Below are 1,153,433 nucleotides of genomic sequence, written 5' to 3' on the forward strand. Positions count from 1 at the left end.
TGTAAATTGTAAAGAGGGAGACCCACGTTAGGCAGTGCCAGACATTTAGTTGGCTAAACCTAGCATACTGACCCTGTAACTCTAGGGACAGTGGTTGGAAATACTCAAGGAGTATCATGTGTGGCTTTTACTTTCCACTTTTAGCAATAGATTTCATGAAAGGGATAAGCTTAGGGAAAAATTGCCTGTTTTCAGAGAACAAAGATATTAGAGTTGAGAGAACATGGGCCTTGCAGGCTTGGAGAAGCCAGCTGCCACTGGGAACCTAAGTAGTAAAAATATAAGATGAAAAAAGGTTTCAGCCACAATGTCACAGTAAGACTTTTCAACAGAACAAAGAGATTCTGCAACAAAGCAAAGATCAGCTTACGGGTATTACATTCCCCTCAAGTACTACTCCAGATGACCTCAAATTAACTCATTAAGTTGAAAGAGAAGATGTCTAAGTAAGGAATCAAAGAAAGAAAGCAAAGACAATTATGCCAAGGAAAAAGTGGGTGAAAAATACCACAGACTAGGTAGCTTGTAAATGATAAAAATGTATTTCTCATAGTTCAGAAGCCTGGAATTCCAAGATCAGGGTGCCAGCATTTTGTTGGGTGAAGGGCCTTCTTCTGAGTCGCAGAATTCTTGTATTGTAACATGGTGGAAGGGGCTAGGGAGCTCTGTGAGGTCTCTTTTTTCCCCAAATGAACTATTATATTTTATCTTTTTTCTTTTCCATTGTGGTTTATTACAGGATATTGAATATAGTTCCCTGTGCTCTGCAATAGTACCTTGTTTATCCATCATATATATAATAGTTTGCATCTGCTAATCCCAAACCCCCAATCCATCCCTCCCCTGTGTTGCCTTCCCCTTGGCAACCACAAGTCTGTTCTCTATGTCTGTGCGTCTGTTTCTGTTTCATAGTTAAGTTCATTTGTGTCTTATTTTAGATTCCACATATAAGTGATATCATATGGCATTTGTCTTTCTCTTTCTGACTTTGCTTAGTATGATAATCTTTAGGTCCATCCATGTAGCTGCAACTGACATTACTTCATTCTTTTTATGGCTGAGTAATATCCATTTTGTGTGTGTATATATATACATACACCGCATCCTCTTTATTGTGGTGTCTCTTTTATAATAGCACTAATCCTATTCATGAGGACTCCACGCTTATGACCTAAGCACCTCCCAAAGGTTCTACCTCCTAGTATCATAACATTGGGCATTAGGATTTCAACATATTAAGTTTAGGGAGACATAATCATTTAGACCACAGTATTCTGCCCTTGGACCCTCAAAATTCATGTACTTCTCACATGCAGAATACATTCATTCCATCCCAACAACCCCAAAAGTCTTAATTCATTCCACCACCAACTTAAAAGTCTTAGTCCAAAGTCTCATCTAATCACCTAAATCAAATATGGGTAGATGATTCATCCTGAGGCAAATTGTTCTCCAGCTGTGAATCTGTGAAATCCAACATGTTATGTGCTTCCAAAATACAATGCATAGGATAAACACTGCCATTCCGAAGGAGAGAAATACTAAAGAAGAAAAGGGTAACAGGTCCCAAACAAGTCCAAAACCTTAAAACCGACTGGGGTGGGGTATCCCACCTTCCAGACACACTGGGACAGGTATTTGTTAGAGCAGCACTCCCACTTCTCAGTACCAATTATCTATCTTAACCCATTCGGGCTGCTACAACAGAAGACCACAGAATGGGTAGCTGATAAACAACAGAAATGTATTTCTCATGGCTCTGGAGGCTGGAAGTCTGAGATCAGGGTGAGGGCCCTATTCCAGGTTGCAGACTTCTTATTGTATCTCCACATGGCAGAAGGTGCTAGGGAGTTCTCTGGGGTTTCTTTCACAAGAGCACTAATTTCATCATTAGGACTCTACCCTCATGACTTAAGCACTTTCCAAAGGCTCTACCTCCTATTACCATCACATTGGGCATTAAGATTTCAACATATGAATTTGGGGTAACACAAACATTCAGACCATAGCACACAAACCCAGATAAGACATCTTGGATTGTTTGAAATTCACTATAACTCTCAATCCCCCAAAATCATTTACATAGGAAACCAGCTGTGAATCCTGGGGTACTCTCAGGAAGCTGTGTTCCCCAATACTGACTTCTCATATGTCCATGGAAGATAATGGGCCAGGAAGAGCCTCCCGGAGATAGATTTGGAGTATAATCAAGGAACATGCACTAGTCCCAGGGAAGGGGACCTGTCAAATTCCTGCCCAGCAGAATATCAGAATTGATGGGGAACGGTGACTATTTTCCTTTTCCCCTTCATCTCCTTTCCAAGTGCAAGATTTTATTTCAGTGTTCCTATTCCTGTTCCACCATTCCATATCGGGCACTGGGGAGAGAGACAACATATCTTTTAGTTAATAAATCATTAGGCCTTAAAGAAGTACATCCAGATCTCACGGCCAGATAGAGAGAATAGCATATCTTCCAGGGATAGATCCTGGACTTTTGCTTGATACAGTGACTAGATGGGGCTTGGGGTTGTTTTACTTGGTGAAGAAGTGAATTTTGTGTCTGTTTGTGTGGGAGGAGAAATGAATAGATAATTGGTGATCCCAAGGGCAGACTGCGATAGAGAACAGCTGGTCATTCAAGTTGTTCACCAAACCTGACTCCTCTTCCTTCTGGTACAGAGGCATGCTCCTTTTCCTATCTTCTCTGGGAGCTTGGTGTCACCATAAACTAAATTATAAACACGGAAAATAGATAGAACTGACATATATCACTGTTCCAACCACTAGGCAAGTGGAGAAGACTGTGAGGGTGTGTGAAAGGGCTGACTCACAAGGGGGAAGGAACCTGGGTCCTAGATGACTGTGAAGGACAGCTTTCTTCTACCGCCACCCAGACTCCCTGCAGAATCTCCCCCAATACCTCCCCACACACACTCTGATTAGACTTTACAAGAGAACAAATTGAATTTTCATTGTGTTACAACTCTGAGATTTTAGGGTTAACAGATTGCAGCACTTAGTGTTACTTTAATTAATACACATTAGCATATACACATCCTTATAATCACATGCAAAGCAATATAAGAAATAGGAGCAAATATGGTGATTTAAGTGCTTTTGTCTGATATTTGATGTCTCTGATTGCAGAATAAAACTTAACGAAGTAGAGAAGTGAATTTATATACCTAATATTAACATCTACATTTATTGAGTGTTCTATATGCTAGTCACTCATTTATTCAACACTATTAAAATGAGGATTACTATTTGCACTGTGCTAGGCACTGTGGTGGAGATATGAACAACATAGACAAAAGCCTGCTTTTATGAGGTCTGTGTTTTATCTAGACATCATACAAGATGAAGTAGTTGTTATTACTCTGTATACTGCAAATGATTAAATGATAGCCACGAGGCTAAATAATTTACCCAGACGCACACAATTACAAAATGGTTAAACCCACATCTCTTTGACTCTGAAGCTCTTGGTAATTTTAGATATCTGAACATTTCGAATTAAATACTGCTCTTTACTTGTCTAAAATTTGCCTCACTTATTATTTGGATGTGATCACATGGTCCATTGTATAGTTCCAGTCTTTAACTTTACTCCACTGTAATATTTGGTACAAATATTTCTCATGTGAACTTGATCCATTTCAGTCACAAAGTATAATTCAGGCTACAGAAATCTTTTAAGAATTGAGAATATGTTTTGACTTACTAATCACCAATACAATTTTATATATTATGGATTATCCAGATAATTTCTTCATTTTCCCTTTCTGCTTAATGTATGATGAAAGTCCTGAACTGATTGCTAAGTTAAAGCACAACCAGGCATAAACATACGCATTGATAATCACTGGTAAATTCTTGCCTTTCACTGTTTACATATTACATACTTTGAAATTGATTCCTTGTATTACTATAAAATCTTTTGTGAATATTGTCTCATAGAGTAAGGAACTGGTTAAATAACATATGGCAAAAAATGCAAACTATAAATTAGAAAATAAAATCTTAATCGATTTCCCATTGTAATTCAAGTGTGAATACGAGCAAATTAAAGGAATTTTATAGACTTCGGCTCCATAACAGACTGTTGGCGAATGAAGTTTCCTCTTGCCTTTCAGCTCCTTTCAGAAAGCTGTTAGATTTTGTACCCTTATGTCAGATTTGACAAATGGTGCACTGAATGAAGCACTCAGACTACAAATGAGAAATTATTACTCCAGGAGCAACTTGATGAGTTTTCAGAACATCACACACTGCTTTCTGTCTGTCTCTCCAGAGAAAGTAATTAGTGAAAAGCTTGCTGGAATTATAATAATCTGTTATTGTAATTATTTTATAGATAAAGTCTTGGTGATTTTAGTTTCAGTTTGATTGCAGTTATTTTTCAATTAACAGATTGGAGTGATGAACCCTAGAGTTTCAGTACTACTCTTTATATTTCTTACCACAAATTGAAAATATTCCTGGTAAAATGGTCCTCTAAAAACAGAAAAGAAAATGCCACCTAAGGGGACATTTAAATAATCTTGGTTATTTTAAAATCTTTGTTTCCAGTTTAATGTTACATAAACAAAATTACATACACAAATAACGTGTGTGTATTCTAAAGGTCATCTTAATTAATGTGTATTTTATTAACCCACAGAAGGAATATCTGCTTTCTAAAAATATTATTTTGGAACAATATTCAACTTGGTAGATTTAAGTAAATTACTTATCATCCATTCTATTTTAGTTTCCTATTGCTATTGTAACAAATTACCACAAATTTAGTGGCTTAAACAACACAGATTTATAATTTTATAGTTCTGGAGGTCAGAAGTCTGAAATAGGTCACAGGGCTGTGTTTCTTCAGGGGAGAAACCATTTCCTTAGCTTTTCTAGTTTCTAGAGGCTGCCTGCACTTTTTGGCTTGTGGCCCTGAGGAACTCCGGCCTCTGCTTCAATTTTCATACTGCCTTCTCTCTTTTGTCATTTTACTGGGCCTGCCCAGATAATCCAGAATAATCTGCTCATTTCAAGATGCTTAACTTACTCGCATCTAAAAAGTCCCTTTTGCAAAGTAAGGTAACATTTCATGAGTTCCAAGAATCAGGATGTGAACATCTTTGGGGAATGTTATGCAACCTACCACACCTTTGTTTTCTGATATCTATTCAGCATCAGTTTTTCTAAATGCACTGATGTTTTAGGTGATACAAAGTTGAAAAGGACCTGGATTTTATATTAAGAAGTTTATGGAATAGAAAGGAGAGATAATTCAGACGTTATTAAGCATTATTACAGGTACAGGAGAAATGTTATGGAAGTTCAAAAGAATTGCCTTGCACTTGTCATCTCACAACCAGAGTGTTTACACCTTAGTCCTAGGAATCACATTCAGTTAAAAGAAATTAGAATTGTTATAGAAATTAAAAAAAAAAATCAAATGAGGCAAAAATGAAAGGAACTAAGAATATTTAATTCATAAAGGGAGCTATGGTAACTATATTTCAACGTTTGAGGAAATGTCATTTGGAAGTTGCAGGAAATTGTTCTCTTTAATTGCAAAGACAATTAGAATCAATACATGTAAACTACAGGAAGTCATGCTGTCTTAGTCCATTTAGGCTGCTATAACAAAATACCACAGACTGGGTAGTTTATAAACAACAGAAATTTATTTCTCACAGTGCTGGAGGGTCCGGGTACCAGCATGGTTGGGTGAGGGCCCTCTTCCAGATCACAGACTTTTTGTTGTATCCTCTCATGGTGGAAGGGAGCTCTGGGGGGTTTCTTTGATAAGAACAGTAATCCCATTCAAAAAGGCTCCACCTTCGTGACCTAAACACCTCTCCAAAACTTCACATCCTAATACCATCAAATTGGGCATTAGGATTTCAACATATGACTTTTGGGGGGACACAAACATTCAGATCTCAGCACATACTTTAACTCAAAATAAGAAATTACTTTCTAAAACCATCCAAAAGACAAATGGACTTCTTCAAGAAGAAGGAAATTATTTTGAAAAGAAACAGGATAACTATTTGGTCATATTATCATAAGGAAGCTTTGAACGTCAGAAATGTGTTTGAACTAGATGACCCTGGGTTGTTATTTTGTAAGATCTTCAGCTGTGTGATTAAAAAAAAATCTTAGAGGAAGTTGTGTGATTCATATGGAAGGACAAGTAGGATATAGAAATCTTTAACTTAGGAGAGGATACATCACATTGAATGAAAAGCATGAGCCAAAACAGAGCCAGGAAGGTGAGTCTGCTCTATAAATTCTCCTATCAGAGCACCTAGCTTGAGGTGAAGGTGTGTGCACTCTAGTGTTCAGGCATGTCCGAGGATGTCTGAAGAATTACTGGGCTAAGTCGGCTAAGCGTCTATTGTTTATTCACCTGAGAGACCAAGAAATCTCCTAGAGAGGGAATAAAAATATGGATTCTCTGAGGTAACTAAGACAATTAGAAAAACAGACATAAATTATTCGTCAGCTACTCCTCTTAGGTTTGTTTCACAATAATCTAGGTGGCTCTACTGTTCCTATGAGGAGGAGAAATTTCCTTTCCCCTTGTTCTACATTTCTGTGTGAGGAACATCAATTAATGACATATTTGGCCTTTCTTTACCTTTCTCCTCATCCTGCCTAAGGGTTCATCAGATATAGGTGAAGGGGGTAGGGTAGGGGAGTGGTGGAGAATGAATTCTATTAGTGAGGTAGATGAACAATTAAACAAGAAAGGAAGCCCAGTCTCTTCTTTCCATCCCCTTCTCTTTGTAATCTATCTCCTTTAAAAGTCATATTCAGTTCTGTCCTTCACACCAAATGTTTCACAGAGTCAGTCCCTACAAGAGGAGGCCCATGGTCTACTGGCACTGCTGTTGTCAGGCTGAGTAGTTCTTCTTAATTCTGGGGTTCAGTACTAAGAAGCTTCTTGTTTCCATGCGTCTAAAAGCCAGTTTCTTCAGTATCAGCTTTATCAGTAATAAAAATATATTTTGAGCTCCCATACGGCTTCTCAATTGCTTCCACATTTAAGATAGGAAGAAGAGCTATTTATTAGGCCCTTTCAAATACCAGTAGTGATGAGGTTAGAGAAATATTGATTTGTAACTGTTAAATTTAATGCTTTGGGCAACTTGTAAGGTGTTAATAACACTGCTTAGATTATCTTTCTCATTTTGTTCTTATCTGAATCAAAAGGATACAGTTCTTGCTGCCTCCCTCGATGTTTTGGAATTATTGAGACTTTTAAAGTATTTTTAGAGCTTACCATAAAAAATATACACAGAATATTTTACCAAACGTTAATCCAGTAAACAACCCAATGTCTTCAACGGTAGATAAATAGCAGTGGAAAGGAACAAACCACAGTTACATTCAAATAACCTGGATGACTCTCAAAAATGTAATGTTAATGAAGCAAGGCACTGAAAATAAATATAGTATGTTTCAATTTATAAAAAATATATATACAAAAAGACAAAACTAAACTATATTTTCTAGAGATGTATACAAAGATACTAAAACTACAAAAACAAGCAAGGAAATTATAACATTCAGAATAACAATTCCAGGGACAAATGAGGACATTGCAACTGAGGAAGGGCACATGGTGGGTGTCTAGGGTTCTGGCAGTGTTCTATTTCTTGACTTAGGTGGTGGTTACATGAAGGTATGTCTTCTTTCGATGCTCTCCTCACAATTCAGACCCATATATTCTTATTCTCTCCTTCACTTAACTTTTATCCTCCTTAAATTCTACCAGCTTACTATTCAGCTATACCTATTGGAAATTATAATTTTCTCCTTTCTTTTTTGAGGAAGATAAGTTCATATCCACAGCCTCTTCCCTTTTTGCCAACAAACCCCATGTCTTCTTTAGTGATAGAGTACACATTGAGGAGCAGAAACAGAAATGTCTTAACGATTTTAGTTTTATTTTTTTCCCCACCTTTCCCTCCCCCTTTTCCATCCTTTTCTTGCTATCTATCATCCTGTGTGCCTTTCTTTCAACTCTGGTTCATTTATTCCAGGAATTTCCTCCCAGAGTCCTGAGTACCATTTAAAACTAAATCTATATTTTTTTATAATGGAAATAGCTTTTCTTAGGGTTTATGCAGTTTAACTACAAGAAAAAGATAAAATGAATTTATAAGCACATAAGACTAAAATCATATTCTCTGTCACATAAGAAGTAAACAAACCAAAAATCTCAGTACCTAGAAGACAGCTAGGAAAAGCAAAGATGAAAATAAAATCCTACAACATTTTTTTTCTTTTTACACAGTTTTAAGAACATGTTAACATGGCATATGCATCTGATTATACTATTTTGTATTAACATCAATATTAAATGAGTACTTATGGCAAATAGACAAGTTATACTAGTTTTTATGACTCATCTTTTGGATTTGGACGCCAAGTGAGAAAGAAGCTGTAAGAGGTTTTTCTCAATGAGTCTTGATTAGGTGAGTAGGTGAGAAGTCCTAGAGAAGGTTGTAGATGTGAGTGAGTGTGTGTGCATGTGTTTGGAAGAGACTGAAAATGAAGGAAGACACAGCCTTCCTTCATTTGCTGACAGTGACCAAATCTCTATATCCAGTCTAGATTTCTCTTCTTAGGTTCATATCTTATGTACTCAATTACTTTCTTCATGTGACTATCTAAGACATTCAAAACCAGAAAATTCAAAATTAAACTTAGACCTGAAACCTGTTTCTCTTTTATGTTTCTCATCATTTCTCATATGTATGTACAACAATGTTCCCTCTGGTCTAAGTCTCTAATTTTAGTCATTCAATTCATTCCCCATCTTGCCACCAGAATGATCCTCCCTGCCTACCTTCCTTCCCTCCACCTTCTACCTTTCTTCATAGTGAACGTGGAATTTATTACACAGCAGGACTAGATTCCTGCATATCAGCAAGAATGCTATCTTCAAAGGGTCAGATGCAGTGTGGGGTCCTCCCCACATTACCTGTTTATGCAGTTTTGAGAGGCTCCACAGCATCCAGTCTGGGTTCCACGCTAAGGAAGAGACCTTCTCCACTGTCACTGATGGCAAGACCAGAGTGGCTCACCAACATCAAGGTCGAATGCACTTCAGCCGGTAGCACGTCTGACAGATCACATTTGTTTGGTTTCAGAAAATAACTTTGCAACTCATTTTGTTAACTGTAACCTGCAAGACTTAAGAGTCACCAAACAAACTAGTTCTGGGAATATAAACCGGTAGGTCAATGTCACCGTCAAGGAAATACCACACAGAATAGACTTGGGGAGTTCACCCTTGGAGGTACTGGAAAGAACAGGAACCTGAGCAATGAGCTGGTATGTCATTCCTTCACACAACAACCACCTGAGTGTTCTGGCTGACAGTAACAAACATGTCTCCAAATATGCATCCAAGAAAAACTCCACCGTCATATACCACCCAAGTGGTTACATCAGGTTTCACTCCCGATTAGATTTTTATCCCAGATCCTGATGAAATTGGGCAAATCCCCAACCTGGAGAGGGTCCACACATGTTTGTAGACCCTTCATCACAATGAAGTCACTGACATTGAGGTATCTGGATGTGGAGTCATAAGCATTTTTCTGTAAGAGCTTGGGAAGATGACTAGCTGAAATGTGCAGAGGAACATTTTTAATCAATATCACTCACTATCTCATAGCAATTAGAGAGAACAGTCATATCAGACAAAACCATCTCAACTGTCAACTCAGAATGTGAAATCTAGACACCCTGGTAATGCCTGAAAGTCTAATTAAATATTGGATTTTCCCTGGAAAAATTCAGCTGGCTCTGTGAAGAGAGAAAAGTTGGCTGCTTTTCCCAGGGATTGGGGAATATGAACCACATATCTAATTATTTAATTTTTCTAAATATTTGAGAAGTGATTTATTGCCTTACAAATAAATTTTATCTTTCTTAAAATGTCCAATAAATCCCTAAACATTCTCACTTATGCTTATCACTCCAGGATCATCTACCTCATCCTTCCTACCTCCACCACGCTCTAGCTATACTAACCTGTAATTTGTCCAACTCTCCATGATCTCTAGCCTCCAGAATTTTAAAAGTGCCTTCCATCTCCACCTCTTCATCTGGTCAGTTACTACTCGCCCTTAAAATTTCACGTCATGTCCTCTGAAGAGCTTTTCCTGACTCCTAAATTTAGATTAAATCAATCACTGCATTTGGTATTGTGACATTATGGACAATGTTGAAATTTACATGAACTCTAAAATCACAGAATGCAGGGATGGTTGAGAAATCCCCCAACTCTTTACATTCAGAGAAATGCCTATCTGCAAAGAATACACTCTGCCATATTCTGAGATAAGTCCTACCACCACCCTTCCTCAAGTATTTCCTTGTTTACCTGCCTCTGTTAAAACCTCACACCCTCTTCCTTTTCTTTGTTTCTCAGTCATGAACACTCTCCCTACTGCAACAGCCTCGATAAAGTCATCTTATCTGGTGCATCTTCAATATTAAGTACTTTCTCTATAATATATAGGACTTGATTTTTTACTCTACTAGACCAGTGTATGAAAAAAGAAACCGTCTCTGTCCTTTTCTCTGTCTTTTTCTCTGTAGTCTCTCTGGGACCTAGTGCAGTACACATCATCATCATCACTCTTATTTAGTATTCTATGAGCTTTACCTTTATTAACTTATTACATCTTCACAACCATACCCTGATCTAGATACCAACATAATTCCCACTTTATAAATGGGGAAAATGAGACCTGATGGAGGCAGACTGACTCCCACAAGGTCATACAAGTGATAAGTGAAGAGTACCTCTTCAACACTAAGGTAACTCCTTTTTCTGAGCTCTTAACTCCTCTTTCTGTGTTACAATATAGGGTCTTGAATCTTCTCAAGTCTCCACGTTAAAAATAAATTTACAAAGTAGCATCTAGTTAGCAAAACTAAAATAAAATTATCTTATATATAAAATAAGATAAAGCAGATAATTAATTATGGGCTATTTTAATTCTACCAAAATTGGTGTCCTTAAGAATTAGAATTCTTGGTGTGGAATAAAGGAGGTACAAATATGATGAAGAAGCTAGGTAAAAACCTGTAGCCTTGTATTTGAGTTGGAAATATTAGTATGAATTCACATGTATTTTATCTTTGTACATATATGTTATTCACACATATATTTTTACACATAACTTAAAGGTCTAGAAACATGACTGGCCCAATATTCCAAGCACCCAGATTGCAGTCTTAAAATATAACTTCCTATAAAAGAAACAAAGGCTTCTTGGGATAATGCTAATATCTGGCCTGGAGCAGGAATTTTATAATAGGGGGTAGGAATTTTACAAGATCTGACAAACAAGATCTCAAGGAAGTTACACAAGATCACTATGGTTATGTTAATAGGACTCCGAAGCCAACTTGAAGAGGCTCCTAATGGTCAAATATGGGACAATTTGCAGTTCAGTTGGTATATGAAGTACAATGGATTGATATCTATCAAATATAATTTTCAGTTCATATTGATATTTAAAACCCTCAAATAGGTTAACTTCTGTGGATGACAGAAAACCAATTTACTATTTTGAAAACTGTGTAAATAAAATGAAGGAATCAACCACATTTTAAATCTTTCCTTATAAAATTATTCCAGATAATAAGTGAAAATAATATGAAAGGATTAGAATATCAAAGTCTTACAAGCCCCAGTGAATTAATGGATCTGGGCAATGAACATTAAAGACTGGTAACATTACAAAAAGAGAGAAGTCAGACATTATGTGTACAATGATAGAAAAGCATAACAGTTTATATTGTTGCAAAAGGGAATGAATATGAGTCTAATGAAGCCTCCGAATCCTGTTGCCAACTTACTGGAAATACAGAGGACCAACAAACATGCAGAGCTACACCATGAGTATGACATCAGCAAAGCCTAGATTTTGAGAAACTCTATAGGTTAATGTCCTGGGCTCTTTAATAGGTAAAATTAAATGAAAGGGAAAGTTCGTGGGGGCCTACAAAAAGAGATTTAAAGGACATATCAAGTTAAATGGAAAACCATGGGAAAGACTAAACTATAGTGTCTAGAGATACATATTTTGGTGATAGACTATTAAAAAATTCAGAGAAGGGATTGCTGTCGAAGTTCAGAGGGAAAAAAGGAGCTGTGATTGGGACGGATCAAGGAGGGAGTTCTGGAGCAGCTGACAGCATTCTATTTTATGTTCTCAGTGATGCTTACAAGGATGTTTACCTTATGCTCCTTCACAAAGCCGTGTGGTTTCTAAGCATGTTTTTTCAATTTGGCTTTATTTTAAAATACACTTTTTAAAAGTATCAAAAATAAGGGCTCCTAATGGTCAAATCAGGGACAAAATAATGGTAGTGTTGAATTATAACCCCAAATATAAAATAAATATCTGTGAGCCAATGCTGACAAAAATCAATGATTGGGCAAATTAATAAATGAGGGAGACAGGATTATCCATCTTACACAATTCCAAATAATGTATGTAGATACTATCCCTAATAGAAAGGGGAGCTTAATTCCCCTTTCTTTGATTTTGAGCTGGACTCAATTCTAACCAAAACTTAAGGAAAGGGAAGAATGGTAACTTTATGTGGAGAAACCTGGCAGACACCACCTTAACCAAGTGACCAAGATTGACATCATCAGTAATTATGTTTTGTGTTATTTACCCTTTATATAATGCTTTGATGAGGTCACTTCATCTTTGTGGTATTCATCCCTCAAATCCATAATTTTGGTCTGGTCATTAAAAAAAAATTAGACAAACCCACATGGAGGGATATTCTACAAATCACCTGGCCAATAGTATTCAAAATGGCAAGTTCATAAAAGACAAAAGAAAAAAAAATGGTAGTGGAAACAGTAAAAATTGGAGTTGCCTAAGGAAACCTATGGCTAAATGCAATGTGGTCTCCTACGTTGGATCCTGGAATAAAGGACATTAGTAGGAAAACAGATAAAATCTAAATAAAGACAGAAGTTTAGTTAATAGTATTGTAACAATATTTATTCCTTAGATTTGATAAATATACAATGGTCATGTAAGATGTTAATGTAAGTGAAGCTGGGAAAAGGGTATACAGGACTCTACTATCTTTGTAACTTCTGTAAATTTAAAATTGTTCAAAATAAAATGTTAAATAATGTTTTGATACACCAAAAAAAAGAATGAAAATAGCTTTTGGTTCAAAATAAAAATTCATTAAAAAATATCTCTTTCCTTCACTTATGACATCTATTAATTTATTCAATCATTCAATGAATTTTTAAGATTTTATTATGTACATGTCAAACGTATTTCAATTCTTCCTTTTTAATTCCCCATATGAATTTTTTCACTCAGTTCTTTAAAATCTCCATTTTGTTATTTCTCTGTTACTGCTTCTTAATACTTCTTGTATCTATTTCAGCTCAGAAACTTTTCACCACACTCCTTCAGTAATGTTCTTACTTGTTTAGTCATTATTAACAACCTCTCCCCACACACTGATATTATCAAGTCTCAACACTGTTGCTATAATAAATGTTTTGATGAAGTCACTCTCATCCAAATGCACACACACACACACACACATGCGCACATGCACACACACATATATACACAACAAACACAACTGTTTTTAACTCAAGCTTTATAGGCTAAGTAAGGTATGGGCCCCTCACTGGGGCTTTAAAGACCACAGAATCTGGATCTGAAATACCTTTTAATCTTATGCACTATTTTTTAGATTTCCTGGCCTGCACCCAGGGCAGTCCATTCTTCCTATCTTCTGCATATAGCTTGTGTTTTTTCAGCAACATTTCACCAACTGCTTAATATTTTTACCTTAAAAATATAAAGTTGTCCACTCTTTTGATACAAAGTTGCATGACTTTAAAAATGTGAACAGTGGAGAAAAGTTTGTAATGCTTGTAAAAGCCTAGAGAAGGAAATAAAATCAAAGCAAGTTAAATACACATATGAATATATTATATTACTGCTTGAAGTTCTTGAGGTCCCCCAAATATTCATTATTTTGGTAATTTATTTCATGCTAAAATGCTTTGGGGTCAGCAGAGTGGTTTGCAAATAAGTAGTGAGATATATAGTACTTTATAAATGAAAATTATGGACTAACTACCCAATTTGTATATTTCCCACAGCAATTATGGTGGCTTACAGTATTTAATAACACAGCACAATATTACACATTTATTTACAACAAGATTTCTGTGTGGATATGCAAATTGATATTTTTAGAAGTCACATTTAAGAGCACTTAATATTTTTTAAATGTCATTTTATGATAGCAAATATATTGTTACTAAATTCAGTATAAATCATTATGAGATCAATTAGCTAAAAATATCTATAAAATGATGTCAAATTGCTCCTAAAAGTTAAACAAATTTTAGTCCCAATAAGCTATAACAGTGTTCTAAATAACATATGGGGGATTTTAGTATCCCAGAGATGCAGGTTTAATATTTTATTAATGAGTTTGCAGAACACAATTTTATATTCCTAATGTGTATATACTAAAATATAGCTATTTGTTAAACCAGTAATTTTTTTATAAGTGAAGGAATGCTGAACATACTTTAAAGTATGTTTTGTTTTGTTTTGTTTTGTTTTATGAAGTTTAGATAAACATTGTATATATCTTATATAAGGCATGGCCAAAAATGTAAAACTAAATTTTTCCATTGAAAAAAAAAATTTTTTTTTAAGGTACTCAAAAGAAAAGCCATAGTGACCAAAATGATCTTGTTAAAACAGGTCAGCTTGACGCTAGAATGAGTATAACCAAAGTTATCATCTAGCAATAGCAGAGGCGGACGATGAGATTAAAATTGGAAATATCAAATTTGGCCTCTTGTTTATGGTGAATAGTTTTAGAAATTACGTGGAGAATAATTCATCCAAACTCTAGAGAAATTTAGGCAACATCAATTTGATGCCTCAAACAACATCTGCCAATATTTTCACTTTTTCTATTACCACATGACCAGTTACTGAACGTGACAGATTCCTAAAACTGGATGCCTAAGATGAGGCATAGACAATTTCCTACTTCCTGGAATAGCTGTTAATAATATTATTTGTGTTCACACACATGCACACTGTGTGATACAGCTTACTAAGCATAATACTTTAGGAAGTAAATGAGAAAAAGGATACCTTGTAGTTCTTTATTTTCTAAAACCATGTATCACATATTCAATTTAAAACCTAGTAGAATATTCCTTACTTCATTTGATATAATCAGACCCTGTACCTGAAAGTCATAAATACTATTAATGCATTGTTAGTATCTGAGATATTACATAATGTAAATATTTAATTTATGTATATTCTTGAGTAATACAAGAGAATAACAAATAAGAATGAATATATTTCTAAGTGTAAGATCTCAAAATTATATGAGTGGTTTAAGTTAGTTCATATTAATAAGAGAAATAGAAACAAAGCATTTATAAAAATCAATTTATTTAGATATGAGATGATTGGTTATACAGTTAATTTTTCAGTGGCTTCTATGGCACAACAAATTAACTGATGTATATTCTTTTCAAATAAATGGTAAGGCACGCTGAAAAGGCTATAATCTTACTAAAAGAGACCCATTGAATATTAAATTCAAACTCTGTGCCAGTGTTCCTTGAAGATGAACATCAAACACTTAGAAACATAAATTACATATTATTTATGGTTATAAACAGCATCACTAGTGCCACTTTTCCATTTCCGTCTCTTAAATCATGCTACTTCTTAATTGATGATTCTGCTCTCATGATTTAGCATGCTCATCTATTTTATGATTTATTCTTTCATGGAGATGTAATAAGAAAACAATTCTAAAAGATATAGATAGAAGATGGATAGATAGATAGATAGACAGATATTTGATATTTTCTTTATCCATCTATCCTGTGGACACTTAGCTTGTTTCCATACCTTGGCTAATGTGAATAAAGCTGCAGTGAACATGGGGGTTCAGCTATCTCTTAGAGATACTGATTTCATTTCCTTCAACTACATACCCAGTAGTACGATTGTGGCTTCGAACGGTAGTTCTATTTTTAATTTTTTGAAGACACACCATACTGTTTTCTACACTGTTGGCGGGAGTATAAAATGCCAATTTGTCTTGAGTTAAATTGTTCATACTTATTGATTCTGGGCTTTCTGTTTCACTGGCTTGCTTCTGCATCAAATCCAGTATTGTTTTTCCTAATGTAGTTCTTCCAATGTGCTCTCATGCAGCATTCTATTCATTCTATCCTATTACCTACCCCCACTGCATTGTAACTTTGTATTTTCCTACTCCCTTATAGTCATTTTAGATTTTAAGCTCTATGGGGCTAGGAGCTATGCCTATAGTGTGTACTCTGCCAGTGCTTGAGGCAGATCAGTCATAAAAATGTACTCATCGAACATTGATATCTGAGAGGGAAAGACTCTTTAAGTCTTCCTTTCAAAATTTTATAAGGTATTTTGCACATTTTCCCTCAAATTTCTGAAAAATTTGTTAAGCACCCCTCCCAACTCATTGCAGTTTTGCCTGGGATGATATTAAATATATGGATTCATTTGAGAAGAATATATGACTTTTGATATTGATTCAATATTGAATTTATGATTTTCCATATATAAAAGTGGGATGCATTTTTATGAGATTTGTCTTAGGCTTCTCACTAAAATTTAGCATTTTTCTTTCTTGTGAAGCATATCATGTGGTACTTATTATTTTATAAATGAAATAGTTTTCTGTTAAATTTATCAACTAGTTATTGCTGGTATAATAAATTCTTATTAATTTGAACAGTTTTATACTTCATTTTCATGGGGTTTACAGGTACATAACTGTATCTTAAGTACATTTTAAGAATTTGGATCATTTTTCTGACACTGACTACTCTGATTTCTTTTATTGTGTCACTGATAGGCTAATATTTCCAGAACAATATTAAATACCATTAGTGAGCATTATTTTCTGTTGTCTTAATTTTTACAGAAATGACTCTAAAGTTTCAACATGAAGTTTAAAGTTGACCGTTTGCTTCAGATAACTTTTTTTGTTATGCTAAAACTGTTTTTATTGTATTCTTAGTTTACAAAGAGATTTTCCCAAATGCTGACAGTTTGAACCGAAGGACTCACTGCTTATTATAGGTATTTGAGGCAACTATGGAAGTTGACATAGTCCTTTCAATGAAAATGTCTCTTTCCTACAGTGAGGAAGGACAAAGTGGAAGGATAGTAGAAGGTCAGTGTTGTGTCTCTTGCTTCAAGGGAAGCAATCAGTGCACTGCCAGAACACTCATGCTCTGGTACATAAAGTTTACAAAGTGGAGTTTATTTTTTTCTCCATTAGAGGAAAACATATATTTGTTAAATCAATCAATCCATCACTTAATGAACACTTAGTGCCTAGGATGCTTCAAAGACTAGGCAAATGTTAGCTATATACAGATTAGTTATAAAACTAGAGTCACCTCAGAAGCCTGTAATAACCTGCTAATTTTCTTATTTGTAAAGAAATAATAATTAAATAACCCTTATTTTCTTAAAGGAACTCATTAAATGTGGCCCTTTAATGACTGTTGTTTGGGCTATAAAGTGTTTTTAAGATAAGTAAATTTCCTGTGGGATGTCCATATTATTACTTATTTATAAAAATTAGAAGACACATAGGATATATGTTCTCACATAGCAACATGTGGCTTTAGTTGTCACAGTCCCCACAACTCCCTATTGTCCTATTCCCATTCCATTTACCATTCATATCTTTAAAGGCATGTTATGTTGTGAGTTTTATAAGTCCTTATAAAAGTGGATTGTTTATTCAGAATTTTTGAGCCAGGGAGGATGCTACCAGTTATTTGGAGATGATTTTGCCTAGGTAGATAAATATCAATCTTTTTGTACAATGTTTTTAAAACTATAATTACTTTAAAATATACATTCTGAATCCCAGTCTTGTTCCTAATAAATAGCAAAAACAATTTTTAATATCCCTGGTAAATGACTGCACAGAGCCAGGTAGAAAATAATTTCTTTCAATTCTACAGAGTTTTGTAGTTAAAAACCATTTTCCTGTACATCTTTCTCTAACTGAACAGAGGACAATGTGTCTGGCTCATTTTTAAATATTTTATAATGCTTGGCATGATGCCTTACACGGAGTAGATATTCAATAAATATTTGTTACACAATATATAAAAGAAATGACCCATTCCATGGTTTGTAGTAGCAGAAAAAATATTTTGGGGTTAGATAGTTAGCTTCAATGATTTCCAAAAGCATGTATCAACATGTGTGTCACTTTCTCATCATTACCAGAAGAACAGAGTAACTTTTACAAATGGTTGAAAAAAAATTGAATGTACATATATGATTCGCTGAAAAATACATATAGTTTTCAATTATTGAACTGGGATTTTTCATTGTAAAAATACATTAAGGAAAAAAATACGATGCTAGAAATTGCTTGTAAAAGAGTTATGCAGGCACCTGATACTTAGGACCAATTGGCCAGTTAAGTGTTTTCAAATGTCAGCTTTCAATCTCTTGAAAAGCCAATTATATCCAAAATAAAGATACCAACTCCACGCTGATAGAACTAGATCATTTTATTGAGGGATTAAAAGCTGATTTGAGCAAATACTTCAAGAAAAAGCGAGGGAAGGAATATTTGAATAGAAGTCCCAGAATGAATCATTTTAGCCCTATCTTTAACTTTCCTGCTTAAGAATGGATTGCTATATAAATATCTTTGCTTCTTTAAGTTCTTTATTTTACTGTGAATATCCCAACTGCTTGAAAGCAAATTCCATGAAAAAACAGACCATGCAAGTGTTGTTCCTCCCTTTGGCACAGACTAATTTCTGCAAATTCAGTCAGTTACGCTAAGGTTCTCTTCCAATTGTTCTTAATCTTGGCTGTAAAGTAGAATCACCTGGGGAGATTAATTTAAAAATTACATATCTGGGTCCCATCCATGGAGATTCAGATTTGATTGATCTGAGGTGCATCCTGGGCATTTTCTTTTCCCAACTATTCCTCTTTAGCCCACAGCAGTTTGAGAACCACTTGTCTAACCGATGATTCATAATATCCCATTAACACCTCAGAATATCTTATCTTCTCTCACTTGCAGGTGAAAAAAAAAGATGTTTTCTTTGCTTCAGATTCCATGGAATAAAATATATAAAAACACAGTTTTACAGAAAGAATGGTCCAGGTAAAGGTTGTTTTAAACTTAATGCAATGTCTGATTCTGTCTATATTTTCTTGACTATTTTTTTCAACCTCTTTTTTTTTTAACTTTGGGTTTATTTATTTATTTATTTATTTATTTATTTATTTATTTATTTATTTATTTATGGCTGTGTTGGGTCTTCGTTTCTGTGCAAGGGCTTTCTCTAGTTGTGGCAAGTGGGGGCCACTCTTCATCGCGGTGCGCGGGCCTCTCATCATCGTGGCCTCTCTTGTTGCAGAGCACAGGCTCCAGACGCGCAGGCTCAGTAATTGTGGCTTTTTTCACGGGCCTAGTTGCTCCGCGGCATGTGGGATCCTCCAGACCAGGGCTCGAACCCGTGTCCCCTGCATTGGCAGGTAGATTCTCAACCACTGCGCCACCAGGGAAGCCCCTCAACCTCTTCTTGAGAGACAGAGGAAGAGAGAGATCTTTGCATCCCGCCATTTCCAAATACCCATGGTTATATATCCTGAATATATCTGTAGTCTCGGTTCTCATATATTATTTGAAGCTATAATTTTTTTCCCACTCAAAACAACCACATCAACAAAAGGCAAATGTTCTTTTCTTTCTTGCTCTAAGCATTACACTGCTGAACTTTCAACAGCTTGTGTCACAATTGCCACCATATCTAACCTTGAGTATGCTTTTTACAAGCTTCTATTGAATTGAAAAAGCACTTTAATCACTTTGAGACTATTTCTCACTGAGAAACAGGAGTCCCTGAATGATTACAGAGAATAAAAATTCTTCAATATATCAAAGACATTTCGTCCTCATAACTAGTATCTTTCATGAGAGCACTGATAGCATGATAGCACCCCCATGACCAATTTTCAGAATTTGAGTAAGATTGAACACAATGTGACCTATACCTCTGTGTCAAGATGGCAGAGCCCTCTTTTAATTTTGAAACTCACTTTTACCAGGCAGAATGGATTCTGATAATACTATTCAAACCAAAGTGAGACATCGTTCTCTAAGTGAGACCCCCAACCAGAAAGATAAGCATCATCAGAGAACTTGTTAGAAGCCCAAATTCTCAGGCCCCAACACACACTTACTGAACCAGAATCTCTGGGAGTGGGCCTAGAAATCTGTGTTTTAATAAGCACCCCCCCAGTGATTCTGATACATGTTAAAATTTTATAAGCACTATTCTAAAGGGAAGATGGCCCCCTTATACCTAGAATAAACTAACTTCAACCCATGTCAGAGTAAGGGAAGAGACAAGTAGATATTCTTTTATACTCTGATACCTTCAGGGAGTTGTGAAGTCTAAAAAGGAAACATTTACCCAACATAAAAAATAAATAAATAAATAAGACAGTGATTAAAGGGTGAAATCGGAGGTTGCTACAATTCAAGGGATGTTTAATGGTGTTACATAGAAAATAACATGGCATTCATGCTTCTGTACCATGGGAGGATTCTGTAGAGGTTGGACCCAATGTGGAATTTAATCTTTCTCTCAAAAGGAATTGAGATATAATGCAGCTATGTCTGAACACACAAGAAGCTGGCCAGGGGCACAAACATGTCTCAGAGAGACAGAGAACAGAATCCCCAAATGCTAGCCTACTACACAACATTTCCAGGAAATAAGTCACTGAGAGAAGCCATTTTCAGAGTGCCTGGGAAGAGAAAGCTACCTCCTGCATGAATTCTATGAAACTAAAAGCATAAACAAGTGAAGCTCAAGAGATGCAGTCAACAAAGGCCTTGTGTTTATACCCATTCCTCTGCCAAAAGAAAAAAAAAATCTCTAATGGCTCCTTTTTTGTGTCTGGTTATAGAAAAATCTTATTCTGAAATTTGAGTTTGATAAAAGGACTATTTCCTGCAAACAGGATGGCATGAGATAACATGATTAGTCATGTCTGTCCACTGAAAGGAAGGAACAGAAGACATTGTGCAACAGTGAGTGTAGATCTCCGTATGTGGCAAATTACACACGTGCAATTATTCAAAGGCTTATATGAAGAAGGCTGGTATGGATAGCAGCTGCTTCTACTAGCTGGAGAGATTCAGGGCGGTTTGAGAATACAAAGTTTCCAACCTCATTCATGCCTTCAGAGCATGTTCCCAATCAAACATGTATCATAAGGCCCTGCTCTTTACTTCTAGTTCCCCTACCTTAGCTTAAAATCCTGGGAGAGTTGAGCATTTAATTAGTGCTGCAACTCTGCAACTCTCACAGTCAAGACGTGCGTGCAGTCTTCAGTCATATATGCCCTACTGCAATAGGAGATGGGTACTTCTTTAAAGCTACTTTTCAGTTTTGTGATTTTCCATTTGTGTTCTGTGTTGGATATTTACAACTTTTAATATCTCTTTTTCCCTCTGTATGTTCTTAGGGCCATCAGAGAAAGATATAATATGTACAGTCATGTTTGTCACCATAGTAACTAACTGCCATAGCTACTTTATCTCTCAATACTTTTGCCTGTATCTGTATGCCATCTCATGCACCACCAGTGATAATCTGAGTAATAATGATCTCACAAACAGACCATTACCCATCTGAAAGGAAGCTATCAATGTGCTTCTTAAAGAACCCTCCAGGGCTTCCCTGGTGGCGCAGTGGTTGAGAATCTGCCTGCTAATGCAGGGGACACGGGTTCGAGCCCTGGTCTGGGAGGATCCCACATGCCATGGAGCAACTAGGCCCGTGAGCCACAATTACTGAGCCTGCGCGTCTGGAGCCTGTGCTCCGCAACGAGAGGCCGTGATAGTGAGAGGCCCGCGCACCGCTATGAAGAGTGGCCCCCGCTTGCCACAACTAGAGAAAGCCCTCGCACAGAAACGAAGACCCAACACAGCCATAAATAAATAAATTTTAAAAAAAAGAACCCTCCAAAATCTTCTTCTGTATCAGTCAGGGCCCTGGCAGAAATCCTGTGGACTTGATGCAGTATTAATACATTTCAAGAACTCACTCTCCTCCTACCATTCAGTCTTCTGCTGTGCCTCCCAACTGCCAAACCCAAGTGGAAATCCAGGTAGTAGAGAGCTGGTTGATGTGGTTCATCAATGCCTCTGAGACACAAAGTGGAGGATGAATCTGGAGAAGAAAGTGGAAGACGTCTAGTATACCTACTATCTAAGCACTAAACACAGTATTTGACTTCCAATTTTCTTTCTTGATAAGAAAATCTACCAATATTTCTTATAAAATGTTTAATATAGATGCTGACATCTGCTTTTTCTTATTCATCCAAGTGCAGAAAACAATATAGCAAGCCTGAGACTGCTATCCTTAGAAAGGCCTGCTTGTCAGTTTGGCCCTTGGCTGTAGTCTGGAAACTTGGCTGGGAAACAGTTTCTCACAGTGGTATAAAATTTTGCTTAATGATAAGAGTGATGATAAACCTCATTATACAGTTTAGGCATGATGAGAACTTGTATAATGAGGTTTATACTGAGCATCTGCTTTCCTTTGAAAGTGTGGAATTTCAGTGCTTATAGTCAATCATGTGACCAACCCGAAAAAAATTCCTGGACTGCTAGGCTCAAAAGAGCTTCCCTTAAAAAAAAAAGAGCTTCCCTTATAGACCATACTTCACATGTGTTGTTACAATTGACTACTGGAGGAATTAAGCTCATCCTGTGTGACTCCACTGGAAAAAGATTCTTATAAGCTTGTGCGTGGTTTCCTCTGGACTTCATCCCATGCACCTTTTCCCTTTGCTGATTTACCTTTGAATGCTTTCACTGTGATAAATCATAGCCATGAGTACCACTCTATGCCAAGTCCTATGAGTCCTCTGAGTGAATCACTGAACTTGGAGGTGGTCTTGCAGATTCCCAACATAATACCATACACTAGTGTTATAAAATCATAGAATTTTTACTCATTCATTCAAACTTTTTAAAAAATTATTTATTTATTTATTTATTTATGGCTGTGTTGGGTCTTCGTTTCTGTGCGAGGGCTTTCTCTAGTTGTGACAAGTGGGGGCCACTCTTCATCGCGGTGCGTGGGCCTCTCACTATCGCGGCCTCTCTTGTTGCGGAGCACAGGCTCCAGACACGCAGGCTCAGTAGTTGTGGCTCACGGGCCTAGTTGCTCCGCGGCATGTGGGATCTTCCCAGACCAGGGCTCGAACCCGTGTCCCCTGCATTGGCAGGCAGATTCTCAACCACTGCGCCACCAGGGAAGCCCACATTCAAACATTTTTGACTGCCCTCTGTAAGATAGCCATTTGGTGTGTTTAGAAAATAATCTTAAAAATTAAACAATTTTCAAAACCTATAGTTTAGCTATTATAATGAGGTTAAAAGTTATTTTCAAGTAGACATAAAACTTCCTTGTTTTATTTTGCCATTATCCTACATTGCTGTCCCAAATAATCAAACAATGTAAAACAGAAAATTCAAGTGTTTGAATAAGATGCCACTGTCAACCAATAGCATTACTTCTCAGAAAGACACAAAGCATGAGATTTGGAGCGTAGCATTTATCTTTTATAGAAATTTCTCCAAGTACTGAAACAAATATTAGGAAACAAGTGTATATCCTTTAGGATCAAAGTAATAATGGTGATCTTTTTGATGCTAAATCTAAACCTACTCAGGCTTATGATTAACAAACTTGAGAGATAACTTTATGTGTCACTGTACATAAGATCTTTGACCAGATGTATACTTATGTTTTAAAAGTTGAACTCAACTTTTTTTTCTTATTCATGATTTCCAAATGTTCTACTTAACCTTTTCTTCCTGCACCTTATTTTAAAATCTTTACGCATTCAACACTTTTAAATAACAACTTTAGGTTTTGAGGTCTATGCTTTGTTTTTATCTCAGCAACAGCTGTCTAACATAATAGAAATTTGAGAAATCCCAATGCTTTTTAATCAACATTTTCTTGCATATTTTAAAAGTCTATAATTAAGAGTTTTCTACCTCTTGTAACAACAATATGGGCAAAAGGTGTTTTTAAAGTAGGAGAATAAAAATACAAAAATGAACTAAATTAACTGAGATCTCTTAAAGCTAAAAGTAGCCTTACAATTATTTTTCTATACTATAAATCCGACCACTAAATAGTTTTATTTATAGAGCAGAGACAGATGTTTAAATACATTAAAAGCTATCTATTTTAACATGGTGTCACATTTGGGGATTGGATATATTTCTTTTGAACTGACCAAGAATGTCAGTGGTATATTGTGTTAGATCAGTTGTTGACCTTCAAGAAGATGTGAAGTTTATGAAGAAAAAAAGCCCATGTAGTCATAGTAAAATGTAGTGACTAATGGCCATTTTCTTTATAAATAGTGATTCTAGCGATGGAAAGAAAAAAACTGGTTTAAAAATATTTGAATCACAATAAAAACAAACAAACAAACACCCAAACTCAATAATGGAACCTATATGAGAGAAATGTACATGTAATTTTAGAGGTGGAAAATTGTTTCCTCTACCCTTCTGGGTTTTTCTGGGTGATCTAATAATTAAATTGGCATGAGACAGATCAACAGGAGAAAAACACATTTAATTAAGTACATATGGGGGTCCCATAGAATATGAAACTCCTAGGCAGTCAGGCAATTGAGGCTTATATGCCATTCAGAGCTAAGAAGGGGATAGGGATCTAGTACTGCAAAGGAGAGGAAGACCATTTACAGGAAGACAGAAAGAAAAAATGTTTGGTAAATAAATGATTGCCATGCCATGCAGAGACAATGGAAGACCAAGAGAAATTTGAAACAGGCCCTGCTGAGCTCCCCCACGCCTCCACCTCTGCTCCTGCCCAGTTTACCACATCTAGCCCACACTCTTTGCAGTTCTCTGGTGATAACTCTCTTCCTGGACCAGGTCCTCTGTCTAAATCTTTTAGGCAGTTAAGGGGGAGGTAAAGGCTCTACCTGAGTCTTTTAGGACTCCATCACCTTCAGCTCAGAATAGTCTGCATGCCAATGTGACACATTCTGAGGAGACTTACTCTGAATCCCATCAATATATACATATTTCCACCAACAAGATTACAGAGATAATCTTTCATCAGTTATTCCTTTTATCTTTAAAAATAATACATGTTTGGAAAACAAAAACAATATTTGTGGAAGAAATTACTTTTTCACTGTGGAGTAAGAACAGTGATATTTTAAAATGAAAACATTCGGGGGAAAAGAAAGAGATATTAAAGTTATGGCAGTTTGTTCATATACAGTCTACCATTTTTCAATGCTATCTTTTCTCCTGAAATTTCATTTAAAGCAAAATGGCAGAAACTTGCTTTTTAAAAAATTCTATTTATTTAGTGTCAGTTAAGAAAAAAAAAATCTCATATGAGAATAATAGAGAGTTTTCATGCAGAGGATATCAATAGATATTTCACTTTCCACATGGCGAACATAACCCAATGGATTAGGTCTAGCTGTGACCACAGGACTTTTCTAGCTGGAAGCAGATGGTTAGTTGTAACTAGAACATACATAAAATAGCTCCCCTCTCTAAAACCTCAGCAGTAATCTCATTTTATTTTCAGACTAGTTTTTATAAGTAATGTGTATCTAAAATATAGAGTAACACATATATTATAAAACTAACAGAAAAATTGCTTCCTTTTTATCTGGGAGAGAAGAGGTCATGTGTTACACTGTAGCTGTCTTTTGGTGAGAATATCACAACTTAATTTGATGATTTGGCTTATGTATTAAAATATCAAAACAAACCAACAAAAGCAACATAATTATTCCAACTCAAACATCTGAGGAAGTCTATTGGTAAAATTTATGCTTGAGGCATATTCTTTTGAAATCAGAATGAATATATTCATAAGAAAACAAATGCGAAACTAACCACCTTGGTATAGAAATGACTATCTGGTTGGCTGTTGGGTAAAAACGGAATGTATGTAACTAAAGTAGGCGAAAAATTTTTATTATAGTTTACCTAGTGAATCATTTTACTCTTAAAATAGATGCAATCAAATTTTAGATTTATCACAGCTTTTCTTGGATTACTTCTTTCGTAATATAGAATTCAATGAGTCACTTGCTTAGGTGGAGAGAGAATCAGTACTACAAATATATTTATTTTTTTCCTAGAAATTCCCAATAGAAATTATTCTATGATCCAATACATTTCTTAGTGAAGAAATATATTCTATTACTGAAATAGAAGTATGTACTCAATATTGCTTAGTCATTTTATCCCATAGTACTTAATTATATTGCAACCCGGTTTTAACAGTGTAAATCATTTTCTTTCCTCTTTATATAGCATAATTTTAAGTAATCATGCATTGCAATTCTTAGGTAGCTTTCCAATTGGGATTAAAAATATCAAGGTAAAGTTTGCCCTCTAAAACTGAAAACTATAAAAATCAACACATTAAGAAGTATACTCAAGATCTGCAGCATTATTATATTTTAAGAGACAAACTTGAAATTGATTCTTAATGAGAGTGTTTTGTCACTTCTATTGAATCTGGGGGTTTCTGAAAACACTGTAACCAATAGAACTGTTGACCACATAAATTAGGTAATTGTTATTTTCACAAAGCAAAGGACTACTAATCTTCATAAGAAAAATCTAGTTAGTTTGAGGTGTTATTATTTCTCCAGCAAGATTCGAGGTAGAAAACACCTTATCCAACTTACAAAGATTTTTATCCTTTTGGTAAATTTAACTGGAGAGTTTATCAGGCTTCTAATATGATAACCTATCATTAAAACCTTGGTTATAATTCTTCATGATACTCATGCTTGGCAAACAACTTTAGGTCATAATTTTATCTCCTTTATAAAGACCCGTAAGAGTGAAGGAGTAATCTGACAACGTTATTTAAAGTTTTGGTACATTTGACAGTTATACTCACCAGGGTAAACTAACATATTTTTAGAATGAAAACCAGTCTTTCAGGATTTAATTTAGCATGTCTGTTGTCACAAAGCCCAGTTACTTCAAGATGAATTAATAAAATCAATATGAATGTTTAAAGACTAGATATTAGATGTGTAAGGATCACATGAAAGTACTAAAACTTTGTTAGATCATGTCTGAAATACCAAAATGACTTTCTCTTTTATAACTTTTGATGCATTCATTCTTTCAGCAACTATAGAGCTATGTTCCACGCGGTAGTCTAGACACTAAAAACACAAAAGCAGACTAGCAGATATGAACACAACCACAGTTAGTAAAGTGTTTTATAATAGGTATTTGTTTTAATTGGGACATAGTTGACATATAACATTATGTAAGTTTACATTGTGTAAGTTTAAGGTGTATAATGTGTTGATTTGATACACTTATATATTGCAAAATGATTACCACCATAGCATTAGTTAACAGTTCTATCACATCACATAATTATTGTTTCTTTTTTGTGGTGAGAACAATTAAGATCTAGTCTCTTAGCAACTTTGTAGTTTATAATACAGTATTTTTTACTATAATCATTATGCTGTACATTAGATCTCCAGGACTTATTTATCTACTAGTTGCAATTTTGTACCCTTGAATTTGTTCCCAATTTTCCCACCCACCAACCCCTGGTAACCACCATTCTAGTCTCTGTTTCCAGAAGTTTGTTTTTTTAGACTCTACATATAAGTGATATCATACATGTCTTTTTTGTCTCACTTATCTCACTTAGCATAATGCCATCAAGGTCATTTCATGTTGTTGCAAATGGCAGGATTTCTTTCTTTCTCATGGCTGAATAATATTCATATTTATATATCTACCACATCTTTATCCATTCATCTGTTGACAGATACTTAGGTTGTTTCCATATCTTAGCTATTTTGAATAAACATGGGAGTGCAGATATCTCTTCGATATACTTTTTTCATTTCCTTTGTACATATACCCAGAAGTGGGATTGCTGGATTATATGGTAGTTCTACTTTTAATTTTTTGAGGAACCTCCATGCTGTTTTCCACAGTGGCTGTACCAATTTATATTTCACCGTTAATGAACAGAAGTTCCCTTTTCTACACATCCTTGCCAACACTGGTTATCTCTTGTCTTCTTGATGACAGCCATTTTAACAGGTATGAGGTGATATTATGGTTTTGATTTGCATTCTCTTGATAATTAATGACGTTGAGCATCTCTTCCAGTACCTTTTGGCCATTTCTATGTCTTCTTGGCAAAAATGTCTATTTCATTCCTCTGCCCATTTTTTAATTGGATTATTTGTTATTTTGGTATTGAGTTGTATGAATTCTTTTCTATTTTGGATATTAACCCCTTATCAGATATAAGGTTTGCAAATATTTTCTCCCAGTCCATAGGTTGTCTTTTCATTTTGTTGATGGTTTCTTTTGCTGTGCAGAAAAGCAAAGCTTTCATTTTATGTAGTCCCACTTGTTGATTTTTGCTTTTGTTGCTTGTGCTTTGTGTCACATCCAAAAAAATTATTGCCAAGACAAATCTTAAGGAGCTTCTTCCTACATTCACTTCTAAGTGTTTTATGATATCAGGCCTTATATTTAAGTTTTTAATTCATTTCTAGTTAATTTTTGTGAGTAGTGTAAGATAGGGATCCAATTTCATTTTGCTACCTGTGGTTATCCAGTTTTCCTAACACCATTTGTTGAAGAGGCTATCCTTTTCCCATTGCAAGTTCTCGACTCCCTTGTCAAAAAAGAATCATAAATAGTATTAACAAAAAACAGTGAAATTAAAAGAAAAAAAAGTGATTCATTCTTCCTGAGAGTGAGAAGGAGTTTAGTAGATAGGAATCAGAGAAAGCTTTTTAGAAAATGTTATATTTTATCTGAGTCTTTAAAGATGAAGAAGGAATTATTGTATAAAATGACACATGTTGCATAATGTTATAATTAAAATTTTGGCTAAAGCAAAAATAGGTGGCCAGAAAAGGCCATTAGGTGACTGTAGCTCCATCCGGGGTATGATAAGTCAAGATTAAATGAAAGTTATGGAAGTGAATTCCAGAAAAGCGGACTGTGAGTCTTACCCTTAACTTCCATGTCTCAAAGAAGAAGAGTGGGTGGTTTTTGTTTTTTTTTTGACATCTCTGAAATCAAGAATTATCTCAAAATCAGTAGCACATCATACTTTTTTTGCAGCCTGTCTTCATTAGCAGAATGTAAATGACTAGAGAATCTTACAGCTTCTCAGATTCAATGATATATGGTAATGCAGGACTTGTGAAGAGAATAGTTAGGCAGATCTGCCTGGTTGCAACCACCCTTCCCCATTCCCTCCACCCCCAGCTACTCAGAGGAGCATGTTAGTTTTCTTTTCACCTCTTTTGAGAGAGGGACTTTATTTATTTATTTATTTATTTGGCCACGTGGCATGCAGGATCTTAGTTCCCTGCTCCCCGACCAGGGATTGACCCCATACCCCCTGCAGTGGAAACGCTGTGTCTTAACCACTGGACCGCCAGGGAAGTCCCGAGAGAGGGACTTTAAAGACACCATTGAATAGCCTGCTATGCTTTCTTTGAGCTTAGCAGACTCATAGAACTAAGGTCTGATTCCAACTTAAAGGGAGATAGGCAGACTTTATAGCTGCTTTGAGAACAAACCAAGTGTAGTCTGCATCTCCAGAGTGTTTCCTATGAACACAAATTGTGCCATATGCTAGCACTGGGTCGTTTCAAGTCTCATCAAAGGGGCTGCTGGGGGTGGGCTGGGGGCATGGTGTACTCAGGGAATGACTAGTAATCTAGTGTGCCAGAGTAGAGGCCAAATGAAAGGTGGGAGGAGAAGTTAAATAGGCCGGTTGAACCTAAACTGCAAAAATCCTTAAATTTCACATTTAAGAATTGGGTATGGACTCTTCAGGCATTAGGGAACCAGCCTAGTGAGCAAGGAATAACATGATCTGATCTGTGAAAACAGAGATAGGAGAAATGTGAATTTGAAGGCAGGGAACAAAGTCATAATTATTTAAAAACCATTTCAATATTCAAAGCAAGACATGATGAGGATCTGGAATACAACTAATGGTATGAGAAGGATCTTAACAACCTATTGGAGGTAGAATCAGATAGGAGTTGGAGTTAGGTTCGTATATGTTTGGGGATTCTCATGGTGTAGTTAAATAAACATAAGTTCATAGGATAAGGAAGAACATGTAGTGTGAGGAAAGGATGTAGGATAGGCTTTGAGAATTGAGAATAGAAAGAATAGAATAGAATAGAATAGAGAATATTTATGGTGTTAGAGAAAAAAAGGAATCAAAAGCAACACAAGAGAGAGAAAAATTGGAGGAAATAGTAAGAAAACAGGAGAGAGAAGGGTTATATTAGTCCTTCTCTTTAGATCCATAATTTGTCTTATTGCCCCACCAGTTATTTGTAATTAAGATGACAATAATACTTATAATCACTATACCTTTTTGATAACTAGAATTGTACTCAATGAAAATACGCACACACACACATATATATGTACTGCAAATATATTATTCATCAATTCTATATAGACAGTCAATTGTATTGACTTTGTATTTAGCATGATATTTCTAGCAGCCTAGGATATGTTAGACTCAGTCTATATGTAGACTCAGTCTATTTATTTGGCAGTTTCATTCCTAAGGATCTGCACTGGAGGGCTTTTGCTGATTGTTTTCAATCCCTAAAAGTCAGAAGCAGATATCTTTTGTAAAACGAGACAGTACTTTCCCCCTGGTTTCAGCAATCATCTGTGATTGTCTCTCACTTTTCTCCCATTCCCCTTATTTTGAAAGTACACTCTATCCACCATCCACAAGAGTGAAAAAATAACTTGTTATTCCATTCCTCTGGAGACAGCACAGGGTATTGTCAAAGAATAATCAGAATCTTATCTTGAGATACACCACACATGTAGACATGCAAACGCATGCGTGTGTACGCGTACACACAGAAAAAAAATGTTTTCTACGGATATTGACTAATGTTATTTAACACCAATAATAGCAGTCATTTTCCCTGGCTAAATGAAAGAAAGAATAAGTCTAGAATCCTAGACGACCTTGTATGCTTTTGCAGGTTGTGTACTTCACAACTTTAGGGATGAACATTCACATCATAGCCCATGTGAACTGTATCTTCTAAAACTAGGCAGTGCACATCCTAGGGGGCCACATGGACTTGCTAATGTATCCAGGGAAGAAGAACCACAGAGACTGAAAGCAAACCTGGATAATCTTGTTTCAACTGGCTCCAACTGTGCTGAAAAGTTGCTTCATCTTCAGACTTCCCAATAATATATATCTTCACATTCCTATGTCTTATTAGCTTAAGCTAATTTGGGCTAGTGCTACAGCAATGGAAAGAGTTCCAAATCTTTGCTTCATCAGAAAAGAATTCATTCAGAAAATGTATTTACCAAATATTTATTGAATAATTATTATGTGTAAGACTGTGTTCTTGGTGCTGGTTATAGAGCAGTAAACAAATATTCAAAACCCTTGACCTCATAGAGGTCATTTTAGTGGATGTAGTTTTCCCAATGCATCAAAACAAAGAAATAGCAAAAAAGTTTCAGGGATAGCTTCCTAACTGGAGACTAGAAGCTGGGAATTCAAACATTATCTAGATTGATATTAAACAAATGGAGGAAACATGGTACTGAGTCAAACTATTTTAGATATCAAGAGATAATGTAAAATTATGAAAATAAAATTCTTTGGGAAAAGTTAGGAGATAATCTGTTTTAGACAAGGTTCTACCAGTATGTGCTTTCACTTAAGGTGGGGTTCTTCTTGTCAATCTTAAAATATCCATTTTAAATGGAATGGTTTTGCAAAACTCAGTGACATATTTTTTGAACTACAATGATATCAAGAATTCTTTCATTTTCCAATTCGAATTTATACACTTATTTTGCTACAATGCATATTCTTATCATCTTGGTGACACAGAAATATGTGTGTCTATCAGCCATAGGATATGGTTTTAAATAATATTTCAATGATATCTGAATACCCAAATGTTTAAATTTGAAATAAATAATAAATACTCTAATGAAAAAAGTGTTTTCTTGAGACATGCAGTCCATATGCTTAACACTTGCTGCAATTTTTAACATAGCTGTCACTTTGTCAGAAATATAAAATTGCTTAAGAATGCAGCTTATTGATTATGTATCTTATTGTATAGATGTTTCCACTGTCTCCTGAGAAGTGTAAGAAAATTTAACTAGTAATAAAAACATAGCAATGCATCACCAAGAAAATCTGTGAGTTTTCCCTTTAATTTTCATGTGCTAATGTGCTGTTAATTTACCATTTCATATCTTTTTTTGAACTCCAGATGATTTTATTAAGCAGTAAAAGTACTACTTTTTTCTTTCATTCTTTTTTTTTTTTTTTTGGTCAGGCACAAAATTTATCAAATATTTGTGAATTTCTAAGAGTCATGCCCATGTCTTTAGTATTTTGTTGTAAGAAAAATTTTAAATACATTATGATATTATTGTACATGCACTATAGATGAGAATATTTCTAAGTTTCATTCTGTAAGAAACATAGTCAGGTAAGTAGATTTTGTATTAATGAAAGATATCTACCTAGAATTATATAATCATTGAGCTGTAAATTTATACACAGTGCATTTGAGCCACTCTTTTTTACAGATGAAGCTACTGTCTTAACTTGAAACAAACTACTGATAATCTGAACTAAAGCTCAAGTCTCATTCAACTTTAGTAACCTTTATATGACTACAGGTGAGAAATAAATTCTTATCCTAGAAGGAACTGCTATGCATTTGTAGTAGCTATGGCGTTGAAGCTTAGCAGGATGAGGGAAGGAATTCTGGCAAGGGCATAATTCAAATGTGATTGATGACTGCAGAGTTGTTGCCAGTCTTATACTACATCATAATGCTTTTAGGCTAGAAATTTTATCTCTTACCATCGATATATATGAGATATTAACCTATGTTATTTATTCTATGGTCAAGGGTCACTAAGTAATGCTACAAACATTTGTCTTATCCTAGAGAAACTGATCAGTTAATCTTGAAGCCTCAACTGGCAGACTTCATTCATTCATTTATTCACTCATTCAGAAACATATCAGGAAACTGGATGCCAGGTATGCAGAAATGACTAAGACATGTCCTCATCTCAAGTAGCTTATTGTCTAGGAGAAAGGATAGATGTAAACAAATAACTGAAAAATAGTACATAGAGTATCATTAAGAAAATTAGGTTGGCACACCTCAAAAGGAGGAGTTCATGTACAAGGCTAACTGCCAAGGTGACATGCTTTCTTTTATCTTGTCCAGCAGAGGGGGCTGCCAGTAGCAGCAACATTTCTTCATCCATACTGGTGGGAATGACAGCATTGCTTTTCCTGAAGATAGTGCCTTTGGGAAAAGAAAGACCTTTTCTTCTCACAGAACAAGTGGGAGTCTCTGATCTACTGCTTACTCAGTACTGGGAAATGCACTGTCACCTCAGACAATAGATCTTCAATATATGAACTGGGGGGGGACACAAACTCAGACCACAGGATTCTGCCCCTGGTCCCCCAAATTCATGTCCTTCTCATGTCAGCAACTCAAAAATCTAGGTCAAGGGGGGCAGAGTCAAGATGGCAGACCAGGAGGACCTGGAGTTCGTGTCTCTGCATGACTAGGGCACCTACAAAGCACTGGTGGGGGACCACAGACACCTAAGGGGACGGAAGGAACCCCCAGCGACTGGGTAAGAAGTGGGGGGAATTGAAGGGGGAGGAAAAGTGGAGATGGGACAGGACCAGAGCCCTGGAAGAGAGGCTGGGGGAGGGGGAGGGTTCCCACGCCCATAGGGGGGAAGGGGGGAATCGTTGGGAGGGCGGAGGACCAGAAGGGAGTGTGGCCAGCATTTCCCCTGCCCATTTGGGCCCCAGGGAGCCTGCTGAAATCCCGGGCTTGATCCTCTGCCCCCCGAGGCCCCCTCCAGCTGCGTGCGTCCTGAGGTAGTGGGAAGGAGAGTAGGCGGAGCAAAAATAAAAGCCGGACGGTCAGGACCAGTGCCCCTGGGGGGCAGCTGGGGGAGAGGAGGAGTTCCCACACCCAGTGGGAGGCCTACCCACGGTTAGGGGCTCAGCAGTGACAGGGGAGATGCTCGGGAGAGCGGAGGAACAGAAGGGAGCATGGCCAGCACTTCTCCTCCCCACTTGGGCACCGGGGAGCCTGTTGAGCTGCCGGGCCTAATCCTCCACCACAGAGGCTCCCTCCGGCCATGCAGAGCCTAAGCCCCACCCACATACCCTCACCTGGGCCCTTATCTCCAAACTCCAGAACTCTACACTCAGAGGCTCCCCTCAGTCTGTGTTGCCTTTCCCCACCACAGGTCCTAAGCCTAGGCCCCCACCCCCATGCTTAAATGACAATGGGACCTAGGCCCTGCCACTGACCCTAAACCCCACCCCAGCCTAAGTTCCACCCCTGCCTAAGCTCCACCCCACACAGCCAAGGCCTTTTCCAGCCTTGTATTATTTTTTTCTTTTAGGTTGCAGTTCTGTTTTACCTAGTTGTTGTTAATTCATTTATGCTTTTATTTTTTTTAATAAATTTCTTATTATTTTAATTTTATTTTATTCTTTATACTTTGTTATTGTTCTGCTCCTTTTGACTTGTTCCCTTTTTTTTTAATTCTTTTTTCTGTTGTGGTTCTGTTTTACCGTGTTGTAGTTGTTTCAATTATATTTTTATTTTAACTAATATATTTTTTATCTTTCTACTTGTGTTTTATTTTTTATTCTTTGTTATTGTACTGCTCCTTTTTTTTTCTTTTCTTTTGCCACACCATGTGGCTTGCAGAATCTTTGTTCCCAGGCAGGGGGTCGGGCCTGAGCTCCTGTTGTGGGAGCGCCAAGCCCAAACCACTGGACTAACAGAGAACCTCAGACCCCAGGGAATATTAATCGGGGTGAGGCCTTCTGGAGGTCCTCATCTCAGCACCAAGACCCAGAACTACCAAACTGCCTGCAAACTCCAGTGCTGGACACCTCAGGCCAAACAACCAGTAAGACAGAAATACAGTCCCACCCATCAAAAAAAAATGAGACGACAAAAAAATATGTTACAGAAGAAGGAGCAAGGTAAAAACCTGCAAGACCAAATAAATGAAGAGGAAATAGGCAGCCTACCTTAAAAAGAATTCAGAGTAATGATAGTAAAGATGATCCAAAATCTCAGAAATAGAATGGAGGCACTGATAGAGAAAATACAAGAAATGTTTAACAAAGACCTAGAAGACCTAAAGAACAAACAAACAGTGATGAACCACAAATAACTGAAAAGAAAAATACACTAGAAGGAATCAATAGTAGAATAACTGAGGCAGAAGAGCGAATAAGTGAGCTGGAAGATAGAATGGTGGAAATAACTGCCGAGGAGCAGAATAAAGAAAAAAGAATGAAAAGAATTTAGGACAGTCTCAGAGACCTCTTGGACAACATTAAATGCACCAACATTCTAATTAAAGGGGTCCCAGAAAAAGAAGAGAAAGAGAAAAGTTCTGAGAAAATATTTGAAGAGATTATAGTCAAAAACTTCCCTAACATGGGAAAGGAAATAACCACCCAAGTCCAGGAATTGCAGAGAGTCCCATACAGGATAAACCCTGGGAGAAACACACCAAAATACATATTAATCAAACTAACAGAAATTAAATTCAAAGAAAAAGTATAAAAATCAGCAAGGGAAAAGCAACAAATAACATACAAGGGAATCCCCTTAAGGTTATCAGCTGATTTCTCAGCAGAAACTCTGCAAGCCAGAAGGGAGTGGCAGGAGATATTTAAACTGATGAAGGAGAAAAACCTACAACCAAGATTACTCTACCCAACAAGGATCTCATTCAGATTCAATGGAGAAATCAAAAGCTTCTCAGACAAGCAAAAGCTAAGAGAATTTAGCACCACCAAACCAGCTTTACAAAAAATGCTAAAGGAACTTCTGTAAGTGGGAAACACAAGAGAAGAAAAAGACCCACAAAATCAAACTCAAATCAATTAAGAAAATGGTAATAGGAATTTGCATATCAATAATCACCTTGAATGTAAATGGATTAAATGCTCCAACCAAAAGACACAGACTGGCTGAATGGATACCAAAAACAAGACCCATATATATGCTGCCTACAAGATACCCATTTCAGACCTAGGGACACATACAGACTGAAAGTGAGGGGATGGAAAATGATATTCCATGCAAATGGAAAACACAAGAAAGCTGGAGTAGCAATACTCATATCAGATAAAATAGACTTTAAAATAAAGACTGTTACAAGAGATAAGGAAGGACACTACATAATGATTAAGGGATCAAGCCAAGAAGAAATCATAACAATTATAAATATTCATGCACTCAACATAGGAGCACCTCAATACATAAGGCAAATGCTAACAGCCATAAAAGGAAAAATAGTCAGTAACACAATAATAGTGGGGGACTTTAACACCCCACTTACACCAATAGATCATCCAGACAGAAAATAAATAAGGAAACACAAGCTTTAAATGACACAGTAGACCAGATAGACTTAATTGATATTTATAGGACATTCCACCTGACAGTGGAAGAATACACTTTCTTCTTCAGTGCACATGGAACATTCTCCAGAATAGATCACATCTTGGGTCACAAATCAAGCCTTGGAAAATTTAAGGAAACTGAAATCATATCAAGCATCTTTTCCAAACACAATGCTATGAGATTAGAAATCAATTACAGGAAGAAAACTGTAAAAAACACAAATACATGGAGGCTAAATAGTACACTGCTAAGTAACCAAGAGATCATTGAAGATACCAAAGAAGAAATTTAAAAATACCTAGAAACAAAAGACAATGAAAACACGATGATCCAAAACCTATGGGACACAGCAAAAGCAGTCCTAAGAGGGAAGTTTATAGCAATTCAAGCTCACATCAAGAAACAAGAAAAATCTCAAACAATCTAACCTTACTCCTAAAGCAACTAGAAAAAGAAGAACAAACAAAACCCAAAGTTAGTAGAAGGAAAGAAATCGTAAAGATCAGAGCAGAAATAAATGAAATAGAAACAAAGAAAACAATAACAAAGATCAATAAAACTAAAAGTTGGTTCTTTGAGAAGATAAACAAAATTGATAAGCCTTTAGCCAGACTCATCAAGAAAAAAAGGGAGAGGACTCAAATTAATAAAATTAGAAATGAAAAAGGAGAGATTACAACTGACACCACAGAAATTCAAAGGATCATAAGAGACTACTACAAGCAACTATATGCCAATAAAATGGGCAACCTGGAAGAAATGGACAAATTCTTGGAAAGGTACAACTTTCCAAGACTGAAAAAGGAAGAATTAGAAAATATAAACAGACCAATCACAAGTAATGAAATTGAAACTGTGATTAAAAATCTTCCAGCAAACAAAAGTCCAGGACCAGATGGCCTCACAGGTGAATTCTATCAAACATTTAACAAAGAGTTAATACCTATCCTTCTCAAATTCTTCCAAAAAATTGCAGAGGGAGGAACACTCCCAAACTCGTTCTACAAGGCACCATCACCCTGATACCAAAACCAGACAAAGATATCACAAAAAAAATTACAGACCACTATCACTGATGAACATAGATGCAAAAGTCCTCAACAAAATACTAGCAAACAGAATCCAACAACACATTATAAAGATCGTACACCGTGATCAAGTGGGATTTATCCCAGGGATGCAAGGATTCTTCAATATATGCAAATCAATCAATGTGATACACCATATTAACAAATTAAAGAATAAAAACCATACGATCATCTCAATAGACGCAGAAAGAGCTTTTGACAAAATTCAACACCCATTTATGATAAAAACTCTCCAGAAAGTGGGCATAGAGGGAATCTACCTCAACAGAATAAAGGCCATATATGACAAACCCACAGCAAACATCATTCTCAATGGTAAGAAACTGAAAGCATTTCCTCTAAGATCAGGAACAAGACAAGGATGTCCACTCTTGCCACTGTTATTCAACATAGTTTTGGAAGTCCTAGCCACGGCAATCAGAGAAGAAAAAGAAATAAAAGGAATGCAAATTGGAAAAGAAGAAATAAAAGTGTCACTATTTGCAGATGACATGATACTATACATAGAAAATCCTGAAGGTGCCACCAGAAAACTACTACAACTAATCAATGAATTTGGTAAGGTTGCAGATACGAAATTAATGCACAGAAATCTCTTGCATTCCTATACACTAACAACACAAGACCAGGAAGAGAAATTAAGGAAACACTCCTATTTACCATTGCAACAAAAAGAATAAAATACCTAGTAATTAACCTACCTAAGGAGGCAAAAGATCTGTGCTCAGAAAACTATAAAACACTGATGAAAGAAATCAGAGATGACACAAACAGATGGAGAAATATACCATGCTCCTTGGAAGAATCAATATTGTGAAAATGACTATACTACCCAAAGCAATCTACAGGTTCAATGCAATACCTATCAAATTGCCAATGTCATTTTTCACAGAATTAGAACAAAAAATTATACAATTTGTCTGGAAACACAAAAGACTCCGGATGGCCAAAGCAATCTTGAGAAAGAAAAACAGAGCTGGAGGAATCAGGCTCCCCAACTTCAGACTACACTACAAAGCTACAGTAATCAAGACAGTATGATACTGGCACAAAAACAGAAATATAGATCAATGGAACAGGATAGAAAGGCCAGAGATAAACCCACGTACCTGTGGTCACCTAATCTATGACAAAGGAGGTAAGAATATACAATGGAGACAAGACAGCGTCTTCAATAAATGGTGCTGGGAAAACTGGACAGCTACATGTAAAATGAAATGAAATTAGAACACTACCGAACGCCGTACACAAAAATAAACTCAAAATGGATTAAAGACCTAAACCTAAGACTGGACTCTATAAAACTCTTGGAGGAAAACATATGAAAAACACTCTATTACATAAATCACAGCAAGATCTTTTATGACCCACCTCCTAGAGTATTGAAAATAAAAACAAAATAAGAGTATGGGACCTAATTAAACTTAAAAGTTTTGCACAACAAAGGAAACCATAAACAAGATATAAAAACAACCCACAGAATGGGAGAAAATATTTGCAAATGAAATAATGGACAAAGGATTAATCTCCAAAATATGCAAACAGCTCATGCAGCTCACTATCAAAAAAACAAACAACCCACAGTATGGGAGAAAATATTTGCAAATGAAATAATGGACAAAGGATTAATCTCCAAAATGTGCAAACAGCTCATGCAGCTCACTATCAAAAAAACAAACAACCCAATTAAAAAATGGGCAGAAGACCTAAATAGACATTTCTCCAAAGAAGATATACAGATTGCCAACAAACACATGAAAGGATGCTCAACATCACTAAAAAGGAGGCAAGAATATACAATGGAGAAAAGACAGCCTCTTCAATAAGTGGTGCTGGGAAAACTGGACAGCTACATGTAAAAGAATGAAATTAGAACACTCCCTAATGCCATACACAAAAATAAACTGAAAATGGATTAAGGACCTAAGTGTAGGACCAGACACTATAAAACTCTTAGAGGAAAACATAGGCAGAACACTCTATGACATAAATCACAGCAAGAGCCTTTTTGACCCACCTCCTAGAGAAATGGAAAAAAACCCAAAAATAAACAAATGGGACCTAATGAAACTTAAAAGCTTTTGCACAGCAAAGGAAACCATAAACAAGATGAAAAGACAACCCTCAGAATGGGAGAAAATATTTGCAAATGAAACAACTGACAAAGATTTAATCTCCAAAATTTACAAGCAGCTCATGCAGCTCAATATCAAAAAAACAAACAACCCAATCCAAAAGTGGGCAGGAGACCTAAATAGACATTTCAGCAAGGAAGACACACAGATGGCCAAGAGGCACATGAAAAGATGTTCAACAGCACTAATTATTAGAGAAATGCAGATCAAAACTACAATGAGGTATCACCTCACACTGATCAGAACAGCCATCATCAGAAACTCTACAAACAATAAATGCTGGAGAGGGTGCGGAGAAAAGGGAACCCTCTTGCACTGTTGGTGGGAATGTAAATTGATGCAGCCACTGTGGAGAACAGTATGGAGGTTCCTTAAAAAACTAAAAATAGAACTACCATATGACCCAGCAATCACACTACAGTGCATATACCCTGAGAAAACCAGAATTCAAAGAGACACATGTTGCCCAATGTTCATTGCAGCACTATTTAGAATAGCTAGGACATGGAAACAACCTAAATGTCCATCAACAGATGAATGGATAAAGAAGATATGGTACATATATATAATGGAATATTACTCAGTCATAGAAAGAAACAAAATTGAGTTATTTGTAGAGAGGTGGGTGGACTTAGATTCTGTCATACAGAGTGAAGTAAGTCAGAAAGAGAAAAATAAATATCGTGTATTAATGCATATATGTGGAATCTAGAAAAATGGTACAGATGAACCTATTTACAGGGGAGGAATAGAAAGGCAGATGTAGAGAACGGACATGTGGACAGAGAGGGGGAAAGGGAGAGTAGGATGAATTGGAAGATTAGGTTTGACATAAATATACTACCATGTGTAAAATAGATAGCTAGTGGGAACCTGCTGTATAGCGCAGGGAGCTCAGCTCCGTGCTCTGTGATAGCCTAGATGGGTGGGATGGGGTGGGAAGGGAAGTCCAAGAGGGCGGGGATATATGTATGCATATAGCTGATTCACTTCACTGTACGGCAGAAAGTAACACAACATTGTAAAGCAATTATACTTCAATTTAAAAGAAAATCTAGGTCGAATGTCTCATCTAAATATCATCTAAATCAGATACAGATGAGACTCTAGTTGTGAACCTATGAAATAAAACATGTCATGTGCTTCCAAAACATAATGGTGGGATAGGCATAGGATAGATATTTTCATTCCAAAAGGGATAAATAGAAAAGAAAAAAGGAGTAACAATTCCAAGGTATGTTCAACGCCTTATGGGGCAAACAGCACTAAACCCCAAGGCTTGAGAACAGTCTTTATTAGCTGTATGACCCATCTTCCAGACCCACTGGAGCTGCATTCACACCTTCTGGACACACTGAGGCAAGGGTTGGGCCCCCAAAGCTCTAGGTGCCCCGCCTGCATGGCTTTGCTGGGCACAGCCCATGCTTCGAGTTTTCCCAGCTAGAATTGCACTCTGTTGCATTCAGGTGGGACTACCTGTATGGGTTGCAGGAAAGGCCCCGCTCCCACGGTTCTGCTGGATATTGCCCTGGTGAGAACTCTATGGTGGCCGCTCCTGGAGTGGTCTTCTGCCCAGGTTGCATGCCCATGGCTCCAGGTTGCCCCATCCTTCAAAATCTAGGTAGAGGCAGTTAGGCTGCTGGTGCTTTGCTGGATGCCACAGAAGCTGCACCAGGGACCACTGGGATGGTCCAGGAGCCTGGCACTGGAATTCGGATTGGAGCCCACAGTGTGAGGTGGCCAGGCTCTGTAGGCCCTTGCACTCTCTGCCTGTGATGGGAAGGGCAGCTCTGAAGATCTCCAGAATGCCTTTGGGGTCATTTTTCCATTTTCTTGATGAATAGCTCCTAGCTTCTTGTTGAAATGGCTAATCCATACTAATATTCATATCAGATTTGGCCGCACTCTTCACGTTCTCTCCCAAACAAGCTTTTTCATTTCTTTCAATATGGGTAGTCGGAGAATTTTTCAAAATTTAAAGTTCTGCTTCCTTTTTAATTAATAATTCTGTCTTTATTTCTCTCTTCTCAAATCTTACTATAACATCAGGAGGAAGGAAGGAAGGAGGAAGTGGGCTGCCCCTTCAACACTTTGCTTAGATATTTCCTCAGCCAAATATCCAATTTCATTGTTCAGAAGTTTTACTTTCTACAAAATGCTTGAACGTGAACACAGTTCAGTCAAGCTCTTTGCCACTTTACAGCAAGAATCGCCTTTCCTCCCATTTCCAACAATATGTTTCCCATTTCTGTCTGAGACTTCATCAGAATGGCCTTTACCCTCCACATTTCTACCAACATTCTGTTCACAACAACTTAGGTATTCTCTAAGATTAAGGCTTTCACTACAGCTCTCCTCTTCTCCTTCTGAGCCCACAACAAAATGCTTTTAATGATCTGTTCACAGCAATGTAGGCTGTTTTCTAGCATGCACCGCCAAACTCTTCCAACCTCTACCTATTACCCAGTTCGCAAACTGCTTTCACATTTTTATTTGTTACTGCAGCACCAATTTTCTGTCTTAGTCGATTTGGGCCGCTATACCAAAATACCTCGGACTAGGTGGCTTAAAAACAGAAATTTATTTCTTACAGTCTGGAGGCTGGAACTTTAAGATCCAGGTGCCAGTGTGGTCAGATGACAACCCTCTTCCCAGCTGCATATTTGTTTGTATCCTCACTTGGTAGAAGGGAGGAGCTAGCTCTCTGGGGTCCCTTTTATAAGGGTACAATCCCATTCATTCTGTATGACCTAATGATCTCCCATTGGCCCTACTTCCTAATGCCATCATTAAGTGTTTAGCCTTAAGTTTTCCAAATAATTGTGAGGCACACAAACATTCAGAACAGAGCAGGCCTTGTCGTATCTTGCCGCTGAAGAAACTAATACAAGTTTCAAATCAGCCAAAATGGTCACAAATTGATAAAAACAGATGGTAACATAACCTGGAACATTCTAATATTTTTTAAAAAGTGATCTTACATAATTCAACCATTCTATATATTATTGTGCATCCACCATATACCACCAAAAGGAGGGAAAGAGTGAGTAAAAGCAGAAATGGTACCTGCCCTCACAGGTCACACAACCTGTTCTATAAATGAACCAAAGATGGTCACTGCGTTTTGGCCCTTAGTTTGTTTATTTCTTCAAAGCAGGCTGAGGCCCATTAGCTCAAAAGTCCACTGACTCCAAATGCATATTTTTACACAGTAAAGGAAAACTGTTTCTCTACACACAGAACACATCTGGCACCAAATGTGTGTGGGTTTTTTTCATACTAACAACCAATTCTCCAAGTATCCTGACACCAAATGGGTATCCTACAGTTTAATTCTGACAGTAATTATCCAGAGTTAACACCAACCCCACAGGTTAAGGGCTCAGTCGGACAAGCTTGCTCCCACTTCAGATGCAAGTTACAAGTCTCAGGTTGTCATCTGTATTTCTGACCAACCAGTTATGAATTGAGAGTTTCCATATTCCATTCCTCAGGCTCAATAATTTGTTATAACAGCTCACAGAACTCAGGGAAACACATCCCTTTTGTTTACTGGTTTATTGTAGAGAATATTATAAAGAATACAAATGAATAGCCAGATGAAGAGGTACATAAGGCAAGGTCCAGAAGGGTCTCAATTTCTGTAGCTTCTGTCCCCATGGAGTTAGGGTATGTGCCCTCCTCATATTGTATTTCTGCTGAACATGTGTGTTAGTTTTATAAATGCTTTAAAATTTAAAAGTGCCATATTTGCATGGTATGAGAAGTTATAGTTTAAAAAGTATCCATGGGGATTGTACACATTTTCTCTTATCACTACAAGTTAACGCCCTATCTGGCATCTACTAAATGATTCTTATTTAGCATAGATCAAATTGAATACAGAATAGAAATTATATTTTCATTCCTTTAGGAAATAAAACCACTTGCAGTTTAAAATGTCACTCTTTTCTAGGATATCAGCCAAAATCATCAAAAAACACTGTTAGTACTGTATTTATATCCTGTGGGATTTTATTACCATCTATCTAACCAATGTAGAAAAGACTAATGGATTTTCTGAGATTTATATACAGAGTCAACTACTTTAAGAGCTACAGTACAATTTTAACTATTTTTATGCTACAGTGTCTCTTTTGAATATGTGTCACGTCTCTTGGGGAAAAAAAGACTTCAAATGTAAGTATTCACATAAAATAAGATTATTGATTCATTCAGCAGCCAATCTGCTACCTCATAATTGCATTACATGAAAACCATTGTGTTAAATATTTTAACATGTTCATGCTGATCTAAAACTATCAAAATGCACCTTGAAAAAATGACCAATCTGGGATCAATGATAGGAATTGAAAATTTGTTATATTTGTAATACTTTTGGAAAGCCCTGATCATTTCAATTGCTACATGAGGATGAAGAGGTCCAACAATTATCTAAATAATTCTACACAATAAAAGTTTGCTCAGGAAAATACAGAAAATTTAGGTGGATTTAAATGTATATGATTTTCCCCTTTAAATTGAAGTTAGTTCCCCCTATTTTGTGTCCAAAGAAACAAAATCATGTCACATATATATCAGTTATTAATCTGTTAGAAACTCCTGCTTTCAGCATTCCTGCTCTTTGCAAGCCTGTATGGGCCTTTGCAATGAATGAGCTACTTTATCATTCTGATTCCCTACATTTTAAAAAACTGGTAATAATTATGTTTAAATATAACTACTATCTCAAATATTTTCCTTCATACAACAGAAACAATTCCAGACAGCACCATGTTATTTCAAGTCCCAATGAAAAATTTCCTTCAACTTTGCTATACACCTGGTTCCAAATCAGTTCTGAAACCAATAGATTAGACTCATGTACAGATATGAAAATATAGGGGACAGTGGTGATAACTTACTTACCATTGTGTTATTTCTAGATATTCTTTGGATGACATATTTTTACTAAACAAGTTGATGGGTGCTAATTGATAAAACCATTAAGAATTGGAGATCTGTCAATGTTATCCACTAATGCATTCAGAAATACACAAATAATAAATGAAACAATTTCTTTTTTTAAATAGATTTTTATTGGAGTATAATTGCTTCACAATACTGTGTTAGTTTCTCTTGTACAACAAAGTGAATCAGCCATATGCATATATATATCCTCATATTCCCTCCCTCTAGAGCCTCCCTCCCACCCTCCCTATCCCACCTCTCTAGGTCATCGCAAAGCACTGAGCTGATCTCCCTGTGCTATGCTGCTGCTTCCCACTAGCTATTTTACATTCAGTAGTGTATACATGTTGATGTTACTCTCACTTCGCCCCAGCTTCCCCCGTCCCCACTCCGTGTCCTCAAGTCCATTCTCTATGTCTATGTCTTTATTCCTGTGCTGCCACTAGGTTCATCAGTACCTTTTTTTTTTTTAGATTCCATATATATGTGCTAGCATATGGTATTTGTTTTTCTCTTTCTGACTTATTTCACTCTGACAGATTCTAGGTCCATCCACCTCACTACAAATAACTCAATTTCGTTTCTTTTTCTGGCTGAGTAATATTCCATTGTATATATGTGCCACATCTTCTTTATCCATTCATCTGTCGATGGACATTTAGGTTGGTTCCATGTCCTGGCTACTCTAAATAGTGCTGCAACGAACATTGGGGTACATGTGTCTTTTTGAATTATGGTTTTCTCAGGGTATATGCCGAGTAGTGGGATTGCTGGGTCATATGGTAGTTTTATTTTTAGTTTTTTAAGGAACCTCCATACTGTTCTCCATAGTTGTTGTATCAGTTTACATTCCCACCAACAGTGCAGGAGGGTTCCCTTTTCACCACACCCTTTCCAGCATTTATTGTTTCTAGATTTTTTGATAATGGCCATTCTGACTGGTGTGAGGTGATACCTCATTGTAGTTTTGGTTTGCATTGCTCTAATAATTAGTGATGTTGAGCATCTTTTCATGTGCCTCTTGGCCATCTGTATGTCTTCTTTGGTGAAATGTCTCTTTTTTAATTGAATTGTTTGTTTTTTTGATATTGAGCTCTATGAGCTGTTTGTATATTTTGGAGTGGCAGGCTATACTTAAAGTGATGAAAGAGAAAAACCTACAGCCAAGATTACTCTACCCAGCAAGGATCACATTCAGATTCGATGGAGAAATCAAAAGTTTTTCAGACAAGCAAAAGCTAAGAGAACTCAGCACCACCAAACCAGCTTTACAACAAATGCTAAAGAAACTTCTCTAGGTGGGAAACACAAGAGAAGAAAAAGACCCACAAAGACAAACCCAAAACAGTTAAGAAAATGGTAATAAGAACATACATATCGATAATCACCTTGAATGTAAATGGATTAAATTCCCCAACCAAAAGACACAGACTGGCCGAATGGATACAAAAACAAAACCCAGATATATGCTGTCCACAAGAGACCCACTTCAGACCTAGGGACACATACAGACTGAAAGTGAGGGGATGGAAAAAGATATTCCATGCAAATGGAAATCAAAAGAAAGCTGGAGTAGCGATACTCAGATCTGATAAAATAGACTTTAAAATAAAGACTGTTACAAGAGATAAGGAAGGACACTACATAATGATTAAGGGATCAAGCCAAGAAGAAAACATAACAATTATAAATATTTATGCACCCAGCATAGGAGGACCTCAGTAGATAAGGCAAATGCTAACAGCCATAAAAGGAAAAATAGTCAGTAACACAATAATAGTGGGGGACTTTAACACCCCACTTACACCAATAGACAGATCATCCAGACAGAAAATAAATAAGGAAAATCAAGCTTTAAATGAAACAGTAGACCAGATAGATTTAATTGATATTTATAAAACATAATTTCTTAAAACATTTTTTCCTAACATACAAAAATTAATGAAAGAAATATGCTAATATTTTATATATGTGTTACTTATCCAAACTGAATCTACATGTTCACTTCAAAACACTTGGGGGAAAAGAAAGGTCAAGTTATTTGAAGAGTCAGTATCAAGCAACATTAAAGCCTATTTATTGGTTTGACCAGTTTTTATACTCAGAGCCAGACTTCCAAATTCTTTAAGAGTTCAAACCAATGAGAAGGTCTTTGAATCACACTGCAGTAGCTTTTCAAAACAAAACACAGCTAAGTAAATATAGCACCTCATCTTTTTCTCAACTCCCTTAAAAAAAAAAAACTTATTCAAACTCCAAAAATATTTCAGGTTCTTTGTATCAAATTCAAACAAGGCTGAAATACATAAAAAGAAAAATGAAAAAAATGCCACTTAATTCTGCTTTCAAGTGAACCAGTATTACATTATTTGCTAGCGAATTTTTAGGACCTAATCTAAATATTCTGAATTAAGTCCATTGAGATATCTTACTGCAACCTCACAGCCCTAATTTGAGACACTTGGGGTAGAAATATTAATGGATATTAATCAATGAGATCTGAGTTCTCATAGTAACTTTAAGATAAAAAAGTTGTAAAAAATTGTACTTTGTCTTAAGATACTTATGGCCTTGAACCAGGTGATCTTTAAATTCTCCTTCAAATCTAAACTATTGATTCCATAGTAATTCCACAGTAATCCTTATTTCTATAGGCATTACACTGAATCTATAAATCACTTTGGATAACACGGATATTTTAAAATAATTTTTCCAATCTCTGAACACAGAATATCTTTGATTTTTGTGTGTCTTCTTCAATTTCTTCCATCAATATCGTATAGTTTTCAGTGTACAGATTTTCCACCTCCTTGGTTAAATTTATTCCTAAGTATTTTATTCTTTTTAATGATATTATAAATGGGATTTTTTTTAAATTTCTCTTTCTGATAGTTCATTGTTAGTATATAGAAATGCAACTACATTTTCTACATTGATTTAATATCTTACAACTTTTCTGAATTTGTTGATTAGTTCTAACATTTTTTTGGTGGAGTATTGAGCGTTTTCAATATATAAGATTAGGTCATCTGCAAATAGAGAAAATGTTCCTGCCTCCTTTCTGATATGTATGCTTTTTATTTCTCTTTCTTGCCTAATTTCTAGTACTATGTTGAATAAAAGTGGTGAGAGTGGGCATCTTTGTCTTGCTCCTGATCTTAGAGGAAAAGACTCAGCTTTTTGCTTTTAAGTATGATGTTAGCTGTGGGCTTGTCATATATTATCTTTATTATGTTGAGGTACATTCTCTCTATACCTAATTTTCCTAATGAAAGGATGTTGAATTTTGTCAAATGCTTTTTCTGTATTTGCTGAAATGATCATATTAATGATCATATAAAACATGATTTTTTTTTTAAACATCTTTATTGAAGTATAATTGCTTTACAATGGTGTGCTAGCTTCTGCTTTACAACAAAGTGAATCAGTTACACATATACATATGTTGCCATATCTCTTCCCTCTTGCATCTCCCTCCCTCCCACCCTCCCTATCCCACCCCTCTAGGTGGTCACAAAGCACCGAGCTGATCTCCCTGTGCTATGCGGCTGCTTCCCACTAGTTATCTATTTTACATTTGGTAGTGTATATATGTCCATGACACTCTCTCACCCTGTCACATCTCACCCCTCCCCCTCCCCATATCCTCAAGTCCATTCTCTAGTAGGTCTGTGTCTTTATTCCCATCTTGCCACTAGGTTCTTCATGACCTCTTTTTTTTTTTCCCTTAGATTCCATATATATGTGTTAGCATACTGTATTTGTTTTTCTCTTTCTGACTTACTTCACTCTGTATGACAGACTCTAACTCCATCCACCTCATTACAAACACCTCCATTTCATTTCTTTTTATGGCTGAGTAATATTCCATTGTATATATGTGCCACATCTTCTTTATCCATTCATCCGATGATGGACACCTACGTTGCTTCCATGTCCTGGCTATTGTAAACAGAGCTGCAATGAATATTTTGGTACATGACTCTTTCTGAATTATGGTTTTCTCAGGGTATATGCCCAGTAGTGGGATTGCTGGGTCATATGGTAGTTCTATTTTTAGTTTTTTAAGGAACCTCCATACTGTTCTCCATAGTGGCTGTATCAATTTACATTCCCACCAACAGTGCAAGAGTGTTCCCTTTTCTCCACACCCTCTCCAGCATTTATTGTTTCTAGATTTTTTGATGATGGCCATTCTGACCGGTGTGAGATGATACCTCATTGTAGTTTTGATTTGCATTTCTCTAATGATTAATGATGTTGAGCATTCTTTCATGTGTCTGTTGGCAATCTGTATCTCTTCTTTGGAGAAATGTCTATTTAGGTCTTCTGCCCATTTTTGGATTGGGTTGTTTGTTTTTTTGTTATTGAGCTGCATGAGCTGCTTGTAAATCTTGGAGATTAATCCTTTGTCCGTTGCTTCATTTGCAAATATTTTCTCCCATTCTGAGGGTTGTCTTTTGGTCTTGTTTATGGTTTCCTTTGCTGTGCAAAAGCTTTTAAGTTTCATTAGGTCCCATTTGTTTATTTGTGTTTTTATTTCCATTTCTCTAGGACCTGGGTCAAAAAGGATCTTGCTGTGACTTATGTCATACAGTGTTCTGCCTATGTTTTCCTCTAAGAGTTTGATAGTGTCTGGCCTTACACTTAGGTCTTTAATCCATTTTGAGTTTATTTTTGTGTATGGTGTTAGGGAGTGTTCTAATTTCATACTTTTACATGTACCTGTCCAATTTTCCCAGCACCACTTATTGAAGAGGCTGTCTTTTCTCCACTGTATATGCTTGCCTCCTTTATCAAAGATAAGGTGACCATATGTGCGTGGGCTTATCTCTGGGCTTTCTATCCTGTTCCATTGATCTATATTTCTGTTTTTGTGCCAGTACCAAACTGTCTTGATTACTGTAGCTTTGTAATATAGTCTGAAGTCAGGGAGCCTGATTCCTCCAGCTCCATTTTTCGTTCTCAAGATTGCTTTGGCTATTCGGGGTCTTTTGTGTTTCCATACAAATTGTAAAATTTTTTGTTCTAGTTCTGTGAAAAATGCCAGTGGTAGTTTGATAGGGATTGCATTGAATCTGTAGATTGCTTTGGGTAGCAGAGTCATTTTCACAATGTTGATTCTTCCAATCCAAGAACATGGTATATCTCTCCATCTATTTGTATCATCTTTAATTTCTTTCATCAGTGTCCTATAATTTTCTGCATACAGGTCTTTTGTCTCCTTAGGTAGGTTTATTCCTAGGTATTTTATTCTTTTTGTTGCAATGGTAAACGGGAGTGTTTTCTTAATTTCACTTTCAGATTTTTCATCATTAGTATACAAGAATGCAAGAGATTTCTGTGCATTAATTTTGTATCCTGCTACTTTACCAAATTCATTGATTAGCTCTAGTAGTTTTCTGGTAGCATCTTTTGGATTCTCTATGTATAGTATCATGTCATCTGCAAACAGTGACAGCTTTACTTCTTCTTTTCCGATTTGGATTCCTTTTATTTCTTTTTCGTCTCTGATTGCTGTGGCTAACACTTCCAAAACTATGTTGAATAATAGTGGTGAGAGTGGCCAACCTTGTCTTGTTCCTGATCTTAGTGGAAATGGTTTCAGTTTTTCACCATTGAGGACAATGTTGGCTGTGGGTTTGTCATATACGGCCTTTATTATGTTGAGGAAAGTTCCCTCTATGCCTACTTTCTGCAGGACTTTTATCATAAATGGGTGTTGAATTTTGTCGAAAGCTTTCTCTGCATCTATTGAGATGATCATATGGTTTTTCTCCTTCAATTTGTTAATATGATGTATCACGTTGATTGATTTGCGTATATTGAAGAATCCTTGCATTCCTGGAATAAACCCCACTTGATCATGGTGTATGATCCTTTTAATGTGCTGTTGGATTCTGTTTGCTAGTATTTTGTTGAGGATTTTTGCATCTATGTTCATCAGTGATATTGGCCTGTAGTTTTCTTTCTTTGTGACATCTTTGCCTGGTTTTGGTATCAGGGTGATGGTGGCCTCGTAGAATGAGTTGGGGAGTGTTCCTCCCTCTGCAATATTTTGGAAGAGTTTGAGAAGGATAGGTGTTAGCTCTTCTCTAAATGTTTGATAGAATTCGCCTGTGAAGCCATGTGGTCCTGGGCTTTTGTGTGTTGGAAGATTTTTAATCACAGTTTCAATTTCAGTGCTTGTGATTGGTCTGTTCATATTTTCTATTTCTTCCTGGTTCAGTCTCGGCAGGTTGTGCATTTCTAAGAATCTGTCCATTTCTTCCAGGTTGTCCATTTTATTAGCATAGAGTTGCTTGTAGTAATCTCTTATGATCGTTTGTATTTCTGCAGTGTCAGTGGTTACTTCTCCTTTTTCATTTCTAATTCTATTAATTTGAGTCTTCTCCTTTTTTCTCTTGATGAGTCTGGCTAATGGTTTATCAATTTTGTTTATCTTCTCAAAGAACCAGCTTTTAGTTTCATTGATTTTTGCTATTGTTTCCTTCATTTCTTTTTCATTTATTTCTGATCTGATCTTTATGATTTCTTTCCTTCTGCTAGCTTTGGGGTTTTTTTGTTCTTCTTTCTCTAATTGCTTTAGGTGCAAGGTTAGGTTGTTTATTCGAGATGTTTCCTGTTTCTTGATGTAGGCTTGTATTGCTATAAACTTCCCTCTTAGAACTGCTTTTGCTGCATCCCATAGGTTTTGGATCGTCGTGTCTCCATTGTCATTTGTTTCTAGGTATTTTTTTATTTCCCCTTTGATTTCTTCAGTGATTACTTCGTTATTAAGTAGTGTATTGTGTAGCCTCCATGTGTTTGTATTTTTTACAGATCTTTTCCTGTAATTGATATCTAGTCTCATAGCGTTGTGGTCGGAAAAGATACTTGATACGATTTCAATTTTTTAAAATTTACCAAGGCTTGATTTGTGACCCAAGATATGATCTATCCTGGAGAATGTTCCATGAGCACTTGAGAAAAATGTGTATTCTGTTGTTTTTGGGTGGAATGTCCTATAAATATCAATTAAGTCCATCTTGTTTAATGTATCATTTAAAGCTTGTGTTTCCTTATTTATTTGCATTTTGGATGATCTGTCCATTGGTGAAAGTGGGGTGTTAAAGTCCCCTACTATGATTGTGTTACTGTCGATTTCCCCTTTTATGGCTGTTAGTATTTGCCTTATGTATTGAGGTGCTCCTATGTTGGGTGCATAAATATTTACAATTGTTATACCTTCCTCTTGGATCGATCCCTTGATCATTATATAGTGTCCGTCTTTGTCTCTTGTAATTGTCTTTATTTTAAAGTCTATTTTGTCTGATATGAGAATTGCTACTCCAGCTTTCTTTTGATTTCCATTTGCATGGAATATCTTTTTCCATCCCCTCACTTTCAGTCTGTATGTGTCTCTAGGTCTGAAGTGGGTCTCTTGTAGACAGCATATATATGGGTCTTGTTTTTGTATCCATTCAGCCAGTCTGTGTCTTTTGGTGGGAGCATTTAATCCATTTACATTTAAGGTAATTATCGATATGTATGTTCCTATTCCCATTTTCTTAAATGTTTTGGGTTTGTTATTGTAGGTGTTTTCCTTCTCTTGTGTTTCTTGCCTAGAGAAGTTCCTTTAGCATTTGTTGTAAAGCTGGTTTGGTGGTGCTGAACTCTCTCAGCTTTTGCTTGTCTGTAAAGGTTTTAATTTCTCCATCAAATCTGAATGAGATCCTTGCTGGGTAGAGTAATCTTGGTTGTAGGTTTTTCTCCTTCATCACTTTAAGTATATCCTGCCACTCCCTTCTGGCTTGCAGCGTTTCTGCTGAAAGATCAGCTGTTAACCTTATGGGGATGCCCTTGTGTGTTATCTGTTGTTTTTCCCTTGCTGCTTTTAATATGTTTTCTTTATATTTAATTTTTGATAGTTTGATTAATATGTGTCTTGGTGTGTTTCTCCTTGGATTTATCCTGTATGGGACTCTCTGTGCTTCCAGGACTTGATTAACTATTTCCTTTCCCATATTAGGGAAGTTTTCAACTATAATCTCTTCAAATATTTTCTCAGTCCCTTTCTTTTTCTCTTCTTCTTCTGGGACCCCTATAATTCGAATGTTGGTGCGTTTAATGTTGTCCCAGAGGTCTCTGAGACTGTCCTCAGTTCTTTTCATTCTTTTTTCTTTATTCTGGTCTGCAATAGTTATTTCCACAATTTTATCTTCCAAGTCACTTATCCGTTCTTCTGCCTCAGTTATTCTGCTATTGATCCCATCTAGAGTATTTTTCATTTCATTTATTGTGCTTGTCATCGTTTCTTGGTTCCTCTTTAGTTCTTCTACGTCCTTGTTAAATGTTTCTTGCATTTTGTCTATTCTATTTCCAAGACTTTGGATCATCCTTACTATCATTATTCTGAATTCTTTTTCAGGTAGACTACCTATTTCCTCTTCATTTGTTAGGTCTGGTGTGTTTTGACCCTGCTCCTTCATCTGCTGTGTGTTTTTCTGTCTTCTCATTTTGCTTATCTTACTGTGTTTGGGGTCTCCTTTTCACAGGCTGCAGGTTCGTAGTGTCCGTTGTTTTTGGTATCTGTCCCCAGTGGCTAAGGTTGGTTCAGTGGGTTGTGTAGGTTTCCTGGTGGAGGGAACTAGTGCCTGTGTTCTGGTCGATGAGGCTGGATGTTGTCTTTCTGGTGGGTTCGTCCACGTCTGGTGGTGTGTTTTGGGGTGTCTGTGGCCTTATTATGATTTTAGGCAGCCTCTCTGTTAATGGATGGGGCTGTGTTCCTCTCTTGCTAGTTGTTTGGCATAGGGTGTCCAGCACTGTAGCTTGCTGGTCGTTGAGTGAAGCTGGGTCTTGATGTTGAGATGGAGATCTGTGAGAGATTTTCGCCGTTTGGTATTACGTGGAGCTGGGAGGTCTCTTGTGGACCAGTGTCCTGAAGTTGGCTCTCCCACCTCAGAGGCACAGCCCTGATGCCTGGCTGGAGCACCAAGAGCCTTTCATCCACACGGCTCAGAATAAAAGGGAGAAAAAATGGAAAGAAAGAAAAAAAGAGGATAAAATAAAATAAAATAAAGCAATTATAATAAAAAATAAGAAAAAAAATTATTAAGAGTAAATTTATTAAGAAAAAAAAATTTTTTTTAATTTTTAAAAATAGATTTATTAATTTTTTATACTAAAAATAAGAAAAAAATTATTTAGAAAAAATTTATTAAGAAAAAAAAATTTTTAATTTTTAAAATAAAAAATATGAAAAAACTTATTAAAAATTTTTTTAAAAATAGAAAATAAGGAAAAAATTATTAAGAAAACATTTATTAGGGAAAAAAAAAATTTTTAAGCCAAAAAAAAAAAACGGACGGACCTAACCCTAGGACTAACGGTGAGAGCAAAGCTATACAGACAAAATCTCACCCAGAAGCATACACATCTACACTCACAAAAAAAAGGAAAAGGGGAAAAGTTAATATATCCTGCTCCCAAAGTCCATCTCCTAAATTTGGGATGATTCGTTGTCTATTCAGGTATTCAACAGATGCAGGCTCATCAAGTTGTTTGTGGAGCTTTAATCCGCTGCTTCTGAGGCTGCTGGGAGAGATTTCCCTTTCTCTTCTTTGTTCGTACAGCTCCCGGGGTTCAGCTTTGGATTTGGACCCGCCTCTGCATGTAGGTCCCCTGAGGGCGTCTGTTCCCCGCCCAGACAGAACGGGGTTAAAGGAGCAGCTGATTCGGGGGCTCTGGCTCAGTCAGGCCGGGGGGAGGGAGCGGTACGGAGGAGGCGGGGCGAGCCTGCGGCGGCAGAAGCCGGCGTGACGTTGCAGCAGCCTGAGGCGCGCCGTGCGCTCTCCCGGGGAAGTTGTCCCCGGATTACGGGAGCCTGGCCGTGGCGGGCTGCACAGGCTCCTGGGAGGGGCGGTGTGGAGAATGACCTGTGCTCGCCCACAGGCTGTTTGGTGGCGGCAGCAGCAGCCCTAGCGTCTCATGCCCGTCTCTGGGGTCCGCGCTGATAGCCGCGGCTCGCGCCCGTCTCTGGAGCTCGTTTAGGCGGCGCTCTGAATCCCCTCTCCTTGCGCGCCGCGAAACAAAGAGGCAAGAAAAATTCTCTTGCCTCTTTGGCAGCTGCAGTCTTTTTCCCGGACTCCCTCCCGGCTAGCACCGAAGCCCGAGCCCCAGCTCCCAGGCCCCGCCCGCCCCGGCGGCTGAGCAGACAAGCCTCTCGGGCTGGTGAGTGCTGGTCGGCACCGCTCCTCTGTGCGGGAATCTCCGCTTTGCCCTCCGCACCACTGTGGCTGCGCTCTCCTCCGTGGCTCCGAAGCTTCCCCCCTCTGCTACCCGCAGCCTCTGCCCACGAAGGGGCTTCCTAGTGTGTGGAAACCTTTCCTCCTTCACAGCTCCCTCCCACTGGTGCAGGTCCCGTCCCTATTCTTTTGTCTCTGTTATTTCTTTTTTCTTTTGCCCTACCCAAGTACGTGGGGATTTTCTTGCCTTTTGGGAGGTCTGACGTCTTCTGCCAGCGTTCAGTGGGTGTTCTGTAGGAGCAGTTCCACGTGTAGATGTATTTCTCATGTATCTGTGGGGAGGAAGGTGATCTCCGCGTCTTACTCTTCCGCCATCTTGCCCCTCCCTCCAAACATGATTTTTATATTGATACTTTATTCTGTTAATGTTGTATATCACATTTATTGATTTGCATATGTTGAACCATTCTTGCATCTCAACAATAAATCCCACTTGATCATGATTGTTAGATCCTTTTAATGTATTGAATTCAGTTTGCAAATATTTTGTTGAAATTTGCATCTATTTTCATCAAGCACATTGGTCTATAATTTTCTTTTCTTACAGCTGATCATTACTTCATGAATAACACTTTGATTATAATTAGGAAGATAGAAAAGCATTGAGACATTATTCCTTCCCTCTAAGAATTTATAATATGTAGGTAAACCAAAATATGCTATTAGTAAAATATCATTAAAAATTATGTATTCTGATACAATATCACTTTCATAAATAGCACAGAGTATTAGCTCAATTAATTCAGAAAAAGCACTTGAAAAAATTTCACACCCATTCATGATAAAAACTCTTAGTAAACGAGGAGTACAAAGGAATTTCCCCAAACTGAAAAAGAACATCCACAATAAAACCCAGAGCTAACATGATACTTGTTGAAGACTGAATGCTGTATTCTCATCACTTCTATTCAACAATGTACTAGAGTTTCTAGCTGGTGCAATAAGGCAAAACAAATAAACAAAATTACCATGTCCACATTAGAAAAGAAGTAAAATTGTCTTTATTTTCAGATGACATGATTTGGTATGTTGATAATCCCAAGGAATCCCTCAAAATCAATAAGAAATTTAGCAAGATTTTTTGACACAAGATCAATATACAAATATCAATTGAATTTTTATGTATTAGCAACAAAAAATCTATCAATGAAATTAAGAAAGCAATTCATTTATGATAGTATCATAAAGAATAAACTACATAGAAATCAAATCAACAAAAAAATAATTTTAAGATTTATGATTCAAAGCTTCAATATTGTCAAAATAGAGGGGAGACCTTCAAGATGGCAGAGGAGTAAGACGTGGAGATCACCTTCCTCCCCACAAATACATCAGAAATATATCTACATATGGAACAACTCCTACAGAACACTTACTGAATGCTAGCAGAAGACCTCAGACTTCCCAAAAGCCAAGAAACTCCCTACATACCTGGGTAGGGCAAAAGAAAAAAGAAAAAATAGAGACAAAAGAAGAGGGACGGGACCTCTGGGAGGGAGCTGTGAAGGAGGAAATGTTTCCACATGCTAGAAAGCCCCTTCACTGGCGGAGATGGGGGGTGGGTGGGGGGAAGCTTCGGAGCCACGGAGGAGAACGCAGCAACAGGGGTGCAGAGGGCAAAGTAGAGCAATTCCCACACAGAGGATCGGTGCCAACAAGCGTTCAACAGACTGAGAGGCTTGTCTGCTCACCCGCTGGGGCAGGTGGGGGCTTGGAGCTAAGGCTCGGGCTTCGGAGGTCAGATCCCAGGGAAAGGACTGGGGTTGGCTGCATGAACACAGCCTGAAGGGGGCTGGTGCGCTGCAGCTAGCCGGGAGGGAGTCCGGGAAAAAGTCTGGAACTGCCTAAGAATCAAGAGACCATTGTTTCGGGGTGTGTGAGGAGAGGGGATTCCTTCCCTGTCTGCGCACAGAAGGCAGACCACCACCTGAACGAGCTCCAGAGAGGGGCGCAAGCCGCGGCTATCAGCACGGACACCAGAGATGGGCATGAAACGCTAAGGCTGCTGCTGCAGCCACCAAGAAGCCTGTGTGCAAGCACAGGTCACTATGCACACCTCCCCTCCCAGGAGCCTGTGCAGCCTGCCACTGCAAGGGTCCTGTGATCCAGGGACAACTTCCCAGGGAGAACACACGCCGCAACTCAGGCTGTTGCAACGTCATGCCGGCCTCTGCCACTGCAGGCTCGTCCTGCATTCCGTACCCCTCCCTCCTGGCCTGAGTGAGCCAGAGTCCCCGTATCAGCTGCTACTTTAACCCTGTCCTGTCTGAGCGAAGAACAGTCGCCCTCAGGTGACTTACACGCAGAGGCAGGGCCAAATCCAAAGCTGAACCCCAGGAGCTGTACGAACAAAGAAGAGAAAGGGAAATTTCTCCCAGCAGCCTCAGGAGCAGCGGATTAAACCTCCACAATCAACTTGATGTACCCTGCATCTCTGGAATACCTGAATAGACAACAAATCATCCCAACATTGAGGCAGTGGACTTTGGGAGCAAATGTAGACTTGGGGCTTGCTTTCTGCATCTAATTTGTTTCTGGTTTTATGTTTATCTTAGTTTAGTATTTAGAGTTTATTATCATTGGTAGATTTGTTTACTGATTTGGTTGCTCTCTTTTATTATTTTCTTTTTTATATATATATAGATATTTTCCTTTTTCTCTTTTTGTGAGTGTGCATGTGTATGCATCTTTGTGTGACTTTGTATAGCTTTGCTTTTACCGTTTGTCCTAGGGTTCTGTCTGTCCGTTATTATTATTTTTTTTAGCGTAGTTTTTAACATGTGTTATCATTGGTGGATATGTTTTATGGTTTGGTTGATCTCTTCTTTCTTTCTTTCCGTCTTCTTTTCTTTTTTTATTACTTTTTAATTTTTTTATTTTTAATCATTAAAAAAAATTTTATTTTAATAACTTTATTTTTTTCTTTTTCTTTCTTTTTTTCTCCCTTTTCTTCTGAGCCATGTGGCTGACATGGTCTTGGTGCTCCGGCTGGGTGTCAGGCCTGTGCCTCTGTGGTGGGAGAGCCAAGTTCAGGACATTGGTCTACAGAGACCTCCCGGCTCCTCACAATGTCAAACAGAAAAAGCTCTCTCAGAGAGCTAGATCTCAAGGCTAAGACACAGCTCCATTCAACAAACACCAAGTTACAGTGCTGGACACCCTAGGTCAAACAACTAGCAAGACAGGAAGACAGCCCCACCCATTAGCAGAGAGGCTGCCTAAAATCATAATAAGGTCACAGACACCCCAAAACACACTGGACGTGGTCCTGCCCACCAGAAAGATAAGATCCAGCCTCATCCACCAGAACAAAGGCACAAGTCCCCTCCACCAGGAAGCTGACACAACCCACTGCACCAATCTTAACCAATGGGGGCAGACACCAAAAACAATGGGAACTATGAACCTGCTGCCTGCAAAAAGGGGACCCCAAGCACAGTAAGTTAAGCAAAATGAGAAGACAGAGAAACACACAGCAGATGAAGGAGCAAGGTAAAAACCCACCAGACCAAACAAGTGAAGAGGAAATAGGCAGTCTACCTGAAAAAGAATTCAGAGTAATGATAGTAAAGGTGATCCAGAATCTTAGAAATAGAATGGAGAAAATACAAGAAATGTTTAACAAGGATCTAGAAGAACTAAAGAGCAAACAATGATGAACATCAAAATAAATGAAATTAAAAATTCTCTAGAAGGAATCAATAGCAGAATAACTGAGGCAGAAGAACGGATAAGTGACCTGGAAGATAAAATAGTGGAAATAACTACCACCAAGCAGAATAAAGAAAAAAGAATGAAAAGAATTGAGGACAGTCTCAGAGAGCTCTGAGACCACTTTAAACGCACCAACATTCGAATTATAAGGGTCCCAGAAGAAGAAGAGAAAAAGAAAGGGACTGAGAAAATATTTGAAAAGATTATAGTTGAAAACTTCCTTAACATGGGAAAGGAAATAGTCAATCAAGTACAGGAAGTGCAGAGAGTCCCATACAGGATAAATCCAGGGAGAAGCATGCCAAGACATATTAATCAAAGTATCAAAAATTAAATACAAAGAAAAAATATTAAAAGCAGCATGGGAAAAACAACAAATGACATACAAGGGAATCCCCATAAGGTTAACAGCTGAGAAGGGAAGCCAGAAGGGAGTGGCAGGACATATTTAAAGTGATGAAAGGGAAAAAACTACAACCAAGATTACTCTACCCAGCAAGGATCTCATTCAGATTCGATGGAGAAATTAAAACCTTTACAGACAAGCAAAAGCTAGGAGAATTCAGCACCACCAAGCCAGCTTTACAACAAATGCTAAAGGAACTTCTCTAGGCAGGAAACACAAGAGAAGGAAAAGACCTACAATAACAAACTAATTACGAAAATGGTAATAGGAAAATACATATCGATAATTGCCTTAAATGTAAATGGATTAAATGCTCCAACTAAAATACATAGATGGGCTGAATGGATACAGAAGGAAGACCTGTATATATGCTGTCTACACGAGACCCACTTCAGACCTAGCTACACATACAGACTGAAAGTGAGGGGAGATGGAAAAAGATATTCCATACAAATGGAAATCAAAAGAAAGCTGGAGTAGCAATTCTCATATCATACAAAATAGACTTTAAAATAAAGACTATTACAAGAGACAACGAAGGACACTACATAATGATCAAGGAATCAATCCAAGAAGAAGATATAACAATGGTAAATATTTATGCACCCAACATAGGAGCACCTCGATACATAAGGCAAATGCGAACAGCCATAAAAGGGGAAATCGACAGTAACACAATCATAGTAAGGGACGTTAACACCCCACTTTCACTAATGCACAGATCATCCAAAATGAAAATAAATAAGGAAACACAAGCTTTAAATGATACATTAAACAAGATGGACTTAATTGATATTTATAAGATACTCCATCCAAAAACAACAGAATACAGTTTCTTCTCAAGTGCTCATGGAACATTCTCCAGGATAGATCATATCTTGGGTCACAAATCAAGCCTTGCTAAATTTAAGAAAATTGAAGTCGTATCAAGTATCTTTTCCGACCACAATGCTATGAGATATCAATTACAAGAAAAAATCTGTAAAAAATACAAATACATGGATACTAAACAATACACTACTTAATAACCAAGAGATCACTGAAGAAATCAAAGAGGAAATCAAAAAACACCTTTAAACAAATGACAATGAAAACAGGACGACCCAAAACCTATGGGATGCAGCAAAAGCAGTTCTAAGAGGGAAGTTTATAGCAAAACAATCCTACCTCAAGAAACAAGAAACATCTCAAACTACCTAACCTGATACCTAAAGCAATTAGAGAACGAAGTATAAAAAAACCCTAGAGTTAGGAGAAGGAAAGAAATCATGAAGATCAGAAATAAATGAAAAAGAAATGAAGGAAACAACAGCAAAGATCAATAAAACTAAAAGCTGGTTCTTTGAGAAGATAAACAAAATTGATAAATCATTAGCCAGACTCATCAAGAAAAAAAGGGAGGGGATTCAAATCAATAGAATTAAAAATGAGAAAGGAGAAGTAACAACTGACATTGCAGAAACACAAAGGATCATGAGAGATTACTACAAGCAACTATATGCCAATAAAATGGACAACCTGGAAGAAATGGACAAATTCTTAGAAAAGCACAACTTTCCAACACTGAACCAGGAAGAAATAGAAAATATGAACAGACCAATCACAAGCACTGAAATTGAAACTGTGATTTAAAATCTTCCAACAAACAAAAGCCCAGGACCAGATGGCTTCACAGGGGAATTCTATCAAACATTTAGAGAAGAGCTAACACCTATCCTTCTCAAACTCTTCCAAAATACAGCAGAAGGAGGAACACTCCCAAACTCATTCTACAAGGCCATCATCACCCTGATACCAAAACCAGACAAAGATGTCACAAGGACCAAAAACTACAGGCCAATATCACTGATGAACATAGGGGCAAAAATCCTCAACAAAATACTAGCCAACAGAATCCAACAGCACATTAAAAGGATCATACACCATGATCAAGTGGGGTTTATCCCAGGGATGCAAGGATTCTTCAATATACGCAAATCAATCAATGTGATACACCGTATTAAATTGAAGGATAAAAACCATATGATCATCTCAATATAAGCAGAAAAAGCTTTTGACAAAATTCAACACCGATTTATGATATAAACCCTCCAGAAAGCAGGCATAGAGGGAACTTACCTGAATATAATAAAGGCCATATATGATAAACCCACAGCCAACACCGTTCTCAGCGGTGAAAAACTGAAATCATTTCCTCTAAGATCAGGAACAAGACAAGGGTGTCCTCTCTCACCACCACTATTCAACATAGTTTTGGAAGTTTCAGCCACAGCAATCAGAGAAGAAAAAGAAATAAAAGGAATCCAAATCAGAAAAGAAGAAGTAAAGCTGTCACTGTTTACAGATGACATGATACTATACATAGAGAATCCTAAAGACTGTTCCAGAGAACTACTAGAGCTAATCAATGAATTTGGTAAAGTAGCAGGATACAAAATTAATGCACAGAAATCTTGCATTCCTGTACACTAATGATGAAAATTCTGAAAGAGAAATTAAGGAAACACTTCCATTTACCATTGCATCAGAAAGAATAAAATACCTAGGAATAAATCTACTTAAGGAGACAAAAGACCTGTATGCAGAAAGCTATAAGACACTTATGGAAGAAATTAAAGATGATACAAACAGATGGAGAGATATACCAGGTTCTTGGATTGGAAGAATCATCATTGTGAAAATGACTATACTACACAAGGCAACCTACAGAGGAGCTGGAGGAATCAGGCTCCTGGACTTCAGACTGTACAACAAAGCTACAGTAATCAAGACAGTATGGTACTGGCACAAAAACAGAAATATAAATCAATGGAACAGGATAGAAAGCCCAGAGATAAACCCATGCACATATGGTCACCTTATCTTTGATAAAGGAGGCAAGAATATACAATGGAGAAAAGACAGCCTCTTCAATAAATGGTGCTGGGGAAACTGGACAGCTACATGTAAAACAATGAAATTAGAACACTCCCTAACACCATACACAAAAATAAACTCCAAATGGATTAATGACCTAAATGTAAGGCCAGACACTATAAAACTCTTAGAGGAAAACATAGGCAGAACACTCTATGACATAAATCACAGCAAGATCCTTTTTGATCCACTTCCTAGAGAAATGGAAATGAAAACAAAAATAAACAAATGGTACCTAATGAAACTTAAAAGATTTTGCACAACAAAGGAAACCATAAACAAGATGAAAAGATAACCCTCAGAATGGGAGAAAATATGTGCAAATGAAGCAACTGACAAAGGATTAATCTCTAAAATTTACAAGCAGCTCATGAAGCTCAATATCAAAAAAACAAACAACCCAACCCAAAAATGGGCAGAAGACCTAAATAGACATTTCTCCAAAGAAGATATACAGATTGCCAACAAACACATGAAATGATGCTCAACATCACTAATCATTAGAGAAATGCAAATCAAAACTACAATGAGGTATCATCTCACACCAGTCAGAATGGCCATCATCAAAAAATCTACAAACAATAAATGCTGGAGAGGGTGTGGAGAAAAGGGAACCCTCTTTCACTGTTGGTGGGAATGTAAACTGATACAGCCACTATAGAGAACAGTATGGAGGTTCCTTAAAAAAAACAAAAATAGAATTACCATATGACCCAGGAATCCCACTACTGGGCATATACCCTGAGAAAACCATAATTCAAAAAGAGTCATGTACCACAGTGCTCATTGCAGCTCTGTTTACAATAGCCAGGACATGGAAGCAACCTAAGTGTTCATCTTCAGATGAATGGATAAAGAAGATGTGGCACATATATACAATGGAATATTACTCAGCTGTAAAAAGAAACGAAATTGAGTTATTTGTAGTGAGGTGGATTGACCTATTGTCTGTCATTCAGAATGAAGTAAGTCAGAAACAGAAAATCAAATACCGTATGCTAAAACATATATATGGAATCTAAAAAAAAAAAAAGTTCTGAAAAACCTAGGGGCAGTACAGGAATAAAGATGCAGACATAGAGAATGGACTTGAGGACACAGGGAGGGGGAAGGGTAAGCTGGGAGGAGGTGAGAGTGTGGCATGGACATATATACACTACCAATGTAAAATAGATAGCTAGCGTGGAGCAGTCGCATAACACAAGGAGATAAGCTCGGTGCTTTGTGACCACCTAGAGGGGTGGGATAGGGAGGGTGGGAGGGAGATGCAAGAGGGAGGTGATATGGGGATATATGTATAGCTAGTTCACTTTGTTAGAAAGCGGAAACTAACACGCCAGTGTAAAGCAATTATACTCCAATAAAGATGTTAAAAAAAAAGAATTAAAAAATTATGTATATTGTCAAAATAGCAATTCTCCCCCAATTTATCTCTACATTCTTGAAATTCCTATACAAATTCCAGCAGAAATTAAAAATGGATAATAAGCCCTAAATGCAATAGCTAAAATATAAGATTTCCTGAAGGAAACATAGGAGGAAGTCTCCATGACTTTGGGTTAGGAAAACAGTTCTTAGATATGACAAAAAATCACAACCCATAAGAGAGAAAAAATTACAAATTGGATTTCACCAGTTTTTAAATTGTACTTGAAAATTTAAATTGCATTAAGAAAATACTTTGGAGAATTTTTTTGCAAATTATGTAAGGACAAACAATTAAAATGTAGGCAAATATCAGAAAAGATATTCCACCAAAGAAGACGTGTGAATGGCTAATAAGCCTGTATAAAGATACTTAACACTAAGGAAATACAAATTAAAATCTCAATAAGATACCACTATACATCCAGTAGAATGGTTATAATCAAAACGGCAGGAATACCAAGTGATGGCAAGAACATGTAGAAACTGGAACTCTCATACGTTGCTGAGGGATGTAAAATGTTACAGCCACTTTAAAATAATTGTCAGATTCTTATAAAGTTAAGCATAAATAGAGCATACAGTTCAGCAGTTCCACTCCTGGGAATGTACCTGAGACAAATGAAAACACATTTCCATACAAAGAGATGTATGTGGATTTCATAGACACATTATTCATAATAGCCAAATGTTCACAACTGGCAAATGGATAAAGAAAATGTGGTATGTCCATAAAATGGAACACTATTCAGCGATAAAAAGATGAAGTACTGATACATAATACTACATGAATTAACCTCAAAAACATGCTAAATGAAAGAAGCCAAATGCAAAAATAAGTACTTGTTTTCTTCCTTTTATATCATATATCCAGAGAAGGCAAACATAGAGAGAAAGCAAGTCAGTGGTTGCCTAGGGTTGAGAGTGGGAGTAGAATTACTGCAAATGGACATGAAGGATTTTTGAGGGCAGTGGAAATGTTCTTAAACTGGAATGTGGTATAGTTGCATAACTCTATAAATTTACTAAAATTTATTGAATCATACATTCACAGCAAGTGAATTTTACAGTACATAAATTGTCTTAATAAAGTTGTTTATAAATTAAAAGTAAAATAATATAGGGTGGCAAGAAGTGATTGGAGGTATAGATGAAACATATTTGTGATTGGCTGATAATTGTTAAATCTGCAAATGTATGGGATTTCATTTCTCTCTTTTTATGGTTACCTAAAATTTCATCGTGTGTTCTCGATTTAGTTCTATTTTAATTCATTTTCCTGAATCATAGTTCTTTCAATCTGGATTCTGACAAACATTCTTCTATTTTTTACTTCTATAATGTATCTCCATTTCCTTTGTTTCCCACTTCTGGGAACCCTATCATTGGGTAGCTGGCCTCCTAGATGGGGCTGTAATTGCCTTTTTGTTCTTTTCAATGTTTAATATATTTTTTTTTTTTGGAAGAAATTTTATTGACTTTCTCTTACCTTTCCGTGGTCTGTTTTCTGACTTTTATGCATTTAACTCTCAAAGGCTGATTCCTAGTCTCTGAATGTTTTCTTTTCTCATAGCAGGCATTATTTTATCTCCTTAAAAATACTGATGATAGTATTGAGATTTTTGTCTGCTTCTTTCATTGTTGTTTGTCTCTTCTCATTTTCTTTAAGCTGTCTTCTGTATTGGTGCTTTCTTTTAATATCTGTATGTTACTTGACTTTCATATTTAGAGTGAGATTCTGAAAAAGATTGAAATAGATGAGTGTATGTGTGAGGGTCTGTGTGTGAGAGAGAGAGAGAGAGAGGATGTCAACATTCAGTATATATTGCCTTTCATTTGCTACAATTATTTGCAGCAAAGTACCTCAACATCTCATGCTGCTGAGTCTCAGCCTCAATTTGTCCTGTAGACATGGGAGATTGGTGGTTTCCCTCTGCCCAGAGTTGCAGACAAACTGGAAGTTTAACTGTTTCTTATAATGTCTTAAACCATCATCCATTTTTAGGTCCATGCTCACACCCACTTACTTTCACTCTTTTTGCAACAATTTCTGAGTCAAAGTTTCTATAGGATGAGGCAGTTGGCTATTCATTGGCTTCTTCTCTGTAAGAGAAGCTGGCTATTCATTGGCCCTTCACTGTTCTTTGCTCTGCTGTGTCAATCGCTATGTCTTCCCACTGCTTTCCATTTTCCAAAAAATATGTTGAAATCTCTTGTTCTTGTCTACTATTCTGTTCTCTTTGTGGTTGTAGATTAATAACTTTAAAATAAATTATCCTTTTGCTGTTCCTGTAATGATTTTTAGAAGGAACAGAGATATGCCCGTGGATTTAAATCTATTAAGATAACTGTAACAGAAGACTGCTAGTGAGACCAATGACTAAAATTCAAGGAACGTACTCCACAGCTTGTAAGAAGAATTATAATATTAGCATTATCATAAAGACACTAATCTTTCAGTGTTAAATTTGAAAAATACTGCAGCATTTTATTAACTTTAAAAATAAGATACAAATATCTGGAAATGCAATAAAATGTCCAATGTGATGAACAAGCATCCTGTACACCAACAGCAATCTCTGTGATGGTTTTACATGTTCTGTGTGCGTCCTTATTTAAAAAAAATAGTGAACCAACATTTGAAAATAATAATATTACAAAGAAATACATTGTTTCTGCTCTCTTGAAATATCAAAAGATCTGGCAAATTCCTGTTAATGGTTAGCTGAGTCTGAGAATTACTTGCCCCTCTTATTTGCTCTTCCATCACAACACATGTGTTGATACCAGCAAGTTGAAATAGAGCAACCCCAGAGCCTAGGCCAGTGAGCATATAAGGAACAATGTCTTGGCTCATAGGAACATGGTGGAAAATAATGTCCTTGCCCTCATGCTTGGGTAATGAGAGGGGAAGGGCAAGAAACTTTTAACTGAATATTTAATGAAAATTGACTAAATTATAAACTTCAAATTGCTGAGCTTACTTAAAGTCCAAAATTCAGTTTTCTTTCAATTGGCAGAAATAGGGCCTCATGAACAAAGGGAGTTCAGTTATAGACAAATTAAGAAAGTTACACCTGCTCTCCTCAGATTTGTATTGTAAACTTTATACTCACTGTAATTATATACAATTATAATCATATTATACTCATATTTGCTTCATTTATAAAGATTTTTCAAAGTAGCATTGTTTGCTTGCTTTCCTTTTATTTATTTATTTCAGTCTTTATTTTTCAAATTAGTTTGTCCGTATGGGCTCAACTTCATATTCTGAAATCCTGATTGAAAAAAAGTCAGCTTGGACAATAAGATTTCAGTAAAAATGCTTTTCCCTCATATAACAGTGAATACATTTTAGGACAAAGAGTACTGTTTTAGTGGTTTTGTATCCTAGATCTACTAGGTTACAGATAGATTAGGCAAGTTACTTTAAGTGTTTTGATGCCTCTCTGTCCCCATACATAGATTTTATAGTGACTATTCCAACTTTTATAAATGTATAGTGATACACACAGGTTATAATTATGTAAAGTCACTTTAAAATGATAAGGTAACATATACGATATTATGATACAAATAATTATTGTTATTTTGAAATAATCCCCAAAAGTTTTCAACAAGACTAACTCCTTAAATTCATTCTTTCAAGATTTTGTCATTGAAGATAGTGAGGTTATTTGAAATTAGAATGCAAGATATACCTAGTGTTTATTTTCTTACTATTGAATTAGTCCATAGATATATAGATATAGACATAGATATTGCTATACATTGTTATATAAATTGGCTTACTCAATATTCCATTCTAGAATGGAGACCCTGTTAGCTGGAAAACTAAAAAATTACATTTCCTCCATGCCCTTTTACAGTTGTGGTCCTAGTCTGAAAATTAGGTGCATCTGTGAGAGATTTTGATATAGAACTGAGTCAGATGGGGAAAAAAAGTAGATTATAGGGCAAATTTCCAAGGGAGGTGGTGCTGTTCTGGAACCAGAGGCTATAGCAATGATTTCCTTTTCAGCAGTTAGCTTCCCATTCATCAGCTTTTGTAACTTCCTCAATTGTGGCAGAGGCAAAGTGGTTCTTACTGCTGGTAGTGATTCTTGGGGGCTTAGTCTAGAGACTTCTCCAGGTCTTTAAACGATGGTTTAAGCACCTATTTTTCCATACTACATACTTTTTGATAAAACTAGCTAGACTGGATTTGTTGATTTTGTTGATTTGTTGACTTGTTAAAAATTCAAAGGTCCTGTTGTATTTTGATATCTTTTTCCCATTGTTTCACTTTTCAGGATAGGCCCATGTTATCCCAAATTTCTCTCATAGGAAAATGACTTGAGGCTTTATATCAATGCACAATAGAGTGACATTTTTCATCTCACAAAAAGAAAGAAATGAAACATTGGATAGGTTATTTCAGGCCCTCCAAGGAAATTTGACTGTATTTGATGGCTATTCTCTTTTAAATACTATATATGTGTTTTAATTTTTTAAAGACTATATGTGTTTTTAAATACTATATGTGTTTTCCATAGAGCTTTACAACTATTTTTAGATATAGTGAATAAGAATATTAAAGATCATCCTTAAAGATCTAGGATTAATACTGAGTAGTATTCTCTGAATGTAACTGAGAATTCATGGTCATGATTGCAGGTAGATAAAAAATCTAAATAAAAATTATTTACTTTTAAAAATATAATAATTTTGTTGGCAAACAAGAAACAAGTTATGTAAAAACCATTTCCACTATTAATAAATAAAATCAAAGAGAAAAAGACTAAAGAATGCTCCCCAAAATGTTTGAGTGACACATAAAAATATGAAATTATTTTAAAAATCAGTTCCACGTGAAAAGTTTGGGTAACTGAATCTAATAAGCAAAAAAAAAAAGAGTTCTATACTCTGATTATTATATAATAATAAATATTATTTTATAAATATTACTGATTTTATAAATATTTATGTATTTATAAATATTTTATAAATATTACTGATGCTCTATTTTATAAATTGTTCTATTTTATAAATATTACTGATTTGGTTAGTAGATGGCCCCCATGACCACCACCTCCTGGCATTTACACCCTAGGATAATCCTCTCCTCTTAAATGTAGGTAGAACTCAGTCTGACAATTTGCAAGTTACTAAAGACTGCAAATAAACACATGAATAAGGAAACAGATTCTTCTCTAGTCAAGCATCAGATGATACTGCGGCCCAGGCTGACATCTTTGACTTCAATCTTGCCGACAAATCACCTTAACAGGGCCCAGAAATTGTGAACTAACAAATATGTGTTGTTTTAAACCATGACGTTTATGGTTATATTGTTACACATCAACAGATAACTAATCCAGTTATTTTGATATAATTATAATCATACTGTACCCATAGAACTGAACCCTTTTTTGTATTCTGTTAATAATTAGAGAATGAAACATGGCATACAAACCACATAAGTAATGAATAAAAATTGTTTTCATTCTATAACACTTAACAGTATATTGTTGTAAACAACTGCTTCTAACCAATCCAAAATTACATTCAAAAATAATTTGTTAGAAAGTTTATTATACAATAATAGTGGTTTCTAAGATGCAGTTTCCTACAGATAATCTCCCGAAGAGAAATTCCATTTGGCCAATAATGTTCAATAAGTATATATTAAATATGCATTTACTCCTGAATGACTTTCGTTGTTTGTTTGTTAACGGGATGTATGACACAGAGTCACAATTCTTGTGTGAGTTCATCAAATTTTAACCATATGGTGTTATTTGTTCATATGAAGCCATTAATTAATTCACATTAAAATTATTATAAAAAATATTAAACATATAACAAAGAAAAATAATAACAATAAATTCCATGAACAAATCACCTAGCTTCAGCAATTAACTCATGCCAGTCTGATTTATTGCATATCCTGATCTATTTCCTCAGACTTCATACAATTGCACCTGTAAATATTTTAATATGTATTTCTAAATTCTAAAAAAAATGACATAATTTTAATATCTTTCTCACAGCTACCAAGGTTAATAATTTCATCAAATATCCTGCTAGTGTTCAAATTTCCAAATATCTCACAAATGTCTTCTTATTTACAGTGTGTTCATTTGAATATTGATCAATATAAAGCACACAGAATCTTTCTTTAATCTATAATTTCCCCCATCTCTTTCTTTTTTTCTTGCAAATTGTTTGATAACGAAACCCAGTTTTTGTCCAGTGTCTTTTTCACAGTGTGTATTCTGTTGATTGCATCCCCTGTGGCATTATTCAATAGATTTCCCTGTCTCTATATTTTCTATAAATTGGTGTTTTGGCAAGATTACTTCACAGGCAGTGTTTGTGTTCTTCTATCAAGTAGCACATGATGTCATGTTGAATCAAATTTGTGTTTTTACTTGAATAAAGTGAAAAATGTAATTAATATTCAGTTATTTGAAAGCTTTCTAACTTTTGGGAATGGAGGATGAGTTATTTTCCACATCTTTAATTGTCTAAGAAACCTTTCAAAGGCTACCTTTTCAAAGGCATTGCCATTCCTTTAAGCACAGTAGCATGAGAAAAACAAACAGCATGTTGCATTTATGTAAACTAATTTCAATTTGTAGTTTCAAGCAAAATTACAGTCAGTAACTCTCTTTTCAAGTGTATTGAAATTATGTAGTATTTTATTTCAGAATACTCAGTGTATTATAAATGAGCCCATAGAATTTTACAGAGATGCACACGTGAGGATAATGTTTCATTCCAACTAGATTTTTAATGCCAATTTTCATTAGCAGAACTCCAAAGGAGTAAAAATTCATGCAAAAATTTGAATGCCTCTTCAAGTTTTATTTATAATTATCTTTAATAACTAAAACCACAAACACAGAAGAAAAAAATGCACTATTGTTACAGAGTTTCTAAAATGCTGGACAAATAGTGGAATGTTTTTAATAATATATATTTCCTTTAAAATTACCACTTGAGCTTGCTAAGTAGTTTAATGTATGTAATGGAGCATGATGCATTTGCTAGTAGTACTCACTATTGCTCAGTTTGAAAAGGGAAATTCATAACAGATTTCTTCTTAGAATGTTACCGTGAACACATTTTAAACGAAAAACAGATTTCCACTGAGATTTCCGTAACGGAGTTTCACAGAAAACAAAAGTTTTCACTGAAACAGGGAAAAAATACTTGTTCTATAAATTTTGTATCTTAAAATAGATGGAAAAGTTTTGGAGTTTTTATTATAATTACACCATTTTTATAGCATGTTATCCATAGTTATATATTTGTTTTATCCATCTGTAAATCTTAGAGAATTTAAAAGGTATTGTACTGCAGAGTTTGAAAGAAAAAAAAAAACTTGATAAGTGTTGTCACATCAGACAACGTTTATTAGACAGAGACACATCTGTCTCCCACCTAAACACCAAGAGATAACAAAGACCCAGACAGGTAGATTAACAAACCGAACTGCTACTTGGTAAACATACCCTATAATGTACTTCCTTCAAGTTTTTTTTTTTTTTTTTTAATTTAATTAATTAATTTATTTAGTTTTGGCTGCACTGGGTCTCTGCTGCTGCGTGCGGGCCCTCTAGCTGCGGCGAGCAGGGGGCCACTCCTCGCTGCGGTGCACAGGCTCCTCACTGCAGTGGCCTGCTCCGTTGTGGAGCACGGGCTCCAGGCGCCCGGGCCTCAGCAGTTGTGGCACGCAGGCTCAGTAGTTGTGGCTTACGGGCTCTAGAGCACAGGCTCAGTAGTTGTGGCGCACAGGCTTAGGTGCTCCGCGGCATGTGGGATCCTCCCGGACCAGGGCTCGAACCCGTCTTCCCTGCATTGGCAGGTGGATTCTTAACCACTGAGCCACCAGGGAAGTCCTTCCTTCAAGTTTTGCTGGAAAATTATTCTTAGTACTTCCTTCACCTTCGCAACTTAAAATTGCAACCCTACCACCGTTCCACCTCCCATCAGAATTCCTTATTCTTCTTATTCTTTTTTTTTTTTTTTCTGGAGAGCTTATCACCGTATAAGCTACTATATAATTTATTTACTTAACATCTTTAATCTCCATCTTCTCCCACTAAAGTGTCAGCTCCTGTGGACAGGGAATTTTTACTTTTTTTCTTTTCTTTTTTTTTTTTAATTAATTAATTAATTAATTTATTTTTGGCTGTGTTGGGTCTTCATTTCTGCGCGAGGGCTTTCTCTAGTTGTGGCAAGCGGGGGCCACTCTTCATCGCGGTGCGCGGGCCTCTCACTATCGCGGCCTCTCTTGTTGCGGAGCACAGGCTCCAGACGCGCAGGCTCAGTAGTTGTGGCTCACGGGCCTAGTTGCTCCGCGGCATGTGGGATCTTCCCAGACTAGGGCTCGAACCCGTGTCCCCTGCATTAGCAGGCAGATTCTCAACCACTGCGCCACCAGGGAAGCCCTTTTTTTCTTTTTAGTTGATTATGCCCAGCACTGAAAGCAATGTGACTGGTTCTTAGTAGCTTTCAATAAATATAAATGAGCGAATGAGTCTAATAAACAAAAGTTAGAACAATTTATGGTGACTTAATTTTTTACTGTCTCTTTCTCATTTCTCAGACTGGTATGGTGTAGGTGAAAGGTTTGGTGTATCTGATGCCAATGGAGGACAGAATTAGCTGTTATTAAAATGATTTGTCTGTTAATAACCAGTATAAACATAGTATCAGAATGGAGTCATTCCTACAAATTCTATAGACATTAAAAAGATAATACAAATATTTTAAATCAGAAATTTAATTTTAATTTAATTTAATTTTAATTTAATTTAAATTTAATTTAAATTTCATCAATAAAAAATATCTTTAAAAAGTTTGATGGGAATGTGTGAGCAAAGTGTTAAAATTATTGTTTCATGCTTGTAACTTACTGAGTAGTGATGATCATGTATATATACTTGCATTTAAAAATGGGCCCAGCATACACTTTCATTACAAAAGTAGACATTAATGTTCCAGTTAAAGTATGAAATTTAAGAAATGTTCATTAAGTAAAATTAAATTTCAAACATTTGATTGACAAAGATTAAAGGAACTTACAATATTCAGTATACATAAGGGGTTTTGGAAAATGGTACTCACAGTCTACTAACTAATGTATAATTGACATCGTTTTTAGGGGAAAACCCAAAAATATGTGTAAAATTTTTCAGTATGAATATCCTTCCATCCAACAAATCTACTTACAAAAATGTATCCTAAGGAAGCAATAGAACGTGAGTACAAAGATATATGTTCAAATATGTAGAGTCAGCGTGGTTCCAAACAGAGGGAATTATTTATTTAGAGGTAATTTAAAAAATAAATTATATTAAAGTGAAATACTTTAAAATTATCAAAAGTTATGCAGGATTATATCTATTTTATATTATTAGAGGAAAGCAGAGTACACATATCCACAGTATTTTTAGTAGGATAGGCACTGAGTCACCACTTTGCACAATCCCAGAAGCACCATTCATATACAATACAATGTGAATGTTGTCCTGGTGCACATCTACAATACAGGGTTGAGGGCAAGGGCTCTGGCTCTGGCTCTATCCCCTGTGTCCGTGGCTGAGTTGGGTAAACTTAGGCAAGTTATTTTTAACTCATGGGGCTGATGTGGAGATCAAATGAGCTAATTCAAGCAAAAGCACATCAAGCAAATGCTTGACACCCATATGCATGAGTAAATTATTTTTATTCTTCATTGTAAGCCCCATATAAATTGTGTTTTGTCTCTACTGTATACCTGAATATAACTGGTTCTTAATAATATTTTGGATGATTTCTAATTAAAAAATTTAATCCAAGTTATCAGTGTTCATATATATTTAGAGAAGAAATTCTGAGAGACATATGTCAAAATGTTAATAGTGGTTATCACTGTTACATATAATTTTATTTTTTCTCTATACCTGTATTTTATAAGGTGTTAAATTTGAGCATATATTATGTAAAATGTACAGTAAAACAATGAGATACCACTACACACCCTCCAGCACATACCTGCCCTTTAGCTCAGCAATTTTATTCATAGGTATTTACCCAAAAGAAATGGAAACAAACAGTTCTAAAAAACTTATAAAACAATATCCATAGCAGCCTTATTCACAACAGGCAAAAACTGGAAACATGCCAGTTCCCCATCAATAAGAGAATGAATAAACAAGTTATGGTACTTCATCCATATAAGAAAGTACTGCTACTCGGCAATGGAAAGGAATGAATTAATGGTACATGCAACAACCTCTGTATCTATCTATGTATCTATGTGTTTATGTATCTATCTGTCTACCTATCTATCATCTCTCTATTTATCTATCTATCTGCTGAGCCAGACAAGTACACATATGGTATGATATCCTTTACATCAAGATTTCTAGCAAAAGAAAAATAAATGGTGAAAAAAATAAAAACAATGGTTGTTTCATGGGACAGTAGGGTAAGGTTTTACTGGGAAGGGTTGGAGGGAATTTTCTGGTGTTATGATAAAGTTCTGTATCTTGATGGGCTTCTGGATTACACAGGTGTATAAATTTTTTAATGTATACATGCAGCAAATGTACACTTATGATTTGTGCTTTTCATGTGCATTTTTATGTAAATGTTACCTCAAAAGAAAAAAAACTGTAAGTGAATACTGAATACAAGTTGATATGCATGCTGAAGTATTTAGCAGAAAGTACACTGATGAATTAAGGAATGTATAGATACATGGTAGATTTTTGAAAAAGCAAATATAGCAAAATGTTAATAATAGAACCTAGGTAGGAATATGGATAGTCTCTCTTAAATAATATCAATCTTGTATATTTGAAAATATCACCATAATATAATGTTGTCTATAAATGTGCAATAAATCCATAAAAAGAGAAATGTGGATCTCTCATTCTAGACCCAAATTGAATGTGTCTAAGTGGTGACAGAATTAGAGACATAAATAGCCCCTTGCAATAGGAAGTGTCTTACAATGGTATTGAGGTGGTGGCAGAAAAAGGGACCATTGCAGAGGTGGTATGACGTCTAGAGCTACGGTTTTAAGTTTTTATTCTTTGACTGACATAAAATAACTTTAGTCAGTATAGCATATGAGGAACAGTTAAAGCAGTTAACTCTTACAAATTTAGTTTTATATAAAATTATAAATGTACTTTTCTTGTGCTTCAAATGAAATTCTATTTGTCTAAATTATTTGGTGATTGTTCACCTCAGTCATATAAATATGTTTTTATTATTTATTCACAAATAAGTGCTTAGAATTTGAGGGTTAATTCATTTCTAAATAAATACAAGCTTCTATCTTAATATAGAGTGACTGAATTTGTGGTCTTCAAGGGCATTGAAGTACTGGCTAGTCAGCTTTGGAGAAGACCGAAATGTTATTTCAAGGGCAATTGATATTTAATAGCAAATATGAATTTGGCCTTCATTAACATGACTTATTTTAGGTTATTAATTAGTGAACGGTTCTTTGGATAATAATGTAAACTGACATTGTCATCTTTACAACTGCAATGAGTAAATTAAATAATGTTTAGATTTCTATATTAATTAGAACAAAGGAATGCCAGTTTTTTCTTAAGTGAGGTTTTATTAGTATAAGCCTATCTTTTTAAAAATGAATTTCTTCACAGGTAATAGAGGTACTTGATCACAGACCTGGAATACACTTTTGAAGATGATTAGGCAAACAATATCTTATAATCATTTTTAACAGATTTGTTTTGCATTTGGAATTCAGTTGACACTTTTTGTTTTCATTACTCACAAAAAGAAATTTAGTAATTCTCAGCACCATGTGGTGTTTGGCAGAGGAAAGGAATAATATAGTAACTCACTCTTCCCTCAGAATTCCCCAATGTAGAGAAGGGCAAAACTCAAACACAGCGAGAACATTGTGTTACACAGTTAAAGTAGGTTTAGTTGTTATCTAATCCCAACCTCTTTCTCCCTTGCTTTCTTTGACTCTAAAGGTTGGATAACAGAACACTGGCCTCTTTGCAGTAAGTCCTGACCATGGGACTGTTCTGAATAAAAAGTAAAAGTGCTTTTACTTTTAGAAAGGTGCTTCTGGAGAAGCTACCCTTTTCTCATATAAAGGGATGTTTCAATGACCCATTGTTGTCTCAGAAATCAGACCCAAACATTTTGGATTAAAATAGGGATCTGCAAACTAGAACCCTAGGACCTGTTGTAAATAAAGTTTATTGGAACACAGCATATTGTTAACATTAAACTTTTAAATCAAACTGTTACCTCACTTTTAAATGTATTCAATGCAATCTTAATACAATAGCAATTTTATGTATCATCTATGTTTCAAAATCATGAAAAGGTACTTTTAATAATTGGAATTTTACATGATTTTCTTTTTGTACTTGAACTTGTATTTCAATTTCATTTCCCCATAGTACTTTACTTAAATATATTTTTATGCCTGAATGTCTTTAACTGTTTATTTTATTACATATCTCTGCCATAAATTTTGAAAAAAATGTACTTCTTATGACGGTATGGCTCTAGGAGTCACATATTTTTTTCTGGATTATTTTAGCATTGCAGTTACATAATGATCCAAACAACATAAGCATATTAAATTGTTTGAAAAATAATTATTAAACATAAAAAACTACAATGTTACTTGAAATGCATGTCTTAATAAAATGAATGAGACTTTTTTTTTCTCAAATAATTCATTATGTTGATATAATACTACTTGTTGCTAGTACCATTATTAGAAATTTCTCAAGACTTGTAACTGAGCAAAACAGATTACCAGGTGTAATTTCAGTGGAAATCCACAGATCATCTGATTCTATAGTAGTGGGCAGATTTGCAGAGCTTTCTATTAACTAGGCTATTTTATAACTAACTTGTAGTGTCAAAAGTAAAAATTATAGAAGACATTGCAATCCAAACAATTCCCATTCATAGCAATGAAAAAGACTTTTATCTGGTAAAGAATGTAAATCTTAAGTCAAATTCTCACATGAACTGTGTTACCAAGGTCCTCATTAATTAGTGAGTTAGAAAAATCCTTGATAGGTCTTCATTTTTTATTTGAGAGTCATGATTTTATGTTTTAAAAATTGTAATTGGGCAAATGAGAAAACATCATCAATTGTATTTATTTTTATAGATGTAAGAACTGAGAAAAACACATTAACATTAGAAAAAGATTTAACAGTTTCTCTGTTTTTAACTCTTTCAGAGTTATATGTCAAATATCACATATAATCTATTATATCAACCTATTATTATGCTCATAAAATTAATAAATTTCATTTATTATTAAATTATTAATAGTGGTTGATTTGCCAACAATATTGGTTACTCAATATTGCTAAAAGCAAAGATTGAGCAACTACCACCCTTGAAAAAAGATCTGTCACCCAATCATTTCGCCACCTCAGAGGTTTCTACACCTGGAGGGAATTTGCCACAGTAAGAATAAGAATAATGTGGGCTATTTCTTCTTTTGCCTTGCCCTTACTTTGTAGACATCTAAATCCAGAAAATGGTACTTATCTAATCTATTTGTAAACTAATTCCCTTTCTCTCATTAAGAAAATCTTCTTACAAATTTATCAGCATGTATCATTTTTTTTTTTTTTTTTTTGCAATCTTATGTTCAAGGTATAAAGCCCCTACAAGGACAATTCAAAGATCCACTATTTAACCTTTTTCTTTTGTCTATTTTGTATATTGACTTTTGCTATAGGAAATATACAGTTTCCTTTTACGCTTTAGAATTATTTTGAGACAAATAGCGTATTTTTAAACATTCATGATTAAACAAAATTCTGCAAATGTTATTGAAACTTGTCCCTAGAATGGCCATAGATAATGTATACATAAAGCATAGTTTTTGTTTTTAGCACTGATTCTGATTTCTAATTTACTCACTAAAAGAAGTATGAGGACAATTAAAGCAAGTACAACATGCAGGGTTTTAAATAGAAGCTCTTTTATAGGAACAAAGCTATCCATAACAGGATGTGGTCCTAGTGGTGTTTTGCAGTCAATCTTATAAAAAAAAATTGATTTTTAACTCGGACTATTTTGTAAGGAATGGTTTTTATAATATATAGCATTTTTACTTAATAATTCCATCTTTTATTCAGGATGAATTTAAAAGAGTGACTTTAACAGGTGTAGTGTTTTGGGGGACTGAAAGTTGCTAACACACAGGAGTAGTGAAGTTTCTTTTGTTACACCTGCTTCTATAAGGAAGTGACTTGTGGGGTGACCAAGAATGTCTTAGAATTGCTATAAATGTATATGCGGACCTTTGCAATAAAACTGCTTATAACTTGAAAAAAAAACCATCCATAAATGCATATATGATTGGAGCACAAAACTGACCCATTTGAAACTGTCCTCATTTCTGATGTCCTGGGCAGAAGAAAGATTGACAATATCTTCCATGTAGTTAGTGCTTAATAGATGTTTGCTAACTTGAATTGAATTTTATCTAGATGGTATCTCAGTATTATTTTCTCATAATAACTTTACTGAAGATAATTAGCCCTTTCTAATTCTAGTCTCAGTTCCTTAGTGTCTATAGACACGTCAGTTATTCCCTGACTGAGCATTCTGTTTTGTTTGTTTAGATATTTCTTTAAAGCACTTCTATTGTTCACTATGTATACCTCCTCACTTTGTCTTACATGCTTTCAATGTGTCATATTCTAGCTGATTTTCATCACTTTGCTAATGCCTTCCACATTCTGAAAATCGGCTGTTTCATAAATCAAATTTTATGCAGCTTCAGTTCTTGTATTTATTTGTTTCACTGATTATTCTAATTGCTTTACAGCAAAATTTAACATTTAAAAAAAATCATGATTGATACTTTCCTATATTTGCAAGTGAATAAACAAAAGTTCTTTTTTTAAAAAAATATTCATGCATATCCTGTGGGAGTTTTGCTCAAGGGCTGAGATTTTTCTGCATTTTTTCTTTAGTTTTTAAAAATATTGTAGGTATTTTCATCAGGGTCCATAAATTTATTTTTCTCACCTTGCTAATGTTAGCTTGCAATTACCTTGCTAATCACTGGAAATTATATGTAGTAAAACAGTGAGTACCAATGCTGAGTAATCTACATACATTATTTTATTACAATGTCAAAAGAACTCTATAATATTGGTATCATGATACCCACCTTTCAGTTGAAACTGAGGATTATATATTTTAAGTAAATTTCCCAGGCTGGTGTTTTAGCCAATGGAAGACCTTAATTTTAAATCCTGATTCTTTAACTCCATATTTTGTAATCTTCAACCATTCATTCATGCAATTTACATTATCATTCAATTAATAACTGATGGTATCCATTTTGTTCTGATACTAATGATGCCTTTCATCAGCTCACCTAAAGGAAGAGTTATCTCATCTAGAGAGCAGACCTGCAGGACAAGTGACATGGCTCTTCAAGTGCTTTCTTTCAGTGCACATTTGTAGAATTATATCTTAACAGGTGTCTTTATTTGAGAAAAAGGCCACAGTTTGTTTGTTCATCTATTTATTATTTTTGTTTTATGACACTTTCATGGGTATTTTAATGAGAAATAGAGAGAAGCAATCACAAGCAGGGGGACTCAGCTAACAACCTGTGGAAGCCCTGGCTCGTGTTCATTGATGCAAATATAATATTTGGACATCAAAGAAACCTTTGAAGCCAGCATTTTCTCACCCAGATATTAATTTAAGAAATATTTGCTTTTCCTGCCTGTTTCTTGGACTATTTCATTTCAGATAAATACATTCTATTACTCTAGATACATGTATACATGTCAAAACATAAAAGATAAATATACAATATTATTCTGATTTTTCAATGAGAAAGAATCATATACAAACACTTCACAAAGTAAAGAATTTAATAGAAACAATTGCATCAACATGAATAATGTAATTCAATTAAAAAGTAACATGTCACCTTTATAATCATCTTGAAATTTTTTTTAAAGAAACTGGATTTAATTTAAACTTGAAAATTTATTCACAGATATTACCATGTCTCTGAATAATAAGTGCTATGAGATTCAAAACCCTAAGCCTGTTAACGAAATATTATTCCTGTTCTCAAAAGCTCATTCTGTATTTCAAATAATAAGAAAAAAATAACTTCTTGTTCTCAGATCATTTTTAGCAAACTGTTTCTCATTCCTTTCTACTATGTGTATCAGACATTTTATTTTTCTACTTTTATCTGTCCTCAGAGATTTTTCACACACACACAAAAATCTCTACTTTGCTCCCAACAGGGAACGCTGGGCTTTCTAAGTCCTATCCTTCCAGCCATCAGCCAGGCTGCTTTCCCCACTATCTTTTTTTCTTCTTGCCTGATACCCACATTCTTAGCTACTTTCCATTTCTTTATACATGCAACTACCTATTTTCAACCCCTCGGGGTTTTTCCTTCATCCCAAAAAGTCTGATAAGAATACTCAGGTTCTGAGCTTCACCCTCTGCTATTCCAGACCAACTTCATCCTTTGTTGTTGTAGTACCCCTGCTAATGTTTCTTTTCATAAAGTGCCACCTCCTGTCTTTTGCCTATCCCATTTTTGTAGATTCAATTAAGCTCTATCTTTTGCATGAAATCTTGCCTGAAAATACAAATGCTGACTATCCTCTGGATTTCCAAGCTCCTTATAATTAATGCAAAAGGATAAGTCCTTACTTAATTACTTATCTTTCTATATTGTTTATGCTGAAATTTCAAAATTTCAGTTGTTCTAACTACAATCTTTGCTCCCACAGCAGTTTTCCATGATGACAGGAGAGTTGCATTATAAGAACTCATATTAGAAAGAGTTAAGAGGAAGGTATTTGACCACGCTACTGTTCTCCATCTTGGTTTGGCTCACTCTTCTGGTTTGATTTTGCTACAAAGTACGTACAGATAAATCACCCTATGACACTTGATAGGTCACCAATCAGCCAACATAGCATTCACCTGCAGCCAGCAATTCTGTCAACCATAAACTTGACTAAAAAGAGCAATCACTTTTTCTTGTGAAATATTTTGAGCTTTCCCTTAATAAACCTCACCTTGCTTTTATTTAGGGTTACAACCTTTATGAAGGATGTCCCCCCCTTACGTATATGAGTTGATAAAGTATAATTTTCAAAAAGATAAAAGCATGACTCTAAAAATTAATGCATTTCGAATATTTTGTTTCCTTAATTATTGAGGGAACCATATGAATTTAAATTAAAATTTGACATATATATGATACATATATACTTATATATATGTATTCTCTATTGGACATGATATGTCTGCATTATTATATACAATAAGCTTTTGCATTGCCATCACTTTCCTACAACCTAAGTTGTTTTACCCCCTAGAAATGAAATACACTAGTCAAAAATAATGAAAGAATATAACACTGTATGTCAATTATACTTCAATTTAAAAAAGTGAAAGTTTCACATTCTTATTGTCAGATAATCACCAGAAAGGTCTGCAACACCTAACTCTCCATTGTCAGAAGACCAGGCCATCGCCTTTGCCCGTTTTCTGACAGAGTAAGTTGAGTCTTCAGCCTTTTAATAGTTTCTGAGCTACTCTTTGATAGTTATTAAGCACATATCAAGTTCTAGCAGCAACAGGTACTGAAGTTGCAAAGATTTTTTAAAAAGAGAGAGAGAAGGAGGTAAAGTTCTGGTTCATACGCAGCTCACAGTCAGATATAGTAGAATGAGACACAAGGCAATATGACAAGTAAAAGATAAAGGTGTGAGTAAGTAAAAAAAAACTGTTCAACTTTTCACTGGAGGTGTTATTTTAAAACGTTGTTTTAAAAATAGATTCACTGAAGTTAAAAAAAAGAATGAGTCTATTTCAAGAAAAACATCAAGCATCATGTAACAAAAGTAGGGAAGGCAGTACTCAGACAACTGAAATTTCAGAAAAACTGCAAGGAGCAAAAACAAATATGAAATCCATGTTTCAATATACAGCAAGTGACTCTTGGATTCCCTCAGACTTATGATTGCCTTCCTCAAGTCTTCCTGCTTCTAGACTATAAATTCTGTGCCCATTTGAGGTCTCTGGCTTCTGCACCTGTTTTGTACCTTTTACTGTCTTTCACTAGAGCATGTTTATGGGTATCTTAAAGCCTTGGCACCATTTCTTCCTCTGTTCCTTGTGTGTTTCCTTCATCATCCCTTTTCCTTCTTTATTGTTTTTACAAAATTATTATTCTTTAATCTGTGTTTGCTGATCTGTGGGGGAAAAGGTTATGCTTATTCTAGGAATTTGCCCTAATATACGTAAAATTCTTACATAGGTTTTTTTGTTTGTTTATTTTTAGCTTCAAGAAGAGCAATCAAGCAATTTAAAATATTTTATCTTTTCAGGGCCCAGCATTTTCTCTAGCTTGCTTTCTTCACTTCTTTAAGTCAGAAACAAAAAAACAAAAACAAAAACACAAGAAAAGGAGAATAGCTTCAGGTTTTATGTCTTTTGCTCTGTGTAAAATTTATACAAGCCTCTAATATTATCTTTTTCTTCTGTAATATTAATTTACATTATCACAATCAATTGTAGTCATTTTTTCCAGTCTCTTACTCTGTTTTTATTTTCAATATATTTGTTATTAAAACAGAATATTTAATTTAGAAAACGATTATAGGAAAGAATGAAGTTTCTTTGCAAGTGCAAAGGCTTAACCTGAGCTATTTTGATGAAAAAATGTTAAGGAGATAGTTTATTGGTATGCATAAGAGCATTAAGGGAAATACATTGGAGAGCACGACTTCCGATTAAAATGCATTCAGGGATCTCTCTCCAACTCTTGTTTCTACATTCTCTGTATTCTGGCTTTATTTTCTCTAACTGTATTTCTCAAAATAACTAGCATTTTCTTTTCTAACTCTAGGATCATGTACTCACAACTTTGTGATCAGTGATAAAAGATCTCTTTTCTCCCAGACACCACTGAACAAAAATCATGGAAATAAGCTTCTTTCTCTGGCTTTAGTTACAAGTTTGTATTCTGGACTACTTTGTTTATTCAAATGATCTTATGAGTTTATTCCTTTATTCTATTAATGTGGTGAATAGAATTAATTGATTTCCAAACGTTAAACCAACATACATTCCTGGAATAAACCACATTAGGTTAGTTTTCCAGTTATCTATTGCATAGTCAACTGTCCTAAACTTAGGGTTGCTGTAATAGCAAAAATGATTTATTTATATTTGACAGTGCAGGTGGATGTTTTTTGCTCACAGCCTCTCATAAGGTTGCAGTCGAGCTGGAGTCCCCTCAGTCTTCCTCATCAACATGTAAGGTGGTTGATGCTAGGTGTAGGGTGTGACTTTACCAGAGGCTGCAAACTGGAATACCTACTGGAAATTTCTGCATGTGGTCTGACCTTCCCCACTCTAATGACTGGATTCCAAGGACACTAGTCCTGAGAGAGAACTGGACAGGAGCTGCTTTGCTCTTTATAATCTGGGAATCTAGAAAAATGGTACAGATGAACCTATTTGCAATGTAGAAATAGAGGCACAGAGGTAGAGAATAGAAGTATGGACACCAAGGGGGGACGGGGGGGTGGGGTGAATTGGGAGATTGGGATTGACATATACCCACTACTATGTATAAAACAGATAACTAATGAGAACCTGTTGTATAGCACAGGGAACTCTACTCAGTGCTCTGTGGTGACCTAAATGGGAAGGAAATCCAAAAAAGAGGGGATATATGTATACATACAGCTAATTCCCTTTGATGTACAGCAGAAGCTAACACAACATTGTAAAGCAACTATACCCCAAGTAAAAAAAAAAAAATCTGGCATGAAGCATCAACTATACTGCCTCCTATACATTAAAAGCAAGTAACTAAGTCAGTCCATATTCAAGGGAAAAGTAAGTAGCCTTGTTGTGAGACAGTGAAAATGTTTGTGGATATGTTTAAAAACCATCACAGTCATGATTATCCTTTTTATTGAATCTATAACTAGATGCAATTTGCTAATATTTTGTTTAGGATTTTTGTATCTGTGGTTGTGAAAGATACTGCTTAGTAATTTTATTTCTTGTAATTTCTTTGTGTGGGGTTGGACAGTGTTCCCTCTTCTTTTATTCTGTGCAAGAGTATGTGTGAGTTTGGTATTATTTCTTGATAATGTTTGGTAAGATTTAGCAATGAAGACTTCTGTGCTTAGGGTTTAGTTTCTGAGAAAGTTTTTAATCATAAAATCCTTTTTTTTAAAACAAAATGCTGTTCAGATTTTTCTACCTTTTGTCTGCTTTGTTATTTTTTTTTTCTTTCTAGATATGTTTACATCTCATATAACTTGTCAAATTTATTGACATAGACTTTCATTGACTTAGTTTTCTAATGTTTATAAAATGTGCAGACGTGTCCTCTCATTTCTGATTTGGTAAGAGTGTTTTCTTTCTTTTTTCCATGATCTGAATTTTTCAATTTTATTTAACTCTTCAAAAATTCAACTTTGTTTCAGTTCTCTAGTTCCTTTTTTCTATTCCTTTGATTTATTCACACATGTATATTATTCTATTCCTTCTACTTATTTTGGGTTTTTTTTTCTTCTTTTTCTAGAGTCTTAGGATTTGGTTTATTAGTTACAACTATTTTTTGAAAATATTGTTTTAGTAACCACAATATGTATCATTAATGTCTCATAACCCCCCTTGAATTAATATACCACTTCAAATATAATGTAAGAACTTTACAGTAATATACTTCCTTTTACCCCCTCTTATACTTTGTGCTATTATTGTAACATTTTTTCTCTGTGTTATAAACTAAATAAGATATTGTTAAGATTTTGCTTTAAACCATCATTTGTAAAAATTATCAAGCAAGAAAAATCCTATTGGCTCTACCTTCAAAATAGAATCTTGAGAGATGGATGTATGGATACCTGTGTGCTTAAGCACATATGATAAAATGTTACTGATAGAATATGGATAGTAAGTATACAGGTGGTTACTGTATAATTCTTTCAATTTTGTTCCACATTTGAAAATTTTTTTAAACAGTGTTTTTAAGAAAAGTCTTTTTTTTTTTAACTAATTTATTTATTTGTTTATTTTTGGCTGCATTGGGTCTTTGTTGCTGCACGTGGGCTTCCTCTACTTGTGGCGAGTGGGGGCTACTCTTTGTTGTGGTGTGTGGGCTTCTCACTGAGGTGGCTTCTCTTATTGCGGAGCACGGGCTCTAGGCACACAGGCTTCAGTCGTTGTGGCTCTTGGGCTCTAGAGCGCAGGCTCAGTAGTTGTGGCGCACGGGCTTAGCTGCTCCGCGGCATGTGGGATCTTCCCGGACCAGGGCTCGAACCCATGTTCCCTGCATTGGCAGGTGGATTCTTAACCACTGCGCCACCAGGGAAGCCCAAGAGAAGTCTTTTTAAGTAAACAAATATTGAGAGAATTTACCACAAGTAGATCTACACGATAAGAAAAGTTAAAGGAATTTTCTTGGGTGATGGATTTTGCATGGCCCTAGGACTATGAGAGTTTTCTGCCTCTCTTCCAGTGGCTTATATTTTGCTTCATGGGAGAGAAGGGTCTGGGAAACTGTGTGGAGTCCCTCTTCTGACTCTTGCTCTGCTCCTGGTCTTTCTTAAAAGCACCTGGTGATGACCAATGGAAGAGATCTTGACAGTCTATATGAAATCACAGAGTTTCAGGGGACTCATAGGTATCTAAACTGTCTTGCTATCTTCTATTTACTCTTTAAGAATGTTTTAAAATTTTAGCTGTTTTTTTTCTTAACTGCTTTTATGATATCCACTTTTTCTTCTAGTGCTTTGTCCAAAGTAAAACAGTTCCTGTGTTTCATCTCTTCCCAGGGAAACTTGTCACTCTTTGGAATTCAGAATACTTATTGCTGTGTGACCTCATATCTCTAATGAACTTAAAATAGATAACAGTTTTGTATATTGTTCAGCTCTTTTCTCATTGTTAGTGAAGTAATGACATTTTCTTGGGGTTTTCAACATCCTAAACAGAAATGGAATAATCAGCTTCACTACTGATAGATATTTTTTCTGGGTACAGAATTTTATGTTGACAGATCTTCTTGTTTTCTCTTTCAACATCTGACAGATATCTTTTCATATTTATCTGGATTTTATCATTGCTGGTGATAAAACAAAAATTTGACTTTTTGTCCATTTTTATTTATGATGTCTTCTTTGGCTGATTTAAAGATTTTTTTCCTTTATTTTGATTTTCAACATTTGACTATTAAGTATCTAGGTGTAATTTTGGGGAGGTTTATCATGTTTGAAGTTTTGAGATCCTTGGATTTATGAGTTAAAAGTTTTGTAAAAATTTATATCAGTATATTATTTCTTCAAATATTTTTTCCACCTCAATTTTTATCTTCTTTAATGTTCTTGCCTTCCATTAAAGATCTCTTAGACTCTTTAATATAATCTCTTGTTTTCCTTTCCTATATATATTGTCGACTGAAAAAATATTGCACAACCTAAAAGTTGAGAATTATATTTTATTCAGCAGACATTCTGAGGACTTCAAGCTTGGGAGACAACCTCTCAGATAGCTCTAAGGGACTGCTCTGAAGAAGTAAGGGAGGAGCCAGGATATGGAGGAGTTTTTGCAGCAAACATCAGGCAGAACATCAAAAGATTATTGTTAATTAAAGAAAACCAGACATCTCAAGTTAACGAACTTAGCTCTTCTATGTAAGGGAAGATACAAAAATCTGGGCTCATTAAAAACGTTCATTTGATATGTACTTCAGCTATCTGGGGCCAGTATCCTGTGTTTTCCCATCCTGAGTCTCCTCAGGGTGCACCGTTGGGGGATGGCTGCAGTGGCTGATGGCTTGATGGCAGGCCTCCTGCTTCCATCCTGAGTTCTGTCATGGCTCACCATTGGGGGCGGGGGGAGGAGCTGTAATGTGATGGTTTGGTGGCTGCAACATCCTTTGTTTACTGATATGACAGGCAGCAGTTTTCGTTCTCATTGTACATGAGCAAATAATGAATCATGAAAAAAATAAATAACATGAAACCTAAGTAAGTTTAGGATAATTTAACATGACTAAGTAAATTTCTACACACAGACTCTCTCTGTTTTAATTATGATATTTTTTACTTATCTTTTCTTCTGCAGTGCCTAATCTGTTTTTAAGCACATTCAATACATTTTTCATTTCATATATAGTATTTTTCATTGAATGATTTTCAGTTTCTTCTTTTTTATATTCTTTCATTTTCCATCTTTTTATTTATTATATCCATTGTTTCCTTTTTATCACTGACCTCATTTACAGTTGTGGTTTTGAATTCCTTGTCAACTAATTTCAAACTATATAATAACTCTGAATCTATTCTTTTGTTTCTTTTATTTCTGTTTTCTCTCTTTTTTTTTTTTTTTTTGAGGAGTGGTTGGGAGGTTCTCTTGGTTATGGGTCACATTTTCCTGTATCTTCACATTTTCTGTGATTTTTAAATTATATGCTAGACACTGTCAATCCTATGTTGCTTAGGGTCTGGAATTAATTTTTTTCCTTTAAAGGATGCTAACCTTCTTTCCAGAAGGCTGTTAATAAAATGATAATAAGAATGACTGTCTCAAGACTCTGTTTCAGGCTTTCTAGGGACATTCTAGCCATTTTCCAGTGTTATAGTAGCCTTATTTCCAAAGTATAGTTTTAATTTGTAGTTACTTCAAGCTGAATCTTCTTTCAAAAACCCTTTTGTTTTTCTTTCTTTAGCTCTGATTTACTGCTAAGAGAAAAAATATTCCTTCATGGTTTGTTAAGACATGGTGTCCTAGAGTCAGAAGGTTTGGTCTGTGATGAGTTCCATTTGTCCTACTGTGCATGAATGACAATTTGGATAGAAGGATAGTGAAGAACACTAATGTAGTGCTCACTTTTATCAGCACTTTCTCATGAGCAATACAGAGAGGACCACTTTACAAACCATTATTATTTTTGGAATAGCTCCCAGTATGGAAGAGAATAATTCCATCATTTCATCTTCTGAGAAATCATTGGTTTTTTGGTCATTTTCCTCAATTTTGTGTTAAAATTAAATTGTTTACTTTCACAGCATCAAAATTTATGACTTCAATTTATTCAAACGTGTGAAGTCAGCTAAATAAACCAGTGCTGACAGTTTTAATTCATTTCCACAGCAATCAATATGCTCCAAAAGGAAATAATTTATAAAAACAACTCAGAAAGCAATTCATAGGGATTAGTTAGTACTACATGACTGAAAGATATTTTGAGCTTGTCCTACACAAAGACAAAATCAAATTTGCTACTTGGAATTAATAAAAGAGAAACTAGAGGCTTGATCTTATAAATATAGGGCCAGATGCATGTTTTTCTTTCTTTCTTTTTTTTTAAGTGGGGCTGGGCCTTATATTTGATGTGTCTATAAAATATGAAAAAAATTATATTTTTCTTTTAGAATGTATGTTAGCAAATTACTGCTTGATTGAATGTTTTCACTAAAAATTAAAGCTTTGTTTGGTATACTTTACTAAAAATTCCAAATAAAATTATATACGTATATCTATATGAGAAGTAAAGACATATATCTTATTATGTGACAACAAATTATGTTAATAGGCAAACATATGTTAACCATTTTTTAAAAAATAATTTATTTATTTTATTTATTTTTGGCTGCATTGAGTCTTCATTGGTGCGCGTAGGTCTTCTCTAGTTATGGAGAGTGGGGGCTACTCTTCATTGCAGTGCGCATGCTTATTGTGGAGCATGGGCTCGAGGCTCATGGGCTTCAGTAGTTGTGGCATGCTGGCTCAGTAGTCGTGGCACATGGGCTTAGTTGCTCTGCGGCATGTAGGATCTTCCCGGACCAGGGCTTGAACCCGTGTCTCCTGCATTGGCAGGCGGATTCTTAACCACTGTCTTAACCACTGCGCCACCAGGGAAGCCCATGTTAACCATTTTTATTAGCAATAGGATTTATTTGGCTATTAAGACTGACCCATATATAATTGCCAAAACATTTACAAAATAAAATTTTGAAATTCAAGATATATTCTATGAAATAGTCTTCTGAGGATATCTACTTCTGGCCAACGATGACAGAATTTACCCTTTTTCTTCAAACGAGTGAAACATTGGCAGAATATAGGAAATAATGTTTCTCAAGACATTGGACATCAGGCAACCAAGGACATTGATTCTTGGGAGATGGGAGTCAAATAAGGTGAACACTAGGGTAACCCCAGCTTACTACCTGTAGAAATATTTCAAGCCAATGAGCAACTGGTGAGACCAAGGGAAACATCAACAGACTAAATGAGTTGATGAGATAGAGCTCGGTGTTCAGGAAGGTAAAGAAAGTAAAGCGCTTAGGGCAGAATAATAGAAAGAAAAGAGCTGTTCATGGGATGAGCTCTGGTCATTTGCAGACAGTATCCCTCCAGAATTCAGGTAAGTAATAATAACATTTACATGTGAGGGAACTTGAGGCAAGGGAAGGAACTCCTGAAAGAATTAGAGGAACAATCCCCAGTGCTCCCACAGGGTGAGTCTAAGTGCCTATTCCCACCAGCCATCATCAGCCCAGGGTGTTGAGTAAAGTGCTCAGAAGTATTTTGTCTCAGGAGTTGTGCAAATTGTCCCTGTAATTCTATTGCTCTGGTCCCATACAATACAGGTTAAAACTTAATCTGCAAGTTTCAAAATGTGTCCAAGTGTCTTAACTAAATCCAGGCAAAGAACAGAGGAAAATTCACAATACCTGGAGTTCAATAAGACATTACTAGGCATGAAAAGAAGCAAGAAAACACTACACATAATTAAGAAAAATATTGATCAAATGTACTGATTCTGAAATGGCGAATTAATAAAATGATGATCAATTGAATAGAAAAGGACATTAGCTTAATGTCTGTCACTGTATCCCATATATTCAAGAATATAGAGGAAGATTGAATATATTAAGTAGAAACATAGAGGAATCAAAAAGACAATTTAATTTCTAGAAATGAAACTACAATGTCTGAGATGAAATTACACTTGATAGGATCGATAGAAGATTAAATATTACAGAAAAAAATGAGTAATGAATTTAAAGATATAGCGATAGAAACTATCCAAAATAAAACATACAGAAAAAAAATGATAGGAAAACAAATGAACAGATTATCATTTAGCTAAGGGACACTTTCAAGCGCCAAATATGTATGTAATTGAAGTAATTGCAATTCCCAAAGGAGGAGTGGTTTTAAAATATGCCCACAAATTCTTTGCTATTCCTCCTATAAGAGATGTAGCCTAATCTCCATCCACTTGAATGTGGGATGGACTTAATGACTTGCTTCTAATGGATAGAATAAAAGGGCAACAATGGAGTGTCTCTGGAGATCAGGTCATAAAGGTCCTGTAGCTTCTGGTTCAGTCACTCTCTCAGGGAAGTTAACTGCTGCAAGAAGCCCATGTGGAGAGAAACTAAAGCCTTCTGCCAACAAGAATCAAGAAACTGAGGCCTCCTGTCATCAACCAGAGGAGTGAGTCATCCTTGAAGCAAATTCTTTAACCCAGCCAAGCTTTCAGGTGACAGCAGCCCTAGCCAGCAAATGACTATAATCACATGAAACATCCTGATTCAAAACAATTAGCTTCTTCTGAATCCCTGTCCCACAGAAACTATAATATAATATTTATTGTTTTAAGCTACTTGATTTTAGTAGTAATATGGTATGACTAATACATATTTTGGTACCTGAAAGTGAGGAGCTAGCATAAAATAATCCTATAAGGTAGGAGTGGCTTTAAAACCGGGCAGTGGGAAGAAACTAGAAAAATTTGAGAGGATTTGTAAAAGCTGGAAAAGCCTAGAAGAAGCTGTTTGTAGAAGTACCATTTGAGGAGGCCATGGGTGAAGGCTTAAAGGAAAGTGATAAAAATTCTATCGAGAATCAGAGGAAAGTGGATACTTGTAATTTAATGGGAAAGAACAATATGCAAATGGAAAATATACCTAATGACCTAGCTAAGGATATTTCCAGCTTAAGTGATGCATGCAGCCTGGGTGATATCGTGCTGCTTAGAGTAAAATGTGAGAAGAAAGGAGAGGGACTATTACATATGAATAATCAGGAGTTTTATATGGATGAAAATTCTCAGACTTTCCAAAAGACAATACATATGTATATATATATTTGTTTTTTTCTCATTTGATAAATATATTCCCACAGAATTTCAAGGTGACTTGTTTTCCATTTTTTACAGTGCTTATATTAAGGCTGGAACATAGTAAATCTTCAATAAACACTTATTGAATAAAAATTATGATTTGCATTAATATTAATACAGCTATATTTAATGTAATTACATATGATTGACAATAATACAATTATAATAAAATTATTAATTTTTTATACCATATTCTGTGGTGTTATGATCTGTTTTTTGATCATAACACTTCTGAACCAAATATGTGGGCTTCTTCCTCACCTACAGCCAACTCTCCAACTCCTAGTCACCAAACTGGGTGTTCTACAATTCAATTCAATTCTGGCACCAACTACAAGAAGTTATTGTCCGGACTCTACAAGTTTAAGGATTCAGTCCCACAAGACTGTCCATAGAATTGAGTTCCAAGGCATATACTCTCTTGTCTAACTTGGCTACAAGTTCCCACTCACAGTCCCCAACCCTGTTAGATTTGATAATTGGCTAGAATGGCTCCAGAACTCAGGGAAACACTTTTACTATCACTGGTTTATTATAAAGGGTACAAATGAAGAGGTACATAGAGTGATATCTGGAAGAGTCCCAAACACAGGAGCTTCTGTCCCCATGGAGTTGGGGTGCACTACCCTTCTGGTGCATGGAAGCTTCCACTACCGCTGTAGTGCTCTGAACCCCTTTGGTTAGAGACTTTTTTATGGGGATTGCATTATGTAGGCATGATTGATTAAATCAATGAACACTGGTGATTGCCTCAATCTCTAGCCTTTGTCCCCTCCCTGGTGGTTGGGGATGAGACTGAACTTCCAAGCTTTTAATCAAGGCTTGATCTTTCTGATAAACAGGGTCCATCCTGAAACTGTCTAGGAGTTCCCCAGCCAAGAGTCATCTTATTAGCACACCAAAAGCACTGTTGTCTTTTTCAAGAGATTCCAGAGGTTTTGCGCCAGGGACAAAGACCAAACATGTATTTTTTATTGTACCTCAGGCATGGATAAAAAAACGTGGTTAAAGTTGTTTATTATATATGATAATTACTAGGAAAGAAGTTTTTATTATATTATAGTGTCATAAATAAGAAAAAGTTTGAATAATGTGCTTGTCTTTACAGATTGAAGTTCTATCAATTTTTGGAGGCAACAAAAAAGGAAAAAAATCCAGTGTTTCCTAAAACAGAGCTGACTCAATTCCTCAAATGTGTGTTGACTATTTTATTCATACATATGGAACAGGTGAACTTCCAAAATTATTCTAAAGTGGTATTTTAAAATACATATGACTTTAGTTTGCTTAGTTTAACTTATTTTTGCTAGTTTGAGTCTTTCGGAAGAGTTTCTTTTTTTCCATCTTCCAGATAACTAATAATTAGATATTTACTATTAATAATAAAATTACTATTAGTGAAATAATTTACATTTGCATATTGTTGTAAAGTGATAAGTGGTATGGACTGTTGCATACTTCGTTGTGATATTTTAAAGTTGTGAATGCTAGATTGATAAAATATTCTTATGTGTCCTGTTTTCTCATTGGAAATCTGCAATGTTGAAATGCATCAGATAATTTAAGATTAGATAGTTCTGGCTTGGGAGATGTTAAAGGGACATGAGTTTTCATGAAAGTTGTCTCATTCTTCAGCCACTGGGGAAAAGATAACAAACAACAAAACAAAACAAAACTTAGGTTCTAACTAGGCATCTGTGAAATTCCATTCTTCTTGTCTGCTATTTCAGAAGATTGAGAAGAAAACAGACAAAAGAAAATGACTTTACAAATGCCTGGTAATGATAATATTTCTTTCCAAGCAAGGTGTTGAAATGTTAATAGCTGTTAAAAGAAAGGCATATACAATTAACCCTTGAACATGGGTTTGAACTCTGTGGGTCCACTTATAAGCAGATTTTTTTCAATAAATATACTAGAAAAATTTTTGGAGATTTGTGACAATTTGAAAAAACTCACAAACGGTGTAGCCTAGGTATATCAAAAAATTAAGGAAAGCCTAGGGATGTCATGAATGCATAAAATATATGTAGATCCTAGTCTATTTTATCATTTTCTACCATAAAATATACACAAATCTGTTATAAAATGTTAAAATTTATCAAAACTTATGCACACACTTACAGACACCATGGCACCATTCACAGTTGTGAGAAACGTAAACAAATATAGAGATGCTGTATTAAATCATAACTGCATAAAATTAACTGTAATACATACTGTACTTCTGTAATAATTTGTATCCACCTCTTGTTGCTATTGAGGTGAGCTCAAGTGATGCCTGTATCTGCTTAAAACATCATGTGATGATAATCATCTCTGTCTGAGCAGTTGGTCTAAATTGTATATTGCAGTAAAAATGATCTCTCGTAGTTCTTGTGTATTTTTCATTGTGTTTAGTGCACACAAACACACATGAATAACACCAGAGGACCCATACAAAGTGCCACTAGTGATGCTGGAAGTGCTCACAAGAAGCCAAGTCATGACATTACAAGAAGAAGTTGAATTGCTTGATGTGTACTGTAGATTGAGGTCTGCATAATATGATTTAAGAAAAAGCAAAGCTGTTATATAACAACTTAAAGCAAAAGGAAGGTGAAGGACCTAAAGCTAGAGAACTTAATGCCAGCAAATGATGGTTTGATAATTTTAGAAAGAGGTTTGGCTTAAAAAATGTCAAGATAACAGGAGAAGCAGCTTCTGCTGACTAAGAGGTAGCAGGTGAGTTCCCAGATGCCATTAAGAAAATCATTGAGGAGAAAGGATATCTGCCTGAACAGGTTTTTAATGCAGATGAAAGTGCCCTAATCTGGAAGAAAATGCCACAAGGGAAGAGAAGCAAGCACCAGGATTTAAGGCAGGATGGAATAGCTAGCTCCACTTTTTGTGCAAATGCAGTTGGGTTTGTGATCAGGACTGCACTTATGTAATATAAAGCTATTAACCCCTGAGACTTGAAAGGAAAAGATAGACACCAGCTGCCAGTCTTTTAGACAACAAATATGCTTTGTCTGGATTAGTTCCATCAATGCTTTGTCCCTGAAGTCTGGAAGTACCTTGCCAGTAAGGGACTGCCTTTTAAAGTTCTTTTGATATTGATGATGCCCCTGGCCACCCAGAACCCCATAAGTTCAATGCCAAAAGCGTTGAAGGGTCTACTTGCACCCAAACACAATGTCTCTAATTCAGCCTCTAGATCAGGGGGTCATGAAGGGCCTTTAAGGCCCATTACATGCAGTACTTTGTTGAAAGGGTTGTCAATGCTATCGAAGAGAACCCCATTAGAAAGAATATTATGAAAGTCTGGCACCATTGAAGAAACCATTGTTATAGAAAACTTCATGAAGCCATCAAGCCCAAAACAATAAATTCCTGCTGGAGAAAACTGTGTTCAGATGTTGTGCATGACTTGATAGGATTTACAACAAATCTAATCCAGGAAATCATGAAAGAGATTGTGAATATTGACAAAAAAAAAAAAAAAAAAAGGTGGGGGGATGAAAGGTTTGAAGATATAGATCTTGGAGAAATTCAAGAGCTAATAGACATCATATCAGAGGAATGAACAGAAGATGACTTGATGGAGATGAACACTTCCAAACCAGGGCCAGACGATGAGGAAGAAGACATAGACGAAGCAGTGCCAAAAACCAAATTGACATTCAACAGTCTAGCAGAATAGTTCCCATTATTCAGGAATGCTTTTGACTTCTTTTGCAACATGGACACTTCTATGATATGGGCACTGAAACTAAAGCAAAAGGTGGGAGGGTTTGTACTATATAGAAATGGTTTTACAAAAATGAAAAAGCAAAACATCAGACAGAAATTACAGTGTATTGCTATAAAGTTACACCAAGTGTGCCTGCCTTCTTGCCTTCCACCTCTTCTGCCTCTGCCACCCGTAAAACATCATGGCTATCCCCTCCTCTTCCTCGTCCTCCTCCTCCTCCTCAGCCTACTCAACGTGAAGATGACGAGGGTGAAGACTTTTATGATGATCCACTTCCACTTAATGCATAGTACATAATCATCATGATGTACAGTTAATAAACTTATCTGTTGTGTGTGTCTTTGTGTGAAAAATCTAATAACTATGGTAAGAACTGTATGGTATGAGACGTTTTTGTGTCATCATTATCATTATTACCTAAGCATTCATTGGGTAGAACATCGTATGCAAGACTTGTATAAGTGGATAGCCTGTCATTACATAAGCATAAGGTGAGTGATATTTAACATAAAATTAATGTGTTGGTTTTCTTACTGTTTTATAACACTGTTAGAAAACATTGAAGAATTACAATACCGTACAGTAGGCCTCTCTCAAAATTGGAGAACTGCGTATCAGTCTATCACAGATAAGTGTTTTTTTAAAAGTATAACAATGTTTCCAATACTATATTATGAATATGACTGTAATACTGTATACTATAAACATTTTATAACAGTTTCTTCATTAGTGTACAGGGTAGACCACCATAAAGAAATCATATTACTGTTTCTTTGTTATCAATGCATGAGTCACTATATTGTAAATAAATATGAATTCCTTTTTCACATTATATTTTCATTTTTGATGTCTAGTGTTAGTAATATGTATAACACCTGTGGTGTTTTGTATCATATAAGACAATATTGATGCAAGTACTGGCAGACAATTTATCTTATAAACAGACAATGTAAACTTATGGTATTGATACACTGCAGTACTGTAAATGCATTTTCTCTTCCTTGCGATTTTCTTAATAACATTTTCTTTTCTCCAGCTTACCTTAGTGTAAGAATACAGTACATAATAAATATAACATACAAAATATGTGTTAATTATTTATGTTATTGGTAAGGTGGTCAACAGTAGCTACATGTATTACAATTTGTAGTTACATTTTGGGGGAGTCAAAAGTTATACTTGGATTTTTGACTGCACAGGGGGTTGGCACCCCTAACCCTTATGTTGTTCAAGGGTCAATTGGGGAGCAGTTTACATTTCCAGTTTTCTATTGTTTAGTACCTTCTGTAGTCCTCTCTAAAGAACTTGGTTTGATAACATTATCAAATATAATTTGAGATGGTTCAGAGTAGAAGATAGATTCTACTAGGATATAGTACAGTTGTTAAACATAATTAAAGGGTGTCCCTATCATGTTCAGTGGTCTGGAGGAAACGTCACAGTCACAGCTGTGCAGATAAAGATAGACACACAGAGAACAGTCGAGCCACTGTCATGCACATCTGTGAAGGCCTGCTGCCCAGGTGCTTACCAAAGCCTTGGATCCAGAAAGAATTCTAGCCCCCAGCCACATAAAATTCCTCTTACATGGATGTGACATTCAGTGCCTCTCATACCCATGTGTGTCCTTAATGATACTCTTCACTACCAGAAATATCCTGTGTGGGTCTTTATTTCCTGTGATCAACTTTATTTAGCAAAAACATAAGGAAATTTCCTAGACTATGAAATGAAGTATTTATAAAATCTACTTCAAAAGAATTTTGGATCACACTTAATATATGATGAACTTATAAAACTGTAACTGAGGAATATTCATGCAAGAGACTTTATTAAATATATTCATTGATATTCATCAATTATAACCACATTTCAAAATAGATTTGCATAAAGATAGCTAGTTGCAAGAATCTGTATCAATAATTCTTAGGATAAACTTATTTTCAGTTAGAAAGGCAAACTCCGGGGAGATTATATGTGGTGTTCTCTTTGAAGCCTGAGTTGAAATACGAAATTAAAACAAACCAAGTTAATCCAAATGCTTTTAAATATTCAATACATATACTATATTTATACTCTTGCATTCTGTGTAGCCTTACATAAATTAACATTAGGTTTATAAGGTCAAATGTATTTTTTGCTTGTTAATTGAATGACCTTGAATGTTTACTTCTCTATTCATGAGTGGCTTCTTTTTCTTTTTCCGTTTCTTTTGAGGAGCTTCACATTCCACTGTTTATCAATATAGTTCTACCTTGGAATCTTTATTTTTCTAAAAAGCCTGACTTCGTTGACTGTAATTTGTCACATCAAACTTAATGAATTTAATATTCTAAAAATATGCCCCTTAAAATCTCTGACTTTTCAAGAAAATGCAATTCCCAAATTGCTTATGTTATGGTGTATTTTTGTCTTTTTTGTTTCTCAATGATCATTTTTAACTCCCCTAATTCTGCTCTTCTTAAATATACAGATGATCCAAATGGAAATAAAGTGACTGAGCGCTTATCTTTGTGGGGTGCATTAGACCTTTCTGGCCACTTGAGTCTATTTAGTAAATTGCTACTCCAGTGCATTAAGTGGAACTCCAATAGCTTAAAATCATTAATGCACTTAATAATTTGGCATTGGTAATTGCCAGTGATGGTGGTACATTTGCTTTCAGATTCCCATAGTAATAATTATGACAAAAGAATTTGTGCCCAAAGTATTACGTAGTTAGCTGTTAGAATTATATAGACCCTCTTAAATTTATGATAAACCCCTTTGTCATCCAATACTAAATAAAAGATATTTCACAAGATGTGACCAAAGATTTTGTTTCTTCTCAATATGCAATGTTTATTCCTCCCTGCAATAAGAAAAACTACATACATATACTCTAGTATTTCAGTGCTTTACTTTCATTTTATTCTCATATTTAACCAAATTACCATTTTAAAAACATCCTGTAGTCTCCTCCAGCAATGGCACAGTAAAGAATTTAACAATTTTGGTTGGCAAGGGGCTAATGAGTTATTATTCAATCTACAATGTCAAAGTAGGCATCAAATTTTTTAATAGAAAAACAATAGTTTTTTACCTACACTGAAGGCATAATTACCTAATTCTAATTTTCTATGTTGTACTAAATGAGTGCTCTATTATCATACGCAACCACTGGTGCCAAGTAATTAGTTTCAGTCAATAGACTGGCTTTATGGCTCATTTAAGGCCACCCATTATCTCTCAATACAGTGTGACTCACCTTTGTCAATGTAACAATCCAAGAAAAAGCATCTTTAAGATATGCATTTTCCCAAGCATAGGCAAATATTACAGGAGATCTAATTCACCCTCCAAGTTCGAATTCTAAAAGCTCAGCAAAACTCAGCATGTGTTTTTAAGTATCCTTATTTCCTGGTATTCACTTCTTAATTAGTCAGTAAGAGGTAAACTGGGCTTTATAATCCTAAGTGGAATTGATGTCAAGACTGAGTTTAATTGGTGGCTTAGAATTGCTTGGAAATTGCTGTTATCCTTAGAGATAAGGTGTGTATCTATCATATTGGTGTCATTAATTAAAGGTAGTCTTTACGGATCATGAGTCAGTTTTTTAAGCCTGATCATGAAATTACTTCATTTATGTTATGCTTTTGTAAATTTTTTGCCATGCTCTGTAAAGAGTTGCATCTCAGGTATAAACATAAAATTGTTTTATTTATAATTGTTACCCATTTTGTTCTGTAGCCACCATTTTTGCTGGGCATCAAGATTACTTTTCGAGCTCTTATCTGATTCTACAGGTTGTCATTCACCTTAGGTTATTAAAACTGTTCTGTTCAGTTATTGAAATTCTGTTCTACATGTTTTAAAACAGAGGTTCATGGTTGACTTAATGTTCTTCCCACCCCCACTGCAGGCTCAGTGAGGCCCCAGTAGCTTGCATTATGGGGGTGGGTGAACTTGGTCTGCTTCTTTCAACCTTCTATTTTCTCTGTCTTTACTCCCAGGAGATAGGATAAGGAAAAGAAAGAGGGAAAGGAGACTTTTTGACTTTGAATGTATATGACAATTTAGCTAATTCCTTGAATCATAATGTGGGCAGCCATACGTTGAAGGTAGTGAAGCGGTGGTCCTTTTCATCGTGGTCATGTCTCACCTATTTTGTGGTTTAGAGAATCAATCAGAAGACAGGCAAAGACCTCACTGAGAAGATCCTGACTCAGGATTTTGGGGCTTGTCATCAGGTTAACATTATTGCCACTTGGAGCTTTATTTGTGCTTTACTTCAATGCAATTTAATTCAACCACCAATGAATCGTTAAACCTTATGTGCCTGACTCTGTTTAAGCTTTAGGGGCAAATTTAAAAACGGAGTCCACAATCAAGAGGAGAGAAAGATGTCTAAAGCAATTCTTATAAAACAATTTAGGTGGATATTCATTATATTTGGGGATCACAAAGTTTCAACTTTGGGAAAGTTGAAACTAACTCAACTGAAGAGATGTATCATGGAAGAGGGAAACATAAATCAAGTCTTAAAGAGTGACTAAATTTTGAGTTACAAAATTAGATTTTGACCCCTGCAAGAATATCAGCCTTCCCCAGTGCCCACTCATCTCAGAGAATGTGTAGAATTCTAGGCCTTCATTTTCCCACCGTAGTAAGCTAAGCCACAGCATATCCAGAATTTGCCAAGATTCAAATCAATACAAAGCAATATTGAATCAGAACAAGACAAAACAATATAAACTACACTAGTGAATGATGAGAAACACGCCCAAGTGAAATGAAATAAAAAAGGGATTTTAGTGGGCAATAGTTAGTGAAGGACAGCTCCTTGGAAAACTGATATTTGAGACAAATATTGAAGTAAAATTATGCATGGACCGTTTTCTGCAGAAAGAAAAGAAGGTATCTTGGAAAGAGAAATGACATGAGCAAAATCACATAGGAGAGCAAAGGGTATAAAAATCAGTAATACAAAACAGGTGAGAAGAACAAGTTGGTAGAATCTGCTGACTGATTAGATTCTAGGAATACAATGAGGCAAAGAAAAGAGTTGAAATTTATCCAAAATTTTGAATGTTTTACTTGGAGATATAGATTGGAGAAAAGTTTAAATATAAAGGCAAGATATATATATTTAGAAGTCAAATAGTCAAAGTTATGACCCTTCTTTCTCACATCCTTGTAACTCAGAGAGGCAAGATTAAAAAAAAAGAAAGAAACTGATCAAACTAAATAAATAATATGGTCTAATTTATATTTGAAGATGTCAATAAAATCTTCAAATGATGGCTTTTAAATCACAGTTCACAATCCAGATTTTAATGGAATGCTATTTCTTCTGTATAATAAAAATCAGCCTCATGAGAGCAAGGGACTAAGAGAGCTGAAACTTTACACATTTAAGAGGACGCAGGTAGAAGCCTTTGTTACCTATCAAATAAATTTGTAAGAATCTAGAATAGCCTTACCTGACTGCTCCAGCTAGGCGTCTTTCAGATATCAACAGAGAAGAGTTATACATTAAGAAATACAAAAGTCTTCAGAAGTTCACCTACGTTCCTAGGATGGACCCTATACATTTAGACCACTGTTTTTCCAGAATTATTATATGTCATTTACTTTTGTGAACCAGAACTCAGTAAAGTCAAAATCAATAAAAATGATCAGGAAGATGAACTAAGAAGGAATCTGAGCTGATTGTCAGGTTGTAAGTCTGTGGAAGAGAATGATGGAAAAGTGGAAATAGAGTTATGTGTTGTTCTTCTATTTCTTTACTGCAGTCACACCCTTTGAAGGTAGGAAAGCCTGTCAGTAATGATGAGTCCTTGCTAATGGCTTCTTTTTGTATATGCCCTACCACAAACTAGCACCAAAAATGATATCAAAGAGAAGTAGCAAAAGAAAGTATATATTATACTAATGTCAAGCCAGTTCTAGGACTCAAGGTTCATTTCTAATTTATACAAATGAAAAAAATATATAAGACTAATTCAATATATATAGTGCTCTTTTTAATTTGTTAATTTTTTCTATCAAAATATTACATCCTTGAATCCATTCTCTTAAAGGTAATTGCACAATAATATAATAAAGGCACAGATATCTAAAACTGATGAAGTTTCAAATAATCATTTCAAAATTTAAAGATCGAAAGTGAAAAAAATTCCAAGTAAAATTACATTTTGAAATAGAGTTTTAATTTAGACAGAGATTCCTGATGATATACCCACACCTATGATTTATTTTTTCTACATCTGAAGAAACTCAGCTTTTCAGCCATCCAAGCTGTAATAGGTCACCTAGAATTTTGGAGAGATAGAAGATTTGAAGGTAAGAGACTTGATTTTGTGCTTTTGCTCAACTGATTTCTAGTTACATTATATTAGCTTCCTTAAGCTTTAGATCTTTGTCTATGACACTACTACCATCATAGTAGTTAACAAATACTAGGTGATAAGTATGTGAACACATTGTTCTGAGAAATGTACATGTTTTAATTCATTTAATTCTCATATTAGTCTGTGAGACACATACTATAATTATCCCCATTTTACATATGGGGAAATTGAGGCATATAGAAGAGTAAATAAATAGGATCAATATCTAGTAAATGGTGGAGCTAAGACTCATACCCAGGCTATTTGACCTTACTTAACATAACAAATTTATTTTAAATAGTGCATAGTAGTAATACTTAATTCATAGTGTTATCCTGCATATCAAATAAGGTAAAGTATGCAAAATATTCATTGCTTGCAAGATGTTCCTTTAATACATGTTCTTATTTATCAAAAATATTTGTTAAATTGCCCTCTGCACAAAAGATTGTCCTGAATGAAGTCTAATTTTAAACATGATTACTGTATTTAAAGGTTTACACATATTTGCATACAGATTGTAAAAAGTATCACATCCTTAAATGTATTTCTACCCATTTCTACCCATGTGCCACATTGTGATATGTGTCCTGCTGATTATAGGACAGTTTAAAGTCATTAGACACCCAGCTGTAACTTGGTATACAATATGTAGTTAAGGCAAATAATTGAGATATATTTGCAGGTAACCAATGCAGGTTTGTCACGATCCAGACATTCTAAATGTAAGCTAACAATATAAATATTAAATTCAATGTTTAAACTATTTTCATAAGTAAGCAGTAATTTGATTTTTAACTTTCAGATTTTCTTCTTTCTGAATGTATTTGACACATTGGAAGTTTTAGATGGCTTAGATGTAACTCTCAATTTTCTATGGCCAAAAAGTGAGAGCTTGTCTAAAAATGGCCATTTTCATCTATCCTATAAAAAAAAAATTGTGACATGGCAGAAGGAAGATATGTACAATAATCATGGGTGCACATATGATTTTCTATATCAAGATTTTATATTTGAAATATGAATTTTAATATCAAGATTTTATATTTTCTATTTAATAAAAATACTAGCTTTAATCATTTGAGAGCTTTTTAGTTTCTAATAAGTTCTAGATAATGTGTAGTTCTTGGTTTTCATTTTTTTCTGCCTCATCCCTCCATTATGGGAAAAAGAGAAAAGATGAATTTTCAGGTAATTTTTATTGTTTGGTAATTTGATAATGAATGCTTTTTTCTCTTTAGTGCTTTACCATGAATTGTTATCAATTTACTTCCTAAATTATTCTCCAACTTATTAAGGGGAAATGATATCACAACATCATACAATTCCAACACTTCTTTCTCCCATGCTGTTTTTTTTTTTTTTCCATAGCACTGTCACTGTTTAACACATAATGCAATTTAATTATTTTATTGTTGTTATGTTCCTTGCTGTTTGTGTTGGCAGTGGTGATGCTTGTATTTCTACTTCCACTAGAATATAAGCTCTATAAGAGTAGGTATTTTTGTTTGTTTACATTGTTGTGTTATTAGTACATGGACCAGTGTCAAGCTCATAGAAATCACTCATTCGTGTTGTTAAGTGAATGGATGGATAGATGGGTAGATGGACAGATGCATGCATGCATCCATCAACTTAAAGATGCCCCTCACATTAGTTGTAAATAGAAACATTTTATTACAAGTTAGTAATTGATTAAATAAAAGTTAAACAACTTTGACTATAATGTCACTATGAGAGCTGTCACTCACAAAGTTATTGAATCTCACAGCAGTTTTCACAGTTTGGGGACAGAATAGAGTTGAAGTAAAATATAGGCTGTCCTCTAAATCCCATGATTTTATTTCTAGGTTATGCTTCCTTTATAGTTACAGTTCAGTTCTGGAAGGTTTGATTGCAATAGCTAATCAGATAAGTATCACTTTACTTAAGAATAAGGAAAGTCGGGCTTGTAATAGCTTCTTCAGAAACAGGCATATTTAACCGAAGACTCTTTCAATATAGCTTCTTTCTCAATTGACTGCACAGCATCATAGATTTCATTAAGCTCCTGGTAAGTATATTACTTTTGAAAAAAATAAATTTAAGTTGCAGTTCAGAGCTAACCTCACAAAAAGATAGTTTGCTTATGTTACATCTTCAGAATTTTTAATACATTTGTTTTATAAGTTTTACTAATAAATATGCAAAATATCAGGGCTAAGAGAAGAGACGACTCTTTGAGCAAGTGACCTTCACAGAGCCTCTCAGCATCCTTTCTTTAGATTTGTGATCTGAAGATTCCTTCCTTCCACTTGTGATCACCCCATTTTGGCTACTACACTAGCTTCACATGATAAAGCATGCTGGGTTAATGAGCTAAGTCCTCTGAGACTTTCTAAGAATGGTCTGTGGAAATAGAGTGTTACCCTATTTTCAATATGATCCTTATAAGTTTTGTCATGCAAAACAAGAGTGGAATCAACATGCAGAAACACTAGGGTGGGGTATATTTAAAGTATATTTACTGAAGATTGAATAGAGTTTCTGCAAGGCATCCACATAAATCTTTTACTCAAGGTTTATTACTGTCTGTTTTCCACCCAGAAGATTGAGACTAGATTACCTTAAAAATAAAAAAGCAAAAGCCCATTTAAATTGATGATATTAACTTGAGAATAGGCAGTGTTTTCCATCTTATTCACAATGCATTCCTGGTTCTTAGCACCTTGCCTGGCTCATAATAGCATGTTACATAGATCTGTTAAAATAATGCATACTTGAAGGAATGAATCCAGAAGTGAAAAGGAAGCAGAAGAACAGTTATAAATTCAACGACATTGAGTTATAAAGCCTACACTCTAGTTAATATAGGCAATCCACCTGCCTTCCCTTCAACACTATAGACTGAACCAAATCACAATTATAAAGAAAAGGAATCCAAAGGTTAAAAAAAATTCTTAGACATTTGACAAACCAAATTGTACTATTAAAACTATTTTAAAAGACTGAAATGTTCCCCTTGTCAGCAAACAGTTTTTATAATAGAACTTTCCCTTCTAACCGAAGAGATTACATTTCATATAAAGCACTGGTCTTATCCTATCAAGTTTCAAAATCAATACTTTTCTAATCTAAAAGATAGAAAATAAATTCGTTTAAAGAAATAGTTGTAGCAATATTAGGAAATCTTTTATAAAGAAGCATGACATTCTTCTTAGTCATTATAAATATAAACATTATAAACAATCTCCCCTACCTCATAAAACTTACCTCTATCAATTTCAACACATAATTAACATTCTAGAAATACCTTTTGATATTTATAGCCGGATGGAAGTAGTCATAGTACTTCTCAACAAACTCTTCTTCGGAAGAGAAATTAGAAAAATAAATTTTCTTTCCAGCTAAATCATGCCATTGCTTTGGCAACATCAGTTCACTTGTATGCATTTAAACCTCTTAGTCACACCAGGTTCTCAGTGTGAGTGTGTCAGAAAAAAATCTTTTGTATATTTTTTAGTATCAGAACATTTCATGTTACCGCCATGGCATTTTCAATTCTTCTTTTGAGCTTGCATTCAATGCTAAGGATGAATGAAGATGACTATTGAAGTTTAAACACCATATCTTCCTTGTATAATTTCCAATGTGACTCTAGGTCCAAATTGCAAAGTGTCACAAAGAATCTGAATCTGGTTTATTCATGTGCAGGCAGCTGTGTACAAACAACACTAGAATAATTGAACTGGTTGCAGTTATATGAGCCTTATTTTATGCTGATACGCTACAGATAATTTCAAACTAAAATGAACATGATTATATTTTGATGAGAATGTAAATTTCTCCATTTGTCTCCTTTGAGGTACTATATGATCTAGGGATTAATGATTTATTATCAAGAGATAAGTATGGCCTCTGAGAGAGTCACTAAAACCCTTCTTCTAAAATCACAAAAAGATTGGGAGAGATAATTATGTGACTAGAATTTTCAGTCAGATGTTTTATATATGTATACATGCTGATATACACATATATACACAACCAATTGTGTGTGCATGTATACATAACTGCGAATAACTGATACATTCTAATTATTGGCATTCTCTTTATATTAAAGAGTTTTTCCAATATTCCTATCATCTTTCAGAATATCCAGCAGAATATATTCTACATATATTATAACCTTAAATAAAACAGAACTTAAACCATCACATTCCATTTATATATTAATTCACTTTACATCTGCAAACAAATAATACTGAGATTAGGAGACAATATGTTATGGTGACAAATGTCAAAAGACCCTGATTTTAGTTCTGGCTTTGTTATCAGTCATGCTACCTTAAGTAGATTAGTTATAAAATCCCTGTGCTATGGTTTCCTTGTCTATAGACTGAGCATGCTATTATTTGTTCTATCTCACAGAACGTTTGGGAACATCACATTAATGTTTTGTTAAAAAAATTGAAGACAATTAAATCCTATAAATATAAATAATATTAAATTCTGTAATAAAACAAATGATACAGCAGGAACAATAAATTCTTTATTATATACATTCTGATGTACAAATTTCAGTCATTTCTTGAATATTTTTTCTATATATATATATATATACACATTTTTGTTAGTTTGTTTTCCTACATATTTAGTTTAATTCAACAAATATATATTAATTGAGCACCTAGTATATGCCAATTCGTGAAACTGGCATTGCAGGGAACATAAAATGAATAAAAAAAAAATTCCTGCTCTTAAGGAGCTTACAGTCTCTATTAAGGAAATAAGACAAGGGCCCAAAAGTTATAATATAAAGCAAAATATCTATTCCATAAAAGAGATGCCAAAAGATGTTATGAATTTCAAGAAGGGTATCAGGTAAAAAAGTAGTATTTGACATGAATGTTCAAGAATGGGTAGGACTTTCCCGTCCCCGCCCCTCCCCACTCCCAACTCCCAAGACCATAAGCTAGAAGTCACTTCAGTCAAGTGGAATAGTAGGATAAAACTCAAAGAATTTAGAAAGGGTGAATATGTTCTAGGAAAGGTATGCTTTCCGGTAAAATTTCAGTGTATAGTGATCTGGCAAGATGTATCAGAAACATTTAAGAAAATTTGTGGGTATACACTTAGGCATTTGTACCTTAGTCAATACATAAACGGTAGACACTACGAATTCCTGAGAAGGGGACCAATGTGTTGAGACTCCACATCCTTGTAAAGCAGTGGGACTCTATTTAGGAAGACCAATTTGACATAGTTATGATGATGAATTTGGGAACAGGGGACATAAGGGCAATGACGTGAGTTAGGATGCTCTTACACTGTCTGGACAGTCATTTTTGGTGAAAAGCAGAATGGAATTTAAAAAGAGTTCAAGATGACAGAAATGAGGAAACACTGCTGATTAAATTTAGGATACAAGGGAAATGGAGGCAAAGGTGATTCTACAGGTTTTGAGCATAGTTAAACATAGTTCACTGGAAAATGGTAGCATTTGACCACCAATGGTGGTCAAATTAATGAGACAGAGAATTCAGAAGAAGAATTTGAGAATTCAGGAGAAGAATTTGTTTTTTAGGGATTAAAATGCTTTTAGGGATTACTGATTTGGACTATAGAGAGTAGAATTCAGCATAAATCTTGAATCTATATAAAAGATGCAGGCCTGGAGAGTGAGGTCAATTTGAGCATCATCCATTGAAGGGTTTTTCTGGTAGTGGATGGGATGGGACCAACAAAAACAAATTTAGACCATTGGAAAATATTTACAGTTAAAGATGGAAGAAGGAATATGTTGCATGCAGGCAGTAGATAGTATCCAAACCAATCAGGAAAAGCCAGCAAATACTATAACATATACCAATGTTGGTAATTTTAAAAAGTTGGTAATTTCAAAAAAGTGTGATGAACATTTATCAAAAATAATTTATCAAAAAGTAACTAAAGAGAATGAATTTGGGGGTAAGTCTTTGGACTTGGCTTCTGAAAGATCAAAGTGGGGGGGGGGGAAATATAGTCATTCATCATTGCTTTACAAAATATTTGATATCCTATTCTGAATTTTAAAAAGATGGTAAGCAAAATAAGCATGTTTCCTCTGGCTTCATAGAGCTCACAGTAAAGTAAGGGAATTCATAATAATCAATACACAAATATTCAATTAAACATTTGAGAAATGTTTTAAGACAAGATAGTGGGAATATATAATAGAAGAAACTAATTTGGTCTAAATGATGAAGAAAGGATTCCCAGAAGAACTCTTGTATAAGCTGAGATGAAGAACAAACTGGGCAAAGGGGAAAGAGGGCTTAGAGTATCTGAAACATAGGAAAAGCAGGCAAAAGGCCCTGAGTATGGAAGCAGCAGTGGTGAAACTGAAGAAAATCTGTGTCTGCAGCAACATGAGCAAGCATGAGAGTGGTAGGTTAATCATTCATTCCTTCATCTTAATTTGATGAGTGCCAGTGATAGATTGCATAATATGATAGGTACTGGGAAGCACCAGAACCCAGTTTAAGGTGAGGCGAGATTGGTGAAAAGAAGCCAGATCATGCAGGTTTTCTTATGCTACTTTAAGGAATTCAGTTTTTATTTGGCAAGAAATGAGAATGCATTAAAAGGTTTCAAGAAGGAGAGTGAACTTATATTTGTATTATATTTTAAGATGTATATATACCTAAGCTACAAGGTGAAGAATGAGTGAGGGTGCCAGTGTAAGATGCAGAAATCTACGATGAGAGGCTAATGCAGTATCCTAGCGAGAGTTCATAGTAACTTTGTCTAGGGCAGAGACATCAGAAATGGTGGCAAGAAGACAGATTCAAAATATATTTAGGAGGCAAAATCAAGACATGTTGATGGGTTGGATATAGGGACGAAGAATAAGGAGGCATCAAGGATGATTCCCAGGTTTCTGGCTCACATTATAATGACTGTTAGTGCTATACTAGGCATAAGGAATACTGGAGAAGTGGTGGCTATTAATACACCAAGGTAAAACAAGGTTTTGAAATTTTTATTCTATTGTGATAGTGAAAACCATCAATTTAGCCACACAATCATAGTCACATTTCTGACCAATTAAAAGTATTGGTTTGACTGAGACTATCAGCGTGCATCCATAGAGCTCATCTCTCTATGCACAGCTAATTAGGATGGGGTTTTTGAATATACAGGACTGGCCTCATTAGCACATGCCCCAAACAACAGAGCTAACCAGGCCAGAAAGATAAAAAGAAATGCACTCTTTGTGACGAAGATTACTTTCATGTGCAGTGTACTATTTTCCAGAACAGATAAATACAGTTGAGAGACTATAATTGAGATCAACAAATAATTAGTGTACAGGAGGGAAGCGATAAAAGTAGAAAAATAGTCTTGAGGAACATGTATATTATATTCTAAAACAGGAATTTTGCATATTTCTTCTGCCATGCAAACTCTTTTTTGTTATTCATAATTAATGCACATTATTGTTTTCATTGACTTACAAACAAGATTTTCACTTTTTTTCAATTAATATTTCCCAATTTAAACTTTGAATTAAGTATGCTGCATTAAGCAGAGCATATTTGGACTCTACAATGTTACCCAATTTCCTCTGCCAGTGTGCAGCAACATTCAGTGATATTTTGCCCTTGTAATTTTCCTGTTTTCACTATGCCAGCACACCCCTAAGACCTCACTAGGTGGACATGGTGTTTCTCCTCACTGTCTTATGCCTCCATGTAGAATGCCTAAAGCTATATTTTCTAGGCCACCTAAATCTAGAAAAGATCCACTTTTGAACAAGGAAAATAAACCCCAAAATCTTTCCCTACACTGAGCCATTTTCTTCCTTTCCTCTCCCTAGGATTTTTTGTTATGTTTTTTGAGACTACAAAATTAACATGTGTTTAATGTCCAAAAAATTAAGAATCTAGGAATGAAATAGAAAATCAAACTTTGCTAAACAAAACCTACCAGACAGGAAGAATGTTATGAGTTTGAGGCATATGTATTTTTATAAATATATCAGACTACATGTAATGTTATGTATGTTTTTAACCCAACAATATATAGTAAACATATTTATGTGTTATATGAAGTTCAAGCCCATTTTAAAAAAGAGATTCCTGCTTCTCTCTCCTATAAATAATTGTCTTAGTTTGGTTGTCTCAGAAGCAGTCTTCAAGACAAGGTTTCAGTGCAATATTTTTTCTGGAAGATGATTCAAGGAAATTCTAATAGGGATATGAGGAAGTGATAAAGGGAAGGAAAGGCAACCAATAAAAAATTTCTCTTAATCCAAGGACCACCGTGGATAATGAACTTGGTCCCATGGGGAACTCTGGGAGTCTGTAGAACGGGCATTTTGGAGTTATTCTCCCTCGGGGCTAGAAAGCTAGGGCATTATGCATTGGGTGAGGACTGCTGGTGCTGAGTGATGGAAGGGCTGGTTGTGGTGATGTTAATTCCTGGCACTTTTGAACTATAGTGCACGTGTAGGCATTGAAGAAATCTCTCACAAAATTGGCAGTCTTCAGGCTGTACTGCAGTGTGAAAGCTGGAGTCCATATGGGAGTGCACAACCATGCTTTATTTAATCATTCCCTTACTGATGGACATTTATATTGTTTCTAGTTTTCTCACTATTATAAGTGGCCACAATACCTAATACATGACTACTTGCATGGCTGTCTGATTTTCATTACACAGTTTCTATAAGTGAAATTAAGGAAGAATTTGAAAAAATAAAAGCAGTAATCTTTGGGTATGTTTTGAGATGAAGAGATGCAACTTTCTTCTCTTTATATGGTTGTATTATCATATCATATAACTTTAAATGTAACATGCAAAATTTTGATTTAATATCTAAAATACCTAAATTTGTTAACCTCATTTATTGCTCTGTTTAAACATCTTCCATCATTGCTATGAGACTATATTATATTTTTAAACTAAAATAAATGTACCTAACATTAAAACAGGACTTAAAATTTGTCCAGTTTTCCATCTTAGGATAAAGACACCATTGTTTTTAAAAGAACAACAGAGAGAAAATATTTAGTATCTAGGGCTAGGCAAAGAGTTCTTAGATGACACCACAAGCATAATCCAAAAAAGGGAAAAATAAATTAGACCTCATCAAAACTAAAAACTTTTGCTCTGCAAAATACCATGTGAAGAGGATGACAAGACAAGGTATGTTAGGAGGAACTACTTAAAAACCATATATCCCGCAAATGACTTACATGTAGAATATAAAAAGAGCTCTCAAAACTCAACAACTAAAAAAAAATGTAATTAGAAAAAAGGCAAAGGACATAGCTAAACATTTCACAGAAGAGGATATTCAGATGGCAAATGAAAAGGTGTCCAACTTCATTAGCTGTTAAGAAAATGCAAAACCTCAATGTGATATCATGACACCCCAATCAGAATACTGAAGTAAAAAAAGTGGTGACAACACCAAATTTGGTGAGAATGCATAGAAATCGGATTACATATACATTGCCAGTGGGAATGGAAAATGGTGCACCTACTCTGGAAAACAATTATAAAACTAAACATACAATTACCATACCAGCCAGCAGTTGCATTCCTGACATTTTTCTTGGGAATGGAAACTTATGTTCACAAAACAATGTGTACATGAATGTTCATAGCAGCTTTATTTGTAATAACCGAACACTGGAAACAACCCAGATGTCCTTCAATGGGTGAATGGTTACACAAACTGGTACATTCATACTATGCAATACTACTCTGCAATATAAAGGCACAAACTAATGATACATGCCACAACATGGATAATTCTCCAGGGAATTATGCTGAATGCAAAAAGCCAATCCTCCAAATTTATATAGTGTTTGATAGCATTTATATAACATTCTTGAAAGGACAAAATTGTAGAAATGAAGAACAGATTAGTTGTTGCCAGGATTATAGGATGGGTTGGAGGAGGGGAGGCAGAAGGGAAGTGGATGTGGTTATAAAAAGACAACACTACAGGGGTTCCTGTGGTGACTGAACTGTGTACCTTGTATGTGGTGGTGAATACATGAACCTACAGATGTGATAAAAATACACAGAACTAGGGACTTCCCTGGTGGTGCAGTGGTTAAGAATCCGCCTGCCAATGCAAGGGACACAGGTTCGAGCCCTGGTCCAGGAAGATCCTACATGTCACGGAGCAACTAAGCCTGTGTGCCACAACTACTGAGCCTGAGCTCTAGAGCCCATGAGCCACAACTACTGAGCCCGTGTGCCACAACTACTGCAGCCCGCGTGCCTAGAGCCTGTGCTCCGCAACAAAGAGAAACCACCGCAATGAGAAGCCCACACACCTCAACAAAGAGTAGCCCTCGCTCGCCGCAACTAGAGAAAGCCTGCGCACAGCAATGAAGACCCAATGCAGCCAAAAAATAAATAAATTAATTAATTAATTAATTTAAAAAAATACACAGAACTAAATACACACACACACACATACACATACATGATATTATCACTGGGGAAACAGTACCCCTCCATATGATCTCTTACAACTACAATGAATCTATAATTATCTCAAAATAAAAGTTTATTTTAAAAAAATGAGCATTTCTGTCTAGAACATCAACACATATGCAAATATCAATGGTAACTTTTGAAGAATGTCAAACTTGTGCTTATTTACTAACAATTGTCTACTTTTTCTAACAATTTTTTATATCCTAAAATAAGCATGATTATTCAAAAAACCATTTACATTATAAAGTAATGCCATAGGGCCTACTTCATTTGGAGGGCTAATATACTTCATGCCAGGTAAATAAGAACATTCAAATACTACAGAAAATTTTTCCTTGTCCATCTTCAAGATGTCCATCTTCAAGAAAACAAGGAAAAGGAAATAAGGATTAGCCATGAAAAGAAGTTTTAAAGAATTTATTTTGAAAGATCTTACTTTATTAAGCCAATATCTAACAAAACAAAACAAAACAAAACACTTTTCTCTTTACCAAATACTTGAGATGCGTTGCCTCATTTACTCGTCATGGCGTTGAGGCGAGTACTGTTATTACTGTCCCATTTTTGCAGATGAGCAAGATATTATGTGGTGCTTGCTATAGACCAGCAATGTTCTACACGTTTTACATATATTAGCTCATTAATTCTATAACCCCACTTTATAGATAAGGGAACTGAGGGAGATTACATAATGAAGAACCTGGCAGTCTGACTCCAGACCGCTCTATGGTATCTCCGAGAGCACTAAGTCTCAAGGCTTTAAAAACATCTGCTCAAGGTCACACAGCTACTAGTGGTAAAAATCAGGATTTGAACTTATATTCTTTCCACTACCCCAATCTTTATCAAATTGTGGCTCTTTTTATCACAAATGTCAGAATTATTTAAGTGGCTTGTTAAAAAACCCCTGTCTTCTCCCTCTAGCTCTACTGAATCAAAACGTCTGGTGCCAAGACTCTGGAATCTGTATTTTCAACAACCATTCTAGAAGCTTTTGATTCACATTAAAGACAGAGTCCAACTGCATTATAATACACAAAGCAGGTTTCTGTAAGTTTCAAATGAAATATCTAGTACATTAAAAATGATGTCATATTTCATTAATCTTAAGATTCAATTGTTTCACAATTTGACATCTCTGAAATAGGACTGCCTGTTATAACTTATGGTGTCTTACAATCACAGTAAAAATGTGGTTCTTCTTAGTGGTACACAAAATAATGTTGTTTTAGATTTCATATAGTATGGAGGCTCCCTGGATAATAAAAAACAAAAGACATTGCTTATTAAACACTGTTCTTTTCAGTCCTGGGTCACTGTGAACAGGTGCCCACCTACATGCTGTGAGAGGCAGGGTGATGGAAAGAGGACAGGACGACATCCATCATACCTCAATTCACACCCACCACGGGGAAGTCACCAATCATTTTGGGTTAGAACAGATGAAACAATGTGTGTGAAAACACTTGGAAAATGATAAATCATTATATTAATGACATGTATGTATGAATGTGTGCATATGCATGGGCTCGAAGTAAGATTATTAGAGAGACTGAAAATAATTTGAAAATGCTCATTTCCAAACTTGGCATATGTGGAAGGTAACAGATGTCATGATTCTCAACTTTCTCTTCTTCCTTCTCTAAGAATAGCATGCATATCAGTAAAAAGTGCTCATTAATTCTTACTATGTTCTAGGAAATTAAGTGTCTTATGTAGTTTATGTCACTTGAGCCTCCCTGCAATCCTATGAAATACTATATTATTACCGATGATATTATCCCTATTTTACAGGGGAGGAAACTGAGTTGTTATGGACATTGAATAAGTTAACTAAAATTGTATAATGAAAAAGTGGTGGAGAGAGAGTATGAACAGAGGCAGTCTGAAACAGGAACTCGCCTGCTGAAGTACATCTCAAAGGAAAATTTACAGAGAAGTAACCTACGTACTGTGAGTCCACATAACCAGGAAGGAGAAAGTGGACAGAGAAGCCATGTTGTAACCATAGTCACTGCAAAGGAAAGAAGAGAAAGCAGGAGCATGAGGTGAATATTTGTATATATATTTATTGTAGTTCCTTTTCAAACTTACTTGATCTAAACATTTTATTTTCATTTTTTAGATTATGTCCCTCTACAGAATGCATCTAGTTATGTAATTTTCCTTTTCTCTCCTTTCTACTAGTGTGAACAATCTAGTTTGATCAGTTTCATTTTTAAATGCATCATCCACATCTATTCACATTGTCCCCTCTCTGTGACTTCATTGTTTATGTTTCTGTCCTAGAAGCTCTCTCACTCTGTTCTTTGAGCCTTTGCCTGGGTCTGACAACCTGACATTCCTCTCATTCTATCTCTATTTTATATACTGGATATGTAATCTGGACCTGTCCTCAGGAAAACTGTGAAATGAATGTAGTCTTTGAAATCCTGTACCTCTCCTCTCTGCATGCATCTCCTTCCTGTTCCTTAGCCCCTTCCAGTAGGTCCAGGGTTTTCTCAGTCAATTTTGCTAGATATTTGAAGACTGTGAGCTGATAAAATGTTACCCCCAAATATTAGGGACTAATATGTTTTCCTGATGGGAATATTTATAGTTTGAAAGAAGACTAAATGGAGAAAGCAACACCAGGCATGAAGGAATGGACTGCTGAGTGAGGAATCTCACGCCTGGTGTGGGATGTTGATTCAGAATGGATACCCTTCCAGTACCCTCAGATACTCCTGCACTGCAAAGGCCTTTTGAGTACACATAAAATCCCACTTTTGTATATGATATTGTCAAAAACTAAATGAAAAAGAAAAGATGCATGTTTATTTCATTAAAAAAATTATAACAGTGTACTACTTATTTTTGTAAATTAATTAACTATTAATTATTGTCTATTTGCCACATACTAGCACTGTACCATCTTTTATTTTGGGTTCATTAGCCTGCTGAATTGTGTCAATTTTGGAAATTGAGACATATAATTCAAAGCCGAAACAAAATAAAATAATAAAATTATAGTCATCTCTGTTCAACACCGTTACCAATTTTGAAAATTAATTTCTTTCTCATTATTTTGTCCCATGTGTACGAATCTAGTTTTTGCACCTAAAATATTACCCAGAACTAAATAAATATCTTATTTTTATAATTGTGTTTTATAATTCAAATTATTATACAACCCTTTAAAATATTTGCATATTAAAATATACTTCGTATCATGTTTAGTGGATGACTGGATCCCAACACATATATATTGCAACAAACTACAAAGAGCTAAGACTTTGAATTTAGCTCACGTGATCTCCCTAATGTAAAATTAAGCATAATATTCTATAATTAATACATTTTGGTTAAAAGAAGAGATTCTATGTCATATTATTCTCATGTATAAGGATGGCATCTAACACAAAACATGCAGAATTAGTCTCCTTTTCCTTAGTTAACCATATAATGATTTCGTTTGCAGAAACATTAACAACGTTTGCCCTTTTATTAAGAAATACAATCATTTTCTGTTAAACTAAGAAGTGCCAGAAAATTGTGTTGAAATGCTTAGACTGACGTTTCATTTTCCTCGACTCCTCATTTTTCTCAGCACATAGGAGATGTCTTCTGTCCATGAAATGTCATTGATTTTATAACTGAAAGGTGATATTGCTGCTTATTTCCTACATTCATTGAATAAGTTCCATTCTAAATGTAGGTCTAAATCATGGATTAATTCAGTAATCATTAATTCAATAAACTCTATAGAACCTAGGTAAGTTGGAAGCTCTTAAATTTGTAAAAAGACATAGTCCTTGCCATGGAGGAGGTTACAACTTCAGCTGGGAAGCAGATATGCAGGCTACTAAAGAATAATTTAATGGAATATAAGTACTATAGGAATCAAATATGGACAAAGTCCTTAATTTGACTATTAAACAAAACAGCTTATGAAGAATAAACAGTACTTTAATATGCACTTAGGGAGCAGTTAGGGAGTTGATTTCTAAAGATGGTTAATAGGTCTGTTAATGTTAATTGTATCTGTATTTCCACAATTTCATGGATATATTTAGAGATATAGTAACAAAGATGAAGAAAAAACTAAGCTAAATAGGCAGTAGGGAAACAATAATAAGCAAGTTTTAGGATTCCATTTATACTTTGGTTCACTCAAATCGTTGTCAAGCAGTATTATTTATTTCCCTCGGAAGGCCCACATTTAGGCTACAGTGTCCCTGTGAAATATGTGATTAAAACTTTCATCCTGGAAAACAGCAGTACTGTTCATCTGCAGTCAGTTATTCACATACCATACAGAAGCCCACAGTTACTAAATTGAACCATCATTCTTAAATCACAGTTCATTCAGGAAGATTTTAGTGCCTACTTGTTTAACACAATCTTATAAATGATCCCTCACAAAGGATGTAAAAATCAACACATATCTTTAACGGGCTAATTGTGCTCCACTGCAGTGTTAAGTCTATAAAAGCTTCTTAATAGTGAGAGAAATGATGGTATTTTCATCTTAATTTGCAAATATAATTGCTATTCTAAATATTTTTTTGTTTCTAACTTCAGTGCTTATTGACAGCAGAAATTTCCCCAAAACACTAACAGAGTATTTAACATAATTTCATTTATTGAAAGAAAATCCAAGGGAAAATAACATACAGCTATCTGCAGAAGGAAAATATCAAAAGGAAAAGTAAGTTAAATCTAAACTTTGAGATCTAAAATGTAACTAATATTCGATATGAATTTAACACAATGTATATTTGATTAAACATATACATTTAAATATACTGATGTCTCAAGAAATAAAAATGATATCCTGGAAATCCAGGACAACAATTAAAAGCCATATGAAAACAAACTGAAACTAATATGCTAATCCCTATTTTATAAAATTTCCCATCATTTTATTGAAAAATAAGAATACATTTTAGCTCAACTTATGGAAAATTAGTACAATTGAAATTAAATTCAATCAGTTGTAAATATTCCTTTAAGAAAACTATTTCAGTTTCTACCCAGAGTTTAACCCCTGCCCTATTCAAATTTTGAATTCCAATTCCTTAATTCCAATATACTCAATGTAGGTTCATGGTAATGAAATCACCAATCATAATTTATTAAGCTTTATATTAATAATGTCAATAAAGTAGTCCATATACAAATATATGGAATATTTATCTCTCCCTAACTTTCACTTCTGTTTCCAAACAGACATAAACATATGATAGATGGATTCTGAACTGGCATATTTCACATTAAAATTTCAAGTTTTTAAGTCTTACTTTTTCTATGTAAGAACATATATATTTACTTATAAATATTATGGATACTCAGCAGAGAACTTTTTATACCGGATTTGAAAAAAAGTTCTGATCATTCTGTGGTAGCTTTTCTAAGTAGAAGTAGAAAATGCCAGAGACATTGCTTTTTAAAAATAAGCACTAAGAAAACTAAGTAAGCTAGTTAACCACAAAGGGAACGTTGTCGGAAAGGAAATAGCTTGGGATTGAACCCTATGATTTTATTGTTTTCACAGAAAATGCAATAACTCCTCATTGACATCAACTACCCAGTTGCAAGAAGAGTATACCTTCTGCTTTGTTGAGATGCAGACGAAGCAATTAGTAAGAAGTAGTCATCACTCAAGAGGAAAATGAATTTGGAATAAAATTTTTCCAGTTTAAATGTCTGTTGAGAGGCTCTTATCTTTGAAAGGCACATTTAAAAAAAAGTTTTTTGATAAAGAACATGCATTCAATAGAATCCTTTGAAGGCATTCTATCAAACTCAGGTTATGTAGTCTATCAGTATCTTTCAAATCACTAATCAAAACAAACAAAAATAGATCATGAAAAACACCACAGCCAGTTTCATACAGTCTTAAGTATAGAACTAAATTAACTGTTCTTCAAATTACACATTTTGACAGATAAGTTTATTATAAAGTCTTTAAAATAAAAATGCATGTTTGGTGAAAAGTTAGTATAGCTGTCATTCATATTTTGTCATATTTTAAAATATAAAAGTAAAGAATGGCATTATTTTTTACCATTTGTAACATGATGTAACTGACCAGCTGGTTTGTAATTCTCATTATCGTAATTATCACAATTCATTGCTATGCCAAAGTTGATGCTGTGATGTAGGTGAAATGAAGTACCATTAGTTTAGCCTATTACATGACATTGTGACGCACCAGGCATCTTTCAAATCTCTTAAAGAAAATTTAATGGCAGTCCAAACTTCTAACCTACTAAGTGCTATGAAGCACATAAAACCAGAAAACATTTTAATCCAGGGATACATGGCATATTGTAATTCATAATAGAACTAAAAAATAGGTAGCAGGAAAAAAAGAAAAAGAAAGAAAGCAGGGCTAGGTATGTATAAAATGCATGTAAGAGAAGACTCAGATTTTTAAAAAGCACAAAATAAAAGTTATGTTATTTTTAAATAATGTGTATTCAATGAGTATTTAATATAGTCCTACAAATACGAAGGGGCTATTATTACTACTGAAAAGTAATAACATTGGGCATGATTTGACACTTCTGGAAACATTGGTGAATTTCAGTACCTAAGATGCCATGTTTTTAGGATGCACTATTATTTTATATATCACTACACAGAAATGCTGCTAATTATAATTAAAATAGCCTGATTGCAGAGATGTTAAAATGTGGAGAAACAATCATCTCTGAACTGATGAAAAGAAGTAATGCTTCTAATTAATTGGGATCAGCTACTGGCAGTAGGAGATTACATGATATAATCTTTCTCCCAGGAAATTAAAAGCTCCATTGCCTAATGCCTTCCTACAAAAGAACAACAACAACAACAACAAAATATTGCCATCAATTACACTTAAAATGTGTCATCAAAAAGGAAAAGGGGGAATACATTGGAGATTTCAACTCATATACAAAAAAGTATTAGGAAAAGGAAGGCAGTTGGTAAAAACATGTAAGTGCTTTAAAGTTGTCATTATTATAACTAATATTAAAGAAGGGAATACTTAATTTACATTTCACATATGCTGACCTTTAAAAAATTTTTGCATTTTTATCCATTGCCTTTCAATTACAGCAACTAAACATTTGCTCTGGAGTGAAAAACATTGATTCTAAGTTTGTTCGTTTATATAAGTGATCCAGAACCCATTTAAGTTATATATTTTAACTTATTACCACATCAGTAAAGTTGATTGCTTTGCAGTTCTTCTGATTACCCCTTTGTTCTTGGCACTCATCTGCAATTTCTCAAACATTTAATCAAAATTACTTTTTGAAGTACCAGCCGGTTCTCATGAACTTCTGAAGCCTTGTGTATTCTTACTGTGTGAAAGGTTATGGAAAGACTTTAGTATTTTATGAATGTTTAGTAGGAGAACTGAATCTCTTGCTTACAGCAGTTTCTTTGTGCAGGGTTACTTAGGAGAAAAGACTTGATTATTTTCCTGGAAAGGACACATGTATATCCAAATATTCTGAATGTAGATTTTTTTTTTGTTTTTTGCAAAAGCCTCACTCAAAGATCAGGGAAAGAAGGCGGCAATGAGTTAAGCCTCTCTTTTGATCTAGAACATTTTCATTGATATTATCAGAAATGAGTATGCAGAAAATCAATTTCAAAATATGATCCGCTAATATGGGATAGTGGAGAGAATTGGTTAGTTGCCACATAAAATGGAAGTCAAGGTGAAGGGAGATTTAGTAAATATTAAGCTAAGTGCCTTGAATATTTTTACTTTAATCTCTTTGGTTTGATAAAATAGATGGGTGATTATAATTTTGAAATTCTTTCAATATGTCTGATTTGTTCAAATATGTTATAAAATTCATTTATTTATTCTGCTTAATTTAAAGAACATGGCTTAGCTCAATTCTACCATTACCTGGATATTCAGACTGGTTCCCTCTTTAACTATGAAAATACACATTAAATTCCAAGTTCATATTTGTTTCATATTTTACTTTCAAAAGTTTGACTTTTTTTTACAACTATTACAAATAAGGGAGAGTGCATCAGAGATTTCCTATCAAAATTTCTTCCTGCAGACATTAAAGTATATGAAGCACTGAAGATTTATCCCATGGAGACATAACCAATAAATTGTATAACTAGTCTCATTTTGGTGATAAGTGAACATCGTTCAACAAACACACATACTGCTTTTCATACCTTACCTGGAAAGAGGCTTTATTGAACATAGCTGTAAAATTATCTTTTAAGTTGGATTACTGAATTTGCACAAACATTTCTACATAATTTTTTTTTTTAAAAAATCAAGCTTTGTCATTTTTCCACTACATTTTGTTGTGCTTTTTATATTAATATTTGCAAATGTTATAATTTAATACTTATATCCCAATTACTTGCATAATCAGTTTTTTTTTTAATCCTGGGGTGTTGAAAGAACATAAAATAATAATAATATTCTTCTTTAGACAAAAGTCTTTTTAAATGAAGTTAAAAGCTGAGATAATTTAAGGAAAAAGATCTTCAAATTTTCATAACCAACAGGTTTAAGTGAAATTTACAATGCATTGGAAAACTGGCTGGTTAAAGGTATGATTTGTCCTCAGGTAGCTCAAAATCATTTTTACAGGTTTTTGTTTTTTTGTAAAAGTGTTTTTTAATCTTGGTAAAATAATAAAATAATATCTCACAATTTTCACAGAGTCTGACTAAAGGGCAGAGGCATATTACCCTCAGTGTCTAGAATAAAGCCAGATTTTTTCAGGCCCAGTTCCACTGTAGAGTTTGTATGTACTGCAATCACAAACATTTTCTTGTTCCCTCTAAAGCTAGGGCCAATTTCATTTCAAATGGAGGTTAGAGTAAAAAATCACTCCTGTTTCACCACCTTCTGCGCTAAGTATTATCTTAACAACCTTTTGCTCTGGTTGACCCATTTAATAACCTGGAAGAAAAAAGTGTTGCTCCCATGTCTGGTCTCAATGGAAGTTATTTTCTAATGGACAATAAGCCGAAAGGCCATGGCTGTCTAGGAGGTCAAACAACAAATATCTTGTCTGCATGGGCTTAGGCAGCAGCTTCGGTCCTTTCTTCTTCAGAAGCGGCTTTGTTGTCTTGCCTGTAATTTGCACATTTAGGCTCTGTAGTTTGTTTATAAAACAGTTTTACACAAACCACTCTTAGCAGTGCAAACTTCTGAGTTGAAAATTATTCAGGCTTGTTTCATTGAAGGCACTTGGTTTCCATGGCAATTTATAAAAGATGATGGTTTGGTTTCTTCGTTGGAACAGATGACTTAGTTTGGGTGTTCAAGTGGCCGCAAGCAAACTCCGATAAGCCTGTGTAATATGTAAGCCCAGGTTTACCATCCTGGATAGTAGTGCATGCAAAAAGAGACAGCATACAGTTATCTAGCTTAACCATGGGAGGAAAACAAATAATAATAATAAAGGTGGGATGGGGATAAGGTGGGGAGGAAGAAGAATGTTGTAAATAATTCTGAGTTCGGGTTATTTTCAAGGAATGGTAACAACCAAAGGTAAAAGGGCCTACATTTATTTAATTCTCTATGCAAAACCTTCTCAAAAGGAAAATAAACGCCAGCTCTTCACGTACCCTGTTTACAGTGAGGTTTTTGTTGGCAGGCCATTAGGTTTCCATGGTAACAAGCAAACTATTCATTTGAAACAAAACCAGCCATGACTTTGTGCTTTGACAAGGATTTCTATAGCTCTTTTTTTTTTTTTCCGAGTTCAACCAGATGACCAGATGACGCTGTAATCTTTTTAGCCACAAAAGCACCTGAAGGTCTCTTCTCTACTCAGGTCAAGATTTTCTTTTATTTGTAGTGCGGAATAAGTTATATTTCCATGATGTCTTTTTATCCCCAGTGCTTAAAAAATTTGTTTTTATTATTTTATTTTGAGTCAGTAGTCAGTGGAGGAATCTTTGGTAGTTTGTTTTTTCAATGTCCATTTACAAAGACTCTTTCTTCATGCCAGTGCCTGGTGAATCTTTTATAGCCTCTGCCAGGGTAAGGTCACCTTCGAGGACTTAAGATAGAGATGAGGACGATAACCGGAAAAAGCCATATATGTACTAAAATTCCAACAGCACCATCAACGGAATCTAAAGACAAGGGAAGTAAATGCCAAGAAATCATTAAAAAGGAGAGTAAGTATTCCATATAGCTACCAATACAACTTCGGTGAACAAATAAAACAATTTTAGTATATGGAAGATATTTTTGGAAAACACTTGTTTTTTGGTTTGTTTTATTTATCAGCTTCACTTCCAAGACAAGTGAAAAGGAAAATAACTTGAATATATGGTGAGGCATTTGATAAAATTAAAATATTTTCAGATTTTAAATTGATACGCTATGCTACGAAAACCTGTGCAGAAGATATTTATGTGAGTTTGCGGCTGAGCTCAACCTCAGAGTTCTGCTAGCCACATGAAGGCGTGCATACATAGACAATTCTCAAAAATCTAAAGGGTCAGCTTCATTTTTTTTTTTTTTTTTTTAAGCTTTCAGAAATGTTTAAGCTTAAAGACCACTGAAAGAAAAACTGCTCTTTATGAAAACCAGGTAGGGATTGTTATGGGTAGAGAAATTAACTACTGCAAACAGTGGATTATACATAGCAGGATCAGTCTATTATCTATAAATTGGGTAAATAATTTTCTCCTTAGTGTAATTTTTAAAAGTGCTATGAAGTCCATTCTAACTAAAAGAGCTCTTTCACCAATCTGCCTTGAGATTCCTACTGTAGCTGGTATTTCAAGTAAAATTCATGTACAGATGATACCTCTTAGAATGTATAGCTTACCTAGGAGGACTAACATAGGCAAACCCAATAATTCATTAACCTGCCTTAAGTTACAAAATGGCTCTCACCTAGGAGCGAGCTGGGTTTTGAAAATAAGAGACAAACAATCTCAGCTTTTGATAGTGTGGCCATAGTACTACATTTACTACCGGAGAGGGGTTGGAAGCCTGAGCAGTTTAGGAAGAGGCCTTTGGCCTCCAAGCTGGTTTGTACTTAGAATTTAACATTAATTTAATATTCCACAAACACTATTCATCAAAATGAACTTAATAAGTTATAGTTAAAGAGATACAAATGTAGCAGAGTATTTTCTCACACCAAAGAAAATGTTTTTGTTCAATTAGAATTGTTTCCTCTGATTTATAGAGGCTAAATAAAAATACCTCCAATAAGTATAGATATATCTTACTTGAAATAGTCACACTTTTTCCTGGATTTAGTAGTTTAAGAGAAGAAAACTGATTATGAAAATGTTCTATTGTATAACAATAAAGTGCCTATGGGTTTTCATAGTCATTTCACTGTGGCTACATTTCTGCTTTCTCCTTTTTGGGGAGTAAATTACGTTCTCTTGCTTTCCTCATTTGGAAAGTTTAATTCTATTTATACTAATTTTCAGTGATTTAATTATCAAAATGTAAGATTTCTGTATCAGATGGTAGCTATCTTCAGCTAATATAGTGTATGTTACTATCACTGATTCATGTTGTGAAATTCAAAAGCAATCCCTTTTCCTATGAGAAGAATGCTTGCTTTTCTGTGCATTTGACAAACCTACTTCATTTGGATATAGCTACTGGTTTTCTAAAGAAAAATTAGCCAGACACAGGGAGAAACTTTTACTAAAATTGTTACTTGAAATGCTAAGTGTAATGACAAGAAGGTGAAAACTATGAGCAAAATGGCTCATTGTTATGTACAATCTTAGTTTTTGTCTCCTAACAATGTTTAAAAATGGAGTCAATTCAGTTCGTATGAGCAATCACTGGGTAGCTGTACAAATTTGACTTTCAACATCCAGACTGATATAATTTCTCACTAAATATACTCAATTAACAAAGACTCTGATTTGCTCTAGACTTATACAAAGTGGATTTTCATGCTCTTTTTGTAAGTGTTAAATAATTGAGTTATTTGTATATATTTAGTTTGATTGATACCTCTTTAAATGACCACAAAATTAAAGATTCTAGGTGGGCCTATGAAAATCCTTCAACTAGAGGAATTTTTCATAAGTATAATTTTAGATTTCTCACCTTCACATGAATAATACAATAAGGATTTTAAGAAACAGCCCAACACATAATTCTGATGCTTTTTGCATTATTTATAATTTTTTATTTATAGCTCTTTTACTAAAAATGGATTTTTGGTGAAAAACATACAATTTGAAGATATCATTATACCATAATATTCAAACCAGAATAAAAAGTGAAACCAAATTACTAGACAAGATTGTGATGCAGGTATAAGGAGATTAATTATACCAGAAAAGAATTAGGCTGCTCCATTACTTAATATATATACTAAGGCTCTTCACAATACTGAATCTGTTAAAATGGTTGGCAAAAGTTAGACCTACAAAATACATTCATAAGCTCGGAGGAATAAAAAGAGCCATGGCTATATAAATGTGTGCTGAGTATATAGATTAGCCAAATATTTTAATAAAAGTGAAAAAAATCCTCTGAAATTAATAATATAAATTAAGAATATTTAAAAATTAATTAAAAACCAAAGTGTGCTTGCCTTACATAGACCTAAATCAAAATTACTTTCATTTTAGGTCAACTAACTGAGTTCAAATGCCTACCATTGGATTTAATACTTCGATTTTAAAACATAATTAAAATTTTAGGGTCTCATGCACAGGAAATTTTTAAATAAACTAAAAATAAATTAGTTTTAACAATTAGACCACATTAGTTTAATAGTCATTGCATTACTTTAACATCACACCAACTGATCCAAGAAGAGACACTTACTCTTAGTCGTTAAGTCTTGTTTTGCACATTCTCCTTCTGCAATTGATACATCATCAATGGCAATGTCACCTTCTATGCCAGGACCTCGAATACCTTCAAAAATGAGCTACAAATATGAATGAAACAACCTAAATGTAGGGCTTTGATTTGCAGATGAATTTTTATTGAGAAATTGAGGAGACAAACCTAAAATTGACAACAATCCTGGCATCATTTATTATTGATGGTCTTCAGAATTCTTACTTGCAAAAAACATAAACTTTCTCAACAAAACCAATAGGATCTTCCTTGTACAGCATAGTTTTCCATATTACAAGCTCTGTGTCAATTTTAAAACAAAACTAAACTTAATTGAATAACAAAATAAAAGCAGCAACTATTACAAATCGTATCACTTTTTGTTTTCAGAGGTAAAGAAAAGTTTTTCTCTGAAATATTTCTCTGAAATAGATTCCTTCCAATGTTTTCTAAACATATCCCATAACACTGGTTTTCTAGAAATATTTTATGGATGAATGAGTTCCGGGTTCACTTCGACAGTATTATGTTTAATGAAGCACACAGCAAGGGTTTGCCATCTCTGTAAAACTGTCTGATCTCTTGCAAATACAGTGAATAAATTCATCATATTCCCCATATGCTTTGTTTTTAAACCCTTGAAGATATTTATGGATTTACTTATGTTGAGTGTTTAGCGGCAGACCTTTGAATTTCCAGTATCTAGAACAGTTGTTGTCACTGAGGTAAGTAAGACATTAGTGTTGAAAGAATAGATGAATGAAATCAGTCTCCATTTATTACTAAATTCTAGATACAAGGTCAATATAACGACAATTAGCAAATTTTTATTTCATTTTTATAGAAATAAGAGTCTTCTAAAATTTTGTCTTATCTCACAATTACTCCTTGCTTCCAGTAAAACCTTTTAATTCTTTTGATAGTAAAAAATAACCTATGCATGTAGTGATTATATTCCCAGAAAAATTTCTACATACCAAAATGAAATACCTACTTTGTTCTTTCCGAAGAAAAATTAGCCTAATAACTATTTTCATCAAACTAATGTGTGCATTTTAATACAATTTCTAGCCTTATTTCATTGCAAAAAATTGGAGTAAAAGTCTGTTTTTATCAATGCCAAAACTTTTGTTTTTCAAAGTATCTTTTTTTTTTAAATTAATTAATTAATTTATTTATTCATGGCTGTGTTGGGTCTTCGTTTCTGTGCGAGGGCTTTCTCTAGTTGTGGCAAGTGGGGGCCACTCTTCATCGCAGTGCGCGGGCCTCTCACTATCGCGGCCTCTCTTGTTGTGGAGCACAGGCTCCAGACGCGCAGGCTCAGTAATTGTGGCTCACGGGCCCAGCTGCTCCGCGGCATGTGGGATCTTCCGGGACCAGGGCTCGAACCCGTGTCCCCTGCACTGGCAGGCGGATTCTTAACCACTGCGCCACCAGGGAAGCCTCTCAAAGTATCTTAATATGACTCCTTAAAGGCAAATTTGTGATGAATTTAAGAGAACTTACACTACTTTTGTGAAGGCTACCATTGTTCTCTGATATGCTATCATAATTTTATCAATCGAAATCTCTAAGTAGGAGAGTAGAGGCATTAGTTACCACCTTTTGTATTGAGTCCTTTCCCGCACTTAAATATGGTCTATAAGAATAAGAATAATTTGCACGATAGGAAAAAATTTGATAAGAGAAAAAGATTTGGGAAGTTTTAATTATTATATTATTATTATATTTAATTTGTGTAGAGAGGGTTTCCTGCTTACCTATGTTGAGATAAGTATGTTAATAAAGAGTGTCCAAAACCATTTCTTTGAAAGGCATCCAATTTGTCTTGTCACTGAAGCCAAAATAAAATGGCAGACCAGAGTTAAAATATTTAGAACTAAATTGGCAGTATATGAATTCTCCATCCTCAGATAGAATCAGGAATGAAGCATTAATTTGGCTGCCTGGAAATGATAACTTGCATTTGACTTAGGGTGGTGTTTTGGAAGGTATCTGGGTAGTGGCTACACAGCCCTCAGAGGACTATTTAAATTGCAAGAGAGAAGATTAAAAAAAAAAAAAGAATGGTATTAAAATTCAAGAGCACTGGGGCTTCCCTGTGGCACAGTGGTTGAGAATCTGCCTGCCAATGCAGGGGACACGGGTTCGAGCCCTGGTCTGGGAAGATCCCACATGCCACGGAGCAACTAGGCCCGTGAGCCACAACTACTGAGCCTGCGCGTCTGGAGCCTGTGCTCTGCAACAAGAGAGGCCATGATAGTGAGAGGCCCGCGCACCTCGATGAAGAGTGGCCCCCGCTTGCCACAACTAGAGAAAGCCCTCGCACAGAAACGAAGACCCAACACAGCCAAAAATAAATAAATAAATAATTTAATTTAAAAAAAAAAAGAAATCAGGCACAAAATACATTAAATTCTCACTTTAAAAGAAAAAAAAATTCAAGAGCACTGAATTTGGAAAAGGAGAAGTCATTTTAATGGCTGCAGAATAGTCCATGTTATGGATGCAACAAAATTTATTTAACCAGCATGTATTGTTATTGTTAGACATTAAAATTATTTTCAGTTATTCTGAACAAGGCTGAGATGAATAAGGCTGAATTTCATATGATTATTATACAAAATTATTATATGGTTCTTTAGGGTCATTATAAATTGCCCCTATCAGCAGTCTATCTGTGAGAAGGCATTGCCTTTTTCCTAACCATGGGTTTTTAAGTATTTGGGTTTTTTTTTTTCCTCTTTTTGATATGTGCTGCTTACCTGGTAGAGAATCAATGTTAAGAATAAATCAATAGTATTCCCACCCCCTTCTTAGTTTCAGTCATGTGATGCTGAGTCTTCTCTCCTGAAGATAACAACATGAATGGAATGTTATCTTGGAGAAAGTCAGAACTCAAAGATTCATGCTATAAGAGCCTGATTCCACAAAATCAAATATTTTCCACTTTGCCCCCAAGACTAATACTTTACTGAATGAAAGTGGAGGGCTGTCATCACAAATTTTTCTTTTATGCAGGTCTTTTAAAGGATTGAATGGAAGAAAATGTAGATTTCTGCCTCCCAGTCAAGTTTAATTCTGGAGGGAAGCAGGAATAAGAATGTATTAGTCAGAAAAATTTGGTATGGTGAAGAGGAAACCTCCTCAATCACCAAGAGTTTTAATTTTAAGAGGTGAAGTAGAACGAGAAAGGGAGTAAACACTGCTTGTAGAACAGAATACAGGGTTTGTAATGTGGCCGTGGCAAAGATAAGAGGATTGCATTCCAGTATGATTTGTGTGGGAAGTGAGACGTTGGTGAAAAGGCTAATACGGGTAGGTTAGAATGTTCTGCACCTGCTCACACTTGAAATCTAAACAGATGAAGCTGAAGTCATAATCCTTGCATTGGGAAGGATGCTGGAGGAACATGCTTGAGAGACATGGATTTTTCCATCTTAGGTATGTAGAGGCAAGTAGACAATAAAATTATCCACAGTTTTTCTTATTTAAAGTACACAATTATTTTCACTAAATAAGTTGCTGTTACCTGGAGATAAGTGTCAATATAAAATAATAACATTATTTTAAAAATTAAAATTAAAATGTCTAAATCTTCAAAATCATTCCTGAACTTTTCAAAGCTTCTTTCCCTGGAATGATCTTGCCATCGCTCAAAGCATTTCAAAACTTCTGTTACTGACTTTAAAGTACTAAACACTCCTACTTTTCCTATTAATTTTCTTTTTCTTTCCTTCTTTCTGCCTCGCTGTGCAGCTTGATCAAAAACCCAAGGCTGAACCTAGGCTTGTGCCTTGAAGCACAAAAGTCTTGAAGCAGCGAGGTTGTGAAGGATGCTGCCACCCTTCTTTTGTGGTCAGATTGAGAGGGAGTGCTGGGGAGACTTTGGTGGTAAACGTCAGAGAGTAGATTGACTGATGGAATTTAATATGTGTGCTGCCTGCCTACTGGCAATATGTTGACCGCAAATGTGTAGTTGGCTGAACAGCAGAAATACAAATCAACAAAAGTTGAATTGTCATATGTACAGAGGGTTGCCTCTATCTAGAACATTCTTTTATATGAATACTTCATCCCTCAGTGATCCTGATGAAGTGTTACAGTAATAAAAGCTGACTGATTTGTAAATCTATTATTTACATTTATCTGCACAACTATAGATAATGCAGTTTGTCACTGAATAAAGCAATTTGATTACTTTCCAAGCGTAGCAGTGTTTTAGTTATTGTGTGGAAATAAATCAGAGAATTAGTAGTAGTTATTACTGGGATGATAAAAATAACTTTTGACAATCAAACTCTTGGTACAGTTATGTAATTGGTACTTTTAATATATATTTGAAATCTTGTGATGATAGGGAATCCAATCCAATAGGCTAGAGAAATACCATAGTCTTCCTCAGGGTCCTATTTGAACATGAAGAAAGAAAAAGGTACTGTGTAGTTGTTGGCTTGTTTCCTTTTAATTTCCATAGCAGCTTTGTTATTGGGAAGATATAGATTGTTTTTTAACTCATTTGACTCTCACAAAGAAATATTTATTGCATTTTTCTGTTTATGCTCTGAACTCCAACTAGAATTATTATAACACGATTTTATAGATTCTAATAGATTTATAAATGGCTTCGAGATGAAGACCTAGAGGGATATTTTCTCCTTATATTGTTTTTGACTATGAGATAGATAACAGAAATAAAATGCATAGGTATTAAATTTAAATAATGTACCTTGGCCAAACTTTCAAGTGCTTTTAAAAATAAATCCTTGGTGACAAACATCTTTTTTCTCAAATACAAAGATGAGAAACTATAACAGTCCATTATAATATGATGTATCTCAACTTGGAAGATGTGATCTGTATGCAATGAAAAAAGTCTGAATTACATTCACTCAGAGAAGAAATGCTCTCTAGTTTAATAGGTTAAATATGTCATATTTTAATGAAGTACCATCATGATTCTGACTACTATTACATTACAAGGATAAGACTATGTTCTTTTCCTCTTCAATACTTCTGAAATGCATTTGGCTTAATTGCCTTGAAGACGGAATTAATGGCATCTAGATTCTCGGGGAGAAAATGTTGACATTTAGGTCTCCTAAAAAGAGGGTTCAAATTATGCAAAACCTGTTCTTCACACATAATCACACTGATCTTACTTAAAATGGTTTCCCTTAACTGAAACAAGTTTAAAATTGTAACGTTTTCACAGTGTGTGCCTGCAATTCAACAAACTTAATATGCAAGAAATACTGCATGATCAGAAAATAAATTCCTGGTGGGTAAATGCAAGTGGGAGTTTAAAAAATGTATGTGAATTTCTGTATTAGAATTACACTACACAAAATTATTTCAATTCATCGATTGACAGTTTCTTACATTTATTTATAATGCTTTAAAGCATGTAGATATAGATGTCAATATATAAGGAGATACAGATGATGCTGTAAAAGCTTATGTTCAAATATAATTTCTCAGAAAGGGAGGAAGAGCTACATGTAGCACTAATGAGTAAAAGTAAATGGGAAGTCAAAGACTACAACGCACTGCTGATGATGACTTCAACATTAATGGTGCCTCTGCAAATGTTTTCTTTCTGACGAGAGACATCGCTTCTGATCATTACTGCTAAGGCAAAGCCAAAGCCTTGGAATGCAGTTTGAAAACTGACAGTGTACATCACTTGGAAAAACTTTAGGATGTGAATAAATTTGAAAATAGCTATTAACGTTAATAATTTTACCTTTATTTTATTACTGGTTCAGCAAATAATTAAACTATCCTCTTTTTTTTCCCCCCTCTTACCAGCAAAGAGCAGAACTATCCTTAACCAGTACAGAAGAGATTTGAAGAGAGGTAACATAATAAACCAGGTGAGTAGCCTAAGCTTTTTCTCTGGAGAAACTATATAAATATTAACACTGAGTTTAACTTCACAAGACTCTGCCACTCCAGGCTGCTGGATAAATGTCAGCTGGTTGTCAAAGCTTCTAATCTGAAATAATAACATGAGATTTTGACTGTTGGCAAAAATAGAAAGAACTAGATCGCATTGTGAATTGCAATTAGAAAATATTTTCAATAGTTACTTCAGGAGCCATCATCATGTCTATAATTGCTCCGGAATTTGGCTTAGAATGTTAGATATGTATCTATATGAGCATGTAATGTCTACTAAGGAGGACGATATTTTTTGGATTATTATTATTCATAGAAATATATAAAGGCAGCATGATGTAATGAGAGCATTATAATCTCTTTTCCAATCCCTATTTAATGTTAAGGATTTGTGTGATTTAAGATAAATTGTCTCAAAACATACTTTCAAATCTTTAAATGAGGATATAAGAAGATCTCCAGAATTCTTTTCGCCTATACCTAAGAAAATGTAAAGACGGTATTATAATGTCTCTATACTTTTCCCTCACAAAACGTTTGGAATGTACTGTGAAAGAAGTAGAGCATTTAAAAGGATAGTTAAATATTTTCCTTGGTGTAGGATATAAAATAAAAGTGACATTCTAAGACTAACACTATATTAATTTTACTTTTTTGGAAAATTTTTCCCAGATCCTTCTGAATCCAGCTAAATATATTTTGCTCATAAGCACCGATCATGCTAAATTAATTCTAGAAAAAGAGCCCCAAAAGAAATTTCAGTAGGAGAAAACTTCTATTTGCCTGAAAAAGTACTACACAATAATTTGATTTTCAGCTAAGCAAACTAATTGGACACACTTAGACAAAGAACTTTGCAAGTGGTTGTTTTTTGAAAGGGTTTATGGATCAAACTAATTTGAAGGCATGCAACTCCAAACAAAACATAAAATGTATCAATGTAACAGTCTCAAAATCACTTATATTTCATTTAAAATTCCAAGAGGTAAGAGATAACCTTTCCACTTGAATTAAAGACATTCTAGGATGCCACAAATCTACATCTGAATAATGTTAAACCTTCTCACAACTTAATCTGTACAGTAATATATTCCATACTTTTCTTTGCCATGCTTTTCTGGTAGGCATCACACACCAAAGCAAGATTTTTGAAAAGCTTGATAGTTTATAAATGACTTTTGAGGAAAAAAATACTTTGCCTGAAAAAAGTTGAAAGCAACAAGAAACTTGAAAACAAAATTAAATTTAAAAAATTGGGTAGGATGGTGCAGTTGCATTTCCTTGAACAATCAAGATTTATGAAATGAAAGTCCTTAGCCAATGGACCTAGAAATATCTCAGAGAAATAAGAACCTAGAGATCCAATATAAAAATATGGTTTTATTTATCTTCATTTCCCATTGGTAATTTAAATAGTTTAGACAGTCATTGATTCAAAATCTTCATTTTTTGATTGGCTTCCAGCCAGGATAGAGTAACAGAAACCAGATTTATCTTCCCAACTGAAACAACCAAATAACCGGACAAAGTATATGAAAGAATGGTATTCAGGACACTAGACATCAGGTAATGAAGAACAGTGAACCCTGAGTGATAGAAATCAAACAAGGTCTGCCCTATGACTGCCCTATACCGAATTTATAGACTATGGTGAAAGCAGAACAAAGGTAGAGCCTGGTAGAAAATCTGGGTTGAGGAGATAGAGCTGAGAGTCCAAGGAATCCAAGGCAGCTAGAATATGCAGGGTAGAATACCAGCCAAGAAAGAATTGCAGAGAAAGAGACATCTGCAGAGGGTACCCCTCAAGTATTCAGCAAAGTCCTGATCAGGCCTTGAATGTGAGGAAACTGCCTAAGACCTGGAAAAGACCCAAGGGGACACATTTAATGTAACAGTGCCCAGCTAACACAGAACTTGGGAAACCTCATAATTCATGAGGCATTGGGTAGAGTACTCAGAAGACTTTTGCCTCAGTATTGAGAAATAATCAGCCTGATATCAAACACCATTCTAGTCTCATGTAACAAATCTTAAAAGCAGGAACAAAAATTATCAAACTGTTTCCAAGTAACTAAACTACATCCACAAATGAGCTCAAGAATAAAGAAACACAAAAATACCCAGCAACTATGAAGGTAAAATTTACAATGTCTGACACCCAGTCAGACTACCAGACATGTAAAGGAGCAGGAAAATAATGACTTGTAAAGATGAGAAAACATCAATCAATCAAAACCAACCAAGAACTGGCACAGATGATATCGTTAGCAGACAATGACATTAGACTGTTATTATAATTGGATTTAATAGGTTCAAAACATTAACTTAAGACATGAAATGTAGTTTTAAAAAAGACTCAAATTGAACTTACAGAGATGGAAAGTATAATGGCTGAGATGAAAAATACACTGAGTAGGACTGAAAGCACATTAGACATTGCAAAAGAAATGATTAGTTGTGGTAGCCCCCAAGCTGTAAGCTTAATCAGCTTTCTGCTTATCGGAGAACTGCTTGTCTCTTTCTTGGTATGCACTCCTGACTCTGTGGTTTTGAGCGTAAAAAAGGAAAATGGCTGGAGGCCAGTTTCGTTCCAGGAGTCTGCTCTGGCCAAAGAGCCCCTGGTTAATCCCAGGAGTTTGCTCTGGCTAAAGAGCCCCTGGTTGCTCCCCAGAAGAAGGACGTGCTGCCCTGAAGGGACGGTCTGTAACTCCAAAGAATGGCCCACTGGGCATGCTGACGCATAGTCAGGTGGCAACAGGATCATGTGGAAAACAAGGTTTACTGATTTATTGCCTTCTTTCTGTTCCTTAACTAACCTATATATGTGATCATGTTCTTTGAATAAACTTGCCTTGCAACCATCAGTTGTCTTGGCCCTTCTGATCCCATACTGGTGCTTTTCAGTTCCTTACCCCTCACCGCCAGGAACTCCCAGCTTTCTGCAGCCGGTCTGCGGCAATTAGTGAATGTGAAGACAGTAGGTTATTCTATTAATTGTGAATAGTGAAATAATTTTAGATAAGATGGTGGTTTTCCCAATTTCCTTACCACCTTATGCAAATTTCTTAAGAGTGGGCACTCTCTGTAACGACCAGTCTACTGGACTTGACCTGCTTTCCAATTTGAGAATCACAGTCTTTAAATTCTGTGAGCACCAAACTTTCCTCGATCTCCTTCCTTATAACTCTAAAAAATACTACTTAGGATCAAGCTCCTCTTCCACAGTTCATGTTAATGATTGGTTAGTGTTCTGTGTGGTTCCACTGTCTTTAATCACTGTTCACATACGTACACTTTTCCTTGGAAATATCAACCACTCCCAGGGTTTTAGGCAGCACATACAGCCTAATGACCTACAAAAATGTTTGTCCCCAAAGCTTCAGGAAAACATATGCAATAACCTTCTGCACATCTTTAAGAGGATATTCCATAGGCATTTTATATTAACATGTCCAAAATAGAAGTAACCATAATCATCCCTGAAGCTTGTCTCTTTTCCTCTTTTTGTTATTTAAGGTAATGGATAAAGTAACAGACATTACTCAAGACACCCCAGTTAGAAGCTTCTTGGTCATTCATGGCTACTTCCCAAATTCCCAACATAAAAATGTTCTGCTAGTTTTTATACCTAAGTATATCTTGAAACCATCCTCTTTTCTTTATACCACTTCCCTAGTTTTTCCTTTCAATATCCTTTATGTGGATTTTATGAGTGTCCTAACTGGTTTGCTGGCCCAATTTTATCTCCTTGAATCATCTTCCATACAACAAGCTAAGTGACGCACCATGTCATCCCCTGAGTAAAATCTTTCCATAACTCCCCAGTGCCTATGCTCTTGAGGTTCCTTAACCTCATCTCACATCAGTCTTTGATTTATTTTTGTGTACCAAATTCCAGATAAACGTCTCTCTCTTTCTCTGACAAATCCTGTGATGTATGACCTCCATGTGTTGGTTTACTCTGAACTCTGCTGCAATATTAATATTAGACCTTTTTCTACTTTGCAATCCCTCTCTTCAGGTTTCACTCCATATAACAGGCTTCTCTTGACTCTCCTCCATACTCTTCTTGTTGATTAGGTGTGCTCATAGAAACTTGTGCATATTTCTATTACTGCAATTATTACAGTATGTGATGTATGTGTTTAGATGTGTATTTCCACCAATCTGAGGTAAACAATCACTATGAAATCTTCATGTCTAGCAATGTGCCTGGCACACAGTAGTAGCTCAATAAGTATTTATTGTACTGTTGTCTGTGACAATAAATGATTGTCTTGAAGGTACTCAATAAATATTTACTAAATTGATATCTATGGCAATAAAGGATTATCCTGAAGGAAACATTAATATAACTAGTCCCTTAAATACTTACTTTATATGTATTTGACTTAATAATTTTGTGTTGGTAAGGCAGTGACATAGGAAGCAAAAATATGTCTAGAAGAACATCAGTTTTTTAGAAAGAAAGGTTCTTTGCTGCCTATAGAGGTATGTACATTTTAATATTAAGGTTACTTTTATCAGTAATGCTTTGGAGTTCTGTCTTCCCAGTTTAATTTGGTTTAATGATATGTTGCCGTAGATTCAACTTTTTTATTCTCTCTTCTTATTCTTTTTTATTCTCTATTCAACTTATTTTATTCTTTTTTTATTCAACTATTTTATTCTTCATAGAAACAAAATAATTACTAGGATCTATGAATTGAGTTGCTTTTATGTGTTTGTAGATAATCAGCTAGGACTTACTCCGTTATTCTTTACCAGAGTGAACAACTGAATGCATTTTTATCATCCTGGTTAGTTTTAGAAGTGTAATTTCTAAATCAGTCATTAGACTTTTATAGATTAAGTTACAAGAAGAGAGCATTCCACCAATTGAAAATTGGCATAATTGAAGCTCTCTGAATTTCTATACCCTTACTAAATGCCATGAAATGCAACTAAGAAATCCCCAGTAGAAAAACATACTCAGCCTGAGTATATAAAATACATATATAAAGTCACTAAAATCACTAAAACTACATTATTTTCTCCACTAAAATAGTTTATGAAAAATTTTTTCTAGCCATGATGACCATTGCTATAATCATTAAAATTTTTATTATATATTTTCAGCTAATTTTCTTAATCCTATCTAAGCCTTTCTTCTTTTCTATATAAAAACAAATAAAAGTAACTTGTTTAAAGTACTCTAACTTTGATAATCAAAGTAATAAATTACTAAAATGACATTACCTCAAAGAGACACATTTTGCTAAAGTATACAAAATTCCATCAAGTAAAAGTCAAACAGATTAATTGAGAATTGATTATCCAGCTTCCTTTATTATAAGAATCTATGTTGTTTGTCTTCAAGGAAAAAAATACACACATTATGATTTTATAGAAAGGAATTACGTTTTCTCCAGGCAAATCACTTGAATTCGGATAGACAATTATTCAAAAATATTACTTGACAGATGTTAATTAATAAAAGAAAAGGGGCTTCCCTGGTGGCGCAGTGGTTGAGAATCTGCCTGCTAATGCAGGGGACACGGGTTCGAGCCCTGGTCTGGGAAGATCCCACATGCCGCGGAGCAACTAGGCCCGTGAGCCACAACTACTGAGCCTGCGCGTCTGGAGCCTGTGCTCCGCAACAAGAGAGGCCGCGATAGTGAGAGGCCCGCGCATCGCGATGAAGAGTGGCCCCCGCTTGCCACAACTAGAGAAAGCCCTCGCACAGAAACGAAGACCCAACACAGCCAAAAGTAAAATATAAAAATAAATAAATAAATTTAAAGAAATTGCCAAACTATTAAAAAATATATATATTGAAAAGGATTCTAAAAATAAAAAAATAAAAAAAAATAAAAATAAAAGAAAAGGACATTTTCTCTTTATAAAACAACTTTTAGAACTAAAGGGAAACTTAATCATGTGATTTTTGTGATGCTCATGTCAGAATTTTTGCATACTCATTCTAATTTTGCTCAAGATCTGCCTTTAACATTATGCTCAAGTGCAAAAATATATCCGCAGACATGATTGTTCTTTTCTTACCTGAAATGAAGTAATTGGATATATATTAACATGTGCCTCATTCCATCGTTGTCCTTTATTCCCACTTGAAGACCACAGTGGATTCTCTATCGTTGTCTGCCCTTTCAAACGTAGATAAACATTTAAAACACCTAAAAATAACAATGAAATTTTATTTTGTATATTTGCTTTGGCTTCATGTTTGTTTCTTCTTTACTGAACACTTGTAAATTATTAAAAATGAAATTTCACAGAACACTCCAGTGTCTCCTCTTCTCTTCCCCTCTCATTTCCAATCTTGCTCTTAGGACACTTGGCATATGTGGCAGGTCTCCAGAAATGATCACATCTTAATCCCTAGAACCTGTGAATGTTATCTTATATGGCAAAAGAGACTTAACAGATGAGATTAAATTAAGAATTTTGAGATGGGAAGATTATTCCAAATAACTTGAGTGGGTCCTAAATATTATCACATATATCTTTCTTTCTAGGTGGAGGGAGAAGGAGATTTGATACAGGAGAGAAGGTCTTGTGAAAGACAGATAAGATGCAACACTGCTGGTTTTGAAAATGAAGTGAGGAGCCACAAGCTGAATACAGTTAGTCTCTAGAAGCTAGAAAAGACAAGTAGATTCTCCCCTAGAGCCTTCATAAGGGAGCAGCCCTGCTGACATCTTTGTTTTTGTTTTGTTTTTTAATTAATTTTTATTGGAGTATAGTTGCTTTATAACATTGTTAGTTTCTACTGTACAGCAAAATGAATCAGCTATACATATACATATATTCCCTTTTTTTTGGATTTCCTTCCCATTTAGGTCACCACAGTACACTAAGTAGAGTTCCCTGTGCTATACAGTATGTTCTCATTAGTTGTCTATTTTATACATAGTATCAATGGTGTATATATGTCAATGCCAATCTACCAATTCCTCCCACCCACCCCCATTTCCCCCTTGGTATCCATTCATCTGTTCTCTATTTCTGCTTTGCAAATAAGATCATCTATACCATATTTCTAGATTCCACATATATGAGTTAATATATATTTGTTTTTCTCTTTCTGACTTATTTCACTCTGTATGACACTCTCTAGGTCCATCCACGTCTCTACAAATGACACAATTTTGTTTCTTCTTATGGCTCAGTAATAGACCATTGTATATATGTACCATATCTTCTTTATCCATTCCTCTGTCAGTAGACATTTAGGTTGCTTCCATGTCCTGGCTATTGTAAATAGTGCTGCTATGAACACTGGGGTGCATGTGTCTTTTTGAATTATGGTTTTTTCTGGGTATATTCCCAGGAGTGGGATTGCTGGGTCATATGGTAGTTCTATTTTTAGATTCTTAAGGAACCTCTATACTGTTTTCCATAGTGGCTGTATCAATTTACATTCCCACCAACAGTACATGAGGGTTCCCTCAGAAGACTGAGGCAAAAGTCTTCTGAGTACCCAACCCTCATAATGGGAGAAAGCATTTGCAAACGAAGCAACTGACAAAGGGTTAATCTCCAAAATTTACAAACAGCTCATGCAGCTCAATATAAAAAAACAAACAGCCCAATCCAAAAATGGGCAGAAGATCTCCCATTCTGAGGGTTGTCTTTTCGTCTCATTTATGGTTTCCTTTGCTGTGCAAAAGCTTTTAAGTTTCATTAGGTCCCATTTGTTTATTTTTATTTCCATTTCTCTAGGAGGTGGGTCAAAAAGGCTCTTGCTGTTATTTATGTCATAGAGCATTCTGCCTATGTTTTCCTCTAAGAGTTTTATAGTGTCTGGCCTTACATTTAGGTCTTTAATCCATTTTGAGTTTATTTTTGTGTATGGTGTTAGGGAGTGTTCTAATTTCATTCTTTTACATGTAGCTGTCCAGTTTCCCCAGCACCACTTATTGAAGAGGCTGTCTTTTCTCCATTGTATATTCTTGCCTCCTTTATCGAAAATAAGGTGACCATACGTGCGTGGGTTTATCTCTGGGCTTTCTATCCTGTACCATTCATCTATATTTCTGTTTTTCTGCCAATGTCATACTATCTTGATTACTGTAGCTTTGTAGTATAGTCTGAAGTCAGGGAGCCTGATTCCTCAAGCTTTATTTTTCTTTCTCAAGACTGCTTTGGCTATTTGGGGTCTTTTGTGTTTCCATACAAATTGTAAAATTTTTTGTTCTAGTTCTGTGAAAAATGCCACTGGTAATTTGATAGGGATTGCATTGAATCTATAGACTGCTTTGGGTAGTAGAGTCATTTTCACAATATTGATTCTTCCAATCCAAGAACATGGTATATTTCTCCATCTGTTTGTGTCATCTTTAATTTCTTTCATCAGTATATTATAGTTTTCTGCATACAGGTCTTTTGTCTCCTCTAGGTAGGTTTATTCCTAGATATTTTATTCTTTTTGTTGCAATGGTAAGTGGGACTGTTTCCTTAATTTCTCTTTCTGATCTTTCATTGTTAGCATAGGAATGAAAGAGATTTTTGTGCATTAATTTCATATCCTGCAACCTTACCAAATTTACTGATTAGTTTTAGTAGTTTTCTGGTAGCATCTTTGGGATTCTCTCTGTATAGTATCATGTCATCTGCAAACAGTGACAGTTTCACTTCTTCTTTTCCAATTTGGATTCCTTTTATTTCTTTTTCTTCTCTGATTGCCATGCCTAAGACTTCCAAAACTATATTGAATAACAGTGACGAGAGGTGACACCCTTGTCTTCTTCCTCATCTTAGAGGAAATGCTTTCAGTTTTACACCATTGAGAATGTTTGCTGTGCATGTGTCATACATGGCTTTTATTATGTTGAGGTAGGTTCCCTCTTTGCCCACTTTTTGGAGAGTTTTTATCATAAATGGATGCTGAATTTTGTCAAAAGCTTTTTCTGCATCTATTGAGATGATCTTATGGTTTTTATTCTTCAATTTGTTAATATGGTGTATCACATTGATTGATTTGCATATATTGAAGAATCCTTGCAACCCTGGGATAAATTCCACTTGATCATGGGGTATGATCCTTTTAATGTGTTGTTGGATTCGGTTTGATAGTATTTTGTTGAGAATTTTTGTGTGTATGTTCATCAGTGATATTGGCCTGTAATTTTCTTTTTTTGTAATATCTTTGTCTGGTTTTGGCATCAGGGTGATGGTGGTCTTGTAGAACGAGTTTGTGAGTGTTCCTTCCTCTGTAATTTTTTGGAAGAGTTTGAGAAGGATAGGTGTCAGCTCTTCTCTAAATGTTTGATAGAATTCACTTGTGAAGCCATTTGGTCCTGGACTTTTGTTTGCTGGAAGATTTTTAATCACAGTTTCAATTTCATTACTTGTGATTGGTTTTTTAAAATTTTCTATTTCTTCCTGGTTCAGTCTTGGAAGTTTGTACTTTTCTAAGAATTTTTCCAGGTTGTCCATTTTATTGGCATATAATTGCTTGTAGTAGTCACTTATGATCCTTTGTATTTCTGTGGTGTCAGTTGTAACTTCTCCTTTTTCATTTCTAATTTTATTGATTTGTCCTCTCCCTTTTTTTCTTAATGAGTCTGGCTAAAGGTTTTTCAATTTTGTTTATCTGCTCAGAGAACCAGCTATTAGTTTTATTGATCTTTGCTATTGTTTTCTTTGTTTCTATTTCATTTATTTCTGCACTTTTTATGATTTCTTTCCTTCTACTAACTTTGTGTTTTTTTTGTTCTTCTTTCTCCAGTTGCGTTAGGTGTAATGTTAGGTTGTTTATTTGAGATTTTTCTTGTTTCTTGAGGTAGGATTTTATTGTTATAAACTTCCCTCTTAGAACTGCTTTTGCTGCATCCCATAGGTTTTGGGTCATCGTGTTTTCATTGTCATTTGTTTCTAGGTATTTTTTGATTTCCTCTTTGATTTCGTCAGTGATTTCTTGGTTATTTAGTTGTGTACTGTTTAGCCTCCATGTGTTTGTATTTTTTACAGTTTTTTTTTTTCCTGTAATTGCTTTCTAATCTCATAGTGTTGTGGTCGGAAAAGATGCCTGATATGATTTGTTTTCTTAAATTTAGCAAGGCTTGATTTGTGACCCAAGATGTGATCTATCCTGGAGAATGTTCTGTGAGCACTTGAGAAGAAAGTGTATTCTGCCGCTTTTGGGTGGAATGTCCTATAACTATCAATCAAGTTTATTTAGTCTATTGTGTCATTTAAAGCTTGTGTTTCCTTATTTATTTTCTGTCTGGTTGATCTGTCCATTTGTGTAAGTGGTGTGTTAAAGTCCCCCCTATTATTGTGTTACTGTCAATTTCCCCTTTTATGGCTGTTAGCATTTGCCTTATGTATTGAGGTGTTCCTATGTTGGGTGCATAAGTATTTATAATTGTTATATCTTCTTCTTGGACTGATCCCTTGACCATTATGTAGTGTCCTTCCTTGTCTCTTGTAATAGTCTTTATTTTAAAGTCTGTCTTATCTGATATGAGTATTGCTACTCTAGCTTTCTTTTGATTTCCATCTGCATGGAATATCATTTTCCATCCCTCACTTTCAGCTCTATGTGTCCTTAGGTCTGAAGTAGGTCTCTTGTAGACAGCATATATATGGGTCTTGTCTTTGTACCCATTCAGCCAGTCTGTGTCTTTTGGTTGGAGCATTTAATCCACTTACCTTTAAGGTAATTATCGATATGTACATTCCTATTACCATTTTCTTAATTGTTTTGGGGTTTTTTTGTAGGTTTTTTCCTTTTCTTGTGTTTCCTGCCTAGAGAAGTTCCTTTAGCATTTTTTGTAAAGCTGGTTTGGTGGTGCTGAATTCTTTTAACGTTTCCTTGTCTGTAAAGGTTTTAATTTCTCTGTCAAATCTCAATGAGATCCTTGCTGGGTAGAGTAATCTTTGTTGTACGTTTTTCCCTTTCATCACTTTAAATATGTCCTGCCATTCCCTCTGGCTTGTAAAGTTTCTGCTGAAAGATCAGCTGTTAACCTTATGGGGATTCCCTTGTATGTTATTTGTTGCTTTTCGCTTGCTTTTAATATTTTTTCTTCATATTTAATTTTTTGTAGTTTGATTAATATGTGTCTTGGTGTGTTTCTCCTTGGATTTTTCCTGTGTGGGACTCTCTGCGCCTCCTGGACTTGATTGACTATTTTCTTTCCAATGTTAGGGAAATTTTTGACTATAATCTCTTCAAATATTTCTCAGGCCCTTTCCCTTTCTCTTCTTCTTCTGGGATGCATATAATTTGAATGTTGGTGTGTTTAATGTTGTCCCAGATGTCTCTGAGACTGTCCTCATTTCTTTTCATTCTTTATTCTGCTCCTTGGCAGTTATTTCCACCATTCTGTCTACCAGCTCACTTGTCTGTTGTTCTGCCTCAGTTGTTCGATTCCATCTAGTTTATTTTTCATTTCAGTTATTGTGTTGTTCATCACTGATTGTTTCTTCTTTAGTTCTTCTAGGTCCTTGTTAAACACTTCTTATATCTTCTCGATCTGTTCCTCCATTCTATTTCCAAGATCTTGGATCATCTTTACTATCATTACTCTGAATTCTTTTTCAGGTAGATTGCCTATTTCCTCTTCATTTATTTGGTCTTGTGGGATTTTACCTCACTCCTTCATGTGCAACATATTTCTGTGTCATCTCATTTTGTCTAACCTACTGCATTTATGGTCTCCTTTTTGCAGGCTGCAGGGTCGAAGTTCCTCTTGTTTCTGTCATCTGCCCCTTGGTGAGTGAGGTTGGTCCAGGGGCTCATGTAGGTTTCCTGGTGGGAGGGACTGTGCTCTCGTGGATGGAGCTGAGTCTTTCCCCTCTGAAGGGCAGGGATGCATCAGGTGGTGTGTTTTGGGGTGTCTGTGAGCTTAGTAAGACTTTAGGCAGCCTGTCTGCTGATGAGTGGGTCTTTGTTTCTGTCTTGCTGGTTGTTTGGCATGAGGTGTCCAGCACTGGAGCCTGCAGGCAGTTGTGTGGGGCCAGGTCCTGGTGCTTATATGCATACCTCCAGGAGCACACACACTGATTAATATTCCCTGGGACCAGGAAGTCTCTGGAGGTCCAGCATCTTCGATTCAGTGCTCCCACTCCGGAGGCCTAGGCCTGACCTCTGGCCAGAGAAACAAGAGCCCTCAAGTTGCACAGTGCGGCCAGAGAAAAAAAGAAAGAAAACAAAAACTAAAACCGAACAAACAAAACCCAAGACAAATACCAAAAACCACAGCAAACAAACAGCAGCAACACACACACAGAAAAAAGAAAGAAAAATTAAAAAAAAATTCAAGACAACAAACAAAAGAATTCAAAAATGAGAACAGTCAATAATGACCAAACTAACAAAAGAAAATATGAAAAATAAAACAAAAACAGAAAGCAAACCAAAAAAGCGAGGAAAATATATATGCATAAAAACAATAAAAAAAAGATAAAGAAAAAAACAAAGAACAAGAAAAAACCCATGAAACAATAAAAAGGTAAAATAAAAATAGAAAAATAAAAAGATATATATTAAAAAATAAAAATAAATAAAAATAAAAATTTTAAATAAAAGATAAAAAATAATAAAAGCAACACCACCAAGAACCGAACAAAACGAAACAAACACAAAAGTAATAATAGTAATAAGAATATTTTCCTGGGGCCTCCTCTGTCAGTGTCCTTGCTCCTACAGTGAGCCAGAGCCAATCCCCACCTCCCCAGGAGGCCTTCTAATACCTCTAGGTAGGTCTGTGGACCCACTATGGGCACTGTGGGGCCACCTCAGACTCTGACCTGGCCTGACTCCCATGTGTACTTGCCCCCAAAGTCCACTGCTGCGAAGGCTAGACTGGTTTCAATTGTGGGAACACTCGTTGTCTATTCAGGTATTCCACAGATGCAGGATTTACCAAGCCGATCTCGGGGATTTAATGTGAGACTTGTGCAGCTGCACAGAAAAATCTCCATTCCTCTTCCTTAGTTGCACCACCCCTCGGACTCACCTTTGGTTTTGACACCTCTGCATGTGTGCCACCCTCAGGCATCTGTTCCTTGCCCAGGTGAGAGGGAGTGAAAGCAGCAGCTGCTTGGGGCACACTCACTCACTCCAGCTGGGGAGGCATATGGCGACCACAATTGGGGTGTATGCTAGCTGCCAGTCACAGTGGGGTCTGGCAGGCAGTTGCAACAGACTATGGCGTGCTCACTCTGGTGGGAGTCCCTCCCAGTGCCCACGGAGGCAGGAGCTGGTGGGTGGGGGTGCCTGTCCCCTGCCCCCCTCATGCCTGTCAATGATGGTGCCTTGTTTTCCAGGCAGATCACGCTTCCTCTAGGGGCATTCCCAGCCATGCATCCCCTCAATCCCGTCCCCTCTGCTCTATCCATGCAGCCAACAGCCCTCCTCTCCCCAGATCTGTTCTTCCAACTCCATACTTTAGCACTCAGCCACAGCCAGCATTGGTGGACTCTTGACCCAGGCAAGGGCACCCAGGGCTGATTCCCAAGGAGGCTTTGGGATGGGCAGCACTCAGGCCCCCGGAGCCCACACGGGCAGAGGAGACCCTGGCCTGAGGGGTGGGTGGGTCTGTTCAGATGGAAGCCCCTCCCAGTGCCCACAGAGGCTGAAGAAGCTGGCAGGTGGGGAAAGGGGTTATAATGGCAGCTTCACTCCCTTGCGCGCCACTCAACAATGACCCCTTGCTTCTATGATGTCCCGGGCTTTTTCCGCAGACTTTCCTGGTTGTGGAGCTCTTTACTCCTGTCCCTTCAGGCTGTCTTTTCACAGCCAACAGCTGTCCCTTCCCTGGGTTCACACTCCAAAACCCACTTTCCAGCACCCAGCCCCCTTCACAACAGGTGGCTCAAGACCCAGGCCGGAATGCGCAGAGCTGTGGTGTAGACCATGTGTGCAGTTCTTACTTTGTCCTGCCTTCCACAGACCATTCTCTGTGTTCTCCTTTGATCCCTCAAAGGTCCTTTTCTGTCCCAGATGATTTCCCCATTATGAGGGAGTTTTTCCTGAGTGTGGGGACCTCCCCTCACCTTCAGCTTCCCGCCAGAGTTGCTGGCCTCTTTTCCTTTTTCTTTCTTTCATCCTATCTGGTTGTGAGGGGATTTTTCTTGTCCTTTAGGTGTCCGAAGTCTTCAGCTGATGTTCAGCAGGTGCTCTATGAGAACTGTTCCATTTGTAGATGTATTCTTGATGTACTTGTGAGGAGTGACGAATTCCACATCCTCCTATTCCACCGTCTTGACTCCTTCTCTATTTTTCTTCAGTGTGAAGACAGCCATGTTGACAAGTCTCAGATGTCCATCCACAGCTATGCGCCACCCAAGCTCTACAAGGGCGACCTGAACCTGTGAGCCACGCCCTTCGACTCCCTGCAGATGTATATGTTTGAGGGGGACAGCTCAGTCACTGCGGGGTCATTGAGCTCCCTGCAGTCGGCCACGTCAGTCTCAGAGCAGAGCTTCGACTTCCTCCCTGCTAACATCTTGATTTTAGCCCCATTATACTCATTTTGAATTTCTGTCCTCTAGAACTTTAAGATAATAAATGTGGTTGTTTTTAGCCACAAAATGTGTGGTAATTTTTGTTAGAGTGGCAACAGAAAACTAATATAGCATGCAATCATTTACTGACTGTCTTGCTCAAAGCTCGACTTGAATTGTTTCATCATCAGTTAGCATCTCGTTTTCAGTCTACTTTTCATCCAAATCTCATTTTTTTTCTTAAAGAATTATTGGAAGATAAAATGAATAGCTTTATCTCATGATTCGATATATCTCAACAGTTTCATGTCCTGCACATAGTGCTAATAGTAATGATGATAATAATAATACAATATGTTGAACACTTACTCCAGATAAATGAATCCTCTCAACAATCTTTTGAAGTATTTAATATTATTATCCCCATGTTATAGATAAGAAAACTTAGAGTGATTCAGTAATTTGCCTTATGCCATACAGTTAGAAAATAGCAGAGGCAGAATTTGAACCCAGTGAGTTTTAAAATCTCATACCTTAATGCTAGGCAATCATTATTTTAATAAATACGTTTTAAAAAGTCAACTTTATTGAGGTATAATTTACATGCAATAAAATTCTCTCATTTTAAATGTACAAGTCAATAACATTTGATCAATATATATTATAGTGTAAGCATGAACTCAGTCAAGATATAGAACATTTCCATCTCACCAGAAAGCTCCCTTACTTTCCTTTGTAGTTAATCTTCACAACCCCTGTTCCTATGCCAGAGAATTACTGATCTGACTTCCTTCATTAACTGATGATTATTGCCTTTTCAAGAATATCATATTAATGCAATTATGCAGTAAGTACTTTTTTGTGTGTCTGGCTACTCAGCATCATTTCTGTTATATATATATATATATATATAAAACTCCTTTAAAGTCTTTATCTGCTAAGTTCAATGTTTAACTTTCTTTGGTTTAGTTTCTATGGACTAATTTTTACTTTTCATTGATTACGTATCACATTTCCTATTTCTCTGTCCACTAGTGATTTTTATTGAATAATGGGCATTGGAGATATTATATTTTAGAGACTTTAGATCTGTAATCTTTCTTAGAAAGCAGCTTTGTTTTAACAGACTATTCAGTTACTGATAAATTATATTGAACTTGTATAGGCTTAGTTTTACACTAACAGTGCAGATCTGCGAAAAACCCAAATTGTTGCCCTAGACTCTGACTTTGTGGGAACTAACCTCCAAATCTGTCTTTACTGCGACTCTTGTTGCAGCTTAGATTTAGGCTCTTTAAGGAAAGGTCTAGAGAAGATATTTCTTCAGGGCATAATTCTACCTACTAAGGAAGAACCTGCTTCGTTTTCTTTGTGTTGCCAGGAGCTTTTATGAGCTCTCTTCACTCTAAAATGGTTTAAACTTCAATATTTCCTACTCTTCTTCTCCCAGGACTCCTTGACTTCCCCATTTGTGTTCTGTTGTCAACTCCATAAAAACTGCTATACTGCCCTATTGTAAGTAAGCCTTGGGGTTTTCTAGTCTTGCACAAGTACAGCCTAGCCTTCAGGCAAAGACACATGGAAAACCCTCTACAGTCTTTTAAAGTCAACCCTGAATGCATCCCTTCTTTCTGTTACCCTGACTACAGATTCTGTTCCAGCTGCCCAGTACTCTGATCTCTGCCTCCTGAACTCAGTGGGACCTCCACATTCCACTTGAATTTCAGGGCTTTGTGCCAGTGTCAGGAGATTGTCCTCAGTCAGAGAATTGGACTCCTATGGAGATCACCTTATTAGTTTCTCTTTTTTCCATATTTTCATAGATTTCAGTCTTGCCCTGCCTCTTTTCTATTTTCTGAAAACAGTTACCTAATATAAAAGATATTTTAATAGTTGTTTATGGCAGCAGGACTTCTCTGGAACCAGTTACTATAGCATGGCTTCAAGATACCCTCACTTTGATAACTTTTACAGATAATCATGTTAATGGTTAAGATACACATACATATGTATCAGATATCTTGCATATTTTATGTTTTTGTTTATGTGAATATTGCACATAAATACTGAAAAGCAGAAAAGACAATATAAAAATCATCATTAAATTGATCAATCAGAGGTAGCTTCCTTAGTATTTTGCTGTATGTTGCTTCAGTTTTTTTTAAAAATGTATATCTACATATGTACAATTGTATGGTGTAAAGTAGTTTATCCTTCAGATTTTTAGAGCAATTTTGTCTAATTATACATAAGACCACGTATATTCATATTATACACAAATGTATAAATATGAATACCCAATTTTTAAACAAAAAAATCTGCATTCTTCACATCATAGCTGTCACTTTCTAGCTGGATGAACTTGACTTGATCTCCTAATCTCTCTGCCTCAATTTCCTCATCAGGTAAGTGATGATGATAATAGTAACTAGCATAAGTTTTTTTGGGAAAATTAAAATGAGTTAAAGTATGTAAACCATAAATTATGTCTCAAACATTATCTTCACTATATTTTACTATCTATCAAGATATTCAAATAATATTTCTCTATTTCTCTCTCAGTGCAATAGATTAGTACACTTCATGATGTTGAACTATGACTATACTACAGGAATAATTTTACTTGGTATAGGACTAGTATTTTCTTATTATGGTTGATTCAATTTGCTAGTATTATATTTAGAAATAATGCATATATATTGTATTTAGAAATAATGCATGTATATGTAACTTTATCCAGCTTTCTTGTTTTACCTTTCCACTTTGCAAGATCACTTTTTGCTTCAGAATCTATTATCGTCTATCTTTTCCCCCTTCAGTGTAAGAAATAAAATCAGTACCTCCTTGGTACTGATTTATTTTCCATAGTGTAGATTCTGTTCTTCTGTTTCTAATGTCATCTTTATCCAGCTGTATTATTTATGATGTTACATTCTTCTCTGATCTCATCAAACTCCCCTTTTAGTCTTTTATCCAGTTCCTTCTTTTCTTGGTCCACTGTTGTAACATTCTTATCTTTTTTTGTCTCATAAAGTTCATATTCCAATTTTATTGAAAATATAAAGCATATACTGTACAAATTTGCCTTCCCCTGAACTGTCAGTAATTCTTCTTAAACAATATGTGCTTCTTTTACTGTGTGCATGTTAGCCTCTTTTTATACTGTGGAATCTTTATTCGAGCCTGATTTTCTCTCTCTTTTTTATTTTCTTCCTCTTTATTCATCTTAAATAGTACTTAGTAATCTTGTGGCATTTTTCCCAAAACTACTAATGGGGCTTCTTTTATATGCACAGGATGGGTGTGGATTTTGTTAGCTCCTCCTCTAAGATCTAAAGCTGGAGGCCAGGTGAATGTGAGGTTTCACTACTAGATAAAGATTTAACAATCTGAGAATAGTGGAAAAGCATTTGTACCTTGAGCCTTTTAAGAGCTGAACTTTCTGGGGTTTTCCCTCTGTGCTCAGTGAGCCACTGTGGCAGGGAGTAACTTTCTGAATCCATCTTTCTATTTTCTATTTTGGACACTCAATGGGGCTCAGTTTTTCTTGCTTGCTGGTGTTGGTCTCTTGTGCTTCAGAAAGGCAATTTTGTGCCAGAAGGAAAAATCACCACAGCACATATTTCTGTGTGATGTCATTGCATTATACTTTAAAACATTAATCCACAATAGGGAGGGGTCCCAAGGAAATCAAGCCCAAATAAAAATAAATTGCATTAAACATTAAATAAAGTGATAATACTTTTTTGAACCTGTTGTCATTGGATGAACAAAGCATTATGCAGCATATACCTTTCAGAAATTATTTGAAGAAATAGCCTGTGTGGGAATTAAATAGGAAAGGACTGCTTGCCTATTCCATGGCCTACCTCTACTATAGCCTCTAGCTGTATCAGCGGTAACTGATTGAGTTGAGCTGTAATAATTTTTACTGATTTCTATTTAAACTGTATTGCTTTTTCAGAAAGGAAAGTATCAGTTATCTTTTTATTTTTATTTTATTTTTTGTATTTCTTAAATGTATCACCTTAGCTTCTTAACCTAGTAGAAGTCCTTCAATAGCTTGCATGTAAAAAAATGAAGCCTGCTCCCTGTAAGCTATCAATGCAGTTCAAGTTGTTCTATACATTAAAAAATTATCAATGGATACTTCAGTAAATGTGAGGTGCTAATGTAAATAGATGGCAGTGAATGAATTACCATTTTATATGGAAGTCTTATTTCTCTTGGGTAGCATGGCCTGTTATTTTGATTAAAGTGACAGGAATCAATCCTGTCATCAAATTAATACATGGAAATTTCTTTTAAATGTTAATAAAATGATTATACACTTTTTAGACTTATTCATTTTAATTAGGCTAACAAAGCAGTGTTTATTATATGTCTTTCAGAATTTACTTAAAGTAATAAATACATACCTTTGAAATAAAACACATATTAATATATATGACTTACCATTACTATATCAATAATGATAGATTATTATATCTATATTGAATGTATTTTATCTCAGAGAATATGCTTTGCTGTGATCATGTTTACTTTTTCTTAAATAACATTTTCTTTTTACAGATATAATTTCAAACTTGAATTATTACTATTTATATTTATTAAATGTGTACTATGTGAAAAATATTTTTCTTAGGTCTAAAGAGGCCAGGTCTAAATTATCCCAGATTTTGAGTTAGTTTTTGAATAGATTATATAGCTAGATTTTACTTAAAAAGGCAAGTATTACTTGTTTTATAATAAAAAGACACTAGAAATATAACTGATTGAAATAAGTTCTTTCAAATATATTATAATTTAAATGTCTTATTCTTATGTACATAATATTAATTATATTCCATTTTCCAAATCAATGAATACAAATTATTGATTCACTGGTCTATTTTAGAGCTGATGACAAAAATGTTATTAACAGACAAATGATTTTGGAACATTTTTTTATAGCATGTTTCCAGCTTTTAAGTTATAAAAGAGAATTAAGTACCAAAACTTACTTAAACTTATGTCCAGGTCATCTTGGTCAACAAAATTAGAACTTGCAAAACGGAATAAAGCTATTCAAGAGAAGTTAGATTCAGCAAAGGTGATTCAGCCCATTATTATAGTATTACAGTAAGAAAATTCCAAAATGAATATGATGGATTGTGTTAATACCTTTTAAAAGTAACTTTAAATCCTCAGAGGCAGTGTGTTTATGCTTTGGTAAGCACCAGATATCAATAGGTATGAATTTAATCATCCCCAAGGATTTTCAAATGTTATGTAGTGCCATGACACAAGTTTGAAGTTGGTAAGCAAAACTTAACTATCTTTTTCTTCTGGGTTTCCTAATTCTTATCTTTTGGTCACCAGTCTTTAAGAGTTAGGTGCCAGAGTTAGAGATAACTTTGTTCATCTCATGCTTAGGGATTACAGTCAGAAAGGCTAAATGAACTAAATGCTGTATTATCTCATGAGCAGTGACCTAAGTTTTGGGGTTATTCATGGTGTTATTCAATAACACAATTCTTATTTTAATATTATTTCATATAAATTGCAGTATAAAATATAATTTGCTTAAATATTATTTATAATTACTGTTACCAAATTCTCTTCTTTCATTAAGTCCTTAGCATAAACTTACTTTTAATTATTTTACTATAAATATGTGTTTTATATGTTTTAGATAAGTAATTTAAATATATGTCCTAAAATGTGTATACTTTTTTTAATAGATACTTGAAATTACCAAATTCATATAAATTAATCTGTAATTTGCTTTACTCCAAAGCCTGGGGAATCACTTGAATATAAATCACATTTTTATTCTAATCAGTAATACAGACTCATTAATTTGAGTTTCAAGATGTGCCAAAATCACCTAGCTCCAGGGAAGGGCTATGTCTATTGATAGGTAATTGGTAACATCATTTGTATTATACACACAGACAAAATGGGAAATTATAAAATCATTATTTTCTGCTTGAATAGAAACAGCTGCACGCATTCATTTTTATTATTTTCTAAAATATATAATTGCAATGATATCTTAAATAAAAAGTGTCTCTTCACTTTCTCCAGTCATTACCATGCCTTCTTGTATCCAGCTGAATCTGTACATTAGTGTCCAATAAATTTACTAAAACATAGCTTTCATCAGGCTTTCTATTTCTCTGATATATGCAGAGACCTTATATAGATCTTGTCATTATTTGGTTCTAAAGCCGAGCAGGACCCTGTGGGGCCCTCCCAGGTACAAATCCTTTCCAAGCCCGCCATTTCTTGCTTATAGGAACAAGGCTTCAGTTTCCTAGACCTTTCAGGACTACCAAAGGGCAAATTCAAACAGGTGCTAACCAGAAAAGTGAAGGAATGCAGAAACAAAGGAGGAACAGTCAAGAAACAATAGTGCAATGATGGGGCAGGGTCCTGGTTCCTCCTGAAGAAGTATATATAACAACATCTTTGAATTCTTCTGCACGAACTAAGGCCCCCACCTAGGTGGAGGATGGTAACATAAGGCTGAGCACAAGATTCCTGGAGCACTGCCCTGTTACCTCAGCACCAACCAATCAGAAGAAAGTCTCATACTCTGCATCCCTCACCCCAAATTTTGCCTATAAAAATGTTTCCCCAAAAACCATCAGGGAGTTTGGGCTTTGTAGCTTGACCTGTGTATTCTCCTTGCTTGGCTTTTGCAATAAACCTTTCCCTGATACAAACTCTGACACTTGGGTTTGTTTGGCCTCACTGTGCATAGGGCACACTAACTTGCATTCAGCAACACTTACCTCTTTTAGAGGATGGTTTACATTTCTTTTCTTCCTTAGAAACTTTAACTCTGCTGTTCTAGGTGTTCTCTCCTTGTTCACCCATGGCATGGGCCTGTCATGCATTTTTGGTGTATATTACTTTTTGGCTTTTATTCAGTAATTTATTACCCTAAATAAATGATAAACTATTTGATGGATAAGAACCTTTTATCCTAATTCTCTTTTATCCTTTATAGTTCCCTAAACACCACTAGGCACATAGCATGTGCAATTCATCCTACTGAACAGAAATGAGTGAATCTAAGACCTAAGGGTAAAAGTACTCATCATAATAAACTTACACTTCCAATGAAGTTAGTTTAAAAAGGTTGGTACACTGGATGAGAAACAAAAGCATTTAACTTATTTGCTTACCATTAATTCGATTGATGAAATAATACTGTTTATTAATTACACTGAAAACGAGATGTATATTTGAAACACGAGACTTTCTCAGTCACATTATTAATTTTGTTTAAACATCCTAGCTTCTATTATACATTGTCTGAGGGAATGTAGGGGATCAGAATTTGCACCCTAAAATATGTCTCTTTGGCATATTAATTGTTTTAAGCTTGTTATTTTCTGAGAAACAGCAGAAGTGGGAAAGACTCTGAAAACTAAGTAGGAGTTGCCCCTTTGTAAGAAACATGTACATTTATAAGGGAAATCTCCATTTGTAAGTGTGTCTCCCTCTTATACCTGGACACATGTATACATGAGGACAACCAGGTCTCTTGAAACTCTTATCAATAGAGAAGGCAATGACTTAAATCTGCATCACAATCACCCGGTTACTGCGCTTTTCCTGGTGACCTCCCATAGCTGACTATCCCCACCCTCAACATCCTCTTTTATCTTTAGCTGAGGAGGGTATTCAAGGTGAGGACTTTGGCCATTTTGATGAGTTACTCAGTTTTTCTGGGTCTCTCCCATGTATACACGTTACTAAACTTTGTTTGATTTTCTCCTGTTAATTTATCTCACGTCAATTTAATTCTTAGACCAGCCAGAACCCAGAAAAGTAGAGGAAAACTTCTTCCTCCTCAACAGGACCATCATCAATGAATAATTAAATAGGAAGAAAATAAACTTAGGGATAGTTGGTGGTTCATAACCAGAGACTTAAAAGGTAAATGTATTACATATTACATATGGTCTTATTAGAGAGTCTGTGACAAGGATCTGTAATAATATTTTGATTATAAGTGGTAATAAATCATGGTTAAACTCTATCTACCACCCCCTTAAAAAAAAATACATCTTAAATTAACAAAGCAGTTTACTGAATAAATGTCTTCTTTCTATTGCATTGTTTTCACACTGATGACATTGGCATTATCAGTATTAACTATAAACAAGACTTCACTGAAAGCATTATATAATTCTTAACAGAAAGAGTGGCTTAATGTCAATTATTAACAAACAGCCCACTGTCGGTAGCTGTTCTCTAACATTTAAATGTAGAATACTAAATAACCTTATCTATTCTCTCAGCCACCAGGGAATTGTCTTTTTCAAGGACCTTAATTCTGAGAAATTATCAAGATTTAAGTATCTCAAAATTACATATTTATTTTGCTGAGATTCTTCTACAGTCAATGTAATTAAGACTCTAAAATAATGGCACCTTAATATTTTTTTTCAGGCTCAAATCGACTCTCACGTGGTATTTAATGCCAAGGGGAAAAAATATATGAGTAGATTTTCTGTTTTACAAATATATCTGAGATATAAGCAAAAATGTTGATTTAAAAAAATACTAATCAGAAGAAATATGATCTTTGACTAAAATAAGAATAAAAATCAGACTCCTAAAATCATGCAAAAGATTGTCACCTTTGCTTTCTCTACACCTTGTATAAAAACATTTAAGTCCCCTTTTAAAAATCTTTGAATGTCAGCACTGAGGAAGCTTTAATCCAGCTCTTGCTAAAGGATAACCTGAGATATCTTATGAAGAGAAACTTAATTGAGGTTAATTTCAGATTCATTAAATTTTATTTCTACATTTTGTTAGATCATCATAAGGTAACATATCTGGATCATAATATTTCAGCTGAAAACCCAAATTTTATTCTTTAATGTATTATGGCCTTTCAGTATATACAATTTTTATTTGTACATGTTTTATGTTTTTTCTAAAAATACTACACGAAGATATTGCTAAGAGTATAGCAATATCTATATAGTATAGCAATATCTATATTGCTTATAGATACTGAGTACTTTTACAAAATACTAAGTACTTTCATAAAGATAAATTTCCCTTTAATTAATTAAGAAATATGTGACACTTTAGTTTTCCTCTACACTTTAGCTGCCAGATAACTTAAATTCAAATTCAAGTTAAGTCAGTGATTAACTTCTATTTTTTTTCCAACCTATCCTATAAGGTCTTGGTGAAACTACCTTCTGGTTTCAATCTAAACTCATACTTTCATTTCCCTCATGTTGTCATTCTTCTAGCACACTCAGAAGCTAAAGTATCTATTTTTGGATGATTTTTAAAAAATCTATTGAGCATTTGTTTTTTCCAGAGGATCAAATATAAATAAATCATGCTATTGCTCTCAAGGAGCTTACAGTCTAACAGGGGTCAGGGTGACAAACATTATCACAAAGATGTGCACCAGGTGTTATGAGAACAGAAGGAGCAGGGAGGATGGGGAGGAATTTTAGCAGATGTCTTTGAGTTGGATTTTGAAGGAAGAATATGAGTAACCTAGATGATTAAAGAGGAGAAAAAGTACTACTTCTACCATATGTTTAAAAAAATATTCATTTACTTAATAAATATTTATGGAGTGGTCAAATAAACATTTACATTTGCAGGGTACCATGTGATGGGAAGAATCATTTTTTCTGCTCTTCCCAAGCATACAGTTCAAGCAGGACAAAAAACAGAGTCTGTAAAGAAGCCCCAGATACAACACAGATTGATTTAGAGAACTTCAGGTATAACTGGAATAAACCATGGAGCTGCCCCAAGGAGATGCCAGAAAAGCATGTATCCTTGAGGCCCTAACATTACTAGTTTTAGAGAATGATCTTTATCCCCAGAAACTAGGAGCCAAAGAGACAGCAAGGAAGGCAGTTAGCAGACTAATTCAGTACAATACACAAGAAGGGATGGAGAGTCGAACTGAGCATTATATCCTAAAATACATTTCAAAACGCTGAGGACTGATGTCCTGATGTCCAACCTCTCCAACTCTCTCTATATCCCTGATCAGTATCGATTTCCTTTTACCACTTTCCTAAAATGGTTTACTCTTTGAAAATGAAACCTTTGCATTTATTTTAAAGAGAAAATAGAAACTGTTAGGAAGACGAATTTCACATCTGTTTGCTGTTCTTGCATCTAAGAATGAATCAGAAGCCACATTCTTAATTGTTTTCATCCCATCTCAGTAGAAGAGACATTAGTACCTCTTCAAGGCTAATCCCCCACCAGACCTCTAAATTCTCATCTCTTCAAGAAACTTGCTTCCCTCTGATTTGTGTATCTCTAAACTTACCCTTTCTTTTAACTCTTTTTTCTCTTGTTTAAGTCCTTCTACAATCCCACGTCTCTCTACTTTATCACTTCTTCCTCACCCTCAAGATTCATGAGAATAGATGTCATTAATGAACTCCTTTTCCTTGCTTCCCATTTGTTCCACAGTGAAATTAGCTTTCTAGAGGCACAACTGTATTTGAACCATTGTTATCAAGTTCAGTGAATGTATTCATAAGTGTCTTTTGTATTTTTATATTTAATTTCCTGGTATGTTATGATGCTTATATTTCACATTCTCATTTCTAGAAATAAATGAAGTACATATTTTACTCATTTTTAATAAGCTCTGTCATATCCAGTGACCTCATATGAGGTTCAATTTCTTTGTAAGAAAATTAGAAATTTAGCTGATTAATCAATCAAAATGCCTACTAGTGGTCATAGGATTGCTGAAATAGTCTTATATTATTGTCAATAGCCAGATCATGTACATTGTATTATATTATGTACATATAAATCAACAGTTAAAGGGTGACACATTAGAGCTCTCATTTATTTTTTCTTAAATCAATTTTGATGAAAACTTAACAAGAAATTGTACCACTGTGGCAGATAACCTCTAAGATGATACCCAATGATTTCAACCTCCTAGGATTAACACTCTTGTGTCATTTCCTCCCCCTGAATGTGAGTTGGAACGATCAATCAGTTATAATAAATAGAATAAGTTATGGGATATCACTCCAGTGATCAGGTTATTAAAAAGTCTTGGGCATGTATTTGCTCTCTCTTCATAGATCGCTTGCTCTGGAGGAGGCCTGCTGCCATGAGACAGTCCTATAGAGACATCACATGGCAAAAAACTGAGAAAAGCCTCTGGTCAACAGCCAGCAAGAAATCAATATCCTTAGTCCAACACCTGTGAGGGAGACCTGCCAAAAACCTAGTGAGTGGGCTTAGAAGGGTATCGTCCCCAAATGAGGTCTTCAAATTAGACTGCAGTCCTACCTGACAGCTTATCTGCAACCTCGTGAGAGACCTAGAGCTACAGACACTCAGATAAGCCATACCCATACTCCTGACCCACAGAAAATATGAGATCATAAATGATTGTGTTTTAAGGTACAAAATGTGGGAGAAATTTATCATGCAGCAATAGATAAGTAATATAACATATCTGACTTTATTTCAAAGAGGAACCTCTTTTCTAAATAATGAATAACTGATCACCCTTTTTTGTATTATTAAAAAAATTGTGACTCTTCTCAGTGATATATTGTCTGTTAGTCCCAGTTAAAAGAGCAATGATTATTTATGGTTGATCAAGAAGCAATAACTGCAAGTAGGCTATTAGAAATCCAGGACAAATCATTTTTGAATCTGGATTTCCAAAAGAAGGAATAAAACTAAGACTGCAATTTGTAAAAACCAGTGACTATAAATGCACCCCAGTTTAACAGATGAATGAGTGTCTTAGAATAATATTTGCAAAGAGGAAGGGTTTTAGATACAGGCAGCATCTCTCTAATGAGGTAGTTCACCTAGCCATCACTGATTAGTCATGTCTGGAACAGATATCTTTGCCTAGATTTTAGTAAGCAGCATGATTGTGTCCTGCTGAGAGGGGACCCAAGTGACAGACCTAATACCTGCAACCTTCAACCACCTGAGGAAGCAGAGAAATGGCAGAGGTATCAAAGTGGTAAATGTTTGAGAACATGGAAGAAATGGAGAACTGCCTTCTCTCTGAAATAAGCAGAACAAAACTAGCAGAACAAGCAGGCATTCACTGACAATAAAGAGCCTAAGAATAACAACTGTGAAGTTAAAAGTATATTGAAATTATCTTGGGATTCAGCCTAAATATGCAGAAAGTTTGAGAGGGAGCTCTAAGGTAGCCAGCCTCAAAAATAAGGTAAATACATAGTTTACTCATTAAAGTAATTCAAAATATTGATCTTGGAATTATTTATTTAAAAACCATTTTAAATATGCCTGTTCCAAGGTAAATCGGGAGAAAAAAATGTCCATGAAATATATTTGAAATAGAGAGTAAGTAAAATCATACCTCATCAACTAAAGGGAAGAATTAGAGTTGAGCTAATTCTATCTTTGTAATGAGAGTAATCTCACAATAAGTAAGATGGTTTGGTAATTGTGTGGAGATTTATTTCCTTCATAGTTTAGGCCGTAGTGAACCCATGACTATTCTCATAGTTTTCTAATTGCTTTTCCAGTCTATATTCTGTTTCTCAATAATTTTACCCACGCTTATAAGATTTATTTTTCCAAATCATAGATCTCACTATGCTTGTTGTCTGCACAAAATCCGTAATAACTCCGCCCTGACTACTAAATAGCTAAGTTTTCACAACATTGCAAAGGTCTCCCTGAAGAGTGGTGAAGCAGGCAAACTATGTGTCCAGCTTCCCAGATTAGTATTTTGGCTTCACTACTTATCAGTTATGATATGATGGGCATGGTAATTAAAATTCCCTATATTTTAGTTTCCTTATCTATAAAAAACAGGATAACAATTTTAATGAGTGCAAATGTTTACTGTGAACATTAAGAGAAATAATCCATCACGTGTTAGGAATAGTGTCCTGGTCCATTATGAGTACTTCATAAATATTAGCTATTACTTTATTATTGCTAATATTGCTGCTCTTTGAAATTCAAAGTAACCTAAGATTATGAGTGTCTACCATCTGATAGAAGATTTTATATATGTTATCTCATTTAACTTGAACTAAATAGGAATTATTATTCCTATTGTACAGATGAGGAGACCAAGATCCAGACATTTTAAGTGACTTCTGTAAATTCTTACAGTGACTGACTGCTACAACCAAATTCCCACCCAGGTTTCCTAACTTCATGTTGAGGGCATTTTTTACTGCATAAGAGTTTTCCTTTCTGGGCTTGTCACCTACTGCTCCACTGTGAAGAATACTGGTAATAATGTTGGCTATGAATCTGAACACCAGCATAACCAGTTACTTGTAATTCATACAAACTCACTGAGGTTCAGTTTTCTCAACTGTGAAAGATGGATAATGATGCTCATTTTTATAAATTTATTAAAAGGATTACTTCACTTAAATAAGTCTAGTAGCTGGTGTATATCATGTGCACAATTTTGTTACTTTATATGAAAATATTTACATTTTTAGTTTTGTTAAATTTATCTTAAGACAACGTTATCCTCACATCTTGCATTTTACTTCCTCATTACCAGTGCTTTAATCTTCCTTATGCTTATCTCTGTCTATTGAAAATGTACACTTCTTTCATAGAGAAACATTTCCCTTTGTCCCAAAGCATTGCCTTATCCTCCAAATAGACAGAGATCCACAATCCCTTGCCAACCTCTGTGGAGCTAGATATGCTTCACCATTCAGAATTTTGTCTTATTTTAGAAAGCTAAGAGTGTATGTCTTGTATATTATGTGACATCCCCAGGAAAGAACTGAAACAGAATCCCATAATTAAACACAGTAATATTTTTGCTGTAAATAGTATGTATGTTCACACTCATTTGGATAAAGACTATACATATGTTCATATCAGTTCAGGCCAGATATTCTAACACATGTAGATCAGGTTAGCATGTGTTGGCAGATAATTACATTTAAAACAATTTTGTGTTCAGTTGTTTTGATTTTAGAATTGCACATAAAGAATTGTAGATCTGTATGAATTCCTTCCATCCCCTGCCCTTACCAGGTTTGTTAGGTTCGTTCTCGAGGTTATGTGGTATTCTGTCTAGCATGATTGCGTGTTTACTCATCTTAGCCTTTGTTACTCTTAAGGTCTCTAAGGGCAGGAAGTGTGTCTTCATATTTGTATGTTTTTCAGGATCAAGGATGTTCTTAAATCCTACTAGGTGTGTTAGGCATACTTTATAAACCAGAAACTATCACCAATATTCCAAATGTGTAGATAGTGCTAAAAGCACTTGTCTTCCAAGTATGGCAATGCTTCTTTTCACGGTCATTAATATACATTGAGTCATTATTCAAGCAAATTTCTTTGGAAAGAAACACAGTAAATTATACCGGTATTAATTCCCAAGAAGATCTCATAAAGAACTTAACCTATTGATGGTCTGCCTGAATTAGGATTCTAGAGGAGGTAGGTAATGCACCCAAATTTCAAATTTTAATATAAATTTGGGAAATTAGCACATGATGGGGGAACATTCTTAGCATCTTATTTTGCAATTTGCCGGTAAGCCATTTAAAAGTCAATGATGATACTCTTTGACTAAAATTGATTTCATGCTATGTGCTTGTGAACCTTTTTCTTCTGAGTTACGATTTACTTTAGAATAAACATAGTAATTCTTTCCATCTCACCTATATGTTGTCCATACATGTGATAAAAGAAGCTGAAACAATATGCAGTGTTCGTGGGTCCATAAGGGTTTTTGGGAGCTATGCTGAAAACAGGGCTGAGAAGTCGAGCCTTTTCTCCTTCCAATCTGGGTCTAGATGTCTCAATGTACATATAAAAACCTTTAAAAAGACAAAATAAAATGTTTAAGCAAATTATTATTAGGCAACATGAAATTTAAAATCACTGAGAAGTTTTAGCGTTTTCATACAAAGTAAAGATTGATAGGAGAGTCTGCATCTCATTTATAAAATCTATATATACAAACATAATATAAAGAATAAATAATCTATATAAAGATAAAATTGTTTAAAATGTATAAAAACTTTGAGACAAAATTGGAATTTTAGACTTGAATTATCAAAAAAAAATTCCTAAACTCTCTATATATGTCAGTGAGTTCTGAGTGAAAATTAATGATTACAGACTTTGGAAATATCTGAATTATTTGTATGGTACATAAAAATTTCATGTTTTATTCCAAAATCTTCAAATCTATTGCTAAACATTACCTTGCATTTCGTATTAACAGCATTCCTAAAAAGTCCAAGGCTAGAGTATGATTGTTATGAACACAACATTTCATACCCTCATACCTTCTTTGGAGCCACTACGATCAGCGTTAGGTCCAGTGTTTGGAGTATATTTTGTATTTCTTGTTGCAGTACTTTGCTTTGTCCAGTCAAAATTGTCTGTATCATCTTGGGTAAACAAACAAATGTTACCATCTTCAAATCCACAGTGAAATTCTCCTGTTGACAAATTTTAATTAAAATAATTAAAATAAATTAAATGAATACAAATATTGCAATATTCTTATAAGAAAAATTTAAAACATTATACAGCAATAATAATGCAAGATTGCAACAATGGCACCATAGCCAAAATAATGCACAAGATGACTGAACTTAAAACTATTTCAATTTTAATGAAAATGAAAAATAATCTTGATATGTAAATCAGTCTCTTATTTAATAATTTAAACCCAAACGATTTTCCTCTGAAATATCCAGATAATTGAAATTAAAGAATAAAATGCATGCTTGAATTATGGCTGAAGAATTTCCCCAACTTTCATTGTTCAAGTATAGGTACAATCCAAACAAAACTGTCAATTAGAAAAAGATCTTTATTAATTTACCCAACAGCACTTTAAAGCTGTATATCTTGAGGTTACAATTTTTTACTCCACGTCTCGAGATGCTTTCACGTATACCCATTTGCACAAATGGAAGTTTACTTAGGGGAAGATAATGGCAAATTATTTTTAAAAGTAGTTATCTTTCATGCTTTATTTGAATGTGGATTTGCCAGGTGCTTGAAATTCACTAGAAATAAAGTAATGAAAAGAACTTTATGAAGACCCTGTGGAAGGACTGGGATTTCTTGGATGCCAGCCACATGCTGAGTTAAGGCCCAACAACAAGTTCACTGAGAGTTTTCCTTAAGTGTCCCTGAAATGAGGGTGGTAGTAATGTTTCTAGGTATCAAAAGGTTTTCTTACTGGGATGGACCCTGCTTGAAACAGGGGGGTAAATAATGGAGTTTATAATCTCCACTAGAAACAAAATTAAAATTATCCTTAACTGAAAAAAAATAAACATAGTTTATATTATTTCATTCAAACTTATAAGAACTCTATGAAAATACAGAAATGTTAACTCATGAGGCTCATGTAGGAGAAAGCTTTGGCTAATTCCAGCTAGTAAATAATGAAGTCAAAACTGAGTACAGATTCCCTGCAATTCATAAAGATATAAACACCTAAATAATAAAAACTCCCATTTTTTTCCCCCTGCAATGGGTTAGATTTATCAGATATTCCTGGGAGTGGAGCCCTTGAAGTTGGGATCATGCCCTTGAATTAATCTGTGTGTTTCTATACACTAACAATGAACTATCAGAAAGGGGAATTAAGAAAATGATCTCATTTTCAGTAGCATCAAAAAGAATAAAATACTTAGGAATAAACTTAACCAAAGAGATGAAAGACTTGTACACTGAAAACTATGAAACATTGATGAAAGAAATTAAAGAAGACACAAATAAATGGAAAGATGTCTCATGTTCTTGGATTGGAAGAATTAATACTGTTAAAATCTCTATACTACCCAAAATGGTCTATATATTCAATGCAATCCCCATGGCATTGCCAGTAGCGTTTTTTTTTTTAAATAGAAATAGAAAATATTCCTAAAATTCTTATCGAACCACAAAAGACCCCAAATTGCCAACACAATTAGGAGGAGGAAGAACAATGCTGGAAACATCACACTTACTGATTTTCAAATATATTGCAAAGCTACAGTAATCAAAAGAGTATAGTAGTTTTATACTATTGGTGGCAATGTAAATTGGTACAGCTATTATGGAAAACAGTATGAAGGTTCCTAAAAAAACCTAAATACAGAACTACCATATTATCCAGCAATACCTCTTAAGAATATATAACCAAAGGAAATGAAATGAGTACCTTAAAGAGATATGTGCACTCACATGTTCAATGCAGTATTATTTGCAATATATGAGAAATAGAAACAACCTAAGTGTCCATTAATGGACTGTATTTACTTTTTATTTATTTATTTATTTATTTATTTATTTATGGCTGTGTTGGGTCTTCGTTTCTGTGCGAGGGCTTTCTCCAGTTGCGGCAAGCGGGGGCCACTCTTCATCGCGGTGCGCGGGCCTCTCACTATCGCGGCCCCTCTTGTTGCGGAGCACAGGCTCCAGACGCGCAGGCTCAGTAATTGTGGCTCACGGGCCTAGTTGCTCCGCGGCATGTGGGATCTTCCCAGACCAGGGCTCGAACCCGTATCCCCTGCATTGGCAGGCAGACTCCCAACCACTGCGCCACCAGGGAAGCCCCTGTATTTGCTTTTAATCTTCTCATGACAACTGTTTTTAAACATTTCTACTGGAAGTGCAGTCAGAGAACTTACCTTCAAAAGAATTATAATCAATATAGTAACTAATTAGCAATAGTACCCTGGGTAGAAGCCAGGGAGAACCTGATTTATGCCATTAATTCATCTTGAAACTGTCATGTATTTGTTCTTTTAGCAAATGATCATTGAACACCTGCTAAATATGAGATGCTGTGATAGACACAAAGATAGTGAGATGTAGAGAGAAATTAGAAACAGATTTAGTCTTAAGTATCTTACAGTCTACTGGAGGATATGAGAAAATCAAAAATAGCTTCCACATAGATGAAGATAAATTGTTATGGAAAATCAAAACGAGGGAATAATTAATGGAGGAAGAAGTATTTGTGCAAAACATTATAAGAAAAATGAACCTCAAAGAGTCGATAATAATATCCACATTAAAGGGTCATTGTGATGACTAAATGAACTTTTATGCACTGAAGCAAGATGTGAACAATAAAGATCTATAAAAATATTCAGTATTAGTATTTGGATATGCAAGAGCAGAGTAAAAGAGGATCTTTGGTAAGAAATACAGCAAGAACAGAGGTTACAGAATTTGGTCTTTGTTATATAATCAGTTAAAGGCTATTGCAGAAAAGAGAATACAGTAAAATGAGAAAAAAGATTTGGACATTTTCTTCACTAAGTATAGGAAACTGAGAATGTTGAATGGATATGTGTAAGAGTATAAAGTTGGCTCTTCTCTCTTTTGTTAGACAAGAACAATATATTGCTAGACACAAAATAGAAGACAAAAATCAATTCTTAATTTTAAAATGAAATATTATCAAGAGGATGGTGCTCAGATTATCTTCTTCTTCATATAAGATTGGGATATAGAATAATGATCCATGAAAAATCTTGCTTAAACCATTCAAATACTAACTTTCTAAGTAAATATAATATTTCATGAGTAGAATGTAGAAATCGAAGAATGAAAATTAAAGAAACAAATAATAGCAATACAAATAATATGCAATGCCACAAAAGAAACAACAGTTTATTATTTGTAGTTTACACAAATAACATTTGTTATTTGTGTAAACTACAGTTACACAAATAACAAATGTTAAGCATGTTGGGGAAACGGCTCCATATTTAGCAAAAGTCAATTATCAATATTAAATTATTTGTCTTTACACCCATATCCTTTGAAATTTAAAATTTACAATTATGTCAGTTTTACTGTTTCTAAGCCATTCTATTTTAAACCAAATATGAACAGTTGCTAAATAATCTTTGTATGTTTATGCATTTTCTATTTTTCTTAATTGTCAAATACAGTGCCATTTTTAAAGTGAAAATATACTTACTCAAATGAGGATTAACAGGAGCTACAAGAAAAGCAAAAAATAATGTTAGCATGGCTTGAATGTCTTTTATAAATCAAAGTCTAATCAGTGTCTCATAGTGCCTAACCAAAACTTAATGATCTTGCCCACTGTGGCCATGGAGAATTATATCTGTAATCCATTTTGTTCTAGAGGATTGAATAGAATCTACTCTGGAGCTCAGCAGTAACAGCCTCAAAGTACCCAAAAGATCAATGCTAAATAGCTGTGGGATTTGTTCATTTTCCAAGGAATGGAGTTGCTGATCTTTTATATCTTAACCAGTGCTAAACAAAACCGAGAAATCAAAACTGAGGCTGACAACCTATAATCTAGATGTTTTAACAATGAATGCAATTATCCAACAGAGATTACACTTTAGTTTTTTTTTGCTGTTATCTACTTCTGGTGAAACTAAAGCAATCTTCATATCATGTCATTATGTGTGTCCCAAAACAAATAGCTACTTTGATGCTGCTTTAATTACATTCACACACACACACACACACACACAGTCTTCAAATGCTAAGCAATGCATTTGTATTTTCGTGTACCAGAATAAATATTTATCTCAAAAAACTAATTGTGTTTGCAATACAAGTGTCAAGTGACTTCTACCTGAAGAGGAATGAATACTTTAAATATTACTGAAACAGCAACAAAAATATGTCTAACCTAAGAGACAAAATGGTAGCTGTATATATCAATTAGGCATTTATCACTCTGAGAGAAAATTCCGTTCTGGATAAAAGAAAGCATTATTGCAGTCTCCCAAAATTACAATGGACAGTTAATCTAACGTCCAGAAGGTTGTCTACTTTGTTGTTAATTCCTAGTATTTGCCATTAACCACTTTTGTTAAACTTGGACATACTAGCAAAGTATGATAGTCAAAAATACACACACATGCATGAACTAAGTTCATATATAATTGTTAAATTTAGTACACTGAGATCAATTTTAACAAAGTGATTAGTTTCTCAATAAATTACTTTTTACTATCTCTACATTGAGAAGACAGACTATTCCCATTATTTTAGTTGTTCTAATTGTTCATTCCCCATTGTAAATTATGAAATGAATAACACAGAGAAGGGACTATACATTTATTAGTTCCACTGAAGGGGAGAAAAAATAATTCCCTTTCTTGCAAGGTATCGGTATATTTTAATTTGAAAATTAATTGTTAAAAATTAAAATTATTTCATAATTAGAATAATATGAAGTTACAATTTTTATATATTGTCTTTGAAAGAAGTAAGCATCTTTAAATTATAATTTAGTTCTAAGAAATGTCACAGCTACATGTAACCTCTGACCAGACTGAATTTTGAGACTTCTCCTACAATATTTTAGTCACCAAATTCACTATAAATATCACAATTAACCTTGTGAAAATTTGCCATTCTAAATTTGAAATATTGCAGTGAGTCTAGTTTTCTTTTTTCAAACTAGCATGTCAAATTTCTTATAGATGCCTATATACATTATATGCTTATATACATTAAAGTATACTTTACCCAAGTCCATAGTATATAGAAGTAATTTTTAATTAAAATGTTTAAGATTTTAAAAGCATGCCTAAGATATAAAGATAATTAAAGAAAGTTGGAACTAAACATAATATCTATTTTCCAGATTTACTTTTCATTTCATTTGTTACCTCAGAGTTTTCAATAAGAGCTACTGAGTTTATGAAGATTTTTTTCTATATCTCTGTAAGACAAGTTCTAATAATTTCTAAACTTAGCAAATAAGTAAAGATTTCTGTCATGGAGGAGTGAGCCCTAGTTTTAGTCAGAGTTAGTCATTTCATAGTTGTTTAACTCTACAGGACACAAACTTTCTGGGTCTTAATATCTTCATCTTTTAAAGGAATGGATAGTAATGCATGGTTTCCAATGCCCCTCCATATTACATAGTTTACAGTTTTACAACTTAGGGGCAGGGAGCATAAATACTAGTTAGGAGGAGATAATTCATATTTTATAAAAACATATGACACTAAAAATTTAGAAAAATATACTGGGATGTTATCTAGTTGTTTGCTCGACGGAATCATGAAGGTGATTACAGAATAACAATTGCTCTTCTGCAATAATATTTATATCACTAACAAGAAAATGTACATTTTTAAAAGAATCATATTCAAGAAAATATACACAGTGATTCTAATGCTTTTACATTCCTTGATCTTGTATGAATATTCCACTATACATTATATATTTCAATTTTTTAATGAAAATTGAATATATAATGCCCAATGTGTACTCTGACTGATGAGAGTGAAGAAAAGTGACTTCACAACTCTAATGAGTTTTTAATAATTTCACTTTATTGTTTTACTTCTGACAGTATTCACTGTTTCCCTCTTAAGTAGGAAAAAATACTTAATGCTAAACAGAATGGAGAACTTCAGCTGCAAATAACCTCATTCTATTATCTTTTTTTAACTCAAACCTTAACAATCAATAATAAAAAGAATAATATTCCACTGAAGTAATGAAACACATATGAAATATTTTGCCAGTGACTTATTCAACCTTGAAAAATACATTGATGATTTTAGAGCTAGTCTTTGAATATTATAAATTTAAACCAAAAAGATGTACATAAATCTCAACTGATAAAATATTAATCTGTCAGGTATATGTTAAAAATAATATCATATCTAATCACCATTATTTCTATTTGAACTATTAGAAAGTTTTTGACCAACTTTTTTTCACAGGTTTATACTATTTTCTACTTTTAAATAGGACATTTAAATAGTAAAGAAATATTAAATGCATATTGTTTATAAATGCAAACTATAACTAACATACACACATTAATATTAGTGATCTAAAAGAAAAAAATGACCAAAAGAAAATCAACTAAGATGTCATTCAATAGGTGAATGGATAAACAAACTGTGGTACATCTACACAATGGGATATTATTCAAGAATAGAAAGAAATGAGCTACCTAGCCACAAAAAGATATGGAAAAGCTTTAAATGTGTATTGCTAAGTACAATAAACCAGTTTGGAAAGGTTATATGTTGTATGATTCCAAATACACAGCGTTCTGGAAAAGGCAAAACTATAGATATAAGATCTGTGGTTGTCAGGGTTGGAGGAGGGATGGAAGGATAAATAGGTGGAGCACAGAGGAATTTTAGAGCAGTGAAAATATTCTGTATGATACTGTAATGGTGGATAAATAACATTACACAGTTGTCAAAATCCATATAACTGTACAACACAAATAATGACCCCCCCAGTGTAAACTACTGACTTTAATAATGTATCAATATTTGTTAATCAGTTGTAAGAAATGTGCCACATTAATGTAGGATGTTAATAATAGGGGAGACTGTGACAGGGGGAGAAGGCATATATGGGAACACCCTGCACTTCCTACTCAATTTTCTGTAAACTTAAAACTGCTCTAAAAAATGAAAAAAAACTTAAAATTCAATCACATTTCCTAATTTCTTAATGATATTAATTTTAAAATCATCAAGAATTTGAAAAAAAATGTATACATACTGCTTCATAACTATGGGATAGAAAATAAAAAGACACTGTGACATTATCACCTAGGTTCAATGTTAAGCATTTTTCTATATCTCTACTTATAACCAAATATTATGATGATTAAGTATTGTGGGATTTTTTTTTCACTTGGCTAATGACCCAGAAAGTCAATATGCTAAGTTTTATTTTGTGTCTAAATTTGGTAGATAGTTACAACCTTCTAGAGAGTTTAGCATGCAAATAAATACTTTTAAATGAAAAGCTACTTACCACTATATTTGATGACACGAATTGTTGAATCTCCTTCTCCAAATTTGGTGAGAGGAGTCAGTCGGACTTCATAAGCCTCTGGTTTAATTAGCTCAGTCAAGTTATATGTAATTAATTCTCCCTTTTGAATATTCCCATTTATTTTAATCTCCTGTTCCCACCATCGCTGCTGTCCAGCCTGAAATTAAAAGAATTATATAATAATGTTCCTGGTATTTTTAACTGTGTGTTGGTCACGTGGCTAAAAATACTACTGCTGGGGATTCTTTGGGGCCTAGGACAAAGTTATATTCCGTTAGAGATGTACCTTTGTTTCTGATATGCTCCTAGGGGCATCAATAGTATGGTTCACTTTTACTTTGAATATGAAGCCCTTTGGTGTCACAGATTAAAGTGGAGATGATCCCTTGCTTTGGGCAGGCCTTGGGTTTTCAATTCTGTCTGCCTCACCACTGCCAAACTATAAGAAAGTTCAAGTTTGTATGGGTTAGTTAATAGCTGAGGACAAAAGCAATTTGGGTGGGAAATCCCATTTATTACTTTGATTTTCCATTGTCCCTTAGATTTTTACTTAAGGGATGTGTGTGTGTGCGTGTGTGTGTGCCTGCACCATATATATACATACACACACACACACTATATATGTTAATGTGTATATATATACATATTCATATATTTATATATTTGTTGTTTTCTGAGGGTGGGTTAATCCTAATTATATAGCCTAGCCTGCTATATTTCTGGAAATGAAAATCTCAAGTATGTGCTATTAGCACAGCATTAGACAAATGACAAACAAAATAATGAAATGGAACAGAAAGCCCATATATAGATTTGTGGGGTTGTTCACATAGAAGACATGAAAATATATACTACTCAATTGGTTATATATATAAAAAAATACATAAATGTAATCCCTATTGCATATCTTATAACGAAAAGAAAAAAGAAAAGGCAGTCTCAGGAGGATCACATACTTAAATTTTTTTTTTTTTTCAAATACTTAAATTTAAAAGGCAAAAGTTAAATCATTTAGAAAAAACACAGAAGAATGTCATTATGACCTCAGGTAAGGTGTTACTTTCTTAAACAGAATAGAAAAGCACAATTAGTAAAGGAAAAGATTGATAAATTAGCCAATCTTAAATTTGAAATTAATATTAAATTTAAAATTTTAGCATAAAAATTTCTTCTCAACAGTGCTCCTCATTAAACAGGTGAAATAAAGGCAGAGGCTTGAAAAAAGATATTTAGAACAAATACAGTTAATCAGAATATACTAATAACTCCTATAACTAAATAAGAAAAAGAATTCAATAGCAAAATGAGCCTAATAGGAACAGGTATTTCATAAATGAGAAAGCCCAAATAACTAATTAGAGAAAAGTCTCAGCCTCACGGTGAATCAAGGAAGTGAAAATTAAAGCCACTATGTTATCTCCCAGATAAAAGCTTATAAAGATAACCACATTAAGGTTTGTTGCAAATATAAAACAATGAGAATCTTTATACCTGTCAAGAACCTGCAGCAGCAGAGGGTGGATGGGTAAGATTTTAGTCTACTTCCAAGCTAACAAGTTAGCCTGCAACAGTATCATGGGCACAAGCAGAAGAATCCAGACTACTGAGTCAGAGAAAAGGATTCATGACACAGCAGACAGTCCAAGCTTTACTTTCAAACTGGTTCCCTTTGCCTCCCAATTCCCACAGGGTGATGCAGAAGTGCCCAATTGGATTTTGCACATGCCTTCTGTTTGTATCACATCTGTAGGACCCTGAGCTTAAGAGACCTTAGTGTTTTATAACTGACAGTACCCAAGCCTGTCTAACCATTGCCCAAGAGGGAGACACTATATTTATTATACTAGATATTAAATGGGCTTTACCTCTGTTCCAGGGGAGGTCTCTATATTCTAAGGATGTTTGCTATGCAAATAACCTTGAAAAGATAGGCTGGAATAAAAAGACAGTGCCTCTGCACATATGTTATGCAAAAAAGCAAGAGACCTACAGAAAACTGTCTTCTAAAAATATAGTCTTTATGAGTATGTAAATTGGTGTAAGTATGGAGAGCATTTGGCAATAAAAACAATATTACAATGAGAACAGATAAACTCGTGTACACAGGAAACAGGAATATTCATGGCATAGAAAACACAGAGAATGATCTAAACATCCGTAAGAGATAGAATTATCAAATTGTATACTCTTCATAAAATATAATTTAAAATATAGCATGAAAAATGAACCTAAGCCATAATACATCACCATGGATGGATTTCACAAAATATTGAGCGAAAATTAATTTTAAAGCAGACATATTATAAAATTTAAGTTCAAAATATGCATTTTGATAAGGGATGCATAGATATGTATTAAAGTATAAAGAAATGCAGAAAACAGTAAATGCTATGTTTAACATACTGGTCATGTGGATTAGAAGAGCGTCAAGAGGAGAAGATGCAATTGTGAGGAGATAACAAAGGACTTAACTCTGGTGATTTTTAGTTTTTAGCTTGGTAGCAGGTATATAAAAATACTTATATTATTTTTGGCTATGCCTGAAATATTTCTCTTTGTTTTTCAAAGAGAGAATTGAAGAATAAGAAACAGGCAACCGTGAGTTTTCTTAAAACGCTTTCTCCCTTGAATGTTAAGATTGCGCTCTTGTATTGATTGCTTCCTCCATCTACATCTGTGGCAACTCACCTGCTTGCTGGGCTGCTTTTCCTTTTCCTGAGTTCTAAATGTTGATAGTCTCTGGAGTTTTATATTTGGTGTTTTTAATACACTGTGTTAGTGGTTCTCACTTTTAGGCAAGCATGAAAGTCACAGGACAATCTTGTTAAAAACCAAAATTCCAAGTCTTAACCACCAGTATTTCTGCTTCAATGAAGTCTACAGATATAATTTTTCAGTGAGCTTAGAAATACATTTTTTTTAAAAAAGCACCTCCTCCTTTACAGGGTAATTTGGAAGCAGGTGCCCCAGGGTCTGTATTTGTTGAGGCACAGCTCAGCCTTGCTAGTTCCACAGCATTAATACTAGTGGTTTCTTCTGCACCTCTACACTGATTACTCCTGCCACATCTATTAATCCTTACGACGTGCCACTCAGGCACCATGTTAACTGTATTATACCTACTATATTTAATCTACCACAACCCTTAGTAGGTAGGAACTAATACTAGCCCTATTATACAAACTGAGGAAACTGAGGAAGAAGCAAGTTACTGTAACTCTCCTAAGGTTGTCTAGAGAGTAGCAGCTGCAAAATTTGGTTACACCCAGAATGACTCTATCTGGCATCATTTCTTCCTTTGCTTCCCCAGAATTAATTGCTCCCTTAATTGTTTTAACCAGTGTCTTTATATATTTAGTTATAATACACTTAAAAGTACTTTTTTGGCACATAGATTATAAATCAGGAACAATTTCTTATTAATTTTTTTACCTATAGTGTCTGGTCATTAACTAGGTAAAGATGTGACAAGATTAAATTCCAGCACACAGTGTATATTTAACTGACCCAATGAGTGCAGCAGAAAATCTAACTTCATGATAACTGCATACAGTCACTGAATTTACAAACACTAGTAAAAATGGACCTAAAACCTAATTTGACAGAAAGTACTTTACTCATGCATAGCTGATACTAGACACTACAAAGTTTCTATCAGTTTTGGAGACTAAACATTCTATAAAATAATATAATCCAAATGTCAATTCTTTCAATGTCTTTAGATTTTTAAATTATTATATATGAACTAAAGGCAAACTACTGTTATTTCAGAAGATAAAAACCCACAGGAATATATACATAATAATTTGACATTATACTATTATCTAAAGACATACAAGTTTAATCAAGGTATACTTTTCTGGATGTTAAATATAAGTTTAATACCACTCAATATTTATAGTACATCCCAAGGAGAGACTGGTATTCTGTCGTTATAATGAGATGCTTTACTCAAGTAATTTTAGTTGGCATGTACATTGATGTTGTTACTTATTACAAACTCTGGAGTAGATAACGTCATATGTGTATTAAAAAAGCAATAACTTTGATTCTAAATATTTAACTTAAAGCTATAATGAAAGTATATACTTCAGTAGTTGAGGAATAAGCAATTAAGCACTTCCTATTGTATCTCAGTGAGCTGTGCAAAATGTAAAAATGGAAAACTAAATGCAATATTTGCACATACACAAAAGAAAATACAATATTAGTCCACTGTTTGGAGGTAATACCACAAAACCCTCAGAGAAAGTGGACCTAAAACATAACTACAGATGACAGTTCCAGAACATACCTGGTAAGCATGTTGATATGAAAACAATGTGTAAAGTATTTCTTATCATTTCTATTTGTAAAAAATTTTCATGTAACTTTTTCTGTTCCTAGGAGATATGTTGCTTTCATATAATTTAGAAGACTATTTTCACTGTTTGAAGAAGAAATGAGCCATAATTTTTCTGAATGCTAAGATCTGTAACTTGAAACACACAATATCTGGAAATCCTGACTTCTAGAGAGTGAGGCTCAGAACAGTTTTACAGCATGACATGGAGGAGTATTAGAAAGCTATATTCAATAGCAATTGGAGAAAGTATGGATTTTATAAGCACCAATGTGCTTCTCTTAAAAATCGGATATTCTTTATTCTTCTAAAACTGAATTCTACTTACCTCATTTCTGCTGATGAAATACTAATTCTTGCCAATCCAGGTTAAACTTAATACGTTTAAGATTTGAACTTGATAAATTTAACCCAATCACTTTGTGTACTGGGTACCACCTAGGGAAGTACGTAGGTGGGGCAGGGGCAGAGGAAGCCCATTCCCCAGCTTAAGTGCTCCTGGCTTGGTGGTGGAGGGGATAACTGTTGCTTGGTTTATCCTGTTTCCTACTGATATTCTCTTGGATTTAGTCAACTTCATCGGGTCTTTCTTGTCCTGTACTAGCATCTTTTGCATTGTTTTTGGAACTGCCTTGGCCGATGGTCAATATTTCTATTCAATCTGCATCTTTCTCAGGCAAATCACAGGTTCTTTTGGTCTAAAAGCTCCATCTCTGCCCTTTTTTAGAGGTTTGAAGAATCCTGTTTCTCCTGTAACACAGTGAAGTAAGACTTGCCAGGCCCCAGTCCCTGAAAATCAGACTCAGTCTATGCTATTGTGATACTCAAGGGCCCCCTCAGGCAGGACCCAGAGCTTCAAGGCAAGTTCTGTAGTCTTCCTGATCTACCGGTGGGGAAGTGGGCCATTTCTTTCCTACTCAAGTGGGTTGTAGGTACCTTTCTCAAGGAATTTCTAGGACTTACGCTACTGTTCTTCTTTCACTTTTACTAAAATATTCCTGATACCTGGGGACTCTGTGTATTTGCATTGGAATATCTCTATATTTTTATTCTGAAACTCAACACCTTTTCTCCCTTAACGACCTCCTGCCCACTTCTATGAACTCTTGTTTGATTTAAAGTCTAGGTTTTCAAGGCTATCGTTTGTCCTTAGGTTTTATAAAATCTGTTCAAAGCTCATTTGCTATCTTTTTAATTTTGTACCAGTGTGTGTTTGTGGGTTTGTATTCATGTTCTTGGACCGTAAACCTCAGCTTCCTTTGTTGTGATTTTAAATAATGAGAGAGTAGCTGATAAAAGAGAATTACAAGGATAAAAAAATGCATTTGTTAATATTTCAAATTCCCAACTGTCCTTTGTAATCAACATTTTAACTTACATAGTATATGAATGTCAATCTGCATTTAGCTTTGAATGTCTTGATTGTCATTCCCTATAGTTTTTCTAATTTATATTCCTTATCATAATAGTTACCTGATTAAAAAACAAAACAAAAGAATACAACAACCCTCAGGTAAAGACAGCATCGAGTGGGTCCACAGCTTCAGTGAATCTCTCAGTCTTTCATGCAGTTTTGAAGCTTTCCATCCTTGCCTACCTTGGTGGGCCACTGCTGTCTGGAGGGATGAAAAGTGGATATGCAGGCAGAGTCTCTGGTAAACATCACTGGTATATAAATGAAAGACCTTGCAAATACATTTCAAGAATTTAAAAAGTGAGAACTAAACATTAGGCACATAGAACAGTCTTCAGTGACAACCAAATGAAATATGCTTGCTCAGTGATCATAAAAATGGAAGAAATACAAGAAGTAGAAGAAAATTAGAGCCTAAAACTTCCTAAATATATTGTGTGCCGTGGCTTAAAGTTAAAAATGCAGTTCCAGAAAAATGAAGACAAATATTAGAACAGAACTTTGGATGAAAGGAGGTCCTTTAGTACCCTAAAAAAATGAATGTTTCTGCAGTAGCTAAACATTTAGTAAAGACTAGCATTTTACATAGTCTTAAGTGTTTAGTTCATATTTTTTAATGTGACTTAACTTTACATTCCCAATGGTACTGTTTATAATATATTAGAAGAGTTACATGAGAATATTTTAAATAGTTTTATAGTTTTATAGTTAATGTTTATTGAGTGACTATTGGGTTGGCCAAAAAGTGCCTTCAGTTTTTAGTAAAAATAAAAGACACATTTTTCATTTTCACCTAGAACTTTATTGAACTATGTATTCACCCTTTTGTTCCACTACCTTCCTCCATTTTTCAGGCAACTTCATAATTCCGTCTTCCTAAAACTTTTTATCTTTTTGAGCAAAGAACTGTTCCAGATGCCTTTTACAGTCTTCCAGGGAATTGAAATTTTTTCCATTAAGAGAATTTTGTAAAGACTGAAATATATGGAAATCCGAAGATGCAATGTCTGGTGAATACAGTGGATGAATCAGAACTTCCCAACCAAGCTGTAACAGTTTTTGCCTGGTCATCAAAGAAATGTGCGGTTTTGCGTTATCCTGATGGAAGATTATGTGTTTTCTGTTGACTAATTCTGGATACTTTTCGTCAAGTGCTGCTTTCAGTTGGCCTAATTGGGCCAACTGGTTGGAATTAATCATTTGGTTTTCCAGAAGGAGCTCATAATAGAGGACTCCCTTCCAATCCCACCATATACACAGTATAACTTTCTTGGAATGAACACTGGCCTTTGGTGTGGTTGGCGGTGGCTCATTTTGCTTGCCCCACTATCTCTTCCATTCCACATTATTGTACAGTATCCACTTTTCATCACCCGTCACAATTTGTTTTAAAAATGGAACGTTTTTGTTACATTTAAGTAGAGAATTGCAGGCGGAAATACAGTCAAGAAGGTTTTTTTCGCTTAATTTATGGGGGACCCAAACATCAAAGCAATTAATGTAACCAAGCTGGTGTGAAATGGAGCAGGACCCTATGGTCCTTCCCCACCAGGTCCTCTGCCTGCCTTTTTTTTTTTTTTAACATCTTTATTGGAGTATAATTGCTTTACAATGATGTGTTAGTTTCTGCTTTATAACAAAGTGAATCAGTTATACATATATCCCCATATCTCTTCCCTCTTGTGCCTCCCTCCCTCCCGCCCTCCCTATCCCACCCCTCTAGGTGGTCACAGAGCACCGAGCTGATCTCCCTGTGCTATGCGGCTGCTTCCCACAAGCTATCTATTTTACGTTTGGTAGTGTATATATGTCCATGCCACTCTCTCACTCTGTCCCAGCTTACCCTTCCCCCTCTCCCTGTCCTCAAGTCCATTCTCTAGTAGGTCTGTGTCTTTATTCCTGTCTTGCCCCTAGGTTCTTCATGACCATTTTTTTTTTTTTTATATTCCATATATATGTGTTAGCATATTTGTTTTTCTCTTTCTGACTTACTTCACTCTGTATGACAGACTCTAGGTCCATCCACCTCACTACAAATAACTCAATTTTGTTTCTTTTTATGGCTGAGTAATATTCCATTGTATATATGTGCCACATCTTCTTTATCCATTCATCTGTCGATGGACACTTCAGTTGCTTCCATGTCCTGGCTATTCTAAATAGAGCTGCAATGAACATTGTGGTACATGACTCTTTTTGAATTATGGTTTTCTCAGGGTATATGCCCAGTAGTGGGATTGCTGGGTTGTATGGTAGTTCTATTTTTAGTTTTTGAAGGAACCTCCATACTGTTCTCCATAGTGGCTGTATCAATTTACATTCCCACCGACAGTGCACGAGGGTTCCCTTTTTTCCACACCCTCTCCAGCATTTACTGTTTGTAGATTTTTTGATGATGGCCATTCTGATGCATGTGAGATGATATCTCATTGTAGTTTTCATTTGCATTTCTCTAATGATTAATGATGTTGAGCATTCTTTCATGTGTTTGTTGGCAATCTGTATATCTTCTTTGGAGAAATGTCTATTTAGGTCTTCTGCCCATTTTTGGATTGGGTTGTTTTTTTGATATTGAGCTGCATGAGCTGCTTGTAAATTTTGGAGATTAATCCTTTGTCAGTTGCTTCATTTGCAAATATTTTCTCCCATTCTGAGGGTTGTATTTTCGTCTCTGCCTGCCTTTTGTCTGTGGAAAAACTTTAGCCAAAGAATAAGTTTAATCAGAGAAGTGAGAATATGCAGACAGAAAGGAAAACAAAGGAGACCAAATAATAATAGTTTAGTCATTAAGCATAGTCAAGGACCTTTAGTTCCTCCTCAAGGACTATAGATAATATTATGAGCCCTATCCTGTGAGCTGTCCTACAGATACTGAAACCCCCACCAGGTGGAAGAAGTTAACTACATGATGACCAGACTGTAGCCATGACATAAGCTGCCACAATTCCAAGAATTGCCCTCAAGGAAATGGGAATAAACTGACCCTGGAACTGAAGACTAACTGTAGTTAAAACAATCAAGATGATGCTGGTCAGACCACGGATGACCAATTTCAAGATGACTGTCAGAGCTGACTGTGCTGTTTCTGCATGTAGCACCAACCCTCTGTCTATAAAAGCTCTTGCCCACTGACTGTCAGTGGGGAGAGTCAGCCTTTGGACAGGAATCCGCCCTCCCCACTGGTTGCCAGCATCCAAAATAAAACAAACTTTCCTTTCTACCACCCTGGCCTCTTTATCGGCTTTTGAACGGCGAGCAGCCGGAGCCCACTTTTGGTTATAGGTGCAAATGATTTTCAACGCTCGATTTGGATATTTTGAGTATGTCGGCTATCTCTTCTATGTAGGTATAACGTTGACTGTTCTCAATTATTGTTTTGATTTGATCGCTATCAACTTCAAGTGGTCTACCTGACCGTGGAGCATCGTCCAGAGAGAAATCTCCAGCACGAAACTTCGCAAACCATTTTTGACACGTTTGACCAGTCACGGCACCTTCTCCATACACTGCACAAATCTTTTTTGCGTTTCGGTTGTGTTTTTACCTTTCTTGAAATAATAAAGCATAATATGCTGAAAATGTTGCTTTTATCTTCCATCTTCAATATTAAAATGGTTACACAAAAATTCACCAATTTTTATAAGTCTTTTTTAAAATGCACTCTGATATGACAGCTGTCACAATACAGTCTAACAAAATTGTTTCGAATGAAGTTAAAGACAACTAAGAGCTACTAGAGCCATCTTTTAGAAAAAAACTGAAGGACCTTTTTGGCCAATTCAATATATACTAGGATGTTCTACGTATTTTAGTTATTATTTAATTTAAGCACAAACAATTCAATGTGGTAGCTAAATTAACTTTAGCTTGTATTATTATATTTCCACCTATTCTATTATAATGTGTACAATTATTGTTTCCAAAGATAAAAACATCTGATAAAAGTAAAATAATAAAAGTAAAGAGAAAAAGAGTAAATATGGTACCTCAGAAGACATACAGAACAAATTGAGCGTTCAAATGAATGTTGCTAATCTTCTTTTCCTGCCCCTTGCATGAACATTTTAGATCCTTTGTAACATACATGGCATTTGAAAGGTAGCTGCTAACACTTAGCTTACGGAATGCTCCAGGAAACATTTTTTTTTTTTAACTCTGTAGAACACGTTTATCTTGTTATATGAGATAAATTTTTTTTCCTGTTTTATGAAGTTACTTAATAATAACTTTAATGATGAATTGTAGGCATAATTGTAAACTATATTGAAAAATATAGTTTAAACTCACAATTTGGTAGAATTTAAAACATCTAGTATTTAACAGAGCATAAGGAAATCTTTTGATTTGATACTAAAGTGATCTTTTTCTCAGTTTATAAAGAATAGTTTATTTTTGTCTAAAGGTTAGAATATAAAATTCTAATAACTACAATTCATCACCCAAAGCACTCCCTGATTATGGACATTTTTGATAACGATTCATTTTATACTATGATTACAATAAAACATTTTAAGATTTAAAAATAAAACAAAATTTGAACATATGAAAAAGTTCCTATCTAAACTTAAACATGTGTTAATGTGTAGTAGAAGTGAATATGGGTGGTTCTAGCTCAGAAAAACTGTCATTTTGGTCATGGTCAGGCTAACATATCTCTACCTCTGGGGAAATGGTCCCATTATGAGAAACATGAATTCTAAAGATACAAATGACAACTCTGTTAAAAATGAAGTATAAGTTTCTTTTAAGGAATATAACACTCATTTTTAAATATAAAAATGTAGATATAGTACATTCATATTTCAATGCTATATTTAAATTTCTAGGAACAAATTTGACAACTACAGTGTTCTTTACATAGGAATTAAGAAATTAATCAAAAAGACTGAGCTTACTTAAAGATTCTCTTTAAGTATATATTCTCTTTGAGCATAAATAGTAGTAAATCAGGATCCCTTCAATCCATTGTGACTGCAGGGAACAGGCTGCATAAATGATGACTCCTGTATAGTATGCCTTTTAATTCAACCACCAGACACAAGAAAGGCTGATCCTTTAAAAGTATGTTTGGCTCATCTTCCACAGTTTATGGAACTGCAGTTTGGGATGACAGCTGGTAATACTCAACTAAATTATTTAAGTATTTTTGTCTACTAAGAGAAGTAAAAAATAATAGCTACCAACTTTTTGAGGACTCACTATTGCCAAGCTTTGTACTAAGGATTTTATATACTATTTTTCATTTAATTTTTATAAAACTCCAGTGAGGTTAGAATTATTATATTTATTTCCCCAGTCAAGGAAACTGAGACTTAAAGAACTGATAAACTGGGCTTCCCTGGTGGTGCAGTGGTTGAGAGTCTGCCTGCCAATGCAGGGGACACGGGTTCAAGCCCTGGTCTGGGAAGATCCCACATGCCACGGAGCGGCTGGGCCCGTGAGCCACAACTGCTGAGCCTGCACGTCTGGAGCCTGTGCTCCGCAACAAGAGAGGCCGCGATAATGAGAGGCCCGCGCACCGCGATGAAGAGTGGCCCCCACTTGCCGCAACTAGAGAGAGCCCTCGCACAGAAACAAAGATCCAAACACAGTAGCCATAAATTAATTAATTAATTAATAAAAATTAAAAAAAAAAAAGGCAGCACCTTATTGAGGAGATGAAGTTTAAAAAAAAAAAGAACTGATAAACTTTTCTAGGTCACATGGCTGATAAGAAGCAAGAGATGATATAGGAACCCAATATTGCCCAATTTCAAGGCTACCCTCTTAATCACTATTCTTTATTTCCTATTATTTATATTAAATGTGTTGCCTTCACAAGTTTTTCAAACCTATGTGCACTTTATTCACATCCCCTTAGAAAAGTGATAAAGAATTTTTACACTAGGGAAGGCCTAATTATGTTGAACTGAATTACAAAGCAATGGGTGATAGACTAAGCTAATGGATCTATGTTTTGGATGAGGGTTAGTCATACAAAAGGCTTTTGACTCTGTGAGTCCTGACAGTTTAAGAGAATTCAGGTTCTGCTTTTGAAGTTTACTCTGGGACTCCAGTGAATGTATGCTCTGGTTGTGCTAAGTTCTGTGCTCATAACTGTTACATAAATCATTAAATGACATGGTATTTTATATTGCCTCAGGAAAGAACTCACCTGTGTTACTGGTGTATCCCCTCAACCATGTATTTATTACTCTCATCTGTTAAAACAACAACATTGAAACCACTCAAGAGACCATGTAAAACAGTAAAAATAATCATTCTTTAGCAGGTAGTGATAAATCACTATAGAAGAAAAACTGGTTTCCTATCAAGTTTGGAAATAACAGTCTAATTATTTTCTTGCCATGCTTGGATCAGCAGGTGAAAGGACACCTCAGCCTAAAGATTAATTCATTACAGATTTCAACCCTAATAAATTGGAATTAAGCAGTTCAGGCTGCATCGTTTTTCATAAGTTAGTTTTTTCAGGATGTTAAATAGATCAATTTTTAGGGTTTTGATTTTGGCATTTCATCTTGGTATTTCTCTGATATAAAGGGGATCATAATCACATCTTTCCTTTTATGAACAACCCAGTGTACTGCTTTCCATCTCTAAGATATTTTACTACAGCTATGTTCTGGATTTATTACTAATAGCTTTGTATTTTCATCCTACAAATGCCACCTGACCCCTCCATGTCTCATCAATAACTTTCTCTAATCTTTTAATTGAACTCTTTACTACTAGTGAATTTTGATTCTTACCCATCTTATATATTGCCACCAAAGTAATTTAATCTTATTTTCCTGCTCCAATTACCTGAGTGTAATGCTTTTGTAGTATTATTTATAATAACAGCTATCATTACTGAACACTCACTAGGTACTTTGATGAATTATTCAATTAAACTTAGTTGAAATCTACAATATCACCATGAATATTTTCTAAGTTTCATTAGAATATGTTGATACCACTTAAATAGTTATCCATTTGGGCAATCAATTTGACGCTCATAGGGAGAAGCCTCAGGTTAATATATTTTCATAAACTTTATATAATAGAAACTAATCATATAACAATTTAAATGTATTGATATACTGATACTATCAATTATTGACAATGATAAAAGTCTTAATCATCCAACTGCTTTCAAATTATAGGCTTAGAAGAAAAAACAATGCTTACCCAAATGTGTAAATAGAGATTAGAATCTCCTACTGCATTTGGGGAAGAAAATCAACAATATTCTCTTTTCATAATAAACACTGCACAGCAACATTGACTGATACACTTATTCATTTATTAAAAAATCACCTAACTAGATTGGCATTAAAAAACTAAAAAAAGGAGAAACCATGCAGAGTAAGCTCTTTTTATATCTGCTAAACTGAAAATGGAAGGGTGAGAGAACAAGATGATGGGAATGTTATATAAAACATATTCAAACACGTTTCAAAGATAATTTCAAACTCTGTGTACATTTTTTTAGAGTTTTAGGAAACTTAGATTTAAAAGTTTCCTGAGATATAAAGCCTTTATCTTTTAGTGAGTTTACGGCCAATGAGATACAATAACTTTTCTTAGTAAATAAATAGAGCACTGTCACTAAAGCTACTGCTTCCTAACTCATTCCCAGTCCCCTTGCTCTTTAGCAAGAACACCCAATTTTTAGCTGTGCTACATTTCTGAGTCTCCCTTTAAACAAGATGTGGTCATGTGATTTAATTCTGGCCAATGAGAGGTGAGTAGAGTTGCTGCATGGTGATTCTGGGAAGGCTGGGGCAGACAGTCTAATCAGCCAGTAAGGGTTTTTATTTGTTTTTTGTTTTTTAAGGATTTTATTTTTTTAATGCTTTGCCTTTACTTTTGATCCTGGCCTGTGATTAATTTGTGATGGCTCAAGTTCTAGCAGCTATCTTAGATCCTCAGGTAACCTGGGCATGAAAGACATGCCTACCGACAGTGAAAAAGAAAGCTATAACCTTAGGTCTCTGACGATACTATGGAGCACACGTCAACACTGGATTGCTGATGTCTGAAGTGATTCTATGTGAAAGAGAAATAAACATCTATCTCATTTAAGCCCTTATTATTTTGCTCTTTTCAGTTATAAGAAACTATACACAATCTTAATTATTATAGATACTAATAATTTGTTTCTTTTCCTATATATCTTAAAAAAAAAAACAGACTGTTGAGTTTACTCAATGTAAAATTGTAGAATAAATTTTTCCAGACATTTTTAACAGATCGGATTATGGTTGCGTTAATGTTGTCTTCTATCAAAGACTCACTTTGCAAAATTGAAATATGAGATATCAAGGAAAAAATAATAGTATGCTTGTTTCATTTAGCTGTTGTATTAACAATGCTGTTTTACAAATAACCAGAAAATCTTAATGGCATAAAACAATAAGCATCTGTTTCTTGCTTGTGCATCTGCAGGTTGGTTCAGTTTTGGCTTATTTAAGCTATGCTTGATTCTACTTGTCACTAGTCATGGATCAAATTCAAGTCAATTCTATGTCTCTTATTCTTCTTGGACCACCAAACTACCGTTTGTCTCACTGATGAGGTCAGATGGTCCTTGAGGGTGAGCAGTAATCACGCAAGGTCTCTTAATGCCTAGGCTTACAACTAGCGTCTAACATTTCTGTACGTACTCCATAATGACAAAAGGAAATCACATGCCCAAGCTCAATATCTGTGGGTACAGGATACATTCTTTCCATGAAGATCAGAATTGGGGAGAAATAAATTTTAGATGAACAACAATCTAATATTCTATAATGTGGTATTAGAACTTTAAGTGTATCACACATTTCCAACAGCAAAGTTTTCTTATTAAAGGGAAAATTTTAAATATATAAGTTGTTGGAGCTTTAAGCTCCAAGATGTATCATATTGTCATATAATTGCATTTTCATACTCCTTTTTGTATATGACAATTAAAAGCAATATTTTTAGAAGCTAACATTTACCTTATCTAAAAAATGTCATTGACTATAGATGCTTAGCTAGTTATAGCTCTTTTCTATAACATGAAACTAATTCCAGTTTTAGGGAAGAGGTAATTACTGAAATCATTCTACAAATTTTCATTAGTAAATACTGAAACAGTTATATATCAACAGTCTTTTGTTTAAAGAAATGATATATGTGAGCCCCTTCCCCCAAAATGGCACAAAATAAATTGATAATTGAAGCAATCAATGTCTTATTATAGAATAACATATTTAAATGTTTTTCAGAAAACTCATAATGCGATATCTATATATATCCATATGTGAAACCCATATTTAGGTTATTACTCTTTATTAACATATTTACATGTATTATTAAGCATATAATCTAACATCACTCTAATGAAGTATGCCTATGCTTAAATATTATTTTAACTTGATATTATCCTCATACCTATATCCTGTATTCCTGTCATTTTCCAGAAAAATGTCTTAATCATCCAAGTATTCTTAGAATATTGCTTTTGAAAATGATCAGAGAAGCAAGCAATGTTATGCAAAGGTATATACTATGGTCATTTGCATTTTCAATAACAAAAGTCAATTATACCTTATCTTAATGGAAAATGTTGCACAGTAGCATTGGTTGATTAATTCATTCAAAACCATATACTGACAGCCTATTACTTAAACAAATTAAACAGAATCTTTGTTCTTCATAGAGCTTAAAAATCTAACCTAGTAACTGCCTCTGAGATACTGTGAGAATTAAAAGACTTAATACATGTAAAACACTCAAAACAATGTGTAACACAAAGCAAGCATTACATAAAAGTGTTAGCTAATACAACAATAATTACATCTGCTAGTCTTAAGACTAGTATTATTATTACTGATAGGCAATTGGTATGTAAGTAAAAAGAGTGCAGTTAGAGAGAGATTAACTTAATTATCACTCAAAAATATATAATCATAAGCTGGGAATTATAACATGATTAACATGGGGATCTGACCTAGTTTGGGGGGTTGTATTCATTTTTACCCATTTTCTTTAATTAGAAAATTTAGGGCTTCCTTGGTGGTTCAGTGGTTAAGAATCCGCCTGCCAATGCAGGGGACAAGGGTTCAAGCCCTGGTCCGGGAAGATCCCACATGCCACAGAGCGACTAAGCCTGTGCACCACAACTACTGAGCCTGCGAGCCACAACTATTGAGCCTGCATGCCACAACTACTGAAGCCCAAGTGCCTACAGCCCATGCTCTGCAACAAAGAGAAGTCACCACAATGAGAAGCCCGCGCACTGCAACTAAGAGTAGCCCCCGCTCGCCCCAACTAGAAAAAGCCCGTGCTCAGCAACGAAGGCCCAACGAAGTCAAAAAATAAATAAATTAATTTTTTAAAAAAGGAAAATTTATTGAAATAAATTACAGCTAGATTCTAATTTTAAAGTAAATAAATGAATCCATAAAATTATTAGAAGTAAACGTTTGCGATTTTGTTTAGATCTTTGAGTGTGCTAGGCTTTTCCAAGAAGACTTAAAATTCAGAAACCATAAGATGGAAAAATTCAATTGTATAAAAAATTTTTTAAGTATGCACAATAAAAATAACATAAATGAAAGGATAAGTGCATGAAAGAATATTTCCAAACTTTATGACAGAATCCTTAATATATACAGAAGAGCTTGTATAATCAAAAATAAAAATATTAGCAATTAAAAATAAAATGGATAACTATGGAAAACAATTTGAAGGAGGCAAGAGTACTCAGCATGAGGCTCTGGTAATTTCTCTGGCAAGAAATTGGATTTGGTGATGGTGGTAGAGATGGATAAAGGTGAAAAGATTTGAGGATATTCAAGAAAAAACATTGGCAGAAATTGGTGATGAACTGGAGAGGAGGAATGAACAGAAGTGTCAAGAATTATTTCCAGTTTATCTCTGGCTTGAACAATGGGATGGATGATAGGACTATTCAGTGTAATGGGGACACTGGAGGAAGACTGGGCTTGAAATAGAATAAGTTAGCAGTTAGACATGTTTACATTTGAGAGGCAATGAGGCGTCTAAGTACAGATTTATCAAGTGGGTAGGTCTAGGGAAGTAACACTAAAACTTTGAGGACATAATTCATGGACATGGTCTTTGGTACTTGACAAATAATGTAAGTTAATGGCAATCACATATTGTTCAGTGGCTCCTTTAAAGAAAAAGAAAATGAAAGTTTGAAAAGAAAGGTTAAAAGCAAATACTTCAGGAAGGAAATAATATATTAAGGTCAGTCAAGTAATTAAGACAAAGGGTGTCAATCACTTTAATTAGACAGATAGCATCAACAAAAATATTGGAAAACAATATAAATTTTAGCACAGATTAAGCAAAGGTAGTATTTAATAGTCAGTGCAGTTCTCAATAAAAAGGAAATAACAGGATTTTTGCTCCTCTCCAGACCTAACCCTGGAGACACCATGAAAGCAACAGGGAGATTAGTGAACCTGGGGAGGGGGGTAAATTGCAACCCTAATGGGAAAAGGCCATGTCACAAAGAGGAGACAGGTTGGCACACAATTTTTTTTCTCACCCACCCCACATCATCGTTATGAGTTGATCTTTGCTCAGGCTTTTCCTGCTGAGAAGCCAAAATTTAATCATACCAGATAAAAGGTTGGGAAGTGGATATAGTAGTTGTAGGCAAATTAATAACCTGAGTCTTTTCTTTCCTCCTCACTCTTCTTTCCTGGAGAAAAGTGGGGAGAAAAGAAATTTTTCCTGGAGGAAATGACTACAAGACACAGCATTTCCAGCACAGGAGAAAAAGAAGTTTCCCTGAGAGGCAAATGAGTGCCTGTACAACTAGAGAATTCTCATTAAACTCTATGGAATGTATGAATATCAGTTTCTTGCTTTTGATAATATACTCTGTGTGGGATTTTGGCTTGGAAATGGGCTGGACGAGGGGTTCATGGAACTTCCCTGTACAATTGTTTGTAACCTCTCATGAATCTATAATTATTTCAAAATAAAAGTTTTAAAAAAATTTTAAATGACTTCATAATGAAAAGTCTTTTAAAGCACTAAAAGATATACATAATGGTGAGGAAAAGACATACACACAAACACACTTTAACTTGTTATAGTAAAATTTAAGAATATATAAAAAAGAAAATATTGGAAGCTGGAAAATCAGATTGACAATATGCTTCTCAATAGCATCAGTGCATAAGAAAGACAATGGAGCAATATTTTCAAACTGTAAAGGAAAAGAAAATCAAACCTAGTACTAATGTCCAGCTAAATTATCGCACGTATCCTCACTCATTTATTCAGCAAATATTTACTGCACTACAGCTACGTGCCAAACGCAAGGAATAACACAATGAATTAAACAGACCCAAATATCTTATTCCATGCCTCTATGCCATTGTAGATGTTGTTTCACCAACCTGTGATTGTATCTAGTTTTCCCAACCAGTTTGGAAAGCCATGCTTACACCTTTTTTTTCCCTACTGTCCTAGGCTCATTGCTAGAGCTTAAAAATGGTGAGCCGAGCAGGTGGCCACGGCTGGAGCTTTCTCTGGACCATCTTGGCATGGCAACCTTAACTAAAGAACTATGGCTAACCCTGGGAGTAAACCTAAAAAGAGATAACTGTGGCTTGTGTTGGGAACTTAATTATTCACCACCACGGACAATGTTGCTTGGGCTTGTGGAGGAGTTTTCAGCAGTAACTTCATAAGGCAAATATACAGATGCTACTATGGTCTAAATCCAGAGTCACTGATGAACCTCCTTCTTTCCACTTCCCCTCTTCATGGGACACATAAGCACGACTTATTATTTGCTCTCACTTTTCCCTTCCTTGTTTTACAAGAAAGGGTTTTATGTAGACCATATACAAGTGTAGAAATAGTATAATGTCTTCAGTTAAATAAATGTTTCTATTTTTTAAATTAGTTCATATTTTCAACAGTGTAACCAAGATCTCGATTTTGAAAGAGTTTTAACATTTGAATTGTTCTTACTATTTTTTTTTTACTTCTCATTATCCATATAAATGATAATTAGTAGATTTTTTAATATACCATCATTAATATACCAAAAAAGATTTAATGAATGCCTTCTATATGTCAGGCACTTAACCAGACTAAGAGATATACAGTATTCCATTATCTACATACTAGGAATTCACAGTAAAAAAAATTAACAACAATAATGATAATAATCATAATAAAAGAAAAATACCCAGCTTTCTCAAAATTATCATTTCAGTTGTGGGAAACAACACTAAACAATAATAAAAATTAAATACATAATATGTCAGAGAGGAATAAGTGTGATGAGACAAATCAGGAAGGTTGGATAATGAACAAAGGATCTCACAAAAATTATGGTGAAAAGAAAAATTCCACATTATTTAAAATACAATTCCTTAGTCCCTAATCTGGATTTTGCAAAACTAGAGTATACTTATGACCCCATATGAACCTTCCCAGACTTGTGTGGATATGAAGCACTTTTTTATGGTTTTTCTTCTATTTCAAGTGGGACTTTATATTGTATTTGTCCTTTTATATCTTTATTTAAAAATGATAGCTATAATGTGGCTTGCATATTACTAAAATTTTATTATAAAAACACAAGGACACTACCTAACAAGATTCATTAAACAGATTTAGAAGAGAAAAGCCATATAATTGAGTTGAAATGTCTTAAAAGCAAAAGGGTCCAGGATGATTAAGGATGGAATACCTAAGTCTGGTTACTTGGTTTTTATTTCTATTTTCATAACTATTAGCTGTTTATATTTGGGCCCATCAAGAAATTTGAGGGCTGCAGTTTCCTCAGTAGTTATATAAGGTGGTCTTTAAAATCTATGGTAGCATTGAAATTGATGAATATTTGAACATTATGTAATATCTAATTCTGTAGATGAGATGCACTATTAACACTATATCATAATCCACTATTTTTCCTTTCTACTAATAAATGAGCTGGCTGAATATTTGCTATAAGTGCTTGAAGATTATTAGACTCTGTGACCAAAAAAACCAACCATCTCAACTATGGAAGCATTTTAATTTTAAAACAATTTTGAAGCTATGAAAAAGGTTAAAATGCAGAAACATACAGAGAATATATAAACAATTAACCATGTTGTATTTATTAATAAAATGAACTCAATATTTTATCATATTTTGCTTAGATGTCTTTTAAAAAGAGATAAAATTTTACAGATTAATGGAACCCCACAATCTACCTCTTTCCTGATACATTTCCTTTTCCCTCATCGCATGGAGGGACTATACATAGGATGTGCTTTTTTATCTTTTCCTAAATATGGTTTCATACTTTTTCAACATATATTTGAATACACAGAAGTTATGCTGCTTGAAAAAGAAAAAACTATCTTCTTCTAAAATGCCAACTTTTTTGCTATGTTATAAATAATTTTTATACAACTGAGTTTTTTTTTTTCTCTAAGCAATTGCACCTAAGTGGGCCTGGCATTGTGTTGATGTAGAATGTGTATAATACAAGAGTTACACCAAGAGTTTCTTCCCACTATTTGTCTATCTTTATTGCTTCATATATGGGCATAATATCCTCATGCTATCAACTAATAATGACTAAGAATCTGCTTTATGTTTAAGGTAGCATTTTAAAGTGGAGAAAACAAGCATTTTCTGAAGATTTACACTACTATGTATGGCAATACTTCATTTGCTGCGTTCTCTAAGGCACTGAGAATCCACAGATCTAGTTAAATACACAGATTCATCAGTGCTCCTCTTTTCAGTATAACCTAATTTCCCATTTTTAATAGATTTCATTAGAAAATAAAATTATGTTTTTTTTTACTGTCAAGAAATATATTCATTTAATTTTAGTGTTAGGGGAGAGTTAGCCTAGTGTAGCATTTATAGATAAAATTGATGGTTCGCTATGTGCTTTGACTTTTTACTATCTCAAAACAATAAATTTTATTTTGATGCTTCAAAAGTTTTATTTTCTAATCTTGACCAAAATGCCCAATTCTATAGTTGACTTGGGGGAACTTTATTATGTTTCCAGTCCAAGAAAGTATTTTCCTTCTTCACTTCCATTATAGAGCCACTGTGTCACATAGCCAATATAATTTACTTATTTTCCAAGGAGACCTAGTTGAACTTATTATTAGTCTAATATATGTGCCTGTCACGTTATGTGTACTATATGGCATAATTAAATGCTCTTCCCACTCTACCACTAAAAGTTCCTACTCTATCTTGGGTTGTGGTTTTGCTAATTAAGCATTATTTAATTATTTATTATGATAGTTCGGTTTACAAGGAACAGTTTTTTGAAGTTGAAATGATATTAAATACCTTTGTATATAGCAATTTTTTGACTACTGTTGTTTTGCATTCATCTAATTAGAACTGTCAAATCTAGAACACATTATAAAATAATTTTATATTAATTAAAAATAGTAAGATTTTAGACGATTTTGAGTCAATTAGAATCACTTTGTAAACAAAGGTGGTTTCAAAATACACATTTGTTAAAAAAAGAAAAATTTATAAAAAGTTTTATAAAAAGAAAAATTTATAAGAGATTTAAAATTTTCTTTGAAATATTTTGTTACATATCACAGCACTGCTATTATTAACACTGGCATTAATAATAAAATTGATAATTTTTAACATTATAATACATAAAATAATATATAGACATCCAGAACATGTCAGTGAGGCAGACTAAGTACTTTTCTCAGCCTGATACAATTCTCAGATGAGCTATCCAAAATAGAATTATTATTGAGTGTTCAAACATATTAAGAATAGTTGAGAAAATTCATACCTGAGTTATTTATTTTTATCAAATCTTTTTTGATGTCTCTAATATGCAAGTTAATATGTTTCAGTGTTCACATTAGCAAGTTTTCTTTTAAAGAATTAGGGGTCCGCAAATAATGAATAGCATATATCATTCTTAAAACATCCATAAACTCATAAGATGAAACTTGACTAAAAACTGCACTCAAGTGAGTTCTCCTTCAATACATCCAACTTCAGGGTCTCAACATCCTTGCTTTTTAGACAATTCACACTTGCGTTCTTGGAAGTCTATATCCTAGTCTCTTAAGTGGTACAACCAGGGTAGACTATGTAGGATCACTAGAAGTAAATGTGAATTTCTGCAGCTGCGAGAAGGCATGGAGAAGTCACAGCTCTATTAAAACAAAATTAATGGAACATGCGGGGACAACCCTATGCAAAACAGATAATCAGAAAAAAATTTCAATCTCCCAGAAGGCTCTTCTCTATGCCTAGATGATTATCTTTCATCTCATTTCATTCTCACAAGACCATTATCTATTAAGTTATTCTGAGATAAGTTGGTAACTAGATGAAAAGTCCAGGATTTCATCTTATCTGGAGTACTCACTTCACACAAGAAGACAAATAAAGATAGAAAAGATTTCAGATGTTCAAAGCAATTCCCAGTGGTGCAGTCTCAAGATCGGGAAAGCTATTTTTGAGCATGTGGGACTTCTTGAAATCTCTGTCAAAATACTAAGTAGTAACCTTTGCATGAACACATATAAAACCATGTCTCATTTTCTCACTTGGCAAAAGTACTCATTATCTTTCAAATTCCATTTTACACTTTTATTTATATTCTTTTGAGATTGCATGCAGACTACCTCATATGTAATTACTGATACCAGTTTGCGTCATTATGCATAGGCACACTAAACCACACACAAACTGGAAATAGAAGCAAATGTAAGGAAATCAAAGCAGAGGAGTGCACAATACTTCTGAAACATTAAAATGTATCAAGTTATTATCTGGTTATACAAAATGGTACTAAAATATAGTAAACTACAACTACTTTATTGCCAGTTGCTTTTTTTCTAATTTATTTTATCCAAGTATAGTTGATTTACAGTGTTGTGTTAATTCTGCTGTACAGCAAAGTGATTCAGTTATACATATATATACACAAATTATTTTTCATATTCTTTTCCATTATGGTTTATCACAGAATATTTTTTAAATTTTTATTTTTTTAAATTTTTAACATTTTATATTGGAGTATAGTTGATTAACAATGTTGTGTTAATTTCAGGTGTATAGCAAAGCGATTCAGTTATACATATACATATATCTATTCTTTCTCAAATTCTTTGTCCCTTAGGTTGTTAAAGAATATTGAGCAGAGTTCCCTGTGCTATACAGTAGGTCCTTGTTGGTTATCTATTTTAAATATAGCAGTGTGTACATGTCAGCCAGTTGCTTTTAACAGCAGTATGACTGATCAGTTAGTGACAGAAAAAAATGAAGCACTCATAAGCGTGATGTTTGATTTATTGCTAGAACTCATTGCCCTTTATAACTGTCTGACAATGGGTTAATTTATCCTCTATAATGGAGCTCCACATAGTGAAGGAATTTTTTTGGGGGGGCGGGGGGGGGGTCACTGTAATGTTCCCACAGTCTAGACTAGTATTTATTGAATTGATGTATAAGCATTATTGAGTCAGTTACTCAGTAGAAAGAGGGATCTTACTTTCTGGATCAGCAAAAAAGGCATTTTGCCAATCCTGACAAAATGTTGTGCCATTACTTACATTTACTGACAGAGAGCTAATAAAAAATCAAGTCAACACCAAAATTCATTACCAACTGTCTCTCATTGAGCAATCCCAATTAAAACAAAGTTTCATTCTTTGCTTGTCTTAATTTCTAGCAAATCAGCTGTGGACTCTGCATTTTCATCTCCCACATAATGTGTCCTATCAGTCCTCTCATACTAACACTATGAAAACATCTGCTAATCACATTTCTAATTAGCAAAATGCCTTATTCTCTTCTGCTGGCCTTTTTATTATTATAATAATCAGATTCACACTAAAATTTTTTATTTGGACTTCCAATATTTCTTTTTTTTTTTTTAACATCTTTATTGAAGTATAATTGCTTTACAATGGTGTGTTACTTTCTGCTTTATAACAAAGTGAATCAGATTTACATATACATTTATCCCCATATCTCCTCCCTCTTGTGTCTCCCTCCAACCCTCCCTATCCCACCTCTCTAGGTGGTCACAAAGCACAGAGCTGATCTCCTTGTGCTATGTGGCTGCTTCCCACTAGCTATCTATTTTACATTTGGTAGTATATATAAGTCCATGCCACTCTCTCACTTCGTCCCAGCTTACCCTTCCCCATCCCCGTGTCCTCAAGTCCATTCTCTGCGTCTGCGTCTTTATTCCTGTCCTGCCCCTAGGTTCTTCAGAACAATTTTTTTTTTTAGATTCCATATATATGTGTTAGCATACGGTATTTGTTTTTCTCTTTCTGACTTATTTCACTCTGTATCAGAGACTCTAGGTCCATCCACCTCACTAAATAACTCAATTTCATTTCTTTTTATGCTTGAGTAATATTCCATTGTATATATGTGCCACATCTTCTTTATCCATTCATCTGTCAATGGACACTTAGGTTGCTTCCATGTCCTGGTTATTCTAAATAGAGCTGCAATGAACATTGTGGTACATGACTCTTTTTGCATTATGGTTTTCTCAGGGTATATGCCCAGTAGTGGGATTGCTGGGTTGTATGGTAGTTCCATTTTTAGTTTTTAAGGAACCTCCATACTGTTCTCCATAGTGGCTGTATCAATTTACATTCCCACCAACAGTGCAAGAGGGTTCCCTTTTCTCCACACCCTCTCCAGCATTTATTGTTTGTAGATTTTTTGATGATGGCCATTCTGACTGGTGTGAGATGATACCTCATTGTAGTTTTGACTTGCATTTCTCTAATGATTCGTGATGTTGAACATTCTTTCATGTGTTTGTTGTCTATCTGTATATCTTCTTTGAAGAAATGTCTATTGAGGTCTTCTGCCCATTTTTGGATTGGGTTGTTTGCTTTTTTGATATTGAGCTGCATGAGCTGCTTGTAAATTTTGGAGATTAATCCTTTGTCAGTTGCTTCATTTGCAAATATTTTCTCCCATTCTGAGGGTTGTCTCTGGGTCTTGTTTATGGTTTCCTTTGCTGTGCAAAAGCTTTTAAGTTTCATTAGGTTCCATTTGTTTATTTTTGTTTTTATTTCCATTTCTCTAGGAGGTGGGTCAAAAAGGATCTTGCTGTGATTTATGTCATAGAGTGTTCTGCCTATGTTTTCATCTAAGAGTTTTATAGTGTTGGGCATTACATTTAGGTCTTTAATCCATTTTGAGTTTATTTTTGTGTATGGTGTTAGGGAGTGTTCTAATTTCATTCTTTTACATGTAGCTGTCCAGTTTCCCCAGCACCACTTATTGAAGAGGCTGTCTTTTCTCCATTGTATATTCTTGCCTCCTTTATCAAAGATAAGGTGACCATATGTGCATGGGTTTACCTCTGGGCTTTCTATCCTGTTCCATTGATCTACCTTTCTGTTTTTGTGTCAGTACCACACTGTCTGGATTACTGTAGCTTTGTAGTATAGTCTGAAGTCCGGGAGCCTGATTCCTCCAGCTCCGTTTTTCTTTCTCAAGAGTGCTTTGGCTATTCAGGGTCTTTTGTTTTTCCATATAAATTGTGAAATTTTTTGTTCTAGTTCTGTGAAAAATGCCATTGGTACTTTGATAGGGATTGCATTGAATCTGTAGATTGCTTTGGGTAGTACAGTCATTTTCACAATGTTGATCCTTCCAATCCAAGAACATGGTATATCGCTCCATCTGTCTGTATTATCTTTAATTTCTTTCATCAGTGTCATAGTTTTCTGCATACAGGTCTTTTGTCTCCTTAAGTAGGTTTATTCCTAGGTATTTTATTCTTTTTGTTGCAATGGTAAATGGGAGTGTTCCCTTAATTTCTCTTTCAGATTTTTCATCATTAGTGTATAGGAATGTAAGAGATTTCTGTGCATTAATTTTGTATCCTGCAACTTTACCAAATTCATTGATTAGCTCTAGTAGTTTTCTGGTAGAGTCTTCAGGATTCTCTATGTATAGTATCATATCATCTGCAAACAGTGACAGCTTTACTTCTTCTTTTCCGATTTGGATTCCTTTTATTTCTTTTTCTTCTCTGATTGCTGTGGCTAAAACTTCCAAAATATGTTGAATGATAGTGGTGAGAGTGGGCAACCTTGTCTTGTTCCTGATCTTAGTGGAAATGGTTTCAGTTTTTCACCATTGAGGACGATGTTGGCTGTGGGTGTGCCATATATGGCCTTTATTATGTTGAGGTAAGTTCCCTCTATGCATACTTTCTGGAGGATTTTTATCATAAATGGGCGTTGAATTCTGTCAAAAGCTTTTTCTGCATCTATTGAGATGATCATATGGTTTTTATCCTTCAATTTGTTAATATGGTGTATCACATTGATTGATTTGCATATATTGAAGAATTCTTGCATCCCTGGGATAAATTCCACTTGATCATGGTGTATGATCCTTTTAATGTGCTGTTGGATTCTGTTGGCTAGTATTTTGTTGAGGATTTTTGCATCTATGTTCATCAGTGATATTGGCCTGTAGTTTTCTTTCTTTGTGGCATCTTTGTGTGGTTTTGGTATCAGGGTGATGGTGGCCTCATAGAATGAGTTTGGGAGTGTTCCTCCCTCTGCTATATTTTGGAAGAGTTTCAGAAGGATAGGTGTTAGCTCTTCTCTAAATGTTTGACAGAATTCGCCTGTGAAGCCATCTGGTCCTGGGCTTTTGTTTTTTGGAAGATTTTTAATCACAGTTTCAATTTCAGTGCTTGTGATTGGTCTGTTTATATTTTCTATTTCTTCCTGGTTCAGTATTGGAAGGTTGTGCTTTTCTAAGAATTTGGCCATTTCTTCCAGGTTGTCCATTTTACTGGCGTATAGTTGCTTGTAGTAATCTCTCATGATCCTTTGTGTTTCTGCAATTTCACTTGTTACTTCTCCTTTTTCATTTCTAATTGTATTGATTTGAGTCTTCTCCTTTTCTTGATGAATCTAGCTAATGGTTTATCAATTTTGTTTATCTTCTCAAAGATAAATCTCAATCTTCTCAAATAAATCTTTGTTTTATTGATCTTTGCTACTGTTTCTTTCATTTCTTTTTGATTTATTTCTTATCTGATCTTTATGATTTCTTTCCTTCTGCTAACTTTGGGTTTTTTTTTTCTTTTTTCTCTAGTTGCTTTTGGTGTAAGGTTAGGTTGTTTATTTGAGATGTTTCTTGTTTCTTGAGGTAGGATTGTATTGCTATAAACTTCCCTCTTAGAACTGCTTTTGCTGCATCCCATAGGTTTTGGGTCGTCGTGTTTTCATTGTCATTTGTTTCTAGGTATTTTTTGATTTCCTCTTTGATTTCTTCAGTGATATCTTGGTCATTAAGTAGTGTATTGTTTAGCCTCCATGTGTTTGTATTTTTTATAGAATTTTTCCTGTAATTGATATCTAGTCTCATAGCATTGTGGTTGGAAAAGATACTTGATATGATTTCAATTTTCTTAAATTTACCAAAGCTTGATTTGTGACCCAAGATATGATCTATCCTGGAGAATGTTCCATGAGCACTTGAGAAGAAAGAGTATTCTGTTGTTTTTGGATGGAATGTCCTATAAAAATCAATTAAGTTCATCTTGTTTAATGTATCATTTAAAGCTTGTGTTTCTTTATTTATGTTCATTTTGGATGATCTGTCCATTGGTGAAAGTGGGGTGTTAAAATCCCCTACTATGATTGTGTTACTGTCGATTTTCCCTTTTATGGCTGTTAGCATTTGCCTTATGTATTGAGTCCACTATTTCTTGTAATAGAACTACTCTATTTTTCCAATAGACATTTGAAGATATAATGCCTGCAAAACTAAATGTAAAAAATATACAGTTTACATATGCATTTATTTTCCTCTGATATACATATGTGTTGCTTTTATCTCTAAGCTCAATAATTTTCTGGCTCATATTTCTTTTTTTTCCCTTAATTAATTAATTAATTTATTATTTATTTTTGGCTGAGTTGGGTCTTCATTGTGCGCGTGCTTTCTCTAGTTGCAGCAAGTGGGGGCTACTCCTCGTTTTTGTTTGCGGGCTTCTAACTGAGGTGGCTTCTCTTGTCGCAGAGCACGGGCTGTAAGTGTGCGGGCTTCAGTAATTGTGGCACACAGGCTCAGCACTTGTGGCTCACGGGCTCTAGAGCGCAGGCTCAGTAGTTGTGGCGCATGAGCTTAGTTGCTCTGTGGCATGTGGGATCTTCCCAGACCAGGGACTGAACCTGTGTCCCCTGCATTGGCAGGCGGATTCTTAACCACTGCACCACCAGGGAAGCCCCTGGCTCATATTTCTTGACTTCATTCATGTTTCTACTCAACATCAACTCCTAAGAAAGGGGTCCCTGACCACACTATTTCATATGGTATCAATTTCATTCTTTACTCCATGATCTTGCTTCATTTTATCCCAAAACATTTTTTTACCATCCAAAATCATAATAGCTGTTTATTTGTGGAAAGGATTTCTTCCTAAATCAAAAGGAAAGTTTCATAAGGTAAGGAGTTTTTCCTGAGTATATTGTTAGGGAAGTTTCTGTCTTCTCATTAGCTCAGAGTGGGAGGCACATCTCTGTCCTCAGCTGTGGTCCCAATTTAAAGGCAACAGGAAGAGTTTCAGACAACTTCCTTGATATAATGTCCTACAAACAACCCCTACACATATCATCATACCACTGTTAGCAATAAAACCAGATACTAATAAAGCCACACATATCACCTAACCATTTATTGGTGATAAAACCAAAATGATCCTTAACATTTCTATTCCTGGTGCTTATTATAAAATATAAGGTAAAAATTCAGAGTACATAAACCTCATCCAGAATTTCAGAAACTAAAGGTTACCAAAATATATTCCATTTGCCATGGATAGAGCTGTCTTGAAGGGGGGAATAGCTAAGATTCTAGTTCTTGATTTCTTGGTATCATGTGTGCTGCCTTGGGCAGCTCTTTCCTTCTCAATTTTATCTTTTGTCACCTGTCTCTTAGCATCTTGATACTCTAACCCTGGATCTTTTTTTTTTTTTTTTTTGGTGGCGGAGCTATTTAGGCTCATTTTATACCAATTAAATAACTGTGATTTTTGGAATACCAAATACAAACTAATTATTTAAATAAGTAAGGAAATACAGTTATGATTAAAGCATTAGGAGTCTCAACGCTTTTGAAAGTAGGACTTCTTGTCCCCACAGTAATGCCTCTTATAACCTCATTATGTTCCTCTTAGTTGTTAATTTGTTCCTACACAGGTGATCTGTCTTGCAAATTGTCAATGGGTTTTTACACACTGACCAGTCAAAATATGCTCTCAAAATACATAGATTTAAACTGTATTCCAACTCAGATTTATTCTCTTATTCCTGAACATAATTAAGGATTATGAATGTAGTCACTGAATTTTTGGGTCATTTACTTTATTTCATTTAGTTTTTAAGAATAACTAAAATGGCAACTGAATGCAGGAGAAGTTTATTATTTTTTTTATTTTAGCTAATGTACTTGATTATTCCAAATTATATTCCTTCTTTCTCCCAGACTGAACTATAAGTCCACTTCTTACGAACATGGTTTGATAACTGTCTCAAAATGATGAACATGTGGAAAAAGTAGATAAGCCTCTGTTACTTCTCAAGTTATCATGAGATTCTCTGAGTACAGAATGAATTTTAAAGACACCAGTTTTCCTTTATCTCTACTTTATGTGTTGCATAGCATTAATCATTTCTGATAATATTCTATTCATTTATTTTATTATTATTATATTATCTTATTTTATTTTTATTTTTTGGTCTGCTCTCTACCAGAATACAAGGTCCATGAGATCATGGCCTTTTTCTGTCCTGTTTACTTCATATTCCATGTACATATAACAGTATGTAACATTTAATTACAAAATAAGAATTAACGTTAAGGCTTTGATGAATTACTTAGAGGAGCATGTGTCAGATTTTAGTGTTCTTTTACATAGATCATATGTATGCAAGGGCATTTGTTTCATTCTTTATTTATTGACTCAGGCACTCAAAACACACAAGCCCCTTTGAGTTCTTTACACTTTCATTATTTGAAATAAATGGTACAACTTCATAAAAAAATCTTTACTTTTTTTTTAGTATTTTTATAAGTAAACTTAAGAAGTAGATCTTTCTTTCTGAGGTTATATTTTCAGTATAAAATCAAATGGTATTATTAATATATTCAATCAAATACTGCTGGCCAGAAAGGCAGATCTGGGTAGTAATTTGAGCTCTTCATAAATATTTGGTTCTTCTATTCCTTGCAGTACATAAGGATAACACATGTTTGCCCTGTTTAACCTCAGATCATGTCATAGGGCTTACTTTGGACAAGGAAATATGAACAGAAGTGACATGTGCTCCTTCCAGGAGGAGGATTTTAAAAGCTGGTGCATGTTTCAACATGGTCCCTTCCAAAACAATTGATATTGTAACGATTGTTTTGTATCAATATACAGTAGTACTTAACCTAGTAAACCAATATTTGTGGGACACTAGGACACCTAAGGAAAGGATAATACAAAAAATATAGAGGAGACAGTATAAAGGGAAAAAAAATTATATGTTAAGTGAAACTATTCTTATCAAAAATTCTTCTAGAGTTTGTTACATTTAGGACCTTTTATTGCAGCACCTTATAAAAACATATATGTTCAAATTAGATTCTTTAAGAAGCTGTTAATTAAATATAAGAAGACTTCCTATGAATTTTTTATTGTGTCATTTTGTTAAGACATGGATCTTTGAGAATAAATTTCAGCTTAGTGTCTTTAGAACATTAAAAAATGTTGCATAGATATATTGATACATTAAAGTTACTTTACATTATAACAGAAGCTTCCTTCACATTTTATGTTTTAAAATTTCATCATTTTACATTTCTTTGAAAATATTCCATTAAATATGTGCCTGATATTCATCTCAGTAACTTCATTTTTCTCTCAATATAAACAATAATATTCAAGAATATTTTATTAACATATAAAAATGAGAAAACCAATATTAACATGTTTTGACATAAGATCTTGTAAAGACAACAAGCACTTAAGCAGTGAACATTTTCTTCATCTCTGCCTTCTTGCTCCTTTTTTTCCCCAACCTACACTTAATCATCAAATCCTTCTGATTTTGCCACATAAATTTGTCTCCAATTACCAGTGTAGCAGCACTGATTCAGGTCATTATATTTCACTTGAAATAAAACAACAGCTTTTACTCTATGCTGTCCCTTATTTTGTACCATGATAGTGATTATTTGATTCCTCTGTTTTGGCTCTGTATGTGTCTTCCCACTTCTCTCAAGGTAAAGTCCAATTTCTTTGGACTAGTTCACATGGCCCTTCATGATCTCAGTCCCTTGTATCTCCACTTTGATCTCTTCCTTCTCTCCTGAACTGTGATTCAGGGAAGGTCCAGATATACTGCATTATTTTCAGTTCTCCAAATGTTATCAAGCTGGCTTTGTATCCAGGCACTTGTTAATTTCATCCAAGTCCCTTGATCTGGGTAACTTCTCTTCACCCCTCTGGTATCAGTTTGCTAATACTTCTTCCATCAGCATTCCTCACCTACCAAAGTCATCTTAGGTTCCCCTCCAATGTTTTCACATAATACCTTATATCCACGCTTATCATAATACTTATCAAACTATATTGTAGTTTGATATCTGCTTGGTTGCCTATCTCCTTGTTTGTTTAAAACTCTCTGAAGACAAGAACTATCCTCTCACCCTCCCATCCTCACTCCTTTGGCAACTCAAATGCTTGACATAGTCTTTCATCTTTAACCTGAACTTAGTACATATTTTGTTGATTACATGAAATAATTCTTCTTTCTTATTAATGACTTATTTATAAATTGACATGAAATATAGAATATAGATTTAAGTATTGTTTTAAAATAAAGCCTAATCCCATTTTGTCTAATCTCATTTATTTAAGGCAAAGCAAATCCCTATTCTTGTATTGGCATTTATAATTTATAAACTTATTTTATTTGTCTGGAGAGGGAGCAGCAAGAGGTGAGTAGACATTACAGCCCTTCATGATAGAGCCCTGTGCCGCCTATCCAATCTCATCTCCAAAAAAACCCCATCTCTCTTTATATTCTAATAATTCATAGAATTACATCTAGTTTTATAGCAGTAAAGTATAAAAGTTAAGAAGAGAGCTTTTAGAATTAGACAAAAAAGGTTAATAATCTAGTTCCCCAGTGACCTCTCTCTCTCTGTAGAGCATGGTTATACAGCTTAAATTCTGTAAGATTATTTCTGCATCTAAACAACAGTGATAATACCAATTTTACAGAATTTTTTGATATTTAATATTATACTTGAATATTTTCCTAATTTACATTTTTTTCTGAGACCAATTATTTTATTTTTTCATTCATCATTAAAAAATTTTAAAAAGATATTAATATCATACCATAATTGAACAGTTTATAAAATTTATAAAATTAAATTTTAAAGTTAAAAGTTTATAAAAATTTAAAATTTTAATTTTAATTTATAAAATTAAAAGTTGAGGAAAAGATATCCAGAAACAGAAAAGCCTTGTATAAAATATATACATGCATTGCTGGTGGAAAAGCAGATATATTCTCAAATATAGAAGAGATTAAAGGAATAAAAATATAATATTCAAATATGTTGACATAAGTTTATAAATATAGAAGTGTATAATTTAATTAAAATATGAATGGCAACTGAAGTTAATACAAAAAGAGATAGAAAATTTCAACAGAAAATTACTACAAGAGAAATTAGGGAAAAAGGTAGAGTCTATCAGAAGAAGGAGGAGGAGGAGGAGGGGGGAGAAGGAGGAAACAGAAGAAAAATATAAAGATAAAGGCACATGGCTCAGATGGTATTCAGCTGAATTACACTTGCCAGACTCTAAACCAGATGACTTGAGTTCAAATCCAGCTTAGTCTTTCATTTAATTCTATGATCTTGGATGAGTTACTTAACCCCATGGTTTCTTTAGCCTTAAGATAGAAATAACAATAGTATCTACCTCATCGTGTTGTTTTAAGAGTTAAACATGATGATATACGTAAAGCACCTAGAATAGTGTCAGACTGTATGGTATTGAGATATATATATATACACACACACACACATCAAGGACAGCTCAGCTATTAAAAATAGGTAATGCCTATGATATTCAAACTATTACCTTCAAACTTCTACTCAACTTCTTGCTTCCATCTTTTCAGAAATGGTTTCCTTAATTTGAAGTACGCTAAAGCAACTTAAGCGCTTTGTGATATTTTGCATTTCTTGTTTGAACTTTTTAAAACAGAATAGAAACTTGGAAAAGCCAGCAATCTATAATCAAGCTATCATAAAGCAGTAGTTATTGTATGTAACTTTATTAACATTTTATTGAAATCTGTCATGTTCAACATTTATTATTCAAAGGTAAATATTGTTCCAGCTATTTTAGTTAAAATATTTTAACTGCTGAAAAGTAGTCAGGTTTTTGGTATAGAAATAGTGTAAAAATAAGTATGACTCCATATTTTAAAACAACTTAAGAAACTTAAAGAATACAACTGAAAATGATAAAGCTAAACAAATAGTAATTTATATTTAGAAACGAAAAGAAGCACTAGGAAATAGTTATCAATTCAAGACAACTCTGACATTCATTCTTGAAATCTGAGGGAATGTTCACTGAGGAGTTGTGTTTTAAGGTAGTCATGCTCCTTTGTAAAGCATTGAATTAGCCATCAGAATTACCAAATGCAAGTTTTAGTTTACACATACCACAATTAAGTAACTTTAATATCTCATTAATAGGTTTCTTATAAAAAAAAAGCCCTTAGAAATATATACAAATGTAAGCCTAAGGAACTGTGTATATCTTGCCCAGAAGAACTAAAGAAAATATTTGCAGTTGGGTTAGTTCTCAGTCCATGGTATAAACCTTGAAACTCAACAGTGGACTGAGAACAATATTTTAATAATCACTGGTTTTGGAAATGCATCAATCCAGGCATAACTAGAGGATGCACCTCCAGTTGGAACTTAATGGTTACCTATTATAACATGTAAATTTCAAATCCATTCATTCCACAAATGGTATTGAGCACCATATGCCAAGCTCTGTTCTTAAATCAGTAATTATAATACTGTTTTTCACATTGAGATCATATAGGAATGTTAGAATAAGGAAAAGCCAAAAGATGAAAATGGAATCTGATCTTAGTCTCTTCATTATAGTCTGAAAATATAAAACAGTGGTTCTCAAAGTTTGGTCCCAAACCAACATCACACAGGAAGTTGTTAAAAATACAAATTCTTGGGCCACACACCAGACTCACTATACCAGACTCTGGGGGTCGGTCACAGCAACTGTTTTAACAAGCCCTATGGATGATTCTGATGCTCACTCAAATTTGAGAACCACTGATATAAGACAAAGAAAACTGTGTTAAGTTTATTAATAGATACAGAACATAAATAGATCATAAATCCATATACAAATTTGTACTCAAACAAGCAACTTGCATGGTGTTAAAGCCTAAAAAAAGAAAATGACTGTTAATCCCAACTCCATTTTTCATTTCAAGTTTTGATCAATTTTTTCCTGAAAAGTAGTTGAAAGAGTGACTATTTTCGGGCTTCCCTGGTGACGCAGTGGTTAAGAATCCACCTGCCAATGCAGGGGACACGGGTTCGAGCCCTGGTCTGGGAAGATCCCACATTCCATGGAGCAACTAAGCCCGTGCGCCACAACTACTGAGCCTACGCTCTAGAGCCCGCGAGCCACAGCTACTGAAGCCCACTCGCCTAAGGCCTGTGCTCTGCAACAAGAGAAGCCACTGCAATGAGAAGCCCGTGCACCGCAGCGAAGAATATACCCCGCTAGCCGCAACTAGAGAAAGCCCACGCACAGCAACGAAGACCCAACGCAGCCAAAAAAAAAAAAAACCAAAAAAACCCCAAAAGTGACTGTTTTCCATTGAACTCTACACTCCCAGTCATTTAAGACACTGAATATATATACTGGTCTATTGGATAGTTTCTTTGACTGGATAAAGTCTTGGAATCCATAATAACCATGTATTTATAGGTTTATAGGTTGTAAAAGATACAGTTTAGACATTTAAAAATTGTTCTTTCATCCAAGGAAATATATCAGTCAGTCTTCTCTTCTTTATAAAATATTGATTCAAGTGGACAGCCAGGATAAGCTTAGGTAAATTTAATTAAATTTGTAATCAGTTGACCTTGGAATAATATTAAACCTATATACAATCTTTTTTTTCTTCCTATTTCCCTCTTAAAAAAGCAACACTGATTTGTCAGTATCTGGTATTTTAAAAATTTAGGGCTTTTTAATCTTTAAAAATTTTGTTTACAGGTACAAATACCTCCACCACCAACACACACACACACACACACACACACACACTCACATATTCTTCCCTTAGTTTCCATGACATTGGCAGATTTTTCTACCTCTCAGTTCTTTCTTTTTCACTGGAACTTCTATCATTACTGTCTGCATACAGTACATTTATGTCTACATTTTTGCTAGCTTTGGTTCTCATGTCTAATCCTTCTGACCTATAAATTTACACATTCAAGGGGAAGTGTTCACTCAAATTCTAGTAACATGTTTCTAACTACGGTAACTTTTGTTTTATGTTCCTCTGTCAACTCAAATTTAACAAGACCAATTTGAAAACATGAGTATATTTGCAAACTTTGATTCAATATCTTATTTCTGGCAATAATTTAATACTTTTTCACTCCAAAAGTCTCTTTGAGGTTGCTCATTTTCCACTACATTCAGGGTCAAGAAAAAGGAAAATTCTAATTAATTTTCCTTAGCAGTATTACTACATACAATGAAATCTGTACAAAAGGCCACAGACTCAGAAAAACTCCTCAGAAAGTACTTGGAATTTTCCAAGACAAAATACCCTTATTTCACAAAGCCTTCTATATCAAAGGTCTGTAGGTCATCCAGGTCTTTCAGATTTACTGTGCTTATTCCTCCTAGTAGATACATTGCGATGTTAGTATTTATAGGAATAAAGGGCATATGTGCAGTGTCCTTCACTTGGAATATCGAGACAATGTCATTTTTTACCAACTGGCTTATGGCTTATTCCTTTTCTGGAGCCAAAAAGACCATTTACAAAATGGCTTCTCTACATTTCTCTATATCCCTTACTCTCTTCTTCATTTATATATCTGATAATTTCTTGAGCATTCACTAAAGAAATTGAAGTAAACAGAAGAGAACATAAGGTCACTATACTCTTAAAAACTGTTTCTCAAAATTAAATCAATATTCAAGTTCTGTCCATTTCAAAATTTTCTTAATTCATTTTTTCTTTCTCTCCCCCTTCACTACTCTAATTTAAATCTTACTCAAACTTACTTCAAACGTGCCTAACTGTGGCCTTGCCTCTATTGTAATATCATTCAATGTACTATGTATGATATGATCAGATTAATCTATCTACAGAAGATGTCGTTTTACTCATGATTTAAGACTATAAAATCAATTCAGATGATCTGTCAATTCTCCACAGATTTCCCTGGACATGGCATTAAATGCTCTTTGTCAAATGGTTCTGCCAAACACCTCTCTCAATAAAATCTGTCCAATGGGCTTAAGTAAATTATGTATATTATTCTAATGTACATAATTCTAATATTATTGTTATATTCTAGTATTATTATATTATCTAATAATATAATTATTACTCATAATAATAGAATATTCTATTCTATTCACTTCTATCTTATTCTACCATTTTCCTTCAGCATCTGTAGACTGTGCCATAGAAACTAATATTTCATACAAGATGCTAAAGCATAAAAAGCCATCTCTTCAAGTTTTTCTGCTTCTTCTATCAATGCATTAAATTAGGTATTAGCTGTATTAATAACCATAGTTACAATGCATATGGTCATTTATGTATACAATAAATTTATAAAATTTTAATTACTATGATCTATTAAAACATTAACCCTTTAATAAACAATAATAAGCAATAAATTATTTAATAAAATAAAAAATATGTTTTAAATGGAAGGAGAAATAAACTCTAGCTCAATCATTATAGTAGCACGTATGAAGACCAAAATAAAATTTATAATAAATTCATCCAGTAATCAATTTTACCAAAAAGTGTATTTGTGATTAGTGATTTCTTAGTCATTATTAACAATAACTATTTATGAAGATAAACCTATAGAAACTAACAAGTCTCTACTTTGCTGATCATGTCACTTAACCACTATGTCACAGTACTAACTGCTCCCATTCATGTTCCTATGGAATTTTGGACATGCTCCTATTATAGCACTTTTGTTAACAGGACATTGAGGACAATACTTTTTTAAAATCCTGGTATTCACTAGATGATTAATTTACTAAAAGTTTTGTTGACTGGGTAAGCATGTGGGTATGATAATTCTAAGCATTTTAATATATCAAGAGTTAAGAAGACAGGAACACGGTAAATTAAAATATTTTATTCAATAAAATATCCCACTTTCCAAAGATGACAGTCAAAAAGTCACATTCATTGTGCATGTCTTAGGCAGAGTATAAAAAGGAAACTGTATAAAAGTCTAAAATCCTTTATTTTCAGAACCTATAGTGTGTATGCTAAATGGAGTCAAATGATGTTTGTGTTGTTTGGTATATTCAGATAATTTAGAAATAGTTTTGCTTGTTTCTTAATTCCTTTGATACTAAAGAAAGCAGACATTCAAATAACCTTTTTCTCTTTCCTGTTAAGCAACAAATGAAGCAAACAATTGGGAGGCTAGTAGCTGTCTAAGGAGATTAAACAACTGCTTAGCTGAGCCTAAAAAGTACAACGTAAGGACATTAAGATTTTGAGAAAACTTTTCTTCCACACTAATTTTTTAACTTCACATGAAATATCTGTTCTCTTTTTAAGTTTTTTAAAGCAGTGATTCCAGAATTCCAGTACTTTTTTATAGATCGACTGCAGCAACTTTTAAGAAAAGTGTATACGCCAATACTCAAATTCTGAGACAATTTTCCTCATTATATTTAAATAAAGACCCTACAGTTTAACCAAAAGGATCAGCTAATTTTACCAGAATGGTGGGGGAATGCTGGGTTCAGTTTACCAACCCCATCCAGCCAGGGATTTAATAATATACTAGTGATTTTATAATCTTACTTAAGAATAAGTAATAAAGTTTCTAACAGTTTGTGGATTAAAAACAAAGTTGGGTGCTTTACAACTGAACTTGCCATGAGTCTTAAAGGATCAAATTTGCTTCTCAGACTTTATCGAATCAGAAATGGGTTGTATACTTTAGGCCATGTTTGATATTAAAAGGGGAAGTACTTTTCATTAGATAATCTAGATAATTTATGGATAGAAGAAATTAGATATGTAGGCTCAAAATAAAAATATAGGGTAAAATAACAATTTTAAAATCATAACATATGTAACATAAATTAATAATCCCTTGAAGAAAACTTAGTCTCATAGTCAAAGACATAAATACTAATTATTAGAGAAGAAAATCCATTTTTAAAATTTATGTTGCTTAGGTTACATTCCTAACATAGTTTATTTAAACATCATCCAAGTTATGTTGGTTACATTCAAAAGCTCATAGATTCAAGATTCTAAGCTTGGGACATGAAAAAGGCCATATGCATGTCATATAAAATCTTCATTACAATGATCATCAGATCAGAATTCAAGAGTGATTATTTTAAATGCTGGTGTCTGATTGTGTGTTAAAACAATGTTGATAACCAAATGTACATACCTGAGGAAGAAGGAATCTAAATTTTCTAAGTTAATATAGAAAAATAACCTTATTTTACTTAATGACTTTGTGTCCTATTATTAAACAGGGGATATTCTTAAAGAATTATATCAACTTCATTGTATCTAGAATGCTTCTGCCCTATCATCCTCAATTTTGGTATGCAAGGGGATCTTCAAAAGAAATGATGTCTATTGAGGCCACTTTGCATGTTAAGATTTTTCATGTAAGGGTTAAGTGTAGAGAATATGGGAGTGAGGAAAAGTGTAGTGTTTATACATGATCTTTCTGTTCCTACACCATATCTACGAACACTTCCTTTCCATTCATATTGGCAGAACAGCAGAAGGCCATTACTCTTTATTGAGACACCCACAAAAGATATATCAGAGTTTCTCTTCCATGGCAAGATGTAGTATCTGAGTAAAATTATCAATAAATAGAGTATTACAAAAAAAGCACTCCAGGAAAAAATAATACTTGTTTCTAAATATAAAAGAAAATTCTAGTAAAATAAATAATGTTAAGGCAAGTAAAGAGTTAGCTTCAGAAACTGTGTAAGAGAAAGGATTGTTTTCTGGACTATGGTTTATAACACTAGGAATATGTTTTCCTCTAGTGCATAGCATGAATCTCACAAACTTGGGAAGAATAGTGTTAGCAGCAGACTTATTGATCTGATCAGGAAGGCTTTAAAGTAAGACTCAAAGTGGAAGAGAAAAATGTGAATCAGTAAAATGGATATTATGGAGGACAGAAGGTTTGAAATAAAAATAAGACATAGTGAAAAAAATGTCTAGAAATTATTTTGTGAAAATCATGGCTTGGAATAATACTTAGGCCCAGGTTATACAGTGTACTAAATAAAACTGAAATAAAAATAGTAGATATGTTAAGCTCTTAAGATGCACTTAAAAGAACTGTTACACAACCCAGGCAGATGAGTGCAAGAATTGCCACAGATATTTGTGCAGAGAGTGCCCTGCACAAGGGAACCTGGCCTGTGGGATAAGTGGGGGACGTATTCCACTCCACACTTCGATTGCCTGACAGGTATCATTATCTTCAACTTCCCAGGTAGGAGCCTAGGTTTGGCATGTTCAGAAACCTGTTCAAGGTTATATAGCTAAAAATGATAAGGCTAGATTGGCTAGAATCGGAAGCCAGATGTGTCAGGAATTCATAATTTTCGCAAAACACAGTAAGGGGAAATTTATACACATATATGCATGCATATATAATGTATTCTAAAGTAGCAGAGTAGGGGGAAATTACCTAACTAGTTTGTTCACAAGGATGAACACAGACTGGGAAATGTGTGTCACTGCATATCAGGGAGTTATATACTAGTTTTATGATCAGGAAACATAAAGACAGGAATTTAGCGGAGATGCTCATATCAGGAAAGGAAAATCTAAGAAGAGAAACTGTCATTGGAAAATAGCATAGCAATCCTAGCAAAAAAAATTATAGAAGGTAGTGTATTAATAACTAGTACAAGATATGGATGAGAAGGAAGGGCTTTAATTAGGTGGATGCCTCTTAGGAGGAAGTCTAATTCTGCTAAAATCGCTCCAGTTGAGGGGGAGGACAGAGTTGGTAATCATTCTGTTAAATGTGACTTATGGAGAAGGTGACTTGCATACATAATGGAGACTTTGGGAACGAAGGTTTAGAAGACTGTTAGCGTAAAAGAAAGGAATGATGAGTAGGGTTGGGTAAATTAATTCGGCAGATTAAAACAGGCAGCCCTACAGCATACAGGAAGCAAAGGGCAGTTACCCAGACACTCCAAAAAAATATAGCTGAGGAAGAAAGTGAGAAACTAAAGATGAAATTCTGACTCTATTGTTGCAACAAAACCTATCACCAGAAAAAAGGAAAAGACACCTAAATAAAATGATTCAATTTTACAAATAGCAATTTGGTATTAGGTTCTTAGTTTTTTGAAAACATAGGTAATAAAAGATGAATGTGAATGAACAAATCATGTAGTAAGGACTTGGAAATGAATGTGAGGTGTCTAAAGTCAAGAATGTGCTAAGATGCTCCAAATATAAAAGATCTAAAAATATTAACTGTGTTGAGAAAAGAAAAAGAAAGGGATAAGCCCATAAACCGAGGGAGACTGCTGATCTTTCTTTTTTCTATCTTCTCTATCAAGAACAATTATCATTAAATTAGAATGAGTACAACAAACAATTTTGATATGGATTTGGGATTTACTCAGATTTACTTAGGGACCAAAGTAAATGAGAGCAATAAAGAAAGTTTCTGAATGATCCACTCCTGTCTACCATGTCTGTGACCTGTGAATACTTAGACAAGAAGGATAAGAATATTCAACTTACAATGTATCTTAATTTTAATGATGTATCTTACATAGTCTTTTATTATAACTTTGTTAACAAGATTAAAAAATCATTGGTCTTAGGATAGTAACACTGAGTGGATTGCTGATGGTCGACCAATCTTTCTCCAAGCAAATTCTGTCCTTTCTACTATCCAAACTCAAAATGCTATTGTGTGATTTAGCTAAGGAAGTGGAAAACACATTTTACAAATCTATAGATAATACAAAGATGTGAAAGAGAGCTAATAGCTTATGTGGTAATCAAATAAATCTTCAAAAACGTTTTGTTATGCTGAAATAGTCACTCCAGATAACCTACTATGTAACAGGAAATAATGTAAAGACCTACATTTAAATTTCAAAAATATCATTTATACCAATGAAGGATAACTGAGTTTAACAGTGGTTCATTTGAAAAAGTTATGATATTTTTACACAATCTATAATCTTCAGCTACCTTAGGAAAACATCATATTTCATTGTTTCTTCTCATTTTACCAAAACATTTCTATTCTACAGACACATTAAATTAGCTTTTAAAAATCCTATATATAGTTTGAACCTCTTAGAATAAAAATATGTAGAATTTCTAGCTTAGGAAACAAGACAAAGAATTATGCACTATAGGTAAGTGTGAGAACATCTTAAATAAGTTTCTTTCACAGAAATTATACCATGTAATTTCTATAGAACATGTAATGATGAAGGATTTCAGAAAGCTCACTTTAATATGTCTCCTGTCATAGTGAAAAATGCATAAATTAATTTCAAAGATTTGTAAATAATTTGGAACAGTTCTGGGTAAGGTAATATTACCTTTGATATAGAAAAATATCTTCTGGAATTCATGCAAATTGATTAAAACTTTATAGCAACACATCATAGTAATAAGGTCTTCACAGAGGATCACACACACACAAAAGAAGACAATTAAATTCCTCACCTGTCTAATACCCAACCGGTATGCAACGATCCGATCTACTGCATCAGGATTCATTTGAGTCCACTGTAGACTGTAGGAGTAAACACGGTGTCTGTTCTGCCACACAGGATTGTAGGTATCGTAATAGAATTCTGGAGCATAGGCCTTTCCTAAAAACAGAAAGAGTCCTTAAATTTAAATGACATGTTACAGTTAAACATACTTACTTATTCTTTACGCCCTTTTATTACTTTCTACTTCATGTTCCATAAGTAATTCTTGTATTTAAAAAGTCATGTGATTAAAATCTAATCAATTTCTGGAGAATTTGAGAAGAGATGCAAGAAGATTTCCTGGTTGGTTGTATAAGCAGTGTAAGAGGAAGAGAAGAATCAAGGATGACTGCAAGTTTTTTGGTCTAAGCAACCAGAAGAATGAAGTTTCCATCAACTGATATGTAAAGCTATGGGAGGATCAAATTTGGGGGGAGAAGATCAGGAAATTATTTTTGAACAATTTAAATGATCTAAATGGAGCCATTAAGTGGGATACACTTGACTAGAATTCAGGAGAGGCCAGGGTTGGCGATATAATCTTGCTAACCATAGGTGTATAGATAAGAGTTTAAATTTAAGCCGTGAGACTGATGAGATCACCAAGGGAGTGTGTGTGGATAGAGAGAAAGGCTAAGGTCCGACCACTGGGGCAATCCAAGGTTAAAAGATATGGGAGGAGATAACAAACCCCACAAAGGCCTGAGACAGAACAACCAGTGAACAGGAGGCAAATTTAAAATGTGGCATCCTAGAAATCAAAAGAAGTATATCAGTGAGATAGGGGTATGGGATTAAGAGACACAAACTACTATGTATAAAATAAGCAACAAGGATATACTGTACAGCACAGGGAAATATACCATCATTTTATAATAACTTTAAATGGAGTATAATCTATAAAAATAGTGAATCATTATGTTGTACACCTGAGGTTAATATAGTATTGTAAATCAACTATATTCCAGAAAAAAAATAAATAGATAAAAAAGAAGTATATCAGCAAGTAAATGATCAACTCTGTCAAAAAAAAAATCGGTGAAGATGACAATTTGTGTTTATATTATCCATGTCTTTGGTCACTAAATTGAAATTAACCAAACAAAAACTTAACAACACAAGAACTTTGGTCAATAACAAAAAAGGTTTTTATTTAGATTTTAAGGATATGTGAGGTATACATAGTATATGTAACATACATAAACCATCTCAGTTTTTGTCTTTTAATTGCCAAATAGAAAAATGCACAGACCATGGGAATTATATGTCCAACTTTTTTTTTTTAATTAATTAATTAATTAATTTTTGGCTGCATTGGGTCTTCATTGTTGCATGCGGGCTTTCTCTAGTTGCGGTGAGCAGGGGCTACTATTCATGGTGGTGTGTGGGCTTCTCATTGTGGTGGCTTCTGCTGTTGCCGATCATGGGCTCTAGGCGTGCAGGCTTCAGTAGTTGTGGTGCGTGGGCTCAGTAGTTGTGGCTCTCAGGCTCTAGAACACAAGCTCAGTAGTTGTGGCGCACGGGCTTAGTTGCTCCCAGGCATGTGGGATCTTCCTGGACCAGGGAATTGATCCTGTGCCCCCTGCACTGGCAGGCAGATTCTTAACCACTGCGCCACCAGGGAAGTCCCCCAACTTTTTGATATTCTGAAATATAGATTTTTTTCACACCATCTATTTTTTACCAATAATACATTTATTTATTACATCAATATTTAGTTAGAGCCTACTGAATGCCAAGTAGTGTTCTAGGCAATGAACGAGGAGGTATGGCCTCTGTTTTCCTGGAAATTGCTTACATTTTCTCCAACTTTTCAAATAGCTTTGCAATTTTTACTGGATTATGATTTAATAAGTTGTACATTATTCAACAGATTTTTTTTAAATTAGATTAAATATTAAATGTCCTCCTGGGGTTTTCCTCCTGGGTTCCTGTATGCAGGAATATATCTTACTTGTTTTTTTCTTTTTCTTCATCATTAGTCATCTATCATCTAGGGATTGCAGAAGAGTTGATTCATAAGAATTTATAACAGATAGTTAAAGTATGAATGTTGAACACTAAGAATGAAAGTGATGGTCTCTATTACCCTGGTGAGGTTCACCAGGAAAAAATGTCAGATGAACTGAATTTAATTTTTGACAAATTTACTAGTAAAATTAAATACATTGAATTAAATATCTGAATTTTAGTAACATTTGGAAAAGTCTCCTACATCAACACTGTGTGCATTAAAAAATGTTCTATGAATATTCATTCAGTTTTATTGAAAATGGATTATCAACTCTATACAAACAATCTTGCATAGAAGGAGGTCTCTGGAAAAGAGTCATCACATTCATTTTATTTCTTCTGTATCTTGTATGATATTTTTACTTATTACTAACTAAATGATAGCACAGATTCAGTTCACAACACTTAGCAAAATCTAGATGACAGGAACACAATATACTGAATGAAGGAATCAATATCCAAAACATCATTGACAACCTGTATTTGAGACCAAATTTCCCAAACTGTTATTGAGGAGGTACATTTAGTAGTAGCCTAGATAAAGAGCCAGGGGTTTTGATTAAAAATAAGCATCCAAAACCTATAAATGAAGTAATGAGCTTTTTAAGTGAGAAATGTCAACTTAGAGTGTTTTCATTAGACATTAGTGTCTAGATTGAATTGAGGAGATAAGAGTCTCAGTGGTTGGTTTTTCATTTTGCTTATTGTATTTTTTTTTTTTTGAGGGGCACAGGGAGAAGAGGGGCTTGCTTTTGTTTTTTAGCCAAGAGGAAAATACAAGGGGTATAAGATTTAGTTCTAAGTATCACTTTTTTCATAAAATGAATGATACATTCAAATAGAAATGAGAAGAGAATAAAGTCTATTTAGCATGGAAAAGGAAAAAAAAAATCTCTCAAAAACTGGCAAATGAAGTTTTCTGAGAGTTGAAACTCCATCACAGGCTAAATTTGAACAGATCTATGAAATAAGATGAATGCCAGTGAGTGGCTATTAAAGGATACATATTTTGACTTAGAAATGTTCTAGCAATCCTCTCTGAATACGGATGATTTTCCCTTCACTAGAGGTATTTAGTCAATACCTAACTGCCATTTAGCAGGGTCGAGATGGGTGCGTGACTGTCCACAAAATGGCCATTAAGGTAAGGCACAGTCTCAAATCTCTAGGGTGCTATGAAACATTTGCCTACTGTTTCTTGTATTATTTCAATTGTTTTAAGCACACTTATTTATAAATTCCATTTAATGTTTCTATTATCTATACTCTAATCCTGCTTTTTGTTGACTGCCAGAAGGGTAAACTAGCTGCATGTCATAAATGCAAATTGTCATAATACTAGAACTGATTGTTTATCTAAATAAATACTTTTCAGGTTATTGAAGCAGTTTGACACTGAAGTTAAAAAAAAAATTCTCATGACCTTGTGAATAACATGAATTTGTTTATCAAAATCTATTTTCAAGGTTGTGAAAAATTAAGCTACAATTTAACCCTCATTTGAATATTCTAAATAGATCCAATTTTACTATAAAATTTTATCTTCATCTTTATTTTTAATTACAGATTGTTACGAAGGCTTTTCAATGTATTTTTTGAAAATACTTAATTTTATTTGCATTGACATGTCTGCATTACATATGAGTGACACCATATGTAATATTTTTTCATGAAATATTAGATTGGAAAAAGAAATAGAGATGACCAGTTCCAGTGTCTCATATGACAGATAAATTTTGGGACAGAATAGATATGGTGATGATATATGGATGTTGATATAAAGTTTTATTTTAGTTGAATAATTGTACCACCTTAGAATTAAAGATGAAAAAAGCTTTTTTAGCTGGTGCATAAATAATATTGATTAGTAACAAATAATTACTGATAAGAAATGATTTTGTGTAGCTATAGTTAAATGTAAATATGCTTGCTACGTCTCAGAGCATACTTTGTACTAAACCTCTTTTGGATAAACTTGATAAAGGAAAAATGCTTTCTGACTTTGTTTGAGAAATCTATCTTAAAAGTAAAAAAAAAAAAAAAAACCCACAAATTTGTTCTCTGATTTCAGAGCTAATCATATTTAATATTTATACACTCGTTTTGTAAGAAGCACATAGTACACATAGTAATACTAAGGAAATGCCCTTATAATAATCTTAGGCTGTAACAACGAAACATGACATCTGCTGGTTCAACAGGGAAAGAATTCATAATTTTTCTTCTTTTTTATCCTTCAGGCATTTTTTTTGTCCTTCTAGCAAGCACGCCAAAAATTTTTTTCATTCTCTTTTATAGTCTACTTTTATTTTTATGCAACATTGTTTGAATTTAAATCATTTTAAACTAACTGACCTAGAACTACATTCATTATCTAAATTAGCAGATGATTTTTAGATATGTATGATTATCTACAGATTTTGGATTTTAAAATATTCTTAGATATAGAGAATAATTTAATTGTTCAAATTTAAAAATTTATATAAAAGTACATTTATTCCATTTTGCAAATAGCTTCTCAAAAGTGAGTAAATTGAGTTTTCAAAATATTATTTTATGCATAAACCTCAAAGTAAAAGATATATTAAGAATATATGACATGTCACTTTCCTAGTCTAAAAATGTTAGATTAAAGTATAACAAAAATCTTTCTTACATGCATTCCTAAGCTTGCAAGCAGAAAGGGAATTGTTTCTTAGAGGTCAAAAAACAAAGAACTGAAAATCAGACACTGAATAGGAGCTTAGGGAGAAAAGGAGTGTTGCTGGTGTTTGTATCCTTGGGAGCTGGAATTTTAAGCCCATAGGAGATGAGGTTAATGGGCCAATTAAGATGAGATGTTAGAAATGAGGTGCCACATAACAGCAAGATCAGTAAAAACAGCAATCTCAGTACTGTATAAATGAGTCAGTAAACTTTTCTCCATATTGCGTTTCGCTTGCCTACATTCTAGTGACTCAGCTTGCCAGTGACTGAAAGTTCCTAAAACTCTAGTTTTATCCTCACACATTTTGACTCCTTAAACTGAAATGCTTTCTTGGTGTAATTTCTACCTGCTTATCAATTCTTACCTTTTGGTACCCAAATCACAACTATCCTTCCTTTCTTTAATTACTCTTTCTTCAATGATAAATATTTATACTACCATACTTAACGTTTAATTAGGAAAACACATTGTAATACTACACCTATATATCTGTACTCCTGAAAATATTTTCTGTATGATCATTTTTATTTTTCTGATTAGAGGCCCTTTCCCAGATTTAGACATAATGTAACTGGGGCCAATAGAGTGGACTGAACAATATAAAGCAACTACCGCCTTGTTGTTTTAGAATAATATTGATGTTTCAATTTTCACACACATACATTTTTAAAAAAAAAAACAGAATTGTGGTATAATAGATAATATCTCTAAATAAAGCCAGTTTTAATTTAATTATAGCCATTAAATAAATTTAATGCTACTGACCAAGAACAACCTTCCCTAGGCATGCCTATGTTTTTAATATTAATCCATCAATATGATATTTAGGATGATTTTTGCAAAGAGAAAATAAAATGGGATAATTACTATAAAATTGATAGAGCATTTACATGTTTTTATTTATGATTGTAGTTTAAAATATTATTTTGAGAGCTTTGATAAGGATATGTTAACATAAATATTGATATACCAGGGAAGAAAAAGTTAAGAAACTCTGTAACTTGCTCCCTTTCTCCTCAAGGATGCCTAAGGTAATTGTGACTCTACCAGACCACCTTCTAAACCAGGCTTCAGCAAACTTTTTGTGTAAAGGGTCAGATAGTAAGTATTCTAAGGCTTTAAATTGTGATCATAAGATATCTGTCACAACTATTCAACTATGATATTATAGATACTACTAATTCATGTAGTTCAAGATGATATAATTTGAGAGGGTAATATAATACAAATTCAAAATTCTTCTACTTATCCAATGAGTTCACATGTTAATAATATTCCAAATTTTATGATTTTCAGAATTGGCCATGTCTCTCCAATTGTACGTACTCACAGCTGAAAATCTATATCTTTCATAAGTATTCAAACAACCCAAGGAATTAAAAAAAGTGCCCAAAATGAAAATACTTAGAAGTTCAATATTCTCACATGTAGTAGCTACATGTTGACAAAGACTTTAATAAATTTTAAGAGAATTTAGTTTATCTCTCATAGACATTTGATTAAAAGAACCAATTATAGTTTGCAGATGTATACAAACAATACTTAAAAAAAATTCTCTAGAGCAAATTGAAATAGATTTACTATATCATTAGTGTATTCACCCCCCAAAATGGTCAACTACTATATCATAGCCTTTTGGTATTCAATGTGTTATTCTCTGATATATCAACATCATTAAACAAAAAAAATTGTAAATAAAAATAATATTTAGAATAGAGATTTAATGAGGTATTTAAAACATCACAAATTTTAAAGCCTTTAAAAGAAAACGTTGACTAAAATAAAGCACTCATTTCTCATGCTTAAATTATTCTATATAAGACCCTGTATAAGGACAAATAAAAAATAGGATTCAGAATTATTCATAAAATCCTTATTATTACATCTTGCATCGTTTTGATACAGTGGTGGCTGTTAACATGCTGTACTAACTCCATGCACTGCCCAAATTATAATATTTGCCCCCTTTCTATGGTTATGTTAATTTATCTTTTATTTAATAGATTATAAACACTTTGATGGCAGATACATTTTTTATATACTGTCCCCTCAGCTGAGGATATGAAGAAAACCAATTGAACTCAAAAAATATCTCTACTGGGGCTTCCCTAGTGGCGCAGTGGTTGAGAAACTGCCTGCTAATGCAGGGGACACGGGTTCAAGCCCTGGTCTGGGAAGATCCCACATGCCGCGGAGCAACTAGGCCCGTGAGCCACAACTACTGAGCCTGCGCGTCTGGAGCCTGTGCTCCGCAACAAGAGAGGCCGCGATAGTGAGAGGCCCACGCACCGCGATGAAGAGTGGCCCCCACTTGCCACAACTAGAGAAAGCCCTCGCACAGAAACGAAGACCCAACACAGCCAAAAAAAATAAATAAATAAATAATAAATTTAAAAAATATACTGCATATGGTTGCCAGGTATCATTACTCGTAAAGGCCCATATATTTAAAAAAAAAAAAAAAAACTCTACTGAAAATTTTCATGTAAATGGTCATTTGCATCTGTATTTTTTGGGGTGGAGTGAGCAGTAATTCAAGTACTTATGCTTACAGAGTTGTCATCACAAGTACATTAACTAAAATTTTGTTGACTGGGAAAAGATTTTTAAACTTGTTACTATTAATGAAAATATCTCCCCAGAACAGAACACTCAAATATGTATAACCAATTTCAGTAGGACCTTGAAAGACTATTTCATCATTTTCCAGTTGTAATGTAGAAAGGAGTATTTTAGCCCAATTCCTTTCAATTTATTTTTAGGGTCTTTTTTAGGATAAATAAGATGATGTTGTCAGTTTTGTTGCAGTGAAAGCCTTTACACAAATTTCCTTTAAAGTTTTATTTAAATAAACAAAATTTGCTGGAATAATCAATAGATCAATAAAGTTTATTATTGGAATAACAAAAACTGACGTAGAGCAAAATGGAATAATGTGTTTGTATATTACTTAGAAGTTGACAAATCTCAGTTATTCTTTCTTGATCCACATAGGTGCAAAGTTGATTAGTTATTATTAACATAACCTTATAAAATGCATTCAGAGAAAATGCCATATATCAAGATTCTCATGAAACATCTTCATAAAATTCATACTATTTATTAAAATGTGTTAGCATGAAGTGTAAGAGTATTAAGTAATTAAAATTACATAGATACCAATGCTTTTTTCCTAATTAACAAAAAAACATTAAAAGAAGATACTTAAGACTTGTGTGCAAAACTAACTTAGTCTTTTCACAGTTTGCTTCAATAAGTTCACTTGAATATAATATCCTATCATATAATTCAATTTTCCTTTACAGATACTTCCTATATGATTAGATATTTAGAGTAAATATGTTTATAGAAATATCTACTCGGAAAATTATTTAACTATAATGAGTTCAAATTGTCTAAATTAAAATATCATTTTTACCTCATTTCTTGAAACATGGAATGAACACACGATCCAATTTTATACACTCTCCTAAAATCATCTTCATATACTAATAATTTAGCCTTTTCCATAATCTCTAGGAAGGCAGAGGCCATTAAAATAAGACCAAAGAATATGGTCTCCAGGTGTATTTGCTAGGAAGTAGAAACTGAAAATGATGATCAGGCGCAAAGACTGTATAACTTACCAAGAATCCTGCCCTTGGTTATTAGGATACAAATCACTCAGGTTGCAATAGGTAGGCAATCAGGTAGGATTTTCAGAAGTAATATGGCTTGGTAATTCTTGCAAGAAAAGGATTCATTTTAACAAATCACTAAATGCTCAAGCCATGTATATCCATCTCAGTTGGAAGCTAATGTGATATGTTTCCCACTGTAAAAATTCTCCCCCAATTTAAGATACTTCTCAGAAGGGTGCATGATTTTATTTGAGTAGGGATCTACCATATAAAGTCAAGATTCTTTATTTAATAGAATAAAGAATTAATGAATATAGTATAGTCAGCAAATAATGATAGATTCATTTGTTCCTGGTAAGGACTCTATTAGGTTTTTTGGCTCTCAAAAATAATAATTATTTTATGAAGCAGTTAGGTTAAAAAGATATCTCTGGAGATCCCAATGGATGAAAATATAAAATTTATTCTATTTAAATTATTTGACATAGTCTATATAAAATACCTATGATAGCACTGGGGAAATAATAAGTATTTAATAAACATTAATCTCACACTGTACCTTCTCCCATAAAGAAAAAAAAAAAAGAAAAAAATGTAAAATAAAATTCTCTAGGAAGAGTTCCATAGTTTGGTTCCATTGTTACTGTTTAAAAGCACAGGCACTTGAAGCAACTTAAAAACTAAACTAGACAAATTTAAAAGAGTTCTAATTTATTTTTTTAAAACTTCAATGAAGCACTATTTCAACACAATTGAGTCACCTCTGACCCCTTTTAGGCATCAGCCTAGAAAACAAAATATTTATGCAAAGTAGTTACTGGCTTACACACCAAATATATATGGTTGTCTTGGGTAATATAAAATAAATGCATGCACTTACCAGACAACATTTTAACTTAAATGAATAACCCTTTTACTCTAAAGCCCTGAATGTACTTTGCCAAAAATGATGTTAAATATGAATAATATGAGGGTTTTTTTTTCCAAAATAGGCTTAGATTAGGATCTGGTCCAAAAAATTTAAAAGATGATTTGGATTTGATGAAACAATTAGCTTTCACATTAGGCATGTAAATAGGAAACTGCTAAGGGTTTAGAGAAAGTTTAGAAATAAAAATTATAAATCCATTGATATTTTACTTGGAAATATCTAAGTAAGTGTTATGTGTATTGAAAACCACATGTTCTAAAGAAAAATAATCTGGAGAGCTCCTCTGGGAATAAAGATGGTTGACCTGAGAGAAAGAAGAAAAGGCAGCTCTTAAATTCTGTACTTCAATTATCCCCTTGTACAAAATAGAGTTGGCCCAAGGGCCTTTGCTCACTACTATTCTGTCAAGTATTTGAGACACCTACCAGAATTATATGTCTAGGACTGCTGTTAAAAGTTATTCTATTATAATTTACCACTACAACCATGGACTCATGAAGCAAGAAACATCTTGAGAGATGAAAACTGTATCTCTAATTTATATAGGAATTTACAGTTAAAAAGTACTTCCACAAATATTAACTTCTTTTAGTCTTCACAGAAGTTGGAAGGGCAAATATGCAGAGGGATATACTTGGCTTGAACTGCAAATCTGGAAAGTTAATATGAATATCATAATTAATGAAATAATGCAGACTACTGTCCTTGTCTGGTCTGCAGATCATCCCTCAAAAAGATCCGAATGAATATTTTGTGAGAAGGAAGAGAGGTTACACCATTCACCTAAATATGCAAAGGAAGCTGGCTTTCAGACTGAGAGGGTCTGATCATCCCTACCTTCCTCAATGTATTTTATTTCAGGAATGTTAGGATAAAATGAAATTATTAGAAATCTCTCTTTTCAGAAATATTGCAGCAAATACTCCCAAGGCAGAATACAAGACTATTTTGCTTCATTTTATATTTTAGAAAAACATTTCATTAATACATGGTACATGTCAACTGTCAGTGGGTGAGGCAAGCACACACCAAACTTTGTCATTGGTGAGGGAAGCCAAGGTCGGAGTAGCTATCTGGAGTACCACATTTGGCTATGTCACAATCATGGCTCTAGGTTGATTTTGTGATGCTCTTTTGCTATCCTTTCAAGAGTTATGCCATTTCTTTCATATATCACAACTATGCTTGTTAATGAGCCAACTCTATAATATGTATGTATGTGCTGGCATGGGAAGCACAGACAATTGAGGTTGCAGAAGAAATTCTATAGATCATTAAATTTCACAAAACAGAAGCAGATTCAGAAACAGAAAATGATTAAATATACATGGTGCCCAGTTCCTGGGCTAAGCACAAATCTCCTATTTTGTAGCAAGTGCACTGTTTTATAAAAATAGTGATTACATCCCTGTTCTCTGACCATTTCCCCTCGCCAGTCCTATACATCCCACGCCTAAGAAATGTTGCTAGAAAATCAAATCACTGAAGTAGCTAGCAATCATTTATTCATAAACTCAAATGCTAATTCTTATATGGCCCAGAAAGGAAACAGAAATGCTATATGCATTCCCCTCAAATATACATGGATACTTATGAGTCAAGATATGGAATAACCAAAATCTCTGCTTATTTACTAGGGCCCACATTTTTATAAGACTTCAAAACTTTTCCTTTCCTTTTTCTAGGAATCCTCAAAAGACGTCTCACATATCATTCAAAAGCCAGTCACTTTAGGCTCTCCTGCCCTTTCTTTCTTATTCCAGCTTCCATCAAAGGGACAGTCAGAGAAATTCTCCCTTGAGGTTGTGTACAGTGTGGGGAAATTTTGTGTAAATCTGAATCATGTAAGAGAAACAGTATGTGAAAAACATACCAGTGTTCAAATTTGAAATAGAATATGCCCAAACAAGGAAAAAATCCCACAGACAATGCAATATTAGAGATTCAATTTATTTTTGCTCAGTTTGGATTTTTCTTTTCATATAGCATGTATATGTCTGTAGATATACAACTTCTCATAAAATTCTCATGAAATGCTTTCCTCTGGGGTCTTCCTTTTTGTAAGCCTGCTTGCAGTGTTTTACCTGTACACAGAAAATATTCTAATTGTGACATTAGGAGAAAGCTTAATCTATGGAATAAAACAGTTCTTTTTGGCTTAAAGAAGAATTGATGCTTGATCTCTCCTAGACAAAAATAAGATTATTAAAGGCACTTAGGTGGTTAATTTTTGTTATTTGCCAGGCACCATGCTAACCACTTGCATACATTGTGTTTCTTAATATTCACAATCCCCTGCAGGATGAGAATATTCTTACCATTTTCCTTTTGTGAAAGATGAAAGTGAAGATTAGCGATCTTAAACAAATTGTCCTATAGTAAGCAACTGTGGAGTAACAAAGCTGCATTCTGAATCTGTATCCGAAGCCCTTTTTATTCTAACACCCAACGTCTTTGGATAGGGTTGCTCTCTACCATGCGTGACTGGCTAAAAGGGTGAGAAGGGCTGAAATCCAGGCTCTGTTTCTGTTGCAGCCACTTGTGCCCTGGTATGGGAGTTACAACTGCTTGAAGAAAGGGGCACCTTTTTCCTAATTCACACACAAAGACTGTACAGGCTGGTGGATTTCCTGATAAGATGCTACTCCCAGTAATCTAACAAGGATCCTTACTTCCCTACTCTGCCCATTGTGAGTATGGAAACTTAAACCACAATTTACCCTTGGGACTCAACCAGATGTGACATATTATATCATTATCTGAAAGTATTATCAAGTCAGGAATTTATAAAGATAAGGATTGACTAAATCTCTAGAATGAGAACTACATGTACTTGTTAAGCATTTAACTCAGAAATAATGAATATATAATAAGCTGCAAATAATTCAGCCTTTCCTAAAGCTTTACGTTCCCTAAAAACTGAAAAGTTCCAAAGTGTCTAAAAGCCTTGGGTTCCTTTAAAGGACCACTGGTTGGGGGGTGTGCACGGAGGGGGAACGGATGGCTGAACTGACCCAGCAGCGCTCAGGCCGAGAGGACTGACTGTTCAATGGTGCACTTACGAAGCACATTAACTTCCTGGCAAGCACCGCTGCCACACATGTGGGTGGTCCACTGCCGAGTATGAATGTGCGGAATATCATTGAGGCAGGGAGTAAGAGGTGTTCAAGTGAGTTGGAGAGGAGCCCAGAAGGTATGCTGTTTATCTTCTAGGAACATTTATTTTCTCCAAAACATATAACTTGAATTAACAAAGTGGATTTAGATGTGAATAAAGGAAACCAGTCATTGAAACTGAGTAACTGTGACTCTCTGAGAATAACCAAAAGATCTGTGAATACGACTCTTAGAGCAAGAAAAAGATTAAAGCACAAATAACTGTCTTATCGTATTGCTAAGAAGCACTGGTCTGGATCTGACTGCAAAGCAAGTATCTGCCTGCAGTTAGATCCTGAGGCTACTAGCAACTGTCATTTTGATCAGTGCTTTAGAAATAGACAAAGTTCATTAGAACGATGAAAGAAGGTGATTTCTTAAGTAACGCTTACATAAGTAATGTAAAATTATAAGACTTTGGTTATATCCTCTGGTCTGAAATTCAAAAAGAATTTATAAAAAGAAAACCTCTATCGACTTTCTCAACTTACTGCTATGTCACAAAATATCCCTTGAGAAAAGACAACGTATCAAGTTGTGGGCAATTATCTGTGGAATCTCTCACCTGACCATCTTAAGTCTGGTTTCTGGCATGTCTCTGGAACAAGTTTTGCACTGTTCTCATCCATTAATCATCCCTTCAGGGTGATGGACAAAGGCCAAGTGCTTAAACAGACACTTGGAGGTTTGGGATATGGCTTTGATTCCACTGAACTAAAAAGTCCTTTGATTCTTTCACAGATTGATTTTATTACCACCCAATATCTACTGAAAAAATCCAACTGTACTAAGTGCTAAACAGACTCTTAAGAATAGAAATACTAAACATGTAATATTCACATACATATGTGTGGATATCTACATTTGGGTTTCTTTGCTTTATTCTTTTCTGGTGTCAGAGAATATTATAAAAATTCTTTTCTCTCAGGAGAAACTGTGATTTCGAACCATTTCTTATCCTCTACAAACTGGATCTAATGCCTGCCCAAAATAATATAAGGAAGCTGTGAGCAATAGTTTTGGAATACTGTGTCCTACCCTGTTATGCTGATATCTCTGTCTTCCCTTTATTCTACCCAGCAGTGACGGTCTTGCTTACAAAATGGTAATTCTCCAAAACCTGATTCATATCTTTCTGATTTCACTTGTATACATGACCTTTGTTACCAATATATTGGGTCATTCAATATTCTTAATGTAACAGTCACTATCTCTTAAAGTAAGAGATACAGTTGGGCAAAGATGGTAGTGGTTATCTTGGGGAGAGGAACTACTGTGAAGATGACCAGTTTACTGTCTCCTCCTAAAGGAAAGTAATTTAGAGGTTAGGGGAGGAAAAAGGAACAAACGATTCTTGAGGAACAACCAAATGTTTAAAAAAATAACACAATATGGATTAGAAAAAGTATATACATGACAAAAGTAAATCAAACAATGCCATTCATACTATGAAACACCTCCTATTCCCAACCCTATCTTATTTGGGAAAGATCATCCACTTTTCAGTAATACTTGAGGTACAATTTACATACAACAAAATGCACACATTTTAAGTGCAGATTTCACTGAGTCTAGAAAAATATATATTACTATGTAATCGCCAATCAAGATATAGGAGATTTCCATCACTGTAGATAGTTACCTCCTATTCCTTTGTAATCAATCAACTCGACCCTCAGCCCCAGCCAAAGAATATAATTTCTATTACTAAAGATTAGTTTTGCATGTTCAGGAAATTCATATAAATGGAATCATAAAGTATGCACTTTCTGTGGCTAGTTATGTTTATTCAATATAATTGTTTTTGAAATCCATCCGTTCATGTATTGTATCAGTTCTCTCCACTTTTATGACTGAGTAAAATTCCACTGCATGAGTAGATTAAATCACAAGTTGTTTATCCAGCTACCTGTTGATGAATATTTGGGTTGTTTCTAGTCAGACACTATTACAAATTAAGCTGCTATTAAAGTTTGTGTATAAATCTCTGTATAGACATACATTTTCATTTCTGTTGAGTAATCATCTAGGAGTGGAATTGCTGGATCACTTGGTAAGTAAATATTTAAGTTTTTGAGAGACTTACAAGCCATTTTCAAAACAGAAATCCCATTCTACACTCCAAGCAAGAATGTGTGATAATTTCAGTGACTATATATCCTCACCTACATTTGCTATTGTCAGTCTTTTTAACTTTTGTCATTATAATGTGTGTGTAGTTCTAACTCATTGTGTTTTAAATTTCATTTCTCTGATAACAAATGATGGCTACCAGTTTTAATACAAATACTGGTCAATTGTATGCTATTTTGTGCAATGTATATTCAAGTCTCTTGCCAATTTTATTTGGACCGTTTGTCTTATTATTGAATTTTAAGAATTATATACTCTGGATACAAACACTTTGTCACAAACATGTATTTCAAATTTTTTTTCCAGCCTGTGGCTTGTTTTTTCCTTTTCCCCTTTTTTTTTGTTTCTTTAGACCAATAATTTTTAAAAAAAAATTTTTATTGGAGTGTAGTTGATTTACAATGTTGTATTAGTTTCAGGTGTACAGCAAAGTGAATCAGTTATACACATACATATATCCACTCTGTTTAAGATTCTTTTCCCACATAGGTCATTAAAGAGTATTGAGTAGAGTTCCCTGTGCTATACAGTAGTATATATATACAGTGGAATATTACTCAGCCATACAAAAGGACAAAATAATGCTATCTGCAGCAACATGGATGGACCTAGAGATTGTCATACTGAGTGAAGTCAGACAGAGAAAGACAAATGTCATATGATATTGCTTATATGTGGAAGCTTTTTCCTTTTTTAATGAGGTCTTTTGAAGAGCAGGAAGACTGCAGTTTTAATTATGCTTGTATTATTATTATTTGTATTTTTTTAAATGACTGGTGATTTTTTGGGTTTACTTTCTATTCCAAATTTGCCTAGATTTTCTCCTGAGTTTTCTCCTAGAATTTTACAATTTTAGTTTTTTATATTTACATCTACAATCAATTTTAATCTTGTGCGTAATGTGAGGTATTGTTTAAGGTTTATTTTTTTAATATGAATATCCAGTTGTTCTAGCACAATTTATTCAGAAGACTATCATTTCCTAATGGATTATGCTGATGACTTTGAAAAACTCATTTGACCATATGTGTATCATCTCTGTGACCTTAGTGGTCTATTCCTGGATCCTTTATCCTGTTTCAATGAACCATGTGTTTATATTTATACAAAAACCACACTATCTTGATTACTGTGACTTTACAGTAAGACTTGGAACAGGGTAGTGTGAGTCCTCCAACTTTGTTCTTTTTCCCCTTCCACATAAGTCTAGCTATTGTTAAGCCTTAGCTTTCCAAATAAAATCTAGAGTCAGCTCTTCAATTTCTATAGAAACAAAAACAAAAACAACCATGCTGGGTATTTTGTTGGGATTGCAGTGAATCTGTAGATCAATTCGGAGACAATAAGTATGAAAACAATATTGATTCTTCCAAAATACGAACTTGGTATATTTCTCCATTTATTTAGGTTCATTTCCCTCAGCAATTTTTTAATATTTTTCAGTGTATGTCTTGTGCATATTTTATTAAATTTATTTACACTTTGATGTCACTGGAAATGGTATTTTTTACCCTTCAGTTTCAAATTTTTGTAGCTATTATACAGAAATATGATTGATTTTACATACTAATTGCATACCCTATGTTCTTGCTAAATTATCTTAATTCAAGTAGATTTTCTCATAGATACTTTAGCATTGTCTTCAAAAACCACATAATCTGTGACTAGAAGTAACTTTGCTTCTTCCTTCCTGATTTTTATGCATGTTATTTACTTTCCTTGTGTTATTGTACTGGTAAGGACCTGCAGTACAATATTTGTGACTAATGGGAGTGCGTATTTTTGTTTTGCTCCCAATTTCAGAAGGAAAATGTTTGATCAGCGTTTTATCTATCTTGGTGAGTATTCCATGTGCACATGTAATGATGTGTAGTTTACAACTTTGGGCATGATAATCTACAAATATCAATTAATTTAGTTTGCTTGTAGTATGGTTCAGATCTTCTAAAACATTAGTGATTTTCTGGGTACATATTCTATAAATTATTCATAGATGGATGTTAAAACCTTTAGTGTAATTATGAGTAGATTATTCCTCCTGGCACTTCTTTATTTATTAATTTTGAAGCTCTATTATTAGGTGCACACATATTTATATCTGTAAAATCTTCCCTATAAATTCCTCTTTTACTATTATTAAATGTCCCTCTTTAACTCTTAAAATTTTCTGTCTTGAAGTCTATTTGTCTAGTAATAATATAGCCATGTCAGCTTTCTTATGTGCTCTTTGCATGTTATGTATTCCTCCATCCTGTCCTTTCAGCTTCTTTGTGTCTTTGTATTTAACATGTGTGTCTTGTAGATAGCAGTGTCTATCTTGTAGATAGCTTGCTTTTTTGTTGCTTTTTAAAAAATCCAGTCTAATGATTTCTGACAACTGAAGTGTTAAGTTCATTTACATTTCATGTCATTATTAATATAATTGGGTTAAAGTCTATCATCTTGCTCATTGTTTTCATTGTCCCTTCAGTGTTTTTGTTGTTGTTGTTCACCTGTTATCTTTTCCTCTGATATTTTGAGTAAATTCGAATGTATTTTAGTTTCTTCAATGCACCACTTTTTTTTTTGAATTTTATTTATTTAAACATCTTTATTGGAGTATAATTGCTTTACAGTGGTGTGTTAGTTTCTGCTTTATAACAAAGTGAATCAGCTATACATATACATATATCCCCATATCTCTTCCCTCTTGTCTCTTCCTCCCTCCCACCCTCCATATCCCACCCCTCTAGGTGGTCACAAAGCACCGAGCTGATCTCCCTGTGCTATGCGGCTGCTTCCCACTAGCTATCTATTTTACATTTGGTAGTATATATAAGTCCATGCCACTCTCTCACTTTGTCCCAGCTTACCCTTCCCCCTCCCCGTGTCCATAAGTCCATTCTCTAGTAGGTCTGTGTCATCATTCCCGTCCTGCCCCTAGGTTCTTCATAACCAGTTTTTTTTTTTTTTTTTTTTTAGATTCCATATATATGTGTTAGGATACGGTATTTGTTTTTCTCTTTCTGACTTACTTCACTCTGTATGACAGACTCTAGGTCCATCCACCTCACTACAAATACTCAATTTCGTTTCTTTTTATGGCTGAGTAATATTCCATTGTATATATGTGCCACATCTTCTTTATCCATTCATCTGTCAATGGACACTTAGGCTGCTTCCATGTCCTGGCGATTGTAAATAGTGCTGCCATCATCCAAAAATCCACAAACAATAAATGCTGGAGAGGGTGTGGAGAAGAGGGAATCCTCTTGCACTGTTGGTGGGAATGTAAATTGATACAGCCACTATGGAGAACAGTATGGAGGTTCCTTAAAAAACTAAAAATAGAACTACCATATGACCCAGCAATCCCACTACTGGGCATATACCCTGAGAAAACCATAATTCAAAAAGAGACATGTACCACAATGTTCATTGCAGCAATGTACCACTTTTTAAAAAACGTTTTAGAAGTTTCTGTATGGCAAAAACTATGCAACTTTAACTTACTGATTCTATTTAGAGTCAATATTGTATCACTTATTATATCACACTTCACATTTCATGTTTCTCTGAGGTCCCTATTTGCTTCTCAGTTCCTACTTCACAAATGTTATAAATTTAGAACAATACAACTAAAATTAATCCCATCATTTGTGCTATTGCTGTAACATTTTGGTTCGTGATATGTTATAAACCCTAACTTATAATGTTATTATTTTTGCTTCAAACCAAGGATAGACAGACTTTTCCTCAAAGGGCTAGATGTAAATATTGGGTTGGCCCAAAAGTTTGTTTGGGTTTTTCAGTAACATCTTATGGAAAAATCTGAATGAACTTTTGGGCCAACCCAATATTTTAGGTTTATGAGCCATATGGTTGCTGTTACAACTACTCACCTCTCCTGCTGTAGCATGAATGGAGCCATAGACAATAACGTAAGCAAGTGAAGAAAGCTATGCTGCAATTAACCTTTATCTATAAAAACTGTTGGCTGGTCCCCAAGCTGTAATTTGCTGACCATTGTTTGTACAGCTGTTTATTAGGGAAATTACACAAAATTTTATCTTTACCCACCTATTTACTGGATCTGATCATTTTCATTCCATTTTCCCCCATGTTTATTGAGGTATAATTGGTATACAAAAAAGTGCATATAATTAATATAATACAATTTGGTAAATTTAGACATATGTATACCTCCTGTTACTATCACCACAATCTAGGTAATAAATATATCCATCACCTCCAAAAGTTTCCTTGTGTTCATGTGTGGGTGTATAGGTGTGTATGATAAGAGCCCAGAAATAAACTCACTCATATATGGTCAACTGATCTTCTTCAAAGGTACCGAGAATACACAATGGAGAAAGGATAGTCTCTTTAAAAAATGATGTTGAAAAAACTAAATATCCACATTAAAGAGAATGAAATTGGACCCGTGTCTTTCACCATACACAAAATTTAACTCATAATGGGTTAAAGATTTGAATATAAGATCTGAGAACATAAAGCTCACAGAAGAAAACATAGGAGAAAAGATTCTTTATTTCTTTTTGTAGATCCTGGTTTCCACTGATAACTTTTCCCTTTAATATGAAGAATATCTTTTGGCATATTTTATGGTACAGTTTTACTGACTACTAATTCTCCAGCTTTCATTTTCCAGAAAAATATATTTGTTTGACCCTATTTTAAAGCACATTTTCACTGGAAATAAAATTACTAACTGACAGTATTTTAAAGATGTTTAAAGATTTAAAGATATGTCATTGTCTTCTAGCTCACATTGCTTCTAATGAGAAGGTAACTGTCATGCATATCATCACAATATCATTTTTATTCTGGCTGCTTTGAAAACTTTCTGTCTTTGGTTTTCTGCAATTGGATTATCATGTGCCTAGGTGTGATTTTATTTGTATTTTTTCTTGATTTGTGTTCCATGATACGATTGGATCTGTGGGTTTGAAAAACTTTTTTTTTTTTTTTGGTCCCATTCTCATTCTTTTCTAGAACGTCTGGAACTTCAATTGCAATTATTTTAGGCCATTTTTCATTATCCTCCAGGTCCTTAGGTCTCTTTTCTTTACTCTTCAATCTTTTTTCTATCTAGCAGATTGTCTCAGCTCTTTCAATTTGTCTTCAATTTCACTGACCCTTCTACCTTTTCCAATATGTTGTTCATTCCATCTAGATAATTTTTTCATTCCAATTATTATACCATTTTAGTTATAGTATTTGCATTTGGTTATTTTTTAAAGGATTTTTTCCATCTGCTGAAATTTCTTATGCATTTGCTCATAAATACTGCATTTATCTTTAAATCTTTGAACATATTTTCCTTTAATACTTTGAAATTATTATAATAGCTAGGCTTTGCTATATCCAACATCTGGGCCGTCTCAGGGTTAGTTTTTAAAAGACCACTGTTATTCTCTTTTTTTTTTTTTGTTTATTTTTTAAATTTATATTATTTATTTTTAGCTGCATTGGGTCTTTTTTGCTGTGCATGGGCTTTCTCTAGTTGCGGCGAGCAGGGGCTACTCTTTGTTGCGGTGCATGGGCTTCTCACTTCGGTGGCTTCTCTTGTTGCGGAACATGGGCTCTAGGCATATGGGCTTCAGTAGTTGTGGCACACGAGCTCAGTAGTTGTGGCTCGTGGGCTCTAGAGCGCAGGCTCAGTAGTTGTGGTGCATGGGCTTAGCTGCTCTGCGGCATGTGGGATCTTCCCAGACCAGGGCTCGAACCCATGTCCCCTGCATTGGCAGGAGGATTCTTAACCACTGCGCCACCAGGGAAGTCCCATGACCACTGTTATTCTTGACTAAGGGTAACATTTTCCTATTTTCCTTGCATGTCAGGTAATTTTTATTATTTATTGAGCATTGTTAGTAATTATCACTACATTATTACATTGTAATGTATAATACATATTATATAATATATTATAGATAACTGGACTATGCTCTCTTCCTCTAAAGAGTGTCGATGTTTATTCTAGTAGGTAATTCAGCTACCTGCTAACCACCTCAAACTTTTGTATTCTGCCTTTTTACATTTTATTAGGGTGAGGTGTATGGAGAACGTAGAGACTTGCTCTTACAAATTGGTGGAACTCTACTTCCAAATTCTACCTCCCCATGAATCTTATCGGGGCTTGGTGTTAGCCTTTGTTTGGGAGTATCTAGAATAAGCCTTTATTCTCAAGCAAGGCCCTGACTCCTAAGGCTTAATCATTCTGATATCTCAGCAGGATGTTTGGAATTTTAAGAAGGTATATCTTATTTTGCTAAGCTGAAAATTCTAGCTTTCTCCATCACTGCTTGAACTCTACTGTCACTTTTCTGCTCTGAACCTGATATAGAAGAGTGTGCTACACAAGCCTCAACAGTTTCACCTTATCTATGCATCCCAATCCTCAGGTAAGGACTAGGATGGAATCAACACAAACCCCTATAAGCCTTCCTCTAATCAGCCCTTTCTGCTCCAGTCTCTAAAATATTGTATAAATTAGATTCAATATTAAAGTAAATATTTTGGTAAAATTTTTGCTAAGTGATAGTATTAACTTCCTTAATTAATATTTACATTTTTATTTCTACTTTTTCAGATTCAGCATGGACTCATCTACATTTTATCTAGCTTAATTATCCAAAAATTCCTTTAGAACCACTAATAAAAGAGTTACTGAGGTGTGTCAAAAAGAGCTTGAATTTATAGTCAGAAGATACACATTTTACTTTTGGTTTCCTTAGCCTCTATTAGCTTACCTGTCATACAAGGGTGATATCGCTTCTTCTACACACATAGCAGAATTGTTTGAATGAAAAGAATACAAGTGGAATCACTTTGTACACCACAGAATACATCAAGAGTTGTTAGGACATATAATGCATTTTCTGCTCCATAGTTTTAACATAACTGTAATTCATAAGGCTGGCTGAAACACTGGGGTCCATTAGTCGATCTGTTATCATCATAAGTAAAATTCTAATAAATTTAACAGAATTTTGGCTCTGAAAAATATTTGACATTGAAGTTTTTTGCCTTTTAGAGTTATCACAGGGAATTTTATTAGATATTTTTCCATTAGTTCATTTGCTCTTACTTCTGATAGTTCTAATGATTTTTCTACAGTGTTATGCTGTTCATGTTTAGACATTCATAACAAACAAGTAACCAGCTGAATAGCACAAACATATGCATTGCCAGAGAATAAAATACATTTTCTATCTGGTTACTACATAACTCAATCTGACTTTAGAAAACAAGAATAAAACATTTTGATTTGGAGTCAAATTTGACTTGGTTGTTATTTCATCCTTTTCATTCTTTAGAACTAAGTAATGCTAGAGTAATCCAACAGCCTGTCTTAGGCATATCACAGTTCTCAGTCACCCTGAATTTCTTTACATTCACTGGGTGATAGCATGTGCTCCCTTTCATAAAAATGTCTCACTCTTGCTTTATTTGTTCTCTAGGATCTGTCTAATTTTGGTTATGTGTCTGATCTGCCGGTGCTGAATATGGAGAAAAGAGTAGTTCCAAAATGTCCATCTGAATATTGTAATATATCAAAAGAAAAGTAGAGGATGCACAATCTCAGTACAAATACGTCCAAATTAGAGGTGAAAGCAACCGTCACAGGCAAATTTTTGTTTGTAAAACCCTATTTCCCATGTTTATTGAAAGGGATTAAACTATGAGGAATTTCTTTAACTATTGCCATAGATAAAACAGTTTCATATGTAGGTTGTATTTAAAAGTACTCCTAGCAGCAGGTAATGTTGATACATGTGGCAGACTGAACCTAAGGTGACTCCAGTGATTTCTACCTCTGTTATTAATGTCTTTGTGTATAATTCTCTCCCATGGAGGGTGGGAAAAAACTGTGATGAGATGTTCCTTCAGTAATTAGGTTATGTTATATAAGATTCCATCTTAACAGACTAGAGCTAGAGATTCTTCCTCATGGCTTGATGAATTAAGCAGCCACGTTGGAAAAGCACATGTGACAAGGAATTACAGGTGATCTCTAGGACCTGCAGAAATATTCTAAGACATGAGAGTGGCCTTCAGCCCAAAACCAGCAAAATGCTAGGGCCCTCTATCATGCAACCATAAGGACATTAAATCTTTCACTAACCTTACATGATCCAGGATAAGCTCCTTCTCTCAAAATCCTTAACTTAATCATGTATTGCCACATAAAGTGATATTCACAGGGTTTGGGAATTAGGACATGGATTTACCTTCTTGGGGGACACTATTCAGCCCACTACGTATTTTCAACTTGAACTACTCTTTCACCCTCATTCTTTTCCCATTAAAAAATAATTTTCAGTAAGATTCCTTCCATTTAATCATTCACTCTTGGCCATCCCTCTATCTATTCCATCATCCCAGATTTACTGGTTTTCTTTTCTGGATCAAGCTGTGTGCTAGGATCTAACCTGGCATGTTATTCACTCGTATCTGTAATGTAATGAATGTGCCTAGATGTTTCGAAGTCTTTAAAAACAATTTTTCCAAATGTTAATTTGGAGCATTTGAACCTGTGATAAAGTGAAATCCATGCTCCAGTTGAGTGATCTGCTAAACAGTACAGAACTATTTATTAATATAGAAACACTTATGTCTATGTATTTATACATATATACTTGGAATTGCACATTTACAAGTGGACTTATTATAATAAATTAGTATGTCACATTTATTTATAGAACTTGTAAAAATTCTCCCATAGAAAAATATGATAAATGGTGTTCGAGTTCCTGCCATAGTTCACAAAGGCTTAAAACACAAAAAAACTAGGCTTAACGTCACTATAACAATATTAGTAAATAAAATAAATGAAAGTACACAGTATTTTGTAGTATTATAGCTAATATTCTCTAATATGGACAATGCACAACAAGCTAGGTTGGTCACTCTTCCCAAAATACCTTTGCTTACTATCTTCTTTTCCTTTCCAGGAAAATATTCTCACACCCCCTCTGACTTCTTGGTAAACACAACCCCACTCTCCTACCCCCAAACATCCACACACATTGCATACTCATGATATAAATGAAGAAAACACGTCCGAACTTTTGAGCTTTCCCGGGAGCTAGAATACATATAGACATGAGGGCTGCCATTGCCTTTCAGTTCAATTCTGTACGTTTTGATGTGCAGTCAGATCAAGTCCACTTTCAGGACATTTAGGAAAAGCAAGTGGAAGAGTTTAAATTCTTAAATTTGGTACAATAGTTATAACTATGAAAATTTAAATGTTTCTTAGTTAATTTGGGCCTCAAGGAAAAAGAATTGTCTTCAAAGAATTGTCTTCAAAGATCTGTTTTGTGGGTAAAGAACATATGCATAATAAATATATGAATCCTTGCATATATTATATTCTCTAGTTCTCTTCTGCATAGCTTCAAAGAGTTTTGAATTATGGGAAATTGATAAGGATTACTACTAATTCTGGTATGTTTTAGTAGAAAAGTAAATAGCTTTTCAAAGTTTCTTCCAGATGTCTGATTCTATGGAATCATTGATTTCTTTATATATTTCCTGAATTATACTGTATTTGGAATTCAATCATTTCTTTTTCTCTTCTTCAAAACTTTATTAGATTTTATGTGGAGATCTTGAAACAATGAGGTTGACCTGGAGATTGAAAAATGCACACTGGAAACAAATTAATGCACGGGGCTGTTTCCTCTCCCTCTATGGGGCAATCCACAACAGGTTTATTCCTTTCTTCAACTACTGAAATCTACTTACTGCACCCCATGGATCTGGAATGGGAGAATGGAGCTAGTGTTTATTCTGGTCTCAGCTTGTCTTCTAGCTCAAAAAATAGGATTTGGATCATATAATAGAGAACAAATGAAAATCTTGCAGAGGCAGCATGGTCTAAACCAGTCAAAGTTAGAAAACAGTGTAACCAGAGATAATCAGAATGTGTATAAAGCCAAAAAGATTGAAGAAAGGGGTTTAGTTAATTTTATCGAGTATTTTTATTTTGGAGGGTTAATGAAAGAAAGTAAAGTGCTCCATTTGTACCAATATGTGAAAAACAATTGCCTTTGAAGGATTCTTATTGTTTGGGATAATAACATATAAATAAGGAATGAAAGTATATCATGCCATTTAAATTACCCCATAGAGTAATAGATTACATTCTCTTACCCTTGTAAATATTCCTAGGAAGAAAAATTAGATCACCATGTAAGTAATTGTCCTAGGGATTTTTTATTTCGTTTTAATAGTTCACTTTAAGTATCAAAGTAGAAAAACCTTAAGTTCAACTGAATGTTAATAAAAGAGATTGCAAAACCAAGAGGTGGCAAGATCCAGCAGAGAGGATGTCTTCATATTCTTTGGTTAGTCAATTGTATTTTATCCACCTAATATCCCATTTCAGGAAGCAAAAATGTCTCAAGGCAATCCATATTAGAGAGTTCTCTTATGAGTAAGAACTTATTAATAAGAATTTATATTACCAATGAACAAGATTTAATTAATTCTGAAACATTTTAATCATGATTTTTATGATTGCTTTCCAGATAACATACAATGTCCAGTTTCTTCTTTTAGTAGCATAAACACTATAACCGTTTCAACTAATCTAGAACAAAATAATAATGAAAAGGAGTATATCCTTTTAATGTATGCCTAAACCCTAGCTCAAAAATTACACAGATTTACTTTAGATTACCAAAATAATTTAAATAAACATGTATGATTTAATACAGATTTAATATTTCCTTAAATACATTAAAAGATAATGATATCAAAAATGATAATTCTCTCTAATTCATTGTATACCAGATACAACTATATTGATTTCCCTTTGAATATCTGTGGTCCTATGGTAAGCCAGGGACAAAATGAAGATTCACCGTACTTTAAGAGGTAATAAATAAATAAACAAGAAAAAGAAAGAAAGCACTCTCTACTATTAAAACCAGAGCAGGTATTGGATTGCAAGGGATTTTAAACTTGCAAAAGAAAACATGTATTAATATTTGCAATTTGATCTAAATAAAGCTAGTTAAGATTTGTCACTTTATTACTGAAACACTCAACATAACCAACCTCGTCACCAACTCTATTTGAATTCACATAAACTTCTAATTTTATAGGCACATAAACTATCTTAACTACTATAGACTTGCCTTGAAAATAAATGAGTAGAAGCTCTAAATATGAACAGTCAAGCTGTTCATGGTATGCTCCATGGATCTGCAAAATGCTTTCATTCTTATATTGACATAAGCCTAAGCGACCATGATCTAAAAAAAAAAAAAAAAAAGCAAAATATTCAGCATCTTACCTGTAACAAGAAAGCTGCATCTCCCTGCTCCAGCTTCATTTATGATGCTACAATTATAAACCCCATAGTTTTCATTGGAAAGACTCTTCACCGGGTACTCTGTGTATTCTTGAGAGTCAAATTGACCCATCCGTAATAATTTGTTTCCCAAGCGCCACTCATAGGTCAGTACCCGTATTGGATAGGCTCTCAGGACCCTGCAGCTCATAGTGACACTGCGGTCTTGTCCTTGCCGGATTTCCAGAAATGCTGGTTCCACAGCAGGAGGATCTGTAGAAAAGAGATATTAAAACAGATAAAATATGTGGTTTGCAATAAGCCAGTGGCTACTCTTACTGTGAGAAGCTATTTTCAAGAATACATCTAGCAACAGGGAAGGAATATTAAGAGGTGGGTGGAGAACATATTTAGGCCTGGGAATTTCAGCTTGGGTAGGGAAATGTGATTCCTGAGTGTGGGCAATGAATAAGACTCATAGCTTTAAAAAAGCATTTGCAGGTGAAACTAAGCAGAGTTTATTTTTTCTTTCTAGTTGCTTCCCAGAAAAAAATGTCGTAAGTATGTTTGGTTTATACTGTTAGCAAGCAAATGATGTTCTGGGTATAAAAGCAGAGTATCCACACTAGCATGAAATTCTGAAGCAGATGAAGCCATTGGTTCAAGTCAGTGAATTCTAATTATCCCATATGAGGCTCAGTCCTTGGGCTTCTGGATACCAATTATTTAATAAAATGGGTAACACAAGTATATAAATTTATTTTCTAAATTATTCGGTCAGAAAGAATTTGACTGCAAGTCATAATATTCATGCGTAAACCTTAAGCAAACTTTGCAAATTACACCACAGGTGGATATGGATTTCAACCCACCACAATGGCTCATTTATTTGGCTTAATTGTGACGGTTTTTCCCATACAATCAAAACTTGCTACGTTAGGTACCTAACCTTTTTGTTTTTGATGGGAAGATTTCCAAAAGGTGTTACACATTTCTCTCATTAGGGTATGCAAAATACAGGCCTTTTCTTAATGATGACTCCCAATTGTCATAATAAATAACAATTATTTCCTGGGCTCTAATGACATGGTTCATTTGATCAAGGAAATTGTGTGGGACCACTCAGGATTTTTTGCACTCAGGATTGCTCTGGGCAACAATATCCCATCCTTGACTAGATGTCTATGGCACCCTCTTGAGTTGTACAGTATAAAAGCTGTACAACTCTACCTGGAAGCCCTTCCTTCAGGATGCTAAAAGGTTTTAGGACTACCACACCAAATGTGCCATCTGATATTCTTTACATGTCATTCCATCTACTTTTTATAATATTGCTCTCCTTTCTCATAGCCAACATATTGACTGACCCTTCTTGCTTCTTGCAACAAATGTGTTTAAGCTACCATAAGAATTTTAATTTTATTCATAAATTCAATTTTTGAGCCCTCCTTATATAAGTGCTAAGAATAGAAAAAGAAATGAACAAGAAAAAAATCCTATCTGCATGTAGTTTATGGTCTAACACAATAGGCAGACATTTAAATAGCTAATTTAAAAAACTGAAGTACAAAAAACAATTCTAGGGTAGAAAGTGAAGAAGTGAATAACACTATGAGGATTGACCAGGCAAGGAATGTGATACTTGAACTGTATCTCCCAGGATATATAGGAAATGGTCAGGTGGGTGAATAGTAAGAGAGGACATTCCCGGTAGAGGGGTAAGTAGGTGCAGAGGTAAGGAGGAGACAGGGAGAACAGGGTGTTCAGGGAAGTATAAGTGAATAGCATAACTGATGCATAAAAGGTGCACGAAGGCTTGGGAAGAAATAAAGATGAAAAGAAAAGCAGAGGCTCTATCAAGGATCCTTGAATGTCATGTTATGGAGTTTGAATTTTATCCTGTTGGTACTGAGGGTCTTTTAAAAATTTTTAAATAAAGGCTTTATATGATTAAACCAATCTTTTAGAAGGCATAGTGTGGCAGATAGGAGGAGCATGAACCTCAAAGAGAGGAAACTCAAAGAGAAGGCCTGAACTAAGGCAATGTCATGGGACCATAAATGATGCCTTAGACAAGAGGGGGATGAGTGATGAAGACAGGGAAGAAAGGAGGGGTAGTTTGGAGTTTGGTGGACATGTTGAATTTGTGTACCCAAGTGCTTCTTTATTTCCAAACATATGGTTATGTTTTATTTTCTCTTTGTTTTGATTTTGTGCTTAACTGAATCATATTCAGAGAAAACAGTTCATATATATTCAATCCTCTGAAATTTGTTAAAACTTGTTTTATCTCCCAGAATATGATCGATTTTTATCCTGTTTGTGCTTGCAAAGAAGTAGTCTGTAGTTTTGGGATGTGATGTGGATCTATTGGGTTAAGTCTGATAACTGTGTTGTCCATATCATTTATATAGTTGTTAGGGTTTTTTTTTTCACTGCATTTATTCTACTTGGATTAACTTAGAAGAAAGTGTTGTACTCTTCTAAAAGGGTAGTAGCTTTTAAAAATTTTCTTCTTGTAGTTCTGTCTCCTTTTTGCTTTACATATCTTGAGGCAATGCTATTCATTACATACAAATTTAAATCAGTTTTATGTTATTGATGATTTGAAACTTTTATCTTTGTGAAATATCTCCTTTACCTCTATTAATGTTTTATTATTTAAAACTCTATTTTGTCTCATATTAATATAGTTACCTTGGCTTTCATTTAGTTAATATTTACATGTTATGTCTTTTCCATCCTTTTATACTTTCAGTAACCTTATATTTTACTAGCACCTCTTTTAAACAGCACGTTGTTATATTCTATTTTTTCAAAAAAGTCAGACAATCTTTTTCTTTTACCCAGAGTACTTAGCACTTTATTCATTTCAGTTTAATATACTGATATATTTGGGTACAAGTGTTTCCTGTTGTTTTATTCTTTCTGTTTGTTTTGTGTTCTTTCTTTCTTTGTTTTCTTTGTATTAATGGATTATATCATTATTCTAACCTTTTTCCTGCTACTAGTTGGGAACTTAACTGCTCTGTTTCTATTATTTTATTGATTGTCTTAAAGCATGCAACATGCATACTTAAGTTATCCAAAAACATCAATTAATATCTTTACCATCCTTTTAGACAAAATAAGAATCTTAGAACACTTTGTTCCTTTTATTCCTGTTTTGACATATGTTACTGAGTCATGAACTTTAATTCCCTTGTTTTTTTAAAATTTATTGGACATTATCATACTTTATACTTGCACTATTTTTTAAATTACCCAGATATATGTTAGCTTATTTGCCCTTAATTCCTTCTTTCATCACAGACCTTCCAAATCTGTGATCACTTTCCTTTCGCCTGAAGTATATCACATTGAATTATCTTTAGTAGACTTTCTGATGTTGAATTTCAAAAAATATATATTTTACCTCATTATTTTTTTTTTTAACATCTTTATTGGAGTATAATTGCTTTACAATGGTGTGTTAGTTTCTGCTGTATAACAAAGTGAATCAGTTATATACATACACATACGTCCCCATATCTCTTCCCTCTTGTGTCTCCCTCCCTCCCACCCTCCCTATCCCACCCCTCTAGGTGGTCACAAAGCACCGAGCTGATCTCCCTGTGCTATGCGGCTGCTTTCCACGAGCTATCTATCTTACGTTTGGTAGTGTATATATGTCCATGCTACTCTCTCACTTTGTCCCAGCTTACCCTTCCCCCTCCCCGTATCCTCAAGTCTATTCTCTAGTAGGTCTGTGTCTTTATTGCCATCTTGCCCCTAGGTTCTTCATGACCTTTTTTTTTTTTTTTTTTTTTTTTTTAAGATTCCATATATATGGGTTAGCATACGGTATTTCTTTTTCCCTTTCTGACTGACTTCATCCTGTATGACAGACTCTCGGTCCACCCACCTCACTACAAATAACTCAATTTCTTTTTTTTTATGGCTGAGTAATATTCCATTGTATGTATGTGCCACATCTACTTTATCCATTCATCTGTTGATGGACACTTCGGTTGCTTCCATGTCCTGGCTATTGTAAGTAGAACTGCAATGAACATTGTGGTACATGACTCTTTTTGAATTATGGTTTTGTCAGGGTATATGCCCAGTAGTGGGACTGCTGGGCCGTATGGTAGTTCTGTTTTTAGTTTTTTAAGGAACCTCCATACTGTTCTCCATAGTGGCTGTATCAATTTACATTCCCACCAACAGTGCAAGAGGGTTCCCTTTTCTCCATACCCTCTCCAGCATTTATTGTTTGTAAATTTTTTGATGATGACCATTCTGACCGGTGTGAGATGATATCTCATTGTAGTTTTCATTTGCATTTCTCTAATGATTAATGATGTTGAGCATTCTTTCATGTGTTTGTTGGCAATCTGTATATCTTCTTTGGAGAAATGTCTATTGAGGTCTTCTGCCCATTTTTGGATTGGGTTGTTTGTTTTTTTGATGTTGAGCTGCATGAGCTGCTTGTAAATTTTGGAGATTAAATCTTTGTCAGTTGCTTCATTTGCAAATATTTTCTCCCATTCTGAGGGTTGTCTTTTCGTCTTGTTTATGGTTTCCTTTGCTGTGCAAAAGCTTTTAAGTTTCATTAGGTCCCATTTGTTTATTTTTGTTTTTATTTCCATTTCTCTAGGAGGTGGGTCAAAAAGGCTCTTGCTGTGATTTATGTCATAGAGTGTTCTGCCTACGTTTTCCTCTAAGAGTTTTATAGTGTCTGGCCTTACATTTAGGTCTTTAATCCATTTTGAGTTTATTTTTGTGTATGGTGTTAGGGAGTGTTCTAATTTCATTCTTTTACATGTAGCTGTGCAGTTTTCCCAGCACCACTTATTGAAGAGGCTGTATTTTCTCCACTGTATATTCTTGCCTCCTTTATCAAAGACAAGGTGACCATATGTGCATGGGTTTATCTCTGGGCTTTTAACCTCATTCTTAAAAGATATTTTCCTTGTACATAGGATTATAGGTTAGCAGTTATTTTCTTTCAGCACAACAGGATATAATTCCATTGTCTTCAGATGGCCATTATTGCTGTAGAAAAGTAAGCTCAAAGTCTCATACTTTGAAGTGAACATCTTTTTTTCCTCCAGCTACTTTCAAAATCTTTTTGCTTTGATGTTCTACAGCTTCAATATAATGTTTCTAGGTGTAGATTTCTTTTTACTTATAGTTTGGAATTTGCTGGGCTTCTTAAATCTCTTGATTTAAGTTTGGTGTCCGTCATTTAGGAAATTTTTGGAAAATTCACATCATTAGCTCTTCAAATAAACCTGTATTGTTCTCTTTCTATTCTCAATTGAGAATCCTTTTTATTCCGTTTTCCACGTCTTTTAACCTGTCTTCCAACTTTTCCATTTCTTGAGGTTTTTGCATGAATAAATTCTCTGAGCTAATTCAGTTCATTAATTCTTTCTTTAGCTCTGCTTAATCTGCATTGTGTTATTTACAATAATGTAGTTTTCATTTATAAATGCTCTGTGTAGTTCTTTGGTTTACCTTTTATACCACTGTTTTAATACTTTCCCATTACCTGCAAAGTGTCTTTAACCTGCAAAGGTTAAAGACACTTGTCTTTAAACAAAGTAATTGTTTTATACCATCTGATATTTCCAATTATAGTGTTGAGAGGGCTTTTCTGTTGGTTTTCTCTCAGGGTACCTTGTTCCTGTGTATTCTTGGTTAATTTTAACTCTGTGCTACTCATTGTCCTTTAAAAAATATTTATGAGGATACTTCATGTCTCAGATGATGGCTTCCTCCTCTAGAGATTTGTGTCCATAGGCAACTCTTGGCATCAATGTCTAGGATCACATTAATCCAAGTTCATTGCTTGAGGTTTCATTTTAATCATCTGGGTGACATGAATTTGAGTTAAAAATCCATATAAGAGCTGGTTTGTGATTATAACTTCAAGAATGGTTCCTACGTCACCTCCACCCTTCTCACGTCAAAGGCAAGGCTCTTTGCACTCCCTTGAGAGTAGGAATGTGTAGACTGGGTTCACTTCTGCTCTACTCTTACCCTGTGGGTACAGTCCTTTGAGTTCCAACTTCTACTGGTAGACACTTTCCCAGGGAACACCCTGGGTTTGGAGTTCTGCATCCCTTGCCCAGAGATGCCATCAAAAACTGAAGCTCAAATTTGCCCATGTCAGCAAATGCCCCCAAGGGCAAAAGTAGGCTCACTGTACTATTTTTGTATAAATTTGGCCTGGAATTTTTAAATAAACACTTTAATGCTTTCATAATATTTTAAGAATATTTTCCAGCATTTTCAGTTGTTTGCATTGAAAGGGTTTTGTGGAATATTTTATCTATTTTATGCCCAGAAATGCATGTCTCTGATTGCCAAGCAGAAATATGGATCTAAAGCTCAGAACGGAAGGCTGACTGCAGGCTACAGTTCTGTTGAGATATCTCAGAGAAAGTATAAACAAACCCACATAAAATGTCAAATTTGAATTTACTCTTGAATATAATCACTTACGGGGTTGGAGGAAAATAAAAGCTCCTAAAGGAAAATAAACATAAATTAGCAGAGAGATATGTGGATCCAGAAAGTTGTGTTACAAAAATTAAAGGAGTTGTATGCTTCAAAGAACAGGAAGTAATACAATGTGCCAAATGTTAGCAAGGCAGAAGTTAATACTTAAAATATCTACTGTTTTTGACAAGTTTAATATTATTAATGATTATAGTGAAAGCATTTTCTGTGAAGTATTTATAACCTGGGTTACAGATTTTTGGCATGTGAAAGGATGGTTAAATAGTAGAGATCAGTAATGAGAACTATTTGTTCAACAATATTGTCTGTGATTAGAAAAGATGGTTATTTCTATTGATTCTACCTTCAAAATATATTGGGAGTTTATATATTTCTCTCAGTCTCCACTATCACCACTATTACCTCTCACATGGACTACTACAAATGTCCTGTGATAGCCTTCTAGCAGGCCAACATGCTTCCTCTTTTGACCTTCTCTCAACCTTCTGAGACTGGCCAGATGTTCTTTTACCAGAGAATCGCTCTTTTATTCTCCTGTTTAGAACACTGTATTGACTCACCCCTGCTTGTTAACCAGGGCTACAAGGTCCTGAAAGTTCTGGCTCTGGTCGTATACCCAACTATTCTCATCTTGAACATTATGTTTCAGAAACATAGGTTTTCTTCCTGCTTCTGCATGATAAACCCTTCCCGGACAATGGACCTCTGTTTTTGTTTTGTCTTTCCTTTACTTTATCCACAGCTCTGTGATTCTCATCTTTTAGATTTTACCTTCAGAAAGCCCACCCTTGACTACCAGTAAGTGAAGTATCTCTCCTACTGTTAATAATATAACGTTAGTTACCATTGTATTTGTCTCCTGTGTAAGCTCCATTATAAAGAAACTTACAACTTCCTAGTCATTGCATCACCCTCTGTATCCATCAAGTACCTAGTATTATAGTTAGTGACAAATCATTATTGATTGAATAAATGAATGCTGAAATGAATGAATGAATGATGTAAAAGAGTAAAGATGTCCATAGTATCTTCAATATTATCCACATCAAGACCTGGATTCTATGTTCACTTTGTTAAATATGGATGGGCTCTGTGATTACTTTGACCAATAGCATATAGCACAAATGATGCTGTGCTGATTTCTGGGCCCAGGCCACAGAAGACAAGGAATTTCACTTCCTATCTTTTGAAATACTCACTGTGAGAGTCCTGACCCATGTAATAAGTCCAACTACTCTGCTAAAGAGATGAGGTGAAGGGGCCCTGCGATTACATAAAGGAGAGGGCAGAGTTAAGCCCAGGCTTCCACCCATCCCTACCAAGGTTTCAGGCATGTGAAGCTATCTTGGACCTTCCAGACCAGACCAGCCACCCACAAAGTACCACCAAGTGATCCAGATAATACCACAATCCATATGAAGCAAAAGAATAGCCTCCTCAAGTTATTGACTCACTAGAGATTAGATAACTAGATTTAGTAAGATGTGATATTTTTTGAGCTTCTAGGTAATACAGCAGTTTTTAACACAGTAACAGATAACTTACACAGATGCCTTTTAACCTTGAAAATCCAGCAGTTTGATATTTTGTGTGAAGACTCAGCAGAGTGAGGCATAAGGACAAGGGGACAGGGCAGTTGAAGAGACACAGTGTAAGCAACAGACCATGGGATCCAAACTGGCTCTGGAAAGGAATTAGCTCAGAAGGAAACTAATGGGGGAAGATAATCAATGGGTTGGATTACTAGGAAAACTGGAAAACTTGAAAAGCAAATACACTGAAAACAACGGAGTCAGGAAGCAAAAACCTTGTAGTCAATAAATAGAATTTTGTCGCAATTTAATATTTTAGTGATAGAGAAATTTAGAGTGATTACAAGATCAGAGATACGGCCATTGAAACAAAATGCTAAAGTGGAGTAGAGATGAATGATACTAGAGTCAAATGAAAATAAATTAAGAGAATATACAATTACTTTCAAATTATATTTGCATTTGTCTAGCAAAACAAAGTATTTGCAACTGCTTATCTCCCTTCTTATTAATTTCTTTTTAAATGGCAAAGAATATAAATGTAATTAATTATACCTAACAGGGATATATCTTAAAATACATATTTACTTTTTCTATGAATGATTTTCTATGAGAATTCTTTGACTGTATCTCACCTATTAGGTTATTTCAAGTAATGGATTTTTTAGACCCTCATTATATATGACTGTGTCATTCATCCAAACCTAGAAGATTTAGCCCTGTAAAGATATCTGACAGTGCTGGGTTAAAACTTTTCAAGCACAGTGTGTTTTCATACATTCAATAGAGTCTGAATTGGAAAGCATCCCTAAATGAAGGTAATCGTTACTGCAATTTAAAATACTGCCCAAACTACTTGGATTCCAAGGTGGTTCCTTAACCTCAAAAAAGTTAGCGAATGTAAAACTGAGAATATTCATTATAGTTAATCAGGTCTACCTATGGAAAACTTCTGTGATAATACGGTTTACTTTAAGCTCACTGGCTATTAATGAGCTCAGCATCTCATTCTTTGGAATATCCAGTGAGGATAACCTATGCAGTTATGATTAAATGGTGTAGTATGAAGTCTTTGAATATGATGAAAGAAAGCTTCAGGTGTCAAAAAAGTTAAAGTTCACTATTCTGACAGAACCAGTTTTTCATGGTGTAAGAGTTATTCAGTACGTTCTATTATGAAATAATCTTAAGAAACTAAATTAAATAAAATATCGTGAGAAAAAAGTCCACTTAGATATGAAATGCTTAAAAGTAGGACTGCTTAGGAGAAATAAATAGGTGCCAGAGTTTTGTTCAATTAAATAAAATGATTCTAAAAATACATCATTACATTATACTGAATGGATTCACTTACGTTAAAAATCTCTGGTTGAAAAGTTTGTCAAAATATCTCCCTACAAATATACTGAAGGATGATGGTAATAAAAATAATAATTATATTTGTTGATACTGAATATTTACTAAGTGCTAGGTATTGTGTTAAAATCTTCACACAGTTTATCTTTTTATAATAATAAGTCATTTTATGGAAGACACTGAGGCACAAAGCAGTTAAGGAAAGCCAAACAGCTAAAAAGTAGCAGAATAAGGATTCAAACAAGGTAATCTGATTCAGAATGTACCTCTTAACAACAACCTATGCTTCATTCTTTCCAATTACAAATATTACCAATGTTTCATGATTTCGCTCTCTTCCTCAGAGGATTTTGAAAATTTTGCCCTATTAAAGTTATCAATTGAAGTAGATGTTGGCCTATTCACACCAGCATTTAGAATTCACAAACTTTCATAAGTCAAACTGGGAAACATGTTTTGTGGAAAGCATAAAAGTATTGCAACAAAATTGCTATGTTAAAGAAAAATGTTGCTAACGATGGATTTCAAACCAGATTCAAATTGCAGTTTATATAGCAATGTACTTCATGTAAATGAATTTCTGTATTATCCATGTATTAATATACATGATGAGTGCCTGTAGATTAGCTATCTGGAGGCAAACATGTAATCTTTTAAAGTTATTAAGGATTTTGATAGGAATTAAGTAAAAAGTGCACAAAATTAATTAAGATTTTAGCATTTTCTGTTCTTGCACCTACTGGTTCCAAGTGTTACAAATGGAGAATGGTTCTAATGTTTAAATTCACATACAAATGTCTAACTTATCTGGAAAGAGTAATGAATGAAAACACCAGACTATAGGGAAATGTGATTAACGTTTGTTTCTCAATAAGGGGATCAGAGACAAGTTCATGAGTTCTTTTAACACTGTGTATGAATAAAAATTTGCCTCTATTTCTTAAAAACAATAGCCAGATTCTAATGAGAACCAGGACTGTGAGCAAATCAATGTCTTTGAATTAAAAAAAATACATTTGAATAAGTAAAAACCTTCCAAAGCTATCTTAAAGAATATTAATAAAACCCATTTTTAAGTCTTTAAGGGAGTGTGAGACTATAGATGAAAAATTAGTTACAGTTTAAAAGAGGAGAATGCTCACCTGCTTGGAGAACTTCAGGGTAAGAATGATCTTAATTACTGAACCCTTAGAGGGGACTGAAAAACATGCACACAATAGGGTCATTTCTTCTCAAGTCAAATGCCTGCCTAATATAACACCTGTCTGCTCTTTGCTGTTTTTTTGTTTAAGGAGATCTAGGAAAATTGTGCCCTTAAAAATAAAAAAGTCTAGTACTGAGATGAGAAAATCGAGGAGTTGGAGTGTTAAGTCAGCAAATTAAATCCTTCCTTTGTCCAATAAAAATAGTGAAATTATTACCTTTAGTGTATGACAACCTCTGTTCCTCTGTTTCTGTGTGTGTGTGTCTTTCTCTCAAATCTTTTCATGGTCTTATATCTATCTCAGTGGTAAGGAAACTGAACTTCAAAGAGATGAGTGAGAGTAACCTGTTTATGGCCATCGAGGGACACTAAACATATTTGAACCTAGGCTAATTTATCTTCAAGATGTTAGCCATTTAGATTTGACCATATGATATCTTGAAGCATTTTGTTACCATACAGATATAGGTTCAAAATATCCCTATTTTATTAGTATCAATCAAACACATAAATACTTAGAAAATTCTTAGATAATGTTGGGTACACGATGATATATTAAGAGATTAAACAAAAATGAATAAAAAGGCTCCTATTAACATATAATTTACAGTATCAGTGTAAAGATAACATCTTAACAGATGTGAGTATGCACAATTTAATACAAACAATATATGAATTCTTAGAAGGCAATAATTAATTGCTGTAGTATGATAGGAAATACATATATATATATATAAATTATATGTTATATATATATGATATGTGTTTTTCATTCCTGGAACAGATCTCCTAAAACTCTTGGAATTTCCTGAGTGACAGAAGCACCTTTTATTATTTATAACAAGCCCTTTTCAACCATACCTGAATTTATGCTAATAAGGTGAATCTTTGCTGGCCCCTAGATAGCTTCAGGATATGGGCTGGTCTCCAGAAAGACCAAACCATGGTTGGAAGACTGGAACTTTTAGTCCCACCCCCTGACTTTCAGGGAGGAGAGAGAGGCTGGAGGTTGAAAACTGAGTTCAAACGCCAATGCCAGTGATTTAATCAATTTTGCCTATGTAATGAAACCTCCATAAAAACACCTCAGTGATGGGGTTTGGGGAGCTTCCAGGTTGGTGAACACACTGAAGTGCTGGGAGGGTGGTGCACTTGAGGAAGGTATGAAATCTTGACACGACATCCCTCCTCCACCCCATACCTTGCCCTATGCATCTCTTTTATTTCACTGTTTCTGAGTTGTATCCTTTATAATAAACTGGTAAACTCAAGGAAAAGTGTTTTCCTAAGTTCTATGAGTCATTTTAGCAAATTACCAAACTTGGTAGGGGAGGAACTACCAAGTCATGGGAACCCCCAAATTTATATATAGTTGGTTTGTTAGAAGTATGGATGGCAACTGGGAATTGTGACTGGTGTCTGAAGTGGAGGTGGTCTCGTGGCACTGAGCCCTTTAACTTGTAGGATCTGCACTAACGCTAGGCAGTTAGTGTCAGAAGTGAATTGAATTTTGGACATCCAGATGATGTCAGAGAATCAGAGAACTGGTGTTGGAAGACACACCACTTATTTGGTGTCAGAAAGAACAATATAATTGCTAATCAAGTCTTAAAATAAGCCTAATTTATTCAATAGGGAAAGATACGAAAAAGGATGGACTTGGAAAAAGATACTGAGAAGTTTGTAGGGTCTGGCTAATGTATCTAGAAGAGACGGGGATTGAAATAGCTAACATTTTTAGGATTAATATACTCTGTATGGCTGTGCTAGCACATGTCACATACTTATTACCTCATTCAATTCTTACAACAACCTTGTAAAGTGTGTATCTCCATTTTACAGATAAAGAAACTAAATCTGAGAAGTTACATTCTCAAGCATCCCACACAGCCCAGGTGACAGACTTCAGACCTAAAACAACATAACTTCAAAGTCCATGTTCTTTCCAACACAACAGATTGAGGAAGTAGCGCCAAAAGCAAATTGTAAATTAGTCCCTAACATAATGTTAGTCTAACTTGGAAACTGGCAATATTGGGAAATGTAGTTTAAAAATAAAATAGTCTATAGCATTTGTAAATAATTGGCAGGAAAGCAACCCCAAAGATCTGGTGATACAATTTACAAAATTAGTATTCACTTCTCTCCACAAACATTTTGAGATTGTTAATAATTGTTACTTTATATCTCTAATGCTATTCTCAACAGAACAAAATTTTGGAGTTACAGTGTAGAATTATTGTTATGTGACTGAAAATATTGGTACATTTGTATTGTTCAAGTTAGGCACATGATGGATAATGTACAGAACCATTGCAATTTCTTCCTCATAACAAAAATGATAGTATTCTCAGTACTCTTAACCTGTTTATAGAAGCTTTGCTTTGTATGATTATTAGATACTATTTATTACTTAGTTATACTGTTCCTAGGTCTAAAAGAAAGTGAAGAATAAAACAACTCTAAATAATTCAAGGCGTTTATAATAAAACAATTGATTTAATTATTTGAATTTTTCTAGGCTATTAATATGAATAAAATTGTTTTAATTAGCACCTCTCCATTATAGGCAGTATCCACAGAGAGAATCTAAATGGAACTTAAAATGTTTTGCTTCTAACTCACTCAACTAGATTCTTGATATATGTATAAATAGGTCTAGAAACATCATTACTCACTGTGATGATAAAGGTATCCTAAACCAGTACAGAAATATATTTCCATTTTGAGTTTATTTTTGTGTATGGTATAAGGTCCCAGTTTCATTGTTTTGCATGTGGCTGTCCGGTTTTCCCAACACAATTATTGAAAAGACTATCCTTTCTCCATTGCGTATTCTTGGTGCCCTTATCAAAGATTAGTTGACCATACTAGCTTGGGTTTATTTCTGGACTCTCTATTCTGTTCCACTGGACTACTGAAACTGAGTCCCCTGCCTCTTGTTTGTAGAAAAACTTTAGCCTCCTAGGCCTTCCCCAAGTTCCAAAGAGCAAACTCAATCAGAGAAGTCATATTTTAAATCAGAAAAAATTGGTTTTTAAAAGAAAATACAGAAACAAAGGAAAGCAGTCAAGCAAGACAAAATAATAACAGTTTATCCATAAAACAAAGTCAAAGACCTTTAGTTCCTCCTCAGGGGCTATAGATAATATCCTGAGCTGTATCTTTGAGCTGTTTTGAAGATACTAAAACCTCCACCAGGTAAAAGAAGTTAACTGCATGCTGACCACCAGCAAGTAGACTGCAGACTGGTTGGAGCCAGATAACTGATAACTGAGATTCCTAAAATACCACCCTGTTACCTCACCATCAACCAATTATAGAATTGTACATGAGCTTATCAGGCACCCAGCAACCTTCTCCCTCACACATGTCTTTAAAAACCCTTCCCTAAAAGCTATTGGGGAGTTCGGATCTTTTGAGCCCTGGCTACCCACTCTCTTTGCTTGGTGCTCTGCAGTAAACACTGTACTTTCCTTCACCACAACCCAGTGTCAGTAGATTGGCTTTGACACATGTCCAGTGAGTAGTCCAGTTTGGTTTGGTAACACTAGGTGTCTGTTTTTATGTCAATACCATATCCTTTTGATTACTATAGCTTTGTAATATAGTTTGAAATCAGGAAGCATAATGACCCCAGCTTTGTTCTTCTTTCTCAAGATTGCTTTGGCTATTTGGAGTCTTTTTGGTTCCATAAAATTTTAGGATTGTGTTACCTATTTCTGTAAAAAAATGCCACTGAAATTTTGATCAGGATTTCATTAAATCTGTAGATTGTTTTGGGCAATACAGATATTTTAACAATATTTGTTCTTCAGATCCATGAGCAAGAAATATCTTTCTGTTTATTTGTGTCTTCTTTGATTTCTTTCATCAATGTCTCACAGTTTTCAGTATATAGATCTTTCAATTCCTTGGATAAATTTATTCCCAAGTATTTTATTCTTTTTAATGCTATTGTAAATTGGATTGTTTTCTTAATTTCTTTTTTTTCTGATAGTTCATCATTAGTGTATAGAAACACAACTATTTTTATATATTGATTTTGTGTCCCACAACTTTACTTGATAGAAGAAAAATCAACTCAAAATGGATTAAAGACTTAAACGTAAGATCTGAAACCATAAAACTCTTAGAAGAAAACTTAGGGGGTAAGCTCCTTGACACTGTTTTTGGCGATGCTATTTTTGGATTTGACACAAAAGCAAAGACACCAAAAGCAAAAATAAGTGGAATTACATCAAACTAAAAAAGCTTCTGCACAGCAAAAAAAAAAAAAAAAAAAAAAAAAAAACCAAACAAACAGAAAATACCACCAACAAACTGAAAAGGCAAACCGTGGAATGGGAGAAAATATTCGCAAACCACATATCTGATAAGAGGTTAATACTCAAAACATATGAGTTATATTATTCAGCCATGAGAAAAAAAGGAAATCCTGCCATTTTCAACAACATGGGTGGATCTTGAGGGCATTATGCTAAGGGAAATAAGTCAGAAAGAGAAAGACAAATATTGCATGGAATCACTTATAGATGGAGCATACCTATATCTATATCTGTATCTATAATTTAAAAGGTCAAACTCATAAAAACAGAGCAGAAAAGTGGTTGCCAGGGCCTGGGGGATAGAGGAAATAAGGAGAAGTTGGTAAAAGGGTACAAACTTTCAGCTATAAGACGAATAAGGTCTGAGGAGCTAATATATAACATCGTGGCTATAGTAGATGATGCTGTACTGTATAATTGAAATTTCCTAAGAAAGAACAACTTAAATGTTTTCACACACACACATACACACACACACAAAGAAGGAAAATATCTGAAGTGATGGATGTGTTAATTCTCGATGGGGAGAATCTTTTCACAATGTATACATATATCAAATCATCATGTTACACCTTAAATATCATAATTTTATTTGTCAATGATGCCCAAATAAAGCTGAAAAAATATATTTCCTGTCCTTTGTTCCTGTTCCCTCCTCATTGTCTTATTTACATTTTTCTTGTTGTTTAAATGGTTATAATGGTCAACTTTGTGCAAGGTGGTGCAATTAAGTTGTTATATGTTATATGCTTGGGAAAAAAGGTTGCTAATAGTTATACAATTTTTTTAAATGTATGAGCAATATGTCTTACTAACAAAAAAATGAGATATTCCAAAAAAAAAAAAAACAGTCTCTTGTAGTTATTTAGTTTACATACATGCACATGGGTATGTGTAAGAGATATTTTAGTGGAGTAGTATGATAAAATTGCAAAATATTAAACTTGTTACACTAGTGATCAAGAGTTATGATTATAATCACTGATTTGACTGGAACACCTTCTGTTTTGAGCATTCATCACAGCAAATCTCTGAAGCCTTCTCCTAAAGATTCGTAAATGATAAAAATTTATATCTGTTCATGAGTTTGCAGAGTTTCAGACTTGATCTTTTGTTTAAAAATCTAATGAGGGTGAAACAGTATAAATGAATACAATTCATACATAATTAAATCACCCATACGGTCAGTAGCATCATGATTTCACATTCAGTCATCTGTCTAAAGAATTCGCTAAATTTCACATTCAGGCATCTGTCTAAAGAATTCGCTAAATCTTTACTAAGTAATGACTTACAGAAACAAACTAAACAACAAAAAACAATGAGGAGGAGTTGCATCTTAAGCAGCTCATCTTGTCAAAACCTTATGTTTCTCTTCTAAATTTCCTCAATCTATAAAAACTTCTTTTTCTCTCTTCCATCAATATTGTACACATTAGCTTCTGCTACTCCAGTCTCTACATTCTTCTTATTGTGACCAAATGTCCCCAACATATAACATTTTCATTATGTATGGCGTCACTGGGAAGCAGCATTCTTCACCCTTTCCATTGCTTTGCTCAGGAGAATCAGTGCAACTGCTTCACTGTCCCCAACAATACCTCAAGTTTTAGTTAATAAAATTCTCTTGCTTGTGTGTTCTTTCTTGAACACACAAGAAAAAAATGTTGAGTCAGAAGAGAACACTATATTGGATTGTTTTCCTGATTTTTTAATTAAACATATAGCTCTTTTAGTCAAAAAGGCAAATACAAAAAAGAAAATTCTGCAGTAATATCACTCTTTAAAAGTGGGCACAAGCCTAACTAGACTACAATAGTGTATCCAAAGAAAGAGTCTTTGTGTTTTTTTCTAATATTAGGCAATGAAACATAGGACTGAGTATTTAAAATAGCTATTTCTACTTCAAAATTATTTACATATGTGCCTACATTTGAAATGGTAGATGATTACTTTGAAATAGTCTTACTTTTTTATTAAAAAATTGTAACTGTGTGTGGTGATGGATGTTAACTAGACTTATTATGGTGATCATCTCACAACATATACAAATATCTAATCATTATGCTGTACACCTGAAACTAATAAAATGTTATATGTCATTTATATATCAATTAAAAAAATATATAAAATAATGCCAAGGAACTCCTGGCAACATAGATTTCATGGAAAACTGACTTGTTAGGAACAAAGTCAAACAATATCTGAGATGGAGTCCTTAGTGAAGAAGCAGAAGAACCAGAAGAAACTAAATCTTCAAAACCTCAACCTTTTCTATCCTTTGTATTCATCAATGCAAGGAATATTTCAGAAACATAAGCAGTAAGGATCATTTCAATAAAACTAGCCTTTTACTTAACTCTAAGTCAACCAAGAAGTTCAATTAAGCAGAATAACCTTCTCAGAAAATGAAATTTCAATAGCCTCAATTTGTGCTCATGTTTGATTTTACAACACACAGTAAATGAAAAACAACATACTAGATTTTACAGTAAATTTTGAATTTGGTCTATAGACTATGATGTCGTGTAACTGTCCTTGAGTTTTGGAAATTGATACATGCTATAAAATTCCAGTTTAAAAATTAGTTCAATTTAAAATAAAACTGAAAATAAATAGAATTGACTCATTAATCTATCACCTTAGAATAGGTTTAGGACTTAACAAACTGTGGTAATCATCTAGTTCACCCTTTTATATAATGAAAGATGAATCTATAACACAGAAGAATCTGCATTTAGAAGATGCAGTAGCTTACCAATGATCATAGAACCAATTCTTGAAAATTTGGGACAAGAAATTTTACATTTTATATTAAGTTTTAAGTTTAGGAATTGATAACTTAATTGTTTCATGAAAAAGTTTTCCCAAGAAAATTTAGTGTCTGATGGAATTAAAGAGGAATTGAGAGGTCCATAAAAAAGTGGTTTTGACATAGAAAATTCAATTTTGAGTAAGTTAAAAAAGGATTGTTTAATATTGTGGTTCCAATATGCAAATAAGATATAGGAATAAGAAACATGAATTTATAGGTGTGACTCAGGGATTCCTCTAGCAAATGCAATTCCTATTGGATATGTTTAGAAAAAAAGATGAGACATTGGAAATAGGAATGTGAAGTAAGCAAAAGGCAAAGTAAGAGAACAAGTTTTATGAAAATGTATTTTGGCAAAGATAAAGGTAACAGGAAAATTAAGGTATTCAGTAGAGTAGACATCCTGCATTTTTAAGGAAGGAAAGGTATGTGGCACAGTAAAGAGAGACTAATATTTTCCTTGAGTATGGAAAAAAGAGAATAGGGTCGATTAAGAATACCAATGTACCACCACTGTGGAAATGAACAAAGATTACATCAAAGTTTTTTTTCACCTATGAATACAGAACAGTCACTTAATTGGCTCCTCTGGAACCAACGGTTGCATTTGGTGTGTCTTTATAATTTGAATCAGAGAGTAAGAAAAGCAGCTTAACATTTGGTTAGAGGGCCAGGCAGAAGTTTGCTTTATGTATATAATCTGCAATACATGTAAACAAATTTACAAATAATTCTTTGAAAATATAAGCAAGCTTGGTCCCCAAAAGTCTCTACAATGGCAGATGCTGGCAAATAACTTCACAGTTAGGAAGGAAATATACTTTTCTTACTCATCTGCTCTTTAAGATTATATGTGTCATTACTGAAGCTAATGTGCAGCTAGTTCGAGATTGATTGTAATTTTAATAAATTTAGGTCTTAGAATATGCACAAACTATTGCTTTATATCTTTCAAACTTCTTCATTCCCTTGGAATTTAGGATAGAAGACGAGAGAAATTCAATCCAAATTATGCTACTAAGGACAAGGGGACCAAATTCTCAATTCTGTGTTATATAAGTTATAATTAATAAGGTAGAATATTAGGATTAACATGACCACATGCCATGTTTATCATCAAGCTCAAAAAGAGTAAAAATTAACTCTAGAACTTTTATATTAGAAAAAAAATGTCAATTTTCAAATTCCATTCTCAGAAATCCTTTTTTATGGCTTACTTTTAGTAGTCAGCTTAGAGTCCAAGACCCTCACTTTTTTCTTGAAGGATAATGTAAAGTATCTTTGAAAACGTTAAATGAAAGTGGTTGAAATGAGAATGAGTTAAATTTTTAATACTTTCTTCCTTTCACATGGATAGACAAATATTAATAATAAAAAACAGACTGCTCATTTTCTATGTTCAAAGTAAAAAATCATAATTAGAAAATCCATTTATTTTATCTCAGCCCATATTTCTACATCCAAATATGAAATGGTTATTTGATAATAGCCCCAATTAGGTAAAACATGAAACCATGTAGATCTGCTAAAAATATATTTTAAATGTTGCATTTTATATATAGAAGCCTGTTATATATAGCCATTTTACATGTTTGCTCTAAGTCAAAGGAATATATTTAAGAAAATAGATTCCTACTTTGACAAATGAAATATTAATTCATTCATCTTTTACAAATCACATATCTAGATACTATGGATCATTGACACAATAGTAAACTTAGTAGGTGTAGAAATTTTCAGAAGTAAAGAGGGGAACTCAGCAGAAGTATTATCCTTGAAAATCTTGCTATGAAATTGTGAAGCCTAATCTTATGTCAATCATAGTGGATGATGTGTTGCTTTAGTCTTGGCAGCAAGGAGCTATAAAAAATGAACTCCATCACCAAAAATATTACAAAGTAGAAGTTGTATGGTTTTTTAGTTTTTGCTCCTGGCTTATGATTTCCTTCAAAGTATTTTTTTTTGTATTTAGTGGATGCTTTGTTATCTTATTTTCTTTAAAGGTTAAAGACTCTTCATGTACTATTTATTTATACATAAGATATTTTCAACAAAAACAACAAATAAAACAAAGCAAGAAAACAAAACCGAAATGATTATAATACCAGTGGCTGCAAAACTGTATCATCAAATATAGTGATCACATTGTTTTATTTTACTTGTTTGACTTATAACAAAAATAAACAGTCTGATGAAAAAGACTGTTAGGAACCACTCATATGGAGAAAATATTTCAATTAATATATTATGCTAATTTAGGTATCAAAAATGGCTTCTCCATTTATCATAATTTAACAAAAACATTTAGCATACATGCTAGTAGTCAAGAAGTACATTAAATACGTTTGTGTAGAAATGAGGAATATAGGTAGTGATTTAGACAGCCATGTGTTATGCTATTTACATTAATTATAGGGCCGTATAGTGGAGCTTTCAGGATATACTTCAAAATAGCCAACAACTATGAAAAAAAACCCCACCTATCATTTCACTATGTTTCACTTAGTGGTAATGACAGAAGAAGCAAAGCACTTTTTAATCTGGTGTAAATTCTTGTATATCATGTAACTATAAATCTGAAATTGCAGCTTCTGGGAGTCATTGTTGGTAACAGAGGAAGAAATGCTTTCATTGCCTCTGCCAAATCATACTTGCTACATTTGCAAACATTGGGAAAATATTACAGAAGCCCTATTAAAAAGTGCTATATCTTTCCTGAAGAGTGATTCAGAGATGCAAGATGACATTTGTATCTCCATTCACACATTTTAGGATGTATTTTGGAAACTGTACATTTATATTAAATACTGAGTTTGCAAAATAGGCCCTTTCATAGACTTTCTCTATATAGATGCATTGACTGAAACATAAACACAGTTGGGTTAGTATTCGACTTCATAAAAATGTCTATGTTTAAAATTTTGAAAAGTTCTGACCATCCCTGATTTTAAAGTATCTTTATTATTTTTCCTTGGAAAATAGTACACATTTAAGTCAGTAAAGAAATACACTGAGATGAGGAATCATGTGAAACACCACGCAAGACATTTTTTTCTACCTTTGAGAAACTCTGAGTCTGAACTAGTAGATGAGAAATAAAAAATATAAGTTACATATACTTCATAATACTACCAAATGCAAATCAGTTTGTCAAGCACTGTGAGAAATCAATTATATTACAATAAAAGTTGAAAAAAAACAGAGAAGAGAGTTTTGATTAATTCTCTTCTTCATCCAACAAAATGCGACCTCATAATACCTACTGGGTGCTCAATGAAATTAGGCTGAATATTAATTTATTATTAATGTAGAATTAATAAATCACTAATATTAGTATAAATATGACTATAAGTATAATAGTAACAATATAGATATATTATTCTAATAAGGATACACAAAAATATTTTGCATGGTTCTAATGAATATCTTAACTTGGATCCTTGACTTCTAAACTTCCAGACATAGCTACTAACATTTACATCCTGAGCCTTGTTTCTTTATTTATCTTACCAAAACAACAAACTATACTCACTACTTAATTTTCCTGGTATTTCAAAAGAGCACCTGACATGCATTTCTGATTCGTCAAACTGTAGTAGGGAAATTAATCAGGAATTGTAGTCTCTAGGGAAGTTAATGATCCTATTTCCATTTTTAATGTATAAGTATTTTCTATTTTTAACGAATTTTTATAAATAATTTTATATGGTATCCTCAAGATCCTTTGCTCACCTTTATCTAACTATAATCTTCCAAAAATAACTTTGGCCTGGGTTCTGGATTATCCTACAAGGAAAGGCCTCAATGAAGGTTTGTAGATGCAACATGAGATATACTTTCTACTAATTTTTCTCCCTTTTCCACATGTATTCTATTCTTTAAGAATGTTGAGTAAAAGTTTATTTATTATACAAATATGCAAAATATAATCAATAAAATCATAAAATTCCCTCATAGAAAATAAATGATTCCTGCTCACACATCTATAATCAGCAAACCAATGACATTATGTCCAAGTCAGGACAATGATTTCCAGTGGATACTTGTATCCAGTGATCTCCATCACATTTGTCAAGAATATTTACACAGTCCATCCATTCACCAGTTAAAATCTTATACAGCTGATTTACGACACTATGGTTTCTCCTTAACTATTGAACTGTATCTGCTCTGGCAACCATATCAAAATACTGCAATAGAGAAATGGTTGCAATTGCCAACATGCAAAAGAACTAGAAGTTATTTTCATGTTCTAATTTTCTGTTAACAAAAATACAACATGTATATACAACTGAAGTTTCTATTTTGCTCTTTCATCTCTAATACCCAAGTCACCAGGAAAACTTTAGCAACAAACTTAGTAACAGTCATTCTAAATTATAGTTAGTACTGAAATCTCTAAGTAGGCATTTGCTGAATTTCCCTCCCCAATTTTATTTTAAATAGGAATTGTTCTTCAATATTCAGTAGTGTATTTTCTTTCTTTTTTCATTTATTTTCTCCTTTGGGGCCTTCTGAAGATTATTACAAAGAAATAAGGGAAGAATAAAGTACAAAGAGCTATAGACAAGGAACCAGAAGTCCCTTCCTGTTACTGAAGCTGATGGTCTAGGTGACTGGGACCCAGCCACATACTTTTGATCAGATTCAATTTTCTAGTCTTTATTTTGTGAATTTTAAGTATAGACTCATCTTTGTCAATGAGTTCTCATGAAGACTGAATGAAACAGATGTGAAAGTGGTTAAAAAGAAGTAATAAAAAATAAAAGTATATACATACTCTACAGATGAGCACATATGGGAGATGCATACTCAGAAACATTTTATAGATAGAAACACTCAATAAAAAACTACAGAGATCACTGGTGGGAAGCATTAGAGCCAATATTTAGATATTTTCTGACCTTAGATATTGTTGACATAATAAATGTTCAACAAATGATGACCATTGTTACTGTGCAAAATTAGTATTTACCACATTCTCTTCCTTGTCTAGTAATTGTTATCATTCAATATTAACCCAAAAAGGCTATTATTAGTTTATCTTTAAATTGCAGGGAAACAGAGAAAGACAAATGTCATATGGTATCGCTTATATGTGGAATCTAAAAAATAGGGTACAAATGAACTTATCTACAAAACAGAAATAGGGTTACAGAAGTAGAAAATAAACTTATGGTTACCCATGGGTAAGCAGGAAGGGCTAAATTGGAAGATTGGGATTGACATATACACACTACTATATATAAAATAGATAACTAATAAGGACCTACTGTATAGCACAGGGAACTCTACTCAATGCTCTGTAACGGCCTATATGAGAAAAGAATCTAAAAAAGAGTGGATATATGTATATGTATAACAGATTCACTTTGCTGCGCATCTGAAAGTAACACAACATTGTAAATCAACTATACTCCAATAAAAATTTTTAAAAATTTAAAAAATAATAAATAAATTGCAGTGAGCATCTACCTCAGGTCCATGCATATAGTAGTAGTTCAATAAAAGTTTAATTTTTCCTGTTAATTCAGTTGTATTATTCAAATTTAGCTGTTTTAATAAAGAATAAATTTTTATTTGAAAACTGAAAAAAGAAGTAATAAAAAAGTAAGATAATACAATGGCAGGCAATAATTTATTTATTAACATTATTTTCTACTAATTTATTTGATTTGTTTGAGAAAGCCAGTACAGTTTTCTTGAAAACAAGTGTTTCCCCTAGAAAAAACGTTGACAAAAATTGAACTGACCCTAGAGGAGTATGCATTTATATGTAATTATACATGTAAGTATTTAGATGCCACAGGATGCTAAATTGATAAGTCAGTACCTTGCTTTATCCTATTAAAGTTCCTACTAATGTTTCACTTCTTTGTAATTCTGGTGATTTATAGTATGGTTAGGACAGACAATGTTTTAGAGAAAGGTCAGTTTTCTTGAAGGCACACTCATCCCTTCCCTGATGTACTGCTACTCAAAATAGCATGCTCTGGCAACAAGATACTATGCACTTATAAAGAAAATCAGACCACAGTGGGAAAATCCACTCTCAATGTCAAGCAGTGAAATATGGCATCTCTCCTACAACTAAGCAAACCTTTACTTGAATGTTTTACCCTGGAGCTAACAGAGTTGGCCAACAGTGGATCTGGGGTGGTATCATACATTGATCATGAAATAACAGAGTCAAGGGACACCTTCATAAATCCTGCATTATTTCAATAATCAGGTATTCAAGTGAAAAGGGAGACATTTGACAGAAGAATCACAGATCTCATCAATTTATCCTACAGCATCAACACTGATGTCCTCCACCTTATCAAATCACCATTAGCTATCTGCAACTGAGACATTTTTCCAGGAAAAAAAAAGAATTAAGCTTTCTCAGGTTTTACTGATTGCTCCATAAATGTGATTCACCAAAAGGTAACACTGAGTACTACCTTTGTCTACTTAAAAGCATCACTGTATTTTGTTAGCTTTGACAGCCGGAGGAACCCTTCCTGGAATATCAGGTTCCAAGTGAGTGTTAGAACACTGCAGTGCTCACAAACCACTGTTTTTACCTTATGGTGCTAGCACTTGGCACAGACACAAGATAACAGATGGCACAGAGATACCAACTGTTTTCCATTCAAGAACAGTGTCATATACAGAACTCAGTTATGCACAAATGGATACAGAAGCCCTTTGTACAGAAGTTTTATCAGCTACCTCCACATCTGTGCCTTTATTATTCTGTACCAACAAAACCTCTTCAGGGATTCTTTCTGAGGTAAGCTACTCCCTTTAATTATAAAACCCTGGGGTGCTTTGCTCAACACTAATGACCACATAAAATAGAAGAACAATATTGAAGGCTGACAACCTGAGCATCTGCCAACACTGATCCCACAATATCCCAACCACCTTCCCTGAAAATAGTGATGTGAGATTTTCTTTCTGATTCTCATCTACAGGCTGATTAAATTCAGGTTTAACTTTGTGGGATACTATTGAGGAAACAGGCTATTGAGGAAAAACCCAAAAGAGAAACTTCCTAAGAAAATTAAAGGTTTAACAGAAGTCATCTACCCAAAAGGCACAACTAGCTGTTTAGCATGCTTAGTTTTCTTACCAACACACTGGCACATTGTTTGTCCCTAAGCATTGGCAGTGAGCTATATTTGATTGCCTAGGACTGACTTAATTATTGAAGTCAGTAGAACTAACTTGTTCTACACTTCTTAGCATAGCCTGTCAAGAGTGTCTGATTTTCTATCAGAAATTACTTCGAAACCTTGGTTAAGAATGCATATTGATTTTCAGGACCATTCTGGGGGAAGAACTTTATGACTCTTAAATGCAACTTCTCACATTTACCCAAAGTGGCCTTGGTTTGATTTCAAGCTATTACAGTGATGCTTACAACTCTGTCCCAGTCTGTCTGTCATCTATCTACCTACCTATGTATCTACCTATGTATCTACCTACCTATCTACCTATCTATCTATCTAGTCTGTCATCTATCTTTTAGTAATTCATGATAGTAAAACACTAAGATAACTGACACAGAATCTGCATTTACCTCAACTTATTTTAAGAAATTTATTCACACAAACATTATCTGAACTATCATTCTCAAAATGACAGTTCTCTCAAGTAAATGATTAAAGTACTAATATGATCAAGGTGAATTCTGGATAAAAGGCTGGCCGAGCAAACAGGGCTGAATTTCTCATTGCTAATATGTTAGTCCATGTGATGAGTCATTCTCCTCATTAATACTGAGACAATGTCACAAAATATTTTTGTGATCTGCCCTGCTAAGAGAACTTGACATTAAAATGTCCAAGGAAAAAAATGTCATTATCCACCACTTATTCATAATATCCACAAGACCTATTCTTTCTCAGGAACCATGGAGCAGTTTAAGAGATTCTCTCTTCTATGCAGATGGGCATACGGCCTATGTTCTGAGTGTTCCAGCGCACAGAAGAAGCAACATGATACTCACCATATTGATAAATTCAGAAGAAACTTACCTTGATGAGTTGAAAACAGAAAATCACTTTAAGGAGCAACACTAGTGTATATAAAAATGTTTGTTTAATTAATCTCCTAAATATGCATAAGATTCACAAAAATATTAGAATACTGCTTTGATAATCAAGGCAAATGAATGCTAGTGACATTTACTAAGTTCCTACTACATGTTAGGCATTTTAACCTGGATTAAATGAAGTCAAAATATAGTATATACCATTAGGGCCTCAAAAAAGGACTTCTTTACTGATAAATTATTATGTCTTATAAGGTAAGGGAAATATGTATGGAAAAGGATGCTGATTTAGAATACTCTGGTGTGTGCGTGTGTGTAATAATTTACTGTAGAAGTATGCTACAGTTATTTAGGGTGGAGATTATAGTATGTGATGGTGATAGGAAATATAAAAGTGCTGAAATTAATATCATTAACATAATCATTTTATATATTAAAAAGTTAAAAATTAAAATTATTAAAAACATAATTATTTTATATATTATTAAAAAGTCATAGAGAGTAGAATCCATCATTGAAAAAGAAAAAAGTAGAGACCAGAGTAGAGAGAAACTGGAAAGTTTTAATTCTGATGTTATGTGGGAGCTGAGGGTAAGTCATGGAGATGGAGATGGATAAGAGAAGAAGCCTAAGATGAAGGTCTCCACTTTAAAAGTAGAAATCTGACTGAATCTGTTCAATAACCCATTTCATAACATTCCAATCAGCTCTCTGGAAAAGTCTATCCAAGAATACATTTCATAGCCCTTCAGAGAAAAGCAAAATATCATCAACACGACATTATAGCCAATAAGAAGATAATTATCAAGAGTTAAAAATACAAAAGTGAAGAGGTTATGATAACCACAAATAAAGACAAATTATATTTGTCCAAAATTAATTTTGAAAGGAAAAATAGAATATTCAAAGGTCTAAAATAGGAATTATAGCATAAATTGGCATCAAAGGGATATAAGCATTCAAAGGATGCAAGTTGAGTATCCCAATACTTCCAATCAATAAGCTCATTCATTTGAACACTCCCATTTTCCTTTGGCATCACTTACTCTAAACACTGGTTTTCTCTTTCCTCTCCCTTCCTCTGAACATAATCATGAAAACAGAAGGACAGGGAGGAATATGCAGCAGGACCATCTAAAGAGGTCGCTCTCAGTAAGAACTGGGGTCCTAAATGATACTAACTCTCTTCAAGAAAGAGTACGTTTCAGATTTTTAGGACATATTCTCACTACTATCATAGTGAAGATAGCTTTTTAAGATGGTACTAGTTAGCAATGCCATATAGGAGTGAGGGAGAAGGGTTGTCTTTTGTCCTCCTTCCGTAGGGTTGCTTATTGTGTCCTCAGATTCACGATGGGAGAATTGTGCTGAGTATTCCATAAATTATAAAGAATAGGAATAAAAAAGTAGGGTCAAATAAACAAATACACAGAATAATTGAGGATTTATATATACCTTATGAAGTGTGTAGGAAGGAGGAGTTGATGGAAAAAATCAAGTAAATTAGCATAATTCTGAGTCCACAACTCAGACAGCTTCTGCCACAAAGTCAAATCTGGACATAAACAACTTAATAGAAACTGAGACACCAGGGAAGCAAAGGTTAGATTCTGACACGTTGGCTGATAGAAAGGCTGCTGATGCTGTGTGTGGTGACAGCAATGTCTCAGCTCTCAAGAGACCCAGTGTAGCAGTTTGATACCAGGATAAGAATATTATGGGCAGGAAGAAGCTAAAGAGTGGCAGAAGCGCTCATAGAAAAGTCAATGCTAATAAAGAGAATGAACAGGTACAGGCTTCATATATGCTAGCAAGGATGCCATATGTAAGCTGGAAAGAGGGATGTATGGAGCAGAGCTTTAAGAAAGAAATCTCAGGAAGATCTGATTTACCTGTTGCTTCTCAGTAGAATTGAAATTCATGTTCTATGATTTTGCCAGTGGGAATGAGACGCATTGCAAAACAGATCCCTTTAGAAGAGTGATTTTCAACTGTTTCTCTACCATGACACCTGGATAATGTGTTGTCAGGCACAATATGATCCCACGTATTCTCAGATTAGGGGCAAGGATTGTTAAAACACTAAATGATACATGCAATTCCTGGAATGCTAGCATTACTTCCATCCTTCATTTTAAAGAAAGCATATCCAAGGCATAACCTGAGATTTGCTCTAATTTCTTTTAATTTATATTTAAAAAGCAAGTCACAAATTTTAGTTCCTTATACTAATAGGGAATTACTCATCACATGCACCTATAATTCTCTGCCCAGTTTACTTTTCTTTGTATCTGTGCCGTAAATTCTCCAAATTCCAATGTCATTACAAACTTCTGTGTTCTGTGTCTTCTGTGTTCTGTTTGCCCTAATTGCACTAGCAGCTCTTAGTGGTCTTCTACATCTGTACGGGTTAGAAATATTTACAGGAAATTGATGGGGAAATGGAACTTCCCTAAAATATTGGGACAGTGAAATAAAAGCACACATGTAAAGACAATAAAATAGACATGTCTGGAGAAAATTCTTACTGGAAAATGAACTAAAGGTAAATAAAAACACAAGGTGGCAAACTTATACTTTTTAATCTTGGCAGTTGACAGTACGTGAGTAATCTTTTTCAAAATCGCCTGAATTACATAATATTAGTACTATGAGGGGAGAGACTAAATATAACATCAGCTTAAATAGTCTATTGGCAAGAGCTACACAAAACACATCCAGTTAACTCCTGAGTGACTGTACCAATGGGAGAGCAAAAGACAGAGATAATATAAATAATGGATTGCTTTTTCTTTCAAGATAGGTTCCATTTAGATTGCATTTTATCAGAGATAGAACTACATACAAGCACCTATACATGCTTTATATGATTAGCTACGTAGGACCACACCAGTTGGCAGAGGAGAAAGGTGGCAGGAATCACAAAGAGTGACTCATCACACGGATTATGAATATTTCATAAAATCACAGAATTCTCAGCATTGGAAGAAACATTGAAAGTTAGAAGTTCAACAGCCCATTAGTGCCCGAATTCCTGATACTACTTTCTACCATGCAGTTTATTCATCTTATGAAACTAAAATTACAGCATCAAATTTAATATATATGACAAAATATTTGCCTTGTCATGTCTTATGCAGGGCAGACTATTATAAAGGATCAGTCTTTTATATAACATAGGGTAGTTAAGAGCTCTCAGGTTTGAACCCAGACTTTATCACTTGCTAGACATATGACCTTGAAATATGTGAACTAAATTTCTCTTATGCTTCAGTTTTCACATCTGTAAAATGAGAATGATAATAGTGCTTAACTCACAGGTTTGTTTTGAAGATGAAATGAGATAATATATACGAGGCATTTAATGTAGTTCCTTGCTCCCAGTTTGATAGCTCCTGTAAAGGCTCTGTAGCACACTAGTCCTGTGAGACTAGTTTATTAGAACATAAGCTCCATGAGAGTAGGGACTTGTTCAGGTTTGTTTACTATGGTGATTCACATAGTCATCAAACATCTCCTGAATAAATTAAAAGATACAAAGTTTTAAAGTAAAATTAGTTTGGAAAATGCTGCAGGTTCTATTCTTCTCTTGGGAATCCACGATATACTTCAACAAATAAAAGGTGTTGAGAAGTACTATAAACAGGTACAGGTAACAAAACCTGCTGACATTTGTTAAGCAGTTTCCAAAAATGTTAACTACTCCTTTTATTTTTGAGTTTCTGCTAATGTTTAGAGTTGTATGCAATGAACACTGGAAAATGGTGTCTTTGAAATATTTTATTTTACAAAAATAAGATCAAAGATTTAAAATAATTTCTAGTAAGGATACTAGGTATGGATATGTAATAAAATATAAATTTTATTTGTAAAATGTATCAAATTTTACATTGTTATATATAGTAATATGCTTAATAATTTAAGTGCTAGAAAAGGTATAAAAATCAAGCTTCTAGTTATTGACGTCTCTTCATATATGGAATCAATTATGCACATGCATAAGACAGAGCCAGGAAATACAGGAGCAAGCGGTTGTTGATCACTTCCGTAAAGGATTATGGGATAATGGCTGTAAGTGTCAGAGCACACAATTAATTAGGCTTTATGCTCAGTGATTTTTTTCTGGCTACCATCTGGCCCTTCAATATGGAATAAGTAGTGTTAATATATTTAACTTGTCTTATTGGGGTCATATAGCCAGATACTTTTTATTATAATGAATGTACTTCCTGTTCTGTCCTTTAATATTTCTATTTAAAGTTCTGTGGAAATGTCATACACTTAAAAGAAACTTCAGGATACAGAATAATAAGGAAGACATCTTCTTCTTTAGAAAGGTCATCTCCTGAGGATTATTTAAATCCTTCATGAAATGTAAAGAAAATCTTATGGGTTTCAGAAAGAAAAGAAACAGTATCCTCATCTCAGTACTTAGAACACAATTATTTTCTTAAGTATTGAGTTGTCCAGACTATTGATCACACAGAACACTTGTCAAACAGCAATACTAGCCATCACTCAATAATTTACCTTAATAGTTCCTAATGCCTCCTTTCTTTTTAAATTTATGTCCTAAGATTTGAAGCAGGAAAGTTTAGTCATCGATGTCTTTAATATTTAAATTATTTGGCAATTTTATATCCACTAAATGAAAATACAGTACTTTTCATGAAAAAACTAATGATGCATGTGAGGACATTTCCAAACATATAACTTCTATCAACAGTTAATCAGTTTTTCTCCTCTCAGGCTTGAATGTTTCTAAGAGAACATTTGTCCACTGAAACTAAAAGGCAGTTATATCCCCCTATGACTGCAAGAAGAAAGAAATAGTTAATGCAGCTCTGTTTCATAATAAATTCCTAAAATTAAAAGTAAACTTTCTAATATCTTTGTTCATTCAAAATCCTGGAACTTTGCTAGATCACGATCCATCATACCATAGAGTTTAGTATAAGACTCTCTTGGATCCCATTCAAAGGTTGAAATACAAAAAGAGCCTTGTTGTATGTTGGCTTTTTGTCATGGACTCAGAAAAACGCATAATTGTGTGATCTAAATAGGAGGAAAATAATTGCTTCCAACTCATATTCCATGATTTGGTGAGAAAAGCTAGTTTTAACTATAATCTTTTTGTCAAAGAGTAGAACTAACAGTTGCTATCAGCAGTTGAGGTATACACCTTGACAACAAAACTACTTCCAGTAACAATGATTAAGAAATTCTTGCACAGTTCAAATCCTTGGTGTGGCATAAGCAAAGAAAGGAAAGGTAAATAGCTTAATGGTAACTCTAACTTGAAATTTCATATTTGGAACTAATTGGAGTTAAAATATCTACTGTGAAGCTAAATCCGTACTTTTATTCAAAAGAAATAGATAAATGATAGACAAATTCTACAAAAATTAAGCAATTAGCTTAGAATTTTAAATAATATTTTAAAAATCTTACAGTTGTTTTCTTCCTATGAGGGGATAACTGCTTACAATTCCATGTTTATTATAATTAATTGCTACAGAACAATTTACTAAAAATTTATATACTACAGTAGCTTGTGACAAAAATTAATGCTCAAATTTATTACACACTAAAAATGTTACAGTGTATTTTCATTTGTACAGGTTTTCACTCTAGAAGAGAATATTCTGTCATATCATTCTTATCATTTATTGATACATTTTTCATAGTAGCTAGACAGGCACCTGAGTTTTCCAGCAATCATATACTTATTTGTACTTTGCTAAAAGCTTCTATGTAATAAGCATACCTATGTAAATTGTGTCACTTCTGACATGCCAGAGGAATTAAATTTTGAGCTCAGCTCTAAGAAATAAATTATGAGACAAAAATAGTTTCCAGAATTGTCCCGATGATTCCTGAGCCATGCATGAAGTTGATTAATGACACAGTAATATGCCTTGACTAACCTAATCACTTACATATTTAATACTGACAAGAGAAAATGAGTGATATGAAAACATTTTCAAGCAAATGTCCCAAAATTGTATACCTCTTTCCCCAATAACTGAATTACTATACCTTGAGCTTTACTTGTCTCTTTAGTTATTTAGTGTGGAAATACATATATAATATAAATATATGTATCTATCTATACACACACAATTTCTCATACACTAGGAAAGAGTCACCCCGATAAAAAAGATGTTAACAGGTTATTAGGAAAAAATAAAAAAAATTATTTTCCTGGCAATATGATGATGTGAAGCATTTTTTAATAAAATAGCACAGTTTATTAAGCATATTTTTCAAATTGTATCCCAGTTATCCATAAATTGATATAAATTATTCAAAAAACACCTAAAAACTATTTATTCCCTCTATCAACATTTTATTTCCAGAAGGTTCCTTCACTCCCTAGTTAGGTTCTCATCCTAAAATACCTCATACTGAATCATCAATTCCAAATCCTGTGCATTTAAATCACTGTTAATAAATAGCATTTATAATGAATTTCACAAAATTATCACTTTTTTTCCTATGTTGTTCTTTTATACCAGGGTCCATGTTGACTATCTTTATTTAACTCATTCAAGCTTTTTATCTTTCTGCTTTAAGAAGCTGTGTAGTAAAAGTAAAGAATTTAGCCTTGCCCAAAGAGTGGTCTGGCTTTCACTCTCAGTTTCTGGGAGATATCTATATCATAACTGACAGAGATGTCTTTGTTCAGGGCGGCAGCTGGCCACACCAGACAGTCTTGGGTTTGTCACACCAGAAAGGCCACGTAATTTAGGGTGGGAGCTTTGGATCATGCAGTATTAGGTGACCTGGAGACTGAATTCAACCATGTGGGCAATCAATCAATCAATCATGCTTGGTACATAAAATCTCTAAACACTGAAGCTTGGATAAATTTCCCTGGTTGGCAATACTCCGTGCATATTGTAACGTCAGTGCTGGGAGGGTAACACATACTGGCTTCTTGGGGAAGACAGAGGAAGCTTCACATTTGGAACCCTCTGTGTGTCTTCCTCTGTCTTCCTATTTAATCTGTCTCCTTTGCTTGTAATAAACTGTTACTTTGAATACATAGCTTTCAATGAATTCTATGAGTCCTTCTAGCAAACTATGGAATCTATGGGTGATTTAGGAGACCCCTTGAACTAATCCTTGCAGTCGGTGTCAGAAGTAAGGGCTGTCTGCAGAGAACTGTGTCCTCAAACTGCAGTTTGGTTAACTCCCAGGCAGAAGTGTTTAGATGACACATTAACTAAAAGGCACACACACACACACACACACACACACACACACACATCCCACTGGAAAACGCCACACAGAAACTCAGTCTCAACATAAAAATGAACATCATAACAAACTATAGATCAACAAATATATTTCAGTAACGTACTGTCAGTGCCATGTGTGTTTGCTCTCATGCCTCTTACACTATAAATAGATTTTAATAGTTAATTCAAGTGTTCATGCAAAACAATCTTAAATATAAGAGCAAAACACTTAAATATAAAGCCTCTATAATGGAAAGCATTAAGGCATCAATTTCATGTCCTGATGCAAAGGAAATAATATATAGCAAAGTAGAAAATGCAATTAAATGTAACTCCTTATAATCTTTTCATGTTTTTAAAACACAAAGGATAGTTTCTTTAATCAGTTCTCTGAAGACATCATTTTCAGACCTTGCCTCATTACAATATTATTCTTGTAGATGCATCCACATTTGTCAACACCAACATTAAAATGAAGTATTTGTAATTCTTAATTCCAAATTTAGCTCATATAGTGCAGACCAAAACAAGATTTCTGAAACCTGATCAGAGTAGAATGATATTTCTCTAATCAGAAAGAGAAGGTATACTATTAAATGGTTATGAATATCATTTTATGAAAAGTATGAGACAGCATTAAAACATGAATTAAAATTGGAATTTTAAAGTAAAGTAAAACAAAATAAATTCTATTTACTCTGTTTCCATTGATATTCTCTTGCATTATCATCTACTGCAGTGACTTTGATCAAATCAGTGTCCATTAGAACCACTGGTGAGTTTTTGGTTCCCAGATCCTAACCCAAGATATTCTGAATTGGCAGATTGGGTAGGATCCCGGGTTTCTATATTTCAACAAGCTCTATAAATGATTCTCTTGAATATCAAAATTTAAGGACTACTGATCAACTAAATAAAGTTTCTTGAAGACTGGACCTAGCACATTGCTTTGCACTAAATAAATGTTTATGGAATTTAATTGCATTCTAGGAGTTAAAATTTTCAGCATTGTACCATTTAATTAACTATGACTGCTTACATAGTTTTTGTGATTTTTGTCAGGTAATATATGTGTTTAAATTATTTCTATGACAATTGCTTTGTTTGACAGTATCTTTTGCTGAATTCATTATCAGAAAAAACTCTTGCTAGTTGTTCTGAATGTTTTAAAGTTTCTTTTGACAATATTTAAATTAGAGTTTTTTTCAGCAGAAACATCTTTAATATAATTGTATGAGTGTGAAAATTTATTTCTTCACATATTTTAAAATAATGCAAGGATAAGTATAAGGAAACTGTCATAACATGGTTTCAATGTAACAATAAGAGTTTATATTTATTTCATTAATATAAAACTATCCCTTATATTATTCATATGATAGGATAATAAGAATTTGAAATAAGAATTTGAGATTAGAACAAGTTAAAGAGCAATTTTCTTGAATTCTAACATGTTTCTTATAAAAGTAAAGTGTTTAACATGGTTGGAAAAAACTGGAAATGCCATTTCATCTTTTCACATTAAAAGACTGGTCTACAGCCAATATCTATTCACTTTTAAACCAGTGGTCAGTGTCTTAACCATATGCACCATTAGTTATAGGAGTAGGAAAATACAGGAGTTATATAGGAGTTATAGGAGTAGGAAAATAGCACAATATGTGAATAATTTTGTGAAGTATTTAAGTGGTATCCTGAGAGTGATAAGACAGTAGTATTCTTTTTACAGGTTTTAGGAAAAGCTTCTTATTCTCTAAGTTTTGACATTACTTTCAAAAATCACCAAATTTCTGCTTACAGAAAGTTATTTCATTATTGAATTATTGTTTTAAATCTCTGTGGGCTCAACATTATTCATATTCAAAATGCAAAGGGAATTTAAAATATTTGTTTTGCTCACAAGTATTACTTGTGGAATTCCATAATAATGGGAAGGAATTAGGGTGGAAAAGTTCTAGGCGTGACAAGTATCAATATCATAAAAAAATCAATCTTGCTGTGAATACTCCAAATTCAAAGGTCTATGAATGCAAATATTTTGTGTATATCTCTTCTTCGTTCAATCTTAAAACTGCAAGACCAAGCTCTTCTGCGTTTCTGAATCCAATAAGACCATAAGGTGGAAACTATTAACAGCAAGTCATAAAATGAGAAAACCTCATGGAAGATCAGACAGTCATTCAAAATTCCTTTAAAAATAGGTATTCTCTGCAAAATAAAAATAATTAAAATAATTTTGCAAAGTTCCCAGAAAAGAGTTTGAAATTTATCAATTGTGAATAATAAATGGGCACTAATTATATACTACCCATGACTACTAATTAAATATGTCTGTAATATCATTTATATGATTTTAACTAGTGGATTGATTTTTTATTACTTCAAGGTTTTTAAAATAGAGAAAGGGTTTAATGCCTTCATTCATAACCTTGATCTCCCTTGTCCTATTTTTCCCATGCAATTTTAAGTTTGTTCAACTATAAATTGTTCTACCATGGAAGATTACAGGAATCTAACCCTCCCGGTAGGAAACAGTCTACTGTTTATTAAATTATCTGTCAGTAAAATAATAAAGTCGAATAGAAATGCAGAATGGGTTGTAGTAGATGAAAAATACTATCTCAGGCATAAGCTAATTATCATTACTCTTTTCATTCCCCAACTCAAACTCTTGAATTTTTTGTCAAATTAAAAAAATGGCAACCTGAAATATGATTTAAGTATAAATTGCAGAATCAGAGGGACAAAATCCTATTATCTCAGCAAAAAAAAAAAATGTAGCTGCAATGCAGTCCAACTATTTTGCACTATAGTGCTAATAAAGGTAATAACCAATATCTTCAATATAAAAATTTTTTTGATATTTGAAATCATAAGCATTAGTGGAACACCACTACTTATCGGTAGTTACATAACAAGTGGTTTGATTTAAAAAAAAATCATTAAGGTCAAGTGTTTAAAAGTTTTTTCAAAATTACAGATTTGCCATTAATAGCACAAATAGGCATAAAATAACTTGATTCTAAAGCTGGTGCAACATCTCAAAAAGTATGTTTTTTCAGTATAACTGAAGTCTAAAAAATGTGGCTTTTTGCTATTACACTTTGTAATCTATTGATAGACGTATTTACAATGAGGTGAACTTGTACTCATAAGAATGACTGAATAACAATAAATCCAACATTAAATATTTAAAATATTGACTATGGAAGAAGGGATAAGGATGTGAAAGAAATAAGGGAAACCATATATTTCCTCTTCTGCCAGCTTGGAAACCACAAAAATGGCAATATCTCTCATTCTCTCTCTCCTTCTTCATCTCCTTCTACTTCTGAAATTTTGAATCACCATGACATATATTTAAATTCATGAAGGCATAGCCTAGCAGGGCACAAATACCTAACAAATTAGGACATGCTAGATCATCTACACTATCTACCTGCACACATTTCTAGGTAGTTGGGTTTCATAAGAATGATATATGCTCATCAGATATAATGAATAGGATTTAATTATGGTGACATTTAAAGCGAAACACCTGGGTGGAAACTCTAGCATTGCCCTTTGTTAGCAGCACAAATTTTACAAGTCATTTATTCTTTACAACTTTTAGTTTTACTGCTTAAAAATAACTACAATTATATGTATAAGAATAGAAAATACATTACAGCTGAAAACCTATACTAATATTAATGGCTGCTATTTATTTGATACTTACTGTATGTCAGGCATATTTAATTCTCACAACACCAAGTAGGACATTCTGATATCTATTTAATACACAAGGAAGCTGAAGGGTAGAAAGCTTGACTTCAAAGTACATAAGTGCTATTAAGGATAATAATACCTTCTTTGCCTAGGTTCCAGGCAGCTGTGAATATATAATAAAAAAATGTATGCAGCTTCCTTGCAAATTAAATTGCTAACTGTGAGGTGTTGGCTATTATAGCATAGCTCTCAAAAATATATGAGCTTTCCTATTTACAATAGCCAGGACATGGAAGCAACCTAGGTGTCCATCATCGGATGAATGGATAAAGAAGATGTGGCGCATATATACAATGGAATATTACTCAGCCATAAAAAGAAATGAAATGGAGGTATTTGTAATGAGGTGGATGGAGTTAGAGTCTGTCATACAGAGTGAAGTAAGTCAGGAAGAGAAAAACAAATACAGTATGCTAACACATATATACGGAATCTAAGAAAAAAAAAAAAAGTCATGAAGAACCTAGTGGCAAGATGGGAATAAAGACACAGACCTACTAGAGAATGGACTTGAGGATATGGGGAGGGGGAGGGGTGAGATGTGACAGGGTAAGAGAGTGGCATGGACATATATACACTACCAAATGTAAAATAGATAGCTAGTGGGAAGCAGCCGCATAGCACAGGGAGATCAGCTCGGTGCTTTGTGACCACCTAGAGGGGTGGGATAGGGAGGGTGGGAGGGAGGATGACGCAAGAGGGAAGAGATATGGGAACATATGTATATGTATAACGGATTCACTTTGTTATAAAGCAGAAACTAACACACCATTGTAAAGCAATTATACTCCAATAAAGATGTTAAAAAAAAAAAAAAAATTCAAAAAAAAAATATATGAGCTTTCAAAGTAAAAAGGAGTTGTTCTAATCCCTAAATTCATGAAGAAATGGAATAGAATGATTATAGAGTTTTAGAATCAGGAATAAAACAAGTCTTCGAGATCATCTAGGCCTCTGTGTTCCGTACGTTCAAAAATAAGATGCAAGAGGCTTCCCTGGTGGCGCAGTGGTTGAGAATCTGCCTGCCAATGCAGGGGACACAGGTTCGAGCCCTGGTCTCGGAAGATCCCACATGCCGCGGAGCAACTGGGCCCGTGAGCCACAATTACTGAGCCTGCGCGTCTGGAGCCTGTGCTCCGCAAGAAGAGAGGCCGCGGTAGTGAGAGGCCCACGCACCGCGATGAAGAGTGGCCCCCGCTTGCCACAGCTGGAGAAAGCCCTCGCATAGAAACGAAGACCCAACACAGCCATAAATAAATAAAAATTAAAAAAAAAAATTAGATGCAAGGTCATTACATGAATTGTTTGACATCATGCAGTTGGTAGCAGCAGATCAGGGAAGTGAACTGAATTTCTTAGATTCCTAATTTCATGGTTTTTTAACATCCCCAAGGATGCTGCACTTTGGATATCTGACTTTTCATGGATAATCTTCCTTCAAGTATACACAGAGGGAAGAAAATAACAACATTTAAATCCTAAACAATCCTTTTATTATTAAACTAAACATGGTTTGATTCTAAACTAAGCACACTACACTTTATTTCAATGTGACATCTAAAGAAAATAAGTTAGTTTCTCAAAGTAGTTTAAGTGAGAACAAAGTATCATCTTATCAGCCCAGCTGTTCATGGTGTGGACAGAACATTAAATACTCAGATTTCAAACACTAGCATAGGGGAGGAGACAGTGGCTATATACTCTAAATGTCAATCCCTCTATATCAGAATAAATTGCCTATTCTGAGCTGTCAAATCCAGAACAAGATGGAAAAAATTTCAAGCCAGTTATGCAACCACAATAAGAGTACAAAATCTCAATCGAACACTTAAAAATGAAAGTAATGTGATATGTAAACATGGACAAAAATCTCAGCTGAGTAAGAAAGCATAATCTTAGGAAGAGAAAAAAAATTTATACGTGCTCTATGAAATAAGATTGCTTACCAAGAAACTGAATTCTGAAAAATCAGTGTTTATAGATGAGAAGCTAAACAACAAAACAGGATGAAAAGAGAAACTGTACCTACAGACACAAAATGAGACCCAAAACAACCAATAAAGAAAGAAATAAAATCAGAAACAAGAGGGAACAAAATATATGTGGCTGAAAGTTGAGTTACTAACATAGTGGAAAGACAAATAACTAAGGTACATGTATATAGAAAAAGAAAGAGACTTTACAAATTAGAAAGGAAGTAATAAATAGGGAGGTCAAACACTATCCAATATAAAAATAAAGCATTCCTGAAGTAATAATCTGAACAAATGAAATTGAAGATTACCCAAACTAAAAGATTTTTTTTCTTAATGTAAAGAACCCACCATATTCCAAGAAAAAAAAAAGTTATGTAGAATGCTCAATCACCGGTACATGTCCCAGTTAGGTTATTGAACTTCAAGGATAAAGATGTAGTTCTTCAGCAAACCAGGAAGACTGCATACAGCTCCTGGGGGACGTGTTGGCGGCAACAGTGCTGGTAAATATATTCCAGACATTTTCACAGTAACAATCAATGGAGTAATATCTATATATGGAGAAATATATCCAGTCAAAATGTCATTAAACTATAAAAGCAAGAGTAAAAGATTCCCAAATATATATGTTTAAAATCAAGATATATAATACCTGTTATCTCTATATTGTGGGGTGGTGGCAATTGATGAGAAAATTCAGTCAGCTGAGGGATCAAAATGAAGACACTGGGAATAGAGAAGCTAAGGAAAAAGGATTGGTGATGGGCACAGAGTTGATGTGATACAAATATATAAAAATAATGATTATAAATCAGAATGTAAAATACATAGACTTTCATAATGTAAAAATAATAATGCTTATAAAAATAAGGAGGTTAATGAAAGGATATTGAAGAAAGATTAAGAAGGCTTAAATTCCTGAATATGTCTGAAGTTTTTATATATTGTTAAAAAATACAGGTCTCCAGCCTTTTAATTTTTCTTATCATTAATTGCACTAATTAATTTCTTTTTTTTAAACAGAGAAATCTTTTATGAGAAAAAAAATCTATTGTGGTCAAGAAAACTAACCAATTCAATAACTTTTATTTTTACATTAAAATTTTTAATTTAATCAAATTTCAATTTAATATATTTGATGTAGCATATTTAATAAGACCTTTTTTGAAATGAATATATGCATTATTTGAGTTAACATATCTTACCAATTTTATTGAGGTTTAACTGATAAAAAATAAGCTGCACATATTTAAAGTGTATAATTTGATATATATTAATATATATTTTGACAAACCTGTGAAACCATCACCAGAACCAAAATAGAGAACATGTCCATCACCCTATGTTTCTCCACACTGCTTGGTGATTCCTTCCTCCCAACCCTCCTCATCCCCAGGTGATCTCATCTCTGTCAATATATATTAGTTTGTATTTTCTAGAACCCAGTGTAAATGAAATCAAGCATCATGCATTCTTTTCTCTGTCTGGCTTCTTTCACTAAGGATAATTATTTTGACGTTCAACATGTTGTTAGCCTATAGTTCATTCCTTTTACGGAATACCATAGTGTTTCTCTATTCACCTATTTGTGGACATTTGGCTTGTTTCTAGTTCTGGGCTACAATAACCAAAGATGCTGCGAATGTGTATATTAGTCTTTGAATAGACTAAAGGCTTCATTTCTCGTTGGTAAACATCTAGGAGTGGAATGATGGGATCATAATGATATGTGAATTTTTAATGCTTAAAAAATCCACCAAACTGTTAGCCACAGATGTTGTACTCTTTTACATCCCCTACAGCATAGTATGTGAGTTCCATCTCCTATTCACATTTGCCAGCACTTGGTGTGGTCAGTCATTTTAATAGTAGCCACTGATAACAAGTGTGTAGTGGTATATCATTGCGGTTTTAATTTGTATTTCCCTGGTGAGTAATAATGTTGAGTAAACTTTCACGCGATTATTTGCCATCCATATATCTTCTCTGGTGAAGTGTCTACTCAAATCTTGCTCATATTTTATTAGGTTGTTTTCTCATTGTTGAGATGAGAATTCTTCACACACCCTGGATTTGCAAATATTTTCTTCCAGTCTGTGGCTTGTCTTTTCATTCTCTTAACAGTGTCTTTTAAAGAAGAGATGTTTTTTTGTTTTTTTAAATATAATGTCCAATTTATCTTTTATTAATGGATTGTGTTTTGGTTGCTGAATCTAATAAATCATAAAACTATAAAACTTGTACAAGAAAATCTTTGTAACCATAGATTAGGCAAAAATTTCTTAAATATAATACCCAAAACACAACTCATAAAAAAAGAAAGAATAAATAGACATTATCAAAATTAAAAAAAAAAATCTGCTGAAAGACATAAAAGAATGACAAGTCAAAGACTGAGACAAAACATTTGCAAGTCATATATTTGATAAAAGATGTGTATCCAGAATATGTAAAGAATTTTCAAAACCCAATAATAAGAAAATGACTTAATAAGAACTTCATAAGATTTGAATAAACACTTCACCAAAAAAGATATATGGATGGCAAGCAATCATATGAAATGATGCTAAACATTATTACTCATAAGGAAAACAAAAATGCAAATTCATGATAAATTTTGTGTTATTTTTTGTTTGTGGAGCAAAGGATGCATTGAAGTTCATTTCTTGGGTTATGGAAATCCATTTATTATGGTACATTTTATTGAAAAAATTATTCTTTCTCCACTAAATTGCCTTTACACATTTGCCAATAATGAGTTGTCCCATATACATGTGGATTTATCTATATTCTGTTCCACTAATCTATTAGTCTATTTTTACATGAATACCTGTCGTTACAATAAGCCTTGAGATCAGGTAGTGTTAAGTCATCCAACAGTGTTCTTCCTTTTCAAAGTTGTTCTGGCTACTGTAGTTCCTTTGTATTTCCATATAAACTTTAGAATCAGCTTGTTGATGTTTACCAAAAATAAATTTAGAATTTCAAATGAGCTTACTTGAATCTATAGATCCAATTGGTGACAACTGAAATCTTAGCAATGTTTAATCTCTTAATTCAGGAACACATTTCTCTTTCCATTTATTTAGATCTTTAATTTCTCTCAGCAATATTTGATAGTTTTGCTGTGTAGTTCCTTCTCTTCTTTTTTGAAATTTTCCTCTATATCATACAGTAGCATCACATTTTAAAATGCTATTGTAAATGGGATTCTTTTCTAATTTCATCTTCTGTGTATTTGCTGATCATACATAGAATTACAATTAATTTTGTATATTGACATTTTATCCTGCAACCTTGCTAAACTCACTTATTCTAGTATATTTAGTAGACTCCGTTAGATTCTTTACATAGACAATCACATCATCTGTGAATAAAGCCATTAGATTTCTTTCTTTCCAACCTAGGTGCCATTTACTTCTTTGCCTTGCCTTGCTGTATTAGCTAGAATCTCCAGTATGATGATGAACAGACCTGGTAAGAAAAGACATCCTTGTCTCTTTCTTAAGAAAGAAATCACACAGTTTTTTCCAATTAAGTATGACATTTTTCCCATTAAGTAGGACATTAACTCTGTTTTGTTTTACCAGGATTAGGAAGTTCCCTTCTATTGTTACTTTTTTTTTTTTCAGGAAAAATTGTTGGATTTCAACAAATACTTTTTCTGCATTTATTGAAAGAAGCATATGATTTTCCTTCTTTAATTTGTTAAGATGGTGAATATTATATTGATTGATTTTTGAGTGTTAAGCTAACTTTGCCTTCTCAGGAAAAGCCACACATCATCATAATGTAATATGATTTTTATATATTGCTGGATTCAATTACTAAAATTTTGTTTAGAATTTGTGTTCATGTTCACAAGGGATATCAGCCTGTAGTTTTTATTTTCTTGTACTATTATAGTCTGGATTTTTTGAGGTTTTTTTTTTTTTTTACTTTTTTTTTCTTTTTTTCCCTCAGTTTTTTATTTTTTTATTGGAGTATAATTGCTTTACAATGTTGTGTAAGTTTCTGTTGTACAATGAGGTGAAACAGCTATATGTATACCTATATCCCCTTCCTCTTGGACCTCCCTCCCACCGTCCCCCCATCCCACCCATCTAGGTTGTCACAGAGCACTGAGCTGAGCGCCCTGGGCTATATAGGTTTCTACTAGCTATCTATTTTACACATGGTAGTGTATTTATGTTAAATCTAATCTCCCAATTCGTCCCACCCTCCTATTCCCCCACTGTGTCCACATGTCGGTTCTCTATGTCTATATCTCTATTCCTGCCCTGCAAATAAGTTGATCTGTACCATTTTTCTAGATTCCACATATGTGCATTAATATATGATATGTTTTTCTCTTTCTGGCTTACTTCACTCTGTATGACAGACTCTAGGTCCATCCACATCTCTACAAATGACCCAATTTTGTTCCTTTTTATGGCTGAGTAATATTCCATTGTATATATGTACCACATCTTCTTTATCCATTCATCAGTTGTTCGACATTTAGGTTGTTTTCATGTCCTGGCTATTGTAAATAGTGTTGCAATGAACACTGGGGTACATGTGTCCTTTTGAATTATGGTTTTCTCAGGGTATATGACCAGTAGTGGGATTGCTGGGTCATATGGTAGTTCTATTTTTAGCTTTTTAAGGAACCTCCATACCATTCTCCACAGTGGCTGTATCAATTTACCTTCCCACCAACAGTGCAAGAGGGTTCCCTTTTCTCCACACCCTCTCCAGCAAACAAAATCCAACAACATATTAAAAGGATCATACACCATGATCAAATGGGATTTATCCCAGGAATGCAAGGATTCTTCAATATATGCAAATCAATCAATGTGATACACCATATTAACAAATTAAGGAATAAAAACCATACGATCATCTCAATAGATGCAGAAAAAGCTTTTGACAAAATTCAACACTAATTTATGATAAAAACTCTCCAGAAAATGGGCATAGAGGGAACCTATACCTCAACATAATAAAGGCCATATATGGCCTTTCTCAATGGTGAAAAACATCACCACAGCAAACATCATTCTCAATGGTGAAAAACTGAAAGCGTTTCCACTAAGATCAGGAATAAGACAAGGATGTCCACTCTCGCCACTCTTATTCAACATAGTTTTGGAAGTCCTAGCCATGGCAATGAAAGAAGAAAAAGAAATAAAAGGAATCCAAATTGAAAAAGAAGATGAAAAACTGTCACTGTTTGCAGATGACATGATACTCTACATAGAAGATCCTAAAGATGCTACCAGAAAACTACTAGAGCTCATCAATGAATTCAGTAAGGGTGCAGGATACAAATTAATACACAGAAATCTCTTGCATCCCTATACACTAACAACAAACAATCAGAAAGGGAAATTAAGGAAACAATCTCATTTACCACCACAATAAAAAGAATAAAATACCTAGGAATAAACCTACCTAAGGAGGCAAAAGACTTGTACTCAGAAAACTATAAAAAACTGATGAAAGAAATTAAAGATGACATAAACAGATGCAGAAATATACCATGTTCTTGGACTGGAAGAATCAATATTGTGAAAATGACTACACTACCCAAAGCAACCTACAGATTCAATGCAATCCCTATCAAACTACCAATGGCATTCTTCACAGAATTAGAACAAAAAATTTCACAATTTTTATGGAAACGCAAAAGACCCTGTATAGCCAAAGCAATCTTGAGAAAGAAAAACAGAACTGGAGGAATCAGGCTCCCTGACTTCAAACTATACTACAAAGCTATAGTAATCAAGACAGTATGGTACTGGCACAAAAACAGAAATATAGATCAATGGGACAGGATAGAAAGGCCAGAGATAAACCCACATACCTGTGGTCACCTAATCTATGACAAAGGAGGCAAGAACATACAATGGAGAAAAGACAGCCTCTTCAGTAAGCGGTGCTGGGAAAACCTGACAGCTACATGTAAAAGAATGAAATTAGAACACTACCTAACACCATACACAAAAATAAACTCAAAATGGATAAAGACCTAAATGTAAGACCAGACACTATAAAACTCTTAGAGGAAAATGGGAAAAACACTCTTTGACATAAACCATAGCAAGATCTTGTTTGACCCACTTCCTAAAGTAATGAAAAGAAAAAGAAAAAGAAAAACGGGACCTAATGAAACTTCAAAGCTTTTGTACAGCAAAGGAAACCATAAACAAGACGAAAAGACAACCCTCAGAATGGGAGAAAATATTTGCAAATGAAGCAATGGACAAAGGATTAATCTCAAAAATATATAAACAGCTCATGGAGCTCAATATAAAAAAAAAAAAAAAACAACCTAGTTAAAAAATGGGCAGAAGACCTAAATAGACATTTCACCAAAGAAGACATACAGATAGCTAAGAGGCACAAGAAAAGGTGCTCAACATCACTACTTATTAGAGAAATGCAAATCAAAACTACAATGAGGTATCACCTCACACCGGTCAGAATGGCCATCATCAAAAAATCTACAAACAATAAATATAGTCTGTTTTCTGTATCAGAGTAATACTGGTATTGTAAAATGACTTGGAAATAATTCCCTTATTTTAAGTTTTCTGAAAGAACTTGTGTATAACATGATCTAATTTTTTATTGAGGTTTAGTTGATTTACAATATTATATTAGTTTCAGGTGTACAAGTTAGTGATTCAAAATTTTTATAGATTATACTCCATTTAAATTTCTATAAAATATTGGCTATATTCCCTGTGCTCTATAATATATCCTTGTAGCTTATTTAATTTATACATAGTCGTTTGTACCTCTCAATCGTCTACCCCTATCATGCCCCTCCCCACTTCCCTCTCCCACTGATAACCACTAGTTTGTTCTCTATATCTGTGTCTGTTTTTGTTTTGTTATAGTCATTTGTTTGTTTTATTTCTTAGATTCCACATGTAACTGAAAAACATACAGCATTTGTCTTTCTCTGTCTGACTTATTTAACCAAGCATTATACCCTCCAGGTCTTTCCATGTTGTTGCAAATGGCAAAATTTTATCCTTTTTATGGCTGAGTAGTATTCCATTGTGTGTGTGTGTGTATGTGTGTGTATATATACAATATATGTATGTATATATATATATATACACACACATACACACACACACACATATATACACCGCATCTTCTTTATCCATTCATCAGTGGATAGATACAGGTTGCTTTCATATCTTGACAATTATAAATAATGCTGCTATGAACACTAGGGTGCATTTATCTTTTCAAATTAGTGTTTTTGTTTTCTTTGGATATATATCCACAAGGGGAATTGCTGGACTATATGGTATTATAGTTCTATTTTTAGTTTTTTGAGAAACCTTCATACTGTTTTCCACAGTGGTTGCACCAATTTAGATTCCCACCAACAGTATACAAAGGTTCCTTGTCTCCACATCCTCACCAGTATTTGTTTTCTGTGGTCTTTTTGATGATAGCCATTCTGACAGATGTGAGGTGATAGTTCATTGTGGTTTTGATCTGCATATCTCTGATGATTAGCAATGTTGAGCATCTTTTCATGTGCCTGTTGGCCATCTGTATGTCTTTTTTGGAAAAATGTCTATTCAGGTCTTCTGCCCATTTTTTAATTGGGTCGTTTAAGTTATATGAGGTGTTTATATATTTTGGATATTATCCTTTATGTGTCTTACAGAAATCTGTTGCATTTCTATACACTAACAACAAATTAACAGAAAGAGAAATTACGAAAATAATATTTACCATCACATCAAAAATAATAAAACACCTAGGAATAAATCTAACTAAGGAAATAAAAGACCTGTACTTGGAAAACTATTAGACAGTGATGAAAGAAATTGAAAATGACACAAACAGATGGAAAGATACATCATGTTTATGGATTGGAAGAATTAATATTGTTAAAATAATCACAGTACCCAAGGCATCCCACAGATTCAATGCAATCCCTATCAAAATATCAATGGCACTTTTCACAGAACTAGAACAAATATCTCTAAAATTAGTATGGAAACACAAAAGACCCTGAATTGTCAAAGCAATCTTGAGAAAAAAGAACAAAGCTGGAGGTATCATGCTCCCTGACTTAAGACTACACTACAAAGCTAAGTAATCAAAACAGTATGGTACTGGCACAAAAACAGACACATAGATCAATGGAACAGAATAGAGAGCCCAGAAATAAACCCACACCTTATGGTCAATTTATCTATGAAAAAGGAGGCAAGAATACTCAATGGGGAAAAGACAGTCTCTTCAGTAAGGGGTTCTGGGAAAACTGGAGAGCTACAGGTAAAAGAATGAAATTCTCTAAAACCATATACAAAAATAAACTCAATGTGGATTAAAAACCTAAATATAAGACCAAAAACCATACAACTTCTAGAAGAGAACATAGGCAGAACACTGTTTGACAAATCTAGCAACATTTTTTTGGACCTGTCTCCTAAGGCAAAGGAAACAAAAGCAAAAAATAAACAAGTGGGACTTAATTAAACTTATAAGTTTTTGCACAGCAAAGGAAACCACTGAAAAAACAAAAAGACAACCTACTGAAAGGGAGAAAATATTTGCAAATATGATCTAATTTTGATTTAAATATTTATGAACATATATTTATCTCTTTTCATCTCTCAATACATATATACATTAATATCAATCTAAAGATATTGATACTAATTGATGGGTGTTAGGAATTCAGGTGATTTGTTTCTATTTTTCATATGTTTATGCATTGATTGTGTGTTTTATAAACGCTATGAGGGACTTAAAAAGTCTATAAAATTATATTCTGTAATTAAATAAATGGATATTGTCAGCACTTTACACTGATTACTAGGGAACCATATTTTTCAACATGTTTTCTGAGAATCACCGAATTATTCTGAGTCCTTTAAAGTGGGCATCAGTAAGTATGATTGTTTCTGGGGATTAACAAACAGTAAATTCAAAATTTTCACTTATGTTTACCAAGTTGAAATGTAGATTAGTAACTGTTTTCAAAAAATATTATTTTATTAATAACCATTATATTCCTAAGGGTTGAGCATGCAATGCAAGGACTATTCTGGTCAGTAAACCTCAGGTTTGTTTCAGCTATCAGGATACAATTCATTTCAAGCCAAGTTATTTTCAAGATTTTTAATAAAATTACAATAACTAAACGTGAAATAATCTCCAATCCCCATTTCACAAAAAATAGAATGATGGTGTAAGAATGGTGTATTATAATTTGATATATAAAAGATAATGATATATGTGCTTAAAATATAGAATATCATTAAATACACAGAGTGACCATCACTTCAGTTTGAATATAAAATGTGAATTTGTGAGTACTCAATCAACAGTTTATCACATGAGAAAATTTAAATATTTTATAAAAAAACTTTTTCCTTCAGAAAAGGAAAATGAAATGTTTTTATTATTCCATTGTCAGGGAAGCTGATGATGTCTAATATTTTGCTCCTTCCCAGAAATGACTTGCTTGGGGTATTACCTAATGATGACCTGGGAATGGAAATTTTTATTTTGTTATTTTTTTAAGCTAGAAGACTGCCATCTAAAATTTGCCATTTTTTTTCTTTCTTTAAAAAGGGAGATTCAAACTCATCTTTAAGCAGAGTTCCTATGTCTGAAAATAATCACCTGAGTGGCTCCTTTCAGCTATGTAGATGTAAAGGAGGAAAGTATGCATTATTCTGGGAGAATAGCCTAACAGACTGTTATTTGGCCTGGAGCAGGCTGGAGACTTAGATAAGCTTTCTGGGGGGTAATTTAGGCAATGTTCTTTCTCAATGCAACCATTTTTATTCAAATTTATATAGATGCAAGAAATTTTCAGGAAGGAACATTTTCTATACAAAGTTCAGCATTTTGGATAACTGATACTTTATTAAAGAAAACAGGCTGAAAGACCAGTGAGGAGTTCCTATATGATTTGTATCATATGAAAGTAGAAATTCTGGTCTTGTGAGTGAAACTCAACTCCTGAGTCAAGACATTTATAAAGAGGATGGAGTAATGCACAGAGATGTCTGATGATGCAGAGCAACATATATTCATCAAGCAGAATTATACACATCTAACACAGATGCTTTAGGAAAAAAATCCAGTCAAAATTATTGCTGCCCTATAATTTTTCAGATCAATTCTCATTAATTAATCGAAGGTTGAGATTTTATGTTGTATTTCCTCTATGTTATGATGTAGTTGCTATAGGATTTGATGAGTCTGGTGAGTGAAGGTGAGAGAAACTAGTTTGGTAGTTGGAAAGAGCTTACCATATACTTACACGTAAACATAAAGGCTATTTTAGTCAACATTAAGATTACATGGTATCCTGTTAGTTGTGAGGGCACTGTGGACCACTTACTAGAGATATTTACAGTGAACAACACAGCTACTCTGAGAATTAAGGAACTTTACATAGACTGTTCAGAATGTTACCATCTTGACGGTAGAAAGTCTGTTTCTCCTCTATGATTAGAAAATGAAAGAAGACAAGTAGGGAAATGTAATACGGTTTAAAAGCACTGATATTTTTCAATGATCTCTAGATCTTTACTCTTGTTCCCCAATTATGCTGATTGGGTAGAACTTTTACTGATATAAATAAGTACTAGATTGTTTGGTCTATTGTGTAAATCATGCTCATTTTCATGCTGTGGGTTGCTTTCTCTGCTGGAATTAAGTTTAGGTGAAGCAAATTTTGAAAATATTCAATTATATTCATTTCCAATTATGATTTAGGGAAATAAAATAAGCACAGGGTGAATTTTACCATGATGAAAATTATTTTGGAAAGCATCCAATTTCCAAATGTGTTTTATTTGGGACCTTTATTTGTGTCTACAATTCAAATTTCAAGTTTATTTATTATAAAATGGCAAACGTGAAACAACTACTGTATAATCACACCTTTAAATATTCCATAATGTATATACGTACTGAAGTATCATTCTGTATGTACTTTATGAGGGCAGGCTGTAAGTTTTGGACATATGTGCATTAGAGGAACAAAAACAATTCAGAGGTCCTCTGGATAAAAATGAAGAAGGATTATGAAAAAAACAAAAACATAAAGTTTAAACAAAAATTTCAAAGCTAAAGGTAGATCAAAAGATTCCTAACAGACAGTGTTGGAGAAATTAGCTAATGTCTAATTGTTATTGTGCTTGTAGTTGGCTCATGCAAGCAGCTAAACAGTGATAACTCCCATCTGTATCTGGAATGTGGAAGTAAGTCTTTGAATACAAATATTCCCTGGGCCACCTTGCTAATCAGTCTCCAATTCCTACGACTGATCTGAGTGTACTAATTCTATCATATCCTTTGAACTCTACAGTTAAAAAGCATGGTGTATTTTATGTTTCTGCCTAGCACAGACTTAAATATTTAAATATTTTACAGAATTTGGTAGTAATGAAGTGAAAAATAACACTGGACTACAAATTCTGGCCCCAGATCTGCCACTAATAAGGTGTATGAGTTAGTTAAGTCACTTAACCTCTTAAGTTACAATGTCATTATCTATAAAATATCTTCTCTGGAAGTAAAGATGAAATAAAATGTTCTTAAAGGAGTTTTTAAAAATTAAAACATTGCATAATTATAATTGTAGATCATTCTATCAGATCTCACAGTCCCTTCAATAAAGTGTCTTTATTCTTCTTGTAATAATATTCCTGTTATTTAAAAATATCTAAGATCCTTATTAAGAATTCATTCAAATGTTTATTTCTCCCTGAGCACATCTTAGCTGTTTAATCATTAAATGTTATTCAGCAAATGAAGCTAATGTCTATTTCTTTCTATTTTTAACCTAATAACATGGAACTACGTGAAAATATTTCCATTACCCAACTCAAAATTAAACTTCCTAGCAAATATCACCAGGTTAACTTTGTTTAATCAGGCAATACAATTTAATGCAATATTTATTTCATAGAACAATAAAATAGTATAGTATGGCATTCAAACAGTCCTACAGATTAGTTTGCATTACCCTCATTAATCAAGTTGATGCATAACAATTTTTTTTACTTATGTATAAGAATATTCTTTTTCTGGAATAAGCATGGGGCAATAATGTACTATGGAAATGTTCAAATAAAATGATTAGATGTCCTAAGGAAGTTGGCTATTTTAATATACTGTGGTTTTTCTTAAGGTCACTATTATGAGGGAAAAAAATCATAAATACAGGTGACTTCAATTTGACCACTCTTTAAACGTGTGCCTTATGGATCAGATCACCTGACCCTTTTCTACCTCCTTTGATAATTATGGAATCTTGACATGTTAACTGGCCTCTCTGGCCCTCTGCTTCCCAATCTTTAAAACCTGATCAATATCCACTTTTCTTTAGCACGTAGCAAATGTTTTAAGTTCTGTCAGAAATACAACGTTAAAGAAAAAAAAATCAGACTTATAGTGACTAGGACTTCAGAATTATTTTGCTATGATCAATGTGATATAATGAGTGAGCACTATTTGTACGTTAAATTGTGATTCCATCTTTCCTGGTAAGATAGTGCATTTAATTTCCCCTGTTGGGCATACTTACTAAATCCTATTAAGTGTAGGTAAGAATTTTGAACTCAGTCTCTCAGGGAAACAGGACAGCAGTAGTAAGAGACAGTCAACTCTGCAGCCAGCCACAAGAGGGAGCATACCATGACTCCATCCCCTCACACCTCTCTAGCCATAGCTGTGCCTTTTTTTGTCTTCAATTTTCACTCTAGCAATACTGACTTCCTCTTGTCACCCATAAACAATGTGCTATTTCTAGCCCTCTGAGCCTTTGCTCATGCTGGTTTCTGTGCTCCGTACACTCTTCCCAACCAACTAAGTCCTGATCATCCTTCAAATCCTAGCTTAGACAACACCTTAAGAAAGATTTCTGATTCCCCCTTCTACTAGACAACACTGAATCTCCATTTATTGATGTTCTCCATTGACTATCAAGTCCCTGGAGAATCTTTCCCTTTATGACTAGCACAGAAATGATCCATGGCTATTCTGACTAGTCAGCCACACTGGAAATTCTTAAGGATAGGAATTAGACCTTAATAACCCTTGTATTCTCAGTACTTAGTCCAATTGCTGACATGCAGATGCTCAATATATGCTCTTTGAACTTATCTGAAAAAATAGTTTAGAGCTAATCAGAGAAGCTTTTGAGATCTTCTTAAAAAGAAATGTAAATTAGATATAAAAAAAATCGAAATTTCCAGGACATTAAAGCTGAATGTATACACTCTGAGGTTGAATATTGAGGCACCTACTTGTTTAAAATAAGGGTAGAAATCACCTTTCTGACATATCTCAATAAATAAATCAATTTTTTAAAAATCTGCATATTATGGAACTGATTACCTCAATTCATAACTATATCTTCAAAACCCTGTTTTGCCTCCTACAGTACTTGGAATATTAGGTGGGGATGAGCAGTCAATGATTCTAGTCATTTAATATAAAGACTGCATAGAAATGTCTTCACTTAATTCACTCAGTGTTTAGAATGTCCAACTTCCTTTTGTTAACCAACTAAATATTGTGTTAATTAAGCGTGGTGTTTTGAAATGAACATTACATATATCTGTGGTCTGCCTTAAGAATGTACATACCACTTCTAGGGGAGTGAAATTTACCACCACAAAATATCTCTTTTTGACATAAGGATTAATACAGCCTGATTATCTTTTTTAGAAAAAGAAGGTTCAGGAAGTTTTTCTTGTTACCTCTACCTTAACTGTTTAAAAGAATTTAGATAAAAGGCCTGTTCTGGGAATAGAGCTATCAGATGGAAGAGATGTACAGGACAATGTATGGTATGGTGAAAGGGCAGGGAGCTGCCATGCCCCTTTTCCAGGTGAGCCATTCTCCCAGCACCTCCACAGATTCACCAACATGAAAGTGCTCTGAACCCCATCCTTTTGGGGTTTTGTGGAAGCTTCATTATGTGGGTATGATTGATTAAATCATTGACCGTTGGTGACTAAACCTCCATCTCCAGCTTCTCTCCCCTCCCCAGAGGTCTGGGGTGGGACTGAAAGTTCTAATACTGTATAACAATTATAACAACTTACATTGTGAGCTCTGAAGAAGAGCAAGGAGTATAAACATGTATATAACTCTTATTTTTGTTAAGGAAAACAAGAAAAAATAAAACCAAACATAGATAATAACAATTACTAGTTTTAATGATGACAATTTAATCTGGTGAGTAATTACAATTAATTATTTATACAATCCAAAGTATATTATTAATAATACCTAAAATATTATTTTCTCAAATAATCATCATTCTATAACTTCCTTAAATCTGTTAGATTTTCAAGGTTTACATAGCACACTCGGCTAGATAATTTCTCTGTTATTCAAAATTTATTCTTTACTTTCACTTTGTATAGTGAACATAGATTTATCAGTTTACATGAAATTAGAAAATAAACATACTGGAGATGTCAGTATACGTATTTCAATGACTACCCTGAATATATTTTAAAATTTTCATTGGGAAAAGGAAAAGAGCCTGAAACTCTCATTACTACTCCATTAATTTGGAATCTGCAATGATGCACCTTGGAGCTGGGAAAACTGTCTTACCAAACAAATTCATAGTGAATATAGCTAAAATGAGTACTTTTTAAATGAAGCTTTATCATTATTTTTTTGTAAATAGGAATGTATGAATCTAAATTTCTGATATATTTGTTAATACATCTAGGATAAGTTCAAAATTAATAGAAAATTATTTAAATTTTACATAACTCACAGACAAATGTTTCTAAAACACTTGCTTAAAATATTTTCGTATCTCTCATTCTTGGTAGTTTTTATTATTTTCTTCCATATTCTATCCTTTTTTCTATTTTCTCTTTTTACAAAATGTTTCCATGTTGCAAAGTACCAGCATTTTATGTGTTACCACCTTTCTTATTTAGGAAAACGAGATATTATGTACCTATTTATGTCTCTATTTCTCCTGGTTTCCATTTGTGTTTATCTAGTCTGATTCACTTTTATCAAGGTACTTTATCCTTGAAATTGACTTTTCAAGCTTATCAAGGAAAACATTTTCCTGACTTCATGTTCCCTTGCTGCCCATAGAGACAGGTTTTATTTTAGACTGAGTTAGGAAAACCTAGTTCCATTAAAAGCCACCACCCAAAGGGTCAAAAAGAATTAATCTAGGCTCATATAAACAAAAGAAATAAAATTCAAATCTAGTTTTTATTTTTTTGCAAAGTTTTTGAGTGATAAATATAAAATACTCCATTAATCAATATTTTAAATGAAGTAGGAAAATATATAATAAGAAGTAAAATGCATTCTAATTCTATATTATGTCCAGCTGTGAAAGAGATACAAACACAAAAAGAGAGAACTGAAAAGACCAGAGAAAGAAACGTGACAGAGTCTCAGGATTTAACCAAACCCTAAATTGAGAGCTCTAGCATTTATATACATACATGCAATCTTCAACATTTAGGGGGAAAAACGTGTAAAAGGATTTCAATCTAAAATGGAATCAGAGGATATGAAATGGTGAATCTTGACAAAAGAAGGGACAAGAAAACCCTAACATGATTTCTTAAGAAAATAGTTTTAAAATTCCACATAAAGCTGAAAAATATAATTATTAAAATTTTTTTCTTTTGTTTTCATTTATTAGAGAGACAAGCCCTACTTTCATGTTCTGATATGTGGGAAATATATGTTCTCAAATTTTAAGGGAAAGATTCTACATAAATGGATTAACACTACCATCTTGTGTTCCTTTAAATTTCAATATTGTTCATAATGATTTTTACGACAAAATGCATGAAGTAGGACATATATGCTGTCAAGCTGTTAGAGAGGACCCCCAAGCAAAATGTGGACATTTGCTTTGGTGTTATCCCTTTTTTTGTCACTTTGTTGAATTTCATTTCAATTCTTGTGGTATTTATTACTCTCTGTTCTTTTCCCAGTGTATACTACCTGCTCTTTGATATGTGCTCTGCAGATACAGACTCACACTCACACACACATGCACACACATATGCAAACACACCAGTACACACAGAAACATACAGTCACACACCACACAGAGAAGGAAAGTAAAAAATGTACTGTTTTAAAGCCCCAAATGACTATACTCCGTGGAAATGTCTTTTTTTTTTTTCTGGGGTAATTGGCTCTCTTTTCTTTTTTAAAGAAATATCTTTACTAGTCTAAACAGAACAGTCTAAATAGGAGGGCACCACCATGAAAAAAACTAAATTTCTATACATTATAAGTAAGATATATGTGAATTGTGCCTTTTATTAGTGGCTCACAGGTAGGAAGTAAAGATGTCACCTAGGAGGGAATTAAGGAAACACCAACCAGAGAGTGACTGCTTACAGAGGGAAATGCTGATGATGATTATCTGGGAACTCTGATAATTCATTCTACTCTGTCCCCCGGTCCTGTAAAGCTTCAGTAATCTGTTCTGCCTCTCAACGTTAGATTAATACTGTTTGAGGGAAATTAGGAAGAGGGATTATGTCCAATAAATTATGTGAGGGGAAAATTATGATTTGCTAAGGGAGGGATGATGGTGAAGGGAATGCTGAGAACACAGGAGGAATTCAGAGTGAGAGATTCACAGAATTAAGAACCCCCAAAATTCTTAGAAATATTAGGGAGGCAGGCTAGGAAACATCCCATAATTAATTATAGGGCTCAAATCATTTTATAAAGTTTATGTTGAGAGAATAAAAATGAAGTGAGAGAATTGAAATAAAACTTTTATACATTCATATTTATATCTATCGATATTGGTGAATTCAAATGTAGAAATATATACTGAACATATATGGCTGTCAGGACAAAGCATAATTAGCTAAAACCACCCCCTCTTCTGTGCTCATATGGTACCTGTTGTATAACTTACGTTAAACGTTTTTGTCTGGTTCTACATTACATTATTATCTTACTTGGCATACAGACTACTTTTCTTTCTTATTTGAAAAATTCCCTTAGTCTAGCACAAAAATTGATAGGTTATCAGTAAATATTTATTGACTGAATTGGATTAAAGCTTCCCCATTTGAATACCGATTAAAGTGAAAACAAGGAAAAGAGAAACAGTTTCATTACCTTGGAAAAGAATGAAGCATTTAGTAATAAACATATATAAGCCAGGAGTCAAAACAATGCCAATGTTTGAGTTTATAATGTAGGAAGAATAGTCATTGTTTTGAGCAAAACAGAGGAAAACGGAAGTATACAAAAGTCATGGTGAGGCATAAAAGATACACTACAAGTAAATGTTCTTCTGTAATTTGGCTTTATTTTTTTATGTCAGTTCATTGTTATTGTTATCTTTTAATTTTTGTTTTAACAATGTATAAAGGGATTTGGAACAATGAATATTTTATATGGAGAAATAAAGTCAAATTATTTATTTTGCAAAAGAGATGAAACACTTCCAAAAACTAGCATCTTATCTACGCTGAATTTATGTAGCATTACTATTGCTAAAAGGGAGAGACTATACACTTCTATTCCTATTAGTTTTAGTATATTCAGGAGAATACAGAATCTTTATTTGAATTTTATAGACAGATTAACCCCAACTTTTCAGGCCCACATTCAACATTAAAGCTGAAAATTCAAGGCACTGATATTTTGATATCAAGTGTGAACAAACAGTATGCATATTCAGATAATCAAATCTATTTTTTTTTCATTTAGGAGAATCTATCTAACAATCACATGAATAAACACATCAGTGTTAAGTAATTCTGTAGATGAACTAATTAAAATATGAAATATTAAATTATTGGAGCCTATAGTTGGGGGTTATAAGATCAAATATGATTCTTAAGAAACACTGGTTTATTTAGTCATCAATGTGAAAACCCAAGAATTATGGCCAAGCTACAAATTGGGACCATGTGTATTCCATAACATGGGATGGCTTCGTGCTCATCTTCAGGAGTATGAAGAAAGGAAAAGATCAAGAATTTTTCATGTAGAATTCTAGAGAAAACCAGTCTGATTATTTAAGACAGAGAGTGGCAATATATGTTCCATCTTCAAACAAGGAGCAATAGGCTCAAATTATAATCACCTAAAAGTAAATATGTATGTATGTGTGTGTATATACATATGGGGAGGGGAGAGAAGATGACAAGGGGTGGGGGAAGAAAAGACAGACAAACAGACAGACTTTCTGAAGGTAAGACTCTTCCAAAGCTACCTAAGAAAATAATCATGTTTTCCCAAGACTATTGGAGGAAACTTGACACACCTCTTGTAGTGTTGTCACATGATTTATTACATGCTACTTTGGGTGTAGCCCAAGGTCAAAATGACTATTTCAATTAAAATATTTTTCAAATCCAGACAAATACAATGTGTATGCTGAAGAAATTTGTTTTTTCTTTTTTTTTAACCCAAATGAAGTCATATATTTAAAATACTGGAAGCAGAACTTCTTTTTAACAGATTGTTCTATTAAAAAAGACTTGGGAACTTATCAAAAAAAAAAAAAATACACTTGCTAAAGCCAACAGGTAATCTAATTTTAAAATTAGGCACTTGACATAAAATCACTTTTGAGAGAGAAGTACTAATTTTCAAGCTACCATATCTTTTCATTGCTTTATTTATCTTCTTTACAGATAAGCTGCAAAGGATATCTACATAGAAACAGACATACACACAAAAATAAAATGATTTAATTTGATTTACCAAGTATTCTGGTGTTATTTTTTTCAAGAAGGAACCAGACAGTAGATCCAAAGTCTGTAAACATAAGTAATTGTAAAATAACACATATTTGTATGCACGATGTTTGGACTAGTATATGCATCCAGTACTGTACCTAGTGATCATTGTTATTATAAAATGAAGTTAATCATAATTTATAAAAAAAGGGGAAAGGTTCAGGTAAAATTCACAAGGCAACATCTTTAATAAACTTTTAAAATTTTAATTTATCAGGCACTGAAATCTTGTAATTATATGTACCACGAATGCTTTTTCAGTAAGATTTCAAACACATTGTACTCTCTAGATGCAAGAGATGCAAAACAGCCAAGCACATATAATTATAGGTGCCTCTAGTCTCCAAGTTATCTTTTTTTAAAATTTTTTACTCTCGTCTTTCACTTAGAATAGACATCTGAATTATTTTAATCCTGGGTATTTATGTGATGAAATGTTTTAATCCATGTATCTTTTTAATTCAAGTATGTAGTTTCTAGAAGATTCCTGAAATGGCTACTAGAATATGTGTTTTCTGTGATATATGCATAAACTGTAATGGTTTGTTGGTAACAATTTGAAACTTCAAGAATACTAAGAGAACATCTTACTAAGTTCTTCATTTGCATAAAGAAACTGGTGGTAGAGACTGAGACAAGTCACACAATTAAAAATGTCACTGCTAGAATTAGAACCCAGTGCCAGATTTAGAATGTATCCTACAATTTATAGTCTCCTATTTCTCCCCTATTCCAGAGTGTACCCATATTCATAGTTATGGTAAAAACTATGTGTAGTGTTATATTTTCATTAACAAAACTGTAACTGAAAAACATGGCTAAAGTCAGGAGTATGTATTTCAAATATTCATTAACTAATGCATTTACTGATCTAGGCTCTTTTGGAAGAAGTAATTATGATGCATAAAGGGAAGAGCTTATACTCTAATGAGAAAGAGACAGAAAAAAAGGGAGAGAGAACAGAGACATGCATGTATAGATATAATAGATAGATACAGATAAAATCTATATCTATATCTATATTTATACCTATATCAATTAGTAGTTGGAAGGTTGACATTACTAAGAACAGAAAAAGGGTCAGATTTACAGGATAAAAAGATTACACATAGCTGGAGGTTTTGGAGGATACCATTAGAGAAAAGGCATTTGACTGTTGCTTTGAAGGTGGTAAAGAGTGAGCTCACAGAGGTGACTCTAAGGATATTTATGACAGAGGAAATGAAATTACAAAAAGCACCAAGTTCAAAAGTGCACAGGATAATGAACTGTTCACCTTGACTGGAATATGGTATATGATCTCAGAGAAGGGTGAAGGATCTTGTTTTCCAGTTTAGGAGTCTGAACATTGAATCACAGGTAATGAGTAGTCATACAGAGTCTTTGAACAGAGAGAGAACAATCAATGCTTGCATTCATGCTTTTGCATGAATTTGGCTTGGTTATCCAAGCCAAGCAAATCATGTCCCATTGGAGTTAATCCTTGATGAGAGGCAAAAGAGGGCAAGTTTGTTTGTTTGTTTCAGGTGTAGCTGGAAATAATAAGAACCACTAAATAAAGCAAACAGAGAATGGAGCTAATGGTTGAGAAGAAGGCAACATTTAAGCTCCTGAAACCCACTATACTTTCTTGCCCATAAAAGACAAGAATTTTCTGTCACTTTCATCTGACAGTGTTCCTACTCATAAAGAAACATTCATCCAACATCAATGTTCTGAGAGGAAAGGGGAGATCAGAGGTGGGGAAAAATAGTAGGAATTTCTTGCAGGAGATAAAAGGGCCTCCCTTTGAAAATGACAGTTCGACTAGAGAGGCAGGAATGAATTCAGAGAATATTTTGAGAAATAACAGCTAATATTTAGGAAGTACTATCTATGTGTCAAACACTGGGCTAAAGACATCTCAGGCATCATCTAATTTTATCCTCGGATAAATCTATGATACAATGAAAATAAATCTCCATTATGACAGATATAAAAAACAAATATTGAGAGAAATTATGGTTAAAGTAGCCAAGCTGGAATTTAAACCACATGTCTAATTTCAGAATCCAATATTCTAATTTTTAAATGCATATGGGGAAAAAGGGAAGATAGAATAGTGACTCTAATATTGGTAACAGAGAGGAGACAGATCCTTTAAGGTGGGACAGGGAATTCAAGAGGAGAAAAATAATTAAGGGGAATAATTATAAAGTTTAATTTCAGTCACATTAGATTTTAGAATTCATCAGGAAACTAAGTGGGAATTTCACAGAAGCTGGCTGAATGTCTCAGATATAAATGTGGGGAAGATCTGCACAACAGTGATGGCTTAAGTCATTATATTGCCAAGTGAGAGAGTGCAGAGTAAGAAAACAATAGGACCAAAGCCTGATTTGGAGAAAGGAAGGATAAACAGCAATAAAGACAAGACTGGAAGGTAAAAACAAAACTAGCACGTAGGGCATCATAAAAGACAAAGAAGAAGAATGCATTAACAGTAATGAGTGTTCACTCAATAAACATGCTGTCTTCATGGAGCCAACATTGAGTTAGATAGATATGCATCATATGTATTTATCTCTCTCTACATATTTGCATAATATGCATCTATATCTATTTATACGTGTGATTGATTGATACATTTGTACCTTAGGGTTTGAAGTCAGCACTTAAAGCAAAAACTTCATATACTCAGATTACTTATATTTTTAACAGAATAAAAAAGTGCTATATTTATCATCTTATATTGTACACAAAGCAGTTAGTTTATGTTTAAGAACATATATTTCAAACACTAGGATCACCAGGGAAAATACTGACACTGACAAGCAGAAAGAAACTAAGAACAACTGAAGAAATGTCAGATTACTTCTGCCATTTCATCCATACATTTCAATGCAAATAATTTAAATGCTAAGAAATTGTGTCTCATTTTTCTTAAATATTTTTCAACTTCCTGCTTAATTTTGAACATTTTCTTCCCCTTATTAATTTTGTATGTTTAAATCCCTCTTAACTTTAAGAAAGATACTCAAGCTACATAATTTTCTTCTCAAGAAAAACAGTAATTTTAATTCATTGAGAAACAATATTAAAGAACAAAGTCCATGTATTCACTAATTTTCAAGAACATTATTTGACTGTTTTCTCTTTGGAAATAGTTTGTAATTAAGAAGAAAGTAATTTCCACATTTAAAATAAGTCTAATAAGTGTGAAATCAATTTCTTTCAAATTCACAGTGCGTGGTCAGCGTAAGTTTCAAAGCTTCCTTTTGAAGAACTTTTGCTTTTGCCTACTAGAATCTTTAGGGCTTCAAGGAAATATGCGTTTGCCAGAAGAAAGGAATTCAAAAGATGATCAAAATGATCCATGAATAAAATACAGCTACTTCCTCCCAAACCCAGATACAAAGCCGAAAGACCAACAAAGAGAGAACATAAGCACAGCAGTACACAGAAAATGAGACAAAAAGTTAAGAGAAAAAAAGTAAGGTATATTAGAAACATACTTGCATAATATACATAACTGAAATTATTACAACCAGATGAAGAAAAATACTAGAGCAAAAGAATTACTAAGAAAGTTTAACATGGCAGATGAAGAGAGTAGATGAATTTGAAAAAATGAAAAAAAAAATTCCCTCCTGCATGAGAATCTGACCTTTTAAAGTTCTAGCTGTGCTCTCCATGAAAAGGGAAGAATGTCAGCTATGATTTTAGGCAACATTCCTGTATTAAATTGCTTCTGGATTGAGAGGAATGTTAATATTGGATAGAAAGACATTAACTTCAAGCTTAGTGTAGTTAGTGACTCTTGAAGCTTCAGGGACTCTGGAAGTTATACCTATAGGTTTGTTACAAGAGACATAGAGACGTTGGTTCCTGTGGGGCAGAGGGTTCTGCCAGAGTTCCAATCCCCAAATTACATAGATATTGTCTCCTTATATATGAGCCATCGTCTAGGCACAGGTTCCCAACTTGGGATAATTTTGCCCATCAGAAACTCTTAGCAACATCTGGAGATATTCTTTATTGTCATGACATGAGGGAGGGGCATGCTACTGGCATCTCAAGATTAGAGGCCAGGGACACCTCCAAAGATCCTAACATTAACAAGATAGCCTCCACACACAACAGAAAATTCCATTTTGGGCAGAATAATTCCCTGTTGGGAGTTCTATGCGTTTGAGACATTTAGCAGCACCTCTGGCCTCTACGCAGCAGACGCCAGTGGTATCCCTCCTTCCCCAATTATGACAATCAAAAATGTTTTCAGAATTTTCAAGCATCCCCAGAAGTAGGGATGGGAGGACATGCTGGCAAGCTGTGGTTCCTGTCTTATATCTGCAAAGTGAATTTGATTCCATATGTGTCTACAGTAACGCCACGAGTTTGAATGTAGTTGAACCAAGAAGACCCTCTGGTAGGTTATATAATAGAGGAGTTCACTACTAGGTTAAGAGTTATTAACATAATATAATATAGTATAATATAATATAACCCCAAATAATATAATATATGCAAAAATCTTTGGCTGGTATTAAATATTAAAATATGATATTGGATCAAACAATTGATAATAAATAAAGATAAAATTGCTAACAACAACATGTAAGCTAAAATTCTATATGAACAATGTCTGTAAATGGATTAAACTTTGGTAACTGTGTCTCTCTTGCTGGAGAGATAGGAAGTCATGTCTTCCTTTCACAATACTGGCCTTTGATTTCTCACTTCCTGATGATTTTATCATGCACTGACTGAAGTGCCTTTTTGCCATTCAATTTCTTACATTGTTACCTAACTTCTGAAGTGCTTGTGCTTTTTTTCCTAACCGGAGAGTCATGTCTTTTGCATACCTTATGTTTTCCTCTGCACTAAACATTTCATAGGGGAGTATATTTATAAAATAAATTGATCAAGTTACAAGCACATTCATGGGATATATTATTGTAAACCTCTATGTGTGATTTATTTTAATGGTTTATTATTATTACCTTTTTATTTTCATGGGAGAAAAGCACAGTGTTTAGACAATTTATAGACAATAAATTCTATATTTGGGAAGAATACATTTATTTTTGGATGAGAGATAAATCCTTTTTTAACTAAGAAAGATTAAAAAGGCACAGGTTTTTGTAGTTACACATATATATTTACAAACGTGTTTATGTTCACCTCTCTTAGAGAATATATTTCCATAAAGTGAGGAAGGGGGAAGGAGAGAAGACCCAGGGAAAGAGGCAACATAAACCTTCTTCATTCAAAATACATTTAATCTAATCACATATCTGAAGGCTTTCAAGGGAGAAAATGATCTTTTCAGTATCATGGAAATACTACAATCATCTTAAATTCATTTCTGCACAACAGGGGTGGGCAGAAGTACTTAGCTGACAACATCAATAAACAAAAACTTGTCTGAGTTAAGCTGTCAATACTTTTAATCATTCTGTTTAAGCTGGCTGGTCCCTATCTCACTTCTTTGCATAGATGCTGAAAATAAAACTATTAATGAAAGGTTTTTTTTCTAAATATTAAACTATGGTTGTATCTACATTAAGATAGAAGCAGAGATGGAACCAGGGGAAAAATTATGCATGTATTTTCTTTACAAGATGCATATACTTGACAAACCGATCCTCTTTCCAGGTAATCTGTGATCCATGGCTCAGTAAAGACATCGTGTCTGTGCTCTAAATTGAGAAGCTCTTTAGAATGGGAGAGTTTCTATTGTCTTTGACAATTTCCTTAGATTAAATACCTTGCTGTATTCTCTGAAAGAGTGAGAAACGGGGAGAAAGGGGATAGCCCAGGAAGGCAGGAGCAGTTCAGCTAAAGTATATTCATCATAAAGACTCTGCAAAATATCATATTCACTTGGGAAGTTCAAATTTCAAATATTCAAGAGGAACATAAAAATAAAATGTTTAAACAAATCTGTTTTCAATGCAACTCCATTATAATTTCTCATCAAATCCACTGGGAAATGAGGTGAAGTATATTTATATGACATATTGACTTGAAATAAAAATTTTAGAGTTTATTTTATACAGTTTAAATTATACTCCATCGTATACGGCTATTGTTTCTTCTTTTTAAAGAAAAGATCTTAACTACCCGGGGGTGGGGAAGGTAGGATGGAAGAAAATAGCACAAATATTAATGTTTTCAAAATATTAACACTGCCTCAAGGTTCAGTTGATTAATGTTTCTAATAACTGCTGCAAACATCAGAAGAACAAATATGACCACTTAATCCAAATAAAGGAACAGTGTGTAATAAATGCTGAGTTCTATTTAATAATCATTAATGTTAAAATATGAAAAATGAATGCTTAAAATATTAAGCATTTTCTTAGTAAACGTAAAAGCTTTCCCCAACCTACATTCAGTTGAGAAGATAAAATTTAAAATTTCTTATTAGCAGAGGTTTAGCTTTAAACTTTTCCCAAGTACAGAGACTTGGGAAATGGATCAGAATGGATCAGTTAATCAAGAATCTACCAATTTTACAGCTGCTGTGGTGTTAGAAATGTAAGAGTTGCTTAGGCTCACAAAGCGCTTAAGTTATAGTAGGAATGGATCAACAGTCTTTAGAAAAAAAAAAAATAAAGAAAATAGTAAACAGTAAAATGGGGTATAGGAGCAATAATTACAAATAAGAAAATGGATTCTTTACATTAAAATATACCAGAAATGATATATTAAAATGATAATCATAATTTCCATTTTGTGCTGCATGGTGAGCAATGTTCTAGTTGCTTTGCAAAATTATTTCAAATAAATGTTAATTGAAAATGGAAAACATTTTTCTTTTCTTGGAAATAGAAAACTAAAGCTCAGAGAAATTAAGATATTGGACAAGGGCCATATATATAGTATTAAATTAACACTCAAACTAATTCTATAAGCAATAGTAAAGAGAGTTTTGATGAAGGCAACAGTGAAATAATAACCAATGATTCTGAAAGAAGTTTATCATCTAATATATATGTTCAACATGAAGTTTTGCTTTGAAGTTCTAACTTGTGCAGACTAAATGCCAGTGTCCACAGGGCTATCAAGAAGGGCCCTCTTCTCAGTCACCAAGAGGCTTCCTAAAGAGGGAGGACTGAGGCAAGACTTAAATGGTGAAAAAGAATTGAAGAGTTGGTGGGAACAGGAGAAGGGAGGAATAGGAATCTACTACAGAGGCAACACCAAATTACCATGTCTATGAGGCTAAGAAGAGATGGGCTGAATTAATACAAAAAAAAAAAAAAGGAACACATCTGAATAAGTAGAGCATTCTAGGCTATGCTAGAAGGCATTTTATTGTTCTTTTAAGTTAAAATTCTTATCCATTCACTTATAAATTCCTTTGGATAGTCTTTAACATCTTCCTGTGTGAATATGGCAAACTGCTTCCTTGTTTCCTCTTTAATCAATATTTACCTCTTATATTATTAGCTTATATTAGTCTCTTATATTAGCTTTAGATCAATCTCTAGTCACAATATTTGCAGAGCAATCTTGCTTTTGAAAAAATCCAAAAAGTAGTTGTAGTTGCTCAACACAGTCATTCTGTATATCTCAACACTACAGAAAATTACTCAGTTATTCATCTAACAATAGTGAGCATATCTGTTACATTACATTCCAATCTATCTTTAATTTTCTTTTTGTTTATAAGGTCCACGGTGTTCTGCTTTGGTTGAATATTCATTTTGATTGAAAGTAATAATCATACACACTTCACTAAATTACTTGAGAAAAAGAGTAAGCGATAAAGCTCTGATCTATGGCTCCCTCCTCTTCACAAAATTCGGTCTTACTTTGGAAATAGGTGAGGAACATGGGGTCTTTCAATAGCTCTGATTATTTTCTTTCATAATTTTTCTTCATTTGGTAAATAGAAATTGTAAGTAAAGGGTGCATGAAATCTCATTTGAAGGCAGCTGAAAGATGGTTACTTAATACATTTTAACATTATTGTCAGTTTTTGGTTTTTAGTGCGTATTTTATATTTTATGACAGAAATATCTTATCTTTACTTGTAGGTACAATAAATGTGTCTATAGATAATAAAGCTTTTAATATAAAACTAACATCCAATACAGTATTTATCTTCTTCATCTGATTTTCAAGGAAATGTACTTCAAAATACACTCACTTCTCTAAAAGATTTTACTAGTGCTTTGAGATAAAATCATTTAAAGTATAGCTTTTATTAAAAATAAAATGTAACAGTTTATGAAATTAAAATCACAGTATGCAATATGTATACATCTATAACACAAATATAAGAAAGAGCAATAATTTCTTTTAGGAAGACAATAGGCATATCTTAGTTTCTTCATTTAATATTTGAATATATTCTTCCAAAGGCATTTTTATTTAATCAATATTCAAATGATCAGTATTCTACTGATGTTTAAAAATAGCTTTTACTACTGCTATTTTGTTTAGGAAATTGTTCGAGTTTTGTTCAATAAGCTCTATACATACTATAATTTTTAAATGATATTAATCAATTAACCTATCCAACATTTTTATTTTCAATGATTCTATCCTAATACTGCTTCACATAAATATAAGCAAGAAAGTTAAAAGAACTGTTATACATTTTCAAAAACATGTAAATGAAATTAAATTAAATAGTGGCTGAATATTCAAAGGTCTGTTAAAAACTCTACAATATACGTTGCAATTTCATCTAGCATTTTAAAAAAATTTAGATGAATTTTAAACCACTATTTTTCAAAATCTTATATTTGCAACTTCCTATTCTGGTCTATATCATTTGTAGTAATTGGCAATCATAGAAATTAAAAATATTATAAAATAAACCTTCAGCTTTCAAGGAATGAGCAATGTGCACAAAAATTTAATAATTTAAACCATTTCATTACGGTGATTAAGCTACTCTTAATAAGATATAAAATGCTGTAAAATACCTCTAGGCTTCTGTCACTTGTTAAATCTTTATCCACACATTTTAAGAAGAAAATTAATTGGAGATAGTAAATAATTGAAAAAGTTTTAATAAAAGAACTGCTCTATTATTTTAACACATGGGCTAAGAATAAATCTCATTTGAAGATTCAGAACATTAAATTAAATGTACTGTTCAACTTTTTTATGTAATATGAAAACATTTATACTATTTATATTTAGGTCCTTAAACCTACGCTCATCAAAGGCCTAATACAATTTCTTCTTTGGTCCTTTAATCCTTCTGATTGGTTATTGTTTAATTGGACACAACTAAAACTTAATGAGAAAAAAAAATGCCTTAGAGACACATTTGTTTTTGTTTCTTATTTATTATGACCATCTCTGTTTCATTCTTTTATATTTCAAAACTGATTAATTATATATAAATATATGTGTTTACGTATACATATTGTGTGTGCATATATATACATATTTTGTCCTAGAATAGACTGTCCTACAATTTGCCAGTGTAATAACCATTTTAAGAAAGGAGATCTTAATAAACTAAAGTGTAGCATTCAAGTGCTGAAAAGTGTCTTGTAAGGGTTAGAATAATTGACATCTTCTCCCTTCATACACTTGGATGTTTTCAGCTATCAAACTATTATGCGAGAGACCTTCAAGATGGCAGAAGAATAAGACGTGGAGATCACCTTCCTCCCCACAAATACATCAGAAATACATCTACATGTGGAACAACTCCTACAGAACACCTACTGAACACTGGCAGAAGACCTCAGACTTTCCAAAAGGCAAGAAACTCCCCACGAACCTGGGTAGGGCAAAAGAAAAAACAAAGACAAAAGAATAGGGAGGAGACCTGCACCACTGGGAGGGAGCTGTGAAGGAGGAAAAAATTCCACACACTAGAAAGCCCCTTCACTGGTGGAGAGAGAGGGTGGTGGGGGGGAAGCTTCAGAGCCACATAGGACAGTGCAGCAACAGGGGTGCAGAGGGCAAAGCAGAGAGATTCCTGCACAGAGGATCAGTGCCGACCAGCACTCACCAGCCTGAGAGGCTTGTCTGCTCACCCGCCGGGGTGGGTGGGGGCTGGGAGCTGAGGCTCAGGTTTCGGAGGTCAGATCCCAAGGAAAGGACTGGGGTTGGCTGCGTGAACACAGCCTGAAGGGGGCTAGTGCGCCACAGCTAGCCGGGAGGGAGTCCAGGAAAAGGTCTGGAACTGCCTAAGAGGCAAGAGACCATTGTTTCAGGGTGCGCGAGGAGAGGGGATTCAGAGCGCCACCTAAACCAGCTCCAGAGGTACGCACAAGCCGCGGCTATCAGCGCGGACCCCAGAGACAGGCATAAAATGCTAAGGCTGATGCTGGAGCCACCAAGAAGCCCGTGTGCAAGCACAGGTCACTATCCACACCTCCCCTCCCGGGAGCCTGTGCAGCCTGCCGCTGCCAGGGTCCCGTGATCCAGGGACAATTTCCCCGGGAGAACACACCGGGCCTCAGGCTGTTGCAACGTCATGCTGGCCTCTGCCGCCACAGGCTCACCCCACACTCCGTACCCCTCCCTCCCCCCTGCCTGAGTGAGCCAGAGCCCCCGAATCAGGTGCTCCTTTAACCCTGTCCTGTCTGGGTGGGGAACAGATGCCCTCAGGCGGCCTACACGCAGAGATGGGGCAAATCCAAAGCTGAACCCCAGGAGCTGTGCAAACAAAGAAGATAAGGGAAATCTCTCCCAGCAGCCTCAGGAGCAGCAGATTAAATCTCCACAATCAACTTGATGTACCCTGTACCTGTGGAATACCTGAATAGAAAACGAATCATCCCAAAATTGAGGCGCTGGACTCTGGGAGCAACGACATATGTATTTTTTTCCTTTTTCTCTTTTTGTGAGTGTTATGTGTATACTTCTGTGTGTGATTTTGTCTGTATAGCTTTGCTTTTACCATTTATCCTAGGGTTCTGTCTGTCCGTTATTTTTATTTTATTATTATTTTTTTTAAGTATAATTTTTAGCGCTTGTTATCATTGGTGGATTTGTTTTTCGGTTTGGTTCCTCTCTTCTTTCTTTCTTTCTTTCTCTTTCTCACTTTTCTTCTGAGCCATGTGGCTGACAGGGTATTGGTGCTCCGGCTGGGTGTCAGGCCTGTGCCTCTGAGGTGGGAGATTCAAGTTCAGGACATTGGTCCACCAGAGACCTCCCGGCTCCACGTAATATCGAACAGCAAAAGCTCTCAAAGAGATCTCCATCTCAACGCTAAGACCCAGCTGCACTCAACGACCAGCAACCTACAGTGCTGGACACTCTATGCCAAAAAACTAGCAAGACAGAAACACAACCCCACCCATTAGCAGAGAGGCTGCCTAAAATCATAAGGTCACAGAAAACCCAAAACACAACACCGGATGCGGTCCTTCTCACCAGAAAGAAAAGATCCAGCCTCATCCTCCAGAACACAGGCAACCTCCACCAGGAAGCCTACACAACCCACTGAACCAACCTTAGCGACTGGGGGCAGACACCAAAAAAAACGGGAGCTACGAACCTGCAGCCTGCGAAAAGGAGACCCCAAACACAGTAAGTTAAGCAAAATGAGAAGACCGAGAAACACACAGCAGATGAAGGAGCAAGGTAAAAACCCACCAGACCAAACAAATGAAGAGGAAATAGGCAGTCTACCTGAAAAAGAATTCAGACTAATGATAGTAGAGATGATCCAAAATCTTGGAAATAGAATGGAGAATATACAAGAAACGTTTAAGAAGGACCTAGAAGAACTAAAGAGCAAACAAACAATGATGAACAGCACAATAAAAGAAATTAAAAATTTTCTAGAAGGAATCAATAGCAGAATAACTGAAGCAAAAGAACGTATAAGTGAACTGGAAGATAAAATAGTGGAAATAACTACTGCAGAGCAGAATAAAAAGAATGAAAAGAATTGAGGACAGTCTCAGAGGCATCTGGGACAACATTAAACGCACCAACATTTGAATTATAGGGGCCCCAGAAGAAGAAGAGAAAAAGAAAGGGACTGAGAAAATATTCGAAGAGATTATAGTTGAAAACTTCCCTAATATGGGAGAGGAAATAGTTAATCAAGTCCAAGAAGTGCAGAGAGTCCCATACAGGATAAATCCAAGGAGAAACATGCCAAGACACATATTAATCAAACTATCAAAAATTAAACACAAAGAAAAAATATTAAAAGAAGCAAGGGAAAAACAACAAATAACATACACAGGAATCCCCATAAAGTTAACAGCTGATCTTTCAGCACAAACTCTGCAAGCTAGAAGGGAGTGGCAGGACATGTTTAAAGTGATGACAGGGAAAAACCTACAACCAAGATTACTCTACCCAGCAAGGATCTCATTCAGATTTGACGGAGAAATTAAAACCTTTACAGACAAGCAAAAGCTAAGAGAATTCAGCACCATAAAACCAGCTTTACAACAAATACTAAAGGAACTTCTCTAGGCAGGAAACACAAGAGAAGGAAAAGATCTACAATAACAAACCCAAAACAATTAAGAAAATGGTAATAGGAACATACATATCGATAATTACCTTAAATGTAAATGGATTAAATGCTCCAGCCAAAAGACACAGACTGGCTGAATGGATACAAAAACAAGACCTATATATATGCTGTCTACAAGAGACCCACTTCAGACCTAGGGACACATACAGACTGAAAGTGAGGGGAGGGAAAAAGATATTCCATGCAAATGCATATCAAAAGAGAGCTGGAGTAGCAAATCTCATATCAGACAAAATAGACTTTAAAATAAAGACTATTACAAAGACACAAAGAGGGAAACTACCTAATGATCAAGGGATCAATCCAAGAAGAAGATATGAGAACTGTAAATATTTATGCACCAACATAGGAGCACCTCAATACATAAGGCAAATGTTAACAGCCATAAAAGGGGAAATTGACAGTAACACAATCATAGTAGGGGATGTTAACACCCCACTTTCACCATGGACAGATCATCCAAAATGAAAATAAATAAGGAAATACAAGCTTTAAATGATACATTAAACAAGATGGACTTAATGGATATTTATAGGACATTCCATCCAAAAACAACAGAATACACTTTCTTCTCAAGTGCTCATGGAACATTCTCCAGGATAGATCATATCTCGGGTCACAAATGAAGCTTTGGTAAATTTAAGAAAATTGAAATCATATCAAGTGTCTTTTCTGACCACAATGCTATGAGACTAGATATCAATTACAGGAAAAATTCTATAAAAAATACAAACACATGGAGGATAAACAATACACTACTTAATGACCAAGATATCACTGAAGAAATCAAAGAGGAAATCAAAAAATACCTAGAAACAAATGACAATGAAAAAACAAAGACCCAAAACCTATGGGATGCAGCAAAAGCAGTTCTAAGACAGAAGTTTACAGCAATACAATCCTACTTCAAGAAACAAGAAACATCTCAAATAAACAACCTAACCTTACACCTAAAGCAATTAGAGAAAGAAGAACAAAAAAACCCCCAAAGTTAGCAGAAGGAAAGAAATCATGGAGATCAGATCAGAAATAAATGAAAAAGAAATGAAGGAAACAATAGCAAAGATCAATAAAACCAAAAGCTGGTTCTTTAATAAGATAAAGAAAATTGATAAACCATTAGCCGGACTCATCAAGAAAAAAAGGGAGAAGACTCAAATCAACAGAATTAGAAATGAAAAAAGAGAAGTAACAACTGACACTGCAGAAATACAAAGGATCATAAGAGATTACTACAAGCAACTATATGCCAAAAAAAAAACAGACAACCTGGAAGAAATGGACAAATTCTTAGAAAACCACAACCTTCCGAAACTGAAACAGGAAGAAACAGAAAATATAAACATACCAATCACAAGCACTGAAATTGAAACTGTGATTAAAAATCTTCCAACAAACAAAAGCCCAGGACCAGATGGCTTCACAGTTGAATTCTATCAAACATTTAGAGAAGAGCTAACACTATCCTTTTCAAACTCTTCCAAAATATAGCAGAGGGAGGAACACTCCCAAACTCATTCTAAGAGGCCACCATCACCCTGATACCAAAACCAGACAAAGATGTCACAAAGAAAGAAAACTACAGGTCAATATCACTGATGAACATAGATGCAAAAATCCTCAACAAAATACTAGCAAAGAGAATTCAACAGCACATTAAAAGGATCATACAACATGATCAAGTGGGGTTTATCCCACGGATGCAAGGATTATTCAATATACTCAAATTAATCAATGTGATACACCAAATTCTCAAACTGAAGGAAAGAAACCATATGATAATCTCAATAGATGCAGAAAAAGCTTTTGACAAAATTCAACACCCATTTATGATAAAAACCCTCCAGAAAGTATGCATAGAGGGAATTTACGTCAACATAATAAAGGCCATATATGACATGCCCCTGGCCAACATCGTTCTCAATGGTAAAAAACTGAAACCATTTCCAGCAAGATCAGGAACAAGACAAGGTTGCCCACTCTCATCACTATTATTCAACATAGTTTTGGAAGTTTTAGCCACAGCAATCAGAGAAGAAAAATAATAAAAGGAATCCAAATGGGAAAAGAAGAAGTAAAGCTGTCACTGTTTGCAGATGACATGATACTATACATAGAGAATCCTAAAGACTCTACCTGAAAACTACTAGAGCTAATCAATGAATTTAAAGAAAAGTAACAGGATACAAAATTAATGCACAGAAATCTCTTGCATTCCTAAACACTAATGATGAAAAATCTGAAAGAGAAATTAAGGAAACACTCCCATTTACCATTGCAACAAAAAGAATAAAATACCTAGAAATAAACCTATGGAAGGAGACAAAAGACCTGTATGCAGAAAACTATAAGACATTGATGAAAGAAATTAAAGATGATACAAATAGATGGAGAGATATACCATGTTCTTGGATTGGAAGAATCAACATTGTGAAAATGACTATACTACCCAAAGCAATCTACAGATTCAATGCAATCCCTATCAAACTACCAATGGCATTTTTCATAGAACTAGAGCAAAAATTTCACAATTTGTATGGAAACACAAAAGACCCTGAAGAGTCAAAGAAATCTTGAGAAAGAAAAACGGAGTTGGAGGAATCAGGCTCCTGGACTTCAGACTATACTACAAAGCTACAGTAATCAAGACAGTATGGTACTGGCACAAACACAGACATATAGATCAATGGAACAGGATAGAAAGCCCAGAGATAAACCCACACACCTATGGTCACCTTATTTTTGATAAAGGAGGTGAGAATATACAATGGAGAAAAAACAGCCTCTTCAATAAGTGGTGCTGGGAAAACTGGACAGCTACATGTAAAAGAATGAAATTAGAACACTCCCTAACACCATACACAAAAATAAACTCAAAATCAATTAAAGAGCTCAATATAAGGCCAGACACTATAAAACTCTTAGAGGAAAACATAGGCAGAACACTCTATGACATAAATCAGAGCAAGAGCCTTTTTGACCCACCTCCTAGAGAAATGGAAATAAAAACAAAAATAAACAAATGGGACCTAATGAAACTTCAAAGCTTTTTCACAGCAAAGGAAACCATAAACAAGACGAAAAGACAACCCTCAGGATGGGAGAAAATATTTGCAAATGAATCAATGGACAAAGGATTAATCTCCAAAGTATATAAACAGCTCATGCAGCTCAATATAAAAATAAAAAAAGTATCCAAAAATGGGCAGAAGACCTACATATACATTTCTCCAAAGAAGATACACAGATTGCCCACAAACACATGAAAGAATGCTCAACATCACTAATCATTAGAGAAATGCAAATCAAAATACAATGACGTGTCACCTCACACCAGTCAGAAGAGCCATCATCAAAAAATCTCCAAATAATCAATGCTGGAGAGTGTGTGGAGAAAAGGGAACCCTCTTTCATTGTTGGTGGGAATGTAAATTGATACAGCCACTATGGAGAACAGTATGGAGTTTCCTTAAAAAACTAAGAATAGAACTACCATGCAACCCAGCAATCCCACTACTGTGCATATACCCGGGGAAAATCATAATTCAAAGAGTCATGTAGCACAATGTTCATTGCAGCTCTATTTAGAATAGCCAAGACATGGAAGCAACCTAAGTGTCCATTGACAGATGAATGGGTAAAGAAGATATGGCAGATATATACAATGGAATATTACTCAGCCATAAAAAGAAACAAAATTGAGTTATATGTAGTGAGGTGGATGGCCCTAGAGTCTGTCATACAGAGTGAAGTAAGTCAGAAAGAGAAAAACAAATACTATATGTTAACACATATATGTGGAATCTAAAAAAAAAAAAAAAAAAGGTTCTGAAGAATCTAGGGGCAGGACGGGAATAGAGACGCAGACGTAAAGAATGGACTTGAGAAAAAAAAAAAAAAAAGAATGGACTTGAGGACATGGGGAGGGGGAAGGGTAAGCTGGGACGAAGTGAGAGGGTTGCATGGACTTTATTATATACTACCAAATATAAAATAGATAGCTAGCGGGAAGCAGCCGCATAGTATAGGGAGATCAGCTCAGTGCTTTGTGACCACCTAGAGGGGTGGGGTAGGGAGGGTGGGAGGGAGACGCAAGAGGGAGGAGATATGGGTGTATATGTATATGTATAGCTGACACTTTGTTACAAAGGAGAAACTAACAAACACACCATTTTAAAGCGATTATACTCCAGCAAAGATTAAAAAATAAAAAACAACTGTTATGCAACAAGTCCTCAGATAATCCTGAAACCTAAATAATAAGGACTAGTTATGCAAGAAGCAAGATGTGTGTGTGTGTGTATATATATATATTCTTATTACATTTGTTATCATAACATATTTACTCAACACATTTTCTGAATAGCTATAATGTAAAATATATTATGCTGGGAATACAAAATATACAAAGCATAGCTTGTTAGCTGCAACGATGTAACTAATTGCTGAGGATGACATAAACACATGCACATATATATGTATATTTGTGTGCATGTGTGTATGAAAATAACTTAGTATTTTATATTCTATATGAATTCTCACTTGTAGCATGGCTATCCCAGTTAAGCACAAATACCATATTATTTTCATACTTTTAAGAAGTCACCATAAAAGTTAAAATATTTATGATTTTAAAAATGTATCAGGATTCCTACATGGCTAGTTTTGCAGGAATAATGCTTAGGTAGGCTTGCAAGCTGGACCTGCTAGCAGGGATTATGTGCCTGGAAAATGAATGCTTGACTCAGAAATATTCTGGAGCTCTTACTAGTTTTCGTACCTGGCAAATGCTCAGACACATAACTAGATTCTTCAGAAGAGTTGGGAATCCATGAAGTGAAGCTTTTTGAAAGACATGATGGCATACTCATCTGAAACTGGCAAGACTGCTGGCATGCAGCCACCTTTCTGGGTAGGCCAGGGAAGTTGCCTCTGAGACGAAGTGCTGTTAGATTATACCCTCTGCTCTGCAAAGTCACCTTGGGATGCAGATCTTTTTCTCTACATTAAATGAACTCGGCTTTGCCTATGTCTATTGATGGCGTTCAGTCAATTACATCCTTGTGACACTAGAGACAACTGTGTCAGTATTTATCTTCATGTGCTATTATAGGATTGAATTTTAAGATCCTGTGCTGAACTTATTAATATTATCTATGAAATTTATTAGGAAGCAAAAGAAAAAAAAAAAGGAAATTTAGGTTGTCAATAGAATCCTGGAAGTTAGTATATTCTATGGAGATAAGAGATCCTGGTCCTTGAACCTTTAATTTAGAATTCCCTAGAGCCAGTGGGTTTCACAGCTTCCCCAGAGAGTGTGAGCAGGGTGAAAACGAATTGCCCTGTGGCTGTAGGAACACTGAAGCTTGGTGCATAACTCCGGAGGAAGCACACAATCCTGTGATTACCAATACGAATGAGGTTCTCCAAACTGTATCAATTTCCTCTGTGGTTACCTGAGCGTGTCTCTTATTTTTTGGAGAATTAAGGAGAGGTTTGGTTAAAAAAAAAAATTTTTTTTCTTTCTGAAACCTGTTTTCACGTGAACCTCCTACCCATGAGCTTATTATCATGAGTATAAAGGCCAGTGAGGAAAAAATGTAATATTAAACTGTGGAATGGAACTTGCCACCTAAAAGCTGCATTCTTTAGAGATAAAACTAGTAATCAATTGGAAATCAGCCAAGATATTTGACAAATATAAGTTTGCATATTTACAGGATACACAGCAGACTGAAATCTGAGTTTCTAAAGAACAGGGACAGGGAATGGTTCAGCAGCACCCAGAACATTGCTCCTCTCACCACTCACACCCCTCATACAAAAGCGCACGTGTTGTTACCTGCCCCAAACGTAATCCTTCCGTATCTCAGTTAACCTTCCAAATCTAAAGTCAGATAATCTAATCTGCCAGCATCCTTAAGTCTTATATAAAAATAGACATTTTGGACTAATTGCTATTTTCCAAGTTACAGAAGAACCACAGAAAGAAAACAACATCATTGTTTATTGAAGTGTATAGTTTCATCTACTTCATTCTTTTTCTTGAAGACTTTGCCACCATGTAGTTAACAAATAATACATCAACTAAAATGTACAGCAACACTCCTGGAGTTTGAACAGATTGTGTTTAGTTTGCTTCTTCTCTGTAACAATATCCACACTACCTGCTATCCAAAATACCAGGGCATCATCCTCTAATAACCTAACACCAGTGACATTGTTAAACTTCTTAATATCATGAATTTAGGTATTTTTAATACTAAAAGCAAATACAAAGCACAGTATGTCTGCATTTCTTTTGTTAGAACTCTAACAGTGATTTCATTGAAAATAGTTAAAAGTCTATCATATTCAGCTCTCACAGTTAAACAATTATCTGTGGAGAAAGTCAAGCAAAACTTTAGCTCCTAATATCTGCCTGAATTATCTATATATTACTAGATAATTATGTAATCTTTTCTTACAACTTCAGATTGCACACAGCATTGCAATGATTAGGTCTCCACAATTTAAGCAAAGGGATGCCTTGAAATAGGTGGATAATTTGGGCAAAGGACACGCAATTGCTGAAGCAGAAACATAAACTATGAAAACAAAAGAGTATTATAATCTGAATTAGCAATTACTTCCAATCTCCATTTTGCTTCATTGTACATGGCCAGTATTTAACCATTAGGCTTGTTGATTCTTTGGCATTAACCAATGACATAACACCATCATAATCATCACACACACACTAATACAATTCTTTTCCATTAGTGTGTATTAATTAGTTCAAGTAATAGGCAGACATAGGGAAATTATAGTTTAAATTGGGTAGCAATAATGTAGAAATATTGTTTACTAATCCAATTCCAAAAATCACCTCATTTTCTTCCCTTGTCCCCCCAATCTCGAAATACATAGAAAAAAAATGTACTTACACTGCACGATGAGCTGCACCAAGGCTTCTCTTGGTTTCACATTAAATCCATTGTACTGGCTGGTCTGACATCGGTACATTCCTGACATTTCCCTAGATACATTCACAATCCTCAGTGTTCCATCATAACTCTCCATTTGCATTGACCCATCAGGCATTGCAACTTCTTTATCCGCTCTAGACCAAAGGATGATGGGTTTAGGTTTTCCAGTTACTTGACACTGCAGTTCTATTGTGTCTCCTTCTCTGGTGACCAAAGGTGATTTTTCCTGTGGAACAGTCAGATTGGGTGGAACTTGAAATGGGAAAAAGAAAATTTTTCAAGGTTAGTATGTACTGGTAAAGCATATTCAAACACAGAAAATCATAAGGAAACAACTTCTGCTGGTTGAAGATGTGTGACAATTCAGATGACAAAAATTACAGAGACCTTGGGGATAAGTGGCACTTACCCTCACTTAAAATAATTCTAAATTGTTTTCGTAGAACTTTCTCAAATGAGGTCTTCAAACATTAGCAAAATAAATAAAGCATTACATTGGAACGCAAATGGTCAACATAAGAACAATCTACTCAATGACTTGTCATTATCAGCCATTAACTGGGTCTTTAAGATCTGCATTTCACAGAAGAGTGATCCTACTTGCTGAGGTAAGGTTTAGCTTTTCAGTCTTCTGCTTCCTATGCTGTTCTCTCTTATCCAAGGATGCTATAAGAAAGGGATAAGAGACATTATAGACTTAGCAGGCACAGTAAATGCAATAGGAAAGAGAAAAAGAACCTCTGATATAAAACCAGAAGTTCTAAATTTGGTTTAGAAACTGCTGCCAAACTCTTAAGGTTTAGGATTCGTTCTCTCCCTCGAGGAAATGAAATGGAACAACTGACTACAATGCCACACTCTGACCATCCAGTGTATTGTTCTTTTTGACTTTTAATATTTTTTGACATTTTAATTTCAAATGATTTCACTTTAAGATTTTGAGATCACTGTAAATAGTTTGTCATGATGCTGCCACTATTTCTGTAAAATTAATTTTAAGTGAGTTTTCAAAAATATATTTCAATAATCTAAGAATTTAATTTTCTCAAGTAAAGCTAATTTCTGATTTTACTGAAGATATTTATGAGAAAATTAGATTGATTTTACAGGAACTTACCTTACTGTGCTGGAATATATTTATGTTAGGGTTTGGTGAAAAATGAACTAATAAGAGGCAAGTACTACTCAATGGGTTTTCCTACAAACAATATCACCTGTTCCACTGGAAGACTTTTACTTCTCATACAAATGTGTATGAATTAAAAAGTATTTATGCAATAGGACATCTATCAAAAAAGCATGGGCTAAATTAGAATGGCAGAATAAGAATAACCAGAAATATATGAATAATTCTATCCTTGTGATAAATGTCATATGCTTCCCCTCTTTGGAGTTATTACTGAATATGGACAAAAAGGCAAAGGTTTTATTCTCCCTTCTAGCATTACTGTGCTCCAGTGCCCAGGAACAAAAACAAATATAATTAATTTTTAAAGTATTTTTCAACTAATATTGAAATGTTGTTCCTCTTTATTACACAGAGAAAAATTAAGTACAAAGTGATATGAGAATTAGTTATCTTGCTATTTAAATATCTTCATGTCTTTTTAATTCCTTCATTTACTTCTAATTAAAAAAAACAAAGTAAATAATGCTAGCATCTTAGAAATCAGAAAATATGAAACACTAACCACTACCTTCTTGAAGCAGATATATATATATTCTAGGAATTGGCATTAACAAAAAACATGTTTAAAAATGGCTGCATTTTTAAAACCTACATGATTAGATAATTTACTCTTGTAAATATAAACAACTAAATAATTTAGTTAAATAATTTGTTCTTTTTGAAGTGAACCACCAGGGAATGATGCAATTCTAAATAAGCATCATCTAGTAACAATAGGATTGAAAGAAGCTGCAGTATTTATTCACCCTCCATGAGAAAGGACACAGAATAACAGCAATAAGCTCAGCATTTAACATTAATTATGCTCCTATTGTGTGCCAGGCATAGTTAGGGATTTTACATTTTCATTAATTCTCATGACAATCCTAGGATCAAATATTTAATATTAAAATTTAACAAATGAGAACACTGAGAATGAGAGGATAAATACTTTGAACAGAACGCAAATTGAGGCCAATTTATAGCAGGTGGCCAATGTAGAGATATGAACCCTGAAGCAGGCTCCAGTAAAGTATGGTGTCTGGAATGAATAACCTGAGTTAGTACTGGACTCCTCTTGCTCATAATTAGTCTGTTCTTATGGACAAACTGGACCAGTTTTACCTGCCCATCTCTTGGTTACTGTCTCAGGGACAATAAAAAAGAGTCAAGGTAGAAATGCGAGGGAGTAAATAACACATATGTTGCAAATTACCTTATCTATCTGTCTTACATCTTATATGTCTATTTTAAATATCTGTATCTACCTGTATGAGAATAATTCCCGTATACAAGTCAAAACTTCTTATAAGATATACCACTCCAAATAAGTATCCAAATTATGATACATTTATGTGAAATAAATGAAAAGAAATTATACATTAAAAGATTATTTAATGGAATGTTATTATTTGAAATCGGAAGATTTCATATCTTCCAAAAACAAACCACATGACCTTGGCCAAGCTTAAGCACTCTGAGTATGAATTTCTTCATTTTTGAAACTAAGAATTTATACTTTACCAGCTCCAAGGTTATTAGTGTTCTGACTATAGGAACAAACAGTAAAAAGTTAAAGATAGAAGCAGGGTTAATAATAAGTATCTATTTTCTAACTTAACAAGATGAATATTCAAAGATCTTATTACATTAGGCCAGTCTAACAAAAATAGATCCTTGACTAGCTATATATTTTTAAGTTTATCATGCTAGATAGTTCAAAATCTCCCTTGTTAATGTATGTTATTCATTTGTTAGATAAACTTTTCTCCCTATGCAATCAAAATTATAGAAATGTAAACCTCAGTTTCAATCTAGGTAAGTTACAAGTTGATTTTTTAATAAATTTGCTCATTTTAAAATAAACACCAAAGCCTAATTAAAATAAAGTTTATTTTCCATCTTTTCCATGAGGCTTTTAAAATCTTGATTTCAGAGTTAACCCTTTCTTTGCAACTTTCTTGGACAAGAAGGTCTTAAAACTTGTCATAGTTTTTATATACTTCTCTCTCTCTCTCCACATTAAATTTTCCATTCTCTAGAATGCTCTAAATTATTATCATAATTTTTCTGTCAGGAGATTTTGTTTGTTCTCATGAATATCTCTCTGTTTTGCATGTTTATAATGTGAATTGTAACTTTACCCCAAGGTTCTTCCAGTCAATGATTGCAGCCTACTACTATTTTCCAAAAGTCTTGCAAATCCCCAAACCTAAGGACTATTTATTTCTTGACTTAGTTGTTAGTTAATTATCAGACCACTTGATCTGCTAATTAAAAACAATAGACTTTTCTTTGTTTCACCATCTTCTAACTCACCACTTCCAATCAGCAGCTTTGGTTTCTCTATCAAAAATATCTCTCATATCAGCCTATTTCTTTTCATGGCTATAGGTAGCTTTCTCAGTATAAGTCATCCTTACCTCTTCTTGTGACAGTGTCCTAAGTGGTCTTTCTGCTGCCAGTTTAATTCTTCCAGGCCTCCTGCTTCTGTGTCATAAACTTTATCATCATAAATAAAATTATTTTCCTGTAACTATGAAAAACTTCAATCCTCAATGAGTGTGCTCACCATAATACTGCTTTAATTAAAAAAAAAAATAACTGAAAACAGCCTGACAGATTAACTAAAAAAAATTGTGGTACAGTCACATAATAGATTATGATGCAGCCTTTTTAAATGATGATGTAATAGACCCACATTTATTGACAATGATATTTATATTGTTAAGCAAGAAAAACATGCTAGTGAATAGCATGAATAGCTACAACCACTCTTAAAAAGTGAGTAAAACATGTTACTGAGCAGTATGTACAGTATCACATTTTTATATAAAAAAAGACATATGCTAATGACTGATAACAGAGAGTTTCTTAAAGGGAGAATATACATGATTCATCTTTAAACTTGCAGCATCCCACACTCTATTTTACACATAATAGGAACTCAGTAAAAATGTTTATACCAAATGTACAAATTAAGACAGTGAGGCAGTTGAGCACTGATTTATGGAAGAGAACAAGATTTACATGGGGAAAAATGTAGAGGAAAAGAAAGCCCAGAAAGAACTATACCAAAATATTAACAGTGGTTCTCTCTGAGTGTGGGATTATTGGTAAACTTTTTTTTTTTGTATATTGTTCATTTTTCATTCTTGTACAATATGTGCTATGCATATTAGCATATTATAGTCTTCAAGAAGCCCAGAGAAAATTAAAATGTTAATGCAATCTATTATCCAAAGCTCATTTGATGAAAACTCCACTTTTTAATAACAACAAGTGTATCACTCCGGACATGGTATTTTAGAAACATAGTCTTAGAAATGCTCCTCTAGAATCACTCACTCCTACAACACTCATCACTTACAGTTTCACTGACTAGTGAACCTCAGTGCCCTTGCAGTTCTTTCCTGTATTTGGCAAGTCAGGCCCTTGTCTTCTAGCACCCCCTACCTGCCCCGTGTGTTGAGATTCAGTTCAAAGTTACCACTTATGTGATGATACTTTGCCTACCCCTAGGCTGAGTTTGTTGCTCACTCTTCTTGACCACATATTACGTTGTATACCCATTTAACCTGTGCTCGAAGCTTCACCCTGTATCTTCTTCCATGTCGATATCCCTGACCAGATAGCTCCTTGAAGGCACAGAGTGTCTAACTCTATCTCTAAAGCCTGATGCCCTGCTTTCCTGGATGGCACAGACCAGGAAGTCATGAAATAATTGAGGAAGGAAGAGGGGGAGAGAGGGCAAGAGGGTAAGAAGGGAAAAAGATTAAAATCTGTGAATATAAAAGAAATAAATGTAATAGATAAAAATCATGAACATTTAAAAAAAGTAATAACAATGAAATGTAATAATTCTATATAATTAGTAATCCATACAACTAGCAGAATCTCCTCTAAAATATATTGTTAGTATAGATTTCAGATGCAGTAGATCTTCAAATTTGTGAAGGTGTGTGAGAGATAAGAGAGTAAAAAAAGGATTCGTATAGTTTTCCTTTTCTTTCTTCTTTCATTTAAGATTTGGATAGATAAGTTGTAAATTTAAAAAACAAACGAACAGAAAACAAACAAAAGAGCCAATTTGAGGACATGGCATTTAATTTTGTCATGATGTTTTTATGCTCTTCTCTAATCAACTAGATTATTTTTTTCTTAAAATAGTCTCACAATGAAAACGTTAAATTAAGTAGAAAAATTTGAAATGTCTGCACCTTGTGAGATTTATTCATAATGCACTTGCTAGAAAAAAGTCCCTCCTAATAAAAACACAAAGATACATTCTTTGATGTATAGTCTATACACTGTCCTTGCTTTGATTTTTCTTACCTGAAATGCTACTGTAGGAGATGCTATAATCAGAGAAACTTAAAAAAACATGGTATGGCACCAAAACTTCTCATTCCAAACATAAAAAAAATAGACAAGTAATATGAACAAACTGGTTCTCTGTCAACTTTTCCACTGTATCACAGAGTGTAAAATAAAGTAAGTATAGAAAATATAAATGCTTCCATTTCTTCATTGGGAAAGAAGGTGAGGAAATTTAATCTTCAGTTTTTACTCAGAAAATGGCTGGCTTATTTTTCCTTACTCAGAAGAATACAGGGGAAGGTTAGTTCATCTCAACTACATGAGAAAATATCATGCTGTTTGAAACAAAGACATAAGAATATGCTTATTATGAACTTATTGGTTTAAATATGTAAATATGCATAGCGCACTTTAATAGTAGATGTTTAAACAAAAGATATACTTCTTTTAATACATTATAATTTTTTATAATAAACTAAGTAATAAGTAGAATTGTCTCCAGAAGGACAACCAGACTCATATTTTCAAGAATCTTAAAATAAGTATGGCACTAATTTAATCATATTTGAATTTAGGGGGAGAAGTATTTTATAGCACATATGTATGTTCTAGAGTAGAGTGTACAATCTATATTTAAAGCATAAGTAAATAAGACCAAAAATATTGTGTTTATGAAAGTGAACCCCAGAAATCAGAAATCAAGAATTCTCATGCTGACTAGGTATATATAAACACACGTAAAAAAGTTACGACTCAAGTAAATAGTGAATTTGTAGACTCAACTAATCCAAATGAACCAAATTTATTGTATTATTTAACTTTCAAAAACAACAGGTGAGGTAAAAAAAATTATGATAGACTTGACGTGAGTTTCATCCTTGGTGATCTACTGATTGAAACTCCAAGGTTAGCTATATCCTTATTGCAGACCACATAGTTTTAAAGGAAAGATACCTCTATCACACTTGAGTGCTTTCTCAGTGTCCGAGTCAGCAGTTCTCAATTTTTTTTTTCCAACACTTTACAGATTAGCTTTGTAAGCATGAGACTTGCATGTGGATAGTCAGATTTTGAGGTTTTGAAAAATCACAAAATAATTTTACATGGAAGTAAAGAACTGAATAGTTTGCAATTGCAACCACTATCAATGGCACATCAGTAATACCTTCTGATAATGGACTATGGGATAAGTAAGATAAGCCTTTGGTTAAGTGAAATTGTCAGCATCTTGTAACTCCACTCCATTCTCTTCCATTCAATTAAGTATCTTCAATGTAAGTGAGAAAAATATCAATACTGTAATCTGTATTTTAAAACCTCCATACACTAATAGTGGAACTATTCTAATTCTCATGCACCTCATAGCTGATTTGATGAGCACACACTAAGATTTGGAATAACTGCCTTAATACATGGAATTTTTAAGAATAAGTGATCATTGAGAAATATTCATATGATGATATAAGGTAAATTTGAGAATTCCCTTCAACTTAAAAATAATTCTAATCCAAATCTCCAAAATACTTTCTAAACTAATAAGCTTGACCCATTTTCTTAATAATTATATGTCAATTAAAATGTATAGTAAGATGTGCTTGAAAAATATTCAAGGTGACAAAACAAATCCAACAGGCTAAAGACTCCTCATTTACTAATGGATTTGCTCGTATTTGCTTTCTTTTAGAGACCATGACGGGTAACAATATTTGATGAAAGACAGAGACACTCTAGAGCTCATTTCTCATGAAAGGAATGAAGGTTGCCAATGGATACTTCCTGTTTTGTAAAAACACAGAGACAATATGGTGATTTATATGATATGCAGCACATAGAGTATTTTTGCAATTGTTGTCGTTTTAAAATATGCACAACTTCCCTGAGCCAAAGGTTAATATAATAATATATTGCATTGCTGCACTTCCTTCTGAATTATTTTCCCCCGTATAAATGAATCACTAAAATCTAATTGACAAATGCTTCTTCCTCCTCCTAAAAAAATCTTACCATTTCTGAATTAATCTTTCTTAAAGATCCTATTATTCTACCATTCAAATAGCTTTAGTAGCTCCCCATTTTCTAGAACATCTAAATCCCATTGTTTATTTTCCGTTTTACCTGCCAACCCTTATTAAGCCATAGTGCTTCTGTGAAAAGCTCGTTATTCAATTTTGATAGGTCTCTTGGTCTGCTTAACACTTGGCTCATTCCCTACTCCTTGCCTTCCTTCCTTACTGCTTGCTTTCCTTCCTTCACTCCAGGAATGACTTTCCCGTCATAATACCCATCCAATGATTTCCCATTCTGCTAAGACCCAACTGAAACTTCCTGTTCTCTTAAGTCTCCTGATCTCTGTATCTTTTATTCATCCTCCATGTCTCTGAATTATAGTGTATCCGATTTATTCTATCTATGTCATGACAAAATGTCTACTCTTTTACATATGTAGCCAAAACATTCTGAGGTCAGTACTAGGCTTTATCTATTTCCTCAGAAAATAGCTCCCACAACATGTGATATTTTAAAGTATTTTAGAGGTGCTTAATAAACTCATGATTGATTGATGGAGCACCAATCAAGGTTACTAAGCAACCAAAGTAAGAAAACTATTAATGAATAATCACCTCTTGATTATCAAAGGCTTAATTATAAAGTATATAAATTTCAAGATCATTTTCACACATCAACTCTTTCTATTTTTAGTTTAAAAAAACACAAAAACAATAGGTTTTCATAAAGTTAGCACGTATACTAGATTTTAATTTGGGCATAATAATGAAACAGGGAGGTAAAATATTGGAAGTATTTGGTAGTATTGAGTAATTTGTCCATGCTATGGCTTTCCTCTATCATCAATTAAAAAAAAAGGCTAGTTAGCTCTACAACAGACCATTTGGACCCATATTCTAAGACTTGTATTACTTACAGTCTTGTGGGTAAATCATATATGAAATAGGCACTTATTTTTCAACACGCCATCATACCATATGGTAAGCCTACTGTTTTTGTCCATAATATGAATAAGCATAAATACATCTCTTATCATACTCTGTAAATAAAAACTGCCTTTTCTGCACTGACATACACACTTTTTTTTATTGACTCACCTATAATAAATGAGGAGATGCTAATAAAACAGGATTGAAAATGTTTTACAAATCTAGCTATAGAGAAAGAAGAAAGCATGTATTAAAAACAAATGTGAGGTTAAAATAGCACGGTGTTTGCATTTTGAAATTCTTAGGGGAAATGTGCATGCACACACATACACACATACCCATACATACACACATGCACAATCCTTATTTTTTAAAGAGTTATAGAAAATCTTATTACAATGGTATTGTTAGTTATTTGAAACATATGGGGAGAGGCAGGATCCTGAAGCGTAGCAACTCTGGAGAGTTTAGTATTAGAAGATGGAGGACATGCAGTGCCATTCAATCAGGAAAACAGGTTTGACAGGCAACAGTTATGGCTGTTCCAATTTCCCTCTCCCAGCAGGTGTTGCTATGGCACAGGAATAGCCTCTGCGGGATTCAGTGGAACATAAAGTGTAAGATGAAAGAGCAAAAGAGAAAATCATTCTTTGAGTGGCATTCATATTTTCTCTGCTACACAAGCTACAAGGCCAGTTGCAAATAAATACAGGTTCTATTCTTGCTGCCTCATAAACAGATAAATGAAGGGGACCTTAAGCTGGGGTTGCTTATGCAGCATTTGCTTAAGTTTAGTTTTCAAGTATCTTGAATTGCTATGATCTTCACATAATTTGGTTTGCTAACTTGAGCTTATAGTAAAATATTTTCTAGAATCATTAATGTAAATCTATATCAACAAGACAATTTTTTACTGACATTTTTGGGAAAAGATGTGAAAGCATACCTTTTTTCTGAGTTTAACCTCCCTTTCCTGACTTATTGTATGTGTTTCTCGTGTACTGAAATACAGAAATGAACGACGGTCACTGACTAATTATGTAAAGTCTCGCATGTGAAAAACTTGTTTTCTTTGAGACAACTAAATAAAAAAACAGGACCAAGATAATTCTGCTTGCTAGTGACTCGAATTATGTTAACATTTTAGCAAGCTAGGAATCTGAACTAGACTGAGAAGACCTTGCTTTTTTCTGTAATAAGAAAGGAGATACTATAATAGTCAAAACCTCGAAGTGCTAAGATCTTTAATTACTAAGATATGACCAGGTCATTTGATGAAAAGATAATCAATCTATAATCATTTCTGGGAAATAGGGGACCAATTCCTCAACTTAACTCTCTACTGTTAATCAAGTTCCATTTCATGTTTGGTATATATTTTTTTCAATAATTCAGAGTAAAGGTGGAAAACTATAGTTAATTGGGTATAAACAATTGATTAAGAATTTAAAGTTGAAAAGTTGAATACCACATTCTATACATGCATTATACAGACTAAAGGTAACAAACAGGAAAGAGTCCTATAGCTTAAAAGTTAGCTCAGAGATTCCCAAATTCCTGGAATCCTGATATTCCATTACACATTTGTGTTCTTGCCTACTCACTCTTGAAAATGGTGCCATGATTTATCCAAATATATTTAAATGTGTGTATAAATGCACTATCCCCTAAATTAACATTATGGGAGTAACAAAAGCAGAACTGCATGTATGAAAACTTATGCCCTAGGCTGGAGCTATTACCGATTCATTTTAATACACATTTTTGAGCCCCTCAAATAGGTAAATATGCTTAAGACTGCGGGCAAGAGAGATAAATTAGACCTTTAACTACCTTTAAAACTTTCAGTATGCATTATGGAAGCTGATAAACAGGGAGAATTCTCAGTAACTGATAACTGCTCACAATCATTTTTAAATCAGAAGGTCTTTTTTAATTGACATGTATAGTCTGGAAGAGTTGTAAGTGTACAAGATTAGAAATTTGACTTGGACACAGGGCCTAACCACTTACTAGCTGTGCAATCTTGGATTGTCTTAATCTGTTTTCTCATCAGCAAATAAGGCTGAGGAAAAGGAGAATTTAATGAGAATTTAAAGATAAAATGGCATAATGCACATTACAGCATCCTCTGAAGTGTAAAGTATTTCAAGTTGTGTAATATACTTGTAAAGAGCAAGGTTCAGGTCTGGCAGCCTAGATTCAGATCTTAGCTCTACCACCTATTAGCTGCATGACCTCAGGAGAGTTATCTGGCCAGTATCTCTCAGTTTAAGTAAAGTGAATATAATAGTACCTACTTCAATTTTCTTTTTTTAGAATTAAGCAGTATAATACACATAAAATCTTGAACACAAGGTCTCTCATATAGTAAACACTCAGTATATGTTACTTATTATATTTTCTCCTCAATGTCTTTTATTATGGTGATATCAATGACTGTATTTTATTGTTCTGCATATATTTCTATATTGAGGGCAAATATTTTGTTTTATTCATACCTGTGATGTCTCAAGTACTGAACATGGGTACACATAGGGTCAACAAAATATTTTATAAATTTGATATATATATATATCATTACCATTGTCAGCTGTCTTGGAAATATGCGTTCATTTCAGATGAGGACACTATTTGAAGAAGATAACATTTTGGAAAGGACAGGAGTGAACCTTTTTAATCTGAGTAGTCAGAGGCATCCCCCAAAGCCATCCAAGGAAAGAAGGTGCAGATTTCTGCCATTAGCTATAATAATTTGAACTGTGTGTTTGGACTGTATTATAAAATGGCACATAATACAGATATCCTAGCGCCCATTCTATTCCTATGAAGTAATGAGGTTTGGACATTCCTCAATACATCTCTCTCTCTCTTATGAAGATGACAAAATGTCACTGCTGTACATTTTCACAAAGGTCAGGGTGTTGCCATGAAAACTGGGAACCAATAAGTAAAAAGGAACTGTCTGATCATGTTAATTATGTGATTGCTTTCCTGTGGGTGAAGGAATTCTAAATTAAAAGGATAAGCTATAAATTATATATCAGAAGTGCAATGAAAGCATAGCAAAAGAAAGATGCTTTAAAGAAATCCACAATTTATTTTATTTTCTAGAGGAGGGGTCCCCAATCCCTGAGTAGTCGTGGACCGGTACTGGTCCGTGGCCTGTTGGGGAACCGGGCCACACAGCAGGAGGTGAGCAGCGGGCGGGCGAGCGAGCGAAGCTTCATCGGCCGCTCCCCATCTCTCGCATTACCGCCTGAACCATCCGGCCCCCTCCTCCCCGCACCACGCCCAGTCTGTGGAGTAATTGTCTTCCACGAAAACTGTCCCTGGTGCCAAAAAGGTTGGGGACCACTATTCTAGAGCAACTGTTGCTCACAGTGATAAACTCTTCAATGCCTAATGGCTAGAAAAATCAATTTACTTCTATTATAAAAAGGCCATTTGTCTCCTTGTAGAATCCATCTGACATTGTTTGGCCTCTTATACATGATAACTCTGAACGATGCCTGTGGTTTACAAATTCCCTAATTAAATCACTGATTATGCACTACTGAATATGCCTTATCCTGTGGAAACAGACACTATCACCATTTTAATAAACATTTTGACATAAAACGAAGCTGGCTCTTTCATGCTTTGTTAAGAGCAAAGTGAAATAACCAGTGAACACAATGTTCCATCAACAGATCAGGACCACATGTTCTTTAGAGCAAATGAGGTTTAATTAACAGATCCATCAGCAGAGAACTGGTCAGTTAAAACATAGGAGAAGGGTTTTCTTATAACACATGGACACTTTATTAACAAATATTCTACAAATGCATGATTGTATTTTATGATCCATTCTGCCAGTCTGTAGAAGTATAGAATGCTACAGTAAAAATATGGGCCTAATTTTAAAACCACATAAAAACTCATATAACGTCATTGATTGGAATGATATATAACTCATTCTAAGCTAACAAGTGTGTGAATAGAGTTTAGTACCATTTTATTAATATAGTTTTAGATTCCATTTTATTCCTAAGCAAGGATATTTCCGTTTAAATGTCAACTAAATACATTTTGTTTACAAGTACTATTTAGATAGTCTTGGTGAAAGTGGACTACTTATGTTTCATTTATAGTGAACTGTAATTCATACTAAATGCATTTTAGAGTGCAGACATTTGAACTTGTCATTTTATTATTTCTACTTCATGTATTTAAATTACCAATATATTTCATACTGTGCATAGAAGCTTTTCTTAAAGTGCAATGATATGCTTTTAATTTCACATCTTTTTAAATCTCATCATTATTATGGTAGAACATCCCTAAAATTTGGGAAATTCTGATGTATTTACCTGATTTATTTATGTACTCAGAGGAATCTGGTGTCCTCAGTTCTTCCCTTCCCCTGCAAACTATTGTCTTGTCTCCTTATCTAAAGCTTTCAGTTCTGAGCCTAGGCTGTCTCTTAGGCTGACTTTCACCCAAGAGGACCACCCAGGCTCCAATTCTTTAGTCAGAAAGGTAAGAAGGCAGACATGCCATGATTTGGGTTTCCTGAAATGGATTCACTTAACAAAAATATTTACATTTCTCACAGCTTATCCCTGGAGTCTGAAATCTCATTACGTGTGCTTGCTCCGTTGAGAAGCTGTGTGTTTTGTGTAAAGAACCTGGGTTTTGCAGTCAGAATTGACCTATGTTCAACACTTTGAAATGCATCAGCATATGCTAATGCTTTGCTTCTTAAATTGGGTGTGGTTATATATGTGTGTAAACTATTTAAGCTTCATGCTTACAATTCATGCATTTTTCTGTTTTTGTTACGTTGCTATAAAAGTTAAAAAAAAATACTTCACCATAGACAATGTGATCTACACTTGCGTGCTGCAAGTTTTAATGTATAGACTAGGGTTACTTTAATATGTAATTCATGCCACTCAGGAGTACACATCCCTAGATGTGGTTAGGCAGCATTTTAAAGACACAAACCCTGGGTCCACTCTTCTCAGGAAGCTAGAACGAGACAAGTATCATCATGTTGAGTTGCCCTAGAGAATTTTTAACCTAGCATAACGCTGAAAGTGGTCTCCTTTGGTGAAATGAATATTGCTCAATCTATGCACCTAGGTTAGAATAGGGTAAGGCCATGCCCCATTTTAGTGAGAGGAATATGAGATGGGCAAATGGGACCTGACATCCTAACACTCTTTGAAGTGGTATTCTCAGAGTAGGGGAGAGTGTTGGGCCCCACTATCAACCCAACACATGGTCACATGAACCAACTAGAATATTACCTGAATTCCTTTTAGAATATTTTAATACCTGCCTAAAGTGATCTTTTGATGCAAGGCCCTTGTCAAAGGCCATAACTGAATATCAGAATCACCTGCGATAGTAAAGGGACATACCCATGTAACGTAAGATGCTGCAAGCTTATACTGAATTTGGAATCTGAGACTGTAAACTTGAATCAGGTTATGGTTATAGGAAGTGAACAAGTACCTAAGCTTTGGGATCCCATTTCCCTCTCTATAAATGGAAGGCACTAGGTAATCTATAAATGTCCTCAGTATTTAAAAATGATGCCAATAACTGAGACATTTAGAAATCTTTTTAAAATGTTTTACAAAATAGGTATATGGGGACCTGCTCCAATAATCTTTTATTTTTATTTAAAAATAGATATTCAGAATTCATAAATATCCTCAAATTGTGCCACCAAAATCTTAATTGTAATGATTTTCTCAATTTATTTAATCTCTTTGTTAAGCTCACTGATATCCCACAATGAAGGATGAAAAATTAAGACTGTAAAAACTAATGAGGTCCTTTTTATATATTAAAATGAATTCATTTGTAAGCAGATTTTCAGGGGAAAGTCCTTTGCACTAATGGTAGTTCTAACTTCTATTTTGGAGCTATTGTAAGAAATAGCTTTAAGACATTCCAAACTGTAAAATGAAACCTAGTCACTACAAACAAATTATATCACTATAATAATTGTTCTATCTAATGCCAGAAATCTAGGATTCTAGATCTTTTGCTATCACATAGACCAAAACGGCGATCAAACTGTTAGTCTATGGATCTAGTCTCTATGACTACTTCTATTTATTTCTCTGTTCTTCAATTGATAATGGTAGCTTGGTAGTGTCATCTAAAAATGACATACAAATTCCAAGTGTTATCATAATCATATCAGTAGTGAATCTAATACCACTCCCCACATCTCTATCTTCTCCTCTAGTCAAGAGATGCAGAGTGAGTCCTGGTATTGTAGCTTTAAATAATATACCCTGATTTACATCCATTCTCAACTATAAGTTTGATGGAGACATTTATTCTTCATCAGTTAATGAATATAATTTTCATAATTCTTTCTTTAACTTGTGTAAGTTATTGCTAGTTATTATAATATTAAGTGCAAATTATGGAACTAATTGTGTTCAGTCCTCTGGATTAGAAGAATCTCTATTCAGTCATTTAAAATTCAAATAGCTTCCATGTCCCCATTGCTTGCATTTATAAGTGGATGAAGGGTATAGGAAACATAAATTGGGCATTCTTTCCTATTTCTCATTGACCTGCTCTTATCTCAATGTAATCTGGGAATTTCAAAAAGTGTTTAATTCTGCCAAGTGAAGGAAATCCTCAACACATGACACAGTAATTAGACAACAGCTAATTAACCACTGTTAAACTATGGCTTGTAAGGTAGAATCTTGGTTCTGATATTTGGGGAAGAAAGTGCTGGATATTTTAAGATGATAATTGGAGGAAAATCATAAATCTGATATTATTTTCATAATTAGATAGATTCAGTTTTATGAGAAAATTCAATATAAAAACATGATTAATGTTTATTCAACTACTACAGAAAATAGAGAATTAATTTAATGCAGCCAATCTTTGCATTTATGCTCTCCCCAAAAATAAGCAGTATAAATACTGATATAATTTATGCTTCTCAAAACAACTTATAACTTCCTGACAAGGCCAACTAAAAATGTTTCAAATATCCTTCTCACTTTTGTAAATGATCCAATTGAAAAGAGAATTAGTGTAATTGTTACTGTCTGTAAATCTTTCTCTCATTCTCTCTCTCTTATTTTCTCTCTCCTTCCTACCCACCTTCCCTCCTTCAATTCCCAATCCTTTCACTTGAAGAAATATAAGAGCTCACTTCCACTATCAAATTCCATGCATCAATATTACCTGAAAGAGTAATTGAAACAAATATTACCTGAAAGAGTAATTGAAACAAAAGTACCTGAAACAAATATAATCTTCACATGCTGATGAAAAGGTACTGAAGGCTCTAAAGATGCTGTAAATACAGGAAGTTTTCCACTGGATATTCCCCTCTTTCATTTGGTTTCCACTGACCACTCTTTTTCCATTTTCTTCATGGTTTCTGCTTTTTCCACCACATCCTTGGACATTTTGTTTGTTTGTTTTTGCTTCATACTGTCTTCTTGGATAAGCTCACCCACTTCTAATTAAGGCAACTGCTTGTGAAGTCCATGTTCTACTTCTGACCTTTCTCTCGATTATTAAACCCTTTTTTTTTTTTGGACCATACAACAATCTTTTATTATGTATGGGTTTTTAAAATTATTTCTGCAATCTCTCCATACACAGGCAAAAAAATAAAAGTATTGTTTAGCATACTGGAACTTGCAAACTTGATCACTGAATAGAGAAGGGAAAATTATCCCTACAACACGCTTAACCAGGAGGCCAATTCATCTGCCGGCCTCCAAGAACATGGAGATGAACACGATAGACAGACTGTCCCCCATCTGAACCTTCATTCACCACCATTTGATAACCCTTCTTCAGGCCCAGATCAGCAGCACATTTCTTGCCAACAATCATTAAATGTCCAAGAAGACTTTCACCATTATCTTCTGCTGCAGAAATCTGGGATGTATGTTTCTTGGGTATCACCAGAAAATGTGTTGGTGCTTGAGGGGAAATGTCATGGAAAGCGAGACACTGGTCATCCTCATGAATGATTTTGGCTGGAATTTCCTTGTGAATGATCTTCCCAAAAATCGTGTCACCACCAGGCCAGGCAGCCTGAGCCTTAGCCCAAACCCTACTTTCTAATTGATCACCAGAAACTTGAGAATGTCTTACCAACTTTTCAAGTACACCTAATCCCAAACCAATCTGTCCTCTCAAACCTTTCCTTCAGTCCCTCATTCAGACCTAACATGCCTCAGAATGTGGCATTACCATATTCTGAACTGAAGTATAACATTTTGGAATCATAGAAGCGTAACACACTTTGGGAGGACAGGAAGAACTCATCTAAGCAAATGGCTTTCAACTGTATGTTTTGAATACTTTGTGCACATGTATGTGTTTGTGAACTTAAGTCAGAATCCCCTGTCCAAATTTAATCGTAGATAGAAGTTCTATATATAAAAGAGAGATATATTTTGTTCTATGTGAAATGGCAAGGGAAATAAAAAAGGGTAAAATTCTCATCTGGTTACTTCCCTTCCCCGCGCAGTTCAGTAGACCCTGAGAATAGTTTTTAAAAATCTCTAGTTGCCATTGGAACACCATTTAGAAATCAGTTACCCAGCTGATCCCTTTATTCTACAGATGGAAAGCTCTGGGGTCCAGCCAGACATAAGGTTGCAATGCTATTAAGTGGTAAAATTGGGCCTGGACCCAAGTCCAGGGCTCTGCACACACTAAGCTGCCTGATGTCAATCAGGCACTCTCCCAATTGACTTGAGAGCATTGGTCACTGACTTAACTGCCCCTTAACGAGGTTGTGAGTGTCCCTCAGCACCTCATCTGATTCCTATCAACCTCTTCAGCTGAATAAATTGTCTCCCCCCCAACCTGACCACCACACACACACTCTAATGGGCAGACTCTTTTTTTCTTATATTCATTTTTTTCCACTCTATTTCCTCGTACTCTTTGTTAAAAGTATCCTAAAGCCGTGGTGGAGAGAAAAGGAACTAAGATGTAAAGCGGTTACCTGACTTCTCAGATGTAGTTTATGAGCGAGTCTCATTCCTCTTCTACCAGCTAAGCCTTCTGTATCTTTCCCTCACCTGACACATCCATAAAGTAATACATATCTCCACTGCTTTAATTTACTTCCTAATAAAAATTTTCTGCCTCCTCTCTCACATCATCGCTAACTGACTCACTGAACACCTCCTCACAATGCAAAGGTAGTCTACAACGTTGGGAAAACAGAGGAAAAGTTTTCTTTGCCCAACTGACTGATTGTGAAGCTTCTGAAATGTCTTCTGAAACTCTCTTCTATTTCTCCACCGTCTTTCCTCTGTCTCTTTTTGGAACACTGCAGATTCATCCAATGATAGGCCCTCCTGACACCAATCTGATTATGCTGCTACCTTGACAAAATTCTGTGGTCGTTCTTGACTGTGTGAAGGAGATCTAATTAATTCATTTCCTCCTAAGATCTAGTGCCAAATAATCCCCATTCTTAATCCAGCTCAGATGCCGCCTGCTCTATGGAACTTTTGCTGAATAGATTCAATAATTTCATCCTGTAGGCTTCTATATCACTCTGATAGTTTATAAAGCAAATACTTGACTTTATCTGTTAATAGAAATTTTCAAGTGTATGGGATATAAAATCCATGAACTAGACCCTATACATTTTTATTTCTTCCTATAGTCCCTTTCCTATAGTGGTTGTTTAATAAATACTTTGGGGGGTTGAATGTGCACTAAATTTCATGAGTTAATCCCAGAATTGTGGATGACAGCTCTACCTAATTTCTCTTTACCATATTGGAACACTTGGCATTATTCCTACTTGAATCGTCAGTTAACCTTGCCTCTCAAATTTAAATTTTCAACCGCAATCTTCCTCCGCTAAGAACAGATTATTTAAGGCTGAGGGCTTGTGAAATAAAGGTCAGATACACCAAATGGAAGGAAAAAAATACCAGTGACGTAAGCTGTAAATACTGTGTTCATCTCTTGTGGTAGGTTTCCTATTTTTATTAAGAAAACCTCAGACGTTTTAGGAAGTCTCTGTAAACTGCTCACATTTGATTTAACATACCTTTATTTTGTGTAATTTTAGCAATTTCTCTCCTAGGTCATTTAGCATATTCTAATGGGGCATTTGGTAAGCCTTCTGGAGGTATCTTTACTCTGAAAATATTCAAGCATGGATTTTTGACTGTTTGAATGATTGATATCAATAGGGCACTAGACTTTAGCTCCAAACAGTCTTCATCAATGCTACCTGAGGCTAAACGATAAAAACAATAATAATACAAACAATAATAGCTGATGTAGACAACTGACATTTTCTCAAACTTAATTTAGTGTGAGTATAACCATTTTTAGAAAACTTTGCTACTTTTCTTTCATAATATATGTTTTTTGGCTTTTCATCTGTTTTTTTTTAAAATTTTTGAATGTTTTTTATTTATTTTTTTATACAGCAGGTTCTTATTAGGCATCAATTTATACACATCAGTGTATACATGTCAATCCTAATCGCCCAATTCATCACACCACCACCCCCACCCCCTCACAGCTTCCCTCCTTGGTGTCCATATGTTTGTTCTCTACATCTGTGTCTCAATTTCTGCCCTGCAAACCGATTCACCTGTACCATTTTTCTGGGTTCCACATATATGCGTTAATACACGATATTTGTTTTTCTCTTTCTGACTTACTTCACTCTGTATGACAGTCTCTAGATCCATCCACGCCTCAACAAATGACCCAATTTCGTTCCTTTTTATGGCTGAGTAATATTCCATTGTATATATGTACCACATCTTCTTTATCCATTCATCTGTCGATGGGCATTTAGGTTGCTTCCATGACCTGGCTATTGTAAAGACTGCTGCAATGAACATTAGGATGCATGTGTCTTTTTGAATTGTGGTTTTCTCTGGGTATATGCCCAGTAGTGGGATTGCTAGATCATATGGTAATTCTATTTTTATTTTTTAAGGAACCTCCATACTGTTCTCCATAGTGGCTGTATCAGTTTACATCCCCACCAACAGTGCAAGAGGGTTCCCTTTTCTCCACACCCTCTCCAGCATTTGTTGTTTGTAGATTTTCTGATGAAGCCCATTCTAACTGGTGTGAGGTGATACCTCATTGTAGTTTTGATTTGCATTTCTCTAATAATTAGTGATGTTGAGCAGCTTTTCATGTGTTTCTTGGCCATCTGTATGTCTTCTTTGGAGAAATGTCTATTTAGGTCTTCTGCCCATTTTTGGATTGGGTTGTTTGTTTTTTTGATATTGAGCTGCATGAGCTGCTTGTAAATTTTGGAGATTAAATCTTTGTCAGTTGCTTCAATTGCAAATATTTTCTCCCATCCTGAGGGTTGTCTTTTGGTCTTATTTATGGTTTCCTTTGCTGTGCAAAAGCTTTTAAGTTTCATTAGGTCCCATTTGTTTATTTTTGTTTTTATTTCCATTACTCTAGGAGGTGGATCAAAAAAGATCTTGTTGTGATTTATGTCAAAGAGTGTTCTTCCTATGTTTTCCTCTAAGAGTTTTATAGTGTCCAGTCTTACATTTAGGTATCTAATCCATTTTGAGTTTATTTTTGTGTATGGTGTTAGGAAGTGTTCTAATTTCATTCTTTTACATGTAGCTGTCCAGTTTTCCCAGCACCACTTGTTGAAGAGACTGTCTTTTCCCATTGTATATCCTTGCCTCCTTTGTCATAGATTAGTTGACCATAGGTGTATGGGTTTACCTCTGGGCTTTCTATCTTGTTCCATTGATCTATGTTTCTGTTTTTGTGCCAGTACTATATTGCCTTGATTACTGTAGCTTTGTAGTATAGTCTGAAGTCAGGGAGTCTGATTCCTCCAGCTCCGTTTTTTTCCCTCAAGACTGCTTTGGCTATTCGGGGTCTTTTGTGTCTCCATACAAATTTTAAGATTTTTTGTTCTAGTTCTGTAAAAAATGCCATTGGTAATTTGATAGGGATTGCATTGAATCTGTAGTTTGCTTTGGGTAGTATAGTCATTTTCACAATATTGATTTCCAATCCAAGAGCATGGTATATCTCTCCATCTATTTGTATCATCTTTAATTTCTTTCATCAGTGTCTTATAGTTTTCTGCATACAGGTCTTTTGTCTCCCTAGGAAGGTTTATTCCTAGGTATTTTATTCTTTTTCTTGCAGTGGTAAATGGGAGTGTTTCCTTAATTTCTCTTTCAGATTTTTCATCATTAGTGTATAGGAATGCAAGAGATTTCTGTGCATTAATTTTGTATCCTGCTACTTTACCAAATTCGTTGATTAGCTCTAGTACTTTTCTGGTAGCATCTTTAGGATTCTCTATGTATAGTATCATGTTATCTGCAAACAGTGACAGTTTTACTTCTTCTTTTCCTATCTGTATTCCTTTTATTTCTTTTTCTTCTCTGATTGCCATGGCTAGGACTTCCAAAAGTATGTTGAATAACAGCGGTGAGAGTGGACATCCTTGTCTTGTTCCTGATCTTAGAGGAAATGCTTTCCGTTTTTCACCATTGAGAATGTTTGCTGTGGGTTTCTCGTATATGGCCTTTATTATGTTGAGGTAGGTTCCCTCTATGCCCACTTTCTGGAGAGTTTTTTATCATATAATGGGTGTTGAATTTTGTCAAAAGCTTTTTCTGCATCTATTGAGATGATCATATGGTTTTTATTCTTCAATTTATTAATATGGTGTATCACATAGATTGATTTTCGTATATTGAAGAATCCTTGCATCCCTGGGATAAATCCCACTTGATCATGGTGTATGATCCTATTAATATGTTGTTGGATTCTGTTTGCTAGTATTTTGTTGAGGATTTTTGCATCTATATTCATCAGTGATATTGGTCTGTAATTTTCTTTTTTTTTGTAGTATCTTTGTCTGGTTTTGGTATCAGGGTGATGGTGGCCTCATAGAACGAGTTTGGGAGTGTTCCTTCCTCCGCAATTTTTTGGAAGAGTTTGAGAAGGATGGGTGTTAGCTCTTCTCTAAATGTTTGATAGAATTCACCTGTGAAGCCATCTGGTCCTGGACTTTTGTTTGTTGGAAGATTTTTAATCACAGTTTCAATTTCATTACTTGTGCTTGGTCTGTTCATATTTTCTATTTCTTCCTGGTTCAGTCTTGGAAGGTTATACCTATCTAAGAATTTGTCCATTTCTTCCAGGTTGTCCATTTTGTTGGCATAGAGTTGCTGGTAGTAGTCTCTTAGGATGCTTTGTATTTCTGCGGTGTCTGTTGTAACTTCTCCTTTTTCATTTCTAATTTTATTGATTTGAGTCCTCTCCCTCTTTTTCTTGATGAGTCTTGCTAATGGTTTATCAATTTTGTTTATCTTCTCAAAGAACCAGCTTTTAGTTTTATTGATCTTTGCTACTGTTTTGTTTCTATTTCATTTATTTCTGCTCTGATCTTTATGATTTCTTTCCTTCTGCTAATTTTGGGTTTTGTTTGTTCTTGTTTCTCTAGGTGTAAGGTTAGATTGTTTGTTTGAGATTGTTCTTGTTTCTTGAGGTAGGCTTGTACAGCTATAAACTTCCATCTTAGAACTGCTTTTGCTGCATCCCATAGGTTTTGGATTGTCATGTTTGCATTGTCATTTGTCTAGGTATTTTTTGATTTCCTCTTTGATTTCTTCAGTGATCTCTTGGTTATTTAGTAACGTAGTGTTTAGCCTCCATGTGTTTGTGTTTTTTATGTTTTTTCCCCTGTAATTCATTTCTAATCTCATAGCATTGTGGTCAGAAAAGATGCTTGATATGATTTCAATTTTCTTAAATTTACTGAGGCTTGATCTGTGAGCCAAGATGTGATCTATCCTGGAGAATGTTCCGTGTGCACTTGAGAAGGAAGTTTAATCTGCTGTTTTTGGATGGAATGTCCTATAAATATCAATTAAATCTATCTGGTCTATTGTGTCATTTAAAGCTTCTGTTTCCTTATTTATTTTCATTTTGGATGATCTGTCCATTGGTGTAAGTGAGGTGTTAAAGTCCCCCACTATTATTGTGTTACTGTCGATTTCCTCTTTTACAGCTGTTAGCAGTTGCCTTATGTATTGAGGTGCTCCTATGATGGGTGCATATATATTTATAATTGTTATACCTTCTTCTTGGATTGATCCCTTGATCATTATGTAGTGTCCTTCCTTGTCTCTTGTAACATTCTTTATTTTAAAGTCTATTTTATCTGATATGAGTATAGCTACTCCAGCTTTCTTTTGATTTCCATTTGCATGGAATGTCTTTTTCCATCCCCTCACTTTCAGTCTATATGTGTCCCTAGGTCTGAAGTGGGTCTCTTGTAGACAGCATATATATGGGTCTTGTTTTTGTATCCATTCAGCAAGCCCGTGTCTTTTGGTTGGAGCATTTAATCCATTCACGTTTAAGGTAATTATCGATATGTATGTTCCTATGACCATTTTCTTATTTGTTTTGGGCTTGTTTTTGTAGGTCCTTTTCTTCTCTTGTGTTTCCCACTTAGAGAAGTTCCTTTAGCATTTGTTGTAGAGCTGGTTTGGTGGTGCTGAATTCTCTTAGCTTTTGCCTGTCTGTAAAGCTTTTGATTTCTCCATCGAATCTGAATGAGATCCTTGCCGGGTAGAATCATCTTGGTTGTAGGTTCTTCCCTTTCATCACTTTAAGTATATCATGCCACTCCCTTCTGGCTTGTAGAGTTTCTGCTGAGAAATCAGCTGTTAACCTTATGGGAGTTCCCTTGTATGTTATTTGTCGTTTTTCCCTTGCTGCTTTCAATAATTTTTCTTTGCCTTTAATTTTTGCCAATTTGATTACTATGTGTCTCGGTGTGTTTCTCCTTGGGTTTATCCTGTATGGGACTCGCTGCCCTTCCTGGACTTGGGTGGCTATTTCCTTTCCCATGTTAGGGAAGTTTTCGACTATAATCTCTGCAAATATTTTCTCTGGTCCTTTCTCTCTCTCTTCTCCTTCTGGCACTCCTATAATGCGAATGTTGTTGCGTTTAATGTTGTCCCAGAGGTCTCGTAGGCTGTCTTCATTTCTTTTCATTCTTTTTTCTTTAGTCTGTTCTGCAGCAGTGAATTCCACCATTCTGTCTTCCAGGTCACTTATCCGTTCTTCTGCCTCAGTTATTCTGCTATTGATTTCTTCTAGTGTAGTTTTCATTTCAGTTATTGTATTGTTCATCTCTGTTTGTTTGTTCTTTAATTCTTCTAGGTCTTTGTTAAACATTTCTTGCATCTTCTTGATCTTTGCCTCCATTCTTTTTCCGAGGTCTTGGATCATCTTCACTATCATTCTTCTGAATTCTTTTTCTGGAAGGTTGCCTACCTGCACTTTATTTAGTTGTTTTTCTGGGGTTTTATCTTCCTTCATCTGGTACATAGCCCTCTGTCTTTTCATCTTGCCTATCTTTCTATGAATGTGGTTTTTGTTCCACAGGCTGCAGGATTGTAGTTCTTCTTGCTTCTGCTGTCTGCCCTCCTTCTTTCATTATTTTAAATATATAATCTGAATAAAAACTGTAAAAAAAAAAATGGTTCTGAAGAACCTAGGGGCAGGACATGAATAAAGACGCTGAAGTAGAGAATGGACTTGAGGACATGGGGGGTGGAAAGGGTAAGCTGGGATGAAGTGAGAGAGTGTCACGGACATATACACACTACCAAATGTAAAATAGATAGCTAGTGGGAAGTAGCGACATAGCACAGAGAGATCAGCTTGGTGCTTTGTGACCACCTAGAGGGGTGGGATAGGGAAGGTGGGAGGGAGACGTAAGAGGGAGGAGATATGGGGATATATGTATATGTATAGCTGATTCACTTTGTTATAAAGCAGAAACTAACACACCATTGTAAAGCAATTATACTCCAATAAAGATGTTAAAAAAAAAACTGTATTACTCATTCCAACAGTTTCCAGACAAGCTCCCTAACCACTCCCAAGACTTCCAGATTGTTGTGTTTACATGTGTCCTATGTAGATAACCTGCATCAGCCACAGAACAATGTAAGACTAACATAAGTGAGCAGAAGAAACAATTCCAAATTATTGAATAAATTTTTATAAAACACATTTAATATAAGGAGTAAAACCTATTTTCTAATAGGCAATATTAACCATAAAATATTCTTCTTGGTAAAGTCTATACACCTAAATATGAATTTTATAACTACGCCTGCCATGTAGGCTGACATTAATACCATCCTTTACTGAAAAAGCACAAATGAATGGAATTAGGTATTTCTACAAGTATGCTGTAAGCCCAATATTTCCTGAGGAATGTTCTGTGTACATGGTCAATAAAAACAATATTATGCAGTTCATTTTTTCTCTGGTAAGTTCATTAAACACAATAGCAATTTAAGGGTCTAAGAGCCACAGTACAGATATCAGCTAGCCACGTTTAGTTCCAGTTCCAATGCTATAGGTGAAGAGGCATTTTCAATGCCTATGAAAAGAAAGTGGGAAAGGCTGTAGAAGAGATAATTCAATGTTTTTTAGGGGGATAGTTTCCCTACTGACACGCTGATTAAAACACTATTCTTTCTGGCCCTTATCAGGGACAGTTATAATACCTCTTACAATAAACACAAGAGTCAACTGAGAGAGAGAAATTTTCAACACCTAAAGAGTAAATTCAATCTGTATGAAATTAGTCCTGCTTAAGGCCAGTGTGAAAAGCAGCCACCCATTCAGAAATGAGGAAACTGTCTCCATATCCAGGAAGAGTCTAAAGTTCGTAGTAAATCTCATTGTTTTAAAATTGTGGTTTTTTTTCATTGTTTCCTCAGCCATTCAAAATTTAAATATATGTATATAGAAACAGATAAAAAAATGGTGAAAGAGGTGAAAGAGTTCACAAACAGAATAGAGACAGTAGCAGAAAATCTTATATGCTAGGAATGAGACGAGCAATTGCAAAGTAATCTCAGGAATCCTTGCAGCATAATTCTAGAACTTGGGCACCCTAGCAGAGAACAATGTGTTTAACAAGGAGCCCAGTAAAATATTGTTGACGCTTAAACCACATGGGTTTGAACTGTATGGATTTTCAATAAACACGTACTATAGCACTACATGATCCTGGGTTGGTTGAATATGAGGATGTGGAACCTCAAATATAGAGGGCCTGACTATAATATACTCGGATTTTTCACAGCTCAGGTGTCAGTGCCCCTAACCCCCACGTTGTTCAAGGGTCAACTGTATACACATAAATGAGGAATAAGGAATAACTGAGATTTTTGCCTCAATCATTAGAAAATATATTGATGTTTGTACAGACAAATAAGTTATATGTGGATTTAACTTAATTTCCTAGTAAGTTCACAGAGTTCAGCTTTGTTATGATTTTTTTTCTTAATTAACAGGGTTTCAGAAGTCTAGATTAGAGGTTAGCACGCTATGGGCTATGGGCAAAATATGGTCCACCACTTGTTTTTGTAAATAAAGTTTCATTGGAACAAAGCGGTACCCATTCATTTTATTGTCTGTGGCAGCTTTCCTACTATATTAGCAGAGCAGAACAGCTGCAACAGAAACCATATAGCCTGAAAAACTAAAATACTTACTATCAGACTCTTTACAGAAAAAAATTGCTGACCTCTGTTCTCCATCATTAATTTGGATGTCATGGTTGAACCTCACAATTTTGGAGTCAAGAAAAAAAATGAATTTTTCTTTGTCCAGTAACTCAGGAACCAATTACATAACTTTTGACTACATGGAAGCTTCCTCTGATCAAATCATTGTCAGGTTTTACATGTGTTAGTCTTACTTATGACTTCCTCTTACGTAAAACAACCTGTCACCCACTATAGTCATTCTATAAAACTTCAGTTCTGATCAGCAAAATTTCATGAGTTTCTACTCCTCCTTAACTTGAAAAGGGCAAAGAAGCAAATCCAATTAAGAAGACAATCATTTGTCTTTTGCTCTCATGCTCATCAACTATTCTTATTAGTTGTGCACCATAGTCCTCTATTATCAAGAACTTTTATTTCACAGGTGTGAATACTTGTACAGACAATTAACTATCATAATTATAGTAACTAGCCAGGTAGTCAGCAGCAAAGATACAATTTCCAACTAATTTTCTCAATTTGTTACCTTCTTTGTGTACCTATGCTTACGTTGCTGCCTCCGGTTTAATCCTCTAAATCTTGCTCCATTTTCTGCTATATAAAATGTCCCTGTACTCAAACAGGGGAGTAAAAAAGAAGTCATCAAATTTGTACTGAGTCTTCTGCTATATGTGCCTACCAGATGTCTCACCACGGAATTCCACAGATCACCAGCTCACTGTTTATATTTTCTAGGCATGATGCAGATGCTTCAGAGTTTACTATAAACCTACGAGTTTCCAGGTCATGCAAAGGAATACATGCAAGCTGAAGAGCACCAAAGGACTTCATGCATAACAATACTGGAGGAAGCAAAGGGATATTTTTCAGCAACCCTCTGAAAATTAAAAATCTACTGTAACAATTATACTTATGTAAACGAATAAGAAACAAGAAACAATATATTAAGGGTTGATTTTAACTGTTGCCAAAATTTTAGGCTAAAATTTACATGCATTTTCCAGCAAGTATGTGAAGGATTTTCATTTTACAAGATTAACTGCAACAATTAATATTTCAGTATATTTAATTTTTAAATTGAGAACTTTACAATTACTACAATGCAAGTTACCTGCAGTCTAGCCACATAAAATATAGCTTCATTAAGGATAATAATAAAATTGAAGTAAACCAATAAAACTTGCTTGTATTAATATCAGTTAATATTAATTCTACAGTAAAAAGCAAGAATCACATAATATTTCTGGGACTTTCTTCATCCTGTATATTTTGCCAAATGTTTTCTCCCTTCACTGTCACTGTCATAATGCTCCTTCCAGCAAGATTTAACTTAAATATTGTTTTTCTGTGGAATTTTCCTGTGCCCACATTGACAAAAACATTCATGATTCCTACAGAAGTCTGATAAAACTTTAAGTACAGCATCCATTCCACTATATATCGTGCCTAATTTTTAAATCATCTGACAACTAAGTAATTTGACAACTTAGATTGTAAGCTCCCTAAGGGCAAGGCCCACTGTCTGTCACCATGAGACATACAGCCAGATACAGAGCAGTAACACAGTAAAAGAACCTGCAAGGGACATGATTTTAACTTGACAGAACAACAAATACTCACAATAAAACAGTTTGCATGTTTGCAGAACCAGGAGGAAAAAAAATATTTCTAATGTTGAATTAATGTGAAAAGAAGACATAATCTATTATCACATATATCATAGTTTTTATTATTCAGTCAGACGCATGAGGAAAACTCCAAAATGCATGTAGCCTCTCTCTTCAAAGTTTTTTTTTTTAAAAATCAAATCACTGCCTTTTAAAAATACGAATAATTCTGTAAACTAGGATTTACCTTCCTGAGATATTTTATATTTCAATTTTAAAGTCCTCAAAAACATATCTAGAGATGCAGTTCTGTCATTTAAAGAAACAGTTTTCAAACTATTAGGCAGAAGTGCCTTATGGTACCTCATTCTCATCTTAATAAGTTTCATATATGTCTCTTAAAACACAGTAACAACTAAGATTCAATGTAAGATTTTGTATGAAAAACAAAAGGTTCAGATTTTTTTTAAGTTTAAAATGTCATCCTAAAATTGCTTACATTTAACATAATCACAATGCTTAACACATAAGAAAACCACTGACCACTTGGTCAATTCTAAATTCCTTAAAATAGTAATAACTAGCAAAACCCAAAATCTAAAAGGGCCCCACATATTTACTTATGTCTTAACAGTAGTTTCCTTCTTTTTGACTTTGCTGAATTTGTGGGAATTTCCTCTGAATTCTATATGGTTCATAGAATTAATATAGTTTAAGATTTTCCTCCATGCTATAGCTTGTTCAAACTCTATCCCCAGTAATATCTCTATATTTCAGATTAAAGCACTGCTTTAAGTGTAGTCTTCTACTCTGTGGGGATAAAAATAATTTTTATTGATACCAACTGAATCACACAATCTCTGATGTACAGATCTTTATACTGCACTCTGGTATTCAACTCTACTGTAAGCAAAATGAAACATCAAATCCAGTTTCAGCATGAAAATAGAATATGTAATCACATTCGTGACTTATCCTTTGGGTTAAACACCACCTTCTGCAGACCTCTCTATCAAAATACAATCCCGTGCACAGGCCAGTCCCACAATCATGTCACCTGTGCAGCCATGCTTAGAAGGGTCCCACACTTTGTTTAATGCTCTGATATTGCCATCATGAAATCCTTATCAAGTTCTGAACAAGGGACACATTTTTAAAAATTTTCACTGGATGCCACAAATTATGGAGCCAGTCCTGCCCCTGAGAGTGATAACATATTAAATAATAGTATAAATTGGTCTATGAATGATTTTCTTAAAGTCTGCAGGGAATTACAAGATCAAGAAGAGAGACACCAAATGTCTACCTTGCAGAGGTAATAATAGGAGGAGGAAAGAAACCTAAAAGGAAAGCTACATGCACAAATTAGCTCATTTATTTGATTTAATTATAATTTATTGAGTATCTTCTGAGTGCCATGTATTGTTCCAGATGCTGATATTACAACAATGAACAATACAGAGAAAGTCCCAGCCTTCATGGAGCTTCCACTCTAGGGAGGAGACAGACCATAACCAGGTCTGTCTGTGGTGGGTAGGGAACAGAAAGGGGGAGTGTTTTGGATTTAATATATCTCCTTCATCTCGAGCACTGTCACCTTTGGTAACCAGACAAATAATAATGGTTAAAAAACGTTAATTATTACAACTAAGCTTTTATTAATAAGAGGAATTTCTTGAGGATTTTCTGCTTTTCTGATCATCATTTGGAATTTTCCTTTTAAGATTTTTGGAAATTTCATGAATCAATGCTGGTCATTTACAATACAGTTTCAAATAGGTACTAACTAGTGTATATAAAAATGAATGTTAGGACTCATTTTGTGAATAACTACATAATGCTCCTTTCTCCTCTCCATTCTCTGCTCCCTCTTTTGTCTAAGTTTAATGGTATATGAACTACACTCCCATCCGACAAGTCTGTTTAGATAGGAGCACTGATTCTCTACATATGAGTTTTTGTCATTGGTTTCAAAAAAGAAACAAGCAAACAAAACCAGGCAAACAACCAAACAAACAAAGCAATGGTTATAATTCAGTGTAGACCATCTGGAAAATTGTCTCTCATAAATAAGGAAAAATGATCATGGATTTTACAAAATTGTTCTTACTCTTATGGGAAATATCATATATGGGTGTCCCTAGCATGTTGATGCAGGCATTCAGTGGACATCTGTTGATTGAATAAACACATAAATGAATGATGACTGACTGAGCATATCAACAGCTTTCCTTAGATATCCTCAAATGAGTCCATCTAGGGATGGCACTAATTTTGAACACAAGTTAGATAAAAAATAGTTATTGTGGTTTTGTTTGTTACCTAGAAAAGGACATATTTCCAAACACAAGTACCTTTCATCACCCTAGAATGGAATATCTTTTAGAAATAATGCAGAATGGTGAAAAGTAAGCACATTTGGTCAGCCTGAGGTATGGACTATATCTCTTAAGGAGTAAAATCAATCCAGTGTGCATTGCAATTTGGAATCATGAAACGACACAAAATCTCAGGTCAATGTGTTAACATACAAGAGTCAAAATACTGTCTGACTGGAAAGGAGAAGCCAACCATTTAAATTCCCTCAAAACTCTGTGATGACCTAGATGGGTGGGATGGGGGCGGGAGGGAAGTCCAAGAGGGAGGGGATATATGTATACATAGAGCTGATTCACTTCATTGTACAGCAGAAACTAACACAACATTGTAAAGCAAATATACTCCAATTAAAAAAAAAAAACAAACAGAGTATGTCTGCTATCTACATTTGTGCTTTATGTTTTCAACACACATTGTTCGCCCTAGGATTATATAAAAGTCCTAAATTAAAATTCAATCTAGTAACAAGCTGGCAAAACAAATAAAGCAACGTTGGAGTTCTCCAGATGCATACTGATTGCAGTTCATAGAATCACAGGGCTTTAAAACATCCTAAGAATTAAGCTAATATGTCCTCCCATACCAAAATTACCCTGTAATTTTCCTTATCCATAGACATTCATTTAATTGAGAGAAAATTGATAACATATTTTTGGTTTTAACCTTAATAGAAGAAATTTCACTCCAGTCTATTTTTATATTTAGCCATTCTCATTGTGAAGAGATTCTATCATAAGGTTCTTGAAAGAGTCACATCTGATTACAATTTTAACATGTTTATCATTGGTTTTTGTTGGTGGAAAATACATTTCTTATATTCCTTATATTTGAATACTCAAATTATCTCTCGATATTTTCTTCTATGGACTAAATAGCTTCTGCTTGCTTCACACTTCGGAAAATTGTCCTAATTCTTTAGCCATTTGGTGTTTAACATTATTAATTAACATAATTTTAGGCTTTACAGAGAGTTCCTAGTTAATAATTTAAAAACTGGTACCATTTAACCCAGAAGCCTATACCTATCATAGACAACACTATTAACTTTATTTGCACTATTTCTGTAAAACCTCATGTAAATCTAAATCAAATCGAAGTCTAAATCAAAACCTAATGTAAATCTAAATCTAATCAAAATCAAAGTCTCTTAACATGATATTTATTGGGCATTCGGAATGTTAGGATTTTGGTTTCAGGAAGCTTTTTGAAAATTAGAATGTTCTTAGCTTGGCTGAAGACTATTTGTTTTACGTAAAAAAAGAAAATTATTCTCAATGTGAACATCTTTTGAATCATAAATATGCTTCTTACCTGTGCTGCTGGATATATTAACATCAATACTGATATCAGATATTCCTCCTCCCTTCAGAGATGCTACACATGTGTATGTCCCAAAATCTGTGAATTTTAAATCAATGATGTCCAAGTTTGTCGTTCCCGGGGAGACATCCGGATCAGTCTGCGTAATAACCATCCGTTCAGAACTTCTTAATGGACGACCATTTTTAAACCAACTAAATGTTAACTCCTCAGAAGGAACAGCTTCTACTTGGCAAGATATTTTCACCTCACGCCCAATCTGGATGTTGTCATCTTTGTGATAAGGATCTGGTGTGATCCAAAATCGTCCTTTTTTTAATGCTAAAACATAAAAATTTCATATGTTATTAGTGTTACTTTCATAATGTTAGGGATGCATTCACTCTAGGTAGTCATCTCTGGGCTGAAATAAAGTAAAACAAAATAAAGTAAAATGTACATATGTTTCTTCAGTTTCCAAGTAGTGTGCATATTAATAAACCTCATTTAGGTAATTTAGAAATAATCTAAAGACCTAAGTCACTTAGACACTCTAAAACTGATTTTTATAAATTGGATATTTTCCAGTAATATAAAAAATGCTTTAAATCTATATATGATACTTAAACATTGTTGCCATTGAATTTTGAACAAATGATGAAACATGCTTATATAAAGTCATTAGGTATTAGAGTTAAAAATAATCATACGGATCATTAAGCCCAATTCCTTACCCATGTCATACTTTAATTATGGCACAATTTCCCAAATAACTCAAATATTGAACAAATTTCATATTAAAGAAAATTCTTCTAAGGTTGTATCTACATGCTGACCAAAACTAGTTTGGGAAAAATTCAGTCAGTTCATATTCATGAGGTATTTTCAATAGTAGTGAAATAGCCTGAATTGAAAGAAACATTTTTTTCAAAAAATTTGCTATGATGGCTCTATTCCACCATTCATAGATGTCTCCAGTAGAAACTGTTTGCTGGCTATTTCATGCAGATGGCCAAAAGAACTTCTTGGCAGATGGCTTGGAAAACATGCTGTGTTTGTATCCTAACAGCAGTGCTTTCTGAGTCTAAGGTCAGTGCTGTTCTCACAACCTGTGTCAGTAATGATACCTACCAGAAACTGCTGGGGGAGCATCTATTGGCTTCTTAAGGGCTCCAGTTCTGAACTCTGAATGATACCGTGTACTCAATTTGGAATAGAGTTTGTTCCTTTTTATGGCAGTTATACCCATATACACATCTTTCTCTTTTCCAACATCCTACTCATGCCCCTCTCCTTTAACATCACCATCCCTATATGATGAACTGTAGCATATGCAGTGAAACATAATTATCAGAATAAAATATTGTTCATTCACTTTTACAATTAAACCTAAATATATGATGACACTGGCAAAAGTGACGTGAATTTAGAAGACCTGCAGATGTTGGAGGCCTTCTAACTGCATTCTGGGTAAACTTTCCTGGATTTAACTTGATTTTCCTCAGTCCAATAAAGGCCAGGAAATACCACGGAAATCTGTAAAACTATTTAAGAATGCACTAGAGATTAATACATTTTTAAATCTTAAAAAAATTATTTTAATTTTCTTTACTTTTCAGCCTCAAATATTTTCATCTGCTTTCTTGTTTGCATCTTAATAAGGAGAGAGAAATGAATATCAAAAGCAACGTTTATATCTTTCTTTTTATTCAAGAAATATTTATAGGGCTCCTGTTCAGGACTAGGCACTAGAAAAGGACCTTATAACATGAGATGAACAAAACAGACATAAACTTGACCCTCATGTATGGCATATTGTGTACTCATAACTTACAGTCCAGTTTATCTACCCAATGCATATGATACCTATGTCTAAAAAAAGATATGAAATGTCTTATAAGTTTGAAGAAGTCTGAATCTCAGAGGAGAATCCTCAAAATATTGTTTAGAAAATGCACAAAGCTTCAGTCTTAATGAAAATACCGAAAGACAAATATTTAAATCACATTCTTATATTGTTGTTTGTTATATCTTCCAAATGCAACTTATGAAACTTATTTATTCCCAACCATAACTTTATCAGTACATGACTTTAGGGTGAAAACAGGAGAAATTATGGCATTCTATTACGTAGAGTCATATATTTATATTTTAATAGGGTGCTGAAATATATGACTTTATATCTAGAAAAGGAAATGTGCTGAAAATGTCCATATCTGGCTATATATTTAGTATAATATACTGTGCACATATAATTCAAATGCAATTAAATTTCTGTAGCACAAAGCAAATTATAAGATCATAGAATGTCCTTTACTTTTTTTAACAGACCTAAAAAAACAGTATGTCAAGGAGCATTTACTTTTGTTAGCATTCATAACATTTAAATGAAAGTTTCCTTTCATTTGGTAAGAATTTTCCTTATCCTGTTTCTATAGAGAAATAATAAAGCTAAAAAAAAGTTAAACAGATGATTCATACTTTTCAAAGATAAACATTTTATATATATATGTGTAATAGTTTCATATGGGGGTACATTTAGGATAAATTCCACTCCTAAGTTATATGTTGGTTGTCATATACAAATATGACAAAAAACTCTGACGTTTCAGTGATTAAAATTTATTGACTAGGCAGCTATTGTTTTCTAGCTTTGTTCTCTGTACAGTGACATATTAAAGTGATACTGATGTTGAGAGAACTGCAAGTTCATCAGACAAATTAGATTTAAACTACTAAACAATTCAAAAGCCACTGACAAAAAAACAAGAGATCAATATCTATGTTACATATCATGGACTGTTTTATTCATGAGAAATAACTTTTAAAATCCAAAGTAAAAATATTTTAAATATTATAAATCTAATAATCAATTCAGAAATAAAATTAAATATGATATGTAACTATATTTTTGATAGAAAGCAATATAAGCAAGTGGGCTTTTAAGAACAAACTCATTGCCACAAATATTTGTTGATCTCAGTATCAGACAATTCTATGATTTGGCCAAAGTCAATCATATTAATCTTTCAAATGACATATTCTGAAAAGGAAGAGGGGGACAAGTCAGTCTGGCAAGTGAGCTAAAGGTAGGGAATATCAGAATAAGTAGCATGGATCAATTGACTGGAGAGCCATCTCTTTGAGTTTGTTTTATGTTACTCCATAACAAAATATCTGGTTTTGCATACTGAACAGAAATGTTCTAAGGAAAAAAAAAAGTGTGTGTGTATGTGTGTGTGTGTGTCTGTGTCTGTGTGTGTGTAGCCATCTGACAGTTAAATTTACTTAATTTTCTAATTTATTTTGGCTGCTCAGAAAACTAAGAGCATAGCTCTGTTAACTAGGCACAGGTGCATTAAGAACTTGAAACCCAATTCTAGTTTTTCATTTCTATGTGGTCCGATATGGGCAATCTAATTTTTATGGGTCAAGTGTATCATTTATAAAAATAGGAGGTGATAGTATTATGCTCCCTCTGAGACCCATTGTGAGAAATAGCTTATTAACAACAGTGTAGAGGTCTGAAAATATGAAGTGTTTAATATAGTTAATCAATGGGGAAGCAGGTTTCTTCGTTTATAATTAAACACTCTTTTCAGTGAACAATTTATAGTAGTTCATGCAATGTTAAAGTCATTTCCTGCTACCAGTTAAGATTTCAAATACTTAAAGTCAATCTGCAATTAGTACCAGAGTATAACAGAGGTCCAACAGGCATAACAAGACTCTATAGAACTAAAGAAATTCTATGGAAAAAGAGGAGAAATCCCTTTCCCCAAATGCAATTTCTTAGCCTGAATATAGAAAATCCCGTAACACCAGCCTGAGATAACATTAGATTTAGCTTAATGTATCATAAATTGTGATGGATGAACCTCAAAAGGTACTTGTTTAGTCTGGCAATGCATGTAAAGAACTGGCATCAAGCTGAGCCTCTGTTCTGGATAATCAGCTTAGAAACACTGCAATATAACCCATAGCCTCCTTTCATAATATTGTGAGAACAGAATGCAATTGGCTCACATTCACTTTTGAGAGGTTACTTGCCAGGACATTCTAACTGCACTCACTAAAGTCCCTCTACTTTGAGATTTACAAAGGTGTTCTGCGAATAGAATGAAACTAGTGTATAAATGTAAGGCCACTGCAAAGATCTGGGTAGGGCTTGCTGCGGACCTTTCCCTAGACAGAAAAGTGGATTTTTGCCTATGAATGACTAAAGTTCTAAGGCACACTTCAATTATTTAAAATTAGATTACTTCTTGAGTTTATCCTTGAGCTAAAGACCACTGGCTTTGGAGAAGTCTAGGCTCATGGCTTCCAGGAATACAATATGCAGATAAAGACAAACAGGAGGCTGTGAGATTGTATCTTTCCTATAGCTATAGATTTAAAATGATAAAATGCACTGATTGTTTGTCAGATGTTCCATGAATTATACAACACATAATAGTCCGTATTAAAATAAAATTTGTAGATGGAACAAAAATAACATTAAATTAAATGACATTTTTTAAATGTTTTAAATTTTAATGACAAAGCATCTCTTTGGAGAGAAGAAATATCAGGTGTCAGCTTCTGAAACTCTGCTAAGAATTTGTTTCAGAAGGATGATGAGACACAGACTGACCACTGACCTCCATTCCAAGTAGATAAATTAGTTAAAAATCTCCAAATACATCACTTCTTACAATCTCAGTAGGATTCTGGTCAACATGAAACACTGGCAAAATGTTGCTAAGAAGAATGAATCTAGAAATAATTAATAGTATAATCAGACAAATAAAAATTGATTTTCTATTCATGTATTCTCTGTTAAAGACAATAAAAATATCTGAGTGAAAAAAGTATTTGCTAGTCGTACTGGGTGCCAACTGAATAAAGAGCTGGAAATATATTACATCAGCAAAGCAACTTGAGGTAGTAAATGATAGTATATAGATATAATCTGTCCTATTATAATTAGATGCCTATCTTTCTCCTCAAGGGGACTGTGAACACCTGGGAAGTGGGCCCATGCCTTACTCTCTTTTTTGTCCTTAATCCTGAACCCGGTTCCTTGTTATAGTTGGTATTCAATGGTTTTCTTTAAAATCAATTAAACTTGACAAAGCATTAACTTGACAGATTCTAATTCTTTCCATTCAGTCTGATATGTCTATGTTAACTCTGTTTCTGTTTGGTAGTCTTAAGTTCTGAGATGCATGGGGGGAAACAGGATAGAGAAAAAAGAAAAAAAAATGATGTCTTCAAGGATTTAAGGGTTTTGTTTTGGGAGCAAAATATATTTGATGAACTAACAGTATTAACATAGGGATATATGTGAGGAAGGGAATTCTGTTCAGAAAAACTCAGGAGACATCATTCCATCATACCTACTGACTAGCTAGCTTTGTGTCCCAGTTATATAATGTGCCAGGGACATCAGCTATCAAACAAGATATCAGTTACTCATCCCTGCTTTGTAAAGGAGACTGAATTTCATGCAAAAGGGCTTGTTCGCATGCTTTAGAGCTCAGTTGATAATTATTTCTAAGGAAATATGGAAGAAGGAAGAAAACTGACATCTAAACATAGTTATATTATCTAAAATAGCATTTGCCAAAACCTGTTTCAGAAAAATGTTAATAGGAATCATGTTAAAAGAAAGCAGAATGAACACAGTTTGAGGATTGACTGTGTAAGTAAAAGTTCGCTTTTCTGCAGAACTTTTCAGAGCTTTGAACATGCTAATATGCACATTGCAACATTCCTAGAGGGGCCAATAATACTTAACAAAAAACCCTTTATTTGTGGAACATCTTTCAGGACTAGTATCTCACAGAATAAAGTAAGAGAATCTATTAGTTGATGAAAATCATTGAAATGACTTTAAAATTAGACTCCATTCTTGATGTTTTAGTCATTTCCATTATGAGCATCACAAAATGATAGGCAAGATACAACTCTCTTGTGAAAATAAAATTTATAATTAAAAAAACTAAAGGACAGGGGAAATGTCTAATGGCACAATGAATTTATAAAACATACTTCAGAGCCATCTAATAAAGCTATCGGCACTAACAGCAGTGTGGCTCCTTCCTTTCCCAAACAACCAGGATTTCTTAAAACTGAATTAACAGTTTGTTCCTATCTTGGAAATGCACATTTTGAAATATGCAAATAGCATGAAAAAGGAATTAAATGTATTAGCATCTGTATAATTTGCAATTATTGATATAAGCTAGAAAGACTTAATCTAGCTCAGTTGCTTGAGGAAATAATAATAATATTTATTTATTTATATTTTATGTTGTTATAAAAAAGTATTTAAAGTGTTATTATGAGAAGTATTAAAACTTCTAGAAGATGGATAGGAGGAGGAAGTTCTTTTTTTTTCTTATATACTGTTCAGCATTCTTATACTCACTTCCCTTTATCTAACAACACCAATCGCCAACCTATAGTCTGAATGAAAGTTCATTAATAATGCAAGAACCAAAAACTCATTACACCCATTTCCTAAAAGTAGTTTAAAATAGCACCCCTGATAATTTGAATGCAGAATTAAATGCTGAAAGGAAGCTGGGGTTCTGTTTAATTGTGAAGTATCAAGGCTCTATTTATTTTGTGAATTTACTCAAAGATAATTACTGTAGTTAATCATTCAAAATGTTCAAGCAAAGTATGGTTGAATTTTTGTCTTTTAATGTCCTTGCTCAATAGAATAACCGCAGGTAAGTATTTTGAGTAGAAATGAAAGGAAGAAAAAATCTTTTAGGGGGGCATAAATTTTGCTTTTTGATGTAAGCCCTTCCTTGAGAGGTGAAAAAGTAGACTAAATTCATATTATTACTATCATCATTATTATTTTGCCATTCTTATTTCAACCCTATCTTAAGAAAGGAGTAAATATATATTAGCTATAGATTATCAAAGTGTCCATATAATGTCATAAATAGAAACAAACATTTTCATAGTATGGCTACTATGTAAATGGTATTTGACATAGTATGTCTTAGCACTAGTTACTTGAATAGGAGAATATTAATCAGCACAATTTAAGCATCCTATGTCATTAAAAATCAGTAGGTATTTTGAGCTCACCTTTTCTATCAAATTAAATATATCCCTTCACTATGAGAAGAAGAAGGAGTCCAGGATGAGCTATATTTTTTATTAATTTTTAAAGACTTAGGACTAGAAACAGCTATAACATGAACTGCAGCTTAGAAAAGCCTGTGCTAAACATAGTTCTTCTGAAGTCTTTTTGAAAATAGTACATCCTTAATATTTATGGAATTGATCATGTAGTAGTGAAAACTGGATGAAAGATGAAAATAATGAGACTAACAAACTAAAATCGTTCTTTACTTTTTTTGCTTTCCTTATTTTCTGTCTCAAAAGCTGTGGACTTTCTCCTTTCCAAAATGATCCTGCCGATCTGCCAAACTCTCTCCCTGTACCCTGATGCCATGCATTCTTTTGGTTATCCACTTTCTTTTGAAGTTTCAATATATTCTCTTTCATATGCTATTAAATTTCAGAGTAGAAAGTTGTTTAGGTCACATCTAAACTTAGAAGACATTCCTTAACCCTAATAATCCTGCAAATTATTTGCAGCATTTTTCTTAAAAAAAATAGTGAAACACCAATTGCCTCCTTGTGTCATTATGCACTCATTCAATTTGACAGTTCACACCTTGGTTTTCACTGGTGCTATTCTGACACTGAAGTCTCAAAGGTTAGCAATAACCTCTTACTCAGTTAACACAAAGATATTTTCCAGTTCTTCTCCATGTTTATATCACTTGCATTTTGCACTTCATATCACTTTCCATTACTGATTCTTTCTTCCTTCTTGAAAATTCTTTCTACAGACTTCTATGACTAGGAAAATGTAATATTTAAGGAAATAAATTAGTTTGACTTTGCACATTTGCATCACAATTGTCATGACACACTTCCTAGTTCCCTACTTCATTTGAATTTCATCATTCAAACAGTAGTTGTAAAGTCAGTCTTTGTTGAGAAAGAAAGGATCTTTATAAATTATTTTGTCATAATCGCAGATCAGAGAGTTTTTACTTAATCTTCTACCTTCCAATTTGCTGCGCATGTTTGGGGACATGTGATCATTGTTTGTTTTGTTTCTTGACACACAAAAGATTGCAACATATTCAATTTAAATTAAAATAATGATTTAATCATTTGAATATATTATTTCATTTTTAATATTAAAGAGCAAGGAAAATAACCTAGGTATGTTGAACAACCAAATGAAAAATATCTGTACTCACTAGGAATTTATAAAAATTATCTTAACTATCTTATCATATTTTGAGAGGAGCTCAAGTGTCAATACCAATGACAAAAACCAACTCAACATTCCCGTCAGTGTGAGTAAACATTAGACAGGTTTCTTCCTGACTCTAGGCCCCTGGTCTCCCTTTTCTTAGAGCATTTAACTTTAGAAAATTTTCAATTGTAGATTCCTTCTCTGCCTCTTTGAGATGTAAATCTTCTACAAGCCAGAAATGGTTTTCTTAAGGACCCAGGAGCCATCCGTCTAAAATGTACTGGCATACCTCAGAGATACTGCGGGTTCAGTTTCATATCACCGCAATAAAGCAAATATTCAAATAAACTGACACAAATTTTTTAGTTTCTCAGTGCATATAAAAGTTATGTTTACACTATACTGTAGTCTATTAAGTGCGCAATTTAGTATTATGTCTAAAAAAAGCAATGTACATACCTTAATTAAAGAATACTTTATTGCTAAAAAATGCTAATCATCATCCGAGCCTTCGGCAAGTCCTAACATTCAGCAAGTCCATGCAATGGTAACATCACGGATAACCATAACAAATATAACAATAATGAAAAAGTTTGAAATATTATGAGAATTACAAAAATGTGATACAGAGACACAAAGTGAGCAAATGTTGTTGAAAAAATGGCCCAAATAGACTTGTTTAATGCGGCATTGCCGCAAACCTTCAATTTGTAAAAAAAAAACACAATATCTGCGAAGCAAAATAGAGTGAAGTGCAATAAAATGAGGTATGCCTGTAATCATCAGAAGAGATAGTACTTCTAATCCCAGTTTCTATAGGAGGGTAGGAACCTAAGTTTGAAAAGACCACTTAGCAAGCACAGACGGCTTAATCACATTCACCAACCTCCCCTAATGTCTTCCAGTACTTTTCCATTAGCTCATCCTAGTATTTAAAAATCCTCCGTCTTTTGTTTCAGCAGAGTTACATTTAATCTCTCTCCTCTAGTGCAAGCGTCGTGACTCCTTTTGCAACAGTCTTGAATACAGTCTTCTTTGCTGTTTTATCACGTGTCTGATGTAATTTTTCTTTTACATCATTATGGTCTTTTACATTATAGTCTTGTGCATTATTGAAATAGATGAAAACTGAATAACTCTAGGAAATTCACTGCTACAAAGTTTCAAATACTAAAGAAAATAACGCTTACGGTCACACCACACACACACTTTGTAGTATGTTGTTCAAAGATGAAATGTTGCATGAGTACAAGTGTATTTGAGAGTTAAGGAGGTTAATTTAATCTCTTTATAAAGCTATGTTTCCTCCAATGTGGTAAGCCCTATTTAATCTTTAATGCCCTGTGGGTCTGGAATTTCTGATAATAGGTCATAGGACAAGACTCTGGGTTTGTGGGTTAACCAAAAAATGACAGGACTGCTAAAATGAAGTGTGAAGAGACTGACTCTAAAACTAAATACCTTTAATATGTATATTATAAAGAGAAATGTGTAATATTTCCCTTTTAAAAAGTACACCCTACCTTGCTCTAGAAGTCTTTAAAGCAGATTTTAGAAATATATGTTATAGTTTTCCTTTTCTCTTTTTAATGGGAAAATTCTGGCAAATAAGCAGATGAGATAAGGTCAAAATGATGGTGGTATAGAAATGTTTTTATATCCTGTAAAACTGGTAGCTGGGCCATAAATTAGCTCTGATCTTTACAGGAATAAAAAAGAGGAAAATACTAGTTTCATGTTTCATAGTATCTGTGAGTTCAAAATATCCCAACTCCTAACAAACAAACAACAGACAAAAAATATTCTTGGTCCAGAGATCTGAGTAGAATTTATCTCCTGAACCTGCATAAATGAGACACACAACAAGCAGCATTTTAACCACATCCTTATGATGATCATAACAATGTAATTTACAGAACTAGTTGTCAATCTGTCCTTCAATCACAGGATTGTTAATTACATCAATTTATACTGGAACAAAGGAGTATGGTCCAGGTGCACAGGTGTTCAGGCTCAATTCAAAGATAAATCGAAAGATAGTGTTTCAGTGAGTATTAAGCAGTAGCGAATACAGGTTTATAGTCTATGAGAATGACCCAGGGAGGTTATCATTGGTGGTCATGGTGGGAGGGTGGTATTGCAGATGATATATATTGAGGGTTATATGGAAATATCTGCTTTAAGTGTTAACTGACATAGATGTAAGATTCACATACTCTTAGAAAGGAGAAAAGCCAAACTAGGATGCAAGTTCTGTAAAGAGATGGATAGTGGGATACCTATGGACAGAACAAGACAAAGGTCCACATGGTACTGAAATCCAATGAAAATACAACTTTAAGACATAAAAAATGCTGAGTACTTTAAGAAAAAAATGGTTTCACAATATATCTCCCAGATCAAATCAACTGTTTGCATTACTTAGAGAACTGTTGGATATAAGCCAGTTCAGTGTTAGGACACATTTACCAGAAACAATGACTTCTGTGTTGGAAGAATTGCTCTTAACTCATTCTTCAAGGAAATGATTAGATAATAAGGCTAGTAATATACTAAAGGTATGCCTACGATTTGAAACTAAAACTATGACATCTATAGTTTAGAGCATTAGTATTTGAAGTGTGGATCCTAGACCAATAGCAACAGCTGGTCTGTTGGGTGCCCCTCCACAGCAAAACTATACTTCTTGGGGTACGACCCAGCCATCCATATCTAAAGGGTTCACTGGGTGATTCCGATGTACTCTCAAGTTTGAGAACCACTGTCTTAGAAAACAATTATCCTTGGGAGTTCCCCGACAGTCCAGTGGTTAGGACTCGGCACTTTCACTGCCAGGGCCCTGGGTTCAATCTCTGGTCGGGGAACTAAGATCCTGCAAGACACGTGGTGCGCCCAAAGAAAACAACTGTCCATCCATCCTCCAGAAATGTAGAGCCAGAAGAGAAGGAGACAGGCCATCAGCTCATCCAGAGGATTACTGAGTTATTAAAGTGCATGCTAAAAGTGGCCACAGCATATCTTTTTTCTTTATAAGGCCCTCAAGAAATTGTTTACCCTGATTATAACACGTGAAATATTATTAAGGAACAGCTCCTGCAAGTATCAGTAACAACAGGGTCTAAATTGACCTCACAGCTTAACATGTAACTACGTCCTTTCCACATAGCCAAAGCCTGAGGAAAGGCTCACAAAAGCACTTATTATTTTTAGGTTTCTTCACAAAATGACAAAGATGTTAACAGTGGCCAATATAAAGTACCTTCCTCTTCTTTACCTAAGAAATTGTAACTCTTGAAGTATTAAGAATGTAACCAAATATCATGTAGGAATATCTTAAAAATGATTATGTTCATAATTTGTGACTGAGAGATTGATAGCCCGCCAACTTTCTTCTGAAAGTCAACTGCTTCTCTGAGAGTCAATGTAGGTAACAGTGAAGAGTAAGTATTCTGAGGTCAGACTGTCTAGGTTTCAACACAATTTCATCTTTTATTAGCTGTGTGACCTTGTGTAATTTACTCAGTCTCCCAAATCTGTAAAATGGAGATGATAATAAAATTAATCCATGAAGCTCTGAGTATGCTGATACTGCCACTGAGTAAGCAAATGGTAGATGTCAGCTGCTTTCTATTCAGTGTCACCTGAGCACTCACAACACATGTATTGCTCTGCTTGCTGCCAAAAAAGTGCAAAGATGAAGAGGCTAGTGGTGGAGAAAAGCACAGAAATAAATAATTTTATATACAGAGCAATAAAGACAAAGATCCATTGTACTAGGTATTACGGAAGGGAACACTTAAAAAAAAAGTTAGTTACCATGAAGGAGGCAGGGAAAGCCTGAGAATTGAAGATGCTGAGGGGTCATTTCAGAAAGATTTTTACTGTACCAATAATTGGGTCTAGTTCAGCTTTCTCCAACTCTAGCAAATCCCCTCATGATTCCACAAATTGTATTTCTCTGTGATTTCAACCATTCACATCCATTCTCCTCTGGTCTCTGAGGATACAAGTTTGGTCCTCCTTTCAGGGCTAATGTCTTAAACTGTACTCCTGATCTCAGCCCCAGCTCTGTATGGAATATCGCACACCTTCAATTTTCTCCTCTCTTTTTCTCTTAAATTCTCCCTCACCTGAGGCCCTTCCCTTGTATCTATAAACATGATCAGAATCTCCTCATTAATTACAACAAAACAAAGCGACAACAACTAAATAATGCAGAGAACCTGTCTTCAACTTCTTTATCTCATGGGAGTTACTTTTTATTCACTCTCTTTTGTTTTCTCACTGTCAAAACATTAAGATATAAACCACTCACCTTTAACCTCTTCCAATTAGATTTGATTCCCACCAGTAGCACAACTTTTAATGGTTGACTGTTTGTTTCTAGCTGTCAGATGGACTCTATTTTCACTTCCTTTGTCCTGAATCTGTGCTCCTCTTTTCTCTTCTCTGTCTACACTATCACTTCACAACTTGCTTTTCCATCCACAGTTTCTGTCTCAGCACAGATGTCACCTTAGTAAAAACCCTCTGCACCCACCTCACTGAGTTATACTTGCTTATTTCCAAACACCTGCTAGCTTTCTACGTGATGCAGCACTTCAGAGTCCATGGGCCTCAATTAAAACTTCTTTTATCACCACTTTAAGGAATATCTGTGTGACTCTCCTTTTTTTCACTATTTGCTTTCTGTAAATATAGTCTATTGAGAGAAATACATATTTGAGATCATACTATATGGACCAGGCACCTTTATTTGGAGGTCCACATGAAATTTGGGAACAAATCAATGAGAATTTTATGAAGCTGTTATTCTAAAGATTCTCTCAAAATTTATTCTCCTGAATCTACTCCTTTGACCTAGGTGATGGAGCAATACATTAGCCTCATATGTTTTGTTTCATTACATGATAACAAAATAAAGGATTAATTTGAATTTAGCTGATCTGGAAAACATTTCCTTACCTGAACATCCTGCACAATTCTACTTTCTTTTTTCTTTCCTTTTTAAAAAATAAACATTTTCTTACAGCAAATTTAAAACTCATCCAGTTGGAAACTCAGAGAAAACATTTCGGATTTACAAAAAGGTTTTTCTGTTGAAAATACATCGTCTTAGGGCCACAACTTTAAAACATTAAGCTTTTTAAAAGCATTTACTCTAAAATATATTACATACGTCCCTGCTTTTTTTAGGAAAGGAGTTGAAACATAGTTTTGAATTTTCTTGAAAATTTGAGAGCTATCATCACCAATTTACTTTACTTAACTCATAGTTAGACACTAAGTACTACTAATTATGACAGAATTACTTTTTTTCTTTACTAAAGGCTACAGACAGGTATGTATTTTTAGTCTGTGTCAGTTTCTTTTTGGTCTCTGTTATTTTCTTTATTGATGACTATCAACTCTTACTTCCACTATCAGCATAGAGTTAGTGCAACAACTTTTATTCCTCTCCTAATTTGTTACTTCATCTCTTACCAAAGATATACGTGAGGTTTATCGCATGCAGTTGTGCTCTTTCTTTCCATAGTTATATTTTCTGTTATTTGGGGGTTTTCTTTTGTTGTATCTCAATTCTTAGTTGTGTTCTTTTGAGTTGGTATGGTTGCTGTATATGTGTAATTATCACTTTGCACTCTCTACATAGTGGGACTTAACATAATTTAGAGGTTGCTGCTTACTTATTTATACCTTGCCATATTCTAAGAAGGATCTAAGGGACTTACAACATTTATTGCTAATCTACTGCATCTTGCAGTAAAAACAAGAAACAAGGAAGCAATGATTAAATCAAGTTAGGAAAATAAGACAGAGCCAGAGTGAAGTTGATATGAAAAATAAATACAATAAACCTCTATGTAGTTATTCAATCACGGCAAGACAGAGATTATATACTAAACATTATAGCAGCCAAAATAATGAGGAAAACATAGCCAATTATAAAACTGACAGTATCTTTAGAATAAAAACAAAACAGCTGTACAAGAGAAGTACAACCATTCCTATGCTCCTCAGAAAAAGAGTACAGGATAGAGTAATGAACAGTATCTTTGAACAGTTTCTTACGACAAATAGGGAACAACTTTGGAAGGCTATTTCTTTTTAAAAAATTGCTCAGTATAGGCTTAAAACATCAAACCAAGAGGAATTCAGCAAGGAGGATTCTAATATGTGTGGGTTGAGGCAATACTCTATGATATGTCAATTTAGGGACTGATTTTAGAGCACTGAGCCAGTGGGTTCTTAACTAAAAGTAAGCATCAGAATCACAATGTCTGAGTCACATACCCCAGTGATTCCAAGTAAGCTACTTTAGGGTAGAGTTTGGGGATCTGCATTTGTAGGCTACACCACGGATTCTGATTCATGCATCAAGATGAAAACTACTGACCTAAAGGAAGAGTTGAAAAACAGCCTACCTGAACTCCTCCATATATTTGATATTCTTAATCAAGATTCTGAAAGATACTGAGCAGCAATAAATTTGTGGTCATAATCCCTGACAAGTAACCACAGGGCAACCAATCTATACTGACAGTCAACTACAGAGCCAGATGCTTCAACAATCAGCTAAGCCAAGACAGCCTCCCATAAAAACTGTGGAGCTTAAAAATCACTGCTAAGTAGAAGCTTACCCTAAATTAGCTCAGAGACTTGAAGATATAAACTCCTTAGAATAACAACATATAAAATAAAACATCTGTATCAAATGTTTAAAATATAAATCCAACTTAGAAGTTAGTACAGCCCAACCTATATAACTGTTTGTTCCTTCTCAAATTTGAGGGGAAATTATTAAGAGAAAACTTTAGATGACTTCTCTCACATATTTTTCATGACGGAGATAATCTTTTAAAAGTAAATTTTTGAAAAAAATTATGTTGACTACTCAGCATGTCAAATATGTGCCATTTGCTTTCCTACTTCTTCGTAGGTCTATAGCCATTATCATACATTAATCCTTCCTATCATACATGAGTCCTTCCTATCCAGGCTGCATAACATATCAAAATCATTCAGGACATTGTACTATGGGCAGTCACTAATATTTGATCAGCATTTGGCACGCGTGAAGAGACCTTTCCGAACTTCAACACAGTTACTTAATCTTGACTTGACATAAATCTCCCTTAATGAAGGACTCTGTATAATTTGTACATTGTTCGGGTGATTTTTTAGCCATTGAAGGAGGGTACTAATTAGGATAATACATGATGGAAAAATTGTGTTGATAATGTGTCATTAATAGATTGAGAGATGCACAAACTACTAATTGCTCCAAAGAACTAAGCCACATTTAATTCTCGCCTTGATTATAATGTTTCTGTTTGCTAAATAGAGAAAAATTTAAGCAATAATGAAATTTCATTACCTCAACCTTTTAGAAAGCAGAGAAGCTCAGCATGAAATTATGTTTTTATTAAGTATACCTTCATTCTGAACATTACTTGAGGTAGAAACTGGCACAAAATAATATTGGAATGCAGGCAAATCAAATATGAAAAATATAGATAATTTATGGTAGCAGTATTTTAAATTTGATAATAAAGCTTAGTGATAAGGACAGCCAAATTATCTGTCCCTTAGTTTTTACTATAGAAAATATTTACTGAATTCAAATGTCAGTATTAATGCTGATAATAAGTAGTTTTAGGCAGTGTTGACAAAAAAATGCTACCAATGTACTACGTTATTTGGGTCAGTTGTGGTTTTTCTCCTAATTTCTATTTGCAATCCACCTGACTGAATAAAATAGAAGGAAGGAGCTATAGGTAGGTGAAGGTTAACACTCTGTATAATTAAATTAAACAGATACTTACTGCATATCAGTTACATAATTCAGGCATTGGAGGGACCTGTTCTCTGTCATCACATATGCAGAAGAAAATATGATTCTAAAACAAAGCTCAATGTGCTAGAAACTAAGAGTAGCAAAAATAATTTATATTGCACTTATGTTTAATTCAATGATTTCTGGTTGAAGAGATGTCTGTTCTATTTATATAGTCACCAGTTTATTTGGGACACAGGATCAGATTAATTTCCTTCCACAAAGGCTTTGAATGAGTTTTACTTCAATGAGAAAACATTTTTTGACTATCGGTTTAAAAATAATTTTTCTATAAATCTTGAGAGATATATGGCTTACTTTTATATTATTTACTTTCTCCCAGCCTTACTGAATATATATCCTTATTTCTCAAACCCCAGTTACTCCCATAATCTGCTGATATCTGGCTTCCGATCCACCTTTCTAGTGTCACAGTACTCCAGTGGCATCATTTTCAAGTTTCAGTCCTTGTCTACCTTAACTCTTTTGGGCATTTTGCACTTAGATGCTGTTGACCCTACCTTCATTTGTGAAATCTGCTTTTCTTTTTTTGCCTCTGGAACAGCGTACGTCTCTGCTTCTCATTTTACCTTGCAAACAACTCTTTCTCAATTTTTAAAAATTGTTGTATACCTTAAATGTATACATTTCCAAAGGTTCACATCTAGGTCATGTGTTTTGCCTTTAAGCTACAGATATTGAAACAGAAGAATAGAACAACTTACTGAAAAGACGTAAGTATCAAAACTATAAAAATGAAATATTTCTAAGTCAAGTAATATTTTAAATATTATTTAACAAAAACAATTTTACTTTTGTTAACAAAAGAATATATTACTCATACATTAATGCAATCTCTAAGCTTACATATCATTTGTGCATTTGGGCTTTTTCTATATGGTCAGGAAAATCAGGCAGGAAATTTGGATGCAAAGTGTTTTTGAAGAAAAGACACTAGAGTTTATTTGGCAAGGGAATATCATAGCAAGCTTATTTTTGGAAATGACGTGTTCCTTAAATAAAATGGTTGAATTACATAAATTGTTATATCATATTGACTAGTAACTATGAACAGTTCCTAAATTATCACTGGAAAAATACATATCCATTAACATATTATTTTCATTGCACAGTGCCTACAATTAAGACATTTCCAATTAGGGAAGAAAGAACTGTGAATTTATTGCTCAATTTAAATTTTTCATTATTTGCTGATTAAGCCATTTGCCAATTATTGTTTCTGTGCTGATGATCATTATATTGTGAAATTATGCTACTGTTAGCACCTTTACCATGTAAATACATCAAATTGAAAATCCTATCATATTCTATTACAGTTTTTGCTCTTCAAAAATGAAGAGGTAACAAAAGCTTCAATTAACCATAGGAACTTAAAAAGCATCACATCTACGGTGGAAAAATGAACAAACCTAAACTACTTGGTTATTTTCTATTTTACTTGCTCATGATGTTTGAGTTTTCTGTGTTCTATCATCATTGCTCTTCAAATACAAATTTAGTCTCTATTGCTACAAATACATTACTGTTGAAAGTATACTGAATCAGATTTCTATTTCTGACGTTACTAGGGTCACTTGCAGCCGACCGTCACTCCCATGGAGAAAAATTAGAAAAGCCAATAAAAATTATTAAAAGTCCTTTTTGAAAGCATCAAACATCAGTTCAGGCAACCTGAACTTGAGGGGTCAAAATCCCAGAGAAGGGAAAAACCAAAAGGTGAGCTAACATACTGCAGCCACTTTTCTTTCAAGTCATTTGCCTGTAGCAGGAGGCTGAAGATCCAAGCAAAAAGCTCCAGTGAATAGCCCAGGATACTCAGCTGGAAGCTGTGAAGAGCCACGCCCTAGGAGTGGGGCAAATAGGAGACATAGCATTACCAACCCAGCCTTGAATCTGCTCAATCTCTGACTGAACTGAGACAATAAAACTACACTCTCTCTGCCTAGAAAAAAATTGAAAAGAAAAGAAAGAAATATTCTGAAGAAACATAACATAATCCTGAGCCAATTTTTAATACAGAATAATATGCATTCAATAAGAAAATAAGGCTTGTCAAGAGACAGGACAAGGTAAAACAGAAGAATAACAACAAATCACAGGTGATCAAGACACTGGAGTTCTCAGATAAAAACACTAAAATAGTTATGATTGAAACATTCAACAAAATAAGATAAAACACTGGGGAAAGTGAAATGAAAAGATGGCAAGTTTCACCAAATAACTGGAATCCATAAATCAAACAAATTTTACAATGGAAAAATACAATAAATGAAATTGAGAACTCAGTAAAAGTGTTTTACTATAGATTAGAAGCAATAAAATACAGCATTGGTGAACTAGAATATGGGGCAATAAGAAATACTGAAGCACAGATGGAGGAGAAAAAGGAGGAAAAGATAGGAAAGAGCATAAAAGACACATGAAACAGTGAAAAGTCTAATATAAGTATAAATGGAATCAATGAAGAGGAAAAAGAAGTGGAACAAAGAAAACAGACTAAAATCCATAGATTTAAAAAGCTCAGAAAAACTCAAATAGGATAAACACAAAGAAAATCCCATCAAAGCACATATTAGGAAAACTATTAAAATATCTAAAATTAAAAAAAAAAAAAAGGCTGCTAGAAAGCAGCCATGGGGTGGGTCTGGGGAACTACATAAAGAGACATACTCAAAAACACTACAGATAAATCAAAATGGAAACTTTAAAAATTTAGTTGTATTTAGTAGGACAAAGAGGGAAAAGTACATCTACTCCATATTCCAGGACATAGAAGTTCCTCATGTTCAAATAATCCACAGGAAGACAGATGAAAGAAAACAGAAAAATAAAAAAACAGAGAACAAACAGAAAACAAAAGATAAGTGGCATACTTAATCTCTAACATTTCAATCACTGCAATCAGTGTAAATGGTATAAAAATACATCAACTAAAACATAGATTGGCAGAGTGAATTAAAAAAGAAACCATGACTCAACTATACATTGTCTACAAGAAACTCACTTCAGGGCTTCCCTGGTGGTGCAGTGGTTGAGAATCCGCCTGCCAATGCAGGGGACACGGGTTCGAGCCCTGGTCTGGGAAGATCCCACATGTCGCGGAACAACTGGGCCTGTGAGCCACAACTACTGAGCCTGCGCGTCTGGAGCCTGTGCTCCGCAACAAGAGAGGCCACGACAGTGAGAGGCCCGCGCACCGCGATGAAGAGTGGCCCCCGCTCGCTGCAACTAGAGAAAGCCCTCGCACAGAAACAAAGACCCAACACAGCCAAATAAATAAATAAATAAATAAATAAATAAATTTATATTAAAAAAAAAAAGAAACTCACTTCAAATATGATATAGGTAGATTAAAAGTAAAAAAAAAAAAACTTTATCATGTAAACTTCAATCAAAGGTAAGAAAGAGGAGCTATATTAATATCAGATAAAATAGACTTCACAGCAAAGAGACTGAAAACTGCCAGATTCAGAGAGGGACATTATATATTGACAATGGGTCAAGACACCAAAAAGACATTGCAGTTCTAAATGTGTATACACTAAAAACAAACAAAAAACAAGCAGCAAGATATGTGAAGCAAAAACTGACAGAACTGAAAGCACAAATGGACAAATTCACAATTATATTTAGAGACTTTTGACACCCCTCCCTTAAAATTGATAGAACTACTAGACAGCAAATCAGTAAAGATACTGAAGAACTCCGTCAACCAAAAGGATCTAACTGACATTTGTAGAACATTATACCAAATAGCAGAATGCACATTCTTCTCAAGTACCCATGGAACATACCAAGCTAGACATATCCTGCTTATAAAACAAACTTCAATATTTTTAAGAGAAATGAAGTCATCCAGAGTGAGTTCTCCATCCACAGTAGAATCAAACTAGAAACCAATAACAGAAGGATAACAGAAAAATTTCCAAACTCTTTTTGGAAACTGAAAAACATACTTCTAAATAATCCATGGGTCAAGGAGGAAGTCCCCGAGGAAATAAAAAAATCACACTGAACAGAATGAAAATAAAAATAGAACATATAAAAACTTGTGGGACACAGCTAAAGAAGTGCTGAGAGGAAAATTTATACCATTGAATGCATACAACAGAAACGATGAAAAGTCTCAAGTAAATTATCTAAGCCCCCACTACAAGAATTCAAAAAAAGAAGAGCAAAATAAATCCAACACAATGTCATAAAATAAAAATAAGAGTAATTCATTATATGAACTCTGATCATAATGGAATTAAGTTGGAATCAATAACAAAAATATAATTTAAAAATCTCATTTATTTTGCACTTGAGCAATATAATTCTAAGTAACCCTTGGGTCAAAGGAAAAATAGCACAGTGGAAATTAGAGAGTATTTCAAACCGAATGATAATAAAAATATTACATATCAAAACTTGTGAGAAAGTTAATATCATGTTTAGAAGGAGATTTATAAAAGCCTATATAGCAAAAATTCTAAAAGTTTAAAATCAATAATCCAATCAATGCTTTAAGATGTTGGAAAAATAATTGGCATTTTTTTTAATAACTGGCTTTTTAAATCTACAGATATAGCAGAAAGGAAATAAGGGTAAAAAGTATTATAATACAAAACATATGTACAACAGAGGAAAATTTTTAAAAACCACAAAGGTTCAGAGTTAATTCTTTACAATAACTAATAACATTGAATGACCTCCAGAAAAACTAACCAATAAAACCAAGTAAAGAAGACATAACTTACCAATATCACGGTTTCATTATAGATTACAAAAGTGGTATGTTGGAACTACTTCATACCTGCTCAAGATAACAAACTATATGCATATCTTCCAACTATACAACTTGAAATTGGCTATGGTCTGGTGATATACACTGTGGAATTGGCAAACACTATAAATCAAGTGGTTTTTTTTTTTTTTTTCCCCAGAAAACTGGTTTGCCAGCACATCATTGGACCAAAAAAATATTAAAAAGATAACTACAGTAATTATAACAATTTTATACCAATAAACTCAACAATTTAAACAACATATTCAGATTCCTAGAAAAACAAAACAAAAATTGAAGAAGAGATAGAAATTTTAATAGCTCTATATTTATTAAAGAAATTCACTCTATAACTGAAAATCTTTGTACAAAGCAATCTATAATCCCAGATGGTGGCTTCTCCTGAAAATTCTTTTCTAAACAATTAAATAAAAAGTAACACTGCTTTTACATAAACTTTAGAGAAAAAGAAGAAATGTTTACGGATTTGGTTTTTTTATTACCTTTTTTGGGTAGTGAAGTGTAATTTACATACAGCAAAACACTAATATCTTTTTAAAAAACAATTAATTAATTAATTAATTCAGTTTTGGTTGCATTGGGTCTTCGTTGCTGCGCACGGGCTTTTCTCTAGTTGTGGCAAGCGGGGGCTACTCTTTGTTGCGGTGTGTGGGCTTCTCATTGCGGTGGCTTCTCTTGTTGTGGAGCACGGGCTCTAGGCACATGGGCTTCAGTAGTTGTGGCATGCGGGCTCTAGAGTGCAGGCTCAGTAGTTGTGGCACATGGGCTTAGCTGCTCTGTGGCAAAAATACTAATATCTTAAATGTACCATTTGATCAGTTTGAACAGATCTAGACCATTGTGAAACCCACATCTCTATGATGCAGGAAATTTTTATCATCGCATAAAGTTCTTCCAAGTCCCATCTTAGTGAATGAGCCTTTCCCAAGAAGCAACCACTGATATAATTTCCATTAATAAAGAATATTTTTGTCTACGCTAGACTTCATATACATGAAATCATACAGTATGTACTTCTGTACATCTGATTTATTTCACTAAGTGTATAGTTATGATTCATTCTATTGTTTCAAGTATCATTACTGTACTTGTTCGATTTTATTGCTGAATAGTATTCAACCATATGAATATATCACAGATTATTTTCTATCTGTTTTAAAGGTGATGGGACTGCTTCCATGTTTTCGCTAATATGAAAAAGATGTTATACAGTATTATACAAGGATTTTTGTGTATATAATTTAAATTTCTCTTTGAAAAATACCTAGGAAAAGAATTCCTTGGTCATAAGGTAAATTATGTTTAACTTGTTAAAAACTGCTAGACAGTATTCAAGAAGGATTGACTCCTTTATGCTCCCACTGGCAGTTTATGAGTGCCAGGTGCCCCACATCCCCTACAACTTTTGGTGAAGTAAATCATTTTCATGAATCCATTCTAGTGGGGTCTTGTGGTACTTAATTGTGGTTTTAATTTGCATTTTCCTGATGAACAATAATGTTGAGCATTTTTCTGTGTGCTTATTAGCCATTCGTTTATCAGTGTCTATATAAATCTTTTCCCTATTTTAAAAAATTGGTTTGTTTATTGTTTTATTACTGAGTTGCAAGAGTTACTGATATAATCAGGATATAAGCTATTTATCATATATATATGTGATGAGGGTATTTTCTTCCCATCTCTGGCTTATTTTCTTAATAGTTTCTTTTGATGGACAAAAGTTTTTAATTTTTATAAAATTCAATTTATCCATATTTTATGGCAAGTTTTGTTTTTCATAGATTCATTAAGAATATGTCATCAGAGAATAATTAGAGTTTTACTTCTTCCTTTATAATCCACAGGGTTTTCTTTTTCCGGTCTTATTTCACTGGTGGAAACTGCAGGAGGTATAATGCTGAATAGATGTGGTGAGAAAGGACATCATTCTCTTATTGCCAGTCTTAGGAAGGAAAGCATTCAGTATTTTACTATTAAGTATTATCTTAGCTGTAGGTTTTTGTAGTCGTGTTTTATCAGATTGACTATTCCCTTCTATTTCTAAAAGTGATGTTAAATTTTAACTATTTTTTCTCTGTATTAATTGAAATATTAATATTAGTTTTCTTTTAATCTGGTAATGCAGTGATTACATTAATTGCTATTTGAGTGTTAAACCAACACATTTTTTGGATACAGTCCACTTGATAATTTTGTATTATCCTCTTTAAATATTAGTGGAATTGATTTGATAACATTTGTTAGGATTTTTGTGCCTAAGATTATGAAGGATATTGGTATTAAATTTTCATTTCTTGTAATATACTATCATCTTCTTTTACTACTAAGGTTATGGTGACTTTGTAATACGAATTGGAGTTTCTGCTTCTCTTTGATTTTATGAATTTTGCTTGTGTGTGTAGGATTGTCACTGTTTATTCCTATAGGTTTGACAGAGTTCACTAGCGAAGTCATCTGAACATGTTGTCTTTTTTGGAAATTTTGAAATGATGAATTCAATTTCTTTAATGAATATTAAGGTATTCATCTTTAAAGTTTTTTCTTATGTTAGTTTTGATGAATTGTGTTTTTCAATAAATGTGTCCATTTTACTCATTAAATATATTTGCATGAAGTTGCTCATAAAACCCCTTCACTGTCCTTTTAAGTTTGTAAATTCTGTAGTAATGATACTTCTTTCATTCCTGATGTTAGTATTTTGTATTTTAGCTATTGCTTTTTTTTAATCAGTCCTTTTAGGAATTCATCAACTTTGTTAATGTTATCAAAGAACGCATTTTTGGATTAAGTCTCTCTGTTGTTTTTGTATATTTCATTGACATATGCTCTCTTTCATTATTTTCTTTCTCCTGCTTAAGGTCTAATTTCTATATGTTCCACATGTCTTTGTTCCCCTACTCTTCTTTTCTTGCATTTTAAAGCATAATTCCATTATGTTATGGCATTTAGCACTCATTAACAGTTCTTAGCTAGTTATGAAAGAAGAGTATCATTAAAATGCCAGCAGTAAGCATTGTATTTAATGGTATAATACTTAAAACTTTCCCTTTGGGATTGGAAAAAGAGAAGGATACAAGATATTCTACATCTATTAAACATGTAATTTGGACATCTTTGGCAATAAAACAAATCAAGAAGCAGATATAAAATATGTAAAAAAAAGAAGTATATCTTTCATTATTTGAAGCCAACATGACTGTGTACACAGAAAATTCAAAAGACTCTAAGACAAATTATTATAATCAATAAGTGAACTTAAGCAAGGTTAAGTAATACAAGGTTGATATACAAAATCATGTGCATTGCCATACATCAGCACAAAATAAATAGGAAATAAAACTTTAAAAATGATACTGTTTACAATGCCAAGAAAAAGAACAACAAAATTCTCAACTACTCAGAATGAATCTAACAAAAGATGTTTAAGATCACTCCTTTGAAAAACACAAACTGTAGTGAAAGAAATTAAAGAAGACAAATAAATGGAGGGATAAAAAAATGTCAATAATTGGAAGATTTGCAGATTCAATTCAGTCCAAATAAAAATTTCAGGTTTTTTTTTTTTTTTTTTTAGGGGAAAGGGGTGAAGTAGAAATTGATAAACTGCTTATAAAATATATATAGAAACACATGGGGCCAAGACTAACCAAGGCAATCTTGAAAAAGAAAAGAGCCAGAATCCTTGCATTACCAGATTTAATACAATTTTATAGTAATTAAGAGATAGTAGTATTAGCATAGGGATAAACAAAGACAAATAGAAAAGAAATGGGTCGAGAAACAGACCCACATGTATTTGATCCTTTGATTTATGACAAAGGTGACAAGGCAGTATAATGAGAAATAATGGTCAATTCTATAGGTGTTAATGATTTAACCAGATATTCAAATTAAAAAAAAAATACCTTTAGTCTTACCTCAAGCCACATACAAAAGTCAATTCCAAATGAATTCCCATCAGATATTTAGGTAACACAATGAAACTTCAGCAGAAAACATAAGAGCATATTTTTTATTATCTAGGATTAGGAAAATTTTTCTTAAATAGAAAAAGAAATATTCTATTTCTTAAATAGAATTAAAAAAAATTTCTTAAATTCCTTAAAAAATTTTTGATATTTCAGACTGGATCAAAATGGAGGACTTTTATTCATTATAGTATAGCATTAAGATTGTGAGAAGGCAAGCCACAAAGTAGAAGAAAATATTTTTAATAAATATATTCAGTAAGTGACATATAAAATATATAAGGAACTCTATGCATAAAGAAGAAAGATACAACCCAAAAAGGGGGAAATAGGCCAAAGACTTGAAGAGGTGACTGACAAAACTAATCTAGGATGTTTAAAGTCAGAATAGAGGTCACATTTTAGTGAGGCTGTGAAAGAGGGGCAGAGAGAAGCTTCCTGAGAGCTCTAAATTCTCTGCTTCTCAATCTGGGTGCTGCTGACACAGATGTGTCCACTCTGTAAAAGTTCATTAAGGTATATACTTATAAGGTCTACAATTTCTGTTACACTTTAATAAGTTAAAATAAAGTCATATCTTACACTATATTTTTTAAGATAGTGCTTTAATATACCCAGATTATATAATCAGCAAGCAGGAGGGTACTGTATGACAATAATGTATTAAAACTAATAATAAATGCACAGGGTCACCAAGTCTAGACTTCCATTACTGTGAGAGGAAAAAATTACTGAACCAGAAACTTTGTATCCTAGTGAACATCATTTATTTCTCTGGGCTCTCACACCAAATAAACTTCTAAATTAATAGGCCAACTGCAATCAGTTACATGCCTCCCTTTTTAGGTTTTCCTACTTCTCTCAGAATAAATTAATAGTCAGTATGAAATGAAATGAAATGTGCCATGCTAGAAACAGTCCTTCAAAATAAGTTTCTATAAAGAAAGTCAGCATTTAACCCATAGTGCAAGAAGAAGCTATAATATGACATTTTATAAGCTCTTTAGACCACACACACACACACACACACAGGATAATTAGGAGAAAGTTTAGGAAGATTGATAACAGCAACATAAATATCTATTTTTTCATTCTCCATCATCCTGGTTTCATGTCTTGGACAACCTGACAGGGTATCTTCTAGAGCTACTGGAAACATGGAGATTGAATAGGAATCAAGAGGGCCATACATGAAAAAATTGTGCTCATTTGACTGTGTTCATTGACTCCATAGGCTCAGTGGATGACTTGGGGGAGGGAGCACATCTTAGAAGCCTAAAAAAGAGCTCTTACTATTGGAGTAAATATTACATTTCAAAATTAGGAAGCACGTTGAAAAACTTCAATAAACAAAGTGAGCTTTGCTATCAAAAGGAGTATGGAGGTTCACAGGAATGAGTCTAAGATATTGACTAGGTGAACAATTGAGATTCACAGAGAGAGATCATTACAACCCAGGAGACAAGAGCTCATAAATACGGACCACAGAAAAGAGGCATTGCTCTAAGTTTCTAAGAAGTACTTCCCAAGAAGGGCCAGATGACAGACTTTTCCCAAGATACAGAGAAAGATGCATGTCAGGTTAAGAACTACTGACATCTGAAACTCTAAGAAATATGTCAAGAATGATTATAATCTAACATCAATATTGTATCAAAATGTACTGTGTTTTTTGGAATTGTGTGTGTGTGCGTGTGCGCACGCATGAGTGTGTAGTTTTATGCATCTTTCAATTTGGCTATAAGGGAAGGCTTTACCTAGGCCAGAGTTTCTCAACAGCAGCGCTATTTACATTTTGGACCAGGTTATTTTTTGTGTGCAGGCTGTCCAGTGTATCGTAGGGTGTTTAGCAGCATCCTTGGCCTCTATCCTTTAGATGCCAGTGGCACACCAGCACCCCCAGTCATGACAATCAAAAATGTCTCAAAACACTGCCAAATGTCCTCTAAAAGGAAACACTGCCCCAATTGAGGACCACTGACCTACGCAGATAAATAAAATGCCACCTCTCTCTTCTACCTCTTTTGTTTGCAATGGGTTCCCATCATCTACTCAATGATAGCTGACACTTGAATGTGAATTTTATTATCCCTGTGCATGTTAACTAAATAAGGTTATGTGGGGCATAAATTATAGAAAGAACCATGGAAAGACCAATCCTAATGTTTGCAAGACTAAAAAAAAAACTTCTCTAATTAGAAAAAAGTAACTGATTTTTTTTAGTAAGTTTAAAAAGTATTTTCCTAATTTTTGGATTTTGGAAATTAATTAGTTAGTTTTGGAATGAATTTATGGACTTTCCATGGATAAATTTTCTCTTACCAGTCATTCATACTTGATTGATTTTAACAGGTACATTTTCATTAAGATGGATTTGAATGACTGGGTTGATGATTTCCATGCACACACAATTTTCAGATAAATATATTTGCTGAGACAATAAGGTTAAAAAAAAAGAAAAAGAGAAAAGATTCTTTGAATGCTAAAATTAAGAAATCATCTTACGGAGTCTAGATGAGGAATAATTTAAGAATTAGGTTGATGGTCTCTAGAAATTTCCTGAAGCATTTAGAAAAAGCACTGATGTTGGAAGAACACTGGACAGAATTCAAATGGAAACAGAAAACACAGTAAACAGAAAATTTGGCAGGTTGACTAATTCAATTAAAAATTTTATATAAAATCTTATGCAACTCAAGACTGCAAAATATTAACCTTTAAGCATTATTTCAAAATCACAAAATAAAATGTATAAATTACTTAGTTTCTGAAAATATTTACTATAAAATATGGAAGTTAAACACAGGCTTTTCTTTTAAAGGCTATCAATAGTTTCTAATATTTCAATAAATAAGAAAACTGAGAAAGTTCAAAAAGCTAGTTAATGCCACCATTCTGGACAGCACAGGAAAGAGACACTTCATTTCTAAATATATAAGGATTCTCATTTTTCAAAGACCATCTCAAATGCCACCTTCTTTGGAATTTTCCTCTATCTCCCTAATCAGAATTAATTGTTTCTTCATCTGAGTTTCCAACAGCACATTGTCTATGCTTCTATTGTGAAGTTATGATCTTTCTTACGATCTATGGAGGGAGTTGCCCCGATGATTTTCTCCCTGTAAGTGTAAGAACTCCATGGGCTCAGGGATTGTACTCATTCCTTTTCTGTCCCTTACAGCAACTGACACAGATCTAGTGTGGAATAGAAATTTTCTAAATACCTACTGAAAGTACCATTTACATTTATCTTCCTGGTTTAATATCCTAAGGTAAGTAAACAATAATTTTTTAAAAAAGAATTTTGTTTGAAAGTTGTGTTTTTTAGTAATCATATCTATACTGTATTTGTACTCATGTATTTGTATGAGTAAATTTGTAAGCAAAAATAGAGTGATTAAGTCCAGAAAGGGGCATAGGTCAAGGTACGTTTTGATGGTATAGAATCATAGATGGTTAGAGCAAAAATATCTTATAAATTATGCACTCCAATTTCTTAGTGTAGAGTAAAGTAAGCAAAGGCCTCTTTACATACTTGTGATCTGGTAGCTAATTTAAAGGAAGCCAGAACCATATCATAGATCTCTTTCCCTATACCTTACTGCCTACAGACTGTTTAACCCACACAAACTAAGTGTGGTGAGCCAGTAGGCTTGGGAAATAGGTGCCTGCCATAACAGGATAAAAAATCTGAATCAGGAGTTTTCAAATTAGTATCATTGTTTTGGCCCTGTTTTACAACTGTAGGGTATCTAAAAACCAAACCACCCCCCTGCCCCCCGCCAAAAAACCTATAAAATGCCTTCAAAGAAACTGATGAAAGAAATTTTAAAATAATGTTACTGAATAAGATTCTTCTTTTCTGGATGTTAACAGGTATTGACTTTTAAAGCACTACTACCAAATGGTACATCTCCTTTTGACTAGAGTAAATATGACAGAAATTCCAACTACCAAGCAGGACAACCTAAGTTTTAATAAAATAAAATGTATGACTAAGCTGTATGTATACAGTTATATAAAAGTAATTATAAGATTATACAATATCTAGATAAACTTTTTACTTGAAGTTGTATCTTAAAATTCCTCATATGTTATTTCACTGAACAAAGATGTTAGATTTATCTCATTTGTAAGAGAAAAGTGAGTTATCTATATTCAGATGAGAACTACCAAATTGGTAATTTTTAGATTTTGTACAGCCCTGATTAATTTTTAAAAAGATAATAATGAAACAATTTCAGAGCTAAAAAACATAATATACTAAAATTCTCTCTGGTGTTTTGGGGAGATGTAATTATACAGAATATTAAATTGGGAAAATAGAAATAGAGCACTTAATCTACATGTGTAATCAGGACACCTGCACACAGCAGACAGTTTTGCTCTTGGAGAATGTTAAAGGACTAGTTTTCTACAATTTCAGCTATTATCATTATAGTTTTTACTAATGAAAGGTCATGGAAGAAAACTATTGATGACTGGAAATTTAATTTGATTATATGCTTGGGAGGAACTGCAACAACCCTGTAGTTGGAAATTCACAAATAATTTACATTTAGAATGCACTGTAAGCTAAATATGATCAATTCTTCCTGGAAAATTGACAATTAACTCTGACTGACTTTCTGACCAATAGCTTGAAGGTATATACTTTTCAGCAAAAACAATGAACACACTTTATAGGTCTTGTTTTGTTCCTTGTTTATACTAGTTGTCTTATTTGTGCAGTTATTTTGTATCTTTGGCATTCGTAATTCAATTGATCTCTTTTAAAAAAATTTTTTTTTGATATGGACCATTGTTAAAGTCTTTATTGAATTTGTTACAACATTGCTTCTGTTTTATGTTTTGGTTCTTTTTTTTTTGGCTGAGAGGCACATGGGATCTTAGCTCCCCAACCAGGGATCGAACCTGCACCCCCTGCATTGGAAGCCGAAGTCCCAACCACTGGACTGCCAGGGAAGTCCCTGATCTCTTATGATTAACAGAAATTCTTTAAAATTTTTGTACAATAATCTGTAAGACTGCCAGTAAAAGTAACAGAGTCATGCTCAGTCCTTCAAATATAATATTATTTAGAATCATAAACTACAAATAGTATGTTGGTTAGAACTTGAAATTAAAGTATGCCCACCATTACTGGAGAAAAAAGTACTGATTAGCAAAAACACAGAATTTCCTCCAATCAAAAATGACTGTATACTTGGGAGGGAAATGGTGTAATTGGGAAGGACTGTATAGTGTTGGGGATTTTTTTTTAATAAACATAAAAATGTATTCAATTTACAACCCAGAAAGAATCCTTAGTAAGTTTTTGGCAAGGCAAGGGTAGAGGAAGTAGAAAAGGACATTAGTCAGTTCAATTTGGAGAGGAGGAGGAGGAATTATACATTTTTAAAAACTTGGCTAAATTTTGAAAGGCACTATGGTACCTTGATTAAGACAGTGGCCCTGGAACCATACTGTGTGGGTTTTGAATCCCAGCTTTGCTGCTTAAATAAGGCTTATATTTGGGGGAAGTTACTTAACTTGCTCCCTCTTCAGTTTTACTATTCTTTAAAATAGGAACAATAATATTTTTTACCTCATAAATATCTGGGAATGATTAAAAAGTTCATGTACATGGTGTGCCAGGTAGCCCAGTACATGGTAAGTGCTCAAATCGATAATAACTATTACTATTACCTAAACAGAACTGGCATACTCAAAGGTTCGAAATTTTTTTTCATAGAATTTTTGAATTACAAGATTTTTTTTAGTAATAAGCCTAAAGATCATTTTGAAATGTTAGCAGTGCTAATATTTGATATATTTCCATTAAATGAGTTCTGAACAAATATGTTTAATATAAAAATTCAGGTTTTTAAAGATCTCAGTCCTTTCACGTGGATATACTAGAGTTAGGCAAATCCACACTTTTCAGAACAGAGGGTTATGATATTCCTGGAGGTTACAGTATATATTTTTGTACAGTTAGGAAAGTGTATATTCATGGCTCACTGAATATATATTGACTTCTTCCATAAAGGTTAAATCTATTTCAATACTGACAAGTGTTTTTTCTCCATATTAGGAATCTGAGATCATAGCCAACAAAGATAAGCTGGAGAAATTCTAGAATTCAAAGAGGAAATATGTTTAGGACATCACTTTTGCAGAGGCTATGGGTTCAAGATAGGGGCTGATGAAATTAAGGAGGAAAGTGGAAAAAATAGGGGCATAAATGTGCATTGAGGCAGCATGGGAGGTATGATGTGAAGAATATGGCTTGTGGAGTACACTGCGCATTGTGGTGGCTTTAAAACACATCCGCAGATGATCTGACACTCATCCCTTCAAAAGGTGAAGATACTTGATCTCCTCTTGGAACCAGGCCAACCTCTGGCACTGCCTTGATGAATAGACAATAGCAGTAATGACACTGCATGACTTCAAAGGCTAGAACTCATGCAGCTCTTAGGACCCTGGTTCTGGGAGCCTATAACAAGTCTGGCTACCTTGAGGCTGCCATGCAGAGAAACCATATAAAGAGGCTATTGAGAATGAATGAGAGAATGAGAGGCAGATAGGCAGAGACAGAGAGAGACTGACCTAAGGAGCCCAGCTGTTTGAACTTTTTAGTCCAGGAACCAGAAATTTGATTGGAAAAGCTTTGAAGATGATTCAAGCCCTGCCATCTTCTGAGTGCAATTATATGAGACCCTGGATTTTTTAGCTGAGTCTCTCAACCCCCAGATTTGTGAGTAAAATAAATAAATGCTATCATGTTAAGCTACTGTTTTGGGGTGGCTTGTTACACAGCAATGAATGATTAGAACAATGTGGCCTTTCACATGAGCTAGTCACATCACACAAATGTTTAATATGATTTAACATGTATATAGAATTTCCTTATTTTGCTTGATATCATTTATTATACACAGGGTATCAAAGGGTGATAGATGTCCAAAAGAAATATCTAATGTAAGCCAGTAAACTTTTATAAAAAGTGATTCATTCACTCAACATATATTTATTGAGAATCTACTATACGCTGAGTAATTTTTTAGACTCCAGGGATGTCACTGAGAAACACAACAAACAGATAAATTCTTTGTCACTATATACAGTGTCATGAAAGAGACAGGCAATAAATTTTTAAAATGTATAAAATAACTCCAGGTAGTTATGTGATAAGAAGAAACAATAGATCATTCAAGGGATTAGGGGTTGATTATCTAAGATAGGGTAGTCAGGGAAGATATTTCCCAGAAGACGGTTTTTGAAAATTAACACCCCAGGCCGAAAGAACAGCAAATGCTTAAGTCCTGAGTTGTGAAAAAGAACAAGAAGAATAATGTGTCTAAAGCAGAGTGAGTAAAGAGGAAAGTGACATGAGATGACAATGAGGAATGTGAATTCCATTTTAGGCGAGATGGGAAGCCATGGGAGGAATCCGATCAGGGGAATGAGATGATTTCAATCACTCTGGCTCTTGTATGAATGTAACAGAGATGGCTAGCTGTTGACCAAAATCCAAGCCCTCGTATACCTGGCACACAGTGGTGTGATTATGTACCTAAGGTCTAGCCAACAGAATGTGATTGGAACTAACATGCTTCTGGCCCATAAAAGTCTCCCATGTGTGATCATTCAAGCTCCTTCCCACTTCCAGCTGACAGGGATGGAGGTAATACTCAGAACAACCTTAGCAGCCACAGTTTGAAGATGGCAGAAACATCATCTCCCTAGGTGCCTAATGACTGCATGGAATAGACTCTCTTACTCCTACACCCGCCCCCACCCCCCCCAACACCAATCATATACAACACCACTGCCAGCATAATCAACTAGGAAACACCCTAAACTTTTTCATGAAAAAAAGCTAAAGTAATTTTGTTTTGAGTAATTACATGTATGGGTCTATTTGTTAACTCAGTCAAGTCTACCTTATCTAATACAGTGCCTAAACAGCCCCTTCTAAAAGAAGGGCTGGACTGGAAAGAAGATTAATGAAAAGACTATTTTAATCAACTAGGGGAAATATACTGATAGTTTACACAAGGGTGGTAACAGTGAACTTGGTAAGATATGGTCAGATTCAGAGTATAGTTTGAAGATAGAACCAGAAGGACTTACTGATAATCACATTTAAGAATATCAGCTAGAAGTTTTGAAAATTCTTGTAATCCTTCAATACTCTTGTGAAACCAGATAATAGAATAGATTTTTCCTGATTCACTTTTGACTGAGAACAAAATCCACAGAATTCCACAATGAGTGTAAGACAAATCTCCTTCTTATGCAGAATTTTCAAAGAAACTCCATTCTTTGATTCTTGGACTATAGAAATTAAGCACATAAAAAGTGGCAGAGACCAAATTTGTTTGGAAGGATATCTTTGGATAAAACTGTGAGATGAAGCTTCTTCCAGGCCCAAGGCGGCAAGACAGCCTGTCTATTTCATCTCAGTCCTAGTGAGGGGCTTTTCATGGGACCAGCCAAAGCTCTAAAATATTTTCCCTGAAATGATGCCTGACATATCTGAGGAAACCAAAACCTGTGTGACAACAGGATAGAGGTGGCTACATTGGAATCTGTGTGCTCTCACATAATTTATTGGTAAGAGCTTCTGCTTACAGCTGTGAGTCACACACGGAAGGAGAGGTAGTATGGGCTTCTCGTCTTGGGCTCTGTTGAGTTGGCTACCTGGAGGAGAGAGAGAAGCTCTCAGCAGAAAGGCGGTAGAGGTAGGGCATGAGATGCTCAAGGAATGTGGCACATCAGTGGTCTTGGGAGAATCCGTGACTAGAGAGTTCTCCTTGGTGCACACAGATGTGCATCTCTTCTAGGTAGAGGAATCTCTCAAGAGTCCATTAATGCGCCAAGGAAGAAAAAAAAATGTTTTATATAGAGAAGACCTTCCTACCCCGCCCCAAGCCAGGAAGGTCAGAATCTGGCTATAAGGTCAGAATCTGGCTATCAGATCAGGGATGGGGTGGTGGAGAGGAGGGTAGAGAATAGACAGACAAACAGGAAGAAGCCAACCACACCAGCCCCTGTCCCCTTTCCCACTGCAAGTCTCCAGCCCAAAGTGGACCCAAGCTGGGCAGGGGAGAAAATTTTACATTAAATCAGGTTTGGAGTCTCATTACTATTTTGGAACATGTATCCAAAACACTGAACTAAATGCATGATTGTGACCTGAATGCACTGTAGGACTCTCTATTTCTAATAATGAACAAAAGAGTTATGGGGTCTGCCGACTTTTCTTCTGAAGCAGGGGAAGATTAAGCCACTGAATAAAGTTTTAAAAGACCACAGGACACTAAGATACAGTAATGTCTTGGTCATATTATGAACCATGTTTGCTCAAGACAGTGGCTCATTCAATTCATGACGGAAGAGAAATGTGGGCATTTCTAAATACAGTGACTCACAACAACAGAGAACTTTAGGTGGGAAAGTTTGGAAAGCACTGACCTCAGGCCACCCCACATGCACCTAGGAAATCAACATAATTTTCTTATCAAATGTATTAAGCAACTGCTTCTCTCCTGACTTGAGAGAAATGTGGCTCAATCACAGCAACTTCTTAAAGGATCATAAGAAAAGGCACTGCTGCTATATTTATGAATGCCTAACAAAATTTTAAAACATACGAGATTCTTCTTCAGTTTCGGAGCTTGTTATCTACATGGAGGATTATCTACATTATTTAAAGTGTTGTCTCTTTTTTTTTTTTTTAAGTCAAATGACACTTCAGAAATGTTTCTAGAGTTTTATTCCTGTCTGCATCCTACAATCTTATTTTGTTCATGGATATTCTCAAATGGCAGTGGGAATTCTATGCACAGGATATTGTCGTGATTGTTCAGAAAACCTGGTCTGTGGATCTTGATTTAATTACAGAAAGGAATGGGGGGAAAATGAACCTAGAGTTCTGTTTTTGCTGTATCCATGACACAGTTAATCTAAGACACTGCAGAGGTCTACAAATTCAGAAGACTTGAAAATAATTTCTTTGATATAATAAGAAGAAAACCATTTTTCTTTAACTGAATTTCTTGGCCTTTGTGGCAGAAATCAAATGCCTCATATTATTGTAGTAGTTTTTCTCCTCACAGTTTAACCTAGGACCCGTTAACCAAGGCTACTTCTATATTCAGTAAGATTACATACAAACTCAATTTTATGAATTATGTAAATGCCACTGCTGAGAGGTTCTACTGGTAATATAATATGACTATGCAAATGTACACTTCAGATAAATTTAAGGCATAAAAAAGAAATTACAAATTGGAGAAGTACATTTTTAAGGCTCTATTTATTTTAGGTCATTCATGTCAAAACTGAAAACTGTCTTTTGTAAGAACACAGATGAAAAATTCCAGATGAGATGGGGAGGAGCAAATCATTCTGGGAGCATCTATTGCTGTGAATTGAGTTAGTTCTTTATGGAGGGGACCTGAGCAACACCAACATTTTATGCTAGACATTTTGCCAGTTGTACCGGGATTCAATATAGTTTCAGATGATCCTACGATCAAACTAGATTTAGAAAACCATAGTCATCAAAGACTGGGATGAAAACTGATTTAGAAGTTGGGTTGGTTCTGATTGTGAAGTTTTACGAATAATTTGATCAATGATTTTTATTTTATTTTCCTTTTTATGTATGCTAATGGGTGATATATGGTTTAAAAGAAAACCTAAGTATAACAAATCTGAAAGACTTCTTTCAATAACATTTGATCTCATAGGAAAACACTGTGGTAGCTCAATTGGCATGATGTTTTATTTTATAATGATACATAAAATAATGGTATATCTTGCAATTACTAAATATTGTATGGCTTACAATTTTGTAGCAGATAGTGCAGTACCCACAGCATCTTTTTTTTTTTATAATTTTTATAAACAACAGCAATTTATTTATCACAATTCTAGAGGCTGGGAAGTGCAAGATCAAGGTGCCAGCAGGTTCAGTGTCTGGTGAAGGCCCACTTCCTGGTTCATAGACTTTTTTTTTGCTATAATCTCAAATGGTGAAAGGAGAAAGGGAGATTTCTTGGGCTTCTTTTTTTTTTTTTTTTTTAATCCGTGCGGCTTGTGGGATTTTAGTTCCCTGACCAGGGATTGAACCTGGGTTGGGCCTCTTTTATAAGGATACTAATTCCATTCATGAGGGCTCTACCCTCACAACCTAATCACCTCCCAAAGGTCCAACCTCCTAATACTATCACCTTGGGGATTAGGATATAAACATATGAACTTTGCGGTGGGGGACACGAACATTCAATCTATAGCAAGGTGCTATTGGAATGTAGTGGGTAGAGGCCAGGCATGCGTCTAAACATCCTACAACGCACAGAGCAGTTCCCACAAGAAAGAATTACCATCCTAAAATGTCAGTAGTGCCAAGGTTGAGAAACCCTGGTTCAGATTTATCTGATTGTTTACTTATGATTAGGTTCAGGTTTGACATTTTTTTGGTGAGAAACCTACATAGGTGATATTGTGGCTTTTTAATAAATCTCATCAGGAGGCTCTTCCTGTCAAATTGTCCCTTTTGGTGGTCCCTAAGTCTGATCATTTGGTTAGAGTGGAGACTGCTGAATCTCTCAACTGAAAAGCTACCTTTCCTGCTTTGTAGTTAGTAAAAACTACAAAGGGGTAGCTTGTAGTTTGGGGTGATACTTGGAGATCTTGTGAATATTCTATTGCCTCCAAATATTTTACCCAATAATTCAGCATCCATTGATAATCCTTGCTGGAACCAACTATTACACCGGGGATTGCAGAATGGTTGTTTTCTTTTATTCTACCATTCCTTCTATGATTTTTAGCTGGGATCCTTCTGTAAAGAAGAGCTTTTCATCTCTATTTTTCTTTTTCATTTTACTATTACTATGGACTAATGAAATTTTAATTTAACATATTATAAACCATTATCATCGTTAACGCATTTCAATACTCAAATTGCCACTAATTTGGCCAACGGGAGTCACTTTAAGCTGTCTCCTATGTCCTTTTGACATTTCCCTTGGTCTTTGAGCTTTCTTTAGTCTTCTTTTTTTTTTAAAAAGATGCTTTATTATTTTTATTTTTACTTTTCATAGTTATTGACCACATTCCCCACACTGTACATCTCATACCCATGACTCATTTACTTTGCAACTGGAAGTTTGTACTTCTTAGTCTCTCTCACTTATTTCTTTCCTCCCCCACCTTTTTTTTTAGCCTTCTTAGTCTTCTTTGCTTTCTGGCACAAAATACATCCCAGGCTCACCTTCTACTTTCCCAGCCCCTGCCCTGGAATCATCTATTTCTCCAAATGTTCCTTTTTTTTTTTTCAAGGGGACATAGTGTTTAGAACCAAGAACTGGGTGTCAGATATGTTCATTGCTACTAGAGTATCATTGCTTCTAAGCTCTTTCAGTTGACAGAGCAAAAATCATGAACTCTTGAAAAACATATACATTTGAAAAAATCCTAATACCACCAATTCAAATTCAACAAATACCACTAGATCTCTGTCCTTCTATATTTGTATCTTCCTTCTCCCCCAGTGAGAACCCTGGTTCTCAATAAAAGCAATATATATTTGTGCATTTGTTCTACCCTATAATATATATCCAAAATGGTTTGTGGATTACTCCCCAATAATGTTTTTATTAGCCCATGGTTTATCCCTTCCTTTTGTGAAAAAATGAATACAGATAGAAGCACTTCCAGAATGGCATAATAAAGGGCTCTGAAAATCTGGTCCTCCATAAAAGCAACAAACACACAGGCAAAAATGTCAAAATCAACTTTTTCAGAATTCTGGAAATTAACCAAAGCCTTGATAAAATTCAAGAAGGATTTATTCAAGAAAAACAGCTAAAACTAGGTAAGAACAGAAAGCTTTCTGGCATTTTAACTTACTCTATTCTCCTCCCCTTCTCCTTAGCTTTGCAGTAGACATGAAACTAGTAGCTATGAAATCCACAGTGTCTTGATTTACACTGTAACATCTTACAATATTTTGACTAGAGTATATTTTTGGCCAAGTAGCATATTTCTGATAGTTTGGGTGGTAACAGATAACTATGGTCACTAAAACCACCACAGTCTATGTTCACAAAATCACAAGCGTTTATCTCAATATACTCAATTATGTTTTGCTTCCATTATAACCCTTCATTAATGATAAATTTTCATTTGTCTGCTGGAAGAGTTCTCTTGGGCATATGGATGTCTATTTTAACTTTAGAGGCCTTGGTGACCATCCTCCATCCCCAGCCCAGGACCACACCAGGTAAAGTGAGACATGAAGATGCATATGCTTTCCTTGCACAGTGACTTCACCTTCCCTGAAATGGAAGGTTAGCATCTCTTCCACAGGCAGCACCAGCACACTAGCTAGAACATCACTGCTGTTGACTTAGTGAACCACCTTTTATATAAATTCCTCAAATAAACTTTACCTTTTACTAACTCTGACTTTTCCATGACCTTAGCTAATCTCAGTCTGTTAAAACTCTACCCAGCCTACAAGACCTGATGCAAATGTCATTAGATAGTCCCTAATAACTTCAGCCAGAAACTACTGTAATTTTTATGTTTATAGCTTTTACTCATGCTTGCCAAACACTGCATCATATGGCTATAAATTGATATATATATTTCTTCACTATCTGAGAGTAGAATCCTTGAGTACAAGATAATGTTTTATAGATCTCTATGTAATCCCACAATTTAAAGCTCTGCATGTAATAGGGATTCAATAAATGTTTATTAAACATTAAATTGGTGCATTTGTTAAATCCTTAAACTAATACACAATCTGTATTACAATGCATAATGCTCTATGCCACATTTGGATTTTAATCATTTTTTTTACTAAGAACATATTATAAAACTATTCCATAGTGTCACTAAAAATATGTTATGAAAACTATTCAATGCAAATATAGAAATTTATGCTGTAACATTCTCTGTGCAAACTTACCTCTCACAATGATGTTGGTAGACTTTTTTGCAGGGTTTCCCACTTTATTATTGGCGATGCAGCTGTAAGTACCAGCGTCTTCTGAGGTGATGGCAGGTATGGTTAAAGTTCCTCCATTCAAAACAGTCTTTTCAGGCAGAGTCCCAAAGGACCTGACCCAGGTGAGAGAAGGTACAGGCTCTCCTCCTGTCGTAACACATACTAATGTTATGGCCTCTCCAGGATTTACAACTATAGGGTCATCCACCAAGAGTTTGATTGATGGAGATGCTAAAAGACATAAACAAAAGAACATGCACCTATTTAGATCTACTACAACTAGAGTAACAGTATGCTTTATATTTCCTCAAACAATTAAAATGAAATATTGTTCTCTTGTGCCAAAATCTTACTGTATTAATCAAGTTTAAATCATGTAGAATGGTTACTCATTTTAATTACATGTTATAAACCCATGGAATTGTTTTAAGATCTTACACATGGAGAAGGGAATTAAAATTTATGTATTCTTGGATTATTGTTCCAAAATTAGAATGACAAGAGGGATTAAAGTTTTAAAACAAAAATCCCTTTCTCTTTTAATGTTGACAATCTCTTTTGTCCTTCCAGGTATAAATATTGCAGTTGTTTAGTCCTTGTATTTTCATGGTGAAGATTGTCATTTATTTAATTTGTGGATCATTCTGAGGTGAAATGATACATATTTTGCAACCTGAACACAACCAAGTAAGATAAAAGATCACTGGAGGTTTTTACTAAGCAGTGGGCCTGGTTTTTCATCTTGAAAGGAATAACAAAATCATGTAATTTAAAGCAGCCCCCATATTTCCTCTCTAACCTCTCTGTTCAGAAAGTTTAGGCAATGAGTTTTCATAATCACTGCTTTAAAACTTAGAAACAAAATAAACCACTGTTCAAACATAGTCACCAAACTATGACAGCCACCACTCCAATGTCTGGGTTATAATAATCTCCCCAGTGAAAATAAGTTGTTTGCAACTTTTCAGGTAAAAAAAATTGTAGATAAATATCCATTCAATAAAAAATGCTGTATTACAGACTTTTCATCAAACACTCAAAGTAGGAACTGCACAAAAACTCTGTTCACATACAGAACTTTTTTTTCTGCTTATACCACAGTGCCAGCCTATATAATGCATTCCTAAATAAAAACAGGGGGAATGCATTAGGCCAATGTTTGAGTTCACACATTCAGAAATATTTGATGCCAAAGTTAAAACTGAAATCTATCCATATTGGGAACACAAAGTGTTCAATTGTACTGTGTAATTTTTTTAGATATTAATTTCAGCTTAGAGTTGGACAGTGCTTTTCTCAGAATACAAGGTAAACTCCTTGTGTGATTCAATATTGTCTGCCTTGTTTGAATACAATGGAATACTACTCAAGCATAAAAAAGATGAAAACTTGCCTTTTGGGACATGGATGGACCTTGAGAGTATTATGCTAAGTGAGATAAGTCAGAAAGACAAATACCATATGATCTCACTCATACTTGGAATATAAAAAACAAACAAAAACCCAAAATATATGTACAAACCAAACGAAACAAAAACAAACATGTAGATACAGAGAACAGAGTAGTGGTTACCAGAGGGAAAGGAGCAGGGGGAGGGTGAAATGAGTAAAGCGGATTAACTGTATGGTGACTGATGAAAACTAAATTTTTGATGGTGACCATGATGTATGGTACAAAGAAGTTGAAATATAATGTTGTACACATGAAACTTATATAATATTATTAGTCAATGTTGCCTCAATAAAAAATAAATTTGAAAAGACGCCAGAGGAGAGCAAGAAGACCACTCCATATTATAATTATGGTTCTGTGGAATAGGTATGGAATGCCTGGAGGACCTTTTTAAACATCATTGTTGCATGCTGGCCCTTCTAACATCATCTTAAGGAGCACAGAAGTTTCCAAAGTATCTTAATTGCCCTTGTGAGATGTTGACTTGAAATTATAAATATCTATGATAAACCTGTTGGGGAATTCACAAAATGAAAATAAGAGGCAAAAGGCATTGCAATTTGGTAGAAAAGAAAGCATCTCAAAGAGTTATTTAATATTGTTAAACTGATAAAAAAGAAACTACTAATTAAATATTTTTAAAATAGATATACTTAATTATTGACATAGCATTATGAAAAAGTAAAAGAAATCCCTATAGCTTAGTTTGAGGTAAATAATATAATCTTACAAAGCTATTTAGTTAAAATACAATTGTAGACAGTCCAACAGTTATATTATATTAGTAAAACTCATTTGTTTTACATCATGTTTTAGTAAAATTAAAAGTCCCAAGGCCTAAGGGCCATTAATAGCGTATGTTTAGATTATGGAAACACACAATGGTGACATTAAGAAATATTTGCACCTGAAATTGACTTGTATAAGGATGAGTTGTTTTTCTATTAGATAGACAATATTTAAAGAAAAAGGTTCAAGAGAATTTCAAAGCTCATAAAATAATATATAAATAACAAGAGACCACTGTTTTACCTATAGTGCATTGCAGAAGTGTATTCACAATCCTATTGAAATTTCTCTTTTCCAAATCTAAATTGAAAACAGTGCACTGTCCAACTTAGTTTTATTAAAGATGGCATTATTTTCTCTGATAATCCCTGATGTTAAAAATATCCCACAAAGACCCCAAAATGGGCTAATGCTTTCAAGACTTTAAGAATGCTCATACATATTTTAGTAACAAAATTTTATAGCTTTAAATTCTAAAGAGATAAAGGTGAAATTGTTGTCATTTTGTTCTAGCGTGTTATGTTTGATTCTATAAATATCAGCTTTTTTAAACTATGAGGCTATGCTTAAGAACCATAGGGTCATTGGATTCATCAAGCTTAAGTGTAAATCATGCCATAGAGAAAAAAAATTAAAGTAGGAAAAACATAAAAAAATATTTTTGTGTATTATTAAAAATATTTTAAGAAGAGATTTCATCCTGGGCTAGTTAAGTCCCTTGCTATAAGCTTCCATAGCCCCCTTATTTTCCCTTTCATATCACATCTTATAACATTAGCCAGGCTTCCACTATGGCTCTTCAGACAGAAGCATCATGACTGCGTTCTCTGAAATATGGCCTGATAGTTGAAAGGTAAGAGCACAAATTCTGGAGAACAATACCTGGGTTCTTGACTCTGCTATTATTTAATAACTGTGTGCACTTGGGCTAGTTCTTCTACTCCTGAGTGCCTCAGTTTTCCACTGTTGAAATGGAGGAAAATAATTACCTGTCTTACAGAGGTGAGATGATTTAACACGTGTTAAGTGCTTACAATAGTACCTAGTACAAAACATGCACTGAAAAAGCATTTTATTTTGTCATTATTTTCATTACCACCCCCATAGCCTGGTCCTGTGCTTGTACAGTTACTGTGCTTAATAAATATTGGTAAGGCAAATCAATAAGTGGGCAAATGAATAAATGAATGACTAGTGTAAAAAATGTAGTCACTAAACTATATAATTTTTATATTTGACTCTGATGCATTTGACAGAGATATTTTAAAACCATTTTAACTTTTGGAGGTCCTATGCCATATCACAAAAAACAAATTTAAATATACCCATACATTTTGAGGACACATAATAAAACATCTATTAATTTTGTTTTATTGATATATTTTAATTTGTAAGTTGAAACTATTGTTTTTCAAGATTAATTTTCGTAGTGCCTTTAAAAGCTCATAGGCAGGGAGACCTTCAAGATGGCACAAGAGTAAGACGTGGAGATCACCTTCCTCCCCACAAATACATCAGAAATACATCTACATGTGGAACAACCCCTACAGAACACCTACTGAATGCTGGCAGAAGATCTCCAACCTCCCAAAAGGCAAGAAACTCCCCACGTATCTGGGTAGGGCAAAAGAAAAAAGAAAAAACAGAGACAAAAGAATAGGGACGGGACCTGCACCTCTGGGAGGGAGCTGTGAAGGAGGAAAAGTTTCCTCACACTAGGAAGCCCCTTCACTGGCAGAGATGGCGGGTGGCGGGGGTTAAGTTTCGGGGCCACAGAGGAGAGTGCAGCAACAGGGGTGCAGAGGGCAAAGCAGAGAGATGCTTGCACAGAGGATCAGTGCCGACCAGCACTCACCATCCTGAGAGGCTTGTCTGCTCACCCGCTGGGATGGGTTGGGGCTGGGAGCTGAGGCTCGGGTTTCGGAGGTCAGATCCCAGGGAAAGGACAGGGGTTGGCTGCATGAACACAGCCTGAGGGGCTTAGTGTATCACAGCTAGCCTGGAGGGAGTCCGGGAAAAGGTCTGGACCTGCCTAAGAGGCAAGGGACCATTGTTTCAGGGTGTGCGAGGAGAGGGGATTCAGAGCACAGCCTAAATGAGGTCCAGAGATGGGCGCCAGCCGCGGCTATCAGTGCAGACCCCAGAGACAGGCATGAAACGCTAAGGCTGCTGCTGCAGCCACCAAGAAGCCTGTGTGCAAGCACAGGTCACTATCCACACCTCCCCCTCCCTGGAGCCTGTGCAGCCCACCACTGCCAGGGTCCCGTGATCCAGGGACAACTTCCCCGGGAGAACACAGGGCGCGCCTCAGGTTGTTGCAACATCACGCCAGCCTCTGCCGCCGCAGGCTCGCCCTGCATCCGTACCCCTCCCTCCCGCCGGCCTGAGTGAGCCAGAGCCCCCTCATCAGCTGCTCCTTTAACCTCGTCCTGTCTGGGTGGGGAACAGATGCCCTCAGGAGACCTATGAGCAGAGGCGGGGCCAAATCCAAAGCTGAATCCCAGGAGCTGTGCGAACAAAGAAGACAAAGGGAAATCTCTCCCAGAAATCTCAGGAGCTTCGGATTAAATCTCTGCAATCAACTTCATGTACCCTGCATCTGTGGAACACATGAATAGACAACGAATCATCCCAAATTGAGGCGGTGACATTGGGAGCAACAATATATATATTTTTTTCCTTTTTCTCTTTTTGTGAGTGTGTATGTGTATGCTTCTGTGTGTGATTTTGTCTGTAGAGCTTTGCTTTTACCATTTGTCCTAGGGTTCTGACTGTCCTTTTTTTTTTTTTTAAGTATAGTTTTTAGCGCTTGTTGTCACTGGTGGATTTGTTTTTTGGTTTGGTTGCTCTCTTCTTTCTTTTTTTTATTTAAATTACTTTTTAACATTATTTTTAATAATTATTTTTTATTTTTATTTTAATAACTTTATTTTATTTATTTATTTTTTCTTTCTTTCTTTCTTTTTTTCTCCCTTTTATTCTGAGCCGTGTGGATGACAGGGTCTTGGTGCTCTGGCTGGGTGTCAGTCCTGTGCCTCTGAGGTGGGACAGCCGAATTCAGGACGTTGGTCCACCAGAGACCTCCCAGCTCCACATAATATCAAATGGGGAAAATCTCCCAGAGATCTCCATCTCAACGCCAAGATGCAGCTCCACTCAACGACCAGCAAGCTACAGTGCTGGACACCCGATGCCAAACAACTAGCAGGACTGGAACAAAACCCGACCCACTAGCAGAAAGGCTGCCTAAAATCATAATAAGGTCACAGACACCCCAAAACAAACCATCGGACGCAGACCTGCCCACCAGCAAGAAAAGATCCAGCCTCATCCACCAGAACACAGGCGCTAGTCCCCTCCATCAGGAAACCTACACAACGAACTGAACCAAGCTTAGCCACTGGGGGCAGACACCAAAAACAACGGGAACTACGAAACCGCAGCCTGTGAAAAGGAGACCTCAAACACAGTAAGTTAAGCAAAATGAGAAGACAGAGAAACACATAGCACATGAAGGAGCAAGGTAAAAACCCACCAGACCAAACAATACATAAGGCAAATGCTAACAGCCATAAAAGGGGAAATCGACAGGAACACAATCATAGTAGGGGACTTTAACACCCCACTTTCACCAATGGACAGATCATCCAAAATGAACATAAATAAAGAAACACAAGCTTTAAATGATACATTAAACAAGATGGACTTAATTGATATTTATAGGACATTCCATCCAAAAACAGAATACACTTTCTTCTCAAGTGCTCATGGAACATTCTCCAGGATAGATCATATCTTGGGCCACAGGTCAAGCCTTGGTAAATTTAAGAAAATTGAAATCATATCAAATATCTTTTCTGACCACAATGCTCTAAGACTAGATATCAATTACAGGAAAAAATCTATAAAAAATACAAACACAGGGGGACTAAACAATACACTAATTAATAACCAGGAGATAACTGAAGAACTCAAAGAGGAAATCAAAAAAATACCTAGAAACAAATGACAATGAAAACATGATAACCCAAAACCTATGGGATGCAGCAAAAGCAGTTCCAAGAGGGAAGTATATAGCAATACAATCTTACCTCAAGAAACAAGGAATATCTCAAATAAACAACCTAAACTTACACCTAAAGCAATTAGAGAAAGAAGAACAAAAACACCCCAAAGTTAGCAGAAGGAACGAAATCATAAAGATCAGATCAGAAATAAATGAGAAAGAAATGAAGGAAACAAGAGCAAATATCAATAAAACTAAAAGCTGGTTCTTTGAGAAGATAAACAAAATTGATAATCCATTAGCCAGACTCATCAAGAAAAAAAGGAGGAAGACTCAAATCAATAGAATTAGAAATGAAAAAGGAGAATTGACAACTGACATTGCAGAAATACAAAGGATCATGAGAGATTATTACAACCAACTATATGGCAGTAAAATGGACAACCTAGAAGAAATGGACAAATTCTTAGAAAAGCACAACCTTCTGAGACTGAACCAGGAAGAAACAGAAAATATAAACAGACCAATCACAAGCACTGAAATTGAGACTGTGATTAAAAATCTTCCAACAAACAAAAGCCCAGGACTAGATGGCTTCACAGGCGAACTCTATCAAACATTTAGAGAAGAGCTAACACCTATCCTTCTCAAACTCTTCCAAAAAAAAAATATAGCAGAGGGAGGAACACCTCCAAACTCATTCTACGAGACCACAATCACCCTGATACCAAAACCAGACAAAGATGTCACAAAGAAAGAAAACTACAGGCCAATATCACTGATGAAAATAGAGGCAAAAATCCTCAACAAAATAATAGCAAACAGAATCCAACAGCACATTAAAAGGATTATACACCATGATCAAGTGGGGTTTATCCCAGGAATGCAAGGATTCTTCAGTATATGCCAATTAATCAATGTGATACACCATATTAACAAATTGAAGGAGAAAAACCATATAATTATCTCAATAGATGCAGAAAAAGCTTTCGACAAAATTCAATACCCATTTACGATAAAATCCCTCCAGAAAGTAAGCATAGAGAGAACTTACCTCAACATAATAAAGGTCATATATGACAAACCCACAGCCAACATCGTCCTCAATGTGAAAAACTGAAACCATTTGCACTAAGATCAGGAACAAGACAAGGTTGCCCACTCTCATCACTATTATTCAACATTGTTTTGAAAGTTTTAGCCACAGCAATAAGAGAAGAAAGAGAAATAAAAGGAATCCAAATCAGAAAAGAAGTAAAGCTGTCACTCTTTGCAGATGACATGATACTATACATAGAGAATCCCAAAGATGCTACCAGAAAACTACTAGAGCTAATCAATGAATTTGGTAAAGTAGCAGGATACAAAATAAATGCACAGAAATCTCCTGCATTCCTATACACTAATGATGAAAAATCTGAAAGAGAAATGAAGGAAACACTCCCATTTACCATTACAACAAAAAGAATAAAATACCTAGGAATAAACCTACTTACAGAGACAAAAGAACTGTATGCAGAAAACTATAAGACACTGATGAAAGAAATTAAACTGATGAAAGAAATTAAAGATGATACAAACAGATGGAGAGATATACCATGTTCTTGGATCGGAAGAATCAACACGGTGAAAATGACTATGCTACTCGAAGCAATCTACAGATTCAATGTAATCCCTATCAAACTACGACTGACATTTTTCACAGAACTAGAACAAAAAATTTCACAATTTGTATGGAAACACAAAAGACCCCGTATAGCCAAAGCAATCTTGAGAAAGAAACACAGAGCTGGAGGATTCAGGCTCCCTGACTTCAGACTATACTACAAAACTATACTACAAAACTACAGTAATCAAGACAGTATGGTACTGGCACAAAAACAGAAATATAGATCACTGGAACAGGATAGAATGCCCAGAGATAAACCCACGCACATATGGTCACCTTATTTTTGATAAAGGAGACAAGAATATACAATGGAGAAAAGACAGCCTCTTCAATAAGTGGTGCTGGGAAAACTGCACAGCTACATGTAAAAGAATGAAATTAGAACACTCCCTAACACTATACACAAAAATAAACTCAAAATGGATTAAAGACCTAAATGTACAGCCAGACACTCTAAAACTCTTAGAGGAAGACATAGGCAGAACACTCTATGACATAAACCACAGCAAGATCCTTTTTGACCCACCTCCTAGAGAAATGGAAATAAAAACAAAAATAAACAAATGGGACCTAACAAAACTCAAAAGCTTCTGCACAGCAAAGGAAACCATAAACAAGACGAAAAGACAACCCTCAGAATGGGAGAAAATATGTGCAAATGAAGCAACTGACAAAGGATTAATCTCCAAAATTTACAAGCAGCTCATGCAGCTCAATATCAAAAAAACAAACAACCCCATCCAAAAATGGGCAGAAGACCTAAATAGACATTTCTCCAAAGAAGATACACAGATTGCCAACAAACACATGAAGGAATGCTAAACATCATTAATCATTAGAGAAATGCAAATCAAAACTACAATGAGGTATCACCTCACACCAGTCAGAATGGCCATCATCAAAATATCTCCAAACAATAAATGCTGGAGAGGGTGTGGGAAAAGGGAACCCTCTTGCACTGTTGGTGGGAATGTAAATTGATTAAAAAACTAACAATAGAACTACCATATGACCCAGCAATCCCACTGTTGTGCATATCCCCTGAGAAAACCATAGTTCAAAAAGAGTCATGTACCACAATGTTCATTGCAGCTCTATTTACAATAGCCAGGACATGGAAGCAACCTAAATGGCTAACAATAGATGAATGGATAAAGAAGATGTGGCACATGTATACAATGGTATATTACTCAGCCATAAAAAGAAAGGAAATGGAGTTATTTGTAGTGAGGTGGATGGACCTAGAGTTTGTCATATAGAGTGAAGTAAATCAGAAAGAGAAAAGCAAAAACTGTATGCTAACAAATATATATGGTATCTTAAAAAAAGAAAAAGGTCATGAGGAACCTAGGGGCAGTACAGGAATATAGACGCAGACCTACTAGAGAATGGACTTGAGGACACAGGGAGGGGGAAGGGTAAGCTGGGACAAAGTGAGAGAGTGGCATGGACATCTATACACTACCAAATGTAAAATCGATAGCTAGTGGCAAGCAGCCGCATAGCATAGGGAGATCAGCTCGGTGCTTTGTGACCACCTAGAGGGGTGGGATAGGGAGGGTGGGAGGGAGGGAGGGAGACGCAAGAGGGAAAAGATATGGGGATATATGTATACATATAGCTGACTCACTTTGTTATAAAGCAGAAACTAACACACCATTGTAAAGCAATTATACTCCAATAAAGGTGTTAAAAAAAAATAGATAAGTCAGACACAGAAAGACAAAAAAAAAAAAAAGCTCATAGGCAAAAGTGAAGTGCAAGTGAATGCTAGTTTTTTATAGTGCTCTTAAACTCTCCAACACCACCTCGAGTCCATGCATTATGTTTCTTTTTCTGCTCTTATATAGGTAATCAGGAAATTAAGAAAGATTAATCTCATTGCACTGAATCATGTATGTGGTTGAGTGTTCATTAAATATCTATTGCATGTTTTGGTTGAATTATCCCATCACTATGTAAGAATAAACATGTAAAGCCATCGAGATCATCAGCTTCCTTATAACCATGAGACAAGAGCATTGTTCTAAAACATACTGCAGAAATCTAGATATTCAGTCATTCTTCACAGCAACATATCAGAGACAGATTACTATTTGAAGCTCATTTTAAGTAATAAAGAAATGAAACAGAGAAGTTGAAAAGGGACAAGAGAAACACTGAGTGGACAGTATGTTAATTTTTATTTGGGATGTTCATCAAACCAAAGTAAAAAGTAGAAAAAGGTGAAATACATAAAATAAAAAAGGAAATCTATCAAGTTAAGTGAAGCATCTATAGTATATTTTAAAAATCATAGATTATTGTAAACATGTTTTATAGTTATTGCCAAAACATGGCTCAAATTACATAAAAATTATTCCAAGTCTGCGTTTAATATGACACACACACAGACATACACCACCAGCTATAAACATTCTCTATGTATACAGTGCTCATAAAAAAGTGCCCATCAGACTATCTGAATGAGAATCTTGCCAGCACTCAATGATGGAAGGCATGGGTCACCACAGCAGTTGCCTTGGAGACTTGGCTCCTTTAAGATCAGTATGTCAACATTCTAGCATGCTTGATGTTCCCTGTGGTGGAAATACGAGAGATAGATAGATAGATAGATAGATAGGTAGATAGATAGATAGATAGATAGATAGATAGATCTATAAATTATTCATACTGGGAGGGATGTGATGAAGTAGAATGACAGAAAAAGAAAGAGAAAGAAAGGGAAAAGAAGGGAAGGGAAACGAAAGAGAGGAGAGACCAAACAGTCTGTGGTTTTTATTTTCCAAAATCCTAAACCCTTCAATAACTGCAACACGGGAAGTATATTTTAGGAAATATCTCTGAGGAAGAGAATTCTTCCCATGTTCCCTTCAGTTCCTCCCCTCCTGGCCAACAAAAAGAAAAGTTTTCTTGGGCTAAGCAACAGTTACTTCAGTTGGTCTGAGACAGAGAGGATTGGCTTCTTGACTCCCACACCAAATCCTGAACACCTGCACATTCAAGAGCAGAGGGGATGCGTGTGTCCCTTCCTGCTTTGAGGTCACTAAGTATGACTGGCTACACAGACAGGCCATAGTGAGTCTCATGGGAAAGGCTCCACGCCTCAGGGGAACAGCCCCAGCCCCACACAATGGAATGGAAGAAGCAGAGAGACGGGCCAGAACTGAATGTGGCAAGACAGTAGGAATGAGGGAGATCTTAGACGATACGTGCCTGTCAAAAGATCCAGATCTCATGCCCCACACCTTAGTATAATATAGCAACCCATAGAATTTAAATAAAATCTGGTGGAAATGGGAACTCCACAATGACTGAGATACAATTTCTGAAATTATGGCAGAATAGGCGGTTGAAATAAAAATGAAGTTGAATTATAGAATAATAAAGATATATTTCTTTCAAACCTGAGTTTGTAGACTGGGATTCATGACCATTAATTTTAGAGTCAGTTCCTCGTGAGGTCTTCTGGATTGTAATACAAAGATTTAGTTTGGGGTTAATTAAGAATACATTCTGTAGGAAGAAAATACTACTGTATTGGTGGGTTTGTTTTGGCTACTACCTAACATAACAGCTAGCTGAAGATAAACATGGTTTAAAAAAATTGAAAACAATGCAGTGCTAATCATCTTTATATTTTTAGAGATTTGGCTCTCCATGGATCTGGGCCTTTTAATTTTTAAAAAGGAACTTAGTTTTTCCCCCCCGACGCTTCGATTAAATTAATATGAAATAGTTAACTACGGTAAAAGTTGCCGGTTGCCTTGAGTTAGAGATAATCTGAGACATATGATTCTTTGATTGGAAGGAACTTGAATACTGAGTCACAGAGAAAAATCACAAGGAAGAAAGAACATGAAAAAACAAACAACCCCCCCCAAAACCAATAAAACAACAACAAAAAACCCCCACCAGAATGAACTCCAATAAAAAATCCTCAGCTAGGATGGTATTAGTCTTATTTTGAATCCTCCCAAAAGCAGGTCCTAATATAAGAAAATAGTTCATCTGGGTGGAGATCGCAGGAAGAATACTGAAGGAGAAGAGAAGAGACAAATAAAGGGAGAAAACCCAGTAATGGAGCACTAATGAGCGGTTGTCACTGTGAGAAACTTGACTCCCTGCTGCTGGGGACCCTTTGGGAAACTAGATAGAACACATCTCAGAACTCTCCCTCTGAAAAGTGAGGAGGCTGGCTGGGGTATTTAGCTACCAACTCGTGTCCTTCATTAGTTAAGGATTATTCTATGGGTCTTAACTTACCAGCCTTCTGCATTGGCTGAACACATTGCTGAGTCCAGCGAAAGTTTTCAAACAGAAGGATATTGAATCGAATCTGTCAAAAGAAACTACAGTACCCTCCAGAACAGGCTAAGAGGAGAAAGCAGGGCACTCACAGTGTCTGCTAGGACACCCTTTCCATGTAAATTCAATCATCAGTAGTTGGCCACATGGAGATAATGTGAAAAGGCTAAAGAAAGAATAAGGAAGAAATCAGTGGTGAGTAGGGGCACCTTTACCCATCAGGATATAAGCACAAAATAAAATGAGTAAGAGCACAGCATGAATAAAAGGAAGAGGAAGTAAAAATACATACAATTAACTTTCTGCTTCTTTTCCATGGCCGTACATTTTTTAAACTAAAATATACACATGATAGACAAACCAAGTCCAGCTTCTATATGGAGAGACATGCTATGTTTACAGATTCAAAGAATAGAAAAAAGTTTCTCTTGCAAAAAGAAGTCATTTCACTAAGATACAAGAATCACTGTATTTTCATGCATTTCATTGGAATTCATTTTCAACAGACGTTTCATTGAAATACAGGTAGCAATGGACATTTCACATGCTAAAAATGAGAGAATATATTAGAAGTTGATTTGAAAATTCAAAATAATCCACGCATATAGTTGAAGTTATTATTCAAATATTATAATTATTGACAAATTGATTGATTCTCATGAAGCCCAGGAATGATATATTAGGAAATTCTATTTAAAACAATGTTTCAGGATATGGAAATATTTGAAATCGTATTCATAAATAGTTTCTAATGCCAAGAGAGAGCCTTTCCTATAGATACTGAAGCTAACAAGCATTTTTCATTTTTTTAATGTTCAAAGGACAGATAGTTCTGCAAATGATTGAGAAGGCAGAGTAAATATGTTCCTTCATGGAAAATTGCATAAAAGTTTCCTAGAAGAGACCTACTAGGAAATGGCATACTCATGGCATAATGCCATGAGTTCCAAAAAGGGCTTCCCTAGATGGGTTTTGTTTGATTGGCACAATATTATTTATTGTTTGTTGTTATCATTATTAGGAATAAATATCTTTAGGTATTGTTTGGTCTCCCTAGTATAACACATTTCAACATATTCATTTAATAAGTATTTATTGAGCACCTACTATGTATCAAGGCCTGTGATAGGTACTTGGGATATAACGGTGAACAAAACAGCCCAAGAATTCCTGCACTCAGAATCTTACATCTTAATAGGATGAGAACCAGCCTTCTCCCCATGACTCCCATTGTCTTGGGTGACTTCACATATTTACATCACCTCCCTGTTCTCTGAAGTCATGTGCATTTATGATCCCTGACCAGGATATTTATGCCATCACAGCATAATGAGTAAAGAAATCTGGGGACTTCCCTGGTGGTCCAGTAGCTAAGACTTCACGCTCCCAATGCAGGGGGCCCGGGTTTGATCCCCGGTCAGGGAACTAGATCCCACATGCCGTAACTAAAGATTCCACATGCTGCCACTAAAAGAAAAAAGAAAAAAAAAAAAGATCCCGCATGCCGCAACTAAGATCCGGTGCAGCCAAATAAATAATATTAAAAAAAAAAATTTGCCAAAAGATATTCTTCAATGAAATCAGACTTTACAAATTACAATGAGTGTTATTTACATTTGAATCTAGTCATTAAACAAGATAAACAGAAAAACTAGAACTGGAACTTGTGTTCCAAGGTGAGCAAAAGATAAAGTCAAAAGCTTATTTCAGTCAATAAGTTATGCCAATAGTTGGGGTACTAATACTTAATGGCCTAAAAAGTCTTCATAAATATTGTTAAAACATGACGAAGAAGAACTTTATCACCACTTACATCTCCCTCCCTTGGCCAACAATCCCTTAATGTTCCTTCCAACAGGTGAAATCTTGGCAGAGCAAGGTCTCATTCAAGTTTACCAGAAACTGAGCATTATCTACAGCTGCAGCAGAATCCCATCACTCATGGAGAGAAAATCCAAGCTAAGTACTTCCAACCAAGGAACTTGCTGTCTGTGGAATTTTCCTGTTCTTCATGGAAGATACCAGGTTTTTAGGAATAGTGCCAGTTTGCAAAGATGTCCTCCTCACAAAATCAAGAAGGCATGAACTTGCTATTCCTGCTGCCTGGGATTCTCTTCCAGTGCTTATTCACCCGGTAAACCACTTTACCACGGTCAAATGTCAATATCAGTTTTTTACCAAATTCTTAGTTTTTGTACAAGGCAATTGAATTCCTTCCTCTTTTGTATAAGCATAGCGGCTTATTATAGCTTCCCACACACACCCCTCCTCACATACCTTAGCCACCATTAGAACATTTACCTTCGCCTTTCACTGTGCGATATTTAAGAATTGAATTATCTGTGAAAAGGGTGATGTTTTTCATATTTGTACCAACAGCACTCAGAAAAGGATTTGGCAAAGAATTATGTGCTTAATAAAGTCTTATTGAATAAAAGAATGTTGAATTTAAAGACTAGAGAACGGAAACTCCACATAAGACCTATTTGTCATAAACTTAACCAAAAAAAAAAAAACCATGAAAAACTCAGGATTTCATGAACCATTCATTGAAAAATACTAGCTATGAAGACCTTTCTGTTCTCTCATTGTTCAACCCATCTAAACTTAACCATGCTTTATATCACTAACAAGGTGATAGCAAAGAGTTTCTCTTCCAAAATTTAGTGCACCACTCACATAAAATAATTACAGCATATTATTTACACTTCTTTGTACTTAATTCTTTGCTCAGTTATAGCACATACATTACTATCAATAAACCATTTGATTAAACCAAATTATGTCCCTGAAACCAAAACTAAAGGCATATGGCCTTTGTCATAAGAGGACCAGTATGTGGGTAATTCAATATAGAATTAAAAAGATCAGTCAAGATTTAAGGCTCTTCTGTAAGAGTGATATAGCAGTAGGAGGACAGATAAAGATATCACCTCCAAGACCATCTGGTGTTGATCTCCCAGCTATACTTCTTGAGGCCTCACTAGAGTAGCAAAGAAAACAAAACAATAATTCTGCTCTGGCCATCAGAGCTGCTGAAATGGAGGCAGCTGGTATTTCTACAACCAGTATTTGTAACATAGAGGGATGGTGCAAAAAGGTACTCTCTTATTAGTTACTCTCTTACTCTGTCTTATTGGTCTGATAAAAATTAGGTGCTTTTTTTTTTTTCTTTTTATTACCCATCCTGGTGACACTGTATTATAATGTTATATTTTGAAACTTTTTATGATTCTACAATTTCATTTTATAGTAATATTGCTAAGGTGGTTCACAGCTAATCTTAAAGAGTAATGTTGAACAGATTTAACTCTGCTGGGCCTCTGTTTGCCTCTCCAAGGGAATTCCATTAGTTTCCAAAGGACTGCCCAGGCCAAATGTCTACCTTGATTAGGAAAACACCTTGGCATATAGTCTCCTAATCTTGTGACATATCTATACTCAGGTTACTCAAATATCTAAATTGGTTCCAAGATATAGCAAAGATTAGAAATCAGATCAGGAGCTTAATTAGCCAGGTCATTGATAGCAACAAAATAAACTGACAGCAAACAAAGGAATAATCTATGTTTTATTTAAAGAAAAACTGTTAATTCAACATATATTTATTAAGTGCCAACTGTGTGTCAGACTCTGTTCTAGGCATTGGAGATAATAGAACAAAACAGACAAAAATCCTGCCCTCGAGGTGTTTGTAATTAGATGGAGACAACTATAGCCCTTAATATGTTCCAGGCACACTTCAAAAAGCTTTTCATATATTTCTCATGTAATTTTATGAGATAGCTACTATTATTACCAATCTGAGAGACAGTTTAGATAACTTTCCCAAGGTCACATACATAGTGAATGGTGGAGCTGAGATTCTAATCTAGGCAGTCTGACTTGAGATGGATTTAAAGCATTGTAGATAAACTCCAGAGTGAAATAAAGTTGATAATTTTCAAGCTCTAATTAAATTCCTGATGATATTTATGCCAGATAAAGAATTAATGCTGCTGCTCTAATAGAAAAAAGGGATAACATTAATATCATCTATTATAATAAAAGCCTAGGGAAGGCAAAAATAAACATGGTTTGCTAGTCAGGCTTCCAGAAATCTCTACCATTTAGAATAGAAGGCAAAAAGGACTTGTGAACCCCCTAAGGCATAATTTAAAAGCCTGAATTCTGAAGTGACTGTGGAAGAGGCTCTTAGGCCATTGCTCACAGTGTTTTCACTCCTCACTCATACAAAACTATAATGGGCTCAGTTATTTAAGTTCTCAGACTTCACAAGGTAAGGAGGAGAAATTTAAACAAGGAAAGGCTTCCCGAGACAGAACAGTGGAGAACAACAGTGGCAGTTGACAATATGCCACTAAGAAAAGAGTAAGAAAAACAAGTATATTATTACATGGAACAGTAAGCATGGTCATAAACTATTAACCAAGTCTTCATTTACAGACATTTCAACTGCCAACCCCAAAATATCAGATTACGCGGATACAATTTTAAAAAGCAAGAAAAGAAGTAATATATCCATATATTTAGGTATTAATCATGGGGTGGGGGGAAAAAGAGAGAGAGACTTTTGCTGGTGCTTCTAAAGTTTGCTATAAAATACTACTTTGCAAAGGACAAAAGTAGTCATATTTTGCTAAATACAATACTGGACCAAAGGTCAAATTAAAGAAATCAAAGCATACAAGTCATACATACATTCATACTTAACACATTTAAGCATTATAATGATTATTTACATTGGATTCTAGAAGTAGTTTCATAAAATTAAGAATATCATACCTTGATCGCTGAATTGGGTCACAACCCAGACAAGTGCAGTGTCGTGAGAACCTCAGCCCTTGCCAAGTATCTGTTACCAACCTCCTAGCTGGGATTTCTGCTCTAGCCTCCAACTGACATGTGCATCTGAAAATGCTGGAATGAGGAGTCTAATTCTAGGAGGTGAGGGGTGCCTCAACAAATTAAGGCCTGCCCTGGGAAACCTGAGAAATGTGTAGACTTTGTTTTATAAAGGGCTAAATATGTTTTCAGGAGGTGTTCTCCTTTCAAGTACAGATACATTAACTATTATTTACTTTTAGGCTTACATTGATATTCCTTCCCCATGGTTAATTAAATGAAAAAGAAAGAAAAAGAGAGGCAGAATCAGAGCATAATTTGTAAAAATAAATATGCCAAAGCAGAGGGATTTGATTCCAAGTTTTGTGTGTGGTTAGGAGCCAATATATTGGACTAAATTACAAAACAATAAAATTGTGGTTTGCACCGGAGAAAACGACAGTTTTAAACTATAGGCCTTGTAGTAGGTTTCAGTACAGTATCAGGTTGACATACTGTAAATACTAACTGCTGTTTAAGAATGTTATTACAGATCTAATTCTAACACAAGTCAATTCAAGCCTAACTATTAAACTAGCTACATTTCTTATCTTGGGATTTCAGACAGAGTACATTTAAATGTATTGTTGCCATATTCTAGGACAATGCTGCTATATGATAAGGGAGGTGTTTCTTTTTTGAGAAAGATATTACTGTAGTGTAACATACGTGAAGGAACTAAAAAGCTGCACAAAATGGAATGTTGCTTAAGGAAAGACTAAAAGTCAATAAAAGCTTTTTAATACTATTTTAATATGAAAGATAAAATACTGACTGAATCACCTCCAAATTCAATTCCTCTCTACACATGAGAAATTGCATGTACAAAAAATGTCCTGCCAATATTTTATTTCACAAAGCTACTGAAAATATAACTTTCCTACTCTAGTTCTGATGTTTTCCATATAGATTTTGTTAAACCCATATTTCCCATTCTACATGATTAATATGAACTGATGAAATATCTTTGCAGAGGAAACAAGTACCATTTGTTTGAAATGTCGAATTATTTTTTGTTTTTCTTCAAGTTTTTAATATTGGTATGTATTGAATTGCCTATTTAACTCTCCAGTGACTTAAGAATTAAACCCATATTACATATTCTTTGACTGTAGATCTGTATACATATAGTAATGCTTTTCTAAACCCGTATTCATATTTAACATTTTACTTAAACACACAAAACAATGTTTAGTATGAAAACCATTGCATATTCACTAAATTTTCAGGGTCTTTGAAATGTAGTATCATATTTTTGTATAGTCCATAGTGTTGTAACTCTATATGGACATCACATCTGATTGCTTTTTGCTTATGGTTCCAAAATGAGAAAGACATAAACATTACAATTTTTTCAGACTGAGCTAATTTTAAAGCTGAAAGAAAATGCAATGAGGCAGGACTTTAGTTATTAAGTATTCATGATCAAAACCAAGAGAATTAGAAAGATATGGTAAGAATAGAAGTTTTGCTTCTTTTCCCCTATTTTGTTCCTCCCAGGCAATTGTCTTAGTGGATTCAATCCCAGGAAATTTATAAGAACCCATATTATACGGCTTGTTTTTCTAATAGCTTTGTTCATTTATTTCCTGTTGTGTCTTTTTCTCTCTTCACTTTGAAAATATATATTTTAATTTGCACTCAATACGGGATAATTATTTTGAAGAAATTTCTTATCTATTGTTACCTGTTAAGTCAAACTGTATGAAATTGCCAATATTTTACCATTTTAGAACTATAAACTCTTTTCAGTAAAACAAACTGGTGTTGCCAGATGCTGCTAAAGAGGCAGAACACCACGTGGTAATGTTTTATACTTGACTGACTAAAAATTCTGCCTCTTGCTTGGTTGTGCACAGGGTTGCAGTGCCAAATCAAAGTGAAACTTAAAGAGTAGCTTCATATAATTGTCACATCTATTTATGCCAAAAATTTTATACCTGGTTTCTTGATAATTTCCATTTTTGTCAAAGCAGGGAAATAGGTACCATTAATAGAACAAAAGGACAAGGTTGCCATCAATAAATTTCTATTACACAGTATGTCTATCAGAAATCAATACTGTTGACTTTACAGCACATTCACTGGATGGTATGTGATTGAAGGATGCAGTCAATAAAATGCTCAAGTAGTACAATATAGCAACTAAAGCAGAGTGACTAAAAGGAGCTGACAGAAAGAAATGCTGTTCAAAACATAAACTAAACCATATTACTAAACAATTGGGCAAACCTATTTTCTATAGCAATAGAACAGTAGCAAGTAAATCAAGAAGAGTATGTTGTTATCAGAAAAAAAATGTCTCAGAACAGATGTTGCAGAAAATGAAAATTGAGGGAAAAGCCAAAATCTTTGTGATGCTTTGGAAATAACTGCCACAACAGCAAACCAAAAGTACATGCTGCATCTGGACTTATAGTCAAAAGGTTGATGTTAATGCATTTCTGATACTCTGCCTGTCCATTATGCTCCAGTCTACCTCTCACCTCTTTCCTTTCAGTCCCTGTAAGAATACATGAGATACCCTACTCCCACTGTATGGACTACTACAAGGACTTTCTTAATTTTTAAATTTAATTCAAAGCCATCATGAACCAATGTGGATCTTTTAAATTATGTCTAGTTGTGACTCAAATGACTCTATGAATCTATATTAACAGTGACCACAGGGCTAATCTTAGCCACAACACAGGATGTTAAATCCTATGAGTAGTGTGGCTAAGGTCAGAGGACTCCTTGAAAACACAAATACTTTAGCACGAAGTTTTAACAATAATACATGCATTTCATCATATTAGAATGTCAGAGATAAAAGCAGATATTTATGGCTCACCCTTCCCCCCCAAAAAAACTGTTTGCATTTTTCCTGTTCTTTAAACTAGAAAATGTATTCTGTAAGTGTTCTTTGATGAGATAATAATCAATTCCTATTTTCCTAAAAATTTTTTTAAACGCACATTTACCTGGTACTGACTAGTATACTTGATTTTAAGAAAGGGTAAGAACATAAATTATAACTATTTCTTCATTATGGAAGTAAGTATATTACAAAAAGGCTTTATAAAAATCTTGCAGACCTAATGTAAACATCTACTCATTACTAATGTACATACTAGTAATATGATAATTTATATTTAATGAGTACACAATATTTGATATTCACTTATTTCTATAGCCATTGAAACAAATTGGAATTTAGCTGTGATTTAATATTTCTGCTGAAAAGTACAGAGTAGTATATCGTATCACTGATAGTTTCAATAAATAAAAAAGGACAATCAAAGGGCTAAATGAGATTTTGGAAATCCTCATTAGTTTCTTCACAAAGGTAATTTTTTTTTAATCTAACAATCACAATACCATAAAACTAAGAGCCCAACATTTGCCAGGCAATTTAAATACAATCTCATTTAATCTTCACAGTATGTGCAATGAGGTAAGGTTCTATGGGGAAATTTGTACTCTTAAATGTCTTACAGCTGGAGGCAGGACAGTGGCCAGCGATGCATCTTCTCTTGAATGAGATGAAAACCTCCCTGACAGTGACTTTTTGTAAAAGAAATATTGAGAGCCCAAGATGTGCAAAGATTTCTTCAAATAGGTGCATCAGGTCCAGAGGTTATTCATTTGCTAAATCTTTTTCTTGAATAGATAGTAATGTAAGGCTTACGTATAAAAGGACAACAGCACAATGAGGTATTAATCTTGTCAAATTCTGCAAGCCTGAAACTTGCTTGCATGAATCCTGGGGCTCACGAGTAGCTGTGTACATAGAGGCTGCATCTACTTCTTTGCAGCCATCTCATTTAATCTAAGTTTTTGTTGTTGTTAATGTTAACTTGGTAAATAAAAATGAAATCTGAGAGTAAATATTCTCTTTCCATCAATTGGTGGCCCACCTAGAGCCCATTATCAACATGAATTAGCAAAAAAAGCAGGTTCAAAGAGTTGAAGGACTTAGTCACACCACCACTTGGGGAGAGTCAGGATCTACACCCTGGCTTTTCTTACAAATGCTTCTTTACGTAGAGCTGCTTAAGGCTGCACATGTACCAGCATTAACAACTGACATTAAGACTACTCTATATGAGGGTAGGCTGCATGGTGGATTAGATCATTAAGTGACCAATTATACTGGTTTGCCTGAGATTATAGGATGTGAGACTTTCACTGAGTCCAGGACACACTGGGATGGTTGGGAACCCTAAAGACCATCCCTTGATATAATCTATTCTAGGAGTTTGGGTAGATAAATTATGGGATTAGCTACATGCACTTATGGAAATTACTGTATCTTCATCATGAGATCCAGTAACGTATAAAATCAAATGTCAGTGAATGATCATAAAGATATTCTAAATCACAAGTTCTAAGTGGCAAGCTCAAAAAAACATATAAGAAGTCTAAAATGCATTTCTAGTAACTGAATTGTCTATAATAACACAATTCTCAGCAGTTTCACTGGAACAATAGAACCTTATCAAGTACTAAGCCATGGTCTACAAATTTGCAATCAGAAGCAGTTTAAAATTAAAAGTTAAGTGTTCTAAGGTGTATAAAAATTCTATTGCTTTATTTTAACATATTCTCACTCAGCTCACTGAAAGAAATATCACGATTTGAACTTCTTTATTCTTACGAATAACTTTTAAATTGTTTAATTATAATTATCGTCTAATAGCATTTGAAAAATAACTACATAAAGCTGGGAAAATCTGAACAATAAATTATTCTAGATGTTTGCTAAAACAGACTATTTGACATGCTCCAAAGTATTTGGTTAAGTTGTGAGATAGCATTTCAATAATTTACACCCTTTTTAATAAATATGATAGCATTGCCTTTCATTTGTTTAACAGTTTTTTTAATCTTCTTTGCTTAGCTATCTACTGTATCTGGCTTATGATGTCTTCTGGGCAAGTTAATAGTTTATGAGGGATATTTTATATGAGAGCTCATAGTCTAAGAATAAATTTGGATATTGTGAACCTGAAAAATTCATTGCTAGGACAATAAAATGCACAGGCGTAGAGAGATCCCAGAAACATGCATACTTCCTGTTACTATGGTAATAGAATTTTGAAAAATCTGGGCTAACTTATTTCTCTGAAAATAGTATCAGGAAGACCAAAGCTGAAGTCCCATAATAACCATTGCTTCTGTCCCCAGATTCACTGTGTATTCATCACCTATATTTTCACATTTATGAAGCTACATTAGTGAGGATAGGGCATATATACGTTCAATTACTGTAGGAAATGACAGAGCACTCAGATGAAGAATCTACTACATATCAACAAAATTGCAAATTTCTTTAATTTTCCTTATGTACCCTTATTAATTTCACAGAATAATACTTTATATTTATGTTACACATTTCTGCCAATCATAGTTTAGATAGACATATGCCAGAATACGTATTCATTTCTATATATTTTTCTGGAAAATATTAATATTTAATTTACTCACTGATGAAAATAATTTAAAAATGATGGAGAACTCATTTTAAGATTAGTCATCAATGGCTGAAGCTATACACCATATCCTAGCAAAAGTCTAAGGTTCTTGTCATCATCTCTCCATGATTACTGATGATACCGATTTTATTCTTTCTTTCCATTATCAAGGTTAACAACCCAACGATGACTACTATTTATTGTATTTGTTATGTGTTGGAATCTCTTCTAAAAGTTTTCCATTTAATAGCATTTACAGCCTATAAAACCAAATAATATGGATCTCTGTGTTATCCCTATTTTGGGGAGGGGAAAAGTAAGTTTAGAGAAGCTAAATTACGTCTCCAATTTGAGAAAAACAAAATTTGAACCTTAGGTGTTTTGCTTTTTTTAAAAATAAATTTATTTATTTATTTATTCATTTTTGGCTGTGTTGGGTCTTCTTTTCTGTGCAAGGGCTTTCTCTAGTTGCGGCAAGCGGGGGCCACTCTTAATCGCGGTGTGCGGGCCTCTCACTATCGCGGCCTCTGTTGTTGCGGAGCACAGGCTCCAGACGCGCAGGCTCAGTAGTTGTGGCTCACGGGCCCAGTTGCTCCGCGGCATGTGGGATCTTCCCAGACCAGGGCTCGAACCCGTGTCCCCTGCATTGGCAGGCAGATTCTCAACCACTGCGCCACCAGGGATGTCCCGAACCTTAGGTTTTTGAATGTTAAAATTCTTGCCAAGAGAGTTATAGGAAACATCTCATTCTCTAACGATATGGCCTATCGACAATATTCTAATACTATTTTTTGTATTCTGTTGGTATCTGTAGTTATAAATACTATTGTTTAGAAAATCTGCATTACCTATGATAAAAAAGATCTACTAAGGCATTCATATTCCCAATATTTTAGTACATGAAAAGATAAAACATTTTTTCTGTTTCTTTTCCCTTTTCTTCCTCCTGTTTTTCTTCTGTTTCACATACTAACTTCTCCATCATAAAAAAGAAAAAGAGAAAAAAAAATGTGCAGATAAAAAATCTACTAAGGCATTCATATTCCCAATAGTTTAGTACATGAAAAGATAAAACATTTTTTGTTTCTTTTCCCTTTCCTTCCTCCTGTTTCTTTCTTCTGTTTCACATACTAACTTCTCCATCATAAAAAAGAAAATCAGAAAAAAAAATGTGCAGATTCACTGACACATCATTTGTATCCATATTTTAATACTTTGTCCAGTCTTTTAAAATTTTATTATGAAACTACTACAAAAGTGATCTTTGTCCCTCACTAAAGTTTCATTTTACCTTCTTCTTTTACAATTTATTCCTTCCTATTTCCCCAAAGCTAAGAATACAGGACCACACATACTCTCAGTAGCGTTCCCTCTTTAGGTTGAGAATCTACTGAAGAGTAGATTCTTTTCTTTAAATGGCTGATTCATTTTCTTCCTTTGATGTAACATATATTATGAACTTATATCTGAAATTTTAAAAGAAAAGGAATCCTAAATGCAGAGGCCATTTTCAGTCATTTTAAAGTGTTATGAACTGAATTGTGGCCCCCCTCAAATTTGTATGTTGAAGCCCTAACCTTCAATGTGACGTATTTGAAGACAGGGCCTTTAGGGTGGTTAAGTAAATTTAAATGAGGTGATAAAGGTGGAACTTTAATCTGCTAGAGCTGGTGTCCTTGTTAGAGTCAGAAACATCAGAGCTCATTACTCTCTCCCTCCAAGAACCACAGAGGAAAGGTCACAATCAGAAGGTGACAACTACAGGCCAGGAAAGGGAGGCCTCACCAAAAATCAACCCTGACTGCACCTTAATCATGAACTTCTAGCTTCCAGACTGTGAGAAAATACATTTCTGTTGTTTAAGCCACTCAGTCTGTAGTATTCTGTTATGGCAGCCAAGCAGACTAATACAGGAAGTCATTGTATTTACACTAAGTATCTCTCACAAACATAGTCTTTCTGTAAAGCTGTGATTGTTGGTGAAAAAAATACACGTAGAGTCTAATAAATGGTGCTTCCGTTTGTCTAGATGCTGTGGAGCTTGCCTAAAGGAAAGAAGTTCAAATATCCACATGGCTAAGAAAGATGCATGAAGTTAGTACTCAGGTATGATGACAGCAAAGTTTCTCCTGCCATTTCCTTTTGCCCTTAAACGGGCTATCTATGACAATGGACATACTATTTTACAAGAGGAGGTGTTTATGTCCACACTATCCTTATTACAGACAATTATTTCTATGAAATTCCTATAACTGAAACATTATTTTATTTTTCATAACACTCAGATAATTTAAATACCTCTAAACATAGAAGAGAACTACCATGAATAGATCACAGCATACAAAAAGTTTTATATTGAGTCTCACAGCAATTGCTGAACATTTACATTAACAACTTCCCTACAGGTTATATAAAATAGTAAGAACAGATAATAGTTGTCTAACAAAGGGAACAGAGATGTTTCCGAACCTGTATCTCTTTCCGTGGTAAAATTTATTGAGACAGATTGGAGGGGAAAAAAAGAGAGAAAGAAAGAAAGAAAGAAAGGAGAACGGGAGGAAAAGAAGAAGGGAGTATAGGTTTCCGTATTTCTATAGCCAGTAATACTTTTCAGTGACTTGGTTCCTAGATGTAATGCACATTTATGGAAAGCATCCTAACTGGATAATTTTATAAATGCTAAATTTGAGCAGACTGAATCAAAGGACCTATATAATTAAGTAAAATTAGCCCCACCTGCCCCATTTCTTTATAGAATTCATCATAACCTCTCAAGCAGGTACAAAGTTCGTATTTCATCCTAATAAAAATAACATAATTCTTATTTGCCTTTGAAATCATGAGTCATCAACATATAACTGCTTGAAATATATTAAAATAAATTAATTTTTTTAAATCATAATTTGTAGGTGCCCTCATGTTAGAAATACACATAATCTGAGAAATTTCAAATAGTTTATAGTTACCATAATTATGATAATTTAAAATATACCTGTATTTTTAAATTTTCTAAATTTACAAATTTTAATAGGTTTATTTTAATAAACTATGAAAAATACAACTAAATTAAGAATTTACCAATTAAGAGCTAATATTCATTTTCTTCCAAATGGGAGTAGAAAAACAATCAAAACAACTTTTAGACCCTGCTACAAAATTATGCCAATTGGTCAGGGGGTGTGCATGACAAGAAATAAATAAACATAATATTTTATGTTTTATAAAATTCTGTGAATTGTTCTTGATAAGGTCTAAGATAATTAGATTAGTATGATAAATAATGACATTTATGTAACAGAAGATTTTTCATAGCATGGCAAGTAATCAACAGGGGCCAACAAATGATTGGACACTCCATGACAGATATACAGTTATAAGCTCTACTATGATGTCAATTAAGAGTAAGAAAGTTAAGAAAACACATTATTGGTAAATCTATAGATGACACTGACTTTTAAAATGACACCTAGACGCTGCTTTTTTAAGCAGTTCTAGGAAATTGATTTTTATTAACAAAAATTCCTATTCACAAAATGTCATGGGGTCATGGAAAACATGACTGATAACAAAGACATTTGTTTTCCAAAGCAATTATTTACACTTGTTTAAACGTATACATTGCCAGGTCATTCCCCAGAAAGTCTAATTCAGTAGGTATGGAATGGGCCCAGGAATCTGTACTCCATGATACAATTGTTCTGCTGCAAAAAACTTTTAGAAATCCTTATCCACAGCAGACATTGTTTCTGTCTTCATATGCTGTGTCATTTGGGCATTGTGCAAATCAGGTCAATAGACTAATTGAAATTTAAAAGTTTATTTGACTATAGAGATGTTAAAGTGATATTTTGTCTGTACCAAAAATACATTTTAGTCAATTATTTGATCTCCATTACAAAAATTATTTCCAAAGTTACACTTCCCTAAGTATATTAACAGAGGAGACTAATCATATTACAGTATTTATAATATTGTAGAATATTCTCCCCCTCAATAAGTTACACATTTTCCTTGACATTGTGCAAACCATGAGTTAAAAATATGGGAACTTTCTCTCTCTCATTTAGAGATTCACAAGAGGGAAAACTTAAAGAGCACCTGACTCTCATGTTGGTTATGGCAATGGTGACTTAGGATCTTCTTCTGATGTTAGAAAAGCAATGAACTTATGTGTTGTTAGTTTATAGACCTGTTTGCATGGAGATGATGAAAGCTTAATTTATTCCTGGTGTACTTTGAGAGCTACCTCAATGATTTCACCTATTTGAAATGCACAAACTCTCCCTATTTTGTGCACAGCCAGATGGGAAAAGTGCTGAAGCAAACCTGGTTTGAATATGTAAAGCACCAGGCACATGACATACCTGATTATAGTTACTGAAGAGTCAAACAAGGTACTAGCTTATATTTTTAAACCCAATTATTTACCATAACTCTGAAGCTCATTTTGTAATGACTGTCAATCTAAAATTTTGTGAGATAGTTTATAAAAGAGAATAATAGTTTATTTTGTTTGCTCAGTCTAGATATATAATATTTTTGCTTAAAAAATAATGTACCAGAAAGCTGAAAGTGATCTTTGCTCTTCATAGGACAAGAAGTCAAATCTCTGTTTTCTGAGCTGATAATTGTTAAAAATCATCTTAGAAATAGTCACCCAGCTGCTTTACAAGATGTTAGGAGTTGGAAAGTCTGTCACCTCTTGTGATAATCTTCTCCTTTCCACTTTAAGAAGTCCTTATTTACTCCTACTAAAACACTATGGCTGAGATTTAAGATCATTTTCTCAGCTCCACAAAAATTTTGAGTAGCTAGTCAGTCTCCTATTTTAAAATAACCCTTCAAACATTGGGATGAGTCTTGTCCCCTGCCCTTGGTTACTAGCTGTGGGGAATTAGAAAATAATAAAATCACACATTTGTTCAACATAAAAATATTAAATATAATTTCATTGTACCCTGGTCTTTAAAGACTTTTTGCTTGTGTTAATGCAGTTCATCCTCAAAATAACCCAATAAGGATACTTTTTATATTTTTTAAAATTTTAATTTTATATTGGAGTATAGTTGATTAACAATGTTGTGTTAGTTTCAGGTGTACAGCAGAGTGATTCAGTTATACATATACATGTATCTATTCTTTTTCAAGTTCTTTTCCCATTTAGGTTACTACAGAGTATTGAGCAGAGTTCCCTGTGCTATACAGTAGGTCCCAATGAAGATACTTTAATTGCTACAGGCCAGTTTGTTACGTGTCAGGTGATAGGAAAACACATGGCAAAAAAAGAAAAAATCCACCTGTTTACATCCCAGTAGTTATAAAGATAAACTAAAATAATAAACATGAAGTACTTTTAAAAGTAATAAAGTACTTCTCAAGTGAAAGGTTGTAACATAAGTAATAATATACCACTATTATGTTATTTTTCATTCCACTGGATGGAAGAAATTTTCACACACATTGAGGTATGGGGAAGTCAGTCTGGCTTATACATGATTTGGCTTGAACTAGAACAGCCTACCTTATGGCCTGTCAACATGCATTGTATGTCTGCTTTAACCATTAAAGAAAAGAATGAATTTAAAAATCAAAATGGAGTAACTGTGTTTCAGGCATCCAGGATGGAGCCAGGTGGCCATTGTGGATGTGGTTTCAGACACATTCCTGCATCATTGGGAACTTGAATTTTATGAACTGTATCAGACTCAAGCACACCATCAACTGTTCTCAAAATGACATCTGCAAGCAGCAGTCAGCTGCAACCTTATTGTCTCAAGGTCTTCCCTTATAACTGTGCAACCATTTCAGACCCCAACCAATACTTGCTTAACAAGCACCCTTACTTCTTGCCAGCTCCAATTCTAATTCCTGACAAACAACTTACGTAATTTTGCCTTTATAAGCATCCCCCATTTTGCAGCCTGGTGGAACACAATTCAGGTGCTTCCTGAATCTGTGTCTCCCGGGCTGTAGTCCTCATTTTGGCTCAAATAAAACTCTTTTATATTCCTATTATAGATTGTTTATGGATTATCTCCATTGACACACTGCAATGCCTTTACCCATCCCATAGGACCTACTTCCATTTAATTTTTAATTTTTCTCTCTGAATCATGTGTATTCTAAAAATACATTAAAGAAACTAAGAAAAACAAAATCAGTTATAATAATTCACAAAATAGTTCATGCCAAGAAGAATAATGTAATCACACCAAGTTCTTATATTAATATCCGATTTTTATTTCTCAATATCTTATTTGTTCTTTTAAGTGAAATGAAATTATTAACTTTTATAAGTCTTAGGGCCAGCAAGATTTTATAATTCTATTTTTTCCTGCAACACAGTTTTCATCAAGTCCTTCTCATCTTTCTTGATAAAGTTTCTTTTTGTCTGCCACATTCTTCTTTTAATTTCCTCTAATACTTTTATCCAGTGCTTAATAGAGGATTTCTCTAGTTGAAGGCAATTTACATCTTAGCCAATAGCCCTATGCTTATCATTGCTGACCCATAATAGGAACACAGTAAGTTTCTGATGAATAAATGCATGAATAAATGAATGAATAAATAAAAGAATGACCTTTCAAAATTTGAACAACTCAGTGGAACACGTGTTGATGAATCAACGTATGAGCACACAAGTTTTCATCTTTGCAGAAAGTCCTAGGTTTAATCTTTCCATCAAATGAGCTGGATGGGGTTGCTAAGTACTAGCTCATTGTCAGAGAAATAAAGAAAGTATGTTCCACATGCTTTATATACATCAACTCATTAATTCCTTCCTATAAGTTTATGAGTTTATGAGGAAACTGAGGCAAAGAAGAGTGAAGTGACTTGCTCAACAAGATCCAAGAGCTAATAAGTGACAGAACTGGGACCCAAACCAAGGAACACCAAAGCCCACACTTTTCAGGGTTTTTGTTAATGGGAAAAGTACCTTTAAAACTCTATATTTTAATATAATGATTTATGAGTTAAAATTCATATTAATTGCCAGTGAAAATTTCTCAAAACCTGTTCAAATTCTAATTTTTAAGTGTTTCTTTATATACAACCTTACAAAAGATAGCTCATTCACATGCTCTCTTTGCTCTTTCATTTAGACATTTCTTCTTAATATGTTTGCAATTATTCTGAGGTCTATATTACTAAACACAGGCTAACATAAGTTGCAGTCTTGCTAATGTTTTGACATTTTCTACAAAAATACTTTCCTAAAAACACCTACCTGAAATTACCAATTAGCTTTCTTGACATGAAACAGAGTAAGAAAAAGGTTCTTTTACTCAGTTTTGGAATCACAAAATACTTTTAGCAATTTAGAGCACAAATTTTCATATGAAAAATCTAATATTTCTCAGCAATTTCTTTGAACAGAATATAGGCTGGCTTGTGACATTTATGAATACATTATTTTAAGGAACTATAATTTTGCTTGCTGTATAAACAAACATATTACATGGGAGCATATTGTAATTAAATTTTATAGTGTCCACTTAAAAGTTTTTTATATACTACAGAATTTTCTGGAAAGAAAAGATGCCTTGTTCCTTACATATACTATAGAAATCATTTGGTGTATAAAAAAGTTAAAGAGACTTTTTAAACATTTGTTGTGGATAACAGACATAAAACATTCAGAGGTAGTTCCGTACCTGTTTTATTGGAAAGTCTAAATGACACCATCTTATCAGGAATATTACATACATTCCTCACTGAAGCAATGCAGCTATAATTAGCATAGTCCTGAGGTCGAAGATTCTTTAGTTTTAATATCTTTGTTTCACCCTGAAAATGTAGAAAAAGTCATTAGAAAAAGTCAATGGTAACCAAAATTAATAAATGGATGAATCATGGCATTGTATTTAAAATTATATTATCAAAATATGGCAGATTGTCATTTTTTAAGGAAAATGCCCTAAATTAAAACAAAAAACAAAAAAAAACTGTCGCATTTAAAAATCAAACTGTAATGTGCTTGGAGATAAAAACTGACTACAATGAAAATTCATAGCTTTTTTTTTTTTTTTTCAAACTAGCTTCCTAAGGGGGGAAATCTATTTCTGGTGGTAGTTATGCAAATTATTATGCAAAGATCAGAACAGTGTACTTAATAATGGAGTTTATTCAACAAACACTGTAACCTATGCAGGCTTCAACATGAAATGTTATGAAAGAAAAGGATTCTGAAGAGCCAATAAATGAAACACTGCTGGTAAAACAAAGTTAATGAGGTCAATCAAATGATAGATAATTAAATTAAATATACATAAATATTTTGTGTATATGGAGCAATGACAGATGATAAATCTTAAACTGCATTTAAAAAGTATTCATGAGTGTTTCTATATTATTATTATTCGTGTTACTTTATGTTCAGGAATTCAAGGTTTAAGTTTCCTGGGTAAATCTGCAAAATTGCAGATATAGACTCAAATCAGGCAAGCGGTCAAAAATGTCTTACACACTCTTGATGAGCCAAAAAAGACCATGCAAAAACACTGAAATTGTTCAAAAGATAAAAAGAACAAACAACAACAATAAGAAGAGGAAAAAACCTGCCCAATTCAAATAAGGTCTCCTGGGATTTCTTTACCATCTAAAGTTATTAATGCATCTCTCAAAATAGTTCCTTTCACAAGTAACTTAATTATGGAGATGGTAAAAAGTCTCCCAATGACATCATATTTGGTAGAGCTATTTTTAAAATGTTAATTTTTTCCAGATAACATCTGTACAGAACCATGTGTTTCTTTCATTTTACTTAAGTATCATCATTCAAGTCCTAAAAATTGCAATACTTTGATACACTATTCAGAAGAATCAGAATATTTAGTGATTTAATACATAAAGACACTGCCTGTTCAGTTGCAGAAAAAAAAGCTTGCCCACACATATGCAGGCACACAGAGTTTTCCGAATGTCAAATGAGTCTCTCCTTCAGTGTGCTTGGGTATTTGGCCATAATTCCTTTCATTCATTGTCAAAATTCAGTCTTAAAACAGTCACACCTTTAGCATTTTCCTCAGTGGGATAAATAATAATCTTCTAACTTTCAATTTTTCTTTAGGAAAGACATTGCCTTTTTTCTGTATAAACAGACACAAATACACCCCACAGGAATACACACAGTCAGAGTGTATGGTTCTAGAATTTATATTGGGTTGGCCAAAAAGTTCGTTCGAATTTTTCCATAACATCTTATGGAAAAATCCGAACGACCTTTTTCGCCAACCCAAAATTGTAAAACATGCTCTCAAAGTATTACAGAGTTCTCATTTATATTAACCATATACAATGCATATAAAAGTGTGCTTAGTTACAAAGCATAGTTGAAAGAATGTTATACTAGAACCTGTTGACTCAGATAATTTTTTGAATGAGATAATACATCTTACTCCTCCTACCTCTGTGACTGTTGTTGCTTAGATTTCTTCACTTTTCTTTCTCCTCTCAACACTTAATTAACTGTTGGTATTCTCTGGAATTCTATTTGTTCTACAGTTAATCACACTTTATAAAATTCCCTTAAATGATTTTATCCTTGCTGATGAATTTATACTACAAGTCTGATGAATTTATTCCTGGCCCCCCTCAAGTCTTTATCCCTATTCCAAAATTCTCCCTCAAGTTTTAGACATATATGCCAATTTTTTACCTCAATATGTCCATTTTGATGTCTCATAGGTACCTAAAACTCAACATATGCAAAAATGGACTTCAAGTCCAAATCTACTCTTTCTTCTTTAGTAACAGGAATCTTAGGCTTTCAATTATTACATCTTATTCATATATTCAGTATCTCTATCTCAGATTTTATTGACCTTTCAACATGTTCAATTCTGAACATTCTTTTATTTATTTTTAAACGTAATGCTCTAAACCCAACATTCAGCTGAGAAATTTCTGATTGTGCTTGGTATAGTTTAAGAATCCAAGCAAGCATTATCATCTAATCTAGAATCAGGACTTTTTTTTAAACATGGGAATCTGATCATGCCATTTCTCTGCTTAAATCACAGGAATAACATGGTATTGTCCTTACCATAAACATAACACTTGTTAACGTGACTGTCAACCCTATATGACCTGCATTCTCCTTGCCTCCCCAGTCTCCTCTCATTTTTGTAATGCCTTACACACATTCAGCTTCCTTTGGCCACAGACCCTTTGCATATGCCTGGTTCCTCATCTCTCTATGCCTAATCAATTTCATCTCATTCTTAAATCCCAACACTCCTCACTTCCACAGGTAAGTCTTTCCTTACTTTCTGGAAAAGGAGAAATCCATTTTTATGAGATCTGCTTATATCTTTTTATAACACAGTCTCATTTTTCCACTTATTTTGGTAATGGATTTATTTTCTACCATACTCCTCCCCTTGCCAGTAAGTACCTAGAGGGCAGAGATTATGTCTGTCTTGTTCTCAGCACTATGTTCTAAGCACCTAGCACAGGACTTAGCATAGAGAGACACTTTTTAAATGAATACTTTTGCAATTAAAAGTACTATGACTACTTATCGTTCACCACTCAGGGTTTTGCTTTATGCATATTTATTTATCCAGAATTTATTATCTGCTTGGCACCTGATATGAACTCAACAGATGTTAATATACATAGTCAACATTCTAAAAGGAATCATGCAGTGATAACAATTCTCAAATATATGCAGAGGATGAACAGTGCCATTTAGATGCATATTTAATGATAAAGTCTCCTTATTCACATAGAATTAATCATATTCTGCCAGTATTTCTTGTTTCTATTTCCACTGACAAATTATTTTTTAATCCATATTTTCTGGATACTATTTCAACACTTCGCTGAAACTGTATCTTCTAATGTCATTAATAAATGCTCTTTTGTTAAAATTCAATAAATCTTTATTTCTTTTTTATGCTTCTGTACTTCTCTGCTTACTTCTAACACTTTAGATTACCTTTGCTATTTTGACAGTTCCTTGTGTGTAGGTAAAAAATTAGAAATATAATAATTTAGACACCTTTTGGTTGTATTCTATTTCATTTTCTATCTACTATACAAATGTCAGTCTGCAATCTTCTACTATACTATATTCCTAGAGCAATCTGATGCATTATCATGGTTTCAATTAGCATTTATATATAGATACCTGACAAATTTCTAAGCAAAAAAAAAAAAAAAAAAATCACACTTAAAAACCATCACCAATAGTATTGTAATTAATGAAATCCTGCTTTTCAAAACTTTTCCTGTCCTTTTAGTTGCGATGTTTGCTAGCCATTACACTCTGGCACTTGAGTTTCTCCCCACCCCATCTGGATCTCTTAAGATAATCTATCCTGGTTTTCTAATTCTTTTTGACCATTATTTTTGTTGTTGTTTACATTTATCGACTTCTTCTTGCATTACAGAGCCCTTAGCCCCAAAAAAGCCACTACATACTTTGCCAACAAACAAGTTAGACTTGCCTCTTCTGTTTCTAGACTGAATTTTTTCTCTCTTGGATTCCCCTTGACCTCTCTATGCATGTCCTCTTCCACCACCTCTATCTATACCTCTGACCTCTAACCTAAGTTCTTCGATAACTGACTGATGAAGATTTTCATCAGTAAGACATAAAATGTCATATCAAACTCAATGAGTTCACCATTCCATTCCACTTACACTCACTGCATCACCTCATATAAATTTTCTCTTCTGATGTTGTGCTACTTTTTAATGATCACCTTATCATTCTCCTCTAATCCAGACTCAAGACTCATGTCATCATTCACACTTCACTGTTTCTCATTCCCCCACATTCAATGGCATCAAGTGCCTTAGATTATTCTTTAGTTTTTCTTTCACAAATGACCTTTGCTTTTCAATCTATAGGCATGATATTTGCTGTTGTCCCTCATCAGCCACTGATTTAATGAATACGGCCTGAGAGCTTATTTCGGCTAAGGTAATGTACTGCCTAGTATCGAGAACTGTCGCTCTCCTTTATTCTAATCTCTCTGCATGCTGCCACAATACTTGCCTTCATCATGTCATTTTCATGCTAGAAAACCCTAAATAGCTCTCCTACTCTGAAAGGTTATTTCAAAAACCTTTAGTGTGTCATTTGAAACTCTATGCAGTCTAAGCAAATTTACTTTTTTCTTATTCCTCACACAAATTAGTTTATTTATTATGTATTTATTATTTTTATTTAATATTTATCCCCATCAAATTAGTTTAATCCCTATTTTAAGGTGTCTTTTTATGATTTCAACTCTGCTGTTTTTTTAAGAAAACTATCCCTTGATATGAATCTTTTTCTGTTCCCGTCTAAACCGAAGTGCAGTTCAAAGAAATCTGTATCTACTCTGTAAACTCTTTTCTGACCTTCTCAGTTAGAAGTAAATTCTCTTCCTTTGGAACTTCTATTTCATTTTTATACCAAAATATCTATTTATAACTCACTATTGAGTATTTGGTTATGAAATTATCATTCAATGTGTTGACTTATGTTCTTTAACTGAATCATGAGGCCCCTAGGGGCACAGTTATCTTATATCTCTAATAACACCTAATAGGGAGCCTTTTATATCCATTGCTTAATAAATATTTGTTGGTTGACAGGATATGCTTAAAATTGGTCTTCCCACTCATAATATTCTGCAAGAAGTAATGTAGTTATAATATATAATCATAATGATTTTTAAAAATAAAAGGTACAAAAGTATAAAATCTATAAAAATTAGACTTCATTCTTCCCATTATGCATTCTGTCCTTTGTGTATGATGCTACATTTCTTGTATCATTCTTATTACTTTGTAATTTCTCTGCCCTTTCTATAATACTTGCCACATTAATAATCAATTGGAAACTGTCTGATTCTTTCTCTGTAATTTTTCTACAATTATTTTTACTTGCACTACTAGAATAAATACACCGTCAATTCTCTTGCTTCTCCCTATTCTTTGTAAAAAAATAAAAATTGTATCACAGAAGTCAATCCTTTCAAATTCTTTCAAATGTTATGCCACACTTCCTGTCTATCAAATTTTACGAGATCGTCAGTTTCTTGACTTAAATTAACTACAACCATAGAGGAGGAGCTCGAAAGTTCTGTTTCTTGATCCTCACGCTATGAAGCGAAATCTGATCTCTGTGAAAAAACGCATCATGCTATACACTTATGTTTCAGGTACTTTTCTATATATATGTAATAGTTCAATGAAAAAATGTTTAGACAAAATTAACTATAGCCTTACTCTAAGTACTTTCCAAATGCTGGGAACACAGTGAAAAATACATTAAACTTTACATGTTTGAAACAATAAATATCTGAACAAAGATAGAGAATGATTTTTACAAGTATTAAATGCTGTCAAGTAAATCAAACAAGGTATGTGATAGAGAGATGGAGATGTGGTGAGCTATTCTGGATAGGACATTCTGAGAGGTATCTCTAAGGCTTTTAAGCTGAAACTTGAATGACTAGAAGGATGTTTGAAAGATGAGTTATCACATATAGTATGATAAAGATAGTAGGAACCAAAACTGAGGAGACCTAACACAGTAGTAAGGTTGCCCTGTTGGAGGGTTAGATAGAAAATCAATGTGGCTGGAATATAGAGAAATGAAGACAATTGATTGACATTAAATTTCACAGCCTGGAAGAGGCCAGACTAGATGGGCTGTGAGAGTAGGTTTTAATTTATTCTAATACTATTTTGTGTTGAATGCCACTTGTCTACCTGATTATTATTTTTTTTCAAAACCTGCCCTCTCTTGTTGGAAAATATTTTAAACATGATTTCCACCCACCATAGCTGTATACCCATTAAACAACAAATGCCCATACAGTTATTTTGAATATTTCCATACAGCCGTTATTTCAAGGAAAAGTTTTCAAACTAAAAGCTCTTACCCTTCAGACAGTCTCTAAAAGTATTTTTCCTACATTCTATTTTCTGAGTTAATATGTTTTGTCTATACCAGTTGTATTTGTTCATATGTTTATGTATGTTTTTTGTCATTTACATTATATATTTATATTAATACTGCCTTTTCCATTGTATAAGATAAGGCCACTTTAAATTCCATTCCTGCCATTTGTGCAGTGCTTTGCATGCTATCAACTCAGTCAAGATTACTGACAAGAAAAGAATAGAGCCAACTCACTCTCCTGCACATAATGTTTTCAGTAAACCTTTTTGAGCCACATTGACTCTAATAGTAGTAATAACAATAAAAAAAAATCTTTATATTAGGGTAAGCTGAAAGACAGATTTAAGAAGCTGAGCTAGGGGCCGTCCACAGAAGAATTGAACAGTCAATTATTAGCAAGAGCATGTAAATGGAAAGTAAGCCCCAAGGGACTGATAAAACAATCAAGTACATTTGAACCAACAGCAATGAAGCTATGGCCATTAAAATACAGAGGTCATTTTTGTAGTAGATGCATTCCGGAAATATTTTATATACCTAAGTTCTTGTGATTAGGAATGCTGCTAGTGTTTATGTTATCCAAAAGTAAAGACTACAAATTGGGTAGTAATTGAGATTTTAAGGCTTAAATGGCCTTACTGTTGAGATGACTCCCACTCTTTAAAGACCAAAAAATATAGTCCAATAAATATAACGGTTTGTGCACAGCATATCCTAGTTAATTCTTATGCAGATCAGAGCAGCAAAGTGGACACATGAGAAGGACAGACAAAATGGAGGAATAACTTTTACTGTGAACTCTAGGTCCACAATTGGCCAAAGTTCAGCTCTCATTTGACTGGAGAATCGTTTTGGGTGAACTAAGATGATTTACATCTTGCAGTCAGGAAACAAGTTACCAAGGTGTCTGAGCTTACGAGACAGCCATCTAGGTTAATATGTAAGATTCCTCTATGTAGTATGTCAAAGAGGGAGAGGGGCTAATACAGACAAAATCTGTAAAAGGAATGTAGAAAATAACAGGCAGAGTTAAGGAAGAATTTGAACCCCACTCAATTAATTCACCACATTCAGGAAATGAGGAAAGCATTCAGGCTGACTCTCTTCCTCTCAATAAACTACTCCCAAAGCTCAGAATATTTTTAAAAACTATATCATAATGTATAACAAAATAGAGACTATATAAAACATGTGTGTGCATATACATATGCTATCAAATGGCATGTACGTATACATATGAGTATATTTATAATGATTTAGACTTTACTACTTATAACTGTTTTATTGCATAATATTAATTTATTTTGTTGAACATATAAATTTAATATTCTGTGATATTGGAAGTCTTTTTTCATGTGAATTTCCATGAGTTGTAAAAAGGAATTTTCAGTTGATTATTGTCTAATTGTATAATTAGTCTAATTAGCCTAATTATAACTAATTACATAATTGATGTAAATATGTTCAGTCTTGTAATTAGATGGTGTAATTACAATACACAAGATGATGTCATGAACATCTTTACAAAAGTTCTTGAGAAATAGCAAGAGTACATATAGTTTGTAAAATTTAAGTACACATTTCTTTAACATTCACAAAATTATTTGAAACTCCTGTATTTAAATTTTTAAAACTACTTTTTAAATAAAATAAATAAAGGGAAGGCATTCTATGCATTAGTCAGTGGCCCTTACCAATGGTGACACTGTCTAGTGAAATAATGCCCATAGCCTGAAGCAGTATTTCTATTTTACTTAGAAAAGGAATTGAAACTTTCTTTTAATATTTACTTTCAGATATCGGTAAAAAGAAAAAAAAAACAAACATTCCAATTTACACTCATTTTTTGTAGCTCTAATGACTAATTTATAATAAACTTCTAAATAAATAACAGTATATGCTAGCCGACATCTTCCGTATTAAATGAGTGGAAGTATGAAAAGGATAATTATTCCTCTTAGACGTATATGCTTTTTAATTCATATCGGCCTCAGGAACACATACCAATTTCCTTCTGGAAACATGATCTATAAAAAGGCATAATCAAGATTTTGTATTTCTACAGGATGGTGAAATAAATATTCACTTCAAATTGATATAGGTATTAACTTAGTATGAATGTGCATGTGGGGTAGATATATCTCACTATCTTTGAAATTCTGTTTTATTTAAAACAAGACATTGTTATTGAATAGCAAAACATAATATCTTTAAAAGAAATTTAATTTTCTAATATTAAAAATAAGCAGACTTATGATCTGTCATTTGAATCCTTCCATGATATAGTCCCAGCATACCTTCCCAGCTTTACAGTCCACTGTTCCCCACATATACCAATTATTATTCCAGCCATCCAGAGACATGGCCAGTCTCTGAAGATTTTGTCTTCCTTCTGTATATTACACATGCTATTGCTCTCCATCCTGAATGTTCTCTCCATAGCACTATTGTGTGCCTCTTTTTGACAATAATTTCTACTTTGTATCATAATCACTGTTTACTTTGACTTCTACCCATGTTTATCAAAGTTAGAGGAGGAGCCTTGCCTAGTAGCCTCTATATCTCTGATAGAGAGTTGCCCATATCTTGCACAAAACAGATCTCAGTCATTTTAACTGGATCTTAGTTACACTATGAAGCCACAGAGGTGATAGATCTATGAAAATAAATTATTATTGAAGTACTCCAATACAAACAAAGCTAAAATGGAAAGTTTTTTCTTCATAAAGTACACACGGCAGTTGATGGGAAACAATAGTCCAAGAAATCAATAACACCTAAGAATACATATACATACACACTAACCTGATAAGCAAAAGGAAAAGTGAACACCATTCCTATCTCATTATAAATGGCAAAGCCATTACAGGAAGGCAAAACAAAACAAAACAAAACAAAGACTATCTTGGGAAGCATTTCAAGGATACAAAAAAAAGTTAATTTTAAATCTAAAGCAAATATGATATGTAGACCAAATAATTAATGCCTTTATTTCAATAGCATAATTCTGAATAGTTACTTCCAAATGTTTGGGTTACCTTTTAATGTAGAGAAAAACAACTAGATATGATAACTTTGTAAATTGGAATCTACATAAAAATTGTGCTTTATCATTGTAAAAATAAAGACCACACGCTAAATACATTGTGTTGCTTTCTACTGCTGGACAACCACAATTCACTGTCCTTCCAAATTTCCAATGCAGCTAGAAGCTACTAATGAGAACGTAGTTTGTTATCAAGTAGATTCATGGGTAAAAATGTTCTTTACATCGTATTTGTCTGTATTATAAAAATGTGCCCTGGAGGCTGGAATCAGTCCTGGAATTCTCAATCTATTAATTCTAAATTTTTCATTCAACAGAACTTTTAGAGAAATCCTGCTTATTCTGTAATTCCCTATATTTGAAATTATACAAAAGTAATAATGTTATCATATGTGCCACCCCCTCCTGAAGAAACTGTGGACTCAAGCAGAGTTTCAAAATGGCAGCCCAGAGGGTCAAATATAGAACTCTGGCAGCAACAGGTGGTATATTGTTTTCTAAAAAGTGGGCATGCACAGCAAGCCTTACCAGTTCTTATTTTCATACTACATAACCCCCTCCAACAGATCACATATTTATGTTACCAGATAGTTTCAGTAGGCATCTGCATTTGTGTTTCCTGCATAAAAGTAAACCTCCTATGGCCCATTGAAAAAGAAACTGTTGGATTTTCAGGTGGATATATACATCTAGCTGCCTTGCCCCAAGAGGTAATTTGTTTATAAGAAACCCTTGAGAATTTCTTAAGTAAATGACTAGCTTCCTGTGCATTTATGATAAATACACATTTATATATGAAAATACTCAAAGCAGTATCTTAAAGGTTGATAAACCTAAATAAAACTGGTATTGGAAAATCTTACATATGCTGTCAAATTGTTCATAGAGCAATACTATGCATGACAAAGAGGTAAAGTCAAAACGAAGGAGATCAGGTTTTTCTTTGCTTGATTATAATACATTGCCAGTATCAATCATTCTCAGTTCTATAACTTTAATATCAGTCTTCTCAAATTGAGCTATAGATTCAACAAAACTTTACTCAAAACCTTATCAGACTCTCTGTAGAAGTCCACAAGATGATCCTAAAATTTATATGGAAATACAAAGAAATGAAAACATCTAAAACAATTTTGAAAAAGATGAACATGGTTAAGGGACTTATTCTTTCTGATTTCAAGACTCGTTATAAAGCTACAGTAATTAACACAGTGTGGTATTGGCATAAAGACAGACATATAAATCAATGAGACAGAATAAATAGTTCAGAAATAGACCCTAATACATAGGGCCAATTGATTTTCAATTTAAGTGCCAAAAGCTACCAAGATAATTTAAAACTCTTGGTTAAATAGATGAAAAAATGGAATAATTTATCATCTAATGGAATAATTTATCATCCAATGATAATAATTTATCATCTGATAAATCCAGAAGGCAAGAAAACAGAGAAGTAAAATAAAACAAATGGGTCATATGGTAAAAAATTGATATTAGTCATTGGATTAAATGTACTAAAAATTAAGATAGTCCCACTGGATTAAAACAACAACAAAAATCTATATTCTGGTTACAAGTGACATGTTGTAAATATAAAGTTGGAAAGTAAAAGAGATGAATATTTATCACTCTCCCCCACCCCCTAAAGAAACCCACTAACCAAAGGAAAGCTTGTATAGTTAAATTAATGACAGACAAAACAGATTTAAGGCAAGAAACAGTGCCAGTGGTATAGAAGGATATTTCTGAATGATAACTTACCAGGAAGATAATACACTCAGATAATCCACTAGGAAGATATCAAAATCTTAATTCTGTATGTGCTAATAATACACCTTCAAAATATATAAAGCAAAAATTGATAAAAATAAAGAAGAAAGAGACAAATCCACAGCCATTAACTAACTTCTCTTAATAGCTTTTAGGACAGCAGACACAAAAATCAGGAAATACATAGAATATCTGAACAACAAAATCAACTAATGTGACCTATCTGAAACTCAACAATTTTGGAATGCACATTTTGTGGGTGTACATGGATCATTCATGGAGGTACATCACAGGCAAGTACACCATGCAAGTCTCAATTTCTAAAGACTGAAATTGTTGAGAGTATGCTTTCTGCCCCAGTGAAATTAGACTAGAAATCAATTAAAAATTATAACAAGAAAATCATCAACAGTTTAGAAATTAAATACTTTAAAATTGATTTAATTATAATATCATTCTCATTCACATTTCACTAAGCTTTCTTTAGTGGGTAAAGAGGAATGGAGTTACAGAGTGATTCAGGAGTTACTAATAATTTTAACTATTCCTTAGTTACAAATCCAGACATCTCCATGGGAATACTGGCTCAATATATTTATTGAGAATCTTTCATGTGTCAGGCACCATTTGAGCTGTTGAAAAGACAAAGTCACTATAATTATTGAGTTTATGTCCAAATACACAAATAAGATAATTTGATAATTTCAGTGCTGTAGGGAAAAACAAAACAAAACAAAAAAAAACAAACAAACAACAACAACAAAAAACTGGGTATTAGAAAAGCTTAACTGTGGAAGGGAAAAGATGTTACCTCAGATAGCTCTGTCAGGGAAAGCCTTTCTCAGGTGATGAGTGCTTGGTGGTAAGTAGATCCCTGCCATATTATCTAATAAATAACATTCTACTTGGAGGAATCGAGAACATTCACACCCTAGACATGTCTAGGGCGAGTGTGACCAAAACAGTGAATAAGGTTCAGAAGGTAAGACAGAACAAGGCAGAGCAAGGTCAAACATGGCCTTGTAGATCATGATACGTATTTGGATTTATTGTAAACACTGGGAAGCCACTGGAGAGATTAAAGCAGGAAAAATATTTACATTTTAAAATGATCACTCAGATGACTGGAGGTTTCTGTAATAAAACATGACAGCCAGTTAGGAACCTATTGCTATATTCCATGGAGAGATAATAGAAGTCATGTGATATGGTTGGACTTGTGTATATCAGACCCATGTTCAGTATGTCAACACACGTGGTATGAAGAAAAACCACTGACAACATTTTGTCTGTGAGAAATCCAACATTCTCTGTGGTTATAAGAACTAAACTTTCCATGTGCTGCTCTTTGAGAGTTTTATCAATCCAGCCTACAAAATATGTTTAATGTTAACAAATTAAGTACATATATAACATAAAAGTATGAAGTATTGTTTCTACATAATTTTTAGGACAGATATAAATATATAACCATTAGGGAGTGTGGGATTGACATGTACACACTGCTATATTTAAACCGGACAACCAACAAGGACCTACTGTATGGGAACTCTGCTCAATCTTATGTAACAACCTAAATGGGAAAAGATTTTGAAAAAGAATAGATACATGTATACGTATAACTGAATCACTTTCTTGCACACCTGAAACTATCACAACATTGTTAATCAACTATACTCCAGTATAAAATAAAAACTTAAAAATAAATAAATATAGAAAACAAAAACAAAAAACCAAAAAAAAACCCCAATACATATAGCCATTTCAGAAGGAGAGATAAACAACATAATCAAGTAACCAAAGGCAGGAAAGACATTTTTAAATAGGAGCTATAACTACATGTTATTGGCGATTATCAGCTACAGCAGGTGAATCCAGAGCACAGAATTTCAAGAAAAGTTTGTTTCTTAAATACTTTTTAAGAGAATTAATTCAGAGGGTCCAAGCAGCAGAGTTCCGAGTATAGCAAAAGAAAAAGTGTGTGTTATGCAGCATAGTATAAGCTAATATTCATAACAAGGAAAGTATCAGTATTGAAATGTTCAAATTAAAAAGTTGTTTTTCTCACAAAAGAATGGGGGAATAAAAAGAAGGAAGAGAAAATAAAAGTTACCTTTAAAAGGTAGAATCAATAGCTACTAGTTTAGAGTTCTTGTAAGACAGATTTTTTAAGAGTTGCTAACACAGAAACAGCAACAAATTCAAAATGAATGAAAAATTTGATTGTGCTTATTTAATAACTTTAAAACAAGTTCTTAATTATTTTGAAAGTATAGAAGTTTTCCCCCTATTTGGACAAGGGCCATGTGTTCATTTCTAAGTGATAAGACCCTTCTGCAGGTAAGAAACTGCCTACAGTGATTATGTACCTAGTGAATATGTGTTTAGAATTACCTTGGTATGGTAAACATCATGTGAAACAGAAAATTATGTTTTCTAAATTTTAACAATGTCTATATTTTAAAAGAAATTGACAATAAAAGAATCAAATAAATGATAGGTGATCATTTATTTGGATTTCTAAACGTTAAAGACGTCCAAGCAACTAAATACTGTTGACAAATTTTTTAAGTTATTTTGCTCAATAAAAAAAAATTGATTCTAGTAAAAATTAAAGAATGAATTACCATATTTATTTAATGCTGTATTTAATGATAAAAAATGGGATGCTGGGAAATTTACAAACTCAGGATAATCTTATATTATTAGAGAGTTGAGATGTGAAACTTTTAATAATCTTTAACATTCTGAAGTAGAATATTTACAACATTTTAAATTTGGTTATATACTTCCCTAGTTAAGGATATATAATGTTCCAAACTTTAACAATGTAGTCAAATTCCTGTTTATCTTATTACCCATATAATTTTTTTTAAAAAATTCATGGTCACAGTTATTTTGAAAATTTTTCCAAGTACATTTTTTTATTTAAAACTTGTTCTTTGTTAGTTAGGTTTGTGCTCCTTTCTGGTCATCAAAAAATCTTTATAATAACAGCATTTAAATATTCCTACAACTTCAATGTCCTCCTCAAGAATTATTAATTCATTAACTATACTTCAATAAAATTTTAAAAAATACATTACAGAAGAATGTTCCATACTACATTCACTCTATATAAAATTAATTCAAATTTTCTTTTTATTAAATAAGTTTTTAATGACTCAGATATTTTAGCTTTTACATAATTACGGTTCTATACTTAAACTAAATCAAAACTGAAAATGAACAAAAAAAATTAGATTTTTTTCCCTAAAACCAAAACCAAATAAATTTCAAGTAGATTTCTTCATTCTTTTAAAATGTATTTACCATTGCAAATGGGGAAATCAAAATCTCTTCTTTAAGAAATATTTCCCACAAAAAAACAAAGCAGGCAGCAAGTGTATAATTACGTACTTTAGAGTGAAACCTAGGCAAACCTATAGACAAAGAAATATGTTAGGATACATTAAATTGTTTTCAAGAGTTAACATTATCAATTTAACTACCACATGAAAAATAAACAAATTGTTCTTCATTATTTGAGTCCTCTGATCTTTCAAGCACATGTTATTTTTTCAAAGGTCAGACTGGGAGAAATTATCTTTTCAAATTGATATAGTATTGCATGCTGCCTGAATTAGAAAGGTATCCAGCAGAGTGGGGTGGAAATACTATACCTCAATTCCTACCTGGGTAAAGAAGGGTTCATAAATCTCAACTCCTTTATCAGACCCTTGTAGTAACACCTCCTGGCCACGTCTCCAGCTGTACCGAACAGGTGGATTGGAATTGGCAACACACCGGAGGAACACTGTTCTCTCATAGTAAAATTGTTCTTTAGCTTCACCTATACTTTGGTGAACAGTTACTACTGGATCATCCAAATCTAGAAAACATAAAAACAGTGTTATGAGTTACATGGCTTTTAAAGTACTGTACATATAAAACCTAACCAAAGATGAATTTTCCTAATTGAATGTATTATTTTTAACTAGACTCTTTTTCATTGAGTTTATTGAACTCATTTGCAGAGAAATTTCCAGTGATAGAAGGTAAAGCCAAATAATAGTTACTTCTTAAGATCTCTATTTGCTGAAATAGTACAAATGACTACATATTTCCAACACATCGTCAACAGCCACATAAAACAGAGCTCCATGAGAGAGATCAGAAAACTTAAGAGGTTAGCCAAAACGAAGAACCATAGTCATAGAAAAAAATATCAAGTAGCTCAACTAGCTCTTAACTTTAACATACTTCCTTTTCCAGTTATTTATAACATGTATTTTAAAAATAACTTATGTTTATAAATTATTATAATCTTTGTAGTAAGAAAATATCTTGTACTGGGTTAAATTTTTCCTTCATCTCACACTTTATATCCCAGATCATATTTGCTAGTTAAAAATGTGCTAACAGAAGGTACTATTAAAAGGCATTAATATTTCTATTATTGAATATTGGAACTAAATTTTTGCCATTTTACATACATTCTAAAGAAGGGATATTTACTACAGGGTTTAACAAACATTTTCTGGAAAGAAACAATTCATGAATATCTTGGGCTTTGTGGTTCACACAGTCTGTCTCAACTACTCAACTCTACCATTGTAGTGTGAAAGCATCCAAAGACAATAGGTAAATGAATGAAAGATGAGGGTTGCTGAGTTCCAATTAAACTTTATTTACAAATGCAGGTGCCCCAGCCAGATTTGGCTCATGGGCCATAGTCTGCCATAGATTGTCAACCCCTATATACCATATCCCAAGTTCTTTTCCCAAGAGAAAAAGAAATTAAGGAGTGTATTTGCTTTAAAGCAACTGTATTGTGTATTTGAAACTTTCTAAGAGAGTAAATCTTAAAAGTTCTTATTACAAGAAAAACAAATTTGTAACTTTGTATGGTGACCGATGGCAACTAGAGTTATTATGGCGATCATTTTGCAATGTATACAAATATTGAATCATTATGTTGTATACCTAAAACTAATATAATGTTATATGTCAATTATACCTCAATAAAAAAATACAAATAAATATTTTATAAAGATGTGTTAAAATAATAAAAAGGCAACTAAATTAGTGAAGTAATAGCTTCCCTAAGGAATCAAAGTGAAGAACAGAATCCCAAATTTCCCCAGTTTTAAAAAAGCTTTTTTCCAATGTGAATTGTTTGACAGTCCTACTTAGATGTCTAGATTTGCAACATTCTGAGTTTTCTTTTTTTTTTCCAACATTAGAATCTTTTCACAGCTATCTCAATGGCCTCTAATTTTAGTAGTGACAATTTACAGAACAACTGCTGCTTTTTCGGTAAAGTTGTAGGAACTTTCAGCTTAAATTCATTCTATTAGCTGTGCAGGGATATATGTCTGGTTTTAGTAAGTTGGAGTACTTAGGGATACCAGCATTATTACCATGAAATGTTTAAAGGTCTTTAAAATCCATCAAATCAAATAGTCTCTTATTTGATGATTAGGCTTTTACATATAAATCAAATCCTACAGGAGATTGATTAGCTGAACTCCGTCTTAGTGGCTTGAAAAAAAGATACTGAGTCAGTTGTAAACAACTTATTTTCTCTTGTTCAAAACATAATTCCTTTTAGTCACAGTTTCCTTTTTAGAAATATGAGCTGTGTTATATTGTAAAAACAAAATTCTCAAGCCAGAAACTTTCAGAAGAAAACAGATTTGGATGGGAAACATTGTAACAATGGTGATACTCTTTGGGTTCCAAATAGTTATTAATATTGTATTTTTCAAACCCATTTATTGATGTATCCCTAGCTCTTTTCATGTTAGGTGGTGGTGTTGATAGGCGCAGTCAGGAATAGACCAAACCCAAACAATCCTTTAAACAAGCTCTTCCCTGACTTAGATGAGTTTCGGGTCACTGGCCTTCTGAGGATCTAATCCTGTGACAATGGCTTACTGAACATTGTATTGGCAGAATTATCTGTTAGACTCACCCATGTTTTGGAATTTCCATTTCATAACTCCCAAATGATTTTTTTTCACACTTAAAAACAAATATGCCATTGGTGGTTACCTTTCTGTACAGTATAAAATATTTCTGTCTGTTATTTTTATTACTATTTTAAAAGATTAAAAACACATTTAAAAGTGAAACAAACAAACAAACAAAAGCCAAACAAGCCAAAAACAGGATTTCTTTTAGACAAGTCAAATAATGGCATGGCTAAAAAATATATTTTAAGTGAGATTAGATGTTTGTGTTTGTGTGTACACATACATATATACATACATGATATATAGTTTAAGTGATATATAGAAATATATCATTTAAAAGATATGTTTAATATATACTCTATATATTACTGAATATATGTATTTGCCTTAGGTCAGGTTTCTCGGAAAAGAGACTCTAAGACAGAGAGATGTGCGCCGGAAGTGTACTGGAAAGTACCTTCAAGACTCGTGGGGGAGTGAAGGAAATAGATTTGTTAAGGAGGACAGCTGAACTACAGTGCAGTTGCAACTGAGGTCTCTAACTCTAGAGAAGTTTTGGAGCCCTGAGGTCCCCTCAGAGCTGTACTGCCTTAAGACAAGGAAGCGAAGCCTTTATAACCACAACCCTCTCTCCCACCAACCAGTCCTGGCAAGTGTGCTGCTCCCCACCAGGGGCCTTGACCTTGGGAGGGGCAGCTCTCTTTGGCTTATGGCAATTTCTAGAGAAGGAATTAGCTGATAGCCATCAGCTGCTAAAAGTTTCAGTGGCTGGAGGAATAAGTGCTTCAGCCCTGAGGAAGGGATCTGGGGGTGTATTACAGCATCCACCCAGATCCACCTGTGAGGTATGAAAATTCACTCTATCTCGGAAAAGCTATTCCAGGATTTTGGGTAGTCACCTTTCCTAGGACATCTTTCACAAGAAACTGTGGTGGGATGATAGTCATCATCTCCTTCTACTATTACCATTCTAGATTGCTCTCATCCTGGGCTAGTACATCTTTTGGTATAAGTAGCTTACCTAGTGAGGCTACCAGATCTTTGTCACTGAGGATTTTGAGCCCCTGGTAACTGTGCTCTTCTCAAGCTATTACTGATGCATTTGTCAGTTTACCACCAAAACTGGACAACAGAATAGCAAGAAATGACTCAGTGGATCAACTGGGTATGGAATATATTCTTGCTGCCTCACTGTTAACGACAATTCTACCTTCAAGCTGACTATATGGGCCAGTTACTCCTGCCAGGATGGTGACTCCTCTTTTCTGCTATTTTCTGACACAGGAAGCCTAAGGTAACAGAGTAGCAGCCATGTCTTGAAGATTAATGGGACTCTTGCTGTGTCACTTAATAAAAGCTTTTCCCTTTCTGAGAACTAGAACTTCTAAACTGGCAGAGAGACCAGAGTTGTGGGGAGGGAAACATAGATTCCCCAAGTGGATCACTGAACGTGATGGTAGTAAGTAGGGTCTCTACTTGATTCTTGAACCTATGTATTCTCCAAAAACAAAGAAAAAAAGAAGAAAGAAAGAAAAAGAAAAAGAAAGAAGGAAAGAAAAGAACAAAAGCATCATATAATAATGGTCATTGATTTAGGATGTATCCTGCATCACAGAAGATGGCACTCCGTCCTTACTGGATATTATCTCTCCAAGACTCAGCTGCCTCCTCCAAAGGCCATTCTATCACTCTAGTAAGTTAATTTTTTTAGGTGGCATAGAATATATGACTAGAGATTACCATGGCAATGCTCCCACTGCTATATCTTCACTGCTATAAAATGTGCTTCTGGTCCCATGAGTGATTAGGTAGGATCATGTATTAAGAATAAAACATTCTGAAAGCCTTTGGATGGGGCTGATGCTAGCTGAGGTCAGCAGAAAAGTCCATATTCAGAATACATGTCAAATTTAATCAAAACGATGCACTGTCACTTTCAGGGTAAAAAAAGTTCTAATATAATTAACTTGCTACCAAGGGACTGGCTGGTATTCTTGAAGGATAATGCTTTATAAAGAGTCAACTGTTGGTGTCTGTTGCTGCCAGGTTAGATATTCAGTAGTGGCAGTAGACAGACTAACCTTCATGAATGATAACCCATATTTCAAACTTATGCATAGCCTCTATCCCTACCATCATAGCTATTCTTTTCACGAGCCTGTTATCCCAGCTATGGGTAGCCAATGACAGAAGTTGGTTGATATCAACTGTCTGCATTACTCTGTCTATTTCATGTTTTGTGCTGCTTCTGTGGTAGATACTTATTGGTGCTCATTAACATGCAATACAAATATTATCACACTTCATGCCATGCCCACAGTTCCATCCAAATACTTGAACAGATCTCCCCTTTCTACACAAAGTGGTTGACCAGGTACACCACCCAAGTCAAAGTTCTGTCCACTGGGAAGATTTTCCCCTTATTCCTGTCAATCAAGGACATCACAGAGTGGGGTTCTAGTGAAGCAGCAGTCCAATTTTGGGCTTGCATACATGTACTGGGCTGACTCATTATGAAAGAAGCTTAGCCTTTTTTCTCCACCATTAGCTCAAAAGAGACCCTCTATGTGACCAGGTATGAACTCAGATAGAGACACTGGTAAAACACTGATAGATGCCATAGGGGTCTGGGCACTTGCTTGTACATTTTACTTAGGTGCTTTGGCCTTGGTCATGCCTCATCTTAGATGTACCACTTCCATCTTATGATGGACTACTGATAGGTCTGCCCTATTTTATAACAGAGTGTTGGTAGATATGACAAAACCCAATGCATGATTGGCACTTCAGGCCACGTGGTCTGAAAATTACCAGGTTCAACAATTGAACAAGGAGTCCTGACTTTTTATTATATGACCATATTCAGCCTCCTGATCATCCATCTGATTTCTTTTTTAAAAAATTAATTAATTTTTATTGTAGTTGCTTTACAATGTTGTGTTAGTTTCTGCTGTACAGCAAAGTGAATCAGCTGTACGTATACATATATCCCCTCTTTTTTTGGATTTCCTTCCCATTTAGGTCACCACAGAGCACTGAGTAGGGGCCCCTAAGCTATACAGTAGGTTCTCATTAGTTATCTATTTTATACATAGTATCAATAGTGTATATATGTCAGTCCCAATCTCCCAATTCATCCCACCCCACTCCCTTTCTCCCCTTGGTGTCCATACGTTTGTTCTCTATGTCTGTGTCTCTATTTCTGCTTTGCAAATAAGATCATCTATGCCATGATTTCTTTAATTGTGTATATGGGGCAATACACTTGTTGACTGTCCTCTTATTTTGCCTCAAGGGATGCTGTGTTCTATTAACCATCTCCATAGCTCTCTGTGAGTCTAGAGCACTGGATGCATTTGAACTAGCTGCTCATTAAGACAGCTGTGTCCATCTTTCTTGTGACAACTACGTACTGCCACCTAGCCTCTATTACTTTGAGATCCTACCATCCCATCGTTATCAGGAAGACCAATTCTGTAATAGCATCTCCTGCTATGAACATTTCCCTACAGAGAACAGTCACCTCTGAGAATCAACGATGTCTGTATCTCAGTCGTCAGCACATTCCTATTGCTTTAATAAAGGTGGTGTCTTCTAAGCCTTTACACAGAATATATTGAGTTGATGACTTTTGTGGCTCTAACCTGTAAATTTACTCTAGCATGCTTACATATCTGAGCCTTTTGATCCCTTTTTCTACCATCTGCACAGCAGTTGTGGCATGTATACTTCTTTTTATGGGGACCCCTGCTTTCCTCAAGCTTCTAAGAACCATCCTAACAGCAGCAACTATGTCCTGCTATCCTGGCCAGGGTCTGGATCGTACATCATGGGAGAATGCTCCCATATCAATAAACTCTTATTCTTTATCTCCATTTGATCTTATTCTCCATCTCCAATCTTATTCAATCTTATTGTCAATCCCACTTGGTCCAGCAGCCTCAGGATCCTACTCCCTACATACTCTCCTGACTCCTACCAGTAAATACTGGTTAGGGTCTGCAGCTCATTTGAAGCATAGCATAGGTTATTTCCTCCCTTAGAGAAAAAGCATTTCTACGGTCAAATCATGTCATCTATTGACCCTATATACTAATCTGGTGGCAAGTAATGGAGGTAAGGGTATATCCTAAGAGGGGTATGTACTACCACAAAAGGAAGAAGATTCTGCATCATATTTAAGCAAGATAGAAGTGAAGCCCCTAATTGGAAGAAATGGTCCACTTCTGTAGGCCCAGAAGGTTTAGGAATATCTAGGTTTTCAAGGTTTTTAAGATCATAAACCCAGATATACCCCACCTCCCCAAGTCAGGGTTCTACTTATTCCCAGCTGGGGTTCAGATCTTGGCTTGGCTGATACGCTGGGACTGAGGATTCAAGATTCTCTGGAACTCTGCTATACTTTTAAATAAATTCTAAGCCTTATTATCTGCTTTTATAACCTCTGGCTAAAGAAGATAAGACTTTCTTTATATTCTGCTACAGAGGCTTTCTATCCTCACACATCACCTTCAACTCATGATTAATCACACTCAGTCTTTTATTCTTTCTCTCCATTGTATAAATAGCACTCAGCAGAAACTGATTCCATTGTTCTTATAATTATTACTTTCCACTGAATTCCTCAAAAGCCTGAGATACTGAATTCACGGAGCGTTACCTTCCATTGGTACCTATCCCTGTTCATCATCTGTGAAGGTTTTAACAATTTTACCACTATAGCATTCAAGGGCTATCCATAGTCCACCTACCACCATCAATGGGGTCCTCATTGCCAGCCAGTTAGTGCACTGATGGGTGATCTAACATTCTATTTTAGACTCTACTTCCTCAAACCATCTAGAATGTTTCCTTGAAAATATGATTCTCTGATGAAGAGATGCATTCAGGAAATGTACTGGGGAGTGTTCTCAGGATCAATTCTTGTGATGGTGTGCAGACAAAAAAAAAAAAAAAAAAAAAAAAAGGAGGCAGCATTAGGTAGTGAGGGGAATTAAACTGGAATGCATCACTACAAAGTCTCCATATGATCCAGAAGGAGCTCTAGAGTGGAGATGGTCTTTCAGAGTCGTCCTACGAAAGACAATGATCAGTCACTGGATTAGGCCTGGTGAGGAGGAGGCTTGAACTTGGGTTAGGCGCCTCCTTCCAGCTGAAGGTAATTTCATGAGAGGGATTCACTTGAGAGTCAATATCTTCCAACACTCCCAGGATATAGACAGAACACTTGCTATGCTGTTCCATCTGAGGGCTTTGAAGTTCATTTCTAATTTTCTTCAGTCTTTACTTACAGTTCAGGGACCATAAGATAACTTCTTATATTTATTCAATCATCAATTTTCACACTAAGTGGCTTAGATACTATTACAAAACAACACTGGGATATTTTATGTTATTGCTGACATTCTATCTGCATTTATTTCTTCTTTTAAAATAAATTTCTTTCAGTTTTATAGGCTAAGTATGTAAAATTCAAACACCTAGAGATGATATTCACTGGCAAATGCAAAATGTTACTTGAAACAGAGACTGATTTTTTATAATTTAATGGAGGCCAAAACTCCTATTTATACGATAATGTAAATCATTGAATATATTATTTGATACCTGAATATCTGCTTTATATATTTTTAAATAACAAAACTAAAATGATTTTCTATAAAATATACCCCTATGTGGATAAGATCTATACCTTAGTCTTGCTGTATTCCTAGAACTGGACATAGGGGCAAAAGTAGTCAATAATGATCTAATAAATTAATATAAAGGAAGATTAATCTGTAACTAATATGTTCAATGTCAATTTTCAACAAGGTTATCTATACACACTATAATAATAAGGCTAAGGAAAATTCATTTTTTCCCCATAAATGCAATAGCTACCTACCCCTTTCTAACTGAAATAATTTTCTGTAAACTTTTTCTTTGGCTGATTATATATGCCATAAACTGACAAATTAAAGTCATTTATATATATAAAATGATGTAAGCTACCTTTCTTAACCCTAGAAACTTACATGAACTGAACTGGGTAACTGATTAGATATAGGGCTGAGGAAAAGGTGGGAGTTTAGGAAGGACCTGGCTTGGCAGTTGGGTAGACACTGCACTAACTGAAATAGGAAATGTAGAGTGAGACCTATACCTGGCCATGGGAGTGTGTGAAGGAAAATGTGAAAGGGAAAGGAGTTATTTTTGTTTGGACTGTGCTCAATGTCAAGCACCTGTTGCTCTCTTAATCACAATATTTATAAGCTGGAGCCAGAATGAGAAGTCTGGGCTACAGATGTGGATCAGGAGACATCAGTATTCTCTGAGGGAATGAAACCACTCAAGAGGTGTGTAGAATGAAAAGAGGAAAGGACCAAGGAGAGAGCCCTGGTCAACATCAAGTGGAGGCAAAAAAGAAGGGAAATACCTGAAAAAGACTGAGGGAAAAGTGATGAGAGAAGTGGAGACAAAACAAATTAGTGGGAAACAAAATAAATTTTAAAAGTAATTCCACGCCCTTGGAGGGGTTGGAGAGCAGAATAAATGGTGAAAAGAAATCAAGGTAAAAACAGAACTGGAAAAGGACTTTACATTTGGCAAGAAATATGTTACTGGTGAGCTTCGTCAGAGCTGTGCCAGTGGAGTCATGGAACCAGTAGTCATTTTTCTACACCTTAAGAGGTAAAAGATGAAAACACGGAATAATTAATGGATATAATCCTTTCAAGAAACTTGGTTCTGACAAGAAAGAGTTAGGGAAGTAGCTGGAGGACAACATGTGATCATAGGAGTCTTGCTTTGTTTTCACTGTTTTGTTTTCCTCTAAGAGATACATATTTAAATACATATTTAAATCCAAATAGGGAAGAGCAAGGAGTTTATAAGGAAAAAAATAAAATAATAGGGAGCTCTAGGAGAACGGTAGATGCTTGAACTAGTTAATTTTTTTTAACATCTTTATGGAAGTACAATTGCTTTACAATGGTGTTAGTTTCTGCTCTATAACAAAGTGTATCAGCTATATATATATATACATATATCCCCATATCTGCTCCCTCTTGCATCTGCCTCCCACCCTCCCCATCCCACCCCTCTAGGTGGTCACAAAGCACCGAGCTGATCTCCCTGTGCTATGCGGCTGCTTCCCACTAGCTATCTATTTTACATTTGGTAGTATATATGTCCATGCCACTCTCTCACTTTGTCCCAGCTTACCCTTCCCCCTCCCCGTGTCCTCAAGTCCTTTCTCTACATCTGCATCTTTATTCCTGTCCGGCCCCTAGGTTCTTCATAACTTTTTTTTTTTTTTTTTTAGATTCCATATATATGTGCTACCATACAGTATTTGTTTTTCTCTTTCTGACTTACTTCACTCTGTATGACAGACTCTAGGGTCCATCCACCTCACTACAAATAACTCAATTTTGTTTCTTTTTATGGCTGAGTAATATTCCATTGTATATATGTGCCACATCTTCTTTATCCATTCATCTGTCGATGGACAGCTAGGTTGCTTCCATGCCCTGGTTATTGTAGAGAGAGCTGCAATGTACACTGTGGTAAATGACTTTTTTTGAATTATGGTTTTCTCAGGGTATATGCCCAGTAGTGGGATTACTGGGTTGTATGGTAGTTCTATTTTTAGTTTTTTAAGGAAGCTCCATTCTGTTCTCTATAGTGGCTGTATCAATATACATTCCCACCAAACAGTGCAAGAAGGTTCACTTTTCTCCACACCCTCTCCAGCATTTACTGTTTGGAGATTTTTTGATGATGGCCATTCTGACTGGTGTGAGGTGATACCTCATTGTAGTTTTGATTTGCATTTCTCTAATGATTAGTGATGTTGAACATTCTTTCATGTGTTTGTTGGCTATCTGTATATCTTCTTTGGAAAAATGTCTATTTAGGTCTTCTGCCCATTTTTGGATTGGGTTGTTTGTTTTCTTGGTATTGAGCTTCATGAGCTGCTTGTAAGTTTTGGAGATTAATCCTTTGTCAGTTGCTTCATTTGCAAATATTTTCTCCCATTCTGAGGGTTGTCTTTTCATCTTGTTTATGGTTTCCTTTGCTGTGCAAAAGCTTTTAAGTTTCATTAGATCCCATTTGATTATTTTTGTTTTTATTTCCATTTCTCTACGAGGTGGGTCAAAAAGGATCTTACTGTGATTTATGTCACAGAGTGTTCTGCCTATGTTTTCCTCTAAGAGTTTTATAGTGTCTGGTCTTACATTTAGGTCTTTAATCCATTTTGAGTTTATTTTTGTGTATGGTGTCAGGGAGTGTTCTAATTTCATTCTTTTACATGTAGCTGTCCAGTTTTCCCAGCACCACTTATTGAAGAGGCTGTCTTTTCTCCATTGTATATTCTTGCCTCCTTTATCAAAAATAAGGTGACTGTATGTGTGTAGGTTTATCTCTGGGCTTTCTATCCTGTTCCATTGATCTATATTTCTGTTTTTGTGCCAGTACCATACTGTCTTGATTACTGTAGCTTTGTAGCATAGTCTGAAGTCAGGGAGCGTAATTCCTCCAGCTCTGCTTTTCTTTCTCAAGATTGCTTTGGCTATTCGAGGTCTTTTGAGTTTCCATACAAATTGTGAAATTTTTTGTTCTAGTTCTGTGAAAAATGCCATTAGTAGTTTGAGAGGGATTGCACTGAATCTGTAGATTGCTTTGGGTAGTAGAGTCATTTTCACAATGTTGATTCTTCCAATCCAAGAACATGGTATCTCTCTCCATCTGTTGGTATCATCTTTAATTTCTTTCATCAGTGCCTTATAGTTTTCTGCATACAGGTCTTTTGTCTCCTTAGGTAGGTTTATTCCTAGGTATTTTATTCTTTTTATTGCAATGGTAAATGGGAGTGTTTCATTAATTTCTCTTTCAGATTTTTCATCATTAGTGTATAAGAATGCAAGAGATTTCTGTGCATTAATTCATTGATTAGCTCTAGTAGTTTTCTGGTAGTGTCTTTAGGATTCTCTATATATAGTATCATGTCATCTGCAACCAGTGACAGCTTTACTTCTTCTTTTCCCATTTGGATTCCTTTTATTTCTTTTTCTTCTCTGATCGCTGTGGCTAAAACTTCCAAACTTTGTTGAATAATAGTGGTGAGAGTGGGCAACCTTGTCTTGTTCCTGATCTTAGTGGAAATGGTTTCAGTTTTTCACCATTGAGAACAATGTTGGCTGTGGGTTTGTCATATATGGCCTTTATTATGTTGAGGTAAGTTCTCTCTATGCCTACTTTCTGGAGGGTTTTTATCATAAAGCAGTGTTGGATTTTGTCGAAAGCTTTTTCTGCATCTATTGAGATGATCATATGGTTTTTAACCTTCAGTTTTTTAATATGGTGTATCACATAGATTGATTTTCGTATATTGAAGAATCCTTGCATTCCTGGGATAAACCCCACTTGACCATGGTGTATGATACTTTTAATGTGCTGTTGGATTCTGTTTGCTAGTATTTTGTTGAGGATTTTTGCATCTAAGTTCATCAGTGATATTGGCCTGTAGTTTTCTTTCTTAGTGACATCTTTGTCTGGTTTTGGTATCAGGGTGATTGTGGTCTTGTAGAATGAGTTTGGGAGTGTTCCTCCCTCTGCTATATTTTGGAAGAGTTTGAGAAGGATAGGTGTTAGCTCTTCTCTAAATGTTTGATAGAATTCACCTGTGAAGCCATCTGGTCCTGGGCTTTTCTTTGTTGGAAGATTTTTAATCACAGTCTCAATTTTAGTGCTTGTGATTGGTCTGTTTATATTTTCTATTTCTTCCCTGTTCAGTCTCGGAAGGCTGTGGTTTTCTAAGAATGTGTCAATTTCTTCCAGGTTGTCCATTTTATTGGCATATAGTTACTTGTAGTAATCTCTCATGATCCTTTGTATTTCTGCAGTGTCAGTTGTTACTTCTCCTTTTTCATTTCTAATTCTATTGATTTGAGCCTTCTCCCTTTTTTTCTTGATGAGTCTGGCTAATGGTTTATCAATTTTATCTTCTCAAAGAACCAGCTTTTAGTTTTATTGATCTTTGCTTCTGTTTCCTTCATTTCTTTTTCGTTTATTTCTGATCTGATCTTCATAATTTCTTTCCTTCTCCTAACTCTAGAGTTTTTTTATTCTTCGTTCTCTAATTGCTTTAGGTGTAAGGTTAGGTTGTTTGAGATGTTTCTTGTTTCTTGAGGTAGGGTTGTATTGCTATAAACTTCCCTCTCAGAACTGCTTTTGCTGCATCCCACAGGTTTTGGGTCATCCTGTTTTCATTGTCATTTGTTTCTAGGTATTTTTTTATTTCTCTTTGATTTCTTCAGTGATCTCTTGGTTATTAAGTAGTGTATTGTTTAGTCTCCATTTATTTGTATTTTTTACAGATTTTTTTCTTGTAATTGATATCTAGTCTCATAGTGTTGTGGTTGGAAAAGGTACTTGATATGATTTCAATTTTCTTAAATTTACCAGAGCTTGATTTGTGACCCAAGATATGATCTACCCTGGAGAATGTTCCATGAGCACTTGAGAAGAAAGTGTATTCTGTTGTTTTTGGATGGAATGCCCTATAAATATCAATTAAGTCCATCTTGTTTAATGTATCATTTAAAGCTTGTGTTTCCTTATTTATTTTCATTTTGGATGATCTGTGCATTAGTGAAAGTGGGGTGTTAAAGTCCCCTACTATTATTGTGTTACTGTAGATTTCCCCTTTTATGGCTGTTAGCATTTGCCTTATGTATTGAGGTGCTATGTTGGGTGCATAAATATTTACAATTGTTATATCTTCTTCTTGCATTAATCCCTTGATCATTATATAATGTCCTTCTTTGTCTCTTGTAATAGTCTTTATTTTAAAGTCTATTTTGTCTGATATGAGAATTGCTACTCCAGCTTTCTTTTGATTTCCATTTGCATGCAATATCTTTCTCCATCCCCTCACATTCAGTCTGTATGTGTCCCTAGGTCTGAAGTGGGTCTCTTGTAGACAGCATATATACGGGTCTTGTTTTTGTACCCATACAGTGAGTCTATGTCTTTGGTTGGAGCATTTAATCCGTTTACATTTAAAGTAGTTATTGATATGTATGTTCTTATTACCATTTTTTTAATTGTGTTGGGTTTGTTATTGTAGGTCTTTTTTTTTCTTGTGTTTCCTGCCTAGAGAAGTTCCTTTAGCATTTCTTGTAAAGCTGGTTTGGTGGTGCTGAATTCTCTTAGCTTTTGCTTGTCTGTAAAGGTTTTAATTTCTCCGTCGAATCTGAATGAGATCTTTGCTGGGTAGAGTAATCTTGGTTGTAGGTTTTTCCTTTTCATCACTTTAAATATGTCTTGCCACTCTGTTCTGCCTTGCAAAGTTTCAGCTGTTAACCTTATGAGAATTCCCTTGTATGTTATTTGTTGTTTTTCCCTTGCTGCTTTTAATATTTTTCTTTGTATTTAATTTTTTGATAGTTTGATTAATATGTGTCTTGGCGTGTTTCTCCTTGGATTTATCCTGTATGGGACTCTCTGCACTTCGTGAATTTGACTATTTCCTTTCCCATATTAGGGAAGTTTTCAACTATAACCCCTTCAAATATTTTCTCAGTCCCTTTCTTTTTCTCTTCTTCTTCTAGGAGCCCTATAATTCGAATGTTGGTGCGTTTAATGTTTTCCCAAGATCTCTGAGACTGTCCTCAATTCTTTTCATTCTTTTTTCTTTATTCTGCTCTGTGGTAGTTATTTCCACTATTTTATCTTCCAGGTCACTTATCTGTACTTCTGCCTCTGTTATTTTGCTATTGATTCCTTCGAGAGAATGTATAATTTCATTTATTTTGTTGTTTATCATTGTTTGTTTGCTCTTTAGTTCTTCTAGGTCCTTGTTAAACGTTTCTTGTATTTTCTCCATTCTATTTCCAAGATTTTGGATCCTCTTTACTATCATTACTGTGAATTCATTTTTCAGGTAGACTGCCTATTTCCTCTTCATTTGTTTGGTCTGGTGGGCTTTTACCTTGCTCCTTCATGTGCTGTGTGTTTCTCTGTCTTCTCATTTTGCTTAACTTACTGTGTTTGGGTCTTCTTTTGCAGGCTGCAGGTTCATAGTTCCCATTGTTTCTGGTGTCTCGCCCAGTGGCTAAGGTTGGTTCAGTGGGTTGTTTAGGCTTCCTGGTGGAGGGGACTAGTGCCTGTGTTCTGGTGGATGAGGCTGGACCTTCTCTTTCTGGTGGGCAGGACCACCTCCAGTGGTGTGTTTTGGGGTGTCTGTGACCTTATTATGATTTTAAGTAGGCTCTCTGCTAATTGGTGGGTTCGTGTTCCTGTCTTTCCAGTTGTTTGGCCTAGGGTGTCCAGCACTGTAGCTTGCTGGTCGTTGAGTGGAGCTGGGTCTTAGCATTGAGATGGAGATCTCTGGGAGAGCTTTCGCCGTTTGATATTACATGGAGCTGGGAGGTCTCTGTTGGACCAATGTTCTGAACTCAGCCCTCCCACCTCAGAGGCACAGGCCTGATACCTGGCTGGATTACCAAGACCCTTTTGGGAAGTCTGAGGTCTTCTGCCAGTGTTCAGTAGGTGTTCTGTAGGAGTTGTTCCACATGTAGATGTATTTCTGATGTATCTGTGGGGAGGAAGGCGATCTCCACATCTCACTCCTCTGCCATCTTGAAGCTCCTCCTGAACTAGCTATTTTAATAAATAATCATTTTAATGGTATAATTATGATATGAACTTTTACAACTCAACATTATTTAAGATTTCCTTTATCAGTAGTATTGCCCTATTTTAGGGGTTTTCTTCCAAGCTTCCAGTCTTTTAGGCTAGAAAAGTTGGAATTATTTTAATCCTTCCCTATCTTTTTATCTAGGCAAGATAGTTCACCTTAAAAAAAAAAATCTGGGGTTCCCTGGTGGCGCAGTGGTTGAGAATCTGCCTGCCAATGCAGGGGACACGGGTTTGAGCCCTGGTCTGGGAAGATCCCACATGCCGTGGAGCAACTAGGCCCGTGAGCCACAATTACTGAGCCTGCGCATCTGGAGCCTGTGCTCCGCAACAAGAGAGGCCACGATAATGAGAGGCCCGCGCACTGCCATGAAGAGTGGCCCCCACTTGCCACAACTAGAGAAAGCCCTCGCACAGAAACGAAGACCCAACACAGCCATAAAAATAAAATAAATAAATAAACCCAAAAGTTAAAAAAAAAAAAAAATCCAAAATTAGTTCTTATACATTAGATACCTGTTTGAGTAAAGGTTCACTAAGTCATGGAAGCAAGCATTTGTTTAGTCTACTCTGCACTTAAACTGGGATACTCTAGTGACATGAAGAGCTAACTCATCTCCCAGCATGCACCGGCACAATTAATCTCTGTGCTTACAGTTAATCAGTTATTAACTTCAGCTGAAGTCATGGGTGTATTTACAAGTTAACGAATCAATTAATCTCAAATATAACCACAGCAGAAGCATGTTTTCCACAGGGGTTTATTCCACCATTTGGTCCAATTTTTCTTTCTTTAATCTTTGAATTAAACCAAATGAATCTAAAAACCCAGATGGCAAAGACACACTAAATACTGTACTGGATGTAGTCTTTCCCTCTGGGAAGTTCCAGAAATCTTAAAAATCATATGCAAAAGAAATCCAAATGTGTTTTCTTAAGGAAAATAACCACTCAATATACTTGGAGGCACTAAATTAGTAAATTATACTACTTTTTCATTTTATGGGTAAAAATTTATGTTACTATTATACCTATGGGATGGATGTATATAATAATAGATAATGCTGAGTAACTAACTTGAATAAAATTAAGTTGCCTTGAAGTTATACAAGAGAAACTAATTAAATCATTGTTAGATATATCAACAACCAAGAAAAAGGTACCTTATTGTAAACAAAGTTTCTGTGTCAATGATGTGTAGTACTTTCTGCAGATACCAATACAAAAGCACTGTGTTTTTAGATAAATCAATGAGAAATTTTGTGCAAGTCTGAAAACAAGAAATGTTTTATATATTTTCCTGCATAGTGATTTGTAAACAATGACTAATTTTATTTGATAACCCATAAAAGAAAACAGACACAATGAGTACTTACAGCCAAATTCTTAACATGGGACATTTATTAAGAGTGAAGCTATCTGTAAGATTTAGACTCATTCTTATTTGAAATTTTGTTCTTACTCATGTATTTACACTGGGTAGAATACACCGTATCTTTGATAATTAAAAAAATGTAACCCCATGTTTTAAATGGGGCCAAATTAAACTTAAAAGCTTTTGAACAGCAAAGGAAATTATTGACAAGACAAAGAGATAACCTACTAAATGGGAGAAAATATGTGCAAATGCTATGTCCAATATGGGGTTAATATCCAAAATATATTAACAGCTCACATAACAATATCAAAAACCAAACCACCCCATTAAAAACTTGGTGGAAGACCTGAATAGACATTTTTCCAAAGAAGGCATACAGATGGCCAATAGGCACATGAAAAGTTGCTCGACATCGCTAATTATCAGGGGAAATGCAAATCAAAACCACTATGAGATATCACCTCACACCTGTCAGAATGGCTATCATCTAAAAGACAAACAAATGTTGATGAGGATGTGGAGACAAGGGAGTCCTTATACACTGTAGGTGAGAATGTAAATTGGTACAGCAATTGTGGAAAACAGTATGGAAGTTCCTCAAAAAACTAAAAATAGAGCTACCATGTTATCCAGCAATTCCACTCCTGGGTTTATATCCAAAGAAAAGGAAAGCATTAATTTGAAAAGATACATACGCCCCACTGTATAGCAGCATTATTTACAACAGCCAAGATATGGAAGCAACTTAAGTGTCCACCAACAGATGAATGTAATGAAGTACATTTATCTTTTTTGTATAGCTTTGGTTGGTAACGTGTGGTAAAGTATGCCTCATTTTCTCCTCGATTGCACATGAAGTCTTTACTCCATCAAGAAATGAATTTTGAATATCATGCAATTTAGAGGTCTAGTTTTATTTTCTTTCTGATGTAGGTACAGTATCAGCAGCACCATTTAATATTTTATTATCTCACAATGAATTGAATATCAGCTTTATCATATATTAAATTCCCATGTGTAATAGGATCTATGACTTTGTCTATTCCTGTGCAAAATCATATTAGCATGATACAGTAGTTTTTATCTTCTGAATTCTATTAAGACAACTTTATTCTGTCCCAGCCCCTCACTGCTATTCTATTTCACCTTTCTAGGTTATTCCTAGGCTTCTGTCTTCTAGTTAATGTCTATATTATTTTATTTCACTCAAACTTAAAAATTATATAAACACAAAACTCTGGGAATGATTTGGGATTTCATTAAACTCATTTATTAATTTGGAATATTTTATGTCTGTTAGCTGTACTCATTCAAAAACATGGTATGTCTTCTCAGTAATTCAGAACATATATTATATTCTTAGATATGAAGTAACACTTTCTTCATTTAGGTGCTATGTCATTTTTGAAAATTTTTTCTAAATACTTCATAATTTTTGAAATAATGAGTGAAATATTTTTATTGCCATTATTCATTACTAAAATAGGACTATTAATTTTTGTATACTTAACTCATATTCGATTACTTTCAGTCTTTCAAGTATCCAAGAACTTTTTGTTAGTCTTTTGTGTTTTTATATATAAATATGTATTTTATATTCATGTTATATATATTTTTAAAATATATTTATATATAAAATTGTTCTTATAATTTATAAGCAAAATTTAATTTTTTAAAAATTTACATCAATAATTTTTTTTTCCTTTCTTAGAACATTTGCTAGAAACCTAAGACAATATAAAAACTAATAATGCAAACAAGCATTCATATCTGGAGTCTAATGTTACCTGAAATTATTTTAGTTTTCTCTTTTTGTCATTTAGGATTTCTAAATTGAATATTCTTGATTTAAGTTCTTTTTTTTCTACTTCTAATTTATTTAGAGATTTGTTTTAAAATTAAGATGGCTGCAAAATTGTATTAAATGCTTTTTAAACACCTATTGGTGTTGTGTGTATACATTTTCATATAGTGAGAAATTTATTGTATTCCTTGAGTAGGGCTTTTTTGGTAATATTTATTGCACGTTTATTGGTTAATTAATTTGCTAAATTTTACTTAAATTTTTTGTATTTATTGCCATAAAAATTCATGTATAATTCCCCCTTGTGTTCATCATTCTTACATCGGCAGTGAATATCTAATTTAATTTCATGAACATAAGAAAATATCTCTACTTAATAAATATGGCTTTGTGTTCTAAGCATGCTTTTCAACAAGGTGTATTATCTATGCTAACAAAATCATTATTCCTAATATAAGCCTAATATCTACAGAAAACAAAATTACAATGTATAGCATTATGTAACTCTTTTATTTTTCTCCATTATTTAGTTACTTCAAGAGTTGAGTTTGAAAATACACATTTCAATAATGAATTAAAATTTTAATTATAATTTAGTGAACTGTGTAGTAAAAGCTTCATAAAAGTACCTTCTATATGACCATACACATTGCATAAATTAACAACAAAATAAAGAGGGCAGATAGCATTCTTGTTCCCAGAGATATATATTTATAAGCAATATCAATGAAGAAATGTCTCAATTTACCCATTGTAGATAAAGGGGGCAGTGTATCCAAGTCAAAATTGTGTACTTTTTGGTAAAAAAATTATTTTCAAGTAATAATGAACATTTATGAGATATTATGAACTATTCCCTTAAACATGTTTTTTTGTTCCTTAACAGCTATCTAGCAAAATAATAGGAAAACATGGAAAAGTACAGGGAAGGATGTTAAAAAAAAAACAACAACCCATAATCTAGATGAAAATTTAATTTGGGTATATGTCTCCCAGTCCCAAAACCAGACTGAATATCATTTTAAATATTATATTTCTTGCTTATATCATGTGTATTATGACATCATATATTTTTCATAAATATTCACTGTATCTCTCCTACTCTCATTTTCCCGGCAGTAGTCTACGTACTGAGTTTTCAATAGGAAAGAAAGAAAGAGAGAGAGAGAGAAAGAAAGAGAGAGAGAGAGGGAGGGAGGGAGGGAAAGAAAGAAAGAAAGGGAAAGAAAGGAAGGAAGGAAGGAATAGGGAGAGAGAGAGGGAGGGAGGGAGAGAGGGAGGGAGAAAAGAAGGAAGGAAGGAAGGGAGAGAAAGAGAGAGAGACAGAGAGAGAAAGGAGGAAGGGAGAGAGGGAGGAAAGGAAAGGAAGTCCAAAGCACTAAATAATTACTTAAATAAATAATTTGTAAAAATCACTGAATTATAAATTACGGTAAGGGCTAGGAGGAAGGTATAGGATGCTATGAGAACATGTAAAAGGGGAACACATAAGTCTGTAGCATCAGGGGAGGATTTGGTAAGAGCTGGTTGAGGAGAATTTCAGGCAAAGGGTGGATTAGTCAGAGCCCCTGGAATGGGCAGCTTTGTGAATTCCAGGAACTGAAACAAAAGTGGCATGGCTGAAGCAAAGGCAGAGAAATGGAAGGAAACCTGGGGTGAAGCTTGAGAGGTAGGCAGGGCTCAGTGGAACAAGGTCATATAGCATATTAGGCAGTGGGAAGCTTTTGAAGAGTTTTAAGAAGGGTGTTACATAAGCAAATTTGACTTATAAAAGTTGGGAGATGTATGATGTATTTTATACTATGTATAAAATAGGTAACTAATGAGAACCTACCGTATAGCACAGGGAACTCTACTCAGTGCTCTGTGGTGACCTAAATGGGAAGGAAATCCAAAAAAGCAGGGATATATGTATACGTATGGCTGATTCACTTTGCTGTACAGCAGAAACTAACACAACATTGTAAAGCAACTATACTCCAATAAAAATTAAAAAAAAAAAAAGTTGCTCGAGCTGCAGTGCCAAGAAGATACTGAAAAGCAAGCGACAACAATGAATATGAGGAGACCAGTTCATACGACTGTTACAAGTGTCCAAGGGACTAGAGTGGTGCTAGTAGAAATGGAGTAGTTGTTTTCAAACGGCTATATAATAACCCACAGTATTATTGTGAACACAATGAAATTGTAAAATAAGCCACAAATTTTGCAGAAGCAATTACACTGAGTTCATCATGCACAAAGAACATTTTGAAGTTGATTTCATAATATAAATCATCAAATCAAGAGACAGTTGTTTTAACAAATGGTCTAATACAGTTTGACTTTATTCTTTGTGGTGATCAATATGAAAAGAAAGGCTCTACAAATGACAAATATGTAAATCCTGACAGTCAAGAGGGCTGAGATGAGGCTAACTAGAAGAGTACACAATTTGAAGGAGTCAAAGAATGTCTTGGAAATTGGACTTCTTATATTACGGTTCTCATATTTGGGATCTGTAAAGATTTGGGGAAAAAATAGGTAAATGTCTGGCTCTCATCAAGTACGAGGACTAACATTTGAACTCCATCCCTATATTTTGAGTATTACCCACCTCCCACCAAAAAAGATGAAGATGATAAATACTTTCTTTCCCAGCCTCCTTTTGTAGCCAGAGTGTGGGCACATGACACAAGCTCATCCAACTGGATGCATCCACCATAAACTTTGAATAAGGAGCTATTGACAGAATGGAAGAATCCATTCCAGTGGCATGTGGTGGAGGTAGCAGCAATAATATTGAGTTTTCTGGTAAGCAGGGTGAACTGTGCTAGTGACAGCAGCCAGCGTTTGATACATGCCACAGCAGGCACTTTGGGAAATTCAATGTACTGTGCCTGCAGAAGTGGTAGCCCTGACCTCACTGGTTTGTGGAAGGATTGGGTGTGTGCTCCCCCATGTTGTTTAGCCTCATTTAATCCCTGATTGTTTTCTAAACTTCATTCTGAAGCCTGAAATCCGGTCTAAAAAATTTAAGTTCATTCATTCAGTTAGTTTAAATCTGCCAGAGTTGAAGTCTCCTGCTTGTATGCAATGGTTTACTGAATTAGCAGTAAGTACTAATAAATATTAGTATTAGTGGCAGAAGGAATAAATTAACTTTATTCCTTCTGCCACTTGTCATTGGATAGGCTATTTCTTTTCCTGATATTGGATAAAATTTGGGGCATATTTCACAGCTTTCCCAGTTCCCTGTAGTCAGTCACAGGCACAGTCCCCTTTTTGTAATTAAAATGTCCAGTTCAATAATTAAAAAAAAAAACTTGTAAACCTTTTAATTTAGACTTTCTCCATTGCCTCCAGCTGTATACTAATGTAAGCTTGATATCCTGAAAGTCTGAGGGGAACAAATGGAGAGTGAGGGGGCTTTACTTAGTGTCTTTTTCTCCCTTTGCCTATTTTTGTTCTTTGACTCTTCGTTCCTACTCTCACTAGCCGTAGGGGTTAGCCCCTTCAGGACTGTAGAGATGATGATTGAGGAAGGAGAGGTAGGAACTATGGAGCCCTGTCTTTTGTAGATGAAAAAGTCTGCAGATCTTAAGGTGGAACTCTTGAAATCCCTCTCACTTGGCTGGAGGAAGCATTACCATCTTAATCCACCTGAGAGTGTTCAATGAAGCACTCTCAACAAAGAATTCCTTGTCTTCTAGCCCCAGGCCCCAATCTAAATTGCTTATAAAACTGAAGTGGTGTGTCTCCAATGCCAGCATAGATGGTCTAGCAGCTCACTTTGCGAGAGGTATTTGGCAACTTCTAAATTGATCTCAGCCTTCCAGTCTCTGCCAAAACTTAAATACAAAGAGACTCAAGGCAAAGTATTCTGCTACTCTTGCAACTATGAGCCCTGACACATAGAGCTTTTTTGCCTTCTGATAAGCCTTTTTCCTAAACCTAATCCCTTATTTATTGATAGGCAAGATAAAGACACACTTTTGTCGTACTTCCTACTTTATTTCATACCTAAGAGTAGCACTGGTGGCTAATTATTAAGACAGTTCAATTTTTGTAGGTCAATATACACTTTCTGAAGTTTTGATTTCTTCAGTTTTATAAGTAGCCCTGTTTACTACTTTAATCTTTAATTCATCCTTAGAAACTTTTAAAAAAGATATAATAGCTAATACATATACACTATTTCATCAATCCAAAAATATATATTTCTATATAATTATTTTTTCTATCTTCTCAAAAGAAATGCAAGATGTATCTTCCTGCTTTTAACAACATTGGTTATCTCATCCATAATACATGCTTCAGCATCTTTCTGGTATTTGGCAAGGTATTTTTCGTAGCACATTGTGTAAGAATGGGTCTTTAGAATAGAATAAAGATACCTCAAAATGAGACACAACCTTAGGTCTAGACTACAAAGCCTGAAGGAACAAAACTGGAAACCGATGATTATTAAAATAAAAAATTAAAATTAAAAAAAGCAAAAATGTGAATCAGCTCAACGAAAACCTCACCTGAGATAAAGAGAGTGTTTTACATACGACTCCAGTGCTGGCCTGATGGTACAAAGAAAATAACTGACTTTGTACCCCCTACTGATTACCAAATGCTCCTCATTCTAATTTGAAAACTAATCAACAGGGACTCCACACAGGCAGACAAGACAATTTGTGTCAGCTAGAATATATCAGGCAGTCTAGTCCAGTATGCAGAGTATAGGATTCTGCTTTCAGCTGCCATCTCCTAATGGTCTGGATTTAGCTCTCTGAAAATTGGAGGAAATTAGCAATACTGCCAACATAGACTCTGACTAGTCACCACTGGCATGCTCCACTTGTGAGAATCCACCCACCCTTATTACTGAAGTTGATACCTATTTAAAAAGTAACTACATGAAACTAATTCTAATTAAAGTTGAATAGGAATCAATTTAGCTTTCTGGTTACAAGGAGAACTGGGTAATCTCCAAGATCTCTGCTCTAGTCTTTACTAATATTGCAATCTAAGGCAATTTACTTAACCTCTCTCTGCTCCAATGTCTTCTCTTTATATAGGCTCTGCCAAGGGAAGCACCTTGGAGCCAGCTGATGTGAAAAGCAAAAAGGACTTTCTGATTGAGTAGAGAGGGAAGAGAGCACTGGAGATTAACCAAGAGGAGAAAATCAGCATTGGTGAGCATTCTTCTCACAAGACAAAGCAGCAGAGGCCAAAGGAGCAGAAAGGAGGCAAGAGTAGCAGAACTCACTTACAATGCCTCACGCCATTCCCTTCTTTTATCTGTCAAAATATAAGAAAAGGAAGTCAGGGACTAGTGTTCTGCTGTTGAGAATGATAAAAGAATCTCAGATTTGTGACCACAAGGAATCAAATACTTGATTTTGGTCAGATTTATTCTTTCCGCAGAACTAGAGGCTGTCAATCAAAATGATCGATAAATTAGTAAATTGGGCTGGGATCTCTCCATACTAAATATTAATTGAAACTATACAAAAAAGTATTTTTAAAATAACATATTACATAGTTCAGAATATAATGCTACTAAACAGCATGAACTGAGTTCTACAAAAGGAGATAAGTTTAATAAATGTGTGTGAATTTTATAGTCTGATATTGAGCTATCAACCAAGTTCAATTTTAAGGAACTGCCTCAAACTCAAATTAATTCACCTTAAGTTATATTTATACATTAAATCTAAGAAGCTGGAATTTCACAGCAAAGTAATAAAATGCTAATAAAGCTAATGGAAGAAATTCTGCCTTCAAGACACTAATTCAATGAAAGTTACATGTACCTCAGCACAGTTCCCCTTTGACTGAGAACTGATTCACCTAAAGTATATAATTTGTTAAACCTTAGCTACATTTAGACCTGACTGATGTTTATGGATATAAGTTCTATGAGACTTAAACACTAGTCTTTTATTGTCTCATTAGTTATAAAACTAATTGGTCTAATTTTGGCTCATTCAAAGTCACATTAAAGGAAGATTAATTAATTCATGTTATGTGTTTATTTAGTCAGTCTTTCCTGGGCATTAAAATTCCCCTTCCAGGGAATTCCCTGGTGGTCCAGTGGTTAGGACTCAGTTCGCTCACTGCCAAGGGCCTGGGTTAAAAAAAAGAAAAAATTCCCCTTCCAAATGGGCAGAGTAGGGTGATAAGAAACAACTCAAAAGCTACTTTGCTTTATTTGCATATTTCAAAACAGGCATGCTGAGCATATTGAAATTCAGCTAATGAGTTCAACAATATGACCAAGAATAACATATGACAACTAGTTTCTTTTCAGAATATTTTCTTCCATTCTTTGCTCTTAAAATGCCGACAGATATTTATATAGCTACAATCAAAATGTATCTACAGTTTTTAAAATTTATTCTGCTGCCTTCAACTACCTATAAATACAAACAAAAAGATTCCTATTTATTGATAACCAACAATTTTTGCTAAGAATTTCCAAATAATAAGCTATTACTTAAATATATGAACAAAAAGTTTGTTACTAAGATATAAACCTATGGATCTAATTAGAAAAAACAGTAAACATAATTTTTAAAAATACTGACATTTTATATTTACTGATAAAACATAATGTCTTTCTACTTGACAGTTATGATAAAATGGCATTAATTATAATAGACAAGGTTTTCTATAGTTTATTAAAACCAAAAATTTCCATAGTTTTGCCCTTCAACTTTAAGTAGATTCTCTCTTGATTATACAACTTATGAATGATGATTTTTCAGAAAATATTAATCATTATAATGCAAATACATTAAATAAGTCATCCAGAAATTGAAAATTTAAATGTATTGTTACAGAAACTCCCTCCCCCCTTTTCCACATTCACACTGTTCCAGTCAGGCCAAAGCAGTACAGTGTATTATTAAATAAATATCAAATGGTAGATAAATAGAATAATAGTTCAATTATCCTGACAATTTATCTATATCAGCAACCACCAGAACCAATCCTAGCACTTACACATAAACACAAAGGGCTTCTGAAGGAACAAAAAGACGTCCACGCTCTTTACTAATAGGGCCCAGCACTTTTCTTTGGCCTCCAATCCAAGCTTTTAGATACAATAATAAATTGCTTCCTGGTTTAATTACTAAATTCTCAGTTAACCAAAAGTAAAAGAGAAGAAAAATGACAGCAACAGCAATAAGAAATGGTATTTGAAAAGACTGACAGTTTCCTTTACTTTAATAATACTATGGCCCAAAGCTTAATGAATGTTATGAATCCTTTTAATTTCATATACGAGGGAAAAAATGAAAATAATAAAATATATCAAATAACATATTATTTTCATTGAACTAACTGAGGAAATCCTTATGTTTAACTGGAAGAAAAATTAAGCATTTCTCTTATGTTCTTGGCCTGGGGCAAAGGTCAGATTACATGCAAAATGGTACTACTTTTCTAGAATTCTCCTCTATTGTTTCTTATTGACAAATGATACTAAGCAAAGTAGGTGATTTCTCACTGTTCAAAGCGAGATAATTTCATCAGTGACAATATCCATTTTAGACAGGTGCTGTAATCATTTCAGAATCTATGTCAAATTTTATATCAATTTATGATATATATGCATATATTTTTAAAACATTCTTTACTAATTTTCCATTTGTGAATTGTTTAAGGACAAAGGTTAATAGAAATGCTTAGCAGATTAACTATAACTACACATACTAAAATTTCATCATAACCAATTCTGCTCTATGGCTAATAGTGTAAAAAAAGATTCCGCTTTGAATGCATCCCAGAGATACATGACTTATAAAGCACACGTTGAGGGGAGTAGGTGTTGAAGACTCTGTAATCCAAAAACATAGTCCAGAATAGCTCCATTTTCCTTAAAAGAAACTTTTAAAAAGGCATTAAATACTATTAAAATTCATTACAAAACCACTATGGCATTTCAAAGTAACTGCCATATTGTCATTTTCTGCTTTAACAAAGAAAATGCACATGTGGCAAGTCTTTGAATTCCAGGCCTTCTTTAGAGCTATTATTTCCTTTCATAAGTAAAGAGAGTTCAAAAGCATCTCTGCTTGATCAAAAGCCACCAGGATGACTTCGACTTTTTTTCACTGTACATAGTGGATATTTAAACCTGGTACTATGCCAGTAAACCTTTGACTATTCTGTCTTTTATTTTTTTCTAACTTTGGTATCTTAGAGATACTTAAAATATCTTCTTCCTAGTCTATTCTTTAAGAAATTTTACAAAATGCATTGGTCAGTTAATTCATTTGCTCTATAAAAGTGTTTCATGTCTACCATTTGTGTACCAGGCATTGAGCTAGTACAGAAATATAAAAGTAACTAAGAAAATTTATACCTGGGAAGATCTCTCAACTCAGTGAGGCAGAAAATACAGAAAAATAAACATCCTCATGTGGAAGGTGCTATGGGAATGATTGGAGACAGCTATATTATAGATATGTGATTACACAACCTAGCCAAATTTATATAGGGATCCAGCCAGAAATAGCAAAACATTCTGCCAGCAGAGGGAATATAGAGAAGGACACTTGAGCTGAGGTTAAAAAAGTGAATAGAGGCTAACCTTTTCCTGGAAAAGGAATGAGCAAGCACTTGGAGGTATAAGAGAGAATGGTATACTCTGGAAACTGAAAGGAGTTCAAAGTTGTTAGAGCAGTACATATGAGTATTCTTTTAAGCAATGAAGGTCTTCAGAAACTTTTGGTAGATGATGAAAACAAGTCTATATATTAGAATGTTAACTTGCTTGATAAGCAATTTTAATTGAGAATCTACTGTGGCTTTTTGCTAGGTCATGGAGAAATAACTGTGATCATAGAACAGTGACTGTCCTCGTGAAGATGAATATTAAACAAATAATTATAAGTAAGCAATGATTACAAGTATACAATGTTATGTGGAGGAACCAAATCAACAAGACTCATAAAGTTTAAATGTCTAATTTTAAAAATCAATATTTTCATTTATGGTTTCATTTTATGGCTTATTGTCACTTAAAACTTTTACTGTTTTTCCTCTACTTACATATGTATTACATAGTTCTTTACTGTAGCTTAACAACATTTAAGGGCAAATAGCCTCATTTTTTAATAACATTTTCTTTGTTTTTTTAATCTGTTTATTATTCCAAACAAACTATTGGACCATCTCCATACTATTCAGACTCCTAAACCATGTTTATAATACAGATTCACATCAATTCAAGTCCATTTACATATCATTAAAGGCTTGGAGTTTTCTTTATAAAATCAGACATTTTTTATTATATATTCTAATAGACTATTGCTTATATATAGAATTTTTAATATAAAAAGCAAATAAAGCACAGCACTGTAGGTTCTATGGGAACACAAAGGGAGGGGAAGCATTTTAAATTTACAGTTATGAAAAATATTTAATTGTTAAACATCAATATTTTAAACTCATAAATTCTTCCCATCAAAATATTCTAGTAGCTACACACAAATTCAAGGTAATGAATTATTCTATTTTTATTCTATCTCAACCAGAAGAGCATCTTTTTTAATAATTTAATTTGGATATTTCCTAAATTTGACAATATCTTCTTACTGACTACCTTGGGAATAACAGACACACCTTAATCAGTTAAATTAATGTTTTACTATATTCTAATGAATTAGTCCTCTGTTTTTATCCATAATGTGACTGTATTACTCTATTCTTCATTCTTTTAATTTATTTATTTTGCTTTCTATTTAATCATAAATGTATTAAGATAATCTTGACTGGTGAGCTTAATAAGATAACTGTAGCTTACTGCTTATCATTTTAGATTCATAAGTAGCAGTCCATTTTAGTTGAGACAATTTAAATTTTCTGTTTTCAATGATTTTATTTTCTTTCCTATTTAATAAGTGAATATCACTTGCCTTTTCTTCCTTTTTCTCTTCCTTTTCTCTCTTATTTTCTATTTTTATACTTTGCTTTGCAAATCACATTACATCCATCATCATAAATCATTAAATAGTGTGGGTGAAATAAAATCAGAAAGACTAATTCCAGGCCCACTTTTTCTATTAATTAAGAGTGTGACATTGTAAAAGGCATTTAGCCTGTCTGAATTTTAATTTCATCATATTTATACTAAGAAGTTGAAAGTAACTGATTTTTCAGTTCCCTAATATAAACCTCTAATTGTCTACATTTATTTTTTGGTGAACCAATCAGCCACTTTTCATTCAACATTAATTCAAAACTTAATAATTCAACATCTTATTCTATGCCAGGAATTGTACCAAGTACATTTTGGAGCCAGGGTGGGGGGCACTCCCCATAATATTTTGATTCTTGTTTAACTGTGACATGAGGATAGTATTGCACATTATTTTATCTCTTCAAATAGAGCTCTCTTAAAGGATATTTTCTTATGATTAATTTTTTTTAATTGAGGCAGTTTTCATCACATAGCTTATCAGAATTTTTACTTCATTATGATACTGTAACTATTATGGACTAAATTTAGTTTGCCAGAAAATATGTATGTTGAAGCCCTAATCCCCCAATGTGACTATATTTGGAGACAGGACCTTTAAGGAGTTAACTAAGGTTAAATGAAGTCATAAGAGTGGGGCCCTAATCCAAATGAACTGGTGTCCTTATAAAAAGAGGAAGAGACATCATGAGTGCATGTGTAGAGGAAAGGCGGTGTTGAGGACAAAGTGAGAAGGCAACCATCTGCAAGCCAAGAAGAGAAGCCTCACCAGAAACCAACACCTTGGTTTAGAATTCCAGCCTCCAGAACTGTGAGATAACAAATTTCTGTTGTTGGAGAGCTGGGAGGAGGCGGCAGACAGCAGGGCACTCCGGACAACTGTAGTGAATGAAGTTTCTACTCTCATAAAGCTTACTTTCTAGTGCAGAAAGATGGACAATAAATAATATTCTATACACACACACAGTGAAGAAAAGTAAGACAAATTAATGAGCATAGAAAGTGACTGGCAGATTAGTTCGAGATGGCGGAGTAAAAGGATGTGCACTCACTCCCTCTTGCTAGAGCACCGGAATCACAACTAACTGCCGAACAATCATCAACAGGAAGACACTGGAACTCACCAAAAACTTTGTCCAAAGACAAAGGAGAAGCTGCAATGAGACGGTAGGAGGGGCGCAATCACAAAAAAATCAAATCCCATAACGGCTGGGGGGTGACTCACAAACTGGAGAACACTTATACCACAGAAGTCCACCCACTGGAGTGAAGGTTCTGGGCCCCACGTCAGGCTTTCCAACTTGGGGGTCCGGCAACGGGAGGAGGAATTCCTAGAGAATCAGACTTTGAAGGATAGCGGGATTTGATTGCAGGACATCGACAGGACTGGGGGAAATAGAGACTCCACTCTTGGAGGGCACACGCAAAGTAGTGTGCACATTGGGACCCAGGGGAAGGAGCAGTGACCCCATAGGAGACTGAATCAGACCTACCTGCTAGTGTTGGAAGGTCTCCTGCAGAGGTGGGGGGTGGTTATGGCTCACCGTGGGGACAAGGACACTGGCAGCAGAAGTTCTGGGAAGTACTCCTTGGCATGAGCCCTCGCAGAGTCCACCATTAGCCCCACCAAATGGCCGGGTAGGCTCCAGTGCTGGGTCACCTCAGGCCAAACCAACCAATAGGGAGGTAACCCAGCCCCACCCATCAGCAGACAAGCAGATTAAAGTTTAACTGAGCTCTGCCCACCAGAGCAACACCCAGCTCTAGCCACCACCAGTCCCTCCCATCAGGAAACTTGCACATGCCTCTTAGATAGCCTCATCCACCAGAAGGCAGACAGCAGAAGCAAGAAGAACTACAATTCTGCAGCCTGTGGAAGGAAAACCACATTCACAGAAAGATAGACAAGATGAAAAGGCAGAGGACTTTGTCCCAGAAGAAGGAAAAAGATAAAACCCCAGAAAAACAACTAAATGAAGTGGAGATAGGCAACCTTCCAGAAAAAGAATTCAGAATAATGATAGTGAAGATGATCCAGGACCTCAGAAAAAGAATGGAGGCAAAGATCGAGGACATGCAAAAAATGTTTAACAAACACCTAGAAGAATTAAAGAACAAACAAACAGAGATGAACAATACAATAACTGAAACGAAAAATACACTAGAAGGAATCAACAGCAGAATAACTGAGGCAGAAGAACAGGTATGTGACCAAGAAGAGAGAATGCTGGAATTCATTGCCGCAGAACAGAATAAAGAAAAAAGAATGAAAAGAAATGAAGACAGCCTAAGAGACCTCTGGGACAACATTAAACACAACAACATTCGCATTATAGGGGTCCCAGAAGAAGAAGAGAGAGACAAAGGACCCGAGAAAATATGTGAAGAGATTATAGTTGAAAATTTCCCTAACATGGGAAAGGAAATAGCCACCTAAGTCCATGAAGTACAGAGAGTCCCAGGCAGGATAAACCCAAGGATAAACACACTGAGACATACAGTAATAAAATAGACAAAAATGAAAGACAAAGAAAAATTATGGAAAGCAACAAGGGAAAAATGACAAATAACATACAAGGGAACTCCCAAAAGGTTAACAGCTGATTTCTCAACAGAAACTCTACAAGCCAGAAGGGAGTGGCACAATATATTTAAAGTGATGAAAGGGAAGAAACTACAACCAAGATTACTCTACCCAGCAAGGATCTCATTCAGATTCGACCGAGAAATCAAAAGCTTTACAGACAAGCAAAAGCTAAGAGAATTCAGCACCACCAAACCAGTTCTACAACAAATGTTAAAGGAACTTCTCTAAGTGGGAAACACAACAGAAGAAAAGGACCTACAAAAACAAACCCATAACAATTAAGCAAATGGTAATAGGAACATACATATTGATAATTACCTTAAATGTGAATGGATTAAATGCTCCAACCAAAAGACAGGCTCGCTGACGGGATACAAAAACAAGACCCAAATATATGCTGTCTACAAGAGACCCACTTCAGACCTAGGGACACACACAGACTGAAAATGAGGGGATGGAAATATATATTCCAGGCAAATGGAAATCAAAAGAAAGCTGGAGTAGCAATTCTCATATCAGATAAAATAGACCTTAAAATAAAGAATGCTACAAGAGACAAGGAAGGACACTACATAATGATCAAGGGATCAATCCAAGAAGAAGATATAACAATTATAAATATATATGCACCCAACATAGGAGCACCTAAATACATAAGGCAACTGCTAACATCTATTAAAGAGGAAACTGACAGTAATACAATAAGAGTGGGGGACTTTAACGCCTCACTTACACCAATGGACAGATCATCCAGACAGAAAATTAATAAGGAAACACAAGCTTTAAATGACACAATAGACGAGATAGATTTAATTGATAATTACAGGACATTCCAACCTAAAACAGCAGATTACACTTTCTTCTCAACTGCACATGGAACATTCTCCAGGATAGATCACATCTTGGATCACAAATCAAGCCTCGGTAAAGTTAAGAAAATTGAAACCATATCAAGCATCTTTTCTGACCACAATGCTATGAGATTAGAAATCAATTACAGGGAAAAAACGTAAAAAACACAAACACATGGAGGCTAATTAATACATTGCTAAATAACCAAGATATCACTGAAGAAATCAAAGAGGAAATCGAAAAATACCTAGAGAGAAATTACAATGAAAACACGATGATCCAAAACCTATGGGATGCAGCATAAGCAGTTCTAAGAGGGAAGTTTATAGCTATATAAGCCTACCTCAAGAAACAAGAAAAATCTCAAATAAACAATCTACCCTTACACCTAAAGGAACTAGAGAAAGAAGAAGAAGAAAACCCCAAGTTAGAAGAAGGAAAGAAATCATAAAGATCAGAGCAGATATAAATGAAATAGAAACAAAGAAAACAATAGCAAAGATCAATAAAACTAAAAGCTGGTTCTTTGAGAAGATAAACAAAACTGATAAACCTCTAGCCAGACTCATCAAGAAAAAGAAGGAGAGGACTCAAATCAATAAAATTAGAAATGAAAAAGGAGAACCTACAAGAGACACGGCAGAAATACAAAGCATCCTAAGAGACTGCTACAAGCAACTCTATGCCAATAAAATGGACAACCTGGAAGAAATGGACAAATTCTTAGAAAGGTATAACCTTCCAAGACTGAACCAGGAAGAAATAGAAAATATGAACAGACCAATCACAAGTAATGAAATTGAAACTGTGATTAAAAATCTTCTAACAAACAAAAGTCCAGGACCAGATGGCTTCACAGGTGAATTCTATCAAACATTTAGAGAAGAGCTAACACCCATCCTTCTCAAGCTCTTCCAAAAAATTGGAGAGGAAGGAACACTCCCAAAATTGGGGCCTCAAATTCTATGAGGCCACCATCACCCTGATACCAAAACCTACAAAAAAGAAAATTACACGCCAATATCACTGATGAATAGAGATGCAAAAAATCTTCAACAAGATACTAGCAAACAGAATCCAACAACACATTAAAAGGATCATACACCATGATCAAGTGGGATTTATCTCAGGTATGCAAGGATTCTTCAATATATGCAAATCAATCAATGTGATACACCATACTAACAAATTGAAGGATAAAAACCATATGATCATCTCAATAGATGCAGAAAAAGCTTTTGACAAAATTCAACACCCATTTATGATAAAAACTCTCCAGAAAGTGGGCACAGAGGGAACCTACCTCAACATAATAAAGGCCATATATGACAAACCCACAGCAAACATCGTTCTCAATGGTGAAAACTGAAATTATTTCCTCTAAGATCAGGAACAAGACAAGGGTGTCCACTCTCGCCACTCTTATTCAACATAGTTTTGGAAATCCTAGCCATGGCAATCAGAGAAGAAAAAGAAATAAAAGGAATCCAAATCAGAAAAGAAGAAGTAAAGCTGTCACTGTTTGCAGCTGACATGATTCTATACATAGAGAATCCTAAAGATGCCACCAGAAAACTACTAGAGCTAAGCAATGAATCCGGTAAAGCTGCAGGATACAAAATTAATGCACAGCAATCTCTTGCATTCCTATACACTAACAACGAAAGATCAGAAAGAGAAATTAAGGAAACAATCCCATTCACCACTGCAACAAAAAGAATAAAATACCTAGGAATAAAGCTACCTAAGGAGGTCAAAGACCTGTACTCAGAAAACTATAAGACACTGAGGAAAGAAATCAAAGATGACACAGATGGAGAGATATACCATGTTCTTGGATTGGAAGAATCAATATTGTGAAAATGACTATACTACCCAAAGCAATCTACAGATTCAATGCAATCCCTATGAAATTACCAGTGGCATTTTTCACAGAACTAGAACAAAAAATCTTAAAATTTGTATGGAGACACAAAAGACCCCAAATAGCGAAAGCAATGTTGAGAAAGAAAAACGGAGCTGGAGGAATCAGGCTTCCTGACTTCAGACTGTGTTACAAAGCCAGAGTAATCAAGAAAGTATGGTACTGGCACAAAAACAGAAATATAGATCAATGGAACAGGATAGAAAGCCTAGAGATAAACCCACGCACTTATGGTCACCTTATTTTTGATAAAGGAGGCAAGCATATACAATGGAGAAAAGACAGCCTCTTCAATAAGTGGTGCTGGGAAAACTGGACAGCTACATGTAAAAGAATGAAAATAGAACACTCCCTAACACCATACACAAAAATAATCAAAATGGATTAAAGACCCAAATGTAAGGCCAGACACTATAAATCTCTTAGAGGAAAACATAGGCAGAACACTCTATGACATAAATCACAGCAAGATTCTTTTTGACCTACCTCCTAGAGAAATGGAAATAAAAACAAAAGTAAACAAATGGGACCTAATGAAACTTAAAAGCTTTTGCACAGCAAAGGAAACCATAAACAAGATGAAAAGACAACCCTCAGAATGGGAGAAAATATTTGCAAATGAAGGAACTGACAAAGTATTAATCTCCAAAATATACAAGCAGCTCATGCAGCTCAATATCAAAAAACAAACAACCTAATCCAAAAATGGGCAGAAGATCTAAATAGACATTTCTCCAAAGAAAACATACAGATGGCCAAGAAGCACATGAAAACCTGCTCAACATCAGTAATTAGAGAAATGCAAATCAAAACTACAATGAGGTATCACCTCACACCAGTTAGAATGGGCATCATCAGAAAATCTACAAACAACAATGATGGAGAGGGTGTGGAGAAAAGTGAACCCTCTTGCACTGTTGGTGGGAATGGAAATTGATACAGCCACTATGGAGAAGAGTATGGAGTTTCCTTAAAAAAGTAAAAATAGAATTACCATATGACCCAGCAATCTCACTGCTGGGCATATACCCAAAGAAAACCATAATTCAAAAAGACACATGCACCCCAATGTTCATTGCAGCTCTATTTACAATAGCCAGGTCATGAAAGCAACCTAAATGCCCATTGACAGACGAATGGATAAAGAAGATGTGGTACATATATACAATGGAATATTACTCAGCCATAAAAAGGAACAAAATTGGGTCATTTGTAGAGACGTGGATGGATCTAGAGACTGTCATACAGAGTGAAGTAAGTTAGAAAGAGAAAAACAAATATCGTATATTAATGCATATATGTGGAACTTAGAAAAATGGTACAGATGAACTGGTTTGCATTGCAGAAATAGAGACACAGATGTAGGAACAAACGTATGGACACCAAGGGGGGAAACTGGCGGGGTGGGTGGTGTTGGTGGGATGAATTGGGAGACTGGGATTGACATATATACACTAATATGTATAAAATAGATAACTAATAAGAATCTGCTGTATAAAAAATAAATAAAATAAAATTCAAAAATTCAAAAAAAAAATTTCTGTTGTTTAAGCCACCCAGTCTGTGGTATTGTGCTATGGCCGCCCAAGTATGACTTAATTTTAATCTACATGTTGATAATTTCTAATTCTTTATCTTCAGCTGACATATCTCCTGAACTAAAATCCAGTTTAGCAAAACACTTGCTAGACATATACTTTTTATTGTTTTCTAAACATTTGTTATCTATACATGTGTAAAATTGGACTCATCATCTTCCCTTTCCATCCTTTTGTGTTTATCCTTCCAGGGAATAGAGTCATCATATACCTAATTTACCCTGGTCAAGATATCTTCATCAACCTTGATTCAACTGCTGAATTTAATAAATCTCTAAGCCAGTAAGGTCTATCCCCAAAGTACATCTTAAATTCTATCATGTCAGTCTCTACTGCATCTACCACAATTTAGGCACACACCATCTCTAGCTTACATTATGAGTATTTCTCCCTCCAGTTTCACTCCTCCTGCTCCTACATCCGTTCTTCACAGTATAGCGAAAGAGAGCTTTCTATATTCCAAACTAGACACCTACTTCAATAACTACCAAATGCCACAAAATAATGTTCATATGTTTTGGTGAGGATTATAAAGGGGGTCATAATTTGCCCTAGATGACCTCTTTCTGTTACCCTAACTCTTGCTACTCAATTTTTAGATGTGCTCAAGTTATGCTGAAATAACTACAGATTCTTAAATGGGCAACAATGATTACAGCAAAGATAATAATAATAATAATAATAATACAGCATATTTATCAGTCACTTACTTTGGGCTAATAACTATACAAAACACATATACACATAAACATATCAAACTTCCAAAACCTAATTTTGATATAAATAATATTATCATTGGAATTCACCAGAATTTTAGAAATTAAATGACCTCTACAAAATACCTCAGCATCAGAATTCAAATCCAAGTCTTCCGGAAACCAAAACGTATGAGGCTATGCTGACTCCCATGCATTCTTTTGCCTCTGTGCCTTATATGGTTCCCCCTACCTGGAAATCTCCATCCTCCCCTTTTATAAAAAAAAATTTTTTTACATCTTTATTGGAGTCTAATTGCTTTACAGTTTTGTGTTAATTTCTGCTGTACAACAATGCGAATCAGCTATATATATACATATATCCCCATACCCCCTCCCTCTTGTGCCTCCCTCCCACCCTCCCTATCCCACCCCTCTAGGTGGTCACAAAGCATTGAGCTGATCTCCCTGTACTATGCAGCAGCTTCCCACTAGCCATCCATTTTACATTTGGTAGTTTATATATGTCAATGCTACTCTCGCACTTTGTCCCAGCTTCTCTTTCCCCACCTGTGTCCTGAAGTCTGTTTTCTACGTCTGCGTCTTCATTCCCGCACTGCCACTAGGTTCATCAGTATCATTTTCTTAGGTTCCATATATATGCATTAGCATATGGTATTTGTTTTTCTCCTGCTGACTTACTTCACTCTGTATGACAGACCCTAGGTCCATCCACCTCATTACAAATAACTGAATTTTGTTCCTTTTTATGGCTGAGTAATATTCCATTGTATATATGTGTCACATCTTTATCCATTCATCTGTTGATGGACATTTAGGTTGCTTCCATGTCCTGGCTATTGTCAATAGTGCTTCAATGAACACTGTGGTACATGTATCTTTTTGAATTATGGTTTTCTCAGGGTATCCATCCCCTTTTTGCATCTCTAATTCTTATTTGATATTTAAGGTGTCAGATATCAATTCTATGAACACACCTACTATGATAATGACCCTTCCCCTCAAATAATGGCTTAAATCTCCCTATTTGATTTAGGGCAAAGACACTATATTTCTCATACATTCATTATATATCATATATAAATTAATTTTAAATGATATGCATATACATACATGTGTTTGTATATATGTGTGTGTATCTAAATAAATAGATGGTCTATGTATATACTTATTTTGAACGTGAAACAGAAACATTTATTCGTAGGTATTAAAATTGCTTACTGTTGAAGTTTTACCCACATTTAACATTGTTTATTTTGTTGATTTAAATTCTCTACTTCAATATTCCTTAATTAAAATGTATTAGCGGTCAATATTTCCTTGAAAGCTAGTCAAGCAGTCTTTATTCATGCATAATTGCTTTGCAGATAATAGTAGGGAAAAAACAATCAAACAGCTGCAAATTAGACCTCTATTGAGATATTTTAGAACATTTTTTGTCCATGTAGTTAATTAGAAATCAACCCATATAATGACAAATTTTACAAATTGATACTGGTATAAATTTGGATTATTTTATTAAATAGCCATGTGGTCCAGATGCAGCTCTCTATTCAGTCTCTCTCTCAATTTCTCTATCATTTCCTCTTTCCCTCCTTCCAAAGTTGCTGCAATATTTTCTAACAGATAAAACTAGCAAAATTTGCAGTTTCTAAGGAAGTTTAGCTAATTAATATCAATTTGAGCATTGTAGAATAAATGTCATTCTATCCTCCCCCTCCTTTGAAAATACCATTAATTAGATAATACTCGAGGTAAAAGACATGTTTTATGAAAACTAGAATATGGTATTTGTTGTTTAATTCTCAGTACTAACAACACTATATACGTAGTTTTAAAAACTACATCCTGTACAGTTTAAATTGTGAGCTGTAGCACAAAGAAGGCTGAGCTGCAGAGTTAAAAAGATACCTAAAACACATGCATTATGAAAGGAACAGAGATACCGATTAATGTTTAACTTAGAAGGTTGAAAATGCATACCAAAAGTTAAGTTTATCTATTAAAATATAAAAATAGAATGTGCAATTTTAAAATACATTAAAAGAGTAAGTAAAACTTGAACAGTCAAATAAAATGTATAAAGGAAATAAAATAAAGCAAAAAACCATATAAAATGAAACTAATGAATAACATGCTAGAAATATGCCAAATATGTTAATAATACTAATGTAAGTTGATAATAAAAGACAAGAATTTGCTTTTAAAAAATCTAATGATATGCTCTTTACAGAAGACATACCTAAACACAATGTTAACATAATGTTATAAAATATTTTAATAAAAAAGGGTGGATGAGAAAAGACAAATACTGACCAGAATAATATTATGGCAGCATTATTAATATGAATAAAATAAGGCAAAATCATTGATAGTGATAAAGTGTGTTATTATTTTATAATTCTGAATAATTTTTCAGAGAAACAATAAAGATTTATATGCTAGTGTTCTTAAACATTTTACATGTATTATCCTAATCCACAAAACACTCTCTCTCAGGTGTGAAGAAAGGGAACCCTCCTACACTGTTGGTGGGAATGTAAATTGGTATAGCCACTATGGAGAACAGTATGGAAGTTCCTTAAAAAACTAAAAATAGAGTTACCATATGATCCAGCAATCCCACTCTTGGGCATATAACCAGAAAAGATGAAAACTCTAATTTGAAAAGATACATGCATCCAAATGTGCATAGCAGTACTATTTATAATAGCCAAGATATGGAAGCAATCTAAGTAAGTGTACCTTAACAGATGAACAGATAAAGAAGATGTGAGATATATATATAATGGAATATTACTCAGCCATAAAAATGAATGAAATAATGCCATTTGCAGCAACATGGATGGACCTAGAGATTATCATACTAAGTGAAGTCAGAAAGAGAAAGACAAATATCATATGATATCACTTACATGTGGAATCTAAAAAAATGATACAAATGAATTTATTTACAAAACAGAAATAGACTCATAGAAAACAAACTTATGGTTACCAAAGGGGAAGGGGTGGGGAATAAATTGGGAAATTGGGATTAACAGATACATACTACTATATATAAAATAGATAAACAAGGAAACTACTGTAGCACAAGGAACTACCGTATAGCACAAGGAACTATATTCAATATCTTGTAATAATCTATAATGGAAAAGAATCTGAAAAAGAATATATATATATGTATATATGTGTGTGTGTGTGTGTATATATATATATATACATATATATATATATGACTGAATCACTTTGCTGTACACCTGAAACATTGGAAATCAACTCTAGTTCAATTTTAAAAATCTCTGTCTCTCTCTCTGTATATATATATATATTAAAAACCCACAGCTAACATCATATGCAATGGTCAAAAACTGAAGCTTTTCCTCTAAGATCAGGAACAAGACAAGGATGCATTCTCTCAAAACTTTTATTCAGCATAGTACTGGAAGTCCCAGGCAGAGCAATTAGGCAAGAAAAAGAAATAAAAGACATACAATTCAGAAAGAAAGAGTAAAACTGTCCCTCTTTACAGATTACATGATCATAATATATAGAAAACCCTAAAGACTTATTGAAAAAACTTTTAGAACCAATAACAGAATTCAATGAAGCTACAGGAAACAAAATCAACATACAGAAATCAGTTGCATTTCTATACACTAAAAACAAGCTATCTGAAAAGGAAATTAGGAAAACAATCTCATTCACGGTAGTACCAAGAAGAATAAAGTACTTAGAAATAAACTAAGTAGATGAAAGACTGTACACTGAAAACTACAAAATATTACTGGAAGAAATTTTAAAAGACAAAAAAATGGAAAAATATCCAATGTTCACAGATTGGAATAATTAATATTGTTAAATATCTATACAACCTCAAATGATATACACATTGAATACAACTCCTATCAAAATCCCAATGGCATTTTTTTACAGAAACAGAAAAATAATTCTAAAACTAATATGGAATCACAAAAGACTATGAATAGCCAAAACAATCTTTAGAAAGAAAAACAAAGCTGGCAGCATCACATTCTTGATTTCAAAAATATATTTCAAAGCTATAGTAATTAAAACAGTATTTTACTGCCATAAAGACAGACAAATAGATGGATGACACAAAATAGAGGGACCAGAAATCAATCCATGAATACACGGTCAATTGATCAACAAGAGTACCAAGAATACACAACAAGGAAGGGATAGTCTCTTAAACAAATGGTGCTGAGAAAACTGTATAGCCACATGCAAATAAATGAAATTGGATCCTTAACTTACACCATACAGAAAAATCAACTAAAAATGGATCAAAGGCTTCAATATAAAACCTGAAACTATAAAGATCCTGGAAGAAAACATGGGGAAAATGCTTCTGGATATTGGTCTTGGCAATTATTTCATTGATATGACTCAAAAGCACAGGCAACAAAAGGAAAAATAAACGAGTGCGACTATATCAAACTAAAAATCTGCACTAAAGGAAACAAAGAACAAAGTGAAAAAGCAACCTATGAAATGGGAGAAAATATTTGCAAACTATATATTAGATAAGGAGTGAATTTCCAAAATATGTAAGGAACTCATACAACTCAATAGCAAAGAAACTAAACTCTATTAAGAAATGAACTAACAAGTTGAATAGACTTTTGTCCAAAGAAGACATAAAAATGGCCAACAGTTGTAAGCAACCCATACAACTCAATATCAAAGAAACTAAACTCTATTAAGAAATGGACTAACAAGTTGAATAGACTTTTGTCCAAAGAATACATAAAAATGGCCAACAGGCATATGACAAGATGCTCAATATAACTAATAATCAGGGAAATGCAAATCACAATGAGATATCGCCTCACACCTGTTAGGATGGTTATTATCAAAACAACAAAGGAAAACAGTATTCCTGAGGATATAGAGAAATGGAAACCCTTGTAAACTATCGGTGGAAATACCAAATAGTGCAACCACTATGGGAAACAGTATGGAGATTCCTCAAAATATTAAATATAGAACTACCATATGATCCAGCAATCCAACTTGTGGATATTTATCTAAAAGAATTGAAATCAGTATATCAAAGAGATATTAGCCCTCCAAAGTCACTGAAGCCTTATTCACAGCAGCCAACATATGGATACAAATTTTTACAATACTGAGTAAAGTTGAAGATGCACTCTCAGACCAAGTAATTCCACTTCTTGATATATACATTGAAAAAATATTACAGATGTGCACACAGAGACATTTACACATATATTCAATTAGTTCCTAGCAGAAACTTAGAGAAAAGTTTTAGTATCACTATCCACTCAGAATATTGTACTATAGTTTAATAAGTGAGCTAAATCTTCATGTATTAACTTAGATAGCTCCAAAATAATTCATGTGGAATAAAAAAATTAAGTTGCAAAAGAATGCATATCATTTCACAATATTTCTGTAACTACTGAAACACAAAAAATACTACATATTATTTATGCATACAAAAACATATAACAAATGCTAACAGTCAAAACTTGGATATGAATGACAAATTTTTATTTCATATTCTATGCAGTACTGTGAGTCCAATGCAATACCTTTTGATGAAATTGTTTAGTAATTATAATTAGAAAGTTAATTCTAGTATTACTAGATATTATAGATATATAGATATAGATATCCAATATGGGTAGAGCATAGAGTATTACAGAAATATAATTATTTTCATTAAAAGTAATATATTAACCATTTTCAAATAATTGGAAAATCACACAATCTGTATATCTAACTATAATAAAAGCTAATATTTATATAATGCTTATAGATTAGTTTCTGTTCTACAAGCTTTATAAATACTAACTCACTTAATACTAACAGAAATCCTATAGGGTTATGAGGATTACAAGTAAGGGAACAGTCCTGGAACATTTAGGAAACTTCTCATGATTGCATAACTTATGAGTGACTGAGATGATTTTCAAATCCAGACATGGATTTGAATAGTATGGTCTAGCTCATGCTATTAACCAAATACTCTACTGAATCTCGACGTGCCTTAAACACAAGTTGACTTTTGATTGTTATTGAGACCAACAGTCACTCAATCCTTCTCAAATTACTTAGAATTTGTAAATCAACAGATGGAGCTCAATCTTCTCTAAAGAAATATATTTACTGGATCACTTTGATTTTCCTGGGATGATCATGTATTGTTGATTACATTATTACCACCTTCTTTTGTTAATTTGTTCTCTTGTTTAGCTCTGAGTTTATAATCATTTGTTTTATCTCATTCTGGATGTGGCTCTGTTTTTATGATGAGGCAAGGCCAATATTCCCACTTATTTCTGCTGCCAGTAATGAAGAGTTAGAAAGATCCTATTTACGCATGTTATTATTTTCAACGTAAATAGTTAGCCACAGCTGCTGCAATTTTCCCAACTGTTAGAGAGAAAAATGAGGTGAGGAGATGAGGGCACAAATACATCATCTATCAACTGTCTAAGCATTCAGAATAATATATGAAAAAAGACCAAGAAAGAATGATTTGTTTCCAGGGCAACCAACTTCAAACCGAATGGACTCATATAGATCCTATCAACATCTAACATATACAATGAGCGTAATCATAAGACAGGTTTGAAATTAGTCATTTAAAGTTTACACTTGCCTGGGATTTTCAGAAATATTCTGTTTGATTACCTCACATAACCAGTTGGTGACCTGAAGAACAACAGAGTATTAGATAACATAATGCCTTTAGTTATTTAATAAAAAAGTTCTTTATACACATTTTAAACAAGTAACTAAGAATAACATTAAATCACTTAAAAATCAGTTGAGTGAAAATATGTATTATTTAAGATATTCTATATTTGATTAAAGGCTTGTGAGATGAATTCATGTTAATATGCGATTCCAGTTTATTCATTTTCACTGTGTATAATATTTAGTTTTATGAATATACCACAGTTTTCACCCCCATTCTACTGTTAATGAATATGTAGTCTCCCTTTTTTTTCCTTGTTCTGTTATGATTAATGCTCTTTCCAGCAACCTTTAACATATATTCTTGGGAGCATATGAATAGATAAAATAAGGGGAGCATTTATATGAGGATTTTAAACAAGCAAAACAATAATATATTGTTAAATAATGCATATATATTATAAAATTATAAAAATGTATATTGAAAAGAACACTGAAGGCAGGCCAGCAATTATCCTTAAGAAAGCAGGGGTACATAGGGGATTTTAGATACATTGGCCTTGCTGTTACTAAAGTAGGATGTAGATATGTAGTTGTTTGTTCTATTATCTCTACATTTTTTATGTTCCCAAATACTCTGTCAAATTACATAAAGTTAATCCCTTTAGGTGAAAATATAAAGGTAAAATAGATTTCCCATTTGAGATTTTGTAAAAATGACTAAGTAAACTGTCATTTTTTTCACTAAAGCCATTGGTTACTAGTTACCATTTGTGGTAGGTAGCTCCTAAAATGCACCCCAAAGACCCCTCTTTCTGGTATGTATGACCTGTGTAAGCTTCTCCCTTTGAGTGTGGGTCACTTCTAATAAACAGAATATAGCAAAGGTAACAGGATTTTACCTCAAAGATTAAATTACAAGGACAGCGGTTTTCTTCTTGGGTGTCCACTCCTGCTCTTTTTCTTGCTTGGTCTATGGGAAACTGGTTATCATGTTGTGAGCTGCCATGTGGCAGGGGACTTTTATCTCTGGGGAATAGCTGGTGGGGACATGAAGCCTGCCAACAATCATATGATTTAAGCTTGAAAGTGAATCTTCCCCCAGTCAAACCTTGAGATGGCTACAGTCCTCCTGGCTGACAACCTGATTACAGCCTTGTGACAGATTCTGAGCCCAAAGACCTACCTAAGCCATGATGAAATTCCTGACACACATAAGCTGTGAGATAATGTTACTTTAAGCCACTAAGTTTGGAGTAATTTATTATGCAATAATAAATAAACACTCTATTCTTGGGAAAGGAAAATAAACTGGACCATGGGAATGTAAAAATATTTCTAGCAGTAAAGTTAAAAAGAATCAAAATGAAGTATTCTTGATATATTTTAAAAGATAATTAGAGGAGATTAATTTCTAGCATGACAGAGCAAGGAGAGCAACAAATCCTCTCCCAAAGAAGGCAACAAACATTCCACCACTCTGGAAATTGACTTAGGACATACAACCTACTGAGAAACATTTACTCACAAAATTACTGAACTTCAGGTAAGAATAGCACAAATCTGTGGTATCTATGCTTGTGGCTACTCCTCTACCCCAACCAGGCTCCGTCTTCATCGTAGTCTAAGCAAGCCTTAGAAATGAGAAGTTCTGCTGCTGCTGCCGCCAAAGATAGCTCACTTGATTGAGATGTTTTCACTTATAGGCAAGTGAACAGGAGAGCTGACAGCTCTGATATCCTGAGTTTGTAACCCTATCCTCCTGTGGCATGCATATTCTCTGTTTGTCTCTGTCTCTGTCTCTCTCTCTCACACACACACACACACACACATTCACAAATACACACTAAAGCTTAGCAATAATTGATTGTCAGTTGCTGCTACTGTCACTCCCCAAGGTGCAAGAGCAGTTTGAAGCCATCTTGTCGCTCCTTTGTGAAAAATGTTCTTGCCAGAGTGACTTGACAAGAAAGCATGGGAATTATTGCCTCAGAGTCATGGAATATAGTTGACTCAACTACCTCTTTTTAAGACTCACCAAAATCACTAGATATAGGTAAAAAACATTATTCCTGGCAACCACAGCTGCTGATATTGAGTCAGCTGTCATTTCTATTCTTCCTAGTATAACATGGAGATAGTCTGAACTCATCCACTTTTCCTCCTCCCAATCACCTCTTAAATAAAAATGTCATTATTGATTTGCAAGTTTAATGATGACTGAAGAAAACACCCCTGTGCCATTAGGCAAACAAGCATCATTTAATTTTAAGCCCAAACTTGTTTCCTAAATCATAAAAACAGCTACTGAATTTCAATTTATATTTAAACCCTGATTCTGAGAGGCACAGCTCAGATACACTGTTTTCAAAGAGGATGGATTTAAACCTTCAATCACCACGTCAGGTAGGAGATGGATTTAATAGGTTTGAAATTATATTTGGTGCTCCTTCTCATTGATATGGTGATAATTAACACCTAAAAAAGCACCTCAGCATAGCAATAAAAAAAAATAATGAGGTTGTGCTCTAACACCCTAGTAAAATGTCACTCCTTCGATTACTTCTCCAGAGTTTCACTTGTCTACCAAGCCCAATTCTTTCTCTCATTTATCTGTAGCTTTCACTGTATGGTAGTGGCAACATCTTACAGAAGTGCTCAGGCTTCTGGCTTTACTAAACAAACAGGCCATGATAAATTCAAATCAGTTTGACCTGCCATAACATCCAAAATGAGGCTAGAGTTGATCCGAGCAAACTGAAATGCACAGCATCTTCTTTCTGTTTCCATGTAGGGCCTGGAAATGGCTACTTTGCTGATCTAGGAGTTGGAACCTAATGACCCTTTGCAATGCTGCTGTGGTAAAATAGCATGAATGTGTAACAAGTCTCACTGACTGCAATATACACAGCTTCCCAGGACAGCAAGCAAGGTCAAAATCAATTATGTGGGTGGGAAGGCCTGCCTGTCCTCTGGGCTGAAATATTAGGCAGTCAAGACATGTTGTACTATATTAACACATCTGCTTTCAAGGCGGATGTCCTTTGGAATTTTTCTCATAATCTCTGGTGTAAATATATAAACATCAGCAAATTCAATAAAATGCTTCACAGATCAACTTGAATGTAAGGTCAAAGTTCTCAGACATGACACAATCCTTAAAATATTATCTTTGGCTATGAAAGAAAAATAAATGCATCTCTACAAGACTGCCATATCTGTATGACATCATGTAACATTTAGTCTCATAATGTTCAGAAGATCATGATGGCATATAAACCATGGAGTATTTTTCTTTCCTTTTCCCCCGTAAAGAAATGAACTTTATCAACAGAAATCTTTCCAGTGGTGGAAAAAAATGGCTCAGTATAGAACTATCTAAATCAATTTTCTCTTCACATCCACAGTAGGATACAGCTTATGACTTGCTGGAGTAATATAGCAGAAAATCCAATGTAGGAGAATTCTATGTACACTGGAGTTTTCAATCTTACTACAGTACCTTGTTTGAAACAATATAGTTAGGGGTGAGTTAATGTAGTTTTTTCCCCGGGTTTTTCAGGAGGCACTCATTCACGTAACTGTTTCAAAATCAGGTTGAGATTTGCCGTACAATCTGTGATATTCGATTTAGGGAAGGTGGATAATTTTTCAGCTGAAATGTTAAAAAATTATTTTCAAAAGTTTAAAAAATATTCTTAGTATGAATTTAGCTAGTGTCACATATATATTTATATATACACATGCATTTTATATTTCATATATATTATATATACATTATATATGTCTATGTATTTATATATATACACACACACATATCTATCTGTGTATGTGTGTATGTTTTTATTTCCCTAGGACTAGAAATCTATTTATATTAAGCCTTCAGAAATTAGAAAATAATATGAAAACCCTAGAAACCTGCCATAACGTTCTTCCTTTTATGAAAGGATTTAAAAGCATCATTTACAGACCTCCCCTTAAATAAACTAGTACCACTTATTTCAAGAATGAAATAAAACCATTGATTTGTGATCCCTAAAAACAATTACGAAAATGCTAGAAACTTTACCATCAATTCTTAATTATGGTATCCATTATTAGAAAAGGCTATCTTATGGCCATTTTACCTTTTCAAAAGCTTCAATTCTCACATCTATAGTTAACATCTTCATTTGATTAAGGTGTCAATTAACTGCTTCAATTTCATCCAAAACCATTTACTAGAAAAGGACTCTATGTCCATGAGAACACCAGGTTACCAAACTAAGAATAATACTGCTTTCCAAATTTTCCCACTAATGATTTGTTGGTAATTGTCTACTTGTTTTTACCTCTGCTGCTCAGAGGTTAAATGGTAAATCTAATGCACTGCAGTCAGAAAATACTTAATAATGTCACACACCCATTTTAGCTTTCCTTCTCAAAGCCAAAACACAGTAAAATGGACCCACCTGTGGAGAACACAGTGCTTGAGTAGGAGGCAGAGAAACCTAGATGTTAATCAAAGGTGCAGAGTGCCACAGTTTATGTAAATGAAAAAGCCATCTCAGATAATGAGTAACCGCCTGTATCTTACTGAGCATATTGGAGAAAGCAACCACCTTAGCTGTGCAATAAATGAGGTCTATTCATTTAAAATCTGAACTGTGCAAGAAGGCAGACATTGAGAACTTTTTGCAACTAGTGGTTAATAATAATGGGAGGCAGTGACTATTCCAGTGCAGAGTGTGAGACAGACTAAGAGAAATTTGTGCCTGTCTTTCTTTGAGTGCATCTTGGTGGCTCCTGCCCTGAAAATGGCATTGTAGTATCTTGTCACTTGTTATTTTTTTTAAAATCACTTTTTTATTCAGGTACAATTGACATGTAACATTATAATAGTTACAGGTATACAATATAATTATTCGTTACTTGTGTATACTGTGAAATGATCACCACAGTAAGTCTATTTACCATCTGTCACTATACAAAGTTACAATTTTTTTCTTGTGATTAGAACTTTTAAGATTTAATTTCTTAGCAACTTTTAAAAATGCAATACAATATTTTTAAATTAATTTTTATTGGAGTATAGTTGCTTTACAATGTTGTGTTAGGTTCTACTGTACAGCAAAATGAATCAGCTATACATATACATCTATCCCCTTTTTTGGATTTCCTTCCCATTTAGGTTACCACAGTGCATTAAGTAGAGTTCCCTGTGCTATACAGTATGTTCTGATTAGTCATCTATTTTATACATAGTATCAACAGTGTATATATGTCAATCTCAATCTCCCAATTACTCCCACCCCTCCCCTTTCCCCCTTGGTATCCATACATTTGTTCTCTACATCTGTGTCTCTATTTCTGCTTTGTGAATAAGATCATCTATACCATTTTTCTAGATTCCACGTATATGTGTTAATATGTGATATTTTTCTCTTTCTGACTTACTTCACTCTCTATGACACTCTCTAGGTCCATCCACATCTCTACAAATGACCCAATATTGTTCCTTTTTATGGCTAAGTAATATTCCATTGTATATATGTACCACATCTTCTTTATACATTCCTCTGTTGATGGACATTTAGGTTGCTTCCATGTCCTGCCTATTGTAAATAGTGCTGCTATGAACACTGGGGTGAATGTGTCTTTTTGAATTATGGTTTTCTCTGGGTATATGCCCAGGAGTGGGATTGCTGGGTCATATGGTAGTTCTATTTTTAGTTTTTTAAGGAACATCCATACTGTTTTCCATAGTGGCTGTATCAATTTACATTCCCACCAACAGTGTAGGAGGGTTCCCTTTTCTCCACACCCTCTCCAGCATTTATTGTTTGTAGATTTTTTGGTGATGGCCATTCTGACTGGTGTGAGGTGACACCTCATTGTACTTTTGATTGGAATTTCTCTAATAATTAGTGATGTTGAACCCACACTGACACATCATTATCTTCCCAAGTCCATATAACACGTTTTGTAATTATCAGTAAGTTTTTTGTCATCTTCATGAAATCTCAAGATAACCTTTTGAGGAATCAGCCTATCTAGATACAGTCTAGATAGATCCCCTGAAGAAGCAAAGTCAGCCTGCCCTTTCAGAATTCTGCCTTAACACTGTTCATTTCCACTTCGGTGTGCTACGTGTTGTAATAAGATGGTGTTGACTGAAAAAAATGCACAAACTAAAAGTTGAGAGTTATGCTTTATTTAGCAGACAAAACTGAGGATTTCAGCCCGGGACACAGCATCTCAGAAAACTCTGAGGGACTGCTCTAAAGAGACAAGGGGGGAGCCAGGATATATAGGAGTTTGCATTTCTCTAATAAATAGTGAGGTTGAGCATCTTTTCATGTGCCTCTTGGCCATCTGTACGTCTTCTTTGGTGAAATGTCTATTTAGGTCTTCTGCCCATTTTTGGTTTGGGTTGTTTGTTTTATGGATACTGAGCTGCATGAGCTGCTTGTATATATTGGAGATTAACCCCTTGTCAGTTGCTTTGTTTACAAATATTTTCTCCCATTCTGAGGGTGTCTTTTCGTCTTATCGTTTCCTTTGCTGTGCAAAAGCTTTCAAGTTTCATTAGGTCTCATTTGTTTATTTTTGTTTTTATTTTCATTACTCTAGGAGGTGGGTCAAAAAAGATCTTGCTGTGATTTATGTCAAAAAGTATTCTGCCTATGTTTTCCTCCAAGAGATTTATAGTGTCTGGCCTTACACTTAGGTCTTTAATCCATTTTGAGTTTATTTTGTGTACAGTGTTAGGGAGTGTTCTAATTTCATTCTTTTACATGTAGCTGTCCAGTTTTCCCAGCACCACTTATTGAAGAGGCTGCCTTTCTCCACTGTATATTTTTGCCTCGTTTGTCATAGATTAGGTGACCATAGGTGCGTTGGTTTATCTCTGGGCTTTCTATCCTGTTCCACTGATCTATATTTCTGTTTTTGTGCCAGTACCATACTGTCTTGATTACTGTAGATTTGTATTATAGTCTGAAGTCAAGGAGCCTGATTCCTCCAGCTCCGTTTTTCTTTCTCAAGATTGCTTCAGCTATTCAGGATCTTTTGTGTTTCCATACAAATTGTAAATTTTTTGTTCTAATTCTGTGAAAAACGCCACTGGTAATTTGATAGGGATTGCATTGAATCTGTAGATTGCTTTGGGTAGTACAGTCATTTTCACAATATTGATTCTTCCAAACCAAGAACACGGTATATATCTCCATCTGTTTGTGCCGTCTTTGATTTCTTTCATCAGTGTCTTATAGTTTTCTGAGTACAGGTCATTGACCTCCTTAGGTAGGTTTATTCCTAGGTATTCTTTTTGTTGCAAAGGTAAATGGGATTGTTTCCTTAATTTCTTTCTGATCTTTCATTGTTAATGTATAGGAATGCAAGAGATTACTGTGTATTAATTTTTGTATCCTGCAACTTTACTAAATTCATTGATTAGCTCTAGTAGTTTTCTGGTGGCATCTTTAGGATTTTCTATGTATAGAATCATGTCATCTGCAAACAGTGACAGTTTAACTTCTTCTTTTCCAATTTGTATTCCTTTTATGTCTTTTTCTTCTCTGATTGCTGTGGCTAGGACTTCCAAAACTACGTTAAATAATAGTGGCAAGAGTGGACACCCTTGTCTTGTTCCTGATCTTAGAGGAAATGTTTTCAGTTTTTCACCATTGAGAATGATGTTTGCTGTGGGTTTGTTGTATATAGACTTTATTATGTTGAGGTAGGTTCCCTCTATGCCCACTTTCTGGAGAGTTTTTATCATAAATGGGTGTTGAATTTTGTCAAAAGCTTTTTCTGCATCTATTGAGATGATCATATGGTTTTTATACTTCAGTTTGTTAATATGGCATATCACATTGATTGATTTGTGTATATTAAAGAATCCTTGCATCCCTGGGATAAATCTCACTTGATCATGGATGATCCTTTTAATGTGTTGTTGGATTCGGTTTGCTAGTATTTTGTTGAGGATTTTGGTGTCTATGTTCATCAGTGATACTGGTCTGTAATTTTCTTTTTTTGTGATATCTTTGTCTGGTTTTGGTATCAGGGTGATGGTGGCCTTGAAGAATGAGTTTGGGTGTATTCCTCCCTCTGCAATTTTTTGGAAGAGTTTGAGAAGGATGGATGTTAGCTCTTCTCTGAATGTTTGATAGAATTCGCCTGTGAAGCCATCTGGTCCTGGACTTCTGTTTGTTGGAAGATTTTTAATCACAGTTTCAATTTCAGTACTTGTGATTGTTCTGCTTATATGTTCTATTTCTTCCTGGTTCAGTCTCAGAAGGTTGTGCTTTTCTAAGAATTTGTCCATTTCTTTCAGGTTGTCCATTTTATTGGCATAGTGTTGCTTGTAGTAGTCTCTTATGATCTTTTGTATTTCTGTGGTGTCAGCTATAACTTCTTTTTCATTTCTAATTTTATTGATTTGAGTGCTCTCCCTTTTTTTCTTGATGAGTGTGACTAAAGGTTTATCAATTTTGTTTATCTTCTCAAAGAACCAGCTTTTAGTTTTATTGATCTTTGTTATTGTTTTCTTCATTTGTATTTCATTTATTTCTGCTCTGATTTTTATGATTTCTTTCCTTCTACTAACTTTGGGTTTTGTTTGTTCTTCTTTCTCTAGCTGCTTTAGGTGTAAGGTTAGGTTGTTTATTTGAGATTATTCCTGTTTCTTGAGGTAGGATTTTATTGCTATAAACTTCCCTCTTAGAACTGCTTTTGCTGCATCCCATAGGTTTTGGGCCATCATATTTTCATTGTCATTTGTTTCTAGGTACTTTTTGATTTCCTCTTTGATTTCTTCAGCGATCTCTTGGTTATTTAGTAGTGTACTGTTTAGCCTCCATGTATTTGTATTTTTTGCAGTTTTTTTTCCTGTAATTGAAATCTCATAGCGTTGTGGTCGGAAAAGATGTTTGGTATGATTTCAATTTTCTTAAATTTACTGAGGCTTGATTTGTAACCCAAGATGTGATCTACCCCAGATAACGTTCCATTAGCACTTGAGAAGAAAATGTATTCTGCTGCTTTTCAGTGGAATGTCCTATAAATATCAATTACGTCTATTTGGTGTCTTCTGTCATTTAAAGCGTGTGTTTCCTTATTGATCTTCTGTCTGGATGATCTGCCCATTGGTGTAAGTGGGGATGTTAAAACCCCCACTATTACTGTGTTCCTGTCAATTTCCCCTTTTATGGCTGTTAGTATTTGCCTTATGTATTGAGGTGCTCTTATTTTGGGTACATATATATTTACAACTGTTATATCTTCTTCTTGGATTAATCTCTTGATCATTATGTAGTGTCCTTCCTTGTCCCTTTATTTTAAATTCTATTTTGTCTGATATGACTATTGCTACTCCAGCTTTATTTTGATTCCCATTTGCATGGAATATATTTTTCCATCCCCACACTTGCAGTCTGTATGTGTCCCTAGATCTGAAGTGGGTCTCTTGTAGACAGCGTACATACAGGTCTTGTTTTTGTATCCATTCAGCTAGTCTGTGTCTTTTGGCTGGAGCATTTAATCCATTTACATCTAAGGTGATTATTGATATGTATGTTCCTATTACCACTTTCTTAATTGTTTTGCGTTTGTTCTTCTAAGTCTTTTTCTTCTCTTGTGTTTCCGGCCTAGAGAAGTTCTTTTAGCATTTGTTGTAAAGCTGGTTTGGTGGTGTTGAATTCTCTTAGCTTTTGCTTGTCTGTGAAACTTTTGATTTCTCCGTTGAATCTGAATGAGATTCTTGCTGGGTAGAGTAATCCTGGTTGTAGGGTTTTGCCCTTTCATCACTTTAAATATGTCCTGTCACTCCCATCTGGCCTGGAGAGTTTTGGCTGAAAAATCAGCTGATAACCTTATGGGGATTCCCTTGTAGGTTATTTGTTCATTTTCCCTTGCTGCTTTTAATCATTTTTCTTTGTAGTTAATTTTTGTTAGCTTGATTAATATGTGTCTCTGTATGTTTCTCCTTGGCTTTATCCTGTATGGGACTCTCTGTGCTTCCTGGACTTGATTGACTATTTCCTTTCCCATGTTAGGCAAGTTTTCGACTATAATCTCTTCAAATATTTTCTCAGGCCCTTTCTCTTTCTCTTCTTCTTCTAGGATCCCTATAATTCGAATGTTGGTGTGTTTAATATTGTCCCAGCGGTCTCTGTGACTGTCCTAATTTCTTTACATTCTTTTTTCTTTATTCTGGTCCTCGGCAGTTATTTCCACCATTCTGTCTTCCAGCTCACTTATGTTCTTCTGCCTCAGTTATTCTGCTATCGATTCTGTCTAGTGTATTTTTCATTTCAGTTATTGTGTTGTTCATCACTGATTGTTCATTCTTTAGTTCTTCTAGGTACTTGTTAAGCGTTTCTTGTATCCTCTCGATCTGTGCCTCCATTCTATTTCCGAGATCTTGGATCTTCCTTACTATCATTACTCTGAATTCTTTTTCAGGTAGATTGCCTATTTCCTCTTCATTTATTTGGTCTTGTGGGATTTTACCTCACTCCTTCATCTGCAACATATTTCTCTGGCCTCTCATTTTGTCTAACCCACTGTGTTTATTGGTCTCCTTTTCACAGGCAGCAGGGTCATAGTCCCTCTTGCTTCTGTTGTCTGCCTCCTGGTGAGGAAGGTTGGTCCAGAGTCTTATGTAGGTTTCCTGGTGGGAGGGACTGGTGCATGTGCGCTGGTGGGTGGAGCTGAGTCTTTTCCCTCTGAATGGCAGGGAAGCGTCAGGTGGTGTGTTTTGGGGTGTCTGTGAGCTTAGTATGACTTTAGGCAGCCTGTCTGCTGATGGGTGGGACTGTGTTCCTCTCTTTCTGGTTGTTTGGCGTGAGGTGTCCAGCACTGGAGCCTGCAGGCAGTTGTGGGGCCAGGCCCTGGTGTTGATATGCTATGCATACCTCCATGAGCACACACACCAATTAATATTCCCTGGGACTGGGAAGTCTCTGGAGGTCCAGCATCATGGACTTGGTGCACCCACCCCAGAAGCCCTGGCCCAACCTCTGGCCATGGAACCACGAGCCCACAAGCCACACAGTGTGGCCAGAGAAAAAAGAAAGAAAAGAAAAAAAAGAAAAGAAAAGAAAGAAAAAGAAAACAAACAAAACCCAAGACAAATAGCAAAAACAACAACAAACAGCAGCAACAACACAACACACATACACAGAAAAAAGAAGAGAGGAAAAAAAACAAGAGAACAAAGAATTCAAAAATGAGAACAGTCAATAAGGACTAAACTAACAAAAATCAAAAATGAAACATATAAATAGAAAGCAAATGAACAACAAAAAAAGTGAAGAAAACATAAAATATACATATAAAAACAATCAAAAAAAGAAAGAAAAAACAAAAACAAGAAAACCCCACAAAACAACGAAAAGTGAACATAGAAACATAAAAATATATATTAAAAAAATTTTTTTAATTAAAATTAAAAATAGAAGATAAAAAATAGTAAAAGCAACAACACCAACAACTGAACAAAATGAAAGAAACAAAAAAATAATGATGGTAATAAGAATATTTTCCTGGGGTCTCCTCTATCAGTGTCCTTGCTCCTGCAATGAGTAGAGCCAATCCCTGCCTCCCCAGGAAGGCTTCCAATACCTCTAAGTAGATCTCTGGACCTGCTGTGGGCACTGTGGGCCCAGCTCAGACTCTGACCTGTCCCAACTCCCCTGTGTACTTGCCCCCAAAGTCCACTGCTGTGAAGGGTAGACCAGTCTCAATTGTGGGAATACTCATTGTCTATTCAGGTATTCCACAGACGCAGGATTTACCAAGCCGATCTCGGGGATTTAATGCAAGGCTTGTGTAGCTGCATGGAAAGATTTCCATTCCTCTTCCCTATCTGCACCACCCCTGGGGCTCAGCATTGGCTTTGACCTCACCTCTTCGTGTGTACCACCCTCAGGCATCTGTCCCTTGACCAGGCGAGAGGGAGAGAAAGCAGTGGCTGCTTGGGGCACACTTACTCAGGCTGGGGAGGGGTATGGTGTCCACAAATGGGGGTGTGTGCAAGTTGCCTGCAGTGGTGGGGACCTGCAGGCAGTTGCAACAGACTGGCACGCTTGCTCTGGTGGGAGTCCCTCCAACTGCCCGCAGAGGAGGAACTGGCATGTGGGGGCGGTGGTGGCCCTGCCCCCCACGTGCCTCTCAACAATGGCACCTCGCTTTCCAGGGAGACCACACTTCCTCTAGGGGCATTCCCGGCCACGCATCCCCTCAATCCTGCCCCCTCTGCTGTATCCAGGCAGCCAACAGTGCTCCTCTCCCTGGATATGTTCTCCCATCCCCACACTTTAGCACTCAGCCCCAGCCAGCATCAGCGGACTGTCATCCCAGGCAGGGCCACCCAGGGTTGATTCCCAAGTAGGCTTTGGGATGGGCAGCGCTCAGACCTCTGGAGCCCACGAGGGCTGAGGAGACCCTGGCCCGAGGGGCAGGCGGGTCCACTCCAATGGGAGCCTCTCCCAGTGCCCGTGGAAGCTGAAGAAGCCAGTGGGTGGGAAAGGGGTTGTAATGGTGGCTCCGCCCCTTGCACACCACTCAACAATGATGCCTTGCTTCTATGGTGTCCCAGGCTTTTTCCGCAGACTTTCCCGGTTGTGGAGCTCCTTACTGCTGTCCCTTCAGGCTGTATTTTCACAGCCAACAGCTGTCCCCTCCCTGGGTCTGTGCTCCAAACCCCACTTTCCAGCACACAGCCCCCCTTTGCAACAGGTGACTCAGGACCTAGGCTGGAATGTGCAGAGCTGCGGTGTAAACCATGCGTGTCGTTCTTACTTTGTCTTGCCTTCCACAGACCATCTGCTGCATTCTCCTTTGATCCCAAGAAGGTCCTTTTCTGTCCCAGCCTGATTTCCCCACTGTGAGGGAGTTTTTCTGAGTGCAGGGACTTCCCTCACCTTCAGCTTTCCGCTGGGGTTGCTGGCCCCTTTTTTGCTTCCTGTGTTCTTTTTTTATTCTTTCTTTCATCCTACCCAGTTTTGAGGGGATTTTTCTTGTCCTTTTAGGTGTTCGAAGTCTTCTGCTAATGTTCAGCAGGGACTCTATGAGAATTGTTCCATTTGTAGATGTATTCTTGATGTACTCGTGAGGAGCGACAAATTCCACATCCTCCTAGTCTGCCATCTTGACTCCTCTCCCACAATACAATATTATTGACTGTAGTCACCATGTTGTACATTACATCCCCATGACTTTATTTTACAAGTGGAACTTTGTACCTCTTTACCCCCTTCAGCCTAAAATTACTTTAAACATACTATAAAAATAGAAGACAATAGTAAAAAGATGAACTTCTAAATAGTAGACTTCCATTAATTTAGTCTTAGAGTATATTTATCAAATGGTCATTCTAATTAGACTTAGATGCAATATTTTGCTCATTAACCACTAACATAAAGAGCAGAATATATTTTTTTAACTCGTATCATATTTGTATTTGCATTATACTATACTGTATCCTGGACAACAAAATTATATTTTGTTAATAGAGTTGAAATTTAATTGAAAGAATCTCCACACATAGCAACGTTTTTAAATATTTGATGTGAAATGCTAATTTAATAAAATAACAGCAGATTCAGAAGATCCAGGCTCAAGTTTATTCAGAAGAATGTAGATCAGTAATATTCCGTTTTTTTGCTGAATAACCAATAATTTTACAAAAAGTATTCAAAGTAGCTTTACTTTCTATGTATTATTGCATCATCAGTTTAATCATCAGTTGGTTCTTGATATGAAATTTCAGTTAATTTGCCCGTTTTGATGTATTTTTACCCTTTTATAGTATTCAGACACAGAAGTTCTTGTTCCTTTTAAAAATACTTATCTTGAGATCATTCCTTTGTCTAAGAGTGATTATTAAAGAGTTCTTGTTCAACTAGGTTAACTGGCCCCTTGGGCCCTCTCTAGGAAGCACAGTTTCAAAATAACACTTGGGTCTGATGAAGTAAAGCAATCAGCTCATAAGAAACCAGAAAACCACAACAAAACTATAGTATTGAACTGAAGATTCATATAAAGGGATAGCACACAGGTAAAGATGGTTTAAGTTACCCTAGTATTGCAATTAGGTAATTAGATGAATCAATCAATCTCTCTCCCTCTCCCCCCGCCCCTTTCAAAACAGCTTTGCAAAGGTTATTACCACTGTTCCTTTTCTAGCAACAGAAAACCTGACTTTAAAGACAATTTATTACCTTCCCATAGCCATTTACTATTAAAATAGAGACAGGACCAAATGCATTGCTCATGTTTCCTATTATATCATATCACTTTCTTATTTATTTTATGTGTTCTGGAATGACTGTGATATGAATGTGTTTGATATAAGACACAAACTCTCACATTTTCTCTCCTGTGCATTAAAGTACAATCCCTGTATTTTAGCGCAAACCTTAGTATAATGGTTAAATAAAGGTAGTACATATTATATTTAAAACGAGTGGGGTGAAAATTTTCATTCTTTCAACTTCAAATTGTATTCTTTCCATGTACACATTACTTATGTTTTGAGATTCGATGACTGTATTTAATTCTTCAAATTTCCATCAATGTTGGCAATAGTTTTTACATTTATTGAACCACCACAAAAAGCATCCTCTTTTCAACAAAATTGTGGCTTAACAGTCAAAGGATAATAATACTGCAATTTAACTAGGGAACAGAGGAAATATTCTTATGTCCCCTAGGAGCACTTTTAAATCCTTACATTAATTTAAAATTTCAGTCTCTGAAAACACCTATTATCAAAATGTGAAGACATTAAGGACCAGAATTTGTACTATATCTCACTGCGGGGTGTGTTTAAATGAACTGGTTTTATTGGGCCACGTGAAAATGATTAATACAGACATATATACAAAGTTTTCCAAAGTTCTTGGATAGAACCTTAAAATATTATTGTAACAATGATTCAAAGTTTGCTTCAGTCCGTAACTGACAGTTGGAAGTTAGGAAGACAGCTAAGGAACTTATAAGTAAATTGTATATTCTCTTCAATTTGTGGATATCTAAAATGCCAGAGACCTATAGCAAATAGCTATAGACAGTCATCCAGAAACTATGCCTAGTAAAGGAAAATAATGAATTAAAAACTGCATTTAAAATAAAGTTAAAATCTATACAAATAGAAAAATCAGGGAGGGTCGGGGAGGGAGGGATTGGGAGTTTGGGAGTAGCAGATGTAAACTGTTATACATAGAATGGTTAAACAACAAGGTTCTACTGTATAGCACAGGGAACTATATATATGCAGCTTCTCTTTTCCTATTCATATTGCATCATCTGCTAACCTATCCATTCCATCAACTTAAGGAACTCTTTTATACCTAGTTTACAACCTCTTCCTCCACCATGTTTCCTGCCATCAAACTCAGTGATTTCAATATCCACATCAGTGCTGCATGAGTCCTAACTCTAAACTCCTTATCTACCCTCTACCAAAAGGATGGTAACTTTCATTCCACCTTAGCCATGCTCTAACAAGATTATTACCTGGACTTTGAGATATACAAAAAGGCAGTCTATCCCTGCATTTGTAAACACAGATTGTTCCTTTCCTTACATGGGGCCCCTATTCTTTCCCTCTGTCTTGCCTGGTGTACCTACAGGCCAAACTAACTGAGCCTTTCATGATGTTTCACAAGCCACCCTCCTCAAAATAAATGGCATTTCCATGCCTCACAAATGCTCCAAATATGCATAATTTTCTTCAGACCTCTAACCCAGCCTCTGCCCACATTCTCATCAAATGACTTACCTTTTATTTTAGTAGACCAAAACTTCTTCACCTTCCCAGCCACTACCAGCCTACTTTACCTGTATCTTTTTCTATTTCCTTCTTGCCTGCCTTGTTATCAGAAAGCAAGAAAGTTAGATTTTCTTCAAGTTACCTATCTGAGTTTTTTATTCTATTCCCTCCAGAATCTCACTCCCATCAAATACCCCTGCTGTCTTATATCATTTATCTTTCTTTACACTCAATTTCATTATCTGTAAAATGAAAAGTGTGTATATTCAATGAATTAACACGTGATGAACTTGACAGAGTGTACCTTCATACTAAATGCTATGAAATGTTATCTTTGTTATTGAGTAATAATGATTTTATATGCTTAAGTCTCTTGTACCTATGCATAAACAAACAAAATCAATATGATACATCCCACTGCCTCTTCTTTTCATTCCTACAATTTTTCTTCTAGATATCCTTTAATGAGTTCTTACCATGTCAGTCACCATACTAAACCGTTACAGTTGTAAGAATTAAATGGCAAAATCCTTAAAATGGGCTCAGCACTTTGCCGAGCAAATAGTAGGCACTTGATTAATGTTAGTAAATGCAGTTGTAATAATTAGGTAATAACAGCTATATGGACTAGATATCATTATTGCCCCTTAATAAGGGGTTAAGCAATTTGTCCAAGGTCATAAAGCTAGTAATTGTGGAGATGGTCTCTTGTGATTAGCTTAACTCGCTGAACAATTCCTACCCTTGGAAGTGGTCCACTAATTTACTGAAGTGCCTCTTTAGAAGCATCAATTCATATTAAGTTTAAAATGGTGACAGTGATGACCACCCTTCTTGAAACTACTCTGTAGTCTTCTATACTGCTAGCATGCCACTTGTTAATAGCAACTAAGAGATGACCTTCCTGAGCTTTGACTTTGTGTCAGCTGTGGATCTAGGAAATTTAAATGTCCTAAATAATTTTCTCCTTACAATAACCATATATATCTGGTATAATAATGAGCAGAATTAGTTGCATGATGTTCAGAGAGTGAAAATGTATGGATTATATGGTTACACAAATTACAGAATTGACAATGGTAGATCCAGGATTGGAACCCAGCAGCTTTGTTCAATGTCTGTACTCATAAGAATGACACTCTACTGACCGTGGTGCCCAGATTAGTAGCACATAATTGATTCTCAGTGCATTGTTGAACAAATGCTTGCTACAAAATTATTATAACAATAATCAACTAAATACAATGTTAAGAGAAATCTTTGAAATACTGGAAAATAACTCTTTTCTTTCCAGTTCTGGTGCTTAAAACACTTGAAAAGAGTTATCAATTCTCATGTTTGACTTGAAGGTAAAGGTTTGCCTTTATGGTCTTAACATATACCTATACATATTAATAAAAAGGATAAGCAAGTAGAGGCAATCACAGATATTGCCTAGGCACTGTGCAGTTACAAAGATCTAGATACTCTTTATGTAACTCTAATGAGGTGGAGGAATTTTATAATCTACTATCTCACACTAATTCCCCCAAGGAGATCACTCTTTTGAAAATACAATTATAAGTGTTCAAGATGAAAGTGAAACTGGAAGGGCTGGAGGGACAGCCTATTAGGCTTCAGAGGAAGGCTATATTGCTTTTCATGAGGGAGGAGTTGGTGGCAGATGGGGGTAGATTATTGTACTGTTCCTGAAAGAAAGAGAAAGGCACCAGGAGAAAGGCACCAGGAAGACATAGAGCATCTGAACACACCAAGAGAACACAAGAAGATCAATAATTCCACCAGGTCCAGGTAAAGTTGTTTGTATTGCTGGGATGCAAATCTGCCTCCATCATAGCTTGCAAGTTTTAATAAAGTTTACTGTGTTCATGGAGGCTTGGTGGTTGTGGAGTTTTGTGTGAAATCAAATGGACCATGCTTCCTGACTGGGCAAAATAGGACTGCATGGTGACAGAGACAGAGAAGTGGAAGCCCAGGAGGCAGAAAGTTCTACAAACCAGGGCAATTTTCAAAAACCTTGAGGGAGAGCTTTGGATTTTGACAGAGTGTAAAAAGGGCATAACTTTGAGGCAGATACCTACTTTTGAAACTGGAGATTGACTAAGGATCTGTAATTTTTTTAAAGGTTCACAAGAGATCAAGATATATAACCAGAGATAATAAGCACAATGTGGTTTCAGGGCTTGTGAGAAAGAAAGAAGCATCTGCAGCAACACTTCCTGAGGACACACTCTGGTTGCAAGGAAGCAGATGAATACACGGGGGGCATTTTGGCAAGGTTAGAGGGATGGTGAGTTCTGAGAGGTGTCAACAGGAAAAATTAGAGTTGGCACAGTATAATATCTGGAAAAGAAAAGTATGAAGATATACTGAAAAAACCCCACAATTAGAAATGAACTCATACATAGTGAACATTTTGAAAAGGCTATACAATCTTTATGGAAAGGCTTACTAATTAATAACTTTTTATGCATATTGAACGGATTCATTCCACCTCATTATCTTCTATCAAGTGTAGTGAAAATGACCAATTATAGTGATTCATTCCTGTTTTAGCACAACACTGCATGTTTACCTTGCAAGAAGAGACTATATAAAAGACAGAACTGAATGGTTATGAACTTACTATGGTGAGTGAGAAAATTCAGTAGCAACAATCCATTAAAAATGACCTTATAAAATTATAAAATTATGCGGAGGATATGTGTTCTGTGTCTACATGTGCTTCAAATAAAATAAAACAAATTCAGCGGGAAAGGAAATCATGAAATACAAAAGAAAAACTAAATCTTCTAATGTATTAATTGACAAACCATATAATAATCTGTTACCTCATTTCAGGTAGATTTTCCATTCTCTTCCAAACTAGAGCACAGAGACTATATTTTCAGTTCTTTAAAAAAATACACTCTCTTATTCTTTTTTAAGATCCTATTAGTTGTAACACCTTCTCCACACTTAGTATTGTTTTATAAAGAGTAGAAACTCAAAAATGTGTGCTCACTAAATAAATTAGCTTATTGACAATAGTTTAAAACAGCTCAGGCTCACAGTGTTTTGCTGAGTTGGTGAAAAATAACATGCTAAAGAGGAAAACTTACCAGAGTTTCTTTATTACTGATATTATTTCATTCTAAGACAACTTCACCATGATACCAATCACATAGTTAAAAGATTTACTTTCTAATTCCTGCCACCAACATGCTGTGAAGACTCGAACAAGCTATTTAAATTGAGTTACCCAAGTCACAGGTGTAGGAAATGAGGCTTTTCTTGCTTTCTCTCTTCATCCTTCATACTTCTACCAGCAATTTTTTTTTCACATTACAAACTATACACATATCCTTGCTCAGCAATTCATATATGGCTCCTCACTCCCCACAAGATGATAAACGAACTATTTAAGTTTACATTCCAGGCCACTGCCTGAATATTCAGAAAATATTTGGCCTGTAACCTTTACCCAAATCATTCTCTCCCACCAATGTAATACAGTCAAGCTCTCCTAAGAATGTCATACATAATTTCATATCCACCCTTGGCCAGTCCCATTCACCTAATCAGAAATATTCTCCCTTCTCCATCTCAACTGATCTAAGTCTTATCTTTCTTTGTAACTTTCTTTCAAGCCTTTCTTTTAATCATGCCAATATTTAGTGACTATTTCTTTCCCTGACTTCTGTAATACATCTTTGTGTTTATGAGCTTACATCTATTCATACTTTCAAAAGAGGCTGTAACTTATTAGTGGGCAGATAGTATGCTTTATACATTTTAATATCCCCAAGTCTAATAGGGACCCAAAAAATGTTTACTGAAATATCATTATAATTATTCAGAACTGTTCTTAGGAAAAAAAAGTAAATTTTTGTTTATTGGAGCTTTAATCTCTTCCATGCCCCAGCACACACTCAAAATCTTCACTCTAGATGTTTTGTTTAATTTGAAGCATCTTTTCTATAAAAAAATTCAGAATGAAGGAATTTAAAATTTTGGTGGCGATAAAAGATATTTTAGTCCAATCTGTTCATTGAGAAAGAAAAAAAATCATGAAACCCAGGAAAGTTGTCTCTTTATTGAACTCATAATTTAGCAAGTCTCACAGCCAGCATAAGAAAACATGGAACCATGATTTCTCAATCTTAGCTCAGCATTTCAGCTACTACAGCAAGTATCTTAACTATCTCTTCTGGATCATATTCTCTCTGATGATATGAACTGCGTTGACTTTGTAAAACACCAACACAGAGTCATATAGAATCTGCCACACAGACATCATTTAAGAATTGTTTGTTGAATGAATACTGAATGGACCACTATATATAATACCATATGAAGTAGGATTTCACTCCCACAAAGCACACTATTCGAAGGCATTTTTTTCCAGATGTCACCCTCTCATTGAAAACGTTGTTTCATACTCACAGAGAAAATAAAGGAAAGAAACTGAGTTTTCCAACTACAGCATACTGTCTTCTCTCAGTGAATTGCCATTAAAATCACAAGCCATTTGCTATCTGTTCCCAATGGACATATGGACACATGCCATCATTTCTTTGCCTGGATCTTGACTCAGGAAATTTATCAGAACACAATTTTTAAGCAGTAGAAAACCATAAAGAGTTTAAATATTATTACTATTATTTGGCAATGTTATGACAGGAAATGGGGAATCACAGAATTTAAGTTATATAGGCTATTTCTAAGAATTTGGAGGTTATAAAAGAAGGGCCACACGTCTAAAGAAAGATAAACATTCAAATACACATTCTGAAAGAGATTAGGTCAAGTAGTTTGATTTTATTTCTAGGTGCACCTCAGAAATTAATCTATCCCTCCACAAACACCCGTTTCTTATACCCTACTGCAAGTTCAGCATTGAGCTGGTCATTTGGACAGGAGTATACTAAATAATGACATAAGGTGATCCTTGCTCTCTAGGAGTTTACAAGGCCTTTAGAAAAACAAAATTTATAGGCGTGAATCATTATATAATACCTGTCAACATACAAAATAACTATTGATACAGATTGACCTTGTGCCTTATGTACAATTAAACAAATTCTTCCACACAATTCTAAAGAACAAGAAGCTCTCAAAAAGGAAAGATTTTCCCTAACCCATTTGAAAACAAAATGTGACATGGCCTGAGCTCTTTTGATGACAAACATTGCCTTCAAATGATTTGAGGCTATTTATAAAGTTCATTTCTCCCACTTCATGTTTGATATAACTCAGGGTATAGAGAGGGCTAGAAAATATTAATATTTTTCATCATGGAGTCACTGGTGATGTTACAAAAAATACTGTATGTTCACCATAACCTTTCTAAAAATCTTAAAAACTGAATCTTAAAATGGCCTGGAGGATTCACAAAGCATATTGTACATGTAACATAAAGAGGCAGGTAATTACATGAAATATTTGAGGTATAAAGTTAAAAAAACCAAGTTATAATTTCCAGGAGAAGAGATGAAGAAAGAATTCAAGAAGTCAGCAAGGAAGCTTGAAGGGTAGGCAAAGTTGGGAAATTGGTCAAAACAGAAGAGATGAGGATGCAGAAGACACAACAGGAACACAGTGTGTAGACAGAAGTAAGCCCAGGCCCTTCAGCAGCAGGAGAGGGCCAAGGTCAGCTAGAATACGGAGAGCAAGAGAAAGAGGAGAGGCGAGGTGAGGAGGACATCGGTTTGGGAGGATGAAGGATTACATGTCAAAAGTAGGAAAAAAAAACAAGCACAAGGAATGTGGAGTTTTATTAGTAAAAAAGCACAGAATGAATGTAGAATTTTTAGTGACAAGTATTATGATGAGCCCTGAATTAAGAGAGATGGATCTGGCAATGATATGCAGATAAATTCAAGAGGAGCACTACTGTTGTAGGAGAGGTCTGCAGGAAGCAGGTGTGGGGTTCCGCTGAGGGACTGGAATAAAACTGCTGGAGGTGGGATTACAAAACGGCATCTGTTACCCTTTCTCTAATTTAGCTCATTCTGAACATTGGAAAAGATTTCTAAAAGCCTTTCTTTATGTGTTCACTCCACATTTTGAATATAACTCTTAGGGATGGACACCTGAAAATGGCTGAAATTGACTTTATTCACAGCCATCTGGATGTCTTGAATACATATATGCCTCATAGTCACCTCATAAAAAAACATGAATTTTTATATTCTAAGCCTAGTGTCAAACCCAAGTGACCATGAATTAAAAACAAAAACAAAACAAAACAAAACTGCTGCACTCTAGCAGAGTTTAAATGCTTTCATTTCATTTTCAATTTAAGAGCTTGAAAGTAGGCGTAATTTTCAGATACATTAATATATGGTGTTCAGCCATACCAGTGTGGGACAGATGCTAAAAACTGTTAATTTCTCCCTCTATCAAGAGAAGAGAGCTAAGTTTTTCAAAATATGAAGTATCAAAACAAGGTCACATGTCATATCCTTGGTCAGGCTGACAAGAACCATTTTCTTTAATTGTCAAAGGAAAAAAAATTTTTTTAAATCTTGCCTTAATTTAAATTTGGAGGTAGAAGTCATTTTAATTTTAAAGAGCTTCTTATCTTGTATAAATCTAATTGTTTTTTTACCCTCTATGAGTATCTTTCCACCTTGTCTTATAAAGCTAGCCAAGAATTAATATTCCAAATTATTTCATCTGACTCATGGTATAGACAGAGCTGCAGAGCAAGGCATACTAGGTTTTCTTGGGACTGTTATAAATTTGAGACTGTAATACATTCTGAATAAATTCAGAGAAAGTATTAGTCACATAATAGCCTCAAGTGTAATACTTTACTACTCAAACTTTTATTTTATCCTCTCAGTGAGACCCAGAATTTGCTAGATTTAAAAACATGTGAAATAAATCTAATTAAACATTCTCATACATATTTTTCAGATTCAAATCATTTTATTTGCTACTTTATTTGTACAAATTATATTGCTTCTAACTTTTTTAAATGAAATATGTATGCAATATAGATTTGATAGTAGTAGACTTTATCCTCAGGGAGAAAACTAGGCTCAGAGGGTCCATGAACTGGAAATCAGAACACTGAATACCAATCTTGAGTCTCTGGTTGACTCAGCAGGAACATCTACCTGTCATTTAACTTTAGGCTAAGGAATCTCACATAGCCAATGGTCTGTTTTCTAAAGGTCCTTTTACTTGGTTTAATCAATGAATTTACCATTTTAAAATGACAGATAAAACTTTTAAATAATTTTTTAGATATGAGAAAGAACCTTTACTGAATTTAGACACAAACATTTTGTTTCAACTTGTTGGTAAAAATAAACATAAAAATATCAACATAGCTGCCCATTAGAATAGTCACCAACTCTTGTGAAAAACATTGGTACTTTTCAGTAAGTAAAGTTTGTTCAAGAATTGATAGTTTTTACCTAACAACCTAGCAATTAAGTGCACGTTGATGTAATAATTATACCTATTTTCTTGAATTCTTTAATATACCTAGTGGAAAGACTTTCTAATTGATGTCATATTTCATATCACTTTTCCCTTAGTACTTTTAATACACATATACATTTTACTCACCAGCCTATTTTTCAAACAAGTTCCTTTCTATGTCTATTTTTCAAATCTCCAACTAATTATAAACTTCTTTAGGGCAAAGGCCTGGTGTTTTTGTTTTATCTCTCACCATATCTTCTAGTTAGAATGTTTTACATATAGTGGGTCCTCAAATAACATTGCAAAGTGACTGACTATAATTGGAAGTAGCCTTTGGGGACCTCCAGTCCAGAAGGCTCTGAATGCCTGGGATTTTCAGAACCAGGTTGAATGAGCACAAGGACCTAAAGGCAGTTGGAACAGGTGCAGAGCAACTGAGAGAAAGCTGTTGGTAGCTACTCTGGTTGTGTGCCTGTGGAATCAGGAAAGGATTCCAGTCGGTGCTCTGTGAATAGCTCTTAGGAGGGTGTGTTTGATCAGTAATGAATGAGAAACAATCAGCTTGAGAAAGATAGGGCTAAACTGGTTTCAAAGAAACTCTTCCATTATGTTCTCTGAATAAGAAGCAGTGAACAGGTATGAAATAGGCAATGTTTATGGGGAATTAAGAAGAGCTAAGTCTTCTATAGACCCAGGGATATGCTTCAGAATCTGTTCCACTAAATTTGACAACTGTAAATGAAACTCACCAATAGAAGAGAATAAAAGAGTATTCAAGATTTCCTCTTCTCTAGAGATGAAATAAAAAAATTATACCTTGAAATTGATGCTGGACAAAATCCTGAACTTATTATTAAAAAAGATACTGGGTAATTACATGAAAATTATATTGCAAATTACATGAGTCAAAATACGTGCTAATCAATATTTTAACACTCACTATGTACAAAGTAACTTTGGATAAAGGTTATGAAAATACAAATGAGTCAGATGTGTAGCTTGCTCCTGAAGCTAAAATCAAACTGTTAACATTCTAGAATAATTTATCATCATATTTCCCTTTACCAACATGTGTCTTTTTGAGTTCCCCCAGAAGCAATCTCCATGACAAAGACTCAAATGCAAAATGGGTATTTGAAAAGTGTTCCCAGAAACACCCATAAGGTATTGGGAAAGTGTGTGGGGGAAAAAAAAAAAAATATATATATATATATATGTATATAAAGGATGCATTATTAAACTGGTGACAATTGTGAAGAATTAGAATTTAATTTTCCCGAGGAACTCTGGGAAACAGTGAAACAGTCTCTCTGAGTCATCCCATCCAAGGACCATGGTAGCTGACGTATTTGTACACCAACTCCCACTAATAAATTTTTCAAAGATATGGGGGTGAGCATTAATTTCTCAAAACTTCTGCCTGCTGAGAATATGGGTAGAGTAGACTCTGGAAACCAAAAAAATCTCTAGGAAAAGAATTTTCAGGTACATGCATTTGGAAGTCACTCCAGTGTACCCAGAAATAAAGAATGAGAAGAAGGTATCAGAGGTCACCAATACATTTTCTACTGCAGTAGTTGATCAGGGAAATTCTGTATTTTGGGTACATCATGACTGAGAGAAATCTTTTTTTTTTTTTTTACATTCTCCACTTTTACACATGCAGGAACTCTTTTTAAATATTATCTCTGTGATTAATCATGGGGTTAGAATAAAAATGGTAATCAGATTTCAGTTTTGCTATAGGAACCATCCTTCACAGATGAATATTCTTTTCTTGTTAAAACAATCTATACTAATATTTAGCTTGAGAAACTAAATTTTGTTTGTCTAAAACATACTGCAGGTCAAAATGTAAAACTGGATTAACCCAATTTATTAAACTGGTCTGCTTAAGTAAATAGCAACTACTTCTTCATACTTCAGTTGTTGCAACTTTAGACAAATAAAAATTGGATCCTTTTCTGATGAATAGAATTTGAAACATTATAAAAACTAAGAATAAGTCATAGAATGAAGTTGACATATTGGCATTATATTCTTCCATTGAGACACAGTCCTACCCTTCTTGTTTCATGAAAGAATGGGAAAAATGACAAACTAGAAAATGGTTCAGCTGCAGAAGATATTAATGTAGAGTTCCAAGGGAGAGAAGTCTTAGACCAGGAGTATTTCCTACACTGTGGGCAGGGATTGTAAAATTGGAATCTGAGAAATTAGTAATTTTCCTACTTTATCCATTTAGTACACATAATCAATAAATGGATTTCTTTTCTTTCATGTGGTTGTTTTTGTTAAAGTGTATTTACTTCTGACCCTTAAAATGTGCTAAAAAGAACAAAATGACCAACATTTTTGAAGACTCTCTATAATTTCATAAATATACTGTAGAAATGGAGAATAGATGGAAGTAGTAATCAAGAAAATAGTGATTAGAATAAGTATAACAAATATCCCTAAAACCTCAGTGGCTTAAAAAACAACAAAAAAATCTTCCTTTCATGAAAATTGCAATGCAATTTCTCCTACTCTTATAGGTGTCCTGGGTAGGTTTCCTCTAAATGGTGACTCTGGGGAATTCACTGAAGGTCCAGTAGTTAGGAGTCCATGCTTCCACTACAGGGGGCATGGGTTCGATCCCTGGTCAGGGAACTAAGATCTCGCATGCTCCGTGGCATGGCCAATAAATAAATAAATAAATGGTGATTTTTGTTATTCACAATCTTTCCATTATGTGGCTCCAAAAACCAATGGGTCCTCAGACACTTTACAGGAGCCTCTGTATGGAGAGATAGATAAATCAAGACACTCTGTACAGAACTGTGTGAGATGTTTCAGACACTCAACCTGAGTATGGCACATGTCACTTCCTCTCACATTCCACTGGCCAAACTTGTCTCATGACCCCACTAGACAAACAGACTGGGGAATAGAGTTCATCTGTGTATTAAGGAAATTAACACCGGTTTGGTAAACATCTGGAAAGTGTCTATCCCAGGTCATAATTGATAGCCTAAAATTTGGAGGTGTGGTTTAGTACAGCATATTAAAGTGGGTTGATCTTGGTCTTGCCCCTAGGATATATTTTAGCAATGAATTTGATGAAATTTAGGAAACAAATAATATTTTAAACAAAATAGAAAAACATAAAATGAATAAATAGGAAATATAATTCTACAACAAAAATATTTTAAAATCTTAAAATACTTACGCACAGATAAAAATAAGACAAAATTAAACAGGAATAAATATAAGATTCTGCCTTCAGGTTACAATATAATCAACTGCACAAAAAATGTTAACAGAATGTAAACTTTCAAATGTCTGTGTGAAGAACATTCTTACCACAAGCCAATTCAAATCAACACAGTAAAAATATTCTTGCTTGAATTTTTAAAGAATCCAAAATAAATAATTTTATTAGCAAGAATACAATTTCTTGATTATAAGGATAATACTTCCAATTTAGACTGTGTGGATCACCTGATATCTATACTAAATTTTTTTGGGGAAATACTGACAAACTTAAGCATGGTAGGAGAGTCCACTAGAAGGTAAAATGTTTGGAAACTGTCTCATACAAACAACAATAAATTACATAGGAGTAATGAATCAGTAAAAAAAAGGTGCAGGGAGTCAGATTGCCTTTGTTCATATATACAAAATGGTCACTTTAAAGAAAGAGTAGACATATGTTTGCATACTTAAAGTCCTAGGAAAGGCAACATAATTTTTAAAAATCTACAAATGTTGCACAAAAAATTGAACAAGAAAAAGAATAGTAAAGGACTTGTAAGCTGAAAATATATTACAGAAGCTAAGTACACTTTATGTAAGACTCTGAGGAGAAGAAATTAGATGGGTTTAAAAGGAATGTAATATACATCTTTATCTGCCTATTCATGTCTAAGATTACAGGAATTTAAGCATTCTTAGCATGACGCTGACATGGTCTTTGACCCGGTAGGAGTCTCTATATACTCACTGTAGTTTTCACTAAAGGGTTTTTTTGTGTGTTACTAAGTTCTTTTATTAGTAATGCTAATGCTATTCGGGAATTAGATTGGTCATGTGTCCCGTGAGTAAATAACTCTGGTAAGCAAGCATTCTTCATCTGCAGATACACAAAATTGCAAAATTCTGTCTTGAAATTTATTAACAGGATAATTACCATGACAGCAACCCATTTTTAATAAGCATCGTAATTACCATATCAAGCATCATTAAGACCTTCCAACCCAAGGGAGGAGGGGTGGTGGTGAGAAAATTATGTTTCATGAGATTGACTTAAGGCAGTAGTCTTGCTACCAGAATTTCCATTAGTCGTTGTAGACATTTTTCCTAAACTTTGTTGTCCAGAAGTCATGTTGATGGGTCTAATAAAAATAAACTCAAACAACTCACTGCCAATATTTTTTAACTGTGACGTTTATAATTCTAACACAGGTAAATTATATCTGAAGAATAAATTGATAACATGTCATCCTAATCTCCCATTAATTTCTCAGGTGAAGATGTAATAAAAAATCTAACAGACAAGGACAAAAAATTTCACTGCTTGTTCTGAATATAATGAAATGCAACAATCTACCTAAGTGAAATTAAAGTGGGGAGTATGTTTCAGAAATAAGGCTTACAAAATGTTTAATGGATATTGGAAAAGATCTGTCTCATGTGTGAACAGTGTCTGCACAGATGAAAACTTATTAAGCTAACATCTCTGAATCTAATTTCTTTTTGAATTAAGAATAAGTTTTAATCAAACCCTAACCTTTAAAGTTGTATGACCTCTATTACCCTGTGAGCAATACAGTCATGGCTGAGAATAAGTGAAAGAATTATGGAAACACAGTCTCAAAAAATTGTTTAAATGCCCTGAAGAATCTCAAGGTAACAAATATATTTTAGTACGAGGACTTCAAAATTCTGTGAACCTACTTTTTTTTTTTTTACATATTGTAGAATATACTCTCTTCCTCCAAAGACAGATATTGGAGTTCCTTATGAGTGGCCATTGTTTCGTAGGTCAAATGAAGCAGTATTAGTATTAGGAGAATGCTGATTCTCATCAGTAATTCTGAAGTCCTAAAATTATAATTTCTTCATTTTATATTTCACATAAATAGCAGATAATCATTCATATGGTCTAAAAACATTAGCAGTAAAATCTCAACACAATATGACAGCCCACTTTTCAAATTAAGCTTTCATTCTTCCTCTAAACCCACCATTTGAGTCACTATTCCCCAAACACAGTTCACTTAATCTCTCTTCTGTGTCTTCAAACTACTCACTCATTATGGAATACATTTGGCTTTCCCTTCTGTTTATTTAAACCTACTGTGTAAGAAGTCTGAAGAGTCGGGTATTTTCCCTATTTACTAGCTAATAAGTTAGCCTGCCACAGCTCATGGAAGCTCACAGAGACATGAGACTCCTGGGTCAGAAGCAAAGGACTTTATCACCCAAGTCTCAGATGAGCCTCATGTCATCATAGGTTCTCCTCCTTCAATTTCCAAAGGAGCAATGTGGGAGCAGTCCAGGTGAATGTTGTACACAGTTTGTGACACAGCTAAGGAATCCAGAGTTTAAGAAACTTCTGATCTTAAAAGGTCCTACTAGCAAACCTACCTAATCTTTGTCCCTGAGGGAGACATTACCTTTATTATCCTGGTCAGGAAGCAAATCTTCCTTCTGCTCTGGAGGCAGATACTGACTCTAATATCTAAGGCTGTTTGCTACACAAACATCCTGGAAAAAGAGTTCAGGACAAAAAACTGCCAAAAGTTTTCAGATGCATGTCAAATCTCATCCTTCAAACTACAATGTCAATCCTACTTCTTTAATGATAAGAGGCCACAGTACCATCTCACTCTTCCATTTTCTGTGCCATTTGACACATCATTCATGTTGTGTGGCATCATTTATGTTGTTTACTTTCTTGCTTAACATTTGTGTCCCATTTAAATAAATTATATATTTCATGTTGTCTCTTTAAGTAGTTCAAACTCAATGAAGGTACAAATTATGTAATAAATTCCTTCTTAGCCTCATAAAATTTAATGCAACTATATTTTGAATAGCCTCTCAAATATTTGTGGCATGAAGAAGGGTAAAAATTTACTTTGTAAATGTTTCATCTAAAACACCAGTAAACAAATGGTAATGAAAGAGTTTTATTCTATCTGTTGGGGGGAAATTAGTTAGAATGTGGCAACAATGTTCCCTATGCTATTGTCTGTCCTTTTCTTGAAAGATACCTTTTCAGTCAACTTTATTATTTGGTGATTTGGTGTCAAATATCAAAGAACATCAATTCTTATGGAGAATTAAACAAAAGTGTAAATATAATCAGAATTGACAACAATCCACTGATAAAATCTGGAATGGGATTAGTTTTCACTTCTAGGAGCTTAATAACAAGGACCTCCAAGGCAAAATCTTCAAATCTATATTTTATGAATTAAAAATTATCAAATTATACAGGCACATAGTTTAGAAAGCCAATGATTATACAAAACACAACCTCAAGTATTTCTAATACCCAGAGGCAACCTTTCTAATGCATCTCTTAACCATTCTTGGTTTTGCCTTCATATTTCTAAATGTTTAACTGCTCTTTATAGATTTTTTTCCATTTTCACGTTGTCTTACTGATTTCTTCCTGTTGAAGAGAAGCCTTTAGTTCTCTTATACTAACTCTCCTCCTTCCCCATATTCCTTATATTTATATACTTATGGTTAAGTCAACTGCTATTGTTATCATTAACTATCCAAGTATATCTTCAGAGTTGCCTTGTAATATATTTCAATTACATTTCATTTCATACAACTTTTTCTTTGTGTTCTGTTATTAACACTCACATTTTGTTTCCTCAATCATGTATACACCCATCATTACCATATTATTAAGCTTTCCATGAGAAGTGTAAAATCCTTCTCTAAACCATCAGATAACCCACTAGTTGCATCTCTCTCCTGAAGACATCCTTCATGAAGCCTCTTCTCCCAGACTCAGTCTGTCTTGGTTGCTCTTGACTTCCAAGGCACAGCTATCATCATGGTATTTTGCTTCATTATCATCTTGGGATTCCGTTCTATATTCTCCTATATACAATCTCCTATTTTTTAAATCAGTTTTGGTGGAACATACATAAAAGTAGTGTCCTGAGAAAGGGAACATGACAGAACTAATTTGGAAATCTTATAGGTCTAAAAATGTCTTCCTTCTTCTTCAATACCTGAAAAAAATATGTCTGGTTGTGTAGAAAAATTCTAGTTTGAAAACAGTCTTCCTTTAGAATTTCAAAAGCTTTACTCAATTGTCTTCTAGCTTTCTGATTTCTATTATGCCATTTTGATTCCTAATTCTTTATATGTGATCATTTTGGAAAAAATGAAAATCTCACTGGAAACATTTAAGATCTTCATTTTTATCCTAGTGTTTGAATTGCATGTGGATGTGTTTTGGTGTGGATCTTGCTTACTCTATGTGCTAGACACCTAGTGGGTGTTTTTAAATTAGAAACGTATGTCTAAATATGACAGAAATTTTTATTAATTTTTTAGAAAATAATTTCTTCATCTCTATTTCTCTTTTCGGAATTCTATTCAAACGTTAGATTAGCTGGACCATTTCTCTAATCTTCTTATCTTCTCCTTCTTCTTCCATCCCTTTGATTGTTAAATTTTGTTTTATTCTCTTTAAGATTTTGTCAACTTTATCTCCATCCCTTTTACTGATTTTTATGTTAACGTTTTTAATATTCTAAGAGTTCACTGATGTTCTCTGAAAATTCCTTGTTTCTCTTTTCCTATTCTTGTTATGTGAATGCAACATTTCCCCTTTTTTCTGAGAATACTAATTAAAAATATCAATAATTGTGTTTTATTTTGTAGTTGGGCTCCCTGAAGTATCCTTGTTTCCTGAATTCTTTTTCCCATTTTTCTTGGTTTCTCTCTTTTATTTTTTAGAAGATTGTCTCAAATGTTTGGTTAACTGGTATACTCACATCTAGACTCAGTTATAAAAGAGCTTATTGGTAGCTCTGTTGATTAACAGTAGGCTTCACTGTGAGTGTATTACTGAGGTTGTTTCGACAAGGACCCTTTTGTCAGGATCTGTAGCCTTTTCTCCAGAGATCATCAATTTTCCTAGAAAGGAATTCTCCAATATTCCACCAGAAAGGAATTCTCAGAACCAAGTGTCAAAAGGGATTGTGTTGAGTATGTAAACTTTCACTTAATAACCCTGATTTAAGACTGTGTTGCCTTTGTTTTCAATGATTCCATGTTTCTTAGTTCAAAGTTTCTCTGGTTCAACATCTCACAAAAATCAATTTCTAGCCTTCTGCAGGGATTTGACCAGGAAGTTGGTGGGAGAAGGGAGGTAGTTGGGCACTGAATTGTGTGAAATGTGAAAGGAGATCTGAGTATTTAACTCTTCTTATATAGACCTTCAACCACTTCTTCTGTTTTTAGACTGAATTACACTCTAAGAGCTAAACGGTGTCTCCAATTCCTGAGTTATTTAAGAATTCTGTAACATTTCAGTATGCCTAGTTCTGTCCTCCTACATACTGACAGCTTTGAATCAAGTTTTCTTTAGTATGCTGAGCAGTGGCCATTCCCTGATCTGATTCTTTTCCTTCAAAATTGTTTTTCTGTCATCTCCTCTCCCATTCCCTCTATCACTGTTGATATGTGTTTTGTTGTTGTTATTGTTGTTCTTTTATTCCTTTATTATTGTTTCAGCATAGTTTTAGGGAGAAGATGTGAAGAATGAATATGTTTGAAAACAGCAGGTTTAAGTAGAACTAATCCTACATGTTTTTCTTAAACATATAGCTGTTAGTTTTCAGACCCTCAGAAGCTATTTCCCAGCAAAAGAAGAATTGTAATTGATGAGCTTTTGATTGGAAATATTTGTATAAATGACTAGGTCAGATTTTACAAAAAAATAAGTTATGTGGTTATGAAATCTGCTTGTTTAGAAATATACTTTTAAAGGAATTATACTTCATTTTGGAATGCTTTTAGAATTCTTAAGAAACAAAATGATAGGTCATGATAAACTGAGAAACATAGCTATATCTTCTCAAAATAGTAACACAGAGAAAACCAAAAAAAATACATTTGGTAGTTGCTTTATAAAACCTACATGGTCCAATTTTTCTGCTATAATAAATTTTAGAAAATTATGTGGGAAGAAATTGTTAATTTAAATTAATAAATCTTCCCAAATTGATCAAAATATTAATATAGTGTCACAAATATTTCAAAATATCTATCTAATAAAATCACCTCATTTTATATCAATCAGCATTGCAGCAGGTTCCTCTTCTGAAAATAAATTTCCTTATCAAAATAATGAGGAGTTAGCACTAAATTTTATTTTAGGTAGGTATTAGCTCTAAAGTCTAGAAACTTATGATCAGAACATGGGGTTTAATGAGAGATACATATTTTTACTATTATGAAATCTCTCCAGGATGGCTATAAACTTAATATTTTATGGAAGATTTTTAAAAGATTTTAAAAAACAAGGGATTCAAGGATAAATTCTCATTTCATTTATTAGAATTTTTGTTAAATCTAAGCCATAGTCTGCCTCAGCTTGTTGTTGCAAATATAATCCTTACCTGCAGATTATTTTGTATTTTGTATTCTATGCCTATACTCTGTTTCAAGTTCTACCAATGTTGATGAATTAGTTTAGAAAAAGAAAGAGAAATCTACAGTGTAGTTGATGATTCTAAAACCATGACTTCAAGCATAAAAAAAATAATAGTAATTAATCCTATTGTTTTAGCATTTCCAAAAATAGTTATGGCAACAGCACCTGAAATAAAGTTGCTCACTTGTTTATGGTTTATAAAAATGAATTTCTATTCAATCGACCAGTCCAACATCAAATCAAAATCCAAGTACCAGATGAATCTTAAGACTATAATTCAATTTTAGATGTCAAGGTTGCCAAGTTTAAACTCAGCACTGATATGCCAGTCATGTTCCTACTGACAATGATAGGACAGGTTTTAAAGTATAAATATTCATGTAGAGAAAACATACTTGAGCCTAAAAACTGTGTTACTTAAAAACTGTGATTTTCAATCAAGGTTATATTTGGACAACATGGATTCCCAAAAAGGCCTAATTGTCTCAGCTGTAAAGTATTCTTATCAGTCAAAACATGTTTGAAAATTTACTGTGTGAAGGAATTTATTTATTTAAACTTTCAAAATGGACATAACTACTTAAAACGCATGTCTAGATCCCCATAAGAAAGATCTTCTCTGGGACTTCCCTGGTGGTCCAGTGGTTAAGACTCCACGCTTCAGCTTCAGGGGGCGTGGGTTCTATCCCTGGTCAGGGAACTAAGATGCCACATGCTGCACAGCCGTGGCCAAAAAAAAAAAAAAATCTTCTCTGGAGCTGAAGGTAAGGTATTCCCAGGAAAATTTATATTATTGAGATGTCACATTTGTTTATAGAGTCCATAATTGAATACATGTTATTCTCTCAAATAATATAATTTTAGACAGTTTTCTAATAAATCCTTGTCACCAGAAACTTACTGAAAGTAGTACTTCACTATGGTATGCATCACCATGACATTTAACTTAAACAACATAGAACAAGATGTTTGTCAAGCTTAGGTTGTGTGGGAAAAATCCCAAAGGAGGCATAAAAAGAAGGGAATAGAGCTAGTGCCTTCAAGCATGGCTGCTTGGAAGGTAACACAGGCCTTAAAAGACTAACAGGGCTTGGGAAAACTGGAGGGAGTCGTGCTGTCAGTTCCACCCAAGTGTGCAATGTGAACTAAGATCCTGAGGCACAACTGAGTCTGGACAGCAAGGGATATGAACAAACAGAAAAGAGTGGGTATAATGCAGAATAGTACTGAAAAGGCTTTACAGTAAGAAGAGAAGCCTCTTTTTAAAAGTCTTTAAAAATGTCATTTCCCTCTTGTATTAGATTTTTAACACAGCAATACAATTTTATTGTTTTTATCAAACTCATTGGAGTGGCAATGCAAGTCACAATCTCTTATTCAAAGCCTTAGGGGAATGTTTTTCAGAATATTTCAGATTTTAGGAAGATAATAAAGTACATATACCATGTATTATATAACACAGCCAGCAGGCTCTGTGGCAACACTGTGTAATCAAATACATTATTTCCAGAGCAAAACATATGATTATTCAGACAAAGTAGGGTAAATAAAGACGAGAAAGTCTTTTCTATTTTTGTATTCAAGTCATTTCAGGTTAGATGTTGCCACCAAACTAGTTCACATCAGGTTTTGCTGAAAGAAGTTACCAATAAAATTAAACAAAACATACCCATTCAATCTGCAAAACGTTTTAGATTTTAGAATTGTGTCTAAGGTATTGAAGTTGTGTATTTTAAAACTTAATGACCAAAACTATAACAAAAGACACAGATGTGTACTTTAAAAAGTTATATTATAAAAGTGTTTAATTCATTTAAATTAAATTTAGTGTCATTTAAAATTATATGTGAAAAACAGTAAACATAGTACTTTTTTAAAATATATGTTACTATAAATATTTGATCAGGGGAGGGAGGTCCAGAGGCTATACTGTTGGGAAGCATAGGGGTAAGGCTAACCTGAAGGTCCATAAGGACAGGGAGAGAGCAGCACATGGGCTACAGATGCCCTAGTTATGCCAGGGGATGCCTAAGGGACTAGGAAATGCTAGAAAGGTTGGACATGGGCTTCTTCTCTCTCATCCTTTTCAGGAATGGTGCAAGCACCTGAATGTGGAAGGTGAATCACAAATGCAGCCTTGTTACCCACTTCTCAGTCACCTGAATAATTACATGAGATACAGCACAGGATCTGATAAATCACATATAATTCCCATCACTTTCCCAACTATGCAACACTTACCCTGAATTGAAAGAAAAGAAAAAAGGAAAGAATGAAAGATGGGTAGAAAAACAGGAACTCCTCACTTGTTACTTATGTCTGAATCACTAAAAAAAATCCTTTTATTCTAACACTGGAGAGTTAACCCAAAAAATGCAAGTTCTTGTAAAAAGACAATGGAATGATAGAAACCTATGCAAAAGACCAAACTGAATATAGGTCCTTAATTTGTCTTGGTGGGGAAGAAAGTAAGGAGACCAAGAGGACTTTAAATATATTCGCTAACAGCAAAAAGGAGAAAACTGAGACCAAGAACAAAAATAAATCAACAAACAATTTCCAGGTGGCACAGCATTGCCCTATGTACTGATTATTTTCAACAGAATTGGATCAAAAACAGACTCTACACTGAGATTTTAGTCTTTCACAAGTCAATTCAAATAGCTTTGCTCATGATGTGCATTTTAAAAAATAAGAATAACACGGGCTTCCCTGGTGGCGCAGTGGTTGAGAATGTGCCTGCTAATGCAGGGGACACAGGTTCGAGCCCTGGTCTGGGAAGATCCCACATGCTGCGGAGCAACTAGGCCCGTGAGCCACAACTACTGAGCCTGCGCGTCTGGAGCCTGTGCTCCGCAACAAGAGAGGCCACAATAGTGAGAGGCCCACGCACCGCGATGAAGAGTGGCCCCCGCTTGCCGCAACTAGAGAAAGCCCTAGCACAGAAACGAAGACCCAACATAGCAATCAATCAATCAATAAATAAATAAATCTTAAAAAAAAATGAAATAAAATAAGAATAACAGAAATTACACATAGGTAAAGTTAACAAAACCAATTACAGTATGTACAGCATGATTTTTTTATACAAATATAAATATGCATTTACATACTTATATATAAAGATAAGAAGTATATACATTCAACACTAACAGTCATTGGTGGGATTTTCAGTGATATTTATTGTCTTATTAATTTGGTTCTTAAATGTTCTGTAATGAATATGTATTATTTAATTATAAAAACTATGAACATTTCTAATGGAGGTTCTTTCTTCCGGAAATATGTTAAATGAGCTATTACAACCGTATACACTTGTCATTCTCAACTAAATAGAACTCTGTTTTTTGGAACAGACCCTAGTTTTTCTCAATAGATGTAACGATAAAAAAAAAATAGACCTTATGTTGTAGGACAGAAGAAACCTGTAGTAGACTTAAGTATAGATTTCTGGGAAATTTACTTACAGTACACATCCACTCTGATTGACTTTATCGCTGGGGACCCCAGGCCATTCTCTGCTTTACAGTAATACCGGCCTCCTTGGTGTCGCTGAATATTTGTAATCCTCAAAGTCTCGTTGAAGACACTTGAGTCTTGGAATCTGTCAGAGGCACTTCCTGCTGTTTTGGTCCACCTGATCTGAGCAAGCATCAACAAAGACTGTTACTTTAGGTTGGTTTTCTCACTGAAAAATTAAATAGCAAGTACTCATTTGAAGAGTTGGCTTTCAGAACTGCTACAGTGCCATTTTTGGCAAGTTATTGGAAATTAAGAAGAAAAGTTTATACACGTAATTCAACTATAAAAGTTTAAAATGCAATGTCATCATTGTATAGTGTGTATAATTCTAATTCAATTGCATAGAGTTCATCGATAGTTTAATCAGTGTGAAGGGCAATATAAATATAATACAAAGGAAGTTAAATATAAGTAGTGCACTGAAAATATGGATTAGTTTCTTTTGTTGAGCCTATAAAATTCTCACTCATATTTTCAAAACCCTGTAAGGCACTTTTTATTTATTTAGTACAGGTACTACAGGTAGGTTCTCACTTTCTTTCTGGACATGCTTCAGTATTTTATTCAAAATTTTCTATTTGATTTGGATAATTTAAGCATATTACCATAATAGCTTATTGAAATTATGTATAATTTTATACACCTGGTTGTTAAAAATGGTTTTTGTTTTTTTTTTTATGTTTTTGCTTTAATAAGCCCACAAATGACTTGTCTGTTTTGATAATTAGAATTCACTTTACATCAATAATTATTTTCAAAAAATGTGTAAACTTTTCCAAAGAGAACATTTCTATTAAACTGCCAAGCGCTTTGAATGTCTAAAACATTCCATTATAAACAATACCATTCTTTTAAACACAGCTGTGCACAACAGTCTTAGATTTTACTAGAAATAAAGACTGGCATTCAACTCAAATTTTGTGTATTTTAGCTTATAAAACCTGAACAAAAGTCACATGATAGTACTGTAAAGTGATATAAAACAGGATGTAAAAAAGATTCAGTTTATTTCTCTCCTTGTCCCTGCTGTATAATATATATATATATATTTTATTATTATGTTTAGGTTGAAAAACTGCTGATAGAAATCCTCTGGTCAAACACAAATGAAGAAACATAGAAAAATGCAACTAAGGAGTGGGTCATCAAAACTGAAATCTTTTAATACTGCTATTATTTATGCTATTTTCACACAATGTTAATTAAAATTTATGATCTAATAACGTTATCTTTAAAAAGTTCTCCAAATCATTACAATATCAGTATAAATATATTCGTGCTTGCCCTTAACTGTGAATGAAATGAAAATGTTACCTAGAGATTAATAAAAATTAGGTAATTCATAAAAATAAATATCAAATGTTTATCCAACACTTTGTGCAGAAAATATACACAAAAATAAATGGAATGGGCTTGCCTGGTGGCACAGTGGTTGAGAATCTGCCTGCCAATGCAGGGGACACGGGTTCAAGCCCTGGTTTGGGAAGATCCCACGTGCTGCGGAGCAACTAGGCCTGTGAGCCACAACTACTGAGCCTGCAAGTCTGGAGCCTGTGCTCCGCAACAAGAGAGGCCGCGATAGTGAGAGGCCCACGCACCGCGATGAAGAGTGGCCCCCACCTGCCACAACTAGAGAAAGCCCTCGCACAGAAATGAAGACCCAACACAGCCATAAATAAATAAATAAATAAATAAATGGAATGATTCCTGATTTCAAGCAGTTTATAAGCTGATTATTAATACGCTCATAAAAAGATGAAGGGTAACATGGGCACTGGTTTGATAAGTACTATTTCCATGGGGAAATCTAGGATTCTATTTTAATTTAAATTTCAAAATTTATAGGTAACCAAATAAAGAAAATTGAAATAAATAAGCAAATTACATAATTTTGTTCTTGTATAGAGATATGTTCTCTCTAAAATAATAGATATTTCTAAGATATAACCTAAGATATAATAAGTACCAATTATCAATTAAAATACCAAGTTTTCTTTGAGTATCACAGTATAGTACCAAAATTGATTTTTAAAAATAAATATTTCAGAACATAAAAAGTTCAGGATAAAAAGAGTTATGGAAATGGTCTAACAGTTTCAGGTATTAAAAATATAATATTAATACAATAATTTAGTTATAGAATACCATTACAGTATTGGGAATTGTACAGGAATTGGAGGTGGGGGAAAGAACAAGAGAGTGTGTGTGTGTGAAAGAGAAAAGAAAGCGTGAGAGAAGAAATTATGATATAGACTAGCAGTTATCAAACTTTTTGGTCTTAGAACACCTTTACACTATTAAAAATTATTAAGGACCCCAAATAGCTTTTGTTTATTGGAATTATATCTTTTCATAATCATTGTAGTACAAATTAAAACTGAGACAATGTTAAATTATATATTAACTCATTTTAAATCATATTAATAAACTGAAGACAACATAAGGAACATTTTTAATCACAAAATTATATTTTTCAAAACAAAAATAATTGAGTAAAATGAATGGAATTGCTTTATAACTTTGCAAATCTCTTTAATACCTGCTTTAGTGGAAAAGAGCTGTCTCGATAATTATATCACCTTCTGCATGCAATCTGTGGCAACATATTGTTTTGTTTGAAATATGTGAAGAAAATCTCACCTCACGCTGATATCTGGTAATAAAGGCAGGAGTGTTTCAATAGCCTTTTCAGATAATTGTGGATAGCCTTCCTTAATACTAAACTAAAACCCCACAAGTGTTAGTTTCCTAACATTTGATGGCAAAGTAGAATCAAAAACCATATAAATGCCCTTTTGGCACTCTGTGACACTAAAATCCATTGGTCTATCTTGCACTTTTAATGGACTGTTTACTCATACATGATTTTGTAGCATCATACATTAGTCATCTGGAAAATATGAATTCACTGAGTTATGCAGATCTTCCAAATGTTGACATATTTCATTATATAATACAAGTCACATATATTAATATCATCAAACTTTACAGAAGAGTCTTTAAGTGTTGGGAAGCAGCGATACTTATGTTGGCAGATTTTCCAAACTTCTAATTTTTCTCTTGAAAATGTAAAATTTATCATTAGTAATAAATATAACTAAGGTATTTTATTTGGGATGGCAAATTCACTTCAATCATTTTTGAGAAAATATTTGCCAAATACCCAAGTCGGAATAACCATTATTTGTATAACAATCATCCTTTTAAGTAAAAACATTATTCTATGAAAAAAAGTGGCGGAGACCTTCAAGACAGTGAACAAGTAAGACGTGGAGATCACCTTCCTCCCCACAAATACATCAGAAATACATCTACATGTGGAACAACTGCTACAGAACACCTACTGAACGCTGGCAAAAGACCTCAGACTTCTCAAAAGGCAAGAAACTCCCCACGTACCTGGGTAGGGAAAAAGAAAAAAGAAAAAACAGAGACAAAAGAATAGGGATGGGACCTGCACCACTGGGAGGGAGCTGTGAAGGAGGAAAGGTTTCCACACACTAGGAAGCCCCTTCACTGGTGGAGACGGGGTGTGGCAGAGGGGGGAAGCTTCGGAGCCATGGAGGAGAGCGCAGCAACAGGGGTGCAGAGGGCAAAGCGGAGAGATTCCCGCACAGGGGATCGGTGCCGACCAGCACTCACCAGCCCGAGAGGCTTGTCTGCTCATCCACCGGGGCAGGTGGGGGCTGGGAGCTGAGGCTCGGACTACGGAGGTCAGATTCCAGGGAGAGGACTGGGATTGGCTGTGTGAACACAGCCTGAAGGGGGCTAGTGTGCCACACCTAGCCAGGAGGGAGTCCAGGAAAAAGTCCGGAGCTGCCTGAGAGGCAAGAGACCATTGTTTCTGCATGTGCGAGGAGAGGGGATTTCTGCTCCGTGTACCCACAGAAGGCAGAGCACTGCCTAAGCGAGCTCCAGAGACAGGCACGAACCGCAGCAGTCAGCTTGGACCCCAGAGATGGGCATGAAACACTAACAGTGCCGCTGCTGCCACCAGGAATCCTGTGGGCAAGCACAGGTCACTACCCACACCCCCTCAGGAGCCTGTTCAGCACACCACTGCCAGGGTCCTGAGATCTAGAGACAACTTCCTTGGGAGAACACATAGCGCGCCTCAGGCTGCTACAATGTCACGCTGGCCTCTGCCACCACAGGCTCACCCTGCATTCCAATTATGACTACCACACCCCTCACTATCCCTGGCATGAGTGAGCAAGAGAGCCCTAATTGGTTGCTGTTTTAACCCCCTCCTGTCTGGGCAGGGAAGAGACGCCTGAGGGCAGCCTACATGCAGAGGCAGGGCGAAAACCAAAGCTGAACCCCAGGAGCTGTGCGAACAAAGAAGAGAAAGGGAAATTTCTCCATGCAAACTCAGGAGCAGTGGATTAAATCCCCACAATCAACTTGATGAACCCTGCATTTGTGGAATACATGAATAGACAATGAATATTCCCAAAATTGAGGCGGTGGACTTTGGGAGCAACTGTAGACTTGGGGTTCGCTTTCCACACCTGATTTTTTTCTGCTTTTCACGTTTATCTTAGTTTAGTTTTTAGTGCTTGTTATGATAGGTGGATTTCCTTATTGGTTTGGTTGCTCTCTTCTTTTTATTTTTTATTTTTTTAATTAAAAAAATTTTTTTCCTTTTTTCTCTTTTTCTGAGTGTGTATGTGTATGTTTCTTTGTATGATTTTGTCTGTTTAGGTTTACTTTTACTATTTGTCCTAGGGTTCTGACTGTTCGTTTTGTTTGTTTGTTTGTTTTCCTTTTATGAGTGTATGTTTCTTTGTGTGATTTTCCCTGTTTATTTTTACTTTTACAATTTGTCCTATGGCTCTGACTGTTCATTATTTTGTTTTTTTTCCTTTTTTTTCTTCCTTTTCTTCCAACCCATGAGGGTGGCAGGGTCTTGGTGCTCTGGCCAGGTGTCAGGCCTGAGCCTCTGAGGTGGGAGAGCCAAGTCCAGGTCACTGGACCACAAGAGATTTCCTGGCCCCACGTAATATCAATCAGCAAGAGCTCTCCCAGACATCTCCGTATCAACACTAAGAATTAATTCCACCCAGTGGCCAGCAAACTCCAGTGGTGGACACCCCAGGCCAAACAACTAGCAAGACAGGAACACAACCCCACCCATTAGCAGAGAGGCAGCCTAATCTCATACTAAGTTCACAGACATGCCAAAACACACCACCGGACGTGGCCCTGCCCACCAGAAGGACAAGATCAAGCCCCACCCACGAAAACACAGGTGCCAGACTCCTCCATCAATAAGGCTACAAAAGTCACTGAACCAACCTCACCCACTGAGGGCAAGACCAAAAACACTGGGAACTACAAAACTGCAGGCTGCGAAAACGAGACCCCAAGCACAGTAAGTTAAACAAAATGAGAAGACAGAGAAATATGCAGCAGATGAAGGAGAAAGGTAAAAACCAACCAGACAAAACAAATGAAAAGGAAATAGGCAGTCCATCTGAAAAATAATTCACTTAATAATGATATTAAGCTGATCCAAAATCTTGGAAACAAAATGGAGAAAATACAAGAAACGTTTAACAGAGACCTAGAAGAACTGAAGAGCAAACAAACAATGAAGAACAACACAATAAATGAAATTAAAAATTCTCTAGAAGGAATCAATAGCAGAATAACTGAGGTAGAAGAATGGATAATTGATCTGGAAGATAAAAGAGTGGAAATAACTAACACAGAGTGGAATAAAGAAAAAAAGAATGAAAAGAATTGAGGACAGTCTGAGACCTCTGGGACATTAAACACACCAACGTTCGAATTAGAGGGGTCCCAGAAAAACAACAGAAAAAGAAAGGGTCTGAGAAAATACTTGAAGAGATTATAGTTGAAAACTTCCCTAACATGGGAAAGGAAATAGTCAATCAAGTCCAAGAGGCACAGAGAGTCTCATACAGGATAAATCCAAAGAGAAACACGTCAAGACACATAATAATCAAACTAGCAAAAATTAAATACAAACAAAAAATATTAAAAGCAGCAAGGGAAAAGCAACAAATAACATACAAGGGAATCCCCATAAGGTTAACAGCTGATCTTTCAGGAGAAACGCTGCAAGCTGGAAGAGAGTGGCAGGACATATTTAAAGTGATGAAAGGGAAAAACCTACAATCAAGATTACTCTGGCCAGCAAGGATCTATTCAGATTTGACGGAGAAATTAAAAGACTTACAGACAAGCAAAAGCTAAGGGAATTCAGCACCACCAAACCAGCTTTACAATAAATGTTAAAGGAACTTCTCTAGGCAGGAAACACAAGAGAAGAAAAAGATCTAAAAAACAAACCCAAACAATTAAGAAAATGGTAAGAGGAACATATTTATCGATAATCACCTTAAATGTAAATGGATTAAATGCTCCAATCAAAAGACACAGACTGGCTGAATGGATACAAAAACAAGAGCTATATATATGCTGTCTACTAGAGACCCACTTCAGACTTAGGGACACATACAGACTGAAAGTAACGGGATGGAAAAAAATATTCCACACAAATGGAAATCAAAAGAAAGCAGGAGTAGCAATACTCATATCAGACAAAATAGACTTTAAAATAAAACTGTTACAAGAGACAAAGAAGGACAGTACATAATGATCAAGGGATCAATCCAAGAAGAAAATATAACAATTATAAATATTTACGCACCCAACATAGGAGCACCTCAATACCCAAGGCAAATTCTAATAACCATAAAAGGGAAAAGCGAGTAACACAATAATAGTAGGGGACTTTAACACCCCAATTTTACCACTGGACAGATCATCCAAAATGAAAATAAATAAGGAAACACAAACTTCGAATGACACATTACTCCAGATGGACTTAATTGATATTTATAGGATGTTCCATCCAAAAACAACAGAATACACTTTCTTCTCAAGTGCTCATGAAGTATTCTCCAGGATATATCAGAAATTGGGTCACTAATCAAGCTTCGGTAAATCTAAGAAAATTAAAGTTCCATCAAGTATCTTTTCTGACCACAACGCTATGAGACTTGATATGAATTACAGGAAAAAACTGTATAAAATACAAACACATGGAGGCTAAACAATACGTTACTAAAGAAGCAAGAGATCAATGAAGAAATCAAAGAGGAAATCAAAAAATACCTAGAAACAAATGACAATGAAAACACAACAATACAAAATATGGGATGCAGCAAAAGCAGTTCTAAAAGAGAAATTTATACCAATGCAAGGCTACCTCAAGAAACAAGAAAAACCTCAAATAAACAACCTAATCCTACACATAAAGCAATTAGACAAAGAAGAACAAAAAAACCCATAGTGAGCAGAAGGAAAGAAATCATAAAGATCAGGTCAGAAATAAATGAAAAACAAATGAAGAAAACAATAGCAAAGATTAATAAAACTAAAAGCTGGTTCTTTGATAAGATAAAAAAAATTGATAAACCATTTGCCAGACTTAACAAGAAAAAAAGGGAGAAGGCTCAAACTAACGGAATGAGAAATGAAAAAGTAGAAGTAACAACTGACACTGAAGAAATACAAAGGATCATGAGAGATTACAATAAGCAACTATATGCCAGTAAAATGGACAACCTGGAGGAAATGGACAAATTCTTAGAAGAGTACAACCTTCCAAGACTGAGCCAGAAAGCAATAGAAAATATGAACAGAACAATCACAAGCACTGAACTTGAAACTGTGATTAAAAATCTTCCAACACACAAAAGCCCAGGGCCAGATGGCTTCACAGGTGAATTCTATCAGACATTTAAAGAAGTGCTAACACCTATCCTTCTCAAACACTTCTAAAATATAGCAGAGGGAGGAAAACTCCCAAACTCATTCTATGAGGCCACTACCACCCTGATACTAAAACCGGACAAAGATGTCACAAAAAAAGATAACTACAGGACATATCACTGATCAACACAGTACAAAAATCCTCAACAAAATACTAGCAAACAGAATCCAACAGCACATTAAAAGGATCATACACCATGATCAAGTGGGGTTTTTCCCACGAATGCAAGGATTCTTCAATATATGCAAATCTATCAATGTGATACACCATATTAACAAACTGAAGGATAAAAGCCATATGATCATCTCAACAGCTGCAGAAAAATCTTTCTACAAAATTAAACACCCATTTATGATAAAAATTCTCCAGAAAGTAGGCATAGAGGGAACCTACCTCAACATAATAAAGGCCATATATGACAAGCCCACAGCCAACATCATTCTCAATGGTGAAAAACTGAAAACATTTCCTCTAAGATCAGGAACATGACATGGTTGCCCATTCTCAACACTATTATTCAACATAGTTTTGGACGTTTCAGCCATGGCAATCAGAGAAGAAAAAGAAATAAAAGGAATCCAAATTGGAAAAGAAGAAGTTAAATTGTCACTGTTTGCAGATGACATGATACTATATATAAAGAATCCTAAAGATGCTACCAGAAAACTACTAGAGCAATCAATGAATTTGGTAAAGTAGCAGGATACAAAATTAATGCACAGAAATATCTTGCATTCCTAAACACTAACAATGAAAAATCTAAAAGAGAAATTAAGGAAACATTTTCATTTACCATTGAAACAAAAAGAATAAAATTACATAGGAATAAACCTACCTAAGGAGACAAAAGACCTGTATGCAGAAAACTATAAGACACTGATGAAAGAAATTAAAGATGATACAAACTGACAGAGAGCTATACCATGTTTTTGGATTGGAAGAATCAACATTGTGAAAATGACTATACTACGCAAAGTAATCTACAGATTCAGTGTAATCCTTATCAAACAACCAATGGCATTTTTCCCAGAACTAGAAAAAAAAATTTCACAATTTGTATGGAAACTCAAAAGACCTCGAATAGCCAAAGCAATCTTGAGAAAGAAAAACGGAGCTGGAGGAATCAGGCTCCCTGACTTCAGAGTACACTACAAAACTACAGTAATCAAGACAGCATGGTACCAGCACTAAAACAGAAATATAGGTCAATGGTACAGGATACAAAGGCCAAAGATAAACCCATGCACATATGGTCACCTTATCTTTGATAAAGGAGGCAAGAATATACAATGGAGAGAAGACAGCCTCTTCAATAAGTGGTACTGGGAAAACTGGACAGCTACATGTAAAAGAATGAAAGTAGAACAGTTTCTAACACCATACACAAAAATAAACTCAAAATGGATTAAAGACCTAAATGTAAGACTGGACACTATAAAACTCTTAAAGGAACACACAGGCAGAACATTCTATGACATAAATCACAGCAAGATCCTTTTTGACCCCCTACTAGAGAAATGGAAATAAAAACAAAAATAAACAAATGGGACCAAATGGAACTTAAAAACTTTTGCAAAGCAAAGGAAACCATAAACAAGACGAAAGGACAACCCTCAGAATGGGAGAAAATATTTGCAAGTGAAGCAACTGACAAAGGATTACTCTCCAAAATTTACAAGCAACTCAGGCAGGTCAATATCAAAAAAACAAACAACCTAAACAAAAATGGACAGAAGACCTAAATAGACATTTCTCCAAAGAAGATATACAGATTGCCAACAAACGCATGAAAGGATGCTCAACATCACTAACCATAGAGAAATGCAAATCAAAACTACAATGAGGTATCACCTCACACCAGTCAAAATGGCCATTATTAAAAAATCCAAACAATAAATGCTGGGGAGGGTGTGGAGAAAAGGGAACCCTCTTGCACTGTTGGTGGGAATGTAACTTGATACAGCCACTATGGAGAAGAGTTTGGAGGTTCCTCAAAACTAAAAATAGATCTACCATATGACCCAGCAATCCCACTACTGGGCATATACCCTGAGAAAACCATAATTCAAAAAGAGTCATGTACCACAATGTTCATTGCAGCTCTATTTACAATAGCCAGGACATGGAATCAACCTAAGTGTCCATCGACAGATGAATGGATAAAGAAGATGTGGCATATATATACAATGGAATACTACTGAGCCATAAAAAGAAATGCAATTGAGTTATTTGTAGTGAGGTGGATGGACCTAGGGTCTGTCATACAGAGTGAAGTCAGAAAGAGAAAAACAAATACCATATGCTAACACACATATATGGAATCTAAAAAAAAAAAATGGTTCTGATGAACCTAGGGGCAGGACAGGAATAAAGACCCAGACCTAGAGAATGGACTTGAGGACACAGGGAGGGGGGAAGGATAGGCTGGGACGATGTGCGAGAGTGGCATGGACTTATTATATATACTACCAAATGTAAACTAGATTGTTAGTGGGAACAGCCGCATAGCACAGGGAGATCAGCTTGGTGTTTTTTGACCACCTAGAAGAGTGGGATAGGGAGGATTGGAGGGAGACACAAGAGGGAGGAGATATGGGGATATATGTACACGTATAGCTGATTCACTTTATTACAGAGCAGAAACTAACACACCATTGTAAAGCAATTATACTCTAAAAAAGGTGTTAAAATATAGGTGTCACTGTTTTTGGAGGCTGGAGAGGTCTCTTACAGAAGATCTGTGAGCTCCACCCCATGTGCTTCAAACTAAGAGCTTCTAAGCCCTCAACTGAAAAAAAGAAAATACTAGTTGCTATAGTCTGAATGTTTTGCATCCGGCCCCCCAAATTCGTATGTTGAAATTCTAACCCCCAAAGTGATGGTATGAGGAGGTCGTGCCTTTGGGAAGCGTTTAGGTCATGAGGGTGGAGCCCTCAGGAAGGGGATTAGTGCCCTTAAAAAAGAGGCCCGAGAAAGCTCCCTTGCCCCTTCTAGCATGTGAGGACACAGAGAGAAAGCACCATCTGAGAACCAAGAAGTAGTTTCTCACTAGACACCCAGCCTGTCAGCATCTTGATCTTGGACTTCTAGCCTCCAGAACCGTGAGAAATAAATTTCTGTTGTTTCTAAGCCAAAAAAAAAAAAAAAAAAAAAAAAGGAACAAGACCTAAATAGACATTTCTCCAAAGAAGACATAGAGATGGCCAAGAGGCATATGAAAAGATGCTCAATGTCACTAATTATTATAGATATGCAAATCAAAACCGCAATTTGGTATCACTTCACATCAGTCAGAATGGCCATCATCAAAAAATCTACAAACAACAAATGCTGGAGAGGGTGTGAAGAAAAGGGAACCCTCTTGCACTGTTGGTGGGAATGCAAATTGATACAGCCACTATGGAGAACAGTATGGAGGTTCCTTAAGAATCTAAAAATAGAACTACCATATGATCCAGCAATCCCACTAATGGGCATATTCCCTAAGAAAATCATAATTCAAAAAGAGACATGTACCACAATATTCATTGCAGCACTATTTACAATAGCCAAGACATGGAAGCCACCTACGTCTCCATCGACAGATGAATGGATAAAGAAGATGTGGCACATATATACAATGGAATATTACTGAGCCATAAAAAGAAACGAAATTGAGTTATTTGTAGTGAGGTGGACGGACCTAGTGTCTGTCAAACAGAGTGAAGTAAGTCAGAAACAGAAAAACAAATACCGTATGCTAACACATATATATGGAATCTAAAAAAAAAAACTGGTTCTGATGAACCTACGAGCAGGACAGGAATAAAGACACAGACCTAGAGAATGGACTTGAGGACATGGGAGGGGGAAGGGTAAGCTGGGATGAAGTGAGAGAGTAGCACTGACATATATACACTACCAAATGTAAAATAGATAGCTAGTGGGAAGCAGCTTCATAGCACAGGGAGAAAAGCTCTGTGCTTTGTGACCACCTAGAGGGGTGGGATAGGGAGGGTGGGAGGGAGGCTCATGACAGAGGGGATATGGGGATATATGTATACATATAACTGATTCACTTTTTTATACAGCAGCAACTAACACAACATTGTAAAGCAATTATACTCCAATAAAGATGTTATAAAAAAAAGTGGCTAATACACCACAAAACTCAACCATACAAGTCCTTTACCTTGAGACAACCACTGTTCTTTCATAAGCATCAGAAATGTTTTATAGGAATTTTCCATTTTTTCACTTAGAATATTAAAAAGAGTAATCAATTTTCAAGACGTTAAAAATTAGTATTGATTTTTACTGATTTATCAAAAATATTCTTAGTGACATCGATTTTTTTTTTTTTTTTTTGCTGTGAGTACATGGAAGTGAATTAGTGAAGAATACAAAGATTGCTGATACAATTTGATGCCTCAGCTTTGTTTTGCGCTAAGGTACCTCCTGTTTTATTTTCCACTACTTTACACCATTTCTGCAAATGCGGCACAGTGAGAAACAACATTTTACTTCATAAATTCCCTGTAAAGACCACACGGTCCCCATACAGATCTACGCACCACACAACGGAACACTCTTAAGAGTACGAAAAGATATATATATACTATATATATAATTTAGGATTTCATACAGGAGGTATTTTAAATGAATGAAAAGGGGAAAGGAAAATTGTTCAGTAAGTGGTGTTGGGGCAACTGACTATATATCCATAATGAAAAAAAAAAACTGACTTTTTTTTTTTGAATTTTCTTTTATTTATTTTTTTATACAGCAGGTTCTTATTAGTCATCCATTTTATACACATCAGTGTATACATGTCAATCCCAATCGCCCAATTTATCACACCACCACCCCCACCCCCCACCGCTTTCCCCCCTTGGTGTCCATACGTTTGTTCTCTACATCTGTGTCTCAATTTCTGCCCTGCAAACCGGTTCATATGTACCATTTTTCTAGGATCCACATATACGCGATAATATGCAATATTTGTTTTTCTCTTTCTGACTTACTTCACTCTGCATGAGTCTCTAGATTCATTCACATCTCTATAAATGACCCAATTTCGCTCCTTTTTATGGCTGAGTAATATTCCATTGTATATATGTACCACATCTTCTTTATCCATTCGTCTGTCAATGGGCATTTAGGTTTCTTCCATGACCTGGCTATTGTAAATAGTGCTGCAATGAACATTGGGGTGCGTGTGTCTTTTTGAATTACAGTTTTCTCTGGGTATATGCCCAGTAGTGGGATTGCTGGGTCATATGGTAATTCTATTCTTAGTTTTTTAAGGAATCTCCATACTGTTCTCCATAGTGGCTGTATCAATTTACATTCCCACCAACAGTGCAAGAGGGTTCCCTTTTCGACACACCCTCTCCAGCATTTGTTGCTTGTAGGTTGTCTGATGATGCCCATTCTAACTGGTGTGACGTGATATCTCATTGTAGTTTTGATTTGCATTTCTCTAATGATTAGTGATGTTGAGCAGCTTTTCATGTGCTTCTTGGCCATCTGTATGTCTTCTTTGGAGAAATGTCTATTTAGGTCTTCTGCCCATTTTTTAATTGCGGTTTTTTTTTTTTAATATTGAGCTACATGAGCTGCTTATACATTTTGGAGATTAATCCTTTGTCTGCTGATTTGTTAGCAAGTATTTTCTCCCATTCTGAGGGTTGTCTTTTCGTCTTGTTTATGGTTTCCTTTGCTGTGCAAAAGCTTTTAAGTTCCATTGGGTCCCATCTGTTTATTTTTGTTTTTATTTTCATTACTCTAGGAGGTGGATCAAAAAAGATCTTGCTGTGATTTATGTCAAAGAGTGTTCTCCTTATGCTTTCCTCTAAGAGTTTTATAGTGTCCAGTCCTACATTTAGGTCTCTAATCTATTTTGAGTTTATTTTTGTGTATGGTGTTAGGGAGTGTTCTAATTTCATTCTTTTACATGTAGCTGTCCAGTTTTCCCAGCAACACTTACTGAAGAGGCTGTCTTTTCTCCATTGTATATCCTTGCCTCCTTTGTCATAGATTAGTTGACCATAGGTGTGTGGGTTTATCTCTGGGCTTTCTATCCTGTTCCATTGATCTATATTTCTGTTTTTGTGCCAGTACCATATTGTCTTGATTACTGCAGCTTTGCAGTAAAGTCTGAAGTCAGGGAGTCTGATTCCTCCAGCTCCGTTTTTCTCCCTCAAGACTGCTTTGGCTATTCAGGGTCTTTTGTGTCTACATACAGATTTTAAGATTTTTTGTTCTAGTTCTGTAAAAAATGCCATTGGTAGCCTGATAGGGATTGCATTGAATCTGTAGATTGCTTCGGGTAGTATAGTCATTTTCACAATATTGTTCTTCCAATCCAAGAACATGGTATATCTCTCCATCTGTTGGTATCATATTTAATTTCTTTCAACAGTGTCTTACAGTTTTCTGCATACAGGTCTTTTGTCTCCCTAGGTATGTTTATTCCTAAGTATTTTATTCTTTCTGTTGCAATGGTAAATGGGAGTGTTTCCTTAATTTCTCTTTCACATTTTTCATCATTAGTGTATAGGAATGCAAGTGATTTCTGTGCATTAGTTTTGTATCCCACAACTTTACCAAATTCATTGATTGGCTCTAGTAGTTTTCTGGTGGCATCTTTAGGATTCTCTATGTATAGTATCATGTAATCTGGAAACAGTGACAGTTTTACTTCTTCTTTTCCAATTTGGATTCTTTTTATTTCTTTTTCTTCTCTGACTGACGTGGCTAGGACTTCGAAAACTATGTTGAACTAAGAGTGGCGTGAGTGGACACCCTTGTCTTGTTCCTGATCTTAGAGGAAATGTTTTCAGTTTTTCACCATTGAGAATGATGTTTGCTGTGGGTTTGTTGTATATGGACTTTATTATGTTGAGGTAGGTTCCCTCTATGCCCACTTTCTGGAGAGTTTTTATCATAAATGGGTGTTGAATTTTGTCAAAAGCTTTTCCTGCATCTATTGAGATGATCATATGGTTTTTATTCTTCAATTTGTTAATACGGTGTATCACATTGATTGATATGCATATATTGAAGAATCCTTGCATCCCTGGAATAAATCCCACTTGATCATGCTGTATGATCCTTTTAATCTGCTGTTGGATTGTGTTTGCTAGTATTTTGTTGAGGATTTTTGCATCTATGTTCATCAGTGATATTGGTCTGTAATTTTCTTTTTTTGTAGTATCTTTGTCTGGTTTTGGTAACAGGGTGGTTGTGGCCTCATAGAATGAGTTTGTAAGTGTTCCTTCCTCAACAATTTTTTGGAAGAGTTTGAGAAGGATGGGTGTTAGCTCTTCTCTAAATGTTTGATAGAATTCACCTGTGAAGCCATCTGGTCCTGGACTTTTGTTTGTTGGAAGATTTTTAATCACAGTTTCAATTTCATTACTTGTGATTGGTCTGTTCATATTTTCTATTTCTTCCTGTTTCAGTCTTGGAAGGTTATACCTTTTTAAGAATTTGTCTATTTCTTCCAGGTTGTCCATTTTATTGGCATAGAGTTGCTTGTAGTAGTCTCTTAGGATGCTTTGTATTTCTGCAGTGTCTGTTGTAACTTCTCCTTTTTCATTTCTAATTTTATTGATTTGAGTCCTCTCCCTCTTTTTCTTGATGAGTCTGGCTAATGGTTTATCAATTTTGTTTATCTTCTCAAAGAACCATCTTTTAGTTTTATTGATCTTTGCTATTGTTTTCTTTGTTTCTATTTCATTTATTTCTGCTCTGATCTTTATGATTTCTTTCCTTCTGCTAACTTTGGGTTTTGTTTGTTCTTCTTTCTCTAGTTCCTTTAGGTGTAGGGTTAGATTATTTATTTGAGATTTTTCTTGTTTCTTGAGGTAGGCTTGTATAGCTATAAACTTCCCTCTTAGAACTGCTTTTGCTGCATCCCATAGGTTTTGGACTGTCGTGTTTTCATTGTCATTTGTCTCTAGGTATTTTTTGATTTCCTCTTTGATTTCTTCAGTGATCTCTTGGTTATTTAGTAACGTATTGTTTAGCCTCCATGTGTTTGTGTTTTACGTTTTTTCCCCTGTAATTCATTTCTAATCTCATAGCGTTGTGGTCAGAGAAGATGCTTGATATGATTTCAATTTTCTTAAATTTACTGAGGCTTGATTTGTGACCCAAGATGTGATCTATCCTGGAGAATGGTCTGTGCACACTTGAGAAGAATGTGTAATCTGCTGTTTTTGGATGGAATGTCCTATAAATATCAATTAAATCTATCAGGTCTATTGTGTCATTTAAAGCTTCTGTTTCCTTATTAATTTTCTGTCTGGATGATCTGTCCATTGGTGTAAGTGAGGTGTTAAAGTCCCCCACTATTATTGTCTTACTGTCGATTTCCTCTTTTACAGCTGTTAGCAGTTGCCTTATGTATTGAGGTGCTCCTATGTTGGGTGCATATATATTTATAATTGTTATACCTTCTTCTTGGATTGATCCCTTGATCATTATGTAGTGTCCTTCCTTGTCTCTTGTAGCATTCTTTATTTTAAGGTCTATTTTATCTGATATGAGAATTGCTACTCCAGCTTTCTTTTGATTTCCATTTGCATGGAATATCTTTTTCCATCCCCTCACTTTCAGTCTGTATGTGTCCTTAGCTCTGAAGTGGGTCTCTTGTAGACAGTATATATATGGTTCTTGTTTTTGTATCCATTCAGCAAGACTGTGTCTTTTGGTTGGAGCATTTAATCCATTCACATTTAAGGTAATTATCGATATGTGTGTTCCTATGACCATTTTCTTAATTTGGGGGGCTTTGTTTTTGTAGGTCCTTTTCTTCTCTTGTGTTTCCCACTTAGAGAATTTCCTTTAGCATTTGTTGTAGAGCTGGTTTGGTGGTTCTGAATTCTCTTAGCTTTTGCTTGTCTGTAAAGCTTTTGATTTTCCATCGAATCTGAATGAGATCCTTGCCGGGTAGAGTAATCTTGGTTGTAGGTTTTTCCCTTTCATCACTTTAAGTATATCATGCCACTCCCTTATGACTTGTAGAGTTTCTGCTGAGAAATCAGCTGTTAACCTTATGGGAGTTCCCTTGTATGTTATTTGTCGTTTTTCCCTTGTTGCTTTCAATAATTTTTCTTTGTCTTTAATTTTTGCCAATTTGATTACTATGTATCTCAGCGTGTTTCTCCTTGGGTTTATCCTGTATAGGACTCGCTGCGCTTCCTGGACTTGGATGCCTATTTCCTTTCCCATGTTAGGGAAGTTTTCGACTATAATCTCTTCAAATATTTTCTCGGGTCCTTTCTCTCTCTCTTCTCCTTCTGGGGCCCCTATAATGCGAATGTTGTTGCATTTAATGTTGTCCCAAAGGTCTCTTAGGCTGTCTTCATTTCTTTTCATTCTTTTTTCTTTATTCTGTTCTGCAGTAGTGAATTCCACCATTTTGTCTTCCATGTCACCTATCTGTTCTTCTGCCTGTTATTCTATTGATTCCTTCTAGTGTATTTTTCATTTCAGTTATTGTATTGCTCATCTCTGTTAGTTTTTTAATTCTTCTACATCTTTGTTAGACATTTCTTGCATCTTCTCGATCTCTGCCTCCATTCTTTTTCCGAGGTCCTGGATCATCTTCACTATCATTATTCTGAATTCTTTTTCTGGAACGTTGCCTATCTCTCTCATTTAGTTGTTTTTCTGGCGTTTTATCTTGTTCCTTCATCTGGCACATAGCCCTCTGCCTTTTCATCTTGTCTATCTTTCTGTGAATGTGGTTTTTGTTCCACAGGCTGCAGGATTGTAGTTCTTCTTGCTTCTGCTGTCTGCCCTCTGGTGGATGAGGCTATCAAAAGCTGACTTTCTAACCCACCCTTCATATCAAAATAAATTCCAGATACAATAGAGATTTAAATGTAGAAAATTGAAATCATAACAGTTCTATAATAAAACATGGAGTAATCTGCTACAATATTCAAGTGAGCAAGGCATTTAATACAAACACTAAAAAATATTATAAGAAAATCTTGATTAATATGTCACTCATTTTTAAAAATTATATAAGACAATTTACTATTAACAATGTCAGAATTCAGGGTTAGTTTCCATAATGTATATATTTATAATATAGTACACTAAATGATGAATAAGCTAATGTATAAGAACAGAAAGTCGAGGGGAAAAAATAGAACTACAAATTGGCATTATATAAATAAAAAGATGTTCAACTTCTTTCTTTTTAAACTATAAATAAAGCATGAGAAATCAAATTTCATGTATCAAATATCCACCAACACTGATAATATCTTATATTGTTGAGCTTTCATAGTTGGGATTGGAAGGGTAGACTGGTAGAGCCTTCCTTTTTGGAGAAGAACCTGGTAAATTATGTCAAAAAATGGAAACACATTCAGACTTCGACTTAGCAATTATCTAGTTAAAATAACTAACATTTGCAGAAGAATGCAGAAGAATGTATGTATAATAGTACAACACTGGAAACAATACAGTGTCAAATGATAGAGAAATGGTGATAAATTGATTGACTCTAAAGTTGAATTGAATGCAGTCATTGAAAGAATTAAAATACAAAATGTATTATTCAGCTAAAAAAAAGAAACCAAAGAGAATATTCTCATCTGTGTGAAAAGAGTATATGTTTGTGTACATGTGTGTATTCTTATATGTTAATATGTTTATACATGGAACACATGGAATACACACAAAATTTAACATTGATTAACTCTATGAGTGGGACTGGCAAAAGAATAGTGAAAACATTCTTTTTAAAAATTTCTTATTTAAAATTCTTATTTACAGTTTATTTTACTATGAGCAAATATTGTATTTATTATAAATAACTTTAAAAGAAAAAATACAATTCAGTAGTGAAACATAAGAAATAGAAGAACTAGAAAAGAATAGAAAGAAGCAAAAATAATCACTTATGGAAAGGGTTTTTGTCCTCTACTTTTAAAAAATATATACTAAAAAAACAAGAAAAAAAAAAAGATGAGCTGAAATATCAAGACTACTTTGGCCGTTGAGGTATAAAAATAAATTTAAAAAATAAAATAAAAGTTAAAAATAAATAAATAAATAATAAATACTGAAAGGAAATATTCCTGAGCTTTGGAAAGACGTAAGTTTACTCACTGAGGGAGCTTATCAAATTATATGTCTAACTGATGAGAAAAGAAACCCCAGACATACTCTGATAGAAGTTGTGACCTCAAAGTCTACAAAGAAAACTGTATTAGGCTTCCAGGCAGAAGGAACAAACTGCTACAACGTGTCAGAACCTGCTCATTCCCTGATGTTGACTCTCTCCTTCTTCCACAGTAACTGAATCCCACATTATTCATCAGGCAAAAGCCTGTCCAAAACAAAGACATTTCCCTGCTATCCATTCAGCTATGTTCTTGCAAGTGTGTTTCAAGTAGAAATGACCTTATAGGGAAGCAGCACTCCATATTTCAGTCATTTCAGCACATTTCTTCTGGCTCTTGTCTTGGACCATGAGCTGATATGGAATGAAAGTCAAGCACAGAGAAGCAATAAAACAGAAGAATCTAAATCTCTGACACGGAGTTGTACCTCCCTAACCTGAACTGTTTATAGCTTCTGGGCTTCTTTATGGGAGAAAGATAAAATTCTATCTTATGTCATACTTTTGGGGGGGGGTATTCTATGACTAACAGCCAAACTTTATTCTAATTGATAAGCCTGGGGTGGTATGGAAGGACAGCTTGTCTTCAGGATTCTCATCTCCAACACTGGAAGTTTGAAAACAGTAGAACAGCATCTGCATTTACTGAAAAAGGTGGGAGGAGGGCCTATATCCCAATACCCAACAGCCAAGATCTGATTCATCTTAGTGTGAAAAAATATATAAAGTGATATACAAAACTTCAGTAACCTCAGGGTTCAAATAACATAACCCTACCTGACAAAAATACTTGAGATAGGGGACTTCCCTGGTGGCGCAGTGGATAAGACTCCACGCTCCCAATGCAGGGGGCCTGGGTTCAATCCCTGGTCAGGGAAGTAGATCCCATGTGCATGCTGCAACTAAGAGTTCACATGCCACAACTAAGGAGTCAAAACTAAGGAGCTGGCAAGCCGCAACTAAGGAGCCCTGGAGCCTCAACTAAGGAGCCCACCTGCCACAACTAAGGAGCCCACGTGCTACAACTAAGGAGCCCACCTGCTGCAACTAAGACCCCACGCAACCAAATAAATAAATAAATATTAAAAAAAAATACTTGAGATAATACTCCAACTACCCAACAAATAAACTAGATCTAAGGCCTTGGATTTGGAGAAGATCTAGAAAACCAGGTGGTGGTGAGCAGTGAATATTAATATACTTGCATTTAAGGGTAAGTATGGTTCACCTGGGTAAAACAGAATTTAATCACTAAATAAAGTTATTAAAACTGAAAGGACTTAGAATAAGGTGATTTGTAATATCATTGCAAAACCTAGGAGTTTGGAGGAGGTGTAGGACACAAAGAGGAGGTAAAACTCTTAATGGCTCAGTAAAGGAAAGGGAAGGAGAGAAGTAAGTTATCTAAAATCTTCAACTTTGGCGCCTTGGAAGGGTGAAGAGTATGTCTCTGTGGGAGAAACAGTAGGTATTTTATTTACAAATAACAATAGTATAAAAGTCTGCTTAAAATAATAGAAAAATGTATAATTCCAGTAATGGGAGGGAAAATGAGATAAAGCGTAAAGAGTGGAAAGAATAGAAATTTGATAAAATTAGCAAAAATAGAGCAAAGGGAAAAGAGAAATATATAATTTTAAATAAATAAAATTATATGGAGTAAGATGGAAACAGTTGTATCAGTCATAGACTAAATGGGAATAGACTGAATTTGCCCATTTCAAGAGTCTGTTAGACTGGATTTAAAAGTAACAACAAGTTTATATGCTGTTTACCAAATATATATACATATATATAGTTATATAATAATATAACATATAGTTATAAAGATATAGAATTTATGTTATAGAATTTATATATTATATAGTATATGGGTACAGTAACCACATTTAAAAGTAACAAGTTTATATGCTGTTTATCACATATATATAACTTATTACATATTATATATATATACACACATATATATAGTATAGCATGTATATTAAAACAAGGTGTCAATAAGATTGTAAGCTAAGATTGGAAAAGAGGCATGGACAGAGTGATAACAGGAATATGTAAATGATCAGAAGTGAAAATACAATTCAATTATTGAGAAGAAATTTACCATTTACAACACCAAGAGGGAAAGAAGGTCATTACTTTATGTAATGTTAAAAGTTACAACTGACAGCAAAAGTATATTGTTATGAATTGGTATGCAGTAAAGTACGGAGCAGCTAAAATTATAAAACAAAAAAAATTAGGAACAGAATTTGAGAAACATGCAGCAGTTGCAGTGGGAAATTCCAATACCTCTCTGAGAACTAGGCAGTTCTAGATAATAGTTTTTTTCTATTAAGTTAGAAAGTAAGACAAGGAGGAATCAAAAAATATAATTAACGTCTATGACTAACAAAAATACAGAAAATCTTCCATCCATAGAACACTGGATTTTTTTCTTACGTCCATTTAAACATTTACAAAAATGATCATGTAGTTAGAAGCAAAAAAACAACCACCACCACCCTTAAACCCTCAATTAACTAAAAAAGCAGAGATAGTACAGGCTATCTCTGGACTTTAATTCAATATAGTTATAAATAAATAATCAAAAGACGAAAAATACATGGTTCAAAGAGAAAATTAAAAGGACAATTGCTAACTATCTAAAAGTCAATGAATAGAAAACTATTTCATATATAATCTATGCATACAGTGAAAGGAGCACAAAGAGGAAAATATAAACCCTAAGCATCAATACCTTCTATATTAAGGAATGAATACCTTCTATATTAAGGAATGAATGAATAAATAAATAAATAAAGTACTTATTTAATTCATTTTAATTTAATGTAGGTTGCTGGTCTCTACCCTAAACTACTGTTTGTTAATCAATACAAGTAGAACCAATCCATCTTCATTTTTAATTTCTTCTGGAGACTACCCTGGGCTAGCCTGGCATATGTATGAAGAATGTCATAGGGAAACAATAAAATAGACAAGAAGTACCATAGGAAGACTTTATGGATAATTCAACTCTGTAACCTAGCAATTAGTTCAGTAGATAATTTACATGTATCTGTTGAATGAAAATATAGGACTTGAGTTGAAACTTGAGGTGTTGGCGGATATAATGGTGAGGTTTAGACTCAGCTGTAAGATAGACATATTAACAGTGATTTATACCATATAAAAGTTAGATTCTCTCATGTCAAAAAAAAAAAAATCTGGAGTAAGGCAGACCAGTGCGAATTTAATGGCACTGCTCAGGGACTCAGGCTCTTTGGAGGTGCCTTCCCTACCATGTGCTGCTTGAGCTCAAGGCTCACAATAGCAGCTACAAATCTAGTTTTCGCATACCACTCCTAGCAGAAGGAAAGAAGACAAGACAAAAAGCGCCCACTAGCTACCTTTTACAGAAGGCTCTAGGATGCTGCCTTGGGACACTGGTTCAGCTCATACAGTTACAGTTCCACCCCTAGCTACAAGAAAGGCTGGGAAACCTACTCTTTACCATAAACAGCTCCTCCCTCCCAGGAAAAAGAGAAGAGGGGATATTTGGGACAACTGCTAGTCCCACAGTGGGAATAAAATATATCCAATATTCAGATACGCTGCATTATTAAATATGATTGTGTTTAAATCCTGTTACAATATTAAACAACAATTTCCATAAAAAATAACACTAACAAAAAAAGAAAGATACTAGACTTTAGGAGATACTTTTTTTTATTGTAACTATATAATCTAAAAAAACAACTTGGAGATACTCCTAGGTTGCAGATCATAACACTTAGCTTAGAGTGACCCAACTCCCAACAGAAAATTTTCTACTTTTCTTTCTGTAAATAATGATATTTCGGAAACATCATTGCTTTTATGTAGTCAAATAAAATCAGTGTTGACTGAGATAACTTAAGAAAATGTTAAAAACCTCAAGTGCAGACCACAGATGGACCTAGCTGAATCCAAAAGAGTATATTGCATAGATGTTACAAACTCAATAAGTACTCAGCCCTTGACAATGCTCAGACTTCTAGGTTCTCCCCTTTAATTAATGTCTAGTTAATGAGGATTTGTGAATTAAAGATACTTTCTATCAGTTGCTAAGGAGTTAGGCTTTATATACTCAGGTCAATCTGTGGAGACAAATCTGAGCTTTGTCCCAGCCTTGTTCATATTCTAAAAGAAGATCCCTTATCTGTAAAAGAAAGCCAGAGAAAAAGAAAGATAAACATCATCTGATCTGCTATAATTATTGGGGTGATTTGCCACCAGAGCCTTTGGGAGCTAAACAAAGCCAGTCACAGCTCTTGTTGCTTTTGGAGTGACAGCCTGAAAAAGCATAAAGGCATGATAATGAGTAAACAGTGTTCTTTACAGTTTTAAAAATAAAGGTTATCCTCTTATCCTGCACTAATATCAGGGAAAATTACAGAGAAAATATGTTTTCTTTGAGTTACTTAATACAAAAAATAGAATTCTGAGTGGCACAGGACTTCAGATCACACAGGTTCCAATTTTTTATAAACTGTATCAGTCTACCATAAATTATAGCAAAATGTCACACTTGCTTCTAAATATAGTTTTATTAAAAAAATTGTCTGGCAAAACAACAAATTTTTAACCTGAAAACTTCTATACTCTATGCATGAAACATATTTTTCTAGTATGCCCCCAATATTGGAGACCACTACTACTACTATTACTAATATGACTACTACTACTACGAATATAATTTACAGCTTTAAAAGATTTCTACAAGTTAGAGTTACTATCTGTTAATATGCCCACAGTGTGATAAGGAAGAATTTCTTAGAGTATGCAGTGCAAATAAGAAGCTCAGGGAAGCAATAAAGAAAAGAGAGTCTGAACATCAACCAGGGGTCTTCTCACCAGCCAGAAAACAGAATGGGGAAGGAGAGGGAATCATCATGGTAAATGCATTGGAAAAAAAGGGAAAATCGTGAGGTGAGCACCTGGGTATTTCTGAACATGACATATGCCTTAAAGCAGAGAAGACTTTAGGTTTTCTCATCTTTGTTTTGGCTGTGGCTTTTCTTTTGAACTTAAACTTTGAAGACTTTATTCATCTCTTGTGAGAATAAGCAGTGAAAGAATCTAAATAAATTTTGTGCTTATCTTTAAGAACGTCAGGCTTCCTACATGTATATGGAGAACCACAATAGGGCCTGCTAGCATTATTTCAAACCAAAGGTGACAGTAGAGGGTACATCTTGGTGCAAATGCTTATAAATACAAAATGTTGGGGGTTACTGTAGGTTGCCTTCTTGAAGGGTTTTCTTTTGTAGCATAACCAAGATATTTATTAATCAAGGACTCCAAACAACCAGTAACAGGATTTTACTTCTTTAAAAGTTCACAAAAAGCTTTTTTATTTTATTGGCTGATTTGAATCCCATGACAGGCTTGAAAGGTAGGAAATCTTTTTCTCCCCATTTTACAGCTCCAGTTCTTCCATGACCATGTGACTCTGCCTTTGTACACTGGGCTCCTTCTGACCTGAAAGTTCTCCTTTTTTCCTTCACTTATTATCTAGTTAACTCCCTCTGATCCTCCAGAAGTATATGAGAAAGCCTTCCCTCTCTCATAAAGCTCTATCTCACCCTGTCCTCTTTGTTGCCACAGCACCTTGCAATTCCCTCTGCGAGAGTACTCATCACATGCTATATAAATTATCTATTTATTCCACCTGATTCTCTCAGAGTCCCTTTGTGCTTCTCATGTGTACCTCCCTAGGACACCCTCTTTCTCTTGGAAAAAGGTCTTGGGGCTGTGGAGCCACTTTGCTCTCAGAGGCAGAGTCTGGGAAATGCTTGAGAGTTTCCTCTCTACCCAGCAGCTTTTTAGTGGATATGAAAGCCCAGCTCCCTTGCCACCCTTGGCACAGATTCTGAAGCATAATTTATACTCCAGAGCTCCTTTGCAGAATAAGGTGGAAGCTAATGTCCTAAAATCACTCTTGCCTGGCTTCTTCCGTTTCCTGTTCTGCTTTCTTACTCCATTAGCAGTTTCTCCTAAGAGCATTTCCCTGACAAATGACTTAGACTTGAATTCTCAAGTTCTACTTCTAAAGAACCAGACCTAAGACATAACTTTTTTGCCTTTTAATAAACTATAAGCTATTACAGCAAGGACTGTTCTTGATCTTGGTGTCTCCAGTCCAAAGCACTGATCCTAGGATATAGTAGCGATTAACAAAATTTCTGTTGCTTGAATGGATTCCTAGCAGTATAATTCTGCTGACAATGAAACATAAATTACAGAAAAATCCACTCTACAAGGCATCCACAGTATAATGAGTTTCAGTTAATTGAGGTGTTGATCTTTTAATAAATATTTCCTCAAATGAAAGCTGAGTCTACTCATCTGCTTTCATTCTGGAATATACACAGAGGGATTTTTATTTAAATTCTATAATTTTTTATAAATTTATATTAATATATCTAAATATTTTCCCATTCATTTTTATAAGCATAGGATTATACTTTGAATATGGATGGCTGAAGTTAGAGGAAAGTATCAAATGATACTTCTCTACTGTCACATTTTAAATTGTTATTGAATTAGCAATTAGCAGTATTACACAGGACAAGAATAAAATTTGATAAATGGGAAAAAGTAAATTTATAAAGATAAATTCATTCAAGAGAGCTAGTAATATTGGAGAAAAATAATATAAAAATTAAAACAGAAGGATACGTGATGTGAGTTATGAATTAGTTTATCAGAAAACCAACCAAGTTTTAGAATATAGGCTGCTAAATGAATCAACATTGCAAATATCAAACACTGTGCTAAATATATTCAAATATGATTGATATGTAAAGATTTGGCTTCATTTTTTATCATAACTGAAATGTTTAAGGATTATAACATTCCATATAGGCTACAGAAAAATAGGAAAAAATGTAAAAGATGTTCTCCAAGTTTTCCACAAGGTGACGGGAAAGAGATCTGTTTAGCTGCTTCCTCACTGTCCAGTCCTTCCTGGTCTTTGGTGGTTCCTACTCATCTCCCTGACCCCTGAATGACGGAGTGCCTTAAAGTTTGGTCCTTTCCATCTACACTCATTTCCTTGGTCGTCCCCTCAAGTACTTTAAATACCATTTACATGACGATAACTCCTAATTTAGGATTTGTAGTTAAGGCCTCTCCCCTAGTCCCAGTCTTCTGGTACCACCATCTACCCTCCATCTCCAATGTAACACATCTGAAATTGATTAAGATATGAACTCTTGATCTCCCCTCCAAACCAGCTCTCACCATCTTGCCCATTTCAGTTAATGACAACTTCATCCTTTCAGTCATTCAGACCCAAAACTTTGCAGTCACTTTGATGAAAAGAGAAGGCCAATAAAACTATTAACATTAGTGCCCAAAAGTACCACATCTGTGCTAGACCTTAAAATGTGTTTTATAACTTGAGAAGTAGTAACACAGTCATCTACTGAATTTTCATGTTTTTTGGGGGTGGTCCCCTAGACCACATCTAGGTTTGATGACTCACAGAAGACTTACAGGACTCATGATGTAGTCATACTCATGACTATGACATATTACAGCGAAAGGATACAAAGCAAGAGTAACAAAAGGGAAAGATGTTTGAAGGAAAACAGGAACAAGCTTCCAAGAATCCCCTCCCCATGTTGTCACAAAGGAGGCACTTAATTCCCCCAGCATTAAATTATGACAACACTTATGAAATGTTCTATCAGGGAAGCTTACTAGAGATACCACTTTTACTGGGGTCTGGTCACATAGGCACCATCTGTCTTGGATATACCAAAATTCATTCTGCAAAAGTAAAGCAAGTGTTCCATGTCAATCATATGGTTTGCAGAAACAATTTAGGCAAAATGAACCACTCTAATCAGAGGGAGTGGAGTGACCCTTCCTGAAATCCAAATTTCCAGATGCCAACCAAGGACCAACCTTTCAAGCAGGCCTTTCTAAGCATGGTATTCTCAGACCTGCTAGGTTTAGTCTTTCTGCACATATGTATACCTTGTAGCAGAAGTGTTGTGTGGGCCCTCTGAAGAAGCTCCTTAAAAGAGAAGGGCATGGACCCATTTATCTTTTTCCCTTTTCTTTCTTGCTGCCTGAAATTCATCTGTGATAGCTGGGGCTCCAGGACCCATCTTATATTGTGGGTCAACTCCAAGGCAGAAGTCATGTGCTAAGGATGGATCCCTCGTGACACTGTGAAGGGATCATACCACTTCAATATTTTTGACATCTAGATTTATTTTCTAGACAGAATCGATACTTATCTTGTTTAAGTTACTATTATTTCTGCATTCGGTAATCAGCAGCCAAACACAACTTGTCATAAAAAAATTAAATAAAAATAAGAAATACATTTTTAACATTTGCAGACCCTATAAATAAAAGATCTGCTCTGTTTTTCCAAATGCAAAATGATAAAAATAATACCCTTGAAGAAGCAACTAGAAGTACTCAAAGAAATAAACTGTATGCATTGGAAATGCTATATTTAAAGCATCTAAAAGAGCTGAGTGCCAGCTCATGAGAGAAAGAATAAACCATTGGTTAAAAAATAAATAAATCATTAAACTGAGGCTTTACAACTTAATCATTGGTATGTCATTTTTATGGAGGGGAAGGTTCTGTAATGGCATACAATGTATTCCAAACACATTTTTTTTTGACAACTTGAGAATAAATACAGGAGGGTAGTCAAATTTCACTATAGTGTTTCTTCCAGAACTTTAATAAAAGTTTTCCCTGATTTAAGTTTAGCACTTTTATACTTAATCAATATTTATTTAACCACAAATTTTAACAATTAAGGATTTTTAAGTGTTGCTACTGAACAGCTAGCTTTCCATCTTCTTCCCTATGGGTTTCTTTTTTTTTTTTTAAATAAATTCATTTACTTATTTTATTATTTATTTTTGCCTCCATTGGGTCTTTATTGCTCTGCGCGGGCTTTCTCTAGTTGCAGCAAGCGGGGGTTACTCTTCTTTGCGGTGCATGGGCTTCTCATTGCAGTGGCTTCTCTTGTTGCAGAGCATGGGCTCTAGGCAAGGGGGCTTCAGTAGTTGTGGCACAAGGGCTCAGTAGTTGTGGCTCGCAGGCTCAGTAGTTGTGGCACACGGGCTTAGTTGCTCTGCGGCATATGGGATCTTCCCACACCAGGGCTCAAACCCGTGTCCCCTGCATTGGCAGGCGGATTCCTAACCACTGCGCCACCAGGGAAGTCCCCTATGGATTTCTTATGGGACTTTTTTCACCATCATTCTTAATCTTGTTGAAAGCAAAGCAGTAATTTCTTTAATGATTTTTATAATAGAATATAATCTAAATTAACAGCATTTCGGACACTGCAGAGTATTAGAAATGTAATAAAAAATAACTTGCTCTGCTTCACTCACTCCAAGATAGCATTCTACTAAAGCCGTATTTAAATTTATTCATAAGATAACCAAATGAACTTTTGCCATTCGAGATACTGAAAAAAACACCAGCACACTTACAGAAAAATGAGAATGTCTTCTGGTATGTAGGCTTGACAAGAGATGTTTGTAATTATGGTATTCTAATCTTCTCCTAATAAATAAATTTAGCCAGATTGTGCCAAATAAATAATAAAGTACAATTCTATTCCATGTTTTCTAATAATTCATCTAAAATACCAAAAGAAAGTTATATTAAACTGGCCTAAGAAAATATCTGAGAGTAAATTATCTGTCCCTCTGTACTTTTCTGGGCACCTGAAACTAGAAAGAGAAATTAACATCTCCAATTCCTATGGGTACATTTTCAATCTATGGAAAAATCTTTATCACACACTTTTCCCCTAAATATTTGAGCAACTTTTAGAAAAACAAGAATAAGAACAATAAGACATTTTATCGGCACCTTGCAACACTCAGAGGCGCAAATGATCTTTACTCACAGCTGTTGACTTGGAAGTTAAACTCGACGCAACACCCAGGTGACTGAAAGCTCTCGCAAGAAGACATGCAAAACTAAACTGAGGCATCAAAAATAATATAAATGAAAGAGGACCATTTTAAATGTTCATGCAAATGGCCCAATTTCAGGAGTTACAAATCAGAGAGTATTAATGGTATGTTCATTTCGAACATATTTGAAACATTTCAGCCCACTAGATTAGTGTTGTGGTAAAATATTGCAAGAATTTATATTTAACTTGTTTCAATTTTGGATAAAGCTTAGAAAGGGAAGATATGGGAACTAATATTGTGTTAGATTCTATACTATGCACTTTTGCATAATAGTCTTCATAAAAATCCTACAAGTAAATGTTATTATTCTTAATTTGCAGATAACTAAATTGAGATTCAGAAAGGTTAACTAACTTTTCCAAGACCATACAATCCCATACAATGACCATACAATCAGTAACTAGTGGTTCCAGGATTTTAACAAGCATCTGTATGACTCTGAATTTCTACTAAAAAAAAAATCAATAATTTATTAAAGGTTTACTCTGGTAAATGCTTTATTATGATGTCATTTAATCCTCACAATCATATCAATTAGGTACTATAGCCCCATTTTACAGATGAGAAACTGATGCTGAAGACAGTAAAATGAATTGTCCAAGGTCCTACAATGAGTATATGGGGAAGCTAGGATGGTTCCACTCTATCTGAAATCAGTCTGGTTTTAGTCTTGCTCTGGTGTTCCTAATAGAAACTCACTCTAGTGGCTTTAATGCAAGTAGGTCGAAGAACCTTTCTCTAAGAACAGATGGAAATGGATGGCGCCTTAACTCTTAGTAAAGAGAGAACATATCATTCACCTTTACTGACCCACTCTAACATTTCTTGCACATATTTATATTTCTACCAGACTGTTTTTATCCAATTGAAATGGAAATGAAGAATAAAGCACAAAATTATCCTGTGATTCTCAGGACTGAATATTCCTGGGACAGGAAAGAAATAAGAAAAGGAACTTGAATCTGTATGCTGGGCAAAAAAAAGAGAGAAAAATGAGGAATTTTAAAGTTAAAAGAGAAAGGTCTATAGAAAAGCCTGTCCTAAGACAGAGTGGTTTCCACAAACAACAGGAAATTGTTAGAATATAATCTTCAACATGTTGGTAACTTCAAGAATTAAGGCTTCAATAGCAAGTTAGAGATTTTGACTTTTGTCCAAAGATAGTGAAGACCAAATTGTTTATGGGGATAGGTGAATGGGAAATCATCTAATATAATTCTCCCCTAGGACCACAAGATACAGTTCATTGGTTGCTTACCATCTCTTCTAACTTTTGACTAGGATGCCTTCTTATAATTCAGAAGCCAGAAAGCTAAAAACATTTACTAGACTCCTTTACACTAAGGTTGCAGACAGAATTTCAGATTTATCAATGACAATTCAGAAATAAATTAAGTGGGAAGAGAGGTATTTTGTGAGGAATCAATCATAACTAAGGTACTTTTTTTTTTTAATCTGCTGGCTAGGAGAGTTACTTTGTGATTCTAATAGAGGAAACAGTTAGATGGTGGGCAAATGCTGGTGTCTTATTTTGAAGTCATTCCTGTAGAAGCAGCCTTAGGGCCTCTTGCAGCCCTTAAAATTAATTTTTGTAAGGAATTAACTACCTCGATTAATCCATTTATGCTTAAACTAGCTAGAATAGATTCTCTTATCTTCAACTGAACCTTGACTGATACACCCTTTTTCTCCTCACTCTCACCTGCCCTCAATCAGGTTCACCTTCAAAGCCAGGCCTAGCAGAGTCATGTCAGCACTACTGTGTCACCTCAGGGGCCTCCGTCCTCCAAAAGCATGCTCATCTCCTTGGAATTACCTATGTTAGTATTTTCTGGAGACTACAATATTTATTCCACAAATATAAATGAGCACCATGAAATCCAACTGCCCAGTGGGATTACTATATTGACAGAAACTCTTGGCTGCCTAAGTATTATCAACATGAAAGTTTAAATGATGTTTTTCAATCTTATAATTTTAATGAGAGGAAAAGGAATGATGGAGAATAGGTCAGCACTGGTAACTAAAGAGAGAAGTGGCACCTTCAACAGAGTGTAAACAATCAGGTGTCATATTCTGCTAAACAGAAACATTATTAGGAGCTGCATGAAATATGCACAAACTACTCTGCATGATTCATAAAGACTTTAGTGTGTCTTCAACTGAAGGTAAGCACTGTTATAAAAGAGCTACATCATCAGTATTTAGAATATCAATGTATTTACATTTCAATAAATTATTTTATGAAGTTTTAAAATAAATGCTTGCTGTTTGATAGTAAATTATGTTACAAGTTCATTTATCCATGTAAAGTTAACACCAATATCTACACAAAAAGTCATGAATATTTAGTTTCATCCTGACCTATATGAAGATTTATTTCACAATATTTCGAATCAACTGCATATGAAAAACTAAACTATATTTCGGGTAAAAAAAAATAAATGAAATACTTATTACAAAATGGATATATCACAATGTATGTCAAAGATACAATGATTACGGTAAGTTTGTTCGCCCCCCCCAACTTAGTTTTCAAGCCAGAAAATGTGAGGAAATATATTCAATTTGTATCAGTGTATTGTCATTAATTTTAAAGAAAAAAGTCAGACTTTGCACTTTTAGTCCTCAATTTGTTAAGTTTATCTCACAGTTTCAATACTCTTCATGTGATATGTGATATGAGTTCATCTGAGGTGTAGGATATGAGGTGGGGCATTAAAGAAAGGATGGCAGACAGAGAAAACAAAGGAGGGCCTGCTGGCCACATAGTACAAACAGTGAGAGGCTGCTCTAGAAAATCTTATACAAACCACAGGAAAAGTACATTTTTTTAAAGCACATTAAAAGAGCCATATAATGTTCCTTATCTAAAAGTCAGACTACTGAATTATCAGAATACATGACTTTCAGTTGAGACTCACATTAAGAAACTTCTGAGAACATTTCACTCTCACCCCTAGAGTTGAAGGGAATTTAAACCTTTTTAAAATCATGAAGTAGGGCCCCCTACCAATGGATTTCACCAACAGCCCCATATTCTGAAGTCAGGTCCTTTAGGAAAATAAGTGAAACAGATGTAACTAGTTCAGCTTATTGCCCCCTGAGCTAATAAAGAGTAACCCCTAAAATGTTTTTATCTACCTGGTTGGTTCATAATAAAACCAGTATACACAGCACTATAAAATATCTTATATAAATATCTTGTTTTCTTTTTACTAACTTTATTGCATACATTTAGATACCCAAACCAAAATCACATAGCAAGTGACAGAGATACAATAACCCACCTCTCATAATTCTGGATAATGCCCCAATAATATATATGTGTATAAATACTTACATATGATATAAGTATATATTCAATTTATAAATGTTTATATTTTATATATTTTATATAAATTCACATTTACATTTATGTTATATATAGGCGATATAGGCAATTATATGAAATTACAATCATAAGTCATCTAGTATAATAGTGAAGAGATACAAAATAACATGAGGTGTAGACACCATTTCTCAACTATTAATTAAGGTTTGGACACATCAGTTTTACCATCAGTGGTTTTCATATATGTATTCCTTAAGTAAAGAAAATTGTAAGTATCTAAGATCTCATTATTCCAAATGTACATCTACCAATGCTACTTCTATGCCTGATACCAAGAAGCCCCAAGATTTCAAATATATTCAAATAGTCAATACTTTTTGGCAATGGCACATGTTGAGCATACAAAACCAAAAGTAGATAAATATATGTTGAACTTATCAGATGACAGGAGATAACATACATCCTAAGATGCTATCATAACACTTCATGGAAAGGATAATTGCCTCCTCTAATAAATTTATACATTCACTACTTCAGGTAAGATGCAATCTTGTTATGTCTCACTGCAAAATTAATACAGTTCACATAAAACTTCCAATAAACAGAAAACGCTAGAGTCCACTGAAAGGTATTTTCAATAAATACGTATTTTTATTTTTCACTGACATTTTTTGATGAAAGTACTTATTTCATTTTTGTCACTTCAGTCAATTACTATATATTTACATAGTTAACATAATTGTCTATAATTAAGAAATTAGTGTTCACATGTATAATCATTTGAACATGTAATTATGATATCTAATTATACAATTACAGGATATACTGAAATGATCAAAATCTTCAATCTTATTGGTTTTAAAAGAGTGCATATTTATTAAGTACCTGAAAGAGAAAAGTTTCAAGCATCACTTAACGATACTGTCTTTCAAATTGCTTACTTTCCAAAGTTAACTATTTTTAGATATTAGAGGGAAATAAAGAGAAGACAGTGGCATAAATCTTACGTATCCATATCAGGCCACAGAATATATTTTTGCATTATTACATACTATGATGTGCCAAAATGCCTAATAGTGAAATCTCACCATTCCTTGATTCACTCATTCAATGTATTCATTTATGATGCATTTATTACTTGGAAGTTTTGACCAGGCATAAATTTTTTTTTAATTCCTGGAATGATCATAGAAAAAGAGGTTTTATGTCTTCTGAAAGATGAGTTTTTGTTTTGTTTTGTTTCAGAACTAATAATAGAAAGAATAATATGAACAACTGATAGTAACTCAGAGTGTAGGCAGAAGGGGATTTTATAAACCTTTCTATTTTCCACAATCTTTGCTAAATGAATAGAATAATAATACCATCTAACTTAATCCAGATCCTTTAAAAAGAGCAGAGCCCAAAGCAAGAATTAGAGTGCTGACAGTTTCTTTGGGAAACGCAAGCCTAGGGATATAAAGAGGGAAAGAAAGTGAGAGGTGTGACTGAGGCAAAGAAAGATGTAGGGCAATGCAAAGGATATGTTGCTCCTGATGTGCCTGTTTCTGCATGCAGGATTATTCAGAAGATTTTCAAATGGGAAACATACTTTCATTGCAGTTCTATGAGGGATGAAAGAGAATTTATCAGTCTTATCTCCCCCTGTCTCCTGCTTCCTATTTGTCTAGTTTCATGCCAAGAAGAACTGACTCTCCCACCTGGTCCCAGTGGCTACTCAAGAAGCTAGATCTGAACACCCAGAAATGGTCCTGGGAATCAAGGACTTTACCAATGCTAAAGCCTAGGTTCAAGAGTCAAGAAAAAAGAGAGTGAAGAATCAATGTCAGAGAAAATGGGGTTACAGGAGAAGACTCCACTGTGGGAAGACAACAATTTTATTACAAGATAAGTGTTCCAAAGAACAAAGCTGAAGGATACAATTAACTTTAGTAGGAAATGTTTAGGAGCAGATAGTGGTTGAGGAAAGTCATAAATGGATAATATTGATGGAAGTAGATTGAGAGTCACATACTATTTCTGGGATGAAGGAATGTTAAGTAGGCAAGATGTTCTTTCCCACAGGTTTATAAAAACACAATGAATACTAACTTGGATAATGATGTTTTCCCAAATGCTTCCCTAGATGCTGGGTAAGGATTGATGATGCAATGATTATTGGCACCTTACAGGACACGATCAATGATGGTTAAATAAATGAATAACCTCTTCAATGCCTTCAGGGAGGAGATAAAGTCTATGGTGACTTTTTCTACATTAGCAAAGTGTTAAAATACCCAATAATCAACTTGTTTGAAATATTTAAAACAAGTTCACAGGCAATATCAGCTTTAAGAAAAAAAAAAAAAAAGCTAATATTTCAGAAACTTTTTCCTTTTTTCCTGAGCCAGGCCATAAAATATAAAGGAGAGTCCCCATGAAAATTCACTCTTTAACTTTGTTTGCAAAATAAGCCAGGTTGTTAGAAAAACTTACAAGGTACCAACTTAATATTTCTCTTTGACCCAGTTCTTAGAAATTTGTTATCGAGTTACCTCAATATAACTTACTAGTGCAAACACCCTGAATATGCAGTACGTACAATATTCAGGTTCCTATAAAAATAGCTATTGCCTCCCTAGAGTAGGGCAAGTTTTCCTTTTCCTACAACCTAAATCTAATTTAGACAGACTTATTATTAATTCAGAATGCCAGAGAATCTGGTGCATAAAAAGGAGAGCTTTGCAAAAAAAAAAAAAAAAAAAAAAAAAAAGCAGTCCCTCCGCATTTAAAAAAAAAATCCATCAACAAAAGTTTCACCCAAAATATATTTGATCTACTCTTTTTCACCACCTCCAAACATTAACCCCCTTGCCAATGTCACCATCATCTCTCCCTGAACAAAGCACCAGCTTCCTCTCTCAAACCTTCTAATTTATTCCCCAAGTTGTAGCCAAAGCCATCCTGTTAAAACACAAGTCACATTGTATCATCTTCTGCTTAAACCCTCCTTTGGCTTCTCCTTTTAAGTAGGATAGAATCCAACTCCTTTTCATCAGGCCCTCTATCCTTCTCCATCTCTGTGAATCATCCCTCAGTCAGTGGCCTCCAGCCATACTGACCTCCCTCCTCAAACACACCAATATTCTTCCTGCTTCAGGGCCTGTGACTTTGTTGTCCTCCTTTCTCTTAACCTGAGACTTTGCGTAAATGTCATTTCACGATTGTAGCTTTCCCTGAGCATCCTATATAAAATAGTGGTTTCTGTTATTCTTAATCACCTTTTCTAGTTTAGTTTTCTTCAGGACACTTAATATCAGAAATCAGAATATATGGTTATTTGTTTATGACCTGTTTTCCCCTAAAAAATGTAAGTTCCATGAGGGCTGGGATTTGGGAGGTCTGTATCCCAGCACCAAAAGAGTGCCTCACACTTTGTAGGTGCTTATTGCTCACCTCCTAACATATGGCATCCAGCTGCCTCTTTTACAACTCCTTGGGTAGTCATTAGAAAGTATGAAGGACCTCATTAACACCCCATGTAATTCTGAGGGAGAACTGAACTCTATTTAAGAGACTCAATTTCTTATATGCTCACAAAAAACAGGTTACCCATTCAGCAATAATAAAAACATCAACATCATTAATTAAAATGTTTGTGCTTTAAGTTAACTATAGACCTCTCCAAATAAATGTGAAAACACCGTGTTCCCAGAAGGGCATTTTATTCACAGAATTTTTATGAAAAGACTTTAAAGCTCAGCAGTTTTAGGAAGAGAAAAAGTGAAAACTCAGTAACAAAAAAGGAAATATATTTCAGAAACTTCTCTACACCTAATGATGTAAAAACAAAATAAAACTTAACAAAAACAAAAACCCTGATTTTTTTAGTAAAATATGGCTAATCCAGAGGACCCCAAATAATACAGAGGAATATAGAGGAATATTTTTCAATTAATGGAAAGTAAAATTGAGCTAAGAGGTAGAAAACCCAAAACAGGAAAGAATTTTTAAATTGATGTAAGTAATCTGTGCTCAGCTCTTCAATTATCTGTTTATTCTTCACAGAAGATTCCCATAATCAGCATTTATATAGCAGGGTTGGACTATTCCTGGAATACTATCAAAGAATTATCTTCCACAAATTCGAGTGCTATTGACTATTGCCATCACTTGAAGTTTTATTGAAGGTCTAATATGAGATTTACACTGACTTGGGGAAACAAAGCATATTCTGTGTGATCCTGAAGACCACAATCTATAAGGAAAACCAAATTTATAAGAAAATTGCTGTAAGTGCTCAATTAAGTTATAGACAAATTCTGCCATATAGCATTATTTTCATGGACTAGTATCACTGAGTTGAGGAAAAGTATCATTATTTTAATCATAAGTACTTCAGTATAGGCTTCTACCTTAACATGTCTAATGTAAACTACTATACATTATATAAAATGATTTATAAACTTTCTTACAGATAAGCAAATCAGCCTGCTCAAAACGATGTTTTTGCATAGAAAAAGGCAAACAATATGCTTTGATCAATTTAATATGAAACATAAAAGGCTTCTTCCATATAAAAAAGATACTTGACATTCAACTTTAATTGAGAAGGATTTTTGTTAATTTTTAACATTTCAAGGGAACATGTACCAAAAGGAGCTGTAAGTCAAATGGTTATTTTATTATTACCTTTGCAATAAAATAATAATGTATCTTCCTTAGAAACAATGTCTTCAATGCTTGACAAATGAGATCACTATAAATTCAATTATCTGTTTAAAAAGTCACTATTTTAATTAGCATTTTATTAGTTTTTGTCCTCTGCTTACACATTTGCTATGGCATTCTCACTTTTTGAAACAATAAACTTCATATCAAAATTTTATATCACCTTTTCTATGGTATATATGTATGTTTTACTGAAGTATAGCAGCAATCTTTCTCTCTAAACATTTCACTCCTTGAAACATCTTGGGTACATTCAGTTATTCTAACCTCATCACTCAAGTATCTGATAAAACAAGGTGATCTTATAAAAAATAATGAGGATAGACACTCTTCTTGGTAAGAAACATTTTTCAAGAGGAATAATATTGTGCTGGCAATGTTCTGTTTCTTGAATTGGGTTGTAGGAGTGTTTTCAGTTTTATATATATATATATATATATATATAAAATAACCATCATAATAATAAAGGGTAACTAGATAATCAGAAGGATTTAAGAAGTATAGTGCATCATCAATGTCAAGGAAGGGACCATCAAATGTGCCTGTCTCTGTGGATATCCCACACTTGAGAAGGTACAAATTCAAAATGAAAAGGAGCATAGTGTGGTAGTGGAGAGAAAAAAAAAGTATTTGTAAAGAAATCATGGAAATAATGGACAGAAATGAATTAATGATTATTGCTATGGAGGTAGCAGATGTTTTAGAATATACACAACTGAGAGGTTTTAGATAAAAATACATTACCCAGAAAGGAAGCTGTGGAGGGGGAACATCAAGCTACATTGCTGCTGCTCTCCCAATCTAACAGTTAGTGAGCACTTAGCCTATCCTCTTGAAAGCACCTCTAGGGAGGGTGGTCTCAGTTAATTATTCATACTTATTGCAATTACTTTAATCAGATGCTTTTTTTCATAACATTCAGCTGACTCAGCTAAATTTAGGAAATGCTATACATATAGAGAGTATGAAAAGGGCTATGTGTGTGTGATTTTGGAAAATGGGTTATGTGGAAGAAGACTGGCATAGATATATTTGCTGAAATTATTGGGTTTTCAAATTCTACTCACCTAACTCTTATGATTAGATGCCTAAACCAGGAGATGGGGATTCAGATTCACTTGATGCTTCAAGGTTGAGCATTTAAAAAGCTACTTTAACGCTTCCCTAAAACAGGTGTAACTCAGCTTGTAGGAATCTTACCATGACTTGAGGGAGGAATAGTGTATTAAGTAATTATAACAAAAGTCAAGTGTTTGCTTTAAAGCTGGACTTACAACAGGCAAAATGTTGAAACCACTAGTAGTCTCACTTAGGTTCCTCTCTCTTTTTGATACACATCCACACATCCTCATATTGCCTCAGTCTGTCTTCACAGGGACACTCCCACCCAGCTCCAGAAACATCTTACCTTCTCCATTAAAATGTCAATTCCTTCTGGAGTCAAAAGGAGAAAAAAAAAGTTTCTTTTTTTAAAGTATTAATACTGATAAATGATGCAGAAGGTCTTGTTTGTCTTAGCAAGGGGGTTTCCTTTAATTAAAGATCATCCTTGAACCAAAGGATAAGGTCTCCTGTGAATTACTTGTGGCCTAAAATATTTGTATGAATTCCTATGGGGAAAGAGTATAACGGATTCCCATAACTCCTGCATTCTCCAACCTTTTTATCTGATTAATTGTCCTGCTTTCCAGAATATTTCATTGTACCATAAAACTCTAGTATATTACATTCTAAAATTTTTCCATTGGGGTAAAAATAATGCTTAATATCCAAATGAACAAAGTGATGTTTACCTACCAAGAATTCTTTTAGGCAAGGGAACAGTAAAACGTTGCTTATATAGCATGCTAGATTGAGATCCCTTTTATACCCCAAAATTGCTTTGTGATCTTGGTGTAAACATTAATGAACAGAAATTAAAAGAGGCAGGAAGCCAGAAAAGAGAGCTCTCACTCCCTAGGAAGTTAGTTCAGCTCAACGGGAAGAAGGACTTCCCCTTCTTGCCTGGTGAGAGCTCAGCCAATGAGAGACTGTTACAACTCAGCCAATTAAAAGTCACTATACTTCGAACTCTCAATTCCTCCAATGGACTCTTTATTTACTATAGCCCTCCCAACTTCCTTTTCCCCACAGAAAAGGAGTTTTCCTCTCCTTTTTGCACGTGGCTCACCATGATTGCAGACCCTGGATTGCAATTCTTTGCTGATCCCAAATAAACCCATTTTTGCTGGAGAAATAACTGGCAGTCTATTTGTTTAACTTCAACTCTGGTAAAGTTACTCTTTTTTTCTAGAACTTCACATTCCTCTCCAGTATATTAGAAACAATTATACTCAACTCCAGGTCCATTGTGAAGAAAAAATGAGATAGGTTATGATAAATGAGGACAGAGAATGTTTTTATTCACTTTAGTATCTTTACTGCTTCCCTGGCAGTAAACCCAGTAAAACCTACTCCAATGTTTTATTCCAATAACCTATAACAATTGCTAATATGTCATTTAGAATAATTTTTAATTTAAACTACACCCCCTCTACCACACACACTTGCAATTTTCTATTTTTCAATAATTACATGATTATTGAATAGCTTGATGAAATATTGCCTTGCATAGAGGACATTAAATCCTTGTGGAGCCTAACACTCCAACCATTTCAAGTGGTAACTGGAAGCCATGTCCCAGTGGCATCAGAACATGCATATGTTTTGCCTCTGTCTCTAGTTACACTGTTATTTTTACTCAGTTTCAATTTACTGGTCTATAGAATATTAGATGACCAAGCAGTTCTTTCTACTTTTATAATTTTATAATTCTCCTCATTCCTGTCCTGCTGACTTTCCCTTGATGGCATTTACCACACTTTGATAGTTGCTTCTATCTGTCTGTCCCCTAACATCCTGCCTTTGAGGGCAAAAATTTAGCTCTCTCTTTAATTATTTTATCCTCATCAGCTAGCAGAATGCCTGACACATAGCAGGCTTTTAAAAACTACCCGTGGAATTAGTGAATTAGTTTAATGAATGAGCAAATGCCTAACATACTGAAGTAGAAAAGATAATACAAGTTTAATTTTAATGTGATATATCTTCTATTTGCCCTAAAGCAATGTACTTTCAGTAGAAGTCATGCACCTCCAGAATTAAATAAGACTCTTTGTATGCAATTTTATACTCTTGCAATTTTTTTATTTGTATATCAATCTTTTCTGCTACACTTTCTTAGCTCTTTGAAGGCCTCTCCCTGGCCTCCAGTGTCTCCATATTTTTTGGTCACATATATTCTGATACTCAATAATGTTCATTAAAAGAATCATATTTACACCTTTATAAATATAATTGTCTTAATTCCTTAAGATCATCTTCCTTCTATCCTTTCAGTGTGATTCTTGCACCTATGTCAACACTGCTTTTCAAAACTTCTGTAAATTAGAGTCAAGCCTTCATGGAAAACGTGTTGTCTAGTTTGTAGCACACAGACCAGGCAGCATTTTTCAGTGGCATGACATCTTGACTAAAGGGATAGAAGATGCTATCTAGTGAAAAGGCAATTGAAAACGTGGGGTTTGTGTCTGTATATTTTTATATACACTACCCAAAACAGTCTCTGGTTCCCTTAGTCTCTTGTAAGAAATATTGTATAATGATAAAAACAGAATAAGCATGGTGTCCTCATCACTGAGGTAAGGATAGGGAACGGAGAAAAAAATGACTGCAAGATATGGACAGGTATTTTGCAGCTAACTTTTACATGGAGATTTGCGGTTGGCAGTCTCAAGTTTAAAGATATGTTGACAGGTAAACTACTCCCACACTGGTGCCGGGTCTTTTCCTACTCATTATAATACGGTATTTGAATTTCTCACCCTCACTTCCTAAAGAAATTAGTTCTGGGACAAACAGTGGTAAAGGAGATAATACAGAATTTTTATAACTTTTCTTGTGGCATTTCTTCAAATTCCTGAATAAAACAGCAGAAAACAAAGGCCCTTTTTTCACAAGTAAAAGGGATTTTTGAAGGATTTTCTTCCTATGATTTCGTTCTTAAAATCTAGTTATGAGGAATCTGCAAGTATTATAAAGGTGTAGAAAATCATCTAATTTCCCCCTATAATTTTATTTAACAAAATTCTATACATAATTTAGCATCAAATGATTTTAAGAAATTTGTCTTTAAAACACAAATGCTACCCAAAACCCTGTGAACTCATTTCCTGCTCACCAGAGGGGATAACTTTCAACTCTTCTAGCATATTTTATGATATTTACTTCCACATATCTAAAAAACATATTTATATTGTTTCTTCTATCTTTCTGATTAGAGCGCTCTGTATTGGCTTTCCATTGTAGAAAATGGGGATTTAGTTCTCCTCCATTGCCCACCTCACCTACCCCCACCACAAAGACACACAGATGCACACACACACAACACACTTCTTATCCCCCTATATTCCCAAATATAGTTATACCATTAGTTTTATTTATTTATTTATTTTAAATATCTTTATTGGAGTATAATTGCTTTACAATGGTGTGTTAGTTTCAGCTGTATAACAAAGTGAATCAGCTATACATATACATATATCCCCATATCTCCTCCCTCTTGCATTTCCCTCCCACCCTTTCTATCCCACTCCTCTAGGTGGTCACAAAGCACCGAGCTGATCTCCCTGTGCCATGCGGCTGCTTCCCACTAGCTATCTATTTTACATTTGGTAGTGTATATATGTCCATGACGCTCTCTCACTTCGTCCCAGCTTACTCTTCCCCCTCCCCATGTCCTCAAGTCCATTCTCTACATCTGCGTCTTTATTCCTGTCCTGCCCCTAGGTTCTTCAGAACCACTTTTTTTTTCTTTTTTTTTTTTTAGATTCCATATATATCTGTTAGCATACGGTATTTGTTTTTCTCTTTCTGACTTGCTTCACTCTGTATGATAGACTCTACCATTAGTTTTAGTTTAATCATTACTCAATGTGTATAGTACCATGACTGTATGAATGCTATTCACTGCTGAACCATAGAGGATACTATGTAATTTTTCCTTTCTTACACCACTTTTGGTTTTCCTTGAAGTAAATAATTGTTTGTCTGATCCCTTTTTAATACAGTTATTATTAATTCACTCTCAACTCTCAATGAGGTGCTTATCTATCTCAGTACATACAAATACATTAACTATTTCATTCACTTCCTCTTATTAAAGAAGTCCCTGCCAAGAGCTTCTACCTTTCCAGTTTGGATAGGTTGCCATCTCTATTTCTCCAGCAGCTCTAATCTGAGAATATCCCTTCACCATTGTCATCTTTAACTTGCTTCTCTCCTGTGGTCTCTATGTTCTGAGGAAGTTTCTTGTCTTAGTTCTTTGATAATCACTTTTTCTCCATTTTCATTCTTCACTTTTTTTCTGGGAGTTATATTTTTCAAATGATGGACCTCCTGGAATAAGTCTCTTTTTTTTTTTTGTCTCATAATTTCAACTTCATTGTGTTTTACTTTCTGATATTTCTTAATTTCCAAACCTCCTATTGAGATTTCCCGCACAACTCTCTTATCTTTAGTTTCCAATAGCTCATTTATGTTTGATAACTATTTTAAATAACAAGCTATTCTTGTTTCATGGATGTAACAGTATGTTTTATCACTCTAAGATTACCAATAAACAATTTTGAAGATACCCTCACTCCCTGGTTAGCATCTTTCTATCCATATGGTTTTCCTTTTTTTTTTTTTTTTTACCTCCATCTTTTGTCTCATATGTCTTCCATAAATACGTAGTGGTCCATAGCTCTCTGCTCATATTAAGAGTAGAATATTAAAAAGTTGACTGGAAATTCCATGCCCATGGGTGGGTTTTGTTAACTGTGGTCTTCTTAATATGATGATCTTCTGGGCCATTTGCTTGGGGACCTGTGATATCAGTCGGTATTTTCAGGATTCTCTGACCACCCACGTCAGATTACCTGTACAAGTAGCTTCCATTTGCATACCTGCAGGATGTACACCATGTTTCCAGAGTCCTGGGTGTGAGGTGACAGGAAGCTAGGGCCTGGGCATCTCAACTTTTATCACTCAATGCTCACTTGCTCACCCTGTTATAATTTAGTGCCCCTCTCATTTCCCCAAGCAGAGATCCTCTCATTTGCCCTTTCCAGTATATAAAACCTTCATCTTTTGTCAGAGTGTGAGAGGAAGGACCATTCAACCATGCAGAGTCGAGGAGAGAGGATCAGGGTCTAATTGCTTTTCAAACAGATTTTCAGCCAAGTCTCCCAATTTTTCAGTCTTGCCATCTCCTCCACTTCTACAGGTACCTGATACTACAAGTTTATAAGGCTCTGATGTTGGAAAGGAAGGATCCTGTGATGTAAATTACATTTTTTCTCTGTTTTAACAATGCTGGCTTAGGATTCAGCTTTATTTTCCCTTTTCTGCTGACCAGCTGCTGTTTTTATTCCAATGATTTTTTGCTAAAGTCTCCTTCTCCATTCTAATTGTCATTTTTACAACTTTATAACAAAACAGTCTTAAAGCATGTGTTCAATCCATTATTTTTAACTAGGTTTTAAAAGATTATGTTACTCCACATTTACTTTTGCCACTGCTCTGTGTGCAATATTTCAGGTGATTACACAGGTTTACACTTTGTCCACTATAAAGAACTCAAGGTTTTATTAATAGCAAGAGCTATTTTCTCTTGGTGGGGGGTGAGGGAGAAGTCACTCTAAACAACAACAACAAAAGAACCAAATACTAAATATGACACATTGTATAGAATTGCAAACTGCATATTGTAAGAAGGAATCTGAAAAACTGCAGTTCTCCCAAAAAGTACAATCGATCCATAATATGGAGGGAGAAGGGTGGAATAAATGATTTCAAAGTTCCTTCCTAACTCTAAACAACTATGAAAGCAGAAAAAATTTTATATATCCTGACATGGAAAAATGTCCAAAATATATTTTAAGTGAAAAAAGCAAGTTGTAAAACTTTAGGTACAGAGTGGTCATATTTTTTGTAAATATATAAAATTTTAAATTTATTCTTATTTCCAATATAAAAGAAAATACTTCTATAAAACATTAAAATAGTTCATTACCTAGTTAAAAGTTTATCAAATATTTTAACATCCTGCCCTTATTTGCAACCATTTGCTTAAAGAGAATAATAATAGCAATCACTTATATTGCCTAACTCCAGGAGTGTTTTTTTAAAGAGCTTTATAAATATTAACTCATTTAATACTCATAAAAACACTACGAAGTAGTTGCCATTATTACTGCCATTATTTTGCAGATGATAAAATTGAGGTAAGGAGAGATCAAGCGCCTTGCTCAAGGTCATACAGAGCTAGTGATCAGTGGAGTGGGGCTTAAACCCGGGGCACTTCGGTTCTCAGGCCAGGTCTATCCAGGCCCACCTACTACACTGCGCTGCTCCATGCTCTTACCTCCACAGCCCATTCAAAACCCTAACGTGATGATCATGCTCACTGGCAATACGATTTGATATTTACCTTGTGCCCATTTACTTTACAAATAAACATTGAGCACCAATTATGTGCAAAGCACTGCTTGATAATCTCTGCTTCCAGTTAATTGATGAGTCCAGTTTTTCAGTCTGCTCCTCTTAACAGCCAGCCCCAAATTTATCAGTCCTCCTCGAGGTCCTGATCCGGTCATTTCACACCTATTTCTAACACCATCATCATTAGCAGAAAAATAGAGGCATTCAAAGGCCACTCAGAAATATAGAGACAACCTATCTCAACACATTCCAGGAGGCCACCATTTCCCATACTCCCTTCATGCAACTCAAGATGCTCATATGTTAGAACAGATACTGTATATATACCTACATATCAGGAACTGCTGACAGGTATGGAAAGTTGAGCTAGATAACTCCTAAATAGTTGTAGAATGAGTCACTTACTCAATATCTGTGGCCCTAGAAAGAACAACACTTTCTCCAGGAATGAGGTCTAATAATATGGTTAGCAAAATGCACAAACAGGACATCTCCCTTTTCTTTTCTTTTTTAAATTTCAAGGTGTAGTAGGGTTTCTAAGAGAAACAAAAAGAAAGGCAACAGGAAAGAATCAGAAACTCGTGAATTCTGGGGGTAGATGATAAAGAAAAAAAAAAACAAAACACTTGAATATACCAAAACAGAAAGCCAAAGGATCCCTGAAAGTGTAATACTTGGCAGAGGGCAGGGCCTCAGTCCTGGGTTTGGGAGACAGGACTTCTCTCCGATGCCAGGAAGCAATAATACTAGCAGAGGTTACTGCTACTTTGTGGGATCCTTAGTTAACGGATACACAGTATGGATTTTTTGTTGATGCATTTCCTATTAACTAAAAGTACTTTGCATTTCTCATGTTGAGACTATTCTTCAGGCTATATCTTAACTGGTTTGCTGGTGCCAGGACCATCTTGGTCACAAAGAAAATGAAAGCCTTGCAGGACAAGAGGCTCTGAGTCCCTATACCTTAGACCTGAAGGAGAAGGGTAGCTTTTAATCAAAGGAGCCAGATGTAGAGCTCCTCAGGAAGGGAGGGGGGACAGAATTAAACGTGTATATTCCATAGTGCCTAGTATAGTGTCATATTGATAGAGTCAATATAATTTGTTAAATACATGAAAGTATAAATAAGTACATGAAAGAATAAATATGTACTATGCAAAGAGTAGGAGAGAAGATACTGATGAATCCTTCTTAAAAAACATGAGAATCATAAGATGGATAATAGCAATAATGAAACGTAACGTAAAGAGCATACCCCTTTCCATATCTTACATAATTTTCACAGAAGTGACAGAGGAAATGTCATGTTAAAAAAAGGTTAGGAAGATAATGAGAGAAGATAATTTTCTCCATGAATTTGCAGAAAAGCATAGCTAGACAGTAGCCACAAGAATGTGATTCACACGATAGTATTCAGAGCCAAAAAGAAAATTATATTAAAAAAAATATATGACAAATTCCTAATGTCTTGTTAAAGTTATACAGTTTTATAGAAATAAAATGAGCCTTAAAATTGGCAGATGGTTGGCATCAGGCAAACTACAGTGTCTTGGTTTTGTTATTTTTGTTGTGCTTTCCTTTTTGGAAAAATATATAATTCCTGAGCATCAGAATAATTATAAATCTTATTAGTGGCTCTAAAACAAAACTGTTTGTATAAGAACAACACAGTATTAGGCTTGTCAAAGTAAATAATTTCAATTAATGCTGGTAAAACCATTTCAACACTGCTATAAGAACTTAGGAAAAAAATAGTGTATTTGATGTTAATACCATTGTCTAAAACCCAGAAGTTAAATTTATGTTTCAATTCATCTTTTCTACCAAAATCCTTATGGTCAATCTACCATCTTCAGAATTTGTTGTTATAAGACAGGGATTAATCATAGGCTACCTTTTTTTTTTTTTTTTTTTAAGAGAAACAGATTTAGATACTCCTATAAAAAGTAGGACAGAAATGAGCTCAAGAGCTGAAAAAGCTTTTAAAAGTCTGTTCTTTGTATTTTCCTTTATGTAACAAATCTTGTTCCTGAAAAATTGATAACGAGAGAACATAATGGGAAACGTTGCACCTGTAACCTGGTACTTCTATGGCAAGGAAATGGACCTTCACACTGTGGAAGAAGCTCTAAGAGAACACCCACAGTGTATTACGGTCATATCCAGAGGAACTAAAGAATGCTTTAAAAAGTCTCAGGAAGCAGTGTTAGAGACACAGGGCTATGAAGGAAAATTCTGGGGTAGAAGGGAAATGTCTCCGTTACAGTTGTATCTGTTGTATCACAATGCTTTACATTAGATTAGACACTGAGTCAATGTATTCCTACCCTTAGACTGTGGCAAAGAATACAACACTAACATGGATCTTTTCATGGGAATGCTTAATTGCTGAAGCCAGAACAATTCTCTGGACTTTTAGGGGGCAGAATACTCAAAGTCTGCAACAGATGATGAGGGGCAGGCCATGCTGGATTCTGGGAGCAGGATTGCCATTGATGAATTCTAGATAGCACTGTATTTTTAAGTTTTGTTACTTACTTGTCTTCTTATCTATCATTTATTAAATTAATACACCCTTCACACCATATATGTATACTGCATAAAATAGAATTTAAGATATTGTGGTAATTTTAAAACACAGCCATAAAATCCTTGGTCCTCCTCCCATTGAAAGTTGGGATCTATGTCCTTATCATTTGAATGTGGGCAGACTTGTGATTGCTTTGAATAATAGCAAAAGGGCAAAAGTGATGACATGTGACTTCAAGGTGAGGTCATAAAAGGCCATCAGCTCCTACCTTATCTTCTGAAACACCTTTCTTGGAGCCCAAGCCACCCTGTAGGATGTACAACTCCCCTGTGGCCATCACACTAGTGAGTCCATATGTAGGGACTGTGGTTTTCCTTCCCAGCTGTGCTCAGTCTTTCAGCCATTTCTGACAAGGCAACACACATATCAGTGAAGCCTTACTGAATCATCTCGAACAGCCTAACTGCTAACTAAATGCCACCAAGTAACTTTGGGTAAAAATCACACACATACACACACCAAAAAAAAAAAAAAAAAAAAACCTAAAAAATCCAGAAGAATCATTCACCTGAGCCCTAACAAAATTCCTGACTCACAAAAAAATAAGCTATAATAAAATGATTATGTTAAGCTACTAATTTTGAGGTTTGTTGTATGATAAATAATAGGAACACACAAAAGATACATTAAATGTAGACACATAAAATATTATAGGATAGGACTTCCCTGGTGGTGCAGTGGTTAAGAATTCGCCTGCCAATGCAGGGAACACAGGTTCGAGCCCTGGTCCGGGAAGATTCCACACGCTGCGGAGCAAATAAGCCCGTGCACCACAACTACTGAGCCTGAGCTCTAGAGCCCAAGAGCCACAACTACTGAGCCTGTGAGCCACAGCTACTGAAGCTTGCACGCCTAGAGCCCCTTCTCCGCAACAAAAGAAGCCACTGCATGAGAAGCCCATGCACTGCAACGAAGAGTAGCCCCGTTCACCACAACTAGAGAAAGCCTGAGCGCAGCAACGAAGACCCAATGCAGCCAAAAGTAAATAAATAAATAAATAAATAAATTTATTTAAAAATATATTATAGGATAAAATAACATAACTTAGAAGTAAGACAGGAAAAACAGATGGTCCAGAATATGTCCTACTGAACGTTTTCAGGTCCTCTGTTATGCCGAGCTTGCTCTCTGTACTCTATGCTGTCCCATGAGTTCTTTACTCTGCCTGAAACCACTATGCCGCCAAGATCCTTTTGGTAAAATCATTCTTATCATCCTCATCCTTTATGTCTCAGTTTGAACACTATCTCTCAAGAGTGCCTTTCCTGAACCTAGGTTTCCTTACTCTCTTTTGTAGAGAAAACTTTTCAATATTATTAATGGCTGTCAAGATCTCAGAAGGGGCTGTCATTGTTACCCTACTTGCAAACTAACAAGCTTTAGTAGCCTGCCACAGGTAAAAGAACGCTGGCAGAAGACAAGAGCCTCCTGGGTTAGAAACGAAAGACTTTATTATTCTTGGGTGAAAGACAAAATAATTTCTTTTACAATATTGCTATTACAGCATTAGCAGTCACCAGAGTGCCAGCACTGGCCCCAGTTCCCTGAGTCTCTATTCAAACAGGGCCCAGGTGAACCCTGCACATGTGTCACGGGAAGGGAAACTTGAGCTTGGGGAACCCAGATTTTTTATTCTGGATAGTAAGCATGCCTTCCTGTTATTCCAGATGGAGACACTCTTTCCATCTTTCAGAAGAGTTAATATATTTATATAGTTAAGTATAAATATATATATTTATACATCTGGAAAGTTTCCCCTCAGTCTCTTGCCTCATATACCCACTGAGATTATCACACACTTTGCTCTTTCTCATCATTTTGATCTCAGCTAGATATTGCTATCCCTGAAAGCCTTCTTGACCAGCCCTTCTAGAGCAGTACTGCTGTCCCCTACTCGGTCTCTCTCTATCTCATTGGCCCTGCTTTTTTACTCCACTACACTGGCCACCATTAGAACTTATGCCATTGCTTGTATTTGTTCATTATTCACTGTCTCCTCCACTAAGATGTAAGCTTCTGTCTTGTGCACTTTTGCATTCCCAAAGGTTAGAACACTCCCATCACATATGCAGATACTCAATAATATTTATTACATGAGTGAAAGGAATGTAGGACTTTGCCAACTCTGACTCACTAGCCCTGAAGCGCATATGCCATATCTTGGGCGTTGTTCTACTGAAGATGAATAAACTATCACATGAGTCTTACATTGTTATTTTCCGTCAGTAAAATTTAGTATGGTTACTACAAGTAAACATCACTTGTTCATTGTTGCACACCAAGACAGAAAGCACACCAAGATGTCTAGGTTCCTCATGAACCTCTAAGACTTCCACAATTGCGTAGAAATCAGCTTGAAGATGTGTGGAAGTAAAACAATATCACTCAAGACAAAAGGACATCTACTTATTAAGAAAAAAAAAAAAAAACTTCAGGCTAAAGACCACAATCAGCATAAAGAAAAAACTACATGGGTTTAATTTAGCTCTCTTCATTTGTTAGTAGAGGTGCTTGACCAAGCACCTTAACCTCTCTTTGAGTTAGTTCCACCTAAAAAATAGGGAAAATAACAGTACCTGACTCCTAGAGCAGAGTGGTTTCCTTTGTTGCTGTTGTTGTTGTGATTATTATTATTATTTTATTCCATGTTGGCTGAGAGTGAGGGGGCTACTGGAAATAAGAGAAACACCTATAGCCCCCACCCAGAGCCACGCCTTAGCCCTGTCACTTCCGTTCTCTTCCTTAGCTATTCTTCCTTCTTCCTCTACCACCGTGACTCACATGACCTCATTCTTAATCTAAATATGTAAGATGGGAAGATGGTGTCATTTTTTACACACTAAGAGGCCCTTTTACACGTAAAGAGGAGAGGGAACATACTTTGATGAAAAGGAGAGACAAAGTTTAGAAAATCTAGAATTTTAAATATAAGAATCTCATGAAGCATAGAAACGTTGTGAAAAATAAGCTATTCTTATAATAAACAACAAATAAACTGTCAAGCTTATTCAGGCAGGCCACTTTCAGAACAGAATAGGGTTGTGATACATTTAACTCTGGAAGGCATCAATGTTTCTACATAAAATACAATGATAATACACATACACAGATCCCATCTCAAAAAATAACAAGAAAAATATTTAATCACAATTTTGTACATTTCTATTAATATGGGTTAGCTACTCATCATTCATAATCTAGTGGGCTAGTGATAGCACTAAAGATTTAAAATTATTTATGGAAGAAATATGTAGAATTAAAAAAATTTATTCTGTTAACATATTGTGTTTTTCCTGCAAATTGAGACATAACACTATTATTCCATTTTGGTGAAAAAAACATGAGTGTTAACAGGAGCACTGTTTGGGAGTCACAACCTGAATTCAAAGCTCAATACATATGGAAATGCTAAACATATCTGCATGTTAAAATATAGACAGAGATAGCAAAAAGGTGAGAAGGACAAGGTGAGAGTGATGTCTCAAAAAAAGGAAGAAAATAACATTTATGTGTGACACATTACATATTTTAAGTTTGCAAGAAAGCCAAAAAAATACCAACAAAACACTTTTCTAACAGTAATATCTTATGAAAAACAGAAATGCCTGAAATAGGAAAAATCTAACATATGGTCAATATCTCAGTCAATACTTCTTTGGCAGCTTTCTTTACTTTTTGAAATTGAGAAAATAACTTGCTATTCAAGCTCAGCCAACTGTGAGTAATGTTCATGAAAATTAAAGTCTCTCCTATTTACAAACAATTAATGGATGGAAAACTCACTTTGGCAATGGTAGGGCTCTGCTGTCCAATGAATATGATGTCTGAGTATCTCGAGGTTGTTTGATTGTGGTGCGTCTTGTTCCCCATTTAGCTCTTTCCTTTTCTTTCTTTCCTTTTTTTTTTTTTAGGCTGGGTTGAAATTGCTGGGTGATATAGGAAATGGTCGATGCTTTTATTCTTAATTCACTCACATAGTCAGCAACAAGTGTTAGACATGTGTTACGGGTCATTCATTACCAAGCTATGGAGATGCAAGGGAGACTAGGACCTGGATTCTGCCTTCATGGAGCATACATTCTCTCAGGAAAGACAAACAGGTGCAGAGGCAATTAATATTATTATTATACAATGGTGCAATTGTTAATAGAGATTGGGAGGAATTAGCAAAGGGGTAAGATGAAAGAAAAGTGAGAGTAATGTCTCAATAAAAGAAGAAAACTAACAATTGTTTTTTCTTATGGCTTTTTTAAACCATCTTAACCATTTTTAATTGTACAGTTCAGTAGTGTTAAGCATATTTACATTATTGTACAAGAGATCTCCAGAACTTTTCCCCTTGCACAATTGAAACTCCATACCCATTAAGCAGCTTCTAAAAATCTTTCAGCCACTTTCCCTCCGTTCCAATCAGGAGTTTATCAGCAGCTGACACTTACCAAAAGCACGACAATTAGTGATCTTGTCTCTGTTTTCTCTCTCCTTCTGTCTCACCACCTGCCTCTCCTGCTACCTTTCTCTGGCTCCCCTTACCATCAAATTTCAGTACGTTTCTCTACTAGAACAGTTCATCTATTTGCTCCCTTCTTTCCAACCAAACCACGCACTCAAGTGCTCATCTTATATATCTTAAAAAAGATAGGCCAAACAAAAGGTCATTTCTCTGGAAAAAAATATTCTAGCACTTCATTAGTGGACGAAATGATTTTACTTATTTGTGATTTTAAATAGAATATTTTATTTTCCTCACTAATAATTAGTGTGATCTTACCTCAGGGATCTTGTGCTTGCTGTTTCCTCTTCTGGAAATGTTTGCTTCACTCCTGTACTTCCCTTCAGATATTTGCTCAAATATCAGCTTCTCATCAAGGCTTTCTCAAACAATTTACTGAAACTCGAAATTGCCCCTGACTACCTCTTCCAGCTCTCCTCATATACTACTCATATTTTAGTTATATATTTGTCCACTGTCTGTGTCCCCTTATTAGAATATCCATGAGGACAGGGATTTGTGTCATTTCATTCACTGCTGGTTTGTCTGGTGCCTAGAACTGTGTCTGGCACATATGCTGCTCACTAAAATTTTTGTAATGGTTGAACCCTAAAGATATTACCAATTATCTAAACTAACTGCATAATTAATCATATGTATAGTGCTTCAAGAGCTCTACCAAGATAGGGCCACTTAGCCTGAGAAGAGGGGAAGGACATGGGAACCTGGGAACCAGAACAAGAACCTTAAGTCTTAGAACAATGCTTCCCAAAAAGTGTTAGGTAGAATTGTGGCTTTCACACATTTTTTTGGCCCACATTCCTACTAAAAGACCTTTGAAAAACAAGGAACCCCTCACATATTTTTAGGTTAATGTTTAAAATTATTCTCATATTCTTAATTAGTTGCAAAGATGCATTGTAACTACTGAGATTTGAAAATAAAATGATTACATCAGTCTTTTAAATGGATCTGTAGGTTATACAACAATTTCATACTCCATATCATCTACTGAAAAAATATGAAAACATGGTTTTTAATAGTCAGAAATTTTATAGCATTTCTTTTTCTCCCTGAATCACTTTTCATTCCACTTTTTCTCCACAGAATTTTACCTTGCGGATATACATTTATGTACTTGAAAGTCACTTACTGATCAATTTTTTATATTATCTACGGGGGAAATATATTTTTTGAGGCTGAGATTGAAGTTCTTCTTTGAGTCATCACTAAAATTCTATTAATACATAATTGACCTAAACAATATAAATGTTACTTTTTTTGAAAAATATTCATTGGAAACACATCTCTAAATCAGATGGGTGGGTCTATTTTTTCCCCAATTAATTCATATATATTGGATGATCACCATTTATTGCTAGAATGAGGCTGTGCATCATTCTTATTTCTCCTTTTCATTTTCCTAAAACTGAGAAACTTGTTCATATAAATAAGAAGATGAGAATTTTGATTCTTTGAAATTCTTCCAAGCTTTGGGAAGAATATCATTAGTTCTTTGCTACATCATCGAAAATTACTTCCAGTAACTTGTCAGCTGATAACTCCATTAGGTCCATCTTCAGTTTTCTTGAAACCACCCTAGTTGCAGAAGAATCTCTTACCCAAACATAGTTACTCACTTTTTCAACGCCAAGACTTATTTCTATTTGTTTGGTGCCCTGAAGGTTATTTTCACCCTCCAGAGGTAATAATGTACCAATAATAAGATCAAGCTTGTGAACTATATATTTTTTTTATTTGTAGAAAGGGATAAGAGAGATTATCATGGGTGGGGAAAAGGAATTTAAATCCCACCAACTTTTTATTAAAGCACATCAATTTTAGGAAAGTGAACACATGGAGGTTGAAAATATTAAGGTAATTCCCTTAACACTCTCCCTCTACCCACTGACCCTTGTTTGAAAGTTGTTGCTTAAATTTTTTTAAAAATAAGTCCCCATAAATGAGGGTCTTAACATGTTTACAAGGTAAACCTGTTTCAGAAATGCTGCTTTTGTTTTTCCCCTTTGAAGAGATTCACAATATTCATTGTTCTCTGGGGAGGAAACCTGTTTTGCTTATTTAACTCATACTTTCTAAATCATATTTGAACACAGAACCTTTTTCCCTTGTAACATTCATTATTTGGCAACCCACAAAACTAATATTCCATTGGTACATGTTTAACACTAAAACCAGATGCTGCCACTGAGAGGCATGGAGAGATTATCTATCTATCTACTATCTATCTTTCTTTCTTTCCTTTAATAGAAAACTGGCTTTAGAAAATAAGGGCTTGATGTCACAGGAAAGTGAATTCTGATAACTAAGGAATCTGAGAGAGTAGAGAGGGATCCAGGAGCTGAGCAGGATACTGCATATTCAAAACAGAAAAAGGACTAGTTCAAGAAATATGGGGGAAGGGAGAGGACACAGTGTCACCACCAAATTATTATATAAGAGATTGACAAGACTGTTCAACATCTAGGATACTTCATACATATTCAACAGATAAGCTGCTGCTGATAATAGACTGTTCTTTCTTCTGGAAGCTGGGGGTGGGAGCCTAGAAAGAAAATAACTTTCCATCTCCAGAGATCAAGGGAGAAAATTCATTCAGCTTTAAATTGCTGCTACGTGGAAAAATGGAGATTTAAGGGGGAAAAAGGATAGCATGGTCCAAAATATAATGTTACGTGGAAAACTGAAATACCTGGAGAGAAAGATTAAAAACTCCAGATGAGAGTTCTTTAAATTAGTACAACATGAATTAATATCTGACATAAGGAAGAATTTATATATACATATATGAGAGTGAGAGAGAGAGAGATTCTGCTTTCTCTTGGCGACTGTCTAGAACTATAATTAAAATGTTTGCGTGCTCAATGCAGTGCACATATTTTGGAAAAGAGTGACAAAAGAGAAATGAAAGGGGACAGTCAGGCTTTAAGCAAGAGGTGAAATCTTTACTGAGCCCCTAGAGAGGAGGAACAGAAGTCACCCAAGACAGAGAGCAGATAGAATGTATCTAGGAGTCTTCTCTTATAGAGCTTCCTTGAATGTGCCTTCTCTCATTTCAGTCCTCAGAATGTAATTTTAAAAACAGTTTAGAAGCATTAGAGGAATCATTGCAAAGATAAATAAAAGAGAAAAGCAGCATAGAAAATACCCACAGTGAATAAACACAATTTTTAAAAGTAAAACTTTGTCCATATAACTCCTGTAATATTTAGATGGGCATCCTTCTTGGGTTCTCTGAACGTACATTTAATGGAATTGGACTGAGTCTGAACAAATCATAACCTTGGGCTAAAAATAGATGCCACTGAATCAACTCCTCAATCAACCTAAATTCTTAAGGTCCCTTTTATACGAAGTCCATTGTCAGCCCTAGAGTTCCCAAAGAATGCAAATACCAGCAATGATTTAAATGTGAAATCCAAGAGAGAAACTTATATTTAGCTTTAATATCAGTTACTATGACAACCAATGGGCTATTTAAAGTTATTAGCATTCTAGCCCACTGAGTTAATAATACAGATAAAAATGGTATAAAAGTTGAGAAAAAGCAAATTACTTCAATGTCATGTCACATAGCAATGACAGTGAAAGCCATGTAGGCTTAAGAGAGGGTTCAGAGGGTTTGGAGAAACATAGTTTAAAAGACAAATCAATCAGTAACTGTTAGAACTTGTAGCACATTATTGATGCCTGCTCCCTGTCACGTTCTTCAAGCTTTTTAAAATTCCAAGTTCAGGATTTAAACAAAACAAGACAAAAAAGTTAAATTGGAATGGACAAATTCCAATTTAGCCAAAATCTTTTACAACTACATGGCCTTGATCTTACTGTTCCCTGTTTCATCTCAAGTACATGGTGAAGAGTAGAATGTAAAGTTAGCTCTGAGATATCCAGACAGTTTTAAGAGAGAAAAAGGTGATGCGATAAAGAAGAAAGGATCAAGTTTCATGAACTTCCCTTTGAAAGATTAATCGCTAAAAGCAGCAAAGAGCAATATTTCATATGATGTTAAAACAGATGGCCTAAGTCACAGTGCTATATCACAGAAGTACGGGTACTAGAACTAAAATAGCCAAAGTAATATTTTTATTAACAAGATGCCAAGTACAGCAGCAAAAATACCTTGAGGAAGAATCTCACTGCAAAAAAAGGTTTTTCCTCCTTACACTTGATGCTGTTTTCTGAATTACTCTTGGTCTGTTGCATATGTTTAAGCATCTGGGTGCTTGCCATGCTCAGATGAAAGAAACTAACCTCTCTCCTTGAATGAGGTGCCCTTGTCTTACAAGCCTACCTGTGTGATATAGACAAATGAGAGTAAACTAAACAGGCAACCTAAGAGGAACGTGCTATACTGCACACTGTTGCAGAGAACTTTTCGCGACAAGCAGAGTGAAGAATTCTCTGGTCTCTGAATTAATTATTAAGAAAAGAACACTCATTAACTCATGACAGTAAATTTTGCTGGAGTGACCTTGAGATTATTAAAGGTGATGCCAGGAAATGACTTCAAAAATGTGAGCACACATGGTAGTGGGTATAAACAGCTACCCATAGACATTTCAACTACAAAAGCACACAACAAGCAGTATGGTATAGTCAAAGACATGTGAAAGTCTCTCCCAGATCAGAAAGAACAGGATGAGATTTACAGATAGATTCACTTGCATGGCCCTATCAATAAATATTGTTCATTAATGTATGTAGATTCATTCACCTATTAATTATACTTAGAAATTACCTTGGGGAAGTGGCATGATGTAATGGTTAAGAGAATAGACTCTGGTGTGAATCTCAGGTCCTTTATTCTGGACAAATATGTGACTAATCTGGGCTTCACCTGTATTTTTCTCACAAGGCTATTTTAAGCATCAAATGAGCTAATGCATTTAAAGCTCTTAGAACAGTAACCAACACACAATCTGCACTATAAACTGTTTAATATTCTCATTATATATTATGTACAATATACATAAAATAGAAAATAATGAAAATATGCACAAATAAAAATGATAATATTTTCCTCCCTTGCCCCATGAATTTGCTTGCATAACCCCACCTAGCCCATCAATCTGAAAGACAGAAGTTTTGAATAAAGTGGAGTCAAAAGACAAAGACAGGGGACTTCCCTGGCGGTCCAGTGGTTAAGACTCCACGCTTCTAATGCAGGGGGTGTGGGTTCCATCCCTGGTTGGGGAGCTAAGATCCCACATGCTGTGCAGCACAGCCAAAAATAAAAAAATAAAGTGTGGCTCCTGAAGGCCCAGCACACACACACAAAGAAAGACAAAGATGTGGAAGTTTTGAATAAAGCAGAGTCAAAAGACAAAGATGGCAGTCCCTGTTCAAGCACTGACCAGGAAAAATAAGACACAAAGGTTTTAATATTTGCCCTGACAGGACTTGGGATCTTGGACTTCACTTCATGGAGGCAAACAGAACAGATTTTTGAAACCTAATGTCATTTTATGTTGAACCATAAGCCTAACTCTCTTGATTAAAATTTGTCTTTCCTTACAGCTTTCTAACAAGAAAAGAATATTCTAGTCAAAGAATGAAACCCTTACCCTTAGAGAAAGTTGAATTTCTCTAAATGAATACATAAATAAATAAATAATCATTCTGCTTGTAAACTTAAAATCATTGTTGGTTTTGTCATCGTGAGTCAGCCTCCCAAGTTCACTGAAAAGTTTGAGCTATAGGGCCTACCACGCTGTGGGGCAGACCTTGGATAACGGCATAGTCGCCAGGATAATTCCTCCCTGTATGGCCTTCACCTGCCTGCCAGCCTGGCTGCATCTTCCTAGTGACATCCTAGCTACTCAGATACTAAGGCTTTAAATTTCTCTAAGTTGAATCATAGAGAACTGGCACTGCATAATATTAAATCTTAAAATTTACTCTATAGAACCTAGATTTATTTAGGTATGTGGATTGAAATTACAAGCTGTTTTTGTTTTTGTTTTCCCTACAGTCTTATGATCTCATCGAGGTAAATGCTAAAAAGAAAGTACACAGGCACAGTTAAATAGTGGTATAAAGCAATATTTTTCAAGCCTCTCCCCCAAAATAATTGATTTACATTTTCTTGCTAAGAAGTCATCATTTGCATTAGAAAGATATCTGATCAACTACTGGTTTTTAGTATTTCAGTGAGGTCCTCATTAAAAAACTTTTATAGGATAAAATAACTGATGATGCTCTTTATTTTGGGATTAACATGTGGTTATCTTTACAGACAAAGGAGCTAGAAAGCTCCAACAGATTCACAGTACCCATTAGACTCCCTGAGGTCAACTCTCAGACTTCATGTCATTGTAAGTGATCACATCTGCACAGCAAAAACATTCACATTTGCTTTACAGTTGTCTGAAGGTGATTTACCTTGGCAAATATTCTCACAAGCCAATGTTCTGAGTCATTCCCTACAACAATGAATTCATTCACTTTATTCTAATTTTTATGATTTCTCATGTCCACAATGTCTGGTTTTTTTTTTTTTTTTTCTCTTTCTAAAGAAAATAACAACTCAACCCTGAGTTCAAAAACCCTGACAAGCACTAACTTGTGACAAAGCCAGCCTGTCTCTGTGGAGTAGCATGAATTCTCAAAGCCACATTCCATTTTGTAACAGATTTATCTAAAGTGATGATACTCAAACCACTCTCTATTTCACAAAATTTACTATATTACTACTATTCCTTGAACCCATGAAAAATCAAGAAGCAAGCTCTTTAAGTCAAGATGTCCCTGGGGAATAATTTAATAACTTGAGTTGTTTTCAAGGAGCAGAGAGGTCCTGTTTCTGAATATCTCTCTTAAATTCGTACCTCTGGGCTTCATTTCTATTGTGCTCACTAAAAACTCATGTCTTGCTGAAAATTTCCTCACCAGTTTTTCTGCTCTCAAATGTTTGGCAAATTAACGTCTTTACAGATATCACCATTAAAAGGTAGTGAACAAAAACCAATGAAATAGCCACTGTTAAAATTCATACTTCTTTCCTCCAAGTAGGCAAAAAAAAAAAAAAAAATGGGGTAAACTACAGCTTTCAACATATTTAAAGCATGTTTTTGAACACAATAAAATTTGCCCTCTGTGGCAATGCTGAAAGAGGGTACCTTTAAAAACAATACGTCCAATACATTCTCAGCCTTACCAACAATACAGGGCTTAACTAAACTAAGTTTTCTATATTCCAAGTTTTACTGGCTATGGAAGCTCCAAAGTATTTTTTAAAATTTCTTAGTGATTCGTCCTTTTCCTTGTCTTGCCCCTAGTCAATGTCTTTCAGGCTAGCTTTAAAAATACTTTAGACTTTCCCTTTAAATTTTTATAATTGTTTTTCATTCTAAAATTGCTGCAAGAGTTTGATCCCTAATTCACACCTTTGTTCAGTGGGGTGCTAGTAAATGTTTAATAACAAACTCACCCAACAAAAACAAATAAAATTAAACAAAAAGTATTGATTTGTAACATTTGCCAATTACTGTGGTGTAAATACTTCCAATGGGGCTGATTTCAAATTACCAGTATAGTGACATTGACTGTAGAGTTAAGAGATGCACAATACAGCATTATATAACATTTCAAACATTTAGATACAACAGATATAAACAACTTCAAGATTATCAATAATAAGATGCAGTAAAATAATTAGAAAGTAGTTAGTTTTGATGATTTATTACCTTTAGTTTTAATGTAATTTATTTAATGGTAAGATATCATTTAATTTTTAATAATCTCCATGTTTAACGATTATTTTTCACAAATCTTTAAGAGCTGGTTCCAGCACACCACTGCCTGCGTTATAACAGTTGATCAAGATTTAAATTTATATGTATCTTCATGATAGCAAAATTCATATTCTATTTAAATACATTCCACATTTTTTTTTTTAAATCGGTTGCTAACTTCTCTACTCACGGTAGTTGGTGTATACTACTATCTTCTTTGCTTTTAAACTCATGGAGGAAAGACTAAATGTAGTGGCATAAACTTGACATTGCTGTGGAAGGCGGTGTTTCATCTTGTTTTATAAATTACATTCTTTTTAAACTTTCTGATTTATGATGTGACAATTTTTTTAACTGGCTGGGCAAATCTCTGAAAACTAGAGAGATCACAAGTCTACTGCGAGAACCAGTGACATTAGTATAATTTTTTCTCACCTCAGAGGTCTTCATGTTAATACTGACCAAACTAATGAGACCAAATTCTTAATGACACAGAAGTTCAGTGTTTTCTAATCCAGCATCTTCCAGGCTTTCAAAAAGAAAAATCACAAATTGCAATGCCTTCTGCACAATTTATACAGAAATCATAATCTCCACCCTCCAAAAATCTTTACTAATATTTTTACAACTAATGCTATTAATGGCAAACACTATTGCTAGGCACTGGTCTAAGTTGTTACATTTATTACCTCATTTAATCCTCATAATCACATGCAGGAGGTACCTCTGCTATCCCCATTTTATAGGTGAGCAAACAGATAAGGTTTAACTAGACTAAGTAATTAGCCCAAATAATACTAGGGATAAAGCTGGAACATAAACCCAATTCTGGCTAACTCTCAAGACCTTTCTTTACTCTACTATGTTTACTAAACCTATGATAACTAGTTCACTCGTACACCATGCACCCAGTGTTCAAACTAGAAACTCTAGACTTTTTTAATGTTGTGTAATCCTTCATCCTTTACACTTACTCAATGACTAAATACTATCGGTTATACTTCTAAAATAGGTCCAAAATTCGTTTATCTCCACTGCCACTACCCCAGTACAGGTCACCATCATCTCAGGCCTGGATATCTATATGAATCTTCTACTTACTCTCCTTTCCTTCCATTTTGCCACTACACTCTGCATCCCCACGCTCCATCATTTCTTAGTGTGTAGCTAGAATAGTCTCTAAAACTAAAGTCTGATTGTATCAATATCTTAATTAAAATATTTCAGTGAGGGCTGAAGTTAAGCCCAAAGTCCTTAAAAGGACTTCCCGAAGCTCTTTGCAATTTGCTCCCTGTAATCTCGTCAGGCTCTGGCATTGCAGCTTCCCCTTTTATAGTGACTGACTTCTGATTCTCTGAAAGTGCCAAGCTCTCACCAACTGGCTTTTGAACAAGTGCTTTCTTCTGTCTGAAGTGCTAATCTTTTGTTCCTACCCTTCTCCAATGCTCCTGGTTTGCTCTGGTTATGTAACTCTCAACTTAAAAGTCACTTTCTCTGGAAAACTTTTTAGACTCTCAAAGTCTAGGTGAGATATCCTGCCTTCCTGCTATCCACGACTTCTCCATTTAAAACACTTACCGCACTGTACTGTAACTGTCCTGTTAATTCTGTGAGCTCAGGAACTATGTCTGTCTTATTTATCTCTGTATGCCCAACCCTGAAAACGGTGGCTTAAGTAGTAAAGGCGATCAATAAACATTTGTTGAATGAACTGATGAGTTTGTTCTGAGGATTAAAAGGGGATAACGATATAAAGTACTTGGTCACACTGTCCTTTGCAAGAACCTAAATATGCAAGTATAAATGTAAATGGAGGGAAAATGACTCCTCCACTTTCAGCCCCAAAGGTGATCCTTTTTGATGAATACGTATCTTTTAATCATAATAATAGCAACATGAATATATTTTAAGAGAGAAAATATACCTTAAAATTAAGATTACAAAGGAAACTTAATTTTTTGAAAAGGAAATTAAATGATTTACATTCATTTGGTTGAATATTTTCATTTCAGTCCATCATTTTTAATATTACATAAAAATAATTTGATTCACCCATCTGATTTTGTCCATATGAAAATTTAACTGTGATTTCTGTCATTGATTGTTTTTTGTGTTCATTGTGCCTATTGATTCCAAATATCTCAGGTTAAATTTGGCAATCAGAAATTTTGTCAGGATAATTTTATTTTCCGTTATTTTCTATAGATAATGTTTTTAAGTTATGCATACCTGACCAATATTAGTGTTTTACAGATTATATGCAAAACATGCACACACAATTTTGAAAATCACATAGAAAACAATCTTCCCTCAGTTATGCTTTTTTTTACAAAGTTTATTTTTTTTACAGTTTTTTTTTTCTTGTAGTTGATTTCTAATCTTGTAGCGTTGTGGTTGAAAAAGATGCTTGATATGATTTCAATTTTCTTAAATTTACCGAGGCTCACTTTGTGGCCCAGAATGTGATCAGTCCTGGAGAATGTTCCATGTACACTTGAGAAGAATGTGTATTCTGCTGCTTTTGGATGGAATGCTTTATAAGTATCAATTTAGTCCATCTGATCTAATGTATCATTTAAGGCCTGTGTTCTCTTATTGATTTTCTGCCTGGATGATTTGTCCATTGATGAAAGTGGGGTGTTATAAAGTCCCCCACTATTATTGTGTTACTGTCGGTTTCCCCTTTTATGGCTGTTAGTATCTGCCTTATATATTGAGGTGCTCCTATGTTGGGTGCATATATGTTTACAACTGTTATATCTTCTTCTTGGATTGATCCCTTGATCATTATATAGTGTCCTTCTTTGTCTCTTGTAACAGTCTACTTTTAAGGCTATTTTGTCTGATATGAGTCCTGCTACTCCAGCTTTCTTTTGATTTCCATTTGCATGGAATACCTTTTTCTATCCCCTCACTTTCATTCTGTATGTATCCCTAGATCTGAAGTGGATCGCTTGTAGACAGCATATATATGCGTCTTGTTTTTGTATCCATTCAGCCAGTCTATGTCTTTTCGTTGGAGCACTTAATCCATTAATGTTTAAGTTAAATATTGATATGTATGGTCTTATTGCCAGTTTTTAAATTGTTTTGGATTTATTTTTGTAGGTCATTTTTCTTCCCTTCCTCTTTTGTGCTCTTCTCTTGTGATTTGATTACTAACTTTAATGTTGTGCTTGGATTCCTTTTTCTTTTTTGTGTATGCATCTATTGTAGATTTTCAGTTTGAGGTTACCATGAGGTTTTGATACAGCAGTCTATATATAAACAAGATTGTTTTAAATTGCTGGTCTTTTAATTTCAGAAGCATTTCCAATATCCTGCTTTTGTGGTCTCTTCTCACAATTACTGGTTTTGATATCATACTTGTGTGTAGATGATTTCCTACCTTTAATGTATGTTTGCCTTTACTGGTGAGCTTTTCAATTCATAATTTTCTTGTTTCTAGTTGTGGCCTTTTCTTTTCCTCCTAGAGAAATTCCTTTAGCATTTGTTGCAAAGCTGGTCTGGTGGTGGTGAATTCTCTTAGCTTTTGCTTGTCTGTAAAGCTTTTGATTTCTCTGTTGAATCTGAATGAGAGCCTTGCTGGGTAGGGTATTCTTTTCCCTTTTATGACATTAAATACATCGTGCCACTCCCTTCTTGCCTGCAGAGTTTCTGCTGAGAAATCAGCTGATAACCTTATGGGAGTCCCCTTGTATGTTATTTGTTGCTTTTCCCCTGTTGCTTTTAATGTCTTTTCTTTGTCTTTTTGTCAGTTTGATTACTATGTGTTTCAGCATGTTCCTCCTTGGGTTTATCCTGCCTGGGACTCTCTGCACTTCCTGGACTTGGGTGACTGTTTCCGTTCCCATGTTAGAGAAGTTTTCAGCTATTATCTCTTCAAATATTTTCTCAGGTCCTTTCTCTCTTCTCTTTCTGGGACCCCTATAATGCAAATGTTGGTGCGTTTAATGTTGTCCAGAGGTCTCTTAGACTGTCTTCATTTCTTTTCATTCTTTTTCCTTTATTCTTTTCCACAGCAGTGATTTCCACCATTCTGTTTTCCAGCTCACTTATCCATTCTTCTGCCTCAGTTATCCTGCTATTGATTCCTTCCAATGTATTTTTCATTTCAATTATTGTATTGTTCATCTCTGTTTGTTCTGTAGTTCTTCTAGGTCTTTGTCAAACATTTCTTGTATCTTCTCGACCTGTGCCTCCATTCTTTTTCCAAGATCTTGGATCATCTTTACTACCATTACTCTGAATTCTTTGTCAGGTAGATTGCCTATTTTCACTTCACTTAGTTGTTCTTCTGGGGTTTTATCTTGTTCCTTCATCTGGGACATATTCCTCTGCCCTCATTTTGACTAACTTTCTGTGATTGCAGTTTCTGTTCTGCAGGCTGCAGGGTTGTAGTTCTTCTTGCTTCTGCTGTCTGCCCCTCTGGTGGATGAGGCTGTCTAAGAGGCTTATGCAGGCTTCCTGGTGGGAGGAAGGAAGCTGCCCACTGGTGGGTGGAGCTGGGTCTTATCTCTCTGGTGGGCAGGGCCTTGTCAGGGGTTGTGTTTATCGGCAGCTGTGTACAGAAGAAGACTTTAAGCAGCCTGCCTACTGATGGGTGGGGGCTGTGTTCCCACCCTGTTGGTTGTTTGGCCTGAGGCGTCCCAGCAGTGGAGCCTGCAGGCTGTTGTGTGGGGCCAGGTTTTGGTGAGAAAATGGCGGCCTGCAAGAGGGCTCATGCCAATGAGTACTCCCCAGAACTACACTGCCAGTGTCCTTGTCCCCACAGTGATCCACAGTCACCCCCTGCCTCCAATACTAGCAGATAAGTCTGGCTTAGTCCCTTACGAGGTCACCACATTTTTCCCCAGGTCCTGGCGCACGTGAGACCCTCTGTGTGTCCTCCAAGAGTGGAGTTTCTGTTTCCCCCCATCCTGTAGAGTTCCTGCGATCAAACCCTCCTGGCCTTCAAAGCCAGATTCTCTGGGGGCTCCTCCTCCTGTTGCCAGACAACCAGGCTGGAAAGCCTGTCGTGGGGCTCAGAACTTTCACTCCTGTAGGAGAACTTCTGTGGTATACTTATTTTCCAGTTTGTGGGTCACCTATCCAGCATGTATGGGATTTGATTTTATTGTGATTGTGCCCCTCCTACCATCTTGTTATGGCTTCTTTTGTCTTTGGATGTAAGGTATCTTTTTTCATAGGTTCCAGCATTTTTTTGTTGATGGTTTTCAGCAGTTAGTTGTGGTTTTGCTGTTTCTGTACGATGAGGTGAGCTCATGTCCTTCTACTCCAGCATCCTGTCTCCTCTCGCTTCTTTTACAAATTTTAAAAGGTTCAGTCTATCCATTGTTGGCTTTATTTTGTGTTATTATGTTTACCAGTATTATTTATTATGAGTATAGATGACTAATAATTTGGTTTATTTTTAAAATTTTTTTAAAAGGTTATTTTATGACATATAGGTTTTTTAAAACTTTGCTTATTTATTTATTTTTGGCTGTGTTTGGTCTTCATTGCTGCACATGGGCTTTCTCTAGTTGCAGTGAGTGGGGGATACTCTTTGTTGTAGTGAGTGCACAGGCTTCTCATTGTGGTGGCTTCTCTTGTTGGGGAGCATGGGCTCTAGGCACTCGGGCTTCAGTAGTTGCGGCACGTGGGCTCAGTAGTTGTGGCTCACGGGCTCTAGAGCGTGGGCTCAGTAGTTGTGGCACATGGGCTTAGTTGCTCCGCGGCATGTGGGATCTTCCCGGAGCAGGGCTCAAACCCGTGTCCCCTGAATTGGCAGGCGGATTTTTAACCACTGTGCCACCAGGGAAGTCTGGTGACTCATAGTTTGGTTTATTTTTAAAACACTTAAAAAAAAATTAAAGCCCTTTAATAGGCCAAAGGTATACTCTTCAGGTGCTCAGCACTATGCCTAAAATGTGCTTTATTTAAGAAATATTTATTGGTTGTATTGAACAACGTCCTTTCAATTTTCCTTAAACATTATTTTGTTTTTGTGCTTAAGTACTTCCTATAGTATGACCAAGGCTTCACCTATTCATGTGTCCTCAAAAACATTTTATTTTCTCTTTATATATAGGAATGGAATTTTCATCACAGAAGGAATTTTAGAAAATTTAGTAAAAAAGAACAATACTACAAGAATATCTGGAATATCTCAGATATTAAAGTAAGGCAGGACTGCAGGAGTAGAATTCAGAGACATTTCATCCTTAAACGTGGGAATGAATGAGAAGGCAAGATGGCAAATGCTTCCAAATCTTCCATCTCTTAAAACATGAACTATATTTTTGTCAAAAGTCTAGACACAATCCTTATCTCTTTAGTGTCAAAACATTAAACGGTTATTTATTCCTTAGAAACAGGGACGCAATTTGGGTTACACAGTTATCTCCACCCTGTGATGATCTGAGAATACTACCATAATTCTACTTCAAACCATACCCAAAACATTCTCAGCACTCATGAAGCATGAATTTTAGGAGTAAATAAGCTATGGCAGGGTTGGCAGAAATCAGTGTTTAGGGATAAAAACTGCATAGGCAAAGGCAATAATAGCAAAATCTTATTTAAATTAGTAAGTTCTAATGTAAAAAAATGTTAACACTGTTGTGATTACAGGTTTCCCCTGCTTTCCCTGCTTTTTTTTTTTTTTTCATAAAAGCCATTTCGCTTTTATGAAAGACCTACATTGGTAAGGTAACTGCTTTTTTTGTAAAAGTGAAAATCCTCTTTGGATTTCTTTCAATTAACATAAAACAGGTATGAATATAAGTCTTTCATAAAAGCAAAATGGCATAAGGTGAACCTTCAGAGAGCGAGGGGTACCTGTATATGGTTTTCACAGAGGACTTTGAAGTAAGGCTCACCCCTGTGAGCTAAAACCTCTTCCTTAATACCTGAGGAAGAGAGACGTCCTTCTAGATCAAGGAAACATCCAATGGGAGGAAGACTTCATGCAATTAAGTAGATGGAATTGGCTGAATGATATAATTAAGGAAAATATGCTCTAACCCTTAAGACCACTGCCTGGTACTGTATAATTGTATTTCATGGGCCCTTGCACAAACATTTTCTTCAGCTAGGCTATGTCATATATTTGTTTTTGTAAGAGAGAAGCTATAGGCCATTTTAAATGATCCGTTATCATCATTAACTGTATTCATTCATACCACTCTTTCAAGCATGAACAGAGAAAGTTAGTTAACTTCCCAGAGACCAGTTTCCCTATAGAAAAAAATGAAAAGAGTGGACCAGATAGTTTTTACAGAATGAGTATATAATTTAATTTCTAAATTAGAGGACTCTGTACCTTAATTGAGACAGTTTTGGGGATCATAAAATAAGAAGCAGTAGTAATAGCTTTTTCTAAGCAGCAAGTAGCTTTTGTTATGAAAATTCCTGAAACATTATAAATAATCAGTTTTTGAAAGAAGTCAGATAGTTGCACGATACAGAATATAAATGTTTTATTGATATATGCTTCATTAAAATATCAGTTACATATGTGAGGGACTTTAGAATTAAGAATGAAATGCTCTGGGCTCTTGCTCAGAGCACACTGCTTTTTCAGATTTTAATATAAAATTCTCAAATTTGTGGCTCTTTGCGAGTACCCAGATGAGAAAAATTCAGTACGAGTAAGCAAGTGATATGGTCTTATCTGTATAGGCACTTTTGAGGGGCGGTTTTCACCTATAAGCCTGGATTCTTTCAACACACAACAAAAAGACTGATGAAATGAAGTCTGGAAAAACACCAATATGTTTTCCCCTTGCAACCTATTACATCGGCCAGCATTTCCCTGTACTTGTGATTATTACATTACGACTTGATTACTAACTATTACTGCCACAGTTGGAAAAGGGAAAGCACAGCATGGAGCCACTTCCATTAAAGGAATATGAAATTCCATAACAAGCTCTGAGGCTGCATGGCTGCTGTGGGTTGAACTCAGAAGTGCATAAGTACCTACTTAAGATGCTGCTTGAAGGAGCACCCTAACTTACATCATTATGTCATTTAGTTTGAACTGTACAATGGATTTTTCCATTAAACAATATTAGACACTTAAACACTATATCGAGGTTATTTGTGCTCTAAAAAAAGGCAATGTAATTTTCTTCTACTCTTTTCAAAGTACCAGAATTTTCTATCCCACGTGTATGCAATCTGGATTTTGCCTAATAGAACAGACTAAGTGGTTACATAAACTAGAGAACTCCAGTCGTGTTGAAGTGGTATAACTAAGAAGAGAAGCATTCATATTCATGTTGGTAATATGGGCATATGTCATTTAGGAAATCAGAGAGAAAAGGGTTTCAGCTGCTGTAATTTAACAGGCCTAGAAAATGTAGAATAGTCAAATATATTTGGAGAATATAAATTAATGTTAATGGGGAAAAGGAATCATAGTGTTTTACATCTATTCTTGGTTTATGTGTCACTCAAAAGACAAGGTGGCCTGGAATGAGAAGTGGAATATGATGAAGTCTTTCACAGTGTTTTTAGGACAAAATCTAGTGGTGGAAAAACACTAAACTATTTAAATAGTTCATAGAGGGATGATCATCACTTCAAGAAAACTACAAATTATTATATATTTATTTTTGCTTGGGACAGATTGCACGTATGTGTGTGTGTGTGTGTGTGTGTGTGTGTGTGTGAATATATACTGAAAGTAACAGAAATAGCTGGAAGGATGTATTACTTAATTTGATTTTCAAAACCATAAAATTTGTTTATTCATGTGATTTCTTCTAGCATAATTTTATGGAGAAAATCTGTATTTGGCAGGATTAAAGCTGTCTCTAGAAGCTTCCTTGAGGTACAGAGAAATTTACTCTTTCTCTTCTGTCTCATTTGGCTGTTTTCTTTCCTGTGTGGGATTCCTCACTTTGGGCATGAAGGAACATCCTCTGACAGTAGCCAGTGCAAGTTTTGGGATCCTCACTATGAGGGAGAGGAACCTAAAATGGTTCCAAACCTCAGTATCTGCACCACTTACTCTCTCCTTCCCCCAAAGCCTTGACCACTCCCCTTTCAATCATCACTCCACTAATAATTAGCAAGAACTTCACCTCTGAATGCCTGCCTTCCTTTTATTTTTAATCTTTAAGAACACTTAAAATCACTAATATAATTCTGCCCTCGTCCTACCAATTTTAAAAAGAAAGTACCTGCAGAAGTGCAGGAAATTATGTGAGCAAGTTTGCTGGCTTGCTATTCAAAGGCGTGTGCAGTTTTTTTTTTTTTAAAGATAGAAATACAGATGAAATTTAAAAATCTAAACTGTGATTCTAGGCCCTTTTGCAAAGGGTCACTCTATAGAAGAGGATGAGAAATGAATATAAGTGGAACCCGGGAAAATACAGAGACTGTGATTGAAAAAGACCCAGGAAGCCTGGAAAGAGGTATCACAGAGTAGCAGGAATGGTAACATCAGAGTTCCCATCCCAAGCCCTGTGGCTGGCTGTGCACCTCTTGATTTTGAATAAATTACTTAAGCTGATGAGACTATTACTCTCTTTATACACAGCAACACCAATAATGTTAGAAAATAATTCTTTAAAAGTTATTAAAATTATAAATAACTTTTAATCATTAATAAAATTATGCTTATAAGTGATTTCCCCAAAGCAAATATTAGCTCCTTATTTCCCCTGGATTTCTAAAATAATTTTCCTTCTCCATTAAGGGTGATCAACTCATACAAAAACTGTTTAATCTAACAATATACGGAAAATCATTGTTTGTTAATTTAAGTGTTGATATTTCTCTATTTTGTGCACCCCAGTTTTTATAAGCTAGACAGTCATGAGTAACAATGCTTTGTTTTCCCCTTTTAAACTATTATGTCATTAAAGCACACCCAAACTAAAGCCTTGAGAAGTCAAACAAGAATGCTCAGCACTTTTCTTCAGTAAGTATAAATAAGAAATACAGTAAATGTTAAAAAGAAATTTAAGGAAGGGAGAAAAAAGGGAAAGGAAACAGCTAATTAAAAGGTCAATCATTAATATTCACTGAATGCTAATTACAAGCCAGACATTCTGCTAAGTGCTTTACATGGACTGTATCATTTAGATATCACACAACCCCATGAGGAAGGCAGCACAATTATCCTTATTGCTTAGATGAGGAAACTGAAATGAAAGTTAAAGGTCTATTTGAAGATTCCACTGTGGGTGAACAGCAGAGCTGAGACAGATGTCCAGGTACGTGATCCAGAAGAAAAGAGAGATTGAGATGGAGATGAAGATAAGGAGTGGATGGATACTGTTCACTCTTCACCCACTCCCACAGTCACATTCAGGTTATAAGCAATCCCCATGCCAACTGTTACTCCACTCTTTTCTCTGTTCTCCAATTAGTGCTTTTAATGAAGGAAAAAAAGGAATAAAATAATTTTACTATAAAAATAACCCTGAATTTTCTTTTTTTTCAAGTGAACTATTTGCAAAAATTTGCACTTTAAATATTTCTACTAACAAATTACATGCAATCCATTTCATAGCTGTTTTCATCACCCCAGTGTATTATCACTGAGTTAACCTATTAATGTCTTTTTATAAAAAATAGTCTATATAAAACAATATGCACATGAGGTAGCTTCCAGTGTTTGCTAATCAGTTAGCAAAATGCCATTAACTTAGCTTACTTCAAGGTAATTGGTTACTAAAAAAAATGTAATTCCCCAGGTGCAGGAAGATGCATAGACCTACTTTCCACCTAACTAAGGCAGTGGTTTTTACTCTAAGGAGCCTTAAGCAATCTTTGGAGGTGGCCCAGAAGACTACTGTGGCTAGAGGCTGGGTCTCTTGACCCTCGTTTTAAATTCCTAATGAGCAGACGAACTTTGTTCTTATATGATTTATATACTGGATTTTGAGTGAGATTTTGGTTGGGAAAAAGAGTTCATTTCACAAAATCTTGAAAATCACTGAGGTAAGGGACTTTCTATTTTCTTCAAGAATAACTTTTAATGTAAAACCAATTTATAATAGTTACATAAAGCTGTCTTCAAAAATCATATCAAATTATATTCGTGTTATTAATGAAATTAAGATGACAATGAAATCTTTTAGTAAAACTATAAAATAATATTTGAGTAACAAGGTTTTTGGTGGTTCAGTCCATCTTTCACTCAAGTATACTGAGGCAAGGAGAAGTCAGAGCAAATTCACGTTTGTGGTGTTTTTAAAAAGATAAAATCATCATAAGGTTTTTTAAATTGATAAAGTCTATATTGTGAGAAAAAAGTAAAATGAGTCTGATCTTTCATAAAGTCATGACATTAATGGCCCAGTGCATTCTGTCACTTTTTGCATGCAAATTTTGATTATCTGCTCTTGAAACTTGTCTTTATCATCTGCAGTTTCAAAGCAAAACCTGTCCTCCATTAAAAAAAGAGTACAGGGAGATCAGCTCGGTGCTTTGTGACCACCTAGAGGGGTGGGATAGGGAGAGTGGGAGGGAGACGCAAGAGGGAGGAGATATGGGGATATATGTATATGTATAGCTGATTCACTTTGTTATAAAGCAGAAGCTAACACACCACTGTAAAGCAATTATACTCCAATAAAGGTGTTAAAAAAAAAAAAAGAGTATTGCACATGGCATTTTCTAACATTTAGGGAAGGATTACTTACTTACTGTCCATAAGCATTTCAAAATTGGTTTCAATATTATAAAATTTCTAAACAGGCTCAAAAGGCTGTTTGAATGTAAGGGATAATATAGTTAAGTTCGGTTGGTTTCTTCCTATACATCTATGTTAGACTCTGGCAAAATAATAATAGTAATAGTGATGATGAGGAGGAGGAGGAGGAAGGGGGGGCAGGGGAGAAAGAGGAAGGTGGGAGAAGGAGGAGGGAAGAGGAAGGGGAGGAGAGGGAGGAGAAGAAGGAGAAGGAGAATTATTTTTATTTATCTCTGAACTTGAGGAACTTTTAGTTTAGTGGTAAAGACATCCACATGAGGAATTTTAATGCAATATGTCTGATAATATAAATATATACACCAGCAACACAAAGAAAGGGAAATAAGCTCCAACTGAAGTTTCAGGAAAATTTTTCTAGAAGCCACATTTAAACTCAGGGCTTTTAAAAAAAAAAGTTTTACTGAGATATTATTGAGGCATAATTCACATACCATACTATCCATTCATTTAAAGTTTACAATTCAACGATTAATATATTTGCATGGTTGTACAACCATCACCAAAATCAAGTTTTAGATCATTTTGGTCCCCTCTAAAAGAAACTCGGTAGCTATTAGCTGTCACTCATCATCTCCCTCCACCACCTCTACTCTCACCCCCACAAGTCCTAAGCACCCACTAATCTACATTACGTCTCTATGGATTTGCCTATTCTGGACTTTCCATGTAAATAGAAGTATATACTATGTGACCTTTTGTGACTGACGTTTTTACTTAGCATAGTGTTTTCAAAGTTCATCCTGTTGTAGTATGTGCTATTATTTCATTTATTTTTATTGCTGAATAACTTTCCATTGTATGAATGTGCTATATTCTATTTATTCATTCATCAATTAATGGATATTTGGGTTGTTTCCACTTTGAGTCTATTATAAGTAATGCTTTAAGAACATTTGTGTGTACAAGTTTTCTGTGAACTTGTTTCTTTTTTTATAAATTTAGTTTTATTATTTATTTTTGGCTGCCTTGGGTCTTTGTTGCTGCACGGGCTTTCTCTAGTTGCGGCGAGTGGGGGCTACTCTTCGTTGCGGTGCGCAGGCTTCTCATTGCGGTGGCTTCTCTTGGTGCGGAGCATGGGCTCTACGTGCACAGGCTTCAGCAGTTGTGGCGCACGGGCTTCAGTGGCATGTGGGATCCCTCCTTCGACCAGGGATCGAACCTGTGTCCACTGCATTGGCAGGCGGATTCGTAACCACTGCATCACCAGGGAAGTGCCTGTGAACTGGTTTTTATTTCTCAAGTATATACCTAAGAGTGAAATTGCTGGCTCATATGGTAACTCTGTTTAATTTTTTGAAAAATTGCCAAACTATTTTCCAAGGTGGCTACGCCATTTTACATTCCCACCAGCAATGTAAGAGGGTTCCAATTTCTCCACATCCTCACCAACACTCGTTATTATCCTTCTTTTTGTTTATAGCCAATTTAGTGGTTATGATGTGTTATATTGCTGAGGTTTTGATTTGCATTTCCTTAATGACTAAAGATTTGAGCATCTATTTCATGTACTTATTGGCCATTTGTATATCTTCTTTGGAGAAATGTCTATTCAGATCCTTTGCCCATCTTTTAATTGGTTTTTTCATCTTTTTATAATTTAGTCATAAGAGTTACTTATATACTCTGTATACAAGTTCCTTATCAGATATATTATTTGCAAATAGTTTCTCCCTTTCTGTGGGTTGTCACTTCACTTTCTTGGTCTTATTTGCAGCACATATGTTTCTAATTTTGATGTAGTCTAATTTATCCATTTTATTGTTGTTGTTGCTATTGCTTGTGCTTTTGGTGTCATATCTATGAAAACATCTGAGCTTAGGCCTTGAATGAAGAGTAAGAAAGAACCAAATTAAGAACGAGAAAAACAAATACCATATGCTAACACATATATATGGAATCTAGAAAAAAAAATGGTTCTGAAGAACCTAGGGGCAGGACAGGAATAAAGACGCAGACGTAGACTGCACGGACTTGAGGACACGGGGAGGGGGAAGGGTAAGCTGGGACAAAGTTAGAGAGTGGCATGGACATATATACACTACCAAATGTAAAATAGATAGCTAGTGGGAAGCAGCCACATAGCACAGGGAGATCAGCTCGGTGCTTTGTGACCACTTAGAGGGGTGGGATAGGGAGGGTGGGGGGGAGACGCAAGAGGGAGGAGATATGGGGATATATGTATATGTATAGCTGATTCACTTTGTTATAAAGCAGAAACTAACACACCATTGTAAAGCAGTTATACTCCAATAAAGATGTTAAAAATAAATAAATAGCCTCACGTGACTAGTGGCACAGGAAAAATAAAATAAAAGAACAGCGGAAGCTCATTCTAGGCAAAGGTAATAGAGCAAGCAATGGCATGGAAGCATGATGCAGTGTGAAATCCTCCTGTTTGTTTAGAACAGGGGAGACTCCCACAGAGCCATACCTAGTAACTTTGGCACACCATCATACCAGTTTTATCATGTACAATGTAGTTCTCAAAAGGGTATTAGTAACACTATTCTAGGTTAAGCTCAGTTAAAGGAGTGTACGTTCTAAAAGAAGGTCCACGTAATGCAAACATTTTAAAAATATCTATATTCTTTTAACTAATTAAATGATTTGTATCCTCTAATTTGAAGGCCCTGAGGCAAGGTTCAGTTTACATATCCTAGTTATTATTCTGGATTCTAAACTATATCTAGGAGACTGTCAATATACCTAAAGATTTTTTTCAAATATTATAATTCTATGAAAAGGTGGTAGAAAAGAAAAAAAAATTTGTTCTTCCTCTAAACCCAATAGTGATTTATTTTTACTGCTCTTACAGATTTGATTAACTCCTCTGTGTCTTAACCTATGATTAGAGTCTAAGCTCCTTGATATTCCTGACCATGTCTAGCTTTTATTTATTTTTTCTAACAAATATATATTTATCAGGTCTAGGTCACTGTGTGTAGGGTAGAAGGTCCACCTGAAAGCTATGAGGGCCAGGAAAACTCTGAGTTATAACTTACACTGCAGACCTTCCCTTCAGGATCAGGCTGAAGCCACCCTCTAAGGGCCTTTGCCTGATATCACGTCGTCTTGTGGCTTCCTTCTGTTCTGCCCTGCTTCCCCCACTCCTTTACCAGTCTCCCCTATGAACACTTCCTTAACAAATCACTTATACACCAATCCTCATCTCAGGAACTGCTTCCAGGAAACTTGATCTAAGATACTATGATAGAAGATAAACAATGAAAAGGTACGCAGTGAGGATAAATAATTAACAAGATGGATTTATATTTTTCAAGGAAGCCAGACTTAAATAACTAATTGCACATTTAGACCATTATCACCTTGCTTTGACTAGCACTGCACTAGTAGATGCTTCATAAATATGTGTTGGGTGAACAATTATGAATAATTAATTTAACCAACAAATATAGAACACATATACCCATTAACTAACTCCTACGCATTTGATTGGGCAATATTGACCAGAGACAGATTTCAGAGAAGAAATCTATTTAATTGCAGATAATGGGCTTAATATTAATTAGTGGAAATTGAATATATCAACTAGGGAAAAGTATATAAGTCACTTGGACCTAATCTGCCAGAACTATGAAATGTGTCTGTGTAATTATTAGAAATAAAAAGGACTAGAGAATAATTATTTCTAAATCCAATACCCTTTTTTTAAAAGAATATTTTCAGACATTTATCTATCTAGTTACCAAAATAAAAATGCAAGTTAATTCTCATGTATAATTTATTAAATATTATATAATCCATTTTATGATGGATATAAGAGGAAGTTATTATATTTAAGGTTAAAATTTTTATGAATGTTTTTACTAAGATTTAAAATAACATTTTTAAAACAGGACCTAAAGATATCTTTACTCCCATGTTTATTATAGTTTTATTCACAATAGCCAAGATGTGGAAAAACCTAAGTGTCTTGTCAATGGATGAACAGATACAGAAGATGTGGCATATATGTGAAATGGAATATTATTCATCCATGAGAAAGAAGGAAATCCTGCTATTTGCTATATCATGGATGGACCTTGAGGGAAATACACTAAGTGAGATAAGCCAGACAGAAAAAGACAAAAACTGTATGATATCACTAATATGTGGACTCTAAAAAGCCTGAACTCATAGAAACAGAGAGAATGGCGGTTATCAGAAACTGGGTGTGGCAGAACTGGGGAGATGTTAAAGCGTACAAACATGGAACTAGATGATGAATAAGTTCTGGAGATCTAATGCAAAGCTTAGTGATTACAGTCAACAATACTGTCTTATATACTTCAAAGTTGCTAAGAGACTAAATCTTGAATATTCTCACCACAAAAAAGAAATGAGAATTATGTGACATAATAAAGGTGCTAGCTAACACTATAAATGTAATCATATTGCAATATATAAACTGGTCAAATCAACATGCTATAGATCTTAAACTGACACAATGTTATATATCAATTATATCACAATTAAACAATTTTTCTAGGTATTTAGATATTTGGCTTATCTGCTTTAAAATGTTTTCCAGGCTAAAACTCTCACTGTCCAGCTCTGAGTTACAGGACTCTGCAGACTTAATTATTTGTCATCTATATGCTACAGCCAATCCAATGTTAATTTTTTTTGTTTGTTTTGGCCTCACCAGGCAGCATGTGGGATCTTAGTTCCCCGTCCAGGGATCAAACCCGTGCTGCTTGCATTGGAAGAAGCGTGGAGTCTTAACCACGGGACCACCAGGGAAATCCCAATCCAATGTTACTTTTGATGTTTATCATAATATTCTGGAAAATTTTAAACCTACACAAAAGTAAATAGAATTGCTTAATTAGCCCATATATACCCTTCACAAGCTTCAACAAACAATAATTTATCATTCATAGTTCCCCTATCCTTCCTCTCATCTTTTTAAAACAATCACTTATTTTAGTTTTCTTGAAGTATCTTAAGCAAATTACAGACATTGTATCATATCTTCTGTAAATACTTCATATTATCTCCATCGAATAGTCCATTTAAAATACTTAACCATAATACTATTCATTACATCTTGTACTACGAACAAGAATTCCTTAATATAATATAAACCAGGCTATGTTCAATAGTCCTCGATTGTCCTTAAAGTCCTTTTAAATATTTTTTTTCAGTCAGAATCTGGAAAAATCTTATCCATTAGAATGATATGACACTTAGGTATTTAAATCTATAACATTTTTTCCCCACCCATATTATGTACTAGGTGATCTGTCCTATACATTTTCCTACAATCCATATTTAGGTGATTGCATCCTGGTGCTATTTAACATTGCTCTCTAACTCCATATTTTCTAGAAATTGCTAGTTAATTCTATAGGCTTCATTATACTTAGGTTCACTTTTAAATTTATTTGGGAACAGAGCAAGAATAATTCATGGGTAGCACTGTGTACTTCCTAGTGCTTATCATCAAGAGGCATAGAATACCTGGTTGTCTCATTGTCAGTTAGGTTAATACTGATCAGAGGGTCCAGGTGTTCTTACACTGATCCATCCACTTTAAATTTCCTCAACATATTTCACCTAATAATTTTAGCAGTCATTGATGATCCCTGCCTAGATCCATTAATTTGGGGGGAGGTTGAAAAATGGTGATTGTTTAAATTCTGTATTTTTTTCAGCATGTATTAGCTGAAGTTCATCTCTAAAGAAGACATTTTCTTCAACAAGTGTTTGCTTACTTTGAAATACAGCTGTATAGAAAAGCAAGGAATTTTCAAAAAAATGAGTATGTGTCAGAAAATTCTAAATGTGACCATTAAATTTTTGTTGGTTTATGTTTTAATGTTGTGGTTTTGGTTTTTGTTTTGGCTTTCTGGTATCATTATATACTCAGATTTTGATGTCTTTGACATTAATACAGTCATTTTGAGATTCAAATTGTTTCTTCTTTGACCAGTGGAAACCCTTTCCAGTTGGCTTTTGTGTCCTTTGGAAATGACCCTAAGTCATCTTTGATCCTTTCTTTGTTTTATGGCTGGAATAAAAATCTAGGCTCACCTTGTGTATTTCCTGCCCCTGGACAGGAATCAGCCATTCTTCCAAGGAGACCTAGTCCCATTTACTGCGAAATTTTACTTAGAGATCAAAATCCAGGTGCTATGAGTGCTCTTTGCTATACTGTCTCTAGAAATTTTCATTAGACTGAGCTAGGAAATGCATATATTTTTGAAAAAGAAAATTACAAGTTCATATGGATTCTTCCAACTAAAATTAAGATTACAAAGTTTTCATTTAAATTGAGTGCGTACTTACATCTTTTCTATTATTATATTCTTTAACCTATTGTGTTAGTTTCCTATTGCTGCTACGATAAAATTACACAAGCTTAGAGGCTAAAAAACCACATAAATTTATTATCTTAACGGCTTTGGTGGAAAAAAGTTTAAAAATGGGTCCCAAACCTACATCTTTTGGGGTTTCAAGGAGAGAAACTGGTTTTTTTGCTTGTTCGTTTGTTTATTGTTTTTTGGGTTTTTTTGTTTTGGTTTGTTTTTGCTTTTTCCAGCTTCCTGCAACTGCCTACATCCTTTGGATCATTGCTACTTTCTTCCATCTTCAAAGCCAGCAGCATATCATCTTCTCTCTTTTACATGGAGCCCCAGGGTAATCTCCCAGCTCAAGATCCTTAACTTAACCACATCTGCAAAGTTCATGTGCCATATCATTCACAGGTTCCAGCGATTAGGATGAGGTCATCTTTAGGGGCCATTATTTGGCCTCAAAGCAACAACAACAGAAATAACAACAATAATGTCATAACTACAAAAAAAAACAACTATTGAAAGCAATTTAGTCTTTCTTTGCAGTTCTCCCTCCCTGCCCCCATTTAGGATATATCCCACTAACATATAACCAAAAGACTATGGTTTAAAATCACTTGAGATCATTCTTCCTTGTGTGTTGATTCTATCACCTTGATATTGACTTTAGTTAATTTGCTTTATCTTCAATTTTTAGGAATTTAAAAATAATTCATAATTTTTGGAACTATATAAAAATACATGGTTTCAACATCAAAAATATAGAATAAAATACATTCAAAGATATCTAGTTTAATCTCTGTCCCTTCATCCTTGTTCCTTTCACTCCCTAATAGTAACTGTTTTCATTAGTTTTTTTCTGCCATTATTTATTTCTAAAAATATCAAAATATTTTTATAGAGATGATAGATAGATAGATGATAGATAGATCTCAACTATAGAGATCATTCCTCTGTAGTGTATGAAGATCTTCCTTATCTCTTTCACAGACACCTAGAGATCCATTGAATAGATGTACCATATCTTTTTCAACAGTGTGAAATGTGAGGTAAAGATTTAAATGTATTTTCTTTTAGAAAGACAACATTTTGTGCCAAAATGACCTATTAAATGATATATGTTTTTTCTAATGATTTGAAATACTGTCTTTATTTTACATTGTTTGTTTGTATATATGGTTCTTTTCTAGGGCTTTATAAACTGTTTGTTGGTCTATTCATGCAACAATACCATGCTATTTTAATTATTTTTTATAATATGTTTTAAAATATGGTAGAGTAAATCCTCCTAAGTTAATCTACTCTTTTAAAAATGTTTAGATATTTTTGATTTCTTATTTGTTTCCATATAAATTTTAGAATAAGCCTGCCTAATTTTAAAATATCCTGTTGATTTTTTAAAAAATTTTTATTGGAGTATAGCTGTTTTATCAAAACAATGTTGTGTTAGTTTCAGGTGCACAGCAAAGTGAATCAGTTATACATATATCCACTCTTTTTTTTCTTAAGATTCTTTTCCCATATAGGCCATTATAGAGTATTGAGTAGAGTTCCCTGTGCTATACAGCAGGTCCTTATTAGTTATCTATTTTATATACAGTAGAGTGCATATGTCAGTCCCAATCTCCCAATTTATCCCTCCACCACCCCTTACCCCCTGGTAACCATAAGTTACATAACCATCTGTAACTCTATTTCTGTTTTGTAAAAAAGTTCATTTGTACCCTGTTTTTAGATTCCACATATAAGCAATATCATATATTTGTCTTTCAATGTCTGACTTACTTCACTCAATATTACAATCTCTAGGTCCATCCATGTTGCTGCAAATGGCATTATTTTATTCTTTTTGTTCTTTTTTTTAATATCCCATTGTATATATGTACCACTTCTTCTTTATCCATCCCTCTGTTGATGGACATTTAGGTTGCTACCATGTCCTGGCTATTGTAAATAGTGCTGCAGTGAACACTGGGGTGCATGTATGTTTTTGAATTATGGTGTTCTCCAGGTATATACCCAGGAGTGGGATTGCTGGGTCATATGGTAGTTCTATTTTTAGTTTTTTAAGGAACCTCCATACTGTTGATGTTTTTATTGAGATCATAATACAAGAGAATAGGTTCTTGAGAGTGCATGCGAAATAAAGGGGCCATGAGAAACAAAGAAATGAACTCTGTGATTCAAAGAAAAGCAGACATGGTGTCAAAGACAGCAGTAGTTTTAGGTAGCAGTATGTGCTCTGTGTAGTATTAGTAATACTGGCAGTAGTGATTTAGCACCTACCTTAGTGCCTAACATTTGTCAGGCATTGTGCTCAAATTCCTTACATACTTTATGAAATTTAATCCTCATAAAAACCTTTTAAGGGACAAAGTCAAAAGTGGAACCTAAATCTCTTTCCCTAAAGCTTGTAGTGAACCACTATGGTCCACTATGTCTAAAGAAGTAAGTCTAAAACAATCTACTAGAATTACCCTATATTAACTATACTCTGAAAGAGAACTGCCTCCAAAGAATCAGTAAGTGTAATCAGTAGGGGGACCTCGGTGACAATAAAAGAATTGTCCCTGCCTGCTAGAGAATGGAAAGTCTGTGGAAATGAAAAACATGCATGCAGTACCTCTTATAAGGTAAGTAAATATCTAGGACCCACATATGCCTGGGGTTACATATGAGCATCTTGGGGATTTTCTGGAATGCATCACTATATAAATCCATGAAATGAATGAACATCAAACTCTAAAATGCATCAGAATCATCCAGAAGCCTTATTAAGACATATGTTGCTGTACCCCACCCCTATAGTTTCTGATTCAGCAAGCCTGGATTGGGACCCAAGAATCTGTGTTTCTAACAAGTTCCCTGATGATGTTGATCCTGTTGTTTCAGGGACCACAATTTAAATCAAATGGGCTATGCCTATAATTGGTAATAATAATAAAAGCCGATCAAAGTAGTGATCAAGTAAAATCATTTTCAGGTTACAAAATGTTGGTAGAGTAGGAGTATGAGGTCAGCAGTCTGGCAGCCACCATCTAGTCTCTATGGCTTAACAATCTGAGTAGCCTTGACTTAGTCACTTAACTTCTCCAGGCTCAGTCTGCACATGTATGAATTACAGAAGAAAGGATAATATATATTCAAAGTTTCATCAGAGTATTGGGATTCTAATAAAAAATAATAAGGTTCACCTACCCTAAAGAAATTAGAAATATAGGAACTACAACTGTCCTCAGAGAGGGCAGTTATAATTAATTAAGCACAACGATTCAGAATAGAGAGAATGCAAAGTCAGCACCATATTAACACACCTCTGGGACTTGACTATAATGTGATTGAATGTATTAATGGTAATATATCTAAAGAAAGAATGAGCCAATCAAAACAGAAATTGGTCTGCTTTGGGAACAGAAAAATAAGCTTTTAGGAGGACAAATTGGCAAGTAGTAACTATTTGGGAACTATCCAAGAGAGAGAAAATCTTTACTATTGGACTCAAGCCTTAAGGTCTCCTACCCCATAATAGATTAGACAGCCTTCAGCTATCCCAATTAAAATTCCTTGCTAACCAACACAATTTTTGCTTGGCTTCTCAATTGGTTTGCCTGCTGAGAGAGTGATCCTGCTATACAAGAGCAATATTCAATTTGCCATTGCACATTAAAATTTTGGCATTTTGATCAAAATTTTGCTTTATCTGCAGCTTACCTACACTGATTTACAGGTGGAACAGTCTGCTGTAATCTGCAATTGCATTTCTCATTATAAATGCCTATAACCTGATTTTTGCATTGTTTGTATGTGTATCTGTCTTTATGAGTTTGGAAAATGCAAACTCATCCCTAATCTGCTTTCATTATACTAACAAAACCAGGCTTATGAACCTGCAAAATGAGTATTAGAACCTGAAGTGGCCTTATTTACCAAGGTAAAAGTCCCTCTGTGGATGACTGCCTAGAAAGCCAGCCAGCATTCTCCAGGTGGTACCTCTCTCCACTGCTGTGAGGGCTGGTTTTGGCCAGTTTGCTCATAAATCCATTTTTAAACCTTCCTCTACTCTGCTCTGTATCATTGAGCAGAGGCTAAACACTTGTACGTTATATCTATTTCCCAGACTCTCAATGGTTTCAAACAATGGATTGGTACTGGCATAAGACTGAATGACAGAAGAAAAGGAAAAACCATGTATTTCTCCCTCTTCTCAGCCACTTCCATTCCCAGCAATTCATTTCCTTCACTAAATTTTCTCAGTTCTAAACTCAGAGGATTTTTTTTTTTTAATTTAAGTACTGTTTTTAGTTTCAGATGTATAGCATGGTGATTCATTGTTTTGTTTTTCAGATTATATTCCATTATAAGTTATAACAAGATATTGGGTATAATTCCCTGTGCTATACAGTAAATCTTTGTTGTTTTTCTAAACTTAGAGTTTCAAATAATCAGAATGGTTTCTGTTTTCCTTGTCCAACCCTAACTGATGACCATGTGACATAAGAGCTCACTAGTAACTGTCACCATCTGTTCAAGAAGTATTAAGTATGTGCCCATGGATACACACACACACACACACACACACACACCCCACACAGACTCATAATAAAATTATATAAACCAATAAAAATTTTGGTTTGTATTTTTTTGGTAAATTATACTAAGCCGCCATGTTAAATAGTCACAAGCCAAGTGTGTGACTTATTGTGACTATCAAAGAGCAGAGGGAATCAAAATCTCAAGTAGACAAGTGGTTGTGAGGGCAGTTGTAGAGTTAGATTACGCGTACGTCTAATAAGAAAGTAAATGCAGTTTTCAATTTCATCTATGAACAAATCAAACCACTGGCAATATTCAGACTGATAAACATAATGTTACAGAAGTCATCACAATATTGGAGTATTTACCAGTTTTGTTAACTAAAATATTGGCCAAGGGAGTGCACTGGTCTGCAGGCAGGGGCTCCAAACACATGTGAGAAAAAGTACCTATGGATCATCCATCCTATATCATGCATCCAAATTCCCTGTGCTTATGAAGGAACGGGCTTTCTGTTTTGCACCATATGAACAACTTTAAGGCTATACTCCCTCAAAGGCTTCCAGCAAAATTAGCTGGGGCCAGTTGACAATATGAAGTCAAACATGTCTTAGCATACACTTTTTCAAACTCTGTTCTACTTTCTGTTGATGTCAATTTTTTCTCTTTTCTGATGAAAACCAGGCTTCCATCATTTCTAAATTATTTAGATAGGCATAGGGTTACTACTTTGTAGTTTGGTTTTAAGCAACAAATTCCAAGCAATGAATTACCAGGTTTTTGTCTGATACTTAAGAATATGTTTCCGTCACTGAGATCCCAAGGTTGCCCTGTTATATCTGTAATTTAAAATGTGTACCATTGTCAAAAGTGGCATGGAGGGTTTAAAGTTAGACTCTTCTCCGACCGCAGGGCTTTAATAGCTTCATATTATTGAGCCCCATTTCCCAAGTGTCTTTAAATCCTTGCTGGGTAATAAAATAAGAAGACATATTAAGTCCTCATGGAGACCACCAAGGGAGCAGTTAATGCATCCCTGCAGGCACTGAGGTACGCGGCTTCCAACAGTGCCTACACAAGTGAATCTAAGGTTTCCTTAAATGCTTAATTCTAAGAGGTAAATGACAAAGGCACAGGCAAACACAATTTAGTACTTTTAAAAAGGAACCGAATTAATTAAAATATTCAACAATTAACCCCAAGTGATAATGCCTGCCACATTTACTCCTTTAATAAATGAGATCCTCTATGTGAAAGCTTTTATGTTTATGGTCCCATACAGTTTATCCTCCAAAGGACTGAGAGACAATGACATCAACAAGTGTACCAGAACAATAGTTATAAACCAGGACTGTCCCAGGCAAATCATGACATATGTTCACTCTGTGATAGAAAATGGGAATGCAAGACCCAGTCCTTTGCTTTCTAGTTTACAGCTCAGTGAGAGAGACAGGAAATGGAAAAATACGATTATTCTATTTTATTATTTCTATCATCCTTATCATCGTTATTCAAGGTTTTTGTCCTCCTTTGTATGATTTTATTTGATCCTTAAAGAACCTATATTTACTACTACTATTGTCATTTTGTACATGAGGAAAACAAGTGAAAGGGAGGTTAAATATATTACCCACGGGCTTCCCTGGTGGCGCAGTGGTTGAGAATCTGCCTGCCAATGCAGAGCACACGGGTTCGAGCCCTGGTCTGGGAAGATCCCACATGCCGCGGAGCGACTAGGCCCGTGAGCCACAATTACTGAGCCTGCGCGTCTGGAGCCTCTGCTCCGCAACGGGAGAGGCCGCGACAGTGAGAGGCCCGCGCACCGCGATGAAGAGTGGCCCCCACTTGCCACAACTAGAGAAAGCCCTCGCACAGAAACGAAGACCCAACACAGCCAAAAATAAACAAACAAACAAACAAACAAAAAAATTTCCCAAAAAAAAAAAAATATATATATTACCCACATTCACAGGGCTGAAAAAGTAGAGAAGGTGAAATGTGAAACTATGTAGTTTGTCTGCAGAGTCTAAATTCTCACTCACTCCCCAAAGCAGGACCCTATGATGTATTATGGTAAGAAATGGCCTGATATTCTGGGATCACATAGAAAGGGCACTTAAGCAAGCCTCTTTGACCAAGCAAGACTTTATGAAAGAGGTGATAAATAAGCCACTCACTCAGTTGGCCAAGGGAAAGGAGTGCAGACAAGTGGAAGACACAACAAATATATTAAATCAGTAGGCAAAGCACTGTAAATTCCTTCAAGATTAATGATGCACAGCAGTCATTACATGTCTAATGTGCTCTTTAAAAGCAGTCCCAGAATATGCCCAGCAAAGGTATAAACTATCTAATTTAAAAGAACAAATAATATATGTTATGAGTTGAATTGTGTGCCCCCAAAGGTATGTTAAAGTCCTAATTCCCAGTACCTCAGAATGTGACCTTATTTGTAAATGGGGCTGTTGCAGCTGTAATTAGCTAAGATGAGGTCATACTGGAGTATGCGCGCCTATAACCCAATATGACTGGTGTCCTTACAGGAAGAAGAAAATGCCATTCAAAAGACACACACACACACACACTCACACACATACAGGTGACAACAGAGGCACAGATTGGAATGATGTGGCTGAAAGCCAAGGAAAACCAGGGACTGATGGCTACCACCAGAAGCTGGGAAAAGGCAAGGAAGGATTCTACGCAGAATCTCAGAGGGAGTATTATGGCCCTGCTAACACCATGATTTCAGAATTCTAGACTTCCAAACTGTGAGAGAATCATTTCTGTTGTTTAAGCCACTAGTCTATAGTACTTTATTACAGCAGCCCTAGGAAACTAATACAATGCACAACTATGCAATTCAGGCACTTGTACAATTTTGGAATTAGGGAACTCTTTAGGCTAATATGAGACATTAGCTGATGTAGAATTTATATGTCTCATGAAATGTGTTTACATGCATTTTATGTAATAACACATGTAATGCTTTGTGTTATTTTAGAAAACTCTTTCCAAAATGATTGGTTACAGTCCATCTTCTTGACGGCACCGTGAAGAGTTATTCAAAATGGTAAATTGTTCTGATTATAAATGCAATGCAAAAGATCGCTTAGATTCAGCACCATACTGCACATAGCTGGATGCCTAAACGTTAATCTTAAAAAATAAAGAATTCCTATGACACCCAACAGTGAAGACACTAATTAACTAAAGATTTTGTTCTGCTCAAGCTTATCCAACATCATTTAATGATACCTGCCAAAATCAAGTAAGTAAACAAGAAGGGACCGGGTTGTATGGGATAATGTTTCTGCATGTTCCACACGAAGCAGAAAAAGGAAGAAATCAATGTTTGCGGGTAGAAACAGATAAAACTGTCAGGAAAATAAACGTTATTTTTAGGTTTTTGTTAAGACTTTGGCACTAAAAGAAAATCAAAATATTAGCAATTCCTAAAAAAAACTGAGTCATTATTAATAACGGTTTCTCATTTTTCAGTCCTGAAAATACTGATATTTTACAAGCACTTTTTTGTGTAGCATAAGTTAACTTTTTCAGATTATAGAAAGGCTTTATTCCTTATTGATTTTGTTTGAAGCATCTCTGAGCATTTCAGGAAATGCCTGTGATGAGCCTAATTTGAAATAAATGTGTCATGTTTACAACCAGCACTGGTATAGATTATTAATTACCACTGACAGGATATTCTTTAGCACAGAAGTGGATAGGTATTATTTTCTATAATTTTAATTAAAATCATTGAACTTAAGTTTCAAACCTCAATGTTTTAAAGTCAACCTATGGAGTGTTTCATTAAATTGGAGTTTGAAAACTCAAGTAAATCCAACTCTCTTAATTGTCATCTTTAATGTAATAGCTATAAAGTGAAGAGGATAAACTTGATTCAATAGGATTACAAGTAGACCACTACTATATTTGTTTTCATGCTACCTTTTTAAAATAGCAGGGATTCATATAACTATAAATGAACATTTACAACATGTTGAATGTGCCCAAATGCCTCACACTTTATTATGAATTTATCTTTATGTGTACATATATCTAAGTATATGTAATACAGACTTAAAAATAGATCAATTAATTTGATTATCATTCCATCATGAAAAATTCACTTCAGACTATGTTGAGATTAGTCCATTTAGATTTTGTTGACAGCTCAATAACTACTACAAAAAAGATTAAAAATCTAAGGAAAAAAACTATATTGTAGGATATCTACCACTTAATAATCTCCTCATGTCAAATAATACATATCTGAAAATATGTTAATGGGAGTATTCTTCTAATAATAAAAATACAAAACCAAATCATCAATGTCTATGTAGTTATTCAGAACTTCTACATTAAAAGAATTGCAACTATTTACCGTAAAATGATCCATTTTAACTATGTACAATACAACTAATAGATTCTCAATTATATATTGATAGGCAATATTGATTTCCTTCTATCTTCTGGAAATGCCCTGATAATTTTAAAAAGTTTATTTCACATCAACTGCTGTAATAAAATAATGATTATGGTCTCATCACTCTTATATATAATATTTTTCATTGAAATATGTAGATTTCAAAAGGAGACATCTAATTTCTAACTTTCATGTGGTCTGTATATTCAATTATTTTGACTCTGTTTTGATATCCATTTTCTGATCACTCTGAAGATCCAATTTTGACCACGAGAGGCAAAGCTGTCAAAACCAAACAAATTCTCAGTCTGTATTTATATTGTAAATCTCCATCACATGACATTCCTTGCAAATGAACTTGCAAACTTTCAGTGCTTAGATTTAATTCGAGTAGAAGACATATTTTTCAAGAGATGAGGAGAGTAAATGAGGACAATATACTACACACGCATGCTAATTATATTGTAAAAAGTCTTAAGAAATAAAAGCAAAATTTAATTAAACATCCTACCTTGGCTAGTTTCTTGTGGTTTACCTTTACAAGTCTTCAGGAAAAGCAGAAGTACAATAATTCTGAATCAGAATTAAGCAACATAAGGTCAGCAGCAAGGAGGCAGAGACTAGGACTGATTAGGTGCATAACACACTCCTCATTAGGTTTGAGGCCAGGAGACAGGTACTGTCATATGCTGGAGTTGCCTCAGGAAAGAAAATCTGAGACGAGAGATTACAAGTACATAGTTTATTTTCAGAATTAATCCCAGGGAAGCCGAGTAGGGGGCTGTGAAAAGTGACACAGAGAAGGAGAAAAACCAATACAACAAAGTGTTATTATGCTAGTCACTGCTGAGAGTGACTCGGGCTCCATTCTACTGGGACCCTCTAAGGAGCCATGTAGAATATGTTACAGAATTGCCTATCCAAGGGGGCATGTATCGACTGGATCCTACCCCCTATTGACCAAAGAGCTGCTTTTCAAACAGCAATTAGTACTCTGCTGTAGATAGTTCTGTTCTAGAATCTAAAGTTTTGTGCTGTGACTCTATTCTTAGGACCTAATAAAAGATCCACACAGCATCCGTGTCCAACACCAAATCTGCTAGATCATATTGCTTGAGTAGCAAGGCAGTTTGCACTAAAACCTGGACTTGCTGCAGAGCCCTCTCTTCCTCTGAGTCCTACTTGAAAATCATAGCCTTTAAAGTTGCCTGATAAAGTGACTTGAAGCAGTATTTCCAAATGTAGTATATGCAGCTCCTAAAGTTCAAAAAAGTTTACCATATGCTGGACCTCCTTCTTACTGGTGGGCTTGTGAGGAGCAACAACTTTTTCATAACCTGAGATGGAATGTCCTAGCATGCCCCAGACCATCAGACTCCAAAAATCTTCACCAATTTGACGGACTACTAATATTTTGGTACTGTATTTCTCATCCTCTGGCATGTGTCTATCTTATATGACATCCAGAGTACTTGCTACTTCCTGTTCAAAAGGTCAAAATGACATGATATAATCAATATAATGGACTAGTATAATGTTATGTAGATTATGAAGATAATCAAATTCCCTGTGCACTATAATGTTACAGAGAGTGACAGAGTTCATCCTGACCCAGGGCAGAGCAGAGCTTCTTCTTGAGAACTGAAAAGCATTCATTTATCAGATGACTAGCTATATACCAGCTAGTATCAGAAGTGTGTCAATTTGTTCCAGTGCAGACACTACATCTGGCCCAGATTACAGCTAGCTCAAAATACATTAGTTAAAGCCAGGCATATGACCAAAACCAACTTCAATGGGAGAGTAAGAAATACTCTACCTACTCTACTGGGTTACCTGCAATTGTGTAGTGATGACAGTAATAGCTGAGAATTATTAACTTTATAGAATAAATTATTATTTTGTATCAATAATGGAATCACAAATATGGTGATGATTGACTAAGTATTTACTTTTTGCTAGGTACTCTGCTAAATGATCAACATGTATTATCTCATTAAGTACATTGACTAACGTTGTTTTTGCAAGTATCTGGAACTGTATGATAAATGTTTCTTCTAAGCATCAGGACTGTCCATGGAATTAAACAAATGATGAACTCTGAAATAACTGCAAATGGATTCAGATCTCCTGAGGAACAAAAATGACCCTTTATATTCATGAGGATTTTTATTAAATTTAAAAAAATCTTTGGTTAATGCTGATGTACTGGGAATAAAATGTATCAGTAGTTTTGGAGTAAAGTGTTGAACCAAAAGAGGCTTTCCATATTCTATATTAAAAGTAATGGTAACAAAACTATTTGAAGGTGTGACATCAATGATCAGAAAGGCTATAAGAGCTTTCTCCTAAACAGCTATGGTGAGTACGTTTCCCCTTGTAACCATGACCTTAATAAAGATGTATGTCACCAGGGGATGAGACTGTGTGGTGGGGGGGGGGACTGTGAAGTTACTCACTGATATAAAATTTGTGATTAATAAATTTTTGCATACTTCTCCTAAACCCTTTCCCATATTCTATCCAAAGATACATTGAAAAAATATTAGTTGTTTCAGTTGGAGAGTCTCTCACATGATGCAGAAAACAGGTCCAGTATGTCAAATATCCTATTGTTTAAATCATTTACAAGAGGACTATATTTATAATTCATTTGTTATTGGTGTGGTAAAATTGAGGGAGAAAGAACAGAGGAAGGAGGGAAGAAGGGAGAGAAGGAATGAAAGAAGGAAGGAAGGAAAAAAGAAAAGGAAAGAAAAAAGAAAAGAAGGAAAATTAAGAGAGTAGGTAGCAAAATCCTGAAATTATGGATATGCAGAAGTAATATTAGGTTGGTAGATTTACTGGCAAACCCTTGTCTCCTTTCTTTCGTACCTTCCCACGTACTTTTATAATAAGCCCTCCTTAAATGAGGTAGTCTGAACACAGTTCTAGTCCTTGCAAGCTAAAAAAAGCTAATTAACAGAGATGCAGAAGCTCTGCAGTGCATTAAAACACAAAAATATTGAAATTTATTGAAATGCATTTAATTTAGACTATAGAAATGCTAAGAACCTTTTTTTTAAATTTACTTATTTCAAATATGTTCGACGTTGGAGTCTAAATATAAATTACTTAAATATAAAGCCAATATATATTTTATTATGTACCAATATAATGCTTACTATGTACCATGTATATATGTATATATGTGTATATACATAATATATGCACATATATATTTACACATACATTTAACTTTTGAAAGGAGTCTATGATATAGATAAGATGGTTAGCATCATTGCTATTATATAGATAAGAAAACTGAGGCACAGAGAACAGAGAGGTTAAGGAACTTTCCCAAGGTCACACTAGTAGTCATGATGGATCCTGGATTATATCCAGGCAGTCCCAGTACCATGCTCTTAACCACTGCTATGTACTGACCTTCTTCACTTATTTTATTTTAAAGAAAATTTTAAAGAATCTAGAAAAAAATGCTGCCTTAGAATACTTGTAGAAATGGAAATTTTTATGACACTCGTTGCCACAGGAATAGGCAACAGATTAAGAAATCTTCTGAAGAGTGAATGAGGAACTTCTCTCTTTCACTGAATTATCATATTCAGATTAGACATAGGAGCAAGAAAGTCATTCCAGCTTCATGGTATCAGCCAAGAAAAATTATCCTCAGGACCAGATGCCAACAGCATGCCCTTTAGTATTTGGACAGGATGCAAAGGCCCAGCTGTTCTGTCAGCCTTCCTTATACAGTTTGTTGACAAAGAAGAGGCCCAGTTAATTTTCCAAATATGCAATATAAACTGAAACTGATTCACCTGCAAACACCTGAATTACTTCTAGGAATGAAGAAATAATAATACTGAAATAATAAATTTTTCATAGGCTCATAACACACTGAAATGTTTCCAAAAATGGAATTTCTCAGGAAAAATAAATAAGGCAGTAACCTACTCCTGTTTTTCAGAACTACTTTTGGATTGGCCAGAGCTCAAAGATTGCATCCAGATTGCTGAATCACGAAAGGGAAGATGTATGGAGAAAATAAGAAATGTCTAATATTAAGGGAATGTAAGGATGAAGATAGAGGGAGAGGAACAGCTGGGATGACTTAAAAACAAAGATAAGTTGCATTTTTAAGTAAAATTTGAAGTTCAGAAGCTGCAGAACTTGGTACATTCATTGTGGGAATAATGGGAGCATCAATGAGTCTTCTCTTGTGGCTTCTTTTAGGTTTACTCGGACCTTCCTACTTTGATCCCAACTTTTTTACTCTGGAATTCTTATTCTATGTATATAAATTAAGAAAATCAAATTATAACAACACTAAACTTTCTTTGGGATAATATTCTTGAGTTAGTGTTATCATTTTTTAATTTTAGTAAAATTATTTTCATTGGACTATAATTTTCTGCATAAATCTGAAAATAAAAATGCTTTACATATCAGCTTCATCTATATCATATTTTAACAATTATTGCTTCTGTGCTTATATATTTAGTTTTGCAATCATTTTTTCTAAGTCTAATTATATTGGGTCAAATTTTCTGTAACTCCATTTTATTGAGACAATTTTATTCTTTAATAAATTTTCAGTTCTTAGCAAGTGTCATAATTTACAATTTTAACCACTACGGATTTTAATATTTTTCAATATTTTAAAATAATTTTCTTCTAGATTACTTTTACTGTTTTCCATTTTATCAGCAGCATAAGTTTTATAAAACATATTTCACCATTTCAGTTTATTTATGGTCTTATCAATCTATTGCTTCAGTCTGTGAAGTTCATATGCTTATTTTTATTTGTTCTTCAGGGTCAAAATTGTAGAGTCACAACATCCTTGAGGATTAAAGAGTTAAGGACGACAGGACCAAAAGACAAGATAGAAATGATGGGAGACTTTATAATCTCCACATTGTTCTTTACTTTCCCGTACATAGTCGTGTTAGCTGGATTTTTTTTTTCTGTAATACAAATACTTAAAATATGTAACTTTGTCTATCAAACAAATGAGACTTCTTTTCCATCACAGTGTTTGTGTTTAATACCAATCCATATTTTGAACCAGTCAGGTTAAATATATGACAATAAGAATTGGCAATTAATGAATAAAAACATCCTGAATATTCTGTATCTGAATTAAATTTTTACATCATAGATACATAGCCTAACTATACTATCTTATATCTAACCCCTTTTTTCACTCCTACAAGCTTTTTCTTTGCTCATTGTTTGTAATTTTAGTGCCCTTTGAAAGTCTCAATTTCTGTTCCTGCTACTAAATTAGCTATGAAAGATGTAGCTGCTGACTCTTGAGAACCTGAATTCATACAGCACCCACAAACATTTGTTTTTTCGAGGTTTTCTATTAATATAATGACTAGGAGTAAGGAAAGTACATGTGACCTCGTTCATAACATTCTTAGAACAAATGCTTCCTCCACTGCAATTATGTCATCGTGAAATCATGTTCCACATTCTAAAATAAACTCATTGCCATATGAATTGTTATCTGACTGAGATATTTTTGTAGTTGTCTTTTTTAACAGCCTCCTTAGAAGTGTCTTTTAAATTTCTCACAATACCAAAACAAAAATTTCTTTTTTTTGTCTTATCCACATGAATACTTCAAGCTTGAATGTTCAGCAGTCACTACTCTTATCCTGCATTGCACACATACTTGAATTTCACACACACACATACACACACAAACACATTTTTAGCTAAATCATCTAAAATATACACTTTTTGACTTCCAAGAAAAGTCAAAGAGAGTTTCCCACAATATCACGGTTCGGGACTCACCTGTGGACGTGGATGTCCTGTGACCAGACAGGTCAATTCCAGGGTTTCTCCTTCCCGTATAGTGTAGACCCTTTCCGAGTAGCGCTCCTCCTCAATGTTACAGGCCAAGCCTGAATGCACAATACGAACCGTGGGGGGAGCTGTCGAGTCAGGAAGAAGAGAGACAAGATACATAAAAAGATAAGCAAACTGTCTTCCCCTGATCATCATGGTTGTTACAGCAATTCTTATTAGACTTTACCACTGTCAGATCCATCAGTCTTAACACTTTGAACATCCCCAAGGGATTAAAGATTTTGCCGGACAGAAAACTTCAAGTTTACCTTACAGTCACCAACACGGTCTGAAAATGACAAAGGGGAATAGGGTAGTGGGGAAAAATTGGTGATTCAGGAAATCACCATCATTACAAGACCAATGATAAAACTTGATTGTTAAAATGTGATAGTTCCCTTCCTCTCTGAAATCCAAAATTTAATATAGTAAGGGATGTTGTCCAAAAACTAGGTAGTACAAAAGAAAGACCATCAGAAAGGAAAAAGGAATGTGAATTAAAGACATTGTCATTTTTCTATTAATTTTATAAGTCCTGTGGTGTAACTAGGGAGCTAAAGAATAGGAAGATTTGGTTATCAGGAATTGAACACCAACTTAATTTTCAATATTTATAGACTCCTGTATTAATATGAGCAAAAGATAATCACTGAATTAAGCCACTGATGAAGGCCATAAATCACTGGTGTCTAAGTATAAAATTCTGATTCAAGATAGACTTCTCATGAAACTGTCCAAATTCCATAATATAATTTTCTCTGACTTCAGTGCCACATGGGCCTATAAAACCTGACTAGCATTCACTGACTTACATATCATTGGAAACCCACTGTACGCAAAAATTCTTTTGGTAATGAGAAATACTTAGATAATAAGATATGCTTCTTGTCATCAAGGAGATTACTGTGACTAGCTTCAAATTGGAGATCATCCCCATTTGTGAATTCAGCATTTGTTTGTAATACATTTGGAGTGGAGGCAAAAAGTTTGTTTTAATTAAAGGCAAGAGGAAAATCTATATCTACATGTAAGAACAATGATCTCAAGAATTTCCTGATAGCAATCTCAGCCTAAACAGCAGTATTATCAGCAGAGGCTATAGTTGCTTAAAAATTAATATGGGCATATTTGGAATTTTTTATTTAACATTTAAAAGACTATGAATCCTATAAAATTTGCAGATAAATTTGGTGATTTTATGGAGGAAATAAAATGATTATAAATCCAACTTACAGGAAACTTTCTTTTGGGAAAATCTGTGTTGTGAAAGTAAAAAAACAATAGTTTCCAATATCTAATACTTTGTTTTACATAACAAAGATGTATAGAACACTCAGTTTAAGAACTGAAAAGGGCATATTTTGTTATTGTTCTTAATTTCAAACTGAAAGATAGAAAAGCCTACTTGCAGATAATAAAACAACCAGTCATTTCCATTATTTTCTGGATATCCAAGCAGAGTACTGTTCTTCAACCCTCAAATTCAGGATCCCACTCTCCAATACCCAGTATCAAACAACATGTAAAAAACTGCCAGCAACTGGATAAGAATGAACAATATATTTAGAAAAGTAGTTCTTACATTCAGTATGCATAATAAACTCCCCAGGAACTTGTTTAAAACATAGATGTCAGAGGTATACACAGAGACTGTTATGTCTGCAGAAAACCCCCGGAATCTGCCTTTTTACAGAACATCCCAGGTGATGACAATGACAGTGCTACTCAGACCAGATCATTAGAGATAATTTTCTAATGGCTCTTATAAATATTTGTTTATTAAAGGAAAATACACCATGGGATAAAATGTCTTTTTCTTTTAATTTTTTTCAAGTAACTAAACATCATGTTATGCATCTTCTCACTGGTTTAAAAAATTAAATAAACCAATTTTTTAAGTTTGTTTAAAAACTTAAACAAACCAAATAATTTTTTTGTCTATAAAACCAATTTACTAAAGATTTTCTATCATGTCTTCGGACTCTGTCTAGACACTGTAATAAGTTGCCTAGTTTTAAGACATTAGAAATCATCTGTAGTGTTTATCTGGGTGTTCTGATATACTTCACACAAGGTTTCCTACAAATCATTTCCTATAGTGATCAAATTTAAACTTCAATTTAGACAAGTAATACTAGAAAGCTACTTATTTTAAAATATCTGTCATACAACTGTATACATATTATGGAGGTGAACAAACTGATGGCAATCAATAAACACTTGCAAAATATAAATAGAAAATTGTTAAGTAAAAAAATAGAGATTCATTACCTTGAAATATATTTCTTTGCCAAATTTAGCCTAACAAGTGATAGCCCACATGTTTATTAATACATCTAATTATATAGTAACATGACATCTTTTCCAGATTTATACTTCTTATTTTTGTTTTAATTTCAAATCAATGAATAGTATTGTTATTTTTAAGACATATCTTTCCAAAGCATCATTATGCAAATAAGTAACTTAATTTAAAACATTTAAATTATACAGTAAGCACACTGTGTTCATCTACAAGGGTAAATTTTCTGCTATTTTCTTCTGTATTTTAACACATTCTTGGAAAAGGTAATTGCCTATATATTGTAGTCATTATGAACCTACCACCTATCTTATAGGAGGGTGGAATATTCTACCAAATTATAAATGTTAAAGATGTATTTTTCCTAGTATGCATTAAAATATATGATCAGTACATTAGAATCTCAATGATAAGGTGAAAATTTTGGAAGCTTCCTTTAACTCTTTTGGTCTGCAGAAAGCTCAACTGAAAAGGTCTTAGAATTCATCCAGGTCAATTCTCTTATTTCCAAATTAGGGAAGGAAAGCCCAAGGACATCAGATTACCCGGCTACAGGCTTGCAGCTAGTTGTGGCCTAAATAAGACCAGGACCACTGGTCCTAGGCTCTTTTTACTACCTCATGCTATTAAAACTATGCCTGGCATAGTTAAAGTAGGGTTAAATAACTCCTAAACTAGACCTAGACTACACTAGGGGAATAAAAAAGATTGAGAAACAGTTCATGAAGTTAAAGCACCATAACTAGATCAGCAATATAAACAGTATAATTGTTCCAAACTTAACCAGTGCAACATTGTCCCAATTCACCATCCTGTCTCCAGTCCCTATCAAATCCATGAAATCTTACAATTTCCCAAATAATATATTGTAACTTCTTTCTTCATCATGTTGTATTCCTGCCTAAGAATCTATAATGTCTCCCTATGACATTTCACAGAGTCCAAATCACCCCACATGGCATTTAGGTGCCCTGTAAATGGTCCTCATACTGATTATCCAACCCAAAATCCCACTTCTCTGTAACATCAGCCCAACATCAGTGGGAAGATAAAGAGCACTGAGAATTCAGGTGTCTTTGATCATGATGTTTCCCCATCTAGAATTCCCACACTGATTTTTGGACCAATGTTGCTGAAACCTTCGTGGATTACTTAGCAATGATTCTCTTCTCTTTTTTCCAGGAAATCTGTATTGCCCAGTGATTCTTTTTCTTAACATTCTAACTTGATAGGAAGCACCTCATTACAAGGATGAACATCATTTTCAGCATCTATTCCACATCACATAATTCATAGCACAGAGTAGGTATTTAATAATTAATTTATAATTTTAAGCATATATCACTATAAGGACTCTAACCTATTTTAGCAAAAATATTAACCATTATGGCACTGAATTTAAATATATATGCAATTTGCAGTACTATATCTGAAACAAGACATGTTTTATCCTCTGCCTTGTTAGAGAAAACCTCAATTCATCATCCTGAAATTGGACTAAGGGTTATGATCCCCTTTGCCCTGTAGAGTCAGCAATGAATTAAAATGTTAAAATATTGCAAGAGACTCATATTCATCCAAATTTGCTTGCAGTAAACCAAATCCCATTACATAAAATCTTTCTAACATTAATCATATCAACTCCCTTAATTTGAATAAACTGGCTTTGGGTTCAAGAGGTCAGCCTAAAAGGGCAAAAGAGAGACATTCTTTTATTTTGTTAGAGTATATCCAAAGTCAAACGAAATTCTCACTGTATTCTGTTGGAGAAAGAACACAAATTCTTTCTTATTCTCCAATGGCAACAGCAAGAGCATTTTTAAGACTTTTATATCATATACAGATTTTCAAACATATATTTATTGAGCAACTGCTATAGATCAGGCATGAGGCTATGAGCTGAGGATATGAAGATTAATGCTATGAGCTGTGCCCTCTATGGGTTTATAGCCTATAGGGTCTGTCCAATTTATATATATATATATATATATATATATATATATATATATATATTTATTTATATATATAAATATATATATAAATAATACAAAAATAATAAAATAATTACAGTTGAGCAGAATAGATATTCTAACAGAAGGAAGTGAAAAGACCATAACAGGACAAAGCAGAAGCTGACTAAATCTGCCTGGCGGATTCCAACAGGTTTCACGAAGCCAGTGACATTTAACTTAGGTTTGGAAAGATGCATGTGGTGACAGGAATTCCAGAGAAAGGAAATAGTGTGTTCAAAGGCATGTCTATAAGAGACTGCCTGCAGTGTTTAGGAAATAACTACATGAACATGTGGTCCACTTAGTTTATAATATACTCCAAACCTTGACACCAGTGCCACTCTCTCAATTTGCCATGATGTCTCCAGACATAAGAGACTGTATAGCCCTGCAAATGGAAATGATGGGAGAAACCTACTTGAGAGTTCTTGTTAGACAGGACTTGAGGATTGACTGATGTCAGAGCGAGGGAGCAGGAGTTAACATGACAGTGAAGTTTATATTTTGGTTAAATAGGTGAAAGATAAATTTTTAAATAGAAAATACTCTCTTGATCACTATGGACTCCACATTATTCACAGTTGGGAGAGACTTAAGATGAGGGGTTCTGAGCCCAAATCACGGAGGGCTTTGTTAGAGTGAGGACTTAGATGTGAAGTGTTTTTGAGGGAAAAGCTTTTTCCATGTTTTCTGAAGGACATGCTGTTATTAGCCAGTAATAAGTTTGGTATTAGGAGTTTTCTCTCTTCTAAGAACCCCAAGCAAGAGCATTGTACTTTGGTAAATCCTTCAAATCCCTGGTCCAACTATTCTTTGGGAATTCAAGTTGCCAGTAAAATCTCACCACTATGCTACACTAGGTCAAGGTAACTTAATGTTCTTGGTGCAGGTCACAGATCCCCTGGGATAGCTAGTGTGGCGAGAGGGAGCTCACGGAACCTCTGTTAGAAGCTCCAGTGAAGACATTAGTGAGCACCCTGCACCATCATCTCTCACACACTCTAGATTCTGTTCAGAGACAGAGACTCAGAGACAGATAGATAGAATGTCTCACACCTTTCTACTCTCATGTGGCCAGAGATAACAGAACTAACACTATTGCTTACACCACTCTCTTAGCAGGATCAGTTTTGCTTGTCAAGCAAACAAAACCATAATCAAATTTCCTTCTATTTTTCTATTGGTTTAAGTGATTACTTGATTTGATAAAACATTTATCAGTTTTCTATGACATCTTACATTTATCTAATTAACATTGCCAATAATTGGTCTCTTCTGCTTATTTCACAATTCCAATGTAGCACATGTGAATAGTACTTCTAAAGCATGGTGTCTTCCATTCTTCTTATTTTCTCTCTTTCCTACCTGAGTTACCAGTTTAAAATACTACATGAGTCGTCTCCTCCCTCTCTTTTTCACAATAATCTCCCAATGCGACTTTTAAATTAAGTATTGTGTCTACAGGTATAGTCTATAATTATCCCTCTTCTTGTTGACAACTCTTTTGCCTAATGTCTCTTGCCTTATGCTTATTATATTACATATTTTAATATCAAAAACTCAGATAGGGAAGGGGAGAATATGAAGATTTGGGAGAGTAGGTAAAATTTTAGATTTAGATGCTGATGTTGAGCTGTCCAACAACTGAAAAGTTGTTGCTGCATATAAAATTTAGAGCTTTTAAATGGTAGTCGACGGTTGACAGCAATAGAATAGACGAAATCTCTAAAACAGAGCATGTAGAGTGAGAAATTAAAAGGATAATGATAGAACCGTAAGGAATGTGAATTCCTGATAGAGAATTGGTGTCCATAAGATTATGAATACAGAGATGCCAAGAAAAGAGACTCAGAGGTAGAAGGAAAACAAAGAAAATGTAGTGTTTTAAAAGTTACACAAAGAGATGCTCAAAAATGGTGAACTGTCCAAAACTGTCACTTACAACAGAGTTGTCAATTAGGAGGAGCATAGACAAAAGGTCATTGCCAATGATAGTTAGGAGGGCATTGGTGAATTTCAAGTGAGATTTGGCTGTAGAACAATAGGGGCAAAAGATGAAGGAGGTGAGTTTTGAGAAAGAGAAAAGTCTTAGCAGGTCAAACCAAGCTTCAGGCAAAAAGTAAAAGTGCTCCTGAGGTTTACCCACACGTAAAAAGAAATGATAAGTATAAAACAATAAGTATAAAACAGAATATTTTAACAATATTATACCACCATCTCAGGATTGCAAAGACTAATTATTTACATTATAAGAAACAAACCATAATGTTTGTATTTCCAACATAAACTGTAACTTTTACCAATACTATACTATTTTTCTACTATCCTTCAACATTCTTTTAAAATTAATTTTCCCTAAAACCTGACTTTCTTTCTTTTTTCTTATCTTTTTGTTCTTTTACTCTTTTACAAGTTTAACTGTGCTAACTTCTGTACCAAATATGCAGAAATCTCTCAAAATGGTCTAATCTCTTCTGTAAAAAAAAAAAATCAAGGTTAATCCTCACAGAACATAAATATGCTTAATCTCTCCCATATTAAAGAATGGAGACAAAACAACATTTATCCTCCCATCAACAGGCCTCCTCTTGCCTTTCCTTCACAGCCTAGTGAATAGAAATAATGGTACCCACTCTATGTCATACTTCCACACCTGCTTTGCAATCCTCAGGCCACAGCAGTCTGGCATCTGCCCTATCATTTGTATTTATAAAAGAATAAGGCAGCAACATAGAAGACCACTTTGCTTAACTGCTAATTTTTTGTCACTATTTTGATCTCTTACATCTCCTTCAGTCTTAGTTTACCAGACTTCATTTCTATGCAACTATGAGGATCTTTTGAAATTATACACTTGTTCTACACTTCAAAACAACAAAAAAATATTATTACATCCCACTATTATTCTTACAACCATGAATATAATCATATATCGAAACATGCAGATAGCAGAATGTTCAATTTATATGTCCATTCCAACAATTTCCTCAAAAAATAGTTAAAATCCTTCTGTCATTGTCATTTAAATAATCCCAAATAGGACAATATCTTGATACACAAACAATTTACAGATTATTTTTAATCAGCTTTTAGCTCATTTGAGTTGTTTGATTCCATTGGTTATTTTGAATTAACTACAATTTCAGCATCAATGTGAATTTATTTCCTTACCTCTTTCCCCTCATCCCTCATGCTTGGTTAATACTGTACTCCTGTCCACTGGAGGGAAATACATTTTTATCTTTAATTTGATGAGTTATAAAATGAAAGTACTAAGATCATATTGATATTCTGGATTTAATCAAAAGAAGATCATATCTACCTCAGTATGACTTTGGTGAAAGGCTCTGAATATGAAAGGTTTTGAATATTTTGAATTATTTCCTCAGCACACGTTGAGCAGCACTGTTATAAATTAATTGAGCTGCCCTGAGAGACTCTGCAAAGCCCAAAGTAAGGTAAGAAAATTAAACCCTGAAGCCCCTGGTTCTAGAAAGCAGCTATTAATTTTTCCTAAATAACAGAGGTTGATATGATTTTTTAGGTTAGTGTTCGCCAAGAATTTAAAGCAAAGAGCTTAAATTGCCTAAATTTTTAATTTAAACGCAAGTTATCTGTTATATGCAATAGATACTATTTAAGATGGAAGAACGTTTGTCACTAAAGAAAATGACATTAAATAACAATGTAATTGTGTTCATGAAATTTTAAAGTTAAACAAAAAAAGCTATAATGCAATTTAAATTTTAAAGTTAAAAGCAATGATAAAAGCAATAATGTTTTTGTGTAAAAGAATTACCTTGTAATGTCATCTTTTAACATTCTCGAGTCAAGGTACTAACTTTACAAAAAACTGAATACATAACAGCAAAATATTAATCTGAATTATCTTCCACAAAAATGACATATATGTGTCCTATGCTTCTTAAATGAAACAATATAAAATTTTTAAATATTACCAAATTAAGGTTTTTACATTAACAACTTCAGATTTCATCAGAAATACTTTTTTTTGTTTTCATCTCAAAACATCACCTATTAATTCCTAAGGCTAAAACTTCAAAGACCCTAGTATGTTTTATAGATTTAAAAAAATATAAATTTCACTGAATCTAAGGTTCTTAACATTCTTTTCAAATTCAGCATTTGACAACCTCTGACACGCGTGCTGGAGAGGAACCATGGGCCCCAAAGTCTGACACAGACATCTGCATCTCTACGTGGATGTTCCTACCCCAAGCCCTTCGCTATGTTCTTCCCAGTATTTTCCAGGAGAAACATATGAAAGCAATATTTGAAAGGTTATCAAATATTTCATTAATCTCATATTTTGCTCACAAAGGACTTGACTAAACTAAGCTGTGTGCTATCACATAAAGGTAAATATTGTGGTGAACTGTGCTTTCCCCAAGTAGGTAGAAACGTGAGATTCTATACACAAGTTCCTTTTTCTATATTGGATCCAATGCCACATCCTGAACAGTCTCCATCTAAAGGTTGAATCATGTTTCTATCTAGTCACTAAATTTTAGGAGGAAAAACAAAAAAACAAACAAACAAAAACTACTCCAGAAATTTTGGCAGCTAGGCCATAGACTGTCAGTACAAAAAAAAAAAAAAAAAAAAAAACTGACATAAACACAAGGGAGTCGCCTCTTTTATGGTACCATTCTTTATGTGCTTTGAGTCATGATGGAAGCAGAGTAAAGGATGCAGAGAAACTATTATAATGCTACAAGAGGGGGCAGCCTTTAAACCTTAAAACCTTTGATTAGGTTTTCCCCCTCTAAATCAAACTTGTGAAATGGCATCCTCTTACTAATGTCTGAAGCTATATATCATGTGGTCAGTGAACCCTCCAAAGTTCTTGGAACCAAATCTTCCTGACTCTCATGAATTATCACAGCATCGTATGAGATCAGGACTCCTGAACCCACAGGTACTAATTACATCATTTTTAAACCCTCTGGACTGAAATGTATACCTAAATGTACTCACCCGTCTCTAGAATTAAGAGTTTCTCAGCTTTCTTGGAAAGAACTACAAAGCCCCAGCAAATACTAAATAAATGAAATTAGTGTCATCATTGTGCTCCAACCTTAATCACAAATTGGGTATTTAGAGACAACTATTATTTCTTCCAGTCTAGCTAATCAACAAAACAAATAAGATTTACTACAAAATATCCCAAAAATGAAAACTTCAATTTGCTTCTCCAAGAGTGGCAATGGCAGGCAGAGGATTTTGAGGATCTGGCCTGCCAACTTCTCCATTGTTTCTCTCCATTGAGAAATCACTGCTGCTGCTTGTGACTAGCCCCAAGAAGGACAAGATCCTCAGCATGTCACAAAAATGCCTTTCAAACCCCAGAATAGAGGAATCAGTGTGATAATGACACAAACCCAGAGTCCCCTTCAGAACTGGGCAGAAAAGCAATTATCACAAAGAATGATTCGGACTCCACCAGGCAACACTCATAGACTAAGAACTTAGCAAACACCGGGAACCTGTGCAAAGCTTTTTATTTATGACAACCTCTAGTTCCATCTAAAACGATAAAAAGTATATTTTAAGCTTCCATTTGAAAAAATAAGACATCCCCAGTGAAGTTTAGTGAATATTCAAAGTTTAGTTTTCATCTACAGTTCTGTCTTATTCTAGAAAAAAATTGTGTTATATATATTAGTGTTTTTTCATTTTGCCATGCTGCATCCTCATTTTAAAAAGGACAGACATTCCTTTGTCTTTAGAATTTAGGGGGAAAGAACAGAATACAAAAAAAGAATTATCAATCATTTATAGTCCCATAGACAAAGAATATTTTTATTAAATTACTTAGTACCATAAGAGTTCAAAGTAAAAACATTTTTCTAAACCATGAAATGTGAAACAGAAGCACTTATTGGTAAATATCATCACTCAACCTCTAATTTTTTATTTAGGCTTGACAATTTCAAAGAAATATACTCAGGAGCTGAGGAACTGCCCAAAATTTCTGTTCAAACAATTTAATTTCCATCTGTCTGAGGATGAAGTTTTGAAACTGTCCCTGTAAGTATCTCAGTGGTTCACCTCTGCGGCAATGTGACACGGCATTCCCCAGGAAGGCTCTTAGACCTGCCATCTCCCAGATCCCCTACCATCAGGTCCCAGGGGCTGGACCTCCCACTCTCCTGCTCAATCACCTGTGCTCCTTCAGTTTGCCATCGAGCAAGACTCTGTTCTCAACTTTAAATAATTTCCACATTCTCCTAAATGAACTCATAAATACCCTTTCTAAGAATTGTCATCATTGTTATTAATGTTAGGATTTGTTAACAAAACAAACAATATGAGAAATCTGCAGTGTCACAAAATCTTAAAATCTTCAGAGTAGTAGCAAAACAAACGGGTGATCCACAACGCTTAACAAGTACACAAGATTTTTAAATTTAATTTTTTACCCTTAACCTTTTTCTATTACAAACTTCTAATTAATAGTATTTCCTTGATTTTTTTGAGCAAACAAGAAATATATAAATAATTGCTTGTAGCCATAGCCCGTTACGTTAAACACAAAATTGTTATGGTTAAATTCTCACAGCACCATTCACCTAACTTCAAATGTTATGCTTGAAATTCTTCTAGTTTTCTCTGCAGAACTGATGAGATCGTATCTATTAGATGTTAGACCAAATAAGTTATTCAGATTTTAAGGTGTCCGGGTTGTAACACAGCTGAGTCAGTGCCTTTCAAAATATACTTCCAAAGACAAGTGGCCTATAAACATGTTCAATGTTGTTCAATCTACCTAATTTTTAAAGAAATTTAAACCAAGAGGAGCATCAAGATGGCGGAAGAGTAAGACGCGGAGATCACCTTCCTCCCCACAGATACATCAGAAATACATCTACATGTGAAAGTGCTCCTGTAGAACACCTACTGAACACTGGCAGAAGACCTCAGACAGCCCAAAAGGCAAGAAACTCCCCACATACCTGGGTAGGGCAAAAGAAAAAAGAAAAAACAGAGACAAAGAATAGGGACGGGACCTGCACCAGTGGAAGGGAGCTGTGAAGGAGGAAAGATTTGCACACACTAGGAAGCCCCTTCGTGGGCTGAGACTGCAGGTGGCGGAGGAGGGAGCTTCAGAGTCGCGGAGGAGAGCGCAGCAACGGGGGTGCAGGGGGCAAAGCGGAGAGATTCCCGCACAGAGGATCGGTGCCAACCAGCACTCACCAGCCCGAGAGGCTTGTCTGCTCACCCGCCGGAGCGGGCGGGTGCTGGGAGCTAAGGCTCGGGCTGCGGAGGTCAGACCCCAGGGAGAGGACGGGGGTTGGTGGCATGAACACAGCCTGAAGGGGGCTAGAGCGCCACAGCTAGCTGGGAGGGAGTCCAGGAAAAGGTCCGGAACTGCCGAAGAGGCAAAAGACTTTTTCTTCCCTCTTTGTTTCCTGGTGCGCGAGGAGAGGAGATTAAGAGCACCACTTAAAGAAGCTCCAGAGAAGGGCACGAGCCGTGGCTATCAGCGCGGACCCCAGAGACGGGCGTGAGACGCTAAGGCTGCCGCTGCAGCCACCAAGAAGCCTGTGTGCAAGCACAGGTCACTATCCACACCTCCCCTCCCCGGAGCCTGTGCAGCCCGCCATTGCCAGGGTCCCGTGACCCAGGGACAACCTCCCCGGGAGAACGCACGGCAGGTGCATCAGGCTGCTGCAACGTCCCGCCGACCTCTGCCGCTGCAGGCTCGCCCAGCATCCGTGCCCCTCCCTCCCCCCGGCCTGAGTGAGCCAGAGCCCCCGAATCAGCTGCTCCTTTAACCCCGTCCTGTCTGAGCGAAGAACAGACGCCCTGAGGTGGCCTACACGCAGAGGCGGGTCCAAATCCAAAGCTGAACCCCGGGAGCTGTGCGAACAAAGAAGGGAAAGGGAAATTTCTCCCAGCAGCCTCAGGAGCAGCGGATTAAAGGTCCACAATCAACTTGATGTACCTGCATCTGTGGAATACATGAATAGACAACAAATCATCCCAAATTGAGGAGGTGGACTTTGGGAACAAAGATATATTATTTTTTCCCCGTTTTTTCTTTTTGTGAGTGTGTATGTGTATGCTTCTGTGTGTAATTTTGTCTGTATAGCTTTGCTTTCACCATTTGTCCTAGGATTCTGCCTCTCCATTTATTTGTTTTTTTTTTTTTACTTTAAAAAATGTTTTTCTTTGTAATTATTTTTTATTTTTTATTTTAATAACTATTTTATTTTACTTTATTTTATTTTATTTTATTTTATCTTCTTTCTTTCTTTCTATTTTTTTCTCCCTTTTATTCTGAGCCATGTGGATGAAAGGCTCTTGCTGCTCCAGCCAGGCATCAGGGCTATGCCTCTGAGATAGGAGAGCCAACTTCAGGACACTGATCCACAAGAGACCTCCCAGCTCCACGTAATACCAAACGGCGAAAACCTCCAAGAGATCTCCATCTCAATGCCAAGACCCAGCTTCACTCAACGACCAGCAAGCTACAGTGCTGGACACCCTATGCCAAACAACTAGAAAGACAGGAACACAGCCCCATCCATTAGCAGAGAGGTTGCCTAAAATCATAATAAGGCCACAGACACCCCAAAGCACACTACCAGACATGGATCTGCCCACCAGAAAGACAAGATCCAGGCTCATCCACCAGAACACAGGCACTAGTCCCCTCCACCAGGAAGCCTACACAGCACACTGAACCAACCTTACCCACTGGGGACAGACACCAAAAACAACGGGAACTACGAACCTGCAGCCTGCAAAAAGGAGACCCCAAACACAGTAAGATAAGCAAAATGAGAAGACAGAAAAACACACAGCAGATGAAGGAGCAAGGTAAAAACCCACCAGACCTAATAAATGAAGAGGAAATAGGCAGTCTACCTGAAAAAGAATTCAGAATAGTGATAGTAAAGATGATCCAAAATCTTGGAAAGAGAGAAAATACAAGAAACATTTAACAAGGACCTAGAAGAACTAAAGAGCAAACAAACAATGATGAACAACACAATAAATGAAATTAAAAATTCTCTAGAAGGGATCAATAGCAGAATAACTGAGGCAGAAGAACGGATAAGTGACCTAGAAGATAAAATAGTGGAAATAACTACTGCAGAGCAGAATAAAGAAAAAAGAATGAAAAGAACGGAGGACAGTCTCAGAGACCTCTGGGACAACATTAAACGCATCAACATTCGAATTATAGGGGTCCCAGAAGAAGAAGAGAAAAAGAAAGGGACTGAGAAAATATTTGAAGAGATTATAGTTGAAAACTTCCCTAATATGGGAAAGGAAATAGTTAATCAAGTCCAGGAAGCACAGAGAGTCCCATACAGGATAAATCCAAGGAGAAACACACCGAGACACATATTAATGAAACTATCAAAAATTAAATACAAAGAAAACATATTCAAAGCAGCAAGGGAAAAACAACAAATAACACACAAAGAATGCCCATAAGGTTAACAGCTGATCTTTCAGCAGAAACTCTGCAAGCCAGAAGGGAGTGGCAGGACATATTAAAACTGATGAAGGAGAAAAACCTACAACCAAGATTACTCTACCCAGCAAGGATCACACTCAGATTTGAAGGAGAAATTAAAACCTTTACAGACAAGCAAAAGCTGAGAGAGTTCAGCACCACCAAACCAGCTTTACAACAAATGCTAAAGGAACTTCTCTAGGCAGGAAACACAAGAGAAGGAAAAGACCTACAATAACAAACCCAAAACAATTAAGAAAATGGGAATAGGAATATACATATTGATAATTACCTTAAATGTAAATGGATTAAATGCTCCCACCAAAAGACACAGACTCGCTGAATGGATACAAAAACAAGACCTGTATATATGCTGTCTACAAGAAACCCACTTCAGACCTAGGGACACATACAGACTGAAAGTGAGGGGATGGAAAAAGATATTCCATGCAAATGGAAATCAAAAGAGAGCTGACGTAGCAATTCTCATATCAGACAAAATAGACTTTAAAATAAAGACTATTACAAGAGACAAAGAAGGACACTACATAATGATCAAGGGATTGATCCAAGAAGATATAACAATTGTAAATATTTATGCACCCAACATAGGAGCACCTCAATACATAAGGCAATTACTAACAGCCATAAAAGGGGAAATCGACAGTAACACAATCATAGTAGGGGACTTTAACACCCCACTTTCACTAATGCACAGATCATCCAAAATGAAAATAAATAAGGAAACACAAGCTTTAAATGATACATTAAACAAGATGGACTTAATTGATATTCATAGGACATTCCACCCAAAAACAACAGAATACACATTCTTCTCAAGTGTTCATGTAACATTCTCCAGGATAGATCATATCTTGGGTCACAAATCAAGCCTTGGTAAATTTAAGAAAATTGAAATCGTTATCAAGTATCTTTTCCGACCATAACGCTATGAGACTAGATATCAATTACAAGAAAAGATCTGTAAAAAATACAAACACATGGAGGCTAAACAATACACTACTTAATAACCAAGTGATCACTGAAGAAATCAAAGGGGAAATCAAAAAATACCTAGAAACAAATGACAATGGAGACACGACGACTCAAAACCTATGTGATGCAGCAAAAGCAGTTCTAAGAGGGAAGTTTATAGCAATATAATCCTACCTTAAGAAACAGGAAACATCTCAAATAAACAACATAACCTTGCACTTAAAGCAATTAGAGAAAGAAGAACAAAAAAACCCCAAAGTTAGCAGAAGGAAAGAAATCATAAAAATCAGATCAGAAATAAAGGAAAAAGAAATGAAGGAAACGATAGCAAAGATCAATAAAACTAAAACCTGGTTCTTTGAGAAGATAAACAAAATTGATAAACCATTAGCCAGACTCATCAAGAAAAAAAGGGAGAAGACTCAAATCAATAGAATTAGAAATGAAAAAGGAGAAGTAACAACTGACACTGCAGAAATACAAAGGATCATGAGAGATTACTACAGACGACTCTATGCCAATAAAATGGACAACCTGGAAGAAATGGGCAAATTCTTAGAAATGCGCAACCTGCCGAGACTGAACCAGGAAAAAATAGAAAATATGAACAGACCAATCACAAGCACTGAAATTGAAACTGTGATTAAAAATCTTCCAACAAACAAAAGCCCATTACCAGATGGCTTCACAAGCGAATTCTATCAAACATTTAGAGAAGAGCTAACACCTATCCTTCTCAAACTCTTCCAAAATATAGCAGAGGGAGGAACACTCCCAAACTCATTCTACAAGGCCACCATCACCCTGATACCAAAACCAGACAAAGATGTCACAAAGAAAGAAAACTACAGGCCAGTATCACTAATGAACTTAGATGCAAAAATCCTCAACAAAATACTAGCAAACAGAATCCAACAGCACGTTAAAAGGATCACACATCATGATCAAGTGGGGTTTATTCCAGGAATGCAAGGATTCTTCAACATATGCAAATCAATCAATGTGGTACACCATATTAACAAATTGAAGGAGAAAAACCAAATGATCATCTCAATCGATGCAGAGAAAGCTTTCAACAAAATTCAACACCCATTTATGATAAAAACCCTGCAGAAAGTAGGCACAGAGGGAACTTTCCTCAACATAATAAAGGCCATATATGACAAACCCACAGCCAGTATCGTCCTCAATGCGAAAAACTGAAACCATTTCCACTAAGATCAGGAACAAGACAAGGTTGCCCACTCTCACCACTATTATTCAACAGAGTTTTGGAAGTTTTAGCCAAAGCAAGCAGAGAAGAAAAAGAAATAAAAGGAATCCAAATCAGAAAAGAAGAAGTAAAGTTGTCACTGTTTGCAGATGACATGATACTATACACAGAGAATCCTAAAGATGCTACCAGAAAACTACTAGAGCTAATCAATGCATTTGGTAAAGTAGCAGGATACAAAATTAATGCACAGAAATCTCTTGCATTCCTTTACACTAATGATGAAAAATCAGAAAGTGAAATTAAGAAAACACCCATTTACCACTGCAACAAAAAGAATAAAATATCTAGGAATAAACCTACCTAAGGAGACAAAAGAACTGTATGCAGAAAATTATAAGACACTGATGAAAGAAATTAAAGATGATACAAACAGATGGAGAGATAGACCATGTCCTTGGATTGGAAGAATCAACATTGTGAAAATGACTCTACTACCCATAGAAATGTACAGATTTAATGCAATCCCTATCAAACTACCACTGGCATTTTTCACAGAACTCGAACAAAAAACTTCACAATTTGTATGGAAACACAAAAGACCCCGAATAGCCAAAGCAATCTTGAGAACGAAAAATGGAGCTGTATGAATCAGGCTCCCTGATTTCAGACTATACTACAAAGCTACAGTAATCAAGACAGTACGGTACTGGAACAAAAACAGAAATATAGATCAATGGAACAGGATAGAAAGCCCAGAGATAAACCCACGCACATATGGGCACCTTATCTTTGATAAAGGAGGCAAGAATATACAGTGGAGAAAAGACAGCCTCTTCAATAAGTGGTGCTGGGAAAACTGGACAGGTATATGTAAAAGTATGAAATTAGAACACTCCCTAACACCATACACAAAAGTAAACTCAAAATGGATTAAAGACCTAAATGTAAGGCCAGACACTATCAAACTCTTAGAGGAAAACATAGGGCGAACACTCTATGACATAAATCACAGCAAGATCCTTTTTGACCCACCTCTTAGAGAAATGGAAATAAAAACAAAAATAAACAAATGGGACCTAATGAAACTTAAAAGCTTTTGCACAGCAAAGGAACCCATAAACAAGACCCAAAGACAACCCTCAGAATGGGAGAAAATATTTGCAAATGAAGGAACTGACAAAGGATTAATCTCCAAAATTTACAAGTAGCTCATGTAGCTCAATATCAAAAAAACAAACAACCCAATCCAAAAATGGGCAGAAGACCTAAATAGACATTTCTCCAAAGAAGATATACAGATTGCCAACAAACACATGAAAGAATGCTCAACATCATTAATCATTAGAGAAATGCAAATCAAAACTACAATGAGATATCATCTCACATGCATCAGAATGGCCATCATCAAAAAAATCTACAAACAGTAAATGCTGGAGAGGGTGTGGAAAAAAGGGAACACTCTTGCACTGTTGGTGGGAATGTAAATTGATACAGCCACTATGGAGAACAGTATGGAGGTTCCTTAAAAAACTAAAAATAGAACTACCATACGACCCAGCAATCCCACTACTGGGCATATACCCTGAGAAAACCATAATTCAAAAAGAGTCATGTACCAAAATGTTCATTGCAGCTCTATTTACAATAGCCAGGACATGGAAGCAACCTAAGTGTCCATCAACAGATGAATGGATAAAGAAGATGTGGCACATATATACAATGGAATATTACTCAGCCATAAAAAGAAACAAAATTGAGTTATTTGTAGTGAGGTGGATGGACCTAGAGTCTGTCATACAGAGTGCAGTAAGTCAGAAAGAGAAAAACAAATACCATATGCTAACACATATATATGGAATCTAAGGGGAAAAAAAAAAGTCATGAAGAACCTAGGGGCAAGACGGGAATAAAGACACAGACTTACTAGAGAATGGACTTGAGGATATGGGGAGGGGGAAGGGTAAGCTGTGACAAAGTGAGAGAGTGGCATGGACATATATACACTACCAAACGTACAATAGATAGCTAGTGGGAAGCAGCCACATAGCACAGGGAGATCAGCTCGGTGCTTTGTGACCACCGAGAGGGGTGGGATAGGGAGGGTGGGAGGGAAGGAGGGAGACGCAAGAGGGAAGAGATATGGGAACATATGTATATGTATAACTGATTCACTTTGTTATAAAGCAGAAACTAACACATCACTGTAAAGCAATTATACTCTAATAAAGATGTTACAAAAAAAAAAGAAATTTAAACCATTAAAGTATTTGTTTTTGCCAAAGATATTGATAAAAATAAAAAATAAATAAATGAAACCTAATGTTGGAGTAAGCTTGAGGCAATATATATACCTCCATATGTGTTAGATGGGAATCAGTACACTTTTTGGAGGAAGCAGTTTGCCAATTTAGATTCCAAATGTAAAATATATATTACATTTGGGCTATCTCTAAAAAAAACTGACTAATGAGACAAATTGCCAAAAGGTACAGAAGCAAATATTTCCACTACAATACTTATAAGGGAAACCCTGGAAACAATAGCATATATGGAAAACTAATAAGCTATTAAAGATGGGTATGTAGCTATAAATTTATTTACATACAAAAATGTTGATGTCATTGATTTTTAAAAATAAAGTTTGAGAAGAATGTGGATCACATAAAGTGCTGTGGTTATAAGCAAGGTCTCTGAATTGAGGTGCCCAGGTTCAAATTCCCACTCTGACATTTACTGTGTGACACTGAGCAAATGATCTTTCTGTGCCTCTGTTTTGGTATCTGTAAAACTGATTAAAAATCAAACCTCTGTCAAAGGATCTAGTGACAATGTGAAAATAATGCTTATTAGAAGAATGTTCACCTCATCAAAAGCTGGCAGCAGGTGTAAGCCATTAATATTTTCAAATTCAAATGTAAAGTTTTTACATGTACAAATTAGACATACATATAAGGAGATCTCTATAAAGATGTTCTCTGAAATTTTTTCTAAAAGATAATTTAGAGGTAATCACACAAGAGGGAAAACATATGATCAAGTATAATCATTAATCTTAATTTTTTTAAATGATTGATAAAAGTATAGAACCGGGCTTCCCTGGTGGCGCAGTGGTTGAGAGTCTGCCTGCCAATGTAGGGGACACGGGTTCGAGCCCTGGTCTGGGAAGATCCCACATGCCGCAGAGCAGCTGGGCCCGTGATCCACAGTTACTGAGCCTGCGCGTCTGGAGCCGGTGCTCCGCAACAAGAGAGGCCACGATAGTGAGAGGCCCGCGCGCCGCGATGAAGAGTGGCCCCCGCTTGCCACAACTAGAGAAAGCCCTGGCATAGAAACGAAGACCCAACACAGCCATAAATAAATAAATAAATAATAAATTTAAAAAAAAAAAGTATAGAACCAACATAAGTATCAAACAATAAAGTACCGGATTAATAACAGATTACCCTACAACCAGTATAAAATGATGCAATCTATGCTTATTGACATGGAAACAAATCCATAATTATTGCTAAGAATAACATGTATGTTATGACCCTGTTCATGTACTATGTGCAACTGTGTGTCTAGAGACATGTCTAGAAGGATGCTGACCAGAATGCTAACAATCATGGTTCTTGGGGCAGTAAGTTTTCTGATATCTTTGTTTTTTCTTAATGTTATCTGTATTTTCCAATCTTTACAGTAAGCACTTTTTCCCCCCAGAACTACTAAAATGATCTTGTAGTTCATCTCTAAGATTTGGAGCCAAACTCTACCTCTCTGACTGTAATATTTTCTCTACTTCCACTTCACAGTTGCACAATTGTTTTAATCTCAATGGATAAAGGAAACACTTGTCTATCTGGACCCATCACGTTTTTCCCCATAAACGTCAGGCCATTTTTTTTTTTATTGATTTAGAATCCTCTGAATTTTCTTAAATTATGTTTCTGGACTTCAACAATTCTACCCTCTTCTTTGCTCTGCCAATTTTGTCTGCAGTATAACCACCACCTCTGTTTGCAACTTTGAAGAAGGTTGACTTTTTCACGTATTGTGTAATTCTAAGCAACTGTCTTAGCAAAGTCTCAGTAAGCATCCTTGGTATTGAAATCCAGTATCATCACTGAAGTATGACAAGTACTTCTTTTCATCTTCCAAAATGCTAATGTAGACTTCTGCTCTTCCCGCTCCCAAGTTCCTTAGTGAAACTCTTAATAACTTCTTACATTCTCCCAAATTCATTTTAACTTTTTTCAATTTATTTGTATGGGAAATAAGACAATACATGAATATCCAATGAATGATCATGTTCATTACGGTTCAGGTCACCAGCTTTGTCCAGTTTGCCAGGTCCCCTGCAACAAGTCATCACTCATGTATCATCTTACCAACCCCCACTTTTACTGGCCCACACTCCTAGGGATCTATCTCCCAAACACCAACATTACAATTTTACAATATCAACATAATTTAAAGCAATAACTAAAACAGTCAAAATTTCAAGCAAAGGAAAATGAATTTTTTTCTTTTAATAGTAATTTTCTCCCACACCTGCTTAATGCTTTTGCTAAATAATGAACAAATGTGTACATATACATGTCTGTATACATCCATGTGTGTATATATATACACACACATATATGCATATATACGTGTGTATATATACATATATTTTTTCCTCTAATTAAAAAGTATCTAACAACAAGAGTTGAATCTTTCTAATGTTGCTAATTTAAAGTACTGGGTTTGGAGTTGGATTTCCTGGGTTGGAAACACTAGAATATAATCTACAATAATCTCAATTTCCTCATGTATAAAGTAGGGATGAAATGACTTTCTACTTCACACTGTTGTAGCGATCATATTAGATAATCATATCTAGGATTTACCATAGTGCCTGGATCATAGCACTGAGCATTCAGTTTTTGTTGGCAGTCTGAAATCTCCATGTAAGGAAGAAACAATGGAGGAATAATATTATTGCTGATTAGTAAAATCATTACAAACTTTCATCCCAGTAACTTACATGAAACAAAAAACTAGAAATGAAAAACATTTGTAAAAAATGACACTATAAACTTTATGTAAATTGCCCACATAATAAAATGATCAAATTTGTCAGCAAATCTAAACTTATCTTTTTAAGGCCAGTTGATTAAGTAAATGAATAAAAATCATTGCTGGGGGCTTCCCTGGTGGCGCAGTGGTTAAGATTCCGCCTGCCAGTGCACGGGACACGGGTTCGCGCCCTGGTCTGGGAAGATCTCACATACCACAAAGGAACTAAGCCCATGTGCCACAACTACTGAGCCTGCGCTCTAGAGCCCGCTCGCCACAACTACTGAGCCCGCATGCCACTACTACTGAAGCCCTGTGCCTAGAGCCCATGCTCTGCAACAAGAGAAGCCACTGTAATGAGAAGCCCGCACACTGCAACGAAGAGTAGCCCCCGCTCGTCACAACTAGAGAAAGCCCGCACGCAGCAACAAAGACCCAACACTGCCAAAAATAAATAAATAAATTTTAAAAATCATTGCTGAAAATATCAACTGAAGCTGGTGCTTTTCAAAAATAAACATGGAAAAATAACTTCTTAACAAGGTAAATACTATTTTATTTACTTAACATCACAAACCACTTTTAAATAAAAAAAAATAAGGAAACACCTAATGAATAACAAGTATATTTATCAACAGAGAAGCATTTCAGATAGGCTTCTGTTTAATTAATCACTATATTCAGCATTCTTAAAAATAATATTTTAATACTCAGGGCACAAATCATGTAGTATTTGCTTCCCTTCCATAAACTAAAAAGGAGTCCAACATTTGTAGAAATTTCAAAGATATATCCAAACGAACAATTATTAAGTGACGTTTTCAATACTGAAGTTTCAATACCTAAAGTGAATAACGGAGGAATGACATAAGCCAAAAACGTTATTATGCAGATGAAGCCTCCGTTTTAAGGGCTGAGAACGAGAGACCTGAGGGTCTAATTCCAGAGCTATTTTGACATATATCAAATGTTCCTTAATCTCCAATGAAAGGCCTTTCTGACAAGTTCTCACGTCAGTATGTTCCTATTAGCTACCAGTACCTTTAAGCGGTGTCTTGTCACTGACCTACATTAGTATATCAAATTATGACAGGCAATTAATGGCTTCACACAATAATAATTCAGATTACAGTCTCTAGCCAAAAACTTAGAAGAGTACCACAATAACAGTGAAACATGAATATGTTTCTACTTTGATAAAAAAATTAAAAAAAAGAATATAATGGTAAATAGCTATACAGGTTCTCAAAATCTTTTTTACTTAGGATTTTGTACAGAGGTTACATAATTCAATTCTGGAAATAAACTTTCTCTTTAAATAACTAGAACAAGAAATAACTAATCCTGAGAAATATAAGGACAAAGACTTTGACATGATATATTTATGCATATATTCATGAAAACCTCAAATCAAAAACATGACTTATTGACATTTGTCTCTAATTTTTTTTTTTATATAATGTATCAAGTTAAAATATGTGACTTTTTATCATTCCTGAGGTAGAGATAACCAACAGTGTGCTGTGGAGATAAGGGCTTTTATTCTTTTTGGAAGAGTTTGCCTAAAGCTCTCAATGGTACTTCTCAAGAAAAGCTTCCCATCGTGCTTACCAAAACTGAAGAAATCCTCTCCTAGAATGATCACATTTTCCCATTGGTCATTTATATTGGGAGGTGGGGCCTTTGGCCCATATCAATTTGGTTATCTTTAAAAAAAGAGTCAAACATGGCAAGACTATTTCCTGTGCTACTCAGGCCTCTTCTCATTCATTTTTATTCTATAGTACATGTACATTAAGTTGTGGCTTGGCCCATCTACCATCTCTTTCATTGCTCACAAATTCATATTGCCAACACAGACCTTGGACAAGCTCTCCAGGCCCATATATCCAGCTATCTACTTGACAGTTTGTCTTGAATATCTTTATATTCCAATATATCCAAAATTGAACTCATGACTCAACACTCTCCCTTCAAAAAAAAAAAAAAAAAAGTCTTATTTGAGCATTTCCTATGTCATTGAAATGGCAATACTATCAAAAAAGTTGCTTATACTAGACACCTAGAACTCACCTCTGCCCTAATTATCAAGTGTTGTTGATTTTACCCTCTTAATCGGCACCCTCTCTCCACCTTCACCATACACCCCCGCCCAAGCCACTACCATCTCTCCCTGACTACTGCAAAAGCAGCCTCACTGATGGCCCCTTTCCAATTGCATCTCCAGACGGCACACTAGTGATATTTCAAAATGACCATATCGACCTCTTAAGAACCTTCAGTGGCTCCCTAATGCTTTTAAAATAAAATTGCTATTAACAGAACTCTGAAAACCCTGAAAGCTTTCCCACGTGGACATGAAGGAAGAGATGAGGGATGAGATAGCCAGCCAAACCACAAAACACCAAAGCTTACCAGCAAACCAGCAGAAGCTAGGGTAGAAGCACAGAACTGACTCTTCCTCAGAGCCCTCCGAAGTGAACCTGCGCCACACAGTGTCAACAGAAGCTGATAACTAACAGAAATTCTTGAGTTCCTCTTATAGACCAACAGATAAGGGAACAGCCTGTTAAAACCCCTCCACTTGTAAACTGCCTTCACTAAGTTCGCTGTAGTTTTTTGGTTTGTTGTTTTCTCTTTAATTGTATACCTTCCCAGCTTCACACAGACAGTCGGTTCTCAGGACTGCAGTTAGCTCTCATCCGGCGCGAGCCAGCTGGGGCTGGCTGCAACCACCGCCCCCAAAACTGGGCCTGCGCAGGCGCCCTCACACCGGCCTGGTGACGTCAGAGGCCGGAAAACTCCACCCTCCAATCTCGCTCAGCGCCTCCCTGTTGAATATGCAGAATCTCCTAATGAGATGCGCCTGAGTAGAATACCGATTACCGTTACCCATTACCTCACCTTCTTCCCTGCTTCCAATCACCTTTCCCCACACCCTAAGACCACCTTGCTTATTCCATAAATATCCCAACCCCCTCACCTTTGGGAAGGCAGTTCTGAAACTTGTTTTCCAGTCCCCTTTCTTGGCTGGCTTGTAAACCGTAAACCTCTGCAACTCAGAGTTTGGCTTGCTGTGCATCGGGAAAACGGACCTGGTTCCGTAACAAAAGGAACCAATCCTGCCAATACCTTGATCTCAAACTTCTAGCCATTTATGTTGTTTAAACCAACCAGTTTGTGGCACTTTGTTACAGCAGCCCTAGGAAACGAACACACTATTGAACTATTAGTGAGAAGGATGGGGTGTTTACAGTTTGGCATTTTCCTGTGATAATATAATGATAGTCACCAAAACAGATATGAGTAGGAATGATAGCATTACATCTACCTATCTTTCCTTCCTTCCTGCCCCCTTCTATTTCCTCTCTCTCTCTTCTACTTGCCCTTCCTTCCTTTGTTATTTTTTTCTCTCTTCCCTCCCTCCCTCCCTTCCTTCCTTCCTTTGGATAACATGATGAATAAGTCATGGTCCCTACCTCCAAGAATACCATTAAAAAGAAGGGAGTTTTCTGAGCAAAGAAGTCTATTATTTTGTACTTAAATTCAGTAAGAGAAAAAGGGAGATATTATAATATCTAAAATCTTTATCAAAAACATAAATCCCCCTCTTATTTTTCCTGGAAAAGAATAGCCTGGACTAAAGAGATTTAAGACTGTCTTGAGAATCTGTATTTGCACTGAAGTTAGGAGAAAGCTATCTATACCATTTACCACGGACCACTGTAACCCATATAAAGCTGAACCAAATGGCGGACCAGACATGAGCCATATGTCACAGAGCACAGGTTTCTAAAACTTAACGCAGCTGGAATTGCCATAAACAGCAGAGTAACCAGTTGTAAGGGGAGGGAAGCTAAGGTTTCCCACATGTAACATAATGCTTCCTCTTCCTCAGGTATTTTGCTGACAGGTTTTGAAGCGTCAAAATTAAGTTACCCTCTGACAGCAGTTTTGGGAAGTCGGTTTGCAATGTAATTTGTTTAGCCCTTTATTATGTATTATCATTATTATTTTAATATTAGTGCCCTGTATCAAGAAAATAAGAGACTAAAAAATGAAACTTACTGCTAAAATTTGATGAAATCAAGCAACCTGACAAGGAGATACAGCTTCTGAAGAAACAGAATTCAATCTGATTTTATCCTTCAGGAACAGTGCTGGAATAGAGGCAGGACTTCTAATGAGACAACACCCAGAAAACATGATCTGCATATAAAGAAAGTAACTTCTATGGCATATTCATATCTCAGATTGTATTTATCATCTGTGGGTACTCAGTTTCTCCATTTGGGTTGAGCTAGCACAATAATTCTAGGTTCTATGAAGAGTCGAGTGTTATTATTTTTTAAAGTCTGTTTATTTACCTAAAGCATGAATATTTTTTCAGCACCATGAGCCATGATGCAAATACAGGGAACATTTATTAGCACTGGATTAACTCCGGGAATGTATAATCGCCCGCCATGATTTCCACACCACCACCCACTCTTCACAAGTATATACATCTTCCTCCCTCTGCAAGCTGATTAGTATTAACAGAAAGCTTGCAGTTGCCACAAATAATAAAGGAGAAAGGGGTCCTAAGTCTGTGACATAGAAGCAGAGGGACAAATTTGGGGGTGGTAAAAGATTTTTCCCCTCCTTTAGAGACTAACTTCATCTACTGTCTCCTGGGGTGAACTTTGTGAGGTGTTAGATAACTCTAGCCCCAGGGGAAAAAAGTCATGCATATACACTGTATATAGTGCCAGATGACAATTTTGACTGACTACATGTAAGGGTTCAAAATAAAGGGCTTGACCACAGTTATTCACTAAATGACTTGTGGCTAGACTTGATTAATAGATGTGATAAAATAAATGGTTCATTTTCTCACATAGGAGACAAAGAAAAAAGACAGAGAAAACAAAGCTGTCTATAACTATAAAAGACTTACTCAACATTCTCAACTGGAATGACATCCTCAAAGAGAATTAATTTGCAATGCAACTTCGAAAGTGGAGGCTGGCAAAAGCAAAAGAGGGAAGAACTTAAACTAAAAAGGAATGTGATAAAAATGAAAGCATGAAGTAGCCTGGAAAAAAAGATATAGGAAAAACCTAATCTCAAATAATTCCATACAATTCAATTTAGGAAATGTTTAATTGAGTAGATACTCTATTCAAATGTTGTATCAAGATTGGTGGGTGATACAAAAGTTTATAAGACATTTTCTTTCTCCCAGAAGCCCAACGTACAATCAGGAGAGTCAGATACTTTAATGTTGCCCATGGACCAGCTATAACAGAATCACTGGGGATGTATGTTAAAAATGCACATTCCATTAATCAATTAGAAAATATCAAAGTTACCTTCCATCTAGAGAAGGTCAGAATATTTTCTTTCTTCAGTGCAAATTAGTCCAGAATCTGGAATTCTCTGTGGACCTTTCTAACCCAGAACTATTGAGTCAAATCATTATTGTATCAAAATTATCATGAGAATTTTTTTTCATTTTTTTCTTTTTAGTTTGCTTGAAAAATATGATGGAAATACACAGGAAACAAATTCATTCATATTTTCTTTTCAGCCATGAACCTTTGTCTTCATATTTCAGATTCTAATATAGGATGTTTAAATTGTCGTCTTTTGTAAACTGTTTGAAAATTTAAAGATGTGAGGTTTTTTTTCCTGATTTCTGTCAATGGTTATCTTAACTTGGTAAAAGAGGAAAGGATGATAAGTGCTGTAAATGTTGTTGCTCAGTATTTTATGAGAGAGAGGGAGAAAGTGAGCAATTAGGCAGCCTTGGAGTAATTAAATTTAAAACATGTAGGCTACATATATGACAGAGCAAACTTGGGGAAGATGGATGAAGGAAAAACAGGCACATGTATCTGGACATAAAGCAGAAGAACAGTGCTATAACAAAAGTCAGTAACAGGACATGATTACTGTGTTGCAGCACAATTTTACAAGTAAATGTTGGCAAAAGCAGGAGAGGAAATAAGAAAGAACTGAAAGAACTAGAATGTGATAAATGAAACCAGGAAATAGCATAGAAGGTATGTGTATGAGAGGTGACATATTATGATTTTTTGGTTGGCCATTCAAGATCTGACCTGATTTCTCAACTTATCCTTAACTAAGAAACTGAAATTGAGAATTCAGCAATGTTCAAGTCATGAATCTAGTGTAGTTGGGATGATTGCATCCATCCACTCATCCCAGGGGCAGATATCTCAGTCATGAGAAAGTCATGGCTTCATACCAAGAGGAGGGGTTGGGTGACGGGCAGTGTCAATCCTTTTCTCTTTGACCATTTATCATCATAAAATAAGCATCTGCATTGAAACATGCAGACCTCATGAATCAGAAACTTTTGGATCAGGTGACCCAAGAAGCTGTATTAACGACATTCACTATAAAATCTGAGAACTTACCTTCTAATACAAGAACACTTTGAAAAATACCGTAATAGATCTTCATTTAGCATAACATGGGAAAGTGAGGGAGGGAGAGAACTTAACTAAAATGGGAGAAGGGAATATGAAGTCTTTGAGAAACTGGGATTGATTGAGCTTTGCAGGATGATTGGTACTTTATTGGGTACATATAGGAAAGGAGGATATATATGAGTCATAGGGAATAGTTATAACAAAGGCTCAGAGGCAAAATAAATCAAAACACTCAAGGGTCTTTAAATATCTGATAATGGAGTACAATGAGAAAATAAAGCAATATAACAGATGAGCTAAACTAATAAGGGCGTTGAATTCTAGATTAAGGAGTTAAGACCATATACTTGAAAAAATAAAGAGCCACAGATTTCTGAGGATACGTAAGACTAAATCAGATAAAGTTATAGACAGGCCAATTTAGGTGAAAAGAACTGAAAGAAAGATCCACTAGGCCAATACGGAGGACTTTACTGGATATAAAGGGATCAATGTAAGACATAGTCATAGTGGAAGATACCCAGAATACACCTGGAATTCAAAGGAATTTGGGTTTTATTTTGCCATATTTTGAGCATAGTAATGACAGCATCTGACATTAAGATGGCAGTAGTGCAAATCTGAAAAAACAATTAATAGAAATTAATAGGAATTAATAGAAAAATTTGAAGATCTGAACTTTCTGCTAAATTATCTACTTCAGTACTAAAAATCACACACTCCACCAAATCATATGTCTGCAAGTCATCCCATACACGTTCTCTCTACCATACATGTTCCTTCCACATCCATAAAGAAACTACTAATAATATTTAAAGTGTATGTTATATAATGCTTACTATGTGCCAGGAGCTATACTATGTACTTTACATGTATTAATTTAATCCTTACAACAACTCTGAGATAGGTACTATTGTCCTCATTTTGCAGATGAAGAAATTGACTCAGAAAAGTGAAATAATTTGCCTAGGGTCACAGAGCCAGTAAGAAGCTAACCATTGTGCTCTAATACCCCCTAGATAACTTCTAAATTATTCCTCTCCAGTACATTTTCCTCTCACTTATCTGGTCAAAGTTACTCTCATCTGTTACCTCAGCTACATGACAGTCTCTCAATGAATGTTTCTACCTTTAGTATTATCCCTTCTCAAGCCACTTTCCATGATGCTGTCACACCCGTTGTCTAAAATGCAAGCCACAGCATTACTCTGCCTTATCATCATAAAATAAGCATCTGCAGGCGAATAAGATAGTATATACATACACACAGTTGTAGAAACTCTTAATTCCAGAGAGAGAAAAATTCAGGCAAATTGGTTACAGTCGTCTTGGCTTTATAAATAGAGATATTAAGTGCTATTGATCCCTGAAGTAGAAGAATCTATTATTCCTTCCTCTCTACAGAGAAATCATTAATTTTTTTATTTCATTGAAGACATTTGTATCAGTCAAGGTCTTGTCAGGAATCAGAGGCCACACTCAAAATGCATGCCAGGAGAGATATCAATGAAGAGACTGTTTACCAAGGAGTGGGTGGAGTTAAGGAAAACAGCAAGGAAAGACACCAGGACCAGTGAGAGAGGGAAGCCACGCCCCTACCTGGGCCTGAAGGGACCAGAAGCCTGAATCTGGCCAGATTTATGGATGGGAAGGGCCACCCACGGAGCCACTGCTTAAGCAGAGAACAGAGCCACTGACAAACTGTGGCCCCCCTAAGACAGGAAGCTAGTGAAATAACCCCCCCAACCTCTTCTATGAACCAGTCAGTCTCCTGTGGTCCCACTGTCCTAATCAAATGAGAACCTGGATGGCTAGGGAGCCCAGCTGAGGCAGCCCACACAGGCCCCCTGTCAAGGAACACAGCAAGGTACACAAGGGTAGAGAGTGAATAAGGAAGCATTAATAGGGGAATATCCAGCACATTTGTCTGTCTTTATATTTAACAGTGTTGTTCTTGACATGGAATTCTATAAATTAAGGCTTATCTGAATGTATGAAATAAGCATATCATCTGACATTCAGCAACAGGGAGGCTTTCTGGGCTTCCATTTTCTACTGCCTTATTGCTGGAATTGTCTTGCCTCTCATCTACTACAAAATCAAGGATTTGGGCAGGTAGAGACATGTATAAACTTACTGCCAACAAATAAATCCTGATGCAGAGCAAGACCAGATTAGTGTACTCATCTTCCAGAAACATGTTTCTTTACTCCTCATGGCTCTTAGAATTGCTTACCATCATAGCTCATTTAAAATGTAAAATGTAAATTACTACACAAAACATAAATATAGCATACACACATATATACACATACATATATGTGTGTGTGAATATTTTAATGTTTTTTAATATACCTGGCTCTGTGTTATGTATTTCACATAACATTACTCACTCAACATTTAGTAACCTTGGATAGTGTGTATCATTCTCATTTAGCATAGAAGAGTCCTGAAGCTGGAAAAGGGTAAGTCAACAACAAAAGTTCACATATTAAGGAAAAGGTGGAAGCTAGGGTTCAAACCACAGGAATCTAGTGCCGCGTTACACTCTTAATCACAAAGATTTACTGCCTACAAATGCTGATTCACATAGAGGAATGTACTATCATACACTTGTTTCTGGAAAACAAATAAAAATACTGCTTACCCCATAATAACATTAACAAATTCAGTCTAGAAGCTCTTTCATGATAAAGGAATTGAGGTGATTACTTAAGCATCACTTTAAATATATATAAATTTTTGGTCTGAGCACTCCACAATAGCAGAGAGGGACAAATGAAAGCACTGTCTAAAAGACAATGTGGATTTAGACACAAATTCCTGAAGAAATATAAAGGGAAAGATTTTCTCCACACAGTGTTCATCACCCACTGTGAAATCTTCCATTTCCACCAACCCAGGGAAACTTTAATGATCAGCTGAGGGCAGTACAAAACAGAAATGCGCAGAGAAGAACACTACATATTAGAGGATCTATTGTTCATCTTTCAGAGCATACAACCAAAATTTACGCTAATATCATGCTGAATTTTAAAGATTTTAAGTAATACAAGCCTAATTTTACAATGTGTACATTTTAAGCACTATTGGAAGAGCCCTCCTTGTTCACACTATACATCCCCACTGCCTATACTCCTGGAACAAATTGGCAGGTGTGAATCATAGGTCTGTCTGAAAGAACTGTGTCCCTGATTGTATGTATCCAGGTGTTTTTGATTTTTATTTATTTTTGTTTTTATTCTTCCAGGTATGGGATGTGATAGGTAACAATCATCAAAGAAGAAGCCTTGCACAAAATATTTTACTGAAGTTAGTTCATGTTATAAATATGAGACAAAAAATATAAAAACAAATAACTCTGGTGTTTTTGAAATATAAGTAGTGGATTCTTTTTAGAACCTGCTGCCCATCTGGCCAACTAGGATTGTGGAGAATTCAAGTGTTTTGGAGGGTGCTGCATCCCCAAAGAAATGAGATGAGAATTATGGCAACATTTGTTAACTCTCACATTTTGGATAACCTGAACAGAGCAGTGTGACAAAATTCTTAATTGAGATTTGGTTTTAATCTTAACTGCTTACTTGATAAACACCATATATGTGTTATCCTATTAAACCAATCCATATTTTAAAATGGCGTGTATGTTATAAACTAGGGGAACATTTTTCACATGCTTAAGGGGACACATCAGATATCATCTGGAACAGACCACAAGTTAGAAACAGTAGGGAGAGAAAGGTGGGTTCTGCTGAGAACCAGAAAGAATTGGCCCAGTGAAGTATGAAATATGGGGGGAGAAGGGCCAGCTCTTACTCCATTCCAATTGATAGTTGCCAGGTGTGAATGTGGTCTCATTGTTCATAAATCTCCTTTGTTTTAAAGACAAAAGGAAAATGTATACATATTTTGTGTGTGTGTGTGAAACCTCCCCATTTTAGTGTTGGCAACTGATGCAAAAATCTTTGAGACACTGTGCTGGCAGGCATTCTGTACTCCAAGCCACACACATGTGCAGGTGGGCAACAGCCCACAGGCCAACTACTGTGCCCTCAGTTATAGATAAAGGACATCATTCTTATGTATGCAACTGTTGTCTCTATCAGTTGTTCTGACAGGATTTTGTTTGCTTTGCTGATTTTTTAAAGTAACTTTCTAGGTTTCAAATTATCATACAGCAGCAAGCTCCCAAAATGTTTTGTTTTGTTTTGTTTTGTTTTGTTTTCACTCTGAATTGACAAAGTATTTAACTGGATCAACTCATTTTTCACATATATTTATAGCATAAGCAAGGCAAGATTTTGTTGTTGTCTTTGGATTCAAGTAGTCTTGGTTATCGTTATTTCTTGTACTTTTTATTCTGTTTAAGAACTACCTAAAGCCAAAGCAGTACTTGTATGCCACAGGGATTTATTTTCTTAAATATGTCAAGAAAGAAAAAAAACAGGGAAAGAGAGGGAGGGGGGAAAGAAGGAAGGAAGGAGGGAGGGAAGGAAGGAAGGGAGGGAGGGAGGGAGGAAGGGAGGAAGGGAAGGAGGGAGGAAGGGAAGGAGGGAGGGAGGAGAAAAGAAAAGAAAGAAAAGAAAAAGAACATGGGAGAGGGTGTCAGTCGGCTAGGGGAGGCTCAAGTGAACCTTCCTAATTCCTGAAACAGAAAAATACCTGCTTCTGTCTGAGTTTTCCAAGGTTGATAGTCTTCAAAAGTTCTCACTCCCACTAATGAACATAGTACTTTTCTATACGATTCAAGTGTGTTTTATTTTCTTATAGAAACAAAAGTAGAGGTGTTTATGATCACTTAATAAGTTCTTTTTCCTGTATCTTCTGACCTCGAAGAAATTTTGAAAACTCTAAAGTAACAAATACTGGGTCAGAAAGCCTCAAAACCTCACAGTAAAAATGCCAAGTGTTGACTATTACAGATTAATTGTTTTTAGTGAATATGTAAAATCTGATACCAAGGTATAGTCAGAAACAAATATAAAATCAAGAATCTCAGAACTCTAGGTAATCTAGCAATCATTTTATAATAATAACACTGCAGCAAAGGAAAATTAAATGATTTACCCAAAGTCACTTCTTTGGAAGTCAGAGTGAGACTTTAAAATTTAGTTCAAAAAAAAAAAAAAAAAAAAAAATTTAGTTCAAAACACTAAATAAGAAGTGAAAAAAAAAATCCTCTATATTTATAAAGAGAGAAAGAAAAAAATCAAAGATATGAGATACTGAGATACAAAAAATTTCATGAACAAATGCTTCAATAATATTCAAACTGACATTGTTCTATTTTATTTTCTTTAAATAGCTTCTGGGAAACCACTTGGGCTAGAAATATTAAGGCATAGCAATTTAAAAGGAAGAATATTAAAATAAATGTATCCATATCTACATGTATATTTCATGAATAGCAATTTTAAATGGGTTCCATTTCTGTCATTTTAATGAGTGAGTAACAGGTCACCTAATAAAAATTTTAATTTATATTAAGTATTTTATAAGTCAATTTGATTTATTTTTACATACCTAGACCTAAAATTGATATACACGGAATTCTTCTTCTTCTATACATTTGTGGTACATTAGTCTATAACACAATTTATACTTGAGACATTAGCTGCCATAGTTTGTGCTTTGAATAACTGAGATATACAAAGAAATTCAGAGAAAGGAGGACATATTTTCAAACAGTATTTACATGACATATGTCATAATTCAAAAGGAATAATCTATAAACATTTGGTAAACTTTAAGTTGGAAAAGCAGAACTCTGATGGTAAAATTAAGTTATGCCTGTGAAAAGAGAGGCTTAAATGTACAGTATGTATTTCTTCATCTATTGCAATGTATAACCAGCATAACCTGAATTCCCAACTCAATTTCAATCATGACATAAGGTAATAGACCACAGTAAATATTGTTATATCATAATGATTCACACTTCTTTGTAGGCACCAGCAAAAAAAATAAACAAATATTTTATACTTACACCCCAAAATCTATGTAAGTGATTTCTCAAAGAACCACAGAGTATATTTCCTTTCTGACATTTCAAATACATATGAGTGAAATGAGGAAGCATTTAAACAGTTTTACTGGATATATTTACCCATCTAAATCCATATACCTTCAAAAAGTAAAGAAAGATAGAAGGGCAGTTTCTATGAGAGAATTACATATTTCTGGACTATGTAATCTCTCTGTATTTTTACGAAGTTTAGAGCTGTAGGATTTACCCACTATTAATGGACTTCAGACTGGGCTGATTTTAGTTTAGCTTTGTTTTGTTTTAGTTTATTTATTTTTAATAGCTTTATTGAGGTATAACAGCTCGATGAGTTTGGACATATGCAAACATCCATGTTACCATCACCACAATCTGGGGAATAAACACAACCAACATCTCCCAGAGATTCCTTGGTTCATTTGTTTCTTTTGCGTATGTAGTAAAACCACTTAACATTTGATCTCCCCTTGTAAAAAATTATGAAGTGTGCAATACAGCATTGTTAACTATAGTCACTACGTTGTAAGGTAGAACTCTGGGCATGTAGTAATAACTGACACTTTATGCACACTGAATAACAACTCTCCATTTCCCGCACACTGCCATATGATCCAGCATTCTCACTTCTGGATATATGTCCATAAGAATTGAGATCAAGATCTCAAAGAAATATTTGTACTCTCGTTTTCACTGCAGCATTATTCTTAATAGCCGAGACATGGAAACAACCCATGAATGGGTAAAGAAAATGTGGTATATATTGATACATACAGTGGAATATTATTCAGCCTTAAAAAAGAAGGTAATCCTGCCATTTGCAACAACATGGATAAATGTGAAGGACATTATGCTAAGTAAAATAAACCAATCATAGAAGGAAAAAACATTGTATGATTCTACATATAGGAGTTATCTAAAATAGTCAAATTCACAGAAGCCGAGAATACAATAGTAGTTGCCAGGGGCTGGGGATGTGGGGGAAATGGGCCAACTTTGTTTTTATCAGTATTTAAGAATTCAATTCCTCTTAACACAAAATAGGTTTACTAATCAAAAAGTTTTTTACGATGAAAGTTTTGTGAATTGCAGTACTAATCCATGAAGAATTTCATTAAATATCAATGAAAAAATGTTATGTTAATCTTAAAGATGAACATATATAGCTGCATAAGCATATATAAATTCAAGAAAAGCAACACTGCTTTTAAGATCAGAGAACATATTTTCATGAAAAAATACTCTTCTTGTAAGATGGCATAATTCCTCAATGAAATGCTCAGATTAAAAATAAAACATGATTTTCTGTATTTAGCCCTGAGCAGTTTGGTGTGAAGCATGAAAGGAAAAGCAACAGAAAAATTACTCTACATGTCATTATGCCAAGTAATAAAAATGTGCTAAAATAAAATTTATACTGTAGAAACTAGTATTCTAATCTATCCATATTCAGTTTAGTTTACAAACATAGACATCTGAAAAAAGTTCTATTTCGCATAAATGCTCCTCTTGACACAAATGCCTTACAAACTCTCCCACTTTCTCTTACCATACCTCATACAAACATACTTCCTCTCACTCAAATCACTTGATATTATTCTGAGTTATTTTAATATTTGACTGGAAAGCTACTGATACTGATTGATTTTTGTTAATAAATTAGCCTATTGGGACTATTGGAAGGATAAGATTATTAGATTATTTGAATAGGATTAACAGAACAGCTGCCTTATTTTGTATATGCTTCATATTTAACTAGACCAGTGACACCTTTGCCATTAATGATTGGTAAACTTTCTATTTCTATTGGTGAACTTTCTTTTTTTTTTTTTAATTTTTATTGGAGTATAGTTGCTTTACAGTGTTGTGTTAGTTTCTGCTGTACAGCAAAGTGAATCAGCTATACATATACATATAATCCCCTCTTTTTTGGATTTCCTTCCCTTTTAGGTCACCACAGAGCACTGAGTAGAGTTCCCTGTGCTATACAGTAGGATCTCATTAGTTATCTATTTTATACATAGTAGTGTATACATGTCAATCCCAATCTCCCAATTTGAACTTTCATTTCTAAATCTCAAACATTTCAAAAGAAGTCCTTTCTTCTTTATAATAATTGACCACAGATATTTGTTTCTAAAAGAAAAATAAACCAATTTTCATTTAGTACCATAGGGATATTTCAGCATAAAGAAATCAAACAATTTGAGGAGACACGAATAATAGAATTACAGGAAATAAAATCCAGGTTTTCTCATGTCTGGCCATAATAAAAATCTTTAAAATGACTTGGACCATGTCTACGGACATAAAATAACAATATTAAGTTTGACTACAAGACCATTTTGTTCATCCCATGGCTGGCATCAAGTCCCAACTCCTCCACTAACTCTCTGTGTGATCCTACACAAGTTGGCCATCTTCATTAAGCCTCAGTTTTCTCATCTGTAAAACCGAAGTATAGACAATTCTGAAATCGCCTGTACGCTCTCAAATTCAGATAATTAGTGATTAGTTTGCATTCAGAAATTGGCCAAGTGACCACACTGGCTTTACTCCAATCAGTGTCGGCAACAGCATGTCAGCACTCCCATTAGCAAAACTCAGATATGCTGTTGAGTCCAAACAATATTAAAACAATGACAACAAAAAGAATTTAAATAGCCAATTTGAGTTAATACAAAACACTATAAGCCTGTCAGGAAAAATAACAGCACGTGCCTTCCTATGCATCTGAGAGGGAAGTTTGGTTATCACCAAGTCCTAAGAAAAAGGTGTAAAGTCCTTTAAAAGAATTCAAGACTTAGCACAAAGCCAGCTCAATATTAGTGTAAAATATCTTTCAAAAAACATTGCTAGTCTTAGATTTAAAAATCAAAATTAAATGAATAACCAATTTAAGTAAATAAGGTTTCACAAAGTATCACAACAGTAAAGAATTCATTTTTGTCTAACTATTTTGAATTCAGTTACATGCTAATATGTAGTCACAGTACATAACTTTATCCCAAATTACAGCAAATATCAAAAGTCTTCACTTTCATGATCACTTCTTCAAAACTATAATCCAGTGATCTAAGAATTTTTGCTTCAACAATATGAATTTTTGTTTTGGTAACATAACACTTATGGAATTAATTTTTGAAACTTACTGAATTTAATTGTAGTTCTTCTATCAATGCTAGGCCGGAAAACAAAAATAAGTGTTGCCTCTCATTCCTCCCAGTCTCCACCCTCAACCTTGATGCTCACACATGCACAAATGGAACAAGTCATTTATTTAACAAAACAAGAATATGATTTCACAAAGTCATGCTAAATCTATTTTAATAAGTAACCTGGTTACTATTAAATCCTATTTTGACCTGACAAATGAGTAAGAAACAAGAGTATCCTGAGCCAACATTTAAAAATATACTTTAGGGAGTTCCCTGGCAGTCCGGTGGTTAGGACTCGGCGCTTTCACTGCCGAGGGCCTGGGTTCAATCCCTGGTTGGGGAACTAAGATCCTACAAGCCGTGACATGTGGCCAAAAAAAAAAAAAAATATATATATATATATATATATATATATATATATATATATATAATATATGTATATACACTTTATATTATTAGTTGTAGTAATTTGTATTTGAAGTGACTTCTCAGTTCCAGGTGACAAACAATATTTCTGGATCCCTATGTATTTTAAGTTATGGTTAAGATATTCCCTCTAGCAAAATGTTGATGCTCAGACGTTGGGGGAATCACAGCTCTCAACTGAGATGATAATAACAAACTAAAAATAAGTCTAGAGTGGAGCTGTGACTCATCACACTCATCACACTCATCACACTCAAAAGGTGATAGCTAGAAAGGTTTGAAATCCTCCAATGACACATTAAAAAAGAAGCAAAAAACTTCCTGGTTTTTTGAGGGAGACCTCTACAGCACAGACTCACTGGAGAAAAGTTTTTTAAAAATTGTCTAGATTTGAGATAGAGTAGACCTGTTTTCCAATCTTAGGTTACATGAATTTAACTCATTTTCATGATGAAACACACATTATACATACATGCATTTAAAATATCCTTTTATTTTTTTAAATTTATTTATTTATTTATTTATCTTTATTTTTTAAACATCTTTATTGGAGTATAATTGCTTTACAATGGTGTATTAGTTTCTGCTTTATAACAAAGTGAATCAGCTATACATATACATATATCCCCATATCTCCTCCCTCTTGCGTCTCCCTCCCACCCTCCCTATCCCACCCCTCTAGGTGGTCACAAAGCACTAAGCTGATCTCTCTGTGCTATGCAGCTGCTTCCCACTAGCTATCTATTTTACATTTGGTAGTATATATTGGTCCATGCCACTCTCTCACTTCGTCCCAGCTTACCCTTTCCCCTCCCCGAGTCCTCAAGTCCATTCTCTACATCTGTGTCATTATTCCTGTCCTGCCCCTAGGTTCTTCATAACGATTTTTTTTCTTAGATTCCATATATATGTGTTAGCATACGGTATTTGTTTTTCTCTTTCTGACTTGCTTCACTCTGTATGACAGACTCTAGGTCCATCCACCTCACTACAAATAACTCAATTTCGTTTCTTTTTATGGCTGAGTAATATTCCATTGTATATATGTGCCACATCTTCTTTATCCATTCATCTGTCGATGGACACTTAGGTTGCTTTCATGTCCTGGCTATTGTAAATAGAGCTGCAATGAACACTGTGGTACATGACTCTTTTAGTAGGAAATCTGTATGTTTAAGTGGAGCAAATCTATTTTATATATTGTCATTTTTAAAATGCAAGGTTCTAGAGTAAGGGAGCATAATTTTAAGTTCAGATTTTATTTACCACTTGTATAATCACAGGAAAGTTACTGTACCTCCCTAAGTGTTAGTTTCCTCACCTGTAGTCGAGGCATAGTGATACCTCATAGGGCTGTTAAGAGGATTAATTAGATAATTACTTCAAACAACATAAGAGAAATAGTGGCTATATTTAAATATTATTTAAATACATTATTCAATATCTTTCATCATTTCAAGGTTAAAGACAAATGAGCATTAAGTTATCTGAATTATTTATATTTTGCTGATAATTCTGCAAGCAAAATGCACATCTTACAGGTGTTGCCACATTTTAAGTGTCAGAAGGACTCAGGCTATAACATGATTGATAATTCAAGTAGAATCAAATGCAAGAGCCTGTGAGTGCTCAGAAAGTTAGTCTGATGTGGTGGAAGGATCCCTCGGGTGGAGGTCAAGACCAGATGTGTCTTTACATTGAATGGGCAATATCTGTTGAGTAAGCACTTAAAATCGTTGAGACGTGGTTTTCCCACCTAAAATGTTATGGAGCTGGACTGCATAATTGCTAAGATAGATCTCATCTAGCTTTAAAATGAGTGGGTTTTTTTTTAACATTTAGTAGTAAATTATTATTTTGGGGGGGCTTACTGTAAAGCAAACAGCATGCCCTTTATGTATTGCCTCATTTAATTTCATTTACTCAAAGCTATTATGAATATCTACTATGTTTTAGCCCCTTACTCTTTACAATGCGGGGTGCAGCAATGACAAAGCAGAAAAAAAAATCCTGCTTTCATATCTCCTACATTGTAGTAACACAGACAGAGATAACAAATAAATAATTATGCTATGTTATTTGGTGGTCAATATTATGGAGAAAAAAATATATAAGGTAATAAGGTGAAAAAAGGATTTCTGAGATTGAGGAACTGCAGTTTTCAATAGAGTGGTCATGGAAAACTGCCCTGAAGAGAAGACATGTGAGCCAAGTCTTGATGTAGATAAGAGAGACAGCCATTGGGATAAGTAGGGGAAGAGCCTTCCAGGCTACGGAAACAGCAAAGCAAAGACCCGAGGTGAAGACTGTTCATAGCATGGGGCAGAATGAGGGGAGAGGAATGGCAAATGAGGTCAACCATTCCAGGAGATCAGATTGTGGAGGACCTTTTTGATAACTGTATTTATGCTGAACAAGGTGGGATGCCATCAGAATCATTAGATGATTTTAAACTGTGGAGGAATATAATCTGACATGTAATACATAGACACACACACACAGGATCACTCTGGCTGCTGTATTGAAACTAGACTAAAGGGAGACAAAATTTGAGGCAGGAAGACTAGTTCGGATGCTGTCCATTTAACTCAAGCAAGGGACGACAGTGGATGTATGGACAGTTGAATATAGAGTGTAAGAGAAGACCAGGACAGCAACAACATTTGCAGGGCTCAGTGAAAAATGAAAAGGTGCGGTTCTTGTTGAAAAATTTTAAGAACTTTAATACAGGGAGAGCAAAACACTAAACCAAGCACACAGCCTTTCTGAGTGTGGAGCCCTATGTGACTGCATACAGGGTTACATTCTCATGAAGCTGGTCCTGGAGAGAATTCAAGGATAACTCCAAGGTTTTTACCTGAGCAATGAAGTGATGAAGCTTTCACTAATACTAATACATAAGAAAAAAAATGTGCAGGAGAGGAAGGTTGGGGGCCAGGGAAAAGGTCGGTAATTGTACATATCAACATTCATGAGATGTCTCTTGCACTTCACATAGAGATGCCAAGTAAGTAGCTGGATCTATGGTTTGGGGGTTCAGGGAGAAGTTTGGGCTGAAGATATATATTTAGGTGTAATTCATGTATCAACTCACATTAGGCCTAGAGTAAACACAGACATTAGAGGGAAGAGGTCAAGGACTGAGTCCTGAGAGAATGAGGAGGAACTACTAAAGAAGGCTGAGAAAGAGTGGCAATGAAGAAATACAGACTCATGGGCTCTGGAGGCCAAGTGGACCGAGCTAAAGGGAGAAGGGAAAGATTGACTCTATGATATTAAGTGGTTCTCATAGATTGATAAAGTGACGACTAAGAACTTACTTTTACGTTTAACAACACAGAAGTCATCATTGACCTCAGTAGCACAATTTGGTGGAGAGAGTAATGGAGTCTGACTGTAGTAGTTTTGAGAAAGAATGAAAGGAGAGAAATTAGCATCAGCACGTACACAGCCACCCCGAATTTAGCTGAGAAGGGAAGTAGAAAGTGGAGAATGGCAGTAAGGAGAACATGGCAAAAAAAGGATATATTTGAGAGGAAGAAATAATTGCATGCTCAGAATAATCCTTTCAAGTTGGCATTATTTTTCCAATTTTATAAAGTTTAAGTAACTTGCCCTAGACCACAAGACTAGTAAGTTACAATAGTATGTAACCACAAATTATTTTATTTATATAAGTGTGCCACTTTGAATCACTGCCTTAGATCAATTACTTAGGGTCTTAGCATCTTAGGGTTTTATTTTCTTTCTTTTTTTTTTTTTAACATCTTTATTGGAGTATAATTGCTTTACAATGGTGTGTTAGTTTCTGCTTTATAACAAAGTGAATCAGTTATACATATACATATGTTCCCATATCTCTTCCCTCTTGCGTCATCCTCCCTCCCACCCTCCCTATCCCACCCCTCTAGGTGGTCACAAACCACTGAGCTGATCTCCCTGTGCTATGCGGCTGCTTCCCACTAGATATCTATTTTACGTTTGGTAGTGTATATATGTCCATGCCACTCTCTCACTTTGTCCATCTTAGGGTTTAAGAAGAGAGACTATATAAACGCACTGGCTTAAAAATGGTAGGGGCTTAAGTTCTCAGCTTAAATGTCACCTCCTCAAAGAAGAGTAGGCCCCCTCAAGATCTCCACCACATCGTATAGTACATTTCTTTCATAGTACTCAGCAAAATGTGTAGTTATTTCATTTATTTCTCTATTTTTTGCTTATTTACTCATTTCATTTTTGTTTCCCAATTGTAAATGAATTCAGGAATTTTTTCAGAATTGCTCTAAATTTTTTCCACAGTACCAAGCACATTGCTTACACTAGTATATGCTCAATAAATATTTGTTAAATAAATAACTACCTTTACTTCATCCACCCCTTTCATAATCATGCCAATACAGAGAAAAGAAATATATATCTATCTTCTTGGATATTCTTCTCTTTTACAGAAGCAAAAGTACAAATGTTCATTCTCTTCTAAAATCTTATTCCATTTACAATTCAAACTCTAATACTGGTTATGAATGTGACATTACATTAAATTATGGTGATAATGTTTTCATATAAATTATATTATTCATTCAGCTTCTCTTAAAAAATAACCCGTGAAATCAAGTAGAAAAATAAAGGTAAAATATGTGAAATGTCAATAGAGAATATGTTAAATTAGGAAATCTAGTTGTTCAAACTAGTTCATCTTTCTAGACCTTCAATAATGATAATACTTTAAAATATTTCACACATATAGGCACAAAAAGTATTATTCACAGATATTACTCTTGAAGCATCTGCTTGAAGAATCGTATTAGTTCCAAACAATTCATTTGCTATTCAGCATTCTCTTGCCTGCATTCTCTACCTACAATATTTTCAATTTAAAGAGTCTTCAGTTACAACATGGAGCTAAGATTTAATCCTGACTTTAAATCTAGTAGTTTGGGTGCCACTAACAGATTAAAAAAAAAAAAAAAAAAAAAAAAGTAGGCTTACTTCAGGAGAAAAGAGAAAAGTAACCACTAGTTTGTCTTTTTGGCCACTTTGAGATCAATGCTGACACAAATCTGCTTATACATTAAAGCTCCCATCTATCTAATTTGTCAAAAAAACAAAACAAACAAAAACCCAAGCTCTCATGCCAATAAAATTGAAAGAGAAAAGAGATAGAAAGAAAGAAAGAAAGAAAGAAAGAAAGAAAGAAAGAAAGAAAGAAAGAAAGAAAGAAAGAAAGAAAGAAAGAAAGAAAGAAAAAGAAAGAAAGAAAGAAAGAGAGAGGGAGAGAGGGAAGGAGGGAGGGAGGAAGGAAGGAAGGAAGGAAAGGAAGGTAAAGAATGAGAAAGAGCAGAGGTACTTTTAAATTTCTCAAGGTATGAATACTTGCAACTGATAACCCAGTAGTGTTTATTGGGGAAAAAGCTGCAAAAATAAAATTGAGAGAAATTGGAAATAGCTTTGATGAAGTAGGAGAAAAAGATCATAAAAAGAAGGGAGGGGGAAATAAGTTGTTCAGATGATGGCCAGTGTCTAGGTGCCATTAATAACTTTTCCCCTTAAGTTCACTATTTATATTAAATACTCTAGATTTAGGATTAGACAGTATTCAATTGCACATGATCAAATTTTGTATATTATTGTATGATTATAGTATAGGGAATATCAAGAAAAAAACTACATGTCACCACATTCCCCACTGTGTTTGGAATAAGCTAGTCTATAAATAATTATTTTTACAATGCTTCAGTCTCCATGATACAATTTTTTTTTTTTTTTAATTACATGTACACTAGAACACTACACTGTAGTTTCTATTACAGTCTGATTTTTCCTTTGAGAGTTGGGTAAATAATTGTATGGTGCAACAGAACAATTTTGTTCTGAAAGTATCTTAAAATAATCTGTATGTTTACTCTTTAAAATAATCTAGGAGAGACAAGCGTGGTTTTCAATAGCTGTTTTATCCTAATTGTGAATTTGTTCTTTTTAATTAGCATTTCATCAAACTATATCATGAGGATTAGAGTGAGTGAGATTTCATTGCATTTGATATGGTCTGCTTTAAATAGACAGTTTGGATAGGTTTATGGAAATAATTTTACTGTCTAGATAGGATATATTAAATATGTAGCTTCTGAAGAACTCGAGCTAGATGGCATCAGATAAGGGAACATATTGCTAAAACAACAAAAGGTGCGTCTGAACAGACTATATATCTCACTAGTAACATACATGTAAGTGGGCTATAATATCACCCTACGTGTGTGTGTGTGCGTGTGTGTGTGTGTGTTCCTGATATTCAACCTTAAGCATAAAAGAATGATCACATCCTCACTGATTTATGCAAATTTACAGTGAAATTAAATAAGCATAAAATTTGGTAAGTGCTTCATAACTTATAAAGCTTTCAAGCATGGCAAGAGAGATAGATTTGACATAGTTATTAGACTTTGGTTTTAAAAGACAATAGTAAAAGTTTTGATTATATCTTAAATGGCTTATGCAAATCAATAGGCTCTGATACTAGCACTAGCTATTGTTCAAAAGTCCACTGACTCATTGCTCAAAGCAGAGAACCAAAATGTGTCCTCTTAGCATTACCAGATTAGTTTTGTTCTACAGTAATGTGGTGTACCAAAGCCCCAATTCTTTGTTTTCTGAAAGCCATAAGTATTAGTCTCTGTCTTAAGAAGGCATATTAATAACTTATATTTCTAATTATAACCTAAGGCAGTGTCTGCATAATACCTAAACAAACAACCACTTCTAGGAAAACGTTGTTCAAACCAGTTGATGAACAGAAGTGGCCGTTTTAGTCAATCTGTCAAGTCTAGAATCCTGTGGAGGTGTAGCTGTAGGTTCATACATCCCTCAAAATTCTATGAGTTTCTTTGCTTAGAAATAAAAGGTATTTATTGACTCAAATAAGGATATTTCACAGAAGCATTATAATTCAGAAGACACCAGGTTTTTGATCTATAAGATACTATGATTTATTTCCTCAACTCTGAAACATTTACAAATATATAAAGCCCAACAGTCAATATTTCCATTCTTGAAATTTGGTGTGAAGCAACATTAAGGGCATGTATTGTTGTTCATATGATGTACAGTCCTTTCTCACTGGCTCACAAACTTCTAATTTAATTAATAGAGTGCCATTAGCCACTAACTTTACTAGGAGTTGCACATATTGGGAATTTCTATAAGCCTATTAAGTATTCAGGGAGGAAAAAAAATCATGTCTACTTTATTCTGGTTTAAATTAAACACTAGTAATAAACTTGTAACTTTTACAAGGACAGTCCTTTAAAATGGGCTATACAGTAACATCTTGTCATCATTCAGTCTTCAAAGAGCACCAGTATGTAGTCATCTTTAGGGAGTGTAACAGAATGAGGAAACTGGCATAAGTAGTTAAAAAATGAAACACTATTTTTTGTTTAGTTTTATTTAATTTTAGTAATTTTTTACTAGATATTAAATAAAGTTATTGAAAGAGATTTCATGTTTCTCATGAAGAGGGAACATAAGTTATACAAGTTTGAAAATAGTATACTTTATAGTACATATTAAAATTTTTATAACTGAGAAAGCAAAATTTCTAAGACTAATTTACATTTATGTAAGCATATGTGTGTGTGTATGTGTGTATATACATATATATATATATATATGTATATATATATATATATATATATATAAAGTTTGTATACACGTAGGTGTTTCCCCTACTAATGCCAGTATTCTGAATTGTCAACAAATACCATAACTTATATAGTCTCAAAAAATAACAGAATTTATCAAATATGTGCCTTCTAAAAATAAATATACAGGTAACACATTGCTTTGGATTTTAGAATTTTATTAGGAGAAAATAAAGATGTAATAGCAGTGAGGCTAGCTGGCCACTTGGCGAGGCCTTGATTTTGACTGGACATTCTTAGTTTAGGGTCTTCAGTTTCACAGGCAATCACTTAATTTTGCACAACCAGAGATCACAGTAGGTTATACTCAATTGGAAGGATTCTGGCTCACCAAACTCTAAAGACATCAGTGCCTAAGTCAATTTATAAATAGATTTCCTACTTGTTAATTTATAATGAGAAATATGAGTACTAAACAAACTAAATACTTATATATACTTGATCAGCATGGTCTTTCCCATCAAGCAAATGACTATGAGGAATAAAAAATACCCAGAATACTGATTTTAATCATGATTTCAGGACCCAAGGTAATTAGACAGATGACATCAATAGCTAGTACCATCTAGTTATGCCTCCTTATAGAATCCATCTCAATCACAGGGATATACCTTCCAGACGGGTTTCTAATAGTGATGGCACTCTCACTTTTTAGCACTAGAACCAAACCAACAATTCATTTCCAATTGCCTTAAAAAGAAAAACTTTCTTGATCTCCTAGAGTTTGTGAACGTACGTAGCCTTTACAAGAAAGAGTACCAAGAGGATCAGCAAATCATTTGCTGCCGTTCCTTGATGCTATAGCATGGGAGATATCAATTATGGCCCTCTTCTCTGATAAACCTGGACTGAGTCTTACACTCTTTCTCAGAGCAGCAAGCAGCCCACTGCAGTCACCATCAGTTGATTATAATTGTCATTTTAAATAAAATTCATTTGCCATCCCAGAGTTAGAATTAACTTTCAGACATGTTATGTATTCAAACATTCAAGATTCAATGCCATGGAATTCTCCCTGCTTGTGATAATGTTGTTTCTGTGATTTCAGACCCATCAGTTACAGAATATTGGTTCAGGTGGGTTGCTTATACAGATGTTTGGTTGATCTCACCTTCTATATTTAATACTCTATAACTTCATTTTCAATGAATTTCTTATCTTCAAATTTTGGAGGCAACTTACTGTTGCTTTCCACGTACTAACCACACTTAGTTCCATCTGCTATCAGATAATCTTGCACTTTCCCCCACACTGATCTTATTCTAAATTTTCCTTTTAAGACACACTTCAGTTTAGTGATACGCAAAGGAACAGAAGAATTCCACATAATAGGATAGATTGGGGAACTATTTTTTAGGAAATACAAGTGACATTAATAGTACTTTCCATAATAAAAATCCAAAAATTCTGGGCTTATTGATACAATGGTATATGACCAAATAAACCTTTGTGATAGATGTCATAGAGTGAAGCGACTAAAGCTGATTTTTTTTTCAACACTGATAATCATAAAATGGAAAATAAATCATATTAAAGGTATAAGAATATCTGCCCCTTGGTAGGCAATTTCTTACTTTGGGGTAAATTCTAAGTTGTTTTGTTGTTGTTGTTTTAATGAAAAGATAAAACTAATACACTCAGTTCTTCAAGAAAGTCTGAAAATAGGGAAGTTACCCCAATGCAAATAAGGTTAGGTTTGATAATACACTAACATTATCATTATCTAAGGATATACCTGACAATTAGCCTCCTCTTAAGAGTCTTATAAAAGTTCCTCTTGGTAAACATTGATGTTTCTTTGGGGGAAAGTGTTACTTGCTTCCCTTTCCCTAGAAGTAACTGGCTGTTCTTGAGTAGTTACCTGTGCTATTCTTTGGACAGCTATTTGCAGGTGAACAGCTGAGGTGGAGAGAACGGCAGCAAGACCCTGTGGGACAGACTGTGACGAGGAGCTGGACTGGTTTATTTAGAGATTCATGAACTGGTCTGTGAGTTCCCACATAGAGATTTTATTTATTTATATTTTTTAATAGTTAAAATGTATGCCCAGCTCAGATGAAATGTATATATATATTTATATAAATATATAAAGTCTATCTTATTCAATTCCTATATGAAATGAATAATAAGTATTCCCATTCTACAGATGAGGAAACAGATGCTCATAGCTAGTGAACAGTGAAGCTGAGATTCAAATCTTGGTATCTCTTACTTCACAGCCCAAGTTCATATTCCCTACTGCCTCATGTTGAATAATCCAGAAGTAGAGAAATGTATTCCTTTCAGATTATTGTTTTCTTAAACCCGTGGATGAAGTTGGTGGTGGGCTTTCCTCTAAGCAGAGAATGCAGTGATCTATTATACTAGGAAGAACTCCATCCTGAGACAGAATATGTGGAGTCTTGTGAAGGTGTCACCAGGGGAAAGGAAGAAATGTTTTTCTCATGAAGGCCCACAGTTTGAAGACTGAACACTTGACTGAGGGGGTTCTCCTTGGGGGAGGTAACCTGTCCCAGACCTAGGCATGAAATGGCCTATGAGTGGGGTAAACAGCAGCCTATGAGAGACTTCATGAAAAGGGGTCTGGATTTGGGTGGCCTGAGAGGAGTCACAATAGTAGTAATAGGTTCTTCTCCATGTTGAACTTCTCTTCTGTTACCCATGGAAAGCTTCCTTAAGGACTTAAAGGTTAGGTTCTACTTTGAAGAAAACCAGAAGGGCTCATTTCATACTTGGGTTAGATGAATGAAAACCATGTCTCCTCCTCTGAAGTCAGAGTAGCGGGAGCAAGAGAAAGGCAGCTTTGGTAGAGCCCTGCCTCGAGGAAGCCAGCGCCAGAGCAGGAAAAGCAGACAGCACGACTAGGAGGCCGGACACAGTCCCTAAAGGACTCACACCTGAACAGGGAGGTGACACCCTGGGGAACAGATGCTCAAGACACTGTTGATGGATCCAAGAAATAGCCAAGGTTACTCTGAGAAGGACTAATTCCTCATGATCTTTCTGATAAGGTCTCAAGCCATTAAAAAAAAAAAAGAACATGGTCTAATTTTTGAGACATATTACTGAATCCTGGGCATTACATCAGGAAGACAATGTCACCTAAATTACAAGCAGTAATGAGATATGGTGAACCTGTGATGAATTGAGTGTTCCCATAGCTTAAAGGACGGCACAACCCAGAGTGAAAAGCCTAACTTTGAACCCAAAATAAATACATCCATTCTTTCCATCAACATCACTAAATTTCACTTATCTGTTTCATCTAGGTACTGCCATTCCCTTTCTTTCCTTCTTTCTGTCATTTTCCACCCAAATATTTTCACGATGGCTTTCTTTTATCTTTATCTTGAATTGATACGGCATAATTAACTGCCAAAGAGTGAAAATGTTTTCTCTAACAAAGGAGGCAGATCCCAAGGAACAAAAATGCCATTTTCACTCATTATCTAAATATAATGACATACACGCACAACAGGAAAGTTGTTTCTCTTCCTAAAAAAAGTTTTGCATTTAGGTTATGATAATTTCATATTGCTTTGCTAATTGATTTGTTACAGGTTTCCCTAGTGCTTTGTGCCTTTTATTTTCTCCTGTGTATTCAAGCATTGCACAATTATATGGCCTGTGTGCATTTTAAAATGCATTAAAAAAGAAAACAGTTAAGGTAATATGCAATAATTCAGAATAAAATAGCCCTATGTATCTAAAAATGCAACAAAGTTATTCAGTATTCAATTCAATAATGGAATTCACCATTTTACAGCTTATTCATTCACCCTGACTCTCAAAGAAATAAGAAAAGAGCGTACACCTCTGCACATCTAGAATTAACTCAACTGTCATTGTCGCCCCTCCTGAGTACAAATAGCTGATCATTGTTTACCACACTATCATGCTCAACTACAGTTGTTTCCCTCATTTTCTTTCCAATTTCCTTCTGCCTTCTTTATCCCTGGCATTTATCAAAAACATGTCTTCAGAGGGATAAGAGATTTCTTTATTTCATAAAGAGGAAAGCATTTTTAGTTCTGACATGTGTATAAGTCAAATATTGTTCACTATGCCATGTTGTCAGGACAAATGTTTTGCCTCTCATCCTATTGTTAAAGACTGGCCAGGGTGGGGCTTATTGACATTCTTTTGTGTGAAGAACCTTCCCTCAACAATACAAGAACAAACAGTCTTGATGCAACATTTTGCCAGGCAAAACCACAGCCATTTATGAAACTAGTTTATTCTTTCCTTAAACACTAGTTTGCTGTCCCAGAAAGATGACTGAAGAAAGTGAGCCACTCTCTCTCTCTTCCAATTTTGTGTCTTCAAAGCCCTAGTCAGTATCAGGGAATTTTTTACAAGGTGTATGATGGTTAATAACAATAAACTATATATACTCTGGTATTTGGGCAGATTCTACAAAAGGAAATCTGTTGTGATTCTTTACCATTTTTTTACAAACTGGCCCCGTGGCTCCTTGAGACCAGATAATTTCTATGAAACTTCTTAACATTTTCTTCATCATGTAAGACATAGAGAACGATTTAATTAATATTTATTAACCTATATAAAAATGTCTTAATTCAGTTTGTCTCTTTTTTTATGTAACTTCAAATCTGGTGGGACACTTTTATTAATAGAGCACTATTTAATGTTTGAGGGGGTCTGTTTAAGCTAGATGACAGCTAAGACACTGCACCAATGACCATAAGTTAAATACAAAAAATACTTTACAAAGAGCCAGCAAAATAGTATAATTTGAAATTTTTATTACCTTACCATAAAATTACAACTTAATATACCACTGTGGAAAAGTGTGTGTGTGTGTTTGTGGTAATCATTATTTCTTAACAATTTATAAAAAACAGGCGAGACAAAGAAATGAAAGTAGAAAAGTCTTGGCATATTTGATCTTAAAATTCAACCTACTATTCTGTGAATGAAAATGAAAATTAAATGCCTACATTTCTTTTTCCTATATTTCTTTCCCTTGGGAATTTACAACATCTTCTAGGAGAGTTCGAAACCAATGAAAAAAGAAGCAAGTTCCATTTAATATTTATTTTTAGCTAGGACTTGGCAAAACCAGATGCCACGAGTAGTTCTACCGTTCTGAATACTAAATATTCAACAGATGGCTCTTAGATTTCATCCAATCTGGAAACGCCCCAACAGGAAACAAAGATGGTCTTCAGATTGTCCCTTTTCTAATAAAATATACTTCCCACACAAGCTATGAATAGGAAGGTAAGAATTACAAGCTCATTCTATAAAACAATGAGTTTAAGGACTGTACCAATATTCATTATGTAAACAAATATCTCCCCAAAGAGTAGTTTATATATCTGTTTTTAAGTGAAGTACTGAGAGAATAAAAGATGGAAAAAAATCTCAAAGAAGGTTTGGAATTCCTACTTTTAGTAATTTCTGGGTGACAACTCTTAACTACATAGTGCCTTTACAATTTGAAAATTTATGTGCCTCCCCCCAAATTCTCAAATGAAGTTTGGTTAAACAATAAAACCATTGAGATCTGGCAATTTCCACAGCATGAAGAGTCTTCCACTGTAAGACTACAGATGAATTACAGTGAGGCTCAAAGAATAGTCATAAATTAGCTAACCCAAATACTAGATGTTTTATATTCTGTAGAAGTGAAGCGTGTGCTGTTTTCTTCTCATTATAAAGACAAATACATTTGCGTATGGTATCTTAGTGAGTTGAGTCAAAGTAACTTTGTTCAAATAGCCAAGCTAACATCAGTTAAAGGACAACTAGTAAGTAACATAGCGAACATTCAATAAATAGTAACTATTATTCTTGTTTTATTGTTAGTACTAATCAGTTAGCCATACTAGCTTGTGTATTATATAAAACTGTCTAACAGAACAAAGTATGCAAATTTTGTACTTTTAGCACTTCCAGATTTCAGCCAGTGAGATACAGCAGAAGCAACGTTGAACCAGAAGTAAGGGGCTCTAATTCTATTTTTTTTTAAAACATCCCTTTATTTTTTATTTTAGGCAAGGCATTGTATTTTTTTTTTTTTTTTTTTTTGCATCTCAATACTCATGTATAAAACAACGGTCCCTCTATTCAGAGAACTGTCTTTAGGATTGCATGTTACAGTGTATATAAAACACTTTACAAATTGCATATTAATCTTCCAACTAAAGTAAATGTTCCTTTTAATTGTAGTTTTATTATGGAATATCACTTATTTTTAGTGATTCATTCAAGAAATATTTATTAATCATTTATTGTGCCTGGCAAAATTCTAAGTGCTGGGGAGTTAATGATGAACAGTATTGACATACTTACCACCCTCACAAAGCTTATAATCCTTAAAGAATATAATTCATAAAAGACAGGAAAACAGGCAATTAATAAAGCTGAAAGTTTATATGGTGAAGTATACAAAGTAGGAGCAGTTCAACATATCTTGGAATTCAAGAAAGGCTGAGAAGGAGTTGGTGGCTACTCTGAGAACAGAAAGATGAGCCAGTGGAGGGAGAACTGGGTTGAGGAAATGCACCACAAGCAGAGAGAGCAATCCATGAAAAGGCACAGAGTCAGAGCAAGGGTGTATGCTTGAAGAACTGAAAGGCTGGTTCTAAAGTATGTAGAGAAAGCAGTGAGAAGTGATCAGACATAAGTAGGAAACCATTTAAACAGAGCTCAGTAGCCACATTAAGCAGTTTGGACTTTAAGAGCAATGGATTTTAAGCCTATAAGTGACACAGTCAGATGTTCATTTTTAAAAAGTCATTCTGAGAGCAATTGTGGGTAATGAGTTAAGCAGTAAGAGTAGAGATCAGAACACTTTTTAGGAGACTGTGGCAATAATTCCAGTAAGTAATAAGAGTAGGATATATTAGAGAAAAAGGGAGAAAAAGTGGTAATGAGAATGGATAAAAGTGATAAATGGAATAGATGTTTAGATGGTAGAATTAAAGACTTTACATTTTATTGACTTGTGACAGGCGCAGGCATTAGGAAATGGGGAAATTGGTTGAGTCAAATGGACAAATGATTCCAAGGTATCTGGCTTAGACTTCTAGGTGGTTGGTGTTGTCAGTCACCGAAATAGAGAACACAAGAGGAAATATGGGTTTTTGGAAGATCGTGTGTTCAGATTTCAACATTTTGAAGTTAAGATGCTTACAGTATCTCAACATGAACCACAGGACAGAGATCTGGGCAGGAATAAAGATTTGGGAATCATCAGCATACAGTGGAAATGAGTCATGGGAGTCTGATAGTTCATTGAAAGAATATGAAGCAGAGGAGAGAGTGTTAAGGACATCCTTATAACATTGACATGCAAAGAATGGACAGAGTAAAGAGCCCAAAAAAATGATTGAGAACAAATGGTCTGACATATAGGTATATAATTGGGAAAGTGCAATATTATACAATCTAAAATATAAGGAAATGTTCAACAGCACCAAATCCTAGGAAGAGGTCAAGGAAGGAAAGAAATTTTTCCTATTTCCTCTAAGTGTTGGTTTCTTCTTATGTAAAGTAGAGACAAGAAGTTATAAGGATTAATTGAGAGAACATTTATAAAATGCCCACCATAATGCCTGACACATAGTGGTTCAAAAAATAAATGTTACATGTTCTTACATTTATTATAACATACCTTACCTATCCCACAGGATTATTGTGAGGAATAGATGAGATAGTACATGTAAAGGCTCTTTGTAAATTACAAATTACTAAACAGATATTAATGAGCATTTTTAGTAAAGTAACTATATTACTCCCTACATTTTAATATCACTATTTCATCATTAAACTTTAATACATTGTGGTGAATAGTTCCAAGCCCTTTTCAGAAAATGCTTTATTTTACAATGCTTAATGCTTTAGCAAAAAGTCATATACACCATGTGTGATGGGCTGAATTGTTTTCCTGCCAAATTCGTATGGTGAAGTTCTAGCCCCAAGTACTTTAAAATGTAATCGTATTTGGAGATAAGGTCTTTAAAGAGGTAATTAAGTTAAAATGAAGCCATTTTGGTGGGTCTTAGTCCAATCTGACTGGTACCCTTATAAGAAGAGGAAATTAGGACACAGAAAGAGATATAAGGGACTTGTGCACACACAGAGACAACCATGTGAAGAGGCAGCAAAAGGGTGGCCACCTACAAGCCAAGAAGAGAGGTCTCAGAAGAAACCAACCCTGCCAACATCTTGATGGTGGACTTACAGTCTTCAGAACTCTAAGAAAATAAGTTTCTGTTATGCCCTCTGGTCTGTGGTATTTTGTTATGGCAGCCCTAGCAAACTAACCCACCATGCCTAAATGCAGAGGAAGTTGCAGGGTCATTTAAAACTCTTATTGTTGCCTCTGATTTTAGGTAAGAAATGGTACATTGTAATTCTGTTGTCCCTCATAAATCTGATTCATCATATTCAGGTAAGCATAACTATTATCCAAAGCCTTCTAATACACTTCAGAATATGGTTTCCTCACTTTTAAAAATAAAAGATTGGACCAATTGAGTCTCTTAGACTGTTTATACAGGCCTCCATTCTTGAATTCTTTGATTTTGAACTAGAGAATTAGGAGTTTGGCTGAATCACTCATCTGCATATCTAGTAAATCTATGAGAAGATTTTCACCAGAATACAGGAAATTAGGGGGAAAAAAAAAGGATATTGGAATGTGTTTTTCAAGCTCTCTTCTTATTCTGAGATACTACACTTCCTTTTATTTTTAAATTTTGTTGTTGTTGATAAAATGTGTCCTCTTTTTGAAAGGAGATAGTTGTAGAGTTTTGTTTTTTGAGGTAGAATTTCCAACCTCAGATTAGACAGAATACATATATCTGCATATATTACATTCTACCATTAAATTCAACAGTCCTTAAACTTGAACCAGAGCCTGGCTTGGCCTTCTGTCCCAAATGGCCTTAGATTTATGCATTCTCATTCAAACACATTTGCATCACTAACTGAATCTCATAAAGGGAGTATTGACACCTCCATGGATTTTGAAGTACCCTTAGTTTATTTTCCCTTTCCTTCAAGCAGTACTCCTTTCCACATATGTATCATAGTAAAGTTATAAATCTTTAAAAATAGTGGAAATCAAATAATTTTGATGATTTTGAGTGTTGTATATATATAGTAACACATTAATTCATTCCACTTTTAATTAATCTAGTAATTATTTAGTGTTTTTTGTCTTTACAAGGTATGGATCAACTATATTTAAGTACACTATAAAAATGAAAATTTAATTATTGATATTCTTGGTTGCATTTACTTTTGTTTCTTGTTCTACCTTACATAGATTTCCCCCTCCATTTTATTTTATTTTCTAAATGATTTCTCTGAATGTACAATATAAGGTTATAAAATTATTAGGTAAAACTAAACGTCATCAGCTTCTAGGTCTTCCCAAATTTTTGAAGGAATATGTCATCATGTTTAATAAAACTCTTTTCATATTTTGCTATCTCCTATCAGTCTGTTATTTTGCTAGTTATTATGATACTCAAAACTGAAGCTTTCTCAATGGTTTTGACACTAGGTATTATTTTATTTTACTTATCCTGAATTACTTCAAAATAAATACATCAAAGACTATAGTACTGATGGACTGAACACTGTCAGTAAAATCTCATTCTATAGGAGCACTTAGGACTAAACTTGCTTGATAATTTTCATTTTTAATTTATATATACATTCCTGATGCAAAAGCAATTAGTAAACTTTTAAAATTAGTTAATAGCTTGTTCACAGTAGCACAATTTTATATGCTCATAAAACAGCATCTTTTTCTTTCCCTTAGGAAAAGCTCTGTGGAAGATAAAGATATTAGAATCTGTGTTTATCATCTTGGTAATATGACAAGCTATGCAGAATGTCTTCCTATACTTGTATATACCTTATTTTCATATCTTTTACATATACTTTCAGATTTTCAAGTTTATTAAAAATGCTTGAATATCTGGGCTGTATCAAATTTGTATGCTTATACCAAATATTGATGACAGATCCAAGTTTCAAACAGCTCCTGCTCATTGAATTATAACCTAAAGTCACAAGGCATGGTAAATGAATTGGTAAACATTGAAATTATTTCATAAACAAGGGCTAGAAGAAGAGACAAAGAAGGAGAAGGAGGAGGAAGAGGAGAAGGAAGGAAGGAAGGAAGGAAGAAAGGAAGGAAGGAAGGGAGGAAGGGAGGGAAGAGGGAAAGAGATCTGAAGCCAAAACGTATGTGCTATAGGAGTATCTCTGGAGAACAACTGATCCAATTTAGTATGTGAGTATACATTTTAATACTCAATGCATATCTAACATGTATATTTTATTTGCTTTGCACCTCTTAAATTTAGACCACATACCTAAAAGTGTTAATATATTTCAAAGCAGTAGCTGCCTGAATAAAAATGAATTTCTTAGAAATTTTGAGTTAAGGGAAAAAAATGATAGATCACCTATACCAAATCACATGACTATAGATGAAACTCAGATAGAATCTGGGCATTCCCAAATGTTTGATGTTGTCATCTTTATTTCAGATAACCATTGTGGTGATTTTCTTTGAGTTTTATTAATTCTAATTCAACAATACATATATATGCTATCTCTAAATAATAGGTAAATATGTAATTCTTTAACATTGAATCCACTAATCTGCTAATCATGAATCATATTAGATGACAGAGTATAGTTCTTCTGTTGAGTGACAACCAAATGAGGTCCTTCCTTAAAGCAAATGTGACTGATGCTAAGCTGTGTTGCACAAATTTTCACTGGGGAACTGACCCTCCAGAGAAACATCCTCCTGGTATTCTAAGTTGGATCTTAGAGTTCATTTCTTATATAAACTGTGTGAGGAGACTTGCCTAGTAAAGTCAAAATGGAATTTTTAGTAGTTTATAGGTAAAACAGAATTTCATGGTCTCGCCTATAATTGAATCACCAAGTATAATACTGCTTTCATACTATAATGTTCATGAATTCTAAGAAACAACTAAGAAAACTTGAATAAAACCCATCTGTAAGCAGAATAAAGTTCCTTTTGGGAAATTGTAGTTTGATTTCTACACTATATAATGGGATCTCAACTAAACAGGTGCTCAAGCTATTATCATAGAAATCAAATAAAATTCAATTCCATCACTTCCATCCATTTCTCAATAGTATAATCTGAAAGAGTTACGATAGAGTTCATTTTTTTCCTCTGGATTAGAAGGAAGACATGCCTTTCTGAGTACAGCTGGAAAATGTGCCTTTTGGTGTCCCACCCCTATCTTTCCTGTCTGTCTAGGTTTACCCACGGAAGCTGCAGCCAGCAGTATGCACAGCTGTTGAGGCGGAGATAACTTTGCCCATAATAAATGAGTGAAGCTCTTTACCCCATGGAACATAAAGAACTGATTGTGTTGGAATGGGCAGAATCACAACAGCTTTGCTGCTGACAGCACAGCCCCATGCCATTCCTAAGCTGCTTAGTGCCATGACCAGTAAGTACCAGGAGCAGAAACTTGGGAAAGGCCAAGAAAGCCCAGGGACACTGCACAGCATTTTTGTTCAAAAAATGATTTCCTCACTTTTATTCTCCTTTTTTCTCCCACATTAAGCAGTATAAGGCAGTTGTTTCAGACAGTGAATGGTAACTCACTCTGTTTCAAAGTACAGATAGAGCCAGAATACCCACAGAGGAGACCCAGAGTGAAGGACATTAAATACGGACTTAACCTTCTCTTTCTTGCATAACATATTGCTTCACTGGACCATTGTAAAGATTTTTCCTTCTCCCTCTGTCTACAAATATTTATAGCTACGGTATGCCACCACATCCTAATTTGATGCCAAGCCAAAGCATATCCATTCTTTTAATCTTTCTTCATAAATCAGTACTTCCAACTCTTTCATCATTTTTGTGGCTTTTCTCGGAAGCTCTTTAATTTATCTAAATCTTTCTTAGAATTGAGGTGCCAAGAACTCAATCACAAAGGCAATCTCAATAACTATGCATGAAGGGGAAAAGAAAAGGAGAGGACAAAATCCCCAGCTCCAAACCACTCTTATAAGTCATACTTTCAGTGACTGCAATTCTCACAACAGGACCTATTTGCCCTACACCACTAGAAGCATTCAAGGGTTCTTTCATGTAGCTCAAACTTCCCCCATTGAGGGCTTTAGGGCTTTGGGTATTGAAGAGAAGTCAGGAAAACTATTAGAAGAATACTGGATTGGAGAGTCCCAAGCAACAATCCCTCTTACATAAGAGTATATTTTCTGCAGGAAGGGTAGACAGAACTTTAAAATGTGAACGCCCAAGGATATCTGGTTCTGATTTCATTAGTCTGCAAAACATCCAGGAACAAAGGAGTCTGTTCTAGAGTTTCTCTGAAGAGAGAGTGATTCCTTCTAACCCTTCTGGGATCAGCTGGGATGTATCCATTCCCCATGGTCTCTTTTAGTGAAGGCTAAAATAACAGCAAAATAGGGGTTCCTTCCTAATTTTTCTCTTCATCCTGGTTACTTTTACCAGGAAGTTATGTTATAGTAAGTGTTGTATTTATCAGCCAATAAAATGGTCAATATAACATGTTCATCTGTTACAAAGACTATATATTTTTAAAGTATATATTACTTAAATTTTGCCTTCTAGTTCATTTATCATTAATCAGTATTGGTTGAGTTCTTCAATTTTATCATCATCATCATCATTATTATTATTTATTTGCCTTTGCTCAAGTGACTATGTTATTTCATCAGAAGCTTTTAAAAATGTTATATATACTTCAATTCATAACAGTACTTACATCTAAGTACATTTGAATACCTTAAACATTATATGTGATACTGTGTTTTACCAACATTTAAACATAATGCATTCATTTCAGTTTGGTTCATTAGTTTTGCTTCTAACAGAAGAAAAAAAAAGAAAGAAAAGCTGATTTGTCTGTAAAAGTAAGAACTAATGAACAGAAACTTTAATCTATACAGTTAGAACTGTTATAAATAGATGTGTTCCAAAGCCTAATCATCTGTCATCAAATGAAAGACTGACAGTTGTGAATAAGAACTGAGTTGGAGTTTATTAGCTAATTATTGTTAACATGCACAGAGGAATACAAATAAAACTGAGCTATCTTAATTCTTCTTTACTTTATAGTAAGCAGTTAAAACACAGTGGTATTAATTCACCCATTAACTCTTATGAGTAATTTCACAGTGTTTTGTGTCTTTGCAATAACACCCATCTATCTTTGTTCAGAGTAAGATAAAGCCCTAGAGTTTTCAAAATCATTTAAATCTTTCCTAGAGATATATATCTCTAAGAATGTCTGTCTTAAAGCCAGTAATACTGTATTCAGTATTACCCAATTTGCAACCCATTTAATCTAAATATTCACCTGCCTTTGACTCCCATTTAATTTAGGTACACAGATGTCAATTACTGAAGCAATTATTTTTATCTTACTTTTCTGAATAGCAGCAGTTACTACCCAACATACAGTCCTAAAATATCTTAAATCTTATCAACATTCAGAAGGGGCATAAAAGTGTTCTAAATTTCTCTCTTTGAAAAAACAGACTTGTTTTCTGAATTAAGTTTAAGGCACAAAACAAAATAAAAAATCTTCATGAAATCCACCATTTTCTAGTAAATAATAGAAGACAGATACTAGATATGTTTTAATGTAATATGGTTTCTGATCTGATAATTCTGAGTGCTGATAAGGTTGATTGTATTTGATGCTTCTCTTTGGCTGTACCATAAAAAAGTAAGAAATCAATTAAGAGGTCAGGTAACCAAGATGCTCATAAAGGAATGAAGTGTAGTAAACTCTTCTTTTCACTATCTAGGAAATACTTTTAGATTAAAGTTGTAATTACTTTCTATTTTCATATAGAATTAATTTGATTCTAGTACTACCAAAAATACTCTTTGCCAGGTAACCAAATGTCAATTGTCTAGTTGTGGGCCAATATGTTCCCAAAGTAAAACTACAGAATGATAGACCATTAGCTACCAGACTATTATGGGGAAACTATTTTAAAAATTGTTACTCTTTTTCTTCCACAGTTTGCTAAAACAAATCTAATTGAAACAAGAGCAACAATTACAAGCATGTGCGTCTTGATCTTCTAATCCCTTTTTGAAATTCAGTTTTCTCTGCTTTAGTTAATTCTCTTACTTGGCCAATGTTCCTTTTGGCATTTCTCCAAACTTGACTTAGGTGACTGTAAATAAGTTTGTCAATTACTGAGGCGATGTTCTTATTATCTGGGAGAGTAAATATGTATCTTTGCAAAGGCAAAGTGTTCTTGAAACATAAAATTTACTATTTTTCCCCTAAAAGTACCAAAGTAAATTACCCTATGTTAGCCACACTCCTTAATAAAAAGGAAGATATGCCACAGTAATCTGGAACTGAAATGAATAAATGATGCTATAGACAGAGTAAACACTAACTTTAACAAGATCCATTCGCAAATTAAATACTTCTTCAATCGAGGTTAGACAGTGATACAAAGGAAAATAGAATTGAAAAATCATGCAGTTTAATACAATTGGATCTTTGTTTTGTAAGTGCATGGCTGAAAGACAAAGAAAGAGATTTAAAATTTTCTTCATTAGATCTGTGTTCTCAATAATATACTTGCAGAAAGAAACATAAAATACCGCTGGTCAATGGCAATTTCATGTCACTTTCTATTTAGGATCTAAAATATATAACTCCAGCTATTTTATCTCATTTTCATAAATAGTAACTATAATAACACCATCTATTCTAAAGAATACCATTATATTTTTTATTTATTCAACGTTTACACTGTCCTTAATGTAAAAAATTAAGTTCAGACTTAAGCGAATTAAAGTTTTATTATAAACTGCATAGAGAAGTCATATAATAATACACTTTAAAAAAAGTCATTATCCTGCCTGCTAACTTTAATAAATTAAGGCTAAATTTATATCTCAAAAAGTTGGCAAGTGATTCCCACCATTTTATGCCATACATGCACTCAAATATATTATTTGAATTTTATATAATGTTTATTCCCTTTTTTCTAGGTTATAGACATAGTATGTACCCAATGTTAAGACAATTCTGAACAAATGAACAAAAATTATAAAAATGAAAGTAAAAATCAACCCATAATAACATTATTCAGCGATAATAACTACTATACAATTCAGTGTTTTATGTCAAGATATGTGATAGATAGATAGGTAGATAGATAGATAGATAGATAGATAGATAGATAGATAGATAGATAAACATGCTGGGCATGTAGTTTTTCATTATAGTTTTTTTCTCATGTACCATTATACATAAAATATTTCCAATGATAGTAAAAATTCTCTGATAACTTCATTTTAAACAACTGCATACTTACTTATTATATCAATTATTTAATTTTTCTCCCAATTTTGCACATATTTGTAATCTTACAATCAAAAACTAGTGCTGCGTTGAAAATCTTGTATATAAGTTTTTATCCACCTCTCTGAAAATTCCCTTAAATAGATTCTGGAGGGGGAAGTACACGGTCAAAGGTAAGAATGTTTTTAAGATTGAAACCATTTCTGAATTGCTTCCTGCAACTGGCAGTAACTTGTCTCATTCCCTCTTTTTTTTCTTTTTTTAATAAATTTATTTATTTATTTATTCAGTTTTGGCTGCGTTGGGTCTTCGTTGCTGAGTGCGGGCTTTCTCTAGTTGCAGCGAGCAGGGGCTACTCTTCGTTGCGGTGCGCAGGCTTATTGTGGTGGCTTCTCTTGTTGCAGAGCAAAGGCTCTAGGCACACGGGCTTCAGTAGTTGCGGCATGTGGACTCAGTAGTTGTGGCTCGCGGGCTCTAGAGCACAGGCTCAGTAGTTGTGGCGCACGGGCTTAGTTGCTCCGTGGCATGTGGGATCTTCCCGGACCAGGGCTCGAACCTGGGTCCCCTGCACCAGCAGGTGGGTTCTTAACCACTGTGCCACCAGGGAAGTCCTCATTCCCTCTTTATAATAATGTTTGAGAACTCAGGATTTTCACCTCCCTCCCCACAAAAAAGGTGTCACAGGATGGATAAAAAATGGTGCTCACTATGGTTTTATTTTGACTTTCACCTGATTAAAAACAAGATATGGTATTTTTTTCATAAATATAGTAGTCATTTGTATTTCTTTTAAATATTTTAATCATTTTGCCTAGCTTTTAGATGAATCATTTAGAAAGGCTGAATATTTTTCATCATGATTTGTACACTCATTTTATATTAAAAATATCTCATTTATATATTTGTAGGAAATATTTCAACCAACTAGCCACTTTGTTTTTAATAGGTTTACGATAATTTTGTGTATACAGGCTTCTAGACATTTAGGTTAATCATATAAGTAAAATTTTTCCTGTATGTTGTTTCTAGTTTTAATGCTTAAAAGATTATTTCTCATTCCATTTTGTGGTCATTTAAAAAAAAAATAACTCTAATCATTCTGACATTTTATTTTGAAATAAGAAGTAATGTATGAGGCTTATTCCTTTTCTGTTGTTTTTTCCCTAAATGGTAATCTTTTTCTCAACATCATTCAAGGAATAATGAATTCAATCATTCAATAATGCACTCAACAGTTATTTATGAAGATACCATGAGCTTAGTATTGTTGTGTGTGATGGGATCCAGGGGTGAAACAGAGCCTTTGCTCTCATGGAATTTACATTCCTGGGGAAGAGAAAATAACAAATAATTATATAATATAATGGCATGTGTTGACAAATGTTTGAAGATAAAATCAAAAGCAGAGTTAGAACATAGAGAAGGCTGAATATGTGTACATGGAGGGGAGATATTTAAGATAGGTGACAAAACACTTCTCCTAGGAAAAGGGAGTTGATCAGTGATCTGATTTTGAATGAATATTTTGTAGGTCTGTTTATTGTTTGTGTATGTATAAATGTGAGTAAAGTTTTGTGTTTGGACATCTAGAAAGAAATTGACGTACAAGTTATAATATTCTATGTTAAATATTCTCCTCAAGGGACTTCCGTGGTGGCGCAGTGGTTGGGAATCCGCCTGCCAATGCAGGGGACGTGGGTTCGAGCCCTGGTCTGGGAGGATCCTACATGCCACGGAGCAACTAAGCCCGTGCGCCACAACTGCTGAGGCTGCGCTCTAGAGCCCGTGAGCCACAACTACTCAGCCCATGTGCCACAACTACTGAAGCCTGCGCACCTGGAGCCTGTGCTCTGCAACAAGGGGTGCCACCACAATGAGAGGCCCGCGCACTGCAATGGAGAGTGGCCCCCCCTCGCCGCAACTAGAGAAAGCCCGCACGCAGCAACGAAGGCCCAACGCAGCCAAAAATAAATAAATAAATCCATTAAAAAATATATATTCTCCTCAGATTAATTGAAAGATTATGCTATTCAGCTAAATAGCTTTGTTTATATCGTATGTTATTCAAACTGATTAGCCATTGAAATACTCACTGTGTTGCTAAATTCATAAAAGTCCATCAATAATTTTGTAAATTATTAGTGTCAGATATCCTACCCCAACATCTTCCAAGCATATTTCCAAGCATATAGCAGCTACTCATTTCTGCTGTTTCCCTTTTGCTCAGGTAATACCTGCTTTTAAACACAGATGAAACACTTGCTTTAAGTTTCTAATGACTTTCAAACCTCAAGTGGTACATTCTTTTCTGTATTTCTGTTTTACTAAGTTGATTGTACACTACCTAATAAACATTTATAAAAATTTGTCTCCTGTTTCTCTAGTTAATACCTTCTTGAGTGTACATTTTATATCTCCAACTTTATAAAAAAATCATCAAGAGTTGCATATATATCTCACATCTAGTAGACAGCACAAAAGGAATTGTAAAATACCTCGAATTGAAAAAGTCTGTAAAAGAAACCAGAATAAAAGAGAGGATGAAAAAGGAGTCACATAAAATGATTTTACAATTTGAAATAAACTTGAAAAGTAGGAGATACTTTTATTCTTCTCTCAAACTAAATTATAAGCCAAAATTCAGTGGTACGATATGGGATTTTTTTTTCATAGGCAGTCTAGTTTAAGAGATTTTATTATTAGAGTAACAATTTTGACCTTTTAAAAACTATGTATGAGCCATTTTCAAATACTGATCTTCCTAATTCAATGAAAGAAAGAGCTACTAAATTTTAGTATAAAATTGTAAAACCTAAAGTCACTACATAAAGTCTCAAATATACACCCAGGTTACCTATTGGAAGTATCAATCTCTCTTAGTCCTGTAAATTAATGTACTGACTCTCTCCAGCCATAAACTGTATTCAAGATAGGATTTAATATATTTTCTCATAAAATATTAACATTATAGTAATTAATAATTTTTAGCCCCAGGAACATATTTATATTCTGAATAGAACCAAGAGAAGCACAGAATCAGATAAATAGCTCGAGGATAATAATGCAAAAAAGTTGTTTCCTAGATGATAATATTCCTGCAATTCCCTCATCCCAAAAATGTACTAATCAAGAGGTTTCATATAAATTAAAATTTTTCCAACTGTAAGAATAATGGATTCTCATTTTCATTGAAAGGGTACCAGAAAATAACATACACCAAGATAATTTCTAGTTCTACAACTTGATATTTTATATTATGGCATCATATAAATCAGTATTTCTCCTTTTTGGATAAAAATATCTATTAGTATTATTTTACATTGTATATTTGATAGCATTTTAAGTAGCCTGTGCTTTTTGAATTAAACATTTATAATATATACTGCCATTTTTCATTATTCATTTTGAAACATAATATAAAGACAAAATATATATAATTTCATTTTATAAAATATTCTGAGATTGTATAAAGCATTCAATATTTAGAAAGGAACTGTGAAGAAAATGTTGGATATTATATATTAACTGCAGTTAATTACTGAATACCTTAAAAACATTATGTTCTTTTGCTTAAACATAATACCAGTTGAAATAAATTTAATAAAAAATGTATGAAAATACTCCTATTACTAGTGTGTAGAAGAAACTTTCCTAAGCAAACTAAAATGACTGAAAGAAAAAAGAATAGACATATATGAATACATTAAAAAAATTTATATGGTAAAAGACAACAAAAACAAATTCAAAAAACAAATGATAAAACATTTGCAACACAAATGATAAGCAGATGTTAATATCCCTAACATATAGAGAGCTCCAATAAGTTGTAAGAAGAAAGCAAACAAAATTGATGGAAAAAGGGCAAAGGAAAATAATTAGCAGTTCACAGAAGAGGAAATTTAAATTGCTAATCAACATATGAAAAGATGTCCCTTCTCATTTGCAGTCAGAGAAATTCAAATTATATCAACAACAAAATAGACATATAAAATTGGCAAATTTAAAAAGATTGACTATATCCAGTGTTGGTGGAGAGTCTGTGAAACAGTTACTCTCATGAACTGTTACTTTGGAGCATGAATTGCTATATATGTTTTTGAAAATAAATTTAACAATATATATTAAAATTAAGGATGACTATTGACTTAGCAACTCTGTTTTATGGAAGCAAGCCTATAGAAGTTAACATATTATTTATAAAAAGCATATGTACAAGAATGATTACTGTAGCTTTCTTTCTTTATAGCTGTGACAAATTAAGAGGCAAAGCAACTAAATTTGAACACTCAATGAGAGGGAAATGTTTATATAAATTCTGTTATACCAGTTTTGTGAAACATTGTGTCATCATTAAGAATAATGAGTTAGAGCTACATCTTTTGGCCTAGAAGAATACTCATGGTATATTTTTAAATGAGAAAAACAATTTGCATTGCAGAGAAATGCAAACACCAGTATTATTCCATTTTAAAAAGTCATACAACAAACCCTCATATGTGTGCATATATAATTTTGTATTTGTATAAGTTTGTATGTAGATTTTATGTTTGTTAGCATGTGAGAACAGTAATGGGATATGGAATGACATACATTAGGCTATTACCTTTGGTTATTTGGAGGGTTTGATGAAAAGAAGAAAGGATGGGGGAAATTATTAATTGCTTTTTCTTTTTATATATATCAGCACTAATTCATTTAATTAATTTGGAAAAATATTGTGACATTTAAAATGATTAATACTGGTAAGAGATCAAGGGTATAAGTCAAGTCCTAGGATATCAGTTCAAAAATATCTGTGATCCTAGGTAATATATTCAAGAGAATATGTAAACAAACATTTATGGCATCATTATTTATAACAACCAAAATGTAGAAACAATCAGATATCCATCAACTTGATGACTGGATAAATAAAATGGAACATATCCATACAATGGAATATTAATTAATAGTAAAAAGAAATTAAGTATTGATACATGCTACACCATGGCTGAACCTTAAAAACATGATGCTAAGTAAAAGAAGCCAGTCACAAAAAAAACATAGTGTATCATACCTATACATGAATTGTCTAGAAGAGGCATCTATAGAGACAGGAAGTAGATTAGTGGTTGGCTAGGGCTGAGGGGACTGACAAGAGGAGGCTGATGAATGTCTGCTAGCAGGTAGAGGGTTTCTTTTGATGCGGACAAAAATATTCTAAAATTAGATTGTGCTGATGGTTGCACAACCCTGTGAATATACTGAAAAACGTTCAACTGCACGCTTTAAGTGGATGAGTTGTATGGTATCTGAACGACAGCTCAAAAAGCCTGAAAAAAATAAAACCTAGGATGACTTTTGCTGGAGCATGCAAAATGTCTCCTAAAAAATTAATTTTTAAGTGTTATGCTCATTAAATTAAATACCTTATAATCTAGCATCAAACAAGAATGAGGTATTTCATATCAGTGAAACTTGCTGTTGGTTGAAAATTTCCACTTAAAATGTCAACACTGTCTTTTCAACTTTAGCTATTTTGGTTAGAAAAAAATTCTAAACTTTGTTATAAACTTACTTGACTTTTTCAGCAGTGTCCAATAAAAATATGGCATACCTTTCTTGCAAATTGTATACCAATAATATGAATGTCATATTTAATATTATGATATAATATAGTTTAAATATCATATTAACATTAATAAGGATTAAAACAGAAGTTCCCCTAAGATTTCTCACTAATTTTCTTTGACAGTAAATCTCATTAAATATACAACTAAATAAGAGTAAAAGAATAAATCTCATTTAAGAGAAAGCATGAATTCCCATGAATAATGTACCTGACCTTAAATGCTTACATATTGTGAGATCAGTTTTGACTCTTCAGATGTCTTTTTCCTCAATTTTTAGTTCTCCTCTCTGTTCTGTATAAATAAGTTTGTCAGACATAAGGAAAATGTGATATAATACTCTAATTTTCAGTCTGGGCAGGGCTCCTGATAGTCTGATAAATTTTTAAGATTTTCAGACCTATTCTTACTCCATGGGGAATTACAATTACTGCATGAATATCTATTTTCAGATTACGGTTTTCCAACCATGGTTTTTTGGCAATGAATTCAGCCACTTACATTTTTAAATTAAACATCAAAATGGTTTCTAAATCTGTGACAGATCAATTTAGGGGTGTTATATAAGAACAAGGAAAAGTTGCAGGTGCTGGAAAAAACACAGACTGGATTTGCTTCTATGGTTTTCTGCACATTTCTTCCTCAACCCAGTGAAAGTTATTATTTAGAATTAGAAATATGTGATCCCAGGGAGATCAGCTCGGTGCTTTGTGACCACCTAGAGGGGTGGGATAGGGAGGGTGGGAGGAAGACGCAAGAGGGAGGGGATATGGGGGTATATGTATACATATAGCTGATTCACTTTGTTATACAGCAGAAACTAACACAACATTGTAAAGCAATTATACTCCAATAAAGATGTTAAAAAAAAAAAAGAAATATGTGATCCTTTCTGTTCCAATCTGGTATTTGTAATGGTATGTCTTCCAAAATGTATACCCATACCTATATATTATTAGATGTCAAGTGGATTAAATATAAAACCTATTACCCACCCAAGTGTTCCCCCTCCCAGCCATAGTCATCTTCAAGTCAGTTTTCTTTTAACCTGACCTCATCCCCATAGATAATCATTTATCAACATTGCAAAGTTTTTTTGTTTGTTTGTTTTCCAGTGTTTTAATGGTAAGAGCTTGAATTTTGAAGTCAAACAGAGCTTATCTTGAATTTTGGCTTAACTGTTTTCTAAGATTTTACTTGATCACTTTCTTAACCTTTCCAAATCTATTTCTTCACTGACAAAGTGGAGAAGATAGTATCTATTTTGTCGTTCTGCAAGGGGGTTAAACTAGTCATCATTAATAAAAAAAAAAAAAAGTCTAATATAGTGCCTTCTTTTTAAAAAATGAGTCAATATTAGTTAATTCTTTTTAAAATTTCTTTAGCCCCGCAATTTCCATCTTAATCACACTCCTTATCACTTCAATTGATCTTTTTGCCACATACTACAGCCTGTTTTACCTTTCTAAAATATACTTCAGGTCTTCACTCCTCAAAAATCTTCAATGCCAGATTATGGTATTCATTTGCCAAATAAACTCGAAATGCTTTAACTTGACCTTTAAGAGTCTTCTTAATCTGGCTTCATCTTCCTTCTATTTCAGTAAAACTGATGTATATTTGAAATAACATGTTTTCCCTAAATCTGCCTTTTTCCTAATGTCAGTCTTTTTTTTAAGAAAAAACAAGATTAACTTTTAATTTATTTTTCTCTGCTTCCCTGATTATACACATTTTATAATTTTCCTTTCCATTAAACGATATAATGACATTTTACTTGTCCCAATCCTCACAATTATCCAGATCTAAATTTTTACCTACTTTGTAAAACTTTTCCTAATTATTCTAACTAGAAGTCATGTCTCTCCGCTTCTTTAACCTCTAAAACGACAGTTTTTAGAGTTTAGGAGGTAATTAATTTTGTATATTTATTAAATGTTCTGATGTTATTTCCTAGGGTTGCTCTTGATTTTTGTGGGTCTTATGTGTGCTTTTCAGGAAAAAGCACAACACACACACACAAAAAGTACCTGGTGCTCAGTGGGTAGTCTATGACCATTTGGAAAACTTGGCTTGCTCCTATTTAGTCAGTTTCCTTTCAGGTCAATCAGCCAACTGAGTTCTATCCATCTTTTCAAAAACACATGTTTCTGAATCATCAGGAAAATAAAATTCCATTGTATTCACTTTATAAAACAGAAAAGATTTCTGCCAAATATTTTCAAAACAATGAAAAGGCATTTCGCAGAATTTCACTTAAACAGAAAATGCAATTTATTCCAATGCTTCAATCTCAAAGCATGTTCATCAGTTTTATTTCATGCTAATTGAATTTGAATTCGTTTGGGGGTTTTGACCATTTATTTTTGAAAACCTATGTGCATAGTGTCAAGAGTTACTGCAAAAAAGAAAAAAATGCAACTGATGCTGGAGCTCACCTCCTATAAATGGGCCAAATGTTTTACACATACTCGTTCCACACTTGTTTTCCTGGTAAATATCATTATCATCTGTACTGGCATGTCAACTGTACATAACGGCCCATATATCTAACAAAAATGAAAAATAAAAATTACAGCTGTGTAACCCAACTATTGTTGGTCAAACTCAGACCTAGGTTTGTTCTCTTTTTCAACTAAAAAAAAATTATAAACACAGATTTCTCACAAGCACAAATTTGTTTTCTACAACAATTTCCATTTACTGCTAACTTCCAAAATACTATCTTCTCTGACTTTTTATTTATTTATTTATTTATTTATTTATTTATTTTCTCCTCAATAGGGAATATTAAAATTTGGGAAATACTTGCTGATTTCCTTTGACCCCTTTGTTTTTGTGCAATTGCTCTTGCATGAGATGTCCATGTTGGCATGCCATACATATCACAGCTTTCCAGCAAAACCATGTTATGAGTTCCAGAGCAAGAGTTTATTGAGCAGTCACTTTGCACGGGGGCTGACTTAGGCACTGTAGAAGGGTGCAGAAAATATAAAAATGCATAGTCTTGAGGCACTTTCCAATTCAGGTAGAGAGAGCAAAAAAACAAACATGAACTTTCCTAAAAATTAATTTTAATCAGTTGAAAAAAAATCAGCATGTTACAAGTATAGAGTACCAATAAGAATTGATCAAAAAAAAATCTCTCCTTGACCAAACTTTAGTCAGGTTCCTCTGAATTCTCCTTTCAACTAGACCCTGACTTTTGAGCTTTCATATTCTTCTCTGCATTGTCCAATATTAGCAAGAATCCTGCTAAGTCAGTCCGACCAGAATCCCCCACCTTGGTATCTGATCATTCTCGGTATCTGATCAAGTCCCTCATCCCCCACAGTCCCCCAGGTGATGTCTATCCCTCTGGCCTCCTTTCAGCAAGAATCCCGTTAGGTCATTTAGTCAGAATTCCCCCTTACCAGTGATGTGATATTTCCTCTTAGCAATTTTCCATCCACTGACCCCCACTTTGCAACTTGGCTATCAATTCCAACCTTTCCTCATTGTGCCTTGAGTTGAGTCCAATCTCTGTCCTCACAAAACCCCATGTAGTAGGCCCCTGAATAAAGTCTGCCTTACTGTCTTCAATAAGTGTCATGAATAATTTTTCTTTAAGAGTATTGGTGGAATACAAAATAAAGAGATGGATAGTTTAAAGAAAAAGTTAATTTATTTGGATTTAATGAGGCAAATGTTAGAGTCGTGAGCCTTGGAAGTAATAAAATGAGTTAACTTGACAAAAAAAAAGCTATGGTTTTCTGTGGAGGGAAGGGAGAGATGGCTATTTATTATCTATAAAAAGGCACAGAGGAGAAATATGGAAACTGAAATTCAGGGCATCACACACTGGTTCAGTTGAAGCAGAGGTTTCAGAAGTTGAAGAAATAGATACTACATTAATTGATGGTGCATACTGAATGCTTGTCTAATAAGGTCCATGTATTAACTCATCACTGTATGCAATCTGTGATTACTAAAGGAAACAGTAAAGTTCTAAGCGGAAAGTGATTGAAACATATCACATTGTTCTTCTGAACACAGATTCATAAGAATTTCTCATGCATAAGCCACTCTAATTACGAATATTTCATCAGCTGATTGTGATCATGCCTGAGACAAAATGTTGCCATCTATGGACTGTCCAGTCCTTAGAGGCAGCCTGGCATAAAGCCTCTACGTATGGTGTTCCATAGACAGATACATGCAGCATAATGGTGTTCTATATTGCTTAGTGACTAGTTAATCCTATCAAATATTCTCTCAGACATTTGAATATTAGATACATATCCAGTGATTTACAAAGTACGCTAAAATAGAAGCTTATAATCATATAGATATAACAGAAAAGTCCAGGAGGCAGTGAAGAAAGTAGAGATTTCATACTTGGCAGCACTGATAGAGGTAGAGGAACTGAGTCAAGAAAATGGAACACTATGAGAGTTGCTGCTGAGCCGTGAGAGGGACTCCAGAATCCAGACAACTCCAAAGTTCAACTCTGAAGTTCTCCAAAGTTAGGCTGTATCAAGGCTGAGAAAGTTCCCTAAACTTGCTTAATTAATTTAATGTAAGCTCATCATGATCTTAAACTTTATAATAATCTTAAAACCTGGAAAAAATCAAATGTACAAACTCTGTTTTTCTTCAACATAAACTTTCTAGGATCATTTCTCATAGAATTATTACACTGTATTATTCTTCCTTTCCTTCTCTGTTCTGTGGTACATGACTTTCCTTGGTACATGACTACACTTGGAACTACTACTAGGTTTACCATTATTTGCATCCCCTCCTCGCTAATCTAGGATATTTCATATTTTTGTGTTCTGCAGTATGGCTGAAAGGGCAACTTTACCACATACTGCCCTCAAAATCACTGCTCCTGATTGCTGGGGTGGATGCCACAGTGCTTTCACACAGCTCTCAGTGGCTCCATCCCACCTGATATACCCACTTACAGACTCTCCAGTAGAGAAGAAAATATTGCAAAACAAATTGAAAGTCACTGAACAAATGGGGGTGTTAAGCACAGTGGAGTGACCCAGATGAACAGAACACTGCAGAGGTAATCAGGAAACTATGCAACCTGGGATCACAAGGATAGCTGAGCCCATAACAAGGGAGGAACCGTACAATGAGTACTTCTGATGCTTTCAGCTATTTCAAATGTGTCTTGCTAGGGTTTCCTAAAAGAGAGCAAACACTGCTCTTGATGTGAACAGACATGATTTAAAGCCCCAGCTGTGCTATTAGCTGCTTGTCTAATCTTGGGCAAAGCAACTGAACATTCTGTAGAGCCCTAGTGGGAGAGAATACTGACCCACCTCATGTATATAATGCACATGTAATAATATGTGTGAAACAATTAGAAGTATAAAATTATAGTTTTTATTTCTAAGAGTTTTTTATACATGTTTTTAATAAACTGCATGTTAAAGCCTAAAGATTTTAACTATATGGATATAAATATCTCTGATGCCCCTGGTAGTTTCTGGATCCAAACAAAATTAATTAAGAATGGTCACATTTATCAAGATTAAGAATTGACATTCATTCCCTTAAGACACAGTAAAATACTTTTAGTAAAAATTAAAAAGGAATTTCTAAATAAGTGATGTGTAATTTATTACTGAGAGATGTTAGCTCACGTGCATTTTGTGTGTGAAAGTACTTATTAGATTAAAAATTCAAATACAATCAGAAATATTTTTAAGAATGGTGCATATATAGGCCATTGTTTCAAATATGGAGTCATAATATGGTTATTTAAGAGATGGGCACTGATCATTAAAAAGCTAATTTTGCCTTCTAGCGGTTTATATAGTTCAAAAGCAAGGCAAGTGACCATCAGAGACTCCTCCTTCTACCCTCCCTCCTCACTCACCCATTAGCAATGCCCTCACTGTCTCTATGTGCCCCGAGCAGAGAAGTCACATATTTGCTCTCTGTTGAAGAAGGGGTGGATAGCTTGTATGTGACCACAATGAACAAATTATCCCTTAAGGTGTCCAAAAGAGTCAGTGATGATAGCAACTGAGGCGGCTGCTTACTCATCCCCAAGGCTGGAAGCCTTAAATGCATGAAAGAGGAAAAAATGATAAATGCAGATTATCATTCAGAACAGTATAATGAAATAAAGGTATCCATATCATATCCATCAGAGTCATTTCTTTTTTAATTTTAAAAGTACAGAATTCATTTTTAATCATCTCAATGATTCTGATTTCACAGGAACTGATTATGGTGGATTCTAGCAAAGGAAAAAATGCAACCATTGATTGATAATATGTAGTTAACAAAGAGATAATCATCACCATTAGTTTCACAGTAAAATGGCCACCATTCCTCAAAGATGTGAACGTGGTAATCATTTCAGAAAAAACAACAACAAAAGTGACAATTACAAGGTGAAAGAGTCCTTAGGCAATGACAATATAAAATGCTAGCCTTGCTGAAAAGTACTGATTAGCTACAGAAGCAGAGTGCAAACACAAAGAGAAAAGAGACAAATGGAAGGACAAGTACCAAACTATCAATACCTGTTGAGGTTAGCCTTTGATAATTTGTCAAACCAAATAAAAAAAGAAGCCACTTCCACAACTATGCATCTGATCATTCAGAGATTACATATGAGCTGTGGAATGACTCCTTGTAAAGGAGTGGTTGTGAGCATGGATTCACAAGGAAGACTGCCTGACTTTAAATCCTGTTCCACCATTTACTAGCTGTATGATCTTGGAAGCTTACTTTCCTCATCTGCAAAATGGGGGCATTAATACCTACTTCACGGGATTTTTAATGAGGAGTAAATGAAAGACAGTACATATGGCATGTGTACTGTGTGCAACAACAAAACAAATATGACCAGACTATACTCATCCCCAAGCGTGAGCGTTGTTCTTCAAAGTCATCTTCAAAGGGCATGACTATGGCACCTGTAATGACAGTAGTTTCTGATACTATTCTTAGAATACATTTTTAGGAGTTGGTTACTCTACAAACTCAGGAAATATAAGGGCTTCTCTAACAGTTACTTCAAAATTTTGTAAGCAGAACTGATTCTGCAGTCGGCTTCCTTTTTTCAATTCATGAACAGATACTTTGAGACAAGACCAAGCAGAGTAAAGTGGGTTGCTTCGGTCTTGCCGTTGTTTTCCCCCACCCCACGCTACATGTGGAGGGAAAATCGGAGGTTGGAGATGGAAGCTACAGATGTTTGACTCTATTGTGCGTTTGGATCTTTATGGTTAATACATCAGAATAGCTCTCTGTTTCCATCTCTCATCACTGTCTACTAGGTACCTCTTATTCTCACCAACCTCTCTCTCTGTTACTTTCTCCTACTCTTCACGTAAATAATTTCAGCCAGAGAAAATTTTAGAAGTTGCTCTAAATTGTTCATTTTAGTAAATCAATCAAAGTGTTCAACTGTTTCAAACACTTTTGCAACAGAGAACACTTCTTTGTTCAAATGTCATCATGTGGGCATAATTTTGTTTAACATATTTGCACTTTAAATATCTTTGTGTCAGGATAAACACATCCTGTACTCTTATCTGGTATACTCTAGGCCCTCTGTAGAATGGATGTGAAAACTTTAAAAGTCATAGATTTCACTACCTTTCTAGATTGAGGGTATGTTTATATGTAAGCAGATCCCTTGTCTTTTTCCAAACCACTCTTTATTTAGGGCTGGCTCAGACACAGTACAGGCTCCAATATCAGGGAAAATGATAATATGTGGATGGAAATGCCTTTTAGTCAGTGAATCACAGTTTTGAACATTCACCAAATTCACTCTGCTTATTTCCCCTATTCTCAATGTCTGGTTATTAAGAGACCACAAACTTGAGAATAAGTGACAGCAAACCCTGTTTCCATATTTTCCTATCTCTCATCCTGAGAACTCATCACTAGATGCTTTGAGGAGTCTATTGTTGTTGTTCTTACTTGTTTTGGGTTTTTGTTACCTTTCTTATGTTAGGTATTCCCAGAATGCTAGCTGAAATTATACTGGACATGGAGGTATAAGTAATAAGAAGTAGTGGTGCAAATGATTCCTTAGAATTTTTTTCCCTAAATCTAGTCTGAAATTAAATACTGTCCACCATGTTCCATGCTAAGGGTAGCAAATTAAATTGAATCCTCAAATAATTTCTTACTGGCACTAAATCAAGTGTTTCAACTGTGTTCCAAATCCTCCTAAAAATGTGTAAAATGTATAGGTTTGTAATTTGACTTCTCTCTTTGAAGTTTTATCAGTAATGAAAAAATGGAGGTTATACAGACCAGCAGACAAGTAAGCATTACGAAGGGGGTGGGGAACCCAACAGACTAACAGTTTATTGGAGAACTCCAGGATACATGAGAATGAAGACTTATGGAAAGTGAAGGTAAGTAGACAACTTTCAAACATGTGTCTCCTGTAACAACAAAAAAAATCCCATTACTCCCTATTGCTTTCCTTTCACAGACAAGCATCTGAAACCACTGATCTATACTTGCTGCCTTCATTTTTCACATCCATTCAATATTTTAACTCCTTGAAACCTGGTTTCTGACCAAACCAATCTCCTGATTCTACTCTCTCAAAGGTCACTAACAGCCTTTTTATTGCCACGTGCCATGGCCCTTTTCTCCAATCTCATTTTTCTTCACCTTTCTGTTGCATTTAACACATATTCCCCCCTTCCTTGAAATGTTTTTCCCCCTCCCTTTTTTTTGTGGCCTTACAAATCTTGATTCTCTACTGACTTTTTGACAAATCTTCTTTTTCAGTTGTAAGATTTGTGTCCTCTTTTCCCTATAACTATTCACGTTCCTCGAGGCCAGCCCTAGATCCTTTATCCTCTGGCTCTGCATGCCCTCATTCTTATTGCATATTTTGTTTCTCTGCATGATGTCAACCCTCTTCTCTATGCTCCTGACTCTTAAATCTATTGAATGGTCAGGCTTTATCAAATGACAGGAAGTATCCTGCTCTTCATCCTTTTACCCCTTCTCTAGCCCAGAAAACCATGAGCCAGTGATGCATTCTTGCCAAAGATCGTCTCCTGCTCTTGACAGAGACCACTTAAGAGGCTGCTTAATCCTGACCTGGATTTTCTCCTTTATGGACAAAACTCTTTATATGGGTTACTGATCCTAGCAGCCTGAAATCCATTATTTTCACACACTGACCTGATTCAGTGAGTCCAAGTCTATCTTCCAGGCTTTTTTTGTCTGCTTGGAACCCTGACTTAGACCCTGTTTTGTTTTGACACTCAGAAAAGCCCTAATCCCAGAGGTCTGGTCTCTAGGCTCGGCTCCACACAATCCAGTATCTCCTGCTATTGGACAGGATGTGGGGGCAGTGTTAAGAGGCCCTCCACAGAGAGGAGATAAAGGAAGGATTTGTACCACCTTGTTCCTTAATGATCTTTGTTACTTGTCTCTCCCATGTGAGACATTGTCAGTTTCAACAGCCTTTCAATAAGATAGTCTTCTGTAAATGAAACTCACCCTTCTTAGAAGGACCCACCCCATTTAACACACTATTTTCCTTCTCATCTACCAACACTCCCTCCTGTTTGTTTGAATTCCCACCACTTCCATCTCCACCTGAACAATCTGTCTCCTGCCTACCTTACTTGTTTTCTAAGAGATGCTTAGTGGCAGCCATCCAACCTGGTTGCCCTATGACCTTGCTTGACCAAGTCAAACTCTTTTTCTTAGGCTACTGAAATCAGGAGTCTGAGATGCCAGTCAGCATTTGCTAGGCACTTAAACTGAGGATACAAAAGCTTAGAATTTTGCAGTGTGAGCTGTAATCTTCCCTCATGTGCAGAAAAGTAAACAAAGCTGATTCCAGGAAAAAAGAGACTGATGCAGGTGTTCATAGAAAAGCCCAAGTGAGGGGAATAGTTGAGCCCAGATTAAAAGGCAAAGACAGAACAAGACCATTGTGGTTCTCAGCTCTTGAGGCCTAAGAGTAACTCCTGATCATACTATGACCAAGTCTGCTCCTCTCAGTACAGGCTGCTTTCTGTCTAAGCTGGCTGAGTGGATTGCGATTAGTTACAACCATGGGTCTCAACCAAGACACTGACTATCATTCAAACTAAAGGTCACATTTCACCTTCTGTGTGAAGTCTTCTAAGATTATTCCTGATTGATTTCTAAGTCTCAGAAATCCCATTGAAAAAGAGGCTTTGAGTCACAAAAGCCTGTACTAATGATGCATTGTCTTTGTCTGTTAGTCACATTTCACTGACAAGATTGTAAGTGCTTTAGTTTTTATTTGCCAATACATACAACATGCTACTAGCAAATAGTTGTGTTTCATAATAGCTTTTACTAGCACTGTATACATATTGATCTATGAAGCGGAAACATAAATGTTATATAAATTTTGCATAGAGAAAACATATGTGTAAACATATAAGCATGTTGACTCCTAAAATAGAGTAGGCATTATGCAAATAAATTTTCTAAAGTTCCCAAACTAACATATAATGACTAGAAAAGTATCAGTAATAGCATTGTTTATGTTTTGTAGGCTGAACTTACTAATTTTTGTTATTTAAAATGGTATCTGGAAATACTTATGTCAACCAATAGAGATTCTTTTTTTTTTTTTTTTTGCTCATGCTGTAATGCAGTCTTTAAAAAACTGCTGTCTTGAAATGTATAGAAATATTGAATCACTATGTTGTGCACCAGGAACTAACATAGTGTTGTAGGTCAATTGTACTTCAAAAGCAAACCAATGAAGTCATAGAGAAAGAGATCAGATTTGTGGTTACCATAAGCTGGGGTTGGGGGAAAGGAGAACTGGATGAAGGCAGACAAAAGGTACCAATTTCCATTTATAAGATAAACAGTACTAGGGGTGTAATGTACAACATGACAAATATAAGTAACACTGCTGTATGTTATATATAAAAGTTGACAGAGTAAATCCTAAAAGTTCTCATCACAAGGAAAAAAATTTTTTTTTCCTTTTTCTTTTGTATCTATATGAGATGATGGATTTTCACTAAACTTATTGTGGTAATAATTTCATGATGTCTGTGTTGACTGAAAAAAATGCACAACGTAAAAGTTGAGAGTTATGTTTTATTTGGTGGACAAAACTGAGGTCCTAAGCCCAGGACACTGCATCTCAGATAATTCTGAAAGACTGCTCTGAGGAGGCAAGAAGGGGGGAGCCAGAATGTATAGAAGTTTTTGCAACAAAAACCAGGTAGTTGAAACACCAAAAGATTACTGATCATTAAAGAAAACCAGATATCTCAAGTTAAGGAATTTAGCGCTTTTCTATGTATGGGAAGATGCAAGAGTCTGAGCTCACTGATACCATTCCTTTGATATGCACCTCAGCTATCTGGGGTCAGTATCCTGTGCTTCTCATCCTGAGTTCCCTCAGGGTGCACCATGGGGTTGACTGTAATGTGATGGCTTGATGGCTGCAACATCCTTCATTTACTGATACAGCAGGCAATATTTTTCATTCACATATGTAAATCAAATCAGTATGCTGCACACCTTAAATTTACATAGTGCTGTATGTCAATTGTAGCTCAATAAAACTGGAAGGGGGAAATAAAGAAATGTAAAACTATTTAAAAGTAAAAAATAAAGGTTAAAAAAATTGCTATGTAGGAATGTGTTCAGGCAATGGGATAAATGAAAAATAAAATGCCGTGTGAACAATTACAAAGGACTTGACAATTTTCCTTTTGAGGGGAAAAAAAAAAAAAGCCTTAAGAGAGCAAAGCAGTCTTACTCACCCCCTGCAGCTGTAGAAATGAACAGGCCAAGCTCTGCCCTACTTTGCAGTCCTTGGGCCTCAGGGTAAAAAAAGGGGGGAATTTCTCAGAGAGCTGTGAATAAAACTGTTGCCACAGTCAAGTACTTCAAAATGCCTAAGGATAGAGAATTCCAACATAATTCTCTCAAATGCAAACAACTTTTAAGAATTAAGCCAACTGACTTTAAAAGGATACTAAGAAAGCGGCCATTTAACCATTTAGTAATCAATTTCCTGACTCTTACAGAGAAAGCAATGTAGGCTGGCTCCTTCAGTATGCTCCTCCAAAAATGAGGACACTCTGAGACTGGAAGACTGGCCTCTTTGAGCTGGAAATAGTATTGGGTTGGCCAAAAAAGTTCATTTGGGTTTTTCCGTAAGATGTTATGGAAAAACCTGAACGAACTTTTTGGCCAGCCCAATATTTTCTCTAGACCCTCTCCATCGCCCCTCCCCTTTTTGAAAAATCCTTGAATTTCAGTGTTTCAGGTAGTTGATCAACTAACTATTCCCAGCCTAAAACTTACTAAAGGCACATACAAGTTAAAAATGAGAGGCTTAATTCCCCCTGTTGAAAATAAGGGAGAGACTTCTCCTCGCTCTTTTTTCTTAGAGTAATTTCTTGAGAAAACTTGTATTTTAAGTTCTTTCCCTCTCTTTGAAATGTATGTAACTCTTTTTTTTTTAATTGAAGTATAGTTGATTTACAATGTTGTATAACTGAAACACTTTGCTGAATATAACTTTTTGAAAGCTAGATAAGCTTTTGCCATCTTCACAATACAGCCATGTCTCTCAAGGACCAGAGAATCAACCCTTTGAAATGTGATTATCAAGGAAATGGGACCCTATCTCCTAGTCTCTGTGGGTGGGTATCTCCTAGTCTCTGTGGGTGGGTATGTGGGTAAGAGTTTAACTTTGATGGGTGCCTGGCACCAAAGTTACCTTCTGTCAGAAAAATAAATGTATTTTTCCTTTGGATAAAGCCAACTAGCTAACACAGAAGGTCACCCCAATTACCGAGTGAATTTAGGATGAACTATGTGCAACAAATGGTGTTGTCAAGTCCTCTTACCTGAGGACTAATTATTGTTTATCTTGAGAACATGTATGTGATGGCTATATGAAAGGATGAGATGTCTTTCTGTCTTTGCAATCTCTTAGCAGGTTACCTGTGATGCACATCATATTCTGGTATAACCCTTATTCAATACTAAAACTGTTTTCTTACCCTTCTACCTTTGTGATGTTACAGTAATTAATCAAAGAGGCCATTAGATTGAGGTGTCTTTAATGCCTTGGTAGCAACCAAAACCAAAGCCAGAGTCAAAGCACTGGAGTCCAGGAAAATGAAACTTAAGAACTACCAATCCCAAACAGCCAAGGAGGCTTTTCCAAGTAAAGCAAGCTTAGGCAAGAGCTAATCAAATAACATTCTTGCTTTGCTTCCTTATCTTCTCTATAAAAACCTCTCCCCTAGTTCCTGTTAGTGGAGTGTCCCAAAGACTTTCAGTCTGGTACTGCCTGTCTCGTATGGATGTATGCACAAATAAGCTCTAGAAAATTTAATGTGCCTCAGTTCTTCTTTTAACAGTTCAGAGGTTGTCTGGGTTAGGTGAAGATTTTGTTTTTAATTATATTGCCCCAACACCAGCTCTTGACTTCTGGGACACCAATTTCTCCTGTATTTTTCTCCTGCTTCTCTAAGCAGATACCGTAGGGTGTCTCTGAGAAAGAGAACTAGGCATGGCTTTCTTATCAGAAGAGAAGCCATTTTTGGCCTAAGTCATTTTGTGATCTAAGTCTGGCCAGGATGTTTGTCCTTGAACAGGTCTCAGCAATTAATGATCTTAAGGGAACAAAACAGTGCAGAAACATTGCCTGTTATCAGACAAGGGAAGTAACAATACAAAGATAGTATATCAGTTGTAAAGACTCCTAGTTCTGTTTCAGTGGTAGAGATCAGCCAGAAGCCTCAACCATCAGATCAACTGGAACCTAAGGAAGGATAATGTTGATCTTTTCTGACCCCTGTGACTTCAATCAACTAAAGCTTGGACTCTGTGACTGCCCAAGCCCCTTCATGAATATGCATGTACCCTTAGCTTAAAACTTCCCCAGTTTTGCTGTTCAGAGAGACACTGCTTTGGGAAAGATTCCTAGTGTCCTCCTTATTTGAGGCAAGTAATAATAAATCCTTCCTTCTCCTGATATTTGGCTTGGTTGTGTCTTTTGGCTTGACACCCAACAAGAGGTGAACCCAGTTTTCGGGTAAGACTCTCTGTCTGCCTTCTTGGTTGCCCTTGGTTGAATTCTCTTTCCTGACATTGACTGACCAGATTTTTCAAGGTCTGGTCCCCTTCTACCTTTCCAAATTGAGTCCTTGCCAGTCCTAGCTCTACCAACCCCCGCCCAGCCAGCCCTTGTACATTGTACAACCTAACAATATTACTAGAGACACACCATGTTTGTTTTGATTCTATGCCTTTAAGGTGCTGTCCTTTCTGGCTGGAGTCACCTCCTCCTCTGGTTTGATCTCCTCTGTTAAGCTTTTCCTGACCAGACTCTGGAAACAGTTATTTCCTTTGTTGCAAAATCTGCTCTGATTTCATGTTACCCAATCTTCTGATTGTAACTGCATAAAGTGTAGATTTGATGAAGGGAGAAAATGCATTAGTCTGCTCCAGAATTCCTGTTCATGTGACAGTGATTTCTCATTATTAAATTGGCTGGCATTGTTTTGCTATAGTTTTTATGAATCAGTTTCTGGGATTAGGTGAGTGTGATACTGTTTTAAGAAAAGGGATGATCCATTCAGAGAATTTCTGAATTTTTGAGGCTGTGAAGGTCAGTCCCAAGGTAATGGTGGCCTTTGGGACTCTGTGGATGCCATCTAGTTGGGCTTCCCTGGTTATATGCCAACCTCACCTCACTTTGAACATCTGTTTAAATTGCACTTGTTCTAGTCACAAGTTTGCATATAAATATAATCTACTAATCAAGACAAGTCATTTCTCTGATCTTGGTTTTGTCAATTATAAAATGTCAGGTTGACCTTGATTATTTCTAAAAGTCCCACAGTAAAGTACATGAATCTGAAAATGTTTTCCGAATCTGCAGTGTCAATATCAGAAAATGCTAGGAACCCTCAAGTATCTATAATTAGTGTCAGACATTCAATTTTCTCCTTGGTGGGCTGTTGTGGACTATAAACCCCATCAACAAAGCATCTCAAAAATCTCATATAAGCAGCTGAGAAGCGTTAAATAAAAGTTATTTTTCCATTAAATTTTTTTCCAAGCAAAGTTTCTGCATCTATTCTCATCATTAAAAAATTAAAGTTTATTTCCTTATTTTTGATTAATACTTCTCCTCTTTTTGTTACTTATTTTCATGTGCATCACCTAAAAGGCTAGAAGGTTTAACAAGATTGCTTGGGAGATGTTTGTGTGCAAATTGCCAATAAGAAAGTGACCTGTAACTAAGTTCCCTTTGATCTTATCAGACTTGCAGAATGCCAGTCTTTTAACCCTGAGATCTCCTGAGGAGATCATCAAATAGAAGGTATGTGTAAATGAGTAAATGAATGATGGATAAGTAAATAAGTAAGTAAATAGACAAATACATACATACATACATAACTAGTTGAGGGTAAGGTTGAGGAGAGGAAAAGACTATTAATTATTAAAGTCAAAGGCGAAGAAAAAGTGAAGCTTAGAAATCATTAAATGTTATCATTTGATTAGGCAAATGTTCCAACATTAAAGTGATGGGAAATTGTACTCATAGTACATTATAATACAAGACCTAATTTTTGCTGATAGCTCATGCTGACCCACATCAGCATTATAATACAGATTCATGCAAAAAGGCCTTTGAGTACAGGCAAAATTTCAGCAAAAATTTTGTTCATTCCACAAATATCTTTGAGTGGAAGATATAGTGATGAACAAAATAAATATAGACCCAGACTTCAAGAAGCAAGTGGATTTATAGGCAAAAAGTCCAGCGTGGCCTTACTGAGCTTCACAAACCAAGCAACGCCTCTTGGCAGGCAGGAAGGGCCAGAGCAAATGTCTGTGAGCATCTCCTGGGAACAGAGGAAGAGCAGCTGTGCATGGTGACTTGGCTCAGCCTATATTTCCACTTCAACTTGCTGTGCAGAGGTAGATTTACTTTTGTTGATTTATTTACTTTTGTAGATCTATTTCTGTAGATTGACTTTTGTTGATTTATTTACTTTTGTAGATTTATTTTGTTGACAAACAAAAAAATATGCATATTTAAGAAAAAATATCTGATGAATAAGATTTCTGAATTTAAACAAAAAGCACACAAGTCTGTTACTGCCTGAATGAAATAAAGATCACATTTAGGGAAATGAAAAGGCTCAAGGAGGAGGGTGGGAATAATATGAGTTTAGGGGTCTCATTACTCTTATTTCTTCATCAGCCAAGGAAATTCTGTTGGGGAATATCAGATCAGCCCAGTGTTTTCTCAGAAAGCTTTATGGCTAACAGAGAAGTTAGTCTTCCAAAGTCTTAAAAACTAAAGTGTTTGCTAGATGAACCTTAAATTGCTGCAAGCTAAATAGACCAGATAATAAAAAAGAATTGCAGCAAGATGTACAAAGAGCTAGCTGTGTCAAAATTGTTGTTCTCAAACATTGACAGGCTTGAGAAAAAAAGCAACTTTAGAGTTGTTTCAATTGCAAAATCTAAAGCATTCACTCCTTTTATATCCTTGAGAATCTGTGTAATGTGTTACAGCAATGTAACGTCAGATTAATACTGTTGAAAACTCCAGACCAGGTCCCTATTTATTTTATTTTTTCAGAATTTACTTTGTTTTTTCTAAAGTTTTAATAAACTGTGTTTCTTTGATTTTTTAAATGAAATATAATTACATATTTAATGCATGAGTGTATTTGCTATTTAAAACTTAAAACTCAACAGCTAAAAGCTATTTCTTTTAAACTGTGGGTGAATGAGGAGAAAGAAAAAGGTGGATTTATAATCAGCAGAAGCAAATTTCCCATGAAGCTTAATCTTAAGGCCCCTTATTTGTACAAGGCCCTATCTCTAGTTTTTGATTTGTTATTTTATATGCTATTTCCATGGGAACTTTTCCCCCTCCACCTCAAAATTGTACAAGCTTTGGGAGCCAATATAATCTGAGTGTGATACCCATAATTAACATTCTACCTCTGTAAGATACTCAGCTACTTGTCTATCTTTCAGTAGTGAGAATATCCTGTGATTTACGCTTGAACAGGAAGTGAGAAAATGTGTTTGCAAACTGACTATGTAGTCATACCCATTTACCAAGGTCTGAAGGTTTTCTTAGGAAATGAGACATTCAGTGCTAAAACCAGGCCAGCTGGTCACTAGAACTTTGGGTTGGACAGTGGTTTAGGAAACAGAAGGAGGAAAACGAAGCCTGCTTAATCATGTTCCCCAAAGACAAAACTGCTGTTAACCTACCTTTTTCTGGCCCTCTCTTTCCCCATTAAAATGCAAATGCAAACTCATAACTTCCACCGTAAAGATAACTAACATCACAAGAAAACTTAAACTTTATATGTAGCAAACACACTATATATTTGGAAGCATGTGACATTACTTTTTCTGATTGCTTTTGCACCTATTCATTCATTTGAACTTTTAAATAATCCATCAAGGTAGAAACAATATATTTTACTTGTTTTTAAAATTAAGGAAACTAGGCTACTAAGATTTTGAGTCGTCAACTGAAGGAAAATAGTTTGTTAGAGACGGAACCAGAATCAAAGCTTCTTGAATTAGCACAACGGATCAGCAATGGGTCATCTGAAACACCCTAGAAAATGTCCCAGACACCAAATATTTACCAACCAAAACCCATCCTAAAGTTAATCTAAACTGTGCTAGCAATTTAACCAAATCAGAAAGCATATCATATAGAAGCAGTTATTTGACTATAATTTTAAAAAACTGTCTTAATCCCAAACCAGGGAAGCTACTACATTGCCATTTGAGTGTATACATCTGGCATAGAATGTAAAGAGTACACAATATTTCCCTTCATATATTCCAACACGCATGCTTTTCTATTTGTAGTTAGTGGTTCTCTTTAAAATTATAACAGTTTAATTTGAGAATTTCACAACCACATAACTATTAAAATGTGTGGGTTTTCTTCACATGATGAAAATGTAAAATGGCCAATTAGAACAAAAGTATATTAAGATCATGAATTATGCTCAAAACCACAATTGATAAAAGGTCTTTAAATGAAACATTACTAATTATAAATGCTAAGTTATGTATTAATGACTTAAAAAGTAACATTTAACTTTGAGCTACAGGCAACTGAGACCCTGTGGTTTCAAGGGAAACTACTGCTCCTCCCTTAACTCCCTAGAAAGAATTTAAATTGGGGATTTTTCCCAGCAAAAGAGATGTTACCAGAGATAAATTTTATCTAAGTGACCCCATCTAAATGGCAAGGCAAACGTCTAAACATCAAACATCTGCTCTTCTTATGGACCTGTCCTGGAATGACCCTCCTCTCCTTGGAAATGCCAACCCCCTATCCCATTTCTTAGCTCAGGATGGCATAGATACCTCATTCTATCTTTCTGTCTTTGGACTTCTCACGTATGTAGGGTCTCTGACCTCTCACGTATGTGGGATTCTGGTACATACAAAATTAAATTTGATTTTCTCCTGTTAATCTGTCTCACGTCAATTTAATTCTTAAGATCAGCCAGAAAAACCTAGAAGGGCAGAGGGAAATTTTCTTCCTCCCCAACATATCAGAATGTTTAAACGTATATTAAGTTAGAAAATAAATAAGAGACTTCTTCTTTTAACTAGGAGGTAACTAGCAATATCTGCCACTAGTTGCCATATTTACTTTTGTGTGTAGTAAGCGGGGAGAAGAAAACTAAACAAAAAGTCTGAGTACTTTCTGACTAGTAAGGTAATTTACATATTTCATAAGTGTTGGGCTGGGTGAAATTGAGGTGAAGTAGTAAGCTGTGTGTTAATATTCATAATGGAATATACAAATCAATTTCCAATAACACACATGGCCAATAACTTTAAGTGAATAAACAAATTTTCCTAACAAGCATATTTTCAAAGTTAAGGAACTTTTAAGGGTTTCTTTTTTTCTCTTAGTATTTTATTTAATGCAGATGGCTTTTACTATTGTAGTCACATTTGTACTCATAGAATATTATAGGTACTCTGACACCAAACTAAGACCTAAAGAATTATAATGGGAGAATCACCTGGATAATTTTCAAGACTCAAAATAAAATAGAATGTAGGCAAATCTACAGGATTTCTTTTCTCTATAGAACTATAGATAGATATCTCTATAAATAGATAGATACTCTCGCCATATAAATATGCATTATATATATACATATATATAAATACATACAAACATAGACAGATACTTTTATATAAATTCATGGAAACACACACATGTATAACTGAGTACTAAATGCAACAAGATAGCGCTGGGGGCTGGTTGAAGAGACCCAGGTTAAGAGAGCTGCAATATAGAAAATGTAGAGTTCCTATTGTCAATTATGCATATCTGTCTCAATTATGTAGATGCTTCAACAATTAGCAATATCTAGTAACTAACACTAATATAGCACTTACTATATACCAGGCATTGTTCTAAGCACTTTTATATATTCTCATTTTATCCTTACAGCACCCCTTTGAGAACAGGACTATTATTATCCTCATACAGAAGAGCACTTGAGGCACCACAAATTTTAATGACATGACTGAGGTCATTTGTAAGTGTCTGATCCAGGAATCAAAGCCATTAGTGGTTTGGCTCCAGAGTCCATGACCTCCACCATAATGCCCTTTAATTAACTGTCTAGGCCCAAATTTTCCATGATAAAAACCTATGGCTTACCATTTACAATAGTCAGGACATGGAACCAACCTAAATGTCCATCGACAGATGAATGGATAAAGAAGATGTGGCACATATATACAATGGAATATTACTCAGCCATAAAAAGAAATGAAATTGAGTTATTTGTAGTGAGGTGGGTGGACCTAGAGACTGTCATAAAGAGTGAAGTAAGTCAGAAAGAGAAAAACAAATACCGCATGCTAACACATATATATGGAATCTAAAAAAAAAAAAAAAAAAGGTACCGATGAACCTAGTTGCAGGGCAGGAATAAAGAGGTAGACATAGAGAATCGACTTGAGGACTTGAGGTGGAGGGGGAAGCTGGGGCAAAGTGATAGTAGCATCGACATTTATACACTACTGAATGTAAATAGTTGGCTGGTGGGAAGCAGCAGCATAGCACAGGGAGATTGGCTCAGTGCTTTGCGATAACCTAGAGGGGTGGGAGGGAGGCTCAGGAGGGAGGGGATATGGGGACATGTGTATGTATATGGCTGATTCGCTTTGTTGTGCAACAGAAACTAACACAGTATTGTGAAGCAATTATACTCCGATAAACATCTATTTTAAAAAAACCTATGGCTTAAATATAGTCTATCCAGTTTACTTATAACTCAGAAACTCTTGAAATTTAGAAATCAAGATTATTTTTAGAGGTACAATTTCACATGCATTAGTTCTCTCAACAGTCTTGTAAGAGGCAGCATCGAGCCAGGCAGACCTGACTCCTAGTCCAACTCTACTAACTCTTTCCTGTGAAAGTTTAGGAAAATGGCTTAACCTTCTTCAGCTTCATTTTACTATATTATGCTATAAAGGAAAAGTGCATTCTTTAAAGGGATGCTATCAAGGTAATAGCAACTGTATATACATTTTCTGGCACATTAACAAGTACTTTATCAATGATAACCATTATTAAACTATCATTATTATTCCCATTAAAGTTGAGAAAATTGATGTTCAAAGACTGTAAAATGGAGCCGGAGGAATCAGACTCCCTGACTTCAGACTATACCACAAAGCTACAGTAACCAAGACAACATGGTACTGGCACAAAATAGAAATATAGATCAATGGAACAGGATAGAAAGCCCAGAGATAAACCCATGCACCTATGGTCAACTAATCTGTGACAAACGATGCAAAAATATACAATGGAGAAAAGATAGTCTCTTCAATAAGTGGTGCTGGGAAAACTGGACAGCTACATGTAAGAGAATGAAATTAGAACACTCCTTAACACCACACACAAAAATAAACTCAAAATGGATTAAAGACCTAAATGTAAGGCCAGACACTATAAAACTCATAGAGGAAAACATAGGAAGAACACTCTTTGACATAAATCACAGCAAGATCTTTTTTGACCCATCTCCTAGAGTAATGGAAATAAAAACAAAAATAAACAAATGGGACCTAATGAAACTTAAAAGCTTTTGCACAGCAAAGGAAACTATAAACAAGATGAAAAGACAACCCTCAGAATGGGAGAAAATATTTGCGAACGAATCAACAGACAAAGGATTAATCTCCAAAATCTATAAACAGCTCATGCAGCTCAATATTAAAAAAACAAACAACCCAATCAAAAAATGGGCAGAAGACCTAAATAGACATTTCTCCAAAGAAGACATACAGATGACCAAGAGGCACGTGAAAAGCTGCTCAACATCACTAATTATTAGAGAAATGCAAATCAAAACTACAATGAGGTATCACCTCACACCCGTTAGAATGGGCATCATCAGAAAATCTACAAACAGCAAATGCTGGAGAGGGTGTGCAGAAAAGGGAACCCTCTTGCACTGTTGGTGGGAATGTAAATTGATACAGCCACTATGGAGAACAGTATGGAGGGTCCTTAAAAAACTAAAAATAGAATTTACCATATGACCCAGCAATCCCACTACTGGGCATATATCCTGAGAAAACCATAATTCAAAAAGAGTCATGTACCACAATGTTCATTGCAGCTCTATTTACAATAGCCAGGACATGGAAGCAACCTAAGTGTCCATCAACAGATGAATGGATAAAGAAGATGTGGCATATATATACAATGGAATATTACTCAGCCATAAAAAGAAACAAAATTGAGTTATTTGTAGTGAGGTGGACGGACCTAGAGTCTGTCATACAGAGTGCAGTAAGTCAGAAAGAGAAAAACAAATACCATATGCTAACGCATATATATGGAATCTAAAAAAAAAAAAAATGGTACTGATGAACCTAGTGGCTGGGCAGGAATAAAGACGTAGACATAGACTTGAGGACACATAGCAGGGGGGAGGGGAAAGCTGGGATGAAGTGAGAGTAGCATCGACATATATACACTACCAAATGTAAAATATTAGCTAGTGAGAAGCAGCCATATAGCACAGGGAGATCAGCTCCGTGCTTTGTGACCACCTAGAGGGGTGGGAGGGAAATGCAAGAGGGAGGGGATATGGGGATATATGTATATGTATAGCTGATTCACTTTGTTATACAGCAGAAACTAATACAACATTGTAAAGCAATTATACTCCAATAAAGATGTTTAAAAAAAAAAAGGACACGACAAAGGAAGGAGGAGGAGGGACAGGAAGAGGAGCGGATCTAACACAGAGTTTATCGTACACAGTCGCATGGGGATAAGAATAAAAAGGACCAACAGAAGACTGCAAAGTGGGGAAAGCAGGTAAAGAAACTTGGGGTTGGGAATATCTATTTGCATAGTAGGAAGAGGGAGAATAAGGACTAATAACTAGTCCAATATTTGCTTCTTTGTTCTCAAAATAAGTAGCCACTTCTCTATTATCTTAGAAGTAGAGATTTATTTCCATCTGTTTTCTTTTCTTTTTTTCTTTTTTTCCCCTGCTGTGCCGTACAGCATGTGGGATCTTAGTTCCCTGACCAGGGATCAAACCCCTGCCCCCAGCAGTGGAAGCACAGAGTCCTAACCACTGGATCACCAGGGAATTCCCTATTTCCATCTGTTTTGAGACCTCAGAAAACTGTTCATATGACTGGACAAGATTCTTTGACTCTTTGAATATCATGGTTGATTAAGGTGTCCAGCTGTAGGGAAAATGCCTTTCTCTCCCACAGGGCACACCTAACACATTAACAGGTGCCAGAGCAGATTGATGAAGCATGTAACATATAGAGAAATGCCCAGCAAAGACAGGATGTTCAATAACTGTTTCTTTACTTCCACGAAGAGTTTATAAAAAGTTCAGGAAACAAAAAACGTCTGATTTAAAAGGAAAACAATGCTACATAACAATATATGGTAACTGTCAAATCTGGGATATAAAAATAGCAAGCTTGGGCCTCCCTGATGGCACAGTGGTTCAGAATTCACCTGCCAATGCAGGGGACACGGGTTCGAGCCCTAGTCCGGGAAGATCCCACGGCGCATCCTTAGTTGCGGAGCAACTAAGCCCGTGTGCCACAACTACTGAGCCTGCACTCTAGAGCCTGCGAGCCACAACTACTGAAGCTTATGCGCCTAGAGCCCATGCTCTGCAACAAGAGAAGCCACCGCAATGAGAAGCCCACGCACCGCAGGGAAGAGTAGCCCCCGCTCACTGCAACTAGAGAAAGCCCGCATGCAGCAACGAAGACCCAACGCAGCCAAAAATAAATAAATTAAATAAATAAATAAAAATAATAAAATAGCAAGCTTTAGGATTTCAGAGGAAAGCAAAATCACCATGGGTCAGCTGATGTGGTCAAAGAAGGCATCTGTAAAGAGGTGGGTCTCGTCATCAGCCAAGTCTCTTACTGTGGTACTGAGAATATATAATTAAGCAGCGACACCTAAAATGCTGACCCATGGCACAAGAATAGCATGTATCTCCAATTTACTTCCTTTTTTTCCTGACAGTGTTTTGTCAGTTCGGATGCATAATATTCTGGTAAAAATAATCTTGTTGACAGAACAATCATATACAGAAAAAAATTCAAAGTCTAGAACAGTTGAAATGCATGCTTATCATGAAAAAATCTTTTGAAACACTCATATTCCTATACTATATTTTGTTTCTGTTTCCTTCACAAGTTAATGTTAAAATCTTTATTTTCCAACATAGCTTGCAGTCCCAAGATACCAGAGATATATCATTTAATGTGAATTCTCCTGCAAACTCACCCAACTTTATACTCAACTACTCAATGTTTAATTCTCTTCTTGTCATGACTATCATTTTTAAAAATTATTTTCTGGAACTTATCTTTCTCCACTTGTCCTTTATGCAGAATAGTCTTTTGGATTTCCTAGCTCCCTATATTTGTACATTTATATCTGGCTCTGACTGAAAATCTACCAGCGACATTTAGCCAATGATAATAAGAAGCACTTTGTAGAAATTATATTGGTAACACCTACAATGAACAAAACATTGGAAGGAAAACAACACATCAGTTTTAAAATCGTGGATGGCAAGGCAAATATTTTTCCCTCCATGTTTCCAGTACTGTTCTAGGTGTTTTCCTTGCCTAATAGTAGAACCTCAATAAAAACATGTTAAATAAATGAAGTACTGAATACAGTAACAAAAGAACTGCTCATTTTTTTCCCCATCTATTTAGTTAATCATTAATTCTTATACCCATTTATTCCAGTAGGCACTACTGGATAAAAAGACAGAACGGAACTCTAGCCTTTGAAACAGTAAAAGGGGGAATGGAAGATGACACGAATACGTATAATGAAAACAGACATTGAAAGCTTAGGGTGCTGTAAGATAAGATTCAGAGCCATAAGATGTATGGGAGTTAAAAGGAGGGAGAGAGCAAAGTAAGTTTTCTTCTGCTTGCCAGAGAAAAGCACTAATGCAGCCTAATAATTATGTACAACTGGTCTGACTAACCTTACTTAGCATTAGGTTAGTCACCAACATGCCTGAATTTTTACCAATAAATTCCTATACAATTTGGCTACGTTTACATGTCAACATTGAATGATTAAATATAATCAAGCTGTGAATTTGGTACCAGGCAACCCGGCAGCACATGACAGGCCAGGCTATAACCTACAGCTGTTATGTGGCCAGCGCTATGCACTCAATCAGATCAATTCACTCAGAAGTCGTGTCCGTCTTCCCTAGGAACGTCTCCAGCACAATCACCTGAGAGCCCTTTTTCTGGAAACCCGTGACAGCCAACGTCAGGTCTGGCTGGGCCACTGATTGCATATCTTTCGCTGATTTAATTAAGTAATAAATTATGATGTCTGCTGAGAGGTAAAGTTCCTTTATTGTGAAGCCGACTTAATGCAGTAGATCTCCAAGGAGTGACAGGTGAGAGACAGTAAGTAAGCAAAATTCGAATACCTCATAACAAGTGAAGACCTGACTTTAGGACATGGCCTAAAGGTATGAAAAATCAGTGGCCATCAAATTCCATTTTGTGGTCCAAAGTTATCACAAACAGGTAGAGTTTATTGTGCCTATTTCATATAGGCTAGGAGAAGTATTTAAGACTTTTTCATAGTTTATTTCTCGTTCTGCAAATAACATTTTACTTCTGTGCCCATGTTCATAGATCTGCCACAGGTAGTCAACGCGTCTTTAAAAGGCATCAAAGACAGAGTTCCAGACTTCAAGTAGCTTCCAGTATATTTGGAAGGATAGAAGAAAGTTAAATCCAAACTAAGGGTATTGCTGTCACTATGTTTCCACAAATCTGATTTAGGTTTTCACAAACCCAAAAATAAATGACTGATTTATGCTAGAACAAAAACCCTACAGACAAAAAAAAAAAAAAAAAAAAAAATGCTACCTTAACAGACCCTTTTTATTTGCTACAAACAGGGAGTAAACCTGTCCTCGGGTGCCACATTTCCATCTCACCAAGGAGTACATTATCCCTCCAATACAATTCTATAAATGATACAGAAGTTCTCTTTCTAGCCTACAAAGCATGTTTATTCTGTAATGTTGCTGGAGCAATACGGGAACAGGAAGTGGCAGAGGGGAATGTGAAAAAAAGAAGAACAAACAGAAGGCTAAGAAAGAATATGAATTGTTTTACTTCAGCAATAGTATTTGGCATTTGTATAACATTACATAGTTTACAAAATATTATGTGCACACATTTCATGTTTCTTAAAAACAGTGTGTCATAGGGAAATTACAAATTAGTAGATTGGAATACAAATAACGTCTCAAAAGTGTCCATTAAGAATGATAGCTAATTTTAAAATTCTCTTCTGTCTCATTAACAAAGAATTTCTATCCCTGTGGGTGAACATTCTTCACCTTTTCATCTCGTTAGCTATTTGGCACCATTACTTAACTCCCTTCCCTATATAACTTTTCCCTCTTGACCTGCTTTTTCTCCCTCAACATGAAATCCTTCTTGAACTTTTTCTCAGGTTAAAAACAACAGCTGTTCTCTCAACACTGTCTCTCCCCAGCTACTATGCTACGCTCCCTTCTTAGCTTTTTGAGATTCATCTCCAGTCACCATCCTCCATCTCCAACATATTCAACTTCGTTCCATCCTTCTCAGTTCTACAAAAGCACTCTTTCTAAGTCCAAAGACGCCCTTACTGCAAATTCAACTGGGCATTTTCATTTCTTATCCAAGTTGGTATCTCTGCTTCATTTAACACCGGCTTCCTCCTCCCTAAAGCTCTTTTTCATTTGCTGTTACAGAACCTGGAAACCACTCTCTTCACTTTTCCCCTCTGGGCATTCCTTATCAGTCTCTTTTGCAAACTCTCTTTTCTCTGCTGTCTAGACGAATGTTAGCTGATCACATTCATGGTCAATATTGCAGTTTTCCCGGAGTTTTCCCTCTCCCTTTCTCCACTGCAATGAACTGAACACCAGGGACTACCCGTTTGACCAACGAATCTCTTGAATTTCCAATCTGCCCTCTCCATTTCCACTGCCAACGCCTTAACTCAGCTCCTTGCTCTCTATCACGTGGACCACTATACATTTGCTAACAGTACTTTCCGCTTTTTCTCAACCATCTCTACTACTATGAACACCACCCCCGACAGCAACCACTCATTCATTCTCTATGCAGATCCAAATAAAATGATCACTTTCCAACTTTATTTGGCAATGGAGATGCAACTTTTCAAAATAGCAAGCACATTTTCTAAGGTCTTATTCCTTCCTTCCTTTTTAGTTACATCCATTGCGCACCTTCAACCTGGATTCTTAGTCCAGCTCACACAACTGTCTTGCTCCTCTGTGAGGTCATGCTACCCTCTCATGCCTTCAATCCTATGGAGGTTCCATTCCATAGAAGACCTAGGAATGTCTTCTCTGTTGCTTATCTTTGAAAGCCTGTGCTTAACTGTCATCTCCTTAACAAAGCCTTCCCAAGACTTCCTAAATTGTGTTTGAATTTGGATCCTCTAGCTTTCTATATCCATTTTTAAGCTATTATGGGATTGTTGGTTTATTTAACTTTCCTATAAATTTTTATGAAAATGATTATGACATATATCTTTAAGGATTTTAAGCAAACTGTATTTTACTCCAAAATGAGTCGTAGATTATCTGTTTGTATGATAAAGCCTTTACCCAAGACAGCAATAATGAAAAACACTGCAGCTCAGTTTCTGTACACATTATTCCTAATTTTGGAATCTGAAGCAATGAATGATGTTTGTAGCGATCATTAATTAATCAGTGCTTTCTAAGCAAGATCTCACAAAACATTTTTTCTTATATATTTCTCCTCTGATACATACGTGTATTCTTATATTTATATAAAAATGATTAATAACAAGTGTACCTCGATGCAGCTTTATCAAAATACAAAGTAATTAATTAAACTGCCTTTTAAATCAAGGAAATGTAATGTGTCCTTCATCTTACAGTTCTTAACTGAATTCCTAAATACAATTTAAGTCATAGCCTCATCTTGTGTTTTCCACTTGGCTCTCTCCTGATGAATATGAACTCTGATGCATTACTGCTAGAGTGTAATATTCCATCTTATCTATAAATTCCACAAAGTCTTAAGCCATAAAAAAGATGGTTACATGCTGTTTTTTTTTAAATGTCTGAGAATTAATCATTTATTTCCCTTTCCTGACATGTCTTTTATGCTTTGCATGTTTTTCAAAGATAAGGGGAGTAGTAATGTTAAGCAGTATTACTATCCTCACCAGTGGAGAAAATGAAACTATCAATCCCCAAACAAAGCTACACACTTGACTTTGAAGGTGCAACAGTTTGTCCAATCTCAGAGTCTTTTCCAAACACCTTTTCTTGAATTATGAACGGCAAAATCACTTTGACAGTTACAGATTCTATTTTTAGAGTCTGTGCCTTTTGTCACATAATTTTGCATAAACTTCCAAGCACTTGGAGCATGAAGACAATAAGAGGGAGATTTAAAGTGCTCGAATTGCCTGAGTATAAATGACATATGAGGCAATCACATAATTCAATTAACAGATTTAACTCCACGAAGAATCTTTCCAAAGAGTTATCTATGTTCATGCATGACTCAGCATTATTAATAGCACCTGTAGAGTCAATGTTTGAATAAAAGAGAAACAATTAAGAACTTGAAACTTCAAAATGTACAACTAACACTTTTCTATAAAGTATAAATTTCCAAGCCTGGGTAATGGTCCATAGAAACTTAAATTCATTGAGTTGATCCTCATTGTGAGAATTAATGTATATAAAAAAGTTATATTCTCACATTGCAAGTTAGCGATTCATTATGGAGAAATATGAAAATAATTGTCAATAAACCTAATACATTTTACACTGTTAAGCCAGACATTTGTTCTTGGGAAATAATCAGAAACTCATATATAAATTAAGTAGTTCATTGTTGCATCTTTTATAAGAGCAAAGCAATGAAAACAATACAAAATTTTGAAATTACAAGGGCAAATACGGTGCAAATAATTGACAGTATGGTAACTGTGTAATTAATTGTGGTACCAATTAAGGATGGCTTATTAGGTGACCACTAAAAGAGCAGTAAGTATGGAAACAAAAAAATAAAAGTCTGAGGAGCAGAATTTACCTGGGAAAATTTGGAACAAAGAGAAAACATGACATATTCTAGTCTTCATGTCCAGTTACATTTATATTTTCTCTTCTTCCATGCATCAAAGAGAATAGATACGATGTAGCTATGAAATATTTCTCATAATAACTGGGGTGTTTCTTCTTCATTTCTGTCTCTTCTTTGCACTTAGTGAACATTAACAAAACAGGTTGTGTTTATTTTGTGATTGTTTATTCATATGTGTTGCCTTTTTCTTCAACTGGAATTTTTGTGAGCTCTTCATAGATTACCATGAAATCTTTAAATGTTATCCCCCAAAAGCAGTTTTCACCCCTGAAAATATGGTTTACAGCTGGTCCTTTGGCTTTTAGTAGATTTTCATATATTGTATATTCTTAGAAAAAGTTATGGGAATGCATTTATGTAATCAGATTCTAACTTAAAATATGTATACAAAGTAGGGTTAGATTCTCAGATTCTAACTTAAAATATGTATACAAAGTAGGGTTAGATTCTCTGTATGCTAAATAAAATTTCCTTTTCACCATTAATCTGATTCACCACTAATCAATTGCACAATTATTTAGTATCATGGTGAAAATGAGAGCATGCATTCAATAACATTTACTGAGCAGGTATGAGCAGAAAGGCCTCCTTCCAGGCATTTTGAATGCATCACTAAACAAAATAGATGGGGATTCTTATCTGCATGAGTTTTTGCTTAATTCTAGTAAGGAGAGACAGACAACAAACAACATGTGTGAGGCAGAACGATGGCTCCTCAGAGATGTCCGTACCCTAATCCCTAGAACCTGCGACTAAGTTACTCTACATGGCAAAAAGGACTTTGCAGATAAAATTAGGGTTGTGGGCCTTATAATAGGGAGTTTATCTTGATTTATCTGGAGAACCCATCTAATTAAATAAGCCTGTGAAAAAACTATACTGTTTCTGGTTGTAAGTGGAAGAGAGATGACGCAGAAAGGGAAGTCAGAGATATTCCACATCTTAGAAGTATTTTATGAGCAATTGCTGGCTCTGAGACGTAGGGAACCACATGTAAGAACTGGAGAAAGGATTCTAGGATCTAAGGGTGGCCCCAGTTGACAGCCAGCAAGGTCAATGAGACCTCAGTTCCATCAGCACATGGAACTGAATTGTGCCAAGACCCTGAATGAGCTTGGAAGTCTATTCTTCCCAAAGCCTCCTGAGAAAAGCCCAGGTGATGAACACTTTGATTTCAGCCTTATGAAATCCAGAGGAGAGAAACCAGCAAGCCAATCTGGACTTTTGACATACAAAATGGTGAGATAATAAATTTGTCTTGTATGAAGCAAGCCGCTACGTCTGTGGTAATTTGTCCTGACAACAATAGAAAACTAATACAAAATGCATAATAAATAAGTAAATTAGATAATCTATTAGAAGGTATTAAATAGTCTAGGAAAAATTAAAATTAATGCAAGGTCAGAGAAATCAGGAATGCTTGTATAAGGAGACTGGACAGATGGAGCATTAAATAGGTGGCCAGGTTGGTCCTCATCAAGAAGGTGAGATTTGAACAAAGGAGGTAAGAATGTTGGCCAAGTTGACGTAATGAGAGAAGTCTCTTCTGACAGAGGTACCTGCTGGTGGAAAGACTCTAATGCAGACCTGGTGTCTCTGAGGAACAGCAAGGAGCCTTGTGTAGCTGGAGTGGAGTGAGTTGGGGCTGGACAGGGTAGGTGGAGACGAGGTCAGAACATTTGCCATCTCAGCCCTTGGAAACTTGAGCTTGTACTCTGAGCAAAATAGAAATCCACTGAAAGGTTTTGAGTGGATGAGTGATATGATCTAATTTAAAAGTTTCTAGACCAATCTGGCTGCTGTATTGGGAACAGGCTGTTCAGAGAGCAGGAACAGGAGCCAAGAAATTTGTTCAGAGGTCCACAATTTGTTCATTTATCCACACAAACGATTGTAATGGTTTAAATTAAGGTAGTGAAAATAAAGATGATGAGAAGGGATCCTTTTCTGGAAATTTTTTTTTTTAATTTACATATAACAGTTAAGGGGTTCTTTTTCTAGGAAGCTTCTGTGACACACCTAGATAGCTTTACTTAATTATCATAACACTTCATGCTATTTTCATAGCACTTATCACACTACAGTGATCTGAAATGAGCTGTTTACTCTTTCTCTCCTGCTAGACTTCAAGCTGGACCCTTAGAAAGGCAACTGCATATTTTCAGGTGAGCCTAATAACAAGCTACATGCTGCCAGCCCTATTTCTAACCTGTACTGCAGGTACCATCCAGGCTTCTAAGAAGAGTTATCTTTTATGACATACCAGAAGTCCTCCAGGCCACTTCTCTCAGAAGCTATATATCATTTCAAACAACTTAGATGACACCTAGATGTGAAAATCAGATTCATATTATTTTGATTTGTTTTTCAGTAAAATTGAAAAACCTCAGGAATAGTATAATCACCAGTAGAAAGACAGTCCAAATGGAATATTGTTTCCTGGATTTTAATTCACTGTTTTTCCATCCTTGGATTGGAGAATTCTAAAGAAAAAGCCTAGAACAATCCAATAAAAGTCGGCAGTGGCAGAATATTTACATGTCACTGAGGAGTAAGCTGCAAAAAATTTCCAAAGCCATGAAGTACATGTAACAACTGATTTCCGGTCAATAATAAGCAGCATAGTCATTACAGACTATGAGTTTGATTCTGTTTAATAAACTACCTTTTTTTTTCTGCCCTGCCCATATTCTAACAAGAACAAAAGCCAACTAATATTTGCTGTCTTCAAACAGGAAACTTGTCAGGATGTGAGCAAGGACCATTTTGCACTCTAACCACTGGTTAGAAGACGTACCTATAAATTAATCTCCAGCACTAACAGCTTTAACAATTTAGTACCCAGAGAAGCATAATTAATCCAGAGTAAGCCTTGGTTTGCTATAGCTTACTTAAGAGGAAGATGAAAGATTTAAAAAAAGAAAGAAACATGGTGAGAAAGTTATCACTACTTTCCAGTCTTTGCAAATTTTATGAGCAGAAGGTCATTCAAAGAAACCAAGAGATTATTTGTCCTTCTCTTTCAATTCTATTGTACTAATTTGATACTGGAATTTACCAGTTTTCCTTTTGTTTTTATATATTTGAGGTTCACTTCCTCACTCTTTTTAACGTTTATCTTTGTAACAACCTTATAAGAAGTGATTTCAGACAACAAATGATGTACCAACTATAATCATTTGCACAAGAGATATTTGATCACAGTTTACGTGGGAGGAAAGGTGAATCTCTTCTGGGAATGGGAGTAATCCGAAAAGGGACATTTGTGAGTTGCAAAGAGAAAGATAAGATAATATTAATTAATCTCCATATAATTATGATAGAAATACATAGAAGTTTCTTTCTTCCCCCCAAGGGGGAGGAGTTCACAATTAGACAGAAAAATTTAAAAATACCTGCAAGCCTTGAAAGTGCACTACAGAATACAATGCTGTTGGGAAAAAGGAAACTATGGCATGCATAAGAGTGGTTTGTGTGGTTGGATTGGAACATTCTAGAATGGAATTAAGGCCATTTTCTTCTAAGTCCAGGTAGGGAGATTGTAGTCAAATCTCATATGCCTTAAAATGATTAAGTACAAGTTTATCCAAACTTTTGATCTCCATCACTTAAATTTCATTACATCTCTGGAACCTTAACAGTCGGTATTGGGAAACAAACAAACAAAAAAACTATAAACTGAAAAACTCATATAAGGCCAGAAGATAGGAAACTAAAGCATGCGGAAATGAAAAATGTTAATTGGTAGTAGGCTCATGAAGGATTAGGTAAGAAAAATGTCAGCAGTAATCTATGTGGAAAGCAGGAAGATCACTGCCATCTGCTCTATTGGTTTGTCAAATTCATGCATTCTGCCTATAGGTTGCCTGTGCAGTGCTATGTACCAGGCACTGTTACATGTATTAACTCCTCCTCACAATGACCCTAAGAAGTAGGTACTCTTATTAGGGATATTACCATTTTACAGATTATAGAAACTCAAAGCTAAGTTAAGAAGCTTACCTAAAGTCCCAATGCAGTCCAGTTCCCATTTGTTTGGTAATATTTTCTGGAAGGAAGAAGGAAAATGCAACCATCAAAGTGCTCACAACTGTTTTCAGTTTGTTTGATATAAAGTGTCTGTGAGTCTCCATGGGAAAGAAGGATGAATAATGTGAGGCAGTGAAAAGCATGAGACAGGAAGTTCTACAGACAATTACTTAGAAAAAAAACAAAATAGAAATGAAAATATTTCAAGTGGCAAAAATACTTTTAAAATGTTGTAGATGGCTGATAATGTCTAATGCAGTAAAATAAATTATTTTGACAGTAGATTTGCTGAGAAAGAGACAGGCTGGAATGAAAATGGTCCTCTAGGCTGTCACCAATTCCAGACTCTTGAATTTCCCTGGGAAAGAGGCCCTGAGGTTTACAGATACTACTGATGTACACACACAAACCAAACCACACGTTGCTCATACAATTTCAAGGTGAGCTTTGGGGAAAAGGCCTTTTGAGATAAACAGTTTTGCATTCATCTGTTGGAGTAGGTAATCGAGAGGACTTGACCACTGGTTGACCTCTGAACTGGACCAGGGAAATCGGAGGCTCCTCACCCCCTCCCCTGCCCTTGGAATGCACACTCTATTGTTCCCACAGTGGGAGCTGTTGCAAGGACACAGCCTTGAGAGAGTAATGTGTTGCTGAGACCATCTAGGCTGTGTACAGCGACTAAACCCATTAAAGCCTCTATATAAAGTTTTAAGATTCTGGAGGACAGGTGTGGAGATCTACCGGTCTTGTGGCTGCCAAAGACAAGCTTGTAAGTAAGTTTCCTTTCTCATTAAACCTGCAACCTACCAATCTGGAGTGCTCTGCCTCTTCCTTCAGTCTATCCTTACCCTCTGAATATGGGAGCCAGTTTGCAAACCAACCTCATCCTTTATCACAAGACATGTGGTCTTTGAAAGCTGAATATATTACAAATAATGGACTCTCTCAGAGATTCATTAATGTGCTTTTTAAAACTATCAACATCTCATCAAAATTTCATTCGACTTTCTTCAAAACCGTTTGTTAGTCCAGAAAATTGTATAGTGTCAAAACCTTTTTATTTCATGTGAATAATAGTATTCTACGAGGCTGATTGAGCATTTGAACTATATTTCAGGCCGATATTAAACTTGGCCTATCAATATTAAACATCTATCCAATGGCAAAAGTTTTCACTAGATTGCAAAATATTTGACTGGAAGTGAACATTAGACATCAAGAAAAGCACATTCTTAAATTCCTGGCACGCAGGCTAGAACCTGTGCCTGCCTAATTTTTGAGGTTGTGAGCATGTCCTTTAACAAAATTAAGCTCATAAAATGTTTATTAAGCCCCTACTTTGTTTTATGTATTGCATTAAATGACTGAGTGTCTAAGGATGGAAAAGAGTTCATTTCTGCTTCTAAGGGGAAGGGTAGTGGTAACAATGGAAGTTACATGAAAAAGGGAAATGAAAAAATAACTAAAGGCATTGCCTATGTCCTCAATGATTCTATGAGAGAAGGATTACAAAATGTCTGCAAAATAATTGGAGGGAGTAAACCACTTACAAGGAAAACACAAACACAAAGTAATAGATTGGCCAGCCTGCTTGATGATCTATTCATCACAAGCAATAATAAACCAAAATGCCCTGTTCTATATGCAAAGAAACAAAAGTTGCAAAAGGACATGAAGCAAGCAAGAGAATGGAGTGGAGAGTTAGTGAAACAGTTGTGACAATGGCAAGTTTAGATATGTGTTGGGAACAGAGAGAAGGGAAGCTTTAGTTCTGTCATCAATGTCATCCACAATACACAGTGCTATGTCACAGACTTTTTTAAGTTCCAAGGAAGGAGAGAAAAGGAATAGATGCATGCTCTCTAGGACTTGAAAGTCTATTCAGAAGATGACATTTATAAAATGATAAGTAGCATTTCTTAAGGCCAAAAGAAAATGATAAATTTTCCTATAGGAATTAAGAGAAGTGTGAAATTTCAGTGGAATAAGGTAGTGTGGAAAGACTTTGCATGCTATGGAGTTACAGACCTTGGGTACTATTAATCTCCTTATCCTTAATCAAATTTCTTCATTTCCATAAGCTGCAGGTATATGGTAGTCAAGACCACTGACTAGAAACAAACAGCATCCCTTACAAGTTTTGTGTCCTTGGCCGTATAGCATCGTTTCTAAGACTAAGTGTCCTCAACATAGTATGAGAATGATAAAATGCACACTTCACTAGTGTTCATAGATTAGTTTTTAGATTAGTTTTTAGAATTAAATTATATAATTCATTAAAAATCCCTAGTATATACCAATGTGTTTAATAAATATTAGCTACTAATGGCAAGAATTAATACTCTTTGCTAAATTACAAATCAGTGCTTAGAAATAAATTTCTTTATATATATATATACACACAGACATAAGAAAATGGAAATAAATAGATCCAGATTAAACACTTGCTGATTCATTAATTCAAGTAAAAAATAAACAAAAGCATTGCTAGAGCTCTACAAAAATGCTAACACACACTGTACCTGTGGATATAAAACCTGCGTAGCTTGGGGTTTTCAAAATTATTTTCTTTGATTCATATTTCATTGTATACATCACTACTATGTTGAACATTTGACCATTATTAAGATTTATGAAGTTCTGTCCTGATTTAAATTCATACCATGTAACCAAGAGCCCAACAAAAATTTAGATGCAACAAAACAGATATTGAAAAAGAGATGAAAGCAAGTCAAAAGAGCAATAATTAAGATTAATGCAATCGTCATTTTTACTAACATTGTAAAGATTCAAATTTAATTCTATGACAAATAAAAAAACATAAAAGAAGAATCCATTTTTGTTCAGAGAATCTTTAGTTAAAATGTAAATGTTTATATATATTACATATAAATTTGGGTATTTTCATTAGGGTCACTTGTTTAGTTCACTCATTCCCCTTAAAACTAATGAACTAATGTCACTATTCTGACATGACGAAACCTATTTTGAAAAATCTTTATTTAATAAACCCAAGTGGATCCAAGAGCAGAGCAATCTCCACACCAATAACTCTTTAAGTGTATGGATGATTTTGGTTGTTAACAAATAAAGAAGAAGCCTGGATTAATCAATAGAGTTGTTTTCTGAGTAACAAACTCAAAGATCTATCATTGCTTCATAATCATGGAGAGCAAACACCCTCATACATATGATAATTTAACCAATTTTAGGCATTCTACCTTGTTGAAAATGTGTTCTATATACATATTATATAGAATTTAGGTATCAACATTTATACATATATTCATACTCAACATAGAGTAAATTAAAGTATTTTATTCTTCAAGATTTATTTTCCAGTTTTATTCTAATATAGAAAGGCTCTTCTTTCATTGCAAATGTGCCAATCCTGCTAACCCCATAAGAATTACTGTATAAATCTTAACAGAATACACTCAAGGCATTGTACAAAATGGACTTTCCTTCACAAATTGCAAAGTCCCAAAAGTACTGTGCACAAATAAAGTAAAGCAGTCACCACCATGGTTGAATTTGAAGGAAATAAGAGGATTTCCAGGTTGAAAGGTTCATTTAATCAAAATATCTTCATAGCCAGTTTATCAGACTACCTAAAATTTCACCAGTAGAGATTTACTCCCTTGTAATTACATAACCCAGCTTCTGACTCATTAAAACAAACATGGCTTTAGTAAGAAAAACATATGCAGACATCACTTATTAACATCTTACTGCAATTTGCTTTCTTACCTCACTTTCTAAGCATTATATCTAACTGGTATGAAGGAATAGAACCTAGGTCTGAGAGAACAGGAAGAATATTAGATCTGAAATGCTGTCAAGGAAATCAGCTCATTGGGGAGGGTTTATTTGTCCAAAAAACATTATGCTACTATAATCTAAGTACTCTATGAATTCTGGGGACAGAAACCGGAATAATAGTCAGTTCCTGCCCTATCGAGAGATTGTAGATTAAAGAAGGATTAAAGAGATGTTAAAGGAAAATTAAAGAGGGATTCAGACACATAGGTAAATAGTTCCAGTTTATTTTTAAGAAGTGTCACTTTGAGCAAGTCATTCACTTATACATAGGTACATCAGTTATTCATCTGCCAGTGTTGGAATTGGTTTTTATGCTGATACTTAGATGTTAAGAAAAACTATTGGGATTGACAAAGGGATATCAGCAAGGGAAAGAGGATTCCTGGCTTAAGCGGTATTAAATGCAAAGGCACAGGGAAATAAATACACTGCCCCCATGTTATCAATATTGCTCACATGAGAGAATAATTTAGCAAAAGGGGGCTTTCTCTTGGTCCTATGAAGGATTTAGATATTGAAAGACCAAATAAGAAGTCAAAGGCCATGCCTCAAAGAAAGTAAGATAGTCAAGATCCTTAAACATGTTTCTAGTAATCATAAGAAAAAATGTATAAAATATTTCTTAAAGTAATCTTCTTTTAAATAACATACCTGAGCACAGAAGAATGAATTTGATTAACTGGACTTAGGACTCTTGTATTCTTATTCCTATCAGTCAAGACCCTTCCTGACATATTCCTTACACAGGTTCACTGCTCATTTATATATGCTTAGTATAATTCTTGCATCAAGTAAATTTAGTTAATTTTTTTTAAATCATGTAAATAAAATATACCATATCTCTCAATATATATAAGAAAGATCAAGACTATTATTCAGTAAAATGTACTGAATATTCAAATTTAAATTGATAGTTATAGAATTGGTTTGATAATTGAATAAGGGGTAAGAAATATTTTTCTGCAAGTATCATTTTTGAGGGACAAGGAGGCCCTTTCTCTGGGATTAGGCATACTTACTAAAAGCTGAGATATTTTTAAGGCTATACATGGAGCATTCATACATGAAGAAGGATAATCCAAAGTTATACAAAGGTAATAAGACATAAGTGAATAAACGCTAGAAATAAGAAATTATTAAAAGGATGATGGGCTCAGAATATAAGAAAGATTACTAGGCAACTTATATGAGTGGGGTTTGAATGGAAGAAAGAACAAAACAGATACTGGATATATGATCAAATAATCCAAACTCTGCCCATATATATGCATATACTTGTATGTACATATATAGTAACAATTTATAACCAATTTTAAAAAATTACTTTCAGAATAATTATTTTAAATTGAAAGTCACATGAGCAATTCAAGTTTGATAATTGACAAGGCATCAATTCACATGAATCTTTTCAGAAATAAATCTGGTAAAGTAACATGGCCATGTAACAAGATAAAGATGGATGATAAAGAGTTCAAATGTAAAGGAAAGAAACAGACTGGTTCTAAGACAGTTCCTAGTATTCTACGTTATTTTAAGCATGACAGTATCTATTGTGATTCCAATAAATTCTACATTTGGGAAAAATTACACAATGAATTAATATGAAGGGTGATTTAGATCTTTAAATTAACCTTAAGGATAGTAAAAGTGAGAAAAAAAGCAGGGGAGGAGAGGAGATAGGAAAGAAGGGAATCAGAAAGGAGTCATCCAAATATATGTAGGCATTTTCTTCTTGGTGCTGTAAAACACAGGCACTAAAATTTAAAGCAGATGAGAAGGTAAACATTTGGCCAGATGGGCTCAGTTGTATGCAAGTCTCTGACCATTTTAAGAATCCTATTTTCATTGTAATTCTTTCTTCATGAAGCCATAAGTACTACAGATTTTGAGAAATGAAAAGGCCCTTATTTTTAATATCAGGCACTAATTTTATAAGGACTTCTCTTTTCCTTAGATATAAAAGCAAAGTCTGTATGTATGTAAACATATACATATATATTTTATAGCCATGATAGCACAAGCTCTATTTCTTCCACCAGGAAGAAGAAACATGTATGGTGCATCTTCTCTGGAGACCATTTTGATTACTGTTGTTTTACATCCACTTATGTGCAAGGAAAACATAGCCACTAAAAAAATAAAACTAACTGAGAAGTGTGGTGAAGCAAATAGACAGCAGAGTGGAGAACAAGATAGGAAGAGAGCCCCTATGTTTTTCCTAGAGAGAACTCACATTATAACAAAATGTTATATTTTACATGGACATTCAATAACCCCTAATGCAATCTGTTAAAAAAAGAAAGGACAGATCCAAAATGCAGTCACCTGTGCTAAGCCCTACATAAGCAAATTAAGACTTAATACCCAACCTAATTTCAATTACAACCTCCCCCAGGAATATAGTCTTAACCAGTCTGTCTAAAATTTTCTGGTAAGCACAAATGAGGTAATCCGCTACACAGATTGCCTAAACCTAAAAAAATTTGCTCTTTTCCCCTTTTGCCCATAAAAGCCTTCCACAGACCTACTAGAGAATGGACTTGAGGATATGGGGAGGGGGAGGGGTGAGATGTGACAGGGTGAGAGAGTGTCATGGACATATATACACTACCAAATGTAAAATAGATAACTAGTGGGAAGCAGCCGCATAGCACAGGGAGATCAGCTCGGTGCTTTGTGACCACCTAGAGGGGTGGGATAGGGAGGGTGGGAGGGAGGGAGATGCAAGAGGGAAGAGATATGGCAACATATGTATATGTGTAACTGATTCACTTTGTTGTAAAGCAGAAGCTAGCACACCATTGTAAAGCAATTATACTTCAATAAAGATGTTTAAAAAAAAAAAAAAAAAAAAAAAAAAAAAAAGCCTTCCATGTTGTACAGCTCCTTGGAGCTCCTCTCTACTTGCTAGATAGGATGCTGCCGCATTCATGACTTGCTCAATAAAGCCAATCATATCTTCAAATTTACTTGGTTGAAATTTTGTTACTTAACAAATCTGAGCATCTATCTTTGAAACTGTATACAAGCTCCTGTGTCCCTGTCTTTTGAAATAAAAGGCTTTTGCTTTAGTCTTCTAGGCCTCCCCCAAGTCTCAAAAGGCTGGCTCAAGAGTTAATGATGAGGAAATGTGAAGATGGAGAAACAAAGAATAGCTGTTGGGTTGGGAAACTGGTAACAATTTATACTATAAATCAGCCACATAGTAGAGTCACTGAACTCCCAATTCCCTGAAGGGTATAGATAAAGATTTGACACATATTTCTAAATCGTTTTTACAGGAAGCAGATCTCCATCAGATTAAAACTGCTGACCACAAGCACATAAAACCCAGACCAGTTGAAACCAGAAGGTTAATGATGCTTGAAAGTTCACCTTGATGCCAATCAATCCGAGAACTGAGCACAAGCTGATCAGGCACCCTGCGGCCCCCTCCCTCAAACTGCCTTTAAAAACCTTTCCCTGAAAGCCATCGGGGAGTTCAGTTCTTTTGAGCATGGGCTGCCCATTCTCCTTGCTTGGTGCCCTGCAGTAAACCCTGTACTTTTCTTCACCACAACCTGGTGTCAGGAGATTGGCTTTACTATGTGCAGGCGAGTGGACCCAAATCCAGGTTCAGTAACACCTTCTGTGTCAGTTTGATGCATTGTAATAGATCTGGAGAACTTCATTCTGGGTCTGCCCCTCTGTAATATTTACATTTTAAAATTCTGTTATTCAAAAAGTATGAAGAAATTAAAAGCTGTGACTTCTGAGGTTAAAGAGTCAGAAACAAAACAAAACAAAACTTCAAACTGTGGAGAAAAAGTCTGCCTTCCCTGGTTAATGGATAGTCAAACAAAACAATTTTGAACACTATGGTTCATGTTTTCAGAAAAAGATGGACAGTAGCACATATTTCATTAACTTTTTATCCCTTAATATGTGGTCAAGCTGAACAATAAGAAAACAAAAGCACAACTGGGCAGCAAACTCCTTGAGTTTCTTGTTTTTCAGGACAGAAGGAGTACAGTCATATTTTACTGACATTTACAGAAAATATTTGCTTTATATAATGGTGCATTAGTAGAGTTGTAAGTATCCCTGATATATTATTGAACTAATAGTGTATATCAAATATATATTAATTTATATTTGTGAGGAAAAATGCCAAATTTTAAAAGAAATATCTCTCTTATGATTTCTAAAATCGTTTACTTACTATTAACAGAAAAGTCTTAATAGAATGAGACAAGTCTTCCATTGCAAAACCAGAATATATTTCCTAAATGTCTTTTAAGTTTTTCAAATATTTAAGAGTGTGCCTTTTGTTTTGGTGTTAAATTGCCAATTGTGTCAACTTTTAAATTCATTTTTCCAAGTTAAAAGGAATCATGTACTTGATAATTTTGGAGGTGTGGTGACTGTAATAAAAAATATTTGTATTTTACAACGTTAACAATGTTCTCTGAAGTTGTAGTGTCACTAAACAGAATATTAATCTCTTCCTAAAACCTAAAATTTGCCCTCTGTGTGCACATTCACCCTCTCTCTTCTGTTTACTAACTTGCCAGACTTGCATTTTCTGATTTTTATCTCTAAACTCATAAATTTTCTGCTCTCTCCTTCAGTAAAGCATTCTCAGCACTCTATGATAGCAATAAATTAAGTATCTGAGTTCATTTGTGAGCAAAATCTCTATAGACTAAAAGGGAAATCTGAGTACTTATGCTGACCTTCCAGTTACCTTTCTTCCTGGTGATGCCTGGGTTTTCTTTTGGTTTTGATTAGCAAGGCCAATCTGGCAGATTTTTCTTGTTTCCTAGCCACCCCCACTTCCCACCTCCAGATTCCAGGTTAACAAAAGTAAAATGAAGTGAACCAACATGTCTCCCAAAGAATGAGAGAACTCTCAGTATACTTCTGAAGTTCATATTAAGAATTTTGAAAAACAAGGGTCAAGTGGAAAAGAAGCTTAAATTAAAGACATAATTTATTCAATACATTGAGTGGAGTTTTGTTTCCCTCATTAGGTCTGAAGTTTTCTAACTTTTTACATTATAACTTCTATAATGTGTTTTTTGGTTTTGTTTTGTTTTGTTTTGCTGTCCCTCTCTCTCTACTCCATTCGTTTTCCTAGGTATCCAGTCAGTTGGCTACAACACAAAGTTAAAAAAGAAACCACATTTGGCTAAAGTTTTGCATGAAAAATAAATTTGATCCTTTTTTTCAAACATCAACAACAGGAAAGCCAAAATGCATGTCTCTTCTATACACCAGGACATTTACAAGAACTACGTTAGAATTGACACGAGGAAAGTAACTAGAAGGCTGAAATAGCATCAGCCCATTCAACACATATATGGTGATATATCCATTCCCCATATATCTTTGTGCTATAAACCATATGTTAAATTTCTAACTGAAAATCCATTGATAAGCTATGAACTCAAAAAGGACAGTTTCATGGAGCTACAAATAATCCCAGTTCTATAAATTGCAGTGTTCATAATCTGTTTTTGAAACAAATTAAAGGGCAATGCTGATAGTTCCAATAGCATAAAACATCTACAAATGACAAATTATTGGACAGTATTTAAGCAACTGTTTCAAGACAGTCTGTACCTGAGTACTATTGTGACAGCTGAACTCTAGTTAAAATTGAAAATATCAGAGAAAAATGGAGTCTTTGGCAGGAATAACAAAGGTCATCTATTCGATAATTGATAGGTTGTTCTTCAATGATTACTTCCTAAACTAGAGGATCTTAACAGTAATCTCCTAACTAAAGGACTAGATTTTTGCCAGTGAAGTGGCTTTTTTATGCCATGATTCCTCTTCAGATACCAAGGGCATTCTGTTTCTTTTTAAGAAATATGTTTGCCTTACATTGTCTTTATTTAGTAATGGTAAAAAATTAATTTGAAACTAATAATTACGGATATGTATGCTAATTTCAGGTATGCCCACCATGATTATCAAACACATGCAAAACTTCAGCAATGCCTGATAATTGTTTCATTGACTCTATCTCAGGCTATGCTCTGTGAAGCTTCAACACATTCCTGAATTAGCACATGAATTTGTTTCCTGCACAACTAGATGAGATACTTAAATAGCAGAGAATGTTCTGTCTGCCTTGAATAACAAAAAGATGATTTCATTTTTCTCAGTGTGCTTACAATTGAAGTCTACAGCTTTATTCCATTTTCGTGGAATAACAATGTAAATGGCAGCATAAGCCCCACAGCACTTCAGTTCCCTGACATCCTGAATCCAGAATTTCTAATTTCCTTTAGTGAGGAGCTTTCCAAACGTCTCTTCAGTCCCGAGTTAGGTTTTATAAAGCTTTAGGGAATATCTCCATTAAGATATCAAGCTACTTACTTCAAAACTGGCAATAGACATGTTGATTATTTTACAGGGTATAAACATTTTTCAAAGTGATTCTAAATTATTTTAGTTTTCTTGTCTTCTCTATTTTCCTATGAGTTTAGTTTGGGGAATCAAAGAATACTCTCTTCAAAAAATGTAAATCAGGTGGAATGTCACTCGCTTTCTTAATCAGTGCTTAGTGTTTCCAGAAGACAGTCCTGACTAAGAAACCAAGTAGCATGAAGAGGCGCCTCTGTTTCCCAGAAGGGCATCTCTGCTGGTTCTAAGGTTCTGATGGCTAATAGTGTCAAAATGGTTTTAAACAAAAACTTTGTATTGTGGTTGTGACCACTTTATAATTACCTGAATTAAAATTTCTCCTCAAACACTTTTGATCTACAAGTTCTTATGCTCTGTTTACACCCTACCTTTTGAAAAGACAATTATATCTATAATTACTGGTTTACAGAAGGTAGTACACGTCTTCCTCACGTGACCATGAGGGCAGCTCCCTGAGAGCAGGAAGAACAGGCCATTCCTCTTCATCTCTGTATCCCAGTGTCTGGCACAGCTTCTGGTACATGGTAGGTACTCAATAAATATTGAGGAAATGGATGAATGAAATTATATTAATACCTGGGTCCTGACCTGCAAACAACCTCTATGATAATCATTTATCTTCAAAATTTTTATCTGCATTTACCTAGTTCATCAAAAAAAAAAAAAAAATAAGGGTAATAGTTTTAAACTAGAGCTTCTAAAATGTCTTCCTTCAAAATCCGTTATTGAGAATGTGATTTATTTAAACTACGTTGCATGTATTAGTGATATCAAGACTGAGAGGGCAATTTTCAAAGTATTAACATTTAGCATTTTCTTACTCTTCAAGTTCCTTACTTGATACAGCATTTCTTTTTTCAAAAGGACACAGAGAGTAGCAGGAGTTTGTAAGGCCTTTTGTTCATATAAGTGAGAATAGAAATATATTTAGACTGAGATCCTATCATTCTTTTGGCATACATTTTCAGCTAAAAACACCATGGAGAAATCCCTTCTACCTATAACGGCATTAGGAGAGGAGCCGGAAAGTACATATAAAATAACGTGAATATACAGATTCTTATTCCAGGGACTTATTAATCTAATTTGGCAGATACATGTAAGACAACATAATATGAGACATTTCAACTGCTGGACAAAATTTGAGCAGAACTGTGACCTCACATAAAAGCATGAGATTTCCTCAATCATCATAAATGGAAGTTAATTCAAGAATATCTAACTCTGAAGATGAAATAGACTTTTATATTGTGTCATAGATTTTTTAATAATTTTTTTAACCACAAAACCATGAAGTAAAAATGTCTATATGAAACCCAATTATCCTGCAAAATCTTTTTTAAAAAGTCAGAGATAGGCATGTGCACAAACACCCATAGACTTGCCAAATTATTCAGTGTATGTAGACTTAATGGACATTCTCTTTCAAGAGCTGATTGTTTTCACTGAATAAAAAAGTTGATACAAATAATGTACCACCTACATTCATATCTCCCTTACTTTGTTCCTTGAAGTAGTAATTAATGCCTCAGGGGGTTAACAAGGGTATTTGAAATAGAGGTTAGTCAAACATGTTTGTAGAAAGCTGCATTAGGCAAATTTAAAGAGGTTTCTTTACTGCAGGACTTTTCAGAGGCTTTAGTTTACTGATGTGTATCATAAACTGCCATTTTTTAAAAAAACGAATGTAGACAAATCCCATTTTTCAGTAACTAATTCTCTGCCTATTTTTAACTTCCTTAGTTTCATTGTTCACCATAAAACTTCAAAAATGTAGGCAGTAAAGTATAACTTATTTCTGTAATAAAATGATATTATTACTCCAGAAATCCTCAACTGTGAAGAGAAAAAATTGCACCCCAAGCAACATTTGAAATATGATCAAATTTCTTCAGGAGATAATTAGTAGTAAAGCCATGACATGACCCTACCTCCAGTGTTATGCATTTCCCATTATAAAACTATCAAAAACATAATATTTAATGAGCTTTTTCTATGTGCTAGGCACCAAGATTAACATTTTATATATACCACCACATAAAATTCTCATAATACTCATGTGATATGGGTACCATAACTCCATGTTTACTCAGGACCTTTGACTGAGAAGATAAATGTAAATGCCCTTAAGCAATTTTTATCATTAAACTTATACAGCTGTACCTGATACTTCCCCCCTCCCGCCACTCTTTAAACCAGATGATGAAAATTTACATTTTGTCCTTTCTGCTCAATTTTGCTGTGAACCTAAAATTTACTCTAAAAAAATAAAGTCTGTTAACAACAACTTACATTGTGAATCAGTACCCAAGGCTGAGTGAGTTGCCACTGCCTACAGTGGAATTTGTAATCTCTGATTAACTGTTTAATGATTATCTATTCCCACCAGACATTCTTAGCGTGTGTGTGTGTATGTATACGTATGTATATATATATATATATATATATATATATACATATATATACACACACACATATATATTTACAGTTACATATCAAAACAAATAACATAAAAACAATAATAGCAGAAAATGCTTGATGAGTTCCTACTTTATGAACAATTTTAAGTCCTCCACATGTGTGTACTCATTCAACCTTCAAAACAACCGTATGAGATAAATAACCCTTTACAGCTGATGAAAGTGAAACAGAATTAACTTGTCCAAGGTCAAACAGCTAGAATAGTGGTGCCAGGACTTGAATTTAGATAATCTCACACTTGATCATTTTGTTTGCTGTCAACATTTGAATAAATGGGATGGCATCATTTGAAAAAGTAAGATTTTAAACTTCAATGAAGAAGTGCTTATTTAATATAGCATCTTATATGTTTAAACAGAAACGACTTTTGAATTCCTTCAGTATGGGTAGGTTGGAGAAGGATTTTTAATTGTGATTCCATCTAATAATGATACTCCTGTTTCTTTTTTCCCCATGGAGAATAAATTTTCCTTATTTAGATATTTAAAATTTCTAACCCCAATAAAAATGTTTCTTCTCACTCTAATTACTTAAATATGCACTTTCTTCAATCTAACATAAGGAACACAGATCATGGCAAAGGGATCATATGCAAGATGAAGACAAATCTGGTCATAGAAAGCTACCTGGCTAAGGACAGGAATGTAAGTTGAATCATCTGTCTTCACCATCTCAGTAAGTGGCACTGCTATCTACTCATTTGCTCAGGTAAAAAAAAAAAATTATCTTCAATTCCTTTCTTAGTTTATGATTGCTGATCAGTTAATCACCATGTTTTAATGACTTTTCTTCCAAATATATTCTGAGTCACCCTCTATCTCTGAATTATCTCCTAAACTACTACAACAATCTCCTAACTACTTCAGTGTACAATGGTCTTTTCGAATATATCAAATATGCAAAATATATTTATTTTACAAATAGATCATGTCATTGCCTTGCTTAAAACTATTCTCAATAGTTCTAGAATCAAATACGAACTCTTTAGCAGAGTCAACAAGACACTAGAGGATCTGTACCCTCCCTACCTCTCTGACTTCAACTTTACTCTCCTACTTATTCCCTACATTCTAGACACACTGTCCTTCTCACTTTCCCACCTCAAGGACTTTGCACTTGCTTTTCCCTCTAGAATGTTCTTTACTGTCATTATTATCCAATCCTCATTTTCAATCAATCTTCAGACCTCAAACTATCTAATGCTGTGATATTACCATTTTCATTTCTCCCTTATCTGGTCATTGTAGGACATTATTTTATTTTCTTCCTAGAATGCACTGCTATGTGAAATTACTTGTTAATGCTCCATCTTTCCAACCAGATATAAATATTATTTCTCTTGTTCACTGATCTATCTTCAATACCAAGAATGGTTCCTAGGACATTGATGATCTCAAAAATTCTTACAATGAATGAATAAATACATCATATTATGGATAATAAATGAAGCTGGCATTAATCACATTGCAAGGAAGAGCAAGTCTGCATAAACTAATTTATAAAGACTGTAACTAAAGTGAATTTTGAGCATTTGATAATTCACAGTGCAGAGATGCAGATGATGATGCACATTTTATAATGGGTATAAGACTATCCCAGAACAGAATGAGATAAGAATGCCATAGAAAAGACTTGCTGAACATGAATAAAATAAACAAGAAACCCAGAGAATGCAACACATATATTTGCAAAGAATGATTATAATTTCCTTAGTGAGAAAGAATTGGGACTGAATATCAAAACTCTCTATTATTTTTATGTTATGTATATATGTGTATGTATAGGGATATATATAAATATATATGTATATGCATATATCTATCCTTATATTTTATGGTTACTTGATTTCCTCAATTTTATTATTAAAAAACATATGGATGGTCCTATTCTCAGTCTGTGGTTTGAATTATGCTGAACAAAGCCTTTATTATTTTGTATAAATCATCATTCTATGTAGCATTTTATAAAAATGTTATCAAGAATTTAGCATATATATTATATATGTATATATATGTGTGTGTTTATACACACACACACACACACACACATATAGTGAGCATGAGAGAGAGAGAACAATAATAGGGAAAAGCTCCATATATAATATATATAGAACAGCTCCACATATATAAAGCTCTCTATATAGAACAGGGAAAGGCTCGGCTTAGTGAAGGCTGTCCCAGCAGGGTCTCTTATTTGGGTTTGACTGATGATACTTAAGTATCGGAATATAAAACATGTATGTATGAGAGTTTTGGAAGCAGATTCTTGAAAACTATATTCTTTTTAAGGTGACATTTTTTTCATTTTGCAATAGCAGTACACTCTCACTATTAAGAATCAAATATAAACTTGATTCGGAAAATTAGTCTTTTATATAGGCTCACAAGGATTTCCTCATTTGGTAGTAAGACTGAATAACTTATTATGAAAACTTCTGTATTTCTCTAATGTAAGGAGAAATTAACTTCATTGAAACCTTGAAACAATTCATAACAACATTTTCAGTGAAACACAATCAAACTTTAGGATTGCACATTCATCTTTTTAACTGTGAGAAGGACTGAATGATACTGATATGGTATTCTCCAGATTAATTATCCTTCCTCATAAGTAATACAGACAACAAAGTGAGAGAACAAATGCTCTTTAATTTTTTTCCCCTCGGTTTCCAGTTACGTACTAAGTTTGAAGTGGCACACAAAATAGAATGATATATTTTCAGTGCAGTTCATCCCCAGAAAAGTTACTCTGTGAACTTAACATCAAATTAAAAAAAAATAGCGATTCAAAAAAAGGAAAGAAAAATCTGTCAAGATCAATAAATGTGTTTTAGTGAAATCAAGGAATAATTTATCTTTCTTAGGAGTTTGGCTCCAGTTTATTTCTTTCTTAGGTGCAGCTAATCCATAGATCTAGACTAACAGCATGATAAATTTTAATCTTGTCATGTTCCAGCAATAGAACTCTTAATAATGAGAAGCACATCTCTCCCAGAGCCTGCCCTGAATCAAATGTTTAGCAGAACCATGTGAAGCTTCCCCTAACTCACCGCTCACTGGCACTTTCTGAGAGAGAAAGAATTGCTAGACAATTGAAACAAATTCACCACTTGAGGAAGTAGATGACATCACATTAAGTCCCGGGAAAGAGAAGAATGGTTCTGCTTTTCTAACTCCATCTCTTGGCTCCAAGCACCTAGCTTAGTGACAAATACTCAATTGCAATTAAGTCTTGCTTCCCCTAAGAATGTTGCAAAAAAAGGAGAGGACTTCAGAGAGTGAGGAGACTTCTTGTGTTTGTAACTTACGTTTAGATGAATAATAACCAAATGACATAGAGAACGTGATCCAAAGACTTCTTTTTCCTTATTACCTTGATCAAATTGGTGAGTGCTAAAAGAGTATTTAATGTTGAAAACATAGTATCTACAAACCCTAACATCTAAAAAATTGTAATAATCCTTCCTCTCCCTTTACCTACCACCCCTCAGTTCTCTCTTGCTGCTCCATAACCAAAAATTCTATTTTCCTTAAATCTTTCTCTGTATTCCCATCAATTTCAGGCTTTTTTGGAGGGAGGGGAAGTGTAATAGGTTTTGGTTTTTTGTTTTTGTTTTTTTGCCTTCAGAGAACACATTTGAAACATTTTTTAAAATCCAAAAAAAGGCAAAGATTTTTTTGACCATTTTATTATATTGACAATGGTGGCATGACAGCAGCTTACGGGAAGTTTATATCTATTAAAACTAAGCTGAGTTACTTTCAATACTGCCAATCAAAAAGTAATCAAATTCAGCAACATTTTTATTTAAATTATTACACAATTTTAAGAGCACTTGACATTCACCAGCCATAGCCTTTTATCACTTCGGTGTATTTACTTCCAGACATTTTTTCTATGGTTACAAAAATAACTCACAAAACTCACAATAGGTAGAGAATTCCAAAGCCTGCTATTCATCTCCAAGCAGTATATTATGAATGTCCTTCCTCCTCTGTAAATATGAATCTTTATCATACTTTAAAAGTTACATGCATCAAATACTATAATTTAGTCAATCCCCAATTGTTGGACATCTAGATTGTTCACATCATTTTGTTTTAGTAGATAGATAGATAGGTAGATACACATACTTACATAGTGGCTCAGAATAGTATAACAAACTTGCACTAAAATGAACTTTTTTCCCCATAAACTCTCTGGGAAAGTGGGCTTTTAAATTACACTTTAGTGAAAGATATTTTAACACCCTTCAACATTCCTGTACAGAAAATAATTTTACTTCCTGTTTCTGGAAGTGTCTAGCCTCTATGGTCTGCCTGTGTGTGTGTTTAGTATTTCCTTTAATCCTAGACATTTTTTTTTTAACATCTTTATTGGAGTATAATTGCTTTACAATGCTGAGTTAGTTTCTGCTTTATAACAAAGTGAATCAGTTATACATAGACATATATCCCCATATATCTTCCCTCTTGCATCTCCCGCCCTCCCACCCTCCCTATCCCACCCCTCCAGGTGGTCAAAAAGCACTGAGCTGATCTCCCTGTGCTATGCGGCTGCTTCCTACTAGCTGTCTATTTTACATTTGGTAGTGTATATATGTCCATGCCACTCTCTCACTTTGTCCCAGCTTACCCTTCCCCCTCCCCGTATCCTCAAGGCCATTCTCTAGTAGGTCTGTGTCTTTAGTCCCGTCTTGCTCCTAGGTTCTTCATGACCATTTTTTTGGTTTGTTTTTTAGATTCCATATATATGTGTTAGCATACTGTATTTGTTTTTCTCTTTCTGACTTACTTCACTCTGTATGACAGACTCTAGGTCCATCTACCTCACAACAAATAACTCAATTTCGTTTCTTTTTATGGCTGAGTAATATTCCATTGTATGTATGTGCCACATCTTCTTTATCCATTCATCTGTCGATGGACACTGAGGTTGCTTCTATGCCCTGGCCATTGTAAATAGAGCTGCAATGAACATTGTGGTACATGACTCTTTTTGAATTATGGTTTTCTCAGGGTATATGCCCAGTAGTGGGATTGCTGGGTCGCATGGTAGTTCTACTTTTAGCATTTTAAGGAACCTCCATACTGTTCTCCATAGGGGCTGTATCAACTTACATTCTCACCAACAGTGCAAGAGGCTTCGCTTTTCTCCACACCCTCTTCAGCATTTATTGTTTGTAGATTTTTTGATGATGGCCATTCTGACTGGTGTGAGATGATATCTCATTGTAGTTTTGATTTTCATTTCTCTAAAGATTAATAATGTTGAGAATTCTTTCATGTGTTTGTTGGCAATCTGTATATCTTCTTTGGAGAAATGTCTACTTAGGTCTTCTGCCAATTTTTGGATTGGGTTGTTTGTTTTTTTGATATTGAGCTGCATGAGCTGCATGTAAATTTTGGGGATTAATCCTTTGACAGTTGCTTCATTTGCACATATTTTCTCCCATTCTGAAGGTTGTCTTTTGGTCTTGTTTATGGTTTCCTTTGCTGTGCAAAAGCTTTTAAGTTTCATTAGGTCCCATTTGTTTATTTTTGTTTTTATTTCCATTTCTCTAGGAGATGGGTCAAAAAGGATCTTGCTATGATTTATGTCATAGAGTGTTCTGCCTCTGTTTTTCTCTAAGAGTTTGATAGTGTCTGGCCTTACATTTAGGTCTTCAATCCATTTTGAGATTATTTTTGTGTATGGTGTTAGGGAGTGATCTAATTTCATTCTTTTAATGTAGCTGTCCAGTTTTCCCAGCACCACTTATTGAAGAGGCTGTCTTTTCTCCACTGTATAGTCTTGCCTGCTTTATCAAAGATAAGGTGACCATATGTGTGTGGGTTTATCTCTGGGCTTTCTATCCTGTTCCATTGATCTGTATTTCTGTTTTTGTGCCAGTACCATACTGTCTTGATTACTGTAGTTTTGTAGTATAGTCTGAAGTCTGGGAGCCTGATTCCTCCAGCTCCGCTTTTCTTTCTCAAGTTTGCTTTGTCTATTCGGGGTATTTTGTATTTCCATACAAATTGTGAAATTATTTGTTTGAGTTCTGTGAAAAATGCCAGTGGTAGTTTGATAGGGATTGCACTGAATCTGTAGATTGCTTTGGGTAGTATAGTCATTTCACAATGTTGATTCTTCCAATCCAAGGACATGGTCTATCTCTCCATCTGTTTGTATCATCTTTAATTTCTTTCATCAGTGTCTTATAATTTTCTGCATACAGGTCTTTTGTCTCCTTAGGTAGGTTTATTCCTAGATATTTTATTCTTTTTGTTGCAGTGGTAAATGGGAGTGTTTTCTTAATTTCACTTTCAGATTTTTCATCATCAGTGTATAGGAATGCAAGAGATTTCTGTGCATTATTTTTGTATCCTGCTACTTTACCAAATTCATTGATTAGCTCTAGTAGTTTTCTGGTAGCATCTTTAGGATTCTCTATGGATAGTATCATGTCATCTACAAACAGTGACAGCTTTACTTCTTCTTTTCCGATTTGGATTCCTTTTATTTCTTTTTCTTCTCTGCTTGCTTTGGCTAAAACTTCCAAAACTATGTTGAATAATAGTGGTGAGAGTGGACAACCTTGTCTTGTTCCTGATCTTAGTGGAAATGGTTTCAGTTTTTCACCATTGAGAACGATGTTGGCTGTGGGTTTGTCATATATGGCCTTTATTATGTTGAGGTAAGTTCCCTCTATGCCTACTTTCTGGAGGCTTTTTATCATAAATCGGTGTTGAATTTTGTTGAAAGGTTTTTCTGCATCTATTGAGATGATCATATGGCTTTTATTCTTCAATTTGTTAATATGGTGCATCACAATGATTGATTTACGTATATTGTAGAATCTTTGCATTCCTGGGATAAACCCCACTTGATCATGGTGTATGATCCTTTTAATGTGCTGTTGGATTCTGTTTGCTAGTATTTTGTTGAGAATTTTTGCATCTATGTTCATCAGTGATATTGGCCTGTAGTTTTCTTTCTTTGTGACATCTTTCTCTGGTTTTGGTATCAGGGTGATGGTGGCCTCATAGAATGAGTTTGGGAGTGTTCCTCCCTCTCGTATATTTTGGAAGAGTTTGAGAAGGATAGGTGTTAGCTCTTCTCTAAATGTTTGATAGAATTCGCCTGTGAAGCCATCTGGTCCTGGGCTTTTGTTTGTTGGAAGACTTTTAATCACAGTTTCAATTTCAGCGCTTGTGATTGGTCCGTTCACTTTTTCTATTTCTTCCTGGTTCAGTCTTGGAAGGTTGTGCTTTTCTAAGAATTTGTCCATTTCTTCCAGGTTCTCCATTTTATTGGCATATAGTTGCTTGTAGGAATCTCTCATGATCTTTTGTATTTCTGCAGTGTCAGTTGTTACTTCTCCTTTTTCATTTCTAATTCTATTGATTTGAGTCTTCTCCCTTTTTTTCTTGATGAGTCTGGCTAATGGTTTATCAATTTTGTTTATCTTCTCAAAGAACCAGCTTTTAGTTTTATTGATCTTTGCTATTGTTTCCTTCATTTCTTTTTCATTTATTTCTGATCTGATTTTTAAGATTTCTTTCCTTCTGCTAACTTTGGGGTTTTTTTGTTCTTCTTTCTCTAATTGCTTTAGGTGTAAGGTTAGGTTGTTTAGTTGAGATGTTTCTTGTTTCTTGAGGTAGGATTGTATTGCTATAAACTTCCCTCTCAGAACTGCTTTTGCTGCATCCCATAGGTTTTGCATCATCGTGTTTTCATTGTCATTTGTTTCTAGGTATTTTTTGATTTCCTCTTTGATTTCTTCAGTGATCTCTTGGTTATTTAGTAGTGTATGGTTTAGCCTCCATGTGTTTGTATTTTTTTTACAGATATTTTCCTGTAATTGATATCTAGTCTCATGGCATTGTGGTCAGAAAAGATACTTGATACGATTTCAATTTTCTTAAATTTACCAAGGCTTGATTTGTGACCCAAGATATGATCTATCCTGGAGAATGTTCCATGAGAACTTGAGAAGAAAGTGTATTCTGTTGTTTTTGGGTGGAATGTCCCATAAATATCATTAAGTCCATCTTGTTTAATGTATGATTTAAAGCTTGTGTTTCCTTATTTATTTTCATTTTGGATGATCTGTCCATTGGTGAAAGTGGGGTGTTAAAGTCCCCTCCTATGATTGTGTTACTGTCAATTTCCCCTTTTATGGTTGTTAGTATTTGCCTTATGTATTGAGGTGCTCCTATGTTGGGTGCATAAATATTTACAATTGTTATATCTTCTTCTTGGATTGATCCCTTGATCATTATGTAGTGTCCTTCTTTGTCTCTTGTAATAGTCTTTGTTTTAAAGTCTACTTTGTCTGATATGAGAATTGCTACTCCAGTTTTCTTTTGATTTCCATTTGCATGGAATATCTTTTTCCATCCACTCACTTTCATTCTGTATGTGTCCCTAGGTCTGAAGTGGGTCTCTTGTAGACAGCATATCTACGGGTCTGTTTTTGTATCCATTGAGCCAGTCTAAGTCTTTTGGTTGGAACATTTAATCCATTTGCATTTAAGGTAATTATCGATATGTATGTTACTATGATCATTTTCTTAATTGTTTTGGGTTTGTTATTGTATGTCTTTTCCTTCTCTTGTGTTTCCTGCCTAGAGAAGTTCCTTTAGCATTTGTTGTAAAGCTGGTTTGGTGGTGCTGAATTCTCTTAGCTTTTGCTTGTCTGTAAAGATTTTAATTTCTCCGTCAAATCTGAATGAGATCCTTGCTGGGTAGAGTAATCTGGGTTGTAGGTTTTTCCTCTTCATCACTTTAAATATGTCCTGCCACACCCTTCTGGCTTGCAGAGTTTCTGCTGAAAGTTCAGCTGTTAACCTTATGGGGATTCCCTTGTGTGTTATGTGTTGTTTTTCCCTTGCTGCTTTCAATATTTTTTCTTTGTATTTAATTTTTGATAGTTTGATTAATATGTGTCTTGGTGTGTTTCTCCTTGGATTTATCCTGTATGCACCTCTCTGCACTTCCTGGACTTGACTGACTATTTTCTTTCCCATATTAGGGAAGTTTTCAACTATAATCTCTTCAAATATTTTCTCAGTCCCTTTCTTTTTCTCTTCTTCTTCTGGGACCCCTATAATTCAAATGTTGGTGCATTTAATGTTGTCCCAGAGGTGTCTGAGGCTGTCCTCAATTCTTTTCATTCTTTTTTTTTTATTCTGCTCTGCAGTAGTTATTTCCACTATTTTATCTTCCAGGTCACTTATCCATTCTCCTGCCTCAGTTATTCTGGTATTGATCCCTTCTAGAGAATTTTTAATTTCATTTATTGTGTTGTTCATCACTGTTTGTTTGCTCTTTAGTTTTTCTAGGTCCTTGTTAAACGTTTCTTGTATTTTCTCCATTCTATTTCCACGATTTTGGATCATCTTTACTATCACTACTCTGAATTCTTTTTCAGGTAGACTGCCTATTTCCTCTTCATCTGTTAGGTCTGGTGTGTTTTTACCTTGCTCCTTCATGTGCTGTTTGTTTCTCTGTCTTCTCATTTTGCTGACCTTACTGTGTTTGGGGTCTCCTTTTCACAGGCTGCAGTTTCATTGTTCCCGTTGTTTTCGGTGTCTGCCCCCAGTGGCTAAGGTTGGTTCAGTGGGTTGTGTAGGCTTCCTGGTGGAGGGGACGAGTGCCTGTGTTCTGGTGGATGAGGCTGGATCTTGTCTTTCTGGTGGGCAGGTCCACGTCTCGTAGTGTGTTTTGGGGTGTCTGTGGCCTTATTATGATTTTAGGCAGCCTCTCTGCTAATGGATGGGGCTGTGTTCCTGTCTTTCTAGTTGTTTGGCATAGGGTGTCCAGCACTGTAGCTTGCTGGTCGTTGAGTGAAGCTGGGTCTTGATGTTGAGATGGAGATCTCTTGGAGATTTTCGCCGTTTGATATTACGTGGAGCTGGGAGGTCTCTTGTGGACCAGTGTCCTGAACTTGGGTCTCCCACCTCAGAGGCACAGCCCTGATGCCTGGCTGGAGCACCAAGAGCCTGTCATCCACATGGCTCAGAATAAAAGGGAGAAAAGAAAGAAAGAAAGAAGAAGATAAAATAAAATAAAATAAAATAAAGTTATTAAAATAAAAAAAAATAATGATTAAACAAAAATTTTTTTAAGTAATTAAAAAAAAAAGAAAGAAAGAAAGAAAGGAAGACGAGAGCAACCAAACCAAAAAAGAAATCCACCAATGATAACAAGCGCTAAAAACTATACTAAAAAAACCCCAAAAAACAAAAAACGGACAGACAGAATCCTAGGAGAAATGGTAAAAGCATAGCTATACAGACAAAATCACACACAGATGCATACACATACACACTCACAAAAAGAGAAAAAGGAAAAAAATATATATATATCGTTGTTCCCAAGTTCACCTCCTCAATTTGGGATGATTCGTTGTCTATTCAGGTATTCCACAGATGCAGGTACATCAAGTTGTTTGTGGAGCTTTAATCCGCTGCTTCTGAGGCTGTTGGGAGAAATTTCCCTTTCTCTTCTTTGTTCACACAGCTCCTCCTTTCACCTTTGGATTTGGCCCCACCTCTGCGTGTAGGTCCCCTGAGGGCGTCTGTTCTTCGCTCAGACAGGAAGGGGTTAAAGGAGCAGCTGATTCGGGGGCTCTGGCTCAGTCAGGCCGGGGGGAGGTAGTGGTACAGAGGAGGCGGGGCGAGCCTGTGGCGGCAGAAGCCGGCGTGACGTTGCACCGTGCGTTCTCCCGGGGAAGTTGTCCCCGGATCACGGATCACGGGAGCCTGGCCGTGGCGGGCTGCACAGGCTCCCGGGAGGGGAGGTGTGGAGAGTGACCTGTGCTCGCACACAGGCTTCTTGGTGGCGGCAGCAGCAGCCCTAGCGTCTCATGCCCGTCTCTGGGGTCCGCGCTGATCGCCGCGGCTCGCGACCGTCTCTGGAGCTCGTTTAGGCGGCGCTCTGAATCCCCTCTCCTCACGCACCAGGAAACGAAGAGGCAAGAAAAAGTCTCTTGTCTCTTCGTCAGCTCCAGACCTTTTCCCGGACTACCTCCTGGCTAGCCGTGGAGCACTAGCCCCCTTCAGGCTGGGTTTACGCCCCCAACCCCAGTCCTCTCCCTGCGATCCAACCGAAGCCCGAGCCTCAGCTCCCAGCCCCCGCCCGCCCCGGCGGGTGAGCAGACAAGCCTCTCGGGCTGGTGAGTGCTGCTCGGCACTGATCCTCCGTGCGGGAGTCTCTCCGCTTTGCCCTCCGCACCCCTGTTGCTGCGCTCTCCTCCGTGGCTCCGAAGCTTCCCCCCTCTGCCACCTGCCGTCTCCACCCGCGAAGGGGTTTCCTAGTGTGTGGAAACCTTTTCTCCTTCACAGCTCCCTCCCATTGGTGCAGGTGCCATCCCTATTCTTTTGTCTCTGTTTTTTCTTTTTTCTTTTGCCCTACCCAGGTACGTGGGGAGTTTCTTGCCTTTTGGGAGGTCTGAGGTCTTCTGTCAGTGTTCAGTAGGTGTTCTGTAGGAGTTGTCCCACATGTAGATGTATTTCTGATGCATTTGTGGGGAGGAAGATGATGTCCACGTCTTACTCTTCTGCCATCTTGAAGCTCCTCCACTCCTAGACATTTTAATGACATGATATTGACTATTCTTAATGGTTTCCATTAGAACGTGTTCTCAGGATTTGATGGTGATGGATACAATTATTTTGTACTTTTAGGTGACTTTTTCCTATATTTATTTCCTACTGATATTAAGTGACGGTTTATTTATCTTGTTTCATTTTATTGTCTAGATGGATATGTACACTATTACTAGAAACCAGTTTTGCCAGGTCGTACTAAAAATTGATATCCCCAAGTCTGAAGTTTGTAATGCAAATGTCAATATTGGTACAGCTTCTCCCAGTAAGGCATTAACATTGAACCGTATTTTTCAAGGACAAGGATTTTGCAAATTTACGGAAATACACAAGGGATTAAGAGATTTATCAGATAAGCTAAACTTAAATTGCCTGATAACTTTAAATGAGAATTTCTGTTTGAAGACCTACCTTGGGAGCTGCTGCAATTCCCATCGCACTTGGGCTACTTCTTTGCCAGATCCTCCTATCTTTATTCTCATACCCTATCTCTCTCTCCACACTCCAGGTTGCCTTCTCCTGCAACTTTCCAACACAAGATATCTTTTCATCATGTTTCCTTTAAAATTACAAAAATTAAAACTATGAGATTATTAGTTGTTGTTTGCTTTGGATTATTGATAACTAGATGATGGGAAGACAGGTGGAGGATGTGAGCTTTCGTATTAGTCTGTAAAATCATAAAGTTAATGAAATTAACTTATGAAAACAGAAACATGAAGAGACCAGTTACCCAAGTCACAAGGATATGTACTGGTCCTCTAAGAACCTCTAGCTGTAAGACCCTCTAGCTCCACACTGCATTGACTATACAATTTTATAAAGTCCATGTAACATTTAGAGTTTTACCATTTGCTTAAGTAATAATCGGAATCACCTCCATCATAATCATACATGCTTAGGAGTGATGTACTTCAAATGTACATATTAGATTGTTTAAGTGGTAATAAAGTCCTGACACACATGGGAAGATGTGGAGTATTAGAAAGAGCAATGAACTCAAGAGACTTTTGTTCAAATGCCCACCTATGTCCTTTACTTACTCGGTCATCTTTGGAGCAGTGAATAATCTCTCTGAAATTCAGTTATACTCTCTCAAAAATTAAATAAGAATTTAAATAATTGATTAAAGGAGATAAATTGTGTGTTAGTTCTTGTTAGTTCTTGTATGTACACACACATATACACACATATCTTTTGGTTTAACAATCTCTGTCATCGGAAAAATTCAGTAGGGAATAACGTATTGAGTTCTACCACATGATTCTTTAAAAACTAAGTAAGTAAGAAAATAAAGCATCTTAATGCATAAGAAAACATTCTTAACTTTTGCTTTCCATCTCATCACCATACTGAAGTCGAACAACAGAGAGAGAGAGAGAGAGAGAGAGAAAGACACACACACACACACACGCACAGAGACTGAGAAAAAGAGAGAGAAAGCAAGCACTGAGTTCAAGTGTGAGCTCTGACAATTAATCAGTAGCTCTGTGATCTTGGGTAAATCACTTAAAATTTTTGAGCTTCATTTTCCTCACCTGTCAAATAAGTTGCTCTGATGACTAAATGAAATCAACAGTGCATGTAAAGGACCTAGAAGAATATATTTTACATGTATACAAGTACTCAGCAAACATTAGCTTCCCAGTCGTTACTGATAGGTATTGGGTGTACATAAATTAGTGTGGAAAAGGGAGAAAAATGACTCACAGAAACAAATTACTTAGGGATTTAAAGACTCTTGATTTTTTCCCGTATTTTTCTAATCAACAATAAGTAGTAAAATGATTAATTTCAAATTTAGTTCATGGTTCTATGGATGGGGGTAAAATTTATTTAATACATAATGACAGACAAATTATGTGTTATATATGTAGGAATAATTTGAAAGAAAAAAGTAGAGAAAACAAGAATTTAGTGTCTAAACACTGGAAAAGAAACTGCCTAGTCATAAAAATATCCTCTCCACACCTGAAAGACAGAACAACTAGCTATTTATGGGTGGTAAGGAGAAGACAAGATAATCCCAAATTATAGGTAAAATAAATCTGTATGTGTAATCTGTCTATCTATCGATGGCAGACACACTGATAAGTATCTGAAGAGTAACGTCTGAGTGTGGGTTACATAAATTCTGATTTGGTCACTCTGGGTCCTAATACTTCAAGACCCAGTAAGGGAGAGAATACAATGCTTTTATTAAAATTCATCCTGCAATATAAAATTTTATTTTATGTGGACAATGCAGTGAGTTACTATACTTAGCTCTAGTGGGACTGTCACTCAAGAGGAAGAGCGGCCGCACCTTCCTAAAAATATGAGTCCCTTAATATTTAGCTAAGCCAAGATTTCCTTTGTGTTTTACCAGACATTTCTTGAATGCATTTCTGAGATGCAAGTATTTCTGTCTGCTGTGCATTTTTTCTAAATTTCCCATCATTTTTTGAATGTGGAATTATGCACACTTCATCTTATTAGACCCACATGTTAGTAAGAGTTTGGGCTCTGAAATGTGGACCAGGGCAGCATGTCTTAGCACAACCTGGGAATCAGCTGTCTTGAACGTCAGTTGTTTTCACTCACAACACCCTTTACACACAGTTTAATAACCTGGCTTGCATTTTCTATGACCTGTGAAGTATAGCTACGGTTGCCTTCAAAATAACTAACTTGTTTTGTAAAACTCGCTAAGGTCACCATAAATTGCCATTTGCATTCATGGTAATACTGGGAACTATTTAAAGGCTTATTAAAAAATAGTTGTCCTGAACACAGGAGATAGGAACAAGTCTTAGGGGCTTGAGAGTGGGCTTGGAGTAGAGGAGCCCATCCTGGTCCTCAGACCAAGGCTATCTTGTACTGAGGAGCACACGGCTTTATGACCCTGTCGCCAGTGCAGTGAGGGAGGACCACATTCCCTCATGACCAAGGTACCGAAAAAGCCTCCCTGGACTTCCTGATTTTGGACTCGCCCCTCTCAAATTCATGCCTTATGAATTTGGCAGAACATGACCTATCGAGCAGTATTTACATAATTCAGTTTCTTCTAGAAAATCTACAGTGTTCCGGCCTGACCTCTCTGAATCCTTCAGCCTTATTCTAGGGCTCTTTTCCTTCTCTCTCTTCCTAAAGCTGGTCACTTCTTGTCACAGAGCCTATCCTTGCCAGATAAGGCCTCCTCAAGCTCCACTCTGCATTCTGTGCACCCAGGATTTCAGTAGTTAAGGCCAGAGATCATAGTTTTCTTCAAACTGGGCCAGCTCACAGAAAACTCATCCATGAATACATCTCTAATACCCCAAGCCTTTTCTTTTCGCTACTTGAGAGGTTGCTCTTCTCACAGAGATAAATGGAAACTGATATGAGATTCAGGTTTCAAAAAACTGCTGAAGTTTTTAGTCCTGGATGAATACTTCAGGCATTCTAGTGGAATGGGGATTAGAAATAGGTTTAACATTAAGGGACATATGTTTCATGCTTGTGTATAAACTGAATTTCATACATGTTACATTTATAGTAGTCCAGACAAGCAAAGCAAATGGCATTTCCTTCTAAATATAGTATATATAATGTTATTTATATTACTTATTATTATATACATACTATATAGTATGTATAATACTATACATCATTTATACATAAAATATATATCTAATTATGTAAATGTATATATAATATCTATAAAGAGGGGACCCCAAGTGGAGTTCATAGAGTGGAAAAAAGAAAGAAAGAAAAATGGACACATTCACCTACTACAGTGTTCCATACTTTCCGGGTCAACCCAACATATTTCCCTATAATTCCCCAGGTTTCTAGGGAAACCACAGAAAGTGTCCTCTCGCCAGTTGGTTTCTTGGGGAAAGCACTGGCTCAGATCCGAGTTCTTGACACAAGCTCACTGCATCTGCACCTGCAGGAAGGAGAATGGGATCTACTCTGGGTTTTGTGTGCTCCTCTGTGTTCATCATAGTCGCACACAGACCCCCACCAGGCACTTCTTCTGCATAATGTTGATTATAGAATGTAATATTGCTTGATATGTGTCTTTACCACTCCCATGGAAAGCTGCTTAAGATTGGGCCCATTACTTAGTCATTTTTCTATCTTCAGTGCCTAGAAGTGTGCCTTTTTTTCAGTTCTTCTAAACTTACCTCTATGAGAAATAACCTCAGATGAATTACTCTTCATTCTAAAGAAGTTATATAGAAACATGATCGTACTGAATAATGGTAACTATATGGGCTATTGGCCCAGGAATCTTAAAGCAAGATATTGAACCCCTTTGGGCTTCAAATATCTCAATTGTGTTGACAGGATTAAATGTGATAAGGCACCTAACCTTAGCCTATTCCAGAGCATATGGCAAATCTCAATAAACATTAGCTGTTGTTTGTATTCTATTTCATAGCTTTGACAGGCTTCAAGTTGTTCAAACCATATATAGTGTATGTTGCCACTACAGAAAAATGGCAAGTTGCTAGAAGACAATGATTATGCCTCTATTTCTTTAGCAATTACAGTATTTCCTTATGACTTGTACTCAAATCCACCCACAGTTTGCACACAGAATGGGTTCTCCAAATTTCAAATGGCATACTGGGTAAAGTGGAGGCAACAAGTGACAGGAAGTTACTGTGTGAAACAAATCAGTCTTCAAATGTGATGAGGAAACTGGGGCCATTCTTGTACTTTACGAATATGATCAGAATTTCTTTTGCAGCTGATCTTTTAAATTAAACAAACAAGCACAGCTGGAAAAACACATGCAAATTTTCGTATTTCAGTCCAGCAATACGCAAGCATATCCACAGTAGGAGTAATTTGCTGAAGAAGCCTCATTAATGAGTTCTAGCACTGGTTTATTCTGAGAAGTCATGCTATACTCTAATAAAGGCAACGTCTTCCTGAGTGCTACATAAAGTCGTGTCTATGTGCAGTGTCTTTCCCCATAAAATACCAGTCCTTTTAGTCAAGAACCTTCTCCCATTACAAACAGCTTGTCAAATACACGTGTGGGCTCTGTATTTCTCAGCACCTCATTCTGAAGTATCTCTAGACTGAATTATCACATTCTGTTCGACATTAGGATGTGATTCAGCAACACCAATGGACAGACTGGATATAACTAATCCATTTACTAATTGTACTCTGTTATTAGCTATTTGTGCATTGATTTAACTTCTTACATTTGCAAACTTAAAGTCTAAAAGTAGAATAATCTAAAGGGAAAACATTTTAGCTCATCTCCAAGACACGAGGAAGCTAACATTTTGCAGTGATGCAACTGGAGGGTAGCCAACAGCAAACTAAGAGCAAATGTCTCTCTCCAGAAAGAATGGTTGGTACAAATGTCCATCAAGCTTTAGATTCACCTCGCAACTCTGAAAGAAATATCACTGGATATACCTGATAGGGGGATACTGTTCCAACCTCATAGCCCAACACATTACATTTCTACAAAGGATTTCAAATATTCCTACTCAGGCTCTAAATACCTTCCGCTCCTCATATATGTAACCCAGTACGGCACTTCACTTCTCTAGCTCCATGATGCCATTTTCAAGAGACAAGAGCCAAAAATATGCTACAGCTCTAGCTCTGCAGCTGCAACTCCCAAGCTGGAAGGAGGAAATGTCAGCAATGTAAAAAGCAAAAGAAGAACCAGACCAATTGGTACTGCTAGTGCCTGATTCATTAGCATGGGCCAGGGGTTATTTTCCAGTGTAGAAAAAAGCTGGCACAAATGCTTGGCAATGTGCTCCAAGCTCTATCAGGGAAAGGAATTGATCATTTGGATAAGTAAAAAAAAAGAAAGTCTCTCGCTGCCTCACTGTGTCTCTTATGTGTGGTGCTACTGTACTGCTTCAGGAACAAGCATAGTGTGTCTATTTTTAGGGGCAAATGTGCCTACTCAATCCTCGCCAACGAAATCTTTCTACATGACTAATTTGCAAGTTGAATTATCTTGGTAAACAGGCTGACTCACTAGCAAATAATCTGTAGAATTTAACTATGCATTAGGCTTCTGTAGTGAATTAGGTCTTTCTGTCTTGCTCAGGATGCTGAAATGAACTGCAGCAGTGCTCTGGTTAATAAAGAAGGAAGAAAAGTTATTCCAAAGGCAAGACATGTCTCTCTTTAGAAGAGTTTGGTATAATGGAGATAAATATAGCAGGCTATATTGAGAGACACGGCAGTGACTTAAGTCAAATAAGGAAAGGAACCACAGTTCAGAGAGATATGTACATAGTTGCTGTGCGTAGACATAAGATATATTTTATGTATGTGTGTGTATCCTCTACATATTTATACAATAATTTAGACTTATATAATCATTTATTACAAGATGTGCACAGCAATCAGCACCCAGCACCCAGCAGCTGTTCAAGAAACGTTTGTGAAATGGATGAATTAAAATGCTGGGTTAACATTCCCGCATTGGCAAATGGTCCTGCCCCTCTGCTTCTCCACCCCCTCTATGCCTGTGATGATTCAGCTTTAGAAAGACACATCTATGCCTTATAGGTACAGAAAATTTTTTTCTTGTTTTTTGTTTTGTTTTCATGTGGTTTAAAAAGATCACCAAATCATTAATAATTATAGGGATAAGGACTGACATTTAGAAAAAATACATATCTTGTCCAAGTATTATTTTTTAGGCATGGTAGGGATTAAAATTTTATATACTTAAGTACCTAAGAGTGGGCCAGGATGGCAGCACACCAAGATAATGTATACGGGATGAGGGGAAAGGGGGTTGGAAGTATTTTATCGGTGACAGTATTTAGAATTGCTGGTGATAATAAAAAGCAGACTGACTTTTAGCCAGTTTTATTTTACTTTTGTTTGTAAACCCTCAACAGACAGTGCACTGCCCCATCAGCTCTCCCTCTTGGGCCAGGATTCTCAGCAGAAACCAATGCGGAGTGCAGGCTGGGATTGCAGCTATGCCACTGCTCCCCCGACACCCATGCTGAAGGGATGTACCGATCCCTTCACCAGCGTGTGCACTGCCTCTGAAGTGCCCTTACTCCCAGCAGCAAGCACCTGTGGCTCCCAAGAGGAGGGTGCCCCCGAGCCTCTGGACTCGGCTTTGCCTGCATCCAGGAAGAGATGCACCCTTGGGGGCAGATCTTAATGAGGACATATAGATATCGTGCCCAGAGAGGACAGCTTGAGGTGTGATCTTCATCATCACCAGAGCCCCCTGCGAGACTGAGTCCAATGTACTTTCCACGGCACGTTGTTTTATCTCCATCCTTACTTGTCCTGTCCTGTGCCATTTCCTCACTCCTGGGAGTACCTTGTAATAAACCACTGTCTCATGAAACCTTGTCTTGGGTTCCGCTCTGGGGAGAGAGAGGGCAACCTTAGGCCCCAGTGACTGGTTAACCTAGAACTGGCAGAATTGTGAATCACTGGACAATTTTATATACCCTCTCTTTAGAGAAGAGTGAAAAAGAAGAGTCTATTCTAGTTTGTATCTTGGTAGCTCCAATTTCATAAAAGAAAAGCTAATATAAACCCCATGGTCTTACTCAGCATGATTCTACCCTTTCTGTGGGCTTCAAGAGGTTCCCTGGGAAGAGAAGTGTCAAAAAATAAAAAATAAAATGACCTTCGTCTCAATCTAAGGGTGCCCTTTGCCTTCCTCATTATGCATACATGAGGGAAAGATGTGGTTGTTTTCCTTGGAATCCAAGGCATTATTACATAGAAATTTTTTCACATCTCCTATCTCACTCCCTTATCCCTTCCCAAAGTAGAATTAAATGCAAGGTCACAGCTAAGGACTGAATACATGGCAAGCTCTGATTCCATCTGGGGACTGCATATTCACAATCTAAAACATTCTCTACCTTTGGTATCACAGTGTAATCGGAAAGACAGATCTGTGCACAGAGGCTGTAAAGCAGGGAAGAAAATACTTGCCTCAAAGAGAACTATAAATAAAGGTTTATGGGAGCTGAAAGGTAAAGCGAATGAACTTTGAAGTGTGTGGCCAGGCAAAGCAGCATGGCCAAGATGGCTCTTGAGGAGATCCTTAATATGAGAGATTTGGTCAAGTGGAGTCCAGGAGAAGACCTTCCAACGTGACAACAACATGAGAGGTTATGATGTGCAGAGACTAGGGCAGCAGGTTGGGAAGGCAAATATGGAGAGCAGAGAAAGAATGAGCACGTGATGCAGGTAGCATTGTTTAAAATGTTTAAGCAAGATTGGAATAGGGCTAGGGGGTGTAGCAGGGATGCACTGAAGACCCAATGGCGATTTCATTATGACTGAAAATCCACTGACCTTAGGTCATTAAATATTCAAATTTGCAAAGAAGTGTAATTTTAGGCTAGCTGTCATTTTTATATTGAAGTGTATGATTTCTAAAATAATTTGATTCACAGTTGGCTTTGATAGAGGAGAGGTAAGAGGAAGTGACTACTTCCTTAGGGGAGGACGAGGAGAACCTACAGCACACTTTGCCCACTTAACACATTGCAAGTTTCACCCAGGCTTTTGCAATAGCCACAAACTAACTGGATAACAAAACAAAACATACGGCTAAAGCACTGTTTCTCACAATGAAGGAAAGAGGAATAGTAAACATCAGTAATTTATATTAACAATTTTTTTGGACTGAAAACTCTTGGATATAACAGATTAATTAATTAGATATAAATTATGGCAATTTTAATTTTGAAATTTGATGAGAAATTATAACTAGAAGCAATACCACAGTAGTTGGGGAGCTAATCCAGACTCAAGGAAAATAAAGTTGCATAAACCCCATAAAATCACTCGATAATGTAAATTTCTTAAAAAGCCAAATAAGTGATTGAAGCAAGGCATTTTTTGGCCATATTGAAGGACTTGTTGGGAAAATTAAGGGGTAGTCTAGTTTTAACTACCAAGATGAGTTCATAAATAAATATTTTGTTAACAAACATATATTGAACACCTATAATAAGTACTAGGAATGCCCAGAAACACTCCCTTTTCTCATGGAACTTACAGTTTTGTGAAAATCAGGTTAATGATAGGTACAACAAATGACAACTAGCAGAGTAGCAAAATAAATAATTGGTAGATAAACTATATAGATGTATATAGGTTATGATGACAATACATAGAATAGTGCTAAAAGAAACACAAACCAGTACCTAAAGTTTGAATGAAACTTATCAATCAGATACAACATCATGAGTACAAAGCTGGGAATGACTAGAAAACAGCTGCCACAATATATCCTGGAAAAGAATCACTGTGTCAGATGCACACATTCTGTGCAACAAAACAAATATTTTCCTATTTGATTTCAGAAAACAGATAAACCAGTCAAATATATTGATTCAAGGTTTTACTTAGGAGGAAAAACTCAGAATAGTGCAGAAAAGATAAACAGGACTGTGGTGTAGAAATTGTTCTACACTCACTGTTCATCGTGTGATTTGTCATAGGTTGGCATCAATTTGTAATAATCATATCGATAATAACGGTAATGGATAACATAATTTGAGTTCTTATTATGTGAAAAGCAGTCTGTTAAGGGATTCATAAACATTTTTTCACTTATGCCTATGTTCATTGAAATTATGCTTATTGTGGTTCTATTTCATGCCAGGCACTGTCCCAGATACTACAGACATACCGTGAATAAACAGCAGAAGTTCCTGTCCTTCTGGGGCTTATTTTCTAGTGGTGGAGACACAGCAATAAATACATATAGAGGAAGAACGTAATCTAATTCCAGCACTAAAGTGAAATCAACAGGATAAGAGGATAATGAGTCCATTGTTAGCTAAGCTGGCCTCTCTGATGACTTGGAGAGAGACCTAAATGAGTCAGGCAGGTGGCTGTCTGGAGGCTCAGCTTCCCTGGCAGGGGGAATGGGTAGGGGACAGCCAGGAGTGAGGGGCACACCTGACCTGGCGGCCGGTGCACAGGGCTGGTGTGAGCAAAAACAGTGGACAGTTTTTTAAGGAACCTCCATACTGTTCTCCATAGTGGCCGTATCCATTTACATTCCCACCAACAGTGCAAGAGGGTTCCCTTCTCTCCACACCCTCTCCAGCATTTACTGTTTGTAGATTTTTTGATGATGGCCATTCTGATCGGTGTGAGATGATAGCTCATTGCACTTTTGATTTGCATTTCTCTAATGATTAATGTTGTTGAGCATTCTTTCACGTGTTTGTTAGCAATTTGTATATCTTCTTTGGAGAAGTGTCTATTTAGGTCTTCTGCCCATTTTTGGATTGGGTTGAGTCATGTACTACAATGTTCACTGAAGCTCTATTTACAATAGCCAGGACATGGAAGCAACCTAAGTGTCCATCAACAGATGAATGGATAAAGAAGATGTGGCACATATATACAATGGAATATTACTCAGCCATAAAAAGAAACAAAACTGAGTTATTTGTAGTGAGGTAGATGGACCTAGAGTCTGTCATACAGAGTGAAGTAAGTCAGACAGAAAGAGAAAAACAAATACCGTATGCTAACAGATATATATGGAATGTAAAAAAAAAAAAGGTTATGAAGAACCTAGGGGCAGGAGAGGAATAAAGACACAGATGTAGAGAATGGACGTGAGGACATGGGGAGGGGGAAGGGTAAGCTGGGACGAAGTGAGAGAGTGGCATGGACATATATACACTACCAAATGTAAAACAGATAGCTAGTGGGAAGCAGCCGCATAGCACAGGGAGATCAGCTCGGTGCTTTGTGACCACCTAGAGGGTGGGATAGGGAGGGAGGAGATATGGGGATATATGTATATGTATAGCTGATTCACTTTGTTATACAGCATAAACTAACACACCATTGTAAAGCAATTATACTCCAATAAAGATTTAAAAAAAAAAAAAAAAAAGAGTGGCCAGGAGATCAGTGGTGAAGGCAAGAGCCGCACATTACCATATTTATCCTCACAATGCTTCTACACAGGAGGTGTTGTCATATCCCTCATTTTCCACTTGGGCAAACAAAAGTTTAAAGACACTAAAGAAGTGGGGCCTAGTGACTGCCACGCAGAGCATGTGTCCTAACCCTCCTCTCACCACTTCCCAGCAGAGACCATGGCTGTGTATAAAACACTAGGAGATGTCTAGCCTCAAAATGTATTAAGAAATGATCATCGTGTTAACAGTCTCATAAAATGAAAAAAATTACATTTCTGTATATCTGGTTGTCTCTCTATATATGTAAGCTACATAAATATTCATTGTTCTGAATTTCACTATTTCGTGGTTCGGTAATTCTATAGAAACCATCAACTGTACAATGAGGTTTCAATGAAGAATAAATCCAAGGTCAAAACTGAGATGCCAGTAAGGTACCCACAGCAAGGGAAGACACCTTTCACATACTGGGGCTGCCCCTAAAGAGGGGATCTTTAAGGCAGGAATGAGACCCTGAGGGTTGGAATGCAGGCATCCACATGGTGAGACACAGAAACCAAAAAAAAAAAAAAAAAAAAACCACAAAACTTTAATTTCTCAGTTTGCATTCTTACCCATTCTTTCTCAACCACTGAGATCACAAGACATAATAAGACAAAAAATAAAAATAAAAAAATTGCAGAGGGGATGGCCATAAGAAAGAGAGAAATTAAAAAAGTGAAGAAGATATTGGGGAGTCAGGAAAAGGGGAGGGGAGAGAGAGCAAAATCACTGCACACCAGCTTCATTGGCTGCCATGTGGTTCCTTTGTAAATGGTCTGGGGCAATGATAAGCGCAAAAAGAAAAAGCAAAGCAATGAGTCAGAAATGGAATTCAATTTCTTTTTTTTTTTTTTAAACATCTTTATTGGAGTATAATTGCTTTACAATGGTGTGTTAGTTTCTGCTTTATAACAAAGTGAATCAGTTATACATATACATATGTTCCCATATCTCTTCCCTCTTGCATCTCCCTCCCTCCCACCCTCCCTATCCCACCCCTCTATGTGGTCACAAAGCACCGAGCTGATCTCCCTGTGCTATGCGGCTGCTTCCCACTAGCTATCTATTTTGGAATTCAATTTCTTGATACCACAGTAGTAGAGGCTATGATGGCTGACAAAGAGAAAAGAAAGGAACACAATAGAGCAAAATATAATTTATTTCCATAACTCTCTTAAGGACACAGAAAGCAATCTGGGTCAATACTTTGTTCATGTGAAGTGCATAGCTTTGTATTTTTAGGCTACAAAGTCATTTAGTTATTTTTTTCAAGAAACTCTCACAAGCCTACCCCCTCAACCTCTTAGAGCTTGTCTCTATGTGCCAACAGAAGGGGAAGGGATTATTTATGGCTTAAAAAATCTTCTTTAGCAGTAATATATAAAAATAATTGTCCACAATTTTACACTCACTGCCTTAAAAAAAAAAAAAAAAAAACAGAATTTGTACCAAAGAGTTAGCCCAGTGTGGAATTTTTAAGAAAAATGGCTTGCCAACAGAGGAATTTACACGAAGATATATATGAGCACTTGGTTTGCTGTAACAAAGCAAAAACACCTTAGTAATCATGTGTGAGCAGATTATACAAGAAATCTGAGTGGAAGTTTATGCAGTCAGTGGCTATTAGCAAAAACATAATGTGTTTGTGATCCAGAATTTACACTGGTTCCCCAAGGCTTAAACCATGAAAAGAAAGCTGCTTAAATGGACATACTGCTGGTTTCCTCTCCTTTTGGGGGGTGGCTCATTGTGAAAGAAGAAGAAACAGAAACATTTTGGTTGGTGTTTCTTCTAAATGATAATTATTTGTAAAAAGAAAAGTAGGGGGGCTTCCCTGGTGGCGCAGTGGTTGGGAGTCCGCCTGCCAATGCAGGGGACACGGGTTCGAGCCCTGGTCCGGGGGGATCCCACATGCCGCGGAGCAACTGGGCCCGTGAGCCACAACTGCTGAGCCTGCGCGTCTGGAGCCTGTGCTCTGCAACAAGAGAGACCGCGATAGGGAGAGGCCCGCGCACCGCGATGAAGAGTGGCCCTCGCTTGCTGCAACTAGAGAAAGCCTTCCCACAGAAACGAAGACCCAACACAGCCAAAAATAAATAAATTAATTAAAAAAAAAAAAAAAGAAAAGTAGGGAGTATAATTGGGTGATGGGGAAAAAAAGAGAAAGATAACATTTTCACTTCTTAAAGACTTGAAGGACTGAGGTGAAGTTTATATAACATTCAAAAAGATAGTTTCTCCCCACTTGTCAATGAGATCATCCATTCTCCTCTTTTGCATCTCCTTAGCTTTGTCCTACTATTAAGTTAAGTTAAAAAGCCTGAGCCAGGGTATGCAGGTGTACAAAAGAAAAAGTAGAGAAATCAGTGGTGGGAGGTCAGATTGAAGGGCAGCCACTTTCCAAAGTCAGATTTGAATACATCATGCTAATATCCATCATGTTCACTTTATGCCCCTCTACTGTATACCTAAGTGGGGCAGACTGGAATTCTGTTCTCATACTGTGAATGAATTTCATGCATCTTTGTAGTGACTTTCATCTTTATATTGAATGGGCTGAACTCCATAGCATGTAATCAGAAAACAATTTATTTTTTTCCCACACTGTTCTCTTAAACTTGATCTATGGACTCATTCTTCCCTAACTCATGGATGAGATATTCTCCTATTACTTCCAAATAATAAAATATTTTATGTTGCGCTCACATACTAAATATTACCATTTTAGCAATAAGAACGTCCAGTCCAGGGAACTCCTAACTTCATAGAATTTAATGCTTTCCTCCATTCCCTACCTCAGCTAACCTTGGTATGGCTCAGCCTGGGAAGTTTTTCGGTGAAGACAAGAGGAAAGGTCAGAATCTTTTCTCATTCCTATTCCCATTGCCTGTCTCTACCCCCTGGCCCTAATTTTGGAATCCATTTAAGGGAATTAGATCAGGGAAGGAAGACCAAGGGAAGGGAAAGGAAAGGTTTTCCTTGATGGCCTCAGATGCCATCTGGCTGTAGGTCTCCCTCGTATAGTAGTTTCTCAGTATAAATCCTTTCTCTTTTTGGATGCTTCTGTGGGTTCCATGGGAACTCCTCAAAGTGCCTGGAGCTGTGGCAATGCTCTTCTCCAGCTGGCCATTTCTGAGGTCAGTCCTCAGCACTCCACCAGGGCATATGGCAGCCCACTGCATAGAGACTGTGCTTCTAGCAGCACTCCTAGAAAAAGTCCCTTTAAATTCACTCTGGGCTGGCTCCCCTCCCTTGTAATTCATTATGGTTCATGGGAAATGAGGCGTTTTGTTCCCACCATCAGTAGAAGTGATTTTGTTCCCAACATATAACCTCTTTGGTAGACAGTCAAGCCAGCAGCTCTAGCCAAAGCCTACTGCCTCTAAATTGCTCAGATAGAAACAGATATCAGAACTTTGAACTCTTCTCAACTCCAGGTGACCTATGACAAAATCTATGAATGACATCTTAAAAATTCTCTCATTTGACTTGAGGTGAGAAGGAAGCATTTCCCCAGTTCTTTCCAGAGGAATCTTAAGATTCTTCTTAAGAGGAATCTATTTGATTCTTCAACTTCTTCATGTACCTTGGAAGTAGATGAACAGCTAAGACTCACTAAACTGGTATTTTGCCACTGCATTTGCGAGTCCTAAGACAGTGGTCCACCACCCTTCTTTATAATGTGGAGGGTATTGAGCACTTCCTTTGTTCTTTGCATTTGGAACCCCAGCCCTGTCTGTGTCCGAAAGAGTTTATTTCCAGTTAAACACTCTATTACACTCATAAAAGTATATTTCATGTTTTAAATTCCGTTTGTATATGGTCGTAAGCAGGAAGAAATGAGGGCTTTGTTATAGAGACACAGTCAGACTCATCCCTATTATAAATTAATTTACGACAGGCTTTTAACTTATTTTTGTACCTCACAGTCTTTTCATATAGTAGGGATCAATGAGAATTGGCCATGCTGGGAGTGTTTTTTTAAAGGAGCATAACTTTTGTTTAGAAATAGAAGTGAATTTAGAAGTCATCTTTCTAAATAGAAATAGAAGTGAATTTTTGTTTAGAAATAGAAGTGAATTTAGAAGCTTACTTCTTCAATAATATAGATTTAGCTGAGAAAGTTAAACACAGTTGAAAGGTCACTAACATTGTTTTGTAATTAACAATCACAAAAGATAACAAGGAAGATGGAAAAAAAAATTTAAGTTTCAGGATTTCTAAATATACACAACTCTGAAAAGCAAAAATAAAACTACCTAGGCGGACACTGACAAACTCCATAAGAATGTTTCTCTAAGCATGGGTTTTCTCATGCAAAAAAAAAAAAAAAAAAGAAAGAAAAAGAAAGAAAAAAAAAATTGGTGGCTTAAAAATAATTTTAAAACAGTATTTACTTAGTCTAAATAGGACTTCTGAAATTCAGATCGTTTCGTATTTTTTTTTACAGTCCTTATTGACAGACAACTTATATGTTCTTAATTCATATCTTCTTGTGAAGATCTTCTGAGAATAAACAGCTCTTTGTACTTTTGAAGTTCACTCCCACCTTACTAAGATATAAGCATCCTAATATTTGGTAGCAAATATTAGATCCCCAGTGTGTTTAAACACAGCTGTATGGATCTGTCACTTTTCTGTTTTTACTTTCTCTGAGCAAAGTCCTTTGAAACACACGTTAACTTCCCCTAAGCCAAGGCAGTTGGAGAAAAGGTGCATCTCACAGATCACTTAAAGGAGTATCATCTCTTTCCAGCATAAGGTAAGTTGCGGAGGGGAGCTGCTGGGTCAGAAATTGGGAAATATTTTCCAGCAGTGCTATATTCACGTTGACATTAAAGCAATTGAAGAGAACCTCCAGAACAAATGTAAAGGTAAAATTTTTAAAAAATCAATGTCAAATAATGCTGGGTTTTTTTTTTTTGGATATATTTTTGTTTGTGTATTGCTAGACTTTTTTTTTTTTTAATTAATTTATTTATTTTTGGCTGTGTTGGGTCTTCATTTCTGTGCGAGGGCTTTCTCTAGTTGCGGCAAGCGGGGGCCACTCTTCATCGCCGTGCGCGGGCCTCTCACTATCGTGGCCTCTCTTGTTGCGGAGCACAGGCTCCAGACGCGCAGGCTCAGCAGTTGTGGCTCACGGGCCTAGTTGCTCCGTGGCATGTGGGATCTTCCCAGACCAGGGCTCGAACCCGTGTCCCCTGCATTGGCAGGCAGATTCTCAACCGCTGCACCACCAGGGAAGCCCTATCTGGTTTTTTATCACCTGTCATTTGAGATTATTCTTATTTCATCTATCAGAATTTATTAACACATTTTTGTCTTAGAATTAAGACACTGTAATCTTAACCTAAACTAAAGGAGCAGTTACTTATAGCCTTTATGACAATGGAAGAAATGTTGCATGAGTGAATATGAATAAGGACTGCTTATTTTCAAGTTGAAGGGAAGCACAATGGTTGCAAAAACATTGTAAATAATTTAATTTTTTCAGGTAGTTGCTACTGGAATTCATGATAAAGTTTAATGGAATAGAAAACTGAAAGTCTTGCTTTTCAAATGAACTTACGAATTCAAATTCAAAATTCTTAGTTAGCTGGGGCACTACTGAATTAACATTTGGATATGGCAGGTACTCTCAAGTTCTTTTGCTCCCCAACTCATCAGAGGGATGTGAGAGAGACACACATCTGTTAGTAACTATAGCTTACCACAGTGGGATGCTAAAATGGCAGCCACTCTAGAAAAAGTACCTCGGGAGACCCTTCACCACATCTCTCCACTGTGACACCCCTCCAAATCCCCCTTCCATAATCACTGGAATAAGGCTTACTATCTGTAAATTCTAAAGACTTACTAAAACAGCACACTTTGTAACCTTAAGCTTAAATTCACTAACCCAGGGAGAAAGATCTCTGACTTGGACAAGTCCATCAGGAATCCTTTAAAATATCCAAAGGGGTTCATTGTGATAAAGAGAGAAACTTTAGTGGTTTTGTGGGAGGAATAAAGTGATCATATGAATCTGAACTGGGGCAAATATTGCTTTTTGGTCTTTTTATTTTCTGGTCACCTGTTAATTTCCATCATATGTACCTGGCATTAAAATGGAGCCTGAGAACATGTCCACATGGATTTCCCTTATTTAGAAGGCTAGAGAGATAGCAAGGTATGGTTCAGGGAAAAGGCAAAATAGAACTTCCTGTTAAACCTCCTTCTAATCTTAACCTAAACTAAAGGAACCTTTGAAGCTAACATATATGTCAACCAGGGTACCAGGATGGAGAAATGGATGCAGATAATGGACCAAAATCTAGAGTAATAAAGACAATTTTAGTCACAGATTTCTCTGTGCATCTATCTTTTGTTAACTACATAGAATTGACTGTGGCTACATTAGATGGCTAGCTGTTTCATGTAATGAGATTTTGGTCCTGGCCAATAGATTTTATTTATCCTCCCCTACGTAACTGAAAACTCAGTAACATATATCACAATAAAATATTTGCCATTTTCACACCAACACGAAACTAGACAAATGGAAATATACAGAGATAGCAGGAGACCTTGGAAAGACTCATCAATGTTTGGAGAATGATGAGACAAGTCAGGGGGTATATTATGTATAAGTTTGACAATACATGGAGGTACAATTTCTTTGTGATTGAAGAATATTTGAAGAATGCCAATGCAGAAAAATATTAGATTTTCTCAATAACGTACACATTTGGGAACCAAGGGCTTCAAGAAGACATGTTTTTTAGTTGCTAAAAAAAAAAACGAAAAACCTTTCTGATAGGATTCTTTACAAATAGAAAAAGCAGTCTTGAGTGGTAATAAGTATGCTATCATGTGCGGTATTCGTGCATAGAAAGGCTAAAAGTTTCTCAGTGTTTCTCCACACACACACACACACACACACACAAACACACACACCCCATAGATGGAAGATACCTGTATAGATTAGACAGCTTGTAAGTTATGTAGAATTTCCACCATACTATCTGTGCTCTTCTTCCAAAAAAGATAATTGTTGCTACAAAGCACCAGCCCAGCCAAGGGTGTTTTTCCCAGGCCCACTGCATCTAGATGGGGCCACATAACTAATTCTCTCTAATGGAATGTTTGCAGAAGTGACGTATGTCAGTTCTAAGATGAAATGGCAACGAAATCGGTATAGCTTCACCATGCTTTTATTTCTTGTCTTCTGGCTAAAAGGCAAAAATGTGGTAAAAAACATCAGTGTTGTAGGGGATGGTAGAGACATAAAATTAAAGGCATCTAAGTCCATGAATCACAGTGTGGAAGGCCACCAACTTTACAAGCACATTATAGTAAATGTTACAGTAGTGAGAAATATAGTTCTATCACGTTATGTCACTAACATTCTAGGGTTAATTTGTTATAACAGTTAGTCTACTTTGAGTAATAAAAATTATGATGATGTCCCTTTCTCTAATAAAGTTTAAAGCATTTCACACATTCTTGCTCTATAATAATATAATAATATTATTACAATTTATTGGGCACTCTATTACTAGGTACATTGATGGCAATGGAAGAAATGTCAAAAGAGTAATTTTAAGTAAAGGCTACCTATGCTCTTCAAGTATGATCAACTGTTGACTGGGCCTGAGTTTAGCTTTTAATTATTCCAACTTTCTCATATGTCTTAAATCCCCTTGTCTTTGTCCTCTTGTTTTAAAATATAAAAATCGTCCTTACAAAGGGATGCTATAGAGTTTCAACTTATTTTGAGGTCTTTTGTCTCTGACAAATTCAAGACCTGAGTTACAGAATTCTGAAAAAGAATAAATTTGTATAAGGTACAACATTTGGGGGTAGTTTTGTTACTACAAAACTAAGATAAGTCCCTCACGTGGTAAATACTAAGTAAACCTTGAGTTTTCTAGATGTCTTTTACTAATTTCTCACTATGCTTACTATTCTCTTCCCTCCTAATTGGGCCTCGCTCTAATTCTAACCCTCATCTATGGGCCAATCTGAAAAGCACAAGGTTTGAAATCCCAAGAGTCAATATCTTCAGAATATTGGCTAACTAAATTTTAGAACAGTCGTTTTGATAAAAGTTGCTTTAGTCATAGACCGACGGTACATTTTCAATACTCTGGTAACCACTAAATAACTGACTAATACCTAGCCAATTTATGAAAGGAGCTAAAGAGATGGAAAGAGTTGGAAATGTCTGACAAGATCTGCCTTTGGGTGAGCGTTGACACCCATCAGGTGCAGTGAATTCCATGAATTGGTGTTATTAGCTAATGGTTCAATAAAGGCTATCTCTGCTTCTGCAAGTCTTTTAATCTCACAGAAAATTCAAGCCACATAGATGAACACTTAAAAAGATGAAGTAACAGATGTTCAATGCCATGCTAAAATGACGGCATACAGTACTTGAAAATCTTTGATTTGTCATAGGGTAGCCTACATACTCCCTCTGCTACTAGAATTGTGAAATAGGCCCCGATAGGGAGGTTTAGCTTAATAAATGTAGCTGCTTTGTTCTTCAGATGGCTGATCCATGTGATTGATCGAAGCTTCTATTTCATTCAGGGAGGTGGGAGAGTGTGGTAGGCAGCAGACTCTGTAATTTCTGATGTCTGACAGAGCAAATGAAATTCATGTGAGACTTCCTTTCCCCTCCAAACTACATCAATATTTATTTATGATGAAGGGGAAGGTGGGTGAAAAAAAGCAATATTGTTTACCATAAATCATGAAGTTTTACATTCTGCTTTTTAGAAAGAGGAATGACTGGTCTGTGGTATATTTACAACCTCAAAATTTCTTTAATACTTTAAATATATAAAATGTAGAACCAAAACTATCTAAAAGCTAACTCTATAATACTTAATGTCCTTAAGGGATCAATGAAAATTATTATTCATTCTTCCGTTGTACTTGTTTTTAACTCTGTGTATAGATTTCACACCCAGTAAGTACAAGCTTTTACATATGTACCGGATTCTCTGAGCTATGTAATCATTTCTCAATTTCAGTAGTGTTGTCTACATAAAAAGATTCCAACTGAGAGGCTCGCTAGTAGGCATCTATTATGATGCTTGAAATTAAAGGACCTGAAAGTGTGCTGAATGACTGCCTGAAGTAACGAATGATAAAAAATATCTTTCAGGATCTTCTCAGATTTGGAATTCACTCTTCTGAGTAAGATAATTTCAAACTCCTCCAAGCAAAGATGACTTCAAAAGATAAAATGTGAAGAATCAGGAGACATCAACACCTGGCAATGGAGAATGTTGGGAAGATAGTACTGACAAATGAACACTAATAAGGACAATGGAAAAGTGGACATAATAATGTGACTGAAAAAGCATACATACATCTTTTCTTTCGGCTTTGTTTAGTAGTCTAAAAAGATGAGAAAAACACTATCATGTAACAACTTTTAAAAATATGAACATTAGGTTTTACAGAGCATGGACATTATGTTAAAATGAGAATGATGAAGCAAGTTATAACACTCCTGTGTATAAAATAATGATCCAAAAAATGAATATACGGTGTTTATGAATATATACTCTCTATCACTTGAGAATGCATAGAAGTAGAAGTACCCTAAAGAGGGATATATTATACAGATTAATCTAAAAGGATGTGAGGAAATATTGAATAATATGGGTTACTAAAGAACTTTGATGCACAAAGTTAGAATCCTGAATATGAGCCACAGAAACATAGCAGTTAAATATTAGAATATGAGTGAGAATGGGCTGTGGAAAATAAAATGTGAAATTGCTTAAATGAATTTGTATCAAATGTTGTAACTAAAAGGAAGATGAGGGGAGAAGGAGAAGCCTTTTATAAGGCTTTAGAGGGGAGGATATTTTAGAGTATTAAGAGATCATGGAAAAATCTTTAAGGGCAGATTATAACATTTATACTAAAATAGATAATCGAGTCAGTGTTAGCAAGAAAGTTGTGTAGATTTTTAAAGAGTTAGAGAGATGTAAAACCATAGGGTGAGGGATGAATCAGAAAACAAATGGAAAGTTAGAATGCCTCTCTGTGAAAGATAAACACAAATGATTAAAGGCAGTAACCTCTTTTAAAAAAGAAATATGATGTCTGAAAATTTCAAGGGCATTCTTTCCCTAATGTTTTACAGAAGAGCAATAGAAATATGGTGACTGTCAGTTTGTGAATGTGTTCTGGTTAACAACAGCACTAGGCCTTACTGAGCAAGTATACTTAGAAAAAGCACTTAAAACATACTAAAAAATGTCATGCTATCTATAGACTCTGGATAAAAATATGTTCTAGATTAGTCAGTATAATGAGATATTTAGAACCAAAGCTGACATACTGCAACAATTGGCTGAATCCAACAATTGGAGTGTTGAATGAAGGAATATTCTAATAAAGCACATGTGAATTAACAGTGAGGTGTATAGTCAAAAGGACTGGATTACTTAGTGGAGTTAGGTAAATCATACTAACAGTAACTGTCTTAACATGATATTATCAGTCTGGAGTAGAAAGATTTAGTATTTCTTGTTTGTATGTGGTTTCCCAGAGGAGGAAATATTAATCATATATTAGCAATCAGCATGTATTTTAGAAGGCATGCTTTCTGCAAATATTTGATGAATGCAGTAAGGACTACACTAATGCAAACTCATTACCTTCCATATTAAAATACAATTGAGAATTAATACATGAAGACAAGTAATTCCAATTCAAGGTGCTATGTGATAAATGGTTTTGGAATGGTGTAAACAATGATTTAGAAAAAAAATGGAGAGGGAGGAGATAATATATGCTTTCCAAAGAAGACTGAGATAGCTTCTTACAATATTCCTTGGTATTACTTCTTTGATTTTCTGCACTGTTAACTCTACAGTTCATTGCCTCATATTTGCAGTTAGTTATGCTGCTTTATTTTTGTTTTACTACTTAAAAAATTTAGCTTATTTCCTTATTTCATATTAGCTTGAATCAGTCTATATTTTTAAAATATACTTTTGATCTTTTATTATGGCTTCCTACTCTCAGGTTGTATGGTCATTTTTTGCTTCATTTTGTTTTTTATTTAAATTTTACTGCTTTTTTTTAAGGACAATAGTAGATATTTTCTAAAATCATTCACTGTTTTGTAGTAAATTATTCTCACAAGTGCATTCTTCTTCCAAGTGGTTAAGAAGATATTACCTATTTTTATGCAGCTAATTTTTAAAATTTTCTATCTTTCCCATAAGACCTCCCCCCCCCCTCCAATTTTGTTACCTTGCTCTGATATCCTGAGTTAATGACATCTTCAGAAAAGTCTTCTGACAGAAGAAGGGTATGTGTGAATTAATCTTTGCATTCTCACTGTCCTCTGGAACTGAAAGAATATTCTACTTTTTGGCAGAGCTGATATGCAGAGCTTCCAGTTCAATTTTCAGCAATGGCCAGAAATGTATCTAGTATGGTTTTGTGGGATGAGGTTTATTTTCTTCTACCCTCCAACTGTTCTTTAACCAGGAGAAATGTTTATGTCCTAATGAATCTGAGGCAGTCTATATTCTTTGACCAGAAAAATCTCTAAATCATCATGGCTTAGCCTATTTCTACTGTTATGCAGAACATTATGTGCTGGAAAATTACTTCAACAAGGTTATGCAATGCCATCAATCCCTCTTCTATATTCTCTTCGTGATATCTTTGAATTGTTGACTTACTGATGAGGGGTAAAAGGGAAATGACTCTGATTTTCCCAAGAAGAAAACCTACAGAAAGCTGGCAGAGGGTGGGAGTTAGGAATGCGAGACAATGGCCTGGTTTTCTCCACAGTACAGGTCATGTATCTCCAAGAATAAATGTGATTGGGCTGTGCCATTTTACAAGGTAAAGAATTTCTCCTAGATTGTGGCATTGTTTCATGGTTAGTTTCATTTTTTTCTTCAGAATTTTTTAATACATCTATCTATCTATCTATCTATCTATAATATCTATCTAACCTGTCTACCTTCCTCTCCTTTTTTCCCATATTTTTTCTTTTCTGCTTTCTGTGTTTTGTGTGTGTGTGTGTGTTTCAAAAGTAGAAAGTTGTTAGAAAGGGTATATCAAACACTTAAAGTGAAATGATGTACTGAAAAAAAAATTCCAAGAAATCTAAATGTATATTATTTTATAATTTTGTAAGTCTCAAATACTATTGCACTTATCAAAAATTTTATGAGAATTAATTAATACCAAAAGGAACTAATATAACTCTTATGGTAACTATTTCTGCTAAGGTCTGTTAAAGATGCTAAGAAGCAGAAATATTTTCAGAGTGGTAGGAAGAGATAGGAAAAGGAGAAAAGTATGTTCATAATTTCCAAGCCAGGTAATTTATTATTGTATGATTTAGAGTAGATATTTAAATATAGAAATAGCTGTGTACATTAATTTGAATCTCTTATTTTAAACTTCAAAATTACAAAATAAAATATTTTCACCTGATCTGATTCTGATAATTCTGAAAAGGTAATACCATTTTCTTCATTCTCACCCATAGTCAGTATTAAAATTGACTCTTAAGAGATCTTTAATACTCTTTTTTAGATATGCCTAACACAGAACATGTTTTGAGGGCATCCCATTTCTGTTTTGGGTGTTATAACCTTTGATTCCGTAAGTGATCCTAAATCAAATGCAATAAATATCGTTTCTGCTCTGCCTGAAAATATGAACACAACAGAAAGAAAAAGAATAATTCGGAGCAAGGAAATGATTTTGAAATAGTTTGAAAATAAAATAGGAACAATGGAACTGTGTTAAAACTAAAAGGAGATATGTAAAAAAAACAAGCACCGTATTGCAATTTTTACAATTTGGTGTATTTTTGTCTATTTCTAGGAGACTAATACATTAGAGCTGTTCACTGAGATAAAACACAAAGAGAGGAGAGAGGAAAGAATTACTCTAAAAGAGGAGAGAGTTATAAATTCATGCCACATTCATAATGAAAGACAAAAAAGAAAGTTGTGTTTTGGTAGTGGAAGACAGTAAATAAAATTTTATCCAGCAGTCATATTTGGGTAATCTAGGATTCACAGTGCAGTTCATCCAAGGGTGTGCCCTCTTTGGAAGAGGAGGTATTACGTAATGGCATTCCACAGTGCTCTGAAAACAGAACCCAGGAGGCCTGTGGTTCTATGTAGGGACAGTCAAATAGACTAGGACAAAGGATAAAATAAGTGTTCCTGATCCATATCTGCTCACCTCGGAACATGTCCCAAGCTAACTATAGAGGTCCACAAGTCCCATTAACATTAATGATAACATTAATTGTCAACATTTAAGTAAGAAAGATGTACTATGTTCACTTCACACAGCTTCACATTTTACAAAGGAAATGCCTCTGAGTTGATTTCAAAAACAAACAAAAAAGGAAAACCCTGCAATCTCGCTTTCCAAATCTGAGGGAATACACTCTGGTCATGCAAGTGTAAAGCTGCTTATCAGTTATGACTCTGCGTTTTAAGAACTCTCCCTGCTCAGATGGCTACAGTGCCCCACCTACCAACTAAGAGGATGGTAGGAGGAGGCTAACCATGGAGTCTAAGCGGAATAACCCCAGAGTGTCTTCATTATTCCATGAAAGAGTCAAAATTAAGTAGCTTTATAGTTGCCAGCAGCTCAAGTTAAAAAATATACACCCTGTGAGATGGAAGCACAAAACCAGCAGGGTCCAAGGCAGTTGCACCAGGAAGAACATTTGGTCAAACTTCTGACTCAAAGTAGAAATAAGAAAGAGCATTGTAAAGATCTTAGAACAGAGGGAATTCAGACCTGGAAATAACAACAAAGAGCGTGTCTTAGTTTTATAAACAGAAGAGCACTGTCCAAAAAAGTAGAAGCAATTTAAATTTTCTGTGGTACATTTATTTCTCAGGAAAGTGGCTTCCAACTGTGAGCATTCGCTCCTTCACAGACTCTGTGCTCAGCAGCTCAAATATATTCCAGCCCACAAATACCTGTAATGATTGCAGACTACAGACTGAACCACAATAAGGCATCAAAAAAGAGAAGAAAAAAAAGACCAAAGGTAGACACTTAATGAAAAAGATTTGAGCAACACATGATCTTGGTTTTCTTATTTTCATGTGAAGTGAACGATACTAGTGAAGTTCAAAGCTGTTCGCTTTTCCCAGAAACCCAATTGCAAATTATTTCAAAGAGGAACACTTTGAAAGGACCGAAACAATAAGAATAAAAGAAACTCATAGATGAGGAATGCGCTTTCAGTAACAGTCCCTAAACTGAAATCTGTGGAATCCCTACGTATTTAATTGAGGACAGTAAATTGTTCTAATTAGAAATATCTCGTAAGTAATGAAGACAGTTCACCAGCTAACAGCCCTCTTAGGTCTTTGCCATTAAAAGAAACTTAATAAACTCTAATCATTTTGCCACCTTTAAATCCAGCTCACAAGAGATGTTCCCAATAAAACTAGTGACTGTGGCAGGTGACATCCACAGGGATTTGTAATTAGGAATAAAGGGAGCAGACAAGAAGGATAACTACTTCATTCAGATGTTTTCCAAACTTCCTGGATGTTAAGAATTGCCTGAGGTAATTTTTAAAATATACAATAAAATTCTGTCAGAATAGAAGTTATGGTTAAAAATACAAATTCCTGTTAAAATTACAACTTCAATCTAAGAGCCGCTGACTCATAATCCCCCAAGAAGGAACAAGAAGCTGTATGCTCAGGGCCCCAAGGGATTATTATCAACATGGTAATTCTGGAAATAAGTGATACCAATAATGGAGCATTTTTTAAATAGAAATAAAGGACTAAAGTAAGTTAATTATGCCTAGATGATTTCAATACTAAACAATTATTTTGGCTTCTCTTCCCACCTCTCAAATTAAAATGATTGAACGTATTAGCAACATATCAACATCAGATGCTCAGAGAACATAGAGCAAGGTTTTAAAACTGGACTTTACTAGCAAAATTGAAGCATTTATGTATAGTTGTGGTTTACTAACAAAAACTTTGAAGAAGTTAATGAGTTTAGAAAAGAAATCTTGTGTGTGTGTGTGTGTGTGTGTGTATCAAAGAAATAAGTTAAACTCTAAGTAATGGAAAAGAACAGGAATATTCAGTTCAGAACAGAATATTCAGGAATCCTACAATTCCTGAAAAGGTAAATATAGAACTGAAAAAAAATAAACATTATGTCATAGATAATAATTTTCAGCAAATTTGAATCTGAAACTGAATTTCTATTAAAATTACTTTCATACTTCCTTATCCCATTTCACTGAAAAAAAAAATTCCTTTGAGAATTATTTATGTACAAACTCCTGAAAAAAAATCACATGAATGCTTGCCCCCCAAGCATGTGACATTAATGGTAGATACTGTACAGACTATAAGTCTTAGCTCCTGTTTGTAGGATGTTTATAACTTAGGTGGGAAAAGATGGGGCACAGCTATCCCAAAACTAAAATTACAGTAACAGTCCATAACATATAGGAGTCCAAATACCTGTATGTGATACAATTTATAAACATTATATATTTATAAACTGAGCCTAACTAATCAGCTAAGTCTTCACATAGTGATTGAGGTGAACTTCGAAATATAGGGAAATTCATTTTAGCAAGAAGACAAAAAGGGGACACTCTGGAAGTAAGAGCTCTTAATCTCCAAGCAAACTTCTGGAGACATATAAATAGTATTGTTAAATGACAGCTATACTTTTATGATCACCAGTTATATGCAACGCATTGTGCAAAGTACTTTTCATCTCATTTAATCCTCATATTATTGTTTTGACTCCTTTCCTGTAATAGAATGGAAATTCTAGGGTTTTTCTGATCATTCCTTATTTAATGGCATCCCTTTAGTCTATCATGATTATAACTTAAAGTATAATGCTGTACTTGATAGTTCAATTTAATGGCCAAACATTTGTTGAGAGGACTGCTTAGGACAGATCACCAATGTGCGTACGTAACCTAAGAATTTTATAACATTAGTCACAAGTTCTCCCTAGAACAACTACTGCAAGATAAACTGGGTAGTTTAGTTTTAAATGTCATTTCTAATTTACTATGAACATACACGCACACAGAGCCTTTGTTGCTTTGCCCGTGCCAGCAGACAGGAACCACAGCTGACCAGACCACAGATGGACCAGAGGTGGATATGAGATCCAAGAGAAAACAACTCATAGGCTAGGAAAAACATCAATCCAATTCTCTTTCTTGCAAGTATTTGAATTAAGTGATACAGTAAGTCTTGTTAGGTAACTCAGACTGAGATTTACATAGTCATTTGGGACTAGCAGAGATAGAAAGATGGAGAGAGATGGGACACAGATAAGCAGATGAAAGAGAGAGAGAGAGAGAGAGAGAGCGCTGCTATTATCCTTGAGAGGTAGAGAGCGAAGTCTGCTTTTTTTGCTTTTCCAATTTCAGTTTCAGTCTCTGCAACAAGGCTGTGCCTCATTTACAGGACTTGGATGTCAACGAGATAACGCTGTCACCTTTCAACTAACGTTAGAACAAGTCTGTTCCTGTTATATGAATAACAAGGGTATCTTTCAAGAGAAATGCTATTTCAAAGTGAAGTCTTCAAACTCTTCCTTTGAAATATGTGTGTGTATACATACACATGATACATTTAATATATTAATGATATATTTCTAATACCATATATTAACACCATATTATAACATAAAATTAAATATATACAATATACATTCTTTCATTCGATAGATATCTTTAATTTCACTTCCTGAAGCTTGTGCTTTCCTGTGCAGAACATAAGTAATAGAGGGAACTGCAGAAAAGGGAAAGGGGCAATTGAATCACTTCTAGAAGGAACAAGGCCAAGTGTTTGGAACAAACCACCAACTCAGAGACTGTGAACTGCAGCAATTATGACTAAAGAGGGATAGTGAAGGTGCCACTAAGGAGGTAACTCTATTCTTCAAAATGGCACCAAGATCGTAAATTACTACTTTCTCAACAAAAAGCCACAAAGATTTATGATAAATGCCTGCCAAAATGGTTAAAAGGAGAAGCCAAAACAAGGCTGGCAGTTAGAGAGGGGAAAACATAACGGAGTTTACAGAAAGGTTTCTTTTATCCTCCTCAAAGACTAAGCATTATTATGTATCCATGGCTGACTATATGGGTAGCTGAGTGATCAAAATAATGGCATACAAAGTACATGTGCTGCAGGAATTCAAAAGGAACACAATCAAATTTCATGCAGTAGGAAATCTGGGAGTGGAGAGACATGAATCTTGCAGCATGACATGCAACAAAGGTTCTGGATAAGGGCTCTGGGGAAAGAGACTGTCACCTTTCATCCTCCTCCCTCCATTAATATGCCCTACAATGGCATGAATGAGGGCATCATTTAAAGGGCATCATTTTGACAGCTTGGCATAATTTTTAATATTCTGAAGCAGCTGAAGAGGCAGCATAATGTAGTGGGTAAATGGACAGCCCCTCAGAGCCACACTGCTTGGGGATGCCTTCTCACCCTCCCACTTACCAGCTCTTTGACCTTGAGGAAGGCATTTAGATCCTTGGGCCTCAGTTTTCTTATCTGTAAAATGAGGGATAAATGAGGTCGTGCTGATGACTAAATGAGTGTTTGTGTATGTGTATGTATTTAGAACAGAGCCTAACTCATATTAAACACCATATATATAATTTAACATTATTTAATATTTTAACCTTGTTAACTGGTTATAACAACTCATATAAAATAAACTTTAACTCCATACTTAAAACATGGCTAAAGTAAAAACTCTATTAATATAGTGTCTGTCATATAATAAAATGCTTATATAAAGATGGAGCAGAAAGTGAGAAGCATTGGAAATCAGGCTAAGGAAACTGGACCTGATCCTGTAATAACGGAGAGCCATGGAGGGTAGAAGCTTACAGAGGTGGCGGAGTGAAAGCAACGTTGGTTTTGCATTGCTATCAGGTTGGTACAGCAGAAAAGAGCTGAGGGGTGAGGGCAATCAGGACAGTGTTGCAAAAGCCCAATAATCCAAGCATTTCTGCCTGGGTGACAGTGACAAAAGCAGTCTTGGGATGGCTTCAAACCAACTTCATGAGACTTGTTTAAATTTTCTGAGGTCTTGCCTATCCATAATCTTCAAAAGATGTCTCAAAGAAAGAAAAGAGATGAGTAGATTTATTCTTTATGGGAATTACAAACTGAATATATCAATAATTATGGCAGCTCCAAAGTTGATGGACGCTCGTGTTGGTCTTGTTGCCCCTCATCTTATTTCTAAGTTGAAAAGCTGGACATCAATTGTTGGCCCCCATACAATAGAAAACTCTTAATCACAGCTTAGTGGAGTAAGTAGTTTTTCTTTCTAAAGCCTCTTCAAGGAAAGAGTTGTGTGGATAGTAACTCTGATTGTGATGAGGGCTGGCAGCTGAAGCCAAAATTAATCCAATTCTAAATGATACTTAATAAATCAGCTGAAACAAAAGTAGACTGGAGTCCTTATCCATGCCCAGTAGAGCTTCACCTGACCTCATAAATTGAATTTCTCATGGTGTTTTTCCTTTAACTAAGGAGTTAAAGTAGCATTGAAATTTAGCTTAAACCAACGGGGAAATTTTTTAAAGTATATTTTAGTTAAATTTGGCACCTCTTTTGGATATAAATGCCAGGTGCATTGCTTTTCAAATGACGTTAGCTCATTGCAAAGTGTCTGAGCATATAGGGAATCTTGACAATTTACTATGCAAATAATAATCACTTAAAATTGCCTTTGAAATGTCAAATCTGCTCCACACTGAGGACTGGACATTTGAAAAAAGATTTTTCTTTCATGTTTTACATCCAGAGGAAGGCTCTGGAAACAAATATGATTCTATTCTATTTGATTGCTATATATATAACATACTCCAGAGAAATATAAAAGTCACATAACAACGACCTACCTGATGTCATGATATACTCAAAAATTGCTATCTCAACAGACTTATTTAACATTAGTTTGGATTCGAATTGGGAAGAAATTAACATCTTCTTTTTATATTAGAAGGGCAACCTAAAGTTAATGTCTATAAAGGTAGATACTCCTACTCTCCTTGTCTCCCTTCTGTATGAAAGAAATTAAAACAGCCAGTGACACTACAGCCAGGCTCACTAAGGTTCAGCTCTATCACAGTGTCAGCCAGCAGATTTTATGAAGCTTCCCATGGGATTGGTTTCTCTAGTTTAATGGGATTTCCACTGAAGGGTTACCCAAGATTAAGAGCGAAAAATTCTCCCAGGAGTAGCTATTTCCAGTGCCAAATTGGCAGCAATTAATGAAAGCATGGAATCAAGGCTGATTTTATACTCAGCTGAGAAGACAGCATTTTCCCCTAAAGTTTATAATAGAAAGTTTTAGGAAGTAAATTTCTATGTTATGATTTACCAGCAATGGTGGATTTGTTTACAGCTCTTATCTCAAGGTTGCGGGGGAGTGGTAAGGGAAAATTACTGTTCTTCTCCACTTGGGGTGGTACTGGGCAGGAGGTTCTAAATCTCTCTTACCACTGTTTTAGTATCCCAAAATATTATGGATTGATAGTGCAAAAAATTGGTAAGTTTTCTTTTTTTCTTTTTTATCTTGCCAGGTAAAAGCTAGATGCCTCTCAGAATAGAAACTAGAGGGGAAGGGGAGAGATTCTTGAGCATTCTTCTATTTCCTGTGACTAATGGCATTAATGGAAGGTTTTTTGTTTTGTTTTGGTTTTGTTCTTTTAGTAACAGACTCTGGATGTTGTCACATTATCATTTTAACACAGTCTGTGCTCAATCACTTAGTAGTGAGAAGGTTATAAAATTATCTTGACATTTAAAAATATATCCCCTTATTTCTACTCTAGATTAAACTAGTTAAACATATTTTAAAGTCAACTAAAGCAAAATGAAGAGGAAAATTATTGTATGAACAAGTCTAAGAAATATAATTCAGCAAAATGCTTATTTATTTAAAAAACAATCATGGCAGCCTTTTCCCCATTTTTAGAACTAATCTTCTCTAGCAAAATGCTTTCTCCTTTTCATTTAGAAACACTTAATCTTGGTTAAATTGATTTATTCAACTCAAATAAAATAACTAACATTAGATAATTTGCTCAGTTAATGTTCACATAATTCCAAATTTTAAAATTGCCTCAATCTTTTTAGTGGCATATTTACTCTTTGGGAATTAACTTAGTAATAAACTCTATGAATGCAGAAAACATTAAAGGCTTGACAAGTACAATAATTCTTGGATTCCATGAGAGTTCCAATTTTGTATTAGAGTAATAATTTACTAAATTAGAAGATGATAGCTGAAAAATCATTTACATCTCTTTCCAAGTAACTTTTAGTCTGTTACAAGACCAGCCTTCCACAAATAAAATGTTTATGGTGTTATTATATTTCCAGTGAATAGTGAAAGAAATGCTTTTTATTCAAGGTAATGTAGTGAGTTATATTGGGGAACAGGAAATAAATAAAAAACGTTATTGTTTTTCCTTTAAGTTTGTAAAAGTAACATATCAAAACTAATGATAATCCAGAAAAGGAAAAAATATATAATCCCATTATTCTAACACAATGATTCTATTATAGTTTATTCAGCTTTGAGCTATGCCTATATGTATACTTTAGCTGTAAAATATGTAGCCATAGTAATAGCATATGTATAATTTTAGTTTTCAGTTTTTTTCACTTAACATTTATCTCATATGCTTTTCCATATTTTAATGCCATTAGTAATGGTTGCACATTATTCCATCAAACAGCTACCCTATAACTTTTTAACTAAAATATCTAAGATTTTTAAAAAGTGGAATGATGACTTAAAGCAACTGAAATTCCTTGATAATTTGTAACTCTATGTCACAATATCATTCACATTTTTGTGTCTGTCAGTTGCTCAGATTTTCATCCTTTTTTCTTGGTGCTTATACTATGGCCCACTTAATTTTAGGGATACTAAAATCATAAAGCTTCAAAGATTTCTTATGTCTGCCAGAAAATATAAGGTAGAGCTAAATTTTAGAACATAGAACACTTAATTCTTATGGTATATGTGTCATTTCTGCCATACAGTTATCAAGTGCTTACTTTGTGAGACTTACTGTACTAGTCACTGGATGACAAAATACTTTGTAAGACAAAACCCTTCTCAATACACATAAGTGATTTATTCCACAAAAGTAAGGCAGTGGACTGTTAGTTCTGCAGCCATGATGAGGCAGGCTAGGTTCAGTTAATGCCAGTGGTTGTTAAGGATGGGACGGTTAGAGCGGCTTTAGCACATTAGCAGGTCATGGCCTAGAAATGGTGGCAGGAAAGGGTCAGACAAGGTTTGAGGAACCTGATCATCCGGAAGGAGTATAGAGAGAAGAGCTGGAGGGAGGTTCTCCTTATCTCATCAGCTGGGCAACTTTAAAAGCCTGTGTCTCCGGGTTCGAGCCCTGGTCTGGGAGGATCCCACATGCTGCAGAGCAACTGGGCCCATGAGCCACAACTACTGAGCCTGCGCTTCTGGATCCTGTGCTCCGCAACAAGAGAGGCCGCGATAGTGAGAGGCCCGCGCACCGCGATGAAGAGTGGCCCCCGCTTGCCGCAACTAGAGAAAGCCCTCGCACAGAAACGAAGACCCAACACAGCCAAAAATAAAATAAATAAATAAATTAAAAAAAAAAAAAAAAAAAAAAAGCCTGTGCCTCCATTTCCTCAGCTGGAAATAATTTTAATAATACCTACTTTTTTGAATGGTTATGAGATTCAGTGAAGTTGCACCTGAAGGGTGCTTACTGGCATCTCTGTGCTAGATTTAAAGGAAAAAAACCCTCAAAACTGTTCATTTTTGTTGTTGATAGTATTCTTCAGTCAATTTATGAGCCAACTGAACATGAGAAGCCAGGAGGTTCATTTAGGGAAGTGTGAGGAGAAGCATATACACAGCCCAAGGGAAGAAAGGCCACTTGTAACAAAGGACACCTGGAAGCAAGGTGTAATGACAAAGCAGTTAGAAATAGGGAGAGTCACTGATCAGAGCAAGTAACAAATCACAGGGCAAAGGCCCAATCAGCCCTGCCAGTTGGCAGCCCTGTGCTTCCAATTCCCTTCATTTTGAGTTAAGGCACCAGAGGTCTCTCTCCACCAAGTCATGGAGTAAAACAGGTTCCAACCATCAGCCATGGATATAACAACTCTCTCTTGTTTTATAAACCATATTTTGTTTTAATGTCAGATTTAGGCCTTACAAATGCCCAAAGAAAACATCAATGTACTCCAAAACAATTTTTGAGAGAGCAAGGACTTTAATATTTTAAAATAAAGCTGTCTGAAACCAAAGGTAGAAATCAAAAAGAAAAGCACCAACAGACTTGACTACATTGATATTAACCTCTTTTAAATGTGAAAAAGCATCATGAAGAAAGTTAAAAGGCAAAGGACAAACTGCAGGGGGATTTGTAATATAGGGTCAAAGGGTTAATATCATTATATGTAAAAAAGACTTACAAAGCAAATTTCTAAAATGAATACTCCATGATGGGATTGGATATGTGTTTCAGGAAGCTCATTTTGAGAAGAGTGTGACTAAGGGGAGAAGGAAGGCAAGGCTGGAGGCATGAAAGCTACTGTGATAGTCCACAGGAGAAAGGAATGGGGACCTGAACTAAAAGCAGTGGCCTCAGGGTAGAAAAGAGAGGAGGGCAGAGCTTCAGGAGACATTGGGGAGATCAAATTTACAGTGACTAATTAAACATATGAGGCAACTTTCCAACTGGGGCCAGAATGAGGGAAAAGGATGAACCTAGAACAGGTATGTTATCAGAAAATTTAAATTTTATTCCCTGCTTATGGAGGCTTTGTATACTTGCTCTCTACCTGAAATGTCTTTTCTTCCATTAACAAGAAAAAGCTCATCATTAAAATTCAGTCCAACATCAAAAAATAAAATAAAATAAAAATTCCAATAGAAAAATGGACAAGCTTCAAGGGCAAAATTAATTTTTTAAAACTCTGGCTAAAAAGCATAGACAAAGTGTTTAATCTGAGTAATGAATATCCATGAATATAAAAACTTGCAAATTGTCAAAAGTATAAAAATATGCACATGTATATAAAATCTAGTGTCGGACATGGGGAAAGAGGTAATCACACTTGCTAGGAGTATAAAATGTTAAAAAATTACCTGGAGCACAATTTGTCAAAAATAACAAAGCTCTTGAAAACAACTATAAAACTTAATCTTGAATATCCTAAACAATAAAATAAAGATATTCATGAAGGTTTAAATATAAAGGTAATATACTTAGAACATTTTGTACTAGAAAAATTTTAAGATATTATTAATGCTTACTGATAAGGGATTACTTAATAAAACAGCATATATATTAACTGAATCTAATCTTATAAACAGTTATTGATTTATAAAGATATAAACATATTCTCAGGTGAAGGAAAGAAATTAGAAAACATACACAGTAGGACTTGATTTTTTTATGGGTAAATTCTATATTGTACCTAGAAGAGATCTGAAGGACACAGAGTTTATCATTTAACATGAGACTATATATTTTTAAATTACCTTATTTTCCCTAATTAATGTTTTATAAATTTTCAATAACAAATGTGGACATCTGCATATAGTTTTGTAATGGGGAAAATCTGATAGAAGGTGTAATAACACGACCTTTGGACACAGTCAAATCAGATATGGAGAGCCAGTTCTGCCAACAATCAGTCTCTTTAACACTCAGTTTTTTAAGTCTAATAATGGCATCTACATTATCAAGTCACACATATTAAATTAAATAATACATGTAAAGTGCTTGATACAATGACTGCCATGAGGTGAGTACTCAAATATTTGTTCAGTCTTTTGACATTTGATTTGAAAGCACTTTAAGCTTCTGGATGTTAGGAAACATGTTTTTAATTTGAATACCCCTGGAACCTAAAATACTATCAAGTACAAAATGAAATTTTGTGAAAATTGTGCAATGGAAGGAAGAATGAAGGCATAATATGGAAAGTGTGCTCCTACTATGATTAATATCTCAACCACAGTCCATACCTGATTCTTTTGATTTTTCAGGTCCTTAACCAAGTTTTCATTTATGACCCTAACTCTGACTTTTTGTTCCACGGGGCTTTTGTCTTTACCTGATTTAAATAATTATTGGCTCTCAACTTTGATTTCTACCTTGGACTTTATTTTTGTACACCGAATTGTATGTGATAGTTGACTAATGTTCTTCCACTATAGCAACTTTTGTTCTTCTGTACAAATTCTTTGAGATATGAGAATGATATTCATTCATTTATAAGTAAAGAGAGAGCAATCCTCATAGAGTCTATGTGTACGAGGATCTTGCCTGGCTCTATCAAAAACCATCCATGGTTATTCATTTCAAATATAGCAGTATGTACATGTCAGTCCCAAACTCCCTAACTATCCCTCCCCCTCACCCGTCCCCCCTGGTAACCATAAGTTTGTTCTCTGTATAGCACAGAGAACTCTGCTCAATATTCTGTAACAACATAATTGGGAAAAGAATTTGAAAAAGAATAGATACATGTATATGTATAACTGAATCACTTTGTTGTACACCTGAAGCTAATACAACATTGTTAATCAACTGTACTCCACTATAAAATAAAAAGTTAAAAAAAAAAGAAACCATCCATGATATTCCACAAATACTCACACATACATGTAGTACCAAGAACCCTGACAGATCATCCAGACAATCTCTTTCTTTTAAAGAGGACAAAACTTTGTCCCTGAAGGTCAAGGCATATCTGTCCATGGTTAAATAGCTAAATAGTAAGAGGACTGAGTTCAGGCCTCCATACTCCCAGGCCACTGCCCTTCCCACGACATCCTGTGGCTTTTAAGTTACTTAAAAATAAACTCAATGCTGCTGAAACAGATTGCTTTTGTTTTTTAAAAGGACAACATTTCTGGTATTTTAGTTCACGATGCTTAAGGCAAAACTCAACCCTACATATTTTTTCTGAAGAAAATATAACTCAGTTCAGCTTAAAAAGTTGCAGTTGACTGGGTAGAAATTTTGTTTTCCATATGCTAAATCAACCAAACTTCAGGGCTGAACTTTCTATCTTTCAAAACACAGACATATTGCATGTATTCTAGATGGACACATTGGTGGCCAAAACAAAGATACTTATGCAATATCAAATAATGCTTTCAGTGGTACTTTTGCTGAAATGCAATTATATTTACAAATATCATTTTACATATGTTTTCATATCCAAGGACAGTACCTCTCTAGCAACAATGAATTCAAATGACCCTTCTCTGATAGAGAATGCATTGAGAAAAATCTCTCGTGAGTTAGGAATTCAGTGGAGAATATTTTACCAGTGGATGACAGAGCATGCTAAATGGATGAGGAAAAGACACGGCTTTGAATTGTTGGAGATATTTTGACATCTTAAAGCCTTTGAAATGGCAGCTAATTTCCAGAGAACATCACCTTTGGCTATTTATAGGCAAGTCAGATTTGGCTGTAGTTCCCTGTACTCGGCGGCTCCATCAAAAGGAAATATCCATCATGCTCACTTTAAAACAATTATTTTTTAGAGTAACAGTCATAGCCTCTTTATTGTAACGATCTGATAAACATGATAATTTTTTCTCAATTAAACTGAATTTGCAAGGTGCACTGCATATAGGCATAATAATTATCCTAATTATGAGTCAAATAGATGACTATTAGATGTTGATATAAACTCAGAAATACTTCAAAATCGATTAACAGCTTCCCTATTGAGATATAGAGTAGAATGACGATTCAAACGATAACATGCAATGCTAAACATAATTCTTTATTTTTCAAATGAGGTTTGCATCAATTCAAAATCTAGGTCCTACAGTAAGGTAAGGTACACATTGACAACACTTCTCATGCTGTTGTCTATAGACTCAAAGCTGCAAACTGTGCGATCTATTGAAGGATGCCTCCTCTTGGCATCTAATTTTCATTACAGGCTTATTCCCTACAAGCAATTATTGTCCTGTACATAGGACATAAAAATTTAATGATATAAACATTACCTTTGGTGAAATGTGCTTCTAAATAACCGCCAGTAAACATTCACTCTATCTCACAAGGAAAAATATTCACACAGTACAAGAAACAAGTGATTCCAGAGAGTAATTATTCATAACATGTCCTATATTCCTTCTCCCAGTGATGTACCACGCCCCCAGCTAACCACACAAAAATCTGAGTCATCTTTTCACCAGTAGTTTATAGCTTCCAGTTCCTACAATCTCTCTCAAATCAAATCACATCTGCTCCATCTCTACTTGCCAATTGTTCAGGTTCACGTCTTATCTTCCAAAGGTTATGCAATAACATCCTTTCTGTTCTCTCTCCCTCCAGGTTCATTCCTTTCAAATCGCTTATGCTAAACTAGGCATAAATATTTTTAAAACATGGTTCCTTTACATAAAAAAGCATAAAATTTTAATCATTTAGAAATTATCTCATACCTAATGCCCTTCCCTCCTTAATATTTACTTAAAAGCTTCTAATGGACAGCTCTTTAAAAATCAGCCATACTTTAGCACATATAAAATTAATGCATAGGGGGCTTCCCTGGAGGCACAGTGGTTGAGAATCTGCCTGCCAATGCAGGGAACACGGGTTCGAGCCCTGGTCTGGGAAGATCCCACATGCCGCAGAGCAGCTGGGCCCGTGAGCCACAATTACTGAGCCTGCGCGTCTGGAGCCTGTGCTCCGCAACAAGAGAGGCCGCGATAGTGAGAGGCCCGCGCACCGCGATGAAGAGTGGCCCCCGCTCACCGCAACTAGAGAAAGCCCTCGCACAGAAACGAAGACCCAACACAGCCATAAATAAATAAATAAATAAATAAATATAACATGAATGAACCTTGAAGACATTATGCCAAGTGGAAAAAAAAATTAATGCATAAATACACATACAAAATAAAACATTTCCAAAGAGAAGGACCTAACATATTAGGGTTTACAGTTGAGCTAAGAACTGCACGAATTGAACTAAAATTGTTTCTAGTGGTATTTAAGCTTAAATATTGGGTGACTATTTTAATATGTCAAATGAATTTTTCCCATCACACATCTTTTAAATCTAAGAAACAATATTTCTAAGAAAATAATGCCTTTAATTTATCTATGATAAAATGATATTTGACAATAGCACTAACATTTAGTTCCTAATTTCTTTTATTACTTGGTAAAAATGATTATAAGAATTAACATTTCAAGCAACAAGTAATAATAATCCAAGATTTTTTATCAAAAGAATATAGTTTGGATGGTTAGTATGACATTTATATTATGAAAAAGAAAAAATACTGTTTTCTCACCTTTTTTTCAAAATGATAAAGATGCAATTAAGGTTTTAACTATCATTCACAGAACAGGAAGGAACAGATAAGCTTAGTCCACCAGCACTAAACCTGAACAACCACTGTGGCTTCTGAAACCTAGTATGAAGACAAACTAGGAAAGGGAAGATTGTGGGGTTTTTTTGTCCAAATAGGAATCTTTAAGAAGAATGAGATGTTGTAAATTCTCCTGTGGTAATTAGGACAAAGTGGTATTGTAAAAATTCTCACACTATAGGATGATTATATGATTCATTTTTACACTGATAGGGAGAAGCACCCTAGAGAATTGTTCCAACAGTAATAATTATCTTGCTATTATCATGGTAATCTCATATTGTTTGAGAAAAGAAATGGATAAAGAAGGGGGGAAAAAAACCTGAGATATTAGAAGTCTTTAGATAAGAACATTCTAACACTTGAGAACTACTAACATCCCTAAAAGGTACATAAGTAGTGGCACTGCCATTGCAAATATAAGTTAAGGAGGTCCAATTCTTTGCTTAAGCTAATGTGATACTAGGAAAAGATATTAGCCTTATTCCTCCTACTCTTTTACTCCCTTTGCCACCTAGAAAGTGGTAAGTGTAGGAGGAGATCTGTCTTGGCAAAGAGCCAGTACTATTTCCAATGTGCAGAAAACAGTTTCCACTTAGAAACTTTAAAATCAACATGTAACTGAATAGACTATCAGATTTTTTTTGACAACATTTACATGATGCAACAGTTTACAGGATATGGTTGCCCATGATGCAAAATGATGTTTATAGATGCAAGGTATTTTGTCCACCATATTAATAGCCAATAGGAAGGAGTTCTAACAGACACTAATATCCTGAATTTTCAGGGTAATGTTTCCTCTGTGCCTTGAGTGTAAAATATCTCTGTTTCAAAAATATCCAGTCTTTACCCACAGAGAAAAATAATCAAATTATTCCAATGTCACATAATCACTTAAGTCCTTTTTATTATCAGATAAAGCACATAAAAGAGAAGTGATGTTTTGCTTAGTTTCTCCATCTTAGGTAGAAGGCCTTCTACATTGGGTTCTTTCTCCAATGCTGAAAATTAAAACACCACAGAGAAAAGAATTCAGAGCTTTCACTTGAATTAGCATGGATTATTTCTGAAAAACAAAAAGAGAATATATCTAATGTGTACTGTGTATGAGGAACTATATAAACTGTTAGAAATGAATGGTTAAAAACATATAATGATATGTTACCCCACACTTTCATAATGTTAAAGATATACAAGGACTATAATATAGGAGTAGGCCTTATTTGACATATTTTTAGTAACATATTGCAGTGAATTAACAGACTCTGTAGGCTGAACTTAGATTTTCCAGTTAGAATTTATCATGGGGTTACAATAGTGAGTGTAGTGTAGCTCCATAGGTAGCTCTTAGAGGCATTATAATTTCTAGGTGAAGAACAAAAAAGGGAAGCTGTAGCTCTGGAAGCTTTGACTCCAGGTATGGAAGAAAATTATATTGTCTCAGGAATAACACTCGTTTAAGAAGAGGGGAACAGAGGGAAGTTTCCCTAAGATAAAAAAGGCTCTGAAGAATTACAAAGTTTCTGCTGTAGGACTTTTACAAAACAGCATTTTGAATGATACAGGACACCAAACAATTCCTTACCAATACTTTTCATTTTCATATTGGGAGTGGTATGGTATATTAGAAGGAAAACTGGACTGGAAATTAGTCCCAGGTCTTAATAAAAGTATAACATGGAACATATTGGCTATCTCTTTCACTGAACCTCAGCTTCCTCATTTGGCACAGAGAGCGCTGGACTACAGTTCACTCCAACTCTGAAAAATTTAAACATCTCTAATTTTTTAATGTAAAATAATGCTAATTTGTTTTACAAAACTTAATTTGAATCTAAGTTTCTAGATTGTGAAACAAGAAAAATATATCATATCATGATATCCTTCTCTTCATTCTCCTTTTATTCATTCATTCTTTCACTCAATACTATTGACTACCTGCTAATGATCATTCTAACTTCTATACTGATAGGCTATAGGAAGCGAAGTGGTATTGGGAGACCTATTAGGAGGGAATAGTAATTCTCTGGGCTTGTACCAGGATGTTATTAGTAGAGGTCGTGAGAAAGCAGTCAGATTTTAGATATATTCTGAAGGTACAGCCAAGAAGGTTTGCTGAAGAATGGGATGTGGGATAATGAAAAAAAGAAAGAGTATTACTGCAATTTCTCTTTCTGCAATCCCAACTCTTCCTATTTTAAAGACATTTATTTTTCCTTTGCAAATTTACAATACAATGACTATTATTTTACAATATTGAACTGGTACTTCATGGAATACTTTCAAGTTTTCAAAAATAAAAAATATTCACATTTTATAAAGTGTTTCACTTATATTTCTTTCAGATCATGGCAATTATAACTATGGGAACACCATTTTGAGTGCTTTTATTGACCCCATCTTTCCCTTTCCACAATTCTAAAACACCTCTCAAGTGTTTTTTGTAAATGCACTAACTTATATTACTGCTATTCCATATTACATTTACTTTCAATGACCACATATTCTATGTGTTCCATGTTGTTCTCCCTCCTCCCTTACACCTACTGGCCTGCGTTTGTCAATCTTTCAATCAGAAACACTGATGAGCAAGAGTCTTCCTCAAACAGACACACATAATCACCATAATTATGATCACTGCAGCCGCTTTTTTCATTTCTTGTCTCTCTTCCTGCCCCGTCATTCTCATGTCCAAAGCTGACCTCTAATGTTGAGAGGTTCCAATTTTAAGAATCATTCTCATTATCTGAGAGCTCACATTTCAAACATTTACCCCAGAGAACTGCTCTAAATCTGGTCTCACACAGCATAGAGGTCCACCATGTATGTACAGAGAAGTACAGATGGTTATAGACAAAGCTGAGAGCTCATGAGTGCATCACAGCCGTCAAAATAACAGTGGCTTTCCATCTGTTAACATATTCACATTTACCTCATTTTCTCACAAGTACTTCTCTTTACTTTCCACTCACACTGGCAAATCTCAGCAGGCAGTGAGTGGTTGGCATCTATTTTCATGCTTTAGTAGTTCTTGAGTCTCCGTTTTCTAAACAGTGTGATATTATAAAGACAAGTGCCAAAAGCATATTCTAGCCCCCTAGAAGCATTTGAGTATTCCCACTCCTCAGCAATTTTTAGTTTCACTGCTCAGTATTGGCGACAAAGGTACCTTTCCTGTCCACTGGTGTCATAACCCTTGAGACATAAATTTTCTCTAACTAGCAGTTTTCAAAGCAAATTTTGTCTAATTATTTTAATAAAAGAAATTCAAGGAGAATTGAGGGGGAGAAAACTCCAAATAAAGACTATATGGCTACATAGATTTATTGCTTTACAATAGTTTTTGAGTTATCTATTGCTTTTAACAAAATTTCAGCTTTGCTAAAAAACAAGCTGAAATATCAAGCCATATCATAATTATTATACAGAAATTATGGACCAGGAATTATAAATAAATATATATTTATATATTTCCAAAGAATTTATTTTCAAAAACACAATGAATGTTGGTTTTAAGTTTTCATATCTCATACAATTTATACAGTTTCATACAATTATAGGGGAATATTTCATATGGTTGCAAAGTAAAGTACAACATTTAAGTCTATCAGATAGAGCAGCTTCCCCCCCTCCCAGCTGCACCGCTTAGCACGTGGGATCTTAGTTCCCCGATCAGGGATTGAACCCGCGCGCCCTGCAGTGGAAGTGCAGAGTCTTAACCACTGGACCACCAGGGAAGTCCCAAACAGAGGAGCTTTTAATGGTACCTGGTTAATTAGAAAAAAATAATTCATATATTAATGCTTTATGACAGATTTGTCCAAAACTTGCAGAGATGTTTGTTCATTTTAAGGAGGGTTTGATAACAAAGTTTTCTTCAAATTGCCAATAGATGCAACACTATCCGTTAATTTTGTTCTCCTGCTTGGTGTTAACATTATGGAGATTTCCACAGTCCAAAATAGCTCTTCAAATTGACACGTGGATGTCAAATTAGCACTGAATTTTTTTTTTCCTTTATTACTCTTATGTGTAAATGTGTTTGAGAAGGTTTATGCATTCATCATCAATTCACAATATTAGAAACACAAAAGTCTTTATACTTACAATATGCTATGAAAAATAACTGCTCAGTTTGAATGATTGCTAATTTCTTCTCACTCATCTCTTCCTAAGCCAAACCTTGAGAAAGCAAACAGTATCACAGACCCTATTCAAAACAAAGAATGTAAGTGCCTTATGCAACACTGCCTTATTCAATCTCCCTGACAGATGTTTATGTACAGCAACAGATCCCAAAACAAATACAGTAGATCACATTCAGTCAGATACTAGACCATCTAGGCTAGACCATCTAGGTCTGACTTTAAGGAGATATAGCATTTTTCCATAACAAGGGATATGGGCAGTACATTATCAAAACTTATACCTTCAGTAGGTTACTAAATATTTCTAAGCCTTAGTTTCTTCATCCATGAAACAAAAATTATAAAACATAATTGACAGAGTTGTATGGGTTGAATGAAATAAGGTAAGTGAAAGAGTGTAGTATGGAGAAGGCTCACAGTAAATGAGAACTTTTATTATCACTTCATGGCTGTTCATATTCACATGTTCCTAGCACTTCGGCTCCATTATTATGTCTTCTAAATGCCCTCTTCACAGAATAGAAGAATGGAAAAGAATATCAGATAATTATTTGAGCCCAATATTGTTTACTGTCACTTTTAAAATTTATTTGGTAGCTTATTTCTAAATTTGGAAGCTGTACCATAAATAGAAAATGTAACCCTTCACTTGCTGTTTCATAAATCTGGATTGATTGATAATTAACCTTTCTTCCTAGCATTTCCAAGATTTCCTCTTTCACTCAGTTTTGGCAATACCTCAAAAATGTCCATTATAAAAGTCTAATTTGCACTATATTTTGAAAACTGGATTAGATTTTAAATGATCACTTATTTTCATATATCATGCAAGGATTTTCTTATCCATGGAGCATTGTTACAACAAGAAAGTAAAATTATTGGTGAGTTAGGAAAGTCTGTTTGAATCAGGCTGTCTTCTATCACCTTGTAGGAATAATTTAATTCTATAGAGCCCTGGGGGCTCTCTGGGCTGTCTCCCTGCTCCAGGCCACTCATTCTCTACCCTGGTTACATCTTTGTGCATTCTAAGTATAACTGGATATTTTAGAGAATCCAGTCACCTTATGAGCTGTCACGTCAGTCTCTGACGTGTGAGATTTCAAACCAAGACAGAGTGTACTTAGGCCAGAGAAGGAATAGAACCCTTTAAACTTCAAAACTTCAGTAAGAAAATCTCTTTACAAAGCCAACTTTTGCAAAGCAAGAGGAATAAGCTGACTAGTTCCCCCTCCCAATGAAGCAACTGGCCTGTGCATTTTGTTCATAGATCAAATTCAAGGAAATCATTATGCTCTTAATATTTTGCCTCCTATAGTTCTACTATTTTACATGTGTGCTTTGTGACCGATTTAAAGACTTTCTAACAATGCATCATGAAAAAACATGCCACTCCTTTTATAAGGTTAAAACAATTAACATAATAGACTTTTAAGGCATATATATTAGTGAATTAAAACTATACGAAAAAGAATAAGAGAAAAATGAACAGAGAAAAGGAATGAGGTGAGGGAGAAGCACATAACTAAAAGTAGGTCATGGTCAAGGTCCCAGTTTTCATTTTCAGTATGGTTAGTGAGTGATTATTAGAGATTTATAAGCAAATAAGAAAGTTAGTAAACAATAAATAGATAAATGCATGGAACAGTACTGAAAGTACGTAATTAATAAAGGATGATTATGAATCCACTTCTGCACAACACAAGTTGACTAGGAAAACTAAAGAAAAAAATTGCCATGAGAAACACACATCATAATCAGCTGAAATGGACAAATGACTTGTAGTATCTCCTCTTAGCTAATAAGAGGTGTCCCTCATATAAAGCATAGGACAAAGTTATGATCTGGTAAGTGACCAAACAATCTAATTAGGAAATGTGGTTCTTGGTAATTATTCTGATGTAGGTTTAGCTAAAATTATGTTTAGAGATGTGGACTATTGAAGTTCCTTGTTATGCTATAATGATTTTGAGGACTGATGGGATTTAAAACTACAAATGGTTAAAGAGAAACTAGCATTTCCATGACAGCTAAAAAATTTTAGGATTATAACCTTAACAAGAACTAGCATTTAGAAAACTTAATCACATCTTTAAATGTTTTTCTCTCCAAATTTATAAATGGAGTTCATTAAATAATGTTTTAATATTGAATTCATGATAATTTTTTCTTGGTGTATCTTTAAGGATTCATCTCTTTACTAAATTGAACAAGCCTTTCAGTTTATGCTTCATCCTTGAACATCTTACCCAAAGAACTGACAGCTGACTAATTGTTGACAAGAATAGACAAGACATTTCCTAAATGCTACTTTTTTGGTTAACATTTTAACTCTCTGCTCCCATCTATTTGGTGAAGGTAACAGTGGTCTATGAAATGCCTAAACCATCAGAACAAGAGAGGCAAACAACACTGATAATCCAAACAGCATTTTACATATATAAAATTTGCATAAGATAATTGTTAAATTTTCAAGTTTTTTAATGCCATTTATACAATAAAAATTCTGTAAGCATTCAGAACAGCTACCATCTCCTCCTTATAAAGGGTAAACTGAGGCAGCAAATGGAATACTGCCAAAGTCATATAAATGCTCAATGAAAGAGCTGGGTAGCACTTGGTACTCTCCACATCTTATCAAGTTTCAATATGTCTCCAGCTCTCTTTTTCTCCATGGGATAGGTTTTTCTTTCTTACATAGCTCAAGCTAATCCTCAGCATTCCTTTACAACTCAGTGGGTTACTTTCTGAAAACTATGCAACTTTCAAGATCAGAAATTACTCAGCAGTTTTCACACTCTTACACTCTTTTGTGGCAGGTTGTTTTCTAAAGGGATTCTAACAAAGAATGACTATGTGCACCTACTTTTAATTTGGAAAATGAAAATGTGACAGTGATGGCTGCTTTAATGAGAGATGGTATTGTCAACACCAGGATAAAATCTATTCCCCAAACAAACACCTACAACAATGAGACTAGTGAGCCTTTTTGCTCATAAACTGTGTAGAAATTGCCACTCTTGGGGTTAGCTCATATGAAATGTTTTTGAATTTTAGTTTTCTGTTTGTTGTTGTTATTTAAACAAAATCACTTTCCTACTCGCAGAAAAGTTGAACCCTACTGACTACCCTAACGATAGTGTGCATATATAGAGGAATCATCTTCAGTAATTTGAAAACATTTCATTTAAAGCAAATACTATTAGAAGCTAAAGAAATGAAAAAGTTGTGAAAAATAATTTTATTCTGAATACATTTCAAGAAAATAAGCTGTTCTCTGATAACTGGTGATGGACAGCATCATATAATACATCTTTGAGGACTAAATGAAGACTCATTTTGAAACCAAATCAGATAGTGTACTTTGTCTCCTCTACGCAGATCACATTAACTTAATAATTGCCGAATCTCACTTTCACAATGTTATTCATATTTGTGGGAATAAAAAAGAGATGCTAAAAAGCTATATTAGAAGCAACACTGAAAGTATTAAATTGTAGAATTTTAAGCAAAGGGAAATACGGAATAAGAATTTACAAAGGAGAAAACTTTGAAAATCTAAAACCATGAATGAAGTGATAAGGAAGAATATTAGATTAGATGTAATAAGCAAAACGATCACTTTGTTATGGTGGACTCAGGAGAATCCCCTCCAAGGGTCCTATGATCAGGTCCTACTCTGACAGAATGGTTCCCCTTCTTATAGGAATTAGATGGTTAGGACCAGTGCAGGTATCACTTCTAGAGACAAGCTGTATATATGCACTATGTGAGAAGAATGTTTCACAGGATCTGTGACAAGGATCCTGTTAAAAGTCCTTTTGTTTCAGAAACTATTCGTTACCTGTTTTTTATTTGTCTGTTGAAGAACTAGGAGAATTGGCCCTTGGTATTCTGAAAATAGGTAGATTTATAGATACATGGGTAGCTAAACAAATGTAATCACTTTCTAAAGATAAGTTGATCTTTAGAAAATAATTATAGCAGGATGTTGAGTGGAATTCTTTCTGTTGTCTGAGAATTATGGCTAAGGTCCATTGCTGAAAATGAAATTCATTAACTAGCCTGCATTCTAAAGAGATGTGCAAGAACTCAAAGTGTCAGGACCAAATGCCACACAGAGTTTACTGAGTAAGACACAGTCGGCCCTACTACCACCAAACACCAACCCATCAGCTGCTGCCCAGAGTTTCTTTGAAGGTCTTGTGAGGAATGCAGAATTCACAGTGAGAAAGATGCCCTTTCCCCTCTGGGAAGAAAGGGAGAGAGGAACTCTCCCCTACATGAAGCTAAGTGCAAAAGGGCACCAATGTATCAATCACGAAGAATAAGGACGGAGAGACTAGCACTTCATCTCCCAGAATTTCTGCTTAAGCAAGAGACTTGCTGATTAGCCTAAATAAGCAGACCTAATGATGACAAATAAGGTAACCAAAATGGGGGTCTAAGAAGCTGTAGTTGTTTTTGTTTTTGTTTTAAATTGATCTGGTAACCTGGATGTATAGCCATGGGTAACAGTGATTCCTGGGAGAACCCCAGGAATACTACCAGGATGATAAATATCTGTTGGACAATTATTATTTTATGTGTATACCTTAGTTGCTATGTTAACAAGTCTGATTTAAAGAGAACGATATTAAAGCTATTATTAATTTTCAAAGTATACAGTAGTCTCTCTTAAAAAAATTCTCTAACAAAAGTTACCACATCTGACCAGAGAATCATGGTAGTATTTTCAAACATTCCTGGTAATATCCATTTTTCAATAAACAAATAAATTGTTCTTCTATTTATGGCAATGACATCGTTTAGAAGCTGAGTTTGACTAGCAAGTATGTATGTTTGTCTACAGAATCTCCAGCAATCTGTGATCATTCAGGAACATTTGTTCTCTTTGAACCAGGAACCACAAATATAAATTCCTCTTTCCTCCAATGCTTCCTCATGCCAAGAACCCCCAAGTGAGTCCAAGTAATTGCACGCTTATTTCTTTCATTTAATCTTTAATTTCCCAATATTAAAATATTAATAATGTTGATTTTATTCTAATGAACCCAAGATGCCAATCAAATTTGCTATGGTTTCTGGTCTCAAAGTCAGAACAGAGACGACCAGAAGGGGATCATATCTTCATTCACTCATCTATTTAAAAAATTGTATAAAATCTCTATCTATGCAATATTGTTATTTGTAAGAAATATATATTTGGTCTTTGTCCATGGTTCCTGGCTCACAATTTCTAAAACCCTTGGAATATCCTGAGCAATAAGAACAATGAGAACTTTTTTTCTTAGAATATTTGGTCTCTGGTCCTTAGTTCTTGAAATAGCTTCAGAGACATAAAGATGAAGTGGGTGTCTTGTTATTCATAACAAGACCTTTTCCATAATAACCAGGTTTATATTAATGAGGTAACTTTAGGAAAGCATCTAAGGATGGGTGTTGGTTGCCAGGGGAACAGAACATGAACAGAAGGGTGAGACTGAGAGTGCCTGATTTCCAGGTAGGAGACAGGGGCTGGAGATTGAATCAATCACCAATGGGCAATGATTTAATCAATTATGCCTATGTAATAAAACCTCCATAAAACCCCAAAGGGACATGGTTTGGAGAGCTTCCAGGTTGGTGAACACATGGAGATTCAGAGAGAATGGCACACCCAGAGGGAACATGGAAACTCTGCACCCCACCCCCGCTACGTCCTTTTCCCTTATGCATGTCTTCCATCTTGCTGTTCCTGAGTTACACCCTTTTATGATAAACCAGTAATCCAATAAGAAAATGTTCCTTTGAGTTCTGTGAGCCGCTCTATAAAATTAATTGAACTCAAGGAGGTCATGGGAATCTCTGATTTATAGCCAGTAGGTCAGAAGTACAGGTAGCAACCTGGACTTTCAAATGGCATCTGACATGGGTGGCAGTCTTGTAGGACACATTAACTTCTGGGTTCAAGCTTGGTCCTTCAGACAATATAAACATTAATCAGACAGAGATATGCTCTCAATGAGCTTACAATATGAGTAGTCATGATAGATATGTCCAAAATTATGATTCAGGACAGAAATGGTTAAAGAGATTCAGAGAAAATTTTTGGTACTTCAATGGAAGGAAAGATCATTTATGGCTGGCTGGGTTCAGTCATTCAATAAAGGTTAGCTTCTAAGTGATTTGTCATCCCTATAGTTAAGTTAAAATACGGTCAATTTCAGACCATGTTGTCTGAGCTTATTTTTAATAAGAATTGAGTATAACTTTTTCTATAAGTAAATTTATTGAAAACATACAGGAAACTTTTTAAAAAAGTTCTGAACCACATCCAAGACCCTACTGAATTATATTAGAAATAATAAAATTATTATCTTCATGATACTAGACTTAAGCAATGCAAACAGTCTTTTAGTTCATGATGCAAGGTGAGTCAGCTATATCTTACAAGAATCAAACCCAAAACTTGAATACTTACTTTAAAAGAATCTAGAGAAACTGTGTTTCACTTTCTCATGTTCTCCAAAACTGTAGACATTTACCTTTTGTTTTTTATATTCTTCACGCAAATTTTGAAACTACTGTATCACTTTTAATATTTTATCACCAGAATCAAGGTAATATAGTGATAGTTCTCATAAATGTGACTTAGTTACATTTGTTAATTCTACATTTTAAACTATCTATGAAATATTTAATATAAATACCTCCATGTTTTCAGGTAATGGGAAACCAAATATAGAGTACTTATGACATTCAATTATTTCTCCATCTCAGAAAGATTTTAATAGATATATAAAATATTTTTACATTAAAATGTGTCTGGAACTCTGATATATTAAAATCATCTAAAATAGATTTTAAATATCAGCTTATTTAATTATATATCTCAAAAAGTAACTCTCAAATATTTTTAACATGCCACCTTGGAATATTTTCCTATCCCATAGATTATTAATAATAACACTTAAGTTATTGGTTCTTTTTGTTATTACCAATGCATATGATATATCCAATGGAACTCATGATTTAAAAATTTTAAATATAATCTGCAAGGCTCTGGAAAGAAGGCACCAAGTAACCATTCAAGAGAAAGGTATAGATACAGATCACTATGTACCATACATAATTGAGTTTTATATAAATCTGTGAAATGGGTGTTACATAAACTTAGTTTTCCTGAAACTCATTCCATAATGACCATAGTTTGGTGACTATCCTACTGTTTTGAAACTGTAGCTGATGGCCAAATCTACATTCCCTCAGAGGATCCAGAACAAAACCTTTAGAAAAACATTTGGCAATATTGTTATGTTAAACTAGATACCATGTTGTTTTGACTTTATCTATAAATCCTCCACAGATAATTGCCTGGCAAATCAAATCAACCAAGTGTGGAGTCAGACAATCCTATTTTCAAATTATGTATCCCCTATTTACCATCTTCATGGTTTTGAGAAATTTTATCTACTTCTCATAGCCTCATTTTTTAAATCTCCAAAATGGAAAAGAACTACTATTCCTACTATCATGGAATGGCATTTGTGATGATTAAATGATTAACGTAGATTTTTAATAGTCTTACAGTACATGTAAGGAGGATGGTGATCATTCAATAGAAAGACACAGAAAATATCACTGTTTCAGATCCCCATTTCTGGATACTTTACAAAGAGGATAGATAAATTTTCATTCTCAGTGGCAGTGTACGTAAATGTCCATTTTGTTGTTCTTGCATAATCATTGGGTTACTTCATTTTTTAAGCATTTGTTAATTTGGTGATTGAAAACTTACTTCACTGTAATTTTAACTTTATTCTCTTTGAAAATCAGTGATTACATATTTTTTCAAAGTTTATTTGATATTTGCATTTTTTGTAAATCGTCTCTTCACATACTTGGTACATTTACTGATTAGGATTCTTTTTGTATTTATTTACTAAATGTGTTCATAATTTGTTTGCCATTTTTTTTATAACTCGACCAAAAACTTTTTAACCAAATGAATAAATGAATGAATGCCTGAGAGGAATTTTTAGTATCACAAATAGAACAAATATATCCTTAGAACTTATTTATTTTTTTACATAATTTTAACTTTAATTTTGGAAAAATGGAGATAGAAAATTTATGTAAGTAATTTTAAAAGGAAGACTGATTTGCATTTTAGTTAGAAATTAAATACACTGGCATATCGTCTTTAATTAATTATAATAATCTCTGTAACATGGAAGGCTTGAAATTTGCATCATTTTTTTCACAGGTCACTTCTGTCTCATAAATTTAGCAACCCTAAAAATTGTTCATTAAAAACAAGATTTGACTAATCTTGAGATTCTCAATATCAAGTCTTACAATACAGAGATTCAGTTAAAGAAGTCACTCACTATCATTCATTGACTTGGCGAGGGATTTTGGATAATTCATTGCATTTACCTGTGCTTCAATTTAATAACGGGTTTAAAAATGACTTTATATTCTATGAACAGGGTATGCTCCAATGAAAACAACAGGATATTAAAATTCTAATTTAACAATAAAGATATTAGTGTAAAATTACTAGTGTTGTTAGAATATTTTTCCTTTTATTATTACTTAATCAGAACATTCTCTTCAAATTGTGATTATCTAAGAAGTATCTGTTACCATTAATTTCTGATGTATGCAAATTTGGGAGCGCTATAAAAAGTTACAAGGTCAGAGTGTACTGAAACAAGATAAATCACAACTGCTGACAAATATGTCTGGAGTTGGTGTAAATTAATAGAAAAATACAATGTAATTCACAGTAATTCATTTTGTATATTACTGTTCTGGTAAATATTACTTTAATTAAGAATCAGTTATAATGTTCTCTTTTGGGTGCTCTTTCCAAAATTTAAGTAATTATTCAACAAGCTTCACTTGGGAGACACAAAACAGCAGAAGGAGCACAGAGGGAAACAGGACCACTGACCAGGAAACCTGATAAAGTAGTTGACCCTTGAACAATGCAGGTTTGAACTGCTCAGGTCGATTTATACGCGGGTATTTTTCAATAGCAAATACTACAGTGCTACAGGGTCCATGGTTGGTTGAATGCAAGGATGCAAAGGAACCACGGATATGGAGGTCTGACTATAAATTATATTCAGATTAATGCCCTGAGTTGTTTAAGGGTCAACTGTAACTGTAAATCTCTGACTTTCCTATCAATATCCAGATACCAGCGTCTCCTACATGTACCTTGCTTTGCTACATGTAATTCTCTTCATTTCCATGCAGTATTCTGAAGCAGTTACCCCCTCTTATCAACGCTAATTATACGTGCTGCTAACTTGTTAACTGAGATAATATTCCTACAATAAAATGCTGAGCAAAGGACAAATTCGTTTTACCATGAAGCTGTTACTGGAAGAATATAGACATAGAAAACCTTGATTTCCAAAGTTACACTGGTGCTATTATGAATGAATCCTCATCCTTATACTCTAGTGTTAGTAAACGTGTGCTCACAATGCCTTTCCCACCATGGTAGGTACAAGAGAAACGGGACTTCATAAAAGGAACATAACAAAACCTCTCTTCAGGAATTCACTCACAAAGGATCTATTTAAGATACACCCTTAAGTCAGGATAAAACAATGGTATTATTTAAATTATTATTAAATGCACTGGAATTCATATTTCCACAGTAGCAAAGCATATGAAATAAAGACACCCAATGCTTGGCAATATAAAAATATCAAGAAACAAACATGTCAAGACTTGAAAGATGGGAAAATGTAGTCATAACAGGAAGGATTTCAGCATAGTTTCTGGCATACAAACATCCTGTGTATCAGTACTTATTTTGTTCTGAAAACTTAAAAAAAAGAAGAAAGTTTTCTTAATCATTGTCAGGGCACCACCATTCTTAATTTATGAAACCACAGTTTATGAATCATGTAGCAGGGAAGTAGTCGTCCACGATTCTAATACTCAACAATTTGGCACTTTTCCTCTTCTGTAGGACTTCTTTTCATTGTATCATGTGCTAATTGTTCATATTTCTCCAGCACAGCTAATACTAGTCCATTTTTAAAACCAAAGGTGTGTGTTCATTATTTAGGCATATTTCTTCCTTATCATTCCAGCTGGAGCTGATCCATAATATAATGGAACAAAGTTGCATAAAATGTACCTGGCTCTCTTCCCACTGATTGGTCTTTGCTAGATTGAGATATCTTAGGTCCATTGCAAATGCGAGAGTACTGGAGGTATCAAGGGGAGCTTTGCCTTTTATATGCAGATCTTGCATATCTATTTCTTACTGTTGGAAAAATAATTGAAAAATGATTTTCATTACATTGGCAAATATAGTCTTCCCTTCTCCTACTTACACAGAATTATAACTATTCAATCCGATTAATGCCCTTCTACCTATAGCCACAATATACATAAACTCTATTCTTCCTATTCTTCTAGAACAAGAGAGTGTTTTACAAACTGTAAGCGGGTAATTAATCTATTTTAATGTGAACTGCTAGAATCTTAACGGTGCAGTTCTTCTACAGCTCACTACCACCATCAGCCTATACATCTATAGCTTCCAGCAGCAGAGATGACTGTAGACTGGCTATTCCAAAGATAATGAGAGGAATAAAAGGTACAACAGGAGCGGAACCTACACTTATCTTTTGATGAGTTTTTCTACTTTCTAAATCAGGACAGCCAGGCTCTGCCTTCTGAGAAAAGACAGTTCATAGGCACTGAAAATTCCATGCTTGAGGATTTACAAATAGATTTTCTTTTTCAATCAGATCTAATTTAGTCTAGTAAAACTGTGCATTCTCTAGTTTTGTGTCCTAGCATTTATCTTTGCCCAGATAACCCCTGGGAAATATGTGCCTATATTTAACTTGAAGATGAAAGAAAATGTGAAATTTAGTGGTAGACATTGTTGGAAAATATATCAACACTAAAAGTGTTTAAGGTTTGTTTTTTATTTTCTTATCTGCAAGTCTACTTCCACTGAAAAATCATTTGCAGATGTTCAGAAAATACACACGAAAACATGTGCAATCCCCACACATGAGTCTGAGGCTCATACCATTTTGAATTTAGGGCAAAAACTATGTTGCACAAATTCCTCATATCTTCTTAGTGACTGAACTCCTTGGTTTTTCTAAAAGTTTTCACAAAAGTTAAATTAATCCTGTGACTGAAGGACCATTTAAAGGCCTAAATCAGTAACAGGAATTTCTTCCCAATTGAGATTATTTTGTATACATAATATATATGTAATATATATAAGTATATGTATCTATATATAGTATTACAATTGTAACTAGGAATCTTTGCTACTCTATTGTTGAGATAAGAAAATTAAGACTAAAAGAGAAGATCAGAACCGGTAGCTGAGAATATATACTGACTTAGATATTTGATCCAGAAAATATGAAATAAGACTATTAAAAATCAAAATTCAACATCTGCTACCAAGTTTGTGCTATCCAAATACTAGTGCCCATTAAAGGAACCAGACCTTCTTGGAGAAATAGCTGATTTCCAGATGAGGGGAGGATATATAAAAGATGAACCAGGGACATGTGCTGAGAAGGATGGAAGTTGCCAGAGTCAAGCCAGAGGGATGCAACTGGTCAAAGACAGACTAATTTCATCATCAAAAGGAATCATGACTACAATTGATCAAAACACATCAAATATTTAAAAATCCATATATTCAAACGACACTAATAAAAGTTACTAGAACCAAAGAAGTGTAACTCAAGTTTATTAGAACCATCTCCAGGCCAGAAGAGATTTCAGACTTCTAGTTTCCAGAACTGTGAGACAATACATTTCTGTTTTTTTAAGTCACCCAGTCTATGGTTCTCTGTTACAGCAGCCCTAGCAAATAATACACCATATACATTTTTTTATTAGTTGGAAATACATTGTGAAGTATTTGCACGTGAAACGGCATGATGTGTGAGATTTCCACTAAAATTATCTAGCAAAATTGTATGTTGAGAGAAGACATGAAATAAGATTAGAAAATTATTCATAATTATTAAAGATGAGTTATGGGTACATAGGGTTAATCATATTATATTGCTTTATTTGGTGTGATTAAAAAGGTCCATAAGAAAGATTTTCTTAGAATAAAATAAAAGCATAAAATCAATGTTTGAGATTAAACATGAACATACAGGTGAAATTAAGGCTGGCTTCCAGAACTACATTTGGACTTGTATATAGAACCAAAATGCAAAACCAAAAAATCCAAAATCTCCAAAAATGGAGAAATGCCATTCATTAGTTTGATGATTTCATGCCTTTTATAGTATTGATAAGCTCACTCTAACAACTCACTTTCTAAAAAGGTTTTTACAAATACTGTGCAAAAATTTTAATATTTTATAAATCCAGTATAAAATATTAAATATCAAAGACACTCTTCTAAATATATACTATTTTATTAAGAACATTCCTGGGTGCTTCAGGGGGAAAAAAACAAAAAACATAAGCCCCTTTTAAAGTATAGAGATTCAAATTCATCCTGCAAAGTGACACTTAGCCGCCTGACATTCCTCCACATTTTAGCATGGGCTACAGTGAGAAGAGGTTAACTGTTTACTCTTTTTTAAATATATGAAGTATAAAGCTGTTTTAAAATTTATTGATAATCAATATAGTAGACAGATGGGTTCTATATCTAAAATTAGTTTCAGGAAAAACTAATGGGTCAAAGAGAAAAATAGGCTTTAGATAATTTTTTTTAAAGCCACATTTGCGCAGCTTAGTAAAAAACAGCCCTAGATAAGAAATATGATTAGCAAAATTAATTGTCACCACTCTCCCACTACACTATGCTCTACTATCTCAAACCTATCCTAGATTCTTATACTTTTATTTTGTTCCTCTCTGGCTGGTAATACCAATACACACTTTCCAGAAAATGGCTGAGTGGTGCTGACATTTAATGCCCTATTTACCTTCTTCTTTTTCACTACCTACCTGTGACTCTCTTTTGGAATGTGGTTAGCCTGTATCCAGTTTTTGAATATTTAGTTCTAGCTTTTGTTTCCAAATAAGGGTTTTCATCCTTTAGAGAGCCTAGCACTAAAAAAAAAAAAAAAAAGATGTTAAAATGTGTAACCCTAATATCTTCATAATAACTTAGTGTACAACAAGGCAACTTTATGATGCTCTTTCATACAGCTGAGTGACATAATATCAAATGATTATTCTATAATAAAATTAATATCAAATATATCTGAGGTTAAAAGTTAAGGGAGGCTAAGGACCAAATTACTCTTTAAAAAAATGTAAACAAACTCTTGTAAGACTGGTGTTTTAACTGGCTAATGATTCACTTTTTCACATTTTCATTTTGAAAATTCTTTTTTTAATAGTTAGTTCCTAAATTACTCTTTGGACATGGAAATTATTTTTTGAGTACTGAATTATAGGCTAGGAAACTGCTATTGCTCACTGGTTCTGATAATATTCACAACAAAAATGGGGATATACATATAAATATCTCCAGTGCCCCTCTCCTCTATCCTCCATCATATTGTATCATATCATATCACATTATATTTCATATCATGTTATAATATGATGAGGTGGAGAGTAAGGATAGCATCTGTTTTCTTCATGGTTTATCTACAGACCTAGAATAATGCCTGTTGCATCATTAAGCACTCAATAAGTGTTTGTTGAATGAATAAACTCATATATAAGTGAATTATCTAGGTTATTATAATCCATATTAGTAAAAAAAAGTGCTAGGAATTTTTGCCAGGAATTTTTGCCATTATTTGCAAAGTGCAGACTAATCCTGCCTTTATCTTCAATTAAACTCCAAATTTCAAATTGCATTGCAGTCTCCTGTGATATTAATACAAAATTAATAAAGGAATATAATTTAAATTCAAATCCAGAGTCATTTATCCATTGAATAATTCTTAATCCCTGCCAAGACCTTCATTTATTCTATATATTTTCACTATGTGTCTTGTTTACTTATTTTTCATTCTTTTGAACCCAAGTTTAGAAAAACTATAACCACATTACTCATGCACTCATTGAATGAATATTGAGTAGAAATGATACACAAAGCACTCTCTTCTCAGTTAAATGAGAGAAAATTATTAATAGGGCAAAGGTACTATTATCTTTGAACAAGTAGCTTGCAGGAGAGATAGGCACATGCATGAATAACTAATAAAATGTAGGTTTCAGTGATAAGAGAGTACAGACACATGTACCACAATGTTCATTGCAGCACTATTTACAATAGCCAAGACATGGAAACAACCTAAATGTTCAATGACAGATGAATGGATAAAGAAGATGTGGCACATATATACAATGGAATATTACTCAGCCATAAAAAGAAACGAAATTGAGTTATTTGTAGTGAGGTGGATGGACCTAGAGTCTGTCATACACAGTGAAGTAAGTCAGAAAGAGAAAAACAAATACCATATGCTAATGCATATATATGGAATCTAAAAAAAAAAAAATGGTACTGATGAACCTAGTGGCTGGGCAGGAATAAAGACGTAGACATAGAGAATGGACTTGAGGACACATAGCAGGGGGAGGGGAAAGCTGGGGTGAAGTGAGAGTAGCATCGACATATATACACTACCAAATGTAAAATAGTTAGCTAATGGGAAGCAGCAGCATAGCACAGGGACATCAGCTTGGTGCTTTGCGACGACCTAGGGGGGTGGAATAGGGAGGGTGGGAGGGAGGCTCAAGAGGGAGGGTATATGGGGATATATGTATGCATATGGCTGATTCACTTTGTTGTACAACAGAAACTAACACAGTATTGTGAAGCAATTATACTCCAATAAAGATCTATTAAAAAAAAAGAGCCAGTAAAGAGGCAAGGTTGGTGGAAAAAAAAAAGAGAGAGAGAGTACAGACAAAAAACTATTGGAGTTCAGTAGACTACCTTTGGCTTGAGTGATCAACATATTCTCTACGGCGAAAAGTAGTATTTCAACATAAGGTGTTTGGGAAAATGGAGTCTGGATGTCAGAAAAGACATCCAAATAGACTGACCAGGAAGAGCAAAGGCACAGAACAGGGGCTGATGCATAAGATATAGAATAAAGACATATGAAAAATAGAATTGATGAAGGACACAGCTAATTGTCCTCTCAAAAATCTATTTTTCCCTTGGCCACCCATCTAGAAACTATATTTCTCAACCTTACTTGCAGCCAGATGTAGCCATGTGACCAACTTCTTGTCTTGGCATACGAATGCAAATCCCTTTTTTCTGCTTTAGATGAAATTGCTTGCCCTGAATTTTCTTTGTTTCTCTCACTTTCCCGTTCTCATGGGCTAAATGTTTCTGGCATTTGAATAGGGTTCAAGAACACTTGTGAAGAAAATGCTCTAAAATATGGGGCCATGAGAAGAATGGTTGGTCCCTAGATGATTTCCTGGAGCAGAGCCAGTCTAGACATTTAACATTCAGACTTTATGTTATGTCTTTGAATGCCAGGATAAGTTTAGACTTTTTTCTGTTTTTATGGTCTTTATTAGGTGAAGGAAGAAGAGAAAAGAAGATAGCTAACTTTTTTTTTTTCACACTTACCATGGTGCTTTTCCAAGTTATTTCATTATAATTTGATGAGAAGAATTTATTGGAAGTTGTGCATTGAATGGATTGAAGTAAGAATAGATGACAAGATCAAATCAGTTAATATCATATATGAGAATGTAAAAGAGGGAACAGAAAGGTAAATTGTAGAAAATACAGAATTGTAGTTGTAACAGAAGATTATCTAGCTGTGATATTAGCCTAGGAGACAATGGAGATTGGGCTTCTTTCAAATTAGGTAACACAGAATAAAGAAAAGGATTTAAAAGAGGGAATTATGAATACAGTTTATGAAAAATATATATTCAATGATGAGTTAAAAATTTAGAAGAAGAACTAACAAGAAAGCAGGACTGAAACTTCAGTTTAGAAACCATTTGCTCATAGATAAGCTGAGAAAATAAGCTCAGTATAACACCAAATGTAAAGAGTGTACGAAACAGGCCAGATCTGAAAAGGGAAGAGGACAGACAGGATTTCACAGATCCATATTTGATCCTAAATAAGACAGAGCTGATAAACCTTTCATTTTAAGTTCTTTTCAAGTAGATATAACATGTTAGCTATAGATTATCAGACAGAAAGAAGAAGAAAGGTTTTGAACAGTGATTTCAACTTTTCCCTAGTGATCAAGGTAATGCATTACTCTCTTAGTGTTTTTCTTTATACCTAAAGGATTCTTTCCAGATAATACTCACATGGGTCTTATCTTCATTTTCAAAACTGCCTAAATAATTCATACAAAATTTTTCTTGCTGCCGAGATTATGTCAGTAACTGAATAAAATTAAATTTTGGCTTAAGATCTCTAAGTTTATTGCCTAGGTTGCTCTTTACTCCACTCCAACAGAGAATCTGAGAACTGAAGCAGTGACTGAAACAGTGATTGCAAGTCCAGTGCAGCCCAACTCATCCCCATGCTTGAATCTCTCTACACCTCTCTTGACAAGTCCTACCTCTATCTAAATATCACCACGTACTTCCAGACATCAGTGAAAGAGAATCCAAGTTTTGAATGGCTCTATTTGTTCGGAAGTCTTCCTGATATAGTAGTATAATCATGGCAACCCTCTATAGAAGACTCCCAATATAAAGATAATTCCTTTTCAACATGACTACAATTCAAATATTCAAAAACTGTTATGTCTCCTGTAAGTCTTCTTTCCAAACTAACCACTTCCAGTTCCTTAAGTCATCTCTGATATAGCTGTTTGTACTACCTTTACCATACTGATCATTTACCATTCTGGGAATTCATATGCCCATATTCTGCAGATATCTAGAAGGGATCACAAAATTAAAGAGAATTTGATCAGTGCAGAATAGTCAGGAACTGCAGTCTTATCTATAATGATCAAACCATTATGCTAAAACTAGTTCAACATTTTGCTATCTTCAAAACTTATTATGGGCCCTTCTTGTACAACAGTAAGTAATAGCAACACAACAAAGTTAGTCATTTAAAATTATCATGTCTTTAAAAAACATGCTATTAGTCTGTATGTGTGCAGCTAAATTTTTATCTAAGTAAAAGATTTTATATTAATTCTTATTCAATTTCACCTTGAATAATTCATTCTATTCTTCTAACCTGTTGAGAAAATAAGTACATCCCAATCCTATACCCAGCTTATTCATCACTGCTTTGTGTTTGGGTTTTATCATTATGCTATGCATCTCCCTTTCAAAGTAATAAACAAAAATTTTTAAAAGGACAAAATTGAAAACTGAACCCAGTAGAATGCCACTAGAGGCCTCCTTCTAGGGTGATGTATTGATACATTCATTAATAAGATTTCATGTATAGTCATACAACCCATTTATGAGATTAACTTAATGTATTTTATCACCTAGACATTATTTCTCCAAATTAGTCAAAATTATTTAAAAAGTCTTTTTTTTATGTAATCTGTCTAAATATAAATAATATATATCATATGTACTATTATTGAAAAAAGGACTTCAGCTTTTCTAGTCTAGTTAGAACAGAAATACAAAGAAACAGACAAAACAGTAACAACAACATAAGAAACTGAGGTCCTGTTGCATTTCTTATTCCTAGTGCCTATATGCTGCTTCAGGTGTTGAATTTCTTTGTAAGTACTATTAATCATCCAATTAAAAAGTCATAGTAATCAATGCTGGTATCTAACATAAGTATTATTATTGTTGGACTATACTTTTTGTTCTTTTTAAATATAAATACATTGTATGCATCTCCAATGGTTTACTAATGCCCCTAAAAATACCTGAGTAATGTAGAGTTAACTAGTACCAACCAAGTATTTTCTAATTTGTCAATTGCCTCAATTCTCTTCCCACCAGTAATTTTTCACAAGTTTTTATTGTGCATGAGAAATAGAATTTTCTAAAAAAGGATGATAGTGATCTTCCCCATATTTCCATTCATTGTTGGTATAAAAACTAAGTCTCTAAGCAAGAGTGAGGCAAGGAAGTTTATTTTGTTGTTGTTTCATTGTTTGTTTTGGGTGGTTATTTATATATGGATTTGAGATCTGGTGGATGGTTTAAAGATTGTGACTTGCACAATATAGGTGGGAATAAGATAAACACACACACATACAAGTAATAGTCTGGGCAAAATGTGACACAGCTTCCTACAAGCCTACAGGGGAGGAGTTGAGATGGTTGCAGATATATATAGGTTTCTATGAGAAAAGTTGAGCTACTGAGGGCTAGACAAAAAAAATGAGAAAGTAAAAAAGTAGTTGCTATTTGTATGGGAGGGCTGAGAAAAATAGAAATGCCTAGACGAGAGAGAATTTAGTCGACATTGAATAACTGGGTAGACTGTCATACAAAAAAGATAGAATGTTAGAAGAGACTTTGCTGGGATGGGGTGGGGTGGGGCTGGGTGTGAATATACACAGTAAAACCCTTGGAATATTTATTCTGGAACTAAAAAGAACAAGTTAAAGACATCAGTTTAGGAATTATAAATACAGTGGTGATCCACAAGAGTGGATCAGCTCATTCAAGGAGAGTAGTGTGAAAGCACAGGAGAGGGAAGTTCAGGGAGCCCCTTTATGTCAAGAGTGGGCGAGGCAATAAATCATGGGAGAGAGGTACACAGAGAAAGAGACAGAGAGGAAGAGCTCCCCTTATTTAACTTGTTGCTCTAAATAAGACCCCCCCAAAAGTCCTTTTTGTTAGCAATTTTATAAACCTCATCTTATTTTTGGTCTTCAGCCTTCCTGATATTAGCTTGAGATTTCTGTGCAATTTCATTTATTTTCATTTTCTAATTCAATGTCTCTTTTAAAAATATGACAATCAGCACAGCCTCAAATAACCATGTTTCCTTAAGTTATTCCTCCTCTCCCTTTTCTTTGTGAGATAAAAGACTGATGTCACCAAGGGATGTAAGGACAAATGGGAAGCCTTCCAGTGACTTCCCCTTGGTACTGCAGTAAAATCTAAACTCCTTGTGGTTGTCCCCTAAGTCCTTACAGGAGCTGGCTCGTGCCTCTGACTTCATCACATTTTACTTTCCATCAAATATGCCTTCTTTCTGTCCTGGCATCCTCCAATATACTCCTGCCTGAGGGACTTTGCACTTGCCCTTTACTCAGTCTGGAACGTGAGTTCTTTGTTCCCATAGTTTGAATCTCAGCTCACATGTTATCTTCTTGGTACAGACTTCCCTAACTAGCTTAGCTAAAGCGGATGTCTCTATTCCATTACCCAGTCTTAATTCTTTTATACAGATATCATTATCTACACTTCTCTAATTTTTATTGGTTTGATTTGCATCTACCAATCCACCTACATACATTAACTCCTTGAAGGTAAGGGCTATGTTTCATTTACTAGTGTGTCTTCAGATTTTGAAGTAACACCAAGCAGAAAGAAGGCCCTCAGTACACAAATCTCATTAAAATGAATTAGTGACTGAATGAAGACAATTTATACTGTGCCCAAAGGAAATCTCATTACTGGTAGAAAAGGAATTGAATTTTGGAAGACTCTACCACAAAGTGAACATCAATTATGTTTACAGAAAAATATAACCATTTACAAAATAGAAATCATCTATTAAATGGCTAAATATTTTAAAAATTTCTTTAATGTGCAAATAATTAACATGTAAGAGTGTTGGGTTTTTTTTTTTTTTTTGCCCTTTTTTGATGGTTTCAACTCTAATGGACATAAACATGCCACGTATTTTCCTGAGAATAAAAATGTTTCCACCAACTTATTTCTTAAAATTGTTGAGTATTGCACACATGGAAAAGAAAGAGGAAAGGTAGGAAATTACACAGACCACAATACACAAACACACTTTTAAACCAGAAATAAAATGCAACTGATGGAGCAGCCAGTTCAAGCTGGAAGTCTATCTTCATTGTACTGAGTATGCAGGAGGAGCATGAAGAGAGTGAAAAAGGAATGATGACCAAGTCTGCAGAAATAGACATAATCAGGTCTCTCCTCCAAGAAATAGATTTTTTTTATGATGAACACCTGCAGGCCTACATACCCCAAATGTTCTAGCCATGTTGAACACATAAGCACAACAACCCACAAATAATAAAACTGGCTCAGTGAAGTCCTTGCCAAGGGTCATAGAGCTGGTGTGCGATACTGTTTCATGGGACATCATGAGAGCTACTGAAAACTGCCCAGGGAACACAGGCATATCAATTGTTTTAACACTTTATTTTCTTTCTAAATTCAGTAACACACTTGGACACATAAAAATATTAAAGTATAAAAAATATTTTCTGTTTAATCTGATTTTGACCTCCAACAAGGAGTCAAAATTGAATGTGTCAGATGAAAAAAAAAAAAAAAGGCTGACTTGTAAATTTACCCACTGTAAAATTGTTCTTCTGATTTTTCTGCATTAGAAAAGTCATGAAAATGTTTGGCATACATAGTAATTCACTGGATATAAACATTTAATATGATCTCAATCTAACTATAGCTCAAAATTGCTCATAAAGATTCAAAGAGATCCTAAAATTATAGGACTATAAAACCATAAATCAGATTCTCCACTTTACTTACTGAAATGGTATCAACCTTTCAAGTGCCAAAGATATGAATGACTTATGAAGAGATGCCTTGTTCTATTGACATCATAAATCTATCATAGTCCATACCAAGGTCCGTACTTAACAGTACTTCAACTGTGAAATGCTCATTTAAATCCACAGTTCAATGATTTTCTTAAGAGATGACAGCATAATGTTGAAATTATTGATGTCAGTCTCTAATACAGCAGATTCCCTATAGAGCCACTCAAAATCCATGGCTTTCTCTCACTGTGAGGGTATCAGCCATCTTTGAGTTGGATGAAAGAATGTGAAGAAAATATGTCCCATGTTATCATAGTTACGTAACATATCCTCTTTTCTAAATTGCACAATTCAGAGCTGAACTTTGAAACTCTGCTATGCTTCTATACAATGCCATAAAAATTTGACTAAATGGCATTCAAGAAAAATTTTAATAATATTATATATTCCCAAAGTTAATTATTATATAATTTATTTCATGTACATTTTAGTAAGAATTGTTCTATCTTGTTCTATTGTATCCAGTTAGTCAATGTTTATAGTATGAATTTCCTTCAAACAAATCTAAAACAATGCAAGAATTTTACAAAAACAATATTTCTTAGATAGCTGTGTTACTTAAGTAAAGATCGTGATGAGAGAATGTGCTGGCTAATTGAAAATAGGAAATTTAACAAATTATATAAGAGAAGTATTCACTTAAATTCTTCAAATACGTATTGAGAACTTTCTACATGCCCATACAGCAATGAACAAAACAGTAATATTATAGTTTATGTGCTAATGGAGCTTAAAATGAAAGATATTTTCTAAAGCAATTACTATAATTAACTCATGGGATAATTTAATATTTTTGTTCTAGGGTTCCTTATATAAAAAATGTTAAACCATTAAATCCATTCCTACTTAGTATATTTAGTGATCTTTTTTCTACCCACATAGAGAAATAGAGTGATAATTTGGGGGGTCTAAAAAATGAATGGGTAAATAAGCATTTCATTCAGTAATCGAAAGCAGAATCAATTGCAATGTAAACACTGCCTAGCATGTAAGTTCTAATGCATATTGTGCCTAAGGCTAGTAACCATACATAAGTGATTGCTGCAGAATGTTTGAAATTCAAAGAACTGAAAAGCACATTAGGTTAGCATCCCATATGTCCTGAGTTACAAACTCATTGACCTCCATTTCTAATGCTGCAAAAATTAATATGAAATGATTTGTCCAAATTAAGACAGTCACTAACTCATAAACCAACTAACATTCATTTATTTTGTACCTTCCTTCTTTGTTAAGCACCTTTGGATGATACAAGGTTATATTGAGATAATGTGTAATATCTGAAATACAGTAAATACTCAACAAATCTTGTTGATTTCTAGGAATAGTCTATTAGGCTAAAACACCATGAAGAATGTAGTGACACTGAAGAAGAAGGTGCAACTCAGAAGCTAACAGCAAAGCAACCACCAGCCCACTTAACAAGGAGCTCTGATTTTTAGCTAGGGCACCTTAACAGACTTTTTACTAAATTCCACCTTGTTTGTTCTGTTTTTCAGAAAGGTGGAGTGTTACTTGTTGTAATTACTTGCCCCAGGTTAAGAGAAAACTGCACCTAACACATGTTTTTTTCCCTTCAGACAATGTTCCTCCTTCTTCAAAGTGTAAAAAGAGAGATTGGTAATGCTTCCAAGTTCCTGAGAAATGTGATATGTACAAGCCATCCTTCATTTGTGAGCTCCTCATGGGCTTAGGAGGCAAGTAAAATTAGATCAAGAAGTCCTCCTAGGCTAAAATTAACTTCTGAAATTCTGTCTTTCTTCTGAGTCTTCCAGGATGATTGGAGAAGAAGGAATCTATAGGTGCCTCTAATCTTTGTTTTACAGATGAGAACACTGGAAACTTTTGAGATTTTTCCAGAAGACCACAAACCTATTAACATCCGTCCTGGGTCCTGAAGAATACCTTGTAATTTTATCATCAGTATACTTCTGTCAGATCCCATGCCTTGCAGTACATTTTATACAGGTGGTACTTAATTTATACTTGTATAAGGTAAATTCTGCCTTATAATTGAATGACCACCTATGAATAACAGTCCCGACTAAGAGATCCTTTCCTCCCTCCTCTTATGTCATCTTTCCTCTTCATTTCTTTTTCTGCTACTTTCAGATACCCCTTAGCAGCCAAAACTCTTGATTACAAGGGGGTCACAACAATGTTAAAAATTCTCCCCAAGTTATTTCTTTTTTCTCACCTCTCTAGTTATTATGACACCAGCAAGAGACTAGCAGTCCATTTCATCTCCTGTGATGAATTTCTCTAGATAATCTAAGCATAGTTGTCTCTGAAATAAAGATTAACTATACTTTATCTCTTCATATATGCAAAGTTCTACCTTTGTATCTGTGCCCATTTTGTATTTTCCTATAAAGTTGACTGAATAAACAGAAGGTTAGTTGAAGAACAGGGAGCAGAAAAAGTGGTTCTGCCAGTCAGAATTAGAAAGTGCTTGTGAATAGCTTGAGCAGGAAAGGAATTTATTTCAGGATTTAGGGTGGCTCATAACTTGTATAGAAAAAGAGAATTAGGCCTGGATGAGGGGCTAGGCCATTGATTATACAGAAAGGTGATGCCACAGGCATGGATCTTTAGGATGCCGGCCCTGGCAGCATCACAGTAATTTTCAGCAGTGCTGTCGAAATCTCAGTTTGGTTACCACCACGGTGAATAACCTGTGAACACCCTGCACACACAAAGATGTAAAGTTCACAACTGATGGGCCAAGTCTGGGTCACGTGATGACACATCTGCAGGCCAAGAACAGGGAGATGAAATATCTTCTGTTTATATTTGCATAGGGATCAGTGGGGCGTTGCTTCCTGACTCTTTTGGAATCCCCTCCCAACACTGATAACGGAATGAATATTCAGTGGTCGAATGCCAAACATCAACAAGTACTTGAGACAGAGACCAGAGAGGAATCTCTCATTTGAAGGGGTTAATTTCAAGCCTTAGATTATTATGCTTCAGCTGCATGAAGAAATAAATAAGCCATGGTGGGCAAGTCTGGAAACATGAGTGAATCATCAAGTTCCACAATATTTTTTAGGAGAAAAGTATACAAAGTCTGAAAGGCAGCGTATGCAGTGATTAACAGCACAGACTGCACAGGTATAAACACTGTTTCGGCCACTTATTAACTGTGTGACCCTGGACAAATCTGCCCAGTTTTCTGCACCTCAGTCTTCTCATCTTGAAAATAGTACAGAATCAATATCTACATGTTCATTCTGAGTTCTGAACCACCAATTAAATTTTAGAACCACAACCAGTTACTAAGCTGATTTGCCTGAATTCAACTGTTAGGAACCTAAATCAAAGAGGATTTACTGAAATGCAGATAGAGACCCTTCATTCCTAGAGATAATGGAAAATAAGCACAGCTCAATCATTAACCCCAATTCAAAAGACTCAGTACCTTTTCTATGCATTGACTGCATTTATGCAAAGCTTTTTTATAGGTGATCCTTATGGCCACAGTGGACCCCCATTTGCATTTTCAATTCTTCATACCTATTACTAATCCTCCCTCTGCATTACACTTTACCAAGTAAAACCATTAGTGCATAGGACATTAAAAACAAATCAATGCTTCTTTTTATAAAGGAAGTGGTCTTTTATGCATAGACCTGGAGCAGACATTTGATTGCCTCCTCAATATCTAATCTCCACTAATCTCTCTTCAACAGCACCCAGACTTTCCTCCAGCTAATCCACATCACTTCATTCCCTGCCTCTTGAGCCTCAGGTTCAGAAAGCCACATTGCTTAAACCAGATAGCAAATTCCATACTCTGGGCTGCAGACTTTGGTTCAGGGATGATCAAGCCAATGAACCACAAAGAGGTATTTACTGGGACTGCCAGGAGAGCAGTTCCCCCTCTTTTTTAGGGGAGCTACCAGAACAGATGCCTTCTCTTTCTCCAGACTTCACGGTGTGAAGTTATGAGGCTTGACCCCTCTGTGGCCATCATGTGGAAAGCCGACCTGAATATTATGCCTACACACAGCGTGCGCACTAGCTAGAGAATTACAGAGAAAAAAGCCAAAATCTGGATGACATCATGAACATTTAGTTCAAACTGTGCCTCAAGTCAGTAAAATCTCTTATGTTGTAGATATATAAGTCAAATTATTTTTTATGTTTTATGCCAATTTGGGTTAGGTTTTCTACCACGTGCACGTGAAAGATTCCTAATTCAAAAGCAAACTAGAAAATGATCAGAAAATATATTCTTACATGTAAGAACAAAAATAATGGATATTACATTTACCAAAAAACTGCCTACTGCAATACATTCAGCAGAGAAACAATCAGAAGTTGTTTCAGAAGGAATCACAGATTGAGACTCACAGAGCAGTTGTGACAGTAACAAATCGTTTACAAACATCAACAAATGTTTTCACATATGACTATTTATCCTCCTTTTGGACTGAAAATGTCAGTCAGATAAAAGGCATCTTAGGTTGAATTTTTTTCACAAGTACATGAGAAAAAAAAATCATGCCTGCCAAAAATGCTTCCACCTGACTTTTACAGTTTAACTCGGACTGCAGGTGGGAGTCGTTCAATGACTGAAATGGAGAGAAGTCAAGTTTAAAACACCCCAGAGCTCTGAAGGGAAATTATGATGTCAAAATACATCCTCCAGCAAAAGTTAATGCAGAGATACTAGTGTGCCATTGTACACTCCTCCCACGGGTACAAAAAGAGAGAAGAAAACAGGATATTTAGAGCAAAATATATACAAAGTAGGTTATAACTTTCAAAAATATTAACTTTTCTTAACTCTTTCATTTTAAACAAGCAATATGCAAATCAGAGAGAATCAAAAACTCACATTATGTTAAATTTATATTATATGCAAAACACTATATTAGATGATTCAGTATAAAATTAGCCCATTCCAGAAAGATAGAGGTAATGAACTCTAATTTAGATTCTGCTGTGGAATCAGCTCAATGAACTTGAGCAGTACACAGACACCTTCTGACTGTCAGTTATTTCACACTTTTGTACATAAGGGTACTGAAGACATTATATCATTCAGACATGAAGAATAACATACTTGAATGCATGAAAATTACAAAAATGCCTAATAACCTAATTATGTGAGTTCATTGATTCCCTATTTACTAAACTATTAGCTCTCAACCAGAAAACTGGAAATTTTTGGTATAAAGAAAAGATGTCCTCAACGTATTGCATGTCTTAGTTTCCTCAATTTTTTCTTTTCCTTTCTTTTCAGTTATTATTTTTTAAATCCAACAGTATAAAAAATTAAGGTGATGAATGCCCACGATGAGGAGAGAGAGAGAGTGTGTGTGTGTGTGTGTGTGTGTGTGTGTGTGGTGGGGGGGGTGTTTGGTGGGTGTCAGGGGGCGTGACACAGTTGAACTAAGGAGATACTTTGGAAGTGGCTGGACCAGTAAAGAGTAAGGAGATACTGTATGCTGATATAAGTGAGTATGCATATGCATATTATCAAGGTGGGTTAAGAAATAATGCTTCCCTAGCAACTGACTAAATGATACTTCAGAATTCTAGAGGCAGAAAATTCTACCCATGAAAACATACTAAATTTGTGGGGGTAGAGGGTGAGCAGGCGGTGGTGAGGTCAATAGACTTCACAGATACTGAGGTAGAAGAGATTTGATAAATTTCCTTTGAATAAAAAGAAAACAATCATATAATTTTTAACATATTTACATATAATAATACATAATTTCTGGAGGAAATATTTGCTAAAATTATATATATGCATAGATATATGTTTATATATATATATATATATATATATAAATTGGCACAAACTATTATATGACACTAAGTGTTTAGCACAAAACAAAACACTATTTAGGCTTTCTATCACTGATGTACACATCACACAGTATAACGGATAATTTGCAGCAGTGTACTTGCCAAGAAAATGTACTGTTATTTTACACCTGCTTCCTGCCTTAATTTTCTATTTGATATTCTGTTACATTAGGTATCCCTACAGAGAAGCTTTTTTTTAAAAACAGGAAAGCTGAGGACTAACGTGAAAATCACTTACAGGAATTTGACAGATGGCTACCCAAGAGCCCTAAGCCATCTATGGCGGCAGTCTGCTTTATATAAGGTCCGGTGACACTGGGAGCTGTCACACATACATTCAGGAGACACACAGAACCAGGTAAGTGCTAGGTCATCATCATTTTTACAGCTTTCACTTTCTAACTGTTGCCTATTTTGGCAGCCACATGTCCTCTTTTTATTAAAAAAAAAAAGCTATTAAACCTAAATGTTTTAGTGCTATTTTGCTTCCTATTTTAGCAAGTACTAGTGAGTATCTTTATAAAATATTCATCTTTATGTAGAATGCTCGAAAACATAGAAAATAAATAAGAAGTAGTATTGTAGTTTTAAGATCCCTATCGATTAAAAATATTTTGTTCAATTTTATCTTTAGTTCTTAACCTATTTTATATTTTACTCACAGCTATGTTCTTATTTAAGGAGCTGATTTAGTTTTTTGATTCAGTCTTCGCAGGTTTTCTTCAGATGGAAGATCGAAATACTTTTGGCCACCTGTTTTTGGGGTTTCATTTTTTTCTTTTCTCATGAAATTTTTTAAAAAATTGCAACTTTATGTACAATGTGTGACTTAAAAAATACTCCTCATGTGGGCAATTAAATTGCAACTCCATTTTAAGAGAAAGAATTTGAACTTACACGTAATGCTTAATCGAAATGGTTGATTGTTTTCTTTGAAAAATGGGCAATAAAAGAAAGCACAAAAATGGCAAAAAAGTTCTCCCAAGATTTTATTTGATTTTTTCTTTTTGTCAGACGAGAAATGGAAGTATTCTGTCCCCCATTACTCTTCCTGATTACTTTCCAAGTCCTTTTGTCTCAATGTTCTTCCAAGTCATCCTGTCAGCTGGAAACAAATCATGAGTTTATACTGTACACAGCCATTCTTACCTTTGAGTATCCAAGCAACTACAGTTTATGAGACAGTGATTTCCAACTCAGTAAGAACTTTTCCCCCTCTTTTCTGGAATTAAAAGAGAAGCAAGAGTCTAACAAACTTTCCCCCTCTCCAATATTTATCTCAGGTAAATTAGTGCACTGAGTTGGAAGGCCATTACTCTTCTTGATACTCTTCTCTCTCTCCATGAAGCCAGATACTAACTCAGCTGAACTCACTGCTTGAGAACAAGGAGAACCATACTGGAACTAACTCAGATTTTTGAAAATTCACTTCTGATTTGGCAAAGGCTAGCTCCATGTCTATGCATTTGGTTTGTTAGATAGGCTAATTCCAGATCTCAGGTACTCTGAAGTGTAGATCTCTAAGCCATGTTCTCTGTGAAGCACCACACCATTAAATCACCCTACTTCACTTATTGTTGGTAGTAACCAAGAGCTTTCTAAGGATTTGCATTCACCGCGGACTATTCTCTTTTTAATGGTGTTTTCCTTTCCTTTTTTTAAGCCACCATATGTTTTGAACTCAATGAATTTGCTCTTTCAGAAACTAGCTAAACACAATGCACTCAAGGGTATCTGAAAATAGAAATAACAACAACAACAAAAACACTGTCTAAAATCTTAAAACACTGAAAATGATTGTCCAAATCACAGTGGCTGCTATTAGCACACTAGAAGCAACTCACGGGATTAATTTCCCAGAAGAGGCTGATATCAGTGCTAATTAAAGCTACATATTATGAACCCATGTGAACTTTCTAATGCAAAAACCTATAAGATGGACATTAAAGCGTAAGTAGTTTGCAAGCCGTGAGAAATTATATTAGCCATTTTTTTGCCTATGGCAGATCACAAGCAAGTGTAGTCAGAAAATTGACACAGAACACAGAACAGGAGAAAACTGACATTTTATTAACAACTCCATTAGAATACATGAGCTCACAGCCAAGCAAATATCAATAATCAGTAAGTGTTTTAAATTAAGCACCTGACATGTTGGAAATGAATGTACACTTCAGAACACTGCAGGGATCAGTAACCACTCCTTGAAATATGATTCCCAACTATTGGATTCATTACATGAAAGTCTCAAATAAATTTCTCTCAAGTTAAAAGAGTAATCCAAATTACAGCTAATTATTGACCATTCCTAAAGTATAGGAATTGTGTCATCCAAAATTAAGGGAAAATAATTTGTAAAATAATTTTAATACAGAATGAATTTCAACTCACATCAGAGTTTTATTTCTTTTCTAATGCTTATTGAAGAGCATTGACACTTTGTCATTGATTTAAACTCAAGGGTGGCAAAACCTGTCATCGATATAGCAATTAACAAAGATAACTTCCACTTTGTAGACACACACATACACAGAAACTAAAATTGATTTTCCACCTCCCTCAAATCCAGTCTCAATCTTTCCGTGAAAACACTTGCTCCCTCCTTCCAGGGTATCTTAATCATTGGTTCAATGACTGTCATTCTTAATATTCAATTATTGAATAAGGCAACAGAAACTGAATTTGGAGAATATTTTCTTGGATGCTCTTACATGTTTTCTTTTCAGCCTTACTCAGTGTACTCTGTAAAGTTCCCTGACTCATAATTCATGCATTTAAGGGCAGTTATAACAAGAGCATCTACCAGGTACAGTGCTAAGTTCTTTACATCTTGATCTTTCCACTACCCTTTCTCTTACAAAAAGAAAAAAAGAAAACCCACACAAAAAAAGAGAAAACTATACAGCAGCTGTAATTAGTCTCACTTTATAGATGAAAAAACTAAAGCTCAGAGAGTTTAATAATTTAACTAAAGGACCAAGGACAGTAATGAAGGGAGCTCAAGTTTGAAATGGGATTTTACAACCTCCAAAATGCTAGAACCACTCTTCAGAATGCCTTCATGTTTTAAAATATTGGGACTTTATCTCCCTATGCATGTTTACACTTCCTTTTTGGATAAATAAACCTCTCCTTCTACTTCTTAGTATCTTAGCCCCTCAATGAATCTTCAATGGGAACATACTGTCCCTTTCTATTCCCCTCTTATTTTAAATACTCCATTGAACTAAAATAAACACATGAACTAATATAAACCCGTGGTCAGAAGGCTTTGCATTTCAGTTTCTTTCTATAGGCAAGTCAATTATTTTCTCTTGAAGTATAAATGTCTGCCTTTAATGTGTTACATAGGTTAATAAAAACAATGTAATGTTGTATTCCAATATTTGAATATCCAAAATACATTAATATATTTGTGTGTATATATATACACATATATACACTAATTAAATATAATTAGAAATGCTATATTCAGTTGGGTATGTTCACTAAAGAAATTGTCTTCTATTTCTGCTTTAAATAACTTTATAGATGCAGTTTTGAGCAGTGTCATTGCCATTGGATCAGGGAGAATATTTAAAATTGTAATGTTTGAACAGTCCAGAAGAAATGAATGAGGTAATAAATAACTAATGAGTTAGTATTTTTAAATTTCAAATTTTATCAACTGGAAGGAATGAGATCCACAATAATACCACAGGTTATTTCCTCCAATTGGAATGAAATTGATTAAATAATTCTAGTGCTAAATTAATTTAAAAGTAACTATTATGTTCAGAAATTTAACCCCAGCTTATATTTCCAAAACCCATTATTCTTATATAGTACTTCCATAATGAGGTTATATTCATTAAGATGCCAGAATTTCAATTTCCCAAAGAGATTGACACTTTCAGGCAATCTTCACAATTTCAGAGGCAATTCAGTCTATTTGATTTAATATTGATTAGCATCTTTGGAAATAATGTGTAGTGAATTGCTGAGCTAATCAAGGTAAATGGAGCCCTGCATTAAACATTCAAGAATGTTATTCAATCACAAAATAACCCACATTTTCAAGCTCCAAATCAACAAATTAAAGCTGCCCTTTGAAAAACTTAATTTCACTGGCTCATCGGTGTTGTTGTATGCATTCATATAGTTATCAAACACTAACGACATGCCCCTGATATAAGAAACAGCCTGTCCGCCCTATTAAGCAAAGGCCAAAGAGGACCAAAAAAATAATGAAAATACAATCAAGTCCATTTACCTTGCTCATTCAGTTTTGAATGACAAAGTACTCCCTTGTATAAAATTTTATTAACGGAAAACCTACACTAATGAGAACCAACAAAATAATCTGGGATGTACACTAGGGGGTAACACAAATGGTAGGGGTTGAAGATAATTTAATGGATACTGACCCTAAGTTACTGGCTATTATTTTAATTTTAATTTTTTTAATTTTAAAGCAATTTAGAGAAAGAAGGCCCTTAGATCAGTACACTTTAAACATAATCTCCTATTTGAAGTGGACAAAAGAAATGACAGGCTGAAATGTGGAACACAGGGAGGTTACATCTCTAATTGGGCCATAAAATCTTCAGATTCTCTGGACCTAGATTCACATGAAACTTGAAGGGATGACTACAGGGAAGGACCATTCAGGGAGATGGAAAGGCAAGTGCACCTGCGCTCTGCTCTGACCTCCAGACACCCTGCCCCACAGAGATTCCAGGCTTCTGTGCCTGCCTGTACGTGGGCTTACAGCTCGACTATGCATAGGTTCATTAAGCCTTCAGCACAGGATCCCAACGAAGGGACATCTCCATTTTTATTTTGCTATCCATCTTATTAGAAGTTGCTTTTGCCTTAGTTTGTGACTGAAACAAAATATCCCTATTTCTTTCTTCAGCAGCTTACAAGTTGAAAGGTGTATCAAATGGGAACACAATGTCACAGTTGAAACATTTATTTTCCCCAGAAAACAATCTTCTGGCAGTGGAACTGACAATATTTTTCTGTGATGCTTGAGGGCAAATCAAGGACAGATAAAAAAGACCTGAGATATGTGGTATTTCCTTCTTTTTTCCCCTCCAGTTAAAAAGGTGCTTTTAAAATGTAAAACCTCTTTTCTACTATGAATATAGTTTTAAAAATAGAATCTGGTATGAAAAGTATGTTTTTGAAGATATGTGTCATTATCGTTATAGACTACAGTGTAAGCCAACCCCTCAGCCTGGGTTATTAAAATGATGGGATCAAAGATTCTCAATCCCTTTAGATTTAAGTAGGAGAAAATGTTTGAGGTAGAAAATAATTGCAGAGGATTTTGATTTAATGGCACAGAAAACGCATTTAAAAATTACTATTAATAACATCTTTCTCCTACCACCACAAAAAGACTTATTTGATCACTTCATGATAGAGAATTGGAATCACTGGAACTAGGGTTCGTTGAAGAAATACAAGATTGTTTAAACTAACAATATTGAGGTACTAAGCATGCCTTCTAGAGCCTTGAAGCAACAGTATGCTAAGATCACCTGGCTGTCCTGAAAAGGGTTATATTTATAGCAGTTGTGTTCAGTTTGACAAACAGTGTGTAATCCCCTCTGTAAAAAGGAATATAACACCCATCTAGTGGAGATGAATTATTCTTTTACACTATTCAGCTCCATTTTAATAATATATGTCCTATCTTCCCTTGTATTAAGTTATAGTGACCTGAATAAGATATAAACTCTCCAGAATAGGCTTTTCTCAAGTACACGATCCAGATGATGCCAGACACTGTGTCTTACGTCTCCTGGTAGCTCCTCTGCCTGTGATGGGGTCTTACATGAAGTGGGTACTCATTAACATTTGCTGAGTTAAGGATTAAATGGACAGCTTCTTAAATCAGTGCTGGTCATGAAAATACAACAGTCATTCACTGGAATGCACATTATAGAATTATTTAATCTTGGAGTTGCAAGGAGTCTTACAGGAGAGCTCATTAAACTCACGTTCAGTTTAAAAATACCTTCTACCTCTCGGAAACTTGGTCATCGAATCTCAGTTTTTAAAAATTCCCAATGTTCCGGAGTTCACTGTGTCATTTTCATTCAGGCATATTTATTAAACTTTCCTATGCTGAGTCACAAATTGCTTCCTTTCAACTTGTATCCTAGCTCCGTCCCCTGGATAACACAGAACAAGTAAGTTGCCTTTTTATCCTGACAACACTTCAAAATTTTAAGACTACTATAATTGTCTCACTCACTCTTTTCTGGTTCAACATTCCCACTTCTTTCACCTTTTTATTATTTCCTGGTCTCTAGGTCCAGTCTCTAGGTGTTTTATGATCTCTGGACACTTGCCACTGGATATGCTCTAGTTCATCAGTCACCTTCTATACATGTGGAACTCAAAAACGAACAAAATTAAAATGTAGTTTCACTGCTTTTAAGATTTTCTCTTCCTCTTTTGTTTGCAGTAGTTTGCGAGGCACCTAGGTGTGGTTTGTCATTGTATTTTCCTCCTTGGAGTCTGAAGATTTTGGGATCTGTGGCTTAATTGCCAGTTTTTGAAAATTTTCACTGATTCTGTCCCATTCTCTTGCACCTCGCTTTCTAGAACTCTAAATTATATATATATGTTAGGCGTATGTCACTTTTTTTATACTCTTCCTCATTTTCCAGGCTTCTCCCTCTCTGGGCTTTAATCTAGGTATTTTTAAGTCATTTTATCTCCCAGTTCACTAATCCTCTCTTCCAACATGTCAAATCTGTGATTAACCTATCCACTGGATCCTTAATTTTCAGTCACTGCATTTTTTCAGATTCCAGTTCTCTGGGAAAATTCTCCATTTTTTCTTCTATTTTCTTGAAAATATTAATCATAGTTATTTAGAGGTTCCTATCTGATAACTCCAATATCTAAATCATCCCCTGGGTCTCTGTCTATAAAATTTTGTTTTTATTTTTAGTTATCTGGACTTGTTTTTGTGCATGCTAGGTAATTTTAAATGACTACTAGACATCATATATAAAATATTGTTGCAAAGGCTCTGGTTGATGTTATTCCAAACCAAATTCTGGAAGGCAGGTAGAATACTGGCATATTCAGTTAAGCGTGGGTTTTGGATTTTGTTAGGGCTGGTCTTTTTTCCAGTTTGCCCTTATTCCTAGGTGACAGTACCTCTGGGATCAAGACTGAAAGCCTGTGAAATTGACAAGGGTCACTCCACTTTCCTGGGCCCTGAACTCTAACTTCTCTCTCACTAGGACCACCAGGCTGTTGATATCTTTGCTAAGTTCTTTGGTCTCCTGGGAACAGGTTTCTACTTGATTTCTAGGAGTTTCACCCTGCACATGTATAGTTTAAGAATTGGAAAATGCTTTCAGAGGAAATCACATATATTATTTCTGGTTTAGTTCTTGGAGGTTTCTTCCTCATGTCCTGATCTACTCGGTAGCCCTGAATACTAAATTTTCTCTCTCCAGCCCAGCAAGTCTGTTGCAAGCTCCTGGCTGACACTTTCCCTCGGTCTCTCTTCCCTCTGCTGAAAATTGACAGGTTCTGTGACAGAAAACTAGAATGATTTGTTGAGACCACCATGGTGGTCCCTTTTCTTCAGGGTGTTGGCCCAAGTCCTGTCTGCTTTGGATTTTCACCCATGTCATCAAGATTTGAATATGTGATTTTAATTGTGCAGGGTGCAGTGAGGTTATCATAGTTCAAAAATGTTTGTTGAATATTTACTAAATCCTAAGCACTGTGCTAAACAATCTACAAAGATAATTAAGATATGATCCCCACCCTTAACTTCACTTAACACAGAGAGTAAAGTTAAGTGTGTAAGGTGATAGTGGGCGTGTTGAAGAAAGCATTTATTCTTGAGCAAATTTGCTGTTCATTTGTTTGTTTCTAATAAGAAACAATTTTTTTTTTTACTTCTGATTAAAACAGTAATTCTCATTCACTGTAAAAAAAATCAGAAAAGGAATAAAACTATGAAGAATAAACTAGAAACTACCTCTTGATTCCCACCAGCAGACAGTCACTATTTTATTGTCTATCCATCATGACTTTTAAAGATAGATGCATAGAAAGAAAAGAAGGAGGGATGGAAGGAAGAGAGAAAGGCAAGGTAGGAGGTAGGTGAAAACTAAAATATTGCCTGCCATACCAGTAAACAAAGGACATTGCAGCCATCAAGCCATCACATTACAGCCACCCAGAGGGTGAGCTCTGAGGGAACTCAGGATGGAGACAAATGGGCTGCCCACTGCCAAGTCCATTTACCAGGCAGCCACCGCAGCCACCCCCAACGGTGCACCCTTAGGAAACTCAGGATGAGAAAAACAGGATACTGGCCCCAGATAGCTGAGGTGCATATCAAAGGTATGATTTCAGTGAGCCCAGACTCTTGCATCTTCCCATACATAGGAAAGTGCTAAATTCCTTAACTTGAGATATCTGGTTTTCTTTTATTAACAGTAATCTTTTGACGTTCCGACTACGTGGTCTTTTACTGCAAAAACTCCTATATATCCTGGCTCCCCTTTCCTCCACCTTGCCTCTTTGGAGCAGTTTCTCAGTGTTATCTGAGATGCTGTGTCCGGGCTTGAAGTCCTCAGAAAAGTCTGCCGAATAAAACATAACTCTCAACTTTTAGGGTGTGCATTTTTTTCAGTTGACATAGGAAAGAAAGAAAAAGGCAGCCATCAGCATATAGGATGTGTAAAAAATACTAACAGTGGAAAGGATTATCCTTGAAGCCTTTGCCCATGAGACACTCAGTGGACTGACAACTGAGGTAAGAACCTTGGAAAAAGCTAAAGTATAAAAGCTGGAGAGAAATGAGATTGGGGTAGTTAGAAAAGAGGAAACTGTGAAGACTCTCCATGAGCAAGAGAACAGTTTCAAAAAAGAGGACGTGAACAGAAGGCTCAAATGTAGCAAAGATTCGTACAAACACCCTCGTCACGGGACCCTCATAATACCAGCATGGGGGGCTTCAATGGAAATATTGTGAGTAAAGCAGTGGTGGCAAAGCCAGGTTTCACAGAGGTAAGAGGAAAGGAGAAAGGAGAAATGGAAGACATCAGTGCTCAATTCTTCTCCTTGATCTTTGCTGAGGACACAAAGAAAAGTGATAAAGCAGTGGGTAAGTTATTTAGTTTTAACTCAAGAGATAAAGAAGATGTGGCACATATATACAATGGAATATTACTCAGCCATAAAAAGAAATGAAATGGAGTTATTTGTAACGAGGTGGATGGACCTAGAGTCTGTCATACAGAGTGAAGTAAGTCAGAAAGAGAAAAACAAATACCATATGCTAACACATATATATGGAATCTAAGAAAAAAAAAAAAAGTCATGAAGAACCTAGGGGTAAGACGGGAATAAAGACACAGACCTACTAGAGAATGGACTTGAAGATATGGGGAGGGGGAAGGGTAAGCTGTGACAAAGTGAGAGAGTGGCACGGACATATATACACTACCAAACGTAAAATAGATAGCTAGTGGGAAGCAACCGCATAGCACAGGGAGATCAGCTCGGTGCTTTGTGACCACCTAGAGGGGTGGGATAGGGAGGGTGGCAGGGAGGGAGACGCAAGAGGGAAGAGATATGGGAACATATGTATATGTATAACTGATTTACTTTGTTATAAAGCAGAAACTAACACACCATTGTAAAGCAATTATACTCCAATAAAGATGTTAAAAAAAAAAAAAAAAAGAGACTTAGGTATGTTTAGCAACTAAAGGCAAGAAACAATCAGAAGGCAGAAACTGAAAATGCAGGCAGGAGAACATGAAGTTAACAAAATAAGATCCCTTCCTTGGATGTTATGATATAGCATATGATTATCCCGGACATTTTTTTGTACCCACGTTTCAGAGCAGGTGCACATTAAACTCAAGGCCAAATAAAACCAACACATCTTTTTTACAAGAACTGCTGCCAAGCCAGGCCTTTTCTTATCTGTTTGTGCCCAAGTGGGCTAGTGTTCCTTCTCCTGTGCCCAGACGCAGCACTGCTAAATTCCATCTCTGCCCTCCAAAACTTTCACTCAATAAATATTTAATCAGTGCTCACTGTGGGCATAGCAGGAAGCTTAGCAAGCCGAATATTGCAGTGAACAAAACAGACACTGTTCCTGCCCCCTAGAGCTTATACTCTAGCTGTTTACAGAACAACATATGCTCCCATCAAACAACCATATTGTTACAGGTCTCAAATATGGAAGTTCTTCAGTCAGTGGCCGTGGAAACTTGTGGCAACTTTCCATCTTCCAACTGAAGACAGAAATCATGGTCTCTTCTATAATTGTCTGAGAGTAGGTTTCCAGCAGATTTTCAGGTAATAAGACTAGAAAATAAACATTCACTGAAATTATAGATACATTATGCCAACAAAATTCAGTATAACAAATGTTTAAAAGTTACATTTAACCAGGTTATTTTTTTAATGATCTGTGTAATAGAAATGACGGTTAAGACTGATTTTTTTTCAGATGTACTAGCTTTTAGACTGAATTGACTAAATCAAATAATTTTTTATAATTTTACTTAGCCTAAAATAAATGGTCTTTTTGCATCGAATTGGGAAGCTCATGAATAAGGATTATCAATAGATTTTATTTTGTAAGACAATCCATCTACTATACAGAGAAAATTATCTGAACATCCACTCTTGGGTAGAGACTATCTGTATTCCATGAAACAGTATCATAAAGTTTTCTGGACAAGGGGCAGACATCATTACCTCCTAGAGGATCAGTGAGAAAGATTTTAAGGACTTTTTCATAACAAACTATATCTGCAATACAGCTCTTTACTGTATTAGCGAGCCCCCTTTCGTATAACCATCCTGAAAAAACTACAAATCAGAGATGCACATTAGCTCCATTGTTTCTTGGCATATCTACCATGAACATTTATTATTTGCATTTTTATAGAGAATATTTCACTAAGTAATAAAAAGGAAAAAAGCTGTATTTTTGTAAAGGAAAAATGGAGAATTCTTCTCCCGTTTTTCATCATTTCCACACTCTTAGTGACCTTTTACAGAGAGCTCTGTTCCAGCATTCTGAACTCCTGACCTGAATTTCTGAATTCTTTTCTGTCACGAAAAACACTGAGAATGGTCAACTAGAACTCTACTTGGAGAGAGAATCTTTTCCGGTAGGTAAGAAATAAGTCTACGTGTTTGACTAAATGTTGTTTTGCGTGTCACAGCTGGAGACTTTTCTATTTTGGAAATCCTGTCATTCAAAGCAATTGTACAGATGCACAGAAGGAGTTGCAGGCTATGTACGGCTATGACATCTACACAACTGCAAGCATTTTCCATACAGGAATCATATTTTCTTTAGTTTGAATTTTTGCTACTTGGAAACATGAGGGAGCAGCACTCAAAAGGATAGGTAAAATAAAACAAAGAATAATTTTCTTCTAGCATTCACCTTAAAGGTTTCCTTATCTGAATTATAAGCTAATTAAACCCATGTAATCTACATTCCATTAGGTTTCCAGGCTAAAATTAATTTTCCAAAGGAGGTTAAAATTTGCCTAGAAAATTAACACTGAGTTCCATGGTAGAAGATGTAACATTGGGAGTTTGGTACCTCTATTTCAGCAGAACTTCAAATATGATGACTCTCAAAATGAGGATACAAGGTGTATGATCACAAAATGTGCACATGTCACATTGTCCTGCAAAAGCCAGTACTAACAAAGTCACATATTAAAAGGGAAAGGAAAGTGTTTGAACTATTTTAGGCAGCCATCAGATAAATACAGTATTATTAGGTGTGCAACAACCTATCTGAGCCTCAGTCCCTTGCTTATAAAATGTGGATAATAATAACACCAACTTTTAACTTATAATCCTTATATAAGGATTAAATGAATTCACAGAAAGTCTTTACAACAATGTTGCGGATTTCACTGTGCTTCCCTCTTCTACCTTCTACAGGAGGAGTTACATCTTAGCCTTCATACCGTGGCCACTGAAACAGCATCATGTCCTTCCCTCATGGTAGCAGCATGGCTGCATCAGCTCCAGTTCTCCAATCCTCACATCACACTCTCCAGGGCAGAAGACAACATCTCTTCTGACAGCTTCCACACAAATCCTGGGGTTACTTCTCTCTTGGTCTGATTTAGGTCAGATGTACACCCCTAAACCAATCACTGAGATCAGAGACGGCTCTACTGAGTCAGAGGAAGCTTCAAGTCTTCCCACAACACAAGGCTTACAATGGGGGCAGATGAATCCTTCAAAGGAAAATCAGGGTATCGAGTGGAGAGAAGGGGAAATAGATGCTGTGAAGGAAAGTAAAAACGTCTGAAACCAGGCCCATCAGGTGACAAACTCTAAGCACAGATCGTCTTCCCTCCTGTCCTCTCTCCTCAGTCCCACAATATCCAGCACTGCAGAAAATCCAAAAGTTGATTATTAATACATGTGTTGGGATTTATTGATTGATCAATAATAATTCCAACCTGACATACATGTTTGGATCGAATGGTTTAATGCATCTATCTAAGGCCCGGTTAAATGCTTGGAGGAATAAAGTAATCGAAGGGTATATGTCCATCCATCCATTTTTTTCCACCTCTACAAACATAGGGAGGATGCTTAAAACACAACTGCATATCTAGAATATAATTTTAAAAAGCATATACTACCATACCTATGTTCTAATTTGCATATCTGAGAATTATGACCTCATTATGCTGCCTATGCCCTGATATCCTCTACCTATCACCTGAATGTATTATTAATGAATATATATGTCCTTAGTAGACTGTAGACTTATTTAGAAGAATACATCACTTGTTATTGATTGTTTTATTAGCTCCAGAATTCAGCAAAAGACATGATACATAGTAGGTCCCAAATATCTATTTGTTAAATAGCATTAATTATTATTCTATTCTTTGATTAATAAAGACAGAAAGCAAATAAGTACAATTTGACATTCCTTTAGTCATGGTAAATACAACTGAAGTGGTCAAATTCATCACTGGGAGAAATTCCTTATATTTCATAGGAGGTCCTAGTTTAAGCAGCCTAAACCTTTTCACCATAGTATTCAAACGGGTCTGGATATGCCTAGGGAGCTTCATGTTAGAGAAAACTTCTGGGAAAAAAAATCTTATGGATGAGATGTGAGGCTCAATAGAGATTCAAGGGCCGTGAGCTAGTACTAAAGAGGTAAGAGTGCTTCAAGGTGAGGAAGACGTCTGTCACTCTGATTGATCTGTGGTCCAGTCTTCAGGTCCTCATACATAAATCCCAGGGTGGAGGTGCAGTGAGTGGGAGGCTGGTGGCTTCAATAAAAAAGCAAGTAACAAGGAAAAGTGCTGGCTTTGAATCTGACAGCTTTGGCACCAGCAAATATAGTAGCTTCATGGGCACAGGTTGTTTTGATAAGAACACTGAACCAGGTCTGAGGACTTCGGGAGAATATATTAGGCACCAATAGCAGGAAAGGTCGAAAATGTCAGACAGCAGGTGATAGATGAGAGGACCACAGTGAAGCATATAATGTAGAGCTTCCCCAGGAACTCCCAAACTATCTGGAGAGAAACTAAAGGGACTGAATGTCTCACAGATCTGTTTGGACAGAACTCAAAGAACACAATACTACTGTGCTTCTTGCAGCCTTTTGTGAAAGCCACTCAGGTAGAGCCTAGGGAAACATAAACTGTGTCTCAAAATTAGAAACTGAATTGTGAAAAGTTATGTGCCAGATAACCACATTCATATGACAACATGTTTTCATTTTTGTTTCTTCACAATCTATTTGTCATCATTAGGATTGCCAGGTGTTGGACATTGATTCACGCCATATTTTAGTTCCTATCTAGCAAAATGAAAAAATTAAAAAGCAGTAATATAAATTCCATTTATGTCACTTACACAATTTCTTTCAGGTAATAGGATGCACTGACACTGGACCTTCTTATTCCTGAAGACTTGACAACTAGTGTATTGTTGAGTGCATGTGTATGTATTTTTTAAATTTTTCTGTATAATATGAAGTTGATTTTTTGAAATCTTTCTGCCTGGGAGAGACTGCCCCTCCTTTGGTGGATATTTCTTAGAGACAGCAAAGGGCCCAGCCAAGAGCAGACCTTTGATATGCAAACACATCTCCTCTATGGGGCCTGTTCTCTCCAGGAGGCAGTATTCCTTTGTCTTAATCACCCGGGGGCCAGTACCAACAACCAGAGAACAGCTGTATAGCCCAAAGCCCACCAAAATTATTCAAACTAGCCAATCCTAAACTGTGTACCCTGCCCTGACTTGCCTTTCCTGGGGAAACCCCAAACGAGGCCATTGGCCTAAACACTCCCCTGCTCCCATCTTCTGACTCCTGACCACCCTGGTGTTCTTCCACATGGCCTTGTACTATGTGTTCTTCCTCCCATATCTAAGACCTGTGAGTATAACACACTTAGCTTTTTCCTGAGCCTCTCCTCAGTCTCCTCTTGTAGCCACACCTGACTGACCAACTCAATAAAAGAGTACACAAAAACTAATAATAAAGATAAAACTTCTATATCTAAAACGGATGGTTATTTGTTTTTAGTGGTTCTAATAATAGAAACAGAAAATCCTATTTATGGCAGATTCTTTGTTCTGGAAGGAGCCATTTTGTTCTCCTCTCTTGGGCATGCAGATGTAAGTCAGGAACTTATTAGTTTCTAAAGGTTAACTCCTGACTTTGGAAAGTTAAGTCAAGTGCAAACAGTTTAACTGGAATGGAAGTAATGTCCTGTCTTACATTAGCAGGCAGGGGAAAGGGCTGTTCTGAAAGATTTTGTAAGGGAGTTGGCAGTCATTGTGAGGAGTTTGCAGTTATTACCCAGACAATAGGAAACGGTTTAGTCAGCTCTGGGTTACAAAGGATGTAGAAGCAGTGGCTCTGAGTTGAGGAGTGGATTTCAGTAAAATAGCGACAGACAAAATAATAGAGGGAGATTATGGGTCTTAGGAATGGTGATGTCCTATATAAATAACTCACAGACAAAAAAAGAGGACAAGTAAACATGAAATAGATGCCGACTGAAATTTTTCATCTTCTTTAACTTCCAAAACAATAGTTCTAAAGTCAATGCATATACACAATAAAAGCTACGGTGTCAGTCAAAATTTTAGCCACAAAAATAATGCATAAGAAACCACTCCCAAGCTCTGTTAACATCCCATTGATCCAAGCATATAACTAGGCTAAACCCAAATCAAGAAATGGATTTCTAACTCTAGTTGGAAGAACTACAAAGACACAAGACAACGGGCAAGGGCTTGGACATAGGGCACGGTGAAGAATTAGGGGCCATACTTTAACCTACCACAAAAAAAGTTAAGCAAATAAAAATTACCAAATAAAATACGTACAAATGCATTATTAAAACAAATTTAAATGTCTCCATAGACTGAATGTTTGTGTTCCCCCAAATTCGTATGTTGAAACCTAATCCCCAATGTCATGGTATTTGAAGGTAATTAGGTCATGAGGGTCATGAATGGGAGACCTTATGAAAGAGACCCTAGAGAGCTTCCTTGCCCCTCCCACCATGTGAGGAAACAGCAAAAGACAGCTGTCTATGAACCAGGAAGCAGGTCCTCACCAGACACCAAATCTGCTGGGGCTTTGATCTTGGACTTCCTAGCCTATAGAACTATGAGAAATAAATGTCTTTTCTTTCTAATTCACCCAATCTATGGTATTTTGTCATAGCAGCCTGAATGAACTAAGACATATGTTTCCCCTCCAGCTGTTGGTCCAATATTTATAGAGCACATCTATAGCCTTGGGCATTGTGTGTACAGATGTGATGTCAACATTAGCACATACAAAAAAGTAATAATTGTCTTATGTCTATTGTGAAGTATGAAAGTTCTTGTGAGCTTTACATTACTAAAGCAGATGGGAGTTTCCAAGTGTTCTATTACTCAGACTGAGAGTTCACAAGTACTCCATTAACTAGTTGATCACACTAGTCAATAATCATACCAGTTGAAACAGTGGTGAAGAATAAACACCAGAATATATCCATACCATTGTGAGACATAATTGAGAGTTTGTAATAATGTGAAAATTTTCCAGCAAGACAATCTAGAATTACTAATAACTTCTTTGTAAGAAGTAAAAGGCTTTTATTTACACCACCAACAATACTGACAGCTCAGCATGAATATTCCATATAGCTTGGCCATCAAGGCATTTCAGTGATCTAATTCCCCTAAATATATGATCTTGCCCCAAAGTTAGTCATATAACAAAAGAAGCAGACACCTTCTGTGTCTATTCGAAAGTTAAGTATGGCACTAACTCTAAGCACATAGTTAAAGCTTATAGACCACTCCACGGAAGAATGGCAGACTAAATTGGTTAAACCACAAAGAAAACAGACTTTGAAAAGAGGTCAAGTGACTGTAGAAGAATTTAAGGAAGAATTTAAGAACTGTAGAATCTAGAAATGAAAGTTCCTTCAAATGTGCAGCTGTAACAAATTGCAACAGCTGTTGATATGTAAGAGGGATGCTACAGTGCAATTCAAGAATTCCTCTGAAGAGGAAACCTGGGGCCTACTATTATCCACTGATACCTTCTCACTGTAAAAACTTAAAAGTAAGCAAAAGCTTGTTACAGTACTAAAATGTGTCACATTACTGTTTAAATTCATCAGAGACAGATGGCTAATTTGACTGAACCAACATTTGTTTACAGTGGAACAGATCCATTGATCCTGTGCCAAAGAAGTGTGGTTTAAACTTTCCCCTATTTCAGCTACCATATTAATTCCAGGGTTCACTGAGTCTCAAAAGAACAGGATTAAGATTTCAACGTACTCCTGAAGGATAAAACAACTCAATGAGTTCATACTAATAAATATTTCGGAACCAAACTTCCCAAGAAAACATAATGAATAATAAACATGTACAGCACAGGTGGGCAGTTTTATATCCTAATGTATTATTTATATGATAGGAAAAAAATATTATTAAATGAAAAGCACTGTTACCAGCACTGATGTTTAAGACCATACAGATTCAGATAAATAGATCCTCTGTGTTTTTCTATTTGCAATTTAAATTACAATGTTGGATGGGTTTAAGTCTTAATTATTTAAAAGAGGCAGTAGTTAAACAAAGGTATGCTGTTTTGAATCTGTGCTAACACATTTTTAACCATATGTAAATGTATGCCCTGGATATACATGGCTTATTGATGAAATAAAATTATTGGGTGCTTTTCCTGCCCTAATGTTTTATTAAAGTTTGACTGTTTGTGATCAGCATGGTATTTCCAATTTGTGAATTAATTACTTTCCTCTAATTAGCAGATTCTGGCCAGCAAATTATTCCATGAGTGTTGAGTAGCATCTAAGAAGTTGACTTCATTATTCGACTACCAGGTGATTCAGTAAATTATTGTTCAAGAACAGTAAGTGGTAGGTCAAAGTGTCTAAGTCTTGTAATGAGACTAAGTGGTCTCAGAAATTAACTTATGGAGATTTAGTGTTATACATAAAGATAACAATGCAATATCTATAGACTGGGGTCCTTAACTGAAAGGTTGCTCACACTGAAAACATCTCTACCTCTCCATGACTGATATACTTGACCTTTCTATTACTTCTCTATCACCCCCATCACAAGTCTTATCACATCATGATGTGACTCTGCGTGTGTGTGTGTGTGTGTGTGTGTGTGTGTGTGTGTTTCTTCCCTACCCCTCCCCACCCATGTTCTCTCCCTCCCTCCCTCCCTCCCTCTCTCCCCCTGACCCCTCCCTCCACATAGGACTCTAAGTTACTTGAAAGGTAGAAATTCCCTGTCTACACTATGTGGTTATCCTAGGAATTACCCAGAAGTTATCTGGTGCCAGCACTTAACTGTTGCTCAACAAATATATATAGTGAATAAAATCACTGTAAGTTTCAGAGCAAGTGACACAGTTGCTTTGCATGTAAAAATTGCTCAATAAATATGCAAGTCCCTGAATTAAGCCATATCTTTCTATTCCTTATTAAGTTCACTTTGCTAGTCAAGAGTGCTTTGCACCTCTATCAGTTGCCTCTCTTACCCCACCTGTCCTGCTAGTCTCACTCTTGAGTTCTCTGATAACTGCAAGTCAAGTAATGCTTTGGCTGACTTTTCCAACTTGATGCGTCCCTGAGAAGACTGAAAAAATAAACACGTGTCTGTACGTTTCAGAATTAATATTTTGCTCTACCACCTGTATCATTCAGGGTCCAATCAGGTCAGAAACCATACCATGATTTGAACAGGCAAAAGTTAATACCAAAAATTATGATATACAGTAAATACAAATTAAATGATATTTAAATTATTAAATAACAAAGAATTATTAAGTATAAGGTCAATATAAAGGTGTAATGAGAGCTCAAGAGAAAACTCTAGAGCTGAGGGAGAGTACCTGAGGAAGGTACAGCTTGGACAGGTGAGGAGACCTCTCCAAGTCTGGAATTAGGTCTAATTGGAGAAGTTCACTGAGTTGTCCAGGCCAGAGCTGGTCGACAGTTGCTAGGCAAGCAGGAAATATCTTTTGGGGTGCAGGCTGGTCAAGGCTGGCAGGTGGGCATACTGAAGGAGTCAGGGTATTAGAGCCTGCTCACCAGCAGAGCAGCAAGAAAGCTACTATATACAGTATCCCACTGGGAGAGCTACAGCAAGATGGTGCATCAGACTGCATGCTCTGGGTGTAGGGTTGAAGCAGGGTACCACTGTTGTTCCTACACCAGCATTCTTGCACTAAAAGCAAGAAGCAAAACAGATTCACACCAGAACCAGTAAGGGAAACACTCTTCCTTCTGCTATGTTGCTTTAGCACCCTCTACTGACAAAGCTTAATTTTGCGTTTACTGCAAAGGAAAAACGCTTAAAGGATCTAACTCCACTATAGCTGAACAGGTAATGAAGGGTGGATTTGAAGCTGAGAGGCAATGAATGAATTACTGGAACATTACTCAACAATCAAAAGAGGATCAGGATTAGCATCTAACCATTCTGATTCTCTTATCTATTGGTCCAACCTGCATCCCTTCTTCCAAGCAATCTATTGCAATGGAGTATCTAGGTAAAGAGCACAGGTTACCATTACTTTTATTTCAGAGAATTGGGGAATATTTGTAGCTTAGAGCAAGTTTGGCATAAATGCAACTCCTTTAGGGCCTAATATTTATGGACATACAGTTCATACTCAGAGTGAAAGTTGGACTGCTAACAATTTATAAGGCATTTCAGATCCAAACCCTTGTTACCGCTCTTATTGGTTCACTCTATGCAACCCCCCGCCCACGCACACACACTGACCTCTTTAATGTTCCTTTAACACACTAGCAAATCCATTCAGGCATCTGTCCTTGATTTTTTTTCTCTGCCTGGAACACTCTTCCCTCAAAGAGTCACAGGGATTGTTTTCTTTAGGTTCTTACACAAATGTCACCTTCTCAGTAAGACTTTCCCTAACTACCCTGTCTAAAATAGTAACCCAGTGATACTTTCTGTCCCCTTTCCAGCTTTATTTTCTCCTTAGCACTTATCACCAACACACTATATATTTTAGCTGATTATACTAGTTATTGCCTGCCATCTACGTTAGAATAGAATCTCCATGGAGGAACTTTTCTGGTTTCTTCACTGCACTCTATTTTAGGTCCTAGATCAGCACCCGACGCATGCCTGGTAATTAAAAAATACATGTGGAATGACTTTTATTCTATAACGTAAGATCAGATCATTACTCACTCTTTCAAAATTTAAAAATTCAAATGCCTACATATGCCAAGCAAGGAATGTAAGTGTCTGAAGCAGGCTGCGGTGAGTCCCTGGATGAAGGGAAGAATGCATGTCCTGTCTGAAGGGAGTTAGCTGTTCATCATCTCTACTGAAAATTGTGGCCGCAGGAATAAGACTAAGCCTTGCCAATTTAAGACTTTTCAAAAGTGGCAGGAAATAAAGACTTTTGGGTATAATCTCCTAGTTTGTAAATGTAGGTAATGATTCAATTTAAGAACAAAAAGAAACCAAAAATAAAACCAAAACACTTTTGCTAAACAAACAAAACATGTCTGGAGGCAGAAGGCAGCCACAGCAGCCAGGAATCACATGATTTTCCCTCACTGCTATACTATGGAAATTCCATGTGTAATTTCTAAATTCATGTTTCTGGTACTTATGCTCAGCCCTAATGTTTCAGTCATCTCTCTTATCAAATAAACTTCGCCCCCATAAAGACATCTCTTCCCTCTGTCCTCTTTATGTCCTTTATTCTTTTAGTCTTTTCTGCCTACACATAGTAAATTTTCAGAAGGACCATCTGTTTTGGAATTTAAAAAAAAGAATTGAATTTATAGCTCTAGCTCTTGATATTTATGAGAACTTGGATCAATTTCTACAACTCCAACCCCTAATTTTCTCATAGTATTTGAGTTTCCTTTGAAAACACACCACTTTTTCTGAAGTTTTTCTATCACTTTCCAATACCCTGGGCTGTCCCCCAGGCCTCTGGCTGCACTTCCCCTGAGCAGCCTGAATCCATCTCTGCTTAACAGGGAGACTCACACAAGGCTTGTCTTCTAAAAGAAGCCAAATTCCAGCACTATAACTTCCTTTCAGCATAGAATATTTTTATTTACTGAGCTATTCTCTCAATGTGTTATTATCTACTTCCCTCGGTCAAGCAAGAGAGAGAGAGAGAGAGAGAGAGAGAGAGAGAGAGGAGGGGAAGAGGAGGAGGAAGAGGAAGAGGAAGAGGAAGACTAAGAAAGAATAATTATTTTGTTACCAAGTATCTCTTGGAGGCAAAAGAATGGATTCCATAATCTTAAAGCACTACTTGTGTGTTCCACGGTTCTGTGACTACATGGTTATAGTAAATAATCGAGAGGACAGCGTATTTTATAGACAAAATATTTATTTCCAACAAAGTACTTATTTCTCCCTGATAGTTCATGAAAAGGATAATCTCTTTTTATGATGCCCTTAACAGACATTTTAAAACTCATGTTTATTTCTGAAAAGATGTGTGGGTAGCAAACTCTCCATCGGTTTTGTAAAAACCTCTAGGAAGCACATTTGATTAGTCTTCTAACACACACGGGAAGTCAGAGATTGACTACAACTAACCTAGCTGATGTTCTTTCAACTTTCCTTTAACCTTGGCAATATTTCATGTTCTTACCGGTAAATTCAGATTCAACACTTACTTTAGCCTTTAGACTACAGTATAGTTTAAAGAGGGATAGCATTTAAATATCCTTCCTAGGTCAAGGACATAATACCATCATTTAGGTAAAACAGTAAATTTGTATTGGCAAAAAAATTTAAGAAAAACTATCCACAAGTCAACTGTAATAAAAACAAATCAATTAAATTAGATTAAAAATTTTTGACACTAAATTTCTAAAATGTTGTAAAAATTCTAATTTATTTCTCTTATATTTTGTATTATCAACTAATTTCTAAATATCGATAACTGGTTAATGCAAAGATGTGGTAGACTTTGTGTTGAATTAGAAAATAGATCTATGAATGTGTTTCATTTCTCAGGTTATAAAAAGTAATGCATACACACTTTTAACAAGAACAGAGAGTAGAAAAACATAAGATGTAGAAAATAATATAATTAATAATTTCAATTATGAAAGTGTAACAAATCACCTCAGGCACAAAGCTCACTGTGTCGTGGGTAATTATTATTAACCCTTAATGCCTAAAGACGGTCAAGCAGAGAGTAAGCACTAACCCTGAAACAAGGGGGAAGTTGGTTAAAGTGTTAATACTCTAAAGGAGTTAAGGACATAGGCATGGTCCAAAACAGTGAATGGAATATAACTTCTCAGCAGGTGTCATTATCAGTTTTCCAGCTTTTCCCCATGGTTAATAAGTTAATGATCCTTATTCTTGCCACTTCAAATGTATTTACTCATATGATTCAAAAATATCTTGAGTTTTCTCATGCACACTCCTAGAGTTACTGTCATAAATCATCTAATCTAGCCACCAGACTCCAAAAAAATCTATAACTCATCAAGGGAGATGTGTTTGAAACATGCTGTGTAAGATATCAAGCACTAAAATATAATTCAGCAAAGTGAATACGGCACAGCCCTAGTCCAGTGAGATTTTCTAAGGAAAAAAAGGGGGAGGGTAGCCTATGAACCCTCTCTGCACGTATCTCAAAGTACATTAACATATAAAGGCTCTGAGGACACTTGTGGTAAACAAACCTGATTAATTTCCTTTTAACCCAGTATCTTTCCATTATATTTACCAGTGAAACATTTGGCCAAACTTCTTCACTAACTCCTCAGGAATATCTTGAAGGTTTGCGATTAGTTCATATAAAGTTCTAATAGCAAACATATTCAAAAGAACTAAAGATAATGTCCAGATATTTGAAATATTAAGATTAGAAAGCATGTCATAGACTAAATGCTGGGGTTAATATCACCAGTGAGAAAATAACAGTTCTCAAAAATTTAATTGTGTTCAGGATTAAACAGTTATAAGACTAAGTGTTTAAACACTTTTGATTTTTACAAAACCATTAGCCGGTTAGAGTGGCCTTTAACTTGCTTTCCAGATATAAAATGTACACTTTGTATATTTCAAACTTGTAGTCATGGACTAACAACTGTAATAAAATACGTGCTTCCTAACCTGCACATGTTTTTTAATTGCCCAAAAGAACAATGTGAAACAATTACATTGATTCTAATTAGCAAAGCTAATCAGACCAGTTCTCACAGCCAATCTGACTGGAGAATACAAAGATTATCTAAGGGGATCAAATCTGTAGAGAGAAATAAAGATACCATGAGAGTCACAACACAGGACCAGTATGAAAGAAATGGTCTTATAACTACTTTGTGTTACCAGAGATATGCAGGTTAAGGCTGGATTTATTTTTAAAGGTAAACCAACCTTTTCTAAATTTGATCTAATTCACCAAAAGAACAGTACTAAGAAAAGTGGGTATAAAATAATGATCTATATGATCTGTGCCAACTAAAATTGATTTTTTTTCAGAAAAGAATCATTTTTACTATTCATCTATGCAACACCAAGTTCAGTATTGAAATGAAAACTCCTAGACTCATATTGGTATTGTAAAAATCTGTCAAATTCTTTGACAAATGAGTTTCATATCAATGAATTAATTCTGTCACTGTTGGCTGTGTTTAATAATATTTGTGCAAATAAAAGGACAAAATAGAAAGTCTGATGCCACTAGAAGCTGATGGCTAAGCCCGAAATGTATTTAAGTGTCCATATTTAATGGCTGGAAAGCAGTTTAAACTGCGTACCATAAAACCCATTAACACACACTTTTATTTAAAAAAGAAATCTCCATTTTGTGGTCAGATAGACTCAATATTTGGTTTGAAAACATCTCATGTTTTTATAGATTAGAAAAGATTAGAACAGGGGCAGGGATCATGTGCTAGATACACTTTATTTTTCAAAAAGGAGTATGTTCATGATTTGATATACATTGTAAACAAGAATGAAAGCCATAGATTAAAGGTCTATCCATACACACCAAAAGCCAAGGAAAACTATGCAGGGTGCTACTTATGATGTATTATTTACACAGGTGAATTTCTGCCAACAAAGCTTTCTACCTTTAAATACATTTCAAATCTGCAGTGTCAATCATTGACATTTAACAACTGTCACAGTCACCGTTAAAGGTAAAAAGACAACCTGCTTGGATCCTTACACTGAGCATTTAATAATGATAATATGAAAACCCAGCAGCAGTCTCAAATACAGCAGTGTGCTACAAACAGAAATAAAGAAGATAGTGGGAAGGATTCGAAAGCCATGCCCATCAAGTGCATTGTGAACAATTTAAGAATCATGTGTTTACTGAGATGTTTGAGAATAAGGTAGCCCAGTTTATGAACCAGCTGTGTTCACTGAAGTATGTGATCTGTGCTAGGTACTTTGAAGGAATATTCAGATATTTAAAACTCAATCCTTGCCTTTAAATAACTGGTATGATGGTGAAATGGAGAGCATGCTGGGTTTAAGAGACTAACAAAACTATTACTCCAAATGGTATATTTGTACCGTGAAATAAATGCAAACAGAATTTTATGATTATTCACAAGAGGGGAGGTTACAGATAATGGGGGGAAATATTTTACATAGGAGGTTCCTTTTAATATGAACTTGGAAAACATGGTTCAGGCAAAATGATAGCGCTTAACAGGGACGACAATCTGGCAAAGACAAGAAATGCAAACTAACAAGGCACAGTCTGAGAGCAGCATGTAACTGGGTATGATGGGAAGAGTCCTGGCAGAAAGCACTCAAGGAGGTCAGCTGGTCACAATGGGGAAGCATAGAACATGCAATTATTCATCAATTAATAATGTGGACCGATTTTATGTAATATTTGCTTCTGAATATATGTTTCCAAGAGTAATAGGAATATATCTGCACTCATTTGAGGTTGTGTCTTTGTTTATATATAAACCTACATACATCTCTGTTGACTCACAGAATCTACTTAGGTCATAATACTATTGGAGCAGGCGGCAATATCCATTGACTATGAAGAGAACCGTCACATTTCTATGGGAAGACAAATTCAAAGCCCTTAGTTGGGATGTCAAGCATTTATTCCACACATATGAAGAACTTTTCCTCTGTCTCCATTAGAAATGGAAACTCATAAAAGCCACAGAGGGAAGCCCCTTTGGTTTTGACAAGGGGTCTGGATATCCCAGAAGAGTAGCGGGGGAGGAGAGCTCCAGAACTGGGGCTGTGTGTCTGGGGCTTCAGATTACTTTAAAACCTCAAAAGTGTTTCTTGGTTCCTCTACTTCCTGGGTTAGCCTCTTTCTTTTCTTCAGTGAACCTCCATAAAGCCAAGGCCTTTAACATTGTTCACTTTGAGACCTAGTGCCTAGAACAGTATCTGGTTCATTTTAGGCTCACAGTAAACTGAATGAATTAATGTTAAATTCTCACTTCTTTTTCAAAAAAGATTACCCTCTGTAACTCACAAAGGAACTGCACCGCGTGTTTTCACAAATTCTCTTCAAGGTATACTTTCCTGAAGCAAAGCCCGTAAGTTTTTAATGAAGGTGTCTCACACAAATTACTTAAAGGGATTCTAGAAGAAAACAGCTCCATTTTAGTCCTAACCTATTTTTTTCTTTATAAGATAGTGAAAGCTAAATAATAGATAAATTTTGTAGTGGGCTTTTGTACATTAGAGAATGAATTAAGACTCAGCTACATCTTAGAGAAAAACTGGGTTCAGTATATTTTAGGCATTTCAGGACAGAAGACGGGCAGGACTGCAATAAAAGGCAGTAGTTAACATGGACAGAACTGCAGTCAGCAATTGCCGCATTAATTACAGGTTGTGAAACCTCTGAACACTGGCCCTTTGCCTTTTCATCCTTGTACCTACACTTTGTATCACTTTGTTGATGCGCAAAAGAAGCAAAGACTGAATGAGGAGACTAGGAATTTGCTCTCCTCTACTACCTCATCTTTCCTCTTTTCTTTTCCCAGGTGCTTTCATGAGTTTTCCCCCAGGACTTGGCCTGGAGAGAATACAAAGAGGGGAGAGTAGGAGTTGGGAATCAGCGATGCCAAGGAAGTGGGATGGTAGGAGATGAACTGGCTGTAGCTGATACAGAAATGGTATTTTCACAACTACTTGACATTCCCAGGTTTATCCACGTAAAAGCATGAAAGCTGGTTATTGCTTTCTGAAATTCATTCAAAGTTCAAAATAGGTTAAATACAGAGGTTCTAGAGTAAGAAGTCTTCGATTTAAAATCTGGCCTTGTGCTTCCTCCTGGTACGCCCGTGAGCAAGTTAGTTAAATTCTGTAAGTATCAGTTGAGTATTTGTAAATGGATATAAATTATATCCCTCACTTTACCTATGGTTGTTATTATTAAATATGATAAATCCAAAATATTTAGCACTGAAGAGAGAAGGCAATAACCACCGAGTATCACATACTGTTGCTATTACTGCCCATTAATACAAATATACAACCACACTGTGGTTTAAAATGAGAAAACACATTAACTTAGTGCTTTTTAAATGAAGATTTACGTCTGAGAATTAAGTTAGCTTACATGTTATAATATCTTGCGTATGGCATATTTTAAATAAAAATATGTTTATATATTCATTTAAGAATGATGATAAGAAAACTAGTCAAATAATCAGATGGACCAGTAATCTTTGTTCAAGTTTGGTTATAAACCACATCCTTAGTTCCAAGTTCAGAAATTTTTATTTGTCATAGAGCAAATGTGAGCAGAGCAAAAGCACTGGGATTAAAAACAAACAAGCAGGGCTTCCCTGGTGGCACAGTGGTTGAGAGTCTGCCTGCCAATCCAGGGGACACGGGTTTGAGCCCTGGTCTGGGAAGATCCCACATGCCGCGGAGCAACTAGGCCCATGAGCCACAACTACTGAGCCTGCGCGTCTGGAGCCTGTGCTCCGCAACAAGAGAGGCCGCGACAGTGAGAGGCCCACGCACCGCGATGAAGAGTGGCCCCCGCTCGCCGCAACTAGAGAAAGCCCTCGCACAGAAACGAAGACCCAACACAGCCAAAAATAAATAAATAAATAAATAAATAAAATAGCAAAAAAAAAAATAGCAAACAAAACCTCAATTCTCTTTATTTGTGGTACATATGTGGATGGTATCAATAGCTCTAAAGATCTAAAAGAATGGTTATTCTTTGTAGAAAATTGTTTCATCACCATTCTGAATACATACAATAAAAACTGTTAATAGTAGTATATATTTTCTAAAGCTAAATTTCATATTCATAATCTTAGTAGTAATACAAAAAGAATTTATACCTTACCGTTAACCATAATAATTGCCAAATAAATTTATTTAAATTATGTACACACACACATAGTCCTTTAAATGGGATAATAACATATTGCCAACAATATAACCTCATTTCCGTGAATAATAATGTCTTCAGTCTCAAAGAAGCAAGGTGATTTTTAAACAAGTTTTTAAAAAATTAATTAATTTATTTATTATTTATTTTTGGCTGAATTGGGTCTTTGTTGCTACAGGCAGGCTTTCACTAGTTGCAGCGAGCAGGGGCCACTCTTCGCTGCAGTGTGCGGGCTTCTCATTGCAGTGGCTTCTCTTGTTGTGGAGCATGGGCCCCAGGCATGCGGGCTTCAGTAGTTGAAGCACGCGGGCTCAGGAGTTGTGGCTCACGGGCTCTAGAGTGCAGGCTCAGTAGTTGTGGTGCATGGGCTTAGTTTCTCTGGAGCATGTGGGATCCTCCCGGGCAAGGGATCGAACCCGTGTCCCCTGCATTGGCAGGCAGATTCCTAACCACTGTGCCACCAGGGAAGTCCCTAAACAAGTTTTAAACGAGATTATTTTATACTTTAAAACTGTGTCAAATGTAATTCTTTGCAGAAGCTAAATGTAAAGATACTGCTATGATCAGTGGTGTCCTTTAAAAATCTGCTACTGCTACAGCCATGGTAATAATGAGATTAATTTTCATGTGCAGAATGAGAGATCAGTCTTGCTATATTTGAGTCCAACTTTCACATAATATTTCTTAAAAAAAATGTCTGAACTTGCTCATCTATCTGAGTAATGTAAGCATTAACTATGTGTCTGTTATACCAGACAGGGAAAAAATGGAAGCACGTGAATAACCTCCAACAATTTTAATGCCATAAAATCTAGATATACTTTTCCTAAAAGAATACATTTTTAACCTATTTTTAATGCATTTACTTCGGGGATGTTGGTAAAGTTGAAAGGAAAGAGGAATGAGAGATGTTTTGTCTAAATGAAAGAAAAGAAAAAATTGCAGAGTACTATAATGATTATGAATGAAGGCCTGCTTGTCTGGATTCAAATCTCAGTTCAGCCACTTACTAGCTGCACACCTCTGCATGCTCCTTTACCTCTCTGGTCCTTCCCATCTCATTTGATAATAGAGTGGCTGTAATGATTTCCTGAGTTCACAAGGAAAGAAAAATGCTTAGAATATTTTCTAGCATGCATACATTAACTCTCATCACCCCTAATGTTTTTATTTTAAACTTATCTCTCTAGATTTGAGGAACCATTTTTGATAATTATTCATTATCACTGGACACAGGCAAACAAAAACTACACCACACCTGGAAACCTTTACATGCAAACAAAAGATACTAGTTGAGATGTACTATTTATAAGTTTGCCATGACAATCTAAAAATAATTAATAAACCCATAATGCTGAATATTTGTCAATTTTTAAAGTAGATGCTAATCATTCCTTTAAACATAAAATTTGATTTACATATTGATATATTTTTCCACATCTTCTCCAACCTAAGGAGGTAGGCATTGCAATATCTGAAGCCTTTCGTTTACGACTTCTATATTGCCTTTTTAAGAGAGATTTTTCTTAAAGAGATTTTTTTTTTTACCAACTTATTTGATTTTGAAACAACATTAGTTTTCCAGTTTTAACATATAAATAGAAAGACAGGCAGACATACAGTCAGGGCTTCTACTCAGCAGGATCTAACTATAGCATTGTATTTCCACATTGCATGAATATATTTTTAAATGAATGATCTTGATTCCTTAGGTATTCTTTGTAGCCTTATGATAGGTAAATGTAGGCTTTTATTAGTACTTTTGATACACTGAAAAGAAGGCTAAGAACCTCTCAATAATATTTTCTTGAATTTCTAGGAGCTTAAGGTTTCTAGATACTAGGGAACAAAACCTATAAAAGTCAAATTCTCTAATAAAGATAATATTCAAAACATTTTATGCTAGAACTGACAAAAAAATAACAGCCTCAGATATGAGTTTTAGAGGCAACAATCAAATTGTTGAAGCAGACGAATCAAGTTCACATATTTTAAATATTGTGACAATTTTGTAACCATTCAACAAAGGCTGAAAAACTACCATGGGCTGACAAATGAGAAAACCATGAACACTTCAGCCAGGCACAGGCCAACTCTCATGACTGAGAGGGTCAAGGCTGAAAATATGCAGTTTTGATATTTTCTAATCACAGAATCAGCACAGACCTAACTCAGATCTGGCTTGGGTTAGAATGTCATGCAAACTTTGGAGGAGGAAAAGCACTTATGTACATAAATTGGATAATTATACAGTTTTAATTTGATAATACCAGCAATCAATCAATTCAAAGCAATGTATCTGTATTTAAAGAAAGTTGTATTTTTTCACATGAAATAAAATGATCAAATTATGCTCCCTTACTTATATTTTTTATTTCTCTCTCAGTTTCTTCCCTTCATTCCAGTTCTCACAGGACTTATCTATGATTCTTTTACTCCTTTAAAGTTTACTGCCCTCTCCTTCTGTTTACCTGAATTTTAAAATGTTATGGATTTTGTCAAACACTTTTATGTATTTATTGAAATGATCATGTAATTTTTTGTTGTTTACTAATATTGATTGATTTTCAGATGTTGAATCAACCTTAAACTCCTGTGATAAATCCCATTTGTCATGCTGTATAATCTTTTATAAATGCTTCTTGATTTGGTTTGCCAGCATTCTGTTGATTTTTTTCATCTATACTCATAAGAGATATTGGCCTTTAATTTTATTGTGATGTCTATCCAGTTTTGGTTTCAGGTAACACTGACCTCAGAAAATAAGTTGGAAAGTATTTCCTACTCTTTTTTTTGGGGGGGGGATAGGAAAAGAATTTGTGAAGGAATATTATTAATTCTCATTTAAGACTTTGGTAGATCACCAATGAAGCTATGTGTACCTAGGCTTTCCTTTGTTGGAATTTTAAAAATTCTTCCCAAAAGTAAAAATCTATTTACTTGTTATATATATATTCAGGTTTTTCTATTTCTTCTAAAGTCAGTTTCAGTAGTTTGTATCTTTATAGGGATTTTTTCGATTTCATCTAGGTTATCTACTTCATTGGCATCCAGTTTTATCATTTTGGTAGGCAGAATAACAGCCCTCCAAAGATGCCCACGAACCTGTGAACCTGTGAATATTTTACCTTGAATGGCAAAGGGAAATTAAGGTAGCAGAAGAAATAAAAGTTGCTAACCAGTTGACCTTAAAATAGTGAGAGTATTCTGGATTATCCAGGAGGGCCCAATATAATCACTAGGGTCGTTAAACATGGAATAGGAAGGCAAAAGAAGAGGTCAGACTGATGTGAAAGGAGAATACCTCCATCACAGGAAGAGGAGAATGAAGAGGGCCAAAAAGAAATGTGGGCACCCTATAGAAGCTAGAAAGAGCAAGGAAACTGGTACTCCCCTAAAGCCTCCAGAAAGGAATGCAGCCTGGCTGATACCTTGCTTTTAACCCAGTGAGAGTCATTTCAGACTTTGGAACTAAAGAACTGTAAAATAATAAGTCTGTGTTGTTTTGGGCACTAAATTTGTGATAAAGACAGCAACCAAAGATATATGATGCAATAGTATTTCCTGATAAACCTTTTAATTTCTACAAAGTCAATAGTGATGTCCCTTTTTTCATTCCTTGCTTTAGTAATTTAAGTCTCCTCTTTTTTTCCTTGGTCATTCTAGCTATAGGTTTGGCAATTTTGGATCTTTTAAAAGAAGCAATTTTTAGTTTTGTTGATGTTCTCTAGTGTTTTTCCATTCCTTGTTTCATTTGTTTCCATTCTAACCTTCATTTTTTCCTTCCTTCTGATTGCTCTCCATTTAGTCTGCTCTTTTTTTTTCTGGTTTCTTAAGGTAAAAAGTTATTGATTTAAGGATATTTTCTTTTTTAATATAGTTATTTACAGCTATAAGTACTGCTTTAGCAGCATCAAGTACATTTTGGTATGTGGTGTCTTCATTTCATTCATCTCAGTGTTTTCTAATTTCCTTTGTGGTTTATTTTTTGATTTTTAATTTTGATTGAGATCTGTAATCAATTTACATTCAATGTAATTAACAATAAAATCGAGCTTACATCTATCATTATGTTTTTTGTTTTTATACACCTTATGTCACTTTCTTCCTCAATTCTTCCATTATTCTCTACTTTTGTGTTAACTAGATATTATTTAGTGTACAATTTTAATTCCTTTGATGTTCTTTATATTTTTTGAATGATTTTCTCAGTAGTTGCCTTGGGGTTTGTAATTAACATCTTAATTTAAAACCATCTAGTTAGGACTAATACCAACTCAATTTCAAAGTATGAAAAAATTTTGCTCCAATATAGCTCTGTTTGCCCCTCCCCTGCTTTGTGCTAAAACTGTCATACAAGTTACAACTTCATATATTATAAACCCATCAACAAAGTTTTAAAACTATTGCTTTACACATTTGTCTTTTAAGTCAAATAGGAGAATAGTTACAAACAAAAACATGATCTTCCTGTCTTTTTTATGCATGTATGCAGTTATTGTTTTCCTGTGCTCTTTATTTCTACATGTGGATTTGGGTTAGGACTTTGTACTTTATTTTGCAGAGCATGTCTACTGTTGACAAATTCTCTCAATTTGTTTTTCTGGGGATTTCTTAATTTCTCCTTAATTTTAAAGGATAGTTTGGCTGGATATAGAATTCTTGGTTGACAATTTGTTTCTTTCAGTACTTTGAATATGTCATTCCACTCTCTTCTGGCCTCCATGGTTCCTAATCAAGGCAGCTGAAAGTCTTACTGGGAATCCTTTGCATGTATTATGAGGTGCTTTCTCTTGGTACATTTAAGATTCCCTCTTTGTCTTTGTCTTTTGACAGTATAACTATAATGTGTGTAGGTATGGAATTCTTTGAGTTTATTCCACTTGGAATTGGTATGTAGATCAACATTTTTCATCAAATTTGGGGAGTTTTAGCCATCACTTCTTCAAACATTCTTCCTGGCCCTTTCTCTTCTCCTTATAGGATTCCTATTATGTACATCTTAGAACACTTGATGGTGTCTCACAGGTTTCTGAGGCTCTGCTCATTTTTCTTTCTTCTTTCTGTTCTTCAGACTGGATAATCTCAATTTATCTATCTTTGAGTTTACACTTCTTCTGCCAGCTCAAATCTGCTGTTGAGCCCCACTAGTGAATTTTTTTTTTAAATAAGTTTATTTATTTATTTATTTATTGGCTGCATTCAGTCTTCATTGCTGCGTGTGGGCTTTCTCTAGTTGTAGCGAGCAGGGGCTACTCTTTGTTGTGGTGTACGGGCTTCTCATCGCGGTGGCTTCTCTTGTTGTGGAGCACAGGCCCTAGAGCATGTGGGCTCAGTAGTTGTGGCTCACGGGCTCTAGAGTGCAGGCTCAGTAGTTGTGGTGCACTGGCTTATTTGCTCCACAGCATGTGGGATCTTCCCGGACCAGGGATCGAACCCTTGTCCCCTGCATTGGCAGGCGGATTCTTAACCACTGCACCACCAGGGAAGCCCCCCACTAGTGAATTTTTCATTTTAGTTTTTATATAATAGTTTTAGCTTGGTGAATATATTATTAATATATTATTAATAGCTGGTTTAAAGGGTTTTTTTGGGGGAGGGGAGGGGGGAGTTCATCATCTGAGCTTCCTCAGGGATGGTTTCTTTTGACTTTTTTAAACCTGTATATGGGCCATACTTTTTGTTGTTGATACTACAATTTAATAAATCAGATCCCCATCCTGACAGTTTTTTGGTGCTGCTGTTTGTTTAATGAATCTTCTAGACTAATTCTAGAAAGTCTGTATTCTTTGTCATGTGTAGTCATTGAAGTTTCTGCTTAGTTTAGTGAGCAGCCAATGATAGGACAGAGATTTGCTTAAATTCATTGAACCAATACGTTTCTAAACCTTTGAAAAGGAGCTCTGTGTGTGTGTGTATGTTTGGAGACATGCCTGTAAAACCCCAGCATTTTTTTTTTATACATCTTTATTGGAGTATAATTGCTTCACAATGCTGTGTTAGTTTCTGTTGTACAACAAAGTGAATTAGCCATATGCACTCTGTCTGAGCCTTCACTTCCTGTTTGTGCAAAGCTTTCAGCCAGAGGTAAGAAAATAAAACCTTCTGAATTACTTCCTGGGCATGCACACAGCTATGCTTATGGCTGTGGGCTTCTGGATCTCCAGGAATATGGCAGAGAGCTTCACATCCCCCCATGGACATCTTATTCCTCAGGTTTTCTTTTTAAGATTTTGGTCAGCCTCTTGTTTTTCCCAACTGGTATCACCATTTCAATTGTTAACAACTGCAGCTGAATTTTTTCAACCAAGTCCTTGGTCCTCACTAAATGACCTCTTGACTCAGGTCAAATTAAGATAGGCCCTACTAATAGGCTTTTCCAGAGATCTGCCAGACAGGTCAAATAGTGACAATTCAGTGGGGATGAAGCTTTTTTTTAAGCCTTTTTTTTTTTTTTTTTGAGCAGTTTTAGGTTCACAGTAAAATGGAGATGAAGGTACAGAGATTTCTCCTCTACTCCTTGTCGCCGTATATGCATACCCTCCCATATTATCAACATCCCCCACGAAAGTGGTACATTTGTTAACATTAGTGATCCAACATTGATACATATAATCACAAAAAATCTGAAGTTTACCTTAGGATTCATTCTTGGTGTTGTACATCCTATGGGTTTGGACAAATGTCCAAATGATGAGAAGTATCCATAATTATAGTATAATAAAGAGTACTTTTACTGTCCTAAAAATCTGTGTTCCATCCATTCATCCCTCTCCTTATCTCCAAAGTGTAGAAAACACTGATATTTTTAATGTCTCCATAGTTTTGCCTTTTCCAGAATGTCATTTGGTTGGAATCATAAATTATATATCCTTTTCAGATTGGCTTTCCATGGCTTGATAACTGATTTCTTTTTAGCACTGAATAATATTCCACTGTCTTGGAAAATGTACTACTGTTTAGTTATCCATACACCTACTGAAGGACATCTTAGTGCTTCCATATCTTGGCAATTATGAATGAAGCTGCTATAAACATCCATGTACAGTTTTTTCTGTGGACGTATTTTTTCAACTCCTTTGAGTAAATACCAAGGAGGATGATTGCTGGATCACATGGTAAGAGTATGTTTACTTTTGTAGGAAACCACCAAACTATCTTCCAAAATGGCTGTACCATTTTTCATTCCCACCAGTAATATATGAGAGTTCCCATTGCACCACATCCCAACAGTATTTGGTGTTGTCAGTCTTCTAGATTTTGGTCATTCTATTAAGTATGTAGATTGTTTAAGGGATGAAGCTTTTCAAGGGGCTCTAAAACTGTCTTACCCTTCCAATGGTTGATAGGCTATGGGTTCTTATAGCTACCATGTTTGGCTGATGATTTTCATAGGTACTGTGAAGGTAGGGAAAGGGAGATAAATAGAGAAGGTAAAAAAAAAAGTGCCACTAAGCTCTCCGTTCTTATGATATTCAGAGGTCTTTCTTGAATAAATACTCCTTGTATTGCTGCAACTCTGATTGATTTCCAGAGTTCTGAAAAAGTTCAGGTTGACAGGTTTTACCAGTATCCCCTCTGCTCCCCACCCCCCATCTCTCTCTTTCTCTAATGGAACAGCTAACTTTTTGGAAATCCTTATTTGTTTTTCCAGAAGTGCTTCTCTCATTATGACATCTTAATATCTACAGTCAATGGTTTTCTTTAGTCCTCATTACTCTTGACTGCCAGACCTTTCCTTTGGGTCATTTCTTTATACTTAAAGCATCAGTGATTCCACCTCTTCCCTGCCTTTGGCTACTGTTATGGACTGAATTGTCTCCTCCCATCCAATTTATATGTTGAATCCCTAACTCCCAATGTAACTGGAGAGAGGGCCTGTAAGGGTATAATCAAAGTTAAATGAGTATGTAAGAGTGGGGCTCTGATTCAATAGGATTAGTGGCCTTATAAGAAGAAACACCAGAGGGCTCTCTCTCTCCACCCATACGTACCAAGGAAAGGCCACGTGAGCACGTGGTGAGAAGGCAGCCATCTACAAGTAGGAAGACAGCTCTCACCAGAAACTGACGGTATTGGCACCCTGATCTCAGACTTCCATCCTCCAGAACTGTGAGAAAATAAGCCACCATGTCTGTGGTATGTTTTTATGGCAACCCAACCTGATGAATTTATATTCATAGTCTCTCCCCCAAATCTATTTCTCAACTCTTAAACCCATTTGTAAATTATCAGCATGTATTTTTAACTTTTTGCTTGGTATCACTTTCTTGATGCCCTTCTGGCCTCATAATCTCGACATATTCCAACTGGAACTCATAACTGTAAATCAGCAACTCTCCCTGCCTTTCTAAATTTTATTGATTCCCACTCCCAGCTACCCATACCCATACCCTAGCAGAGTTGATCGTATAAAATGTTTTCTAAAGCTATTTAGTGATCATTTCTAAACAAGGGATTAAAGGCTAAATAGAATTTTCTTTTCGTTACTTGTGACTTCTTAGTGAATATAAAACCCATGTTATAAACATGTTTATAGTGAATATAAACCCATGTTAATGGATGTGGCTATAAGATACAGTACAGTGTGTTTGGCAAGCCAGCTCGATATGTTAATACTTCCATCACCTTCTTCAGAATCAATAACATCAAGCATATAAAGGCTATGCTCTATAAATAGAAAATTGCTATCACAGCCACTGATATTGCAAGACATTAAACCTGTATCCATAGTACCTGCAAACAACCCACCAGTAAAACTGAAAATTTGGTGAAGAAAAAGCAAAATTACAGTAATCCTTAGATGTTACATAAGTCAAAACATGATTCACTGACTGATATTTTTTCACTTTTTAATTCACTATTTAATTCACAAATAAATATGACCAAATTTCTGCCTCACCATAGTCTTCATGAGACTGTGTCTTTGTAAACAGTCATTGTCCTCGCATTTAGCAGCAAGGCAGAATTCCTGGAATTATGTGAGCATTGCCAGAAGCGACAATGGTTTTTCTCTGTTACAAGTTATATCCAATTCTGCCTAGGGTGATCTCATTTTTGATAACCAGATAACATATCAAGAAAACACTCCCTCATTGAATTTAAAGTCCAGAGATTGGCCCAAGGTGCACACTGAGAGAATGGTAGAGTCTCTCTCAGAATCCTCACCCTTTCCAAGCCGACTCTTGGCCATCCAGCTACATGGGTCCCTATGCAGCACAAGGAGGAAAACCAACCCAGTCTTTTCAAAGCACAGCGTCTCATCCATTTTTGCTTTTGGAGTGTTTTCATCATCTAAAGTATTTGTTGAAATGAGAAACATGTATGTTTAATATTAATTTATTAAATATATTTTAAATTTTAAGTAAAGATGCAAATCAAAAGAAGTTTATGAAGAAATTAAGCACAATATGACATCTTCCAAACTAAACTAAAACTATAATTATTAGTTATTTAATATAATTCAGAGGATACCATTTGTTTTTGGTTCAAAAAATTCTCAAAATATACATACCTTTAAATTCTGCCTGCAGACAGCTTAGGTGGTGGTTTTCCTTTTGCCTTTTATCACAGACCAGCCTTTAACCTATTAGAATGATGTCTGATTACCAGCTCAGAAATCACTGAGCCTGCTCTTTGCCCAGGGATAAACATTTTTGCTTTCTATGCTTTTGTTTATCAAAACATCTCTACTGCATGCAGCTGCAGTTCAGGATAAATATTGTGATGTTCTCAAGTCTTCACAACCCACCTAAGTATGTACATATTGCTCCTCTGAGTCTCCGTGCAATACTTTAATGGCATTTTATTTAAACAAAGGGTGTCTTTGGCATCTTACTGTAATGATCCCAACATTTCCCCCAAATCTGATCTAGCATTAATCTCCAATGAAGGGTTTCTGCATTATTAGATGTTTTCTATATTTTACAATCTAGTGTCTCCCAAGAATTAAGACACAAAATAGAACGCAATAGAAATAGACTCAAAGCCAAGTCTCCCAAGACCTTAGTATTACAATATGTTCATAACTATTTCTTGACAGACTGGAAAGCAAAACAAACAAGATCAAAAGAAGTTGTAAGCATATTTCTAAAAATGTCTACTAATGTCTTCTTTTTTATGAAATACTCATGAGGTAAAAAATCAATTCCCATATACGTATAGCTGACCCACTTTGTTATACAGCAGAAACTAACACAGCAATGTAAAGCAATTATACTCCAATAAAGATGTTAAAAAAAAATAAAATTTAAAAATTAAAAAAAATCAATTCCCATTTGTCCTTTCCCAATATACTCTATCTTTATTGAAGAAATTATTGTATGTGTAAGAGGAAAGGGAGAAGCAGCAGTAGAAATAACATCAACAATAGTAATTACAAAAGGACTCAAGTTATTTTTCTGTTTTCCTATAGGAAGGTATACTTCATTTTTGAAAGAGTTATTGTCATTTGGAGTTTATTTTTAAATTAGTGTAAAAATAATATTTCGAGACTTCAGCTCTCCTAGTTCTCTTTCCTCCTCCCTCACCATTCCAGCTTAGTCCTTTTGTCTCATTTCACTGACCCTATATATTACAGTGCTTCCGTGATCCTACTGGATAAGCACTCACTCCACCAGAGATCTTATCTAAATCCAGATTCTTAAATACCATCCCAACTGACTATTCCCAAAAGTATTTCTCCAGCTGGGACCTCTCCCCTGAAATTCGGACTTGACTATCCAACTGTCTACTCATTCATTCAACCTGGATATTAAATAGGCACTTCCAAATCAATGTCTAAAACTGGGTTCATGATATATCTCAACCAAAAAAACTTCCCCACAGTCTCACCAGCCTCAGTAAATTGCAACTACATGCCTCCTATTGTCCAGACCAAATACAACAAATTTATTGGAGTAAACCCTGATTCCTTTCTTTGTCTCATACCACAGTATCCATTCCTTCAGCAACTCCTATATGTTATGTCAAAATATATGCAGAATCTGATCACATCTCATAATTTCTATCCCTTCTTCACTGGTCCATGCCACCATCACTCCCCACCACAAAACCATGCTATTGCAATAGCCTTATAACTGGTCTTTATCTTTATATCCTTTTAAAAAATAAGAGAAAGAAAAATAAATCAGATCATATCCACCAATAGCTTATTTTTTTACTCAGAGTAACAGTCAAATTCTTTACAATGGCTTACAAAACATGATACAATCTCTTACCACTTCAACCTTGCCATTTTCACCCTGCATTTAGCTCCTTTATGTACCTCAAACACACTAAGCAAGCTCTTGCCTCAGGATCTTTGCACTTACTTTCCTTCCATTCGTGGATTTCTCCTCCCTCAGATATCTGCTGGCAGGCTGGCTGGCTGGCTGGCTCCCTCAAACAATTCAGATCTTTGCTCAACTACTACCCTCTGAGTGAGACCTTGCCTTACATCTTATTTTAAAATGCAGCCCTAACCTCTCCCCCAGCACTCTTCATGCCACTTCGTTGCTTTATTTTGTCTATACATTTAACATTTGATATACTATACTTTTTTTCTGTTTTCATTATCATTACCTAACTCTCCCCACTAGAATGTAATCTCCATCATGGCAAAGGATTTTGTCTATTTTTTTCACCGCTTCCTAGTAACAAGAAACGTAGTGACACAGAGTAAATGCCTAATAAATATTTTTAAACTATGGTGATGAGGCATGGGATGTCTGGAAGTCAACTAGTGTATTACCATCAGCCACTTGGAACCCTGCTAGGTATTCAATAATTTGTATCATTATTTGATATAAATAAATAACATGTAAAATGTTTGATACCTTTATTATTTGTTAAATTTTTAAATAGCTCCTTTTTTGAAATAATTATGTGATCATTAGAAAAGTTTTGGAAAATACCAAAAGGTAAAAAGAAACTGTCACCTCTGTCTCAATATTATCAATATTTTGGAATATTTCTGATTTTTTTCCTATGCATACACATATACATACAAGTAGCTATATACATATACATGTATATATACATATGCATACACACATATAGCAATACTATAAGATGTAATTTATAATAAAGAAAAATATACTTAATTTTAAATACATTATCAAGTCATTAACCATTTGTCAAAAACATTTTAATAGTGTCATTATAGTCCATTGAATGCACATGAATTAATTTATTTAGGCAATCCCATATTATTGAAATTTAAGTTATCTGAAGGACCAGTTCAAGTCCAATATCTCCCACACAATTTTGCTGTCTCATTCCACATTGATCTGCACTCACCCAGAATCATTCATCAAAGACTTCACAGAATTGTAACTTACTTGTTTATAATATATAAGGATATATGTTTTCTTATACTTTATTGCATCTCTAGAACTTTCTGTTGTTTTCTATATATTAGGTGTTCAATAAATATTTGTTTACTAATCATGAAGAAAATATGCAAATACCCTATCCTTTCCTAATAGCAAAGTCACAGATGAAATGAAGTCAAGCATTCTATTTATTTTCAGGTGTGGGGTATGGCAATTCTATGCACTTTAGTCCAAACTTGCTGTTTTAACCCTTCCCCTATTATTTTTCTTCTGTTATCATTTAAGAAATCCATTTTCTTTCAATGAGTGTTCAGTTGCTGAAATCACTCTCCATTATGAAGGGTATTTGATTCCCTGGATGCCTGTGTCCTGGGTTTCAGAGTGGGAGTTCCATTACAGGTGTTACTGATTTGGGCTGATTTTCTTTCTCTGAGCTACACTCTACATTTGCCATCTGACTGCCTGATGATGAGTCTATTGCACACCTAGTAGTTTATTTTATTTCACAGGAAAACAGAGATATGGATGGAAATTTTGTTGCTGGAAAAAATAACTTTGAAGACTATTTTTTGAAATGTATGTTTGTTTGTTTTTGAGTATGTTTGTATATAAGAACAGAAACAGAAGCTCAGAGGAATACAAAAAAAAAACCCATGAAAAATCATCTTGTCTTCATAAACCACCCCAGCAGCATTAGAACTAAACTATCCCAGACAGATGAAGATGTGCACATACAGTTACAGTGGATGGCTGAAAAATTAATAATGATTCTTTCGGAAAGTTTCCAAGGAGCAGGCCAAATTTACTATCAGCACTTTTTAATAAATCTCTGTTCCCCGACTGTATTCATGATAATTTTTAAAATAATAAGTGCTTTAACATGAGCTGATCCAATCTTCTGATTTTTAAAGATGAAGATATTAGTTTCCCTTTTCACCTAAGAGTCAGTGGTTGAAATTGGACTCTTTCTATCCAAACCCACTACCTCAGGATACTTTGGTTATATTCAAATGCAGAATCTTAGAAGTTCATATTTGGAAGTGGCCTTAGCAATCACTTCCTTTAGTTCCTTTCTTTCACTGATGTGGAAACTGAGGGCAAAAGTTATTTGCCACAAGCTGCTATGGCACTATCTATTTCACCTCTCTTTTCTTTTTTTTCATATTTCTCTTTTCTAATTTTTCCCTGGTAGAATTGCAGAATAAGGCCAAATCTATACAAATAAATAAGTTCAACTCAGCCAAAAACAACATTCTGAATGCTGAGTTACATCCTATAAATGTTACAGGAAGCAGATTATTAGAACAGGGCTGTTGCCTTTGTCAGAGTACAAGGTGGCGACAAGAGATAGGCTTAATACTATGTACGTTCTCACCGACTGACTGAGAAAAAAAAAAGGGGGGATCACCAATGCTTTCTCTGGCTTCAATTGGCAAACTGAAGGCAAATCTCTCTCTAATATTTTAAACCAAGGTCATACAGCTAGCTGGCACTAGCACTAGAATTAGAACCCAGAAACCTTGACTTTCCATTGTTTTTCATTCCTCAGCACTGCAACGTTATTAGTCATTGGGATCGCATGCTCATGGAAACTGGCGTGTGGGATGGTGAAGAGTTTGTGAGTTGTGCGTAAGAGAGACTAACAAAATCAGGCGCAATATGGAACTAAGAATATATACTCCTAAATCTGGGAAGGACACAGCATCTTTGTTCTGACCAATATATATGCTAGGGCCGCTTGACATTTTATCCTCCAGAGGAAGACTCATAAGTAGGAGTATAAGTAAGAATCCATCATAGTGATGTTTAAGAGGCTTTTTTAAAATACTATTTCTACATTTCAAGAGACACTTTTTCTAGAAAAGAAAACAGAGCAATACTGAGCCAGTGAAAATGAGAATCACTGAGAATGGAAGGAAAATTCACAAAAATTTGAGGATGGACAAATTTTAGTATTTAACTGATTATAAACATCCTAATAAGATTAGGGACATTTCAGATATTGGTTTGTCACCTTATCTCTGGGGAAAATTTACACTAAATGTATAATTCGTTTAAAAAAAAAAGGTCAATTGATTTGGTTTTAACATCCCTCGTCTGAAGTGTTAGGTCTATACAACTTCCTGATAGTCCAGGCTCACAAATCAATTGTGAGAAAAAACCCCTACGCACAGGCCTTAAGGACTAGAGAACAACAACAAAAAAGAACCAGAGAAGGAGAGATGACATTTCCAGTACCTGGGCAGGTTGAGGTGGGACAGGGAGGGAGGGAGGGCAGATACAATGCTAGGAAGCTTGGAGTCATTGTTCAAAACTTCAAAATTCTTCACAAATCTTACATTGTGTCCAACTAAATCCATCTATTAATTTATTCATTCATTCAACAAACTTTTACTACGTACCTATATGTGCCATGTTCTATGTTAGGCACTATGGCTATAATGTTGAACAAATGATCTGTTCGTTAGGAAGCAGTATAATTACCCTGGATCAGTTCTATAACTGGAGTGTGTGTGTGTGTGTGTGTGTGCGTGCACTTGTGAGTGATTGATTTGTAAGTAATTTTTAACACATTTTGATTTGGCTTCCCTTTGTTAGCTTGTATACGCAAAACTCACCTCTCCACGTTGTCATATAAAAAAGTTGCAAACAAAGCTGTAAGTCAAATAAATTGATTTTTGGATTTCCCACATTTTTCATTAAAATTCTTTCACTTATATAATTCAGATATAAGTCTGAATGATCACATTTCTAAAACAGATGAGCTGTCATGAATTTTTAAAAAATAGAATCCTGTGGGATAGTTGACAGTGAAGATGAAGGCAAGTGGAGAGCAGTGTCAGAAAGAAGGCTGATAATATATAAGACCATGATTCCAGCACCCTTAGAAAACAAGATTTATCACTGGATGAAGACTCTGACTATTTCTATCTATGCCTATGGATAAAAGTATAATGCTTTCGAAAAAATAATATTATTTTTCAAAGAACTTCCAATCCTGGTTTTAAAAAAATCTGTGGTAGAGGTGGGCAGGGGTAAGAAAAAAAATAAATCCACTTTGATATCCTCAAATTTTAGGTGTAGACTGGTATAATGCCAGTTTTGATTTTAACCCAGCATCTGGAGGAAGTTATATTTTCAGTAGAAAAGTAATGTTTACTGAAAATGACTAACTCACCATGCAGTTTTCTGGGGGAGTACATTATTTATACCTAAACAAAATGAAGAACAACTGTCAAGATTCCAAAAATAATGAGTAAACATCTCTGGATCTCAGGAATAAATGATGTGAATTGACAAAAGAAAGCAGTCCCTTAAGTAGTGAATTTTATAAATAGCCTCTGTCTTCAGGGAGAACATATATAGGCACATTTTCTTTGTCCGTTTTAATGAGTTTTCTGACTCTATTATAATAAGTGTTGCCTGCCAGTCAATGATAATATGCTTGCACTTTTAAAAGTGTATATAAATTTAACTCTTTCCCTTAGGGCAGGTAGGGAATATACATTATATAAAGACTGTTGTAATAAAACCTAGGGGTGAATTTGTGCTGATAAATGATCGTTTTTAATAATAGAACTTCTCAAAGAACCCTGATTAAAGATTTTCCTGCATGGAGATATTTTATCCTTCTTAAGGGAGTAAAATAGACAGCTATAATCTGTAAATTTTACTTCATTTTCTTAAAAATTATATATACCAGGGACTTCCCTGGCAGTCCAGTGGTTAAGCCTGTGCCTTCCAATGCAGGGGGTGCAGGTTCCATCCCTGGTCAGGGAGCTAAGACCCCACATGCCTCACGGCCAAAAAAAAACCAAAAACACAAACAGAAGCAATATTGTAACAAATTCAATAAAGACTTTAAAAATGGTCCACATCAAAAAAAAAATTATATATACCTGTGTAGATATATATGTTTATATATGTGTGTATGTGTGTGTGTGTGTGTGTGTGTGTGTGTGTATAGGTATATTATATATATGGTCTTGCAAAAGAGTTTTGCATGAAGTTGTTCAAGTTTTTATGCAGATGTGTCAAATAAGTACTTGAAAAATATTAATGAATAAAATAATAGATAAAAGGTTAAAAAAGTATTATTTTAAAATATTTAAAAACATAATTCAAACATCCATCATATACAAGTATTTGCAATGTATTCTTATTATAGAACCTGTCCCAAACAAGATCTATAATAGAATGAAATGGTGAGATTTACCTATGACTAGCTAAAATGAGGTCCTTATCAACTAAGGGACAAACACATCATACATTATTATAGAGATGCCAAATGGTGAGATATAAACTCTAGCAACCACTCAACATTTGCTTGCCCAAGCAGCAGGACTCTTCATCTAGAAGCTAAATCTCATCCCCTCTCTGAGCCCATTCCACCCACTACAGGGAGTGTCCTCTATGGACAAAACACCGATGAGTAAGGTGAAATTAAGTCTTGTTCTATAAGATCCAGTGCTCACATGGTATTAGCATTAATGGGAGGGTTGAGTGTCTCATACCATTTTGAGGCCATTTGCCTACGGCTTCTGAGTCCACTTCCCCAATGCAAGAGCAGCTCACTTAACTTGACATTATGTCTGGTTGGCTTTTTTATTTTGGTTTGGTTTTTGTGTATGCATATGCAGATACATAGATATAGATTATGATATATATAGAATATATAGATATATAGAATATATATAACATAATATATATTATATATGTTATATAATAAATAAATAAATAAATAAATATATATATATATATATATATATATATATATATATAAACAAACAAAATCTTGTCCTTTGTGTTGGTAAGGTATATTTTATTTGTTTTACTCCTAGGCCTGGCTGGAATGTTGCTTTTAATTGTCAGATTCTCTAAAACCTCCTGTCCCTCTGCTTGTTGGCATGCTCCCAGCAACTGGATACTATTTGTGGACTTTCCTGGCTACTCCCATACCAGTGCCCCCAAACAAGGAGCCAGCCTTAGACTTCTCCTCAGCTCACTCCCGTGTTTCCACAGGATCCTAGTGTCCTTGTTTTCTTCACTGGTCAGTACTGCTGGAGCCCTAACAGTATGGATTATGTTCCAGCCTGCCTGAGTGATGACACGGAAAGGTCATTAAAGTTAAAAGTTTTAAAATCACATGTGGATTTTATGGACCTCAGGCTGTCTATATCGACTAAAGTCATCAACCAACTGCTGTTCCAGGGAATTCTGTTCCTGTATTACAAGTCAGAGTGTTATGGCTGCTCAGCTTCCCTTACTGCCGTCCACTTAAAGCATTCACCATCAGTCATTTTTTAAAATTTTAAAATAAAATATAAAACTGAATGAATCATTCCAATTTAACAAAATGCAATTATTTGTGAACTCCTTTTTGTGACAACCACATCTAAATATAAATATGACAGTAGAGGATATGGATTAATAACCAATTTTTAGCAAAAGAAAAAAAAGAACCAAAAAAAAAGAACATTTTCTCTGCATGGTAAAGAAAGACTTCAAAATATGTCTTTAGAAAAGGTAGTTAGATGATTCAGACCACTCAAAGTCTATTTATATGGTCATTTATTCCAATTCCCATATCACAGAAATTGTCCCCCAAACGATTCAACTTCTTTTCTCTGGGGAGAATAAAAATGAAGCAGGTTTAGATAATTGCTGTTAAGAAGTCTTTGTAGACTGGTAAACTTATCTTTCTATCAATGGGTATAGTATATAATAGGGGAAGCCTGGCATATTTGAAATTATTGCTGGAGTTAAAAATTTTTTAAACGCAGAATTTTCATGTGATCAATTTTAGATGGCATTTCCTTTGCTGGTTATAAAATATATACTTTTTTTTAACTTAGTGCTTATGAACTAAGCCACTATTTGGAGATTATTACTTCCTTTTGGTATATAAGTTTCTTCTATCACATTTAACTAAGCATGAAACTTCGGCCATTCTAGTTATAAACTTGGCTGATTACTGAAATAAATAATAAAACCCAATTTTGTGTTCCTTTTGTTGTTAATGCCTTTATTTGCTTTTCAAAATAACTCTCTCTCATAATCAGACATCCTATAGAAAAACTAGGATTGATATCAGAGTAACACTGATACTGGATTTTTTTTTAAATGCACACATACAGAGTTTAGGACCAAAATCTAATCATTGTTTTCTTCCTTTCAATCCACAGTTTTGTTCAGATATCTACCCCATCACTGCCTCTAGAGGATGGATCTTGATTACTCTGTGCTATCCAGTGTATGGCATTAACATGGCAACTGCTATTAGTCTGGCCCAGTCAGATAAACGAGACGATTTATCCATAGTTGGGGGATAAGTTCTCTGTCTCTCACTAAATATGAACCAAAAAACACACAGTCCTAGGTCACGATTTCAGCCATCTTGCAATCACCATGAAAAAGAGCCTGAGGAAAAGACGAATACACCAAAGATGGCAGAGCAAAGAAATAGAAAGGCCCCCGCGATATGGTTCAATCAACAATTCTTGAGCACTGACAAATTCTGGAGATAAGAAATACCCTATTGCTTAGGCTACCTTTGTCAGAATTTCCATTACTTACAGTTCATAGCATCCTAACTGATTAAATATAGTTTAAGAAAAATCCAGTTGAAAATTCAAACTTAAGTACATTTCAGATATTGATCCCTCTCTTGAGGTCCAGTATCCACTGATGTGCAAGTAATAACGTCTAATGTCTTAATTTCAAAAAGATCAGTTCTAAGAAAAGATTCATCTTAAGCATGGGAAACTAAAAGTGCTTTTAAAGATTTTTGGTTATACTCACAAAGCAAGAACATTAATGAAGTGTTGAATAAACTGTTTAGGCAAAACAAACCACATTACTGATGAGGACGGAAAAATGTTTAATATGAAATTAAGTTTAACTCTGTACATGATCCAACTTATTGAAAAAAGGAACAGTTTTATCCACATATATTATTAGAAAGTATCCAGTTGTAAGTTGCTTTAAAAAATTAATCCTAAAAAACTTGTCTTCTTTCTCAAGTATGCCCCAGAATTAATGGAAAAATTAAAATAAAATGAGGAAGCTTTTTTTATGTGAAGGAACTGATAGATACCAACACTTACTTACAACACAACAACACAGATTTGGGAGTTAGACACATGTTCACATTAGGAAAGTTCCTTAACCTCTCAAACTTAGCATACTTGAGTGTAAAACAGAGATAATAAAATCCTTTTAATGGAGCTGTTAGAAGATTAAATGACGTCTCACACTGTAAGGGACAAAAATGTCTTTTTCTGTATTTCCATTTCAAATTTTCAACTGAAGTCATATCTTCTCTTAAAAATGTACAGCACACATCAACACACACACACACATACTTGCACAGTACATTCTTATGCACACACATATGTACTTTTCTCATGTGTCCAATTTAAAAAAGCAAATGGAGCAATAATACAGGATTTGGTTTTTGGCCTCCACTATTTATTCTCGTTATTCCCTCTGAATAGCACATCTCTTGTCCTACTTTAGGAAGAAGTTTCAAAAAGAATCCTAGGCTACCCCATCCCATCCCTTGCTCCTCCAAATTCCTGCACTGCCTCTGATACTTAAGATTCATTGCTTTGCTAGTTCTCTTCTCTGCAAAATACAAGGTACATGTATGTACAATGACCATTAACAATAATTCTGACCTCTATATGTCATTTGTATTACTTTACAAAAATCACTCATATATTTCTAACATCCTCATACAAACTTTAAGCTATATAAATCATGAGCCACATTTTGTGCGTTGAAATCCTCATAATTCCTAGCCATATAATACCTTACTTGATTTAGAAATATTTGTGATCATGTTATTAACTATAACAATCCCTTAAATATGGTTCAAGTTTTGGCTGGACAATTTTTTAAAATTCTGACCTGGTTAAAACATTAGACTTAGTCACTAAAGAGGTTCACCTGATGAACTGGTAGCATTCCTCACTTAATACTCAGCTTTCTGGTGAGTTGCCTTACAAAGGACCAAATCACAAGTCAATCCTTCAGATGGAAATTCCACAGAAACCTAGAAGAGGCAGCATAGAATCTCTTTAAGTCTCTTGGTTGGGAGATCTTATCACCTCCACACTCAAGATAGCCAGCCCAACTCCTGGGAAAATGACAAGCTGGGGTTGGGGATACAAACTACAGAAGCAGAAAAGTTGTGGGTTTTTTTCTCTCAGTGTAAATTAACCAGCCTATATATAAATAGAACTAAAAATTCTGGCCTTGGTAGCATCATCCAGCAATATAAACCAAGCAGACCAGCAAACTCATTTAAATTTCATATAAGAAATAAATTTCCTCAACTTTGATTAGCATTTTGATACAAATGCTCTTTACCTCCTGATTATTTTCTTCAGTCCAAATCAATAAAGGCAGAAATTATCCTAAGAATCAATTTAATTAATTTGCCATGGTTTTGTGTTTCCTTGAACAGATCCCTTAAAACAATCACCAATCCCTCTGCAGCTGATTATTTCTCTAATTTAGCACTTAATTCTGTAACTGAATATATCCATTAAGGAATTTGCTTCTCTGCCTACTTTATATTTCTGGAAACATTAATAGACATCAATTCCATCAAATTATGAATGAAAATATGAAATAATATGAGATTTGATTAAGATAACAACACTGAAGAAATAAGTATTATTCTTTTGGGGAGTGTTTTCCAAGCAGTTAAGCATGAACTGTTGGATAGAGAATCCAGCATAATAGACATAGACTATTTCTAGCCCTGGAAAAGTAGCATCTTATTAATCACATTATAATCCTTGGATAATGCAGGCAGATGTATTATTATACTTCTCATTGCTAGAGCCCCAAGGGCTTGCCACCTTACCGGATAGCACATTTTTTAACAAACCCAACATTCGGCTTACATGTGTCTTCATTTAACCATTAGAATCTAGTAGAAAACACATCTTTCTCATGCTCAGTTTCTTTATCTGTGAAATGGGGGAAAAGTAATAATTACCTAATGTTCTCGGGTATTCTGTGGTTTAACTAATTAGAGGTTGTACAGCCTGATAAAGCACTAAGTGGTATTAAATATCTATATAGCATGCATTTACTGGCCAACTTGTGTGCCAGCTGCTTAAACACAGCTGCTCTTAATAAGCAGTAGAAAATCAGATAAAATCCGCTAAAAGCAATCAGAAGAGCTGATTGGAGGAAATGACATGGAAGGAGTGTTTTACAAGTGATGAATTTGTTAACGTTGTTTTTAAAATTAAAAATTGATTTCATTGTAGAATGTTGCTGTCTTTAAAAATCCCAGAAAAGTGAAACTGTATAGGGCAAAGCTTTGAAACTGATAGGAAGAAAGTACTCTGAATTCCATGGACTGCACCAAAAGGGCTTTTGAACCCAAACTGACATTGTTTGCCTTTTTTTCACTGTTCTCCTTTCTCTCTGTTCTGCTGATGATAAAACTCATATGATGTATACATGTACAAGCATAGACACTAGCTTATCAATGGCAAGTTCTTATGGAGGAGAAGATGGGTTCTGTGCACTGTGTATCTTTAGCAAGCTAGAGTCAGACCAAGGAGAGAGTGGATTAAACACAAGCAGATATTAGGGGACTCATGGACTGTTATTCTCGCTGAAGATTGGCATCTGTGGCCTTACCCATATCACAAGCCTAAATTATGATGCTTCTCTTCCTTAACCCTTTATATTCTTACTCCCAGGTTCCTTGCTAAGATCCCCATGTTCAAATCCTATGCATAAGCCAGCACTGTCAGTGCCTCTCTGCTCCCCTGGGTTCTTGACCTTGGCTCAGCAACAGACTTTGCTTTGTCTCTGACCTTTTGGCCTACTTCATCCACCCCAAAGCCCAACTCTGTATTTCTGACTCCATTTTGATGACCAGATTACAATTTACAATTATGCTTTTTATTAAACAATTTACTCTGATTTTCTTAAGCATGAATTATAACCCAATTCTAGTTACTCTAGCCATGACAGCTCAACTGTAATATCTAAATTCTCCCCTTAAAATAAGGAAAGTTCTTTGCCTTCATTTCTAGTACTGCTACTATTACTACTACTCCTAACATAAATAATTGCTAACATTTATTGAGTGCTTACTATGGATCAAATACTTTTAAATAGTTTACATATACAAAATACTTAATCTGGACATCAATTCCCTAAGGTAGTTGGGAATTCCAACTTCCCTAAGGTAGTTGGGAATTCCAACTACCAATTCCAACTTCCAAACTACCAATTCCATAAGGTAGCTGCTATTGATAGCTCCTTTTACAGATGAGGAAACTGAGACGCTGAAGAGTAAACAACCTGCCCACAGTCATGCAGCCAGTAAGTGGAGCTGAAACTGAACCCAGCAAGTCTGGCCGCAGAGTCTGTGCATTTCACCACTCCATTCCAGCTGCTGTGTGGTACTGGGCTACCCACACCCTCTTTCCTAGAATGGCAGCTGGGACTGGGGGGTAGTGCAGCTGGAAGTAGGTGTATGCCATGCCACTGTAGGACAGAGGTGAGTGAGTGTATGTGTGTCTGTATGCATAAGACTAACAGTATTCTATTGTTAGAACACCCATAGCTATTTATTTCAGTAAGAGTGGCTTCTGAGTTTACCATTCCAAGTTATTTTTGAAGTAAGCAGATTAAGATCATTTCTAATCACTGTGTCCGCTGTACCAAATGCAGTCAATATACTAACTTTGCACCATGAAAAGCAATACCCTTTTGACATGATTTTAATCATCATAATGGATTGCTTTCAAATAAAATAGCAAAAAACAACATCCTGGTCCTAATATCTAAATATTCAAAGGAACGAGAGCTCAACATTAATTTTATCAAAAGCAAAAGCATTAATTTTGGCAAGTAACTAAAGCCATTTGGTCTGTATTAAACACTACGTAGACTCACAGAGAAAGTATACCATGCCACTTGGAACCACTGATCAACTGGCTGAACATGGTGACCATCAGTATAGGGCTTAAAATAGTTCCAGGCAAAAATGAGTTCTATCATGCCAACATCACAGGTCATCATCAGAAAATAAAACCTTGGAGGGAATTCCCTGGCGGTCCAGTGGTTAGGAGTCGGCACTTTCACTGCTGGGGCCCAGATTCAATCCTGGTCGGGGAACTACGATCCCCGCAAGCCATGCAGCGTGGCCAAAGATAAAAAAAGAAAGAAAAGAAAACTTTGGGTGTTTTGCCCTCCATTACCAGTCAAGGACAAGAAGTGATGTTTAGAGAAAATACGTATATCTCATCCTTTCCTCAGTATTTTAAATTTTATTAGAGATCAAAATCAGCTACTATACAAGGATATGCATTTGAATTCATTAGTTTTAACATTCACAGAATCAACTTTACTGAAAGACATTTTAATATTGTGTCCCCTACAGTTTTTTTGAGTGTAATAAAATATATATGAAATTTAATGTAGAATATTATGTAAACTATAATTTAGGGCTCTTTCTATTATATAAATTCATATCCAGCACATAAAAACCAACATGGTACATTTTGGGATTCAATGCTAAAAAAAATCTGTGTTTCCTCTGAAGAACCGGTATATATATCCTGGTTCAGTATTATAAGCTACATAATTACACCATGTTTTTTCCTGAACCTCAACTCCAGCTTTCTGGAAGCTGAGAGCCAAATTTGAGTGTCAATCACAGAGAGATTATCTGTACCCTTATAATATAGAATATTTATATTTGAAACAGATTTTCTAATTCAATTTCTATTTTACTATTTCATTACCGATTCCTATTTTTTAACCAGTCTCAAAGCTTTCATGAAACAAGTGTACTGTAAACATAAATAAATAAATGTAAAAATCAGCTTACCCTAAAAATAATTTATCTCTCTAGAGTACAGATCAATATTTTAAAAACTGCTGCTACAATGCATCCTTAATGTGGATAATTGGTATGATGTTAAGAACAACTAAAAATAAAGGAATTCCTTCTTCTTTGTAACTTTGGCTCTTCATCTCCCTATTTATGTCTTACCACAAAATCAGGTTATGCTTGGTGGTACAAATATTATTTCAATCAGTATAAAAATCAAACAGCCATATTTCCCATGTGTCAATCACCAGAGTAAACCTGGCAATATTGGAAAACAATAAGGAGGAGCAAATGTGAGAACAGAGCCTTGCATAAATATACTAGTTGGATATTGTGGGGGAAACTAAAATGTTAGTATTGACAACAACAAGAGTATTAATAACTTACTATGAGCCAAATACTCATTTAACTTTAAATAACCTCTTATAGCCAACTCCAAAAAATGCACGATGTGTTTGCTAGCTCTGGTCTCTCCATCAGTATGTTTCCACTTTTACTTCAGCTTTGTAGTCTTAAAAAAAAGGGTTATTCACGTCACAGAGATTTGGTCCCACAGCAGCTCCATCCACGGCAAGTCTATGGAGGTTGGGAAACATTATTAAATTCAGTGGGAAAAGGGAAATAAGATTTAATAAGGTCAGGAAGAAATCCCAGCACACTAACTTAACTTGAGGATGATATTTCCCAGTCTTCAGTTGTTTCAAGTCATAATTGTTTTTCCTTTCCTTATAAATTAAATTCCACAAATGCACTCCCAATGTCCACTGCAAGGTCAGTGTTTTTGTAAACTCGTGATTAGCTTCTCTGGAGTACACACCATAAAAATGCCAACACAAACCCATGACCTGCTATTCCTTTTCCAAATAAAAATAGAAGGAAAAAAAGCCCTGAAACATTTGTTGTAGTAACCTAGTTATAGCTCTATTTTCATTCCCACTTATTTGAACTTTATCGCAGAGTAACATACGCCCGTAGATTTGCTACATCCAGCCAAGCAGCTTCAAGTAATAACAAGATGGTTCGCTGTAAAGACATCATACTAGAAAGTGTATGTGCGTGTTTAAAAAGACCAAAAAGACTATCTTATAGGATACAAAACTGAGAATCAAAACCTGATCAAAGCTCATTTCTCTTTACCAAGTGGACCATTGTACAACCTTGGACTAGTCAAATAATTACTTACACATTTTCTCATTTTCTCTGTTTAGTCATTAGTAAAAGATGGCAGACAACTTAACATAATTTTCTGTGTCCCCAATCTCAGAGATTAACCTATGCAGTAAGCAATATTTTTCTGTTTCTTTACTTTTTCACACTACAGAGTAGTGTACAGTATGCCCACTATGTGTGGAGCATGTAGACCAGTATTGGAATTTTGGCTCAGAAACTTACCAGCACCGCGATCTTGAACATATAACATTTTTGAGCCTAAATTTCATGAACTATTAAAAAATGGATAATAATATGTATTTTACAAATTTTAGTGAAAATTATCATAAGAACAGATGTAGAATCTTCATCTACATGCCTGGCACGTTATAGTTCCTTAAGAAGACTCAGTTTTCTCAAATCACTTCCCCTTATCTCAAGATGCATTGTTCTCACTGCACCAGGTTTATTCTCACAGATGCATTTAAGTTCAATCTATGAAAGATTTTTTGTGTTTTTACCACAGGTCCTATGTGAAGTGGGAAACAATCCCAGCCTTCAGAAAGCTTACAACCTAATTACAAAGAAGAAAAATAGGCCAGAACATATAATCAAGCATCAAATGAAATTTGGGGGATTCTCAAATGTAGAACAAATGTCTTGGTCTTTGAAATTCTACTTTCTCACCTAACCAGAGTATTATTGAAGAAAAATTGGAAAGTTACTCATGCTATTGTGCCTATTTCTGGGAAGGAATAAGTTAAATGAGACAAGAGATGGGAAGTGTAGAATAGAAATAACCCATTTTAGCAAAATGGCTTCATAATGTCCCCAAAGCATGGTGAATTTCCACCTTACTCTGGAAATTATCAAAATCTGAGTTCAGATCCCCAACCAAGCAATGATAGTAATATATGACCAAGGTAGGGCAGAATTAAGCTTAGCTAATTTTGATAATTTACTTTCTTTTTTATATTTGAAGGACAGCATAGTTAATGATTTACCTTTTAATCCATCTATAATCATTATGTATCAATTAATATGCTGTTGTTTTCACTCAGCATCATAAACAGTTTTCTAAATTTCCATGGTGTTCACAATTATCCTTGTCAGGGGACACACCATAACTTATTAGAGCATTTTATATGTTATGCATTTAGCTTGTTTCCATTTTTGGGCTACAATGAATTTCTTCTTCCTTGGGTTGAAATATTTTCTTAGGACAAATTTCTGGGAGTACAATATTAGGTCAAAGTATATGAATAGTTTACCCTCAACACACCAGGAAAAATAATCATCACCATTTTCCATCTTCATCCAATTTTTAAAATACAAATATATTTTAATATATATTTCAAGCTTTGTATATAATTTACAGATGTGTAAAGCGATAGTGAAAAACTTTATTATAATTTGTCATAGGATTTTGAACATATCATTCTCTTTTTTTAAAGGGAATTTTGGTATACAAATATTATAAAAGATAAACTTTTATCAAAATGGGATGGATCAGGTTTTTGTAGCAAAGTATTACATGATTAAGTCCTTCCAGTTGAATGACTAATGAAGTGAAATGCTATATTTATTTTTGTCCATAAAAATGTATTATTCATCCACTTATTCTTGATTTTGGGAAAATTCATCTAGAATATCATAATCTGAAGATTCATGGTCTGAGATTTCATTTACATAATAAATTTCATCAACATCATGAAAGTCTAGAATGCTACTGTCTCTTTTCATTCATCTTCTGATTCATTTAATAATTGTGAAACATCTTCCTTTATTTTATTTCTTTTTTAAGTCTTTTTTAGAATAGTTAGGAATAAAAGATGAAAAATGAACTAATTCATATGATAATGAAATAGCAAAATGTTTTAAGATATGGGAAAAATAATATCACTAAAATTCCATAATATGACTTAGATTTATAAAGGGGCCCGATGGACCCTTATGATAATTACAAGATAGGGTGAGTTTTATTCTAATTAAATAAACAAGTAAATGTTCTCTTTGTCCTTTGGAAGACCTCTAAGAAACAAAAGTCATGATATATCAATCCTTACAAAGAGTTAGAATTGCTCTCAGAAAACACGAAAGTCTGAAATTGGATCCAATGGGCCCTGATGGTATATAGTGGGTAGATAGTTTTTTCTGCATGTCCATTTTCTAGTTAAAACAGTTTTTAGAAAAAGAGACAGAAATCACTAAAAACTATGGGGGACCTATTACTATATACAAGGCATTATACTATTATTTAACTGACAAAGTAGGTCCAAGAGGGAGGAATTATAATTATAATTCCCATATTACAGATGAGGAAGCAGATCCAGAGAGACTGCTTTTCTCTGTTAAATTCACATTACAATTAAATGGCAGAGTAAGTATTTGAACCCAGCTATATTTATATTTATTTTATTTTATTTATGTTTATTTTACTCTCCAAAGCTCAAGCTTTTACATGTGAATTAGTTTTCATAAAATGTAATCATATAAATACGCTTCCACTCAACCCACTGTTATAAACCATATGAGGAGACAATATGAGATTGTAGAAGAGGAATGTAGAGAAGAACTATTCACCTGCAATAATCTCTGAAAGAGTAGAATATATGTGGTTTCTACATATTTGAGAACACAAAGAAACAAATGCTAGCATATCCCTTGAAAGTCATTTTTTTTCCTTTGAAACAATATGGATTGATATTTTCCTGAGGTTTTAAATCAGAACAAGGCACTGGTTTTCTTACCTCACAGTTTGCAATTATGAGAAATAATGCTACTGCTATATAACATGCTGCCTATTGCCTCTTAGTCAACTTGGTGACAGTGCCACTCTCCACAGGTCACACATCAAAGGGGCACATCAACAGTGGTTGCCTGACTTCGCAGATATCTCCAACTCATATTGTTTTAGAATAGAAAAATGATTGCTAATAAATGTAAAGCCACGAGGACTCAATCACTGGGTAAAGCAAGATTTTAATCATCTGAAATCAAGAAGCACATACAAGTTATCACAGTGCCTGACATTTCTTCAGCAATTTTCTTTTAAAAGTCTTTATCCCTTAATTCAGCTTTCCAGCTAATGAAAGCCCTAAACCTTTATCTTCACAGACATATAGGAAAAAAAATTCTCTCTACAGCCTATCTTATGTTACTCTCTTCATTGGGGCCTACTTCCTGACTGGAGGAAAGCAACATTTTTAGGAAAGCAGTTCTCAACAGGATGAGGTGGGGGGCGGGGGGCAGTGTACGACGTGGAGGTGGTATTTCCACACCACCTCTGCCCGCTGATTTCCCTCCGTCCTCAAGTTTCCAATAACTCAGCCCCTGGTTGAAGACTACTGTTTTGATTATTTGAGGATATGAGAATTGGGGATTGTGAACAATCAGGTTTTTATGGTAATATGTTCAAATACAGTCTCTTAAAAAGAAATCAGAAAATCTATGGGATACACTTAGCTGATAAACGTGAAGAACACAGAACACAGAAGGTTCCACCATATGAAATACATACAGGACATAGTCCCACTCACGATTCTCACTCTGTGGGGGAAGATCACTTTCTCACCTCACTGAGTTTGGGCTCGTTCACATGACTTGTGTTGATCATTGGAATCTGAGCAGAAGTGACAGTCTGCCTATTCAAAGCATAGGTTACAGTTAGTATAAAATTTGTCTGCTCTTTTGCTCCTCCACGGGAAAAGTATTCCCAGCAGTTGCTGGCCCCAAAATGAAAACAGGTGGAGTGACTTGAACCTAAGACGGAAAATAAATGTTTGCTATGAAAAGTCTCTGAACGTTGTTAGTTAGGGCTGATTATTGTATAAACCTGACTAATGTACATTGTGTTTTAATAATTCCTTTCCATATTCATTCCCATTCTGCCTAGAGCTGCATTCATTACTCTAGGCAAAACAATGGCAGTTAAGGATGCAAGCTCTGAAATACCATAGACCTTCAGTAAGCTAACTTCTGCAAACACAGTTAGTCAATTGTGAAACTGGCATAACAACAGTATCTAGTTCATATTGTTACTGTGAAGACTAAATAAGATAAGAGACTTAAAGTCCATAGTACTATGCTGGGGATACAGCAATCATCCACTAAATGTTAGCTATGGTTTTACTATTTTTTTTATTACTTATGTCTTAATTATTGACACAGTATCATGCCACAAGCTGCCATCGAAGGTCTAGGTAGGAAATGGGAAGTGAAAGTAGAAGGAAGGAAGGGATGGGGGCACCCTTCCAATGGCCAGTCTTTGATGTTAGTGCAGTGAAAATGGACCTCAACACCCCAAGATTTTTCATAAAAAATACAACAACAAAATGGGAATCATAATAAATTCATGTTTTAAAAATGTGATGCTGAGAATAAATGACTTTTACATGTGGCTGAATAGGAATTCTTTCACACTAAAATTATTTTAAATCATTTTGATGGAAACATTTCTAAATTACATGCTAAACCTCCTTTCCTCTGTATATGCATTTCAAGTTTTAAGCATTTTCCATGACTCTATATTTGTTTTTTTTTTAATAAATTTATTCATTTATTTATTTTTGGCTGTGTTGGGTCTTCGTTGTTGCACGCAGGCTTTCTCTAGTTGCAGAGGGAGGGCTACTCTTCATCATGGTGCGCGGGCTTCTCATTGAGGTTCTTCTCTTGTTGCGGAGCTCAGGCTCTAGGCACGCAGGCTTCAGTAGTTGTGGCACGTGGGCTCAGTAGTTGTGGCTCACGGGCTCTAGAGCGCAGGCTCAGTAGTTGTGGCACACGGGCCTAGTTGTTCCGCGGCATGTGGGACCTTCCCGGACCAGGGCTCGAACCTGTGTCCCCTGCATTGGCAGGCAGATTCTTAACCACTGAGCTGCCAGGGTAGTCCCTCTATTTTTGTTTTCTTATTTATTTTTTGTAATTATCACACTGTATTTTTAATATAAATTTGAGGAACCAGTACTGATTATAGGATAAACACTACAACTTACATTCCTAAATACAATATACATAGCATCTTCTCCTTTACTTAGTTTAAATAAAAGTAGAGTGCAGCAAGGATAGTTGCTTGGCTTTTGCTAGATGACCATTGTTCTGCCCCAAACAGATTAGCAAATCAAAGGATGAACCAGTTTTCTTTGAAGTTATTTTATGCTCTTAATAAAATCATATTTTGTTTATCAGTAATCTTTGATATTATAGCATTATTCAAAACATTTTCTCTTAATTCAGAATTAGTCACCACTTCAACTGCTTTGTCATGTTCAATTCAGTCTTTCTCTTTCACAAACTTCTAACTATGGCAAGTGAGCAAATATGCATCTGATTGCACGCCAGAGCACTCTATTTGATGGGAAAATAACACCATCTTGTGAAAACTTCAGATATTCATCCTCAAGACTATCCATCCAAGTTGTGGTTTTTATTCATTACTCATTAATGCACTAAACCTTTATCAAGAACCCACAATGCCTTGTTTCGGGCACCAGAGAGAAAGATGTAAGCAAGATAGCCTAACAGAGCTTAAGGGGAAACAGATAATGTGCAAGTAAATAAATGAATAAATGTAGTGTGATGCAGAGACTTAAGACAGAATGATGTGAGACCGGGCAGCCAGATTAAGTTGGATGGCTGGGGAAAACATCTCTCTTAGGAGGTCGGATTTATGGTGAGCTCCAAATGACAAGAAGCAGCTATCCAGTGAAACTAGAGAGAGTTTTACAATTCCTGGCTTAAATGTGAATTAGAGCCTTTGATTCATCTTGACAATTCTCTTTAAAACTATGTAATTGATTCTTAATTTATTTCCAGAGACTTTAGGGTACCAGACTTTGGGGTCTTGAATAACCAAGATTTTATTGAAATATACATATATACATACATGTGTAAATATATACATATATATGTATATCAAATACATGTATTGAACTCTCTCTACCTTGAAAAATTGATGAAAATTTTAGGTCTCAGCAACAAAATAATCTGCCTCTAACTCTCAGGGGGATGGAGAAATAATGGAGATTTTAAATATACCTATTTATTAATCACTACCTCTTCTTTATTTAAATCCCTGTATTTGGATCTTGGATTAAAATAATATAAAACTGCATCTATCTTCAAGCCAAAATATGATCCCCAGGTAATATGTGATTACTTTCTAAAATAAATTCCTTATTAGCTGTCTTTAGAAGTTGAAATGATTACCTTAGGTATAAACAGCCCTTTCTCTGAAGAGCTTAGTTGTCCATTCAGACTTCTATTTTTAATTACTTTAAACCCACATAATCCTCAACACATCTTATTGATGTAGAGGGAAGATAACCTTATCCCTACTATGCTAATGAGTATACTGAGGCACTGGGCAATTAAATTACTTATTCTCGATTACCCTGTAGTCTGTATTTTCATGGTTTCAAAGTGTCTGGATAAAAAGTAATCATCTTAGCTAGTTATCTTCCTGATGACAAGAGGCTGGCTATTTGAGAAACATATAGGTGTTTATTTTAAAAATAAATTCATCCATTTTTTAAAATAAAACTTTCCGCTTTTTTTTAATCCACCGATTCCATGATATTTGTTCATCTCTCATTCACTGAAGAAGCATTTATTGTGCCCCTTCTATTTTTCAGAGACAGTTCTAGGCATTGAGCACATAAATGTAAAGGAATCAAATTTGGCCTCTTCTGGCAATGATATTTTAACGTCACTTTATAAAATATAAAACCTGATCATACCTGTGAATAATCATCTAATTATTATAGCTTAACCTTTAATCTGGGCACATGAGGGTTGTTCAATCAATACTTGTTAACTGTGTTGCTTGGCCTGAGGCAACCCAGCACTGGAGGCTACAGGCTCTCTGGTGGGGCTAATGGAGGACTCTGTGAGGGCTCATGCCAAGGAGTGCTTCCCAGAACTTCTGCTGCCAGTGCCCTTGTCCCCATGGTGAGCCACAGCTGTCCCCCACCTCTCCAGGAGACCCTCCAACACTAGCAGCCGTGTGGATGACAAGCTCTTGGTGCTCTGGCCGGGTGTCAGGCCTGTGCCTCTGAGGTGGGAGAGCCGAGTTCAGGACATTGCTCCAGCAGAGACCTCCCAGCTCCACTCAATGACCAGCAAGCTACAGTGCTACACGTCCTATGCCAAACAACTAGCAAGACAGGAACACAACCCCACCCACTAGCAGAAAGGCTGCCTAAAATCATAATAACATCACAGATACCCCAAAACACACCAACGGACGTGGACCTGCCCACCAGAAAGACAAGATCCAGCCTCATCCACCATAACACAGGCACTATTCCCCTCCACCAGGAAACCTACACAACCCACTTACCAACCTTAGCCACTGGCGGCAGACACCGAAAACAACCGGAACTATGAACTTGCAGCCTGCGAAAAGGAGACCCCAAACACAGTAAGGTCCGCAAAGTGAGAGGACAGAGAAACACACAGCAGATGAAGGAGCAAGGTAAAAACCCACCACACCAAACAAATGAAGAGGAAATAGGCAGTCTACCTGAAAAAGAATTCAGAGTAATGATAGTAAAGATGATCCAAAATCTTGGAAATAGAATGGAGAAAATATAGGAAACATTTAACAAGAAACTAGAAGAACTAAAGAGAAAACAAACAATGATGAATAACACAATAAATGAATTTAGAAATACTTTAGAAGGAATCAACAGCAGAATAACTGAGGCAGAAGAACGGATAAGTAACGTGGAAGATAAAATAGTGGAAATAACTACTGCAGAGCAGAATAAAGAAAAAAGAATGAAAAGAATTGAGGACAGTCTCAGAGACTTCTAGGACAACATTAAACGCACCAACATTCGAATTATAGGGGTCCCAGAAGAAGAGAGAAAGAAAGGGACTGAGAAAATATTTGAAGAGATTATAGTAGAAAACTTCCCTAATATGGGAAAGGAAATAGTTAATCAAGTCCAGGAAGCACAGAGAGCCCTATACAGGTAAATCCAAGGAGAAAAACGCCAAGACACATATCAAACTGTCAAAAATTAAATACAAAGAAAAAATATAAAAAGCAGCAAGGGAAAAGCAACAAATAACATACAAGGGAATCCCCATAAGGTTAACAGCTGATCTTTCAGCAGAAACTCTGCAAGCCAGAAGGGAGTGGCAGGACATACTTAAAGTGATGAAAGGGAAAAACCTACAACCAAGATTACTCTACACAGCAAAGATCTCATTCAGATTCGACAGAGAAATTAAAACCTTTACAGACAAGCAAAAGCTAAGAGAATTCAGCACCACCAAACCAGCTTTACAACAAATGCTAAAGGAATTTCTCTAGGCAGGAAACACAAGAGAAGGAAAAGACCTACAATAACAAACCCAAAACAATTAAGAAAATGGCAATAGGAATATACATATCGATAATTACCTTAAATGTAAGTGGATTAAATGTTCCAACCAAAGACAGAGACTGGCTGAATGGATACAAAAACAAGACCCATATATAAGCTGTCTACAAGAGAGCCACTTCAGACCTAGGGACACATACAGACTGAAAGTGAGGGGATGGAAAAAGATATTCCATGCAAATGGAAATCAAAAGAAAGCTGGAGTAGCAATTCTCATATCAGACAAAGTGGACTTTAAAATAAAGACTATTACAAGAGACAAAGAAGGACACTGCATAATGATCAACGGATCAATCCAAGAAGAAGATATAACCATTGTAAATATTTATGGACCCAACATAGGAGCACCTCAATACATAAGGCGAATGCTAACAGCCATAAAAGGGGAAATCGACAGTAACACAATCATACTAGGGCACTTTAACACCCCACTTTCACCAATGGACAGATCATCTAAAATGAAAATAATTAAGGAAGCACAAGCTTTAAATGATACATTAAACAAGATGGACTTAGTTGATATTTATAGGACATTCCATCCAAAAACAAAAGAATACACTTTCTTCTCAAGTGCTCATGGAACATTCTCCAGAATGGATCATATCTTGGGTCACAAATCAAGCCTTGGTAAATTTAAGAAAATTTAAATCGTATCAAGTATCTTTTCTGACCACAATGCTATGAGACTAGATATCAATTACAGGAAAAAATCTGTAAAAAATACAAACACATGGAGGCTAAATAATACACTGCTTAATAACCAAGAGATCTCTAAAGAAATCAAAGAGGAAATCAAAAAATACCTAGAAACAAATGACAATGAAAACATGATGACCCAAAACCTATGAGATGCAGCAAAAGCAGTTCTGAGAGGGAAGTTTATAGCAATACAATCCTACCTCAAGAAACAAGAAACATCTCAACTAAACAACCTAACCTTACACCTAAAGCAATTAGAGAAAGAAGAACCAAAAAAAAAAAAAACCTAAAGTCAGCAGAAGGAAAGAAATCATAAAGATCAGATCAGAAATAAATGAAAAAGAAATGAAGGAAATGATAGCAAAAATCAATAAAACTAAAAGCTGGTTCTTTGAGAGGATAAACAAAATTGATAAACCATTGGCCAGATTCATCAAGAAAAAAAGGGAGAAGACTCAAATCAATAGAATTAGAAATGAAAAAGGAGATGTAACAACTGACACTGTAGAAATACAAAGGATCATGAGAGATTACTACAAGCAACTATATGCCAATAAAATGGACAACCTGGAAGAAATGGACAAATTCTTAGAAAAGCACAACCTTCTGAGACTGAACCAGGAAGAAATAGAAAATATAAACAGACCAATCACAAGCACTGAAATTGAAACTGTGATTAAAAATCTTCCAAAACACAAAAGCCCAGGACCAGATGGCTTCAGAGGCGAATTCTATCAAACATTTAGAGAAGAGGTAACACCTATCCTTCTCAAACTCTTCCAAAATATAGCAGAGGGAGGAACACTCCCAAGCTCATTCAACGAGGCCACCATCACCCTGATACCAAAACTAGACAAAGATGTCACAAAGAAAGAAAACTACAGGCCAATATCACTGATGAACATAGATGCAAAAATCCTCAACAAAATACTAGCAAACAGAATCCAACAGCACATTAAAAGGATCATACACCATGATCAAGTGGGGTTTATCCCAGGAATGCAAAGATTCTACAATATACGTAAATCAATCATTGTGATGCACCATATTAACAAATTGAAGAATAAAAGCCATATGATCATCTCAATAGATGCAGAAAAACCTTTCGACAAAATTCAACACCGATTTATGATAAAAAGCCTCCAGAAAGTAGGCATAGAGGGAACTTACCTCAACATAATAAAGGCCATATATGACAAACCCACAGCCAACATTGTTCTCAATGGTGAAAACCTGAAACCATTTCCACTAAGATCAGGAACAAGACAAGGTTGCCCACTGTCACCACTATTGTTCAACATTGTTTTGGAAGTTTTAGCCACAGCAATCAGAGAAGAAAAAGAAATAAAAGGAATCCAAATCGGAAAAGAAGTAAAGCTGTCACTGTTTGCAGATGAGATGATACTATACATAGAGAATCCTAAAGACGCTACCAGAAAACTGTTAGAGCTAATCAATGCATTTGGTAAAGTAGCAGGATACAAAATTAATGCACAGAAATCTCTTGCATTCCTATACACTAATGATGAAAAATCTGAAAGAGAAATGAAGGAAACACTCCCATTTACCATTGCAGCAAAAAGATATAATACGTAGGAATACACCTACCTAAGGAGACAAAAGAACTGTATGCAGAAAACTATAAGACACTGATGAAAGAAATTAAAGATGATACAAACAGATGGAGAGATAGACCATGTTCTTGGATTGGAAGAATCAACATTGTGAAAATGACTCTACTACCCAAAGTAATCTACAGATTCAATGCAATCCCTATCAAACTACCAAAGGCATTTTTCACAGAACTCGAACAAAAAATTCACAATTTTTATGGAAACACAAAAGACCCTGAGTAGCCAAAGCAATCTTGAGAAAGAAACATGGAGCTGGAGGAATCAGGCTCCCGGACTTCAGACTATACTACAAAGCTACAGTAATCCAGACAGTATGGTACTAGCACAAAAACAGAAATATACATCAATGGAACAGGATAGAAACCCCAGAGATAAACCCACACATATATGGTCACCTTATTTTTGATAAAGGAGGCAAGAATACACAATGGAGAAAAGACAGCCTCTTCAATAAGTAATGCTGGGAAAACTGGACAGCTACATGTAAAAAAATGAAATTAGAACACTCCCAGCACCATACACAAAAATATACTCAAAATTGATTAAAGACCTAAATGTAAGACCAGACACTATAACATTCTTAGAGGAAAATATAGGCAGAACACTCTATGACATAAATCATAGCAAGATCCTTTTTGACCCACCTCTTAGAGAAATGGAAATAAAAACAAAAATAAACAAATGGGACCTAATGAAACTTAAAAGCTTTTGCACAGCAAAGGAAACCATAAACAAGACCCAAAGACAACCCTCAGAATGGGAGAAAATATTTGCAAATGAAGCAACTGACAAAGGATTAATCTCCAAAATATACAAGCAGCTCATGTAGCTCAATATCAAAAAAACAAACAACCCAATCCAAAAATGGGCAGAAGACCTAAACAGACATTTCTCCAAAGAAGATATACAGATTGCCAACAAACACATGGAAGAATGCTCAACATCATTAATCATTAGAGAAATGCAAATCAAAACTACAATGTGGTATCACCTCACACCAGTCAGAATGGTCATCATCAAAAAATCTACAAACAACAAATGCTGGAGAGGGTGTGGACAAAAGGGAACCCTCTTGCACTGTTGGTGGGAATGTAAAATGATACAGCCACTATGGAGAACAGTATGGAGGTTCCTTAAAAAACTAAAAATAGAACTACCATGTGACCCAGCAGTCCCAATACTGGTCATATATCCTGAGAAAACCGTAATTCAAAAAGAGTCATGTAACACAATGTTCATTGCAGCACTCTTTACAATAGCCAGGACATGGAAGCAACCTAAGTGTCCATCGACAGATGAATGGATCAAGATGTGGCACATATATACAATGGAATATTACTCAGCCATAAAAAGAAACAAAATTGAGTAGTGAGGTGGATGGACCTAGAGCGTGTCATACAGAGTGAAGTAAATCAGAAAGAGGAAAACAAATACAGTATGCTAACACATATATATGGAATCTAAAAAAAAAACAAATGGTCATGAAGAAACTAGGGGCAGGACGGGAATAAAGACGCAGACCTACTAGAGAATGGACTTGAGGACACGGGGAGGGGGAAGGGTAAGCTGGGACAAAGTGAGAGAGTGGCATGGACATATATACACTACCAAACGTAAAATCGATAGCTCGTGGGAAGCAACCGCATAGCACAGGGAGATCAGCTCGGTGCTTCGTGACCACCTAGAGGAGTGGGATAGGGAGGGTGGGAGGCAGGGAGATGCAAGAGGGAAGATATATGGGGATATTTATATGTTTAGCTGATTCACTTTGTTATAAAGCAGAAACTAACACACCATTGTAAATCAATTATACTCCAATAAAGATGTTTAAAAAAAAATACTTGCTAACTGATATTTTGCTATGTAGATATAATCTTAATATCAAAACCATAAATAAGATATAGCTTTACTTACAAGTGTTATGTGGAGGAAAGCACTGTTCTATCGTTACAGTACAGACAACTAAAAACCACATTTACGAAACAAAAGTATGCATTTAAATGTCTTACCATGTCTCTTACCATCCATCCCCTCCTCTCCATCCCCTCTGCTACAACCTTGGTTTAGAAACTTAGTGCCTCCTGTCTGGATTATCATGAAGTCTCCTAAAGGCCTTTCTGATCTCCCGTCTTGCCTAAGTTAAAGTCACTTTTTATTTTTAAGTCTATCTTCTTATGAAAGTCTATCTTTCATCTTTAAGTCTATCTTTGTGAATCCAGTTTTTAAATGGTTCCTTCTTTTCTACTGGATAGAGTTCAGACTAGAATCCCATAGAAGTTCTTCCATGAAATTAATCATTGCCTGCATCCCATCAATATCTCACAACTCAGCCAAGCTGACTCCTCACAATTCCCGCAACATGCATTCTGTTTCATGGTTTCAAGCCCTTGCCTCGTGCTCCCTCTCCCTGGAATGGAATAGTATCCATTCTACAAAGCTTTTTCTGAATCTTATTTCCCTACTCTATTAAAAACATATTTATTCCTTAATGCCCCCTTATAACAGTTCATTAAGACTTAAATCATAATGCCCAGATTCCAATATACTTTCAAAAATGTATAGGTACACAAGGGTATCTCTTCTTGGTTAACATAATCTATTGAAGTTTAGAATCTTTTTTTCCAAATGGGTAATTTGGCATTCAATGAAAATTGAGGAATAAATGACTATTTGAAAGACAGCATATAGGTACTGTAGGAAACAAAACTACGTATGGCATGTGGTAGCTGCCTTTTCTCCAACTCTCCAGATGTAGGTCAGCCAACATTCTCTCTAAAGCATTAGCACCACTCAGCTTCCAGAACAATGTTAAGTTATGAAAGAACTTATACTTCCCATTTAAGATCCTGCTTCCACCACCACTAACAATTATCTGAACCTCAGCAAATTACCTATCTCTAAATCTCAGACTTTTTTTTTTTTTTTTTTTTCATTTTCATTTATTTATTTATTTATCTATGGCTGTGTTGGGTCTTCGTTTCTGTGCGAGGGCTTTCTCCAGTTGCGGCAAGTGGGGGCCACTCTTCATCGCGGTGCGCGGGCCTCTCATTGTCGCGGCCTCTCTTGTTGTGGAGCACAGGCTCCAGACGCGCAGGCTCAGCAATTGTGGCTCACGGGCCCAGCCGCTCCGCGGCATGTGGGACCCTCCCAGACCAGGGCTCGAACCCATGTCCCCTGCATTGGCAGGCAGATTCTCAACCACTGCGCCACCAGGGAAGCCCTAAATCTCAGACTTTTTATCAATAAAATGGAGGTGATAAAAATACACATCTCGTAAAACTACTGTAAGGATTAAATGAGAATATATACACAGTGCGTAGAACAGAGTCTGACACACAGTAAGTGCTCAGGAAAGATAGCTATTTGATAGGACTTTTTACAGCTGATAGAGCCAAGATAAGCCAACTGACACCAAAAAAAAGTGACTGATTGTTTCCCATAACTAGGAAGTATAGAGTGCCTAATAGGTTGCTGTAAATCATTAATTCCCTTTCACTTTCAGAATCAATTTCTCTCTCCCAACTTCTCTTTCCTCCTTCCCTCTTTATTACATCCCTATGTACATTGTTTCAATTCTTTTCCACTGTATATGGCCAACATCAGTCCCACAGCTCCAGGCGTGCATCATTCAACTTTGGCAAACCACTTAGCAAAACAAGAGACAAGAAACATTCTCTCTCTTAGCCTCAGTCTGTACACTCTCTGGGAGGTTTCATTGGTCAGTGTTATAGACTGTGTCCCACCAAAACTCATATATTGAAACCTAATCCCCAATATGATGGTGTTTGGAGATGGAGCTTTTGGGATGTGATAAGTCATGAGAGTGGGATCCTCATGAATGAGATTAGCACCCTTCATAAAAGAGACCCCAGAAAGCTCCTTTGCCCTTTCTGCCATGTTAGGACACAGCAAAAAGATGGTCATTTATGAATCAGGAAGCAAGGTCTCATCAGACACCAAATCTGCAGGTTCTCATCATCTTGGACTTTCCAGCCTCTCAACGATGCGAAATAAACTTTAGTTTCTTATAAGCCACCCCGGTTTAAGGTATTATATTATAGCAGCCTGAAGGGACTATGGCAGTCAGCCTGGAACCGATTGCTGTAGGTGGGAAGAGAGGCTACTTGGACTGGTAGAGCCTAGGTCACATGTTCACTCCCGAGTTCTGGAGGGTGAGGTCTGTTACTGGACTGATGAAAACCACAGCTATAATATTATCCATCTTAATATTTCCATTTTCTACTTGATCTTAGCTAAATTTAAATTTGTTTTGATTTTTCCTTTTAACTGACTGCTACCTAAAGAAGTGGTGAGCAGCATTGACCACTGGCGTCGGACTGTACTTAGTACTACGTACTTTTGCCACAACCCTGACCAAGGACACAATGTCTTCATGCTCTACCCCGACCACCTATGTTACTCCATGAGATTTAGTTTATTATTCTTATTGCTCCCTAATATCTTAACTCATAGTCCCTGTTTCAGTGGTGTCTAAAATGTTTTTCCCAGGTACCCACCCAAATATAAGGATTTGAGTATAACAATTTTTTGTAAGATAATCCTCAGAAGCATCAGTATGAAATAGGAAAGCAAGGCAAGGAATGGAAGTAAACCAGTATGGCACGCATTAAAAAAACAAGTTATTTCTGCAGGCATCAGGGACTTAACTCCACTGGGCACCTCTGGAAGATCATCTGAGACACTTCTCAGAATTGTGCCTCCCAAGGAATGAGGCATTTGGAATATTTATCCTCCAATGTCCATTTGTTAGTGGCTGAGGGCAGCTCCAGGGTATATCCTTCCTCAAGCGCTTCCTGACATCCCCTATGAGGGCTGAAAGAAAGCTCTTCAAGGCAAAAGTCACAGAGGTTTGCTGGAGTACATCAATGTAGGAATGGTGAATGCTGAGGGGACTTGGGCTGGGCGTCGCACAGTCTTCTATAAGTGGCCTTCCATGTACTTTCTAGGATTGAGGCCTGCTTTGCCCTTTCTTTTTTTAATTAAACTATAGCTGATTTACAATATTGTGTTAGTTTCAGATATACAGCAAAGTGATTCAGATATATATACATATATATGTATATATGTATTTTTTTTTCAGATCCTTTTCCATTATAATCCAATAACCCTTTCTTAATCAATGTCCTATCGCTGATGCCTACTCACATTCCAACTTCCTGGACAGTCATTGTCAACACTACACTGTCTTTCTTTTGGAGTTCAGTACGTGAATCCTGACTATAAATAGCTATAATTCTTGGCTTCCTTACTTTTGGCCATAGAGCTGAATCTAGGCTATACATTCCTATAGTAGTAATGGCATCTAGCTAACTCTGCTGGCTTGACTGTGTGTCATTCTATTCTCTTCAACTGCCTATCCTCTCTGATACTGCACCTCACAAAAATATAGTCCTTGTTTTCAGGGAGTTCACAGACTACAAGAGAATATAAGAGGAGGAAGCAAATTACTTTATGTTCCAATTTAGATATCTTCTATAAAGAAGCCTTCCATAACACTCCAAGTCATGCCAGGGTGGCCCTCCTAGGTTCTGGCAGCACCTTGCACTTTTTCTTTCAAAGCACGTACTGCCTTTTCTAATTTAATTTTTCATATTTTTAATAACAGTTGTATTGAGATATAATTCACACACCATAAACCTCACCTTTTATTGTTTACAATTCAGTAGTTTTCAGTGTATTCACAGAGTTCTGTGTCCATCACCATTAACTGTATAACATTTTCATCATTCCCAAAAAAAACCCATATGCAGTAACAGTCACTTTCTATTTCCCCAGAACACTCCCCGCACCTGGCACCGCTAATCTACTTTCTCTTTCTATGGATTTGTCTATTTTGGACTGTCTTATAAATGGAATCATAAAATATGTGTCCTTTTGTGTCTGGCTTCTTTCATTTAGAAGGTTTGAAAGGTTCATCTATGTTGAGCATGTATCATTACTTCATTTCTTTTTATTACTGAATAATATTCCATTGTATACATATGCCACATCTTATTTACCCTTTCACAAGTTGGTAGGCATTTGAGTTGTTTCTATTTTTAGAGTATTATAGATAATGCTATTGTGAACATTCATATACAAGCTTTTGTGTAAAAAGTATGTTCCAAATTCTCTTGGGGATATTATCAAAAACGGAATTGGTGGATCATAAGATAATTCTGTGCTTAACATTTTGAGGAACCAACAACTATTTTCCAAAACAGCTGACTCATTTTACACTTCCACCAACAATGTATGAGGGTCCCAATATCTTACATCCTTGCCAACACTTGTTATTATCCATCTTTTTTATTACAGCCATCATAATGGTTGTGAAGTGTTATCTCCTTTTGGTTTTCCTTTGCATTTCCTTAATGACTAATAATGTTGCGAATCTTATCATGTGCTTGTTGGCCATCTTTATATATTCTCTGGAGAAATGTTTATTCAAATCCTTTGCTCATTTTGTAATTGGGTTATTTGTCTTTTTTTGTTGTTGAATGTAAGAGTTCTTCATATTTTCTGGATACAACTCACCAGACATGTGATTTGCAAATATTTTCTCCCATTTGGAAGTTGTCTTTTCACTTATTTGATGTTGTCCTTTAAAGCACAAAAGATTTAATTTTAATAAAGTCCAATTTATCTTTGTATTAGGTTTCTACTGCTGCTGTAACAACCACAAACTTAATGGCCTAAACCAACACAAAGTTATTATATTTCAGTTCTGGGCAATATAATAGTCCAAAATGGGTATCACTGGGTGAAAATCAAAATGTTGGCGGAGCTGCACTACTTCTGGAGGTTCTAGGGGAGAATCTGTTTCCTTGCCTATTCCAGCTTCTTAAAACTGCATACTCGTGGTCTTGCATCACTCCAAACTCTGCTTCTGTCTTCACATTTCCTCCTCTGACTTTCCTGTGTCCTTTCTCCCCTTAAAAAACCCTTGTGATTCTATTGGACCCACCCAGATTACCCAGGATAATCTCTCCAGGTTGAGATCCTTAACTTAATCACATCCACAAAATCCCTTTTGCCAGGTAAGGTGACCACAAGTTTGGGGGATTTGAATGTAGACATCTTTCTGGAGATGTTATTCTACCTACCACAATTTATTTTTATTTTTTTGCCACTTGTGCTTTTGGTGTCATTTGTAAGAAATCATTGCCTAACCCAAGATCACAAAGATTTAGGCCTACGTTCTTTTAAAGAGTTTTATAGTTATAGCTCTTATATTTAAGTCTATAATTCATTTGGCATTAAGTTTTGTATATGGTATGAAAAAAAGGTTCAACATCATTCTTTCGCATATGGATATCCAGTTGTACAAATACCATAAGTTCAAAAGACTATTCTTTCCCCAAAGAATTGTCTTAGCATCTTTGTCAAAAATCAATTTACCAAAATACAAGTGTTTATTACCAGACTCTATTACATTGATTTATGCCAATAGGTCATACCACATTGCCTTGATTACTGTAGCTTTGTAGTGAGTTTTGATAGCAGTTGGTTTGAGTCCTCCAACTTTGTTCAAAGATTGTTTTGGCTATTCTGAGTCTTTTGAATTTCCATATGAGTCTTTGAATCAGCTTGTCAATTTCTGCAAAAAGGTGGTGTGGATTTTGATATGGATTTTATTGAATCTGTAGATCAATTTGGGGAATATTATCATGATAACAATAGTAAATCTTCTAATCCATGGACATAAGACATTTTCCCATCTACTTAGGTCTTTAGTTTATTTCAATAATGCTTTATAGTTTTCAGTATACAAGTCTTACACTTCTTTTGTTATATTTATTCCTAAGTACTTTATTCTTCTTGATGGTATTGTAAGTGGTACTGCTTTCTTATTTTCATTTTCAAATTGTTCACTGACAATGTATAGAAATGCAATTACTTTTCGCATGTTGATCTTGTATCTTACAACCTTGCTGAATTCATTTATTAGTTCTAACAGTTTTTATATATGGATTCCTTAGGGGTTTCTATAAACAAAATTATGTCATTTGCAAATAGAAATTGTTTTATTTATTCATGTCCAATCTGGATGCCTTTTATTTATTTTTCTTGCATAACTGCTCTGGCTAGACCCTAATGTTGAATAGAGTGGTAAGAGAAGATATCATTCTTTATTTTAATACTATCTTAAATTATCTGTCTTCCCCATTACAATATAAGCTTGGCAGTGGTTTAGTTCATGGTACAGTAAATAGCTGATGTTCAGTATAAATATTTTAAATGAAAAGCAGAATATGAAAATTGTCAAAAGAAAGATGCAAATAACTAAAGTTTCAGGAGATGTAGTTATCATTTTTTAGTAGGTATAAAAGAATACAAACTGGATCTTAAAGGATGAGTTGGATTTTGACAAGGTAAGATACCTTCTAGGCAGAAGGAAAGTGTAAGCAAAGGCATTTAGGGAGAAAGACAGGGCATGATTATGAACACTAGGTATAACTGAATATTTTACAGAGAAAATGAAGGTATGTCCTCATTATTGTGAATTTAGTTATTAAAATGCCAAGAAGATAATACAGATCAGTCAAACCAAGAAATTTTCATATGCAGTATGTATCTTAGGATAATTATAGTAATAATGCACCAAACGGTATTTTGTAATATGTTCACTGAACACCCATAAGACAAGGAAATTTTTCCATTAGCTTAACCAAGTAATATTTTTGAAATCTGATGATTAATCAACAAATAATGATGAAATGTTAGGAAAAAGTGTCAATTTAACCCAATTACAGGCTAATTTTGGAACAGGAGAGGCCATTTCATCTTTATATTAGAACTCTGATATGTCATAAGAAATGACTCTCCCCTGTGGAATCTTATTAAATTTAGTACCAGTTTTACAAAAGAAAATTTTTGTCTCTGTTGCCTCATGGCAAAGGAAAATTGCTAATCTCTGATGTGAAGATTCCCAGGTTTGACTGCTGAGATTGGACATCTGCCATTCATGCTCTCACACTTATTTGTTAAGGTTTGGCACCAATTCAAACAATATGAAAACTCAGTGTCATGTAAAGACAGCAGTTTAGTTAAGACCCTGCTTGATTATTTGTGTTTTGCTACTCCAAATAGTTTCTTGTGGGAAGATTTTATCAGTGACATGCATGTTTTAAATGATATTTAAAATGTAATTAAACTAAAAACACTAGTGAAATTATAGAAGTGCCAGAAGTTTTTTAGAATGAAACTTATACATTTTTCAAAATAAAAAAGTATGAAATAAAATTTTATTTTTCAAAATAAAAACTATAAAATAAAAAAATTTGAAAAGTAAATTTTTCAAAAATCAATCAGTTCACCTCTTTGCCTCAGTAAGGAATTCCGATTCAGTGTGGCTTGAGAAATACAGTCCTTGTACAAAGTACAATTAACTCCTAAATTAAGGCTTGCTCCCTTTCAGGAGATTCACGGTTTTGTCTAGGATAAACATTAGAATAAGTGTTCATACTTTTAAAGAGCTAGTTTGTTGGGACTTTGGTAAGAACGTGTATATGTATATCCTTCTCTTTTACTTTATTCTCTCCCATACCTCTATAATAATTTATTGGCTTTGATGACTGATTTACTCTAATTTTTATCTTAAAGTGTTAGAAAGTAAAATGTCTTGAGAGCTTGTAAATAAATTCAACATTCCAATAAGAGGATAGGTTCTTCTACAGATTCCTCTGAAGGACCCATAAAGTTGTTTCAATCAAAAAACATAAATTAATGGAAACATCAAGGTTCAGGTTGAGTAAAAGTAGGTTTCTGTCATTGTTTTGAAATAGACTTTTAGGTTCAGTGTCCCTCAGGGCTTAAGGGGGAAGTGCAGCCTTCTAAGTGGTCTTTGTATTCTCAGGAGTCAGATGCAGTTGTGCTCATTACTTAAACAAGGACTTGGTCTTGGTTCTTAACTGCAAGTGTAGTAGAGACAGAGCCACTCCCCACTAGGCTCTGTGCTCGCCATGAAGTTCTATGTATGCTTTTTATTTTTTCAACCAATATTTACTGAATACTACTGTGTACCTAGCACTGTGCTAGATGCTGAGAATAGAGTGGGTCAAGGAAGGCTCTCTGTTCTCAAGTTGCTTCTAGTGCATTGGATAAGAGAGATTATATGTTGTACGTCACATTTACCTGTCTCGACAATTTCCTCCATATCCTCCAACATTTTGGCCTTTGTTGGTGCTCTCCCCCTTCATCTGAGAATGCCTCCTTGCTCCTCACAATTAAAACATTACCCAAATTCAAGGTCTAGCTGAATACCTAGTCTCTTTCACAAATCCCACTCCAACACATATACATGCTCTTCTAGAGCAAGGCCCATAACTTCAGCTTCTCTCACACCTTGAAAGTGCCTAACAATAAATTATGCATACTGTAGAGCCTTAATGATTTTGCACATAACCAACAAGAAGAAATAACTGGGACGTTCAAAAGAAGATCCTTTAGACATTTTCAACCATGTTTCTTTGCCGATCCCTAGCACTGAAGGAACACATAAAAACTAATGTACTCGAAGAAATTTTTAAAAAAGGAGCAACCCACACAAACTCATCCTACTATATTTTCAGTTGAATCCAAGTGAAGAATTCACTCAAGGGCATGACAGCCTAATAGAGTGAGAGGCATTAATTATACTCTCTGAAGGAGTCATCCTCAGCCACGCATATCAAATGTTCATCACCTGAAGTGAGTCACCAAGGCAGTGCCACACTAGGCAGAAGCAGGTAGGCATATAGAGATCTCTGTCCCTTAACTCAGTTTTTCCTCTATGCTTTGGTAGTTTTCAAAGCCCTAACAAGGAAACTGACAGTCTGCATGAGGTATAATGCCCTTTCTATAAGAACAAGTCTGACTTTATAAGACTCCCCTGCTGAACAAAATAATTCAAGTATTAAAAAGTATATCTTATACGATTCCATTTATAGGAAATTCTAAAACAACAACAAAAATCCAACCTAACCAGTTGTTGCCCAAGGCTAAGGTGGGGGAACTGGCTGCAAAGGACAACCAGATAATTTGGGAAGGTAGGTAATGAAAATATTCTATATGTTGATTATAGGAGTATTTACACAAGTGCACATATTTTGTCAATACTCGTTGACCTGTACACTTCAGATGGGTGAATTTTATTGTATGGTAATTATAACTCAATAAAATTTGTTTAAAAGTTAAAAAAAAAAAAACAAAACCCAAAAGGTCTCCAGTGTTGTACTAATAATTCTGGAGTCAAGAAGTGGAATTTGATGAGAATTTTTAAAAATTATGCAATTGATTCATTCTAAGAACTGAAACCTAAAAACATGTGGACTTAGCTCTTCATCATCTTCCAAAAGCACTTCTGACTCATTCTTCAAAGTCATTTTTTTGTGGCTTATTTTCTTATTTATATTTTTCTTTGATGTTTCATATGTTCAGGTCCATGGTAAAATTATTAAGCAGTTTGCTTCTGACCACCCAACCAGCTCCACTTTCAGCATCACTTTCCCTACTCTGTCTCCTCCCAGGAAACACATTCTGTCCTCTGGTTTCTCTTCGCCTCATATCCCTACCAAAAATTATTACCAATATCATCAACAGCTAATGCTTCCTGAACACAGTATTTCCCAGACATTCTGCTACTTGGATTCATTTATTTAACCTTCAAAATATCCTTCTGAAGTATTTTGCTATAACCGTTTTTACAGATAAAGAAACTAGTCCTGTAGAGATGAGGCAATTTTCCCAACTTCTAAAACTTAGTAGGTTACGGAGTCTTGATTCAACTTTCAATCAAGAGCCTGAATCCATAACCAATATGCTTTGGTGCTTAAGGCCATTCTATAAGAGCCCCACTCTGCATTAATTGGTAGCTACATCAAATAAAGCATTCCTGCTAATGTGTTAGTGAGTCACTGTGTTACCACACTGAGGCCACACATCCAAAATCCCATCAAGGTCTTCTTCCCGTAGAAGACTGAAATATTCTGTGAGAGATGGGTGTGCTGGAGTAATCAAGAGACTTTTCATTAAGAATCTGAGGTCATGAAAATTTTCCCTTTAAGGTTAAATTTAATAGGTAGTCATTTAAGAAAAAGCTAAAGGAATCATCAAAATAAACAAATTCTCTATGACTATTTCTCACAGATTGACTAAAATTGTCTGTTTCCACAATCAAGAAATGACATCTATGTAGCAGTCTGTCCATTTTTTAACGAAAATATTTTAATTTTTTGCAGTAAAATTCAATAGGGAAAATATCCTAGGTGAAACTTTCTCTCTTTTTCCTAGCAAATTCACCAACACTCTTTTCCAACAATGACTAAAAATAATAATGTCAGTAAAATATTCCAACTATAATATGACTAGCCCATGGGAGATCTTGGAATTTATTATGATCCTTCACCTTGTATCTTTACATCTCAGAAATTGAAAATTTTGAAAAATAACTTTATGTTTCCCTTTCAAAGAGATATTTTATAAATGTAAAAGTGACAAGTTAATAGTCATTTGAATCAAAATGACCTTTGCTCAACACCCTTCTCCCTAATCATAATTACTATAACAACTTTAAAGCACTTTCACGTATATTTGTTTGGGTTCAACAGCTGCTACAATGGCTTCCTCTTTAAAAATATAGTAGATTACAGTCAAAAAGATAGTTACATATATGGAAGATTTATTTAAAAGAAAAAAAACACAGAGTCTGGACTTGCCACCTCCAGATATAATTCTTCAAGCCCTGGGAAAGGACAGATATTGATTTATTAGGACATCAAAGGTATAAAGCTTATCAAGTAATGTATCTATAAGATATAGATGCAAAGTATGCTTTAGTATATATTTTGTAAAAGAAAGCTTTGAAAAGCACATGAAAAGGCATTCAACATCATTAGTCATTAGGGAAATGTAAATCAAAACTATAATGAGATATCACTTCACATCTACTAGGAAGCCTACAATAAAATAAATAAATAGTGCTGACAAGGATGTTGAGAAATCGCAATTCTCATACATTGTTGGTAGGAATGTAAAATGGTGCAGCCCCTGTGAAAAACAGTTTATGGTTTCTCACAAGGTTAAACATAGAAACACTATATGATCCAGAAATTCCACCCCTAGGTATACATCCAAAATAACTGAAAGTAGGAACTCAGATACTTGTACACCAAATTTCATAGCAGAGTTATTCACAAGAGCCGAAAGGTGGTAACAACCTGTGTCAATCAACAGATGAATGGATAAACCAAATGTGATACATACATACAGCAGAATATTTTTCAGCCACAAAAAGGAATGAAATTTTGATACATGGCTATAGTATAGATGGATCTTGAAAACATGCTTAGTAAAATAAGCCAGACACAGAAGTGCAAATATTGTATGATTCCACTTATAAGAAGCACCTAGAATAGACAAATTCATAAAGACAGAAAGTAGAAACAGAAAGGGGAGTTATTATTTAATGGGTACAGAATTTATGTTGGACATGATAAATTTTGAGTATACATAGTGGTGATGGTCACGAAACATTATGAATGGATGTAATGCCATTGAATTTGTACACTTACAAATGGTTAAAATGATAAATGGTATGCTATGTGTATTTTACCACAATAACAATAATTTAAAGGAAAGAAAGTTGCAATTATCTCTAGACTCTTCCCCCCCAAATGTAGTTCAGCGCTTTTCTCCACAGAAACAATTAACTAGGAGAATTAACTGCTGCTAGATACATTATAAGAAGGGGTTATATTTAATATCTAGACAGAATATAGTTTAGTAGAAGGAATCATGAAACTGGGATGCAACACCAATAGTGTGCCATCCTCTATTTGTTTCCCATCAGTTTATTTCACCTCCTAAACTAGATAATAAGATCACTTGGGGAAGATGTCATGTCTGTCCTCCTCTAGTATGCTTCACAATATCATTATGCACAAGAAGGATATTCCATAATTGAGTCAATGATTTTTAACTTAAAAGGAATCTGTCAAGTCAATTCCATCTGAAACATAAAGAGACAGAAAATCTGCTAGCAGGAAAGACTGAAGTCAGTTGGAAACTAAGAAGTGCTGGTGTTTTCCATTTCATTCAAATGGCAGCAAATCAAATTACAATAATTACTGATGTCTACTTAGGCACACAAAGAAAAGGCAATACACGGAACTCAAATCGCTGACACACAGCTGAGTATTTTGCTGCATTCAATATTTCCTTCAAGAAGTAGCAGAAGGTGGCATGTGCTTAGCGTAGGAGTCATGCGTTTTCCATTTAACTCCATCAATCAGTTTAACCCCATACAAAAGAATAGGCTTTGAAGAAGTAACTGATCTTGTTTGCCTCAATTTCCCCATCTGGAAAACACAATGTCTCCTTCATATACTTTACAAGCTTTTGTTCTAAAATTACATTAATTTACAATTGAAACAAATTTTTAAAAATAAGTTGGCTCCCACCCTCTTTCTTCACAGATAAATCAGGTGAGGAGAGGGTTAATCATATTCTCAAAATCACCTAGTTGGTTAAGGATAGAGTCAGTGCTGGGCATCAGGTCTGCTGAAGAGTTATTCTGTGTTATTATCACCTCACCCCACTGTGTTTTGAAATGAATCATAAATCTGTTTGAAATGTAAAAAATATACATAAATGAAAGTAAAGATTTAATACAGATTTAGGTGGATAACTTATTTATGTTCTGGATATCCTCAGTAATAGCTCTATCAGAGAAGGAAAATAAGAAATGATTTAGTTTCTAGTTTATACCATACAGAGTAAAGAACTGTAATTGAAATTTACAAGGAAATGAGATATATTTGATTTGCAGCTGTATAGGCTACATGGCTATGGTAAGTTTTCTCCTCTCTATTACTCTACATGGTTGCCCCAGGAGGACAGTTTAATACTTTACCTAAATCTTATTGAATTAATGACTACATGGTTGCTTTTGGATGTAACAGAATTGTGTGCATACCTTCTCAAGGGCTCTCAGTAGTCTTGATTCCTTAAAGTGTCAGGCTTTGGGGACAAAAGAAATGCATCAAAACCCACAGGTGGGGATGTTTATGGTCCATAGTCACAGCCTCAGTCACCCTTGTCCTAGTAAACTACATCAAAGATGTGTGTCTGCATGTCAGATCATGAAGAAAAGCTGGAAAGAGCTCACTTAAATTCATCACTGTTGCTAAAAGGCAGCTTTAAGTGTCTTTTTGACAGCTGAATAAAAGCCATTTTCAAACACTGAAAAGTCATGTTAGCCGGTAAGTTTTCCCTGACTAAAGGGACAACTTTAACAAGAAATTTTAATTTGGTGACACCAGAATTATACTCTGTTATTACTAGCACCTTGTTACAACATGCAGAGAGATGTGTCCCAAAATGTCTACCATCTATAATACTGTATGGCTATAAAGAGTAATAATACAAGTCTGTTGTCACAAGATTTCCAAAGATAGTACAAGCTGACAGAATATTTGATATCAACACAAACAAATACTAGGCATTTAATTGAACAAATATTTTTGAGCACCAACTAGGTTGTAGGTTGAGGAACTCCTTTTACTCTGCAGAATAGATGGTAGTTGATACCATCAGCTAGATCTGAGGAGTCAGACAGAGGGCATGAAGAAAAACTGAAGGTCTGTAAGAGCTGCAGAGAGTAACTAGGAGAAACTGTTTGGAACAGCCTTGGTTACAGAGCAAGATCCAGGACACATCTGAGGTGAAAGGCCATGTGTCTATTGTGATAGAAATCAACACTTGTGACTTTCTCCAACAGTCCTCTGCATCCTGGATATAGAATTTAAAAAAAAAGTGTATTGATCCAAAGCAGTTATTTTTTTTGGAAGATTATAAAAGGTTAGGGAGCAAGAGTTTTAAGGTATGGTCCTTAAATTACAAAGGATGCTCACATATAAACCTATATTCTATTACTAGTCTACTAGTCTAGGATAAAACCACTCTATTCATTTTCTTTTCCACTATTTAATACTGAAACTAAATGGTTTTATAAAAAATTCTTCCTTTTAAATAAAAAAGACAGGACTCTGTCAGAATTACATGCATAGTTGAGATGAAATTCAAATTTTGCTCTTAAAAATATGGGTAAAAGAGTTTTTGTTCCAGTTTCAGTGGCATCTGAGACAAGCCCAAGGGTCATGATCCAGCTACATCAGTGAATAGCACTTGGATGTGTTAGCCCAGTGTATATGTAGCTCTGAGAATGAAAGCATGCTTGTGTGTATCTGGGCCGGTACTAATAGATATTCTTTAATAAAACTTGAACTCGCTTTAACTGCAAAGAAGTCTCATGATCCATACAAATACAAAACTTATATTCTCTCTTTTAGCTTTGGAGTTCTGGTTTAGGCTTATTTTCCTGAAGTCACTATCCACTGTTTTAGACATGACCACTGTAGGAAATTCACTCATTTAGAAAGAACAGAAGTGCCACAATTGATGCTGCATATTTAATCTAAAAAAGCTCCTGTCAGGACTGTGGAAACCTACTACGGTTTTAAATCTAAACAGAAATTATTTTTTAAATAAGTAGCACGTGTTTTGCTTCTATCTTGTACCAGCAACTTAATGTGTTTATGAAATGACCATGTTAAACAACTAACCAACTAACCGACAGGCACAATCACAAAGGTGTACTGTGAGTACCAGTTATCCTAAATCCAAAGAGACAGCCGAGACCAAGAGGCCCAGCACAGAGTGAGCGCAGTAAAAAGCACTAATTAGCGCCTGATTTTAGATCAGACAGTGCCAAGAAGGATGAGCAGCATTAACTTTGATCAGATGAATCACTCATTAAACCAGTAGAATAATTCCACTTTATTTTTCGAGGGTGTTTACAGAGCTCTGAAGCTCTGTAAAATACAAACAATTACAACCTCTAAAAGCAGCAGGAAAAAGAGACCACCTATATTTCCTCTCTTACTAGGGTGAAATTTGCATATGTTTAGTTTCCTACTAGGTCTCTATGGAAAACTATTTCCAGTAAAGAAGATTTTAAACAGGAATTTCTTTGGGGGGGGGGAAGTGACAAAGCACCTGAATTTTTTGCTTGAGGCTTCCAAAGGCAGGAAAATTGAACTATCAGTTTGTCCGCAGTATGCAAACTTCATGCAAGATAGAGCTTGGGGAAAAAACTAGCTCAACACCCATGTTTCCCTTATATAGAGCTCAGGGACTGTGAAACATGTTGTACGAGATAGAAGTGGCCCCAGAACGCAGAAGGTTAGGTCCAATGCTGCATATTTTTGAACTTTGTTCTGATATATATATCACTGGAGTCCAAGTGAGGTATTTAGTCTGAAAGCTTAAGGTTATCAGTTACAAAGGAAACAACATGGGCCATAAGTCATACATTAAAATAGAGCCTACACAGGACTTTCATTCATTTATTGCCCACACAAAACCACAGGAGCCTGCTTATCCTTACAAGTTCATCTGGTCAATTTAGGGGTTTAGATTAATGAGTCTATATAAAATCTACCCCAACAAGAATTAGGGTCATGGCTCTCTAAGCAACAACACAGTCTGTCTGCCAAGACACAGAGACATGCAATATTTTTACTTTTTCCATCTGCAATGATTTAAATAAAGGGATTCTAATTTTTTTTGTCTCACCACTAATTGATTTTGCTTTTACAGTCCTTTCCCAGCCATTAATGAAACTAACCGATTTCGCTGGAATGCTTTATTAAACTAATACATCAGTCTGTACTGGTTCCACATAGTGATGTATTAGTCCAAAGCATGAGTACATCCTCAAATTATGTACAGTAGACATGAAATCACCATTGCTCAAAGAAGCACTTCTTCAAAAAGGGGTGTTATTTGATGTCACACTGAAAATGCTCCTGTGTCAGATTGCTCCTCTGAAGGAACAAGAGATCTATATTCTGCAAGATGCTGATTAGCAAATGCTTTGATTTTGTCCAAAGACTAAGCTAAAATTAGATGTGGATTTATTTCCTGTTCCTCCACTCATCTCTCACAGTCTCTCTCTGCCCCCTTCCTTTCTCTTTTCCCTTCTCTGCTCCATGCCCATTGTCTCCAAACCTTTGGAAAACTTTGCTGAACATACATGTAATTGATTGATAGTCCTTGAGCCAAACTGGAGTAAAATGTGAAAGGAATACTTGTACTTTGATACTTCAGATGTCACTTTTCTCACTTCCTTTGTACCTCCTTTGTCCCTTTTTTCTCCCTACCCACCACCACTCTCACCTCTGCTCCTCCTTCCTCCTGAATCTGGATCTCACTCTAGCTCTCTCAGATTAAAAATAGCCACACTTTCTTTGCAGCTCCTTCCATCAGGAAGGGGGCCTATTTCTCCACCCTTTGAATCTGGGTGGGCCTTGTGAATTTCATGGAAATGATATCCGACAATTTCCAAGAAGGCCTCATTCTCACCCTCTTACAACCTTGAGATCATCATACTCTGGAAAAGTCTGGGTTGGCTTCCTCGAGGCTGAAAGGCCACATGAAGAGACAGGTGCAGCTGTCCCAGGTGACCCACCTGCTGAAGCACCTGCATGACAGTGTACAGGCAAGACCAGCAGAAGAAAAAGCCACAAAATCACTAGGAATAATAAATTGTGTTTAAGCTACCAAATTGGGGAGTGGTTTGTTATGGAGGAATACACAACAAATACATTATGTTTTCAGTTCCTCTTTTTTTCCTATTTTCTTCTCTACAATTTAAGATATCTTGTGCTACCAATGCTATTGACATTTGTCTAGTAACAAGTGTTTCCTTGGGTTCATATTTTTGTATTTTGTAAATAATTTTTTAATAAGTAACAGCAGTTAGCTATAAACCCATCAACTCATTTAACCTCAAGGAGAGAGAATGAAGGCAATCATTACTTTCCTACTTACAGATAAGAAGCAAAATAGTTAAGTGGCAATACAGACGTGTTTGTGTCTGTGTGCATGTGCACACACACACATTTTTTGATTATAGCTATAAGGAAGTCCTAACTACAAGAGGAGCGTATGGACCCACAGGGATGGATGAGTCAGCTGGGGGATGGATGAGTCAGCTGGTAGATGGAGAGGAAATTAGAAACTGCTGTATATCATATTTTTCTATAAGACATTATAGATGGAACAACATCATTTACAAGAACAGAGAAAATCACATCAAATCAGCCCAGCAAATATTCAAGGGAACAAAATTATGGTAATATCCAATGTTCCCACAGTCCTATACATAAGCTTTACAATGGTTACAATGAGAGAAATGAAACTCAGAAATCCCCAAAATAACTTTAACATGAATTCTGAGGCAGGTTTGTGAAATTCCTTCTCACAAGTTGAAGTATTCCACACAAAAAGAAAAACAGATTTTAGAGTAGGTTCCAACAATAGCTATTGCTATTTGATTATACGGTACAAGCGTATTTCATAATGTAATACCCTAAGTAATCTAGCTCCTTCCCTATCTCTCCTCATTTCCTTCAATTCTCCTCTTTATTGTGGTCTTGGTTTTTCTCAAATATGCTCAGCCCATGCACACGGCTGTCTCCTGACCGACATCCAAGTCTCTTCCTTTGTGTTGCTGTCTCAGTGAGGTTGTCTCCAATCACTATACCTTACGGTGCTCCCCCCAGGTAATGTTTTACATATAATCGGGTTATAAAATTTTACATATCACACATCACTAACTGAAATTATTTTATGTTTCTGTTATTTTATTTTTTATTTTCTTCAACTAAAGTATACAGTCTATGAGTTCAGTTACCTTCCTTTTCTTGCTCACGACTATGTCCTTAGCACCTAGAATATGTGAACATAATGTGTGAGTGGGCAAATGAACTACATAGATAGGAAGTACAGAGCTGACTGCCTCGCCAGGCGAAAAGTCATCCCATGTAACTTCTTCCTGCCACATCACACAATTTGGAATCACTTCCCTTTTCTATCAAAACCAGGACTCAGAAAAGAAAGGTAAATTTTGATATGGCCATGAAACTCTTTTTAAATGGTATCTACTGAAGGGAACCTAATTTAATCCAAGAGCTAAATATATATTCTATATGTTCAAAATGTACTTTGGTAATCACCATGTCAGGGCATGAGACACCCGCCACTCTCCATTAGTAGAGGTAATTGAGACCTAACTGTGTAGAGCTAGCCCAGAATCACGGCCTCCAGCTCCGACCTTACATCCGAGGCTAAATACTAAAGGTACAAGTTTGCCTTGTGTCAGCAGATCCACCCACACCACTTTGAAAAGGCACCACCCTTCCCTACAGCACACAGTACGCTTATAAAGATGTATGATATGATTTGTTTCCCACTGGGAAGAAACGGTTTGTAGGACAAAAAGAGCTGCTGTGAGTGAGTCAGAAAGCATGCATCTTGTGCAAAGCTGAAATGCCTCGTTCCATGAACCACAAAGAATTGGTTTGGGGTTTTTTTGTTTGTTTTTTTAAAATAATTCACCAGTTTTCCTTACCGCTTAAACTTTAGAGTTTTATCAATAGTTTAATGAATATTAAGGAAGAATGTTATGTGTTAGAAAAGGTTATAACACTAGGAAGCTTGAATTTTTAAAAAAAACCGCATACACTAGTATAACAAAATTGTCCTAAACTTTAATTGGCCCAGGATTTGTAGAATAATTGAATTTCAAAATTTTTTCTTATTGTTTGCTAAAGATTATTTGGGTAATAGCAACAGTCAAATTATTTTTAAAGTTAAGATTTCCTGTAAGAAATACATGCCCAAGAAAATAAACAAGTATTTCTTTATTATAATGCATATTTCAGTAGAAAACAAATTGCTTGACATTTGTCTCCAGATATATGTTGCCTCTGAATTTGTGTAGATTTACTCTCCTATAATAGAGATTAGAGTAGGAAAAGGGAGAAAATAAAGCACATGAAGATAGGTGTTTTATCTTTATAAAGATAGGTATTTCGGTGTCGCTTATGGAACAAGGGGATGTCACAACTAATGATACACGAACTTTGTTCACCATTTATTTTTTACTGTCAGTTTTACTGCAGCTAAGTGGGAAAAGCATAAAGTTGTTTTACTTGCTGTATATCAATGGAACTACTTAGCTCAGGCACAATAAAAATTTTAACATACTCTTCTGTGCCCTTAATTTTAAGTCTAACATTTCTAGCCAGGAAATGGTTCAGATCATTGTATGGTGGGGCAGCGAGGGTCAGTGGTGGCAGTGTTGGTCAGTAACAAGTAATCAAGGAGCCAAATGGAGATGGCATAAAGGGCGAGAATCCTTGCAAGTGACAGCCTGGTGAGGATGTAAACACCCACAGACACAGAAGGAAGGGTCCTACATTCAGACTAAGTGGTCTTGACTGCACCATGTAGGCCGGAAGGGATATGGGATTTGTATTTTAGAAAACTGGTTAATAAGCAAACTTAATTCAGTATGTTCAAATAAGTAGTCAATAGCTATTCAATTACTTAAAACAGGTTAATGTTCTTGTGTATATAGGAAATGGCCTAATCCAGCCCCATGGGAAAATTGTGTTTATAATGTGATAAGATCAAGTACTAAAGAGAGACTTTGCACTGCAACACTGTCATGTGGTTGTCGTTGCTGTTGTTGTTTTCCTGATGTACTTACTGCGCTGATTGCTTTTCCCCAATGGGGGAAAAATATAAAAATCTAAAAAACTTGCCAAAAATCACCATGAGTTTCTTTTGCAATCCTATGACCACACAACTGGTAATGGTTTGAGATATTCAATGTAAGCCCAATAAAATAAATATTTTAATGTCCATTTAGTAATATCTATACCCCATGGCGGGGAAGGCATCACTAAACCGAGCACAGCCGTATCACCACTCATGGACACTGGCTCAGGAATAGGTGATAGGTGATAGCAGTTCCTAGTGAGTTGGGGTATATTATAGCTCATTCCTGAAGACCTCCCCACCTTCTTCTGACTAGAACTGTGAGAAATTAATCAGCTTAATTGTATAGTATGATCCTCGGGCAACAGTAAGACAAGTGATACATTAACTTTTGTTTAGATCCCACCAAACCATACATTCTTACAAAAAATATTCACTGAGAGCATATAATGTTCCAGAGGAAAGTCTAGGCACTGTAGACAGTGAACAGAACATACAAAAAAATATGGGCTCTCACGGAGCTGAGATGAGTGGGGGTGGTGGTGCAGAGAGAAACAAATAAATAGGCTAATGTATAATATATCCGATGTTGATATATAAAACAAGGTAAGAGGTATAGGGAAAGTTACATTGCTGGGAGTGGAGGAGCTTGCACTTTTATAGAGGGGTCAGGAAAGACCTTGGCATGCAGACTTGAAGACATGAATAAGTAAGCAATGGGGCTACTAAGAAAAGAATTCCAAAGGGAAGAGCAAATACAAAGGCTGTCAAGTGGGTGAAAGAATGTCCATATATGAAGAACGATGGTCAGGAAGTCCTGTGGCTGGAGCAGTGGGGGACCAGGGTTGTGAGAGGTAAGTTCAGAGAGTCAACAGAGCCCTGATCAGGTAGCATCTGGTAGGCCACTGTAAGGATGTCGGACTTTCCTCCTGAGTGAGGTGGGAAGTCATGGAAAGTTCTCAGCAGGAGAAAGATGTCAAACATAACTTCTAAAAGAATAACTCTGGCAGCTGTATTGAAAGTAGGCCGAGGCGCACAAGGGCAGAGGTGGGAGACTTGTTGGGAGCTATTCTGTGACCCAGTTGATAGGCGATGACGTTATGACTCGGACGAGGGAGGGCAGTAGCAGTGAAAGCGGCTGGATTCTGAATATACATCAACGTAGAGCTATGCTGACAGTTTGGAGATTGGTTTGGGAAGAGAGAGAAAAGTCCAGGTTTCTACTTTGAGCAACTGGAAGCCATTTACCAAGAAGGAAAGGAATCCTAGAAGAGGAGGTCCAATCAGGAAAAATCAGGCATTCAGTTCTGATGTTAATTTTGAGATGTCCCAAATCTCAGGTGCTTGGAAAGCCAATTGCCAGACAAACCAAGCACAGCAGAACCGAGAGAAATAGCAAGATATTGGCGGTAGAGTTAGTGCACAATGACCAAGCATATTATTGCCCAACAACCCAACACAGCACATAAAAAAGGCTAGCTCTCAGCAATTCTGGGGAGCAAGCAGGGACTCACCTGTGTGAGCAGTACTTGCCCAGTAAGGAGAGGTGCACTATAGCCCATTACTTCCCAAGAGTGGAAGGATGTGTTTAGCAAGACACAGATAGCACAAAACTATAATATAAACAATTATTTGGGGATCCTGAGTGTAGCATTTAGAGGGGAAAACTCTGGCTATCTTATTTGGAAATATTTTCCAAGTTTCCAAATAAATACTTTATCCAAGAAATATGTTTCCCCTAATCTGTATCCCAATACTATTTTTCTACTGCACTTACCACATTCTATTTTATATTTAAAATATATGTTTATGTACCTGTTTCCTGTGTTTTATCAAATGCCAGTCTCTGGAATGGAGTGTGACACCTAGTAGGTGCAGGACAAAGACTTACTGTGTAGAATTCATGTAAGTAATTTAAGGAGGTTACACACCCTTATGGAAAGACCACCAATGTAAAAGAACTATTTGTTACGTTACTATACTTTAAAATGAAAACATTTATAAATATAAGCTTTAAAACAGTAACAACAAAATAGGCTCTATAACTTTCTTAAGTTGCTCAAAGTTCTAGATGCCTAAGGTTATAACTACTGGCATGTGAATTTTAACTTTCATTAACACTGAAAGTGAATTGGCTTTAAGTCTTATACAGCACTTATCGTCTGATATTTTTCACTGTTGGCTATGCAAAGCTACTTGGATGTGCTCCTATTTGAAAAGCCTTAAAACTTTTCCAAGTAATTTGCCACTGTTTGTGCTCTTTAAGTACTAGCTGTATTGGGTTTTTGTTTTTTTTTTTCCCAAATAAAGTGCTGAAATAACATTTCTAGCTCAGGAAACACGTTATACACATAAAGTGAACGTACTCTATTTCCACAGGTAAAAATGTACAAAGTAAACTTCATATCCAGTTTAAAATACGCGGCTGGTTCACGACTTGTTAGGCAAGTATGTTCCTGAAATCTAAGTCTGACCATACGAAAAGTGGACCAAGTTTGTCTGTAGGATCTCCCCTTCCTGGGCCTCACTGACACCCCTCTCTCAGCGTCCTTTGGAGACCTACTGACACCATGTTTTCTTTCCCCTATTACTTAGCTTTGAAAACTGAAGTTGGGGAAGAATTTCAGACAACAGTTCACGTTGTGTTTTAAGCATCTTCCATATGCCAGTACTGTGATAATTGTTATAATTTTCTCACTTCTTTTTCACACCAACTCTGAAGTAACTACTGTTACCTTATTTTCCTGAAGAGAAAATTGAGGAACTTAGAGTATAAATAACTTGCCTATGGCCACTCAGCCAACTACCAGCAAGGTTCAGTCCCGGCTTTGTCTGACCCTAATAGCCCTGTTTTTCAGTAGATGGCAAACTGCCCAGAGCATCTCCCAAGAAAATAATTTTTGCATGTTAACCCGTTAGTGAAGTCTCAAACCAAAGAAATATGCAAGCTGCATGGTGCAATTTCAGACATTCACCAGGAGATGGGAACGCGTATTTTGAGGGAGAGGTTCTGAATTCACACTCTGCAGACAACGTTACCTAATTTATTATATCTGCATGTATAACACACACACACACACACCAAAAAACAAATTGTGAACTTGCTACAATATTATTTATCATGAAAGAGGGATTCACTTTATACCGTGAGGGCCAATGTAAACCAAACAGCTTAGGATATGGACTTTTATGCTTTCTGCACATACATTTATAGATAGCTCTCCTGATTTCTTTTGTGAATAATACACATCTGTCATGTCAACATTCACCACACAAGATGACCATATCATCTCCTTTACTATGGAAAAGTCTCAATCTCACATAATAGTTAACGTCCCACATCACACTAAAAACGAAACTTCATGTACTTATTAGGATATTTTACTTGTACTTCTATATGAAATATTTTTAATTTCTTTCATCAGATATGAACACATTTAAAACATATATACTAGAATTATATATATATATATATATATATATATATTTGGAGCTGTATTTGGAGTTGTGTTAAATATAGCTTCTATAACCCTATTTGAGGAATTGAGAACAGAATTTGTACCATTCTGAAAGAAATTCATATACATTATTTTAAAGTATATAAACTTGCTTATATAGTATAAAGTATGTAATGAGTTATCACCTCACACCAGTCAGAATGGCCATCATTAAAAAGTCTACAAATAAAATTCTGGAGAGGGTGTGGAGAAAAAGGAACCCTCCTACACTGTTGGCAGGAATGTAAATTGGTACAGTTACTATGGAGAACAGTATGGATGTTCCTTAAAAAACTAAAAATAAAGTTATCATATGATCCTGCAATCCCACTCCTGCGCATATATCTGGAGAAAACTCTAGTTCAAAAAGATACATCCACCCCAATGTTCATGGCACCACTATTTACAATAGCCAAGATGTGGAAACAACCTAATTGTCCATCAACAGATGAATGGATAAAGAAGATGTGGTATATATATACAATGGAATATTACTCAGCCATAAAAAAGAATGAAATAATGTCATTTGCAGCAACATGGATGGACCTAGAGATTACCATATTAAGTGAAGTCAGAGAAAGACAAATATCATATGATATCACTTACATGTGCAATCTAAAAAAATGACATAAATGAACTTATTTACAAGACAGAAATAGACTCACAGATATAAAAAACAAACTTATGGTTACCAAAGGGAATAGAGGGGCGGGGGAGAGATAAATTAGGAGTTTGGGGTTAACATATATACACTACTATATGTAAAATAGGTAAAATACAAGGACCTACTGTATAACACAAGGAACTACACTCGAAATCTTGTAATAACCTATAAGGAAAAGAATCTGGAAAAGAATATATATATATGTGTATCTATAAGCAAATCACTTTGCTGTACACTTGAAACTAACACAACATTGTAAATTAACTATATTTCAATTTAAAATGTATATAAACTTGTTTATATACTATAAAGTATGCAAGGTTTATAAAATATATAAACAAAGTTGATAAACTTTGACCTATAAAAACCTCTTTTCCCCATAAGAAACCTTGGTTAAATTTGTCCAGAAACAGGTTATTCACTTTTTAAACCAATGTTTTCCCTCAGATACATTCCACTCAATTTTATAGAGCAGAAAGCCTACTTAAGGCAACTACTGGCCTTGTTGTATGTATTCATGTTCATATCCATTATGCTAACCAATGGAGTAATTACAGATTAATTCTAATATAACATTCTTTAATGAATCCATATTAATTAGAAGGTTCACCATTAAGTGATTCTCAGAAATGGCTACAGGTGAAAAACTGTCAAGTTTCCTGGTTTAGAACCCTCCAGTAGAGAAAGGTCTAAAATGGTACCTGATCAGATTAAATCTCTAGTGGTTCATCATTTTAACTGTGTAAAATAAGAAGGGGTAAATAAGAAGGGTAGTAATTTCTTAATGTATCTCAAACATCAACTAGTTCATTCAGAACATTCAAAAGATAAGACCCATGTCTCTAAGGCTTAATAGTGACATAGTTCTTCTGTGTCCCCCCTTCTACAAAAGGGTGCCAATAATAGTACTTGCTTCAAGTGGAGTTTAGATTTTTTTAAAAGATTCTATCTATTAAGGATTTAGCACTACATCTGGTATGCAGTAGGTATTCCATAAGTTTTTTTGTTGTCATTATTATCATTATTATTATTATTTGGCAGCTACAAAGTGGATTCTCCAGTTGGTGGTCTGATTAAAAATGTATTTATTAAACACTAATTTGGAAAAATGATTATTTAAGCTAAAAAAGTCTTATAGCAAGGTTAATTCCGTCTTCCTGGTTTGTTGTTGTTTTATTTTTTCGATTCTCTTTCATACATCTATGGCCATCAGAAAGATACGGGCATGTATTTTATTTCTCTTGACCTCCTCAGGAATAGATGCTGAATTAATATAAAATGATACTATTCAGAATATAAAAATAACATTTGATTTAGTGGTGCTTTTAATTCCCACCAAAATAACTATTTCAACCATTCTATAATAATGTATGTTTATTAAAAATTAATGGAGCATTTGAAATTCATGAACATTTTAAGGATAATTCCAGTTATCCAGATCCATGGCTATACTGAGCATTAAGGGACTGCCCAAGATAACCCTAAAGTGTATGACTCTAGCCTGAGCCAACAGACAGGACGTTCATAGCATAGTAGCCCGGTGTAGTCAGAGGATGAAATGTGGGTTGTGTGCGAAACTACGCTAAGCAAAATCATAACTGGGTCTTCCAATATCCAGGCCAGTTCTCAGTGGGGTATATTTACAGGGGTTGAGGTGGAGTGAGGTCAGTTGGAGAGAGGAAAGAAGGAGAAGGAGAAATGCACTTTGAAAAAGCTATTCTGGTGATTCTAGTGGACAATCTCAAACCCTCAGCCACCTTCCTCCCATTGCAGGTGGGAACTATTAGATTTTCAAAGGAGTCTAATCAATATCACCCTCCTCCCCAACCTGAGTTCTGAACTAGGAAATAAAACCAAATCTCACCTTGACAATTGACAAAACTGAAACTGTAAAATGTGGCTGATACCTGTGAGCAAACGGGCATCCTGATACTGACCCCAGAACCGAGTGGACTAACCAGCTCCACAGTGACTGCACTCAACGATCTGAGCCTCGGCCTCTCGTTCAGGGCTCCTGGCACTACCCCAAGTGGGACTGAAAACGTTGAAGAACAGACCTTGTTTCTCCTTCCAATCTCACCAAGCAGAAAAGTCACTGCACCTCCCCTGCGAGGAGTGACAGAGAATGAGGAGGAGTAATCAAGACCACTAAAACCTCAGCATAAGATCAGTAAGCACTATAAGGTTATATCTTATAACTAAAATATATTTGACTCCAGTTTTAAAGCAGACAGTAAAATATGATGGAGCATTACTGTCAAATTTGACAGAAGAATCAAAGTGAGTATCTGTGCACTGTCTGATCGGCTGCTAAAGTTCCCAGATTACATTGTCTCTGGCAGTAAACTCTGAATTAGCCAGTTAGAGAGTTTATTTTAATAGTGCCTGTTTATGCCATTTATGCGACTCTTGTATAATTTATGAGATAACAGGTGATTTATTGTTGTTCTAGATATTGGACTAACATGAAAAAAAAGCCTAGATTTTATAATGCTGTTAAACTCTTGCTTCCTCTTTCTACACCTGCCAGGGCAGTTTTGAGGCAAGCACTTCTTTAGCTCAGAAGCCTTTTGCTTGAGGCATGTTTCAGTTTCCAAACACCATCTCTATGTTTCTCCTGCTAATTACTGGGTCTGCTTTAAGTGTAACATAACAGGCCAAGCAGTGACTTGTTACTTTGGAGGTTGTCACATAAACAGGATAACTGAAACCCCACTGATTCCTAAAATTTTCACCTAAGTCACCATAATATAAAACACAGCAATTTTTAAGATAATGGACTGCCGATGTAAGTTTATTTCCACATTTGTATGAGCATATATATGGAATGTTCACAAGACATATTTGTCCAGAAACATTAATAATGTGACCTGATCTGTCATCTAAAGCTACACTATCCACTAGGTAGCCACTAATTACATGCAACTATTTAAATTAAAATTAAACAAAATTAAAACGTCACTTCATCAGTTGCACTAGCCTCATTTCAAGTGCCCAAAAGCCAAATGTTGTTAGCAACTACCCCATTGGACAGCACAAATAAAGAACATATCCATCATCAGAGTCAGTTCTATTGGACAGCACTGATTTTAGAGCATCACTGTTGGAATAACCTCATTGTTAAATGACAGACTTTGAGTTAAATGCATATGCCTCCAAATGATCTATTCTTTTTATATAGTGAAGAGTAGATATAATCTGGTAAGCTAGGTGAATAATAAAGCATTTCTAAGATTATTTAAGTTTTATCAGTTCATTTTAAATAAGGTAATGGTGAACTTGCACGCTACTATTAATAATCACTACAATCTTAAAAAATTATTTATGCACTAAATCTACCAGCTCACTGCAGTTCTTAGACTTCATAAAACATCAAGACTACATATATACATATTATATTTTGTTTATAAGTATATACTGAATTTATAAATATATATTTATATAAATATTTAGTGTCTTTGTTGACACTCTCCAAGACAGTTTCTTTTTGCCTGATCTGTAAACATGTAAATGTTACTGGGTTGCTTGGTGCAAAGTAACTTGTAGTTATTGTTTGTTTCTTAGGTTAGATGTATATTATTTATATATTTGCATACAACATACTACATGCACACCACATACTACACAGAGACAAAAGGTGAGATAGAGACAGCTTGAAGAAGAGCAATGCAATTGGAGGGTGCGGGTAATTTCATATTCATTGTACACCAATGAGTGGTGTACAAGATTTGTACAAAGTACAAGATTGTACTTTGTACAAGTACAAGTACAAGATTGTACAAGTACAAGATTTTTATCAAAACAATGCCAGCATTTGGAAAGAGCCCAAAGAACATTAAATGTAAAAAGTTTCTAATATAGGCTGAATCCTACATTTGAATTTAACTAAGAATTCAGAAGTTTTTAATTTCTTACTAAACCTGATCAGTCTTCAATAGGGGTGAAAATGGCTAAACCCAGAGCAATTATGACAAAACATACTAATTATTATTGTTACAGCCAAAAAGAAGACAAGGACAAACACATAGGTAAACACACATAACTGTACTAGATGGAGATGTTTCTTCCAATCAGTGAAAATGCTCCACTCATATATATTATCACAGTAATTCTTAAATATCATTCTGATGCCTGGAAAGCAGTGGGGACCATTTTTGTTTCCTTTTGCAGATGCAAACTTCAAAATGCAAGATAAGTAAATTCCACAAAAGTCAGTAGTATTCCCAGCTCAGTACCTCTATTTGTGCTGTTCTGTTCCTTTTTGCCAAATGTCCATCTGCATCCTGCTCTCTATCAAAAGCCTACCCATCCACCCATGGACACATGGATATCTATCAGGATGTTTCCACCAATCATTCCCTACCTGAAAGTGACACATCCTTTCTTAAGATTCTCTAAAACTCTCCATTTGTACCTTTCTTGCTGCAATACATACTATGTTAAAGGTTCTAAGTCTGTTGAAAATAAGCCCTCTAGCTAGGACAGTATTCTATTTTAACTACTTTGGATTTCTTCTTTTCATTTGCTTTGCTACAATTACTATTCCAGTACTTTTACACCGCCACAGAATTAAAAACAGGCCTTAAACTCAGATCATGAACAAAGTTAGCTTAAGTTTAAAAACAAAACAAAAGTCACACAAAAAAAGGCAAAATAATACAGCTTTGAATTCGGGTAGGCTTGAGTTGAAATTGCAGTACCACAACTTAGTAGGCTGTAGAGCTTTCCAAACTTTCTACTGATGGCACTCATAAAAAGGACCACATCTGTAAGGTACACTAAAAGGAACAAACAAATCTTTTCATGGTGGTCAGGTGGGACCCATTCACAGGCTCTAGCTTCCCTAGGCCCCTCTTTGCAGGCCCAAAGGCTCAAAGAATCAAGACCTTGGCACACAACCCTGGAATGGAAATCTCTGGGTTATACTGCTTTTGATACATTAACATAATAGCATTTCTGAGCCTCAGTTTCTTAATTTTAAATATATGTAGCAATACTTTCGCTGATGGGAAACAATGTAAGTAAAACATCTAGCATTATGTTAGACACTAAGAAGACACTCATAAATAGTACCTAATAACTTTAGTGCCTAATAATGATATTCAAAATATAAGTCACATGAATGAAAACAGTACCCTTCATGGAATAGTGTCAGGTGCATTGTCAATACCACGAAGTAGGCTGCTAATAGAGGACTAGCTGATTGATTTTTTTTAATGAGTAAGCAGAGCTTTAAGTACATTAAAGCTGATATCAATAATTTCATAGGTAAATCAAAGGCTTCTCTAAAACCACACATCAAATAAAGGGTGGAAGTAGCCATGAATCAGGACTGTGTATTGAGTCAGAACAAGTAGGGGGAGGTGGATACAGAGCGCAGTGAAACACCACTCTAGCTTTCTGTTGGCAGAGATGGAATCTCAGAACAAAAGAGCCCAGAAGGCTCTCAAGAGACCATGCAGCACAACTCACAGATACTTCCCTGTACTCACAGGTTGGGCATAAGGAGCTCCAGTGCCCTTTTCAAGCCTGGTACTGACATTTAAAAAGGCTGTTGATTTTACGTTTTGTTTCCTTTGACAAATACAGTCATCTGATTGGACACTTTCCCCCACACAGTCAATATTTGAACAGGTTTTCAACACTGATCTTAAACGCGATTGCAATTTAACTTATTATTTTGTTAGCCACAGCTGCTCCACTCTCAACAGTGGGGCATGATTGACCCACACATTGATCCGCTGCTGTCCTCATCACAGCACACAGCCATCTACTTGATTCTGCTGGCCCAGACCTGCCTTCCTATCTTAGCTACACCAGAGACCCCGATAAAAGGTTCACAGGAAGCTCCAGACTAGATACACATACAATCCTTGGCGTAATGCTGATATTTGAGATGTAGTTAAATACTGAAGAATGAAATGAATTTAGATCTAATAGGGCATATATCAAGAAAACCAAGGCACCAAATAAATGCCAACTTTTAGAAATAAATGAATCAAGAAGCTAATATCAATATGATGGTTTATCAAGCCATTAATCACTGTTTCTGATACAAGAGATAAATACTAATAACTGAGTTTTTGAATTAAAACAATAAGTAGCACTTAAGATACTGTAGCCTATTCGAGGACATGTGGAACAAAATGATACATAGTGGACTACACAGTGATGTTGTTAACATATATAAAGGTACCATAAGAAAACTGTTTACTTTGGGAAATCTTTGGCAAATGCAAATTAAATTATCCTATGAAGTTAAAGTCTCTAAATTTTAAAGATAGCACATGTAGTTCTTAGTTTCCCAGTATATCATACCAAATCAACACAGCGTATACTTCTTCCCTAAAAGAAATAGAAAGCATTACTGATTCTACACGAGTAATTTTTTTTTTAATTTCTTCAATCTGAGTTCTAAATTCTTAAATCGTAAAAATCCAATTAAGTGTAAGTACATTTCATTTAATTGTAGGTATATGTTATATGCTTAAAATGCTTTTCCTCCTTCTTCAATTAATGAGAGGGCAGAAGAACCTAATTACTTGCTGCCTAATTGTGCCATAAACTTTGTCCCAAAAATTTTGCACATTTTTATCTCTAAATGATAAGATTAGCATACACACTCGACTCTTCTAAGTGTCCAAAACAATCTTACAAGAAAATAAGAATCTGGTTGCCATGTTATGGCTTGCATGCAGGATAAGGCTTTGAGGAGAGAATGGAACAATTAAAGGCAATGTCTTTCAGTCTTTTGGAACAGCAAATGTGAACTTCCCCTGGCAGTACATGATTGGATATTTGTGTTCACTCTGACTGAGTTAGGCTGGCTGAGGCATCATCATTCTAATCAAGACAATGTGAAGCACATACAGGCAGAATTGCCCACTATTTGTCACCTGAAGCCTAATTACAACTGTAATCACTGAGCATCCCCAATGCTGAAAATTAGTTTCGGTCATTTACCTCTAAAATACTTTAATGTAACAAATAGTTGAAGATTACTTAAATAGAGCAAATCCTTTGCAATTCCAGTCACCCTCCTACTACTTGGTCAATGCAATGATCTTTATATCTGAATACATACATTTTGCATCACTGACCACTCTCATTAACTCCCAACCCCCTTTCCCATTACTCATACCACTGCATTATTAGAACTTTATTTTCCTTTTTTTTCAAAGTCCCTACTCCTTTCACAAATCCCCAAACTTTTCACTGAATGCATTAAAGATCTAGTTCTTAGGGATTTTTATTCTCTCTTCTTCCTTCCATCTTACATTTCACAATACTCAGCCAACCAAAGGAACTCCTGCCCACTCATTATTAGTCACAAATTCTTGCCTCTTTTTATCTAATTTTCTTGACCATGTACCCTTAGAAAACAGCACTTATCTATATTTAGAACACATCAAAACATGGGCATCAGGCTTGGCTATGTGACTTGCACTGGCCAATAAAATGTGAGCACAAGAATGGCATGTCCCAAATAGGGGCTGCTGCTTCTGTTTAGTTCCCAAAGTGAGGAGGACATAGGGCAGAATCACAACTGAACCACACTTCACATGTATATGAGAAATAAACATATACTGCTGTAAGCCCCTGAAATTCTGGGATTATCTGTCACCCCAGCATAACTTAGAGAAAACTAATACAATACTACATAGGTTTATAGTGATAACTAAATGAGAGAATGTGAATGGCGCTGGTGACACAGGAGATATTCAATACATGTGAGCTACTGTCAAGTCAGCATCATTCCACAAGTATCTGCTTCATTTTCTCACATTTTTCAAAGAACAGAACTATGTGTTTTCTAAATAGTCATTCTTGATATGCCTAGAAAAGTAACAGGTACCTAATAAGTATTAAATAAAGTCAAAGGAAAAAGTAACAAACAGGTAACCTGAAGAAAGCCATAATAGGGCAAAGAATAAGATTTGGAGGGAGGAGGGGAGAAAGAATGATGTCATCACTCTTTTTATTCAATAAATATTTATTTAAGAATTAACTGTGAGTCAGACACAGTGATACACATTAAGGAGGCAACTGTGAATGAGGCAATTTTGCCTTCACTGAGATGGGGAAATAATGAAAAGTAAGTAGCAATTATATGTCCTCCCATTTGGAAAAGCACAGTGACTTTGAAACACACAGAAGGGGTCAAGGAAGTTTTCTTCAGGTGAAAACAGAAAAACCTATCTGTTGTCACTGAAAGGGGTGGAGGGAGTAAAGCTGATCTTTAGGAAGTTAGGTAAGGACCGATGTTGCCATTACAGACAACGAGTGAGGAAGCTGACCAGAGATTGGGATAGTTTTCTAGGCACTACTGCTGGCTTATTGGAGAGCATAGCAGTAGAGTGGCATTGATCATCAGAGTGGGGTTATTTTTTACAGTGGCACTCAGACTGGTTACGCTCACAGGGAAGCAGGCAGGTGGTTTGTGCCAGAGTAGCTTCTGACGCCAGATGGTTGCACTGAAGCCAACAAGGAATTGGAATTGTGAATACTGGCAAGGATGTGGCTGCTGCTATGGAATATAATGTCTAAGTCAGGAAAATAAAGGATGGTGGGTGCTTCCACTGATAGATGTGGCAAAAGCAGAGGTTTTCAAGGGACTGGAGGTCTCAATGAAGCCAAAGCATGGATTTTTAAAAAAAAAATTTAGGCTCCATACAATATCTGATGGAGTTGCTGTCTACAAGTATCATCAGGATATAGCAAACACTTCTCTCTGTAAACCACCGAACACAGGCATAACTTACATGATCTAAGGCTCTATTATTACTTTATTTTCCAGCACTTCCCTTAAGTTCAAATGTTTTCCCATTCATTGAAAACACCACATTTGATTGACATTACAACGTATGGTAATGGGAAACCAGTATTAATATCTTTGTTTTATAACTGGAAAAAAATGGAGGTTTGGGCAAATTTTAAAACTTGCCTAAGGTTCCAAGGTGAGTTTGTGATGGATTATAATAAAACCCAGCTTATTACTCCTTTGATATGTGTCTCTTAAGAAATTTATGGAGAAAACTCAGAAGCAGAAGTAGACTACCCATAGGGCAAACTCCCAGCACCCATCATCTCAAACAAGTTCTTTTGTGTGATTCCCAAACCACAGGCCAATGGCTGGCTCCTCCTGGTCATTCCAGGGAGAATTATCTTTAGGAGTTATTAATCAGCCTTATCATCCTCCTTTTTGAGGCACTGCTTTTGCTTTAATGTCTACCTTTATGATATAAATAGTTTTTATCTGATCATTGTAAATTTTAAAGGATGTGTCTTCAACCAAGTAAGGTTGAAGGTCCTTATTCCTTTAGTTTGGGAGATCTTTTTATTCACCCTTGAGGAAAAAAAAAAAAATTATACATCTTATTCAATTATAAGGATCTAAATAGAACCAAAGGGTTGGTTCCAGGACCTGAAAAATAAATGAATATTCTTATAACCAATCAGCTGAAAACAGCTCCAGGCTATGAAATAGATGGTAAACAATTTTCCTATGTGCTTCTAATTTTAAATTAAAATCGAGGTCACATTGAACTGGTGGAAGTCAAAACCAATTCAGTTCCTTTGATTTCAAACTAGGAAATATACACTTCTGCTTATCTTCTTTATACCAAATAAATGCTTTTCAGATGAAACAAAGACTGTATCACATAAAAATAAGGGGATAGTATGTTTGGCACCATATAAAACTATTTTCAAATGCAGGATAAGTCGATTCTGTACAGATTGGTTTTACCTTTGCCTGTATAGACATTTCTATTAGAATCACAATTAAATGGAGCCCTCATTTATTTCTGGTTTGACCATGACCTTGACATGTGAAATTAAACAAATCACGCAAACTCTCATTTTTTTAGGTTTCCTTGTCTATAGAGTGAGTGAATTTATTTGCCTTGACCAACTCCTAGGTCCTAAAAATTAGATGATTTGCTCAAGATTTTGTTGCAAATGACAGCTAAAAACTTCAAGCCATATCTCCTGAAATCTATGGCTCCTTTTTCAACAACAGGTTATAGTATAGTTGTTTCTGCATAGGTTTTTATTCATCTTGGAATGGTTTATTTTAGAGCACTACAGTAGTCTCCGTTAAAATCTGGTCAAACTTCTTATATCTGCAGCAACAGTAGAGACAAAAAACACAGATGATCCTAAATAATGTATAAGCAAAAAAAATAAAATTCATTTAACTTCAGAATGCAAGATTCTTTGTTGCACTAAATGACTTGTATAACAGTGTTTTACGTAGTCTCATATTAAAACTTAGGTTGTACCTCCTAATCACGTACCAGTGCTAATATTTATAATATTCCCCTAAGAGCAATGTTACACAAAATTTATATTGTGTTTTCAGGTCTTAAATAGAATAACTGGTTTGCAACTATCAAAACTGCTCAATGACTTTTGGCTATTAAATAAAATTGGTCACGAAAAGAGACATAAATACACTCATGCTTAATATTTCTAGGTTCTGTTCCTTCCTCTTCAGTTTCAATATCTTAAAATAAGCCACCTTCGCTTATTATCTGGATTACTGAAATGTCTCTCTAACCTTTTCCCTATTTCTAACCCTATCACTCTCTAATCTTCACTCCACATGACCATCAGAGTTATCTTTCTAATATGCTCATTAGACTGTCATTTTTCTGCTTTATAGCTTTCACTAGTTCTTCACAGTTTTCAGAATAAAAGGAAAATTCCTACCTTAACCTCTAAGTTCATAAGACTTAGCTTCTGCCTTTTCTTTAACCCCAGGCTCCTCTGCTATCTTTATCAAGCTAATTACAGGGACTCAGGACTGGAGAGAGTTTCAAATCTCTGTAAATTCCAATATCTTGTTCCTTTACCTAGGATCCTTTCCTGCCCTTCGCTGGTACAGCTGACCTCGCTGAGACTTAAAGCTTCACTCAAGCATTACTTTACCCTTGAATCTGATTAGATGCTCTCCTGTGTGTCCTCACCACATCCTCTGAACTGTCACATCCTATCAGTCAGTAATCCATGTTTAAATCTATTTTCTGCATAGCAGCTAGGGTGTTACTTTAAAAAAAATGTAAACCTAATCTTATTATTAAAAAACAGTCCAGACTTGCCGCCTGAATTCTGGACAACAGCCTCCAACGGTGCTACCTGACTTGCCCAGCCCAAGCCTAAATCCTTATCTACCTGGCAACATTTTTCTTCCTGCCCATTATGCCCCCTGCCATAGTTTGGGGGCAGGGGGAGAAAACCTGAACTCCTTCCCAGTTTTAGCATCTACTCTTCCCTTGTCTCAAGTGCCTCTCTCCCCACTTGTGCCCTTTCTCATCTCCAGGTCTCATCTTATATGACACTTCCTCAGAGAGTCATCCCCCCACCCATTTTCAGGAAAACTCACGTCTCATCCTCTCTCATAGCACATTTTACTTTTCTTTCACAGCATTTATCAAAACGTATAATTATGTATACTTATTTACATGCCCATTTGTTTAAGGTCTGTCTCTACATCCTCTGTAGGTTCCATGAGGTCTGAGACTATTTGGGGTTTGTTCATCACTCCAGACTCAGTGCCTGGCCCAGTGACTGGTGCAGAGTAGGGCTCAGGAATATCTGTTGAATGAGTTCAAAACCTCTTTTACTAAGCATCCTTATTCTTGAGGAATGATTTTATTTGACTTTGTAACACCAAATAATTGTATAGTGCAGAACTGACCATAGTGGGTTCTCACTAAATATTAGATCAATGAATGGGCAGTTTTCAAAGATGAATCAAAAATTATGCTGAACAGCATTAACCTTTCTTTGATTATCCAGACATACTGAAGGATCCCCTTTGAGAAGTGAAGACACTCCCCCAGATGGTAGGAGTGCTGCAGGAAGATTACCATCCCTAGTAATCTAGTCACTAGTCACTAGTGAGTGACCCTAGTCAGCTCACTTTGGGGACTGCCTCAGTTGAAGAAAACCACTATGTTTCAGGTCTCACCTACTTGCAAAGGCATTCTCCATCCGGGTGTCCAAAGGTCCAGCCCCTTCACTCCAACCTGGGACAATGCTGAAGGGCCATCCCACTTCCAGAGCTCTCCTTGGGGTCCACAGAGGCTGGCCAGGGACTGGATCATTTTCAACTTCTCCCTTTACCCACTCCTGCTTTTTTCCCTTCACTTCTATAGACGTTGATCCCAAGAGCCATCCCTAATGAACATTCTGACTGCCATATTCCATCTCAGGGTCGAATTCACAGCAAACACTTTCTGTGACAAGAAGGAAAATTAGCGTTTTATGTGGATAAAAATGATAAAGAACTTATGACACATTGGTGTTGTGGAGATGTATATATTATTAGTAAAGGGTTTTTTAAGCTATTAGAAGGATACCATATGGTTCTTTCAATAGCATTATATATAATAGCAATTCTAGTTAATTTGAGCTGAGTGGCTATTTACAGATATATTGGTATTATTGTCCAGCTTTCTTTTTTTTAATATTAAGCATTATGGTCTGTATTTGCTTGAAGAGAACAAGTACATTGTTGAAGCTATTTCTGTGTCAAGGGAGGAAATGATGGAGGGTAAATATGCCATATTTTGTGCAACACCACAATGATCTGTTTATCTTTCCAGAAAATGGGAGCTCATCCTTATAAGCATTGGTTCAGACAGTAAATGCTGTAGGATAAAGATATAACTAGTTTCAGAGTAAGAAGGGAGGCCTTATACAAAAGGAAAAATATATAAATGTTTGTTATTAGAATAAAGGAATTATCCAGCTGACTTTGGCAGCTGTTTTTCAGCATACTAACTAAAATTTAATATACATTCTCCTACCTCTGTAGCTCATTAGAAAATGTCTACTAGGAAAGAACAGGTTTCTTTTGAGGCATCTGAGCTTCTCAAACTTTATTATGAACACAAATCACCCAAAGAATCTTATTAAAATGCACATTCAAATTTAGGGGTCTGCGATGAGACCTGAGAGTCTGCATTTCTAACAAGCACCCAGGTGATGCTGATGCTTCCAATCTATGGACCATACTCTGAGGAACAAGGGTATAAAAAAAACAAAAGAACATGTAACCAGGGCTTATAGACTGTGATCTAGATTTAAGCCAATATCTCTGATATATTGCTCAGTGGGGGGGAAAAAAGGATATATGCCATTTTTGAAGGGAAAAAAATTACACACACACAAGTATATATGAAAAAAAGTCACTTAGCCACTTCACTGTACTTTATAAAATGAGTACACCAAAAGCCTAGTCGACCTTAATGAGTAGTTGTGGGGAGCAAGTGAAAATCATTTCTGTAATGTAAACCTCAAAGTGTTATATGTTTTTTAATTATGAATTACATGGCGCAATAAATAGTTTCAGTAGGTTATTTTCATACTGCAAAAACCACATTTTCAGGATGGAAATTTCTATACATATCTATGCTGTGTGTGTGTATCATACACACACAAATGAAAGTTTTTATGTCAAATTTTATGTGATACAATGCTTGATAATACAAGCTGATTCACATACTATTCTTGTTTCATGTCTCTTTAATAAAAATCTTACTTTTTCTGTGCTTATGGAATTATCTAAACAACACAGAGACTTTCTTTCTGTAAGGAGATTTATACTTTCAGGTGTCTGAATATTAAAAACAAAGCCAAACATTAAAACAACCCACAAGTGCATTGTACAAGTCTGAAAATGAATTATTGCAATAATGCTAAAGGAAAAAGGGACATCCAGAACATCTATTCCCTTCATTCCTACGAAGTCAGTACAACTATCTTAATGTCCTGAGTCCGCAGAACAGCCAGATATTAGAAATGAAACACATTTCTAAGATTCTTTATATTGGGGTACAAGGAAGAACAGAACCGATATTTACTGAGAATTTACCATGTTCCAGGGACTTTGCTAGTTGCTTTATCTGTTTGCTTATCTATTTCTAAAGGCAAACTAGATCAGGTAGGTCCTATTATCCCCATTCTACAAATGAAACAAATGTTCTGGTCACAGAGCAAGACAGCTCCTATCTTCCTTTGTAAAGATATGTAAATCCTTTTAATAGCTGTCAACCATATTTACACAATGGAATCATCTGAAGAGCTTTTAAAAAGACTAATTCTTGGATCCCACCCCTTAGAGATTCTAACTTAAACAGCCAGGTGTTTGGTCTTCATATACGGAGTGTAAAAGTTCCTTAGTTGATTCTAATGTGCACCAAAGCTGAGAGCCACCGTTCTGGAGCATTTGAATACCTCTGTCCTCATCTACTCCCTCTCAGTCTAAACAGATGACCTCATTTCTCATTTCTTATTTCACAAGGAAAGTAGAAGCTGTCAAATAGGCACTTCCTCAACTTGTCACCACCATAACCTAGATACTTAGCTCTAACAAACATTCTCTTTTCCCCCAATTTTCACTTTTCCCCCAATTTACACCAGAGATTATTCATTCTAATTCTCCCCCACCCCCCCACGCACACCCTTAATGCCAATTCTTTCCTCCTAAGTGCTGGACAGCACCTTCTTCTCCCACCCCCACCTCCAACTCCTTTCCTGGAACCTTCTTGAATATACAGTCATCTTTTTATTCCGTAATTTCAGCTTGTCCCTCCTTGTCAACTCATTCCTAACTTAAAATGCTCATGGTTCTCCTATCTTTTAAAACAAAGCCCCCAAACCCTCTTTGTCACCACAAACCATTTTAGCCTGTTCTGTCTATACCCATCACAGCCAAAATTCTTCACCAAGTTAACCGTAAGGGATGGTGACATTTTCTCCCCTTCCTGTCCCGTCTTATTTCTACCCCAACATTCAATAAGATCCACTCTACCCAAATCACAAATGTCACTTTTCATCCAATACCTCACAACTCTTGCCAGCATTTGACCCTTAAGTTTTTCCTTTTTCAATTGATTTCTTTCCTTCTCTGCAACACTGCACTTTTCTGGGCTTTCCTCCTATGATATGGAAGGTCCTTCTCAGTCACTCTGCAGGCTTCTTGTCTCATATATTTATGTTCCTCCTTGTATTCAATACTTCTCGCACCCTGTATAGTACATAGACATGAATCCCACTTGAACACCATTAGGGAAGTAAATCACCAATCTTGATGCCCTGTTTTAATTTCTCTTGAACTGTGGATTTATATACCCTATTATAAATTAGACATCTCCAAGCTATGGAAGCTTAGTATGTCTAAAAATGAACTCAGAATCTTCCACACAAACTTTCTTATCATGCTTTCTTTCCTTTGGCAATGAAGGGTGCCATGATTCAGCCCCATCCCAGACACATACATGCATTCCTGAAGCCTCTCTTCCCCTACAAAAACATTAAACCAATCATTAAGTCCTCTTAATTCTCAAAGATATCATCTTGACAACATCCTCTATTGCCACTCCCCTAGTCTGGCGACCATTCTCTACTACCTAGATGACTACTCCTAAGTATCCCCTCTGTTTCTAATTTTGTTCCCTCTACCGTATCATCTGCACATGGCCATTACGGGCATCATTGTAAAAGGCAAATTGGATCATGTCACTTTCCTTGAGGAAACTATTCAATGGCCCCATATTTCCCTCAGAATAAAATTTAAACTTATGGATTTAGCTTAAAAGGTCCTTCATAAACTGATCACTTCTTTCCTTGCTAGTTTCACCTCATGTGATTTTTCTCCTTCACCTTCGAAGAACCGCCTATACTGAACTTCTTAAAGTCCCTCCAATTTGTCATGTGCCTTTTCTGGCTTCCACAGCTTGGCACAGGCTCTTTGCTCTGCTTAGAACTGTTTTCCCCTTCTTCCCTGCCCCAGACTTCCTCCCCTTCTGGATAACACTTCACTCATCTTTCAGGTGTTAGTTCAACAGGAGGTGCTCCTACCTCAGGCTCAGGCCGTGTTTGAATCGGGACTCCAGCATTTCTTAATGGGTGAACCTAAGACAGTTGTCTAACCTCCCTAATTCACAGTCAACTCATCTTTAAAATAAGGATAATAGAAATATTCATGTCATAGAATACATAAAATATAAATGAAATAATGCTTGTAAAGTGGTTGGCACACTACCTGGCACATATTAATTGTCAATAAATATTATTATTCACATGCTCCTGGGAAGGCTCCACTGACCCCAGAAATGTTTTTGGTCAGTATCCTAAGTGATCTCACCATGCCCTCTACTGCTCCTGCCATTGTCCGCATTATATAGAACGACCAAGTGTTTTATCTTTTTCTTTAGCTCCCACGATACAGAAGCTCTTTAAGGGTCAGAACCCCATCCATTTTACTTAATATTGAACTCCTGACATCTGGCACAGAGACAAGCCTATAATAGCACCAGTTAAATATTAGTTCCGTAAATGAGCAGGGGCTTCAGAATTAAAAAGAAACCATTCCAATTACATAGGCTGTGCACTTCTCAAAGCATCATGCTGCTTCCTGAAGCAATGAAGCAGTGTGTGTATGTGTATATGTGCGTGTGTGCATGTGTGTATTAATTAAACCATTCAGGAATAACCTTTAAATTTTATGTTTAATTTGAGATGCTAGTTTATGTTGTACATATATTAGTAAGTGTAAAGTATAAATAATTACATAGATAAATTTTGACAAAACGTTAAATGGGCATATAAAAGAAACATCAAAATTTTAATTTGAAGGATTATGATATATTCTGAAAAACAGGTGTCATATCAATAATTTCAACAGTGAACTATACAGCGTACTTTGCTTATTTTACAAATGCCATGTGAAAGATGCAGAATTCTACTGATGCTGCTATAAAGACACTATAAATTTCAGTTTGTAATCCACCTTAAACATACGGCAGATCTTTGTCCCTGGATTTATTTCTTACTCAAATCACCTTCAAAAGTATCTCCTGTAGGTTAGATATAAGATCCCAGAGCTTTTGTAACCTGAGGGTTGGTGCCAACTATATTAACAGGGTAAAAGTTTAGATGAGAAACTCTTTATCTTGAAATACTGTGGAGGCGAGAGGTTTGAAAAACAGATTGTTTGTCCTTTTCTAGGATGAAACACATAGTGATGTATACCTAACCAGTAAATGGATCCTTTAAGGAAGAAAATAAGGTACATGTCTTCTGGAATGTAATTTGGAAAATGTTTGTATAGCTTGACCCAGTACTCCTCCCTCTGGGAATTCACTTTAAGAAATATTCTGAAAGAAGAAAAAAACCAAATGCATCAAGATGTTTGAAAAAAGAAAAGAAAAAAGAAAAAAAACCAAATGCATCAAAATTCAATGGTTTATTGTAGTATTTCTCAAAATAGAGAGGAAAAACTAGAAACTATATTCAAAACAAGAAAAGAGTTTAGTGTATTATGACAGATCATATGCAGCCCTTAAAATTAAAATATGACCATATCATAAGCATTTTTATGTTGCTATATAATATCAAATAAAAGCATATTTTATATATACTGACTTCAATTACATGGAAGTGATACAGGCATACCTTACTTTATCGCTCTTCACAGGTATTGTGATTTTGGAAATTGAAGGTCTGGGGCAACCCTGTGTTGTCAGATGATGGTCAGTAATTTTTAGCAATAAAGTATTCTTTAATTAAGTCATGTACTTTTTTTTAAGACATAATGCTACTGCACACTTAATATAGACTACAGTATAGTGTAGGCATAACTTTTATATGCACTGGGAAACCAAAAAATTTGTGTGGCTCGCTTTATTGCCATATTTGCCTTATTGCAGTGGTCTGGGACTGAACCCACTACATCTCCAAGGTTGCCTGCGTATTCATGTTGAGGAATAGATGTGAATATGGCTAAGCAATAATTTATAAGAGTTGTATAATTGTGAAGTCACTTTTTAAAAATTCTGTGAAATATATATATTTGTTATAATATCTGTCCATTTTTAAAGTTCCTCAAAAGTAAAAAATCAGTCCTATAAGTTTATTAGTATTATCATTCTGGAAAAAAAATTTGCTTGTGAGTCTGGTCTTCAATAGAAAAGAAGGGCTTTTATAAACCATGCTTTGGACTATACTTCGTAAAATAAAATGATTACTTCTGTGTCTCAAGTCCATACCACAGGACTTGAATTAGAAAGACAGATTTCAATACCAGTTAATTTGACTTTGTGAGTTACTCAGCCACAGTTTACATAGCATGAAAACCATTTTTATTTTTTGATTTGTAACAAATGAAGAATATGCAGGATGCTAGTTAAAAGGCACAATGTTCTTACATTCTCTCATGTGAATCATTATTATGTATCAGTCCTTTAAATGAATCATTTTAAAAGAGACCATTAATGTGAAAGAACTGAATTTAAGAACAGGCTCTGAAACCATATCATAGAGCCTCACATACTAAGCTGTGTGACTTCAGGCAAGTTGTTTAACATCTCTGTGCTTCAAACTTCTTATCTAATTATTATGGGTAATAATTAAGTATGCCTACTTAATAGAGTGGTTGTGAGCATTAAATATATTTACAGATGGAAAGTACTTAAAACAGGAAGAGACACATAGAAAACAGCATATAAATGTTAGTATAATCATCACTCAACTTTAATCAGAGCTAGGTTTTACACATTTTTTTTCTTATTTAAAACTCTCTGCAAAGTACATTGAAAGAAATAAATTTCATTTTGTTTTCCTAGAGAAAGTCCTGAAATTCTTTATCTTAAAGTTGACCTTAGGTAGGTCACTTATTTCTCTGAGCATTAGGTTCCTCACTAACAAAATGGGATGAATACCTATATTATACATTTTAGATAGGATTACGTGAGACGTATAACAGGAATCAGTGTGATACAATCAATGTGTTCTCTCCTAAATTTTATATGGACTGGCACAGTATCTGACACAGAACAGATGGGTTACAAATAATAATAATTTTTTAAAGTAGGTATACTTGTGCAAAAAATAGTTTCTCAAGGGGACATGAATTTAAAAAATAACCTCAACAGGTCAAATGTCATGAGATGTCATTATTCCTTACTTATCAAATGTATTATGATGCCAGAGTGCAAACACCTTCCTACACGAATATAAAAATTATCAATGTGTGGATAGACAGGACTATGGTCGTTATCTTAATTAAATCTATCTTCACAGAAAACAATTAATCCCCAAAATTCAATGGTCCTTGAAATCAGAAGTGTTAATTTTGCTAATCTTGCAACTCAAACTTTCAGGAACAATAAGGCCCTTAAGTGCTGATTTTCTGCCAAGAAAAGCAACCATGCTGGGTTGTTACCCTCCAGAGAGCACAGGTTTCATCCAAAGCAGTGTATGAGGTATCCAAGAAAATGGTTGTAAGGTATTAATTTAGAAATGGTAAAAACAGACACACTTTATGCAAGACATAATCTAAGGGAATGAAGGACAGACACTGAACCCACTGACAAAAAATATAGACCCTAGCAAATCTTCATTCAAAAAGTCACCTACTTTAAAATTCTCAAAGAGCAACTAAGAGGAAGTAGGATAAATGGGAACATTTTTCAAAAAGCTGCTGAAGGAACAAGGCTTGCCACTAAAGGACAATAATTTCTTACAACAGGGATATCTTATTACTACGTCTGATCTTTTCATGGTAACACAGTACTTTCAAGCACTTTGTTCCCCCCAGACTCAAAAATTCCTTAAACAAAGATAGCCTCCTAAAAGCATAACCTGAATTTAAGCAAAAAGATAACATGGAATATTAATCTTACTATTAAAAGCAACAACTTCTAAGAATAACTGGAAAGAAAACATGAAACCACAACACAGTCTAATCTGCCTTCACTGAATACAAATGAAGGAGACAGCTTTTGTTGGTTTTTAGGTTTGAATCAATCATTAGAGGAAAATCTACTAAAATTATTGCAGGGCTAGAGATAGCTACATCAATTGAAGATAGCTAGTATCCAGAAACCAGCATTAGTAAATGAATGTATACATGTGTAAATCCAACAACTTCCAGGAATTAAAAAGTGTTTATTTATTGATACAATGTGCTAAGCCTCATGAGATGTACTGTACATGCATTTTTCTCATTTTAATGTACAAGTTTATGAAATCCGGTATTATATCCTCATTTTACACATGAAGAAACAAGATCTCATAAAACATCCATATGGATGTGTGTACAGAGTTGAATGCCTTGCCCAAGATCACTCAGCTGGCTAGGGATACAAACAAGATTCGAATCCAAGTAGAATAAATCCAGAACTTCTAACTCTATCCACTATGAGAATATGTCTGTGTTTAAGATGACCATAGTTAAAAATTTGGTATCAAAATTTTTAATTTTATGGATAAACCATTTAGCATTGGGCAGTAAATTATTTGAAGTAACTAACTGGCATAAATGTCAATAAAAGAAAATGAATTTGAGGGAAAGATCAAAATATTTTGAGAGAAAATTAACTCTTTTTAATGGTTTAGTCCCCTCTAGAATAACATAGCCAAATGGCCACTTAAAATAACTAATACAAGCTATAATTTTAAATAATTTTCTAAGAATAATAACCCTACAAAGACTTTAAGGAAAGAATTTTGAAGGTTAAAAAATTCCCAAGAAAGGTCACATCACTCCTACTTCTAAGAAATAAAAATTCTGTAGATTATAAATATGTATAGCGCTGCACAAAAATGTCCTCATGTAGTATATTATATGAAATATATACCAGTATGAAGTCACCATAGAAAATGCTATCCAAATTTTCACTGCAAGATAGTTTTAAATAGGGCAAAATGTCGGATTTCAGATGGGATATATATAATCCTAAACTCTAGCTGGTCTCGTATCATTGTTCTTCCTGAATGAACTATCATGCTAATTGCATAGTTCTGTTCCCACACTGCCCTTGGCGAGGCAAACAGCAACAAGCTTAGATTAAATGTCTTTGCGGTTACCCAAGGAGATGAAATGACACAACTCTGATTCTTTTGCTTACTGTCTCCTTTGTCATCGTCATTCTCAATCAAATCCTGCCAGACTTTGAGCATGTGATTATGGTCTTCAAAGCTACAACAGTCAAAGAAGCTGGCCTAATGATGCCTAACACAAAGAATTCAGATGAAGCAACTGACATCCAGAGGCAGAAATACTCAATAGTGAAGAAATTAGTGCCAATAAATCTAGGCACCTCCACAAAATATGCCCAAGTGTATGGATGTGTGTGCAGACACATAATTTCTAGATAGGAACGTAAAATCCATTTTGCAGTTAAAATCATTCAAAATAAATTTAATTTGAGCGATAGGAGTGAGGGGCTGAGAAGATTCACAGGAAAATGATAAATTAGAAATCCAGTTCTGCTATGAAAGAAATTAGCAAAAAACAGTACCTAGAGTGATTCTTAGCACCTTAAACAAAACTTTCCCTCTGTGCTTCCTTGAAGATGAAATTGAGACTAAGTGAAACATTCATCGGATGCCTACCTACAATCCCCAATACTAGGTAAAGGAGTAGGAACTGCAGAACTCCCAAGTTTTACCCTCAGATTTAGTCAGTCTAATTCTGCACAATTACTCAAACTGAAATTCCCAAGGAGGTTCTGATCTCCACTCTTTCCTACCCACAGCCAGTTCAGTAGCCAATCCTGTTAGCCCCTGCTTTCAAAACAGAAAGTCTAATCATGGATCTTCACACCATCTCCTATTCTGGTCAAACCACATCATCTTTCTTCTCAGCTATGGAAAATGCCTTCTAATGGGCCTCTCTCAGCCAACTTCAAACCTCTCTAGTCTCTCATACACCCAGCAACCAGAGTGATCCCTTCAAAAACTATAATAGATAATCTCATATCTCTATTCAGGCCCCATGGTTTCCACTGCATTCAGTCAGAATATATTCTAATGTATTTAATAGTCTTTGTTACGTTTAATGCATTTAATGATGTTCAGGGCTTACATGATTGGTCCCTGGTTATCCCTCTGGTCTTACCTTTTATTATTGACACTTTCTCCAGTTCTGTGCAGTTCCTTGGTAGTCCATGAACACATGAGGCACACTCCTATATCAGGGTCTTGGCACTCGGAGTTCCCTCAGCCTGGAATGCTCTGTCCTAGCTTCCTCATGTAATTTAGGCTTCTGATGAAATGTCACCACCTGAAGTCTTCCCTGGTTACTGTACTTTAAATAGGAACCTCCTGCCATTGTTCCCTACCTTCTCATCTTAATTTATAATCTTTGTAGCACTGTTACCAGCTGATATAATCCATATTGATGTAAATGTACGTGTATAGATAGACACATATAGATGTAAATTTGTTGTCTATTTTGCTCCACTAGACTGTAGGCACCATGAGAACTGTTCATGTCTTTTGAGGATGTCACCCAATTAAAAATTTGATGAACAAACATATTATTAAGCACTACTGCTGTCATCTCCAAGCATCATCCCCTCAATGTATTTTATTATCTGATCTACTCTGGCCAAGACATGGATAAATCCCTTCTCTCACATCCACCTCCTTTCCCTTTGAATACAACTAAGATAGTAATGCATTTGTTTAAAGATTTTATCTAAATAATTAACTCTCTCTCCTTTCACAATCATTCATGGGCTCCAGTCTACTTTGTATTTTCATCCCGAACCACTGCAAAGTTGAATTCTACTCAACTATATTGTGACTCTTCTCATTAGGGTCATATATAACACCTCTTTAATTCTGAATAAAAATGTCATTTTTTTTCATCTTCCATTTAAAACTTTTATTGTAGTTCACATTGTATACTGTTTTATTTTTCCATGCCTTTCCTGGTTCAATTCCTACCATCCTACCAACGCTGCTTCTCGGTCTCATTCAAGGACCTCTCCACCACCATCAATCTATTAAGATATTAGTGTTCCCTAAGACTCCATGGTGTCTTTTCTCAGTAGAAACACTTCCTGGACGACCTCAGATATCTACACAGCTTTGACTCCCAAACACCCTTATTGGCTCTTCCATTCTGAGTTCCTTGAGAAAAAGGGCCATATCCTACTCATTACTGAATCACTAGCTTTAAGCATAGTATATGGCACAAAATGGATGGTAAGTAAATATATGCTAAATGAATGATGACCCCAAGTCAATGCACAACTCTAAGCCAGACCTCTCCCCAGATTTCCAGAGCCAAAGCTCTACGTACTAATAGGGTATGTTCACTTGACTCTGAGGTTCTTCGAATATGTAAGACACAACATGTTCAAAAATAAGTCAAATATTTCCCCATTTCTTCTTCCCTCTTCCTTAAGTTTAACTTTAAATTGTTCCCTTTTTCTATATTCTACATCTTGAGAAATGAAATTCACACAAGCCAAGGATTTGAGAATCACTTCTCCATGTATATCCAGCTTTTAGCTTCTATTGGCTCCTTCTTTTAATTGCCTCTTCAGTAAATCCTCCCTCATTTAACACTGGCACAAATATGTCAATGCATGTCATTCCTTAACAGGTTTACTGCAATGACTAAGTGTCCTTCTTGCCTCCAGTTATATCCTAGTAGCCTTCCACATGGCTGCCTTTATGTCGCTGTGGTTGCTATTGTTTTTTAAGGTAAAACTATCTCATATTACTTGCTGAAAATCTGTGGAGGGATTCCTATATCCTTCTAGAGTACTTAAAAATCCATATTTTTTTTTAGCATATCATATAAAGCCCCACACGATATGGGCTCCACCTCTTCATTAGCCTCTTCCATGTCTCTTTCTTGCTCTCACCCACCCGCATCCATCTATTTTCCAGTAGTTTTCCCACTCATAGTCTCCAAGGGCTGACTTATTGCACATGCTGGTCTTTGCACCTGAAATACACTCTCCCTCACTCAATGCTACTGATAGCTTTATGAAGACTCGCTCACACATCATTTCTTCTAAGAAGTCTTCCTGTCTTGAGCTATCATCAAGTTCTCTGTGCATTTCTCTTATTGTACATATCACATAAGATCACAGCCTGCCCAACAGAGGCAGGAGCACTACCCCTCTGGTTTACAACTACATGTAGAGAGCTTAGTATGATCCGCACCTAGAAAGTACATGTCAAACACTTCTTGAAGAAACAAGTGTGCAATTATTTCTTTACTCTTCTGTCTCTCCTACTCAAGTAACTCCTCAATGGCAAGAAGAAATATTCATCTCATCATTCCCAGTGAATTAAACATAGCAGATAGGTATTCAACTTTTTTGTTTTATTCATTCAACTAAGAAACTGCAAAATTATATGCATGCACCTACACATATGTATCTATCCAATGCAAATTAAATATATCAAATATTGATATACTTGGAGTCAAGCCAAGAAGTTCATATTATAATCAGGGATACAGATCACTACCTTGATGCCTATATTACCATGCCTGGTCTAAAGAATAAAACATGCCCCTTTGCCAAGTATATGCAAGTCTGATTCCAAAGCACAATCAATTGTTTTCTCACTTATGTTATCAACTCTGCTCACTCTGGGGAGCTGTAATCTCTGATTCAATGAATGCTTCTAGAAATTGCTCACCATTCTACTTACTCGATTCTAAATGCAAATGTGACTATAAAAGGTAGACTAATGAAAACACTACAACAAGGGGCCAAGTATCAGAGAAAAAGGGAAGTGAAAGAGAAACTCCAGCAGAGGAAAGTGATACCAAAAAGAAGTAGTATTCGAATAGAGAGTTGAATGATGACTAAGAGTTCAAAAGTCCAGACCACGATCAGTAAGAAATCAACAGAAAGACTGATAAGCAGTGGCAATCCTCTAACAAGCTATTTGTCATTGGAAGGATTTAATCCTCTTACAAAACAATTTTGGCTGAATACTGTGATAACCCTCCAAGCTAAAATGCAATAATCAGAAAGTTTTACTGTAATACTTCATTCCTAGGTAACAATTTAAGCTAAGGTTCTCAGGTACTTTACACAAAATGCCACTTTAGATGTATATAAATTCACTTACCAGTCCATTAGTCTATACAACTTATTTCAGAGAGAGAAAGAGAGGCAACAACAGGAGAGAAGAGAGGAGATAACAGAACAGAATTAATACGATCTGTAGATGAGAACTCAAGGGTTAAGGGGTGGGGGTAGGGTGCCATAGTATTTAGTTACCTCATTCCAATTGTGAGAGGAAAGTAGGAAAAAGTGTGCACTGGGCTAAAATTAGGAGAGGGGAGGCTCCTCTCCCAAGAGAAACTTGTTCTCACAGATTTGGACTACTTTATGAACAGAGAATGGACTCTGGAGACAGACTGCCCAGATTCGAATTCTGGGTCTGCCACTTATTATCTCAGTGACCTTGGGCAGTTTGTTAATTTCTCCCTACTCAGTCCCCTCACCAGTAAAGTGGGGATTATTGTGGTACTTATCTCATTGGATTGTTACAAGAATTAAATAAATCGATATTCTCAAGGCACTTAGAACAGAGTCTGGTACATAATAAGCACTATATAACTGTGTGTGCTAAATAAACATGTACGCATTTTAACATAACAAAATGAGCTCAAAAACATGACTTTCCAACAGATGAAAACAGACAAGGACCTATATCCAGCAGCCATTCCAAAGGAGGACTTGGACAGAGCTTTAGCTCTCACTCATTCTCCATCAAATATATATGAATCAAAAATTAACATTCTCTCAACCTCACACACATTGCTAGGCAAACACAGCTTCACCTTCTTCTTCTCAAACAAACCGTGTCCCTAAACTCATTAGTATAGAAACCCTACAGCCCTTAAGGTCACAACTCCCTAAATATCTACATTAAAACATAAACATTCTGAATTCTATACTCCAACCTCTGTTAACTAAAAAAAGTTATCTTTGAAAATCTAACTTCTGGAAGATTTCTATGTGGGGTGAATTATTTGCATATTCTTCAGGATTACTGCTTAACAATATTTTAAAAGTACAGTAATGATTTGTTTTGTTGTGAGTTCAGACTGTTGAGACAGATTGACTGGCTCAAATCCCAGCTGATATTTACTAGTTATGGAACTCAGATTTAACCTGTTTTTGAGTCATTTCCTCATATATAAAATGAGGATAACAACAATGCATGTATGTGCATATATACATACACACATACACACACACACATATACATATATACACACGTATATACACGCACATATATATGCAAAGCACCTGGACTATTACCTGGCAAATAGTAAGCACTATGTAAGCTTTTGCTTTATCATTATTACGGTTATTCTGGATAAAGCACAATGACTATACTCTTTCCCTACGCTGATGAGAAATCAAATTCTACTCTTAAAGAAATAGGCAAATAAATAATGGATTCTGTGAATGTTCATTTACTTTAAATTATGTTCCTGAAGGAAAGGAAAATATTTTAAAGTACTACATTATGCAATTTTAATAAAATGTCTATCAAAAGTTGAAAAGATATTTAATGAGCAGAATGTTTTAGCATCTCTGGTACTTCTTGTCAATCATTATAAAAATGACGTAGAAATCACTAACATTCACCATTTTTGGAGATGCATATGCAAATCACTGATTTCTCTAAGCCCATCAGGTTTGCTGTAGGGAGGCTAATGATGTTAAATATGAAATGTCAATTTCTTCCCAATAATTCCTCAAAACTCATCTCTCAGAAGTAGTTTAACATTCAAGGAAATAGCATCCTAGTTACTGAAATAAAACCTTGCAACTTTTTATCACCAATCACTCAAAATAAGGGAAAGCAAGCAGGTACCAACTGTTAACATACCTGGTGGAACCTCTTAATCTCTCCTTAAAAGCTTTGTTGTGTTCATAAAAATATCAAGAAGTCATACTTTGACTGGCAGTTTCTTTATATAATAATAAGAATCTTTTTTTACTAGAATAACAAAAATGTTCTTACTTTTCCATTTTCTCTGCAAAGATAAACTTGGGGATAACCAGTGCTATAATAAAAATAGAATGGTTTAGATTATTCTCTACTCTTTATTTAAATAGAAAAAATGTTTTGTGAGGGAAACTGATTAAATAAGTCTTTGTTTTTAAATGCAGTAACTGCTAAAAACTCATTACCAAGCACTCTCCTTGTTGCGTATAATTTACATAGTGAAAAGGAGGAAATGAGCCATTAAAGGTTCATTCAGTGGATCAGAGTGTAAAGCAGGTGAGTTTTCTCATGGCTAATTTTAAGTTATTTTATTAGAGCATATATACACATGCAGCAAGAATTATAAAGATATGTTTTTTGTATGAAAACAATAATCTAATCTATATTGTAGAATCTGACTGTGGTAGGCAGAATAACAGCCCCCCAAAGATGTCCACATCCCAATCCTTGATACCTGTGATTAAGTTACCTTACATAGCAAATGGCACTTTGCATATGTGATTACTTTAAAGATCTTGAGATGTGAAGATTATCCTGGATTACCTTCCGATGGAAGGGTCCAGTGGAATCACAAGGGTTCTCATAAGATGTAGGTAGGAGTGTCAGACTAGGAGAAAGATTTGAAAATACTACTAAGCTTGCTTTGAAAATGGAGGAAGGGCCATGGGCCAAAGAACGTAGGCAGCCTCCTGAAGCTGGAAAAAGCAAGGGAAGAGATACTCCTCTAGAACCTCCAGAATGAATGCTGCCCTGCAGAAACATTGATTTTATCCCCGTTAAGACCCATTTCACATTTCTGGCCTCCAGAACTGTAGGATAACAAATTTGAGCTGCTTTAAGCCACTAAGTTTATAGTAATTTGTTATAGCAGTAATACAAAATAAATGCACTGCTTTTACAAAAATAATGTAGCCTCTACTATATCACTCTTGAAGGGAACTATCTTTTGCCTCTTTTCTATCTGCAAGAGTTTCTGAATGATCATCTTTATTTTTCTCCTGCAAGTGAAAATTCTAAACAGAAAAAAATTGCTTTCAAGGACTTAATTCAAGTTAGACATGTCTGTTTTATTATTACACAATTTTTAAGTTCTCATAAACCTAGTACCAGAACTAATAAAAGATCTATAACTGATCAAAAGAAGATCTAATCAAAATGCAACCATTAATTGTTTCAAGACAGATTAATATACAACATAAAAGAAGAAAACTTTCCTCAGTTTTATCACCTTCAACACAAAAATTTCTATTTCTGAAATATGCCCAATGCAAATATCAAGATATAAATACACATAATATAACAATAGTTGGGTTTTTTTCCACATGCTAAAGATGTGTCTAGGATAGATTACCAAAGTAGTTTTCTTAAAACATGTGTTCACTTCTTTCTAGATTTTCAGTTTAAATTTTTACTCTGAGCCTGGAAGGAGTAGCAAAGTGATTGACAATGATGCTTCAGAGTCATTCTGCTTGGGTTTGAATCCTTGGTCTGCCACCTACTAGTTGGGTGAACTTAACATGTTATTTACCCCTCCAAGCTTGGTATTCTAGTCAGTAAATGAGAATAACAATAATGCATTCTTTGTCATGGTGTGCAAATGACAATACATATAAGTACCTGCCCTACCATGGGTGCAATTTCAGTTATTATGTTATTATTAGGCATTGTTTTATGCCATTCAAACCTTAGCACAAAATCTGCCACATGCTCAACAAACATTAGGTGATAGTTTGGTTTTAGGGGTGAATTTGCATCACAGAGAAGTTTTACATAAAATATAATTGCTCATGAATCTGAAATTTGAAGCTTACATTTACTAGGTCCTTAAATACACATTCTCTAGCATGTACACAGCTGACAAACAATGATTGAATTCTCTGCTTCCATCGTACCAAGTTTAACACAACTATTTAGGCATACTCCACTACACTGATATACAGGAATATCTATGAGATGGTTTACTAATAAAACATATTGCCCTCTCACAGGAAGTTTGGCTGTCTATAGCAAATATTGCTTGGATTAATCGTTAGCTCTAGTATCACATATGGTGCTCTAATATCTCAAATGAATTTATGTACATTTTATCCATTTGCCAAAATGCATGCCATTCATAAGTTGGAAAGATTTAAAGTACTCTAAAACTTTAATTGTTCAAGTATTTTGAATCTGTACATACACTCTGAAGCCTCACCTTATGAAATATGCTTCAAAGTTTTCTTATTAATTTCAGTGTATTATATTGGAACAGTAACATATACAGCCTGTTTCAATTGAATTATTTATTGCACTGTATGCATCTTTGTAATGTCATCTTTGGGAAGACTTTTCCCTATAACACTGTATAATAACATCAGGTACAAGCTAATATGGTAAAAGAAAAATCACAGTTCCTTTAAAATGTAATTCAACTTCCACCATTTGGCTTAGAGACTGATAATCATAAGATTTCTTACCCTGAATGAGTAAAACCTAATTGGAAAAACAAATCTTAACCTTTTAGAAAGACTGCATAAAATATGATCTCCTTTTGTGGACAAAAGTAGTCATATTACTTACTTTGACACTAAGTTTATACTATTCCATGCAGTAGGGTAATATTGGGGTGGAACCACAAAATAACATAGATATTTGATATCCAGATGTCCCAAACATATATGCTGTATAACTGTTTTAAAAGCTCTAGAACATTAAAAATGAAATATAATAAAACATGAAGTCAGCTATATGCGTTATAGTGCCTTTGTTATCATTTTATTTTCCCTTCAACTATAAAGTAATCATGATTAAAACACATTTTTAAAAGCTCACAAAATAACAATAAACTATGCCTACCACTTAAATTGTGTTCTCAAATATCCATTCAAATACACACAACTTCAAACTATGTTTCATGCAAAACCTCCAATTTTCTGCCCATGTCATGATGTGCTATTTTATATTGTTAAGAGACATGAATACAGATTGTGGCGTTAGACACTTCTGGCTTCTAATCTGGGCTTTGGTGCTTACTAGCTACATAACTTTTCACAAATTATACAATCTGTCTGAGACTCAGCTTCTTCCACTGAATTCAGATACTATTAAAGGAGTATTTTGAGAATTTATGAATAAAGTTTCTAACACAAGGTTCATTCTCAGTAAATGATGGTATCATGGGTATGATTATGAATTTCCTTGTCTTGTCAATGGGAGTATATGTTATCTGAGGACAAAGACCATTCTCAAAATTGTTTGAATGTTTTCCTGAATGTCTAGAAAGTACCATGCTATGTACATAATGTCTAATAATGATTTGCTCAATGAACAATTGTAACCAAAGATAAATAGAGAGCAATTAAGTACTAAACCAGAAGGCATTGAAATATAAGTGCAAGAAAACCTCAGCTTCACAGAATGTGATGTGAGTGCGCTGGTGTAGTCAGGGAAGGATCAATGGCAGACAAGGCACCAGAAATGGGAAGTGAGAGCATTTCTAGATAGAACAAGACTAAATAAATAAAATCACACAATGTTCTACTTCTGTGACAAACTTAAAGAGCTCATTTATGAATATATCCATTCATGCTCCAGCCCCAATAAAATAACTGTTGTGTCAGGCAAACTGCAAAGTGCTCCATGTATAAATGGTGAATAAGTTAGAGCAGTCCTTGTTCTTCTGGGTCATCCAATTTAGTGGGGAAGATACATGTCAAACAAATTATTTCACAGGTAAATACAGAATAATAAATCATGATAAGCACTCAAAGATAAAATGTATGAAGCTATGAGAGGTTTAACAGTGGACTCAAAGTTAAGTCAACGGAGTGATCATGGTGGGCTGCTCTATTTTTAATCTGAGAATTGAAAAATCTTAGGCAGAAAGGACTGGTAAAAGGTAAGGGGAATGTGACAGTTAATTTTACGTGTAAACTTGACTGGGTCACAGGGTGCCCAGACATTTGGTCAAACAGTATTCTATGTGGTTTTATGAAGATGTTTTTGGATGAATTTATAACATTTAAATTGATAAACTGAGTAAAGCTGATGGCCCTCCCTAATATTGGTGGGCCTTGTCTGATCAGTTGAAGGCCTAAATAAAACAAAAGGCTGACCTTCTCCAAATAAGAAGGAACTCCTCCTGCTTCGCTGCATTTGAACTGGGACACAGGGTTTTTTCCCTGCTTTCAAAATGAAACACTGGCTGTTCCTGGGTTGAGGGTCTCAAGCCTGATGTTCTGTTGACTAGAACTATAAACCACCTGTTCTCCTATGTCTCCAGCTTGCTGACTACAGATCTTGGAACTTGTCGGCCTCCATAATCACATGAGCCAATTTCTTATAATAAATCTCTGACCATATATATCTATATCGATAGATGATAGATAGATAATCTCCTGTTGGTTCTGTTTCTCCAGAGAACCCTGACTAATACTAGGCAGAAAATTTCAGAGCAAGGGATAAGCATGTACAATGACTCTAAAGCAGGAAAGAGCTTAGCAGGTTTATGGGACGAAATAAAAACAACTGTGTCTCCACCACCATGTTTAAAGAAAGCAGCAATTCAAAATGAAGCTACAGAGGTGGGCAGGGACCACATCTTAGATGTGTAAGCATGGCAGGAGAGTTTCAAATTTATCTTCAGAGGAATGGGAACGATTCCTGAATGACTTTTAAAGTAGAGGAGTGACATAATCCGACTTACGTTTTCAAAAATCACGCAGGCGTGACGTATGGATGTCTGTACAGAGGTGTACGAAGTAGGTTGTTCAAAAAGGTTGGGGGAAGAACAGTTAAGAACCAACTGCATCTATAGAGACAAACTATAGAAATGACATGGACCAGGGTGGTGGCAGCAGTACATTTGAGACCTGTTTGGGGCCTGGTTAAAGTGGCATGAAGGAGATGGTGGTGTTAAGTATGACTTCCAGGCGGATGATATGAATAATTGTGTAGACCAGAGTGACCTGTAACGAAAAGGGGAAAGCTGAGGAGAAAGATTTAGGCAAAGATCAAGAGTCCAGCTTTTGACATATTAATTTTGATGCTTTTGAGGAATCAAAGTGGAAATGTGAAAGAGGCAGTTACCTGTGTTGCTCTGGAGCTCAGAACAAAGCTCTGGTATGGAATATAAGTCTGCAAGTCATCAGAGGGAGATGGTTTGTAAAACGTCTTAAGGCAAGAAGGTGCAGAGTGAGGAGAAAAAGAGCGACAAGAACAGAATTCTGAGAATCTCTAACATCTCGTGACTAAGAGGAGGAGGAATTAACAAAGGATACAGATAAGCATTATCTATGAAACAGATTTCTTTGTTAGAAAATATTATTATTTTCCTTTACTATGAAGTACTATTGGAACATCTCAAATTGTTTGGAATAAGGAAGGTTATTTACAGCAAACTTAAATATGGCCAATATTCCTCTCATCTATTATCTCTGAGAATAAAAGTTCTATATAGACGTAATAAATTATTCACAGAGAAACCTGAACTTTCATTATATATACATAACAACCAATAGAAGTATCAAATGATACACAAATGTTCTTAAATTCTGCATAAACAAGACTAACTCCAATGATGGAAAACTCACAAGGTAATTCTCCTGTATCTGAAAAGATCAATTTATTCAACATCTATAATAGGTATACATTTTAAAATAGAATTAGGCTGTAATTTACAAATGTAAAACTTATGAAGATGCCATTAAAATTGCTTCAGGTTTATATAATTACTTCTTGAGGGAAAATAAGTCCTGTAAAATATCGGCAAAACAGGAAAATGGAGGTTGGGTAAGAAAACAGTATCTTATAATTCTTTAATAATTTTTAAAATTGCAAAGATCTTTTCAATATCATACACATACATACACACACACACATATTTCTCCAATAACTGATAATTGATAGAGGAACAAAATACATATCACTTTTAATTTTTTCAAAAAAGTAAAAATGAGTAAGAACTATAACTTACACTCTGAAATCAGGATCTCAAAATCCCTAAAGAGTTGGCACATATGGCCAAAATACCACAGAGGGTAGTTGGAATTCTGAGCCAGATCCAGCTTTCTGACACACCATCTAATCTCCATTTTCATTCCCCTAACTTCCAACAACCAATTCATGGCACACTGGTGGGTATGGCAGATCCTTATTATCCAGTGAGAATCTTAGATGGACAAGAAAAAAATTTCAACATAAGAAAAACTGAAATTGCTACAGTTAAGGTCCTTTAAAATAAAAGATTCATTTCCTATAGAACACAAGAAACACAAGACAGTGGTAACAAATTTCCCCAGAGACAAGAATTCATTCATCAAAGGAATGTTTTGGAAGCAACAGTTCTTTGCTGAGATTTGCTGAGATCCGTGATGAGGACTGCTTGAGCTTTTCATAGTTTTACCTCTATCTTACCTAGGTGAACTGAAATGATGATATACTAGAGGAAGGTGTATGCAATGCCTCAGGTATTAAGAGGTTGGGGTAAGTAGCAACTACAAGGAGTGCAGAATTAGATGGTTATTGCTGGGGACTACCCATGCACTTGAGAAAAAACAATGGAAGGCTGGCATCAATTTATTACTGTGGTTGGCAGAATACTGCCCCCTCCTCAAAGATTTCCACATAGGTTGCAAGGCAAAAAGGAATTAAGGCTGCAAATGAAATTAAGGTTGCTATCAGCTACCTTAAAATAGAAAGAACATCCTGGATTTTCAGGGTGCGTCTAATGTAATCAGAGGTAGATGTGACTATGGAAAAAGGGCACAGAGAGATGCAACATTGCCAGCTTCGCAGATGGAAAAATGGGCTATGGGCCAAGATATATGGGCAGCCTGTAGAAGCGGGGAAGGAACAGGAAATGGATTCTCCCTTAGAGCCTCTAGAAATTAACACAGCCCTGCTGACCCCTTGATTTTACCCCACTGAGACCCATGTCAGCCTTCTGACCTACAGATCTGTAAGAGAACTTTTATTGCTTTAAACCACCAAGTTTATGGTAATTTGTTAAAACAGCAATAGAAAACTGATACAATTATCAATTTAAGACCATATGTGAAAGCCAGAGAGTTTTCTTGTCAGTAAATGGAAACAATCTCATCTCCTTACAAATAAAAGGTAAAAAAAAAATTCTTGAGGGTCAGGTCCAGAATTTAATTATAACGTTAGGGGCTCTAGATACAGATGAATTCAACTAAAAAGTCGGCTACTTCAAAATAAAGGGCCGAGTTGGGAAGCTGTGGACCCTGGAGATTTAGGAAATGAACATCGGGTTTGACACAAGCAACAGTCTTGATATCAGGTTCCCTGGACTATGTATGCCTCGAGAAGTGGCACATTCCTCCCCATTAGAGACTAGTGCTTCCTATTTCCTCCTTGATTGAAGACAAGTCAAATGACAGTTCTCTGCAAGAGGACATGAGCCTCACTGAGGATTTGCCACCGTGTCCTCTCCTGCCTAGGTCCACAACTAGGAATAAGTCACAGCTGGCTGGGGAAGCGCTGAGCCTGCAGAGGGAGGAAAGGGACAATGGCCCACAAGAGCCACAGGACCTCGCCAACACTGCCAGCAGAGTTGTAGAGTAACTTCGGGGCTGAGTATGAAGATGCTTGAGTCTACAGGGAATGGGACATAAAGTTGGATCAGTGAGAGTTCATTGATGCAGAGACCTCTGTCCAGTAAGATAAAACTTTTCTCCCTTAGAAAATAACCCTAAAGCCCACACTGGTAGCCAATCCAATAGCCAGGGTTAAATTAAAACATAACCCAGCCATGGAGGTATTAGAATTGCCAAGGAAGAAAGAACACTATGCCCTGAAGGAAGTGGCTTTAGCCAATAAGTACTAGCAGGAGCTGGAAGAATACGCAGGGAAACAGATTCTGAAGGTGCTGGATTAAGATGGGAAAGAATAGAAAGCTGGATAAGGGAGAGATTTTTGACATGGGAGTACCTTCCTGTGATAAAGGATTTATTAACACCCTAGTGAGGACCCCAGGAAATGGTGCAATAATACTAGTAAAACAGGCTTGCAAACATGGCTTGCAAGTGACATCCCTTACTAGGTGAAACAGAAATACCGGAAACAGAAACATGGCATGTAATGGAAAAGTAGATCAAAAGACTGAGTGTGTTTTATTCCTAGTAAGGGGGATAGATATGTGCTATTGTAGTCAGTTTATTTATTGATCCCTGAATTAGTTGGCAAGAGCTGCCATAACAAAAGAGCTGCCATAACCACAGATCGGGTGGCTTAAACAACAAAAAGTTATTTTCTCACAGTTCTGGAGGCTGGAGGTCCAAGTTCAAGGTGCTGACAGGACTGTTTTCTCCAGAGGCCTCTCTCCTTGGCTTGCAGGTGGCAACCTTCTTGCTGTGTTCATACCTCTGTGTGAGTGTTTTCTTAGTATCTCTTCCTTTTCTTACAAGGACAGCAGTCCTCTTGGAGTCCCACTCTTACGACCTCATTTGTCTTTAATTACCTTTTTAAAGCCCTAATCTCCAAATACAGTAACATTGAAGGTTAGGGCTTTAACATATGAATTTGGGGGACATAATATAGTCCATAACAATTCTCTTGGAAACCAAATGTATAATTGGTCAGACGTAGAAATACAATGCATGACAATGGAGTATTTTTAAAGGTTACCAAGACTACTAGTTATTTGGGGGAAGGGGAAAGGGGTTTCATTATCTCTGGGCTGTCCAAAAAATGGGGCTAACCAGACCAAACACTATACTCTTATCACAGAGTGACTAAACAAAGAATATTTCTAAAAGGTTAAGAGAGTGGGAAAGCTTGAGTACATATACTATTTAAAGCCAGAGAAATCAGCAACTGACTATGTCTGCACCAGTGAGAGGGGTTTTGACATTGCTGAGGTCAGGACTGACAGTAGGAGATGTCATTACAGACTTGGATTCCCTGACAGCAGTGGGAATGATAGGATCTCTAAATAATAGAGGCCAGTTTGAAGCACTTAAGCATCAGTAGCAATGTTGGCACAATTAATCATAAAAAGCAGCAGAGTGGCAGCCAGGGTGAGGGGAGTCACTAAAATGCCTATTATCCCAACCTTAAACCAAGATAGCAAATCACAAACAATATTGTTTATCAGTAGGAATGGAAGATACTAGTACCACTCTTAAAACCCTAAAGGAGACATTATGTCCTAATTTTATTCACTAGTCTGCTCAATACAACAACCAAATGGATGATGGAAGATGAGAGTGGACTACCAGCTATCCAACCAAGTAGAAGCATCAATCACAGGTGTGTGGCTAGTTGTGGTGTCTTTGCTAGAGCAAACTGATACAACTTTAAGTAACAGTAATTGATAACTGGTCTAGCAAATGCATTCTTGTCCATCTTTATCAAGAAGAAGAACCAGAAGCAGTTCTCACTCACATGGGGCAAACAGCGGTATACATCTACCATCCTGACCCAAGACTATAAGTTTTTCATCCTTTGCCGTAATATAGTCCATAAGGATATGAACTTACTGGACATTATGTGAAACATTACATTGGTACATTGGTCTATTATATCAATAACATCCTATTAAGTGGGCCAGATAAGCAAAAACTGGCAAGTACTTTAGAAGCCTTGGAAAAACACATGTGCTCAGAGAATGCAAAATTAACATCTTACCAATGAAAGTTTTACGGCTCTAAGACCTGAGTAACGCGAGGACAACTCTTCATAAGGAAAGGACAAAATATTGCATCTCACATCGTTCATCAATAAGAAGGAAGCAAAATCTCTAACAGGCCTCTTTAAATTCAGGAGGGAACACATCCTATGTTAGGAATACTGCTCTGGTCCATTTACCATGTGTGACAGAAGGATGCTGGGTTGGAATGGGGCATAGGGAAGTCAAAGGCTTTGTAGAAGGTACAGGTTTCACTGAAGAAATCCTGAAGCTTGGGCCATATGATCCCACAAACTCCACGATATTAGAAGTATCTCTGGTGGGAGAAAATACCATATAGAATTTATGGCAAGCCGCAGCAAGAGAATTACAGCATAAACACCTAAGGATTTTAAGAAAGCCCATGCCATTTGCAAGAGAGAATTAAAAATCATTTGAAAATAGCTTATAAGGTACTACTGAGCCTTGTTGAGGCAGAGTGCCTGACCACAGGCTATCAAGAGACCATGTAGCCAAAAATGTCCATTATAAGCTGGATTCTGTCAGCCAAGTCATGCAAGATCAAGCAGGCCCAGAACTAATCCATTATTAGATAAAAATGGTATATTTGGGACTGAGCACAAGTAGACAGAGAATGCACCAGTGAGCTACATGCAGAGGAGGTGGTCCGGACCCCTACAACTACCCTGAATAATAAGCACTGGCTCCCTGTCCTCAATTCCTACCTGTGACTGCATGGGAAGTCCCTTATAATCACCAAGTCCAATAATGGTCTACAGATTGGTTTGGCTTGATATGTGGTACAAACTAAAAAGGAACTGCACCCCACTAGGGGGTGCCTTCAAAGTCAGTGGTGAGGGGAAATCCACCCTCAGAACATGGACAGAACTTCAGGGATCATACACTCTGTGTGGAAAGAGAAGTAGTTGAGGTGAGAATATATACTTGCTTACTTACTTGTTTATTTATTGGCAGTGAATAGCTTGGCTGGTTGGTTGGCTGGATGCCTGGAGCGGGCACAAAGTAGACAGATCTTTGTCTACCATGTTATTGCCCCCAAGAGAGCATCCACCATGAAAGAGTCATGTTGCAAACTGTACTTTCTAAAGAAGGCTGCAAAATTTTCTCTAATCACACAAATCCTTCCTCCAATGTGAACTTGGCACTATTCCCATCAACTAGTGGGATTTATAGTCCCTTCCTTTCAACCTGGGTGAACATTTGTCTCTGCCTCAAACAAGAGTATATAGAATTGATGCAAGTGGCTTCCCAAGCAAGATCCCAGGAGACTACTTCTATCTTCCTGGGATACATGCTCTTAGAATCCAGCCACCATGCTGTGATGAAGGCCAAACGATGCGACAGCCCACATGGAGACACCCCATATAGGCATTCTACCTGCCAACCAGATGAGGTCTCAGCTGTCAGCCAGAATAAAGATGCCTCCAGATGATTCTAGTTTCTAGATGTCAAGTCACCCTCTGCCTTCAAGTCTTCCCAGGTAAGGGTCCAGAAACTATGGGGCAAAAATAAGCCATTCTGACTGTCCCTTGTATGAATTCCTGGCCCACAGACTCCATGAACATAATAAAGTGGCTGTTCTCTACCACTAAGTTTGGATAGCTTTTTACAGAGCAATAGTAATTAGAGTAAAGCAATAAACAGCCAAATAGACATAAAGACTTGACCAGTTGACATCAGTCAGCTTGCCATCAGTCACCTCAGTGTTGTTCAACAGGTGCAAGAAGAAAGCAGCCACAGTGAAAAGTATGGACACTATGCATATACTGAGTAGCATAGGCTCCCATTCATAGAGGCTTATCAGCTACCACTGATGCTAAATGTCCAAACTACCAGTAAGAGAGACCCTGACATATACCATTCCTCAAGGAAACTAGCCAGCTATTCAGTGGTAATTGACTACATTGGACTCCGTTCAGACATGAAGGAGCAGAGAGTCATCTTGACTAGAATTGACACATATTCTGGATATGGGTTTATATTTACTGCCTACAAGGCCTCAGCAAGCACCTCAATCCAAGGGCTTTCAGAATATGTAATCCACCCAAATAGGATTCCTCGTAACACTGCACTGAACACAGGGATCCACTGAAGAGAAAAGAAAGTACAGCAATGACTATGTGATCATACAATCCACTGGTTATATCACATCATGTGCCACTCAAAAGCTGCTGATCTGATAGAATGACAGAAGAAAGAGCATCTAATAGAGCAACTTGGGGATAATACCCTGAGTGGATCAGGTACCCACCCCCAGGATGTAGTATAACCCTAAATTAATGGTCATTATGTGAAACTGTGTCCCTAGCAAGTAGAACACACAGGTCCAAGAGTCCCTTTACCTTCACTCCTAGTAACCCACATGGGGTATCTGTGCTTCCAATCCCCATAATTATAGACCCTGTGTGGCTAAGATTCCTGGTTTCCAGAGGGGTAACACATCCCCCAGGGAAAAGAGCAAGAGTCTCAAACTCCTGTGACAGTTGCCACCTAGCCACTGTGGGTTCCTTGTGCAAAAGACAAGCAGGCAAGACAAAGTCACCTTTCAGGCGTCTCAAACTCCTGTGACAGTTGCCACCTAGCCACTGTGGGTTCCTTGTGCAAAAGACAAGCAGGCAAGACAAAGTTACCTTTCAGGCAGGGATAATTAACCCTGATTGTTAAGAGAAGGCAAGACTGCTATGAACTCAATGTGAGGAGGGAAGAAGACATCAGGCACCCAGGTGACCCACTTAAGTATCTGTTGGTGGTCCCTCCTGATTCTGAAAGCAAATGGACAAATGCAGCAGCTGTGGAAGCAGCCTGAAAAGGGCATAGAGTCCAGGATCCCAAGCCCTTCAGGGTCACTTCACCAACCAGCCCATTAGAGTTGCTCGTTGGGGGTAAGGGAGATCTAGAAAAGGTGGTTAAAAAAGGGATGATGAGTATCAGAGATCAGGAGCAGCAGCAGGGGCTGAAGTTTACCCCGCAGACTTTCTTCTTGTATGTATCCCTAAGAAGAGAGGCCTGCTCTCAGAGGACCAGTTCCCAGAAGGGATGACCTTTCATAAGCAAGCAAATATGAACACCACAGGGGTGACGTCTAGAAGATGTGATGCACCGTCCAGAACCCCTTCTGCATGAAGGCATTCATTCCCCCAACTCCCAAGAGTGTTACCTTCTGACTGCTCACAGTTGAGTTCCTCCCAGGATTTGTCTTCAACCCAAGGGAACCTGAGATATGTTGCTCCCTCCCCAGGAGCAGCCCACACCCAGTGATGGGTGGAAAAGGCGGTGAAAAGGATTTTTTCTCTATCTGGGACATCTCTGAAGGTCTACCCCAACGTCACAGTACCCCATTCGCTCAGCTTAGGACTCTGCTGTAACTGAATCGCAGCTCAACTTCTCCCCCCGCTGAATTCCGGCTCCCTCCCTCTCTTCCAGGGGGTAGTTCTAAGAGCTCTCCCTCGGAAACCACCTGCATGTTAATCTGCCTCTCAGTCTCTGACAAGCAGACACCTCATCCTGCCTTGATCCATCCTACTAATTCCCATGACCTGGGCCCAACTATTTTCCTGTAATAGCAATAAATTGATTCCAGCTGATTCTGCCTATTTTGGGGCCAATACCATGACCAGACTAACTCACCTGTTCCTCCACATGCAACTTTAAATCCAATCCCCCCAGAGCAGCACACAATAGTATACTGGAAGTTTGCTTTACTGGTTTTCATTTATTTGCTTTATCAAACACTTCCCATTTGCAGAAATGCTGAGTTTTTCATTAATAATGAGAAAACTTCTGCAATGTCATAATTATTGTTGGGAGGATGACAGCTATGTACAATGAATGAGAAGCAGTCAATAGTTAAGCCACCAGAAAAGATTCTTAGAGCAATTTTAAAATAATCTTTAAAAATATCTAGACTTTACCTTTTGTCACAACTAAAGATATTTAAATAGCATTTTCAAGTTCATAAGAATCTCTACTCCAGCTTTTTTTAGACATTTAATTGAATTAATATTAATTGTTAATATTTATAATATACAATTAAATGATAAACCATAACATACAGATGCATCTTAGGTATATAATTTTATACCTAATCATTAAGACACTATCCCGCTTCATCCAAAATAGATCATTGCATCCAAGGTATCATAAAATACAAAAATTAGAAGTAAAGAAAGACATAAAAACAGGGTGCACTATTTTTTGTAAGTACTCCCAGATATATCATTAAATATGTGAGGTAGGAAAAACATACAATCTATGATTAAACTCTTTTGAACTTTGATTTGACTCATCTCTTACTCTATTCCTTTACAAAGGCTTGCAATTTAATTTGAGATTCTTATATTGCAAAATACATGATGGCCCACTCCATTTAACAACATTATCACAATTTTCAGTGTGCAGAAAGTCATAGACCACTAGTTTCAACTATCTGGCTTGAGTATGAAGAAGCACTCTTTAGAGAAAAATTCACAGAATCGATGTTTCTCCATATTCTTAAAGAGGTCTGACTTTAAAACACAACAATCACAGCACCCAGTTATACTAAGAATTAATGAATTCCACATTGTGAATTGTGAATGTATAGTGAATTTCAGGGCACTGCTCTTGCAGCCAGACTGAATTAAGAGTTAAAGTTCTAAAGCCTCAACTGCCTCTGAAAATTTGCGGGGTGGTTATCAGTTAAAGAAAACATCAGCTGTTTAGAAATGCATGGCATTACAGCTGAATATAATACCTTTTCTGTTCTCACTTGAAATGGTTTCCTATCGAAGCAGTTTCTGTAACAATCACACAATAGCCAGAATGGTACAGGGTTATACTATATCACACAATAACTACATTCAAAAAGCATAGGAAAAAAATTACTTTTATAGCAGCAAATGCTGTAGCTAAAAGCCTAAAACAAATCACTAAACAGCACTAATTTGCAAGCTTTGAGGTTTGAGGAACTCCCTGGCAGCTAAGAGAAGGGCAGAGCTTGCAATCAACTGTCCTCTTGAGCACAACAAGATTTTCAAGAATAGAAACCCACTGATACGCTGATATAGTCTCCTCAATTAACTGCAAAAAATGCCCAAGCAATACCCAGAGGGAACTCAAGGCAAAAATCAGGCCAAATATCACACTTAACTATCAATCTTACCAAGGCCAGTGATTGTTAATCAGCCTGGGGGAAAATAAAGTAGTACAGTTGACAGTTTATTTTTTTTATGAGCACATGCTTCCTATTTTACATGGAGGAATATAACTACTTCTGCAGAATATCTAGTAGAGCCATGTCTTCATTTTTACAGGTCACTAATTATGAATATGCTTAAAATATCCTACTAGTCCAAAAATAAATTATACCAGAGAGAGTCCTCAGTATGGGCATTTTGCTTCTAAAAAGAAAAAAGAAAAACCAAAATTATAAATCATATCTTCTTTTTCCAAGTAAGAAAATTATGATACAAAGTGCTGACATTAGCTACCTATTTATATTTCTCAGGCAAAAAGCTAGACTTTATCACCCAATCTGCATTTCAAATATAGACTGAGATGTCACATACATGGCACAAGATGATCCAGGTAACTTGCATGGCTTCATCATAGTGGGTATAAACACACATATATGAATATAATTTAATAATACATATAAGAATATATACAAATATTTATTTTCATATACACTTCATATGTGATTTCAAATTCAGCCACTGGTAACTGTATGGTAGTTATTTAAACTGTATGAGTTTCAGATTTCTCATCTATTTCATTCAAAGATTAGAGTATGACATAATGTATAAAAAACTCCTAGTAGAAGGTGTGACATATAGGAGGCACTTGAAAAACGGCAATTATTCTATGAAAAAATTACGATATCCTATGTTTATTTTTCAATGACAGATGGGATAAGAGAGCAGATAACCCAAGTTAATTGAACTTGGTTTACAGATATATTTTAGAATCCATACTTGAAGACAGATATGCCTTATGCTCTAAATTCCCACTTAAAAAAGAGGAAAGACCAGTATAAAGACCTGGCTAATAGAGCAGGAGGGATGGTCTTTTGAGTATGCAAGTGACACTGGGCTTCAAGTGTATACATCACTATAGTTCAGGTAAAACAAACTTCACGTGTATTGCTCTTATGCAGCTAAGAAACATTTCTGTCAATTGCAAAGATATAGAAGGAAAAAAGTAATGAGAGTTTCTGAAGGTAATGTTGGAAATTGGTGAACAATACAAACATGAATTATCACAAAAGATACCTAAAAACAAAATGAATGTTAGATGAGAGATTGCATGCCCTGCTGTCAACACTGAATCAGAGTCAGCTTTGCAAGGGAAGCAAGAAAGCCATCCAATTCCTCGTCTAAAGTTCAGCCGCTACTCCATGAGACCCACTCCATGAATACACAGATACACCCACATATCCACACACTCATAGACAGTTAATATATATGAATATATATTTTAGAGTATATACACATATGCTATATATACAAATATATATGTGTAGTTTATGTGTAGAAAGATAGATATCTTCTTTACACTTTCTCTGAAACTGGAGAGGTGATTAAACTTAAAAGGTTTCAAAGTACTTCTTTGCATAAGTAAGCTTAGAGAATTAAGGCATTAACGAGTGAGTTTTCAATGATGACAGAAAATTAAAAACTTAAATGCTTTTTGAAATATCAACTAAAATCATATAATGATAATAGAGTTCAACAGTAAATTATGAAATCACAGGAAGCAGGAAGAAGGCCACTTTTAACCCCAGCTCCTGCAACTAGAGGAATGTTTGTTAGTGAGATACAGAAAATCATCAGAGGATAAGTAGCCTCTGAGTAAAAAGGCTGTGTGGCCCACTGAGAATTATTCTTGTCTTAGGTAAAGAGGGGGAAGTTTCTAAACCCCAATCTTAGCAATATTACAGGGTCAGAATGGAAGAGAGCTGCGCCTCCTTAGGCAATTACACTTAGATGAAGCTACACATGACAAAGTAAGAACAAAATTAGCCCAAGATTGAGGTTTGATTAATTGTGAACTAAGACTGAAAACTTTAATATTAATACAGCCGCTCTGTACAAAGAAAGGGTACAGGTAATATAGTCCAGTGTGAAACATGAACCAAATGAAAAATGTAAGTAAATAAAAGAATGAGGGGAGAATCGCAATAATGGTGTAGAATAAGCCATGAAAAAGAATGAACAAGTTCAGAACCAGGATAAAAACAATAACTATACAACTTCTTGATAATAACTTCACTAATTCTGAAATACTACCAGGATAAGACTGACAACTCAAAAACTACACGTCAGTTAAATCTGTGCGTGTCACAGAGTCTACTGTGTGTATATGCTTAAGGTGACATGCTTAGCAAAGCCAATATTGTTCATCCCTCGTAGTGGGGAAAATTATTCTCAACTAATAATTTTGTTGCCTGTTTAAAGTCTCAAGTAAAGATGACCTTTTGGTTTGGTTACAGAAGTACCTGACCAATATTCCCAACCAATAACTAGCTAATATTCTGACACTCAGAAAACTAGCCTAATGAATTTCTTCCATGTAGTTAGTTATATGAATGGGTATTACTGAGGTGAATTACATTTCACCCTCAAAAAATAGAAAATAAGTGTTTACCAAGGATAATTAAAATCTATTATATATAAAAATGCTTTCTTATGTATGTAGCTGTTACAGTGTAATGGTGAATAAGGTCCCAGCCTTTTCGGTTAATTCCATAGATTTTTTTTAATGATTAGATGACTAGGTGGGAAACAGTAATTTTGGTCACTTTGGGATCAAGTACACAAGAAACTTGTGATAGCCCCACCTAATGATTTATTCTCATTTTCTCTGGTTTTATTTTTAAATTATCAATGACTTGTAGTCTTACAAATATATCCCTATTTGTATCATTTTTAGATTAGTCTCGAAATGGCAGGACATTGAGACTATTCTCGCTCCTTGATACAAAAGCAAGATTTATACATATATTTGAACACAAACATATATAAATATACTCATGGTCATAAGGTTTAGGTGACACTAATTGTCTCTGGAGCTCTTAAATGAGGGGGGAATACCAGCTCCCCACCCCCACCATTACGGAGCAAAAGGAGAAACTCCAGGGTTATATGGATTGAGAGAAGGAGACTAGCCTGAGGAGCAATACCAGCCACATGTGCATATGAGATGCAATAGCAAATGGCATTTTCATGCACATATTAATATTACATACAGTTTAAAAATATACCACTTGAGTTATTTTCTGATAGACTGACAGATGGGAATTATTTTTTCCAGAAAAAAATTACTTGCTCCCTGTTACTTCCAAGCCCCTTACTCTGTTCTGAGAACCAAATGGCACTCCTACTAGGAGGTCCAATTGTTGGACCACCAGAGTATACTTTTTTAAGAAGATAAAGGATGCTCTCTATGCAGTCTCCCTCTACTCCAGATATAAAAATGCAACCAGACTTTTTTATTCTTGCTGTTATTTACATTTTCTCTGTATAACAGCCCACTTTCCTAAGAGTTTATTAGATATGGAAACTGAGGGATAAAGAGATTAAGATTTTTTTTTGCTTCTGGTCATGGAGTAGAGCAGCAGGTGAACAAGAAGAAAGCCCAAGTTCCCCAACAGTTTTCAACCACATTATGCTGCCTTGCACAAGAATAAAAAAAAATAATAATGAAAGCACATACCTCTTTTCATAAAGGCAACACATTCATCTCAGTGGCTGTACATTTGTAAAGAACAACATGATTCTAGACCCACAGTCCACTGCTTCTAAGTAGCAGGCACTCTTAAAAAGGCTTTGAAAAGTCTTTGACCTTAACTCCAAAAGGAGCTGCCATGTAAGTTCAAAGCTTCCCAAGTTTGCATAGAACTGGGGAGGGCTCAGTATCCTACAGGAACTTTAGAGACAACTGTCTTAACTCCTGATGAGGTCAGGTGGCTCCACATTGCACACACACAAACCTAGGAACTCGGTAGACATAAATATCTGAGCAAGTTCCAGAGTATCACACAGTCAAATTTATTTCACAGACTTACAGACTTTGGGGGAGAGGGAGTTACCATAGGTTAATGATGGATACATCTTTCTAGTTGGGACAAACTTTGGAGAAATTGCTTAGGCTTAATACTAGACACGTACTGCAGGGTTATTTTCCTTTCTGCCCTATTATTCCTGCAGCTGGGATCTGTGCTTTAGCACTGGCTTATCCTCCCTCTTTATCTATATTACATCAACCTACTTTCAAGACTCAAATCATGACGTACCAGCTTTTTCAAGTTTCCTCCAACCATGGCAGCTATCAATGCCCTCTCGTCTTGCACAAATATTTGTATATTTCTCATAGTCTTATTTTGTTTGTTTTTCCATTTGGCTTTATCTTAATTAACTAGTAAACTCTTTGAGTTCACAGCTCTTACTACTTAGTTACACGTTTAATCCATAGAAGTTATACCTTAATTTGCTGACTGAAGTTACCAGAACTTACCCACAATCTGACCAGAATCTGTGTACAATTCCTACTGAAAATTTCTGAAAAGTTGCATATCTTCCTCAGAGTTTTATATCCTTCTCAGGAGACTCGTGGGAGCCTCCCCCTCTTCAGTAGGAAGTGGACCCGAGGCAAGGCCTGGACCAAATTCATAGCTCCACTCAGAAATAACAGAGAGAATGCCCCAATGTTTAATCTGTGCCTATCTCTCCTTAAGTACAATCAATTGGCAAGTAGGATAATCTGGTCCACTGGGACCATAGGCTCTGCTTAAGAATTCCTCATCTTTCCATCTTTCCCTTTCAGGAGAACAGAAAAACCTCCCTGAAGTTGTCATTCAGTCAAATGGCAGACATTTTTTTTTTCTTCCTCTGTTTGACACACATGAACAAAGTTTTATTTACTTCAGAAAAAAAATAGTTTGCTGTTTTGCTATTACTTAAAGGACAGATATATTTTTCGAATGGCCTTTTTAGGCCAGCATTTGATTTCCTACTCACCTCATTGAGAGTTCAGTGCCCTTTGTGCTGTCCTTTAAGACTGTGGGAGGCCTAGCTATGAACCAACCCTTCCTCTTTCAGACATATATGTTTCCCTTTCCACAGAATCACTCCATTATTTTTATCCCTCCCATTCTTATTCCAACAAAACAGGACAAGAAATATGCTGCTTGCGGATATGGTAACATGTCACATATTTGACCCCATCTGCCAACCACACAATAGTCCTTGTATAGTTTTGACGGGGAACAGCAAGAAACTGATGTCTTCTATTTTTATGTAAAGTTGTAGAGGTAGCATACTAAAAGACAGAAAGAAAAGTTACGTCATAATTTCTAATACCTTTGCTCCTACCATAATATGTCTTTAATTGGTAAATTTATAGTAAATGTGTAATAGCCAAAAAAAATATTCCTAACATTTGAAATCCTTTTCTATGACTATGAACACCTGGGGAAAGTATGATTTAGATTATGAAATGGAAATCATCTTTCTTACTGAATTCAATCAATTACATCAACAGGAAAGGAAGTAAGTGTTTTGAAACACAAGATAGAAATAGTATCTTGGAAATAGTATCTTGGCATTAGTATCTTAGAAAAGTAGTAAGAAACCAATATAAGAGAGCTTAATTGGGATCAGTTCAAGGTCATATAAGTTAAGAAAAAAATGGAATTGTACTGGTATAAAATGGGAAATAACTAAGTGCATGATCCAATAATGGAGATGAGGGATTTTAGCAAGGTGACAAAAAAATATCCATCCAGTGAATGAGCCTGGATTGTGGAAAAAAAGAGTTGTGAAAGAAATCTCACGAATAGGATAGGACCACCATCAGACTAGCATAATATAAAGCCATTGTGTCATAAATTAGTGAGATGATTTAATGCCATGGTAAAGTCTCTTCTGACTTTATGATTTTACAGGGCCAAAAGTTTATTAATTGGATTTGAAAATAAAAATAGGATACAGTGGCCTATAAATGAAATCATTTCTTCATTCTGCTCTAAGTAATATATTTACATTGACAGTCACTGAAGCAAAGAAATGAAATTTCATTTTGAGGGACTATTCAGTTAATGGCAATTACAGTGAAGCTAAAAACGTTCACCCTATTCATACTTGAAATGCATTCAATATAATACTTTGCTTGTCCTTCCAAAATAGCCAAAAGGGAAAGTAAGATCTTCCCCCAATTCAACTGGGAGCTGATAGCACATTCCTTTAGTTCACTGCAGCTGCCAAGAGCTCAGTTCCAGGACTAGGCGGGTATAACTGACTCTTTGCCTTTGACTTTGTGGGTTTCCAGCCTTGAGCCCAACTCTTCCAAGACTCTTCCCAAAGCATGAGGACCAGGCCAGAGAACATGAGTGATGGATTATCTCAATAGGTGGAAAGCAACCCAAGATCACGGTTCCTAACACTGTGTTAAGACATAAACTGAACCCACAGGCTCATGCTATTAGTTGCATCCCATGAGCCCTACCCCAATCACATTAAAACAGCATTTTAAAAGAATACAGAGCACATTTTTTCCAGAAAACCTGTTTCTCAAAATAGGTTTAAGGTGGTTTGCTTTACAAAACAAAAACGAAAATAATTTTACAATATCAATAAGAAGAGCTGGTATCAGAGACAATAAAATTAAGCCAAGATAATGAAGATCATGAAAAATGCCTTCCTTGAATTTCTTTTATGACATCTATTCACCCTCACTGATTTGTTCTCTAGAAAATGATTCCTTAGGCTTAATGTTCAACCTGCTCAATCTAAAGTACTTAATAGCCCACTTAGGGGCTTCCCAGGGACAAACAGGACATGAGCAAGTAACACTGTATAAAATAATCTGCTCATTTGCCATGCGAATTCTCAGTAACACGACCAGTAAGGACAACCTTGAATGTACAAAAATAATCTCAAGATACAAAGGACAGCCCACTTTTCCTGTGATGGTGACCAAAGTGGTGATGATCCAGGGTGCGCGCATGTGTGTGCGTGTTCTCGCGTGCACATAGGGACAGTGGTGTGAGGAGTGGGAAGAGAGAAGGTTAAAGCTAACTGCATATGACAGAGCTTCAGATTTACCTTTTTTTAGCAACACTCATTAAAGTCATCTCCCACAGGCTGACACCCTAAATATGTGTTCAGTCAAAAGCAGAATCTGATCACAGGGTTTCTCCAAACTCATAACAGGACAAAAATCACAATTCAATGCACCTTGGGATAATTCTGCTGTGAGGATGGAAACATCCTGGGACTGGATGTAATGGTCAACTGACCTGCCAGAGCACTCTTATCCCTTTGGGTCAATCTGTACATTTAGATTCAACCCACTGACAGTCTGAAAGATCTTCCAGATCCTTCCTGTCTACCTTATCCCCTGGTTCTCAATTCCACCAAGTCTTTTCTGTCATCTGCTGCCTGGGGTGTCATTCTTAAAATTTATGAGACTAATTGATATTACTTGAATTGAGAGAATATAGCTTGCTAATTTGTCATACACATGTGTTGATAAACTTATTCTATTTATTGCTTCTAGCACAGCCTGCAAGCTATTTATGGGCAGTACATTAATTATTTTAGGACACCAAGTCATTGGTAGGTTTGGCTCCCATTAAAAACTATTTAGACATAGACTTTTATTTTGTTTTTCAATTGCAGTGGGGATTTGTCCTGTGCTAATGCAGTTATAATCTTTTATTAGCCTCCTCAGAAATTAAGGGTATAATAGGTCAGAAGTAAAAATACAATGTATGGCAATGGAGCAGTTTTTTCCTTTTTAAGCAAGACAACTGTGAAGTTTACAGGAGATATGATTCTCAAAATTATGTAATTATCAACAGGTTCTCTAAAAAACACAGTTAAACATCCATAGAATAACTTACAAAGAAAACTTTCAAAACTAGGAAAAATACTTTGGATCACTCAGCTCTAAGTATTGCAGTCGTATACACCTAGCTGGGGTTTACATTGTGACCCTTGATGCTATGTTTAATCAGTTATCCTAAACGTAATACAATGGGTTTAGTGCAACAAAATTAACAATGCCAAAAATGGATACCAGTTCACTGTTCTTTAATGACTTTTTGGTTTTCAGTGACGTTTAATATAGTAAAAAGAAAATTAAAATAAAACTTTAAACTTCCAAGATTATTTTGAGGAAAAAGCTTGAATACCAAAAATTTTTTTAAATTCAAGAAGGGAGAATATATAACTTAAGTAAATTGATTTTAAAAACTACACAGGGAATTCCCTGGTGGTCCAGTGGTTAGGACTCCACGCTTTCACTGCCATGGCCCCGGGTTCAATCCCTGGTTGGGGAACTAAGATCCCACAAGCCTCATGGCATGGCCAAAAAAAAAATTATTAAAAAAAATTTAAAAATAAAAACTACACAAATATAGATATCTACAGGGAAAAATGCCATTTTTAAAAAATGTTTTTTAATGACATCAGAATCATTGATGGAGGGTAGACAGGCAGATATAAATCAAAAGATAATCTCCCTTACCCAAATGCCACATATACACAAATCTCAGCTACTGTGCAGTAAGTCTGCTAAGCAATATCCCCAGATAAATGACAGTAAGTCCCTAGGTCTATAGCAGAAACTTTTATACTTAAGTAGTACACACGGTACCAAGCTGATCAAACACAATAGGAAGAAGATTACAGTAACTCAAGACAATATAATCTATATATTAAAACAAATAGCCTCAATTACTTAAAAACATCTGAATTTCATGCTCAGAATTTTCCAGGCTAGCAGTAGAAGAATGAAGGGCTGACTAGCTATTTCAAAGAAGAAAGGTTACAATGATATATTTCTAAATCATGTAATTAGTTTTAGGCTACAGTGAAGTGATTTTGCCTGAATTACCGATAAAATAATTTTATTTTCTCTTGAACTTAGCTACTAGAAAACAATATTAAGAAATAATACTTTGTGTGTAGCACAAATGGTTTTACATCTGGCCAACACAGGCAAATAAAGGGTGACAGGGATACAGACTTATGCTAGCAGAGTTCCTATCTAGGTCTTTGAAGTCTCTGTTTATAATTGCACTGCTTTTTTTAATTAATCATTTTCCAGACTCCTCATGTAAAATGTTCAAAACACACTTTATAATCTTACACTAACTCTTATGTCTACGTCCTTCTTAGAGTTAATCAATATTTTATACCTAAATAAAAATAAAATCTCTTCCCCATAAATGCTTCCACAAAAAAAAAAATAAAACTATTTCAGGTTAAGAAAGGTCATGGTTTACAAAGTCAAAGCAATGAAATGTGAAGTTTTATCAGTGGTTCTCAGACTTTAGCATGCATCCTAATCATCACCTGAGGTGAAAAACACAGAATGTGGATCCCACACTCTGAATTTCTGATTTAGAAATCCTGGGAGAGGTCAGAGAATTTGCATTCCTAACAAGTTCCCAGGTGATGCTAATGCTGAGGGTTAGGGATTCCCACCTTGAGAATCTAACTTCTGTGATTTGTAAGACATATTTGAAAAGTAATATATAAATATATTTTTTCACCCACCTGATAGCTATGACATTTATAACGACTAGAGATGCTGACTAATTTTCAAACAAAGCCAATTCTACTCCTAGCTAAGTGACTAATAACCACATCAATAGTAAAAGAAAAAAAAAAAGACCACCACCTTCACAATGATCAGCTCAGTAGCAGAAATGTCTCCCCCCTTATTGTTAAGCAGCATGGCCCAGGACTGTTTTGATGCAATTGTTCTCTACTGGTCTCCACTCCTACATCTTACACTTTTCCACCGCCCAGCATGAGACTTGCCAGGACAATCTGAATGACAAACAGTGACAGAAAAATGGAACCCTTTCTAATCCAGACAGTTCCAGAACATCCCCTACCCCCCCCCCCCCGATCTTTCTCACTTCTCATTATCTCCTACACACACACACACACACATTTAAAAAACAAAACAAAAACAAAAACTCTTTTTATTTGGGCTAATCTGAACCAATGGGAGAGAAATAAAGACTTGGACAAGCAGAGTTCAGACTCACACTAGGCAACAGCTCGCTGAGAAGGTTCCATCTTATCTGCAGCATTCCTCCATCCCTAGAATCCCAGCCACTCTCAGCTTCGGGACACCAGAGTCCAGCAGAAGTCAAAACAGCACTAAATGAATTCCTGCTCCGCTCAAGGCCTCACCTCCTGCCATCAGCCAAGCGGTTTAAGCCAAGAGGTTTAAGACCTCAGCATCTCTCCTACACACAACAGCAGCAGCGGTACCAGCACCACCACCACCACCAAGAAAGCTCTCTTTCATTTGGGAAAGAGGGAGTGAGGAGAGAGGGGAAATTAAGATGCTTAGAGGTGGGAGAAAGTGAAGATCTCTTGTCCAGAGCCAAGGAGGGAAGTAGGAAGACAGGCAAGGGGAGCGGCCGATGAAGCGAAGCAGAGCCCAGAGCTCGCCGCTCCTGACCCTCTCCCCACCACCCCCCCAGCAACGCTCAGCCCTGGACAAGACACCGCGGAGAGAGTAAAGGCGGACCTCCCGCCTCGGTTCCCAAACACCTGACCACTGCGCACTCCACGTTCCCAGAGAGTTGGAGGGCTCAAGGTCCCCTTGCATCCGCGCCCACTCCCAAGTCACTTCTAGGGTCTGCGCTTCCACAAACACTCATGCCCTTTGCCCGGGGCAGCCGGTGCCTAGCACTGCAGCGCTGGGGTCCCAACCCCGAAGGAGACCAAAGGCGGGCTGCCAAATTTCCAGCACACACTTTCTCTGGATGTCGGCCCCAGCCTGGGAGCTGTGGGTGAGTCTCGGCCTGCTGTCCCCTCAAGGGCTCTTCTCCTAAACTTCCCACCATACCTCGAGAACACAAAAGTTATTTTTTCCTTTGTAGCACCGCCTGCTTATCCCAGGAGAAGACTCACATTTGAGCCAGAGTGTGTGTGTGTGTGTGTGTGTGTGTGTGTATCTTTCAGTCCCGAAAACCAAGGGTGCCAACTGCTGACAGGCGAAGGAACCTGGATTGGCTCTTGAGGACTTAAAAACATCCGAATTAACTAGCTCACCCTTCTCTCCGTCCTAACCCTCCCAGCCCTGCGTTTTCCGGAGAACTGAGCTTATGTTCCTGTTGCAGTGAGCTAGTGTCCTGCCCCGGAGCCGAGACGCGCAGACTTGGCCGTCCGTTCATTCATGCATTTGCTCATCCATTCACATAAACATGTCCCTTAATTGTGTCTGGCACCGAGAATCTTGCCTGCTATTTTCCCCTCCCCAAGTCAGTGCTCATGGCAACGGTTGGTGCAGAACGCAACTCGACTGTCAACCCACTTCCTGAGCCGGAAAATCAAGTCAAGTAGGCATTCAACTCTCCCCACGCCCCCCCCCCAAAAAAAAGGAAAAGGAAAAGAGAAGGCTGAGGGACGGGGCGGAGAGGAATGGGGAGCTCACTGGGGTCACATTCGAAGCTTCCCTTGGGAGGAAATCGGGGCACCGACACCAAGGCATGCAAGGAGCTAAATCATTATTAAATCAAAGACTGCCAGAGCTCGGGTCCCCAGAGGGGATAAATCAAGTGCAAAGCCACTTATTCGCACGAGTGCTGGGCTGCCGGCTCGACCCAACTCCGAGCCCGAGCCGAGGCGCTGGGAGAGCGGCTCGCAGCCCGATTCGCAGCGCGCTCGCCGCCTCCTTATCGCTCCCAATAACGTGATGAAGTGGAAATCAAAAGCCACGCCGGGAGGGGCCCTGGAACGGCGCGAGTCGTGCATTTTCGCTCACCAGCCTATCTTCCCTAAGAATCACAAGGTCACAATAGCGTCGCGATTCCACTCACCGTACACTCCTTGGCCAGAGATCCCCTCCAGGAGGACTGTCAGCAGCCACACGAGACCGTACACTAAATCCATCTTCACGTGAACATGAACATATCCAGCCCAGGGGGGACGCAGCGGGACCTTCTGGAGGCCGGCGGCCAGCCGGGCGCGCTCCGCTCGCTCTCCAGCCGAGCCGAGGTGCCCGGGAACCGCTCGCGGAAGAGGGAAGCGCAGTCCGTCCGTCTTTCCCCGGCGGCGGCCGTGAGCGGAGCGCAGGAGCCCCTCACACCCCACACTCATGCATGCACACACACACACACACACACACACACACTCCCACAACACAATACCCTGACACCGACTCACACGCACGCCTCACTCACACTGGGCGCCCGGGAAAATCGCAGACGCCGGGGAGGAGCAGGGGGCGTGATGGGAAGCGGAGCCGGGAGGCGAAGTGTTCTTCAGGGGAGCGGGCTGGAGTCTCCGCAGCGGCTGCGGCGGCGGCGGCGGCGGCGGCGGCGGCGGCGCGCTGGGCCGGCGGCGGGTGCTGGCGAGGGGCCGGGTGTGCCGAGCGGTGCGAGCCTGACGCGGGCAGCCAGGGAGCAGGAAGTGGCCTCTGACTCGGGGCACCGAGCAGGGGCTTCCTCGCTTGGGTTCGCCTTTACAAAGTAACTCGCGAAGGTCCCCGGAGGAGCGTCAAGCGGCGGCAGCGGCCCGCCCGCCCGCAGTCCGGAGCCCCCAGCCCTGCTGTCTTGCCTTCCCCCATTCCATCAGTTGCCATTGCAACGCCAATCCTGTTACACGATACAGGCTCGCATCGCCGAGCGGGGAGAGGAGGAAGAGGAGGAGGAGGAAGAGGAGGAGTGGGGCTAGGGGGACGGGGGTGGGGAGGAAGGGAAGGGAGGAGGGGGAAGAAGGAGGAGAGGGACCGACAGGGCGCAGAGTGTGAGTCTGGAGCTTTCTCGGGCACCAGCCTCAGCCGCCGCCGCCGCCGCGGCCACCTCCACCGTTCTCCAAAATAGCCTTTAGCGCCAAGCCAGCGAAGAGGGGCCTCAGGCCGGCCGCACCAATTCCGGGAGCCGAAAGCAGAGTCCAGGCACCGTCCCTTGCAAGAGACGGAGAATGCCAAGCAGAGAGCGGATCGCACACACGTCTACGCGTGCCCACCGGCACCGCGCGCGTCCTCTTCGCTTCCGCGCTGCCCCCGCCAGGTGGAGGGGTGGGGGCGGCCGGGACAGGCGGGAGTTTAGAGGAGGGTGCCGAAGAAGGGGTTCCCCGCCAGGGCTAACGTAGTGCTGGCATCCGGAGATGAACGCGGGAGCGGCCGCCTGAGAAGGACACCGGCTGCGTGGCCGCCGTTCGGGCCCCAGCTGCGGCGGAGGTGCCCGGGCCGGGCGGCGAAGCGCCGAGGGCTCGACGCCGGCCGGAATCCCTCGGTGTGCGCGGGGGTGCGCGCCGCGGAGGCGGAAAAGAGGAAGAGGGCGAAGCGGAGAGTGGGGCTGCGGGGCTGCCGAGCTGCCGGGCTGCCAGAGAGGAAGGCTGTGTGTGGTCACGTTGTGCGCTACGTGCTGAGAGCGCGAGCTTCTAGCCGCAGCCGGGCGACGTCAAAGCCGGGTGCGCGGCTCAGTCGCCTGCCTCTGCGCCTCCTCCTCACTCTGCCTTCCTGTGTCAGCCGTGGAGCTCATCAGTATGGACAGTGCAGAGAGGCTCCGCGAGGCCGACGGCATCCGGCCTCCAGCCTTCAGCCTTCCCCGCGAGCCCCCCGTCCCCCCACCTCTCGGAGCTGCGCGTCCTCGGACACCGGTTATCGTTTCCGACGCCGCTGTTGGCGTCTGCACGCGGAAGGGCCAGCTACCACCTTAGACCCCGGGTAATTACAGGACACACCATCCCCTCCCCGCCGCCCAAGGTCTCCCAGGATCCGTTCCGCTTGACTAGAGGGCAGAACCGGCCACAGCACTTGGAAACAGCATCGTTTCTTCCCCATTTCTGTCCTTTTAAATGGAAATATGGTCATCACAGAAGTGAAGGCTCTAGGGGGAAAACACTAAGAGTTCAGAGCTTAGTATATTTAATATGCAATATCTCCTACTAAAGTTAACCGCTTTGAAAATCTTTTCTCTTTTGTGACAGAGGCTCTCGAGGAGCTTAAGAAATTCATAGTTACAAAAGGATTAGAAAATGCAAAGCATCTATAATTTACATTGGAACTAGTGTAGAAATAGTCCACCGAAGATTTATAGGGGAAAACTGGTAATATAAGTAGTGGTTTCTGATTTGTCTCTGTAGCCACAAAAATTAGTGCTTCCTGCACGCAATCCACTTCGTCGAATATGTTCTTCACTCTTCAAACAACATATGGATAGGGAAGTGATTAAAATAGCTAAAAACGTGCATTTATACATGTGTTAAAAGTAATTGCTATGGAAAATTTGGAGCATAGTATTCATTTATCTGCTCCCATAATAGACTGGTATAACACACTGCAGGTCCCTTTCCCTCTGCTATGGCTAGGAGGGGCAGGAGGGGGTGTGTTACCTCCGAGCACTAGGAAATGAATAGTCCCCATTGTTTCCACCAAGGTCCTTTTCCTCACTTAAGTGAATTATGCATATTATTTTTACAGGGTGTGATCTACTGCTTACGCTCTGAGTTTACAAGGTAAGAGGACCAATGTTGAGAAGGTCCCAAAGGATGCCTCAGCGTTGAGGACCGCTTCTTTATGAAATGCCACTTTCACATAGTAGATGGAATTAAGTATCACTGTAGAAGCAAAACTCAATGTGTGGCATTTTTGAAGGAGAATGAGTGAAGTTCACTCACTGGTCAGCTGTGAGGGGAATTGTCTTATGTTTCAGGAAATCTGTCTTTTAAAAGTAGATAATTCCTGCATACAGCAGCACAGCAGCTTCAAGGAGCAGTAAAGTGCAACTCCTCTCTCAGATGGCAGCTCAGAATGTGTCTTGTCCATGAGGCACTTCCAGATTTTGGCCACTCATGTTCTGAGATAGTACTTCACCTGTATATTTGTACTGTCCTTTTTTTGACTTTTATTTATGGAACCATAGGCTCTTTGAGTGATTTCAGGACTCTACACTGAAATATTTTTTTATCCTAAAAAGTCAGTGTATCACTTTAACAAAGTAACCCAGACTAAGTCAGTATCTCTAAGAGGGATTACTGTTCTTAACCTGCCACATTAGGACTTAAGCTTCAGAAGATCAGGGTCTTTCTTTTCCATGTAATGCACACCTCTGCCTAGGTAAGGACCAAACACCCATGGAGCCCTCAGCATTCCTGAATGAAATATTTGGAGCTTGTAGAGAACCCAGTCATTTTACAATTTACTTCAGTTGAGGAAACCACCAGGTATATCTACTCTGGGCCAGGTCCTGTCCTGGATATTGAACATTCAAAGATATACAGGACAGAATCCCTTCCTTTAAGAAAGACACAATCTAGTGGACAGGGTTTGTTGGTCAACACATGCACCACTACTTCTATTGACACTATAAGTGCTATATAAGGAAAGTCCCATGGTGGCAGATTTTACATGGAACCATTAATTAGGTTATATGACAGTAAGAATAAAAATTGCACTGGATTTCATATGTTTTTTCCTTCCAATGAAAATGATAGATTACTTCTACAAACAATTGGCCAATTCAATCAACCAAGGTTTTTTGTTTTGTTTGTTTGTTTTCTTAAAATTCAACATTTTTTAGGCTGCCCTGACCAAATAGGCATGATGTATCCAGCCACACCTTAGCACTAACTATTGAAGACCTCCAGGTGGTGAGCCTGAGCTGAGTCTTAAGGACAGGCAGGGAGGTGGTTTATCAGAGAGAAGGGGAGATGCTCCAGAAGGCAGGTCCAAAGGCTGTAATGAAATCAGGACCAGGATAATCTGTGTGGCCTAATTAGTGCACTTTCCTATGGGGGAAGGGTAAGTAACTTTAAGGATTGCCAGCTTCTTGGATTTTGCATAGTGAATATGGAAATTGTACAGAACTCAAAGGAATCCTCCATTGCATTACTGCCAGGGCCCGCTCAAGAGTACTACTCTGTCTCTAACAGAAACATCAATGGACACTTTATCATTTGTGATGACAAGGCCAGGAAAATTTAGGGGCTCTCCTCTGACAGCCTTAATTACCTTAATAAACCCTTAGAGTTTTATTGACTGTAGTTTCATTTTAAATTTCTATCTCTGTCCTGCAGTATAAGCAGGATGTTCCAACCTAGGTAGCATGAGAGAGGCAATGTCATGGAGGGAGTCACAGCTTGGCACAAAATCCACCCAAGGTAGTGGGACAGAAGTGAGAAAAACTAGTAACTCTGGAGATACAGCGGAGTAGGCAAAATCAGACTATCAGTGGCAAATGCATCCTTTCTTTCAGAGCTAGCCTCCTCCCCCAAAGCAAATACCAGGTCTTCTATACTATTTACTACGGCTACTCCCTTATGGCCCTTTAAATCACACTGACTCCCATACATACTCTTCCCTTTCTAGTTTATGCAACCAGACAAGAATGTAAAAATCATCAGTGGTTTATAGTAATCTCTGGGGAATTGTGCACCCTGACCTGTTGTTCCATACTTCCTTGTGCTTGCTCTGTTCTTCATGGTCACAGGTTCCTGGCTCATATCACAGCTTACTAGGAATATAACCCACCCTGAATCATACCGCAGTTGGCTACATGTCTGTATCCCTGGCCTACTCCTTTAATCTTGAGACTAAATATACTTCTGATATTTCAAAATCAGTTAAGGCAAGCTCATTGTTCTATGGCCCAGACATGTACCTGAGACCACGAACCATCACCCCCTCGACCTCTGACCAGATCTCTTTAAAGCTAACCTAGATTACAATAAAGTTTGACTAACCTAAATTGGAACCACTTCTGTAGGGCACAGAATCTTCTATTCTGGTAAATTTTCTCTAACCAAATGCCTGTTCACCTGGTTTTATTTCCTCCTACTTAGTAATAGCTTCCAGCATGCAAGCTTGGAAGTCTAAGCAGCATCACATAGAATTGGCTGTTTCAGATGACAGATATGATTTCCTGTCAGAGACACAGAGCATAGCATTGGAGGTTCCAGGTGCTGGTAATTTCCAGGAGGTAGGGTGGGAACAATTGTTTATAAGAAGCAGAACCCAGACACTGGTGTTAAATATGAGACAAGGATTTCATTTTGGGAAACAGTGTTGTCCCTTGACAGGGCTTTGGTGAGAACAAAAAGGGCAATGAGAATGGTAACTGCTAATATTAGAAATAAGGAAGCACATCAAATCCCCTTTGTAAGGACTGAGAGAAGTCAAGGAGAGATGTATAGCTTGAGGAAGCAACAAAGTACCCAAAGAATAATCCCTGGAAGTAGCAAATACAGGGTCCAAATAAAAAAGGAGGTGCCCAGGAGAGGCTGAATATATGGATACTGTTTTGAGAGGATGCCAAGGTAATTTGTTACCAGATGATGGGGCTAAGGTCTCAGATATATTGTGGCTGCCAATGAAGAGTATCTGACAAACAGAGGAAAGTAGAGGCAGAAAATATGAGCCAAGGGCCTTGATATTCTTGATACTCTATTATCAGCTAAAAATAGCAAATTTCTGAGAGTTTTTACTCATTTGGTAAAGAGCATTCCCTCTCATAGGCCCTCCTTTCAAGACAGACATGCTAGTTTCTAGTTCCAGACTTCTGGGATTTTGTGAACCATTCATGTTTTCTATACAGTTTGTATGTTGAACCCATAATTATTTTTAAAAGTCTACCCTCATATACCCTCATATCACCTCTTGGTGATTTTAGTAGCCCTGCCCTAGATTTATTCTTATTCTGACATGTCTCCTTTCCACTATTATTAAAATTCTGATACTATTTTGGGAACAAACCTAATGCTGATTTGTTCCAGAGCAGATGTTCAGTGCAGGGCTGTGTAACGTGGTAGGTAAATGTCTGAGCTTTAACATCAGATTGCCTTGAGCTTGAATTTCTGACGTCATTGTGACCTTGACATTTCCTGTATCCCATAAAATGAAAAGAGAGCAAGAGGTTACTAAGAGTTTTGTATAAAGTAATACATGAACGTTACATAGCTCAGCACTTGACTTAAGCAATACATTGTTATCATTGTTATTATTACTGTTAATATTTTTCTTAATATTTGTTAGTTGTTGGAGAGCATTAATATATGGGCCTAATAACTGGAATGAGCTCTATCTGAGGTTAGCTGGCAGCTTGGAACCTTTAGTTTTATAAGGATGATGAAGTGTTTTTCTCTAAAAGCATTACTTCACTTGCTTTTATTCAAAGTTCATCTGTCCCATTTCTGTCCAGTCACATTGAACTCTGAAGTCCTTCCACAGTTTATCTGTAATGGTTTGGCATTTCAGTACTTAGGTATAGCTGAAAAGTTGAAAATTTGAGAGTACAATTCTGCTTCAAGATTATTTTTGAAACTGCTGCGTCCCTGGATGTATCCTTGGAGAACTCAACAGCTTAAATATTAATGCAGAGAAGTTTCTCCTTATCACTATGCTTGGTTTACTATCTTTCAAAAACAGATTAGTGTGAAGCAATGCTTACACATCTAGGTCACCAGTAGACCAGATTAAAGATCAACATCAGCGTTGGATTAGAAAATTTGTGGTGGAAATATAAGGAAACCCACTGTTTCTGACAAAGAAGTGATTTGATTAAGCCACAGATAAGATATCAAGGACTACGAGAGAGTTGAACAAAAATTTCCCCCAAGAGTCTATGTTTGGAGCAATTTACAGATATGCATGTAATAGGAAATAAAGGAAAGGAAATCTGAGTCACAATCAGGTGGTGGATTCAAAATGTGTCATCACAACACTAAAATATATACAATACAATACAATATAATATAACATAATATAATATAGTACAATATCAACATTTAACATTCTCTGTAATTAAACTCAATCTGCAAACAAGCTAATCATATCAGCTAGCTATTGGAAAAATTCAAGGAAGCGGAGTCTCTTCTCAGTTTAAAACTTTGTCTCCCATGTAATTACTTCGTTTTCTAGGGTTTCTCTCATTTGCTCTTCTCCTTGTCCTTATCTGACTAGTGGTTGTTTCATATTTTGTCCCGATAATAGGGAGAGGTGTCTCCTTCCATCCAGCTTTGCTGTCCTCCACTTGATTATTGGGTGTCTGCCACTTACCCTGCTGCACCCAGTGCTCCCATCTTCCCCGTTGGCTTTGAATCATAAGGACTCAGCTCCCACCTCATTCCAAGCTCAGGCTTCTCCCAGACCTCTAGCCATGGAAGCACCTTCCCATGCTCCTCTGGAGCCACCAGGAGAGTCTACACATGACTCACATTAGGAAACCAAATGGCACTATTCTTCATTCTCCCTTTACCTGAATATACCATGTTGACGTTTCTACTCATTTGTAGAAATTCTGATTTTCATTCTATGAGGCATTTCATCCAAGAGTTAAGGCAAGATTCAAAAAACAAGCTTTCTATACCATGGAATTCTTAAAGTATAAGAAGGTCACTAATCCTTATGCAACCACAAGAGGACAGGGAAGTCCTCAGGGACATGCATATCCCTATTCTCCAACTCTACCTCTCTTTTTCTTTTCTTTTTCTCAGTCTCTCTCTGGGGTCCTCCACTTTCCCCCACTACAAGCTTCACACCAGGGCAGAGGGGTACTCACCTTCCTTCTAAAGGGAAAAATGGACTTCATTTCAACCTTGCATTCTCCGTACTCTCTGGTTTGTAGAAAAACTGCTGTGGTCTGAATCCTCCAAGCTAGAGCTTAATAATTTAGAGCCTGGGTCTAGGTGTTCCCAAAAATCCTTTTTTCTCTCAAATGTCTGACACTTCTTTTTCCCCTGGCTTCTGCCCTTTCCCTGAAGAGATGCCCAACTTCAATAAATATATTACCCTAGAGCAGCAAGAATTACAGGGAGTCGGAAACAAATTGAATATAGGATAATATTTCAAAACATTAGTTATAGCTGCATGGCCTGGTCCCCTATAAATAAGTTACTAAGGGGGTAGGACCAGGTCTTGCTTACTTGAGGTGACCCAGGAAGGCAAAATATCACATGGAAGTTCAAAGTTCAGGGGCAGATCCAAAGGAATGCAGGGCTGGGTGGGCCAGAGAGTTTCCAGAGGGAAGTTCCTTGAAGAAGGGAGAAAAAACCTGTAGGTAGGAAATTGTTTATTAGGAGGTTGGAGAGACAAATATCCCGGCGTGCCACCAAACTGGCAAAGAAAATAAGAACAGCCAAGAAAAAAATGTGGCTGAGTCCTCTGATGAGGGTTAATAAGCGAGAAATAAAATAGATGACGGCAGAGAAGAGGCACAGGGAGCTGTACTGGGTTGGTAGTGTCCCTCTAAAGCATGTCCTCAGAATCTCAGAACATGACTTAATTTGTAAATAGGGTTGTAGAAGATGTTATTAGTTAAGGTGAGGTCATAGTGGAGTAGAGTGGGCTCTTAATCCAATAAAACTGATGTCCTTAGAAAAGAGAAGGCACAGAAGTTGACATACACAGGGGAGAATACCAGGTGACAACAGAGGCAGGGGCTGGAGTGACGCATGTACAAGTTAAGGAATGCCAAAGGGCTAAGGGAAAGGCAAGGAACAAACTCTCCCCCAGCATCACAGAGAGCGTGGCCCTGCTGACACCTTGATTTTACACTTCTAGCCTCCAAAAGTATAAGAGAATAAATTTCTCTTGTTATAAACCATCCAGTTTGTGGTACTTTGTCACAGCAGCCCTAGAAAACTAATAGTGGAGCCACACTTGTCTCTTGGGCAACAGTCTACACAAAGGCTATTTGGGTGAAACCTCTGGAGCTTCTATCTTAAATCCTTGCCTGTAGGAAGTTTTCTTCTAAATCACTATGGAATCACACTTTCCTAGCTTGGACAAATCCAATAACCTCAGTAACACATGACTTTCCATATCTGTAAACTATACTACTCACTCAGGAAAATGTTGTGAAAGTTAAATGGAATGGTGTTTATTAAAACATAGGTGATCATGCCCTTTCTCAGGGAACCAGAGAGGACCAGGGCAACTAGGCTTGAAGGACTCCTATTCCCAAGTTAACTTTCCTGCAGCACTCCCCATAAAGAGGTGGGGAGCCTGGGATGCCCAAGAGACTAATCAAAGTACAAGTCTCTGTCCGCAGTGTTCCCCTGCAACTCTCTGATGAGTACCCTCTATTTAGCAAAAGCCTGGAAAGAGGAAATCTCTCCCTTCTCTTTCCTCTCTTTTTCTTACTTTCCTGTGACCAGAAGAGGGGAATTTGCTTCTTCTTCCTGTCTACTTCCCTTAAATAAAACTCACTTAGAGCAGCAGTTTTCAAACTTTCTTTTCTTGCCATCTTTTTAAACCTCAACCCACAACAATTTATTTAACATCATGACTCAGTGTACATACACACATAAACACACACAAAATGCATTTTTTTCTCATAAAGTGATTACCTTTACCGCATGTATTTTGATGTGTTCCTTTCTATTCCATTCCATTTCATTCTCTTCCATGTTATTTTACTTTTAAAAAGCATGGTCTGACTATATTAAATTTTTTCCATAACCCCTTAATGTGTCAAGCATCATATCGGGTGCAAATGCCTGGCTTTTGACATGCTGTAGTGTTACTAAAAAAAAGCAAATTCTCTATCTTAAGATAAAGAGCATGTACCCTAACTCTCTTGCCCTGAGACAATAAATCTCTTGGTTAGGCTTGGAGGAGAGATAATTGTTAAAGATGTATTTTGAGTGACATACTTCTTTACCTATTTTGTATCCCATTTTTTTCCATTCAGTATAGAGTGACATCTTGCCATGGCAGTAAGTGATCATCTTCAGCAACAGTTTTAATGATTGAATATCATCCCAATGCATGAATGCAATATAATCAATTAACTAAACTCCCTATGTTGGGCATTTGGTTGGTTTCAAAGCTTACATTCTAATGGGAGGAGACAGATATTGAACAATAAACAACCAAACAAACAATAAGGATAATTTCAGATTGCAACAAGTACTTTAAAAAAAAATAACAGTGTTGTGTTAGACTCTGAAAGGGTTGGGGATTAGATTAGACAGTATCATTAGGAAAGTGATTATGAGATAGACCTCAGGAATAAAAGGCCCACCACATAAAGAGTTGAGATCTACAGACAAAAGGAAAAACAAGGGTTTTTGGAGATTAACGCCTTGAAGGAAGAGAAAGAAGGCTTTCTGAGAAGTAGTTAGGGACCAACTCATGAAGAACCCTATGGGTCAGTGTAAAGAGAAGATTGTATTCTCAGTGTAAGTGGAAGCCCGTAGACAACTCAGAGAGAAATAGAAATAGACAGAGAGATGAGAGAGAGACAGAGAAAGACAGAGACAGAGACTATCCCAAGAGAGAAAAGAGCCTATAGTCAGCAGATATATTGGTTATGGTTATGAATGAATCTATCTGGGTACTGACCATATAAAACTTACAGTCAGTTTCAGAGTTCAGAAACAATTTACATACACCCAGGAACATGGACTGTTTCTTAATTCATTTAGACTTTTTCAAGTTCGTAATCATATTTTGTAGTTTTGTTTGTGTATGCCTTGTACACTTTTGAAAAATTATATGTCATTACTATGAATGAGAAATTTTAAAACTTACATTTTCTAATTGGTTATTGTTGGTATGTAGGAGAGTTATTTAATTTTTGTATACTCATTTGATAACCAGCTGAAATTGCTTTTTAGGTCTATTTTTCTTTTTTCTTTGATTTCTTGAGTTATCAGTTAGGAAGACAATCATATAGTCTGCTAATAATGATGATTTTAAAAAAATTTTTTTTTAATAATGATGATTTTGATTGCTTCTTTCCAGTAGTAATGAGTCTTTACTTCTCCAGATTTGTGAGATTCGACTGGCAGGAACTTCTGTTATACAACTGAAAAATGTTAGTGATAACATGTTTCAGATTTTAATTAGAATGCCTCTAGTGTTTCACAGTTCAGAATGCCATTGAGTATCTATTTCAAATGAATATATAATTGCTATTTTAATGAAAGGTTTGTCTGTGTTGTTATTTCTGGTTGTTGATGTTGTTTTTCTCTCACCTACTCACCCAATCTGCATGGCTGATGAATTTAACCAAATGCCTTTTTGGCATAAATTATAATCATTTTGTGATTATTTTAAACCTAGGTTTATTGTAATGATGTATTAGGGTTCTCTAGAGAAAGAACCAATAAGATATATATAGATGTACACAAAAAGGGATTTATTATAGGAATTGGCTCGTGAGATTATGGAGGGCAAGAAGTCCCATGGTCTGCTGTCTACAAGCTGGAAAACAAGAAAGCCAGTGGTGTAATTCAGTCCAAGTCTGAACACCTGAGAACCAGGGGAGTTGATGGTATAAATCCCAGTCCCAGTCCTAAGGCCCTAGAATCAGTAAAGCTGATAGCTGAGGGCAGGAGAAGATAGATGTCCCAGCTCAAGCAAAGAGAGCAAATTTGCCCTTTCTCTGCATTTTTATTCTCTTCAGGCCCTCAATGGATTGGATGATGTCCACCTGCATTGGGGAGGGCAATCTTTTTTTTTTTTTACCAAGTCTATCCGTTCAAGTGCTAATCTCATCCAGAAACATCCTCAGAGACACACCCAGAAATAATGTTTTACCAGCTATCTAGGTAAATACCAGAGATTTAGCTAAGTATCTTAGCCCAGTCAAATGACACATAAAATTAACCACAAATGGCAATGACAACTACCATGAAAATTTATAATGTACTAGGCAACATGCTAAGTATTATATCATTTAATCATCATAATAAAGCTAGAAGAAGGCTATCATTATGCATATGCACCTGAGGAGAGCTGAGATGTTAGAGAGGGTTAAATTCACTGGTAGACACAGACTTTTAAATACAAATCTATCTGATCCAAAACTACTTTGATGGGTTTTGATGTATTTAATCAATTTTAATTGCTGTTAATATTACAATGGCTGTTGATATTTGTTGAGAAATTATATAACAAAATATCTAAGCCATTTAAACTTATTAATATAGTCAATCTTTGAAATCACCATATGAGGTAGAACCTATCATTATTCAGTTTGTAGATGAAGAAACTGAGGCACAGAGGGCTTATTATGTTGAAATATCTTTGTGTATGTTTCTGTAAGAATGTATTATGACTTTAATAAAGTTCTGGATTTACTAATAATTTTATTTAGTATTTTCTTATATTTATACTCTTATTTGAAACTGGTCTGAAATTTCTTTTTTTGTGCTGTAATCATTAGGTTAACTGGGAAGCTTGTAATTTTTATGAGCTCTAGAATATCATAAAAATTATTACAGAAAGGTCCATGATAGTCATCTGGACCTTCACGTTTTTGAAGAGCATTCCTGTTCAATTTATGGTATCAGAGTAATTCATGCATTTCTTAATGTTTACAAAATATGGTTTTATGAGTAGTGTAGTCTTAAAATTTAATAAACATCTTCTCTAGATTTGTGTTTACATCACTTTTTTCATTCTCAAAATTTAGTACTTTTAATTTCTTTGTGTGTATGTATCAGTGTATAAGTTTTGTGAGTTTTCAAGTTTCATCTTTTTTTGTCTCTTCAATCAACCAGCTTTCAAATTTACTTGTCAGTTATACTATTTCATATTTCCTAATTAAGTTTTGTATTAGTTTTCATCTCTATTACTATCTTAGTTTCCTTGGGATAATTTTGGCATTCCAGTTATAGCTTCTTAGATTAATTCATTTATTTATTTTTATTCTTACCTAGTTACTGATAAAAGTATTTAGATTTATGCCTCTTGTCCTGAGTGTAGAATTTGCTGTTTCATTGTATTTTTGACATATGTTGTCCTTCTTGTTAGTTTGGATTTAGACTATAATAACTGTAGTTTTTAATTATTGGTTAACCAATCAGCTGCCAAGGAGATTTTTAAAAATATTTGCTGCGATTAGTTATCTTCCATGTCAATTATTGCATAATGAGAAAATGTAGACTATACAATTTCTAGTTTTTTAAAATGTTCCCTGTGGTCTTTTAGCTGGTTTTTTCTGGGTAAATATTTCATGGATTCTGAAAATACAGTGTAATCTTAAATGTAAGATACAAAGTTGTGTATGTAAATATAAATATATAAAAGCAACCTTCTTGATTAGATTATTTACCTTCATTATATCCTAATGATATTTTGATGTCTGTTGCACCAATGTAACTTGTCAATATTATTACGGAAGGAGAGGTCTGACGCCAGCTTGACTTTTCATTCACTATAGATATTTGCTTTTTCTCCCTAGGTGCGTTCAATGTTTTTACTTCATGTCTGTGATTCACATATTTTATCAGGATGTATCTAGATAAGGATTTTCCCCAGCAATTACACCTTAAATGTCAGTAATTCCTTTCTCACCTTTGAAATGTTTTCTCTTACTTATGTCTTCTGTGTTTATTCTGGCTATACTCTTTCAGGAACAACTACTCTTTGCTCTATCTTTACTCTTTGCTCTCTCTCGATATATATAAATATAGTCACTTCATATCTCCAAAATATATAGTATGTGTGTGCGTTCATTTTCTCTTATTAGTTCAAATTTGTCATTTTCCTTTACGTTTTTGGAAAGCTTCCCATGCTTCTGGTCCATATCACTGCTTTGATTGCCTACAGCGGTGGATATCCACACCAGAGTCAAATGGAAATTTTAACTTTATCACTAATTTATAATCATCATGGAAGCCCTTTGATAATTCATTCACTGCTTTCTTTACCTCATCCTGTTTCTTCTTATGTCCTCCCCGACACTCAGGGCCACAAGACGTGTCAAATAATTAATTGTAATTTCTTCTAGATATTTCAATAAACTATTGTCAAAAATGTACTCTCTCCATGCCATTCCCTTCCCCTGTTGCTGCAGTAATTTTTTATTAGCCCAATGCTGATTATTTTCCTTTTTAAAGAGAGTTTAGATTTATCAGGATTTAATCTTTGTTAACGGAAAATATGGATTGTCTTAAGTCCTGCTCTCTCTCCACCTAAGTAATGGTGAAATTCTCTTCTGAGAGTCACAGTAGAGGGTAGACTGATGTAGCCTTAACAAGGAACAGGCCATGCAATTCTCTATTACTTCAAGGTATTTTTCCACTACTTGCATAATCTGATTTTCTGGTTCCAAACCAAGATAGTAGGTAAAGATTATAGTTCCCAGCATGCTGCAACAGGATTTGTTATATCTGTCCTCTCTCCAGTGCTCAGTTGTAGTAGTTATACTTTCCAGAATGTATGTATTGTGGTGCTTTCTCTGCAAATGGCACCTGAAATGCACCATTTAGTTGGCGGATATCCGAAGCATATTCCTTAATTTTTTTCTTAGCTAATCTCTTGACTTTAGTCAAGGACTAAATCCAGAGTAAATTTCTTCCTTTCTTTTTTTCCTCCCTCAAACTACTTCTCTTTATATTATGTCAATTACTCCCAGATTCTAGCCTAAGGTTATGTGTCTGTTTTACTTACCTTTTAGTTTTTGTCTTTTTCCACATTTTTTTCCATATAGAGAGGGCTGCATTAGTGGTCTATTAGCCACATATCATTTAAATGGGTGTTATCACATTTAATTTTCTAGATCTATTTTACATTAAGATATTCTCTTTACTTCCATTCTGTAGGCAACCCAGAATAAGTGGTATCATTCTTCATATTGTTACTTGGTAATTATGAAGAATTTTCCTTGGTTTTTTTTTTTTTTTTAAGACAACTTTATTTATTTATTTATTTATTTATGGCTGTGTTGGGTCTTCGTTTCTGTGCGAGGGCTTTCTCTAGTTGCGGCAAGTGGGAACCACTGTTCATCGCGGTGCGCGGGCCTCTCACTATCGCGGCCTCTCTTGTTGCGGAGCACAGGCTCCAGACGCGCAGGCTCAGTAATTGTGGCTCACGGGCCTAGTTGCTCCGCGGCATGTGGGATCTTCCCAGACCAGGGCTCGAACCCATGTTCCCTGCATTGGCAGGCAGATTCTCAACCACTGCACCACCAGGGAAGCCCTTTCCTTGGTTTTTATTCTTTAAGTTATTTTGAATTCTGTTAAGCCGTCCTTATTGTTTACAAGAGACCTGTAAAGAGGATGATGGAATCACAGATAAAATCTTTTACAATACAAATCTCACTCTAGAGCAACTGAGTGAAATGAAACTGAGATGGATTCAACACATGTCATCAGTGTTGAAAGTAAGAGAATTCTTGTTTCAAAATCTTGGAGAGAATACTCAGAACCATGAGGGCATACAAAATCCTTGTACCCTATATATCGTGCATTCCTATTTTGTTTATAATCAACTTCATATGAAAGGAAAGGAATCAAAAGCACAAACTATTAATTACAAGTTATTAGATGGGTAGTAATATTAGTTCATTTTAAGCATTTGTTCATTTTAAATACTTGTTAAATCCATATATAGGAAAGTGTAACATTTGTATAAGGCTCTGGCCTTACTCTCTTGGTCCCCCTGAAGGTCACCTGTGTCTTTAATGAAGAATTCATGGAATAAATGAATGGCTTCCCACCTCAAGCACTTCAGCGTGAGGGTATTCTCAAGGTGTAGAAACATAGTAAGTCAAGGAGCAGGCCAGAGTTGTGCCCACAGAAGCAACCTTCCAACAGTAAGGGACATTTATTGGGAGATAAATGCCTCAACTTCCTCATTCCTTGGTGGGAAAGTTCTCTCAGCAAATAGTCAGCAAGTCTGAGCCCCAGTTGCCCACAGCAGTTTCTATTAATTAATGCATCTTTTATTGACTTTCTGCTTTTGGGGGAACCCCATTCAAAGAAAGGAGGAAAGTCCCAGAGGGTATACATGATAGCAAATATTAGGGGGAGGAATCAATCAATGCAAATAGTGCAAGTGGTAATTTTTAGAAAATGATTCTATTCAATCAAACATTTCATCAAAATATTTATTCCAAGCCACTGTTTTACTCAATAACAATAGTGCTAGTTTTCTATGTAAAAGTTTGTCAGGAAGTCAACAATGGTTGCTGAATCAGCTATCTGCCTTGTATCATTTTACTTCATTTTAAAAATCTTTGTATTTTGAAAATTTTAAAATATTTCAGAATTCTAAATGTAGAATATAAAAACCCACATATCCTGTCATCCAACTTCTTTTTTTAGTCTCTTTTCTTTTAAATTATTTTAAAATAATAATTGCTTATATTTAACATGTACAACATGATTATTTGATATACATATACATAGTGAAATGATTACTACAGTCAAACTAACATCTCACCTCCTCACATAGTTACCAATATTTTGTGGGATGAGAGCACCTAAAATCTACTTTTTAAGCAAACTTCCAGTATTTGATACAGTATTATTGACTATAGTCATCATGCTGAAACGTTAGAGCTCTAGACTTATTCATCCTACATAACTACAACGTTGTACTCTTTGACAAGCATCTCTCTATTTCCCCAGCCCGTGCTCCCAGCCTCTGCTAACCATAGTTCTACTCTCTGCTTCTACGGATTTGACGTTTTTAGATTCCACATAAGTGAAGTCATGCAGATTTTTTCTTTCTGTGTCTGGCTTATTTCACATAGTGTAATGTCCTCTGGGGTCTATCCAGGTTGTTGTAAATGGCAGGATCTACTTCTTTTTTAAGACCGATTAATATTCTATTATATATATCCAGTCATCTCTTGATGGACATTTAGGTTGTTTCCATATCTTGGCTATTGAATAATCCTGCAACTGCCATCGAATTTCAATAAATATCCATATTTACTATACTTTTACATATCCTATCTTATTTATTTTTTGTTTTTTAAGATCTTCGTGGAATTATAATATACACACAAAAAATGCACATTGTAAATATATATAGCAAAATGAATTTTTTCAAACTGAACATACTCATGTAACCAGCATCCAGATAAAATAAATAAAATATTTAATACCAGCACCCCCAAATTCCCTCCCTGCCACACATACACTTTTTTTCAGTTACTGCTCACACTAACAAAATTAAATACCATTCTAAATTCTAGCTTGCATGAGTCTTTTAAGCAAATAACAGACATCCTGTCATTTTATCTCTACATCTACCCTGCTTTATATTGTATATTATTAAGTCTAATCTAAAGGCAAAACTACTCCCTGACTCTACCATACTTTACATACAAACACGCATATAATTTTTCCAAAATTTGTTGGAAATTGTTCTCCTAAAGTAGAAATGAACTAAAACCTGGATTTAGTGAATCAAAGAGATATGTATAGTAAGGAAGTAAAAGGCATATTTTCACTATATGGGCTTGGACTAAGTGGGAAGGTAATGTCCTATGTTCAAAGATCATGTAAGAAGCACACTGACTTTTTGTGAATTGCTACCCTTTCCCAACTTGAACTGGATTATTTTGCTAAGAAACCCTACAATTACATTAATAATATCCCTTTATTGTAGCATTATATTCTAACTTTAACCCAGTTTGCAAGTAATTGTTTTATTTGGATTTAAGTCATGATCTATGTTGAAAGTTTTATTTTAGGATGACTAGAGGCATTTTGGAATAATAATTTTTTTATTAGGATACATCTGTTGATTAAAAAACTATTTTTGAATTTATAAAGTGCTCCAAGTAATTAATTTTAACAGTGACATAATGCAATGTATTTCTGGAACAGCCTTTCCCTACAATGCAGAGTAATTCCATATTCATTAGATACTTCCTTATTTGACAGACAAACGCCCGAAGGAGACAATTATTGCAGTGTCTGTTTCAGTGTATTATTTTTTCAGCTAAAATGTAGTCCTCTTCTTGTTAGCACAGAAATAAAGAGCTGATAGTGAACTTCATCAAGCTACTTATTTGAATTTCAGAATAATGCCTGGCTTTTATGTTCATTTTCCATCTTGAATTTATAACTTTTTAAAAAGAAAAATTGAATCGTAAGTAGGAAATTGATAAAACATATCTGGTTAATCATCACTCTTTGAGAAATTCTAGGCATATAATAAAATTTTAATGTTTTTCCCCCTTTAATGATATGGAGCAAATATATATTCTGACAATTCAAATACTAACATAATCATATTTAGTTAATAAAACATTAAAGTAAACACAAATATTGATTTCTTATCAATTGTTAAAAAGTTAAGTACAAAGTAATATTACATACAAGAATCTTAAAGTTGTGACAAATTATTGAAAATTAATTTATTGTTTCTGTTCTTTTGACCTTAATTTTCAAATTACCTAAAGACTTTACTCTCAGAAACAGTGACTTCCAGCATGCAGAATTGAAAATTTTTTCGTCCACATTGTTTATTCTGCAGATAGCATATACTTGCCATTTGTTTTTCTAATTCATCAAGCATTTAAAATATATTCATGTCCTTACCAAATTCATTCCTCAAAGATGTCCAATCTATCCATCTATCAATCTTTGAAGAAAATATTTAGAAGCATAACCCCTGTGTTCATATCAGCACTATTTACAACAGCTTAGACATGGAAACAACCTTAATGTCCATCAAGAAATGAATGGATAAAAAAGATGTAGTATTGGGCTTCCCTGGTGGCGCAGTGGTTGAGAATCTGCCTGCCAATGCAGGGGACACGGGTTCGGGCCCTGGTCTGGGAAGATCCCACATGCCGCGGAGCAACTGGGCCCGTGAGCCACAATTACTGAGCCTGCGCGTCTGGAGCCTGTGCTCCGCAACAAGAGAGGCCGCGATAGTGAGAGGCCCGCGCACCGCGATGAAGAGTGGCTCCCACTTGCCGCAACTAGAGAAAGCCCTCGCACAGAAACGAAGACCCAACACAGCCATAAATAAATAAATTAATTAATTAAAAAAAAAAAAAGATGTAATATATATATATATGTATGTATGTATTTGATACAGATGAAGAGAGAATTTTGAACTGGATTAAAAGAAGAAAATTTCAAAAATGAATGTGAATATTTAAAAGAGTAGAGAAATACAGAACAGAACATATGAGATAAGAGAGTAAGAAAAAAACAAAGGTCTATGCAAATGTGATTGAATTCCAAAGAGGAAAAAAGAAAAATATTAAAGATTTAAAGATATAATAGCTCAGAATTTAAATAGCTGATGATGACATAAATCCTCAGATTAAGAAACAAATGAAGAAAATGTACCTATACATAACAAGGTAAATGTGCTAAAAATAACAAAAAAGACACAGAGAAATGACAAAGTCATCTGGGGAAAAAGAGATGAATCACCTGCACAGAAGTCAAGATACGACTGAAGCCAGTTTCCTCAAACAGAAAAACAAAATTGAAGCCATATGACAATGGAATACTATCTTCAGAGTATTAAAAGAAGTTAAACATTCTATACCCAGAAAACAGTCTTCAAAAATGAAATGAAGAGGTAAAAAATTAGGAAAAAATTTTTCTCTTACAATAATAAAAAATGCAAAATAAAATTGTGCTAAAATGCCATTTCTCATCTATCAGAGCACCAAACATTGAATTTTGAAAATACTGTCTTAGCAAGACTTGGGGAACAGGCATTCTCATATAGTACAAAAATTACTCAAGCTAAAGAGAGAAATTAGGTAATTTGGCAAATTACATATACATTTTCCCCTTTTATCCAGCAGTTCTTCTTTAGTACTATTTCAAATACATACTGACAGAACATATAAAAAGCCATATGTACAAGAAAATCTATTGTAGTACTATTTGTAATAGTAGAAGAACAGAATGCAACCCAATATCCATTAATAGGAACTGATTAAATATACTATGGTCTGGTATTTAGCTGAGTAGATTTCCTAGCTTAGTGTTGAAGATGTGGCCTGGTTTATTCTTGCTGCTTATAGTAAAATTTGAGAGGAGAGAGATGAATTGAGGGAAAAATTATTAAAGTAAAAAGAACCAGAACTGATGATTTGGGAAACTGTCAGTCCACCCAGATGGCAAAAAATGCTGAAATTCAGAAATTCACTATCAGGAAAATAGAGAAAATGCTGAAGGTGTGACCATAAAATCCTCCCTTAGAACCTCATAAGATCTCTTTGAGAGATTAAGGATATGACTCAAAAGTCCCCTCAATTAAACTAAGTAGCCTCTAGGAAACTTGAGGGCAAAGTCCTTCAAGTGTATCAGCAGAAGCAAAAATTAAGAAGGATTATTTAGGTAAGATTTCCAGGGGGAATCCTTTCACAATGTATATGTATATCAAATCATCACGTTGTACACTTTAAATATATTACAATTTTATTTGTCAGTTATAAATAATAAAGCTGAGAAAAAAGTCTCTTGATGAGCCTCTTGTCTAATAGAGTGAATTCCTGTGACATACACAGTGACAGAAAGTTCTTGAAATTTTTATATAGCAGAAATTCTTCCACTGTAATCATGAGAAACACATCAACAAATTCTAATAGAGGAGCGTCCTACCACATACTTGACTAGTACTCCTCAAAACTGTCAAGGTCATCAAAAACAAGAAAAATCTGTGAAACTGTTACAGCCAAGAGAAACCTAAGGAAGCATGACAACTAAATCTAATGTGGTATCCTGAATGGGTTCCTAAAATAGAAAAAAAAGACATTAGGTAAAAACTACAGAAATCTGAATAAAGTATGGACTTAATAATAATGTATTAATCTCATTTTTAGTTGTAACAAATGCACTATACTAATACAGAGTGTTCATACTAGGAGAAACTAGGTTTGGGCATATGGGAACTCTCTATAAGTAGCTTCTTAATTTTCCTGTAAATATAAAACTGTTTTTAAAAATTAAGTCTATTTATAAAGATATAAACATATATGAAGAAGAACATTTCTTCATTAAGTTGGTATACTTGTGTATATAGCAAAAACTATCTTCATCAGTTTTTAAACTTTTAAAAATTGAGATAAAATTGACAAAACTTAAATTCGCCATACAATTCAGTGGTTTTTAGTATGTTCACAGTGTTGTATAACCATCATCACTATCTAATTTCAGAATGTTTTCATCACCCCAAACAGAAATCTCATACATATTAAGCAGTCACTCCCCATTTGCTTCTTCTTCCCAGTTCCTGGAAATCACTAATACTTTTTGTTTCTACTAATTTGCCTATTCTGGACATTTCATATAAATTGCCTCATACGATATATGGCCTTTTGTGTCTCACTTTCAGTTAGATAATGTTTTCAAAACTTATCCATGTGGTAGCATGCATCAGTACATCATTTTTAATGGCTGAATAATATTCCACTATACAGATATATCACATTTTTAATATAAATTTATCAACTGATGGACATTTGGGTTGTTCCCACTTTGGGGCTATTTTCAGTGATGCTTTATGTACATCCATGTACGTGTTTTTGTGCATAGATTTATGTTTCTAGTTCTCTTAGGTATATACCTTGGTGTGGAATTTCTCTGTCCTTTTGTGACTCTATGTTTAACTCTTTGAAGAGCTGCCAAAACTCTTCCAACTGTTTTCCACGGAGGCCGAACCATTTTACACTCCAGTCATCAATATATGGGAGTTTCAATTTCTCCACATCTTGACCAACACTTGTTATTTTCCTTAAAAAAAAAAAAAAAGCTATCCTACTAATGGTAAATTGACATCTCATTATGGTTTTGATTTGCTGTATTTGGTTTTAATGATGATTTTTGCACTATCATCATAAGAGTTATTTATCTGTGGACTTTTTTCTTTTATTGTCTGTCTGGTTTTGATATCAGGGTAATGCTGGCCTCACAGGATGAGTTAGAAAGAGTTCACTTCTCTTCTTTTCTTTTTTTGGGGGAAGAATTTGATAAAGATTGATGTTAATTCTTTAATCTTTATTATTTTCTTCTTTCTGCTTATTTTGGGTTTGGTTTGCTCCTCCTTAAATTTTAGCTTTTCAAGTTGAAAGTTTAGGTTATTGACTTGAAATCTTCTTTTTCAGTGAAGGTATTTACTGCTGTGAATTTCCCTTTGAGTATTTTCATTGCATCCCATAAGTTTTGGTTTGTTGTGTTTTGTTTTCAAGCATATGAAAATATTTTCTAGTGTCACTTTTGATTCATTCTTTGACTCATTGGTTTTTAGGAGTTTTTGCTGTTTGACTCCCACATATTTGTGAGTTTAAAAAATTTCCTTCTGTCATAAATTTTTAATTGAAGTATAGTTGACTTACAATATTATATTAGTTTTAGGTGTACAACATAGTAATTAGATATTTTTATAGGTTGCCCTCCCTACAGAGTTATTATAAAATATTAACTATATTCCTTGTGCTGTACCTTACATCCTTGTAACTTGTTTATTTTATACCTACTAGTTTGTACTTCTTAATCCCCTTCACCTATTTTGCCCCTACCTCCCAACCCACTCCTCTCTGGTAACCCTGTTATAAATTGTAATCATCAGGAAAACAGCTAAGAAAATAACTAAAAAATAAATAGTAAGAGAAGTGACAAGGGAATTAAAATAATACACCAGAAGATATCAATTTAGTCAAAAGAAAGCTGTAAAAGAGGAACTGAAAAAAACAAAAAATATAAGGCTTACAGAAAACAAGTAGCAAAATGGCAGGATTAAGTGTTTCTTTATCAGTAATAATAGTAAATATCTATGAGTTAAATGCTCCAAATTAAATGCAGAGATGGATTAAAAAAACCATCCAACTGTATATTGTCTACAAGTGACTCACTTTACATACAAAGACATAAATTGGTTAAAAGTTAAAGAATTGAAAAAGATATTCCATTTGAATATGTCACACAAAAAGAACTTAAAATTTCATAAAATACCATATTGGCAGGGGAGAGAGGTCAAATGACATCCACAGAGAAGTTTGCTTTCTATACTTGATTATTAATGCAAGGGAGACTTTTGGTTATTTCTTACAAAGGACATAACTGTTCTTACCCTCTAAAATCTATCATGAGAGATCTACTCACTCATCTCTCACTTAGTTAATCTTGTTACCTGTGTTATTTATTTATTTATTACTTCTGAGCTCCAAATCCATCTTGCCTTGCCTTGTCTTGCCTGGCTTTGTGATCTTGGACTTTCTGGACATTTCTCCTTTGCTAGGTAACTTGATGTTAGACTTCACCAATAGAGGGCACTGAAAGGCCATTGCAAGATCAGAGCAGGAGGAAGGGACTTCTTTTCCTTTAAGGGTGTTCTGGGTTCAACATGGCAGTCAGTGGATTGGTATGCAAGAGGCCTGGTACTCTTCACCACAGTACCAAGTTTCATAGATTAGAAGTTCATGCTTTCTGAAATATTTCTCCATCCCATAGCAGCAGCCCTGGTGGCTCTCCTGAAGCCAGCATTCTCCAGGTAATTTCTTTTCCACCTAAAGTGCCACTATGGTTCACCAGTCAAAGCAGAAGCTAATGCTAGTTAGGGGAAAGCCAGAGTCTCAGCCCAAGTTTAACTCACAGCAGTTCTTGAATATGTAATTGAAATAGATATACTTGGGAACTGGCAGAATCCCTACATTAACTTTGTGACCCATGGGTAAAGACCATGGTGAAAGTCCCTGAGCTTCTCCCTTCCTATTCAGATAATAAGCCAGAAACAATATTACATCCTTGAAGGAATTGCAAAGATTTGTACTGTTATCAAAGATTGTAAAGATGCAGAGAAGCTATACTTATCACATCCTCATTTAACTTGACTATTTGGTCTGTGCAAAAGTTGGATGGATCTTGGAGAATAACTTTGGTGGCTCTGTTTGCAGCCAATAAAACAGGCACAGAGCAAATCAAAACAGTCCTTGGGACTTGGTTTGCAAATACTGATCTGGCCTATCCATTTTTCTCCATACAAAAAATTGCAGGGACCACCAGAAAGTTTGCCTTTTCTAGCAGGCAATAGTACATCCTCATGGTTATACTTTAGAGCTATTTCTACTCTCCTGCTCTCTGCCATAACATAGTCTGCAAATATCTTAATTATCCACACTGTTTCCATAAATTGATATTATTCTGATTAGATAGGATGAGGTGGAGGTAGTAGATAATTTAAATGCCTTAGTAAGAAATATGCGAACCAGAGAGTAACAGATAAACTGTACAAAATTTCAAGACTTTCTTACCTCAATGAAATTTCTAGGGGTTGAATAATCTGGAGCACAAGATATATTCATCAGGATGAAACACAAGCTACTGTATTTCACACCACTTACCACACACAAACACAATGAGGCATGATGTTTGGAATTTAAAAGCAACATATACTACATTTGTGTGTTCTATTTTAACCTATATACCAAATTACCTAAAAGTTTTTATTCCCTGAGCAAAAGAATACTCTGAAGCAAGTTCAGGCTCCAGTGCAACCTGCTTTTCTCCTTGGGCCTCATAATTCAGGAAATCCAATGATATTCAAATTATCTGTGGCAAATAAGAATGCTGTATGGAGAATCTGGCAAGAACCTATAGGAGAATTGTAGTACAAACCTCAAAAATTTTGGAGAAAACCCATACCTTCTTCAGCCGGTAACTATTATGATTTTGAGAAACAGCTTCTGACTTTTACTACTTGTCATTAGGGAAGACAATGCACCATGGGATATCAGGTGACCATGAAGTCTGAGCTCTCAGTCATGTTGTTTTTTGATCAAACTGAAGGTTGGGCATGAGCAAAATTAATATGTCATCAAGTGGAAACAGTATATAAGAGGCTGCGCTCAGGCAGACCTCAAAGGTGCAATTTTTACTTTAAAGTAAATCCAATGGGATGGTGAATGAATTTGAGAATTAATTAATATAACAACTATAGGTACAATGCTATTGGGACTGTGTGTCTCCTTATTTTAGAGAGTGAGAACGTCTTTATTTGTATGAAGTATGAATGTGTCTTGTTAGGTGGCAATATAAAGTTGTTTTGTTCACCCGCTTTCAGTCCTAGAGTAGGAACAGGGATGTTACAGTACATTGTGCAGGGTTTGTGAAGGGTGTGAGAGGAAAGAAGAAAGCCTACCATTTTTGAAAGTAATAAATTATGCAGATCCACGGGTGTCTAATCTGTATTAACTGCTTACATTTTAAAAATAACTATTTATTTAGCTTGTGGGTGCAGGTATACTTCAAATCTGTGATGCATTTCTTAGTTTATGTATATATGTCCAGTTCTGCTTGAGAATCTTGTAATATAAACCTCTTAGGGGGAAAGGCCTGTCTTTTTGGCTTCTGAATGTTTTCTCTTGTTCTTTTTATTGACCTTAAAAGGAATTTCAGTGATGGTACAGATGACTGGAGGCCATAGTGTTGAGTGATTCTGTGATGATAACTTGCAAAGTTCAGAAAGTATTTCAGGGATAGTAAGTACCAGGGAAAGTGTCAGCAACAGCATTACATACAGTTCACATGAATCAAGTCTCCAAATTTTGAAAAATTTGCACTAAGAATATATCATGTAACAATTTTTGCAGAAAGATAGAATGAATTCTTTATTATTGATGATGAAGCAGTACAGACAAAATGTACTTCATTCAAAATGAATTTCTTTTTAGCCAAACTAGCATTTAGAGTTATGGCAAGAGACATTCTCTATTTATTTTATATTTTTTGGCATGGTATTGATCTGAATATAGAAAAGAACAATTGCTTTATGGGCAATATAATCATAATTATCGCTGTATGGAAAATTTTCACATCATCTGTGAAATTATTTTTGCTAGATATTTCATTTTTTGCCCAGGGCATTTATGTTAATTTAGCCACACATAAAAATAGTTTTTCTGTAAGAACAACTTTCCATATTCTCTATCCTAAAATTATAATCTATTTTTCCCCAGGAAGGAATATAGTAAGCTCTATGTGAACTAAAGAGAAAATAGATGAATATAAAGAGTTATCACAGTTAATTCACATTTGATTATTCAGTATTTTTGCACAGTGAAGCAAACTTAGGTCATTCAGGGAGACATTCAGCTCTCCATATGAGAAAGCTCAATTCAACATGGTTTAAACATAAGGACAATTAATTCAAGAATTATAGCAAGAAGTCCTAATATCTGTTGTTCCAGAATTGTTGAATCCAACATCTCTGAGAGGCTCTTGGCTTTACTGTCATGGTCATAAGATCATTTATGCTGCTTCAAGCATCCTGTCTTTCCACATTAGTGATCAAGGCAGGCAAGAAGAAAGGGTGTGGGTTCCCTTCAATTAACTACCTCTTCATCAGTGCAAAGGTTCTCTTCAAGGTGAATAGCTAAGGCAGTTCCTCTGGGAGGATCAACCCATGGCCCACACCAGTTAAGTCAAAGAGCCTGTGGATTAGTTACCTTCTTAAGTATATGTCCAAAAACAACTTGTCTACTTGGCAGTTATATCCTTTTTACATTGTAAAATAGGACACAGAGAAAACATTTGACTTTTTTGTTTGTTCAGATTTCCAATAAATAGATAACCTTAATATATATTTAACCCTGAACATTTTGAATAATCTCATTAACATACTTCTGCAGTTGGCTTCTCTGGATTCAATCTGAATATTATTAGCAATTGACAGTAACTACGCTGCACCAAAGTTCAGTCTGGAATCATAAAGGCCTAAGTACAGGTAAGTATAGGATGGGAAAATTGCTTTCCTTCATTTGTAAAATGTAGATAATGTTAGTACCTACCCCATAAAGTGTGCCTGTGTGTGTGTGTGTGTGTGTGTGTGTGTGTAGAGGGAACATTAAATGAGATCATGAACATAAAACTTAAAGCATATTTTGTCTCACAGAGTAAATCTTTAATAAATATAAATTCTAAAATGTTGATAATGATGATGAAGAAGAAGATGATGATTTGATCTCTTATATCTCTTGCTCTGAGCTGGAAACTAAATATGTGCCAAATGAACCACATATCCATAATCATAGGTTAACGTGAGATAATCAAATATTTAGCATTCAGTTTGATTTACATCCTTCTTTTTTCTCTCACTTATTGAATATTTAGTGTTCTCTATCCACTGTGCAAAGCTCTTTACTTATTTCTTTCTTTTTTTAAAAATTATTTATTTATTTATTTTTGGCTGTGTTGGGTCTTCGTTTCTGTGCGAGGGCTTTCTCTAGTTGCAGCAAGCGGGGGCCACTCTTCATCGCGGTGTGTGGGCCTCTCACTGTCGCGGCCTCTCTTGTTGCAGAGAACAGGCTCCAGACGCGCAGGCTCAGTAATTGTGGCTCACGGGCCTAGTTGCTCCACGGCATGTGGGATCTTCCCAGACCAGGGCTCGAACCCGTGTCCCTTGAATTGGCAGGCAGATTCTCAACCACTGCGCCACCATGGAAGCCCTACTTCTTTCTTTTAATCTCCAATTATGACTTGTTTTACAGAAGAAGAAAGAGGTTCGGAAAGGTGAAATAACTTGTCCAAATCACAACCAGGCTGTGGCGGGACAGGGATTCAGGCACAGGTCGGCTTTGCTCCCAGCCTCTGCTTTTAGCCACTGCAGGGTTTTGCTTCTCTTTTACAATGCTTTTATGAAAAGTTTTTACACAACCCATCTATGTAATTAAGTTCTAAACTACAAATATTGTCCTTGGATATAGAGACTCTAGAGCTTTGTTTTCACTCTTCCTCTTGTCTCTGGTACTCTTCATTCATCATACTTTCTCTCAGGATTACTTACTTAATATACTTGTAAAAGGTTCTTATGAGAATTGCTGCAAACCATTAACCAGTTTCCTTGTACAAACATCGACATTTGAGCTAATTTCTTGATTGTTTCCATTAAAATTTATTATAGTTACAGAATTTTTTCTCTGTTAATAAAATATTTAGATTTCTTGTAAGATATGCATGCATACTGACTAAATAGATAGTAATAACATTTTACACATAAGTGAGTTAGCATTTGTCTCTTTTATTGTAATCTTGAATTTTAGATGAGCGGTGTAAATGTTCATAGTTCATTTTATGGACTGAACTGTGTCCCCCTAAAATTCTTGTTGAATTTAGTTGAAGCCCTAAACCTCAGTACCTCAGAATGTGACTGTATTTAAAGATAGGGCCTTTTAAGAGGTGATTAAGTTAAAATGAGGCTATTAGGGTGGGCCCTTATCCAATCTGTTGTCATAAGAAGAGTAAATTTGGACATAAAAAAGAACACTGGGGGTGCATGCACAGAGAAGAGACCATATGAGTACACAGTGAGAAGGTGGCCATCTGCAAGCCAAGGGAAGAGGAGGCTTCTGGGTAAACCAAACCTGTTAACACCTTGATCTTGGACTTCTAGCCTCCAGAACTATGAGAAAATAAATTTCTATTGATTAAGTGTCCCAGTCTGTGGTATTCTGTTATGGCAGCCCTAGCAAACTAATAGAGTCATTCATTTAATTATTCATTCATTCATTCATTCAAGAAATATTTACTACAAATGTCCACTCTACTCCAGATATGCTCCTAGTGTCTGGGGATAGAACATTGAATAAAGGAGAGCATCCTGGCAAACATGAAATGCATGTGAAATGTTAGTGCCATGGAGGAAAAGAACAATGTGTAAGGAAAGCCTAAGAACTTGTTTTTCTTTTTGATGTTGTTGGAGAGGATGATCAAAATCATGGTCATGTTAATATACCACAGAAATTTTCCAGGTGAGTTTTTGAGAAAGATAAGTATTTTCTTTCATAAGAGATTATAAAATTGTATATATAACAAGCTAAGTTAAGTTGAACAACCTTGTTAAGTTGATATCACTTATTTGTTTGTAATTATCTGTTCATTGTAGCAGCTGCGTTTACTGTGGTTGCTGAATGTTAAAATGGCTTATAGAAATAGGGAATGTTGGGCTTCCTTGGTGGCACAGTGGTTGAGAGTCTACCTGCCAATGCAGGGGACACGGGTTCGAGCCCTAGTCTGGGAGGATCCCGCATGCCGCGGAGCGGCTGGGCCCGTGAGCCACAATTACTGAGCCTGTGCGTCTGGAGCCTGTGCTCCGCAACAAGAGAGGCCGCGATAGTGAGAGGCCCGCGTGCCGCGATGAAGAGTGGCCCCCGCTTGCCGCAACTAGAGAAAGCCCTTGCACAGAAACTAAGACCCAACACAGCCAAAAATAAATAAATTAATTAATTAATAGAAAAAAGGAATAGGGAATGTTTTGCTTTACCCCATTTTCCTGACAACTAGTTGATCTATATCTTCTGATTTACATGGAAGTAGAAATGCCTCATAGGAGAGTGCCACATGTAGACTTACAGGGTGAATAGATTGAGATGTGAGAATGAAGACAACTGGTGGGCTTGTAAATTTTCAGAGACAATTCTACCTTGATGAAGTGTGACTCGATGAGGCAGCTTTAACAACAGATACCGAGGCTCCTTGTACCGTGTGGCAGCCTTGACCTAGACTTGCCGGAAGCAGTATATGCTGCGGGGGTAAAGAACTGTGTGAAATTCTGAGAAAAGCCGCATCCCTGAAGTCTGTATTGATTTGAGGCTCTGCTGTACAGAAGCAGAATAAAGGTAAAGAAGACATGTCATTGTTCTCTTCAGACAACAGAGATGACACCATTGTCTGAGGCAATTCAGCAGCAGCATAAGCGTTGGCCTGAGTGGTGCTCTGAATAGTTACCTAACTGGGAGATAGAAGATTATGGGATAGAAGATTATGCTACACAGAGTATGGAGCTGGCCTTGGTCCTTGATGATTCTGTGCCTCATCGGGGATATAATCCAATAGCTTATATCTATAGATTCTGGAGCGGGGCGAATCTCTTGGAAGAGGGCTGAAGTTCTGTAGTTATGAAGGTAAAAAATGTGGGATTAATGGCTAGCCTGATTTATTTTGTATTCACAAGAGGATGAGGTCTTGGGATCAAAGTTAGTGGCCTTGAAACATATCCCCCAAACTGAGAGTGAGCTGATCAAGCAGACTACTGAGAATCTTGATTGGAATTCTTCATAGTATGTGGGCCTTTAAGCCAAAACATAATTCTCATGCTGCGTAGTTTTGCTATAATTTAGAGCTTCTCAAAAATTTCTATGGCACATAACTTTGTGAGAATCCATGCATCACATCTATTCTTTGTCGTACCTAAGATTTTATAATTCAGAAAAAAGATTTGGTTTTTACACTTTAATTGAATTACACAATTTCCAAATTTTGACTCTCTTTAGGGATTTATTTTAAAAACTCAAGAGTAAGGACTATTCTATTCTTAGTTCCTTTGTTGAATTTCTGAATTACTTAATTTTGCTCAATCACTTTCCTCTGTTGCACAAACAAACACAAAAACAAGCAAGGAACAATGGTGAATTATAGTTAGGTGACAATTCTTTTACAAATCAGGTTCACTGATAGGAAATGTATATAATAAAATAGCATTATATAAATATAAAATGCAAGTGTTATTATTTGATTAACCACAATTTATAAGAATTATTGTCTGGCTCTTTTTTTGTGGGATTACCCTCTTTGCTTTGAGGCAGATTGTTTCTGAATGCAATGTCTTGCTCTCTTTCTATATAATGTGTGTTTTTCATTTCTTAATCTTTTATATAGTCTAAATTTAAAACCTGAAATGAGTCCATTTTTATATTACCATTTGCCTTTTTTAAATGAAGGGCTCAAGTCACTCCAGGTTTATGAGCTTCTTGCTACTGCCAAGTATTAGTTTTAACTACAGCATTTTATCAGCCTGTTTCAGAAAGGAGGTTAAACAGGCCAGTTACCTTTCACCTCTCCTGCCAATTCACAGAAACATAATGGTCATTTAAAAATTTTCTAATCTACCCAATTTATCTAAATCAAGTCAAATCAAATACATTTAAAACCATTTTTTCCATTTGCTCTTTGTTTTATGAAACTCTGAATCACTGCTAACAGTTATTTCTATATCTATCCCAAAACATACCTAGTTACAAATAGAACAAACTTTGTGATGTTAAAACATTAAAAGGAAAATTTAAGGTTGCTCATTTAGGAGTATTGCATTGATGATGGATAGTGAATAGACAAAAGGATGGGTTCACATTTAAATGTGAAAAATAAAAAATTGCATACACTTATCAGTTGACAGATGTTAGTAACTAGGACAGATATAAACATTAACATTTCTAATAACTTAAAATAACATGTGATTAAATCAGTATTTTGGGAAACTTTCATAAAAATAGTACATGTAGTGCTGTTCTTAAGATTATATAATAGATTAGGTTCTGTCATGGCTAAAATTGTTGTAGTTATTCATTAATCTAAATTCATTAATTTAGAAGATTCTCAGAGCTTAACTAGGGAAGTAAGATAATGTTTCTCCTCTGTGTCTGGTAGTAAGTGTCCCTTTAAGAATCATTAAAATTCTTAAAGTGATATGGGCAGATAGCCTTATTGTCTATTACTATCTAGGAAGAGTGGATTTTCAAACTTTTATTTCCTTGATAAAACTGCAGATTCCCTCAGCCCAACCTATTAAAATTTTGATTCATGGGACCTGAGATGAGCCACAAAATGTGTGTGTGGGGGGGGGGAGGGTGTGTTAGTGGTGATGGTAGGAGAGAGAATATGCCCATATTAAGCAATACAGAAATAATATTATTAAATACTCCCTTTGGTTAAAAAACAAAGCTCCTTTGTATTCCACCCGTAAACCTTCTAAACACTCAACTGCCTAAATCCAGCAGTTGTGAAAGCAGTGGAAGTGTGTAAGTTGCTTTTTCAGAGAGTGCTGTCAGCATGGATGTGTTTGACTGCACTCTGCTGGCTGAGAAGCTGAGAAAAGAAGTAACCCCAGAGTATGAGAAATGAGGCACCACTATGGTCTGGCTCTCCCGCAGGGGAGAGAGTGGAGCTTATACTCCACAGAGAAGACCTTTGGCCAGTTGTTGCCCTCCGGCCCTTTAGATTCCACAAACTAGCAGTTGTAGGTATTGAATCAACCACAATATTTTATTGTGGCATAAAAATTAATTCATGATAAAGGCTTTAGAAACACTATGTACGCCCCCCCCAAATAAACCATATTATCAATTGATTTGCCTAATGTCTTTGAAATGTAATAATCAATGGTGTAACAAAAACTGAAGATTACAGGAGACATATAAAACAATTATCCAATAAAAACCACTATCGTGCTTAATATTATTGGCAAACTATGTTTTTCTTAAAAATAGTTAGAAGGTTATTATCCATTAAGTGGAATTAAAAATTTATATTTTACCATAAAAAGCCAGAAATTAAGTGCAACAAGAAAATAGATTATAAACCCCAGTCCCGGTTATTGTTCCTATAGATGTTTGGATAGATGACAGATGGACTGTCTGTAAAGAACTGTGACGTGGCTGGCTTACTGCTTCAATAGATCATTTCCTGGTCTCCAGGAAAAACTGTTTCATGATATATTGTCCCTGGCAAAGACATTTACATATTTAAGGCCAGTCTTTTCTGTATATGCACTGTGTTAGAACTATAGGATAAACTTCAGGTTGTATTCCTTAGGTAGTACTCAGCCGTCCTGCAAAGATTTCTATCAATGAACTTGATCTTGATAAGTAAAATCTATTAATGCATTAAAAAATAGAAGTAAATAAAAACAAACTACTTTTCAGAATTAGAGTATTCTACTAAGGTCATAAGACATCAAAGAAGCACAGTCATAACATTAGCATGCCCTATGTCTTTCTTTTTAGCTTAAGGAAAGCAGATTCCAATTTTATAGATCATATGAGCACAAATAAATAAGCGAATAAATATCCTTTGTTACCAGATTTCTATCAATTAAAAGCTATTAAGAATATTATCTTCTTAAAGATGTTTTCAATTTTATCTTATTTTAGTTTGTGAATGTCCAATTTTTTACTCTTTTGTTATTGTTGTTGGTCACTTGCTATGTCATTTTTTCTTAGTATTTACTTAAGTATTCTTTCTTTGAATATCTGTTCTTTTCTAATCATGTCTGAGGACTCACGGATTTTTATGAGACAATGAAATTTATAAATACATAGTTCTAATGCCATTTGATCAGGCACCAGCTCATACAAGATGCTCCTACAAAGAACTTAAGATCTGCAATGCAAAAAGGATCTTTGAATAAGGAAAGCTTTGAGAGACATTTATTTTTCCTTCATGTGATGAATTTGGGAGATACTAAGCAAAGAGTGATGAAAAGAAACCAAGCCTGGTTTCAGACTAAATCAAAGTCTATGTATAAGTATAACATTTTCAAACCTGAGCTCTACTGCTGACTTGCTATGCAATTCTGGTTATTTATTACACTTAAGTGGTATATACATAGTCTCCTGAGGAGAAATTACAAGTGTCTGAGAGTCTTTTAACTTTCTCTTCATGCTTATCTAGATATTAAAAACTAATAAACTTTCAGGGAATCTATCACTATTTTTTGTCATAGTGAATGATGAAAGGCACATAATATTAAGTAAACTCTACAACAATAATGTCATCTTTATCAGACTTAATAAAACATTGGATAGCTTTCATCTGGGACCATTAAATCAGTTTCCAAAATTTATCTAAATACCACTAAGTTAGAGGCATGAAAGAAAGCAAAGAGGTCAAGGTTCAGATAGAGATTTTCAACAAATAGGCAATAAACAAATAAATGCAAAAAGAAGTGATTACAAAATGAAATACATATTAATACGAGAATTCTGTAGGTTGCCATGATGGAGAATAATATAAAGGAGATGTTATCACTTAAATATGTCTTTGAGGAGATGATATTTAAACTGAGATTAATAAGATTGACCCAATCATGGCAGAACCATGTGGGCAAACACTGAGCCAGGAAAAAGCCTGGAGTACTGGAGGATCTGAACAAAGGTCTGAGCAACTGAAGAATAGTGAACACCTAAAAGATGCTAAAAAAGTGAGAAGCAAATAATGCAGAATATTAAGGGCCATGGTAAACTGCTTGTACTCCATACTCTAAACATTTGATTTCCCAGAAGATGCCATGTTTTCTACTGTCATGATTCTTTACATGTGCTGTTCTTTCCTAGCCACCCCCCACCCCTAATGATATTTCTTCCTCCTCAAAGCATTCCTTTTTCTTTTAAAACTAATTTTATGCTTATACTTTATATTCTAGTAACCCTCCCCTGCTTTTTTTTGGCCTCAGTGTGGCACTTATCATACTATATTGTAAATACCATATTTGTCTAAATCCATAGGCTATGGTTTCTTTGGGCAGGGGAATTTCATACTAACCTTTCTCTCTCCAGCATCTAGCACAATGTATAGCACATAGCAAATGCCTGGCAAATATTTGTAGAACACATGTGTTCATTTCCTAGTGTCAGCTCTGCCTCAATGCATTTCATTCAATGTTAAGCTTGTTCAGCTCTTGAAATGTCAATCATCCCCAAAGCTAGGCAGCAGCGTTAGACATGGTGATTGCTCTCCTAAGTGCCTTCACTTCCAGCTGGGATCCTGGGCCTGGTACTGAAGCCAAGCTACAAGTGACCTAATTAGTCCTTTGGTTATTTCCAAAAATTTGAGAATAATCATGAACTGGGATGGCCAAAAACTGGGACATGCAGCATTTGATGAAAGCTGAAATGTTTAGAGTGCCAGATGCAAGTCTTTTAGACAGCATCAATAGTTTCCAAAACAAAGTAGTGTGCATTTTAATTGTTTTCTGGAACTTTTATCAACAAAATATGTTCATTGACTAATCAGGTCTTTGTACCAGATTAGAAATTAACAGTGTGTTGGCTGCAGAAATGAGATACAGAGTGTCTTTTTCTGGCCCTGCTTTAAAGAATTTCTGACAGAATTCAGCCAGATGCTGTGTATCTCTTTCCAGAGTGCAATTTTGGGGCTAACTAACAATGAGCTGCCCTTAGATCCCTTGCTTCTAATCAATGTCAGGGAGTGGATGCTAGGAAGGCAACCCTGCCAGCGGAATCAGTACTTAATGGAACTTTGACAGGCTTTCAGTGCTCTTTTCTAAAGGCTCATCTCTTGCTTCACAGTCACAGTTTATTGGTGAGTTTGATGGCTGATGTCACAGATAAGTGTAACTAATACCTTGTTGGTACCTTATTTACTCGGGGGAACAAACCAGGAACAAGACGTTCTTTAAACAAGACAACATTCATGGAGTGGCTGATGAGTTTAAAGTTAAGCACCACGTATTTAAGATAATGAGTGACTGTTACTAAGAAACCATAGCCAAATCTTTTGAACACTGCTGCAGGTGACTAATACACAATATCAGGGGAGAATTTTTTTTGAGGGGAGTTTACATGTCATTCTGAACCACGGAAATGGCTATTGAAATTCAAAATATTTATTTACTTGTATATGATACAGAAGTCTGTATACAAATATACAATTGAATAAAATATAGTATATACCTATTTCATAGATCCTAAAGTTTTTAACCGACCCTCTGGAGTACGTCCCCAACAAGGGGCCTTTTGCCCAGGGTGTCACTGGTGCCAAGACAGAGTTCAGAAACAAAGGAGAGTTTAATTCTTCGATCAAAGAATGGAGAGCTGCAAGCTCTCGCTCTAGAGCGCAGGCTCTCTTGCACAGGCGGTGGACGGGGCTGCGTTATAGGATCCCGACAGCGGAGAGGAGTTCTCCCGGGATTGGGCTCAGTCGTGTTGATCTTGGTATTTCAGCCTGAAGTCCCAGGCGTAGCGTCTCTGCGCGTGGCCCGCCGCTGCCATCTTGAATTGCAGTGTCATGCGGGTGCTTCTGCACATGGCCCACGGAGCTGAGGTGTTGGCACAAACGTTTCACACCGGGAACGCTGGTCTGAAGGGCCGGGTGCAAGGCCTCTGCACACAGCTTCCTGTGAGCAAGTGAAACTAGACGAGGCATAAAGAAAAAAAAAAAAACAAGGTTAGACTTTAGTTTATTACCCAGATTCTATTTTTATTTCTTGGGAGTTGTTAATGGGCTTTGCCGGTGACATAATATGTGGTTCTGTCAATGAGTAATAAATAGTGCCTAGTTTTGAGGACAATAGAACAAAGAAACAGCTTGAGAATGCAAATGGGCAAAAAGTACCTGAGTAATATTAGAACCAAAATGGGTAAAGACCAAGAGTGCTGATTTTTAAAGAACAGCTGACATTTGAAGAAAGCCAGGTCTTTTTTGGATTACTTATGTAAAAGAGGAAAGCTAATAGTTGTACCCACTAATGGGAACTTTTAGTCTTTTAAACATTAGGTACCTAAACCTTTGCCTTGGGCCTGTATGTACAGTTGCTCACATTGTCATCACAGAATTGCCTAATACCAGATGAACAGGATGAAAAAGGAGCCTAGAAAATTAAATGCAAATGTCTAGGGTAATCCAGCTTTACAGTTGTTCATTTTTAACTTCTGCATTCCTTAAATTAGTTCTTCTCTGTCACAGTTTAAACATTCCAGTAGGGCCCTAAAGATTCATTCTGCTTCAGTGAAAATGCCAGTCATTCTGTAAACCTATCAATACTACTGATTATAATAATATAGGTAATTAAGTCTTTATTGTATGTATACATTCACTGTACACAGTAACTGATCATTTAAATAATGTGTATTGATCTTCAAGATTAGAGCTTAAATGCATCCATCTAAAAGTCTGGACTCACTTCAGTCAGAAGATAAGTGCATATTTTAGATGAACACCCCGACTTCTTTACTGTACTAGAGCACGTGCCTGCTCTATAAAAACTTTTTCCCCTATTCTTTTTTTTTTTCTTTTATTTCTTTTCTAGGAGAAGAATAAGACCTTGTGGGGCTTGAAACACATACATTTTAGGAATCCCATGGAAGAAAAAGAATACGGCATTACAAAATAATAAGCATGACTGAATATTTATTTAGAAATAAAAAGAAATCATAACAAACTACAAATACTAAAAAGTTGAAAAATGCCATCAAGATCACATAATCTAGTAAATACCAGTATTATTTAACTTTCATGTTAACACTCTGATACTATTAGCTGTCATGTGTCATTAGTCTCCTTTAATTTGGAAAAATTCCTCAGTCTATCTTTGTCTTTCATAATCTTAGCATTTTTGAAGAGTTCAGTTAATTGCTTATAAATAGCCCTCAACCTTGTTTGTCTGAAAATTTCTTTTAAATGACTGAAACATTTCTTGATTGTGCCATTCCTGAAGTCTCCTAGTTTATAAATACCTTTGTTTTATTCTACCCTCTTATTATTCCTACAGTATTTGCAGCCCTGGATGAGAGAACACAAGCAAAGTATCTAGCACAGAATTTGGCATCCAGATATTACTCAATGAATAGTAGTTCCCTCCATTTCTATCTTCCTTCTGTGTGTTGCTAAATTTCTTTCACAGTTGTAGATTTTGTTCAGTTTGGCTACTTCCTGCATCACTCCAGGGGAGTTATTTATTATTGCTGAAGTAAGATTTTGATGCCCTCTCAAAGTCTAGGTTGAAAAATATTGTTCTCGTTCTTGAACTCTTTGCTATCTGAGACACTTCACTGTGTTCTCAGGCCTATGATCCTATGAGAATACATATGCTCAGTATCCTATAACATTTTACCTGGTTTTGGCATTTCTCCCACGCTCTTTTCTGTGTGTGTCATACAGGCTTCTCTCCTTGACTGCATTCTCTTTTCCCTATTTTCTTGCAACATACTCTGTTATGGACTGAATGCTTGTGTCCCCTCAAAATCAATATGTTGAAACACCAACCCACAATGTAATGGTATTAGGATGTGGGGCCATTGAAAAGTAATACCATTTAGATGAGATGATGTAGGTAGAGCCCTATCATGGGATTAGTGCCCTTACAAGGAGAGAAAGAGACACCAGAGCTTCCTTTCTTCACCGTGTGAGGATACAGTGAGAAGGTGGCCTTCTGCTAGCCAGGAAGAAGGCCTTCACCAAGAAGTGAATCTGTCAGCACCTTGATCTTGGACTACCCAACCTCCAGAACTATGAGAAATAAATGTCAGTCATTTAAGATACCCACTCTATAGTATTTTGTCATAGCAGTCTGAGCTATGATATGTGCTATAATATTTTCAATTATTATTAATTTGGCTTCTTTTAACCCTGTGTTCTCTCTCCCACCATTTAATTCAATATATAGAAATAGAGATTTTAGTCTTCTCTCTTCCTGTTTTTTTCTCTACGTATTTTGATCCTTCTGTGCATCCTTCTGGCCAGCAATTTGGGAATCTCATTTTATTTTTTCCTATATATTTCCTACATTGATGTCTCTCTTGTTAATTATCTGATATCAGTATTTCTTTTACTTTCTCTATGACCCACACTCCCATCCAAATAGTTATACTCATAGCAGCAGTAATGCCACATTCCCAATGTGGAGACATTCTTTATCAGCTTATTTCATGTCTTTCAGCCCATGTGATTTGTCAACACCTGCTTTTAATGCATACCAAGAACTTTTGGTTGAGAATACATTTTATGAAAGGTCAAAAAGATTCTCCATGGACAATAATTACTTGGGTAAAATATACCAAAGATGTGTTGGATTAGACTTGCTACTGATCTGCTACTCCACTTAGTACACGTGTGGATATCTTTAACTTTTTCTGAACTAACCTATTTATGCATTAAAGGCCTAGTTATTTATACACTATCTTGTTCCAAAAATACATAAAGGAAATTTACAATTTACAATAATATATAAAGTATTCAATAACATAAGAATAGGTGAGACAGGAAAAAATATGAAAAAACAAAGGCAGGAACACAAAATGAAACCTAAAATGAAGCTCATATAAAAAAATCATAAAGCATAGTACCTCATAATCTAATTATAATGTTCTTAGTGATTACAGTTATTTATTTCTCCTTATGGTAACTTAAATGGTCTTTAGATTTCCCTTTGGAGGAATATTCTTTTAATATATTCCATTTATTCATACTATAAGTGTGACACTAGCGGCAAATGCAGGCTGGTTGCTTTTACTTTTCAAGTAATTCACATAAGTATTTCCTTGTTGACTGTGTGAGTGAAGGAGGACAAACTAGTTGAGAGGGAATTCCTGAGATGCATGTGTCATCCCCCTGACATAGAGTAGGTGCTTAGTTAACATGTGAAGTGAGATGATATACTGTAACACTTGGGTTAGCACTTTTCTTTCCCTGTGAAATCAGAGACAGAACATCTGCAGAAGAGTAAAATTGTTATGGCCAGGAATGTGAAGAGAAAGATCCAGTCAATATTTTGTTTCAGAATTCCAAATTAGGCTCTGAGAGATCAGTACAGTTATTCTGAAAGTCAAAACTTTTGATTAAAAAAAAATTTGATTAGAGGAAATAATGCCCTGAAAATAAGGAAGTCAAATTATCTGATAGATTGGAAATTAGTATAGAATAAGACCTAGACAACACTGACCTCAGGGAGAGTATATGAGCATCATCCAGCTTGGGAAGAGGCAAGAAGAATTGCATGGTCAGTAGGGTGGGCAATAAGGGGACTGAATCTGAGCGACTATGTGGCTAGACAAAGTTAGCACTGAGGGGTTTCTCTACACTCTTTTCTCAAATCAGGGAGTTGAGCCAAGTTAAGACAGCTGTACGCTGTCCAATGTCATGGAAGCTAGTACTGTATTTTGTCTCTTCTGAGGAGCCATGATAGCTGTTCTGGTTGTATCTAGTAACAGCTCTCATCAAGAGCCACCTGCCTATTGCTTATGAATTGTTCATCAGAGTGGTGCCTACCTAAATTTTAAGAATTGCCGAGCACCATTCAAATCACCCTATGTGGATATCTCATTTTGAATGGCTCAAGAAATATATAAATCTACATAACAGAAAACGATGTGTTTTTTTTTTTCACAGAGAGGAATAAAGGAAAGCCACCAGTTTCTATGGGAATGGATGTGTGTAGCTCTGTCTCAAAGAGAGAATCTGTTTCCTGCCAGTACACTATTATAGTTGCTGTGAGGGCTAATACAAAGTAGTTTCCATTATATTTGCCCATAATTTACATACTAATATTTTTAGGCAATACTGGGGATTCATTGCTTAGATAAACACCAGCTCTGCCCTTGTGGAACTTACAGTCTTTTTGGGAAAGCACATATTAAACTGATAATCACATTGATAAACGTATAATTCACACTTGCATAACTTTCAAGGAGAAAGTTATGTTGTCCTCTGAAAGTGTATGTTAAAGTGTTTAGTTTAACATGAGAGGCTCCAGGAATATTTTTCCTTTAGCCAAAAGGAGTTAGGGTTAATTGGGAATAGGGGCATTGGAGGGGACAAGAGTGGGGTTGGGGAAGGGAAGAATGTTCCAAGCAACAGAGGAGGCCTGAGCAAAGGTCTTGCAGTGAATAGAAAGTGTTGAATCTAAGGCTCTGAAAGAAAGCCAGAGTGTCTCAAGCACAAAGATAACGAGGAAGTTATGGTAAGTCTTGAACACTTGACAGGGGCCAGAAAATGTAAGACCTTGCATGCCAGGTAAAGGATTTTGGTCTTTATCCTAAAAGTGGTGTGAAGCTGTTGATGGGTTTCAAACACCAGGGTGACATGATTATATCTGCATTTTGAAAATATCATTCTGTATCTTATAATTTGTGGAAAACAAATTGGTGAGAGAGACCAAAATGGATAGAGGGAGTTGAATTAGGAGTCTGGAGAAAGATTCCTGGTGAGAGATGATGATAGCTTAGGCTAAAGAGGTACTCATGACAACAGACTGAAAGGTACTAGGGGACATCTTAATGATTTGACCCATCATCCTGAGACAATTTTTAGATATCCAAAATATAGATATTTGGATATATAGGTCTGGAGTCCAAAGGAGAGGTCTGGAATGAAGATATACATTTTAAAGTTGTAGCACAGGTGGGAAATGAAGCAGGGACATGGATGCATTTCCCTATGGAAAGAGTGAAGTGTACAGAAAGAGGAGGCTAGAGCCTCAGGAATTCTAATCTTAACTCTAAAGCTTGTCTATTTGGGGGAAATATAATGGGTATCCATGAAATACCATCACTCATTAATGCTTTATTACTTACAAGTCCTTAACAAATTCTTTCCTATGTTCTCTAAACTATTATTTCTTTTATATTATTATCAAACATTTCATCTTTAACATTATTTTTTGTCTATTGTATGGTATTCTTCCCCTGATTTTCATTTATTTATGTAAAGTAAGGGGACATATTTATATCTATATATCTTTAATTCTTCACCATGGAATGATTCTTAAAACTTCTTTAAATTTTCCAGATAATGCACTTTTGATTTCCCTTTAGCACCTACCATTTTATTCCTTTCTTATGCCAACATTCTATAGTGATGCTTTCTGTTTCTATTGATGCAAGAAAACAACAATTCTTGCCAAAGACCCTCGGAGGTGCTGCCATCCCTCCTGCTGCTTGTCCATAACTGAGGCTTAGATGTGCTGGTCATTTCAGACACACTCCTTTCAAAACAAATTCTACCAGTACTATCACTTCTTGTCACAGAAGCTGCTCGCATCCAGTGTTGTCACGTATTTTGCTTTCTCAATATCAGAGTAAAATAATTTTACTTGTACTTTTATTGCATCCTTTTTGCCCTAAGACTCAAGCAAGAACACAAAGGGTTAGGCCAAATGATGATCTGACTGGCCACCACTGGTACTTTATTAGGAATGATTCCTCCATCCCTACCCCCAATACTGGCCAGCTACTAACCTTGCAGGATATTGTACAAATTGATTTTGTGTTTCCAGAAAGACTTCTTTCCAGGTAAACTTCTCAGATCCTAGAAAGTTTATGGGTTCAAGGAAAGTTTATATGGGTTCCAGGAAAGCTTTCTCTACAAGTTTTCTGAAAATGATGGAATTCTAGGATTATTCAGCTGAGTCAGCAGTTAATTCACTTATTTGGGATGAATATTCTTTCTCTTTACTTTTCTGTAACTATCCAGTGTTTAGGAATTCAGCTGATTGTGGTTTCTCTCATAACCTGCACATGATTAAAAATGCTCACTTATATTCCTCACAACTAAAGGCTATAATTTTTCCATTGTGGAATTTTCCCATAGATGCCATATTAAGAAATTTATAGTTTTTAATTATGTCCAAATCTGTTCCTTCTCTACCCCAGTATCATGAGGTGAGTATACATCTTTGTGTATATTTATTAATTAAAAAATAGGAAACTTAGTACATGCAGTATACAATCAGTGTAGGTGATTCCAGGTGTCACTCTCAAGGCCAGAAATGCATGTAAACAAGTCTTGATACTTGTTTACATGTATAGTATCACTGGATAGTGCCCAGTGCTGTACATTTTTGCACACGCAGTGAGTGAATATTAATATCTGCAAACCCAGAAGTCTGCTATAGTACAAAACAGGCCTTATTTGCTATGCTCTGAAGAGTGTTAAAATTCTTAAAGATGCCTCAGGGGCTGCAATAGAACCAGGCAAAGCATTTGGGGATCTAGGTCTTTTTCAGCTTCCACAAAAGCAGCCCCTTATTCCTCCTGTTTTGTACGGAGTTCTTTCTCCCCTACTTCTCTCTTGCTTCTTCCCTTCCACACACTCTCCATAACTCCTTGTGTCTCTTCTTCCCTTTCTCCCACCCTCCCTTCCTTTCTTCTTTAATTCCTTCTATCTTTCTCTCTCTTCCCTCTGTTCTTTTTCTTCTCTTATTTCTTCCTTCTCTTCTTTTTTCTGAGTTGAGAAAAATCTGTGAAACAATAAAATGTTAAATACAAATCACTCATATTCTCATCATTTAGAATAATTGATCTTAAACATTTTTTCATGTTAGTTTTTGAAATAAATAAATCATTTGGATAAAGTCACAGACCTCTTTGCTATCATTGCCTCTACTCACCTCAACGCACTCTCACAGAGGAGAAACCATTATTTGTGAGTTAGCATACATTTTGTGTGTTCTTTTTGTTGTCGTGAAAGAAAAAATACGTCTGTTAAAAAAATATTTAACAGGTCAAAAGTCATCCAGTGAAAAGTGAGTCTTCCTTCCATTTCTGACTTACAGTCCTTTTCTCTTAATAACTTCTGTATCCTTTCAGAGGTATTCTGTGCACCTATATGTAAGTGTATGTTCATATTTCCAGTTGAACAGAGTTATAACTTGCAAATTCTTAGGAACTCACTTTTATGCTTATTATGTCTCAGAGATCTTCCTATGTCACATATATGAATCTATAACTTTGTTTCAAATAACTTCTTAATTTCTATTATATTGACATTATGTAATTTCTTTGCTAATTCCCCACTGATAAACACTTAGGCTGCTTCCACTCTTTGGCTGTTATGTGGAATGCACAATCAATACCTTGTCTTTTTCATTGTTCTCTGTGGAATAGAGTTCTAATAGTGTAATTTCTGGTTAATATGCTTATACATGTTTTCCGTTGATAGGTATTATGTATATGCCCTCCAAAACGTCACACCAATTTACACATCTCACATACACATACAAAAATGCACACACATGAGTGTGTGTTTTCCTCTCCAACATTGTAAATTATAAAACTGTTAAAATAACACTTTATTTGAAAAAAGAATGTTTATTCTAAAACGTATTAGAAAACAACTGGCACAATAGAAAAGGTCAATTAAATTAGAAACAGCAGACCTGAAGCCCAGGCCAAGCATTTCTATGTGTTAGCAGTATGATATGATCCTGGAAAAATTACTTAATCTATAAGAGTTTCATTCTTTCATATATTAAGGTTTTCTTTTTCTTTCTTTTTTTTTTTTTTTTTTTTTTGCTTTTTTATATAATTAACATACACAAAAATGCATGGACCTTAAATATACTCTTAACTAAGCTTGGGTGTATTATGTATAAAACTGCCACAAATATTCTTACACAGGTTTTTTGGGGGGAGGCATATGCACTGATTTTTCTTGAAAATACAACTATGAGCAGAATTGCTGGCTCATAGGGTAGGTGTAGGCTTGAGTCTCTAAGGAATTGCCAAACACTTTGTAAAAGTTTTATACCATTATACACTCCCACCAACAATATTTGAGAACTCAAGGGGCCATATATCCCCAGAAACACTTGGTATTTTCAATATTTTCAAAGTTTAGCCAACCTAATAGGAGTAATATGGTATCTAATGGTTTTTATATCACATTTTCTTGATTATTAATGATGCTGAACATCTTTTCATGTGCTTGTTAGTCACTCATATATCTTGTATTGTAAAGTTTCTGTTAAAATCTTTTGCCCAGTTTAAAATTCAGGGGCTATAGGAGCTTTTTACATATGCTGGATACAAGTCCCTTGTCATATATATGTGTTCTAAATATTTTTCTCTCAGACTATGGCTCCACTACTTAATGATATATTAATACCATTGGCATTAATATAACAGTACCTTATTAAGATTGGTATTAAGATTAATGGTATCTTAATGGTATCTTATTTTCTTAATGGTATCTTTTGATAAGCAGAAAATTTCACATTGAATATGTCCAATTTACCACCTTTTATTTTTGTGGTAAACACTTTTGTGTCCTAGGAAATCATTAACTACCCAAGTTGTGAGAACATTCTCTAATATTTTTTTCTTAGAAGATTTATAATTTTAATTTATATGTTAAGTCAGTGGTCCATTTCCAATTAATATTTAGATATGGTGTGAGATAGGAATTGAGAATTTTTTCTATAATGTTATTCAAGTATGTTTTTCCTAAAAAAGACTTTCCCTATTGACTTCCTATGGTGCCTTTTTTTTTTTTAATTAATTAATTAATTAATTAATATTTTTGGCTGTGTTGGGTCTTCGTTTCTGTGCGAGGGCTTTCTCTAGTTGCGGCAAGCGGGGGCCACTCTTCATCGTGGTGTGTGGGCCTCTCACTATCGCGGCCTCTCTTGTTGCGGAGCACAGGCTCCAGACGCGCAGGCTCAGTAGTTGTGGCTCACGGGCCTAGTTGCTACGCGGCATGTGGGATCTTCCCAGACCAGGGCTCGAACCCGTGTCCCCTGCATTGGCAGGCAGATTCTCAACCACTGCGCCACCAGGGAAGCCCCTATGGTGCCTTTTAAAATCAATTGAACATATACATGTAGATTCATTTCTGTACTCTCTATTTCTGATTGATCTATTTTACTGTCTAGAGAATTACCAAATTATCTTGATTACTGTAGCTTAAAATAAACTTTGAAATCAGGTAGGGTAGGTCCTCATCTTTCTTTAAACTGGATTAAAAAGAATACTCAGTTGTTTCAAGGATCGAATGAAGTAAGCTAGATAATTTTATCTCTCATAAAGAATTATACAAATGACAGCTGTTGTTAGAGTTAAGTGAAAGACAACATCAAATAGTTAAGAGCATATTTTTTATGAACAAAGTCAGACTGTATCTTCTGCTTGCTAATTGAGGATGCTTTAACTTTGAGAATGTTGCATCTATGTGTCTTTGTTTCCATGTGTGTTAGTGATAATAATTGCATCTATCTCATAAGGCAAGTCAAAAGATAAATCTAATAGATACTAACTAAACACTTAGAAAAATGTCTGGCATACTGTAAGTGCTAAATAAATATTTCCTGTTTTATTACTTAGTTACTGAGGATAACAACTTACACCAAAACTTAGTGCCTTAAAGCAACAGTTTTGTGAGTCAGGCTTCTCAGCACAGCCTAGCTTGGTCCTCTGCTTCATCTCACAAGACTGCATTCAAAATGTCAGCTAGGGCTGAGGAATCATGTAAAGGCTTGACTAGGAAAGGAGCCACTTCCAGTGTCACTTACGTGGTTGTTGGCAGGATTTAGTTCCTCATGGGCGGTTGGACTGAAGGTCTGTGTTCATTGCTGCTTGTTGGCCTGAGTCTGCCCTCAGTTCCTTGTTGCATGGGCTTCTTGAACATAACATCTTGCTTCATCAAAGTGTGCAAGCCAAGAAGGCAACAGAGAGAATGTCAGCCAACAAGATGGAAGTCATAATATTTTGTAACCAATCATGGAAGTGAGATCCCATTGCCTTTACTGTATTCCTTTTGTCACTGGGTCCAGCCTATGCTGAAGGGGAGGGATTACAGAATGATGTGAATGCCAGGAGGCAAGAATCCTTGGGAGCCATCTTAAAAGTCTGCCTACCATACCTATGTATAATAAGCACATAAAAATATTTAAACTTGTTATTTTCACACCTTTGTATAATAATTTTATGACAAAAGAAAAATTAGATGATTTTATATAATGTTATGTAAGTCTTTAAACAAATATTGCCATATATGTTGAAGGAAGTCTAATATGCATGGTAGAAAGATATACAGCTTAAATTAAAATCATATTTAAATCCCTAAGATAGAGACTATTGCCCTAACGTTACTTTTTTTTTTCAGTTCGAGTGATGATTGTTTAGTTTTGTGTTTTAGCTCTCACTTAGTACTCAATCTATGACTTTTGTATAATACCATGGTTAATTATTTTCTCATCTTCTCATTAAGAAATTATAAAATTTCTTTTAAGTTTTAAAAGGTTAAATTTCCTCCCTTGATGCATTATTATTTTGACCTCTTTCAAATATATCTTATAGTTTTGAGACTGCTAGCATGCTAGTTTTCACCTATGCAGGCCACAGTTTTTGTGCCCTTATAGAAAACATAGTGGTTTATTCATGGATAATTAAACTCATTTATGTATTTTATGACTATATTTATTTTTTTCTTTTAACTACCTTGTGACTTTTTTGAGGGAGGAGGGGATTCTAATATAAGTCCTACTGGTCCATAATTCCCTGTATAGACACAAACATCTTTAAAATTCAGGACAAAGTTAGACAACTTTCAGTGCTTCTGGAAAATTATTGCTTTAATATTAATTATTTTGAGTGGGAGGTTCGTACTTCAGAGCTCTCAGGTGAATGCCACCCTGTGCCACAGATTTATTACAATTTTGTTCTCAACTTGCCATTACAGCATTTCTGTTTTGATAACTTAGGTCTCATTTCTCTTATCTATAAAGAATAAACAAACCCAAGGATATTTTTCATTGCTATAAGCAAACTGTCTTGAACTTTTTTCTATGAGGATTTTCCAATACATGAAAAAATAGAAAATATGTGATGATCCAGTTATTATCTTTAAAATTTTAAGCAGAATAGTTATTTCTTGTATTGGAATAAATGCTTTGCATAAACAGAGTACATTGTAGTCTAGTATTATTTGTTTCAACAAACATGTAAATAAGTTCATCTAGTGGTAGTATGTTGTGGCCCAACTTTACAGGTAAAGAGTCTTCAACTCATGGTAAGACTGAATCAGACAAATATTTTGATTCTAATATAGCTACATCAAGTTTATATTTTTAGAGCATATAGCCTGGATCCACAGGCTAATATTAAATATACATATAAAATATTTATATTAGGTGTTTCTTGGCAATAACAACCAGAATTCATAGGGTAAAATCATATCTATTTGATAATTCATTCGTTCATTCAATATTAAAACACTTTTAAAAATAGACCGAGGATACATCAACAACACACAAATAGAAAAAGAAGTATCCCAGACTTCATGGAAAGAGAACCAATAAATAAAAAATTAAAAAGCAAACAAGATTGTAGGTTAGAAGCTGATCAGCATTATGAAAAAAGATAAAGCATAGATGGAAGTATAAGGACTACCAAGGATGAAAAATAAAGTTGCACATTTATATCAGGTAATCAGGGAAGCATTATTGTGATGATGAAGAAAAGACTTAAATGAAATGAGAAAGTGAGGCTGTGGATAGCTTTTAGCAGCAAGGAGTAGCCTATTCAGTGGCCCTGAATTGGCAGCTTGGCTGATGGGTTTGAGAAATAATAAAGAACAGAAAAAGCGAAACAGGAAATAGTTGGGGTTGAAATCAGAGTCAGAGAGACAGATGATGCTCAGATTATGTACAGCCCTGAAAACTAATATAAGGAGTTTGACAAGAATGTGTTCACGTGCCCACTATCCTTCCTGCAAGAGAGACTGGGGAACGTAGTCTTCCTTTGCAAACTGAGGTGGAATTTGTTTCTGCCACAAGTGAAAAAGTACATTTTGGGGTGGGAGCAGGGCATGAGTATGTGGGGGCATGGAGCTGGGATAAATTATGTTGTGTGGCTAGACCACAGGATAGGTATTTCAAGTTCATTCTTTAACCCCATGAGCTTCTTTTAACACATTTTCACCATAATACTGAAGCATTGATAGTTTGTTTCAGAATCTCTTGAAGAAAAAGTGGTCTCAGATTCACCTTTCAGATTCTCTCTCCTCAATTCACCTTTCAGATTCTCTCTCCTCAAGGTTCCAGCAGAAATGATGCCTGGCTCAGGGAGAGTATCCAAAACAGACCTTGCTCTTCTCTGATCTCTAGGTTTTCTTTCCAGCCATGGATATTCAAAATCTCCTTTCAACTAGTGAATCTACAAATCAGCTCCTAGAGGCTGCACCAAGCAGTTACGAGATGAAAGGTGTCTAGACATATTGACCAACAACTACCACAGTAGATTTTTATTACAAACCTACTGTGGGTTGGACACTAGCCTAGGTCTGAGGACACAGTAGAAGACAAGACTGTGTGTGCCTGCTTTCTTAGAACTTATGATCCAATTGGGTGAAACACAAAAATAATATTCATGAAACTGTACATAAGAAAAAAACTTTAGACTCAGAATAATTGTAGATATTGATAATTACTACGAAAACTAGAGAATGACGGGTGGCAATTTAGTGTAAGAGTGAACTCTGGAGTTTCTAGGTTAAATTGGATGGTCAGGAAAATCCTCTTTAGGGAGACAACATTGAAGCCAGACTGATTTCCAGGGTAAACTTACGAATGTGATAGGAATGAAGTGACCCAGGCAGAGAGAAGAGCTCAGGCCCTGTGGTGAATATGAGCTAAATGTGTTCCGGATATGGCAGTGGTTCTCTGTGATAAGCAAAACCTCTACCTATTAAACCTGTTACATGATCTTCATTTTATGTATTTTATATTAAGTTTAATTTTTTATTTTTAAAGAGCTCTTACTCATTTTTTTCATATTCTTAAGTATTTAAAAATTTTATTTACAACTACATGTACATCATTTATCTTAATTTTCTATCAAATTTGCTGGTAATAAGGAAAGCGTTGATATTTGTATACGTATGTTTTCAGTGATACTTTATAGAATTCTATAATTATTTTTAATACTTTTAAATTGATTATTTTGTCTGATTCATATAAACAATCATACTAAGAGAAAAAAAAGACAAAGGCAAAAAAAGGCAAAAGAATCTGTCTCCCAAGGCAAAAGAAATAAAAACAAAAATCAACAAATCAAGTTTAAAAGCTTTTGCATAGAAAAGGAAACCATCATCAAAATGAAAAGACAACCTATTGAATGGGAGAAAATATTTGCAAATGATATTAATGATAAGGGGTTAATATCCAAAATGTATAGACAACTCAATATCAAAAAAACAAACAACCTGATTAAAAAATGGGCAGAAGACTTGAATAGACATTTTGCCAAAGAAGACATACAGATGGCCAAAAGGCACATGAAAAGATGCTCAACCGCTAATCATCAGGAGATGCAAATCAAACTACAATGAGATATCACCTCACAGCTGTCAGAACAGCTATTATCAAAAAGACCACAAATAACAGGTGTTGGGGAAGATGTGGAGAAAAAGGAACCTCTGTACACTGTTGGTGGGAATGCACATTGGTGCAGCCACTATGGGAAACAGTATGGAGGTTTCTCAAAAAAATAAAAATAAAATTACCATATCATCCAGCAGTTTCACTCCTGGGTATATATCTGAAGAAAATGAAAATACTAATTCAAAAAGATACATGGAGCCCAATGTTTACACACACACACACACACACACACACACACACACACACATATATACAATGGAATATTACTCAACCATAAAAAAGAATGATATTTTGCAATTTGCAACAATATGGATGGACCTAGAGAGTATTATGCTTAGTGAAATAAGTCAGACAAAGACAAATACTCTATTATCACTTATACGTGGAATCTAAACAAATAAATGTAAATAACAAAATAGAAACAGACTCACAGATATAGAGAACAAACTAGTGCTTAACAGTGGGGAGAGAAAAGAGGGGAGGGACAAGCTAGGTGTATGGGATTAAGAGAGAGGAACTACTATGTATAAAATAGATAAGCAACAAGGATATATTGTATAGCACAGGGAAATACAGCCATTATTTTGTAATAACTTTAAATGAACTATTATCTATAAAAATATTAAATACTGTTGTACACCTGAAACAAATATAATATTGTAAATCAACTATACTTCAATAAAAATGGCAAAAGAAAAAGAAAAAAAAACGATCTTCATTTCTATTTCTAGTTGTATGTCTTTTTTTTTTCTTGTAGAACTTCGTGAGCTCTATTTTCTCTTAATTTTAATGAAAATATCTTAAAATTGTTTCCATTAAGTATAATGTTAATAATTTGTCTTAAGTTTTATTCTTTATCATACTATCTTTCTACTTCAAGTTGGTCAAGAGTTTTATCAGGAATAAATGATAAGTTTAGTCAAACATTTTCAGAATTTAAAAAATTATATAATTATTCTATTTTCACTAAAGAATGATGAATGATATTAATATATGTATTTGACTTTAATAATGAACTCTAATTAGTAATGTTAATTAGTAATGTTATCTTCATATTTAAAAAATTGTTCAGTTAAATTTGCTAGTATTCAATTTATAACTATATTAATGGTTTTGTTTTTCTAATCATGATTTTGATATTGTTCAGGAGAATATTGTGTAATTTTGTAATTTTTAAGTAATAAAATTTTGTTATTAATTTTCACATATAATTTCTGTTTTTGTTGTGTTATAGTTCCATATTTTTACCTGAATACACTTTCTACATTTGAAATTTTGTAAAAGCACTGCATATTGGGACTTCCCTGGTGGCACAGTGGTTAGGAATCTGCCTGCCAATGCAGGGCACATGGGTTCGATCCCTGGTCCGGCCAGATCCCATGTGCCACGGAGCAACTGGGCCCGTGTGCCACAACTGCTGAGCCTGTGCTCTGGAGCCCACGAGCCACAACTACTGAGCCTGTGTGCCACAACTGCTGAAGCCCGCGTGCCTGGAGCCCGTGCTCCGCAACAAGAGAAGCCACCGCAATGAGAGGCCCGTGCACCACAGTGAAGAGTGGCCCCCGCTCACCGCAACTAGAAAACTCCTTTGTGCAGCAACGAAAACCCAACGCAGCCAAACATAAATAAATAAAATTAATTAATTAAAAGCACTGCATAGGGACTTCCCTGGTGGCGCAGTGGTTGCGAGTCTGCCTGCCAGAGCAGAGGACACGGGTTTGAGCCCTGGTCTGGGAAGATCCCACATGCCGCGGAGCAACTAGGCCCGTGAGCCACAATTACTGAGCCTGCGCGTCTGGAGCCTGTGCTCCGCAACAAGAGAGGCCGCGATAATGAGAGGCCCGCGCACCGCGATGAAGAGTGGACCCCACTTGCCACAACTAGAGAAAGCCCTCGCACAGAAACGAAGACCCAACACAGCCAAAAATAAATTAATTAATTAATTAAAAAAAAAAAAAAAAAAAAAAAAAAAGCACTGCATAGTCTTGAAAAAACTTGACTCTTTTGAGTATAATACTTGACAAATCTATATCTTATAATTAATTTATCATATTCAGATGCTTTGTAATTGTATTGATCATTTATCAATGTAGCCTATTGAGAGATGTGTTTAAGACCATCTTTACTGCTGTGGGTTTGTTAACAAATGTATGTATTTATAATAATTCTTGCATTTAACATTTAAAACTATGTTACTAGCTACCAATGTTTCTATTAAACTTACTATTTTTCAATTAAGGTACCCTATTTGCCTTATACAATGCTTTTGCCTTGAATTTTACTTTGAAGTACATAGCAGAGTATGATCAGGAAGCAGTTAAATCAGGAATTCAAAGGCATTGACTAGACCATATATTAGAATTGGATATCATGTACATAAAGATGTTATATACGACCTTGGGGGTGAGTGGAAATATTCAGAGCAAGAGTATGCGAGGACAAAAGAACCAAAGGACATATTTTTAGAAACACCAATACTTAAAGTACTGAAAGAAGGGCTAGCAAAGGAGAGTAACATCAAGTAGGTAGGAAAGAACCATGAAGGAGTTTGGCAAAGAAGTAGAGCCAAGAGAGACTAAATCAAGAAGTTGGAGTTGTCAAACAACATCAAAACATTTATGGTTTATGGGGAAGTGAATTGACATTCACTTCCAGCCCATTTATTCAAACATACACACTAGAATGTAAGATTGAGGAAAGGAATGTTTTAAAATGTTTTCTTCACTAGGTAGCTCCAGATCCTAAATCATTGCCTGGCACATAGTAATAATGATAAAATTTGTCGAATGAATTAAAAATATAATCTTGTTATTAAAACAGCACAATAATATATGATTTTAAGACAAGTGAACTTTAATATTCAAATATTTTTCTATGTCCCATTCTACCATGTGGTAATTTACAGGGTTAAATAGATACCACAAAGTAGAGCAGTTTAAAACACTTTGGTTATAAAATAGTTTACTTGGAACTATTGCATAAAAATATCGAATATTCAAGTCATAACATTTTCTTCCTTAATCCACCCTATTTTCATGGAGATATACACATTTATTAATACCACTCAATTTATCTGCCCTAATGTTAATAGCCCATCAGAATAAAATGGCTAGTTCCTATAAAATGGAATTTATAATGAAATGCCAGATGAATAATTACTATGTTAAAACTTTTGTCTGTTTTGTGGGTTATTAAAAAATAAAATGGAAAATAAAACCCTTTTAGTTATAGTTAAAGATAGGTGATTAAAAGCTAATTTTACAGATGTCCATTAAAACAAATTCCATTTCAGAAATTATTTAAATAAAGGAAGATAAACAGTTATCGAAGCCCCACAATTTTTAAGTGGAATAAACTCTTTGTTAAATTTCATAATAATACAAGAGCAAGTAAATTACTGACAATATAAATTAATGCATATAATAAAAAAGAGTGGATGCATATTAATTCAACCATAAAAATTGTTTCTCTTTATGGTGTTTACTATTGTAAAATTGTATTTAGAGTAATTAATATACTTTTGGGAAATAGTGCTAATGATTTTTAAAAATAAACTTTCCAGAAGCTTGTACAATTGAATAATAACTGTTTTTTAAGGTATCAGTCTATTTGAGAGGCTATTCACTTCTTCGAAATATGCTGCTTCTACATTTAAAGCCTTTTTGGAAAAGGAAACAATAAGTTAAATACATGCATTTATACATAAATGCATTTGTGGAATGATGTTGAGCTAACCATTTAAAATGTTTTCTTTGAAATTATATTCAAAACCTGTGACATATTCTTTTTAAAAACAGATTCAAAGACGGTAAAGATTTATCATCTTGAATTTTAGAAATAATGGACGGTTTCTACATACTAAGCTTGATTGACATTTTGATCTTGTGAAATGAATTATGCATAAAGATCATCATTAATGCAGAGGAAATAAACTCTATTGGCTTCATTTGTGATTTTTAAAGCATATGTGCTTTTGGGTATCAGACATCTTCAATTTTCTCCTTGGATTTTGACATGTATTTTTGCATAGGCCCAGACACCTATATTTTCATCCTGACAACTATTTTCTTTAGAAATACTTTGCTTAACTTTCCTCAGAAGAAGAGAATGAATGTTTATCACTCAAAATGTGAAGCATGATGTTCTGTAGAAATATTCTACATGTTCATGATGTTTTCAAAACTAGTCTATTTATCTAAATTCAAATGCTGACCATTGTCCTCATAGCCTATTATCTTACTCTAGAATTGAGATCTGACATTTCCAATATTTTCATCAGTGCTAGAGTTAACATGTAGGCTGTTTGTATACCATATTGGCCATCTTTATAATTTTTAATCCTTTTGTGCTGGTGAAAACTTTTATTCTTGATTTTTATAGACATCTTTTTAACAAGTCAATTGTCTCACATGAAGATTTTATTACAGTTATACAAACTGCAAAATTATTCCCTTCTATGATAAATAGCATCCGTTTCTCATCATACTATTACTATAAAAATAAATGGTTAAACTTGAATGTTGCGCTGTAATATGAAGTACACATTTGTACCATCATTCAGTGATCATGCCTCATATTCTATATATGCCAAAAGTTCAGCATCCCCACTTTTTACTCATATAATAAATATGCTGACTCTGTGCTAATCCAAGGCATAAATTATAACAAATGGTTAGTAGATTTTACTTAAGTTTACCTTTTGCTTTTGTCATTATCAACAATCACAGTACCAACAGATAGAGGAACAACGAGTTTAATATATGAACATTTTTTAAATCAACTTGTGAACATGTCCTCCTATGTCCTTTGTGCATAGATGAAAAAAAGGAGCTGAATACTCGTGGTAGCTTTGGATGGGCTGAAATAACAGTGTTCAAAGACATCTAATGAATCATTCATTGTCAACTTGGAGAGAGGTTGCCGCCATGAACTTTGTATTTACACCAATCTTGTTCAACACTTTTAATCAATAATTTGGATTAATAATTTATCATATTTATTATGAGTTACAGATTTAACAAGAGAAAATAAAATAAATTTGGATCAAAAGAAAATAAATAACCTGCCTATTCAAGATGAGACAGCTAGATTTTAGCAGCAGAGTATATTTTAAAAGTCTTAGAAATTTTAGTTAGCAGAAATCTTAAAATTAGTCGATAGTGGTATATGGTTTCTAAAAAATACACATTTATGTTACATTTTGAGAATAAGAGAGGACATAGTCTTATTATGCTTTATCCCAGAGTAACCAGGGGCATTAAAGTGACAACATTAAGATAACTAAAACATGATAAAAGAGTGTTGATAGATTTAGAGACATTTGAAAATATGTATGAAGTATGTTCCTTAAGATTGGGAAATTTTACCTTTGAACAATAGACTTGGAGGAAAACTTTTGTTTTCAAATGTTTGAGAATGCCTGTTGGAGAAACATGTAGACTTGTTCCATCTGGCCTCAAATTGTTGAACCACCATGATGGAGAGGAAGTGCCAGAGAGGCAGATTTTTTTTTTCCACTGTAAGAAAGAGCTTTCTGATACTGGCAGCTATTCAAAAAAAAAAAAAGGACTGTCTTAAAAAGCAGTGAGAGTTATGTTGCTGTGAAGATATATTAATAATCAGTGTTTTTTTTTAAAGTATTTATTTATTTATTTATGGCTGTGTTGGGTCTTCGTTTCTGCGCGAGGGCTTTCTCTAGTTGCGGCAAGCGGGGGCCACCCCTCATCGCGGTGCGCGGGCCCCCCACTATCGCTGCCTCTCTTGTTGCGGAGCACAGGTTCCAGATGCACTGGCTCAGTAATTGTGGCTCACGGGCCTAGTTGCTCCGTGGCATGTGGGATCCTCCCAGACCAGGGCTCGAACCCGTGTCCCCTGCATTGGCAGGCAGATTCTCAACCACTGCGCCACCAGGGAAGCCACAGTGATTATCATTTCAAGCTCAGAAGATGTTAGATGGCTAAGGAGGCAAATTCCTAGGATAAGGGGCCTCCATCTCTAACTCAATAAAAACAGCTCCATGTTTATATATGTTATGAATCCAGCTTATATAAGATTAAAAGAAAAAAAATTATATTTTAAAATTTTACAAGTCCTGAATTACATAATCATCTGGCAGTAGTGCTAGAAAATTTAAGCACTTGAACTAGGTGGCCTTTAAAGTTTTATCAAACACTTTTAATAAGTTATAATAAAATTATAACATTGCCTACAAATAAAGTGTCTGGGATGTTTATATATTTTCTCTTTAATCCTCACCACAGCCCTGAAAGAAAGCTTTATTATTTTTACACATGAGAGTATTGAGGATCAGAAAAGTTTAGCAAATTGTGCAAGGGCCTATGACATTTGGAAAGAGCTGGGTTTATAACCTTTGTTACACTTTTACCATAGTACAATATTATAAAATCATAGAATTGGGAATTTTCTTAGAGATCATATCCTAAACCATTCTTTCTCTGATATTTTAAGACTCACATACAGCATCACGATTCAGTGACTGGCTAATCTGTATTTTAATATCTTCAAGCTCACTCAGTTCTTCTTGAGTTATCTCATTCCATTTGGAGTAGCTCTGGCTATTAAAAAGTACCTTCTTATGTGAGCGGAAATCTACCTTCCCATTTGTCCCCATTCAAAACCTGTGTGCTTTTTTGTCTTCGTCTGCTATGGTCTCCTCCTTGAAGGTGTTTATATTTAAATTGGGGAAGTACAACATGGAGACAAAGCATAACAATATAGTAAGTGTTTCTGCAATAGGAATATAACTTCAAAGATCTCTTTTTCCAAAATAAATTATAATTTAGAACAACAGGGCCAACACACTCATTATTACTTGATCTGCTCTGGCAAACACCTTTGTAAAATAAGATACTATAATGACAAGCATAGTCACAGTTCAAAAAACAAACATACATTCTTTCAGAATTGAGGTTCAATTGGCAAGTGAGTAAAATGTATAGAGTAGAAATCACTAAAGAACAGTCTCACTACTTCCAGGATAGTTAACTATGTTAGTGTTGGCCAAATCAATCAGTAGACAAGAAACATATCCTTAAAATGGGCAGAGAAAAGAATAGCAGGAGCTGACAGCAGAACGGCATGTGCTAAACTGAGAGAGATCATGCAGCAAGCACTGAGGCACTCATTCATGGAAATTGTGCTTTCAAGACAGTAGTTAGTCTTGGGGTCAAGGCAAGATTTCATTCTGTGGGTACCAATCAGAAACAAAGTAGAAGTGGGCAAATAAAAGGTATCTGATTATTGGATTAGAGTTCATCTAATATATAGGTCAATTATTTAGACCCAGGTTTCTAATTTACCTATCTTATTAATCTTAAGTGATATTTTAGTTTTTCTCCATTACCTTATGGAACTAAGTTGCTATCATTCGGGAGAAAATTTTTAGTTTTCTAGATAGAAATGTGTCTTTGCGTGTCAGTGGTCTAAAATGGCAATTAATCAAGCTACCCTAAGTACAAAAATATTCACAACATTTGTAAGTTATGAGTTGCCTTATGCCCAAAAGGGGTACTACACTCTGAAATACAATAATAATCACTAGCTATACCTCTGTCCAAATGTGTCTAATGTTTTTTGTACTATCATTTGGGCATCAGTTGACCCGGAGATGCTTCCCATTTTGGCATTAGCATATCACTGAAGACAATGAGAGCTGAATACAAGTAAAATAACATTTTAGGTCAAATTATTGTATTCATTTACTCAAAAGAATTTAATGAATCCTTAGCAAACACAACTTTGATTGCTAAAGCTGAGATACAGTACACATATAGGACTTCAAAAGATCAAAATGAGAACTACTGTTTCATCACTATTAAGTAATGCTGTTATAGGCAATAAAGAGGAGCTAAATGTGATTCTCTTCATCTCTTTTTAGTTCTTCTAGTCTCTAATTTTATGAGTTCCTAGCAAGCTAGAGTCTTCTGGGAAAATACTACTTCATTTTAATGGAAATATGGAAATGAAAAGAAAGCAAAGTTATAACAAATTTTATACCCCCCCATGCACACATACACTGAGAAATATCTCATAATTCTCTATTATCCAACAATCAATTTTAGACTTATTTTTTTGTCCTAAGATTTCAGATTCAGATCCTCAAAGGAAATATTTCTCAATTTTTATATTTATAATTTTATTTAAAAGAACTATAAGGTAACTTTATCATTGTACTTTTATATCTTAGAAAAAATAAAGAATGGTATACATTCAAACCTCTGTCCCATAATAAAGAACTACTGAGTAACAATAACTGGAAAGAACTACTGAGAGTGTTGGAGAGCTCAGATAAAGTTTATAATGGGAGCTGTGAAAAGGATTGGAAAGCTGTCATCATTTGCTAATACATTCTGCAATGACTGCTTAAAAACAAGTAAGTTATTTTTTCTTAAATCGTATCTCCATATCACTCCTGATACATCATTTTTGCTACCCTCTGTGGTTGTGCTTATTCTATTATGATTGAATCATATTTGCTTTCATTTTATAAAAGTATGACAGTCCTGGGGAAAAAATACTGAGATGTCTAACAGAGTAGTGATAATGCAATAGGTAGAAGAAATAAATTAGTATTTCAACTCATTTTGTTCTGATTCTTATATTTTGGAAATAGTTTCCTGCAACTTGAAAGCAGTTATGCTGCAGGGCAGAATCAATTCACTTTCTAAGTTATATTTAGTTATTAGCCTTCCCTCTTATTTGGGAGGCTAATGCACAATGTTGGCATTGGCTTTCCGTTTGAACTTAAACTTTCCAGGGAAGAAAAAACACATGATCTGCTTTCCCATCCTTTGTGATTAATTTCTGGAATAGGAGATGTGAAGGAACCTGAGTGATGCTGTGCCCATCAAACTGTGGTGGACATCTGCTTCAAAGTAGTTAGTAACTTTGCAACAAGATCTCTGTAGGTGTCACTTGTGTGCAGTGGTGCAGAGGGAAAATACGGGGAGGATGAAAAGGAAACAATGCAGTTTGCATTTCAGATTCCATGACAATTTAATAATGTGTATTGATGATGCATTTTGGCAATAAAGCTATTTAATAATCATTAAACAAAATTGCCATTCTCTATTAACAGCAGACTATGTTATAACACATTGCCTAATCCCTCATTAAATTCTACATAAATTAAATAACAGATTTTATGTATATACCTAAAGAGGAAGATGCCTTTTAATTTATTTTACTAAGAAAATAAACATCCTTAGGGAAAATTGACTTTCAGGTTATAGTTAGAGAACAAAACAGAAAGCTCCTTTCTCTTAATGTTCAAATTTATCGTTCAAGGATGATAAAAGAAAATGAATATTGTTCCACTGTGGTGTTTTTCAGGAAAATACTTGTTAAATACTTGAAAATACTTGTTAAATGTAATATTCAAATTTGCAACCTATAATGTATTTGCTCTCAAAGTCATTAAAGATTTTCCAAGACTCAGGTTCAGAGATTATTAGTATTGGAGGGAGATGGGCAGTGAAGGAGAGGACAATGCCTCCAGTGCCTGGCCCTCCCCACTGTTCTCCTCCTCACCACTGCCCGGGCATGGTTTAGACATGCTCTTTGTAGGTGGGAGTAGATGGCTGTGGTCCTGCTGAGTAAAGTATGGAGGCACTCCTCGTTGTCTCTATGCATCTGTGAAGGTCAAAAGACTTCTGGATCAGGAAACAGATACTCCTTTGCATCCCAGTAGATGATCAAATACATTAAATTATATTTGATATTTAGAACTATAATTACAAGTGCATGATTGCAGGGAAATTCAAGAGTCCCTAAGAAGAAAATTACTCTAAAGGGAGACATCCACATTTTTAGCTAGGCTTAGCACTAAGGCCAAGTTATTCAAAAGAAGTTTGGCTCTGAACAGAATATATATGTATAGAAAAATTGTTAAAAGCTTTGCTTCTGTTTTGTGATATTTTGGGTGGTTTTAACATTATTCCTTATATTTTTATATTTAGCATTCTTTCTTATATTTTTTCAGTCTTATTTGGATTTCTATGACTTCAAATGAGAAAAACTATGTTGGAGAAAATGAATAATTATAGTTGAAATGGTTATATGGAATATACAGGTAAAGAAAAATTAGAGACTGACTAAATTTAATGGCATGAAATATGTTGAATATTTGCTGCATGAAAAGTTTAGTCAGAATGGATGAATCACATTATAGAGCTCCCTTTTCATTTAATAGGAAATAATTGTAGTGAATATCAAATAAGCAGATGAAGAGGTTTTTTTCCTATGAACCAATCAGCTCAGAGTTTGTTTAAATGAAAAATAATGTTCTATTTCTAAAGTGTGTCCATGTAAGATTAAAACATAATATCATATGGTTATATGAATCTATAATTAATGTCATATTCATAATTTTGAATAGTCCTAGCTAAAATAATCTTGTTATGCCACACACGAAGTAAGGAAATGTTACAATACTTTGTAGATTACTCATGGAGTTAAACACGTCTGTGCAAATTTGTGAATAACATAGTTTAAATATGCAGACCATGAGGAACTTCTGAGAATTACTCGATTTTTCCCTTCCCTCTTTACTAGAGAAAGACAGTACCAAAAATCTTACTGAAACTTTAGAAATACTATAATGTTCTTCCAAATCTCCTTCTAAAATCTATTTCTGTCAGCCCTTCCATATTTCCTTGCCTTGCTTTCTCCAGAGTTTTCTCATAGATTAATCCAGCATGGATCTTCCTAAATTCCTATCCAGCTATTAAATTAATACCTGCCAAGACATTGATAGTGTTAATATTATCTGCTTTTCCTCCACCGTCCCCCTTCCAAACTTTTTAAGGCACAAGTTTAAGTGAGATTTCCTGGTTTCTAGATTTGCAATTACTAGAACTTCCTCTGAGGAATTAAATATATTACAATATAAATGTGTTGAATCAATGTAGTGTACACATTAAACTTACATAATGTTGTATGGTAAATATATCTCAATTTTAAAAAGACATCAAAGTTTAAATATGTGCAGTTGATATATATTGATTATACATTAATTAAAAGTGCAGACAAAAATATGAAACATTTTGGGGGCTTCCTTGGTGGTGCAGTGGTTGAGAATCGGCCTGCCAATGCAGGGGACACGGGTTCGAGCCCTGGTCTGGGAAGATTCCACATGCCGCGGAGCAACTGGGCCCGTGAGCCACAATTACTGAGCCTGCGCGTCTGGAGCCTGTGCTCCGCAACAAGAGAGGCCGCGATAGTGAGAGGCCCGCGCATCGCGATGAAGAGTGGCCCCCGCTTGCCACAACTAGAGAAAGCCCTCGCAGAGAAACGAAGACCCGACACAGCCATAAATAAAATAAATAAATAAGCCCTCCTTCCTCCTTGATAGTCTATAATTTGCCTATGAAGTATGAGTGAGGGTAATCTTCATCATTCCTTTAAAAAAAAAAAGAAACATTTTAATTACAAAATAAAATGCATATGTGCTCACATATAAAACCAGTTTGATCATACAAAAATGACTGGACATTTTACTGAAGCTTTTACCCTGGGGAAGTATTTCCTTGTGCTTCTGTCTAATTTAAAAGCATTTTCTTAGTCTCACCACTGTAGAGATAAACAAAGTAGCAAATTAACTATTCTGTCTAAAAATGCCCTTGTTTTCTTCTAAACAATTTTATTTAGTGATTGGACCCTTTTTTTGCAGTAGTATTTTGATTTTTTTCCTCTAAACCATAGTTCCCTTGTTCATTCAAGAATACAATGTACCAGGGTACATGAAGTCCCTAGAAAGATCTGTAACTTTAGATCATTTACCTGATTTTGTCTAAATCCTGGAGGACAATAGATCACCTGTTCTAATTCAGTGATTCTCACTGCTAATCTGAGGATAAGAACTAAACTGAATTTATATGTATCACCTGGAAAGATTTGTTAAAATTATCAGTACTTGATCCACATCCTTATAAATGCAAATTTTGTCTGCGATGGGGAATCTTTATTTTTAAAAAAACTTCCTGGGCTGATACTTAATGCATGGCCAGTCTTGGGAACCACTGGCCATTTTCAAACATTAAGGCTTCTTTACAAGCAATGAGTAAGAACTAGAAAAATCTTGATAACTAGATTTGCATTAATTTATAGGCTCAAGGAGATGCATTTCTTCAAAGGAGAGCCTCAACTGTGATTAACAAATTAGATAAGATAACCTGTCAGAGATCATAAAGAGAGCTAAGCTTCCTTAGCAACAGAAGGAACAGGTGAAGATGAACACTTGCTAAGAAGTCTGGGCAAGTATAAAATGAAGTGGAGAAGAGTAAATGCTTTTTTTGCTTATCTCCTGATAGAAGGATATAAAATATAACAATACATTTAGACTATAATTGTAGAAATTTAGGGTGATGAGACAATTTTAACCCTGTGCCAATATTCCCTAAAAATAAACAGTATCCTGAAATAGCTACATAATATATGTGAAATACACTTATGTCTTATTTTGGCATGAATTATTTAGATGATCACTGCAATGCTCTACTTCATTTAGCCTGAAATTAAGTATGGTTTCAATCTTAGGCTAAACATTAGGGGATAACTTTTGCAGCCAAAACAAATGACCTTGTCCTGCATGTCATTCCCAACCCCTTTCATCCTCCCCCCAGACTCATTATGTCCCAAATTATATTTTAGGGATACTATTAGGATCTTTGTATCCAAAATGCCCTCTCCATCATTGGAGAATGATTTGAATTTAATGACAGACAGGCTAGCATTTCTTTCCTCAGACAATTTCCATACTACAATCAATCAAGAAGGCCAGGGGTTTCCATTTTGCTAACATGTTTGACTAGATATATTGAATACCTTCCTATTGTAAAACACCTAAAATACTGGATGAAAATACTGAAAAACAAATATTATAAATGTAGAGCTGAACTTTCAGTAAAGAAAATGTCTATGGTTCAGATTGATGACGAGATGGAACACTGAGTGGTAAATTTATGAGCTGATGTTGCAGCTTTACTGGCAGGGAACAAGAAATTAATTTAGTAGCTTGGTTCCAGTGTCCACATCAGAATAGAAGATAAAGTAGGGATGCTGGTAGTGAGTTACAACTGAGTCTTCCCTGTAAAGCTGGGATCCACAAAGTGATCAATCTTCAATGAAGTGATGGAATTAAAAACAATCCTCCCACTGGCACAGTAAGATAATCCAAAAACTTTTTTATTGTGACATTTAGTCTCTAGATGGAGAGTAAAAAAATATCCCCCTTAGAATTTGAAACCTTATGTGGAGCAGAGGCTCTATATATATCACATGCTCCAGGACTATCTTCAATTTCAGCTCCAGTGGTGGTAGACACTTTCCATGCATTTAGCAGACTTCTCATCTCAAGTTACTGCCCTCCACCCCAGCTTTTTCTGAAGCCCATCGCACCTGTTGAACAATCCTCGGTCAATGGAAGATGGGAACTAGGAAAAACATTTCTCAACTCCCTCCCTTCAAAGGTAAGATTCTGAGGAACACCCCACATTGTGTCCCAGAAGACCCTCGGAAGTTTGAGCCCCACTTGCCTCCAGATATGACTATAGCACAATAGCATGCCCTTTATTTGTATTACATCCTTCCTTGCCTTACTGTCTTTACTCTCTCATTCTGACTTCTTGGGATCAACTCCCACATATGACATGTATACACAAGTCATTGTGTCAAGTAATGCTTTCAGAGAAATACAAATTAAGAATGGAATTTTTACCACATGTAAATTTGGGGTTCAAATTTATATAACCCATATGATCTGGGAATTCTCAAGCTACAAGTATCAATGCCAAGTTATACTCAGATCAGTGAATCCCTGCATGCACCTGACAATAACAAATGCAAACCCTCTGGTGGTGAACACTTTCAAGCCAAACCACCTGGTGTGATTTCAGATAAAACCCCTCTAAAATGAGTTCAGAATACTAAATCACAAAGCATGAGAAGAAATAATCCATTCAAAGCAGTATGAAGAACTAAAGACGGTATTCTTTAACTGTTGCCTAGTGGCTTAAGTTACACAAATCTCATTATCTTATAGTTTCTTTGGGTTACAAACTCAGTGCTCAGATGGGATGGGTTGTCTCTGCTTCCATGTTGTTTGTGGTATATCAGCTGGAAGACTTGAGGGCTGACTAGCTGGAACTGGCTGAAGACTTATGTCTTAGTCTGTTCAGGCTACTACAAAAAAATGCCATATACTGGGTGGTTTATAAATAAAAGAATTTATTTTTTAAAGTTCTGGAGGTTAGGAAGTTGAAGATCATGGTACCAACATATTTGGTGTTTGGCGAGGACTCATTTCCCAGACTGCACCTTCTCCCTCTATCCTCTCATGGTGGATGGGGCAAGGGATCTCTGTGAGGCTTCTTTTACAAAGGCACCAGTCCCATTCATGAGGGTTTCATTGTCATGACCTAATCACCTCCCAAAGTCATCACCTCGGGCATTAGGTTTTTAACACATGGGGTTGGGGAGGCCACAAATGTTCAGACCAAAGCAACTTGATTGGGGCTAAAAGAGCTGCCTTCAAGGTGGCTAACACAGCTGGCAAGTTGATGCTCCTGTTGGCAGGAAGCTTCAGCTCTTCTCCATATGTTCTTCTCTACAGGGCTGCTTGAGTGTCCTCACAATGCGGTAGCCAGCTGTCCCAGAAGGAGCAGGCTAAGAGACCAAGGAGGAGGCCGTTATATCTTTAATGACCTAACCTCATGAATCACACACTGTCACTTCTGCAATATCCTACTGGTTACACAGGTCAGTCCTATTAAATGTGGGAGGGGATTACACAGGGTGTGAATACCAGGTGGCAATGATTATTGGGGAAATCTCGGAGGTTGGCTACCACAGAGACTGTGGTAGATTTGTATTAGGCTAAATTAACTAAGTTCAAATTATGCTTCCCAGAATGCCCTCCCAGCATAGTTCTGTGTTAGTGAGGGCCATGGGAGAGATTTTGTATGGATTTGGAAAGGTGAAGCGAAGCAAGAAGTCTGTTCTTGTTCTTTTCAGAAAGTCAGTGCTGGGCACAGGGCACTGTTGCCACTCATGCCAGTTGTTGTTACTCTGCTGTCTTGCCTAGTTGAAGTGGGGTAGTAGCTGGGCCTACAGGGATGCCACTCCTGCCAGATTCCTCCTTTCAGCCTCTGACTTCTGAACGAGGGGTGTTTTAGCTGATATCAGCGCCTTCTGAAGATCAGCCCACCTTTGAGGTTGGGGACTTGGAAGCAGTGAAAACCTGACCTGAATTCCCATCCATCCTGATTGATTCTGGCTTATTCTTACAGGTATGAGGTAGTCATTGCTTCCCCTGTTTCACACCCATCTTTTCTTCCTCACTACTTGTCCTGATAACTTCAGGCTTGGCACCGGACACAGAAACGGTAGCCTCACAGTGATTGTTTAAACAGCTTTCACAAATATATAAGGGCAAATCCCTATAATAAATCCCCTATTACACACAAATCTGGCAGTGCGGCTTCTCATATCAAACTCTGACTGACACAGAGACTGTAAAATAAGTAGCTTTAAACTGAATGTAGCAGGAAATAAGAAATCAATTACTATAAAAGATAAGATGGCAGAAAAAAAAGCAGATATATTTGGAAAGAGGCCAAGTAGAAGTTATAAAAATGAAAAATATATTAAGTAAAGAAAAACCTTCCAACATATGGGTTTAATAGTTAGGTATACTCTCTGAACAGGATATAGGAGGCTGTAACAAAATCCCAAATAAATAGTAGTTCAAATAAGATAGATATTTATTCCTCTTTCTTAAATGCAAGCAATTCAGGGCTCCTGTGGCTGATAAGGCATTTCCGTATTGTCAGCAAACCACATTTCTTTTTGTAACATTCTCAGTGAGCTTTTATATCTGTGTCCAGCATGGCTACTCCACATCCTGCCATCACATCTGCACTCCACTGTACCTGAGTGACAAAGAAGAATAGGAGGGCCTGCTTTTTTCATTTTAAGACTGTGATCCAGAAGTTGTACACGTCAATTTTACTTATATCCCATTGATCTGGCCATAGGTAGTTGCAATGGAGCCTGGAAAAGGGTAGGTTGATGGACAATTACCCATTTAAAAATTGGGTTACTACAAAGGAGACTGTGGATATTGAGAAAACAAATTGTAGTTTCTGACACAATGGTTAAAAAGCAGGTAAGACACTTCCCGAGAGAACATTAACAAACACAAAGAGTTGAAGATTTTATGTAGACTAAAGCAAGTTTGAGAGAGAAAAAAGATGGGAAAAAAGGTGATAAATTAAAATAGGATAGATGCAATGGAGAAAGGATAGTAACTATTAATTTTTTAAAATTGATAAATAGTATGAATCCTAAGGTTTGAGAAGCACACTGAATCTGGAGCGAGATAAAACAAAATTATACATAGATATATTGTAGTAATACCATACATAAAAAAGATCTTTAAAATCAACATAAATAACCCACGAGGAAAAAGAATCTATATAGATTCTTCATAAAAATCTACATTTCAATGCATTGCTGTGCTTAAAGGGAAATAAGTGAATCTTTAAGCACCCCTTGAATAAATAACCTAGTAAACATGCAAAAAATGACCTGAATCCTGAGAAAGAGTCAAGGAACAGTAAACTGCCTTCGAGACACAAAAGAGAAATGTAGACAGAGCTAGTCTGAGACAAACGCTGCTATCAGCATTGTGTTCTAAGACTAAGCCTGAGGGAGCTGATCTTGGGAACCAGGCATTATGTTAGTAAGCCTGGTCCCAGTTCTTACAACACCAAACTCCTCGGAGAAATAATTTCATATACCTCCTGGAGAAAAATTGATCCTAGAAAACCCAAAGGTTGAGATTAAATAAATCAAGCCACAGTGAGTGAGATGCCAGAAACAACAAATATCTCATTTAGATTCCTAAGGGCTTCAGGTATTGGAGTGATCGGAAGTGGAATGTCGAATGATCATATATAAAATGTTTAAGCAAATAGTATGTGAGGTCACAAAATCAGTAAACTACAAAATGTTACCAAGAATGAGCAGATACAGAACTCTGCCCTAGTCAGGATAAATAACAGGGACTGGAGTTTTCCTAATATTATAAACATCTAGAAAACTTGCAAAATGTATTAGTCAAATGCTTTCAGATATAGGATAATGGGCAACATAGGATTGTAGTCCAAGGGAAAAGGAAACAAACAAGGTGAGCCCCATGATCTGCCTGGAAGTATTTTCCAAACTGTGCCACAGGAGGATGAGCCCTCACATGATCTCACTGAGTTGCAGAGATCAGAGTAAGGGGAGGCTGAGGTACCTGGAGTGTGGAATGTGTAAGGCAAATTACCAAAGAGAAAGAAATACCTGGAGGAGGAGCTCCAGGAACACACACAGGGGACTCCTTTCGTCTGTTGCTAAACACTAAGTTGCACATGCATGGAAGAAAATCAGTAAGCTGGGAGCTTTTAGGTGAATAATTCTTAGAGCTCAAACAAGGCTGGGAAATGTTTGCTTTCCAACCAGCCAGAACATTCAGAGGGGTCATGCCTTAGTACATGAGTTAAAGTAATCCTTAGGTAAAGAATCCTCTAAAACTACCCTAAACAGCTTAAAAGTATCAAGCTGACCCTAACCCTAAATCTAACCTGGCACAAAAAAAAAAAAAAAAAAAAAAAAAAGGCAGCTAGAGAAAAATGACACATCATTTACTGAGCAGTCAAAATAAGAATATTAGCACACTTCTCATCTGAAACATTATCATCCAGAAAACAATGAAACTATATTTTTAATAAATTAAAATCTCAGCAGGACTTTTGTAGAAATTGACAAGCTGATTCTAAAATTTCTATGGAATGCAAACAACTTAGAATAGTCAAAGTGACTTTAAAAATGAAGAGCAATGTAAAACTGATTCACTTTGTTATAAAGCAGAAACTAACACACCATTGTAAAGCAATTATACTTCAATAAAGATGTTTAAAAAAAAAAAAATGAAGAGCAATGTTGAAGAACACATAGTTCCTGATTTTAAGATGTATGGTAGGTGACAGTGATAAAGGGAATAGAGTATTGGCAGAAGGACAAATATTTAAATTAATAGAACAGAATGTAATCCAGCAATATATGCATAAATATGTAGTCAGTTGGTTTTTATCAAATTTGCCAACGCATTTTAAGGGAGGGGTGGTGGTAAATGGTGCTGGAACAACTAAATATCAATAAAGAAAAAAATTAATCTCTCTCTTACACTACAAAAATAAGGGCTGCCAAGTTAGTGAAACTTAGGCATTCAATGGTTTGAGGCATCATGGGACATCTACAAGGTAAAGGACAAATGATTACTTATTGCACTGCTCATCAACAGGAAAGAAGCACATATTAGGTAGTCCTTTTTGGATACAAGAGGCGGCATATTCCACATCTGAGGATGCTGTTCCAACCCATATATTAGATGTTACAAATGTTCACATTCATCAGTGCACACTAACTATGGAAGAAGTATTAAAGTACTAAAAAAAAACCCTTAGGTCACAGAGTGACTTGCTCAGTTGACAGCAACCTCAAAATGTTGGCATGATGGGCATGTGAAAATGGGTACCACAGTGCTGTGAGGGATCTATGCATGATTTTAGTAGTATACACTCCCTCTCCAACACCAGTGTATCTATTGCCACTGCACAATGTCCAGACATACAGAGACAATCACTGAGCCCTCTAATAGCACCATTCTGCATGGAGACCAATCAGTCACATGGTAGAACAATGGCATGTCCATTTAACATTTCCAATGAGGTGCTTAGACATGAGACCATACATGTCATTTTCTAGGATTTGTAATTATTCTAACTCAACAACCTAATATGGTTTTATGTTCTCAAAAGGTAGAATACATGAGTCTGAAAATCAAGATATTAAAATAGGAATAACTCAACATCACCCCAGTTACTTAATTAGGGTGTTTGAGCTTTCCAGACCCATAATTCTGGACTCTATGGGTATAGAAGTTCTGACTGACAATAGTAGAATGCATTGGCCCTGGGATGAACTTAAGCTATGGCTTCTTCCTGAGTACTTCAGGCAATTTTTTTCCAAGAGGCAAAGCGAGAAGTCACCATACTGGAGACACTAGTTGATCTAAACTTCAGGAAGAGGTAGAGCTCTTGTACAAGATGAGAGCAGAGAGGAATGTGTTTAACACTAGGTGATCCACTTGGGTGTCTCTTACTGCCCAATGTTGAGAATAAATGTAATAATACAGCAATCAATGCTTGAGATGGTATAGTGACCAGGACTACAGAAGTCTCATGAATGAAGGTCTGAGTCATCCAAAACTAGGTCATAGAGACCAACAGAGATGCTATCTAAGACTGAAGGGAATGGAAATGAATAATTAAGGAATGTCTTTCAGCTTTGGCTGCTATAATGCAATATCATAGACTGGGTGGCTTGAATAACAAACATTTATTTCTCACAGTTCTGGAGGCTGGGAAGTCCAAGATCAAGGTGCTGGCAGATTCAGTTCCTGGTGAGGCCCCTCATCTGCAGACAGCTGTCTTCTTGCTATGTCCTCACAAGATGAAGGTAGGACCTAATGGAGAGAGAGAGAGCACAACAGGGCTCTGTTTGCTTTTCCTCTTCTTATAAGGACACTAATCCCATTAAGGAGGCCCTATCCTCATTACCTTATCTAAACTTAATTATCTCCCAAAGGCCCCACCTCCAAATACCATCATATTGGGGCTAGGGCTTCAACATATGAATTTTAGGGAGACACAAACATTCAGTCCATAGTAAGGAGGGTGATGCTGAGTATCAGTTGCCGCTTCAAGATGTGCTGCACAGCTGCTAGCTGTGGTTCCTTCTCTCATGAGTTTCCAACAGAAAACAAAAACAAGCACACCAGAATCAGGGAGAAGCTGCTGCTCCCAACACATATGTGGAAGTGGATTCGAGTAGAATTTAAAAGTGGACATTTTAAATTCCAAAGTGGACTTGTGTTTCAACACCCATTTACTAAACTAATTATTATTCTGTGGGCTCTTGGAGCGAGCGCTGCTCACTTGAAGTTCTTCCCCCTTCCCTGAAACACAATTGTGGATGCCGGGGTATAAAGTCCTGGTCCAGTCACATCATCTTAGAAGAACTCTAAAATGCCATCTGGAACTCTCCGTGGGGTTGACTGAAGCCTTTTTTGTAAAGAATCAGAGAACCCAACTTCTTTGTCTTTTAATTCTTTCCCTTCTCCTGCATGAGTTAATTCCAAGAACACTGCCTAATCAACCTCCTGTGCTAAATTTCACTGTAGTCTGCATCCCAGGGATCATGACCTGCAACATCAAAAGCCTGAAAACAAATATGCAAAAGTGAGAATCAACAAAGCAACAAATTCTTTCTTTGAAATAATTAATCAAAGTGATATACCTCAAGCAAGACTGATCAACAAATCCAGAAAGCACAAATTTAAAATATCAGGAATGGAAAGAGGACATCACTGTAGATCCTGAAGATGTGAAAAGTATAAGAAGAAGATATTATCAATGACTTTATCCCAATAAGAATTTAAATTTCGATGACAAGGACATATTTCTTGAAGAGCACAATTTAACAAAACAGATATTAGAAGAAATAGAACCATGAAAAACTTTGCTAAAAAATTTGAAAGCAGAAAAAATGAAAAAAATACATAGACAAATATAATTTTACAAAGAATAATTGAAATGCCTTTAAGTAATAGATGCAGAATTTAAAGCTCTTCCCATAAAGAAAATAAGAAATTCAATGGTTTTATGGTGAAGTCTACCAAAATGTAAAGGAATAAATCATTTAAATTCTATACAAAACTCCAGTGGCTAAAAAATGAAAGAATGCCTTCCAACTCCTTTTTGAGACCATCCAGTATAATATTGATATAAATATCAGATAATAATATGATAAAAGAACATGGCAAACTTATTAGAAGAGAAAATCCTAAACAAAATATAGAAAAATCTAATTAGCAGAGAACCAAAAAAATGGTAGGATAGTAATACTAGAAAATCAATTAATATTATTAATATTATGACAACAGATTAAAGAGAAATATCACTTAGTTGAATAAAATGCAGTGATAAATCCTTAACCTGATAAACAATAACTAACAACTACAGTAATATGACTCCTAATGGTGAAATGTTAGAAACATTTCCTTTAATACCACAAATATGACGAAGATGCAGAATGTCTCTACTTCAAATTAACATGGTAATAGAGGTCCTAATCTCTGTAGAAATATAATAAAAAGGAACAAAAAACAAAAGGCTTTACGGGGAAGAAAACATGAACCATACCTTATAAAATTCTCTCTCTATAATTCTTATATTATTGTCACCGTTATATAATTGCTTAGTCCTCTTCTGTTACTCTTACTTCTATTGATCTGGAAACTTGTGTATAAGCAGAAGGGCCATGATTAGGGTGAGGCAAGTGAGGCGCTCACCTCAGCCCAAAATGTAAGGGAGCACCAAAAAAATCTGGCAGTTAAGAAAATAACATTTTAATGCAATATTTTAAAACTAAAAGTTAATGCCAGAAAAACTATGGTGAACACAATTATAAATAAAGATGGACTATTGTTTGTTTAAGACCCTGTGCTGTGCAAAAGGAATAGTTGTTTCTAATGAGCCCCTGAGTTCCAGGCGGGGCTGCAGTTCTGTCACATCACATGAAGTGGGTTAATGAGGGTGGACAATAGCATAGGAACAATTGGGCAATGTAGGACTTTAGTTATAAATGTTTTATTATAGAGCTTTTATTAACTTTTTTCCATTGGTTCAACAAATGAAATGTGTTGATATTTTGGATAAGTGCATATTGGAGAGCACACTTTTCCTTTTGCCTCAGGATCAGACATGGCTCCTCATGGCGCTGGTGAAGAGCTTTATTCTTTTTGTGGTTTCTGGGTTTTCCCAGTCCTGATCTACCTCCGTGGTCCCTTCCTTATATTATGATGGCCTAGATTTACTGGACTTTATTCCTTCCCCAACACTGTCCCTCTGCAGTGGCCTTTGGGGTCTCCTTTCCCCACCCTGACTGTGAGCACAGAGGGGCAGATCCTAGGGAATTATAAAGTAGGCAAAGATGTTTTTGTAGTACTTCAGATTTCCATTTTTTAACCACTTTACTTCCTAATTATGCACCTTTCCCACTCATTGACACTCATGTTTTTCATGGTACTTTTCTTTTTTATCATCTCTAAACATTCAAGGGATTTGTGGAATGAACTCATTCACTCTGAAATATAAAAGACTGAAATCAGTTGAGTGAGTGTCCTCTACATATTCTGCACAGTTTCTGTTTTACAAAAATCAAAGTTTTGCTAACTAAATAAAACACTAAATATTAAATCTCAAGTATCAACCAGTGAGTGAACAAGTGGAGCCTTACTATAGCCCCTTAAGATTTTGTAACAATTACCCCTTCTTGAACTATGCATAAAGCCATTTTTAAAATATAACACACTAAAAACACATAATAACTTTTCCCACAAGGCTGTAAACGAGAAAAAATTCTTTTCCCTTCTACCCCCCCTACGTTCTCCTGCTACGGTCCAGTAATTATACTGACCAAAGAAAGATTAACAAGAGAAAAAGAAAAAGAAGTTTATTAGCATGTGCATCATGCATAGACATGAGACTACCCAGAGGTGAGTAGCTCCAAGGGATGGTTAGAACTTGGGCTTACTGGCACCTTAACAAAAGAACAAAAAATTTCTAGAGAAGTAGAAAGACAAAGGAAAAGGACTTTGAGCTTCTAGGGTGGCAAATTGTGGGAGGACAAATATATGGAAAACGAAAACTAATGGTGGATAAGAGCTAGTTTTAGCCAGGTTTGTTATGCAGATTCTACTGTTGTAGTCTCCAGGTTGATGGAGTCTAAAGTTGTCCCCCGTAATTAACTTCTGTCCTTCCTGGTAGAGATGGGAGGGGAGACACCCTTGCAAATTTATGTCCTACTTTTAGGCATATAGAGGTAGTGTAAAGAGCTTTTCTGTACCTGCTTCTTCTCAATTGCCTTCAGCTCAAAATAATCCTTATGCCAAAGTGGCATATTTTGGGATGACATATTCAGCTATTCTACAAGGCCAAGAGTTTTATTTACAAAAATAATATATCTGCATGTGGACATTAAGGAGACTACTTCTAAGAAAATTAAATTTTTGAAGTCTTAATTAAATCCAAAATAAGCGATGTGTGCCAACACTACAAAAGACTTCAAAAGTCTCTTCATCTGCCAAATGTTTCCCAATCTGAGTATGAATTTTACTTCTCTCATGAATGCCATGTTATACTTCCTGCAACCTGCATGATTGTCATTGAAAACTAGAAGGAATATAGAGTGTTAGGTGTTATGTGCAAATATTATGAACAACACAAAAACTAGACTTTACTGAACCATATTCCAGCAACTAAATCCCTAGAATTTAATTATTGGATTTATAATTTAGATAAGTTGGTTTTTTATTTGGTGACTTTGGGGAAGGGAATTTGGGTAGAGATAATAGCTAGCATTTTCTAAGCACTTACTATGTGCCAGGCAAGATTCTAGGCTGTTAATATGGGTTATCTCATTTACTCCTCACAATAGTCTTATTTAATCTTCTTTTGCATATTTTTCATAAGAGGAAACTGGGAGATATACATAGATTATGGAACTTGCCCAAGTTCACACAGCTAGTACATGAAGGGAAGCCAGTGAGATATGCATGCTCAGCTGGGAGAAAGACTTGACATATCACATTTAAAACATACTCTTCTGAATCTTTTACTCACCATCACCAACTCATAGTTTATAATTATTCTCTCTCTCTCCCTCTCTTATTAACTCATCAATTTTCCATGACTTGGAAAGCAGAACTTTAAAAATCACATAATAACCATCTGCAGCCCTTTAAAAAGTATTGAATATATTTATATGTTACATAAACACCAGTAAAATGAGTACCTGGAAGAATTATGCAAACCCCTGATCGATCCCAAGGGATTCTATATCCACTCCCTGTTCCAGCTTAGATGCTGTATCAGGCTATTTAAGTGTGAAGAAAAAAAATTCCTGCTCCCCTTTTCCATTAAGCAGAGCTAACGATGGGCAAAATCAAGACAAAAACAAAACAGCTCATTAAAGCAACAATAACAGCTGAACTTTTTGTTTTTAATTTTTCGTCTGCATTGGGTCTTTGTTGCTGCGCGTGGGCTTTCTCAAGTTGTGGCGAGTGGGGGCTACTCTTTGTTGGGGGGCGCAGGCTTCTCAGTGCAGTGGCTTCTCTTGTTGCAGAGCATGGGCTCTAGGCGCTTGGGCTTCAGTAGTTGTCACTCGCCGGCTGGCTCTAGAGCACACGCTCAGTAGTTGTGGCGCCTGGGCTTAGTTGCTCCGCGACATGTGGGATCTTCCAGGACCAGTGATCGAACCCGTGTCCCCTGCATTGGCAGGCAGATTCCCAACCACTGCACCACCAGGGAAGTCCCAACAACTGAAAATTTTATAACAGAATTCTTTCAAAGTTCTTCCTTCTACTTTTACAAAAATATTCACCCAAACAACATGCTTACTCAGAGCAAATTGTGCAAAATATAACGCATTAAATAACACGTGTTGTCCGTTATAATGAAATGAAACAAGCATCAAAGGCACAATATTCATAAAACATCTAGAATCTATAACCCACTAAAATTCAGGCTCCCAGCCAAATACTACAACAGCTTCAAGTATCAGGCAACCTCAGGTGTATGATTTGAAACTGATAATGCATAATTTCCAAAGAGCTCTAGGTAGGTAAACAGGGGTGATGCAATGAGTTATTTGTGCCAGGCGTTTATTTCTTTGCTCTCTGATTTTTCCAGCTCCCCAGAGGTTAGGAGTCTATCACCTGCTGTTCCTCAGCTGCTGAGATCAGACTATAACACAGATGGAGTGCCTATGTTCTCAAGGCTGCTGCTTCACGGAGATAAGGCTGCACTGGAGAAGTGCTCACCTTTTCCTCCCTCTGAACGAGCCTGAACAGCCATCAATAATAAACAGTAACTTCTCAACTGTTATGTTGAACAACACTGCCTTGCACACACGGGTGAAATTTGATAAAAGGGAGTTATTTAAATCACTTGAAATGCCTGTAGCTTCATTATTTCTAGTCCTTGTGTTATCTCTTTCCTTATTTTTTTCTTCTTTCTCTCCTCCTTTCCCCTAATCTATTGCCAAAATGCAATGATTTAAGAACTCAGTGGAAATATTGGGTCACGTTTCTCCACCAGTTGTTTGCCTTGAATGTTTTTGGTGAGCTATTCTTTAGCCACCTTGTCATTCTGCTGTTATTCACAGCATTATCTCTAAGTATGAGAACACTGCAAAAATCTACTATGCCCATTCAGAAACATGTATTATGTCTGGTTTTGACCTTGCAATTAAAATAGGCTACCTTCCAGAAGTCAAAGAGAGATAGCTGCAATCCCTAGCATTACACAAAGTTATACAGTTCTTAATTTTATCAAAAGACAGATCATTTTCACTAAAACTCCAAAATTTGGAAATACAAACTGTTCACCCACGTTCCTGCCACTGGAGAGTGGTAGAAAGAGTCAGATTATACCACTAAATAGTACTTCATATAATTCACCAGGTTAATCAAATATCATTATTGACAACAGCTTTTTTCCTGTGAAGCAGAAATAAGCTTAGCTTACAATCAGAGATAAATTATTGCTGAATGTTACCAATGTATTTTTATTATTTTCCTCCTGACAGGTCTTTGAGTACCTTTGGTGGCTAATTTCCCACCCCCCCCATCACCCTAGGTACTCTGGTGATTCTTGGGTAATAAGTTGAGAAGATTTTCACCTGATGCCTCCACGCTTCTGCAGGTTATTGGGAACGCTGAGCACAAACGTACCTTACGGTATAGAAACAATGATCAGAAATTCACTGTCACAGGATTTTTAAACAGTGAACTGATTAAGTATGCAGTGCCTGAGTTAATATTGCCTGAGTTAATATTATATATTTTAAATCCACACATTTTCATAGGTGTTTTTCCTATTATTTCCTTAACTTCTCTTACAGTGGTAGAGCCCTATCTTTGATTGTTGATATAGTATTTTGATTCCTCTATTAAGCCTGAAGTAAACTGCTTCTTACTAAAAACCAAACATTGGAAAAACAGTTAAATGTGACCCACCAAAGACTGAACTACCTGTTCACATTCTGTCAAGTAAGCAAGGTAATTTAAATGGAACTTTGTTTTGTTTTTTTTTTAGTTATATGTATATTGATTTACTTATACTTTTAAGCCACTCTGCCAAATGTAAATTACAGTTAATATTTATTGTAACTTAATTATTATTATTAGTTTATTAGAATTATTTTCAAGCATTTGTATATTCATATATGTGTATATATAAAATTTTAACTTTAGCTTATTATAAGATGTTAAGTAACTTGTAATTCTTAGGAGGAAATTATGTTCCAGATGAACACATTTCTAACTTTATATGAAATCCAATTAGAAAATAGCACTGTAATTCCCTTTTAACAGACCAAATCTTCTACTGAAAACCCAATGCTAGGCTACAACCTCAAATTTCAGTGCTTTTCTACAATTTTTGCAAGCCTGTTAGTCTTACTGGAGTCAGGTTTTCCTCTGTGAAGCAATATTTTAGCCTAGGCATCTTTAGCCTTTTCCCAAGATGCTCATTGTTTCACTCCTTGGGATGGTGGAAACCACCAGTCTCCTCCAGTCTGTAATGTCTTTCCAGCTTGACATTCTCCCAGTGGATGTCCCAGTTAATAAACAACAGCAGCACAGGTTATGGCAGTAGTTGCCAGCAGTATCCTCTCTGATCCAGTGTTTCCTCTTTCCTCTACTAACTGGAACCTTTGGGAACAACAGTTCTAAGAAAATCTCCTTACCTCCTATGATCTCTTAGTAGCTAGCCAGCTCATGATTACTCTCTTAACTTCATATTAAAGATCCATGTTAGGCACAATTTTACGTGCATTTAACGTCCTCTAGTGCAATGTTATCAAAGGGAGAATCTGTAAGGGGGGATATGTGAGATATTTTCTGTGAAGTTAGGAAGCACAGTCTGTAAGACTGTCCTCACTTCTAATACCAACTGCAAGCTTGGGGTTTCCCAATATCGCCCTCAGATTTGATAAATCACTAGAAGGACCCATAGAACTTACCAAAAACTGTATTATTCAAGTATGGTTTATTACAGGGTAATGATAGAGATTAAAATCAGACAAGGGGAGACATACATAGGGAAGAATCAGGGAGGGTTTCAAAAGTGAAGCTTTCATTTTCCTTAGGATGCATTATGCTTCTGGCATCAACATGTGACAACATTCACAGAATATTGGAAACCAGGGAAGCGCATCTAAGCATATGTCCAGAGTTATTATTGGGGCTCCATGTTTGACTTTCCACATGGCTGGCCTTTAGTCTCCAGCTCATTGGAGGTAGAGTGGGGGTATCTAAAGTATATGGTATATGGCCCAAAGTTCTCATCATAATTCACATTGTTAGACATCCAGTGGTAAAGACCTCCAGGTAAATAAAGACACGCTTATCATGGAGGATGGCCTAAGGTCCTAGAGATCATCTCCCATTGCCCAGCAGCTGGGTAAGGTTAAATACTTTATTATACAGTTTTCAAATGCAATCTGGCAATATAGTTTTAAGAAATTGAACTTTAAATATTGTGGCTTTAACCACAAAAATGCATTGTTTGACAAATTTCAGGACATGAAACAAAAACAACTTCTTTTAATGATTTAGTTAAAGCCACCCAAACCCACAGGGCTTTATGTCTGCTTCCACCATATTTATGTGAAGTATGTGAAGCATACAAAATGTGGTCATTGAAAGGGGGCATTTGACCTCATACAATATAATGAATCTGATATACGGTACAGTGGGGTGGTAAGCATGATGACAAATTTCTTTTAATGACATCCCTTCCAACATTTGGCTGCCAGCAAGAATGCATCACACTTGAGGGAGAGTTCTGTGAGTACAAGACAAAACATGAAGAAATGATTGAATGCTAACAACAACTTCCATCCTCTCTGACCCCAGGTATTTAAACATAGGCAGTTCTTTTAAGCTATTCTCAGTACTTTTTCTCATATTGAAAGTGTTACTGGGGGACCTTCAAGATGACGGAGGAGTAAGACATGGAGATAACCTTCCTCCCCACAAATACATGAAAAATACATCTACATGTGGAACAACTACTACAGAACACCTACTGAACGGTGGCAGAAGACCTCAGACCTCCCAAAAGGCAAGAAACTCCCCACGTACCTGGGTAGGCCAAAAGAAAAAAGAAAAAACACAAACAAAAGAGTAGGGACGGGACCTGCACCAGTGGGAAGGAGCTGTGAAGGAGGAAAGGTTTCCACACACTAGGAAGCCCCTTCACTGATGGAAAAGGGAGATGGGCAGGGGGGAAGCTTCGGAGCCACAGAGGAAAGCACAGCAACAGGGGTGCAGAGGCCAAAGCCAAGAGATTCCCACACAGAGGATCGGTGCCGACCAGCACTCACCAGCCTGAGAGGCTTGTCTGCTCACCTGCCAGGACGGGCAGGGGCTGGGAGCTGAGGCTCGGGCTTCAGAGGTCGGATCCCAGGGAGAGGACGGGGTTGGCTGTGTGAACACAGCCTGAAGGGGGCTAGTGCACCACAGCTAGCAGGGAGGGAGTCCGGAAAAAGTCTGGAACTGCCTAAGAGTCAAGAGACCATTGTTTCAGGGTGCTCGAGGAGAGGGGATTCAGAGCACCGCCTAAATGAGCTCCAGAGACGGGTGCGAGCTGTGGCTACCAGCGGGGACACCAGAGATGGGCATGAGAAGGTAAGGCTGCTGCTGCAGCAACCAAGAAGCCTGTGTGCAAGCACAGGTCACTATCCACACCTCCCCTCCCAGGAGCCTGTGCAGCCTGCCACTGCCAGGGTCCCGTGATCCAGGGGCAACTTCCGTGGGAGAACACATGGTGCGCCTCAGGCTGTTGCAACGTAGTGCTGGCCTCTGCAGCCACAGGCTCGCCCCACATTCCATACACCTCCCGGTCTCTGGCCTGAGTGAGCAAGAGCCCCCTAATCAGCTGCTATTTTAACCCCATCCTGTCTGGGTGAAGAACAGATGCCCTCAGGTGACCTACAGGCAGAGGCAGGGCCAAATCCAAAGCTGAACTCCAGGAGCTGTGTGAACAAAGAAGAGAAAGGGAAATTTTTCCCAGCAGCCTCAGGAGCAGTGGATTAAATCTCCACAATGAACTTGATGTACCCTGCATCTGTGGAATACCTGAATAGACAATGAATCATCCCAAAATTGAGGTGGTGCACTTCAGGAGCAACTGTAGCCTTGGGGTTTGCTTTCCGCATCTAATTTGTTTATAGTTTTATGTTTATTTTAGTTTAGTATTTAGAGCTTATTATCACTGGTAGATTTGCTTATTGACTTGGTTGTTCTCTTTCTTTTTTAAAAAAAAATATATATATGTTTTCCTTTTTCTCTTTTTGTTAGTGTGTATGTGTATGTTTCCTTGTGTGATTTTGTCTGTATAGCTTTGCTTTTACTATTTGTCCTAGGGTTCTGTCTGTCTTTTTTTTTTTTTTTTTTTAGTATAGTTTTTAGCGCTTGTTATCATTGGTGGATTTGATTTTTGGTTTGTTGCTCTCGTCTTTCTTTTTTTTTATTACTTAAAAAATTTTTTTTTATTTTTAATAATATTTTTTAAATTTTTTATTTTAATAACTATTTCCTTCCTTCCTTCCTTCCTTCCTTCCTTCCTTCCTTCCTTTCTATCTTTTCATTTGTTCTTCTTTTCTTTTCTCCCTTTTCTTCTGAGCCGAGTGGCTGACAGGGTCTTGGTGCTCTGGCTGGGTTTCAGGCCTGAGCCTCTCAAGTGGGAGAGAGAAGTTCAGGACATTTGTCCACCAGAGGCCTCCCAGCCCCACGTAATATCAAACAGCGAAAGCTCTCCCAGAGATCTCCACCTCAACGCTAAGACCCAGCTCCACTCAACAACAGCAAGCTACAGTGCTGCACACCCTATGCCAAACAACTAGCAAGACAGGAACACAGCCCCACCCATTAGCAGAGAGGTTGCCTAAAATCATAATAAGTTCACAGATACCCCAAAACACACCACTGGACGCGGTCCTGCCCACCAGAAAGACAAGATCCAGTCTCATCAACCAGAACACAGGCACCAGTGCCCTCCACCAGGAAGCCTATACAACCCACTGAACCAACCTTAGCCACTGGGGACAGACACCAAAAACAACAGGAACTATGAACCTGCAGCCTGAGAAAAGGAGACCCCAAACACAGTAAGTTAAGCAAAATGAGAAGACAGAGAAACACACAGCAGATGAAGGAGCAAGGTAAAAACCCACCAGACCAAACAAATGAAGAGGAAATAGGCAGTCTACCTGAAAAAGAATTCAGAGTAATGATAGTAAAGATGATACAAAATCTTGGAAATAGAATGGAGAAAATACAAGAAACGTTTAACAAGGAACCAGAAGAATTAAAGAGCAAACAAACAATGATGAACAACACAATAAATGAAATAAAAAATTCTTTAGAAGGAATCAATAACAGAATAACTGAGGCTGAAGAACGGATAAATGACTGGAAGATTAAACAGTGAAATAACTACTGCAGAGCAGAATAAAGAAAAAAGAATGAAAAGAATTGAGGACAGTCTCAGAGACCTCTGGGAGAACATGCAATGCACCAACATTCGAATTATAGGGGTCCCAGAAGAAGAAGAGAAAAAGAAAGGGACTGAGAAAATACTTGAAGAGATTATAGCTGTAAACTTCCCAAATATGGGAAAGGAAATAGTTAATCAAGTCCAGGAAGTGCAGAGAGTCCCATACAGGATAAATCTAAGGGGAAACAGGCCAAGACACATTAATTAAACTATCAAAAATTAAATACAAGAAAAAATATTAAAAGCAGCAAGGGAAAAACAACAAATAACATACAAGGGAATCTTCATAAGGTTAACAGCTGATCTTTCAGCAGAAACTCTGCAAGCCAGAAGGGAGTGGCAGGACATAATTAAAGTGATGAAAGGGAAAAACCTACAACCAATATTACTCTACCCAGCAAGGATCTCATTCAGATTCGATGGAGAAATTAAAACCTTGACAGACAAGCAAAAGCTAAGAGAATTCAGCACCACCAAACCAGCTTTACAACAAATGCTAAAGCAACTTCTCTAGGCAGGAAACACAAGAGAAGAAAAAGACCTACAATAACAAACCCAAAACAATTAAGAAAATGGTAATAGGAATATACATATAGAAAATTACCTTAAATGTACGTGGATTAAATGCTCCAACCAAAAGACATAGACTTGCTGAATGGATACAAAAATAAGACACGTATATTGCTGTCTACAAGAGAGCCACTTCAGACCTAGGGACACATACAGACTGAAAGTGAGGGGATGGAAAAAGGTATTCCATGTAAATGGAAATCAAAAGAAAGCAGGAGTAGCAATTCTCATATCAGACAAAATAGACTTTAAAACAAAGACTATTACAAGAGACAAAGAAGGACACTGCATAATGATCAAGGGATCAATCCAAAAAGAAGGTATAACCATTGTAAATATTTATGCACCCAACATAGGAGCACCTCAATTCAAAAGGCTAATGCTAACAGCCATAAAAGGGGAAATCAACAGTAACACAATCATAGTAGGGGACTTTAACACCCCACTTTCACCAATGGACAGATCATCCAAGTGAAAATAAATAAGGAAACACAACCTTTAAAAGATACATTAAAAAAGACGGACTTAATTGATATTTATAGGACATTCCATCCAAAAACAACAGAATACACTTTCTTCTCAAGTTCTCATGGAACATTCTCCAGGATAGAGCATATCTTGGGTCACAAATCAAGCCTCGGTAAATTTAAGAAAATTGAAATCGTACCAACTATGTTTTCCGGTCACAATGCTATGAGATTAGATATGAATTACAGGAAAAAAATCTGTAAAAAATACAAACACATGGAGGCTAAACAATACACTACTAAATAACCAAGAGATCACTGAAGAAATCAAAGAGGAAATCAAAAAACCTAGAAACAGATGACAAAGGAAACACGACGACCCAAAACCTATGGGATGCAGCAAAAGCAGTTCTAAAAGGGAAGTTTATAGCAATAAAATCCTACCTCAAGAAACAAGACACATCTCAAATAAACAACCTAACATTACACCTAAAGCAATTAGAGAAAGAAGAACAAAAAAACCCCAAAGTTATCAGAAGGAAAGAAATCATAAAGATCAGATCAGAAATAAATAAAAAAGAAATAAAGGAAATGATAGCAAAGATCAATAAAACTAAAAGCTGGTTCTTTGAGAAGATAAACAAAATTGATAAACCATTGGCCAGACTCATCAAGAAAAAAAGGGAGAAGACTCAAATCAATAGAATTAGAAATGAAAAAGGAGATGTAACAACTGACACTGTAGAAATACAAAGGATCATGAGAGATTACTACAAGCAACTCTATGCCAATAAAATGGACAACCTGGAAGAAATGGACAAATTGTTGGAAAAGAACAACCTTCTGAGACTGAACCAGGAAGAAATAGAAAATGTGAACAGACCAATCACAAGCACTGAAATTGTAACTGTGATTTAAAATCTTCCAACAGGTGCTTCCCTGGTGGCGCAGTGGTTAAGAATCTGCCTGCCAATGCAGGGGACACGGGTTCGAGCCCTGGCCTGGGAGGATCCCACATGCCGGAGAGCAACTAAGCCTGTGCACCACAACTACTGAACCTGCGCTCTAGAGACTGTGAGCCACAACTACTGAAGCCCGTGAACTGTAACAAAGAGTAGCCCTTGCTCGCCGCAATGAGAGAGAGCCCATGCGCAGCAATGAAGACCCAACGCTGTCAAAGAAAAATTAAAAAAAAAAAATTATGAAAAAAAATCTTCCAAGCAACAGAAGTCCAGGAACAGATGGCTTCACAGGCGAATTCTATCAAACATTTAGAGAAGAGCTAACACCTGTCCTTCTCAATCTCTTCCAAAATATAGCAGAGAGAGGAACATTCCCATACTCATTCTACAAGGCCACCATCACTCTGATACAAAAACCAGACAAAGAAAACCTCAGGCCAATATCACTGATGAACATAGATGCAAAAATCCTCAACAAAATACTAGCAAACAGAATCCCACAGAACATTAAAGGGATCATGCACCATTGTCAAGTGGGGTTTATCCCAGGAATGCAAGGATTCTTCAATATATGCAAATCAATCAATGTGATACACCATAGTAACTAATTGAAGGAGAAAAACCATATGATCTCAATAGATATAGAAAAAGCTTTTGACAAAATTCAACACCAATTTTTGATTAAAAACCCTCCAGAGGGGCTTCCCTGGTGGCGCAGTGGTTGAGAATCTGCCTGCTAATGCAGGGGACACTGGTTCGAGCCCTGGTCTGGGAAGATCCCACATGCCGCGGAGCAACTAGGCCCGTGAGCCACAACTACTGAGCCTGCGCGTCTGGAGCCTGTGCTCTGCAACAAGAGAAGGCCACGACAGTGAGAGGCCTGTGCACCGCAATGAAGAGTGGCCCCCACTTGCCGCAACTAGAGAAAGCCCTAGCACAGAAAAGAAGACCCAACATAGCAATCAATCAATCAATAAATAAATCTAAAAAAAAAAAAAAAAAAAACCCTCCAGAAAGTAGGCATAGAGGGAACTTACCTCAACATAATAAAGGCCATATATGAAAAACCCACAGCCAGCATCATTCTCAATGGTGAAAAATTGAAAGCATTTCCACTAAGATCAGGAACAAGACAAGGTTGCCCACTCTCACCACTATTATTCAACATAGTTTTGGAAGTTTTAGCCACAGCAATAAAAGAAGAAAAAGAAATAAAAGGAATCCAAATCAGAAAAGAAGAAGTAAAACTGCCACTGTTTGCAGATGACATGATACTATACATAGAGAATCCTAAAGATGCTTCCAGAAAACTACTAGAGCTAATCAATGAATTTGGTAAAGTAGCAGGATACAAAATTAATGCACAGAAATCTCTTCCATTCCTATACACTAATGATGAAATATCTGAAAGTGAAATTAAGGAAACACTCCCATTTACCATTGAAACAAAAAGAACAAGCCACCTAGGAATAAACCTACCAAAGGAGACAAAAGACCTGTATGCAGAAAACTATAAGACACTGATGAAAGAAATTAAAGATGATACAAACAGATGGAGAGATATACCATGTTCTTGGATTGGAAGGATCAACATTGTGAAAATGACTATACTACCCACAGCAATCTACAGATTCAATGCAATCCCTATTAAACTACCAATGGCATTTTTCACAGAACTCGAACAAAACATTCCACAATTTGTATGGAAACACAAAAGACCCCGAATAGTCAAAACAATCTTGAGAAAGAAAAAAGGAGTTGGAGGAATCAGGCTCCCAGACTTCAGACTATGCAACAAAGCTACAGTAATCAAGCCAGTATGGTACTGGCACAAAAACAGAAATATAGATCAATGGGACAGGATAGAAGGCCCAGAGATAAACCCACGCACATATGGTCACCTTATGTTTGATAAAGGAGGCAAGAATATACAATGGAGAAAAGACAGCCTCTTCAATAAGTGGTGCTGGGAAAACCGGACAGCTACATGTAAAAGAATGAAATTAAAACACTCCTTAACCCCATACAGAGAAATAAACTCAAAATGGATTAAACACCTAAATGTAAGGCCTGATTCTATAAAAGTCTTAGAGGAAAACATAGGCAGAACACTCTATGACATAAATCACAGCAAGATCCTTTTTGACCCACCTCCTAGAGAAATGGAAATAAAAACACAAATAAACAAATGAGACCTGATGAAAATTAAAAGCTTTTGCACAACAAAGGAAACCATAAACAAGATGAAAAGACAACCCTCAGAAAGGGAGAAAATATTTGCAAATGAAGCAACTGACAAAGGATTAATCTCCAAAATATACAAGCAGCTCATGCAGCTCAATATCAAAAAAACAAACAACACAATCCAAAAATGGGCAGAAGACCGAAACAGACATTTCTTCAAAGAAGATATACAGATTACCAACAAACACATGGGAGGATGCTCAACATCCCTAATCATTAGAGAAACGCAAATCAAAACTACAATGAGGTATCACCTCACACCTGTCAGAATGGCCATCATCAAAAAATCTACAAACAATAAATGCTGGAGAGGGTGTGGAGAAAAGGGAAGCCTCTTGCACTGTTGGTGGGAATGTAAATTGACACAACACTATGGAGAACAGTATGGAGGTTCCTTAAAAAACTAAAAATTGAACTACCATATGACCCAGCAATCCCACTACTGGGCATATACCCTGAGAAAACCATAATTCAAAAAGAGTCACGTAAAACAGTGTTTACTGCAGCACTATTTACAATAGCCAGGACATGGAAGCAACCTAAGTGTCCATCGACAGATGAATGGACAGATGAATAAAGAAGATGTGGCACATATATACAATGGAATATTGCTCAGCCAGAAAAAGAAATGAAATTGAGTTATTTGCTGTGAGGTGCATGGACCTAGAGACTGTCATACAGAGTGAAGTAAGTCAGAAAGAGAAAAACAAATACTGTATGCTAACACATATATATGGAATCAAAAAAAAAAAAAAAGGTTCTGAAGAACCTAGGGACAGGACAGGAATAAAGACGCAGATGTAGAGAATGTACTTGAAGACACGGGGAGGGGGAAGTGTTACTGGGACAAAGTGAGAGAGTGGCATGGACATATATATACTACCAAATGTAAAATAGATAGCTAGTGGGAAGCAGCCGCATGGCATAGGGAGATCAGCTCGTGCTTTGTGGCCACCTAGAGGGGTGGGATAGGGATGGTGGGAGGGAGACGCAAGAGGGAGGAGATATGGGGATATATGTATATGTATAGCTGATTCACTTTGTTATAAAGCAGAAACTAACAGACCATTGTAAAGCAATTATACTCCAATAATGATGTTAAAAAAAGAAAGTGTTACCAAATGTGGGGTCCAGCTGCTTGCTGTGCAAAAACCAATAAAAAGGCAAGTTGGTGGAAAGGGAAGTTTGCTTTATTTCAGATGCCATCAACCTGGGTGGGGGGAGGGCGGACTCCTGTCCAAAAGCTGACTCCCTACCTGACAATCAGTGGGGAAGAGCTTTTATTGATGGAGGTAGGGGCTACATGTAGAAACAACACTGTCAGTTCTGATGGTCACCTTGAAATTAGTCATGCAGTTGTCTGATCAGCATCATCTTGATTGTTGTAGGTACAGGTAGTCTTTAGTTCCAGGGTCGGTTTGTTCCCATTTCCTTGAGGCCAATTCTTGGAATTGTGGCAGCTTATGTCATGGCTACAGCCTAGTCATCATGCAGTTAACTTCTTCCACCTGGTGGGGGTTTCAGTATCTGTAGGACAGCTCACAGGATAGGGCTCAGAATATTACCTATAGTCCTTGAGGAGGAACTAAAAGTCCTTGACTTTGCTTAATGACTAAACAATTGTTTGGTCTCAAGTTTGACTGTTTTCTTTTGTTTCTGCATTTTCTCACTACTCTGATGAAACTTATTGTTTGGCTAAAGTTTTTTTTCACAGACAAAATGCAGGCTGAAGCAAGTGGGGGCAGGAAGGACCATAGAGCCCTGTTCCGTTTCAAAAGCACTTTCAAACTGAAGAATCTATGCTATTAACAAAAATACATAAAAATATATGTGGGATGTTGTACAGCAAATTTCTCAAGGCAAATGGTCTCAATATAAAACCTGTGTGTGTGTGTGTGTGTGTGTGAGACAGAGAGAGAGAAAGATTTCTTTTTGATCTGTAATTTCACCGTATTTAATAAGGAAGTTAAATCCTATTTTATTAAATCATATCAAAAGCTATATCTCCAATGACAGTCAACTCATCTTGTTTACACTCAGAAGAAATTATATAAAATTAAAATATAAAACATAAAATTAAAATCTTTTATATCTATAATTTTCAAATTGTATTCTGGCTATCAGATATACTAGTTTTAGCAATAGATAATTGTTTCTTTCATTAAATATGTAAGAAAACATGATCAATGTATAACAAAGTGAACTTATTTCTAATTTTTATTCTGATTATTACTTAATTATTCTGAAAGCTAAAAATATATGTACCCGCACAAGTTTATCAAAGAAATATTATGTATTTTATCATGCTCCTTGCCTCATAAATGACAAATTCTAGCTACACACATTGCATAGCCGTATTACAACTAAATAATGGGAAATAGCATATTGATATATTATGTAATTTTTATAATTTAAAATAAACTCATTATGTCAAATGCACAACATTTCAATCTTGAGTGCACAGCATGTACTAATTTGTCTTTCAAGATGTGTGTCACTATTTGTTTCTCAATCTTTCTAATAATATTCCTTGAAACACATATTTATGCAAAATGATAAATGAAATAGGACTTTATGTGACAAAGAGAAAGAATTGGATGTTTGGCTTGAAAATGAGAACTGGCTTTGCTAATTTGGTTGTATTCTGGACATTTTTTTTCATAAATTGAATGAACTTAATCTGCAGCTCCAAAATATCTGACAAAAACATCTTTAAAGTTCAAGCTAAGAACATTTAAAAACATCAATAAAATTATAACAATTAAAATATCATCATAACTCCAACTCTGTATCTGTCAAGATTCAGCAGATGACACGCTAAAATTAGAATTTTTGAAGACAGTTTATTTACAAAGGGGAATGGTGGAGTTATAGAGGAACCACAAGCAATGAAATGAGAACTAGGGCCAAGCAGCAGTGAAGCTGTCACCACCACTTAGCCACAAGGACAAGGGAAGGGAAGGGAGGGCTTATTGAACCCTGGAAGGAGAGTTAATCTTGTAGACAAGGCTGCTTGGAAATGAGCGCTGCCTTTTGTTTAGGGACACAGCCAGTCTGAGGCAGTCTTGAAGCAGAAGGATTCAGGAGAATAAAGACGCTGATTTCGCTCCCTTCTCTCCTTCAGATAATCTGCTAAGGCTTCCTTTAGCTGAAGCCAGAGAGAAATTTAGAAGGCTTGGAAGCCCACTGACTTCTTGATGCAAGTCAGCATACCAGAGCAGAGAGCAGGGAAGAGAAGGAAAGAGGAAGAATTTGGAGGGGCACATAAAAGTTATCATCTAATAGAAGTCTTTTCTTATTATATCAAGTTAAACAAGATGCACCAAAGAGAAAGAATAACAGGTACAATCAATTATCATTTACAAAGTTTTGATAAAGCATTTTTGGGGATCCCTCCTGTATTAATGAAGGATATTCAGAGAAACAATCTATAGGATATATGTATATATAGATATATAGAAAGAGATTTCTTACGAGGGATTGGTTCACATGATTATGGAGGCTGAAAAGTCTTTTGATCTGCTGTCTGCAAGCTGGAGTTCCAGGAAAGGTGGTGGTGTAGTTCTATTTCAAATCTCAAGGCCTGAGAACCAGGGGAGCCAATGGTGTAAATCCCAGGTTGAGTCGGAAGCCCTGAGAACTAGGACACCTGATGTTTGAGGGCAGGAAAAGATGCATGTCCAGCTCAAGCAAAGAGCAAATTTGCCCTTTCTCTGACTTTTTGGTTCTATCTAGGCCCTCAACTGATTGGATGATGTCCACCTGAATTGGTGAAGGCAGTCTTCTTTACTCAGTCTATCAAGTCAAATGCTAATCGCTTCATTTGTTAATCAGCTGAAATTGCTTATTAGGCCTATTTTTCTTTGTCTTGAGTTTATCAGTAAGTGAGCAGTAATATAATATGCTAGTATTGATGATTCTGATTGCTTCTTTCCAATAGTAGTGAGTCTCCTCTTCCTTTTTGTGAAATTCCATTGGCAGGAACTTCCATTAGAAAACTGAAAAATGTTAGGGACAACATGCTTCAGATTTTAATTGGAATGCCTCTAGCGCTTAACAGTTCAGAATGCTATTGAGTATTGGTTTCATATTGATACAGTTTAGTTGAAGATTTGTTTGTGTTGTTGTTTCTGGTTGTTGATGTTGTTTTCCTGGTTATTCTCCAACTGCTAACTCACCCAATCTGCATGGCTAATGGATTTAACCAAATGCCTTTATGGCATAAATTATAATCATTTTATGATGATTTTAAACTTAAGTTGATTGTAATGATGTATTAGAGATCTCCAGAGAAACACAACCAATAGCATATGCATAGATATGTATAAAAGAAGGTTTATTATGGGAATTGGCTTACATAATTATGAAGACCAAGAAGCCCAGGATCCACCATCTGCAACCTGGTGGAACAGGAAATCCTGTGATGCAATTCAGTTCAAGCCTGAAGGCCTAAGAACCAGGAGAGTTAATAGTGTAAGTCCCAATCCTAGTCTTAATGCCCTAGAACCAGGAGAGCAATACCAGAGGGCAGGTGAAGATGGATGTCTCGGCTCAAGTAAAAAGAGCAAATTCACCTTTCCTCTACCTTTTTGTTCTATTCAGGCCCTCATCAAATTGGATGATGCCCACCTGCATTGGGCAGGGTACTCTTCTTTACTCAGTCTATCATTTCAAATGCTGTTCTAGTCTGGGAATACTCTCACAGACACACTTGAGAGATGATGTTTTATCAGCTATCTGGTCATCCCTTACCTCAGTCAAGTTGATCATAAAATTAAGTATCACACCCCCCTCAAATAAAAACAATGAATGATGCTAATTACTGGGTTAAAAAATTTTCTAATTCAGGTTACCTCGTGTTCTTTGCTTTCCACAAATCTAAACCATAACCTAATCAACTGATTTATAATTAATAATAATTTTTGATAATAGACTTTTATGTTATTTGGCATGTAATTCTGAAGGATTTCAAAGAATTGAGTGGTGTTAAAATAAAACCTCTTTCATTCCTATCTGCTTTACAGATAAACAAGTTTCTTTACTGCTTCAAGTAAAAAAATGAAAACTGTCAGTAGGTTGACTATAAACTGTCATATTCCAGCAATAACACATTTATCCATGGATAAGTTTAGTAATTAAAAAATAGCTTTATTAATCTCATTGAGATATGCATTTTGAATAAATTATTTTTATCTTAAAATTACTTGTTAAATTAGTGGTATGTTTGTGCTAAGATCAATTACATACTACTAACAATTATAATGCAAGTCAATCTAGAAGAAAAACAATTTAATAAAGCTTGTATAACAAAATGTAAAATTTAATATATATACATATTTTGTGACAGAATTAAGATGGGGTGTTTAATAAAAGAGATTTAAGCATAAAATGATATTGTGTTATCATGCAATTTAATGATGGAGTGAAATGGAATTATGAGTTCAAGATGAAAAATAGAAAAGTAAAAGATTTCTGAATGTTATAGAAGAATTTGTTTATGCATATTTTAAATGGTTGACAAGGATTTCAAATTATTGTTCTCAGGAAAAATGAAAATTAGAGATGAGATGTCTCCCCTGCAAGAATTTATCCCGAGCTTTCTTACAGAGTGCTGAGGATCTGGTAGTTTATATCTGTTTACTGCATTCCCTTTGTTGTCTCTGATTACTTATGCTTAGAAGAAAACTTCCACCAGAATATATGGCATACCTTCTAAAAATTTACCTGTGTTTTGTTTGTGTTTCTGAAATCTTAGTGCTTATCATTTTAATCCTTTTGATTGTTTGTTTTGGTTATGGCATGAGGAACAGATATAAAAGATGTTATTTCTGCAAATTTATACTCAGTTATCCCAACACTGTTTTATGAACAAATATCATAACCTTCGATGCTTCATCAAAGCCTACATTTCCTTGTGAATTTGTTTCTGTACTCTCTGTTTTGTTCCAATGATTTCTTTGTCTTGTGCTGTGACTTAACCTTTTATTTACAATATCTTTATAGAACACTTTAAAGTTTAGCTGGTAGAACTACCCATTAGAATTTTTCTTCAAAATTTATGTATTTACTCTTCCAGATTAACTTTAGAATCATTTTTTCAACTTAAAATAATTACCTTGGGATTGCTATTGGCATTACATTAAATTTACTGTCACTGATTTGGTTTCTCTCTCTTGGCTCAGTGTAACTATTAGCCACTATTGAATATAAGTTCCTTGGCTTCTCAACTTAGAGCTAGCTACTGTGAGCAGCAGCTATATCTCAAATTATTACAGGGAATATGAACCAGCTGGGCTTGTGTTTTTCATTGCTCTATGTTGGGGGAGTGATAATTGAAATTATGGATTATTTTGTCTAACTATGATGTTTTCATGCCTATCTTTTGAAATTGGAAGTCTTGAAAAGTTTTTTGTTGATTCTCGGATCAGCTGTTTATTGAGGTCTTCCCAGCACTTCCAATTTGAATTTCAGGAACTCTATAAAGTTTATATTCTAGGGAAAGCCATCGATCCAGGTTTTACTGGGTGATAGAAACTTAATTGTACTGTATTTATGTAGGCTGGAAGAGAAATGAACTCTTCTACACAGTGATTCTTTTTTCTAGGAACGTGATCTCTCTCTACTTATTCAGGCCATGTTTTATATTTCTTAAGTAAAGATTTATTATTTCTTCATAAAAGTCTTGCTGATTAATTTTGAGTTTGTTTTATTCTGATTTATTTTATTTGTATTGTGAATAAAATACTTTTACATTACCTTTATAGAAAGCTGGCTATTTCTGATAATATTATAGACCTATGGTATAGAGCAAGGATATGGTATAGACTATGTGTATTTTGTCTTGCATCTTGCTGAGTTTTCTCATAAATTTAGCTACTATGTTAGTTAATGTACCTATATTTTCTATTTATTATTAATGATAATAACAGTGATATTATCATTTGTGTTAACTTTCTATTATTCAGATGACTAAATTCTCTAATTTTATTACTATATTTATTGGAAGAATAATGTGAATAATAATTGATGATTTGGGGCTTTTTTTCTTTGTTCACTCTTAATAAGGAGTTTCTTATTGATTCCTGATAGTCTTTAATAGATTAAAGGCAATTTCTCCTAGTCTTAGTTTGTCACATGATTATTATTTTTTTTAAATCAAGAATGTATACTTATTGTTTCCAATTCCTCTTTAGTATCTAAAGAAATTTTAATATATTTTTATCTTTTAATGTAATATTAAATTAGGTTAGTAGATATCTAGTTCTAAAACATTCTCAAATTTTACCCCATAATTTTCACTTTCATCTTTGCATATTTCTTTTATTTTGATTTGATATGTTGTTATTGTTACTTCCAACATTGAATATTTAGTTTATTTATTTTTCAATCTTTCTTATTTTCTCATAAAACATTTAAGACACTTTCTTCTGAAAAATTTCAGCTGTATCACATATTATTTTATATGTTTTATTCCCAGTTTCAGTCAATTCTAATAGTATATAATATGTTTAGATTTCCTATTTAAACAAAACAATATTTAGAAACAAAAAAAATTTTGATTTTCTATCTTCCTTCTTTTTCTCTTTCCCTCCCTTCCTTCCTTCCTTCCTTCCTTCCTTCCTTCCTTCCTTCCTTCCTTCCTTCCTTCCTACCTTTCTTCCTTCCTTCCTCCCTATCAATTCCACTGATTTCACTAATACCACTTTCCAAAACTGAAAAGTGTGTGTTTTGTATTTTTATGTTTGGCTTTATTATGTCATTGCATTTTTAACAGCACACTCAAAACATTTCTGTATTGACAAACACTGTGGCTTACTCAGTCAATAGCTAAACTCCAGTCTTGCTTGCTAACAAAACTTTAACTTTTTTTTTTTAACATCTTTATTGGAGTATAATTACTTTACAATGGTGTGTTAGTTTCTGCTTTATAACAAAGTGAATCAGCTATACATATACATATATCCCCATATCTCTTCCCTCTTGCGTCTCCCTCCCTCCCACCCTCCCTACCCCACCCCTCTAGGTGGTCACAAAGCACCAAGCTGATCTCCCTGTGCTATGCGGCTGCTTCCCACTAGCTATTGGTTTTACATTTGGTAGTGTATATATGTACATGCCACTGAATTAACTTTGTTTTGACATGAATGTTCCTAGTCTGAGAAGATTAATTATCATTGGTCTTGATCATTCAAACAAATCTTATTCGCTGGGACAGATCCTTGCTTTCACAACTGTCCTTGTAATTACAGGTGGGCACGTGACATAGTTCTGTTCAATGAGTTGTAATCGGAGGTCTCCTGTGGGAGTACTGGGGGAAAAAAATTGATATCTTGGGGAAAACAAGAAAATTGCAGGAATATTGTAGAAGGAACAGGTGTTCCACCCTTTTCTTTATTACAGGCTTTCTGAATTTTAGCCATGTTCATGGCTGCTTGAAATAAAGCTAACATGTAGCAAATTTTCTTGATGCTAGTTGCTGTCAGGTCATTAAGTTCTGACCAAAGATATGCAAATTCCGATAGTTTCTTTCTCTCCCTTGTCTCCTATTGTTGTCTAGAATGAAAATAAGATGGCTCTGGCTAAAGCAATCTTATACTATAAGGTGAATTGGGAATGGAAGTGATACAATAGTGGTGCAACAAGATAGACTCTAGATCTCCAATTCTGTGGAGCATCTTTCTGGCCACAGACCATGTACTTGAACTTTTACGTAATAAATAATTAAATTTCCATGTTTTTGACCCGCATTTTATTTTGGGGTTTCCTGTCCCTTAAATCCAAAATTAAACTAACACTGATGCTGATTCAGATTCTTGATTTTCAAGTCACTTAATGGAAAGAGTAACTGCTTAATTTCAGGTTCTCATTAGGTAAAATAATAAATATTTTCTCGCTTCTTGGTTGGTTTTTCTGTTACTTGCAGACAAATCATTCACCATGATTAAAAATTAAAGCTTCACAGATATATCCATAGACTTCAATAATTAGTATCGTCTGTATTAACAAGTTTTCTATGTGAGAAAAAGAACTGTGCCAATACTTATTAGGTTTGATTCTGCTGGGATACATTTTGAAGCAACATTATACTTACTGACCTACATTGCTGATTTTCATAGGCAAAGCTTTTAAAGAGAATAATCCTCCTTACAAGATAGTATTTAAACTTCCATATTTCATAGCTGTATTACATATTTTTCAGCATGATAGGATAATCTCTATTTAATTTCGTACTTGACTTCATGTATGTATGTGCATATTTATTATGTGTTTGAATTCTAATATGCAAAATTCTATTTCCAGTCAGTTATGCCCTTTGTCAGATACAAAGCTCTTAATTTTTCTCTTTCAAAAAGCTATGTATAAATGGCATAAATAAATGCTGTGATCCAAATGCAGAGCATTCTTTCAAGCTACTGTATATTATGAAGATTATGACTAGTGGGTTGAGTTTAGAAAGTTAACATGTGTAAAGTTAATCCTTAATTAATTTTGAAAGGAATATTCTGGGGGCAATAAGTGTCATGAGGAAGACAATTATTCAGAAAAGTAGAGGGTTGTTTCCTTTTTCAGCTGATTTGTTTTTCAAGATCACTCTGTGTCTTTAAACTGCCAGCCTTACCACTGCTTGGATATCTTGGAGCTGCATATATGAACAAGTCAACTCTTTCATTGCCTTGAGCATTGCTGAAGGATATTCAAGCTATTTGCTGATCTCTAGCTATGTTTTAACCAAACTTTATTTTATAAGGAGTCCCTCGGCTCACCTATGAGGCATTTTTATGCCTCCTTTGATTGATGCTTCCAGCCATAGCCCTTAGTGATTTGGTAATATTTTAAATCCCTGCCTAAGTTGTTTCACTATTAGATAACCAGAGTGGAGAGCTGCCAGAATCTTTGTATTCCTTTCTTTGTGGCCAAGAATTGATTTAGTGGTTCCTGAGAGAATTTTATTGTTTGATGGCTCTCCCCATTCTGATGTCTGCTTTCTGTGGTTTCACAGAGAACTTATTACCTTTGAAGTTAGGCCTCCTCTACCTATCTTTCTGATCATAGTACCTCCAATTTTTTTTTTTCTCGGAACATGGAATTAAAAGTCAGCCACGCTTGATTTGGAAACTAAACCCTACTAGTATTTGTTTTAGGCCAGGATACTGACTGCTGAGCCACAAGTTCTATAAAATGCACATTGGGATACGTAAATAAAGTTGTGATGTAACAGTGCCAGTGCCAGGCACATAGTAAATACTTTAAGTTCAGTTTCTCTACTTCCCTTTCACCCATATTGCAGTTATAATTAGTCCTTTTGTATTGAAGGATAATTCATGAGAGATTTTTAATAACAAATGTAGTTTTTATTCAACATTTATTATCTATCTATACTAATATTTAATAAAGTATTTGTTTCTCTTCCCTTTATTTCTGAATTTCCTGCTTGCTAACTCAGAACTTTCCTGATTATTTGGACAATTATATATTTTTTAAACTAGAAATGCATTGCTGGAATACAGTAATATCAATTCATTACATTGGGATGGTTATATGTATTTTGGAATTTATTGAATATCTATTTTGATGATAAAACCACCTATCAGTGCTTTTAAAAAATCAATTTGAAGTTTTCAAGCTTGTATTCAAGGTGATTGTATCTTAAAATGTGATAATATTTTATATTAAGGTTATGTCAAGAATATTGTTTTGCTTCCCTTAAGCTTCAAACAGCGCTTTATATAAAGTCCAGTAAATGGACCCTTTATTATTTCAATGAATTGCACTAGTTTTCTATTACTCTGAGGATTAGGCTTAAGCAATAAATCTTTGTATTCAACTTGACTTTTTTATGTCCCCAGAATTACCTTAATCAATCTCACCTGGACTTTCGTAGTTATACTTTAAAATTCATAACCTTCTTTTAGTTCTGTAGCAATATTGTTCTAGTTTTACATGTAGGGAAATATTCCTCATAATTCTTGTGGGAATCAGAATATTCTCTTAAGCAGTGCGCCATGTATGCTACCTCAGCTACTACTGTACATTGGATTCATCACTTGAGGCTTAATAAATCCAGAACCTAGAAATTTTATATCTTTCTGAGAAATCCTGATGGTGGGCAGCTCAATAGTTTTAGAGAAATTAAAAGTAAAAAACTTCTAGAAATAAGAGAAATGAATTGCAAATATTAAAAAAATTTAAAACATCTTTCATTAGTCATTGTTCAAAGAGGCTATTGAAGGAACTAGTCCATTAGAAATAAAATTTGTGATGAGCACTTCTGCTTCCACTTTGGATATAGAAAGAGTTGCAAGAGAATGTTCCTCCACCTTAGCAATAAGAACCTTAAAGTCATAGTTTCTTAGGCTTATCAGAGATATGAGCATGCAAAGAAACCTACTGAATTATAACCCACAGAGTAATTAACTTGACCTAGAAGAGAAGTGATCCATGGCTACTTTTTTATCTGGTGAAACAGCAGGAGGAGGAAGAAGCCATCATAGCTGTGACTAAGGAGAAAAGAGATACTTTTAATAAGTTGTTAAAGACTGATAATGGGCTGGTATGACAGTTTAGAATCCCAGGGAGGCAGAGACAAAGAAAATTTGCAACCACCTGCCAAATCTTTTCCACAAGCTTCGTTGAGCACTCATGAGAAAATTGTGAGCAGCACAGGAGACCTGAGACCGATTCTACCTGGGATTCAGGTATGCAGAGAATGCTGAAGTCTGAGGGGAGGACAGAAGCACTGAGAAAACCCCTGTGCACTTCAGGTACTCATTGTGTGATGGTGCGATGGGCCTGCTAAAACGTGAAGGTAGGGGAAGGATAACAGAGAAAGCCTCCAGCCCTCCACACCTTCTACTGAGTAGGGGGCAACATCTGTTTACGCTTGGAGGGGAGCTGAGAGTAACCCTTCAGACGCAGGTGCACAGAGATTCCTGAAGGCTGAGAACCATGCAGAAGAAGGAATAGAATCTCCACAGACACTCTGAGTCTTACAATGAGCATGAGGCAGAAGTCATGTGTAAGTGGGTGTGGGAAACAGAGATGAATTAAAACTCTCCAAGGTGCATGAGAATGGGACCTACTGAAGTCTAAGGACAGGGAAACAAATGCTGTAAGCATTCAGATCCCAAGTCTACTAAAAGAAAGGTTCTGAACTTACCTTCAAATAATTTGAAACCTCAGTAAACTAAATCTAACAAAAGCAATAACAGATTCTAGACCAAGCTCAACTACAGTCAAGATTGATTCAGAAGAAGGGGCATGCTTTTTTCTAGATATAAATATAATTTATTAGTCTCTATTTTTTTTTTTTTTTTTTTTTTTTACAATTTTCTGACATTTAAGAGAGATTTAATAGACAAGAAAAGAAGAAAGAAAATGAGACCTATCATCAACAATGAAGCAGTCAGGAGATGTTGGAATTATCAACCAGTGATTTAATAATAACCAAAATAGAAATTTTAAAGGGTCTCATGGAAAAGGCCAGCTGTTTCAAAGTAACTATGATAAATATGTTAAAAGATCTAGGGCAAAAGGCAGATAACAAGAATGAACAGATGGTATGTATCATCAGAGGATTAGATATTATAAAAGAATAGTCAAATATAAATGCTAGAATTGAAAAATATAGTAACAGAAATGAAAAATTCTTCCTATGAGCTTATCAGCTGACTGGCCACAGCAGAGAAAAGAATCAGTGAAATCAGTGTCCTTAAATGGTCAAAGAAAGTTTCCAAATTTAAATAGCAAAAGTCAAAAGAGTGAATAAAAGAGAACAGAGCCTGCAAGATTTATAGGACCATATAAAATGGCCTAACACATATATTTGGAGCCCAAGAAGAAGTAAGAATCTAGCAGAGGGGGAGGAGCTTCAAGATGGCGGAAGAGTAAGACACGGAGGTCACCTTCCTCTCCACAAATACATCAGAAATACAGCTACATGTGGAACAACTCCTATAGAACACCTACTGAACGCTGGCAGAAGACCCCAGACCTCCCAAAAGGCAAGAAACTCCCCAGGCACCTGGGTAGGGCAAAAGAAAAAAGAAAAAACAGAGACAAAAGAATAGGGACGGGACCTGCACCAGTGGGAGGGAGCTGTGAAGGAGGAAAGGTTTCCACACACTAGGAAGCCCCTTCACGGGCGGAGACTGCAGGTGGCAGAGGGGGGAGCTTCGGAGCCATGGCGGAGAGCGCAGCCACAGGGGTGCGGAGGGCAAAGCGGAGAGATTCCCGCACGGAGGGTCGGTGCCGACCAGCACTCACCAGCCCGAGAGGCTTGTCTGCTCACCTGCCGGGGCGGGCGGGGGCTGGGAGCTGAGGCTCCGGCTTCAGAGGTCAGATCCCAGCGAGAAGATGGGGTTGGCTGCGTGAACACAGCCTGAAGGGGTTAGTGCACCACAGCTAGCTGGGAGGTAGTCCGGGAAAAAGTCTGGAGCTGCCGAAGAGGCAAGAGACTTTTTCTTGCCTCTTTGTTTCTGGTTGCGGGAGGAGAGGGGATTCAGAGCGCCGCCTAAACGAGCTCCAGAGACGGGTGCGAGCCGCGGTTATCAGCGCGGACCCCAGAGACGGGCATGAGATGCTAAGGCTGCTGCTGCAGCCGCCAAGAAACCTGTGTACAAGCACAGGTCACTATCCACACCTCCCCTCCCGGGAGCCTGTGCAGCCCACCACTGCCAGGGTCCTGTGATCCAGGGACAACTTCCCGGGGAGAACGCAAGCGCCTCAGGCTGGTGCAACGTCACGCCGGCCTCTGCCGCCACAGGCTCGCCCCGCATACCCCTCCCTCCCCCTGGCCTGAGTGAGCCAGAGCCCCCGAATCAGCTGCTCCTTTAACCCCGTCCTGTCTGAGCGAAGAACAGATGCCCTCAGACGACCTACACGCAGAGGCGGTCCAAATCCAAAGCTGAATGCCTGGAGCTGTGCAAACAAAGAAGAGAAAGGGAAATCTCTCCAAGCAGCCTCAGGAGCAGTGGATTAAATCTCCACAGTCAACTTGATGTACCTGCATCTGTGGAATACCTGAATAGACAACGAATCATCCCAAATTGAGGAGGTGGACTTTGGGAGCAAAGATATATATATTTTTTCCCTTTTTCTCTTTTTGTGAGTGTGTATGTGTATGCTTCTGTGTGTGACTTTGTCTGTATAGCTTTGCTTTTACCATTTGTCCTAGGGTTCTGTCCGTCCGTTGTTTTTTTTTTTTTATACTTAAAAAATTTTTTTCTTAATAATTATTTTTTATTTTAATAAATTTATTTTATTTTATCTTCTTTCTTTCTTTCTTTCTTTCTATTTTTTCTTCCTTTTATTCTGAGCCATGTGGATGAAAGGCTCTTGCTGCTCCAGCCAGGCATCAGGGCTGTGCCTCTGAGGTGGGAAAGCCAACTTCAGGACACTGGTCCACAAGAGACCTCCCAGCTCCATGTAATATCAAATGGAGAAAATCTCCCAGAGATCTCCATCTCAATGCCAAGACCCAGCTTCACTCAACGACCAGCAAGCTATAGTGCTGGACACCCTATGCCAAACAACTAGCAAGACGGAAACACAACGCCATCTATTAGCAGAGAGGCTGCCTAAAATCATAATAAGGCCACAGATACCCCAAAACACACCACCAGATGTGGACCTGCCCACCAGAAAGACAACATCCAGCCTCATCCACCAGAACACAGGCACTAGTCCCCTCCACCAGGAAGCCTACACAACCCACTGAACCAACTTTAGCCACTGGGGACAGACACCAAAAACAACGGGAATTATGAACCTGCAGCCTGTGAAAAGGAGACCCCAAACACAGTAAGTTAAGCAAAATGAGAAGACAGAGAAACACACAGCAGATGAAGGGAGCAAGGCAAAAACCCACCAGACCTAACAAATGAAGAGGAAATAGGCAGTCTACCTGAAAAAGAATTCAGAATAATGATAGTAAAGATGATACAAAATCTTGGAAATAGAATAGAGAAAATACAAGAAACGTTTAACAAGTACCTAGAAGAACTAAAGAGCAAACAAACAATGATGAACAACACAATAAATGAAATTAAAAATTCTCTAGAAGGGATCAATAGCAGAATAACTGAGGCAGAAGAACGGATAAGTAACCTGGAAGATAAAATAGTGGAAATAACTACTGCAGAACAGAATAAAGAAAAAAAGAATGAAAAGAACTGAGGACAGTCTCAGAGACCTCTGGGACAACATGAAATGCACCAACATTCGAATTATAGGGGTGCCAGAAGAAGAGAAAAAGAAAGGGACTGAGAAAACATTTGAAGAGATTATAGTTGAAAACTTCCCTAATATGGGAAAGGAAATAGTTAATCAAGTCCTGGAAGCACAGAGAGTCCCATACAGGATAAATCCAAGGAGAAACACGCCAAGACACATATTAATCAAACTATCAAAAATTAAATGCAAAGAAAAAATATTAAAAGCAACAAGGGAAAAACAACAAATAACACACAAGGGAATCCCCATAGTGTTAACAGCTGATCTTTCAGCAGAAACTCTACAAGTCAGAAGGGAGTGGCAGGACATATTTAAAGTGATGAAAGAGAAAAACCTACAACCAAGATTACTCTACCCAGCAAGGATCTCATTCAGATTTGATGGAGAAATCAAAACCTTTACAGACAAGCAAAAGCTAAGAAAATTCAGCACCACCAAACCAGCTTTACAACAAATGCTAAAGGAACTTCTCTAGGCAGGAAACACAAGAGAAGGAAAAGACCTACAATAACAAACCCAAAACAATTAAGAAAATGGTAATAGGAACATACATATCAATAATTACCTTAAATGTAAATGGATTAAATGCTCCAACCAAAAGACATAGACTGGCTGAATGGATACAAAAACAAGACCCGTATATATGCTGTCTACAAGAGACCAACTTCAGACCTAGGGACATACACAGACTGAAAGTGAGGGGATGGAAAAAGATATTCCATGCAAATGGAAGTCAAAAGAAAGCTGGAGGAGCAATTCTCATATCAGACAAAATGGACTTTAAAATAAAGACTATTACAAGAGACAAAGAAGGACACTACATAATGATCAAGGGATCAATCCAAGAAGATGTAACAATTGTAAATATTTATGGACCCAACATAGGAGCACATCAATACAAAAGGCAAATGCTAACAGCCATAAAAGGGGAAATTGACAGTAGCACAATCATAGTAGGGCACTTTAACACCCCACTTTCACCAATGGACAGATCATCCAAAATGAAAATAAATAAGGAAACACAAGCTTTAAATGATACATTAAAAAAGATGGACTTAATTGATAATTATAGGACATGCCATCCAAAAACAACAGAATACACATTCTTCTCAAGTGCTCATGGAACATTCTCCAGGATAGATCATATCTTGGGTCACAAATCAAGCCTTGGTAAATTTAAGAATATTGAAATCATATCAAGTATCTTTTCTGACCACAACACTATGAGAATAGATATCAATTACGGAAAAAATCTGTAAAAAATACAAGCACATGGAGGCTAAACAATACACTACTTAATAACCAAGAGATCACTGAAGAAATCAAAGAGGAAATCAAAAAATACCTAGAAACAAATGACAGTGAAAACACGACGACCCAAAATCTATGGGATGCAGCAAAAGGAGTTCTAAGAGGGAAGGTTATAGCAATACAATCCTACCTTAAGAAACAAGAAACATCTCAAATAAACAACCTAACCTTACACCTAAAGCAATTAGAGAAAGAAGAACAAAAAAACCCCAAAGTTAGCAGAAGGAAAGAAATCATAAAGATCAGATCAGAAGTAAATGAAAAAGAAATGAAGGAAAGTATAGCAAAGATCAATAAAACTAAAAGCTGGTTCATTGACAAGATAAACAAAATTGATAAACCATTAACCACACTTATCAAGAAAAAAAGGGAGAAGACTGATATCAATAGAATTAGAAATGAAAAAGGAGAAGTAACAGCTGACACTGCAGAAATACAAAGGATCATGAGAGATTACTACAAGCAACTCTATGCCAATAAAATGGACAACCTGGAAGAAATGGACAAATTCTTAGAAATGCACAACCTTCCGAGACTGAACCAGGAAGAAATAGAAAATATGAACAGACCAATCACAAGCACTGAAATTGTAACTGTGATCAAAAATCTTCCAAAAAACAAAAGCCCAGGACCAGATGGCTTCACATGCGAACTCTATCAAACATTTAGAGAAGAGTTAACACCTATCCTTCTCAAACTCTTCCAGAATATACCAGAGGGAGGAACACTCCCAAACTCATTGTACGAGGCCACCATCACTCTAATACCAAAACCAGACAAAGATGTCACAAAGAAAGAAAACTGCAGGCCAATATCAGTGATGAATATAGATGCAAAAATCCTCAACAAAATACTAGCAAACAGAATCCAACAACACATTAAAAGGATCATACAATATGATCAAGTGGGGTTTATCCCAGGAGTGCAAGGCTTCTTCAATATATGCAAATTAATCAACGTGATACACCATGTTAACAAATTGAAGGAGAAAAACCATATGATCATCTCAATAAATGCAGAGAAAGCTTTTGACAAAATTCAACACCCATTTATGATAAAAACCCTCCAGAAAGTAGGCATAGAGGGAAATTTCCTCCACATAATAAAGGCCATATACGAAAAACCCACAGCCAGCATCATTCTCAATGGTGAAAAATTGAAAGCCTTTCCACTAATATCAGGAACAAGACAAGGTTGCCCACTCTCACCACTATTATTCAACATAGTTTTGGAAGTTTTAGCCACAGCAATCAGAGAAGAAAAAGAAAGAAAAGGCATCCAAATCGGAAAAGAAGAAGTAAAGCTGTCACTGTTTGTAGATGACATGATACTATACATAGAGAATCCTAAAGACACTACCAGAAAACTACTAGAGCTAATCAATGAATTTGGTAAAGTAGCAGGATACAAAATTAATGCACAGAAATCTCTTGCATTCCTATACACTAATGATGAAAAATCTGAAAGTGAAATTAAGAAAACACTCCCATTTACCATTGCAGCAAAAAGAATAAAATGTCTAGGAATAAACCTACCTAAGGAGACAAAAGACCTGTATGCAGAAAATTATAAGGCACTGATGAAAGAAATTAAAGATGATACAAACAGATGGAGAGATATACCATGTTCTTGGATTGGAAGAATCAACATTGTGAAAATGACTGTACTACCCAAAGCAATCTACAGATTCAGTGCAATCCCTATCAAACTATCAAAGACATTTTTCACAGAACTGGAAAAAAAAATTTCACAATTTATATGGAAACGCAAAAGACCCCGAATAGCCAAAGCAATCTTGAGAAAGAAAAACGGAGCTGGAGGAATCAGGCTCCCTGACTTCAGCCTATACTACAAAGCTGCAGTAATGAAGACTGTATCGTACTGGCACAAAAACAGAAATATAGATCAATGGAACAGGATAGAAAGCCCAGAGATAAACCCATGCACATATGCTCACCTTATCTTTGATAAAGCAGGCAAGACTATACAGTGTAGAAAAGACAGCCTCTTCAATAAGTGGTGCTGGGAAAACTGGACAGGTACATGTAAAAGTATGAAATTAGAACACTCCCTAACACCATACACAAAAATAAACTCAAAATGGATTAAAGACCTATATGTAAGGCCAGACACTATCAAACTCTTAGAGGAAAACATAAGCAGAACACTCTATGACATAAATCACAGCAAGAGCCTTTTTGACCCAGCTCCTAGAGAAATGGAAATAAAAACACAAATAAACAAATGGGACCTAATGAAACTTAAAAGCTTTTGCACAGCAAAGGAAACCATAAACAAGACCAAAAGACAACCCTCAGAATGGGAGAAAATATTTGCAAATGAAGCAACTGACAAAGATTTAATCTCCAAAATTTACAAGCAGCTCATGCAGCTCAATATCAAAAAAAAAAAAAAAAAAACAACCCAATCCAAAAATGGGCAGAAGACCTAAATAGACATTTGTCCATAGAAGATATACAGATTGCCAACAAACACATGAAGGAATGCTCAACATCATTAATAATTAGATAAATGCAAATCAAAACTACAATGAGATATCATCTCACACCAGTCAGAATGGCCATCATCAAAAAATCTAGAAACAATAAACGCTGGAGACGGTGTGGAGAAAAGAGAACACTCTTGCACTGTTGGTGGGAATGTAAATTGACACAACACTATGGAGAACAGTATGGAGGTTCCTTAAAAAACTAAAAATAGAACTACCATATGACCCAGCAATCCCACTACTGGGCATATACCCTGAGAAAACCATAATTCAGAAAGAGTCATGTACCACAATGTTCATTGCAGCTCTATTTACAATAGCCAGGACATGGAAGCAACCTAAGTGTCCATCGACAGATGAATGGATAAAGAAGATGTGGCACATATATACAATGGATATTACTCACCCATAAAAAGAAATGAAATTGAGTTATTTGTAGTGAGGTGGATGGACCTAGAGTCTGTCATAGAGAGTGAAGTAAGTCAGAAAGAGAAAAACAAATACCGTATGCTAACACATATATGGAAGGTCATGAAGAACCTAGGGGCAAGACGGGAATAAAGACACAGAACTACTAGAGAATGGACTTGAGGATATGGGGAGGGGGAAGGGTAAGCTGTGACAAAGTGAGAGAGTGGCATGGACATATGTACACTACCAAACGTAAAATAGATAGCTAGTGGGAAGGAGCCGCATAGCGCAGGGAGATCAGCTCAGCGCTTTTTGACCACCTAGAGGGGTGGGATAGGTAGGGTGGGAAGGAGGGAGACGCAAGAGGGAAGAGATATGGGAACATATGTATATGTATAACTGATTCACTTTGTTATAAAGCAGAAACTAACACTCCATTGTAAAGCAATTATACTCCAATAAAGATGTTAAAAAAAAATCTAGCAGAAAAACTATTTAAAGGGATTATAGCAAAAATTTTTGCAAAATTGTTAAGATATCAATTCAGAGGTTAAGCATAATATGTATGATGAAACTAGATATAGGCGCATCATAGTCAAACTGTGGAAAACCAAAGGAAAGAAGAAAATAGTAAAAACAGCTATAGAGAAAAAAAGACATTACATACAGTGGAACAATATGAAGAGTAGTGCTGATTTCTTACCAGAAATTACTACCCGAAATGTTGGAATGGCCTCCTTTTAGTGGTGGAAAATAAATATCATGCACAAAGATTTCTATATTTAAAATAAAGGTGAAATAAAGATATGTTCAGATAAGCAAAAGCTTAAAGAATTCATGTGATGCAAACCTGCACTACAAGAAATGCTAAAAGAAGTTCTTCAGGCTATAGGAAATGAATGAAGAATACCAGAAAAAGCAAATATATAAGTAAATATAATGTATTTCTAAATATCTACATCTATGTCCATGTTTTTATATATATCAATATCTTTATCTCTTTAAATATCTTTTAGACACTATTGATTTAAATAACAACAAGGAATTGTGAGATCTATAGCATATGTAGAATTGAATATATGATAAGGACACAAAGAACATGAGGGTGGTAATTTGAAGTACACTTTTGTAAGATTCTTGCATTGTTTATAAAGCAGTAGATTATTTTTGAAGGTAGACTTGATAAATTAAAAATGCATAAGGGAAAGCACAAAATAAATAACACAGAGAGACATGACTAAAAAGTCAACAGAGGAGATAAAATGGAATACTAAAAATATCAATTCACTCTAGAGATGTCAGGAAAAGAAGAACAGAGTAAGAGAGAGCAGACAGGCGAATAGAAAATACTATTTTAGTAGAATTAAACCCAAACATATCAATTATTAAATTAAAAGTAGTGTCATTTGATTTCGCCAGAAAATTTACCCAAGACGGAGATAGAAGCTCAAAATATTTACTCATGTAACACCTGTGAATAATAAATGGGAGAGTCATCAGGAATATGTAAGAAAAGCCTTCATGTTGCCACTGTACGTCCAATACCAGTAAAGAAAATGGCTTGTGTAAAAAGAGCTTCAGATTGTGAAGTAACATTTTCTTCACATCGTATCAAAGACATATGCAACATGCCATTGTTGATCATGTTGACCTTCATCGCCTGGCCAAAGTGGTGTTTGACAGGTTTCTCCACTACAAAGGCACTTCTTTACTCTTCCGTATTCTATTTTTTGAAAGCAAGTTGCTATTTGGTACAATGCACATTAAAGGGGTATGGCAAAGTTAAGCTCCACCTCCTTGAAGGAGGAATAGCTACATAAATTATTTGGAATTCTTAGGTAAAGTAGATTTATCTCTTCTCTCCCATTTATTTATTTATTTATTTATTTACTTAACATGTTTACTGGAGTATAATTGCTTTATGATGCTGTGTTAGTTACTGCTGTATAACAAAGTGAATCAGCTATATGTATACATATATCCCCATATCCCCTCCCTCTTGCGTCTCCCTCCCACCCTCCCTATACCACCCCTCCAGGTGGACACAAAGCACGGAGCTGATCTCGAAGTGAGAGAGTGGCATGGACATATATACACTACCATTTATTTATTCATTCAGTTTTTTATATTAATATGGACTTATGGATATTTATTTTATAATTTGTGTTATAATTTAATACTATGTTATTTTATTGCTCAAACTTGTCCCAGCTTTGGCCACTGGGAGCTCTTTCAGTTAGGCTCCTGTGTCCATTTGGCATTCACCAATCCTTCTGGGTTTTTTTTTTTTTTTTTTTTATCACTTCCTTACTTTCTAGCATTACAAGATGCTCCAGGTTTATTCTGTATATTCCCTGCTCCATCCCTAGATTAAGCCATTTCTCCCAGGAGCCCTGATACCATTTACTGGAGGGTGGTTTTATAAACAAAGATCTGGGAGCTAGGTAAGCTCAATTTTCTGTCATTGTTGCTTTCAGGCCTTCTCATATGACACAACTAGGAAATTCTATATGTATACTAATTTGCATGTGCACAGATATGTATAATTATTTATCTATCTATATATCTCTATCTATATCAAGCTAAATATGGATTCATAAAGCTGTCTCTGACTCTAATCCATTACCACATGTTTCATTCTAGTCCCCCTTCTCCTTGCTTACATGTGACTCACTCTCTAATAGTGATAAGCCTAACTCACAGCATTCACCATTATTTACTTATTTGTTTAATGGTACTATACATATGCAGTCTTTTCAGACTTGTTAACCCATGCGCCTGTGAGAAACAACTAGAGTACAGTGTTTAGTTCAGATGGAAAGAATTATCATTGGAAAAAATAGGTGCTATGATTTAAACAATTTTATCTGGACATACATTAAAAAAATGTTTCTAAAGTTGGTAACATTTTAAAACTTTACATGGGTTAAGTCAAACCCAATAAATCAAATAATCAAAAATTAAATTAGGAAATAATTCAAAATTTAGTTTGTACAGACTTTCCCTTGCTGTACTATGAATGACAAAAGGCATAACTCTGGTATCAAGATGCTCTAACTGAGGAGATAAAAGACACATAAAAAGAAAGGTTTTGTTAGTGGCATATGATCAGTAAGGACTCCGTGATTTGTGTGCACAAGTGCTACTGGAGATAAGATAAATATTTTGAACTATGGTGTCTGAGAGATCATTAGTTAAAAATAAGTAGAATGATAATGTAAGGGTAAGAGGTCACAGGCTTCTTATCTTATTTCTTCCTTTTCTTTAAGCTTAGGAGCAAGGCTAACCATAATGGCATTCTTGATTTATTACGGGTCTTAGGTAATCTTAGGTCAATCTCTTAAACCTGAGATTGCCGAACTGTAGCCCTGAAACAAACCCAGGGAGCGGCAGATGTGTCCAGATATTACTCTCAACCATGGCAATGAATTGAGATTTTGAGATCCATTCCAACAAAGTAATCCAGGAATCAGGAAGCCAGCAAGCCAAAATTTGTCTCATTATACAAAGATACTTTTCTTAGAGATTATAATGGAAATGTAGGCTTCGTTTATCATAGACCTAACATATATTCTTATTATGGGTTGATCTGACTCTCTTCAATTTGCAACAGACTCATGGAAAATGCACCATAATAGAAGACAGAAAAAATTATAATGTTAGCTCTTTCATTGACTAGTTGTTTGAACTTCTGAAAGTCATTTTACCTCTGTGAGACTTAGTTTATTTTTCTGTAAAATAGACAGTAACTCTCTCAGGGTGCTATAACTAAAATTTAAGTAAAATAAACAGGTGAAAGAAGGCACATGTTCAGTTTTTCAGGCTATCTCAAAAAAATGTTTCTTCACTGCAATTTAATTTAGGCAACTTTGTTGCATCTGTAATGCAAACAAAATATATATGTGTTGTGCTTGGCAGTTTCTATTCACCTGTAATAAATATATATGTGATGCTATTTTTTTGATATAATCTTTAATATCTTTTAAATGAGTAATGTATATTTGTAAAATCTATTGATATGGGTAATATAGTTGCCATAAACAAAACTATAGCACTCTATATTTGGCACCAAATTATTAGAAAAAGATATTGTTTTAATTTATTCTAATATTTACTGTCTCCAGGTAAAAATTTGATTTTATGGAGATAATATCTTAACTCAAAACTGTTTTTATTTATGAAAACCTTGGTCATTATGGCAGATTAATATTGGGAGCTGGTATTTTCTGGAGAGAGATGCATTTCCATAAATCACATGAGGGATATAGTTGAGGATCAGCGCTATAATAATCTTAGCTACATCATTAGCAGCATTATCTTCAAATATACAGAATTTTTAAAAGAAGGTTTAGCATGTATCTTTTATTCCATACAAAATCTCACTCAAAAATCCAAAACAAACTTCCCCAAAATAGAAAACAGAAAAATGGGAAATGGATTTCATTTTGCCACTCAGGCCAGTACTATCCATGCATGTAAAATCAGAGTTGAATTTTCTTGGTTTGAAGCACCCCATCACTAATTTTCATACATTACACTAAGCTACGATAAGTCAAAACCTGCGTTTGCAAGTCCAATGACTCTATGATCCTGTCAGCAGTGAACAATGCTGATTAAGGAGCCATATGTCATTTAGCGATTATTTCATGACACAATGATGATTTCGAAGTTATTAATTCAACACAAGAAGGATTTTCATAAGAAGAACATATTTTTGAATACAGTTTTATTCTCCAGTCAAGTGCTCATTTATTGTTTTTTTTTTCCCAAAAAATCTCATGGAACAAGTCAATATGGAAATAAGTCATTAGCCAAAGGGAAAGGGAAATAAAAAATCCCCACACTCGGCACTAATAAGATTTCAGATGGGTTCCTAGTAATAAGCATGTGAAAATGATACATATATTTCCTACTTCCTCCAGGGAGTTTCTATCTGACCTAGTTGCAGTCGTTGAGTGCGTTTTCTACTAAGAGAGATCTCTTAAGATCTCTCTTAAGAGAGATTTGAAAAGCTTTGTGATTTCTAATGTACTTAAAAAGAAGCGAAATAACTCAGGTTGAAGAGGGTCAATCAAAACAGAACATTGGTTTTATGAGATTAGAAAAAAAGTAGAACCTTTCTCGGTGATCATATAAACACGTGATACTTTAAATTCTTAACAAAATATAATGTAAATATATATATATTTCTTGTTCCCAGGAGTCAAAAGCAGAAAAACTGGAAGATAGACAAAATAGATTAAAACAGAAAAATATATATCTCCAGAACTACCCTGCAGCTAAGGCCACTTGCAATCAAGGCCCTTCCTAAAATGACAGCCAGCAGGTGAGATCTGTGAGCTACAGGAGCGAGTGGAGACCAGATTCCTCAGGCTAGACAATGCAGAAATGATTGCTTTCCCAGAGTGTTTCAGAACTATATCTCAGTACAAACACCCAACATAGCCCAGGGTGGTGCCAGATTCTGTTGACAAAATCATTTGACATTACACTCTTCCAATATAGAACAGATTTTCAAGAGATACCACGCTGCCATCTAGAAATCACATACTTTTATAGTAAGAAAAAATAAATACGACTTTTGCGATTCTTCCTCTCAAGGAGCCCATTTGAAATATGAGAAGAGTTTTGTGGAAGCAAAATAAAACCATTTAGAATAATATGAGAATTTAAATAGCTTTGTAGAAAAAAGGAGCGCTAGATTGTTACATAGAGAGTGCATGACATGGGACATTGAAAATTCAGTGATAAATGAGAATAGCGTAGGAGGAAGACAACGGTGAGTTGGATACATTTGGTTTGTTGTAAAGCAGGTCTCAGAAGAGGAGTGGGATTTATATTAGCTCAGTAGCAAGCTGGGAGAGACGTTTGTTGGGGAAGACATGAAAATGGTTAGAGATCATAAATGCACTAATCAGCATTCCTTCAGCTGCCTCTCATTTCTCAAAAAGCACTCCTGCTTTGTTCCACCCTTATGCCCTAAAGTCCAGAGAGTAAGTGTTTAGCTTGATTGAGATTTTGAGATCATGTTGAATGATGAAAGACAGGATTTGTGTCCATTTATTCAATGTGTTAAAATTGCATATAAAATATTGATTGATTTGTTACAATAATTATAAAGCTGTGCTTTTTGAATCGTGCTATGGGCCAGGCACTCTATTAAGGTCAAAACTTAAATAGTGGTTAATTTTTGTAAAGTTTTGATTAAATTAAATATTTAATCACAAATATAATCAGGTCAAAAGTATATATTAGAATTACATGAAAAAATTAATATTCTTTCAGAATTTTGAGGAGAAGAAAATAGACAAAAGCAGGAGAAAAAAAGTGATCCTTTCCACCATATAAAGGTAATGTTAATGCTAACTTTTATTTATTGAGCACTTAGTAAGTGTATGATAACTGCTAGTTCTTATTATACACCAGATATTGTCCCATGTGCTTTTGTTCTGTATTTCATTCAATCCAAATAACAGCTCTGGGAACAAATTTTCCAGACAGGCAAAGTGGGGTTGAAGACATTTAATAACTGGTTCATGTTCACACTGCCAATAACTGGTGAGACGTATTTGAATTAGGATTTCCTTGACTCTAAAATTTATTTTTCTATCTACTCAACTGTATTTTTCTTCAATATTATAAGTCATCTTCAGGCTGGGAGAAAGTATGCACCTCTTAGGCTGTTGCTCCCTGATAATCTATTAAGTAATAAATACTAAAACTTAATCTAAACCCTAAATTTATTTCTAACTCTAATCCCTATTCTTTGGAGATATCAGTGATCTCAGTAAGCCCTGCTCTTTTATGAAAGTGATATATTTTGAGAGGAGAGACCAGGATCTTCTGGTTGGAGAGGTACATGTCCACATATGCACTGAAACTCTCATGGAGTCTGAATCATGATAGGTAATTCCTCAGAACTTCAGTGTCTCAACACAACATTGAATTTTCTCTGAGGATATATGTTCAAAATAGATCATCAGAGGGCTCTGCTCCACAGCCGCTCAGAGATCATCCAGAACACATGGGCTCCTTGGTCATTGGGTTATTATTTTCACTTGCATCAATTTTGTAGGATCACACAATTTTTTTAAAACTCTGATAATATGGACAGTTAAATTTTTTATTTTAATGACATATATTTGAAAACATTATTTAGAGTCATATAAAATAAATAAATCATTTAAATAATTTAATAATTCATATCTTAAATGTTGATTTTTATAAGGTGAAATGCTATCCCATTGTTTTAATGTACATGTATTTATTTGTGATATTAAACATTTAGATCTTTATTATTATATTAGTGATATTGAATCTTTTTCTGTTTTACTTTTGTAGTGAGATTTAACATTTTGAACATATTGTGTATGTTTGTTTGTTCAAGCACGTTACTTTCCAGTAGTCACTGTAATAAGGTGTACCTTAACAGGCAGACATGTGGTTTCTCTATTCCATAGAAATCAATGAAAACTGCAGGGGCCCTGGATGCAAGGATTGGAAATGCTTTAGTAAAAGTGTATTTGTGGAGGATCTGTACTGGAATGTTTGTTTTCCTATGGTCCCCTTTTTATGAACAGCCATCTGTAAAATGTTTTAAAATTGCTTTCAGTCATTATTTCTAATTATACAAAAGTATTCCAATATACATGTTTGCAAATATAAAGTGAGTTACACTTAAGGTATTTATTTTTTTAAGGATTATTTTACTCTTGTACTATGTGTATAACTTGATATTTTCTGGATTCTTGCTTTTAACTTCCTTATATTAGATTTTAATAAATGTGAGTTTGATTTTCAGAATTTTATACCTGCTTTTGCTATATATCTTAAATGCATGAGACTTTTTGTTCCTGTTAAAGAATTTGATATTATACTTCATTTATAAGTTCAGTAATCTGATTTTCTTCTTACTCTCTCCCTTTTAATCAAGCTACTTGCTTTGTATTATGGTCAAAACAGGCAGTGTCAGTTCTGTTTCCAGTTAGTTTCTCCTCTTATGTCTAAAAATCATAGACATTGCCTTTTTCCCTTCAATTTCTACCTATCACCTTCTTTCATCCCAGTCAGCATCACATAAACTAAAACATACATTCAGCATCCAATTTATAAGTATGTATTTTTAAGGTAGAAAATAGCAGCTATTTTCAAGTTTTACTAGTATTTTTTCTACAAATTAATTTCTTAATAAAAATCAAACATTTATGGAGTGTTCATTGAGTGAAAGAACTTTATAAAGAATCAACAAAAAGCAATTATCTGACCTCATGATGTTCACGTATACAAACAGAGACTTAAAGCTTTTCAATATAAGAATGAGAAAAAGGGCTTCCCTGGTGGTGCAGTGGTTGAGAGTCTGCCTGCCAATGCAGGGGACACGGGTTCGAGCCCTGGTCTGGGAAGATCCCACATGCCACGAAGCAACTGGGCCCGTGAGCCACAATTACTGAGCCTGCGTGTGTGGAGCCTGTGCTCCTCAACAAGAGAGGCCGCGATAGTGAGAGGCCCGCGCACAGCGATGAAGAGTGGCCCCCGCTTGCCACAACTGGAGAAAGCCCTCACACAGAAACGAAGACCCAACACAGCCATAAATAAATAAAAATTTAAAAAAAAAAAAAAGAATGAGAAAAAGAGACAATTTTATGCAGCTTTCCCGCATTAATATTAGGAACTTTTATTTCTATGGTGGGTTTGGAGATTGTTGAAGTGTTGAGGAAAATGAGAAAACAGAGAGCACGATAATGATGAGAATAAGGGGTCTTGAAGGCAGTCTTCAACTCTTATAAACACCAGATACGTACCCATACCCAGGCCAGGAAGTTTTTACTTTCTTTTTTGCCCCCACAGATGGATCTAAGTCTATTTTTAAATTTAAGGATAAGAATTCTGCCTAGGAATATAACGCAGAATATTTTAACTACTGGGGAATCTACAGCAGAATCAGGGGAAGGACTTGTTGATTATCCTCTAACACTGGAAAATTACACTGTGGTGGAGAATTTAAGGGAAGATAATTGGAAAAGAAGCTGTGGGAAGAAAGACTGACTGGACCAATTAGCAAAGTAAAACTGCAGAAGAAAGTGTATAAATCGCCACAGGAGCAAATGGACTAAGCAAGTTTACATCAAGGACTAATGAATATCCTGGTTGGGCTGAAACTGTCTCTTTAAAGGTGAGAAGAAATGTCGATAGAAATAAGAGAGGGATAAAAGCCTGAGTGAGATGATAAATAGCTTTCAAAATTATCACATTATAAGTACTGCTTTTCAATGAAACTAATGTGAGTGGAATAGATAATTTGTGGGTATTCAAAAGAAAATGTGACTACAGACAGAATCTTAAGGGAATAAAATACTGAAAAACACTAGTCAAAAAAGAACTAAATGGATTTAGTTCACACCGATAGCTCTGATGAGCCTTCAGAAATGTGAGTTTCCCATGGTTCTAATTATGAAACCCTCAAGATCCTTAAAATTCTTCCATCATAGTATAACTTTCAACCTTACCTGCGTAAGGAAAATAAGTATTTTCATGTAAATGCAAAACACAGTAAACTTGGCTTATTTGTTTTCAAAATCCATGTTGTTAATCCATAGACTATACCAAACATATTTTAGGGGGAGTATGTATATATCACTTTTTTCCATAACCACCATGCTCATTACATTGAAGGGCACATAATTAAGACTAGCAGGGTGCTTCAACAGGGGACAAGTTGAGTAGAGTGACAATAAGTAAAGGGGGCAGAACATTAAAATAATAATTGATGCACTGAAACACAACTTCCAAAATCATTCTGATATTTTGGGGAAAGAAATTCTGATATTTATTACAAGTAATAAGGTGTCATTTTAAAAGGATAAGTTTGGAGCACTCCCTGAGCATACAGGCTAAGATGGAGGACAAGGTGATAGAGTAGAAAGACTTAACTGAACTTGACTTTTACTATGCTTTGGAGAAAGTCATTCAGTCTCCTGAGATTTGTTTCTTCATTTTAAAATAGCTTTCTGGGATTGTTGTCGGGATTAAACAATTACTTTAGTACTTTGCCAATATTAAGCACACATTAAATGTTAGCTTCCCTCCTCCATCCGAGGCAAAGACACAAATGCTAGCTGCAAAAGCAAGTCAATGATTCCTTTTTATATTTGTGTCATGGAGGAAGGCTATGTGGATTTTATTAATGATAAAATGTAGAGCGGTCACTGTAACATTTGTTAAAAATTATTTTCTTTGTATAATAATATGTAAAGATGAACCCATATATTATGTTATAGTATAAAAATATGAAACTAGCATTACAGAGAGCATTACATATAAGAAATGAAAGAAAAATAATTCAGTCTCATAAATTTGCTAAAACGTGATTCATTCTCATAAACTTGTAAAAAGTTTCCCAATATCATCTTTCTGTGACAAACCCCGAAGTCTGTTCAAAGGCTAAATTTTTAATAATACCTGCTTTTATGAAAGAGGCTGAGATATAGCAAAAATTACTCATTGAATATAAAAGGACACAATAGCAGATGAGAGGCAAGTGTGGCAATAGTTTTCACATGGATAGCAGAATTCACTGTTTTATATCTTATTCAGTGCTCTCTTCGGGGGCAGAAGCACACCCACTCGGGTAATTTTTGGAGATTTATTGGAGACATTTCTTTGATTGCTAAATTATTAAAGGTGATGCTGCATTAGTAGATAGAGACCAAGAATTGTAGGCACTATAAAGCATGGAGAAGTACTGCATATTTTAAAAAATTCTCTGGAGACAAATTTTGATTGTCTCTCATTGCTGTTTAAAATTAGCTGAGCCTAGAAACTAACTCACTATAGGCATATACAAGATATTTTTCATGGTTCTAATATATACCAAATTTTCCTGGATTTCATCTATATATCAAAGGGACATTGTCCATCTTTTTGTTTGAATTTTGCCAAAAGTCACTTTCTATTTTGGAAAATTACTTTACCATGACGATGTTGCTTGTGATATTTGAGTCACGAATGTGACATAATTTTTCAGTTTGTATTTATAATTTTTACATTTTCAGAGGTTATTTATGTAAATATACATACAAAATTCTTACTTAAAAATGTCAAATATAAAGAAAACATATCAGTGGTATTCAGCTGATTATGTAATATTGGATTTTGTAGTTTGTCCAATAATTGAGCACTTTCTCATATTCCTAATCTGTGAACCCATTTTTAAATGAAACAATAAAAACCAGTGAAATTTAATGCAAATTTTGCAGAGAAACACACTGATTAAATTAGCAAGGATATAACATATTTCTGAAATTTATAGAAAAAGTTTGAAAACCGTATTACTGTCACCAGACTGCTTTAAATATATCCTACTCAGAGGACTAAAGTTTTCATTATTTCTTATAGAATAGCACAATGTATTACAAGATATATGAAACCAAAAATATTAAAGTAATCTTTCCAGCTCCTTAAGAGACTGTTATTTTTATTTATTGAAAGAAGTTCAAATGAAAAAAAAAAATCTTGTGTTTTACTGAGCAATGATTTTGTATTAAGAAGCCTTGATGAGATTGTGAAAAATGTTGAAGATCAACTGTATAATGAACAGCAGTCAAGCAAATTTTCATACAAGGGATGAAGTATCCTATGTGAAAATGAATCATTACTGCTCATATATATGTCAGGTTCTTAAAGATAAAAAATCGTGAAAGAAATGTTACTTTCAAAATTAGTGAGGATGGATACAAAGAGATTGTCGATTCACAGAGCTCTTAAAAATCTCATGTGAAAACATATTTGCTTTCCAAATACCACTGCTTCAATAGCAGCTATGAAGGGTCTACAAAGTAGATGTAGAGCTGATATTAATAACTCTAGGTAGTTTAGTAATTCATTATATTATTTACTGACATCAGGGCTATTAAAGAAATACTTCAAAATCAATGAATGTTGTATTTGATGTTACAAATAGAATTAAGAGTAAACTATGCAATGGTAATAAAAAGAGTTTGAAATTGGAAGTAAGGTGACTTCAATGTAAAGTTAAACATGTTTTTATTATTTAAAATAACCAAAGAATTCATTAAATGAAAAATTAAGCATCACAATTCAAATATCACAAAATGATATATCTTGCAGATATATTTATGTTTGCAAAGTTAAATGGGATCCATTATAAGATGCTAGAAATGAAGATCAATCTCATAGTGAATGGAAGTATTGTAGGATTTGTCAACGAACATGTATTATTTTAAATTAGTTTTTGCATCAAACATTTTTATAGCTTTCATCTTTGCAGAAGTTAGATAAATGCAGATGGATTGCTTTCATTTGAATGGCTACTAGAAAGAGAGGATGATTAGATTTTTAAAAATTTTGGTTTAATTTACAAAACTGGACTGGGTAATTAATCCATTTGAAATGGATGAAGAACACGTTAGCCAAAATTTTCAGAAAAATTTAATTGAGCTGAAAACCAATGTTGGGGCCAAAGCACACTTTATTCAATTTAATTATGAAGGGTTTTGGATGCTCTTAATACTTATACACACTTCCTCAGAAAGAAAAACTTACTCTAGATTTCCAACAACATATTTGGTTGAAATGGCTGCCAGGGCTGTAGTGTAATCCTGGCAAAAGGACCAATATCAATACATGTATTTGTAGCAGAGGAAACACGAGATTCTTTTTAACATACTTTGAACACCTTTAATAGCATAGATTAAATTTAGGTTTCTCACTGAATTTCATTAATAAAGATTGTTTTAAAATTGTATATATAGGTAATTTAATTTTTGTTATGCAGAAATAAATCTAGATTGTAGAAATTACATATTGAAATAATTTATCTTGGTTATAGAAATTACAAATTGAAACAAATTGGGGGTATTCCTTATTGTTAATCCATTTTACTCTGCTATTATCCTCAGAGGTTTACTACTCAGTTTGTTTATAGCAATGCTGTGCTGTGGAAGTACAATGCAAGCCACAAATGAGAGCCACACATATAATTTCAAAATTTTTAGTAGCCATATTATAAATAGTAAAAATAAGCAAGGGGAGTTAATTTTAATTACATACTATATTTAGCATACTATATCCCCCAATTATCATTTCAACCTGTAATTAATAGTGTAAACGTCATCGAGCTATTTTATACTGATTTAGTTTTTAATATAAACCTAATTTAATTAAAATTGAATAAAGTTAAAAATTCAGTTCTTCAGTGTCACTGACCATATTTCAATAGACATTTGGGGCTAGTAGTTACCACATTGGACATCATTGGTCTACAGTCTTATGTATTGCTGTTATTAGTAGTCTTATCAACAATTAACAACTATTAGTTAGCCTAACATTGGTTTTATTTTAGTATCCACACACATCTCTGTTCTTGCATTTTCCTGCACTTAATAGAGTAAGCTCCTCTTAAATCCAAACCTACTATAAGGAAGTACAAGAATCTAATTACTTCATTAAGTCTTTTATTGTAGCCAATTATTTTACTATAAATTATGTTTTCTTTCCTTTACAGTTAGAAGATTATATTGATTCTCTTGTATCAATATAATGAATAAATTTGCATTAATAATGTGTGATTGAATTATTCTAATGTGTGGTTTCAGGTTATATTTTCCATAAATGTCTTTTTAGGCAGTAAAGGGAACTTTAGAAAATATTTGTTACAGGGTTTAGAACCACTGATCTACATGAATACACTAATGCTGGTTTTTGTCTCTCTGTGCAGGAAAAACAATACTGTATTGGGTTTTAACGAGAGAATTGTGCTGATTGATTTCTAGGCTTATTAAACTACTATACCAGCTCAACTCTCTGAACTCAGCAAAACCTTACTGGCCATTACACTGACCTTTCTTCTTTACTGGATTCTTCTATATCTCTCTCCTCTCCTCATCATTTCTGTCCATCTCACATTTTTCCTAAGCACATTAGATATGTGTGTATTCTAATTAAGTGGTCTAATACATGAAGTGAGAGGAACAACAAATACTGAGAAAAAGCATAAGAAAATGGGTTAGTGATGATATGGTTATAAAATAATAAGGCAAAGTATATTCAAGTACTTACCATGTCTTAGTTATTGTGTTAAAGGCTTAACATATATTAGTTGATGTATCTCAAAGCACTCTTTGAAGAATGCACAATTGTTTTTCTCCTTTTACTATTGAGGAAGCTGATATTTGCCTTTGGTCAGACCAGTAGTAAGTAGTTGAGTTGAGAATTGCACTCAGATTTTTAATTCCCCAAATCCTAAGCACTATGATCTATTGCCTCACAAGGAAATAGAAGCGGGCTTTTAGTGGATGAAAGCGCCACACTAACACACCTGTGTAGAGTGTAAGATCATTACAATTGCATGTTGTGTTGTTTTTACTTTAGTCCTTTTGTTTTAATCTAACAAACCATTGCTGGCAGCATTCAGATGAACAACACAGATGCATTTATATAATAGTGCCCCGTGACGAAAAGATTATGTGTTGTTTCACTATCTATCTAGTTCTACAATATTAGGTTTGTGCTAGTCATACAGCTGTTGCTAAACAGAGACTCCCCAGAACTGTCTAAGTTAATATTGGCTCCAATCATTCTGCTGCCTGTGGGGTATTAGAGCAAGACAGTGTTGTAGTTACATTTCAAAGGCAAAGGACCTTACCGTTCTCAGCTCACACACAGCAATTACACTGGTCCTACATAATTTGCCATTCTTGTTTCCCTTTGCTGTTACTTTGCTGTTAGTACATGGAGTAATCTGCTTGTTAGGTTTAACAAAGATGTTAGCAGTATTTATTTCCTTAAAATGTTCTCTGTACATTAGGGGACAATGTTTTTTAGGGGACCAATTTTAATAGGCTGCTCTTCTTGTAGTCTCCATTTTAAAGAATAGGGTTTATATTCTTACTTTGAAGGATTTTTCTAAGGAATTCTTTGATGGCAACTTTAGCCTTACATTTTACGCAACATCACCTTGGCACATGTAGGGTATTGATGTTTAGGAAAGTGGCTGAGATAGGTGGTTTTAAAATAGTGAGGGAAAATAATATTATCCGTTCTAAAACTTTTAAATGTTTTCAGTTATATCTATTAAATATATTAAAAGCATATTTTACTTAAATAGTAAACAAATAAATTTTGAGTGTTAACATTTTTAGCAAATTCTTAACCTCAGTCTTCTTATCTGTAAAAAAGAAATAATTATTAAAATAGGAACTTCTCAGCATTGTAATAAGGGTCAAAAGAAATCATATATGAAATTTAGTTTATACATGAAATTTGCATGTATGTTATTTCATAAATATTTTTGATGATTGGTATAATTAATATGAGTTCTATTTAAATACTATTTTTGATAAAATTCATCCTAGCAAATGATGAAGTCCCCCTATAAATTTACTAATAGTTTAGATTTTTTATATTCTTGAAGACATTTTCACCTAGCTTTCAAAACAACAAAAAAGGGAAAAACTGTGCAAAAGCAAGATAGATTTGTGCAAGGTTAGAAAATGTATTGTCAGGTATGCTAAAATCTTATTCCATATTTTATTTTAATTATGAAAATCATCATTTTCTAATTATTTCTCTCACAGTGGTTTTAACATTTTTCAACAACCCCTCACCCGAAATATCAATACGTTGTTAATTTTGCTAAGCTAGATGAGACATAGCAATGTATTATAGTCAGGAATAAAATTGTTTAATTGAAATTTAGGTGTGTATCAGTCAGCTCGTGCTGCAATAATGCTGTATAACAAACTACTCACAAGTTCAGTGGTTTAAAATTTTTAAAAATTAATTTTCATATTCATGAGTCATTGAGTGACTGCATCATGGGTGGTCTAGGCTGTATTCTAGAAAGTAGGCTCCAGGCGCCCAATTCTAGATTATAGATTGAGTTCAGGTTCAGGTCTGTACCTTATCATGCTCAATCTTTTGGGTCCAGCAATTACCCAGTGCATGTGGCCATCTCCATGTATCTTATTGTGCAATCCAGCTTGAAAGACAGTGGCTTGCTGAGGACATTTTCTTCTCATGGTAAATCACCAGGGTTAAGGAAGCCAAGCCAAACTCCACAACCACATTTCAAGCCTCTACTTACAACTTCCACTAACATCCCATTGGCCAAAGAAATTCCATGTTCAAGTCAATGTCAAGATGAGGGCAAGTATATTTTGCCCATAATAAAGCTATACCATGGCCATAGTTGTGTGATCATATCATTGAAAAGTGAAGAATTGGAAACAGTCTAGAATCTAAGATAAGTATCACCTAGGGTAAGGTAAGTGGTTTGTTAAATGAGATGTACACAGTAGGATTCAAACAAAAGACAAATTATTATTTTTTTCCTACTTCAGGTGTTGTGATTTCTTTATGTAGAAACCTCTTTCCTGGCTCTGGATGAAATATCAGACATATCCCATACTCTTTTGGTCAACTTGAGATCATAAAATAGGAAACTTAAACCTTTACATAAATCAAATCTTTCCCCCTCCTTAGAGGGGAAGTCCTACCCTGGACTTAGACATCTGCAATAGAAGGAGCAGTTAATGTTTGACATCTCTCTTTCCACATTTGTTCTCTTACTCGCTAGCTGCTTTATTAGTGGGTCGGGTTGTTTGGGAGGGCTCTTTCAGAACTGATAGAAGTAGTGGAAGGGAAGTAAAAGGCCAGGAAACATCTTAAATGACCAGTTAATGGTAACATGGCATCGGATTCATTTGTGAGGCAAGTAGAGAATTTCCTGCTTTTTTTTTTATTGTGAAGCATTTGGTGAGGATTTTTGTTTCTTTATTTGTTTTTTTTTTTTTTAGAGTTCTCTCCTTGTGACTTTGTATATCTTTGGCTGAGCTGCCAAGAGCCTCTTCTTTGATAGATATTTTAGCCTGGTTGATTCTACAACTATTCCCACTGCTTTCTACTATGCTAAAACTAAGAAAACCTGAAACTACTTTAGCCCAGCTGTTTTGCTTTTCATGTTCTGAATATGATTTAGGTTCTTGCGATAAGAAGCATATCATGCAATGAATAGAATGGTCGGTCTTGTGACATGCATTTAAAACATGCAGTTCCTAACAGGGGCCATTGAACAGAATTTTTGATGTAAGGTGACAGATGTGTTCCTCAAAATCCTGTGTTATGCTAGTTTATTGAGGTAAGGGTAACATACACAAAGATAGGAGAAAATCACATATTAAGCCTTTCCAAAACCTGGCAAACTGAGCCCAGGAGAAAGGTGGGAGTGAATGGTATTATGTTCAGGGAAAGAGTGCCACCTATTGGTACTTGCTGCACTAGACTGTATTCATATACTTTGCTTTCAGTTACCATTTGGTGTGAAGGATTGACAAACAGGGAAAAATTCTTATAAACTAATGCAGTTTTTATACTATACTTTTCTTGTTATCTTATTTAACACTCATATATAAGCTCATTCATGCAATGGTAATATGCATTGTAACAGGGGATACTGTTGTGGCAGCTTTCCAGTTCGATAGGTAGCCACCTGTCTTGGCTAGAGTAGCAGTTGGAGGCCTAATTCTTTGGGGTGGCTTTTGGCCCATTCCTTCCTCAGGCCCGAATCTGTCTCATCAGCCCTTCCAAAAATTCTCTAAGCCATTTAATACCCTGCAATAAAACCCTTTCTGTTTAATTAGCTAGAATGGATTCTTTCTTCTTGTACTAAATACAGATAGAGTAAATATTAGCTGGAGGTGCTGAAGGTCAGACTCTAAAGAAAATAGAAGGCTGAGATTGCTAAATTGATCTGACAGGGCTTAAAAATCATAAATATCCCTCCAGATACTTGAATTTAAGACCAGAGAATTATGCAATGGTAGTATATGGTATATATTTGTGAAAGATCTGCTTATATTATTGCCTGGAGTCACTTAGAATGAAGCGCTTATTAAGTTATATAAAGACTGTGGGTTGAGCTGGATATTTTTAGCTTCCTTAGAGGATTTATAGGAAAAATAAAATGATAAGCTTAGAGCTTTAAAAATCCTTGCTCATTGAATTATCAAAAGATAAGAGGTCTTCTATGGTGCCCCTAATAGAATCCGATCCTTGAAGGCATAATATTAACATACAAAAACCAGAAACAGAGTCTGATCCTTTGAGTTGCCAAATTATCCATACAAAGTTAAATGAATTCATAGCCCCCCTAAATGTCTTATTTAAGTTTGGGACATCTGTTGGGAAACAGTGGGACTCTAAGAATTGAAATGGGGTACTCTGGGGGATCCAGATACATCTTAGTGCCTGAAGTCTGAATGTCACTGAGCCTCTCTTGGCAGGAGAGGCAACCCCTCCCTATCTGATAGTGTTGCCCCTTCCTTGTCTGAAGTTGTTGTCACTTGAGGCAGTTGACGCATAATGGGATATTACACAGTATGTTCTTTATTTTATCTGACTTCTTATTCAACATAATATTTTTGAGAATCATCTATATTGCTGCATGTGTTAGTAATTGATCCCATTTATTGCTGAATAATATTCCATAAAATAAATATACCACAATTTGCTTATCCATTTCCTGTTGATGGACATTTGGGCTATTTTCAGTTTGGGAAAATATGAATAAACCTGCTATGAACATTTTTTGAAGTCTTCTTTTGACATATGTTTTTATTTGTCTTGTGTAAATATCTAGGAGTGGAATTGCTTGGTCATATAATAGTTGCTTAACTGCCAAAGAATTTTACAGAGTAGTTGTACAATTTATAGCAATTCAAGAGTCTGGTTGGTTCAAATATTTGCCAACGATTGGTGTTGTCAAGTTTTTAAAATTTTAGTCATTCTACTGCGTCTGAAGTAGCATCTCTTTGTAGTTTTAACTGATTTCCCTGATTACTAATGATGTTGAGCATACTTCATATGCTTACGGGCCATTCCTATATATTATTTTTTGAAGTGTCCATTCAAGAATTTGCCGATTTGTTTTAATTGGGTTTGTCTTAATTAGTGAATTGCAAAAGTTCTTTATATAGTCTAAGTTTTAATTTAATGATTAGTGATTTTTTGTGGCTTGTCAAAGAAAACTGTGACCCCCCAAGGTCATAAAGATTTTCTCCAATTTATTTACAGGTGCTTTATATTTAAGAGTTCCTTCTATTATTGGTCATTCATGATGGCTTAGTGTTAAAATTTCTACTCTTGCCTTCCTTTGGTTTATTTCTCTGCATATCTTCTTCCATTCCTTAACTATCAAGTTTTTAAAATCCCACTTCCTTCAAAGTTTTTTGTTTACTACATAATGCTGGATCTTGGTTTTATAAATTCAGCCTAAGAATTTCTATTTTGGTAAGTTACCTTAACTCATTTACATTTATTTTAATAAATGAATAGATACAATTTTCTTCGGCAGATATATAGAATTTATAAATTCTACTTTTTGTGCTTCACTTGGTATCTAATTTATTAAGGTCATTTAAATATTTTTTATTTATAACATTCTTGATATAAAATGTTCTTCCTTCTCCATATACCTGGCATGCAGGTATTTCCTGGTTGTTCATTCTCTACCCCAACCTCCCAAAGCACAATTTTGGTATTATTTTGAGTTTAGTTATGTATTCTTTTGAACCTTTTTTGTTTACTGCATATTTAGATAGTAGTCAATTCAGTAAGTTATTTTCTCACCCTTACATCATTAATAATGTTAATAAACTTTTATTAATTAACATCCTTTTGGATTTATTTCTGTCCTTATTTGGCTATTTCCTCCATATATAATTTCATGTAGGTTTTTTTTTTTATTTTAAAACTTTTGAGACTTTGTGTGATTGAAAATAGTTTTGTCTATTTCTCTAAATGAGAATTTGCTAGTATAAAACTATGCCATTAATTTATTTTTATTTTTCCCCAGTAACTTGAAAATGATGTATCACTGTTTTCTTGCCTACAGTGTCAGTGATTCATCCTATCAATCTGATGCTTGCTTTTAAGTCAGATCCACTCTCTAAGCTTGGAGAGTTGTCACATTATTTTAGGTATTCTTGAATTTCACTCTAATTTATCTAGATTTTGTGTGTGTGTGTGTGTGTGTGTGTGTGTGCATGACTGAGAGATTCTTTTGAAGTTTTTATCTTTCCTTAATTCTTAGGAACTATGAATTTTTATTATTTAAAATATTTCCTTCTTTTTATGTTTTTTCTTCACATACTAGGACATCTATCATTTCAATATTGCTGCATCTACTTCTACCACTTATATCCTTAACTTTTTTTCACATTATTTATCTGTTTCTAATACTTTCTAGGAGAATTTCTTGACCTGATCTTTTGACTTAGTGACTTGCTTTTTTGCCACTAAATTCATACTTGATATTTTCATTTTAGATATTCTGTATTTTATATATAACAGTTGGACTATCTTCTTTTATAAAGATCTGACTTCACTCCATGTTACAGTAGCCTTCCTGATCTCTTTGAGGAAGAGATTTATTTTGCTTATTTTAATTTCTTATTCTCTCAGGTTCATTAATTTTTCTTCATCTTTTATTATTACTCAGTTTGTTGTCTTTCTTCTCTAGGGTTTGTGTTCTTTGTAATGAGGTCCCATTAGTTTTTCTGGTTAGATTATATTCCTTTTAGGAAAAGAGCAAAGGTGGATTAAAGTTTGATCCCTGGTTGGTGCATTTCTGCATAAGTTTAGAGTGGGGGATGAATGAGGAAGGCATATTAGGATGGTGAGAATCTGAAATAGGAATATATACTTCCATTTCTGACAATCCACATGACCATGTCTCTAGTGGAATTTCCCATCATTCTCTGAAATCCCTTTTCTCTAAGGGTTAATTCCCAGGGTTTTAATTATTCAGATCTTAGAGTCTAGAGGGGGCTGTGGAGAGAATATCAAAGGCAACTGGGTCTTCCTGCACCATTTTATCCATTTTCCATCCCAACTTGATTGCAATCTTGATTTTAAGCTACTGTAACAGTCAGTGTTCGCCAGAGAAAGAGAAAAAAATAGGATATATCTATAATAACTCTATCTCTGCCTTTGTCTCTATCTCTATCTCTCTAATCACTGTTCTCTTTACCACTGGAAATATAGTCATCAGTGCCTTTAAATCTAACCTGATTAGAGAACCAATTCCAGAAATCACAGAACTAATTTTTTAAAACTCATTCTTAAGATTCTGTTCCTCTAGAACCACTGTTTTTGGTACCAAATTCTGTATAAGTCAGCATTCTCTAAAGAAAAAAAATCAATAAGAGACACACACTCTCACAGAGGGAGAGAGAGAATTGGTTCACATGACTGGGGGTTGTGAGGACTGGCAAGTCTGAAATGCACCCCACAACAAAGAATTATCCAGTCTAAAGTCAATAGTGTCAGTGCTGGAAAACCCTGGTGTAAAGTGATATTTATAAGCTGGAATAACTCTACTTAAAGCTAAGGGTGCAACATAAAGTATAAAACATTACCAAATGATCCTTTAATAAGCATATGATAGTTAAACTGTTATAGTTAAATTCAATCTTCTTAGACTGAAGTAATTTTCTAACACAAGAAATCTAGAATGTTGTAATTATATAATGGAATCTAACATTGCCAAATATTAACAAATAAAAATCTGAGGCAAAATAACATGTAATTTGTTTCTTTCTAATTATTTTTAAACATTAACTAATGCTTTCCTACAAAACAAAATAGTGCCAATGAATTTTGAGTCTAGGAGATGACTGTAAAATTCTTTCTTTATATGATTACCCATTTTTTTAAAATAGAAACAAAGCAAATGTATCTTACCTTCCTGACCCTTTAGTCTATTATAAAAACAAAACCTGGTGGAAGCATAATTTGGAAAATACCAAAACTTTGAAGACTACCACCAATCACATTATGCAGATATGATGGCAATTAATATTTTGGTGTGTATCCTTGTTGTTTTCCTTGTTATGTAAATATATAATATATCTCTCTATATTGTACTATTTATAATCTCTATATCTCTATATACTGAGCTACCTATAATATCTAGCTATAATAGGTAATATCTAAATATTGAGCTATCTATAATATCAAGACATATTTATATGTATTATATTTAGAATATCCATTATAATATTAGAATATCTTTTTTATTCATTATATTTGGGGCATTGTCCTATAACCTTATATTTTCTTCAAGGACATGATTTTAATGAGTATATCTTGTGGAGGTATAATGAATTCAACTGATCCCTTTTTATTAGATATTTCATTTCCTCTTCTTTCATAGTGATATAATCCTGTACTGTTTAGATCTACCTCTTATATAATGTGTATAGGTTTATTATTTAGATCAATCTGAGAGCTTCTTTTTAAATAGGGATTCTTACATATTTACATGCACTGATGTAACTGATGTTGGTCTGTCGTTTTACGTATTTGAGTTTTTAATTTTCTTGTATTTCTTCTCTTTGACTATAAGTATTAATTTTCTTTTCTATTTTACCCTCCAATAATTTGTAAGATATTCTATTAGTGGCTATATTATGCTATTTTAAAATATCATTATTTAAACTATTTTCCTGAATTCTTTTCACTATAAAATTAAAACCATATATTAATTTCTTCTTCCTAGCTTATTTCTAGAGAGTGAAATTATATAAATCTCGTACATTAGACAAACTCATACAAAGACATTTAGAATTAATGGATTACCTCAGAATATTTACATTAGAAAGTGGGAAATACATGAAATTTTTACACTGAAAATCTCTCCCCTATTTAATAATGTGATCCCTTTTAATTTTCAAAGAATTTTAGTAAACTTTTTATATTCATAAGTCCTAGAATATATTACTAGAAAATTAGAAATACAAAATATGAAGATTTTTAGTTTTTGTATACCAGTCTTGAAGAATCACTTTATTTTTATGTTTCTACTGTAACTATTGATGATTGTACTATGTGTGTAAGATTCTGAGGGAAATGGTAGTAGGTTCTACTCTAATGTATATTAATCTCTTTTAAGAAACATATTATTTTATTGTTTTTTCTTATGTCTATACTGATTATGTACAACTTTACCTTCCATTTTCCACCCTCCAATTCCTGTAAATTTGAGAATGATGAATGAAAATCACTGTAAAAGTTATTGTTCTTTCACTTCTATTATTTTTGCAAATACATCCCTTTTGGTGGGTAGAAATCTTTGCTTTAATCTTTCATTTCAAATGAGGTCTACTCTTTGGCTCAAAATGAATTATCTTTTGGGACAAATTATTTTCATCTGTCCCAATATGTTGAATTAAATCTTGATAATGGTGGTAATAATAAAATATTATTACAACTATTTTTTGAGGAATAAGGTCATCTTTAAAGTGTTGTTTGAATTTTAAACTGTATTAAAACAACAGCTCAATTGGGGATTATAAAACTTACTTAAGAATAAGAAGTTAAGTATTTACAAAATTATGGAAAATATTCTGATTGAATATTTCCATAATAAAAGAAAGTTAAATATTCTTGCATTATGAGTGACCAATTAAAATAAATTATTTTAAAAAAAACAGTATGCATTTATCAGAAATTTAGTTTATGTGTTATATTCTTTTTTTGTTATTGTTGTTAACCAGCACCATGATTTTTCGCATTTATTTCCAAACTGATCATGAACCAACTGTCTCTAATGAATAAACAGCTGATACATCGTATTATTATGAATATAAAGAAATGAGAACAAATTTTCCATAAACATTAAACTTTTGGGCGATTTAAAAAATTTGCATAGGAAGATAATAGCACCATATCTTGGTGGATTTTTTTTTTATTGTAGGTATTTAAACTCCCACAGCCTACTGCCCTCCTAAGAAATACAAACTTGTTTGGATGTCAAGAATGCTCTTGCTCATCAATCACACTACTATTTTTATCTGCCTTCTGTGTTTTAAGGGATGTGGGGTTGCTCTGCTCTAAGTGTCTTAGGCCTTGTCTAGAGCAAAGCATTCACCACGAGAACAATCTACTGGTATAAACAGAACCCCAACTCCTTAAATGCTGGAAGATAATGGAAGTCTGGGAAAATCACTTTGGATGGGTATTGAGAGTAGGCATACAGTGCTGAAGCCAGCAGTGGGGCTCATGCAGAACATGTGGGTCAGGATCACTGTGGTTGTCAACAGGTGAGGGGCCAATCCTACAGAAGTACAGGGAGCCTGAGTGGCAACTTCCCAGCTGCTGTGCTCTCAAGGCCTGAGTGCTCTCAAGGCACTCAAGTCAGTGTCTGTAAATGCACAGCCCTTCCTACAGCATAGTCTTCCCTTCTTTGCAGGGAGCTCTTCAGTTCTTGGGTAAAGTATATTAGAATTCTTCTTTGTAATAACTGCCCCTTTACTTAAGCCTGTTTCTTGTCTCCAAAACTTTGCTCTCTACTTCTTATCCAGTTTTTGTTTACTTGTGTCTTAGTAAATACAAACTATTTACTCATAAAAGTTCTCAAATGAAAAGTAGAAAGTCACCTAGTCAAACAGTAAACTTCTTTATTGGGAAGAAATTTGCTAGTCTATTCTATGTAGGCTCTATGGATGATTTTGATCTGGACATACCAAATGTTTCTTACGTATTTCTCCTACTTTAAATTCACAAAGACATAATAAGAATTCAAGTGCTTATTGCTCCCTGCATTGACTATTGCAGTTGTTTTCTTACTGGTCTCTCTGCCATTATTTTCTCCTACCTTCAATTTATTCCACACACTGATGACATTTTACATTTTCTAAAGCAGAAACACTTGGCTTTTCAACAAGGAAATCTAAACTCCTTGCTTGGCATTCAAGAATCTACACAGTTTGTCACCACCTTGCTGTTCATGGCTTGCTCTCCACTGTCATACTTGGTATGCGTCATGCCCTAGAGGAAGGTGAGCTTGGTGAAGCTGCAAATGCCCTTCATTTCCTTGTCATTGTCCTTGAGGTTAAGCAGTTCTTTCCACTAGCAATGTTTCCCTCTTCACTTTTATGCTCTCTCCTTTTTGAAAACTTTTTAAACTTTAAAACACAGCTCAAATGATTAATTCTTCTTTAAACTTTCCAGGATAATTTCCAATCACTATTCATGTCTCTCACTTTGGGGGATCCCTCAGGATGTCTCATTCTTCCTTTATTGAAATGTTTTATTCTTATATCTAATTTTCTCTACTGGGTGTTAAGCTTTGTGAAGCAGATCCTGAATCTCATTTTTTCTTATCACAGTAACTAACAAAATATCTGGCTCATAGTAGGCCTTTAATATACATTGATTTTCATTAAAGATTATAATGATATATATTTATATGTTTTGAATATTAAATCATAAATAAATATAATTAATTATATTTTTAGTAAAGTGTTACTTCATAAGAGCAAGTATTTCTTAATATCCAAAATGTCAAGTTGTTTCCTCCTGAAAAAAACAAAAAGCACCATTGTTAGGAGACACAAATATAGTACTAATCAACATAGAAAGTAAAAGAATTATATTTTTAAATTAATAATGCTGAATATGTACTATAAACATATTGTTACTTGATAATTATATCTTATTTACACTAAATCCAATAAAAATTTTAAAAAATATCCTTATTTCAAAACAGTAAGGTATTAGAATTGAGTTTTGGGATTATGTTTACAATTATGTTATTGTGTTTAATATTTTGAAATGGCAAGATATGCTTTGTATTTGGAGATTTTTTTTCCTAATACTTTTCTCTAAGATGCTTGATTTAACTCAGTAACTATCCCTTTTTCTCTGTACTAGCATCATTTAAGGTTATATGAATTTTTGTTTTATTCAAGTTGCATCACTAAAACATGAGCATTTAAGTTCTTAAGTTTGCTTTTATTCTTTGGTGCATTGTGCATGCCTATGTACATTCACATGAACTGATTTTTTAGGAGGCAAGACAATCTAGTGTTTGGTCAAGAAATTTTATATCAGCACAAAAATCAACTATGAGGGTGGATGGAAACAAGATAGATTTGTGTGTGTGTGTGTAGATAAGTGAAGAGAGGAACAGAGTTGTACTGAACTAAAAACACATCAGAATGAAAATAGACTTTAAAATGACTGGCTCAGAGGAGAGTGATACCGTTAACAAATTAGGTTCATTTTGCCCAATGCACAGCAAGCCAAAATGCTGGGACACTGAGGTTTACAGCAAAGAGAGGGTTGATTCCTAAAACAGCCAAGCAAGGAAACTGGAGAATAAGCCTCAAATCAGCCTCTCTGAAGGCAAGGGGTTTGGGGTATTTTGAGGATAAAGAATCAGGTTGAGGTGTGGGGAGCATGTGGAAAGGTGTTGGAAAAGGGAGCAATAATTGTGTAACTATTATAGTCAGCTGTGTCTAGTTTCTGTAGCTCAAACTAGACACAGCTGACTCCAAGTTCCTGGAAAACAACTCAGGCAAACATCTTACTGTTTAGGCTACGTCCTGCTTGGAGGACAGGCAAGCCTTTTATAGCAACAATTAAAACAACCTTGATTAGTGAAGGCAGGTTACAGGTAAAATGCATTTCACTAATGATAATCCACAGTTTCAACATCACCAAGATGGTGCCATAGGTCATTCCTGAATTTGCTCTCCTTACAAGGAGGGTGACCAACAACTCACTATTCATAGACAAGATGCCACTGAGAAAACCCTAGAACACAGGGTGAGGCTGAAGCACCCTTTGAACTGCAAAGACGAAGGCAGATGGCATTCTAAAGGTAAGAGGAGCAGCTACACACTGACCGCATTTGCCCCTCCCCCAGGCTAGCACGATACTGTGATGGAGGTCTCCCCTGAGCTTACAGTTCCTCCAGTGGGAAAAGAGAGCCTAGGGTGGACATCCAGCTCCCTCAGTGTTGTGGGTCACTTCTTGGGAGTCCCCGCTCACTCTCGCCCTATGGGGATCACAGGGGAATCTGCTGGGCCTGATCCCTGGGAAGGTTGACTGTGAAAGAGAAGCGGGGTAGGGGCTCGCAGTGACCAGCACTGGGATGTTGGCAGAATGACTGGCTCACTAGAGGGCATAGATGAAACAATATAGGCAGTGTTATGAGCAAATATTTTGGAGGCTGACTGGCAGGTTAAATTCTGGTTTTGCCGCTTACTTAGAGGTACGTTCTTTGGCAAGTTACTTAGTGTCTCTGTTACTCAGTTTACTCTTTGGTAAAGTATAATAAAAGAAGCTACCTCATAGGATTATGGTATTAAATTAGTCATTTTATATTAAGCATTTAGAACTTATTTCTTATCAGCTGTAATTATGTCATAGAAACACTTCAAATATATAGGAATATTAATAATAGCTAACACTTTTTGTAGAACTTACTTTGTGCCAGGCACTTGACATATATTACTTCATTTAATCCATCAGTTACTCTCTGTGTGCCAACAGGAAAGTAATGACATATTCAAGACAAGTAATATAAGGAGAGCTGAATATACTTAAATAAGGGGTATTGATAGCATAGGGCTAGCATAGCAGGGAGTCTTTACCAGCCCTAAGCTTGAAGGGGGAAATGGAGTTACTAGGACCTAGTGTATGTAACTATATGAAGAATTGCCAACCAGAGCTGTGGTCTTTGATAGGTAGATGTAGCCAATCTACAGTAACTTGGCAAGAAGAAAGAATAAATACCCTTCATGCCCTACCATCTCCATCTCTGGTCCAACGTGATGATAGAAGGCAAGAGAGATCAATGGTTTGGTTCATATAAGTAGGCCTCTCTGAGCACAAAGTAAGTTAGGGATAAATGGAGAGGGGATAAATAGAACTGAATGTTGTCATCAACAACAAAAAAGACAAATATGTGAGGTGATGGATATGTTAATTACATGGTGGGGATCCTGTCACAATATATACGTACATCAAATCACCACAATGGATACTTCAAATATCTTACAATTTTGTTGATTATACCTCAATAAAGCTGAAAATTATTAGAAAGAAGGATAATGGGAGCAGTATTTACAGATAGACATAAATATTATATAAATATAATATTGAAAAAAGAGTGTTTGCTTTGGCTAATATAAGGTACTTTATATTTGAGTGAGACATTGATAGTGCTAAACTGAAAAAGAAAGTCATGTTTATTCTTTGGACATGGTTCAAGAAGGGAAAACTGTGGCTTGAGCCAACCACATTATATTGTTTTAGGATAAGTTCTCATTTTCCTTCCAACTTTTCCACTAGGAACTGGTAGTCTGAAACTAATCATGATAACAGGGAAATTAATCCCAAGACCATTGAGGAGATTGTTCAAGAGCATTGAATCATATTAAAGGAGCTTAAATCACTAGCGCTAGATAAATTAACTTTGTAAGGACATTTCTGCAGTCTTAAACTTTTTCCAACTCCATGCAGGGCACTTTTGCCCAATGTCTTGACAGTGCCTCAAATTCAACCAGTAAAAATAGTTCATCCTCCATTCCCAAATTTACTCCTACTTCTTTTTTCTTAATGTCAATCTCTTAATTCACTTGATTCTCCTAGTTATATGTTCCTGAACCTTCATAGTTCTGTCTTTCCCGTTTGATGAGTCTCTATAGCCAACCATTTTTCAGATGCTGCTGGCAAGCATTCTACCATTTCTTAAATCTCCTACCAATCCCACTCAAGTAATCCTAGCTCAGTCTTTTCTTACATTAGTGTAAAACTGCTGTATTGAATGTGTATAGGGAAACGCAAGGCTGAGTAGTATGCTGCTTATGCTGTGAATAATCTCACAGTTTAGTCTGCCTCCCTCCTGGATTATAGTGTCATCTCCTTTCTGGCCTCGTTTTACCCATTTTCATGCCAGTCTAATTAGCCCTGAAGACTGCCACCAGTTAAAATACAAAAATATAGATCTGATCATGTCACATCCTAATAACCTTTACATGAGCCTTTCCTGAATCACCAAAATTCCATTATGGTGATGAATAAACAGTATGGAAGTAGTTCTCAAGTTAATGGTTCTTATTTTCTCAACTGGAAGTGCTGGTGAGTGGGTGGTGAATAAAGAAAAAAAAGTACGTTCTCTTGGAGGAAAATCTCTGGGCTGTTTGATGATTCTATACTGGTGAGTTAAAAGAAAAGCTCTAAGAAACTCTCCATAAGGTTAACATCTTGTTTATGAATTTGAAAAAACATGCCTTTTTCTAATTAATATAAGTTGCTATGATTCTGAAAGTTTTACAGTAGAGAGTGTGACTATAACCTTCAAAAATTAATTATTCAACTATTTAATAGAATTTTTAATGCTCAATTATCTTAAGAATATTGCATAAAACAGAGAAAATAAAATAGCAAATTGCTGCATTACAGGCTAAACTATAAAAGGAATAAAGACTTAAGTAGTTTCTTGCCTAGTATTCCTAAAATCTCTTTTAAATTCTATAATAAAATTATCATTCTACAAATTTAAGTACTGTAACAATGTTAGCGATATTAGATTCAGTCATTTCCATCACTTTTATTTAAACCTTCCTAATTTTAAGAAATAAGAGGGAAGAGGAGCTCTACAGTGATGGACACCACAGTACTGATTTAAAGGAATATTATAGTCCTTCAAGAATAAGTATTTCTTCTCCAAGCAGTGCCCAGATAGGGCATTTCTAATTATTGCAATTTATAAGACTTAATAATTTTACTCACAACAGAATAAGACAGTTAAAATGTCACTTCACAGTTAAGGAAATTGAGGTGCATAGAATTCAATAATTTGCTCAGGGTCACATTGCTATTAAGAGCTGGAGCTGGAATTTAAACCTCAGGTTTTTGGTCACATTGACATTCCTAGATCTTTCCATTTTGCACTGTTCTTCCAATCAATATTTTTTACTAGACTATTTATCACTGCAGATATTCCAAATCCAATTACAGAGGTACTCAAGGATGAGTTAAATTTTGGCCTCCAAATGCTGCTCGCTGGGAGTGTGGTAACGGTCCCTCACGAACTGTCTTGATTTATCTGTAGTCTTTCCTCTTGTCTTGTTTCAGAGGGCTGAAATGCTGCTTCAACAAATACCTCACTGTTCTATTATCACCACTATTTGTAAGGTTTTCTAACAATTGCAACGTAGTTTTCCAGACTCACTTTTTCCGAATTTTTACTTCTTCTGCATAATCTTCTCCTCCATGCTGCTTTCTTTTTCTCCCAACCAACTTAAAATTCACTTTCATCCTTTCTTTTCCATTCTACAGTCATCTGCTCCTACTGTGACCTTGATTCCTGTAGTGGAATTTTATTTTCTGTTTCCAGTTATCCTGTAAAAGATCCTTTCTTTTCCTTTACAAACTTTTGTATTTAGAAGAAAACATTTTATTCCTGAGTAAGCCCAGCAAGGGAAAACAAATTCTCTCAAAAACAATGCAAATGTTCTTATGTGGCTTTTTTTCTGTCTCAAATTTAAACCATCTTCTGCTCCAAAAACATTTACATAAGTGACATAGTTCAAAGGTTGTTAGACAGAAATGCCTACGTGGTGAATTGCTGAATTTGCTTTTTAATCTTCTGCTATCCACGTGCATTTACATTCATTTACCTTTCTTACATAAGGCTATATGAATATTCATGATATAAATTATTTGTTTTCCTTGATAATGCTGCTTGGAAAATAATACAAAGCTCTTAAATAAATTTGCCTTCAATAACTAAAACCCATTTAAGACCTAGCTATTGATAACTAAGAATAATTTGTAAATAGTTAGATTTCTTAACCTGAGTGTTTAAATGATTTGAATTGCTAGCTCTTTCATCTCTTTCCTCATTTGTTCTTTGTAAAGACATTACAATAGGTATTATTCAATATAAGTACTCCCTAAATATTAAAAATTCCCTTATCAATACAAATTATACTTAGAAAAATCTGATCCATATGATTTCTATGAATTTTGAAAATATATACCAGATAAAATAAGAATCATTGAAATCTGTAGGAATTCTAAACACTTTTCACAAAGTTCGACTTTTGAATAAGCAAATCCTGCCAAGTAACCACTCAAAGTAGAAAGTGCATAGTACCTTCCGAAATACTGTAGCTGATTTGGAATTAGAGTCACATGGCTCTTTCATTTTTTTTTTTTTTTTGCAAGACCCAGGTGGATTAGGCACACATAATTTGGAGTTTATACATTATCAGCTTTATATCAATTCTGGAAAGCAAGTACAGATGTCCTGGAAAAATTCTGATCATAAATAATTGAAAGGTGGTTTCTTCATGTTATAGAAGCTTTTAGCTGCATACTACCAAGATCACAATGTACATGATGTTAGGGTAGGAATTAGAGTGTCTGGTGGATTTTATTGCTGTTTAGAGACAATCTTTGTGTAGTTGATCCTATTCACCTCAAATAGATATTTGTAGATAAGTAGTAGAGCAGCAAGGTCAACTACCCTGATTGTCACAGTCACTGTAATCCTTTCAGCATAGATCAACAATGATAGGTCACATGGTAGAAGTGGGAAAGTCAGGAAGGGGAGGGGAAGCTAGCAGATAAAATAGGTTATCTTGGCTACAGGTCAGGTCTACATCACAAGAAGCGGTCAGGCACTCGGGCACACAGAGATGAAATATGAAATTCAGCAAACCAAGTGATGCAGAAATCAAATGCCCATGGAAAGCATTGGTGAACCAATATTCCCTGTTCAGTCAAAGTCTCCTGTCAGGAGTCTGAGAAGTCAGCAGTTTCTGGCTAAGCATGGAGTGTATTATAGTTGCAGAGTAAAAATAGCTTCGACTTTTCTATAATCACTTTATAAATAATAAAATGTGTCCAAAGCCATCACACACCCTGATTATTTCATATAATATTTAAAACCACCCAAGAAAAATGTCATTCTTACATTGAAGAAAGTAATAGGAAGTCATGATAAGAATGGAGGTTGACACTTGGCCATGTGTTCTGAAGAAGAAGCTTCATACTTGTCTTGTGCTCGTTACTAGAATTAAGTTAATGCCTGAACTCACACGTGAAGCTTAGGAACATTTGTGGAACAGGAAACCACATGATTCCAACCTGTAATTGTTTTCAATTCCCAAACAGAATAGATGTGCTCTCCTTGTATTTGGCTTCTTGAGGTAGAAAATTATATGGAAATCCTGGGATGGCCATGTTGTGATAAAACCGTTTTTTTCAAAAAGTAGGTAAACTAGACCCCTTATGACTGAATTTTAAAAGGAAAACTGATGCTTTTGACCAGTAATTACTAAACACTGGTGCTGCTAGTGCTGGGACTAGGGTTAGTTTTGTGTGTGTGTGTGTGTGTATGCACACATATGTATATAAATATGTACTTAATATTTTGTGTGAAATGTGAAATGAGATAAGAATATATACTATTTTAATTATACTAAATTTATTCAATATGAGGAATTCTTTATTTTCAGATAATGAATTTCATACAGTTTTAAGAAAAATAAATTGTTCTTTTACAAAATAGTAGTAAAGGAAATAATATGTAGTGAAAATAGCTAGTTTTTTAAATTGGCAGAGACTATGTACCAGGCACTGTTTTAAACTATTTACAAATACTACTCCTGTGGTGACTACCTTTAAAAAGGGCCACATATCATTTCTTGCTTCTCTCATTAAGATGTGGAGTTTATTCCTTTTCCTTCCAATCTCTGTGATTTGCTATGACCAATAGAAAGTGACAGAAGTGTTTTTTTGTTACTCTCCAGCCTCAGCCTTAAGGTGCTTGTATAGATTCCACTCTCTCCCACTTGGAATGGTGTTTACCTCAATGTAAAAAACATCAGGGGTCCTCCAAAGAGGCCACAGGAGGGAGATAGATCAAAGTACCCCAGCTAACCACCAGGTATGTGAAGATGGCCAACCTGAGCCACCTAGCTCTAGTGAAACTTCCAGATGATAAGTTTATGAACAATCCCAGGGGAGAGAGCACGAGAAGAACTGTTCTGCTGACCCCTGCCCAGACTGCAGAATCGTGAGCAAGTTAAATGGTTAATATTTTAAGTCACTGACTTTGGGATTGGCTTGTTATGCAACAAGATATATCTAATACACTCCATTACCTATTATGTCACTATTATAACTTTCTAGTATGCTCTTATTATCCCCATTTTACAGATGAGGAAACTGAGATTCGGGGATGTTAACAGCTTGCCAAAGTCATACCCTGAACAAGCGGGATTTCTTTTTTTTAAAATTAATTAATTAATTAATTAATTAATTTTTAGTGGGATTTCTTAGATTCAGGTGTAGGCAAAATTTTGGAACCTAGTATGTTAAGAAGGTATTTGTTTTGTTTTTAAATATCCATACCTATTTTAAAAAGTTGGCAGTACTATGTTAGTCCTGTACTTAAACAAAAATCCCATTTAGTGAAACAAAAAACTTAAAAACTACTCTCAGAATATTTATCATATCATAAAGCATGAGACAATTATGTTTAATAAAAACTCTCTATGTGTCCATTGCTTATATCTTGTCAGAAGTTCCTGAAAGCCATACGGAAGGAAAGTTTGGCATGTAGGTATTTTATTTGGAAAATGATCCCAGGGATCAGTAGAGAAGTAAAACAGGGAAATGAGAAAACCATCCAAGGATGCAATATTAAGTTGGCATTTGTTACTGGCCACCTGAGCTCTATCCAGTGGACCTCCTAAGGAGTCTTATGAAATTAGCTCATGACTCCTTACACTTGGAAGAAAGGGAGAAGACTTTGTCATTAGGAAGAGTGGTTTGACGGAGGTTAACTCTCCACACTTCTATGTAACCCAAGCATCCTAGAGTAGGAAAGAAGAAGCCCAGGGCACTGGCATGAAGCAAGGCGCTGTCAAGTGCATTTTCACAAAACTGGTCAAAGTCTATGAGGAAATGATGACCAGAACTTTGGCAGGAGGAAGAGGTAGGGCCAGGAGGATTTGAAGTGGCCATAAAATGAATCTTGTACACATACTTAAATGCATTTCTTTGGAAGACATGGCAAGAATATTGCTTTGTGTGAATTCTCAATAAGGTTAAATAACCATAGGTTGAATGCCCTAAAACTAATATTAGAAAGATTACTAGAGGGAAGAAAGCATAAGCACTTTTCTTATGACATCTGACTTCTAGAGATTTGCTTCCTGCCCAAGGTCAAGAGCAAACTAAGAGAGGCATTAAATTGCATGTGGTATTTGACCTTGGCTGAACTTTCACTAGTTTGCACCCCTTCCCTCCACTTTTCTTTTTTGCTTTTGAAAGCCAAGCATGACTAAAATATCCATGGAAGAGAAATGCTAAAATTCTCTTAATGAGCTACCCTTGCATTTGGTTACATAAGGTCAAAGGAAAGCACACTTTATATTTATATTTAAGCCAAGCCAACTACTCACAGCAATGTCAGTGTGAGAGAACCAGTTTGAACTTAACATTAATTAGCTTTTTAGTGGGCTGTAAAACTTGCTCAATGTATGAAGTACTTCATAATTATAGGAGATTATGGTCACATTCTGAAGAACTGAGGCAGAAAGACCCTGAATAAAGCAAATTACATTTAGCTCTGAATTATAAAACAGTTCAATGCATTTCATATCTTTGGGAATATTTTGAAATAGTTGTGAATTTTATAAACTTTTAAGAAATGCTAAATAATTGTGTTAGGCATGCAATGACAAAAGTGCAAATTAATACATATTTATAATTCATAGTTACATGAAATAAGATTTCTTATTACCTGGCATTAATTTTTTAAAGAAATCAACCTACTCATTGTAGCTTTAAGTAAGGTATTCAACACATTTATTTTTCTTGTCTCTTATTTATTGAAGTACAGTTGATTTACAATGTTGCATTAGTTTTAGGTGTACAGCAAAGTGATTTAGTTATACATACATATATATCTATTTTTTTCAGATTCTTTTCCCTTATAGGTTATTATAAAATATTGAGTATAGTTCTCTGTGCTATACAGTAAATCCTTGTTGTTTATCTACTTTATATATAGTAGTGTGTATATGTTAATCCCAAACTCCTAATTTATTCCTCCTCTGTTTTCCCCTTTGGTAACCAAAAGTTTGTTTTCTATGTCTGTGGGTCTATTTCTGTTTTGTAAATAAGTTCATTTGTATCATTTTTTTAGATTCCACATATAAGGGATATCATATGATATTTGTCTTTCTCTGTCTGGCTTACTTCACTTAGTACAATAATCTCTAGGTCCATCCATGTTGCTGCAAATGGCATTATTGCATTCTTTTTTATGGCTGAGTAGTATTCCACTGTATATATGTACCACATCTTCTTTATCCATTCATCTGTCCATGGACATTTAGGTTGCTTTCATGTCCTGGCTATTGTAAATAGTGCTGCAATAAACATTGGCTGCATGTATGTTTTTGAATTATGGTTTTCTCTGGATATATACCCAGGAGTGGGACTGCAAGATCATATGGTAGCTCTATTTTTAGTTTTTTAAGGAATCACCATACTGTTCTCCATAGTGAACACATGTTATTTAACAAATGCATACTGTTATATGTATAACCAAGTGTAGTAATTTATCTTCCCTTATTTGAAAAGGGCAGCTGCTTTGCTCTCACAACAAACAGCTTTGCTGTAACTCCATACATCACATATATTGTGTTGCTTCCAGAACAATGTCAATTTCCTTGCTTCCTAAAACATTTTGGATTGTTATTTAGTGCCCAAGAGGCTAATTGTAAAGGGGAGGCTGATGAGGAGTTGGAATTTTAAGATTAACATATATGAGACTAGATACAACCACTGCCTAAACCATCATTGAAAGTGTAAAGAACTTTTGTGAAATGCTTTTGAAATTAAATATTTTTGAACTTTACTGAAGGATGTAGAGTAGATGTTCAAGTGTCATCCGCAAGTAAATTTCCATTTTACCAATATTAATTTAATTTACATTCTCCAACTAGCATGAGGAAAAGAATAGAGACCAGTATTTACTTTCCTTCTTTTTCTAAGAAATTGTACATAATGTGATATGAGTGAATGCAGTTTACAGAGAGTAGTTTCCCCCTAATTACTGAATGGCATTGATTTGGAGTGCTAAAACCAAGTACTCCTCAGTTTTCAAATTAATATTGGTAACTTCAATGACTGTATTAGTGTATGACATACTAAAGACTCAATCTAGGGACTGCTGAATAATTCCTTAGTAATTAAGCATAGCTTATAATCAGCATCCATCTTGGGTCTGCAGGGAAAAAAAATAGTGAACTAGGGATGAAATAGAAAAGTCAAATGTCAAGAATTCACATGTGATATTGACTTAAAATCTAAATATTATAGCCATGTTATGGAATTTGCAGTGGCTTGCTGGTGCTTCAACTTGAGCTACAAATTGATGCCAAATCTTTTCTTCTGGAGTCAAAAGTCTTGGTAACTTTCTTGAATCCTTCTTCATTACTATTGTTGGTACATGTCTAAGTAGAAGAATCTGGTGTCAGATTTTATATCCTTATTATCAGCAATCCAGCACCATAGCCTCAAGGAAAATAATTACTCTGGTCCCAATGTTATCTTTGAATTCTAATTGAGACTTTTTGTGTGACATTTACTTACTTGTAAGGACAAAAAGCCTCTTTTCATACACATATACATATTTAAATATATTTATTTTATGAAAATATAAAGTAATTTCTTCTTAGATAAAAAGATACATTTTAAATCTGTAAATAAATATAAATGGAACATATTTAAAAATGTAAATTACTGAAAGTTGAGATCCATTTAGGAATGGACCTAAATTAAACAGGAAAAAAGCAATAGATACTGAGGAGAAATGTTAGTATTACAAAATCTCAAAATTAGACAACCCCAATGTTTATGGATTCATAAGATTTTATAAAATATCCTCAATAAATAGTCAAATGGTATCTGTAAACTCACTAATAAAGGTATTCCACATTTCCAAATATTTTGTGACAGTCTAAATAGAAATGTTCTCCCTAAAAACATAAATCTAAAAGCACTCAAAGGCTATCTTTTGAAATAGTTGTAGAAATAGTAGAAATCGGCAAATGCTGCCTATCAGCCTCCCTCACCCCATCTCAGGGAGCAGCTATTAATGTTTACCAACATACTACTTTGTCTTACATTTGTGCATGTTGTGTGCTTATTAATAGTTTGTTCCTTTATATTGCTGAGTAATATTCCACTGAATATATATACCATATTTGTTTATTTCAGTTGTTCTCAATTGGGGATAAGTTTCCTCCCTTAGGGTACCTATGGCAATGTCTGGAGATATTTTTGATTGTCATAACTGTGTGTTTACTAGTGACACCTGTTGGACAGAGGCCAAAGATGCTGCTAAACATCCTACAGTGCACTTGATAGTTCCCCCCCAAAATAATTATTTGATCTAAAATGTCAAAATTGCCACTCTTGAGAAACTATATTGTAATCTCCTTTGGGTAGATATTTTGCTTGTTTCATGTTTATGTCAATTATAAATAGCATAGTTTGAGTATTTTTTATATCTCTTTTGGCGACATCTGAATGTATATTTTTTGGATAAATAACTAGGTGTAGAAATGCTAAGTAATAGGGTATGTATGTTCAGTTTTAGTAGATACTGGCAAAGAGTGTCCCAAAGTGGTTGTTCCATCTTACACTTCCATCAGCAGTGTATAGAAGTACAGTTACTCTCCATCCTCACCAACACTGGGACTTTTAGTATAATTTTATTTTTGAGGTTAGATTAGTATACAATGATAACTCATATTTTCATTGTATAATTTGATGTGATTTGATAAGTATTAAACATAGAATATTTCTATCAACCCCAGAAGTTCCTTTTCTCTACAAATTAATCTCAACCTCTATAAACAATCACACTTCTGATGCTATTAAATATATTAATTTTGCCATTTCTCAATATTCATATAACTGTAATTATGCTATATGTGTTTTTTTGTGTGTGTTAAGCTTCTCCTGCTTAACATAATGTTAACATAATGTTAACATAATGTTGAGATTTAGGCCTGTTGGTGCATGATTCAGCAGATTTTTTTTTCTAAAATATATTCCCCTGTGAATATTATTTTTTATCCATTTTTGTTGATTGATATTTGTTTTTATGCCAATTAATAATAAAGCTACTAGAATATTTTATATGTAATTATGTTACTTATGTATGTTTTATTTTGGGTCAGGGATAAAGCCAACAAGGGCAATTGCTGGGTCAATTTGTTTGGCTTAGTAAAAAGCCACCAGTTTTCCAACATGATTTTACAATTTTACCTTGCTCCAGCAGTGTGTGAATTGCTCCACAGAATTGCCAAGATTGTTGTTGACATTTAATTTTAACTATTCTAGTAGGAGTAAAGTGGTATGACATTGTATTTTTAATGTCATTTCATTGATGACTAAAGATGTAGAGAACCTTTTCATGTACTTATTCCCCATTTAAATATATTTCTTGTAAAATATCTTTTTAACTTTTTGTCCAAAATTGCTTGATTTTAAAAAATGATTTATTGGAATCCTTTACATGTTGGATAAAAGTCTTTTGTCAAATATATGTATTGTAAATATTTCTGTCTATCACTTCTTTTTTAAAAATTTCCTTTATGGTGACTTTGATGAGCAGAAGTTTATGACCTTGTCTTTATGCAGGAAGTCCAGCAACATTTGTTGAAAAGAGTGTCTTTCCCCAGCTTCTTTCCAATTGTTTTGGAATCTTTGTCAAAACTCTACTTATTTTATATGTGTAGGTTCATTTAGGGATTTAATGTTCTCTTCAATTGATCTATTTATCTACCCTTACACCAATGCACTGTCTTGAATATTGTAGCTTTAATTAACTTTTGAAATAGGATAGTGTAAGTCTTCCAACATTGTTATTTTGTACGATTATTTTGACTATTCTAGGTCCTTGTCACAGCCAAATAAATTTTAGAATCAACTTATCTATAAATACACCTATTAATATTTTAATCAAGATTGTGTTGAAACTATAGAACTGTTTGCAAAGAATTTACATATTAATGATTGAGCCTTCCAACCAGGAACATAGTATAACCTTCCATTCATTTAAATGTCCTTTAATTTCTCATAGCAAAATTGTCTGTATTTTCAGTTTGGGGGCTCACAAGCCCTTTGTTAAATTTATTCCAGTGTGTATATATATATATATATATATATATATATATATATTTTAATTAATTAATTAATTTATTTTTGACTACGTTGGGTCTTTGTTGCTGTCTGCGGGCTTTCTCTAGTTGCAGCAAGTGAGGGCTACTCTTTGTTGTAGAGTATGGTGCGCAGGCTTCTCATTGTAGTGGCTTCTCTTGTTGCGGAGCATGGGCTCTAGGTGCACGGGCTTCAGTAATTGTGGCACTTGAGTTCTAGAGCCCAGGCTCAGTAATTGTGGTGCACGGGCTTAGTTGCTCTGCGGCATGTGGAATCTTCATGGACCAGGGCTCGAACCCATGTCCCCTGCATTGGCAGGCAGATACTTAACCACTGCACCACCAGGAAAGTCCCCTCCAAAGTATATTTTTGATGTTACTGTTTAAGTACTGATTTTTCCTAAATATCATATTTCAGTTTTTCTACTAGTACACAAACACACAGTGACCATTTACACTATGACCTTCCTAAATTCATGTTTTAGTGGTGGAAGCTTCTTTTGTAGATTCTTTGGGATTTTATAGTTAACCATGTACCTGTGAAAAAGGCAGTTTATCTACTTCTTTTCCATTCTGCATGACTTTTATTTCCTTTATGTACTTTATTCATTGTTTATACTGACTAGAATCTCTAATACAATGCAGAATAGAAGTAGTATGAGCAGACATCCATGCCTTGTTTGTGGGAAAGTTTTAAATCATGAATTCAGTGTTTTTAATTGAGAGAGTTATTCAGATTTTCTGATTCTTTTGAACCATCATAGTTAGTTTGTGTCTTTCAAGAAATTCATCCAAGCCATCAAAAATTCTGAATTTATTGGCATAAATTTGTTCATAATATTAACACATTATTACTTGATGTCTAAAGAAACTGTAATAACTCTCAATTGATAGTATTAAAAAAGTCTTTTCTCTGTTCTTCCTTATTAGTATTTTTAATGATTTATCAATTTTATTAGTCTTTTCAAAGACAAAACTTTTATTTTATTGCTTTTCTCTATGCTTTTTTGTTTTCTATTTCTTTGATTTTTCACTCTCATCTTTACTTTTTTTTATTTCCACTTACTAATTTTGCTCTTTTTAAAATTGCTTAAATTATAATATATTGTGACTTAATATTTGTGTGCCCCCAAAATTCATATGTTGAAATCCTAACCTCCAATGTGATGGCATTAGGAGGTAGTAGCATGGTGTTAGGATGGTATTAGGAGGGCCTTTGAAAGGTAATTAGGTCATGAGGGTGGAGCCCTTAAGATTAGTGTCCTTATAAGAGGAGACATGAGAACTTGCTCCTCTCTCTCTGCTCTGTCTCCACCATGTGAGGATGGAGGTAGAAGATGGCCATTTGTGACCCAAGAAGCAGGTCCTCGCCAGGAACTGAATCTGCTAGTGCCTTGATTTTGGACTGGTCAGCCTCCAGGACTGTGAGAAATAAATGTTGGTAATTCGGTGTTGTCACCCAGACTGACTAAAACAAAGATACTCCATTTTAGATATTTCTGCTCTTCTAATTTGAGCATTTGAAGCTATAATTTTACTAGCAGAAATTCGCTAATAGCCTGAAACAGAACAACAAAGAAACTGTGAGTGGTCAAAGGACTCAGTTTCAATTTCCAACAGAGCATAGGTTGCAGGATAATTTAACTGTACGTGGGAGTGAGGTGGAAGGCATGGTGAGGGCTGATACAATGATTCCTAATAGGGTCAGTTGTGCAAAATACAGAAAGGAGCTGATGCCTCAAGTAATGTGAGCCTATAATAAAACAGAAACGCAAGCAAGCAAACAAACAAAATATGGGTCTTTTCATTATAGTCATGAAACTGCCTGCTAAAAAAAACCCTCTAGCTGTAGTTAATTCCTGTTTCTTACAGACAACTATACCTCTTAACTGGCAAAAGAAATGATAGAAAATGAAGTCTCTCTCCTTTCCCAGTTACTAGGACCTAGAAGTTTTTAATATAAACCAGTACAACTTGGACAAAAACTGTTTTACTCCCTCCAGACATTACACACACACGGAAAGCAAAATAAATGAAGCTTATTGAATGTGTGAAAAGACTAGAAGGAAGCCTCTCTAAGGAAGCAGACACAAATTCTCCAAGTGAGCTTCAGCCTGATAAAGTATTTCATACATATTTAAAGTGTTTTAAAGAAGCTTATAAATGTACAAAAAATGTAATTAAATAAAAAGCTATTTCAAATTTTTGAAGAAAAATTTAATTTTCTACTGGTCCAATGGAGGAATGTGATATACTCCCAATAAAAATTATTTTTTAGATATGTTGAAAAACATTTTGATACAAAATCTAGGCCTTTGGGGGGTAAAAAGTGTAATTAAATGTCACAATTACAGCCAACATGATTAAGGAGAAAAGTTAAATATCACATCATAGCCAGGAAGCCTTTGTATCATTCTGGATCATTTGGAAGGATTTTAAGGTGACTAGTGTTCCCACAATTTTTTGAGATATACTTTAAAAAAAAATTATGGTGGTTTGATTTTTATTCCTAAGATGGGGTGGGCTAGGGAATGTTTATTAACCATCATTACATACTTCATTGTAAGTTTTAATCTTTTTACCATTTCATTTTATCCGTGTTTAGGAAATTAAAACCTTTTCATTATGCATAAAATGTTAAACTTCAAACGTAATAAACAGCAGTAATTTCACATCTGCTATAACATGCTTCTGGGGAGTGCAAACTTAATTGTGGCTCCAGAATATGAGTGGAGTAAAAGACAGGCTATCATGTCCTGTTTTACAGAAGAACAGTCCATGTTTGTCCTAGAACTACTGCACCATCCTGAACAAAATTGGCGCTACCTAATTTGCTTTTTTAGGAAAGCTCAACACATTATTTGGAAGTATAGATAATAGAAAGTAACCGAATGATTGCATTTTTAGGGAAAGCTGTGTGGTGAAGTAGTAGTTAAGCTGGTCGGAAGAGGAATGATTTAATGAAATTGTATGTTGTCCTGAAGAGTTCACTACATGAGGATCATGCTGAGAAAACTGCAGGTTCCCAACTTAGCTTGTGACTGTTCCTATGAATCAAGGCTTACTTCCCTCACTGTGGAACTAATAAAGTCATCATTATTACTGGGTGCTAACAGTCAAAAGAAAACAAGTCTTTCCTTAAAAAAAAAAAAAAAAAAAGGAACAAAACCACATAGAAAAATTGAATATATTAAATTGAATTTTTATTTCATTCACTCTATATACTTTAAAATAACAGGCTTATAAGCTATTAAAACAGTAATTAAAAAAATGTGCAGTGCTTTATCCAAAGGTAAAATGTGCAGTGCTTTATCCAAAGGTAAAATGTGCAGTGCTTTATCCAAAGGTAAAGATGATATGATATTTTATCATCTTACCATTTCTCTTTTGGACTTTTCACAGTTTTGGTATATTAGCAACTCTAATTTGACTCTCTGAGCTCTTGCGCTAAGGAGAAATAGAAGGAAGAAATGAACCCTTATTGAGGCTGACAATTGGGTTATTCTTCATACCTTATTTTAAGTTCTTCCATCTTCAAAACTACCTGAAACTTAATGATACAAAACCACAACCATTATATTATGCTTACAAGTTTTCTGGATTAAGAATTCAGACTGGGCACAGATGGGGGCTTGTCTCTGTTCTATGATGTTTGAGGCCTCAATGGATGGCTTCCCACTTTAATAGCAGGAGTGATTTGAACTGGTGGGGGTGGAAAACATCTAGGGACTTCACTCAAATGTCTGGCACCTGGGCTGGGATGAGCTGGAGTGTAGATTTGTTGGGCTGTCAACTGGAGAGCTCATGTGTGCCTTCTTCATGAGGTTCAGGGTTCTCATAAGCATGGAACAAGCTTTCCGAGGAACCTAGGCAGAAGCCATAAGCCTCTTCATGACCTAGTCTCAAGAGTCATGTACTATTACTTCTGCTGCCTGATATGGGTTACAAGCAAGTCACTAAGGCCAGCCTGTATTCATGGGAGAGCCCATATTCACCTCTCAAAAGCAGAATGGCAAAGTCCCATTGCAAAAGAGCATGTACAATGTGGGATTCAGTTGTGACTGCATTTGGAATGTAAAATTGGCTGAATAAAAATATCATAATCTTAATTTTTATAAATTAATTAAAAGAGCTACTGAGTAATGGACTTGGGACCATCACCGGTGCTTTTTGCATCCCAAAGCCTATGTTCTTTTACTTTATTAAATGCTTAATTTGTGTCATACACACAGACCAATTTTCATATAAATTTTCAGTGTTATGACTTTTGTCATACTTTTAGTGGGATAGATAGGATTAACGTTTCTTTACTTGGTATTAATTGATTGTGTTGTATATACTTAAGTTCAAAAATGAAAAAAATACCTTATTTTATAAATTCAGATAAAACTAGAGTGCTAGTTATAGACAAAGTATTTTATTTTGAAAAATTGCTAGCCTCTGGGATACTTAACAGTGTCTTGGTTCAGGAACTATTGGATCTGGCATTGAAAAAGGAAGATGTAGTACTGTAGGAAAGTTTTCTACCAAGTTCTTATATCACCTTCTAGCCCCATGTTCCCCAATTTCACCAAATAGAATAACAAGTTATATAATGTAAATCTATCTTATCATTTATATAATGTAGTTGCTCTCATGCTAAGTTGGAAAGCACAACACTAGAGGGTTGTAGACAAGCTCTTTGATTCTTTGTCTCTCCCTACCATCCCCCACTATCTTTAATAGCAGATTTTCACTTGTCTATTCCAATTCGCTATTAAGCCATTGCTTTGAGGGTGATGAGGAATATGATTAGTCCACTGACTGTAATATTTCTTCTCCCATTGTTGTGCTGAGTAGGCAGTGAAGTGAGTGCCTTGATCTGATGAAATGGACCCAAGAGTTCCAAACTGGCATAATACTTTTGGTTTCAGTCCTTTATAGTATATGAAGCATTGGCTTCAATCACTAAGTATGAAGAGCCAAACCCTGATTATGCATAAATCCATTTAAATCCACTTGGAACTATCAGAAAAGGGCCAATGTTATCTACTTGCCAGTTATGTGCTTGACATTCACCCCTGGGAATGTGTTCTAGAGTGAACTGCAGAGTCTACCTTTCCTGTTAAAAATAGGGCAAGTTTTATTAAGCATTTGCATTTCAGAGGAGCCAGCAATATATGTCACTTTTGCTCTTTACCTGACTGTCTTTAAAGTGTTTTTATTCTAGGCAGCATATAGTTGGGTCTTACCTTTTTTATCCAATCTGATTGTATCTGCCTTTCAAGTGTGATGGTTTGATAATTTTTTCCTTTAAAGTACTTATCAATATAATTATATTTAACTCTATCATCTTGCTATTTATTTTCTATTTACCCTATCTATTCTTTGTTTGCTTTTCACTCTTCCTCTTCCCCTCCTTATTTTTCTGGTTCAATTGAATATATTTTATGATTCTGACCACCTCCTTTGTTAGCACATTAGCTATAATGCTTGTTTTGTTATTTTAGTGGTTGCTTTAAGGTTTATCCTATGTATCTTTAACTTATTGCAGTCTACCTTCAAATGATATTATTCTACTTCATATATATTATAAAGCCTCCCAACAGTATAATTCCATTCCTTCTCTCCCAACCTTTTTGCTCTTGTCATCATACGTTTAAATCCAACATATAAGTCCCACAATATATTGTTATTATTTTTGTTAAATAATCATCTTTTAAAGATTTTTCAATAGTAGGAAAAAATGTACATGCTTATCTATATAGTTACTATTTTCAGTGTTCTTTATTCATTTTTGTTTATATATATATTTCTATCTGCTATAACTTTCTGTATGAAGGACTTCCTTTAATATTTCTTGTAGCGCAGACCTGCTAGAGATAAATTCTTTCAGCTTTTGAATATTGAAAAGGTCTTTAGTTCACCTTTGTTTTTGAAGGATATTTTCACTGGATATAGAATTCCAGGTTTATGGGGATTGTTTGTTTCAGTACTTTAAAAATGCTGTTTCATTGTCTTCCCACTTGCAATGTTTCTCACAAGAAATCTGCTGTCATCCTTATCTTTGTTTTTCTATATGTACTTTTGTTTTTTCTCTCTTCCTGTCTTAGGATTTTCCCAAAATTATCAGTTTTGAGTAATTTGATTATCATGTACCTTGGTATAGTTTTCTTCCTATTCATGGTGCTTGGGGATTTGTTAAATCCCTAAATCTATAAATTTCTTTATATTAAAAGAATGTTCATGTATTTTTTTCTCTGACACTTCCCCCCCCCCCCCCCCCGCCCCAACCGTCTCCCTTAGGGACTCCAATTACGCAGTTTTTAAGCCATTTAAATTTGTCCCACAACTCACAAATGCTGTATTTATTTTCCTTCAGTATTTTTTCTATCTGTGTTTCATTTTGGACTACTATGTCGTCAAGTTCATTTATCTTTGCTTCTACAATGTCTAATCCACTATTAATCCCATTTAGTAATATGTTTTATATCAGATATTGAAATTTTCATCTTTACAAGTTTTTAAAAAAAATCTTCCATGTTTCTACTAAACTTCTGACAATAGGGAATGGAATTATCATAACTGTTTTACTGTCCTTGTCATTAATTTTTAACTTGTCAATTCTGAATCAGTTGATTTCAGTTGATTCATTTGTTTTGGGGTTGTGGTGTGTAAATGTAAGTACGGAATTTAAGTATAGAATATATACAACTGTAAAGTAGCTTTAATATACTGAAAGATATCATATTGTCCATGTTGAAGAGAAAGTGAGGTTACCTGGGTTATTTTAGTAGATAGAGATATTCACAGAGGGACTTTATTCTATCACAAGGCTTAACAATCCATATTAAATTCAATTACTTATCTGTCTTCCTCTTTATACTCTTAACTTCTTCATGCAATAATCTGGTGTGTGTGCTTTTATACATGTATATGTGTGTTTTGTTTTTGTTTTTTTTTACTTTTTAAATTAATAGACTTTCTTTGTAGAGCAGTTTTAGGTTTACAGAAAAATTGAGCTGAAAGCAGAGTCCCTGTATACTTCCTATCCCTCTCCTACAGTTTCCCCGATTACTAACATCCTGCATTACTGTTGTACATTTGTTACAATTAACAAACCAGTATAGATATAAGTTTTAGTTTGTACTAGGGTTCACTCTCTTTGTTGTACTTTCTATGGGTTTTGACACATGTATCCACCATTACAGTAGCACACAGAATAGTTCCACTAGCATAAAAATCCCCTGTGCTCCATATATTTAGCCCTTCCTACTTTTCCGGAATCTTTTTACTATCTCCATAGAGTTGGAATCATACAGTATGCAGCCTTTTCAGATTGGCTTCTTTCACTTAGCAAAATGCATTTAAGGTTCCTCTATGTCTTTTTGTAACTTGATAACTCATTTCTTTTAATCATTGAATAATGTTCCATTGTCCGGATATTTATTTACCCATTCACCTACTGAAGGACATCTTGGTGGCTTACAAATTCTAGCAATTATGAACAAAGCTGCTATAAACATTTGTGTACAGGTTTTGTGTAAACATAAGTTTTCAACTCATTTGGTTAAATACCAAGGAATGTGACCCCTAGATTACAAGATAAGTGTATTTTTAGTTTTTTTTTAAAAATAGATCTTTATTGGAGTATAACTGCTTCACAATACTGTGCTAGCCTCTGTTGCACAACAAAGTGAGTCAGCCACGTGCACACATACATCCCCATATCCCCTCCCTCTTGCGCCTCCCTCCCCTCCCATCCCACCCCTCTAGGTGGGCACAAAGCACCGAGCAGATCTCCCTGTGCTATGCTGCTGCTTCCCACTAGCTAACTATTTTACATTCGGTAGTGTATATATGTCGATGCTACTCTCACTTCGCCCCAGCTTCCCCCTCCCCTCCATGTCCTCAAGTCCATTCTCTATGTCTACGTCTTTATTCCTGCTCTGCCACTAGGTTCATCAGTACCATTTCTTTTTTTTTAGATTCCATATATATGCTTTAGCATATGTATTCATTTTTCTCTTTCTGACTTACAATCAAGACAGTATGGTGCTGGCACAACATCAGAAATATAGATCTATGTTTAGTTTTATGAGAAACTGCCAAGCTGTCTTCCAAGTGGCTGTACCATTTTGCATTCCCACCAGCAATGCATGAGGTTTCTGTTGCTCCACATCCTCACGACGATATGGTGTTGTCAGTGTTTCGAATTTTGGCCATTCTACTAGGTGTGCAGTGGTATCTCATTGTTGTTTTAATTTGTATTTCCCTAATGACATATAATGTTGAGCACCTTTTCATATGCTTAGCTGTCATTGGTATATTTTCCTTTGGCAAGGTGTGTCTATTCAGACCTTTTGCCTATTTTCCCCCTTTTTCCTTTTTTCTTTCTTTTTTAAAATTTGAGGTATAGTTGATTTACAATATTACATAAGTTTCAGGTGTACAACATAGTGATTCATAATTTTTAAAGATTATACTCTGTTTATAGTTATTATAAAATATTGGCTATATTCCCTGTGCTGTACAATGTATCTTTGCTTTTTAAAATTAATTAATTAATTAATTTTTGACTGCGTTGGGTCTTCGTTGCTGTGTGCAGGCTTTCTCTAGTTGCAGTGAGCGGGGGCTACTCTTTGTTGCGGTGCATGGGCTTCTCACTGCGGTGGCTTCTCTTGTTGTGGAGCATGGACTCTAGGCACGCAGGCTTCCGTAGTTGTGGCATATGGGCTCAGTAGTTGTGGCTCACAGGCTTAGTTGCTCCGAGGCTATACATGTGTTTCTATCTCAGTACCTAGCATAATGTCTAGTAAGTGGTGGTTGAATACATGAATATATACGTGAATAAATGATTGAGTGAGATGGAGAGGGCTCACTACACCTATTTAGTGCAGAAGAGTTCAGGAGAAAAAATGTCCTCCCTTGGATGCTGGTTGAGGAGATTAAGTCGAATAATCAGATTATAGAGTATACTTTTTTTCTTAATTAGCCTCTGTAAAAAGAACTGATTAGAAATATAAAAGAACTCTACTATAGGAATCCATGTGAACTCTGGTGTTTTAGGGGACTGTTTTGTCTTTACAATTTATAAGAAATTTTATTTATGTGACTTGAACCTCATCTTGAATAAATGAACCTTGAAAATATATTCCATTCAACACATTTTAAGAATCAATCATACATGAAATTGGTGCTCAGACAATACCCATGAAAATATATACAATTCATGATCATCAAAATCCTATTATTCTATACTCTTTGAGACTAGAATTATTTATATCATCATTCAGAGTTCTTATGTTAAGAAAATATATTTACCTCATGAGTAATTTATAAGAAAATTTTTTAAAGTTTCTGAGTAACTCAATATCTGCTGGGGCACATATAAGTAATATATTATGAGTCTTCTATTTTCATACATAAGACTTCATGTAAAGTGTGATTTTCTTCCTCAGTGTCATTTACCATTTGGATCAAGGTAATTTTATTTAGAATTTTAAACTAAAGTTTATGAAAATTTTATTTTAAAATAAAATACTAGTATATTTATATTTAAATATACTATATTTATTTTAAAATATACTAGTATATTAAAAAATTTTTTAAATATACTATTCTAAAATATATGACTATTTAACTAATATATTAACTATTATGACATACATGTATATTTGTATTTTTGCAATGATATATGTATGCTATGATATATTATTATAAAAAATAAAAAATAATAATTTTGTATTATTCATTTAATTGTCATCCATCCCCAAATAGAATGGGAGGTTGAGCAATGATCCATTTTTGTCATTGCATTAGACCACGTGGACTGCCAATTTGGCTCACCCAGAATGGGAAAACAGGCTAAAACCAAATATTTGGAAACTAAATTATTCAAATTTGTTGTCACTTAAGATGACTTATTCTTAATGTGTTTCTTCCTTTACTTGCTGTGTAGAAACTATCATCGTAATTAGGTGCATGTCCAATATTGAGATGCCTATGTTGTAGGGCCAGAGTACAGATAGAGGTTCACATAATATATTTATAAACATTTGAAAGTTACAAATTAAAGCAACAATTTACAATATAAAATATGTTTTATACTTTTACATTGATAAATATCTTCATAAAAACCTAGAGGTTCAGATTTGAATTTATACTTCTTGGATTCCTCAGAGTTCTATGCTGAAATGTAATGTTAAGGGAAGCAATGCTTCTGAAATTCTCTGATCTTCTGCCATGTCTTTTTCACTTTTCTATCCTCCCAGGGCTTTACACCACCACCCTGACCCTACAACAGTTGCCTTCTAGCTACCTTCAGGTTTAGAGGTGTGCAAACCTTTGTAGTAGTCAGAGTGCCCTGGCAACAGTCCTTTGGGACAGGAAATTCCAAGTTTTTGGATATCCACAGAATGGATTGACAGGGGGAACTAGGACCTCAGGTAGGAGTGTCATCTCCTTGACACTTAAGACTCTTTACACTGTAGAGAGGGACATGGTAAGAGTCATGGGTGAAGGAGAGCCAGATCTGGGCCCTCTAAAGCACCAGCCCTAGGGCAACCAGGCATCTATCTTCTCTGGGTTCAAAGGAGGCACAGATTGTAATAAGCCTAAAAATCTTAGACTTAACAATATTGTCAAGTCACCCTCAATCAAGTGATTGCTTATTTGTTCTACTTCCAAATTATAACCATGATTAAATGGAAAGAAATTTTCACCTTTCTTTCTGAGTAATTAAAATCGTTAGCCTAATATGTGCATTTATACAAACAGTACACCAAGTTTTAAAGCTTTGTCAAATATAATAAGCAAATGTCCAGGAAAGAAACATACCAAATGACATGAGTTGTAATAGAACATTTTTAGTTTGCCAAGTTTGCTGTATTTAACTTTCTGTGAAAATTGAAATATAGTTTTTCAACAACCTAAATTTGCAAAGCTATATGATCCAGAAATTGCTGAAATATTTTGAAAGAGGCTTTGACTATACCACCACTTAATAACTATATAATTTTACTTTTATATGAGAATGAACTATATTTTATATTATCTCATTATATAAATATATTTTCTGATTTAATTTTACTTTAATGAAGAATTAATTTGTTTTCCATATTTCTAGTTTCAAAAGAACCAGAGAAGTTCCCTCACAAATGTCCTTTTCTTGAGTGCTTTATTTCTTTATTTGGATTAGCTCAAGAATAGCTTAAGATTTTCTAGTACAGCTACTTGAAAAATGAGGAAAATACATTTTGTTCACAAAGCATCTTAGAGTAACAGTTTATTCCAATGATATATGAAACCTATTATCATGTCAAGCACATTAAATTCAATTGGAAAATAAATGCAACACAAAAATGATTCGTATGTCATATGTAAACCACAATATGAAATTAATTACAAGTAGGCTTTATAAAAGAAGATTTTCAGATCCCTTAGAAAAGTACATTTGGTATATCTCAGCTAATAGAGTAGAATCTTCCATAGAAGCAGCTCTATATCTGTAGAATACTTGTAGATTTTAAGAATAAATGTGTGTGTGCGTGTGTGCTAGCACGTGGATGTTTAACCACCATTCTACTAACACTTGGCATTGGCCCTTCAATACCTCTGAATGTGTATCTCTTAATCCATACATCTCCATGCCCATTTTCCCAAGGAATTGACTTTCTCACCATATTAGCTTTTTCTGGAGGTGCCTGAGGTTGTGTGAGGTGGAGAAGCATAGAAGTCTGGATACACCGACAGAAGCAGACCCCCAGACATCCATTCCCTTGAATCTATTTTACAGAGATGTTCTGCTTTATCTGTCATATAGCTTGAGGTATTCCTATGATTTCATTTGAAAAATATGTTCTATGTCTTAAAAATATTTGTCAATGCCTGGACTAATATCATTAATTTAGATTTCAGGAATTGTTGTATAATTCTGAATCAATATTACCTTAAGATTATATGCATTGTTATTCAAATACAGTTAAATCATATAAAACCAGTGTTTCTTCTCTTTGGTAAGTTAAAGTAGAAACATCTATCTGAAAAAAATTAAAAAAAGAAATTCGTACAAATCTTATATCACTAAAAGAGAAAAAGAAAGACCTACTTTTATATTAACAAAACTTATCTTTGAGAAGACAGATGGTTACAGGGATATTAGGAAAAACTGTATCAATTAAACAAAATTGGTTGACCAATAAACCTAATGAATATTGATTAAAGGCTATAGGATGTGTCCAGAGGAAACTGACAGTGCATTAATCATTAAATATTTCCCCTCCTCTAAACTAAATAAAAGATTTCTCCTATGTTTAGAGTACTCTGTGAGTCTTTCTATGAAATGAGCTGTACAATTTTTTATACACAATTAGAAAATTGGCAAATATTTTGGATGGATTGAGCAATCATATTGAACTAGTTGGGGCTAGTTTGTAACTGGAACTCAAAAAAAAAAGAACCAGCATGTCATTCTGGGATAAGTACAAATGAATAAGAGTAAAGACTTTTCATAAAATGTTTTAAATGGCTTGATGGAATTTATAATCACATTCCAACTTGTTTTACTATATATCTATTAGATCAGAAAATACTAAAATACATTAGATTAATAATTATGATTATAATCTTTTCATATTAATGATAAATAATTCTATAAATAAATTTTGTAAGCAGTGGTAGAATTTTGCTTTAGGAGAGTCCAATTATCAGAAGGCGCTTAAAGTTTTTTCTTATTTTTCATATTATCTTGATTGAAAAATTAACTCATACCTGCCCTATGAGGGTTGTCAGCCAGACTGACAATATTCTGAAGGACAGTAAACAAAGAATAATAAAAAATAGCAGACTGTCAAGTTGAAGGGACCTGATATATAGATCATTCTTAACATTAGCTTTATTAATGATCTGGAAAGTGATGCAAATGGAAATTAATTAAATCTTCAGGTAATAAGTGATACATTTATTGGTATAAAAACAAGAAAAAATGTGAATCTTTGAGAAGTAAAATAAAGAATGAATAAAGAAAGAAAGGAAAAGAAGCATCACACAAGAATGTCTATCAATTGTTCTTCATATTGAGAACATTGAAATACACTTCTACAATGTTTAAAATAAATATAGATAGGCAGCAGTATAAAGTAAGGAGAGATGGAAATAGTCTACAGATGAGATGTCATATTCCATTTTGTACCACAGATTGTTATCATCTATTTATTGTGTATATACTCAAATAATACTTTCCTGAATGATGTCTAGGAAGCAATATTATTTGTAGAAAAACAGTTCCTTCTTAGTAAGTGATATTCTTTTTAAACACTAAGAAATACTGTTCCAAATGGAGAATAGTTGTTATCGAATAAGGAAATATTCATATAAATTCCAAAAATATTCTAATTATTCTCCCCCAAATCATAAGATATATACTGAAAAACTATAGAAATATGCAACTCTATACTATTTCCTTCTATGATTATTACTTTTAAAATGTCATACCTGGGTTAATAAGAAATCAGATAATTTTTTCAGTGGAAGAAAACATAGATTTTATCAGAAATCTCACACATGGAAACAAGCCTGTCACTACTATATAATTTTTGACTAATTTACATTTTTAGTAAGTATTAAGTTTTAACCTATTTATTGTGAGAATATATCATAAATGTTACAATGCAACTTACTTAAAATAAAATATTCATTTTACTATTGTTGGATAAATTCAGTCATATAATGTACTTATTAAACAGGTCAAAAGTAAAAATGGATTGTCCTTTATAATGTGTAAGATTATCGTCCAGTAATTTCAAAATACATTTTTCCCTGATACACATGTATTTTAAAGTTCTTAGGGCAAAAAACAGCCATAGGTATGCCCAAAGATAAGGAAGAACTTTAGTATGCTTCTACCTAACCAATACCTCAGCTCTAATCTAGAAAGCGTATCACACTAAAATGTCTAAAACTTATTGTATTATACAGATTGTTTGCTTAAGGTGTCACCTCAAATCATACTGTTAAAATATAAACAAGTTAATGAATGATATTTTGCCAGTTGACTTTCATATATATACAGAATTATATTTTCCCTTACACAATGGAAAGAAAGAGATCTCAAATCAAGACAAACTTACAAAGTAAAGAACCTTGAAAACGTTTAGGTTATATAATGGGAAAATCTTTAGGATGTTTTGTTAAAAATCAATAAGAAAAATAATGCACTGGAAACATGATCAAAGGACCCTCACTCTGTTCCCTTGGTTCGTCTTCATCTTTAGCTTTCTTTCTGAAGACCATCTTTGCTTCTCTTGTGGGGAACCTGGCTACTATATCTTTCAAGATGTAACCCTTAAAATTTTAGACTCCATTAACTACATCTGAAGTTAAAAAATCCCAGTGAAGTTTTCTGATTAATTCAAAGGCCAGGAAGGCCCTCAAGTAACTTTTATTGCTTCTCTTCTTAAAAGGTCCCAGTGAGTAGACATTGACTTCAGCAGAGGTATTCTAAGAGAATAGCTCTGTGGGATTAAGTGTATTAAAAGAAATGTATGGGTACTACATTGCTGTCTTAAAAACTCCCTGTGTGCATTAGCTTAGGTTCTCCTCAGTTGGAAAACAAGGACTGATTAAATCCTTTTTATCAGAAGTTTGAAGTGAGGTTTGGAGAGGTAATATAGTCCAGTTGTAAAAAGAAAGGACTATGAGCTGTGCTATTTTGGGTATTACTCCTGATTTCAGTTCTTCTTTGCTGGTGAACCTGACAAAACTATTTACTTTGTTTTTCACATTGGTAAAATACGTATTATAAAAATAATACTTTCAAGTATTGCAAGGGCTTTCTTTTCATTGAACAAATATGGTTGGGGGTTGAAATTTCCCTGGCTCTATTTCCATGATATGGGTACACTACTTGCAATAAGATATATGTCAAATACCTGCCTACACGGAACTTGGGTTTCATTTGGGAAAAACAAATAAGAACAAAACAAGTAGAATACATAGATTCTCAGATAGTGATAAGTGTTGGGGTATAAATAAGACAGCAAAGAAAGATAGGGAGTGCTGAGTGTGGTTGCTGTTAAAAATGGTGTGGTCAGAAGGCCTGACCAATAGGAAGACATCTGAGAATAGATTTTCGAAAGATGGAGGAGGTAAAACAGGTAGCTGCGCATATATATGGTTGAAGAACATTCTAGGCAGAGGAAATAGCAGTTGCAAAAACTCTGAGTCAGACATGGTCTTAGAGTTTTGAGAAAAAAAGCAGAGAGAACATTGTGGCTGGAGCAGTTAGCAAAAGATAGATATATTTTGAGATAGAGCCAGATAGGTAACAGGATAATAAGCATATTTAAGGGAACCTTGTATGCCACTGAAAAACTTTACTTCTACTTTGAATACAATGGAAAATTACTGGAGGTAATTTTAGCAGTGATAAGATCTGATTTAGGTTTGGGAAAAGATGTCTGTAGCTGTTGTTTTGAGAATAAACTATGTGTGGAGGGAAAGGAGAAGCAGGGAAACCATTTAGGATGCTATTAGGATTATGCAAGTAAAAGATGGACCATAATGGTAGTAGTGGAAGTGGTGTCATTTGGTTCCAGAAATAGCATAAAGATAGAATTTATTGAAAGTTTGGAGATATATGTGAAAAAAAAATTACAGGAGTAAAGTTGACTCCAAGCTATTTTTCCTGAATAATTGGAAAGATGGAGCTGCCATTTACCAAGATATTGACAATTATGGAAGAAGCAGTAGTTTTGGAAGGATGGCCATGATTACTATTTTGTACATATTAAGTTTGAGAAGTATATTAAACTTAGGAGATGTTGAGACAAAAATTTGATGTATGGGTGCTCATTCCAGAGGAGATGTCATATATTTAAATAAATGTGACCAATACATGCCTATTAATATTTTTCTATATTTACTCACTTATTATTTATGCTCTTCATTCCTTCTTTCATTTCCTCGTTTCCTTCTGGATCGTTTTCTTCCTGCTTGTGGAACTCACTTCAATGGGTTTTTGTCTGTTTGTTTTTAAGTGCAATTTTTCTGGCAAAAGTTATTTTACCTTCTGCTGGTCTGAAAACATTTATCTCACCTGTAGTTTTGAAGATTGTTTTATTTAATTTATTTAAATTGGGGTATAGTTGCTTTACAATGTTGTGTTAGTTTCTGCTGTACAACAAAGCGAAACAGTTATATGTATACATATATCCCCTCCCTCTTGGACCTCCCTCCCACCCCACCTCCATCCCACCCATCTAGGTCAACACAGAGCACCAAGCTGAGCTCCCTGTTGCTATACAGCAGGTTCCCACCAGCTATCCATTGTTTTATTGATCATGGGCTTTTTATTTTTATTTGTTTTGAACGTTTATAGCAGCTTTATTTATAATTGCCAAAACTTGGAAGCAAATAAGCTGTCCCTCAATAGTTGAATGGACAAACTGTGATACATCCATACAATGGAATATCATTCAATGACAAAGAAGTGAGCTATAAATCCATAAAAAGACATGGATGAAACTTAGATGCATATTTCTCAGTGGAAAAAGCCAGTCTGAAAAGGCTACATACTGTATGATTCCAATACATGTCATTCTGGAAAAGGCAAAAGTCTAGACACAGTAAAAAGAACAGTGGTTGCCAGGAGTTTAGGGGAGCGGCAGAGAGAGGAGAGATGAATAGGACCAAAGGGAACTTTAGGGAAGTGAAACTGTTTTGTATGCTACTGTAATGGTGAACACAATCATGGGCTTTTTAGACTGGCCGTTATTTTCTTTCTGCATTGTAAAGTGTCATTCTATTATCTTTTGGCTATCATAATTTATATTGAGAAACTTGCTGTCATTGCTGCTCCTTTGAAGATAAGATACCCATTTTTCTTGGCGTTTTAACATTTTTCTTTTAGCTTATGGTTTCCAGCAGTTTTACTATGATGCATCTTAGAGTGGTTTTCTTTATCTTCTTGGGACTTACAGAGCTTCTTGAATCTGTGGCTTGATGTGTTCGTGATTTGGAGAATATTTTCAGACATTTTCTCTTCATATAATTCTTTTGATTCACTCTCTTCTACCTCTCCATCTGCATACATATATATAGAACTTTTACTATGTCCTACAAGTCTCTTATGACTTTTTCTATATTTTCCATTCTTTTTCTCTCTTTACTCCTGTTTCAATATTTTCTATTGATCTGACTTCTAGTTTACTATTCTCAAGGCAGAATTTTGGTGTCAAGAATGAGAGAGAAAAACAGGCATAAGGATCTTGCCAGGTGACTGGGGTACACAGAACTGTCAAGATTCCTCCTCACTACTGCCTATGGTGGTTTAGGGTATAGGGAGAATTGGTGTTATTCTGAGTAGAAGAAGTTCTAGACTTCTCTCTAGGTTTTTGAAGAGAAATAAATGATGTAATAAAATTAAAGCCCTTAGCACTGTACTTCACACATGATTAAGTACTTGATGAATGTTACTAGTACTAATATTACTGGACCTTGCTGATATGAGCTCTGTGCTTTCACATCCATGTTCTCTGTATCACGATAACCTCTGAATTTTGTGTCCTGGGTGCAAGGTTAACTGCAGCTTCTGCTTTCAGCCAAGATAGAGTGACAGGGATGGGATTTATCTATCTGCTTGTATTAATCTGTTTGTGCTGCTATAACAAAATACAACAAACTGAGTGCTTTAAACATCAGAAATTTATTTCTTCCCAGTTCTGGAGGCCAGAAGTTCAAGATCAAGGGGCCAACAAATTTGGTTTCTGATGAGGTATGTCTTTCTGGCTTGCAAATGGTTGCTTTCTTTCTGTGTCCTCATGTGATGTCTCTGTTGTGCTTCTGTGGGGTGGAGAGAGAGAGAGAGAGGGCACTTTGGTGTTTCTTCTTATAAAGACACTATTCCTATTGGCTCAGGACCCCACCCTCAGGAACTCATTTAATCTTAAATATTTCCTTAGAAATCACAGTCCAAATACAGCCACATTAAGGGTTAGGACCTCAACATACGAATTTGGGGGGAATATTCAGTCTATGACACTAGCTAAAACAATTTAAAAAACAATAAAAGTATATGAAACAATGGTTCTCAAGACTTTGAAAATAGGCAAAAAAGAACCATGGTCTCTCAGAGATGGGAAGAAAATGAGATGAAATCTACAGTTGCTCCAGTTTACTGCCTGAAGCAAATATCAGATGTTGGAATAGGGAAAGTAAGCAAGATGAGGCCTGATAAGTCTCCTTAAGTATAAGAGATAGAACTGGGGGTCTGGGAAGACGAAGATGGCTAGAGTTTCTTTCAGAGTACCAGAAGGAGGAGAAAGGCACAGAGAGAAAACTCTGGAGATGCAAATACCCCATGAGTATTCAGCTGAGCACTGCTCAGGACACACGTATGAAGAAACTACCCAAACCTGGGAAAGAATTGCCAGAAAGGGTTAGAAGAATAATCCCCAGAGCTCACACATGGACAGAAATAGTACATTTTCCCATCAGTCAAAGTGGGGAACTTCATAACTCGTGGGGCATACTGTAGAGCACTCAGTAGTGAGAAAAAAAATGAAACCTTGAATAAATGCTGCTATATTCCCATCCAAAAAAGTTTAAAAGCAAGCCCCCAAAAGATTACACTGCTTCCAAGAAACTTAACTATATACCAGAATAAAGCTCAAAAATATTTATAGAAATACAGAAATGTTCAGCATCTAACAAAGCAAAATTTTTAATGTTGAATCCAATAAAAAGTTACAGGCATGCAAAAAAACAAACCAAAGAAATAACCCTCACATCTGTCAACTGACATTGATAACAATAATAGCATTAGTAGAAAAGGTCTTTAAAAGAGTATGACTGTATTTTATACATTCAAGATGTTTGAGGAATGATTGAACATGTTAAGAAGAGAAATGGAAGATTTAAACACTATTTAAGTTGAACTTTTAAAGAGGGAAACTACAATGGGTGAGATAAAACATACACTGGGTATGATTAATGGCAAACCAGACATTGCAGAAAAATATGGCAAGTGAAGTTGAAAACCGTGATAGAACTTATCTAAAATGAAACACAGAGAGAAAAAGGACTTAAATAAAAGACCAGCACATCAGAGAGCTGTGGGACAAACCGAAAGCAGTGTTTCAAGATGAGGTTCTGTGAGATGGTGCTTCAAGGAAGGGAACTGGTTCGGAATTTATTAAGTCAAAAACAATCACAAAAAGTCCATAGCCTGTATTAGGCTTTCCAAGTTTGCTGTTGGTGCAGTTGAGTTAGAGGCAACAATCACAAGTTCACATTCATGCTGTTTTTCTGTTGATTTCTGTGGTTACTCTATGTGTGTTGTTTCTCCTTCTTGTGTGCTAAGAACTTCCAATTTCTCATACCCTCTGCATTTCGGGTTCTGCAAATCCTCATTTTCATTATGCTCAAGATTTTTCATAATATTGTAAAGCCATTATACAGTGTTTGACACATGCTTACATATTTGATGAATGCCATTTAATGTCTTTAGTACAATCCTCCTGAAAAAAAAAAATCAAGTTGTTAGGTATATTGTACTGCAATACAACAATTTATAACACATGATTTGAACTGGTGTTTTACTAATTCAAGGGTAAACATGTGTTTGGCAGACTTCTAGAGTTAACCAGGAGTAGTCATAGCCAATGAAATTGTTTTAAATTTCACAAGGGCATTTGGATTTCAGATGCAATGGGGCACTCTGGATGAGACTGTAGCCTATTATTTTTGATACAAAGGATAGGAAAAATAATCATTTAAAAGTTGTATTTTCTTTTGTCTCTAGAGGTAGAGATTTCAGTTTACATTGGGGTCAGGGTGCTGCCTCATTTTTGGCAAATCACCTCAATGGACTTTGGATTTAGCCAGTTGTTAGGAAAATTGTTAACCAGGAGTTATACCAGAGGTAATATATATTGGTAGGTGTAGATGTACTGGAGTAATATGTCTAAGGATGTTTGCTTTATTTGTTTGTGAGGTGAAGTGAGAAAATGGAAAAATACATTTTTGTGTGCGCTGAATGGAGAGAGTTATTTCCTTAGTGAGGACATGAGTGGTTTTTGATGTTGATTTTTATTCCTGGGTGGTTTTTGTGTTGTTTATTTTTATTTTTGAGAGTTACTTGCCAGAGATGAGTAATTGAGAGAAGAGGCAGAAAAACTTTCATGAGAATTTTGTTGAAATTTTGGACCCAAATACTGTGGTTTGAGACACATTTGAAAATTTTATCTCAGAGTTGAAAAGGTAGCCATTTTTTTTCTGCCTGCACTCAGAACCGGCCCTATTCTTATACCACAGAGAGTGGGACATTTTTGGAGTACTAGTAAAAACATCTCTGGAAAGGACATTACTTATTTCTTAAGAAACTCGATTGACAGGTGGAAATAGGCCATCCCTTTGGGATGATTTAAGGGGCAATGACAATGCGCAGGGGGAACTGGGGCAACAGTAAAGGAAGACCCTGAGTTGCAACTACAGGAGACTCACTACATTATAAGAACAAGTGACACTCTCCTTTTTAGACTACCAGTAAATAACAAGAGAGCATTCTATTTTGCTTAGTTTGAGATGCAGCATTATGAGGGGGAAACACAAATTTTATTAATATGGAAACATGACTTTATATTTACTCATATGTTGGTGAGACCTCAACATTTGGGCTACTCATGATTTGCATCTCGTAGTAGAGAAGAACTAGGATCAACCAGCACATTCACATTCTTGATGTGTGTGATCAATAGATAATCTTTATTAAATAAGGGATTATCCTTGACTGTATAAACACAAACAATTACAGCTCGATTAATTTGCTAAAGGCATTTATGTTTTTTTATTTTATTGAAGTAGAATTGATTTACAGTGTTGTGTAATGCATTTATGTTTTGATATGAACCTGGTTAATGTCAATATTAACAAAACAATTGGCTAAAGAGCAAAATAATATTGGAAATCTATCTGGTATTGAGTGTCATTCTGAATATAGCCCATTGAAAGGTTGCATATGTAAATGTGCAAAAAGATGGCAGAACTGGCTGGAGATGGGATTTCAGCCCTTAAATTACATTGCTTTCATACACATGAATGCTAAGCACTTTTGGAAACATTATAATATTATAGACCTTGAGGAAAGCAAAATATGTGGAAATAAACAAATGGTAACTTTGAAAATGAGAAATTCTATCCTAACTGTAGATTAATTAATCAGATATGAGTGGACATGCATTTTTAAGTTTGAGATTTTTTTTAAACTCAGAGATAATCTAATAAGTAAAATCTTGAGAATTAATGGGCGTTTAACTGAAGTCCCACAGTAATAAGAAAATGAAGTTTTCCAACAATTCAGCATTCCTCACTGATATAAATGTTGCACTGGGCATTTCAAGCATTTTCAAAATGTTGCATCCTGTCAGGGCAGAGGATACAGGTTGTGATGCCAGCTTCCTTTCATACATGGATTCAGTTGAAGTCAGAGTTCACCACTGTGCCTCTGACAGAAGCTCTCCTATTCCACTTTTGACATGTCACTTAACTTGTTCCCCTATCTAACAGACTTTTCTAAAAAGAGAGTTTTAAAAACATAGGATAGCAAACACTTTTTCCTGACAGAATTTGACCTCTTATTATTTGGAGTTAGTCCTTGTTACTTTCCCAAGTGGTTCATTTAAAGGAGTCAATTTAAATTGCCCTGCCTTTGAAGTAAATACACAAGGGCTAGAAGCACATTTAAGAATCTGGAGTTTTCTTTTTTCTTTTTTTTGGCTGCACCTCACGGTATGTGGGATCTTAGTTCCCCTATCAGGGATGGAACCCACACCCCCTACATTGGAAGCGCAGTCTTAACCACTGGACCACCAGGGAAGACCCAGGAATCTGGAATTTTCTTCATGTTTTTTTTTTTAATACCATAAGATAAAATATAGCAGTAGAAGAGAGCTGTGATAGGCTCTGGTAAGTTAAAAATGTATAAGATTTTAAATGGCTTGTTATAGCCAGAATTTCCTAAAAGAGAGAGCTTACAAAATTATTTAATATATTTCAATTTAAATTAGGAAAATATCATAATGTTAACTGTGGTGAACAGCATTTATTAGGCATAAAGAGTGGTATAGATTTATTTTTAGTAAAAATTAGTAATAATTAATAAAAATGTATTTTAAGACATATTGAATGTGTGTCTTATCCTGGAAATAAATGTTTCACCTGAATATATTTAAAACATAAACTAAAATGTTTAGAATATAATACACCTAATATGTAAGCCCACCATATCAACATTACCTACAAATCTATAGAAAACTAATTTCATGACTAAATTGAACAAACTCTTGAGTCTTCTGATAGAAATCTTAAAATGATAACATTGAAAATATATTCAGTTTCTGAACTTTTTTTTAACGTTATGTCCATGTTAGGAACCACATTGAACTGTGAACAACAAATTTTCAGACTGTTGAGGTAAATGAAGATGGTAATTACTTAAAAAATGTATTGATGAAGAATAATCCCTGAATTTCACTTTTGAGTTCTTTTTCAACTGTTGAAATAGTGATTCTAAAGAATGCTAGATAATTGGGGTATATTTTACTTGCTTAGATATAAATGCATTTTCAGTACTGCTTCTTTCTTTTTTTTTCAAAATAGGTACTATTTGTTTATCTTTTTCTTTTTGTTTCCATCCAAGAATGTTTTCTGAGATCCTGAGAACACTTTATCATTATATCAGTCTCTCCATCTGTCTGCAGAATCCCCAGGGATACCATTCCCAGGTGGAAAGCAGACATTCTAAGAACTTGATCTGAATTTAAATCTGATTTACTAGACTGCAAAAGCTTTGACAGAGGTGCAAAAATATAATACTTTTCTTGTTACCTATCTTTTTGTTCAAAGAAATTAATACATGCAAAAATATTAACCATTATCAGCTAAAAGGAAAATTATAATGAATTTCCTATATGTATTTTTAAAGGTTTTTGGTATAGTTTCTGAATAATTAACAAAAATACTTTGGGTGTAGATTACAAGAAAAATTCTAAAATTATTTTACCCTATGAGTTGAAGAATAAGACTCTAAATATGGTTCATCTGTAGATGATATTATCACTTCTGATTTTTCTTCTCAGTAATTGGGCATGAGTATTATACTTTTAAAATCAGAAAACAAAATGTGTGTTATTTTCAAATGTAGGCAAATGGTCATGAACTACTGATTGGAAAATTAAAGTATGATATAGGAAATATACCCTTTAGCAGTTGTGTAAAAAGCATCTATAAATATGACTACAGTCGATAAACACTAGACAGATATCACATATATAATCAACTTTCATTAATATTGTAGTCTACTTTTTATTTATATAGCACAAAGAACCTACTGCTTTGAGGCAAACATGATGAAAGTGAAAAATTTCTGAAAGCATTTTTAAAAATTTAGTTTTAAACAAATTATTTCTTATTATGGAAAAAGTAAGCTTGTAGGTACAAGGAATGCTATACGATTATGATAATATCTATATAAGAAATTGAGAAAATTAGGATACTGGAAGTAATATTATGAAAATTAAGCTTATCACTGGATATTAAATTTCAAATAAGATATCAGGCCATCTGACAATGCTATGAAGATACACACACACACACACACACACAACACAAAAAAAATCTATGATCTTCTCACATCTGAAACTGAAAGCAAAGTATGACTAAATTAGAACAGCAGTATATAAGTATTTTGTTTGTTTTTTTGTTTTATGTCTATCATTTCAGTGTCTAAGAGAAGTTTGCTCCACAGTTACAGCTAGAATATTCATTTATTAAATGAAAACAAAATATGTAGAACCCAGTATGACATAGAATATGGACACATAACTTCTTTGTGAGGATTATAGTCAGAGGTTGGGATATAAACTAGAATGAACAAGACAGCTTAATAAGTGCTCAACTAGGGGTATCACCTAGAAAGATTTTATTTTTCACATACTGTGAAGATTAGATCTGTAGCCATTTGTTTAGTTAATTATGTTGATTCAAAAGGATAGTAAAATTTCTATTATTTCCCCAAGAAAGCCAAATGGTTACATCCTAGACTAGACCCTTAAGTTAGCTCTCAAGGTTCAGAAACTTGGGAGCACTATAGCCTTAGTTATTTAAATTGCAAAAAGGAATGACATTCAGGACCTTGGAAACATCTCTAGGTCATAAAAGCCAGAGAGACACTAGAGCTTATCTGGACCTTGGAAGGATGTATTTACTTTCCAAAAGGTTAAAGCGAAAACCAGGATTCTTTCCGTCCTATCTCCAAGGAGGAAAGGGGAGGAGGAGGTACTTGCCTCTCTCCTTGGTAAGTAGAGAAAATCCAGTTTTCTCCATCCTTTGCCTATGGAATGACTTTCACTTATGTAGGGACTTGTTCCATCTGGCTTTCATCACATCACCCTAGAGATAAGGATCAGAGTAAAGGGAACTGACACATTATTATTTACATAATTATAATAACTAATGAGCCTCTCAGCCAGAACACCTCATGTGCACATTTAGGATAAAATTAATAAAGATGACTATTAAAAACTCAACAAATCCAAATGGTGCAATTCTAGAATCTGTCAAACCACATTCCTCTCTTACAAAATGCTAAAAATCTCACAAAGCTGCAATAAAAAATTAGTATGGTAATTTAACAAAAATAAGGGAGATTAATTGAACAAAATATTGGGTTGGTCAAAAAGTTTGTTCAGGTTTTTCTGTAATATCTTATGGAAAAATCCGAACGAACTTTTTGGCCAACCCAATACATGAACAAGGAATAGATATTAGTATAAGAGAATTTTAAAAATGAGTGATCCATTTTAAAGTGGCAGAATTTTTAAATACTATTTGTATTAACTATTCAACATTTTTGAAAATATCAATTCAATACTCACCTCGTATATTATTTTATAATATTTTTAATGAATTAAACCACAGAAAAAGATTTAGGGCAACTGAGTTGAATAGTCATTAAATAGGAAGGAGTAAATTTTAAGTTTAAGAAGTATAAAATAAATTGTACAGATGAAAAATGATAAATTTGACAGCAAAAAATATATATTATGAAGTAAAGATATAGTAAATACTTGATATTATGCCAAGTAAGAGAGTAATATTAAATAATGCCTATGCAAACAATAGAAAAACATTTTAAGAAAAGCAGTCCACAGAATAAGAAATAACATACTTTAGAAATTGGTAAAATGTACAAGGTGTGTTACATGCAAATTAAAACAACAATGCAACAATACTGACTATTGTATAACAAATACAAAAAGGATAGACCCAAATTTTTCAAAAGTTACAATAAAATTACATTAATTGATACTTATAGAAATATGAGTAAATATAGTCTTTTCAAAAACAAAGACAACTAAAATATCCATAAAATTTAAACTAGCAATTTTTGTTTCTCCAATAGAACAATAGATCAAAAATATTAGAACTTAAATTCTAAAATTATATGTCCTATATTACACAAGTTTATTTGATATTTATTGATGTTAACTTTGTAATATAATATATGGCCATTTTTAATAAATATTTCATGTGCTTTTGAAAGGATGTACATTCTTTGGGACACTGAATTACATATCTATAGTCAGATGAATTTTATTAATGTGTATTCATGTCTTCCATACATTAATTTTTTGTCATTTTGATCTCTCAATTTCTGAGGGACATATGTTAAATTCTTCTACTATGATGTTTATAGGGGATCTGGATCTTCTCCTATGCCCTTTACTATACTCCTTATAGGAGAATTCTTACTCTATTCTTATTTTTGGAGAATTCTCATTCTCTAAATAGGTATTATTTGACAAATATATATTATGACAAATGTTTAGAAACAATTTAGGTATTCTCATTACTTCCTGGTGTTGTGATATTTCACCAAAGAATGTATTTGTTCTTTAACATTTCTTATAAGTTAGGAGGGTTCTTCTAATTTGAGGATGTGTCTTGTTCAGTTTTAGACACTTTCCCTCTATTGTTTCCTTGAGTTTTAACCTATCTTCATTTCCTATTCTATCTTTCTGAAAGCTCTGTTTACTAGATATTGTCATTTCTGGAACAGTTTCCCGGGTTCTTAACTTTTCTCCCATGCTTTCTATTTTATTTTCTCCAATTGTTGACTCTTGGGAAGAATTTTTCCTTTTGACATTACTGTTAATTTTCTTTTCATCTGTGCCAATTGTGCTACTGAGCTATCTGTACTGCTGCTATTGCTGTTGCTACTTAATTAGAGCAAATGTGAATCATGAGACAGACCTGATGAAGGCACTGGAAGCAGTCATGAGAGCTCTATAATCCAACCCAGGAGAAGGACAAAGGAGAATTCTCCAGGATGACCGGAGAAAAATTTCCCAGGATGATAGCTGTACAATAGACCTGAAAGAAAGTAATTCAGACAGAAGGAAACTGAGATTCCCAAAGGGAATGTTTCCAAGGGTGGGGGTGGGAGAGGGGAAGGAGATCCACTATTATAAGATGAATTGTGACACCTCCCTCTCCAAAAAAAGTTATGTTAAAGTCCTAACCCCCAGGACCTCAGAATGTTACCTTATTTGGAAAGAGAGTTGTTGCAGATATAATTAGTAGGATAAGGTCATACCAAAGTAGGATGGGCTCTTACTCCAATATTACTGGTATTATTATAAGAAGAGGAGTAGAGACACAGAGACAGGCACATGGCAGAGGGTGGGGTGGGGGCAGGGCAGTGAACACATGGGACAAAGGAGGTAGAGACTGAAGTGCTACAACAAGCCAAGAAACCAAAGATTGCTGGCCGACCACCAAAAGCAGGTAGAGGTGAGGAAGATTCTCCCCTACAGGTTTCAGAGGGAGCATGGCCCTGCTGACACCCTGATTTCTGACTTCCAGACTACAGAACAATGAGACAATAAATTTCTCCTGTTTTAAGCCACTTGGTTTGTGGCAATTTGTTATGGCAACTCTAGGAAATTAATACATCCATCAATTACGTGATTGGAATAGACCATAGAAGAATTATACTAAGGAACTATTAGAAAATATGTGAAAAGTCAACAGTGAGTACCAAGAAAATTGAATAAATTATAAAATAAAGTAATTATTAGCTAAACCAACAAAAATGTAATAAAAAATCATAATCACAGCACACTAAAATGTTTAGCTATGAATAATATTTGAATGGGCATAATAACATAAGCATTCAATATTGAATTAATAGAAACTTAATATAATCACAGTAAGATAATGGGAAAATAAAAGCAAAAAGAATAGCACTGCCAAAGGTCTAAATCTCATCTAACATAACAGGAAGTCAATATTTTTTTCTAAAATTGATAAATCAAAAGATAATAGTATATGCATGTTATTCATATATGAAAGTAGAAAAATAACAAAAAATTTGTGAGTCACTGTTCCAGATGATGTGGGGGAAAAGGTGGAAAGAGGTCACAAGGGGACATCCATTTTTTGTTTTTTATTTCTATCATTCATAAAACTATTTTACATATTACTTTGATAAAAATAAAACCAAATGTATAAAAATTTACAGCATATTTAATGGAAAATAAACATTTAGAGATTAAAAAGAACTCTTAGAAATTAAAAATACGATAATACTCATAACAGAACTTAAGTGATAAAACCTTGAAAATCTCCCAAAAGATAGAACAGATTTTTGAAAATTTTAAGATAAATAATAAGAAACATATGTGATTACATCAAGAAGTTCATCACATAAATTCCAGAACAAACAAAATAGATAAAAGGTAAGAGAATAAAAGTCTAAAGATATCACAGATGTCAAAACATATAAGACCCATCTTGAACCGTTTTTCTTTTCAGACCCATCTCTGGAAGCCTCTACCCTCCCCCACAGAAGCCTATAAGCCAACCTCACTGTTTTGTTTATTTAATTTCTGAAGGTCTTCATGCTCTTTCACATCTGGATCTTCTCCTATGCCCTTTTCTATGCCTGAAAATTAAACTCTGATTACCTTAGGTCTCAGTTTCAATGCTTCTCTCTGGAGAAGTAGGATCTTCCTACTTTTCTACTTTTCCAAGGGTATTCTCTATCTTTATATTATGTACATTTCAGTGTCTCAGTAGGCTAGGGCTTTTTATAGGAACACTGAGAAACCTCGGAAAGCTTTATTTATCCATATATTTGAAGCTCAGCTTTACCACTTGTGTGGACATTGGATAAGTTCTCTCTATGCCTCAATTACTTCCTATAAAAAAAAGAGAATGATTATAAAAATACCTGTCAGATATGGATTAAATATAAATTGGTAAACATAGTTTATCACCTAAGCCATGACAAATTTGACAGTGTATGTAGGTACTATTATTATGCTAGAGCTACACATAAAACCCAGGGGTGCGCCTGGAACACTAGTCATATGATTGTACTAATTTAAATAAGATACCTTATTACAATTTTTGTTATACAGTAATCACTCAATGATTTTTAACTTTTATGGCTTACTTGCTTGCTTTTTTATTATTAGTATTTTGTTACATTGGCTGCTTATCTTAGGTCATTTTATCTGTTCAAGTAAAATATTTTTAAGCTCTGTACCTACATGTTTGTTTTTGTTTGTTCATTTCTTTTCTTTTTTAAAATTTGCTTTTTTGTTTTTTATATTCCATAGAAGAATGTCTTTTTCTGACTTATTTCACTTAGCACAGTACTCTCAAGGTCCTTCCATGTTGTTGCAAATGGGAAGATTTCATCTTTTTATGGCTGAGTAGTATTCCATTGTATGTATATGTGTCTGTGTGTGTGTCTGTGTGTGTGTGTGTGTGTATATATATATATATATATATATATATATATATATATATATGCCACATCATCTGTTGATGGACATTTAGGTTGTTTCCATATCTTGGCTATTGTAAATAATGCTGCGATAAACATAGGAGTGCATATATCTTTTTGAATTAGTGTTTTTATATTCTTTGGATAAATACCTATAAGTGAGATAGTTGGATCACATGGTAGTTCTATTCTTGATTTTTGGAAGAATCTCCGCTGTTTTCCATAGTGAATTCACCAATTTACATTCCCACCAACAGTATATGAAGATTCCCTTTTCTCTACATCCTCACCAACACTTGTTATCTCCTGCCTTTTGGATCATAGCCATTCTAACAGGTGTGAGGTGTTATCTCATTGTGGTTTTGATTTACATTTCCCCAACAATTAGTGATATTGAACATCTTTTCATGCGCCTGTTGACTATCTGTATGTCGTCTTTTTGGAAAAATGTCTATTCAGCTCCTCTGCCCAATTTTTATTGGGCTGTTTGTTTTGTTGTTGTTGAATTGTATGTGTTTTTTAAAAAACATATTTTGAATAAAAACCTCTTAGTAGATATATCATTTGCAAATATCTTCTCCCATTCTGTAGGTTGTCTTTTAGTTTTGTTGATGTTTTCCTTTGTGTTTATCCCAATGACAAGTTTATTCTCATTCTTTGAGTTTCTGTTTAAAATTCACTTCCATGGAGAAGCCTCAAACAACCACATATTCCTATCATTCTCAGTTATGGCCCAATATTTACTTCTTTCCATCAGCTCATCACAGTCTATATCTATGCTAATATTAATATTTATGAACATATAAAATGTCTCAAATATTTTTTTACTTTAAAGTTTATTTCCACCATTTACCAATGTGCAATAAATATAGTTCAAACATTAAACATATAAAATTCAATGCAGTGTTTTCCCCCCAAAACACTTGGTCCTCTAAAAATATATGATACATTATCGTTAGCCCTAAAATATAATGTTCTTTTTCTGTAGAACTGGCTAGTTTTTGCCTTTCTAATAATGTAAATTATGTAACTGGTTTTGGCTTCTGTTTTGTATTAGCTAACAGAACTCAGAGCAGAAAATATGTTCATATATCTAGATTATGTATTCATATAATTATTTTATCTTGCTACTTTAAAACATCTCTGTGTAATTAAATAAGATCTAGTGGGATGATAACATATCATTTTAATCTATATTGGCTTGCTAAAATATATTTTGTATTTCAGTGTAATATAGTATAGTACATATATCTTCACTTTTGCAAATGAAAAGGAGATCTTTCCATATGGTTTTCTGTGACTTATATTTACATAGTCTTTATCATTAGGAATGTTTTATAAAATGAAAGTCATATGTAAATGAGCTCTTATCTCTCCTCTAAAAGCACTTAGAGTAATTTTAATTGCTTATTTCCTTTGTATGTGTTTTCAACCCAGATTGTAAAATTTGAGGGAAGAGGTTATATTGGTTTTGACAAGTATTGTGTCCTCAATTTATATTACCTGGTACTTACTAGATGATCAATGTTTATTAAATGAAAGAACAAATGGTAAGACTTTCACCTTAAAGCAATTATTGGGACAAATATAAAACCAGTAATGTCTGTTGTTACACATATACCTTTAATACTACAACTTGTTAAACTGCTGTTAAGATTTGAAATTTTGAACAATCCTCACTTTCACAAAATCTCATATTGCTGATTAGCTGAGGTAATGACAAATGAAACAATAGTGCTTGATTCAGCAGACTCACCTCGCTAAGATTTAGAATAAAATGTCTTATTTGGTTTATCTAAGGTCACTGCATTATTTTATAAATTGTAGACACAGAAATAATCTATTCCATAATATGAAATCTAACTTCCCTTTGAGCAAACTTCTTTTGGATTATAGACCACATGACAAGATATAACACATACTTAGAAGGCTTACTCTGCTTATGACACCTAATGGCAAAACAAATGGTTGTTCATAATTTTCCACTCTGGTTCAAAAGAAGCCCTGTAATGAATTAGTAATTGGGGAGTGTTGATGGTCATATTATCACCACTGCAAAATAAGTAAAGAGAGTCATTAATTTAGTAAAGAGAGTCTCAAACAGCTAGTAAAGTCTGGAATCAGGTATTCATATGGAAGTGCCATGATCATATAAAAAAAATCTCCAAAGGCAATGGGAAAGGAAAAGAGTGATAGTCAGAAGCCAAGATGTGCATCAGACTTCAGAATGTATATAGGCTAGTTTATAAGATTTCCACTTTCTGCTCAGTACTTCTGTATTTTCCATTGGGTTGGGTACATGCAGTAACTTTGACCTCAGTTTTATTTTCTGGGAAAAAATAGCTTAAAAAGAAACAAATAAAATCTATGGATAAAACTGACTAACATTTTAACTGGGCAGTAATGTGGTACATGGTAGAAACAAATTCTAAGGACACATGCATAATAGTCTCTTTATCAAAAAATAAAGATAAATTAAGGTGTAAAATCTTTCATTTTTATGTAAGAGATAAAAGGAGATAAAAACATCTTGCCCTTAAAATGCATACTATTATTTTTTATGTGTTAATTTGCTCTAAATACACTTTCCCAGAGATACTTGCATATTATATTATTTTGATAAATGTGTACTATTTGCCCCATTGTTGTTAATGCTTTTAGATGCTCAGTGAAGAAAATTGGGAATGTATTTAAACATGTATATAACCAAGTAAAAAAATCCATAAAGTCTATCACTAAAGAGCTACTTAATATGTGGACATATTTTATTTAATTAAAAAGAGTACAAATTCTAGTTTCAGTTCTGACATGTAAAAAGCTTGGAAGTCTTCATTTCCACCCTTAAAACAAGAAAAATCTGGACAACTGAAAAGCAATATTTTTTTGGACCCATAAGAGAACTTAGTTTGCAGGTAAGACTGCCACCGCAGAATCTGGAAAGACAGGCATATCCAAAAAATCACCATCGGGATCTGCTTACCTGGAACATATGCCACTGGTACCATAAACTTTTATTAGCACTTAAATGTAATTTTAATGATGTGCTGGAGACTGAATGTAGACTATAATGGGAGTGAGAAACTCCCATGGACTTCAGTTTTGGGGTGGCCCCTACAGTCTCATTAGTTTTTTTTCAAAGAACCTCACCAGATTCTCATGGTGAAGGTTCAAGAAAGATCTCAGAGATAGAAAGAGATATCATTGTTAAATATCCTGGAGGCTTCTCCTTAACTAAAGACTACTGTCCAGAAGAAAAGACTTTGCTAGAGCCTTATCTCAGCAGGAGGAAGGGAATGACTCCCACTTCAGTCTCCTCTAGCCTTTTTGCCTTACCTAACAGGTGGCAGGGGGAACATAGTCAAGAGATATCAGGGCTTCAAGGAAATAGATTGGGAATGCTGCAGTCACAGAAGGAAGTAGAGAACAAAGGGGAGAAAGCTACACTACTGGAGAAACATTTTTGAATATCAAAAAATGGGCTCCAATGGAAACATTATACAATATGCAAGAAGAAATGGGTAATGTGAGCAGAGAGAGAGGAACTCTAAAAAATAATAAAAACGAAATGTTAGAAATCAGAAACACTGCAAGAGAAATGAAACATGTCTTATGGGTTTATCAGTAAACTCGACATAGATTAGAAAAGATTTTGTGAGCTTAAAGACAGGTCAATAGAAATTTTTCAAACTGAAACATAAAGAGAAAAAAGAATGAGAAAAAGAGAATACCAAAGAATTATAGGACAACTTCAAAATATGTAACAGGCACATAATCAGATTACCAGAAAAACAATAGAAAATGAAGCAGAAGAAATACTCAAAGTAATAATGGAAAAAACTTTCTGAAAGTAATGAAAGACATAAAACCACAGATCTAGGAAGGTCGTAGTAGACCAAGTGGGTTAAATACCTAAAAATCCACACCTAGGCATATCATATTCCAACAGATAATTCTTGGAAGAAGCCAGAAAGGTGAGTGGTAGGGAATATTACCAGTAAAAGAACAAGAAAAAGACTTAGAGCAGATTTCTCATGAGAAACAATGCAAGAAAGAAGAGAATGGAGTAACATATTTAAAATTATTTTTTAAACAGCAATCTAGAATTCTATACTTAGTGAAATTATTTTCAAGTGTTAAAGAGAAATATATTTTTTCTCAGATAAACAAAAACTGAAGGAAGTCGTTCCCAACAGACTTTCCCTGAAAGGAATGTTAAGTTATTTAGGCAGAAGGAAAATGATACAGTTCAGAAATTTGGATTTAGAAAGAGAAGAAATACTTTGGACAAGGAATAAATGAAAGTAAAATAAAATCTTTCCTTTCCCCCCTTTTTTTTTTGATCTAAAAGATAACTGTTTAATATAATGATAGTGAGAATTTATTGTGTGATTATAGCACATGGACAAGTGAAATGAATGTAAACAATGTTAGAATTGATGGATGGGAGAAATTGTGAAAACTTTGTTATAAGGCACCTGTACAACACCTGAAGTGGTATAATGTTAATTGAAGGTGAACTTAGATTAGATTAAAATGTGTATTGTAAACTCTAAGGAAACCACTAATTATTTGTAAAAGAAAGTATAATTGATATGATCAGAGAGGAGATAAAATAGGATCATATAAAACACTCTATTAAAGCTAGAGAGGGCAGAAAAAGAGAGAGATAAAGAAAGAAAAAACAAATGGAGCAAATAGAAAACAGCTACAAAAATGGCACATATTAATCAAAATATATATCACCAATCACTTTAAATGTGAATGGTATAAATATACCAAATGAAAGACAGAGACTAATCAGAGTTAAAAAAAAAAAAAAAGACAAGGCCTCAATTGAATGTTATCTAAAAAAAGAATTTAAACATAAAACCAGAACTACGTTAAAAGTAAAAGGATAAAGATATACCATGCTAACACTAATCAAAAGAAAACTGAAGTAGCTATATTAATTTCAGACAAAGTAGACTTAAGAACAAGGAATATTATCAGAGATGAGGGGTATTACATAAAGGGGTCAATTCTCAAAAAAGAAATAACACCCCTTAATGTGCATAAATATAATAACCACAACTCAAAATATATAAAGCAAAATTGATAGAACTGAAAGAAGTAAACAAATCCACTATTATAGTTGGAGACTCCAGTGCTCTTCTGTCAGTAATTGATAGATCAAGCAGGAAGAAAATTAGGATATAAATGACATTAACAGAATTACCAATTAATGTGATCTAAATGATGTCTGTAAAATACTTCATTAAATAAGAGCATAATACAGTAATATTAAGTTCCCTTGGAAGATTTACCATGACAGACCACATTCTGGGCCATAACACCTTGACACATTTAAAATAATAAAATTCATACAAAGTATGTTCATAGATCACAATAGAATTAGACTAGAAATAAATAACAATAAGATAACTGGAAGATCCTCAAATATTTGAAAATTAATAATACACTTCTAAATAGCCCATGGGTCAAAGAAGATATTTCAAGGGAAATTTTAAAATATTTTGAAAATACAACTTATTAAAGTTTGTGGGATGCAGAGAAAGCAGTGTTTAGAGGGAAGTTTATAGTATTACATGAATATATTACAAAGAGAAGGCTATAAAATAAACAACCTTACCATTCTTCTTGGGAAACTAGAGGAAAAAAAAGAAATTTAAGCTTAAATCAAGCAGAAGTAGAATATAATAGTTTGAACAGAAATCAACAAAGAGATGAGAGAATATCAACAAAGCCACTAACTAGTGTTTTAAAAGATCAGTAAAACTGATAAACCTAAAAAATGAAGGGAGACACAAATTGCCAATATCCTAAATGAAAGAGGGGTCATCACTACTAATCCTATGGAAATTAAGAGGATAATAAAGGAATAGTAGGAACACCTGTATGCCCACAAATTTGATAACCCACAATTTGACATAGAAGTAGATAACATAAATATCCCTGTGTCTATTAAAGAAATTGAATCAATAATTAATAACTTTCAAAAAAGGAATGTTTCAGGTCCAGATGCTTTCAGCTGTGTATCCTACCAAACATTTAACGAAGAAATATATTAATTCTCCACAATCTCTTCCAGAAAATAGAAGCTGAAGGACCATTTCCTAACTTATTCTATGAGAGTAGCTTACTATATCATAAGCAGATAAAGACATTACCAGAAAGGAAAACTATATACCAATATCTCTCATGACCATAGATGTAACATTCCTCAACAAAATATTACTAAATTGAATCCAACATCATATTAAAAAGAATTATACACAATGAATGAGGTTTACATATGTAAGGCTGGAAGTTCAGCATTTGAAAATCAATTAATGTAATTTACCATGTACAGAAGCCAAAGAAGAATATCATATTATTATATCAAGTGACAATGAAAAATAATTTGATAAAATCTAACACCGTTTCATGATAAAAAGCAAAACAAAACCTCAGCAAACTAGAAAAAAGAAAAACTTTCTCATCTTGATAAAGAACATGTAAAAAAAATTATAGATGATATCATATTTAATGGTGAGAGGCTGGATGCTTTCCGCCAAAGATCAAGTACAAGGTCAGCGTTTTTCTCTCTGACCACTCCTGTTAAACACCTTATTGAAAGTAATAGCTAGTGTGCAAAGATAAGAAAAAAGAAAAGGTGTGCAGATTGGAAAGGAAGAAATGAAACTCTTTATTCATTGTCTATCTAGAAATATCAAAGTATGCACCAAAAATTCCTGGAACTAATAAGTATAACAAGCCTGAAGGATACAAAGTTAATATATAAAAGTCAATTGCTTTCTTGTATACCAGCATTGATAATTATAATTTGAAATGAAATTTTAAAAATACCACATAATAACACCAAAAAAATGAAATACTAAGGTGTAAATCTAACAAAATATGTACAAGACTTGAATATGGAAAACTACAAAATACTGATGAAAGAAATCAAAGATGATTCAAACAAATAATTCCAATGGATTGGAAGACTCAGTGTTGTTAATATCAATTTTCCCTATTTTATCTACAGTCTCAATACAATTCCAATCAAAATCCCAGCAAGCTATGTTGTAGATAATAACACGCTGATTTTAAAGTTTACATGGAAACAAAAAGACACAGTGCTGCAGAAAACAGGAGTCATACTACCTGATTTCAAGGCCGGTATAGAATGTTCAAGATACTGGCAAAAGAATTAATGCATATGAACACTCTATGACATAAATCACAGCAAGATCCTTTTTGACCCACCTCTAGAGTAATGGAAATAAAAACACAAATAAACAAATGGGACCTAATGAAACTTAAAAGCTTTTGCACAGCAAAGGAAACCATAAACAAGACCAAAAGACAACCCTCAGAATGGGAGAAAATATTTGCAAATGAAGCAACTGACAAAGGATTAATCTCCAAGATTTACAAGCAGCTCATGCAGCTCAATAACAAAAAAACAAACAACCCAATCCAAAAATGGGCAGAAGACCTAAATAGACATTTCTCCAAAGAAGATATACAGATTGCCAACAGACACATGAAAGAATGCTCAACATCATTAATCATTAGAGAAATGCAAATCAAAACTACAATGAGATATCATCTCACACCAGTCAGAATGGCCATCATCAAAAAATCTAGAAACAATAAATGCTGGAGAGGGTGTGGAGAAAAGGGAACACTCTTGCACTGTTGGTGGGAATGTAAATCGATACAGCCACTATGGAGAACAGTATGGAGGTTCCTTAGAAAACTAAAAATAGAACTACCATACGACCCAGCAATCCCACTACTGGGCATATACCCTGAGAAAACCATAATTCAAAAAGAGTCATGTACCAAAATGTTCATTGCAGCTCTATTTACAATAGCCAGGACATGGAAGCAACCTAAGTGTCCATCATCAGATGAACGGATAAAGAAGATGTGGCACATATATACAATGGAATGTTACTCAGCCATAAAAAGAAATGAAATGGAGGTATTTGTAATGAGGTGGATGGAGTTAGACTCTGTCATACAGAGTGAAGTAAGTCAGAAAGAGAAAAACAAATACAGTATGCTAACACATATATATGGAATCTAAGGAAAAAAAAAAAAGGTCATGAAGAACCTAGTGGCAAGACGGGAATAAAGACACAGACCTACTAGAGAATGGACTTGAGGATATGGGGAGGGGGAGAAGTGAGATGTGACAGGGTGAGAGAGTGGCATGGACATATATACACTACCAAATGTAAAATAGATAGCTAGTGGGAAGCAGCCGCATAGCACAGGGAGATCAGCTCGGTGCTTTGTGACCACCTAGAGGGGTGGGATAGGGAGGGTGGGAGGGAGGGAGATGCAAGAGGGAAGAGATATGGGAACATATGTATATGTATAACTGATTCACTTTGTTATAAAGCAGAAACTAACACACCATTGTAAAGCAATTATACTTCAATAAAGATGTTTTAAAAAAAAAAAAGAATTAATGCATAGATCAATGCACTAGAATAGAGAGCTCTGAAATAGACTTAAACAAATATATTCAACTGATTTTCAAAAAAGTGTAAAATCAATTCAAGAATATTGAAATTTCCTTGAAAATTAGAGAAAGAAAATCTTTTTAACATACAGTATTGGAGCAAATGGACATCCATTTGTAAAAACTGAACCTAGACACAGATCTTACACATTTCAAAAAAATTAACTTAAAATAGATTATAGACCTAAGTATAAAATCAAAACTATGAAACTTCTAGGAGATCTTGGGTTTGATTGATGAGGTTTTAGGTACAATACCAAAAACATGGTTCATGAAAGAAAAAACTGATAAACTGGACTTTATTAAAATGATAAATTCCTGTGCTCTGAAAGACACTGGATTATTTGCTTTCTTGTTGTCGACTTTTAAGAGTTCTTTATATATTTGGATACAGGTCCTTTATCAGATATGTATTTTGCAAGTATTTTCTCCAAGTCTTTGTTTTGTCTCTTCATTCTCTTCACAGTGTCATCGTGAAATTAGGGATTTTTTTCTCTCTCCTTATTTTCCTTTTCATTGCTCTACACTCAAATTTAGAAAAGTGTTTGGCACATAGTAGAACTCAACATACTTACTATATATGTGAATGAATAATTAAGGAGTTAAACTAATATAGAGGCTTAGATCCACTATTGATATGGGGGGTTCAATTGGTCTCCGCCCATTTCCTGTAGCTGCTACAGATTTTCCAAGCATCAGGCATATGTTTTAAGTCAGCATTTGGAGAGGGAGGTGACTTGATTGCTGAAGGCATAGGAATAGACTCATGCCATTTAAATATTACAATGCTTGTCCCTAGGGGATTGGTGAGAGCTAGGATAAATTTGTAGGCAAAGATAGAAGAGAAATGGTGTTAGGTGGTGCTGCATAGTAGGTCGCAAGGGATAAATGTTTACACTCATTATATAACTGACAAATTGTTTACTTTGCATTTTAGACATTGAATGGCATGCTATTTTGTGGCATTATTGAAGAGACTTACCCAGATCTCAGTGTATGATTTAGAAGCTGCTATTTTCTGAAAATGATGTGGGAGTTCAGAAACAGGCTGACACAGATAAAGTTATATGCCAAGATTTGGGGGAAATGAGGGGGTGGCTGGACTGATAAATACAAAGATTTAGTCTACTTAAAACTCTATCCCGACGCTGTGGACAGAATCCTGGGCAGAGCATCTTTAAGTCCTTTACATTTGCACTTGATATATAATAGCTTATTACAAAAATACAGGTCTGAAAGAGTAAGGTTGCTAAGGTTAATCCTGAAGGGTTTAATTTGGGGAATTTATAATGCCTGCTAGAATAGTTTGCAGTGGTATTTTGGCTTTATAAATAAAGCATTCTACCATGAATGGGATGTAAGCTATACATGGAACTTACAACTCAGTATATCACTAGATCATTTAGATAGTGGTTTAAAAGGTTTATTATCAGTGTGTAATTATTTTAGAGATTGCCTATATAGCTAAGTAATATAAGCCATATATATTCCTCCACAGTGGAAGCAAAAAAAAAAAAAAAAAAAAAAAAGATCAAATTGGAATGCATGTGGGTCAGCTGCCATAAATATGTTAGCAAATATGTTAACTATAATCACATCTTATAGAATGCAGTTAAGGCTTAGGTTTGCATTTCAAAAAAAAAAAAATATCCCTGTATTCTTTATAGAGAAGATAGAGTAGTAGAAATACAAGTGGATGATGCAGGGAGATCAGTCAGGAGGTTATTGCAATTGTACAGGTGCTTATATGAAGTTGGAGTTAATAAGTATGAATACAATTAGATGGCTTTGAGATAATCAAAAAGTAGAACTGATTAGACTTCGTACTGGTTACCTTAAGCATGGAGTGGAGAGGGGAAGGTGTTATAGATGTCAGGCTTCTGATTTAAGCAATTGAATCAATGGTGGTACCTTTCACTAAGAAAGGGAGCTGATGAGGACAGGGTTATGTGTATGTATAAGATTATAAATTCAATTTTGAATTTGAGATTGAGATATTTGTGAGACATTTCATTAGAACTAGTAAATATGCAGATGGATATAAAGATTTGCAATTCTAAAGTATTGTCTAGATTGAAGATACAAATTTGAAAGTCATCCTGTTTATAGGTACAAATTGGAGTCAGGGCAGGGCAGTCAATGTGATCTATAAAAAATGATTAGAAAATGACCTAAGATCTGTTACCTAGGACTGGGGTCAATAATTTTTTTCTGTGACTGGCCATCTATATAGTAAATATTTCAGGCTGTGCAGGGTCTATGATCTCTGTCAAACTACACACTTTGCCATTGTTGTGCAAAACTGGCTATAGACAATACATAAATGAATGAGCGTGGCTGTGATTTGATAAAACTTTATTCACAAAATCAGGAAGCAAGCTGGATTGACTCATGGGCCATAGTGTGCAGACCTATGAACTAGGGTCCTGAATCTAAATATAATGTAAGTGAAAATGAATTGGCAAAGTAGAAAAAGAAATAGGAGGTAGAAAAAAAAATCAGTTGAGGTGTGTGTTACAACCTCAATTCTAAAATAAAGAAAAACATTATGAATTTTTAAAAAAAACCATTGGATTTAGCCACATGGTAGTCATTGATCACCTTGTTAAAATTTATTTTAATGGGGAGTGAAGAAATGCAATGGGTTGAATAAAGAATAGAAAAGGGAAAAATGGACGCTATAAATACATATAAATCTTTTATAAAAATTAGATGTGAAGAGGAGGACAGAGATAAAATAACCTGGAAAGGGAAGAGTTTTCTGAAAGTGGATGTAAAGTGGTTATAAAATGGACAAACACCTCATTTATATCAAGATTCTATATAGTCCCATGTTTGTACTCCCTACTTCAAGCTCCCTACTTCATTTTGCACTCACTAATTTAAACTAGAGGCTTTGGAACTTGGTGATCTAGCATCTGCAGATTATAATATCAAGGTTCAACAAAACTCCTTTCCCAAGCCTTCATTAGGGAGTTAAGGCCATTTTATGAATACACTTCTTTAGAACGTGTGTGTGTGAGGAATTGTTTCAGTGAGTTATACTCTACCAGTGACAGTGCTGTATAACAAAATAGAAGTAAATGAATCTAATGAAATCTAAAAATTCTATGGTAATTCGTCAATAAACCAGTTGTAAACTGGAGCCCCTTGAGATTCAGAAATCTATTTAAACTTGTTTTGTAATCTTCAAGGATCTTAAGGTCACCTTGTAATTTCAGGAAAATTGTCTATAGTTAGCATGCCTATGTTGTCCACTGTCACCATGCTGCTCTCTCCTAGCCTGTGGAAATAAGCAGCTTCTTCACTGTTTTCCATAGAAGATTCCTTGAACCAATAATTTTGTGATTGTAATAGTTTTCTGGAAATAATAACCTCCCATTATCTCCTTTTATTTTGCCTTAATATACTTCCTTTTTCCCTTCATAGATCCCTGACTCTGGCTTTAACAAGCTTACTTTTCCAATGGTCTCGAGACAAAAGTGCTTTTTGAGAACTTTTCTAACAAACGTGCGTTTGTTCTCCCTAATAGAGAGGGTGTAAGAGTATAACAATTTTGTAACTCGTTACATTTGCGTACATTCTGCACTAGAAAGGATCCAGCACTGGATTTACCACAAGGGCTTCTCACAGCCAGATTTTGACTTTATTTAAAAGGAAGTCCAAATTTCTTCTTAAATTGATCTCTATCAATTAAAAATGGACTTTAAATAAAGGCTTAAATGCAAACCTTCAAAAGATTTTGATGGTTAAATTTTTAGAATCACTGTTTTACTTCCTTCTAATGTAAAACTCAGGATCTATAAGTGCTTATATGCCATCGCAGGCCAGGAGAGGGCAGCAGAAAGCTGGAATTTATGGGAAAAGTGAAGACTTGAAGGACCTGGGAAACCACCTAGAATTTGGGAGAACACATGTCGAGGAAAGTGGATGAGAGTTTGTAACTCCAACTAAGAAGCAGACCTGTTGGTCCATTCTACTAGGTACTTAAAAAGACCTTGTGAGGTTGGAGGAGTTGATTCGAAACCATATGTCAAAATAGAGAGCAAGTCAACTGGAAAACATTCCTGAGAAACACAGATTTTAAGCTATGCATAAGCCCCAAATAAAGAAGAGAGACACCAAATAAAGAAAAGAGATACCAAATAAAGAAGGAAGATGATAACACTTATAATACTTTGTAACATCTCTTGAGAGAATGTGTTTATGGAGGTTGTCAGTACTGATATATTTTCCCAGTCGAAGCAATTCAGTTGAAGTTGCTGGTGTTTAAGTTGTCTTTTATTAGAAGGAAAAGATGTTCCCCTCAACTCCGACTCACCGTAAACTTTCCACCAGTAATTAAATGTTTCAGATGTTCTTAGCAAAGGATAATGACCGGCCAAGTTTGCTTCAGCATCTTTTTTGTTATGACTTATACTGTCATATTTTTATTTTCATATTTAATATTAGATGTATCCTATAGACACATTAGATACATATTACTTGTTATCCTATTATTTTATATAATACTTAATTTCTTTAAACTAATAAAATGTAGTTTAACCTAGTGTATTGCCAAATACAAAAACACAACAGTAAATAGCTGTGTGCATTCATAGATTTGAACTACCTGTAAATAAGTATCTTTTCATTATAAACATGACATAGGGAAATAGCCATCTCAGGCTATGGCTAGTATTTGTTATATACTGATAACATATGGTCAAAAGATAACATCTACTTTTAGAAATGGTTTAAGAAGGAAAGAGCATTGTTTTTGACAAAAAAGACTTTTTTTTAATAGAGTAGCTGACAATAAACACTTAATTGGAAATATTTAAAATTGTTATAAATATTCTGCTATAAGGGTAATTAGGAAAAACACAAGCTAATTATATTATTTTTCTCAGAGAGCATTAATTGATTCAATTGATTCTTAGGTTGAAGGAAAGTTATTTAATGAAATATTATGTATGATCTCAGAAAAAAATAGTTTATAAGAAAAAAGTAAGTACGGAGTTGACATAGTATATAATGCAAATATAAGATAGTCTAGAGATATAAAAGACTATGCCATAAAAGTGAAACAGTCGAGATACTTCTACGAAAAGGCAAAAAAGGGGGGAATGCTTCGAAAGGAAAAAAGAGAAAGAAACTTTTATTTAATGAGGAAAATGGAGAATTTAGAAGAAAGTATGAAGGTATAAGTAAACTGTATGAAGTGAATAGTCAAAACACCTACCAAAACCATTCTACAATCCTAGGATACATATACAGAACCAAGGACTTGGCATAAGGAGAGATTACAAGAAAACTACAGACCAATATATCCGTTGAACATAGATATAAAAATCTTCAACAAAATATTAGCAAGTAAAATTCAATAATGTATAAAAAGAATTATACACCATAACCAAGTGAAGTGGGATTTTCCTCAGGTATGTAAGGCTGGTTCAACATTCAAAAATCAATTAATGTAACCCATCACATGATAATATCAATAAATACAGAGAAAGCATTTGACAATATCCAATACCCATTCATGGTAGAGAAAAACCCTTCTTTTGACATTTCTTGCAAGGCAGGTCTACTGGCCACAGAGTCGCTCAGTTTTTGTTTTTCTGAGAAAGTCTTTATTTCTCCTTCAGTTTTGAAGGATAATTTCTCGGGTACAGAATTCTAAACTGGTGGGTTTTTCTCTAAAAAGTATTAATTTGTTAATATTTGTAAATAATAATTTAAACATATTACTCTACTTTCTTTTGCTTGCATGGTTTCTGAGGATAAGTCAGATGTAATTCTCATCTTTGCTCCTCTATAAGTATTTTTTTCCCCATAGCTTCTTTCAGGACTTTTTATTTATCTTTGATTTTCTGTAATTTGAAAATGATATACCTAGGTATAGTTTTTTGTTTTTTTGTTTTTTGCATTTATCCTGCTTGGTATTCTCTGATCTTTCTAGATCATTAGTTTTGGGAAAGTCTCAGTCATTATTCTTCTGTTTCTTTCTCTCTTTTTTCTTCTTCTGGTATTCTCATTACACATATGTTACACCTTTTGTAGCCTTCCCACAGTTCTGGGATATTCTGTTATATTTGTTCAGTCTTTTTCTCTTTGCTTTTAAGTTTTGAAGTGTTCTATTGGTATATGCTTAAGCTCAGAGATTTTTCCTCAGCATGTCCAGTCTACTAATGGGCCCATCAAAGGCATTCTTCATTTCCTTTACTTTAAAAAAAAATTGTGTAGCATTTGTTTTTAATTCTTTCTTAGGATTTCCATCTCTCTATGTACATTACCCATCTTGCATGCTGTCTACTTTATCCATTAGAAGCCTTAGCATAATAGATATAGCTGTGTTAAATTTCCTGTCTGATAATTCTGTCATATCTGCCATGTCTGATTCTGATGCTTGCTCTCTCTCTCTCTTCAAACTGTGTTTTTGCCTTTTGGTGTGCCTTGTAATTTTTTCCTTGATGACCGGATATGATGTCTGAGTAAAACAGACTGCTGTAAATAGGTTTTTAGTAATGTGGTGGTGAATGTAGTGTGTGGGGAGGGGAAGAATTCTATAGTCCTATGATTAAGTCTCAGTCTTTTAGTGAGCTTATGCCTCTGGACTGTGAACTTCACAAGTGTTTCTCAGTTTTGTTTTCCTCTTCCCTTAGGTGGGACAGGATGTTTAGGGTAGCGTGCAGTTAGGTATTTCCCGTCTCTCACATGGAGGGCTAATGTGGACTACAGTTAAGTATCTCCCTTCCCCCACGTCATTTAGGAGCTGAGAATACCCCAGAATGATAGGCTCTGGTTGACTAGTTTCCCCCTGAGAACAGCCCTTGTTATGTAGAGCAGAGTGCTTTGACTTATTTCATAATCATTCCTTTTCTCCTCCCCATGCTGGAAGGAGAAGATTTTTCTCTAATATTTACCGTGAGAACTTGTTCTAGCTCCTATATGTAAAACTCAAAAAAGCATGGGAGCACTTCTATGACTTGGTCCCCCAGAGTTTTTAACTTGTCCACACCTAGCCTTTGACAATTCATCAAATACAGTTTAAGTTTACCTACCCCAGCACTAGTTCCCACAGAGGTTTCTGCTTTGGTAAGTTGTTCTCTGTGTCTGCCTATCTGTCTCTCCAATTCTGTGGGCAGTGGTTTTCCCTGTGACCTAATTTCTCTTAGGAATTTAAGAGGATTTGTTGATTTTTCAGTTTGTTGAGCTTTTTATGTGTTGTTAGGACAGAGTGGCAAATTTCAAGTTCCTTACGTGTAGATTTGGAAACCAGAGGTCCCAGTATACTCTGCAGTGACTTCTTACCCTACTTAGTGCTTCAGGCTGATGTAGAGGACTATATATATATATATATATTTTTTTTTTTTTTTTAACTTTGGGTTTATTTATTTATTTATGGCTGTGTTGGGTCTTCGTTTCTGTGCGAGGACTTTCTCTAGTTGCGGCAAGTGGGGGCCACTCTTCATCGCGGTGTGCGGGCCTCTCACTATCGCGGCCTCTCTTGTTGCGGAGCACAGGCTCCAGACGCGCAGGCTCAGTAATTGCGGCTCACGGGCCTAGTTGCTCCGCGGCATGTGGGATCTTCCCAGACCAGGGCTCGAACCCGTGTCCCCTGCATTGGCAAGCAGATTCTCAACCACTGTGCCACCAGGGAAGCCTGAGGACTATATTTTTATAATCCTTGAGTTTCAGCCTTCTATGTCTTTATTCCTCCAGTCTCTCCCATATCTGTGCAAACTCAAATTCCTATAATAAAGCTCTTTGACTGTGGTAACTTTGGTTGGCCCTGTTTTACTGCTCAGGATCAATAACAGTGCCATGCCACACCATAGCAGAGTATTAAAGGAAAAATCATTAGTACTGGTCCTGGCTTTATTCAGAATTTTAGTTTTTTTGTCATGGATTTAAAAAAATCAATTTGATTTCTTTAAATATTGCTTTAAAATAGTCTTTATTTCAATTACTGAGCATTTTGGTGACCTCTTTAATTTTGCTCCCGAAGAGAGTCCCTCCCTTGTCTCACCTTGGTCCCTGCACTGGCATATGTATCATGTGAAGGTGTATCAGCGTTCACTATTTCTTGCTTACCTTGTACATCAGAATAAATGATATCAATGAAATGTATCAGAATGGTGTGCAAAATTCCTTCAGAGTAAATTATGACAAAGCTAGACATGAATTTATATAGCTCTGAGGAAAGGTAATAAATATATATATTGATGTGTATTGTTATCTTTTCGGGCGAAAGCAAACTTATTCTGGTTGTCTTTACTAACAGATCATATTTGTGTGTGTGTGTGTGTGTGTGTGTGTGTGTTTGCTTGATTAATAGCTGCATACCAGGTATCAGGGCTAATTTGATTTGCTCCAGTAAAGAAATTGTACCTGGCAAAGGAACTCCAAATAGAGTCAAAACATGATTAACTTTATAGTAATCCACTGTCATTCTGCAATATCCAACTGTCTTCTTCACAGTCAAACATGCAAGTTAAGTGGGGCTGTGGTAGGACTCACCCTCGCTTTCTCCTTTAAGTCTTGGATGGTGGCACACAACTTTGCCAATATTCTAGGGGGTTAGTTTTGGTATGGGTTCACTACTTTTATAGGGAAAGCAGTTATAGTGACATTTCCATTGGCAAATTCTACCGTAAGAGCTCTTGTTCCATAAGCCAGAGAACCAGCAAGGGGATTCTTCTAGTTATTAAATAGGTATATAGCAACTGTGCATTCTAGAACTGAGAAAATAACCACAGATGTATTTGGAATCTCACTAAGCCTACCACGAGCTGAACCTAAGCCAAAACTTCATTAATAAACTGAACCCACTAGTGCCTACTTGAATGGCAAACCAAAATAACATTTTGGGTTCTAAGGAATTAATGTCAGTTCACAGTCTAGTAATTTCTGAAAAGTCTGGGAATTTCCCTTTTCTTAATGCACAGTCATCCTGCTGTGACTACATTTGTGGTGATTCAGGTTCTCAGTTTGCAGAAACAAAACAAAACAAAATGCTATAAGCAGATAGGGTAGGGGATCCCCAGAGAAAGAGAACCAGGCATGGCTTTCTTGATATAAGATAAGCCATTTTAGGCCTAACTCATTCTGTGATGTAAGTCTGGCCACAATGCTTGTGCTTGAACAGGGCTCAGTGATTAATGATCTTAAGGAACAAACAAAGTCAGGAACAAAGGAAAAGCAATCAAGAAACCAACAATAGTTCAGCAATAAAACAGAGTCCTAATTCCTCCTCAAGGGATATACATAACAATCTGATACATACTTTTGAGTTCTGCAGGAACTAAGGCCCCACCCAGGTGGAGAATCATGCTGAGTCCCCAGACTGGTCAGAACTAAAGGAATAATGATGTTGACCTTTTCTGACCCTCCTGACTTCAATCAACTAAACCTTGGACTCTGTCGACCTTTGCCCCAATTCTATGCTGAATTCTACTTTACTCAAGCCCCTTCATGAATATGCATACACTGCCCAAGCCCCTTCATAAATATGCATGTATCCTTAGCATAAAACTTCCCCAATTTTGCTGTTCAGGGAGACTCTGCTTTGGGAAAGATCTGCGGTGTTCTCCTTACTTGCTGTAAGTAGTTAACCCTTCCTTCTTCCACGCTTTGACTTGGTTGTGTCATTTGGCTCAATACCCACCAAGAGGCAAATCGAGTTTTTGGGTAGCAGTGCCTCTATAAAGGTTTTTTTTGTTTGTTTGTTTTTGTCATTTACACTTCAAGTAAAATGTTATTAGACTGCACATCTATTTCAACCCAAGAAACATCAACCATTGTGAATGCTGCTCTCACCCTCCTGCTCATTATAGTCCCCACAACCATCCTGTCTGACTTGCTTTCATGGGCCAAACCTTGCAGGATTTCCATCTGGCTTCACCAGGGGCTCTTCACATGAAAAGTTCTCAACTCTAATCCTTGTCTTAGTCTGATGGGACTGAAAAACTCACTGCTTTGCTTTCCAGAGGCTACTTAGTTAACTTCACACCTCTACTTTTCAGTAAATGTTGAGGGGAAAACAGGTTTAGTGATGGCTCAGCTCTCATTCCTCACTTCTCACTGGGCTAAATTCTTATTCCTCTCTTTGTTGCTTCTCAAATCTTTATATCCCCCAGAGTGAACTAAAAACTCTATTCTGCCTCTGCTTCCCAACAGTGAGTTCTGCCCAGGCAAAATCCAGATTGTCCAACTCTTGCCTAGTGGCCAGAATCAGAAAATACCCAAAGGGGAAAAAGCTGCTCCCCTGAGGGGAATCTCATTTCCTCTATCCCAGGTTGATTCGTTAGCTCTCCAAAGCCTATAAAGACATACATTTGTATATTTACCCATTTTAGTTGCTCTCAAAAGGAGCATTGATGTACCACAAACCACTCCATCATACCTGGAAGCAAAAGTTATACTTATTATTTAAAACAAGTGAAATAGTTGTTATTGGTTGATTAAATTTTAACTGGAGTGTTTTTAGATTAGCAACTCTTATGCCCAAAATTTCTTCCTCTATTGCTTTATGAAAAAGTAATCTTACAGATGAAAATTAGGGCATCCATATTTTGTAGTTGGATGCTTAAAGATTTTGTTTTTAATCTTTGTAATTCACAAGATTTTAGGTTTTTTTTTAATCAGTTTTCTTTTTTTTTTCCCCTAGCAATCAGTAATACCCTCTCAATACACATATTCAGATCTCTTGCTTTGGGTTGGATATTTTAGAAGCTTTTACTTTTGCTTCTCTATCATTTTTATTTCTGGTCTCTTGTATTTAGGCAAAATTGTTAAATTTTGAATTTCTCTTATGTATCTCCTGTATCTTCTCCTTAAAAATTTTTTTTTTCATTTTTCTATTCCTTCACTTTGAATTTTGAGAAGAATTTCTCAACTTTTCTTCTATGCCAGTAATATACTTTACTAAAAGGTGAATTCTGCAGTTAGGATTTAATTTTCTTAAACCATTTTTTAATTTGAAATACTTATTTGTCATATATATTCATATTTAAATCTCAGCTTATCTTTTGCTGTGGCTTTGATTATCTTTCTTGAATCCCATGTCTCCATGTTAAGAATTTCAAAGAGTTATTGAAAAGTTGTTCTTTTAGTTAACTGTTTTATCTCAGTTAAGATCTTCCTTTGAGACATTAGGAAACCATTTCAACTTCCATGCCCTTTAGTGAGTTTTTAACAATAAAATCTTAGATTTTTCTTTTACTTAATTACTCTGTGATGAAAAGAGATTTATCTAGACCAGGAATTTGCCAGTAGGTGATTTGCCTTGCTTATTTTCCATTTTTAACTTAGATAAATATCTTTATTAAAACTAAAATTAAAGCATCAAGTGATATTTCAAAGTTCTATCCATGCCCTATACCTAGCAGGCATTCACCTAGTATAGCTTTACTGAAAGGAGTTGAAATGGGCTATTCCTTAACCTTCACTCCTGATTCTAGGACACTAAACTGTAAGGACATTAAAAAAAAAAAAGAGAGCTATTAGCATGAATGCTACAAAGGCTCTTCCTGTTTTTATTTTATATTGAGTGCTTAATTTATGTGAACTAAAAATCCCAGATAAAGATTTGCTAGCAGTAATAATTCCCCTTCTCTTCAGCTACCCACCCACCCCAAACCAGGCATTCCCTGCCCCCCACATTTGGTGTTCAGTTGTTTTCCAGGAATATCAATCTACAAATGTCTATAGAAAGTGTAATATTGACAGACCACCTCAAAAACCATCCTTACACAAGATGCAACATTCTCAGGTTTATGGTCTAGTTTTGTGGTTGTTATATGACTGGTTCTCTGAGCAAAAGTTCAAGCAACAGAGAAAGGAGTAAAATCTCTTGCATTACTTTTATCAGGAAGATTGCATTTTAGATTGACTAGTATACCAGCAATTAGATTGTAATTTTTCATTGTATTCCATTGTTCTTGATGTTATTATGGCTTCCTCCAGCTATAAGGTGACTACCAGTATATATATATATATATATATACACACAAATATATATATAGTTTCTTCTGTCTTTAATACTATTTTAATTGGGACTTGACACAGGAAATGCTAGATATCATTTTAAACAAGAAGATATTTCTATAATTTTAATAGGATTGTAAAAATTGTGTATAAATTTTTAATCTTAATATTTTACTCTTAGAAAGGCCATTTTAGAATTTTATATAGAAGAACAATTTGTGAAATTAAATGTCTTAGTTCTTTTCAGTTCTAGGCTCATCACAAGGGAAATAAAAACGTCCCCTTCTAATATTAGGTATTTACTTTACTTGCTAATTAAATGTCTTCCAGCATTAGAATAAACTCCTTGAGTAAACACCTTTTTGGTTCAGCATTGTAATTTCAATGTCTAAAACAGTGTTTGACATCTATCACCCACAAAAATAAATTTGTTTAATGAATTATATTCTTCCTTTCCTCTTTTAGGTCCATAAATCTGAGACCATTGAATGGAGAGTTGCCACTTAATAATAAAACCATAAATTTCATTAGTATAATTGGGCAATAAGGAGACCTCTTTTATATGTCTAAGTTCATTGAGGAAACTAAATTGATTTTTTTTTTCCTAAGGAAGAATAGGCCAAATATATTGAGATTTGGAAGGAGGGAGAGTGTTCTGTTTACTCACAGTTTCCTTGGATTCTAAGAGGACTTAGGATAGAGGTGGTAGACAGGGATATGGGTGAGACAGTGATTGTGGGTTCCATCCTTAGTTAATACAGATTCCTATTCCTTTTGGGAGCTTCGCTCAAGGTCCTGAGAATCAAGTTTTATAAAGAGGGAAAGGGGCCACCAGTGGAGATGCCCATCTCTTGGGATCATGTGGGCACAGGGAAGGAGCAACAGTAGCTTCACTCACCAAAGATTAAGGATTAGAGCCTCTCCCTTGTTCTTGGTTGATATGTTTTGTGATTTTTATATCATCAAACCAAAGAAGAAAACACTTTAGCTCCTTTAGCATTTCCCCAATTGTTTGACAATTAGAGCTTTATGCTTTTTTATTATTTATTTTTATGAAATTGAGCATCTTTGTGCATTAGACTTTGGAGAGGTGGTTATATATATATTCTTAGGCTTGTTTTTCAGAATTGAAATTACTGGGTAAAAGGAACAAATGGTTTTAAGGCTCTTAATTTATAGTGCCAAATGGTTTCCTCCAAAGTTGTTCAATTTTCTTTCTTTTTAAAAAAAAAAATCTTTCAAAGCTTACTTTTCTTTTTTTCCTTCCAGTTTTATTGAGATATATTTGACATACAGCACTGTATAAGTTTAAGGTGTACAGCATTATGATTTGATTTAGATACATCATGAAATGATTACCACAGTAAGTTTAAGTTAACATCCATCATTTCACATAGATACACAATTAAAGAAATAGAAAAAATTTTTACTTGTGATGAAAACTCTTGGGATTTACTCCTTAACAACCTTCGTATGTAACATACCGCAGTGTAAATTATATTTATCATGTTGTATATTACATCCTGAGTACTTATTTATTTATAACTGGAAGGTTGCACCTTTTGACGGCCTTCATCAAGTTCTCCCTCCCCCTGCTCCCATCTCTGGTAACCACAAATCTAATTTCTTTTTCTGTGAGTTTGTTTGTTTTGGAAGTATAATTGACCTACAACACTACGTTAGTTCCTATTATAAAACATAGTGATTCGGTATTTCTGTACATTTCAAAATATCAACAGGTTAAGTCTAGATACGATATGTCACCATACAAAGATATTATAGTTATTGACTATATTCCCCACCCTGTACATTTTATACCCATGACTCATTTATTTTGCAACTGGAAGTTTGTACTTCTTAATCTCCTCCACCTATTTCTTTCCTCTCCCTATCACCTGGCCCTCTGGCAAACACCTATTTGTTCTCTGTATCTATAACTTTGTTTTTGTTTTGTTATGTTTGTTCATTTGTTTTGTTTTCTAGATTCCACATATAAGTGAAATCATACAATATTTTCTCTAATTTCATTTAGTGTAATACACTCTTGGTCTATCCATGTTATTGCAAATGGCAAAATTTCGTTCTTTTTATGGCTGAGTGATATTTCTTTGTGTGTGTGTGTTTATGTGTCTATGTGTGTGTATACACATACCACATTTTCTTTATCCATTCATTTGTTGTTGGACACTTAGGTTCCTTCTATATCTTGGCTATTGCATAAATGCTGCAATGAACATTGGGGTGCACATATCTTTTCTAATTAGTGTTTTTGTTTTCTTTGGATAAACACTCAGAAGTGGAATTGCTGGACCATATGGTAGTTCTATTTTTAATTTTTTGAGGAATCTCCATACTATTTTCCATAGTGGCTGCACCAATTTACATTCCTACCAACAGTACACGAGGGTTCCCTTTTCTCCATATCCTCGCCAATACTTGTTATTTGTTGTCTTTTTGATAAGGTGTGAGGTGATATCTTGTGGTTTTGATTTGCATTTTCCTGATGGTTAGTGATGTTGAGCATCTTTTCATGTGCCTATTGGCCATCTGTATGTCTTCTTTGCAAACAGGTCTATTTAGTTCCTCTGCCCATTTTTTAATTGGGTTGCTTATTTGATGTAAAGTTGTATGAGTTCTTTGTGTATTTTGGATATTAACCCCTTATTGGATGTATTTTTTTGCAAATATCGTCCTCCATTCAGTAGGTGGCATTTTCATTTTGTTAATAGTTGCCTTTGCTGTGCAAAAGCTTTTTAGTTTGATGTTATCCCACTTGTTTATTTTTGTTTTTGTTTCCCTTGCCTGGGGAGACATATCCAAAAAATATTACTAAGACCAGTGTCAAAGAGTGTACGGCCTGTGTTTTTTTCCTAGAAGTTTTAGGGTTTCAAGTCTTACATTTAAGTCTTTATTCCATTTTAAATTTATTTATTTATTTATTTATTTTTTTAAAATAAATTTATTTATTTATTTATTTTCATTTTTTGCTGTGTTGGGTCTTCGTTTCTGTGCGAGGGCTTTCTCTAGTTGCGGCAAGTGGGGGCCACTCTTCATTGCGGTGCGCGGGCCTCTCACTATCGCGGCCTCTCCTGTTGTGGAGCACAAGCTCCAGATGCGCAGGCTCAGTAATTGTGGCTCACGGGCTTAGTTGCTCCGCGGCATGTGGGATCCTCCCAGACCAGGGCTCGAACCCGTGTCCCCTGCATTGGCAGGCAGATTCTCAACCACTGCACCACCAGGGAAGCCCCATTTTTAATTTATTTTTGTGCATGGCATGAGAGAGTAGTCTAGTTTGATTCTTTAACATGTAGCTGTCCTGTTTTCCCAACACCATTTATTGAAGAGGCTGTCTTTTCCCCATAAAATTTTTCAATTTTCACCACCATAAACTGTATATAACACACATTTAAACACAATTTATCTTTCACAATTAAAATGTCAAAATCTGTCATTTCTAAATATTATTTTTTTATTATTTGCTTAAAAGTAAGGTTGACAAATTTTCTATATAAACCATTGTTAGGAATGTCAGACATTTTACTGTTAAATTTGATCTTGGTTTTAATAGGAGAGAAAAATACATTAATATATTAAGCAAACATCCTGCAATTTTGAAGTTTATAAAAAGCTTTTTAAAAAGCTGTTGATTGCTGTATTCAAGTAAAGAATAGCCATTTTATTTTATTAAGGGAAAAAAAACTGTATCCATCCTTGTTTCACATTAAGGAGGATAAGTATAAAGTGTCTTGGAAGTTTTAGATAATCTATACATTTAAAAGCTGTGCTACCATCTTTAATAATTTAAATGTTGTTTTAAAATTTTCAGATATGTTTTCTAAGTTAGAATATGCTAACTCATAGGATTAGCAGATCAAGTCTTCTCTACTTGTATTTTGTAATGATTTCTATGTTAAATTTCCTTATTTATGAAAACAGGGATAATAAAATAATGCAATGGATGTATTGCACATACACATATACATGTGTGCATATATAGATAACCATTTGTGTGTGTGCAAAAATTAAATATGTAAGATATGAGAGGTGATTAAAGAATCATGAGATAGGCAACAATTCTAGATTTTATAGCTGATTTAGCAGTGTTTTTCTGATTTGCCATGTTACAATAAGTTTCTAAAGGTTTCTAAAAATAATTATTTCTAAATATATGATTTCACTGACTATATTCTCATTAAATGTTTAAAAGAGCATTTTATTGTGTGTTATTTTGACTCAATGGACATAATGCTGTAGCTATAGAGTATTTGATTCTGTAACAAGTGAACATAAAGTTATGTTTCTCTCTTGCTTTCTCAAATGAGTGTTTGCAGCATAAACACACACTGTGACATAGTCTACATGTGGTTATGGATCATTACTCGTTGACATTTCTATGTAACATAAACTTTAAAAAATCACCTTGAAACAAAAGCCAAGCTGTAAGACACCAGGTGGGAACTGGATTTTTAAATATATACTGCAATTTCTTTTCAGATTTGGCTTACAGTTTTATTTCATAAAACTTTTCAGAAAAATGTTCAGACATTTAAATTTTGACAGGACAGTCAGAGACAGAGAGTTAACAAGTTTAAATGCTTTGGTTATAAAATTGCAACACACATATCTTATTAAATGATCTTTATTGAGCACTGATATTACATAAAATTAATTTTCTCCTGCAACTTTTTGTTGGCTACCTTAGTTACCAATAGTCATAGTGTTGCAGACTATTGAATAGTCTTGTATCTATTATTTTAAATGATTTTTGATCCAACTATCCTCTATCAAAATTTAAAATGTCATACATCATAACAATCTCTATTTTGTTAGGAATTTGATTAATTTGGAAATTGTGTTCTTTACTTTTGATCTTTTATATGATGCCATAGCCTTGAATTTGTCATTTTATCACATAAAGTGTGAGCTAAAACCATTCCATTTGCATATTTCAGATCATAGAGTATAAAGTCTGAGATTGGAACTTTGAATATGAATCTTATTGAGAGGTAGATACTACTGACTACATTCACCCATGCCCTTGCTGATTGATTCAATAGAATTGAACTCATGCCTCCTAAAGCTGATCGTATTTTGACCATGTTAGCATCATTCCGTTTTGCAATAGGCAATAACTACTGTTCCCCTTCTCTTCCTTAACCTGGTTTCATGCATAAACTGTATAGAAACAAATCATTTTATTCTAAATGTAGCCATAGTAATGAGAACCGGTTGAAAGAAAAAATGTAATTATAATAACTTCTTCGTATTTAACACAATCAATTCATGAAAAATAATCTTCTTATAAACTCAGAGTCATTGGGGATATGAAAAGCAGATGATTAAAATGATCTGAAAGTATCTCTTAGCCATCTGGGAGTGTGCAGATTGGTAGAACTTCCACTGACATAGTGATGAAAGAAACTCCTTAAAGATATTTTGATTTGAAAAAGAGAGGGCAGAGGCTAGTTCTGGATGGATTAAGGAAAGAAGAAAATGAGGGAGAATGGGGGAATGTGCATGCAGACTAATCACTTGGACTAAGAACTAGGTGAAGATCTAAGTTTAAGAACACTCTTTTAGATTTTGGCTGCTTATAATTTTAAGAATGGCATAGAAAATAGAGGCATAGAAAATCTATTCTTGGTAGAAGGATCTTATAATTTTTAAACATGGCATTGAGCTTATACCATAGCTTCACTAAATTTATCCCCCAGAAACAGTAGCTAGGCTAAGAGGAATCACTTTAAAAACAAATCAAGATAATGATTCTGGCCCTGCTATTTCATTGACCCCCTAATGGTTGTCAGAACTGAAAAAACTCCCAGTGTGACTCTAGTTGATGAATAAGACATTTGATGCCCAACATATGGTCAGAACCAAGATTGTGAAGTGGTGAGTTAGGATTTATGACTAGGGGTTTAAAAAAATCACTTATGGTGAAAACCCAATCAGAAAAATGATTAAAAGTGATATGATTGAGATTTGGAGTCCAAAAGAGCTGGATTCAAATTGTTTTCCACTGTTATTAGCTGTATGACCTTATTTAAACTACTTACTTTCTGAAACTGAGCGTTCTCACAGAAAATGAACACTAGAATACACAACTCACAGGTTTATGAGGGTTAAATGAGAAAAGGCATCCAAAGAATCCAGCATAGTGACTGGCACATAGCAGACACAGTATATTTTAGTTATTATTATTGTCATGATTATTACTAATATAATAATTATGATGATGTCTAGCTATAGGTGACAGTTTTCAAATCTTGAAACATAAAGGGGTCATGGTTTCAGAGTCAAGCAAGAACAATACACAGAAACCCAACCTATCAACCTATGTCAGGAAATGCAGCTGTAGAAAGTAAACAATAGTGAAGATTGAAGTCTGACACTAAGTGAAGCATAGCAAAACCATGGTCCTGAAAAAGATAGGGCATCAGGTATTCTTAGCCTGACTAGGGGATGCTGATAGAGTTGGAGGAGGTAAAGTAAAATATAGACAAAGGCTTTTTTGAACTAAGTGTAATTCAGGAGTAAGAACAAAATGAGCAAAGAAAAAAGTGTCTATGATGAAATTAAAATAGAATCAGGAATATGCTGATACAGTACCCAAGTATGATCTAAGACTTTTTAAGAGCTCCTTGACTAGGGACATGACTGACTAAAACACTAATGCCTGCCGTAGTTAAACACTAACTTTTGACAATTTTGGAAATTGCATAAATGTTACTATAGGGAGTTGTATAGATCACTATATTGTGGGTCAGAATTTTGGAAGAGTTTTATGATAGGTTTACTTGTCTCTCCTGGAAATTTCTGGTACTGGCTTTATCCTACTCCAAAAAGTGATCATGTGTTTTGAAATGGCTTGCCTACTACCTTACTGACTTTTTAAGAAAAGTTTTTGCTAGTAGAAGCAAGGTCCATGTAGACTGGTTTATCTTTCAGTCTCTCTAGGAATTTTTGAAGAAGTGTCAAGAGATAATAATTCCTAATATAAAAATTTGGGTTTAATTTTGAATTCTTAAAATTCCAAATTACACAACTGAGATAAGGGATAAACTGCTGTTTTAAATAAATTTAAATGTTGGGGCTTTAGGTTTAGAAGAAGGAATTTCATGGAATAAATAAGGATTGGGAGATTATTAACTACATCTATAAATAAATACAAAAGTGAAATCACAGAAGGAAGTGAGAAAATAGAGGTCAGAGACCATGATTGTAAGAACATTTTGGGTATATTAAGTTTTGTCAATTTCTCCTGTTTATTATATAACTATTCCTGGTTTATTTCCTTATAATCATAACTGGTAAAATGATTAACATGTAAGGATTCATATGTTTGTGTTCAGTTATACCAAAGAAAAGATGAGGTAGAAAGAGTATCCTATTTTGTATCCAGTTTTTAAAAAAAATCTATAAGGATTGGAGTAAGCATTGGTAGCTATATAGAGGAAAATCAGCCCAAATATTTCATGCATATGATAGAAAAAAGAGACTAATAAGACAAAAATTGATTTCAAGAAAATTACTAAGGATCCCATTTAAAAATCTTTCCTTATTCCAAACAAGAACAGATAAACTGAAAATTTATGTTATAGTAGAATAATAATGTCACTACTTGGAAAGATGGTACCCTGGGCTGACATGAAATGTTCAATAATATCTAACATTATAAAAGAGAAATAAAACCGATCATGGCTTCAGAGTTAAGCTGGTGACAATACACAAAACTCCAATCTACTAGTCAGCCTATATAAGGAAATGTGGCTGTAGCTACAAAGTAAACAAAAAGACAAAAAAAATCCTTACATGCCCCAAAAAGGAGGGAATTTGATGTGAGTGCTTTGCATAAACAAACACAATGTGGCTAAGGATGGTGTGGGGAGAAAATTAGGATATAAGGTCTTAGAATATAGAACTAGAGTTTAAATACCCAACAGTTAAGTACAAGATATGGCTTTGTGCCTACACAAAGTGGGACTAGAATTAGAAGCTTTCATAAATCAAGAACTTTCAAAGACTATGAAACTTATGAAAAGAAAAAAATTTTAAAATCTTTGCTCATGAGAGAGACCTTCAAGATGGTGGAGGAGTAAGATGTGGAGATCACCTTCCTCTCCACAGATACATCAGAAATACATCTACATGTGGAACAACTCCTACAGAACACCTACTGAACGCTGACAGGAGACCTCAGACTTCCCAAAAGCCATGTGGTTGACATGGTCTTGGTGCTCCAGCCGGATGTCAGGCCTGAGCCTTGGAGGTGGGAGAGCTGAGTTCAAGACACTGGTCAACCAGAGACCTCCTGGCTCCATGTAATATCAAACGTCGAAAGCTTTCCCAGAGATTGCCACATCAACGCTAAGACCCAGCTCCACTCAATGACCAGCAAGCTACAGTGCTGGACACCCTATGCCAAACAATTAGCAAGACAGGAATATAACCCCATCCATTAGCAGAGAGGCTGCCTAAAATCATAATAAGGTCACAGACACCCCAAAACACACCACCAGATGCACTCCTGCGCACCAGAAAGACAACATCCAGCCTCATCAACCAGAACACAGGCACCAGTCCCCTTCACCAGGAAGTCTACACAACCCACTGAACCAGCCTTAGCCACTGGGGGCAGACACCAAAAACAACGGGAACTACAAACCTGCAGCCTGCGAAAAGGAGATCCCAAACACAGTAAGTTAAGCAAAATGAGAAGACAGAGAAACACACAGCAGATGAAGGAGCAAGGTAAAAACCCACCAGACCAAACAAATGAAGAGGAAATAGGCAGTCTCCCTGAAAAAGAATTCAGAGTAATGACAGTAAAGATGATTTAAATACTGGAAATAGAATGGAGAAAATACAAGAAATGTTTAACAAGGACCTAGAAGAACCAATGAGCAAACAAACAACGATGAACAGCACAATAAATGAAATTAAAAATTCTCTAGAAGGAATCAATAGCAGAATAACTGAGGCAGAAGAACAGATAAGTGACCTGGAAGACACAAAGGTGGAAATAACTACCACAGAGCAGAATAAAGAAAAAAGAATGAAAAGAATTGAGGACAGTCTCAGAGACCACTGGGACAACATTAAATGCAGCAACATTCGAATTATAGGTGTCCCAGAAGCAGAAGAGAAAAAGAAAGGGACTCAGAAAATATTTGAAGAGATTATAGTTGAAAACTTCCCTAATATGGGAAAGGAAATAGTTAATCAAGTCCAGGAAGCACAGAGAGTCCCATACAGGATAAATGCAAGGAGAAACACACTAAGACACATATTAATCAAACTATCAAAAATTAAACACAAAGAAAAAGTATTAAAAGCAACAAGGGAAAAACAAAAAATAACATACAAGGGAGTCTCCATAATGTTAACAGCTGATCCTTCAGCAGAAACTCTGCAAGCCAGAAGGGAGTGGCAGGACATATTTAAAGTGATGAAAGGGAAAAACCTACAACCAAGATTACTCGACTCAGCAAGGATCTCATTCAGATTTGATGGAGAAATTAAAATCTTTACAGACAAGCAAAAGCTAAGAGAATTCAGCACCACCAAACCAGCTTTACAACAAATGCTAAAGGAACTTCTCTAGGCAGGAAACACAAGAGAAGGAAAAGGCCTACAATAACAAATGCAAAACAATTTAAAAAATGGTAATAGGAACATACATATCGAAAATTACCTTAAATGTAAATGGATTAAATGCTCCCACCAAAAGACATAGACTGGCTGAATGGATACAAAAACAAGACCCGTAGATATGCTGTCTCAAAGAGACCCACTTCAGACCAAGGGACACATACAGACTGAAAGTGAGGGGATGGAAAAAGATATTCCATGCAAATGGAAATCAAAAGAAAGCTGGAGTAGCAATTCTCATATCAGACAAAATAGACTTTAAAATAAAGACTATTGCAAGAGATAAAGAAGGACACTACATAATGATCAAGGGATCAATCCAAGAAGAAGATATAACAATTGTATACATATATGCACCCAACATAGCAGCACCTCAATACATAAGGCAAATGCTAACAGCCATAAAAGGGGAAATCGACAGTAACGTAATCATAGCAGGGGACTTTAACACCCCACTTTCACCAATGGACAGATCATGCAAAATGAAAATAAATAAGGAAACACAAGCTTTAAATGATACATTAAACAAGATGGACTTAATTGATATTTATAGGACATTCCATCCAAAAACAACAGAATACACTTTCTTCTCAAGTGCTCATGGAACATTCTCCAGGATAGATCATATCTTGGGTCACAAATCAAGCCTTGGTAAATTTAAGAAAATTGAAATCTTATCAAATATCTTTTCTGACCACAATGCCATGAGACTAGATATCAATTACAGGAAAATATCTGTAAAAAATACAAACACATGGAGGTTAAACCATACACTACTAAATAACTAAGAGATCACTGAAGAAATCAAAGAGGAAATCAAAAAATACCTAGAAACAAATGACAATGAAAACATGACGACCCAAAATCTATGGGATGGAGCAAAAGCAGTTCTAAGAGGGAAGTTTATAGCAATACACTCCTACCTCAAGAAACAAGAAACATCTCAAATAAACAACCTAACCTTACACCTAAAGCAATTAGAGAAAGAAGAACAAAAGACCCCAAAGTTAGCAGAAGGAATGAAATCATAACGATCAGAAAGGAAATAAATGAAAAAGAAATGAAGGAAACAGTAGCAAAGATCAATAAGACTAAAAACTGGTTCTTTGAGAAGATAAACAAAATTGATAAACCATTAGCTAGACTCATCAGAAAAAAAGGGAGAAGACTCAAATCAACAGAATTAGAAATGAAAAAGGAGAAGTAACAACTGACACTACAGAAATACAAAGGATCATGAGAGATTACTACAAGCAACTCTATGCCAATAAAGTGGACAACATGGAAGAAATGGGCAAATTCTTAGAAAAGTACAACCTTTGGAGACTGAACCAGGAAGAAATAGAAAATATAAACAGACCAATCACACACACTGAAATTGAGACTGTGATTAAAATCTTACAACAATCAAAAACCCAGGAGCAGATGGCTTCACAGGCGAATTCTATCAAACATTTAGAGAAGAGCTAACACCTATCCTTATCAAACTCTTCCAAAATATAGCAGAGGGAAGAACACTCCCAAACTCATTCTATGAGGCCACCATCACCCTGATACTAAAACCAGACAAAGATGTCACAAAGAAAGAAAACTACAGGCCAATATCACTGATGAACATAGATGTAAAAATCCTCAACAAAATACTAGCAAACAGAATCCAACAGCACATTAAAAGGATCATACACCTTGATCAAGTGGTTTTTATCCCAGGGAACACAAGGATTCTTCAATATATGCAAATCAGTCAAGGTGGTAAACCATATTAACAAGTGGAAGGAGAAAAAACATATGATCATCTCAATAGATGCAGAGAAAGCTTTCGACAAAATTCCATACCCATTTGTGATAGAAGCCCCCCAGAAAGTAGGCATAGAGGGAACTTAACCTCAACCTAATAAAGGCCATATATGACAAACACACAGCAAACATCGTTCTCAATGGAGAAAAACTGAAACCATTTCCTCTAAGATCAGGAACAAGACAAGGTTTGCCCACTCTCACCACTATTATTCAACATAGTTTTGGAAGTTTTAGCCACAGCAATCAGAGAAGAAAAAGAAATAAAAGGAATCCAAATCGGAAAAGAAGAAGTAAAGCTGTCACTGTTTGCAGATGATATGATACTATCCATAGAGAATCCTAAAGATGCTACCAGAAAACTACTAGAGCTAATCAATGCATTTGGTAAAGTAGCAGGATACAAAATTAATGCACAGAAATCTCTTACATTCCTCTACACTAATGATGAAAAATCTGAAAGAGAAATTAAGGAAACACTGCCATTTACCTTTGCAACAAAAAGAATAAAATACATAGGGATAAACCTACCTAGGGAGACAAAAGACCTGTATGCAGAAAACTATAAGACACTGATGAAAGAAATTAAAGATGATACAAACAGATGGAGAGATATACCATGTTCTTGGATTGGAAATTTCACAATTTCAAAATTGTGAAAATGACTATACTACCCACAACAGTCTACAGATTCCATGCAATCCCTATCAAACTACCAATGGCATTTTTCAGAATTAGAACAAAAATTTTCACAATTTGTATGGAAACACAAAAGACCCCGAATAGCCAAAGCAATCTTGAGAAAGAAACACGGAGCTGGAGGAGTCAAGCTCCTGGACTTCAGACTATACTACAAAGCTACAGTAATCAAGATAGTATGTTACCAGCACAAAAACAGAAATATAGATCAATGGAACAGGATACAAAGCCCAGAGATAAACCCGCGCACATATGGTCACCTTATCTTTGATAAAGGAGGCAAGAATATACAATGGAGAAGTGACAGCCTCTTCAATAAGTGGTGGTGGGGTAACTGGACAGCTACATGTAAAAGAATGAAATTAGAACACTCCCTAACACCATACACAAAAATGAACTCAAAATGGATTAAAGACCTAAGTGTAAGTCCAGACACTATAAAAGTCTTAGAGGAAAACATAGGCAGAACACTCTATGACATAAATCACAGCAAGATCTTTTTTGACCCACCTCCTAGAGAAATGGAAATAAGAACAAAAATAAACAAATGGGACCTAATGAAACTTAAAAGTTTAGTACAGCAAAGGGAACCATAAACAAGACCAAAAGGCAGCCCTTAGAATGGGAGTAAATATTTGCAAATGAAGCAACAGACAAAGGATTATTCTCCAAAATTTACAAGCAGCTCATACAGCTCAATATCAATAAAACAAACAACCCAATCCAAAAATGGGCAGAAGACCTAAATTGACATTTCTCCAAAGAAGATATACAGATGGCCAACAAACACATGAAAGGATGCTCAACAACAGTAATCATTAGAGAAATGCAAATCAAAACTACAACGAGGTATCACCTCACACCAGTTAGAATGGCCATCATCAAAAAATCTACACACAGTAAATGCTGGAGAGGGTGTGGAGAAAAGAGAACCCTCTTGCTCTGTTGGTGGGAATGTAAATTGATACAGCCACTATGGAGAACAGTATGGAGGTTCCTTAAAAAACTAAAAATATAACTACCATATAACCCAGCAATCCCACTACTGGACATATACCCTGAGAAAACCATAATTCAAAAAGAGTCATGTACCAAAATGTTCATTGCAGCTCTATTTACAATAGCCAGGACATGGAAGCAACCTAAGTGTCCATCAACACATGAATGGATAAAGAAGATGTGGCACATATATACAATGGAATATTACTCAGACATAAAAAGAAACAAAATTGAGTTATTTGTAGTGAGGTGGGTGGACCTATACACTGTCATACAGAGTGAAGTAAGTCAGATAGAGAAAAACAAATACCATATGCTAACACACACACACACACATATATATATAAAGGTTCTGAAAAACCTAGGGGCAGGACAGGAATAAAGATGAAGATGTAGAGAATGGACTTGAGGATACAGGGAGGGGGACGGGTAAGCTGGGACTAAGTGAGAGAGTGGCATGGACATATATACACTACCGAATGTAAAATAGATGGCTAGTGGGAAGCAGCCACATAGCACAGGGAGATCAGCTCGGTGCTTTGTGACCACCTAGAGGGATGGGATGGGGAAGGTGGGAGGGAGACGCAAGAGGGAGGAGATATAGGGATATATGTATATGTATAGCTGATTCACTTTGTTATGAAGCAGAAACTAGCACACCATTGTAAAGCAATTATACTCCAATAAAGTTGTTTAAAAAAAAAAAACTTTGCTCACTTGTTCAGGTATATCGTAAGGTACGTTGTCTTCTTCCCCAAGCCTTGGGTTGAAAGAAAAACAAAAATCACTTGTAAAAAGTAAAAAACTTAAGTATCATTTTAATGATACTTAAAATCTTAAGTATCATTTTAGAGTCCATATTTACATTGTTCATGTGGTATAGAAATATTCAACTGAGAAATTAAATAGCAATTTGTCCCAGACTTTGCAAGCTGCTGGAACCCTGGAAAAATCTATTGCAAAACTCTTCAGGATAAGAGATTTTCACAGTTAAGGTCATGTGGGTTTCCTTAAAAAAATATTATATAGCCCATGCTGAAGATAAGCTCAAGGAAACAGAATTATGATGTATAGAAAGAAATGAATCACTAAAAAGGAAAGTCACCTGTCACAATAAACAAAATAATTGGGAACACATAACAGAGTCATCTAAAAGACACTTTAGAGAACCCATTAAAAAAGAAACATTTATTTGGAATCCAATTTCAATTTTCATAAATTCAAATAACTCTGTGCTTTAGAACCATTTTCCCTGAGAAAGAAGGGTTAAATTTATGATGACATGTAGTGTGTTTATAAGAATTTATAAATGGTGGACATTTTAGACATGGATAGTCTGTGGGATGGCTTTATCGTTGTTAAGGACCTGATTTGTAAATAGCTGGTCCACCAAAATAAGCCTACACATACAAAGTGGGTGGACATTTTTGAAGAGCTGTAAACTAATTTCTAAAAATCTAAAAATTTGCTGTTCCTAGTAAGTAAAATCCTAAATGCCCCATGCTCAAACACTTTTATTGAGAGGATATTTAGTCTAATGTCATCACATTGGACTGACACCAAGAATCAGTGTAATGTGGTCTGATAACGGCAGAGCTGCAAGTAAATTTTACGTTTGACTGCTGTGGTTTTACCTCTAACTGAAAGAAAAGTAGGAAGTCCTAAAGGTTGCAGGCAACCAAAGAAGAATTACTGGACTAGGAAACAGAAAGAATTAAAATATACTATTGTGTCACGGGACAGACAGAAATCCGTCATTGCTATTTTTTATAATATTAATATCTTTTTATATATAATAGTTTATAAACAATTTATAATAGTAATATATCTGTTTTTTAAAAGAAAAACCTATTAAGAAAAAAACTGGTAAACTTAAGAAAAATGCCAATGAGAATTTCTAGAAAATATAGACATTAAAATGAAATGTACAGAATACTAGACATTGTTTAAGAGAAGATTAGTTATTAAAAATACAGTAAGTCCCCTATATACAAACAAGTTCCATTCTGAGAGCATGTTTGTAAGACCAATTAGTTTGTAAGTCCAACAAAGTTAACCTAGGTACCCAACTAACACAATCAACTGTATAGTACTGTACTGTAATAGGTTTATTATAATTTTCACACAAATAATACATAAAAACAAACACAAAAAAAAGAAAACATTTTTAATGTTACAGTACAGTAACAACAGAGTTAGCCATCCTTTTCTGCTTTATAGCCTGGCATCAACTTTTCCTCCTTACGGATGTAACTTCGGTCTGGCATCCTCTTCCAGTACAGTCCTGTCTCATCCACATTAAAAACCTGCTCGGGTAAATATGCGCCTTCATCAACAATTTCTTGAAGCATTTCAGGAAATTCCCTGGCAGCTACTGTATCTGTACTCGCTGGCTCGCCACTTACTTTTACATTGTGAAGGTTGGCTCTAGCCTTGAACTGATGAAACCAGCCATGGCTGACTTTAAAAGATGTGCCCTGATTCTTCACCGTGTTTCTTCTTCGAGTCTTCATAAAGGCTTTTAGCTTTCTCTTGAATCAGACTGAGCGGAACTTGATGCTGATGCTGATCCTGCATCCACACACTGAGAAGTTTCTCCATCTCCTCCATCACTTTTCCAAGCTTCTTTGATATTATTGTCAACATCATCGGCACAGCAGACTTCGCATGTTCCATGATCTTGTCCTTGTTCTTTGGAATTGTGCCGATGGTTGAACGATTCATAAGAATGAGCGACATCTACCATCTTTTCACCTTGCTCCACTCTCTCAATTATTTTCACTTTTGTTTCCATCATTATTGCTTGGCACTTCTTAGCAGTACCAGCTACATCACTGCTGCTTTTACGCTTGCTTCCGGACATACTGGGTTTGAAATAAAGGTACTGTACTACTGTAATCTATACAGTACTGTACAGTAAAGTACACAAAAGCACAACCACTTGTAGAGGATGCACGCATGTGACAACGTATGCCAGACACATGGACTAACTTACGTGACTGGACATGCAAACACACATTCACATCTTTGAAAGTTCGAAACTTGAAGGTTCGTATGTAGGGGACTTACTGTGTCTAGAACAGAGAGATGAAGAGATAAAATGTACTCAAGAAAGATTAAGACATATGGAAGACACAATAAGAAGGGTAAAATATGTCTAAATAGAAGGGCTTGATTGAGTTTTCTCTAACTATAGATACAGTAGAAATTAGAGAGAGAGAGAGAGAGAGAGAAAGGAGAGGGGAGAGAGGAAAAAATTAAGAACAGCATTATGTTTTTAAGTTAAAACAAGATAGATGAAATAAATATTTTTCTACTAGTATTCATAAATTACCATAAAAATTTCCAGAAGAACAAAGGAAAATTTTAGATCTATAATAATGAAAGAAAAATAAAGCCCTCAAGATACAGATAAAGATCACCAAAATCCTCAGAGAACAAAAAAACTCTTTCATATAGATATTCTTCCAGAGACTAGAAGAACAAAATGACAGCCCAAGATGGACCATCCAAATTATGATAAAAAAATTATAGTCCTAGAGTATCAAATCTGAAATCAGGCCAGATATGATTTAGAATTTATCATTTGCTTTGTTTTTAGAGTTTTAATGAGTATATATTTTCAAATTATGTAATATTCTCAATAATGTCTAGTGTAGCACTCTATTAATAAACAGCTTGTTTGTATGAATAAACATTAATATTTCCCAACAAAATGTATAACTATTAACACTGTTGATAAAGTTTATTATATATGTTAGTATTTATTCATATATTTTGCTAAATTGATAAGTGAAATAGTGGGATAAATATAAACCTTAAATACTAGAACTCTTATTTTTAAGAAATATATTTAGTAGAACTTCTAAACATATATAATCTAAACTACATTATATCTGTACATATATATGCAGTATGCATTTATTACAGTTGTTTGAAGATCTTGGAGATGAAGCAATATTACTGCTGTTTTCATCAAACTGGAGTTGGACATCTCATGATAATGATGGAACCCATTCTTAGGGATAAAATAGCATTACAATAGTCATTTTAAAAACCTTTAAAAGAGTATTCCATTGTTATTTGGCCCATTAACCTAGTTTTCTGACTAAGTAATCCCTCTTTAGTTGTGTAAAATGCCATGAATCTCTTGCTCACTGATAAAGGCAGGCTGTTTGAGGGGAGCAATTAACAGAATATGCATTTTCACCATATCACCAACAATGATTTTATCACCTGTACGTAAAATGCCATCATTACCATCTTCACTAAGACCTTATGCTTATGTACACTTAACAGTAGAATAATTTCCCCATCATACAAAGAAAACACAATAGATATATCTTATCAATGTTCATCATTTTTCTATGTCAATTTCTAATTTATTCATATTTTTGTTTGACAAACATTTGAAGTAACATGGTTTAATATTCAGTTCTCATTAATGAATTTCCATTTCAATTTCAGTTTCAATTTCAAATGTCATAGGATAAATTTTGCAGTAAGCATTTAATATTGGTTTATTACCATTAGCATTTAGTTATTATAAATTTATTATACAAGAGTGTCTTTATACTGAATTACTTCAGGAAATAATGATTTCTCATCTATATTGAATACAGGAACTACTCAGAGCAAAAAGAGTATAATATTATTTCATGGGGATTTTGGGCATTATTGTTGTCATACATACATATGTTATAAACTCCATTGGATATTGTTATTATTTTTGTTTAATCAATTATATTTTTAAAAGATTTAATTAATGATAAAAATATCCTATACATATATTCATATAGTTATCCTTTTTTGTGCTTTTATTTCATTGTAGAGATCTATATTTTAATCTGCTCTCATTTCATTCTGCCTGAAAGACTTACTCTAACATTTTTTTGTAAGGCTGGTTTGCAGGTGATGAATTCTTTCAACTTTTCTGTGTTTGAAAAAGTCTATTTTACCCCCAAAATTTTTTAAAACTTTTATTGAAGCATAGTTGATTTACAATGTTGTGTTAATTTCTGCTGAACAGCAAAGTGACTCAGTTATACATATATATATATTCTTTTTCATATTTTTTCCATTATGGTTTAGCACAGGATATTAAATATATTTCCCTGTGCTATACAGTAGGACCTTGTTGTTTATCCATCCTATAAATACTAGTTTGCATCTGCTAATCCCAAACTCCCAATCCTTCCCTTCCCCCTCCACCCCCACATTGGCAACCACAGGTCTGTTCTATATGTCTGTGGGTCTGTTTCTGTTCCATAGATATGTTCATTTGTTTCATATTTTAGATTCCACATATAAATGATATCATATGGTATTTGTCTTTCTCCTTCTGACTTTGCTTAGTATGATAATCTATAGGTCCATCCATGTTGCTGCAAGTTATATTATTTCATTCATTTTTATGGCTGAGTAATATTCCAGTGTGTGTATATGTGTGTACATATACACACAACATCTTCTTTATTTATTCATCTTTTGATGGACATTTTTTTTCCATGTCCTGGCTATTGTAAATACTGCTGCTATGAACATAGAAGTGTATCTTTTTGAATTATAATTTTGTCTGGATATATGCCCAGGAGTGGGATTGCTGGATCATATGGCAACTCTATTTTTAGTTTTTTGAGGAAACTCTATACTGTTTTCCATAATGGCGGCACCAATTTACATTCCCACCAACAGTGTAAGAGGGTTTCCCTTTTCTCCACACCCTCTCCAACATTTATTATTTGTAGACTTTTTAATGATGGCCATTCTGACCATTGTGAGGTAGTACCTCATTGTAGTTTTGATTTGCATTACTCTAATAATTAGCGATGATGAGCATCTTTTTATGTGCCTATTGGCCATCTGTATGTCTTCTTTGGAGAAATGTCTATTTGGTTCTTCTGCCCATTTTCTGATTGGGTTGATTTTTGTTGCTGAGTTGTATGAGCTGTTTGTATATTTTGGAAATTAGGCCCTTGTCAGTCGCATCGTTTGCAAATATTTTCTCCGAGTCCATAAGTTGTCTTTTTGTTTTATTTATGGTTTCCTTTGAAGTACAGAAGCTTGTAAGTTTGTACCTCAAATTTTTGAAAGATACTTTCTCTGGAGATGGAATCCTAAATTGAATTTCTTTGCAATAATTTAAAGATGGGGCTTCACTGTCTTCTCACTTACATTGTTTCCAAAGAGAAATCTGCTGTCATCCATATCTTTTCTCCCTTGTAAATAACATGTCTGTCTCTTGCTGCTTTACAGATTTTCTTCTTGTCTCTGGTTTTGAGCAATTTGACTATATGTCTCTCTTCATATCTCTCATGATTGACTTTTGTTGAGCCTCTTGGGTTTACAGTTTTCATCAAATTTGGACTCATTTCAACCTTTATTTCTTTAAATATTTTTGCTCCTCCTTCATATATTAGGGTGATTAAAATGGCTCCAAAACTTACTATTGCATATTTCACTTTAAAATTCTCTCAGAATTTAATTTTTCTAGTTTGTATTACTGTTTTTAAAGTTACCAATTTATCCAATGTTGAATTGTAATTAATCTCATCCACTATATTTTTTCAGACTGTAATTTGCAACTCTAGAAGTTTGATATGGGTCTTTTTATATGTCTTTACCTAACTTTTTGAACATATGGAATTTAGTTCAATAACTTTTTAGGGGTCCTTGTTTGCTAAATTTAATATTTGAATCAACCCTTATCAATGCTAAACAATTGATTTTCTTTTCCCTTTGGGAGATATTTTCCTTCTCTTTTGTATTCCTGGTAATCTTTGATTTGATCCAGACATTGTGTATTTTACATTGTTGTATGCTGGATATTTTGTATTTTTATAAAAAGTCTTGAGCTTTATTCTGGGATCAATTTAGCATTCAAAAATAGTATGGTCCTTTTGTTTAGTTTTTTTGTAAACAGTATGATGTTGTTAAAATTTGTTAGGCAAGACAGTACCAAAGGAGCATTTAGTCTAAGGTTAAGTATTCACCACTGCTGAGGCAATACCCTTCTAAATACTCTGCGCAAAACTAAATTTTTAGATTGTCTACTCTGGCTGGGAGAAATAGATACTATTCTTGTCTCTGTTTGATCTCTGAGTACTGTTCCTTCTAATCCTTTTGGATGCTTCTCTCCCTGGCCTTGAGTAATTTCTTCATATTCACATACACATCAATACTCTGCTGAATAATCAAGGGACAGTCTCTGCAGATATTAGATTCTCTGTGAAGTTTTCTCCTCTCCAGTATTCTGCCTTATAAATTCTGGCCACCTTGGTCTATGAGGACTCTAATTTCCACCACCTCAACTCAAGGAGTGAGCTGAGCTCCACCTTGATTGCTCTCCCCTGTGCCAGGACCTGTAAACTTTTCAAGTCCGGAAGCTGGGACTTTCCTAGGGCTAACCTCATTTGTTTCCTATCTCCTACTATCCTTTGTTGCATAATGTCCAGTATCTCGAAAACCTGTGTCATATATTTTTGTTTTGTTTCTTTTTGTTTCAGATGTATGCCTGAAATTTCTTCCTCCTCAATAAAAGAATATATTTTTATTAAATAAAGGATAACTGAGTTTAAGAGGTCCCTATGTTAGGAACAAAATATTGAGATTATAAATTGATTGTAAGCAGTTAGATGCTCAGAATTAACCAAACAACCATAGCAAATCTGTGTTTATACACACATATATACATATATAATACATACACACATATATTATTAGACAATGAATATGCAATATGAGGTTTGTAAGTTAATAATATAATATGACCACATCTATTGTTGTAAATTGACAGCCCCAGAGACTATTAAAGTTCGTCCATCAACTTCATCATAATCAAAATTATCCATTTTTACTTTTAGATTATATCATTGTTTCTTACATATGTCACTGTAGTTCCATTTTTCAAATTAAGCCAGAAGTTCCAAAGAAATTACTCAGGTGCTGAGAAATAGAATTGCCTGAGAATTGAAATAACACAATAATTTCTTTTCTATCATGGATATTAGTTCAAATTCAGAGAGAGAAAGAGAAGAGAGAGAGCAAGCATCTGTTACTGGTCCTAGAAAGTTTTTGCCCTTCGAATTATCTTTATTTTTAGATATTTTAAATTTTATATATCAATTTTTAGTGTAAATTTAAAAAAAAAAATATCAGTTTTAATAACATCAAATATACAAATTACCTAGGAATTAATTTAAAGAAATTGTGCAAAAGAAAAATAATAAATTACTGAGAGACATAAAGAAAACCAAAATAGATGTAGTATGTTTATATATTAGAATTTTTAGTTTTCAAAAATTCTAATTTTCCATAATTTAATTCTAGATTTAATAGAGCACTACTCAAAATCCCAACATGTTTTTGTGGAATTGACAGGCTGATTCTAAAATTCATATGGAAAAGCAATGGACAAATAATGCCAAGTCAGTCATAAAGAAGAACAAAGAATACTTACATTATCAAATATAAACACTAAAGATATCTCTATAGTAATGAAGACAGCATAGTTTTTGTTTGAGGATAGATGTATAGACTGATAGAATATATAGTAGAGAGCTCAGAAGTAGATCCACCCATACACAGATAATTGAAATATAATGAGATGGTACTGCAAAGCAGTGGGCCAACGATAACATTTCAACAAAAAAAAAGCTCATCTAAATGGATATCCATATGGAAAAAATAATGTAATTGGACCCTTACCTCACACAAAATAAGTAAACTCTTGCCAGATCAAAGACTTGAATGTGAAATCCAAAACTGAACATATTCTAAAATGTGCTGTAGAAAATCATCTCCAATAATCGATTGCAAAGAATGATTTCTGAGAGGAGGCAAAAAATACACTAAATATAAATTAAAATAATAACTTTTACTAAAACTGCAAAATGCCAAAGGAGACTACAAACAGAAAGGGCAAGATTCCAAGTGGGGGAAGGACTTGTTATGTGTACAACAGACAATGAATTAATACCTAGGATATATAAGGAATGCCTACATCAATGAGAAAAAGAGAAGTAAGTAGGACTAGAATAAGTACTTCATGTGTGAGGAAATGCAAATGGCTGATAAATACATGAAAAGATTTTCAATTTTGATAAGGAAAATGCAAATTAAAGAAGACAGTATGTTACCATTACTCACCAATCAGAAAAGTGTGATGATAACTATTGGCGAGGCTGTAGGCATCTAGTATCTTCATATTCTATTACTAAGAATGTACATTGCTTCAATCACCTTAGAACACAGTTTGGCATATTTAACAAATTTTAAGACACACAAGCTCTCTCATCTAGCAATCCTTTTCCTAAGCATAAATGCAAATCTTCTGTACATGTTCCTCAAGATATATGAATAAGAATTTTCTTTGCATATTTGTTTAGAATATTCAAATTTGATAATAATACACACATATATCATCAGTAAAATGGATAAATATGATATGTTCATTCAGTGCAAAAGTAAGCAAAAAATTAATAAGCAACATAGGCTAAACTATAGTTGATCTTCAGGAACAACATTTTTTGAAGAAAAAAGACAAAAGAATTCATATGATTTCATTCATCTAAAATTACAACTAGAGAAGAATAACTGCAGAAGATTTTTTAAAATGTGTGTAATCTGGCATACTTCTTGACTTTCTATTACGATAGCAATCTCTCTTCACATTAATTACTAGAACAGACAGGAATCCAAGTTTATCAAAGGCTTAAGAAACGATGCTATAGAAAACTTTAGAAAACATTCAGCCTGGTTAACCTGTTAGAACGAATTTGGATTACAGAAGCAAAGTCAGAATTAATAAAAATAATTCATGTTATTTGTCATTCATTGTTAGATAGGCAAGATATTTCTTTTAAAATTTCAATTAGAGAGAAAAAGTTGTTTACTTAAATCTGAGGGAAATCATTCTGTTTACTGAAATATAGATAGTAATAGTCTCTTGATTTAATCCAAATAATTAGAATATGAATGCAATTTATCTCATAACCAAAATTTAAATTTTTAGAAAAAAAGTTCAAAATATAAATTCCAACAAACTTCTGGTACCTTGAGTTGTATTTACTTTAGCAAAGAACGTTCTATGCACATTTTAAAAGACAATACAATTACAGTATAATTACTTTCTATTTTTTCTTTAGTGTTCCTTTCCCAATATATTATTTTTTTGCAGTGTTATAATGTTTTGCATCCTTGGAGTAAAGCCAACAATAAATAACCTGTCAGGATCAATTCTCTTGTATAACATATGGGCTATTAAAGAGAGCACAGCTGGCTTATGTGTATCCATAGTTTTATTTCATGGAAACAATAGAAAATTATGGGGAAACGAGAGAAAGTACATGACTTTAATGTTAATTATTGGCAATCAGGTGAGATTGAGAAAGTAGGATACAAATATTTTAAAATATCAGGTATTTATTTTTAAGAATGTTATAAAATAAGATTTTTGTGTACCTTTTTTTTTTTTTTAATATACAGAAGGGGGCTAAAAGGTAACATCCTGCTGAGCAATTTTTCAAAATTCTAGGTTATTCTCTCCTTGAATCATCTTGTAAAACCTAAAGCTAACATTTTCTTTCCCTGATGCATGTTTTTCTTTCTTCATCAGACATACCTGGTCAGGAGATAACTTTCATTTTTTTTCTTCTTTTCTTCCTTCCTTCCTTCTCTCCTCACCTCTCCCCTCCCACCAAATATCTCCTCAAATAACATAAAGCATTTTATCTTATAGTGATGTTAACTTGGAATGCAGGTTCAGTTAATTTAAATGTGAGTAGAAATCCATTATTAGATCTTAATTATTTTAAAACTTGAATATGAAAAACATTTAAAATATATGTGTCAACTGTGCAAATAGTTAAGATATATATATAGTCAGTTATAACTTTGCCTCCTTCAACTCATGTCTTCCTGTGAGTGTTTTCTTTCTTTATGAGAATGTATGGGACTGTTACATTATTTTGTCAATAAGCTGGAAAAACTCTCACATGCTTGTGTCTTTCAGGCAATTAGTCTTTCAATGATGGTTGAATTTGGAATGATGGTTGTGAAAATTATGACTTGTATATATTTTGAAATTTTTTTCTATGGCTCTTAACCTATACAGCTTTGTTTTACTTTTTGTTACAATTATATTGGCCATGTTAAAAAAATTTACTTTTTAAAACAAATTAAGAATTCCAACATTTGTTCTTATGATCACTTTGATGATGTCTTGTGAACGCCAGTGGTTTTTTAAACATATGTACACTGAAGAAGAAACCTTGACACCTTTGTTCTTAGGCATTACCTACCGTACAATGGAAAATTCCTAGATTTTACTTGAATGTTCATTCAGTGAGGTTGACAATAAGAGTTAGGAAGAGACACACCAAAACAATCATCCTAGATTACTACAAAAGTGTGTGTGTGTGTGTGTGTGTCTGTGTGTCTGTGTATTTGTGTATTCTCATATATGATCTCATTTCTCAGCCTGGTTGACTTCTGCATTGGGCTAACCTCTGTAAAATTGTATTCAAGTTACCTAAGAAACAGAACCTTCTGGTAATAAGCCTCTGTAAAGCAGTATGTGACAGTTCATCTCAAACACAGGAGAGCTGCTAACATTCCTCAGTTCCTATCTCTCAGGCTATTGGCAACTCTGAAAAATCTGATTAATTGCTGCAAATTTTCCGTGAAAAAGGAGGAGCAAGTTTAACATGTAAAACTCAAACTTATTTTTTGGTATTTTCTCCCCATGAATTCTTTCAAGATTCTCAGAAGAAAAATATTCTACATTTCCTTGGTGACAGTATTCGAAAAAATCTAAACGAATTCTGGTACAAAAGGCCCAGATCTTAGATTGTAGTGTCTTTTAACATCCACTACAAGTTTGAATATTAATGACGTCTCTCACCGAGAAACCGCACATTTCCATCTGCCCTTTGCTCCAAGAACTCTGACTGCACTTCTCAGTTCCTGACAAACATGACAAGGAGTTTGCTCTGAGCTGCTCATATGTTCATATTCAATATGTGATTTTTTTTTTTTTACATTAGCCATCAAAATGGCTGTTTTTCTAAAAGGAGTGTCAGTATAAGCTACTGAAATGAATAAAACTGTCTCTAGTGCAATGTTGTTACAATACTGTTATGTAAAATCTTTATGTTATGTACATGAGATAAATGAAAACCAGAAGTACATTTTAACATCATATTTAAAAAGACAGGAATATGCAGATGATTGTAACATTTGTTGCTTTTTTGTAGGGTCTCTTTTCTTAAATTGGGGACTGCCATTTGAAACAATGTGGTGAGAGCTGAGGCTGGGCTAGTCTCTTGCCATACTTTATGTAGGATTAGGTAAACAAAGTGTGGAAGAGTCTGTTCTTAAATGTCTTTTGTTAACAATGCTGATAGCATCAGTCTTTATTAAAAGAATAGCCTCCTTAATATCACTTGTAGTTAGCATTTTACATCTCCCATCACATTTGGACATTTCAATTTGCATAGATTTGAGTGATTGTTTAATTTTGAGAAATTAAGCTATCACTTTTAACTTTCAACTCACATAAATCACTTTTATGGCTAAATGCTGAAAAGGACAAATGTAATAAATGCTTGGAGAAAAGGCAGAAGTATCTTACTTCTGTTCTTGTAAATTGCTATTTGACAAGGAGGCAGACATTTTAAGAATAAAGAAATCACTGTTTCAGTTATTTCTAAAATGCATACATATACAATAAATAATTTTAAAGCTCATATTTAAAAAGAAAAGTGTCTTTATATTTCAGATTGGTAGCTGAAATTAGGTGATTAATAACATTCTAAAGGGATGATAAAAAGAATAAGGTTAGCTATAATTTATTGAACATTTCCTAGATGCCAAGATCTGTGCTAGGTGCTTGGTGTGAATTATTCTTAATCCTAACAGGAATCATACAGATAGATGGATTTAGCTCCATTTAAATTGTGGGAATTTAAACTTGAAATGTAAGTAATTTATTCAAGGTATACAGCAAAAGTTGAATTCACACTCAAGTCAACATTCTTAAAAGCCCATGTTTTTAATCATTGTATAATCTCAGATGACCTTAAAACTTAATTAAACAGAATAGTCACACCTATATTTTCCTTCCTCCCATATTCTCCCCATCCACATCAACTTTGGAAAATAATTGCTGAGACTGAGATAAATCAAACCTTTTTAAACATGAGTACATTGGGCTTTTAATCAGAAACAAGAGCAGAATTCTCAGGGCAAAATTTCAATATGTTTTATGTCCAGAAGATGTTCTAAACTCCCTAGGTTATACCGATTTGTGACTTCTATTCTTCCTGAGATTTCTTTCTAGGGAAATTAAAGGTGCAAGTTACAGGGGTGAGGAGTAGAAGGTGATGGTGATGGTAGTGATGATGCTTCCAGAAGAATCTATCTGGACTTACATAATTTGATCTTATATGGGAACCTAACTATTGGTTGCTATTTTAATTCAACCAAAACCCAAGACAAGAAAAGTAGATCCTTTATTTAACTCATCAGTTTCTTTGTAAGTTTCAGGAAGCAAACCATGATTTTAAGGGCTGTAAGATGCTAAGATAAGTAACAAAAGGAAATTATGTGTGTGACTTAAATTGCTTCTTATTTTTCAGAACAAAAGTGGGCAGCTATCTTTTCCCTCAGTAAGTTTTGAGTGCAGTCTTATTTTAAAACAAAGGTGTATATTTGCAACTCCTCTAGCCTTATTCTAAAATTTCCTATTGTGTTTTTCCTTTTATCTCTTGATGAATAAAACATGATAAACAAAACATGAAAAGGTGAGTAGATGTTGAGCATAGAGAGAGGAATTTGCAAATACAGATGCTCCTTCTTTAATCTAATTTCTTATCAAGTTATTTACTATATTGTTATTTAATTTCTGGTGAAATCCTAGAGATATAAAGTGTGGTGAATACATCTTTTATATATCGAGTTTAACATAGTAGAATATTTTCTGATTAAGCCGGTACAAATTATGATGTCATCTTTTAAATCAGCAGAACGATATGATTAGTGTCGAAATGCTCACCAACAAATCAGGCTCTTGCCAAACAAATTGCAAATGGAGCCCAGTCAACATATACACCTTTTCCTCGTTGTAGTGCTGTGAATAAGACGTTAGAAAATCAGTCTAAGGTTATTATCAGTCACAAACATGACTCCTTTGATACAGACATGTCTGTTGGCTTCGTTTTCAGCGGATGCTGTGGCTGCTGACAGCCCTCCTGGGATTCCTCCCTCACCAATTTCACAACACAGGCAGATGAAAAGATCAGTGTGGTTCCCGGAGAAGTCCCCAGTTGTGTTCCTCAATAAAACTTTAGCGCTAAAAGCTTATGGAACCCCATGAGGGGAAATAAGGGAGCCCAAAGCTGCAGCACTGAACCAATGAAAAACATTTTCCTTTCAAAAAATAATTCTGTGACTTTCACAAATTCTCAGCTCCTCACTCCTCTGGGGTGTTAGCCAGCCCCAGTCATCTGGTTACTTCCATTATTTTTTGAAAAGCACCACGGGGAACAATGTGTAGTTCCCCACAGTGTTATTCAGTAGATAATGAATTAATGAACAGAGGAGCACAGAGATTTGTGCTTCAGGAGGAAGGAAAAAGATGTTTGTGTGGTAGAGAAGAGGGTAGGCCAAAAAAAAAAAAAAAAGAGAGAGAGAAAGAGTTCCTATTGAATATAAAAAGAGGTACTCTTGCTACAATATCTTGCTTCCTTCCCTCCCATAACTGAAGTAATGAGGCAAAAACAAAACAAAATGTAAAATCCTAACATCAAAGAGACCATATGTATAAGGGTAAACTCATCGTTTGGGTCTTAACACTGATGTACATGTGTAGAAAGAAAAAACACATCTACATATAGTCTGAGTTCAAAAGAAGTGAAAATAGATGGCTCAGGAACATCTAGTCATTAATGTGAAAGCCCATATGACTGCTCTGTGGTAAACAGAGACCAATCCAGAGACTTGGTGGAATTCAAAAAATCCAAATTTTCATTTCAGTCCAGCCCTGGACTCTACGTGAGGTATTGCTGCTCTTCCCATGTCAAGATGTCTCCCCTGATCCACTAGATCTCTTTTTTTCCAGGAGCTGTGAGAAATTAAGATTGCTAGATACTCTCTTTCTCAAACCTTTCTTGTGGTTTCCTTGAACACAAACAGATATACAGAACTGTTACTAAGTAATCATATTTTTTGATGTTTCTGTTGTGGATTAATGGGTAAAACTTCAGATGGGGTCAAAAACCAATCAACCTCTAGTGAAAAGTATCATATCATATTTCTAATGTATTGTCACTGTTATAATTAATATAAAATCTCTTTTTAAAAACTGAATATTCAAAAAAATTTACTAACTGGAATTCCATTCCAAATATCTATTATGAAGCTGAATATAAGAATGGTGCTCTCTTATGCCACATTTTTCTCCCCCAGAACAGGAAAAATGGTTTTACCTCACCAACTATAATTTGAAATGGTTTTAGGGAGCCGGTGGATTCAACAGTTGTATTACGCATTTGTATAAACCTGAACAGGGACCCTCTGAGGGTTTATAAATATACATGTAATGTGTACACATATACACACACATGTGAAGGGACTATGAAACTTGTTGTCAGA

At 35.2% G+C, this 1,153,433-nt stretch overlaps 2 protein-coding genes across 2 annotated transcripts; both read right to left on the reverse strand.

Moving 5' to 3' along the window:
* Positions 1–121,400: 121,400 nt before the first annotated feature.
* MDGA2 (MAM domain containing glycosylphosphatidylinositol anchor 2) lies at positions 121,401–932,572 on the reverse strand. The gene is made up of 17 exons (XM_061182503.1): positions 932,291–932,572; positions 598,282–598,421; positions 506,099–506,273; positions 427,297–427,493; positions 412,556–412,688; positions 382,297–382,566; positions 343,438–343,767; positions 312,093–312,386; positions 235,157–235,426; positions 209,257–209,405; positions 167,409–167,586; positions 163,600–163,620; positions 159,950–160,105; positions 159,317–159,475; positions 136,239–136,369; positions 124,278–124,383; positions 121,401–121,588 (listed from the first exon to the last, which is right to left on the reverse strand). The coding sequence occupies exons 1-17, from the start codon at positions 932,568–932,570 to the stop codon at positions 121,500–121,502; spliced, it is 3,078 nt and encodes a 1,025-aa protein (XP_061038486.1). The 5' UTR covers positions 932,571–932,572; the 3' UTR covers positions 121,401–121,499.
* LOC133085777 (adenosine 5'-monophosphoramidase HINT1-like) lies at positions 328,287–329,663 on the reverse strand. Its single transcript, XM_061182951.1, has 2 exons — positions 329,639–329,663; positions 328,287–328,666 (listed from the first exon to the last, which is right to left on the reverse strand). Exons 1-2 carry the CDS (start codon positions 329,661–329,663, stop codon positions 328,287–328,289), a joined length of 405 nt encoding a protein of 134 aa, XP_061038934.1.
* Positions 932,573–1,153,433: the final 220,861 nt, after the last annotated feature.

The sequence above is a fragment of the Eubalaena glacialis genome, chromosome 2, assembly GCF_028564815.1.
Source record: "Eubalaena glacialis isolate mEubGla1 chromosome 2, mEubGla1.1.hap2.+ XY, whole genome shotgun sequence".
NCBI classification, from domain to species: domain Eukaryota; kingdom Metazoa; phylum Chordata; class Mammalia; order Artiodactyla; family Balaenidae; genus Eubalaena; species Eubalaena glacialis.

What these genes read in the sequence shown, in the direction of transcription:
- LOC133085777 (XM_061182951.1), bottom strand. Translation starts at nt 329,663, where the DNA reads ATGTATTACTTTATGGATGTGTCAG. An exon ending in TTACTTTATGGATGTGTCAG is followed by an intron (nt 328,667 to 329,638) that starts GTGAGGGAAAGA and finishes GTGATCAATTAG; the next exon opens with AAAGTAGGGTTTGGGCTAAG.
- MDGA2 (XM_061182503.1), bottom strand. Translation starts at nt 932,570, where the DNA reads ATGAGTGTGGGGTGTGAGGGGCTCCTGCGCTCCGCTCACGGCCGCCGC. An exon ending in ATGAACCCTTCTTTACCCAG is followed by an intron (nt 412,689 to 427,296) that starts GTAGGAATTGAG and finishes CTACATTTTCAG; the next exon opens with GGTGAAACAAAGATATTAAA. An exon ending in ATGCAGCTTTCTTGTTACAG is followed by an intron (nt 209,406 to 235,156) that starts GTAAGATGCTGA and finishes TTCTGTTTTTAG; the next exon opens with GAAAGGCCTATGCTCCAGAA.